This window comes from Notamacropus eugenii, chromosome 6 (genome assembly GCF_028372415.1).
Source record: "Notamacropus eugenii isolate mMacEug1 chromosome 6, mMacEug1.pri_v2, whole genome shotgun sequence".
NCBI classification, from domain to species: domain Eukaryota; kingdom Metazoa; phylum Chordata; class Mammalia; order Diprotodontia; family Macropodidae; genus Notamacropus; species Notamacropus eugenii.
Genome location: NC_092877.1, coordinates 211,675,356 through 212,828,788, shown reverse-complemented (window position 1 = coordinate 212,828,788; position 1,153,433 = coordinate 211,675,356). Strand labels below are relative to the sequence as shown.

At 37.7% G+C, this 1,153,433-nt stretch overlaps 6 protein-coding genes, 1 long non-coding RNA gene, 1 other non-coding gene and 1 pseudogene across 17 annotated transcripts; 5 read left to right on the top strand and 4 right to left on the bottom strand.

Annotated features, from left to right (window-relative positions):
• The first annotated feature begins 149,748 nt into the window (after positions 1 to 149,748).
• On the top strand, positions 149,749 to 149,860 carry LOC140512926 (U6 spliceosomal RNA). The gene has a single exon (XR_011969979.1). It is a non-coding gene; the product is annotated as a U6 spliceosomal RNA (small nuclear RNA).
• A 186,553-nt stretch (positions 149,861 to 336,413) lies between these two features.
• Positions 336,414 to 538,702, bottom strand: COL4A1 (collagen type IV alpha 1 chain). Its single transcript, XM_072621983.1, has 52 exons — positions 538,566 to 538,702; positions 464,177 to 464,233; positions 432,028 to 432,117; positions 431,894 to 431,938; positions 430,637 to 430,681; positions 430,472 to 430,534; positions 429,402 to 429,455; positions 429,200 to 429,226; positions 425,733 to 425,816; positions 424,424 to 424,486; positions 423,260 to 423,295; positions 422,728 to 422,769; positions 420,558 to 420,644; positions 419,828 to 419,854; positions 419,603 to 419,653; positions 418,168 to 418,212; positions 418,019 to 418,072; positions 414,052 to 414,093; positions 412,569 to 412,653; positions 412,019 to 412,054; positions 409,609 to 409,773; positions 406,401 to 406,496; positions 404,571 to 404,654; positions 403,894 to 403,964; positions 399,457 to 399,648; positions 398,759 to 398,927; positions 390,589 to 390,681; positions 390,398 to 390,502; positions 388,812 to 388,909; positions 385,626 to 385,776; positions 385,380 to 385,493; positions 383,950 to 384,117; positions 383,727 to 383,816; positions 381,978 to 382,130; positions 378,858 to 378,956; positions 378,622 to 378,711; positions 375,033 to 375,172; positions 372,981 to 373,111; positions 372,816 to 372,892; positions 371,544 to 371,642; positions 370,495 to 370,545; positions 368,584 to 368,769; positions 367,370 to 367,503; positions 360,645 to 360,717; positions 358,807 to 358,878; positions 357,427 to 357,555; positions 355,745 to 355,843; positions 351,872 to 352,084; positions 350,448 to 350,625; positions 345,818 to 345,932; positions 340,928 to 341,100; positions 336,414 to 337,935 (listed from the first exon to the last, which is right to left on the bottom strand). Exons 1-52 carry the CDS (start codon positions 538,644 to 538,646, stop codon positions 337,854 to 337,856), a joined length of 5,004 nt encoding a protein of 1,667 aa, XP_072478084.1. The 5' UTR covers positions 538,647 to 538,702; the 3' UTR covers positions 336,414 to 337,853.
• A 223-nt stretch (positions 538,703 to 538,925) lies between these two features.
• Positions 538,926 to 826,419, top strand: COL4A2 (collagen type IV alpha 2 chain). Of its 2 annotated transcripts, none has more exons than XM_072621981.1 (48): positions 538,926 to 539,015; positions 539,685 to 539,823; positions 539,928 to 539,979; positions 623,565 to 623,645; positions 703,366 to 703,500; positions 703,584 to 703,628; positions 707,863 to 707,979; positions 710,053 to 710,124; positions 712,869 to 712,904; positions 713,013 to 713,075; positions 714,860 to 714,895; positions 717,771 to 717,812; positions 718,752 to 718,850; positions 720,878 to 720,913; positions 721,985 to 722,035; positions 723,517 to 723,561; positions 730,718 to 730,771; positions 732,238 to 732,304; positions 736,984 to 737,094; positions 737,864 to 738,013; positions 745,807 to 745,899; positions 747,746 to 747,897; positions 750,434 to 750,506; positions 750,605 to 750,711; positions 755,164 to 755,365; positions 755,782 to 755,832; positions 759,549 to 759,605; positions 768,307 to 768,414; positions 772,445 to 772,666; positions 778,992 to 779,153; positions 782,519 to 782,689; positions 783,598 to 783,741; positions 788,151 to 788,273; positions 788,688 to 788,869; positions 792,117 to 792,180; positions 792,274 to 792,348; positions 794,977 to 795,084; positions 796,099 to 796,206; positions 797,473 to 797,544; positions 799,522 to 799,647; positions 805,534 to 805,650; positions 806,300 to 806,461; positions 809,804 to 809,902; positions 810,910 to 811,056; positions 811,228 to 811,344; positions 811,494 to 811,685; positions 814,567 to 814,853; positions 824,981 to 826,419. In XM_072621981.1, exons 2-48 carry the CDS (start codon positions 539,780 to 539,782, stop codon positions 825,236 to 825,238), a joined length of 5,115 nt encoding a protein of 1,704 aa, XP_072478082.1. In that variant the 5' UTR covers positions 538,926 to 539,015; positions 539,685 to 539,779; the 3' UTR covers positions 825,239 to 826,419. The 2 variants fall into 2 exon arrangements, with proteins under 2 accessions (XP_072478082.1, XP_072478083.1); XM_072621982.1 differs by lacking the exon at positions 538,926 to 539,015 and adding an exon at positions 539,108 to 539,334.
• A 12,715-nt stretch (positions 826,420 to 839,134) lies between these two features.
• Positions 839,135 to 841,492, top strand: LOC140512668 (uncharacterized). Its single transcript, XR_011969872.1, has 3 exons — positions 839,135 to 839,224; positions 839,767 to 839,835; positions 841,416 to 841,492. It is a non-coding gene; the product is annotated as an uncharacterized lncRNA (long non-coding RNA).
• Positions 841,493 to 841,656: 164 nt separating this feature from the next.
• RAB20 (RAB20, member RAS oncogene family) lies at positions 841,657 to 894,381 on the bottom strand. Its single transcript, XM_072621984.1, has 2 exons — positions 893,606 to 894,381; positions 841,657 to 843,176 (listed from the first exon to the last, which is right to left on the bottom strand). The coding sequence occupies exons 1-2, from the start codon at positions 893,775 to 893,777 to the stop codon at positions 842,644 to 842,646; spliced, it is 705 nt and encodes a 234-aa protein (XP_072478085.1). The 5' UTR covers positions 893,778 to 894,381; the 3' UTR covers positions 841,657 to 842,643.
• A 100,818-nt stretch (positions 894,382 to 995,199) lies between these two features.
• On the top strand, positions 995,200 to 1,061,826 carry NAXD (NAD(P)HX dehydratase). Of its 3 annotated transcripts, XM_072621973.1 has the most exons (11): positions 997,766 to 998,717; positions 1,000,417 to 1,000,789; positions 1,007,493 to 1,007,637; positions 1,011,355 to 1,011,400; positions 1,014,347 to 1,014,435; positions 1,037,791 to 1,037,899; positions 1,048,748 to 1,048,798; positions 1,048,893 to 1,048,997; positions 1,049,853 to 1,049,973; positions 1,058,078 to 1,058,198; positions 1,061,486 to 1,061,826. In XM_072621973.1, exons 2-11 carry the CDS (start codon positions 1,000,675 to 1,000,677, stop codon positions 1,061,634 to 1,061,636), a joined length of 1,053 nt encoding a protein of 350 aa, XP_072478074.1. In that variant the 5' UTR covers positions 997,766 to 998,717; positions 1,000,417 to 1,000,674; the 3' UTR covers positions 1,061,637 to 1,061,826. The 3 variants fall into 3 exon arrangements, with proteins under 3 accessions (XP_072478075.1, XP_072478076.1, XP_072478074.1); XM_072621974.1 differs by lacking the exons at positions 997,766 to 998,717; positions 1,000,417 to 1,000,789 and adding an exon at positions 995,200 to 996,836; XM_072621975.1 differs by lacking the exons at positions 997,766 to 998,717; positions 1,000,417 to 1,000,789 and adding an exon at positions 996,910 to 997,034.
• A 7,962-nt stretch (positions 1,061,827 to 1,069,788) lies between these two features.
• CARS2 (cysteinyl-tRNA synthetase 2, mitochondrial) lies at positions 1,069,789 to 1,143,066 on the bottom strand. 4 transcript variants are annotated; one of them, XM_072621968.1, is made up of 15 exons: positions 1,136,400 to 1,136,784; positions 1,135,699 to 1,135,749; positions 1,126,957 to 1,127,074; positions 1,120,100 to 1,120,171; positions 1,119,839 to 1,119,944; positions 1,117,244 to 1,117,327; positions 1,114,076 to 1,114,205; positions 1,110,245 to 1,110,378; positions 1,104,431 to 1,104,495; positions 1,098,229 to 1,098,295; positions 1,084,764 to 1,084,902; positions 1,082,859 to 1,082,982; positions 1,076,363 to 1,076,461; positions 1,070,634 to 1,070,885; positions 1,069,789 to 1,069,986 (listed from the first exon to the last, which is right to left on the bottom strand). In XM_072621968.1, the coding sequence occupies exons 1-15, from the start codon at positions 1,136,657 to 1,136,659 to the stop codon at positions 1,069,918 to 1,069,920; spliced, it is 1,770 nt and encodes a 589-aa protein (XP_072478069.1). In that variant the 5' UTR covers positions 1,136,660 to 1,136,784; the 3' UTR covers positions 1,069,789 to 1,069,917. The 4 variants fall into 4 exon arrangements, with proteins under 4 accessions (XP_072478069.1, XP_072478073.1, XP_072478071.1 ...); XM_072621972.1 differs by lacking the exons at positions 1,135,699 to 1,135,749; positions 1,136,400 to 1,136,784 and adding an exon at positions 1,142,774 to 1,143,066; XM_072621970.1 differs by lacking the exon at positions 1,117,244 to 1,117,327 and having other exon boundaries at positions 1,136,400 to 1,136,786.
• On the bottom strand, positions 1,090,459 to 1,093,433 carry LOC140512661 (heat shock protein HSP 90-beta-like; annotated as a pseudogene).
• Positions 1,143,067 to 1,143,774: 708 nt separating the features above from the next.
• ING1 (inhibitor of growth family member 1) lies at positions 1,143,775 to 1,152,269 on the top strand. Of its 4 annotated transcripts, none has more exons than XM_072621979.1 (2): positions 1,143,775 to 1,143,934; positions 1,150,665 to 1,152,269. In XM_072621979.1, exon 2 carries the CDS (start codon positions 1,150,811 to 1,150,813, stop codon positions 1,151,366 to 1,151,368), a length of 558 nt encoding a protein of 185 aa, XP_072478080.1. In that variant the 5' UTR covers positions 1,143,775 to 1,143,934; positions 1,150,665 to 1,150,810; the 3' UTR covers positions 1,151,369 to 1,152,269. The 4 variants fall into 4 exon arrangements, with proteins under 4 accessions (XP_072478080.1, XP_072478077.1, XP_072478078.1 ...); XM_072621976.1 differs by lacking the exon at positions 1,143,775 to 1,143,934 and adding an exon at positions 1,144,614 to 1,145,430; XM_072621977.1 differs by lacking the exon at positions 1,143,775 to 1,143,934 and adding an exon at positions 1,146,307 to 1,147,760.
• Positions 1,152,270 to 1,153,433: the final 1,164 nt, after the last annotated feature.

The following is a 1,153,433-nucleotide window of genomic DNA, read 5'->3' as shown; positions in this document are numbered from 1 at the left end:
GGAAATATTGTTAGTCTTATACAACATGACTATTATGGAAGTCATTTGCAAAACTACAGAGATATGGCCTATATTGAATTGCTTGCTTCCCAAAGGGAATGGGTGGGGAGGGAGGGATGAAGAGAAGTTGGAAATCAAAGTTTTAGGAACAACTGTCGAGTATTGTTCTTACTAGTAGGAAATAAGAAATACAGGTAATGGGGTATAGAACGTTATCTTGCCCTACAGGACAAAAAAGAAGACAGGGACAAGGGAAGGGAAGAATGTTAGAAGAGAGGGCAGATCGGTGATAGGGGCAATTAGAATGCTCAGTGTTTTGGGGTGGGGGGAGAAAAATGGGGAGAAAATTTGGAACCCAAAATTTTGTGAAAATGAATGTTAAAAGTTAAATAAATAAATTAAAAATAAAAAAAATTTCTGACTGTTTATGACCCTATTTTGGGGCTTTATTGGCAAGATGTTGGATTGGTTTGCCATTCCCTTTTCCAACTCATTTTACATCTGAGGAAACTGAGGCTAACAGGGTTAAGTGACTAGTAAGTCAGCTAGTAAGTGTGTGATGCCAGATTTGAACTCAGGTCCTCCTGACTCTAAGCTCAGTTCTCTAACCACTGCATCATCTTGCTACCTCTATATCATTATAGAGGGGCATATGTACATTAACTATATATGTATATTTTCACATGTATATATACATATGGAGACAGAGAATTATATATAATATATAATTCCACATAAGTAGATTTGTCAACAGATTGAATATATGAGATAAGTACTGGTAAAGAGTTTAAGCTAACACTGAGGCAGGGAATCTTATTGACTGGGAAAGGTTGGTACCCTCAACAGTAATAGAGTTGTGCCCTGTCACTCTTTTAGCTCATTTAGAAATCCAAATATCTGTCTTGTCTTCTCTTGCTACAGCCTTTTGAAATGGTAAAAAAAAAAAAAAAAAAAAAAAAAAAAAAAGGACTTTAATGAGAGGCTGTGGAGAAGAGAAGTTCTCCTTTCTCAACCGTCAACTGATGGAAAAATCAGACCAAAACAATTGGCAAAATCCCACCAAGAATGTCTGGCCTCTTTGGGCATGGTCTACTCTTTCTAGCAGCCAAAATTTAAACTTGGCTCAGCATGATGAGTCTGTCAGGAATGCCAAAGAGGGAACCTCCCTCCAGCTCATCCATTCAAAGTTGTGCTTGTTTCATTGCAATTGGAAGGAACTCACAACTCCCAATATCATATTAAATAATGTCTCCTGCAGCTGATTCCAGGACTGGGGTGCTTTTAAGGTGGATGACCATCATGCTCAGCCAGCAGCCCTTAACTCACATGCATTAATTGCATGGGGAAATTGGAAAATGTCCTCTGTGTGGGAAGCTTATTGCTTGAGGCTCCTTCTGGACACACACTACTCCCTTTTTGAGAGAAGTGTGCAATCTTAACACATCTGGGTAGTGTTATAGGTGCTATTAAACTTCACTTTTATATGCCTGTAAATCTTCTTTAGATTCTTTTTTCATGGCCACTTGATATTAAACATTAGCATATTTATGAGCCAAAGCAATCAGCGGACTACAACTAGATCTCCCTTACAACTAGACCCCTATACAAGGCTGGGTTCAGAAGCAGTAATGGTCCCTGCTTCCTGCTTTCAGTTGATGTATAGTTTATCAAAACATTTGCTATTATCAGCACATAGCTGCTTCAGTCATTCATTAAATTGGTTCTAAGTAAATTCTATTATTCAGAAAGTTCCAGTGCAGGTGATTTTACGATAGAGAAGTGTGATCTCTGAAATATCTCTTAAGCCATTACATTTGCATTTCTGATATGAATTTGGAATTAGAATGTATTTAAGCTGAGCTTCCTGGAGGCAGTGTCTGCACCACCTCCAGTCTCCATTGAGGGGATTTCACATGGGGCTTGGTTGCAAAGTGACACATCAATAAACCAGCAATGTGATAGCTTCAAGAAGTCAAAAAACTCTTTTAACCATAGGTTCTCTTATAACTCAAGATGTTTTAGGTCTTGCTCAGCTCATAGCTCAAAGTAACAGAGGGTGGTATGACAGATAGTGTCATAGCTAAGGTAGGAAAAGAGAATGGTAACTAGTGTTACAATCTACACAGGTCTGAAATTGATGGGAAGCCTGTAAGTTATATAAATCTAATCAGTTTCTTACACTGCAGTCAAAATACCCATAAGAAAGCCAGACCCTTTCAGGCTTATACTTCCATTTGTATTTGCATACTACATAAAAGAAAAGTGTTTTAGATGATCTTATTTTTGCAGTGTTCCCCACCACCACCCTTTAAGAACCCCAAATAAAAAATCAGGAGGAATTGTCATTACTAAAGCATCTACAACATTGTTCTTCTAAATAAGAAACTTCTATACTATATTTAAAATATAATTCAATCTGTAGAAATCTAATTTGCCCACAACTTTCCAAGACTAGATCTAACATGTATACAAATACTATGGTCTCCTAAATGAGACAAAAGAGGTGGAATTGTTGTGTTTTTCTCCTATAGAACTGGTGCCAAGGAAAGAAGAATAATCTAAAGATGGCTGAATTTGGAGTACAACAGCAAGATCAAACTTGGGTTTAGCATTTACTTTTTATGTGACTGTGGACAACTGCACTTCATCTCTTTAAGGAACTATTTCCTCCTTTGTAAAATTCAATCCAGTTCAACAAGTGTATGTGCAAGGCATATGAGATAATTGGACTAAATGATCATGAAAGCAACTTAAAGAACTCAAACATCTGGCCCTATAGAGCACATCAATAGTTGATGAAAGGCATAGTTGCTGCTTGTGACAGAAAACACAGATTTTAGAAAGATACTTTGATTCTGCAGTGGATACATTACCTCAATGATGTGAGTACCCTGTGAAATCTTCATTCTTATCTTTCTGTAGCTCCTCCATAGAGCATCCATTCCAACACTCTGGAGACCTATTATAGTGTGGGTAACAGTGTAACTCTTGGATTATACATCTATTATTACTTGCTTTCACTACATGATTGTATAAGTGACTCAGCTCCATTTCTAGTCATACATGTCATCAGTGATCTCTTATAAATTATTTCCAATGCTTTACTGAAGAGCTTGGAGTCAGGAAGACCTAGGTTATAATTTGCCTTAAAGTGACCCCAGGCTAGTCACTTAACCTTGCTGGTCCTCAGTTTCCTCATCTATAAAAGAGGTGTTAGACTCCATGACATTTAAGGTCTCTTCTAGATTTAAACCTATCATCCTACAATCCATACACAAGTCAGCATTGTGCTATTTTATCTCACCTTAAAATTGAGAATTTCATCCATTTATAGTCTTACAACTTTTGTTGCCATCTCCTGAGCTCTGCTATAGATGTAGAAAACAGACCTTCTATGGATGGGCACATTTAGCCATCTCCTAACCCTTATGTTCCAGGCTCCTGGAAAATGGGATACATAATCTCATAAATCAAATAAAATCTTCCTGGTATAAAGATTTCTCAAGAGATAATACTATTATCTTTAAAAACTGGAGCAGGCCATATCACTCATTTTTCCTATGGAATCCACTTCCTTGTTTTATCAATCAACATAATGTTATGAAAGAGATTCTTCTCTTCTCTGAACCTTACCCGAATGCTTGAGTTACATTCACTGCTATTATTTACTTTGACATATTATGTGTCTTTCCACTGTCATTTGAGTCATTTGTTATTTTGATTGTCTTCAATCATGAACCACATGTATAGGAAGCTCTGGAGAATCTGGATATCAATAAGAAATTCTTTTTCCGTTTTAAGCTATAGAAGAATACTTGGTATTCTCCATGACACTGGTGAGCACCCTAGATGAGCATTTCAGAGACTATGAAAACAAAATGAGAAAAGAATGACCAAAAAGATAGGCAGATATTGATATCAAAATCTGCCCAAGGGCCTAGGAATTCACCTTAGTAATCACAGGGTCAAGTAAAATAAATAGCCCTCCCCCATCCAAGAAAAAAAAAGCCACACACAATTCCATATGACTTACTTCAGTCTCTACAATAACTTCCTATTAATCCCCACAAATGCTCCAGATCATAAAAATTTAGAAAAATGCTAATTAAAACAATTTGGAGGATCCACCTCACACCCTTCAGATTGTCAAAGTTGAGAAAAAATACAAAATGGTAAGCCCTGGAGAAGCTGCTGGAAAACAAGCTCATTAATTCATTGTTGATGGAGCTATGAACTGGTCCATCCATTCTGGAAAGCAGTTGAGAACTAGAACCCAAACACTACTGAACTCTTTATATCCTTTGACCTGCTAATACCTCTACCAGGTTTATATTCCAAAGTGATCAAAGAAAAAAGAAAGTAGTTATTGTGCACAAACAATATTCAAAGTACTCCTTTCTAAGTTGGCAAAAAATTGAAAACTCTTAGTGGGGAGCATCAGTTGAAAATGGATGAATAAGTGGTGATATATGAGTGGAGCTGGAATTTCCTGCTTGCTCTTCACCTAGTAGATGGTAATTCCCTTATAAATTCTTTACCCCATTTTCAGGAATCCTGACTTCACTCACCCCTCCAAACTGAGAATTCCATCTGTTTGTAAAGTTTCTGTCTTGTAACTCTCTACTGCTCTCTGCTGGGCTGTGCTATAGTTATAGAGGATAGTCCCTTTGATGGATGTACATATATGGCCCTCTCTTAATGCCTCATATCTCAGGCTCCTTCCAAGTTGAAAACAATGCATAATCTCTTGAACCAAATAGAATCTTTCTAGTAGAGAGCTTTCTCAATCGATGAATATTTATCAAATACCAAATATCCCAGGCACTGTTCTAAGAGCCAGGGTACAAAAAGAAGAAAAAAAAATACAAAAAGAAAAAAAAAGTCCCTGTCCTCAAAAAGTTTACAGTCTTATGGAGGAGACAACATGCAAACAAATATACGCAAAGCAAGCTATGTAAAGGATAAATAAGAAATCATTAACAGAGGGAAGGCACTGGAATTAAGAGAGGCTGGGGAAAGCTTCTCATAGATGATGGAATTTAATTGCCTTTAAAAACCAGAACAAACTTTGTCACTCATTTCTACTATGGAAGTCATTTCAGCATCTCTAATGAACTCTTCATTTAACTCTTTGTTTTATCAATCTACATAATGGCATGAAGAACATTACTGTCGCTTCTCTGAATCGCATCAAATACCTCACTCAGTTACTTTCTGCTGTCATCGTCCTCATCTCATCATCCAATAGCAATAATGGGTCAGTGGCTCCAGAGCAAAGCAAAATATACAATTAAACCATCACTCTTTTCCTTTTCACTGAAGGCAGTAATTCATGCTTTACATTTTAAATGAAAGGAAGGTACAATTAAAGAACTGACAGGCCGTCCAACTTAAAGTGTTTCAAGTATGAATTGCTAGACACATAGCATTCAATCTTATCCCCATCCACTATATTCAAATGACCCAGGTCATAGATAGAGTACTTTTCCACACTTTGCCAGAATTCTTTAATGATGCAGCGAAAGCAACCAGGGTAGAATGAATATCTTAAAGTATGCTTCGTATTTTGTGGATAGTTTTCAACTGTAGGAAGGAGGATAGAAAAGAAGCCAAATGAAATCAAACAGTTTATTTTTAATGTTTTGTAGATCATTTTTAAATGCTCTTGCAGTTTCTGAGAACCAGCCAGGTAAGTGAAAACAATTTCACCATCTTTTGTCCAAGTCAGAATATGTTCTGTTGACATAATGCCCTCCAACAGTTATGTGAGTAACAGAGCCCATAAAAGTGATGTACTGATATGTACCAGTTCAAACTAGGCTGGCTTTCAACACACGCAGGCACTCCCTCCCAGTATGATAATCCACATCAGCAATCTGGACAAATAGTCCTCATTTTGTGGCATAATCTCAATCCTACTGTTATGAAATTTTAATCAACAGAGCAAATTCTATGGCTATTATGTGAAATATATTTTGATAAAACTAGGGAAAGGGTAATAAATTTGACTTTCCCTCTAGCCCCAGATAAATAGAGCAACTTTAATATTAAAGAGATACTAGGAAAATGGTACCCAGAGGAGGTAATAGGAAGAGAAAGGAGAGAAACAAGTAAAAAAAAGTGAGATAAAAGAAACAGTTGTTCCCCAAATGTCACAGTTTTTCAGGTTCTATTGCTGATCTTTCATAAGTTTCTTATGAAATCCATGGACAACCGTCTCTTAGGATGAAGAGTATTGAATAGAATGTGGTCTGTATACCAGAAGAAGGTGTACACTAATAAGATGCTAGAACTATTGATTTATCTTAAGAATTGAATTCATTTATTATCGTTGTCTATGCCTGCTCTGAACATCTCTAGGAGTATTTCAATAGGGCTCTGTCTTGGCCTTGGCCTTTTAAAACATTTTTATCACTGATTTAGATGAAGGAATAAATGCCATCTTTATAATATTTAGTTACAGAAGTAGGAAAAGCTCATATTTATATACATCAAATCATTTAATTCTCACAAAAACCTCAATAATATGGTAAATGTTATTATGGTCTCCTTTTTATAGTTGAAAGGACAGAAAGAAAGACAAGTTGAGCAATTTGCTGAGGTTCACATTGCTTCTGTCAGAAGTAGGGTTCGAACCTAGGTCTTCTTGTCTCTAACTCCAATCCTCTTTTGATTATATCCAGCTAATATATTGGATAACAGACTCGTAGTCAGAAAGATCTTCATAGTGTACAATAATAGACTGGATGTAAACAGATTAAAATTGTTATGAGCATATATAAAGTTCTTAACTTACTTTTTAAGATGGAGTGAGAATTGACTAAATAACATATCATCTCATCAGTTTCCTGGATTTAGAGTCTCGGCTAAATATGCTCTTACTCTCTTTTATTCATTTAATTATTAATTGACTGAATAAGAGGCACAAGGCTTTCTACATGTAAGTTTTAGAAACACAATGCCAGTTGCCTTTAGCTTTTTTCCTATTTTCATACAACCCAATGAATAAATATCCTCACTCAGGAATATATTTGGGCCTTATTCTCCAAAGTGAAGTGTTGTATGCTTGCTACTGAAAATTAAAAATCATCTTCAAAAGTACAAATGATTATTAGTACAGCAAGGAATATCATATTTGGGACTCACAGGGAGACAAAACTAGACATCTCTAGCATCTCTTTTCTCTAATCTTTTAAAAGGGAGACTTTAATTCTTCCAGGAATTCCCTTCCAGGAAGGGAAGTAAAACACTGGGGGCAAAAGCTGACCATTCTATTTTCCAGAGAGAGAGAGAGAGAGAGAGAGAGACCCAGAACTCATCCAAAGGGAAATTCCCTAGTCTCTAGTGTAGCAAACTGTAGATGGGGGCATGACAGAAATTGTTTGCTTCTCCCATGTTGGCTTCTTCTCAGATCCTTTCTCTCTTTTTAGCAACCTGAAAAGAGGTTGGAATGGTCTATCTTCTTTCTTGAAGCTGGAAGTCAAAAGAATATGAATAGAGTGAATCCTCTTTCTCTCACATTCTCAACAACTTTTGCCCTGCCTCTCATACAAGCTCAAGATATTATCTCTACCAGTGTGGAGAGAGTCCCATACTGATGGGCTTTTGGTCTTGGTTTATACTAGAGTGTGAAAATATTAAGGTTACTAGGCTCCAGAATGGAAAGTAATTCAAAGGAAAATCATGAGGAGAGAAAATATAGCCTTGGAACCAAAAGGAAGATATGGATCTTTTATCTCTGCTTGGTTTGAAATCCTGGATTTTATGAGGAATCATTAGATCAAATAAAGTGTCCATGTATAAAATCACTAAAATCTATAAGTTGGTCTTATCTAAGACAAAGGATTTAGAGGTAAAAAGAGAACTCAGAGATTATCTACGTAAGTTATTAACCTCAAATCCAGCTAATGATAAGGATGAGAAAAGAAAAGAAAAGTCAATGTTGGAAAGGTAGTAGGAAGATAGACAAATTGATATTTTATTGGTGGAACTGTGAGATGGTAAAACTGTTTTGGAAATCAAATTGTAATTATGCAAATACAGTGACAGAAATGTCTGTGCCCTTTGACCCAGAGATTCCACTACCAGATGTATAGCCCAAGGAATTCATTGATAAAAAGAAAGTCTCAAAATAATATGTTTATAGATGCAGCACTTTTGGGGAATAACAAAGAATTGAAAAAAATTGTGGAATGACTGTAGACAAATTATAGGATGTGACTTTAATGGAATATTCCTTTACTATAAGAAACAACATATATGATGAATATATAAAATGATTTACGGAATTTGAAGCAGAATTAAATAAGTAGAATTTAGAAAAAAAATATACACAATGACCATTGATGTAAATGGAAAAAAATCAACGACAAAAAACAACAACATTCAATGTTGCAAAATTACAAAAACAACCAGAAAAAGAAAAAGCATGGTTTCAAAAAAAGAAATATAAAAAGATAATCCTCATGCCTTCAGAAGGTGGAAGGTTCATGAATGTGATACGTTGTACACATTTTCCGAACTTCTCAACATATTGATTTGTTTTCTCGTCTTTCTTTAAAACTGTTGTTAGTTATGTAAGATAGGTCTCTGGGAAGGAAAAAGGAAGAATACTAGAGGAAATTCTGGTCTTATAAAATATGAAATATTTATTTTAAAATTATTGTGAATGGACACCTTTGGTTCCAAAGAAGAGATGTGATGAATTGTTTTCGGTGCTTCTTTGCAGATATGAGGGGGTATGGGCAGATTTAGTCAAAATATTGGTTAGTTTTGCAGGACTGATTTTCTTTACGATTTAGTCTTTGTTATTAGAATGTCTCTTTAGGAGGAAAATGAGGAAGATAAACGCTGGAAAATAGAAGAGGTATAAAATTAAGACATCAATATTAATTAATTTTTAAAATGTCCTCCTAGGATTCTACCTAGCTATATTTCCTCTAAATTTCCTTTTGGAAGCCATATAGAGTACTATAGTGGAAGTCAATAGAAAAGTAATGTTTAGTTTGTTGAACTTTATAGAACACTTTTTTAACAATGTATTTTTAGAAGGGACATGTCAATGTCAGGAGAGACGAAGTCATATACAAGAAATATTGCAAAGGTAGAAAATGGCCCTACTTGGTATATGACTGTATATGATGAATGAGTGAAAGAGAGTGAGGAGTCAAAGTTGGCACCTAGATTATGAGTCTGGGTGACTTGGAAGGTAGTGATTTCTTCAACAGTAATATTAAATTTAAGAAGAAGGAAGGACTTAGGAGGAAAGATAATGAGGTCAGTTTGGGACATGTTGCATTTAAGTCATTTATAGAATATTCAATTCAAGATGTTCAATAAGCAGTTGGACATGTGATATTGTAAATTAAGAGAGAGATTAGGACTGCAATAATAGATCTTAGAATCATCAGCTTAGAGATGATGATTGTATTAACGGGAAGGCATCCATAGAGAATGATAGCCAGTCTACACCATTCAGGAGCTTAGGGGTAGAGACATGTAGATTTAGAAACTAGAGACAAGTAGATTTGGAAACACCAAAGTTGCAGATTAGTAGAAATGTCAAGGCTATTCTTCCATCACCAGGCTCCCTAAGGATGCTTCAGGAGCATATTTTCCATGTAGCAGGATGATGCTCATTGTTGGAGCAATAATCGCTTTTTGTGCAACTGCAACACAGACTGCAATATATTCTTACCAGGTGATGTTTCTTTGTTCTGTGTATTTTTATCTACATATGTAAGGTGATATGTTAATGTTCTATCTACTGATGTTATACATACCTGTATTATGTTTCTCTATATTTGATTTCTACATGTAACATGATATTTGTTGCTGTGGTATATTATTGTTTGAGACTTCTGTTCCATATCTACAATAAGCAATATACTTACATATGTTATTGATTATATATTATGCAAACTACTTCTACATGTCTTTATTTTTGCTGCATTCAAGGCCTATCTGGATGCCATCCATTAGATGATCTAAATGTGGCCTGTACTGCATAGTTATGATGATTGCACAGATCATGTTATATGCTATTTTATGATATTTATAACATTAAACTTTAATTGAATTTGAAGTTGCTTTCTAGTGTTTCCCCTTCCCCCAGGAAGATGATATACAAGAATTCTAGTTGCAATCAATATTTGGAGTGAGATGTAGCCAACTTTATTTATAATAATTCCTCAGTGTGGATTTTGTTTGGATTTATAGACTTGGTGGGCATGACACAGGATATAATACAGGATAAATATCCTATACATGCATAGGTATGAAAGGCACAGACTTAATGAAATACAGTTGGGCTAACACCTGTTCCCTTGTGGTTGTCATCATTAGATTTGTGACAGTCAGGTGGTGGCCTGTGGGTGTTAGCATTTAGGTCTATTAGAAGTGACCTTTTATCAGTATTATTGGTGCTGAAACAAAAAGGTCCATGATCTAGACCCTTGATGAGAATTCTCAAGTTCCCAGAGTGGATTCTTGGACCCTGGAGAAATAGTCCTAAGATCTTGTTGGCCCATGTAGGTGCCAGCATGAGATTCACTGAAGTTACCGCATCACTCTAATCTTGTCATGAGTTTCTGCCCAGTCTGTTTCACTTCTGTACCATGATGAAGAGATTCAAAAGAAAGGAAATGAACCCCGACTCAAAATGGTTTTCTGCCTTAAAAGGGAATGGATCCAGTAATTAAATGCCTTTTGCAGTTCATGTTATGTGCAATTATTGTTTTTGCTTTTACTCTGCATGTTATTCTAATTAAAGTGTGTATTTAGGATGATTCTCAATAAAGGCGAATGAACAGAGCAATACAAAATAATAGGAAAAGAAGAACACAGACCAGTATTTGGGGACCAAACAAGAAACTGACATTCTTCTAGATAAGAACCCACAATACAATGGTGATGGTGGCAGAACGGGGCAGAGTGCTGGATGACTGACAGCATTATGCCCTGGGGTTCTGACTGTTTTCATGACCCAAACTGTTGTACTTGTTACACATTTGTTCAGTAAATCGAGATATCTGAAATACATTTTTTTGTTCTGTCTTGTAAGACACTGCCTGTCATTTTATTTTGGGTGACCTTGTCATTGAAATCACTTGTGCACACAATGAGACATTTAAAATATTACGTTATTTATTTTTCAATTAATAAATGAAGCTGCCTAAATCAAGTCTATACTCTGTGAATAAAACTAAACAATCAACAAATAACAGAATCTTGTATTTTATGAAACTTTTAATCTGTTTAATGTCTGTAAGATAGGCTACTATAGAAAATAGCTTTTAAAAGTCTGTCTCATTCCTTCTCATAATTTTTCTAAAGGACACTCTCAATATGTATAGATTATTCTTATAAATATCTTATTAAGATGAAAAATATGCGTATTGGTAAATATTATTGATGTTCTATAGATCAATCTTTTTGAACAAGAATGTCTCTAATTTCCTTTCCACCCTCCCACTACAACACTTTCTTGGTATCTTCCCTGGATATTTTGTAAAATGATCCCTTAGTACTATGAAGGTTATATTGTATATAGCTGGGGGCTATGTTCAGGCATCCTAATCTGTGTCTTCCCAGTGAACCCAGATGGTTCAGGAGGAGAGAGTGAGACTGGTGACTGCAAGCCCTCTCCTCCACTTAAACCCAATTCACTTGCAAGTCATGCCATCTCCTTCCTGATTTCCTGGACTTCTTCAAGAATAAAGGACAAACAGCAAGGTATATAACTCAGATGTCTTCAGTACTGATTTAGTTTGGCCAGGTTGCTCCTCTTGACTGTCTTCTTGAGTGCCATTTCTATTTCTGCATACAACCCGTTGGAGACTGATGATATAATCCACTGTCAATGAGGATTTTTTAAAGCTGGAAAATTATAAAAATTTTCATTTCAAAATTATAAAATATTATATAATTTATTAAAGGATTGATAGATTAGTTCATGTTCCTTCTATTCATTGTCCTGGTAATTTATTTGTTTATCATACATTATATAACATATATAACATATTATTGATAATTTATTAATACTCTTGAACTGATATGGCTAAGCTGGTACTCAAACTGAGCTTTTGTAGATATTTTGCTGCTTTGCACTATTTTATGATTTAAATATTAATGTATTTTTGGGCTTCCAATAGCATATTGATTAACCTGCTATTGGACAAAGATCTTATATCTAGCATATCTGTTGGGACTGGAAGCTCAATTCCGTGTGGACAGTCTCGGGCAGGTAAAAGTGGGACTTCTAAATCTTAGAGTCTTACAAGGCCCTCCATGAACAGCGGGGGTTCAAGAAGGTCAGACAGAGCTAGCTCGGGTATTTCTGCCTCTCCCCTGGAGATACCTGATGGGTGGAGTCTCCCTGCCCTCGAGGTCGTCCCGGATTGGAGCACACCTAGTTACCTAACAGCACGGTATTGAGATGCAAACTGTGTGGCTGAAGATTAAGTAGGACTGAGGAAGCCTAAAAGCTCTTAGCACGTGTGGAGCCAAAGAGAAAAGTAGGGCTCCGCTTCTTTTCTTTCCTCTCTCCCCTCCCCCTCTCTCCCCGCTTGTACTTCTACTTCCAATCCCTTAAGCTTAGCCTTCTTAGGAAATTTCGTCCTAAGAAAGAAGACCCCCTGCACTTGTAACCGAAACCCTGTAATAAAGCTCAACCCCTGTTTGACTCTGGAACGTCTTTTCTCTCATACGTGCATCCGGCGTGGCCAGCCGAAGACCTGGACAGGTAAGAAAGACTCGGGTAGCCCAATACAGGCCTCTAGGCTTGGCAGTTGGCGCCCCAACAGGGATTGGGAGCGTAGAAAATCCTGGGTGCTTTTGGGGTACACCCGGAAGGGGCTGTGAAAGAAGCGAGTCCCGAATCCTAGATTCGGAAGGAGAGAAAGGGGAGAGAAGCTTCCCAAACCCCTGGGAAAAGGGCAGGGATGAGGAATCAATTGCCAGTAATAAAGCCAGAGGAACAGGAGGTCTGGGCTGAGAAACTTCACAGGGAAGGCAGGGAGGCAGGGGTCACAATAGAGTTAAACGACCTCCGAGAATTTTGTAAGGAAGGGCCGGAGAGGCCAGGGCGGGATTGGAATAAGAGTGGAAGCGGAGAGAGGGGAGGGGAGGACCCAGGCAAGCAGAAAGTTAAGAGGAAAGAAAAGAAGCGGAGCCCTACTTTTCTCTTTGGCTCCACACGTGCTAAGAGCTTTTAGGCTTCCTCAGTCCTACTTAATCTTCAGCCACACAGTTTGCATCTCAATACCGTGCTGTTAGGTAACTAGGTGTGCTCCAATCCGGGACGACCTCGAGGGCAGGGAGACTCCACCCATCAGGTATCTCCAGGGGAGAGGCAGAAATACCCGAGCTAGCTCGGTCTGACCTTCTCGAACCCCCGCTGTTCATGGAGGGCCTCGTAAGACTCTAAGATTTAGAAGTCCTACTTTTACCTGCCCGAGACTGTCCACACGGAATTGAGCTTCCAGTCCCAACACATATCTACTGTCAAGTTGATGTTTATAGAATATCTGAAAATGATGTGATTTTTTAGTGTGTTTTGCCCTTTTTTTTTAACACTTTTCTTGCCAAAGTAGAAGGCAGCTGTGTGATTTTAAATTATTATTTGCCATGGGTGTCCATGACCAGCTACTGGTCAAATTACTGGAGGTGAGCTTCTACATAATTAGAAAGGTTCGTGCTTGGACAACAAATTTAGACCTTTCTTAGAAAATGCCAGAGCCTATGTACAATTGACATATCCTCCATGAAGCCATTTAACCCATGAGGAAGTATGAGAGGCGAATGCTGTGAAAGGTCCTTGATTATCAATTTAAATTATTTCAGCTAATAATTTGTTAGATCTGTGGTTATTTGATGGATTCTTTAGGCCAGAGGTTGTTAATCTGTAGTTCACAGACCCTGGAAGAGTCCATGGAAACTTTCAGGGAATCTGTGAGATTGGATAGTGGAAAATTTTTTCTTTTCACTAAATTTTGGTTTCCTTTTTAGTCCAATGAATTTTATTTTATGTATTTTCAAACATTACTCTGAGGAGCAGTCTATAGGCTTCAACAGACTGCCAAAGGGATCCATCACACAGAAAGATTAAGAAAACCTGCCTCAGACAAAAATATAATTGCTCCAATAAAGTCCTCTTCCTACATCTCATTGTATGGTGAAGACAAATTTCTTAAGGGCTATGTAACTAGAACACAAATTCTTAAAAGATTTTGAGTTCTATTTCCAAGAAACAACCTAGCTAAGTGCTCAAAAGGTGAGTCACTAGGTAAAGAATTTATCTGGGGCATGATAACCCATGAAATGATAACACTTGCTACATTTTTTAAACTAGAAAATCATTCCCTCTTCCTAGAACCTCTAAACACTGTCTTCCTAGGAAATATAAAATCACACGCAGTCAGATGTTAATTTTGGGGGGCTATCAGGGAACAACATTGTCTTGCTTTCAGGCCTGATCCCTGGGGGGGGAAAAGGTGAAGTTTATACATTTTCTTTTGGCATCTTCAAACCTTTCCCTTAATTGACTCCCATTGTATCTAGCATAGAGCTCTTTTCTGTGCTCCTGACCTGCATTTCCAACTGGTACAATAATCTTCTAATTGGTCTTCAACAAAAATGGACTTCTGCCTCAATAATCTTCAGTCTTGCTGATCTCTCTTCCTATAATCTCTTCCTTCCTCTTCTTTGACAACTGAATGCCTAATATTTTTTTTTTCTGTTTTCAGAAAATCTCCACTTTAAGATTGCCAGAGCTGATGACCTACTATAATGGTAATTTAAATGGGAAGATCTTTCCCATTCCTTAATAGATGTATGTGACCTGCCTGGTTCACATGGAAGTTTGAGTCACATGGAGCCTGTGGTGGTAGGAGCTTTCTGAATGGATGGAGCAGGAAGGGGTGGAGCAAGAAGTGAGTCAGAGCTTTCAGAGCTGGGAGACAAAAGAGCAGGCAACAACTAATGTGAGTGGGAGAGCTTGTTTGTGATTTGTTTAAGGGAGTTGGTTTGTGGGAAGCCTAATAGAGGATGATAGTGCCTCCCTGCATTGTCATTATGTATAGATTTCTTTGATGATATGATGGATTTGATTTTCTGGTGTTTGAATAAATACTTTGGTTATGTCTTCCATGTGTAGAGTCTACGATATTTTGTGATTCAGAACTGTGCTGACATATTCATAGCTGCTCTGAGCACTGTGGATATCACATTGGCACTACACCTACACTCATTCTTTGTGCCTTCTCTGCAGTACTTGACACTGTTGAATATGTGGAGACAACTAGATGGCATACAGGACACAGTACTAGAGTTGGGAATACATGAGTTCCAGGGCAAGTCACTTAACATCTCTGATGCAGTTTCCTAATCTGCAAAACAAGAATAATTATAGTATCTTTCTCTTAGAGTTAATATGAAGTTCAAATGAAATACTTTATATTAAGTCCTCTGTAATTATTGAAGTGTTGCATATTATTATGACCATGATTATTATTATGATTATTATAGTTATCTACTCTCTTCTGGATAGTCTCTGTGACCTGGGTCATGCTGCTGATCTCTCTTGGTTCTCTTCCTGCCTGGTTACACATTTTTAATCGCCCTTGCATGTGATGTCCCCTAGTATGTCCCTGGGTCCTATATTCATTCTCCCCCCCTCTCTCTTTTCTTTTCTTTCTTAGTGACTTCATTGGTTCCCATGGGTTCAGCTATACTACACACACACACACACACACACACACACACACACACACACACACACACACACTATATATTATCTGAGAAACAGATGTATATAACTTGCTCTAGTCTCTCTCCTAAATTTTAGACATATATCACCAACTCTTGGATATTTCCAACCACATGTCCCATAGACATTTTCAACTCAACATCTCCTAAAAACAAATTTAAAAGCCCTAGAAATATGCAAAAATGAAAATAAAATATGAGATAAAATTAAAAATAAAAATGATTTGATGTATGGAAATGTATTTTTCTTCAAACTATCAATTAATTTCAATTTTTACATTAGGAAAATCAAATTATTAAAATAAAAACTATAGAGAATTTACAGAAAAGGAAAAGGAAATAAAGGAATTTTTGGAAATTTTAATATAAATATTAAATAAATACAACTGAAAATTTAAATGAGATAAATGTTTATTTATAAGAAAGCATAAAACATTCAGACTTATAGAACAAGAAATAAAAAATCTAAAATATCTCAAATTTAGAAACAGATATTGAATAAGGTCAAAATGAAATCCCAAAGGAAAAACACTCAAACCAGCTTATGACTCAGTATTATAAAGCAATAGTCACCAAACTACAGCCCAAGGGTCAAACCCAGCCATCCACCTGTTTTTGTATATACCACAAACTAACAATGGTTTTTACATTTTAAAATAGGACTTAAAAATGTAAAAAAAATTTTTTAAATATATTTGTTTTCAATTTTCAACAATCACTTTCACAAATTTGAAATTTTCTCCCCCTCCCTCTCTGCTCCATTCCCAAGACAGCATGCAATCTTATGTAGACCCTTCATATCCAGTCTTATTAAACCCATTTGCACATTAGTCATGTTGCATAGAAGAATTACAACAAATGAGAGAAAATATGAGTAAAACTAAAAAAAAACCAAACATTATAAAAGAGAAAATAGTCTGCTTTGTTCTGTGTTCTGGCTGCATAGTTCTTTCTCTAGATGTGGATGGCATTTTGCATCATGACTGCTTTGGAAATGTTTTAGGTCCTTGTACTGCTGCGAAGGACTAAATCTATCAAAAACAGTCCTCACATACTGTAGCTTTTACTGTATGTAATGTTCTCCAGGTTCTGCTCACTTCACTCAGCATCAGTTCATTTAAGTCTCTCCAGGTATTTCTGAAGTCTGCCTGTTCATCATTTCTTACAGCACATTAGCATTCCATTGCATTCATATACCACAGTTTATTCAGTTATTACACAATTGATGGGCATTCCCTGGATTTCCAGTTCTTGGCCACCACAAAAAGAGCTGCTATAAATATTTTTTGCATATGTTGGTCCTTTTCCCATTTGTATGATCTCTTTGGGATACAACTCTAGAAGCAGTATTGTTAGATCAAAGGGTATGTACATTTTTATAGCCCTTTGGGTATAGTTCGAAATTGCTCTCCAGAATGGTTGAATAAGCTCACAGCACCACTAACAATGAATTAGTGCCCCAATTACCCCACATCTTCTCCAATATTTATCATTTTCCTGTTTTGTCATGTTAGCCAATCTGATAGGTGTGGTGTGGGACCCCAGAGTTGCTTTGATTTGCATCTCTCCAATCAATAGTGATTTTACAGTATTTTTTCATGTGATTATACATAGCTATAATTTCTTCCTCTGAAAATTGCCTGTTGATATTCCTTTGACCATTTATCAACTGGGAATTACTTACATTCTTGTAAATTTGACTCAGTTCTCCATATATTTTAGAAAGGAGATCTTTATCAGAGTCACTGGTTATAAAAATTCTTTCCCAGTTCTCCTAATCTTGTTTGCGTTGGCTTTGTTTGTGCAAAGACTTTTCAATTTAATATACTCAAAATTATCCATTTTGCATGTCATAATGTTCTCTGTCTCTGATTTTATCATAAATTCCTCATCATAAACTCAGATTTACTTAAATTTGAAAAGGAAACTATTTGTTGCTCCCCTAATTTGTTTACAGTTTCAAATTTTATACCTAAATCATGTACCTATTTGTACTTTATTCTGGTATGCGGTGTCAGGCATTAGTATATGCCCAGTGTCTACCACCCTATTATCCAGTTGTCCTAGCAGTTTTTGTCAAACAGTAAGTTCTTATCCAAGATGCTGGGGTCCCTGGGTTTCTCAAATAGTAGACTGCTAGAGTCATTGACTACTGTATCATGTGTAACCAATCTATTCCACCGATCTACCCCTCTATTTCTTAGCCAGTAGTAAGTGGTTTTGATGATTGCTGCTTTATAACATCATTTAAGATCTGGTATGGCTAGGCCATCTTTCCTAGCATTTCTTTTCATTAATTTTCTTGATATTCTGGACATTTAATTCTTCAGATGAATTTTGATTTTTTTTTGGTATTATAGTTTATTGATATTATAGTTATTTGGTAGTTTGAGAAGTATGGCACCAAGTAATTAAATTAATTTAGATAGAACTGTCATTTTTATGATATTATCTCAGTCTACCTACGAGCAGCTGATTTTTCCAGTCACTTAGATCTGACTTCATTTGTGCAAAAAATGTTTTGTAATTGTGTTCATATAGTCCCTGGATTTGTTTTGGCAGGTAGACTCCCAAATATTTTATAGTGTCTAACCTAGCTTTAAATGGAATTTCTCTTTTTATCTCTTGCTGTTGGACTTTGTTAGCAATATACAGAAATGCAGAAGATCTGTGTGGGTCTATTTTGTAACCTGCAACTGTGTAAAAGTTGTTTATTTCAAGTAGTTTTTTATTTGATTCTCTAGATTTCCGTAAGTATATCATCATGTCATCTGGAAAGAGTGATAACTTAGTTTCTTCTTTGCCTATTCTAATTCCTTCAATTTCTTTTTCTTCTCTTATTGCTACAGCTAACATTTCTAGTACCATATTGAATAATAGTGGTGATAATGGACATCCTTTTTTCACCCCTGATCTTACTGGAAATGTATCTAGCTTATCCCCATTGCATATAATGCTTGCTGAAGGTTGTAGATAGACACTGTTTATTATCTTATGGAAAGTTCTATTTAGTCCTATGCTCTCCAGTATTTTCAACAGGAATGGGTGTTATATTTTGTCAAAATATTTTTCTGCATCTATTGAGATAATCGTGAGATTTCTGTTAGTTTTATTGTTGATATGATCAATAATGCTAATAGTTTTCCTAATATTGAACCAGCCCTCAATTCCTGGTATAAATCCTACTTGATCATAATGTATTATTTTCATGATAAGTTGCTGTATTCTTTTTACTAAAATCTTATTTAAAATTTTTGCATTTATATTCATTAGAGAAATTGGTCTATAATTTTCTTTCTCTATTTTGACTCTTCCTGCGTTAGGTATCAGAAGAATATTTGTATCATAAAAAGAATTTGGTATGACTCCACCAATTTTCCCAAATAGTCTATGTAGTATTGGAATTAACTGTTCTTTAAACGTTTGATAGAATTCACTTGTGAATCCATCTGGCCCTGGAGATTTTTTCCTAGGGAGTTCATTGATGGCTTCTTCAATTTCTTTTTCTGAGATGGGGTTATTTAAGTGTTCAACTTCCTCTTCTGTTAATCTGGACAATTTATATTTTTTAAAATAATTATGAATTTCATTTAGATTGTCGAATTTATGGGTGTACAGTTGGGCAAAGTAATTAATGATTATTATTTTAATTTCCTCCTCATTGGAGGTGAGTTCACCCTTTTCATTTTTGATATTTGTAATTTGGATTTCTTCTTTCTTTTTTTAATCAAATTGACCAAAGGTTTATCAATTTTATTGTTTTTTTTTTCATAAAACCAACTCTTAGTTTTATTTATTAGTTCAATAGTCTTCTTAATTTCAATTAACCTCTCCTTTGGTTTTCAGTATTTCTAATTTGTATTTTTAAGTTGTTCTTTTTCTTGCTTTTTCAGTAGTATGCCCAATTCATTGATCTCTTCTTTCTATATTTTATTCATGCAGGTATTCAAAGATATAAAACTTCCCCTAAGAACTGCATTTGCAGTATCCCATAAGATTTGGCAGGTTAACTCATTATTGTTATTCTCTTGAATGAAGTTGTTGATTGTTTCTGTTATTTGTAGTTTAACCCACTCATTCTTTAAGATTAGATTAGTTTCAAATTAATTTTTAGTCTATCTTTTCATGGCCTTTTATTACATATAATTTTTATTGCATTATGATCTGAGAAGGATGCATTGACTATCTCTGTCTTTCTGCACTGGATTGTGAGGTTTTTATGCCCTAGTACATGGTCAATTTTTGTATATGTGCTATGTACCACTGAAAAAAATATATATTCCTTTCTATCACCATTCATTTTCTTCCAGAGATCTATTATATCTACCTTATCCAGAATTTTATTCACCTTCTTAACTTCTTTCTTGTTTATTTTGAGGTTAGATTTATCAAGTTCAGAAAGGGGGAGATTGAGGTCTCCCACTAGTATAGTTTTGCTGTTTTTTCTTCCTGTAACTCCCTTAATTTCTCCTCTAAGAATTTGGATGCTATGACACTTGGAGCATATATGTTTAGTAATGAAATTGCTTTGTTGTCTATGGTGTCTTTTAGAAGGATATAGTTTCCTTTCTTATCTCTTTTGATTAGATCTATTTCTGCTTTTGCTTTTTTTGAGATTAGGATTGCACCCCTGGTTTTTTACTTCAGATGAAGCACAATATATTCTGCTCCAAACTTTTACCTTTATCCTGTGTGTATCTCCCCATTTCAAATGTGTTTCTTGTAAATAACATATTGTTGGATTATGGTTTTTAATCTATTCTGCTATCTGCTCCTTTTTATGGGAGTGTTCACCCCATTCACATTCACAGTTATGATTATTATCTGTGTGTTTTCCTCCATTTTCTTTCCCATCATTTGTGCATCAAATTGTTTTATTCAGTTAATTTTTGCATCTCCTTTTCTATCTGTTCAATCATTCCTTTTAAGGAGCTATTTTCTCCAGTTACTTTTTGTACTTCATTTTCCATTTGTCCAGTTTTTCCAGTTAAGTTTTGTGCTTCCTTTTCCATTAGTCCAATTTTCCTTTTTAAGGAGCTATTCTCTTCAGTGAATTTTTTTTCATATTTTTAAAATCATTGGCCAGTTTTTCTTCTGTTTCTCCAATTTTGCTTTTAAAATCCTTCTTCAGCTCTTCCAAGAGTGCTCTTTGTGCTTGTGACCAGTTCGTATTTCCTTCTGGAGTTTCAGATGGGAGTACAATCTCAATTCTGACCTCTTTGGTGTTAGGTCCTTGTCCCCATAGAAAAATTCTGTGGTCTTTTCTTTTCTGCTTAGCTTCTCACTCTTGATGATCACTCTTTTCCTGACTTTTAAAGTAGGTCTCTGCTTCTAGGGCACAAGGGGCTCTGTCCCACAGTTCTTGTGCCTTGAAATTGAGGCTTTATGTGTTGTGGCCTCTGGTTCTTTCAGCTAGAAACTTAAATGCTGCAGCTTACCTGGTACTGAGTTAGCTGGTGTGAGAAAGCAGAGGCCAGGTGAAGTCTTTCTGGGTTTGCCAGGAGTTGTTCTGGAGCTAACTGTGTAAAGTGTGGGAGAGGGGTGGTCTGGCTACAGCAGGTCTCCTCTGCTGAGCTAGAGCATAGGCAAGCTTAGCAGTTCATGATCCTGCCTGCTCTAATGTCTTCCTGATTCCCCTGGGGTGCTGAGGCATGCCTGGGGTCCTGATGCTGGCAGTTGTGGGCTCCACCCCCCTGGGGCTCAGGATCTCCTCCCAGTCTGCTGAGGTGGGGCTGTCTGGGACAGCTCTGGTCCTACACTAGTCTCCTTAAGCCACAACAAGAGGGACCCTCCTTAGTGATTTTCCTAGCCTCCCATGCTATGAGTCTGTTTAGTTCTTGTACTGGGAGCTAGCATCCTCGTTACTGGTTTTGTGTTCTGTGGCATCTAGCTCTTTCTTTCAAAAAAAAAATATTTATTTGCTTTTGGTTTTCAACAGACACTTCCACAAGATTTTGAGTTCCAAATTTTCTCCCCATCTCTCCCCTCTTCCCACCCCAAGACAGTATACATCCTGATTACTACTTCCTGCAATTTGCCCTCCCTTCTATCACACCGTTCCCTTCTCTTATCCCCATCCCCTCTATTTTCTTGTAGGGCAAGATAGATTTCTATACCCCATTGCCTATATAACTTATTTCCCAGTTGCATGTAAAAACAATTTTTTTAACATTTGTTTTTAAAACTTTGAGTTCCAACTACTCACCTTTCTTCCCTCCCCACCCATTCCCACTTAGAAGCCAAGCAATTCAAGATAGGTTATACATGTTTAGTTATGCAAAACACTTCCATAACATTCGTGTTGTTAAAGATTAACTATATGTCCCTCAGTACTATCCTGCCTCCCATTTATTCTAGTCTGTCTTTTGACCCTCTCCCTCCTCAAAAGTGTTTACTTCTAATTAACCCCTTCCTTCTATTTGCCCTCCCTCCTATCATCTCCCACTCCCACTTATCTCCTTCACTCTTTCTTTCCTGTAATGTAAGATAGATTTTCATACCAAAATGAGTGTGCATATTATTTCATCCTTAAGGCAAATGCAAGAACAGTAAGGTTTGTTCTTTCCCTCTCATCTCTCCCCTCTTTCATTTGAGACATAACTTGTCCCATTCTATTTCTCCCTTTCTCCTCCCAATATATTCCTTTCACCCCTGAATTTAATCTTTTTAGATATCATCCCTTCCTATTCAATGAATCCTGTTCCCTCTGTCTTTTTGTATATAATCCCTCCAACTATGCTAATGAGAAAAGTCTCAAGAGTTACAAACATGATCTTTCCATGTAGGAATGTAAATAGTTCAACCTTAGGAAGTCCCTTATGATTTCTCTTTCCTGTTTACCTTTTCATGCTTGTCTTGATTCTTGTGTTTCAAAGTCAAATTCTCTAATCAGCTCTGGTTGGTTCAACAAGAATGCTTGAAAGTCCTCTATTTCATTGAATGACCATTTTTCCCCTGAAGAATTACACTCAGTTTTGTTGGGTAGGTGATTCTTTATTTTAATCCTAGCTCCTTTCACCTCTGGAATATCACATTTCAAGTCCTGGGATTCTTTAATGTAGAAGCTGTTAGATCTTGCGTAATCCTGATTGTATTTCCACAATACTCAAATTGTTTCTTTCTAGCTGTTTGCAATCTTTTCTCCTTGACCTGGCAGCTCAGGAATCTGGCTACTATATTCCAAAGAGTTTTCCTTTTGGGATCTCTTTCATGAGGCAATTGATGAATTCTTTCAATATCTATTTTACCCTCTGGTTCTAGAATATCAAGTCAGTTTTCTTTGATAGTTTCTTGAAAGATGGTGTCTAGGCTCTTTTTATGATCATGACTTTCAGGTTCTCCAATAGCTTTTAAATTGTCTCTCCTGGATCTATTTTCAGGTCAGTTGTTTTTCCAATGAGATATTTCACATTATCTGCTATTTTTTCATTCCTTTGACTTGGTTTTATAATTTCTTGATTTTTCATAAAGTTGTTAGCTTCAATCTGCTCCATTTTTATCTTTAAGGAATCATTTTTTCAATGTGCTTTTGGACTTCCTTTTCCAGCTGTCCAATTCTGCTTTTTGGGGTATTCTTCTCTTCATTGGCTTTTTGGATCTCTTTTGCCACTTGAGTTATTCTATTTTGTAAAGTGTTATTTTTTTCAGCATTTTTGGAGGTCTCCATTAGCAAGTAGTTGACTTGTTCTCCTTGTATCACTCTCATTTTTCTTCCCAATATTTGCTCTATTCTCTTACTTGATTTTCAAAATCCTTTTGAAGCTCTTCCATGGCCTGAGACCAATTAGTATTTTTCTTGGAGTCTTTGGATGTAGGAGCTTTGACTTCATTGTCTTCTTCTGCTTGTATACTTTGGTCTTCCTTGTCACCAAAGTAAGATTCTATAATCTGATTCTTTTTCCAGTTTTTGCTCATTTTCCTAGCTATTTACTTGACTTTTGAGCTCTTTGTCAAGGTAGTGTTCTACTTCTGGAGGGTGGGGGAGTGTACTATCAGCCACTGAATCCCCCCACAATCTCTGGGCCTAGAGGTCTGGAAACTGTCACTGCCACTGCTACTGATGCTGAGGGCTTCTCCTCCACAGACTCCTCCACCCCCTCCACCATCCTGGAGCCAAACCACTCTACTTTCCCACACAGATCTCACAGATTTTTTCTACTGACCTTCCCATTTGTCCTCAGAATTTTGGGGTCTGGAACAAGTTGCCAAGATTCAGTCCCCACCAAAGACATGCTCAGGTCCAGTCTGTGCCCATGTGACCCATACTGGACTGTGCTTTACTCCCAGCATGGCACAATAGGTACTTCCTGGCAACTTTCCAGGCTATCTTGGATTGGAGATTTGCTTCACTCCATCATTCTATGGGTTCTGCAGCTCAAGGATTTATTTAGAGTTATTTTTTACAAGTATTTGGCTGGATTTGGGGGGAGAGTGCTAAAATGTCTGGGGGGTTACTCTGCCATGTGGCTCTGCCTCAGGCTCTGATTCTTTTAGCTAGAAGTTATATAATGCTGCAGCTTTTCTGGTGCCGAGCTGGCTGATGTGTGCCAAGTCTGAGGCCAGGTGAAGTCTGAGTTTTTCCAGTGTTACACTTAAGCTCAAGGCATGAGATGTGGAGGATGAGTGGTCTGGTTGCTGAAGGTCTGTTCTTCCCCTAGGGCTGCACTAACCTCATCTGTACTGATGTCTGCCCAATTCCACTAGCTTTGCTAAGGTATGCCTGGGGTACTGATATTTGGTGCTTACTGTCTCCACCCTCCTTGGACTCAGGATCTCCTGCTGGTCCACTGAGGTGGGGCTTGCTGGGATGCTTCCAATTATACACTGATCCCCTTCCACAGCAAGAAGGACCCTTCCCAGTGGTTGCCCTAGCCTCCTGAGCTAAAAGACTATTTACCCCTTCTACTGCCTTTACTATTCCAGGATTTTTCCTGGGGCAATATTCTCTGAGTTTTTCAAGGTTAATCAGGGAGTGTGAGAGCACTTAACAGTTTATTCCACCATCTTGGCTCCCAGAAGTTCAAGTAGACAATTTTCAAACATTTAATCTGTGACCTGAGAGCCCCATGAGTAGCTGCTGCACCTGCTGTGGGCCCTACGCTTCTCTCTCACCCAGTTCTGTTGGACTCCCATCCTGTGCTGAGCAGCTTGGGAATCCAAACTACCACTGAAGATTCAGCCTGTCTGGGGCTGTTCCTGCTCCAATATGACAGATTCTGCACTGGTACCTCCTGCGCACTCTGGGCTCCCCGAGTCCAGTGTAACAGATCCTTCCTGTCAATCATTCAGGCTGTCTTGGGCTGCACATCTGCCACTCTCTGTCTCCCAATAGATTCTGCCACTTTAAAATTCTTTCAGATTCATTTCTTAGAGGTATGTGAAGGAATTTGTGGATAAGTACAGATGAGTCCTTGCTTTCACTCCACCATCTTGGCTCACCCCCCAAAAACTTTCTTAGTTCATAAGCCGTATAATAACAGGCATGGGCTGAATTTAGTTCATGAGCCACAGCTTGTTGACTGACCTCTGCTATAAAATATTCAAAGAATAATTAATTCATATGCACAACAAATTATTTGCAAGATTAAAAATAACAAACATCTTAACAAACTCTTTTTATGGAACAAATACAGTCCCGATACTAAAACCTGAAAGAAATACAGAATAGAAAGAAAATTATAAGCCAGTTTCACTGATGACATTGATGCCAAAAAATCTGAAAAACATATTCAAGTATATTTTGAATTGAAATTGTTTCTTCTCCTTTGTCCTTACATGCCATTACCTTCACCCACATCCTTCTGGTAGGCCATCAACTTATCTCCACCAAGTTATTAGTTGACAGTTTCAAGCCAATTGTTGTATGTATAGCCTGAAGCCTAAATCGTGCGCATCTTGGTGGGGGGTTCATCCTGAAACACATTTTCAGAAAAAAACTTATTTTTATTAAATTTTCCAACATACCCCCCTCAATGGCGTGAACAAGCAAGTTACTTCATATTTATAATGCTGACTTCTTATATATAAGAAGTTGCACAAGGGAAAATTAATTAGTGCTCATCATGTAGTAAAAGTTTAATATAACAGAGATATTCTAAGTGATATGCTGTTATCTATGAAATATAAAAAAGACCCAGAAGGCCTCTAATATTTAGGGAGGAGGGGGAAGGAATCCTTTTGGGAAGTTGTGTGAGGGAACATGGACAAAGATAGCACATGGTAAGATGGTATAAATGATTTGTGATGTTTGCTATTTGAATAAGGTTGACACTGATGTCACAGATATATCAAGGTACCAAATTGGCAATATGAATTATTTGGCTTATAAGGTGTGACCAATCAACCACTTGCCCATTACTACCATTGTATAAGCAACTACTCCCAGATTTCAAGATGGCAAACTTGAATTCACCAGTAACTGTAAATGTGAAAAAAATCAGGCATTCCACTTATACACAGATTTATTAACCAAACATTTTCCACCTGAAACATTTGCTCACTATATGACTTTAAGTCATTTAGTCAAACTCAGCCCTTGTTAGATCATCTATAAAATAGAGTTGTTAATTCTTGTGTTATCTAATGACAATAATGTCTGACATTTTCATAGTATGGAAAGAGTTCCATGTGCATTACCTCAAATTTACATAATGTACAAATTGTTTGATGTGGATTATCTCATTTCAACCTCACAAAGTCTTGGTGAGGTAGATACCCTCGATTTTATCATCATCCACATTTTTTGGTGCTGAAACTGGAGCTTGGATAGATTAATTGACTTACTCGGGAATCAAATAGCTATTACAAAGGCACTGTGGTACACTGGAAAGAACACTGGAGTTGTAATTAAAAGACCCATGTTCAAGTCCCACCTATAGCGTAGCCTCTGTGACCTTGAACAAATTGCTTAGATTCCCTGTACTTCAACTGCCTCATCTATAAAATTATACAGATAGATTTCGATTTACTCTTGGTTTTTTCTAGCTCTAGATCCAAGATTCTTTAAGTGCCAGAAAAGGGATGCAAATCCAGGTTCTCCTGACTTTAAGATTTGATTCATTTTATTTCCTTCCAGTCCATTTTATTTCCTTTTGGTCAAAAAAGAGCCTTTTGATGGTGGAATTTTTTTCCTCTCCATCTCCATCTTTTCAAAATCCTTGGTTTCCTTAAAAGCATGGCTCAAACATCACCTCTTTCTCTCACATGAGACCTTTCTTGATCCCCCTGAGTGTTTTCATTTCCCCGTGAAATTGCCTTTAATATATGCATGTGTGTATGTATACTACAGGCATACCTTGGAGATTTGATTGTAGTTTTGATTCCAGACCACCACAGTAAATATCTCAATAAAGCTAGTCATACAATTTTTTTTAGTTTCCCAGTACATATCAAAGTTGTGTTGACACTATACTGTAGTCAACAGTCTTTAAAAAAACCAAATGCTTATATCTTAATCAAACATACTTTATTGACAAAAAATGCTAACCATCATATGAGCCTTCAGTGAATCATAATCTTTTTACTGGTGGAAGATCTTGCCTTAATGTTGATGGCTGCTAGCTGATCAGGGTGGTGATTGCTGAAGGTTCAGTGGCTGTGACAATTTCTTAAATGAAGTTTGCCACATAGAATTAATCTTCTTTTCACTTGAATGCTTAGAGGCCATTGTGGGGCTATTGATTCGCCTACTTTCAATATTGTTGTGTTTCATGGAATAGCGAAGCCCAAGCAGAGGGAGAGAGATGGAGGAAGTGCCTGTTAGTAAAACAGTCAGAACACACAAAATATCTGTCAATTAAGTTTGCTGTCTCATATGGACAGGGTTTATGGTGCCCAAGCGTAATTACAATGGTAATATTAAAGATCATTCATTATAAGTTGCCATAACAGATATAATAAAAACTTTTGAAATATTATGAGAGAATTATATGACAGAGATATGATGTATATGCTGTTGGAAAAATGGCGCCAATAGACTTATTCAGTACCACACACCGTCAATTTGTTCAGAACAAATCTGTGAAACTCAATAAAGCAAAGTGCAATAAAATGAGATATGCCTGCACATGTACACATATAAGGTATATTCTTGAATGAATGAAGTATTTATTAAGCATCTGTTATATGCCAAGCACTGTACTAAGCATTGGTGATAAAAATGGAAAAGTAAGAAAGTTTCTGTTTTCAGGGAGCTCACATTCTAATGGGTAAAACAACTAGATGGGAGGTTTTAGCAGCAAGTCAGAAAGGTCTCTTGGTCCATAAAGCACAGCAGTAAAGCGGTTATTAATTCTTCCACATTAGTTTCATTTCTACTGATAAAATAATATGTTTCAGATGTTGAATTGTTTGACAGTGCCAAGGATTTTGGTGACAAGAACTTTCTTTTCTGGGTCTTCAGTAACTTTGGCTGTAGGCTAAATCCCCACAGGACTTACTTCCAAGATAATAGCTCAAAACACCAGACTGGAAGCATTGCTATTCCTAAAGCTCATAGATTCAGGGTCTTCAGCTGTATCCATCAGTGTCTGAAGAGAGATGGCAGTCAAAGTGACATTCTTCTTCCTGTCTCTCCCTCATGGAGACTTAATGCTTCACTTAGGCTCTTACTTACCCTGTGTGTGACAGTTGGTAGGGGCAGCTAGCCCCTTTTCCACTGAAGTTGCTTCTCTGGATGTCAGCTGTGAAGGTAATGCAGTAAGCATGATTGGTTATCAGGAGGATGCTGGTACTCCCAGAGTTCTTGTGCCTGTATGTATGTTGATGACATCTAGTTAGCAGTTGGTGGTGGTGAGGAGGAAATTGTGTACTTTCTTCACATTAATTTCTCCTAAGTGAGAGGAAAATTTACTTACGTATGTACGTATTGTGTCCTTTAATAAAGTGCAAAGTCCTTCAGGGCAAGAACTATTTCATTTTTAGCACTGTGTCCCCAGTACCTAGTGCCATGCCTGACTCATAGGAGACACTAAAAAAAACATTTTTTATTTATTCATTTTCTTCAAAACAGAAAAAAGTCTCTCTGTACCTAGATATCAAAGTTCAAGTCCACAGTTTGACACCTTGTAATCAAATTCATTGCCTTTTAAGGAGCCCAAATTGAGTGCTCTCTGATTTACACACTGCTGCCCTGCACAGAACATCTGGGATGTTACTAACATGGGAGATCATTACACTTCTATTATTTTCTTTAAAAAGAACTAAAGGATCATCCTAGAAATTAAAAACTGATCAGTCTCACTTCAGTACCAAGATTAACTAAGACTCTAATTAAGGACTATGAAGGAAAATACTTGCTGTGGTATAACCAGAGAGGATTAAATAAACAGAGTTTCTCTACCCTTCCCAATAGTTATAATGGCTATCTATCAACAAAATGGTTCCAATCAAGGGTTCTCCATCTGAGTGTCACTGCCACCACCCAACATTTCCCAAATGTCTGCATTCCAATTTAGTTTGAAAACCACATACATGCCCATCAATAGTTTTCTTAGATTTTTAAAAAATGTTTTTCTGAACAAGGTTTTTATGAAGCTCTTTATATCAGGCTTTATATGTCTAGAAATGACAAAATAACACTAATATTTTTGTCTGTAGCTTTTCAGATGCTTTGCCTCCTATTAGATCATTCTGTCCTGCCTTGGCAACTGACTTCCCAACAGGTTTTTCTCTGTCAAGTCTGAGAAATACTGCTCATTTTCTTCAGTTTCACAGTATCAAAATATGGAATGCCATATTTTGATTTTTTTGTCACTATTTGTTACTTGTTAGATACAACTTCCTCTCAAGAGCCCATAGCTAGTTACCATATTAAAATGTTCCCTGAAAAAAATTAAGAACATTGTTCTCTTGTCTAGTTATCCCAGTTCTAATAGTGCTACATTTTAATGAGTCCTCATATAAACTTCTTGGATGAGAAGTAACAGTAACAGCTGATAATTCTATTACCATTTGATATTTAACAAAAGGTTTTACTCTCAATAAGCTTATGTCATGTTACTAGCCCCACACTTTACAAAGGAAGAAACTGAGAAATGAAAAGCCTAAGTAGAATAAATTTCAAAGATGGGCCAAGAGTATGTATAGGTAGAGCTGAGTGAACTATTTCCTTAAAATAATTTCTTCTGGGCAAAAAAAAAGTTTACCTCTCTTTTTTCTTAATGAAATGAAGCCTCATCTATAAGACTTACGAATGTGACCACTTTTCTGGCACATATTAAGTTACTTCTTCTTTTACTCTAATACTTTCTACCCTTCCACTCCCATTCTTTTTTTTAATTAATTAATTTAGTTTTAGTTTTCAACATTCACTTCCTTAAGATTTGAGTTTTAAATTTTCTCAGCCTTCCTCAGCCCACCCAAGACAGCATGTAATCTGATATAGGCTCTACATATACATTCATATTAAACATATTTTCACATTAGTCGTGTTGTAAAGAAGAATTAGAACCAAGGAGTGGGACCATAGGAAAGAAGAAACAAAATAAAACAACAACAACCAAAAAAAGATAGTAAATAGTGTGCTTTGATCCACATTTAGACTCCATAGTTCTTTCTCTGGTAGTGGATAGCTTTTTTCATTATAAGTCTTTTGGAGTTGACTTAGATCCTTGCATTGCTAAGAAGAACTAAGTCTATCAAAGGTAGTCATCACACAATATAGCTAGTACTGTGTACAATATTCTCCTGGTTCTGCTCCCTTCATTCAGCATCAGTTCATGGAAGTCTTTCCAGGTTTTTCTGAAGTCTGTCTGCTCATCATTTCTTGCAGTATAATAGCATTCCATTACATTCATATACCACAACTTGTTCAGTCATTCCCCAATTGAAGGACATTCCCTGATTTTCCAATTCTTGGCTATCACAAAAACAGCTGCTATAAATATTTTTTGTACATGTGGATCTTTTTCCCATTTTTATGATCTTTTTGGGGATATAGGCCTAGAAGAGTTATTTCTGGGTCAAAGGGTATGCACAGTTTTATTATAGCCCTTTGGCCATAGTTCCAAATTGCTCTCCAGAATGGTTAGATAAATTCACAATTTCACCAACAATACATTAGTGTTGCAATTTCCTACATCTTCTTCAACACATCATTTTCCTGTTTTGTCATGTTAGCCAAACTGATAGGTATGATGTACCTCAGAGTTGTTGTGATTTGCATTTCTCTAACCAATTGTGATTTAGAGCATTTTTTTCATATTAAAGTAGATAGCTTTCATTTCTTCATCTGAAATTCACCTGAAAATTGCCTGTTCATATCCTTTGACCATTTATCATTTGGGAAATGGGTTATATTCTTATAAATTTGGCTCCATTTTCCATATATTTTAGAAATCAGGTCTTTCTCAGGAACACTCACTATAAAAATTATTTCCCAGTTTTCACCTTTCCTTCTAATCTTCATTGAATTAGGGACTTTTGTGCAAAATCTTTTTTTTTAATTTAACATAATCAAAATTATCTATTTTGCATGTCATAATGTTCACAATCTCTTGTTTGGTCATAAATTATTTCCTTCTCGATAAATCTGACAGGTAAACTATTCCTTGAACTCCTGATTTGCTTATGGTATCATCCTTATGTCTAAGTCATGCATCCATTTAAACCTTATCTTGGTGTAACTTGTGAGATGTTGGTCTATGCCTGGTTTCTGCCATACAGTTTTCCAGTTTTCCTAGTTTTTTCCTAATTTCTGTTTTCCTAGTTTTTTCCTAATTTCTGTTAAGTAGAGAGTTCTTATCCTGGAAGTTAGGGTCTTTGGGTTTATCAAAAAGTACATCACTATAGTTACTTACTAATGTGTCTTATGGAACTGACCTATTCCCCAGATCCACCACTGTATTTCTTAGCCATTTTTAAACGTTTATTTATTTAATTTTAGTTTTCAACATTCACTTCCACAAAATTTTGAGTTCCAAATTTTCTCCCCATTTCTCCCCTTCCCTGACCCCAAAATGCCAAATATTCTGATTACCCGTTCCACCAATCTGCCTTCCCTTCTAACATCCCTGCCTTCCCTTATCCTCATCTTCTCTCTTATCTTGTAGGGCAAGATAAATTTCTATACCCCATTACCTGTTTTCTTCTAAATGCTCCTCCCATTTGCCCTCCCTTCCATCATCCCCTCTGCACTTATCCCCTTTTCCCCTACTTTCCTGTAGTGTAAGATAGGTTTTTACACCAAATTGAGTGTGCATGTTATTCTGGCCTTGAGCCAAATGTGATGAGAGTAAGCTTCACTTTTTCCCCTCTCACTTTTCCCCTTTCCCTCCCATTGGAAAATCTTTTTCTTGCCTCTTTTATGAGAGATAATTTGCTCCCATTACATTTATCCCTTCTCCTCCCAATATATTCCACACTCACTCCTTAAAGTTATTTTTTTAGACATGATCCCTTCCTATTCAACACACCCTGTTCTCTCTGTCTATATATAAAGATATATCTATCTATCTATCTATCTATATCTATATATATATATATATATATATATATATATATAGAGAGAGAGAGAGAGAGAGAGAGAGAGATGTGTGTGTATGTGTGTGTGTATATAAAAAAATCCCTCCAACTACACATACACTGAAAAAAGTTTCAAGAGTTACAAATATTATCTTTTCTTGTAAGAATGTAAACAGTTCAACTTTAGTAAGTCCCTTATGATTTCTCTTTCTTGTTTATTTTTTCATGCTTCTCTTGATTCTTGTGTTTCAAAGTCAAATTCTCTTTTCAGATCTGGTCTTTTCATCAAGAATGCTTGAAAGTCCTCTATTTCATTGATTGACCATTTTTTTCCCCAGAAGTATTACACTCAGTTTTTCTGGGTAGGTGATTCTTGGTTTTAATCCCAGTTCCTTTGACTTCTGGAATATCATATTCCAATCCCTTCGAACCCTTAATGTAGAAGCTGCTAGATCTTGTGTTATCCTGATTGTATTTCCACAATACTCAAATTGTTTCTTTCAGCTGCTTGCAATATTTTCTCCTTGACCTGGGAACTCTGGAATTTGGCTACAATATTCCTAGGAGTTTCTCTTTTTGGATGTCTTTCAGGAGGTGATCTGGTGGATTCTTTCAATATTTATTTTGTCCTCTTGTTCTAGAATATCAGGGCAGTTGTCCTTGATAATTTCATGAAAGATGATATCTAGACTCTTTTTTTTTTGATCATGGCTTTCAGGTAATCCCATAGTTTTTAAATTGTCTCCCCTGGATCTGTTTTCCAGGTCAGTTGTTTTTCCAATGAGTATTTCACATTATCTTCCATTTTTTCATTCTTTTGGTTTTGTTTTGTAATTTCTTGGTTTCTCATAAAGTCATTAGCTTCCATCTGCTCCACTCTAATTTTTAAAGAACTATTTTCTTCAGTGAGCTTTTGAACCTCCTTTTCCATTTGGCTAATTTTGCTTTTTAAAGCATTCTTCTCCTCATTGGCTTTTTGGATCTCTTTTGCCAATTGAGTAAGTCTATTTTTAAAGGTGTTATTTTCTTCATCATTTTTTAGGTCCCCTTTAGCAAGCTGTTGACTCACTTTTCATGATTTTCTCTCATAGCTCTCATTTCTATTTTTGGAGGTATTATAAGCTTTGACTTCTTCTGAAGGTATGCATTGTTCTTCCTCATCCAAAAGGATGGAAGAAAATACCTGTTCACCAAGAAAGTAACCTTATATACTCTTATTTTTTCCTTTTTTTACTTGACTTTTGGGTCCTTTTGTCAAAAGTAGGGTATACTCTAGGGACCTGCAAGATCTCAGTTCCTCCAAGAACAATCAAAGTAGAGAAGTTTGCTTCTCTCCTGACCTGCACATGGAAGCAACCAAAAGCTTTTCTGCCCAGAATCTGAAAGTAATAGAATTCCCTCTCCACAATTGCCTCCAGCTCCTCCAAGCCAGTGCTCCTCCTCCTCACCCCAGGACAGCCACTCAGGGATGAGATTCAGATCAGCAGCTCATTTCCCACAGAGGCTTTAGAGTGAGGGCTCCACAAATGAATTCTGCTGCTGCTGCTGCCTCAGTCGACACCACTACCTGGGGCCAGGCTAGGGGAGGACCCTGCTCCCTTGTCACTCAGTTGAAAAAGCTTTCTAAATGACCTTTGAAGTTGTCTTTGGCATTTGTAGGTTGAGGGATCTGCTGCTGTTGAGGATTCTGCCCCTGAGGCCTGTTCCAGCTGTGTTCTTCTCGTTGCCATGTGACCAAGGCTTGGCTACATTCCACACCTTGCCCCGTGCAATAGATCTTTCCTGTCAGCCTTCCAGGCTATGTTGGTCTAGAAATCTCTTTCACTCTGTCATTGTATGTGCATCTTTCTACTCTGTTTTCTTGGCTCTGCCTCTAGCCATTTTATAACATAATTTTGAATCTAGTGTGGCTAAGCCACTTTCCTTCACATTTTTTTTTATTATTTCCTTCATTATTCTTGACCTTTTGTTCTTTCAGATTAATTTCATTATTATTTTTCCAGATCTATTAAAAAATTTTGGTAGCTTGATTGGCATGACACAGGAGAAATAAATTTACGTAGGGCTGTCATTTTTAATTTTATTAGCTTGGCCTACCAATGAGCAATTGATATTTTTCCAGTTGTTTAGATTTGATTTTATTTGTGTGAAAAGTGTTTCATAATTGTGTTTATACAGTTCCTGGGTTTGTCGTGGCAGGTAGATTCCCAAATATTTTATTCTCTCTATGGTTACTTTAAATGGAATTTCACTTTCTAGCTCTTTCTATTGGTCGTTCTCTAGCAATATACAGAAATGCTGGTGATTTATATATGTTTATTTTATATTTTGCAACTTTGTTAAAATTATCAACTGTTTCAGGCACTTTTTTAGTGGATTCTCTAGAGTTATCTAAATCTACATCATACCATCTACAAAGAGTGTTAGTTTTGTTTCCTCATTCTGTGTTCTAACTCTTTCAATGTCTTTTACATCTCTTAATGCTAAAGCTAACATTTCTAGTACAATATTGGATAATATTGGTGATAATGAGCATCCTTGGAGGGCAGAACCAAGATGACAGAGTAACAACATGCACTTTCTAGAGTACTGCCCCCAAATCCAGACAAACACCTATAAAAAGTGGCTCTAAACAAATTTTGGAGCTGCAGAACCCATAGAATGATGGAGTGAAGCAAATCTCCTGCCCAATACAGCCTGGAAGGTCACCAGGAAGTATCTATTGCATGATGCTGAGAGCTGAACATAGTTCAGTGTGGGTCATGAGTGCACGGAGGGGACCTGAGCCAACCTTGGTGAGACTGAATCTCTTGCACCTGTAGCAGTGTCCATACTTCATGACCCCCAAAATTGGAAGGTCAGTGGGAAAAACCTGTGGAACCAGTGCAGGAGAGTGGAATGATCCATCCCCAGCCCCAAGGCAGCAGAGGGGGTAGGTGGTGGAGGAACCCATAGCAGCCACAACAGCATTAGTGGTAGCTGTAGCCATTGTTTCTGGAACTCTAGGCCCACAGATTGTGGGGGTATTGAATGGCTTACAGAACACTCCTCATCCCTACTGGAAGCAGAGAACTACCTTGACTAAGAGCTCGAAAGTCAAGTAAATGCCTGGGGAGATTAGCAAAAACTGGAAAAAGAATCAGACTACAGAATCTTACTTTGGTGACAAGGAGGACCAAAGCTTGCAAACAGAAGAAAATAAAGTCAAAATTCCTCCATCTAAAACCTCCAAGAAAAATATGAATTGGTCTCAGACCATGGAAGAGCTCAAAAAGAATTTTGAAAATCAAGTAAGAGAAGTAGAGCAAAAATTGGGAAGAGAAATGAGAGTGATGCAAGAAAATCATGAAAAATGAGTTCACTACTTGCTAAAGAAGACCACAAAAATGCTGAAGAAAACATCACTTTACAAAACAGACTAACCCAAATGGCAAAAGAAAGCCAAAAAGTCAATGAGGAGAAGAATAACCTGAAAAGAAGAACTGACCAGATGGAAAAGGAGATCCAAAAGCTCACTGAAGAAAATAATTCCTTAATGATTAGAATGGAGCAGATGGAGGATAATGACTTTATGAAAAATCAACAAATTATAAAACAAAAATCAAAGGAATGAAAAAATAGCAGATAATGTGAAATATCCCATTGGAAAAACAACTAACCTGGAAAATAGATCCAGGAGAGACAATTTAAAAATTATGGGACTACCTGAAAGTCATGATCAAAAAAAGAGCCTACACATCATCTTTCATGAAATGATCAAGGAAAACTGCCGTGATATTTTAGAACTAGAGGACTAAATAAATATTGAAAGAATCCACCAATCATACCCTGAAACTGATCCAAAAAGAACTCCTAAGAATATTGTAGCCAAATTCCAAAGTTCCCAGGGCAAGGAGAGAATATTCCAAGCAGCCAGAAAGAAACAATTTGAGTATTATAGAGATACAATCAGGATAACAAAAGGTCTAGTAGCTTCTACATTAAGGGATTGAAGGGTTTGGAATATGATATTCCAAAAGTCAAAGGAGCTAGGATTAAAATGAAGAATCACCTACTCAGCAAAACTGAGTGTAATACTTCTGGGGGAAAATGGGCATTCAATGAAATAGAGGACTTTCAAGCATTCTTGATGAAAAGACCAGAGCTGAATAGAAAATTTGACTTTGAAACACAAGAATCAGGAGAAGCATGAAAAGGTAAACAGGAAAGAGAAATCAACTTTAGTAAATTGAACTGTTTACATTCTTACATGGAAAGACAATATCTGTAACTCTTGAGACTTTTCTCAGTGTTTGGGTAGTTGGAGGGATTATATACATATAGATAGAGGGCACAGGGTGAGTTCAATAGGAAGGGATGTTATCTAAAAAAATAAAATTAAGAGATGAGAGAGGAATATATTGGGAGCAGAAAGGGAGAAACGGAATGGGGCAAATTATCTCTCATGAAAGAGGCAAGAAAAGGTTTTTTCAGTAGAGGAGAAAAGGGGGGAGGAGAGAGGGGAAATGTGAAGCTTACTCTCATCACATTTGGCTTAAGGAGGGAATAACATGACCATTCAATTTGGTATGAAAATCTATCTTACACTACAGGAAAGAAGGGGAAAAGGGGATAAGTGAGATGTGAGGGGGATGATATAAGGGTGGAAAAATGGGAGGAGGGAGTAATTAGAAGTAAACACTTTTGGGGAGGGACAAGGTCAAAAGAGTATCTTCCCATGTAGGAATGCAAACAGTTTAATATTATTGAATAACTGGGTTTTTTTTGTTTGTTTCCTGTCTACCTTTTCATATTTCTCTTGAGTCTTGTATTTGAAGATCAAATTTTCTCTTCAGCTCTGATTTTTTCATCAGGAAAATTTGAAAGATCACTATTTCAGTCAATGTCCATCTTTTCCTCTGAAAGATAATGCTCAATTTTGCTGCATAGTTGGGTCTTCATTTTAATCCAAGCTCCTTTGCCTTTCAGAATATCATATTCCAAGTCTTATGATCCTTTCATGTAGAAGCTGCTGAGCACTATGTAATCCTGACTTTGAATTCTTAATATTTGAATTGTTTCTTTCTGGCTGCTTGCAGTATTGTACACACACACACACACGTACACACACATATTTGTGCCTATTGTCTGGGCAAGGGGGAAGAAAAAAGAGAAAGTTATTATGTATTTAGAAGGAATAGCAAGTTGTACATAATAGATTTCATGTGCAATCATTTTTTTAATTCTACTATGTTATGGGAATGCTTGTGTTATTTCATAAATAAAAAAATCAAAAAGAAGATGTTAATACAAAGAAATGTGGGCATAATTAAGTGAAAACAATTCTATTTTGCCCTGCTACTTATTATGAAAATCTATTTTAAGTTAATGTCATATTTGGAAGGAATCAAATTAAATAAGCAATATGGAATCATAAATACAGGGCTGGTTTTGCTTTTGATTTTAATAAGATATTGAAACTCTTAGCAACTTCTAAGACAAGTTACAAAACTGTTGCTTATCTACACATGTAGGAGATTTTTCATAGGAAGATTTTTCTATATTAATGAAATAAAATGTTCAGATTTACACACACATATCCACACATACACACAATTCCAGTTAAACTGGTCTATGGACTACATTTCTGCAAAAATGAAGTATTTAAACTTAAAGGATCTAAATTTTTATCAGTTTTCATAGCATTTTGATCTGCTCATTTATTTCCCAGATGCCATCACACCCACTACACTAATTCTTGCCATTTAGTTACATTTAATCAATGCACTTCCCTCTCTATCACATTTAGAGAACTATCTCTCCCGGCTTTGATCAACTCCTACCTTAATTCATGCTCTTGATATCAATAAGCAATTCCTTAGTGGTGGTTTTTTTAATGGCACAATGGTTCTTGAATTAGGTGTAAGAAAAAGATTTCCCCCATAATTAGTAACTACTGTATCTACTACTTAATTTCCTGGAGAAATTAAGTTTCGAGAAATTATGTGCCCTCCAATGCAGACAAAGGCTGTATTTGATGAGAAAAATATGTGATGAAAGATATGCATTCAAAAGAGAATTAGCCCTCCGAGCAGCCTAAAGTCTATGGGGAAGAGTAGGATCAGGAAGCCCCACTAATTAATAAGCCCAGCAAATATGCTGGGCACAGAAGAAAGCAATATGAGGACACTTTAAGAAAAAGTGGGAGTAGGAGGGCATCAAGTCTTATAGTACTAAAGAAGTGAATTGCCTTGGCTTCATGCGCTCCCTACATATGGGTCTCATTCTGTGTTTGTACCCACTGTTCACAAAGACACAACATATTTGTGAGAAAATTGTGCCCCAGCTTTGTTGGGGGAATATATTGTTGCTATTATTTTTACTGTGCCACCTTGGTAAAAAGGAGCTTTGAGCTCCATTGTGTCTACTGGCTATTTATTAAAGGTAAATGAATTGGTATGGGGTCTTGAATCTGTACTCTTGAAAGAATACCGACTAATAGAGTGCTTTGAATCTGGAGCATCATGAAAGTACTAATTTTTTCTAATCCTAGTCAGGATCTAAATAAAATGTAATGAAAATGTAGCATCATCACAGACTATTCCTCTTTCTGCTTCACTGGATTTTCCTCCAGATAACTTCTCCTAACTGTAGGTGTCCCTCAGGATTCTGCCCTGGGTCCTCTTCTCTTCTCCCTCTACACTACTTCACTTGATGATCTCATCAGTTTCATGCATTTAATGACCATCTATATGCTAATGATTCTCAGATCTACCTTTCCTGCCTGTCTTCTGAACTCCGGTCTCTCATTTCCAACTGTTTTTTAAATATCTTTAAAGGCATATCTAGTACATATCTTAAACTTGATATGTGCAAAACAGAACTTACTATCTCTCCCCCAAAGCTTTCCCTATTTTCTACTTTCACTATTCCTGTAGAAAGCAATCTCATTCTGCCAATCCCTCAGGTCCACAACTAGGATTCATCCTGAATTCTTACTAGCTCCACTCCATCCTTTCATCCTTAACAACATTCAAGCTGTGGTCAAGATCTGTCGTTTTCATTTTTATAAAATCTCTCAAATATGACTCCCTCTTTCCTCTGACACTACCACTACAGTCTCTTATCACCTTGTCTTGATTCCTGCAATCATCTGTTGATAGATCTGCCTACCTCAAATGTCTCTTGATTGCAATCCATTCTCCAACTACTAAAATGATTTCCCTAAAATGCAAGCCTCCACCTACAAACACTCAAATTCTACCTGTGTTTGGGGGTGTTCAAGAGGACTAATACCTCTGATGTCGGGGCTTGCCAAGTTTTTTTCAGAGCTGCTCATCCATCTTTGGGTGTCCACCTTCACTCAACTCAACTGTGGCTCCAAGAAACTGTAGAATGTGCAGTGACCACACCATGGTAAAACCATCTTGGCAGATGGGCTAAACCTGGTTGAGGGTAATCGGTGGATCTCAAATCCATTGAAAAGTTGGAGGTGTCTGCCCCAGGCATGTGAAGACTTCCCCTGGCAGAATGGGCAAATGAGAAGAATCTGTTCCAATGGCCATGAAGGTAGCAGAAGCAGATTCTGTGAAGCACTTAGAGCTTCGTCCGCCAAAAAGATGCCAAGATCTGCATCCTGGTCCATTACTAGTCATACTGACTTTTGTCTTGCCACTGACTTAATATTTATGTAGCATAAAATTGTAAAATATAAATGCTTATTCCCTTCCCTAACTTCCCCTTCCCTTTACTTCCCTATCCTCTTTCCTTCCTTTCCTTTTCTTTCCCTTCCCTAACGTAGCCTTTCCTAACCATTCCTTCCCTTGTTTTCTGTTATAGAATATAAATTTGGTGAGTATGGAAATTGTTTCATTTCTTTCTGTGTGTCGCTTGTGTCTCACGTAATACATGTTGGTTGCTTAAACATTGCTTGTTGAATGAATGAATGAATGAATGAATGAATGAAGTAGGATCTACTAATAAGAAAGAGGAATTTCCTCAAGGAGTCATGGTTAACAAAAAGTCCATAAACTCAGAGGCAAAGTACAAATAATAAACTCCTGGAGCAACTTCAGACGCTTGTCCATGTGGGTAATGTATGGGCATGCAACTATTTATTTGTTGCATGATTAGAAAGTTTGGTGGCATGTACCCAGACCACTTATGTGTGCTGAACTGCTCTGGACAGGCTGCAGGAGGTGGTATTCTAGAAAGGATGTGTTAAGTAGGGAAAGGGCAAAAAAGAAAAAAAAGATGACCTCTGTGGTGAAAACTGCACCCTTTCTAACTCCCTCTGCTGGCAGGGAAACTATCTAGTGTTAGTAGTGAGAGAAAATCTAGATAGTAGACCTCCCGTTGGACAGTACCATATCTATTTTGGCATAATTCTGTAGGCTACCAAGTCATTGATTATCTATTTGTACTTAGTCATGGCATAGTCCTACCTGATTTTTTCAAAAGTTGATTTAAACTGAGTCTAATACAGAACATCAGATTTTTCCCCACTTGTGCCCCAGCCTCTCATTACTTCCACACATACGCTCACTGAATTTTATTGCCTCATTACTGTGCATGTGCTTACAGTAAAGAGGACTGTTTAAACTTTAATTCATTTCAAGAAACAACAGGTTACTCAAAGGCAATGTTTTTATAAGAAAGTAGGTCTCAGGGTCAGATACTATTACTGTATATACAGGTCAAAGTGAATGGAAACCCCCAGGAGTCATTCACATGCATGCTCCAGTGAATCTGTAATCTTCTCGATATGGTTCTTCCTCTCCCCCATGGTACACATCACAACACAATTCTGCCTACAAATTCTATATAACATCTGTCCATGCCCTTCCATAAATCCTCCATAAGGGTCTGTCCAACTTGCTGAGAATCTTGCACTAAATCTTACTTGCATGACTAGCCCATGGACGGTCATCAGTCATCCCTCACTCTCATTACAGGGTCAGCTCAACATGGCAATTTAGAAGTTCTTTTGGCAACCTTGGGCCACCCAACAAAACTCACATTCCAGAAAAAAAAATTTTAAAAAACACCCTTTTCAGCTGCTCAACCTCCCTTGAAAAGCATTAAAATGCAGGTAAGAAACAACTTTTCTGGTGACGCACAACCCTACATGGCTATAGTGTTATTATGTGTTACTTGAGTCATGGCTGACAACTTGCCAGTATTACATTTGTTAGAGCAAACAGAGATCAGCTTTAAATTTCTGTGCCATTATGTAACGGTGCTTTTACTTAAGGGATCACTTGTACTCACAGCAGAGCAATCCCACCACCTCACAGTGCTAATATAATTATAACAACTACAGTCATATACATCAGGATTTCATATGGAAGTGTAAAACGTACTTAATTGATGAAACTAATGGAAAACTTTCTTTCACACAACTGAACCCATGATTTCGATTCACTTTTATTTAAAGTTTTCAGAATATTTTCTTGTTCATAGCAGAAATTCAACTCATTTCTCCTAATATTAGTTAAGTAGATGAAAGGGATGGCCACCCAATATTATAGATAATGCAATTTAACACACACATTCAATGTTCAACCATTCTGAAGCCCAATTGAAATAAATGCTTTGAGAGTATTAGAAAAGAAGCAAATTATTTCTAGAATTTAAATGGAAGGTATTACCTACCTCACAAGGTTTCTGTGAAGATCAAATTAGATCAAAGGATCATGGATCCAGAGCTGGAAGGACCCTTAAAGATGATCAATTTCCACCCCATCATTTTAGAGGGAAATTCAAATGACTTGTCTTAGGTGATCAAAGTAGTAAATGACAAGCCTGGATTCAAACTCAGGACATGTAACCCCAAGTTTCTGACTTTAATATATGTGAAATGCCTTACAAACCTTAAAGTATTCTATAAAAAATATTAGATATTAATATTCTAGTGGTGCCTTTCTTGAGGACAAGTAGTGCTTGCATTTTGGCTTTGTAATTTAGAGTCTAGAACAGTACCTGCACAAAATAATCACTTTACAAATGCCCATGGAACTGAATGTAATTCTTTGTCCTCACAATTTTTTTGTTTTTATTAAAAGGACTTTTTTTCTTCAAAGGGGATATATATGTATATATGTATGTATGTATGTATGTATGTATGTATGTATGTATGTACCAAAGACAAAAAGCCACAAGAATACTTATCTAATGTTGATCAGTTGAAGATCTACCCCTTATATTTAACATGGAGAAGACTGTTATATTCATGTCCTGGCTCTCCATATCATCCTCTTGACTTCATGAAAACAAAATTAAATTTTTGTTCAAAAGAATTATTGCTATCTTTTGTTTTTAGACCATTTTTATCAATGAATCTTTTTTCCCACACTCAAAGATCCATCCCTTATGATATTGAATTTAAAATGGAGAAAAGTATCAGTAAAACCAAACAAATACAAAAAAAAATTTTTAATACATACAGTATCGCATACCCACAGTCCCCTTCCTTGGTGAAAAAAAGCAAGGTAGTAGGGCCTTCCCATATCTCTGAGTGAGTCATTATAATTTTGCAGTAGAAATATGTCCTAATTTAATTGATGCTCATCAACAAATATTCAACATTCCTATAATTAAGTAGAAGGTTCATCTACATTGTGCTAACTAGATAACTACCCGTCGCTTCAAGTTGACAGTCTTGCTCTGCATTATTTAATGTTGCTGGTTGACATTTGTCAAATGAGCTGAGCAGTCCCTTGACTTCACTGGATGGACAGTTTTTCTGAGACTCTACCATAAATCTAGCATGACTACTACTTATAAGTTTTCTGAACAAGAAAGATATATTCCTTGACCTCAAAGATCTTATAGTCTGTACAGGCAGATGAAAGGCCATGTTCATAACCTGGTTGTTCTCAGACAAGAACAATCTGTTCATTTTAGGTTATCTCAGTAATTGATGGGGAACTGTCAGGTGATGGTTCCACTTTCAGATAGATAGATAGATTAGATAGATGATAGATAGATAGATAGATGTATAGAAGTATGTGTATATATATTTAAAATTATATATTAATGAGTATTATACATAAAGCTATATAATAAAACATTATATAACATGCAATATATAAATATATGACTATATAATCACACTACTTGTATGTCTGCTTGTATTATATATGTGTGTACATTAATCATCTATGAAGCCTCAGTTGCTCTCTCATTACCTGTAAACACAACCCAAGCTTAATACAACACACATATATGTACCTCAACACTTCAGTGTTCCTCCATCAGCCAATGCAGACCATACAATTAAATAGTCTTTGGGATGTACCATAAAAGAGTGGCTAAAAATTTCACCCCTACCCAATTGATAAATGGTCAAAGGATATGAACAGGCAATTTTCAGGGGAAGAAATTAAAGATGTCTATAATCATTTGAAAAAATTCTCTAAATCACTTTTGATTAAAGAGATGCAAATCAAAACAATTCTGAGGTGCCACATCACATTGATTAGATTGGCAAACATGACAGAACAGGAAAATGATAAATGTTGGAGAGGATGTGGGAGAGTTGGAACACTAATTCATTGTTGGTGGAGCTGTGAGCTCATCCAACCATTCTGGAGAGTGGTTTGGAACTATGCCCAAAGGGCTACAAAAATGTGCATACCCTTTGACCCAGCAATATCGCTTCTAGGACTGTATCTTCAAGAGATCATAAAAATGGGAAAGGGTCCCACATGTACAAAAATATTTATAGCAGCACTCTTTGTGGTGGCCAAAAACTGGAAATCAAGGGGATGCCCATCAACTGGGGAATGGCTGAATAGATTATGGTATATGAATGTAATGGAATACTATTGTGCTTTAAGAAATGATGAACAGGAACACTTCAGAGAGACCTGGAAAGACTCATATGAACTGATGCTGAGTGAAAGAAGCAGAACCAGGAGAACTTTGTTCACAGCAACAACCACAATGTGTGACAGTTTTTTTTCTGGTAGACTTGGATCTTCATGGCAATGAAAGGACACTAAAAAAAAAAAAAAATTCCCAGTGGTCTTCTAAGGCAAAATGCTTTCCACATTCAGAGAAAGAACTATGGAATTCAATTGCAGAATGTAGCAGATCATTTTTTTTGTGTGTGTGTACTATGTGTTAGTTTGTTATATGATTTCTTCCATTTATTTTAGTTCTTCTACACAGCATGACTATAGTGAAAATGTATTCAATAGGAATGTGTGTGTAGATCCTATATAGAATTGTATACCGTCTTAGGGAGGGAGGGGGGACATAGGGGGCAAGTAGGGGGAAAAATCTAAGTTTTATGGTAGTGATTTTATGGTAGAGCATTAAAAATAAATAAAATGAATATATTAAAAAATAAGAGTCTTATGAAAAAAAATAAAATGATTAAGACTTGGTAACTGATTGTTTATAAGAGATGAAGGAGAGGGAAGAGAACGATAACTATTCCCAAGGGTTTGAACATAGGTCATAGAGAGAATGGGGATGTACACAGACAAAAAAACAATTAGTGAAATTGAGACGAGGGGCAGCTTTAGGGGGAAAAGTGAATAAGTTTGGTTTTGGACATACTTAGTTTGAAATGGTAGTTGTATGTTTGGATGATGACTTCTTGAAGATAGCTGGGGATTCTGGTCTTAGAGAGAGAACAAAATACGAAAGATAAAGATTTGAAAGTCATTTTGAGAATAAAGTGACTTTACCATGGGAGAAAGTATATGTAACAAGGTGGGGGTGGGGAGAGTAAGGGGGAAGGGGAACTGGGATGAAGAAATTAAAGATGACAACCTTTAGAAGACTTGTTCAGGGTCCTACAGCTAGTGACTGGGACAGAATTCAGTCAGGGCTTAGTAAGACCAAGTCTACCAAACTATCCACTATGCCACCTTCGACGGTGAAGGATCAAGCAGAGCAGTTAAAAAATTAGGAAGACAGTAGGGTATCTCTGGAGCCTAGAGAAGGAAAGATAATTCAGGGAAAAATAGGAGCTAACAGTGTCAAAAGCTGGTAACCTAAAGAAGCAACTTTAAAAGAGAGAATGAGGTAGATTGGAATGTAAGGAGTTGGGAGAGAACACATAGTGAGGCAGCCGTCTACTTTCAATATCAAATTTCTTTTGGAGAAATTTGTCAATGAAAGAGGGTAGAAATATGCAATTTAAGGGTCAAGGGAAAACTTTTTTTTTAATTTGGGAAAACTTGAGCATGTTTTAAATTAGACAAGGGGCCAATGGAAAGGGAGAAATTGAAGATGCATGAGATAGAATTGGTTGAGGAAGGCAGTAGAGGGACTGGCCTTAATGAGGAGGGATATCTCTTGTTCTGGACCAGAGAGTCATAGGACAGAAGCATGTCCCTAAGCCTGAGGAGGACTGACTGAGAGAGCTTCTGTCCAATGACTGAAATCATTTTACTGAAGAAGAAACCCCATTATTTTCAGGGTTATTGTTAGGGAAATGGAGAGGGGAGTTCAAAGCTCCATAGTTGTTGTGGGAAAAGAAGTCTCCTTCTAACTTGTATTATAGTTGCATTTGTCTCACAGTAAACTGCACACTTCATGACAACAAGAATCTTTTCTGTCATATTAGTCTGTCGAGAGCCTTGTAGTGGCAGGAGTACAATGAGGGTGTGTTGAACTAAACAGGTAAAGAATTGCCTGCATTTCATGTTTTTAGAATATCTCACCATTCTTTGGGGTCTAACTTAGAGTGAACTTTCATGTTACTACAGACATACATAAACATATACATACAGATGCATTTAATGTATATAAGAAAAATAACCCTTTTTTGCCATTATAGTAATAGTTAAAAGATGCAATTTATTGGGATATTTATTATCAACAGCATTAGTCATTTTACATGAAAAATGTGACACAAAAATAAAATGTATCATTTTCGATTCAAAAAAAAAATTCACACCTAGTTAGACTGATCTAGTGATGACACTCTCTGAACTTTAGTCTTCAAATGCTAGGCAGTGTTTGTCATAAGGCTTGGATGCATGCATATGTTTCTATCTTACTAGACCTATGATGTCATTGGCATAGACAGTTCCAAGGGGAAAAATTGTCTCTCCTTCTTCAGACCAGCGCCTGCTCAGCCATTTGCCATCTTAAGGAGTTGCCTGTGGCATGGAGAGTATCAGAGACTTGAGAAAAGACACACAGTCAATATACATCAAAGGTGGGACTTGAACTAATGACTGATTACTATGATTGCTCTGCCACATTCCCTTTAATCTTTGCACACATGTGAAATCACCTGTCCTCCAGAGCCATCTGAATCCAGTGACCTGATATTCCTCAGGATGACTAGAGATGACCCAGGATGCACTGAGACACCTTGGGCCCTTTAGACCAAGGTCTTTGCAGGCACTCACTTAGGGTAAGGCAACGTCCATTCATTGAATAGACCTGTTTAAGAAGTAGCCAAGGCATGGCCCCTTTAATGATGACATGAAAAAGAAAGACATCAGGCTGGGCGGGAAACTGAAACAGTTCCTATTGATAATCACTGTAAAGCTAGGAGGATCCAGAGGAGCCCTTAGGCAGGGGCCCATTGGAGTTTCAGTTTCAGAGTGCAGTAGGTTTAAGGTTTTGGAAGAGGACAGGAGAGGGGAAAGGACAGGGCAGGGGTCTCCCAGTGCATCTTGTATCATCTCCAGTCATTCTGATGAATATCTGGTCACTGGATTCAGATGGCTCTGGAGGAGAAAGTGAGACTGGTGACCTGCACAACCCTCCCTCACTCAAAACAAAGTCAAGTGCAAGTCATGTCATCATTTCTCTGATGTCATGGTCTTCTTCAGCAACGAAGGACGAACACAAATGTGAAATCAACAGGTGCAAACACTATACTAGTTGATGGCCAAAAGATTGAGAATTCAGTTGGAATAATTAAGAAAAGATCAATATTTTAAGAAAAGAAAGGTCAAATATCTTGGCAGACAGCAAGTGGAAAGTTTTTCAAAATGTGAAATATCCTAAGAAAAGATCGAGTTAAAGTAACATAGGTGGGAGAAATGAGAGATTAATATAGCTGTAGTAGGTTAATATAGACTTTTTATGGGTCCTGTTGAGTGTTTATACTGAAAGCAAAGTTCATTTCAATTCAACAGCCATTTCTAATGCTCTCAGAAAGTCAGTATAATATAGTGTAGGCAGCATAATGTACTAATAGTCATGGAGTAAGTTTCAAGTCCATCTTCTGACACATAAATACTAGGTGTCTATGGGCAAGTCTCCTAACCTCTCAATGCCTCCAGAAAAATCTCTAAGCACTGTAATGAATGCTGAAAAAAACATCTATAAGACATTTTCTCTGCCCTCAAAGAACTCACTTATCTACTAGAGCCACCATAACTATCATGGGATCATTGAGGCATTTCCCTAGGGTGCTTTCATCTGGAGGAGAAGTAGGTATGTTACATCCCCTTAGTAGAAACATCGGTAGGCACAGGTCCAATGGAGAACCATGAGGCACAAAGGACTTCTGTGGGAAGGAATTATTTCTTCCCTCATTGCTGTAGTGACACAACCATAATCAATCAGAGCAGAGAAGCTCTTTTGCCAGGGCTGGGATGCTGCTCTGCATGCAGGACACCTGATCAGCACTGATGGATGTACCCATTCCAAGTCCTAGAGCTCAGATGGGAAGCAATGTTGAAGTACAATAAAAGATTATAGATCAAGAGTTGATTCACAGATTTCAGAATCGTCTTTATTCAGATGGAGCATGACAACTTTTGACTGGTGTGATACATAACTGAGGAAATAGCTGGAGCAGAATGAAAGAAACCCTGGACCAGACTTTGGAGAATAGACTTCAAGGAGGAGTTTCCAAAGGAAATATTACAGAAAAACAAAAGAAAACAAAGAATACAACATGGAATCTAGAGCTATAAAGGACCTCGGAGATCATCCAGGACAACCCTTCTGTGTTACAAGTGAAAAAAAAAAACTGAAGCCTAAAGAGATTTGATGAAGACCTCACTGGTAGTAAGCAGCTGAGTCCCTTACAACCCTAGCTCTTCTGAGGTGTAGTGAAAAGAGTTGGAGTGGCCAGTGTTTCAATTTTGGCCCTGGTTCTTATTACTCTTGTGTCAAGTGGTGCCCAAACCTCATTAAAGTAAAAAATAAATACAGTTTAGGAGAAGCGATCTTTTTTGGTATGTGTTATTTTTGACTTTCACATCAGGGTGTATCATTAGCAACCCATTTGGAAGAATCACTCTTGGCCAGATAGATGCGACCAAAGCCACTTTGGCCAACAGTGTTGTCCTACTTTTAATTCCTTTTTGATTGTGCTGGGAAACACTTCACTAGATGCAAAATGTTCCATGAGCTTTCTCTGTGAAGGCCCTCCTTTCTTTGTAGATTGAGGGGGCTGAGTTACATGGACAACGAGATCCCTTGGAAATCATTTTCTTTGTCCTAATATGATTCTGAACAAAATGTTTTTCTACTGTGTCACTCTGATGACTTAGAAGGGAATAAGGAAAGTTGAGAAAAAGTGTGCTTCAAAATAAGAGAAGTATTGTATATTAATTCACAGACAGAGCTAAGAATGAATTGGATGGATTAAGGAAACTCAATAGAGAACAGGGCAATTTTCCTGGATAGTTTAGGACAAATGCTTATTCTAACGATTTAGATGTGACTAAAAGGGAGATAAACTAGAAGGAACACTTTGAAGGACTTTCTGAGAAAGGATTTCTCAGAATTGTTGGGATTTTTTAATATATTATTGTCAAATGTATAATTACTTCAGTTCTTATACACACAGTAGAATTTTACTTTTTAGATATTGAACTTGGATGTCAGATTAAGCAAGAACATTTTATATACAAATTTTCTCATCTCATTCCATGAAACAGAAGTAGAGTGATTTACTGGCTAGAGAGCTATCTTTGGGATCAGGAAGATCTGGTTTTAAGACCTAACCTAGAGATACACTAGATGGTACAACCATGGACAACTCCATCCAACTTCTCAGTAAGGGGAACAAAGGAAGGGAACAAGCATTCATTAAGTGCCTACTATGTGCCAGACACTGTACTAAGAACTTTACAAATATCTCATTTGATCCTCACAACAACCTGGAAGGAAGATGGAAGAAGAGAAGGGAATACACATTTATATTGCAAGGACTTTGTGCCAGGCATTGAGCTAAGTGCTTTATAAATATTTGTTTTTATTTGATTCTCACAACAAGTAGTGAAGGTGCGTGCTGTTGTTATTTTCATTTTGTTGTTGTCATGTCTGACTCTTACATTCTCTTGCAAAGATACCAGACAGGTTTTCCATTTCCTTCCCCATTTTAGAGATAAGGAACTGAAACAAATAGGAGTTGTGACTTGTCCCAAGTCATACAGTAAGTGTTTGAGGCTAGATTGGAGATCAGATCTTCCTGACTTTAGATCTGATGCTCTATTGACTGCACCTCCTAACTGGCCCATTCTAGAATTGAGGAAACTGAGGCAAATGGAGGTCAAGTGATTTGCCCAGGGCAATATTGCTTGTTTCAGAAATCAGATTTGATCTCAGGTCTTCATGACTCTAGCGCCAATGCCCTATTCACTGTGCCATGTGAGTTTCTAAAATGATAAGTTATTTACATTAATGGAGGGCATTTTTGTACTGGGAGTTTCCTACATCAGTGAAATTGCAACTTCAGACAGTCACGCTTTTCCCCAGCCCCCTGTGCAAAAAAGAATCCTTATGCACATTCTAGACTCCTAATGGCTCAGTTATTTTTACCAAATGATTATGGACAAAAAAAATTAGATAGGAATAACTTCAGCAAGATTTAAAATCATGGAACCCTATAAAGATTATCGTGGTCTAAAGCAGCCTTCTTCTTTTCCTCATTTGCATGATCAAAAATTATGTAATTTGCCCAAGATCATAAGTACCAAGTAGTAGACCTAATGTCTGTTGGTTCCCATACAGGATTCTTCTAACTATATCGTATCCTGACCTAACCAATCCCCACCATAAGGATTGTGGTAATTCAACATTGAACAAATTTTAATTTCATATATATTTTACTCCTGTTGATTCAACTAGCACTATATCTTACATTAGAGCAAAATATCATGAGATATCAACCTCTTCTTTCTCCTTTAGAACTTTCTATAAGATCTAATAAATATACATATACACACATACATACATAAAGCATAAAATATGTATATGTATGTATGTGTGTGTGCATGTATATGTGGGTGTTTTTATATACAAATACATACATACATATGTATATATATATTTATACATAGAAGAGAGAGGGGGGAGAGAGAATCTGAGAGAAAGAGATAGAGGAGAGAAAGAGGGGAGAGAGGGAGAGAGAGAGAGCGAGAGAGAGAGAGAGAGAGAGAGAGATTGAGAGAGAGAGAGAGCAAGAGAGAGAGAAAGAGAGATTGAGAGAGAGAGAGAGAGCGAGAGAGAGAGAGAGATTGAGAGAGAGAGAGAGAGATTGAGAGAGAGAGAGAGATTGAGAGAGAGAGAGAGATTGAGAGAGAGAGAGAGAGATTGAGAGAGAGAGATTGAGAGAGAGAGAGAGAGATTGAGAGAGAGAGAGATTGAGAGAGAGAGAGAGAGAGAGAGAGAGAGATTGAGAGAGAGAGATTGAGAGAGAGAGAGAGATTGAGAGAGAGAGAGAGAGATTGAGAGAGAGAGAGAGATTGAGAGAGAGAGATTGAGAGAGAGAGAGAGAGATTGAGAGAGAGAGAGAGAGAGAGAGAGAGAGAGAGAGAGAGAGAGAGAGATTGAGAGAGAGAGAACAAGCGCAGCAAGAGACCTCAGAGATCACCTAGCTCAGACTTCTCATTTTACAGATGTGGAAGTATTTGGTCAAATACTACACAGGTAGCAATAACCAGGCCAGAATTCTGACCGAGGTCCTTTGGCTCTTGAATTCAAGGTTCTTTCCATTACAGCACATTGTTTCTGGTCTGTTTATTTTTTCACCAATGATTATTATCATTGGAAAAAATGTAGAGAATGTGCATGTAGAAATCATAATACATATTTTGACCATCAGAATGTGAAAAATAAATATGCTTGTTAACAACAGCTATTGTATGAAGACAGTTCTCACTGGCCTGGGATGGAGTCTTCTTATCCATTGTGTCTAAGTACAGTGCTATATATATGTAATGAAGTCTCAGTAAATTTTTGTTGATTGAATTAAATCTATGTGTTGTCCTCTGTCTTTTGGAGCCAAAATTTGAGAGAAAAATTGAGTATTAATAGCTTTTCCTCACATAATACCTCATGATTGTCCATTTAATCTTCAATTCTGGACTAAAAAAGGATCACATTGGTGAGCTAGAGAAAGGATATTGCCCATCAAATTTCTGCCTACCAATCAAAAAAAAAGAAACACATGATTTAATTGATAATGTAATTTGGCAACTTACAGATCTCTCTTTAAAAAGACATTTAAAAATACGTTCTTAGAGTATTATTGAGAGATCATTAGCTGATATAACAACAAGGAAGGCTAAATAATATAAAGGCATATCCTTAGCAGGATAAATCTTGATAGAAGAAGGAAACAAGTATTTATTCAGCACATGCTTTGTGCCAGACACCTTGTTAAATGCTTCATACATACTATTTCATTTGATCATCACAACAATCCTGAGAGGTAGGTGCTATTATATCCCCATTTTACAGTTGAGGAAGCTGAGGCAGACAGAGGTTACAAGTAGGGTCATAGGACTGGTGCATATCTGAGACCAGATTTGAACTCAGGTCTTCTTGACTCTTTTTTCTACTATCTATCCCAAGGGACCTCTCTTCTACCTTCTGTAAAGAAAAAATCCACCTTTTACTTTGATGTTATATATGCATATATGTGACTGGATATGAACGTATTTTTATTGTAACTGTGATTGTACTGATATGAGGAAATTCTAGAAGATTAATAAAATCCCTCTACCAATGTAGCAGCATCTACTGGGCTACTTCGAGTCTTAGAGAGTTGCTTGGGGAAGTCAGTGGTAATTATCAGACAACCCAGGATCAAAGAGCCAGCACTTGCCAGGTGCAGAACTTGAACCAGGGACCTGGGCTCCAAGGTCAGACCTCTATCCTTTATGCTATATTGTCTTTTAGTTGTCTTTAATAATTGCTATTTTATCATTCCACAAGAAAGAGACAACATAGATTTGGACCATCCCAGAAACAAAGAAATTTATACTTTGTGGTAGGGTTCAAGGGCTTTGTGAGGGAGCTGGAAGCTAGTATTGCTGAAGTAGAATTTCCTCTTCACATTATTTCCTTCTGGATTAAAAACAAATAAACAAAAAAACCAAGCCATAACCAAGTCACCAAGACTTAAGGTTTTAAAACAATGTCAAAGGAATTTTAAAAAGTCATTTCCCAATGGAGGAAGTGTGAGTGGTGCCGCCCACAAAGGCAAAATAGGAAAAAAAAAAAAAAAAAGAAGAAATAACTACCCCTGCTCACTAGCCCAATACCCTTCACCATGAATATAAATTGGTTAGATTAAAATATTTTGATATTTCCCAAACTGACCAACTGTTGTTGTTATATTTTCATATATATATGCCATTAATGTGATGCTATTAGCTACAAAAACTTAGTAGTATTTAATATGCTTAACATAAGACTATTTAAAGACTGACGTGTGCAAATGCTTATGTATTTAGAAGCAAGTTTTTTCTAACTAGCATGGATTCCTAGCATGAAAAGGCAACATTTATTGGTTGGTGGTGGTGCAGATAGTGTATTTAAATTCAATTAAGAAATTCCATCCATAGAAAACAACCAGAAATTATATATCACAGACAAATGAAATTCTTATGATGGCCAAGTGTGATACAATGGGAAAGATTGAATTGAACATCTTTAAGTTCCACATTTTATGATTTTATTAGTGGAATCAAATGCCTTTTAGGAGTGCCCAGTTTCTGGAAAGCAGTCTGGTAGAAATTAGGTACAGATCATCATTCCCACCATATACTAAGATAAGCCTCAAATGTTCACATGATTCAGATATAAAGGGTAGGGTCATGAGGAGCTATTAAACTGTGCATGCTCTTTGACCCTGAGACCCTGCTGTTAAGTCTATACTCCTAAAGAGATCAAAGAAAGAGGAAAGCACCCATATATACATAAGTACTTATATAAACTTTTTTCATAGTAGTAAAGAATTAGAAATTGTGGGGTTCTCCATCGGTTAGAAAATGGCTAAACAGGTGTATAAAGGTGATGGAATACATTGTACTGTAAGAAATGATGAAAGGGGTGTTTTTAGAAAAACCTGTGGAAATCTAGATAAATTGATACAAAGTAAAGTGAGCAGAAATAGAATAATTTCTATAACAAAAATACAAAGATAAACACCTTTCAAAGCTTTAGAAACTCTGATCATCATGATGGCTAACCATAATTCCAAAGTATCCATTGCCAGAGAAAGAGAACTGATAGGGCGTGAGACCAAGGAAAGTAGAATCTTTTGGTATTTTTGTTTTAGTACAATCAAAAAATATAATGTCTCTGCTTGAATATGATTAAAGAAGGTCTTCCCCACCCATTGATGGGCCTGCCCATTGAAGGAAGCTTGATTAAGGGAATTATTTTGTGGGAAGGTCCAAAGTACTTTTTGTTTTGCTATTGAGGCACTGGGTCACAGGGTCAAACACTCTGGCTCAGAAAAGTGAATAAATACTCTTAGGGTGAGGTTTTAGTTTGGGGCTTAGTTTTTGGAAGAAAGTTTGTGTGCCAGATGGGACTCTGGGAAGCTGTGAAGCAGCCCCCTAGCTTTGAAAACCCAGATGGTGGTGCTTCTTTCTCTGGTAAAGATGTATTGATGTTAATGGTCAGGCAGTTTGGAAGCACTGTCTGTTGATTTTTTATTTCTCTGAAATTTTCATTTTGATTTTCTCTGCTATCTGTGCTTGACTAAAGTGATTAATAACCCCTCAAAAGTTGCCTTTCCTTTTAGAGAAGGAGATCAAAGAACCTGTGTTAGTAGCCCCCCACTGTGTATGTCGGAGTGCTACTGACACATAGGGTCCATGTTAAAACATATTTTTCCTTCTTTCCCTTCTTCCTTCCTTCCTTCCTTCCTTCCTTCCTTCCTTCCTTCCTTCCTTCCTTCCTTCCTTCCTTCCTTCCTTCCTTCCTTCCTTCATTGTTTTCTTCCTGTTTTTCTCTTATTTGGACATCATTAAGGCAGGAATTTGTTTTGCTTGACTCTGTGTGTGTATATACATACAAACATGCATATATACATGTGTATATATGCAACAGGTTTTGTTTCTCTTTCCTTCTCAATGAGGGGGATGAAGGGGAGATGGGAGATAGAAAATTTGTAACTGAAAATGAAATAATTTTTTAAAAGTATCAACTCTCAGTAGAATGAAAAAGTCTGTTCTGAATAATATACAGATAAAAAAATTTCAAATGACACTACAAAAAAGAATTTCTAGAAGATGAAGATGAAATCTGATGATTTATTTAGGAGACAGTGGAATGCACTAGAAAGAATCCTGGCTCTGGCACCAGAAGACCTAAGTTCTAATCCTAGCTCTTCAACTGTCCCGTATGATCCTGTCAAGTCATTTCCCTTCCCTTAAGCTTTAGTTTCCTTGATTGTGAAAACAGACAGTAAATACTGTCTGCACCAGTTCTTCAGGGTACTCAAGGCTCAAAAAAGAAAATGTTCATGAAACTAAACATTTTAATTCAATTGTGCCATCATTTCCAAGTGATCCTGGGTCACTGTTCTCTTGGTGTATGTTTACATCCTAAATGAGACAATATTGGAGCGCAATGACACTAAAAAGTCAGTTATAACTATATAAAACATGGAAATTAAAAGGATTTGCATTGAGCAGAGGCTTCTGGTTGGTGTAGTTGATGCCAAATCCACATATCTATTAGTGACATGCATAGAGACAGATAGAAGAGAAGTAGCTTATGACTTATGAATAAGGTGGAGTTCTAAAAATGTTTATTCATAGTTTTTGTTTTATATTACCTTGTTTTCCATTAGAAAAGCTGGAGAGCCCTCTTCCTAGCTAAAGAACCATTCCCTGCACCTATTGATTTGAGATCAATATTAGGTCTGAGGGAAGAAGAAGTCTATACCTTCTTCCATATGACAGCCATTAAATACTTGAAGACAGCTATCTTGTACCCCATAAATCTCCAGGCTAAACATGCCAACTGCAACATCACGTTCTCTGAACTCTGGGCCCTTATTGCTACGTGGTAATCATTTCTTCTTCCTTTAATTCCTCTATCACACTCCAGCTAGAGTATAGACAGTAGCTGTGCCAGACCTTTGAGCTGCCAGTGCTCCCTTCAGCATCCTCTCTCAGGAAATGATATTTTCTCCTACTTTACTCTGAAAATCAAAGGCACATGTTCTACTCTTTCCCATCTCATTTATTCCACACCTCAAAACCCATTCTTTCTTACTTCTCTGCAGTCTCTGAGCAACAGGCATCCTTTGTCATCTCTAAAAGTAAACTCTCATTCTATCTGATTCCTCCTAAAATCTTCAATCATTCTCTGACTCTGTGTCTCTGTCTTTCTCTGTATCTCTTTCTGTCTCTATGTCTCTCTCTGTGTCTCTATCTCTCAGTCTCTATCCATCTTTCTCTGCCTCTCTGTCTCCTGCTCTCTCTGTGTCTCTTTGTGTCTCTGCATCTCTGTGTGTGTCTCTCTCTGTCTCTCTCTCTGTCTCTCTCTCTCTGTCTTTGTCTCTCTCTCTCTCTGTGTCTCTCTCTGTCTCTTTCTGTCTCTCTGTCTCTGTCTCTCTCTCTGTCTCTGTCTCTCTCTCTCTGTCTCTCTCTGTCTCTCAGTCTCTCTCTGTCTCTCTCTCTGTCTCTCTCTCTCTGCCCCTCCTCTCCTCCGCCCCCATTTCTTCCTCTGTAGATAAGCTAGGTGAACAATAAAGCTTCAGTTCTCTTTCTCTCATTCTATTTTCTAACTGAACTCCTTCAATTATTATACAGCCCTAATAGTTTCAGGTTTTGCTCTCTAACATTATGGTCCCAGACACCTATACACCATTCTCACTGTCAGAACAAGTTTTTCTTCTTTTAATACTTTCAGTTCTTCTACTGAAGAAAATCCCTGATTATCTTCAACAATATGAAACAAAGTTAGGATCATATAAATATCTAACATAACAGGTGAAGTTGTCCATTAGACTAAAATATTTTTAAAAGAATACTTTAAGCACATTGAAATAAAGATAGATGTCTTTGACCAGAGCTGACAGTGCTAAAAGGTACTGCCTTTTAAAATAGTCCTTCCTCTTTCAACCAATGTTCTTCTTCCTTACTACTACTCTGCCTTTGAGCACACATGGGTATAGTGGGATTTGAGGAGATATGACAATTCTTGAAATATTCACTTCTATCCTTCTACTGAGGGTGAATGTTACCCCTCCCCATAATTCCCTCCATACATGGGCTTCTCTCTACTATCACATGCCTTGTTCCCAGCATGATTCCTTAGCACCTATAGCTTTTCTCTTCCTTTGCTATTGCTTTAACACATTGTTTAAAAACCTCTGACAATCTGAAGACTATATAAATGTCAGTTCTCTTTTTAAAGAGCTGGAATACTATCTAGGGTAGAATTCAGAAAACAGGAGCTTTTAGTGAAATAACCCCACCACCACCCTGAGATTACTAGACCAGGAAATCCAGGAAATGGGACAAAGAAGTTTTTCTTAGATTTTCAAAAAGGATTTGACAAAGTCTCTTGTGCTTTGTAATGATATATATGTGGATGCATATATAATATGTATACATATATATATATATATATACACACACACACATATTGATAGATTTTACTTAACCTTTTTCCATCACACACCTCATTGATCTATCTACACACATATACATATATGTAAATATATATACATATATACGTATATATTCAAATTGTAGCTATAGGTAAAGGATATAAAGGACAGGTTTCCTTTACCTATAGCTACAATTTGAATGTGAATACACATACACACATATATTATGTATATGTGCATATACACACATGCACATGTATATACATATATACATAAGCATGCGTATATCTATACACATGTATATACAGTGTGTATGTGTATATATTCACAAACGTGTGAATGTATCCATATACCCACATGTGTGTGCATATTGTGTACATATGGCTTCTCATATATTACGATTTGTGTGCTATATGTATACATATATTCTGTAACACGTATATGCATACACACATATGCGTGTGTTTGTATATATAAAATGTATACATATCACAAAATGTGGGAAGTTCATAATATTAAGTGAGAGAGATGGAGCACTTATTAAGTGCTTGCTGTATGCCAGGCACTGTGCTAAATTCTGAGGATACAAAAATAAACAAATGAGGTACTCTCTGTCCTCAAGGAGCTTACATTCCTAAGGAAGAAGATAACACACAATGGAGAAACAGTTGGAAAAGTGGAGAAGATTGGAAGACAGAGCAGAGCAGTGAATGAAGTGAGCATGGAATGGTTACCTCATGAAATGGTAGTCTGCGCTAGGGACTCATCAATCAAGAGAGTGGAACTCTGGGTAGAGGTATCTACAGGATGAGAAAACTACTAGAGAAGGAAAAGAAAAATTACTTTTCTTTTTAATTTTAAAAACACAATAGTGGTGTCTCAAGAATATAACTTTCTAAATGGTTTATTTTAAGTACACTGATTATTCCTGAAAGATTCTTAGAAATCAGCCATATTTCTTAAAAATAGAGAAATTTTATGTACATGAATTTGATAATCATAAAGTTAATTGATCCAATAAATAAGCTAGATTGTCTTAGAATTGCAGGGTATTTCTAGTGGGAGAGAGGTTGGTAAGAGAGAAGAAAAAGTCTTTCTATATTCCATCAGTAACCTGCAAAATGGGTTTTCTGATTTTGCCGAGGATCAAATTGACATAAACACCTGTTTTCTGGGTTAATTAAGTGTTGATCTCTAAGTCACTCAAACAGCCCACACTTCTTCAGGGAGTAATAACAAGCCTCCCACTGTCCTCAACTTTCTTTGCTCTCAGTAGTGGCTTTGAAAAGACAATGTCTGAACTCCTTTAAATTCATTATTCACGCCCACTGGTTTCAGTACAGGAAGGGGAATATATCTGAAAGGGAAAAAATGAAATACACTCCCTATCCTTGGAGCCAAACATTCAATGGTGTGTATTAAGAGTTTTGTGTTCAGAATCTGGGAGTGGTGCCGACAAATGAATCCCACCAAGAGCCACTGGGCAAAACATTATTACAGGCTTTGCAGGAAGAATGAGAATTACAAAGACAGGATGGTAAAAAATTGACAGAAATGAAATGAGTTCTCTCCTCCCAACTGCAAGGAAATAGAACTCTTCTCTCAAATTTAAATAACTTCCATTCCACCTTTGTACAGGAGAATTCAAAAAATTTATTTTTGTGTTCTGTGTGGCTTCCACATCAAGGTGGAAAAAAAAGGTAAAGTGCTTGAAGTCAAGAAACTTGGAGGTCAAGTTTGCCTCTGACGTTTACAAGTTCTGTGTCCATGGGCAAGTTACTTGAACCTCTGAGAGCCTGAGTTTTCTTAGCTATAAAATGAGGAACCTCTAGAACTTACAGGGCTGTTGAGAGGATTACATGGATAATGGTAAACTTTAAAGACTTTTCAAACTTTAACATACTTTGTAAATGTTAGCTACAGGGACTGGTTCTCCAGAGTTTATGAGGCGCTGAGGCAATTTATCTGGAAGATTTTGGAGAGGAGGACAATACTCCTTTTTGAGCATTCGGGACAATTGAGTATTGTCCATATAATTTCAGGATTCTGTCTACAAAGCCAGGAAATCAACACATCTTTCCCATTCAATTTGCCAGGAGGGATGTGGCCAGATTGGCCCAGATTTCATTATGGATTAAAATAAACCAAATAAATGCACATGGACAGTTGATTGGGAAAGATGGAAAGTGTCTGTTCTGAAACTGATGGAAAGTGCTATCCAAAAATGAAAATACCAGAACTGCTAAGCCTGCTAAAATAATGCAACAAATACATTCTCAATACACAGTTCAGTTTAACAAATCTTTGCAAAGTGCATAAATGTACAAAGCACTCTCTTAGGTGCGGGGAAAACAATATAGCCTTAACCCTCAAAGCTTCCAATAAACTCTTGGTAATACTCAACATGTATACAGAAAAATAAAAACAAAAATTTATACCAAATAACACAAAGTAATTTTAAGTGAAAGAACATTAACAACTCCAAGAAAAAGTAGGAAAGGCCTTTCAGAGCAAGTGATACCTGAGACGTGCTTTGAAGGAATCTAGGGATTCCATGAGACAGAAATGAAGAGAAAGTTTATTCCAGGTATTGGGGAGAGAGACAGGGTGGGGGAGAGGAAGAATGAACTGCAAAATCCCAGAGGCAGCAAGAATGCTATAAAGAAGGAACAACCAGAAGATAAATATGACAGAAGCAGAGTGCGTGAAAGGGAATAAAATGAAATAAGCCTGGAAAAGTAGGTAGAAGTTGGATGGGGCAAGGTTTTTAATGTCTGACTGAAGGTACCATATTTTATCCTAGTCAGTAGGTAGACACTGAAAGTTTTTTAATTAGGAGAGTGATATAATCACATCTATGTTTTAGAGATACTAATTTGGCTGCTATATGGAAGATGCCTGAAGAAGGGAAAAATTTGGAGCAAACCAGAGAAAATTGCAATGATTCAGAAAGAAAGTTTTCATAAGGGCTTGAATTAGGGTAGAAGCATTGTGAGAGAAGAGATGTGAGTGCATGTAAGAGACGTTGCAGGGTAGAAACTATGGCATTTGACAACCAGAATGACTCCAAGGTTCCAAACCTCAGTTATTGGAAGGAAATAGTATCTGCAAACCAAATAGGAAAGTTGGGAGGAGGCATGGGTTTTGAAATATATCAGCCTAGCACGGTTCTAGGAGGGCTAAAAAGAAGCAGGGAAAACATATGTGTGTGTGTGTGTGTGTGTGTGTGTGTGTGTGTGTGTACACACACATATATGTATATAACACATACACACACATATATACATACATACACATACATACATCCTTTTCCTCAAGGATGGGGAAACATATTGAATTTTCTTTGAGTCATGTTGAGTTTTTAAGGTGATAACAGAACATTCAGGTGGAAAGAAGAAAGAAAAGAAATGGAGAAGAGAGGAAGGAGGTAAAAAGTGTGCTGGTGTGCAGCAAGGACACTCATATCAGTCATCCTGGAGAGAATTTCTATCACATAGGAGCTGCAGTCTTTTACACCATTTCCCCATCTGGTTAATCATGAACTTCTCAGTGCAATGAAGGCTCCTTCACACATGGTTCAGTCATTCGGTGTTCTCTAATATGCTCCCACTGGAGAAGGCCTTAAGCCTATCTCCAGAAGAAATTTCGCCTCCAATTTTCAAATCATATGATTTTCCTTTACTTTATTATCTTGTTTTAAAAGCTATTTTGGTGTCTTCTATGAAAAAGATTTGGGGAAGGCTATGACTGTATGTTTGCAGCTTTGAGAGAGACAGAGAAAAAGACAGACACACAAAGGGATCATTTGAATTTTATAGAGGTATTAAAATCAGTAAATCAATTTTATACCATGGCTCTATGACTGACTCCAATCAGAATAAAGCAGAGAAATCAAGTTATCACATCAAATAGATTTGTCACATTAGCTTAGCTTTCATTAGTAAGGTGGTATTATGGAGCTGTAAAGCTTGTTTGGTTGGTTGGCTACACAGCAGTTTTGTGGTCTTTAAATTCTCTGGATTAAGCTCAGAATTCTGCCTCTTTGGTATGTGCAGGGAGCAAGATCTCTCCATATTCAAAGAACAGAAGTGGAATCAGGGAATCCCAAATATGGCAGATATAGGACAATAAGGTTCAGAGGGAAAAGGAACCTAGAGATCAGCTAGCCCTGATATTGAAGATGGAAGAACTGAAATTAAATAGGACAAGAGAGTTACTGGAGATCAACTCAATTAAATTTAGTTCAATTTCAGAAACATTGATTAAGGATCTATATGCCAGGCACTGTGCCAGGCTGTATGCAAAGAAAAAAAATTACTACTTGCCCTGGAGGGACTTGCATTCTCCTAGAACCACCCAAGTAACAGAGCAGCAACAGAAATAAGATTCTAACCAAGGTCCTTAAGGGTCTGCTGGATGGAAAATGACTCAGGGGAGGAAGAATTTGACTCAGAAGAAGTTGCCATAAGGAACCTTACTCCTTAAAAAAAAAATCATGTGCCTGCATTATTTGCCTGATTTCTTAAGTATACTACTCTAGGAAGAGATGTCAGGGTACAGATGACAACTCTCCTTCCTCCTTGCTAAAAAGTAAATTGGAATCTTTAAGTAATAGAGAGTAAGATATTTAATTGATCTAACTCTAATAGACAATTTGGGTAAACAAAGGGAGATTAATATTTAATTAGAATTTATAAGCACATGGAGTTTGGGGCCAATTTCTAGCCCTAATAAAATATACCAATACATCAACAAAAGTTATTTCTATAAATCGAGGGTTATTACATTTTCAAATTAACACTAATGGTACAAACACATAACCATTCCTTAAAAGAACAGCCACCAGAGAAGGACTGGAAAGGGAAATGGATAAAAGTTACTATTAAGTACTGTAAGTTGTTGTTCTTTCCTCCAGGAAGGAAGAAAGAACAGAAGTTTTCCGATTTTTTTCTCATTGTTTCATCTTGTTTTTTTTCCTGCCAAGAAGGATAAAAAGCAGAGGAAAGTCTTAAGGGATCAGTGAAAACCTATGTTTCCATTTGCTCTATCCACTACTTTTGATCTGGTCAGATCACATACGATTGATTCTCTTGCTGAGAGAGCACTGGCTCTGGAGGCAGAAGACCTGGTTTCAAATCCTACCTCTGGAACTTACTACTTCTGTGACTTTAGACAAGTCGCTTGGCTTTTTTGGCGATCAGTTTCCTGATATGTAAAATGAAAGTCTTGGACTAGATGACTTCAAATTTCCCTTTTAGCTTTAAATCTTTGATCCTATGACCCTAGATTGTTCAGGCCTTAAAATTGCCTCTGGTTCCAGCAAGAACCATATGAGGTAGGAATTTTCTTTCTTTTTTTCTTAATTGTTTATTATTTAAAATTTTTAGCTTTTTTTGGTAGCACTCTTATTTTCCAGTGACTCCCCTTGTCCTTGCTCTGTAGGACCCTCACTTATAACAAATTAATGTCGTTAATCAAAATGAACCAACACACGGACTGTGCCTAAAAATGTAAAACTCATGTCACACCTGCAGTTCATCATCCCTCAGCTGAGAAGACTTATCTAATGTTGAAATTTTTCTCATTTCCTGCAGCTTTGTATCTGTTGCTATGACTTCTTTCCTGGTCTGCAACAGTATTTGTGAGCACCATTAGGCTTCCTCTCTTTCATTCTAAGTATTAGCTTAGATAACCTAGAGCTGACTTCTTTCTTTAATCCATAAACCGGTGACCATGGGCTATTGATGATAACTACTTTGCACATGAAAGTCTTTTATCAATCTTAAAGTGTTGTAGAAATATGAATTTCTATCATTATTATGGTTATTTAGCTGTCTAAAGAGATACTCACGGCTTGACCCCTGCTGAAGATTACTCCCACATAAGTAGTCACTGCAGCCTTTCTGTCCCGTAAGAAGTAGCTAGTGACACAGTGGTTTGGCCACAGGGATTGGAATCCAGAAGATCTGAGTTCAAATTTAGTTTCAGACACTTAGTAGCCATGTGACTCCTGAACAAGTCACCTTCTATTTGCCCCAGTTCTATCATCAATAAAATGGGGATAACATTAGTACTCAACTTGCAGTTTTGTTGTAGGACTCAAATAAGATAATAATTGTAAAAGCAATTAGGACAATACTTGATACATAGTATGCACTATAGAAATGCTTATTCCCTACTCATAGCATGGTCTTAAACATTGAGGAGAGTTAGAAAGTATCAGACAAAAGATCATCCTTATATAAAGTTAAAATCTGGGCAAAGGTTTCAGGGGCAATGGTTACTTTAATAGGCAATTGAGAGAGAGAGAGAGAGAGAGAGAGAGAGAGAGAGGGAGAGGGAGAGAGAGAACTTCTTCAGATGATGTAAACTCTACAGAAATCATTGTGTATCATTACTTTAACTATTTCATTATATTGAAGACTAAATAGTAGATGACAGAGATAAATGATTAGGTAGACAGGTAGATAGATGATAAATAGATAGATAGATAGATAGATAGATAGATAGATAGATAGATAGATAGATAGATAGATAGATAGGCTATTCCTGTGATCACTTTGTTACAGGAATCTCTCAGATTAGGAAACTCCCTTTACCAATAGATTAGTACCTGTACTGCAGTTTATGGCCTTATAGAAGGGATTCTGAAAATTTTTGGTCCTAGAACTTCTTTACATTCTTAAAAATCATAGAAATCCTGAAGAGTTTTTGGTTATGTTTGTGATGTCTATGGATATTTACCTTTTAAAAATTAAAACATCTTAGTATTATTATGAAAATATTTTTGACCTTGCAGAGCTCCTGAAAGAGCTCCCAACCAATCTTTGAGATCTCCTGTGACAGTTTTCTGGGGGTATTGACAGGTTAAGTGACTTGTCCATTTTCATATAGCCAGGATATGTCTGTCAGAGACAGAACCTGAACCCTGACGCTGAAGTTGTTTCTCTATCCACAATGCTGTGGTACAAGAGAGACAGAATACCTTGCTGGAAATTCTATCATAAATTTGACTCTCCTTCCCAGGCTGCCACTTCCACATGACACATTTACTTGCTGTTCTCTCTTTTACCTTATTCCTCACATCTGCTTTTAAGAGGTCTGAACTACATATATTTCAGTCACCCTAAGTGCTGGAACATGACAGTAAATTGAAATAAATGCAATCTCATTATCTGGGTATGTAATTCTTTCCCATAGAGAGTGATATTTCAATGCAATCCTAGTATCTGTGGATAAAAGAAGTTGGGAATCTAAAGTAGGAAATTAATTGCTTGTTTTTGTGAAACCTGGGGTGTGCAAAAATGCTGACCATTAAAATGAGAGGGGACACTACTAAGCAAAGCATAAATTTATAAAGAACTTTATGGTGGCCAAAATATGCACTCTCATTTGAGCCTCATAATAATTCTGTGAGGTAGAATCTACCAGTATCAGGGGTGGAGCCAAGATGGTGAAGTAAAAGCAGAAACTTGTTTGAGCTCTTGCTTAAACCCTGTCAAATACTTGTAAAACTTACTCTAAACAAATTGTAGAGCTACATAACCCACAAAAGGACAGAGTAAAACATATCTCTAGCCCAAGACAACCTGGAAGGTCAACCAGAAGGGTCCATTGCATCAGGCTGGGAGTAGATTGCAGTTGAGCATGGGCTGTTCCAGCACAGACAGGGCCAGACCAGGCCTGAGGGAACTGAATCACTGGCAGCTGTGGCAGTTTCCAGACTTCTCAACCCACAAACACCAAAGACAGCATAGAAGGTCAGTGGGAAAATTCCATATGGCCAGGGTGAAAGAGGAATGCTGTCCAGCTGGGGTCCATCCTCAGCCCCAGGGCAGAGGGAAGGTGGTACTGGTGGTAGCAGCAGCAGTAACAGCAACAACACCAGTGTCTGCTTCCAGAGTTCTGGACCCACTGACAATGGTGGATCAAGTGACTGATACAAAACTCTTGAAGCCTGGGACAGTACACCCACCCCCACTGGAAACAGAGTCCCACCTTGATAAAGAGTTAAAAAGTCAAGTATTTGGCTGGAAAGTTGAGCAAACAGAGGGAAAAAAACCTCAGACTATAGAATCTTACTTTGGTGACAAAAAACATACAAGCAGAAGAAGACAACAAAGTCAAAGCCCCTCCATCCAAAGCCTTAAAGAAAAATATGAATTGGTCTCAGGCCATGGAAGAACTCAAAAGGGATTTTTAAAATCAAGTAAAAGAAGTAGAGGAAAAGTTGGGAAGAGAAATGAGAGTGATGCAAGAAAATCATGAAAATCAAATCAACAACTTGTTAAAGGAGATGCCAAAAAATACTGAAGAAAATAACACCTTAAAAATAGATTAACCCAAATGGCAAAAGAAATCCAGAAGTCAATGAGGGGAAGAATGCCTTAAAAAGCAGAACTGGCCAAATGAAAAAGGAGATCCAAAAGCTCCCTGAAGAAAATAATTCCTTCAAAGTTAAAATGGAGCAAATGGAAGCAAATGACTTTATGAGAAATCAAGAAATTATCATTTCTGTTTTATAAAACAGAATCAAAAGAATGAAAAAGTAGAAAACAATGTGAAATATCTTATTGGAAAAACCACTGAACTGAAAAACAATTCCAGGACAGATAATATGAAATGACTGATCAAAAAAAGAGCCTAGACATCAGCTTTCAAGAAATTATCAAGGAAAAATGCCCTAATATTGTAGAATCAGAGGGTAAAATAGAAATGGAAAGAATCCACCTATCACCTCTTGAAAGAGATCCCAAAAGGACAATTCCTAGAGATACTGTAGCCAAATTCCAGAGTTCCTAGGTCAAGGAGGAAATATTGCAAGGAGCCAGAAAGCAACAATTCAAGTATTGTGGAAATACAGTCAGGATAACATAAGATCTAGCAGTTTCAACAGTAAGGGACTGAAGGGCTTAGAATATGGTATTCCAGAGGTCAGAGGAGCTAGAATTAAAACCAAGAAACAATTATCCAGCAACACTGAGTATAATCCTTCAGAAGGGAAAATGGATATTCAATACATTGAATATAGAGGACTTCCAAGCATTCTTGATGAAAAGACCGGAGCTAAACAGAAAATTTGACTTTCAAATACAAGAATCAAGAGCAGCATGAAAAGGTCAACAGGAAAGAAAAATCATAAGGTACTTATTAAAGTTGAACACTTTACATTCCTATGTGGAAAGATGATATTTGTAAGACCTTTCTCATGAGAACTGTTTCAGTATTGGGAGTGTTGGGAGAGATAGATAGATAGATAGATAGATAGATAGATAGATAGATAGATAGATAGATAGATGGATGAATGGATAGAGAGACAGTGGGCACAGAGTGAGTTGAATATGAAGGGATGATGTCTAAAAAATAAAATTAAGGGGTGAGGCAGGAATATATGAGAATAAGGAGAAAAGGAGAGATAGAAGGGGATAAATTATTTCACATAAAAGAGGTAAGAAAAAGGTTTCACAATGGAGGGGAAGAGGGGGGGAGATGAGACAGAATGAGTGAACCTAACTCTCATCACATTTTGCTTAAGGAGGGAATAACATACACACTCAATTGGGTATTTTACCTTACAGGGAAGTAGGGGGCAGGGGAATATGAGGTGGTATGATAGAAGAGAGGGCAGATTGGGGGAGGGGATAGTCAGAAGCAAACATTTTTGAGAAGGCACAGGGTCAAAGAAGGAAATAGAATAAGTGGAGTGGGGGATAGGATGGAAGTAAATATAGTCTTTTATAATATGAGTATTTTGGAAGTGTTTTGCATAACTATACATGTGTAAGCTATGTTGAATTGCTTGTCTTCTCAATGAGGGTAGATGGGTAGGGAAGAAGGGAGAGAATTTAGAACTCAAAGTTTTAAAAGCAAATGTTAAAAGTTGTTTTTACGTGCAACTGAAAAATAAGATATATATAGACAATGGGAAATAGAAATCTATCTTGCCCTACAAGAAAGTAAGGGGAAAGGGGATAGGAGGGAATGACAGAAGGGAGGATAGACTGATGGAATGGGTTATCAGAATGCATACCATCTTGGGGTAGGAGGAGGGGAAAGATGGGGAGACAATTTGGAGCTCAAAATCTTGTGAAAATGAATGTTGAAAACTAAAAATAAATTACTAAAAAAGGGAAAAAAATAAAATTGAACAGATTTTAGAGAAAAAAGTGAATCTGCCAGTATCATTAGTATAATTATTACTATATTCATTATTGCAGATAAGATTAAGCAACTTGTCCATGATCACACAGCTATTAAGGGTCAGAAACAGGATTTGAACCAACATCAAGGCCTGCATATTTTCCACTATAATGCCACAATATACTATCAGGATCCAAATTTGTTAATGACTGATCTTTGTGATCAAGTAGAAATTTAGACTGCAAAAGAGTAGACAGGCCATTACCCAACATTTTCTGGCTTCGCAGCTTTTTTAAAAAAATAACATAGGTTATTGGAAGGGTCTATGATTCCAGCACCTCTTAAAAATAATATTATTCAATTAAGCCCTTTCAAAATGTGAAGGAATTTTTTTCAAGCAAATCAACCTGTATTTTGAGTGCTATTGAACAGGATACAATAGTTCAAATTTTTAAAGAAATATATCCATCCTACTCATAATCCTATCTCATTTATGAACATACTTAGTCTCCATTTTCATTCAAATAGTAAATAAAATAGGGGCAGAGGTTCAAATGAAGAGCCCTCTGCTGGGAAACACAAAAGTTGAGTTTCTTGCATGACTATAGTCATATTTAGAATTAAATTTAAAATTACTAAGAAAGCATCATAACTTTTAGAATTAAGAGACACTAGTAATGAGAAGACAAAGTCAGCTTCCCTGATGTTTCTAAAAATTTTCTTAAGGATTAGACCTCAAAGCACCTGAATTCTAGTCCTAGAAGTAGCCAGGTGATACAGTGATTAGAATTCTAAGCCTGGAGTCAGGAAGATGTTAGTTTAAATCCAGCCTCAGACACTTACTAGCTATATCATCCTAAGCAAGTTACTTAACTTTGATCTGCGTCAGTTTACCCCCCTACCTGTAAAATGGAGATAATAATGGTACCTATCTCACAGGGCTGTTGTAAGGATCAAATGGGATAATATATGTAAGCACTAGTGGCTGACAATAATAGGCACTTTATAGACTCTCGTTTCCTTCCTTCCTTCTACTCCTCTCATTCATCATTTATGTTGCTTTTGACATGTCACTCTATCTCTCTGGACCTCAGTTTCATAGTCTCTAAAAGGAAGTTGTCCAACTAAATGATCTCTAAGTTCCCTCCTAGTTCTAATTCTCTTTAATTTGAATGTATCCCCTTAAAGAGGAACAGATTCTACATAAGTATAACGCTTTCAGCTAACCTGTATGAGATCAATAACTTTCCATGAAAAGCTTTAGTGAAAATTTGGAAGATTTTTTTTTTCTAAGTGGTTTCCTGGAAGTTCATTTAATTCTCAAAACTGTGCAATTACATCATGAGAAAGTTTGAGGATCTTCTAATGTGTTCTCTATTAAAAAAATCATTTTCAACTAGAAGGAATAGCCCTTTGTTACCAAAAACTTAGGAGTGTGTACACTGGTATTAGAATTTCTTCCTTAAATTTCCTCAAATTTCCTTCAGTTAAAAAATTAAGTAAATCAAAACATTTTACATTTTTCTAACAATTTACACAATACTTTCGCAAATACATAAAGGAAGGAAGAATGAATGTTTTTGTTTCCATTTTGTAGTTGAATTAAATTGAGAATTAGAAACATGATGTGATTTACTCAAAACCAGACAGTAAATCATAGATCTGGGACCAAAATTTCATTTTCCTGACTCCTAAGCTAGTGGGAAAGTGGAAAACCAACAAACAGACAAACCCTAGTGCTCTTTAGAGGATTTGGGTTAAAATCTGCTTCTGATGCTTGCTACCTGTGTGATCTTTAGCAAGTCACTAAATCTATGTGGGTATCGGTTTCCTCATCTGGAAAATGAGGCAATTGGTCTAGATGGCCTCTGAGGGACCTTTCAGCTATAAATTTGTGTTACTTTGACCTAGGATTGCCCAGAAACCAGTACTTAAACTAGTGGAGCATAAGGTATTCTGGCACACTTACACATATGCTCTTTTATTTTTATGAAAAAGCTAGCAATACCTATTTCCATTCATCAAAGACACTCGATTTGTGCTTACAGGTCAACAGAAGGCCCTCTTCAAAGAAGAATAATACCTTGAGCAGCCTGTGCTAGAGACGTAATCCCTCACCATCTGGCTTTCAGCAAATTCCAGAATGGATTACAGTTCCCAGATTTCTGGTTGCTCTCTCTCCTGACCTTTAAAAACTCACAAGGTTGTAGCCATCTCCAATTTCCTTTACCTGAAAGGAGGAACATAGAGACACTGCAGAGAAAGAATCAATAAAAGACCATGAACTTGTGGGCCAGCCCTGGTGGGAAAGTAAGCCTGAGGTTTTTCTTCCTGCCAAAGGCTAAGTCTTGTCTCCTCATAGGAAGACAAACAAGAGGAATGAAGATCCATTTCAGCTCAGCTTCCAAGGGAAATCTAAATGAATACCAAGTTCAAATTGTAGGGTCATGTGCAGTTATCACTTCCACATCACAGGCATTAGGGGCATGGCACTATTGTGATATGGAAAATCCGCATAAAATTTTTTGGCCTTCCAAAGCAGATGTCTGATTTTTTTTCTTTTTCTTTTATGGAGTGTTTATAGTACCTTATTGCAAAACTGGGTTGAGTAATTAGTCATAGGTGCTGTGTCATCTGCTGGTCTTCAGGTGTCATCTATAACCTCTGCCAAACTCCCCCCAAATTTCCATTTAATTTCTTATGCCAACCCATGATAAATCAAACCCACTATGAGGAAAGTTGTGGCTTAGAAGGCTTGCTACACTTGCCTTTTCAATGAGGAAGTGGGGAGGGATGGTAGGAGAGAATTTAGAAATAAAAGTTTTCAAAAATGAATGTTAAAAATTGTTTCATATGTAATTTATGGGAAAATATTAAATAAATAGTTTCAAAAATCTAGGATTATGATTGCAGAGTTAGGAGGTCATGCATAAAACTAAACTGTAACTTAACAGGACCCCAGTGAAGTTGTTTAACCTATCTTTCTCAGAGCCACAGGATTCTAGCATAGATTACTCTGCAAACTACACAAATTCTCAGGGTCTTCCTCCATAATCACCCTGATTTTAAGTAATAACATACTTTCAAACAAAGGGAATAAAATTGTTTATAAAAAAAAAAAAGAATCAATCTTACAAGCTACCAGCCTTGAGGAAATAGAATGGGGTTTTGTTTCAGGGAAGAGAGAGAGGGGTGGGAGAAAGAAGATGCCCAACTACTTGGCTTCACAGTCAGGAAGAGGTGGGGGAAAATGAAGAATGCAAAAATGTTACCAAGTCTGAGCAGTGTACCTTCAGAAAAACAGTCAATTCTGTCCAGGAAGATGGCTCTTTAAGTTGGTTAGTAAGCCTGTAAAGGGTTCAACAGGTCCCAAACAGAACGGATGATCTTCTTGCTTATCATTTAGCATCGTGTCTGGAACAAAGTAAGTGCTTAATAAAGGCTTGTTGACTAAGGGGCTAACTAATGATTATATTCAATTTACCATGGGGACACCCTTCATTGAAATCAGTGCCAGTCACTGACCCACATATTAATTCCTCTGCCCCTGATTCCCAAGATACTCTCTGACTGGTGTAAAAATTAAGTTGAACAGTAAACTAGTAAAGAAAAACAAAGAATTACTGTACCTTTTTGGTACACATCCCTGCCTTTATGGTAGATAGATTGAGATACACACACACGCACACACACACATACACACACATGTGTGTGTCTCTGTATATACACAAACATATGTATATGTGTTTATATACATGTATATGCATATATATGCATGTGTGTGTTCCAGTAGCTAGAAAAAAAACAGAGGCAGGCTTTTGCACTGTATTCTGAGCAGTGAAAAACCTTATTTCTCCTTATGTAAATCTGAAGTCTGTATGTCCATTCAGCTCACACGCAGGACATTTCAAATCAAGAATAATAAAAGTCTAACAGTCATGCTACAACAGTGTCAACCAGCTGTGTAATTGTCTCTTACTTCCTTACATGTCACTATGTATTTGATCAAAGATGAAAGCATTTCCTTTCGAAATAAAAGTGCATTAAGCCATCTGTTTTCAGGGACATATGAAAACAGCAGTCTTTCAGAGATCAAGGAGAAAGCAGGTTTGGAAGACTTATCAGTTAACTTAACCAGAAAAGAGGTTTTCATCTGTAGGAGGTGAAATATCTTGCTTTTGGCAAGAAATATTGTGTATAAAATGAGTTTTTCCATGCCTATACAAATGTGAATCCAGTGCTGTTTGTGGGCATAATAAAAAGATCTATTTTTGGAATAACGATGAAACAGGAATAAAATTAAGCTTCTGTCTGGATTTCTCTATAATTGTTTCCCAAAATTTAGCGCTTATGGATTTCAGGAAGCCTTGTTATTATTACATCTTGAAGCTATGGAGTGGTCTTCGGTCAATTACTCAAAGTAATAAGAAGAAAATTAAGAATCTGTATATAATGTTTAGGTAAATAGAAAGTAACTAATTTTTCAGCTCTATGAACTGGAGGAATCTCCAAGACTTCCATTCTTCAGTACTGTTCAGGAAAAGGGAAAAGAAAAACACTGAAATATATATTCCACTATCTTAACTCAAAATGATCTTACTTAGACCTATATGTCTAAGGGAGAGCATATCATAAAAGAACTGTTTGATCAGTGTTTCAGAAATGAACAACTCCAATAATGTAATGCTCATTCTTATGGAAATGTTGGAATGTAAAATAAAGGCAATGAAACCCATGGAATACTTTCTTGTCAAAGCCTTTCTTGTACACTTTCCTGAGGCAAACCAGAAGCTTTCTGGAACCTCAGTAGCACAGGGAAAGAAGGGCAAACACAGCTTGAGCTCCTTGTGGTCCCAAATTAAATAAGAACAAATTTATATACTATGGCTAACTTGACTGTTTTTTAGATTTTTTTTGGTTTTCATTGTTGTTGATTGTAACCACTGAACTATTTATGGAATTCACCCTGAAGAGGTACTTGGAAGGGGGAGAGGGAAGGAATTCAATCACAAAAATAGTGATTGGTGGTATTTATGTTCATGAGGCTTAGCCTATGACCTTAAGAGGTTTCTAATCTCAAAGTGCTCAATGACTTGGATGACTTCAATATGGAACCTTCTTTAAGTTATAGAACTCACATTTACAAAATTTGTAATCAGTAGACACCTAGATTATGGGATCCAAATTATTCTAGTTATGATTTGCTGCTATTTCAAGGTTCTCATTATTCAAAAATCTATATATCTAGTCTTAATTTCTCCACTGAATTTCAGTCCTATATTGACTTTTGGATATTTCAATCCAAATGTTTCAGAAACTTATGTAAACATTTATTTACTTACTGTCTCTCTCCTTAGAATGTAGGTTTTTTGAGAGTGAGTACCTTCTCCTTGAACCCATTGACCATCCAAAATTGCCTGTATCATATGAAGGCACCAATATTCTTCCCATTTCCCAAGTTTATAATGTCAGTATTATCATTAGTTCCTCACTCTTCATCACCCTACATATCCAAATGGTCATTCATTTTTGCCATTTTACCTCCACAAGGTCTCTTATCTAATCATCCCCTTTTTTTGTCCACACAATCGTTACCTTAGATCAGAGCCTTAACACACCCTCAAGTTATTGCAACAGCCTCCTAATGGGTCTCCTTGCCTCCTTGCCTCCTCTTCTCACTTTAATCTATCTTCCACCTAGCTGGAGAAGTTGTTTCTCTTAAGTATAGTGCTGATGAAGTCATCCTCCCACTCAGTAAATTCCAGTGGTTCCCTATTCCCTCTGGGATGAAAGATAAACCTCTACTTAGCTATTAAAGTCCTTCACAAAAGGTCCCAATCTATCTATTCATATCCTTTATACATGATTCTCCTCCTATGTCCTGCCATCCCTAAAGTAGCCTTATCCCTGTTCTTCACACACAACTCCCCTTCTTCTTCTGCGTGCCTTTGCACCAACAGTCTTGCACACCTGAAATGTACTCCTTCCTCACCTTCTCCTAAGGATTCCTCTCCTCCTCAAGAATTACCCCAAAGACCACCTTCTACATGAAACCTCTCTTGATTTCCCCATCTGCTAGAAATCTCTCTTCCTAATGACTACCTAATTTGATATTTATTTCTATCTATTCTGTATATACTTATATATGTACTTATCTCTCTTGTGGGAATATAAGCTCTTTGAAAGTAGATATTTTTCATTCTTTGTATTTTTATGTTCAGTGCCTAAGATAGTGCCTGATATAAAAAAAGGGAATTGATAACTGACTGCTAAATTAGGCTGTCCCAGTTTTGGAGACAGTGTATATTTGTATGAGTGTGTATGCTTATGGGGGTGTGTGTATGTGTGTTTTCATAAATTAGAAGGTTTAAATTTTTCTCAGAGTGATTGGAAGTATTTAATTCTTATATTTCCAAGGTGCCAGTACAGGTACAATAAATGCTAAACACATCAGCTAATGCCCTACATTAGACAGCCTAATAGCTAAAAGCAAATGCAAAGCTTCTGACATTTTTCAGAGAACATTCCATCTATAACCAGCTTTGAAGGGGACCACATGATTAATGAACAAATATTAACATTACAAATGGATATCAATAAATATGATCTGTTAGTGATTCATCATAAAGCAATGAAAATAATGACAGGGGCATTTTTCTGGACCAGACAGATGTATGAATCAGAAAATAATAGAAATGCAACAGTCTTGTCATATAAGGACCTACAGCACCAGACATCATTCCAATGAAATCTCCCCTTCTAGTCTATTAATGCTCTAGAGGATAAGTGAAGGTGCAGTGCATCTTAACAGCCAGTGTCAGACTGCTTTAGTCTTTCAGGCCTTGACTAATGACTTGAGGGTCATTCAACTCAATTAAAGAAGTATTTACTAAGTACCTAAGATTTACAAAACATTTCCATGGAGATATAAAAATGGAATCAACTCTGACCTAGTTCTCAAAAAGTTTAAACCATAATGGAGGAAGAAAAGCATAGGAATGAACTAAAGCAAAAAAGGAGAGTTAAATAGTCAACCTACCTAGTCAGGCAAATCACTATGAGAAATTGGAAAGGACACCTTCTGTTCACTTGGGGGTTGTAATTTTGGACCTTGAAGAACTGAGGAGGGAGGTCAGAAAAAGGGACTTCAACCAGGTTTGAGGACCAAAGTGAGCAAAGACAATGTGATGGGAGAGAGTATGATATGAACAGGGCCTTGAAATTCAGAGTCAGACATTTATATTGTATCCAGGAGGCAATGATAAGTCACTGAAAGTTGTTCGTAAAGGAATAACATGATTCTAAAGGCCATAATAAACAGACACTAAATACTATCAATCAAGTTTCAGTAATTGTTAAAACCAGATCTGATTGATTGATTGCTATTAGGTCATTTCAATCAACTATTACATGATGGACTTTTGATTCATTCATTCAATTAACAATAATTTATGGAGGTAGACCTAAGATGGCAGAATAAAGGCAGAGACCCAGATGAACTCTCCCAACATTTCCCTCTAGGCAAAATTAAGATAATTCCTCAAATCACACTTTGGAGCAGTAGAGCCAACAGAAAAAGATCAGAGGAAGACATTTTTCTAGCCAAAGACAATTTAGAAGATCAGCAGAAAAGGTCTGTGACACCTGGGTAGGAGCTGACCCAGAGCACAGTGGTGGCAGCATCAGCAGCAGGATTTGGAGGTGGCTCCAACATCTGTGGTAGCAGGAGCAGCATCTTCAGAATGTCTTAGCCCAGAGAAAGTAAGGTATCTGAAAAACCAGTGAGAAGGAAATTATAGGGGACCTTTTGCTGGCACGGGCTCTGGTCAAAGTTCCAAGGCTGAAAGCAACACTAACTAATTCTTGTGGCAAAAGTAGAGCATGGACCTGGTCACAGTTCTAGGGCCAATGGAAGTCCTAGAGATTGTGGTGTCATGGAAAGAGGGTCCTTCCTGGGCACAGATCAAGAGAGCGGTGATCATATCTTTCCCTAAATTACACCACCTTGGAAGCTCCAAAAACATGCAGACCCTCAGAACTAGTTTTGATGATAAAACCTGAAGTTTGGGACAGTGTCATCCTCACTCCACTCCTGTCCCACACCCACTTGGTGAGCAGAAGACAAACTTAACATAAAGTTTAAAGTTAAGAAATAGTCTAGAAAAATGAGCAAACAACAACAGTAAAAAGAAATTTACTATAAAAAGCTACTACAGTGTCAGGGAAGACCAAGACATAACTCAAAAGAAGACAAGAATGTGGAAACAGATATAAGCACAGACTCAAAGAAAAATGCTAATTAGACTGAAACTTAAAAAGAATTCCTAGAAGAGTTAAAAAAAAGAGATAAAAGTAATACAGGAAAACTTGGGAAAATAAATGAGAGTTATGTAAATTATGAAAAGAAAATTAGCAGGTTGATAAAAGAGGTATTAAAAAATAGTGGACAAATTAAAGAATAGAATTGGATTGCTGGTTAGAGAAGTGGGGGACAAAATTTCACTGGAAAAAAATTCTTTAAAAAGGAAAATTGGCCAAATGAAATAAGTACAAAATCTCACTGAAGAAAATAATACCTCAAAATTAGAATTGGGAAAATGATTCCAGGAGATTTCAAGAAACAATAAAACAAAGTCAAAAGAAAGAAAAATGAAAGAAATGTGAAATATTTCATTTGAAAAACAACTGGCATGAAAACAGGGGACCTGGTCACAGTTCCAGGGTCAATAGAAATCCTAGAGATTGTATTGAAGTGAGATAATTTAAGAATTATTGGACTACCTAAAAGAAAATATATAAAAAAGAGTCTAGACATCACATTTCAAGAAATTATAAAAGAAAATTTCCTTGACATCTAAGATGCAGAGGGTAAAATAGGACTTGAAAGAATCTACTGATCACCTCCTGAAAAAGACCCCAAAATGAGAATTCCCAGTAATATTGTAACCAAATTCCAAAGATCCCGTGTCAAGGAGAAAATAATGCAAGAAGCCAGAAAGAAACAATTCAAATATAATGAAGCCATAGTCAGGATCACACAAGATTTAGCATATTTTACATTAAAGGAGTGGGAGACTTGGAATATGATATTCCAGAAGGCAAAAAATATCTAGGATTACAAGGTCAATAAAAGACAAAATTGAGTATAATCCTTCAAGGGAAAAAAATGGATATTTAATTAAATAAAGACTTTCAAGCATACCTGATGAGCAGACCAGAGATGAATAGAAAATTTGACATTCAAACACAAGACTCAAGAGAAGATCAAAAAGTAATTATGAAAGAGAAATTGTAGGGTACTCAATAAATTTAAACTGTTTACATTCCTATGAGATGATGATACATGTAATTCCTAAGAACTTATTATTGGGGTAGTTAGAAGGAGTCTACATAGACAGAGGGCATGAGTGTGAGTGTAAGTAAATTATGCAAGAAGAAGGAGGAGGAGGGGGGGAAGGAATGAAGGAAGGAAGGAAGGAAGGAAGGAAGGAAGGAAGGAAGGAAGGAAGGAAGGAAGGAAGGAAGGAAGGAAGAAAAGAAGAGGAATGCACTAGGAGAAGGGAAGAAGGAGAGGTAACTTAGAGGGAATTTTCTCACATGAAAAAGGTCATAAGGAAGATTTTTTTATACTGGAGGTTAAAGGGGGGAATGGTAATGCTTGAACCTCACTCTCATCTGAATTGTTTTAAAGGTAGAATAATATATACACAGTTGTATATATTGTTGGGTATAGAAACATATTTTACTCAATAGGGAAATGACAGGGAAGAGAAAAAAGGTATGACAGAAGGGATAAAAGGAAGGTCAGATGAAGAGAGGCAGTGGCCAAAAGTAAAGCAGACTTTGAGGAGGATCAGCATGAAAACAAAGAGACAAGGGTAAACAGAAGAAAATGGGATAGAGAGAAATGTACAGTTAATGATAATAACTGTGAATGTAAATGGGATGAGCTCACCCATAAAATGGAAACAGATAGCAGACTGGATTAGAAATCAGAATCCAATAATATGTTGTTTACAAGAGACACACTTGAAACAGCAAGACACGCAGAGAACTAAAATGAAGGCCTAGAGCAGAATCTATTAGGTTTTAGTTGAAGTAGAAAAATCAGGGATAGCAATTATGATTTCAGACAAAGCAAAAATTGAACTAATTAAAAGAGCTAATCAAGGAAACAACATATTGCTTAACGGTACTATAGAAAATGAAGAAATATCAAAAATGTTATAGCAAGTTTTTTTGATAAAGGTCTCATTTTTTCAAATATATAGAGAACAGAGTCCAGTTTATAAAAATAAGAGCCATTTTTCAATTGAAATGGTCAAAGGATATAAGCAAGCAACTATCAGAAGAAGAAATCAAAGTGAGGCTTTAAAAAGCCCTAAATCACTATTGATTAGAAAAATGCAAATTATAACAACTCTGAGGTGCCACTTTACATCTCTTAGAAATAACAAATACTGGATGGGGATGTGGGGAAATAAGTATGCTAATGAACTGGTAATGGAGTTTTGAACTGGACCCATCATTCTGAAGAATAGTTTGAACTATTCCCAAAGGGTTGTAAAACTATGAATACCATCTGACCCTGCAATACCACTACTAGATCTGTACCCCCAAAGAGGTTAGAGAAAAAGGGACAGGATCTATATGTACAAAACTATGAAAGCTCTTTTGCGGGGTCAAAGAATTAAAAATTGACAGGATGTTTATCAATTGGGGAATGACTGAACAAGTTGTGGCATATGAAATGAAATATAACAAGATCTGCATGAACTAATACAAAGTGAAGTGAAAAGAACTGGGAGATCATTGTGCACAGTAATAGCAATGCTGAGCAACTGTGAAAGACTTGACTCCTCTAATCAATACAGTGATCCAAGACAACTCAATAGAACTCATGATGAAAAAAAATGCTATTCACCTCCAGAGAGAGAACTAATGAAATCTGAATCCAAATTGGGATTTGTTTTATTTATTTATTTATCCATTCATTCATTTACTTATTTACTTATTTATTTTTTAGCTTTTTGTGATATGGATAATATGGAAATAAGATTTCACATATAATTGATAACATATTGCTTGCCTACTCAGCGTGTAGTAGAGAGGTGTACAGAAGGGAGAGAATTGGAACTCAAAATTTAAAAAGAAAAGAATGCTTAAAATAAACCAGTAAGAAAAATTTAAGAATCCAGTAATTTGTGGTGTCTACTTTATCTATAGCACAGGAGAAAATATAGAGTTTGAATGTAACTTCCATTGTGGTAGAGGAATAAGATAAGAACTGATAGTAATAATAGCATTTGTATAATGCTTTTAAGTTTGCAAAATACTTTACAAGTATTTCCTCCTTCTATCCTCACAACAACCCCAGGAGGCAGATGCTATTATTATCTCTCTTTTACAGGTAAAGAAACTGAGGCAGACATACGTTAACTTGTGGAAGGTCATACAACCAGTGATAATCTCAGGCTAGATTTGAACTAAGGTCTCCTTATTTCCACTTCTAGACCTCTATCTCCTTGGTTACCTTATACATGTAGGTATAAACGTAAGTCATTATTGACTTATCCTGGTTTAACATACACACAAAAGTATACTTTCTGTCAAACCAAAATCAACAGCCTAGTAAGATTTCAGAACTTCTTCTACCATTTATTCAGTCAGTGTGAGGTTCCTCAGCCTTCATGGTGGTCACACAGAGTTTTTATAGCTAGTCTTAGGTAAAGTGGTGGCTTTCTAAATAGAATCATTAAAAGACTAACTGTACCAAAATATACCCCACCTCATCCCAAATGACTTGTCACGCAGGTGCCTAGTGCTTCCACCATCTGAGTTCTTAGAAATTGTCTCTGTACTGTAGCATTTTGGTAGGATAATCTGTTGTAGAGTGAGCAAGGTATTGTAAATACAGTACTAGACTTGGTATCTGGAAATTCTGGATTCAAATTCCTTCTCTGATATTTACTGGACAAGTCACTTGGCCTCTATGTGCCTAAGATCCAAGGTATCTACTAAATTGTAGATGGGTTTAGATAAGCAATGAGGAAAGAAGTTTCCACACTAGGGGTTCCCTACACTGACAAAATCACATATCCTTCAAATATTCCCTTACTACATTAATTACAAACACATGAACTGGATCAGGTTCTTGGAGGATTTTTAGCATAGGACTGGTAGAGGTAAGAAGCTAGAGGGAAGGTACCAAGCCAGATGGAGACCCTAGCTGGTGGGTAGCCAAAGGAAAGCATCGGGGCTCAGGTCAATTGGCAAGAGAGTGCTAAATGAGGGATGGAAGGATGAATAAATGAGTAAAATAGAGCAGCTTCACAATTTTGACTAGGTTTGGAAATGGGAAAGGAAGACAATAATATTTATAAAATGCCTACCATGTGCAAGGCACTGCTCTAAATACTTTATTTCAGCTGATCCTTATAACAACCCTGCAAGGTAAGTGTTATTATGTTCATTTATTATTTATCCTCACTGAGGAAATTGAGGCAGACAAAGGTTAAGAGACTTGCCCAGGGTCACATAGTTAATAAGTCTCAAAATCCAGATTGGAACTCAGGTTTTCCTGAGTCCATGTCCAGTGCTCTATCCATTTTGACACCTAGCTGGCTAGAAATTAGACCATGTTAAGAAGACTTTCACAAAACTACTTCTATTGCTACTTACAAAGCCAGCCAAAATATAAAGTGTTTGACTCAGAAGCAGAAAGTCTTTAAGAAGGGAGGGGGATCAAAGTTGACAGAACATTTCACAGATGTTATCAATGTTGTCTTTATGATTCATATGATTTTTATGTTCTGTATATTTAGGAAAATGTCATTTAGCACTTTAAAAACCACAGATGATCCTGACTCTATGAATGAATTTCTGACAATGGAAGAAATGAAAAAAGAACTATTTAAAGAATGTGGAAAAAAATCTAATGACATTAACTAGAAAAAACTTACTGATGGACAAATAAATGGCAGTGGGGTGGGGGAACAAAATAGCTGCTGAAAAAGTCAAAGAGATGCTTGATGAAACAAAATCATGCTGACTGAAACCAAGCAGCCTCAGAAGAACGAGAATGAGGATTTCAAACCTGTGTGCTATTTGAGAAAAGCAGCAAAATCTTGAGTGTTCAAATCAATCTTTTAAATTGTCAAAAAAACCTATAATTCTTTCATAGATCTATACATCTCTATTAGCTAAACACATCACACATCGAGCTTCCTCTCCCAGGCTTGAGCATCACTTCCAAGCCAGGACCCTAATGAAATGACAAGCCATCAGTGATAATCATTTACGTCCCCAACTCTTCATGTCTTTCAGAACAATCAGAGCTGATTCCCATGTATGCTGTTAACTCCACACAGATGAGAATCAGACTGCATACCCTATTAGAATGCTGATAGATTTAGATTTGATAAATGGGTGTTGCTAGTAAATATTTATCGATTTCCTGAATGTCAGAGTTCAGTAATTAGCTTTATGCAGTAGATATTTATTGGAATAAACCATAGCTTGTATTCCATGCTTTATGTTTTCAATGAATATATTCTTCCAACAGACATACATCATTCCATCATAAATTTTATTTATTATTAGTGTTAGCATTAGTACAATACTACTTACACACCACAAGAATCTGTAATTCCAGCAATGTGGATGCACACTCTACCAAAACCAAATGGGACTCCTCTATTCCTTAGCAGATAGTATTTGGGGAAAGGACCAACTGGTATGAAAGCAGGAACCTTAAGGCTCATTGGGAAATCTTGATGTGAGCAGGGAATGAATGCATCAGGTACACACTAGACAAGAAAGAAGCCAGGAAGTAGTAACTTACATATGCCTATGTGGGATTTGATATTTAAGAATGGCTATGGCCAAAAAAGAAAATATCATGGGAAGCCAACTTTCTGTTATGGTGATGAGTTTCTCCTGTTTTATTCATGCATTGAAAGGAGAATGAAGTCTGTCTCCAAGGAGCAAAGCACATGAGGTTAGGAGCATTGGGTCCAAGTACTAAAGAAAACTTGAGAATAAAGAAAATGTGAACTTATTTTGTTTGATTAGATTTTGGATTATAAAGTACTTCCTTGTGAAGTACTTTATGGGCCAGATTAGTGATGTGGGCCCCATCTCCTAGAGAAGACCTACATGGAGGACATCTCTGCTATTAAATTGAAGACTCTTTCAAGCAGTGATTCTTTCATTCTTTTAACTTCGAATCTCCAGTTCTCAGCAAAATGTTGTATTCTTTACCATTACAATGCTTCTTTCATTAAAGCTAATTTCTCTGATCTGGCCAGAGTGGAATGCTCCTAGGGCACTGATGGAAAGATGGGCAATCCAAAATCCTCTGGACCCTTTGAGCTTTCAAGATCCTTCTCTGCCCAAAAAGAAATTGGCCAAAGACAAAACTGAGGCCTCTTCTCTTTCCTCTACTAGCTCCTTCTCAGGGAGAGTTGGGTGGAATGCTACACTCATCCCATTTTTGGAATGATACCTGTTCTAAGTTATCTGATTACTACATCCAGGATGAACCCTAGAATATCACCAAGTTTTCACTTTGGCTTATCCAAACATGATTCTTGTGCTATGTTACTCTAATTTAAAGGACTTTTCACACTTATTCTAAAGCTCAAGATGGATTGATTCACTTGTGTTAGGTATCTCCAACTGTGTTGTCTCATAGCCATCTTCAATTCAAAATATCTAAAACAGAACTCATTATCTCCTCTCACTCACAAAAGCAAAACAAAAGAACTGTGCCCATTTCTGTCAAGAGTACCACCTTCTTTTCATTAGCGTTCATAGCTTCAGCATCATCCCTCTGCCTCATCACCCATCTTCAATCTGTTGTCATGACTTTTCAATTCCACCCCCATGACATTCTTCAATACTGTGCCCACAATTGCAGTTCAGGCCTTCATTATCTATACTTGGACTATAGCAGTAGCCTCCTAATTGAACTCCTGGCTACCTCTCTCATCTCTCTAATCTGTTTTCCACACAACTGCCAAAATACTATTCCTAAATCCAATGGTGCACTCATTCTCAGGTACATTCAGTAGCTCCCTATTGCATCAGGGAAAAAATACAGACTCCACTGTTTGGCAATCTTGTTCCAGCCTACCTTTCTAGATGTATTATACATTACAGTTAGCCCTTCCACATCATGGGGGTGACACTCCTGTGATCTGAAAAATCCATGTAAAATTTTTTGGCTCTCCCTTCATATCTGAAGAGAAGTCTGATTTTTTTTTCTTTTATGGGGTATTTACAAAATTTTATTGTAATATTTGGGCTGATATTATGCAATACTATACATCTATTTTATGCATTTCTGAGTTTCTAAACATTTTGTGTCATCTACTGACCTTAATGTGTCATCTGTGACTCCCACAAAAGTCCCCCAAAATTCCTGTCTTTTGTCAACCCACAATATAGCAGAACTGATGGGGAAGGTCATGGTGTGGAAGGGATACCTGTATTTTCCTTCACACACTCTATGTTCTAGCCACAGTGGCATAGTTGATGTCCCCTCAGCATTCTATTTCCCATGTCTTGGCAAAAGCATAGAATGCATGCCATCTGAAGCTTTCTTCTAAGGTCAACTCACCTGTCCCTCTTACAGAAAACCTTTTTTCTTCCCTTTTGTTGTTAGTGTGAACTCTCCTCATAGTACAGTGTATATCCATGTCAATTAATTTGGTGTATTCCCAATAGAATGTAATAAGCTCCTTAAAGGGAAAGGCTTCTTTTCTTTGTTTGTTTGTTTGGTTTGGGTTTGGTTTTTTTTTTTGTCATCTTGTCTCCAGCACCTAGCAGAATGACTTGCACATGATAGATGCTTACTTGGATTCTCATCAGATTGGATAATATTGTAATCTACTAGATGAACTCCATAAGGGTAAGATTACTCTCCTTGTACTAGGGTCCCATTTTTCCTCTCCCCCTTTTCACTGCCACCAAACCAGAGAGATTTTCCCTGTCTCTTGTTCTCAGTGGCAAAAGTTCCTAATAATGCCTCTAAGTAGGTCCACTAATTGGCTTTATAAGAGAAGAAAGGAGATAAACCTGTGTGTACGCATGTATATATGCATATATACAGACCTATATACACACATCTATCTCCTTTCTTATCATATATATATATATATATATATATATGCACTAGTATGTGTATAACACCTATAGGTATATTGAATAATAAATATGCACATATGTATATATAATTTCCCTAATATAAGTAATTGATAGCTAAACAGGAAATAGCTATATAAGTAAATATTAATAAATACTAGCAAACTAAATATTTTCCTATAGCACATATAGGAGGATATACATATATATATGTGCATATGTTTATATGTATATGCATATATATACATACACACAGATATATATATGTGTGTATATGTACATGCCCATACCCACATTTATGCTACAGAAAAATAGTTATTCCCTCCTAAGCAAATGACCAGCACAAAATACTATTCCGATGTCTCATCATTGTGCAAAAGATCATAGATTTGGAGCTAGAAGAGACCTTTGAAGTCATCTAGCAAATACTTTTATTTGGGGGGGAGGGCATTTAAGACTGTATTTTACTTTATTAAGTAGTTTTCCATATAAACACAGCGGACTCTTGTTTTCTATGCATCCATATTTTTTGGTGATTGGGCGTTATTATTTATTATGCATTTATATGATATAATGAATTATGCTCTTACTATTGATTATTGATTCTTATGTATTATAATAAATGCATTGATATTACAAGCCACATGCTCTGATTTAGAATTAGCACACTTTATATCTTTTTTAAATTTAATTTGATTTTCAGTCCTAAATCATCCAGTAAATTCTCATCATTTTACAGAAGAAGAACCAAAACTCTGTAGATTTAAATGACTTCTTTCATTTCTTTCCCACAAGCAGCAAAGCTATAAATCAGAATTTGAACCCAAGTCCCCAAATCCAGCCCTTTTTTCACTGCTTGTAGACAATAGGCTTTATCAGGTTCAAGGCTCAGCATCAGACTTGGTATTCTTTTTGAGTGCCTACTTAGCTAAAAAGACAATCACCCGTTAACCAGCCCTTTAGTAATTAATGCTTTGATCATGGAAACCCATGAAATAAAGAACATCCAATGGTTCTCAATCCTGGGAGTCCCTTCCCAATGACCACAGGATTCTGAGAATGTGTTAGTAATTCTATGTGGACAAGTAATGTTTGTTATTTTAGGAGCAAGTACTTTTCAGGATCCACAATATACACCCTCCCCTCACCTTTCCAAAGAGAAGAGGCATAAGAGGGGTGGGAACCCATGACTCTGACATGGAAAAATTATTGATTACTGCCCTGAAGAATAAGGAAAGGTGTTCACTCTCTGCCAGAGAATTTTGTTTTTCCTTGTCTTCTATTTCCTTTCCCCTATTCCCTGGATGTAACACAATAACTCCAAGAAATACCATAAGGTAGAGGTTTAACAAAAGTGGGGTAACAGAGTTCTTGACTGTGGTGCCGAGTTTAGAAGGTGCTGATGATAATTCCAGGCCTTCAACTACACAGAAACAATTTAGCCTTGAATCAAGTTAGCAAGAATAAATAATTGAAATAGAAAGCTATTAGATGGAGGATGGGGGTGAATTTCTCCCCTGTCTTTCTCTATTCTCCCAGCCTCCTCTCCTCTCCCCACATCCTGTGAAAGGCATATTTCATGCCATTTGCCCCAGACAACATTTGTGGCACTTGTCCTTAGCACAAAAATTCCTCATTATGGCTCTATTACAAGGAGGAAATGAAAGGAGTTCAGTAGCTTAATTTAAAATTTCATAGTACTTTGTTAATAAAAATTGGCAGTCCTGATCCTCTGCTTTTTAAAATCCTTTGAATCCATATATTCTTTTAGTTTTTTTTTTTTAGCTCTCCATTCTGTCACCAGGGGTGAAGGACCTCAAGGTGACATGTGGCCCTCTAAGTCCTCAAGTGTGGCCCTTTGACTGAATCAACAAATCCCCTTAATAAAAGCATTTGTCCTGTAAAACTTGGGCTCAACCAAAAGGCCATACCCAAGGACCTAGAAGGCTACAGGTGGCCTTGAGGCCGCAGGTTCCCCACCCCAGCTAAACTATCCTACCTAACCCTAAAATTCTCTAAATCTATTATGACCTCACCTTATCTTCATCCTCCATCAGGAGTCACACCCCAGAACTTCAAAAAGTTCATATCTGCTAGGTGCATATTAACTTCAAAAGACATTATCTATTCATATATCTTGTCTTTGGCTGTCTTGTGTTCCTTTCTTTTCAACATTACTGTTCACAACCCACCTTCCCCACCCAAACATTATATCTGTTAACAGCAGCTCACATTTATATAACTCTTGAAGGCATAGAAAGCATTTTCCTCAAAGCAATCCAGTCAGGTATTTATACCTGTGTCATTAAGAGTTTAAGTGAGGTTCAGGGAAAAAAATCTCTGAATTCCCACCAACCATCTATGCCATCAGTCATCTGCTGTCCTTAGTAACCTCTGAGGAAGAGGGTTTTTGTGTAAAACCCCATAACATCCGCATAAATTAGAACAAAGTTCCTCCCATTTTGGATGTGGGAAATCAGAATGGGCGTCTGGCACACATGACTTCCTGGAGTGGAGACAGGGCTTCAGAGTAAGATGCACTCATGCTAGAGGCCCCTTAGGGCTTCTCAGAAACTACAGACAAGAGTCAGACTTATCCTTAAGTCTGTCACTTTCTATTTCAGTTAATAGCCTTTCATTTCCTATGTCCTTACTTGTTTGTGCTTAGAGAGGAGGTCTGATTGTAAGAAACAGTTTGTACTGGGCTATATTTTCACCTGCTTGATCTGATTGCCTGACTTAAGTACTCCTGCATGCAGTCAGAGACCTCAATTACTTTGAGTCCATACACCATCCTTTCTAAAACACTAACTGAACTCTCACCAGAGTTCGTACACATGCATTTAAATCCAAGGAGAGGAGGGATAACACTACAGTAAGTGCTAGATTATATAAAAATAATACTGGGTTTCCATACCATATTAGAAATATACATACATACATTATATATATACATATATATATAATGTATGTGTGTGTGTGTGTGTGTGTGTGTGTGTGTGTGTGTGTGTGTGTGGAGAGGGAGAAAGAGAAAGAATGAATGTTAGAGATCGGATTTGAACTCAAATATTTAAAGCGTAAATTAGGGGAACATGTTCCATATTAGAAGATTGGAATGCAGGATACGTTTTTTAGTAGATAATTTCCCTAAGACTGCATTCAAAGCATGATTCAGTTGATCAAAACACAATTTGTACCTAGCTTTTCAGAAGAAGAAAAAGAAACCTATTGCATAAAGTGAGGCATACCTGAGTGATGACCAGATGTCTAGTTTAAGCAATGCGATGGGTATCTGCACAAGTGATGAAATAACAAATTGTGCATTCTGTTTCCTATTTAAATAGACATGAAGAAAAGACCTTGACCAGACCCTAAAGTACAAAGTTAAAACTGTCACTGAGGTCCTTGGGGTAACAGGAACCAGTTGCTATACTGGTAGAACTATGCTGTAACTAGAGAAACATCACCCCAAACTGGGTATTAGAGAGACTTTACTAGACAGTGCATGGATCGCTATATTCCTCAAACATTTGAAGAGACTGTCAAATAAACAGACATTAGAGTTGTTCCACTTAGCCCAATGTATAAAGAAAAACTGCTTTGTGTTCAGTCATTTCATATTTGCCTGGACTCTTCATGATGCCATTTGAGATTTTCTTGGCAAGAATACTGGAGTAGTTCATCATTTCTTGCTCCAGCTCATTTTACAAAGGAGGAAACTGAGGTAAACAGGTTTAGTGACTTGCCCAGTATCACATAGCCAGTAAGTGTCTGAGGCTGGATGTGAACTCAGATCTTCCTGATTCCAGACCCAAGGATTGTTCCACTGCACCACTTAGCCATCACCACCAGTACCACCACCACCACCACCATCAACAACAACAACAGCTAGAACTACAAGAAAGTCCCTGAAAGTCCCTCCTCCTGGAGATATTCAGGTATAGGCAAGCTGATCACTTGTCTGGAGTATTATAGATGAGATTCTAACTCAAGTGTTTGACCAGATCATTTCTGTAGTCCCTTCCATCTCTAAAATTCTGTGCTCCTGTAAGTTTTGTGTAAGGCACTAGAGTTATGCCAAGGACCCTGCCCTGTCATTTCTGTTACTACTCTTTGACCTCTCAATAAATACAAATGACACAGAAATTTTGTTGGTTGAGAGTTTCACCTTTTTGGTAATAACCATGATGTCTCCAAGAGTAGTATTGGAATCTTTGACAGGAGATACAGATACCCAATCCTTAGGGACTCTGTTCCTAATAAATGAAGGGATTAGAGATCTTTCTACTGGGCTGGAGTAAGGGAAGGAAGCACATCACAAGATGGTATTGTCGATAAACATAAACCCTAATGTCCTGAAGCAAAGTCTTAATTGCTCTGTCCTAGTTATACCACCATGGGCTCTAGTCCAGGATCAAGAACCAAATCGCCAAGGAATAAATCAGGAATCAGCACCAGGTTTAATGCCAGGATCTGAACATAGATATGGAGCTCTTCTAGGCAGCAGAGCTAGACCAAGTAATATTAGAAAAAAAAAAGATCAGATTAAGAAGGACACAGTTTAGTTAGCCAAAAAGTGTTTATCAGGCACCCACTATATGCCAGTCACTTGAAGCACAATGCTTCAAGCTCACAAACAGAAACAAAGATGGAGAACATCCCTAGTAGGAAGACAAACAACTCAAGCCTTTAAATGCTACACTGTATATAATGGCATCCATTTCTCAACTTAACCCTGTCTTGATGGCCAACCACATATGTCCAGCCACAGTCACAGAATCTCCAAATTGTAAGAGATTTCAGAGATATGTGGAACTGATCATAACCCCATTCACTCACCTATAATCTCCTGACAGTCATTCAGCCTTCAATTAAAGTTGCTTACTTAGGGGTAATCTGCTACCAAAGACCATTCTGTTTTGGGACAATTCTAATTGTTCGTTTTCACTGACATAGAACTAAAATCTGCCTCTCTGAAATTTCTGCCCCTTGCATCTAGTTTGGAACAAGTTTGTAGTTTGGAGACTAAATCATTCCTTTATCCTATGGCAATCCTCCAAAATACTTAGACAGATGTCTGATCCCTCTTCCCCTGTTTTCATTCTCCAAGCTAAACATAACCAACTCCTTCAGCTGATGCTCATGTGTCATGGTTTTCCAACATGCTTGTGTTTATCAATGTGCCCCCCCCAAAAACTCAGTGTTTCAGATATGGCTTGGTTAGAGCAGAGCATGATGGGTTGATTCTTCATCCTTTTGGACACTGTTCATGTCTTAATTTACTTTTTCTGACCATCATGTTAAATGGCTGACTCGTATTGAGCTTTCAGTTCACTAAAAACCTCAGATCTTTTTAAAGCAAATTGTTGTCTAGCCACACCTACCTCATTTTGATCTAGTGAAATACTGCTAGTTCTAGTGAAATGAGGTAATTTTAGTTGTCCTTCCCAGTGCTATGTCTTTTGCAAATTGGATAAGCATGACATCTATCTTTTTAGTGAAGTCATTGAATAAAATGGTGAACAGCCTAAACCAGGAACAGATCCCTGGAGCATTTCACTAGTGACCTCTCTCCAAGTTGACATGGACTTCTTAATGACTATTCTTTGTATTCCAATATTCATGCAGTTCTGAGCTCACCTACACACACTAATCCACAGCTATCCATCTTTTTCACAAAGATCGCATTAGTGACATTGCCAAATGTTTTATTGAAATAGATATATTCTATCTTGAGCTGCCAGTTTAGTAACTCTACAAAAACAACAGAAACAACACAGAAGTGTTATTAGTGACTTTTTCTTGATGAATCTACACTGGCTTTTGGTGATTATTCTTTCTCTTTATAAATACTTAGAAAAGGGAGGAATTAGGTGGTAGACAGAGTGCTGGTCCGGAGTAAGGAAGACCTGAGTTCATATCTGGCCTCAGATACTTATCAGCTATGTAACCTTGGGCAAGTCACTTAACTCAGTTTGCCTCAGTTTCCTCTGATCTGGAGAAGGAAATGATAAACCACTCCAGTATATTCCCAAAAACAAGCAAGCAAACCTAAAAGGGGTCATAAAGACATGACTGAATAACAACAGTGCATATATAGATATATATCTATATGGATATATACATGTATGCATATATGTATACATATACACATGTATAAATAATATACATTTACATGTATGTGTTCTATTTGAGCCAGTTCTTTAATAAAGCATTCTAGAATTTTGCCGGAAAACAAAGTCAAACTCATCAGTCTCAAGTTTATAGAAGTAGCCCCTTCACTTTTTCAGAAATCAGAAAATTTGTTTTTTTCCCTCCCTGTAGCATTTTTCCCATTTTCAGTATCCTTTCAAAGATCACTAATAGCTGTCCCTCAGGCACATACACCAGTCTTTTCAGCAGCCTAAGTTGGAAGCTCAAGCTACATTTGCTGACTTGAACTCATTGATGGCTGATAGGAACTCCTTTGCTCCCACTATACAGATCTTATTTTCCAGGGTTCAGACACTCAATTACTTGCATGGTTGATGAAAACATTAAAGGGAGACAAGTCTTCCCAATGCATAGACTGCACAGATTATAGGCAAAATAATCACAGGGGCAAAGTTCCTTCCCTTCCTGGAGTTAGGAAGACCTGAGTTTAAATCCAATCTCAGACACATAAAAGCTGTGTAACCCTGGGCAAATCATTTAATTCTACTTCATAGGTAAAATGAAAGTGATAATAGCATCTCCCTCCCAGGGTTGGTGCAAGGATAAAATGAGATACTTGCGAAGAGTTTTGCAAAACTGAAAGCGCTATAGAAATACTAGTTCTTGCTATTATTGTTGTTATTAACAGTTATCCTGACCTCCCTTTCTATGCCTCTTGATGTTCTGCTAGGTTTTTGTCCATTTTTCACAACTGCTACCCTAGTGCAGTTCCGCTCCTCACTTGACCCAGAATCATTCACTAGGATGCTGTCCATGCTGAAGAAAAAGCCTCTGCTCCAAAAACATTGTTCCTTCCTTACCTATCACATCCTCATTACTCTTCTCTTTTCTATTTCAAAGGAAAGATATAGGATGAATTCATTCTCCAATACAGAAATCGATAACAACTAATATTTTCACAAGACAAAGCTAGAAAGGTGACAATGGAAATAATCTTTAATAATAAAATTTCAAGCTCTGTAGAGACCAGGTGGAAAAGCTACTTTTTTGTGTGATCTTCCTAGTACCTCTCAAATCATGCTGTACTTTTAATTATCTCTTTTAAGGGATTCAGATCTTAAACTGATGACCTGGGATGACAGCATTAGACTGAATTCCATGAGAACAAGAACCATGTTTTATTTTGTATCCCCCGTTGCCCCCAGTGTAAAACTCTGCACAAAACTGGCACACAGTAAATATTTGTTGAATGATGAATGAGGCCAACCCTTGGACGAAAAATGCCTCTGCCTCCTTATTCTTACAGAAACACAACAGCCTGAGGCAGTGCATACTTAAACACTATCTGTGCTGTAGTGTGAAAATAAGTCAATGAACACCAAGGTAAATGGCATTTAAAGTATTTGTCGCTGGCCTGTGCCCAGAAATGTACAAATAACTGGGGGAAACTCTTCAGTGATGAGGGAGGAGGATCTCAGTCAGAATAGGCAAATGCGATTACTATAGGGCCATGGTCTACAGAGACCTCACTTGGATGGGAAGTGTTTTTTCATAGTGTTTATTTTTTGCCAATATTTTTAGTAAAAGTGGGCTTCCATGTGTGTGAGTATGATGAGTGAGTGTTTCTCTAGGAGCTCTGCTGGGGAAAAAAATGAAAAACAATGAGGAAGGCTAGCAGATTATGTTAAAGATTTAAAAATGAGAAAAGAATCAAGATAGTAATTTTCGCAGGACAACAAAGGCATCCAATAAACAGAAAAATAAAACTGCTGTTTTCTGGAACTCAGGGGCCTATGAGGACGTTAACCCGCCAGCAGTGACAATGAAATTATCTTTACCACTAGAAAGGCAGTCAATTCTCAGCAGGTCCTAAGAGTGCTAACATCACTGTTTCAATTCCACCTTCTGGGTCTGGGATATTCAAATGCTACAGTTTTTAGTTAAGCTCTGCTGTGTAAATTAGCACAAGGCCATTGGCTTAGAGCCTAAAAGAAATTAGGCCAGGCCTGAGACAAATCGCACTATAGACGAATTAAAATTCAGAGCATGTTTGGTGGAAGGAACATCCCCAGCTAAATAAATAGCTTTTTAGTCCTCTTAAAAAAGAGGGTGAATAAAGACATTATAAGAAGTGTTGAGAGGCAGTCATAGCATTGTGGATAGAGACCTAGATTCAGAGGCAGGAAGGACTGAGTTCAAATTTCTCATCTGAGATACTGACTGTGTGATCCTAGTCCTTAACCTCTCTGTGCTCTAGGTAATTAAGGGTATAAATTGCAGAGTAGGTAAACATCTAGATTACTGGAGATAATTTCCCACATTAATAAAAGCATAAGTCCAGTTGTGGCATTTTTTAGTGTAAAATATCATATAAAATGGTATATGTGTGTGTGTGCATGTTGTGTGTGTGTATAAATGAGTGTGTTTTCATTCAGCTTATTCTATTTGAGGATATATACATACCATACATAAATAGCATAGAGTCAGCTATCTCTTCTCATCTGGCATTCTCTGTTACTGGCTCTGAGAAAGTGGCTATTTATTTACTACCTGAACCCCCAAACCTTCCAATTCCCCTGTGACTGAAATATCAAGGGTCATTAATCCTTTGAGGGCACATAATAAATTTTCCCAGATGGTGTGGGAACCATTCTTCAGAGAGAAGCAGGGAGTTCCCAGCTAGGAAAATGATCTTTGGAGAAAGGAGAATGGGATTATAACCACATCAACCTACCATGTCTCTGAAAGCTCACCTAACTTGCAGAAGCACTTCAGTTGTTCATTAACCAGAAAGAACACCTCCAGGTTCCACATATCCCTTGACATTTGATCTCTCCTTAATGACCTGGTTTAAAATTGAGACAGCGGGAGGCACCGTACTGTGCCATTTTTAATTCAATAGCTAAAAAAGGGTGCTTTGCCTTGGATGCTACTGATGCATGCATATATTTCAAACCACATATTCCCCAGCACTTTATGCTCCCTTGCAACCACATACTTCTGTTTAAAAACGGAATGTTGAGTTTCAAAATATGCCATCCGGAATCCTTAATGTTTCAGCTGACCTTTCCAAGGCGTTTCTGTTACCAAGCTTCACCAGCTCTGGTAAATATAAAATGTTTGCAGCCCTCTGAAGTTCTGAACAAATGAGCTAACAGTGCATACTCGGGTTAAAGATGAAGTGAGAAAATAGATGAGGGGACAGTTAATCGAAGAGCAAACCATAACTGAGACGAATCCCCTTTTTTTGGTTATAGCACTTGCTTGTAAATGAATGGATATGGTTCTGATTATCTATCCCAGACACTCATTTAGTTCAGGGAAATTTAAAAGGTCATCTTGCACAAAGGGTTGAGAGGAAATCTCTTGTTCAATTCTGAAATAATATAGTTGCATAGATGGCAGATTGAATCACTCATTCAATACAGGAGCCTTCCCACTGTGAGTAAGTCTCACCCACTCTGTGACTCTCACCTCAGCTCCCTTCCATTCTAAAAATGGGCCTCTTAGCCCACTTAAGGATTAGAAAATAACACCTTTTAAAGGCTGGGAAGTATTATGAAGGAAAAGATTGCTGTGAGTCAGATGTTTATTTAACATGAGTTAGGTTCTTCTTGCTTATTTTAGGCCTTCCTTAGGATCAGTATCCTTTTTTGGAGGGAACTTAAACTTGTAGGAAACAAATGTGGAAAGCGGTTACCTTTTGGGGAGACCAAAAACGTTTGAAAATATGTGACATCTTCCCTAATAAAAACATCTGCTAAAATAAGCCAAGCTCACCTCCAGTGTGGTTGCCTAGAGATACTTGTTGCCCCTAAGCACATGACTATCTGAAACCTAAATAAAACCCAGGCCTCACCTGGATTTTCAGATGCTCTGTAATATAGCCAAGAAACCCAGAAACACTGCAAAGCATGTCTGTTTTTGAGTCCCTCTGGAGACATGTTGCTGGAGAAAAAAGACAAAAGAACAACCTTTCCCTTCGGAAGAAGAAGATTGTTGGTGCCCAAAAGTGCTTTGGGAATTTGGGGTAACTGGATATGAGAGATACCTGCCTTTGCTCTCCATCATACAGTGGAGGGAAGAATACAGCACCAGCCCAACTCCCATTTCAACAAATAAAATAAGTAGATTGATCAATGCTGAGAAATCCTAGAAAATCAAAGCATAGAAATGCAATGCTAGGAGGGACCGGAAATAGGGAAATGCAGAAGTTCTGCAGATAAATAAATTGCAAATAATTGAACCTAGCAGTTGAAAGTAAAAATAAGAATTTTTTTTAAAAGTATGATTTGGTATGAAAATACCTGACAAAGTCCCAAAATCCATAGGTATTGTCTTGAATAGAGAAGCAATAGAGGATCTCCCACCTTTACATTGCTGGTAACATGACACACAACAGCAACAACTTAACATTTTAACAACACTAAGGGGGCACCTGGGAGGAAAGATCATTTGTTCTAATCCATTAAACCCTGGGACCAAGTTCATAGGTCCAAGTTCATGATCCACCAATGCTAACATTTTAGAGCCAGAAGGGATCTGAGAGATTTTGCAATCAAAATTCCTTTATTTTATTTTTTATTATTAATATATTTGTTTTCAGATTTCTACTGTCACTTCCATAAGTCTTAGATTTTCTTCTCCTCCCTTCCCCCTTCCTCCCCAGATGGCATGCAATCTTATATTGGTTCTACACACACATTCTTATTAAACACAGTTTCACATTAATCATGTTGCATAGGAGAATTAAAATGAAAGGGAGAAACCATAAGGAAAAACCAAAACAAAACAAAACATAACACAAGAGAAAATATTCTGCTTTATTCTGTGATCCAGTTCCATAGTTCCTTTTCTGAATGTGGATGGTGTTTTATCTCAAGTCCTTTGGGAATGTTTTAGGTCCTTGCATTGCTGTGAAGGGCTAAGTCTACCAGAAAAATTCTTTGCACACTGTGGTTGTTACTGTGTTCAAAATTCTCCTGGTTCTGCTCTTTTCACTCAGCATCAATTCATATAAGTCCTTCCAGGCCTCTCTGAAATCTTCCTGTTCATCATTTCTTATAGCACAATAGTATTCCATTACATTCATTATTTTATAGATGAGGAAACTGAGGCCTAGACAGTAGTAATGACTTGCCCAGGGTCACACTGCTGGTATATGACAGGTAGGCTTCAAACTCAGGTCTACCTGACTCCAAGTCTAGAGCTATCCACTATGACATCGCACTGCTTCTAGATGAGCACTAGACATACTCTTGGCTTGGATATTTTCATCCTGAGTTTTCTTGAGAGGAGAAAAAAGAGGGTGTCCAAATTTTCCATGAAAGTCTAATGAAGATATTATGGAGATGAAGAGGGAGAAGTGACATGGTCTTTCCTCTAAAGAAGTTTTTTGGAAAATGTGTAAAGGTACTGGCTTCTGCTTATATGCCTCAAGTTTCTAAACTTAGTCTAGGAAAGTCTATCTGTTTTCACAGCCAAAATATATTTCATTTTTTCTTGAAGCAGTGGTTGCAACAGGTCTGGATGGCTGGGTCTCCGTCACTCTTTCTGTGTAAAATAAATGTCTTTTCTCCTTCCTCATTACAACCAGTTCTATAACTGCTCGGCTATAAATGCCAGCGATCCAAATTCTATCTGGTGGGGCATGAATCTCAGACCAACATGGACCTCAAACAAAGGTGTGGGAGGGCGAATAGAATAAGCACTTGTATAACACCTACTATATGCCAATCTCTAAGCACTTTACGTATATTATCAATTTGATCTTGGCTGTTATTATTGTCTCCATTTTACAATTGAGGAAACTGAGGCAAACAAAGGTTAAGTGACTTTCCAGGTTCTTATACAACTAGTACCTGAAGGCAGATATGAACTCAGGTGTTCCTGACTCCAGGTTCAGTGTTATATCTACTGTGCCAAGTGTCTAAATGCTTGAAACATACTATATCTACCTCTCAAGTATTGGGAACAATTCCTGTGATTCTAATTTTCACTAAAGAATAAAGGAATGTTTTTCCTTAATATGAACTCAGAATTCCACAATTATGGAAAATCCTCAGCATAATCCTGAGATCAAACTCTCCTCATCTTTCTCCTGTGGGATAGAAGAGATATCTTCTCAGACTTTCCCCCAATGATAAAATTACATCCTCTGGTCATAGATCCTCATTGTTTCCTACTCCCTGGCTAAATTTCAGATCCATGAATCCTGGCATGCTTCAAAGGTGAGGAAATTTTGCTGAATTTTGGCAAGACATTGAGGCTATGTTACTATTTTTCTCTTTCAGTACAACCTACAAAACTGCAGTACTTCAACACTAATGTTGTTGAAGCATTTAATTCCTTGTTAAAAGGCAGTGTCTCAGGGAATCTAAACCCTCATTTAGCACTAATGTAGCAGTGGCAATGGGAAATGCTTTCAGCACCCTTTTTTTTTTCATAACACACTTGAGAAATAGGACACTATTTTTATAGAAGGAAAAAGAATCCACTGGACTTGGGCTAGAAGAGATCTTTGAGGTTCTCTAGACCAACACTCATTTTACTGATGAGAAAACTGCACTGCAGAGGCATCAAACAGTAGCCCAAGCCACACAGGTAAGGAATAGGTAAGCTGAAATTTGAATCTGAGTCCTCTGGCTCCAAATTTGATGTTTTTGCCTCAATACCAGCACTGCCTCATTAAAAGAGCAGGGCTGAATATATAGTAGGTCTATGCCAAATATATTTTAAATTAAATTGAATGATCTATCAATAGTGACATGTTCTGACTTTGTAAAGGAAGAGCCTGATTTTCAGTTGTGCTTAATTCATTCTCAATCTTGTAAGCATATGGTGAGATCAAAATCACATGGGACATTTCTTATCGATGGGCATTTACTATTCATGAAACACTGTTCTAGGTGCTAGTAATACAGAGACACAATGCAGTACCTGTTCTCAAAAAGTCTGCAATCTAATGAAAGAAAGGACAATAAGAGAAGTAACTACAATGTGTGTTCATCCTTCATTGCAGAAGAAGACCCTGCCATCAGAGAAATGATGACATGACTTGCACTTGACTTTGTTTTGAGTGAGGGAGGGCTGTGCAGGTCACCAGCTTCACTTCTCCTTCAGTGCCATCTGAATCCAGTGACCAGATATTCATCCAGATAACTGGAGACGACCCAGGATGAGGCAATTGGGGTTAAGTGGCTTGTCCAAGGTCACACAGCTAGTGTGAAAAGGGGAGTAAAAGAAATTCTAAGGAGAGTTCAGAGGCAACTTAGTGAGAAATTTAAGGTCAGGAGATGTGGGTCAAGGATGAAAAAAGTGCCATTTCAGAGGGGCTTTAAAGGTAAAGAAAGATAGCAATAGAGAAGGATGTGAGAAGGAATCTTTTTAAAATACACAGAAAGTAGTAGTAGTATAAGCATGAAGATAGGACAGTTAGGTGACACAGTGGGGTCCTGGAGTAAGGAAGATCTGAGTTCAAATTCTTCCTCAGGCACTTACTAGCAGTGTGACCCTAGACAAGTTACTTAACTCTGTTTGCCTCAGTCTTCTCACCTATAAAATGAGCTGGAGAAGGAAATAGAAAAACACTCCAGTGTCTTTGCCAAGAAAACCCCAAATGGGGTCATGAAGAGTCTGAAACAAGTGAACAACAAAAACTCTAAGAAGAGGAGAGGACTGCTCCAAGATAAAGGACAGAGAGTAGCCCATTTCAGCTGAAATGCAGGAGACATGAAGAGAAAATTGAATTATATTAGGTTGGTCTCATAGCATAGGGCCAAACTACAGAGGGACTTGAAAACTTCTCTAGTGTTTTCTTGGTTTTGCCAAAAAGTTCAAAATATCATATAAGGATTCATGCTAGTTTCAGACAGAGGTCTCCCATCATCCCTGCCTCCTTGGTCCCCCAAGCAAGTTTTCCCAGATTCTAGGAATAGTGAAGGTTGATTCTGAATGATAAGCTAACCCTTTCATCCTAAGGAAAGAGATGGCAAGAGAGATGTGAGAGACAAAAGAGTAAAGAAAATAAGTCACATGATGGGGTGGGGGGAGAAAAATGAGAAACAGAGACAAAGAAAGTAATAGAAACAAAAACAAATGTATATGTATATATGTATGTGTATACATATATGTATTAGATGTGTATATATGCATGCGTGTCTGTTTCTGTATCTGTGTCTGTATCTGTGTGTATGTGCATGGGTACATCTTTATACTGCCAACAGCTGTCTTACTGGGAACTCAGAACTGGAAAAGAAAATTACTATTTCATTTTTAAAACTTTTCTGTGCAGAGAAAGGACAGACATATTGAGATCCTTCTAATCAAGGAATGAATCAGCAGTGGCTCACATGTATTGGTAATACTTGGGCCAGTGTTGGAAGCAGATCTTTTGCCATTTTCCATCCTGTTATTTCCCATAGCCCAGTTTGAAAGGAAAACTATTCCAACAGAGAGGAGGAGGGATAAAGGAAGGAGATGGAAGAGAAAATTACCTCTTAGGCATAATTCTATCCACAAAAGGGTGAGGTGGGGGATGGTAAAAGTAGCTCAACAATTTTACTTCCCCACATGACACAGTACTATACCACTATTACACAAGGACTCATAGTTTTTATTTGATTTCATAGGCATTGGGGAGCCACTGGAGATTTTGGGATAGAGGTAATATGATCATAATGGTGCAATGGGAAGATTACTCAGGCAGCTATTGGGAGGTTCCACTGGATAGGGAGAGACTGGAAGAAAGACCAGTTAATATATTGTATAAGTGATTCAGATAAAGTAGAATGGTCACAGCAATCAGGGAGCTAATGGGCTGGATGTATGGATGCACAAGATACTGAACAAGAAGAAGTAATGGAACTTGGCCTTCAGTTGGACATGTAGACTGAGAAAGAAAGAAGACTCAAACATGGCTCTAATGTTCCAAATCTGGTAGAATGGAAGGATGATGTTGCTATTAATAGAAGTCTAGCAATTAGGAAAGGTGTAGGTTTTAGGGGAAGGTGGTGAGTTCATTTTTAAGCATGCTGAATTTGAAGTGCCAGTATAATTTCCAAGCTAAACTACCAAGCATAAGGTTAAATAAATGGCAACATGGCACGGTGGAAAGAACATTGTCTCTGGAGTCAGATAAGTTGGGCCCAAACCTCTCCTCTAACTATTGCTATGTCTGTGATCTTGGATAAGTGACTTAAACTCTCTCATGCTTTTTCCTCATGTAGAAAATGAATGGGATGGATAGAAGGCCTTTGAACATCTATCTGGGTCTAGATTTGTGTTCCTACATGGGATCACTAAGAAAGAAAGGAGTTGAGTGCCTTCAGACAGCTAGAAGATCCAATGGAGAGAGCACTGGACCAGAAGTCAGGAAGACCTGAGTTCAAAACCATCCTCAGACACCTCCTTGCTGTGTTACCTTGGGCAAATCACTTAACCACTGCCCAGTTTTCCTCTATGTAAAATGAAGATAATAATAACTCCTACTTCCCAAAGTTATTGTGAGGATATTGATCATCATTATAATGCTGCTGTTACAGTACATGATGATCTTCCAGTTCTTCTCACTTCACTTTACATCAGTTCATAAAGCTCTTGCCAGGTTATTCTGAAGTCATCCCTCTCATCATTTCTTATAGATAGTACTCCATTATAATCACATGCCACAATTTGTTCAAACATTCCCTAATTGATTAGGGTCCCTTTAATTTCCAATTCTTTGTCACCACAAAAAAGAATTGATATAAATATTTTTGTACATAGAAGTCCTTTCCCATTTTCTTTACTCTTTTTGAGGTACAGACCTCACAATGTTGCTGGGTCAAAGGGTACACTCAGCCCTTTGGGTATATTTCCAAATTGTTCTCCAAAATGCAACAGTATATTAGTATACCTTTTCCCCTACATTTTCATATTCAGTATTTGTCATTTTCCTTTATTGTCATATTAGCCCATCTGATAGGTGTGAGGTGGTCCCTGAGAGTTGTTTTAATTTGCATTTCTCTAATCAATATTTAGATTTAGAGCATTTTTACGTGACTTTGATAGCTCTGATTTCTTCTTCTGAAAACCTCCTATTTTTATTCTTTGACCATTAATCAGTTGGGAAATGACTTATTTTTTATATATTTGGCTCGGTTTATATATATTTGATAAATGAGACTTTTATCAGTGAAACTTACTATAAATTCTCCCCAAGTCTCTTTCTTTCCATCACTGAGCTCCTCATTTCTTAGAGTACAGCAGTATTCCATTACAATCACTGAAATGAAAGTCGTCCTGATTCCAGGTCCAGCATGCCATACGCTGTGCCACCTACCTGCATCCACAGACGTGCATCCTCCTAGATGGTACAAGGTATATGCCCACAGTGTATTAAAAGGACCATAGAAAGGCCTCCATCACTTTGATCAGATTGTTTCTATAAGGATTTGGAGAAAGACAAAAATCCCAAATTACATGAGCAAGCCAACGTTGCTTTAGCAGGGCTCATTAGCAAGAGGGATCACAGACCCACTGTGGTATTGAGGTAGTAAGTTTATTTGTGACTCAAAACCCAAAATGGAGTTTCTAAGGAAAGGAAAACAAGATAGAGCCCACCAAAGTCCCCCAAAAGCTGATGGAAATAATGAGGCCAAGTCTATGAGGTCAGTATTTTATGAAATGACCCTTCCCAGACCAGCATTGCCCCCAACACCCATGTACCCCCTTGAGTGGAAGAATAATTCAAGATTTGAGGAAGAGCAGGAGATGAAGGTGAAAAGATAAAAATGGAGGGAGGAAGGGAGGAAGGAAGGGAGGGAGGGAGGGAGGGAGGAAGGAAGGAAAGAAGGAAGGAAGGAAGAGAAAAAGGAGGCAAGGGCCTCCATTTCCTCACAAAGATTCATACAGTTATGTTTAATAGAACCAGTATTATATTATTCTCAAAGGATGATTGAGCATTCATTCTGATAATACCTTTGGTAACTTGGAAAACAAAATGCTCTCCTTTTTTTTCCTTTACAAAAATCCATAGCACACTATGGAGGGAAACATTGATGACTGAAAGGAAGTGCTAAGTGAAGTAAAAATCCATTACAAGTACCCAGATGGGGATTCATGGGAAAAGGCCAAAAGATTGTCAAAATGTTCAACATGATTTTTAAAAAGTGACAAAAATAATATCATGGCATAAGTTTGTTGTTTTCTTTTCATTTCATTTCTTTTTTTTTTTTTTTTACAAATTTTATAAATCCTGACAATGTCCTTAAAAATAAAGAATCTGTCTAAAGCAAATCTCATTCCAATCAATTTCATGTGTTTAGTCAACTAAAATAAACTTCATTCTGTACCTAGAAGCTTGTTTTTCCCTTCGTAGCTAATTATCTAAAAATCTCTCTTAAAAGCAGAATCGATGTCAAATGTGGGTGATTTCAGCCATATTGATTTCACATAACTTTCCCTCCTGTACTCCTTATTCCAGCCACAATGTCTTATTTTATTTTCCCTTCAACATGTCCACCTCCTTGCCTCTGTTCCCACATCTAGCAATGGTTCCCTGTTTCATCTCCATTTCTTTGAATCCCTTGTTTCATTGAGGTAGAGTTGGAGTGATACTTCCTTAAAAAAAGATACTTTTTCCAGATTCTCCAAATTGTTAGTACAGCTCTCAACCCAATATCTCCCCACATTAAAACAAAACAAAACAAAAAACCTTTGCATTTGCTTTACTTTGCATGAACTTCTCTATGTACTTTTTGTTTCACTCCAACAGAATATAAGCTCGTGGAGGGCAGGGACAATCTTTTTTAATCTCTATACCCAAGCACCTAGCACGGTAACTGGCATGGAGTATACACTTAATAAATGTGAGTTAAGTTGCATTAAATATATTGAACTGAATTTTATCCTACATTGGGAGATAGGGGTGGATAGATAACTTTACCAAGAGGAAAATTCCCAATCTGATACAGATTTCAGAAACTCAGCATGATTCTAGCAATTTTTTTATTCCTTTGACATCTTTCTCTTCAAGTATTTATAACTATTAGAGGGAAACCAACATTTTATATTTGTACACTTACAACCAAACCAGACAAACAAGAAACAATATTTGTCAAAATTCTTCTAAACTATAAAAAGGGGAGAAAATACACTGGGGAAATTTTCTAAATACAGTAAAATGCTAAGTAGATGCTCCAGGCCTCCAACTGTGGCAAAGAATGGAAACTTTCACCACTGTGCTTAGGCTGAGGCTCCATGGGTAATTTTAAAAAGCTTTATAAAAGGAAGAGGGTCTGGTTCCTGGTGGTCAGGCAGCATAATGTTCCCTTTGTTGTGGAGGCACTTTGTGCAAATTGCCTTATATCGCCTTCCTGTCAGCATTAATTTCTATTGTAAATGCCATCAGATAGGTTCACGTATACCTATATGTTCTTTAGCACGCTGAGAAATATGCTCAGAAATGGTGCTGAATTTAATTTTCTGAGAAGTCAGGCCTATCAGAAGAAATCAAGCAGATTTGTGCTTTTAGTTAGTAGAAAATAAAATGGCAATTTTATAGCTGATGTAGATGTCTTTACACAGTATGTGAGGTCACTAACCTGTAATTATTTCTTTATATTCCCTTCATCATCCATGTTTGCATGTCTCAGATGGGGAGTTCTTTTTTTTTTTTTTGGAGGGAATGGGAGGGTTGGAGAGGAGGAGAGGAAGGAGGAAATATGGAGAAACTGACCATATTCTGATTTCTATTTGTAGTTACTTGTACACTTATTTTATCCCTCCTACTAAACTCGGAGCTCCTTGAGGGAAAGAGAGGAGAAGATATGGGAGGAATAATCACTGCCCTCAGTTTCTTGGAGTAAAGTTCTGTGATAGAGGGAATTGATTCATTCTGCTTTACCACCCAGAAGACAGAACTAGACCATCATTTTCAAATGTGCAGATGAATTTTGACTCAGTTTAAATAAGAACTATTCTAACAACTTTAATTTTATGGGACACACTATGGTATAGAGCAAGGAGTCCTGGATTTGGAGTAAGAAGACCTGAATTCAAATCTCAGATCTATCACCTACTAGTTGTAAGACTTGGGCAATTTATTGTGCTTTTGGGGCATAAAAATATTATTTATGATCCTTTTGGTCATAAAATGGGAGGGCTTTGGGAGAAGGAGGTTGTACTTAATGAACTCTAGGGTCCCATCCATCTCTGTATCCATAATCCTAAGAATTAGTGCTATATACAAGTTAAATGGACTGCCTCCTGCAGTAATTCTGTCTTACTAGAGGTGCCAAGTCAAAGTGGAAATTCCATTTGCAGAAAAATTTGTAGTAGGGATTCACACTTGACTTCTGTGCCCTCCTAGCTCTGAGATACTATGACTTACTAAAGACTTTTTCTATGAGCATATAGAAGGCACTCTGCTCTCTTTGGGGGAATCTAATTCCTTCTAAGTGTTAGGACTGCCTTTGGCAAATTATTTCAAGCTAAGCCATAGCTTATGTCCCAGGTGAACTATGTATTCTCTTTTCAAGGGAACCATGTCTGATGCTTTGGCAGAGTAATCATATCTAAGGTTTGCCTTTTGGTGATTGAGAGTCTTCCTCATTCATTGAGTAAATGCATCATGAGTCATTACACATATGAACACTGAGCAGCTGTGATTGTGAAAACCCTTAAGACAGGAAAACTATAAACATTAATAATTAATTTGCCTTGACAATCACTTCTTCCTCTTTCTTTCATAGTACATCATCCTAAATGCCCCCATGTAGCCTACAGGGTTGCTAAGAATGGCCACATGTTTAAGGAACCAACAAAAAGGGTAGCTAGTCAATTGCAGAACATTAAAGGGGTCAATTTACTCTTTATTCTCAAACATATCTGTCAGTGACTGACTGCCATATGATCACAAAGCTGGAGCTGAAAGGAATCATCCATTTCATTTTCTTCTCTGTCTGCACAGAAATAGACATGTAACCCAGCTCTGCTTAGAAAAGGCAGGACCTTTCAACACTCATTTCCATTCACTCTGTGAGAAGGATTACCTTTTAGTATGAAAACAAAAATCAAATTATTTTTCCATTGATTTCAAAAGTCAGTACCAAACAGTCTCATAAGCAAGGCAAAGAAATCTAAGAAGAAACATCAAAAAGAAAGAATGGTAATATGCATCCAATATGGAAGATTTATTTAGTGATCTAAGGTTTTTAAAGTGCTTCATATACATTATCTCATTTGATCTTTACAAGAACCTTGGGAGGGAAGTGTTAATACTAATATTATCCTAGTTTTTCACATTTAGAGAAATAAGTAGCATGATGAATAAACAGTTGCAGTAAAAACCAGGAAGATTAGAGTTTGAGTCTCACTTCTGATCAGGCCGGCTGTGTGACACTGGGAAAGTCACAATTTTTCAGTGTTCTAGCACTGTACTACAGCTATAAACTACAGATAAGGTGATGTTTTCCATTGGTAAAGAGTTTCTTCACTTAAAGGTACTGGTAAAAATAATACTAGCTAACATTTATGTGGTACCTACTACATATAGTGCTAAACACTTTACAAATACTGTGTTATTTGATGTTCACAAAAACAACCTTGGGAGACTGGTGTAATCATACAGATGAGGCAACTGAGGCAAACAGAAGTTAAGTGACTTGCCCCAGGTCATACAACTAAACAGTGTTTGAGATCACATTTAAACTCAGGTCTTCCTGACTCCAGTTCAGATGCTCTGTCCATAGTGTCATCTGGCTGCTAAAATGGGTCTGATGAAATCACAGGTCCAGTCTCTCTGTCTTATTCTTTTGCATTAAGGAGGTGCTCCAGTTCATTTTACAGGTGAGGAAACTGAGGCAAACAGGATTAAGTGACTTGCCCAAAACTGCATAGCTGAGGGTGGGAAGCCAGGTGGCACAGTGGATAGAGGGCTGGGCATGGAGTCAGAAAGACTCACCTTCAAATGTAGTTCAAATCTAGTCTCAGACAACTACTGGCTGTGTGACCCTGAGCAAGTTCTTTAATCCTATTTGCCTCAGTTTCCTCATCTGTAAAGTGAGCTGGTAAAGGAAACAGCAAGCTATTTCAGTATCTTTGCCAAGAAAATTCCAAATGGGGTCATAACAGGTTGGACATGACTGAACTACAACAACAATCTCTGACTCCAAATCCAGAACTTTTTCTAATGCATCACATTGAATTCAAGGACTTTAGCTTGAAGCCAGTTTCTATTGTGTGTGTGTGTTTGTCCTTCAATGCTGAAGAAGACCATGCCATCAGAGAAATGATGACATGACTTGCACTTGACTTTGAGTGAGGGAGGGCTGTGCAGGTCACCAGCCTCACTTCTCCTCCAGAGCCATCTAAATCCAGTGATCAGATATTCATCAGGATGACTGGAGATGACTCAGGATGAGGCAACTGAGGTTAAGTGACTTGCCCAAGGTCACACAGTTAGTGAGTGTCAAGTATCTGAGATGAGATTTGAACTCAGGTCCTCTTGACTCCTTCACTGGTGCTCTACCCACTGCACTACCTAGTTGCCCCTTCCAATTTCTATTACTTACTACACAAATTCCTTATCTTCTCAAGAACTTAGTATTTTTACCTGTAAAATGAGGGTTTTATACTTAATCCTTTTAAAGTTTTTTTCCCCAGTTCTAGATTCTATGAGACATATAAGGACTCTCCTAAGGAAACAACTGTTCCTTTCTTTGGATTTTTCTCTTAATCTCTAGTATTGACATCCTCAAACCTTGGGAAAATGTAATCTACCTTCTAATCATCAAACTGACATGATAGAGTTTTTGACTTAGTACTTTTAAGTCCTGTCCTAACAAGTCTCTTTTCCAGTGAACCATCAACTAGCAATAACTTTTCAAATCTTTTAACCTGAAATCTGAGAAACTAAGAAAGAATTTGGTTAAGTGGTGCAAGGAATAGAATATTGACCAGAGTCAAGTCATCACTCATATAGTTGTGTTGTTTCAGTCTTGTCCATCATGACCCCATTTGGGGTTTTCTTTTCAAAGATATCATAGTAGACTAAATGAACCAAGATGGCAGTAAATTGCCTTAACTCTCCCATATTCACCTCCAAACAATCATCAAATAGTGCCCCCCAAAAAATCCTGGAACTGCAGAACCAATAAAAAGGTGGGATAAAAAAATCTTTTGACTCAAGAAACTTGTAAGATCAGCAGGAAAGGTTTGTCTTACTCAGGAAAAAAGGGAGCACAGTCCAGGACAGGAAACATTTCAGCAAGTCAACCCAAGCCTCACCTTAGCAATCAAGCAAAATCCAACACCAGGACCACCCCCCCAACCCCTGCCACATACTTCAACATAGCCTCAGGCAAACAGATAAATGTCAACCATATAGGTGCCTAAGCAAACAGGCAATTGTCATTGGTCAGACTCCATGTATCTCAGGGTAGACCTGGGGAAACATAGAAACACTCCACCAGACTCCACACAAGCCAGACAGCAACATTAAGACCATCACTCAGCACCAGGTAAGCTGTCAGCTCCCTACAACCTCCAGCAGCACCAGCCACTCCCTACAAGATGCCCTCAGAACAGCCCGAGGCATGAGTGTCCCCTGTGGACCTCAGGGAAGCATCAGTGTAACTCCAGGTAAACATCCAGGACCTCCAGCCTGACACAGTGCCCTTTCTACCCAAGATGCAGAGCTCAAATTTCAAAGAAAGGGGAAATGTCAAAAAAGATGAACAAAAAACAACCATAAGAAGAATCTGACCATAGGAAGTTCAGAATTCAGAAGAGGACAACAATGCTAAAAAACCAATGGGCAAAGCCCCAAAGAAAAATGGGAAGTGGTCTCAAGCCCAGAAATAAGTTAAGGAAGAGCTCAAAAAGGAGCTTAAAAACCCTTAAGAGAGGCAGAATAAAAATTAGGAAAAGAAATAAGATTCATGCAAGAGAATTATGAAAAAAAGAGTCAAGAGCTTGAAGAAGAGAAAAGAAACAACTGCTTAAAAAGGCCAAATGCAAAAGGATAAATAAAAATCCACTGAAGAAAACAACTCCTTAAAAAATACAGTTGGTAGAATGGAAAAGAAAGTACAAAATTAACTGAGGAAAACAACTCCTTAAAAGTTAGAACTGGACAAGTGGAAGGTAATGATTCTATGAAACTTGAAGAATCAATCAAACAAACTCAAAAGAATGAAAAAAATGGAAGAAAATGTAAAATACGTCATGGGAGAAAAACCTTGAAAGACTTGTAAGAACTGATGTAAAATGAAATGAGTAGAACCAGGAAAACATTGTACATAGTATCAACATTACTGTGTGATGACCAACAAAGAACAACTCAATTCTCAGCAACACAATGATCCAAGACAAGTGCAAAGTACTCACAAAGGAAAAAGCTATCTACATCCAGATAAAGAACTAATGGACTCTGAATACAGATCGAAGCATACTTTTTTCACTTCATCAATTCTTTATCATGTTTTTTTTTCTTTTGATCTGTTTCTTCTTTCAGAACTGTGACTAATATGGAAATATGTTTTACATGATAGTTTATGTATAATCAATACCAGATTGTCTACCATTTTCAGAAGAGGAAGGATGAGGGAGGGAGGAAGAAGAATTTGGAACTCAAAATCTTGTAAAAATGGATGCTAGAAATTGTCTTGACATGTAATTGGGAAAAAATAAAATGCATTTAAAAAAATTTTAAAAAAGCTCCTGGAGTGGTTTGTTATTTCCTTTTCTAGCTCACTTTACAGATGAAGAAACTGATGAAAATGGGGGTAAATGTCTTGCCCAGGGTCATATAGCTAAGTGTCTGAGGCCATATTTGAACTCAGAAAGATTAATCTTCTTGTCTTCAGACCTGACGCTCTATCCATTGTGCCACATACCTACCCTCAGAGTCAGAAAGATCTGAACTCAAATCCAGGTTTGTACATTTAACCAGCACTATAACCCTAAGCAGGTCATTTATCTCATCTTTGCCTCAGTTTCCCCATCTGTAAAATGGGAATAATAATAATAGCAGCCAACTCCTAGAGTTGCTGTGAGGATGAAAGAAAACATCTGTAAAGTGCTTTGCAAAACAAAGTACTACATTAAATGCCAGCTATCATTCTGGTATTCTTAGACTATTACATTGATCTATCTATTTTAGTTTTAACAAGGAACTCTGAAATTTTCAAAACAAATACTGCTGGAGGGTTTTATTTGGGTTTATACTGCTTTCAAAAAAAACAGCCAGAATTTCAAAATCAGCTTTGTGTATATAATCATGATTCCACAATATAAAATAGCATGGCAGTAATTAAATTCTATATTGGAAAGTGTCAAGTGGTTGATTTAAAAGTAAAAATTACTATTTCAATCTTGTTGGTTCCTTACATTTAATTTCTGTTGCTGAGGTAGAAGGCTCCGTTTTTGCGGGCCATTCAATGTCGTCTATAAGAAACACCTACAGGCAAACACCTGCAAATTCCTGTAAGAAGGCATAACAAGCTTTAGGGTAAACCACAACCCATGAAACATTGAACCATGGGAGGCTTTTCAGAGTTTCCCCCCTTAATTCTCCAGTAAGGGCCAGGGCTATATTCTGAAGAGTGGACAGCGCCAGCTGAATGTCGATGAAAAAACCCAGACAGGACCAAATATTGTATGAAAATGCCCCCCAAACTTCGGTTTTCTCATTAGGTCCACCTAGAGCCGTACCTAGGCGCAGGGACTAGGCAGCTGCCTCATCTGCAACACATGGGAAGTGTGGAAAAAGAGATCTGAAAATGCTATTTTTTTTTCATAAATACATCTACTTTCATGAAGGGAAAGAGAGCCAACTTCCAAACCTTGCCTTAAAGCTTATAAATCTCTTGTACCAGTTCTCAGACCACCCTGCAAAAATACTGACTATATAACTCTCAAGCAAGACATGAAATCATGCCACAGTTTCATAAGATATCACCTGGAGCCAGCCTTTTTACATTGTCAATAATTGCTATCATCAGATACTCTCTCTTTGACGTACTGTGTTTTACAAAACATTCTCTGTACTAGACTCTGAACAGCTGTCAGCACACGTATTTTTATCTCATTGGAAATTTATGCTTAGAATGAATGTGATATCTACGCAGGATCATATATCTATTAGATTTCACTAGAATCCAGGTCTCCTGACTTCTTGTTCAATCCTTTTTTCACTATAGAAAACCCATTTTGGAGTGGAAACATGTGACTGAATGTAAAAGCTAAATTTTTTCAACACAGAGACTATATTGAAAGGGAACATTAATAGAATTAAAGAATTAACAGAATTAATTCCTCTTTCTTAATGTCTCCTGAACTCATCACTTGGGCCTTCATTGGTAACATTAGTTTCCAGTTTGAAAAAGAATGATGGGACTCAGAGAGCATAAGACATGAGCTTCAATCCCAAATCGAACAATTACTAGCTGTGTGATCCTGAGCAAGTCACATGGCCTCTCTCAGTCTCAGTTTTGCTTACCTAAAAAATGGGGAGAGTAATGGCACCCACTTCACAGGGCTGTCCTGAGAGGTACATAATAAAATAGATGCAGTGTGTAAACCTTAAGTCACTATATGAATGTTAAATATTATTATTAAGTCAATGAATATAATGACTAGGGAATACAATAAGACCAAGTCACCATTTGAGAAACAGCACTAAATAAATCCATGAATTTAGGCTCCTACCCCACCCCCATCCATAACTGGGTGTTAAAGAAAATACTTTAGCCTAATTTTAGGTCCTTACTAAATGAAAGTTACTAATATCTAAAGTATATTTGAATTTCACACAGGAAAGCCAGCCCAGATATTTTCCAGTTGTAATACTTATTATGGCTTTAGGCTTTAATTAAGCAAATAATTAGCCCCGAGCAAAGAACTTTACACAAAAGCACAATTAATTTGTTACTTATTCTTGCCTGCTGTGAACATTAGCCTGCACTGTGAGGTCTTCAGTGATAGCAAAGGTATTGCACACAGCAGCTGAGGTGGAGAAGAATGTTGGGGTCATGTGCTAGTTCAGTTTTTGGGCATCACACTTAATCATTACCAATTAGGAAAGGCACTGAATGCAAGTTCCCTTGCTATCATCCATCTTGCACTAACCTTGTCATCTTAACTAATGCATAGTTCTACCCACTCTGCAATTGTTGTTTTTAAACAGTGTCTTTCTTCCCATCTGCTGCTTCATTGTGTCAGGTACTGAAAATACTCCTCAGAGGGAAAAAGGAAAAAAAGAAAGAAAGATTGTAGCAGAGGGAAAGAGAGCCCACACTTACCGTGTGGAACAAAGGGTTTGTTTGGAGTCAGAGGACCCAACCTTCACCCTCCCAACTGCAGCCACTGTGGCTTGGGCAAGTCACCAAACTTCTCTGAGTCTCAGTTTCAACTGCAAAATGAAGTTACAAAACTATAGGTCCTGTCCAACTCTATATTTATGATTCTACCTTAAACTTCAGCAAGAGACCTTATATAAGGGCATTTTTTGTGATTGTTCAGTTCTTTTCAATAGTGTCTGACTCTTCATGATCTCACTTGGAGTTTTCTTGGTAAAGATACTGGAGTGATTTGCCATTTCCTTCTCCAGCTCATTTTGCAGATGAGGAAAGTGAGGCAAACAGGATTAAGTGACTTACTCAGGATCACACAGTTCATAAGTGCTGAGACCAGATTTGAGCTCAGGAAGATGAGTTTTTCTGAGTCCATGACAGGCACTCTAGCCATTGTGTCACCTAATTGCCTTATATGAGCATTTTTTCCATTCCAACAGATCATGGAAGCACTTTGGTGATAGGATTTGTTACACACACACACACACACCTAGCAATGTTCGTTACATTTCTCAAATAAGGTGACTAACTTCAATTGCTGACATGGTGGATAGTGCTGGGCACGGTCTGAGGAAGACAGGGATGAAAACAACCTAGCTGCAAAAACTTATTAATTAGGCATATCAGGACTACTGGGTATTACCAGAGGAAACGTAGAAAGCATTGATAGGAATTATGAAGACCTGCGTGAGATATCTTCTGGGAATAAAATATTTTTGTGGCAATTTTGCAGATTGAAGATTGATTGAAGAGATGTTGAGGGGAAAAGTGGATTTAGTAAGTGAAAACTTGATTATGAAGATTTCCTCATTTTACAGATTAAGAAGGCTTAAAGACTTTGGAGTAGTACTTAATCAAGATCAGATTTCTATTAAATGGCTGAGTTTCTACTTGAACACTGATCTTCTGACTCCTAGTCCAGTGTATTTTCCCGTATTCTATCCTTCCTTATTAGCAATAGGACAACTTCTAATGTGGCAACTTCCACAGCTCTAAGTGATACCTGTGGGATCCTTCTGAAGATGTGGCTCCTAAGAATGAAGAGTACTTCAAATATGGCCCAAGATGTGTGGTGTACTGTAAGAATTCAGGAACTGCTTATTCATTCATTCATTCATTTGTTCCTTTGTTACTTAGTTCATTTGTTTACTTTTGTCACTTTATCTTGAGTGCCTAGCACAGAGCATCTAAATGTTTCATAAATGTTTCTTGGATTACATGTATCTATTAATGTAATATAATAGAGTGGCTATCAATTCAACTTTTGGAGTTAAAAGACCCCTGGGTTCAAGTCCTGAATCATACTAGCTATTCAACCTGAGCAAGTCATTTAATCTCTTGACGACCTTGGTGCCTCCTTGTAAAGTTTTGTACTGCTCTGAACTACAGAAGAGCTGCTGGTCTTCATTGGTGGAGGGAAATTCCTCACCTGCACTTCCATGTACCAACAAAATCACAGCAGCTACAACATCAACAAACTTCTATTAATGTAAACTAAATTATTTTATTGATTCATGTTAAACTTGCAATCAAGTAGGAGGACTATCTTTTTCACATGAATAGCTGTTAAGCAAACTCCAACTCAACTCTCCTTATCCTCGACCTTGTACTCAGGCAGCTGATTTTTTGAACCCAAGTGCAAGACTTTACATTTATTTAATCTAAGTAAATTGGATCCATGGGTCCAACTCATCAAAATATTTTTTTTGAAAACTGAGTCTATCATCCATTTATTTTTTCATGCTTCCTGTATCATCCTGTATTATCATCCAGGATACTGATGAAAACGTCCAACAGGACATTTTCAACATAAGAACAAAGACAAATTGTTGACTAATATTGATCCAATAACAATTAATATGAATAGCAATGTTTTTATAGTGTTTTAAGGTTTGCAAACCACGTATTTGAACTCATTTGAGCCTCACAAATACTGTGAGACTGATGCTATTACTGTCCTCATTTAATAGATGAGGAAATAGAGGCTGAAAGAGAGTGAACGATTTACCCAAGGTTATGCAATTAACAAACAAACTGAAGTCTTCCTGACTCCAGCCTTAATACTCTACCCATTATATCACCAAACTGCCTGTCTTTGGAAATAGTTTTCTATTCTCATTTTTTAGTACAACCCCTAATGCTCCTGATTGTAGCATCATCAAGCCAAAACTGGTCCAACGGGAATATTGTGGGAAAATTTCATCATATGCTTTACTGAGACTCAGACACACCATCTACCCTCCCCCAAAAAAAGATGAGATTAATTGGACATGACTATTTTTTAGGGAACCCAAGCTAATGCCTAATGTTCTCAACTTTCCTTTCTATGTGGACACAAAACAGAGAGAAAGAGAGATAGAAGGAGAGAGAGAGACAGACAGACAGAGACAGAGACAGAAAGAGAGACAGACAGACAGAGAGATGAAGAAATGGAGAGTGTATAATTGACCTGTTGTTTTTCTTTTCAGCCATGTTAACAAACAGTATCTCTATGAAGCCCTTCTCCAGCACCTCATAAGAATTTAGACGTGGTTATGAGTTCCTAAAACCCCAAAGATGCCTAGGTTCTTGCAGATTCTGTCAAGCTCCAAAGTGAGACCTAGGAAAGACCTTAATTTAGAAAGACCAAGGTCACCCACTGCATCTGGGCCATTACCAGTCATCTTGTCTTTTGTCTTGCCACTGGACTTCACTAACTGGAGGACAAGAGTGAGAATGATGGCTTTGCCCAGCTCTGCCTCACTTAAATACAATTCATGCCCAAGTCAAGATATCCTCTGTTGGATATCATTGGTCCTTTTCAAACAAAGGGAGGTCACCAACAGCAATGACAATAATGTCCTCCAAAGGTTCTGGATATAAGCTCTGTAACACACCCGGAGCCTGTTGTCTGAGGATCAACGTTGCTAACTTCACAAAAATTCATCGTAAAAAGGTTTACTACCTGAGAAATTTTTTGGCCAATTTATGAAATGGACAAAAGCTTACAATAGCCTTCAGTGTTATGGGAACCTCTGGTTTCTGCAGGCAAAGGGACAGAGTTTTGAAGAATTAGCCAATCAAAAGTCAATCAGTATTTTTGAGCACTCAGGACACAAAGAAAGAGAAAAACAATTCCAGCTCTGTAGGAGTTCATAGTCTATTGGGGTGGGAGTGGCGTGGGTGAGGGGAAAGAGAATAACATATAAACAGTTATAAGCAAACAAGATTTCCACAGATTAAATTAGAGCTAAACAACAGAGGAAAGGCACTAGCATTCACAGGACTGAGAAAAGTTTCTTGTAGAAGGTAGAATTTTGACTTGGAAGAAGCCAGGGAAGTCAGGAGAAAGGGAAGAGGGAGAGAATTTCTTGCATGGGGGAGATCAGTGAAAATATTTGGAATCAGCTGATTCCAGGAGGAGTGTCTTCAGTGAGGGATAGGAAGAAGTCAGTATCACTGGATTAAAGAAGGTGCAGGGTTGGGTATCAGAAAGATTAGAGCTGACGCATGTTATGAAGAGCTTTGAATGTCTAATAGAAGATTTTATATTTGATTCTGAATCCAACAAGAACTCCTGGAGTTTAATGATTAGGGGGATGATACGCTCAGAACTTATGCTTTAGAAAGAGCACTTTAACAACTGTCTCAAGGTGGAGAGAGAAAGGCAGTAGACCAATCAAAAGGCTATTCCAACAGTCCAGATATGAAGGGGTTCAGTTTTATATAAGGATGCTGATGTCAGTGGATGTTAGGAGAATACAAGAGAATCAAACAATTCTTATATGATATATAAAAGTCTATCAGAGTACCAGAATTACAAATACATCTATGTGATTAATAACAATTGTGTCACATTCTATAACAGGCTGCATGTAGCAATCTCAGTAATAATTTAGTGACATGACAAAGATAACACTCTAGCTGAATTCATTTCTAGTAAGTAAAACATTTATTAAGTGCCAACTGTGTTCAAGGCACTGTGCTAATATTAGAGATACAAAGATAATTCAGATATAACTATGTTGCAATATCTCCTCTGTCTGCAAGTATTATTTTTCAGCAGTGCACATATAAACAGAAATTCTGTTCAGGCCTAATTTACCTGCTAACTAGGCAGCATTTATTTTTAAATTATGATTAAAATGTCAAGTTATACAATGCAAAGCTACACATTAGATGATATTCATTCATATATTTACTCAACAATTATTTATTGAATATTTCCCCTGAGCAAACTGTTGCGCTACATTTTGTAGTGGGTAAAAAAAGTGAATGACATAATCATAGCCTATGGGGCAGCTAGGTGGTGCAGTGGCTAGAGCGCCAAGCCTGCAGTCAGGAAGACTCATCTTCCTGAGTTCAAATCTGACTCCAGACACTTACTAGCTGTGTAACCCTAGGTAAGTCACTTAACACGGTTTGCCTCAGTTTCTTTATCTGTAAAATGATCTGGAGAAGGAAATGACAACCATTCCAGTATCTCTGCCAAAAAACAAAACAAAAAAACCCCACAAATGGTGTCATGAAGAGTTAGACAGGATTGAAAAGCAGCTGAAACCTTCAAGAAAAGAAAAATAATAAATTAATCATGAGACTTTTTAAGCTTATATTGAGAATGAGGAACTGTGCTAGGCAATGAAAATACAAAGAAAAATATGAAATAGTGCTTACCCTCAAGAATATTGCATTCAAAATTATATGTATGTGTGCGTGTATGCATGTATACATACATACGCATATGCATACACAAAATATATATACATGATAAACACAAAGTAATTTTGAGAGGGAAGAGACACTAGCAATTCAAGGAGATCAGAAAAGACTAGGAATAAGTGACAACTGAGCTGAGCTTTGAAGGAAATGAAAAATTCTTTTTCTTCTAAATTTATTAATGGGGAAAGTAGGGCTTTATTCTCTGGTTCCTGGTCTATCATTCTGAAATGTATTTTTTTCTGTCTTCTTTTTTCCCCAAATTTATTAATTAATTTATTCCAGTTTTCAACAATCACTTCCATAAGTTTCACATATTCTCCCCCTCCTCAAGATGGCATGCAATATAATATAGGTTTTACACATGCATTCCTATCAAACACATTTTTCACATTAGCTATGTTGCACAGAAGAATTAAAACAAATGGGAAAAAATGAGAAAAACAAAATAAAACGTAACAAAGGAGAAAACAATCTGCTTCATTCTGTATTCCTACTCCATAGTTTTTTCTCCGGATGTGAATAACATTTTGCATCACAAGTCCTTTGGAAATGCTTTAGATCCTTGCATTACTATGAAAGGATATAAGTCTATCAAAACAGTCCTCACATACTGTGATTGTTGCTGTGTAAAATGTTCTCCTGGTTCTGTTGACTTTACTCAGCATCAGTTCATATAAATCTTTCCAGGTTTTTCTGAAGTCCACTTGCTGGCCATTTCTTATGGCACAATAGTATTCCGTTGCATTTGTATACCACAACTTGCTCAGCCATTCCCCACCTCGATTTCCAGTTTTGGCCAGCACAAAAAAAGAGCTGCTATAAATATTTTTGTACATGTAGCTCTTTTTCCCATTTGCATGAATTCTTTGGACTATAGCCCTAGAAGCAGTGTTGCTGGACCAAAGGGTATGCACATTTTTATAGCCCTTTGGACATAGTTCCAAACTGCTCTGCAGAATGGTTGGATCAGCTCACAACTCCACCAACAATGAATTAGTGTTCCAACTCTCCCACATCTTCTCCAAGAGTTATCATTTTCTTGTTTTGTCATTTTATCCAATCTGACAGGTGTGATGCTGTATTTCAGAATTGTTTTGAATTGTATCTCTTTAATCAATAGTGATTTAAAGCATTTTTCATATGACTATGGATAGCTTTAATTTCTTCCTCTGAAAACTATTCATATCCTTTGACCATTTATCAGTTGGGGAATGGTTTATATTCTTGTAAATTTCACACAGTTGTCCATTTTAGAAATGAGGCCTTTATCACAGATATTAGTTGTAAAAATTGCCAGTTTTATGTTTCCCTCTTAATCTTGGTTGCATTGGCTTTTTAATTTGGTGTAATCAGAGTTATCCATTTTGCATTTCATAATGTTCTCTATCTCTTGTTTGGCCATAAATTCCACCATTCTCCATAAAACTGATAAGTACACTATTCCTTGCTCCCCTAATTTGTTTATAGTATCAGCCTTTATACCTAGATCATGTTACCATTTGAACTTTATTCTGTTATAAGGTGTCAGGCATTGGTCTATGCCCAGTTTCCACCACACGATTTTCCAGTTTTTTCCACAGTTTTTGTTAAACAGTGAGTTCTTATCCCAGAAGGTGGGGCCCTTGAGTTTATCAAACGGTAGACAGCTATAGTTATTGACTACTGTATCTGCTGTACCTAGCCTGTTCCACTGCTCTACCCCTTTGTTTCTTAACCAGTATCAAGTGGCTTTGATAATTGCTGCTTTATAATACAATTTAAGATCTGGCAAGGCTAGGCTACTTTCCCTACCATTTCTTTTCATTAATCCCCTTGATATTCTGGACCTTTTGCTCTTCTAGATGAATGTTGTTATTATTTTTTCTAGCTCTATAAAATAATTTTTGATAATTTAATCAGTATGGTACTGAATAAGTAAATTAATTTAGGTAGAATTGTAATTTTTATTATATTAGCTCAGCCTATCCATGAGTAACTGATGTTTCTTCCAATTATTTAGATCTGACTTCATTTGTGCAAAAAGTGCTTTGTAATTGTGTTAATATAGTATCCAGGTTTGTTTTGGGAAGTAGTCTCCCAAATATTTCATAGTGTCTACAGTAACTTTAATTTCTCTTTCAATCATTTGCTGTTGGGCTTTGTTAGTAACATATAGAAATGCAGATGATTTATGGGGGTTTATTTTGTATCCTGCAACTTCACTAAAATTGTTTATTTCAAGTAATTTTTTACTTGATCCTCTAAGTACATCATCGCATCGTCTGCAAAGTTTGATAACTTAGTTTCTTCTTTACCTATTGTAATTCCTTCAACTTCTTTTTTTCTCTTTTTGCTAAGGCTAATAATTCTAGTATCATATTGAATAACAGTGGTGATAATGGACATCCTTGTTTCACCCCGGATCTTATTAGAAATGCATCTAGCTTATCTCCATTATATGTAATCCTTGCTGATGGTTTTAGGTAGATACTACATATCATTTGAAGGAAGACTCTATTTATTCCTGTGCTCTCCAGTGTTTTCAATAGGAATGGCTGTTGTATTTTGTCAAAAAAAATTTTCTGCATCTATTGAGATTATCAGACGGTTTCTGTTAGTTTTGTTGTTGACATCGTCAATTATACTGAGAGCTTTCCTAATACTGAACCAGCCCTGCACTCCTGGTACAAATCCAACCTGACCAAAGTGCATTATTCGCATGATAAGTTTCTGCAATCTTTTTGCTAATATCTAATTTAAAATTTTTGAATCTATATTAATTAGAAAAATTGGTCTATAATTTCCTTTTTCTGTTTTGGCTTTTCCTGGTTTAGGTAACACCACCATATTTGTATCAAAAAAAGAATTTGGTAGGGCTGTTTCTTTGCCAATTTTCCCAAATAGTCTATATAGTATTGGAACTAATTATTTGTTTGGTAGAATTCAATTGTAAATCCATCTAGTTCTGGAGAGTTTTTCCCTAGGGAGTTCATTGATGGCTTGTTCACTTTCTTTTTCTGAGATGGGATTATTTAAATATTTTATTTCTTCTTCTGTTAACCTGGGAAATTTATATTTTTGTAAATACTTATCCAGTTCACTAAGATTGTCAAATTTATGGGCATACAATTGGGCAAAATAATTTCTAATTATTGTTTTAATTTCCTCTTTATTAGAGGTGAATTCATCCTTTTCATTTTTGATATTGCTAATTTGGTTTCCTTTTTTTTCTTTTTTAAATCAAACTGACCAAAAGTTTGTCAATTTTGTTTGTTTTTTCATAAATCCAGCTCTTATTTTTATTCATTAGTCCATTAGTTTTCTTAATTTCACTTTTATTAATCTCTCCTTTGGTTTTCAGTATTTCAAATTTAGTATTTAATTGGGGATTTTCAAGTTGTTCTTTTTCTAGCTTTTTTAATTTAATTGTATGCCCAATTTATTGATCTCCTCTTTCTCCATTTTATTCATTTAAGCATTCAGAAGTATAAAATCTCCCCTAAGAACGGCTTTCACTGCATCCCTTAAGTTTTGGTAGGTTACCTCATTATTGTCATTCTCTTGAAAGAAGTTATTGATTGTTTCCATGATTTATTATTTGATCCACTCATTCTTTAGGATTAGATTATTTAATTCCCATTTAATTTTTGTTCTATCTTTCCATGGCCCTTTATTGCTTATAATTTTTATTGCATCATGATATGAAAAGCATGCATTGACTATATCTGCCTTCCTACACTGAAGTATGAGGTTTTTATACCCTAGTACATGGTCAGTTTTTGTGTATGTGCCATGTACTATTGAGGAAAAAATATATTCCTTTCTATCTCCATTCAGTTTTCTCCAGAAGTCTATCATATCTAACTTTTTTCAGAATTCTATTCACCTCCATAACTTCTCTCTTATTTATTTTGAGGTTAGATGTATCAAGTTCAGAGAGAAGAAGGTTGAGATACCCTACTAGTGTAGTTTGGCTGTCTCTTCCTGTAACTCCCTTAACTTCTCCTCTAAGAATTTGGATGCTGTACCACTTGGTGCACATACGTTAAGTAACGATATTACTTCATTGTCTTTGGTGCCTTTTAATAGTCTATAGTTTCCCTCCTTATCTCTTTGAATTAGATCTATTTTTGCTTTTGCTTTGTCTGAGATTAGAATTCCTACCCCTGCCTTTTTTTTTACTTCATCTGAATCATAATATACTCTGCTTCAGCCTTTTACCTTTACCCTGTGTGCACCCCCTCTTTCAAATGTGTTTCTTGTAAACAATATATTATACGATTGTAGTTTTTAATCCATTCTGCTATCCACTTCTGTTTTATGGGAGAGTTCATTCCCTTCACAGTTATGATTACTATCTGTGTCTTTCTCTCCAACCTATCTCCCTATTTGTGCTTTTTTATCTCCCTTTCCCTTCTCAAAAGAGTTTTACTTATGACCACCTCTTCCCTCAGTGTCCCCTCTGTTCTATCAGCCCTTCTCTTTTCCTTTTCCCTTCCTACTTCTTACCTCCCTTCTAATCACCCCCTCCCTCTTCTTTCCCCTTTCTCCTCCTACTGCCTATAGTGTAAGTTAGATTGCTATCATTAAATGAGTATGTTATTCTCTCCTTGAAGCAAATCCAATGAGGGCAAAGCTCAAATAATGCCCATCTGTCTCCCTTCTTTCCTTCTACTATAATATATTTTTGTGGCTCTTCATGTGATATAATTTACCCTCTTCTACCTCTTCTTTTTCTCTTCTCCCTTCACATCCCTTAAATGGGGTTTTATCATTACATCAGTTAATTTATACTCACACCCTCTATCTATGTGTATCCTTTTTAAATGTCATAATAAATATACAGTTCTCAAGACTAACAATTATCATTCTCCCATTTAAGCATGTAAACAGTTTGCCCATATTAAATAACAAGTTTTTTTTTCTTTTTCTCCCCCTGTTCACTTTTTTATGTCTCCCTTGAGTCTTATATTTGAAGATCAAATTTTCTATTGAGCTGTAGCCTTTTCATGAGGAAGGTCTGGAAATCCTTTATTTCACTGAATGTCCATTTCCTTGCTTGAATTATCCTCAATTTTGCTGAGTAAACTATCTTTGGTTGTAGTCAATGCTCCTTTGCCTTAGAGAATATCATATTCCAATTGCTCAGATCTTTTAATGTAAAAGCTTCAAGGTCTTGTGTGATCCTGACTGTAGGTCCTCAGTATTTCAATTGTTTCTTTCTAACTGCTTGCAGTATTTTCCCCTTGACCTGATAATTCTGGAATTTCACAACAATATTCCTTGGCATTTTCAATTAGGGATCTCTTTCAGGAAGTGATCAGTGGATTCTTTCAATGACTATTTTCCTCCCTAGTTCTGGTACTTCAGGGCAGTTTTCCTTTATGATTTTTGGGAAGATGCTTTCCAGGCTTTTTTTTCACCATGGTTTCCCTGGAGACAAATAATTCTTAGATTTTCTCTCCTGGATCTATTATCCAGATCAGTTGTTTTTCCAACGAGATATTTTACATTTTCTTCTATTTTTCATTCTTTGCTTCTTGCTCATGGTGATTGCCTTTTCCCTGGTTTTTAAAGTGGATCTCTGCTTCTGGGGCACAGAGGGCTCTGTCCAATATTTCTTTTGCTGGGAGGTAGGGGCCTGGTTACTAACTTGTATGCTGTGGACTCTGGTTCTTTCAACTAGAAGATATATAATGCTGCAGCTTACCTAGTGCTGAGCAGGCTGGTGTGTGCCCAGGTCAAGGTCAGCTAAAGACTATGTAGCTTTCCCTGGAGTTACACTGAAGCTCACAAAGTAAGGTGTGGGGAGGGGGTAGTCTGGCTGCTGGAGTTCTCCTCCTCACCTAGTTCTGTGTTAGAGCATGAGCAGACTCAGTGACTAGTGAATCCCTTCTGAGCTGGTGTCTGCTCAGTTCCCTAGGCTGTGCTAAGGCACATCTGGGGTCCTGATGTTGTTACTTAATGGCTCCACTCCTTTGAAGCTCAGGATCTCCTGCTAGTCTGCTGAGGTGGGGCTTACTGGGATGCCTCTGGTCCTGCACTGGTCTCCTTCAGCAACAGCAAGAGGGACCCATTCCTTCAATCTTCCTAGCCTCCCAGGCTAAAAGACTGCTGTACCCCTTCTGCTGACTCTACTATTCCCAGATTTTTCCTGGGGCAATATTCTCTGAATTTTTCCAGGGCAACAAGGTAGGGTGAGAGCACTTACAGTTTACTCTACCATCTTGGTTTCTAGAAGTTCAAGTAGGTAACTTTCAAACATTCAGTCTGTAAGCTGTTAGTCACAGGAGCAACCGATGTTACTATCATGTGCCCCAGACTTCTCTGTCACTCAGTTCCACCAAATTCCGTCCTGTGCTCTGAAATGAGAAATTCAAAGAGAAATTGACATTCTGCCATTTACTACTCTGGAACAAGTCATCTAGGCTGTCTAGGCCTCAAGGTAGAGATGAGGAGGGAGAGGGTCGCAGCATGGCAGACAATCTGCACAAACAGATAGAGGATATGGAAGATCATGGGGGAAGATTAGCAACCAGTCTAGTTTTGTCATTGGTGTGGAGCATTTTGAATTTCTGCAAAGATCTTTCCTTTCCTAGATAGGACAGAAATTGTCCTAATTGTATAGATGAGAAAACTGATGCTCTAAATGACAAAAAAAAGACCTGTAAGTATCAAACCATTAAGGAGCAGAGCAAAGATGTAGACTTAGCTATCCTGCCTTCAAGACAATATGTTTTCCATTGTACTACGGAGCCTTCTAATAATAGTGTGACTTTTGGAAAGATTATAATTCAAGCAAATGAAATTTGTTTTCTAAAAGAATGTCTACATTTTCTTTTACAAAAGCATACCAGACTGTGATCTTTTAATACACTCTGTTCCAATTCTCCAATGTGTAAATTGTTTATATGTATATGTGTGTGTGATGTGCATGTGTATATATATAACATATGTATATATGTACATATGTGTGTGTGTGTGTATGAACAGGTTGTGTTCAAAGGAAGTCCAAGCCAAACACAAGCATTTGAAAAAATTCTCCAAATCACTAATAACCAGAGAAATCAAAATTAAATTGACTCTTAAATTCTGCCTCTCACCTATTAGACTGACAAGAATGACCAAAAAAAAAGGAAGGAAGGAAAGAAGGAAGAAAAAGAAAATAGCTAATGTTGGAGAAGCTATGGGAAAATAGACACATTAATTAATTGCTGGTGGAACTATGATTGGTCTAATTATTCTAGTCAGCAGTTCAGTACTATGCCTAAGAAATTACTTAATTGTGGACACCCTTTGTACCAGTAATATTGCTATTAGGACAATTTTTTTGTTGTTCAGTCATTTCCACCACGTTCAACTCTTCATGACCTCATTTGGGGTTCTCTTGGCAAAGATACTAGAGTGATTTGCCATTTCCTTCTCTAGCTCATTTTACAGATGAGGAAACTGAGGCAAAAAGAGCACTTACCCAGGATCACACAGTTAGTAAGTGTCTGAGGCCAGATTTGAACTCAGGAAGATGAGTCTTCCTGACTTCAGACACAGTATTCTGTCCACTGAATGACCTTCTTGCCCATTAGGCATTAGACCATTACTTCTAAGGAAATTAAAGAAAAAAGAGAAAAGGAACCAATTATCTAAAAATATTTGTGGCAGCACTCATAGTAGAAAAGAAATGGAAATAAGGAGATTGGTGAAAGACTAAAATTCTAGTATATTAATATAATATATAATTATTATACTCAGAAATTATTAGTGCATGGTTTCAGAGAAACCTGGCAAGTCTTGTATGAAATGATGCAGAGTTAAGTGAACAGAACCAGAAAAACAATTTATGCAATAAAAACAATGTTGTAAAGAAAAACAACTTTGAGAGAGTTTAGAGGTCTCATCAATGCAATGACCAATTGTGATTCTAGAGGACTGGTAATGAATAACGTTACTCATCTCTTGACAGAGAGACGATGAATGCTGAATAAGACACACATTTCTGGACATGGTCACTGTGGGGACTTATTTTGCCTTACTGTGCATATTTTTTTTTGTTTCATTTTGTTTTCCAAAATCTTGGAGTTGTGGTCAGAGGTAGAAGTAAAGATAAAAAGTATAGGAAAAAAATGAAACAAAGGTCATTGAAGTATCTTTTGTTTTTTGTTTTGCTTTTAATGCAGAGAAGAGAATAGGAGGATGATTAGAAAGAAATAAAAACACAAGACATATTAAAAGCTACAGGTTGTACTTGCTATATCTTGAAAAAGAAAAGCAAGCTATACATGACAGAAATTGTCAGTTTCATGCACAATCCTCCTTTTGTGTTCAACTAGGTATATGGAAATATCCATATCACTTGATATTTGTACAGTTCAGAATAAAAATAAAACAAAACACTCTATCACAATGGCAGATGAAGCCACAGATGGCAAAAGGGCATGAGAATTCCCTGCACAAGGACAAGGTTGTTGTTGCTCATCTTTCATTCTCAGAAAACCAGTAACATTAAGAAGATGCTATCTTGGATTGTGAGTGAATTGGACTTAAGTGAGGCAGAGCTGCGCAAAGTCATTAACTTCCTTCTCTCCTCCAAAACCATTGAAGTCCAGTGGCAAGACAAAACTCAGAATGACTGGTAATGGCCCAGGATTCAGTGGGTGACCTTGGTCTTTCTAAATTAAGGTCTTTCCTAGGTCTCAGTTTGTCTAAAGCTATGTCTATTCAATGATTAAGGGCTAGGTAAGAACGGAGACCAATATTAGCCTTATTTGTCATCACAAAATATTGATCTAGGAAGGGAAGACTCTAGAAGATTTTGACCAGAACACAGAACATTTGCTATTTAGACTTATACTAAGCCATCAAAATCCAAACAATGAATCACAGTGACTTGGTCTGGTGGCTATTATTGATCACTTAGTGAAAGCCAGAGTGATTTGGGTTTAAAGATAATCAAGTAGCTCTGTTTGAAGCACAGTAGCCTTTTTTAAGTCTGTTTTTCAGTTATAGTTCTAAAATCACCACTACGAGGCTAACTCTGTCCTTGCTTGACCCAATCTTCCTCAGTTAGCCTCCTCTTCCCTCTGTTTGGAGAATAGCAAACTCCTCCCACTGCTTTCCTTTATAGATCATCAGAAACTGGAGTCTTAGATCACTCTACTTGATATCTGCTGCCCTGGCTGCTTTCAACTCCACAGAACAAGATATCCTTCCTGGTATCCCAAGAGTTCTTCTACCCACCATCTTCCTTCCTCCTTGAGGACAGAGACTGTCTTCCATTTTATTAATCTATCCCCAACACTTAGCACAGTATCTAGTACAGCTCAAGCACTTAATAAATGTTTATTAGATTGGATATTGGACTGGTTTGGGGAGAGGAGAAGGGAAAATTACGAAGCACCACTGTCCAAAACCATCTTCCCCCAAATGGTCCATCACGATGCTGAAAATTTCCCCAATTAGCAATTGTTCTTAGAAAGGTTTTCATTTCGTTTTGTTTTCTGACAATGAACTCTCAGTATTACAACTTAGATGTTTTTCTGGAAGACAACTCTTTGATACTTTATCAGACAACTCTTTTCTGGAATTAGTTGATACCTAGACCAGTTGGAATGAGAGAAGGAAAGGCAGGATTTGGAAACCTGCCTGATGCCTGTTCTCTACATATAAATGAAGTCTACCTTTCTTTTTAATTGTGGCGAAGTAGAAATATCTACATACTTATACCCAGTCTATTTTCTTAGTTCTTATTAATACTATTGAGGGCATGGTGGACTTGGACTCGGAAGACTTAGCTCTAAGTCCTGGCCCTATCATTCATTATGTGTGATCTTGAGCACAGGATTTCCTCATCTACAAGGGGATACTCATAATTCCTTCTTCAGAAGAAAACTCCTTTGCTAGGTGCCTCAGTGGACAGAGCATTGGCCCTGGAGTCAGGAAGACCAGAGTTCAAATCTGGTCTCAAACATTATTAGATGTGTGATGCTGAACACTTCACTTCACCCCTGTTTGCCTCAGTTTCCCTACTTCTAAAAAGGGGATAGTAATAGCATTTACCTCACAGGATTGCTGTGAGGATCAAAGGACATAATACTTGTCAAATGCTCAGCACAGAATCTGACCCTTAGTAGGTACTATATAAATGTTAACTATTTCTTTTTTTATTATGCTACTAGATTCTAAGCTCCACCCTTGAGGTCTGGAACAGAGCTCTACCAAAGTGTATGTCTTCTCCAACATCTAAAAACATTATCTACTTATTAAATATTTTTTAATTCAATCCAATGAAGGTAATTAGAGGCTTTTTAATATTTGAAAGGTCATGATTCAGGGAGCAGAAGAACTGCTAAAAATATTAAAAATAGGTCATTTGAATTTGAATATAATTAGTTAGAAGGCCCTCTTAGAATCTAAGATGGAAACATTTGGGTATCCTCTGACTTCTTTATAGTAATATCTGAGAGAAAACTTCAAAGGAAGTCTGCCTGGTTGCCTCAAGAATACAAGAGTCATACTGCTCATAGAGACAAGGTATGACTATGGTTTGTGGTCATAAAGGAGTATTCAGTAAAGTAAGAAGTGGTACAGACAAATTCTTATATCTCTGGTGAATGGTGAGATATTAAAGGGAAAATGGTTAATAATACCCATCATTTACATGGTACTTTAAGATTTGGAACATGTATGTCATTTGGTTCTCACAATAACCTGGGAAAGTAGATGCATTTGTTATCCCCATTTAGCAGATAAGAAAACTGAGGTTGAGAGAAGCGAAGTGATTTATCTGCTAAACTAAGGCAGTATCTGAAGCAGGATTTGAACTCAGGTCTTCTTGACTCCAAGTTTAGCACTCTATTGCATCATTCTGATAAATACTGAATCACATACAGTTCAAATGTTTTGTTAGGCATCTTTAGTTAAGTTCCTTTCCAGCCCCCCCCCCCCGAAAAAAAAGATAAAGAAGCTTTGAATGAGTACAGTTGAAGAATGGTTTACGGAGGGAGGATTTTTCTTTGTTTTTTTAGTTTATTTTGCTTTTGTGATTTCCAGCCTACAATCCTATTACCATAAACCATAGCGACAAGCAGCAGGGATCACGGACTGTTCATCAACCTGAGAAGTGATGGAGTCTTCAGATCTACACCCATGTGGAAACTCCACAAACAAGAGAAGAGGGAAGACCTGGAAGAGGACAATAAGAATGAAGGACAGAGACCAAGCTTCTCCATCAAGAAGTGGGAAGGATTTCCCCAACTGATAAATGGTCAAAGGATATGAATAGGCAGTGTTCAGAGGAAGAAATTAAAGCTATCTATAGTCAAATGAAGAAATGCTCTAAATCACTATTGATTAGAGAGGTGCAAATCAAATCAACTCTGAGATACCACATCATACCTATCAGATTGGCTAATATGACAAAACAGGAAGATGACAAATGTTGGAGAAGATATGGGAGAATTGGAATAGTGATTCATTGTTGGTAGAGCTGTGAGCTGATCCAACCATTCTGGAGAATAATTTGGAACTATGCCCAAAGGGCTACAAAAATATGCATAACCTTCGACCCAGAAATAGCACTTCTAGGACTGTATCCCCAAAAGATAATAGAAATGGGAAAGGGTCCCACATGTACAAAAATATTTATAGCAGCACTGTTTGTGGTGGCCAAAAACTGGAAATCAAGGGGATCTCCATCAATTGGGGAATGGCTGAATAGATTATGGTATATGAATGTAATGGAATACTATTGTGCTATAAGAAATGATGAACAGGAAGACTTCAGAGAGGCCTGGAAAGACTCATATGAACTGATGCTGAGTGAAAGGAGCAGAACCAGGAGAACTTTGTGCACAGCAACGACCACAGTGTGTCAAGAATTTTTCTGGTAGACTTGGATCTTCATTGCAATGCAAGGACTTAAAAAAAATTCCCAATGGTCTTTTCAGGCAAAATGCCTTCCACATCCAGAGAAAGAATATGGAATTCAATAGCAGAATGTAGCAGATCATTTTCTTTTGTATTAACATTTTGGTTTGTTATATGATTTCTCCCATTCATTTTAATTCTTCTACACAGCATGACTATAGTGAAAATGTATTTAATAGAAATGTATGTGTAGAATCTATATAAAATTGTATGCCATCTTGGGAAGGGGGGGAGGGGAAAAATCTAAGTTATATGATAGTGATCATAGAACACCAAAAATAAATAAAATTAATTAAAAATTTTCAAAAAATAAAAAAAAGAATTGGGAAAGATGTTTCTGTCTCAGAGAGAATATTGAAAGAGTAATTAACTGCTTTCTAAGAAATGAAGCTATTAACCATCTATTTTCATTTCCTCTGAAGATAAAAATCAGGGAAGACTGAAAGCAAGAAACATTTTGGCTCAAAGAAAGAGAAAATTTCCTGATGATATATTTAGATATTGAACTATTGCTACAGAAGACTGCAAAAGGTTTTAAAATTGAGTATCTGCACACACAGAGAGACTTCATTTAGACAGAGACAAACATACAGGACCTGTGATTTCATTCATCTAAGAGGAAACTCCCAAGCAAGGAAACTCCCTCTATGAGCACAAATTACACCTTTTCTGGAGCCTAGAGTCTTAGTAAGCTGACCAGAACTTTGAGAATGTAAATGACTTGCTCAGGATCGCACAGCCAGTATATGTCATAGGCATTTAGCCCAGGTCTTCTCAGTTTCAACAATATTTTTCTATTCATACATCACCCTACCTGAATGATCCTGCATATAAGGATATCTCACTTTGTTCCTCTTGGAAGTCTTAAGATTGACTAGATTATCTTAAGAAGTTCAAACACTAAGAGTCTAAGATTCACAGTATGGAAGAGTAACGAGTTTTATAGAAGTATATTACGCAATTTGTATATATATGTGTGTGTGTGTGTACATATATCTACATTCTCTCTCTCTTATTTCTCTTTCTCCCTCTCCCTCCTTTTTCCTCTCCCTTTTCCTGCTCTGTTGCCAATTCATTCAGCCTCCCCCACATCAGAGACATGAGAATAATTCTACGTTCTTCCTTGACCTACCATTCAAATTGGTTAATCCCTGCTTCCTTCAGGGATTCCTGCTGCTGTCTCTTAAAATTATTTTGGGCTATGTAAAAAGGAAATTTCTCAATCTGCTTCTAAGTTGGTCAACCATGCAATTCAGACATTTTGGAAGACTTCAATATTGTCCAATCAATGATTAAAATGGAAGCAAGGGGATTAACTACAGCCATTAAAGCTTCTTCTTTCACAGCTTGTACACAGGGAGAAAATCCCATTGGTTATAAATATGAAATGGTTTTACAAAATTTTCATGTCCCCTATGAATGATGATAGCCGAAAAAAAACTTGGTAATTTATGTTTCTTTTAAATTCCCAGGTTCCAAAAGGCGCTACAGCAGAGTTAGATTTCATTACACTCTGGAACCTCAGGCAAACATCTTATGCTGCTTATCCAAGTGTAACACATGGAGTAACAGAGGGTAAATGTCAAATACCCAACACTAACATTTCATTTTTTTTGTTGTCACCATGGGCCAGAAGGGTTTTTTGTTTTGTCTTTTAATCTCTTGCCAGAGTTTGTTTTGCTTCATTCATTCCTAAAAATACAGATGGCAAACAAGATTATTTTATATGTATATGTGTATACACACACACACACACACACATACATATATATATTATATTGTTGTTCAGTTGTGTACAATTATTGGCGACCACATTTGGGGTTTTCTTGGCAAAGATACTGGAAGTTTGCTATTTCCTTCTCCAGCTTATTTTACAAATGAGGAAACTGAGGTAAACAGGGTTAAGTGACTTGCCCAGGGGCATACAACTAGGAAGTATCTGAGGCCAGATTTGAACTTAGGAAGATGAGTCTTCCTGACCTCAGACCTGGCATTCTATTTTCTGTACCATCTAGCTACTATATATGTGTGTGTGTGTGTGTGTGTGTGTGTGTGTGTATACATACATATGCATATATATTAATATATGCACATAAAACTGTATACACACATGCGTATGTTTGTATGTGTGCATACATTTGTATGTGTATATATATGTATATTATATACACATATATTTTGCTTTTGTGTTCTTCAGAAGGAAAAAAATGGACCATCTTTTCTTCATTAAGCTATAGAAAAAAGTATAAACAGACATAAGGATATATCTAATCTAAGGATACACAATACTAAACTATAGTGAATTCTCTGGGCCTGAAAGCAACACAAATTCTTTGTCCATCTGTCAAAGAAGTCATTACTTAAGACACAATATTGTATACTTTTACAGAATATGGAGAAGGCATAGGCTTCAAAAAAGGATCATGAGGCTTCTTTTTTTCATTCTCATTATTTCTTTCTTTTCTATGTTTCATTAATGAGGAAAATAGAGCTTTATTCTCTGTTTCCTGGTCTATTATTCTGAAATGTACTTTTGTCTGACTGCCTTTTCTTTTTTTCCCAATTTATTAATTTATTTATTTTCAGTTCTCAACAATCACTTCCATTAATTCCACATTTTCTCCCCCCTCCCTCCCCAAGAGGGCCTGCAATCTTCTATGGGCTCTACAATATGTTCCTATTAAATATATTCCTATTTTCACATTAGTCATTTTGAACAGGAGGATTAAAATGAATGCGAGAAACCATGAGAAAAATGAAACATAACAAAATAGAAAATAGTCTGCTTCATCCTGCATTCCAGCTCCATAGTTCTTTCTCTGGATGTGGATGGCATTTTGCATCATGAATCCTTTGAAACGTTTTAATTCTCTTGCATTGCTGTGAAGGGCTAAGTCTATCAAAATCAGTCCTCACACACTGTGACTGTTACTGTGTATAATGTTCTCCTGGTTCTGCTCACTTCTTTCAGATTCAGTTCATACAAGTCTTTCCAGGTTTTTCTGAAGTCTGCATGGTCATCATTTCTTAGAGCACAATAATATTCCATTATATTCATATACCACAGTTTGTCCAACTACTCCCCAGTTGATGGGCATCCCCTTGATTTCCAGTTATTGGTCACCACAAGAAGAGCTACTATCAATATTTTTTACGTGTGAGTCCTTTTCCCATTTGCATGATCTTTGGGATGCAGCCTAGAACTGTCTTCTTTTCCTGAATACTGAGGTACATACCACTAAACAAACTGGTCAAAATTTTCTTTCTTACTTAGGGAAAAGTAACTTGTTAGGATAAGTAGCTCTAGAGTTTATCAGTAGAAGCTCACCTCCTCACCTCTTGATTCAATGAGAGATATTTGTTGTAGACATCACTTTGACTAATAAAATTAGCCAAATGACACAATTTAGCGTTTTTCTCAGTCAGGCATCATTCCACTGAGGTTCCTTCCAATTTCGGATCCCTAATCTTATCCTTCAACATTAATCTAGAGGGAGACAAGACCAACTGATGATGACTCAACCCAAGCACATTTTCCACTTCATCTCTTCCTGTCAATGATTCCGCCACTGACCAGGTATATCCTACTGCAATTCCTATACTGGGCACAGGAAGATTACTTTCCTCCCAAATTTGTTCCTAAGATGGCTTTTCATTCTTTAAAGGTGAAACGGCTTCATGTAGCTTTCCTGGATCTAGTTTCTGAGTGCTGGCAAGTATACAAGGAAAGTAAGAAACCTTAAAAGAGCTGATAAAAGCTTCACTGTTCTTACTTTTCAAAAGGAAAAAAGGTAGAATTGTACCTCTGTGAGTGCTCTAACGTGAAACTCGATAGTGAATGGAGACTTCCTACAACTGAAATAGGTACTTATTGAATCATGCCATTTCTGGGTGGTTGAGTCCGTCATGCTACCGTTCTTCTCTACAACTTTCAATCACACTAACCCTCTTCATCACTCTCAAACATAAGTTAGGAGGAAGAAAAATAACCAGGAGGCGACCATCATGATACATACTGGCAAATGTGTCAAGTTTGCAAATATTTGAGTACAATTATACTAATTCCAGGTGACTAAATAAGCACAGAATCAATACCAGTTTGGGAAAGGATGTCAATAGACCCTTGGAATAGGTTGGGCCTTGTCACTTTTTATATCTCATCAGCCTCCAATGTGCCAATGTCAATCAAAAACAGAGCTCCTGTCAACTATTCCCAGAAGATAATGAATGAGTAGCTGGGCAAATATTTCAAAAACTTCCATGGAATGGAGCACAGAAAGCATGTTACAGGCATACCTCACCAAGACAATGATGTACTTTTAATACAGCTTTGATGCAAAATTGATAGTCAGGGAACTGGGGTGCACAGATGTGAATGTTTTCCCCAAAATGATATCACTCCAAAGTCTACGGAAGAGTATACCTCAATGCCATGGCTCCTGGCTCTTATCTCAGCTGCCAGGTAAAGCTGGCAAGTCTTCACATCGACAATAAAGCAAACCTTCATCATCCACTGCAGGGAAAAAGAAGCTAGCAGCCAATTCCCAGAGATTGTGCTGTAGCAGGTGAGAGAATGAGGGCAACATGGAGATCAGGCTTCATGAGGAGTCTGGGAGAAGTTTAGCCGTCTTTTGCACATAGGGCTGCTAGACTGTATGTGGAGCGGCTGGGCTGCTGCCATAGCTCCAAATGGTGTGAAGGAAGGACATGTACACAATTTGGCAAAGCTTTCTGAAACTTGTCACCAGAGCAGGAAAGCAGCTGGAGCCACTGAGTTACAAAATGCCAAGCAAGGAGAAGATATTTTAGAAGAGGAAAACAGGAGGCGCCTGGAAATTCTGAGAGCACCCCAGACTCACTTTCATTGCTACCTGGGCACATACTCATGCGGGATCCATTCTCAACTGTAGGCTACCACTGGGAGGAAATTCATTCTTCTTAAGATTTAAGAATGGATTCCATTTAATTCATTTCTCCTCTTTCTAGCAAGTTCTTATATATCTTACTTTCAACCAATATCTATTTGTTGAATATCTGTCATGTGTCTGGTATTGCTCAGCCTTCTGGGGACACAACACATATTTGTCATGGCCCTGCCCCACAAAGAGTTTACTCCACAGTTGGAGAGACACACCTGTCATACATGAAGCAAGCAGAGAAAAATTAAATATTAAACTGTGTATTGAGAGCACTGCGTTAATGGAGAGAAAGCCTGATCCAAAGCCAGTAAGACCTAGTTCAAATCTAACAGCTGGAACATTGGCTGTGTGACTCTTAGTAGGTCACTTAACTTCTCAGAGCTCTAAGGAACTCTGTAAGATTACAAGCTGCGAAGAAAATGCTGTTCTGCCTTGGCAGATGGAGTCTTCTCAACTGGAAGTTCCCTAGACCAATGAAATCTCATGTTTTGTCCCTATCCCTGAAGTGTATATCACTGACTCTAAATGAAGGGGGAATACTAAGACAGGGAAAATAATGTGTAGAGGCTAACTATCCAAGATGAACCTCATCTGTTTTATTTTTTATAAAAATTTTGATTTAGCAAAAGGAATGAAATTTTTTAATTTCCATTAGGATTTTAAAGTATTTGACATCTGTATGATGTCTTATACTATTTGAAACATATTCACATGTGATAAACAGTGCAAAGAACTTCTGGATTTGGTATTAGAGGATATGAGTTCAAATTCCATTTCTGCCACTTCACCTCTATAATCTTCAGTACTTAAACTCTTTACTCCTCCGCTATCTATAAATAAAAAAAGTAGATTGGATTTGATGACCTCCAAGATCCTGATCCTATATTATCACAACTGAATTTCATACTATCTTTTTTAAGATTAGTTGTACAGATATTATTATCCCTTTTTCACTGAGTCACAAGGAAGTTAAAAATATTCTCCTTGTTCATAGTTGGTGAAAGAGATAAGGTTAAAAATTTAACTGTCTTAACTCTAAAATCTAGGGTTTGTACCATTAAACCACCCTTCCTCTCCTGAGGCAACATAGACCTAGTACTAGAGTTAGATGGATTTCAAAGCTCAACTCTTCATGGCCTTGGGCAAATTGCTTAACCTCTCTGGGTCTGTTTCCTCATGTTTGAAATGAGGGTGTTGGATTAGATATTCTCTCAGGTCCCTTCCAGCTCTATATTCATAATATTCTGATCCATTTTAATTTGCTTAAAGGTATATCTCATATAAATGTGGTTCAATAATGGATAGAATTTATGAATAGATTTAGGGTCAGAGAGTCTTGAATAGATTCTGCCACTTACAACCTTTGTGGCCTTGAATGAGTTACTTATTCTGTCTGGGCCTCAATTCCCTGTCTATAAAATGAGAGGACAGGAATAGACATAGAAATTGGGAGAAAAAAAATCACATCCTTTGGGAGAATCAGGTTGCAGATTATCGTAGAGTATTAATCTTACAAAATTAAGAAAGTACAAGTGATATATCCTAGTGAAGTATCCAGTTTTCAAGATTCTCTTAGATTTGCCAGTGATATAATGAGAGAGGTCATCAGATAAAAATGTTTGAGGATGATTTGATTCCTCTGTCCCCCATTAGACTGTGAGCTTCTGGAGGGAAAGAAGTGTCTTTTGCCTTTCTTTGCAATCGCAGTGCCTACCATAGTGCTTAGCACACAACAGTTACTTAAGAAATACTTATTGACTAACTGACTGACAATGTCTTCTCAGATTCTTTCCATGTCAAAATCTATTATCCTAAGATAAAATACCCAATACTACTCTTGACAACAGTCTTACCCATTATATTACTATATAATGCCAACTTTGCCGTGCCAATCCAAGCTCAAACATCAACACTCATAGAAAGACATTTCCTCCAAAGAAAAGACATTCACTCTTCTGTCACCAGGCAGCATGGGAAGAACATTGCATTTGGAGTTGGAACATTTGAGTTCAAATCTTGACCCTCATAATTACTGCATGACCTTGGACAAGTCCTTTAGTTTCTCTGTGGCTCAGTTTCCTCTTCTGTAAAACAAAGGATTTAAAGATAATCCCTATACATTTTTTTCCATAAAACCTATGACATTAAAAAATCCAAGCATCATCCTGTACCTAATATTAAATAAACCTGATTTAAATGTTATCCTTTTAAGCACTTAAATTTCAAGTATTTAAATATAACTTTTACTTGCATGCACTTTTAGTATACATGTACACACACACACACACAAAATCATGATCTTCGTATGTATATCATTCTTCTGACAATGTTATAGAGCAGTTCCCAAACAATTACAGGGTGTTCTTTATGTACAAACAGGAGCATTAGGAGATTATTTTCCTGTTCCTCAGAGCATACATAAAATCCCAGAAGCATGTTATTATCACCAGTGTTTTTTTCTGTCATAATAATTCCTTATGCTATTAATATTCTGATACTCTTTGTAAATGTGGGGCTCATCACAGTTCCAGTTCCTCACCCCAGTCACAGCCACAGCCCCAGCACAAATGAACTATTTTTCTTTCCTATTTCCCTATCCAGGGAATGAGCAAAGACAGACTTCCTTTTCTTTAAAGGTCTGAAACTATGCCTCCAATCACAGTAAAATGAGGTTTCACGGGTTAACACTTACATTCTGTGGTTTCCCATTGATATAATTTGCATGACCAAATCCAGGCAATGAGTGGCGGCAAATCTCTCAATTAGAACTTGTTATTTCTTCAAATATTGCAAGCAGTCTCCTTATTGGATAGGCCACCTCTTTGATAAGAAGTCTAATGTTGGGGCCACAGAGACAAAGATAACATTGCATAGCAAAGCCTGCCAAGTATCCAGGAGTTACTTATATGTAGAACAGAACACTCCCAGGGTCAGCATACAGAGTTAGTATGTTTTTATTAAAATTCCAAGTCTTCAGATCATAATGGAAGTTTCATCAGTATGAAGGAAAAGGTATAAAATCTGAACTGGAATTCTAGATGATTTAATAACTGAGCAAATGAGATCTTAAACCGTGGCAAAACAATTATATATAGGATGAATGAGGGTCCAGATAAAAAGTGATCCCATACTGTGAAAGATTACACAAATGATTGCACTGGAAGATCACCTATGTTATACCAAAACCATTTGCTTTCCACTACTGCCAGGGTGTATACAAGGCATTTTTTTTTTTTTTTTTGCTATATACATTTCTGTTTTTCAGCCCTCAGGATGAAACAGTAACCCGTATGTTTAGCATTATTGTACCTGAATAACCTGTATCAAATTGCTTGCTATGCTGGGGTGGGGGGAGGGACGGGAAGGAGGGAGAAAAATTTGAAACTCAAAATTTTACAAAAAGGAATATTGAAAACGATCTTTACATGTAACTAGTGGAAAAAATAAAATACGTTTAAGGAACGAAAAGAAAGAAAAAATAACCCAGAGTCTCTTAGAATTATGTGAACAAAGAGTACTTAGCACAGTGCCTGGTACATATAATGTATGGCTTTTAATAAGTGCTTTTTTACTCTGTTAGCGTAGTGAGATGGTTGAAGTTATAATAAAACTTATAGTCATAGTTTATTGCATTCAGCAAGTATCTGAACAGTGTTCCCTAAAATTCTGAGCAATATCATTCCATTACATGTATGTTGTACGTGTGTGTGTATATACATATATATATGTATATATATGCGTGTGTGTGTGTGTGTGTGTGTGTATATATATATGTGGGACAGCTAGATGGTACAGTAAATAGAGTACTGTACTAGGAGTCAGGAAGACTCATCTCCCTGAGTTCAAATGTGGCCTCAAACACTTCCTAGCTGTGTGACCTTGGGCTAGTCACTTAAACTTGTTTACATCCATTTCCTCGTTTGTGAAATGAGCTGGAGAAGGAAATGGAAAAAATGCTCCAGTACCTTTGCCAAATGGGGTCACAGAGAGTGGAGCATAACTGAAATGACTGAACAAGTATCTGATCAACTCCGTGTTATACACAATGATCTTTTATGAATTCAATGTACTCTTCTCGGACAATTTCCATGCTTATATCCTGCTTAATTATTTATCTTTCTGAGCCAGAGGCAAGACGTTGGTAGATTCAAAATTAAGATTTAAGTAATTACTCAGTAATGTTAACTGGCTATTGATCTGGGCAAGTCCACCACCAGTAAGCCACTTAGTAGTGAAATCTTTGGCCATGAAAACCTAAGAAACAGACAAAGATGTGAAGCAGGATTCTATTCTATGAAACATTGTTTCCTCATCTGAAATTAGAGCATTAATTGCTATATACATTTTTGTTTTTCAACCCTCAGAATGAAACAGTAATCAGGTACAGAAAAAAACAGGAAAAAAAAATAGTATGCTTTGACCCGCAGTCAGACTTGACAGCTCTTTCTCTCGATGTGGATAGCACTTCCCATCATGAGTCTTTCAGAATTGTCTTGGAATTGTATTGCTGAGAAGAGCTTAAATCAATCATAACTGATCATCAAACAATGCTGCTGTTGCTGTGTACAATGTTCTCCTGGATCTTCTCACTTCACTCAGCATCAGATAATGTTGGTCTTTCCAGGTTTTCCTGAAATCTATAAACTCATCATTTCTTATAGCACAATACTTTACATTCATATACCAGAACTTGTTCGACCATTCCCTAATCGATGGCATTCTCTCAATTTCCAGTTCTTTGCCACCACAAAAAGAGCTGATACAGATCTTTTTTGTACATTTGGTTCCTTTGTCCATTTCTATGAACTCTTCAGGTTAGATCTACTAATGGTACTGCTGGATCAAAGGGTATAGGCAATTTGATTGCCCTTTGGGCACAGTTCCAAATTGTTCTCCAAAATGGTCAGATCAGTTCACAACTCCACCAACGATGCTTTAGTGTCCCAATGTTCCCACATCTTCTCCAATATTTCTCATTTTTCTTTTCTATCATATTAGCAAATCTGCTAACTGTGAGGTGGTACCTCAGAGTTGTTTTAATTTACATTTCTCTCATCAATAGTGATAGCTTTAATTTCTTCATCTGAAAATTACCTATTTGTGTCCTAGTCAAATTCCTTCTATTTCTTTTTTTTTCTCTTGTTGCTAAAGCTAACATTACTGGTACAATATTGAATAATAGTGGAGATAATGGGCATCCTTGTCTCACCCCAATCTTATTGGTAAGGCTTCTAGCTTATCTCCATGGCAGATAATGCTTACTGATGGCTTTAGATAGATACTACTTATCATTTTAAGGAAAAAAATATTCCTATACTCTATACTATATTAATAGGCATGGGTACAATATTTTTTTCAAAATCTTTTTCTGCATCTATTGAGATAATCATATGATTTCTGTTGGTTTTGTTATTTATATTGTAAATTATGCTATGTTATACATGTAAATTATGTCTTTTCTAATATTGAACCAGTCCTGCATTCTTGATATAATATGACCACCTGGTCATAGTGTGTTATCCTCGTGATAAATTGCCATAATCTCTTTGCTAATATTTTATTTTAAAAATTTGCATCAATATTCATTAGGGAAATAGGTCTACAATTTTTTTCTCTGTTTTGGATCTTCCTGGTTTGGGTATCAGCACCATATTTGCATTATAAAAGGAATTTGGTAAAAGTCTGTCCATGCCTTCTTTCCCAAATACTTTATATAGTATAAGAATTAATTGTTTTTTTTAAATTTTTGATAAAATTCAGTAGTAAATCCATCTGCCTCTAGAGATTTTTTCTTAAGGAGTTCATTGACGCTCTGTTCAAATTCTTTTTGTAAAATGGTGTTATTTAAATATTTTATTTCCTGTTCTGTTAATCAGAGTAATTTATACTTTTGTAAATATTCATCCATTCTACTTAGATTGTCACATTTATTGGCATGCAGTTGGGCAAAATAGCTCCCAATCATTTCTTTAATATCCTCTTCATTGGTGGAGAATTCACCCTTTCCATTTTCCATACTAGTAATTTGGTTTGCTTCTTTCTTTTTTTAAATCAAATTAGCCAAATGTTTACCTATTTTATTGGGATTATTTTATAAAACCAGCTCTTACTTTTATTTATTAGTTCAGTAGTTTTCTTTTTAATTTTATTAATCTCTCCATTGCTTTTCAGAATTTCTAACTTTATATTTAATTGAGGATTTTTCATGTGTTCTTTTCCTAGCTTTTAAAATTGCCCACTCAATTCACTGATTTCCTTTTCTCTATTTTATTCATATAGAGATATAAAATTTCCCCCTCAGGACTGATTTGGCTGCATCCCATAAATTTTGATATGTTGTCTTTTTATTGCCATTCTCTTTGAAAAAATGATTGATGCTTTTCATGATTTGTTGTTTGACCCACTCATTCTTTAAGATTAGATTATTTAGTGTCTAATTAGTTTTTAGTCTATCTTTCAATGGCCCTTTATTACATGTAATTCTTGTTACATCATGATCTGAAAAGGATGTATTTAATATTTCTGCCTTTCTGCTTTTGATTGTGAAGTTTCATGCCCTAATTTTTATGTAGGTACCATGTACCACTGAGAAAAAAGTGTATTTCTTTCTATTCCCATTCAATTTTGTCCATAGGTCTATCATATCATATCAAACCCCATTCTGCCTCCTCCTTTTTCTTTTCTCCCAGTACAATGCTTTTTGTCACCCCTTAATTAAGTTTTTTTAATCATCATATCAAAATCAACCCATACCCTGTAAGTATACTCGATCTAACTGCCATAATAGAGGCACAGTTCTTAAGAGTTACAAGTATCATCTTCCCTTGTAGGGAGGTAAATAATTTGACCTTAATAAATATTATGTTTATTTGTTTTTTCTTTCCTGTCTATCTTTTCATACTTCTCTTGAGTATTGTATTTGAAGATCTATTTTTCTGTTCAGCTCTAGCCTTTTCATCAGAAAAGTTTAAAGTTCTCCATTTCATTGAATGTCCATCTTTTCTTCTGAGCGATCATGCTCAGTTTTGCTGGGTAGTTCAGCCATGGTCGCAATTCAAGCTCTTTTGCCAACCAGAATGTCATATTCCAAGCCCTCTGATCCTTTTAGAAGCTGCTAAATCCTGCATAATCCTGGCTGTAGCTCTTTGATATTTGAATTGTTTCTTTCTGGATACTTGCGTTATTTTCCCCTTGGCCTCATAATTCTGGAATTTGACTACAATATTCCTTGAGGTTTTTATCTTGAGATCTCCTTCAGGAGGTGATCAGTGGATTCTTTCAATGACTTTTACCCTCTGGTTATAGGATATCAGGGCAGTTTTCCTTGATAATCTATTGAAAGATGTTTTCCAGACCCTTTTCTATGGTCTTTAGGCAGTGCAATAATTCTTAAATTCCCTCTGCTGGATCTATTTTCCAGGATAGTTGATTTTCCAAATTCTATTCTATTCTATTTTTTCATTCTTTTGATTTTACTTGACTGATTCTTGATGTTTCCACTTGCCCAATTTTAATTTTTAAGCAATTATTCTCTTTAGTTGGCTTTTGTAACCTCTTTCTCATTTGTCCAATTTTACTTTTAAAGGTGTTTTTCCCCCATGGATGCTTTTCCCATTTGTCCAGTTCTATTTTTTAAGGAGTTGTTTTCTTCAGTCAATTTTTGTGATACCTTTTCCAAGCTGTTGACTCTTTTTTCATAATTCTCCTGCATAATTCTCATCTCATTTCCCAGTTTTTCTTCCACCTCTCTTACTTGAGTTTTAAAATCCTTTTTTGAGCTCTTCAAAGAGGACTTTTTGGTCTTGAGATCAATTTATATTCCCCTTTGAAGTTTTGCATGTAGGCATTTTGACATTGAACTCCTGAATTTGTGTTTTCACCTTCCCTGTCATCACAGTAGCTTTTCATGGTCAGGACACATTTTTTTGGTTGTGTGGTTTGTTTTTGTTCTCTTTAAAAAAAAATGAGCTATGCTCTGAGGGTAGCACTGTCCCAATTTAACCTAGGGCCCCTGGAGCTGGTGGCCTCCCCACTGCACTAGTTGGGCCAATCTAGTCATGCCTATTGTGCCATATTCCAGAGTTAGCAGTTTGCCTGCTGTGTTGGACTCACAGTTGGCCTGCTGTACCACTGGCCTGCTGAGTCAGGACTTCAGGGCCTCAGTTGCTGATCTGTACTGTGCCTAAGAGCCTCCTTCTAGCTTTTCAGGACACCATCTGTGCTGGGTTCAACTCCCCTTTTACCCAAGTGAGAGAGACCTTTCCTAAAGTCCTTCTAAATTATCTTGAGCTGGAAAATTGTTTCACTCTGTTGTTTTGTGGATTCTGTTGCCCTAGAATTCTCTTAAAGGCTTGATTTAACATTGTTTTCACCAGAAATGGGGAGAATTCAAGCAACTTTCTGCCTTCTCTCTGCCATCTTGACTCCTCCTCCTCCTCATGTTTTCCAGGAAAGTAGAGAGGAGGGAAATGCTGGATATAGAAAATGCTTAATAGCATAACAGCAATGAAATTGATCATATATTAACAGGCAGGAAATAGTAGTCTACCAATGTAGGAGTCAATTCAGAATCAGCTGTCTGTATCTAAAGAGTTTGTTGCCTTGTTAGAGGAAAGACCAATATCAATGCCAAAGTAAAAGAAAGAATAAAAATGATACCATATGGCGTGTAACTAAAACAACTCCAACTTGACCTATTTTATTTTTTATACATTAAAGAGTAGATATCAATAGAGAATAGCACCATTTCTTAAGGAAGTTTAATATAAATAAATCAATTGTCATAATAAGAAGACTTAAAGAACCTAGAAATCACCTAATCCTGCAAACACTTGTTGTCCTTGCCAAGAAGACAGATCTAGCAGCCAAGGGCAATAGCTATTTTCAACATAAACTCAAAGGAGAATGGTGGGGAATTATGAGCAATACTGTCTCCTAAAAAATCAAGAAAATGTGGAAGGGAAAACAAATTTACATAAAGCTTAGTGAGAGACTGAATTAAAGCAGATAAACCCCAGAAAATTTTAAAATGAAACTGGAAAGAAAATAGCAAATAAATAAAAGTTGAAAACTGCTATGAGGATTACGATATTTTCCCCATCAAGGCAGAGCTACCATTTTTAGATTCTAATATCACAGTACCTGATGTGTTGCATGAAGAAATGAAGAAATGGTACCAATAAGAACAAAGAATATACATATATATAAATATATATATGTGTGTATATATATATACAGTGGAGGTCCATGATAGAAGAGACACAAATTTAAGGTCATTTAGGGTTGACTCTTAAGATATCTGAAAGATATATATATATATATATATATATATATATATATATATATATATATATATATATATATATATATATATATATATATATATATATGTATATGTATAGCTATTTGTATGTGTGTGTATGTATATATGTTTATGTATATATACATATATAGCTCTTTATATACATATATAGGTACATATACATTTTATATATAAAATCACCACTGTTATTGCTGAAAGAGATACTTTCAAAAATATTAATAACTATTGATTCAATGGCCCTTTTAAGACTGGTCTACAAATATATTAAGAGTATTTTGATGAAAGTATCAGAAAGGAATAGGTAGGCTTTCCCAATAATTTTCTGCAGCAGGTCATATCTTTGCAATCGTATTATAAACTGAGATATTTATAGAAGACAAGCTTCCACTATAAGTACTTTTTGTTGACTGTAAAAGTGTCATTGATTCAGAAAAGCAAAATGCCATTATAGAATATCTCTTCTGAAAAGATATTTCCCATGTTAAAATAAAGTGAAAGTCTTTGAAAAATCTAACAGAAATAATGGTATAATGAACTCTGGTTATTAATATCAAATGAGAGACATAAAACAGAGATATTCATGCTCACCAAAAGTATTTGCTGCTATCAGGTGATGTTCAGAGCAGGGTCAAAAAGGAAGAGGGATTTCCGGTAGATTAGGAAATTCTCCTATTCGTGCACGACATGGTGTTGCTTATATGATGCCTCAGAATATTATGGTTTCCAAAACAAGAGCCATAATCATTAAATGGCCTAATTATCCACATTGGAATAATCCAGTGAGTGACTAATATATACTACCTGACTATGAGATGTAATCGTGTGGAAAACCAATAAAGGTAGTACATCAGCACATATATCTTGAATATAAACTGTACCTAGACAATTCACTGGGTCCAAAATTGAATTAGGTAGAAGAATCCAGTCTATCTTTCATTTGGAGAATTGTACAGTACATTTAATGACCCCAATATTCACCTTGACACAAGGCCCATCATATTTAGAGTAACATTCTGGTGATTACCCCAAAAAATAAAAAATAAAAAAATAGCCATCTCTGAAGAATCAGAGATTCTTGGTTACTCCAGGGACAACACTCATGGAAAAATTCAAATGGTCTGTATCATATTACATACAAGAACTTAGCACCACCTGCAGCATAAAGAGATATCAAGGAGACAGGTGACCAGAAGAGTAGATGACTTGGTCCTGCAATAATAATAGTACAGAACAGCTTGTGCATTCCTGAGATAATGTCTAATGTCCCCAGCATATTGAGTGGTGCCCCTTGCAGAGGATTAATGGGGCAAGCATCACATAGGAGGGGTAATAAGAAGATACAGTGGATAGAGTACCTAGCCTAGTGAGGAAGACTCATTTTCCTGAGTTCAAATATGAAATCAGACATCTATGTGACCCTAGGCAAATCACTTATTTGTCTCATTTTCCTCATCTATAAAATGAGCTGGAGAATGAAATGGCAAACCACTCCAGTTATCTTTGCCAAGAAAACCTCAAATGGGTTCACAAAGAATAGAACATGACTGAAAACGAATAGCAAGTCGAATAGGAAGAGGAGGTGTGGATGAGATTTAAGCCAAGCCCTTCTCTTTCCACATCCCTCCTTGCCTAGTACCATAAAATTGATGAGATCACAGATAGAATGTTGTATGGAAGTTAACTGGCTTGCATGACTGAAAGAGCTAGTTCTCATCTCAAAATGGATTTTAGGCTGACATGATCAGTTAAGTCAGAGTCTGTGTGTAGTACAGTGGAAAGAGCATAATCTCTAGAGTTATAAAACCTTGGTTCAAATTCTGCCTCCTGATGCATACTGTCTATAAGTAAATTGGGCAAACCAATTTGCCTCCCTGGGCATGTTTCCTCATCTTTAAAGTGAAGAGGTTAGACTAGCTAACTTCTAAGACTTTTTCCTACTAGTGATCCATAAGCTTTCTGAGATGACCTGATTTAATATCTCAATCACAAAGATCTCTTATAGACTTTCCCTAAGGTTAGTTTGCTTATATTAATAAGAATAGAATCTCAGAGAGAATATGAAATTATTCCTAAGAGTCCCACTGTAAGGCTCACATGTTGCTCCTGTGATAGAAATTATATTGATCCAGTTCAGCCTGCCTTATACACACACACACACACACACACACACACACACACACACACATCCCAGGCAGGATAATGGCAAAAAGGTTTGTAAACTGATAATTAGAGTCAATGTTTGCAGCTAAAGAAAAAATGGAACTCTTCCTCCAGAATTCAATGTTACCAGAAAGGCTTTCCCCTAAAGTTAAATGTCTCTGGCACAGGCATAGCCTCACACTTTCTCCACCCATTTCTCCTCACACTCCCCAATTTTAAAATACCAGGTAGTTTTCAGCATCAGGGAAAAGAGTACAAATCTTCAGTTAGCAGGCACTAAAGCATCTGAGTTACACTAGGGTGTAGAATGGAACCACTAATAGACTCTTAAATGAGCCCAGTCCTGCCAGCCATGACCATAATGTTTTCTATTGTAATCATCCTGGACAAGCTCCCTTACAGGGAATGAATGCATCAGCAGCTCTGTTGGCAGTACCTGAAGGAGGTTTTCTTTCTGCCAGGAAGACTGTGTATTAAATATTACATGTTAGTCTAGCCAAGGGTGTGACATAGCTTTCCTCCTTTTTGGAGAAAAACATTCTCTGCATGGCACCCACAGTACTACCCCTTATTGTCTATGTGAGAAAAGTGGTAGGTGAGCATGGACTCAAGACCATTCATCTGTTTTACTGCACAGAAACCTGAAAATCATGCTCTCTCCACATCAAAGGGCCACCACTATTGCCTCAGAGACTTGTTCATTCCAATAGTCAATGGCATCCTCACTAGCTCCTGCAGTATTTTTAATAAGACAAATATCCATGCAGATACATGGCTATGGTAGAGTGCTAGACTTGGAGTCAGAACATTTGGGGTTTGAATTTTACCTCAAAAACGCAATGACTGTGTGACCCTGGGCAAGTCACTTAAATTGGCTAAGCTTCAGTTTCCTTGTCTGGAAAAAGTGAATAATTAGAATTAAATTTACTTCACAGAGTTATTGTGAAAATCAAATAGTTGCAATTATTTGTCATTACAAAATTACAATTTACACTTTATACAAATTATAAATTTGTAATTACAAAATTGTAATGTGCGATATATGTAAAAGGCTACATAAATCTTAGCTATATTTAGGTGTGTCTGAAATGTATTCCATACTCATGTCTTCCTATGAAAATCCTTCCTTCAGGGCTTAGTTAAGGGGTCAGCTCTTCCTATACTCTTTCCTCATTCTCTCATTCACCTGAAAATATTCTAAAATTTTCTAGAGCATTTTATATGACTCTCATTTGTCTCCATCATTGCTATTCAGTCATTTTCTGTCATGTCTGACTCTTTGTGACCTCCATTTGGGGTTTTCTTGGCAAAGATGCTGAAGTGTTTGCTATTTCCTTCTCCAGTTCATTTCACAGTTGAGAAAGCCAAGACAAATAGGGTTAAGTGAATTGACCAAGGTCACATAGCTAGTAAGTGTCTAAAGCCAGATTTGACCTGAGGTCCTCCTGACTCCAGGGCCAGCATTTTATCTACTATGCTAACTAGCTGCCTCAGGAAGTATAACTCTACATCAACCAAAATTCCCTATTTCAAAAGAAATAAAACAAAATGTTCTCACTATACCCTATCTCAAAACATGGAGTTTGTGTGTCCATTTGTGTCAGATATTCTTGAGGGCCTGCTGCACTGAGCTTTAGAGAAAGGAGAATTTGTTACCTATCCCCAATGCACAGACACACACACATACACACACATATGCACACACATGCACACACACATACCACTCAGTGGGGTTTATTAATGTGAAAACTACAATTTCATCATTGAAAAATACAATTTTAAAAATGTATCTCTAGCACTTGAAATATGAGATCAGTCTAAAGATCCTCTCTATAGAGGTGTGTTGGTGGTGGTGATGGCAGTCCTTTGGTTTTGTAGATGACAAATGATGTCATGGGGCAATAACTTGTCTTCCTCATGAATTGTACTTGAATGATGCAGAATTGTACAAAGTTGTCAGCCTCACTCTCTCAGTCATTCAAGTTCAGTGACAAGACAAAAGTTAAGATGACTGGTGATAGTTAGGATGCAGTGGATGACACTGGCATCGTTGAGGTATAATTAAGCTCTAAACTTTTCATACCACCTGATCCAGTCACCTTCATGACCGTTTGGAACAAATTGTTCTCATCTGACTATTTTGTTGGAGGAAGTCTTCACATACTTGGGGTAAACATCTCCCTAATTTACTGAGAGGTTTGAGATCTATTGGTTAACCCACAACCTTTTTTATCTCATTTGCCAATATGGTTTACCAGGGTATGGCTTCTATACATGCTACAGCTTTTTGGAGTTACAAGTGAAAGTTGAGTGTCAGGTAGACACCAAAGGTGAATGAGCATCCCTGAAAAAGGGTGAATGGGCTGTTCAAAGAACACTGACATTTCTGGTATGTGAGGGCTTTGTGATTGGCTTAAGTGAACTACTGAATGGGTGGTTCACCAATGAAGTGAACCACTGTGGGGGGGGGGGGGGAATGTCTTAGGAGGATACTAAAAGATTTGAATACACAAAGGGAGTAATTTTTAAAATTAAGGAAAATAGTGTACCTAAAACAGAATTTAAAGATTGTAGAGTTAAGAAGTTGTCAGGGAGAAGGGACAGGGAAGACCCACTATATGAGGGAAAAGACTTTGCTTAACCTAAGCTTTGGATCTACCACACATCCTAACATAAGGTTCTGTGAATTGTATGTGTTCAATAAATGTTTGATCAGACATTCTTAACCTTTTTGTGTCTGGTGAAGGCTGCGGGACCCCTTCTTAAAATAGTGTTTTCAAATGAATAAAATAAAAATATTTGGGACTACAAAGGAGTCCCAAATTATATTATATTAAAATATAGTTATATCAATTAAATTATATTAAAATATAGTTATAAATTTTTATTATTTATGTATTTTTAAGTTCACTGACTCTAGGTTAAGAACTTTATTTAAATGCATTGAACCAGAATAAACTAGACAGTTTTGTAACCTTCCATTTCCATGGAGGCTTAAGCTCAAGCATTCTACCCAAGTGTTTATGACTTGTTTGTTTTTAATTTATTTTTTTACAATTGAATTTCAAAACAGTGGCAAGAAATCTATTAAGAAGTACATTCCCAAATGAGTCAATTAGTATGGAAGTGATTTTTTTAAAGTAGTTGTTAGGACCATATGTATTCGGTCTATTTATTCTGAACTTTTTATTAGTATCATACTTTAGAGGGTTATACATTGAGCTTTAAAACTAAAAGCAACAGCTAGCATTTAAAAGAGTGCTAAGTTTTACAAAGGGTTTTATAAATATTATTTTACTTGATCCTCATAACAACTCTGTGAGGTAGATGCTTTTATTATACCCATTTTATAAATGGGGAAACACAGGCTGACAGGTTAAGCAACTTGACCCAAATCACAAAACAAATTAGTGTCTGAGGCCAGATTTGAACTCAAATTGTCCCGATTCCAGATCCAGCACTCTTTCCATTTGGCTACCTAGATTCAGTGAGATTTCATCACTGTTATGCTAACAAATCTTCCCTGAGAAGGTATGTGGGTCTGAGATATTTCCTATCCAGGAAGTGGACTTATAAATTAAGAAGAAAAAATTGATGTGTCCCATCAAAAAAGAATGACCACAATTTTTAAAAAATGACCAAACACTTCCAATTTCCTATCAAATGTATATAAATTCATTCATGCTCAGATGTGATAGTCCTATGACATATATTGCTTCTATATGCATCTGAAACTATGGAAATCTACTATTCTTATATTTTAGGCAAAATCTGACTCAGGACATTTCCCTCATAGTCCACGTACAATATTAGAACAAAATGAGATACACTTAGGTCATTTAGCAGTTAAAAAAAAGGAAATTTACTTAGTCATAGCAATAGAAGGATATTCAACAGGGATGGGTACTGAGGAAAGCTCAAATTGAGTTAAACAATGCTTTCTCTCCTGAGCTGCCCATCATTTTCCACCAGCCAAGCATCAGAGAGGGAACCTGGAGCTCCTAATGGCTTATGTTTATATTCAGGAGACCAGAACATGAAAATAGCCTAAACTTTTAGTCCCCTGAGCCAACAGAGCTCCAAGGATAGTCTCAATATCTTTGGAAGAAAAGCTAAATTAACTTTCAAGAGGTAGGACTTAGAATCTTTCTCCTACCACACCAACCAAAATCATGGCAATAATCTATCATTCTTACTCCTCATCAGCTTCAAAAACATCTCCCTCATTCCATCCTCAAACATCATCTAGTGATGAAAAGTCATAAATAAATTTGACCCAAAAGTCAGGAAACAGATTTGAGAAGAAGGTCCATTTCCTCCATGTTCCTCATCACTGTTCAACAGCACTGTGACTTCTAAGTAAAGGTCTCCATTTCTCAATTGTGGGGGTATCATCAAGCAGAGTCAGGATAAGCATTTGTTGGAGGAGTCTATAAGATACAAATTGGCCTATGTTATCTCTGAGTAATTCTACATTAGATGCCAGTTGCTGTTGACATCAATCTATTAGAAGGAGGAAGAGGAGGAACAGAAGGAGAAGAAGATGAAGGAGGAGAAGGAGAAGGAGCACTTATTGTGTACCCATTATGTACCAGACACAATACTAAGCACCAAGGACACAAATGCCATGGATGAAACAATGTCTACTACTAACGACAGTGATGGGGATGGGGATGGGGATGGGGATGGTGATAATGATGATGACAATAACTGGCAATTATATAAGACAAGATAGGGACATCTAGTTGGTGCTGTGGATAGCGCTCCAGGACTGAAGTCAGGAAGATCTGAGTTCAAATCTGGCCTCAGATACTTACTCACAGTGTGACCCTGGGCAAGTCACTTAATTCTACTTGCCTCCATTTTATCTTCTCTAAAGATGAAGGAGAGAAATGACAAAGCACTCCAGTATCTCCCAAATGGGATCACAAAGAGTCACACGTGGCTGTAATGAATGAATGACAAAATAGGACAGATGGATCTCTTTTGAGCCTCAGGACAACCCTAAGACCTATTTCAGGCATTTTTATCCACATTGTGCAGGTGAAGCTTAAATGACTGGCCCATTCTTTCATGGCTGTTTTACATTAAGAACTTGAACTGAGATCTTGATGAAAAATCCAGTTCTCTAACCACAACAACATGCTGTCACTTTAGCCATGATCCTCAGAGACAAGAAGAAAAAAAATAGAATTCTGCACAAAACTCAAATATTTTCATCTACAGTTTCATCAACATTTCATCTTCCTCTTTACCTATGAAAGTGAAAATAGCTCCTTTCATTTTTCTGTTTATCTTCCCATGAAAATATTAATGAACAAAGATTAATAAAAGTGCTTAATTAATTGAATTTAAATTAAGCCAATTTTAGTACTAAAATAATAGTATGAACATATGTTGTATTTATAAATTTTATACTATATATAAATATAGTATAATAATAAATGATATAAAATAATAAAATTAACTAATTAAAATTATTAATCAATAAAATAGTAATAAAGCAACAAGATGGGAGGCAGTAAGTGGGACTTGGATAGTAGGTAGTCAAGACCCTTTAATTCTTAAACACACGTACATACATACATTCAAGTGCATGTCATCATATATTTAGACCTCAAAGGCCATTTGGTCCAACTCCTTCATGGTCCGTAAAAGAAAATTGAGGCCCTGAGGGGTTAAAAGCTTGCTCAAGGTAGCACAGATAGTAGAAATCAGAGGTAATATATAAACCTAGGGTCTTCAGACCCCTGAGGATATCTACTGTCCCTGTCCATTGTACCACAGAGCCAGAGCATTAAATGTTTCAAAAAACACAGTCTGTTAGCTCAGTGTTGTATCTTACCTCTTCTCTTTGTCAACAGGAAAAACAAAATGATACAACAAACTCCAGCTTTTGAACTCTGGTAGCTTCTCATGTAGTTGATTTATGTAGTGTAGTGACATATGTAGCAGCTTCTTTAGAAATCATAGAAGGAATAGGGCTTAAAATAATATTCTATTATTGGGATTCTACAGTGATATATGGAATCCCTCCCCATGGGGTCAGAGGTGGGACTGGGAGAGGAAGTACTTTAGGGTGTTCCGGAAATGAAGTCTTGGGAACAAAGTCTTATTATGGTATAAAACATCAACCAAGGTTGAACAAGGCCACAAAGACTAGGACTTGACACTGAAAAGATGTTATGCAGCACCAGAAAGAAAAGAAAAAAAAATAAGGAAGGGAAAGTTCTAAAGAGCTAGCGTACTTGCCAGCAAAGGAGCTGTGATTTAGTTTGAGGTGAGGTTCTCCTGAAGAAGACAGCAAAGAGTGAGAATCTCCTAAAGAGAAAAATTCCAGAAAGTAAGACTGACACTTGGAAGGAAAGAAAACTCAAATATCAGGGTCTGGGAGAGAGCACTGAGCTTCAGTAAAGTCAGGGCAGAGACCATCCCCAGATGAGCATACTAGGTGGCAACATGGTGATGGCAGCAAGGGAGTCTTGAGGAACCCACTGGACTAATAAGAATTGAATCTCAGTGAAAACTACTTAGCAGAAAAAGGATATTATGAATAGTAAAGATATACAAAAGTTCTTAACTAGAAACAAAAGCATTGAGACTACAGCTCCTAGAAGGGATCAGGGTAAACCATTTGAAGGTGATGGCAGTTGTTGTTTCCCTTTCCATGTTGTCTGTTCAATAAAGCTGTCTCTTATATACTGTGGAAAATTTTGTTTCCCTGCTTTCAGGGTGGGGACTCTGAGCCAAGAGTAGAGAAATATTCCCCAAAGAATATTACCTACCATCAGAGTTGGCAGGCACATGGCTTACACATATTATAAACAGACATAGCTCCTAGCATTGCAACATATGACATTTCAATTTCTCTCATCTTTGTTTTACATATTAACTAAGTAATTAGTTCAGAAAATATCCTAGTTAGGTATGGTAGGGAAATTAGAATTTGAATAATCTTAATTATTTTTTAAAATGTTTTTTGTTTTGCCAATATAAATGTTAAAAATAGAATAATACAGAGAAACTTAGCATGGGTCCTGTGCAAAATGCCATGTAAAATCACCAAGCATTGTTCAACATGTTTTTTGTAAATGGAAATGTTCTTTTTTCGTTAGTTTTTGTCAAATCCATAATAAAAAGAAATGAAGGAGAAAGAAAAAAATGCCTTTCTACTTCCAAAACAAAACAAAAAAAGAAACTGGTTTAAATTTTTTCCTTTTTTTTTTTTTTTTTTTTTTTTTTTGCATATGAGCAGCATGGTAAGTTATAAGACCTGCATTTTCCACTTCATAACTAACTAGGAATGTCACTTCATTGAATAGAAAAGGAATAATAAAGACCTAGTGAGAAGTCCCAGAACAACCTACTCAACAGTTAATATGCCAGCAACTATTAAGGAAAAAATAAGTTCATAATGGTTGTTCGGTACTCAAGAGTACTTTTTTTTTTCTTTCAGGAGTAGTGGGTGGAAAGTTCCAGTGAAAAAGTGACCAGGGTTACATTATACTGTAACATTTTGTTCTTCTAATCGCTCTGTTTTGAAAGCATATTCTTTCCCAGAGTTTACTGCTCATGGAATTTCAGACAGATTTACTCTTTAGCTCTGTGCCTGAAATACAGGTAATTGTTTTGTGTGTGTGTGTGTGTGTGTGTGTGTGTGTGTGTGTGTGTGTGTGTGTGTGTGTGTGTGTGTGTGTGTTTAAAATGATCACCTCCCTATAATTTTAAAGGTCTATTAAACTAGAATTCTTTGCAAGCTCAATTAATGATGCATAATAAAAACTCATTTTACCAAATCAACCAAGTCGTTCCTGGAATCAACTGTGACTAATGGAGGAAAATTTTTGCTGTTAAAATGTGGAAATGAATTTCCAAAAATATTGAAAAAGGTACATTGTCCTTAGCCTTTCATAGGGAAATAAGGGACTGAAGTCCCAAGAAGACACCCCATACCTAGCCTAATGTAACGCATCCTTCAACATTGTGTAATTGGGAATTTCTCTCTATCCTCATGAGAGTTTTTGTCTTTCAGTTTATCTTGAAATGCCATGGATCAAATGGTTACAAAAGTCATTCCCATTGTTTTGTTATTGTACTTTATCTTCACTTTATTGTTGATACCTGGGTCCAGTAGCAGGGCTGTTTCTGAAGACGTTTATTTATGGTAGAGTTTAAACCAATGAGACTGTGTAGAAAACCCATTTTTTATGTGAATCTTTGTCCACTGTTCTCTATTCCTGCCCCCATTTCAACAATCCTTCTTTTTAGCTAAAGACTAGATTGAAAATTTAGGAGAAATATAATTCTGATTCCTTTCTCAGGTCTTTATAAAGTGGTTTTGGCCTGTCTGAGAATCACTCTACTGGCAATATTGATTAATTTAATGCAGAGGGGATAAGATTTCCCAGTAAGTTTTTAAATCTACCAGTGAGAAGGTATCTGATTAAGCCTAGCTAAAACTTGAGTGGCATCCTGAACTTAGGACTAAGACTTCAACCACCTTGAGGCATCTAAGATCATTGTTCCATTTGGAGATATCTAGGCCCTAAATATAAAGCTCCCCTGCCCAAATATTTACATTTCTATGTGCCCTGTAACTATGAATGTAGCTATGTTCTCCCTATTTGAGACTTCATTGATGAGTGCGGAAAAAAGAACTAAAAAATAAACTTGCAAGTGACATAAGGCTGAAGGCAACTTGACATTGTTTTATTTTTGAAGCTTTGAAGTTGCTTTATCTTTAGTTTAAGATTAATTAGTAATCTAAGATCTTTAATTATGATGTAAAGGGTGGGGATGATCAAGGAAATGCCCCTCCCCCCCAGTCTTGATCTGTCCTGGCTAGAATATACTCCAGAGTATTGTGGAACTGAACTGAGCTTTCCTGTCCACTCTCTGAGACACATAAAGGACAGTGGCACTTTGAAATAACTCAGAAATCCCTCTGTCCCTGTGTAGTGGCCCAGAGAGGGACAGCTTACTCAGTACACTCTAAAAGGCATTACTCTTCCCTCTGTTACCTCTCCTTCCCTATAGGCTTAAAATGTAGGGACTGTGATCCTCTCTCTAGAACTTCTTGTAAAGGAGTTTATGGGTTCCTCCCCACCTCCTTCTGTTCCCTTTCTAACCTTGCTCCTGCCAGTTATTGAAGCTGGTAGCACATTTCAGTACTCATATAGGTGAGATGGATAATAGACCTCAAAGCCTTAGATGACTATTCCATTTCTTTGCCTAAACACTGGTGAACAAGCAACAATCTTGACACAGATGTTTCCAGCCTTAGAAATCTCCTGGACTTTAAATTTCCATTTGGAGTCATTGAAAAGTCTGAGTGACTGCAACAGTATTCCTTCCAGCAATTAGAAGTCTTATCAGAAAAATAAATAACCAGTGTCAGGAAGATGAGCACAAACCATATCCTAAAATAAATTTTTTTGTTTAGATTTTTTTATTTATCGTCAATGAACATCAATTTGCTATTCTGGGAAGAAGGGGTGCATTCAGGGAAGAATATAACCTCTGATGTGAGAGCTTACCAAACCCTTTTCAAGGCTGCTTATCCATCTTTGGTGTCTACCTGGCATCCAACTCTCACCTGTGGCTCCAAAAAGCTGTAACATGCCCAGCAGCCACATCCTAGTCTCCACAGATGGGCTAAACCAGATTCAAAGCAACCAGTAAGCCTCAAATCTCCTGGCGAATTAGAGGGTTGTCTACCACAAAGATGTGAGGACCTCCTCTGATGGATTGATCAGATGGAAATAATTTGTTTCAATGGCAATGAAGGCTGATCAAGTAGGTACTGTGGAGTACTTGGGAGTCGGTCAAACATCAAAGATGCCAAGGTCATCCACTGCATCTGGCTATGCCAGTCATCCTAACTTCTGTCTTGCCTCTAGAATTTAATGACTCTAGAAGAAAATGAGGCTAATGACTTAGTACAACTCTGCCTCACTTAAATATAATTCACATACAAGGCAAGACATCACCTGTGATGTCACTGTAGAACAAACAACAACATTGCTGTTCAAACTGCAAGATCTTGAGGAATATTAGTTAAGCTCCTTATGGAGGCCTTGGAGGAGGCTATGGACAAGAGTTGCTTGTTATGAGAAAGAATGAATGGATATTGGTATGTACCACTCACTGTTGGGAGTATCCACTTCAAGGAAATCACAGCTCCATCAAAGTAGAAGCGTGCTGTTGAAATCTGAGGACACAAGCTACTCTGGTACATATAGTGCTGCAAAAAATCAAATCTAATAATCAAGATCCCAAATGATGTCCAAGAGTCAAAGCTGTGGAGTGAATATAATAGCATGATTCTAAAAATGAGTTTTTTCTAAAAAAAAATAAACTATAAAGGTCCAAAATGGGAGAAATGTTGCTAGATGACACTTCATACAAAAATGATGCTAAGAGTTTTGGTGAGCTAAAAGCTCCTTATAAGTAGCAGTATGTTTTGATGGCCAAGAAAACATAATGCAATCATAAGAATTAGAAGCAAGGTGTCCAAAACAAGAAAATATACATTCTGATCTGGTAATATAATCTGGTATGTTATGTCCATTTTTGTGTGCCATATTTTAGGAACAATGACAAGCTGGAATATGTCTTGAGAATGATGACCAGTATGGTAAGGGACATGAAACCATGCTATAACTAGGTGGCACAGTGAACAGAGTGCCAGGCTTAGAAGCAGACTCATCTTCCTAAGTTCAAATCTGACCTCAGACACCTACTAGCTGTATGTCCCTGAGCAAGTCACCTAATGCTGTTTGCCTCAGTTTCCTCATCTGTAAAATGAACTAGAGAAGGGAATGGTAAACCACTCCAGTATCTCTGTCATAAAAATCCCAAATGGGAGCATGAAAAGTCAGCCATGACCAAAGAATGACTTAACAGCAACAAACAACAAAAACAAGGAAATGAAAATGTTTAACCTTCATAGAGAAGATTTATGATTACCATCTTAAAATATTTGAAGGCTTGACAGTTGAAGGAAAGAGAGGACTTGCATTGCTCCATCTTGAAAAGCCAAAACCATCAATTCAAAGTTTTAAAAACAAATGTCAAAAACTGTTTTTTCATGCAACCAGGAAATAAGATGTATAGGTAATGGAGCATACAAATCTATCTTGACCTACAAGAAGGTGAGGGGGAGTGGGAATAAGAGGGTGGTAGAGTGACAGAGGGGAGGGAAGACTGGGAGAATGGGGTAATCAGAATGTATGCCACCTTGGGATGAGGGGAGAGGAGAAATGGGGAGAAAACTTGGAGCTCAAAATCTTGTGTTAATGACTGTTGACTAAAATAAATTAATTATTACAAATAAGAAAAAATGAGACCATCTAAGATGGGAGTTGCCAAAAGTTCTGTTTCCAACATCAAGAGAAACTTCCTAACCTCAACAATTACCATTGTCCAGAATGTTGAACAGGCAGCCTCAGATTACCATCCATAGAGTTCTTCAAGCAAAAGTTGTCTGGTCATTTCAGATAAAGACTGGACTAGAATCCAATTTAGAGCTAAAAGAGACCTCAAAGATCATCTAGCCCAACCCTCATATTTTATGAACAAAGAACTGGCACCAAGAGAGTAAATGAACCAAGGTCATGTAAGTAATTAAAAGAGGTAGGACTCGAATCCAGGTCTTTTGATTCCCTATTCATCACTCTTTCCATTATATGCTGCTTCTCCTAGCTCAGAGAGGACATGATTCTGTGAAATATTCTTTTCAGTCTTCTTCACCTTGGATAATATTAGGGCTTCATAGTTGCCAAGAACTACGAGAATCTTTCAGATCCGTTTAGCATAATCCATCCAGTCCTAGGTCTAGATGACTAGTCTTGTAGGATATTTCTAAATAAAATATTTCTATTTTTTTTATTGAGGCTACTGAACCTCAGTACATCTTAGTACTAAGTAAGACTGCCAGCCCCTCTGCCAGGGGATTGAGGAAGCAATAAATAAGCTCAATTCAATAAAGAGGTAAAACTGACATAGCAAGGGACATGCTAATCAGAAGAAGGATATGCTTGCCAAGAGATTTTTAAAAAGCTTGCTGGCGTTATTTGTGGGGTAGCCAGGGCTATTAATCTTTTGCTTTTGAAAAGCACTCAATTATTCCAAAATGTCTTTTCTAACCCTTTTACCACTGCCCCTTAAGAATCTGTAACTACCTTGATTTATTGCTTTCATCCATCAAAAGACTAGCAGCATCACACTCATATAGTTATTGCTTGGGAGCCTACAAGTACTGTGTCATGAGAGTGAAGACTAGGGCTATACCCTTAATATAACTGGATTTCATTTCTAAAAGAATCTTCTAATAGATGCCATCAATTCTATAAGACCAATATTCTCATAAAGACATTTTTCAAAAAATCACTATGGATCTGTTTTGGTAGACACAAATTCACTTTTATTTCTAAGTGTACATGCATGTGCACATTCAGAAAGGGAAAAGCATGCTGATTTTAAATTTAGAGTATCTGGTTTAAATTCCACATCTGACACAGCTTATATGACCTTAAGGAAGTCACATCCTTTTTTGTTTTCCGATTCTTTATCTATAAAATGCAGGGATTGAACTAGAAAGCTTCTGAATTCCATTCCAGCTTTAAAATCTGCTATCCCATGTCTCTTTAAATTCACTAGAGAGTGATTTGTTGTAGATTATATTTTAACTGAAAAAAAGAAGGCACTGCATCCAGCAAAAGCAGTGTGAAATCTTTATGTAGAAAATTATAAGAATCAGAAACAAATGAGAATCTGGTTCATTGTCTTCAATTTAAGTAAAAGAGATGAGTTTTCTTCCTTTCCAACATCTCCTTGTACTCTTTCATGGCCCTCTATTCTGCTAAGAATTCATGAGTGTTATGATTTTTGCTATTATTATTGACAAGTGCTATTGCTTAGATCAATAGAATAGTAATTCCTCTGATGATGTTTATTCACCTAAAATAAATGTGTCTTGAATTTCTCTAAATCGGGATAATATTGCAAAGCTAATTCTCCAATTCCAGCACCTGCATTGGAGAAACAAGGCAAGTGAAGGGATGGTTCTTACTAAAGAAATAACTTGAGTATCAATATGGAGAGTATAAAGAAGCAAACTTTGCCTAAACATTTTTCAGTGTCAGGTATTTAATATTAAAAATGGCATCTGGTTGACTGCTTAGAAGATTAAAAATTTTCTGATACCAAATCATGGGAAAACTATTAATTCAACACAAATACTACCATGGAATATGCACAGGATAGTGGTTGGATGATTGTCCTTAAATTAGCATGTGACTTCCCCCTTGCCTTCCATACTTATTTTTAATCTACATTAAAGTGATTGATGGAGGCTCAGATACATGGCAAGACCCCTGATATCACTGGTTCAGATTAGGGTACCACATTTTAAAAGGGACATTGACATAATTGTGAGGATGGTAAGTGTACTCAAAATAATGCCAAGCGAGACCAAGTTAATATAATAAAATGACAATTCTACCTAAATTAATTTACTTATTCACACCAATCAAGCCACCAGATAATTATTTTCTAGAGCTAGAAAAAATAATATTAAAATTAGAACAGAACAGAAGGTCCAGAATATTGAAGGAACTAATGAAAAGAAATGCTAGGGAAGGTGGCCTAGCCCTACCAGATCTCAAATTATATTATAAAGCAGCAATCATCAAAACCCACTTGGTATTGGCTAAGAAGGGGTAGACCAGTGGAATAAGTTAGGTACTCAAGACACTGTAGTCAATGAATATAGCAATCTACTGTTTGATAAACCCAAGGACCCCAGCTTCTGGGATAAGAACTCACTGTTTGACAAAACTTACTGGGAAAACTAGATGACAAGTGTGATGGAGATGGAGTATAGACCAATGCCTGGCACTGTACACAAGAATAAAATCCAAATGGGTACATTATCTAGGTATAAAGATTGATACTATGGACAAATCAGGGGAACAAGGAACAGTGTATTTGCCAGGTTTATGGAGAATGGAGAAATTTATGACCAAACAAGAGAGAGAACATTGTGAAGTGCAAAATAGATAATTTTGATTACATTAAATTGAAAAGTTTTTCACAAACAAGCCCAATGCCACCAAGATTAGGAAGGAAGCAGAATACTGGGAAAGAATTTTTGAGACTAGTGTCTGTGACAAAGGCCTCATTTCTAAAACATATAGAGAATTGAGTCAAATTTACAAAAATACAAGTCTTTCCCCAATTAATAAATGGTCGAAAGTTATGTGTTTTCAGAGCAAGAAATTAAAGCTATCTATAGTCATATGAAAAAGTGCTCTAGATCACTATTGATTAGAGAGATACAAATCAAAACAGCTCTGAGGTACCACATCACACCTATCAGATTGGCAAACATGACAAAACAAGAAGATGATAAATGTTGGAGAAGATGTGGGAGAGTTGGAACACTAATTCATTGTAGGTGGAGCTGTGAGCTGATCCAACCATTCTGGAGAGCAATTTGGAACTATGCTGAAAGGGCTAAAAAAATATACATACCCTTTGAAGCAGTAATATTGCATCTAGGACTGTATGCCCAAGAGATCATAAAAATGTACAAAAAATATTTATAGCAGCCCTCTTTGTGGTGGCCAAAAACTGGAAATGAAAGGGATGCCCATCAACTGGGAAATGGCTGAACAAGTTGTGATATATGAATGTAATGGAATATTATCATGCTATAAGAAATGATGAACAGGAAGACTTCGGAGAGGCCTGGAAAGACTTATATGAACTGATGCTGAGTGAAAGGAGCAGATCCAGGAGAATTCTGTACACAGTAACAACCACAGTGTGTGAGGAATTTTTCTGCTAGACTTAGCCCTTCACAGCAATGCAAGGACCTAAAATATTCCCAATGGACTCTTGAGGCAAAATCGTTTCCATATTCAGAGAAAGAATTATGGAATTGGAAAGCAAAAGGAAGCAGAATATTTTCTCTTGTGTTATGTTTTGGTTTGGTTTGGTTTTTCTCATGGCTTCTCCCTTTCATTTTAATTCTTCTATGCAACATGACCAATGTGAAAATGTGTTTAATAAAAATGTATGCATAGAACCCATATAAGATTGCATGCCATCTCAGGGAAGGAGCAGGGATGAAAGGGGGAAGAAGGGGGAGAAAATCTAAGACTTATGGAAGTGTCTGTAGAAAACTGAAAAATCAATAATAATTTTAAAAAGCAAAAAGAAAGAAAAGAATATGTTTATCTAAAATGTATTATTCTGGTTCATGATTGTCAATAATGGGAGCATGAAAAATTCAGAGTTCCAAAGCTATGTTAAATTCAACAGAACTAAAATAAAGTTGATAGTAAAATGATAAAAAATAAATAATGCCATGTGAAGCCTACTTGAAGGAACCTGAGGTAACTAGCCTAGAGAAGAAAAATGGGGATTGGGGAAGGGAGGGAAAGATATTCAAATATTTGAAAGGCTGTCATGTGGAAGAAGAATTTCACTTATTCTGTGTAGTGCCAGAGGGCAGAACCAGGATCAATGAGTCAACATTTCAAGGAAATAAATATGGGCTCAATTCAGGGAAAATTTTTATAACAAGTGCATAACGAGAGTTGGCTGAAAATGGAATAGGTCACAATGAGGGAGTAAGTTCCACATCAGTGGAAGGGTTCAGTCTGAGAGGGAATTCATGCATCTAAAAGGCATTAGAACTAACAACATTTGTGGTCCTTTCAACTCTAAGATTCTACGACTCTACAAAATTGACTCAGAAAATAATTCACACCAAGAGATTGAGGATGCATAGACTAGTGAATTAAGTACTGGACTTTAAATGAGAAAGGCTTGGATTTTTATTGGTTGTGAGCTACTGAACTAATCGCTTAACTTCTCTGTACCTCAGTTTCCTTATCTGTAAAATAATGAGAGTTGACTTACTGGTCTTTAAACTCCCTTCCGCCTCTAAATCTATGAAACAATGTAGAAAACTGTAGAAAACTGAAAACAAATCAATAATAATTTTAAAAAGAAAAAAGAAAGAAAAGAATATGTTTATCTAAAATGTATTATTCTGGTTCATGTCTGTCAATAATGGGAGCATGAAAAATTCAGAGTTCCAAAACAATGTTAAACTCAACAGAACTAAAATAAAGTTGATAGTAAAATGGTAAAAAATAAATAATGCCATGTGAAGCAAAAATAACACCAATACACATGGAGTTGCATAGAAGAAATCAGTTGTGCAAGCTAGGTTTTTGTTATGTTGGAACTGTGGTGGACCATGCATGCACAGAGAGAATCATGGAAGATAAAATGGACAGTTTTTGACTGACATAAAATTTAAAAGGTTTTAAAGAAAGAAAATCAATGAACCTCAAGTTTAAAGGGAAACTGATGACTTAGGGGGGTATTATTACAGTAATTTTCTTTGTCAATAGTCTCATTCCATATTTATCTTTTTATCTCTCTCTCTAGATATAGGTGTACAGAACTGATTCAAATTAATAAGACTAAGAGTCATTCCCCAACAGATAAATGGTCAAAGGAAATAAACAGGCAGTTTTCAAAGAAGTCCAAGCTATCAACAGCAATGTGAAAAAATTCCTCCAAATTACTAATGATTAGAGAAATGCAAAGTACAACTCTGAGGTTCCACCCCACACCAATCAGAATGGAAAAGTTGAGAAAAAAGGGAAAAATGACAAATGTTGAGGGTCTTTGGGTAAACAAATACGTGGATGCATTATTGTTGGGGCTCTTAATTGGTCCTGCCATTCAGGAAAACAATGTAGAACTATTCCCAAAAAGTTACTAAACTATACATATCCTTTGATTCATCAAAGCCACCACTAGACTTATACTCCCAAAAGGAGAACAGAATGAGTGAAAGGAGCCATATAAACAGAAATGTCTACTGCAGCTATTTTGTAGTGGAAAGAAACTGAAAAATAAGGGGGTCCACATCAATCAGAAGCAGCTGAAAAATATGATATATGCAATGAAACACTGTTGTACTGATACAAAGTGAAGAGAACACTAGGAGAAAATTTTACATAACAACGTAAAGACAAACAACTTTGAAAGACTTAAGAACTCTGATAAACACAATGACCTACCGTAGTTTTGGGACACCTGTGATGAATCATGTCAGTCACTTCTTGACAGAAAAGTTATGAACTCAGGATAAAGATAAAAATATGTAGATATAGTATTTGGACATAGCCAATAAAGGAATTTGATATGCTTGAATAAGAATCTTTGTTAGAGAGGTTTGTTTGGGTTTGTGATTGTTGTTTTTCTCCAATTAGGTAGAGAGGTAAGGAGAGCAAATAACATTTTTGCTCATTTAAAAAAAAATGAAATATTTTTAATTATATCATTTTAATACATTATTTTGTTGTTAAGTGTGCTGGATTGAGGATTAAGCTAATTAAGTTTGATGTTGCCTCTTCCATGATCTGCTTGTGTGACTGAACTTGATTGTCTCCCAGGACTATCCATCTCTAAATCTGTGATCTATAGTCATATGAGTCTATTGATCTCAAAGGACAAAACTAATAACAATTCATATATATATGCATATGTACATATATATGTATATAAATGTACATATGCATATATGTGTGTATAGATATATATGTACATACAGATATATGTGTGTAGATATATTTGCATTCTATATGTGTATAGATATATATGCACATTTAGGTATATGTGTGTAGATATGTGTGCAGATATATTTGTATTATATATGTGTATAGATATAAATGTATGTACATATGTGTGTATAGATATATGTGTGTGTGTACAAAGAAGGCAGATTCTGACTCAATTTCCTATATTTGCAAAATAGAACAGGTTTGCCCCAAAATAGAACAGGTTGCTCTGGGTGGTGGGGTATTCTAGTATTGGAGGTCTTGAAAAAGAGATTGTATAAGAATGTTAAAGATGGAATTCTTGCTTTGAATATTGATCTACAAGATGACCTTTGAGATCCTTTTTAACTCTCGAGTTCTGTTTCCATGACTTTGAGTTCAATATTACTACCAAAATAACAACTACACATGCGTAAGGAAATTAGGAACTCATTTCTGGTTTTTTAGAAATGTATCTTTTTGTTGTTATTTTGTTCAATGGGTGTGCCATTCAGAAGCTGCCTTGTCAACACATGCTGAGAATTTTGTGGATTTGTTTATTTTTTAGTCATTATTTTATTTATTATTTTAAAGTATTCCAGAATCTATGGCCCCTTCACTAGTCCCTTTGCTAATGTTCTTCTTCAATAATTTATGACAAGGCAATGACCTTGAGTTCTTAAAAGCTACAACTAACTTCAATTAATTTTTAGAAAAGGATATTCATTGCTTTGTTGGATTTATTTTTAAAGGGTTTTATTCTTATATTCTGCAATTGTCAACCATTAATCCATGCAGATTTGTTGGTTCCCAAGTTCACCCATTTTCTGCCTCCCCCCATCCCACCTGTTCATCCTTGTCTCCATATTTTTATAAGGAGGACATGAGGGGATAATGGACACTATATCTGGTTTACTAAAATGCTATCTTATTGGGGAGGTAGAAGCTACAGAGAAACTGCTCATCCCCTTCTAAGGGGCAGATACCAACTCCTTCAGTAATCTTCAAGTGAGGAGGTTTAAGAAAAGGAGTTTCATCAGAAGCTGGGGAAGTAGTCCTAGATGGTCATGGGCCACCACTCTGACTCTTTCTTAGTTACTTGAACAAAAATAAATTCCTTCCTTATAAAAAAATATTTGATCAATGTTATGAAAAACCTAAGAACTGAAGATGAAACTATCTACCTATTGAAAGACAGGTGATGGATTATAAATGCAGAGTGAGATATACATTCTTTGAACGTGACAGTAAGGTACTTTGCCACCCTTAACTATGCATATTTGTTATGAGGGTTTGAGTTTTCTTTTCTGTTGCTACTGTTCAACAGATGGAGTGGAGAGGGAGAAAAAAACAAATACTTGTTAATTTGACAAATAATAAACTTAAATTCATTTAAAAATAAAAGGATATTTAATAAGTTAGCATGGTAAGAACAGTTGGTACAAAACACCCACCCTATTAAAAAAAAGTCCTGGACATATTCTTCTGCAAGTACACATAGATCTATTAAGAGTGAATTCTAACCATAGAATGAAAAAGTAGTGAGGTACACTATGAAATAGGTGTGGTGAAGAAGTACCTCATAAGTTCTAGCATAAGAAATAATTCCCTTTCTCTGTAGAGTTTTCAGGAAGTTCTCTTTAGGGTTAAACTTATGCTGAACTTTGAGAATCAATGCCTTTCTTTAATTTTGAAAGTCTCTTTCCTCCGTGGGTCATTTGTTCTCAATGTTCTGATGCAGCTGTCCTGGTGGAGCTGATGTCTTTCAACTCTTGATGTTGCGACAGTGTCCTCAGCCACTTATGTTCCACATACACTGAAAACTAATAGTTGACAATGCCGCCTGCATTGATGGAACCTAGAGATTTTCTGATACTTTTGAAGTACACATGATTGTCAGCTAGTCAATGAGGAGAGAGGAGAGAAACTCTATCCCTCCCCCTAAAGACAATTCCCTCTCAAGAGTCCTTCACCACTAGATTTGACACCAGTGGTGTCGACTGAACCTGTTTCTGGAATGCTTGATTTCAAACTGGCTTACTGTGTTATAGGCTCAGAGGAGAGTTTAATTATTTTAACCAATCAAAAATATTCCTTATGTGGCCAATAAACAAAGCACGTAACTCTTCCTTAATTGTTTAAGGTTCAACCTAGTTTATAGGACTCCTTAATTGACTTAATCTAGGTATCTGGACTTTACTTGAGTACATGAATTAAGATGAGAATGGATTTCACCACTGGTATCACTAGGAGCAAGAGAAGGTGAAAGAGGAAGAAGAGAAGGAAGAGGAGGAGATGGGAAGAAGAAGAAGAAAAATTAAGAATTCAAGAAACTGAAGGCAAAGCCCACCTTGTGCATGATCAGAATAGGTTGTCACTTACACAATTTAACTTATGCCAAGACAATCTTCTGGACAATAACATCTTTTGCACTGATGCCTGAAATTCTACCATCAGCAGTTCATTCTTCTGTGCCTCTTTTAAATGGTGATACTTTAGGGAGGGATGATGTACTAATGCAAAAACCTGAGTACTTATGAGATCCATATACTTATCATTAAATTGTAAACTCCTTCAGGGCAAGGATGATCTTTTGCCATTTTTTTCTTGGATTCCCAGGATTAGCACAGTGCCTGATGTAGCAGGCATCCAATTAATGTTTATTAAGTATGAGTAAGTTTACCAGAGGCTAGGTACTCTGTGACTTGCTGTTGGTAGAGGGATGGGGCTTTCACTTTACACAGGTTATGGGCAATGGGCATCTGGACTACCTAGAACTGAACAAGAATCTTCTCCAGAGGTTTGAAATCCAGCTTGCCAACTACATCCTTTAGGAAGTTCATAGACTTTTTGTTTGTGAAGGTCCCTTGCAGCAATCCCTTAATAAAGAGTTAGGAACTGAAATCCTGCACACAGCTGAGCAGAACCTTGATGGTGAGGTCCCCCAACACGAATTAGTCCTTGTTGATCATGGATCACTGATAGTATTCCAGGATTAAAAGTCACACATCTTTGCCCAGTGTCTCAGGTTTAATAAAGATAATAAACTAAATCTTCTTTAGCTACTCCTTTATTATTCTGCAGACAATTGGTGTAGAGTCAAAGCTAGCTAATAGTCAATGATGAGCTGAAAGAGTAGAAGTAATGCTTGTGTTTGAACTCTTTCATCCTTGCAATCATGCCATGTTTCCAGCCACCAGCTCACATTCCAGCAGCACATCTGCTTTAAGGACTAGCTCAGCAAATTTATGGGGGAGATATTTAGAAAGATGTCAAAGAGGATCCTGTCTGAAGCAAACCTCTGGGTCAAGAACAAAATCCCCTCATTTTTTAGACCAGAAACCTGAGGTCCTAAAAACAGAAATCTTGTGCTCCATATCACATAGGTAACTCAAGTTAGACAGATAGTGAATAAAAAAAACAACAATTCAGATTCAAAACCAAATCTTTCGATTCCAATTCCTTTTCTCTTTATACTACACAATTCAATTCATCAGACCCTAGGATCATATGTTTCAATCTAGAAGAGGCCTCAGAACCCATCTACTCTAATTCCCTTCCACTTTGCAAATAAGAAAACTGAAGCCCAGAGAAATTAAATGAGTTACTGTGGTCATACATTATCATGTCTTCTCATCATAAACAATGAGTTCATGTACTTGTATATACCTACCCAGCTAGAACATACAACAGAGATACCCTCACTTTACATTACTTGGGTCCCTGAACCTAAATTTCCCATTGTGTCATGTTTGTTTCTGTGGCAATGAGAGAATGGGCAGCAACCTCTTGCGCACTACCCAGGAACGTCTTACTGTGAGTCAACACAGACCTACAAACACCTGTTAGAAACAGTTAGAAGTGGCATCGTTCAACTTGACGTCAGTAGCACTTTACAAGGATTTCAAACAGAAGGCCTCCAGCTGCTCCTATAGCTACAGGATGCCCATATTAGGCTGTGCATCATATAAGTATCAACGTGTTCATAAAATAAATATAGCCTCTGTTTACAGGGCAGTTTGTACTGTATTATCTCCAGAGGCGCATGGTACTAACCCGTTTCAGTACAAAAGATTTTTTTTCCCCCAGAGCATAGTATTTTCCCAGTTCAATTGTATTTACCAGCAGTAAGATTTTAAGTGATCAGGAAAGAAACTGCTTTCATTAAAGATCTAAAAGTATAATTTAAGATATGTGTTGTGGCTGCCTAAGACCTTTTTGTGCACCAAATGCAAAAGTTAAAACTTTAACCTATAAAAGAAATATTAAAAAACATGTTGAATAGATAACCAACAGGCTCTATTGTGTCTAAATTTTCGTTCATGAATCTGTGTTAGGAGCAAATTAAGACAAGAGACTGGTCTGGGAGACTTAGCATGTGAACATCAGATTCTTTTCCACAAATAAGGTTCTGTGAGCCTGTTGAATATTCACCATTGGATGGGATCAGCCAGACCCACTTCCTATCAAATGGGTGGTTTCCTTGGAACTGAGACAGGGAAGAAGATCTTAATCCAGTTTTCAATATGTATTAACACTCAGGGTTTTTTGTTTGCTTGTTTCTGGAAAAGATAGACTATAGCATTGACCATATCTATGGTCTGAAAGTCCTTTTTTCTTAGTAGGAATCCTCCATGATAAGCAAGTGTACACACAGGGTAAGTGAGTGGCTTGGGTTGTTAAATGATAGGGAACATGGAGCTTTGAATTTGCATCTGTCCCAGCAGAAAATAAAAGGACAAGAACTTTCGTTATCAGAGAGGAAAGCTGAAACAAGGTTTTTGAGTGAACTGGGCAAGGGGTAAACATCATGGACCCTCCTTCCCTCAGTACTTTAAAATTGTTCCCACACAATTAAGGTCCATAAAGATACTTTGGAACTTTACTGTAATATGTTAACTTGACTCTGTATTTCCTAGGGGTTAGAATCCTCTGATACTCTAAAAATATGACTTTGCAAAAAGTAATTGGTTAAAGAGGTTAATGATTTTTTAAAGACCATATGAACAGCTAAATTTTTGTAGCTCCAAGTTTAATAGAATTTTAGAAGAATTTTCCAAGAATTGGAAGCAAAATAGATGACCATCAATTGGGGAACAGACAAATAAATGGTGTTATATGAAATATTACTGTGCTATTAAGAATTGATTAGTAGGATGAATACAGAGAAGCACTGGAAAATGTATATGAGCTGATGCAAAGGGAAATTAATGGAACCCTAGAATATTACCTATACATAGACTATAATTTAAATTGGTAAAAAAAAAAAAAATCTTTCAATTATAGTGATTGTTTGTCCCCAAAAAAGAGAGATAACAATATAGTTCTGCCTTTTACAGAAGTCAATCAGTCAAAACACATTTATTCAAAGAGTGCCTATTATGTGTCAGGCATTATGCTAAGTGCTGGGGATACAAAGAAAAGTACAATACAGTTCCTGACCTTGAGATGGTCAGAGTCTAATGAGGGAGACAATAGCAAATAAGGATGTGTAAACATGCTATGTGCAGGATAAACTGGAAATAATCAATAGGGAACAAGACTTCAGGGAGTTCACCAAAATGAGAGAAATGAGAAGAAAGATGTTTAAAATGAAAGAAAATTTCTTAAACATGGAGTAGACATGCAGAGGGCACAAAGGAAGAGGTAAACAGATGTGGAATGAGACATTGGTGGAATAAAATGGTTGTGGATTTGGATGGAGACTGGAATTTGTATGTCAATAGCCAGAGATTAAGAATCACTATGTTAGGAGGAACATAAAGGATGAAATATGGTAACCACTGAAAACTGAGTGGAGTCGGAGTGTCTGTTCGGAGAGGGAGAAATTTGTTGAGTCATTTCAATCATGATTGATTCTTTAGGACCCCAACTGGGGTTTTCTTAGCAAAAATGCTGGAGTAGTTTGCCTTTTTCTTCTCCAGATCATTTTACAGATGAGTAACTGAGGCAGACAGGGTTAAGTCATTTGCCCAGGGTCATCCACAACTAGTAAATGTCTGAGGGTGAGATTTGAACTCATAAAGAGTCTTCTTGAATCCAGGCCCAGTCCTGTATGCACTGAGCCACCGAGCTGCCCCTGAGGGAGATATGCAGAAAACAAAAGAGGTACTGGGTAATTATAGATGAGGAAAAATTGTACCAATTATCAAGAGAGGGAAAATAAACCAGTTTTTAAGCTGTGGGTCCTTGTTCCTGGCTTTAAAAAATCCCTGTAAAATACATAATTGGGCAGATGATTTATAAAATCATAGAAAGGAAAGTGATAATTAATAAGCCAATGTAGGCTCATTAACAAGAAGTCATGCCAGACTATTGTCATTTCCTTTTATTGACAGGGTTACTAGACTAGCATGATCATGGGAATACTGTGGACATACTATGCCTAGATCTCAGTGAAGCATGTGACGATATGTCCCATGATGTCCTTGTAGATAAGACAGAGGGATGTGAAATGACACAGTTAAATGAGTTTAAAACTGGTTAAATGATCATATTCAGAGAGTACTGCTTAAGGTATTTTGGTCAGTATGGAAGTAGGAAATGCCCTATCAGTCTAGCCTTGGATCTATTCTAGTTCATGGTTTGTTTTGTTTTGAAAGCAAAGGCATGAATAAAGATCTGGATAACATGCTTATCAAATTTGTCAGTGATATGAAAATGGTAGTACTAAATTGGATGGCAACATGTGTATGTAAAAGAATATGGACGATCTGGAACAGTGAAATGAGGCAAATGAGATGAAATTTAATAAAGATGGATGTAAGGACCTATACTTAGTTTCTTAAAGACTCTAAAAAACACTAAATAAAAGCAAATTGAAATAGATGTGGGTAGAAGGTAACTCATGCCAAAGGAAAAAAAAGGTCAGGTTTTAGTGGACTACAAGCTTGATTGAGTTCATATTCAAGGCAGCAGAAAATAATAACAAATTTCTTGTAATCTCTGTAATCTCAAACTACATTTGTGGTGAGGCAGTTGATAGTCATCACACTATACCCTGGTGAGACTACATATGGAGTTGTATGTTTAGTTATAGCTAACACATTTTAAAAAGAATGTTGACAAACTTGCATAGGTGTAGAGGAGGGGTCACCAGGATATCAAGAGGACTTAGATCCATGCCATGAAAGGATCTGGTGAAGGAATTATTGACATTAAGCTGAGAGAAGGAAATCTGTTGTTGTTATTCAGTCATGTCAATCGTGTCCGACTCTTCATGCCTCTATTTGGGATTTTCTTGGCAGAAATATTAGAATGATTTGCAATTCCCTCTTCTAACTCATTTTACAGATGAAAAAACTGAGGCACACATGGTTAAAGACCTTGCTCAGGATCACATAGCTAGTAAGTGTCTGAGGTCAGATTTGAACTCAAGAGGAGTCTTTCCAACTCCACTGAGCCGCCTAGCTGCCCCCACTGTCTTAAGGTTTGTCAGAATGAGTAATTAGACTTATTCTACTTTGCCCCAAAGAGTAAAAGTAATGTGAATTGTTAGAAGTCATAGAGGCAGATTTCAGCTCAATATGATAAAACTTCCTAAAAATTACAGCTGTCTAAAAATGATATGGTAAGTTTCAGGAATCAGCAAGTACCCTGTTCTTAGAGATCTTCAAGCAAATAATGGACATCTGTTCATCAGAAATGTGTTAAGTAGGATTGATGCTTTCCAATGAGGTCTTTTCTAACTCTATGATTCTATTATTTTCATTTTTAGAAACAGAAAAAGCATCTTTTAAATCTTAACCATATTTTAAAATAAGCTTTTTTTTTTTCTATTTCATACCTATGGTTTCAAATGCCTTTGGTATTTTCCTGTTTCCATTTTGGAATTTGTTGCAGTCCAGCACAAAATGACTAGCATTTTTCACTCCAGGAGAGATTGTAATAGCCATGCAATATTTCTCCCTTGTTTCCCAGAGTTATAAAGTAGATTAATTAACTAATGTGAGTAAAGTGCCTTCAGATCTTTGGACAATTTAAAGTTGAATGATCATTTTGCTAGGATTCCAATCCATCATAAATATTTTCAGACTCACCACATAGTGAGTTCTTTAGAAGTCACCCGGGGTCACTGGAATTATGTAGATGGAAACAAAAGGCCTAATTCATAACCCAACCCATAGAGTCAAATTACTGACATTTTTCTTTTCTTTTCTAAAAACAGGGAGCTAGTTGGGGTGATCTGGGCAAGAGTCCCAAGCAAAAGAAATCCAAGTCTTCAAGCATTCTATAAATTATGAATGGGGCCCACTGAGACCAGAGAATCCTAGTGAGATCACCATTTATAATATGTACTATGTGGTATGATACCTAAATGGATGACACTCCATTACTTATGCAGAAATCATCCCTGCAGCCTCTAAGCATTTTTAATGGCATTAGTTATTACTCTAATTGCACAACAGAGGAAAATGAAGGGCCTAAAATTTTATGACTTCCCAACACCATCAACTTTTATTGAGTCCCCACTGTGCTCAGAGTACTGAACTGCAGCTTATGGGACCAAGGCTCCACATCTGGCCCAGATGTAACAGCTGCAGATGGAGAAATAAATGGTTTTTTTGTTTTCGGATCTCCTACTTCTTCTCCATTTCCATAGCCATATCCCCCAACTAGGGACTAACTTCTCATATCCTAACTACCCCAATAACCAGTCCATTTTCAGCAGAAATCATCTTACTCATGTGCTGCTTTGCTTAATTTTCTTCTCTCCATCCTGTACCTCTGTCAAAAATTCCCACTGGGAAAAAAAGTAAGAAAGAAATAAAAAAGAAACAAAAAAAGAAAAATGAGAAAACTGGAAATAATGCAAAAATGTCAATAGTCAATGTTGGAAGAGCTGAGGGAAAATATACACACTAAAACACTCTGGATGGGGTGGTAAATTTGCCCACCTATTCTGAAAAATAATATATGATTATATAAGAAAAGCCACTACACCATTCAAACTTTGTGACTCATCATTACTGTGTTTATACCCAAAGGGAGTCAAAGAGGTGAATACAGGGCCTGGAGAGAGCAAAACATGAGTTCAAATTCAGCTTCAGACACTTACTAACTGTATGATCCTGGGTAAGTCAATTAACTTCTATTTGACTGAGCTGTTTTAAACTGTAAAATGGGGATGATAATAATAACGCATCTCTCAGAGTTATTGTGAGGATTAAATGAGATCAGATTTGTAAAAAAAGAAAAAGAGAGAGAGAGAGAGAGAGAGAGAGAGAGAGAGCTTAGTATAGTTCTGGCACAGAGCTAATTCCCTTTCCTTCAAAGATAAAAGAAAGGTCCCTTATATAAGAAAATACTCATAATGGCACTTTTTGTGATAGCAAATAAAGGGATGAAAATAGGTACACATTTTACTTCCAGCAAAGTGAATGCCTATCTGATGGAGAGGAAAATGGGTTAAAAAATTGGTGTTATAAAAATGTAATGGAACTTTTATTGTGCTTTACGAAATGACAAATATGAGGAGTCAGAGAAAAAATGGAAGACTTGTATGAACTGGTGTAGATAAAGCAAGCAAAAACAGGATAATATGCATGATAATGACAACAATATAAACAGAAACACTAAAAGTCATCCAAACTCAGATGAATTGCAATGACTAATCTTAGACTGGGACAACAGAGGATGAAATCTCTTTGATTTTCTGTTCTCTCAGTGTGTGAACCTGGAGGGAGGGGGCAGAAATGAACCACAGAAGTAGACAATAGATAATGCCAATCACCTTATCAGAGGTTTTTGTATAACTTTTTATTTATTATAAGAAATGTTTAATTGTCTGAGTACAGGAGAAAGCAATTATAACAGGAAATTCCTGTGATTAATTTTTTAAAAATGAAAAAGGCACAAAGAGTAACTGGAGTTATGAAGATGTATCAACAAAATTGAAAAACAAACAAGCCAGTAAACCAACCACCATCTCTTACCTAGAAATGTAAGTTTCAGGGATGTTTTTTACCAAGTTGATTTAATTAAAAGCATTTTTAAATGCCTATGGTCTACAAGACAGTGTATCCCAAAAAACATCTTTATTCCTCTCCTTGTAATCATGTATGAAAAGCTGTGTGGTATCATGGAAATAGCTTTGGAAAAGTCCACTTATTCATATGTTTTCTAGGGATTTTAACAGAAAGATAAGGGAAGGGGGAAGGGACTAAATATTTATATAGATTCTAATTTATCCCAGGCACTATGCTAAAATTTTTTTTACAAATATCTCACTTGATCCTCACGACAAACCTGGAAGGCATGTGTTACTCTTATTCTCTTTTTACATTTGAGAAAATTGAGACAAACTGAGGGTAAGTGACTTGCTCGAGGTCACACAGCAAGTAAGCATCTGAGGTTATATTTGAACTCAGATCTTCCTGACTCCAGGTCCAGCAACTCTATTTTCTGTAGCATTAGCTGCTTCTGATAAGACAAATGGGTACCATATTTTGTCAAGAGATTTTCCTGCATCTATTGAATTAATCACACTTTTTGCTGGTTTTGTTATTCATAAAGTTTATTGTATTTATAGTTTTCCTCAAATTAAATCAACTCTGTATTCCTGATAGTGTGTAATTTTTGAGACATGTTTTTGCCTCTCTGCTAATATTTTACTCAAAGTTTTTGAATTGATGTTCAACATCATTCAAGATAGTGGACTATAGTTCTTTTTTCCCATTTTGACTCTTCCTGGTTTGTGTATCAAGATCATATCTGTGTCATAGAAGAAATTTGGTAAAATACATATTTTTGCATATTAACATATATATATATTCACACATACATTAAAATTAATTTTTCTTTCTTGATAGAATTCACTAATGAATCTTTCTGGTCCTGAGGTTTTTCTTTTAGAAGTTTATTTATGGCCTGTTAAATTTCTTCCGCTTAATCCTATTGTTTGTGTTAACCTGAGTATTTTTCTTTTATGTAGATATTCATTTGTCTCATTTAAGTTGTTGGCTTTAACAGAACATTGACTGAAAGAGAGTTGAAGAAAATAGTTTCTGATAACGTCCCTTATGTCTTCTCCCTTTGGTCTGAATATTGTTTAATTTTTTTAGACTGGCAATTTGGCTTTATTCTTTCTCCTTTCTCATCAAATTAGGTAATGACTTGTCCATTTTATGGTTTCTTTTAACAATAAAATGTTTCTTTTAAGCTCTGGAGGAGAAGTGAGGTTGGTGACCTGCACAGCCCTCTCTCACTCAAAACAAAGTCAAGTGCAAGTCATGTCATCACTTCTCTGATGGCATGGTCTTCTTCACAATGAAGGATGAACACAACAACACAATCTTTTAACAAAAATAAATTACGGAAGTTTCATTTCCAAGATACCTAAAGAATTGACTCACATTTATAAGAACAAGAATCATTCCCCAATTGATAAATAATGTAAGGATATGAATAGATAGTTCTTAACGGAATAAATCCAAACAAGCTATGGACATATTTTTATTAAACGATAGCTATCAGAAGAGCTGTGGAAAAACAGGCACACTAACGCTCTATCAGTGAACCTGTGAATAGATATAATTATTTTTTAAAGTAATTTGGAACAGTACATTAAAGGTTACTGGGCAGTGGATATCTTTTACACTCAATTAGACTCCTGAAAGGCCTATTACCCAAAAGAGATCAAAGAAAAGGAAAAATGTCTTATTATGTGCAAAAATGTTTACATTGGCTCTTTTTGTGGTGTCAAAAAATGCAAACTCAGAAGTAACCAACTATTAAAAATGACTGAATGAGTTGTGGTTTTAGAATGTCATGGAATATTATTGTACCTTAAGAAATGAGGCATTAGAAGAGCTCAAAAAGATGTGGAAAATTTAAAACAACAGATGAAGAGTGAAATAAACACAACCAAACTAACAATTTATAGTATTATATCAATACTCTGAAGACATTTACAAAAACTAATGAGAAATGGAATGAGGAGAACTAGGACTATGATTTATACAGTAACAACATCACTGTAAAAAACAACTTTGAGCAACACAGTTCAGTTCATGATTCCAGAAGACCACTGAAGAGTCAAGAGACCCAACACAGAAAGGCAATGTATTTAGAATACGGAATCAGATGCATATGTAAACACATATATGTATATATATATATACACACTCACTGCATATATATGTATGTATGTATATGTATGTATGTATATGTATGTGTGTGCGTGTATATATATATATGTAGATAGATGATAGATAGTAAATAGATAATTCCTTTTCCCTGCTCTTGTCATTGCATAAATCATGATCTTGAATGTCCTCATTTCATTCTCCATCACATGTACACATAAATCTATATACATGTGTGGACACAGATATGAATGTAGATACATTTCTCTAAATAGCCACTGAGGGAATTTGTTTCCCTTGACTATGCACATTTATTTCAAGGAATTTCTCTTTTCTTTCCTTTTTTCTAGTAGGATAGGAATTAGGAAAGGGAGAAAATATCTTTAGAGTATATTTTAATAGAGAGGTAAGAGTATATATATATATATATATATATATATATATATATATATATATATGTGTGTGTGTGTGTACATATATACATATATATGCATATACACACATACATATATATGTTTAATTGTAATCTTCATTAGGATGGGGAGGAAAAGGGGAAAAAAAGATCAGGGTAAAAAATGCACAGCAGAGAACAAAAGAAAACTTACAAGGAAGTAAAGAAAAGGTGGACAGCTCTAAACACAACATACAGAATTTATTATATAGGCTTTCTTGAAATGGAAATTTATTACTATATATTTTGAGTCCTCTCATATTCTGCTGTACACATGGCATTGACTTTTTCTCTTTTCTTATTTTATTCTTGTTTTTATATTTTTTATAATGTTTCTTTTTCTTTTGTTTTGTTTTCAAGTTTTAGTATTTAAGTTTAAAATTAATTAATAAAAATAGAGAGGTAGGGACTACTACAATTGTGGGATGTGCATGCCCTTTCAGATGAGATTACTGTTTGATTCATTTTAATTGTTTTATTTTGTTACCAGAGAACTCTCACAGAGTGACTGTAGTCTGAAAAATAATGTAAAAACAAAATATATCAGGAAACAAGAAAGAAGGAAGGAAGGAAGGAAGGAAGGAAGGAAGGAAGGAAGGAAGGAAGGAAGGAAGGAAGGAAGGAAGGAAGGAAGGAAGGGGAGGAGGGAAGAAGAAAGAAAAGTACATTGAATTTAGTGTCAGAAGACCTGGGTTTGAGACCTTGTTATGCTACTTTCTAGATCTGTGCCCTTGGGCAATTCACCTCACTTCTCTGGCCCTCAGTTTGCTCATATGTGAAATAAGGGGATGGGGACAGAAAACTTTTAAGTCCTTTCTGTCTCCATATCTGCCATCCCATGTCCTTCCAGTTCATTTTCAAGAAGTCTTTTCAAATGGGGCCCACCCAGCTCCAGTCACGTGAGTATCACCTATTAATTCAAGTTCTTCACATAATGCCGTGGCTAAGTAAATATCTACACATTTGCCACTATAAGATTTCACTGCTTCTATTATTAATACCACCATTCTCCCAGATACCAAATTTCAAACCCAAAAGTCGTCTTAGATATTTTTTTTCTCATTTGCCATGGTAAGGATCAGAGAGAAGGGAAGATCTCAAATGGATTTTTACCCAAGCCCCAGGATATACTGAGATAATGCCAAAAATGACACTCAAAAAAGTAATAGATAGAGTGCTGGACTTGTAGTTAGGCAGAAGTGACTATCTGTGCAACCATGGAAACGTTATTTCACTTCTCTGAGCCACAGTTTCCTCATCCTAAAAATGTGGCACAACAATTAAAAATACCTGTAGTACCTACCTCGCATGTTTGTTGTGAAGATCAAAGGAAATACTTGTCTAAGGTGCTTTTCACAGTTTCAATGGAATTTAGTATTTAGTAAATTATTGTTATTACGATAATTATTGACCTTTATTTTGGTGTTCCATTTCAAGTTGGGTGCACTGAACTTCATTGATCAAACTATACGGTATTGCCAGGATACAGTCTAAAAGAACTATAGTTTAAGAATAATGTTGTGGATCAAACTGCTTCAAATAACTGCCCACAAGGCAAGGGAAATTATGATTGTAGGATGAAAATTTTTATTTCTAAGTAAAATTATAATTTTTTTAATCAATTGGTGGACCTAATTCTTCTAATGTTAAATACAAGTGATAGGTAGGGATATGGGTGACAATTGGAGATATCTGCAATTGCTAATTTGACTATGCCTACACTTTTGAGATCTAAAATCTCAGAATGGGAGCTTTGTCCTGGTATTAGAAGACCTGTTATCCTCAAATTCCTAGTTCAACATTCTTTTGGTAGCAGAAGATTCACCATACTGTTTTTGGTAATAGAAATGTTCCCACCATTGGGGGTGGAACAATAGAGATACCTTTGCTGAGATATGAGCAAATATCTCATTTGATTCCTCATCTAACAATATGACTAAGGAGGGGAAAGAGTTGTGAGAGCATTCTTAGCATGTGCCTTCATTTACTCATCTTTACATAGTCTATATTCAATTGACAACCAAGTCTTAAAATCATTCAATTTTAAAACTAGAAGTTACATTAGAGACACTCTTGTCCACTTCTCTCATTTTATAGCTCAGAACAATGAAACCTACAGTGTTTAACTGACTTGGTTAAAATGACTCTTCTAGTTATAGACAAGGCTGGTCCCAAAATCATGTCTCCCAATTCCCAGTCTCACTGCTATCTCATGATGCCTCTCAATTTCTCCTTTACTACATGCCTTTCCGTCCATCCCCTTTAACAACACACAAAGTGGAAGACCTCATTTTTTAATTTTTCTCATTATATTTCTTGCCTCCAGCTTCTCTCCTCTAATAATTTACCTCCTTGATATTAATCTTTTAAAATAATGCATTTTGTTCAGAGTATTTTTCTGCTCAAATATTCAGTGGTTCCCCAGCACCTATGTGATGAAGGTCAAAATTCTTTTATGGAATTAAAGCCTTTTATAATATGTTCTCAACCTACCCCTTCTATGCAACATGTCCCCATTCAACAAGGTGTCTCTCTGCTAAAGCAAAACGGTCAACTCTTTTCTTGACTTGCTGATAGTTTCACTGTTAAGAAGATAGAATAAGAAGTAGCTCACATTTAAGGTTTGCAACACATTTTAGCATTTATTTTCTCACAACCATGTAAAGCTGAAACTATGAGAGTCACATATCTAGTGAGTATTTGAGGCTGGATTCAAACCTAGGACTTTATAACTCCAAGTGTGACTCTACCCACTACCCTTTGCTGAGAACCTTGAGTGAAACCAACCATGTCATTTTAGAATTTGTCATAGATAAGGAGGGAAATGTCAGGCAGAATCTATAACATAGTCATACAAACTAAGAGGGTACATTCCAAATAATTTAAGGGGAAAATAGGCAAGATCTCATTTCCTGATATTTTAAAGGAACATAAAATCAAGAGCAACAAGATGTTCACAAAAACAAAACCCAGACAATGTCAAGGTAGTTCCAACAGCCTGTCCAGGAGAGGCTATGGATACTGTTAATGTAGCTTTAAGATAGAATGGAATCTTAAGATTTTAAGAATTTAATTGTTATTCAGGAATTACCTGTCTCAAGTCTGGAGAGTGACAGGGTGAGATATAGAAAGGACTACAAGAACTTCTTTGCTGAGAGACTGACTATAATTCATTTTGAAAATAAACATTACAAGGAGAATTTTTGAGAGAATTTGGTTGTTCCTAAGAGAACTGATTGTTAGATTGCATCTATAGAATTAAGTTAGTAATAGCAATCATAGTTAGAAGGGACACTGACTGTGAGCATTTTCATAGCCAATACATTATAAATAATTAGTTATACTTTTGGTTAAAATTTAGCAGCCTTGGTGTTTGTAGGTCAAGGATTTGGGGGCTGCTATTTAGAGAGATAGAAGTGAGTGAAAGCTTATAAAGGAAAGAGGTTTTTTTTCTGGATTATATAATAAATAATATTTAATAAGCAGGGCGAGGGCTTGGGACTAAGTGATGAATTAATAACAGATTTTACAATTTTAACAATTTATGAGGAAATAACATAGCATATACTTTGATTACCTTAAAATTTGAGATAGGAATGGACAAAGTAATGCATTGAATAGGAGGTAAAGAAGCATAGTTTTCTCTAGCATCTGCTAAACACAGTTTCAGTTAAAAAAAGAGAAAAACGGAAATGTGCTGGGATTGGAAGCTCAATTCCATGTGGACAGTCTCGGGCGGGTAAAGGGAAACTTCTAAATCTTAGAGTTCTCACAAGGCCCCCCATAATAACAACAGGGAATCGAGGAGGAGACCGAGCTATCTCGTGTATTTCCGCCTCTTCCCGTGAGATACGTGATGGGAGGAGCATCCCCGCTCTCGAGGCTGTCCCGGATCTGGGCACACCCATTGTTACCTAACAGGCTCGGTATTGACGTGTAAACTACGCGACGGGGAGAGCTTAAGTAGGGTCAGGAAAGCCTGAAAGTTCTCTTGGGCGGGGGGGCCACGTGTGAGGACAGAAGGCTCCACTTTTCCTCTCTCCTCTCTCCCCTCCCCCTCTCTCCCCACTTACACTTCTACTTCCAATCTCTTATTGGAAGATCTTTGCCTCCTTGGGAGATCTTTCTCTCTCCCTCCTAAGGAAGAATTCCCCCTGCACTTGTAACCAAGACCCTGAATAAAGCTCAACCCTTGTTCGACTCTGATAGGTCTCTTCTCTCATACGAGTATCTGGTTTGGCCAGCTGAAGACCTCCGATAGAGGTAAGGTAAGACTCGGGTAGCCCACAGGCCTCTAGGCCTGGCAGAAATGTCTCAAAGACAAATAGAACGATATAGGAACCTCACTGTCAAATTAAAATACAAATAGAATCAAGGGAAAGCAATTGAGAATGAATAAAAAAGAAGGGCATATTTTTTCATGTAAAAAGCTTAATACAGAGTATTGCACAAAATAAGTCCTTTTCTATTTTTTTTATTTTTTTCAGTGTTCCACAATCACTTCTATATATCTTAGATTTTTACCCTTCCCCAACCCATATCCTCCCTACCTCCCCACTCCCTCCCTGAGATGGTACACTGTTTTATATAGGTTCTACACATACATTCCTATTAAATACATTTTCACCTTAGTCATGTTGCATAGAAGAATTAAAATGAATGGGAGAAATCATAAAACAAACCAAAATGTAATACAAAAGAAAATGATCTGCTTCATTCTGCAACCAAATTTCATAGTTCTTTCCCTGGATATGGAAGGCATTTTGCCTTAAGAGACCATTGGAGTTATTTAAATCCTTACATTACAATGAAGTACTAAGTATACCAGAAAAATTCCTTGCACACTGTGATTGTTGCTATGCACAAAGTTCTCGTTCTGCTCCTTTCACTCAGCATCAGTTCATATGAGTCTTTCCAGGCCTCTCTGAAGTCTTCCTGTTCATCATTTCTTACAGAACAATAGTATTCCATTACATTCATATACCACAATTTATGCAGCCATTTCTAATCACGGTATCCCCATGATTTTCAGTTTAGGGCCACCACAAAAAAAGCTGCTATAAATATTTTTGTACATGTGGGACCCTTTCCCATTTTTATGATTTCTTGAGGATACAGTTCTAGAAGCAGTATTTCTGGGTCAAAGGGTATGCACATTTTTGAAGCCCTTTGGGCATAGTTCCAAATTGCTCTCCAGAATGGTTAAAAAGATAAGCTCTTAAAATGAAATTTTTGTTGAACTGTTTTTATCAAATGATCTTGTGGCCCTTGATCATTCTAGTTGCCCTTCTCTGAGTACTCTCCATTTTATCAGTATTCTTCCCAAAATATGGTATCCATAACCTGAACAGGAAATTCCACATATAATGTACTAAAGCCACACCATCACTTCCTTCATTTGGGACACCAGGACAGTCCATAATTTTTCCACCATTAAGTTCTCTTTTCCCACTGCTCTGTCACCATTGACTAATATCAGGTCTGCAAACCTCTAAAATCCACAGGTCTTTTTATATATATATATCTTGCCTCTAGACCCAGATGGCTCCAGAGAAGGTGAGGCTAGTGACTTTGCACAGCCCTTCCTCCCTAAGTCCAATTCACTTGCATATCATGGCATCACTTTTCTGATGTTATCCTCTTCAAAAATAAAGGACAAACAATAAAAAAAGCAAATGATCTGATGTACAAAAACTATACGAATGGGGGACTTCAATCTCCCATCTCAGAACTACATAAATCTAACCACAAAATAAACAAGCAAGAAGTTAAGGAAGTGACTACAATTTTTTAAAAGTTAGATATGACAGACTCCTGGAGAAAATTGGATGGTGATAGAAAGGAATACATTCTTTTTTCAGTGGTACATGGCACCTACACAAAAATTGACCATGTACTAGTGCATAAAAACCTCACAATCTAATGCAGAAAGGCAAAAATTTTAAATGCATCCTTTTCAGATCATGATGCAATAAAAAATACATGTAATAAAGTCATAGAAATATAGATTAAAAATTGATTGGAAACTAAATCATCTAATCCTAAAAAAAAAAGAGTGGGTCAAATAGCAAATCATACAAACAATAACTTCATCCATACCAAAGCTTATAGAATGCAGAAAAAGTGGGTTTTAGGGGAAATTTTATATCTCTAGAAAAAGAAGAGATCAACAAATTTGGCATGCAACTAAAAAAGCTAAAAAAGAGCAAATTAAAAATCCCCAATTAAATATCAAATTAGAAATTCTGAAAATCAAAGGAGAGATTAATAAAATTAAAATTAAGAAAACTATTGAACTAATAAATAAAATTAAGTGCTAATTTTATGGGGGAAAGCAGTAACATTTGATAACCCTTTGGTTAATTTGATTTTCAAAAAGAAAGAAGAAAAACAAATTACCGAAACAATGATTAGGAGCTATTTTGCCCAACTGTATGCCAAAAAATCTGACAACCTTAGTGAAATGGATGAATATTTGCAAAAAAAAAAAAAATGGTGTACATATAAATTGTGCAGATTAGCAGAAGAGAAAATAAAATACTTAAATAACCCCATTTCAGAAAAATAAATTGAGCAAGCCATCAATGGAATCCCTAATAAAAAATCTCCAGGACGAGATGAATTTACAAGTGAATTGTGGTAGACATTTAAGAACAATTAATTCCAATACTACATAAACTATTTGAGAAAATAGATGAAGACAAAGTCATACCAAATTCTTTTTACGATATGATATGATATGGCTTGAAGAGCCAAAACAGAAAAAAGAAAATGATAGACCAGTTTCCCTAATAAATATAGATGCAAAAGATATTAGCAAAGAGATTAGAACAACTTATCTCAAAGATAATACACTATAACCAGGTAGGATTTACACGAGGAATACAAGGCTGACTCAAAATTAGGAAAACTGTCAACATAATTGACCATATGAACAACAAAACTAACAGAAATCATATGATTATCTCAATAGATGCAGAAAAAAAATTTGACAAAATACAACACCCATTACCATAAAATACACTTGTGAGTATAGGAATAAATGGAGTCTTCTTTAAAAAGATAAATGGCATTTATCTAAAACCACTAGCAAGCATTATATATAATGGGGATAAGCTAGAAAGATTTTCAATAAGATCAGGGATGAAACAAGGATGTCAGTGATCACCACTGCTATTCAAAATGGTACTAGAAATGTTAGCAAAAAGAGAATAAAAAAATTGAAGGGATTAGAATAGGCAAAGAAGAAACTAAGCTATCAGTCTTTGAAGACAATGTGATGGTGTACTCAGAAAATCCTAGAGAATCAAGTAAAAACTACTTGAAATAATAAGCAAGTATAATAAAGTTGTAGGAAATAAATGCACATGAATCACTGGCTTTTTTGTGCATTACTAACTGTAGCTTCAACAGAATTATTCACAGCCATGAATACCCTGGTGCAATTCTGAATCATGAAATACAACAGACTCTCCACATGGAAGAAAGAACCAAACCATTTATTCAGACACCAGAAAGCCAAATCCATCTACACACAATAATGATGCAGAGGACAACACCATTCCCACATCTTCCTCCTGCTAGGCTTCCCACAAACTCCATTAAACAAAATCCCAAGCAGGCTCCCTTAAACAAAATCATCAACAAGATCTTTCACTCATGCTAGCCAACTGTCATGACTAAATTCCTTCAAGCTCTGCTCTAGCTTTGCCTCTTCCTATTCCACCCTTCCTGTTTCACCCCTTCCTGTTCCATGTGACTGAGACTCATGTGACTCAGGCTTCCATGTGACCCAGGCAAGTCACATGGACCTATTAATGAATGAGAAAGATCTTCCAACTTAAATTACCATTACATTAACAAAGACCAATAGCAAGAGATAGAGAAATTCCATTTAAAGTTACTATAGATATAAAATATTTGGGAGTCTACCTGCCAAAACAAACCCAGGAACTATATGAACAGAACTACAAAACACTTTTCACACAAACACAGTCAGATCCAACTACTTGGAAAAATATCAGTTGCTCATGTATAGGCCAAGCTAATATAATAAAAATGATAATTCTGCCTAAAATAATTTGCTTATTCAGTGCCATACTAATCAAACTACCAAAAATTATTTTAAAGAGCAAGAAAAAATAATAAGTAAGCTTATATGGAAGAACAAAAGGTCAAGAATATCAAGAAAGTTAATGAAAATAAATGCAAGGGAAGATTGTCTATCCATATCAGATCTTGAATCATATTATAAAGCAGTAATCATCAAAACTACTTGATACTAAGAAACAGAGTGGTAGATCAATAGAATAGGTTAGGTATGCAAAACACAATAGTCAGTGACTATAATAATCTACTATTTGATAAACCCAAAGACTCCAACTTCTGGGATAAGAACTTACTATTTAACAAAAACTTCTGAGAAAACTGGAAAATAGGCAGAAACTAAGTATAACCAACATCTTATATCCAATACCAAGATAGTCAAAATGGGTGCACAATTTAGATATAAAGGCTGATACTATAAGCAAACTAAGAGAGCAAGAAATAGTTTACCTGTCAGATTTATGGAAAAGGGAAGAAATTATGACCAAACAACAGAGAGAACATTATGAAATGCAAAATGGATGATTTTGTTTACATTAAATTGAAAAGCTTTTGCATAAACAAGATCAATTGCAACCAAGATTAGAAGGGAAGCAGAAAACTGGGAAACAATTTTTACAGTCAGTGTCTCTGATAAAGGCCTCATTTCTAAAATAGATAGAAAAATCAGTCAAATTTACAAGAATACAAGTTATTCCCCAAGTGATAAATCATCAAAGGATACGAACAGGCAGTTTTCAGACAAAGAAATCAAAACCATCTATCTTCATATGACAAAATGCTCTAAATCAGTATGGATTAAAGAAATGCAAATCAAAACAACTCTGAGATACCACATCACACCTATCAGATTGGCTGACATGACAAAATATGAAAATGATAAATGCTGGAGGAGATGTGGGAAAATTGGAACACTGATGCTTTGTTGTTGAAGTTGTGAACTGATCTAACTATTCTGCAGAGCAATTTGGAACTGTGCCCAAAGTGCTTTAAAACTGTGCATACCTTTAGACCAAGCAATACTACTTCTAGTGCCGTATTCAAAAAAGATCATAAAAATGGGAAGGGGAATCACATGTACAAAAATATTTATAGTACTTCTTTTTGTGGTGGCCGAGAACTGGAAATCAAGGGGATACCCATCATCTGGAGAAAGACTGAACAAGTTGCAGTATATGAATGTAATGGAATACTATTGTGCTGTAAGAAATAATGAGCAGCAGACTTCAGAAAAATATGGAAAGACTTATGTGAACCGATGCTGAGTGAAGTGAGGAGAACCAGGAGAACATTTTACACAGTCATAGCACCATTGTGTGATGACTAACTTTGATAGACTTAACTCTTCTTATCAATGCAAGAATTTAAGACACAAAAGACTTATGATGGAAAATACTCTACATATCCAGAGAAAGAGCTATAGAGTCTAAATGCAAATCAAAGCATACTATTTCCTCTCTCTCTTCTTTTTTCTTTTGTTACTTCTTTCTTGTGGTTCCTCCCATTGGTTCTAATTCTTCTTTAGAACATGACTAATATGAAAACATGTTTAATATGAGTGTATACAGAAAGCCTATATCAGATTGTACTATGTCTTCAGGAGGGGAGTAGAGAGGAAAGAGGGAGAAAATTTAAAACTCAAAATCTTATGAAAGTGAATATTGAAGGCTAAACTTAATTAATTTTAAAAAAAGAAGTTCTCTTATACACTTACCTATGTTAATGGGAAAGGTCTGTATCCCCTAAATAGTGTATACACTTTAAATGAGACCTTCTGGTGAGTGAACTCCACTTTCGTTTTCTAATTAGTGACTCATGCTGGGTCTTTCATGTTAGTGGTTCGAGGAGTTGAGTCAAAGATGGAGGTAGGGCTGGAACAAATCTCAGAGATAATCTCCTTCTACCCCTTCATTTTATATGTGGGGAAACTGAAAACATTAGAGTTCATGTGCCATGTTCAAATCTGGGTTTGGGAAGAAGAACTGAGATTTCCTGACTTCCCAAAATGTTGCATTTTTCACTACTCAGACTATGTGTGTGTAGAGATATATTTAATCTGGAAGACCATTCAGTGGCCCTTCAAATCATACAAAATAGGCATCTGCTTCCCCAGCTACATACAGGTTTCCTCATGGGGTTAGCCCAGCAGGCTGCCTGTGTGAGATAGAAACTAATCACACTTTCAATTTGTTCTACATATTGGAGACATCTGAAGGTCAGGGCTCCCTGCCACTACTGCTACTTCTCTGGAGGTCTCTCTATAGTTTTTTCTATTCCTGGGCTTATCCATCTCCATTAGAGGTAGTCATTGAATAAACCTGCTGAGTTCAAGGGTGCTAGAACCTCACTGTTGTCTTTGGGGTTCTTTCACCAGTCCCCAAGGGGACAATGCAGGGTGGTGAATATAGATGCCTCCCTTATGTGACAACTTTCAATTCTATCACTCTTTTAACAGGATCATTTTCCCCAGCATAGTTATATATTTTTCCATAGGTTTTTCACTAATTACAAATCAACATCTATAAAACAGACATAATACTGAACTTCCCAGGTACAGGGTGGGAATTAAAGAGACACAAATCAGAAAAGTGTTTCCTAAAGTGAACACTCATATACTGACTGCCCAGTTTCTTCATTTGCTAGAAGAAATCCTCCTATCTAAGACAACATAAAATAGACTTGTTCCAGAAACTAAAAGATATTTTCTCAGCATTATTCCCCAAATAGATCAGGAACAGCTCAGAACTCTCCTTAAAATTCCTCCAGAAGCAGCCTCAAAGAACTACAGGACCAATTTGCTAGCATTATTGGATTAGGGGCTTGCTTTGTTTCTCAGAAGAGCCGTGGGTTTTGTTTGGAGGTTGTTTTCTTCTTACAGACCGGGAGCTATGCTGTAGATTTTCTGAGAAGCTCAGTGAATACTCTTTCTGTCAATCTGAAATTGTGTGGTGGGTGGGTGCTCCCCCCCCATCTCTTTTTCATTAAACCTGACAAGTGGGAAAGAAGATGAAAAGGTAAAGAACAAATCCAGCATCACAGGATGCTAAGAAAATGGCTTCTATTTATAGCCTGGTACATTTTCAGACATGTAAACACCTCTGTTAATCGCAGCCCCTGCAGCAAGGCCCTAGGGATTATAGAATTGCCCTGGAAAGCTGGCAACCATATATGGCATACCAATAGAAGACTTGACAAGGCTAATTGCGTTCCAAGTTGTTTTCAGCACCAGTGGGAAATGAGGTCTGTGTCCTGCCTGCACAAACGGAGCAGTGGTGGGCTGTGTGGGGACCTACATTCCCTGTCAGAGGAAATAAGACCTGGTAGACAAGACAGGGGATAGTGTCTTTGCCCTAAGGAATTTTACATAACAGAAATTAGTTGGGGGGAAGGAGAGAGAGGAGGCAGGATGGACAGGAGATGGAGTAGGATGAAAGAAGTTGGAGCATAGTGTCATCCAATAGGAACTGGCCTTAGTACAGGAGTTGAGAAAGCATTAGCAAATGGAAAGAATCTTCCATGTCCTTACTCAACTTTTTAAACAATCCTAATTTCCTCGACTGACACATGATGTATTAAAGTATGTTATTCGTTCCCTTTGTGGCTTCAAGGGGTTCAGTAGTTTGCCCTCATATGGATGGAAAAGTGAAAAACCTTCCCTTTCAATCCTGGCCACCAAAAAAAAGGATTATTATTATGCAGATAATATGGTCATGTTGCTATAGAAAAGCAAAGTGGCCACCATCACTATGGTATTTCTCCTCATCTGCAGTCAGCTTCCCCATGCCAGTTATTTTTCTGACTGGTACTCTTTTCCAGCAATGGAAGGTAAATTTCACAATCAGATGCCATGTAACCATACAGGCAAGAGTTTCTCTCCTTCCCTCCCTTAGATGTAAAATACAGACTGATATCAAGATTATCTCTTCCATAATATAAAACAAAAACAAAGCAAACAAACAAAACTACCTTACTGTTTTTCCTTCCTAGGGTTTAATAAAATACAGAATGGGGAAGAAAAACGAAAAATATTTGAAGGGCCAACTTTAGATCTTATTGCTTCAGTACAATAATGGCTGATCTACTCAATTCTATGAATCCATGGAGTTGTCAATTTTTTCCTAGATGTCCCTGTTTCTATGAGGAAGTTTTGTTTTTGTTTCCAGGGAACAGAGACACCTGGTGGAACATTACTTTTCCTAGTATTTGACATGCTCAACCCTGGCATTAGTGTATGACTGTTTTGTGTGTTTGTATCATCATTCTCATAGTGTTATAACCAAATCTAGATTCTGCTTATTCTCTCAATGGATTTGTAACAGTGAGGACCCAACATAAACAGGAGGGCCTGTTGTACAGGTTCTTAGATTGGCTTTTCTAAAAGGAAAACAAATTTTAGGGGACAATAATCACTTTAATCATGCATATACATCACTCACTTAGTTCAGGGGAAAAAGTCAGCACCCTGAACTTCAGAGAAAATACAGTCAGACAGGGCTTCCAACTGTCTGACAATAAGCAATACATACATTGTAGATCAACAGACAGATCCATCTATCCAACCATTACATACATATCATTACATACATTACCAGAGAGGGAAGCACAAACATCTGGGTTTTCAAAGCTGGGGGGGGGCTTCCTTAGTGGCTACCCAGAGTCTCATCTGGCCAAACACTTCTAATGAGTAAGTCCCAAAACAAAACCTCACCTCAGAGTATTTATACATTTTTGAGAGCCAGAGGGCAGGACCCTCTGACCTATTGCCTCAATAGAAATTAACAAAAGGTACTTGAAGCCTATTAGAGGGTGGGGAAGATGTAATTAACATTACAGGATTATAAAATGCTATAGTATTGGTAGCAACTACCATACCTCAATACTTTTAAGAACTCTGATTGTAACTATGTGGAGGCTCCCTCTACCATTCAGACATTGATAAACTAGATGATTTTAGCTTATCTGACCTTAATTTGTCAGGTCATCAGATAATTGATGTAGTCCATTTCTTGGTCCACATTTGAAGAAAGAGTCAGAGTATCTGAGTTTAATTTTTATATCTGACATGTATGACCAGGTTAGTCATTTCATTTCTCTCTCTCTCTCAGCTTTCTTATTTGCAAAATGTGGGAATTAAAATACATGACTTTTAATGTCCTTTCTATTTAACATTCCATGATTCTATTTATCCAAGGAAAAGAAATATGTAATGGGATCTTTCCTTCCCTTCCTTTCCCTTCCCTTCCCTAACCTTCTCTCCCCTTTCCTTTTCTTCCCTTCCTTTCCCATCCTTTCTCTTCCCTTCCTTTCCTTTCTCTTAATATCCCCAACACTTAGCACAGTGTCTGGATCATAGTAGTTGCTCATATATGTGAGTTGACTTGATTTCATTTGAAAATTATATAACAGTGCAAGATCTGGGGTTGTAAGAGCTGGGTTTGGATCCCAAGTAGCTCAACAAATGAGACAACAAATATAAGAAATGCTTTGAAAACTTTAACACACCATGTACATGATTGTTTCATTATTATTATTCCTGTTACTGCTATCTCTATGCACTTTCACGGTCCTCTAAACCTCTCAATTTCCTCATATGAAAATAAAGACATAGGACTAATTGATATCTAAGGCACTAATCCTAAATACTATGAGCTATGAGCCTACAGTAATACCAACTTGCCAATCCTAACATTTGAACCATGCATTTAACCAAATTCCTTCATTTCAAAATGTGACTAGCAATACAAATAGGAAGCAGACTTTCAGGAAAAAAAAAATTGTCAGTAACTCTTGAAAATGGCAAAGCTCTCTCTATAAATGAAGTAGCAAAATCCTAGACTTCAACATTTAGGTCAATTTGTGATCTCATAAATGGAGCTGATTATAGTATAAGTTCAAGTCAGTATTCTGTGCAGTAGCTAACACGTATCTCTTCCCTATAAATCTTCCACAGGGGCTCTATCCATTGTTCTGAAGGTCCTTCTACAGAGCTTTTAAGATCACTGGGTTATCAGCATAACAACAAGCTCGAGTCCATCCATCTGTTGTCTTTTGTCTCACTGCCTGACCTCTTAAGTGATACTTTATATACACTCTTCACCCCCAAGCTATGATTACTAATGGACTGTGGCTTACCTAAACCTACCATATATTTTTCCATTGCCCTTTGAGTAACTTTAAATTTTGATTTTTTAGAAGTTGTTATGTTTCATAATTTAGGGCCAATTTAGGGTTAAAACGCTGGGTATTCACTTCAGTTTGTGGCTTAAGATCCTTGAAAAAGACATGTATTTGCCAGATAAAACTCAGTGTGTTTTCTTCCTTTTCTATAATGTTGGATTGTCCTTTATTTTCGAAGAAGACCATGACATCAGAGAAATGATGAAATGACTTGCACTTGATTTTGTTTTGAGTGAGGGAGGGTTGTGCAAGGCCACCAGCCTCACTTTCTCCTCCCAGTTCATCCTCTCCTTTCTGTCTCGCCCTGCCCTTCCTTCTCCTCTCCAAAGGAAGGTAAATTTGGATGCCTAGAGGATGCCCAGTTAACTTGGACTTCACTGGCTAGATTTTTTTCTTTCTCTTCTTTCTTTCTTTCCTTCCTTTTTCCTTCCTTCCTTCCTTCCTTCCTTCCTTCCTTCCTTCCTTCCTTCCTTCCTTCCTTTCTTTCTTTCTTTCTTTCTTTCTCAAAACCTTAAACCTAGTACACTCTGAAGTGCTCCACTTAAGAGCTGTTTTCTGGACTGTCTTGGCTTAAGAGTGATTATCAATAGTAGCTATAGCTCTTTCCCTCCCAGCTTGATTTAGTTATTTTTGTCTTTTTCTCATTAAAGGGGCCATTCCCTGACTTCTTAAAGAGGCCTATTCACTGAATAGGCATTATCTCATTCTAAGTGAGGACCTGAATAGGCCTTAGCTTGAAGAGACCAAGGTCTCTTATTACATCCTGGGCTGTCTCCAGTCATCCTGATGAATATCTGCTCACTGGATCCAGACGGCTCAGGAGGAGACAGTGAAGCTGGTGACCTTGCACAGCCCTCCTTCACTCAAAACAAAGTCAAATGAATCATTTCTCTGACGTCATGGTCTTCCTTGAAAATGAAAGACAAACACAGTAATAATGTTGGAACCTATTCAAGGTGGAGCAATGAATGCAGTACTGAACTTGTAGTCAAGAATATTTGACTTCAAAACCATCCTCAGACACTTACTAGCTGTGTAAGCCTACCTGGCCAAATCGTATAACTTCTGTTTGAGTTTCCTCACCCATAAAATGGGGATAATAATATTACCTACTTCACAGGGTTGTTATGAGGATACCACGAGATAATATATATCATCATCATCATCATTATTATTGAAATGGTTATTGTCATCTCCAGTGACTGTTCCAGATAAATTTACTGATGAACCAGTTTGGAGATTGTTCATCCAAATGCATATCACAGTCTGGATAACACACATTTTTCACCCAAATGAGATAAGTAATTTAAATAAAGTGCTTGACAAACTTTAAAATATTATACAAAGGCTGCTGTTTGTTGTTGTCCAGTTAACTTTCCCTGTAGGAACACCAACAAGATCTGTTGCTGTCAAGAATGCTAAGTGAAATCCAGGCATTTTGTTGTTGATGAGAACAAGAATGCATAATAAATATAGGAATTTAGAACTCAGGCAGAGAGATCAATAATCCTGAAAGTTACATCTCATCTTTTAAATTCTTGTCTCCATATTTATTTGTATGCCATTTGTAGGCACATTGCAAAAGCTGAACACCTCCTTGCTCCAGCACCCCAGAAATTCCTATGGGATTTCATGGGGTAGAATGCCCAAAATGATTTGGGGGAACTCAGACTGACAATAAGGGATTTAAGTAACTTAAAAAGAACTTTCTAGCTTCAAATAGATGGCTAGAGCTAGGAATCTTAAGTTAAAGTAGCAGAAAACTGAGTTCAAAAGATAAACTCAGTCTTAACCAGAGGCTTCTGATAGCTTTGTTTCCATCCAGACTGGGTTCCACAAAACTGAAATCCACAGAACCCATATTCATTAACTTGTACTTTCATTTCTATATCTAATACTTTGCACTTTAGTATTATTATCAAAGGATCACAGATTTAGAGCCAGAAGAGACTTTACAGCCCACCATGTCCAACTCCCTTTATTTTTCCAATGAAGATAGTAGGCAAAATGAAGTTAAATAACTTGCCCAGCATCATAAATGTAGTAAGACCTTTAGGTGGGATCTGAAGCCAGGTATTCCTGACTCCAGGGAGGTCCACTTCCCTAGCCACTTCAGTATGCTGCTGCTGTGTTTTCAAAGGGTAAAAATCTCTGTGTCTATCCTAAACATTCTCATTTCTGCTGAAGGAGAGAATCAGTCGTAACGGGTCATATTTTCCCTCCATTAACCTTAAACCACACACAGCGAGCTACATACTGGATTTATGATGACATCTCAATGTACACTATTTGAACAAACAAAAAGATACTGCTCCAGTACAGGTCACTCTCAGGAAAACTGGAAGAGGCTTTAATTCCTTATTCTCTTTTACAAGTAAAAACAGCAATAGAGTGTACCAATACATAGACTAAGTGGTCCCTATAGAGCATTAGGATCTCATTTATCCATCCTGCAGAATTCTTATTTTCCTATAGTCAAGCAGCATTCCCTAAAAGGAAAGAAAATCTAAATCCATGAACCTATGGTAGCCATTTACTCTGGCCTGTAAATAGCCAGATTATGGTTAATTGTTATGGACAGAACAGTTAATGCCTAGTCTTAACTCATCATCATTAATAAATGGAACTATCAATAAATTACAGGTGTATAGAGCCTTGGACACAAAAGTCTGAGTGAAAGTTCTGCCAAAGAGTAAATTTTTCTTGGATGTCATTAAACGTGGAGTTCTGTACAGGCATTGTTCCCCTTGCTTGGAAAAGACCAGAGAGAAGTTCATGTGGAGACTCAGATAGTTATCTTTATCATCTGAGAAGATTTTATCCCACCAGTTCTGGCATTTCTGGCTCAACTATATGTCCAGCTAACCCCTGTCCAGAGGTTTGTTCCCAGTCAATTAATTCTACCATTGTTGACAATGAATGTAACACTGAATACACACAGCTGTAGAAATGATATAGAAAGGAATGGATGGAGTCAAGAAACAGCTGCATAAACAAAATTCCATAGCATAGTGGTTTTCAATGTGTAGTGAACAAATTAGCTTTTTTTCTTAAAGAAAACAAACTTGATGGAAAATTTTTATGCATGTTACTGGTTCTCATAGAATTTAAAATAGGAAGGGAATTTAAGGATCATCTAGTCCAATCCCTTCATTTTACAAATGATGAAACCCAGAGAAGGAGATTAAGAGTCTTGACCAAGGTCAAACTGGTATTATAGGTAAGCATTAAAGGTAGAACCTAGTCTAGACCAAGGCATCTAACTCCACATCTTTCCATGATGCCATCTACTCGACCTATGGGGGGGAAAGGTGTTTAAAAAATTAAGTTAACTTATTTAAAGCCAGTTTTCAAAAGTTTCTAGAAAATATTATATTTTATAATAGAATGATAATAGAATGTACTGGCTCTGGAGACAGAAGACATGCTTATCTCGGATGTGTGCTATCTGTGTGACCTCAGGAAAACTATTAACCTCCTTAGTTTTCATTTTCCTCATCTGCAAAATGAAACAATCAGCTAAGACAACTTCTAAGATCCCATGAAGCTTTATGCACTTTATGACAAAGATGCTCATTCTTTAATGAATATCTAGTTGAATAAATGTTTTGTTTTTGTTGATACATTTGGCAAAATGGTGTGGAATGATAGAATGATCATGGGATCTTAAATTTAGAATGAGAAGGCATGTTAGATACTAACAAGTTGAGTTCCCTGAATTTATATGTAATGCCCACTTTGGGCTCCCTCCCCAACTCCCATTTACAAGTTTGGTCTCCAAGGAGGTGACTACCAAAGTTTAAAGAGTTTCTGTCAGTCCACACTACTCAAGCAGTAGTTCATACTGGGCAATGTACCTTTAATAGTCAGTCAGTAGACACAATTAGCTCAAAGGCAGGGCATTTATTGAAATGTTATAATATGAATCATAGCGTCAAAGCGTCTCATTCATGAATCTGGGACAAATTCACAAATGCAACAATCATGAAAACAGTGGTCACATACATAGAGTACTCTGTTAGGGATTGACTCACATAGTAAATACACATGGTCAAAGCAATTCACATCTCTGGCACTGTAGGACCAATGTCTTTTCTCATTCCCTCTTCAAGCTTTATGGTTCCAGTGTATCTGCTGGTCAGGTGAATTGACTGGGCACCTTGCGTCTGCTACTCTCTACCAATCAACTCAATCCTCTAGACCTGTTATCTGCTAGCTATGGCATCTTTTCCCAAGTGAATTTCTATACAGCAAGATACCATTGTAAATGGGATGAGGATCATGGGAGGAAGAGGGAAAGTTCTGCCTCCACAGAGAAAGATAGACAGACAGAGAAACACAGAGAGAGGGGGGGAGGAGAGTAAAATTGTATTCTTGGAAGAGATACAAGGAAAAAAAGATAAAGATCAATTCCTTCTCTTGATCTAGTCTCTTCCTCCATAGATAACACTGTTCTCAAGTGCTAACAATGGCTCCTTAGGGAGAGTGTTGCAAAGCTGAGTAGCTTATTTTTTAAAAGCAACCAAAAAGAATATGTGACTGATCTTTTAGTCAATCAATGATAGTAGTCACCCTATAATCCCACCCCATCATATCCCAGTTTTCCTTACCTAATGCATTTTTGTTTAATTAAAACAGAAAACCATGGTCTAGGGAGATTTCTTAGATGCCTTCCAACTAAACCAAATTCAAGAGGAAGAATAGAAACTTTAAAAAGACTCCTCTATCTCTTTTGTCAAGCATTTCCAGGGATATGCTAGAAAATATTTAACAACTGACTCTCTAGATAGAAAGAAAAATGTACATGCAATGTGTTTTTAAGTTTAATATGCATTAACATTTTCTCCATAACATTCTCAAGTCTAGACAATAAACTAAACAATAAATCAAGTTCTGATTGGTAGTATATGCTTGGTGTAAATGCTCACACAGAAAATTTAACAATTGACTTTTGTGAGCCAGTGAGAGCTGGCTCCTATACACCCCTCAGTATTTCCCTTTGGTAATATACATTTCAAAACTTAACTGAAATAGGAGTAGAAAAGTCCCAAGATGCTGAAGTCCATACCTCACATTTCCGATTCATAAACATCTTCCCCAAGTAAGTCGTCTTTTACTGAAGCTGACTATGTCACACAGTACGTCCTGAAAGACAAGCTCACTTGCCACATGTAAATAGTCCTTATTCACGTCAGAGGAAATTATAATACATATAAAGGGGAAAAACATATTTTCTGGTGTGTCCTATAAAATGACATACAACTAAATCACAAAGACATTAAAAGTAATAAATCTTCCTTTTTGTGGAAACTAAACTAATCCCAAGTGGAATTCCCAAGGGAAGGCAGGGTGGGATAGAAAAGAGGGAAGAAGGGAAAAGGGGGGAGGGGGTAGATAAAGTACATTATTTTTTTTTCCTTTCACAAAAAGCTATAAAACTGTTGTTTTCCCTATTGCTCAATTATTACTGACCATTAAATTCTATTGCAAAAGTGTGTCCCCTGGGTGAATTTCAAAAATAAAAATCACTAGGACAAAAGGTTGTATATTTAGAATTTAAATGATCAAGCCAAAATATGGTGTCATTTATCCTGCCCCTTTAAAACAATCATGAATATTCCTAGTAGTTATTTTTTTTTTGTTTTTTGTAGAAATCATATTTATCTCTACCCTTTAGGTTTCTTATTGTGGTTTTGTTTGCTGTTGTTTTCTCAGGTCATGGTATCCTCAAAAAGAAACCCACATGGTGGTCAATACAATATGTCTATTTAATACTTCTGTAATATATTTAATCTGTTATCCACTAGCCTTGGGGTAGTGGCTCCCAAGCCCCCCCCCAAGGCTCTGGACTCTGGTGAGCTTCCCCCAAAATTTCACTCTCTCTTAGGCTCTTTATTGCTTTATTATCTACTCAAATTAAATTTTGGGAAAGTCTCATAAATATCCACATGTATGAGTCACCCAGATCTCATCCAAACACACAAGATAATAGAGTATACATTGGGTGTGGAAAGCTTTTATTCTATGCTATAGATAATACAGAAAACACAAAGAATTTGAGGGACTCTATAAACACATAGAGGAATGAATACATTTCTACTAACTCTGATGGGTTGTATTTTCCACAAAGTTCTTAACAAACCCTAAATTCATGGCACCATTCTATAGATGAAACTCCTCCAGAAGGGAAATATATTTGACTCTGGTAGATAGATAACTCCATTCCCACTGGACCTTCATCATCTGAATAATCTAAACAAACAGGTGATCTCAAAGCCAATGCCGCTTGCTTTCTCATATCATAGGTTTGGACTTTTGATGCTCTTTCATCTTTGGGATCCACTCATTCAATCCTCCTTCCTTTCAAGGAGGCTACATCTCCTCAGGAATTTTCATAAAGCTTCCTTCTCTGATAGAAGTCTGAATTTAAAAAATCTAATGCTTGAAATTCAGGAACTCTCTATTTCAATCAACAAACAGATGTTTATTGAGCACCTTCTATGTTTAAAGTAACGACGATATAAAGACAAAAGTGAAAAAATTCCCTTCCCTCAAGGAGAATGCAGTCTATTTGGGGGAGGCAACAGATACATATAATCCTGGCTTCCTGGTATCTGTGCTCAAATAAAGTTGCTTTGGAGAAGTCAGATTCATTAAGAGTAGTCAGACCCAAAGTTCACTACTTTTAAGATGTCTTTTTTAACTTGGCTTTAGAGTCATTGAAGAGGATGAAGCTACAAGAGAAAAAGTTCATTCTCCAATTTGAGCATCAGAGGGGAGAAAGTTCTTCTGGTCCTCTTAAGATACATCTAATTTCTAGGGGAAGACTCTCCTGTCTCCCTTGCCCAGGACTCCGATGCGCTACAACGGGAGAGTGGCATTCAAAACTAAGGACATTCTTTTTTATCACTTTCTTCGTTACTTAGTTAAAAAAAAAAAAAAAGAAAGAACAAAAGAGGCAGAAGGTAAGAAAGTGGTCTGACCTCTGTTTTGCTCTGCTTTGCTTCCAATTGATTTCCCACCACTTCAAACTGTCACTTATGTGTCATGTGCAATGATAAACAGAAAATTTGGCAGCTATAATATCCCTGTCTGATGTGATTAATGACAGCACAAGATAGAGATTTAAGGAAAAGTTTTGATCCCTTTAGAAAGAGACTAGAGATAAATCCCTGATTCAGCATAACCTGAGGAGTTTGGAGCAGGTGGGAAAGAAGGGACATTTATATTCTATCGAAACCCCATAAGCAATGGAGGAATAATAATATGTATCTAAGTGCAAATTTTCCATGAAAAAGATAATATTTATAGGCAGAGAATCATTATATGTGCTTGTGTCTAGTTCAGAGCATAGAGGCTACTGGAACTGGTACTCACAAGATCCCAGGGTAACTGTCCCTCACTTTTCTGTACTTAGCCATGCTGGGCTATACTTTGAGATTACCTGTCTTCTCAGTAGGGGTAAGTTCCCCAATTCTCACTCATTGCCCCCCACCTCAGTTTTCTGAAGGTTGTCAACTATAGAGATGATTGTAGGCTCAAAAATATAAGAATTTTCCAAGGAAAAAGAGAAAGAATAGAAAAAAATAACCAATATGCAACACTGAATCTATATGGAATGAGTAGTTTATGCCCTTATAAAAAGGGAATGCTGAGCATAAAAGATTCACAATGAGTTTTGCAGAATGATTAGAATGGAATTCAGTAGCTTATCTTAATACTAGTACAACCAGCTAAGAAGCTAATATTCAAATTTCACTGGGACATAAATGGTTTAGCTTGAAGCTTAGCCATGGTATATTTCAATTTGGTTGCCATTGTTTGATCAATCTCATTCATTGTTCCAGTGGCCTCTCTGTCTGCCAACTCTACCCTTGATTCAAAGCAACTCTTTCACCTGCTTAGGCACTCTCTTCCCACTACTGTTCCAGAGGTCAGAAGGGGCAGATGCTATCTACCTGCTGTCATATCTTTACAATGCTCACAAGGTTGATGCTAAAGGAAAGAAACACATGGGGGAGGCAAAAGTATAAAAGGGCCCCAGGATAAGCTGGGCTAGTTGAGTTAATATTCCACATGAGAAGCCCCAGTCACCATTGTGTTAGAGTGGAGAATGGCTGTCCTCCCCCCTTCACTGAGGTCACAACTTGTCAACAAGAGGGCTGTGTCCAAGACGGGTTGCCAGCAGGAAACTGCTTTTCCTCTATCAGGTGTGGAACCCAATGTCATCAGCTTTTCTGGCTCAGCAATTGATCAGGAGACTTGACACAGCAACGAATCATTCCTGGCCAGAAGCCCCACAATGCAGGTAGAGAATATGCACATGCACCCAAAGTGGAGCTTTTTGGAAGGGGAGGGATGGGAGAGAAAGGTTCCATTAAGGGTTCATAAATGTAATGTAAATATATGTGTCTGCTTTATAAATATATGTATATATTTAACTTTTGTGTAGGGTAGATGTATATACCTATAATTTGCATGTGTATAATAAAATATATCTATATATACATATTAAGCTTTAATAGACTGAAATTGCATTAAGATTATATATACACATAGACCTAACAAAGAAAAGCCCTTGAAGGAGAAATGAACTAAGGCTGGGCAGGAACAACCTCCCATGGAGTATTTATATTCTGTGCACTTGGGGCTACCTGCCATATCTCATATAGATGGAGTACTTATTCTATTTTTACACATGATCACTCCACACTTGGATGCTCTTTTAATGTGTTTTATGTGTGTGTATACATACATACACACACATAAATATACATGTATGTATCTATGTATATGTATAGAAAGCAGACACAGACATAAAACTTATTTTAGAGAAATAGCAGAGGAGAAATAGGCATTCCCAACTGAGGAAAAATATCTAATGTAGAAGGTGTTGCTTGAGCTGACCTTTGAAGCAAAACTGGAATTCCGAAAGACAGACATAAAAAGGTAGAAGAAGATGGCGGACAGATGGAGAAAAGACATAGAGGCAGGAGATACAGTGCCATGTTTAAGAAACAGAAAAAGGAATGTCTGGCTGGATTATAGATGGAAGGAAAAATGTATAATATGGTTAGAAAGGCAGACCAGGGCCAGGGACAAGTTAGGAAGGACTTTAAAGGCAAAGCTGAGAATTTAATATTTGATCCTAGAAGTAACAGAGAACTGCCGGGGACAAAGTGGATGAATAGACAAGAAATTTGGAGAGTGAGTCAATTTGGGAATGAAGTGAGCATGACTAGAGACCCTCTTGAAATGAAGTCAATAGTCAGTAGAACAGGTTGGAAATTTCTCCACTTACCTACTCTTAACAACTGGCAAGGAGGAAAAGCAGAAGTCTGGAAAGTGAATCAAGCTGGGAAAACCAAGATTTGGCAGCTGATTGAGTAAAGAGCCAAAGATAACACTGAGATTATAGACATGGGTGACTGGCAGGATGGAGGTGCTATCTGATAACCCTAGCTTCTATGTTGAAAATAACAATACCTCTGTGTCTGTTTTAGTTTGAGGAATTCTCCTCTTAGACCACACACTCAAGTACATGTCTTCTTAATAAACCACCACTGCCCCTAAAGCTTCTGTCTCTTGGACCAAAAGGCTGTCATCTTGGTTCTGGAGTCATGGAACCTCAGATCATGTCCTTCTTAGGATAGTAAATAGTAACTGCTTCTCTTTTGGTCAGCAACCCTGAGGGTCTTCCCCTACTTGTTTTATTATTATTATCATTATTAGTATTAAATTATTATTATTGGGGCCATCCTTTCATTTACTTCTTAAAAAGGCTTATTCACTGAATGGGCATTACTCACTCAAAGTGGGAAACTGAAAAGACCTTAGCCTAAAAGGGCTAGGGTTTCCCATTGCATCCTGGGCCATTTCCAGTCATCCAACCATATCTGGCTGGACCCAGACAGCTCTGGAGGAGAAAGTGAGACTGGTGACCTTGCCCTGCCTCACTCCAGTCCAAGTCATCTGCAAGCCATGTCCTCATACACAGCTATGTATGTAACTTTAATCCTCAGTTTTCTCATCTGTAAAATGAGGGGATTGGATTAGATGATATCTGAGGTCCTTTCCAGCTCTATGATCATATTATAACAGCCTTTTTAGTAAGGTTTGGACTGGTCACCCTGCAAGGGGACCCAAGTCATTAAAGACCTTGGGAGTTGTGGCTCTTCACAACATAGGAAGCTAATGGAAGATGATGACTGAAAGGTAGAATTTCACTCCATAGCACCTGTTTGGAGGATTTCTTGAGAGGGAGAAATGAAAGGACACAAGGAGGTAGATGACAGGGCTTTCCCCCAACATGCAAATCAGAAGCATAACCATGATGGCTCATGGTGACAGCAATATCTTCAGTTCCTTTCCTCAAAACAAAGCTTCCAAGTGAGATTCCAAGAAGTAAAACCTAAAGGTACAAGTAGTGAGAAAGAACAAGACTTTTTTTAATCACAAGCTCTTGCTGAGGTGATGGAACACTGAAGGATGGGAACCAGACAGACACGGAATAAATGGCAACTCTTCCTCCACCCCTGCCATACTTTTGAGGGCTTGAGTGGGCACCTGGTTTGTACTTGAGTACTTGTGTCCTGTGAAGGTTATCTAACTCATCTCGTCTTATTTGTCATAACCACTTGTGGTTTACCTTGCCTTTTGCATTTGCTTACATCCCTTTGTTGGTGGCATGAAGGCACAGACAAATCTGGGAGCCACACAAATGAAACTGACCTTATCTAGCATAGGGCTGAGGCTTGAGGGTGGGGATGATGACTGCAGGTATGCTTGCTCCTGGTTGCCCTAGTCTTGATGTTCTTGGTGGGGAGGTGGAGGAATCTGTTGCCTTCTTCCTCTCCTCTCCTTCTCAAGAGATCCTTCAAACTTTTTCTGTAGGAAGAAAACACCATCCTCCAGTTCTAATCTTCCATTAGCTTCTTCCCACCCTTGAAAAAAATACAACTCCTAGGGTTTTTAGTGACTTAGACCCCTTTGAAAGGTGGTCATCTCCAAACTTCCCAGAAGGACTGTTTACCTTATGATCACTCTCCATACCCACAGCATACTTGAAAGCATGTGGCTTACATGAACCTTACCCCAAGATGGTCAGCCCTTTCCCCTACTCACTCTTAATTCTACTTCACTCTCAGGATCTCTTTAGCAGGAAGGAAAAATACCTGCAAGCTTCCTTTTACAGCCAGCATAATTGGGGGTAGAGGAAGAATCTTTCCATTACAATCCATCCAACGGCAGTGGGAATCAAATAGTTCATGTGGAGGGGGGAGTCTCCATTACAGAGTCCTCCAAGAGATGCTAAGAGGCTTATCTCTACCCTTTGCAGGAAGATACAATCAAAGTCCCAAAAGAAGGCTCATCATCCTATAAATTCATGATAAGTCTAGAGCTTGAAAGGTCATTGGAAGCCATTTAATTCAATCTCTCATTTTACAGATTAGGAAAAGGAGGCAGACTCAATCAAGGTCACACAGGTAGTGACAAAAGAGAATCGATGTTCTCTAACTCCAGAGCCAGTATTCTTTCAACTGTGTCATCTAACTCTTTCAAATTGACTGGAAAATAACTAATATCAGTTACAGATCCAACACCTTAAGTAGTAAGCTTCAAAATTGATCTTGAAAAAGAAATTGCAATATCCTCCCCGACCAGGACGTTTTTTGTCCTATGGGTCAAAACAGACCTAGAATTAAATGAATCCACTGTCCAGGAATGCTGTGCAGCATCACTCACTGGTTCCAAGCAACAGGGAAGAATTGCAAATGCAGGGGATTTTAAATCTGGACGGAGTACAATGACTCAGATTGAAGCTCAGCCAAGGTTAACTAACACCTCAACGCTTAGGAGAGATTGCCCAGTGACCTTCACTGGGGTCAGTGAAGTCAGTGAAGTCAGCTGTCAGTCATCAGAGCTCTGAGCTTGGCGTTTGAAAGAAAGCACTTCTAATGGAGTAGACCAACCATTCCATATTTAAAAAAAAAGGTGGGGGGGACAGAGAGAGGAGAGACATAGAATACAATCCCCAATATAGCTTCCTAAGTGAACTCAACCTGTTCCCTAAGTACCAACTTGTCAACAAGATCACATCCTGTCACAAGGCACCAGGTCTTGGCTAGTTATTTGGCAAGAAACAGAACAATGCTGATTTATCTTACTTGGTCATTTCCTAGTAATTATCCACAGGTGACTCATCCCTGGGAATTTAACATTCCAGACTGGATTCCCCCCTGTCTGTCTGGGATGTCTTCTCCCAAGGTCACTGAGTATATGCAAACTGATTCTAGCATTAGCAAAAGCCAAATTAAGTAGAAATGCATATGCATCCCAAAAGAAATAAAGACAACTATGATTTTTTGGAGTATTCACTGCTTTTGTATGGCTAATGCATAGTTGACTGTCTGTACTACAGGGTGTGTGTGGGAGAAGGAAATGAGGTGTGTTTTTTTTAATGTTTTCAAAAAGGGAAATGAAAATAGAAAAATTGTAATCTAGACTTTTGTTTAGTTTTCCAGGATGATGTTGACTTTTTTGGAAAGCAGTACGCCCTTGGTCCTGCAGTACTTTAGTGATTTTAAATCAAGGCATTTAACATTATCTCCTCCAGTATTTTAATTCCTAAGCAATCACAGAAGATTGGAAGTAGGATGTCCTGTGACTTTTTTTAAAGGAGAGGAGTTTCTTTTTTCCTGTGTCCATTCACACTGAAGCAGCCATGATAAATTAAGCTCACTGCTTTGACATATGAACCACATTCATCTAAGACTTCTAGGAACTGGATGTAAATCTGATATTACCTAAAAAGTGGCAGAATTCCAGCTCAAATTCTGCTCTTATTAGACCTCATTTTTACACAGTCAACTGCATATGTTTATCATACTATTTGAAGTTCAAAGACTCATGCAGCAGAAACTTTCCAATAAATTGTTTTACCTTGCCCAAGTTTGTTTTAAAATTCTAATTTCAATCAAGAGACTTTCCAACTGGCCAATAAACTATTTTATTTGTATTGGTCATACAACCCAAGCAGAGTTCTAGTGTTCTGTTGATCCATTCTCATCCCTAAGAGGGGACTAAGAAGGCATGTAACACAGATCCAAAAGAGCAATACCCAGATGGATATAGTTTAACTAGATGCAAAGTTCAGAGAGAAAAAATAGAGTTTCTCTGCTCATGTTTTGTTTCTATCTAAAGAGAATCATCTTCAGACTGGAAAGACAGTGATTCATTTCTATAGCTTTTATACCTGATCTGGAACTTTCAGCCAGGGTCCGGTTCCCTACTCTGCTGCTCTTTTGGTTGGGGTAGTAAGATCTCTTTGATTGTACCCTGAGTTTCCAGGGACACAGCACTATCCTTCACATCCTGTAGCATCAGGGACCCCTGAATCTTGTGCACTGGATATTCAGGGTCTTCTCTGGAAATCTCAGGATAGAGCATCCAGGACCTCAGAGCCTCAGGGCCTGAGCTGTCCTAGTCTGAACGCACACCACAACAGTCACTGGCTGGTTGCTGTCCACTGCAGTTCCCTAGGGCTTTCAAGGTCTTGGGAATTTCTGACTACCTTTATACTTTCTCAAAGAAACGCTCCACTCTTGCTGCCTCTGGACACAGGTTCTGCCCCATCTCTGGCCATACTCTTGGAGGTTAAACTATGCTAACATTGGTTTTGCCACAGATCCCCCTTTCTTATTGCCCATAAGCTTCCAATGGACTTTTTTGTGGCATTTTCATGGGGAGGAAGGCAGTACAGTTTCTCTTTAGAATTCTTAATTATTATTCTGTCTAGTACAAACTTCAGTTTTCTGCTAGAGTAGATATGTGAGAACTGGGCAGTCTCTCTCCTATTCAGGCAGCCATCTTGGCCAGAACTCCAGACTGGAAAAAAAACAGCAAAAATAGTCAACAAGAAATTAAGACACAAGGAGGGGAAGGGAGGAGGGGTGAGGAGAGGAAGAGACAAAAGGGAGAAGAGGAGGGGAGGGGAGGGGACAAGGGAAGGAGAGGACTGGAGAGAGAAGAAGAGGGGAGGAGAAGAGGGGTGGGGGGAGAACAAATTGTATATTCACTGCAGTTCTTTTTCTGACAGAGTTACTATATGGGTGTCAAAGTCCAGTGGCCTCTAGTCTATGCATACCCAAGAACAGGGAAGGTGTTATAGATTATATAGCTGTCACTGACTTTGGGATTATTGGGATTATTGCCCAACTTTTTAGTAAATACTGTGCTTTAAAAACTTCAGCAACTCAGCCCAGCTCAATAAACAAGGCTCTCCCTAGGTACAAAGATAACTCAGAGGTAACAAAACTCTCTTGAGTTGCTGTGCTTTAATACAAAGAGCTCTCCCTTGGCATACGTTTGCCTTTCTGCCAACACAGTTGGTTTTGCAGCACAAAGGCCAATTTAGTAGGCCACCATTCTGGAGGCCTATGCTGTCTCTGCTTTTAGAAGTTCACAGTAGAGATGACGCTGATACCTTTGTGGGGGTTATGGGCAACATTTGCCACCTTCCTGTCCCACCAATCAATTCTTCTATTCTGATTATGGTAAAAATCCACAGATCAGGGGAATGCTGTGTACATAGCATGCCTTAATTGCTGCAAGGCATTTGGTAAAGTCTTTCATATGCTTTTTAAACACAAAGGAGTTGTAAGTATGCTGGATCATGAAGTTAAGTGAATATGAAGTTTATAATTAATGTGGATGTGTCAACTAAGGGAGAGGTCTGTAGCAGAACTCTCCTCTAGTTAACATTTATAGCCATAATTTTAATAAAGGGATACTTAACCAAATTTGAGAATGTCATGAACCTGAAGAAATAGCTAATGCATTAGATCAGGAATCAGTAAACTGTGACTTGCAGGCCAAGTCTGGCCTGCTGCCTGTTTTTATACAGCACACAAACTAACCATTCTCAGAGCACAAGTCATACAAAAACAGTTAGCAGGAGAATTTCATCCATAGAACATAGTTTGCTAGTCCCCTGCAACACAAGACAGACCAGAATATCAAAATAATAGGTCAAATAACTTAAAGCAAGGCAATGACTAATCATAGCCCCAGATAATGAAATATAGTTTTTTGCTCTTGGGAGCTAGGTGCATCCTGAAGCAGTAATTTTAGCCATAGTGACTGTGTCCACTGGGTAATACTTGACTCTACTTCTTTTCTAAAAGGAAATATTAGGGAATAACAGTGATGTTCATTTAAATCTCAGTAAGATATTTAAATGGGGCAGCTAGGTGGTGCAGTAGATAGTGCACAGAGCCTGGAGACAAGAAGTCCTGAGTTCAAATCCAGCCTCCAACCCTTACTAACTGTGTGAACTTGAGTAAGTCACTTAACCCTGTTTACCTCAGTTTCCTCATCTCTAAAATGAACTGGAGAAGAAAATGGCAAACTTCTCCAATATCTTTGCCAAGAAAATCCTTCAATGAGGTCACAGAGTCAGACACAACTGAAACCAATTGAACAAGACATTTAAATGGATCAAGTCAAATATGATGAAATTTTATATGGATAAATGTAAAATCTCACATTTGGGTTAAAAAATTTAATGGCCTAGTGATAAGAAGTACATTTAAGAGCATAGAACTGCTGTGGGCTCTATGGATATATTGTTGAATATGGAATATCCAAAGTGAATTCACCATCTTTGTTTCAAAACCTGTTCTCTACTTTTTTTTTAAGGCACCATTATATTCTCATTTATCTAGACTTGAAACTACTGAATATTTTTTCTATTCTTTCCTCTCCCTTACTGTCATCCCCTTACTTGTCATGTCCTGTTATTTCTTCCCCTACAAGGTATTTCACATTCAAGCCTTTACTTGCACTTCCACTGTGAATGCAGAGTCTAGTTCAGGAGTCTGCAAATCAGGTCTGAGGGCCAAAGCTGGCCCACCTGTTTTTACATTGCCCTCAAGTTGGGGGTTTTAACTTTTTTTTTAATTTTAAAATGCAGAAACTATTCTTAGCTTTAGGACTGTAAAAACAAAACAAACACAGGCCTGCAAGCAGCTAAATTTGGTCTATGACCTGTAGTATGTCTCCTCCTCTAGCCCATGCCTTCATCTTTTCTCCTATATAGTATTGTAACATACGAATCCTTCTTCTTGCCTCCAATGTCTTTCTCTATAAGCCTTCATCGTACTTATCTTTGAGAATGCAGGACAAGCCAACCACAAATCCTACATAGCTACCAAAATTATCTTTCTGTAAGAGAAGCACTGTCTTTTCCCACTGTGGCAGGGCTACTGGTAACCGCCAGTACTCTTACACATCCTCCCTCAGCTGTATCATGTGACTTCTTGAGGTTTCTCTGAATCCCAGGGAGGTTTTCCTAGCCTAGTCCTAATCATGGGGAAAAGGAAGAAAATGGTGAAAACTGAAAAAGCAAATAATAAGTAAGTGATTATTTTTCTCAACCTCAGAAAGAGCTGATATGTATTTCAGAAAGAGAGAGAAAACTGTCTGAACCCCAAAGTGCAGGGGAGAGAAATGTAATTCAGTCAGCCTAATTTGGCCAGAAGTGAGGACTGCAGATCATCAATTGAAGTAATAATAATAAATTTTATATAGGGCTTTGCAAATATTATCTCATTTTATCTTCACAACAACTCTGGGAGGCTGGTGCTCATTTTACAGATGAGAGAACCAAGACTGAGTTTTATATGACTAGCCTGTGATCACAGAGCTAATAAGTGTCTGGAGCCAGATTTGGTCCCATGACTTCCTGATTCCAGACCTATCCACTGTGCCACCTATCTACCTCAAGTCTTTCTTTTCTTTTCCTTACATATGTTTAAATAAATCTTTATCTCCTGATCCTGACTGTCCAAAAGCTCTTGACCAGCTCCAACATTGGGTAAATTCAATAAGGTGAATTTCAGTAGGGATAAATGAAAAGTCTTGCATGTGGGTTAAAAAAATCAACTTTCTAAGTGCAGAATAAAGGGAAACATGGTTAGATAGCAATTTATCTGAAAAATATCTGGGCTGACAATGATCTGAGAACTTGGTATGAATCAGCAATATGATGTGGCAACCAAACATAAGCTAATAGAACATTGATTGTATCATGTAGCAAAGCTTATAGCAATAAGTGAATGATAGCGCCTCTGGATTGTGCCCTATCAGGCCATAACTGAGGAGTATATTCAGCTCTGGTCACCACAATTTAATAAGGGCATGTATAGACTTGAAAGGACCCAGCAGAAGGCAATTAGGATATTGAAGAACTTTAAGCTCATGTTTTATGAGAACCAGTTTAAGGAACTTGGGATGTCTAGCCTGAAGAAGAATACTTAGGGGTGGGGGAATTGATAGCTATTTTCAAGCATTTGAAGGACTGTCATATGGAATAGTTATTAGACTTATTATGTTTGGCCACAGAATCCAGAACCAACAATCATGAAGGAAAGCTGCAGAGGGGCAAATACAGATGTGACATAAGGGAAAAAATGTGCAAACATTAGTGGTATTTAAAAGTGTATGGGTTGCTGTGGGAACAAGTGAGTTTCCCCTCAGTAGCGATCTTCAAGAGAGGCTGGACCATCACTTGTCATATATGTTATGATGGAGATGCCTTTCATGTATGGACCAGATGACCACTTAGATTCTTTCCAACTCAAATTTTGTGATTCTGTTCATTTAACTCCATGACTAGTGTCTTTATTCAGTTCACTGAAATTTTTGCTCCAGCTCAGAGCTTTTCATCTTTATCCTAAGATAATCATGGCTAGTGTACTGAGATTTAAGTCCAATAAGAGAAATTAAAATTTCTTTGGAGCAAGGACTATGCCTCAGTTCGTTTTTTGGTTGTTGTGTGCACGTGTGTGTGTGTGTGTGTGTGTGTGTGCGTGTGTGTGTGTGTGTGCGGTCTTAGTACCATACTCGGCATATAGAGTTTATATAATAAATGTTGACAGAAGAAATAACCTCAGTTCTAAGTATTTGCTGGGGGCTTCTGCAGAATTCCATTAATTTCTTTTTACTTCATATAGAGGCAATTTATTTATTGGTTGAGACTGCCATATAGATATAAAATATTTGGTGGATATATTGTACAAGTTAAGATTCTAATCATTTTTGTCCTTTTTCTTTAATCAGATATTATGTTCTTCTCTGCTCCATCTTCCTTATTTTTCAATCCAACTTAACTAATATTGATTAAGCTTCTACTATACGCAAGGTACTATTTGAGATTCAGGGAAACATGAAAAATGAAGATTCCAAACAAACCCTGGTTAAATGGGAGAGGGTGAATGCATTTCTCCCCAACTGAAGGCCTTTGTGGTCTCTTTGGCTCAGGGGCTCCTATCCTAACTTGTATTCTTACCTTCATTTTAAATTGTCCAAATTGATATCATATGTGTTAAGCTCATTTCTTCATCTGGTCTGTCCCTAACTTTCCTACTTTAACGTCTATATAATGATCCAGTCTACATTCCCTCACTCAGTCCTTCCTCCTATCATTCAATAATTAGATCTGTGTTCCTCCTTTGTTTTCAAAGATGAGCATATATTGCACAATAATAGGTCCCTCACTATTCTCTGTACCTTCCTGGTTTCAGAGTGATTATCAATAGTAACTGTTGCTCTTTCCCTCCCAGCTTGATTTACTTATTTTTTTCCTTTGCTCATTAAAGGGGCCATTCCCTGATTACTTTTAAAGAGGCCTTTTTAATGAATGGACGTTACCTCACTCTAAGTGAATACCTCAATAGGCCAAGGTCACCCATTGCATCCTTGGCCATTTCCAATCATGCTGATGAATATCTGGTCACTGGATTCAGATGGCTCTGGAGGAGAAGTGAGGCTGGTGACCTGCACAGCCCTCCCTCACTCAAAACAAAGTCAAGTGCAAGTCATGTCATCATTTCTCTGATGGCGTGGTCTTCTTTGAAAACAAAGGAAGAACACAGACAAACTAGCTCAGTAAAGTGGCATCTCAGCTTTATCAGATATAAATTGTATCTCAGCCATCCAAGTAATCAAGAGAATCACGACCTTGGGGAATAAAGTTGACAATCACAAATGTAAAGTTGGAAAAAAATTAAAGTTTGTAAAGTCAGCTACATAATCTTACCTTTCATTGATAGGTGATAGATCAATAAATAAATAGATAGATGACTGATAGTTTATTAAGTGCCTCTTGTGTGTCAGAAATTATACTAATTCAGATACAAACAAGCAAGATGGTTCCTGCCCTCAAGGCATTTACACATATTAGGGGATATCAATACAAAAAGATGAATGGAAAGAAGGTGGAAGGGACTATCCAGGCAGAGTGATAACATTAGTGTTGGGCAGGAAATGGTATGGATGGAGGCCTTGTCACTCAGCCAGTCAGTCAACAAGAATTTATTAAGCACTTGCTATGTGCCAGGAACTACAATATTCAATGAAGATAAGAGAAAAGTAGTTCTTGCCCTCAAGGAGAGTATATCCTAATGAAGAAATTGTTGTAGAAGTCTTCAGCACTCCCTCTGGGGTTTTCTTGGCAAAGATACTGGAGTGGTTTGCCATTTCTTTCTCCAGTTCATTTTACAGATGAGGAAACTGAGGCAACAGGGGTGCATGACTTGCCCAAGGTCACACAGCTAGTATGTGTCCAAGGTCAGATTTGAATTCCTGACTCTAGGCCCAGCATTCTATCTACTACACCGTCTGGCGGCTAAATGAGGAAGACAACATGTAAACAAAAAGGCACACACAAGATACATATAGTATAAACGGGAGGCGATATGCCTAACTCATTGTAGGATAAGGGAAAGTACATCTATTAGAGCTGCAGGGACCCAGGACCAGAGTCCAAGTATTTAGTGGGAGGGAGATAAGGACAAATAGGAGTGAGCAGATGCCCAGAAAGTGGCATGGAAGCCTGATTCCTGGCAAGATTAAGTGAAAGCTTATCTATCAGAGAGTAGAGCTAGGGCACTCAGATAGTGGTCCAAAGCTGGGGGTGGGGATCATGTGTGAACATTATTAGTCCTTAGAATGTGTGTGTGTATTTGGGTATACATATATACACAGACATAGGTGTGTGTATATATATGCAGATATGTGAGTATACACACACACATACGCATAATCTTTTTCTAGGGGCACCGCAGGACTTGGACACAACAGATTGAGCAGCCAGCACTGTTCACAGAATTCAGGAGAGTACCCTGCAAGACTCTCTCCCACATTGCTGGACTACAGTAAATAACGGAATTCAGTAGAGACTGATAACACGAGCACTTCCACTAGAAATTCGAGAGCATCAGGGAGGGACAAGGGAATGGACGCATCTTGGATCAGACCAATCCTATGCGTTTGTGAGCAAAGAACCAGTTGACAAGAGGAGAATAAGAAGAATGAGCATATGTAGGCACATTGGTGGTGTCTGAAGGGTTGGGGCCAGGTTCTCCTTCCCCTTATTTAAGTGTTGTTGTTAGTTTGTGGTTGAGGGCTATACAACCACAGTGCCAATACAGAAGGTGCACCATCACTGGAGCAGTAAATAGTGATGTTGTGTTCCAAATGAAGCTTAGCCCTGCCTATCTGAGCTGTACCAGCTGAGCTGATCCCCTAAAGGAGCAGTGACAATATATATACATATATATATATACATCAGAAGTAAAAAACTAGAAAGTATCTCATTGTCCGTAAGATCACTATGTAAAACAACACTGAAAGGCTTAGGAACTCTGGTTCCTAATAACCAACCCCAATTTCAGAGGACCTGTGATGAAAACTCCCACCTTCTTCCTAAGAAGTGATGGATTCCTAGGATAGAGATGGACATTTTTTGTATATGAGTGACAGGAATTTGTTTTGCTTGACTATACATATTTGTAACAAGGCTTTTTTTTTATTTTTCTTTTCTTTCTAAACAGGTTGTGTTGTTGCTGTGTTGGTCCTTCGTTCTCGAACAGGACCATGACGTCAAGATGATGACATGACTTGAAGTTGACTTTGATTTGAGTGAAGGAAGGCTGTGAGAGGTCGCCAACCTCACTTTCTTCTCCCAAGCCATCTGAGTCCACTGGCCTGATATTCATCAGGATGACTGGAGATGGCCCAGGATGCAATGGGAAACCCTGGCCCTTTCAGTCTAAGGTCTTATAGCATTCCCACTTTGAGTGAGATATACCCATTCAATAAATAGGCTTCTTTAAGTAGTTGCTCAGGGATGGCCCATTTAAATAAAAAAAAAAATCAGACTGGGAGGAGAAGATCCTCAGGGTTCTGGGTAAAAGAGAAATAATATTCTAAGTGGGAGGTAGATAAAGTGGATGGGAGAAAAGGCAGATTTTTATTGATTAAAAAAATAAAATTTAATTTTAAAAAAAGAAACATTGACACAAAAATTCTTGGTTCATTCCAAAAATTAAAAAGAAAATACAAAAAAAAAAAAAAAGAAATATTGTCTAGTGGAAAAGAAGCTGGAAAGGGGACAAAGTTTTCAGTGAGACCCATAGTTACCCCAGTTGAAGAAGCTGCTATGTATTAATAAGTCCATAAAATGAGAATAGCGGTCTTTCTCTACCTTAACAGGGAGCACAAAAATTAAAGACTTACAACCTCTGATTAATTGCAATGACAAATCTCAGTCTGGAACAGCTGATGATGAAACGCATCTCCCTACTCACAGGAGAAAGGTGAGAGACAACAGAGGTGAAACTGGTATAAAACATTTCTCTTTGTTACAAAGAAGAGTCCAGGGGGCAGGGAGGAAAAATGTGCTCTGGGGAAATAACCATTGTATAAAAACAAAAGGCACCAATAAAAGTCATTCTTAAATATATGCAGCTCTTACTCTTAGAAGGCACTGAATAAAACTGAATTTTAAAGATGGCAAGTGAGAGGAAAATTGAGGATAGTGTCTACCAGCCTCTCTAAGTTCTAAGATACGAGGCATTGTGATATGAAACAATCTCCTTGAACTGGAACAGTTTCTTTTTGCTTTTCCTACTGAAACAAGAGAAATCTCAAACTCTGAATAAAGCCAATGAAGTTCCTGAAGGGGAATTACTAACCCCACTTTGTTCTTTACTTAATAGCCCCTCTCCTGAAGTTTTTACCCAGTTTTCCCAAAAGAAACAGAGCTCAGAGGGTTAAGCTAAGGAAACATTTATTACAGTCCCTGGCTGACTCTGCAGGCCTTGGGAAACTAGCCAATTTTCACTAACCTCTGTGCACTTGTGTTATGGGTAAGCCTCTCCACATGTCCTGAAGGTAGGGGACCTGCTCCCCTTTTCCATGTTCAATGATTCCTGAGTCTTTGGAGTTTGAGATTGCTAGATCAAAGGTTAATATATATTCTAGCAGTCTTCTGCAAAAGTTTCTCCTTGGTTTATGCAATCTATCACTGAAAGGCTAAACTGGGCCACATTTCATTACTCAGTTGTCTTCAGAAAGGGGAGACAGCTGTTCTAAGATTTCCAAATGCTGTACTTTAAAACTGTTATCACCTCGAAGATCCTTCTGTGGCAAAGTTGGAGCTAGGACACCAGTGTAATATCATGGAGTCAGATAACTCAAAGTATGATGGACTAGTCCATTCTCATCATTAATACACAACAAAAACACGTGTGGTTTGAGGGTCTTGGATAGTCAATAAGCCCTACTGACCCAGGTTGTCTTGAAAATATTCTATAAATGTTGAATTCTCACCAGATCCCATGAAGTTGGTTGTCAGGAAGTAGAAGAGTAGTAATAGAAATAATTTAACTTGGAACCAAGATTGGGGCTCCTCCTCTCTCCCATTTCCTCCGTGGGAAATATACGAGTGCCCTGTTTCCAGTCGAACTGGAGGTACATCATGGCTTTAATGGCTTTGCTCGGTAGAAGGAAATGTGGTACAATGGAATGAGCATTAACCCTGAAATCCTAGGACTTGAGTTCAAATCCCACCTCTAAGGATTAATATTGCTATGATCTCAGGCAAGTCATAAACTATCTGAATCTCATTTTCCTCATCTGTAAAATGAGGAGGTTGAAGTAGAGAGTTTCTGAGGTCCTCCAGCTCTAGCTCTACTATGCTATAATTGGGGTTGAATGCTCATGGGTAGGCAGGGCCAATATAATAAGAATGACAATTTTTACCTAAACTAATTTATATATTCAATGTTATCTCAATTACAATACCAAAAACATTTTATTGAAATAGAAAAATAATAACAAAATTCATTTGGAAGAATAAAAACTCAAGGATATCAAAGGAACTAATGAAGAAATATACAGGAAAAAGGTTTAGCACTACCAGATCTTAAACTATATTATAAAGCAGTAATTATCAAAACAATCTGGTACTGTTAAGAAAAAGAATGAACTATTAAGATTTTGAGGAGTTCAGTGGAATATGTGAAGATGGACAAGATGTTTTAGGACATCTTGACTAAATGCCACTGGAAGAGCATATGGTGTAACTGAGTTCATCCTGGAAAACAGAGCAAAGAACAAAAACCATTCACTTTTTTTTAATCTAGTTTTGCTTGAGGCAGCATTGCATAGTGGACAGGCAGCTAGGCCTCAGAGGAAGGAACCCTTGAGTTGAGTTCGGCCCTAGGATGCATCCTGGCTGTGTGACCCTGAGCAAGATACTTAAACTCTCAGTGCCTGAGGCAATTCCATAACACTATTGCTTAGATGATGACAATTGGTAGAGAAAATCTCTCACCAGAAGCTCAAAATTATCTTTATCCCTGCTTAAAAACAATAGGCAGCAATCTTGGCTCTTCTCCTGTCTATCAAATCATTCCCCTCCCAAGTTGATAGTTTTACCAACTTTTCCTGCTAGAACAGATGGTGTCAACTAATCAATAGAATAAATGAAACATTCTGGCAAAGTAGACGGTGTTAGCCAGCATTGCTGTGTTCATAGTTTTCAAAGAAGACCATGACATCGGAGAAATGATGACATGACTAGGATTTGACTTTGTTTTGAGTGAGGGAGGGCTATTCAAGGTCACCAACCTCACTTTCTCCTCCTGAGCCAACTGGAGTGAATACCTGAATAAGCCTTAACTGAAAAAGGCCAATGTCTCCCACTGCATCCTTGGCCTTCTCCAGTCATCCTCATGAATATCTGGTCACTGGATCCAGATGGCTCAGGAGGAGAAAGTGAGGCTGGTGACTCAGCTCATGCTTTCCTTTCTGTTCCCCGCCCCACCCCATCCCTACTTCCTTCTCCTCTCCAAAGGAAGGTAAATTTGAATGGCCAGAGGATGCCCAGTTAACTTGGAGTTTACTGGCTAGGGTTCTTTCTTTCTTTCTTTCTTTCTTTCTTAATGGCTCTTTTGGGGACCCTCCTGGCTTAAGAGTGATTATCAATAGCAAATAACCATTGCTCTTTCCCTCCCAGCTTGATTTACTTAATGGAAAGAGGCCATTCCCTGATTACTTCTTAAAGACACCTGTTCACTGAATGGGCCTCACCTCACTCTAAGTGAGTACCTGAATAGGCCCTTAGTCAAAAATAGTCCAAAGTCTCTGCTTGCATCCTAGGCCGTTTCCAGTTAGCCAGGAAGACTTGAATTCAAATCCTTCCTCAGAAAGTTATTTGATATGTCACCCTAGGTAAATCACTTAACCTCTCCCAGACTCAGTTTTCAAATCTGTAAAATGGAGATTTTTATAATAGTTCCTACCTCCTGGAGTTGTAAGAATAGAATGAGGTAATATGCATTTAATCCTTTGCAAACCCTAAAAGTATTATGTAAATGTTCATTATTACTGTTATTGTTAAGAAAGCAACTCAGCTATTCCAAAGATTATCACGAGCCCTTTCATAGACTCTTCTACTATTTTAGAAAACATATGTAGGCCAAAATAACTCTTTGTGTTCTAGAATACAACTATTGTTATTTTTCCGTCATTCTCAAAGAGAACCAATGCTATCAGGAAAGGGATGTCTTGACTTGCAAGTGAATTACATAGTAATATTTTTTACATAGTAAAAAAATAATCAGTTTGAAAGGGGAAAACCCTCAAGGTTTCTGGACAAAAAATGAAACAATTGCCATTTACACTAACTCTGAGCCATCAAGACCCAAACAATGACCAAGTGAGACTTGGACTGGGACCTATTGTTGGCCGATCAGTGAGAATCAGAGCAATTTGGGTTTAAGGCATAGTCCTTAAAACCAAAAATCTAGTGATAAACCCCAAGATACTTTGTGAGATTTCAGCAATGAATATTTATATTCCTTTGGGCAGAGCACCCACAAATAAGAGTAGACAGATTCCCTATGTGGACAGAAGGAGAAGAGAAAGAGAAAGGGAAAGAAGGAGGGAAGGAAGGAAGGAAGGGAGGAAGGAAGGAAGAAAGGAAGGAAGGAAGAACTAGCCAGTTGGGTCCGCAGTGCAGCTACTAATACTCACAGATGGCTGTTTGTCCTTTGTTCTCCAAGTGGACCAATGATGTCAGGAAGGTGATGTTATGACTAGCAAGCGAACCGGATTTAAGAGAGGAATGGCTGTGCAAAGTCAACAGCCTCACTTACTCCTCTAGAGTCATCTAGGTCAACTGGTAAGATACAATCAGGACAACTGGAGATGGCCTGGGATGCAGTGGGAGATTTTGGCCTTTTCAGACTGAGACCTGGGAAAGACAAGATGACATGTTTTGCTTGAGTATCCTTATACTATTCCTCACAGTAGAACCAAAAGGTTCAATAACCTTTCAAAGGGCTAAATCAGTAGGTAATGTTGGACTCCAATTCCTCAGCACTGTTCTTAATCAACTAAACCTTCCTTGACCATTTATGATTTCCAAACTTCATTCTTTCTCATTAGGGACCTCAGCAAAGTTGCAAATTGGTTTTATCAAGCATTTAGCTTACCTTGAAAACCAAAAGAAAAAGAAAAAAAAACTGCTTATGTTGGGCTCCATCTAACAAAAACAAAAGCAGAAGTGCTTTATAATTCCTAACCAGACTTCTACCAAAGAAAGCTACCTGAGGCAGTCAGACAAAGTAGCTTCTTAAAAAAACATGGCAGAGCGCTCCATCATTTTGCAAATTAATGGGATGGGGAAAACTTGTAACACTGGAGACCTAAACAAAGTTATATATTTAGGTAAGCTCCTAATTATACCCGTATGGCTACTTCACTGTTCTCTTGAGGTGAATAATAATCTTCATTATTCTGATTTCCCAGCCTGTGGTGCACAGTAATTAAAGATGCTGGATATTTGTCAGTCATACCTAATGCAGCATTTACTATCTACATGAATTTCTAGGCCTCAAAGGACACTGTTAAAAGAAGGAGGCCTCCAATTTACCATGCTTTTCAAATGATCATCCTTAGGAGGTTTGGTTGCACTTTATCCCTCCTGCTTTCTGTACCCTGAAAATACAAGTAAATGTAAAATGGTGTGAACAGAATTTTCTGGGTGAGAAAGTGAATTTAAATCTTAAGACTTGAAAGAGCCATTCAATTTTTTCAAGTCACATAAGGATTCTAAGGCACTGTAGGAAATCTTAGTTGCTATATAGTTCACTCCCTAATCCAAGTACCAATTTACAATGAAAAAAGTCCAAGCCCATGTAGAATATGGTTGCAAATCTAAGATTTGCTGCTAGTTATTTCTTTCCTATCTACATTCTATCCAATTATTTTGCTTTTGTGTTCAAAGGTAGGTTTTAGAATAAGCCTCTCCTTTATAGCTTTCTCCACTAGTATTCCATCTGTAGGTTTCCACATCACTTTCTAAGAACCAGTAGAAGAAACTTCAGGGCCCAGTTTAAAAAAAATATTTCATTTATTTATAGTTCTTTTTGAATGCTCAAGTAAACATGAACTCAAGAAGCAGCTCAGACCCAGGATGCCCCAATGTCAGGGGCAGAAGGGCTAGAAACAGAGCCCAAAAATCCTAATCTCATCTCTACTTTACCTGATCTGACCTCACAAGGAAACAATTTCTCTTTTTTGTAGGTCTGCTGAAGATGCTCTTCTGGTCAATTGAAAGAGGAAACAAAAAAGAGCTCAGCTAGATACTTCTGAAATGTATTTGTGAAGGGGATAATGATCTCCAAATTAAATGTATATCAAAGGTCAGTAGGTTGCTGACACAGGGTAAAAATGGACAGTCCCTGGGGCATCTCCTGTTATACATGATTACCCCAGATTTGAACAGTTTTGTGGGTTATTGTTCACTCAGAACCATAGATAATGAGCCTCAACTGACTTTTATTTTGCCAAAGAGTCAGAGGGCACTTTAAGTCAAAGGCAGACATTTTATTAGTAACAAACTAAATAAAGTGATAGGATTCTCCCCACTCCCATTAGTACATTAAGGTACTTTTACCTAAAGATTACCATATCACCTATGGAGAAGGTAGACACAAAGACCAAGAATGGAGTGAATATCTATGGTCAGTGCAACTGGTAACTCCAATGATAGAGGGCTACCAATGTCTTCTGCTAATGACATCAAGCCATTCCATACTATTCTCTGAGAAGTATCACTGAATTCTTTGGCTCATAATATCCATTGATCTCATCATGACCAATGGATAAATTGTCTTCACTGGCTAATGCTGATCATCTGTACATAAGCATGGTCACTAATTTTCTCTCTGCTTTGAGCACCAGAGTTTCATTTCTTCAGGACAATCTATTAGCAGGAATGCTGGCTAGCTGTTTACTAGGAACAGTGACTAGAAAGCCTTTCCCTGATAAGGGCAGGCTGACAACTCCTTAGTTATAGTCAGGAGGCTATGAACAACCATATCAGTTAAGGAAATACAGTACAATATCCAGACAGAGTGGCTTTGGGTTAAGATTAAGTCTTTTCATTTAACTCCATGTCTAGGGCTGACTTATAGTTTGTTATCTCAGACAACTATTTGAAATAGGATAAGAAATTCCTTGTAACCCTTATTTAATCCTTATGGGGATTCTTGGCTTCCCCAAAACCCATTCAAGTGGAGAAAAGAAAGCTACCAAATAGGAGATGTGTGGGAGCTGGGCTACAGTGTTCCACTTCACTCCCAAGATTCCATTTTGGATGGACATGCAAATGAATCCATAAGAACAACATATAATGAAGGTAAGTACAAAAAACATCATCTTCTAGTTATCTGGTATGTGTTCTTACTTTTATTAAGTATTTGCTAAATCCCTTGGGGTTTTATCATGAGCATGTGCTTTGCTTTATGTGTTTTGATCATAATCAATCATCAATCCAACTTTCCCTATCGCTTATGACCCCTAATCCTCTCTGTGATTTCTCCTCATGACTCCTATATCTCCCCCACACTCATAGTTGAGGATTTTGTCTTGTCACCAAAAAAAAAAACCTGAAGTATTTTACCATCTTCTTCCTTCTTCCAGATCTCACATCACTCAGACATTTCCCCATGCCTCCCTGCTCCCAGTATCTCCTCCTTTGTCCCTATCTCAGATGAGCTGTTGGTCCTTATCCTTGAAAAGGCAAACCTCTCAATACTCACCCTTGATCCCATCAATTCTCATCATTTCCAGAAGATTGTCCCCACCATGTTCAATCTCTCCAGGTATTTAATCTTTCCTTTCTGAACACACACATTTCTGCCCATCTGTAAAATTTCTCACTGGATCTTAATATCCCCTCTATTTATCCTCTTATGTCCCTCTTATGTTTTCCTGTATCTCCCCATGAAGAAAACTTGAACATCTCCAAGAATAAGGGGGGAGAACCCTCCTTTCTACCACAACATAAATAGATAAACTAAAAATAGGTAGTCAACTGTCATAGCATAGAGCCAGACTCTAGTGGTTCCTGCATGGGGGAACTGCAGAAGGAGAGACTGGTATGTGCTCTTGTCCAGAGGCTTTACCATGGTCTTACTAATGGAGTGGGAAATTCCAAAGAATTATGGAAAGGATCTTGGGATCAAAGACCTTAGAGCTATAAGAAGCAAGATAGCATGGTACAGCAGAAATAGTGTTTTATTAATGACTGGAGATGGAATGAAAATGTAGTACATGAACTGAATTGACAATTGAGGAACAAACTTTTCTGAATATCAAAATATGATTAAAATAAGCTAGTTCCCACCAAAAAAAAATTTGCAATTTTTATTTCAATTCCTAGACCAAAACTTGTATTATTCATGACATTCCAGGTAAAAGTTCACCTTTTCATAGTTCATAATCCCCATTAAGTGGACAGAGATTATATGAATGAAGTCTTTGAACAATATCTCTTCTAATTGTCATATCACATCTCACAAAAATAAGCAGGTGCCCTAATGGCAGAATTCTATTAGAGGTATGCAGTTAATTTATCTTTTCAAAACATACTTGTCCTAGAGCTGATAGAAGCTTTCCACCAGAGATAGCCCATCCAGGTTCAGAGTTCATTTTAAAGGGGAGAATGTTGCCCAGCTTGCATCTCTCTGTCTCTCTCTGTCTCTCTGTCTCTCTGTCTCTCTCTCTGTGTCTCTCTCTTTCTCCTCCCTCTGTCTCTCTCTCTCCATACACACACACACACACACATACACACACACACATCCATAAAAGAAAATTTTCTTGATCTGAGTCTTTACATGAGACAAATTGAAATCACTGAGACTAGATTCTTTCTTAACAATAATAATAGCATTTATATAGCATTTTAAGGTTTTCAAAGTAGTATATGTGTGTATGCATACATATAATATATATATGTATCTGTGTGTATATATGTATGCATGTATATGTATACATATATATATACATGGGTGTGTGTACATCATTTTATCCTCACAACAACCTTGAGAAATAAGTGTTATCCCCATTTTACAAATGAGAAAACTGCGACTGAATAGTTAAGTAACTTGCCCAGGTCTATATACCTAATAAAACATGTCTATGACAGGACCCAAACAAATGAAGTATTCCCTATCCCAAGTACAATACTCTATCAATTGTACCAGCTACCTCAACCTCCAAACCATTGTGCACCCCTGTCTTTGCTCCATCCTCCACACTTCACCCCCAAGATCATCTCCAGCTCCAATGTGCTGCTGATCAGACTATTGCTGAACTCTTGCATGTATCAGTCTCCTTCTGCTTCATGGAGAAGTAGAGACAAGAAAATATGCCTCAGATGAGCTTCATTGGAAAGGTTGCAAAATTCTAACCGCAAATGCCTTGTCCATATAGTTTTTTGCTCATGTAGCATGACTAAGTGACTACTACTGTAATAATTTATAAAAATTAAAAGACATATCATTCTTAATTTAGGAAATGGTATGGTGGAAAGAGTACTGGTATGTAGTCAAAGAACTTGGGTTAAAATCTCAACTCTGCAACTTCTGATAAGTATGACCTTGGACAAATCATTTTATTGCTTTGATTTTCAATTTCCATTTGTGTAAAATTATGGAATTGGAACAGATGACTTCTAAATTCCCTTCCAGTTCTACATCTTGTATCCCATGACCCATTTCTGGATGATAGCAAAGAATTCAGAGAACACCATCTTCTAAGTATGAGGGTTTTGCTTTTGTTTCTTTTCTATTTTTTTGCCCAAGTATTTTGTCTTACCCTTGTCATATTGACATGTGAATGCCACTTTTCTGCTCATTTGTATTACCTTCACATCTTCTTGTTTGGAGACTGTACTCTAGAATGTCAGCAATTTCTTCATTGACAAATCCAATTTCCTTGTTACTAGTCTTCAAACCCTTTGGTCTCTTAATTTTACTAACAATCCCCTTGACATTTTCTCTTCTCAAGAGAAATATCCAATTTTTAAAATATAACTATTAGCATATTGTTTTCCAGAATTTCTGCCTCAAAGTGTATATCACTCTCCAACTCCACTTCCTTTTAGTTGATATTGTAAAGCTGAAAAATGTGAAAGTGAAACAGAATCTTGATCTAACCTTCAGAATTCTAACATCATGGGAGAGATTGATTGTGGAAGTGGTGCTCTGTCTTATCTGTAACTAACATAAAGTATTGAAGAGAAGACTTTAAAAAAGCTATTTTAATCACACTGATGCCATAACAGTTGAATTTTGATATCTAAAAAGAGTAGTATTCTGGTAAATATTTAATAACCAGATTTCCAGTAAAATAAATGCACACCAAGCACTTTTAAGTTTTACCTTATTCATTTTCTCCCTCACTTTCTTAAATCTAGGCAGTCATCAACACAAAAAAACCAAGACCTGATCTGTTGCATTTGTCAGTTTCAGAAGAGTAATGCTCACACTGAAAATTTAACAATCAGCTTTTACAAGTTGGTACAAGCTGGCTCCAGCACACTTCTGTCTAGAAGACACTTAAATCACAACAGCCTTGAGTAAGGTATTATGGGAAATGTTGGCATCATCTTTAATGTTTGATAAGCCTATTTCTGATTTTTTAAATAGAAACTAAACTGTCTGTCTGCAAAGGGAAACTTTTCATAGCTTTAGAAGAGCAAGGGGAAGGCCTTGAAGAAATTATGCAACCTCTCTAGGCCTTAATTTCTTCATCTGTAAAAATGAGGGAGTTGGACTACATTATTTCTGAGCTCTCTTCTGGTTCTAAATAGGTCCTCCTGTGTTGCATGATATTACACCATCCTGGTTCTCCTCCCACCTCTCTTAACATTCCCTTTTGGTCTGTTTCCCTTAATGCCCTATCTCTGATCATGGATTATTGCTGTTATTTTTTTTCCCCAAGCAAGTACTTAACTTCTGTGAGGTAAGAGAAAGAATTTCCCTTATGTATTATAAATGATGCCTTTTGCATTTTTCTAAAAGGATTATTGTGCAAGGCAGTAATAAATAGATTTCAACAGGAGATTTCCAAGGCCAAAGCAAGAGTTAGTACAAAGTCACAGATATACACAAACCCAACAATGTCTGGAGTAGTTTAAAGGGAACATAGAAAGGTTAAGGGTTCTGTGATCTTTGGGTGCCAATGAATTTCTGTGGCTAGATACAAAAAGCAAACTTTTACCAGTAAGTTTAAAATCTGCAGAAAGATGATGTTCCCACAGGTGATTACAGCCTGTTAGACAAAACTCTGCACTTGCTGAGATTCTTTGAATACTAATGCCAGGGCATGGCATATTCAGAGGTAGAACTGGACTTATAATCAAAAGATCTGGGTTGAAGCCACAACTCTGCCACTTATGAGTGGTATAACCTGGAGAAAATGTTTTCATTCTCTGAGCCCTCATTTGCAAAATAAGGACGTTAGACAAGATGATCTCTAAAGTGTCTTCTGGATCTAAATTCTATGATCCATGTGAGAAAAGTCCCACAACCTCTGACACTGGTTCACCTGTAGGACTGAAGGCCTCAGAAGGCATCATCAAAGACTCAATTGTTGTTGTACCTTATGTTATGTTATACCACCATAGCCAGATCCTTGCTGTTCAACACTTCAAGCCACTTGCAGCACAGCCTGGCATGCAAGACATTCTCCAGGAACACATACACAACACAACACAGGAGAACTCAAATATAGACATATAAGGAAAGTCACACAGACAGCCAGACTCTCAGTGTTATACTGCTCTACCATGCTCTACCATTGCTTGAAGATAATGCTCTCCACTCTTCCAAGGCACATAGCTAAATTACCAGAGTATAATGGATCAGCCTAACACCAAACCAGAGGTTCAAGTATCCCCTGCTTTAATATATTACCTACAAAAAATTTTTGAGTGGGAAAAATTCTGGTAATTTTGGGAGGGCTGTTGACAGTAATTGCTGCCTTTCTCCCTCATAGATCAACTTCTTTCCCATCCTGATTACAACAGTATGATGATGAGCCAATTGGAAAAGCAAACTAGTGGTTTAAAACTCTCCAAAGAGAATAACATTGATTAAAAGTTCATTCATTCAACAAACATTTATTAAGCATCTATCAGAAAAAAAAACAGTGTAAGAAAAAAGGCAACATAGGCAATGGTTGTTTTGAAAAGGCCTTGTGGAGGGGAAGACTTTGAACTTGGCTTTGCAGGAAGTATTGGATTGTACATGAGAGCAGGACATTCCAGGTGAGAACACTGCGTTCAAAAGCACAGTGGTAAAATTTAGACTGGTATGTATGAGGGACTGTGTGGAATTTGGCCTTCTGGGAGTACAAAGTTCAAGGTGGGGGGTAATGAAAGATAAGTTTAGATACATAGGGTGGCGCCATAAGGAAAAGTTTGGAACTGAGCCAATAGTTAGAAATCACTATGATTCTAAACAAGGAAAGTAATATGGTGAAAGCAGTGTTTGGGGAGGATTCCCTATGAATGATAAGCAGGAGAACTTGAGAAAAGGGGAAGAAGATCCAAAAAATGGAAAATGACTAGCAACAAGTTCAAAAAGAAAGCTGCTGTATCAATCTACTAATGACATATTGAGGGCCCAAACTAGAAAGGTGATAACATAGAATAAAAGAAGGGACGACTACAACATTCAAAGGAAGCAGTTATAAGACTTGGTATCTACAAAATGGAAAAAAAGGTCAAAGTATTGGCCTCATCACCATTTCTTATAAAGACATCACAAAGAGCTGCCCAAGAGGGCTTAGAAACTACCTTGGCCAACTGATACATAATTTCATTTCCAAGTAGGAAGAGATGACAGCTGAGAACATCAAGTTTAAAACACAAATTCTCTTTAATGGCATGTCAAAAAAAAATGTCTTGTGATTGTGAGAGGCACCGCCTCGTAAAACAGTGAAACATGTTAAGCTTGGTAAACCACATCATCCTAGGAACACTGATAGATAAAACCAGTAGGAAGAAAATAAAGAGATATATAATGGATGAAATTTGTTAGTCTGCCTCTAATTATCTGCTTTCTTCATCAGTGATGTAGAAACTACACATTTTAATACCTCAATCACTGGCATGTAATACAAAGAAATTGAAATCTCTATCAAGAATCAATCCACAAGTATTCACTGCCTACTATATGCCAGGTTTGGTGCTAGGCACTAGGAATATAGTTTGTAAAAAATAAAACAATCTCTACCTTGATCCTAGTGGATATTTTTCTGAGACATAAACACACAATGCAAAATAACCAAGAGCAGTTTGACAAGACTGAGTACATCCTGCCAGAGGTAATAGATTCTAAAGACAACCAGTACATCCCTAGAAGCATTGAGGTATCTCAGGTAAAGAATGAAAAAAAAATGAAAATCAAAATACCTCAAAGCTCAATAATAATAAAAATAGTGTTTGTATAGTGCTTGCAAAGCACCTCCAAATATTGTCTCAATTTATCCTCAAAATAATCGTGGGAGGTAGGTGCTATTATTATCCCCATTTTACAGATGAGAAAACTGAGGTTGATAGGTTAAGAGATTTTGCCCAGGAACACACAGTTAATAAATGCCTGAGGTAGGATTTGAAGTCAGGTTTTCCCCATTCCAAGTCCAGTACTCCCTCTACTGGGCCAATTAGGTACCTCTCTTATCTCCCCTTGAGGAAACACCAGAAATTATCAACTCAGATGTCTACTTTCTCAACTTTTTTTCATCATTCTGAGTATGAGTTTTGTAAATACTGTGATATCCTTGAAATAGAATGATCTTTCACTGACTGAACCATCACAGAACATTACAGAGCTTTTTTTAATAAGATTCATGATTACTCAAACATATAATAAGTCATGCTAGAAAAACTAAATGGTTGAAAAATGCCTATTGTCCAGAAAATGATAAATAATTGGATGGCTAAGCTATGGAGTCAGTATAGATAGATGGGAGAAGCACTGCAAGTGAACAATGATTTGAACCCAGCATTGAAAAGAAGGAAGACAGTGAGCCAGATTGAATTTAGGAAACTGCGCACTACTTTTCACTGGACCATTGATGTAGAGTTGGAAGAGATTTTAGAAGTCATCTAACCCAACACCCTTATTTTAGACATAAAGAAACTACGGCCTAGAGAGGCAATAATTTGCTCAGCTTCATTTAAGTAGTAAGTGGCAGATCTGAGATTTAAACCTCAGGTCTCCTGACTCTGAATCCTGTGCCTTTTCCATTCTAGCATGCAAGATGAACCCCAACAAAGGTATATTGTTTAGTATGAATATTCTTGTGAATGTATTCTATAACTAAGAAAGAAGGAATTTTAAAAAATATTTATTAAGTATTTACTATGTGCCAAGCACAGTGCCAAGTTATGGGGGTTCAGATGTAAAGGTACGATGGTCTCCACCATCAAAGTTTTTAATAGAAGAAGATGATATATTTTACATCTATTTATCTATCTATCTATCTAGATATGTATAGATATAGATATAGCCAGGCAAGGAAATAGTAGTAGTAATAGTAGTAGTAGTAGTAGTAGTAGAAGTAGTAGTAGTAGTAGAAGTAGTAGTAGTAGTAGTAGTAGTAGTAGTAGTAGTAGTAGTAGTAGTAGTAGAAGTAGTAGTAGCAGTAGTACTAGTGACAGTAACAGTAGATAACATTTATAATTCTGTAAGGTCAACAAAGTGCTTTACAAACATTATCTCCTTTTATCTTCACATCAGTTCTAGCAGGCAAATGCTATCATTATTATTCCAATTTTACATATGAAGAAACTGAGGCATACAGTGATTAAATGACTCACCTACAAACAACTTCTAAGTGTCTGAGGCTGATTTTGTACTTGGGGCTTCCTGACTCCAAATCTAGTGGATCTATTCAATACACAGTACATCTAGCTATTGTTTTCACTTAGGAAGTCTAATACAAGATAGAGTGATGGAGAACAAGGAAATACAGGCAATTTACTTCAAAATATTTGAGGGAAGAAAAAGACATTTTCACCCGGGAAAATGGAAGCTTATTGGAGAAAGTGGTGTCTGAGTTGTGTGTCAAAGGAAGACAGTTTTAAGAGAAGTTTATATTCTAATGTATAAGAATGGCCTGACTGAATGTACAACCTGGATTGTTATGACTAGAAGAGGAAGGTGGAACCCGTAGGTCCATTTAATACTTCATCCACACCCCCCCTTTCTTTACCTGTATCCCAATTAGTATCTCCAGGGAACAGAAATGGTAAGTAGAGCCATAGGGAAGTTAAATATTACATTCTTTCTGGTAGCAATGGTACCAGATAATGGTAGCAAATAAATGGTAGCATTTATTTGATTATAATTCCTGTTTTGTGTTACATTTGATTACAATTCCTGCTTAACCTGATATCCATGAAAATTAAATACGTGTATATATGTATGTGTATATATTTCCACACATAAATATACATATACACACTCATATATACATACAGACATATATGTGTGTGTGTGTGTGTGTATATCACAATATATCTGATACTTTTAAAATCCTATGTATTTTATACACTTAAAAACATTACTTTGAGAAAGGGTTCATAGGCTCCGCTGGTCTGACAAAGGACTCTGTTATATAGAAAAAAAGCCTAAAAACCTTACTCTAGATATGATACTCTAGATACTCTAGCCATGTGATACACTCACTGCTCGGGGCATCATAGCCCTCAATTCTTAGAATTCTTGAATTCTTCAGTTTCAGAGGAATTAAAGGTGTAGATGACCAAAAGGGCAACGGACAGATTTATGAGAGGGAGTGTTGCTTAGTAGCTAGAGACCTGGCCTTATAGCCAGGAATCCCTGAATTCAATCCTTACTCTGGTTCATTAAATTATAAGTTACAGAGTAAATGCTGTCTAGCACTGGTAGAGACTGATTCCTGAGATGGGACTGAGTCACAACAATCACCGTTCCCATTTCTATCAACATCTATTTGTCAGAAAAGACACCATGAAAAGTGATCAATCCCTTAACAAGCATTTCTTAAGCACTTGCTATGTGCTACGCACTGTTTCAAGAGCTGAAAACATAAAAAAAGGCTTTCAAGAAGCTTATATTTTATGATCTTCATCAGTGGATACATTCCAAACATTGAAATAAATGTTGCATTCACTAAGCCACACTGCCTCCTTTATATAATCATAGGCATGAAACTAATTAGACAAAGACTAGCCTCCATACTTATGGATACATAAGTGCAGTGAGATGATCATAGAATTATAGATTCAGAGCTACAAGGGACTGTGGAGGTCATCTAACCCAATATTTCAATTTTACAGATGTAGGTACTAAAGGGCAGAGGTTAAATGACTTACCCAAGGTCAAGTATGTAATAAATAGGACAGATGGAAATCAAACCCAGCTAAATCCCAGGGCTTGTCCCACTATTTCCCTATAACGAGAAGGGAGGGGGAAAAAGCGGTAGATTAATCTCCTTCTCTTAATTGCTTATAATAATTACATTTCTAGTTTCTTTTTTTCACGTGGAACAATTTTTGTTTTTACTTTTTTTACTTAACTTCCTTTGAGTCCATTACGTCCACCATTTTCTCTACAGTCCCATTCCGTTCCCAGTCCCTTACATGTTCCTTACTTTTTGGTGTCAAAAAACCTTATTCCTGTGTCAGCACACAACATAAATCTAGAAACTCATAAAAAAATAAAGGGATTTCCTCCTCCAGAGGGATAAGGAACCAATTGCCCAAAGGGGAAGGTTAATCTCCCTGAAGTCCTTTGCATCTGTAGCAAATACCATGATCATAAAGCAAAGAGATTGTTGCTCCAGCTGGGGGGACTGCACACACAAAATTCCATGGCTAAAAAGATTCGTTCCCCCACTCTGGCTCTGTACAAGACAGATACAATATGTCTATTCATCTCAAACATCACATAATGAAAAGCAGCGCTGTATGATTGAAACAGCACCAGTCCGGGAGTCAGGAGAACTAGGCTATCATCTCAGCTCCATCACCTTCTATATGACCTTGGGTAAGTCACTATATCATCTCATTCTCTGTTTCATGTTCTAAGATGAGGGGATAAATGGGCTAAATCATTTCTGAGGTCCTTTCCTGGTCAAGCAGCTCTGTAACTGAAATGTTTAACCCTGTGTAGACTGCAAAAATGAAAGCTAGCCTAGCCCTTGACATTTTAGTGGTCAGGGAAGCCCCCTAAGTGAGTTCCTGAATAGATCTTGGCCGAAAGGGGCCAAGGTCTCCTATTACATCCTGGGTCATCTCCAGTCATCCTGATGAATATCTGGTTACTGGATCCAGATGGCTCAGGAGGAGAAAGTGAGGCTGGTGACCTTGCACAGCCCTCCCTCACTCAAAACAAAGTCAAGGGCAAGTCATATCATTGTTTCTCTGATGGCGTGGTCTTTTTCAGCAATGAAGGACAAATACAACGTAAACCTCATTCATTGTACACACTCGTCTAGGAGATGCTGGTAGATGCTTAATAATTAACTTTCCAAAAATAACTTTTAATTTTAACCTGTATTATTAATATTTGCTCCACCACTTTCTAAAGTCTAGATAATCAACACAACAATGAATCAAACCCTGATTTGTAGTGATTGCTGATTTCTGGGTGTGAAAACTCACACCAAAAATTTAACAATCAGCTCTCAAGAGTCATAGAAGCTGGCTCCACCCCATCCCTATCCCCACATCAATCCTGCGATACTTTCTCTTAAAATACTTTGGGTCATTTTGTCTGGTTTTAAAAAAAATTAATGAGTTCTAACAAGTGTTTTTGTTTTGTTTTTTGTTTGTTTTCCCTTGCAAGGAAATTCACGGCTACAGTGAAGGTGCCCTCTTCAAAGTCTTTTTTTGTGAGATAACAAAAAAGGGATGATTGCAAACTTAAGGCTATAGTAGAAAAACACACAAAGGAAATCTTGCTTAAAGTTTTCTGTGGAAGGAGTACGAGGCAATTGGGTTATTGCAGTCCCTTGCTGGGATTCAGATGGGTCTGGCAAACAAGGCAGATAAGTCAGCCAATACTGAAAGCAATAGGTCCTTCACTTAGCAAATTTTATCCAACAAGAGGGAAGGCACTGAACTTGAGACACTCCAAGTGGGACTGGAGTTTAGAAGAGGAGGCAAGAACAGAGTAAAAGGATATGCAGAGCAGAAATGGGATATAATCAGGTACATCTCCTGGCAATCACCACCAGGTCAAGTCAGGAGGAGGTATTCAGCAGTCTTTAGAAAGGGTCGCTCCTGGGGCCTGGTACATGAATGGTAAACTGGTACCAAAGTCTTACTAGCTTTTATGGGACTGTCATCACCACATGCAAGAATCTAAAGATGGCCAAGATTACATAGGGGTAGGGTTCTGCTCAGCTATGTCTTCCACCTATATTGTCTCAGATAGGGAAGTGAGATAGCTTGAAAGATTTTAGAAAACTCATGAGGTACCAGGGAGTAGTAGGGATTATGACTATTTCAAAAATCAAACTACGGGAGAAAGACTATGCCTTGATCTACAATGAAAGCATTCACATTTAGATTGCATTTTTTCCTATACCCATCTAAGACAACACTGGAGAAATTCAAACATTGTTGATAAGTGGAAAAGCATGTTGGTGGTGGTGGTGGTTGTCCTTCATTCTCCAAGAGGACCATGACATCAGGAGGGTGATGTCTTGACTTGCAAGAGAATTGCATTTAAGTGAGGCAGGACTGTGTAAAGTCACTAACCTCACTGTCTCCTCCAGAGCCATCTGGGTCCACTGACAAGACATAGATCAGAATGACTGGAGATGGCCCTGGATACAATGGGAGACTTTGATCATTTTAAGCTAAGATCTTTCCAGGGTCTCAGACCGAGGCAGTGCCCATTCAATGATTAAGGTTAGGTAAGAAATGAGGCAAAAAATGGCCTCTTTTGCCAACTCAAAAAAGGTAATCGATCTGGGAGGGGAAGACTCTCAGAGTTTCTGAACAGAACAGAAACAACTGAGTCATCAAGACCCAAACGATAATCAAGTGAGGCTTGGTCTAGGAGCTATTGTTGGCCAATCAGTGAGAACCAGAGTGATTTGGATTCAAGGCCCTTTCTCTTTCCCTTAGGTCAAAGGCCAATGAAAGTGCACCCCCAGGGTATAACAGGCTCTATGGACACCTTTGAGAAAGGACTATGTATATAAGGAACACTAAATTGAACTCAAGAAATAAGGAAATGTGGTTACCTTCTTCCCATAGACATGCATCTATCCAGTTTCCATTGTTTTAAATGAGACAGGGGATAAAGAATATTGCATGTAAGTTAAGAATATATCACTTTTCAACAGATAATTCCACATTTTTAAGGGAAGCTACATTGATTTATGAGGAGGGAAATACTTGTTAATTACCCTTAGGAGGGGTTGAGGAAGGAATAATGAAAACTTCAGAAAGTAAGCCCAAGTTCCCTAAGAAACATGAATCGTGAAACTTGTAGGTTTATGAATGCAAGTTCTGAGACTGGGGTCATTTGATATGACAGTGTGCCTATCAACAGAACACACAGTCATCTGTTTATTTTTAGCCCAGAAATGAGAACAGTCAAGGTATCACATGACCTCAATGTGACATAGGTTGCCTTAAATGATGGTAAACTGTTCCTTTCTAGCTGTGGAAGGACCTAAATACTCTGTCAATAAGACAGTGGTCACCCTTCCCAGCCGCCTCCCAACAGGAGGGGATTATTTCTGTTTAAAACAAAAAGAGATTCTTATTTGAGCAAAAATTTTCTAAATAATATATTCACTCACCACTGTAACTGGAAACACCTTCCACACTTTAGATGGCCACTGCTTGTTCCCAGAACACCTTTCTCTGACAGCCTTTAAGAGCCTCAGGATATTCCTTGTACTGCTAGGAAAAGCCCAGTCCTAAGTTAGTTGTGCAGAGATGAGAATACTCTTTCATTGAAAGTAAACATCCAAGGTGCTTATGTCCCTCTGTACTTCGGAGGAAAAAAAAACTTTTAAAGTAGTGGTACTGACTTGCTTCAAATATTCGTTTTTAATACTATTGTTTCTGTTTTCCATAGAATGAATGCCATCTCTTGTTATGGGAATAATATGTAGCAGGATTCCCCCCTCCCATACTCCTCACCATAGTTTAGGGTAGATTTTCCCTAAAGATGACAAAGCTTTGACTTGTTTGGTCTGTGGATGGGTGAAGTCTCAAGTTGTACCACCCTCAAAGCAGCTTCCTGGGAGCTTCTTGTGTCAATGGGGACTCCTGTTCACCTAAGAACCTAAAACATTCCACCCACCCTCATGGGTTTGGTGCCCTGACTCAGGCCAACCATGCCACCTCCTGGCCATCTCTGTGCCATGCTGCTCCATTTGTCCTACAACCTCTTTAAATTATGCTGCTATATCTCCCTATTAAAATATAAGCTCTTTGAGGGCAGATATCATCTTTCTTTACTTATATTAATATGTCAGTGTTTAGTAATGGTTCCTGGAACATAGTAATAAGTAAAAAAAGAAAATTTCACTTAGTCATACCTGGTTCTAAGTTTGTGATCCACTCTTGTGGATCAAATAAATATTCTAATCATTAAAAAGACAGGGATAGATGTTTGAGGGCCCATCTCACTAAGAACTTATGATCGGATGGTCTTAGAACTGGTAAGGATCATGTCTGACCCTTCATGGCCCCATTTGGGGTTTTCTTGGTAAACATACTAGAATGGTTTGCCATTTCTTTCTCAAACTCAAGGACACTGAGGCAAACAGGGTTAAGTGACTTGCCCACAGTTACACAACAAGTAAATGTCTGAGACCAGGTCTGACCTCAGGAGAGGAGTCTTTCAGACTCCAGGTCAGGCACTCTATCCACTGCAGCACCTAGCTGCCTACGGATGCATTGGCTTTTTTTAACATCCATATCACATCATTGTCTCAAATTTAATATGTGATCCCTTGGTCGTTTTCACTTGAATTATCAAGTTTCTCCTAATTTGATATTTAAACGGTGAATGTTCTTGGAAACTAAAGGTAGTCCTCTGTATTCATTCATTCTTCTTGAATTTCATGATGCCCTTTCCATCCACTACTATTATTCCTCTAAATTCTCTTTTCATTTTCTAGGCCCTGGTGGAGAAAGAAGCTGTGGTCCAGTGTCTAAAGAGTAATGAGCATTGGACTTTTTCAGGTATGGAAGTGGAGTCTGGCCATAGCCAACCTTAGAGTTAAAGACATCAAGGCAATGACCTTGAGCCCCTTGCTTTGAGTGGCTGCCATATATTATATTCTCTTTATGGAGCTTAAAATCACGTTAGATTTTTTTTAATAATGTCATGCTGTCAATTCATATTGAGCTTGCAGATAACTAAAAACTCTAAGTGCTTTTAAATATTTTATATATTAGGCCAAATTTCTTGTACCAATGCCACTTATACCATTATTTTATGCCTTCTAAATTTGTTTTTTTTTTAATTTTTTGCCAAAAAGTGAGATTTTATAGGTATCCCCATTGAATTTCACTTAATTGGTCTTAGTCTATCACTTCAGTCTGCTTAGGCACTTTTAGATCCTGGGAATATCATCTATTATACCAGCCATTCCTCTCAGTTTCATATTATCAGCGTATTTGATATTCATTCCTTCTACGCATTCATCCAAAGTCACAGATAAAAATGTTAAATCAATGGTACAGATCTAAGGCCCAGCAGTAGATATATGATTTCAAACTGAAATCAACAAGCTATAGATATGGTTGTTCAATCAGCTATGAATCCACCTATTACATCATCCAGCACATGTTTCTCCATCCTGTTCACAGGAATAGATCTTAATGCATTAGAAACTGAAAAACAACTTGATAAGAATCATGTTATATCTTTTGCATTGCCTTGATCTACTGCACTAACCTCCCAACCCCCATTCCATAAACAGACATGGGGTTATCTTGGGCTATTTTTATAGCAGTGTTTGTCTTAATTCACTTAATAACCAATCTTTGGTCAATCTTTCAAAGATGCAATACTTGTGAAACGAGTAATATGTAACATAATCTTTACTGCAGTTTGAACCACTGAAGGAGAGGTGGGGGCAATCAAGTTTCTTTTGAGGTCAGAGAAAAGTACCATTTTTACCAGAATGGATGCCAGGAGAATGTCTCAGCTTATTGGTTGCATGGTTTCCATCACAAAATATCACCACATATGAAACTTTGATATGCCATTTCATAAAAAGAGCTGCTTTGGATAATTTCTTGGCAAAACAAACTAACAAACAAAAATTGAACCTCTCATATCCTCAGAGAAGTAAATCTTTGATTTTCTTTTCACAGAAAGTTCAACATGGATTTTGACCATTAATTTATTTTTATTATTATCATTATTATTTATTAGTGAGATGAAATACTTGGAAAATCCCAAAGATCCAACTAAAAAGTGAGTTGAAACAATAATTTTAGCAAACTAGCAAAATAGAAGTCACATAAATCATCAGCATTCCTATTTATCACCAAGAAAACCCTTCAAAAAGAGATAGTAAGAGATATCCCATTTAAACTAACTCTAGACAGTATAAAACACTTGGGAACATGTCTGCCAAAATAAACTCAGAGACTATGTGAACAAAATTTTTTTTAAAAAAATTTTATGTGAAAAAATCGAATTTAAATAATTGGAGAGATAAATCCCAACTTATAATTCATTCAAATGTAATGACATATATCCATTTACACCACACTAAGATTCACAAAGACTTTTGTCCATAGTGCAATAAGTAGAGTATTATTTTACCCATTTTATAAGTGAGTTAACTGATTCTCAAAAAAGTTAAATGACTTGTCATGATCTTGCAATTACTAACTTTTGGAGACAGGATTTGAACCCAAGACTCTTGGTCCAATGTTCTTACTATATTGATCTTCCTCTCTTTCATATAAATAATAGTGAAATAGCATGGAAAACTAATAAAGCTATGCAGAATGAAAATATTTTAGATATATCAAATGTGTACACCGCACTAACTCTACATTGTATTATACTACACTATTAGAGACAGTGTTATGTAATTTATAAAAAGCCAGACTTGGGATCAAGAACCTTGAGTGCAAGCCGAGCTTCTGACATGTAGGGTCAGTAGACTCTAGGCAAGTCAATTAAACCTTCAGTACCCCCAGGAAAATCTCTAAGACCACAAATTGAAAAGTAGTGGTTGACCTACATTAGTAGAAGAAATTTTCTTACCTAAAATTCTCTACAAAAAGTAAACCACAGATCTAGTAACAATAACAACAAAAGAAATGAGCATCTTATGGTGAGAGTAAAATGCAGACCTCTGGGAAAGATGGAAAAATCAAAAAAAAGACAAGAGTTCAGTAATTTTTTTGGGTGGGGGTACTAGGTAGGCCTACATCTTATGAATATACCCTTGTTGCTGTGTCCAATTCATGTCCCCTTTGGGGGCTGTCTTGGCAAAGATACAAGTGTTTCCTTCTCTAACTCATTCTATAGATTAGGAAACTGAGGCAAATAGGGTTAAGTGACTTACCCAGAGTTCTATAGCTAGTCAGTATTTAAACTCAAACAGATGAGTCTTCCTGACTTGAGGCCCAACACTCTATCCACTGTCCTATTACCTAGTTGACCTGAAAAAAAAAATTAGAGTTCAATCATGTCTGATTCTTTGCAACTCAGTTTAGGGTTTTCTTAATATAGATGCTGGAGTGCTTTGTCATTTCCTTCTCCAGCTGATCTTACAGAAGAGGAAATTGAGGCAAGCAAGGTTAAGTGACTTGCCCAAGGTCCCAGAGCTAATAAGTATCTGAATTCCAAACCAAAATATTTTTTAAAGCCTATAAAACAGATGGGGGTAAAAAAGGATGAGGTATTTATCTCAGTTATGGAGAGGAAACATTTCTTTTTTAAATTCGACAAATATAAGAAATTATTAAGGAAGGTGAATATGCTTGCTCTTGAAATAAAACCTTTCTATAGAACAAAAAACATGAAAGAAAAATATGTGTGTATGTAATACAAAAATGATAATTTAAGAAAATAATTGCAAAAAATAACACAAATGAAAACTTAAGAATTGTATATGTAAAAAATGACTAAAAAATACAGTGGCAGCTCCCATCCACAATGGTTAAATGATCATAGAATAGGAAAGGAAATTCTGAAAAGAAGAAAGGAATTTCAAACTGGTAGAATTTTTTTTGTCATGCCTATGGCAATATCCAGTAAGAGTTATTGAGTTCAGTAATTCCATTGTTAAAAATAATATCAAAACAAACAAACAAAAGTTATTTGTTCAAAGATTTTCATAGCAGCGTTATATGTAATTGTAAGAAAGGAGAAGAGGGAACAACCTAAATACCCAGTAATCAAGGAATGGTGAAATTAATTGTGGTACATTAATTATAGTAATAATAGCTAACATTTATTTAGCACTTTAAGATCTGCAAAGTACTCTTCATACGTTATTGTATCTCATTTGATATTCATAGCAAGCCTGTGTCCTAGTCCTTACTGCCATTTCTGCTTTATAAATGAAGAAACTTCAGCTCACTAAGGTTAAGTGGCTTGCCCAAAGTCACACAATCACATAATGGAAGACTGTAATGCAATTAAGAAAAATAAGAATAAGACAGAAAGACCTTTGTCTAATGAAATAAAGTGAAGAGAGAAGAGAGAGGGAGAGGAGGAGAAGACAGAGGAGGAGGCCAACATCTTATGGAATTTCAGTGTCTTTTTCTGACTACAGAAGCAAGATGATCATAGGTCAGAATTTCTTCTTGGGAAGATTCCTGGAGGATATTTTTCTGGGCAGGCAAGATGGCAGGCAACCTGAATTTTTTTCTTAAAGAGACACCTGGAAAATATAGTACTGGCAGGAGTTCAGATGTCTGACACTTTTAATTCTCTCAAAGAGATACTGGAGTGTAGTGTTCCAGGAAATGGTGGATGAGAAGAAAACGACCACAGAAATATCTCAAAAAGAAACAATGTAATACTGGTTGGACAAAAGCAATGAATCAAGTTGCATCAAGGTATCAGAGGATTAACCTGCTGGGGAAAGGAATAGAACTCAGATCCTAAAAGCCAGATTGGAGCAAGAAGATTCTGCATTTGACATGAATGGTTGTATGTATATTCATGGGCCAGCTGGCCCTATCCACTTTCCGTGAATGTGAGTGTAGACCTAATCACATCACTACTATATATCCCCTCCCTGGCAACGCTTCTTGATATGACTTGAAAGCAGTGGGGAATGTAGCCTATGAAAGAAAGTAAGCTATTCTAGTCAAGTCACGAGGATGGCACCCAAATAAGGCTGCAGGTCTGTGATGAAGAATATGGAAGGTGGTTATTATTAAAGGATACTCAAGGTCATGTGGAAATTAATAGCCTCACAGTTCATTACTGCTAGCTCTGAAGGGGCCACCTTATTTAGCCCAGGCAGTCCTGTGCCTAGGCCTATGCACATACAGGCTCCACTACTCAAATATGTAAGCCTTGGAATCGTAGTAAGGCACCCTAGATGATGATGCCCCATCCCAGCCTGCCCTTCCAAAGTACGGGTCTTTACACCTCAAAGGAAATCTGAATGGTTGAAAAATACCAGTATTGCCCTCATGACATTTCCTAGGACAGTATTGGCAGGAGATTGGGAGAAATGTGCCATTGGGGATATATCTTGTCTCTTTTAGGGAAGTGTTGGAGGTGAAGATAACTAGTATGGCTACTAATCTGCAGACCTGTACAGGTTTTAAGAGCAGGACTTTGACTACTTTGACTTTTGACTACTCAATATGGCAGAGTCCAAGGAGATTTGCCAGTCATTATAGAAAGCCTTGCACATACAGGAGCTTGTCTAAGAAGGGAGACAGACTCTGCCTTCTGCACCTGCACTAGTCCCCTGTCTTTTAGCTGTTTTGCAGTTTTTTCTGAATTTATTGCCTTGAGGTAGCCTGACTTCTCAATAAGAGAAATGAGGCCTCCCAACTCCCATATTCATTGGCTCTTTACGCTGCACCAGCTACTCTGGGGAAAGTTGCTACTTAGAGAGTTGCTAATTATAGAAGTGGTGATAGCTTGAAGTCTAAGGTTTTCTCCAGCAAAGGGTAGAGAAAAAAGGAAAGGTATCCAATGTACAAACCCAAGTAAGCATGGAACAGGAACACAAAAAAGGGAATGTTAAGCCATAAAGAACCTTAGAATGATTAAAACAGAATCCAGAAATATAACCACTGCTAGTGGAACCATTTGATAGGTTAATATTCAAGACTTGGGGCAGTTAGGTGGTGTGGTGGATAGAGCACTAGGATGGGAGTCAGGAGGACCTGAGTTCAAATGTCACCACAGACACTTGACACTCACTAGCTGTGTGACCTTTGGCAAGTCACTTAACCTCAAGTACCTCATCCTGGGTCATCTCCAGTCATCCTGATGAGTATCTGGTCACTGGGTTCAGATGGCTCTGGAGGAGAAGTGAGGCTGGTGACCTGCACTGCCCTCCCTCACTCAAAACAAAGTCAAGTGCAAGTCATGTCATCATTTTTCTGCTAGCATGGTCTTCTTCAGCAACAAAGGACCAACACACACATTTAAGACTTATGTTGGGCCATAGAGAGTTTTTGCAAGGTTTCTAATTAGCCAGTTCACATTTCATCTCCACTTGTGATCAACAAGTAAATAGGATCTTCCTCTTACTGGCCTCCCCCATCAATGCTGACCCTTTCTTCATTGTAAATTAAGTCCCGTTATTACTGCTATATCAGTACCCACTCTAGTAGAAACTGCTCTTATCACTAAAATTCACAGGCTTTCTAGGACCTTTTGTTGTTCATACAGTCAATGCTATAGGAAAAAAAAAACACACAGCAGAAAAAGCAAGAAAGCCAGGGTCTTTATTGGGCTAATATTAGAGATCCAGTAGGTTGTATCCTTCCTCTATGTGGGGAGAATGGGTCCAGATAAGGGTCCAGGAGTTTTCTTTCCTCCATCATTCTCCTTGAGTCTTTTTCAGAGTTGCTTGCAACAGACACTTCTTCTATGAGGTATGGCACTCCAAATCATCTGCTTTTCCAGCTTCAATAAACAATTAAGGAATTCATCTCAGTGCCATGATACACAGTCCAAAACAGCCAAATACTATGATCTGTAATATCTCCCTTCAGCTCTATATCCCTTAGCCTGAGGTTCTATGAATCCTTCCAGGGATGGGGCCAGTAAGTGCTACCTAGAGGGCTGGACTTGGAGTCAGAAAGTCCCATTTTCAAATCCTGCCTTAAGCATTAAGTTATTGTAATCAGTTAGGTGGTTCAGTGGATAGACTGTTAGCCTTGGAATCAGGAAGACCTAAGCTTGAATTCTGCCTTAGACACTTAGAAGCTGTGTGACTTTGAGCAAGTCAGTTTACCTCTATTTGCTTCAGTTTCCTGAACTGTAAAGTGGGGATAATCATATATCTGCCTTCTGGGGTTGCTGTGGAGATCAAATGAGATATAAAAACAAAATATTTGTCAAATGCTTAGCATAGTACCTGGAACACAGTAGGTACCACATAAATGTTATTAAATGATTATTATTCACTGCTTTTCAGTACAATGCTAATGTTCAAGAAAGTATCATTTTGAAGTCGATAAAACTTTAAACTGGGCTCACCAGTCTATCAATGGTCTATTTTATGGGCAGACTGTAGCACTCTTAATCCCAGGGGTCTCTGTATAACATAATCAAGAGTCATTTATTCCTCTTCATCGTGTTGCCATTACAGAACAAAAGGAATGCCTACTCTGTACGTAGCCATAATAACTTGAGGGTCTTTGGTATATCTATGACAGGAGGAATCAGTGATGAATAACTGCCAACAAACTTTCCATATTATCCCCAGAAATCACTGTAGGACCTTTATAGTCTTGGGGCTCTGCCATGAAAGTTCCATTTACACTTTAGAGCACCATTATAGCATCTTAGTATAGCAGCTGACCAAGGACTTTTATCTCCTGACTTCAATTAGATTACCCTCCTTGTTGAAATAACAATTTTCTAGTTTTATGTAGACCAAGACCACCCAGCTTAGCTGGTTATAATTTTCCGAATCTTGTGAAAAGACTGATGTCATCCAAGTAGATCACCAGCAGGACTTGGAAGGAGTTCGTAAATTGCAGGAACACATCAGAGGCATTTGAGATACTATAGGTGATACCTGTATATTCAAATTGGATCCATCTATATCCACAGCAGAGACAGACTGAGTTGCTCATATTGCAGGGGTTCAGTAAAGTGGAAATAGCATACTGTCCCATTTTGGGGGGGAAGGAGTTCTCAACAATAAAGGAGATGTATTCTTTCCCTGGTCCTGACCCAGGAGCTGAGGCCCATTGCAGGGTAAAAATGAGTAAGCAATCAATGCACCAGCATTTATTAATCTCCTGCTATATGCCAGGCACTATGGTAAGCATCGTGAATACAAAAACCAGAATAAAATAGTCCCTGCGCTGGGGCTGTTTTGAATCTTTCCACGTTTGGGGAATAGGGGTTAAGAGGTGGCAGATCATAGCTAGAAAGTTCCTTAGTGGGTAGAGGGCACATAACCCAAGGTCAGGAACCAGGCAGGGAAGTCATAGAGATAAAGGACCAGAGAGGAGAGATATCTCAATCAGACAACACAAGTTCCCAGTTTCAGGCAACAGTAGTTCAATCCCAAGAAAATGATAGGGTATTGAGCTCCACAATGAGTTATTTCAATTTGTCATACTCAGTTGGTCTTTGGGCATATAGATTTTTATGCCTCACTATACAACTGCAGCTGGGATGGAGTGACTGAGTCTTTGCCCCTGGTCCCTGAATTTAAAGGGCTTTAACTGAACTTGTGGTTTTTCAGAATAAAGAGCTTAGCACCAAGGTTAACCAAGTTGTTTGTTTTGTTTTGTGTTTTTAAAGGACACCTCCTTCAAGCCTACTTACTCCCCAGCTCTCTCCCAGATGGCAAGTGTATACAGTGAGCTCCTTTCTGCCCTCCCCTTTTTTACATACAAGCATGTGTCCTAGGGTCCCTGTTCTGGGCTCCTAGACTGAATACATGCTTCACGGTGCTTACCCTGGGCACAGCTTGTGGTAAATGCCCCAGATACAAAAACTTTCCTATTTACATCTCTCCTGGCTCTCTGTGGCCAGCCCCATCCTCGGGTTTCCTCTGAATGCCTTCATTTGGAGAGCTCCTGCTACAGTTGCCCTAATTGTTCTCCATGGCAACAGCCAGCTCCAAGTGGTATCAGACAGAAGAGTGGATTCCACTTCCTGAGAGGAAAAACCCTGAAGGTCACTCTTCTCTTGATTCTCATATCTAACCTTTATATAGTGCTTTGAGGTTGGCCAAGTTTTGCCTTCTTTGATCTTCACAACACCATGAGGTAGATGTTATTTTTATTCCTATTTTATAGATGAGGAAACTGAAATCAAGGGAATTAAATGACTTGCCCAGGGTCACATAGGTAATCAGTGGGAAAGAGAATTTATAATCAGTTCATCCGTGGCTCTACTCTGACCATTGCTCTACCCAGCTGCTTCATTCAAATACAACACTGATGCCCTAGGGTGAGGTGCTGGTGAATGGGGATGGAGAGGATATAAGTCTATGACCAGATAAATCCAAGAGCTTCTATAGCACAAAAGTCCTTAACCTTTCTTGTGTCATGGACCTCTTGACAGTCTGGTAAAGCCTACAGACCTCTTCTCAGAATAATTTTTTAAGTGTATAAAATAAAATACATGTAGTTAGAAAAGAAAAACAATTCTATTGAAATATAGATATCAAAAAACAAAATTTAAGCCCCTAAACTCCAGGTAAAGAACCCTTGATACATGATTTGAATCTCTGGTTCTAAAAGGAAATAGAGGTGCTGTCCCTGACAAGGAACAAAACTGTCTCTAAAGTGGAGAGGTAGATGAAGATAATAACAGAAAAACAAGACAGAAGATTGTATAATGTCAAGTTTCATCTATCAGCAGGCAGCAAATAGACAGAGGCCCCAGGTGGAAGATTGTTCGTGGTTTGGAAATCCAGATTGGTAGTTCGAGAATATCTAGATGAAAAGGGGGTGGAAGCAGCAGGGTCAGTAGAGGGTCAGGCAAGCATCTAAGAGCCTAGGTATCTGAAAATGGAGTTGAACCCATCCCAAAAGAATGCTTTCAATTTGACTCACTCAGTTTACTGAGTCTCCTGCTGCTCTTTTAAGCCCTAGCACTCTGGGTTATCCCTATCCCCCTTGGTCTTTTGCCCAAACTTCAGCTGTTGACAGGTCCCTGCTGCTGCTAGTGTTTCCTGCCCTGGAAATAACTGAGTTCCTGTGGCAGCAGATGCCGGAGATGAGGGCCCTAGGACAAAGTTCAATTGTGGGTGGAATGTGGAGGCCAGGCATGTGCTTCTATATCCCCTGGTACTCAGGGATTGAGCAGGCTTGCAGGTTGGAATAGTACATATGTGGACTGGTTAGAGGCATTGCTGGAGACAGTGAGAAAAGTATAATAAGTTCTGCTTCAGTCTCCAGGAAATGTGGGGACCATTCAGAGGCTGGTGGCAGACTGCAGGAAGAACCGGGAATAAGAAAGAATTTTGTACATAGATTGAAGATGAATAAATTGTGTGTAATTTGGGTTGTCCATCAACCAACATACATTTATTGAACACTGTGAGCCAGGCGCAAGCGAGGTACTAGAAACAGAAAGACAAAAAAAAGAAAGTGTCCCTGCTCTGAAGGAACTTCCATTCTATCAACAGAGATACTGAAAGAGTCAGCACAGCATAATGGATAGCACATTCGTCTTAAGAGTCAGAAAGAATTGGGCCCAAAAGATTCTTAATAACTGTGAAAGGTTAGGCAAATTGTATAGCCTTCCCAGGCCTCAGTTTCCTCATCTGTCAAATAAGGTGGTTGGTCTTGATAGGCTCCAATGTCTCTGTCACTTCTCAATCTATGGTCCTATGCATTCATCTAATTATATGTGAAATAAATTCAAGATAAATCTTTTGATTTATCTCATCTGCAAAATGAGCTGGAGAAGTGAATGGAAAACCACTCCATCATCTCTGCCAAGAAAACCCCAAATACAGTCACAAAGAGTCTAACACAACTGAAAAAAACAACTGAACAACCACAACAAATATTTTGACCAGGAGGGAAAGGGGGGAAGTAACATATTACAGTGGGGAGTGGAGATCATGAAAGGGTTCATGTAAAAAAAAAAATACAAGGTGAATTATGAAGGAAATAATGGATTCTTAAAGTCAGAGGTGAGAAGGGAGTATATTTCAAGCATAAGGGACAGTCAATCAAAGGCAAACAGGTAGTCAATAAAGTTTCGTGTGTGAGGAAGAATAAGAAAGATAAGCTGACTGGACCAAAAAGACTGTGAAGGGAAGTAATGCATTTTAGGACTGGAAAGAAAAGTACGCAAAGTGGTTGGTCATGAATTTTTTTCAGCTGCCCCACCACCAGAGGGAAAACAGGTTGTATGGGAATGTGTGACAAGACAGACTTCAATCTATTTCACTGCTGTCTCCCTATGCAGTGTTTGAGAGGTTCCAGGTAGCCACCAATCAACCAAGCCTGAAAAGTCATGGAAGCTGGAAAATGGGCAATCCTATAGGAGGCATCCTTATTGAGGAAATCTCTCCTTATCCCTTTCTTTTTATCTTAGGGTATCTTGGTGGGTCAGCTCACAGAACAATATCTGAACTACTTGGAGAAACAGAGGATTCTGCCACAGGATTCAGCTTCAGTTAGGTTACTCTACAGCAATGGCCTAGTCCTGAATTGGAACTGATGTAGTCCTTCAATGATCATACCTGGGAAGGCAGGTAGTAATCTCCACCTTGACTAGCTCACCTTCCATTGAGTCAAATAAGCCCTCAAAAAGCTGGTCTACAATCTTGGGTGAGAATCCAGAAAGCTATAGAATAGCTGATGAAGTCAACACTTTGTTGGTCCTGGTGGGACCCACAAATCTCTCAATTGGCTAAGTTCAGAGGAGATTTTCAATAGACCTCCAAGACATCTACATGACACCCTCAAATCATCAAGAGTGAATCTTCTTCTGTTATATGTTGTCTAGCTCAGCAGTTTGCTTACTCAATTCATGATTCATGACAACATAAACTCCAAACTGGTCTAGTTGGTGGGAAAGTTGTGGGGTTGGAATTCAAGGAATAACTGGATCCAAGCCAAGAAGTTTGGCAACTCATGAGCAAGTCCTATAAAATTTTTTCAGGAGATGAAGGAGAAGCCTGAAGAAGTAGGATGTAGACCCAGATGTGTGCTCTGTAAGCCAAGTGCTTTTCTCCTTGATGGATGCCACATGGCCCCCCAGAGCTGCATTCTCAAGTTGTAACTGGCCCAGCTGGGTCTGTATTATTCTCTGGAGTTTAGTCAACTCAGCCTGAAGGGCTGAAGTGGTGTTTATAGGATCCTTCTCAAGTAGAAATAGGGAGAGTGTATTAATGTCTTAATCACAATGACAAGATGGTCATCGACTAGATTTTAATCAAGGGATTTGTTTTTTGAAGTTTGGATTCAGTCAAAGGGCTGTACTTGAGGACCTAGAGGGCCACATGTGGCCTCAAGGCCAAAAATTCCCCACCCCTGGACTAGAAGTTCCTCTCACAAAGGTTCCTAGGAGATGTAAGATGCATAATTAAAATAGTAGCCAAATGGAATTTCCTCTTTAAAAGATACTGGGGAAATTTGTTCTAGGTGTCAGGAGGAAAGATGAGGGCCACTTAGAAGTTCCTCTCAAAGGAATATCTGGAAGCAATAGTCCCAGAGACAGAGAACAATTAAGAAAAAGAGAGAAACTGGGAAGTTGGGTACTATAGGTTTCTGAAAAGAAAGTAAGAATAGAGGTTGCTCAGGGGTGATTCTACCATATTATATTGAATATATCAGAACATCAAGCCACTGATGGACATAAGAGGTAGGGTATAAAGGTTTGAGGCCCAGAAAACCTGACCAAAGCAGATGTACTTTGAGTCTGAAATGGATGCTTCACTCTGTACAACTGATCAGGACATGTGTTCTGCATCCCAAGGTCAGTTAGCTCCATTTAATTTTGCTTGCATGTGATCTGTTGTTGTTTTTGGTTGTTCTTTGCTCTTGAAGAAAATGAATGACATCAGAAAGGTGATGTTATGACTAGCACATGAATTGGATTTAAGTGAGACAGGGCTGTGTAAAGTCATCAGCCTCATTCTGTCCTCCAGAGTCATCTAAATCCAGTGGCAAGACAAAAGTCAGGATGACTGGCAATGGTCCAGGATCCAGTGGATGACCTTGACCTTTCAAAATTAAAGGTTTTCCCAGTTCTCAGTTCTTCTGAGGCATGCCCGTTCAAAACCTGAGGGCTAGGAAAGCGTTGAGACAGAAGATGGTTCAATTTACCATAATAAAGCTATTGATGTAAGAGGGGAAGACCCTCTGAGCTTCTGGCCAGAATAGAAAACAACTGCTGTTTACACTCATCCTAAGGCATCAAAAGCTAAACGATGAGCCACAGAGACCTGGGTTGGGGTATTATGAGCCATTCAATGAAGGGTTTTAAGATGGAGTCAAGTAGCTTCATTTAAAGCACAATGGGCTTTTTAAAGGTCTATCTGTTCAGAGTTACATTTCAAGAAATCAAAACTGAAAACTGCACAATACAAAAAGTGAATTGTCCCAGCTTCTTGAAAAAAATATTGATAAAAATGAAGAGGATGAAGAAGAAGAAGAAGAAGAAGAAGAAGAAGAAGAAGAAGAAAGAGAAGAAGAAGAAGAAGAAGAAGAAGAAGAAGAAGAAGAAGAAGAAGAAGAAGAAAGGAGGAGGAGGAGAAGGAGGAGGAGAAGGAGGAGGAAGAGGAGAAGGAAAAGGAGGAGAAGAAGAAAAAGGAGGAGGAAGAGGAGAAGGAAAAGGAAAAGAAGTCCCTAGCTTTACCCTATGCAATTTTGCTTGACACCATACTACTTAATGTTTTCCTGAAAGATTTGAGTGTAGACAAAGCATGATTGCCAGATCTGCAGATGGCGAAGAGCTGGGCAGGATAGCTACCCAAACAGTTGACAGAGTAAGAATCCAAGAAGATTTTTGACAGGCTTGATCCCAGGATTAATTCAAACAAAATAAATAATAATAGAGATAAATGAAGTTTGACTTCTCAAATCCTTTTACACTTTTCACACTTGACTTTTAAAATCATCTCCATAAGTACAAGATAGGGTGACTAATTCAATGATTCAGCTAGTAATGATATGGGGATTCTTAATATACCACAATTTCAATAGGAGTCTAACCTGTGATAGAGAAGCCAAGAAAGCTAGTTAGATACTTTCGCTGATGTTCAGCGGTTCGGTCGCTTCCAACTCTACATGAAATCATGGGTTTTTGTCCATGGGGTATTCTTGACAAAGATACTGGAATAGTATTTGCTATTTCCTTCTCCAATGTGCCCTCATTTTACAGATGAAGAACTAAGGCAAATAAAGGTTAAGTGACTTGCCCAAGGTCACAAAGCTAATAATTATCTGAAGTCAGATTTTAATTCAATCTTCTTCACTGCAAACCCAATGATCTATCTACTGTACCAATTAGTTGCCCAATTAGATACTAGACTACATTAAGACAGATCTTGGGAGGTCATTCTCCCACTGTACACTCCTAATCATATCACATATGTTGTATTGTATTCTTTTCCAAGTGCCATATTTGAGCAAGAATAGTGAGAAGAACATTCAGAAAAGGTCAATCACAATGGTCAGATGCCTCAAATTCATGTCCTACAGGGTTCATTGAAGGAATTGAGGATATTTAGCCTGGACAAGGAAAGATAGAAAAAGGTTCATGATAACTAGAAGCATCTAGGTGGCACAGTGGCATCACCAAACCTAGAATCAGGAAGACCTGAGTTCAAATCCCACAGCAGATACTTACCAGTTGTTTATCCTTGGTCAGTCACTTAAACCTCTGTTTGCTTCAGTTTCTTCATCTGTAGAATGAGGATAATAATGGCATCTCCCACAATTGTGAAGATAAAATAAAATAATACATGTAAAGCACTTTGCAAACCTTAAAGACTCACTGTATTAATGTTATCATTATTCTTGTTATATATTGGAATGGATGTCACATGCAGGAGGGGCAAGACTTACTCTCAATTCCCAGAAGACAGAACTAGAAGCAACTAACAGAAGTGATAAAAAGACAAATTGAGGCTTGATCTAAGAAAAAACTGCCAAACACTTGGCTCTATCTGTAGGGTTAATGGAATATAAAATCTTCCCCTGTCCATTAATAGGCTTATGTGACCACATGTGTTTCTTTTTCCTTTGGAACAGCAGCTGTGTTCTCAGGTCTAAAGGTACACAGGTATTTCAATCACGGACATCTTGCTGCTTTGAACTTTAGCTCAGTTCACAGCTATGACACATCCTGAGGTTTATCTTGCCTAAAGGGAAGCTTGCTTGCAGGAAGACTTTCACACCTTTTGGCACTGAGCCAATTAAGCACTGAGTCACTTGGGTTGTGATGCTTTCTGGTTCTGAGTCTATTAGTTGAAAACTATATTTACCAGGAGGTTGGTATTTTACTTTGGGGCTCCTTCATGGGAAGAATGTTTCTTTGTGATTTGACCAGACAAGATTCTAGGTAGCTGTTGTTAAGGCCTCCCCGCCCTTCCATCACACACCCTCATGTTATGCACACAGATGTTGGTGCTCCCTGGCCTGGTGATTATGTATCTGTTACTCTGCTTAGACAATTGGATCCCTGTTCATTGGATTCTTTCTTAGATACTCACTTCTCTCTACTTCTATATCTTCCCCATTGTTTAATTAAAGTAAGATTACTAAACCCCTTTGAAGCTGTCTTTCCTTTAGAAAAGTAGATCAAGCACTTGTGGCAGCAGTCCTCCTGTGTGCCAGTGTTATTGGTCTTATACCACCACAGCAGCTGCTAGTAGCATTCCTGCTACACTATCCAAAGGTAGGATGAGTTTGTTCTCCATGGAAGTCTTCAAGGAAAGGTTAGTAGATGATCACATAAGGAGCATGCTGTGATCATTCTGGTTCAGGTACGGATTAGACTAGATGAACATTGAATTTTCTTCTAATTTCAAAATTCTCTGATTCTGTCTAGGAGAAAGGTTTACAGACTGAGAAAAGGAGATAATAGAATACTTTAAAATTTAGATTAAAAATGGAGAGCCTTTCCCAGCTCCTCTGTTCATTATTTCCTATTTTTCTGTTTTTAGCTTTCTCTGTATATATTTGTTTGTATGTTGTCTTTCCTATTAGATTATAAGTCCCTTGAGGGCAATGACTGTCCTTTATCTCTTTTTGCGTCACTAGAGCTTAGCACAATATCTGGAATATAGTAGATTAGTAAGTGTTTATCAGTTGATTGATCATAATATAATTGATGGGAAGGAGAGGGAGAGGGAGAGGGGAGGGGGGAGGTTGGGAGAAGACCAGCTCAGCATAGTAAAAGCTGATGATAAGTGGTGACCTTAGACAAATCATGAAGTAGGTTAATAGTGATAATAACATATGCTTCTATATAATGCTTTGAGGTTTATGAAACACTCTCTTCCCAATCCCCATCTAACAGATGAGCAAACTGAGGTTCTGAGAGCCTAATTTTCTTATCCACAGCATGGAGCCAGTACTCACTCAGAACTTTTGATGCTGCTTTATTTGTCTTTACCAGTCCCTATCACTCCATTTAGATACTCCTGGTAACCATTGTTTCCCCCTAAGGTGTAGCTCATTCACCCAGGGGACTACACTCTCTAAAACTAATTCCTGTTAATTCATTCGGAATAAGTTGATAACATTTAGATCATAACAGGCCTTTAGAGCCACAGGAGATCTTAGAAGGCATCTAAAGCACAACCACTTCAGATGAAGGGGTCAACAGCAGTCAAACGACTTGCTCAAAGTCACACAGGTAGTAAGTAGCAGAGTTAGGATTTGAAGTCAGGAAGCTAGGCATAGTACAATGAATAGAATGTGGGGTCTGGAGTCAGGAAGACTCATCTTCTTGAGTTCAAATCTGGCCTCAGACACTTATTAACTATGTGACCCTGGACAAGTCACTTAATCCTGTTTTCCTCAGTTTCCTCATCTGTAAAATTACCTGGAGAAGGAAATGGCAAATCATTCCAAGATCTTTGACAAAAAAATCCCAAATGGGGTCACGAAAAGTTGGACATGACTGAATAACAACCTTGCACCCTAAATTTAATGTTCTTTCTATGGTGGTTTTTAATGTTTTTAATGGTGACAAAATTATGTCAATGATATTTGGGTATAGAAAGGCCATCCTGGAGCCATGCAAATGATGCTGCTAGAATATTCACATTTTCTAAGATCATCCCTGGAGTGATTCTAAAGAATTTAAAAAAAAACTGCCCATGAGAACACTACTACAGTGACTTGAAAGCCATTACAAAGGAACATATACAAGTTGTTTCGTAAGTGGAAGGCTCTCCTGGTATGTAAAAACTCCCTTTGCTGATGTGGATTGACAACTAATCTGTAATCGATAGGCTTAGAGCCTATAATTTACAAAATATAATTTACCAAAAACACTAAGAAGTTATCAAAATATATCCAATGAGAGAGAAGCTGCAGAGGTGGAAGGTGCTTCCTCCTGGTGATAGTTCCACAGCTGGAGTGAGATCTCTGACTAGGGGAGTTTGTGTTGATGACATTCTTTGAGGATGGACTGTTGTGGAGAAACTTCCCCCACTTCCAAAGCCTATAAGATTTACCTACAGTCACATAATAGAACTGCAGTAATAATTCCAAGCTCTCTTTATACATTTCTCTTTGGGTATGCTTTGTCAGCAAATTCTCAGGCTCAAATCTGCATCAAAGTGGGAAGGTAATTTTTCTCCCTCTCCATTTCTTACCTCCTCTCTTGCCCCTTCTCCTTCCCCCAAGCAGTCTAAGTAGCAGCTAAAAAGGAATGGCCTGACTAGATGAAGCTGGACCTCTCAGACTTCTTTTTTCTCTTTCTTTTTTCTCTCTCTGATACTTGCAGTCCCAAGAAATGTACATTTCCAGCTTTGGTAATTGGCTCATAAATTTGCCAGTTTCTAAGTTCAGTTCACTGACTTTGGCCAATCACACAGCATATTTTTGTGATAGCTCAGTTCTTGGAAAAGATGAGCAGCGTGACCATGGAAGATCCTACAGTTTTAAGGACCAAGAAGAACCTGGCCCATGGCAGACTAGAGATCTGAACCTTGAAAGTCGCAATGATAATTCAATGATAATGCAGATAACATAATGAAAGCGAAAGTTTCACTGAAATGAGTGAAATCTCTATTCTACAACCTCATAAATTTGTCTTTATCTTCCAAAGGGAGTATAATGAGTGTTATGGGCTATTTGAGTTGTTTTATGTGTTCTGTATTTGTTAACTAGCACCTGTGAGTCTTTTGCATATTAAGCATTTTCTGTGCTGAAGGAAATAAATGGCTCTTGGTCCTTGTTACCTACACTTTGGGGAGACTGTAAGTGGGAGCCATACATAAAACTTTGTCTTAGAAATTTCTCCAATTTTTTTTTTTTTACAGCACAGAGCCATAACAAGCTAGTGAAAGATAAAAGCATGACTCTCTTTTTTGGGGTCAGGCCCCCTAGAATAAATCAGGTCCCTATGAGCCCAGAACCAGAGTCTCTTATATGAGAGAAATCCCCTGGGTCAATGAAAGCAAATAATGAAAACAAACCCAAGGAACTCAGAATGTAGAAAGTTAAAGGGAGCTTTAGCATGTTTAAGGAAACTGGAATCAAATTAGTATAAGCAAAACTAATTGCAGGAACAAAGTGCTCTCCTAAAGGAGAGGTAAATAAAGGTAATCAATAAAATAGAATTAAATGAAGTGTATGCTATGTCTCAGCCCATACTCTCCCACCTACCAAGCTCTCTGGTCACATGATGCATGTAAGATTGCGGGGAGGAGGAAGGAGGGAAGGCTTTCCAAAAAGATCAGTTACTTCATTGGCTTGTATGATCCTAGCTATGATTTATTCTTAGAAATCTCCAAATGTACTCATACCTAGTTTTATAATAATAATAGCAACAATTACAATAATTGCATTTATAGTTCAGAAAGCACTATTTAAGTATTACATGATTTTATCCTCAGAACAACCCTGGAAGGTAGGTACTATTATTATCCCCATTTTACACCTGAGGAGACTGAGACAGATGGAGGTCTGGTGACTTACCTAGGGTCACACAGCTATTAACTATCTAAGTCTGAGTTTGAATTACACTCCTAGCAACTCCAGGTCCAGTACTCTGTCCACTGTGCTAGCTGCCTTACCTACAAATGTAGGTAAGAGGATCCACATCTCTCTCACAAGCACATAAATGCATATTAAATGGTAAAAGATATTTAGTTTTTTATCTCACAGAAAGTAAAGTAATTGAAAAGGACTCACAAAAGGCCATTAAAAATACAGAAAATACACGAAGCATTAGCCCACAAGCTCAGGAAACTGAGCTTGGGGTGCCACAGGGCAATGCCCAAGAATTCTAGTCGAATTCCCCAGTTCCATAAATTCTCAACCAGTCCCTTCCAGACAGAGTGATACTGAAGAAAACACACACAACTTGAGAATGCTGAAGAGATAATCTCCTTTCCATGGTACCTACACTGTGAATAACTCACAGTTACAGATGTTCTACTTAAGCATGCTGTGGATTACTCTCCAGTTACTTGCCTAATTTTGAAGGAAACAAGCACTTCTGAGAGGTTGGGATGTCTAATACATAACAGGCACCAGACAAACATTTGTTGATTATTGGTTCTAAGCATGGGAGAAAGTCTTTGCAAAGTCACAGAGAGCAGAGATAGGGTGTAATATTTTAAGAAGAGCAAGAATAGTTTAGCTGGTCCATAGAGTGATATCCAAGGAGAATAATTTATAGAAAAACTGAAACAAACATGTATTGGGTTCAAGTTGTGAAAGGGTATAAATGCCAAAGAGGAGAGTCTATATTGGATCCTAGAGGCAAGAGGGAGCAACTGGAGTTTCTTGAGTAGGTGAGTGAAATGGTCAACTTATATTATAAACGAATCAGTAGATGGGTGGAGGATGCACTGAAGTGGAAAGAGACTTCAGGCACACAAAAAATAAGAGGCTATTGCTATTTAACACAAAGAAGATGTTGATAGTATAGTAGATAGAACACCAGCCCTGAAGTCAGGAGGACCTCAGTACAAAGCCAGCCTCAGAAATTTAATAACTCTGTGACCCTGGGAAAGTGACTTAACCCTAATTGCCTCCAAAAAGAGAGAGAGTAGAAAGAAAAAGTCTACTCTAGAATTTTGCCTAGAATATACATAAAGCTCACTGCCCTATAGTTTGAAGTATCTACCTTTTCCCCTTTTCTCCGTCTTGAAAATCAAGAAATTTGCCCATCACTAGTAACTTAGCACCTCTCCTATTCACCATAAATCTTCCAAGATCACTGACAATATTTGAACCATCAAATTCTGCAAGTCATTTGAATGCTTTGGGATCTACATTTGACCCAGGTAATCAGATTTCATTGGGGCTAACTCTCTAATAGTTTCCTTAGTTATCTTGGCTTTCAATTGTCATTAGCCACTTTTAATCTCAGTCTGAAGTTCATTCTCCTTGATAGACAAAACAGAAGCAAAAATGGAATTAAATAATTCCTCCTTATCTGCACTATCCATTATCATTGTCCTATCTACTAAAATAGTTTTTTTTCTCTTCTCTTCTCTGAATTTAATCTTACTCATAGCAAAACTCTATAAAAAAAGAAAGGAAAAATGAGTCATCACCCTCTACCTTTTTTTTATCTTAATCATTGGTTCAGACTAAACCATAGCTGAGCAGATATTGGGGAAATCACAGTTTAGTGTGTTCATCAAGGAAGAGCCCCTGGAAGAGGTAACTTTTACCCTGACCTTAGAGATAAAGGACATAAACTCATGGAGACAGGTTTTGTTCCCTTTTCTTTTATAACTCATGTATAACAAGGGAATTATTTTGCTCTGAGAAGTTACCAATCTTGTTTCTTGTTAGAATTTATTCACTTCATTTCATTTATTTGATCTTTCCAATTAAATGTGACATTTTAAAGAACAATAGGTCTCCTTTAAATTAGTGGTTCACAAGGTTAATGAGGACTACTCTGGCCAGCTCTTTTAATAGTGACTGATTTGGAGAAATACTCCTGCCAGCCCCATTACTGGACTATCAGCATACCCCCAACTGCTGGTCATTTTCAGAGATTGCAGGCAGGACAGTGGGGAGGCGAGGAGTAAGGAAGTTTGGGGGAAATTATAGTTTCTCTCCTCTTAGCTTCCTAGCATTTATGTATACAAAGGTCTGGGTAAAACTAATTTCAAGAGGGGTGGAGTCAAGATGGTGGAGTAAAAAGACACACATACTGTAGCTCTTCCTCTACAGCTCATAAAATACCCGTAAAAAATGACTCTCAACAAATTCTAGAGCAGCAGAAACCACAGAACAACAGAGAGAAAGAGGTTTCCAGACAAAGGTAACCTGGAAGGGTGACAGGAAAGGTCTAGGCCCACCAGATGCTGAGTGGAGCGGAACCCAGCCCTGGCTACATGGCACCAGGAGGAACAGGCCTCTGGGGCAGAATCCCCAGCAGGGAGGGTCTCAGATCCCTCAACCCACAAGCGCCAAAGAAAGCTTCAAAGGTCAGTGAGAGGGTTTTCCCAACTGGGCAAGAGGGGAGCAAGGTCCCCCCACCACTGGCCCCAGGCAGTAGTGATGGTAGCGGCAGTAGCAGCAGTGGTGGCAGCAGCTACAGTGTCCATCTGTGAAGCACTTGGTCTAAAGCCCCTGGAATTGAGCAACTGATCTAAATCTCAGCCTTGAGTACGTTCTCAGGGTGAGGAGGAGCACTAGCACCCTCTTCTTGACAAAGGATTCAGAAGTCAAGTAACTGGCTGGGAAAATGCCCAAAAAAGGGGGGGAAAATAAGACCATAGAAGGTTACTTTTTTGGTGAACAGGTATTTCTTTCCATCCTTTCAGATGAGGAAGATCAATGCATAGTCAGAGGAAGTCAAAGCTTCTGCATCCAGTACCTTCAAAATGAATATGCAATGGGCTCAAGCCATAGAAGAGATTGAAAAGTGAGTAAGCAGCTTGGTAAAGGAAACCCAAAAAAATGTTGAAGAAAATGATATCTTTAAAAATAGGCTAACTCAATTGGGAAAAGAAGTCCAAAAAGCCAATGAAGAGAGGAAGGCTTGAAGAAGCAGAATTAGTCAAGTGGAAAATGAGGTTCAAAAGCTCACTGAAGAAAATAGTTCTTTAAAAATGAGAGTGGAGCTGAGGGAAGCTAATGACTTTATTATAAACCAAGAAATTACAAAACAAAACCAAAAGAATGAAAAAATAGAAGATAATGTGAAATATCTCATTGGAAAAACAACTGACCTGGAAAATAGATCCAGGAGAGACAATTTAAAAATTATGGGACTACCTGAAAGATATGATCAAAAAAAGAGCCTAGACATTATCTTTCATGAAGTTATCAAGGAAAGTGCCCTGATAGGGCAAAATATATATTCAAAGAATACACTGATCACCTCCTGAAAGAGACCCAAAAAGAGAAACTTCTAGGAATATTGTGGCCAAATTTCAGAGTTCCCAGGTCAAGGAGAAAATATTGCAAGCAGCTAGAAAGAAACAATTCAAGTATTGTGGAAATACAATCAGGATAACACAGGATCTGGCAGCTTCTACATTAAGGGATTGAAGGGCTTGGAATAGGATATTCCAGAAATTAAAGGAACTGAGATTAAAACCAAAAATCACCTACCCAGTAAAACTGAGTATAATACTTCAAGGAAAAAAATGGTTATTCAAGGATATAGACGACTTTCAAGCATTCATGATGAAAAGACCAGAGCTGAATAGAAAATTTGACTTTCACACATGAAAATCAAGAGAAGCATGAAAAGGTAAACAGGAAAGAGAAATCATAAAGGACTTCCTAAAGCTGAACTGTTTACATTCCTACATGGAAAGATAATATTTGTAACTCTTGAGACTTTTCTCAGTATTTGGGTAGATGGAGGGATTTTATACATACATACACACACACACATACACATATAGACAGAGAGCACAGGTTGAGTTGAATCAGAATGAATGATATCTATAAAAAAATAAAATTAAGGGGTGAGAGAGGAATATATTGGGAGGAGGAGGGGAGAAATGGAATGGGGCAGACTATCACTCATAAAGAAATAAGAAAAATCTTTTTCAATGAAGGAGAAAAGGGAGAATGTGAGAGGGGAAAAGTGAAGCTTACTCTCTTCACATAAGGCTTAAGGAGGGAATAACATGCTCACTCAATTTGGTATGAAAATCTATCTTACACTATAGGAAAGTAGGGGAGAATGGGACAAGTGGGATAGGGAGGAATGATAGAAGAGAGGGCAAATGGGAGGAGGGAGTAACTAGAAGTAAACACTTTTGGGAACAGACAAGGTCAAATGAGAAAATAGAATAAAGGGGAGACAGGGTAGGATGGAGGGAAATATAGCTAGTCTTACACAACATGACTATTATGGAAGTCTTTTGAAAAATGACACATATATACCCTGTATTGAATTGCTTGCCTTCTCAGTGGGGAGGGGTGGGGAGGGAGGAAGGAAGAGAAGTTGGAATTCAAAGTATTAGAAACGAATGTTGAGAATTGTTATTGCATATAACTGGGAAATAAGAAATACAGGTAATGGGGTATAGAAATCTATCTTGCCCTACAAGAAAAGAGAGAAGAGAGGTATAAGGGAAGGGTGGGGTGTGATAGAAGGGAGAACACATTGAAGGAAGGGGCAACTGGAATGCAAGGTGTTATGGGGGGAGGGGAGAGATGGGGAGAAAAACTGAAACTCAAAATTTTCTGGAAATGAATGCCATAATCTAAAAGTAAATAAATAAAATGAATTTCAAGAGTAGCCTTGAAAAGAAAAAGAAGGAAAGGAGATTCCATTCAATTCAACACCAGAAATAGCTCTTGTCTACTAGGGTGAAGACACTGATCTAATAAAATGCTAAAGCTATCAGGATAGATTGAGGGAGGGGGACTGGAGAGAACACCCTGCTCTAAGGAACAGTACAGTTTAATGCAAAGATTTTTAAGCTCTGGCCAATGCCATACCCAGAAAGTCCATGGATAGATTTCAAGGCGTTCATGAACTTGTATGGTGAAAATGTTCGTCTTTATTTTCACCAATCTTTGGTTTCCTTTTAATCATATGCATTTTATTTTATGCAACTACTTCTTTTATGCATTAATTTGCACAACTTTATTCTGAGGCAAATTCACTGCAGGTTTCACTTCATCACCAAAGAGCAAGGAAAAAAAAAGAGGTGAAGAACCCATGGAAATGGATTTCATTTAAAGTCAAGAGGGATGAATGAAGAAGAGAGGGATAGGATTGTGTGTGTGTGTGTGTGTGTGTGTGTGTGTGTGTGTGTGTGTGTAGCCAGTCCCTATAGACTATGGGAAGGGAGGATTGGATTGAGGGTTGTTGGAGCTAATTGTTAATTGCGGATATTTCATTGCTTCCTGGTTTCTTTCAGGTTAGAGGGCAATCTCACACCTACTCCCTCCTATAAATCTACAAAGGCCAGGACCCAAGGCAAAGGTTCTGAACTCAGGAAAGAAGGTGATGCAAACACTTCAAGATAACAGCCCTGTTTTCATTCCTCTATTGAAGCTTAGGATAGGTAATTCTTTCAAGTTATAATTAAATGTGAAGGATCACCTCACTTGGGGGTAGCTAGGTGGTGCAGTAGGTAGAATGCTGGGCCTAGAGTTAGGATGAATCATCTTCCTATGTTCAAATCTTACTCCAGACATTTACTAGCTGTATGATCATGGGCAAATCATTTAACCCATTTTGTTTAATCCCTTCATTTTAACTTACATTTAACCCCTTTAGTTTCTCATCTAAAAAAAAAAAGAGGTGGAGAAAGAGATGGCAAACCACTACTATCTTTGACAAGAAAACCTGAAGACTTGGATGCTACTCAACACCACCACCTTATTTTTACTTGTTACATCATGTTTTTAAAGTATTGTCTCCAGGTTACTCCTTTCAAGTTAAAAGTTAATTGATAATAATTAGCATTTGTATAGCACTTTAAAGATATATTTACAGACAAAGAGACAGACAGACAGACAGATAGATAGATAGATGATAGATAGATAAAATTTGATTTGATTTTCACATTTGTATGATGTAGAGGCTATTATTATTCTCATTTTATAGACAAGGAAACTGAAACTAAAGAAATTAAGCGATTTTCCCAGGATCACACTGCAATAAATGTCTGAGGGAAGATTTGCACTCAGGATTTCCTGAGTCTCCAAATCCAACACTCTATGTATCTATCCACTGAGCACCTAGCTGCGGCTTGTCTCCTTTCCCTGCAGGACCAAAACTGATCAACATATGGAAAAGCTAACACTTGATCCAATTCTCCTAGGAAGTTAATGAAGAGCACAGGCAAAAAGTTCAAAGCTTCAAGGGTCAAGCCCAAGGATACAAACCACCCTGGCAAATATTCTGGTTTTAGTTATTGAAGAACAATGAATTTGTCAGCCAGTCAGTTAATCAGTAAGCAGGTCAATAAATATTTGTCAAGTACAGTACAATAGGCATTGAGCTAAGCCCCTGGGAGACAAAGAAAGTAAAAAATATATATATATTCCCTACCCTCAATGAGCTTATATTCTAATTAGGAGACAATATGTAAACAACTAGGCATAAAAGAGATATATAGTATAGATGAAGTGTAATCAGGCTGATTGGTTGATGTCCTAGCATTGAGGAGGACTGAGAAAACTCACCTGTAGAAGGAAGGATTTGAGAAAAGTCTGGGCAAATAGGAGGGAAAGGTGAAGGGACAGAATTTCTAGGCGTAGGAGACAGTCAATACAATTCCCCAGAGAGAAAAGATTTGAGCAAGATTCAAGAAGGCTATTTTATCTAGATTTTACAGTTCATGAAAGGGAGCCAGAAGTACAAGAAGACTGGAAAGGTAGAAAAGGATGAAGTAGGGAAGACCTTTAAATGCCAAGCAAAGGAGTTTATATTTGAACTTAGAGGTAAAAGGGAGCCACTAGAACTCATTAAATTGGAGAAGGAAGCAGACTGTAGGGTTAGGGGCCAGACCAACACTTTAGAAAAATTAATTTGGCAACTAGGGGAAGACAATTTAGATTGTGGAGTGGTTTGAAACATGGCACTTGTGATGCACTGAAAGGCTTTGAAGCTAAAAAAGGCTTTGGAGTTAAAAGATCCAGCTCAGGTCTCACCTCTGCTACCTTTTATAACCTGGGACAAATCATTTCCTTTTTGTGAGACTTTGTTTTCTCATCTGTAAGATAGAGGGAGGAAGAGGGTGAACCAAATGACCTCTGGGGTCCCTTCCAACTCTGCATTCATAGTTTCATAATCTCTAGTAAAATTTCTGTTGTGAGGATGCCCAAATTTCTGGACAGTTTCATGTGACAATCCTTGCAGTAATTCAGAAACAAGTATAAAGTCACAGAAAGAACTGGCTTGGGAGTCAGAAGGTCAGGCTAGGGTCCCACTGCTCCCACTTATTTATTATTCATCCATGGTCAAATCATTTCCTCTCCCCGAGCCTCAGTTTCCTCATTTAATAATTGAGAACATTGGATAGATGATCTCTAAAAACTCCCTTCTAGCTATAATTCTTATTATGCTGAATATAGAAGTGTTGAGATACTTAACAATGCCCAGGACACATTCACCTGGAAATGATGCCGTTTATAGTCTTCTGGGAAAACAGAATGTTGAGAGAATACTGATAAGGGATGAAAAAACAAATAAATGAAAAAATAATAATGTGCCTTTTAGTGCCTGCTAACCTCTCAAAGCACCCTGGGACACCAGAATTTTCCCTGTCCTACTTCCCACCATGCATGCCAATTAACTGTGGCCTTCTCCACCTCACCCTTAGTTCAGAAAAGCCGAGTAATCTCTGAAAATATGGTAGGGAAGAATGAATACAGAGAAAAAAGAGAAAAATAATATTATATGTGGATATATGATATGTGTATGTATTATGTGTGTATATGTATACATGGACACACATATAGAGATGCACATGCATATATAGACATACAACCATCCACACTTCCCTATATAAACTAAAAAGTCAGAGGCTCCATTTCTAATCTTTCCGTGAATTTGGGCGGGATTTACATCAGTCTGGCAGTAGGAATTTAGTTCAGTAACTTCTAGCCATTTTTCATTCTGCAGCTCCTGGGCTTTTGCATGTCTGTTTTTAAAGTATTATTATTTTAAAAGATGGCAAGAAATGAGTCCTAAAGGACTGACACTCTCCAAATCCTAGAGATTCAAAGAAAATCTTTGGAAAGGCATAATAAATCTCTATGCAGAGTGTGCTGTGTTAAAGCCCCAAATGCTTTCATCTGTTGCAGCTGGCCGGCTTCCGGGAGTGTGTTCAAACCCCCTGCTTATCACCTCTGCAGTCTTGATCAACACTGACACTTTGTAAAACTCCATTCCCACGCATTCCTTTTGTACTGTCATTTCATATCTCTCTAACGATGATGAGGTACACTACAAGATTATACTACTGTACCGTAGGGATCAACCCATTCATTTCGAGCTGAGTACCCAAGTAGGGATTAAGCATCCTTCCCAGATTGCAAAAGAGATGATTATACCCATTTGAATGAGGGGAGGGACCAATTCATTAAAAATATATTAATCCATTAAAAATGCATCATTTATAGAAAATTCATGCCTTGTACATGCTTCACACAGAGAATAAGAGCAAACAGGCTTTTTCAACAGTTTATATGCAGAATGTTTAGGAACTATTGATTTTTTTAAAAATTTCCTGCCTGTTAACTATTTGTTCCAGGGACAAATAGTCTACAATAATGATTCTTCTGGTCTTTATGGCTTCTGTACAAAATTGTAAGCATTGGTTGCTGTGGAAATGGCATGATTGTGTTCTTTTATTCTTTAAAATATCTAGGATCATTTCTTTTTTTTTTTTTTTTGACTATTTTAATTTATACCAATAATGCCTGATTTATCAGACTGAACTAGAGGCCAAGGACCCAGATCAACCACAAGAAGCAAGTGTGTATACATGTTAAGAAATAAGTAATGAGTAACTGTAATCATCTGTTACCATGTATAATGAAAGTGGTTTTAGTTCTTTAGCCAATTTCTATATACTAAAAAATCAAATGAAATGGAAAGGAATAAGATTCATTTAACAAAAAATGTTTCACAGTCTGTTGCCTGCATATTAAAAATGTAATCATTGACTCTTAGAGGTAGAAGGGACCTTAGAGATCTTTAAGTCTAAATATCTCATTTCATAGATAACAAAACTAGAGGTCAGAGGTTAAATAATTTACTTATGTTCACAGAAGTGGAGACAGAATTCAGACTAAATCTCAAGTCTTCAGGTCAGTGTTCTTATGTGTTTTTTTTTCTCCTTAGCAAATCATTTTGTATGTTATCATCTATATAGCTTCCATAAAACAGAATCTGCTAAAGAAAAAATATTAGGTGGCTAATGCAAGGACTAATTTATTTCAAAATTAAGAAGAATTTTAGTTAACCTCTTAAATGTATCATTTTTAATCAAACACAATAAAATGTGATACTTGAATTAAGACCAAAAGCTATCTCATTGTATGGTTATCCAACAAACAGAGATATTTGCTTAAATGGCACATGTTTGCTACAATATCATAATCTTTTCTGTCACTGGATTCAGTAACAGGCAGATATGACTTATCTAACACTTGTAAGTAAGACTCTCTCCCGACACAATGGACCTAGGTATATGTTAGAGACCTCTTATTTCTCTTACTTATTTCTCTTGGTTAACTGCCCCATCCATGTGGAAAATGGAGACTTTAATAATTAACCCAAAGACAGGAGATGGCTACAAGCTCCCCTTACAAGCACTCAGATTTACAATACTTCAAAACAAAAGTTTCCTTTGTATCCAAAGACTGCAGAAAGAACTTGTATACAAGTTTACAGAGTCCAGGCATCTCTTTTAAAGGTCTGCTCTTTCCAAAGAACTTATATGGTCCTCATTACTCACGGTAATATTCTGGGAATGATCCCAGCAAGGTGGCAAGGGTAAGAATTACTCCATCCCATTGGCATCTGCACCAGGTGGCTCTTCCAGGATGCAGTTATAGAACATTCCTAGAACTTGTCCACCTTCCTCACGACTGTTGCTGTTCTCACCTCTACTTCAGTGGAGCTCATTATTGCTCAGCTCTCCTCTAGTAAATTATCTTAGTCTCCTCCTCCACAATAACCATCTGTCACATAACTAGCCTGTGGACTAGAGCCTCAACTGATTATGTCAGAGCTCTTTCATTCCTCTGGGACACTGGCTTATTTAAACTTTCTGTTGTTTTACATCCAGTTGCCTTAGTCCTATCATACACACCAAGTCTTTTCAAGTGACTGTAGGATCACTTTTCTCTTTGATTGCTTGAAGGTATCTCAATTTTCCCTACTAAGTTAGTTCATGGTGAAATGATAAGCATTTATCTTTTGGTAAATGGACAGGGCAATTCCCTTTTTCATCAAAACTTCTCAATTAACTTTTGGGAATTAAAAAATTTGCTATCCTTTTTCCTATTTGTCTTTCCATTTGCCACGTTCCACCAGAGCAGAAAGGCAAGGTTATATTAAATACACTAGACAGATTCTTCAAAGATCTCAAAAAAGAGAGGGAACACACAGTTCAAGCCTATAAATTAGTGGGAGACAAGAAACTGTTTGCTGTACTTAGAACCTATCTAAGGGGGCTTATTACTATAAGTACTAGAATTATCCTATTAAATAACTTGGGTCTTACTTATTACATGATCCCACAGCATAGAGTTTGAAGGACAGCATTATAGATCCCTGATCAGAGGGTCTTGCCTATACCCTTAATCTAAACTAATCTCTGAGAAGAAGAGGAGGTAGCAAAAAGGCAACAGTACATGACAGTATAGAAAAGTTTTATGATGGTATTCTTCCTGAAAAATTGGGAGCCATCCACCAGATCTTGAAAGATGGGTACAAGGAAGATAAGAACGACAGCCCAGGGCCACAGGAAGAAGCTAAAGTGGTCATACTGCAAATATGGATAGCCCTGGTATGGACCCAACACATAATTGAAAAGCATAGGAGAATTCCTGGTAGGGAAGGAAGAATGCCCCACCACACCTCTCCTCCAATGTTGAAAAAAAAAAAACTGTCATCACCCCATCTTAGTTACAGGTCTATGAATTCTGATTTGAGAAGCACCTTCTGAACATGAGAGGTACACTTCAGCATATTAACGTGATACAAATAAGGCAATCTTAATTTTTTGCCTGGTTTGCCAAAAAAAATAAAAGAAATGTTATTCTAGTTTTCTAGTTATGAGAAAGGACTGATCGGTCAACCAAAGTAACTTGTCCCAAGTTTTTAGCCTTGGGAGAAAGATTTTGGAAGTCTATATGAAGTAATCAGTGGTCATTCTGACTGAAATTAATAAACCAGTTACTGGAATAGGACACCTGGTGGCTATTGTTGTGACTGGGAAAATAAAAATCCATTGATCTCCTTGGCCTTAGAGATTTCCAAAGAATCTTCTTCGGATTTAAACTATCATTAACAAACACAATAAGTCATAGCCGAAATAGCTGCAAAACCATTTGGGGAATATATCTACCTAAAACAGGCCTTGTTTAGCACGTTTTTTAGCAAATGTTTCTTGAGCACTTTCTGGGTGGCCATGCAGAAGTTTGTCAACCACCTCCTTGAGGACAGGGACTGGATCTCCTTTATCACCCCAGTTCCTACCTAGAGCACTACCCGGTGCCACTTGGTATATGCTTGTTAACTGATGAACATAAGATAAAATGGAGGAAATAACTTGCAGACAACTATATATAGACAAACTTCATATAAGATAAAAAGGAGATAATTAAACAGAGGGAAAGCACTACACTCAAAAGAGGTTGGGAAAAGCTTTGTGTAAAATAGGATTTTCATCGGAGCTTTAAAAAGCCAGGACTGAAGAAGGGGATTCCTAATTATCTTCACTCTGCAAATCTTATCACTAGGGTTGGAGTTGCACATGTTCTGAAAACAAACAAAAATCTCTACTTTGAAAAACATTACAAAATTACCTCTCTCTTCTCTTTCTCTCTCTCTCTCTCTCTCTCTCTCTCTCTTTTTCTCTCTCTCTGTCTGTAGGTATATGCATGTATATATGTATATGTATATATGTGTACATATGTATGTATGTATGTTTGTATGTATCTGTCTTTCTGTCTCTGTCCCCCTTGTCAGCAGAATTGTTAGCCTTGTTATCAAAAGCAGTGTGGCCATTTAAGATTCACCAAAATAATGCTATACCACTAAAAGTGCTCCCAGGGGAACACTTTTCCTCATGGAGACAAATAGTGTTCTAGGATAACCCATCACAAAGTAAACCCCTAAGGCTTAAGCAAGAAGGCAAAAGAGGTAGCCAAGTATAATGGAAAGAGTACTAAATATGGAATCACAGGAGTTTGGTCGAAATCCCACTCAGCCCTTGTGTGCCCTTGCATGGCATGGCAGAAAGTGTACTGTGTCAGGAATCAGAGAGCCTGCCTTCAAGACCAGGTTCTGCCACATACCACCTGACCATGAACAAGTTATTTCAATGAAGCTTGATGAATTTGGATTTTTTCATCTAGAAGATGAAGTGGGTCTTGGAATTTATGTTTTCTTCAGGTCTAAATCAAAGCCCTATGTTATTTCATTCCTCTGGACCTCAGTTTCCCCATCTATAAAGTGAAATAGTTGAAGAAGATAATGGCAAAACTCTCTGGCTATTAAGTCTGGAGGAAACCAAAGAGGGCTCATGAAGGCATTGCACTTGTGCTGAACCTTGAAGGGTCAATAAGATTTATTTTCTCTTCTTTTCCTCCCTATGCTTTTCTCCTATCCCTGTTCTTTCTTCCCTTGAAGTACAAGAAGGAGAACATTGGTTTTAGGGTCAAAACACCTAAATTCAAATCCCAACTCTGCTATTTAATGATCTACATGACTTTAGAAAAGTCTCTTCACCTCTCTAAGTCTCAGTATACCCATCTGGAAAATGAGTGGGATGGAATAGATTTTTTTCAAAGACTCCTTCTGGCTCTAAATCCTGTGAACTGATATTCTTCTGAGCTTTGTCTCTCTAGTTCTTTCTCTCCTTTTCAATTTCCTTTTTGCCCTGCTCTCTATCACCATGGTAGCATCCTATTCCCCTTGTCCCATCAGACATACCCTGGCTTAGGCTATTTTCATCTAATTTGCTTTTCTTTAATATACTATGACCCAGGCCAAGTCCAAGGAGAGAGGCCATCATCATGGCCTTTCCAAAACTGTAAGATGTTGTGGGTGTTGGGGGGATTCTATTTTTCTTGCTGTACTGAATCTTGCTTGTGTAAATAAGGTCCTAAAGAGGTTCATCCTTTTCTATATTTTGTACCCCATAGCTAAAATATAAGTTACCACCTTTTGTCTAGCATTCCCTGAATGGTAGATCAAATTTCCTTTTTTTTGATATCTATGGATTTCATTATAAAATTAGATGAGAAAAACTACTTAGACACTGTAAAACCACACTTAAGAAAGAATATGCCAAACCTTTTAAAATAACATCTTTTAAAGGAATATAATAGTTTTCTAATAAAATATTAATAATACTAAAAATGTCACAAAATATCATTACAAAGTACATGGAGCTCTTTTTTTATGTTTGGCACAATGACTTAAAAGTTTATAGGAAAATCAACTGTTTAACTGAACAGAAAACACTGAAAGTAAGAGGTAGGCAAGGTTGGTATTATTGCTCTCTGCCTTCCCTAAAGTGTCTTTCATGTTGTCTCTTGGCTGACTAAGGCCCCTCACTGATGCCCTGTCCAGCCTTCCATTCCAGAGGATGTTTTATATTCCAGTCTTTGTTAATCTCCTTCCTTTCCCTTCCCATTGTCAAAACTAATATGTTCTGTCTCCCATTCCTTCTGGGTCTTGCTAGGTGCTAATTAATCTGTGATGATTCTAATGGGCATTCAAACTCAGGTCTAATGATTCTTAGTCCAATGTTCTTTTATTAAATAGTCTTCCTCAGACTGAATTGAAATCCTGTACATGTTCCCTTAGAGAGACCATGTTATCTCTCCTGACACAAATCTTGAAATGGGTTAGAAACCATATCTTATGCGGAACAGTAAAAAAAGAAAGAAAGAACTGAAGATGTTGAGACTGAAGAAAACAAGGTGAAAGGGAGACGTAGTAGCTATCTTCAAGGATCTAAAGGGCTGTCTGTCATGTGGAAGAGACATTGGCCTTATTTTGTGTTGCTACTAAAAGTTGAACTAGATCCAATGGGTAGAAGTTATAGGGAGGCTGATTTCAACACAGGATAAAGAGTTTTGCAATAATTAAAGTTGCGCAGCATGAAATGGGTTGCTTTGACAAGCAGTGAGATCTGTACAAATGGAATCAGGAATCTTATAGCTAAAATAGGCTTTAGAAATAATCTAGTTCAATTCTCTAATTTTGTAGATAAAGCCATTGAAACCTATAGAAGTTAAATGTATCACTGAATTGTCTCGCAGCTAGTTAGCTATAGTGCCAGGTCTAGAGTCCTAGTTTTATGTCATCATGGTTCAACATTCTTTACAGTTCACTGTCTAGTAAACCATAAGCTAATATGAACATAAGTCTAGAGTTAAAAGACATTTCAGAGTTCAACCCCATCTTTTCACAGATGAAGAAAATGAGATCCGATGCCTAAGTGACGATAACATTCTAAATATCAGATTCTGTGAGTCTTTGAAGGCAAGCTGCCTTGGGTTCTTCATCTTTGATATTCCCGACATTGCCATAGAAAGTACTTAAAATTTTTCATTTGTCTCACCAGTAGATTACTCTTTCTGATATACTCTTTTCAACATATAATTCCCCTATTGAAAAACCTTCAGTAGTTTCCAATTATGTGTTAGAATAAACTCCTCTGCCATTCAAGGCTCTGCTTAATGTGGCAATAGTCTAGCTTTCCAATCAGATCTCCTACTTATTCCTCTATGGACCTACAGCTCCATCAAATTTATCTACTTGCTGTCTCTCAGCACACTTACACATTCTCACTTTTGTTCATGCCATTTCTTTGTCTTATGTTCTTTATCTGAATCCTACCAATGCTGAAAAATTGTACCTCTTCCCTTTGAATTTCGACAGCTGTGATCTCTTCCTCTTCTGAATTATATCATTAAGGGTCTGTATCATCATTTTTAAAGCTACCCTGCATTGTCAATTATCTCTTGTCTCTCTAACCAGATTGCAGGTCCCTTAAAGGCAGGTACTATGTCACTCCATATTTTTTTCATCCCCTTGAAAAGCACCTAGCAGAGTTTCTTTTATTTAATGAGCTTTGAATGGAAGTGTGATGTTACTTGGTTGCTGTTGATTAAAAGCATTAATATTTTGACATATTGATGAATCTGTAATATCAATGATATGGATGTTCCCATAAATCGTAATTCATCCACTTCTTTTCCTTCACAAGACTTGTCCATATCCTCTTGCAAGCCCCCACAAGGAGTCCACTTAATGTGCAATGGTCCATCTTCTTAATTTCTTTACATTGTGTGGGTTCAAATGGAGCTTACAGGCTATTCATTGATAAATCAGTCAATAAGCAAATAGGAAGCACCTACTATGAGCCAGGTGTTGTGTTAAGTACTGGAGATGCCAAGGTAAAAAAAAAAAATAAAGCAATGAAACAATTCTTCCTCTCAATCAAAAAAAAAAAGTCAACCCCTAGTTCTGCCAAATGATTAGCTCACCTCCTTTTCTGGTCTTTTACCTCTCTTTATACATCTTTATACATCTCCTGGACAATTCTTGATTGGTAAGGTGTTGCATGCTCCTCATATAGACTATGCCCTTTGTTGAGCTTTAATGTTTCAGAATCTGTGGTATCCTATGACATGCAACCATACAGCTTCAGGGAAGAGTGCTGATGTTATGAAGTTGAGTCTTCATTTCTGGTAGAAACTTGGGATTATTAAAAGTGCTTGAGATTTCCCAAAGACAACCTAGATTGTTCTCTTTAATTTGGGATTTAGATTATTGTCCGTTCATGATATATGTTTAAGATCTATGTGCCCCTATGAATTTTCTATCCAATTACATATCATAGGCAGTTTTCACACACTTGAGCCTTCCTATACTGATAGCCAGACCAAACTTTTGGATTATTGTGGATCTCATTTCGAAGGATTTGTAATATTCTGTGTCTGGATCAAATTAACACAATGTCACCCACAAATGGAAGCACATGGAGACTTCACTTTCTATTGGGAATCTCTTTCATTTGGACTCAACTATTAACATCTCCAAAAGACTGGCTGGCAAAGTATGGGTCTCCTTATTTCATGCCTCATTTATTATTAATAATCAGAATCAAAGAGAGTTATCCCTGTAGTTACATCCTCCAAGGAATTTTTTATGATTTTAAAGTATGCATTGGAGATATCTCGTTGGAGAAGAAGCTAAAAGTCTGTGCTTTGCTTTACCAAATCAAATGTCTGTGCACAGGAAAAGAAAAATGATAAACTTGGTAGGATTTTGGATTCTCTGTACCTTCATTCAATTGTGAGGTTGTAAAGCTTTGATTTGCCATGGAGTGTCATTTATGAAAGGTTGCCTGTTGCCTTCTTAAACCTTCATCAAGGATGCTCTTAATAAATGTGTATATTATTTTCATAAAGGTTTTATAGAAATGGGAAAATAGGTAGATTAGTAGTTATTGATATTTTTTCAGTTATCTTCTTTTGGTAGTAATATTAAATTGTTAAACGTTTATTAATTGTGATGTCCTTGATTTTCTCCCACTAATTCAGTATGAATGAATGAAAGACTGAACAAAAAAGTATTTATTAATCAGTTACTATATACTAAACATGATGCTGAATGCTAGGGATATAAAGACCAAAAAAAAAAACCCTGTCCTCAAGCAATCTGATTGGAGGGATAAGACTTGGAAGCTATGTCTACCCCTGTTTCAGACATCTTGCTAATCAATCCCCTAAAATGCCCCAAAAATTGTGTCACCTCCAACCTAGGCCTCCTTTGTGTGTCCCATCCTAATCATCTCCTGTTTTCATTTCCTTTCATGTCTTCTTCTGTTTCCTTTGACAGCATATCAGGATAATTATTGAAACACATGATTGGAGGGTCCTGAAAAATGTAGAATCAGTCAACATTTATTAAGTACCTACTATGCATACCAGTCATACTAAGCACTGGTATGAATGACAGAAAGTCTTATAATGAATCAATTCTCTCCATTACTTGACATTCATAGAAAAGGCAATGTGAGATGAGGGAAATAAAGGATTGAGGAGACCCAAGATCGACTCCTAATAATGTGATCATAGGCAAATTACTTCTCTAGGCATCAGTTTGTTTATCTTTAAAACAAAATGTTTAAAATAGATGGTCTTCAATGTCTTTTCCAACTAAAAAGCTCTTGGCATCTAAGTACATTAGATTTCAATAGGACACATCATACATGTGTGGTTTAATGATGATGTGCCCAGTAGAGGACAATACACCCCTTGAGCACTCAATAAACACTTGCTCCCTGTTGATGACAATGGTGTTTTGAGTTTGGCTAGAGAAAGGATGTTGAAATTAGGACTGCAGTTTGCTTCCATTTGGCTCCCACACTTAATCAGAGTAATTTCTCATGTACTACTAGTGAATCATGTCCTCCTGCCAACCCAACAGACAGATTCTTCCTCAACTTTCTCCTCCCTTAGGATTTCACAATGTAGTGTCAGCTGAACCACTGGTGGGGCCAGCCAGGTCTTATTCGAAAGGGTAAACAAAACCTCAACCTGACACAATGGTGACATTGACTTGTCTCATGTTCATTCTTAGAATCTTCTATCACAGCAGGAACATATTAGTCAGTCCTTTGAAAACTGATGCAATGGGAGACCGGAATCTTCTAGACAATACATGATTATTTTAGGACTGATGCACAGTTATAATGCTCTTGTCTTAGCAAATCACTGCACCACAGTGCAGATATAGCATCTACCTATAACCTGTCCCCTTTACAGGGCTCTCATACTCCGGCTACTTGTTTGGCTTCCATTCAGAGGTGTGCTGCTGCAATTTATTTTCACTCTTGCCCTTGTCTACTGAATGTCACAGTCATAAAATGTGGAAGAGATTGATAATACCTGGCATTGCCTTTTCACTGACTGCCTAGAATGCTTTCCCTCTTTATCTCTGGTACCTGGATTCCCAAACTTCTTTCAAGACTCAGCTCAAATCTTACCTTTGTCCAAGAAGACTTCTCAATTCACAAATGCTGTTGCCTTCCCTCTGATATTACCCACAGTTGATCCTGTATGTACCTTGTACATACAGAGCTGTTTGCACATTACCCCGTTAGATTATGAAGTTCTTGATGGTTATGTTTCTATGTGCCTTTCGTTGTATTCCTAGAACAGTACTTGGCACATAGTAAAAAGTTAATCAATGGGATATTCTGTTTGACTTTCTCAGACATTTCTTTCTATTCTGCTCTTTAGCATCTTGAGGCTGTCCCATGAAACTGGCAACTTTTAGGCCGTCCCTTGAAACTTATTCACTAACATGGAATTATGAGCATTGTTAACATTTTTAATATTTTTTGGAACTCTCCAAACATATGAGACATTGCAAATGAATGATCTGGAAGAGGCAAATACAAAATACAGAATTCCCTGGAAACTCATTTTTTTTTAATCCCCAAACTTCAAGTGTTAGATAAATGAGATCTGCAAAGTTCCTTTGCTTTAGTGTAAAACAGTAGCATTAGACTTTCCAGTATGTGGAGAAGGGCACTTCCAATCTCAGATAAGGCTCTGAGACCTGTGTCAAGGAATCAAAGGACCTGGACTCGAGTTCTGGCTCTGCAGTAAACTAGCAATGACAGCCTTGCACAGGCTTTTTCACATTTTACATACTTTCCTTCCTGGCCTTATCTTCCTTAGTGCAGTCCCCCACTCCACCCCACTACCTCTTGTTACCCCTCTGCCCTCTTTCCACCTCCCCTACCCCTGCAGTGATACGTGGTTTAATCTGATATTAATCTGATATGGCTGTTGCTGCTTTTTACTGAAGCAAGTTAAAAAACATAATAATACATTTTCTGGTAACTAAAGACCTTCTCGTACACTGCACAATCAGGACCCTAAGTTTGTCTTAAAGGGAAGGAACCCTTGTCTTTTATATATTCCGGTAAGCTACAAGCTATGCAAATGAATGAACATAAATCAGGTGTATGCTATGAATATTCAAAAGACAAAATTAATGTTCTTGTTGTAGATGGCTAATTCTTTTTGATGATATTTGGTCAATTTTAATAGAATGCTATGAGAAAAATCCAAATTACTGATCCCTGTTGACAGATAGGGAAGTAGATGCAGATTAATATACTCACTAAATCTTTAGGTTAGGCTAACCTATTTCAGACTATTCTCTCGGAGCTAACTATTGCAATAACCTACCTCTAGATACTTCTCCAATGCAGTCCAATGTAGTAATTATAACCATATTGCATATCTATAACTAGAGCAGCTAGGTGGTGTAGTGGATAGAGTGCCAGGCCTGGAGTTGGGAAGACTCATCTTCCTGTGTTCAAATCTGGCCTCAGACACTTCCTAGCTCTGTGACCCTGGGCAAGTCATTCAACCCTATTTGCTTCAGTTTCCTCATCTGTAAAACTAGCTGGGAAAGGAATGGCAAACCACTCCAATATCTTTGCCAAGAAAACCCAAGTGGGGTCAAAAAGAGTTGGACATGCCTAAAATGACCCAACAAAAATATCTACAACTCCTTAAAGTTTGCAAAGCATTTTATAAACATTATATAATTTAATCCTCCCAATAACCCTGTAAGACATATACTATTACTATCAACTTCATTTTATGAATCAGGAAACTGAGGCTGAAAAGTTAAATTTATTTACCTAGGACCTAGGACATTAAGTATCTGAGACAGGATTTGAACTCTCTCTAATCTGCTATGCCACCTAATTGATCACAGAAGGACTCAGTTGTCTGACTATTATTTAAGGAGTTTTGGTTTTGTTTGTTTTTTTCCCCAGATCCTCCAATCCTCCAATCCTCAAGGACTCCAAATTACTCACTAAGTAAAGTTCATATTGTCATTCAAAGCCTTTCACCATCTAGATGCAAACTCTTTTCAGGGAAGCTATTTGTGCTTAAATAACTTGTTTACCTTTCAACACCCAGATAAAGCACTCTTGCCCAGCAATTACAGATAAAGTACTGCTCACTCTCCCTTCTCTAATCTTTGCTCTACATATTCTGTTCACTTAAAAATGCCCTTTCTCCCATCTCTTCTGGTTGAAACCCTACCCACCCGTCAAGCCCAACTCTAAATTCCACCTGCTCCAGGAAGGTTTCTTTCATGGTTCTGTCAGAGGAAGCCTGTGTCTTTTATAGCTCCCTATACCTTTCTGAGAGTCCTTATCCTATGTGAGCTTGTGTGGACATTATCTCTGTGGTTTATCTTCCTAACTTATTTATACATGTTTGTTTCCTGTATTTTCAGGTTGTTTTGATTCTGAGTCAGCTAAGTTCTCTGTAATAAATCAGCAAAAGGCACTCACTTAGCAGAAGGACAATCAGACAGAGATAGCAAGAGACAGATACAAATAGAAAGAGACAGGCAGAGAGAGATAGAGACAGACAGAGATAAAAGGCACTCACTTCGCAGGTGGACAGTCAGAGATAGAGACAGCAAGAGACAGATACAAACAGAAAGAGACAGGCAGAGACACAGGGAAAGAGAGAAAGACAGACAGGCAGAGATAAAAGGCATTCACTTAGTAGGTGGACAGTCAAACAGAGACAGCAAGAGAAACAAAGACAGTGACAAACAGAGAGAAAAAGACAGAGAAAAACAAAGAGACAGAGACAGTTTAGATACCACTTGAGCTCCAGGAAAGTCATCATGACCAAAGAACCAAGTTGTCTAGACTTTGTTTCCAGTCACAAAGCACACAGTGCGCATCACCTCATTGATTATTAGTGTCACTTCAGGGTACTCATAAGACAGAAAGGGAAAGAATAATGACACTCTACCTTTTTTTATTGACTATAATTACTGAGATAGGTGGCATGTTGTTTTTGAAAAATTTCCAATTATCACCTTCATAAAAACCCTCATTTTTTCCACTTTGATTCCTCTGTTTTTAATTCTTTTAAAGTACCTTAGAACTTTCTCATACCATATCCTCCCAAAGACAGCCAGCTTTGCAAATAGGCAACACAAGCAACCAGATGATACAAAGGGAGCTGGGTGTGTTCATCTCCTCAAAAATTATTCCCCCTTTACCTGCCATAATCTTGAAATTCTGTCATAAGATATTGTCTTCAAAAGTACACTACTCAAATGCAAAAGCCCATAGGAACTCACACACTAAGCTATAATAAATTCATGTAGATCTAGTGTGCATTTGTTATATACTTCCTAAGAACTAGGCATTGTGCTACATACTTAGAAAGATAAAAATTACATAATACATAAGATATAATACATCCTGCTCTCAAGGAGAATACAATTCAGTAGTAAAAAAGTTATATGTACTCACAGATATAATACAAATTAGAATCTAAGAGTGTGGGAAGAATAAATGCCATGAAGTCAGGTGAAGTAGAGATCACTTCTAGAAAAGGAAATCAAGAAAAACCTCAAGGAGCATGTGACACTTCAGCTAGGTCTTAAAGGCTTTGGAGTAGACTATCAATAGAAGGGAGATAAGGAAAACATACTTTCCAGTGAAACGATGTGTTCAGAGGAACAGCTATCTACTTATCGGGAGACTACCACAGCTAGTTCTAGAAAAAGGACCTTTCTTTGGCTTTGGGACTCAGGTTAAACGCTTGATTAAAACCACAGGTGAAGGGTATAAGGAACAGAGCTGAAATGGAGGTGAGATACCACCAGAAACTTAGTTTATTTCACAATTTTGCCCAGGGCTGGCTCTACTGCTGTACTGGATATGACTCCAGGAAATAATATCTCAGTTCTAAGATCAAGCATCTAGATCACTCTTAAAGAATCCAAAAGCGAATTGATAGGATAATCTGGATCGTAATCATAAATAACAAATACAAGAACTATTTATCATCAAATCCTTTTCTATGTAGTCATTTAATTCCTGAGTCATACTAAGTGACCTTAGACAAGCTCTCTGAGTCTCAGTTTATTAATCTGAAAAATAGAATTAGACTAGATAATTTCTAAATTCCCTTCTCATTATTCGAGATAATATTTTCTAAACCATATGGCAAGGATTCCTATAGATTTTATATCTCATGGTTAAAGGGTGAGTTTCTGCCATGACCATGGGGAAAAAAAAGGTGAAAAATTCTTCAATTATTCCTTGATGACATTTTAAAGAAAGCATATGACTTTTTTCCTACCCAGTTGTTTGAACTTTGACCAAAGCCACCATTGACCAATAATCAATGCTATCATGTCTATATTTCATCTAAAGATCCAAGCTCAATACAGTCCCACGAAAGCACTTCTAATAAAAGTACAATGCATAACTTCAAGAAAGTAATACTTAGATTTAAGAACAGTGCAATGAAAAAATAATTCCAAAACTGCTACTGCCTGCCCTGAGTTTAGCCATGAGTGATCACTTTGTGTTTGAGAGTGATGGGATTTTGTTCCTTCTGAGGCATTGCCCTTGGGCAGAAAGCTCACATTTTCATTTATCCTCTTTTATCTGCAGACAGATACACATAAACACAAATTTCATTGAGAAATAATAGATTCATGGGAGCACAGAATTATAGAATCTTAGTTAAAAGTGACTTTAGAAATCATCTAGTTAAACCCCTCCATATTTATCAATCTCCTTTATGGTATTCCCAATCATTTTCCCTTTGTCTCTGTTTAAATGCCTTAGATAACAGAAAATTTACTGTCTTACAAAGCAATCCATTCCATTGTTTGATTTCTCTTATTATTGACAAATATCTTCTAAAAATTAAGCTAAAATCTACCTCTCTAAAATTTCTACCCATTGGTGTTTGTTTAGGTTTGTGTTTCCCAAAGGAAATAAATCTTAAGATTAGTTTTGGTCCCATACTCAAAGATTTTGTTGCAGGGAGAACTTGCTTATGTGTACAACTATGACTGAAAAAAAATTATTTGTGTGTCCCACAGTGAATGGTTGTGTCTCCACTTTTAGATATGTCCCAGTAATTGCTTCAGAGCGTGACAACTTTGCTCCAAGTGTGCCACCCAATATTAAAGTCAGACCAGCTTGACCTATCTGCAGCTGTTGCTTCTCACCTGTCAACAGCAATGTCATGTTGCTTGAAATTATTTTCCTTCTGATTTTTTCTCCAATTTATTTGTAAACTGTCTAAAAATTACTTTGATATAGGATGGACAGATAAATAGATATCATAGACCTAGACTACACCATACCACCTTGTCTGTCTGTCTGTCTGAATCTATGTCCTCTCTCTCTCTCTCTCTCTCTCTCTCTCTCTCTCTCTCTCTCTCTCTCTCTCTCTCTCTCTCTCTCTGTCTCTCTCTCTCTCTTTCTCCCTCCCTCTCTTTCTCTCTCTCCCTTTCTGTCTCTCAGTCTCAATCTCTCTGTGTCTATCTTTTTCTTTCTCCTCTCTGTCTCTCTTCTCTTGTTTTCCCTTCTCTTCCCTTCTTTCTCAGGAATCTCTCATTTTTTCTACCTCCAATTCTCAGCTCATACCTTCCACTATCTGTTAGAACACTCTATGTATTATATTCCAGCTAGTCCTTTAAAATTCTCCCTCTGAATGCCAAGCATGCTAGGATTATGAGATTAGGCTCCATTTAAGACTGATCGTGCTTACATTTATAATATGTAACTACAGAATATGTGCTATGGGATAACTGACAACAAAGGTCCAATCCAAATCTACCCAGGGCACAGGGCTCTGCTAGTACTGAGTGCTTTGAATATCTATCTGAGCAGAGACTAGAAGCAATTGACCCAAAGTAACTCCATGCAGAAGGAACAGGACTACTCAATTGTGAAGTTAAATTGAGTGGAACAAGCATTGGAATGAGAGCCAGGAATCAAGGATTCTGGTCCAGACTCTGCTACTGGCAAGGAGGTAACCAGGAGAGTGTCAGTTGGATGGCAGGCACCTCAGTTTCTCAATCTATAAAAGGTGAATACTAAAACATGTCCTACTTACTTCTCAGGGAGATAATTACCAAGGAATTCGCTTTTAGCTTTTTGAATCACAGAATCTCAGTGGTGTTGGATAGTTCAGAAATCTAGTCCAGCTCCCACCTGAGAAAATCCCTTCTGCAGCATCCTCAACAAGTGGTCATCCGGGCCCCCCTTGAAGACCTCAGTGTATGGAAAGTCACTCTCTCTTAGCAGGCAGTCCATGCTAATTTTGTGCAATTCCATTAGGAAATTTTCCCACATGGCAAGCTGAAATTTACCTCCCTGGCTTTTTCCCATTTCTCCCAAGTATTTGATAAATCCAACATGGCCCCAAAACAGAGATCACAATCCATTGGAATGCAGAACTCATTTTAATGCAAATCGAACTCTGGTCCATCCACCTCTAACATTGCCTCACTCCCTCCCTCCTCCAACCATCTCTTTGCCTTTGTTATAACCTCTCTCCTTCCACCCTCTCTGTTCTCCCATAACATCAGCCTTGTGTCATTTCTCTCGCTTCATTACCTTTATCCCCAAAGTCAGCTATTCCACAGATCACAGACCTAGACCTGGAAAGGAACTCAGAAAAGATCTAGTCCAATCTCCTAAATTTTTAACAGATGAGGAAACAGTGCAAGGAAAGTTCAAGTGATTTGCCCAAGATCAAATAGGTAATAAACACCAAAGCAGGAAGTAACCCCAAATTCCCTGACTCCAGAGACACTCTGCAGCAAGACCCCACCTTGGGATCTCTTGCATACTTGATTTTTTAACTGTTCCAACCTGCTAATCCCTTACTCTTGGCCACCAAAACCATTTCCACTCCTACTTCCAAGTCACTAAGCATAAAACTGTGCATTCTGGTTCATATTTATGCTATCTGAATTGAATTAATCCCTCATCACTGCATGGCAATCTTTTGGTTCACCTCCGATTGAATTCCTTTCACATTTCTTTCAGGGTATATTCAAACACTTCCTTTACCTAGAGCTCCTAAATTTACCCTCATCCCAGCCATCACTCTCAATTAATAAGCTTACCTTCTACTTTACTAGTATTAAACCATCATTCATCTCTTCCCCATATCACCTGTGGTCTGATGGACTTTGTCAAATGAATATCAGCCCAGTACCTAAAACAAAACATGGGAAATGGAATTCTTCATTTTCCTGAACAAATATGCCCTTTTGCCAGTTTCTCTGCTTTTCCACAATCTTCCCAGTCACCCAAGATCAAAATCTCAATTATCTTGTATGCTCCCTCTGCCTTACTACCATACACACTTCCTCCAATTAGTTGCCAGATTGTATCAATTCTACTTCTACAGCATCTCTCAATGTATACTGTACTCTCTTCATGCTGTCACAACCCTGATTGAGGTTTGTCTCTCACCTAGAGCACTTTATAGTGATATCGCTATATTAGGCAGCTAGGTGGTGCAGTGGATGGAGCACCAGTGCAGGAGTCAGGAGGACCTGAGTTCAAATCTCACCTCAGACGCTTGGAACTCATTAGCTGTGTGACCTTGGGCAAGCCACTTAACCCCAATTGCCTCATCCTGGGTCATCTCCAGTCATCCTGAGGAATATCAGGTCTCTGGATTCAGATGGCTCTGGAGGAGAAGTGAGGCTGGTGACCTGCACAGCCCTCCCTCACTCAAAGTCAAGTGCAAGTCATGTCATCATTTCTCTTATGGCATGGTCTTCTTCAGCAATAAAGGATGAACACAATCCAGTGATATCAAAACACAGCTAGAGCCAAACTAACGTCCCCAATGCATAAGTCTGACCATATCCTTGTTCAAAAATCTTCAGTGGCCTTCAATGGACTATAAAACATGAGCACTTTTCTTTGGCCACCCACATTCTACTGCTAACTTAATTTTGCCAATTTTATTTAATGTCACTGTGCCCCATGGCAGGACCTGCATCTGTTTTTCATAAGTTGGACTGCTTTTGCTATAAAGGGACAAAGACACATCCTTGTGACTCAATTGATCCAAAGGACAGGGTCTAGAACACTTCATGTGGCATCCTGGTTATCTGAGGAATAAAAACCTTAACATATGGGGCTTTGGTTCTCCTAAGATTTAATGGAATCCTCCCTGTCCCCCAAATCAGGATTGTTGGCATTTTTCTGAGCAAGCCTATTACCATGGTAAGTATAAAGGGAAGGGAGCATTTAAATCAGTATTTACATCCTTTAAAATATTAAACTGATCAAGAAACTAAGTCTGAGAAAGTGACTTACTCAAGGTGATATAGTCAATAAGTGGCAGAAGCAAGATGTGAATCCAGTTGTGTGTTATAAGAGGATAAGTTGAATGAACTGGGGATATATGGTCTGGAGAAGAAGAGATTGTGGGGAAACATGTTTGCAGTCTTCAAGTATTTGAAACATTTTAAGATTATATGATCAGACTTTTAGATCTAGAAACGACCCTGGGGATCCATCAAGTTCAACCCTCTCCTCTCCCATTTGACAGATGAGGAAACTAAGCTAAGAGGTATTAAGTGACTTTCCCAGTATCTCATAGCTAATAAGCATCTCGGAAAGAATTTGAACTCCTGACTTCAAAGAATAGGAGTTTATCTACTACAACACCTATCTGTCTCAAGCCGGGTACTACCAATAACAACCAATGGAATTGCTATTGCCTGAAAGTTTACGTAGCACTTTAAATATGTCTAAATGTGGTGGGTCCCTCACCCTCCAGAATAGACTTTTCTTGAGGGAAGGGATTATTTTGTTTTTGTCTTTTCATCCACAGCATCCAGTGCAATGTCTGGTCATACTAAACCCTCATAATGAATGTTTGTTGAATTGAACTAAACTGAATTAATTCATGCCAGAGAATAATTAGTGTGGTTGCCATTCACCCTAGGGGAAAAACCTATGATTCCTCTGTTTTACAGTCCATTTCATGAGTTAGAAGGCAGCAAATTCTTAAAGTCCTGAGATGCATTCCTCAAATCTTCTGTTAGTTTGTTGTTGTTGGGAGGTTTTTTTTGGGCAGGGGAGGGAACAGAAGAGACAAGCTAGAAAGGCATTCTCTATTTTCAGGATCTTAGCAGCAGAAGTCATAATCAGCTCAGTTTGAGCAGAACTTTGCCCCAGGCCCCAATATGAGGGAAGGAGACTTCTTCACCATGGCAGCCAGCATCTCAAGTTCTTCTGTTAGCCAATGACATCAGTGAGAACAGCCACTTCTCTCACATCTCCATCAACCAAGTTATTGTATGGCATAGCCACCAGTCTATGGTCTTGGTGCTCCTCTCCCAAGCCTGCCTTTGCTTCAATCAGCATGGGGCAAAGGCCATCCCCCCACCCCCATTCTGGTAAGACTGCAAATGCAACGACATTACCACCTCCACCCTACCCCCACTCTGTCTCACTCGCTGTGTGACCTTGGGCAAGTCACTTAACCCCAATTGCCTCATTCTGGGTCATCTCCAGTCATCCTGATGAATATCTGGTCATTGGATTCAGATGGCTCTGGAGGAGAAGTGAGGCTGGTGACCTGCACAGCCCTCCCTCACTCAAAACAAAGTCAAGTGCAAGTCATGTCATTATTTCTCTGATGGCATGGTCCTGTTTGTCAACAAAGAATGAACACACACTCTCTCTACTACCAGGTGCTCAGCCATTTTTGATAAGAGTGAAAAATTTTCTATTTATGGCTTATGTGACTGAATCACCTTCACGACCTTCCTCTAAGTGTACTAACCACTTTTTGTTATTTATTAAGTGGGAATAATATTTGTCTAACAGTGGTTGAAGTAAGTGGTATTTGGCTAAAGAGTCATCAGCCTTTATCTGGCTCCACCCTCATTTGTTTGGAGGAACTCTAAGCTCCTCCTTTCAGGCATTAGTAAGGGTATGGCTTTTGCTTCCCCACTCTTGTTCCTCAGAGGATAGGAATTGGGTTCATTTAACCTGCCATGGGAGAAACAGTAGAGGGAAATTGGCCTGAGGCCTTTGAGAGGCTTACTCCTGTTTAAGTTTAACAATCCAGCTTCTATCAAAACTCTACTAAATTGTGTCTAGGTATGAGATTGGATTCATTTAATCTTATCCCTGCTTTGGGGGAACTATAATAATTTGTACCAATAAAATGTCTTTTTTTAGACTCAAGTCCCAGCTAAGGGAAAATTCTAGAAGTTAGAAAAAGAATTTCCCTCTGTGTGTGTGTGTGTGTGTGTGTGTGTGTGTGTGTGTGTGTGCACGCACGCACTTGGGTAACCATAACCTCCCACTCCAATGCTTTTAATCCCCCCAAGGACGCACACACACACATACACTAAATAATGTTTTAGAGGAATTGATTTCTTCTGAGGACACATGGTAAATACAGAAAATGAATAAAAGTCTAGAATGAGAGATAAGGGATAGGAGGTGGGAATTTCCCTGGCTTCATTCTCAGCATCACAGACAACCACTACCATTCTGCAGTGCCTCCACATTTAAAGTTTTCCACAGTAATCTACCCCCAGTTGGAGGAATAACAACTTTAGCCACGGTAGCTAGGGCAACAATATAATGCTGACCATGTTCAAGTATCCAATCTTCTCCATCACTTGGCCTGGTCATGCAATTTGGGATCCCAGAGCTCTTTTCTGTCTCCTTTGCACGTTTGGGCATTATTCTTTTCTCATGAGGCTTCAGTTTCCTACTTCTTTTAAGAGCAGAAGAGAAAAAAATTGTCTTTTAAACAGTGTCATAACCCTGGAGGAGTCATGTTTATCTCCTTCTCCCTCACCAGTCATATATTCTTGGTTTCTATCCATTCTACCTTCTAAATATATTTTGCATCCATCTCCTACTCTCCATTTCAGCCAACACTCTGCCTCCATGCTGGGACTCCTTTGCCCCTTGCTTGGATTTTTAGTAATATCCCTGCCTCTAATACCTGCTTCTCCTCTGAAGTTTTCTGCACATAATTGCCAGGTCATTCTTCATAATGCAGAGATTTGATTCAGCTTAGTCCAATCCAAGCATTTATTAAGTACCTAAATGCTCTGGAAAACACATGTAATATATAGAAACTCCCTTACTTTTAAGGGCTCTATGGAAATGAGCCTGGTGTCAGGGCAAATTGAAGTTATTCATACCAGCAAGACCAGAGCATATCCAGGGTACCTAAGTGTTTCTTATCCAGACAGACTTTGTGGTCTGGATCCCTATAATGATGATGCCAAGGTTGTAGCTAAAAGTCACAGAGAGAAAAGGAAAATTCCATTCTCCATTTGAGCATTGGAAACCTGCTGCCTCATCATGCATACTGTTAGTGACATGGGAGAACTGGTGAAATTTGGTCTATCTCTAATCCTAATAATAATGATGATAGCAGCTAGCACTTATATCATATTTTAAGGTTTGGAAATATCTCATTTCATCCTCAAAACAACTTTTTGAGATAGATGCTATTTCCTCCCTATTTGGCAGATAAGGTAACTGAGGCTGAGTTAGTTTAAGTGCCTTGCCTAGGGTCACACAGCTAAGTAACTGTCAGATGCATATTTTGAACAGAGGTCTTCCTGACTCCAAGTTCAGTCCTCTATCTACTACACCACCTATCTACCTAGGAGAAAACTGAGCCTGAGAAGTTAAGGAGAATAGCCTTTAAATAAATGTATGAAGCAGGATTGAAACTCAAGTCTTGCTGACTCTAAGTCCATCTCTCTTCAGCAGATTTAGATTATCCAGCCACATAATACCACTGTAGGAGAAAAAAATAGCAAAGTTCCTAGCATATATTCATTCTCATCATTTCCATAAACAAAAGGACAATTTTCTTGTTTTTTAATTAGAAGATGTTTCTCAAATGATCTCCCAACCTCCACCTGCACTGTTCCAAAAAGGAATGGTGGGAGTTGGCAGATCTTTAGGAAGTACCCACTCTCTGGAAAGAGCTTAAATACCTGAATTAATGAAAGAATGTGTCATGAGATGATGAAAGATTCATAAAACTAGGTCCATATCTCTCAGTTATTCACCTATTTTAATGACACCATGATAGTGAATTTAATTGCTTAAGACAAATTATATTATTTCCCCTAATACAATAATAATTTCTATACTTGAGTTAAAATATGCAGCTGCACAAATATATTCTAAGGAAGGAATGACTAGAAAATAGTTTGTATGAAAAATATCTCAGACATTTAGGGAAGAAACTTTAAACTCAATATGAGTTAACAGAGATATGTGACAACTAAAAAACAAAGGAAGGATCTTAGATTGCATTAAGAGATACTGAGTGGCCAGAACACAGATGACAGCATCAGGGTATTGCCAGACTACAGCTAGAGGATGGTGTTGAGTTCTGGGTGCTGCATTTTAGGAAAGACATTGATAAGATGGAGAGAATCCTTAGGAGGAGGACCAGAATCATGTGTGTATTAGCTGGAGAAACTGGGAATATTTAACCTGGAGAAGAGAAGACTTATGGTGGAAATAATAGCTATCTCTTAGCATTTGAAGGGCTATCATGGAAAAAAAATTAGATGTGTTTGACTTTGCCCCAAATGACAGAAATAGGAGCCATGGAAGTGCCAGAGGTAGATTTAGATATGATGTAAGGATAAATGTCCCATCAATTAGGATAGGGAAAACATAAGTACTGGACCTGTGATTTCATTAGTATAGAGAAATCACAAGTGAGGAAACGCCCTCTGCTAATGTAGATTGGCTCCTTCTTTACAATTTATAATCTTAGAGAGTTGCTTCAAGTATACAGAGATTGTATAATATTCCTATGATCACATAGTCAGTATAAGTCAGAGAGAAAACTTGAACCCGTCTGTCTTAGCTTTAATTGCCTCTTCATCTATTATACCATACAACTATCCTAAATATACAATGGGTCACATTAGTTGGTGGAGCATCTAGATGGTGCAGTGGATAGCACACTGGATGTAGAGTCAGGAAAATTCATCTTCCTAAGTTCAAATCTGGCCTCAAACACTATGTGGTCCTGGACAAGTCATTTGACCCTGTTTGATATAGCTTCCTCATCTGTAAAATGAGCTGGAGAAGGAAATGGTGCAAACCACTACAGTATGTTTATCAAGAGAACGCCTAAAGGAGTCATGAAGAGTCAGATATGACTGAAAAATGAAAGCAATAACATTATTAATTGATAGTAGAATATGCTTCACTAGAGGTTTTCGAGAGAAAGCTAAATGATTTCTTATTTGGAATTTTGTAGATGAAACTTTTGGTGAGATATGACTTAGACTAGATAGATAGCCACTACAGTCACTTCCAACTCTGAGACTTTGGACATTGTTATAATAGTATCCTAGCTGTTTTTCTTTTTAAGTATTTCCAAATCACCCAAGAGAACTACCTGATTAATTTTCCTAAAACATTATTTTCTTTATATCTCACTCTTGCTCAAAAGCAGTTATTTCTCCCTAATTCCTGGATATGCTCCTGTGTTTGAAAAATTGCTTGTGCATTATGTTGCCATCCATGCCTTAACTGAAATGATCCAGTCCAGCTAGGCATTTTTTCCATTGCCTCCTCCATAAATCAGGTGCTTTTGTTCATGGTACTTTTCTTATCTGTAATGGCTTTCATCTTTTATTTACCCTACCCCTGCTCAACAACTTTTAATGGCTCCCCACAGCCTTGTGAGTAAAGTTTATTCAACATCTTTCACAATCAGGCTTTAATTTACCTTTCTAACTTTAATTTCATACCATTCCCACTCACAAGCTCTATGTTCCAGTCAAACTAATTTACCAACTGCTCCTGAAAAATATTCTTTTCTTTTCTGCCTTAACTCCATTCATTCACCTGGGAATGTCCATCCCCAACATTTCCATCCATTATAATCCTACCCATTCTTCAAAACACTTGAAATGCCCCCTCCTACATGTATATTTCCTTAATCTCTAAAGTCAGAAATAATCCTTCATGTCTCTGACCAGTCCAGACACATTTTTTATATTTCTTAGGATCAATCAGCCAAACAACAGGTATTTACTAAGCACTTATTATGTGTCAGGCATATGGTAGACACTGGTGATACAAGTACCAAGAAACAACCCCTACTTCAAAAAATCTTGCATTCTAGTGGAATACATATACACAAAGCAAAGTAAATAAATAAAACAGAAATAAATAAAATTAATAAATACAAATATATGCAAAGTAGTAAAATACAAGGCAGTTTGAGAAGAAGGATACTAGAAGCTAGGGGGATCAGAAAAGGCCTCCCACAGAAGAGGATGTTTGGATTGCATCTTAAAGGTAGAGAGGAACTCTGAAGCATTCCAAATGTGTGCAACAGCCGTGTAGGATCACAGGTGCACACATCTAGAGCTATCTTCAGGGGCCATTTAGTGCACCTTATATGTATATATATATATATATATGAGTAAACTGAAGCACAAAAAGGCTAATGAAATTCCTCAAAGTTATACAGGTAGTTAACATCAAAGATAGGATTTGAAGCCAATCCTTTGATTTCAAGAGGCAGCATTCTTTCTACTGTACCATTCTGTGTTGTCTTTCTCTGGCTGTCCTCCCTCTTCTGCTTCAACTACTGACCTCCCTGGCTTCCACTAGGTCCCAACCAAAATCCCACCCTGTACAAGAAGCTTTTTTTAACTCCTCTTAATTTCAGTGAATTCCCTCTTTCACTTATATCATATATAGATACATATATAGATACACATATACATATATGTGCGTATGTATGTATGTATGTATATGCATACATTCACTTTGTTTATATTTGCATACTGTCTCTCCCATTAGATTCTAAGTTCCTTGAGGGCAGGCACTGTCTTTTCCCTCTTTTTTGTATTCCCAAGTGCTTAGTACAGTGCCTGAAATGTTTTTACTGTGGTTCATTTGTTTTTCAATCATCTCTGACTCTACATAACCCTATTTGGGGTTTTCTTGGCAACCGATACTGAAGTGGTTTCCCACTTTCTTCTCCAGTTCATTTTACAGATGAGCAACTGGTGCACAATAGCCACTTACTAAATGCTTATTGATTGATTGGTATCGTATTTTGAGGGGACAGAAGGAAGGGCATTTGGAATTTAGTCTGGACATGGATATAGTGTGTCCCAAAAGACCTAGTGCAGTTTAAAGCTACTAAGGCTTAAAACTGCACTAAGACTTTTGAAATATAAATATAATGGGGAAGATAGGAGAGAGGGCATGAAGTACAAGGGAGGGGGAAGAGAAATTAAAGTATTTAAAAGGAGAAAAAAATCTTCTTGAGTGCTGACCTTGAAAATCTAAATGTAAAGTGATGGTAGACAGTCAAAATGTATGAGTGCCTCCATTCTTAATAAAACATACAAGACACTAGTTAGCTAGTAGACTGAACCTTCAGTTGCCAGATTCTACTGACTGTACTTCCCCAATATTTCTCACATCTATCCTACATCTACTACACCTTTGCTGCCAAAATAGTATTCCCCATGTGTTGGAGTGGTGAGAGTCTAGTGACAGGCAGACACCATGGCAAACTTCTTGAAGAAGGGAGGGATTAATTTGTCCGACCTTTGAGATCTGCTCCATGGAGAAACATTTCCTTTTGTAGGGAAATAATAACATGCACACAGCTACATATCCAAAGGTCTATTTTTCATCAAGGAAACTTAGCAGAGTACATGTCCACAGTCAAACGGTCCTAGTTAGAGTAGAACCAGACTGCCAGGACCCTCCAATATATCCAATTTCATCACCCAAAGGCCCATCTCCAGAGCCTGAGTAGTTACACATTAACATATGGCCCCACATCCCTAACAGAATGGTAGCATGGGTCTACATGTCCATCTTTGTTCAATTCTACCCTGCTCCCTCTGAACCTTGTTTATCAATGACTGCTTTGGACTTGCCAGTGTTTTAATTGGGGGATGTCTGTGAGGGGAACACATGAGCCACAAAAGAAGCTTCTATAATAATGGAGCACCAGGTGGTGACCTACGTCAGTTATATCCAGGGCCACATATTCTGGGCATTTGCAAGTTGAAAGCAAAGTGCCAAGTTCACTCATTGAGTTACTGGCATTTCTTGCATACTGGACTATTCTACTTTAAGTGCCCTCTGTGTTACCAAGAAGGGAATTCCCACTCAGGGTTTTAATAACATCACCATCAGAGGCATTAATATCTCATAGTGCTCCACTATCCCCTAATATATATGGGACTGGAGCAAAGGCAGGGCTACTCAAGTATCCATGCCCTCATGTCACTTTGACAAGCTGGAGCCCTCTTGTCTAGGGATTAGACACGGAAGCAAAATTTATTCCTATGTCATTTAATATGTCATTAACAAGACATTAGCAAATAATTAGTACTGACCACAGGGGCTGGATGGCCCAGAGATTCCATTTCATTAACCTTTAAGAACAGATGAGAACATTGTGACCTAAATGTACAAGGAAACCTTGATATGTGGCTCCTCTGCATGCATGTGTTGGGGAGAGGTAGGAAAGATGAAAAGTTGAGAGTGGGGAGGAAGAATCATAAAGGATGGGTGGCATGAATACAATGACCCAGTCTACCATTTTCCCCCCAATAATACCAATGATTCATTTGGAAATATGTGTCTGTTTGCCACACGTAATTTGCTTCAACCTACTTCAGTTGAGTTATGCTGCCATCTAGAGGATGAAGAGCAGTTCACAAGTATTTTTGACAAAGTACGTGGAAGGGTGAATGGATATTTCTGCCTATTGGCTGATGTGATAAGCTCTGCTTTTGTTTGAATTTGTTTTTGGCCTTAGATTTTCTACAACAGATATCTAGAGGACAGGATAGAATAGTTAACATTTATATAGCATCTTAAGGTCAGCAAAATGCTTTGTAAATATTATTTTGTCTTCATAATATCTCAGGGAGTCAGGTGCTAATCTATTTTACCTAATAGGAAACTGAGACAGAGATTTGGGTTTTTTTAATGACTTGCCCAGGAGCACAAAGCTATTAAGTGTCTAGGGCTGAATTTGGGCCTAACTGGTTACAGGTCCAAGAACTATCTACTGTTTGATAAAAATGAGAGCATTGGACTTGTATTTGGGAGATCTAGATTCCAATCCAGACTAAGCCTTACTATCAGATCATTTAACTATCCCAAATCTCAATTTTTTCTTCCACAATATGGGAATAATACAATTTAGACTACTTATTTCATAGGGTTTTTGTGAGAAAAAATACCTTTTAAAATTTTGGAATACAATATAAAGGTGAGTTATTATAATCAATGTAACAATAGTCATCACTGAGACCAATGATATTCTGGTATTCCAATCAAGCAATTTCTGAAATGGAACCAAATGGCCCATATTACCCACAAAAGCACTAGATCTCCCACATCTACAAGCGTACATGGACTCCTTGAGAGGTTTATCTACGGAGAAAACCAAAAGACATAGATGGTAGGACGCAGTCTGTCTTTTTTACTCTAATTCTAGTTTAATTTCTGCTTCCATTTACAATTTTCTATACATAGCAAAAGAGAGAGAAAGAGAGAGAGTTAATACCGGGTGATTTACTGGACTTCAGCAAATAGCTAATTTATGCTGACTGGGATGAACTTGACATTTTACTAAAGGTAAATGCAATATTGTTTAATAACACCTTAGGACTCTCCTGCAATTTGTAAATATCCCTCGTCTAAGTAGCAGAAACTGATAGGTGCAAAGGAATCCCTGGCTACTCTAAGTTCTTAGTTGATCTCTTAGAGCCCATTCAGTCTCTGCACTTTCTGCATGGTTTGGAAGCAATATTGTTGGGATGATTCATTCAAGTTTCTCATTTACTCTAATTTCAAGAAGAAAGATTTGTGCATGCTTTTTACCTACTCGTTCTCAAAAAATAAAAACACTGCTAAAGCTACCTGATACTTATTCAGTATAACTGTAAAACACTGAGACCTGGAGGTTGCATTTTTTAAATCCTTTTCTATATGCCACTTTCTGGGTTTTTAAGAAATCATTTCAATAATTCTACTCCAAGACACATATACATCACATTGTGCCATAAGTATTCATTTGGTGAAGTGTGATATTGTTACATTAGAAAGGGTATTGAAGAAGAATTGCTGCGCATTATAGTAAAAGGCTTACATCACCATCAGGTGAGTGGAAAGAACTCTGGATTTGGACTCACGGGACCTAGGTTAAATCCTGCTACCTGTGTGACCACTTGACTTTTCTGGACTTAGCTTCCTCATCTCTGACATTGAGGGAGGATGCAGACTACATGATCTCCAAAGGCACTTCCAGATCTATATTTTTGAGCCTATGCCATTTTTAATATCTAAACTTCATTCCTCATGCTGCGGCTTGGCTCATTTACTCATACCCTTTCTTCAACAGAAATTAAATTTCCTATATGATAAATACCATCTTATACTAGGAAGCTTTTATTATGTCATCTCAAAGTCTTCTGTTTCCAAGAAAAGCTAAGGTTAATTCTGGTAGTACTTCCTCAAAGTCTGTTTTTCTCCACATTTTATTGTTTAATTCTCCTAAATATTCACCAAGTTCTCAGGCCTGGCTCTTGTTCAGAGGTTTAATGTTCTAAATGACCCCAAGGAACAACAAAATTATGGAAAATTTTATGTTCTCTTCTAGACTTTCCAGAAAGGAGAGGGGAATGAGATAAGTATAGCCTCTTGTTTGCCTTGAGTTAGCATCTAGGAAGAAATTCCCCAAAGGAGAAAAATAAACATCAGCTCCTCAAAATAATATATTAAATGGCATTGTGCCATGAACAAGATGAATTAAAGCCCTCTCCCTGCCCTCTGAAATCTTACAATCTAAAATAAAATTGACTTGGAAATTCATATACAGGAATATAAACAGAGGGACTTTAGAAGGAACTCCTTCATTTTACAGATAAGCGTTGTGTTTGTCCTTGTGTTCATCCTTCATTGCCAAAGAAGACCACACCATCAGGGAAACAATGACATGGCTTGCACTTGACTTTGTTTTGAGTGAGGGAAGGCTGTGCAGGTCACCAGCCTCACTTCTCCTCCAGAGCCATCTGAACCCAGTGACCAGATATTCATCCCAAAAGGGTTAAGCAACTTGCCCAATGGTACTAAATGCCAGAGCCTGAATTTAAATAGAAGTCTTCTAAGTTCAGCCTTCTTCCCATTTTGCAATGTTGCATTCTTCCAAGGATGCAGCCTGCTAAGTAGTCTACCCCTGCCCAGGGATGTGTGGTAGGAGAATAGTGTTCCCTTCAAAACATTATCTACACATGACTAACTTTTAACCTCTAAAGGAACTATAGGTTACGAACCTTTCTTGAATATGTTTACTGGCTGTATTCAGTGAAACCATTTACTAAATGTAACCACAATAATTCTCATCTCAAAATGTTTGGGTTCTCCACCTCTTTGGAAAGCTTCTTACCCACCTCCTGCTCAAATACTATCTTTAAGGTCCATCTCATGCCCCATTTTTTTCCATGTAGATATCCCTGACCATTACAGTAGAAACTGATCACTCCTTCCTTCTCTGATCTCCTAGAATGCACCACCCAATTTAGTGCAACAGCTATCACATTGTTTTTCAGCTACTTCCCATTCTTAGTCTTTTCCACATAACTACAATATCAGTCAATTCAACAAACATTTATTAAGGGCCTGCTATGTACCAGGCACTGTTCTGGGCACTGAAGATTCAAAAATAGAAATAAGAAGTCACTGCTTACTTTATGTTAGGGTTTGAGAGGGGGTGTCCATATGAACACAAAGAAGTATATAAAATATATATGAAATCATTTGGGAGCACAGAAGAATCAACAACTGGGAGCGTCAGGAAGTACTCATGTATTAGAACCGAACTGAACCTTGAAAGAAGTTAGGGATGTTCCAGAAGGTCCAGATGAGAGGGAGATAGAGCATTCCAGGCAAAACAGATAGGGAAGAGGTGGAGTAGTAAATAGGCCAATTGGCTTGGAATATGCAAGGATTGTATTTATATCAAATTTATATAAATATGTACATATATTTGAATTTATAAAGGACTGAATATAAAATGGTTAAGAGAGAATAAAATATCTTACGCAAGGAGCTTATCCTAAAGAAGATGCTGAGGTCAGACCTGTGGTTCTGGACAATCATTGGTGCTGTTGCAGGTGCCACAGCTGTTTAGCCTTCATTCTCAAAGAGGACCATGGCATTGGGAAGGTGGTGCCATGACTTGCAAGTGAGTTGGATTTAAATGCTGAGGAAGATAGATTAAAAACAGGATAGAACGAAGGCAGGAAGACCAATTACAAAGGACTGTCTTTGTCCTCAGTGTTTCGTGTACTGCATACTCAGTGATTCATCAGTACCCTCAGTAGTCTCTGTGCCTTTGCTTGGAGGACCAAGGAAAGAGCTCCACCTGAAGCTTTCTTTTAAGGAGGGCATCCAGGTACTACATCTCTTCATTTCCCACCCACTCGCCCATCAGGTAAAAAACCCTCTGGTTTTTTAGTTTCCTTTTGTGTATAATCTTACCCACTAGATTGCAAGGGCCTTGGGAACAAGGCTTGTTTTTCATATTTGTATCTCCATCACAGTGCCTAGCAAATAATAGGCATATAATAAATGCTTCTTGACTGACTGACTAAAATGAGAGGTGTGTGCTATATATATGATGTATAACATATATGAGTGTGTGCATGTATATATGTATGCGTATATATGTATATGTGTGTGTGTGTATATTCATATCACCTCTCATTTTAGTCAGTCAGTCAAGAAGCATTTGTTATATGCCTATTATTTGCTAGGCACTATGATGGAGATACAAATATGAAAAACAAGCCTAGGCATAGGCTTGAACATTGGGAGCCAAAGGAGAAAGAAAAATCAGGAATTACTCTAACGTTGAGAGCCTAGATGACTCCAAGGATAGGTGTACCCTCAACAACAGGAAAAAGGAAAATTTTGAAGAGGAAAACAGAATAGGGAAATCATTAGTTCCTTTCTGGACATGTTAAGTTTAAAATTCCATCAGCACATCTCATTAGAGATGTCTAGTAGACAGGTATTGTAGGACTGTAGGCCTAGAGCTCCAAAGAGAGATGAGGAAAGAGATATGCAAGTCACCAGCATTGAGAGGATAATTAAACCCTTGGGACCCGATAAAATCACTGTGCTTGTAAAAAGAAAAGACCCAAAGGCTCCTGGATAGAGCCCTGAGATACATTCAAACAAGTGGGTGGAACATGAATAATGATCAAGTCAAGGAAACTCAGAAGGGTCTATAAGACTGATAGAAAGCAAACCAGTAGAGAACACTCCTTCAACATATCTTGTCTCATCCTTTAGCCAGAAAAGTGAGTTCTCTCATTGAGATTTCCCTCCTCTCCTCAATTCTGTAACTCTGCTCTCCTCAACACATCTGTTTTCCATCACTCAACCCTCTGAGGAAGAGGCAATCCTTTTTCCTGTCACTGAAGTCTCTTCCTTTGCAAGTACTCTAGACCCCATCAAACAATCAACAAACATTATTAAACATAGCCTATGTAGCAAGCACTAAGCCTGGTGCTTTGGATACAGTTCAAAGAATAAAAATGTTCCTTGTTGTCTACCTCATCAGAATTATATATATTTACACACACACACATACACGTATAAATTCATATATATACATACACACATATAAACACACATATGTATATATATAATATATATTAATATATTATATGCAGTGTAATATATTATGTATATTAAAATATGGTATTGTAACACTAATACTATATTAAACAATATATCAATATAAAATAGAATAGTATATGTATATATAATTCTTATCTAAAATAATTCCATTACATGATATAACAATGCTACATTTTTATAATATGTTACAAATATTACACAATATATATATATGTATATACTTATAATTCTAATGAGGGACGCAACCATACATTTTCATATATGTTTTTTCATATATATAATTGTGCATGTATATATCCTATATACATGCACATATATACATGTATATGTGTGGACAAATATGCATAAATACAAGTACATATTTTATAAATATACACACATTTTTATATACATATATTTATATTTCATATAAATATGCATAAATACATGTGCATATATGTATTCTATAAAGGAAAAATATATAGAGAATAAATACAAGGTAAATAAATGAATAATAAATGCAAGGTAATAAAAGGTAGTGGGGTGAAGGACATTAACAGCTGAGAAGACCAGGCAGGGCTTCACGTACAAAATGATGCTTGAGAGGGATTTCATGACGTGAGGAGGAAAAGCATTTCAGGCATACCTATAGAGCTGGAAAATAGAGTACACGTGAGAACAAAGAGAAGGATCCTTTGGATTGAAGAGTTTAGAAGTGGGAGTAATATACCATGAAGTTGAAAAGGTAGGTTGAGACCAGATTGTAAACAACTTTAAAAGTCAATAAAAGAGTTTTCATTTTGTCCTAGAGGACTAGGGAGCCCCTGGAGTTTATTGAGTAGAGGAGTGATCATATGTGAGCCTAAGAAAAATCACAATGGCAATCAAAGATGACCTGGAATGGGGAGGGAATTGAGGCAGGGAAACCAATTTCAATAATCTAAGCAAGAGGTAGTAAGGGTTCAAACTAATGTGCTAGCTGTTTGAGTAAAAAGGAATGTTCAGATGTAAGAGGTATGGATGCAAAAAAGCCAGATTTGGCAACTGATTAGATATGTGAGGCAATGGAGAGGGAGGAGTCTAATAACTTCAGGATTTGAAGTCAGGGGGGCTGGACGAACAGTGGTGTTTTTTAACAGAACTAGGGATATCTGGAAGAGGGGTGGTTTTGGAAGAAAAGATAACATGTTCTAACTTTCTTATTGTGTTCATCCTTCATTGCAGAAGAAGACCATGCCAACAGAGAAATAATGACATGACTTGCACTTGACATTGTTTTGAGTGAGGGAGGGTTGTGCAGGTCACCAGCCTCACTTCTCCTCCAGAGCTATCTGAATCCAACCTGCACCTCACTCAAAACAAAGTCAAGTGCAAGTCATGTCATCATTTGTCTGATGGCATGGTCTTCTTCTGCAATGAAGGATGAACACAATCCTGTGAGTAAACACAGCTGGCTGAATGGGGATCCAGCTAGTTGGGTAACTCAGCTCCTCATCTCCTGCCTGCCTTCCCCTCCCCTTCCTTCTCCTCTCCAAAGGAAGATAAATTTGGATGACCAAAAGATGCCCAGTTGACATGGGTTTTACTGGCTCCTTTTCTTTCCCTTCCTCTCTTTTCCTCTCCTTTCCTTTCCTTTCCTTTCCTTTCCTTTCCTTTATTTTCCTTTCCTTTCCTTTCTTTGCCTGTCTTTTCCTTTCCCAAAACCTTAAACCTACTGTACTCTGCAGCTAGGATGCCAGTTGACCCCTGCCCAAGGGCTCTTCTGGACCCTTCTAGCTTTAGAGTGATGATCAATAGTAACTATTGCTATTTCTCTCCCAGCCTGATGTCTTTCTTTTTCTTGGCCTCATTAAAGGGGCCATGCCCTGACTACTTCTTAAACAGGCCTATTCAATGAATGAGTGTTACCTTACCCTAAGTGAGTACCTGCAAAGGTCTTGGCCTAAAGGACCCAAGGTCTCCCAGTGCATCCTTGGTCATCTCCAGTCACCCTGATGAATAACGTTTTTATGTATTGAGTTTGAAATATCTTTGAAATTAAATTTTAAATGCACAATACCTTTCATGTGGGCAGAAGTTCTGGGAGAGCCTGGGGCTGATATGTATATCAGGGAGTTATTTGCAAAGAGATGATAAACCCATGAAAGCTTATGAGGTGAGAGAGAGAGAGAGAGAGAGAGAGAGAGAGAGAGAGAGAGAGAGAGAGAGAGAGAGAGAGAGAGAATATGCAGAAAGAAGAGGACTCAGAACAGAGCATTGGGGAACACTAGTAATTATGAGTGAAATGGATGAGAAGCCAGAAAAGGAGAGTGAGAAAGTAAAGTAAGAGAAAAATCAGGAGAGAGTGTAGTATCTCCAAAACTAAGAAAGGAGGACTCAAATACACAACAGTTCAAGAAGGAAGAGGACTGAGAAGACTTGCTCTATGTCAATATTAATAGAGCAGATTTGTCATTGAAATCCCTTAACAAATGTAACAAGTTAGCTAATTTGAGGGGACCATACATAGATGCTTCAATGGAAAAGACTCATGCTGAGTTTTCTGTATGGTACACAAAGAAACCATATTAGAGAAGGGAAAAAAATGTAAGAAGGACAGTGTAATATGTCATTTAAAGAACATTACTTTCAAATCTGGGGGAAAACTCATAAATTTTTTCTTCCTTCTCACTCTATTTCCCCAGCAGCTAAGGTATGTATAAGTGAACCCTTCCCACAGCTGTTCCCATAGAAAATTTTATCTAGGTTCTACTTTATTAAGATGAGATGGGGAATGGGAGCTTAGCTCCAAATAAGGATTTCTTGCTTTTGCTATCATGAAGCTAGAATTCATGTCAGAGACAGGAAAGGTTTGCTTTAGGTCACATCTACTCAGTACCTTGCCATTTTAGGAATGTTCCTACAGTTTATTTTCGACCCCTCTTCCCAGTCACATTTTAAATTTCTCAGGACATACAGTTTCTAAATGTCCCTCGAGAGTTTATTCCACAATATAATGGATCTCACTGTGGGGAGGATAACATGTTCCTGATAAATAATCTTACATCTTATTTTTTCTTCATTTCATCCATCACTCTGCTTATACTCTTTCTTATTTAAACTGTTCCAGTAAAATTGGTACAACTGGAACTGAATTTTGGCCATGGAAAAAGGGGGGGGATGTACTTAGGGGGTCAAGTGTGGCTTTTACGAGGGATAGGGGAAAACGAAGGTAAATGTACTTTAACATGAAATATCATGAGGTGGAGGGCAGGGTTTGGTTTTTGTTGATGGTTGGTTGATTACTATCTAGGTGTGTAGAGGGAATTGGTTGGGTTATTATTTAAAAGTTTGGGTTTGTTTTATTTTGTTTTGTGGGTCCAGACCTATTATTTTTAAAGTTTAGGGAATTGCCAGTATGAAAACTTTCTCCACTGAGGCAGCTGTGGAACTCGTTTGACCTCTTTGCCATCCCTCACACAGGACACTCCAACTTAGGACTTTAAATTTTCGTGGGCTATCCCTGTAAGTCTACAATTCTTTCCCTCCTCATCTCCATCTCCTGGCTTCCCCAGCTTCCTTCAAGTTGCAATTAAAATCCCACCTTCTAGAAGAAACTTTCTCTGCTCGCTCATAACGTGAATGCTTTTTTTCGGTGATTATCCCCCATTTGTCCTATATTTATCCTGCTTGTACATAACTATTTATATCTTATCTCCCTCATTACACTGTGAGCTTTTCAAGAGTAAAGCCTATTTTCTGCATTTGTAACCCCAGCACTTAGTACAATGCCTGACAAATAATAGGGGCTTAATAAATGCTTCTTGACTTGACCCATTTCCAACTTACAGCCAAAGTTGTTGGAGACACTGAATGGTAAAGTTGGGTGAGTAAATAAATAAATGAAAAAAAAACCCAATTCATTAAGTACTTAGTACATATCAGGTTATCTGTTAATTGATTGGCATACAACCAGGGCAAATGTACTGGTACTGGCAAATGTTTAATAAGAGCTCTCTAGGGGGGAAAATGTCATGACACTTCTAAGTTTAATTTGCACTGCTAATATTTTCTCCATCACTTTCTCAAGTCTAGAAATCAACAAAATAATAAATCAAACTTCTATTCATAACGTTCGCCTATGTAAATGCTCACATTGAAAATTTAACAATAAGCTTTCCTGAGCTAGTTGGAGCTGGCTTCAACACATCCCTGGATGTAACTTGAAAAGACAGCCTCTATCCTCAGGGAGATTACATTCCAATAGGAAGAGATTTCACATACAGAGAAGTGATGGCCAGGAAAGGGTGTTTTGGTTTGGTAAGTCACAGGGATTTTCTAGAAGCAAGTAAAGTGTTGATTTGATTACAGCTTATTTGGCTATGATCACATAGCCAGGATATATCAACCCAGGTTTTCCCGATTCCAAGTCCAGCTTTCTTCTAGCTACTATGCTATGTCATCTTTTGTGATGAGTTTATAAGGATAAAAGCTTTTCTTTGATAATAAAGAAAAACAAGATCAGTTTTACAAGTTCAACCTAAAAAACAGTTTTAATGGATGTCTGGTAATGATAACACCTCCACAGACTGCCAGTCCTTTGCAGATTGAAAAGACCAGGACACAGCATACTCTGTGTTCCAACATACACCCATTTACAGTGAAATCTAGCTAAAATAAGACTAAAGAGCAGCCTTTGAAAGCACCAAGCATGGCTTTCCAAGATGCAAACTCTTCAGTCAATGGATAGATAATGAACATTTCTTAAGTACTTACTATGTGCCAGGCACCATACTAGGCATTCAGGATACAAATATGAAGAAAAAGAATGCTATTCTCAAATTTACATTCTAATTGAGAGAAGCAATGTCTACATATAGAAGTAGTTAGAGAACACATGCAAAATAAATATAAGGTGGATAGGGAGGAAGAGAGGAACCAATGTTGGTGAAGACTGGATAGGTAAGATTTACATGCCAATTGCATGGATGTGAGTCTCCAGTCCTTACTTCCTCCCTCCCTCCCCTTCTTTCTTCCTTCATTTTCTTTATTTTTTTCCTTCCTTCTTTCTTTTCCACCTGAGATCTGAGATCCTCTTTTGACTATTTACTGAAACCATTGCCCAGCTTCCTGATCTCTAGGAAGGAATCACTCTGCCTCTACAATTAATCTCATACTTAATACTTTAAAGATCTGTGATTACCTTCACTGGGGATTCCATCCAAAAACACAGATTGTGAGACTTGAAGCCAACATGGTGATGAAGCTATCCAAATTTAGCTAAATTGGCCCTTGAATGACAGGCATATAGTCCACTACCAAAAATATTTTCTCCCAAAGGGTAAAAAGTATAACAGAATTTCATCTTTGCACTGGGGATGTAGGATAAGATTAGCACACTCAGATTGTGGAGTTTCTGAGTTTTACTGAAAGAGAGCCACTTTTACACATCCAAGATATATAGAATGGAAAGAAGTATTCCTTATCCCTTCTGGGGATAGGACGTTCCACTTTAATCCAAGCCTAGTCTATGGCCCTGCCAAGAAAATAAAAAGTGAAAATTATCTCAGTCAGCTCCATTTTTTATCTGATGCACTTACAAGCTCCATGATCTTCTAGGGGTTCATGAATCTTAAATTCACATGATCAGTCTTGCACTAATTAAAATAACAAGCCCCCCCTCTCTCTATCTCTGTCTGTCTTTCTCTCTCTCTATCAATTTCTCTCTAGGCATTTCTCTCTGACTTGATTTCTAACTCAATCTTTGTCTCTCTATATCTTTCTCTGTTTCTCTGTCTCTTTTTCCTCTCTCTGCTTCCTTCTAACCTAGAAATATTGGATTCAGGTCCTAACTGACACATATATGACCGTGGGCAAGTCACAAGTTCTCAGTGCTCTTTGACAACCCTCAAAGCCCACAAATTGCCAAGGAGGTGCTGATCTAATTTTCCTCATAGGGGAATTCCCTATAACAGGGGAATCATAGGTCCAGTCTCTTTCTCATATCATACTATAATAACAAACCTTGTGAAGCAAAGTAAACTTTTAAAGAAAAGGCTAATACCTTTGAAGACCAGAGGAAAGAGAGAATGATCTACAACAAATGTGAACCTATTCGGAGATGAGGGAAGGAAAGTCAATGATCTCTAACTCCAGATTCTATCTCGATTGGTCTCTGGATCAGCAGCATAATGGATTACCTCAATAATTGCAAATGTCTTCACCCTCTGGCCCTATACTCCTTACTTGCATATGATCATACAGCTATTAAAAGTCTTATGTGAGTTTTTAATCCAGGTCTCCTAACTCCAGTCCATTACTTTTATCAGAGCTTATAGTAATGTTACATTTGCTCCTGATATCTGCATGACTGCACTCACTTATAGTAACATACCAGGTAGGGCTCCAAAAAAGTGATGGGATTTAAGAACTTCAGAGAAGGTTGCACCTACTATAACTGCATAGTGTCCTGCAGGTGCACTTACCTTCACCCCTCCTGTAGTTATCCATTGTTCCCCCCAGCCTCCACCAGGTACCACTGGTTACTAGTTCAGATCTCCTCTGTTTACAGACAATGTAGTTAGACATCACTCCTTCAGCTTCTCACAGCTAAAAGAAAAACAAAACAAAACAGAGAAACAAAACAAAAATCCAGGCAGTCCTAGGCTTGTCTTCTCTGCTATTCACTGAGCAAACTGGGAGAATGACCCAAAGGTACATGGATGACAGTAATAAGAGTAGGAAAAGAAGAGTATAAATTAATTGAAGGTTCAAGGCATTGAACTAGGCATGACAAGGAAATAAATACATATTAAGTATAAATGTTACTAGGAATCATAACACCTGGGGCAAATGAGGGGGAGATAACCTATCCCAACCATGCTTCTCTCTCTCTGTCTCTCTCTCTCTCTCTGTCTCTCTCTGTCTCTCTCTCTCTGTCTCTCTCTCTCTCTCTCTCTCTCTCTCTCTCTCTGTCTGTCTCTCTCTCTCTCTCTCTCTCTCTCTCTCTCTCTCTCTCTCTCTCTCTCTCTGTCTCTCTGTCTTTCTCTCTCCTCCCCCTCCCCCTTTCCCCCCAACCTCCCTTTCTTTAGGTTGGAGGACATCAAAGGACCACAAAGTAGAAGTTGTGAAAACAGTGTTCTCTGAACTGCAATAGGGAGGAATCACCCTGCCCCCCTCCAAAAAAAGTACAGTACCAGGTGAAAGTCCCAGATGCTTCTACCTAAATATATATTCCTTTCTTTGGTGAACTTACATTCTAAATACCTAGACAGAAAGAAGTATATATGAAAATGGAGCCTGCAATTCAAGACAGTAGATGTTAAACATCTAATAAGAGTTACAGATGAATGGTTTCAGAAGACAAAGTAGGTATAGGTGGTACAGAAAGTATAGGTTTAATTGGGCTGTCATCAGTCTTTACAGAAGAATTGTAGCTTTAAGAGAACTGTAAAGCTCAGGTAGAATTTGGAGAAGGAACAAATAGATGACTGGGAATTTCAGGTAGAAATGACGATATCTTCAGAGGTTCATAGGCCTAAAGACACAAGTCAGGTACAGTCAATCCTGAAATTTGGTATATTTAAATTTTGGGACTTCAGGCCTCCCCATGGTTTTATTAGTAACTTCATTTTCACTTTCGTGTTGCCAACCTCACACATGCACCGTTATATGCAGTAGAGAAAAAAAATGAGAGATGTGATACACAATCGTAAGGAAGGAGAAGAGTTTTTGTGAATCTTCTCCAGAAAGCACTAATGTAACCTCTCAAGTGTGAGATGAGGGAATTGAAAAATTGGAAAAGCAGCTAAGTCTGTGGGTAAATGAGATGGCGGTCATCCTACCCTTTCACTAAGGCATCCAACCTCCTTGGCTGCTTCAGGCCTGGGAAAGTAACGGTAGGCAGGACTGGGCCAAGCTGCCCCTGGAAGAAATCCTAGCTAGGATAGGGCAGTAATTCACCTTGTAGCATGTGATTTGCTCTGGTGATAGTTCAGCCATCAAGCTTAAAGGGAGATTAGAGACTCCAAGTGTTGACGTGTTGCCCTTTTCCCTTTGTACCTGACATTCTCCTGATATCCCAGACTCTGGATCTCCCTGGTCCATCCCCTTCTTCCTTTCCTTATATTTTATAGGTTATTTCAAAGTTGCTATGTTAGAAAAGTGCTTATTATCGAAATTAATGTGTTTTTAAAAATACAATTGCATGCAGAAAGTTTATTTTCAGTAATCTCTGGGAAAAGATAACAGTTTGGGGTAGTTGTAGGAACCTAACCTCCTCTTTCCAATAAGTTCAGTGTACCAGCATTGCTCATTTTCTAAAAATATTATCCTACAAAACTTGAGGACTGGCTATATGTAAAACAGTTTGGCTAATATAGAGAGTTTGTATAGAGGGATAATGGGACAAAAGCACGTGGAAGACCTCTTCCTGTAGCACTGGGCAATTCTGAAGGAATTCACACCTACCCTACCTTCTAGAAGACATAAATGACTACTGGGTGTGATGGTATATGGATGTAATCCTTGCTACTGCAGAAGTTGTGGCTGGTGTGGTGCTTGAGCTTGGGAATTCAGAGCTTCAGAAGGTTATTTGGTGTTCACAGTAGGTCTGAGATCAATATGGTGAGTCCCCAGGATTGGGGGGCAGGGACAGATTACCTAAAAGGAAAAGAACCAGCCCAGGTCAGAAATGGAACACTTCAAGGCTTCTGAGATGATCAGAGTGTGACTCGACCCATGATTACTCATCGCATTCCAGCCTGGGAAAGAAAGGGATTCCCAAACATTTTTTTAAATGGGGAGAGGGAGGAAACTATGTCACAGTCCTGTCAGGAAGCAGGAAGAAAGAAAGGTACCAGCTCCCACAAGCAAGTCAATTAGGTTTCCATTTTCATTCCCATATTCCAGGGGTGGGGAACCTGCTGCTTGAGGACATATGTGACTTTCTAGGTCCTTGGGTGTGACCTTTTGGCTGAGTTCAAGTTTTATAAAACAAATCCTTTTATAAAGGGGATTTGTTCTGTGAAGTCTAGGTTCAGTCAGAGGTCTGCACTTGAAGACCTAGTGGGCCACATGTGGCTTCAAGGCCACAGGTTCCCCACCCCTGATTTTCCAACTCATCCATTTTGAAATCTATCCTTCCTTGGCTTCCTTCTGTCAATTTCATGGCCTTTGGGGTACTGGTCATTCTTGCCTTCAAAGCCTTTTGTGGGCAGAGGATGGAAAATACATTTGGATATACTGATCCACGAAAATTATATGTTGTAATATTATTGGCTACCAACATCTGTGATTGAATCTTTTAAGAGAAAGCCTTTTATCTCTTCAGCCTTTAATCACACGGTTTGTACTCTATTAATTTTCTTCTCTTATTACATTTCTTTGTAAGTGTTTTTATGCCTTTCATATTTGTGCAGTTTCTCAGACATCATTTGCAGGATCTCCTATGCTCCCCTCTGTTTCTCTCTCACTATGCATTATCTTTATCTCTTCTTGTCAATCTGGGAAAGTGTAAACTCTTGAAAACTAGAGACAAGTCTCCTATCTCTGGTAATTCCCCAAAGGACTTTGCACACAGTGCTGTTTTATAAGCCACAAGCATTCAACGAATTCAAAACAATGGTGCTGACTGACAAATTCTAAGAGGTTCCACAAAAGCTTTCATTCCCTAAGCTTTATTACTATGGCATTTTAAAACTACAAAAATGGAGAGAGAGACCTAATCTCTTTTTGAGATTGGAAAAATGATGGGAGAAGTCAGTTTTTAGCCATGATAGGTATGTTAATGAGTGTATGTTTTCTTGAAAGCTTTCCTTTTTCACTATTTTAGTTAACAACCTAACTAACTCTAGAAAAGGGAGAGAAATACACATATGCCGTAAGCTACAAAGAGATCCTTTTGGTCATAGGCTCTTAGGATTGAGAGCTAGAAAGGACCTCTGGGATTAGTTTAACCCCCTCACTTAATAGAGGAAGAAGAATAAGGCCTACAGAGGTTAAATGCCTTACTTAAATCACATAGACAATGAGGAACAGCATTAGGAATTGAACCTCTTACTCAAAAATCCAGTGTTTTTTTCCCATACATGATTCTGCATACTCAAAACATACTGATGCAAATACATATCATTTATTTGTCCAAGTAACTGACCTTATCCTTAGTAGTAAACTCATGTTAGAAATATCTGCTGTTGGGTTTGTATTTCTTCCATATTTGGAGTTTTAGATTTGAACTGGATTTGCAGATGTTTATCATCCAAACCATAGTTATTAACACTTTCACTTTCTCTTCCATTGAAATGTCAATATTTTACCTAATTATGCACAATGGATATTGAAGTAAAATGGAAATTATATTTAAAAGACACAATCATAAAACAAAATAAGTGATCCTATAAGAAAAGACAGAAGGAGTCTACCTTAACTTTAATAAAGCAGCTACCTCCCAAGACAGCTCATTCCATTTATGGACAGCCCTAATTATTATGAAGTTTTTCCTTATATACATCCTAAACCTCCCTCTAACAGCTGTCACCCACTGCTACTAGTTTTGCCCTATAGCCAAGCTAAACTTCTTTTAACGTGTTTATTTAAAGTTTTGAGTTCCAAATTCCAACCTTTCCTCCCATCTCCCTAATATGTTGTTCACAAGAAACACATTTGAAGCAGAGGGATATACGTGGAGGAAAGTGAATTTGCAGCTGATGTGAAAAAAGTGAAAAAAGCAGGGGTAGCAATCCTGTTCTCAGACTAAGCAAAAGTAAAAATAGATCTAATTAAAAGAGATAAGGAAGGAAACTACATCCTTGTAAACGATGCCATAGACAATGGAGTACTATCATTGCTAAACATATATGCATCAAGATAGCCTCCAAATTCTTAGAGAAGTTAAGGGAGGTACAGGAAGAAACAAACAACAAAACTATATAAATGGGGGACTTCAATCTCCCCTTCTCAGAACTAGGTAAATCTAACCACAAATTAAACAAGAAATAAGTTAAGGAAATGAACAGAATTTTAAAAAAATTAGATACAGTTGACCTCAGGAGAAAATTGAATGGGGCAGAAAGGAATATACCTTTTTCTCAGTTGCATAAAAACCTCACAATGCAGAAAGGCAGAGATATTAAATGTATCCTTTTCAGGTCATGATGCAATAAAAATTAAATTCAATAAAGGGCCATGGAAAGACAAACTAAAAAGTAACTGGAAACTAAATAATCTAATCCTAAAGAATGAGTGGGTCAAAGAATAAATCACAGAAATAATCAATAATTTCATCCAAGAAAATGGCAATAATGAGACAACATACCAAAACTTACAGGATTCAACCAAATCAGTCCTCAGGGGAAGTTTTATAACACTTAATACTTACATGAATAAAATAGAGAAAAAAAGATATCAATGAATTGAACATGCAACTAAAAAATCTAGGAAGAAAATAAATTTAAAATCCCTAATTAAATACCAAATTAGAAATTCTGAAAAACAAAAGGAGAGATTAATAAAAATTGAAATTAAGAAAACTATTGCACTAACAAATAAAACTAAAAGCTGGTTTTATGAAGAAAAGATAAACCTTTGATTAACTTGAATTTTAGAAAGAAAGAAGAAAAACAAATTACCAGCACCAAAAATGAAAAGAGTGAACTCACTACCAATGAAGGAGAAACCAAAACAATAATTAGCAGCTATTTTACCCAACTTCATACCAGTAAATTTGACAATTTTATGAATGTCTACACAAATATGAATGGCCCAGATTAATGGAGATGAAATAAAATACTTAAATAGCATCATTTTAGAATAAGAAATTGAATGAGCCATCAATGAACTCCCTAAGAAAAAATCTCCAGAGCCAGATGGATTTTGCAAGTGAATTCTATCAAAAATTTAAAGAGCAATTAATTCCAGTACTACCTAACCTATTTGGGAGAATAGACAAAGGAGTCCTGTTAAATTCTTTTTATGATACAAATATGTTGCTTATACCTAAACTTGGAAGAGAAAAAGTATAAAAGAAAAAACAGAGAAAGCAAATTATAGACCAATTTCCCTAATGAATAGAGATGCAAAATTTAAAAATACTAACAAAAAGATTGTAGAAATTTATCTCAAGGAAAATACATTATGATCAGGAAGAATTTATGCCAGAAATGCAGGACTGGTTCAATATTAGGACAATTATCAGTTGATCATATCAAGAAAAAAACTATCAGAAATCATATGATTATCTCAACAGAGGCAGAAAAAGATTTTGACAAAATACAACACCCATTCCTATCGAAAACACTAGAGAGCATAAGAATAAATAGAGTCATCCTTAAAAAGATAGCGTCTATCTAAAACATCCGCAAGTATTATATGTAATGGGGAAAAACTAGAAGCACTTCCAGTAAGAACAGGGGTGAAACAAGGATGTCCATTACCAGCACTCTGATTCAATATTTTACTAGAAATGCTTACTTTAGTAATAAGAGAAGAAAAAGAAACTGAAGGAATTAGAATAGGCAAAGAAAAAAGAAAGCTATCACTCTTTGCAAATGACGTGATCATATACTTAGAGAATCCTAGAGAAGCAAGTAAAAAAAATTACTTGACATAAGCAAATTTAGCAAAGTTGCAAGATATAAAATAAACTCACTTACTATAAGCATTTCTATATGTTGTTAAGAAAGCTCAATGGCAAGAGATGGAGAAATTCTATTAAAAGTTTCTATAGATATTATAAAATATTTTGGAGTGTACCTACCAAAACAAACTCAGGAACTGTAGGCACAATTACAAAATACTTTTCACACATATAAATTCAGATCTAAATAATTGGGAAAATATCATTTGCTCCTGGGTAGGCCAAACTAATCAATAGAAATGACAATTCTATCTAAATCAATTTGCTTTTTCAGTCCCATACCAATCAAACTATCAAAAAAGTATTTTACAGAGCTAGAAAAAAATAATAGCAAAATTCATCTGAAAGAATAAAAAGTCCAGTATATCATAGAAATTAATGAAAATAAAAACAAGGAAGGTTGCCTAGTCTTACCAGATCTTAAATTGTATTATAAAGCAACAATCATCAAAACTGCTTGGTACTGGCTAAGAAATAGAGTGTGCAAGACACAATAGTCAGTGACTGTAGTAATCTACTATTTGATTAATCCAAAGACTCAGGCTTCTGGGATAAGAACTCACTTTTTAACAAAAACTGCTGGGAAAACTGGAAAATCATATGACAAAAACAAAGCATAGACCAACATCTTACAACCTATATCAAAATAAAGTTAAAATGTGCCCATGATTTAGATATAAAGGCTGATACCATAAACAAATTAGAAGAGCAAGGAATAGTTTACCTGTCAGATCTATGGATAAGAGAAGAATTTATGACCAAACAAAAGATTGAGAACATTATGAAATGCAAAATTAATGGTTTTGATTACATTAAATTGAAGAGGTTTTGCACAATCAAGGCCAATGAAACCAAATCTGAAGGAAAGCAGAAAGCTGGGAAACAATTTTTGCAACCAGCATCTCTGATAATGGCCTCATTTCTAAAATAGAGAATTGAGTCGAATTTATAAAAATACAAGTTATTCCCCAATTGATAATTGGTCAAAGGACATGAACAGGCAGTTTTCAGACAAAGAATTCCTAAAACATGAAAAAATGCTTTAAGTCACTATTGATCAGAGAAATTCAAATCAGAACAGCTCTGATGTACCACATCACACATATCAGATTAACTAACATGACAAAACAGGAACTGAAAAATGTTGGAGAAGATGTGGGAAAATTGGAATGCTAATGCATTGTTGTTAGGGTTGTGAACTAATCCTATCATTCTGAAGAGCAGTTTAGAACTGTGCCCAAAAGGTTATAAAAAAAAAAATTGATCCAGCAACACCCCTTCTAGATCTATATCCCAAAGAGATCAAAAAAAGGGGGGGAAAGGACCCACATTTACAAAAAATATTTACAGCAGCTCTTTTTGTGGTGGCAAAGAACTAGAAATCAAAGTGATGCCCATCAATTGGAGAATGACTGAACAAGTTGTGGTGTATGAATGTTAATGGAAAAGTATTGTACTATATGAAAAGATGAGCAGGCAGACTTCAGAAATACTTGGAAAGGTTTATGTGCATTGATGCTGAGTGAAATGAGCAGAACCAGAACATTATACACAGTAACAGCCACACTGTGTGATGATTGACTTTGATGGACTTGGCTCTTTCTAGAAATGCAAGGATCTAAGACAATTGCAAAAGACTCACAATGGAAAATCCATCCAGAGAAAGAATTTTGGAGTCAGAATGAAGATGGAAGCATACTGTTTGCTCTCCTTTTCTTTTGCTATTTTGTTTTGTTTCTTCTTTCTCATGATTCCTCCCATTAGTTCTAATTCTTCTGTACATTATGACTAACTTGAAAATATCTTCAATATGAATGTGTAAGTAGAGCCTACATCAGATTGCATACCATCTTGGGGAGAGGGGAGAAGAGGAAGGGGGAGGAAATTTAAAACTCAAAATCCTATGGAAGTGAATGCTTAAAACTAAAAATAAATCAATTATATTCTTCAAAAAAAGTTTTCTTGGGGTAAGGAGACAAGATGGCAGAGTACAAAGATACACATATGCTAGCTTCTAACCCACAGCCCATAAAATACCTGTAAAGAAGAACTCCCAACAAATTCTGGAGCAGCAGAAGCCCCAGAACAATGCGGTGGAGGAGATTTCTGTTCCAGGGAGACCTGAAAAACTGACACGAAAGGTCCATCACGCACCAGACCTGAAGCAGAGCCCAGCCCTGCCTTGGCTGCGTGGCACTGAGAGTATCTTATCTGAGCAGGCTTCAGGGACAGAATCTCCAAGAATCACTTACCCAGAAAAATTGAGTATAATACTTCAGGGGAAAAAAATGGTCTTTCAATGAAATCGAGGACTTTCAAGCATTCTTGATGAAAAGACCAGAGCTGAAAAGAAAATTTGACCTTCAAACACAAGAACACAAGAATGAAGAGAAGCATGAAAAGGTAAACAGCAAAGAGAAGTCATAAGGGACTTACTAAAGTTGAACTGTTTACATTCCTACATGGAAAGACAATATATGTAACTCTTGAAACTTTTCGGTGTCTGGGTAGTGGGTGGGATTACACACACACACACACAGAGCACAGAGTGAATTGAATAGGATGGGATCATATATTTAAAAAATGAAATTAAGCAGTGAGAGAGAAATGTATTGGGAGGAGAAAGGGAGAAATGGAATGGGGCGAATTATCTCTCATAAAAGAGGCAAGTAAAATACTTTTTAGTGGAGGGAAAAAGAGGGGAGGTGAGAGAAAAACATGAAGTTTACTCTCATCACATTCGACTAAACGAAGGAATAGAACGCACACTCATTTTGGTATGAAAACCTATCTTATAATACAGGAAAGTGGGGGAGAAGGGGATAAGCAGGATGGGAGGGATGATGGAAGGGAGGGCAATGGGAGGAGGGAGCAATTTGAAGTCAACACTCTTGGGGAGGGACAGGATCAAAAGAGAGAATAGAAGCAATGGGGGGCAGGATAGGATGGAGGGAAATATAGTTAGTCTTACACAACAGGACTATCATGGAAGTCATTTGCAAAACTACACAGATATGGCTTATATTGAATTGCTTGCCTTCCCAAAGGGAATAGGTGGGGAGGGAGGGATGAAGAGAAGTTGGAACTCAAAGTTTTAGGAACAACTGTTGGGTACTGTTCTTGCTACTGGGAAATAAGAAATACAGGTAATGGGGTATAGAAAGTTATCTGGCCCTACAGGACAAAAGAGAAGATGGTGACAAGGGAACGGAGGGATGATAGAAGAGAGGGCAGACTGGTGATAGGGGCAATTAGAATGCTCAGTGTTTTGGGGTAGGGGGAGGGGACAAATGGGGAGAAAATTTGGAATCCAAAATTTTGTGAAAATGAATGTTAAAATTAAATAAATAAATTTAAAAATATTTAAAAAAAATAAAAGGTTTTATTAACCCCTTCCAAGACGTGAGACCAATTCATATTTTTCTTGGAGACTGTGGATGTAGGAGATTTGACTTTGCTATCTTTCTCTGAGTGTATATTTTGATCTTCTTTGTCACCAAAATAACTTTCTGTAGTCAGAATTGTTTTCTTTTATTTGCTCTTATTTCCAGCCTGTTTCTTGACTTTTAACTCTTTTTAAAGTGAGACTCTGCTCTCAAGGTGGAGGGTGCACTGCCTCAAGCTTCAGGAGTTTTGTGCAGGTGTTTTCAGAGATCCTTGTAGAGACCTGTAAGTTTTCAATCTTCCAAGGTGGTATGATGTAAGGAGAGGCTCTTACTACTCTCCTGGCCTTTACTCTGGTGTCTGAGTAACCACACTCTTTTCTGCCTTGGAACTGTGGTCCCTGTTTTCTGTGTTCATAAGCTCTGTTACACTAGTGTTCCTCCTCATCCTGAGACTGCCACCCAGGACTGAGACTGGAACTCAGATCCAAGTATGGGCAAAGCAACAGAGTTCTACCTCGGTGCTACCAAAGAGACCCCTGTCATCTCCTTCTGACCAGTTGTTTGACCCCTTACTCTCTGTGGGCTGAGAGCTTTGGAAACAGCCAATGCTGCTGCTGATTCAGTGGCTCCCAAGGCTTGCTCCTGGTTTTCTGGGACCTGGTCTGTGCTGTCACAGGCTGCACTAGGCTGTGCTCCACTCTCATCCAGGTGTAACAGATCTTTCCTGCAAACATTCTAAGTTGTCTTTGGCTAGAAATTTATTTCACCCTGTTCTTTTGTGGGGTTTGCTGCTCTAGAAATTGTTTTATGACATTATTTAAAGGTGTCCAGAGGATTTGGGGGAAAGTTCAGGTGAGTCACTGCCTTTTTTTCTACCAGTTTGGCTCTGCCCCCAAAATATCGTATTTTTAAAATATAAAAACGTTCTTAGCCCTTGGGCCATACAAAAGTAAGAAGTGGGACAGATTTAGCCCAGTAGTTTGCCAATCCCTAATCTAGCCCATATCTTTCCTTTCTGACCATAAGGACAGCATGAAAGTTTTTGTCAAATGCTGTCCAGAAATCTAAGTATATTATGTCTACAACATTTCCCTGATCTAAAAGTCCAGCTATCCTGTCAAAGAAAGGAAATTAAATTAGTTTGGCATGGTCTGTTATTGGTGAAGCATTCTGGCTTTTAGCAATGCCTGCTTCTCTTTAGAACTGCTCAAAAAACCACCTACTTAATAATATGCTTTAGGATTTTTCCAGGAATAAGTCAACCTCAAAGTCTATATTTTGTAGACTCTTCTTTATTTGAAAATAGAGAAATTTGCCCTTCTCTAGTCTTGCGGTATCTTTCCTATTCTCCAAAATATTTTCAGAAATTACCTTCGGCAGCTCAATGATCACAATACTATTTCTGTACTCTAGAATATAGTTCTCTTTCCAGTAATTTGTACTCATTAAGAATTGTCAGGTGCTATTTGGCCATCCTTTATTTAACTTCTGTTTCCACTCTCTTCTGATCATTTTTGTTCTAACTTTTCCAGTCCAATTACCTCTTTCGACTTGGAAGAGAAAAGAGGAGTTAGATAATGAGTTTTAGATCAGGGTGGGGAACCTGTGGCCTTATTCAGGGAAAATCCTTAAAAGGATTCATCCCGTGAAGTTTGGATTCAGTCAAAGGGCCACACTTGAGGACATAGAAGGCAGCATGTGGCCTCGAGTCCCCTGTTTTAGATAGTTCAACCTTCTTAGCATCCTCTATCTAGCCCAAGTATCAGTCCTATCCGTTCTTTGATCTTTGCCTTGACTTAAAAAAAGAAATGTTTTGTTGTTAGCATTCACTGCCAGACTGAGCTGATTTTTAGCATTAGCATTCCTGACACAATTTTTACAGGACTCTGCTTTGCTTAGTATTCACCCCTTCTCATATCATAAACACCACCCCACACCACATACTCTTCAATCTGGTGACCCCGGTAATGTTCCTCAAACAAAGCATTCCATCACCATCTCTTTACTCCAGGCATTTTCACTGGCTGTCTACCAGAATGCTCTCCCTCCTCACCTCTGCCTCCTAGCTTCCTTCAAGTTCCTGCTAAAATCTCATCTTCCAAAAGAAGCCTTACCTTATCCCTCTTGAGTCTGGTGCTTCCCTTTTGTGGATTATTTCTAACAGATTCTCTCAATAGCTTGGTTGTATATAGTTGCTTCATGTTGTCACCCCCATTAGACCATGAGCTCCTTGAGTACAGGACTTTTGCCTTTCTTTGAACCTCCACCACTTAGCATGGGAACTGGCACAAAGTAGGAGCTTAATAAACTTTTATTAACTCTCTGGCTGACAAATTCATCTTTAGTTACTTCCTTCTCAATTACTCTTGCTTCAGTCTCCTGTATATATTCATATACATACATACATACAAACACACACACATACGTATGTATGTATAGATACACGTCTTTTTAAAATGTGGATTTGACTGTAGGTTCCCTAATATGTATTCATATTGATTTCTATAGATAGCTCTCCCTTTTTTCCAGAATAATTTCTTCTGGTTTTCAGAATTTTCTTTTTGGAGCTTCTCATTCTTTTTAGGTCATTTCCCTAAACAAATTAGACCTTTGCATCCTTCCTATCCTTTCTCTGAATCCTTTATAATCTGCTTTCCCAAATCTAAGGTAAATGGCATATTATTCTCAGATTTCCTTTCCTTATGTATCATGAATTCTACAAAGGAATGGCCCCTTGTCTCTAAAGTTACTGTCACTTCTACTTTAGCATCGAGTTCCTCAGTATTGGTCAGAATCAGATACCAATAAGTCCCTCTTATTGTTTTCTTGGCATTTTGAATGGTGAACTTGTCATTAAGGCATGTCACAAATTCATCAGCTGTCTAGGCTTCATTTAAGGGGCCACTCACTATTCCTTTCTTCCATGTCACGTTTCCTAAATTCCTTGTCTAATTCCTCCTTTAGTCCAGATGGTCTGAGCATGCTCCTACAGGGATATCATTTTTTCTTTCCTGCTCTACCACAGGATGGGCACAAGTAGTCCTTATAAAATTTGGAGCGAAGATGTCTCTAAATATGTGCATCTCATGGGTTTTTTGTTTTGCTTTGTTCTGTTTGTTTGTTTGTTTTTGAGCTACTGTCATTCTGCTTTGCTCACAGAGCACAGCACCTCCTTTGATTTGAATAGAATGCCAGTCCTGTGGTCAGGAAAACTCATCTTCATGAGTTCAAATCTAGCCTTAGACACTAGCTAGCTGCATGACCCTGGGCAAATCACTTAATCTTGTTTGTCTCAGTTTCTTCATCTATAGAATGAGCTGGAAAAGGAAACGTCAAGCCACTACAGTATCTTTTCCAAGGAAATCCCAAATGAGGTCATGAAGAGTTGGACACAACTGGACAGCTTCTTAGTAAATCAGTAAGACTATAATTTGTCAAGAAGGGACCAACTTGCATTGGAGGAGGGAATTTATTCACCTGCAAGTTCTCTATGTCTATGAAATCCTGGGTCTAATCCCTATCCAAACACCTAATCACTGCACAGCCAGAGCCATCTGCTGAAAATTGAAATACAAGCAAAACAGTCCCTATCCTCAAAGAGCTTAAAAATTGGAGAGGAGTGTGGAGGAAGGATAATCAGGAAATTACTGCAAAACGAGAAAGGGTAAGGCCCAAGAAAATGCTGGAGCCATTGATTTGACCCCATTCTGCCCTCATTCCCTGTCCCACCTGCCAAAGCCTCTTCCTCCCAACCAAGATACTATCCCCACTCCTACCCAAGTAGACATCACACACACACACACACACACACACACACACACACACACGTATACACACACACTTTGATGTGAACCTAGCCACTATAAAAAGCAAGAAGGAGAAGACCCTAATGAAGGGAGAGGAAAGGGATTGGTCATTGAGACAGAGAAGGATGACTTTTTTTTCCTGGTATCTATCCTATTTAGAACTTGTAGTACCATTTTTATATAGAAACAATGCTATAAAGAAAGTGTGGTTAGGGTCAAGTATAGAGCTATCAGTTTTGTTATCTATCAGTTTATTATCAGTTAAATAGACAGGAGATAGGAGGAGGCTGGCCACTGAAGAGCCTAACTTTTTACCACATTTTTTCTATAAGACAAAGCATCCAGAGTTCAGAATAACTGACCTACAAAAAGTTGGTTTTTGACCATGACTTATTCATAACTTATTTATTGTTGTTATGAATAGTCATCTCAGTAGTGTTCAGCTCTTCATGAGCCTCTTTGGGGTTTTCTTAGCAAAGATGTGGTTGTTGTTGTTCAATTGTACCTGATTCTTTGTGACCTCACTTGGGTTTTCTTAGCAAAGATACTGGAGTGGTTTGCCATTTCCTTCTCCAGTTCATTTTACAGATGAGGAAACTGAGGCAGGTAAGTTTAAGTGACTTGTCCAGGGTCACACAGCAAGTAAATATCTCAGGCCAGATTCAAACAGAAAAATGAGTCTTCCTGACTCCAGACCCAGCGCGCTGTGCCACCTCGTTGCCCCAACTCATTGTTCCCATAGTATTTATTTAGTACTCTATTATATGTGTCAGGATCTCTTTGAAGGTTTCAAAAGGGCAGAGATGAAGTCCTGGACATGTTTGTGGAAGCACCGAGTTATTGTGCTTAATAGTGAGATAGCACGGTTCATCATCAAATTCAAGGAGACCTACGTTTGAATCCTGCCTCTGGTACATACTACCAGACACAATCCACTTAACTTCCCAATGGTCCAGATAGCTCTCTGACTGGAAAGAAGCATTACTAAGGAGTCAACTGCATCGGTGGTGGGTATTTCTATACCAGAAGTCCCACACTCCCATGAAATTACAGATTTTCTCTCTCCCCAAAACACACACACACACACACATATACACACATATATACACACACACACATACACACATACACACATACACACGCACACATACACACACGCAGACACACACACATGCACACAGACACACACAGAGACACACATATGCGCACACATACACACATATACACATGCGCACACATGCACACACACATACACACATATACACACATGCACACACATGCACACACACAATAGGGCAGCACTATTTTGGCCTCCACATAATTACGACTGACAGAAACTAGCAAAGGTTGAATTTCCTCAGGAAATCTGAAATTGCAATCTGGTTCACATGCATGAATGTTCCTAGGATTTCCAATACATTGTGGCTGCTTCCTAGGAAACAGCGAAAGCAATTTTTGCTCCATGGTGTTTCCCTTAATGGATTCCCTTTTCACAGACTTCCCTCCCCCTTCCCTGCCTCCAAAACTCAGGAACATTCCTTTTGTGTTTAAAATCGTTGCTTGACAAAAGAGTTCATGATTTTCACTCTCCTTCAAGAGATTCTTTACTTGAGGAAGCCACCGTAAGCACAGATTAATGACTGGGTATCAAAGGGGAATGAAGTCTGCACGTCTTGTGGGGGAGCTTAACTAATCTTCCTAACCCTTTTTACAATAGCTGGACCACTCGTCTAAGAGATGCTGTCAATTTGCTTTTAAATTCCACTTCAAAGAGTAAGATCAAATGGGGATAATTGAAAAAGTAAGTAAGCCAGTTAAGCTCCATTGGGATAATTAATATGAATATGGCCACACACCACCCAGATAACACTTATACAATGAGTCTTAGGAGCTACCTCTAAACGAATCACCTCAAGAAGGAGCTCTGCCTGAGAAAATGGTTAGCCACGAACTGACCCTGGGATCTCTTGTCTACTGTGCTATGCTCTCATTTTAGCACCTTGCATATTATCTAACATGTAGTAAGTAATCAATATCCATTCATGCATTGATTACATAGGTGTCAAGAATACTTCCAGTCAGGCCTTGAATAGACCTCAAAAAGAAATAGTTTTAACCAGAGCCTCTGCATCTGAACCTCTTGTCACTCTAGACCCCAGAGGAATATATTGTCAGAGAGTCTAGACCCCCCAGAATGTCCCCACTCTTACTCTTAGAGATTGTGGCCTAACTTTCTAGACAGACAAGGAAATAAGAAAGTGGAAAGAGCACCTGTTCCAGAGTCAGAGGAGCTGACCTCGTATCCCACCTGTGATGATTAGTAGCCATGTGACCTTGTACAAGTTATTTAACCCTCCTTGATGTTTACATACAGTCACATCAGAAAGCCCCCCTGTTTTAATCCTTCTCCCCATTTTTCAACTTTGCTCTTTGGATTCTCTGCCCACTACCTCTGAATTTTTTCTTTTCAGATTACGTATCTTCACCTTCATCATCATCATCATTATCATAGTATTAATAATAATATCCAACATTCATTTGATTTTTAAAACAACCCAGGGAAGTAGGCACTATTCTTATCTCCATTGCACAGATGAGGAAACTGAGGCAGACAATTAAGTAGGCAAAAAGGGTTGACATAGCTAGTAAGTATTTGAGGTTGAATTTGAACTTAAAACTTAGTTCTTTCTGACTCCAGACCCAGGCTCTGTCCATTGTTTCTTGCTGATCCAGAATTACCCAAACTACCTTATCTCATAATTGCTAAAAACCTGCCTATAGCTGTACTCTTGTAATTCAAACCACTGATCCTAAAACCCTTAGATGCCTTTCCTGGTTGACTGATCTGTATGAAGCATGACGATGTCTCTTTGGAGAAGCCCAAGTATGAGTTGGAAGTAGTTGGATCACACTCTCCCAAATGATTATTGATCATACTATCGATCAACAGTAAAATGTGAGGAGTGTTTGCCATTTTTTCCCTTCCCTTCCACTGTGAGAATGAGATACTTGTTCATTCCAGTACAAATCTTGACTCCAGGCAGGCTGAAGATGAGTCACACAGCTGGTTTCACAAAACCAGCGAATCCTTTTTTAATCTCCATTAAAAGCAAAAAACTGGTCCTTTTAGTGTGGACATATTGTAGTTCTTAAATAGGAATGACAAATGAATTAAACCCTAAAAGTTGTACCATCAGCTCAAGTTGGCCAAGGAAGAAACTTTCTGTGGAGGCATCAAATGCTCTCTTTTGAATATAAAAAATAAATTCCTAGAATATATTTATTTTTTCTTCCTTACTATGTTGAGATCAGGATTAGAAGGGCAGTTAATGAACCTCAAAACATTCCCTAAAGTCCTCAAGCATAAAATATTGTAGTGATAACATTACTTTAGGAAACTTGATTCTGAGTAGACTTCTTTCCTTAGAAAATTCAATTCTTGCCCTCAAGCTACACATACACATATATACGTGACTAGACACACATATATACATACATGTGTGCATATTATACATATAGAAACAGTACAAATTCTTTTTGTCATTCTGGCATATATTTTCATGTATTTTTCAATTAAACACAATTATCGAATCATTCTTGGGAGCTTTTAAAACTTGGAAACTGAACATTCTGTTTCTGCTCCCATGGTGTGTCTTTCAGAATCATGTGGGAAATCCTTTTGATAACATAAACTAATAGCAGAGTAATCATCCAAGGGTGTATAATATGCCATGTTCAGCTTAGCATGAATTACATGAGGCATCAGAGACCACATCAGAATGATTTGTTTTTTCCAGAAGGGAGCCCATAAAAGAAATTCAAATATTTCTTCATAGTACTAAATGACTACAAGCCACTGTCCTGCTTTCCCAAGAAAATGAAAGACTTGGGCATTACCTACCAGTTGCCCTGCCTTGTCCACTCTCAAGCATCACTGGTACTATGAAGTAAGAAGGAAGAGTGTCCACATACAGGCCAATGGCCAATGGCAATTTCTTACACCAAGAATGAAATGGGAATATACGCCATAAATAGATAAGGTCTTCTACAGAAAGGCTACCTACTCCAAACTGACCGTTACTAATACTTATTGTTACTCACTCCTCTTATTTCATGCAGGTTTCCCTGATGTGACTTTCTGCTTTATTTCCCCAGCTTTGTTTTGCCCCTGAAATTCTGGAGGCCTGAAAAACTTGGTTTTGGCTTGGCCTGGCTTCTGATTTCCTCTTTCTCTCAAAAGTGAAATCAGATCATGGACTCTCTTTCCCCTAAAAGAGCTCTCCCCACTCCTATCACTCACAGGTCTCTCTACTTCCCTGTCAGGAAGGCTTGACTGAGAACTATTTCCCCCACCCTCCAGCCCACCAAATTATCTATTTCTTTTAATTGACCAAATTAATGTGCTTGTATCCTTTAGGTCAGGGGTTTTAAACTGGAGGTCCGTGTGTGTGTGTGTGTGTGTGTGTGTGTGTGTGTGTGTGTGTGTGTGTTTATCTCAATATAATTGGCTTCCTTTGTAAATCTATGTATTTTATTTTAAGTATTTAAAAACATTTTTTCTGGCTTTATCAGATTGTCAAATGAATCTCTCTCCCTCTCTGTCTCTCTGTCTCTCTGTCTCTCTCTCTGTCTCTGTCTCTCTGTCTCTGTCTCTCTCTCTCTCTCTCTCTCTCTCTCTCTCACACACACACACACACACACACACACACACACACACACACAATTTAGAATCCCTAAAACATTTCTAAGGAGATGTTTGAGTTATTTTTTACTATTATTTATGAGTATTTCCCTCAGACACTTTTGGAGTCCAATGCTCTCCTCTAATTTAAAGTCCAATAAAATGTAATAATCATAAAAGTCAAGAATAATTCTTTAAGTTTTAAAGAAAGAGCAACATGTGAATATAAAAAATAAATTTGTTCTTCATGTTGAAAAGATGAAGTTAGCAGCAGCAATTTAGATAGCACAAAAACCTTGCTTTGGGGAGTCTATCATGATGAGCGTTTAGCAGTCCCTTAAACCAATATCTACTTCTTTGGAAATAAAGTCTCCAGTTTCAGTCTTAGGGAATCAAATAGCTGACCACATGAACATTTTGTTTTTCACTCATTCATGTCTTAATCTGTCCATTTCTTTTTGCCTAACAATAACCATCACCACTTAGTTGCAATTTATCTTCTCTCCCCTTACATTTTTTTCAGCCAAATATACAAAGAAGGAAGGGAAAGAAAAGTAGCAAATTCTTTTATTGACTTTTTTTAATATTAAAAAATTTATAGCCAGTTTCTCATATCCCCATATCATCTGACCTTAGCAAGAATTGGACCTCAGATAGAAAAGATTTCCCCTTTGGTATATAGTTAAATGAAAAAGAAGTCCACAGATAAATGAGGAGAGAAGACACTGTAATACTTTCATCTCTGGAAAAATTGTAGCTGTTGATACAGCAGTTGTGACATATACTTAAGTGATGCTCGACTCAATAACTTTCTCAAATCCAATCCAAATTGCTAACTGGAGTACCAGTCCTGGAATACTCTCTACAAGGAAAGTTCAAAAATTTCCCATACTATTTAAAAATAAATCATACACATTTGAAATCAGCCTAATGCTTTCCAAACATAGAAAGAAATTTAATTTTCCTTCAATAGGTATTTTTAAAACTATCATTGTGAGTTTTAAAAAAAAAATACAGGAATACATATGTGTTACAAGGATTTTATTTTTCTTTTTTTCCCCAATTTGAGAGGGAAAGCAGGAAGTCTAGGGATAGAAAAGAAAGGAAGAAAGAGAAAAAGAAGGAAGGAAGAACAAAAGATAGGGTGAAAGAAAGAATAAGAAAGAACCAAAGAAAGGGAAGAAGAAAGGAGGGAGGGGAGAAGAGAGAGAAGGGAGAGAAGAAAGAAAGGAAAAATCACTTATACATTTTTTTAAATGCAGAGAACACTATAGAAGAAAGGCCAGAAAGAAACACAGACAAGCAAAACAGCTTTGAAAGCTACAGGTTGAACTTATTATGTACTTTAAAAGAAAAGCAAGCTATAAAGAGATGTACAGTTTCATGCCCAATGCTTATTTTGTTTTTTTCTGTCAAATGAATGAAATTGAAATGCCCATTTTATTTGGTGTCTATTAGGTTCAGAATATTTTAAAGCCAAAAAGTTTAAAAATAAAATTAAAAATAAGCACATAACAACATGATATGAGATATTATTAGAATCCTTTTACGAAAAGAACCTCAAAATTCCTTTTCTCAGGCAAACTCATTTTACTTGGGCATGTACATTAAATCAATATAACTCAGGTTTGTTGTGCTTTAGGAGATGAGCCTGTGTTGGCTTTGAATGTGTCTTTTGAGAAAGTTTCACACCTCGCTTGGACTTATGGATATAGTGAGCCATCTGCAATGCACTTGATTAAAAAATACTCTCCATGTCTCCTGCTTCTTTCTTTCTACCTGCCCCTGTTCTATTTATGCACGGAACAAAGCAGTTTGAGGCATGTTTGAGATTTCTAGTACATCAACCAACCTTATAGGAAGACAGAAAGTCATCAAAAGAATCTCTGAATCTCAGTTCGTTGAGCCCTGGACTGTATCTGGGGAGCTGTTCCAGAGAAAAAAAGGAATAAGCAATATTTTTGCCTAGTATGGAGACCAGTGACAGCAGCAATTCCACATATCTATGCCCCCAGTACTTAAAAGAATGGAAAATAAGTTTTTCACTCCCTCTATACAAGCAGGTGAGTGCTACAGCTTGTTTTGATCCATTCACAAGGACTTCTTATGGAGAGGCACAAAAATAAAGATGGATGACTGTTTCCTTTACTCAACAGGCTCTCTCTCTCTCTCTCTCTCTCTCTCTCTCTCTCTCTCTCTCTCTCTCATTCAAAAGAATTTTTCTTCTTTGCAGATCTGGATAGGGAGTGATGTGTCCCCTTATGCCAAATATCATAAAGCTTAAGATGGCAAGAAATTTCCACATAATCTTGGATTCTACAAGCACATTCTATGTCTTTACCTGTGACCTTTTCTTATGTGTTGTCATTTTATAATTCTGTCCATCAATAAAAGAGGTAGCATGGAGCAGTAGATATAAAGTAGACAACAGAGTCAGAAAGAATTGGGTATTAAGCATCATCTATGACTATTCATTGGAAGGACAAATACTAAAACTGAAGCTTAAATACTTTGGGCACATAATGAAAAGACAGGACTCATTGGAAAAGACCCTGATGTTGGGAGATTAAAGGCAAAAGGAGAAGAGACAAGGGGGAGGAGGGATGGATGGGTGGTGGGTGGATAGATAAGATAGATAGATAGACAAACAGACAGACAGACAGATAGATGATTGATAGATAGATAGATAGATAGATAGATAGATAGATGGGTGGATGGATGGATGGATGGATGGATGGGTGGGTGGGTGGGTGGGTGGATGGATGGATGGATGGATGGATGGATGGATGGATGGATAGATAGATAGATAGATAGATAGATAGATAGATAGATAGATAGATAGATAGATAGATAGATAGGTAGGTAGGTAGGTAGATAGATAGGTAGGTAGGTAGGTAAGTAAGTAGGTAGGTAGATAGGAAGGTAGGTAGACAGATGATAGAGTCATGGAGGCAACAAACATGAACTCGGATAGACTTTAGAAGATAGTGGAGGACAGAAGGGCTTGGCATGCTATGGTTCATGGGGACATGAAGAGGAGGAAACAACCGGATTATTGAACAACCACAGCAATAACACACGCTGACTCTATGCCTGAATAAATCATTTACTCTCCTAATGATGCAGTCAGAACTGTAAAGATGCACAGAAGCAACTGATCTTAGTGACAAGAGTTTTCACATCATCATTTTCTGTCACAGGTCAAAGGTCTAGTTCAAAGAAAAATCAACATATGGACACTGCTCACAATCAGTTTTTGCTAAATTTATGCACAAATTTACTAGATGTCAGCTAGGTAAATGTGGCTAGATTAAGTTGCTGTGTATGATGTCATCACTAAAGTTGATTATTGATATTTCGGTGTGACTATTTACATCAATACACTCAATGCTCCACATCCATTAAGGAAAATCTGGAAGTAAGAAAAATGATGGGGTCCTTAGAAACTTGTTAACCTGCTCAGCTACTTAGCTACTATATTATACACTTCTTAAGGTTACCTTATTTCTCTTTGTATTTCTTCAACACTTAAAAAAGAGTACTGCCTATAATGAATGATGAATAAATGATTATTAAATGAATATCCTGCCTTGTGGAAAGCTTCTATCCATGTGCATAGTTTAATCAGCAAATCATGGAATTCCTAAAAATAGAAGAACACAGAATATGAAGATAAGAGACATTTTTCCAACCTTTTTGTATATTACACCTGTCCCTTGCCCCCTCATGTAATCTTTAATCCAGTGACATTGCCCTACTTGCTGATCCTAGAACAAGACACCGCATCTCCTGACTGTAGGCATTTTCATTGGCATTCCTCATGCCTGGAATGTTCTCACTCCTCATCTCTGCCTCCTTGTTTCCCCAAGTTCCTTCCTATCCCAGCTCAAATTGCGCCTGTGGGAAGCTTTTCCCAGTCTCTCTTCCAATGCCTTCTCTCTGCTGATTTTTTCCCAGTGTATCCTGAATAGATTTTGTACAGTTGTTTGCATGTAGTCTCCACCAACCCCTACCCATTACACTATAAGGTCCTTGAGAGCAGGGACCATCTTTTACCTTTCTTTGTATCTACAGAATTTTGCAGAATAACTAGGACAGAGTGGGCGTTTAATAAATGTTTATTGACTCTTGTAGCAAAATGCTAGAAACAAAGGGATGCTCCTTTACTGGAGAATGACTGAACAGTTTATAGCATATTAATGTAGTGCTATAAAAATTGTCCCTTTCATCAGAAAAAAAGATAACTTAAGAGAAACTTGAAAAAAGTTTTATGAACTGATGTAAAGCAAAGTAAACAGGGTCGGGAAAACAATTTCTACAATAACAACATTATTGTGAAGAAAAACAGCTTTGAAAGACTTGAGAACCAATCATTTCAGTGACCAACCATGATTCCAGAAGAACGCTTATGAAGCATGCTATTTACCGCCTCACAGAAGGTGAAAATTAAACACTCATTTTTAAACACATAAAATGTATGGATTTGCTTTCCTTGACTATGTTTATTTGATATAAGGTTTGTTTGCTTTTTTTAAATTTGGGAACAGAGGATTTAAATTTTTTAAAAATAAATGTTCAAAATAAGGGGGTTAAAATGGATGATATCTAAGTTCCTTTTCAGCTCTATGAGACAGAATAATATTTATATTTCAACAAAAAGGGGCAGAGCCAAGATGACAGAATAGAAAGATGCATAAACTCTAGTGCTTCCCCCACAGCTCACAAAATACTTGTAAAAAATAACTCTCAACAAATTTTAGAGCACCAGAAGCCACAGAACAACAGAGCGAAAGAGGTTTCCAGCCAAAGCTAACCTAGAAAGTCAACAGGAAAGGTCTATCTCACGGGACACTGAGCAGAGTGGAGCCCAGCCCTGGCCACACAGCACTGAGAGAAACAGGACCTGAACAGAACTCTGGGGCAGAGATCCAAACAGGGATGGTCCCAGATACCTCAACCCACAAGCAACAAAGAAAGCTCCAAAGGTCAGTGTGGGAGGGCTTTCCCAGCTGGGCAAGAGGGAAACAGAGTTCCTCTAGCAATAACCCCAGGTGACAGCAGCAACAGCAGCAGCAGACTGCAGGCAGCTAGGGTGGCCAGGAAACAACCTGGATCAATTGTCCAGGAATTTTAGCTTAAAGCCTCTGGTGGTAGGGAGCAGCTAATCTAAACCTCAGCCATGAGTGACAGCCCCACCCTCACCCAAAGCCCTAGGGAATTGAGCAGCTGAGTTGAATCTCAGTCTTGAACACGATGCTGGGGAGAAGAGGGACAATAGGACCATCCCCTTGACAAAGGATTCAGAAGCCAAGTAACTGTCTGGAAAAATGCCCAAAAAAGAGAAAAAAAATAAGACCATAGAAGGTTACTTTCTTGGTGAGCAGATGTCTCCTCCCATCCTTTAGGATGAAGAAGAACATGGCATACTGTCACAGGAAGTCAAGGCCCCTGCCTCCAGGGCCTCCAAAGTGAACTTAAATCAGGCTCAGGCCATAGAAGAGCTTGAAAAGTAAGTTAGCAGCTTGCTAAAGGAGAACCAAAAAAATGTTGAGGAAAACAACACCTTTAAAAAGAGGCTAACTCAATTGGAAAAAGAGGTCCAAACAGCCAGTGAGGAGAAGGAGGCTTTAAAAAGCAGAATTAGCCAAATGGAGAAGGTTCAAAAGCTCACTGAACAAAATAGTTCTTTGAAAGAGAGAAATGAGTTCAGGGAAATGAATGACTATGAGATAAAGTAAGCAGTTAAAAAACAAAACCAAAAGTTTGAAAAAATAGAATATAATGTGAAACATCTCACTGGAAAAACAAATGACCTGGAAAATAGATCCAGGAGAGACAATTTAAAAATTATGGGACTACCTGAAAGCCATGATCATAAAAAGAACCTAGACATTATCTTTCATGAAATTATCAAGGAAAACTGTCCTGATATTCTAGAACAAGAGGGCAAAATAAATATTGAAAGAATCCAATGATCACCTCCTGAAAGAGACCCCAAAAGAGAAACTCCTAGGAATATTGTGGCCAAATTTCAGAGTTCCCAGGTCAAGGAGAAAATACTGCAAGCAGCTAGAAAGAAACAATTTGAGTATTGTGGAAATCAGGATAACACAGGATCTGACAGCTTCAACATTAAGGGATCAAAGGGCTTGGAATAGGATATTCCAGAAGTCAAAGGAACTGGGATTAAAACCAAAAATCACCTACCCAGCAAAACTGAGTATAATACTTCAAGGGAATAAATGGTCATTCAATGATATAAAGGACTTTCAAGCATTCATGATGAAAAAACCAAAACTGAAGAGAAAATTTGACTTTCAGATACAAGAATCAAGAGAAGCATGAAAAGGTAAATAGGAAAAAGAAATCACAAAAGAGTTTCTAAAACTGAACTGTTTACATTCCTTCATGGAAAGAAAATATTTGTAACTCTTGAGACTTTTCTCAGTATCTGGGTAGGTGGAGGGATTGTACACACACACACACACACACACACACACACACACACGTAGACAGAGAGTACAGGCTATGTTGAATCAGAAGAGATGATATCCATAAAAAATAAAATAAAATAAAAATTATGAGATGAGGGAGGAAAATACTGAGAGGAGAAAGGGAGAAATGGAATGGGACAGGCTATAACTCATAAAAGAGATAAAAATCTTGTTCAATGGAGGAGAAAAGGGAGAGGGGGAGAGGGGAAAAAGTGAAGCTACTCTCTCCATACATGGCTGAAGGAGGGAATAACATACTCACTAAATCTGGTATGAAAATCTATCTTACACTACAGGAAAGTAAGGGAGGAGGTGATATTTCAACAAAAAGAAAACTAAAATAAAATCTTCATTATAACTTTGAGTATCTGCACAGTATAAAAGAACTCCAAGAGATAACAGATTTGTGGCATACTTAAAAGAGCACTACACTTAGAATTGTAGGACCTGGGTTTCAATCCTGGTTCTACTATTTATTATTTGACCTTAAGATACTGAGTAATGGAAAGGAGATTTTCAAGACAGTTACATGCTTCTTCAGTGACCCCAAGCCCCTTTTGGGAAGTGAAAGTGCATTTTTTCTTTTTAAACATCACAATTCCATTGATGTCGCTGCTTTCAGTTATGGCACAGAATATAACAGGTTCCAGAGAAAGAAAATGGAATCCTCACAGAGGTTAATGGAGAGGTTGGGTATATGCACGTGCCTGTGTGTGTACACATGCATGTGCATTTGTGTGTATGTTTGTGTGTTAGAGAAGGACATGGGTAAAATATGTCCTTAGGGAAATATACAATAGGAAAAGAACATGAGCTGACAGTGAGCTGTATGGGGCCGGCATAACAGGTAATATTGGTATCTTCACAATATCAGGAGAAAGCAAGCAATAATATATTGGGTGGCCCCACTGTTCTGAATTTATGGGAGAACATGAACAAAAATCCATGACCCAAGGTGGTGTAGATGGGGTGTGATCTTCACTGTAGGAGGGAACATCCAAATTGAGGAGATCATAGATTCATTTGAGTAACCTTAGGCAAATTGCTTTCTCTTTCTGAACTATAGTTTCTTCCTCTCTAAAATGAGAGACTTGAATTACGTGATGGCAATTGTCCCTGTGAGCTCTAAATCTTTTGATTTTTCTGTTGGCTCCCTCTATAATCATGTACCAGTCGTGGAGTGGCTTGTGAATCTTAGCAAATAGAACTAAGGTATTTTTCTCTAAGTAGCACACATGTTTCTTTAGAGAATGGAAACAGAAGCTAGGCAGAAATCACAAAGATCTGTTCACCATTTTGTCATGTCTTCAATGAAATAACTTAGCTGCAGGGCTATGATAATTCTCAGAGTATATCATTCCCATTATCACCACTGTCACTGCCTCCTTAAAACTCCCAACGTGGTCTTTGAACATAGCTCTCTTTTAAGCTACACGAACAGATTCATCACTTCAAACACTCACTTGACTTTCCAAAAGTCTTCTCCAATCATTAACTGGAAACATGCTGGAGGGTTTGTCTATAAGCAAAGTTTCTTTAATGACCTCAAGATGAAATTTGAATGTACAAAAATTTCTTTTTGCAGGAGATGCAAAACATCACCTCACATTCCAGAGGCCCATCCTGACAGATACCTCCGAACAAACTAAGGTTTGCATCTCTTTGAAAAACTGTCATTCAACATGGGTTTGACAGACATATGGCATCAAGCCCAGCTATTGTTAATAAGATTCAGTCCTGTGACTTTCCAGTATTCAAGCTCCTCTTTACTATTAGATTTGTCACAATGACACTTTGGGAGAAAAGAGGGCTCTACATTCTAGGAATCTTTCTAATGGCAGCTATGGAGAATATTGAATAGAAATCTGGAGTCAGACACATCTAAATTCAGATCCAACCTCAACTACTAGTTGTGACTTTGAGCCCTTAACCCCTCTCTGCCTTGGTTTCTTCATCTATAAAATGGGAATTATAATAATATCTAACTCCCAGGGTTGTTGTGGGGACTAAACTGATATTTCTTTTGGTAAAGTGCTTTGCAAACCTTAAAACACTATATAAATGCAGGCTATTATTATCACTGTTCCACATGAGTAAGAACAGAAATGATGGTTCCTGTTGAGAACTCTTTAATACCCCCACTCAGGAACACTAAAGCATAATATTTCTACTTCAAAGCTCAGGAAAAAGAGAGTTGAGTTACATTTTAAGAGAAAAGGGGAGGACATTCAGGGGGAAATATGTCCCAGTTTTGTCATGACATAGGCCCAGTTTAAGCTCCAACTATTAGACTCACAATTATAGATCACTTGAAGGTTTATAAAATGCTTTCTGACTCCCTTTTTTCTTTTTTTAAAAATGTATTTATTTTTAGTTTTCAACATTCATTTCCACAAGATTTTGAGTTCCAAATTTTCTCCCCATCTTTCCCCCCTCCCCACCCCAAGACATCATGCATTCTGATTACCCTTCCCCCAATCTGTCCTCCTTTCTATCACACCCCTCCCTTCCCTTATCCCCATCTCCTCTATTTTCTTGTAGGGCAAGATAGATTTCTATACTCCATTACCTGTATTTCTTATTTCCCAGTTGAATGTAAAAAAATTTTTAACATCCATTTTTAAAACTTTGAGTTCCAACTTCTCTCCCTTCCTCCCTCCCCACCCATCCCCACTGAGAAAGCAAGCAATTCAATATAGGTTATAGATGTGTAGTTATGCAAAAGACTTCCATAAAAGTCATGTTGTGAAAGACTAGCTATATTTCCCTCCATCCTATCCTGCCCCTCTCATTTATTCTGTTCTCTCTTTTGACTATGTCCCTCCCTTTTATAAATATGTTGTATACAAATAGGTCCTCCACCCTCCTTCTTTGGATCTCTTTGGGATATAGACCTAGTAGTGTTATTATGGGAATAAAGGGTAAGCATAGTTTTATAGCCCTTTGGGTATATGAACAATCAACTCTTTGTGAACTAGTTGAAATTGGCTTCAATGTATCTCTGAAACTAGTTAACAATTAAAATAATAATAAATTATTTTATTTACTTCTATTTATACTTCCAATTATCCCCTCCTCCCATTTGCCCTCCTTCTATCATCCCCTCACATCCCTCTTATTCCCTTCTCCCCTACTTTCCTGTAGTGTAAGATGGATTTTCATACCAAATTGAGTGTGCATGTTCTTCACTTCTTTAGCCAAATGTGATGAGAGTAAGCTTCACTTTTTCCCTCTCTCCTCCCCTTTTCCCCCTCTATTGAAAAAGGTTTTTCTTATCTCTTTTATGAGAGATAATTTGCCTCATTCCATTTCTCCCTTTTTCCTCCTTTACTCACTTCTTAAAGAAGCCTATTCACTGACTGGGCATTACCTCACTCAGAGTGAGAACCTGAAAAGATCTTAACCTAAAAGGACCAGAGTTTCCCATTGCATCCTGGGCCATCTCCAGTCATCCTGATGAATATCTGACCACTGGACCCAGATGGTTCTGGAAGAGAAAGTGAGGCTGATGACCTTGCACAGCCCTCCCATATTCAAATCACTCAACTGCAAGTCATATCATCATTTCCCTGATGTAATGGTCCTCTTCAAAAATTAAGGACAAACATAATAACCCACCATATACAATGACAGAGTACGTGGTTTACGTACTCTTCACTTCAGTGACACTGACCTCCTTCTTGTTTCTCAAACAAGAATCCCTATCTCTCAACTCCAAGCATTTTCACTGGCTGTCCCCCATGCCTGGTCTGCTATCCCTCCTTGTCTTCACCTCCTGGCTTCCATCAAGTCCCAACTAAAACCCAACCTTCCACAGCAAGCCATTGCTGGCTCCCTTTAATTCAAGTGCCTTCCCTTTCTTGATTATTTCCAATTCATCCTGTATATAGTTTGTTTATACATAGTCGTTTTCATGCTTTCTCCCCAATTGGACTGTTACCTCCTTTAGTGACGCTTGTCTTTCCTTGGATCCTAGTGCTATGTGCTTAATTAATATTTATTGACTGACTGATTTACTATTTATTATATATAAACTATAAAACATATAGTAAATTGTTATATAATATATTATAAATTCTAATTAGAATATAAATTATATATAAATCTGTAAAATAAAATATTATACATAAATAAAATGATGTATTATTATTTTAACTGTTAACTAGTTTCAGAGATACCTTGAAGCCAATTTCAACTAGTTCACAAGAGTTGACGGTTTATATACCCAAAGGACTATAAAGCTGTGCATACCCTGTAATCCAATAATAGTACTACTAGGTCTATATCCAAAAGAGATCTAAAGAAAGAAGGTGGAGGACCTATTTGTAAACTACATGTTTATAGAAGCTCTTTTTGTGGTGGCTAAGAATTGGAAATTGAGGGGGTGGTCATCAATTGGGGAATGACTGAACAAGCTATGGAATATAATTGTGATGGAATATTATTGTACTGTAATGACAAGTAGGGTATCTTCAGAAAACCCTGCAAAGACTTACATGAACTGATTCAAAGTGAAGTGAGCAGAACTGGGAAAAGGTTGTACATAGAACAGGAATATTGTATGATGAAGAACTATGAATGACTTAGTTTTTATTAGTAATACAACAATCTAAGACAATCCCAAAGATCTCATGATGAAGCATGCTATCCACCTCCAGAGAAAGAATTGATATTGACTGAATACAGACTGAAGCATGTTGTTTTTTAATTCCTTCCTTCCTTCTTTCCTTCCTTTCTTCCTTCCTTCTTTCTTACTCTCTCTTTCTCTTTATTTCTTCCTTTCTTGTCTTCTTATACAAAATGACTAATATGGAAATGCTTTACATGCATGCATATGTATAACCTATATCTGATTCCTCACTATCTCAGAGATAGGGGAAAGGAGGGACAAAGAGAGGGATAGAATTTGAAACTTAAAAAACAAAAAACAAATGTTTTAACATGTTTTAATATGTAATTGGTGAGAAAATAAAATATTATAAAGAAAAGAAGTTTTTCAGGTAAAAAATTCATGATCATTTATTGGTAATTGTTAATTAGGTAAAGGGTATTCTATTTTGATTATCTAGCTGTCACATTATCTACTGAGGTCTATTTCATTTCTGAAATTCTATGATTCTGTGATCATAAAATCTCAAACTTAAAGAAAAGTTGATTGCTCAGTTTTCAGTGTGAGCATTTACACCTTAAAAATCAGCAAATGCTACAAATCAGGGCTTGATTTATTATCATATTGATTTCTAGACCTAAGAAAGTGATGGAGAAGGTAGCTAGACAACTGTGACTGAATCATCAGAGGGCATGGCAGATCCCACTGTGACCACACTGACTCATCACTGTAGTGGGGAGAGGGAGGTAGGGAACCTAAGCAGCTGCCATAAAGAGATAGAAGTTTGGAGAAGACAGTTTGAGTTAAATGATTAACTCCTGGGAAGTTCGTTCATTTTGCCTCGGGCTCTAGTTCTGATTTCTTGGTGAGTCTCTACTTATCTCAGCACTTTGGATGTAGGATCTTTGAGATGTTCTGCCCTGGATTTTAGTTAATGTTTGCTGTCCTCCTTACTCTGTCCCAGCCCAGTTGTGTTGGAGATTTTCCTTTCTAGGCCCAAATATTTGCTTAATCAACTGCCAACGTTGGCTGTATCTCAGGTCATAAGAGCCTGGAAGTAGGGAAAAGTATGGAGAGGACAGGCAGACTTCTGATGTCTTCTTCCAAGCTCTTTTCTCTTGCAGATGGATTGCCCAGATTCAGCTTCTTCCTGTATCTCCACCTCCTTTGCTTCCTTTGACATGGGTAGCCATAAGACCTCATGTAAGTTTCACCCAGAAAAGATACTAAGCTATTATCCAATTCAATCCTATTTGTAGGAAGTCTTATATGTGTGAGCCTTTAGCATTATTGTTAAAAACAGAGAAGAGGGGTGGTATGGGTGGAGAGGGGTGTTATAATTGTGAAATGCTGCATGCACTTTTGGATGAGATCATTATATTGAAAGACCTCTCATGAAGTGAAGCTAATCTGTAAATGTAAAAAAATTAATAAAACTTCAAAAATTTAAAAATTAAAGTGTATATGAAAATTTAAAAAGTAAATATGAAAAGATAAATTATATTACTAATTTACAAAAATCTTTTTTTAAGATTTTCATATTAGTATCAAACTAAACTTTTCATAAGAACCCATGTGCTTGGAAGTCCTGTCTACCTAGATAGGTATTTACCTCTCTCCCTCATTGAGTAAAGTGATCTCTGTTCATGAAGTCCAACTAGTTTAGCATCCTATGATCAATGAACTGAAAAGAGCCTTAGACTTTCTAATTGGGAGGGGAAGTCAGATGAGGGCCAAAATCCCATCCTAGCACAACCTAGTAGAAAATTCACGCATCCAGTTTTTAAAAGATTGGAGTGTTGCTAACAGTGACAGAGTGTGAGGAAAGGGTTAAGCAATTTGCTCAAAGTCTCACTGGGGCTGTGTGTCACCAGGAATAAAATCTAATCTCACACACATTTGGTACACCAATAATTGTTCTCTGTGTGTGTGTGCATGTGTGCAACTGCACCCATTTATACAGGTGTGTTAGGTGTGTGCCTCATATATATAGATATATGCATATGAAATTTTAATATATAATGTTTTCTTTTTCCCCAATTACATGTTACAATAATTTTTAATATTTGGGGTTTTTTTTAAGTTTTGAGCTCCAAATTCTTTCCCTCCTTCCCTTCACCCCTCCCTAAGATGGTAAGCAAGCAGATATAGGTTATACGTGTGCAATGATGTAAAACATTTCCATATTAGACTTAAAAAGAATGAAAGATAGAAAATGAAAAATGGCATGCTTAAGTCTGCATTCAGACAATATTAGTTCTATCTCTGGAGGCAGATGGTATGTTTCATCACGAATCCTCTGGGATTGCATTGCTGAGAATCGCTAAGTCATTCACAGTTCTTCATAGTATAATATTGCTGGTACTATGAACGATGGCTCCTGGTTTTGCTCACTTCACTTTGCATCAGTTCATGCAAATCTTTCCAGGTTTTTCTGAAATCATCCTGCTTGTCACTTCTAATGCCTCATTTTTAAAAGACCATATTTCCAGTATATTTAAAAGAGTTGATTATTTAAAATGAAAGAATCCCTACTGTCTTTAAAGTAGCAAATTCACAGTCTTTACAAATCTTTAAAAACAACAACAACAAAGTGGTCTATAGGAAAGGAGTCAGTAATTATCATAATAAACACTCAAGAGGAATTAAAGTATAAACATACTGGTTACCTAGCATTCAGCTTAGGGAACTCCCTCTAACCCAGCCTGGGACGGTAGGAGCATAGATTTAGAGCTGAAAGAGATGATGGATAGATGAAGAGGGAGAGAGAGAGAGAGAGAGAGAGAGAGAGAGAGAGAGAGAGAGAGAGAGAGAGAGAGAGAGAGAGAGAGAGAGAGAGAGAGAGAGAGAGAGAGATTGAACCAAGATTGATTGCTCACTATGTGCTGGGCACTGCTCTAAGCCCTACCCTCAAGGAGCTTGAATTCTAATGGGGAAAGAGAGTCAATCATTATTAAGGTTAATATGTGCCACTCATTGTGCCAAAGATTGGGTATACTGTCAAGGAGCTCATAATCTGATGGGAGAGAAAACATGACTGACATATATATACATATACATACATACATACATACATACATACAAACAACATAAAAACAGGGAAGATCTCAGATAAACAATAGATAAAAGGCACTAGCATTAAAGGGAATCAGGAAAGACTTCTTGAAAAAGGAAGGAATTCATCTGGGTCTTTAAGGAAGCCAGGGAAGTGAAGAGGTGGAAAGAAGGAGGGAGAGTGTCTCAGGCATAGGAAACAGCCAGAGAAAATGTCCAGAGCTGAGAAATGGAATGTCCTGTTTATGTAACAACTAGGAGTCCAGTGTCACTAAATAAAAGAGTATGTGTCAGTGATTAAGATAGAAGAAGACTGAAAAGTTAGGAGGTGGGTCATGTCATGAAGGATTTTGAATGCCAAACAGAGGATCTTACATTTTATACTGGATGTGATAGGTGAAGTTTATTCAATGGTGGTGAGGGGGTGACATGGGCAGATCTGCACTTTAGGAAGGTCACTTTGACAGCTGAGTGGAGGGTGAACTTTTTAGGAGAGATGTATGAAGCAGATGGATCAATTGGCAGGCTATTGCAATAGTTCAGGTATGAAGCAGGCTATTATAGTGCAAATATGAAGTAATGAGAACCTATACCAAAGTAGTATCAGTGACAAAGGAGAAGAGGGCAACAGATTAAAAACGATGGGGAGGGCAGTGTTGAGACAAAATGATGAGTCAAAGGAAGGGAAAAGGCGGAGCTAGATGCAAGAGTCTATCACAGTCCAGGGGGGTTTCAGGGACAGTCATTCTTTTAGTGAGGAGGGAGGGAAGGCAATAGATACATCTAGCCAAAACCCCCTCATTTGACAGGTAAAGAACTGAAGCCAAGACAAGTTTGTGACTTATCCAGTCCTGTCAAACCAAGCACTCTTCCCACTCTATCAGTATCTATTACAATTCCTAGGTCCTAGAGAGGTACCTCAGATGCATTGATTGATGTTAAATGACTTATCCAGAGCCACATAGTTAAAGGTTATAGGCTAGGGTTTTAATACAGGTCTTCATGACTGCAAACCTATCTTGTAGCCTCATGCATCTACCCTACAGCATATACATCTATAGACAGTAATGAGGCACTATAGAGTACTCAGAATTGACTGTGCTACTTTGTTTATATATAATATGTACATATATTATTTATTGTTATATATATATACACACACACACATATACACCAGGAAGAGTTGTAAATAGCTCCCTTTATGTAAAGCCTTGGTCCTTTCGATGTGAAGACTTTTCTCCTGGTATGCATTTTAAATTGCTGAGACCAAATGATAAAGCCTAGGTATTTTTATGGTAGATGCCTCACAATTTCCTTCAAAATACTGAGAAGGCAGTTTATGGTCTCAGGTTAAGCATTGAGAAGATTCAAATTTTCTCTCACCAGACCTCAGGGTGGTGACTTACAGAGCTGTATAGTTGGATTCTCTATAGATGAATTTATTAGCAAAAGCACCACACGCACACGCACACTCACACGCACAAGCACACGCACATGCATACCACAAACAGCAACTCTGTTTCTAATAAAATGCTTCTTAGCTTAGAAAGTGGTTTTTCCCTCTTCTCCCATTAGTCTGCTTTGAATGTTATTTCATAGTGTGATGAACATGGGTCACCACGTGACATTAATGACTCACTAGCTGATACAGTCTCCCATAGCAGTAAGAAGAGCAAGGAAGATGGTCTGCCGTTTTCTCAGCCCCTGCACACTTGCTATTTATAACTAGACTGTAAGCAAAGATTCTCCTGTGATTAATGTGACAGTTAAATATGCAGTCAGGATTTAGCAGAAAAAGACTTCCAGTCCTTCCTTTAACTAAAAAATCTGAAAAAAAAAATATTTATTAAACAGAATAAATTCATGCGCATTGGAAGCATGAATATGCAAGGCACTTTGATGTAGTAGAAATAGTGCAAAATTCAGCGTCAGAAGATCTGCCACTTCCTAGTTGTGTGGCTATGGACAAGTCATTTCCCTTCTCTGGGTCTCACTTTCCTCAAGGTAAAGTAAGAGATTTGCCCTAGCCTAGGAAACCTTGAATCCATGATTCTATAATGTTGTTGAGTCATTTCAGTTATGCCCAACTCTTCCTATACCCACCTTGGGGTTTTCTTGGCAAAGATACTGGAGTGGTTTGCCAGTTTCTTCTCCAGTTCATTTTACAGAGAAAGAAAAGAGGCAAAAGGTTAAGTTAATAGATAACCATAGCCAGTAAGTGTCTGAGACAAGACTTGAACTCACCAAGATAAGTCTTCCTTATTCTAAACCCAGTGCTCTCTCCACTGCACTACCTACTTGCTCTGCTACTAGAATAGGGAGTTAATTTAATTATAGAGAAATCTTCAACCTCCTCATTAATGTCGCCTCATTCTAAAAATATCCTTTCATCTACCAGGGATGGGGAACCTGAGGCCTCAGGTCACATGTGGCCCTCTAAGTCCTCAAGTGCTAAGTCTCTACCTCAACCGCCTTTTTTTTTTTAACCTATACCTGTCATTTTATTGGTACAAGGACATCCAGGTGAGGAGCTTCCTCTTCTTAAGCAGGTCAGAAATTTTATGTCATCTGTAAGACAGAATAATTCTCCAACTAAGCAGAGTATTCTCTAAAGAACACAATTAGCTACCCAGCTGTTTTCTCTACCTAGTCATGGTTGGACATGGGTTAAACAGATCATTTTAAAAATGTGTTACATTTGCATTTTTACCACTGTAACATACATGTTTCCCTATTAATATATGTGTCATATCTCATCGTGATACAGAAGTTGCTATATCACTGGAACACAACAGCTGGCTGGTCCTACTCAGCAAGGAGGCCTTTGTGGATTGACTGAGTTATTAACTCTATGCCCATTATTAAAAAACAAACAAATAAACAGAACTCCTTATCCTTTCCCATAATTCCCCTTTTCCTAACTTCCCAATTATTGTTGAGGGTAATCACATCTTCCCCATTACCCAAGTTCATAACATTGGCGTCCTTGGCTTCTCATTGGCATGCACCCCTCATATATAATCTGTTGCCAAATTTACTTTCATGCATCTCTTATCTATATCCCCTTCATTCCATTCACACTGCCACCTTCCTGGGGCAGGTCTGCATCCCCTCCCAGCTGAACTTCCTGTGCTGTTTGGTTGGTCTGCCTACCAGAAGCTTTCCCTATTCCTCCATTCAGCTATCCAAGTGATCTTCTTAAAGAACAGATGTGAACCCTGCACAAACACCAGGAGCTGCCAATAGCCTCCAGAATAAAATAGAAAACCTTCTGCTTGGCATGAAAAACCCTTCACAACCTGGCCTCTTCCTAGATTTTACTGCTTCTCTGTGTACTCCATGATTCAGTGACACTGGTTTACTTGCCGTTTCTCCTGACTGTCTTTACACTGACTCTCCCTCATGCATGGAATGCTCTCCTGCCTCTCCTCTGCCTTCTGACTTCTCTGACTTCCTTCAAGACCCAACTCAAATTCCATCTTTTGCAGGAGGCAACTCCTGGTCCTCTCAGCTGCTAACGTCTTTCCTTTGAGCTCTGTTTTCATGTATTATATCATGCATGTACATGGTTATTTCCATAATGTCTCCTCCATCAGAATATAAGTTTTTGAGGACAGAAACCAAGTTGTTGCCTTTCTTTGTATCCCAAGGATTTACACAGCACATGTAATTGTTGAATGACTAACTGACTAACCTCTCTGGTGATCAGATGGATTCCAACATGAATTTTCCAGCCTTAGCAGCTCTCAAAGATTGTCTACTAAATCTAGGGGGATTGTGATTTGATTCAGTGGATATACATAAAACAAGAAAATCACTGATCCTTGAAATCCTGAAGAAACTTCTACATTAATGCATAAAGTAAAATATTTCATTTCGTGCATGTTGGGAGATAGTCTAGGGTTTTTTCAGTGACTAAGAAAAAAGTATAAACCTAGTCATGAATCCTAGTAATAAAATTAATGTAGCATATACAAAGTTTGTTGGACCTGAGTTCATCAGACCAATGGTATCAAACTTAAATAGAAATGGAGACCATCAAGCTATACATAAGGATCCCTATAGGCCATATATTGCCTTAGAAATACTACTATTTCTACTTAGAAATACTTTTATTGTATTTTTATTTATTTTGTCAAATATTTCCCAATTGCATTTTAATCTGGCTCAGGGCATGCTTGAGAGTGTGGTGGGCCTTGTGTGACCCAGGAGTCACATGTTTGATACCTCTGATCATACTTTTAGAGTGAGAAGGTCCAAATCCAGGCTTTGCTATTTTATGTCTGTAACTTTTGGCAACAATTTCAGGGGTCTTAGTTTCCTTATCTGTAAAAGGAGAGGGTTTGACTAGATGACCTCTGAGAGATCCCCAATACCTCTAACTCCATAAACTTTCAATGGGTAGCCTCCTCAAACATCAAGTGAAAAGGAAGAGTTGCTGCTGAAATTTTAGCCACCCCAGTTAGATTTATGTCAAATATTTAAGAGGACGGAGGTGTCACATGCAATTTGCAAAGGAAATTTAGCTGCTAAGTTCCACACAGACAACAAAGAAAACAATAAACTTTTAGATAAATCAAATATGATACCAGGGAATGGACTGCTAAGTTCATTGAAAAAACACTTTTCTCAACAGGCATCTGAGTGAAATTCACTTGATCTACACTATTCTCTGTCTGGTCCCCTACTTCAGCCCAGTAGCAAATTTAAGCAGTCCCAATGAGGATGGGCTCAGGCCATGTAACAAAGCAAGGCTAGGCCATTCAGGGAGGAAATCAGGGTTCCAATGCACCAGCCATCCTGAAGAAAGAACCAGACACTTTTGAAAACTAAAAAGTTACTTTCTCTCTTTTAGTAACTGATTAAATTGTGACTCAACAATTAGCTGTGACTCAGCCTGCATCCTCATTGCTAATGAGGCTAGGAGAGCGGAGGCCAGATGCCTGGTGTCATTCAGACACAAAGCTTTTAAAAAAAATGGCTCCTCGCTATTTTGGGTGAGTAAAATGGGAAACACGCTGAATTGTAACCCACAGTGAAGGAACCCAGAAAGCACACAAAGGACATTAATCACCGCAAACACTCCCCACGCAGGAAGAGACAGTGGTGAGAATGATTCAGAGTTACTAGCAGCCTCTTCCACCAGCAGCCGTACGCCCCCCAGTCCACTCTAATGGAGGCAGAAGGAGGAGAGAAGGAGAAGTACATTGTATGAACCGCCTTCCTGCAGGCAAGCAGAGTTATGAGTGGGCTGCACCAAACAGAGAGACCTAAATACTTGCCGTATCTGTTCTGATATCAGCATACGATGCTGTGTCACGGTGACACTATCTCTCTGCACACACATTCCGATGTCAGTATGCACCTTGGCAATACTGAGCCACCCTTCTGTGCTCCCTCGCCCAGCTCCCAGCTAGGGCCTTTTCTCTTCTTGGCATCGAAATCACAGACAAAGCTACACAGAGATGTCACAGTTTACCAGTTTTCTTTTTTTTTAGGCAGGCAAGCAGGCAATCAATAAGCATTTATTAAGTACCTACTATGTGCTAGGTGCTGTCCCTAAGCTCTGGGCGTATGAGGAAAGGCCAAAGATAGTCCCTGCCATCAAGGAACTCACAATCTAATGGAGGAGACATCATGTAAATAAGGATGTAAAAACAAGCTACATACAGGGAAAATTGGAAATAATCCACGGAGGGAAGAAACTTGAATTTACAGGGGATTGGAAAAAGCTTCCTAAAGAAGGTGGGATTTTAGCAAGGACTTGAAGGAAGTCAGGGAAACCATGGAGCACAGGTGAGGAAGGAGCGCATTCCAGGCATGGTGGACAGACAGTGAAAGTGCCCAGAGCTGAGAGATGGAGTGTCTTGTTTGAGAAACAAAAATGAAGCCAATGTCACTGGATCACAGGTACTCACAGACACGGTTCATGGGTGGCAGAGTAGAGTGTGAGGTGTAAGAAGACTACAAAGTTAGGGAAGAGCTAGTGTGTGAGGGGCTTTTAACTTCAAACATAATCATGATAGTACAGAGACAATGGCATGGTGGATAGCGGGCTGGCCTCCTTGTCAGAAAGGTTTGGGTTATGTCCTTCCTCTGACACATACGAGCACTGGGACCTCAAGTGAGGCATTTAGGTCACCCTTTAAAATTATATCAATTGAAGAGTAGGTCCTAATCTGCAACGTGATAAAAAGAATTTCCCAGATTGCAATGATATTCCCAGTCTTCTTCCTCACCCCCAAATAGCTGAAATGGACAGAGAACTAAGGTCTGTAACACATTTTCACATGTATCACCACATTTCAAACTCACAACAGTTCTGTGATGTAGACACTGTCATTACTCTCAGTTTACAAAAGAGGAAACTGAGGCATCAAACAATACTTGTTCATGACCACATGCCTATCCAGGGAGAAATGCTGAAAGTCTTGCAAAAGTTTTTTTCATGCAAAATAGAACTAAAGAAAGCCCTGAATATCAGGTGCATTTTGTCTAAATTTGTGACAGAGCAGGAAGGAAAGGAAGAAGGATGGAGGTGGAGAGTAGAAAGCAGTGTCGCTCTTCAAGGAATAGATCAAGAGGACTATAGAAAGGGATCTTTTCCTGTGATTGTTCAGGGCATAGCAGAGAAACGTGTGACTGCAGAAGGCTGAACTGGGACCTAATCATGAGGATGCTTCCTCAAGAGGAGGATCCAGAGGATCAACTAGCTTTCATTTTCACCACAGAGAAATAAAGAGGGAAAGGCAAAGACAATTAACATTTTTGTAGAATATACTATGTGCCAAGTACTTTGAGAAAAGCTTAAAAGAAAATTACCTCAATTGATCCTCATAACAAACCAGTGAAATAAGGGCTACTAAAAGAAAATTACCTCAATTGATCTTCATAACAAACCAGTGAGATAAGGGCTATTATTCCCATTTTACAGTTGAGAAAACTGAGGCAAATAGAGGTTAAGTGGCTTGCTTATAGCTAGTAAGTGTCTGAGGTCAAATCTGAACTCGGGTAGTAATAACAATGGCTAACATTTATACAGCACTTAGTAGGTGTGAGGCATTGTGCAAAGCATTTTGTGATTATCTCATGTGATCGCCATAATAACCCTGAGAGGTAAATACTATTAGTATCACCACCATATTCAGATGAGGAAGCTAAGGCAAACAGTGCCCAGGTTCACACATCTAATCAGTGTCTGAGGCTGGAACTGAACTCAGCCCTTGCTGACTCTGGGTAAAGAGGTCTATCCACTACAATACCAGCTACGTCCATAAGGAGAATTGAATCTATAGTAGGATGATTTAGGCCTAATGTTAGTTTCCTGGCAGATCAATTACAAAAATTGTGAAATTCTGATATTTTGGAATCTTTAAAAACAAGATATATTCTCATCCATCTGGAGTTATTTAGGCACAAAGCTAAAGACAGAGGGACAACATTTTAAGAATCTTTCTAGATTAACTATTCTTTGGATACATAGTAATATTGTCCTAAAAGAGTAACCAGTTGAAACTGGGATGACCTGAGTTGTAGTTCACGTTGATGCTCTTTATGTGACCGTGAGCAAGACATTTAACTTTTGTCTCCCCTTCCTTGTCTGTAAAAATTGTATTGTAGTATTTGTTCACAGGGTTGTTATAAGGGAAGCAGTCTGGAAAGCTTGAAGAACTATGGATACCATAAGAATTTATAATACACACAAGAGCACACAAGCATAGTAAATATACAACAACTGACTCACAAAAACCGTGTACACAGCACATTTTAATCTGAATTATAAACCCTGCCTTGAGTTTAGGCACACATAGAAATAAAATAAAATAAATCAAGCCCTGATTTGATAGCTTTTGCCAGTTTCTGGGGTTTAAATGCTCATACCGAAAATCTAACAGTTGATTCTGACAAGTCAATTCCACTGACTCCAGCACCTCCTTGTATGTACATATGTATGCGTGTCTAATACTTTATAAACCACAGAGTACTTATACATGTATATACACATATGCAAGTGATATATGTAAATGTGTGTGTTATATGTGTGTGTTTGTGTGTGTATATACTAATGGGCAACATTTCAAGCCTAAAAGAAAGGGGTCTTCAGGGCTAATAAAAAGAAAATGCTGTTATAAATGTCAGAAAAATTCAGGGACTTCATTAAAAGGTTCACCAACAGGTTCGTGGTATTAGTTGGCAGGTCATAATAATAGGATTTATATAGATTTATATTTGTCTATATTAAGCTTGATTGTATGTTGTCTTTCCAGTTAGAGTGAGAGTTTCTTGAGGTCAGGGACTCTCTTTGGCTTTCTTTCTTTTTTGGTTTTGTATCCTCTGCATTTTGCATGATGTCTGGTATACAGCAGGCAGTTAATAAATGCTTACTGGGTGATTGACTTTATTCACTATGCCATGTTATCTCTAAGCATGAAAAGAACAAGGAAAAGATCAGCCTCTCTCTTAAAACAGATTCTCCCATTAATAGTTAATATCTCCTATCTCTCAAAATTTTCTGTGGGTTATAATATTTTTGTATTTTTTTCATGTCATTACTGGATCAAAAAAAAATCAGGTAACTACTTGTGAATGACTTCCTGTATAGCAACTCACCCACCTGAGTGGGGAATGGATAATGTAAGAACTCACTATGTTTTTATTGACTTTTTACAACGATTTGAATTTTTTTTAATAATGAAAGGCTCTCTTTAATGTGAAATTTCTTACACATGCAAAATAAATTATTACTAGGTTAGACTATGGCTATAACAAAACAAAGAAACATATGTTCACTTAAGGTGTTCACTCACGTCACACACACACACACACACACACACACACACACACACACAAATGCTCTATGCAGAGTCCAAATGAAAGGAATCACCTTTTATAGATATGTTCTCCAAAGGTTCTCATTTACAAATGTTATTGTTCTACTTGCATCTATTCCCACACTACAGAATCTCAGTGAAAGCTGCAGCAATATATATATAAAACCATTCACACTGAAAAAACAAAGTGGATGAATCATGCAAATTATCTGGACTACATAATATATATAGCTGCATAGGCAGTCCAGTAAGTTAGTCCAACTGTGCATATGTGTGTGCATGTTTGTATCAGAAAGTTAATGACCTGGGACCAAAACTGAGGACATTAGGATGACATTTATGAAACTGAATGGTTCTTTTGTGTTTGCTACTGATGGCATATGACTGACCATGCCACTTACTACTTGACCAAATACATAATGCACTGTCTGGCATTCAGAGCCCTTCATAACTTAGCCCTCTCCCACCTTTCTATTCTTCTAACACTTTACTCCCCAACACATATCTAAATCAGTGACAGTGGCCTCCTGGTCCATTCCTTCAGCAAGACTCCATCTTTTGACCCTTTTCTCTGGTTGTCATCAACGTCTAGAGGCTATACCTCTTCGGCACTACCTATATATCTCCTTAGTTTCCCTTAAGTCACAACTAAAATGTCTTCTTTGACTGGAGGCCTTCCTCAACCTTTCCTCCCTTAGCTAATTTCTTTCTATTAATTCCGTATATCGTTTGCATTGTATATATTTGTTTGCATAGTGTAAGCTCCTTAAGAGCAAGGGTTGTTTTGGGGTTTTTATTTTGACTCTTTTTGGCATCATTAGCATTTAGCACAGGGCCTGAAACATAATAAGCACTTAATAAACATCTATTGATTGATCAGCTGAATTATGGAACACCTCAGTCTTGAAAGAATCAAAATTATAGGCAACGCCAAAGGTGATGACAAGATGAATATTGGGTACACAGGTACCCAAGCTGCAATGTGTTACCAATGACTTATGCTTGAAAAGTAGGATAAAAGACACGATCAAAGACATGTACGTCTCAAAAAAGAAGATGGACAGATCATGAAATGATGAGATTTCTAGGATGTTTCATAAATCTATGTGTGTGTGTTTGTCCATCATTCCCGAAGAAGACCATGCCATCAGAGAAATGATGACATGACTTTATTTTGAGTGAGGGAGGACTGTGCAAGGTCACCAGCCTCACTTCTCCTCTAGAGCCATCTGGATCCAGTGACCAGATATTCATCAGGGTGACTGGAGATGACCCAGGATGAGGCAACTGGGGTTAAGTCACTTGCCCAAGGTCACACAGCTAGTGAGAGTCAAGTGTCTGAAGTGAGATTTGAACTCAGGTCCTCCTGACTCCTGCACTGGTGCTCTATCCACTGCACCACCTAGCTACTCCAAGAGGATGAATTTAATAATTATGGGAAAGAACTTAATTACTTTAGCTAGCAATTTGGGAAATTCGGAGAGGAGACTGAATAGTTTCAGAAGAAAGCTACTCCAGCAGTGATGCAGAAACAGTACATGACTATTCCTTGGGATGTTATCAAATGTTAACGCTATGCCATGAAACATTATTTTTTCCTATTGTGAAGCTGATTGCACTCAAGGTTTCCTGCAAGCGTATCTATAGGTATTATACAAAAGTCACATGTAATTATGTAATTTTAACCAAATATAAACTTGAGCTTAATACCACAGTGATATAAATTTGTGCTCCCCTTACCCCCATTTTCCCACTTGCTTACTTCAAAAAGATTTGGAATCCCCGCCTCCAGATATAGCCCATCATTTGGATATGCTCAAGTTATACATCTTATTACATATTGATACCTGAGTAGTTACAGGTTTTCCAAATACATATTCGCTAGAGGCTATGAAGGTACCAATCCACAAAACAATTTCCCCAAAGATACATGTTTGGAAGACATGCAGAATAAAAATAATCTAAGTTATGGAAGGCTTGCAAATTTATTAATGACTTATGCAGTAACTTCTTGTTAAAAGCGCTGGGTTAACACTAACAACAAATTAATTAAAGCTCTTTTTTTACACAAATATTTTTTATTACAAATTTTAATTCTTAAGAAATACACATTTTTAAGAAATGGCCTTAGTATTTTTTTAAAAAAATCTTTGGAATCTCTTAGAGAAATATTGCTTTAGACACAAAGGTCCATTCTGCCTTCTTGAAAGTATATACTCAAGTTCTCCTTTGGTCAGTAAGAACCACTTTTACAATAGTTCATGAATAACAGGGTAGAATACGGCCCAAATGTAAAAATGGAGCCATTGCGATTGGATGGTGCTGTTTTCCATACCAGTCTAGAGAATGAAAAATACTCATAAGATTAAGGCCTTTTAAAGTTTTTTAAATCAAGTCATTCAGTGTGTGATTAGTGTTTAAAACCCTGAAAATATTAAATACAGAAGAAAACAGCAAGCTCAAAGTACATGTTTTACTATATTAAACACAATAGCCATGAACCTGGATCTGTCTTTGGCACCATACAATTTTGGTATTTAAGTGAAGGATGAAATAAAATTGATGTTTCACATTAAATATTCTACTGTTTCATAGCTCACTTAAAGGACAACAAATCTGAAAAGAAGAAAACTTATATAAGCTTCATTTTAATAGTGGAACTAGAACCCAAAACCCGATTTGCCTAATTGCTGACATCTATATAAATTACTAAATATCTATCTATCTATCTATCTATTTCCGACCACATTTGGACCATCTTTATTCCACAGGAAAGTTGTGTATTTCTGCAAAAGCAGGTGCATAGTACCACACAGAGCAGAGAAATATAAATTTACGCATTTGGTTTGGAAGATATGGCTATTTACTCCTTAATCATATTTGGTAATCCCATAACTTTTTTTTTTACATTACTATTATTTGTACAGGAACAATAAGTACATATCAAAGGACCTACCATTTTGGGGAAAACTAGACAGTGGTATAAACAACATTTATATCTGGGAGGGGGGCAAAAATGAATCTAAATATAATAAAAAAATGTCAAGGGGGAGTCAAACAGTATGTAAGTCACTGCATACCTCCTAGCACCTCTTGATTTTTCTGACTGAGCTCTGGCTTTACACTCAGTACATTAGAGCACATAGACTTTTTCTTTCTTGTTTTCTTAAATAAAAAAGTGCCATTTGGTATGTTGATAATTGAAGCTTAACGTTGTCTCTTTTCCTTCTTCTTCAGCCAGTAGAGAACGAATAAAGCAAGGCGTGTTAGTTATGCAGGTTCCTATAAGGCACTTTACTGTTTTCTTACTCGACAACAGTGAGGTACACAGGATATATTTCTAGGGTTCATTGCTGTTAAAAGTTGAGTAGCACCATATTGTGACGTTAGCTGAGACTGGGAGTCATTATGTTCTTCTCATACAGACTTGGCAGCGGCTAACGTGTGTGCGCAGTTCTCCTGCTTTCAAAGTCGATGGCGTAGGCTTCCTGAAATCAAGAAACAAATAGTCCTCAGGAGTCATGTAACTATCAGGGATTTCAAACATTGGTGAGAATTTAAGTTTCATTAAAACAATGAGGAATTAGGCAGGTAGGTGGTCTGGTGGATAGAGTGCTGAACCTCAAATCAGAAAGACTTATCTTCCAAAGATCAAATCTGGCCCCAGACACAGTGGGACCCAAGGCAAGTCACCTAACCCTCTTTTCCTCCGTTTCCTCACCTGTAGAATGAACTGGAGAAGGAAATGGCAACCCACTCCAGTAACTTTGCCAAGAAAACCCCAAACGGGGTCACAAAGAGTCAGAAATGACTGAAACAATTGAGCAACAGCAAATCAACAAAGAATGCAAAGTGAATTGTGGTATTGAATGTGGAGTCAGCTGGGTTTAAATCCCACCCCAAAGTTTTACTGGCTATACCACCCTAGCCTAGTCCATTAACCTCTAGAGACCTGTCTCCTCATCTGTAAGCTGAGGAAGGTTAAGGTTAAATCTTTGGGGAGGGTTAAGATTTAAGTTCCTTTCTAGTTTTGCAGGGAAATAATCACTCTCATTGTGCCAGACTTGGGTTTAAAGTTGTGATGTTGCTATTCAGTGATTCAGTCATATTTAACTGTTTGTGATGCCGTTGACCAACGTTATCCAGAGGGTTTTCCTGGCAAAAGTGTTGGAGTGGTTTGAAATTTCCTTTTGAGGTTTAAAAACACCCACTCATTTTAGTCTGGCATTCCAGAAGGTAGATAATCTGGCCCACACCTACCTTTCCAACCTTACCTCCCACCATTCACCAAAGTTAATCTTCTGTTCTAGCCTTATTTTCCCCCAATTCTTCCCCAATGTTACATCTGCTTTTTGTAAATGCATTGCTGGAATACTCCCTACTTTCCTCTCCATCCATCCAAATCATCCTTCAGGCCCCAGCTCAATCATCTCCATAACTTCCCTGAACAAATACAGGAAACTCTCTTGATTCTGCAGTACCTTGAGCACTGATTATCTGTGTCACTCATGGAGAATCTGATTATAAACTTCTTGTCATCTTTTAATTTTTGACACATATACGACCTGTCTCCCCAACTAGATTGCAAGGAGAGAATCAATCTTGTACAACTCCACAGTAATAGTCATGGTTCTATGCACTCAGTAAGTAATCAGTAAATGTCTGAATGAAGTAAAAAACAAGAACTCTGAAAATGGTTTTGCCAAATCATTTTTAGACTGTTTAAAGTTTACATGGCTAGTGCCACATAGAGCATTCCTGAAATTTCCTCCTGATTTTTACAGATGAAATCATTACATACTGGAAGCTTGGAAATAGGTCACATTTCACCAAAACAAAAACCTTTATGTAAGCAAAGTGTGGAATCCTAGAATTTTGACCACCTTTATTCGAGCAGTTTTTGAGATGGACACATTATGGCATACATCAAAAGAATCTAAACAGTCCTTTGGAGCTGATTATAATAGGCCTTCTTCCAAAAAGGGTTTTCAATTGAGTTATTGCTTCAAGGTTGAAATACTCCAAGGACTTGGTATTTTGTGATTGGAGGTCATCCCTTTCCTGACATCAAGCAAAACTTCTCTTCTAAAATCTCACTCCAACATCTCATCATAGAACAGAAGGGACCTTGGTATGAAAGTGACTGTCTACTAAAATCTTATCCTTTCATTTCTTCATTATAGCATGGAAGTGACCCTCCAAGGTTATACAAGTGTTGCACAAGTTTTGGCAGGTCCTGTCAAAATGGGGAAGCTTTGAGTACAGACCTGGAGGTAAAATAAATGTTTGCTGCTGAAGGATCAGCCTGCCTAAATTTGGGGAACTTTGTCAACAGTTGTCAATGGGATAATGAATTTTTTAGTGACAACAACTTTCAAAATCAGTTGTTCTTATTCAAAAGTTCACAAAACAAAGCCATACTGATATCATAATATGAAATCTTAGCGTTGGGACCCATCAACACTGTTCATTGCTTTTATGGGCTCCTGGTAAATTTCCATCTCAAATGAACATTTGCCTTTTTTTGTCTATGTCAAGGTTTTGATGGCCCCCCAAAAAATGCCTGCATAGATTATAAATTAGGCCTGGGTATCAGCGGCTGCTTTGCTGAAGAATAATCAGCAGACGACACTTTACCTTTATGTAAACTCTCTCTGATCTAGAATGGAAGCAGACAAAAGCATAGCAAGTCTGTACAGACCTTTTTCCCAAAAGCATACTTTGGTAAAGGCAGAAAGACTTGTCTCCAGGGGTGAGAAGTATTTATTTCAGGAATGAACAGTAAGTAATTGTTCAATCTCCCTCAGCCTTCTGCCCTGCTGCAGCACAGACTGCAGCTGGTGCTAAATTAAGGATAGAGGGTTCATTATATGCTACTGTCCATTAGTGACTGGGCTAAGCTCCAAATTAATTTCAATGAGGTTATCTGTCACTAGGGAGAGTTGTAGGAGAGGTAAAAATTTTTGGTCCTGAAAATAAAAGTTCTTTTCTCTCTAGCCAAAATGCGGTATATTTGCCCAGAAATTATTTTTTATGTTCATGATTTACAAATATCTCTTGCCAAGTCACTCAGAGGACACAAAACAAAAACCAACTTAAGTTACCCAGGTAACAAAAACCTCTATCAAAAATTTTTTTGAGATGTGTTAGCTTTTTAAAAACTTTTAAAGATCTGTAATATTAGAATATGTTCAATTGTTCTAGATTGATTTCTGATGGATTCATCTAGATGAGAGAGATGATATATTTCTAGTTTTAATATCTGAATATTCATGAGGTAAGCCTACCAGGCCTAGGATGTATTTCTGTGATCTGCTTGAGGCACTGGTATCCCACATGACAAAAGGAAGATCAGCCATCTTCATTATTTTACAACTAACTGGATTATGACTTTGGTGTATGTCAATAGGTCTCTGATGATGAATAGTGAAAGAAATAAAAGGGAAAGTCCAGAATCAAGAAAAGTTAATTCCTACTTACTTGAACATTTCATTTCTTTCTATAGTAGCAAGCCAGAAGCTATAAGCATTTGCATAATAATTACAAGTCCCACGACCATGGCATTCGATGAAGGGTGCACTTCTAAATTCTTCCAGACAGGAACCAGGGGATGCTAGGGCCTGGCCAGAACCTTCGGCACCAGCGCTGGTGTGCTGGAAAACAAATTAGAATCACACATCAGAGAATTCTCTCTCAAGTGAATATGAGATTTATTGTAACTGAAGTAGGACAGTTACATCAGGGAACTGGGACCTCTCCTTACCTCACGTGGTGACTACTGTATACATGCTAAGCATTAACACCACAACAAAGACTTTATAGACTGCCATACCGGACTCATTCCCTCATTTCCTGGCCACAAAGCTACAAAGTTCAGTACATAAGGAATCTGGGTGTGCCTTTCTTTGCATAATAAATATATTCCTAAAAATTTAAGTGAATCAGATTTCTATAAATAGAATCACCTTTTCAATACAAAAAAAATCTAATTCCTTCTGTAGAACAAAGAGTAATTATCCCCTAAAGTTATCTGTTTATTAAGTTTGGATTTTTATCTATTTGATTAAGAAATTAAAGGACTAAAAGGCACACTTATTTTATGTAAGACAATGTTCTCCCCTCAACCTCAAATTTTTTCTTCCCCTCCTTTCTTCTAGTGGCTTTTAAAACAGATAGGAGTAACACACAATCAAAGAATTTTAGTGCCAGAAGGGAACCCAGAGATCATCTACAACAACCCACTCATCTTAAAGGTGAGGAAATCAAAACCCAGAGTCATTAAATGGGTTTGGACTTGAGCTGAGGTTGCTTGACTTCCAGCCTAATTTGATAATTCTATTTCCATTACACTTCACTGCACAGGTAAGGTACAGAAACAAAGAAGAATTGGGTAATTTATGTCAAAAGCACCCACTAACTCCAAGCTTCCAAGTTCTTAAGACTAGATTCCTACCTACACATGGTATGCTATCACATTTAGTTTTCCTAGGTCTAAAGCAATTTAAGATTAATAACCACAGAAACCTGGCATCTGAGTGGCATAATACCCTTCCTCACAGCATTGTAACTGCCCCTTGTGGACTAAGTCATCTCTCTGAAACAGCACTTTACTAGAAAATGGGTGAAGATGACATGGCCATTATCAATCACACAGGATTTTATGGACTAATATTGTGAAATGGTTAGCTCAGAAGGGTCATTTGACTCCCTAGGCAGACTTAGACGTGTTGTGTGAGGCAAAGACTAGTCAGCCTACACCATTTTGGAATGACTTAGCACAAGGCAAGAGGCTAAGGCTGTCAGACTCAGCAATAATTGCTTGTCATATGAAGTGATCTCACAAGGAGCTTATCTCTTCTCTAAATGATTTGTGGCTTATTGAGGTTGTGCTAGAGAAAGTTTCTATGGCTCAAGAGGACAAATTGTTACATTTTCAAAGAGACCATTTACACCTCTGAAATCAGCAAATGTCACAAATCAAGGCTTGTTTTATCATTTGCTTGTGCATCCAGGCCCAAGAAAGTGAGGGAGAAAATGTTAACAATGCAAATTAAACTTAAAAGTATGTCATGAATTCTGGAAAAGTTGCTTGTTAAACATTTACTAGCACATCCCTGCTTCAGATCTGCATGTCAAACAAAGTTCAAGAGGTAGGGTTTACAGAAGTAGTTTAAGTGCCAAGTAACTGATGAAAATGAAATAATTTTCATAGTTTTCACATCAAGAGAGCTAGAAGAGTACAATGCATGCCTACAAAATGTACCTTAGTGCCACACACTATCAGAGACAGAATGTGGGATTGGATGGATCATGGGTCTGGCCAAATACCACATTTTTTATTTTCTCAATACATCAGAACAGGAATCCATTCAGTTTACTAGTTTTCAAATTTATTTTCTTCCCACAAGGGCAAAACCAATTTACCAGAAGCAAAAATCAGGGTTGGGTTGAATGTGAAAAATAATACATGGTTTTTAGTTTGCATGATACGCATCATGACACTCATGAAAATAATAATAATAATATCTAACATTTATATAATATATGTCCCGGGGTCAGCTAGGTGGTATAGTAGAGAGAGAATGGACCCTGGAGTTAAGAAGATTCATTTTCCTGAGTTCAAAACTGTGTGACCTTGGGCAAGTCACATAACCCTATTTGCCTCAGTTTCCCCATCTGTAAAATGAGCTGGAGAAGGAAATGGAAAACCACTCCAGTATCCTTGCCAAGAAAACCCCAAATGGGGAAACAGAATTGAATGTGACTGAAAAAAGACTCAACATGTGCCACATATTGTAAACATTTTATATATTTTATCTCAATCGATCCTCACAACAGTCCTGTAAGATATGCTATTATTATCCTTATTAAACAGTTGAGGAAACTGAGACAAACAGAGGTGAAGCAACTTACTTAGAGTCATACAGCTAGTGATTATCTGAAAATGTACTTGAACTTGAATCTTCCTTGGATATTGTGCAGAACTATGACTACTGCACCATATGACTGCCCTCACATATAAAACATGCTTCTTGAACTAAGTCACGTCCCAAGTGGGTCACTTTAGGGTCTCCTCCTGATCACATGGTAGATAAGGAGCTATGTTATTAGCTATTCTATACTAAATTAGAGGACCACAGAGAGTAACCAGGAGAAATTGCTATTGCCCAGAAATCTGAGATAATGTTAGAAGCATATGTAAGACCCTGGGAGCTTCAGAGTTCATTTCTCTTTTTTTATCCAGAAAAATCAGTGTTTCAGTTTCAGAAATTGCAACTGGTTATACACTCTTTTGAAATGCCCTACTTGTTGGTATAGCCTTAAGAAAGAATTCTAACTCTCTTTGAAAAAGTGATTTGACCTTGCTTTGGGCATCCTCTCAAGTGGAAGATCATTGTTGTATTGGAGCCATGTGAATATTCTTCACAAACTCCTTATCCACCTTCTAATTGTGATGGGATGAAGTTATTTCACTTTTCAAACCAACTTTACATTGAAAAAGAAATAACTAATGCTCTGCCCTTTTTCCTTTGAAGGCAACACTTTAGAGGAAGACCACTGTGCCACCTAAAAAAATTGCAGGCTAGCATACTTTATAGAAATGGCTACTGCTGGTCTTGAAACTGTGGTGAAGTGTGTAATAAGGTAAGCTGCTGACTGATATATGGGCTTATTCTGATTTCCTGAACATCATTATCTCTATAAGCTTTTGATTTGGGCAATTATGTTCTAGGCCTTTGTGTGGATGGCAAAAAGACAAGGGGAGACTCAGAAAGAATCCTTTCCTGCATCTCTTTGCACCTCATCACTACTCACTGAACTCATTTTTTTTTACATTGACACAGATTCCATTTAGTCTTTATTCCAATATTTCATTCAAATGAAAATTATACTTTTATTTCTTTTTTAGCATCAGAATTCCTCCACAGTCTCTTTTGGAACCTTAAGTTTTCATCCTTGCCAAAGTTAGGCATTAACATTTTGAACAGAGAAAAATATACTACATTTTTGGCAAGGGCACATTAACCATTAAAATTCATGCTATGTTATCCTGTAAAAAATTCTAATTCTACTCGAGTCAATGCAGAGAATTCTACTGTCTTCAGTGTGGGGGGAAATGCAAAGAGAATTTTAGTATTTAATTATTTGGGCAACTTCTAAAAATATTGGCAAGAAAAAAATAGTTAGTATAGGGTCACTTCCTCCTTCAATCTAACAACCATTTGATAAAAGGACTGGGCTCATTGGGACAATATAATTCCACAACCTGCAAAATATCACCATAACAGAGAGGCCAGGAAAAGATGGTTGCAAAGGACCCAAGACAGGAAAGGCACTTGTATGGAAAGTAAATTCTCAGCCTTTCAGGAGGAGGTCAGCAAATATCAAAGTAAAGTTGGCTTGAAGAATTCAAGGATTTTATAGATTGAGGTAAACGTGTTCTGTATTGAAACTAAAAGAGACTGAAAATAAGTGGGGTCACAATAAAAATATTCTCCATTTAGAGTTTTTTAAAAAGTAAAAGCCAAGCAACTGATTCTGAAGGGTATGCCCAAAGTAGGCAGAGCTTCTTGGGTTGGTTTCATTCTTATCTTTGTCCCATTGGTACTCTGCATGATGCCTGGCACATAGTAGGCAATTAGGAAAGGTTTGTTGAATGAGTCTGGTGGGTTTTAGTATCATAAATACGCCAGTCAGTCATTCCTTAGGAGGTATAAGGTATAAAGCCCAGCTATTGAATGACAAGCAAGGAGAAACTAGACTCAAAATAAACCTCACTGAGAAGCTCTCTCTGCAGCTGGATGACCTAAAATTATAGAGCAGTATTTTTAGGTGTTTTCTCCATCTCATTCAGACTTTTTACTAGTAAGCAGCTGTGTATTATATTAAAACTTAGATATCTCTGCATATTTCTTTATCCTCTTTCCCCCTGAAAAAGCAAGCAGGTTTTTAGCTCTTTTGGAAAGCTTGTTGTGCTGCTTGTGCTGGAAACAATTCAAGTGAACATCTGAGGGCTGCCATTGGAAGGTGTGTAAATGTTTCCTCCACTTTCCAGAAACGTGTTAGAACTGTCTATTACAGTTCTGAACCTCCAAAGAGGAAAAGAAAGTCTCAGGTTCAGTGGCCTCATGTCCCGAACAAGCAGACAACTGGTACCCAAATGCAGAGTGGGCAAGAGAGGCAGTGCCTTGAGAAATACAGCTAGCAATGAGGGAAATGAGGAGTGGGTGATTCATTTGTTTTCATATTTGGAGCATTCAATGACTAAAATCTTACAACAACGAAAATAAAATTGTTATTACTTGTGGATGGAAAGTGGGTTAATATAATAGTCCCCAAAGAAAAGATAAAGTTCTCTATGCCACTTACCATAACAAAAGAATAGCCAATCCAAAGGGATGACCATCCACTAGGGCACTGTGGTATTTGGATTGTTTGGCTGTGGACTGCCATCACCATGGCGGGAGCCTCACATACAGCGCATCTGCGGAAATGAGGGACAAAAAAATTTGGCACAGTTGATTCGAATGGCCTCCTACCTGTAGAATTCCTCATTTATTTTATAACTGAATGGATTTTCACAGACCAATTAGACTAACCCCTATTCCAAGCTTGAATGCTGTCTACAATATGCAAGAAGTTGTTGCATTTTTCAAATTCACACTATTTAAAGCTTTAATTATATAAATTATATATGTAAAATATGGTAACTGGTTCCAGCTCAATGGAAGTATATAGTGTGAATCTGAATAATACAACTGCTTCAGGGGAATGCATTATTCGCACTAGTTGGGACCTAGTTGTACTCTCTACAGGCTATCCAGCCTCCATTTGTAAACCTTCAGGGATGGAGATTTCACTATATCCCATTACTGGACATCTTTACTTATTATTTATTGAATCATGTTATATCCATCACTGAGCATGCCATGACTACTTTTAAAAATACATGCCATTTATCTTTCAAAAATGAAACCAGTTGTCTTCAGTTATTATTAAAAAGGGGAGTAGTGGGAGGGGAGCAGAAACCAGTTTCTCAAACCATGAAGGGACATAAAAAATATCTCAAGTTTAAACTCTTGAACACACAGGAATAAACAGAAAGCATAGGTGGTCCTTAGGTTTGATCAAACCCAAAATATTGTTTTTACACTAAAATACTTTCATTTGGGGAATTGAAGCACATTTGTAAAGGTTGGTTTAAAAAATGTTTTTGAAAAAAAATTAAATACCGAAAGTGAAGTAACTACATTCAAGTCACAAATTGAACAAAATGCTAACAAAGCTGATAAATGAATATAAATGCTGTTAATAATTATACCTAGTTGTGCTAGAACATTTGCATGAAAATGCATGAAGAGTAGGTGGAGCACTTAAATTAGTCATTTGATTTTCAGTGGACTTTTGTGTCTCTGTGTATGCCATTTTCTGTTTTATTCACACAAATGCAGATGAATTAAAAGGTTTCATGAAATTGGCCTTAAACAGCTGCTGCCATCTGCTTGCCAAACAGAAAACAAGAATACTGCAGGAGAGGGACAGTGCCTATATAATGTGTCTCTCTCAGTAATAAAGAAGTTGTCTGGGGAGCAGTTTCAGTCCACAAATTGGACAGCTTGGAAAAGATGATGAAACCATAGAATTTTAGAACTAGCAGGGGCTGCAATTTAACATGAGACCTGACAGGCAATGTCACCCACACAGACTGCCAACTCATCTATAAGTGATAGTGTTAGAGAGTTGTTTGGGGGTACTGAAATGTTAAGTGACTTCGCAATGGCCATAGGGTGATGTGTATCGGAGACAGGACTGGAACTCAAGTTTTCTTGATTCTGAGGCTAGGTCTCTCTCTTAGCCATTATACCAGGCTTCCTCTTGGAAGGGATCTTACTGACATGGCCCCATAATATTACCTCATGTATCTGAACCAGTTTAAAATTTTAATTGGGAAATATTTAACAAAATAAATTACAAGAGAATAAAGATAATATTAAAATGTGGTTTTTTGAGTCAATAAGAAACCTGCAGGAATCCTTACGTAAGGTTAAATGGCACTTATTTCTATTTGAGTTTGACTGATTTGACTTGACCACTTCCTTTTATAATGAGAAAACCAAGATTCATAAAGATTATCTAATTTATCCAGGAAGAACTAGAACTAGACCCATTTTTCCTTGATTCTTAGTTCAGGGCTCCTTCCACTTAGCACCATTACATAGTCACTAATATTCCTGAAGATTTTCAATGATGTATTACTCTAAAGGATAGGGTCTGACCATGTCAATTCCAAGTAACTTGACTTGCCCAGGGTCACACAGTTATTATGTATCTGCATTCACATTTGAACTCTGGTCCTCCCGACTCCAGACTTAGAATTCTGTCCATTGAGCCTTCTGGTTGCTTCCATTAGCACAGAATATGAACTGAAGAAATGTTTGCTAATGAAATGATTGATTATTAATCCTGAAAAATTGCTGGATAAAAATTTGAAAACTATAATGAATCAGAAACAAGTATAAACTAATAACTATGCCTTACTACATGGAAAAATGATATGTTTGTTTGAACTAGGAATTCTGGTCGGTAAAGTATCAACCTTTAGAAATGATTGATAGACCGAGGCAATCAGAACACACTAAAAGAAAATGTCACAGAAGACATGAGGTCTTAGCACATTTAAACAATGTCTAAGATGTATATTAATATTACATATGTTAGATGTGTAACATATAAACATGTATTATATGCATCTATATGTAAAGATGGATGGATGGATGGATGGATGGATGGATGGATGGATGGATGGATGGATAATTTACTAATGATGTGAGAATCACTGAAAATAAATAAAAGATAACTTTAGGACTTCTTTCTCATCTCCGTATCTCTCTCCAGGACCTAGCACAGTTCACTACACACAGAGGGTGTTTCATACATTTTTTAAAAATGGGTATTGTTGAATTAGCAGCATACTGCTGTTTGAGAAACCCATACAAGATGAGGCATTTAAGAATTTCATCTTCTTTAAAGGGAGGAGCTTTTACTTCATGAAATTCTCATGGCTGGGATTCATTCACAGTTATGATTCCACTTGCGCCCTTATTAAACAGGTATTGGAATAAAAAGACTGACATACTAAGAGTTCTGGGTTTGAAATCGGGTTCAAATTCAACCTTTGACACCTCATAGCTATATGATCTTGAGAAAGTCACTTAATTTCTAATGTGCCTCAAACATTTCTCTAAAATAGTTATCTACTTAGACATTAATAGTTGTGGAAGGAGTTTTCACAGAGATGGAGGGAGTTACAATACTAGACGTTCCCCAAGCTGATAAAATAAGAGACCACATATTTGCATAATATTGGTAATAGGTATTTTTTAACATTACTATTAAAGAAAAACAAGATTTAAATTAGTTTTAGGTTTGTTTCTAGTGAAACAGGGTTGTTTCTGAGTATGGGAAGTCTCTAGAACAGAGGTAGAGAAACTACACTAGAACAAGGGTAGTAAATAGATACTGATTTAAAATGTACAGTATTAGAGAAATGAAACAGAGACCATAAAGGTTGTATCTTTCATATTTTGAGTTTGATATGCCCCATTCTTTTTCTGTTTTCTAAGACTGAGAAAACTGATTCCTTCAAAGTATAAGTAAGAAATGAGGATTGTAGATGGATAAAGAACTAAGAAATATTCCATTATATAATATCATCTGGTAGAAAAAAGCTTACTAGCTATTTCGTGTGTTTCATGATTTATTGGGAAACGCCCTCCCCTTTCTTTCCTTTCCCAAACACGCCATGACTATAGTTTTTTTCTTGAAATGTGATCTTGTCTCCAAGAACTGCATCAATCCATGGACAACATAAATTGACCATGTTCTAAAAGGTGCCAATCAGTGGTGCTCCTATGTCAACTAGAAATGCTATTTGATGATGACCCCAGGCTGTTTCTTTTCACTCACTCTGGGTAGATGGCTTTAAATGAACCACTGGTGCTACCCTATAATTTACTTCAAAAAGCTAATTATCAGTTAGAATTTTTTTAAAAAGCACATAGATTGGCCATTTTTCTCTCCTTCAGTACCTCTTATTGACTTCTACCTTTATTTCCCTGATACGAAAAGAAATGCAAGCTATTTATTTGTTGCTAGGCCAAATTGATTTACAGGTTTTCTGTGAACTCTTACTGGTGCTGAGGAGGCAACGTTTACTTTGAAGGAAGGAAAGAAGAAAAGATAGAAGGACTCTGACCCAGATCCTTTTCATGTAAAATTTCAAACCTGGGAAACTATTGCAGATTCTAAAGCATATTGCCAAATACCATGCTGTGAATCATTAAATGTAGAAACTGAATAGAATATCTTTGAAGAGATTTCTTGGAGATGTTTTAATTATAAGAATACGACCAATCCGGCTGAGGTATTCAGGGGGGTGGTGAGTAAATGTTTTTTTAAAGGGGGCAGTAGGTCAAATAAGCTTGGGAACCACTGCGTATTGACTTCTGCACAAATCATACATTTTACTAAAGGAAAGGATTAAAAGGAAGTTCTAGAATGAAAGTTCCAGTCCAGAGTTTTGTCTCCAATTTGTCCTCAGAATGTGATTTCTGCTGAACAGAGGGATAGGGATAGGGAACTTCCAGATGAGAAAATTCCTTCTTATCAAGCAAGGTGGGCAGCTTCTCTGAAACTTAACGTCTTAAAGGTTGCATAAAGCAGAGAGGTTAAGTGATTTAGCCAGGGTCATCTAGCTAATTAAACGAATTAAAATAAAATAAATAAAACTTGGTATGTGGCCAAAACGATTCGAGTCAACTTTCACATAATGAAATTTTTCATAGCCAAACATCCAACACTAAATCTTGACACATTAAACAAACCACATAGCAAAGAATTAAGCCCTTTACTAAATAAAAAAGTTCCCTCTCACCCCAAGCCAGAGAGAAACCTGCACCTTCACTTTTTTCCAAACTGAATCGTCAAGCATTCTACCCACCTACTAATAAATGGCCTAATGTTCTCGCCAGTAATGGGTGCCATAGACATCGGCATGGGCTCAGGAGTAGACAACCAATAGGAGTAGTCATTTCTGGATGCGAAGTTGCAAACGTTGTTAATATTGCAGAAGAGGAATGGCATGGTACTGAATTTGCGTAGACAACTTCCAGCCGTACCTAGGTGGGCAAGGAAAGAGCAATATAGGTTTCAGAAAAAGACACAAGAGAAGTGGATATGCTTATCTATTTTAAGCTCCTCAGTGAAAAGGTTTGTGTGGATCAGGAAATGGACCACAGGTCCTAACTGGTGATTCTAAGGGAAAACATCAAGTTTCTTTTTCTTTCACATTTTCACCATTGTTGGCATAGGTTCCCAAAGTGGGCAATACTCCCCTTTGGGGGCACTGGAACAATCCAGGGGGACATCAGTATGAAATGACAGAAATATAAAAAAAATTTCCCAGGGTTGCTGATTCATTTTTTTAAAGAGGGCAGTAGACCAAATAAGGTTGGGAACCTGCAGTTGTTGACTTCTGCACAGACCATACCTTTATTTTACATTTTTGAGTAAAGTACTTAGGAAACCGTAATGTACCTTATAAATGGGAACTATTCTTGTAATGAAGGAAAGTAGTTTTAAATCTTTTTTCAATAATCATTCTATTCCTGATATAAACATGGCAAAATAATCACAGTACCCAAAATGTGAAATTGAGTTAACAAATACAAAGTGCTATTTAAGCTTATGTAAATGCCAGCTATTATTCTCTGTATTAATCATAGGATCATCAATTTAGACCAAGAAGGGATCTTAAGTCTCCTGTGATTAATTCCAACCCCCTCACTTTACAGATGAGGAAACGGAGGCTATGAGATGTTAAATGACTTGCCCAGGGTCATACAACTAATCTGGTCTGAGGCAGATTTAAACCCTGGTCTTCCTGACTCCATATCCAGCCCTCTATCCAACATATTGCCTAGAGGCCCTTGGTGTTAATCATCACATAGGCAGGAGTCACACTTATCCTGACTCTCTGTTGTATTAGCCAGTAACCGTTCATGGAGAATTTTTTTTAATTTGCTTTTTCCAGGAACTTTTCCTATTTTTTTATTTTTAGCTCACATTGGGCTTTAATATTTCAGGCATATGTCAAACATAGATTGAGGGCAACCTGATATGTATCTATCTGTCTGTCTATCTCTTCATGTAGTATCAGTAGGCAATAAAGAATTCTTTAATAATAAGTAGTGTCTTCTTAATCCTATCCTGGTTATACTCTCCCTCAGCATTAGAAGCAACAATTTTCAATAGACTTACAAATCTGTAAGTAAAAGGAATTCGGGAACTAGAAAAATAATTTTAAAACTTTATCAATATTAAATTGCTTTTTGGATTTTTTTTTAATGCCCTTTAATGTCTTACCCAAGTCCTGGCCATGTGCTCTTTCATTCCCTTGTACATAAAGCAAGGAATAGCCGTGGTAGATTATTTTGGTTCCAGGCGGACACTGTGGATCATCTATAGTTTGACTATGCCTAGTAACGAGGAATCCATGATCTACAGACGGGGTACCCGGAGGTCCCATTGAACCTGGCAGCCCATCTGGACCTGGTGGACCAGGATGTCCTTTTGGACCTGCAGGAAAGAACAAAAAAAAAAATCATTTAATTTTGCTTTCCCTGGCTATGGCCCAACCCTTATGAAAGAGATCTATGAGACTTAAATATGTTCTCACCAAACACATCTCTAACACTTAGTTTGTACTTTCTCGTACATTAGAAAGAGCAAGCTATATAATCTTCATTTAGCCCTCTTCCCCACAGTGTTTTATTTTTCCTTTTTAAAATGCCCTCCTTAAGCTATTTTTATTGGACCATCTTTATTGGACCATCCATTTTACTGGAATGATCAGCCACCATTCTCCACAATTGTATTTCATCCAAGGGGTCTTGTAACTGAATGCCAAAAGTGTCTACTTTCAGTCAAGGCAAAAAGAAGCAGAGTGTTGTAGTGGAATGAGCCATAGACATGGGCATGCGTGTCTTGACTCTGCCGCTTACTAACCAAGAAATCGGCACGAGTGGCTTGGCCTCTCTGAGACCTAGCTTACACTTCTGTAAAAGAAAGTTAATAACACCGGCACTAGCTAGCCCATAGGATTGTTTTGAGGAAAGCATTTTGTAAATTATAAAGCAATGTAAGAACCTGAGAAACATCAGAGCACAGTAGAGAAGAAAATACATGGACATGGAATCAGAAAACCTGATTATCATACATACAGGTAAATCACTTAATTTCTCTGAAGTAACCTCAGTTTTCTCATTTATAAAATGGAAGTAACAATACTTGACTGATCCACCTTCTGAAGAGCCTTGCCATCTGTAAGCACTATGCAAATAGGAGTTACTATATAGGCAAATTTGTCTCCTGCTTCCTGGTCTTATTCCCTCCAGGAGCTTGCCACAGGAATTAATCCTTCTCTCACTTAAATCATTATGGAATCTCCCTATATTGGATCCTTCTCCCTGGCTAAAAGCATTAAAAAAAAAACTTTCTTCAATTCTGTGATCTCTTAAACCACTATCCTCTGTCCTTCCTTTCAGCAATTAATTTTCCCAAAGAAGTACTTCTTCATTACCACTATAAGCACTCCTTAAACTTGCAGCTGGGCATCTACCCTCTCCAAGTTACTGTGACCATTCCCAAACCTCTTACTCAGAAATACACAAAAGCTCTTTTGAGACTTCATTTTCCTTTAACAAGGGTCATTTGTCCTTAAAAATTCTATTTTGTCCTTCATGAGATTGTATTCTCCCAGTTTCCTCCTATCTCTCTGACTTCCACTTTACCTCATTTCTAAATATAGACATACCCTAAGACTTCTTGATACACCCTCCTTCTGAGATCTCATGCTGGTAAAAGACCCTACCCATCACTTCTAAATAAGAACTCCTAAATCCATCCTTCTGTATAAGTCTTTTCACCCAAGTTCCAGTCCTGTACTGACCACTGGACATCGATACCTGAATATCTCATTGGCACTTCCAATATTACCTGTACAAAACTCAACTCAGCTTTCAACCAATCACTTCCTCTTCAATACTTCCCTACTGCTGCCAATAGCAACGTAATTCTACCTGTAACTGAGGGTTGAAATCTTCAATCACTCCCATTTCCCTTTATTTGCAAGATCAATTATTTGTGAAAGTCTTTTAATTTCTATATATTCAATGTCTTCCATACTGATCACCTTTATCCCATCCCTATTGCCACTATCAAAGACTTGGATATAATTAACTATATTTTATTTATTTTAATTCAATTATTTATCTAATAACGTATTTAATTATCTCTCAAATAGATCAACCCAAATAGTCCAACTCCCTTCTCCTAGCCTCCCCTACTCTGATTCACTTTACAAAGCAATGGGATATTAATTTAAAATTTCCTAGAGTGATTTTATTACTCATTATTCAACAATCTGCAATGGCTCTTCATTGCTTACAGAACAAAGTCCAGCCTCCTAAGCCTGGATTTCAAAGTGTTCCAAATATGCTTCACTCAAACCAATTTCTATTTTTATCTCCTACAACTCCTTTACCTATAACCTTCATTCCAGCCAAACTGAAGCAGTCTTCATTCTCTGTCCTGCCCATTCTGTGAGGGGTTTTGGTCTTGTGAATGATGCTCACTAATCCTGCCTGGGAGGCTCTTCCCTCACAGCCTGTTTGTCAAAATCAGTTTTCAAGAACTCAGATCCTCACCGCAAGGTGTGATCTCATCCTTTTCTGAGCAACAACAGCCATTTATTTGTACCTTTCTTACTGCACTTAACCATACTTTGAAGATTATTCTAGCGGCCCCCTTTTAACTGTAATCTCCATGAGACCAGGGACAAAATCCATTCATCTTTACATCTAGGGAACACAGATAGACTAGGCACTCAATAGAGAGTTGTTGAATTGAATGTTTCCTGTCTAGCATGGTCCCTAAGTACTCAATAAAGAGTTGTTGAACTAAATATTTTCTGTCTAGCATGGTCCCAATTGAAGACAGGGTAATAGGATAATAACTCTAGGACAGCTGTTGCTATTATCACCTTTAACACTTGGATATCAATCAAATTTTTTGATTGAAGTCTACTATGTGGTAAGCTTCAAACTTAGGGGTTTTTTTTTGTTCTCTATTTAATTTAAGATCAATAAACCTTAAGGTTCCTTTCTTTGCATTCTGCCAGCACAGTATAATTCAGTGCTATTTCTGTTTCCTAAAGAATTCAGATCATGTTTCTAAAATGATACGAAATGACATTTCAGCTAATTATGACATTAATATGCCTGTTCTCTGCTTTTCCCCCTCTTTCTCCTTTCCATAACTGAAAAATACTTTTTATAATAAGGAAAATTTACTGAGAACACAAGACTCTAGCTATGCTCTTCTCTTATAGGGAATCTGTGTCTTTCTTTTGATACCGTGCCCTACCCTGCAAATATCAATAACTTAGGCATTTGAAAAACTTCACAGAAACTAAGAACCTTTTCAAAGACTTTCTACTTTTAAAACCTATATATTCACACACACACACACACACACACACACACACACACACACAAAACACAAACACTTTTTTCTATTGTGCATTTCAGTTGTTCTTCCAGCTAAGTTTATTTTTTAACTTTTGACATATACTGAAACAGAAATAACCCTGAAATATGGTGCTCTAGTGAGAATACAAACAAAGGAATCTTAAGGCTTATTGATCTTAAATTAGAATTGGTTATGGTCCTTCTTGGACTCTGTATTCAGACTCCTCCCCGCTTCTTGTCTGCTGCCTTGCCATCTTGGAGAGACCTTCACTCTTAAGCCCTCCTCTCCTGATTGGTGACTCCCTTCCTAGTACCTGACTCCCTCTCTAGTACCACCATTTTGGGAAGGACCCTAACCATGTTTCACTTCACAAACACATGTACTGTCATTCCAGATTCCTTCTCCTTGCCACCCTGCAGAAACCTCTGCCCTGAGGTCCCCCTATTCCTCCTTCTTGCCACCCTAGAGAAACCTCTGTCTTCCCAGGACCCCCTATATTTCCTTCTCTCTCTCTCTCCATTTATGACCTTCTCCTACGAGAATGTAAGTTCCATGAGAGCAGAGATAATCTCACTTACTTATCTTTGTGTCTCCAGCACATGGCACAGTGGATAGCACATAGTAAGTAAATAGTTAATGAAAGCTTTATCTATTGTCCTATTGCCTGTGTTATTAAAGGTTTATATTGCAATACATCAGTATACCTACCAGGAGGACCAAAGGGGCCTGGTTCTCCTTTTTGTCCAGGTGCACCATCAAACCCTGGGTTACCGGGTGGTCCAGGAATACCTGCAGATCCCGTTACACCTAAATTAAGAGGGGGAAAAAACAAGCACATTACTAAGTCATATATATAGACAGACAGAAAGACAGACAGACAGACAGAAAGAATGAAAGAAAGAAAGAAAGAAAGAAAGAAAGAAAGAAAGAGAAAAAGAAAGAGTAAAAGAAAGAGAAAGAAAGAAGGAAAGAAAGAAAGAAAGAAGGAAAGAAAGAAAGAAAGATAGATAGATAGATAGATAGATAGATAGATAGATAGATAGATAATTTCCTTTGTTGAAGTAGCATAGATCATTATTTCATTCCAAAATGCCTGGCCCCACATCTTTCCCCTTTCAGTATGTCATGTATAAGGTCAAAACTGACTTAAACTTTAACCTACCAGTTTTCCTTTTTTAACAGAATATTTGCTCCAACCAGAGTCGGACAACACCAATAGCACAGACATCATCGTCAACAACAATAATAGCCAGCATTTAAAGTTTATAAGGCACTTGCCATGTTTTGCCTCATTTGTTCCATGTGGAGTACTTCCACATAGCATGATACGAAAAGTAAATGTCCAAAGGAAAGATTTCTTGAGACTGTTGACAATCCATTTAGGCAGACTTTAGCAAAATGGTGTCCTGAAGGTCTGACTTCACTTCCCTTGGTGCACAAGAGGAAGGGGTGGAAAGAGGGAGGGACTTAGATAACTGGGCACCCACCTTGTATTAGTACAGATTAATAACTACTTCCCCAAAACTCCTTCACCCTGCCTTCCTCCCATTTCTGCTTTCTCTCTCCCCTTTAAATGTTGTCTTCTCTCATGAGAGTGTAGACTCCTTGAGGGGAAGAGACTGTCTTCCCTCTTCTGTTTCTATTTACAGAACATGCCTAGCACTTAGTGAGTTCTTAATAAATGCTGTCATTCCTTCTTCCTTTCCTTCCCTCTTTCTTTCTTTCTTTTTCTTTCTTTCTTTCTTTCTTTCTTTCTTTCTTTCTTTCTTTCTTTCTTTTTCTTTCTGTTCTTTCTTTCTCTTTCTTTTTCTTTCTTTTCCTTCTTTACTTTTTTCCTTCATTCTTTGGTTCCTTTTTTCCTTCCTTCTTTGTTCCCTTTTTTCTTTCTTTTCTTTTCTTTTTTTCTTTTTCTTTCTTTCTTTCTCTTACCTTGATGTATCTATCATTAACATGTGAAATATATCTCTGAAATGAGATTGGGTGAAGAGTGGCTGGCATAAACTCTCTGGGGTATAGAGTGATGAGGAACAGAACTCAGACATTGGTATCAAGTTATTATGGCTTCTACACAATAACTGAGGAACACTAAGTCCACCTATAAACAATTTGGTCATAGAGTTAAATAAGTTTTTTTCTCTCCTTTTTTTCTGATCAGAAGGTGGTCAGTTTGAATTGGCTTCCCTTTTTCTACAGCTTGGTCCCAAAAGGACTCCCTTGGAAAACTTTGGTTGGTCTGAATAGAAATTTAGACTTGAAAAACCATATCCAACTGGTCATTTTGACAGTGCAGTTTTGATCTTACAGGTATTGGAGGAGGATGCACAAATGGACATACATATACTCCCCAATACTCCCCCCCACACATACACATAGAAACACAAATTTCCTACCTTGTTGTCCTTTAGGGCCTGGAGGACCTGGAAGACCTTTAAGCCCTGCTGGCCCTTCAGGACCAGGGATACCTGGTTCTCCTTTGATTAGGCTGTAAGGACCTGGGGCACCAGGCATTCCTGGAAGACCTGGAAGAATTAATAATACAGTGAGACATGATTAACTATGGAAAATACTTATAAAAAATTAGGGCTAAATATATACCAAATATAATTTTCTCAAAATCCAAAAAATCAGTTCTCCTAGAACTTCTATATTAAGCCTCTACTTTCTTCTTCACTCTCACCTCTATTTTTTGAGCTTCAAATGTGACAGGGTTTAGAGAGAATTTTAAGGTAATCTAGTCCAAGTTCCCACAAATAAAATAACTTCTCCTATAATATCCTTGGCAAGTGGTCATTGACTTCTATTTAAACATTTACAGAAATGAAAAGCAAATTTACAAGGCAAGTTATTCCATATCTGACAGCCCTCACTGTTACAAAGTTCATTGTATTAAGCTGAAGTTGCTTATGATCTTTCATGCTAGCCTCTTCTAGCTCCACCAATTACCTAATCTTTCTTCCACATGATAGTTATCAAAATAACTGAGGACACCTATTACAAACCTTTTCAAATCTCCTCTTCTTTAGGCTACACATCCCCAACTTCTTTATCTATTCCTCCTGAAAGCTTCTAGATTTTTCACCATTTTAATTGCCTTTCTCTAAATAGCTCCAATTGGCCAATGTCCTTTTTAAAAATGTCATGTGCAAAATTGAATACAATGCTCCAGATGCAAGGGGACTATTATCTCTCTTGATTTGGATATGACATTTCTTCTTAATTCAGACTACGTTTCAAGTTTAGCTTGTTTTGGTAGCTATGTCATATTGTTCACTTGAAGTCAATGAAAATTAGGTCACTTTCTTATGAAATTTCATGTACTTGTAGAGATGCTTTTCTAAACTTAAGTATAGAACTTTATATGTATTACTATTTAGTTTTATCCTGTTAATTTTGGATCAGGATTCCAGCCTCATCAACATTTTAACCTTGATTTTTGTCATGTCATATTAGCCAATCTTCCTAACTTTTTGTCAGTTGCATATTTAACAAATATTTTTCAATGTCTCTTTCAAATTATTTATAAAAATGCTGAAGAGCAGAGATCCCGAAATAGAATCCTACCACATACCACATGGAGATCTGCTGATTAAGTCTCTATAACAGCTTTGTAACTGTTATTCTCAAGTAATTTCCTTCATTTGTACTTTATTTTGCCACTTAAGTATAAATCACCTAATAGGAAAGGCCCATCTCTTCAATTTCCTTTGTAGTCCTGCACAATGCCCAAGATAGACCCTTGTAAATGCTGGACTCATGACAAATGTCCCTACCTTTTGAACCTGGGAATCCCTGATCCCCTTGATCTCCTTTGAGTCCCTGAAGGCCAGGAGAACCTTTGACACCTAGAAAATAAAGAGAAAATATAAAAGAAAGCCTCTTCCTTCCAACTTCTCAACATGAAAAGGTTACCCTTTCTATCCTAATGCTTCTTCATGATATGAAAGTGACCTTGGGTCATGAAAGACTCTGTAAAGAGGGCACAAGCTCTAATAGGTTCTACCATATGTGAAAGGCTTCAGATATATTCCTGGTGATGGGATGTGCCCTGAGGCCTATCATAGCTAAGTACTGCAACACATGTTTTAGAGGCAGAAGGTGATCTCAGAGGCCATCAAGATCTGCTTGATTGTATTACAGCTGAGGAAATTGAGGTCAAGAACCCTTTATGGGTTAGCCCAAGGTCATATACCTAGCTCCAAAGCCATATGTGGCCCTCTAGGTTCTCAAGTGCAGCCCTTTGATTGAATCCGAACTTCACAGAACAAATTCCCTTAATAAAATAATTTGTTCTGTAAAACTTGGACTTGGTCAAAAGGCTGCATCCAAGGATCTAAAAGGCCACATGTGGCCAAGAGGACACAGGTTCCTCACCGCTGATCTACACTGTCAAAGGCAGAAGCAAAATATGACCTTAGGTTATTTAACTCCAAATTCAATGTTCTTTACATCATACCTGTGGGTTGGCTATCAGGCTAGGCTGATGTCTTTGGCTAGAAATAATAAATAATGATATTAATAGTAAAATACTATTTGTGCCCTAAGGCAGCTGGTGGCACAGATAGAGTGTTGGGCCTGAAGTCAGGAAGACTCATATTCCTGAGTTCAAATCTGATCTGACACTTAGCAGCTAAGCGACCCTAAGCAAGTCACTTTACCCTGTTTGCCTCAGTTTCCTTATCTGTAGAAAGAGCTGGAGAAGAAAATGGCAAACTACTTTAGTATCTTTGCCAAGAAAACCCCAAATGGGGTCGTGAAGAGTCAGACACGACTGAAACAACTAACATTTGTGCCCTTAGTTTCTACAAGTACATTTTTGAATTTTCTCTATTTTGTAATACGTGTTGGTTTTATGAAACCCTGGCACTTCCTTTTTGAGCGTGGGCATGCGGCATGATCATCGTCTAGAATTCTCTTCAGTTTTTAAGATTAAAAAACATTCAGCATATATTTATTATGCTGTTACTTTTTAATCTTTACAAAAGAAAGGAAAATATTATGAACTATTTGACTTCCACAATAAACCATTCCTTGAAGCAGATCATTTTCCTTTGTAGTATGTTTTGGTTTGTTATATGATTTCTCCCATTCATTTTAATTCTTCTATGCAACATGACTAAGGTGAAAATGTATTTAATGAGAATGTATGTGTAGAACCTATATAAAACTGTATGCCATCTCAGGGAGGGAGTGGGGAAGTAGGGGGGAAGAGGGGAAGAGGGGAAAAATCTAAGATATATGGAAGTGATTATAGAACACTGAAAGCAAATAAAATTTAAAAAGCACAATAAACCATTGTTAATTAGAATCAGAAAGTATAATTTTGAAAATAATATAATAAGATTCTAAAATGTTTCTATTTCATGGAAACAGCTTAATCCACATTGAGGTATAAGTGTAACAATGTATGGCCCTGATTAATAGCAAAGAAAGATGGCAACCTCTGGTTACCACAACACATGTTCCTTTGGACTAAACAAATAAATAAAATTGTGCTGCAAGTCAACTAGTTCTTATGCTATGAATCTGCAGGGGCTGCTTATTGGTGATTTTACTGTGATTAGGAAAATCTGTACAAACTGAAACAGAATATCCTTTGATTGCTACTTACCTTGAAATCCTGGAAGACCTGGAGGTCCCATATCACCCTTAGAACCAGTGATTCCTGGTGTACCACCAATACCCTTAGGGAAAAAGATGGAAATAGTCATTAGGCAGGAAATATTTGCAGAACTGCAATAGGTTACAGTAGGTTATTTTGACAAATAATCTACCAGAATAAGCAGGCTGGGAAAGTATCAGTTATATCATTAACTAGTTTTAAAACCATAAAGAGGAGCCAAGATGACAGAGAAAAGAAAGGGACACCTGAGCTATCCCCAAAACTGACCCAAAGACCTTTAAATAATACCCTAAAACAAATTCTGGTGTGGGAGAACCCACAAAAGGACAGGGTTAAACAATTTTCCAACCAAAAATAACATAGATCAGTAGGAAAAATTTATTGCACAAGGGCAAGAGTAGAACACAGTCCAGTGCAGGATGTGTCAGGACAGACCTAGTTTTAACAAACCAGGATTAGGCGTTGGAAATAACTGATTCAGGAATAGAAGGGGCTGCTTCTGAAGCTGTAAGATCACAGACAGGAAGGAGGTCGAACAACTGGTCAGAGGGAGATTACTGAGGGCAGGACTTTGTTGCTTTGCTTGTATTCAGATCCAGTTCACAATCCTGGGTCCCAGGGCAAGAAGGAGCACTACCATACCAGAGTTTCCAGCCACAGTGGAACAGGGACCCTGGTCACAGTTCCATGGCAGAAGAGAGTGCTTGTGGTCACTCACAGGTGAGGGTATAGGCCAAGAGAGTAGTAAACACACCTCTCTTTAGATCACACCATCTTGAAAGAACTGAAAACGTAGTATCTCTGAAAACAGCTGCACAAAACCCCTGAAGCTTGGGACAGTGTACCCTCCAGCTTGGAAGCAGAGCCCCACTTCACAAAGAGTTAAAAGTCAAGGAATAGCCTGGAAAATGAGCAAATTACAGAAAAAAAATTCTGACTATAAAAGTTATTACGGTGACAAGGAAGATCAAAATACACACCCAGAAGAAGATAGCAAAGTCAAAACTCCTACATACAAAGCCTCAAAGAAAAATATTAATTGATCTCAGGCCATGGAAGAGATCAAAAAAATTTTCAAAATTAAGTAAAAGAGGTATAGGAAAAAATTGGGAAGAGAAATGAGAGACATACAAGAAAATCATAAAACAAAAAGAGTCAACAACTTGGTAAAGGAGGAGCACACATACACACGCAAAAATAACAATAGCTTTAAAAACAGAATAGGTCAAATTGTAAAAGAGATGTAAAAATGCAATGAGGAGAAGAATTCATTGAAAAGCAGAAGTGGCCAAATGGAAAAAGAGGGACACAAATTCAGTGAAGAAAAGAAATCCTTAAAATAGAATTGGTCAAATGGAAAAACAGCTACCAAAGTTCATTGAAAAAAATAGTTCCTTAAAAATCAGAATTGAGCAAGCAGAAGCTAATGATTCTATGAGACATCAAGAAACAATAAAATAAAACTAAAAGAATGGAAAAATAGAAGACAATGTGTAATATCTCATTAGAAAAACAACTGACCTGAAAAATAGATCCAGGAGAGATCATTTAAAAATAATTTAAGTAACTGAAGGTTATGATAAAAAAAAAAAAGCCTAGAAATCATCTTTCAAGAAATTATCAGAAATGAGAAATTTACTTATTTCAAGAAAGAGGTAATACTTCCTTAATATTCTTGAACCAGAGTATAAAATAAAAATTGAAAGACTCCACTGATCACCTTCAGAAAGAGATCTTAAAATGAAAGCCCTCAAGAATATTATAGCCAAATTCCAGAACTCCTAGGTCAAGGAGAAAATATTGTAAACAACCAGAAAGAAACAATTCAAGTATCATGCAGCTATAGTCAGGAAAAAATACAAGATTTAGTAGCTTCTACATGAAAGAATTGGAGGGCTTAGAATATAATATTCCAGAGGGGCAAAGGAGTTAGGATTACAACCAAGAATCACCTATCCAACAAAACTGAACATAATCCTTAAGTGAGAAAAAAAGATGTACATTCACTGAAATAAAGGACTTTCAAACAATTCTTGATCAAAAGACCAGAGCTGAATAGAAAATCTGACTTCCAAATACAAGACTCAAGAGAAGCATAAAAAGATAAACAGGAAAAGAAAATCATAAGGGACTTAAGGTTAAACTATTTATATTTCTACAGGGAAAGATGGTACTTGTGCAACTCATAAAAACTTTCTCATTTTTAGGGAAGTTAGAAGAAATATATACAGACAGAGGGCACAGGTGTGAGTTGAATATGATGGGATGATATCTAAAAAAATTAATGGGTAAGAAAGAGGAATACACTAGGAGAAAGGGAAAAGGAGAGGAATAATGGGACAAATTATTTCACATAAAATAGGCAAGAGAGAGCTTTTACAGTGGAAGGGGAAAAGGGGAATGTGGTAGGGAATGCTTGAACATTACTTTCATTGGAATTGACTCAAAGAGGGAATAACATGCACACTCAATTAGGAATAGAAATCTATCTTACCCTATAGGAAAGTAGAAGGGGAAGGAAATAAGGGAAGGGGGAAAGGGTGCTCATAGAAAGAAGGGTAAATTGGGGGAGGCAGTAGTCAGAAGCAAAACACTTTTGAGGAGAGACAGGGAAAAAGGAGAGAGAGAATAGAATAAGCAGGGAAGAAATAGGATGGAGGGAAATACAGTAATCAATTATAACTATGAAAAAATTTTGAAGCAAGTTTTTTAGAGAAAGGCCTCATGTCTCAAATATATAGAGAAATAAGTCAAAATTTATCAAAATAGGAGCCATTCTCCAACTGACAAATGATCAAAAAAAGTGAATAATCAGTTTTCAGATGAGGTAATAGAAACTATCTACAGCTATACTAAAAAAATGCTCTAAATCACCATTGATTGGAGAAATGCAGATCAAAGCAATTGAGAGGCACTACCTCAACCTATTAGATTGGCTAATAGGACAGAAAGGGAAAATGACAAATGTGGGATGTGGGAAAATTGAGAAATTGATTCACTGTTGGTGGAGTTACAAAGAGATTCAACCATTATACAGAGTAATTTGGAACCATGCCCAAAGTGTTTATGGTAGCTCTTTTCTGATGTCAAGGAACTAGAAATTCAAGGGATGCCCATCAATTAGGAAATGGCTGAACAAGTTTTACTATATGATTGTGATGGGATACTATGGTTCTATAAGAAAGGATGAGCTAGATGCTCTCAGAAAAACCTGTAATGACTTACATAAACTGATGCAAAGTGAAACAAGTAGAACCAGGAGAAGACTGTACTTAGTAACAGTAATATTTATAAGATAATCAGCTGTGAATGACTTAGCTACTCTCAGCAATACACTGATCCAACACAACTCTGAAGGACTTATGATGAAAAATGCTTTCCATTGATAGAGACAGAACTATTGGGGCGGAGGTATTTTGGTCTGTTTTCTTTTACAACACGACTAATATGGGAAAATGCTTTACATGACAGTACATGTATAACCTATATCAAATTACTTGCCTTCTCTCTGAGGGAGGGAGTAGGGAGGAAGGGAGAGAATTTGGAACTCAATCTTTAAAACAAATGTTGAAAATTATTTATACATGTAATTGGGAAAAATTAAACACTAAATTAAAAATAAATCTAGAGCTATAAGGTAACTCAAAAGTCATGTAGTTCAGTGGTATCAGACTCAAATACAAACAGATCCTTTCAGGCCATATTTTGACTTGGAAAACCATAAATTAATGCTATCTTGTTCAGTTTACTTAGTCATGTCCAACTTTTCATGACTCTATTTGTGGTTTTCTTGGCAAAGCTACTGGAGTGGTTTGCTATTTCCTTCTCCAGCCCATTTACAGATGAAGAAATTGAGGCAAACTGGGTTAAGTGACTTAAGACAGGTAATAAGTGCACGGGACCATATTTGAATTCAGGTTTTCCTGACTCCAAGCCCAACACTCTGTCCACTCTTTTATCTATATTTTATCACATACATATTTATTTTTTTAAATATTTCCCAATTACATTTTAATCTCCTTCAGAATTTCCAGCCCCATGCAGCTAAGGGTCATGAGTTTGACACTTCTGAAGTCCAATCTCCTCACTTTACAGATTAGAAAACTGAGAAATATCAAGGCTCAGGAATATGAAGTAATTGTTCACAGTAAGCGTCAGAGATAGAATTTGAAACCAGATCCTCTGACTCCAGAGCCATCGTTCTTTTGACCATGCCATTTTCTTGGTTCTAGTTTTCTCTTTGAAAGGGAGGTAACAATAAATACACTATCTACTTCGTAGAAGATTATTACAGAGATCAAATGAGATAATGTAACCATAAAGTGCCTTGTTATTATTTGCTATTTTCTTGAACGATATTAAAAGAATCATGATATGACTATGTGTGCCAAAATTAGAACCTAGACATATGGTTGATTTGATATGTTTATGTTTCGTATTGATATGCCTTTTTCTTCCTTTTAAATGGAAAGTTCCTTCAGAACAGGGACTGATTTTTATATGTCTTTGTATACTCAGCACTTAACATGGGGCTAAACACTCAACAAAATCTCTTGATAAGAATCAGGATCATGACAACATATATGGCTGTAATGTCATAATATTTCTTGGGAAAGTTTTCTCCCAAAATTCAAATTTAGAGACAATAGTCTCTAAAACTAAGTTTCAAATATTACTTGAAAAGTGGTATTTTGGAAGAGATGAAAAAAAAGGAGGATGATATAAAAATGAGGTCTTTTTTTTTTAAATGAATATCATGAATTTTAAAATATTTTCTCACTTTCTAGTTATTTCAATATATATTCTATTTCCAGGTCATGGATAATAATGTATGAAAAAATTTATTGCTTCTTACACAGATTTGTTTCTCTACTTTGCCTTTATAGAAAAATGCCATAACAAAAATACTATGCAGAAAGATTCCTTAATATCTGTTGCCAGACTCTACAGGATGGTAATTATATTTGTATGCTACAGATAGAAGAAAAGCAAGAATATATGAATAACTGACAAATTGCACACACTTAACATCACTGGGCGACTGTAACACAACAATAACCAGCCTGAAAATATATTCACACATATTGCAATCTCACAATCCATATTCAACATAGAGTGAAAAATATATAAGCTTTATAATAACAGGAATGAATTTAAAGTGGTTATTGCAACTGCAGGTAGCCAAAGCTGCTAAAATGCCCAAATTATTCATAAGTCTTTTATCTGGTACTGATTTACTGCCAACATTTTTTTGAGGGGGTACTACATGAAGATTAGGAATTCTCATGCAATAATTTAACATCTGCCCTTGGAAAAAATCTTAATGACAGTGAACCTCAAATTTGCTCTTGACAAACTAGGGTTAATAATGATTTGTATTTTCTTACTAAATTTCATCATTATAGTTTAAGATAGTTGAATAAAATGCCTCATCGTGGCATGGAGAAGAACCTGGATTCTTGAAAGCTATACCAGCAAGACACAAGAAGGTTCAAGAAAGCGGTAAAGATAGCGGTTCCAAGACTGTGTCTGCAGTAGCAGTAATAACCTAAGTATGGAAAAGCTCATTACCTGTAAGCTGGACAACGAATAATAAATTGCTTGCCCTCTCTATGAGGGGGTGAGGAGGGAGGAAGAGAATTTGGCAATCCATGAAACAAAGATGGAAGTCTAAATGAAGCTACATGAAACAAATTATCCTTCTGCTCTCCATAATATTTACACATAGACATATGTGTGTGAACAACTACATACCTATATATTATCTGTAAGCCAACAGTCATCCTATGACTCATTATGCCATGGATTTGAACGTACTATCAAATCCTATCTCCCATAACCACCACCTTGCGCAAATGTGATTTACCAAGGTGTCTGAATACTACAAATGCTACCCATCCCCTGAAAGGTAGTCTGTTACTGTAGCAACCAAAGCAAGATATGTAGCATTTAGTGATTTGTATATTAGTGAATACAAAATCCTACCACTTGGCACGTATTGCCCCTGAGGCCTTTCCTTAGGAAGTTTTATTCAAGTCAAGACAGATTGTATCTCTTATCTTTTCTCCTATATACCAGACCTGTCAGTCTATAATAGGAACTAACTAAAAAAATCAGTTTTACAGAATTAGTTCTTTATATATCTTGTATGTCTAAAATTTTATGCATGTCATCTTCCCCATTAGAATTCGAGCAACGAATGTGTTTTTACCTTACTTTGTATTTCTAATGCTTAGCACGGTGCCGGGCGCATAGTAAGTGTTTAATGAATGCTTGCTAACTAGATAACTGACTTTATAAAGCTAATAATTACTCTATGGTTGGTTTAATCTACTGAATTTGCCCATTGATTTTGTGGTTTTCCTCTCCCCTCGGAATAGAAGAAAACCTTGCAGAGTTATAATTTCAAACACAATTTTTCCTTCCTCTTAATAATTACAGAGAATTAAATATCAAAATATTTTCTAAGATTTACCTACCATCTTGCTAATAGTGTGTAAAGAAATGAAACAACGTGAGAAATATGTTTGCCCAGTAGGTGGGATGTTAATGAAAGAGAAAGACGCAGATTTATACAAGATGGAATCAGATGAATAAAAGGAGGGTGGTCTAACTAACTCCAAGGTTAGTAGGAAGGATCCATAAAAGGCTGAGGAGAAAACTAGTGAAATTTACACTTCTGAACTGTAGACAATATATTTGAAACAACTCACAGGCATTCCCTGAAATCCTGGGTCTCCCTTAGCTCCTGGGGCACCTGGGGATCCTGGCCAACCCGGATTTCCTTTTTCTCCTTTTGCTCCATCAAGTCCTGGGAGGCCTGGAGGACCCATGGGGCCAGGAACACCTGAAAAAGGTTAAAAAGCATGTAATCTTCTATAATTTTTACACAGTTGGGTGATGTCAGCTCCTGCTATTTGTATATGGTTCCTTTCATGTCATTTCTGCCCTCATATCTAATATGACAATGTCTGACTATCAAAAAAAGAAGCCACCAAAAATCAGGAAAACTGAGTTGTGAGTACATAAGGATTTAAATGAAAACAGAAAGCCTACTCACAAAATTGCTAATATGCTTCTATAGCTGTCAAATTGATCTTCCTAAAAAATAGACTGTCACCTCCCTCGTCAACAAATTCTGGTTGTTTCCTATACCTCTGAGATCAAATATAAAATCATTTTTGGCCCCTTCCTACCTTTACAGACTTCTTATATCTTCCTGCCCTCCATGTACTTTACAATCCAGTGACATTGACATCCTAGCTGTTCTTCTCTTGAGTAACTCCATTTCTGACTGCTCCCCATACCTGGAATGGACTTGACTCATTTCTGCCACTGGTTTCTCCTGACTTCCTTCACAAGGTTCACCTAAAATTCTACCTTGTAAGAGAAGCCTTTCCCCATCTCCCTTAATGACAGCATCTTCCTTCTGACTTTATCTTTAATTTGCGCTCTCGTTTGTATATAGTTGATTGCATATTGTCTTCCCTAGTAGGTTGTCAGCTCCTTGAGAGAAGACAAGGTTGTTATTTGCTTTTCTTTGTATTCTCAGAGCCTGGCATATAGTAGACACTTAATGTATATTGACTTGATTTGACTACTTCATGCTCATGTCATTTCTATTACACACTGTCAAAATAAAATGGTTGCTAAAATATATTCAACCATAGGTAAAGTTTGAACATTAATACAGTACATGTCAAATATTCTGGAGAGTGTTCTAAGCATTTCCTATCATTCGTTCTCTCTTCCTTTATTCTTTAATGGAATTTTAAGGTTCTTTTAAAAATATTTCAGTACCTTAATACTTACATATGCTAAAACTCTAATCAGAATTCAACCCAAAGAAATATGGTCCTAGTGACTATAAGCATTCTTGATGCCCATAGCTCCAATGTGAATAAAATGTAGTTCAATATCTACTTACCAGGTATGCCAGGTTGACCTTGTGGACCCCTATCTCCTTTAGGACCCTCCACTGCTCGGCCAGGTACTCCAGGTAATCCCTGTTGCCCTGGGGGACCCGGAGGACCCATAAAACCTGGTTCTCCTTTGGGTCCAGGAATTCCTGGACTTCCTGCTGATCCTGGGAAACCCAACTCGCCCTTGGAACCTAAACAACCAGATAATTTGTTAATAATGATATAATTCAATACATAAATATTGTCTCAATTTATTAAACTTTTCATGTAGCGTTTTTCTCACAATCTACCAGCATACTATCAGCATGGGTAAGCTCAGTGAAGGACCCTGTCAAATAAGTTGTTAGTCCATCAATTTTCCCTTTATTTTACACCAAACATTCTCAATTCACTCTATAATCATCTCTAGAAAATAAGTACAGAATAACAAGAACCTGAGTATCTTCCACTTACTCATTTTTATGGTTACATTTCTATCAAAAGATTACTGATGTGTATATGAATATTGCCTGGCTAGATTAATAAAAATATCATTTCTCAAGGTGAAAATCCTTCAGTGTTTATTTATGAATGCATTCCTCCACATTTACCTGCTACAATTCATTGATTGTTTCAAGTATCTTAGATATTATTTTAAAAGCAAAATTACTGACAAGTCAATTACACTATGTGATCCCTAATATCAATAAAAGGAAATGAATAAAAAACACAATCTACTATAGGGGCAGTTACAGTGTCCTGTATGTGGTCAGTTGGATTCTACTACTGTAGAGCTCCAACTCAACTACCAAAATCGCCTTATCCTGCAACTATTCAATACTTCAATAGCCCTAAGAGGTACCTGTTCAAAGAAGTCCTCCAATCTGGAGTGGGCTTGACTAAAGAAAGACAAAACATTTGAGTAAGCCCAAACCCAAGCCATTCTGAGTCTAGGGATTTCAAAGGAACAAAGCTAATTGGGACCCAGGATAAAAGGTCTGAGCTCACTCTAGAGAGAACTCATGGAACCAGTTGAGGGCCAAAGTTCTCTGGTTTTTGCCACTTTTTTCTTCAAAATGTTACTAATTTCTCACTTCCATCATGAATACTTCCACATTCATCTATGGTGTTAGGCATTTTAGGAAGTGCGGTAATTAGCAAATGGCAGCCTAGACAAATCATCCCACCTTACTGAGTCTCTGTGTCCTCATCTATAAAATAGGGATAACATATGCAGTATCTTCCTCATTATGTGGTAGTGAGGCAAGTACCATGCAAGCCTTAGAGCATTATATAATGTGAGCTGTTCCTATGACATGAACTCTCCCTCCAGCTTCACAGGTACTTAGAATCTATTATTTCACAATCAGGTCTCTGAATGCTGTACATGATGGACCACAAAGACCTCTGTGTTTTGTCACTTGTATTTACTGCTGTCTATGAAGAGTGGGACAATTTTTAAAATTTTTTCTTTGTAACTTTAGCATGTTAGTTCCTTGCATAAAGGAGGCCTCCACAAATGCTGTTTGCCTAGTCGTGACCTTTCATTTAAGTTTTGATATGCCCTATTTTCTCATGTAGAATGTTTCTTATATACATGTATAATTCAAAATTCCGTATACTATGCACATATGTATATACACACTTCATCCTAGCTAGTAAAGTTTATTAAATTAGTTTAAAAAAAACAGAAGCAGAACCTCTAGCCAATAACTGACACCATTCCAATCCATGAATTAAACAACATATGCGTTACAGAACTTTACACACCAAGAAACTACTTATTACTCATAGCCAATGTGCTGACAACTTAACAGAAATTGACTGGTTGAATCTTGCAGATTTCTAACCTCCAACTCTGTTGATATATTGTGCAATGGCAATTAATGTAAAAATAAGAACAAATTCTAAAGGGGCATATATTTATCAACTATTACCTTTTTCTCCTTTGCTACCTGGAAACCCTGGAAGTCCTCTTCCTGGAAGACCTGCATGGTAAATATTGAAAGAGTGAGAATCAAAGTTGTATTTTACTTTTTAAAAAATCAATCTGTCCTTCCAATAAAGTCTAGTAATAGTATGCAAGCTGAGTTCACTCTGTAGGACACTGATCAACTAACTAATTACATCTGATGAGTCAAATTCCTTATTCTACAACTTGCCATTACAAATCCTTTGACTATGCATTTGAAATTCAATAACATTAAATTATTTTGTGCTGCTTGAAGATAGCATAAAAAAACAATATGAAGGGCATGTATGATTGGAAAAGGAGTTGAGCCAATCATGTAGTGAGAATGAGAAATAGCAGAGGCAAAGCCTGGGTGCTTTCTCAGAGGTATCCAGAGAACCGGAAGGTCTTCAGTACATTGGGTGGAACTTCTATGGAGAAATTAGGGGAAGATGTGGTCAAGAACAACACAGGACCAGAAAGGAGAGTGTGGGATCTATAACTACAAAAAGATTATCTACCCCAATAACTGATCACAATATTTACGGAATTTGGAATTCTATATTCTTTCCTAGGTAATTATCTAACACCTTTCAGGTAAGAGGTATAAAAGACCTTTACCATGAATAACCTATGGTGATTATTATTGCACCACATCTAACTAAGCTCCCTTAACCAGAATCAGGAGGGAACTCAATTTTTATGAAAATTGGTGGAGGAGGAAGAGGGAGAACTGTTGGCATAAACACAGGGCATAAGGAAAGATGATAAATAGGAGAAAGTAGCCATCTATGCCACTATACCATTTCTTCTGCTTTTGAGTTTGCTCTTAAGACCCTGTCAATGTGTTTTAAGATCTTAATTTGTGATCTGGAAACATGTCTACCTTAAAGTCTGACAGTCTGAGGGCAATAGGTTGAAGGTCCCCCACATGGATTTCTGGTACTGGAGAGGAAACTTGGTTGGTATATGTGTCAGAATATATGTTTCAAATGAACAGAAAGGGAAAAAAAATCAGTGAGCTAGGGCACATACCTGGTTCACCCTTCTCACCAGCTGATCCAGGAATTCCATCACCACCTGGTTCACCTTTCTGGCCACCTGGACCTGCTGGACCTGGAAGCCCAGGTTGACCTAATAAAGGAAGGGAAATGCTCAATAACTGGCTCAGAAGTTATCAGATTCTTGGGTCACTGATCTTAGGCTTAAAGTAAATTAAGCAGTTGCTCCAAATCTTATAAAAAGTACAACTCATATTTCCCCCTTTTGTCCATTTCTGTCATATCCGCAAATAATCATTCTTCTTCCCTCTCTGTTCCTCCCCCCATCCCCTCTTTCCATAACTACTTAAAAAGCAGTGTGGAAGGAAGCCTGGTGTGATGGATAGAGGCTTGGATTTGGAATCTCAAAGTTCCGCCTCTGGAACATATTAGTATAATCCTGGGCATTATACATATTGTATAATCCTGGGCAAATCACTTAACATTTTGTTGCCTCTCCATACAACTTTTCTAAGAGTTGTATAAATACTAGAAATCTACATATTATAGACAAATTACTGATCTTCATCAGTGACATTTTCCACATCTTGGAGTGTCTCACACCTATGAGGACAAATAGGGCAACACTTAGTGCATTTGTACATGTACATGGAATCCTTCAAATAGTGATGAGGGTTCACACATCCACCACTAAAAAGCAGAGCAAAATCTAGAGATGAATGAACCAAGGGGCCAGTATGAAAAAAAGAGAGTAATGGGCTCTGGTTGTGAGTCCTGTTTCTGGTCTCTAACAAGCTATGGCATTGATCACTTCCTCTCTCTTTGCCTGTTTTCTACCTATAAAGTGACAGATTTGGGTTAGGAAATCACTAAAGCCCTTTCAGGTTTGATATTTGCCATTCTTGGTGGCTCAATGGATAGAGTGCCATGTATCAGGAAGACCTGAATTCAAAACCAGCTTCAGAAATTTACTAGTTCTGTGACCCTGGATAAATCACTTAGCACTATCTGTTTCATTTTTCTCAACTATAAAATGGAGACAGTGATAACACCTTCCTCTCAAGGTTTTTGTGAGGAACAAATGAGGTATTTGTAAAGCACTTAGTACAGTAGGCACTTAATAAATGCTTGTTTCTTTCCTTCTTTGATTCTAAGTTATTCTTCTGGGAATTTTATGGGGATGGAAAGCTTTATGACAAAACCATACTTACAAAGACATCTCTCAATATTATCAGTACTATCTCCCCATTCTTAAGGGACACCATACAGCATCCATTCTAAGCTTATCTTTTCAGTCATTCTCTACCTGCATCTCCTTTAACTCCCGGAACACCATCCAAACCAGGAAGTCCTTTGTCACCCTTCTCTCCAGGTATTCCAGGGCTCCCTAAAGAAAAGAACGGTCTCCTTTAGATTGGTTGACTTCTTATCCATTTTAATTCCCAGATTCAGAAAGAAGACCCTCTTTCACTTGCCTGGATAGCCTACGTTCCCAGGCAATCCTCCAGGACCTGGGGGACCAGGCATCCCTGGCATCCCTGGGCTTCCCTTTTCTCCCTTTTCTCCAGGTCTTCCTGGAAAACCTGAAGGTCCAGGGTCTCCCTGTAGGTTAAAAAAATGTAAATATTTAATTCACATTCGAGAGTAGGAGTTCCCATATTGCCATCTTCTGAACTTTTGCTAAAAAGGCAGCTGCAATAGAATTGAAAAAACACTGAATCTGGCCTCAGAAGATGTTTGCTTATAGCTTGGATTTGCCACTTCTTAAACATAAGCCCTATGACAAATTCTTATGGTCTATGCTACTAGACCATAAGCTCAGTGAAGACAGATATTGTCCCAACTAGACTTTAATGAGGTAGTGAGCTAGCTTAGTAGATAGCGTGATAGACTTGGTAAGACCTGAATTCAGATCTTGCTTCAGAAATATATTAGCTGTGTGAGGCAAGGCAAAGTACGTCCAGGATCATTTTCCTTATCTATAAAAATGAAGATGAAAAGGCACTTATCTCATGGGACTTTGAGAACCAAATGAGGCAACATACGTAAAGCACTCTACAAGCATGAAAACGATATAAATAGTGTATGTCATTATTCACTATTTTTATCTCCCACATCATTCTGCATATTCGAAGTTCTTAATAAATATTTCTTATTGTCATCAACTTCTTGGAACCTTTTTTTGCTGGGGATAATGCTACCTATACTACCTAGTGCTAAGATCAAATGAGATAAGGTGTCTCGGATACTTAGTAAAATATTACATAGATGGCCACTATTACTGCTCTTATTTATAATGGAAAAAGCACTGTAGATCTGACTCTGCCACTTACCGGCTATGTGACCACAGTCAAGTCACTACCTCACCCAGTCTCATCTGTCAATTGGGAGATTGTATTGCATTGCCACTTCAAAGTGGGTGCTTCTGAGCAAAGGGCTTTGTAAATCTTAAAACAATATATAATTATGGACTATTACCATCATTATTAACATAATCACCCGATAATATTATTTTTAAATGAAGAATCTACTTCTTGTGAATATGCAAGAAATGCATGTAGTACCTTAGAAAAAAATGACCCGACTCTTTCTTCTTTACTCTACACTCATTATCTTATAACTCCATTTTAAATGATACATAATTATTTTTTCTGTCTTCAATCAATTATTCTCTACCTAGTTATTAATCTATGATCAACATTTCCAGAACTTTGTGTATGAGTGTGAAGGACAGTACTGTACACTAAAATCAATTTAATACAAAATAAACAAAGACTAGATGTAATACAAAAATTGTTTATATCCCAGATTGCTCTCTGCCGCAGGGGGAAAAGCACCAGTTGAAAAAGATCTTTTTAGTACCAGTTGTTCCAGTGATGCTATACGAATATGCTATCATAGAACACTATGATATGGGTTAAGGATAAAAACTAGATTTGTAATTTTATTGATATAGATTAGGATAAGGAATATGAATATAGGATATAGATAAGGATATACATCCCAAATAAAGAAGCTCCCTCTATTAACACATATTGGCACTTTCTTTGCATCTTAAACTCTTAGAGAGTTCAGGTTTCTCTCTAAGACTATACGATAATAGAAAAATCAAAATGAAAAGTGACTACCGAAAACCACTGAAAAACTAATGATTTCAATGAATAATGGATATAAGTAAGCTATGGTACATTATCAGTTATGGTGGCTTACACATATGTGATTAGCATATTAAATATCACCAAGAATATGAATAAACCAAAAAAAGAGGGATGTTAGGTCATAAAATCAAGAGATAATAGATGGCTAGATAGCTTGAGTGCTACCCATACCATGAAGACCAAAATGCTGACTTACATCAGTTGGATTTACGAATGGACACGAACAAGTAGTGCAAGTGTGGAGGATGTAAGTTACATCAGTAAAGAGAATGTTGAAACTAATAAAAATAAATATCAAAGCTAGTATATTAGAATGGGGAATGTGGTAGAAGGGAGTGAGTTCCTAAATAAAAGATGATAAATACCTTTTCACCAGGAAGTCCAGGAGTCCCAATGCCTGGGCGACCAGCTTCTCCTTTCACTCCTTTTTCTCCTTTTAATCCGGGGAATCCTGGGATACCCTGAGAGCCTGGAATTCCTTGTGCTCCTTTTTCTCCAGGTGACCCTAAAAATACAAGCCACAGAATCTTCAATCAACCAGCCCTCAAGTTTGTTTTTATAATTATAAACAACAACTTTGTTGCCAAGAATGAAGTAGCAAGATGGTTACAATAACTTCTACATAGTCTGACTGATAAAAACTACAAGGAAATTTAAAGAGATTATCTAGTCCAACTCCTCCATTTTACAGATGAGAAAAGTATATCAGAGAAGTCAAAGGACTTTTGCAAAATCACACAAGCGAGAGCCAAGATTAAAACCCCCGCTCTCTGAATCTAAATCTAGGAGCTCTATCGTTAACAATTTTGTTAACCGTTCTTGTTATTATCCATATTTATTATCCATAAATCTTCAAGCAAATGTCCATTGCCTAAATCTCAATACACCCAATTCCATAAAATATAATCTTATATTTCATGTCTTAAATAAAATAATGAAGCCACCACAATCACGACTTAGGGAGAGATGGCCGGATTCCCCAGTTAACTAATTACAATGTGAGTCTCAGGCTATTCACTGGTAATAATAGTTAGCGTCTATATGGTGCTTTACAATGATCTCATTTTATCCTGATACACAACAATATTGGCAGTAGATGCTAACAATATCCCCATTTTACAGATAAGGAAACTGAAGCAGCCAGGCTAAACCACTTCCCCCAGGCCACAGAGCTAGTAAGTGCATGAAAGCAGATTCACACTCAGTTCTGCCTGACTCTCAGTCCCCACTCTAGCCACTTTACCATCTAGGATTAGATTCCTAATCTCTACACAGGGACATCAGCCACATCTAAAGACAAACTGAACATAGGTATGACAAACCAATCCAGTTCAATTCAGGGATCATTTAGCAACAAGCCAGGAAGTGGAAAGGGAGATTCAAGGTCTATATGTCCAAATGGAGATAAGAAGAGGTTTATCTGTCAACAAAGCTAGACTAAGAAAATCTGTAAGAAAACGGAGAGTGTATAAAGTGAGTATGAAAAACCAGGAGGCAGTAGAACACCTGAGAAGTTTGTTTGTTCTTTGGGGTTCAGCCTTTCTGTGGTTTTGAACTCCAGATGCCCTTGCCTAAAATTTTTTGTGTAGAAGTTTAGACGGACACAGAAGACTTAACAGACCATTCCCCTAATACTAGGCCATCGATAAAAGACACCACTCTTCAGACTAGTTAGTGTTCCATGGCCTAAACAACAGCATCTGTCACTAATATTATTTCAGAGCTCATATCACTGAAGCAACTGACTGATAAGAAGGATCAGTGATTGAATCTGGGTTAGTTTTGGAGTCTCCATCTGAGTCAGAAAGCTATCAGGCCTCATGTGGGAAAGTCAGAGGACAATGCATTTTTTAAGGAAAATATTGGCAAAGAATCTAATTTATGGAGGGTTAGTTGATAGTTGACAGCTATAAAACAATCAGTTTAATCCAATATTCCCAAGACAATTTTTATATTATGGCTTATGTTTTATGTCTGTTTCATATCTATTTTTTGTTGTTGAGTTTTTAGAAGTTTTAGTCACAAATCTGAAAAACATTCATCACTGGACATCAATATATTGTATATAAAAAACAAATTTATGTTTCTTTTATGAAGGGCAATCTCTATTAAAGTTGTCTTATCTCCATGCCCTATCTTGATATGAAAGTGATCCTAACTTCACAAAAATAGAAGCCACTAGGAGATAAACTGTTCCATCAAGCCAAAAGGCTTTGACTATCGTCCTAGCAATACATGGATCTCTTATCTCTTTGCTGGATGAGGATTATTCTCACTGAGGACAGAGTGACTCATTCCCAGAGTCTCTGGTATGCATGCCTTGTAATAATTTCTTTTTATTTTATTTTTTCCATGGCAACTCAGGAAACAGATTTGAGCATAAAATGGTCCTCAGTCCTGTGTGACCCTCTCCTGATTACCACAGTGGTGGTACTGGAAAAAAAAAAGGACAAAGGATGCAAAGAAAGATACAGCTTTCTGAAAAGGATCTAACAGCAAGTGAAAAATGAATAATTCTCTCAGTATTCTGTCTCAGCCCAAGGACCAGTAATTAGCTGGCAATACCACCGGATTTGCTGAATCATATCCACACTGGTAAATTTCTTTAATATGACAAATATGGAAAGGATTTGCCAGATTGCTGCAAAACACAGTTATCTATTATGCTGATGATACTGGGACAACCATATCTGGGCTCTAACACCCAATTAGAGGATCCAGATAAGAAAGCAGAAATAGAACCCAAAAGATGAGGTCAAGAAGAGGAACTGGACCAGACTAAAATGGATACAGCACAAGCACTGATGCCGATTACTATGACTTCATAAGACATTTTACCAATACAAAACAGCAGACACAACAAGGAGGTTGAAAGAGCACAGAAACAGTCTTTGCCAGCAAATATTTCCTTTCCTTACTAAGCAGAAGCCAAGGGCTGATTTAGAGCACATGCTGGTTTATAAGACACATAGGAAAAGGTGACTGGCGATTGTCAGCAGTACTCTCATAAAAACAGCAAAAAAAGAATTTTAAAGACAAATATAAGCTAAAAGGTAACTTGATGGGATAGCCAGTCATCATTCAATTCAATGCCTGGCACATAGTAGGCACTTAATAAATGTTTGCAGATTAACTGATTATTAAGCACCTACTACGTAAGAAAAGTTATGGGCAAAATGGACAAAGAGCCCGTCTTGGAGCAAGGAGAAGTTGAGTTTTCAGTCTTGCCCCTATCCAAAATAGGAGTGGAAACATCAGCAAATTATATCTCCTCCCAGTGTCCTAATTTTCTAAAACTTTAAGTTACATGGCAAAGTGATAAAAAAGTTGGATTTGAGTCAGAAAGACCTCTACTAGTTTTAGAAATGTACTAGCTATATGATTCAAGACAACAATGTCCCAAACAATTCTCTGAATTTTGTTAAAAAATACAGACAAGTAAGCATGGTATAGTGGATAGAGCATTGGATTTGTCTCTATGAAAATCATTAAGAAAATGTTGTGCGCACATGTCAAAGAGAGACAAAAATGCTAGAGAGAAATAATCAGGTGTTGAGAATTGGGTCAGATAGTGGCTACCATGAGGCAAATCAAAACAGTATTGAAAGGCACTCAAGTTCAGATTAATTGCAAGCTCTTTTCAGGGGAAAGATAACAATTTCTTTGGAAGTTTTCATTATCCTAAATAGGATTAAATAATTAAATAATTTTGTGGCTTCAAGAAACAAGTCCTGATGTATTGGGCTGTGCTTCAAGTTAACACGAGTAATGCTGATTTTGTAAACAGATTAAAATAAACTAATAAATGAAAATGACATATATTTGTGAGTTTAAGTGTGATCTCTTTCTCCCCAGACTATGCTATGTGATTTCATTGGCAGACTGGTTCTGTCATTATTAATTGTGCTCTGTTAGGCACCACAAAGAAGATTCTTTCACAAAGTTCCAACTTACCTGGCAAGCCCATTCCACCAACAGAACCCTTGGGTCCTGGTAGACCTGGAGCACCTGGTGATCCCCCAAGACCTTGATCACCTTTAGGACCTTTAGGAAAAAAGAGGAAGACAAAACTATGATATATTTTGTCCAAAAGACTGTTTGTTTGTTTGTTTGTTTTTTAGCAACATTCACATACAACTTTGACATTAAACTCCAAATACACACTGGAGCACCAAAATGATGTCCTATACCTGGCTGGCCGGGAGTTCCTGCTTGTCCATCCTTCCCAGGTACACCTGGAGTGCCAGGATCTCCTCTGGCCCCTTTATCTCCAATAGGTCCAGTTTGTCCTGAGTATCACAAGTGGTGAAAGAGAAAGAAAGGCAAAGGCAGTGACACAGAGACAGAGAGAAAAAGCCCAAAACAAAATTTAATAAATATTTATTATCTACAATTTATAAAGCACTGTACTAGAAACAAAAACAAAACACTAATTTGACTCCTCTGCTCTAGGAAACTCTTAAAGACTCTAAGATACTGATCTGCACTGATGGTGGGAGTTTCCTTATCTTAGAGACCCTAATATCAGTGAAATCATAGTCCAGCCCTACCCTATGTCCTTTAGGATAATTCATTATGAAATATTTCCCTATACGTTTTTAATTCATCTATTACAAAATAAAGTGAAGAGAGCAAAAAGGGGAAAAACTATATCTTAGCTGGGGTTTGTTGACTGTTTTTTTAATTCATCTGAAGCATAATAGATTCTGTTCCAGCCCCTTACCTTTATTTTGTATGTGTATATGTGGGTGTGGGTGTGTGTCTGCTTCAAAGGTATGTATTGTAAACAACATATTGTAGGATTTTGTTTTTTAATCTATTCTGCTGTTTCTGTTTTATGGGTGAATTCATCCCATTCACATTCACAGTTATGATTACTGCTTACATCCTATTTACCCCTGTTTATCTTTCTCTCTTTCTCTCCTTTCACACTGTTCCTCCTCACAAATGCTTTGCTTCTTATCTCCCCTGATCCATCCTTCCTTCTATTACTCCCTACCTTCTTATCTCTCTCCCTTCATATTTCCCTAGAGTGAGACAGATTTCTACACCCAAATGATTGTTTATGTTATTCCCTCTTTGAGCCAATTCCTATTGAAAGGTTAAAGAACTTCTGCTGCCATCACTCCCCCATCTTTCCCTCCTCTGTAATAGCTCTTTCCTGCCACTTCATGTGAGATAATTTACACCATTCTAACTCTCCCTTCCCTCCTCTCCCCAGTGCAATCTTCTTTCTCATCCTTTAATTTTTTAAAAATACCATCTCATCATTGTCACCTTATACTCATGCCCCCTATGTTTACTCCTAACTGTGCAAATAGTGATAAAGTTTGTACAAGTTACTAGCTTAGTCTTCATATATAGGGAGAGAAATAATTAAACCTTAGGAATTCTTTATGTTTTCTCTTTCCTGTTTTCCTCTTTATGCTTCTCTTGAGTATTATATGTTAAGAATCAAATTTTCTATTCAGCTCTGATCTTTTCATCAAGAATGTTCAAAAGTCTTCCATTTCATTTAATACCTATTTTTCCCCAAAAGGATTATACTCAGTTTTGCTGGGTAGGTGATTCTTGGTTGGAATTCTAGCTCCTTCATCCTCTGGAATATCATATTCTAAGCCCTCTAATCCTTTAATAGAGAATCTGCTAAATTTTGTATTATCTCAACTGTGGCTCCATGATATTTGAGTTATTTCTTCCAAGCTGTTTGCAATATTTTCTCCTTAACCTGGGAGCGCTGGAATTTGGCTATAGTATTCCTGGGCATTTTCATTTTGGGATCTCTTTGAGGAGGGGGGTGATGAGGGTATTCTTTCATTTTCTATTTTATCCTCTGGTTATAGGATATCAAGGCAGTTTTCCTTGATAATTTATTGAAATATAATGTTCAGGCTCTTCTTTTGATCATGGCTTACAGGTAGACCAATAATTCTTAAATTATCTCTCCTGGATTTATTTTCCAGATCAGTTGTTTTTCCAATGAGATATTTCACATTTTTTCCTATTTTTTCATCCTTTTGATTTTGCTTTATTATTTCTTGATGTCTCATAAAGTCATTAGTTTCCACTTGCCCTCTAATTTTTAAGAAAGTATTTTCTTCGATGAGATTTTGTACCTATTTCTCCATTTGGCCAATTCTAATTTTTAAAGAGCTGTTTTCTGAAGAGAAATATCTTCTTCCATTTTTTGTGCTTCCTTTTACCAAGTGGTTGACTCTTTTGTCATGATTCTCTTGCAAGACTTTCATTTCTATTCTCAATTTTTCTTCTATCTCTCTCTTATTTGATTTTTAAAATTCCTTTTTTCTATAGATTCAAGGGTTTGGGGGGGGGGCTGAAACCAATTCACATTTTACTTTGAGGCTTTCATGTAGCCGTTTTAACATTGCTATCCTCTTTTGAGTTTACGTTTTAACCTTCTATGTGACCATAGTAATTTTCTATAGTCAGGATCTTTTCCCACTGTTTCTGCATTTTGACAGCCTATTTCTTGACTTTCCATTTTATTTTAAAGTTGGGTTCTGCTCTTGGGATGGAGGGGGAATTGTCTCAAGCTTCTTGCCCCAGGGACTCAGGGCCTTACTGCTGGCCTGAGCCAGTTGCTTTGCCTGGACCAGCATGGAATTGCATTACTGGCTGCACTACACAGTACTCTCCTTTTGTCCCAGTGAGGAAGACCTTTCTTGCCAACCTTCTAAGTTGTCCTAGGCTAGAAAATTGTTTCACTTCATCCTTTTTCTGGTTTTATCTTTGCAGAATTTATTTTGAGGCATTATTTTGTAGTTGTTTAGAGATGAATTTGGGAGAGTTCAGGTGAGTTCTTGCTTTATTCTGCTATCTTGACCTCCCCAAAATTATATCTTGATAAGTTTTTTAATATAACATTTAAAGGAAGAGTTTTCTGAGAGATGAAAAAACTAAAAATAGTAAGATAAATATAGTAGGCCTTTTTCATTATAGGAAAATAACATTATTCTAATTAGTACTAATTTTCTCAGGTTAAAATTTGAAATATTGAATTTCCTGATATTATAACAGAATTTAAAGATAATTATTTGTTTAAAACATATTTTGTAGTACTGTCAGATAAGAGAAATTAAATTTATGTTTTCTGAAGACTTAAGTAAAATGAAAGTTGATTACAATATTAAGTAGTTAGGGGAAGGGAGAATACTAGTCTGTTTTACTTGCAAAGACTTCAGAGAATGCTAAACAATCCTAAAAAAAATCCAGAAATATTTTGTGTTACCTTGGGTTAAAAGTTCTTCCCTAAATGTATATTTTTCCAACTCAAAATGAAAAAAAGTTACCTTTTTCTCCTTGATCTCCTTTCTGGCCCTTCATGCTGTCCATGTCTACTTTATCCATTGATCCTGGCTGTCCAGGGAGACCAGCATCACCTTTATCACCTTTGAAACCTGGATCACCCCTGGGTCCTGTTGTACCTGGGAAACCTTGGTCACCTGCAGAGAAAGAAGAAAACACCAGAATTAGGCTAAGGATGCTTCCTACTGTTGGAAAGACATATACTTGTAAGCTAATAAATTCTTCTGCAAATGTGTGATATATTAAATGTGCATTATATAATATTTACTTATCAGTTATCGTGTCTGTTTCCCATTAACTCTTTCCTAGTTCATTCCTTTTATGCTTCTTTATGGCATAATGGTTATCTCAGGTTCTCAAATTCTCTTTCCACAGAGTACAAGGTCTGGCAAGTCTTAAAATAAATGTCATCTAAAAACGAAGTTCAGAAGGACTCCTACTCAGAAGACTGGCCATGAATGTTCTGGCCACAGTAATGCATAAAGACTGCCCACTAAAGATATGAGGAAGACTATAACATATGTCAGTGGGCAGAGTACATCTACTGACGAAACTTTGGATTGAATATGATAACTACATAATAACCAGATTCTACAGGAGAAGTTGACCCAATAGAAATGCTTGTTAAAGTTAGTTAAAGTTACTATTTCCATTCATTTACTTAACATTACTGAAGTATAAGGCATTCTCAAGTATGAACTGGTTCATTAGTTTCTATGCCCTTCTTTTTTTCTAAAATATCCACATCATTCATTCCTATATCTAACTTCTTTAAAGCTTACTAAATAAAATTGAGGGAACTATGGAAAGAGTATTTAATCCTATTTGGTAATCTTGAAAAGCACATTTCTACTTAAAAACTGAGTCTCTATTAAGGAAAGGAGGAAAATCAAAAACATTATTTGAAAAAAAAAAATTGTTTCCAAAGGAAAAAAACCTCATCTATAAACTTCACAGAAAGCCACAGGATTCCAAGAATTTCTTTTTTCTCAATGCATTTCAATGATCAGAGAATAGAACACATAAATGCTCCCAACAAACCTAACTTCTCTTAGATCTGCATGACAGAGTTCAGTTGATTCTGTGTGCTCAGTTTCCATACAAAACTCATAATTGGATTATAAAGTACCCCAGGCAATTTTTATGTTTCTTAAATTGTTCCCTCAAGACACCAGCATCGTAGCTGCCTTTTGAAATGAAATATTTCTTCCTTCTAGGATATTGTAGAAGGGATTCTTGTAGTGGGCAGGGGATCAGGTTTGATGATCCCCAGAGTTCCTTCAAACTCTGACTCTATGAGACTACAGTTATCCCTTCACATTGTGGGGGTTTGGGCACAGCATCCCACAATCTAGAAAATCTGAGTAAAATTTTTTGACCCTCCCTTCACACTAGAGAAGAAGTATGAATTTTTTATTTGTCTTTTTATGGGATCTTTATGGTATCTTACTGTAAAATTTGGTTTGATATTATACAATGCTATCCATATATTTCATGCATTTCTGAGTTTCTAAGCTTTCCGTGTCATTTGATGGCTTTTGTGTATCATTTGTGGCTTCCTCTCAAAAACTTCCCATTTCATTTCTTATGCCACCCCATGATAAATCAAAACCTCATTGGGGAAAGTCATGATGGGAAAGGAATAACTGTATAATTCAAGTATTTTTTAAAGACTCATTAAGAAATCAAAATCCAGAGCACTGACATGCTTTGTAGGTGTTGATAAGACTTACCTTTTACTCCTTGGAATCCTGGAGTACCGGCTGGTCCAGGAGGACCTGGCTGACCAGGGGTCCCCATGACTCCCATTTCTCCCTTGGGACCTATGAGTGAAAGAAAAGAAGAGCTGATGCATGTAGCTGAGAGTTCTTCACCTGGCCCCTAATATTCAAGTAAACAGGTATCATTTCACTTAACTATTTTTGGGAGGAAGAAGAGTTCACAAACATGACTTACCTGGAAAGCCTGGAAGTCCAGGAGTTCCTTGTGTGCCAGGAGGCCCAGGTAGCCCAATTTGACCTGTTAAGCCAGGAAGACCTGGACTTCCTTTATCTCCTTTGGGTCCTGGCATATCAGATCCTGGGAATCCAGGGTAACCTTTCTCTCCTTTGATTCCAGGAGGACCTGAAATAAGGCAAAAAGCAAATAATTTTAATTTGCATAATTAAAGAACAGTCTGCTGGACATTTCATTTTCAATTGGTGAACTCTATGTGTATGTTCTTATTAATTATAATTAATGTAAGGTCCACTACAGCCCCAGCAGAGGGAGCTGAGCTAAAAACTAATTATCAATAAATAATTATCCATGGATTCCCATTATCCTGTCCCTCTTTATTATAAGATTACTGAAGCAATTAGAGATTGCTTCTGTTCATATACCTCTACCTAATTTGAATCAGTCACTAATACCACCACTAAGGAAGTAATAAAGAGAAGTCACTTGCATTTGGTTACAAAAATGTTAAATGTATGATAAAAAGACAAGGATATGTCCTAACGGCATGTGTCACAAGTACATGGGAAGTAACACTAAGTTAAATAACCTATCAAACTATTTCTAAAAATTGAAATTATTCTCCTAGTACATTATTGGTACAACTATAAAATGGTCCAGCCATTCAGGAAAGCAGTTTGGAGCTATGGTCAGAAAGTTACCAAACTGTTCATATTCTCTGACCTGACTCTACCACTCTCAAGTCAATACCTTAAAGAAATCAAAGGAAAAAAGACCCATATATGAATAAAATAGAATACTATCGAAGTGATAAAATAGACAATGACAAAGGGGACTAGGAGGACGTTTGTGAACTGATGCAGAACCAGAAGAACAATTTACAAATTTATAATATATATATAATATATAATATGTAACATTATATATAATAATAATAATACATACTATGTAATATAATTTAACAATATATAATATTATAAAGAACAACTTTGAAAGACTTTATAACTGATCAACATAATGATAAACTGCAAATCTAAAAGGATGAATACGAATTATGCCACTTACCACCTGACAGAGAAATAATAAACTTCAAAATGCAAAATGAGACACATATTTTTGGACATCTGCCAGACTATGTGCCTGTAGTTTACATTGAAAGATTTGTTTTTTTTCTTTTTTTAAGAGAAAATTAAAATTAAAAATAAATTTTAAAAGATTTATGATTGAGATTTTTAACAAATTTTCTCAGTAATATGGTGGGGAGTTCAAAAATATTTGTTTCTTGAAAAATAATAATTGTAGAGAAAAATGAAAAAATGCTTTCTTTCCTGTCCCACCAGCATATTATTTGGATTTATTGGTATCTCTTCCTTCACTGACAGCACAGTATCTTTTCCCATCTACTGTCAGCACAAGAAACTCTGAATTACCTGTTGATCCTGGGGGTCCCTGTCCTCCAGGGGGTCCCATGACTCCAGGAGGGCCTATTCCTGGAACACCAGGCGCACCTTTTGGCCCTTGGATTCCTTGTAGCCCTGGGTCACCTAAAGAAAAGAAACAAAAACTGTGAACCAATTATGTGCATCAGGAAACCTCCCGCTTCCCACTCGCAGACAGGCAGGTTCAAGGAAGGAATTCATTTTGGTCAGCTGGAATTTTCTCTTTGAAAACATTACCTCTGAGTCCTTGCAGCCCAGGTGGTCCTATAAGTCCATGTTCTCCTGGGATACCTGGTCCACCAACATTTCCCTTTTCACCAGGAAGGCCTGGAATGCCAGGAAGACCTGACGATCCTTTGGGACCTGGTAGACCCACTCCAGGCTCACCCTTGATATTAAAGAGAAAAAAAAATGGAAAGACAAGATCAGTTTACAAAAAAAATGTAAGTAGCTACTCAGACTTTCCCTGCAGTCTGGATATTATTCTTTTATTAAGAAGGTATTCGTTCAGTAGCCAGAAAGCAGTTATTCTGCATATTTGAATCCAACTTAAAGACCTTGGGAGCTCTAGGTCCAGAAAAGCATGCTGGGATACAATGAAGTTCACAAGTTCAGTGCACACTCATTTTTTTCTTTAAAAAAATTTCATGAATACGAACAAATGCGAACATTTTAATATACAAATAAAAGAGGGCCATATTTAAGACTGAATTTTTAGTTCTCCCTATCTCTCTCTTTGTAGCTCTGTCTCTCTCTTTTTTTCTCTGTCTCTCTCTTCCAAATATTCACAATATAAAGGGTAGGTTTCTTTTTTTAAAATGTCAATAGGACTCATCTTCAGCCTTCCTTCAAGACAAATTGCACTGCTACTTCCACTCCTAAGCGAAGCATCGTCAGTGTAAGTAAACTGAACAAATTGCTGTGAAGGAGTTTTTCAGTCACATCTGACTCTTCATGTTCGCATTTAGGGTTTTCTTGGCAAAGATACCAGAGTGGTTTGCCATTTTCTTTTCCAGTTCATTTTCCAGGGGCTCACAGCTAGTAAATATCTTTGACTGGATTTGAATTCAGGAAAACAAGTCTTGTGTATTCCAGAGCCAGTGCCCTATTCTCTATACCACCCTGCTACACTCCAGCCACCGTATCACCTAGATGCCCTGTTTGTAAGATCCTGTCCTATGAAGGTCTAAAGCAAAGATGGAAAATGACAGTCCCTATACTCAAGAAGCAATGGGACTGTAAAAGTCCTCCTTTATAGGAAAGGAATTAAGGCTGCCTACTAGAAGGTGGTGGCTGTGGGACAAAAATTCCCCATTATATAGTGGTTTATCCCAGCCTAATAATGATAATAATAGCAAGTAGCCCTTATCTAGCATCATAAGGGTCACAGAGCTTTACACATTATCTCTGCTGATCTTTACAACAGGAGGACGGTGCTGTTATTATCCCCACTTTTACAGTAAAGGAATCTGAGACAGACAGAGGTTAAATGACTTGCCTGGGGTCACACAGTTAGTAAGCTTCTGAGGCAGAATCTGAATGCCAGGCTTCTTGTCTTCAAGCCCAGCACTCTCCCAACTATGCCTCTTAGCTTGCCTAAAAGTACACATGGTAGGACCCTAGGCAAACTTGCAAACTCTATTGTCTTCAGTGCCCAGTTTTTCTTCTTACACCTTCCTTCTTCTACATATCCATCCAGTACCTAGCATCCTCCAGGCTTTTAAAGCTAGGTAAGAGCTGATATTGACTGATAGACAGTGGGTAATTCCTTCCCACCATGGTGGTCCCTCTACCAGGATTCTAGGGTGGAAGGGATCCTTCAGTGATATAATAGCAACTAAACCTGACACTCAAGGCAATAAACATCAAATCTAGAAAGAAAACAAGCATGTATTATGTACCTACTGTGTAACGGACACTGTGCTAAGTTCTTTACAAGTATTATCTCATCTGATCCTTGCAACAACTTTGGGAGGTAGATACTACTATTAACACCCCACTTTACAGTTGAGAAAACTTAAGCACACAGAGGTTAAAGTGACTTGCCCAGGATCACACAGCTACTAAGTGTTTGAGGCTGATTTGAACTCAGGTCTTTTTTTTTAATTTAATCTATTCATTAGCTGCCTTATAAATCAGGGTATCTGAGAATTAGAAGGGTCAGAGGTCAATTACTCCATCCTATACCTAAATAAGACCAAATTGAGCTAGCCATTTTAGGGTAACAGAGAAAAAGGAGAACCAAAGGATGTCCCTAGGCCCTAGAACAAGAAGGGAACTAAGAGATTATCTAGTTCATACCTCAAATTTTATGTATCAGGAAATTGAAGCCCACAGAAGTGAAGTGAGGTGTCCAAAATCACAAACACTAAGTTGTGGAGCTAGGACTAGAACCCAGCTCCTCTGAACATTTACCCTAAAGTTAACTCTCTGGTTACCCCAGAGAGGGTGTCTCAGTTTACCCAAGGGCCTGTGCCAACATCACCATGGGGCAATAGGGTCAGTGTCCTTGATGCAGGACACAGAGTTTATTCTGTCTAGCTTCTCATTCTCAGTGCGAGCACAGGTCACCTAACCAAACCTTGCAATGAATTCCTTCTGATCTCAGACTCTCTGATATCAATTTTATGTTTTCTGATACATCTAACATTAATTAAGTATCTGCTTTTTCCTGTAATATATGTCCTTTCCTCTGAAATTCTGAAGTAACTGCATGTTGGAAAAAACCCTGAATTTGGAAGGAGACAGCCTAGGCTTAAATCAGAATTTTGCCAATTAATAGCTATACAACCTTGAACAAAATGACATTACCTCTCAGTTTCTTTATGGCTAAAATGAAGGTCTTCTAGGCCCCTTCTTGCTCTAAAATCCTAGAATCTGCTCATATTTTAATTTTACCCTTTGGTTATGCAGTTTCCAAGGAAGTGTGCTGGAAATCATAGAATTAAAGACTCCAAGACAGAAGGAAGCTAGAAAGAGATTCACAGATGAGGAAACTGAGGTCAAGAAAGCTCAAGTGATTTGACCAAGGTCATCAGAAAGTTACTAACAAAAAGATAACTAGAGGCCAGATTTCCCACCTCCTAGTCCATGCCCATTCAAATGAGCACATTCACGTTCTTAATAAGAGTTTCCTGTGTACAAAATCAAAATGTATTCAGGGGCTATTTGATCCTGAAGTGACTTGCTGGAGTCTACCCCAGTCAAGGAATTAATTCAGTTGTTTTTCTTTCCAGTAAAAAAATTAAAATGCATATAGATAAGCCAGCCAGATGGAAAAACTACATGTAGATTGACTGGAAACAAAACAGTGGAACTCTAGCAAATGAAAAGGTAATGTGAGACTTTGGCTACATGATCAGCAGCACATTTCTCACAAACACTTTTAAAGAACAATTTACAAGAAATAACAGTGCTACTCACTTTTTGACCTGGAACACCTGGATTTCCTGGTAAACCATCAAATCCTGGACGACCTGGATTTCCAGGCTGACCTACCGCTCCAGGTAAGCCATCAACACCTATTGAATAAAGCAGATCATGAAAAATTCAATAGTTCTGTGACCTACTGAAGTAGGCCTGACCTTCTCTGGAAGATGAAGCAGAGATACACTCTTTGAAAGCAGCAAGCCTAGATAATTTATTCAGCCGGTATCACTGAGGGATGCCAGAGGCACTACTATGCTCACTTTACAATCTATACACCTCTTTTTTCCCAAATCTATCCATTTTTTCTTTCTCTGTCTTTGCTATGACCTTCTTTCTGTACTCTTTCATCCAAACCTCCTTTGCTCCTTCTTTTAACTTAAGTCTGACAGAAGAATGGGTAGTAAGGTATTAGCTGGTGAGAATTTATTAAACACCTACTATGTAATGGACATTGCACTGGACGTAACTGGTCATAATTCAGTCTTTCTTGTAATATTCGAGTCAAAAAAGCTTCATCCTATGCTCCAGAAATGTATTAATAATATGGTTACTAAGATGCCTGAGAGCTATATGACTCTGTGCTTGTGTGGGAAAAGTTGGGTGAAAGGGATGGAGGCTAAAAGTTTTTAAAGTATTTTTATTACCCTTTGAGCTAATGCTAGGAAACTAGGGCAGAACCTGGCCAAATGGTATTATGTTCAGGGTCTGAGGGGAACTGGAATTTCGATTACATTGGTATTGAGAATTCCCAATGATAAAATTCCTTTACTAATGCTGGTCAGCTCTTTGAACAGAATGGATGTAGGCCATGTAGACTAGGTTGTGCTATGGAGCAAGTAAATTAAATTACCAAAGAAGACTGACTTTATCCTAATTGGCTACAATTAGCTAGAGTAGAGGTTCTCAGTAAACAAGGGCCAATCAGGATCACAGTGGGAATGAGAGAATAGCTAGCTCTCAGGACGACTAGGAATCTCTTCTCCACAAATAGGCTTCCTAGCCCTGTATACATGTTTGGATCCTCTTTCCTGGGATCCCAAATGATTTTCCTGTAGATTCCTGGAAGTGCTACCCTGCCTCTTTATGTTAGTTTCCTGTGGAGAAAGCTTTTTGTTTGCTTTTTTTAGGACAATAGGGAATGTCAAGTTAATGGATCTACTTTATACCTCATACACAGATTTCCCTCCCCAACTCCAAGCTCCGACCTAACCAAAATTACTCAACCTATCACTAAAATATTACCAAAAAATATTATGATTTTCACACTTAATTCTTGTAAATCTCTTCTCTTAAAACTGCCAACATCCCACTTTTGATAAAGTCATCTTACAAGATAACTTCATATCTTTATAAGGAATTTTTGCTAGATTACAAAGTTATTTCATATTTATGATTCTATTTTATTTCTAAAATATCTTCCTGGGGCAGAAAGGTAAAACTATTATTAGTTCATTTTACATTCAGAGAAACTGAAACAGAAACATTAAGATTTCTCAGTTGGTAGAATGGCTAATGAGAGAATTCCCAGTCCAGCATTCTTAGTTTTGGCTAAGTTACTTTTTACCCTTTAAAACTTTTACCTTTCGGCCCTGGGGGTCCTGGAAACCCTATTCCTGGTTGGCCAACAGCACCTTTTTCTCCTGGAGGTCCTTGTCTTCCTGGGGTGCCAGGAAAACCTCTGTCACCTTTAACAAAAATAGCAAATGGTCAACCCAAACTAAATTTGGAAGCTTGACATGCTTCAACTTTAAGTACAAATTTTAAAAAATACCTTGGGGTCCTGGGAAACCTGGGGGTCCTGGAACTCCTACTGCCCCCGGGGGACCAGGTAGAGGAACCACTTTTCCTGCTTCACCCTTAGGACCTAAGAAAAATGGACACACATTGAGAGACTATATGCTAATTGCAGTGTCTTTCTACAATTTAAAATATAATATTTAATTTCATTTACAAAAATTATAGTGAAGCCTAATTTGTATTTTCCCCATTTCCTATCCCTAATTTTCTGAAATCTTTCAGAGAAAACATGTTCCTTGAAATATACATCCAAAGTGATTTGCATCAAAACTTCAAACAATTATTTTAAAATTCTGGTTCCTAAGATCACAAAGAAACAAATTCTAATCTTACTGCATGAAAAATTATTCCAGAAAAAAACACCTAGCCAGATATAACTTCTTACTCAATTACTTTTTAGAAAGTTCTGAACATATTTTCAGTGGACTATGTATAGTATGATGGATTGAGAAGTGGCCAGAGACTCAAGAGACAAGAGACAAGGCCAGAGACAAGATCTGGGTCAGTCCTTCTGATATATACTAGCTATATGCCTCTAGACAAGCCATCTCAATTCACGGTGTTCTAGGTAATTTAGAACTATTGTGGTTTATCCTTCAAGTTGCAGAGAAGGTGTTAACCAGCACGTGAGTATAAGAACTTTCCTCAACCAGTGAAATTGCAGGTAGATTCCCTATCCCTATGTCACTTACTCATCAGTATCATATACCTTTTCCTCTGTATCACACTGAAAGCTACTTAAGATGAGGATCTGTGTTACTTTAGAGTCTGGCAAAGTATCTTTCCTAAATGTTTTGCCGAATGATGATGAAGATGATGACTTGTTGTTCAGTCATTTCAGTCAGATTTGACGCGTCATGACTCCATTTGGGGGTTTTCTTGGCAAAGATACTGGAGTGGTTCACCATTTTCTTTTCTATCTCATTTTACAGATGAGGAAACTGAGGCAAACAGGGTTAAGTGACTTGCTCAAGATTATACAGTTAGTAAATGTCTGAGGCCATATTTGAATTCATGAAGATGAGTCTTCCTGATTCCAGGTCCAACACTCTATCCACTGCACCACCTAGCTGATCCAATAATAATAATATATTCCTTTGAATACTGCTGTAGACTATCTATTGATTCCTAGTTTGGTGATTGTTTTCAGTTCTATCCTATCTGTTCATTTAAGAAATATCAATGGCTAATGAGATGGGAAGTTCCAGAAATACAATCCACATGTTTTGACAGCAGCATTTTTTTTCTTTCTTACCCATGTCTTCTCTTGAGTTAATAAAGCTCACAGATATTTACTCAGTCAAAAGCTTTCCCGTGAAAGTTCTAATGCATATTCTTCTCCCTCTGTTTCCAGCTTCATTTATCACCTGAAGAGACTGAATTGAGGTCTGCTAGGATTTAGCTGGGCAGCCATAGAGACAAGGCTACTATCTTCATGTGCACTCTAATTAAGGGGAATCCTGGGTTGACAGTATTTATGTACACATATGTCTTACCCTAGATTCCCTTTAGATCAAAATAGACATGAAAGAATTATGTATTTTCCTTTGCTCTACTTGGAACACTCACAGTGCTCATCTAGCCAAGGAGACCACTGCTTTGGAACTATAAAAATGAAGGAATACATGAACTCAAAGGGGAAAAAAATAAGACATTTAGTAAATTTAGATATATGAGTGAAGTAGGAATAGACCTCTAACTCTAATGGCTGGTTTTTATTAATGCATATAATCCTACGCTGATACATGGCCTCGTTTTTCTCTCTGAGATAGCTTGCTGATCACCCACACACTAGATGTTTGGGGTTCCTAGAGAAGGACTACATGGATACAACTCACACTCTCTAGGAATCCTAAGGGTAACAATATTGTGGAAGAACACATACTCTTCTTGTCATTTTAGTTCCTGAGACCTTTAATATATGCTTCCCATTCACATTAAATCAATCAGCCACAATGATGGCACCATGAACTCTTTCTTTCCAATTACATGTAAAAACAATGTCTAACTTTTAGGTTTTTTTAAATTTTGAATTCCAAATTCTCTCCCTCCTTTCTCCTCCTCTTTCCTTAAGAAGGCAAGCAATTTGATAGAGATTATTATATACAGTATCACAAAATATATTTATTTACATATTAGCCATGTTGCAAAAAGAAGACAGACCAAAACAAAAATAGAAAGTAAAAAAGGCATGCTTTGATCTGCACTCAGACTCCATCAGTACTTTCTCTGGAGGTGGATAGAATTTTTCATTATAAGTATTGCTGAGAATAGCTAAGTCATTTACAGTTTGATCATCCACAACAGAGCTGTTACTGCGCACAATGCTGTCCTGATTCTGCTTACTTCACTTTGCATCAGTTCCTGGAAGTCTTCCCAGGTTTTTCTGCAGCCATTCTGCTTGTCATTTCTTTTAGCACATTTCTCCTATGATTGCCATTACAATCAGATACCACAAGTTGTTCAGCCCTTCCCCAACTGATAGGCATCCTCTCAGTTTCTAATTCTTTGCCACCACAAAAAAGAGCTGCTATAAATATCTTTGTATGTATTGGTCCTTTTTTGCTCTCCTTGGGATACAGAACTATTACTGGCATTGCCAGGTCAAAGGGTATGCACAGTTTTATAGCCCTTTGGAAGTTGCTTTCCAGAATGGTTGGATTAGTTCACAACTCCACCAACAGTGTATTAACATCCTAGTTTTTCCACATCCTCTCCAATATTTGTCATTTTTCTTTTCTGTCATATTAGCCAGTCTTATAGGTGTGGAGTGACAGGCAATGAAGCGTTGTTTTAATATGTATTTCTCTAATTAATAGTGCTTTAGAGTATTTTTTCATGTGACTAAACGGCTTTGATTTCTTCTTCTGAAAACTGCCTGTTTACACCTTATAATCATTTATCATTAGGAAATGACTCATTCTTATGAATTTAACTCAATTCTCTATATATTTGAGAAATAAGGCCTTTATCAGAGAAACTTGTTATAAAAACATTTCCCCCAATTTTCTCCATTCTTTAAATTTTGGTTACATTGCTTTTGTTTCTGCAAAAACTTTTAAATGCTATCAAAATTATCCATTTTATATTCTGTAATGCTCCATACCTCTTGTTTGGTGACAAATTCTTCCCTTGTTCATAGATTGGATAAGCAAAGTATTCCATGCTCCCCTAAGGTTTCTGCCAAAGTGTCTTCCAGTGTTCTTAGCAACTTTTGTCAAATAATGAGTTCTTCTCCCGAAAGCTTGAATCTTTGGTTTTTCATCAACCATTAGATTACTATGGTCATTTACTACTACGTATTGTGTACCTAATCTATTCCATTGAGTCATCTCTTGATTTTTCAGCTAGTACCATATTATTTTGATGATTTTCTTGCTGTTATTTTTTCAGTCATTTCAGTTGCGTCTGACTCTTTATGATCTCATTAGGATTTTCTTATTTTGATAGAGATTATAGATATACATAGATTAAGATCTAGCATCACTAGATCTTTTCCTTCACATTTTTTGCCCAATGATTCCCTTGATATTCTTGACCTTTTGTTCTGCCAGATGAATTTTGCTAAATGAATTTTATTTTTTCTAACTCTATAAAATAATTTTTTGGTAGTTTGATTAGTATGGCACTGAATAAGTAGATTAATTTAGGTAGAATTGTCATTTTTATTATATTGGCTTGACCTCCCCATTGGAAATTGATATTTTTTTCAATTATTTAGGGATGATTTTATTTGTATGAAAAGAGTTTTATAATTGTGTTTCTGGGTTTGTGTCAGGCAGGTGGCATCCCAAGTATTTTATGTAGTCTACAGTTATTTTAATTGGTAGTTCTCCTTCTGTCTCTTACTGCTGAAATTTGTTAGTAACATATAGAAATCCTGATGATTTATGTGGGTTTATTTTATAACCTGTAACTCTGCTAAAGTTGATTATTATTTTAATTAATTTTTAATTGATTTTCTAAGTATACCAACATATCATCTGCAAAGAGTGATAGTTTTCTTTCCTCATTGCCTATTCTAGTTCCTTCAATTTCTTTTTCTTCTCTTATTGCTATAGTTACCATTCCTAGTACAATATTAAATGATAATGGGGATAATGGGCATCCTTGCTTCACTTGTGATCTTATTTTGAAAGCTTCTAGCTCAGCTCCTTTACAGGGGCTTGCTGATAGTTTTGAAGAGATACTACTTACCATTTTAAGGAAAGTTCCATTTATTCCTATGCTTTCCAGCATTTTTAATTGGAATGACTTGTATTTTGTCAAAGGCTCTTTCTGCATCAGTTGAGATAATCATATGTTTTTTTCGTTGGTTTTGTTATTGGTCTGGCCAATTATGATGATAGTTTTCCTCATAATGAACCCAGCTCTGCATTCCTGGGATAAATCCCATCTGGTCATTGTATATAACCTTTAGGATATATTGCTATAATGTCCCTGATAGCATTTTATTTAAAGTTTTTGTGTCAAAACTCAGGGAAACTGATCTATAATTTTCTTTCTGTTTTTGCTTTCCCTCGTTTGCCTAAGAGTACCATATTTGTGTCACAAAAGGAATTTGCTAGGATTCACTTTTTTTGTCTTTTTTCCCAAATAGTTTACAGTCTTGGAATTAATTGTTCTTTAAATGTTTGGTAGAATTCATTTGTGAATCCATCTCATCCTGGGGATTCTGGGGAGAGTTTGATCAATTTCTCTTTCTAAGACAGGTTTTTTTAAATATTCTATTTCTTCTTCAGCTAATCTGGGCAATTATATTTTTGTAAATATTCTTCCATATCTCTTAGATTGTTAGATGCATTGGCATATATTTGGGCAAAATGACTCCTAACAGTTGCTTTAATTTCATCTTCATTCATCATGAATTCATCCTTTTCATTTTTTTTTACTGGTAGTTTTATTTTCTTCTGTTTTTTAATCAAATTAAACAATGGTTTATCTATTTTTTTCATAAAACTAGCTTCTAGTTGTATTTATTAGTTCAGTTGTTTTCTTTAATTTTATTAATCTCTCCTTTCATTTTCAGGATTTTTAATTTGGCAATTAGTTGGGGAATTTTTTTTTTAGTTTTTTTTTTTTTAGCTGCATGCTTAATTCACTGTTGCACTCCTTCTCCATTTTATTGATGTAAGTGTATAGAGATAAAAATTTCCCCCTAAGTAATGCTTTGGATGCATCCCATAAATTTTGGTATATTGTCTCATTGTAATTCTCTGTAATGAAATTATTTATGGTTTATGTAATTTGTTCTTTGTTCTCTGACTTGTTCATTCTTTAAAATTAGATTACTGAGTTTCCAATTAATTTTAATCTATCTTTCCATGGTCCTTCAATGAATATAATTTTTATTGCATTGTGATATGAAAATGATGTATTTAATATTTCTGCTTTTCTGCATTTGGCTGTGAGGTTTTTATGCTTTAATATATGGTCAATTTGTGTGTAGGTACCATGAACTGCCAGGAAAAAGGTATATTCCTTTCTATTCCCATTCAATTTTCTCCAGAAATCTATCATATTTAACTTTTCTAAAATTCTATTCATCTTCTTAACTTCTTTCTTGTTTATTTTTTGGTTAGATTTATCTAGCTCTGGGAGAGGTAAGTTGAGATACACCACTAGGATAGTTTTGTCTATTTCTTCTTGTAACTCATTTAACTTTTTTTTTTAAGAATTTGGATGCTATGCTATTTGGTACATATATGTTTAGTATTGATTAGATAGACTTCATCTAGATAGATTGATAGACCTCATTGTTTATGGTACCTTTCAACAAAATGTAGTTTCCCTGCTTATTTCTTTTAATTAGATTTATTTTGCTTTTGCTTTATCTGAGATAATGACTGCTACCCCTGCTTTTTTTTTCTACTTCAGATGAAGCATAATAAATTTTGCTTCAGCCCTTACCTTTACCCTGTGTGTCTCTCTCTTCACATGTATTTCTTGTAAACAATATACTATTGGATTCTAGTTTTTAAACCACTCTGCTATCTACTTCCATTTTATGGGTGAATTCCATTCACAATTATGATTACTTATTGTGTATTTCCCTCCATTTTATTTTCCCTGTATATTCATCCTGCTCTGTCTCTCTGTTGCTCGGTCTCTGTGTGTATGTGTGTGTGTGTGTGTGTGTGTGTGTGTGTGTGTGTGTGTGTGTGTGTGTGTGTGTCTCTCTCTCTCTCTCTCTTTCTCTCTCTCTCTCTCTGACTCTCTCCGGGTGAGAGAGTGATACTATTTGATAGTATTGTACTATCAAGTAAGTAAAAAAAAGTTAAACTTTTTTCAAAATTTGAATTCATCCTCTCACTGTTTCTGCTTTAACAATTAGGTTTGTGTGACACTCTTCAATACTTTTGTGTCTCAGGAAATAGTGAAGCCCAAGAAAAGGGAGAGAAATGGGGGAGCAGCCAGCTAATGGAGTAGTCAAAACACACACAACATTTATTAGTTAAGTTCACCCTCTCATGTGGGTACAGTTCATGGTGACCCAAAACAATTAGCATCACAGATCTCTATAACAGAGTGATGATAATGAAAAATCAAATATTGTGAGAATTACCAAAATGTGACACAGAGAAATGATGTGAGTATGTGCTGTTGGAAAAATGGCATTGACAGGCTTGCTCAAGCCAGGGATGCCTAAAACCTTCACTTTGTAAAATAAATTATATCATTTTTTTTTTAAGTGCGGTATTTACAAAGCAAAATAAAGTGAAGCACAATAAAAGGGGGGGATGTCTGTACTCCTTCTCATTGCCCTAATAATGATAAAATTCTTAGGAGTTACAAGTATCATCTTCCCATGTAGGAATGTAAACAGTTTAACTTTATTAAATCTCTTATGATTCCCTTTCACATTCACCATTTTATGCATCTCTTGAGTCTTATATTTGAAGGTTATATTTTCTATTAAGCTCTAGTTTTTCCATTAGAAATGTCTGAAAGTCTTCTACTCCATTAAATATTGATTTTTCCCCTGAAGGATTATACACAGTTTTTCTGGGTAGATGATTCTTGGATGCAATCCTAGTTCCCTTGCCCTCTGGAATATCATCTTCCAAACTCTCCAGTCCTTCAATGTAGAAGTTGCTAAATCTTGTGTTATCTTGACTATGGCTCCTTGACACTTGAATTGTTCCTTTCTAGTTGCTTGCAATATTTTCTCCTTTACCTGGGAGCGCTAGAATTTGGCTATAATTTTCTTGAGAGTTTATATTTTCAGATCTCTTTCAGGAAGTAATTGGTGGACTCTTTCAGTTTCTATTTTACCCTCTGGATCTAAGACACTGGGACTGTTTTCCTTGATAATTTCTTGAAATACAATGTCTAGGCTCTTTTTTTTGATCATGGCAATATTCAAACATCATGAAAGAGATTGACACTGACAGCAGAAAACATAGCCAACCATAGGTTCAGAGATTAATTAGCCCTGACATTTGGGAACTAAACAGTAGAGAGTCATATACCCAAGGATTCCAGCTGAGCATTGCACCCTGGGGTAGCAGCAAATGAATACCACAAGAAGAGAAAGTATACTAGTCAATAAAAGTATAGTATGACAATCATGACCTGCCTTAGATATATGTGTTCTCTGTAAGTATATCAAAATACTAGTGTACTATGAACTTATGTCCACTCTTCCTATAAAAACTGTATGTATTTGTGGTATAGTGTATCCTAGCTTTATGGGAGGGGTATATTATAACTACTTTCTTAATATGCCATCTTGGTAAATGACTTTGCTTTGAGCTGATTATGTCCACTGGCTATTAAAGATACAAAGAGTTATAATTTCAAAAACACAGATCCAGAGGGCTTGCCATTTGCATCCAAGATGGCAGGTGTTCCCTCTGGAAACCCTAATCTATGATTTCTAGTTGGAGTGGGTAGCTTCCTTCAGCTACATACAGAACAAAGACCAATAAAATTTTAAAACTGAAAGAGATGTTAAAGATAATTTATTCCTGTCCATTAATTTTACAGATGAGGAAACTGAGAGTCAAAGAGGCCAAGAAATTTGTGAATATTTCATAACAGAAGCAGAACTAGGGGCACTACCATGCTATAATTCGTTGCTCACTCTACTACACCATACATGTAGTAATCTTGTCAACACCTCATGTGTTCCAACTACTTACCTAGGAGGCCTGGTGACCCAGGGCTTCCTGGAAAACCTGCTTGTCCTTTGTCACCAACTGGACCAGGTAGGCCAAATCCTGGGGGTCCAGGAGGGCCTATGTCACCACGACTCCCAGGAAATCCAACTCCTCCAGGGAGACCACGTTCTCCTTTTAGCCCTATTGAACCCTTCAATAAAAAGATAATTACCTATCATACATGTTCATTTCATAATCTTTAGGAGCGTTGGGTAAATAAGTATTCTATGCTTTATGTGCCCATCTTTTTTCCCTGCTGAACCAATGCCCTTCCTTCTATTATCAAGTTTGACTGAGAGTTGAAGGTATAAGATTAGTCTACATTTCTCCGGGACTAGATTAATTCTCCACCCCCACAAGAACTTTCCCTAATTACAATGAGAAAGTATCCCTAAATGTCACCAAAAGCAATATATCAATACTCAAAATTTAATATCCCAATCAAATGCTTCAGAATCATTCCTACTCTCCCAAACCACACTTTCCTAGGACCTTCTCCCTAACCCTCAGGATGCAATCAATTCGTCATCATTATCACCATTTTCTCCTAGATGTGACACCATATGTCTAAACAACAGCCAAATTATTTGCAAAAAATAGAAAATTGTTCAAATTATAAATCCCTTTATTCTTTTGCTCTGAATCAAAGTATATAGACTAAAATATGGAAATAAATATACCGGTGAGCCTTTGGGGCCCTGAAGACCAGGATGTCCATCTCTTCCAGGTGTCCCTGCCCTTCCGGGGGCACCTGGTTGTCCTGGAAAACCTGGTTCTCCTTTGTCACCTTTGAGTTTTGCATCAAAATAAATCTCTCCAGGCTCTCCCTTTGCTCCTGGTTCACCCCTTAGTCCTGGCAAACCTGGAGGCCCCTGTAATAATAAAACAAAAGCATATTACTAAACGCACTCATTCCTCTAATAATCAATTTACCCAGTAATGTTTTCTGCAATGAAATAAGAAATTTGACATTCTCTGCAAGTGGTATTTTGGAAAAAATCTGCTAGTATGGAACTAGTTACTATGCAAGAAAACCCAGATCCTTCTTTCTATTATTTTTCAAAGCATTTCGTTTTGCTCCACTGGACATTTCAAAAATAAATAGAAGAAAAGCATGGAATCTTACACATAGCTCCATGGAGGAGACCTTAATACAAGCCCATGTGCAAAGAACCTAAACTTTCCTTTTTTCTCACAAAGTCTAAAACAGTTGAATATCTGAATATGTACTGGCATAGGGGGAGACATCCAAGGAGTGTTTTCCTTGTGTGATGCCAAATGATTTGGAGGGCTTTTAAATCCACAGTGCAAGGGTTGCCTGTTTCCCATTTTCAATTGTTATTAGAGACTAGTCAATGAGAGGTGAGAGCAGACATGTTTTTTCTCAGGCTAGGCATTACTAAAATTGTAAAGGTTTCCTTTTATGTTCGCACCCTTTGTTCTAGGAGATAAGGACTTCCAGGACTATGTGTGGAAACTGGAAAGCCAATATTCAGCCAATTCTATAATTAGTCACTTACGAGCAGTCAGCAGAATAGAATTTACTTTCCCAAGAGCCACATATTAGAACACATTTTTCAATTCCTGGAAAGCCACATTTGCTCGGAATGTGCACACCCACAGATGTTTTCTCATCCAGCAGCTTTCAGAACTCAGGGTTCTCAAAGAAGCTGCAAGTGTTTCAAATGACCAAAATAAATCCAAATTACTTGTTCTTTTAGCACTAAGAAACAGCTCCTGCTTTCTAGCTGATTTAGCAGAATTTTGTTAAGCTTAATCTCTAAGGATGAATTCTAGTACAGTATGTAGTTTTACTTTCTCACCACTCCCACCCCCTTTCCCCAAGGGTCCTCTCTCTGGATACATGGATTTTTCAACGAAGCATTTGGTTTACAGTAAGGTGGGACTACTGTCCTTTCCATGGTAAATGTTCAATTTGCTACTTTCTAAGATGTATTAATGCTAACAGTCAATTAGTTAGGACACAATTACTAACATGACTCAACTCATTTCCAGGGTCCTGAGAAGTGTGTAAGCATCATCTCCCTAAATCAGGATTGCCCGCTGTACAAAAGGGCCCAGTATATCATTGTGCTAGAAGAACACATATGCTTAAAAAATTGACAGTCAGTAAAACTACATAAAACACAAAGTACACGTTCTGGGGGGCTGGTAGTAGCTACAAAATAATTCTCTTGGCCAGTTTGTGGCGATGATCTCTTAAATTCCTTTTGCAGGGATCAGGTTCTTATAAGATCATACGTTTAGAGCTGGAAGACTTTTTGTTGTCATCTAGTTCATCTCCCTCAATTTAGAGCTCAGGAAATTGATGCCAAGGGGAATTAGATGACGTGCCCAAAAAGATTCAGATCTAGTTCCTCTTTCTCCACAATCTAGTGTGCCCTCCATCCTATTGTGGATTTATCTTGGTATCTCCAGTGTCTACCATAGTACTTGCTACATATTAGACACTTAATAGATATTGGCTGCTTGAATGCTGAATGAATGGTAAATGGTCATACCAGAAATCATTAGCTGTCCTTCTTCAATTAAGGAATAATGACTACCAAATCAGAAATATACAAATGTCCATGTATAATGTCTTCGTCTAAATCTGGAGGCAAGTCTAAATCTTGGAAAAGCAGGTTCCTTTGATTTTCTTTTAAAAATTATTATTCATAGAACAGCTAACTTATAGAATTCTGTTCAAATCTAGTTACTTAGATACATGTATATGTGTATGTAATACAATTATCTACAGAAATATAGACATACATATATATGAAATATATAATGCATATAACTGTATTTAGATTATATATGTTATATATCTAAATATAATCAATAGAGTTATACATGAGTTTACATGAGAATTAATTCAAATGAGATAATAATTGAAAAGAGCTTAGCACAGTGTCTGGTACATAGTAAGCATTATATACGTCTTAGATATTAATATTGGCATTAGTATTTTTTCACGTAAGGCCCTTTAACTATTATTGGCAATAGAAACCCTCCATTTTATTAAAGAGAAAAATGATCTAGATTTTATGTTTCCTCTGACTATCTGTATATTTGACTGTATATCTGCTGAATATCACCAGGAAACACTGCCTTTTCACAGCAATACGTCTAAGAAAGCTTACCCAGGCAATTCATGAGATCTCAGAATTTATACCAGTTTGTAACTTCAAAGCATTACCCAGCAGGTTTTACTGATCCCTTCGTGGCTGTTGTAGTTTCACAGTCAAAAGCATATGAGATAATATTTGTAAAGCATATGTAAAACTATTTAAAAATGTATGTAAAATACAGCACAGTGCCTAGCACATAATAAGCATTACAGAAATACTAGCTAGTATCATTAAAATTGTTGTCATTAAATTAAATTCATCTTCAAAAATATGTTCATTGATATTTTGGGTAATGTTCATTGTCCAACTTTCTGGTAGACTTCTTCCCTCGTTGACACTTTCCTTTTCTACTTTTTTTACTGTTTTTTCTTCTCAACCCAAAATCTCTCTCTCTCTCTCTCTCTCTCTCTCTCTCTCTCTCTCTCTCTCTCTCTCTCTCTTTCTTTCCTTCCCCCCTCCATCTACTTTTCTGTTTCTTTAAATCAGGTTTTCAAGGGCATCAGGACTGATTTCAAGCCAAACTTTAAGCAGGAATTATACCAGCTGCCTCAGAAGAAAAACAGATAAAGGGAGGTAAATTGAGAAGAACAGCATCCTTCTCGCATACCCTCAAAGTTCCTCTCTCTTGATATTCACCAAAGAGGGAACATCCTCAGTTCAGCTAAACTTTTAATTTATTTAGAAACACTTTAAACAATTGTAACCCCCATTTTAACTCCCCAGGCTCCAGGATGGTTCTAGAAAGCCAAGAGGCAGAGATTTAACTTCAAAACGAAACAAATGATTGTTTGCCTCTAGCTGTTTCACTTTCACTTGAGTTACCCCCCCATACACACAGACACACACACACACACACACACACACACACACACACACACACACACACGCAAGCTTCCAGCAATCTAAGAAAACACCTGCCCAGTGTACATTCCTTTGGGAAACGCTGCTACATGAGAAGAGACTAATGAAAGAGATTTCATTTGTTTCAAATTAAAGATAGCACAATAAAGAATTACAGACATTAGCTAATGCTTAGACTTAGCAGAAGGAGCAAATGAATGGGGCAAACAAAATTATAATATTTCATTGCATCAGAAAACAGTACTGATTTTAATAATAAAATAATCTCTAGCACTTTTTTTCTTGTTTTCTCCATTCCTTTTTCTTGTAAGAAGCTGGAGACACAATTCATATTGTGTGTAACTAGGTGTCATGCAGTGGTGATTGCCACCACGTGATCCTTGAATAGTAAGCAAGAAAGTGAGTTTAGCTAGAATATGCTACCATAACCACACGGATTTTCCTAAGCACCACAGGGTTTGCACAGAGCAACTCAAGCTGATACAGAGTACGATGAAAAATGCAAGCAAATCCTTGGGGAAAGAATACTGCAACTTGAATTTCTCAGTTTTGTACCGAGAAATTATATCAAACCCATTCACTAATAAATGTTTGGGTTTTCCACTACAATGGTCCTGTTTGTGAAAGCAAATGCCATAGGAAACCAAAATGACTGCACATTGTAATTACCTGAAAAGACCACTGGAGGGCACAAGGCTACACTTTGTTAGCTTTGAAAAAATTGATAAAATGCTGATACAAGTATTCCCCCAGAAGATGGTGCAGTAGCCCTCAGATCTATGAACACATAGAAATACCAAGACCAGGTGTGTGACAATGTAAAAAGCAAACTGGAACATCTGGCCTGGTTTCAGCAAACTTGGCTTCTTTCTCAATTTTGACTGAAATTGAGTGAATCAATGTCACTTAAGGTAAAAAGTGATGCAGCTAGATCACTCAGAAATACTGCATTTCCCTAATCCAATAGGAAGCAAAAATGCAAACATGCTATTTGTCTTAAGAGGAGAATAAGCATTTATTAAGTACCTACTATGTGTCATGAGCTTTATAAATATTATTTGGCCATAGTTAGCTCATTTGACACTTTCTATGACAGATGTAAGTTCCAAATGGTATACTTACAGGCATCCCTTCAAGACCATTATGTCCAGGTAAGCCTCTGTCTCCCTTGGCACCTGGCTGTCCCGGGAAACCTAAACAAAAAAAATGGGGGAGGGAGGTGAAGGGAATGACTCACATTTTATATTAAAATCCCTAATTCAATACTAAAAAACAGGAACATCTTTATACAAAGGAGATATTCTGAGACAAACTTTATAATAAAAGTCCCCACTGAAAACTAAAACTATCCTGAAATTTACACCAGCTAAAAGAGAGAAAAAGGACTCTAAGGGCATGTCAAATGGTTTTGGGGTAGGTTTTTATACGTAACTTCTTTTTCTGAATAGATATCTTCTTGAGGAAAATTTTATTCATTTTTTGGTAAAAGTATGAGCTTCATCAAGCTGCACTGTGTAAAGAGAGCGTCTCCATCAACCACTTGTTTATAGCTATTTAGATATTAGGAAATTCTTTGCTATAACAAAGTTAAATGAAACAATATTATTTTCTATTGTGTGTGTGGAAAATCATATCAAAATTTTCTGTTCTTCATTAGATTAAAATATAATAAGCCAGAACTCTAAGAAGCCATAATGATGATTATAGATTTCTCTGACCAAGGGCAATGTTCCTTAAGATATTATTCCCTATGCCCAAGATATGACTAAACAAGTCAAAGTCAAAGTTCATTATCTTACCTATTTCCCCTGGTGGTCCTTGTGGACCTGGAAGTCCATGCAGTCCATCTATATCACAGGTTAGGCAACCCTGACCTTTCTCACCTTCAAAATAAAATATATGTACCATGTGAGTGTATTATATGTAAAAAAATCCTCAGTACACCATGCTGAGAGTCTAGAATAAATGGGTCACAGTTACTAGCAAACATATTTAAAGTCAGATTTTTCCAAATGATCACCTCTTTTAGGGGTATCAGTTTTCTAATAAATAATAGAACTGGCCCATCTTTTTGTACTAGCCTCTTTTCTCTTCTATAGACAACTAAGATCCTTTTTTACCCATACTTCCAGTCTGCTCTAAAAACCATGTTTCACATACTACCTAATTTTGCCTCTAATAATTCTAAACAACAAGTACAAAAATGAGGAAGACCCATCCCCCAAAAAGTGAAGCAGTATACCTATATATAGCCTAAGTTGCTTATTTTTCTTGGGTTGTGAGGGAAGGGGATAAACTATTTTATTCCTCATGTTTTATCTACTGTAAAAAACAAACAAACTTTTAATTAACTTTTTTTCCTTTGGCTTATTTTGTTTACATGAACTATATTATGACAGAGTGACCCAGTAAAAATTGTTGACTGATAGATGATAATCAAAGGAAAAAAACCAGTGGGGCAATCTGAAATTAAGGGCTAGGAAAGAAAAGAAAATATACCCCATTATGGAGATGATGAGAAAGCATATTTTTCCCTTTTTGTTAAGAACAATTATTCAATCCAAGAAAATAAATGTTTGATCAATGAGGTACACTTATGCTTGCAGTTTTAGGTTTTAATGCTGAAGACATTACCTTGCTTCTGACAGCAGAGGGAAAAGCATACAGAAATAAAAGTTACTAGAAAAGTATGGAAAGTTAAAGTTTATCGCTATCCCGTTTCACCTACGGGACATTCTTCCTATCCCACCCCTTCCTGAAACTTTCCTGTTCTCTTCCTAGCCCCCGTCTCTCCAATCACCCAATCAGGGTTCTTTCCTCCATGGTCATATCTTAGTATTCCTTAAGCATTCCTTTGAAAATATGAATTAATAACTGAGATTTCAGTTGACAGCACCTGAAGGAAGTAAGAATGTTGAAAAGATATACTGTGGGATCAAAACAATGGAGCGGCTACTTACTTATAGCTGGTAAATATCCATGTAATGTATATGGAGAAGGGTAAACATGGAGAAATGTACACTCTGAGGTAGAACTGCAGACAGTTCTCCATGTGTGCATACTGAAGGTTCCAAAAAGGCTAAAAGATATCCCACAACTGTTACATTTGACTTGTTAAAAGGAACAAGAAAAATCAGTTTACAGAGTGTCAATCCAACAGCTGTCCAATTAGCACCACTAAATCATGATGCTATGGAGTTAAAAGTAGATCTGAGCTTTAGACTTCAAATTTTTTTTTTAATTCTCATAAATTTAGTGAAACACTGTCACTCTTTAAGACTTTTGCTCCTCAAACTTTAAATAGAAAAGTATGGTAATATTTCCATTTTGTCTCTGAGTTTGGTCTTCTGAGTTTGTCTACCTGAGGGCTACTCACTCAAAATTACATGGAAACAGCAGGGAAACAAGAACAAAGATACTGACCAGAGGGACAAAGACCGATAAAATTTCCTTTTCTGAAAGGCATTCTCATCTCAAAAGTGCAAAATGAGACAATCTCAAAAGAAGCAGCAAAAGACAATTATTCAAAGAATGTATCTTGAGAGCATCCCACATATTGACGGTTAATAAATTTAGGATCAGGTGTGAATATTGAGTTAAAAATATCCTCAAGCTCTAAAATAAATTACCTTTCTCTCCCATCTCCCCTGTCAATCCTGGTAGCCCAACATTTCCAGGTGGACCTTGATCTCCAGGTGGTCCAGGCTGGCATTCCACTATTCCATCTAGAAGTAAAACAAAACAAGGAAGAATTTTGGTTTTTATAAAATCCAGATTTCCCAGGAAATAGCAGCCAGGTCAGTTTACCTTTATATTCTATAGCCAATGTGCCACAACAACAAAAAATGCATTTATTAGAATTTTAAAAGAACCAAGTCCATTGACTTGAAAAGTACAACCAGAAATGTTATTTAGAATGCCATGACAAAGCATGCCTTAATTCCTTAATCCTTCAGCACAAACTTAAAGCAAAGTCACTATTAGCCTAAAGGAATCATGATATACCACACCATGGTAGTGTGCTTAATAATTATTGATGTTTCATTCTAAGGCTCTTTTACATTAGTCGACCAGGAGACAAGCTAAAGCCACATAAACAGCATCTGGTGTATTTCTCAATGCAGGTACTAGATGAGAAGTACTGCTTTCTGTCCATAGAGAGTCATTTTTTTCCCTCTTTACAAAATGGAATATTTCTTCTTTTACTCATTCAAGGAAAAATGAAAGAATAAACCATCCCAGAGAATTTTGCTCTTGCTTCTTAGCATACAGATGACTTCTGCATCCCAAACATCCAAGAGTCACAAGAGGTTAAGAACTCATCAGCTCTACTCTTTCTTAGTCTGTAAAAATCTGTATTTGTGATATTGTAGACAAGGGCCAGAGAGATCTTGGTAGTGTGTGATCCTGAAGCATGATAGGTCATACATTAAATAATTTTACAATTATTTCTTTGGCCAGTAGTCCTCACATCAACCTGCTTTAAGCTTCCTCGGGTCTCTCGTGGAAATTACAAAGGGTGTATAGTTGGAGGACAAGAGACGGTAGCGACATGGGACAGCTAGTGAACAAATGCCTTTTCTATGGCGGCAAGCAGGCAGAGGTCCCTGAGCAAACCTTCCGCTGTTTCGACTTAATACCCCAACAGAATTCCCCCTCATCCTATTCTTTGGGTCAGCGTTGGGCTGCCCAGAACATCAAGCAGTGTAAGTCAAACCTGAGGTAGCCACAGCCCTGGTGGTTTAGTGACTTCTCTTCATTAAAGGACAGAAAGTCAGAAAACCTAAAACCAATGAATTCTCAACATTCTTCCTAGTCTGCCAGAGCTATTGATTCTAGATTTGTGTCTTCCCTCTCTGCTCATTTACATCTTTCTTCATTTTTGTTTGGAGAATAATTGACTGAACCCAAAAGGTCCTACAGAAAGTAAAAATAAACTATCTTGCCTCAAAAAAACAAATCCCAAATTACTTCATTGTGAAGAGCAGGGTATTAATAGGACAAACTTAAACCTGCTAATAATCATGACATTTATATCCCGTGTGTGCAAAGCAATATACCTATATGATCTCATCTGGTCCTCATGACAACGTTTTGGGATAGCTACTACAAGTATTCTTCTACTGTCTCTAGAGATATGCTGAGGCCTATAGTTAAAGGATTTTCTCCTCATTACTAAGTTAGAGGAAGGTTTGGAACTGAGGTCTTCCTGACCCTATGCAACACACCACACTGTCTTTCTCAAATACATCTATGGTCTCAGAAAGAGAGTCCATGAGAGATGATGGTAAAATAAAGAGACTGGACTAGATTATCTCTAAGGTCTTTTACAAATAGCAATAACATGACAAATGATAGAAATAAAACTTACACACTTTCCAGAGAACACTTCAATCGCCCCTCACCTAATACCATCCTTGTGTACTTCTGATGTAAAAACAACATAATATGTATGGGTCAATCAAGCTAAAATAACTTAAAACCCAAACCAGAAACTAGAGACATTCTAGCTGACAAGATAGAAAAATCAATATTATGATCCATGGTGAACAGTTTTTGTCTATTCAGATTATTCGCAGGGACAGATGGCCTAGAGCTCATTGTAACCATATGGGAAGACAGTCCTAGGATTCAGTAGAATATTTCAAACCAGGCTGTTTCACTTGCACATGGTTAATGAACCATTAATGTGCCTCAAAGTGGTAATTAGCTGTAAGCTGTCTCTTTGCTTAAGTCATATCGTGTACGTAAAACATTCTCACTTATAAATTATCCCTTAATACTTCATGATTTTGCGCTTATATTATATTGCTTATAATGGGCTACGGTAGGTTGATAGGGCATTAGCTATTCAAGTGCTTTCTATTCAAATAAAAGAAGTGAGAAGGTCACCTATTTAGCAGAACTATACTTATACATAAGAAGCTTATACTTATACATGGCGTAGTGGCACCGGAACTGGGTTTTGAGTTGAACAACATGCCATTTAATATATGTGTAACCTTGGACAAGTCACTGACATCTTTATGCCTCAGTTTCATGCATGTGTAAAATACAAGGACTGGACTAGATGACGTATAAGGTGCCATCCAATTCTATATTATGATCCTTTGACACTAATAGTGAACAAAATACAAAATATATAAGAGAACTCAATAAATGCTGTTTGCTGCTAAGAGAGAGGGCACATGAAGTGGTCAAGAAAGCATTGGATCTACAGTCAGGAATACTTCAGTTCAAATCCTGCCTCAGATACTTACTAGTTTTATGAATCTCAGCAAGTCACTGAAATTTTCTGGGCCTCAGTTTCTTCATATAAAATGAGAGCGCTGCATTTTATGACCTCTCTGAGGCCACCCTGAGCCTCAGCACTCTTACCCACTATGCTCCCTAGCTGACTGAGAGAAAACTGATCTTTTCATTTGCTCAGTTTATTTTCCTATCAAGAAATGTTAATCTCATTGGTGAGGTATGCTACCTTTAGGTCTGATGCATTCTAATAGATAAAAATTTCTAATTCTGGTACTTTGATGTTTTAATAATTAAATCTCCTTAAATAATGATCAAAGCTTAGCTTATGCATACTTTCAGTTCATGTTGAATAGTATTATAGAAACAATCCAGAAGTGGTATATGCCTACCTAACAATTTTCATTTTAAAGTCATTCTTATTAACCTCTAATCAATTGTAAGTCTTGAACTCTTTATTCTTTAAACACTTAACTCCCTCATCAACAGGTTATGTTTGAGGTTCTGAGTAGGCCTGACACTTTTTGTCTAGCCCTGACACTGAGAATATTGTGAATTCCTAAGAGAACAAAATTAAATGGAACTTACTTGTATGACCTGGCAAGCCAGGTGGCCCAGGAAGCCCGGGAGGTCCTGGGAACCCATCTCTTCCACTTGTTCCAGGTAATGATTGTCCTGGAGGACCTCGGTCACCCTTTTCTCCTCTTTCTCCAGGAAAGCCAGGAGCACCAATTTGCCCTGTGCCTGGGAAACCTTAAGTCAAAAAAAGAATCGATAAGTATAAAAGGATACATTCTAACCAACTGCCTTGCAAAACAAAAAGAAAAACAAACATAAAACCCCACAATCACTAAACAGAGCAATTTCACTGTACCGAGTCAAAGAGAAAATACCTAGGATGTAATCACTCAATAATATGCGTTAGGTGCCAATAGGCATATGACACTACACTGGATGTGATATAAGACTAGTTAAATTAACTTGCATGGATAAAATGCAAAACATGCATGCAGACAAGTGTGAATGAATGGATAGATATTTTTTATGTTGAGCAGGCATAGATGCTTGTCAATACCTTGAACTGAAAAAAAAATATTCTAAATACTACCATCAGAAGGCAACAGGAGAAATATGAAATTTCTACCTAGGAAATGAGAATAGAGCCTATGTATAGAAACTCGTATTAGATGAAAGGAAAAATTGAGATTAAACAGAGGGACAGCAAACAGACTGCTTTTCTGGAGATAGAAACATAAGTAGAGACTAAAGAGATGTAACAAGTGTGTACTTGAAGGCATCAAAAGCTTGAAGACGAAAAACATGGTCTCAACATGAAGGACTATGGTTGCCCACTTCAAGATTTTATGTCAGAATGTTATCTGAGTAATTATTTGCATTGGTAAGATAATTTCCTCACTGGTTGTTCCCTGCATCATGAAATTACAAGACCAGATCAATATATAATTGAAATTATAAGTCCATATATATTCATAGATATGCACATCCATCCACTGATACACAGAGAAATACATACATATATGTTTGTGCATACATGCATGCATTTGGGAACAAAAGAGGAGATGATAAAGAGAGTAAAAGAGAGAAGGGAGTCATAGAAGGAGGTAGGGAGGGAGAGAATAAGAAAGAGAGAGGGAGGGAGAGCAAAAGAGGGAGAAAGGGAGAGAGACAGACAGAGACAAGACAGAGACAGAGAGGGGGAAGTCACAGAGGCAGAAAAAGAGGGAGAGAGAGAAAAAGAGGGAGAGAGAGAAAGACAGCGACAGAGAGAGACAAAGAGAGGCAGAGGCAAAGAGAAAGAGAGGGGGGAGTCACAAAGGGAAGAAGGGAGGCAGAGATTGAGAGAGAGAGGCAGAGAGAAGGTGAAGGAGAGAAAGACATGGGGTGAGAGAGAGAGAGAGAGAGAGAGAGAGAGTGCTAGATCAGTCTACTAAGGTGTGGAGAAATTGCAATCTGTGTTAGTGGAGGAACTGGTGACATTGACAAAATCACTTTTTAAGAATTGCACGTCACTGAAGAAGATGATTTGAACTCTAGTAATTCAAACAAACATATGTCATATGTTTTGAGCCTATGGGCCCAGGACAATAGTTCTAAATGCTTTCAAAAATACAAAGGAAATATGGACAGGGTTCTCAATCTCAAGTTTTCAACGTAATTGAGGTAGAAAACAAGAAACAATAAGAAAATAACTTAGTACTAAGCTACATGGCACAACTGAGAATTCTAATAGCACTTCAGAGAACAAATAAGGTGTTGACCAGAGTACTCAAGAAAGGCTTCACAGAGAAGGCTGGAGCTGAACTGGACTTGGAAAGATGTGGAGGAGAGACGAGAATCTACATAGGAGAATTGACAGTGATGTAGTAAGCCCCACAATAGCTGGGAAAGTGAGGAACATGGAATAATCTGACTCCTGTAAGGTTTTGTATTATGGACCAATGATAAATAAAATCACACAGGTGATGTAGGAATTTCTTAAGAAGTTCCTGAAAGTCAGAGGAGTCAGGATTTGATAGAAGAGACAATGCGAGGTCATTAGAGGTTCTGGAGCACAGCAAGTCCACAAAACAAGATATCTTAGAGAAAAGAGAAACCATATTCAAAGTATAACATAATTACAACTAGACATTGCTATAGCAACCCTACATTATAAGTGTATATACACGGAATATATTAAAATAGATGATATATTTAAGTATACCTATATATCTATATATATATATATCTATATAAATATCTATATAGAGAGAGATATTTAACATATTTGTGCATGTTCATTCTTACCCTAAAATTACTTGGAAGAAACATTCTGAAAATACTTAATTTTTATTTTTATTGTTTCCTTTATTTGTTCAACAAACATTTAAGCTTCTGCTATATACAAACCAATTTCCATACAGATCTATAACATTCAATACACACTGAAGAAAACAGGGTAGGTAGGGTAAAAAATTCTTACTATAAATTGAATTTTTACCTGGTGGACCTGGTAGACCTGGAATACCTGGATAACCTAAGGAGAAAGACAAAAAGAGAGTTATTAGAATTAAGCTTGTCAAATTTATCACTTGATCGGTTCACATCTGCCATAGTCATAAATACTTACGTCAATGGGGACATGGAAAGGTCCACCCAAAGGCAAAGAGAAAGGAACAATTCTACATAAGCCTCATGAACTCAGAGGAACAGGAAAACAGCAGTAACAGTGATGGCCAACACTCTTCTATATTTCAGAGTACTGTCTCCTATCTGAATCAATTCAATTTCAACAATAAATTTAATGAACATTCAATTGTTTGTCACTAAAAAACACATCAAGTGCTACTCTACAGTCCCTTTCCACCTGGGCAGATTTGCAATTATAATATAGGTTTGTGATATAAACACACATTAAATGTGACATGGTTTATGGTATAAAATAAAATCTCAGTCATTGCTCTATTTGCTATATAATTCTGCCAGTTACACAAATGTTCTCAACAGAAGGATGAATTCAGACCAGAAAGAATTCAAAAACCAAAATTCACCTTTTTGACCCGGTTCGCCTTTTAATCCTGGAGCACCTGGATATCCCTTCTCTCCTTTTTCACCCCCTGGTTGTGTGCTTATCACCTGTATCAAAGTAGGGAAAAGTGTACATGAATGCTAGGCTCTACATATGGCATCTAGAAATGGGAAGAAAATTGTTCTACTGGAAAACTAACAAAGGCATGCTCAACACCAGCTTATAGCAAGTAAGACCATGAGTTGTCCTCTAAGAATATTAAAACACAAAAGAGTAGCTATGAATGTAGAGAATATGAAATATCTCAGGTTTCCTTAACACAGAAATTTGCCAGGCAGCTCGGTGGAGACGTTAGAGTTAATATCAATGAGTTGATAATGTTATTTTGGCTTGTTTTCTTTCATTAAAAAAAAAAAAAACCTAAGGGATTCCTGAGCATACATATTTTAGCCATGGCATAGATTTTCAATTAAAACAATAGGTAAGAAATAAACATTTATAAATTTACCAAGGTCATACCTTAAGGGAGATGCTAGGCATTACATTCTTAACAAGCCAATGGGTAGTAAAGAGGACTTCTCCTTAAAGTCAGTCTTAAGACAGATGGACAGTTTGGGAAATATATTCATGACCTTCACTTACACCTAATAAACCATTCTCTCAAATACTAAACCATTAAAGCTCAAGAAAAATTGCAAAACCTAACATTAGTCAATACACACACACACACACACACACACACACACACACACACACACACACACACTTGCTGCTTTTTTTATATTTTAGCAAATCATTTTGTTTTTGGTAACCTGAGGCTCTCTGGAAGAAGAAAAGAAAGTAACAATCTAAAAAAATAAAATAAAAATAGGCAAAAATATTTGCATGTAAAAATGATCATTTTTAGTATATACTTTTCTCTTCAAAAATCACATGCAATATCAGGAAATATTTTAACTATTACAAAAAAAAATTAGAACAGGGCAGTTTCCTCATTGTCCAAGAAGGGCAATAACTGATCATTTCTTCACCTACAGACATCCCCAAGGGCAGCGTACAACAATATAAGTCATTGTGGCAATACGTGAAAAAAAGCACCAAGATGATGGGAAAAGTAGTCCTGGAAAGATTCCTACAGAACAACTGAGCCCCATCCTTCTTTCACTTTAGTTCAATGATTTTATAGACATTCACCCTAATAGTGGCCTTACTCTGACCTCTCAGAAGGCTTGTGCTGTGTGCAAATTTGCACAGAAGCCGGTCAAGCCAAAAAAAGGCCTTAAATATAGCTTTAACTGAACTCAGAGGAACTCAGAGTCTGTTGACTGAGTACCAGTTTGGCCAAAAATGACAAAATGATTGCAAAAGGATTAATATTTTTTAGTCCCAAGGACCATCTACTCTGGGATGTTGGCAGTTATAATCTACATCAGTTGAGGAAATCAAGGAACTGAAAACATCAAAACATAGAAATGCACATATTATATTACATTGATTTTACTTACAGGGCCCGGTAAGCCTGGAGGGCCTGGTTGTCCTTTGTCTCCCTGTAAAATAAATGAATTCCAAATTTAATTTATTATTGCAAAAATTACACTGCAGTAGATGATGATATTAAACATCTTATTTCTGCAAAATAGAATTGACATGCTATGCCCTCAAATTCATTTCAGTTTTATAATATCACATGAGTCAATATCTGGAAGGCATTTAGCACGGCATTTGGTATACAGTAGGTACTACATAAATGTTAGCTATTACTGTGATTATTCATAATATTACCTCATCTGATTTTCATGACAACCTTGGGAGTTTGGCTCTATTTTTATCCCCATTTTGCAGTTGAGGAAACATTAATATTAATATTATCAACCACAAATTTTTAGATATAAAGTACTCAGCCAATAGTGGTAGAAACGAATGTTCACATGAATTCATATACATTAACCTTGAACTTCCTCTTTTCCCCTACACTATACTTTGGAACCACTTGATAACATCCCCTATTTCCTCCTCCTTTACTCTAGCTCAGAAAAAGAGATATGGCTTCTCAGCAAGGTCAGCCCCTAGACTTGTACCCTTTGTATCCCATCCTGTCTCCTCTGGCAGATTATCCCCCGCAACCAGCCTCTTTTTTTGATCTCTAATTTCTTCCTAGACTCTGGTTCATTCTTTACTGTCTACAAATATGCCCTATAACTCATTCATTCTTGAGGGGAAATCCTTATTTGTTCCCGGTTTTTCCTCAACTTATTATCCTGGGCCAAACTCCTAGAAAAAGCACTCTTTGTTAGCTTTTCCCACTTCCTTCCCCCATACTCACTTCTCAGTACCTTGTAGCTTGACTTTAGATCACTCATCAGCTGGAAATGATCTTTCCAATGTTATCATGTAATCTTAGATGTCAGATTGGATAGTCTTTTTTCAATCCTTACCCTTTTTAACCTTTCCACCATATTTGAAAAAATTGTCCACCTATACTGATATTGTCCTCTCTGAATTTTCATGGCAATGACCTCTTTTGTTTTTCTTCTGCTTATGTGGTCATTCTTCTTCCTCTCCTTAGCTGCATCATCAGCTTAAATCACACCCCCTCAGTATGGATGTACCCCAAGATTCTGTCCTCTTCTCTTTCTGGCCAGTTAGGTGATATAATAGATATCACCTAACCATAGGTGATATAGATGTTAGGATAGGTTAAGCAGTTAGGTGATAGAGCATGAGACCTGGTGTCAGGAAGACCCAAATGAAATCAAATCTATCCTCAGACACTTGCTAGCTTTGTGACCCTAGGCAAGTCACTTAATCTATTTCTGTCTGAGTTTCTTCAACTGTAAAATGGGAATGATAATAGAATGTACCTCCCAAGGTTGACATAAGAATCAAATGAGATAATATTTTCAAACTGCTTAGCACGGTGCCTAGCACATAGTAAGCACTTAACAAATGCTTGGGTTTTTTTCCTTTTCTATATGCTTTCATTTGGTGACATCATTAGTTCCTCTGAGTCCCACTATTATCTCTACTCAGATGACTTTCAGATTTATATATACACACCCATGCCTTCTGAGATGCATTCCAGTGTCACCTACTGTCTATTGAACACTTCCATCTGAATACCCCATAGACATCTCCCACTCAAAATGTCTAAGACAGAATTCATTATGTTTCCCCAAAACCCATTTCCTTACCCTCTTTTTTCAAGGTACCACTATACTTCTAGTCATTTAGGTTTGTAATCTCAGAGTTATCCATGTCTCCCCATTCTTTTTTTTACCGCCATGTACCCAACCAGTTGCGAAACCATATAGATCCTACCTCCATAGCCTCTCTTGCTTCCATACTCTTTGATTCACTCATGTGACCACCGCTCTACTTCAGACCCTCCTCACTCCTCTCCTGGACTATCAGAACCTCCTCATTAGTCTCCCTCCCTCAAGTCTCTCCCCCTTCTCATTCATCTTCCACACGAGTGTCAAAGTGAGATTCTTAAAGCACAGATCCGATTCCCTGTTACGACTAAGATAAAATAGAAATCCCTATTTGATACTTGAAGACCCTTATAATCTTGCTACATTTGTGTACTTCCAGTCTAGTTATACATTGCACTCCTTCACATACTCTACAATTCAGCTAAACTGATCTTCTTGGAGCTTCTCACACAGGACAGCGTGTCTTCTATCATATACAGACTGTCCTCCCACCCATACCTAAAATCTACCCTCCAATTATCTCCACCTGTTAGAATTCCTAGTTTTTATCAAACCTCAATTCAAATGCCACTTCCTTATGTGAGGTTTCCCTGATTTCTCTCTTGCTTCTAATCCTTCCCTCAAGCACTCAAATGAACTAGTCTGAATTTTATGTATAAGTGTATATATTTATATATGCATAAGTTGCCTGCCCTGATAGCTGCAAGCTCCTTGAAGGCAAGAATTGTTACCTTTTTGTCTCTAATAATAGCTAATGACTAGCATATATGTAGTGTTTTAAGGTTTACAAAGGACTTTACACATTATCTCATTTTATCCATATGACTACCTAGGAGGTAGGCACTATTATTATACCCATTTTACAGATAAAAAAACTGAGGTAAATAGAGGTTAAAAAGTGACTTGCCCAAGGTCACATAGTCTGAGGTAGGATTTGAACTGGCATCTTCTTTGGTCCAGTACATTATCCACTGTGCCACCTTTGTATTCCTAGCACAATGCACATTGCCTGGCACATAGTAAGTACTTTATAAATGCTGATTAACTGATTCATTAAAGCAAGTTTAATATATGAAAATTCTTAAATTTCAAATTAGAAGGTAGCCTATCCACTTCAGAAAACATTTCTCATTGCTGTTCTTTGATTAATAAGCCCCTTTCAGGAATACAACTGATATTTAGTAATAGACGGCCACTTCCATCTCCAGCTCATTTTACAGATGTGGAAACTGAGGCAAACAGGATTAAGTGACTTGCTCAGGGTGCCTTTCTGAGGCCAGATTTGAACTTAGGAAGATGGCTACAACCCAGACAGTCTATCCACTGCACCACCTAGCTTCCCCGCAAAGTTTCATATTCCATGAAAAGAGGATGGCATTAATGAATGCATTAGATCTTTCTTCATTGGAGGCTTTAGCATATGTTGAAATTGCATCTCTCTTCTACTATCTGTTTTTCCTCATTAATTCACTCTTCAGCGACCATGATAACTGATTTTTGGGGGGAGGTCTGCCTTGTGACTTTATGGGTGTCAGAAGTTTGCTGGTGAGGAATTCTCTTGAAAAAGAGATGGACAACTGCTCTGCAATTTATAGTCTCTATGAAATTCACTTGGGTCACTGGGAAGCCGTTACTTGTCCCAAATCAGATGGCCATTATATGTCAGAGGATGGAGCTGCACAGAGGGGCCCTGAGACAGAGGCCTGCTCATCCCGCTACCCAAAGCTTCCTCTTAAAGACCTGTTAAATATCTTCTATAATAAACAAGATCAAGAAGTGCAGTGGGCCCTGAAATGCAGAGAAAACTCTCTCATTTACCTTGGAGAATAAAAGAAACTTAACCCTTCCAAGTCTATTTCTGAATTTTTAAAAATGGGATAATAACGACACCTTTCTTACTCCACAAAGTGAGGATCACAACTTAAATGCAGATAAATGTTCCTTGTAAATCACTACTAATACAAGGCATTACTTTTGTCTGTGTTTCTCCTGCTCCCTGTTCTAAATTCTAACAACAGAGTAAAATATTTAACATGTTGTATAAAAACAAAAAAAACTACACACATGTAAAAGAAAAATACAATGTCTTTTACTGGTAAGTTTCTTGACTGAATGTCTTTTTCTTCAGTAGGTCATTGGCTCTCCTGCTTAAAAAAAATGGAGGGTTCCTCTAGTTTCATTTATTTTTCAAAGGCACAGCTGCAAAGTAGCTTACACGATGTAAGTAACTTATAAAATCCAAATGCAATTTCATTCTCACCTTAGCACCTTCTCTGCCTGGTAATCCTGGGAATCCTGGTTCACCTCTAAAACCCTAAAAATAAGCAGATGAAACAACTGCATTGATATGCTGTAAAGGTGAATATATGCACATATATTAAGATGAAAGAACTTTGTGAAAATACTTACTGGACTCCCCTTTTCTCCTTTTTCACCATCCTTTCCAGATTTTCCCTGCGCAACAGAGAATGAATCATTAGCAAAGTATAAAATGATGACATGACAGTAAAGTCAAGATTCAAAGTTGAAAAGAAAATATTCAGTCTCTCAATTCAATTGTACATTTATTCAGCATGTACTATATATGTAAAACCTTATGTCAAATCCCTAATGATACAAAAATGAATGACACTTTTTCTTGCCCTGAAGAAGCTTATAATCTAGCAATACCAGCCAGTCTTTACATGGCACTTTTAGATTTATGAAGTGCTTTCTTTACAACAACACTATAAGTTAGGTTACAAAAAATATCCACAATTTTTTAACACAAAGAAACTGGGGCTAATTGTCTCACACAAGGTCAAAAGTTGGGTCTTGAAACTAGATCTCTTTACTCCAAGTCTGACAGTCTTTTCACCACAGCAAGAATACATATATAACTATATACAAAGAGAGACTAGACACGAGACCAAATACAAAGAAGTGTGACACACTATGATACCTGAGAACAGAGAGTTTAATCCCAGCTTGGGAAGGGAAGAGAGAGCAATCAACAGATTATAGCAGACTGGAGGTCAGCCTTTCTATATAATACAGAAAGTTGTGATCAAATGGATGGATACAGGTCAGAGTAGGGTGAGCCCAGGAAACACTCAAGTCAAGTTTGGCAAAATTATGAAGTATGTGAAGACAGTGATGGAAGATAAGGCACAAAATGTAGGATGGAGTCAGATCAAAGAACCTTAAATGCCAATCTAAAGGGTTTGGGTTTTATCTGGGATACACTATAGATTTTGAAATTCTTGAATGTCAAGATAATCTTGACATGGGTGTTTAGGGTATATTAGAAGGGAATGACATTGGAATAAAAGTGGCTAGGAAAATATTGAAATAACGAAGGAGGGATACAGAAGAAAATCTAGGCAATGAAAAGACAAACAATGTCAATAAAATCTGTTTTTAAGAAGTTAATGAAGGCTTAAACTAGGGTAGTGACCAAGGAAACAGAAAGGACAGGTGAGAAAAATATTGATGAAAAAGAATTGACAGAACTTGGAAACATCCATGGTTGGTGAGGGCTAGTGAAAAACAGAAGGAGCAGAGTAGAATTTCAAGTGTTAAGACTAGCTGACAAGGAGAATTGTAGCTTAGCAGAAATACTGAAGAATATCACTTTCTTTTCTTCGAGATCACTAAAATATTAAAGCTTCTTAGTTTTTTTTCTAGAGGCCTTTAAGAAAGCAATCACTACCTTTCTATACAGAATTCAGAAAAGCCTTCCTAGATGTCTTATAGATCCCTTCCAGTTCCATGTTTCTATGACTAGGATTCCATGTTTAGTGAAAAAATGTTTGATCATAAGCAATAACCAAATTCATGGGAGAGTAGAATGAAAGATACTTACTCGAGGCCCTGGTTTACCAGGTTCACCTTTTTCTCCATCACCTGGCAGTCCCTTAAAAAAAGGAAGGGGAAAAAAGAATGAGACGTTATCTTACCCAGATAATTTTTAACATAGACAACATTTTATTAAAATGAATATATGCCTGCAATAAATCTATTAATTTTTCATGTTATCAATACAACTTGATTTTTCACATGCAGGGATGTTTTAAAATCTAATACTTACAGGACTTCCAGGTTCTCCTTTTTCACCCTAATGAATTAAAACACACAAAGATCCATAAGATTATTTCCAAATAATTGCATCAAATGTTCAAGCTTTAGTACTAATGGATGATAAAAGAGAGTAAGATCAACAAGTCTTTTCTGACCTACTGAAAAAGAAACATGAAGCTTGAGTTTGATTAATTAGTAATTGTGCTATGGTTCCCATGGTGGGGGACAGAGAGCAGGAGAGGATTGTAGACATGGATGTGGTAAAGAGTTAGTCCAGCATCAACTTTTTTAATATAACTATAGTTCCTGCTTTAGTATGCCAAGAGTCTGCCCTCTATACCTCCACACCAATCCCCAAACCCTGATACACTTTCTATAACACCAGCCATTCCACACAAGTAAATCTTGGAATGCAGCTGGAGAGTCGGGAGGGGTTGCACAAAAAGAAGAGAACTCTTTAGGAGAAATGGGAAAGGGGTTACTAGAAATGAACTGGAAAGGGGGAGGGAAGCTCCTATGTTAACATTTTGCTGCTGTTCTGGAATTTAAGTCATTTCTTCAGATTCCGGGAAATCAATGGGAAGCTCACAGAAATTCTTCATACAACTCAGGATTTGGACTCTTAGGGGCACACAAGGTTAGAAAAATGGAAGATAGTTTCTGAAAAAAATGGATTTTGACCCATGTCAAAATCTGTGATGCTTTTGGATGTGCTTAAAAATTAAATTTAGCATACTTACTTTTGGTCCTTGAGTAGCAAAATCTCCCTTTTTTCCCATATGAGCTTGTCCTGGTTCACCTGGAGGTCCACTAACACCTTGCTCACCCTATTGATTTAAAAAAAAAAAAACAATGGAGAGGTTATTAGGTACAGAAATAATTATACTAAGAAGGAAAATGAGGCAATTCAATACATTCTTCAGCTGAAGAAATATAGTCCTCATTTTTGGCTTTTAAATCATTAAATATCAGATGGTGTGCGTGCCTGTGTGTGTGTGTGTGTGTGTGTGTGTGTGTGTGTGTGTGTGTGTGTGTGTGTGAGAGAGAGAGAGAGAGAAAGAGAGAGAGAGAGAGAGAGAGAGAGAGAGTGACAGAGAGAGATAAAGAGAGAGACAGAGAGAGACACAGAGACAGATACAGTTTCATTGGCTCACTGATTTAGGAAACTCTCAGATCTGAAACTCCTTCAAGACTGACAATTACCTAAAGTACTGAGAAATTAAGTGACTTGCCCAATGTCACTCAGTTACATATGTGCCAGAGGCAGGATCTGAATTCATGTACTCCTGCCTTGGAGATCTCCTCTCTTCACAATGCTATGATGTGCTTCCTGTATATGTTTGTATTATATATAATATATGTGCATTATTACACATATGTATATTGTTCAGCTGTTTCAGTCATGTCTGACTCTTCACTATCCCATTTGGGTTTGCCATTTCCTTCTCCAGCTCATTTTAAAGATGCAGAAATTGAGGTAGAGGATTAAGTGACTTGCCCAGGGTCCCACAGCCAGTAAGTGTCTAAGACCACAAGGAAGATGAGTCTTTTTGCATGCTATCTACTGTGTCACCTAGCTGTCCCACACAGGCATATGTGTATGTGTATATACACATACATGTGTAATTTACATGTAATGGAATGGTATTACATAGAATGTCAGGGAATACTATTCTGCCCTCATGTGAGAAGTTAACAATAGAACTCAAATTAATAAATATGCACTGGGTTTTTCATTCAACTCTTCTGAAGCTAGGCATAGATATTTTAGACTTTTGGCTAAGATGTGTGTGTGTGTGTGTGTGTGTGTGTGTGTGTGTGTGTGTACACACATGCACGTGGAAATCTTTACTAGATTTATTAGTAGGAATGAAAGTGCAGTGGGAGTTTGGCATAAATATTTCTAAGTTCGCTTGCCTTTCTAAGACTCTGTGAATCCATACATTTCTTGTATAAATGTCTTGATCCAATACTTAAAACTAGATATTAAATTAAATAATATTTGATCTCATACTTTAGAATACTTATATAATTTTTCCTAGCATAAGTCTTCAAAATGATAGTGAACTATTTAAGGAACGAGAAAATTTCTCATCTTTCTTTGTATTTCCCCCATCATTTACAAGGATTACATTGCCTTATGTGGATTAATCACCCAATACATAATTATATATTTGATCTGTTTTAAGTAACCACTTAATAGTAGAAGAATATTCTGTGAAGTTCTATATTACATCATTTTATTATACTTTAATTTTTTTTTAAAAAAAGAGCTAATTTTCTTTTTCATTTATCCTGTACCTGATATGATGGAAAGTGAGCTCTTTCTGAATTTTATCCCCTTAAAACATCTGAATATAATGAAGATCATCAGCTTTAAAAAAAATACTTTTTTTTCTTAAGATGATGCAATTTCTTATGTTGTGTCAAGGTGGATGATTTTTATGCAGACTAGTCACAATGGGCTTGGTTAAATCAAGGAAAGTCAGTGGAATATAAAAGTAGATATTTGCTCATGAAAAGTACTGAGAGAAATAAATACGACACAGTACAGACTAGATTGGAGAAGGGAAATAATACTGCATAAAGAAACAAACATGTTATGACCAAGTGAGTGGTAGCGGAGGGAAAACAGCTAATGAAAATGTGCTGCATCTATCACTTTAAGAACCTAGTTTTCAACCCACTCTCATACTAATGTATCTTTGGATACTTTTATTGCAGAGATCAAAAGTTATGTAGAAGATGAAAAAAAGATACACAGCAAAGCATGAATATAATACCAACAGTTAAAATTTGACAACTACATTGTCTTGTTGTCTGCTTAGCTCTCTCCTGTTATGTATAGAAACTAGGTAGAAAAGTGAAACATTTTGAAATGGAAACACTCTGAAATCAAATGTAACTTACTTTGTCACCTTTGGGTCCTTGAAAACTCAAACCCATTTGACCCTGTTGGTTTAAAATTAAAGATATATTATTATAGGAGTTTCTGTCTTTTGAAATTAAACACAAAAAATAAATAGGCATAAATAACACTAAAAGAATTAAATCTGCAATGTAGTATTTTGGTTGCCTCAAAATTTTCACAGATGTGACTATATTATTAATCTCTGTGAAAACATTATTTTTAAGGTCATTAATAGATAACTAAAAAATAAATTCAAAAGATCTTTGAATACCATAATTCTCTATATTAGACATAAGTCAAGTGAACAAGCATTTAAATGCCCACAACATTCCAACCACTGTGCTAAGTGAAAAGGTAAAAACAGACCCCAGCACTCAAGGAATTTACAATCTGTGGGAAATAGATTAGATATTTACAAAGTTTCTTAAAAAAACAGGCCCAAAAAAAAGTACTTTTTTGGAACTATGAGAAATTTCATAATTACCTTATTCTAATTAATTTAAAAAACAAAAAACTTTATAAAATCTTTACCTTTTCACCTGGAAGTCCTGGAGGACCTGGTGGACCCTATGAAAGAAGACATTTAAATTATGTAGATATTTTAAAACATGTTAAAAATAGCTCTCAATTCTAGTGGGTTTTAAGTGACTTCTCTACTTCATTGACTATTCCTCTAAGTAACTACTTATTCTGATCCTACATATCTATTCAATTGGGACTATATTGGTAGATAATAACTTTTTGTATACAGGTTGAGAAAAAACTAAAATTAAAATGACAAAATTAAGTAGTTTGGGCACTCTTTTTAAATATTAGTCTTTTAACATTTTATGTCTATGTTTCTATACACTGTCTATATCATTTACCATTACAGGATAAACAATTCTTTTAACTTTATACCAATTTAGAGGAGAAAATCTTGATGGCCACTAAATATTGTTTATTACCCAGATAATATTATGTAATTAACATATGTCATTTATAAAAATGTGTTTATAGTGTGATGCAGAATATTAAAAGCTGGCATCAGAGTCAGGAGGACTGGAGTCAAGTGACACCTTTGATCCTCATTGTCTATGTGAGTAGTCAAGTCACTTTTTTTTGGCTAGGCAACCAGGGTTAAGTGATTTGCCCAGGGTCACACAGTAATAACTGTCAAGTGTCTGAATCCGTATTTTAACTCAGGTCCTCTTGACTCCAGGGTTATTGTCCTATCCACTGTGTTACCTAGCTGCTCCAAGTCACTTAATATTTAAGTGCTCTAGTAAATGCTCCAAGTTTATAAACTATAGAAGAGGAGCAGACCTGTGTTGATAGAGGGAATTTGCTCACCACAGAGTACCCTGTACCAATGAAATCAAAGTTCCATTCCCTACCCCCTTTCCCTTAGAAGCAACATCACTTTGAATTCTCTCTCCTACAGCTGTTGGAATTTTAACACTCTGGTAGGAGAAAATTTAGAGCAAAAGCAATTAAATCATGAATATTTTACAAGAATGACAAAAACAAATACTCCAAGCAACCTGTTTCCTAGAGTCTACCCAACCAAAATGAATAGACAATGTTACATTGATCTAAATCCCTTGATGTGAACTGTCTAACGATATTTTAATAAAGCTTTATTATATCATTATTTCTCTTCTCTATGCTTTTCCCAAAGAGATTTCACTCATACATAGCAGGATAGTAACTCACAGGTGGTCCTGAATATCCTGGTGGACCCTCCATGCCTGGTAACCCTGGACTTCCTCTAGGCCCCTGTTTATTAGAAAGAAGAAAAATCCTTCAAAAATCAGGAAATAGTTTTTTTTTCATCTTATCTGAGCTAAGAGGGAGAAATTTTGTGAAGCAAAGTATATAAGGGTTTATGAATGATTAAATAGACAATTTTGACTGCATGAAATTACAAAAAGGTTTTAGATAAGCAAATTCAATGCAATTAGAATAAGAAGGGAATGGATTGGTGGGGAAATCTGCATCAAATATTTCTGAAAAAGATCTGATTCAAGATATTTAGGGAATTGAAACAAATACATAAGAATAACAGCCCTTCCTAAATGGATAAATGATCCAAGTATAAAAGCAGCCCTCAAAAGAAGAATTACAAACCAGTGATAACCATCTAAACCACCATCACAAATGCAAATAAAAATAACTCCAGCTTTACTTCACATTCAAGAAATGGACTGAAATCGTCAGTGCTGGAAGGACTATGGAAAAATAGGCACTCTAATATACCTGTTGGTGGAGTTACAAAATAGTCAAATCATTCTGGAATGCAATTTGGAATGATGCTAAAAAAAATGAAAGCTGTCCATACCCTTTGACCTAGGGTGCCTAGAGAACCCTTTGCTAGACATTTAACTTAAGAGAAGTTACAGACAGAATGAAAAATCTCAGACACATTAAAATATTCATAGAAATACTTTCTGTGGTAGCAAATAAATGGAAACAATGTAGATAGCTATTAATTGTGGGATGGCTGAACAGATAGTAGCACATTAATAAAATAGGATATTACTATACAAAAAAACCTACACTAATATGAAAAACTCAGAGATGCATGGGGATTATATGTAAACTCATATGGGGCGAAACAGGGAGAACAAGAAAACAATATATGCAGTTATTAAAACAAAGTAAATGAAAAGGTTTTTAAAAACTGAACACAGTGTAATTATAATAACCAAGCTTAGCCCTGAAAAAGAGGTATGAAAAAGTATTCCCTATCTTCTTTGACAAAGGGAGAGGACTATGAGTGTAGATAATTACAAATATTATATTCAGTTAATAATTTAGTTTTCCTGAATTGCTTATTATAAATCTTTCTTTTCTACTCATTCTTATAAAGAACTCTGAGTAAAGGAGAGAAGAGGGCTATAGTTAGAAATGTTGGTGATATAAAAAAATCTAATTTTTAAGAAAAAGAAAGACATTAAAAATTATAAAAATAAAGTCAATAAGTTTATGCAAATAAAGCTATATTTATTTAGCTAATACCTACCATTGGTCCAGGGGGTCCAGGAAATCCCCTTTCACCTTTTAATGGCATGCCTGGGATTAGACTAAGGATTTCACCTGGGTCTCCCTATAAAAAAAATACATTTTTTTAATATGATGAGTGTACAGAGATAGTCAACTAGAAAACACAACTCAGAATCCATCAAGTAAGAAGGTTTTATTACGGATGGTCAGCTAAAAGCTATGCACATGAAATAGGGTATGGCTTAGATATTTCATTGATTATGTCTGTCTCAATGATCAAGTGAAGGCTGCTGAAATGAATGGATCCATGCCACTATTTACTGTTACATTTAGACATCATTGTTGCTTGTCCTTCAATTTGGAAAAGGAACAATGACATCACCAGGTGATATCTTGACTTCACATGAGTTGGATTCAAGTGAGACAGAGTTGTGCAAAGTTGTCGGCCTCCCTCTCCATACAGAATCATTGGAATCCAGTGATAAGACAAAAGTCCAGAGGGCCGATCCAAAAGGCTGAAATATACCAGGCCCTGGTTGGAAGATTCCATGACCCATTCAGATGACTTAACCTGTAAGGAACAAAATTGCCTTCTCCTTCATAAAAAGAATTCATCAGTTAATAAACATGTATTGGTGCCTAATATATACCATAATGTTCCATATACTATTCTAAGCACTGTGGATAAAGATACACAGTAATAATAGTAACAATTCCTGTTCCCAAGCAGCTGAGTCTCTATCAGGAGAGATTATATGTATTGTATATTTACACACACATACATGTATATAATAAATGTAGAATAAATATAAGATAATTAGTAATCAATCAATCAACAAACATATATTAACTGCCTACTATGTGCCAGGTACAGTGTGCGCTAAACGCTGGGGATACAAAAAGAGGCAAAAAAAAAACTTCAAGGAGTTTATAATCTAATTGGAGGGCACAACACGCAAACAAATACTCACCAGACAAACTAGATATAGGATAGATAGGAGGTAATTAATAGAGAGAAGGTACTGGAATAAGGGTTGAGAAAGGCCTCCTTTAGAAAGTGGGATTTTAGCTGGGACTTAAAGGAAGCCAAGGAGGTCAACAGTCATAGCAGAGGGGGGAGAGCATTCCAGGCATGGGAGACAATCAGAGAAAATGCACAGAGTGAGAGATGGCATGTCTTGTATGTGGAACAGCCAGAAGGTTGGTGTGAGTAGATCAAAGAATATATATCAGGAAATAAAATTTTAAGAAGACTGGAAAGAAACATTATGAAGGACTTTGAATGCCAAATCAAAAATTTTGTATTTGATCTTGGAGGCAAGAGGGAGCCACTGGAGCTTACTGAGTAGGGGGTGACATGATTAGACATGCTTTAGAAAAATCACTTTAGTGGTTGAATAAAGGACAGATTGGAATGGGAAGAGGTTTGAGGCAGGTGGTCCTAGAAATAGGTTATTTCAATAATAATGGCTTGAAGTGGTGAAGTTCTTTATTAGAGTGGTACCAATGTCAAAGTAGAGAAGGAGAGGAGGACACAGTAGCTGGGGGAATGTGAAAGACTTCAAATAGTAGGGTACCTGAACTACATCTTGAAGAAGGATAGTGTTTCTCTAAGGTAGGCATTATGAAGGAGTGTGTTCTAGGCACTAGGGATGGGCAGTACAAAGATGTGGAGATGGGAGATGAGAAATTCTATGCCATGTGTGAGGAACAATGAAAAGGCCAATTTGTCTAGAATGTAGAGTATGGAAAGGAGAATAATGTATAATGTGGCTGGAAAGATAGATTAGGGCCAGGTTGTACAGGCCATTAACAACCAAATAGAAGAGTTTTTATTTTATCCTAGAGGCTACAGCCACTAGAACTGATTGAGTAGAGGAATGATATGGTAAAAGCTACACTTAACAAAAATTACTTTGGCAGTTGTACAGAGAGGGTAAATTTGAGTGGGGAGTGACTTCAGTCAGAGAGACTAACTAGAAAATTGTCATATTCAGAGTGATAGGTGATGAGAACCTAAATGAAACTGGTGGTTGTGTGAGTAGAAAGGGTCAGATTCAAGAGATGTTTCAGAAGTTAAAAAACACAGAGCAACATTTGGCAACTGATTTGATATGTGGGGTGAGACAAAAAGAAGAGTAAAAAATGAGGTTAAAAATGAGTTAAGGAATATTAACTCATTTGCCAAGGCACTCATGAGGATAAGATTCCCAAAGCATAATGTAAACAGAGTGCTATGTGAAGACTAAACAGCAATAACAAATATTTATAATGCATCTTTATGAAATTGCTGAGATGAGTGCAAAAATGCTCGCATTTTATCCCTTTTCATTCTCATGGGTTACAAAGATTTCTTCTTAGTTCACTTTTTCCTCTTCCTGTCATGAACATTTCTTTCGGATAAAATAAGTTGCCACTTCTAATTATAAATTTAGACAAACTATGTTTCTCCTTAATCCAACCACTTCATAATTTCCTTTTCTTCCTTGGTAAGTCATAATATGAACACTTTAAGAGTAAAATACAGTTTGAGGGATCCGCTGATGGTCGTGAAAACATTGTCTGGTGCAGCTAAGCACAAATGGTTAGAGGAAAAGAAGTCAATCATTCTACATTGTCATGCTGCAAAAGGTAATGTCCTCTTAGATATGAAGGGGTGAATTAGATAGAATGACTGATACCAGGTGGTCACGTCACTTAGCAAGACAATTGGCAGGCTGGATGCTGCTGCACTGGTAAGGAAAAGCTAAAAATCCTGAAAGAAGGCCCCCAGTGTATTATAAAAATCCCTTCTTTGGAGGATTTATGGGAAAGACCTGGGCAAAACAATCGCACAGAAGGAGACGGTGTGGATGCATTGCAATCTGTACCACTGGTATGCAGTATTTGACTAGGGTTGGCACTTAATAAATGCTTGTTGACTGGTTCATTGATTGATTGATGAGATCATGACTATTCTAATATATTCCAGTAACTGATACTAGACTATGACTGAAAACAAGATTCCTGAATAAAAAGTACTATGATGTAGAATGCTCATAATTTAATTCTATTTGGTCCCTGAGCAATTGTTAAATTCATAGTAGTACTAATCCATATTTTAGATGAGGAATGGAAAGAAAACAGTATTTAAATGAGTCTATTAAGGAATATTTAGCCAATAAATAAGATAATTCTAGTCCTTTTTATAAACAGATGACTCCAAGAAAAAAAACAATATAATCAGATCATATAGGAAAAATAATAACTCTCCAATGAATTTAATATTTACCACTTAAAAGATTCTAATTACTTTGATTCCTAATAAGATATCTTGATACTTTCCAAAACACAACAAAATATTTTTTATTATTAATGTATCTTACTTTATAAAAAATATATTGAACTTAGACTGGCCTAATTAGGACTGCTTAAAATCAAATATTATTAAATAAAATGTTTTAATCAGGCTACCTACAATTAATTAATTCATTAATTTATACATACCTTCATTCCTGGCAATCCTGGAGGGCCCTAGAAAAGAAATGTTTTATGTTAGTGTTTTTTTTTTAAAACAAAAAATATAATCATCAAATTATTCAGACTGATGGGGCAGAGGTAAGGAGAAAGGACAAAGAGAGAAAAGTGCCGAGAGATGAGATATGCTCAAAGAAATAATATTTCACTAAAAAAATAATGCTATACTTACTGCTATTCCAGAAAATCCAGGCAAACCAGGAGGACCCACTGGACCTCGATCACCCTAAAAAGAACACAGACATATTTTTAACTCTGAATATGTATACCTCATCATTTCCGGGTAAATGTAATGTCAGTATAAAAGCATCCTAGATTCATTACAAGAAGTTATAATAGAGTAGGAAAACTCTACTGGAGCTCAAACTGTATCATCACTTGGTTTTAATCCTTTTCAGATAGAGTGTTATTTGACAGCTTTCTTTCTGTTAGGTTGGTAAGAGGGCACTTTATAAGATAAAATATAGGAAGGACAGTGCTATCAACACCAAGACAAGGGAATACACAGTAAATGATCTTGCAGAATTTAATGACTGGAAAGCTGGTGCTTGAAAAGATACTCTAAGGTGAAATTGTGCAGAATGATTAAACATTTCCTAGTATCTAACTAGAAGAAACTGGAGCTCTTCAACCAATAAAGCATCTAGAGAAAGGCAATTTGGGATAGCAAATGGCATTGGGCAGGCCATCTGATCTAGGCTCTGTTCTCAGCTCTGTCAGTGACTTACTAGATAACCTAAAAGAAACGTTTTTACTTCTCCGTGGTTCATTTTCCTTATGCACAAAATTAGGATGTTAGAAGAGATCCTTTCTATAGCAGACCTACTATTTCAGCATGCAGTTCCAAGATTCAAAGAGTTGAATCCCCCTCTTACAAATACAATTTCTGTGATCACATCTCAACTTGATTTATTAACAGTTAGCTTTCAAGAGCATAGAAAAATATTTTTGCTATTTTGTTTTTTATCCAGATGTGTGATTTTTATTAGTATAGGGAACAACCAGTGAAGAAAATCTCCTTACCAATGCTTAAGAGAAATGTTTGGGGCACTCGTACATACCTAAAGTGTCGGAAGTTGAATGTGAACACAGATGTCTCTGATCCCAAGACTATTTACACTACACAATAGTATCTATTGCTCTGTCTGTCTGTCTCTCTTTCTCTCTCTCTCTCTCTTTTTCTCATATTGTTATTTAAAATTTCACAAAAGAGATAAACTTTGGCTCCAACTCCAAACTTACCTTTGTACCATTGCATCCTGGGATACCAGGAGGACCAGGTGGACCATCTTGGCCTGGGATACCCTGGAATTAACAAAACAAAAAAGTAACTAATACAGTAATCATCTAATAATGGTATTGTACAACAGAAATTTTTCAAAAAATAAATATTTAGCTTATACATACAGGAAGTCCAGGGTTTCCAGGATAACCAGATGAACCTGGTGGTCCCTATAAATACAAAAAAGAGAATAGAATTAAAATAGTTTACAGCAACAATATCTCCACTCCACTTTATTCAAAATATGACTATGGTAAAGTGTTCCTGATGTTTTAAATACAGATTACGCATATTCCCCATCATCCACTTGGGCAGAATGAAACCCTGCTATCAGGTGCAGGGGCATTTTCTGGTCCATTTAGCTAGATCATCTGTGCTTGCCAAATCTATAAATTAGACTACTGATTTTCATGCATGCATATAGAACTTAGTTCAAAATGCAGGTGTAATTCACACTAAGATCTATAAATATGGCAATCCTATCCTATAGCTGAAGAGCAAGTCTCTTTCAGAAACAAAATAAGACAACTTTATTCAGAATACAGTATTGATTTTTGTACCTTATAGGGAATTAGCTCTGAATACTTCAAGATCCCTTGCCCCAAATATCTACCATTTATATTAACTTTTTAATATAAATTCAGTTCTACCTTAAAAATTTGTAGGTAGTTAGCATTTTATATGTTTGCTATTTTAATTATTTTTATTGAGGTAGATACATATAGTATCTATAGAATTGAAACATGTAGACATTTATCTCAAATGCCTCATTATTCTTAAAAATTCCTAAAAATTTTGGTATTTTTATAGGATTCAAATATTAGGAAAACATTTCAAAGTGGTAGCTATTTAATCTTTGAAAATGATACTTAATTTTAACAATATAAGCACACTGCACAATAAATTTAAAAAACTTAATTTACTGATATCATCTCTGAAATTCAAAATCAAGATTTCTTTATAAGAATTTGAAAAAAAGAGAAAATGGGAGAAAAGATAAATGCATGTACTAAATTACTGAACTAGTAACAAGGAATTTCAAACTACTCTTTACCATGGAATTGCGGGAAGGATTAGAAAACCTCCCTACTACCAATCTATACCAGCCCAACATTAGCCTTAATAACTACTTCTCAAATTCATGCCCTATTTGAACTTTCTGAAGAAAGGAGAAAGAAGAAGAAATAGCAGAAAATAGAAGGAAATAGAACAAGACATTTTTCCTGCATGCTCATTCAGAGATTATAGGAGGTGCAGTGCAATTAAATAATTTTAAAAAGGAAAATGAGAAAAAACCCCTGGAATGATGCATTCTTCTAACCCACTTAAAGCTTTGCCTTACCATACTCAACTACCAAAACTTCAGTGTCTATTATACTCACTCTTGTTCCTTTGGTTCCTGGCAGTCCTGGTTCTCCAGCATCCCCCTATAAGAAAGTAAAGTTGCATTATCAATGTTCATAATGGCAAGAACTAGGAATGTCTTAGAATGTAATAGTCATTCAATTTATCCTACCTTATAACCCGGAGGCCCATGTGGACCTTCAGGCCCTTGCATACCAGGAAACCCAATGACACCTTGCAGTCCTGGAAGACCTCGTTCACCCTGAAAAAATTACAAAATACAAGTCAGTCTTAAGCAGAATATTGATTGGAATAAGTTCTCCCTTACAACATTTTTTTTGTCTATCCAATATCCTTCAAAATATAGAAAGTTAAGGTAGAATTCCTGTTCTGGGGTTGCTTCTATTTACCATACCAAATCCAATTCACTTGCAAGTCAAGACATCTTGATATTATTGGTCCTCTGAGAATGAAGGATGGACAGCAACAACAATTTACTACCGTGACTTCTTAGAAGGAAGGGATTGTGTGTTTCACAGCATCTAATGTAGTTCAATGTACATAGCTGATATGTAATAAATCTTTGCTGAACAAATGAATGAATGAAAATATATTACACATGATATATTATTATATAGTATATACATATATTGTGTTATGATGTATGTACATAATATATAAATTATATATCTAATATTATGTATGCAATAATAGATATTATCTGTATTTACTAAACTGTAAGATAACTTAGTCAATCACCTTCTTTTTTCATTCATTTGTTGTCTGTATCTCCAGCATCATAATTATATAATAATAGATGTTTGTTGATTTATTGATGAGGAGGCAACTCGGAGACTCGGTGCATGGAAGGCTGGGCCTGGAGTCAGGAAGACTCATCTTCCTCAGTACAAATCTGACCTCAGACACTTACTACCTGTGTGATCCTGGGCAAGTCGCTTAATCCTGTTTGTCTCAGTTTCCACAATTGCAAAATGAGCTGGAGAAAGAAATGGCAAAGCACTCCAGTATCTTTATGAAGAAAACCTCAGATGTGGTCGTATAGAATTGGACATGACTGAAAATGACTGAAGAACAACAACTAAGCAATGCACAGGAAGGAGTCCTGGATTGGAGTAAGAGACCTGGGTCCAAATACCAATACTTAATATGTTGGGCAATTCTCTTTATTTCTCTTGGACTCAGTTTCCTCAATGGTGACATGAGAGTGTTAGACTAGATGACTCGAAAAGTCTCTTCCATCTCTCAACCTACTATCCTATAATTTAAGTCTGTGGTCTTTGAAGACTTACTAAATGACAGGCAGGATTAAATATTATTATTTTCTCCAAGTTTCTATTAATTAACTACCAGTTGAGAAAAAAATGACTATGTATGTATATGTGTGTGTATGCATATATCAGAGAAGAATTTGTTTCAAAACAGAACACTACCCAGAGTCACTTTGAAGCTTTTATATTAATATCATATAAATTCAAATAATAATCTAGTAAGCAATGAAAACATTAACCCCATTTCCAAACACTTTAGCAACCTTGATAATGAACCAACTGGTAAAAAACCTAAACTTCTGTGCTGAATGACTCTATGGGTCTAACCTGCATCTTATTTTAATTTTTTATTTTTTTAAATATAATTTATTTATTTTTCAGTTCTCAACATTCTCTTCCATAAGGATTTGAATTCAATATTTTCTCCCCATCTCTCCCCACCTCCCACCCCAGGACAGCATGCACCCCATCCACACCTTCCTCCAGTCTGTCCTCCCTTCTATTACCCACCCTTCTTCCATCCTTCTTCCCCTCTATTTTCTTATAGGGCAAAATAGATATAATTTCTTATTTTTATTTTTAAAATATAATTTATTTATTTTTCAGTTCTCAACATTCACTTCTGCAAGAATTTGTAACCTGCATCTATAACATGATGGTACTACAAATGATTTTCTCCATTGTTTGAAAATTTGAATGAGAATTCTAGAAAAACATTTGAATGAATGAGGAAGAAATTGCCTTAAACTCTAGATGATGTAACTCAATGTCGAATGAATGAAAGAAAACTAAATCTCACATTTTGGCCTGACTTTTGGAACAGAAGCACAAGGACTTCTACAAGTAGGAACAGAGGCTACCACACTTAGAACAGGATTTTACATTATATGCTAGATCCTCATCCTCATGACCTTATGATATACGGGAAAAGAAAACTACTCATAAACCAGCACTTAATTAAGAACAGAAATGGATATTTGATCATATGGTTTTCATACAAATTCTTCTGTTGATCACTTCTCACACACCACCCCCAAATGAAAATAGGAGAAAACTGAAGACACAGAGGTAGATTTAAAATTGAAATAATAACTGCCATCTACAATAAATAGAAATTTATTGTTCAAGCACTGGAAAAGTCTACCCAAGTGTAACTAAAAGAAATAGTCACACAGTGGAGGAGGATTTCTCAAGTGTTAACCAAGTGAAGAAATGAAGCACTTTGACCTCCCATAACTATTTCATATATGATATTTGTAATTATTATATGTTTTATGTTTGAGGAAATGCTTGGCACTTGATACCAAAAAATAGCCTTATGACATGGATTCAGATCACATTTTGTCATTCTCATTTAAACATAAGGAATGTCTTAAGCAACGAACAAAATTCAGTGACTTGCAAAAGTTTCTCACTGAATCAGTAAAGATGCCAAGAATTTTTTTTTAAAAAAGTCTTATCATGACCCAGTCAGTGTTTTTTCTAGGTCACTAAACCACACCAGTTCCCAGGGGAAGATTAAACATCATACCAATATTAAACTAGCCTGAGGTAGCATCCCTTTTATGTCCATTTTACAGACACGGAAATTAAGACTCAGAAGTTACAATGACCTGCCACATATCTTTTCATGACCTAGAGGTATTCTTGGGAGTTGGGCCTAGGACTCTGAATTCCCAGTCCCTCAATTAACCACAAGAACACATTCTTTCCCAAATGTCATTAGAAAACTTAAGAAATTTGTATGTCCCAAGAGTTTTGAAATTAAGTAGCTAAAAGGAAGTGACTACTCAGACTGCATAACTTTCTACCCCTCCCAACAAATTCTTTTCCTTATTTCCCAAGTCATTTGTTCAGACAAAAGCCCATATGAATAATCTGATATCTAGCTCCCTGTTCAAATTTATCATGGGAACCAACGCTAGGAGTAAAGACAGGATAAGCAACTGTACAATAAATTGGCAAACACTGTATATAATTACACTGTCCCAATTATTTCCCCCTAAGACTTTTGTTAGTCTCAAGTGATGATGTACAAAGAACAAAGAGCTGAACATATTGTGCAAAGATTATATACATGGGTGTAAGTCCACAATGTACAGCTGTAAAAAGACAGGAATAAAATAAATGAATTAGCTTCTGTTACATTTCAGCTCCAACTGTTCATAATTTTACATCAATGGGATAAAGATTCCTTTCAGCATCTTTAAAATGGAAAAGCGGGCCCCAAAAGAACATGTTGACCACGTACTTCATGTGTGACTGAAACGCAAACTCTGAACACTGCTCTTCAGTGATGCAATGAAAAGTGGAAAAGAAAAAAAAAAGAACTTTTCAAATGTTGCACAGAATGCTCAGAACACTTTGTGCAGTGCATTGCCAGGTGTCTAATACTCCAAATGGAAAGTTCATGTGTCTTTAGAACAGAAGGAACTTGGCAATATCTCATGTCAAGAAATTCAGAATGTGGGCTGGGGAGCAGGATTAGAGAGGGGATAAAAATCCATCATCTATAGGGCAAACATTAAAGAATACGGCTATAGAGAATGACCTCAGCACTGAAACTAGCTTTTCTCAATTAGGCATGAAATAGAGTTTCATGCTTGGGATGACTGCAAAGTTTTCTCAATATGTAGCCAGAAGCAAGAATATATTTCCAAATGTGAATTCAGGTGAAGTGGAAAGTGCAATCTAAAAAAAAAAGTACAATTCTTTTTCTTTCCCTTAAAATGAACGAATGAAAACACATTTATTAAGCACTTACTATGTAACAATTAAAATGATCAAAGCCTTAGGATACAAATATAAAGTGAAGACAGTCCCTGCTCTCAAGGAGATTACATTCAATTAGAGGAGCAAATATCCAGATAGGAATGATGTCAAGGTAGGAGCATTTTCTTTTGGAAAGACTGACATGCCCTTTCTTGGGGCAATGACAAGAGTTCATCTAATTTTGGCTCTAGAAGTGGAAAGGGTTTTGGGGAGGGTATGAAGGATATGAGTTTGGCAACATAGTAACTGGCAACAAAATGGCCATGGAATGAAGTGAAGCATATCTAGGGTTAAGCTTACATTAATAGGTATCTGAGACCTCGATGAATCAGGGCAGCTAGAAAACTCTAAGATGGGAGTTTTTAGGGTAGAAAGGACTAAGTCCTCTGACGTGGAATCTTGTCTAGGCAACAAGGCAAATATTAAGAAGATAACGGAGACATGAAGTACATAAGAAATAAGTAAGTCCATGAGCTAAGAGATCAGTAAGAGAATACTGAGCCTTTCTTCTCTAGGTCACTGATTCAAAAGGACATAAAGTCCCTTTAGTGGCATGAGCAGAATTCATTCGAAGTATCTTCTGATGGCCTGGCCAATAGATAGAGCAAACCTCCCCCTTCTAAAACACCCTAATAATCATAGAAAATCTATTCAGAAGAAAAAGATCATTGAAAATATTGCAATGTTAGTCCAGACAACTTATCATTGCCTCTAAGGTCAGAAGCTGATCACAAATTATTTTTTAAAACAGCATTATTTTCTTCTGTAGGGAAAATGATTATAGATCTTCAAGCAAACCCAAATGTAGACAAAGTGGTGCTAGATTCTGTTGGGGTCTCCTCTTTTTATCCCTCTCCTTCACAATATAAAAAGTATATCTTTAATTTCCATAAAATCCTACAATTTATAAAGCACCTTCCTCACAACAATCCATTAAGTAATCCTCATTTCACAGATAAGAACTGAAACCCTTGGTGGCTTGCCCACCATCACACAACTAGTAAAGAGGAGATCTAGGATCCTAATCAAAATCCTCTGAATTTAAAACCAGAGTTTTTGCCAGCATACCATACTGACTCCAGCTTACTTACAGTGTAACCTGCTTCTTTATATGTTTCTATAAGTAGTGTTTCTAGATGAAAACATCTCTGTTCATCTTAAACAACATGAAAATCATCTTAATTTGGGAGATAACATTGTATTTAAGGTTTGGTCTTAAACATGTGTAACAAGTATTTGGCTCTGTTATAAATGTTTAAATCATTTAATTTAAATTTAAGTCATTTACATGACATTGTATTTAGCTTAGGGAAAACCAAGGCAAATATATCTGATTGATTTTTTCAGCAGTCAATACTGTAAATTGATATCTACAATGTGATTCCATTTTTTTCAAACTTTAATAAAATCCTTATTAAGTTCACAGATGACATTACCCATAAAAATCTTAGTCACTAAAACCAGACAAAGAGAAAGGGACATATGCATCCTACTTCATACATAGTACATTAAGGGGTTTATACTATATAAATGACCTCTGAGGTCCCTTGTACCTCCACGATTATTCAGTTCCGCAGTTCACATTATCTGTGGATACCAGGAACTATTTGCTATATGTTTAGTGTTACCTTTATAAAAAAGAACAGTAGGTCTAAATTATTATTTTTTAAAATCTTCTGAGATCTAAGAAAAAAATGGTTAAGAAGTAAGGTCCCAAATCGCTTCAGGATTATGAGATTTGGAACCAGAGCAGAAGAGTTGCCCAGCCATGAGGGAAAGAGTTAAAATGAAGAAACATAGTCAATGGGGTGACCGAACACTCAGCCAGAAATTTCACAAGTCTAATTCCATGAGTCCAGCGATGGCCAACCATCTGCAAGGCCATTTCCTGACTGTTGATGTTGCTGGGAAAACTGGAGGAAGACTCTGATTAATGTCACAAGTTCATGGAAAAGTTTTGTGACTGGGACTCACTGGGAGTTGTCTTCATGCCATTTCGTTTGACGTTATAAGAGAAATAATGGTATTACCCAAGAGGAAAGTAGAAATATAAATGACTATGTTAATGGAATGTGATAGAACATTCCAATTTTTCCTATCTTTTTTTTTAAGGACATAAGTACTAACTTTCTTTTATCCCCTTCTCCTTTCTAAACAATTGAATTTGTATTCTCAGTCAGATAATGTAGACAACTAAATTTTTTTTTTATGGTACATGTCTAGCAAATTAATTTTAATGGCAAACAATGGTTTTCTTTATCAAATATGTGTTGTATAATATCATTATCATCCTTTTTCCTAGTGTTCATAATTTTTAAGGTAAAGAAGAGAATGGAAGAAGGATATAAACTCAGAAAGCACGGTCACAGATCCTCATTCACTCTTTGTGTCCTTTTTAATTTCTCTAGAGACTAATATTTAACCAAGGAAGCAAATACAAGGAGGGCTTACTCTCTTACTGACACAAAAATCCAAGTATGCCCAAGCTGTGATGTCTAGGAAATTTTCCACTCAACAAAACCTGAAAAGAGTTTAGTTAAAGAAATGTTGTCTCATGTTGAGAAGCTTCAGAATCTTTATAAATTCAAAGCTTGAGAAGATCAAGCATTTTTCTAACCATATTTCTGTAGTCATTGGAGGTTTCTGACCTCAGTCTATTTATTCCCAGATACAGGGGACACTAGAACTGACTTAGACACTAGAGGCACCCTCTCGCTTTCTTCACCTTCATCCTGATCTCTTCCTGTGTCCTCTGTTATTCAAAGAAGAAAGCTCTGGATTTATGGGACAGGAGTAGTGCTGTTTCAAATTACAGAATTCTAGAATTACAAGGAATCTTGACATAAACTTTTGGAGTCCAACCCCCTAATTTTACAGCTGATAAACCTGAGATCTAAAGGGATTAAGTATCCCAGCTCTGGTTAGGTCCAGAATCCCCTTCTTATACATGTACAAGTGGGACCAGGATGTAGAAAATAAAGGCCCATCTTCGGCAAATCCAGGACTGATCTAATCTTTGGATAAGAGCCTTTTTGCTTCAGGATTTGTGAAAGTATCTAACAACTGATCCCCAGATCATGGAAAAGACCTTGACAAGAAGTCATTTCCACTGACTAACTACTCTTTATCCCCACACTGATGTATCCTCAGCCTTGAAATCTCTGTAGGAAGAGTAATCTGACAGCAAACAAAAGTTTCTACACATGTCAAGACTTCAAATATCACATTATATTAGACCAAAATGAATCTAGGTACATTTCTAGACTCAAATGCTTTGTTTAGGGGACTTCGACTTTTTTTCCTTTTTAATCAAAATCTATTATTTCATTAACATAGTGAAACCCCAGTGTAGAAACTCTCCTCCAACACAAATAGACAACTTATCTGTAACTCAGAGTTTTGGAGATCTGTCGAATGTACTGAGAGGTTGTATGGTTTGGTCGGCCAGTATGTCAGAAGCAAAACTTGAAACCAGGCCTTTTCTGTCTACAAGGCCAGTCCTCTATCTACTAAATTATATGGCCACATTCAAAATACATGATAATTACTACTAAAAGTGGATATTACCACTAGATTAGCACCTAGCACAGTGATAGATATATATTAGATACTTATAGGGAAAAAATAAAATACTTTGTTGATTGATTCACATCTGTTAGAAAAGAAAGCAGGTAAGTGTCTTCTAAACCCCACAGAAGTCAACTTAACATTATACTGATTAGGGAGAAAGTAATAGAAAGAGATTTTCTTCAAAGTATTTTCCCAAGTAAAGAATGCATAGACTGGTCCCTTCAACACAAGGATAGTTAAAAGGAACATTATATTCTGTTTTAATATAAACAATTGCAAATGCTTCTCCCTACCAAATGGTCTAAAAGCAAACAAAGCATGAAGCTCCACCAATTCAGTAAACACTTTCTATAAATGATAAACATTAATGCGAACAAATTGTTGGCAGCAAAAAAAGTCTCAGTATTTCAAGGGTCTTTGCTTTCTGTTAAAGATTCGATTTCCCTAATCAGAACCTAGTGCTGGTAGCGAGCCTGTGAACTGAAAATACATAACAAGGTAATAAAAGGCTTTTAGAAGGAAAGATTTTGTTCTTTCTCTTATTTTATTTTAAAGGAGGCAACTCTAACTCTATAATAATTCTTCATCAATTCGCATTTTATCAAGCAACAAAATCTGCTTCAAAGATTTTGGTGGATAAATATTTAGAATTCATCCCCTGAAGTACTCAGATGCTCCTTCTTCACCACCCCTTCCAGCTAAGTAACATGGAAAATATGATGATGATACGGTTTTAGACAAGCATGAATTTCTCTATGTATAAGTATTGCATGGGCTGTTAATCTTTATTCTATAGCTCATTTTTGGTTTAATATCAGCCTCCAACTAAAGAGCAAACTTTGCTTTTTACTGTGGGAAACACTTTGTACTTTTGTACTCTGCTCTCACAGATTATTAACACGTTCGACTTTGAACTTCTGGGTTCAAACAGTTTAGACTACATAAAACTCAAGCTAGTCCATTCTCTTCCCTATAAAAAGCCCAGGAGACTTGCACTGCACCCTCACTCCCACCCTATCGAGGATCTGGCCCATATCCTTACTGCTTAATCTCTACCTCCCAAGATAGGCAATGCATTTAGATCATTCTCTTAAAGAATACCAAGATTCTCTCCCATTGGGGGATGGTAGGAAAGAAAACATACCTAAATTTGTTGTTCAGTCGTTTCAGTCAACTGAGGAACTGAGGCAAATGGGGTTAGGAGACTTGCCCAGGGTCACATAGCTAGTAAGGGTCTGAGACTGGATTTCAACCCACAAAGATGAGTCTCTTCCTGATTCCAAGGCTGTGCTCTATCCACTATGCTACCTAGCTGCCCATATATCCAAATAACATACTCTAAACTGTAGGTTCTTAAGCTGGAGTCTATGAACTTAAAAAAAAAAATTCTGTTAACTAAATGTCAATATAATTGGTTTTCTTTATAATCCAAAGTATTTTACTTTTCGCATTTAAAAACATTACTCTGGGAAGAGGTCCATTGGATCACCAGACTCCCAAAGGGGTCCATTCCACAAAAAATAGGTAAAGACTCCCTGCAGTTATGTTATTGTAAGGGTCCTTTTGTATTCTAGGGTAATATCCTTTGTTTGGGATGCCCATTTGACATTTCTGGAAAAGAACACTAGACTAGAATGCAAAAGACCAAGATTCTAGTGCAAAGTCAATAAATAAAAGTTTTGTGAGCCTAGACAAGTCATAACTATACTGAGCTTGTTTTCTTTTTGTAAATAGGGGTAATACCTGCTTTGCCTATTAACTGAATCAGTATAATTATCAAATGAGTAGATGTATATGGAAATTTTATTTGAATTATTTAGTGTTGGATGAATGCATTTTATTGTATCAATATTTGACACAAATCACAAGAACATTAGTGTTTTCTAAAGAGGTGTTTTCACTAGTTCATTGAAGGCAGGGTGCAATATATTACTCACCACCAGGAGGAAGTATGGGTCTGTGTATTTTAAATGATGAAGCTGAAATTGACTACTGGGCTATTAAACCATGATTTTCCCCCCTTAGAATATTCAACAAAATTGTGCAAATTAGCATGGGTTGATTGAGAGTGCCTTTGATAAATCAAATGAAGCAAATTTAAAAGAATCTGCTTGGTGGTAAGAATTTTAATTAGAATACAAACCATAAAACATGCAACTAGTAACCTAAATCTTGAGGCTATTACTTAGAAAATATTTGGAATGACCATCCCATTTTTTTATTTGTTGGAGTTTTTTGTTGTTTACCTTCTCTCTAGGAACCTACTAATTATTAATTTGACATTGACTGTGACGTAAGCTTCTTGAGAACAGGGTTGTGTTTTTTGATTTACCTTTTAATTTTGTCTTTGTTGTCTTCCATTCCCACCATTGTCTAGAACCCAATGGGTCTTACTAAATGCTTACTGATTGCAGGGCTGGAAAGATGTTTCAAAAATATTTTTTAAAAAAAAAAGCCACTGCCATAGGTTTGGTTATGTGTATACATATATACATATAAAAATTTAAACATAAATAAACAAGACTTTGGAATTTGACAGCAGAGTAATTTACCTTTATAATATATAAAGCATTTCTTTATTTAACATTATTAGAAATAAAATTCAGTTGTAAGGTAATCCAATCAGTCATTCCACTTGACTGCTTTCCGTTAAAATCATATTTTACCTTTCTAGGAGAAAAGATAATTCCTTATTGTTACCACAAAAACCACAGTTATAAAGTTATTAAATAGCCCTCGCTGCCACACAAATAAATTTCCTTTAAGATGAATTAAAATCCCTCATGTTTCTATGCTGTGATTTTGTTCACCTGAATTGTAATTTTAATTCTTCTCATATTTGAACTTTTGGAAGCAAATCCTCTGCCTCTTCTCTTTCCACTCCAGTCAATCCTACATGCTGCTGCCAAAATAATTTTCCTTAAGAGCAGAAAAGACCATGTGACTCCCCATTCCATCAACTCCAGTGGCTTTCTATTGCCTCTTGGATGAACTATTAACTTCTCTCTTTAACCTTTAACACCTTACACAACTTTACCCCAACCTATACTTCTAGCCTCATTGAACATAATTCCCCCTTCTGTATTCTGGGATCCACACAAACTATTCTCTCTGTTCCTCATACATTTCATATCATCTCCATGCCTATGCCTGGAATATACTCCCTCCTTACCTCTGCCTCACAGAGTCTCTCTTTTTCTTCAAAATGTTGAAATTTAGCATTTCCTTAACATTTAATTATTTTAAAACATTATTTTAAGGAGTCTACAGGCTTCCCCAGAATGCCAATAGGACCCATAACACACAAAAGGTTAAGAAACACTAGAAGATCACTTCCTGCTCAAAAGCTATGCTCCTATGATCCAAAGGACTCAGGGAAAACCTATCATAATGAGTTCCTTTTATTTAGTCCTTAGGAAAGGTCTAACCAAGGTGGAGCCATGTTACATCAAAATATAGAGAGGTCTATAGATATACAAAAAAGCAGTTCTCATTATCACCATTATGTGAAAAGTTAATTTTTTTTAACTATTATGCTCATAAATTAGACTTCAGAGCATCACTTACTTCCTAAAATACTGCTTCAACCTAATGGAATAGCCAACGAGATAAGTAAAAGTAAAAAAGGCAGATACCTAGAAGGCAGAGGCCATGGATTATCTAAGCTTGCTATTCTAGAGCCAACCTATGACAACCAAGTTTTCATTATGAAGGAAACGGAAAGCATTTCCATTGGGAAGATTGGACAATGGTCACCATCATGATAAGTATCAGGCACTGCAATATGATATATAAGCAAGGATGAAAGAAGGAGCACTAATGAGACCTTGAAAAACATTTTCAGGGGGAAAAGAATAGGAATGTAAGGCTGGAAATAAATGATATAGACTAACTGTGTTTTGTGGTCATATAACCACTGAGAAAGGAATGACCACAAATACGAGAGAGTTTGTCTACAAAGGGCAATCTTGATGAATATACAGCATAGAAAGAGAATCTTTTCATGAAGTCTCTCATCTCTCTCTTTCATTCTCTTTCCTTTTTCCTTCATTCTTTCTTCCTCTTTGTAATGTGTTTGTGTCTCTTTGTGTGTATCTGTTTCTCTGTGTGTGTCTGTTTTTCTTTGCATTTCTGTCTCTCAGTGCCTTTGTTTCTCTATCCATCTGTCACTTCTCTGTCACACATACATTTTTATACATAGTATGTATCCATCATTTATAGATATGATGTCACAAAATTAATAAAGTTAATTTATTAAGCACAACAAAAAACTTAAAGACACAAATTAGTGTTGTCCACCACGTAGTTATCTTGAGGCTGGGGAGTAGCAAAGGAGTTGAAAGAGGAAAGTGTGTATGTTTATTCAAACCATGAGTGGTCTCATGTAAAATATTTTTGGAACATTTTTGGTGGGAAGAAGTAGAATTGCCTTCAAAGACAATTTAGGGTTGTTATATGACAATCAGGAAGAATCTGAGCTATAGAGGAAATCACTGAAATATATGTAGTTTCCCAAGGTGACTATTTTAAAAGGGGATAATGTCCTTTGGGGCTTTAAATTCTGTTATTCTTATTAAAAATCAGTCACATCATTATTACGCTGAGGCATTTTACAAGTTTTAATGATGACGATGATGTATGTGGCAATCATCGAGGCTGCTCAAACTTGCTGTTAATATGATATTTTCTCATCTCTCCTTGCCCTAATGAGCTCAAAATTAACAAGTGTCAAACAAATAGGTATGCTAACAAATTAGATTTATTAGGAATGTATTCATAACAACTTGAAAAGTTAGCAGTTTGTAAATTTCAGAGCTGAAGATATCATTAGTCTAAAGAGTCAAAGTAAATGGAAGATGTGTTAAGGACTCCTGGAAGTCCTGCTTAAAATTGAGGACACATCAAAGTTAGGAATTCCCAAAGTGAGGTCTTGGTCTTAATTTTTTTCTTTCATTAATATTATATAAAATAATAATACACAATGCATCTTAATAATTACAACAATAATTGATCATTCAAGTTTATATTGTGCACTCTTTGAGGGCAGGGTCTGTCTTCTTTTTTTTCTTTCTTATTTGTGTGCCCAGAACTTAGCATAGTACCTGGCGCATAATAGGAACTTAATAAATGTTTGTTGAATTGAATTGAACTCCACCTTGAAGAGAAACTCAATAAAGATGCAAAATGAATTGTTTTATAATTTGATGAGTTCATTTCTATTGGATTTGTTGGATTTTTTCTTCAAAAATAGATCAAATATGATATATTTAACAAATTTTAAGTTTTATAATTTTAAATAAACATGCATGTAATTCTAGAAACATAAAAGCTAAAACCAAACAAGGAACAGAAAGGATTACAGAAGATAAAATGTACCATTCTGATTAAATAAAATTTGAAAAGTTTTGCACAAATGAATCCAATGCAGCTAAGATTAGAGGGGAAACCATTAACCTGGGGGGAAAAAAAACTGGAGCAAGCTTCTTGTATAAATGTCTCATTTCCAGGATATAAAAGGAACTGATCCAGGCTTGTAAGAATAAGGGCCAAAACTCAGCTGTCTATCAAAGGATACGAATAAGTACTTCTCAAGCTATCTCTGAAATCTAAGCTATCCATAGCAACCTGAAAAACATGCCCCAAATCCCTAATAATTAAATAAATGTAAATTGTTAAAACTCTGTTTCCACAAAAATCAGATTGGCAAAGGCAACAAAAAGGGGAAATGACATATGCTGAAGGAGACATGGTGTATTGTTAATGTCTTTTTAATGAAATGGGAAGATTTTTCCCTTCCATTAATAGGCTTGTGTGACCTGCTTAAGTCACATGGAAGCCTAAGTAACATGAGTTTAAATCACATGTAGTGGAGGAACTTGCTGAAGGGGTAGAACAGGAAGAGGCAGAGCTAGAGCAGAACTGAAAGGAAGGTGGTCAGACTAGTCAGAGCTGGGGGAGAGAGAAGAAGCAGGCAGCTGGTTGTGAGTGAGAGAAGGGCATTTTGCTTGAGGGTGTTCATTTGTGGGAAGGCCTGATAATGTGTATAGACTTCCTGGTTACTATGATGGATTTGGCTTACTGTTTTGGTTCTGTTTTGTTTGTTTGAGTTTGTTATATTTCATGATTCAGAATTGTGTTGGCATATGCATAGCCGCAGTTAGTGCTATGAATATTACTGTGGCCATACACGTGAGAAAACACACATATTAATGCATTGTTGGTGAAACTGGTCAAGCCATTCTGGGAAACACCTTGGAATTATGTCCAAAATATTATTAAACTGTGTATATACCCTTTGACCTAACGAAACTACTACTGAGCCTACAGGTCAAAGAAATCAATGAAAGGGTAAAAAGTCTTATCAGTACAAAATATTTTTATATAGTTGCTTTTTATAGTAGCAAGTAACCAGAAATTAATTGAGAAATGCTGAATGAATCAAGGATATGATGTAATATCATTTTGCATTAAGAAAAAATGAAAGGAATGATGTCAAGGAAACCTGAGAAGACTTTTGTGAACTGATACAGAGTTAAGTGATCAGAAATACGAACAATTTATGCTGTAACAACAATGTAAAAGTGAACAATTTGAAAGACTTAAATACTCTGATCAATTCTGTTATCATCCATGATTCCAAAGGAACAGTGATGAAGAACGTCATCCATTCTTGACATATTGATAGGGAGGGGACTGACATAGAATAAGAAAGACATACATACATTTTTGGATATATCGATATAGGACTTTGTTTTCCTTAATTATATATATTCTTTATATGGGTTTTGTTTTTATTCCTTTCTCCTAACTGGGAGGGAGATAAATGCTTGGCTATTGAAAAAATTCATGCTGCAATAATATGTCCCAAAAAAAGGAGTTTGGAAAAGAAATCTTAAAGCTTAAGTTCTTGTAGGAAGGAATAGTCCCTAAACCTTTCCTCGAGTTTGTCTTTTTAAGGGATCATGTGGCTATAAATTTAGCCACTAGGTGGCATAGTAGATAGCATGCTGGACCTAGAGATAGGAAGACTCATCTTCCTGAGTTCAAATGTGACCTCAGACACTTACTAGCTGTGTGACCCCTGGGCAAGTCACTTAATAACCCTGTTTGCCCTAGTTTCTTCATCTGTGGTCAGTCAATACACATTCATTATGTGCCAGGCACTGTGCTGCGTTCTAGATTAAGAGCTAGAAAGGGTCTTGGAGGTCACCTAATCCTTCATTTAAAAAAAAATTGAAGAAATAAGACTCAGAGAGGTTAAGTGATTTATCCAAATGTCAGTCACATAAATAGTAAGTAGCCAGCTAGGATATGAATCCTCATCCTTGTCCTCTGTCTCTAAATCCATGGTACTTTTCGCTATGTACCATGCTGCTGTTGCCCAGTCAGAGATCTTAAAATGTTAAATGTCTTCATTATAAATCGCACCCCTAACACACAACAAATTCTGAAGAAAGTGATTTCATCTACATTTTGTATTGAACCCATCCTCTACCTCCACAGCAGTACTCCATATACGAAGGTGATTCATAAATATTTGACTGAATTGATTGAAAATGAGCATGGAACCTGAAATCAAAGTCAGTTCAATTTCTTTGGGAATATTAACCTATTTTATTGGTTATCTATCATGTTCAACTCTTTGTGACCTCATTTGGTGTTTTCTTGGCAAACATACAGGAGTGGTTTGCCATTTTCTTCTCCAGCTCCTTTCACAGATGAAGAAACTGAGGCAAACAGGGCTGAGTGGGTTGTCCAGGGTTACACAGCTAAGTAATTGTTTGGGGCCAAATTTGAACTCAGGAAGCTTAGTCTTCCGGACTCCAGGCTCAGCACTCTATCCACTGCACCACATAGGGCTGCTCTACATTAACCTATATGTAATAATTATTATTAACAATAATGATGAAGCAGTATGATCTTCTAGTCTCACTCCATCAGTTACTAATCATATAAATTTAGGTACATTTAAATCTCTCCTGAATTTCTTCATCTGCTAAAATGGAGACAATAAGAATTATTCTACCTAACAGAAATATGATAAGCATCAAATAGGGTAATATAGATGAAAAAACTTTGAAAACTATTTACAGCACTATGAAAGGCAAAGTTTTGTAAACTACATTTTATTTATTTATAAATTGTCACATATAACATATATAATAAATTTAATTTATAAATTGTATTCACCTGGGTATTGTTTAAACATACATGTATTAACATCAGATTTTTCATTTAATCACATTTTTAGGTCAAATAGACACAAGACTTTACCAAATAAGTCTTTGGATATTGGAAGGAGAATGAAAATGCTGTGTCATCTTATCCCATTCACACAACTCATGACATAATTATGTCACTGGCTGCTTTAGATAACTAAGTTCAACCCCAGGAACAATTTAACAAGAATTCCTAGGGAATTTCTGAAGTATGCAAGAATGGATGCCAGGATTCAGAGAACTTTTCCTCTTTCTTATCTTCTGCACCAGACTATTTTTTCCCATGAACCACTGGGAGATTAAGTCTTTCCAAGAACAGATCATTCCTTTCCTTTTTTTCATGTCAGTATGATTTTTTTAAGCCATAAATACCCTCTTAAAGAGGTCCTCCCTAATCTCGTTAAGGTCAGAAATATATCTACTATCACACAGTTCTTCTGAGATCCCAAACTTATTTATTCTCCTTTTATTAAAATTCTCTGATTCATTTAATCACTAACACAAGCTCTGTGAGGATAGAGACAGTTTCTTCTTTTTTTTTGTCTTTGTACCATAGTCCAGGGTAGGTATTTTGCTTAATAATTGAAGGTAGACACAACAGTGATAAGAAATAATTCTCTGACCCTAAATCTGACAAAGAAAGAAAGAATTTTTGGTGAAATGAAAGTAATTAGAGTCTTAGGATAAAGTAAGTGATCATGTTAACTTACTGTTCCCAATAGCCAAAGATGGGTAACATATAGTCATATGTGTACCCTAGAATTTCTCTTAATTAAAGAAAAAATGTGTAGACTGGCCAGAGACTCTAAAAGGAAATATGGTTCAAAAGCTAACAAACTGTAGTACAACAATGATGAGAAGCTTAAAAAAAGAAAGAGAAAAAAAGAAAATAGAAATTATCTTTAATTTCAGTGAGGAAGAAACTTGATGATATCTAACTTGAAGGACTAATGTAGAAAACAGAAAAAAAAATTTTTGCTTCCTTGTTCATTCATTTGTTCATGCTTTGATAAACAGGCATTTAGAATAAGATCTTGTCTTTGTGTTTTATATGTTCATTTGTTACTGTTAATGATTAGTATTTATGATACAATTTTAAAAACAATATGGATGTACAAGAAACTCTCTAATGATCCTGAATAGTTCCAGCCAACGGGAACTGATGCAATTTGTGCTTGGTCAGAGAATAGGAGATATTTAATCACAAATTAGTCAGAAATACTACTAATCTAATCTTTTCTACTCCCCCCTCCCTTGACATCAGGGTGCTATTATACAAGAACTATACTAGGATACTACTGAAAATATCAAACCAACAGTTTATAATCCAGTCTCTTTTGTGGCTGGCTCAAGGTCAATTATTAAGATATAAAAAGGTTAAAGATCTCCTGTCCTAGAGATAGTTGACATTCTATGATCAGGTTCATGCTTGGTTGTACAAGTGCAGCTTCTTAGGGATATCAGTAAACACAGCTATATCAGGAGAACGACTTGGGTAGAATAGGACTTCAGGATAAATTACTCAATGAATCAAAGCAAAATGGAGGGTATGACTTGGAAAGCTGGAACACTTGCCCTGTGTCTTTATATTTCCAAGATCATATTCATGGTCCTTTCAATTATTCTTTTAAAATTTACTTTTAAATCTATTGTCACATTTTTTAACTCCATCATCTCTCTCCAAAGAAACATATTCTATATTCATGTAATGGAGTAATATAATTTCCATAAAGAAGGGAAAAGATGAAACATATACAAAATTATTCAAAATAGGAAAATATATACATACAAACTAGGAGTGACACATGCATGTTATATTATAAATTATATCTTAAATACATTATCATAAGTATCCAGAGAGTGATAGTCAGTCACATATGTGATGATGACCACAAACGGATTGGGAGCCAGAAGACCCTCAAAGGTCATGTGCTCTAATGGGTTCATTTTACAAATATTCAAGGTTGGGACTAGAGATGTTAAATTACTTACCCAGGGTCATATAGGGAGCAAGTTACAAGGACTGGATTTAAACACTTGTCTTTTGGATCCAAAATCTAGCATCCTTTTTACTGTATTTGTTTATAATGTTTTGTTAAACTAATGGGTTGTAATTTTTTTCAAAGAGACCATCATGTTTAAGGTTATGTTTATGATCTATAGAGAAAGAAATACTCATTGGTGAGAAGTTTAAGATTGATCGTGTATCTTTTTTATTGATTCTATTTACAAGTAATTGATTTTGTCCTATAACTGCTTAAATCATGGTTCTTTGTCTCTGAACTTAATTCATAATTCAGAATGACCTGTATTGGGTTAATTCTAGAAATCCAGCTCTCCTGCTAATCACTGAGTTCTGGTGACATTGACAGAGCACTTCACTTTTTGCAAGCTGCCTTGTGTTACCTTATCTCATTTTACCCTCATCACAGCTCTGCAGTGTAACTACTTACATGTGGGATAAAGGACCATAGATTTTATTATTCCTATTTTACAGATGGGAAAATTGAGGCTCAGAGAGGATAATGACTTTTCATATGGCTCATAAGTGTCAAAAAGCAGGATTTGAATTATTGCTCTCTCAGACACAGGATTATAAATTTAAAACTGGATTTCAGAAGTTACTAGTCCAGTCTTCTTATTTTATAGATGAGGAAACTGAGGCCCAGAATGGTTACTTGTCCAAGGTCATACAGGCAGTAAGTGGCAGAGTCAGGATTCAAATTACGCTTTTCTGGATGTAAATCTAATAATGCCCTTTCTATTGCAACACTCTGCCTTCCACAATGAAAAAATGTTTGAGAGGAGAGAAGGAAAGAGAGATGTGACAGAAACTGTATTTTTTAAAAGTGAAATAAATCTGCTGTGCTACAGAAGACCTATGTATGTGATTAATCATGAAAGAAGAAAAAAGGATAGAGAAAAGGAATGAGGGAAAATAACAGGAATGGGAGGGGAATGAATGCTTTTTTTAAAAAAGAGAGAATGAATGCATGAGCAGTCCATGAGGTCATCATTGTGAAATTTTTCTCCCTGACCCACACTATAAGACACTGTATTATCAGAATCCTTCAAAAATGCTCAACCCCTGTTCATGTCAGTAGGCTACATTCCATTGTCAGATAACCTCATGCTTCATCTGATGTCAAGTCCTTGGACACGAAGTGACTCAAAAAGCTGAGCAATATGTGTGTGCTGCTGTACGATACAGATAAGTAATGCAGTATGAAAGAGAAAGAAAAATCATGCCTTATTTGTTGAATCCACAAATGAAATTTTAGAATATTTAAGTCATGCTACTGGAGGACTTTTCCAAAGTCATGTATCACTTCTGCTCTGGCAGGCAAGAGTACTTGGTCAGATGCCTAGTCATTGTGTCTTGTACAGAACTGAGTGTACTACCCACAGAAGCAGAGGCCTAAAGCCTGGGAAGGAAGAACTGCCTGAGCTGTGACCTAACAAGACAACCAAAGGGTCACAATCAGGTCCAAAATGACTCCCATGCCTATCTCAGTGTGTGGTCCAGGAAAGGGATATATGGAGTTGTGCTTTCTGCTCTCATCCTTACCAGCTAACTGTACATGCGAACTTAAGAGGTTTTTTTTTTTTTTAATCAGATCTCATTGTGTTCAAAATTCTTTATCTGGGAAAGAGGGTATGATGTTTACCACACACATAACAGAAACATTGTCAAAATTTATGATCAAATGTTTGTGGAGTTCTGTGAATCTGGTTGAAAGGTGCCATATGCAAAAATCTCTGTTTCAAATAAACACATATCACTCCTCCTCCCTGCTTGATTAGGAGACATACAGTCTAGGAAGAAGTAAGAAAAGGGTTGGCCCCAATTCCTCCAAACCTTAGCAATAAAATGTTGATTCCATCAGTGAGAAGAGGAAAGTTAACTGGTGAGACGTAAGATCTGCTCCTTTCCCTTGCCAAACAACTCTTAGATTCCCATGGAACTATGCTCCATAGTGTTTTAATATTTGTCCTATTTTTGTAGCCCAGACTGGGCTGTGCAAAGGAGGAAGGGATTCTGGTATGTTTTCTGGTAGGGACTTAGCCAATAAAAACCACCACCAAGAATCAGAGCTGACAATACAAAAAGAGAAGGAACTCAAAAAGACTTTCAGGTATTACTCTAATTACAGTCTTCCTCCAAAGATATTCTCAGACTTCTTCCTCCTTCCATGCTACCCCTGGAGAAAAACACCCACTGAGACTCTGCTCTCTTGACTCTCTTCCAGAAGAGCACACAATTTCAGAAGGGACCAGAGTCACAATCTATCTTACTCAAGATTTCACTCTCTAGATTTCTCCTCACCAACTATCCATCCCCCTTTCAGCTCTATGTTATGTATCTTCCCTATTAGAATTTAAGGTGCTTAAGAGCAAGAATTGTCCTGCTTCATTTGTTATCACCAATATTGAGCACAGAACCTGGTAAAGAGTTAGTGCTTAATAAGCACTCTATATCTCTCCATCTATCATCTATCTACTTTAAGCTACCGCTTAAAAAAAAAAAACTGTTAGAGTGCAATGGCTGATCTTCCTGTGCCTCAGCTAGGCACACATTATAAAATGCACATATTATAAATATTAACATTCATCACAGACCCTTCACTAGAGAGATAAACTTTAAATCAAACATGTAGAGTGAACTTAGATGAACATGTAGAGTTCATATTTGCAGGGTCTGGGAACTTATGTCAAACTGGAAGCCGTAAAAAGTTTCAAGTCTCTCAGTAAATGGAAGGAACAAACTTGCCCCAAGGGGATTTTGTTAAGACTTCCTGGTTTCAATTTGGAAGAAACAAATTCATAGGACTATGCTGCTAAGTCTTAAATATTTTTTAAAAAATTTTACATCTGTTTTCATAAAGTCCTCAAAGGCATGTACATATATGTTCATTCATGACCTGATGCTAACTATAAGAATCTCTATTTCAGGAGTTTTAGTGAAGCATCTTACCTACTGTTTTGTGAATTAATGCAACAACTATTATTTTATCATGGAATTTTAGATGTAAACTGAAAATCAGCTAATATTGATTCAGCTTGTGACTAGAGAAACAGTATCATTTTCTTTATGATTATCATGTTTGAGTATGACTAAAAAAATTAACAAATTTTGCCAGAGGTAAAGGATAAACAAAGGGGTCCCACTTCCTTCATTGTCATCTGCTTTGCTCATTAACTCTGACTAATTCTTCCTTTGTTTAACTGTACATTGTGTTAAACCACTTCACAAAGAGGAAGGTTCTGTGAATATAATTTTTGAGGATGAAATTCTCCACCCATCCTACATAATTATCGAGCATCATTACGTGATGTCTGGAAACATGTTCTGAATACTCCTAGTACTTCACCAAAAAGAGAACAGGAAATGTTGCTTGCAGTTTTCATAGGTCAGGGTTTTATGCTAAGACTTTGATCCCAAATAAAACCTACAGTAAATTTGTTACTTTTTTTCAATTGTTACTTTCTTGTCTGCCAGTGTTTGTCAGGATTATATTTATACAAAATAAGTTCTTCCATAAATAGCCAAGACACACAAGGCTAGTCTTTGATATCACTGATTAAATCATATTCTCATAATAAATGTTCTAGGCTTTAAGAACAATGCAATGCATGCTGAATTTCAGAGATTTACTTTTCAACTGGCCCTGCTTAAATACGGATGGGAGCAAAGGGGATGTGGCAAGTCATACTATATTAAAACTGTACTTTGGGTAACTTCCAGATGCAATTACTTCCCTCTGGATTTTTAGAATGAAACATATTTGAGCATTCAGATGTAATCTCCCATCCCTTTCTGAAACTCAAATCAGTAGGGCATGTTTACCTTCCATTGGAGGCAAGGAGGATGTATTTGTCCTTTGCTTTCAAAGAAGACCATGCTATCAGAGAAATAATGACATGACTTGCACTGGACTTTGTTTTGAGAGAGGGAGGGCTGTGCAGGTCACCAGCCTCACTTCTCCTGAGCCATCAGAATTCAGTGACCAGGTATTCATCAGGATGACTGGAGATTGCCCAGGACACAATGGGAGACCCTGGCCCTTTTAGGCTAAGGGTTTTTCACTTAGAGTGAGGTAATAATGCCCATTCAGTGAATAGACCTCTTTAAGAAGTAGTCAAGGGATGGCCCCTTTAATTAGAAAAACAAAAAAACTCACCCTGAAGCTCATAGATTGGACCACAATAGGTCCCTGCCCAAGCTTCACTTAATAGAGACAAGGATGAAGGGAAAGATAAAGCATTAGAGAGTAAAAACTTCTCCTTTTGACCTTTGAGAAGTACCAGCATACAACATAGTACCACATTACAGAATATGAAAAAGCAGGCCAAGGGCAGGAGAGGGTAGACCCATTTGATGGCATAACCATATAAATTCTAATTAAATCTCCATATCAACTGATATAACTGGCAACTGAGGAGGAGGTGACAACTTCCACTTATTTTTCTTTGGAACCAGCTATATGTAGGCAAATCATTCTGTGTATGACAAGACACCAAAAGGTGAATTAATGGAAATATATTCTTTTCCATTTACTGATCTACATGAACATCATGCTCTCTATTCTGTGATACAAACTCTACCAAATGTACTATAAAGATGTGCAAAGAGAAATTCCTTGAAAAAGTCTTAGAATTAAGCACAACTAGATAAAATTGCAAAAGGAAATTATGTCCATCACCTCAAATACCCCACTATTAGAACAAAACTGATTCTTGAAACTTAAGCAAAATCGATTAATGACCATAAATCTGAGCCTTAAAGTTTTTTGAAAAACAATTCAAGGACTAAAAAAAAAAGGACAGACATACAATCTTGTTTTGTTGTCTTGTTGAATCATTTTTCAAGTGCATCTAACTCTTCATGATCCCATTTGGGGTTTTCTTGGCAGAGAAACTGGAATGGTTTGCCACTTTTACTGTCCTATAAGTCTTCAAATTTATTCCCCCAGACTTAGTCCAGGAAGTCTTAATAGATTTGAGTTGGAATCAAGTTGGCTCCATTTGCTTATAAATGGCTATGACATTAAAAGCATTATAGAATCACAGAGGGTCCTAGTTGAAAAAGATCTAGTCTAGGCAACTCATACAAGAAAAGAATCCTCACTATAACATGCCTATGAAGTAATCTGCCTAGTCTCTCTGCCTGAAGATTTCCAAGAAAGGGGAACCTACTACTTCCTAAGGCAGCACATTCCACTGCGGGCCCCGCTCTCATTGTTAGAAATGAGACATCAAACTTAAATCTACCTCTTTGAAATTTCCTCCCATTGTTCTTGGTTTGACCTTACAGGACCAAAAGAAAAAAATCCAATCCTTTTGTCATTTAACAGGCCTTTATAGCTAATGTTACAGTTAGTGTTAACCAAAGAGATATTATAGATAATTGCACATTAAAATAATAATGCATAGGGTACCTATTCATATCCAGAACATTGGAAAAGGGTGTTGGGAAGGAACAGCTACTCTTCCTAATGCAGTAGAGCAGATAACCGCCATCAACATGACCACAGGGGAGGAATGTTGTAAAGCTAGAGCCCAACCTTTCCCTAATTGCTGAGATTTTGCAGAGTAACTGCTAATTTACCATTGTTCTGTACATGTTGCTATTGAAAAGAAAACAAGCAAAAATAATGTCATTAGCTGAAAGAAAAAGTAAAATCATTTAAAGACGTTAAAGAAGGAACTTGAGATGTTGGGCATTTGTCGTAATGGTTAATGCCATTTTATTTATGTAAGAAGATTATTATCAGAAAACAGTCTCGAGTACCTAGCAACAGGAAGATAACATGCTGGTACAGTGGAAAGTGAAGTGGCCAGTTAAGAAGCCTGAAACTTTGTCATTAGCAAGTTATGTGACCTCACCTTGAGTCCCTTAACTCCTCCTGAGCCTCATTTTCAACATCAATTAAACAGGGCAGTTTGGTTATAGGATTTCTAAGGTCCCTTTCATTTCTATGAAATATGTTCAAGGTTTGGGTGTTGTATTCTCAGTTTCTGCTTCTTCCGTGTCTCTTATCGATTCAGTTCCACAGTAATGTTGTATTTTAAATGTAGGAAAAAGGCTTGAAAAAAACAGCGATACCATGTAGAGTTGCATATCACACAAAACTTAGTTCATTCACTTTTAACTTATAAATAACCCTTAGTTAAAATGTATATTTTTATATTTATGAATAAGTATATGAATAAATGAAGAGAGAGGCCACATATAAAAATAGCTGAAAAATAACTAATGATCCCAGAAGTCATTCAATAGATATTCATTCTCCATAAAATATGAAGAATCCAAGACAAATCAGTGCTTTGCCATGAAAAATATTACTTAAGGATTCATCAGAATTAAAATCAATTCTATGTTTATATCATCTCAAGAGAAATTGACATTATTTTACTTAATTAAAAAGTTCAATATTGAAATTGACATTACTTCGCTTAAATAAAAAGCTCAAAATACTACATAGTTCTGTAATATTTTAAGAATGTCATGAAATTGCCAGAAATTATATGGGCTGGTATTTTTCATTGTCTCAACTTAAATTAAGGCTTTTATCCAAATAGATTATAAGTATCTATGGCAATAGCTTTTAACAAAAAGAGAGGTAAGAATGAATGACCACCAGAATCTTGAAACTAGAAAATTTGGTACATATTGTATTCCTGCAGGATGACAAATTATGGAATTCTAGATGAGAAAACCTATCCTAGGTAACAAGCAACATTTAATTATTGTTTTAAGGTTTATTAAGTCCTTTCTTTATATCGAATATGAGAGAATGATGAGAATATTGACCTGTTTTTTAAAAACTGTAATGTATAAGATCAGTTCACATATCATCGATTAAATAGAATGCTTACTGTTTTTGGGGGGTGGACCAGGACCTTTCTCTCAGATGGAAAAGTGGAGTTCAAACTGAAGTCTTAGGACAGATGACCTGGATGTTCTCCTCTGGGTCAAAAGTAGAGTATTTCTTATAACCTTTTTTTTAATCTGATGATATAAGTTTGAGGTTGAAGCTGACATTCCACAAGAACTAGAACTGAAAAATCTGCCCATGATCCCAAAGGAAAAGAATATTTTCTTCCTAATCCACCAGCAATCCCTTCATTTATTTCCATTTTAGCACAATGCTATAGAAATGCCTGACTTTCACTGGTGATCAGAAAACTACATATAGCATTCATTCAATCAGAATAGCTACAGACACTATATTTGAATCTTTAGGATTCAGACAGCAGGTTACTTGACAGCAAATATTTTAAAATCCCTGCCAAAAGTATAGAAGAGTAGAATCTTGGTATCTCACTCACAAGATTGAGATTTGTAAATCTGCTTGAGATTCCTCTAAGTGTGTGATGAACATCTATCCCTGGTAAAGCAACCAGAGAAAAAGAGTTATAGTTAATTGGAATTTTGAAGTGTTATCTCTGGCATTTTTGCAGAATTACCTCTGAGCCACAAGACAGGTAAAGTTTCCAACAAACTTAATGCCATTTATTGTATTTTAAAAAATCAGCATCCTGAATAAATCATAGTGCATAAAATTCTTCCCAGATTTCCAAAGCCAAAGAGTGAATCCAGACTGGCTAAGACCATCTATCTCCTACCCTTTCAGATCAGACAAGGCACGTAGTTTAAATCATGTCAGTGATATCTTCTTTTGCAGAGCTCTGTAATAGCTATTGGGCTGATGTTTGATGGCTATTTTTATGAATGAATTGACCTAGCCCCTTCATTGAGACTGGCTCCCAATCCTGAAACGTACTCCCTCCTCATATCAGCCTCTCAGAATTCTTGTCTTCCCTCCAGGCTCAGCTTAGATGACAGGTTTTACCTATCATCCCATCTTCCCTCGTTCTCAGTTAAAAGTGCTCCCTCTTTTTCCAAACGACCTCTTATTAACTGATCTGTGTACATGTTGTATCATTCTAATCTAATGTAAGCGAATTCCCCGAAGGCAAGGAACCTCATTTCTGTCATTATTTCTCCAGTGCCTTGCACAGAAGAGACATTCATAAATGTGTTTTGAATTTAATCGAATTTTAGTATATAATACAAAGCCTATAGATAGTGTTTATTTATTGGAGATAATTATATTTTGGCCTAAAGGATACTTTCTGTTTTCTAAAAGATATTTTGGTTTGTGGGCCTGTTTCTTAAAGAGCTGTGAAACTGGGATTCTTCAGAGAGGTAATTGTGGTGGAATGATAAGAAAAAAACTAAAGGAAAAAAGCTTTTAAAAAATCAATCTCAACTGATTTTCTTACCAGCTCTCAGAGTTTGATAAAGTCACTCTTTCTCTATGGGCCACAATGACTTCATTAGTAAAATGAGTAGCTGAACTAAATATCTAAGGCCCCTTCAAGTCCTAAAATCTTTTATGCCATTATTTCTTGCAACTTCCATTTCCAAAGTATAGCCCAATGCTTTATACAGAATTGATACTTAATGAATATTTGTTGAAAATTTCATTAATGAGAAGATACAAATATGAACAAGTACAAGAAAAAAGCAAATAAAAATTATTGCATTAAGCTCTTTTATGAGATTTTGTTGCATATAACTTAATAGTGAAGTCCTAGGGAGGCTGAGGCTGAGAGATCACTTGATATTGGGAGACCTGAGCTGGAGGGCTAGGTGGTGAAGAGTCCAAACTAAGTCTGGCATCAATATGGTGACCCCTGCAATAGCAAAGGTTCACTAGGCTGACATATAAGGGGTCAACCTATTCAGGGTGGAAAAAATGAAGCAGGTTAAAGCTTCTGCCAATCAATATTGGGATCCATCAATGGGTGATCATTGTACTTCAAGCCTCCGTGACATAAGACAACTCAGTCTCAACACAAATCAAACAATAAAAGATCTATTTCTTTCTGCTATTAATTTAAAATAAAAAAGAAATCAAAATCTAAAAACTACCTTGAAAAAAGTGATCAATTTATGTTTTTGTGATATATGAACAACACCCAAAGAACTTTTTATATGGAGTCATAAAATGTGCTGAGCCAATAATAATATTTGTGAATCATTCAACACTACTGTGTAAACACATGTATCACTACTCTACTCTTTAGTCCAATAGTAGGTTTTAACTTGGAGTCTCTTTTAGTCCAAACCTGGGATTTCATTGGCTTAGAGAGTGGTCTGGACCACTGAGAGGTAAGTGACTGATTTGCCCAAGATTGCCTACCCAGTGAGAGAAAGACCCTGAATCCAGGCTGCTCTTCCTCCATGCTTCTTCCAGCTCAATGCCAGTAGCATCCATAAATAGTAAAAACTATTAGAAAACTCATCATTTAGTAAAATTCTTTTTAATAAGATGCAAAGAGTTAATTTTCTCAAGATATATGTGCTATTCTTGGGAATGTTGTGCCTCTCCTGATGTCTCAGATGGTCTTCTAAAAAAAAATCAGGTTATCAAGAAAACTTAACTTAAGAGAACTTAACTTTTGGCTGTTTCTGAGCAGGCATGTATTCAAAACCCTAATCAGTTTAAACAGATAACATTCCCACATTGCTACAGACTCTGACAGAACACAAAGGCATTGTGTGCAAAGCCAAATTAATTACTTAGGAGAAAACATCTGAAGATATGAACAGCCATCCAGGGAAGTAGTTAGTAAACAACTCACTTTATTCAAAATCGCTCAATATAGTCTTCATAAAAGCCAGTAAAGGTCTGACATGAGTAATTGTTTAACTAAAAATAGAACAGCTAATATGATGTTTCTGCTGTTTTACTTAATGTTTTAGAAGTTATGAAAATTAGGGACCATCTGACATGCTGAAATTCATTTTTAAATTCTTAGAAAAAGTGGAAATAAGAGGCTTTATCAATGACGTGCTTCTTGCCCCCTCTTCCCAATGATAAAATTAAATATGAGTCAGCCTAAGAGATCTTGGCACTGAAGTGCAATTTATATTGGAGACATTCCAGTAGAATTTCCTTTGTTAGACTCTATATATGGCCATGCAAATGGCCAATATGTTAAATTATCTCTCTAATAAGATGCAAAAATAATCTCCAGAACAGTGATGTCACAAAATTACAAATTTTATTTTCATATAAGGAATTCTCATAGAAGTTCTCATAAAAAAATATTAGAGGTTAGTTGCTCCACTTTTCCATCCCATGTAAAAATCTTCACTATGACATCCCTGATAGGTTATTACCTAGCCTCAGTTTGAATACTTCTAGGAATGTATATCTCACTATATTTCATTGAATTCAGGTTCTCCTGACTCCTAATCCAGCGCTCTATCTAGTACAATACCAGCAGCTTCATTGATCCTAGCTCTAATCTCTGGAAATCTGTTTTTAAGCACAGCAACTCACAGGGGAGGGATCCTCAATTAGAACTTTTTATTATCTCTCATTAGGTGTTAATGTGTATTGGAACACGTTATGTAATCAGCTTTATGTAATTTCACTGTGCACTTTATGGAATCTCACTTTATATAATTTCACTTTAGGCAGGAAAAAGTATATTAAAATGGGTGATAAAGGAAATGAGATTTCAAGTGAGAGTAAGAAAGGTACCCAGAAATAACCAAGGTTTTGGTGGACGATGTCTCTGTTAATCAGACTTCTTCAATTGGCCACAGAATTTTTGAATACAGAGTTCATTAAGCTCAGCCTGGTCAGAAACAAATTCCTGATTTCCACAAATCTCAGGTATAGCAAGCATGGCTGAAAACCATTGAACTTATGATTCCATGACAATGTGTTGAAGGAGAAACACCCCTAGATCTAGAGCCTGAAAAACTGGTTCTTTCTTCTCTGTCAAGTAGCTGTGTGACCTTGGGATCGAAAATTTCTTTGAGCTTTGATTTGTAAGATGAGGGGGTTGGACCAGACCACTGGATTCACTCAGATCTCACATTTGGTTTAAGTTTTTGTTTTCAGCTGTCATCTATTTTTAGAACAGCAGTCTACTTTTTTCTTTTCAGAAAGACTTGTTAATTCAATCACATGTTCCTCTGAACAAAGGGATACAGAACTGGGGCCCCTATACCTCGAAAGAACTACACACAGGAAAATGTAATCATGGTAAGATTTCAGGGTTTGAGATTCCCTGGACTTGATGATCTGTCCTCACTGCTCTAGAATGCTATAACTTGACTTCCTCTGAGAGAAATTATTGTTATGCTATTAGAGTAATAACTAATTATTAAATTGGGTTCTGGGCTTTTCTATTTTCTTTCCAAGTCCTGCTCCTGTAAAAGGTCATTCCAACCAATTCCAAAGGACTCATGATGAAGCATGCTATCCACCTCCAGAGAAAGAACTGATAGTATCTGAATACAGACTGAAGCATGGTATTTTCCATTTTCTCTTTCTTTCCTTCCTTATTAATTTCCTTCTCTTTTCCTTTCTTTTTTTATTCAAGTCTTCTTGTACAAAATTGCCAATATGGAAATGTTTTGCATGATCTCACATGTACAATCTATATCAGATTGCTTACCATCTCAGGGAGAGGTGAGGGAGGGATAGAATTTGGAACTCAAAACTTAAAAGCATGTTTGAAAATTGTTTTCACATGTAACTGAGGTAAAAATAAAATATTATATTTTAAAAAGGGCAGTCTATCTCTGAAGGACATGGCTGGTTGATGAAACTATTCCTAACCCCTCCCAGAAACATGCTCTTCAACATTGGCTGGAACCCTACCCAACTTCTTCTGCTTACAGTATAAACAGAATCCAGTCTGGGTGATTAGAACCCCATGTCTTTCCACTCTTCCATTAGAGTTTACAGTGACCCAGGTCATGAAAAAGAAAGACAGCCAGAGAGATCTGGATGGAGATGGAGTCCCCTGCCCATATTGCTGGAGGGTGCTTAGTCTCATGATCAAGCCACATTTTCAGCAGGAGGAGCTGAAGACTTCTAGTCCAACTCCTCATTAAATATCCACTAATCGGGGCTGATTTTCATTTGTCAGGGGCATTCCCTTTCATAAAGGTATCTAAGGTCTCAGGGTTTCTATCAGGGGTCTTTGGTTACCTAGAGAAAACACTGATCATCAATTTATTACTAGCTAGCCTAATAATCAATAAATTGATTAATTACCCAGAAATTCTGTCTCAAGGTTTTCATTCATAACATTCACCATCATTTGTACACTTCCTTGTCTGTTTAAAAGTTTTGTAGTTCTGTGGCTTGATTGCTCCTACCCTGAAATAATCATAGAAAAACTTTGGCCATTCATACAACAATATCAAAATTTCACAAGATCATAGATTTAGAACTCAATGGCATCTTAGAGATCACTTAGTCCAGATTCCCTCATTTTACAGATGAAGACCAGAGACCCTGAAATCTTAAGTGATTTGTCCAAGGCCACAAAGGCAGAGCTGGGATTTGGAACACAGATCCTCTGACCTCAAATCCATTATTCCTTCCATTGTATTATACTGGCTTTCAATTTATCAAGCATTAAGATTTAAAACAAACAGATGCCATGTCAGAGAATAGAAAAGGTTCAACAATGCTGCATTCAGGATGAATATGAGTTAAATAGTGAAGGATGTGAAAGAACAAACAAGAGAGGTCATTCGAGTTTGTTTCCCCTTGTAAAGCCCCATTGGAGAGCTATGCTGAATATGCCCTTCACTATGTACTGTCAATGCATGTGTTGGGAGGCAAGAAGAGGGGAGAAATCCCTAATGCCATTCTGCTGATATCCTTCTAATCTTTTAAACACATGGGAAACTAAACAGACTCTGCCACATACCAGTCATTTACTTCTCTGTTCAGCCTCAGTTTCCTCATATGTAAGTTGGCTAAACAGTATTTGCCTTACCCACTTACAAAATTATTTTGAGGCTTAGGTGTAAAAATGTTTTGAAAACTATAAAGCACTTGACAAATGTCATGGTTAATAATGACCTACAATGGGGAGTTCTTAAAATCTTGAATCCATAAACTTGATTTAAAAAAATCAATTCCTATTTCAAAGTAATTGGTTTCCTATGTAATCCTATACACTTTATTTTATGCATTTAAAAACACTCTGAGGAGTAGATGGGTTGCACACAGAGATTTGTGAAATGATTTTTAAAAAAGGTTAAGAATCCCTGATTAAAAAAATACATTTGCCATTTCCTAATCTGTGACTTCCCAGGTTTTGGTTTTTATAATTTTAAGGATATTAAAAATTAGAATAGCAGTTATATTTTTGTGATAGGAGAAGTACTTTCTTACACTTTAAAATGATGGTGGAGAATACAAATCTGGTGAAGTCCAAAAATTAACAAAATTAATGAAACATAAAGATGAATTAGCATATAATGAGATACGTTCAATTTCTTACAGACTTCATTCATTCAAATGCCATGCAGGTAACAGCATTAACAGCAATCATTGATAAGCACATAAGAAAAAAAAGCCTAGTACTTTAACAAATAGCTGATAAAGGCACAAAATACTGTTTTGTAAAGTGGAATTCACTGAATTTTGAAAAGGACAGTTTACACCTCATTGAGAACCTTGGGTGTGTACCCTGTGATGAGATAAGATCTCAAAAGTTGGCTGCATGAAACAAGTCGATTCACAGCCAGAGCAAAGCCCAGCCTGGCAACCTTTTTGTGGGGCATTAACTACACTTGTCACTATCATACTGTATCTGATCACTGGCAATAGGATATTACTGCTCCTTAGTGACCCTTCATTCACATACCTGGCTTCAAAATGGAACTCGCTGACATTAGTTAGGAAGCAATTTGCCTGGCTCACTCTCCCATCTATAAAAACCTGGAAGAGTACCCACCGGCTTACAAATTCAGCAAGATAAGAGTTGCCTTCCACTACGAGGTAATGTTATTCAAAATGAAAGCTCCCTCACATTCTGAAGAAACCTTTTTTTAAAAGAAAAAAATGATACTCTAAGTGTTGCAAATTAATATTCCCAACATAAGCTTACAAAAGTTTCTTTCAGGCCAGCCAATTCTTGAATAACCTTAGTAATAAAATAAGTAGAATTTGAGGTGTTTAATTATTTGCATATTTGTTTGCTGGTAGAAGAAAGCCAAGAATGTTTTTAAGGAAAAGAAATTTAAATTATGTTTCATTGAAAGTAGTTTTGTTCTGGGATTTTTTGGTGGGTGGTTTTTTTTTTTTTTTTTTGTAAACTGGACCTGTAACTTCATCAGTATAGAGAGCTTAAAGTGAAGAATTCTTTCTACCATTGCAGACAGGCAATCATAAATAAGAATAAATTCAATAGGAATGATAATATGCTTCAAAGTTTATAATCTTAGAGAATTGCTGAGGGCCTGAGAAATTCAGTGACTTGGTCACACAGGCAGAATTTGAGGTATCCTTCTAAAAAGTAGTAAGGTTGCATCCCAGGCTAAGCTCTTTTTATTTTGATTTTCACATTTTGCAAATATTCTATTTCTTAGATGGTGAGACTTCAAAAGGAATAGTATACGTGTACATTTACTCACCTTTTGGCCTTTCACTCCATGGCAGTCACATTTTCCACAGCCAGAACCAGAACAACCCTGAAAATAAAATTGGAAATTATTTAAATATGTGAATAGTTTCAAATTGGAAAAAAAAATCCAATTAAATGAAGCGAGTTCCTCCCCTCTGATGGAAATAGTTTGCTATTTGTTTATCATCAGCATCATCCTGACAAGAAAGCAGATATATTTACAAAATGCATTACACGTATCACCTCAATTGATCATCACAATAACCCTGTGAGGTAGGTGCTATTATTACCCCCATTTTATCGAAGAGGACATTAAGGCTGCAAAAGGTTGAGTGGCTTCCCCAGGGTTAAGTTGCTATTGAGTGTAAAAGGTGGTACCTGAACTCAGGTCTTCTTGACTCCAAGTCCAACACTCTATCCACTATACCACCTAGGAGGGACCCAGTAGCCTTAATCCATAAATGTCTGCCATTTTCAAACTCACTAAAAAGTACAAGTGAATGAGAACAACAGATATAGGGAGAAAATGCTGAAGGGACATCTCCAAGCCAACACGACTCAATGAGCTGTTCTGGCTTAATTTTTGTATGCTTTGACAGTGCCTTGTACAAAATAGGTTCATAATACAATCTGCTGAATCAAACTGAATTTTATAACACAATGTATATTTTTTAAATACGTAAACTTTAAAAGTACATTGCCTTTCAAAGGAAGAAATACAAATTTTTAACATAAGGGGAAAGGAGTCAACAAGGTAAAATACAATCAATTACAATGGTCTTTAAACTTGCACAGACAGAATTCAAATTTAAAATACAGTTGATAGCTACCATAGACAGACTATAAGTAAGTCTAATATAAATAGTTTTGTTTACCTTTACTGGGGGCAATGTTTTAACATTTAAAGAAAGATAATACCTGCATTTTTGTACATGCTTGAACCAAACATGATATTAGCTTCCTGAATGTTATAGCAATTTCTTTCAGGACACTATAATCACAGGAAGAAAATGTTTCTAACAGTAAGGTCAGATATTAGCTCCATTGCCATAGTAATCTACTACATAAAACAAGGACATCTGGAGATCTTTGTTTTAAATCTGAACAAGTGCCCCTAAGACAATAAGCTGTTCCTAATTTCATATTTTGGAAAGAGGGACAAGTGACAATTGACCAAACAAAGCCCAGAGAGCACTGATATATTTCCTACACTGGCTCATATTTTCAACTGTTTTCAGAATGCACTTTTATGTTCTACCATTTTAAATCAATCCACATGAAGCAATTTTCTTTAATAACCTGGGTTTTGATAGGCAGAAGAACAACTCAAAACAGGTCTAAGCAAAACTTTTAACCTTTGTGTCAATGGTTTTTCTAGAATGTGAAGAAATTTTGGCATTCTGGTGATGAATTTGGAATGATTAACTGTGAACACATAACATAAATGTGAATCTAGGTTCTTCCATTAACTTCCAGTGAAAGAATGGTCAGTCAGATAGATCATCTAACTTCTTTGTGTCTCGTTGCCTCATGTGTAAAATAAGGAAGTTGGATTAAATGACATCTATGATACCTTCCAGATGCAAAGTAGCCAAGAGATTTAGAGGCAAAGAAAGATACTGATCTGATTCACATGAACTTTGACGGTAAAAGAATAAATTACATTCAATAATGCCACATAACAATATCAGCGGATATATATTATGATGTATCCATACCTCTCCCACCCTAAACTTTTACCATTCTAGTTAAATTTAATCATGACCTTACTAGTCCCAAAAGAGAGTTGTGACCATCATTGTTGCTCAATCATTTCAGAATTTTCATGACCCCATCTGGGGTTTTCTTGGCAAAGATACTGGAACGGCTTGCTATTTCCTTCTTCCAGATACGCAAACAGGGTGAAGAGACTTGACCAGGGTCACACAGCTAGTAAATGTCTGGGGCCAGATTTGAAAGATGAGTCTTCCTGATTCCAGGTCCGAGACTCTATCCACTGCACCACTTAGTTGCCATTGTGACCATTATCATATTTTATTTAATAAATAGATAATATACTTAAAATAAACTTATTTAATAGAATGGTTGATGCATATCTGGAAGAGAATATACAGGAGGTCAAGTCCAACCTCCTCATTTTGTAGATGAGAACTGAAACACAGTAAAGTTAGTGACAAGTCAAGGTCAGGGTCATCTGAGAAAAGATGGGCATCTAAATATTCCAGTCTCCAAGTACAGCACTCAATTCCCAACATTACCTGTCTTGCAAGAATGACCAGTACCAATATCATAATCTCCGCCTCTTTTGTAGCAATCCAAGCATTTTCTCTAAGTTCTCATAATAATTTAACTTTGTTTAGATAATACCAAAAGGATTTCTAGCTAAAAGTTAATTTTCCTCCCAGATATCCAAAAGTAAAAATAAAAAACAACTAAAATGAAATGAATTTTCAGGCAGGATTTGGGCATCTCTCAAATGACCAGTTAATAACTATGTAGGGAATTAGGCTGTGAAACACCTGCCAATTGCCCAGAGTGCTGCTGCTTCACCTAATAAGGAGAATAATTTGACAAGGCCCAATAGCCGGATGCCTTAGTCACCCTGTTCACCACAATATCGAAAGGAAATGAGGGTAGAATTGTTAAGAAGTGTGTGTGTGTGTGTGTGTGTGTGTGTGTGTGTGTGTGTGTGTTTACTGGTATGTGTTGACAATTCTATCAATTGTCTTCTGATAATAGTGGTATAACCCAATATATATGAGATGTTTTGGTTACTTTTAAATGAAGGATGTTTTAACTTCGGTTCTTTAAAATATTTATAAATATTTTTCCCAATATATTTGATTTTCTTTGTATTCCCATATTTTTTATTTTGGACATTTAGAAACATAATTTTGAGAAGGAACTTATAGGTTTTATCAGATTGCCAGAGGGATCTAAGAGAAAAAAGATTGAGAACTTCTGATGTATATGCTGATTTTTTAAGTGGCATCTAGGTGGCAGAGTGAATACAGCAACTCATTTAGAATCAAAAAACCTGAGTTCAAATCCAGTTTTGGATATTACTTAGCTGCATGACCCTGGTCAAGCCACATAACTTCTGCCTGCCTCCGTTTCCTCATCTATAAAATAGGATAATAATAGCACCTAACTCCCAGAATTATTGAGACTAAAAGGAGATAATATTTGTATAGCACTTTGAAAAATGTTGAAGTACTACGTAAATGCTAGCTATTGTTATTACTGGTGACCAGTACTCCTGTTGGTTTTGGGAATGGCCACCATTACACAATGATTCCACTCATGTCCTGGGTCACAACTCTACTTTTGGGCTGGAAAAATCACCATTTTTGAGTGCAAGCACAAGGAGTACAGGGTGGCTAGACAACAGCTCATCTGGGGGTGGAGGGGAAACCACAGGACAAAGACCAGATAAGAGGAGATAATGGATTACAAACTCCATATGAGTCAACAATGTGAAATGGTAGCCAAAAAACATCATAAGAATTCTAGAATGAATTCAGAGTGTCCAGAACATAGTGTCCAGAACAAGGGAGACTGTGATTTGGCTCTCTGCACTGGTCTGACCACATCTGGAATATTGCGTGGAATTCTGGTCACCATATTTTAGGGATAATATGGACAGCTCCAGAGTAGGGTGCCCAGAATAGTAAGAGGTATGAACAAAATGGGGATAACTTGTCTGGAAAAGAGAATATTAGCTGGTACCTGATAATGGTCTGAGTATCTGAAGACTTATCATCATGGAAAAAGGAAAAAATAGGCTTGTTTTATTTGGTTATTAAGAGTAAAATTAGGAGTAATAGGAAAAAAAATGCAGAGATGAGTTTTGGCTCCTTCCAAAGGAAAAAACATCCTGACAACCAGGGTTGTTCAAAAGTGGAATAGGACACCACAAGATAGTGAGCTGTCCTGTTACTAAGGAAGGGACTGAAACAGTAGTGGGATGAAGATTTCTGTCAAGTTCTTTCAAGGAGACGCCTGCTCAGGTCCAAGTTGGACCAGATATTTCACCTTTAAGATCCCTTCAAACTCTAAGATTCTATAATTCTAGAGGGATGGGAAACCTATGACCTTGAGGCCACATGTAACCTTCTAGGTCCTTGGGTGCAGCCTTTGGAGTAAGTTCAGATTTTATAGAACAAATCCTTTTATTAGGGGATTTATTCTGTGAAGTTTGGATTCAGTCAAAGGGTCATGCTTGAGGACCTAGAAGGGCACATGTGATATCGAGGCTACTGGTTCCCCTTTACTGTCTAGAGTATAAACTCACTGTAGGAAGCATGTGCTATAGTGTATAGAGTGTAAGACTTGGAGCTGGGAAGACTTGGGCTTGAATCCTGCTTCAGACTAGGCAAGTTATGTAACCTCTCTACCCCTCAATTTACGCACCAGTAAAAGTGGACTAACACATACACCTGTTTCACAAGGATATTGTATAGTTCACTTGAGACAATTAAGAAAAGTCCTTTACTTAAGAAAATGTAAGTAAAGCACTTTGCAAAACTTAAAGCAGAGGAAAAAATATGAGTTATTAGTTTTTGCAGGTGTGTATCTTACTCACAAAATCTGTTGTGCCTTATACATGGTAAATATATTCTCAGTTAATATGCCTTGAATTAATAAATAAGTGCTTAGTGGATTGGCTATACAGAAAATCATAGATTAAAAAAAAACATGAACTTCTTTGCACATTAGCCAATAATGACTTCTTTTTAACATCAGATTAAAAACTGAAGCAAACATTAAAAATGAAAATGCCTATTTTTAGTCTTTATGAGGGAATTTTGATAACAAATAATTTCCTGGAACCACTCTTTTAATAATTCAGTAAGTTATTCTTTCATTAGTGGGACCCTAGATTTGAGACTATGGTGCCATATTTGTCCATGTTTGTGTCAAAATGTCTTCCATGCAGTCCCTCTACCTGCCCTTGTATGTCAACCACAAACTTCTAAATAAGATTTATTTTTCCCATGTCATTGTTACCCATTCAGTGAGACAACTCATCTCCAATTGCACTCTCACCATCTTAATACAGTCTAAAGTGGGGTCACTTTAATACACAGAGCAAATATCTTCAAGATTGTGATTTTATTTGTACACTTAAAGGGGACCTGACATCTTCTCTAAAAGAACCTGACTCAAGGAAATCACATACATAATGTATCTTCTGTTTTGCAATTAATATCTATTATTTCATAAGGCAGAACAACATGGTGTCTGTAGTAGAAAAATACTAGCATAAATAAACATTTTTCAGGCAAATTTTTGTACACTGTAAGTGAAATCTGCTTTGAAATTATTTTCGCTGCATTCCTAATCCGAGACACTTGACTTTTATCTCATAAAGATTAGGAGAATAAATATTTATGCCGGAGTCAGAGTTTGTGGGGGGGGGGGGGGGGGGGTGACAATTCTCCAGAGAAGAATGTGCAGAATGTGTACACTTTAGGTCCTTAAAAAGTAAATACAAAATAATAAAGAGCAAAATGGGCAGAACCAAAAGCATTGTATACAGTAACGGCAATATTGTTTTAATAATAATTTTGACCAAATGAATTATTTTATTTATTATAAATACCCAAATTAACTATAAAGGACATATGAAGAAAGATGCTATCCGCAGCCAGAGAAAGAACTGATAAATAGAAGTATGCATTGAACAATTTTATATATATACATATGTGTGTGTGTACGTGTGTGTGTACACGCGTATGTATACACATACTTATTTGAGTCTAATGGTAGCCATGCCTACTGCAGGGTGGGAGGGGGGAAGGAAGAAAGAAATTTATACGATAATTTTGTTGTATGTTTGAAAGGAATAGAAAGTTGTGCATAGTACATTTGCAGTTTCATGTACAATTGTCTTTTTTACAATGTTATAAAAATGCTTATTTTATTCCATAAATTAAAAATAAAATTTTAAAGAGTAAAAGTTAAATAGACAAAATTAATGCTGATTCATAAATATATCTACACATAAATTGACACCTTGGTATAAAACATGCTCTTAGGAAGGAAGAGCTGTCTCATATGAATTCAAAAATTATTCCCAGAGTTCTAAATTAAATGATACTCCACTAGTTAAGTGCCCTAGGGTCGCCAGATGGCGCCATAGTAAATAGAGTGCTGAGCCTAAAGCAAGGAAGACTCATCTTTCCTGAGTTCAAATCTAACCTCAGACACTTACTAGTTGAGTGACCCTGGGCAAGTCACTTTAACCCTGTTTGCCTCAATTCCTCATTTTTAAAATGAGCTGGAGAAGGAAAGAGCAAAACACTCCAGTATCATTGCCAAAAAAAAGAACCCAAATGGGTTCAGGAAAAATCAGGCACTACTGAAAAACAACCCAATAATAACAAATAAAATACTAACCCGGTACAAGAGAGAAATAAAAACAAGCTCTTAGGAAGGAAGAGTTGTCTCATATGAATTCAAAAAGCACTTCCAAAGTTCTAAATGAAATGACAGTTCACTATTAAATGCCCTACCAGAATAAGATATCTATCCTAGAGGCAAGTATTTTCTCCCACACATGTGTTTTCTTTGGCTCACCACTGTGAATAACCAACCCAAGATTATGTTTGACTTTCCTTGATTTATCACAGGAATAGACTAAGTGAAGACAGTTGTTTTAATAAAAAATGATAGTAATGACTCAATTCTATGGGATCTTTCCTTTAAAGATCCAAGTTCTTGTGAAATAGGTCTATATAATGAAATCTGTCAGATTGAGAAACTGAGTCAAGAGAAATGGGAATTTGGAGTCAGATCAAAGATTAGAAGCAACCATTTATAGTTGCCATAGAATATGTCCATAGGTCAGAAGGACATTTACTCTCTCTCCATTTCTTTATCTTTAAAGAGAGCGAACATTCTTGTGGTATTATACAAATGCTATCACACAATAGCACTTACTGGATAGCACCCAAGTTTGTGGCCATATTTTAGTTATGAATGAGGATGGTTCATTGACAAAGTGTATGTAAATGCTGACTCTGTACATAAATTTTCCATGAGAAAGAGAAGCTTTTGAAGCAATTATGTAAGGAAGAGTTTTCATGGATCCAACTACTAACTACTCCGTGGTATATTTAACACTCATAGAAAGGAGGCACGTAAAACAGCAGGATGACTCCAATTCATACATTCATTGGAGACCTAACAGATTATAGGCTATGTCACAAATTTCATGATTTCCTGAGAAATACATTTTGCATCTAGCTCTTTCAGCAAAATCAAAAGATATGAGCAACCTCATATAACCAGACAGCTCCCTACTGGCTACACTTCTAAGGGAGTTTACGAGAGCTGTTTATTCTTATAGACGTCTGGAATATATTGTGCCCCATCGATTCGCTCCCTACGCATCTGTTTCCCATTCTAGGATGGGAAGAACTTGTTCACTGCGTGAAGTACTCGTACACTTTCTTCTAAACTTTGCCCCCTCTAGAGACCCAGAATCGAGATATTTAACTTGAAAAACCCCTTAGGAGAACAATTAATTGTACTTTCTGAACTTAATGCACAAAAAAACCCACAAACAAACAATAACCCCTAAATATGAAGAAGGTCTACAACATGTCGACCTACACCTTTTAGAAAACAGCTGACAAAGAGAAGGTCCTCTTGGTCTAAATGGCAAATAAGTTACTCTTCTTACCCTTCATGTACAGAAATATTCCATGCATTCTATGTTGAGGAAAATAAGGGAGTGAGAAGAGAACTTCCCTAAATAGATGATTCTTGAAAAAATGGGTCTTGAAGAAATTATCATTTGTTCCCTTAAATATACAATAAATCTACAGGGAAGCAGGATGAATGTCAAAGGTCTGTTTGACCTCTTCTCATTAGTGCAGAAGATAGAACTGTGAACAAGATAACCTAAGATGAAAGCGGGAATATATGTTAATCGTGTCTGATACTGAAGGAATGAGAGTTCTATTGAAGGTTGACAGTCATCAGCTCTCAAGTTTAGCCTTGGAAATTGTAATAAGCAAGGGTTGACTCAGAACAAACAGAAAAAAACAAATTTGGAAGAGATTTAAAATAGAAAATAAAATGGTTAAGAAATGAAATTTCCTCCTCATTCTGTAACGAAGTTAAACTTTTACAGAATAGATTTTTGTACTTTAATGAAATTGGCATAATTTAACATTGTTTATTGCTGAAGAAGACAGAAAAAAGTGTCAAGTTTGCTAATCCTTAAAAATGCTTGAAATTTCACTACAGTAAAAGATGGGGGGAGGAGGCAGCAATGTCTTTAATATAGAGAAAGCCTGTTTCCTGTCTCTCTCTGATCTAAGCAAAGACCTCTTATTGACATTGAAGTGAAAGCCATGGGGTGTACAGGGAGATGAGAAAAAGGCCCACGAATTCTATGTTTAAAAGTACATCTTTCACAAACTAAAGAATCCCAGTTGGTAGTGTGTGTCGTATGGGCGCCCCCGCAGACTGTCTTGTGGCTTCATCCACTGTGGCATTTCTACTGTACTGAGACACATTTGGAATGAGTTAAGTGGAATGACAGCCTTGATTTCCTGATTTTTTTTTCCTCCCCCTCCTCCAGCTTCTGGTTGAAGTCAGGCCTTTAACATCACTACATTAACACAGCTTTTATGTGTTTCACATCCCACCAAATAGGGCAATGTGGAGATCTGCCAATTCTAAGCAGCTTATCTCCCAAATTCCTCTTTCACATTCCCTTTGCTATGCAAAATGTCAGAATCATTCCATGGTTTTATTACTATCAGAGCTGTCTTTCTGGATGTAGCCCTGTCTCAAAAAGTTACTGGAATAGTTCTTTGCCCTACAAAAGTATATCACCATAGAAAGGTTTATTTTTAGGGATAATTGGATTAAATAAAAATGTGCAGTAAAGCAAAAACTTTCCATAAAGTCTATTAAGAAAAAAAATTTAGGGTGAATAATTAATGACAAGTAATAAAAACCACCCTATGTTTTCATAGCATCTTTCACTTTTCAGTGTTTCGGGATCTATCACTTCACTTTCTCTCTATAGTCCTTGGTGCAAGGTAGCTATATATATATGTGTGTGTGTGTGTGTGTGTGTGTGTGTGTGTGTGTGTGTGTATGTATGTATATATATATATACACCATGAGAAAGACTGAAAAGAAATCCCCATCTTTGCTCAGCTGAAAGTAATAAGGGTACTAAGATAGCTGAATATTTCTTGCGATTCATTTGATCATGAAAAATGAAAACACAAAACACTTTTCAGAAGACCTGTCTTCTGATTAAAACAGATAAAATAAATAATGTGAGTGCCTTTCTCACAAAAAATTAAAACAATATGGGGATCTAAATTAACTTTGAATATGAAGAAACAGTTTGCTTTTTTACAGTGTATCTGTGGGAAACCTGCACATGTGAACCACACACAATAATCTGTTTCTCATTAGACACCACATTGGAGGAGCCTACGAGGCCACAGATAATAAACATGGAGGAAATGAGAGTGTCTGCTTTGTTGCTTTTAATATCAACATGTGATTGCTATTTTATTCTCTTTTTTTGTTGTTCTATCATGAAATTGTTGTTGACTCATTTTCTTTCCATTTCTTCCCTTCCTCCAACTAATTTGGAGTGGAAATTAAATATTACTGTTCAGGGGATGGGGTGGACCAGAGGGAATGGGAATGAAATACAGAGCCTTCTTTCACCTCTAGACCAATGGTTTATATCCAGCTGTAAACAACAGTAACTAAAATTAGTTGCCATGTGAGAACTCTTCCTGGGATGACAGCATGTGAAATGAGTTGGTGGTCCTCATTTGTTTTCTCCTGACCAAGAAGATGGAAATACACTCTAAAGAATTAGGTTGGGAGTCATGAGGCCTGGGCTCCCTTCCCAGTCGTATCACTGACTCATCATGATTACAAGACAAAGTGGACCAGCCTGAGAAAAATCCTCCAGAGAGAAATGATTCTCCACCAAACAACCCCCTCATTCCTATGTTCTCCCAAGACAGATGTAATTTTCAGTTAGTTGTTTAAAATGTGTGGTCATTCCCCCTTTTCAAGCCTCTCAGTAGCTACTAATTACCTGCTGTATCAAATTTTAAATATTAACTTCCAAGGGTAAAAACTTGAATTCAAGCAATCATATCCTCACTTGCTACTCTTATCTTAAACTTTTTACTTGTTCACTCTACTTTGAAATTTTTCTGCCAATTATTTGCATTTTTTTCATCTATATCCACCCCTCCTTTCTGTCTTTTTCCTTTTCCTCTCCTTCATGAGAATTGCCATCCAGTAAAATTCCCTCAACTCAAGAGTTCAAATTTTCAAGGATTTAAATCTTTACTCTATGTCAGGCACTGCCTAATCCAGGTGTGGACTTGGGGCCTCGAAGGCCACATGTGGCCTCAAGGCCGCAGGTTCCCCACCCCTGAACATAGACCAAAATTCAAACAGAACCTACCCCATAAGTGAATTTTCATTCATTCCTTCAAAAAAGTTACAGTAGTTCTGCTCTGAATAGGTAAACCAGTCCTAATTTTTGAGTCAAAACTTCACAATTTGGTGTTAATTTGAAATGAAATAGTAAATATCTATATATCTATATATGTGTATATCTATCTATATCTATATCATAGATAGATATAGATATAGATATAGTTATAGATATACTTTCCTCCAAAGGAAAAAAGCAACCGGAAGGACTATTTCAGGATTATATCCTATTTTAGGTGGCCTCTCCGATAAGATTTATTGATTATAAAGTCTCTCTAACAAGAATTATCATTAAAAATCACAGCTTTAGAACAAGAAATACTAGCTCTTGGGAGATAAAAAAAACTGACACCACATAGTAGCAGTATAATTTTCATGGATGACAATTTTCAGTTTATTCACTTGCATTCTACTTCCAATCACTTTCAAGGGGACTTTGCAGAGAATGAGTCTTATTAAGATGGGACCAAAGATGCTAAGACCGCAACTGAACCAGAAAGACTATGAACCAACAGACTTAGGTTTGAATCCTGTTTTGCTCATTCACTAGCTGTGTGACGTTAAACAAGTTGAGTTTGCCTTCTGGGCCTCGACGGATGGTCTCTAAGGTTCCTTCTAGCCTTGACTTCTCTAATTATATGATGTTGTCCTTCAATCATTTTTGTCAGTCATGTCTGGCTCACCATGGCCCCATAAGGGGTTTTCTTGACAAAGATTCTGGAGTAGTTTGCCATTTCCTTCTTCAACTCATTGAGGCTAGCAGGATTAAATGATTTGCCAGTAAATGTCTGAGGCCAGACTTGAACTCACGAAACTGTTTCCAAGTCCAGTGTTCTATCCACCTTGATACCTAGCTAATAACTGAATTGTTACAGATGCCAAAATCAGTAGTCTTTTCACTTTTCACTATCATTATTGCCTCTTAGTTGTTAATCTCAAAAGCCTAATCCTAATTTTCTTCATATTCAACTACTGACCACTGTCCAAACTAAATAGCCAACTAAAGTGATATATAGTTAAGTGAATTTCACAAATAATGTCCAGACTCATTTTAATGATTTGTTTCAACCTCCCGCTCCCATGAATGTACTGCTGATGCTGATACATTGTTACCATGTCTACTTCGCCACTTCTTATCGTATATTTCCCCTTTCTACTTTATGACAGGAGTGACTATATAGTCAGAGAAAAGGTCATTCCTTAGTATGAAATAGAACTCCATTCACACTGTGCCCATTAAGTGAACCAAAGTGCTATAATGCCACTATTTTACTATTAATGCATTTGATTGGGGAACTTGTCAAATAAGAAATTCTGGCAAGAATAGCAACCGCAGCAGTTGTTGACAAATAGAGTCCTTAAAAAAGAAGAAAAAATCATCATTTTAGTCATTTTTTTCAAGTGGTCAAAATTCAACTAGAAGCTATTTTTCATAAATATATTTTCCAGTCTGAAAATATTCAAATTGCCCCCAAAGCCCCCATTCAAAAATAAAATGGTAAGATTTACACTCCATTGAAAATGGTTAATTACCAAATGTTACTCTCCAAACTCCCTATACAAAGAAGTCCACTTTTAGAACTCACTACTTCCTAAGGCCAATAGAGTCTGATGCATAACTTCAAAACTAGGTTGGAAAAAAGAACAAATCTGAAACAGAAAATCACATGCAATAAATTATGTGGAGTCCTCAAACACCTGCAAAAGATGGAAAGGGAAGCCAACATGCTTCTGACACATGGCCAAGGAACCATCTGGACGATTTCTTAACATTATTCCAGTTCACATGCACCATGTAGTAGACTTGCAAGAAAATGTTTAACTGACCTCATAGAACCCTGATTCTTCTAAATATAGATCCTGTAATTGCTAGTGGACAAAGGATGACTTTGAAAGTTATGTATTTGGGTTAAGGAAGACCTACTTCCCCACTCCAAGCCCCCCCTCCTCACACACACACACACACACACACACACGTAGATTAGCAAATAAAAATAAATGAATAAGTGAATAAATGAATAGGTGAGATGAAACATTCATGACTAAAAAATGGTGTAACCACAGAAGGAAGGCTTACTTCCACTGGTCTAAAACAGTGGTTTTCAAATGGTTTTCTGTGGCTTTGAAATTATGTACCAGGATCCCAAGAGGTTATCACTAGAGATTGTATGAGAGAAAGTGTGGTCATGGTGGCCATACTGAATTTATGTATGACCTATCATTTCTAAAACCCACTCCAAAACCACAGTAGAGTGCTCAAGTTCTTTCAAGGACTTGGATGGTATAATCTCAAAAAGTTTGAAAACCAATGAAGAAATATGCCAACATGTGCTAAGTGGTTATTGGCAAAGGATGGGATAAGAATAAATAATGATGCAGTAGAAAACTACTAGGTTAGGGCAATGAGAACAAGACACCCATACTGTGAAGCAACTTGTAAACATAAGCAAGTACTCTATGTAGTACAAGCTGGAGTTAAATCCTAATGGAATACAAAGAAAAAGCAAAAATGATGGACTAGGGTGAAGTCAATCTGAGAAAATGTCTCAGAAAAGTCATCCATGTTGATCCAGGTCTCAAAAGGGCTAATAAAAGTGGATTGGCAGAAACTGAATAAAGCTACAGTAAGAGAGTAAAATATAATCAAACTGCCTACATCACCAAAGACTAATCCACTACAGTCCTACATCAATACCTCATCTATGACCGGGCAATGACTCCAATCCTCGAAATTATAACAGAAGGGCAAAGCTGATGTTCTATGTTGGAATATATTTTCACACTAGTAGAATAGTAACACTTAAAAACTTAGGATAATTTAGTGCAAATACACCATAAGGGAGTGATAATAGTCAATTTAGGGTTAAGCAATCTTGACAATGACATTTATCAACTGAGGGGCAAGTTACTAAACCTCTTCAATCCTCAGTTTCCTCACATGTAAAACAGGCAAAATAGGGTTGTCAGCAGCTGGTGATTCACTACATGTCTAACATCCGAGAGCCAATCTAGTGAAGTTCTCAGAAATGGAGAGTTACCCAACAGCTAATAAATTTGGCACTATAGCTCATTAACCCATGATTACCAATAAGTTGGGGAGGGGGGGTACAATCTATACGAAGGGGATTATTATATGAATGAGATCATATATTCTTGAAATACAGAAGAAATAAATAAGACTACCATTAGCAGACGGAAGCTAAGTGTCCACAGCATGGAATAAAGTCCCACTTTAGTTAAGATTCAGTTAATTTCATTTATATAAGTACTTTGACAAAACTATTAAACATTGTTGCTGTTGAATGACTTCCTGATCCCATTTGGGGTTTGCTTGGCAAAGATATTGGAGCGTTCTTCCATTTTCTTCTCCATTTCTTCCTCATTTTATAGATGAGGAAACAGGGTTAAGTGACTTGTCCATGGTCACACAGCTAGTGAGTGTCTGAGGCCAGACTGGAACTCAGGAAGATGAGTATTCCTGACTCCAGGCTCACTGTGCCACCTAGCTGTACCCACCATTAAAAATAATAAATATCAAAGATAGACACTGAGTTGCGGAAATACCATTTGCTCTTTATAGCAAATGTACTGCAGATCTGTAGCTGGAAAATGCTTTATTTTCCAGTTTATGGATGTAAAATGTTAGTTAGTTTAGTTCTCCAAGTAGGTTTCTCATGGTCTTAATTATCTGATTTTGCTATATTGGTTAAATGCACCAATTATTTTAAAGCTCTAATGAATTTTGCCCACTAGAATGAATGAATGAATGAAAAAGCACCTATTAAGCCCCTATTATCCACCAAGCACTGGGCTAGACATTGGAGATGAATACAAGAGTGAGTCAGACCCTGTCTCAAACAGCTTGATATTACAGGGATGGTGACCAAGATAGGGAATTTTGGTCTGGGGAGTTACAAGGTTTATCAGTAGAGCCACAGAGAATAGACTATCCACATGTTTTCCTGTAGCAATGAGAGTACTTAATGAAGTGCCTGGCACGTAGTAGGTACTATATAAAGGTTAGTTTCCATTACTATTATTGATTGGATTATTGGGGGCAGCTCAGATAGTAGGGCAGAGAGCAAAATGCTTGGACAGGCATCATAGAGGCCCAATATAATACAAAGTCTCAGCTCCTTAAAAGTTATACTTTCACTTTAATCTTCCCATTTTTGGTCTGAGTTTTATTTCTTAACATGTACTGCTCACCTCTGTACTCAGGAATTATCAGAATGATTTAATGTTATTGATTATCTCATGTCAAGAATATCATTTAGGCCAATGCATAAAAACGAAAACCATCCTGTTAATCACTTGTAATGTTTTAAAGGTCAGATAGATGACTCAATGGATAAAGGACTAGACTTGGAGTCAAGGAGGACCTGAGAGCAAATGTGACCTGAGACACTCACTAGCTGTGCGACCCTGGACAAGTCACTTAACCCTGTCTACCTCAGTTTCCTCATCTGTAAAATGAGTTGGAGAAGAAAATGGCAAATCACCCCAGCATCTTTGCCAGGAAAACCCAAATGGGGTCACAAAGAGTCAGACATGACTGAAACAAATCAACAAGTCTTTTAAGTATCTTTTGTTTCCGTTAAAAATTGTAGGTAAATCGTATGCCTTAAAATAACCAAATGACTTGAAATTCCTTTTTTTTTTTTTTTGATGAATGCATGCAAGCTATGATAAAGTAGAGGAAGGAAAATTTTTAGAATTTCCTCATTTTTGGAAGATGTTTCCCTTATAAATCTGACAAGCCCTGTTGTTTTTACCTTCAGAGAAAAGTAGAAGATAAATCATTCAGATTGTGCTACTTAGAGAGAAGTTGAAAAAGAAGCTTCTGTGTTAGTGACTGATGGTATCACATCCTTTTAGCACATGCCTCGCCACACAGTAATGGGGAATTCGGGCTTTTTAGTTCCTGTAAACATTTAAAGGAAATAGCAGTATCTAAAAGTTGCAAGGGCTAATACATAAAGACTGAAACGAAATTTGTTCTAAAGACAAACATTGCATGGAGAGTTGGAAATTCCTTTCAGGACCTTGTAAGAAAATATCGAGAGAGAAAAAGAATATGACATAACAATTTTCCAATTTCCCTGAAAGGTCTAGCAAATTATACATTCAATCTTTACAAGCACTGTGCCACAATTTTCACTTCCAATTCAGTACCAGGGGATTTTGGTAGTTTTAACATTAATTGAAACAAAGGCTCATCCTGCTGTCCTGAATATCTGGAAAAATATCTCAAAAATAGGTAACTTTGGATATTTACTTATCCTAGCAGTTTATCAAGATCTTCACATCCATTTTGCCATAGCACATAGTAGGTGCTGGAAGATAGTAGGTGCTTAATAAGTTTGCATTACCTTTACTTTCTTCAACCATATACCTTGATCCATATTAGAAATCAAAGTTAATATTTTTGATTTGCTATTTGGGGCTCATTCTCAAATAAATAAATAAACACTCGCAAATTGTGAAAGGTATTTTATCAAACACTCTGAAACCTAGACCTCTCGATCAGTCAGTATCCATTTATAATGGCAACATTAAAGCATTACAAGACTATAAAATGCCTTCCAAACCATGATGATAAAATTATATTTTAACAATAAATGCATTTACTTACTAATTATTTGAAAACTGTTCATTCATGAAACACAAAATCACTTTCTATTAACCAGAATAATTATTACTATTGACCAACATGTGTACAGTGTTTTCAGGCTTGCAAAGTTCTTTACACATGTTATCTTATTTGATCCTCACAAAATCCTATGCTATTATTATTATTTCCAATTTATAAATAAAGAAATGAAGGTTGAGGGATGAGATAACTTGCCCAGGGTCACACAATAAATGTCTGAGGCAAGGTTTGAACTTGGGTCTTGCAGACTCCAAATCCAACAGCATCTTAAATGTTTGATTATGACAGAGAACAGAGTTGGTTACATTATATAACTTCTTTAACCTTCAATAAAATCTGGAGATATGATATTTCACAGCTGCCATGATCCTAGTTCACATTTTAGTCATTTCCTGCCTGTATCTCATTCCTGGTAGTGGTTGCTCATATGGTCTTGTGAGGTCAATTAAGATGTTTTTATACTTGATTAAAGTTTTAGAAATACAATTATTTTCTCATCTCCCTTAATTATAACATTTTACCCTTTTGAGGTAATATCAGTTATTCTCTAGACTTTATAATTCTTTAAGGAACCTATTATTTCCCCATCTTTCAATACACCTTACCACTGTAAGGTTTTAAAAGTTAACTGGCCCCCATTAGGTGGTTCTGCCAATAACTGATCACAGGACTCCTTTCCTGATTCTGGTACAAGGAAATCTATTATTGAAATGTTATAAACTGGAAGCAAATTTAAAACTCAAACATTTGAAAAATATTGGCTAAGCAATAATGATTTTTTTTAAAAAAAAGGGTTTACACTCTATTCAATTAGAGCAAAGAAAAAAAAGTCATAGGAAATCTTATTTTAGCAGGCCATAGCTGCCAGGAGCATAAGGAAACAAAATTGTCAATCTTCCTCCCCTTCTTTCATGATCCTTTGTTGACTAGACAGGAAGTTGGCAGAACTTGAACTTTCCCCTTTGAAAACCAGAGCAAATCTTTTATTAAAACAGTTCATTATTTTGGTTCAAGAGAATGTTTCCTAATCTTTTGTGGAAGGGTTACATAGCTTTCTGTGTCTAAAAATGTAAAACAAATTTAAATTCATGATGTTTTTAAAAAGTGACCAGAAATGCAGAATTTAGCAGTCAAGGTAATGTTCATTCTGTTTTAATTAAATTCGATGAAGAAGCCAAAGACAGGATATAGGACAGGAACGCCTACAGTTAAGTGTCTTGCTTGGACGTAAGAACTGCATTCTGTTCATGTGACAAAGCACACAACACAACTCTAAAGTTCCAGAAACTTCAGCTGCCATTCCTCATTCAAAGTGAGGATAGTGGGTAGAAATGCCAAATTATGGTTATCACTTTTAATGTAACAATTCGGCAAAATTACCTCTGCAAGCTATTTGCATTCATGAATATGTTACCATTTCACATGTGTATGTATAGAAGTAGACAATCAAACTAAATTATAATTACTTCAATGAGAACATAAACCTCTTGTGGGTAGGAATCTTGCCTTCTGCTTCTTTGGTATGCATTCCCACCCACCCACCCACCCACCTCTCACTATGCTGACAGAGATAACACTAAACAAACAGCTGGAATTGCAGCTGCTTACTCAGTCATCAAGCATGAAGCACTTTAAATCCAAACTTAAAAGACAGAAGGATCGTAATCATATCTCAGTTTTTGGGGAAGTCTACGCAAATGAAGATATTCATAGAAATGCTCTTCCAAAGGAACTAGAGAAGAAGAAAAAATTATCAGACTTGACAGGCTGTCAAAATTCACTGTCAAGAAAATGTGTGCTCAGTCCTTATCTTTTTAGTAGCAGCTTCTACAGCCTCTAAGTTCCTTGCAAGTTGAAAATCTATGATTCCAAACTCAAAAAAAAAAAAAAAGAAAGAAAAGAAAATCTATGATTCCAAGTTCCCATGATTCACCTTCCTTCCATTTCTACATCACTAGGTATAGACCATTGGACTTACAAGTTGTAGATAAGAACTATGGTGGAAATAATCTGACTCCACATCTGTTTTTGCACATTAGGGATGTAGAAACTTGTCCCAAATTGCCTCATTCACCAGTCACTTTATGTCCTTTCACTCACATTACAAATCGAATTTCCCAAACTGGGATTTGATGAAGAAATGCTTTTTCTGCTGTAACACCAATGATTCTCAGAAACGACTTTTTTCTATGTTTTGACATTCCTACCAAAAAACTTGTATGTTCTTTTAACCATTTTTACCAAAAAGAGTATTATTTTTAGAAATAATTAGGCTAAGAAATGGCTATGTTTTATTGTGACATTTCAGTATAGGAGCAGAGTATCCTGAATTCCACAAATCTATTTCCTCTGTCAGCATACTATCTTCGCCTACTACTCAAACCCCACCAAAAATATTTCAATACTCAAATTCTGGATCTTGCCAAGCTGTTCAGAGTTGAAGGAGATGAGGCAGACTGGATTTCCTAGGACACCCTTGGACAGTTAATGATGTTTCAGCATTCCAGAAGGGACTCACCAGGGGATTACTTAAGAAGTTCTGATATACAATGGTGCATTGCTTCAGGGAAAATTTTGAAAAACAGATTTGGGCAACTGTCACTAAGGCTCACCAATGCAAGAGTAATTTTTTTATATGCTGGAAAAAAACTCAGTAAGTCAAAAGGGACTATATCACCAAGTTCTTTACTGTTTCACAGATCAGGACGACCCAAGGAAAAGTAGGCAGAGGAATCTGGATACTTTGCCAGACATTCCCCAGTGGCAACATCCAAAAGTTGGTACTTTATGCTAGAGTAGTTGAGAATGTGGGAAGACATTCTAACCCTTTGTTGAATAACAACATGCTTCAGAGGCATGCTTTAGAAGTAGTGTGATAAAGTGGAAGAGGACTGGATTTTTGAGTCATGTCCTCCCTGGGTTTAAATCTTGGCTTTGTGAGAATACTGACCAAGGACAAGTCACTACTTCATGGGCCTCAGTTTCCTTATTTGTAAAATGACCTCTAAGGTTCCTTCCAGGTCTAAATCTACAATCACCAAATCTTATGGTCCTCCATCCCTACCATTTGGATTCATTTGGATATACAAGTTGTAAAAGAGATATAATGAACTTTAAAACATAAACAGGGTTAAAATTAACATCAATGCAGATAAAAAGTACCATAGCTGATATAGTATGCCTCTAAATAATTCATAGAATGACATAATCTTTTAGGATCCAAAACTGAAAAAGGAAAAAAGAAGCAGTCACATTTACTCTTTTAACAGAATAAAATAATTCAATAAACAAGAAATAGTCAGAGGGCTTCCAATGGGTAAGGGATACAATGAAATAACAGCAGGTCACATTTATACAGACCAGAGGGGTTCTTAACTTGGGCTCTGAGAGCTTGTGCTGTTTTTCATATGTTAATGACTACATTATAACATAATTGATATCCTTTGTGATCCCATGTATTTATTTTCTACATTTAAAAAATATTCTGAGGAGTCTCTAGGTTTCTCCAGATAGTCAAAGGGGTTCACAATCCAAAAAATGTTAAGAATCCCTGACTATAGCCTTTTAAAGTTTATAAACAGCATTCTTTACAACATCTTTGTGAAGTAGGTTGTACAATTCTTAATATCCTAATTTTACAGATGAGGAAACTGAGACAGAGTGGTTTGCTAACTAACTTATTTGGCTTATATGCAGCTAAGGAAGTACCCAAGCCAAGATCTCACTAGAGTTCTTTCCCTTATACCATTTGCCACTTGATATGGTACCTTCCTTATCTTTGAGTTAACAGTGTGGTAGGAGAGGCAAAATGTGAACATTAACATCTATAATTCAACGTAGGAGAAAATAAAAACTTGAACAATTAAATTTACCTCTTTGGAGTTGTTTCCTCATCTTTAAAAAGAAGAATTAGACTGGATCCTTAAACTTCCTTCAGAAACTTTGTAATTCTAAATGCCATAAGAAAAATGCAAAGTCCTATGGAATTCAGAAGACACTTGATTTTTTTGGAGGGGATGAGAAAGCGGGGCAGAGAAGCCTTCAAGAAGAGAAGGATTTGGGCTGATCCATGATTTCTTCCAATTGGTACTTCATTCTCAAATTATATTATATTTATTTAACTATTTACATAATTGTTTCCTCCAAAGTGGAATGTAGACTCCTTCAGGGAAGGCTGTCTATGCAGTGCTTTATACACCGGAGGTACTTAATAAATGGTTGCTGAATTCAATTGGTAGGATTCCTACAAGCTGAGGTAAGGAAAGGCACCACAGAACTGTGTCAGCAAAGGCCCAGAGAAAGGAAATTTGGGATACTCCAATTTGGCTTGAGTATAGGATGTGTGAAGGACAGCATTGGGAGATCAGTGGGGAAGGTACTAGGATCAGAACATTACAAGCCTTGAAGGTCATTATCAGAGAATTTTCGTTTTATTTTGTAGACAAACATATCATTAGAGGTTTCTGAACAAAGTAATGAAATGATCAAAGCTGTGCTTTAAGGATATCAATGGCAAAAAAAATGACTGGAATAAGGAAAGATGAAGGCAAAAAAGATTTAAAGGACACTTATAAAACACCAAATGAAAGGTACTAGGAGTCTGACCTAGAGGGAAGGGAAGGGTTAACTGCAGATACAGAGGGAAAAATTGGTCAGATACAGACACTGGTTGGTGATAGGAAAGGACAAGTTATAGGGAAGAGCCAAAGAGGACTTTTAAGATTTGAGACCTGACTAATGGGGAGGGAAGTGGTGTCACTTTCCTTGTTCTGGGAAGTCTGGAGAAAGAAGGAGTTTGGAAAGAGAATATAAGTTTATTTTAGGGTAGTGTTACCAGTGGGACACCAGGTAGTTATTCCAGATGTTCAAAATAGTTTTCAGAAGATTAAGAAATAAGACCAGGACTAAATCTGAAGATGTGAGAGTCATCTACGTAACTAAAGGAATGGATGAGGTCTCCAAAAGAAATCCATTTAGCAAGAGAAAATAAGTAAGGCAGCAGTTTCACAAACTAATTCCTTACATCTGGCATCAAATGAAAGAGATAGAGGAAACAGAATTAAGAAATATAAAGTTTTTTTTCTTATTGCTGACAATTTCACATTCAGAATCTTCCCCTTAGCATCCTTCAGTTCTCTCTTACATCATCTTCAGACCAAGAAGAAAAGCTTTTATTCTCATCCAGAGATAAGATTTGGCCCCTCTTTATTTTATATTATTTTCCTAACTAAGTATACTTGTAGAGGAAAAATGACACATTCCACTGACACAAAGAGACTGGAGTTCATACAAATGTGATGGAAAGAATAAATATTACTTTGTAAGGGAAATACACATCTTCTAATTATGTAGAACTAATTGATCCCTATTACAGGAATTGCCAGGCCAAAATCTTTGTAAAATTTCCAGTTTGCCAAATCTACTGTGCGTTCAATTCAATGCAATTAAATCGTACCCAATAAACCTTTTGCAGTCTACTCCAGTAGTTTTGCTCCTGATAATTTTAAAATGTCTCTTCCTTATTTTATTGGATTTTTTAACTTCAAATCTTCCCTAAATGGATTATTTTATCATTCCAAATTTTACTAAAAATGTTGAAAAGTCCAAACTAGCTTTTTTTCTCTCTCTAAAGTAATAGTTCACATAAATAAAACAATTTTCTGCAAAATAATATTTTAAAGTAGGTAATATAATTAATATCCCCGTCTTACAGATGAGGGGACTAAAGCTCATGAACACACATGCAACACACACACACACGGACTAGAACTCAGCTCTTCTAAATACAAATTCATGTACTTTCTAGGACAACTACTGTCCTTCCTACCCTAATCCTGCAGGGTGCTCCCTATATCCACTTACAAAGTAGTGTAGAGTTTCTTCTATCACAGAGGGCATTTCTCAAACCTAAAGTCAAAATTTTAATTTCTAATCTAAGAAAACCAAACATATCCCACACCCCATCCTACCTCCCTCTCACCCAAATAATCAATTTAGTCATTGAACCCTATGTAATTTTGTGAATATTTTAGACCAACTTCCTTATCATAGGAACAGAACACTAGAGACTTAGTATGTATCTGTTTCTCATTCTAAATGGGATATCAAAACCATCTAGACGACAGATATGAAAAACTCTTCATGGATAGTAATATGATAATGGCCCTGGAAACGTATTCTAGAAGGTAACTCTATTGTCTTACCCCACCCCACACCATCTCCCAAATCAGCATGATCCTCTAGTTTGTCCTCTCCTTTAGCACAATTCTGTCGTTATTATCTTTATGTTCTTTGGTTGCTTATGAGTCTAGCTTTGGCTATCAGATTATAAAATCCATAAGGACAAAAATTGTTTGGTTTTTTTTTTAAGGTGAACTACCTAAGCAGCATAGTGTTGTGTACTGAAAACAAGACTTGAAATAAATTCAAACCAAACCTGGGTTCAAGTCTATGTTTCTCCACTTATTAGCTGCGTGACCTTAGACAAGTCACATACCTTTGTGAGATTACAGTTCCTGATGTATAAAACAAGGATAATGGAAATACTTAGTAAACTATACAATGCTACATATAAAATGACCTAATATTATTATCATCCTGTATATACACAATAAACACCTGGAGAATACCTTCCAACCACGTACTATGTTAAATGCCAAGTCAAGGCATTGAGGGAAACTGACTCATAGTATCCATTAAAACTTGCTAAATGTACAGTTGCACCCAGACAGGCAAAAACAATCATTCTTGAATGTACATCTGAGCTTCTTATCAGAGCCAACACATCTGTAAAAGTTGTATCAAAAGGAAAAGTTCAGAACATCCTCATCCTTACTATTGTTTGGCAATATTTTAATGTACCAGCTGTATTCCCAATTTGCTCTCTAAAAGTAGGCCCACTTCCTAATCAGAATGCTGATGAATGCAGCTAGGGGAAAAAATCATGAATTAAGCATATGTTGAAAGTTAAGTACATTTTAACCCACACATTTCATGACAATAGTTAATTATTTTCTCAGGACAAAAATGAAGCTGACGTTAGCTGTTTTTCATAAGCCCTAACAGAAATGGTTAGACTTAAACTAAATCTTGTCTTAAAATAGACTAGATTTAAACATGTGTGAACTCCACAAATACAAGTAAATTCTTATCTTCTCATTGGGTCCTTCCATTCCAAAAGTTTCTCAGGTAGATTTAAGCTTCTGCTCACAGTTTTTTAGCACACAGGTTCTTTTCTCCTATTATTCCACTGTCAACTAAATACCAATTCCTAATAAATCCTAAAAATTAAAAAGTTGCAAGAATGTTGGGAAAAAAAGATATAAAACATAGGTTTTAATACAGTGTATGACTGTTTAGCTAGCACTGTCTAGGAGTGAGTTGTTTCACATGATTCAGTTTTTCAGATAAATTTATTCCTATAAACACCAAAAGTTTTTTTTAATTTAATCATAACTTGATGAAATGTTTCTAAAATCTGCCACATAGTCTTAAACAGAGGTTGACTTGACAAAATAAAAATCATCACTGTTATTATACCAGAGTCTAAAGTATCTAGAGCTGCTTACACCTACTATAAATGACCCAGGATGATTACGGTATTTGAGTGTGCTGTGCATGTGTATGTGTTTTAGAATTTTTCTTTCTCTTTCCTAACAAAAAGCTGTCCCTTCTTGTTAACAAAAAGTGTTTGCATTTAACAGTCAACCAAGCCCTACTCCTTTGCTGTGGGCTGTGAAATTACATACATACACACATACACATGTTTATTGCACAAGTGTATTTATGTACGCATAAAACTGTTAAAAGGGTATCTGAGGTAGACGTAGATTGGTTCTAAGCGCATGTAAGTGCATCTTCTACAAATAACATGTATTAAATTTAGGACACGCATTTTGCCACCTCAGGGACCTTTATTACTTCCTTTCTCTTTAGGCTGTGTTCCAGAGGTCTAAAGTAACCTTTAGATAAATGAGATTTAACTGTATTTCAATTGAAAGGAACTATGAAGGATGGAAGAAAAGAAAAGGAGAAAAAGCAAATGAACTTTGGGAAGTAGAAGGAGTGATTTGGAATAATTACTTTTTTTAGAAAAAATTAGGTTCATAACTTAATTTTTTGATCCTAAGTAAGTGGTTATATGAATGGTGATTTTTCAAGAGGTCAATGAGCAAGAACTGCAATCCATTCTTATTAATTTGGTTAAAATTAATCATAAATTAAAAGGATTAAAGGAGTGAACCACAATATTAAGATACGATTGTAAGTTGGTGACATTGGCAGTCCAAGTTTTTACAAGTATATTCACTTTGAACAACTTAGTTTACATAATATCTGAATTCTTGGCATTTCTATTTTACCTCAGCACAGATCAGAGAAAATCATGTTCAAACAGTACATAACCATCAGATAAGACACAATCTGACGTCTCAGGCCAGATGAATTCTGTTTTGACAAGTAGGACATGTAGGACATGCTACGGCCAACAGTCCCAACAAAAGATAATCTGATGGCAAAACATGTGTCCTGCAATAGAAATAGGAATTCACTCTCAGCTCTGACTTCTAGGAAAGGAGATTCCTAGAAAGTCTTCAGCTTTAGACTAACTGTTGTATTTATGACCATACTGTTTTAGAACAAATTCAAGAAATTCAGTTCTATAAAGGTTAATTAATGCTATATACAAGGCACTGTTGTGTGCCAGGATTATAAAAGATGAAAAATTATATAGCCTCATGACCTCAATGGTCATATCCTATTAGAGGGAATAAATGGTATATAAATAACTCCGAAACAAGTAGAAAATAATGGCATATGTAGGATTGGTCAAATGCTAACATGCGAAATTCAAGGAAGAAGGAATCAACTCAGATGGGACATGCATGGAGGGTATGGTGCCTAGCTGGTTCTTGAAGAAATGAGAAAAAAGGGTTTATTCTTTTCTTGGCAGTCTCCCTAAGAGGCAGGGGATTCAGCAGCTCCTCACACACCCATCCAAATATTGATGGCACAGATATCTTTACCCTGCTCCATTTTTCAGACTTGGACTAGTTTGTCTCTCTTTAGACAACCTAGTTGCCCTCTGTTTTTAGGGCTGTAACATATGGGTGCTGGATTTAATGTGGATACCTGACTGGCTTTTAGCCCTAATGAAGACCATAATTCCCTAACTCAGTCATCTACCAGCCTCAACCAAGAATAGAAGTTATAGTTGTGCACTACCACACCCAACAAAAGGAAAGAGGTCAAGCAATGGACTCCCAGGGATTGGAATTCCATTCCAGAAGAGGAAGTGATGGATGTAAGTGATGGATATATGGAAAAAGAAGGAAAGATGAAAATAGGAAGCAGTTTGCCTGTAATGTATAAAGGAGTCCAAGGTGAAATAAGTCTAGAAAAGTGGAATAGGGACAGATTTTGGGTGATATTTAGAGTCAGGCTAAAAAGTCTCTATTTTATTTAATAGGTAACAGAAAATCACTGAAGGCTTCTGAGCAGGTGAATAACCAGATCTGCTGATTCCAAGATTAGGAAAGATGAAGGACTTACTGTAGAATAGAAAATGTGGTTCAAACCAGTTAGGAGCAGTGTTATAGTAGTTGACCCTACAGGGAATGAGGGCCTAACTAGGGTAGCAATGATGGTAATTGAAAGAAGAGTCTTCCTCCTCTCTAAAAGGTAATTTTGTACCTGTTCTGTATGTTTTGTTCATACATGCATGTATGTATAACTTTTATGTGAATGTTCTTTATATATATATGAAATACATGTGTCTATATACATGATAAACACGTATATCTGTATGTTCTCCTCCATTACGTTCTTTCTTCACCTTTTGTCTTCATACCCTCAGTGAATGACCTATAGAAGTGCTGAATAATTAATTGATCAATGAATGAGAGGGATATTACAAAAGTAGAATTTAACAGGCCCTGGCAGCTGATCATAGGTAGGAAGTGAGGGAATAACATTTTATTTTAGTAAAGTGAAGGAATAATGTTTTATTTGATTGAAAATTCAGGACTTTAGCTCAGGGGAGAAGAGACAGATTTGGTAGTCAAACACATAGAGGAAATAATTAAAGCTTTGGGAGTGGATGAGGAAAGAGTACAAAGAGATGAAACTTTGGTTCCCAGAGACAGCAGATATGGAGAATTTGAGGCACGGCCACTTGGCTCCTGAAAGGGTGGTGGCAGAACCAATCAGGCATTCCCAGAAACGAACCCCACATCTCCAAGAAAGAAAGAAACCTTATGAGCTAAAAAAGATAGCAGTAGCCAGGAGCAAGTTAAGTAGCAAGATTTCTTGGATCCAGTCTTTTGGCGAAAAGAGGTACAACTCCACAGAGGCAGAGATAGAGGAGAAGCAAAAGATAAAGCTGTCATGTGAAGGAGTAAACTTGGACTTTGCTCACTTGACGGAGAGTCAGCAGAGAGGGGATTGCGTCTCTAGCAACCATAAGTACAAAACCTCCATTGGGGGAACTCCAAATGCTTATGGTAGCACTGTTAGGTCTGAATGAGCATGTAAGTACCTAGGGGAGATGGGAAGTTTTCTAAAAGGCAAAGGGTTAACTATCTGACAACTCCAAATACTTATATCTAGGGAAGTATTAACCAAAGGCCAGGGCTGAGACCTTCACAAGGAAAGATGGTATTCACTGAGTGGGAGTAGGTAAAAGGAATCCTTTTTGTATTTATTCATCTCTTTCCCAAGGGGTGAAAGTAAAAGCTCTTACATATCTAATGGCTCCTATAAGCAATGAGTTTATATTCTAATGGGGAAGATAAGTGCATATAAAAATATAGACAGCATAAATATAAAGTTAATAAAACATACACAAAGTAGTAGTTTGGGAAGGGGGCCTAATAATTAGGACAATTAGGAAAGGTATTAAGCAGAAGATGGTGTCATATGGTTGTGTTTAATTTTAAAATGTTGGTAAATAGAAACAGTTCTAAATCATAAAATATCTAACAAAAGAAATGAAAACTGTCAGCAAGCTTGAAATTTGGAAGCTACCAAGTATGTTTGGTTGTCCAAAATGCATTAAGTTCCTAGGAGATGCCATGACTGGTCATGTCAACTCAAAAACACTTAGGGCCCATTTTGTGCGATCAAAGACATAGATTTAGATGCAACGATCAATCCAGCTTGCCTCAAAAGACATTCCTGAAGACAAGAGACCCACAAGACCATAATTCTATACTTCTCATTCTCCTGGAAGCTTACCTAGCTCAACAATCTGCAAATTAATGTCCCTAAGTCATTGACAATCTTGTGTGCATTACTGCATTCATATATCGAGCCAACTGGCTGTATTCAAGTAGAATACAAAACAAGCAGAAGATTATAGATTGCTTTGAGCAGTCAGCACAGAGCTATGGACTGATACCCAACCTAAAGAATGAGGTCATGTACCAGCTTGCACCAGGGAAACCATACACACAGCAAAAGATCTTGATTGGAGATAGAGAGCTGAAAGCCGTTCCTGAATTCAGCAGCTTCAGCAGTATAGCTGGAAAATGAGCTGACACGCTGTGGCTTCCACCGACCATCAACTTGCAGGCAAAGTAGAAGCTCTGTAGACCAGCTGCTATGTATAATTTTTGTTATGGTTGTGATTTCTAGATCTGTCCTAATGAAGTGACCGAGAAATATCAGCAGTGCTTATGGATCGTATTTATCATGAAAAAGCAAGGCAAAGAGATCCCAGAGGGCAACCATCCTGCCAATTTTTATAACCGAAACTCATTTCCCCTAATTTGACATGTTCAAAGAAGAGATGATAAGTAAGCACCCCATCAACAGGAAGGAGGGATGGTATAAATCACAGGAATATAAGATCATAGAAGTAGAGTCAAATATCCCTTCCAGGAGATTTGACATCATTTGATCCAAACTCCTCATTTTACAGATGAGGAAAGTGAGACTCATGGAGGTAATAGGATTTGTCTAAGCTCACAGAGGTAGTAAGTTGCAAAACCAGATTTAAATACAGGCTCTCTGACTCTAAACTTTATGCCCCTCCTACTGCACAATGCTGCCTGTGAAGAAAATACAATTATGCAAGGCAGCAGAACCACAGATTTCTAGGAAACGCTAGCTGACAGACCACAGATACACTAGGTCTTTTTGATGAAAAAGGATTAGGCACAAATAGATATTCACAATGAAGGTCCACAGTGGCTAATCAGAGGATTACACTACATAATATACCCAGTAAACAAAGAATTTTAGGTCATTCACTGGTCTTTGCAGCCATAAGCCATCAAGAATTTGAAGGATCATCACTATCACCTGAATAATTTAGAGAGGGAAAAATTCATGTCCCTACCTGCTAAATAAAGACTACATCCACATAAGCAAACAAACACACAAGCCAAAGAGAAGATTTGGGAAACAAGAGGACCTTTCCAGCTGCCATGATTCACAATTGGGAAGGGTTACCCAAGCATCAAACTCTGAAAACCAGCACATCCCAAAAAGACTGATTTCACTGTCTTATCTATATCCAGGATTGCTCAACTGCATTGCATTCCAATAGCTTCAGATAAGCATTCTCTCTATACAGTTTCTGCAGGTATGAAAATGGAAATCTTAATAAATCTTGTCTGAGTTTCTTCATTCCGCCTACTGAGCAATTTTCCTTACTCTTTATGACAGCAAGTTTTGGATCAATTTCTGGGGGAAAGCTATCCAAGTTTCTGAATCCTTATGTTTTCATCATGCTGTAAGTTACCTAAGTTTATTTATACAATGAAAAAAAATTATCTGCAGTTTGAGTTTAGGAAGCAATTAAAGTTTAATAGACCTGGAATGGATAAGAGTTAAGATAAAATTTATGAGTATTTTTAACTTAAAAATATAAACAATACCCAAGGTCACAGTAGTGTGAAATAATAGGCCGCTGTGCCTGGCACATAATGGTAAGTACTTAATAATGCTTTTCCAGTCCTTTCTATTCTATTTCATGTCAGGATTTTAAAGTCCTGAAAGGCAGGTACTAAGTTCTGCCCAGTAATGACCCATTTATCCAGCGGTCAGATTTCCAACAACTTCAACTATATTGAATATAGCTAAAAAACCAAAATAAACAAAATTCACCTGCTTTATTCAAATAGACGACGGGTATAATCACCCTCATTTAACCTGTTGATTCTTCTGTTATATATAAAATGAATATTATCAATTTAACAATCTTAGTTCTTTGGTTTCCTCCAATAACCTTCTGGTCTCCCATGGTTATAATAAATTGCATTAAAAAAGGGGGGGAAGAAGCAAAGGACAGCTAGAGGAAGTAATAACTGACAGAAAATAAGAATAGCAGTTATAGAAAAACAGGAATTGGGGGCCATTAGTTTGGGGGCAACTATCCCTAAACCTCTCAATATCCCTTGACAGAATCATAGCATCACATGGCAGAATATATTCAGTCTATTTTTTTAAGGCTGAAGATTGTATACTTTATTTCAGAAAAGTTTTTGTGGAAGTTTATTTTAATCGTTTCAGTTCTTTAGAAGATAAGCTTCAGTTATCTAGAAAATTCACATCTCCAGAATGCCTCATTCTGAAATAATGGCAAATAAATGTGTATTTCTTTTGTATCCCTCACAGTAGCTAGGAGTGATGGGTGTATATATAGTTTAAGGATCTACCTGGCTCTCTGCCTACAATAAGCCACTGAATTCACACCTTCAGGGTTAGCTTTGACCCAGGCTTTCAGACCCACTCAGCTCTTAGGTAGGGAAAATACCATTGGAGCCATAGCTCTAATGGTTCCAAGTCAAGTTGGCTTTGTCACTATTTCTCTTCTGACCTAGCATCCTTATACGATTAGCTAGCTTCTCGATTCGTTTCTGGCGAGCAAGTTCAAATTTAAGCCTTGGAACCCAGTTCAAACTCAAATTCAGTAATGTATTAGTTTAGATATAATATATTCATATTCAACTGTATATTGATTATATACCTATACATCTATGCAAGGGCACTGGGCTAGGAAATAATAAACGAACAAAAAACCTCAAGCTTATATTCTACTTACGACTCTAACAAAAGGCTACCAGGTTACCTGTGTTGTTTCCTGCATCCATGTACCCTCATGCCAGGTTCCTAGTTTGGCTTTCCAAAGATTTTTGGAGACTTAAATCTTGTCCCTGGATCACCTATGGCCAGGTCCCTGTTCCTAGATGCTAGACCTAGTTAATGTTGTGTTCTACCCTGCTCCCTATTGTTACTTTTCTCTGGAATTCCCTGATTCCAGCTGGCTAGACCATTTTATTGCTGACCTGCTAGGATCTTTCCCTATCACCTGCTCCACTTGGGAGGTTCTATCCAGGTCTCCCTCATCCTCAGCACGGTCTGTCCTGTTGTTGCCTCTGTCTATATACGAGATCATGTAATATTTTACCTAAGGGTTTAAAACAACATAATTAATGAAAACAATTTGGCATAAGAACCCTGTATTTGGAGTCAAATGTCCTGGTTCCACTTCCACTACTTGTTACTTGTATAGCCTTAAGAAACTCAGTGAATCTCTCTTTACCTCAATTTTCTTATTTTTCAAGTGAAGAAAATTAACTAGGTCAATCAGCCAACTATTAAAGCACTTACTCTACCTCAGACACTATACCAACAGTGGGGATCTTAAAAAAGGCAGAACATAGCCCTTGCCCTCAATAAGTTCACTTTCTAATAAGGAGAAGTGGTACTAGGTACATGTAAGATGAATACAAAAAAAAAAAAAGATGTAAAGGTGATCTGAGAGAGAAGGCACTAGGAGGTAAAGAGAGGGAGACTAGAAAAGCCCTCCTGCAAAAATTAAAGCGGGGAAAGTTGGCCATGGGGAGCATTTGTGTAAAGGCCACAGAGTCAGCAGATGAGGAGATGGAGTGTTGTATCTGAAAAACAAGGAAGCCAATGCCACTAGGTCTTAGGAAGGGAGGAAAGTAAAAGTAAAAGAAGACTAAAAAAGTAGGAAGAGCTCAATTTATGAAAGACTTCAAATACCAGCGAATTTCATATTGAATCCTAGAGGGAGGAGGGAGCCACTGGAGTTTATTGAGTAGGATGGAGTAACTCGGTCAGGTCTACATTGTAGAAAGATCACTTTAAGGACACAATGGAAGATGAGGAGAGACTTGAGGACAGGAGATGAATCAGAAGGGTACATTCAAACGTGAGGTGGTGGCTTTGTGGGTGGAGAGGAAACTTCTACAAGAAATGCTGTGAAAGGAGAAACTAGACTACTAGGTAACCTCAAGTTTTTCTAGATCCAACTCCTATGATCACATGAATGACACATATTTAGAGCTATGAAAAAATGATGATCCCTTGCTGTGTATTTATCTTACACTGTTCCTTCACGGCAAATTCAGGCAGAACCAAGGAGGGTAAAAGATCATGGCAAGGCACAGGCTAAAGCATTTGAACAAACTTGATCAAACCCTACCTGAAAAAAAAAATATGATTGAAAAATATCAAATTCATCCATAACTTCTGATACTCACATTCAAATTCAAAGCATCTCAACTACAAATCCCAATTGGAGAGCACAACAGTCCCCAAGGGAATTGTAGATTGGCTCAATGTAGAGGGTCAAAAGGCAGTTTTGAAATCTCCAGGCTCAGCTCTATCTGCTGCAGCTGATGCCCTGGAGCATTTCCTAATCAGCCTCACCAGATGACAGTAACCCCGAGGGGCCATTGTGGGAGCTTCTGAAGTGATTACACCAGAAAGGTCAAATTGCATGATCCAAAAATTTCAAACAAAAGCAAAGAACAACTTGAGATTCCACGGCAGGGCAGAAGAATCCTGACAAACATCAGACTGAACTCAACTTGTTTGGCAAAGGGGCCACTGGATACCAGAGGCTGGAGGTAAAAGTTCTGAAGACACTAAGACATCCATGCCCTGACATGTTAAAAGACTATGACCCAATTTTAAGAGCTGCCAAAATAAAACCAGATCTTTTTAAGGACAAAAGTACTCTTCCCTTGCTTGTGAACAAAGAGAGACACAGCTGCAGTTTTCCTTGTGTTTAGAAGTACTTGACCCAGATCAAACAGATGTTTCCCTGCTTTACCCAGCAAAATTTCAAAGCAATGACTAAGGTAGACTTAGGAGTAAGAATTAGAGATTGTCCCTTGAACTAAATAAATACACTGTAAAACTGTTAACAATAGACTAATGAATCTACCAGAGGCTAAGTTCTATTTATATTCAATCTGTTTTAACCATTAAGGATATATTGACATACTTCCTCTCCTTTTGATTCCTTTTCCCTCTAATATTTTTCCACTAACTTTAAAAAACAGTGAGTGAAAAAATAATTAAGAAAATTGTTTTAAGTTAAAAAAAAACAAAACAATGCCAGGATCAACTTGTTTGCAAGTTAATTGGCAAGAATACCAAATGGATAACACATGGAATTTCCTAGCTCTAGTCAGCATACAATGGCAGACTGGCACACTGGCCAAAATTTTACTCCTAGGAAATCATGTTCTAAGGTAGGGCCAAATCATATCACAGTGAGTTCCAGCATTTGGAACTACCCTGGGCTGGCCCCGAAGCAGACTTAGTCATTGAAGTTATCCCTACAACCTACTAAGCCTTCTGGAGGGTCCCATGAACCAGTACTGAACTAACAATAGGAAATAAGATTGAATTTAACTGCATTTGCTTTTATTGCTATGTGACTCTACTTTTCCCTGTTAATATTAATACTTCTTTCACTGGGAATTCATTAGGGAATTCACCCCTAAATGAATCCTGAATTGCTCCCCAAGTCCAGGCCTTTTCTCCCTCCTGTCCATCCTCCACACAGTTGCCAAAATAATCTTACTGAATCCCTGGTCTGACCATGAAATTTTTCTGCTCAAAAAACCTTTAGTGGCTCTCCATTGCAAAAAAGATAAAATGAAAACTGCATGGCCTGGCATTTAAGACCCTACAGATGTGCTGGTGTTTTGAAGGAGCCCTGGTCCTGGATTCAAATCTTGCCTCTGTTACTTCATGACCTCTAAAGTTTCAGTTTCCTTATCTACAAAAAAGAGGTTGGACTAACTGGCCTCTAAGGGTCCTCCCAGCTCCAATATATATGACCCAATTCCAGCCAAACTGAAGCTGTTTCTCGAACTCAATACCCCATCTTCCACCTCTGGGAATTCCCACAATTCCTTCCCCATGCCTAAAATATCCTTTGTCTCCTCATCTTCACTTCTCATCAACCTTATCTTCCTTCAAGGCTCAATTAAGGGGCTGCCTCCTCCATGAAAACTCCCTTGATCTCCCAAACTCCTCCTTCAATTTCCCTTGAACTATATTTATTTTTGCATATATTTGCATCTCTGTGTCTTTTACAGTGGAATGTAATTTAATTGAGGGAAGGAACTGTTTCATTTGTTCTCTCTGCATCCCCCAGCCTATCATAGTTTCCTCTACACAGTAAGCACTTAATAAATGTTGGCTGAGTTGAATATTTGTGACCTATGACCAGCTCAATGTTATGAAAACAGTGAGTGGCAGAGCCAGGCTGGAAACCCTGAATATCTGATTTTCAATCATATTCTCACATTATACAACAATGTTGGACAACCAGAAGTTGATCTTTGTAAAATTTTCCTCACAACTTGAGTGTTAGTCAATATGATACATCTATATATAAAGATTTATAATGACATAGGGTCGGTTATATTAAATGTCAAATGAGTCTTACAGAATATATATGTAATGAGAGTTTAGGAGGAGGCTAGTGGGAAAAAAGGGGGGGGAAATATCATTTTTTGTAAAAAAAACCTAGAGATTTTCACACACAAATTATATACTTCATCCAAGATGAGTCAAGCAGCCAAAATCCATTCACAGCAGCAGGGTTTCTGTTACTGGTTCTCATAGGTGAAGTTAATTTCCTTCATAGAAAGACTTAGCCAATGAGAACCTTTTCCAACTATATGATTCTTGTCATTAACTTCTTGGCTTTTGTATACGTGGTTTCTCTATCCCAGGTGGTCACTGCTGCTCATACGTCTATGATGGGAACTGCTTTTCTGGGTTCATTCAGCTTTGTTTACTACCAAGTAAAGGCCTGAATATTTCTAATTTGGGAACATTTCCCTGTTATCAGTCACATATTGCTGACATGAAGCTTGTAATACAATAGCATTCTTTAGCAGCATAAATTCTCATGAGTGTCCTTAATGGTGAAAAATATTATACAAGAAATAGCACGGACAACATTTTCTTTAAATAACATTTAAAACTAAACTACTAAGTCATTATTCATCAAACGTTAATTTCTTTTACCTCCCCATCTTGTGCTGACTGCAAGGACAGGGGCTACTCACACGTCCAGTCTCCCTACTGATGGGGATGGCAGCTTTGGTTCGCTCCATTTCCAACTAGGACCAGTTCAAGACTTCATTAGGTGAGGTCATCTGCTCCTGGGAGGTCACCATATTGAGACACAATCAACATAGCCCACTACAGCTCCTAAACTTGCCTCCTCTGCAGCCAGAGGCACATGAAATGCAATTCATTCCATACTTATCCAATCGATATAGGAAATTAATACTACGATCATATCACTGCAACAGGCAAAAATAGATTTCCCAAATTAAAGGTAAACTGACTAGCCCTTAAATTCTCAACAAATTTACAGTATAACCATATTGGAGATGGAAAGACAGAAAGGCCTACTTAACTTGCACTAATTAAAGATTACTCTAAAAAAATTTTTTTCACATATCCTGGATATTTCCACTTGCTTCACAAGTATTCAAAAATATTCATGTTAACTGACTGACTAGTTTCCCTGCTTTGGCTTCAACTTATATCTTAAACACTATCTACCAAGTAACAAGCTTGTCTGTGAAGGGAAAGTCCCTTGAAGGAAATCAGACCCTTGAAGTACTAAAGTATGGACTGACTGATTCAGTAACCATATATCTTAAAGCACATTCAAAGTGGCCAAAAGTCTTAGTGTAGTTTTAAGTTCTAATTACACTGAGCTTGACTTTCACGTCAGTACAGACTTCACATTCAACAGGAATCTGTGTCAAGATAATCTGATCAAACAAACATTCATTCCAAACTGTGACCACTCATTCTAATCCTTCAATAATTTGTACAGTATATTGTTCAGAATCTTTATGAAGGTATATATGACACCTAAAGGATGTGAAGAGAAGGTGAGTGTCCCATAATAAATGTAAAAAGATTAATCATGCCCCCAGACAACCACAGAATGACTCTGTTGTTCAATCTGGGCTAGAACAAGAGTTAACCAGTCTTTTTTGCTGCCTTTCTTTTTCAGATTCCTTTAGCGCCCCAGGAATAGGGGCCTAAAAATGCATTCTGTTCCAGAATGCCTTGGATGATAGCCATAGTCTCCCACTCACTCTTCAAGAAAGAAAAGCAAATCTTTCACAGAAATCCTTTGAGTCTGCACAGCCATCTGTATATAGAAGGCAGAAAAAGCAACAGCCAACAGAATGTTCATTCCCATGAAATAAAGGCCTTGGATTCTCGAGAGATAGAGACAGAGGAGAGAGAGAGACAGAGAGAGAGACAGACAGAGACAGAGACAGAGACAGAGAGACAGAGACAGAGACAGAGAGACAGAGAGAGAGACAGAGAGAGAAAAGAAAAAAGAAACTACGATTTTTCTTTCTCTCACTCACTATTTCTCTCTCTCTTCTCCTTCCTCTCCTCTCTCCCTCGCTTTCTCTCCCTCTCTCTACAACCCATTGTTTTAGAGAGCTTCATGGGGTACTAAGACATTGAGCAGTTTGCATGGCCATGCAACCAGTATTTGTCACAAGTGGGGCTTGAACCAAGGTCTTCCAGCGATGCTGCGATTTCTTATTTTACATACAGGGAAATAGTCCCTAACTACAATCTCAAGACAAATCAGTGATAAAATATGACCAGACCTTTCTAAGTTTATCCTTTTCTTGACAAGATAGATTGGTCATCTCATTTCTCCATCACTCCATCAGTAATGTCATAAAATAGCTTCTCATTTACTAAATTGTGGAATTTCAGACCAGAAGAAACTAAAAGTCATCTAATGTAACTTCATTTTACAGATGAGAAAACTCCAGAAAGAAGAATTAACCTGCCTAAGTTAAACATTATTTAAACAATACCAAAAGCCAGGGGGCAGCTAGGTGGTACAGTGGATAGAGCACCAGTGCAGGAGTCAGGAGGACCTGAGTTCAAATCTCACCTCAGACACTTGACACTCACTAGCTATGTGACCTTGGGCAAGTCACTTAACCCCAACTGCCTCATCCTGGGTCATCTCCAGTCATCCTGATGAATATCTGGTCACTGGATCCAGATGGCTCAGGAGGAGAAGTGCGGCTGGTGACCTGCACAGCCCTCCCTCCCTCAAAACAAAGTCAAGTGCAAGTCATGTCATTATTTCTCTGATGGCATGGTCTTTTTTTGGCAATGAAGGATGAACACACACACACACACCAAAAGCCAGGACTAGAACCCAAGTCTCCAGACTCACAATATAATATGCTTTTCTTGCTAGACCATAACCACTGGACCTTACAATTCAGAAGTATCAAAATAACCAAAGAATATTTGTTTTAAAATGTACCCTGTGTTTTTTATGAAACATGACCATCAATAGTTATACACATAACCTTACAGGATCAAATAAAATGTTTTGTGCATGAAGGTACATTGCTAAGTATTTTTCTTCAAATACGAAGTATATTATTGATTTTCGTATTATTGATTTTTTAACTTTATGTCTTATTTTTATATTTTTACTTTTATATTTTAAAATATCTTAAGATATAAATCTATCTATTGCAGAATGCTTTACTTTTAAATTGTTACTTCTACTTATTTAAAATGCTAAAACTTTTGTGTTATTTCTGTATAGAGTAGAGGACACCGTGTAATGACAAGTCATTGTGCCCTAAATTGTGAAAGAGTAGAACAGGGCTCAACCCCACATCTGTGGACTTGTTTTTATTGTTGACCTAAATGTTCAGTCATTTTTGTTCCAGAAAGCTGTCTCGTCCAATTACCATAGATGTTGATGAACCCCACTCAGATCCCTCAGGAATTCCTACTTTCCTCAAGTCTAATTCTCACCATGGCTGCCAAACTATTGCAATTACTCATTATTTTGACACCCACCCCCAATGTTTTTCAACAGGCTATGTTATATGGTAGCTCTTTAGAAATCCTGGCTTTGGAAGCCAATACAAAGTCAATAACAATGCATTTTTCAACAATTCCAATTAGCTAACACAAGAATAAGCCAAAAGAATACAGACAGTAAATAATCATTACAAATATTAGAGTTGAATTTTAGTTATCTATTTGTAGGATTAGTAGAGACTGAAGCTCAGAAAAATCTTAATTCTATGTATCCTCAGTAATATAAAAATTTTTATATTAGTATTTATGTATATGTAAGATGTTTTTAAAATTTACATTATTTTCTTCCCGGATCTGAACACATTCCAATTTTTACTAAATTTGTTGCCATTGTATTGAGACCAAACTCTAAAAGAATTGTCTTTAACACATTTCTTAATGAAAAAAATAAATTGAACATTTTGTAATTACAATGGTCAACCTTGGCACCAGAAAAGAGAATGCAAACCCCCTATGTCCTTTCTTTAGAGAAGTGGGGGTCTATGGGTGCAGAATATTTCTCACTTTTTCTGAGTTTCTTTTTCTCCATTCTTTTTTGTTCTTTGTTACGGAGGACTTGCTGAATAGGACAGTGGGACAAGACATATTCAGAAATAGAGACATGAAAAATATATTGATTAAAATTTTAAAAAAATTAAATGCCCTAACATATCCTTTTGCAACATCATCAGCCTTCATCTAAATTTATGTCAAGAAATAGTTAATTAAATATGCCTTGTATTTTTCTTGACAATTATGATTCCATCATTCATTTTTCTATTTTTAATTTGATAAATTCACCTCCCTAGCATGTAGCACAAAGCAGAGTACTTAATAAATATTTTGGATATGAACGCATGAATTTCCAAAATCATCCCTACTGTGATGGCAGCACAGGGCCTTCATTAGTAGAGTGCCAGCAAAATAGAAATGTCTTTGCCCCATACCTTTTTACTCATATCTTTTCATCACGGAATTCCCATACCATTTTGCACTCCCATAAAATTGCTCCCAACTGTATATCATTATGGATTCATTGCATCATTTTTTGCGCATTTAGCCCTTGAGAATTCGCAAGTAATCTTCCTTCATTTTTTTAGGGCCTTCATATCACACCTTGCTTCCCTACCTCAATCCATCTGCATATTATCTCTTTCCATTTTTAGTATCACTTCCTCCTTTCATCTCTCACTTGAAAATCTTTCTAATCTTCTCTTTCATATAAACCTCCCTTTTAAAAATTCACATTATTTTGCTTTTTGAAAGGTAGACACTTTTCCTACAATATAAAAAGCCTTTAGTAGTTATTATGAGAATTTTCTTTGCCTTTATGATTCAATTGAGGGGAGTGAAAGAGGGAGAGAAAATGAAAGCTTGCCAACAATGAAAAAGTAATCATTCTTTTTTAAAAATTTAAAGTTTTAATAACTTATATTGATGCCTCTTATTTTTTACATCATAGTCATTCCTGGTTATACCATTTCTGTACCCCTGTCCACCCTGTGAATTAAACCTCCCTGATATGAGAGGAGGAAAAAGTTAGAGAAAAAAGAACACTGCCAATATTCTGCCCTCACTGTCCAAGCCTCTCTGTCAAAACCCTCTTAGAATTTTTGCTTATCTTTCTAAAGAAATTCTTCCCTTAGATTGCTTTAATTTTATAATATCACAACAATGGAATTTGTCATTCTCCTTCTGCCTTTGCTGGAAAGTAGTGATTTTAATTGCTTATAAAGTATCTGACTTTAAAAAATAAATAATCTGATTTTCAACAATAGGTCTTTATTATTAGTTAAAATAGATAAATCTCAGTAGAAATGCTACATAAATTGCTGAATATGAAGAATATAAAAGCAGATAGGTAAATGGTTTTAAGAACTCATGAAAGTAGGTATTCCCCCAACCAGCTCAAGCTCCTCAGCCAATAATTCTTATGCACAAATTCTGCATAGAAGAAGAGCCTATCAAAAAATTGGAGGCTTTTCCCATACTAACTAAAATGTACATGATGACACAGGTTTTGTTCTGTAAGGGAAAACTCCATTTGATATACATATGGCTTTATTTTATTTTCACCTGACTATAAAATCTTTCTAGTTTTCTTAGTATTGGCTTTGGTAATTTGTTCTACCTCAAAGAATACACCTAAAACTTTTACGATGCTTTCCTTTCCCTGTTCATTTCCTTTATTTTTTTTTTATTTCTTTCCCTTTCTACCCCATCCCCCAGCTTTGGGTTTTAATCATTCAGACAACGCATCTATTTGTCAGAAGTGTGAGGGTCTTGCGCCATTATTGTGCGCTTGATACACTATTTTATAAAAGCAATTTTCAATTTCAGAAATGATTTCAGTATTATTAATCATTAAGTGATTCATATATCGAGTACACACAAGTTTATTTCAAGGAAGGATTATGTTTCTTCCCTTTTTTTTATTTTATCTTTCCTGAACAACAGGCTGCCATTGTGTAACCTGTAGATACTAAATAAGTGTTGCTAAATGACCGAACATCTGGGACCCCACACTCTGTGCTCACCCAACACACATTCTCTTTCATCCTGTCTATGTACTAGTCTGACCTTATGTTCCTTGGAAGGAAATTGTTGCTAGTGCATATAGTAGAGACCTCAATGGAAATATTTCCATTACTACTTGTAGGTTCTTCATATCTTTTAAAAGTCTACACATTCACCAGTGGGATGTTTGTCACATAAGTATAGCATTCCCATATCTTCCTAAAACTCACAAAGTTTCCACTTTCTTAAGATATTTTAATATCCTTCCCTCTCCTCAGACTTTGCCTTGTTATGGAGTTCCTTCCTTTTAGCCTAGTAACTATCTCCTAGTAACTAAAATGTCTTCCTCTCCCTTTAATTTCGAAAGTCGGTTCTCATCTTACTCTGAAGGCAAGTAAACAGCCTGTAATATTTCTTCATTTTACTGAGGAATTTGGGGTCTGGCATCCTCTGCTCATCTTTGTGATAAATACCCCATAGATCTCTTGGTATTATATGGATTCAAGTGATAAGATTATTCCATTTCTGCTTCTCTCCTCCATTTTTGTCTTACACATTCTAGCTATTTAATGCAGCAAGCTAGTGCCATTTATTCCCTTTCTGCAAGAATATTTCTGCCAAGGAGCAAGGAAGTCTTCATAAAATTTAGGGACCAACATAATCATTCCAGAAATGCCTCCTTTTATTGAAAGCTTGTTGTGCCTTCTGCCACTCAGAGGATTACTTTGATCTGTCCATGTTCTGTTTTATCTTTTGTATCATACTTTAGAAGGAAATTTCATTTTATTTACTTCTTACCTACTTCTTTTTTTTTTCCCAAATGAACATTTCAAGGACTGCCTCATTATATCCAACTTTTCTTCCAGTTTAACCCTGATTTGTCTTTCTTTGTCTTTCAACCACATGCCAACTTGACCTCCTCCTGGCATGTTCTATCTATAGCATGGTTTTGTTTTGTGCCAAGTTTCCTTTTCCTAACAAATTGTACACACATGTCTCAGTACTGCTTAAACCTATCTATATAATTTTTCCTTGTATGCAATTCTATTTGGCAAATTGTCTTACATTCTAAAAATTTCATGAATATCTATATTACCTGGAGAGAAAAAGAAAAAGACACATAAGATTTTCTTCTAACAGAAACTTAAGGGAAATTTATGTGGTGCTTAATCTCCATATCACCTACCTCTCTATGATTGACTTCCAGGATTACCATCATTCTTTAATGATTAAGTGCAGGCATCCCCTGAGGCTCTATCTAATACTCTCTCCTCTCTCTATACTCACTCCCTTAGAAATCATCTCAGTTTCCATGAGATTTTCATCTTTATGCAGATAACTCCTAAAACTATCTTGCCCTAATCTCACTCCTGAACTCCAGTCCAATAGATAGACAGACAGATAGATAGATACATAGATATAGATACATAGATGGATAGATAGATAGATAGATAGATAGATAGATAGATAGATAGATAGATAGATAGATAGATAGACATATTACAAAATTGCCTATAGTAGATTTCCACTGGGATTGATATTCAGGGAGGGAGGTAGAGTAGAAGATTTTATTTGGAGGTCAGGGACCTGGCTCCAAATCTCAGCTCCCGCATCTATTACCTACATAATCTCTTGGTCCTCAGTTTCTTCATTTGTAAAATTAAGGAATTAGATTAGATAGTCCTTTCTAAATTTATGGCCCTATGACTGTTTCAGTATATCTATTAAACTACTTTTTTCAGGACCACTTTTTATTTCTCATCATTATCACATTTTGTTGTTGGTCAGTCATGCCCAACTCTTTGTGACCCCATTTGGGGTTTTATTGGTAAAAATATTGCAATGGTTTGCCATTTCCTTTCCCAGCTCATTTTATGTATGAGGAAACTGAGGCAAACAGGGTTAAGTTACATGTGCCAGTGAGGCCAGATTTGAACTCAGGAAGGTAAAGTCTTCCTGAATCCAAGCCTGGCACTCTATCCACTATGCCACCTAAGTACCATTTTCTTAAGATTATAAATCAGTTAAATGCCTACTTTACTTACTGTAAGTTATGTTTCTTTTTCCTTTGGCCTATACATGAGAATAAATTACACATTGTCTTCTCAAACTATTTCCATATTTTTCTTGTGAGCTACAACATAGGAACAGCCACAATCAGGAAACTTTCACGCAAGCCTGTTGTAGTCTCTACAATCATTTGCGAGTTTTTCACACTGTTTGTTTTCACAATTTCTACACACATTACTAATATTTTTTAATCTCTTTTTTTATTTCAGACTTTCTCTTTTATGCACTAAGACATTCCTCATTAATGACCTTCCTCCTGAAATCTTTGAATGCTTAGTGATTTTTCAAGAGAGACTCAAAAATAAAAATTGGATGTTATTTTATCCAAGACTAAAACCATGGAAATGAATGTGTTTACAGCTGTATTCAGTATTGTTGTGTGGTATATCCAAATCTTTGAAAATAACGACAAATGCATACATCATCCAATCTACCGAAATGACCATCTTTTAATTTCATCTAAAGGTCAAAAGTGAAATAGCTTTGAAAGATCCCACAAAATCTTAAAGCCACATTCCAAAGTTCCTAACTCTTGAAGCTATCACAAAGTCACCATTTATTCCACTAAAAAATAAAGAACAAATCCATGCTTGTATTACAAAGAAAAAAAAGAGCCTGAAAAATGAATGAAATAGTAAATCCCGGAATCATGAAAGTTCTTGCTCACACAAGATATGTTTGTTTTGGTCTAATTTTTATAGACAGCTTTTAAGTATCATGTCTGAGTAGTCACAGATATTAAAGGATTTCAGATCTTGAACAGGTAATCAAGACTGCCTTGTCTAATCTTCTCATCTTAAAAATGGTGACTCTGAAGCTCAGAGAGGTCAAGTGATTTGTCCAAGGTCACACAGCAAGTTCAGTCTTATCCCCAAGTATATGAAACTAAGTCTGACATGCTGATCTTAAAAGGATTTCAATTCTTAAGAGTTTGAGGTTTGTTTTTTTCCAGCATATTCAAGGAAGCAGGAAAACCGATGATCACCTTAATTTAAAAAGATATTTGATAAATATGTCACCATATTAGATGGCAAAACACTAATGAAAACTGGTAAGTAAATTAGATTATCATCACTGCTCTCTTTCATTCCTACTTTTCCCCCTACCACAGCAGAAAGTGATAGCACCTTCTCCAAATTTTCCTTTGCACTTATATCACGCTCATTTGTGTAAAAATCTTAGTCCCCATCCAAACATTAGAATAAGCTTCTTGAGGGGAAAACCTATGTTGTGTTTTCATTTTTGTATTCTCAGCACATAACAAAGTACCTTGCACAGAAGTGCTGAATAACTGTTGCATTAAAATTATCTAAGCTAAGTCAGGAAAGACCTGAGTTCAAATCCTGCCTTAGATACTTACTAGTTGTGTGTCCCTGGGTAAATCACTTAACTTTTCTCAGTCCCAGATTTCTCATCTGTAAAATGGGAACAAGAAGACCTACCCCACAAGGCTGTTGTGAGGACCACATATGATAATATATGCATTATACTCAGCAAACCTTACAGCACTAAATAAATGATGACTATTATTATAATCTTATCCTATTCCACCATACTACTTTTACCAAATACTAGTGATTTAGTTCTGAATGTTGCATACAAGTATTACCACAGATATCCTCATCATTATAATTAGCATTTATATAGTGCTGCAAGGTTGGCAAATCACTTTCCAAATCTCTCATTTTTACATATTGCACCTAAATACCTGTCTAAATGTTCTGTACTCATCTCTGTTCCAAAATGTTTAGCCATATTTGTAAGGGACAAATAATTGTGCAGCTAAAATCCAAGGAATTCCATGTAAGACAATAGAATTTCCCTCAGACAGCAAACATGGATCACGTTATTGACATTATCATTTGGCTTATCTGGGACAAGATTTTTCAAGAGAGAGGGGAAAAATAAGAATCAAACGTTATTTTGTTATTTTTCTAGGTCTTTTCTCTAGGGACAACATCTGTGTAGAGGAAAGCTGTTATACAGTGATAATCCTCAGCTATGTGTCATTTTGTATCCACTAAAGTTGGAACTATTTAAATCTAGTAGGAAATGAGTTATCTTCCAGAACAGAACAACATAAAAAAACTGAACAGAAGAAGGATATTCTGCTCTTGTTTTAAAGTGTCTCCCCAGCTCCCACACACCAAAATACTGTTTCAAAAAGTGACATTATCCTAAGGCTCTCCATTAACATTTGTTACCAGAAATCCTCCAAAGCCTTAAGAATGACGAAAAGTATGTAACCTTTGAGTCCCTCACAAGATTTATAATGGTATACAGAAAATGTGTCAGTGTTTTTGGAAACTGGAGAAGACAAAAAGACACATCTCTACCAGGATACTGGTAACGTAACACTGCAGGAGAGCAGTTGCCAGATTTGCCACAACACTGAGTTAAATTTGAAATTTGCACTGAAATTCAAAGGAAAAAACTCCGTTATCTCAAGTGTTTTTCAGCTTGATGTAAAAGACAATCACCAAAAGCACAGTGTCCACCATCAGAGAGTAAAGCCTACACATCCATTCATGACATTCTGCTATATTTATTTAGCTGCTCTCAGAGTAATTTTACAAACTGAAGAAAAAAAATCTCATTTCCTCCCTTTCTGTCAATGAGTTCACCATTCTTTCAGTCACCTAGTCTGTCTTCTGTCTTTCTATCTAGAGACTAATCCCAATTCTTCTTGAAATGTTTGTCACGGCTGTACCTTCCTGTCTGTTCCCTGTGCCACATAGACTAGGACACATGTATATGACAATAAACAATTTTTCATATCACATCCTCAACTGTGTCAAATCCAAACTTCTCTTTCTTGCTTGCAAAGCTTTCCATAATCTGTCCTGAACCTACCTATCCAACTTTACTTTCATATCTACTAGACAGTACACTCATTGAGAACAAGGATTATATCTACTTTGTCCTTTAAGTAAGTAGCTACTTGGGACAACTAAGTGGTGCAATGGATAGAGCAACAGCACAGGAGTTAGGAGGACCTGAGTTCAAATCTCACCTTAGATACTTGACACTCACTAGCTGCGTGACCTTGGGCAAGACACTTAACCCCAGTTGCCTCATCCTGGGTCAGCTCCAGTCATCCTGATGAATATCTGGTCACTGGATTCAGATGCTCTGGAGAAAAAGTAAGGCTGGTGACCTGCCCAGCCCTCCCTCCCTCAAAACACAGTCAAATGCAAGTCATGTCATTACTTCTCTGATGGCATGGTCTTCTTTGGCAACGAAGGATGAACACACAAGTAGCTACTTTTCATAGTAAGCACTTAATAACTGATTGTTGATGTGATCCAGGAATGGCCTGAAGGCCACATGTGGCCCTCTAGGTCCTCAAATGTGGCCCTTTGAATCCAAACTTCACAGAACAAATCTCTAATAAAGGGATTTGTTCTGTAAAACTTGGACTCAGCCAAAAGGCCCCGCCCGAGGACCTAGAAGACCACATGTGGCCTTTAGGCTTTCCCAAGCCTATGCATTCCCCACGAACACATTACTTTAAGTCAGGCCAGTTCCTAAGCATACCTCTGCCTGGTTTGATCTCTCTGCTTTTGCCCACTTAGTGCTCCTATTCTCTCTCCATATATTCAAATTCTATCCATTTATTCAGGGTTTCTTATTAAGACCCAACTCCTTTAAACAACTGTCCTGAACTATTTTGGCTCTCATTGATCTCTCTTACCTCTGAAATTCTATATTACAAAACTTTAGCATTTGAACATATAATAAATATCTACTATTTCATATGACTCACTGTTGTTTCATGTATGTTTACCTTATATCCTAAATAAGATTTTAATATTTTTTGAGAATAAGGAACATGCACATATATATTTCTTGTAATATTGTAATTCCTTTCATGATCCTAGATTGTGTTGAAAAAATCCTTACTGATTAATTAATAATAACAAAGAGGCAACATGGTGTAATGGAAAGTGTATTGGACCTGGATTATAGCAATGACTCTATGGCTTTGAAAAAATCTCTCATCGTCTCTGATCCCAACTTCCTCATGAGTAACTCTGAAATCTCTCCAAGCTCTAGAATTCTAGTAGTCTCAATACCAAACTGCATATTGACTAGGTCATGCTACTGATTATTGTATAGTAATAATTAAATAGCCCACGTGGACCAGGTGACTGAATAGGAAGACCGTGTTCCATGATCACAGAAGGCGGTACATCTCCCACTACCTCCAAAATATATTACTGCTCACAAAGGCCAGGAAAGAATCTTCAAAGTTTTCCATAGGCCATCATTTCTATTGGAAAAACAGCACAAAGGGCAAGTATTGACAATTAATCAGTAGTATGTTCTTTGAAAATATAGGAAAGAACACGGTCATTGTATGCTTGCTAACTGGATATAGGGAGCAGAACTGGGACCTGTGAGTTCATCAGTGTCAGAAACTGCCAAATGAGGAAACTCCCTCTATCAACACAATCCAAGACCGTAACTTGAGAGCTACCTCAGAAATCTGGGAAAGACCTTAACTTATAAAAGCCAAGATCTCTCACTGCATCTACGACCATCACTTGTCATCTTGACCTATGTCTTGCCACTGGACTAGGAAGACTCTGGAGGAGAGAATGAGGCTGATGGCTTTGCACAGCCCTCCCCTCACTTATATCCAATTCACCTGCAAGTCAAGGCATCACCGGTCCTTAGTCCTCTTCAAGAAAGAAGAATGAACAACAACAGTCTTCGAGAGTTGCCTAGAACACTGAGAGCACAATGACTTGACTAGGATCACACAGCAGTCATCAGTATCAAGTACAGACCTGTGAATCCACATCTAGCTCCAAGTGCAGCTCTCTGTCCACTATGTCCAACTGTTCTATATGTATGTGCATGCATGTAAACATCAATACATACATATTATATAACAAACACACATTAAAGATCAATATCAAGGTGTATCCAAATGGCTTGAGGACAATATTTTTTAATAATTTGCAAACTTATATTCCAGGTTGCATTTTCAGGTTAGATGTCCCACTGACAAGGCAATATGCAAATACAAATGATAATCATGATAACATTTACATATCACTTTAAATTTTAAAGACCAGTTTCTATGCATTTACTCTTCTATCCTCACAGTAGCTCAGTCGGATAGGTGTTATTCATTTTATAGATTTTATATTTCATATATTGTAGAGATAAAGAAACAGAGGCAAAGGACAAATGGTTTGTTAGGGTCCCAAAGACAGCATCTGAAGAGAAACTTTGAAGTGGCCTTTCCCGTCTCAAAAGGCTAGCACCCATTACAGTATGCCACACTGCTTCTCCAATAAATGGCTAACACTGGAAGAAGGTCAAAATTCTATCTCACCAATATTCAGGAAGCTATCCAACTGGACCTCTTAACATCCCACTACTAACATTCAATTCAGACCCAGTTAACAGTTTACCCTAAATCTGTGAGAACAGCTGACATCACTCAGAACCTATGGGATTTGAAATTATTTGGTTCAAACTCCTAAAAATCTAGAACTCTCATCACTGGCAATATGTTTCTCCCAGAAATGGTAGTCAGCTCGGAATCCATAGCTAGCCCTTTATAAGGAGGTTAAAAATATTAACCAACAGATGTCTAACTATTGCAAATTTAGGCTAAAAAGTTTGTAATGAAGTAAGCATAAGAAATGTGCCCCAAAATTACAAATTCCTAGAGCAGGCAAGTGTCCTAACAGTGGTACTGTTCTGCTACCTAATTCAAGAGGCAGTGGGTCAGAGTACAAATACCCCCTCCAAACTATCATCTCTGACAGTTTTAGATGGAGCAAAAGGCTTTGCAACATAAATGTGGCTCTCCTCCTGCTGCTGCTGATGCAGAAAAGGCACTTGCAATATTCTCCAGTGTCAGTTTAATAATATAAGCACTTAATAAATGTTCTTTGATGATAGCGATCAAGGCAAGGATAATTCCCCAAACATCTAAAAATAACGGGCCATAGTCATGTTAAGTAATGCATTTCTGTCTAGGTCTCCTCCACAAGTTTATCTATTTGGCAGTTTCTCTTTGCACTAGATTCTGAATTTGACGAGAGCAAGGAATTTTCCATTCATTTCTCCCCTCTGGCCCCAAGAAACACATGTTGTCTATCTGCACAGAAGAGAACTATCTTTTGCTCCAGATTCAGCTTGTGCTCATCATTTCCTGCACTAAGCTTAAACTTCATACCAGCAGGATAATAACCATGGCCTCAAGCTCTAAAACTGTTCAATATTAGGAAAATGATGCCAGTAAGTACCATAATGAGTTGTATGGCATGATGACTATGTTCCCTGAGAAATATCCACTTGGTATGAAAAGGGAAGAAATCTAAGCTATCAAAAGTCATCTTTTTAAAAATGCTCCAGATCATTAATAATAAGAGAGAAGTACAAGCTGAAGCAACTTTGAGGTCCTTCCTCACATCCATCAGATTGGCACAATTAACAAAAAAAGGAAAATAACAAATGTTGAAAGGTTTATGGGAAAACAGGTTGGTAAAGCAGCTCTTTAGGAAAGCAATTTGGAACTATGCCCAAAGTTACTAAACAGAACATAACCTTTGACCCAAGTGATATCACTGCTAGACCTATAGCCCACAAAGGTCAAAGAAAGAGGAAAGGGTCTGATAGGTACAAAAATACTTATAGCAATTCTTTTTTGTACTACCAAAGAATTAGAAATTAAGAAAGCACCCACGAATTAGAGGATGATACATCTTTTGGGCTCAGTATTAACATGGTGAGCCCCAGATAACAGGGATGAGAAGAGGCACTAGGTTGCCTAAGGAGAATGAAACCATCCCAGGTCACAAACAGAGCAAGTCAAAGCTCCTGTACCACTTAGTAGTAGTATCAGGTCTATGATAGCCCCTGCACTTCCAGCCTCAGTGAAATATGGAAATCCAGTATTAAAAACAAATTATAATATATGAATGAAATGGAATGCTAGTGTGTGTTAGAAGAGATGATTTCAGAAAGTTCTGGGAAGACATAAATGAACTGATTCAGAGTGGAGGAAGCAGAATTAGGGGATATAATTTATACCATAGCATCATTATTGTAAAAAATGAATAGTTTTGAAAAATTTTAGAACTCTGATTGGTTCAGCAATCAACCACGATTCCAAAGGACGGATGTAGAAAAGTCCAACTCACCTCCTAATACAGAGGTGATAAACCAATAAGACAACACATTTTTGACACAGCCAATGTGGAAAATTGTTTTGTTTGAGTATGTGTATTTTATTGCGTATTTTGTTTTCTTTTCTTCACCTGGTGAAAAGGAAGAGGTGGGAGGGAGAAACAGTTTTATAATTGAAAAATTAAATTTTTAAAAGAAATATTCACATAGTATGTTGAAGAAGTAACTATCTGTCTACAAGGTAGAAGCTGGAGAGCATTTCTTGATTGCAAGTGGTAACATTTACACTCTTGTATCATGCATATTTTCCTTATTAATTGCTTCTTCTCTGATTACTTTGGAACCAATATTGGGAAACTACTGCAGGGTGTTATAAACAGCTAGGTGATACAGTGAATAACAGTGTTGGCCATCTTCCTCAGTTTGAATCTGGCTTCAGATACTTACTAGTTATGTGACCCTGGGCAACTCACTTAAACTTGTTTCCCTCAGTTCCCTCATCTGTAAAATGAGCTGGAAAAGGTAATGGCAAACCACTCCAGTATCTTTGTCAAGAAAACCTCAAATGGGGTCAAATGGAGACTAAAATGACTAAACAATAACATTAAGAGTTGAAGTGTAACAATTCCCTTATAGCCTCAAATTTTATCAGTTGCTTTAATACCTACATTAAGTCTAACTTAAAAATAAACAGGAAGAGAAAAAAAAAGAAAATTTGTTATTTATTATGAGCAAACTATTTACATCCTATGTGGGCATTACCCCCCTCTAAATGAGTACCTGAAAAGGCCAGCCTAAAAAGACCAAGTCATCCTGATGCATTGATGAATATCTGGTCACTGGACCCAGATGGGTCAGGAGGAGAAAGTGAGGTTGGTGACCTTGCACAGCCCTCCCTCACTCAAAACAAAGTCAAGTGCAAGTCATGTCATCATTTCTCTGATGTCATGGTCTTCTTCAAAAACAAAGGATGAACACGGATAGATAGACAATCTGGAAACTGGAGAACGACCCCACAAGCATTTATTAAGTATTTACTGTACGTTGAACATTATGCTAACTCTTCTCAGGAAAGACATCAGATTGAGGAAATACAAAGTAACCTCACAAAGCTTGCAGTTTAGATTGGGAATCAGACACAAATGCAATATAATAGAAACCACTACCTGATAAGTATGTGAAGGAATTTCAAAACAAAATGCTACGTGAAATGTGAGGTGGAAAGCCATTACTAACCTAAAGGATGATGTTCCTCCAAATTGGTTTTTATATTCTTTTCAATATTTTTTCCATTTTCAATTTTTTAGGTTAATATCTTATTTAAATATTTCTCATCTTTACCTTTCCTTCAATGTTTAGTTATGTTTAGTTAGATCTTTGCTTGAACCGGATGATGAACTTAATATACAAACAGCACCTCCCAATATTTTTCTAATAGAAAATACTAAAGAGGGACAAGTGAGAGATATTAAGCTTTAGCGACTTTTATTTCTTGATCTCAAACTTTTTTCTGGCAAAGTTTTCATAGTTCTCCCTTCTCTCCACCTTTACAATAAAGTCTCCAAATATCAAGCTATTTGTTGACTTAATCATCAAGTTCCTTAAAGTATCTGTCTATTTCCTCATCCTTTCTTGGAAGAGGTCTGTAAAGTCCAATAATATTTATGGCAATCTTTTTTATTTAAACTTGTTGTGAATACTTCAATATAAAATGGTCAGAAGTCCCCTGGGAAACAAGGAAACCCCTTTATATGCCTCCTCAAGAAGAACCTGGGACTGCAGCAATTGTACACATTTTGAAAAATGAGAACTCAGACATCTTTTGTTTAAAGTCCTATTCGAATGGTTTCTCATGATGTGAAAATGACTCTAGTCCTCAAAGGCTATGTCAGGAGAAACATGTAGTTACATCTCTTTAGTTATAACTTCTCTGTTTTATCATATCATTTATAGTAAGGATGTCAGCAAAGATAGAGTTTATTTTTCTCCAGGAGTACATCTACTTATTGGCCACTGAAGAAAAAAAATTAGACATTGAAAACAAACTCTTAAATTGCTGTGTGATTCTTTACACACTTTTCCCTCCTTCTGGAAACCTTCCCCCTCTGCCCCTATTATTATATGGAAGATGCTATAAGCCACATAGGACTAAGGCTCCTTTTGCATTTTTATCTGTCTCATGGGTCACCAAGGATAAAAAAGAAATCACCACCTTTGGGTAATGAACCTCTCCATAATTAACTTGGTTGACTGGTCATCAGCTAGTTGAGCACTGTAGCCTGTTGGCCTGTCCAAACTTGAAACCTTTCCAGCATGGTGGAACATGCCAGATCCTGTGCTCTACTGACATAGTTTTGAGGTGCCCAAGTCACTTTCACGTCATGAGAAACCAAGAGAAGAGGATTTTTTTCAAAAGATGACTGAATTATCATTTTTAAAAGGTACACTGTTGCTGATATTTCTGCCTTTAAACAATGTGGCTGTTAAAGACACCGTATTTCAAGGATTATTCCTCTACTAAATTTCCTTAAAAAAAAGGAAAAAGAAACATTTGTAGAGTAAACTTTGAGCATAGGTGGGGAAAGAATCAATATGGACTACCTAACATTATGAGCTTGGAAAGGAGCAAAAAAGGAAAAAAGCAAAGAAAGTAGAAACTAATTCAGCTACACCATTCATTGTGTGATAACGAAAAGTCCCATTACTTCAATGGACCTTTGTCTTCTCATAGACCGAAGGAGGGGAATGGACTAGATGATCTGAGATTAGAGCATCAATGTTCTATGACCCTTAAGAATGGCTAGAGGAAAACACTCAAAGAAAGAGGGAGATCCACAAATATGAGAGTTAAATTGACTTACAGAGGACTACCTATGCAGTTAAATGGAAAATGGAAAGAATCAAGCCCTTTATGCCTCAATTATCCATTCAGATGAAAAATAGCTTGCAATTTTTCGAATAATTACCTCAATTTTTCACTTTGAACATATTGTCATGGGCAAAAAAAAAAAGAAAAGCATTTTTCCTATTGACCATCATACAAGGAGACCTACACTGTAAAGAAACAAGGGGAAAAATGATCAAAATGATTTCTCAAAAGGTATATCAAATATAAAATTAAAAAAACAATAACTTTCCATAACCAAGGAGGGATCTTCTAGAGAAGAGGCCTGGAAGAACCACAACTCAGTACAATTCAGGAACGGTATTTGGAAAAACGAAAGATGAGGGTGGGGTTGTACTTGCTGAAATGTTGGGAGTCTGGCTTATTACTTAGCTCCTGAGACCACCAAGGAAGAGACTGTTGGGAATGCTGGCACTCCATAATGTTAACATAAAGGTCACTTTGGTTGAAGGATGGGCCTCATTCAGGGAGGAATTCACTATCACAAACTGTCTGGGGGAAATGACACTCCCATTTATTTTTATTCCACCTTTCAACAATAGTAACAGAATTCCATTAAGCTCATGTGACGTCTCCACCACTGTCCAGACAACACGTGGTACCCAACCTCAAAGGTCAAGGTCTGCCAAATCTAATATCTAGTCTAAATTGTTATATGCAGCTGCAAATCTAAATATTCCCTCCAACCCCTCATCCACAAAGGATCCAGTCCTATTAATACCTGCTTCCTTTCTAAACAACAGATTACTGTGTGAGCCAGAGTCCTGTTTTTCAATCTGAATGTGAATTAAACTTGGTCAAGTTTACATTTGGTGCTCTTATTGTACTAGATGAACTCTACTTCAGAGGTCAGATGGCTGGAAAAATCATGATATGTCAGCGGCATGGAAAGCATACTTTATTATGACATCCAGAGTAACCTCACCATGTCCTTCTGCTCTATACACCAAGCTATCATAATGGCCTTGTCAAAGAAATGGTTGGCTGGTGCTCAAGGACATAAAACAGACAATTAAAAACATTTCCATATCAGGATACTCCAGTGCTGGTTAACAGTAGGAAAGACTTTAACACAGGTGTTTCCAAGGGATGTTTCCTTTAGAAAAGAGTTTGCATTGACAGCATCAGTAAGTCAGGAAGCTCAAGAAAATTCTAAAATTGGAAAAGAAGTACTGAAAATGGGGTAGTTATAGTTATAGTCCTTAATCATTATAAAAACTGAAATCCTTTTTAAATCATATTGGTGTAAAACAAAAACATTTTAAGGAGAAAATCCCATTAACAATATTTTAAAGGAACCTATGAATCAATTAGGTAAAAAACACCCCCCAAAAAAAGATGTCTCCCAAATGATATGATGCTAAAATACTATTTCAGTGAAACAAAAAAAAATTTAATAACTAGAAGTGAACTCAAAGGTCAACTAGTCCAACCCTTATCTAAAGCATGAATCCTTTCCATAACAACATTATGGTCAAAAGATATGAACAGGAAATAAATATAAACTATGAATAGCCAAATGAAAAAAGCCCCCAAATATGAATACTTCAAAAAATCAAAGTTCTGAGATCTCCCTTTATGATCTTCTTATTGGCAAAGTTGACAAAAAAACGAAAATGACAAATGTTGGAGGGCCTGGAGAAATAGTAATATTAAGGAACTGTTGCTAGAGCTGTGACTTGGTCTAGCCATTCTGAAAAGCAGTTTGGAACTATACCTCAGCTACTCAACTATATACCCTTTGAACTACTGAGACCAGCACTTGACATCTATTCTACAGAGACCAAAGAAAGAAGAAAATGATCTGTATTTGCAAACTTATATTAGCAGTTCTTTTTGTACTGACAAAGAACTGAAAATTAAGAGTGTGTCCACCATTTGTGGAAGAGAACAAACTATGGTATGTGAATGTAACAGAATGTTATTGAGCCCTAATAAATGGCAAAGAGATGGTTTCAGAAAAACCTGGGAAGAGCTGTATGAACTGGTGCAGAGCAAAGTGAGCAGAACCTGAAGAACAATTTATAACCCAACAATATCATAAGAAAAATTTCTTGAAAGACTTGAGAATGACAATCAATGCAATGAAAGACTAGATATCAGTCAGGCAAGTCACTAAACCTCTGTTTGCCTTAGTTTCTTCAATTGTGCCTTAGGGATAATAACAGCAGCTACCTCACAAGGTTGTCATGAAGATCCAATGAAATAATATTTGTAAAGTACTTAGCACAATGCCTCTATATAGTAGGGGCTGCGTAAATGCTTATTTTTTTCCCTTTCTTCTCTGCCTCAACTCTTGAAAGAGAGATGGTGAACTAAACATGAAGAGTGAGATATACATTTTCTATGTCTGAATTTCTGGTTCTGTAATGAGGCTGAATAATTTGCACTGAATCAGCAAAATGGAGTATTACTACATTGTATGTGTGTGTGTGTGTGTGTGTGTACATATATACATGTATATATATGTATATATATATACATATATATATACACACACACATACTTTAGTAGTGGTCAGTATATAGGAAACACTCAGGGAGAAGAAGTGTTTCAGCAAAGACTGAGAAGCTATTTCATCGTCTCTATCCTGGGAGCAAAATATTCCAATACATTAAAGAGTTGGTATAGAAATCTATTCAGTGGGTTTAACTAGGTAGTGAACTTATTTGGTCTAATTTAGACTGGAACTACTTATTTTTCTAGTTTTGTATTTCAACAGAAAAATATGAATAAATTAATATTCACTGTTTAAAAAAAAGAATTGGTGTCATCTAGAGAAGCTTTGGTTTCTCCTAAATAAGATAAATTCTCTTTGCCTGGCCAAGAGCCTTCACTCTTTGTTTTAGCTTCAACCAACCTGCACTGGAGTCACAGTGTTCATGTTCTGTCAAGGAATGAAAAAATTGGCTCCCAAGGAAAGGGCTTTCCTAATATGACCAAGTCTATAGGAACCTCCTGAAATATAAGATGTGCCAAGTTTCCATAATACCTACATTTTATTTAGAACATTGGACTGAATCATTTTACAAGTTTACACCCACTTGGCACCCCACCCAGTGCCTATGACTAGCAAATTTATACCTCATCTCCCCTTAATTTATGACTCAGAACCACTGCCCCCTCAGGGTAAAATCTCTTTCTCTGTTACCTCTTTCGGCACAGTCATATTTATCCAATTTAGCTGTATTCTTCCTTTCATTTCCCTTAATCTTTACTTCCTTCTAGTCACCTTCCACTGTGCCCTCTGAAACACTCCTTCTATTATTAACAAAATTCCGAAGTCTTGACCTCTATGTCCTCTGAGCAATTAACGAAATCCGTTTCGCTCCTAAAGAAATCACATCCCCTGAAGCCCTCAACAATGCTAGTTATACCTCATCTCATAACGACCAACTCTAAAAACCAAGAGGAGGCAAATTTACTGCTCTTGCTTTGCTTCACTCCCATAATGAACAACCTCTGCTACCTCTAAATCCACACCATCTGATTATGTCACCTTGCCTTGTGCCTTGTCAGGGTCATCTACCTACCTTCAGAATAATCTTCCTCCTTTCTCAAAAACTTCAACAAAGTGACTACAGTTTTTCACTCTATCTCAACCACTGCTATTATCTTTGGTGATTTCAATATATTCATAATGATTTTATTAAAACCCTAGTCACTCAGAATAGTAACCTTCTCGAGTCCCATTAACCCCATCTCCACCTCAGCTACCACCTCAGGGGAATCATACCTTAGATCTCACCTCTATCCCAAACTGCTTCACTTCTAAGATCTTGAACTTAGAAGCTCTCTTCTGATCAGGTCTTCTTCTGCCTCAAACTACTTCACTACCCCTGAACTTGCCCTATGATTATAAGTCTTGAAATCAGAAGGGACCTTGGAAATCATCTAGTTTCACCTTCTCGCTGTATTAACGAGGAAACTAAGATTTGAAAAGTCGAAGTGTTTAACTGAATTAATGAATTGGCCAAGGTTAGGTAGAAACTAGAACATCTCTCCCCATTTTGCCAGTCTATTTTCTCTGCTCTGGCCTCAATTCCCTCTCTTCAAAGTATCAATCCTATAGTTAATTTCTTCAGTGAAACATCACCTCCCTTTTCTTCTGCTATTCTGGCCCTGCTAATTCTCAACCCTTGGCCACTTCCAGGTTTAGATCCTCTATCTAAGCAAGTCAATGCACTAGAGAAAGTGATAAAAATTGTACTGATTTATTCTATATTCATGCTATAACATCTCAATTAAAATGTCATCAATGCAATGGCAATATTTCCCTCCATTCTCTGCTTCACGCATCCCTGACACTTCCTACAATAGCTATTTCATAAGTCTCCCAAAGCTCGCAGCTCTATCCTTAACCCCTCAGCAGATGACTTTGCTACTACTTGACTAAGAAGTTAGTGAGCATCTGTTATAAGTTATGTCATCTCCCTTCTTCCATATCTTAAAACCTCTTTATTTCTTCATCCATCCACACATTCTTCCATCTGGCCTCAGGTGATGAGGTAGCTTTCCAGTTAGCCAAAAATAGCTTCTTTTCCCACTTGTTCACTAGATTCCATCCTATCCTTCTAGTTCTTGGGCCTTGCTCCATCTATCAGTCAGTCTGACAGTTAACAAGCATTTACTAGGTCCTTACTATGCAGCAGGTAAAGCACTTCCTATGTACCAAGCCCTGAGAACACAAAGAAATTCAGATGAGTAAATGTAGCCTCTGCACTAGACACTAAGATGAAAGCGATGAAGTCCTTGCCTAGAAAGAGCTTATATTCTATTAGGAGACATAACATGTAAATGTGTATTTATATTTGCGTGTGTACACATTCTAACACGGAGAAAGGAAGACAACATGTAAACAACTACGTACATATGTGATACATACAGGGAAAACTAGAGATAATCTCAAAGGAAAAGTCCAGAGAGAAATAGGGTAGGGAGGAGCCAGGAAAGGTTTCTTCCATGTGGTAGGATTTGAGTTAAGTCTTCAGGGAAGACAGGAAGCAAAGGCAAGGAAGAAGAGTGCTTCAGGCATGGAAGACAGCCAGTGAGAAGTCACAGAGTAGGGAGATAGAGGGTCACAGGCAAGCAACAGCAAGAAGGCCAGTGTCGCTGGCCACCATTCTTATTCTCTCCCTCTCTCTTCTTTAATCTTTCCAACCCTGCTGCCTTTTTCCCCTCTTGGAGGAAGAGGAAAAAGAAAAGAAGGAGAAAAAGGAAAGAAGATGAAGAAAATGAAGGAGGAGAAAGAGGACTTCTTCTCAGGCATTATCCCCCTTGACCTCTCTCCAGCATTTAGCACTGTTGAATATTTTCTCCTTAATAACCTTTCCTCCTTCTGATTCTGAAGGATGATTTTTCTCTGGGCTTTCCTTCTTCCTTTCTGACCACTATTTTTCCAATATGCTTTGCTATTTTATCCCTCAATATAACCTTACCTAATGATTCCAGGGCACTAAGTCAATCAACTGTATCCTAACATGGTTTATCTCCTACCACAGTCCTTACTCTCTATCTGATTCTAAATGTGATTACTTCCTGGTTACCAACACAAATATATCCTATCCTGTCTTATTTTTGATCCTTGACTTACGTGATCCATATTGCAATCATGGAACAGTTTCCTATTTACCAAATCATATAATTTCCCAAAAATGTATGCATTCTTATAAGCATAGAATACTTAAGATGAAGAATAACTTAGAGGATGAGTCATATTTCCTCATTTACAAATGAGGAAACTAAAGCACAGGAAAACTAAGTGATTGGATCAAAAACATGCTGCTAGACAATGAAAGAGCAGAGGTTCAAATTCACGTCTTGTAAACTATGAGTTTAGTGTTATTTCCACTACATATATCTTTCAGGATCATGATATCTACCATACATTGGAGAATCCTAATACATAAGGCAAAGGAACTTCATTCACACTTGTGAAAAATCTTCCAGTGGACTATCAGCACACAAAAATCAATAAGACTTGAGCCTCTTGGAGGTAGCATGGTACAGTACAAAGTGTGTTGGATTTAAAGTCAAAGACCTGGGTTCAAATCCTAAGCTTGTCAATCACTACCTATATGATCATGGTTAAGTGACCTCATGTCTGTCAGTTTCAATTTGTTCTGATGTTAAATGAGGGGATCAGATTAGATGCACAGACACTAATGTCCCTTATAGTTCTAATGCCATGATCCTTTGAAATTATAAATCAGAAGATCCAGTCAAATTTGATTTCTTACTGTCCTCATACATGACATTCCATTTCCTTTCTATATACCTTTATTCCATCTGTTGCTCATGGCTGGAATTTACTCCTTCCTCATCTCCTCCTCTTAGAATTCTTAATTTCCTTTAAGACTCAGTTCAAATGCCACTCTCTACATGAAGCTTTTTCTACTCTCCCCTACCTGCTTTGGCCCTCCTTCCCTGTATTTATCTGTATATACATATACATTTACATATTGTCTATCCTAATAGAATATAAGGTCATTCAAGGCAAAGACTTTTTCACTTTGATCTTAGTGTCTAGCACAAAGGCAGCACTTAATAAATGCCTGCTAATTGACTAATCAACTGAAAAGCTGCCAAGGCTCCAGTGTGTAGAGAAGGCTGAGGCATGATCATCAGGCATGCAGCCAGGCATTTGGCACATAAGAAATAGGTCAACTTAAACTGTGCTCCCCATACCAAGTAACTTGTCACCAAAATTCCACTAGGTATTCCCTATAGCAGTGGTTTTCAAGGTGTGGTCAAGGGAGCCTTAGGGGGTCCTCAAGACCCTTTCAGTGGATCTATGAGGACAAAACTATCTTCATAATAAGGCAGTTTAGTTTCTAATGTGGTAATTATAAATATACATAACCCACACAAACAAGGGATCCTCAAAAATTTTAAGAGTCAAAGGGTGTTGAAACCAAAAAGTTTATCTATAAGATAATGTACAACCCAACCCTCTCAAATGGAACCAGAACGATGGTAAGATGTGTTGAATCCATAAGCTAAATCATCACTAAGCAAAAATATTCAGAACCTGTAATGACTGGTCTTCTTCAGCAACGAAAGACAAAAACACAATTTCCTGTCCTGTTCTGCCCTGTGCTAAAACCTTAAAACCTACTGAACTCTGAAACTGGGACTCCATTGGGCCCCTGGCTAAGGGCTCCTCTGGACCCTACTAGTTTTAGAGTGATTATCAATAGGAACTGTTGCTGGTTCCCACCCAGCCTGATGTCTTTCTTTTTCTTGATCCTTTCTTAAAGGGGCCATGCCCTGGTTACTTCTTAAACAGGCCTGTTCAATGAATGGGTGTTGCTTCACTCTAAGTGAATACCTGCAAAAACCTTGACCTAAAGGGTCCAAGGTCTTCCAGTGCATCCTGGGTCATCTCCAGTCATCCTGAGGAATATCAGGTCACTGGATTCAGATGGCTCTGGAGGAGAAGTGAGGCTGGTGACCTGCCCAGCCCTCCCTCACTCAAAAAAACCATGAAAATATAGGTTTGGATTGAATAGTGTAATAGATGAAACAAAAGAGCCTACCTAGACTGAGCATTTGAGTAATCCTGTGAATGGAGGTACTGTACTAATCTCTTCACCCAGGGTAGATTCCAGAAGGATCCAGATTTTAATTGAGCAATGTGAATTAACACACAGCTAAAGCTTAAAATAGATGGGATTTCAGGTGAGTAAAGATGTTAATAAAAATAAGACTAAGAGCCCTTCATTTCTTCAGGCTATGAATGTTCCTTGCTCTTAAATGTGTCATTTCTATGACAGTAAGATGGGTGGAGACTACCACAAACCTACAGTTTTTACATCTTACACTGATTTATTTTTTTGCTGAGTCAAGTAGATTTCTAAGTAAATCTCACTTTTTAAAATTTACAGTTTCAAATTTGGAGTATATGCAATGCTAAACAGAATAGCACTAGAGATTTGGAAACTATCTCTTATTTGCTTGTCCCATACTCTCTATGAGACACAAATAGATGCTGGTCAAGGTTTCCAGTCTAAAGACCTTTAGCTAAAATTATATTCTTAACAACAGTGTTTGGACACATCTAAAAGGCTCTCACATCAATTGATCTTGTCACTTCTTCCTATTCTTAAACCTTTCCAGGCCTGGAACATATGTTTTCTATATTACATGCCAAGGATCCCTTTTTAATCCCTTTCAATTAACTGAAGGATTACTTCTGGGTTTTATTTTTATCAATGTTGTATAACATAATGTATTTCATCAGAGATTTACATTATATCTATTTTTTTTCTTATTGTGTTTCAGATTTGGCAACACAACACACTAGGTGTACTGCCAATTGCATTGTGGGGACTATTTTGCCAAAGAACATTTTGCCAAGAACTTTTACCCATGCTTTTTTTTAAGCCCTTGCATATTTTCAAGGAAATCAAATCTGTATGTTTCTATTTCATCTACAATCAACCTTTAGCCCTCTTTTGCAAAAATGGTTAGATGTCCAAAAACAATTCTAAGCATCAGTTCTTAGAATCAAAGTCCAATTTTGCCAATTCACCACCCACACAAAAAGGCTCAAATTCTGTTTGTGACTATAAACAAACCAGGTTCAAATACATGCTAAACCTAGAAAAACAATTCAATTTCTTAGTCATATCACATGCTATAATAAGAAATCACATGTAGAGGAGGCAATATCACCATAAGCATCCTTTGGAATTCCATTTTTTTCTATGTAGTGTCCTAATGATCAGAGAAACACTATTCATTTACTTATTTTTCTTTGTTTCTCTATTACATTTTCCTTAGGCTTCTTCCCATTAGCTTCCCTTGACTTAGATTCACAATTTAAGCCTCCTCAAAAAGGTGGTGTTTTTTTTTTCCATTACTATCATAACACAATGCTATCCTCATTGAAATGCTTTAGGATCAATGATGCATGCTATAGAAATGAGAAGAAATACATTTTCCTTCATTTGGCATTGCCAAATACAGTGTATTCCTTTATCCAAATTAACTAATTTTTCAAATTGTCTGCTTTGTGTAGTTCCCTTCAGGACCCAACAAAAAATAGCCAAGCCTAGTCACTTCACAGCCTAAAAACATTTCAGTTTTTCAAAGTACAAGGACGGTATCATTCACCAATTTATATTACTAAAGGATTTTGTAAACAGAAGCCCATCCCTAACACCTGTACAGGAAAATCTTTTTCTTTTATGTTATTTATAGCTCATTTGATAAAGATGAATATTTGAACTGAGTCATTCTCCAACATGTTAAGGGCAGCATCCTATGCATTTCTGATTCAATATATTACACAGTTAAGATATCTCATAAGATCTATGATCTCATTGATGGAGGTACTCCATCCAAAGAAGTGGATCACAATCCATTTGCAAATTCTAATGCTTTATGACTGTTGTAAATGTCCTCTCATGATTTCTTCGTGGGAGGTCCATTCAAGAAAATAGTGGAGATGGGACAGATAGACAGCACAGTAGATAAAGCACCAGCCCTGGAATCAGGAGGACATGAGTTCAAATCCAGCCTCAGATACTTGACACTTACTAACTCTGTTACCCTCAGCAAATTACTCAACCTTGACTGCCTCACAGAAAAAAAAAAGAAAAGAGTGGAGGTCTAATTCTATATATCTTGATATGGCAGGAGATATCTCCCCAGATAGAATGTGAGCTCTTTGAGGGCAAAGACTATTTCATTTTTGTTTTCAGTATCCTTAGCCCTAGTACATTGCCTACGCACTTGGGTGCTATTCAATAAATGCTAATTGATTGATTGCAGTAGCACCAACCAAACACACAGACTATCCATTGACTTTTCCTTTGTTCTTGCTACATGACTAGCCCATCTCCTTTTCCAGTCATGCATTTCGGTAATATAGAAAAGTATTTGCCATAATTTCTCTTAAAAGGGTAAAGAAGAACACATACTTCCACATAAAGATCTATATAAGAGTTCTTTATTAAGAATTTCAGTGGATCAAACATTCGTTTCATCAATATTTCATCAGTTTCATCCAATTTTATCAATGCTTACAAATTTTCATCCTGTTTCCCCAGTATCTCTCTCCAGACTTTCAACCTAAGGTAAACTGTAAAGTGGGTTTACCTATTAAAAGTTTATATAATTGAAAAGCATCTTAATCATCAGGCATTTTCTATCATTGATAATTTTGGTGTCTTAAGGCATTGAAGGCGCAGAATTTTTCATATTAGATCCAACTTATGACTAATGAGATCTATAACAATGATCTTAGTATACCTATCATTTATTGCTAACTACATACATAAAAAACTTGTAATAGAAACAGCAATCACCAATGGGTCAGATTTTTATATTCTAAGATACAGTTAATAGATTGAAAAATTGTAGTTTTGCCTCCCATCTAAGGGATGCTAATGATCCTATAATATCTGATATCCCTACACTTTTAAAACAATTCTTGCATTCTTCCCTTTGTCTCCTCTTACTAAGACACTACTCTAACTCAGGCCTTCACCTTTCCAAAAGAAAATTACAATATTCTTTTAATCAGTCTCCCTGCTTCCAACTTCTCCCTTCTGAAATCAGTCTTTGAGGAGCTGACAAAATAATCTTCTTAAAGCATCATTTATCATTTAACTCTCCTAGGATTATTTCTAAGTCCTCCACCTAACATTTAAGGTCTTCTACAAGCTATGTTCAATATTCCACTCCAGTCTTTTTTCCATATTAGTTCCCTTTATATACTCTATATTCCAGCCAAACAATATTATTAATTGTTAAGGAAATGGTGGAGAAAATGCTAAATTTAGTCATAAGATCAGAATTCAAATCTCAACTCTGCTACTTACTCCCTGGAAAAGTCATTTAGCCTCTTTAGATTTTTTTCTTTGTAAAATGAGGACTTTGAATAGATGACCCTCTAAAGTCTGCTTCAGCTAGCAATCAATATGCCCATTATCTGGAAGTTATATTCTACTTCCCAATTCCCTGCATTTGCACCAGCCTAGAACGTATTCCATTTTCTATTACAATCTTTATCTTCTTTCACAGATGCCATCTTCAGGTGCCACCCTCCTATCACCACCAGTCCCCTTGTGGTACTCTCTTCTTCCTCAAATTACCAGTTAATTAATTATCTCTGTCATGTCATGTCATTAATTATCTGTGTCATATTCTCAGAAGAATATAAGTTCCCTGAAGGCAGAGATAAGTTCCATAAGGTCTATTTAGCATGATACCTTGCAAAAGGCCTAATATTCACTGGATTTAATTTTAACATGACTGATATAATTTTATACTGAATTAAAGGATGTACTCAGTAAGGGCAAAAGTATATAAATTTTAAAAGGGTAAAAAAACTTACCCCCAAATCCTGCATTTTTCATACTCTACAAGAGAGGTAAGTGTTCCCAGTTTAAAGAAAAGAAAGACTCCCAGATGACCTATATTTTGAAAGCATCTTATTGAGCTGAAATTTTATCTTTAAATTACATTTCAAGCTTGGAGAAGGCAGGGTCTTGTCTTAATTTTTTGCATCTCCTTCAACTTTAACAAAGGCTTGTTGAGATTTTATTCCAATAAAAGAAAGAAATGTTTATAAATCTGCCATAAGTTTTTCCCAAGTTCATGGTAAAATACTCAAGATTATCATGTCTCTTCCAGAGAACATGATATCACAGTTGTTATAATAAAGTCATGCAAAACATTTCACATTCATTTGCTTTTTCAAGTTTCTTTCTATAATAAATGAGACTCTTCTTATTTTCCATACTGAAACATTCTAAACCACTGAAATCAGAACTAATCAATTTCTACACAATTTTCATACAGTTCAACACAGTGCTATGCACATAGGAACTCAATAAGTATTTCCCAAATGAATTTAACTTTTAAGTACTGTGGTAATCATACTATTTATAAACCAATCATGAAGTTTTCCATCTTATTAGGAATAAGGTATATGTAAGAGAGGCAGAAAGATAACTTTAAAAGTCATAAGTATCCGTTTCACATGTTTTAGCTAAGAACATCATTTCCAATAATCAAAATTTTAAAATCATGTGCATAAATGAATATGAGACTTTTCATTCCTAAGCTTCTTTATCCAAATTCTTGGACTAAGTGCAAAACTGTCTGGGCAGAGAGTCAACCATACAAAACGCTGGTTTTCATGAGCATGTAAATATCCATTTTACTATTATTTAAAATGATTTGTCTTTTACCATGTAAAAAATTCTTACCAGAATGAAAAGTTTAAGGACAGCTGTAACTGACATAGTATAAGCTAACTTTCTCAACAGACCTAAGCTTTCTCTATTAAAGATCACATCCTTGCTGAATATGGATGGGAACATAAGAATTTCTTTCAGTCTTAATCTTTAGAAAATTGGACGATTTGGATTGAAACCCCAAGAGACAAGATATCTACCTATATATTAAACCACAAGCCCCTTGGGGGAAGAAGCAATATCTAGAGGCACCTCACTAGCAAGGTCTCATAAAGAAGAAATTCCACTTGACTTACTTTAATGAATAAATTAGGATCATTTGGAATTGGACTATTAGCTACTCAAAAAGTTCTGCTACATTATTTTAAGTATTTAGAAAAGTTAGTCCAAGAAGTTCAAATATTTCCGGGAGATTTCATTTATACTATACCATCTGTGAACTAGTTAACTCTGCTTAAATTATCTCAAATTTCTTATTAATCAAATTAACAAATGAGACTCCCAAATGTAATGATAAGTATAATACAGACTACCTATAAAAACCTGTATACGTTCCCATTTTTTGTCCCATCATACATACACTTTAAACTTGTACCCCCAAAAACTATGTATTTGTATGTGTGCACATGTACATGCACATGCCAACTGCATTCCTACAAGATGATGTATGTATACAGTTCAGTTCTTATCATAATTGGCATTGTAATATCACATTGCTGGGAAAAGCTATCCAAAAATGAATCTGCCCCAGATAATGTACTAATTATTCCGTGGCAAATTCTTTTACTATCATTAACCCATCTCCCTATCTTGGCAGGTTTTCTCTTAAACAATAAGCGCAGGACATTTCCTGACGATTTCTGACCAAAAGGAAGGAATCACTTTAAACAACTAATTCCAGCTGGTCATTAGTCCTCAGGAAATGCGGTCCCTAGGGGTTGTTATTATGCTTGAGAACTAAAAAAAATCAAAACCCCAAAATTATGACCCTAAAATGAATAATTGGATGCTTTCTTTTAAAGATAACAACGGTAAATGACATTATCTTTTCTGTTATCATTTGGAAATCCAGTTTCCTTGTATAGGGTCATCTTGGTCAGTGAAGTCTCCCAAAACTAACCTTTTCAATGAAATTATCGCTATTTAAAAACAACAAAGGCTTCTCGCAAGCTGTAATACAGACCTCAATGGGATCTTACAGATCATTGAGTCCAAAACAGCTTATCAGTGACTGTCTTTTATTCATTGATGAGAAAACTGAAACTCACTATTGTAATGAGAGCTACAAAAATATTGACCTAAAAGTTTTCCTCAGATCAAGCCATGAAAACATGATGCTTCCTCTTCAGATGCACCCCCATCCTCTCCCTCAATACTAAGCCAAGAACTATCAGTCGTGTTATATCACAAGGGTCCATACCATGTGGGGAGGTACAGCAAAAGGTGCATTTAGATTCAGAGGATCTAGATTCCAATCTGAGCTCTATTATTTACTAACTGCAATCCTGGACAAGACACTTAATGTCACTAGACCTTTTTTTTACCTTTTTTTTAACTAGATCAGAATCTATTTTTACCCTTATTTATTATCCACCAAGTAGATTGGAATCTATTAAATACCTGCATTTGCAAATACAGGAAGTGCAGCAGATACAGCACTGGACCTGGAGTCAGGAAGACATGAGTTCAAATCCAACATCAGATATGAACTGTATGACCCCAGTCAAGTCATTTTAACCTGTTTGCCTCAGTTTCCTCACCTGTAAAATGAGGATTATTACCTATCTCCCAGGGTTATTGTGAGTCTCAAATGAAATAATTGGTACAAAGTCCTTAGCATAGTGCCTAGCACATGGTTAAGTACTACATAAATTTAGCTAATATCATTATTATTCATCCAATAAGCAGACCTGGAATTAAATGGAAACCGCTTTGCATTTGTTGGGTTAACTACAATTCTAGCTGTATTCTGTGTCAAAATAGCATTTGTACTGCTGCCTCTCTTTTCTGATATCCTCATTCCTCTCTCAGTCTCTTCATCTGTATGATAAGCTGGAAGCATCCTGGCTTAGGATTTATCCAGTACAGTCTAATTCCCATGCAACCTAATAAAGTAGTTTGACAAATATCACAAGAATTAATCCTTTTATCAACAAAGGTATTGCTGTACTAATATTTTCACAGGAGTAAGAATCTTTTTGCTACTTAAATCTTCTAAAAGTCTGTTAATAGGAAGGAACCAGGTTGTTAAGGGCTGTAAAAATGTGACACCAAGGATTTTATATTTGATCCTGGAGGTCAAATATGACTCAGAGTCTGCTCTAGACATCAATAGGATACATGTGTAAAAAATAACTTTGCAAAGCAGATGTTCTCGTGAAACATGGAAATAGCATTGTTGCCTCTGATTTCACAAACTTGGCATCATCAGTTCTTACTGAAGCAGCATGGATAGCAAATCATCTCATGATAAATCTCCCTCTTCATACTGCCCAGCAGAAATGAGGAAAGAAATGGCAAATTGATCATGTTTCTCTTCTATAGATATATAGTTTGTTTGTACATATGTGTTTTCTTGGTCTCCCCCATTAGATTGTAAACTCCTTGAAGGTAAGGACCGTTGTTTGCCTTTGTTTCCCCAGGGCTCAACACTGTGCCTAGCACAGAGTTGTTATTTAGTCATATCCAACTCTTTGTGACCCTGTGAGCCATACCATCCCAATACTGTCATGACAAAGGTACTGAAGCAGTTTGCAGTTTGCCATTTCCTTCTCCAGTGGATTAAGGCAAACAGAGGTTAAGTGACTTGCTCTGGATCACACAGTTAGTGAGAATCTGAGGCCAATTTGGGACTCAGGTCTTCCTGACTGCAGGGCCAGTGTGCTATCCACTGAGTCACCTACCTCCTCCTTAATCATTGCAGACACTTAATGAACACTGCTGACTGACTGACAGATAGTACTGAAGTCTACTTGTGTATCATGAGTGTCCACCATGTCCTAGAACTGTGTTCAGTGTTAGAAGACAAGTCTGCCTATCTCAGGTAGCTATATGCAAGGTTAAATGCCTGCATCCTACAAAGTGATAATATTTTCTTCTCTGTGAGTACATAAAAAATGAACTGCCTGAAATTATATGTGGAAATAACTTTGGAATGCTTCGAATTACAATTGGCAAATAACAACTTGTGTGCTTAAACAACAAATGAATAAGCTTATTTTCTACAGCAAACCTCTGGTAATGTAATTAAGTCTATTTTCATGAAATGTGCAGCCACAGAGAAATTGTGTCCAAAAATCTACTTCTGAACTGGCCCATGTTCACGTAATTCAACAGAGCTTAGGAAGAGGGGGGTATACAGACATCCCTTCCAAATGTTAATGCGTTAGGGACTCTGGAAAAGGAGCAGCTGAAATCAATTTTCATCTTTCTCAGTTCAGAGCAAGGATTTCTGTGATCATCTGACTGAAGGGAAAATTTCCCAGGCTACATACAAACACTGCATTAGTAATCAAACAAAATAATTCCAAAGTTGTAACTTTCCCCTCATCCTCCTCCAGCCAACCCCTTCCAAAAAAAAAAGATGAAAAGGACAGGATATTTCAAATTGTACTCCAATTCCTCATTTAAAAACAGCAGTGATCCCTTACCCTGCCACAAGTCTCACAATATTTAATAAACATGGAACATGTAGTACCGTTATTTTGTGCATTCTCAAAATTAAACCTAGCAAAACTTCACCATCATATTCCCACAGCAAGGAATAAACTATTTATATGAAGATTTCAGGGTTGTATATATTCCCTAGTTATGTTTAGTCTATGGTAAAATACCTATTCTAAATACTGAATTCTGCGAAGGGGAAGCACCTTTATTAAAATGATGATGACTAGTAGCTTCTTCCTACGCAGTCACACAACATAATGTGGCCACATTAAGCATGTCATCAAAAGCTGTCTTCATAACCTCATGAAACAACCTGGATCAGTGGTAGTAGCTTTTAGAACAGCTCAATGGAAAAAACTTGGACAAATCAATGCAACAAGTAATTACTGAACATTTGATATGTAACAAAATAAAAAAGAAGCATAAGATTATGCTCTGCCTTCAAGAAGCTTACAATTTACCTAGAAAGATAGAGAACAATGGCTAACACAAAATGTTGTCACTGTCTCTGAGTATAATACTGGAGTCAGAGCAAAAGGGATGAGTATAGGCTCAAGTAGATGACAAAGGCTTGGGAGAGCATGTGGGTCTTGCAGTTAGGGCTTAAGTGATGGATAAAATTAGGTGCATTGGGAGGGAGGGGGAAAAGGAGGACACCCAAGGCATGGGAAACAGCAGGTACAAAGGCTAGGAGACAGCAAGCAGCATGGCATGTGCAAGGGACAGTCAGCACAGCTGTCTCACTTAGGGAGAGCAATCAGAAATTATACTGATATGTGGGGTGGACATTGTTGGTGTGACCTAACTGATCCCATCAAGTCAAAATGTTCAGTATGGAGGGTTTTAATAAATCAGACATAATAGAGTAGAATTTATACAGTCATTAGTCACTATAGTATATTCCTGTATAGTATATTCTTGAGCTCATATAGTTAGGGAAAAGGCAAATTTAGTCTTTTATTTCCATTAGTGAGCCTTAATTATGATGGCACAGTGGATAGAGCACAAAACTTAGAATCAGGAAGACTCATCTTCCTGGGTGTAAATTTGACCTCAGACACTTACTAGGTGTGTGACCTTGGGTAAGCCACTTAACTCTGTTTGCCTCAGTTCCTCCTCTGTAAAATGAGGCAGAGAAGGAAATGGCAAACCATTTCAAGGTCTTTGCCAAGAAAACCTCAGATAGGGTAACAAAGAGCAGGGCATGACTCAAATGACCGAACAATTAAAACATCTGAGGGATTCTATCAAGAAAACTCCCTTCAGGTATCTTGATGACAATAATCATGAAAACTGATCTTCTGATTATAGTTCAACATATACTCCCATTCATTCCCTTCACCTTTTTTAGAAAAAAAAAAAGGAGGGGAGGGTATTTTACAAAGGGCAGTATGTTAACAGTATGCAGAAGTGGAGATCAAGGGAGCGCATGAGGATGCTATTGTAATAATCTATCCATGAGTCTAGGTAAGTGCAAGGGAACAATGAGAAATGAGAATATGGAAGCTACTTGGAATGAAGATTAGACTTGACAACAATGTGGTTATGCCACAGATCAGGGGAAAATTAGAGATTACCCCAAGGTCTATAAACTGAGAACCTCAGAGAATAGTGTGACAACTGACAAAAGTGAGGAAAGTTGCACAGGGGACTGCATCAGGGGATAAACTCAGATTGAGGCAAGTTTGGTGTGAAGTGGTGACTAATATTTTGTAAACCTTTGTAAACACAGACCAGGATGTTGATTAAAGGTCAGAGTGAGGAATCAAGATTGAGAGTCTTCTGATCCTTACAAGGCATTGTTTTGTCTTTGTATCAACAGTGCCTAGCATCATGCCTTCCATATGGTAGATGCTTAATAAATGCTTGTTAATTGAATCAAATTGAATTGATAGTTAAAATCATGAGGGAGATCTCCAATAAAGAGGGTGCATAGAAGATCTAAGAGCTATATCTTGGGGGAATTTCCACATCTGGGAGGGAGAGGGGAAAGTGGAATGAGTATTCAGAGAAGTAGAAGGAAAACCAAATAATCCTGTGTCAAAGAAACTTGAGCAGGAGAAATAAAGCTAGAAACCAAGAAATAATCCACTTTAAAAACATCTACTTGAAAAACCACATTTAGAATGGAAACATTGTCCTTACTCTACATCCCTTTAAACTATCTGGTATAAAATATCATAGAATTAGTGCCATAATGAACAATTTTAATCCTACAATAATTAGAAGAATAATGTCCCAATGCTGTTAGCTTCTAGAAGGTTCTTTTGTTGTTATGGCCTTCCCTATCACATCCACTGAAAATGCTCAAACCTTTATTAGGAGACATGCATTTTAATGAAGGCATGCCTCATTTAATGAAGTCCGCAGGCAATTTCTGGAATACCTGTAAGCAAAAAAAAGCTTAATGCTGTATCAACTCAAGTGTTAGCAGTTCTTTATCCATGCTATACTGGCCTACATAAAGTTCACATAAGGAAAAGGGGAGACTTCCTTGCTCTCACTAATCAGTCTTTAAAATGTAACTCCTTGTGGCTGTATAAAGAAAAGTGTTGGGATACCTTGTTGGAAATGCATGGCACAGTGGAGAGGAAAGGGAAAGGAGGAGTTAAGCATTTATTAAGTGCCTACTGTATCTAGAATCAATGGACCTGGGTTCAAATCCTGCCTTGGCCACTTATTATCTGTGTAATTTTGGTCTTATCATTTAACACCTCTGAACCTGACTTTCCTCATGCACAAATTAAAGACTATGAAGATGTTTTTAGGTCTCTTTCAATATAAAATCTATGATGTTATTAACATTAAAGAAAACATGTAGCAATCTGTGGATAAGCTGTTGAGGAGCTGGGAAGTTTTTCTACAGTGGCTAAATAACATTTCTTCTGCCTTCGTAATGCAGTGTTTCCAAAGAAATGGATGCTAGATTTCTAAGTATGTGTTGATGTTTACTTTTTTTTTTAATTTATCCCTCATATTTCCCTTCCTTAAAGACATGATTTGAGGTTACCACTAAGAAATGATAAAATAAACTCCATCATCGTGTCCATACAGCAGGCATGAAGACAAGCTATTTCTTAGAGGGACTTTATCTATGGAGTATCACATATGCGTACAATTTGAGTTCACAATCATTACTAGCTCACCTCTAATATCTTCAGTTGATAAGACTAACTCCAAGAAGGTTGCTGGAAGGTCTGTTAATGAATAATTTCCAGCTGTGTGAGTTCCCTTCATGTCCTCGTCCAAGTGAAGGCTAAGTTTTCTAGGTCAGCTCCCACATAGAACTAGTCATCCATAATGTAAATTTTCCCACTATCCTCTAAAATATGCCAACACTCCTACAGAGGCAATGAAAGTATGAATGTTTAGGGTCTCCATTTATAAACTGTGTGCTCTTTGATACTAGGTGTCCTGTAGAGATATAGCACTTCCATTAAAGAAGGGTTTCTGGAAGGGATCTAAAAGGTGACCTAGTCCAATGCCCTTATTTTACAAATGAGGAAACTGAGGCTTAGAGAAGTTAAGTGACTGGTCCATAGTTACAATGAAAGTAACACAGGCAGGATTTGGACCCAGGTTTTCTTGACTCCAAATCCAACACTCTGGTCACTATGCCACATAAGTAGTTTTCAGTGATCCTGGCCCAACACCAGATATGAGAAAAAATATGCTTTGGGGATGCAACTTCTCCATTTTTCATTGAGGCCATTTTTTTGGCAGCTGGACAGTTCATCCTTGCTCAGCTGAGATAAATCTGCAACAACAAAAAAATAATCAGGAACCTACCTTCTCAGTAGAATCCAAAAATATTTCCAGTAGCAATTGGTACATACCTGTATAAAGATCTAGACTCTTTGAATCTAAATTCAGATTCTTCAGATTTCATGAATGGTAGCTAATGAATAGAGAGGTCTCCACTATTTCTGGGCAGATAAACCCAAACTGAGAAAAAGTCATATAGCCACACCCCTGGCCCTGAGATACTTGCTGGAGAGTATCATAGCAGCACTACCAAAGGATGCCTCTTACTAGTAACAGAACTCATGGAAGAATTAGAACAAGTTATTCAGATCAACATAAATTACACTGTTGAGACTTAAGATTAATGGTAGTGATGAGACATGAAGGTTTCAGAGCGTATGTTAAACATATTATACAGTCTAGTAGTATAGGTCTTCTGTCTCTAAGGTAACTTCAGAAAGAAGAGTTAGGTAAGAGTAGAAATCAAAAATATTAATGTAGGCATTTCCCCTGCAAACAAATACATGCAATTTTTTTAAGAAGAGGGAATTTCTTAATGTGAAAAACTGGAAGGTCCTTTCCAGTCTTCAATCTATGACCCTATGAACTCTTGATTATAATAATGTGTTTAATTTGATATAATATTGTGAATTAGGCAAAGCAATTTATTACCTCCATTTTGAAAAGCAATAAAATTGAGACTGGAAAGAATATGAATGACGTTCCCAAAGTTACCCAACCAGTAAATAGCTAGAAAAGCCTGAATTGGAATCTAGGTCCTCAGACTGAGATTCTAGTTTGGTGGTCTCAGATTATTTGGCATAGATTTAAGCTTTTTGTATCCTCTAGTTTGCTCCATACCCCACTGTATCAGGGAGCATCTTGGCATCTGGCACTTTGGTATCTAATAAACAATAGCTAAATGTAGGTTTTTAATAATCATAATGATGATAACACTGTTACCTTCTTTTTAATACATATCAAAAAGAGTGTCCATAAATGGAATCTTCTTTCATTCAATGAACAGATATTTATTAGTACCCACTATATGCAAGAGACTGAGCTGGGCACTAGAGACCCAAAGCTATGCCTTTAAACATCACATAAATTTCAAAACATCATGGGCTTCTAAAAATACTTCATTTAAAATGCACTCATTTGCTCAGGTGAGCAGTCAGAGTATCTGAATAAAAAGAAATGATTAGTAGCACATTTCCAAGTAGAGGGCTTTCTTTGACTTGCCCTGGTACTAAGGCAATCTTTGCAATGTAGGCAATCCTTGGGACAGCATTCTGGAGTCAGAACTGAAACCAACCCATGAGTGTTATCCAAAAGAAAGAGTGCCTCTTCCTGCCTCCTTAAAATACAAGCATTTGAGCTCCATCACCAAAAAGTATGTAAGTACCTAATTGGACTAGACACTGGATTGGGAAAACCAGTCTAAATGTTTAGAAAGCAAGTGACTTGCCATGATCGGTATTAGACCTTTCAACATCCAATGATAAAGTGTCTGAGAATTCCATATGCTGGAAATGCATACTTATTACGAGTTTACTTTGGGAAGTGACATTTAACTGCAGACAATGACTATACAGAGTTAACTGGTATAGATGGACAATGTCTTTAGCTTAAGAAAGTAACCCTCCCTCCCTCCCCCGCAAAAAACTTCGATGAATGGCATGAAGGAAAAAGATACTGGGGAAGAGAAGGGAGATTTGACAGCTAGTAAAAGCATTTCTAATTACATGAGAAAAAAACTAAAATATGTCTGTGTCACTGCACATTCTCAAGAGCTCTTTATTTGTCTTAAGATACTTGCAAATGGCTGAAGCTTTTATTTTTTTGTTTGGGGAAAAAAAATGGGATGAGGGAAACCATCTCCATATCAGGGACCCAGCCAGCAGAGGAAGCTTTGGCTTTTGCACACTTTACAAAAACGATCTCCCAGCTTCTTTCTGGCTAAGCACATCGCCAGAGGAAATGAAAACTAGGAAAACAATTTGCACATAGAACAATGAGGTATGGTTTCACTTTGGTTTCAAGCGTAAATATAAATTTGGTTCTCAAAAAAATGGGGGGGGGGCGATATTTAAAAGCACAGATTGCAGTCTGGTATTTTACTATTTTAAATTAACAACTATAACTAAGCTGTACTTTTTCTGTACTTGAGCGTGCTTCAGCAATAGAAAAGCCGTGGGAAAGCAAAGATACAGCTGTTTCCAGGCAAATGGCCCAGAACTGGTTCCAGCATCAACCACCAGAGTCTCCTGGATAACGAGGGAAACACACGCCCAGGGCGACTCACATGCACATGTGTGTGTGGGGCTGGTTGAGTGCGTGTGGTGTGTGTACACCAGTTTACAGCGTGTGAAGGATCCAGGGATTTCACGCAGGTGAACAATTCTTCGATACTTTCTGCGCAACCATGATGTCCGTGTAAATTTCATTTGGGTCCCTAGTCCCAATTTAACCCACCTCGGAAAGGGCTAAACTGGTTCCTTCCTTCCCCCGGCTCCCACCACGAACGGATGAGTTCCCTAAACTATCTTCTGCCTAACTAAAACAAAGAACGGTCTGTAATGGATGCACTCAGCCTCCAGAGCACATCGTAGCCCAGAGAACGGCCCAAGGAAATCCACCTTGCATGGTGGCATGTTGGCCCGCAGGGAAGTTCCCGAGTCAGCGATCTGAGGGCTCCCGGCCCGAAATCAGCCAAAAGAGGGAAGCGGACAAAGAGACTGGGCGGCAGGGGCCGGGGTGCGGGCGAGCAGGAGGGGCTGCGGGGCCACGGGGGAGTCGCCTGCACAGCACTCACCTTTGCAGCCGCTCTGCTCCGCTCCTCGTTGAGCAGGAGGGCAGCCAGCAGCAGCAGCCAAACAACCGGCCGCGGACTCATCCTCCTCCGACGCCCGGGCTAGCACCGGGAGCGGACTGGTCAGCTCGGACTCGGCACCCGCCCCCCGCGGGCGAGGCGCTGCTTCCTAGCCGGCTGTGCCGCGGGGTCCCTGGGCGGGGAGGCCGGCGCGTTCACTCTCGGGGAGCCGGTGCGTGCTCACTCGACATCGTCCCCGGCGCTTCTGCTCTGCGCCACCTCCTCCAGAGTCAGACTTAGAGCTGATCGCGTAGCTCCCCTAATTTGTTGGCGCTGTTCCCTCCCCTTTGGAGTGCGCGGGCGGCGTTTCAAATGGGAGGACCCTACTCTGTGCGTGTAAGAGAGGGGGAGAGAGGAAGAGACAGTCAGAGGGAGGACAGAGAGCTTATGCTGGTAAGTAAAGAAGTCGGCGTCCCGATCGTGTTCAAGTTTTCAGCTTCCTCAGCCACCCCGGCGCCCCTGCTCCGATCCCCGGGTCAGACCCACGGAGCTGGGAGTTCTCCCTGTCCGACCTTCTCAGGCCAGGATTTGGCGAGTAGGGGAGGGACCTCAGGGAAAGAGGAGAGGAGAGGCGGAGGAGGGGGTGGGGAGAGGAGAGCGCACTCCCTGTATTTGTGTACCTCTGGCTTTTGCCTGCCACTTCCACTGGGAGACTCAGTTCTGAAAAGGGAAATGCCTGCACCCACCAGCCCCTGAGTCCTGGTCTGGAAAGGTGAGTGTGGCCCCGCGGAGAGGTTGAAGGGAACCAGGAGCCCGGGGCAGACTCTGATGGACCTCTCTCCGAGTTTGGGCTGGGAAAGAGAAAGGGAGATTTGTTTGGGTCCGTAGGAGACCTTGCTGCCTAAGATTAAAGGGCTTCTCCCCTTCACTGCCGTAGTTCTCACCTAAAGAGGGAAATCCAAGTCCCAGTTCCTGGAAAACCCCATGCAGGAGGGGATGGAGAGGCGCCGTCATTGTGGGCTGCCAGCCCTACTTCTCCCTTTGCACGAATGCCAGGTAGGGAGGAGAGAAAAGAAACCGAGATGTCAACCTCTTTGTTGTCTGTCTGGTCTCTGCTTCTAGGCTAAAAGGGCTCGCCGTTCCTGAGAGCCCGGGGCTGCTCCGGTGGCCCAGGGGTCGGAGTTCCGGGGCTCGGAGGGGCAGTACCTGTTGGGAGAATGGGCAGCACAATGGACCCAACTTCCCGAGTGCCCCTTCGGCGGTAAGACCTTTTTCCCCTGCCCTCTCTCTGTTGGACTTAGATGTGTTCACTTTTGAGAATTGCTTTTCAAAAACTGTGTCTTTGTCCCACCTTCTGTCGTGTAGGTGTGTGCCGCTGTTCGTGCTGATCCTAGTGCTAGCTGAGAGGGCACACGCTGTAAGTACTCGGGTCCTTTTCTCTGTTTTAATTATGGCGCCATAGAGTTATAAACTGCAGGTATCTGACCAAAAAAGCTGCTCATGGTTGGAGGAGTCTGCACCCACTCCCAAGTCTCCCAGCACTGCCCTGGAAGTTTGTTTTATATGTGCTTACTTCTCACCTCTCAGTTTTTCCCTGCTGGTGTTACCCTGCAACTACCTAGGGAAGGACTCGGCTTTGGCTGTTAAACGGTCTACAGCAAGGAATTAAAAACATAGCCAAGGGCCATCATTTTCCTTTGGAGTAGGCATGCCCCAAACACTTGCCAAGAGACTAGGGTGTGAGCCACGTGGCTGGGAGTAACAAATAGTTGAAGGGAAGAAAAGAGTTTTTTCACCTAAATACATGCAGGAGACTGGATGATGACTATTTCCTCTTCAGGTTTTTTTTGTACCTGATTTTGAGGGGAAGTTACAGAGATACTGAATTCACTAAAATAAGAAAGAAAATCAAAGAAAGTACGCATGCCCAGTTTTTGTTCTGTTCTTTGAAAGGCAGTCCTCAGTTCTGTTGCTTACTAACTGTGTGACCTTGAGGCAGTCACCCCCACTTCTTGGGGACTCAGTTTCCTCATCTGTAAAAAAAATACTTTCCATCTCTAAAACTACGGTCCTGTGACGTTAGAGCTAGGTGAAGTGATAAAAGCATCCCTGAGATACTGAACTCTGCCTTAGTTGAGAAATAATTAAGGTTACACAAGGTAACTATCTTTAAGGAAGTTAATTTTTTTTTTTTTACTTTACTTGTCTGGGCATATCATAAAAATCGGTAGGTTGAGTACACACAATATTTAAGCAAACCAAAATTAAGATCTTTTGTCCAGCTCCTTCTCCCCACCTTCTATTTTCTTTAGTATTTCTTCAGAATTGGTCAAGATATTCTTGGTCAAGATCATTCTAGAAAAAACGTTTTTTGCTCTTTCTGCACACATGCATACACAATGCTTTGTGAGACAGCCAGTCCATTGTAATTTTGGACAGTACTAATTATAAGAATGTTTATTCCTTAAATTGAGCCAGGAATTGCTTCCCAGTAATTTCCATTCATTGGTCATTTTAACCTCTGAAGTCACACAATGTCCAACCCCGTCTTACATATCACAACTCAGGATATGTGATGTTTCTTTTAATCACAACCCTTCTCCAGCCCCAAATACCTTTCTTGTTATCATATTTCTTCTCCTCTCTTTCCTTCCAATTATATTCTCCTGAATTAGGCTTATGATTTGAACTTAGTTTTGTACTTTTTCCACTCCATATTTGACTTCAGTTTGGTTTTAAGAAGGTCAGAATCAACTATGTAGAAGTTAAGCCATCATAATTAGATTTATGGGGAAAGGCTTCAGTGTTTGGGAAATTATTAAATTTAAAGAGAAACTCTGCATACTTGAAGGAATTTTCAAAATCCATTTCTCTCAAAAGAGATAGAATGTCTCTCTGCCCTTTTATAATAATTATAGCCCCACATGTTGCTGCAAACCACCAGTTTGGCCTAATTTCTCAATATTTTAATTTTAGCTCTGTTTCACATAAGTTTTGGTAGCAAAGCAAAATCTGGCTTTGGCTAAAAAAAATAACTGTGGGTTTTTCAGGATTGACTAAAATTTTGATATTAAAATCCATTCCCCTTTTTCCATTTTACTTGAATCTGAGTACATCTAGGTCCTGATTAGTATGAATAATGAATCCTGTGATGTGGCTACATTATTTGAATTCACACCTCTTTTCTAGTGGGTTGGAACCAATTACCATGTTTTACGTAATTGTAACTTTGAATAATATGTATCTGAATACATGCAACCATTTCATGGAACTCATTAGTTGCACTAATCAGGGCCTATATGTAGCTAGGAATTTGAATTTTGCCAGTCCAAGTCATTGATGGCACTCTTTATGCTTACATTATACAAAAAAGTGGCCCCAGATTTATGACCCCTAAAGTAGCTTTGGTGTACATTCTCAAAAGAGGTGAATGGCAAAAAAAAAAAAAAAAAAAAGGATTAACAAGGAAGGACTTTTTAGGATTCTTTTTTTTTTGGCCTAAAAAAGAAAATACCACACTACATTAGAAGAGAATGTTTGAGGACTATAAAAAAATGGCTAAGTATAATATATGGTTTTGTGGTTAACCATGAATTCGGGTTGATATTCCCTCTCACTTTTAACATTAGCTGACTAGTAAGTCCAGTAATCTTTCCTAGACTTGCACCATCTGAGAAAATGAAATAATAATCCTAATGGCAGCACTGAACTGTTGTTTGGTCGCTTTTCAATGCTGTGTGACTCTTCATGACCCCATTTGGAGTTTTCATGGCAGAGATACTGGAGTGGTTTGCCATTTTCTTCTCCAGCACTTACATATAGGATCATATCTTTAGAGCTAAAAGGAAACTTGAGGCCATTGAATCTAACCTTTTCATTGTACAGATAAGAAAGATGACTCCAAGATAGTTTAAAGGACTTGCCGAGGGTCGCACAGTCAGAAATTTTCTGTCAGGAAAGAGATTAATTTAGATTTTCCCTATTCCAAGTCTAGTGCTCTATCCCCCCTAGAAACCTCACTACTGGATTGATGGCAGAATCACATGAGAAAATGTGCGTAAAGCATAAAGCGCTATATGAAATGGGTTATGATTACCATCACTATTATCCTTCCTTCCCATGGAACTAGTACAAATAACCCCATATGTCTTCATTATGGATGCACCATAGAAAGAGCACTAGATCTGGAGTCCGAAGACTTGGGTTGAGGTCTCTGCTTTTGACTAAATGATTTTAGACAACTCATTTAGCCTTTCCAGAACTCAATTTCTTCATCTGCACTCAGAAAATAAATACAGCTAACATTTATGTTATTTGTATGTGTATGCATGGCACTTTAGGATCTGCCAAGCACTTGACATACATTATTTCATTCAAACCTCACAGCAACCCTATGAGGGAGATGTTTCTGTTATCCTTGTGACTTGCTCAGGGCCAACTAGTATGTGTCTAAGGTGAGATCTGAATACAGGTCTTCCTGACTCTTTAAGTGAAATGGTTTAACTCCCAAACCATTCCTCTTTGGTAAGGATTAACAACTCTGCCTGAGAATGTAATACAAGTTTGAATCCGTGTAGGCCATCAAAGAATGACACTGATGGGCTAGAAAAAAGATACAATCCTAGGAAACAGAAGATTGGGCCTTTTCAGCCCAAGATTTGTAGTACTGGGCAAGACTTTTAACCATATTTTCTTCACTATCATCTGATGAATAATATCTCTCTTGCCTTCTAGAAGGAAAGAAGCATTTATTCATGGGGTTGGTGTAAGAACTAAATGAGTGAAATACAGCTGATAGATTAGAAAAGTGCTTTGGAAACTATAAACAGCTGTGTAATTGTAAACTGTTGTACCTGTCTTCTGGATCTATTAAATTCCTTCTATTTGTGCACGGAAAAAGATGGCTTATATTATATAGTTTTACGGTTAAAACAAGAATTTCCCTAAAAACAGTCCCATGAGGTAAGTGCTACAAAATATTATTGTCCACATTTTAGCGATAAGGAGAACTGAGGCTCAAAAAGTCTAAGCGACTTGCTTTATGTGTGGATTATCCTAAGAAGTAGTGAAACTGGAACTCAAACTTAGACCTTCTGATTGCAAGGTCAAATGTTTATCACCACATCATGTTGCCTCTTTCCCCTGGTTTCTCTGATGCTCTTACTTTTGAGTTCACACCTCTCTGGTTCACATATTGTCTGGTTGCTAGACTTGGTACAGGTCTGAGGATCCAGGTTCATCTGCCAGTTCAGTTTACTGTTGAGTCTGTTTCTTGATCTCCAAAATGGGTACATTAACACTTTTTTTATCAGATGATATTTGGAAAGTATTTTGTGATTGTTAAAGATATATTGATGAGTAGTTAAATATGTGTTTTGTATGTGTCACATTCAGAGCTAGGTCAAAACATTTGTTTACCCTAGGAAAAGTCTAAAAATACCACTGTCTCTAGGACCACTATTTGAGAATTGTACCATACTGTCCCACAGAGACTTTGAAACTTTGCTATAGCTCAATCTGTGACTTACCACAAAATGCCTAGATGAAGATAGAATTTTATGGCACTAAAAATAGATGCAAAGTAATATGAAAAATATCCATATGCTCCCTGCATGTTGCATCCTAGGAAGTGCATTTAGGGTTAGGGTTATGCAGCTTACCTTTCCCTCCCTGGTCCAGGTTCTGGTTGCAATTACTTACAATGGGCACTGTTATTCTGTTGTATATGTTTTATTAGCATGCTCATTTTAAAGCAAGGGATGTTTTCATTCTTATCATCTTTAAAATGGGGTGATATCTACACTTGATGTTAGCTACCTGACAGGGTTGTGAAGGACAGGTTATTAGAGACAGGATGATGTATTACATCTAGAGTCAGAGGACCAACTAGACCACATACTAGATGGATGACCTTGAGCAAGTCACTTAACTTTTGGGGACCTTAGCTCCTTCACCTTTAAAATAGACAGAAATCCCTTTGAACTGTAAATCTATAATTCAACCTGTGAAAACATCTTGCAAAAACTTTGTGAGGTATCATTTTGTGAAAGATTCTCTCCCCCAGTTATGGCAGGCTCACCTTTCATGTTTTCCTTTCCATGCCTAAAAATACCTATTTATTTCCCATGCTTCTCAGGGACCAAAATTCTCTAGTAACTTATAGCAAGAGGAGTCATCCTACTCTGAATAGAGTAGCCTATTGCTGAAGCAACTGGAAATGGACAAGCACAGACACAGGAAAGTAAATGTTTGGCTAACTTCAAGCTACTTTAACAGTAATTTGGTTCCATCCTGGGTCAGATGGCACATTAAAAGTCAAAAGTACAGCAGAGTGCCCAAAGTCTTCCCTTCTGCTTATGACTTTCTCTTCTTAATCTCAGCAAATCTGAAACATAGTAAAAACCCCCAACCAATGCCCAGAGTGGAATTCAATTTATTTTCATCCTGCTGCTCAATTACCCAGGGCCAAAAAAGCAGAGCGGGGAGGAAGAAGCAGCAGGACCTGATGCCAGAGGGAAGTAGAAATAGAAAAGGAAAGGGAGTTACTTATTTGGCTTGAGAGAATGTGTAACTACAGTCTTTCACTTCTATTTAATCTGATTCCCTTTTCTGAAAACTGTATACCAGTGCCTTAGAAGGTCATTGAGCACATGTATAGCATACAGAACTGTAGAAATATACAGCTGTCCAGCCAGCCAAAGCTACACACACTTGCAATCTCTGTACCTGGAGGAAGTTGAGACTGATGAGGAGTTCTGAGCTAAGCCCTGACTGAAGTCTGTCCATACTGTCTGGGACCAATATGATGAGCCCCAAGAGTGGAAGTCCACAGGTTGTTTAAAGAGGAGTGAGCAGGCCAGTTCAGAAAAATGGAAGGAAGGAAGGAAGGAAAGAAGAACCACACATTTATATATCTATATCCTATGTTATTCAATCATTTTTTACCCCATTTAGGGTTTCCTTGACAAAGATACTGGAATTGTTTATCATTTACTTCTCTAGCTCATTTTACTGATGAGGAAGCTGAAGCAAACAAGGTTAAGTGACTTGCCCAGAGTCACACAGATAGTAAATGTCTAAGGACAGATTTGAACTCAGGAACATGAGTCTTCTTGATTCCAGACCAATGGTCTACCATCTGGCTACTCACCTATATCCTATATTGTGATTGAAAAACAAACATGGGACACTCCTCCATCTCCCAGCTGCATATATTTGCACAGACTGATGCCTAGAATGCTCTCCATGCTCACCTCACACTCTTTAGCTTGCCTGGCTTCCTTCAAGCCTTAGTTCCAAACTCTTTTTCTGCAGGAGACCTTTCCTGATTCCACCACCACCCTGCTCTATGATTATCTTCTACTGACACCGCATATAACTTGCTGTATGTAGTTATGTGCAGGACTAGTAGTAACATGGCAATAATATGTGCAGTTGATGTTAGCTACTTGATAGGAGAATAAGGAACAACTTATTAGCAATAGGGTGATGCGATGGAACCAGTACTGTATGTGGAGTCAGAGGACCAGCTCTACCACTTACTGTCTGTGTGATCTTGCACAAGTCCCAACTTTTGGGGGACCTTAGCTCTTTCATCTTTAAAATAGACTTGATGACCTTTAAAGTCCCTTTAAGCTCTAATGTATAATTCAATCAATGAAAGCACTTTGCTAAGCATAAAATGAAGATTTTTCCTCATTTAGAATGTGGCTCCTTGAAACCAGAGACTTTTTTCCCCCTTTCTTTTGTATCCCAAGAATACAAGCACAATATCTTATATATAGCAAGTGTTTAGTAAATTTTCCTTGACTGAATAACTAGCCAGCTCTAGCAGCAGCATTTTAATCATTTTTACTCACTTAAGTAGTCCAGGTGGAAACCTTGAAGATCAAGAGATTCAGTTCTCTGGGAGACTCTGGGAGGAAGGGCATTCCAAAGAACAAAGCATCTGCAAGATCAGATGTTTAGCCTGTCAGACAGACAGCCTAATCATCTTGGCTATGGGGAAGGTGCATGGGAAGACAAGGCCTAAATGATCTGGAGTTTTCTAGGTTGCCATGAGCCCTCAGCAGAGACCATAGAGCACAGGTGGTGTGTACAGCAGGAAATTGGGAATTGTAAGCTGGATTTGGTACTTGGAAGCTTCCAGATGGTCTTCCAGACCATAATGTCACATCCTAAACCCCCCTCCCCCATCAACAAGTTTCTCTCCCTTGTATACACCCCACTGGAAAACAAAGAGAAGGTTCAAGTCACAAGGCATTTTTTTTTTACTCTTTCATTCTGGGTACTCCAGCTCTATAATTTGGAAGAGATTTGGTGGCCCCCACATATCTGCCCCTACCTGGTTTAATGTCTGAACCCCCAGGCAGAGAAAAAAAATCCAGAAAACCCCACCTCCCTACTGTTTTGTTAATTGAAAAATAAGCATATCTAAAAGCCTCTGAGGGATAGAGTCTGGGAGGGCTTCTTGGGTGGTATTTATGTCATTGTCTGCTATAAAATGTTAAGAATAATACGCATCTCACATCTAGTGATCTTCAGGTAGAACTGCCTGGAAAAGAGGCTATCATACAACAAATAGACTGGCAGAATCAGCAGTTTACATTTAAAGCCAGATTTTTTTTAAAAAGCAGACCTTAAGAGAAAGAAACAAACTCCAGAATAGAACAAGAGGAAATTAATAAAATAAACAAAAAATTGCTGTTGTGGACAGGAAGTTTGGAGCTTAAAAATAAAACAATAAGAAAAAAATCAAGGGAAAATGGAAATGGGATAGAAGCCTTCTACAATATGGACTATTTTATGTGGTTTTAATGTTGCTATGAAAAAAATATAAAAGTTTTGGGGAGTCGGGAATAATAGTTGACTTTAGTGTAACATTTTAGACTTATAAAGCACTTAGATATATATAGTTGCATCATATTCTCACAACCACCCTTTGAAACACATAGTACATATAGGGCTAAGATCTGCCAGAATTCTACAGATAGAAATACCTAGAAGACTGGACGATTGAACCCAGAGCTTTTAGAGGCGCTATCCAGAGTTCCTTTCATTTAACCAGTCACAGTAAAGAGGGGAGACACTTGGAGCTATATTTCTCTCCCAGCTCACTGTTTTCACCCTTCTGAATCCAGTCAGTAAACAAGCATTTATTAAATGCTTACTATACATCATGACTTGTGCTAAGCATGGAGGAGACAAAGAAAAACACAAAATACAGTCCCCGACCTCAAAAAGTTCAAATTCTAAGGGGGGGAAACAACATGCAAGTAACTATGTACATACCAATGTAAGTGGGAAGGTATCTCAGAGGAAAGACACTGGGGGAGGGGAGCAGGAAAGGCCTCTTACAGAAGGTGGGATCTAAACTGAGTCTTGAAAGAAGTCTGTAAAGCCAGGAGAGGAGAGAGGATGAGGTACAATCACAGAAAGGCACTAAATTGGGAGATGGAGGGTTTTGTGAAAAGAGCAAGAGTTCCAACGTGATTAGATGAAAGATGAGTAGACTAGGAGGGAAGACAGTAGGAGCAAGGCTTGGTCATGAAGTGCTTTAAAAGCAAAGGATTTTATATTTGATACTGGAGATAATCAAGAGTCACTAAAGTTTGTTGACCAGCTCTTTATATAGGAAGCTCTCTTTGGCAGCCAAGGGGAAGATGGATGGGACTGAGGAGGCCAAATACAGGTTTTCTGTCCTTCAGTTCATTCTGATCATAAATAATATATTGTATTGATTGAGAGCCCTCATTGTCTCAACTGGCAAACAATGGCCCTAGAGGTCTGAGAGTAATAAAGTCTCACCCCACCTATGGTCCTAACCTACTATATAACAAACTACTTAACATACTTAGACTGAGTTCAATTACTCCCAAAGGGTAGGTTGTATAATAGTTGCCTAAATAAATACCTGCATGGGTAATACAAGGAAGTATTAACATAATGAAGCCTTGGAGTAGAGAGATGGGAAGAGATAGGAATTCAGAGATGTGGTTGCATCTTCTGTACTACTCTTATGACCTGATGAAAATTAATTAGCCAAATTATTTCCATTCTCTCTATAATCTATATCTGGTTAGGTCTCTTGTGTGTTGACCAACTGTTAATTTGGAAAAGTATCTTGACTGCCTGTGATATGCTTTTTGTCTACAATGATGTTCCTTTTTTCCGAATGAATGAATGCAAAAGCCTTCTGAAGCACCTACTTGTACAAAGGACCGTACTAAGTGCTGGAGATATAATTTGAAAAGAAAGGTGATAAGACTTGTTCCCAAAGAGTTTACATTCTAATCGGGAGAAGATAAGAGGTTTCATTTTCAAGTCAGTTGGCAATGCATCTTTTTTAATATTTTTCCATTGACAAAACTGTATTCACTTTTGATCTTCAATCATTTAATAGTACCAAGGGCTAGAATGTTGACTTTTTTGGATCATGAGTTTGTCTCCTAAATATATTAGCTGCTCCTTCAAGCTTCATGCCATTTTCAAATAGGACAGATCAAGCCAGGGATATGTGGCCCTCTATATCCTTAAGTGCAGCCCTCTGTCTGAATGCTATTTATGGTTACACTTCAGTGCTTTTTCTTAATCAGAGTAATTATAAAATTTAAACTGAGGTTGTGGAGGCTGAGATCATAATGTGATCATTATGGATGACCATTCCTTGTCATTCCATCTCTTCATAACTAAAAAAAAAACTTATCTCAAGGCCAAAACAAAACAGTTCTCATGCTTCGCATGCCCCCCCCCCCAATTGATTTCCTTATCTGCAGTCAGTCAGTGCCTACTGTTTGTCTTCTGATTACCTTTAAAACAAAGCTAAAATCTTAGGGAGACCCAAGTAGATTTCCTAGGTTCCTACTGATATGGTCTGGGATAGAATTTCGGAGGAAGTATAGACATTTTCTAATCTGCTAGAGGAACTTTATCTCCTCTGACTTAGGATAACCCCTCACATATCCTTTCTCCTTACTTCCATCAGCCCTAGTTTCAGCTTGCAGTGTTGTCATGTACAAGAGAAAGAAGAAGGGGAACACTGAAATGTTTTAAACAGACTGGTGAGTGAGAGTTGAGACAGGGGAAGGGACACAACCACTCATTACCCTGATTGCTTTTCTCTGAAGGCCTAAAGCTTGATCCTAGCTACACACACACACATACACGCACACACTCATTCACACATGCATGCACATGCAGGCTCTCACTTGAGGGTGAACACAAATGACCACACATCCTTCTCTCATCCCAAAGTCCCCACCCAAATACTTAATTTTTCTCCATCACCTGGAACTACTAGTGCTGGAGTCTACTTCAGTTGCATTATGGGTTTAATAGGGTTATAGAATTTGAACCTAGGTTCTCTGACTCCAAATCTAGCACTCTATAACCATCAAATATCCTATTCCATCATTTTATAAATGAAGAAATTTAGGCACAAAGAAATCAAGAGATTTGTCGGTGGTTAGACTGGTTACTATAATTCACAGAACCCTGACTTTTGCCAGGTATATAACATGATTTTTCCACATGGGAATATATGTATGTGTGTATAGACACGCTAAACAACCCACTTAATTATGGAACAGAATCCTTTGGTTGGTAAAATCAGAGACGATACATTTTGTTTAGCTGATTGTAAGAAGAAGAAATGTTACTCAGCTGAATGTAGTGGGAAGGAGGTTTTGATATTTTGATGCATCCTATTTATTTTCCCATTCCCCTCCTTCCACCTCAGGTCCCTAGATACAGCCAATTGTGTCACTAGAACAAAATGTTGATTTTAACCTTGGTAGGGCTTAGTCAAATGTCACCAAAATTAAGACTGCCCAGGATATAGCTTGAAAAGAAGTCAGCAGCACTGTAGAGGCCCTTGAAGATGTCAGCAGTCTGAATGTTTTTCAAACAATTACTGCTTGCTTCCTAGCACCGAGCAACTTCTGAAAGAATAAAGCTGACAACTGAAAACGCTGACGCACAGATCCATGAAATGGTGTATTAAAACAAATCTAGCTGGTGAGAATGGAATGCAGTCCCCTCTGACCATTCTTTTCTCTGTCTAGTTAAGGAAACATAAGTACTGTTAATTCAACCTTTGACTAGTGCTAACTTGAAAAATACAGCAGAAATAGTTCCTAAACTTGGATTAGAAAGACTTTTTGTCCCTGTTGAATTGGGTGGGGCATTGTGTGGAGAGAGGAAAGGAAAAGCATCTTAATGGAGTTTCCATACTGCCTCAGATCTCTCCTGCAGGCTCCCAGTAGGACACTACAATAGACTCCCTTTTCTTGATTGGGTAGGTCAAATGAGTGCACAGTTATGTTTCACAGGCTTGTGGAGGAATGGTAAGTTTGCATAATAGTTTTGCTTCGAGGGAGACATTAAACATTAACATGGAGCACATGCAACCTTAGTTAATGCTCACATACTCTCATTGTCATTTCAAGGCACTAAATGACCTCAGGGATAGAATACATCTCTACATCTTTATGTGCTTCATAGAGAAGAATGTAGGTCCAGCTGGGCATAATGATTTTGGTGCTTGGGTCTGTAATTCTTTCAGTCTCTACCATCTCACATATCCATTTGGATATCCAACTCAAATGTGGCAGACAGGGCAAGAGGATGGCTATTGGAGCAATGGCCTGAAACTTTTTTTTCTCTCTTCCTCCTATCTTTCTCCTTTCATTGACAATGACCTCAAGTATGGAGTTGGGTACCAGTGACGTCCAAACAACAATTTCCAGTTAGGAATGAAAGAAAGGGGGTTAAAAGCAAAAACCATCTCTGTTCTGTTATCCCTTTCCACCATCATCCCCAAATACTTGTTTCTATCACCACCCAAATTGTTAACAATCAGGAGAAGTAAGCTGTTAGCACCCTCACCTAGATAGCAAATAGGGTCAAGTATGGGTCGACCAAATTCCTCCAGGCATACCTTGAACAAAACACACATGCTTACTAGTCTCTTGTTTATACATCTATTATCCTCTCCCCAAAAAGCATTTTTGAAAGAGTCTAGGGTCTGGGAGCCCTTATGATTCTGAAAGTGGGAGCATACTCTAGAAAAAGTGGGATTTTACTCTAGAAAAAAAAAAGCTTTGAATTGTGAATCAGGAAAGCTGGGTTTCTACCACTGGCTATGTAGGCCCTTGACTGTATGACCTTGGGTAAATGGCAAGTCCTTTTCACCTCAAACATTATGCAAACTTCTAGTGATCTCAGAGCCAACACTCTGATTGATACTCATAGGATTATAAATTAAGAACTAAGAGAGCTTAGAGGTCAACCAGTTATGGATCATAGATTTATCTATCTAAAACTAGAAGGAAATTCATTGAGTCCTCAACCCCCTCTTTTACAGAAGAAGAAACTGAGGCCCAGAGAGGTTAAGTAATTTATTAAAGCCACACAGATAGGAGTGTTCCAGGTCCAAAACTCAAACCTAGATCCTCTAACATCAGATCCTTCACTCTATAACCATTAGCTGCTGAGAGTTGAAAATTACACAGATTCTGCTTCCACTGCTACTTTTACCCCTAAAACACACACTTCTCAATTTGAATTTCTTTTCTCTTTATTCCAGAGTTTGAGGCATACTGCTATGTGCTTTCAGAAGCTGATCACTGATACTTTTTGATTAATATATTGATCCTTTAAAAAGGCTAACATAAGTCATTTGGTAATGATTGCAGGTCAGGGAATAAATTCAGTGTAAACTGGTTTTTATAATATTTTATTTCCATGTTTTGATGCCACCCAATAGAACTAGCCCCATATTATGATAGAAGGGGAGCAGTAGTTTGCTGGGGGGTGGGGGAGGAGAGAGAAAGATGCATATTTTTACTCTGGGATTGTTCCAGCCCCACCCTTAAAATTCCTATTTATTGTTTTTAAACAGTCAAGTGTTCCCTCTCTGTAAAAATTACATAAGAATTTCTTTTTTCTAAACTGCACGTAATAATTGTCAAGTTCCTATGGATGACTAATACCAGTGTGAGATTTAAATACTATTTTCCTACAGCTGTTTTTTGTGGAATGATTCCAGCATTGTGAGAACTCAGGATAAAGCTATTGCTAGTTGACTTGATCAAAGACATATGCTCACAAGGACACCTCAAAGCTTCTGCTTTATCCATTAAAACAAAAAGATGCTGATTAGCAGCTATTATACAATAATTGCAAGCTGGAGCTGAGAAGGAATGGCACAGTAAACATCTGTGCAGCTTGGGACTCAACCAAGCCAAAACCCAGTATTATTTACTCCTCCCTGCCCCCAATTCCTGCTGCTCCACTAGCACCAAGCAATGAGAATGCAAATGAGGTCCCCAATCCAAATGTGAGAAACTCCCCACTAAGAGGGTCGGCCACATTCCCTTGAGAATAGAGTAGAATGTTCCAGTGAAACTGGAATGGTGAAACTCTTGGCCGAGATGAGACGACGTAATGTAGGCTGATAGGAATTCCAACTTTTTAGGACCTCCTAAGGATGGAGCCTTCAATTGGTCTATGTTAGCATGATCCTAGATACTTAACTGATTCTGGAGTCCCTTCTGCAGGCCTGCTGGGTCCTAGAGATACAAATTGAATGTCTGGTGGAATAATTCTCATAGAAGAATTGACTAGATTCCCCAGAAGTAAATGTTATCTCTGGTGCCAGGGTCTAGAGATAGATTTGATTGGAAAATAACTCAAAAACTTGCCCTAATGTGGATCTACATCCTCTGGAGGTGCAGACTAGTTGGATTTTCTGAACTAATCTTGTAGTTATGTCCAGGACTGAGTGAGGGATATATAATCTGTATTCAGACATGAAGTTTGCCAAAGGGTATGTATACTGGAACAAACAGTGCATATATCTTCCTCCCGAAGGAATTGCATATAGAAATTCCAGGCTTCTGAATTCCTGAAGGAAGCACCTGGGAGTATAGACTTCTCTAATAATAGTGCAAGTATCCCTGGCTGGTAGAAATGTTGTTTTTTCCTAACTTACAAATAGTTATCCTGATACCCATAAAGATGAAAATTGCTTAGATTATTTTAGTTGTACCAGTCATTCATTTGGTTGGGATCCTTTTCTAATTGCCTTTACTTTTGTAATGATTATTTTATTATTTAAAATTAATATGGCACTGCATAAAATGTATTTGACTATACTATCTATAAGTGGATCATCTACTTTGCAAATTTTTGTCCATAACCTTCAATTTGACAAACATTGATTGTGCATCTTCCATGTTCAGAGCACTGTGAGGGTGCAAAGATAATAAGATATAGCCTCATATTGAAGCAGCATATAATCTAGTAGAGAACGTACACTACGTACTCAAAGAACTAAAATAAATTTTGAAGGAAAAATGCTGAAAGAGAAGAAATTAACAGAAGGAACTCCTCTTGACTGAAAAAGTCAGGGAAAGCTTCAAGGAAGAGGTAATAATTGTGCTGAGCAGCATTTTAGAGGATTATAGAAAACTAGAAGAAACTTTAGAGAATGTCACATTCAGCCTCTGTATACATGAGGACACTAAGGCCCTATAGTGTTATAGGGCACACCCCCAGGCTTCACAGTTAGTAAGGAGCAGAACTGGATTTGAACAAACAGAAGGGCATTTCAAACAGAGAGGGGATAGCAGGGGCAAAAATATGGAAGGCAGAAAGCATGGGAAACCCTACACCTTGGCGGGAATTCAGGATACGCAAAAGGAAATGATGCTGCTCTGTCAGGTCCTGTTTTTCCTATGGTAGGCAAAGACCAGAATATAGACAATCATGAAAGAGGTTGTGAGTATTCTAATATGAATGGAAAAGAAATGCGCAAAGCTACATTTTCCAGTGATTTGGAATGATCTATAAAATCATATTACACAATAATTGCATTTTCCTCCATTACTCTAGATAGTCAAAAACTGACTATTCCAAATTAAATTAATAACATTGGCAGTTAGCAAGTATTTGCTCAGCCTTGAAATGGGCTCAATACCATGGTCGGCTTTTGGGCATAGCATCACAGATTTAGAATTGTAACGGACATAAGAACTGAGCTATTCCAACCTCCTCATTTTGCAGATGAGATATTTAGGCTCAGAGCAGTGAATGTAGCTGTATGCTCATAGTCATACAGCTGGTGAAGTATCCGAGGCAGGATAGGAACCCAGTTCTTCCTGACCATCTACCATCCATATCTATAGTCCATCACTATCTACCATATTATACTTCCTCTTATGGTCTTTACTGGTAATAAATTTGAATTTAGTTCATGAGCAAACAATTAGAGCTCACAAGATGGTATGTAATATCTGCTCTTTCTATAGCTCTCTACTTTTTATTGTTAAGAAATATATAAAGGGAAAAGTCTCAGAAAGTCACAATGGAAGAGAGAGGATTTGTGCTGGACTGAAGAGTAGAGGGCATTGTAGGCAGAATGAACATCAGAAGAAAATGAATGGATCGTGTGACATATTCATAATGAGGAATCTGGATTGACTGGTACTAAGGGTTTCTTTTGAGGAACTGTTGTATCTGAGGCATAGCCAGATCTTGGTGGGCCTGCGTGGGAGTTGGTTTGGAGGAACTAAAGGTTTGATATGGTCATCAATCAGTCAATAAACATTCATTAAGCACCTACTATGTGCCAGGCACTGCGCTGGCACATAGTAGGTGCTTAATAAATTTTTGTTTGACTGGCTGATGACCATATTAATCCTCAGTCAAATATTTATCAAGCCTACCATGTGTTATGCACTGTGCTAAATATTGGTGATATCAGCAAAGGGTAAAAAACAGTACCTGCTCTCAAGGAGTTAGTTCACAGTCTAACGGAGGAGTTAGCATGCAAATAACTATGTATGAATGACATATACAGTCTAAGTTGAAAATAATCAGTAGAGGAAAGGCTCTAGTATTAAGGGGAATCAGGAAAGGCTTTTTGTTAAACAGAGGTGTTAGGTACACAGCCTGGCAAACACTCTAGTGCAGCCAGAACCAGCTTAAAATATAATTGGGAAATATTTAACAAAATAAATAAAAATGCAGATAGATAACATTACATTTTAGAACTAAGTCAGTATGCGGCCAATGCTTCTATTTGAGTTTGACACCACTGTTGTGGAAAAAAGGATTTTATCCGGGACTTAAAAGGAGCCAGGAAATGCAAGTGACAGAAATGAGCAGGGAAAGCATCCTGGGCACAGCCATCCATCCATTGTGACTAAATTGTAGAGTATGTAGAGGGAGTGAGATGCAAGATTGGGAAGGGAGAAGGGAGGAGCCATGTGAAATCAATGTAGGAGTCCAGTTGGCTGCTATTTTGCTGCTCTCTGACTGTTTTGCACGTGTTAGGCTTGTCTTCCCAGCACAGTTGGAGAGCTGGGACCATATGTCCTGGAGTTCTTACGTGCTAGCCCTTGGGACAAAAAGCAAAACATGAATAAACACTTCATAACTTTTCTGTAAAAGACATAGTCCTTGTTCTTGGCTTCAGTTAATACCGTCTTGAAATAACTTCAGTTATATTTGTTTCCGATTCTGAGAGAGGTTCTTTGGCAAATGAAAATATAGGAAGAGTATACAGGTTTTGAATTCTGCTTATCCCATTTAGAAATGTTTTGAAAAAATCCTGGGTCTGAAACGTGCATTTGCCTGTGTGACCTTGGACAAGTAGTTAAAACCTTCCTGGCCTTGGTTTCTTCATCTGTAAGATGTATGGGTTGGGCTCAATGGTCTTAGAGTTTTCCTGCTAACTTCAAATCTGTATGTCCATTATTCAAATTGTAGGGAAACAGAGATGACAAAGGGGAACAAATGTTTTCTAACTCTTTATAAAACAAAAAGGTGTGGGGACTGTCTTTAAGCAGTCTAAAACTTCAAATATAAACTCATAAAAGGAAAAAAAATCAAGAAATGTGGTCAATATTAAAAATACAATATTTCACATGTTTTTCTCAAAGTCAATTCCTAACAGATGGTTGCCCCCACAATTTTTTCTTTTGCTCCTCACAATTAATAAAAATGTCTTTTTTAAGATAGGACAGATTTGTGAATTGAGTCCCATCTGCACCATTCTTCTACAACACCCACTACCTTTTTTTAAAAAATGTATAATATTAAGAAGATTTTCAATGTGTTTGTGTTACTCATTTGTTTTAAGGTGGCAAAAGACAGAAGCCTATGTCTCAACTCCTGATGTGGAAAGTAAAAATTAGGAATTGGTAATCAGAGATCCAAATTATAATAATACCTCTGTATTTTTATAGCATCATGTCAGAGGAGCGAATAAATAGCCACACTTACCCATGTGTTCCACTCTCTTGCTTGCTTGATGTGTCTGTACATTTGTCTAAACAGGACCACATAGGCTGATCGTTTTTAGCTGAGACAGCTGCCTAACGTGGATTCTGCTTCCACAGCCCTAATCCTCTCCATCTCATGTACCTCCACAAATCCCAACACTCAACAGTACCACAGATTACCAAAAGATGCTCTAAGTTTTTATTACACAACTAGAGGAGAGGAAGAAAGGTTGATGGTCCCAAATGATAACATAAAAACATATAGATTCAAGCTAAATATGTCAGCATAAAAGGGAATGGACTTATAATAATTGGACGAATTTCAACTTTCATGATAATTGATAGAGCAAGCCAACAATATCAGTATAAATGAGGTAAAAACACTCAGGAAATCATTTGGTTATTCCACTCTTAATGATTCCCGGTGTCTCTCTCACATACAGGAGCTTTCATCTCAGGGTATTCACCCTAGTTCAAGGAGGCAACAAACCCATAATGATCCCTAGTTTCCCATAAGATGCTCTTTCTAGTTCTTCGGATGTTTTATTAAATCTGTTCCCGATTAGAAAACAAGAATTGGAATAACAAAGAGATTAGGCTCGTGCTGCCTATGCAGAGAATAAAGTCCTAACAGCAATTCATTGAGCCTTTACTGCTCCAAAAGAATTGGTTCCATGGTAACCTCTGGTCCCAGCCAATTAATCACCAAGTATTTTTAAGTGCCAACTATGTGCCAGGCATTTTGCTTGACACTGAGAATACAGAATGAAGTAAAAGTCATTGCCTTCAAAGAGCTTACGTTCTGTTGGGGTAAATAACATTTACTCACATATGTACATACAAAATTCAAATAAAGTACATGCAAGGCCATATGTCAGGTACATCAGTAACTGGGGGTGGGTAGGGAAGGCTTCATGTATAAGGCATGGTACTTGAGTTGTACTATGAAGGAACTTGGGAATTCTAACATAGAAATGAGGAGGGAGTGAATCCCAGGCATGAGATGACCCATGCAAATGCAGAGGGATGGCAGGAATGACTCTGGTGCAGAACAAAGTAGGTGTTACCATTTTAAGGCTTATCTCTCATTTTGAAGTAACAGACTCTGCTTTTAGAATTTCAAGCACCAGCAAGGGAAAGGTATGTAAAGAAAGGCCAATGCCCTTCAAATCAAATCTCAATTCTCTGTGTATAGTAAACTCCAGCCCCTAAATTTACATTCAGCTTTATCCTATTCCTGGTTATCAGATATGTGCTATGTTCCAGCTACTATGGTAGGAGGCAGCAAGAATACTGAATCTAGAATCAGGAGGACTGGGTTCTAATTTTAGATTATCTACCTGTGTGATATTGGCTGACTTGTTTAACTTCTCTGACCTTAATTTCCTCATCTGTAAAAAGATGGGATCAGACTTGCTGATCAGACTAGATATGCTCTGAGATCCTGTCCCTTCAAAATGTACCAACACCTCAGTTCAACCATTAGGTCATGTTAGATCAGCAGGCTCCCACTCTATGGGAAGGGAGGTGTCGTAGAGGTCCACATAGAGGACATAGGATATTGCCATGGAGGCAAGCAGGTCCACAGCAGAGCCTGGGCGCTGATCTGACTTCTAAATCCTGTGTCTTCAAATTCTACCCAGACCTCTGCAGCTTGGTTGAGATTTTTCACATAATGACCAAACTCATTGTATTCTACTTTATAAGTGGTTTTTCTTCCTCTTATTGTAAGAGCACTTAAGTTCTATTTTCCTCACCTGATTGGAATTCAGTGTCCTAGAAATAAATGACTTATTTTACTTAGGAAGGGACAAGTCACGTTCACTGTTGTTTTACTTTGTCGTCCAAAAATTCATTTGGGGGAAAAAAATTTGAGTCACTAGAAACATTACTAAATCCTAGCTAGAAATACCAGTGTGGAGGACTGAGCTAAATTATACTGAAACTCTAAATAAATAGAAGATTTGGTTTCCCTTGTATGAAGTTTCACCCTGGGGTTCATCTCTGTTTTGTATTAATGTAGAAAAGCAAAGCAGAACTATCTTTGTGTCCATTCCACCCTGGGGGTAAAAGGAAGAAAAACCACATAATGACATAGAAACAGAAGTCAAAAGTTACCAATCTGAAAAAACGGTTTTCTTTTTTTCCCTTCCGCTTTTTGATGGGTGTAATTCTTTCTAGCCCTTCTTTTCTTCTACTCTTCTCCCTATGTATCCAGCTCTTTGGCAATGGGGAGCGATGGGGAGAGGACATGACAACACATGACAACATCCTAAGCCTGCTTGTGTTAGCAACATGTTTATCTCCATGCTGTTTGTTCCCTGGTGGGTTTGATGGTGTCTGATGTGTCAAGGAGTAAAGACATTTGGAGAAGGGTAAATCTCCTATAGACCTAATAGTTTTCCTTTCCTAAAAAACTTTGGTAGTTCAGATTTCTTTGCATTTTAATGCTAAGTAAAGTCACAGAAATAAAGAAATTTGTGGTATGTGACATATATATTCCATAGTGTGACTGGTAGTGTTCTGGATTTCCAGCCATATTCAAAAAAATAGTCTTTGTCCAATTATGGGCACATATGAACACACTACACATAGACTTCCTCCTGGAGCCCCCTTTTTTTAAAAAGGTAGAAAGGAAGAGAATTAGGAGTTGTTTTTCACTGAAATATGACTTAAGGGCTCCAATAGAAGGAGAGCATTTAGTTTTCCAGAAAGCATTCTCAGGTACCAAGTACTCTCCTAGATAAAGAAAGAGTCTCTGATTCTAGCATCCTTGCTAATTGAAAATTATAATTAAAAGATGGTCAAATTGTGTCCTCATGAACATTTCTCTTTGGTACACTGAGAAAGTGTCCTTTTCTAAATCCCTAGCATTGTTTCTTCCCCTTTACTCTCTGCTAACAGATAAGTAAGAGTAGCTAGGGACTCACTGGATAGAACCCTGGAGTTAGGAGGCCCTGAGTTCAAATGTGACCTCTGACACTTACTAGCTATGTGATACCAGGCAAGTGACTTAACCCTGTTTGCCTTGGTTTTGTCATCTGTAAAATGAGCTATAGATGGAAATGGCAAACCACTGCATTATGTTTGCCAAGAAAACCCTTTGAGAAGAAGACCCAAAATCAGGTCACAAAGAATTATAGATGGCTAAAAATGACTCCACAACAGCTAACAACTAAAATCTATTAGTGTAATTCACCAGCAAATGTTTGAAGGATTAACCAACGTGCGGATGTTGACATTTTAAGAAAAAATTCTTGAAGACCAAAGATTTTCAAACCCTAATGGATGAATTTCTCCTGGTAATTTTAAACACTCTTGACAGGAAGTTGGGAAGTAAGATCATAGATTTAGACCTGGAGGCAACCATGGAGGCTACCTAATCTAACACTCTTGTTTTATAGAGGAGGAAACTGAGGCATGGAGAGATTAAATACCTTGCCCATTGTCACACGGCTGGTGTCAGAGGTGGGATTTGAACAAAGATCCACTGGTCTAGAGCCTGGCTCTTTAAGAGAAAGAAGATCTCCTGTCTACTACTCTTTTATAAGACCATCATCCATGGATAGAGGTGTGAGGCGTCTAGGGGGTGGTGTCATTTTCAGACTTATATAATTGTAGAAAAGGCTACACAGTGTGAGTATGGAGAATGTGAACAACAAGATGGACCAACATGCTGGCTTGGCTGGAATAAAGAGGAAAATGTAAGGATAGGAAGTTTACTCCTAATAATCAACCAACATTTGGCAATATTGTCATTAATTGATTTTTATTCAACTCCAACTTAAAATAGGAAACCTCCTATTATATTAAACTTTATATTTTGGCTGACAAGTAGAGACTGGGTCTAGTGCAGCCCTAATATTGACCCAGTAGACTATTACTCTCCTGCCCAAGTCCCTACCTTCTCTGACCATTCTCCACCCAACCTCCCTTCCAATGTCTGCCACCTAGCCAAAGTTTCTACCTCTCCAAGTGATCCTCTCCTTACCCCCCAACCCCAGGCTACCTAATGTCCTCTAGCATCTGTCAAGTCAACCCAGCATCCATCCTGTTCACAAGAGCATATTTCTTATCTATAATATAATTCCTACAATATTGAATGCCCCCTCTAGCAAGTGATATTTCCCTTTTGTCTCTGGAAATATAGTTTAGATCTTTGTAATTTTTATGGGTAATGTGAAAATTCCCATAAAAAGCCAGGCCCCTGCTGCTCCTTTTAATAGCTAACTTCCATTAACCATACTTGTATGATAAAAAGGTGTTTGATCTTTATTACATAGATACCTGACCTACTTTAAGCCCTTGTATTATGATGAATAAAGAAAAGATTTGGGTGACTTACTAGCACAGTGAAATGAATGCTAGATTTGAAGTCGAAGAAACTGTTCAAATCCATTTAATAAGTGTATGACCTTGAGGAAGTCACAACCGTTCTGAGCCTCAGTTTCCTTAACTTTAAAAAGAAAGAATCAGACTGTGAGATGATCTCTAAAGTCCCTTCAAATCTAAATATATAAGTCTATGCTAGATGGTAATCATCTATCCCAAACTCCTTTTAGATGTTGAATAAAAGATGAAAAACCCTCCTATTATATTACAACATAAAATCACATATTATACATATATGTGTAATATATATGTATATATGTGTATATGTAATATATATGTATTTTTATATACATATATATATGCTATAGCATATATAACCTCCTTTCAGGCACAGGCTGATTTCATTCATTTTCACATAGCTGAAGAAAAAATGAAGACCAGATCCTATCCCAAGTACCCAAGGGGTACCTTGTTATGTTATATCCTTGTAACTTAGTAAGCATGTAATTAGTGCTTGAATTGAACAAAGTAGTTATAGTTTCATCTTTTAAAGTAAAAAAAATAACAAGGCAGAATGTTGTGATTTTATATCCGCAGCTCTTTAAATGTTAGGTTTGTTCCTTTACGTGACTTTAACCATGTAAAGAAAAAAAATTATGGATCTGTTTTAGAATTTTGTATCAGGCTGAATTGTTTTAACCATTTCCAACGTGCATTCTTAAAAACAACTTTATTCTGTAATATATGTTATGTATTAGAATGTAATTCTACAAAAATAACTTTGGAGTTAGTATCTATCCCCCATTTCGTATTTCATATTACTTAAATAAATTCTCCTAATTGTCCCATTACTTTGTTTTAGACATCTAAGTTATACTCTGATTTAAGAACAGTCTTACATGACTGCAGAATTATCACTACAGTTTCATAAACATGAACGTCAGAACTCTCCATGTCACTAGCTTCCTGTCTTGGTAAATGAGAAGTGATATAATCTTCCCACACATGGCTTGTATAAAACTAATCAGGATCAGTTCATATAAAAATAGCATGCTAAATTGAAAGATTCTACATCCTATGTCTATTCTACATCCTGTGAAAGATTCCATGTCTCCTCCTTTTAAGACTTGAACTGTCATAGGACAAAGGGGACCAGATCCAGGAAGAAAGCTTTCACTATCTAGGATCCCACCTACAATCCAAGGTCCTTTGCTTAGGAAACTATAATGATATCTCAGTGAAGCTCATCTTGGTGTCATGACAAGAGTGCTAGACTTAAAATCAGAGGGCATTTGGGCTTAAATCCTACCTCTGACATTTAACTAGCTTTATAAATATGGCCAAAATCACTTAAGCTCTCTGAATTTCAGTTTCCTTGTGTGTAAAATGAGGTTGATATATGTAAGATTTGTCTTTCAGGATAGTTGCAAGGATGAAATGAGGTAATATGTAAGGCAGTTCATGTATGTACATATGCACATATATATCTATATGTATATAGCCTATATGCCAGCTATTCTAATTATTCCCTCTCCTCCTTCCTTTCCATGTATATAGTTCAACCCCTAAGTTAGCCATGTAGTACCCCTGCTCAGCTACTTCCCCAACTTGCATTTGCACTCCAGGGTTGGGTACCCAGAGGAATAACTACTACCTCAGGTAAACTCCTAACACTGTAACTCATGAGCACTGGTGTCTTTCCTATTAACAATCAACTAATAGATCCAACTAGCTTATAGGGGGAAAAACATTTAATCAGATGAAATACAGTGGTTCTAAACATCCTCCTCATAGCCCTGCTGTGCAATCTATCACAAATATGGTGTCCATGGAAGAGTGGGTTCACACTTAGAGTATATGGTAATGAGGGACATATATACCATACATATGGCAGATGCCGCTAATAAGTCCTGATGCTGCAGGACCTGGGGGTCATGCTCTCTTTATCCCATTCAAGCACAGCTTCCTGTGGTTAGAGCATTTCCGCTGAGGTAAGTTGCTCAGCTGGATTTCGATGGCCTTCTCTTCCCCGCTTGTCTGACTCTGTCTTCTGCTTGCAGCACATAGTCCTTAAAGCAGCTCCCTCCTTCTGATAAGTAGATTGAATGTCTCTTACAGCTCCAGTGGCTCCCCTTCAAAACTACATAGCTGAAGTTGGGGAAGGAGATAAAGAAATTCCTTCCCCCATTCCTCTCTCTCCATAAGGGCTTTCTCCACAGGAAGTTCTGGTTTGTAATCTCTTCCACATAGGAATTCTTCACATTTATCTTGGACTTCAATGTTTAAAGCCTCCAGAAATTTGCCTAGTTTACATACTCTTCTTGTCTTGGCTCAGAGTGGTGTTTATGCTTCATAAAGGAATTACAGGATGCCACACCATATAATGCATTAAAACCTCACCATGTAAAACTACATTTTGTTATTGCATGAGCTAGGGACATGCAGGGTTAAGTCAAGGGAGGATTCATATCCTTCCTTCCTTACTGTAAAATAATTAAAGGAAAATCCCATCGATTTCCCTCTATAAAGCCAATCAGAATTGTTGGGCTTCCTTTCTCGTGTTCTTTGACGTGATTTAAATCTGCATTCCTCATTTAGTCTGCTTTGATACCCTTAGGTAGCAAATCGTTGCCCTAAATACAACACATAATGCTTTTCTTATTTTCTGGAGGATAGCCATGTCTGTATGACTGAAATATTCAAATTCCTTCATTCAGTTCAGGTTTTGGCATGTGAATATGTTACCTTTTATAAATAAGAATGGTGATGGTCCATTAGGACCCACAGATATACATACAAATATATACATTTATGTGTGTGTGTGTATTTTTGAGATATTTTTCTGTTAGTAATGGCTACTTTATATTCATCTGTGCTGTCTCCAATAATCATTCACTACATTTGTAAGATCGCTGACTTGGCGCAAGGCATGTACACATTCTGTGACATAGTCTGGTTTCTTTTTCTTTGAGATGCTAACCAACCTACATTAAATTTATATGGAATATATAATTTTGTTTGCTACCATACTACAACCAAAACTGAGCTAGCCAGCCCAGAGGGAGACAACATGGTAAAATGGAAATTATGATAGACCAGGGAATAAGATTGTCTGGGTTCTAGTCCTGACTGGAACACTATTTGTAACTTTGGGTAAGTGACAACCTCTTCAGACCTGTATTTTGTTGTTGTAACTCAGTCATTCAGTCACATCCTACTCTTTGTGACCATATTTGGGGTTTCTTGGCAAAGATACTGGAGTGGTTCACCATTTCCTTCTCCAGCTCATTTTACAGATGAGGAAACTAAGGCAAGCAAAGTTAAGTGATTTGCCCAGAGTCACATAGCTAGTAAGTGTCAGGCCAGATGTGAACTCAGGAAGATGAGTCTTCCTAACTTCAGACTTCACACTGTCTAGTGCCTCACCTAGTTGTTCTGTATAGAATCTGTAAAATGAGGGAATTAACCTTGATATCCTCCCCAAGTGCTCCCTTCTACTTCTGTGATTTTCTCCACATCTTTTGTTATGGCAAATAAATTCATTCTCTATCACTGAAGGTTTTTTCCCCCTTTATTTCTGAGTTTAGCATTATTCCAGATACTTGAGGGTACCACGAACCTGATCTCCAAATAGTTTTTAGTTTTAATAGCATTGGGAAAGCGTACTAGTATTAACCAGGTATGCATTTATAAAATGTGTTGCTAGGTCCAGTGATGAAAGGTACATTTGTTAATACCCTAAAATCATAGATCTAAAAGGAGAGGAGATCTTGGGGGTCATCTGATCCAACTCCCTCATTTGACACATAAGACAACTGAGGCCAGTGAATTTAAGATTACTTGTCCAAGGTAATTAGCACCAGTGATATCCTATCAAACAAAGTGTTTCATAACAAAGTAAGAGAAAACGGTAGAGAGTAGAAAGAAAATATGAATAAATGATGAATATGTAGCAAACCACTAATATATATATATATATTATCAAAGGAAAAAAGAGATATGATCTCTACTTCCCACATGCAGGTAATAGTAATTGAGCCCACATCAGAGTTCTATTCCTACTGAAAGTCATACCTGTGTTGTGTTGGCAAAAAATTGGAAACTGAAGGGGTGCCTATCAACAGGGGAATGATTGAACAAATTGTGGTATATGAATGTAATAAAAAATATATGTTGTAAAAAATAACAAGGGGTATGGTTTCAGAGAAAGCTGGAAAGATTTATATGGACTGATCAGAAGTGAAGTGAGGAGAACCTGGAAAACAAGTTGCACAATAACAATATTTTAAAGACAAAAATCTTTGAAAAATTTAGGAATTCTGATCAACACATTGACCAGCCAACATTGACCAGTGATGAAAAACACTACCCACCTCCAGTTAGAGTAATGATAAACTCAGAGGGCAAATTGAGGCTTATGGGGGCAGGGGAACATGTTGTTTCTGTATTTTGGATGCAGCCAATGAAAGAATTGGATAGCTAGGTGGCACAGTGGGTAGAGTGTGGGGTCTGAAGTCAAGAAAATTAATCTTCCTGAGTTTAAACCTGGCGTCAGACACTTGTATCTATGTCACTCTGGGCAAGTCACTTAATCCTATTTGCCTCTGTTTCCTCATCTGTAAAATGAACTGGAGAACGAAATGGCAAACTGCTCCAGTATCTTTGCCTAGAAAACCCCAAATGGGGTCATGAAGAGTCAAACCTAACTGAAATGATTCAACAACAAATAGGATTTAATTTGCTTGACTTATACATGCTTTTTATTTCTCTATGGAAAGGGGGATGAAATGGGAGAGACAGAATTTGGACCTGAAAATGAAATAAAATTGACCTTAAAAAATAAGAAAGCAATGCCTTTGATAGAGAAACACTGTGAGGTGCACACTTACAGTGCTGAAACAGAGAACAAGTGTTAAGTTTTCTGACATCTTTTGATGCTTGTTACTCCCCTTCCTCGAAAACCTAGGGACATTCTCTGGAGTGTCTTTGGATTATCAGTCCCCATATCACTAGTAGTGATGGAGTCCCGGTCCAGACCCATGCCCAAGCCCAGTACTCAGCTCATGTGTGATCATCATATAGAGCCAGAGAATGAAGAAGAAGAGGAAAAGTGAGAGAAAGAGGACAGGAAGGAGAGATGACAGAGGAGAGAAAAAGAGCCATAAGAATTTCAAGGTTTCAGTTTCTAACTTCCTGTTTTTAGTCTGACATGTTCAGAGAATTCTGTCTGCACCAAACTTGGATCCAAAACTCTCTCATGTTAGTAACAGAGAGAAGCAAATGGAGAAAGGTATTTCTCCTGTGAAAACATGTAGCTGAACTAAGTGAGGTACAATGTCATTCCATTGGAATTCCACAGATGGGGGTTAGGAAACACTTTTCTTGAACAACTCTCTAGCCACATCTTTGGCTCAGTCTTTAATGTTTATTTCCAAACATGGAATATCTTGAGCTTTATACAGGGTTTTTGAATTTCTGTTCTGTAAACTTGGTGACTGGAGAGTTCTACAAAGTCCAGCCACCTGGGTATTGATTTGATTTTTTTTTTATTGTGAGGGTAGGGACACATAACATTACTATTTTTTTAACAAAAATAAAACTGATCATTCTGGACAAGTCATTTTAACTAATTCTCAGCTTTTTTCTGATTTTTTTTATGCTATGGGTCTCTTTCTTCAAATTGATTCAAGTTAGAAGGGCAACTAGGTCCACTTTACCCCAAGAGAAAAAGAATCATTAACTCTATCAGTTCCAGAGAAAGGGAGCGTAGCAGTTCTCATATTGTGGCATTCAGAGACCTCCTGGAGACCCTTTCTCGAGGTCCATAAGGTCAAAATCCTAGATCTAGAGTGTGATCTCATTAGGGATGGGCCTTAATGATCAGCTTTTCCAAACCCCTCATTGGATAAATGGGTAACTTGGATCCTAAAAAGATTACTTGCATCCTCCAAAGTCACCTGTGGCACAATCAGAACTATGCTTTACAGTTTAATTTTTACAAATATGGCAAATACAGTGGAGAGAGTACTCCTTTTGGTAGGCACAGAAGAAATATATTCTATCCTTTCTTTTAGCACCTCTCAGAGTAGATGGCAGGGAAGCCTTGAGAAAGAGAACAGAAGACTGACTAGGAAGGCAAATGGGATTTAAATGAATTTAGAGAGGATTTGTTTTCTTTATTCAATGCCATAGTTTAAAATACTCAAAATCTGAAAATTAGAACTATCCAAAATTAATGATTCTCCTCACTGGCAAGGAATAAAGTCACCTTATGAGACAGAAAGGTAAGCTCTGTTTTGGATGAGAAAGAGATAAAAGACAGCTCTTTGAGGTGGCTAGGTTATCACTTCTCATTGTGACCTTTCATGTCTATACCAGAAGTCAACCTTAGGATAAGATCATTTGTCTAAAGCTTAAAGAAACCTCAGAAGTCAACTAGTCCAACCTTCTCATTGTGCGTAGGATGAAGGACCAAGGGAGGCAAAGTGATTTGCAAGTGTACTAGGCATCAGAGATGGGATTTGAACTCGTCTTTCAATTCCAGAGCTTGTGCTTTATACACTATACCTCCCCGCCTCCTTCTCATAGTCAGGTCTTCTCCCTATCAGTTCTGTGCTAAATTGTTGTATAGACTGGAAACACTACTACTATAAAATAAAGATTGACTTATTTGAGAAGTCAACCCAATATGAAAAATGCTGGAAAAGTTGTCAAGATGGCAAGGATCAGGTCCTTTTACAGCTCTATCCAGCTTTCTAGCCAGGGATAGTCTAAACTGTTATGTACTTGACTAGAATGATGGATTAATGTGTACTTTATGTGCTTTTCTTGAGAATTAGAGTAAGGGGAGGTTATGGACCATTGCTTCTGGAAACTCTGTTTAATGGTCTAATGATCATAGGAATTTTGAGTGGCCCAATGATTATCGTCACCACTGTCCTTAGTATTGGTAGGTTAACGTTAATTGAAACCTGTCCACAGTCACTGTTGGCTGCACTCAATCATTGGAGTACTTACAATTTGTGGTTGTTATGGTTAAAAGATGAGGTTAGAGAGAGAGAAAATAAAATGAAAAGGAGAGTGATTTGCTAGCTGATCCCTTAGACTAAGCTTCACACAGTGGTCATACTTTGATGGCATCATCTGACCCTCGGTTTACGAAGGCACAAGAACTAAATTGTGTAAGTCTATCCAAAAGTGATCCAACTGTGTGGGGAACTGATTTATGATAACAACTCACAAACCTGATCGATGAATACAGTGTCAATTTATTGATTATCACAATATTATTACCAGCTCAGTGTAGTGGATAGAGAACTAGCTTCATAGTCAGGAAGTTCTGGGTTTTAACTTTTCTTCTGAAACATATTGGCTTAAAATCCTGGGCAAGGCACTTTACCTTTCTTCCCTTTTGTTGTTGTTTAGTCATTTCAATCTTGTCTGACTTTTCATGACCTCATCTAGGATTTTCCTGGCAAAGGCATTTGCCTTTTCCTTCTCCAACTCATTTTACAGATGAGGAAACTGAGGCAAGCAAGGTTAAGTGATTTGCTCAGGGATACACAGTGACTAAGTGTCTGAGGCTGGATTTGAACTCAGGAAAATGAATCTTCCTCAGTTCAGCCCTGGCACTCTATCTGTTGAATCACGGAGCTGCCCGAATAGAATAGAATGCTCTATAAAGCTGTGAATTGCAGGGTAAGTGTCAGTCTGTGTTGGTAGAGGGAATTTACTCTCCTGGGATTACCTTTTATGAATGCAATCATAGGTCTCATCCCAACAAAAATATGAGTATTACTAGTGAGCACGTTCTTTTCCCAGCAGAAGATTCTACTTTAAAAAATTGGTAGGTTGGTCACGATAGAGTAAAGGGAGCTACATTATCTTAATTGACTATAATAGTATAATGTACCCCATTTCTGTCATAGTTATATGGCATGTGTAGCATTCTATATAATGTTTGTTCTGACCAATATCATTTTACAGCCAAACAGCCAAACTCTATTACAAAGTTAAGAAACTCTTTTGTAACATCATCTGGCCATGACATTTTTCCTATGGGACTAATTGCCCCCATAATATTGTTTTACCTAATAATTTGTTTCATAAAATCAATTAACCAAATTAAGGGTAGCAGCTTGTGTTTGTCCTTTATTTTCAAAGAGGACCATGACATCAGGGAGATGATGACCTGACTTGCAGTTGACTTTGATTTGAGTGAGGGAGAGCTGTGCAAGGTCACCAGCCTCACTGTCTCCTCCAGAACCATCTGGGTCCAGTGGCCAGATATTCATCAGGACAACTAAAGGTGCTCCAGGATGCAGTGGGAGATCCCGGTCCTTTTAGGTTAAGGTCTTTTTCAGGTTCTCACTCTTGAGTGAGGTAACACCCATTCAGTATAGTAGCAGGCTATGGTAGAAAGAATTCATTGTGTTTGACTTCCACCTCTTCTACTGTGACTTTTATTTTTTACTAAATCATATTCAGTTTACGTTGATTCTTAATAGCTTTAATGTCAACAGTGAGATTTTCTTATTTTCTCTCAAATTCTGAGCCCCTTATTTGAGGCATTTAGTCTTCTTAGCTCTACCTACAAGGGTTGGTGTGCAAGAAGGAAACAAAACTTCTCAGGTTTTTGAGTGAGGCGGAAGGTGATAGGGTTTGGGGAGAAAAGCTATTTGAAAGAATGACAGTGTCTTCCTTTCTGAAAAAAGTTACTTGACCATAGAAGTGGTGTGGAACAGTGGCTGAATGCAGTTGGCTTCCCTGGAGGTTACAGATGCCCATCTGTTAAGACTTTGGCTAAAGACCAGAAGGAGTGATTTCTGGACGACCCTTCTTATTTATGACTTGATGTCAGAGCGGTCCCTTTCTAGTGAGAGAAGGAAAGCATAGTGGAGGCCTGCTGTATATACTGTCATTTTCTGTGATGTTAAGAAAAATATTACATATTTATAAGAGAAAAATTTAATGTCATAGATGAAGGAGAAATTTTTCATCTGCTGCTTTTTTAGAAGGGTTAAGGAATTTATTTGACAAAGCTTTTTTATCTTTTTACATGTGGGACTAAGTTCTTTTGGGGCCACATCCTGCCTGAGACAAAATTTGACCCCTAGTGTTGCAAAAATATCCCTGTTAAAAGAATTAAGTGAACTGGGAAAAACTGATACAATGGTCTATTTCATGGGAACATACTCCCCTCTAGGAACAAATTTCCTTAAAAGATCTGAATTTACATAGATGACCTTACCACACGTATCATATCACTTAATCTTAGTTCTTGGGCAAAAATATATTGGCAGCATCCTGTATTAAGTGTATTTTGGGGTAACTTTTCAAAATCATTTATAGGAAGTATAAAGCAATTCTCATGCTTCGTTGATAATTCACTTAAAATTTGTTTCTTTTTAGAAATTAGTTTGAGGACACAGTTCCGCCCACCAGATAGTTATCTTTCTAAGTCATTAATAAAAGCATCTCTGTTCCTTGTGTCACAGCATTTTATTTTCCTAGTGATGTTCAGTCATGCATTTGAGCACCACTAGTTATCAGACAGATTCCTCTGGAAAATTCCATGTGTAAGGAGTACAGATCAGAGATGAGATAAGGCTAAAGACAGAGATATTTAAGTTGAATTGTCTTCAAATAACAATGTCATCCAAGACTTGTGAAATAAATCAATTTAAGCAATTAATCAGATGACTTAAGTTGAAGGCACAAAGAAACACCAAACACTGGTCTTTCCCTGTGTGGATATGTGAGCTTTTTTTGAAAATTGTATGTCCTGATTCCTTTATATCAGCAACAGCATCACTATCTTTAGCAATCAACTTTGAGAACCTATAGTTTTATTCACTTGGGTATTCCCATGCAATGTGAACTTGGGTATGTCATAAAGGCAAGATTTAAAATTAAAAATGGCATTAGATGTCATCTAGTCTAGCTCCTTCACTTAACAGACAAGGAAACTGAAGTCCATTGTGGTGACGTGACTTGTCCAAAGTCACATAGGTAATGTTCAGCAGAGCCGGGATTCTAACCCAGGTCCTCTGCTGACAGATCCAGGTGTCTATAACTATTATCAACATCTAATTTCAACAATTTGAGAATCTATAGTTTTGTTGGTGTGAGTGTAACCTCTTCAAGTTACTGTGGCCAAAAACTCAATCACATTGTGGTCAACCTCATGCTGTGCCTCTCTAACAGGCTAATCGTGGGGTGACAGGCATGCAATCCATCAGTGGGGCATCACAGCTAGATAGGTTTATGTCAGCGTTTGAATTTTGCTAACCTAACCTTGAAGAACCTAGTGTCACCTACACACCAAAATGAGGTGCAGAAGAAAGGTCTTTCTTTTCCAATAGTATTCTACAGTCTCTTCTCTGTGAAACTGCCTCCTCTTTTATATAGGACAGTTCCCCAATTTATGAATTTTAATTGGGTTACAAAAGTTTATAAGCCAGTTATTTGAAACTTTTCCCCCAAAAAATCACAACTTAAGTTCGGTTCCTGGGCTTCCCCTTAAAATCACATTTAATTCATAATACAGCTAAATTATAATCTAAAGAGTAAGAAATAGACCTTAGGGTTTTGAGCAGGGAGGTTGGGAGAGGCAGGCGAGAGCACATATGGTACAGAAGTGTTTGGAGTAGGAAGGAAATTTCCTCTTCCCTCTCTCCATGGTTGAACCAATCCTTCACAAAATTTTGAAATAAATTATTTTTTGTCTGTGCTTCTCCTCTTCTTTTCTGCCCCTTTCTCCCATTTCCTTTGTTTCTTTTTGCAACATTAGATCATGTCTTGTCCTTCAGATTTGACATCTTCACCCATATCCCACAAAATAGTACATATTTCAAAATTACCAATTTTGCTTCTCAGTCAAAATTCCCATTCCTTCAGAAGGATGGAAAAACTTGAACTAGTTTTTAAAATGTTTGATTATTGGTACTTTAATCATCCTAGACCTATTTACAGTTGTAAATGAGAATGTATATTCACAGAAATCTGCAGTTGATTAGATTTCAGACAATATAACAAAGTGAAAATTTTCATTAATTGTGGCAGAATATATTTTTAGTGTCTTTATGTGGGGGGAAAGGGAGACCTGGGACTCTGACCCTGGGGTTAGCTCTCTAAAGCTCTTCCTGCTTTTTACAGCTTCTTCTCTTTTTCCACTTCTGAACCCAATGATTCTCTAAAACTCTAAGTCTTTCCCACGCCACTGGCAGTGGGGTTTCTCGTAGAGATGGAGGAAAGAGAGGTGGGTGGCAACAGCTGTTTATACATTTGGATTTGGAAATTGGTAAGTTTTTACTAACTCACAATCAGTAATACACGCATTGTGAGTTGTTTATCCAGAATTAAATTTTTGCTGCTCCATTCCTCTCTTGCACTGATTCCCTCCTGTGACTGAGGAAATTCAATTTTCAAGAGGATCAAGTCAAGTTAAAGGTATAGTACAAAGCTAATTAACTCACATGAGAATCAGAAACCCTCTGACTGTGGCATTGATTCAGATACCAAAATATGCTAAAAACCAATCTTCTTAAATGTAATTATTTAGCTCCTTTTCTAGTCCATTCTTTTCTACATCCTCTTATTGTTCCATAAAGCTTCATAAAGTTCCATAAAGGAAATTTAGAACCATATTCTGTAGTTCCTATTGCAAAAAAAAAACCTACATTAAAAAAAAAAACTCCACACAATTCAGAGTTTATTCTGGTTTTACATTGAAATATCTTAGAAAATTTGTCCATTTGACCACATTGTCTTTCAAATATTATCTTTCAAATTCAAGGAATTATAAGTTATTTATTATAAGAAAAATAAGAGAATTTGAGGATCCTTCAAGCCAATTTTACTTTTTAATAGGTCTATGCCTAAAAATTTCCAAATAGACCCAAGGGAAATCCTACAATTTCACTAAATATTACCAACACTCCACAAGCCTCAGTCTGAAGAAATTTTACCTTTTGCTCGATCATAATCATTCAAGTTGCCTCCAGGTTCTATTGTTCTATTTTTTTTCTCCTCAGTAGATTTGGCAAAATATTATCTCATATATATATATATATATATATATATATATATATATATATATATATATATATATATACATATATATGATTCTAAATTTAGAAAGTCAAATACTGCACAGCTTATAAGAACATTAATATTTAGCTCATGTGCATAAAATGGACACTTTTCGTTGATTAACAGCTAAATGTGTAGTTAAAGATTTTGTATGTGAAATAGAGAAACTATTATAATTTTGAATCCTTAGACTAAAAATGTAGTCCGTTCATTTCATTGTGACCTACAGTCTTATCTGGGCTCTTCTAAGCACTCGTTTTGTGACCTTAGACAAATTATAAAGATCATAAGATTTAGAGATGGAAAAGGCATTAGTTACTTAGTCCATTCTCTTATTGGAAACCAAGATCCAAGGTGATGAGGTCCATGGTCACATAAGTAACATTTACCACATTCACCTTCCATTATAACAAAGTAGTCTGCAACACTGTAACAATGGCCTCTTGGCTGTTCCTCAGATAGGATATCTGTTCCATCTCCTAACTCGGAGCATTTTCACTAGCTCTCTCTCATCCATAAAATCCTACTTCTTTCCATCTTGGCCTCCTTGATTTAAGACATTTAACTGCTGAGCCTCAATTTCCTAATATGTGAAACTGAACTAATATTTTTTCTACTTCCCTCATAGTTTTATGTCTATAAAAATGTTTTATAAACTTTAAAAGTTCTATATGTAGAGAGATAAGTATAGGTATCAACCTATACTTATAAAATTATCTGAGGGAATTTTAAGCATAGGAGCAGAGCATTAATGGGGAGAATATTTTGAAGCAGGAAGAGATTTAGAGTTTGTTTAACTCAGCCCTTTCATTTTACAGAAAGAGCAACTGAGTTAAATGTAACTCTTCTTTGACTTGCTCCCTTTTACCCCACGTTGTTTAAGTTTATATAGCTTACATCCAAGTAATGGTAAAATAAATAAAATCCACAGACAACTAGCATTTTTTGAAGTGCCTGCTGTGTATCTGGCAATGGTGCTAAGTGCCAGGAATAAAAAGAAGGCAGAAAAGGAGATCCCAGGCCACTGGAGGAGACAACATGAAAATAATATATGCAAACAAGGTACACACAAGATGAACTGGGGATAGTCTTAGTGGGGAGGCACTAAGCTTAATGAGGACTGGGAAAGGCTTCTTGCAAAAGATGAGACTTTTGCAGAGACCTGAAGAACGCCAGGAAAGCTAGTTGACAAAGACAAGGAGAGATAGTTTTCTAAACTTGAGGGAGAACCAGTGAAAATAAATGTTCCATTAAGAGATGGATTTAGAGTGCCTCATTTGAGGAATGGCAAGAAGATGATTGTCACTGTATTGCAGAGTAAATTCAAGGGAATGAAGTGTCAGACTGGAAAGACAGGAAGGGAACAGTTTGTGAAGGGTGTTAGAAGCCAACTAGAGAATTTCATATTTGTTCTGGAGGCAATAGAGAGCCACTAGAGTTCGTTGAATGGGGGTGGAGTTGACATGGTTAGACCTAAGCCTTAGGAACATCATTTAGACAGCTGAGTGGAAGTAGATTGGAAGAGGGAGAGACTTGAGTTGAGGAGACCAACCAACAGGTTATTTCAGTATACCAGTGAGATGCAAAAAGGATCCAAATCAGGATGGTGTCAGGAAAAGAGAGAAGAGGGAATGTATAAGAGATGTTAAGAAGGTAGAAATGACCAGAATTGATAGCGGATTGAATATGAAGTGTGACAAGGCAAGAGTGAGTAGTTGAGGATGTGAACTTGGGTGACTGGGAGCGTGGTGGTTCCCATGACCACAGTAGGGAAAGTTAAGAAGAGGTTGTAAGAGAAAAAATCATGAGTTCAATTTTGAACATGTTTAAGATGTCTATGGCACATCCTGTTCAAGATGTCCAGGAGGCAGTTTGTTAAGTAGACTGTCCAGAATGTGATGATCTAGCTTATAAATAACTTACACATTTACTTTTTCTTTGTGTCCATATTGCCCACCTTGACTATTTGTAAACTTGTCCCTTAGAAGGGGGAATGGAAAAGAAAGAGATCTTAGACTGAAAACTCACCTTATCTAATTATATTGGAGAGCGGGAAGTGGAGTCATAAAATGAATAAGTGAGGTTTAACTATCATTTATGGATGCCAATTATTTAAGTCATCCCTGCTCCCCATTACTAGTTCCTTGTCTGACTGGAGTTTATTTAATGAACTTTTGCATGAATTCCAGTACATTAAAGTCAGCTTAAATAATTGTATTAGTGGAGTTTTTTCATTTTTACAACATTCTTATTGGTCTCATCCTGTATTACAAAGTCTATATATGCCAGGTGTCTTCCTATTGATCTATGTGATACTCTAATATATTTCTCCATCAATTTTTTTAAAAATTTAAAATAAACTAATCTCCATATTACTCCCTACCTTTATTTCCATTCCAAAATACCACCCATTTACATTAAAATTGCCTTACTACTGAATTTCCTGTACTTGCCCATTATCTACCAAAATGTTATACTTTAACATTTTACATAAGTGTATTGTTTTCTATAAAGAAAAATAAATTGGTCAGTGCTTTAGAGTCATTTCTTTTCAATAGTCACTGTTGAGTTTGTAGTATATACTTCTAATAAAATACCTTTCCCTTATTCTTGCTGTAATTCTAAGATAATGCTTATGTGGTATTACAGAATCCTGAAGTGACTCAGGACTCACAAATGAGCAGGACAACTTTGAAAGTTGTAGGCTGAATTTATTATATTCTTCAAAAGAAAAACAATTTCTACATGGCAGAGATTCACTGTGTTATGTATAGTTCTCTTTTCTTCTGTAATGTATATGGAAGTGTTCATTGTATTTGGTGTTTGTTAAGTTTAGAATAAAATGAATGAAAGCTTTTTTTTTCATGATAAGGGGCTTTGGATGAACACGAAAGGCAAGTGAAATCAGTTCCTTGGAAATTAAGGAAGTAGGTTGACAAGCAGCTGAGCTGAAATAAGCATCACTTTTGAAGTTAAAAAGAAAGGGAGTTGGAGTTGGGTGTTGGAGGAGATTGTTATGCACAAATATTTTTCCAGAGGCTTACATGGTGGTTGATCATAAGACAAGACTAGGTCAGAACCTAGCTAAACCCCAGGGAGCTGGGTTGGCCATTGACGAATGTATTAAGAATATTTTAGGATCAGATTTCTTTGCTCTGTAATTTGACAGTTTAGATGTTGCTTTATTTTACCTTTTTCTCTATGGTGCTAGTAAAATTCTTTGCTTATGTAACTTCTGCTTAGGATGGTCTAAGCCTCTAAGGGGAAGGAATGGGTTTATACACCCATAGACCAGTAGAATCTAGGGTAATTGTAGTAGCAGTAAAAAAAAAAAAAAAAAAAAATTGGACCAATAACTTCCACAATAGCTCTCCAGAATTATTAAATTAAAGAGGCAATTAAAATAACCTTCGAGTGGGATTGAATCAAAATCCCTCATATTTTATGAGAGACCATGTATAGATGGAGAGAGCAACAACGATGATGAGGGTTTGAAAAATTTGCAACTGTTTCGCCTTGAGTTTGAGGCAAAAATAATTATCTTCATCATAAGCTCTTTGAGAACAGATTCTGTGTCATTTTTCATCCTTGTATCCCAGAACCTACCATAGTGTCCAATTCGTAGAAAGCATTTAATAAATGTTTGTTGAATTCAATTGAATTAGGACCAGGCTTCATCTCACACTGAATAGATTAAGGGATAAAGTGGTAGAGAGAGGGTCAGCAGGTAATTTTCCTAATGCGGTTTTGAGACAAATTTGTTCTGTGGTTTTCAGTGAAACATTTCAAGTCTTTAAATGACTAATAGAAATTGACTATCCCTGTCCTTGATCCACACCCATACTATTTTGGTTTTCAGAACTAGCTGAGACACTTTGTCCTCAGTGAAGTCTTAACATTGGGCAGATTTCATCTTTTAAATGTCAGTCGTTGTTTATGTTTCTGGGAGCAGAAACATCTTGGACGTTTTTATGGACTCCAATACAAATTAAAATATATTGTCTGGCAGTGAATTAAGTTATAAGCACGTGCATTTGAATTCATGTGCAGTAAAACTTCACTAATTTGAATTCAACCAGATAAGAATTTGCCTTCTACAAAAAAGGGAAAAGATTTACAAAATTAATAATATAAACAAATTCCAGTGGGACAGTTAAAGTATTTAAGGAATTTGTTCATTTGCTTCCATTTTAAGTAGTTAAGAATCATTTGTATATGAACGATCAATGAATAAGTTTTTTTTTTAAATTAATCTTTCTTATCTATTCATGGAATTAATCCCAAAAGAAGTCTGCTTGGTAATAATCTCTTAATCTGCTTCAAGTTGCCTTTAAAAATCAACAAAATTGTGTTTCTTTTAGCATTCTATAATTCTAATGGATCTTCTCCCAGTTGACCCAAATTAGTAAGTCTTCATTGTATAGTTTCAGTATGAATAGTGATAGTGATGGTCATTTTTGAAAGTAGGAATGCAGAAAACTTCTTTTATGATTTATATATTTAAAAACTTTTAATATAGTATTGTCTTTGTTTTATTTCACTTACTTCACTATAAACTCTTGTTTTTCTCTTTTCATCTTACACTCAAATAATTGCTAAATTTATATAGTATTATAATTTACAAAGCAGCTTGCTTAAAATAAAATTGAGATAGATACGACTAGTAGTATTGCTCTCATTTTAACGATGAGAAAACTGAGGCTGGATGGAGTGGAATCATTCCCAGGGGATCACATGACCAACAAGTGGCACAGCCAGAACCCAAGCCCAGGTGCTTTTTCTCTCCACAATTATATTATGCTTGTGGTTAGTTGAATATTGTACTTAAATAAGCTCAACATGTTTGTTTAGAGGTTAGCATGGTAACCATAATGATCACTAAACTGATGCCATCACCCAATTTTATTTATTAAAAACATTTTGTTTATTAAATAATTCTTAAACAATTTACATGATTCATAGAAAAGTGGTTTAGCATTTATTGGGGAATGGATAAACAAATTGGTATGCATGAAGGTAATGGAATATTACTGCATTATAACAATAGTGACATAAAGAATTCAGAGAAATATGAGAAGCCTTTTATGAATGGATAAAAAATAGCAATCTGAAGCAGACAAGGAATGTACCAAATGATTACCACAATGAAAATGAAAAGAACAGCAACCAAAAAAAACAATAAAAGCTGCATGGCATAAAATTACAATGCACAATAGATTTCCATGGAAACCCCCCATTAACATTAACTTCTACCAAATTGATGCCATATCCATAATGCTTAATTTCAAATTCTCTGAGCAACATTTATCAGGTCTTTTCTCTAGTCCAAAGATTAAAGGCCTGGAGGGGAAAATACAACTTAGAAGACCCAAAGGGTTTCAAGGTTATTCATGGACTACTGCAGTTTAATAAAGAGTCACCGAAATTGGTAAGAGATGAAGAATTTATTGAGGGAAAAAATCCAGCTGCAGCTACACAAACCATGAGATATTGAAGCTAAAGAGATCAGAAGCGTCTTTATCCTAACAGAAAAGGCTGAGTCAGTAATAACACTGCCTTACGTTTATGTAGTGTTCACCACTTTTCAGGCCATGACTTCCACTGGACTTTGTTTTGAGTGAGGGAGGGCTGTGCAGGTCACCAGCCTCACTTCTCCTCCAGAGCAGTGGATAGAGGACCTGAGTTCAAATCTCACCTCAGACACTTGACACTCACTAGCTGTGTGACCTCAGGCAAGTCACTTAACCCCAATTGCCTCAGGCTGGGTCATCTCCAGTCATCCTGATGACTATCTGGTCACTGGGCTCTGGAGGAGAAGTGAGGCTGGTGACCTGCACAGCCCTCCCTCACTCAAACAAAGTCAAGTGCAAGTCATGTCATCATTTCTCTGATGGCATGGTCTTCTTTGGCAACAAAGGACGAACACACACGCACACACACCACTTTTCAGGCCTCTTTTGAATGTTACCTTATTTGCTTCTTCTAACAGCCCTGTAAGGCCGACCATCAGTCACCCAAGAAGCATTTTATTAAATGATTCCTATGTGCCTGACACTGTGTTAGGTGCTGAGAATTTCAAGACAACAGAGTGAACAAATTTTTGATCTCTTGGAACTTATGTCCTATCAGAGGAAGTATAACTGTATTGGTCCAATAGAGATTTTATTTTTTTCCCCTAAGTTTTTTTTTTTATAAAACTTGAGTAAGATTATTAGTATTTTTTCAGTATGTATATGAATTCCTTTCTTTTCTAAAGAGCTTTTTTAGGGAGGTAAATTCTATTCAAATTTTCCCTTTTTTTTTCAAATAAGAGAAACAAGTTTCTGAAAAACAGTGACTTAGCTGAAAATCAGTCACACTGCTGATTAAAAATAAAGTCAGAACTAGGTCCTGATCCCATTACATTGTTTTTCAAAGCTAGGTATTCTGAAGCTATGTCTTACAAACAGTTGGATCAAAAGATAACTTTCATCTAGGTTAGCAGAACTTATTTTTCTTTCTGGTAAATTTGTACTGAATTGCTTTTAAACTCATTGAATCATTGTGATTTTATCCCACCCAACTTAGATGAATAGGAAGTGATAGTACTGAAGACTTCCAAATTCTGGTTATGGGCTGATCAAGCAGGAAAAGTAATTTTCTTTTGCATGCCACTGTCATACCTGAATTCTATTGAGTTAAGCCATCTTAAGTACAGGAATTTTCAGTTATTGTAGCCAGAAGAGTAAGGAATGACTTATTGGCATTTCTAAGAATAAGATTTTAAGCTGAGCATGGTGAGGTACTATCATTTTGCATGGGTGGTTTCACCTTCTGAATTATTGGCAAGGGGGAAAAAGCCAACAGAACAGATGTAATGCTATTTTTGATTTGGGAAAATGCCCCTTTTCCCTTATTCACTGACTCTCCTATGGCTCCCTGTTCAAGATTTCTCTTTGAAACTTCCAGTGCAGGCTACATCCTCATGACATTCCCTCTGGAAGTTCTTTCCAATTCAGTTGAACAAATTTCTGCATGTCAGGCATGATGCTAGGTGCTGAGGGAGCTGAGGGACTAGTTCCCTACCATCATGGAGTTTCCTCTCTGATAGAGTAAAAGACACAAACAGAGATAACTAGAATACAAAATATTGCCTCATAATCATCTACATTAAAGAGGTAAAAAATAAGGTGCTACATGAAATTGAGACAGGGAAAGAAAGGTTAGGGAAGCTTAGTGAAAGGAATGACATTTGAATTAATTTTAAAATGATGGATAGGAAATTTTTTATAGTTTAAAGTAAAATGAGTCTCCTCATTGAATTCTTCAAGTTCCCAGTTGTGGTTGCTGGCATCGACTTTTAGAAATGCGTTTCATATCTGAAGGACATTACTTGATTTCTTTATATATCATCCCAGGCAGAGGTAGAAAAGTCAGTTATAAGCACATCCAAGTCCAGTTGGCCCTTTCACCTCTGAATTAAAGACCTCCCACTAGATGCTGTTTCTGAGAGCCATTAGCTTCCAAAACAGCAATTAAGAATAGTTTTCTAGCAGCAACTGGCAGCAGCTTCGTCTTTCTTGACATATTTTGGCTGGCTATACACTGACTAAATGGTTTGGTAATCAGGCTGCAGTTTGTTCTGGAATGTTCACTGCCTAGATTTCTCCATGATGCACTGACTTCTTCTGGTTCTCTATGTCTTGTTTCTGCTTATAAAGATCTGCTTTAAAAGATCTTAGGTTCAGCTATATCTCTCTTTTTTCTTAGCATATAATTTTTAAAGAAGTTATAGTATTATATTTTCTTCCCTAAGTAAAATCATTTCCCACATCTTGCTTTATTGAAAATTTTATTTGGGACAGCACTAACCATGACCCAAAATGGCACCTAATAGACTATACCTATGATTTTATTGGCGTGGGGAATTTCTGGATGAGAAAATTTCCTCTGCCAGTGTAAACTGACCACTGTTCTGTAACTTACGGTCTTAGACCTGGGCACTGAGAAGGTGTCACTGGCCCAGGTTCCCACAACTAGTAAGGTTAAGACATAGGACTTGAATCCAGATCTCCTTAATCCCAAGATCAGTTCTCTAGCCATTATGTCATCATAATAAAATTAGATTAAGCAGTACATGCAATTTGCTGTAAGATGGCCTATGTGTTCCCAAAAAGTTTGAAGCTACGCAAAATCACACAATAAAAATGGCCGAGCTTATGGGGAAAATGGGATTGGGGCACAACCCTCAAAAACTTCAGTGGCATATTTAAAAGAAAAAGATAAGAACCTTACAAATAGTACTACAATTTTACACATACAAAATAGTTAAGAAATACATAAATGTTGCCATAAATAATGGCTGCATGTGCAGTTTGGGACTGTTGCTTGCTCTTGGGCAGAACTAGCAAGTTGGGCAGTGTTTGAGCTTGAGGAAATCATGAAGAAAGGGGTTGAGGATAGTGGAGATCAGTCTTTCTCCAATCACAGATCCTCTGTAGCAGAATTTATATAATCAATACAGCACTTTGCCTTGACAAAGACCCGAAGTTTGCTTGTGGATGTAGGTACTGGAAGGGGGTTACAGCTTGTGAGGTATCATGAAGTGGGGCATTCTCACTATTTCTCATGGGGAAAAAAATCAAATAGAAACAAACTCAGAATTCTAGTTATGCCCAAAATGTTCTCTAATATATCAATCATATTGAAACAAATTCAGGTTTTCAAACATGTATTATAGCAGAGACAACTGTATAAGGATGAGTAATATTGTATCTGGAGATGGTCTTTCAGTAGCTACTTACTTGGTAGATAGACCTTGAAAATTCAGGTCAAAAAGAAGATTTTTAAAATAGAAATATTCTTAGTATATACAATGCCTACCATATTGCAGAGACCTGGCTTTGTATTACACTATTTACTTCAGTCATTCTCAATTTTACTCAAGAATTTCTGTGATGTTGAAAAGAAGGAAATAATAGTTTTCCTTTATTTTGCCCATTTCAGAAATGATCAAATTCTCATAGAATTGTGTCTGCATTTGATGTTTTAGACTACCCTCTAAGTCTTTAAATTACAGAGAATATGCCAATCTGCAGTGGTTGAAGGACTTTGCTCATACTGATGAACTCACAGATTCATCCCCTATCCAACATTGGCAACCTTCTTTGGTTTGGTTGACATTGACCAGAGTGAATTTTAGAAGAGATTCTCTTTCACAAATCACCTAACTGTGGCATGGAGCTGGGGGGCAGGGAGGAAGAAGGAAGGGTAACCCTGGGTTATACACTCACAGAAGCCACCAAGAACATACACCCCATTCACAATAACAAAGCTGAATAATGCATGACTGATGACTGTAGTGGGGCAGAGACACAAGCATTCCTGCAAAGGTTAATTCAAAGCTTAACCACCAGTAGAATTCCTGAAAATTCCATCAATCATTAAGCCAAGACTATATGTTAAGCATTTCTCCTATTTCCCAGCAATGGTGTGCTTTAAAATGGATACTAGAGAAGCATTTTTTTTTTTTGTCTAAAACTGTGATTTCACTGGTAGAAGGAATTCCGATTGTACTTCCCAATCACAAAATGTATAAGAATTCCCTCTACCAACACATCAGCAATTGCTATACAGTTTACCCTTTTAAAGTACCCAGGGCACTAAGAGATAATGAGACTTGGTCAGTGTCACATAGCCATCAAGTATCAAAGGCAGAATTGGAACCCATGTCTTCCTGACTGAGACCAGCCAGATAGCCTCTCTATACCACAATGCCACACATGCATAAAGCTTCATACTTCTTATGTTTATAACTATTCTCTCTTATCCAACTGAAAGATGTCCAAAATGTTTTTACAAGCTAAGCTGAGGCAGGAGGTGACAAGATATTGCAATTTGCCAGATTACGTTGTATATCTAGGCCTAAGAATGAGGAGAAAAGGAGTTAGGAATCCACTGCAGGGGGAAAGATAAGTCAGAGACAAAGGGATTATGACAAGCAAAGTTGAAAGTTTCTTTCTTTTTCATTTTCTCCTCAGATGTTAATTTGTTATAGGAAATAGTTGGTGACATGTGGGAAATGTCAGAAGGGTAAGCAGTAAAAGAAGTCACTGGAAAAGCAATAAGTGTTAAAGGAATATGTTTACATAATGCTCCATGATCAAAGAAGCTAAGCTGAAAGGCAAAAAAAAATAAAAAAGATAATCTAAAAGAAACCCCCTTTTTTTGTATGATTGGTATGAATATTATGTAGCTGGATTAAAAAAACTGTAGTAATTGAGCAGAAAACTTACCATGACTTTCCCTGAAGAGGATATATTTCACATAATGACACCTTCATTTGGAATCCATGCTGATAACCCCCAAACTAACTACTACATTTTCTAGGGCACAATTCTAGATAGCAGCTAGGTTAGATGACCTCTCCCATCCCATCTTCCAAGGAATGATTCCTAATGGCAAAAGAAAATAAGTTGAATTCAACATTTTTATAAAATTAAAGAACTACTTCATGCAAGACACTGTACTGTGTTAGTTTAAGGAGGTACAAACACAAAAATGAAACAGTACATCCCCTCAAAGAGCTTAAAATCTAGTGGAAGGATGCAACATGTAAGTAAATATAAGTAAAGATGACCATTTAAGGAAGAAAAGGATATTGACCACTGGGATAAGATGAGAGAAAGATTCATGGAAGAGGAGCCAAATGAACTGAATCTTGAAAGGAAATAAGGATTCAGGGAGGTAGCAATAAAGAGGAAGTGTTGGATGTTGGAGGGAGAGAAGGAGATGCGTAAATTCACAGAGGCACAGGAGGAAATGTGACTTCATGTACATGCATAGTCCAGTTTGACTTAAACATAGAGCATGTAAAGAGGTATAATAAAAGATAAGGCTGGAAAGGCAGTTGATAGAGTGCTGGACTTGGAGTCAGAAAGTTCTGGTAAAATCTTTAGTTATTAGCTGATGGGCCCTGCACAAGTTACTTAACCTCTCTTTTAAATTGGGATCATGATACCTGTAGCTCTTATCCCAAGATTGTTATAAGGGTCAAATGAGGTAGTATATATAAATAATTCGCAAACATTGCAGTGCTATGTAAATGCAAGTTATTATTGGAGTCCCCTTAGGGAGTATTTATTACCTCCTAGCACCAGGGCAGCGAGGTGGCCCAATGAATAGAAATCTCATCTTCCTGAATTCAAATCTAGCCTCAGACACTTACTAGTTGTGTCACCTTGGGCAACTCACTTAGAACACAGTTTGTCTCAGTTTCTTCATCTACTGAAGAAGGAAATGGCAAACCACTCCAGTACATTTGCCAAGAAAATCCCAGATAGGGTCAGACAGGACTGAAACCACTAAGCAACGAAAGCACTAGGAAGCCATTGAAAATGTTTGAGCAAGGGAGAGATGTGGTCATACTTGTGTCTCAGGAAGATCACTCAGGTAGGAGTGGAAGATAATGGATTCTAGGTAATTAAGAGGAGACAGAAAAAGAAGCTATATGAGAAGTAAATGGAAACATGAGTGAAGAGAAGGGAATGGGTTCTAGGGATTTTATCAAGTTAGAGTTGACATGACTTGGTACTTCTTGAAAGTAGAGGGTGAGAAAGAGGAGAAAGTTGGAGGTGATTCCAGTCTTACCAAGGTGGCTATCTGCCATTGACAAAAATGGAAATGTCAGGAAGAAAAGATGAACAGACTCAAAGGGAAAGATGATGAATTCTGTTCAGACATACTGAGTCTGAGATCCAACTGGGACACTAAGAGATAATGGGATATTTTAAGAGAAAGAAGTTATAATAAGTAGTTGGTAATATGAATTTGTTTGTCATTAAATTTACTACCGAAATTGCAGCCATTTGAAGTAGACCAGATAGAATATATATAATCTCACCAAAGCAAAGTATGGCCACATTCTTTATTTTCCATCATAAAGTGGCTCGAAACTACTGAAGTAAATGTAGAAATAGACTGTGATGTTCCCTTATTCTTTTTCTGTGCCTGTGGATATTTCTTTAAACCAGGCAAATGGTGCTTCAATTGTTATGGCCAAATGAAGGTACATAGTACTTTTTGTTGTTTTCAAAGAGATGTTTTGCCCAATCTTGATAATGTATTTCCAAAGGATAGTAAATCTATAATCTTTTTAGTAGTATTGAAAAACAAGGATAAAAATAATTTTAAATGGATTTTGTTTTTCTTGTCTGTCTGTATTTCTCCAGAGTATTGCATTATACTTTGTAAAGTAACTAATTTTTTTAATTTAGGAAAATAAATAGTGTAAAGTATGTTTATGGTTCTAGAGATCAAGGAATATTTCTTATCAAGAAAGGGAAAATTCCATTTGATCTTGTCTCACACACACACAAAAAAATAAAACTTGCCTCAAGCACTAAAATATGTAGACAGTTATAAAATAGAAAGGATATATTTTTAAAGTATAATACTTTGTGAAATTTTCTCCTAGTCAAGGAGGTATTGCTGTCTAATGATTACCCATAGAAAATATTAGATATATGATTATTAGTCACAAAGACCTTTTTTGTTGTGTTTATATAGAGGAGGCCCATGACTTGCATATGTTAACTCCCTTTTTCTACCTTTGAATTAGTAGAACTGCAAACTATATATATGTGTGTGTGTGTGTGTGTGTGTATGTGTGTGTGTGTGTGTGTGTGTGTGTGTGTGTATGTAATTTCAGAGTATATAGTTCTATGATTTGGATATATATCTTAAAAGTTGAGTTCATTGTGTCTATTTTTCTGGACTCTATGTGGAATTACACCAAATCATCATAGGAAGATGACTGTCCACCCTTTGGTTGAGTCATCAGAAAACATTTCAACATCCCTTCTGAAGAAAAAAAATCATACCAGTGGTTCACAACTTTTTAAGACAACTCTTAAAGACTCTTTAAATCCTGCATAATAAGTAACCCAAATTCAACCTACTTCAATTTAAGCCATTTCCTCTTGACCTATTTTCATTAGAATTAAAGAATGACTGGTCCTTTTCATACCCACTGATAAAGATCTGCTCATATACTTGAAGTGCTCCCATAACCTTTGCTTCTTAAATTAAGGAACACTGAACTGTGAAAATAAGAAGCCTGGAGCTAACTTCTGAGCAGGGGGCCACTCACTCCAGAAGTCTCAAGTGCAGCTGAATTGAGTCCATTCCAGTTTGCAGATGGAAAAGCATATTTCCATCCACAAAATGGGTAGCTTCCATCTTCCACTAGGGAAGCACCTACCATCACCACTACAAACCGGTATATGAAATGATTAACTAAGTGTACATTCCTCATGCCTGTAAAGTCTTTCTTCTGTTGAAATGGTAAGGAAATGATTCCTATTCCTAAGTCACCACTTCTTTCCACAAGAGCAAATGTTATATTAGAAAATAAGCCAAGATGGCAGAATGAGGAAAGAACCCTATGAAGCCCTCCCAAATATCTAGAAAGCTGCCTCAGAATTGATCTAGGAGCAGCACAGGAGGAAAGGTCTATCTCACTAGGGTGGAAGGGGAGCAAAGTCCAAGAGCAGCAGTAGCAGGCAACCTCATAGCTGAGGGCCTAAAGTAAGGCTTTAAGTCTGGGGCAAAGCACCAGCCCACTGCTCTCCTGTAAGACAGCAGCTCCCTGGGCACGTGAACAGTCTGTGCCATTCAGCAAGGCCCCACTCCAGTGACCCCATCTAGCAAAGCCACCATCAATAAGGCCTTGAACCCATGGACTCAGCAATAATGAAGCCCCAGTGAGACCCCTCTTCTAGGGCCTACCATTTGCCTCATTTTCCTCATCTGTAAAATGAGCTGGAGAAGAAAATAGCAAATGACTCCAGTATCTTTGCCAAGAAAACCCCAAATGGGGTCACCAAGTATTAGACATGATTGAAAAATAATTGAACAAGATCTACTCTCTATTAAAAACAGCTAAACAATAACTACTCCAGAATGCCCTAGTGCCTCTCTTTTGTGGTTGTTCAGTAGTTTTTTAGTCATGTCTGATTCTTTGTGATCCCATTCGGGGTGTTCTTGGCAGAGATACCAGAGTGGTTTGTCATTTCCTTCTCCCAGTCATATTATAGATGAGGAAACCAAGGCAAACAGGATTAAGTGACCTGCCCAGGGTCACACAACTAGTAAGTGTCTGAGGCCAAATTTGAACTCAGGAAATGAGTCTTCCAGACTCCAGGTCCTGCTGCTCTATCTGCTATGCCCTACCTGCCCCCATGACTTCACTTGGTACCTACAATATTCTACTTAGTAGGAGAATGTTCTGAAAACATAGTCTCTATCCACTGTGCATCCTAGCAGCGTCTCTACAATAGTACCTCTCCACAAATTTCTTAAACCAGTATGAACAGTAGAGAAGGGGAGTGGGACACGGGAGGAGCTTCTAAATTATCTCCTCCTATTTGTCCCTCTCATATAAATGGAAAGTTGCTTGATCAGAATAGTTCACTTCCACCTAAGAAGGAAAATTAGTCCTTCTCTTTTCTTTCTTGGTTTGTTTGTTTTTTTTTCAAAGTAATTGTGCTGGGGAATTACAGGAGGTGAGACAGAGATCTGTATTGGGTGGTGTCACATTTATAAACAACTTGTCTAGAAGCTTTCCTTCCGTAGGATGTTTAAACCTATTCAGTACACAGAGCCTGAACACATGTTTCCTGAAAACTGGACAAGTCATGAGCCTTGGCTAGGCCATGTTCTAGATAGGATAGAAAAGATGAGGGGGCTATCCATCACAAATTAGTCATGCCCTGTAAATGTGGACAAGTACTGGAGCTGTGATCTCACTGACATAGAGAAGTCCAAAGGGAGGAAACTCCTACCAGTACAAGTCCATCACCTTCTCATCTTAGAGATTTACCAGTGAGTAGAGGCTTTGTATATGTTAGTATCTATTTAGTTGGTTTCTCCCATATGAAATCAAGCATGCTCTTACCATTGACTACTGTACTTTCTAAACATCAAAACACTGATCTGGTTAAGCCAATCTTTGGAAAAAATTTCTAACTGGCATCTAGTGGTTGCCAGTAAATAAAATAGCTTTAATGAAATTATAAATCATTCAGTCATTTCAGTCATGCCCAACTCTGTGATCCCATTTGAGGTTTTTGTATCAAAGATACTGAGTGCTTCACTGTCACCTTCTCTAGCTCATTTGACAGATTAGGAAACTGAGGCAAACAGTTAATTTAATTCTCCACAGATAGTAAGTATTTGAGGTCAGATTTGAACTCAGGAAGATGAGTCTTCCTGACTTCAATCCCAGCACTCTAGCCACTGCCACACAGCTGCCTATGAAAGTATAATATAGAGCTAGTTTTCAGGATGCTATAGACATATATTTACACATTAAAGTAACACCTTATTTGCATATATAGTGTTTAATTTTGCTTTTTACAATTTGGATCCCAAGTGATTTTTTATTTTTTTTCTTCATTCATTCATTTATTCATTCATTCAAAGGACTCTCCGTGTATGTGCAAAATTGAAGGACATGGTAAAACATAAAATCTTCATCTACTCCCTCAAGTGTGCCATGCCATTAGGATTAAGAAATTCAATTGTGTATTCTTGCTGCAGGCTCAAAATTAATTAGAACTAGAAGGAAGGCACAGTGATGATGATGATTCACAATAATGTACTTAAAGCATTCCAAGATCTCAAAGTTCCTTCTGAACCATCAAAGAAAGATTAGAAGTTGTAATATACAGTTCAATTGTATATTCTGTTATACATTAATTCTTTGGGAATTGGTCATCTTTTCTATTTTATATTCAAACAAAACAACTTACTCCCCAACTATTATGTATAAAATGAAATATCCTATTATATTAAGGTAACACTTTTATTGAAAACAAAGTTCAGAAACTAAGTTTTCTTTCTTTATTCACCTTTCCCAGCAAAATATATTCTTAACTTTTAAATACAAGATCTTTAATATAGCCTTGAAATATTAACACATAAGATGATGTGTTATCATTAACTTGATTATATTTGGGGGAGTTCAGAACTTTAAAAAAATTTATAATTCATTAAGTTTTATAATTGCTTTAAGTATAACATTTTGTTTGAACCTTACAAAAATTTTGTGAAGTAGATACTATTATTATCCCATTTTATAAATGGGGAAGCTGAGACTGCAGGGCCACACAGTCCATATTAGAGGCACCTAATAATCGGATCGTTCTAACTCCAGGTCAAGCACGCTGGCCACTGTATCCCCTGACTGCCTCTCCAGGACTTTTTTAAGAGCACTCTAAAACAACATCCACTTTTCAAATTATTAAAGGTACTAAAAATGTAACACTAACCCTTCACTGTTTTCCAGACCATAATTTCTACTCTGGTTTTCCTTTCCTCCTTTCCCAGTCTTGACCCTGTAAAATTAGCCAGTTCAACATAGTGCTGTCCTCTACTTTTGAACTGAGGCAGCTAAGTGTCCCAGTGCCTGACTGGAGTCTGGAAGACTCATCTTCCTGAGTTCAAAACTGACCTCAGACACTTACCAGCTATGTGACCCTGGCAGAGTCACTTAACCCTGTTTGCCTCAGTTTCCTCATCTATAAAATGAGCTGGAGAAGGAAATGACCAACTGTTCCAATATGTTTGCCAAGAAAACCCCAGTGGGGTCACAAAGAGTAAGACACAATTGAAAAATTACAAAACTCTTGAATCCCTTGTCCTAAACTATCCAGAACATGTGTTTATTTAATGGTGTGGCCAAGGCTTATGCCTTTCCAACTGCACATCTGAATTACTCCCATTTTCAGTCTCTGAACAGTGCTATAGGAAGTCATTCAACCAAGTGAACTAGAGTTACTACAAATTTGTGTCTCTGATGTCATTTGGGCCTTCACTGGAGCAAGGTAACCTTTTTCTCTTATCTAATTGATTCTCCATCATACTCCCTACAATGCCTTTCTATACAGTGACTATCTCCTTAAGTCTCCTACATCAGACCCCTTTCCAACCTCTTTCAGCTGAGGATATTACCCCATATCTTATTGAGAAAATAGAGATCTCTTAACTTGAGCTCCCTGGGCAGCTAGGTGATGCGGTGTATAGAACACCAAACCAAAGACTCCTCTTCCTGGGTTCAGATCTGGCCTCAGATACTTACTAACTCTGTGAACCTGGGCAAGTCACTTAACCCTGCTTGCCTCAGTTTTCTCATCTATAAAATGAGTGGAGAAGGAAATAGCACACCACTCCAGTATCTTTGCCAAGGAAACCCCCAATGGAGTCACAAAGAGTCAGACACAAGTGGAAGAACTGAATAGCAGCAGCCCATTCCCTTATCTTTTATTTCCAGTCTCTGATGAAGAAGAGGCCTTTCCCTGATCAAGAGCAACCCTTATATTTAAATTAAATTTTAAAAATTAATTTAATTTAATTGGAAAATTAATAAATTGTCCAATTTATTAAAAAATAAATTTTAACTAATTAAAATTTAAACCCTTAAATTTAATTTAATTTAATTTCTAGTCCCCAAGTATAAATTGCCTTCATGATCAGCACCCCCTCTTTCTTTAACATCTCTTCTTTTTTCTGTCTACTTACTCCTTTGATGCCTACAAACTCATTCAAGTCTTCTCCATCTTTAATAAAGCAAAAACAAAAAAAAAAGACCCTCCACTTGAGCCTCCTACCCAATCAGGCTATCACTGTATATCTCTTCTATCTTTCAAAGCAGCGCTCCTAATAAAAGCTGTTTATGTCCTTTGCTTTCAATTAATTTCTTCTCACTCACTTATCAATCTTTTGGGATCTGGATTCTGACCTCGTCACTCATCACCCAACTGAAATAGCTTTCCCTAGAGTTGCCAGTGATCTGCCAATTGCCAAATCTTTTGGTCTTCTATCAGTCCTGATCCGTTTGTTCTTTGTAGCATTTGACACAAATGACTTTCTCCTTCTGGATGTTCTCTTCTTCTCTTTGGGTTTTAGTAGCAGTTTTCTCTTTGTTCTCCTCCCATCATGTCGTGCCTAGTATCTGTGAATGTGCAAAGCTCTGTCTAGACTCTCAGCCACCTGATCAGCAGATATCAATTGAATCATTATTTCTACACTAATAACTCACATGTGTGTACATATATGAAACTCATGTAAATATATGTGTTTATGTGTAAGTATATAAATAGTAGGTATGCGTGTGTATATATATATATGTATAAGTATACGCTTATGGGAAGGTAGGCGAGGGAATAAACATTTATATAGCATCTCCTATATGCCAGATGTTACACTAAATGCTTTTATAAATATTATCTTATTTGAGCCTCACAACAACTCTGTAAAATAGGGTTTGTTTTTATCTCCATTTTAGAGTTGAGGAAACAGAGGCAAACAGAGGTTAACTGATTTACCCAAAGTCACGTAATGAGTAAGTAGGTGAATACAGCTTTGAACTCAGGTCTTCCTGATTCCAAATCTAGCATTCTATCCACCAGCTGCCTGCCTCTATGTATATATGCGTATATTTGTGATATCTGGGTACGTGAGCACATTTCATATGTACATCTGTGCAAGTGTAAAGAGACAGATTGCTAGACCTGGAGTTAGGAAAACTTGAATCCAAATCCTGCCTCACACACTAGTTGTGTGATCCTAGGCAAGTCACTTAACTGCTGTCTACCTCAGTCGCTTCCTTTGTAAAATGTGAAAAATGTGTGTTTGTCAGAATAAAATGAACTAATATTCATAAATTTCTATATAAACACCGAGAGAAAGAGAGAGAGTGGGAGGAAGAGAGACAGAGAGAGAAAGATGCCAAGTTATGTTCTGAAATCCCAGATCTGACCTGTGATTCTCTGCTCAATAGAGCTCTAATAACTTCTGATTATTTCTAAGATCAAATACAGCCTTTTCCATTTGTCACTTAAAGCTCTTTATAACCAGACTTCAACACCCCAGTTTCACAGATGTAGAAATTGAGGGACAGAAATCATGAGTGACTTGCCCGTGGTTCTCATCCCTTATAAATTGGCGGGGAGTGTTCTGCTAGAGAGGGCCATTGCTCTGAATCCAGGTCTTTCTGAGTCCAGGTCCAGTGTTCTATCCCCTAGACCACATTGCATAAGGGGAAGGATCTTAAGTGAGAGAACCCAAAGAACTGTACTGTAGAAGGCGGAGAGTCACAACTGTGGCATTCTAGAAACAACTAACTATAACTTATCTTGCAGCTGATAATCAATAGTTGAGCAAGCAAGGGATTTCTTTATCTGACCTGACTGGAGTAAAGAGGGGGAGGATATTGAAGAATGGCCAAAGACATCCATCCCTTTTCACAGCTGGGAAAGGAATGATTTGTTTTTAGTGCAGAGTCCAAGTAAGTATTGCAAGAGGAAGGATGGCTGGGTTTGCAGCAAATGCCCTATAGACTTATTTGGCAGCTTTCTTCCTTTCCCTTGCGTTTTGGCTCCATCAGTTAGGAAATCCTGACTGCCATACTGTAACTACTAGGTCACACTGCATTCCATTTACAAAACAAGTTCTTACACAGATACGTACATGCACGCATTGCATACCCATCAGGAAAACGGGAGGCTATTTGTTGGGAGTGTGTTATACCCCATAAAAGGAAGAAGTTGGTGATATTGGATTACAGTCAATTACTTGTGGTTATCATTTGTATGAATTTGCCCTCCAACCCTGTAGGTCAGTAACTTGTATCATTTGTGGAGAAGGTGAAGCCATTTATTTAAAGCATGTTATCATTTTAATCCTTTGTGAAAAGACTTATTGTAAGGCAAATTAATTTACTGGGTCTTTAAAAAATCAGTCACTAAAGTGCTCTTTTCTCTAGTTATTTGTGGAAAAGAAAATGATCTTAGACAAGAACGCATAATAGAAGCAATTTAATCCAACCCCTTTATTTTAGAGATAACGAAATTATAAAATGTTGAAGAAACTCTGAATTGAGCAGTGTTACAAGGAGGGGGAGAGTTTGAACCCAGCTTCTTTGACTCAGGAGCCAAAATATTCAGTCTGGTTGTTGTTGTCTAACCACTTTCACAATTCCATGTGACCCCATTTGGGATTTTCTTGTTAGAGATACTGGAGGACTTTGCCATTTCCTTCGCCAGCTCATTTTACAGATGAGGAAACTGAGGCAAACAGTGAGTGACTTGCTCAGGGACACACAGCTCGTAAGTGTCCGAGGCCAGATTTGAATTGAGGAAGATGAGCCTTCCTAACTCTGGCACTCTATCCACTGCACTACCTCGATGCCCCTGTAAAGTTATACTCAACAGCTGATGAAGGCAAGAAACAATTTAAACAGTTGAACAGGATTTGGAGAGGTGACACATGTTACCTGAAGATTAGGGTCACCTAAATTTATCAAGTAAAGAAGAAGCAACTTTTTTTGGGAGGGGGGAGGCATCTTTTTGAAAGATTTAACCCTGAACAAGTCACCTAGTTTCCCTCCAGCCACAGCCTGGCTCCCTTTCCACAGCTCCAGGGGATTCCCAGTGAGGTGGAAAACTTGGCCAGCTGCTGAGTTATAGTCTCGGCTCCCACACACACATACCTAACCCAAGGCAACATAAACTCTGTGCCAGAACCTCGGGTCCAGAATATCTTTTTGGATTCTAAAGATCATAGCTTTAGAGCTTAAAAGAATCTTAGAGATCATCTAGTTCAGTCTTTCACCTTACAGATAAGGAAACCGAGACCCATAAAGGTGAAGTGACTTACCTTGTCAGGTAGGTAGTAAGTGGCACCTTTGGGATTCAAAACCAATTCCACTTTTTCTCCATTTATTGTACTGCAAGAAATGATGAAAGGGGTGATTTCAGAGACACCTGGGAAGATGTAAAATGATTCAGAATGATATGAGCGGAACCAGAGAATAATTTACCCAGTAACAGCGCTATGAAAACAAACAAACAACTCTGCTGAACCCAGTGTTCATCCATGATTCTGAAGGACTTATAAGGAAGCATGTTATCCACTTCCTGACTTAGAGTTAACTGGACTCAGGGGGCAGAATGAGACATATATGTGTGTATGTATGTATGTATATGATATATGTGTGTGTGATCAATGTGGAAAATTTGCTTTGCTGTGCTCTGCATCTTTTATTACGAGGATTTATTTTTTAAATTCCAATGGGGAGATGAAAAGAGATAAATTAGATTTTTGTTCATTGAAAAATTAAATATTTTTATAAGAAAAAATGGAGTTAAAGTTTTCCTGTTTCAGATTCTTTCTGGGCCATATCACTCAGGCAACCTTGCTAGTCAATAGGCAGGAAGGAGTTCCTCAAACCTAAGTCAAGTTTAAATGAACCTCTCCCTAAAGTATGTAGTAAGCACATTCTGAAGTCTCCAAAAAAACCATTTTGAGATATAAGAAGAGAATATTTAAGGGGAATGAGGATAGTCTTGGAAGGCATAATTGGTCACTGGTTTTTATTGACCAACAGCCCAAATATGTTGGTTGACTCTCCTCTCACGAATCAGCAGATAGATTACCTTCCAAGAGGCAGTCACATCTTTCTTATGGGATTCCTTGCTAACTTCATTCTGACTTTGATGGTGAACTCTAAAGACAATCCTTTCCTCAGTCCAATTAAAGGCATTTTGTTAGTAGCTACCAAGAGAAGGGGAAGTGTTATCTATGGAGAAAAAGTTTTCATAAAGGAGAGGATGGAAATTCTGACACTGGATTAAGGTCAGTTTTTGTAACACTTAAATTATAATTCTTGGTGGCATAATGTTTTGGAGTCTGGTTAATTAGGTGAAAATTAGAGCTTGGATCATTGAAAAAAGGAAAAAAACAGCATGATCATGTTTCGTGTTTATTATAGCTGGACCAGTCTACATGTACCATCTTTTAATGGAAAAACGAAAACATGAGAATTACTTCAGTTAGACAGATTCCCATTTAATCATGCAGTGTATGGACTATCTAAAATTAACTAATTTGGTAATCTTTGTTATTAGATTTTACTCATAATTGATTTCAGTCTCTTGTCAGTATGGTGCTAGTGGTACAAATCCCCTCATTTCACACTTAATTAATATTCATTAATATAGTTGGGAGATTTCATCGTTCATTGTTAGTCATATACTTAAGTATCTCTTAAAAAGCTCAGTGTTGGCTTGTTGGACCTATCCAGAGCTAAAAGAACCTTTCTCTCAATGCTCCTACTTTACTCCCAGTCAATACTGGAAATCCCAAATCTGAATGCTGTCCCCTCTTTCTGTTTCCACATAGTTGGAAACCTTGACTACAGGGAGCTTGTCATTTAAATTGCCATGACTCAGTTTTGAGGTGCATTCATCTTTTATCTGTCCAGCACCTAGTAAGTGATCTAGTTTACTTTAAGCAATCCAGAAAATTCGAGTCAACACTTATAAGTATAAGTTTATTTACCACCCTTGCCTGTCTATAGATAATTCATTTGCTTTAATGTTTTTTGTCCAGAAAGTAATAAAAGTTCTTTTGGCCACTCTCTGAGTAAGATGTTTCTTATGCATTAAGGTACTATAGTGAAATTTGTTTTTTTTCTTCTAAATCTATGACTGTCTGTACTCTGTCAGGTTCTGCATGTTTCCATGTTTGTCTTATTGCCAAAGCATGGACATTTCCTGGCTTTTGTTATCCTAAGGAGCACACTCTGTTTTGAAAGGACAGGGGCATAATAAAACGGATATGAAAGAAGGGCCAGATGACATCATGTAGAGTATTTGAGGAAGTCCACTATTTGGATGTTTATAATCTCAGCATGTTAGTTGTTTGTACTGTGATAAGAGAGTTTTTACTGTGTAGAGAAAGACTATAATCCCTGTTCCTCAGACAACATTTCAGTTTTTATCTCGGAACTAGAGCTAAGGACAGAGAATCAAAAGTCTCAGACAGAATCCTGAGTCAGCCTGACTCATTGGATGACCTTAGGTCTAAGCTGGACATCCACTGAATGTTAAGAAATGTTTTAATATTAATAAGTGAAGTTAATGACTTCAACCATGACAGAATGCTGGACCTCGAGTCAGGAAGTTGTTTTTCAGTCATGTCCAACTCCCTGTGATCCTATTTGGGGTTTTCTTGGCAAAGATACTGTAGTGGCCTTCTCCAGCTCATTTTGCAGATGAGGAAACTGAGGCCAACAGTGTTAAGTGACTTGTCCAGGGTCACCCAGCTAGTAAGTATCTGGAGCCAGATTTGAATTCAGGGAGAGGAGTCTTCCTGTCTCCAGGTCTAGCACTCTAATCACTGCTCCACTTTTCTTCCTTGGGGTATAATACCATCCTCCCAGGATTTTCAAAAAGATAAACTGAAATAATGTTAGTAAAACCTTAAAATACTGTATATCATTGTGGTATGTTTATTAGATGAATTAATCTGAATATATTGTCATTTTTTTCTCCTGAAGATTTCATGTCACTGATGTTTGGAGTGCATGTAATTCATAAATAAGTTCATACTTCAAACTCGAGCATCACGAATTTACTCAATAAATGCTTAATAAAAGAATAATTAAATTATGACCTATATACAGGAAGGATGAAATCAAAAGTGTAAATTAGGGGTGGGGAACCTCCAACCTCAAGGCTGTCACTGCTCTAAACCACAGACAAAACAAAAAACTCATTACAGTAATGATAAATATCCTTTGTTTGTGGAAAAACCAAACCTTTCCCTTGGGCATATATTGTGGGACTATAGTAGGTTAAGGGTTGAAATGGTATCAAATTGATATGTACAAAATATATCTGATTATAAAATGTTGATATACTATAAATGGTAGGTAAATTTCATCCTTGAAAAGTAATCTGAAGTGTGAAGTCACTGTGAAATCCTAAAAAGATTCTGCCTTTTCACAAACTCCTAACATTAAGGAAAACAGAGAAAAACGTTACCTGTAAATAACACTGTGAGTAGCAATACTGGGGGCAGTTATAATAATAATTAATTTATAAGATTTACATGGAACTTTGCTGAAAACATTACTATTCAGGAAGGAATGTAAGTATTTTATGCCCATTTTACATAGAAGAAAATAAAGCTTAAAGAGAGACTTGATCTGTAGCCAGGGACAAAGCTAAGATTCAAAGACTTTAATTTGACTCCAAGACCAATGCTCTTTCTGCTGCATCACTCAGTATAATGCTACAAACTTTGATTCAGCTGAAAAGAGAAAGCCCAGTTCACTGGAAGAAATCAGAGGTCCTGTGTTCAAAGTCCAGCTCTGCTACTTGATGGTTCTACGACTTTGGTCAAATTACTCAACCTCTCTTGCTTTTGTGGACTCATTTGTGAGCATGAGGGTATTAACTAGGTAATCTCTAAGATCCCCTTCCAGCTCTTACATGCTATCTTATTTAAAAATACTCGTATATTGCCATATATAAAGTTGTGAAATGCCTTTGTAATATAATTCTGGTAAACGTGTTTTCATGGTGACTTAACAGTATTGTTAAAGCCTCAAAATAATATAGCATGATTAATATTAATTATTAATATAATATTAATTATAAATACTATTGATTAGTATTAATTGTTAATATTAATTATTAAGTAGCATTGGATTCTTTCATCACTGGAAGAAAGTATGTCAAAAAGTCACCTGTTTCTCTTTTCAATATTTTTCTGACAGATTTGTCTAATTAGGCTAATATTAAAATTATATCCACTTATACCAGACAGAACCAACCCAATAACTTTCTGGGTAGTGGAACGAAATCTGGATTTTAAAATATGCTATCTACAGCCCTCCCATGGATAAATCCATGCGTAGATAATCAGATGGCATATAAAACAAGTGCTGTAAAATAGCTTTTCCTAATTAATCAGCCAGGGTAATGGGTTTCTTCTATGGAGTCCCCTACTATTGCTCTATTACTAATCAGGGAGCTTTAGTATATTAGTAATATGTAAACGGGTTACCTTCTAAAAGCTGCCTGGCATAGTTGATTATGTCCCCAAAGCAACTTGGCTTCCAGGGTTGACACGAGATACAGCAGGACAGAAATAAAGAAAAACTCAACCAGCAGAGCGGTCAGCAAGTATCTAAAATTGACTCTAGCCCTTGAGCTATGTTTGCAGTAAAGATCTCATTCTTTCACTGGTCCCCAAACACCCATGTGGCCTCAGCCTAAAGAAATTTCTGATCTACTGAGAAGCTACCCATCTCTAAAACTGTGCTTGTCCAGACATAGCCAACTTTACTTCTCTCATGCCAATACGAATGAACGCTTTCTTTGCCCAGACTGGTTTGCGAGGAACCAAAACAGAAGTCTTAACTGTGTTATTTAAAAAAAATGTGCTAATGGGTCTTCTCCTTCCCAAGACTTTGTAGACTCAACAGAGTCTCCCAGATTTATAGGGGGAAAGGAAAGGCTTATTTTCAACTTTTAAAACTAGACTAACTTTTCTTGTACAAGTAAATATTCTACCTCCCCTCCCCAAAGCATCCACTCTAAAATGAATAATAATTTCTACTCCACAGTCATATGCCAACAATCATCATGAACGCATTTTTATGGCCATAGGGTACCAAGAACTGACATGTAGTAGAAATAATTAAAAGTTGTATAGAAAGTATGTGAGGTAATGTGTGCATTAAATTATGTCTGATTTTTTTTTTACCAGTTAAAAGAACTTGCATAGAGGAATTAATAAACAGTTGTTCTAAACATAACAAATGAGGTCATAGAAAACATTCTGTAAAGCTGAAATAGACCTTAAACAATAATAATAGCTTACATTTATGTGCAGTTACAAAGCATTTTATGTACATTGTCTCATCTGATAGTCAGAACAGCCCTGCAAGGTAGTTTGAGGAATTATAATCCCCCCTTTACAGAAGAGGAAAGTGGAGGCCCAGACTAACTAGCCCAAGGTCATAGAAATTGCCCTGGTAAAGCTGGGATTTGAACCCAGCTTTTGAATTATATCACTGGTATAATCCTAAGGAAGCCTGTCCTTTCCCACTACCCTTAAAAGTCCTTTGAGATACTGTATTTTCCTCTTCAAATCACAAAGTCTGCTATTGTCTGCATGTTCTGACCTCATCAAAACGTAATTTAACCTTTCAAAATTGTCTATTGATTTGACTGATTGAATTAAAAAACAGATTATAGATGGTACATCTTTTTATCCAATTCAGTCCTTAAGAAAAAAGTCAGCTTTTCCAACTATAACATTCAGCATCACCTATTTTAGGCTATAATAAATTTTTTTTCTCTGCAGCTAAGTGTCACAGTGGACAGAGTACCAGTCTTTTAGTCATCAAGATTCATCTTCCTTAGTTCAAATCTGACCTCAGACACTTGCTAGCTATGTGACTCTGGGCAAGTCACTTGCACCTTTTTGCCTCAGTTTCCTTATCTGTAAAATGAGCCTAAGAAGGAAATGCCAAACCACTCCAATATCTTGCCAAAAAAAAAAACCACAAATGGGGTCACAAAAAGTTGGACACAACTGAACAACAAAATGTTTTTCCTAGGCCTTTCCCTTGACAAACTTAACCCTTGGCTGGTCCCCCAAGACTCACCTGTTCAGTCATTCCAACTCCTGAGCAAGTGTTTCCCTAACTAGAGGTTGAGCTAAGCTGACAGAGACAAATGAGAGTTAGTAGAAACTGTGCACCTCCCCTTTGACTTAGCTAGGAATCCATCTCTGGTTCTTGAGTAAATTGGGCTGGTGGGCCCACCTTTACTTCCTGGATGGGTGAAAACCAAAAACTACCTGCTTAATTTTTTTTTAATTGCATAAACATATAGCATTGTCAACATATTCTTCTTCTCCCCCCTCCCATTAATAAGAAAATGCCATCTTATTACACAATTTTTAAATTTGTTTAATAATATTTTATTTTTTCCCAATTGCATGTAAAATAGTCTTTTAACATTAATTTTTTTAAAATTTTGAGCTCCAAATTCTCCCTTTCTTTTTCTCCTTATCTCTCCCTTAGTCTGTAAACAATTTGATATAGGTAACATATGTATTACACAATTTTAATAAGAAAAAACAGGAGGTATATGATATATCTTCTGAGCAGACTTTCTTCTTCACAGTGCATCATGCTACTACCCGACTTGAGATTTCCATTAAGCGTTCTGTTGTCTAACTTACCGCATCTTGATACCATATCTGACTATAAAAGTCTTAAATGAATTTCTCCCTCTTCCTTCCTTGGCTTCCTGCTGCTTCCTTGTCCTAGCTCTGCTCTCCAACATACCTTTTCATTGACTTAGCCAACTCTCTCTAGCCAAATTCTGCTTCTGCAGCTCTCCACATACACTCCTTGCTAGTTCCATCCTTTTTGCCTTATTGTTAATAAATCTGAAATGAGCCTTCTTAGAAATAACTGGGTTCCTACTTTTATGCACCATGTTTTAGTGAGTTTTCTCCCAATTGCCTGTCTCAGATGTTACAACTATTAATGACCACTGTCAAAAATATGGCTTCATAGTACTCATACCTATGTGTGTATATGCACCTGTATTCAAAAATTCCTTGTATTTGCAGAGCACAGCTTCTAAAAGGACTTGTGTGTTTGGGAATCTATGAGTATCTATCTCTAGCAGAGGTATAGAAGTAGGAAGCAAGCCAAAGCTGGAGTCTGACCCACTTTTCTATAAGGCAAGAATATATTCCATAGCTCATTTCTCAGTTTGTCATGAGAGGCAGCAGGTACAGTGACAGTGGATTTGGGGTTGAACTACAATCCCCTTTCTTCTTTCCAATTTGGGGGTGGGGAAGAGAATCAAGTGAGGCAAAGAGAACATGAGGCATTGGACTGAGACAAATGGGATGAACCATGTTTAACAAAATAAATTCTCCTAACACAGCTTTGATAAATTACCAGGACACTAGGCAAAATTATAAAGCAGACATAGTTCTTCCTTGCAAGAATGAAAAGCATTTCTCAAGTTCTTACTTTGCGCTAAGCCCTAGGGATACAAATAACAGAAGGTAACAATCCTTCCCCTTTTCCTTTCTACCCAGCACCCAAAGACCTCATGTTGCTAGCCCCTGGTACCAGGTTCTTCTTCCAATTGCCCCTTGTTCCAAAATTCCCCACTTCTTTTCAACAAGATGTTGATTTCATTAAAGTATGAATGACACTTCTGTTCTGCCTGGAGATTTTTTTTCCTTGAGAGAACTTGCTTCTCAACAGGTATCTCTCTCCAGTTGACTGAACTAGTGTGGAAGATATTTTTAAGCTGGGGTCTTCTGGTGCTCTGTGCTTAGGTATCTTGTCTCCAGAACTAGTTCCTTGTGTCTAAAATATCTGAAATAAACAAGCAAGTATCCACAGTACTTGTGTTACAGGTTGTACTCACTATAAAGCCATTTTAGGAGAAGTGAAGCTAAAATAAAACTTACCCAATCACTCAGGAATCATATGAATTATATTCTCATCCCTTTGTGGAATTGTCAATTCTTGCTAGTGTTTTGGAAAGAAAAGCAAAAGATGGGCAGAACCAGACTCCCCCTCTCCATTTAGATGGGTAGGGTAGAGGGTAGGGAGGAGAAGGATGATTCATGAGAAAAGTGTCATCAAAGCCAAACTTTTCTTTTCATTTTCAAACCAGTCATTAGGTCATAGTCTTGCACCAGACTATTCTTCTAAATCATGTATCTGTTCCAGCCTCCTCTCATCATTCAGGTGAACATAATGTTGTTAACACCAAAGGCATTTTTATTAAGCAATCACTTAATAAAATTTTGGCTGTGTTACACACTGGAGAAGGAGAATTATGTGGGCCTGATCTATGTTGTCTAGGAGTATGTTATCCTTGACAGATACACTGATGTGGACATACATATAAAAAGAATAGACAGAGTACAACTGAAATATTAACATGATACATGAATAAACAGTTGAGGACTATCTAAATCATTGGGCTAAGTATAGCCATCAGAGTGAATGAGAGGTTAAGGATAATAGAGGCAAGTGCCTGTGGGAATTCCAAATCTCCTGAATAAAGTCCAAGTCTGACCTTTAAAAAGTCTTCTTTTCCTCGCTTCCCCTACACATACCCTTTGTTTTAGCCAAATGATGACTCGCTTTTGATTCTTGCTATGTATTAACACAGATGTTCATTGGGACGACCCTGCCTCTCCCGTGTAGTAAAGACAACGCTGTACCTAGAGTGAGGAAACCTGGATTCAAATCCCAGCTCTGATATCTAGTCTAGATGTGTTAAACATCATTTTCCTCATTTGCAAAATAGGAATGATGATAGTACTTGTCTTACCTTCCTTAAAGGGAATGGTTTTGGGAAGAAGGATCTTTGTAAATCTTCACAGTGCGGTGTAAACGGAGTTATTGTTTGCTCAGGCCAGGATTTTCTTTGTCAAATTTCACTTGTTGAAAATCTGTACATGCTTAAAAATGCACTTCAATGCCATGTCTCCAATGCCACCTTCCTCAAGTAATCTAGATAGAAGTCATCTTCCTGAACTGGCATCTTTCTTTTGTACTTCCTTTGGAGTGAACTTTTAGGGGCTTTTGTGTATGTATCATATCTCCTCTACTACATTTTAAGTGCTTTAGGGATAGGAAAAGTGAATTATTCATCCTATTATCCTCAAAAATCTTCTACAAGGCCTGTCTCTTACTTGCGACTCGGTTGATTGGTTGCTGTCCTTTCCTAACAAGGACCAAAGTGATGTCATCGTGTTAGATAGAGTCCAGTTACATGACTACGGCTGATCAGACAAACACAAGCTTGAAATGCTTTACCACAGGTAGGGCACGTATATCATGTGAACATTTGGGTTGGATTCTCTAAATTTGTGCATCTTGAGTTTCTTTTGAGCTGCTTTAATTCTGCTTTATTCATCGTACACAACACCTTCTCTGATGAGGGCACGCCATGCTGGGAAGTCCTTTGCCAGCATCTCCTACTTTACTCAATGAATTTCAGACTTCTTAAGAGAGACCTTGAAAATGTTCTTGTATATCTTCTTCTGGCCGCCATGTGAACCCTGTCTGAGTTCTCTGTAAAATGGTCCTTTAGGCAAGCATACATTTGGCATTTGAACAACGTGGCTAGCCCTTCAGAGTTGCAATCTCTGCAGTAGAATTTTGATGCTTGGCAGTTTAGTTCAACAAAGGACCTCAGTGTCTGGAATGTTATCCTACTGGATTATCTTCAGAATCTTACCAAGACAACTCAGATGTCTTGGGAGGTTTTGTGGAGTAAGTGAATCTTTTAATTTTTATTTTAGTTTATTTTTTATCCTGAACTTATTAAGAAGCATATATTTTCATAAAAAATAACTAGCATTTAAAATCCATGAAGTACTTTACAAATATTATCTCATTCCATCTTCACAACAACAGTGTTACTATTAACCTCATTTTACAAATAAGACAACTGAGGCAGTAGGGTTAAATGACTTACCCAAGGTCACAAGCTATTATGTATCTAAGAAAGGATTTGAACCCAGGTGCAGGCTCCACATCTAGTACTCTATCCACTGTTATGCAAACTATGAATTTCTTTTAAATTCAATTTAGTTTTTTAAGTATGTATTAAATTTAATATTAATGGGTCCCCTTCTGAACATGTTTTCCTTTGTATTTTTTTCAAGTTTTATTGATACCCTTTTCTTTACTGCATCTCTGTTCCTAGTCACTAATTCCCCCTAGAAGCTCATTGTCCCGCCTCCCCAGTTAAAAAAAATAAGCTTAGTCAAAGAAAACCAATCAGCATAATGGCCATCTCTGGAAATGTGTCTCATTCAGGAAATGAAATTTAGGGAATCATTTGAATTACAATAGAGAGTCTGGATTAGTAAAACAAATAAAAAGAGATTTCTCCAGAACTACGGTGATATGTTGAAGCAGATTCAGAGGTGGAATGCTTTAACCAATGATAATAGAATAGATTTGCCAGAAATCCATCTGTGAATTGGGTGGAATGAGCTGAGATATAAGAGAGAGAAATAAAATTTTAAAAAAATATGTAATACTCTGGAGAAGCATTAAATCAGGATCCTTGGATGGAATCATTAGAATAGTAGTGGTCACGCCATTCATTGACAAGTTACTAATGCAGAAAGTGACTACAATTGTGGCATGAATTAGAAGAGGACATGGCCAAAGGGAGAGAGAGAGATGGGGGGGGGGGGGGGGGGAGACCGACAGACAGACAGAGAAAGAGACAGAGACAGAGAGAGGGGGAGAGAGGTGGGGAGAGAGACAAAGCGGGGAGTAGGAGGGGGGAGAGAGAGAGAGAGAGAGAGATCTAAAAAAAATAAATTTGCAGTAGTCTATCCAAGAGACGATAATCAGGGTCCACCAGTTGCAGTAGGGGAACAGAGAAAGAAATGCACGTACAGAGTTATGTCGAGAAAGAAGCACCAGAATTTTACAACCTGCTCAAAGGAAGAATCAGAACTCAATCTAAAATGGAGGAATTTTCATGCAGAGCTGAACTTAATATTTTCAAAACATTAGAAAAGAAAAAGAATTAGTTCTCACTTGGGATTTACAAGACCATGTTTTAATTCCAACTCAAGGCCTTGGGAATCCCAAGCAGGAAATAATTCAAGAACAACTTTAGAACAAAGTAAAATCCTGTTCAGAATAGAATTTGATTGTTCAGATACGTACAAACACACACACACACACAAAACTATGTCTTAATGAGATATAGGTTGCTGTAAATAGATATGTATGTATATACATATGTACATACACATATAGCATATATATGTGTGTGTATATATACTTATATATATATATATTTCTAAAACATTGTGAGTTTTGAAATCACTTGAAAATTAATAGGCATCCAAAGAGCATATGTCCACAGCAATGCAGTAGTTTAGGAAGTGGACAGGCAGTAAGACCAGCAAATACAAGGCACCACTAAAAATGAGTCCTTGAAACTTGAGGCAGCTGGCATTTCAGACAGGAAGTTTCTTAAATACTTAGAGGTTTAAAGTTGCCACTCGTTTTTATAGTCGGCTTGTATGTGGTGCCTAGTATCTGCCATTCTGATTGGTTGTCTAATTTCAGCCCCCTCCTTCCTTTGATCTCTGTCACTTGTGCCTTGCTCAGCTCATAACTACCCATTTCTGACCTATTTTCTCACCTTTGGTGTACAACTCCTTATGCAAAGCACCTACACAGATTCATATTTTACTTTTACTGATACAATGGTGTTTTTAAATTAAGGAATTACTTTGTTGAAAATTGGGAAATATTCTGTTATATATCCCATATATGTATATATATATTCATAAGCATATTTACATACGCATATATGAATATATGGTGCTAATTCATCATTTGGCCACCAACTTGCAGCAATTCTGACCTCTGTAAACAATTGGCAAAACCTGATTGCTTTTCTCATAGTGGCAGGTGAAATATTCCTTCTTTCATTAATATTAAACTGTTACAGGTAGTTTTTCTATAAGAAAAGTTTTGCATTAAATATTTAAAGAAAGGGCCAGTGCACAGAATGTGTCTCAACTCCTTCCATGTTTGATTGCACATCTCCACAAATTGATTAGAAATGCATTTTTATCTTGCATCTCGGAAAGCTGCAAGTTCAGTTATGAGAAGTCGTTCTTACTTCCAGTGCTCCTAAATGTGTCATTCAGATCTTTATCCAGATTCTGAATCTTTTTTACTGAGACTCTCTGGTCTGGGTTCTTGACCCCTTGTCACTCAGACCTGTGACCTGACTTTGTTTCCTTCTCTAGTAGAAGTTCCTGACTTAAGTTAACTGACTTCTCTGGAATCTTGCTAATGTTTGTGTAAATCATCAATATCTGTCTGTTCCTCTGTCTTCACTAAAAACACTTGGATTGTCCATTGGCCTGAGTCGCACAGGTAGGCCTGACCTACCTACCTGCACACACCCTGTCTAACCAGTCTCTTTTCCTAGACAGCTCTGCCCTGTTACAGCACAGGTCTTAGTGTGACGATTCATGTTTTTATAGAAACTCTATGTTTTTCTTTACCAGTTTGCAATTTGGAAAGTACCACTATACCTTGCCACATGTTGCCTAAAGAGGAATTGAAGATGGTAAAGTTAACCAGTAGTTGCTTGCAAAAAAAAAAAAATTTAAATATGGAATTATAAAAATATGCAACTTATTTTTGATGACTCAGATGAGATATATGAGAATACCTCAAACATAATGCCTCCTAGTTATGTCTGTTGCTATGGTGAGCTGGGAGGAGTGTATTTCACAAGTATTCACCTGACTAAAGTAAATGAATTCTTATACAGCACAAAGTGTTGCCCTGGAAATTTTCATTTATCTCAAAGGAGTGAACACTTTTCTTCCAGAAGATGTTTTACATGCTCTAAGGGATATATTTATTCTCGGGTCTCCTCCACAGTCATTGCTGAAATAAGTGAACTAAATAGTCATAGATTTTATCAGGAAGAGCATGTTGCTGCGTGGAATGACAAAGATACGCATTTCCTCCTATGTATACTGTGTATTATTAATACCATGTTGGAATTACTTCCTTCATTTTTAAAGTTGAGTGTGAGGAAATGGCTTATATTTCCTGTTTTGATAAACTAATAGAATTCTGTGAGGTACCTTGTTCCCAACTTGGCTCTCTTTTCTCTTGGCTTCTTAGTTGGATTAAAGGGATAATTCTAGAAGGTATGGCTTCACTGCACATTTATGGAAGTCAATGGTGTGTGTGGATCTTTTTACATTCAATTACATTAATTTTACATTAAATAGGAAAAAATGCTCACAGTCTGTTTTTTAAAGTTTACCTCATATGTCAATTAGAATAGGTTATTTAGCAATACTATTTATAGAAACTTTGGGTTAGGAAGTTATGGGGAAGTTCCAGTGTCAAAATCTGTAAAACTTCTTTAGAGAATCGCCTTTTGTTGGCTAGAGGTGTATTGGCATAAAAAAGACTGCCTTGGGACAAGAAGTTTCTTGGAATTAGTAGAGGACAGAATATTCTTTGTTTCAGGACAGATGAATTTTGTTCTGGTATTCTCATATAAATTTGATTGTGTCACGCTCATTTTTTATGCATGGAGTTCAGAGCCATCACTAGCCATTTTTTTTTCATTCATGAGCTTAATATACATTTGAAACTATATCATCACCAGCAGAAAAGTTTAACATCAATGGGTTTATTCTCCTCTACATTACAAATGTATAATTCTAATTGATATTAATAGGAATTAGCATCCAGAAAGGAAGTACATTTTAGTGTTGCTGATTGACTTGGAAACTATTACTATAACCTGCTTTATAATGTCATAAGCATACAGGATAAGATTTGGAAGAACTTTGACGGCCCATTCTCTATATTTTAGGATAGAAAGCAAGGTATCAGAGCTTTAGAGAGTTTACTCCACAGGTTTTCACAGCAGAAAGGGGTCCCAAAAGGAAAAAATGGCATCCTTTTCCCTGTATGACAATATAGCATGGCTATACTGTGGCAATATGAAACCATGCTGGATTTCTGAAAGAGGAATGAGGGCCAGCAGCATATGTGAGGAGATCCCCTTCTACTCTTGCAGCTGCTACCCCTGATCCCTACTCTGACACGTTATGGTCCCACATTTAAAGTGGCATAGCAAAGCTCTTTTGCTGGCAGGCATAGAGGCCGTGGGATCTAGGGAAGTAATTCTCCTTTGGAATAAGTTTTATGCCAAGTTCATGTGCAAATTCAAGGAGGTAATGTGGAAAGGGGCAGATGGGAAATCTTCCCCACTCTGCTTGAAAGAGCAGATGTTTGCTATTTTCCTAAGAATGAGAGACTAGAAGAAACCATACCAGTGATCCAGATTCTAAACTCTACAATGAGTTTAAGGTCTGTGTGAAAAGATGCATTTTACTCTTTTAATTTCATGATGCCAAGATTCACTTAGAACTCCAGGAGCAGGATTCCCACACACAAATTCAACCAAGAAATTCTTTGTCCAATTTCATCCCAGTTTGCACCTGGGAGCTAATGTCTTCTACAAGCTGGTCAAGCAAGAAATCATCACATATTTAGAACAAATACCTCTTCTATAGTTAGTTGCCAGTTGGCTGTGAAGGTATCCAAGTCATATCTCATTCTTGGCATTAAAAAAAGAAAAGCCCAGAAACACTGATTTACTAGCTCAGGACAGGATTAAATACAATTTAGGAGGAACGGAATGGGGAAGTGTTGAGAAGAAAGCAAAGATCATAAAATCATAGACCTAGAGCTGGAAAAGATACCAGGAGACCATCGAAGTTGACCCCCTCATTGTTTGCTGTTGCTGTGGTTCAGTCGTTTCAGTCATGTCTGACTCTTTGTGACTCTATTTGGAGTTTTCTTGGCAAAGCTACTAGAGTAATTTGCCATTCCCTTCTCCAGCTCATTTTGCAGATGAGGAAACTGAGGCAAACGGGATTAAGTGACTTGCCCAGTAAGTGTCTGAAGTCAGATTTGAACTCAGGAAAATGAATCTTCCTGACTCCAGACCCAGCCCTCTATCTACTGTGCTACCTATGACTAAACTGAGGTACACAGATTGACTTGCTCAAGATCCCACAGATAATAAAAGACAGAGATGATGTTTGAACCCCTGTTATATGACTATAAATCTAATGCTCTCATCTCTGTATCATACTCCCACACACCATTTTCTACAATCTGCCTTGAAGACTTTTTTAATCACTCTGTATTTATCGGCATGCTCACAGACTACAAAATCAATAGCTTCAGTGGGGTATCCCTGAACTAGTCTGAACCACAGTGAGGAAAAACCCTCATGCAGATAGACAATCCACGTCCCCTGAGGCTACTCAAGGACTGACATGGAGTAAAGAGATTGAGTTAAGATTTGGGACTAAGTCTAAAGTCTGTGTGAAGAGATGTATTATTTACTTTTTTAATCTCACGATGCCAAAATTCAGTTAGAGCTCCAGGGGTAGGATTCTCACATACAAATTCAACCAAGAAATCCTTTGTCCAATTCATCCTAGTTTACACCTGGGAGCTACTGTCTTGTACAAGCTAGTCAAGCAAGAAATTATCACATATTTATAGCAAATACATCTTATGTAGTTAGTTAAAAGTTGGCAACTAGGGACTAGCCCTAGACATGTAACTCATTAAACAGATGTGTGAAACATTATATTTTGCTCCTTTAAAAAGTATTGCTTTTTCTCAGACCATTTTGTCACTGATATTTGTCCCTTTTCCTCCACTACAACTTCCACCATGTTGGTTTAGTCCCCAAACAATTCAAGTGCTGATTACCAAAGTAGACTCCTAATTTTCCTGACACTGATCTCTCAGATTGTACTTCTTAAACTACCTCAGTCTTTTATCATCTAACCTTCTCTCAGATAAAAATACCTAGAACTTTGGATTACTTCCACCATCGGACTCCTCTTTTCCTACACATATGCCGCTGAATGGATAGAGGAAGTCACAACCCTCTTGAATGGATACATTATAAATTCATTATACAATTTCAACTGAATCCTTACTACAAGGCAATCCTTTTATTCTTCCCTACATTATTTCCCAACTTTCCACAAAAGCTTTTTTAAACTTTCTTTCATCAAGCCTCCCACATTTCCTCTCCCTCACCCAAACCCACCTTTTACTTTATGAAAAAAATAAAATCATTCAATGTGAGCCCCTTCCTTTCTCCTTCTCTTCAACTCAAAATCTCTTTATATTATCCCCCACTATATTCTTCTTTCCACTGGTCTTTAATATTGGGGTAGCCCCTCTACGTACCAAAGCACCTCTCCTTGTCCTCTGCATGTGCCTTTGATATCATCCCTTTCCATCTTCTCTGACAGATTTTAAATTTCAATCATCTCCTGTCCTTTGAATTTTCAACCTCTCCAAATCAACTGGTCCCTTCCCTACTGCCTTCAAACATACCCAAGTATCCTCCATCCTTAAAAATAAAAACCTTTACTAGACCCTGCTATCATCTCAAAGAAAGGAATTTCCAAGTTCAGGCTCAGAGGTGGTATACTTGTGGAGAACATAATATCTAAGATGTGACTATCCCTGTGGGTGGCTGAGGTGAGGTAAAGATCTAGGTCACTGACACTGAGGAAGTGAGAGAGCGATTGGTTTGAGGTCATATCCTGAATCCAGGCTTTTGCACAGACTGTGCCTCATGCTTGGAATGGACTCTGCCAAATCGTCTCCTTCAAGGTTCAGCCCAAATGCTACCTCCTCCCTTATCCCATCGCCATTAGGATATAAATTCCTCATTCCTTTTCCTTTTGTCACCAGTAGACATTTTTATTTCAGAAGCTGCTCTGACTGATTTGTATTACCCTTTTAAGGTTACTGAAAAACACATAATCGCATAATTTCATTGATAGAAGGAATTGTTTCATTCCTTGTACTTACATTCCCAGAGCCTTGCACACTTCTTGGCACATGGTAGGCATTTAATATTTACTAACTGAATGATCATTTTGTGTCAGTTTTGCTTCATTCCCTATCATCAGTTGAATGTAAATTCCTTCAGGGTAGGGAATAGTCCATTTTTGTCATTGTAACCCCATTGCCTAGCAGGTGTTTGGCACGTGGTAGCTACATAGTAAGTTATTTTTGAATAAATGACAACATATATATTGCCAGCACTCAATATAGGGGTAAGAGTTAGGATAGAGAGGAAGGCTGTGATTCAGGTTCTGAACTCCTTAAGGAAGGGAGGGACCTCTCGGCTGGTAGATTGCTATTACAGCATCATGACCAAGGTGATATCAACAGAGTAAGCCTCAGAAGAGGATGGCATCAGAAGGGTCTGACGGTGCCCGTGACAGGACAAGGAATATGGTTACTCTTTCTTTTGCCCACATTTATTGGGGCATGAGCAAAGAAGCACTAGTACTGAAGATGGTAGCCAGGTAAGTGATGCCTTTTCACGGGAGCTAAGCCTCTTTGAGTATGAAGAGATGAAAGATGTGACGGGAAGGAAGGAAAGAAGGAAGGGCGATTTCTAAAAGATATAGTGGAGCTTAATTTGGGGAAATAGGACAGAGGAGCTGGCTGGAGAATCAGTGACTGGGAGTATAACAGTTGGATAAAAATACATAGCAGACTTGAATTGCTGTTATAAGAGGAAGAGGAGGAACTTATTTGCTAGCAATAAGATAGATGGAGTACTTGTTAAAAGGAGGCCCACAAGCTCTAGGAGGTGGTAGAGAAAAATACCCAGGATCCCTCACAGAACTCACTATTCTGGTCCAGTTTTTCAGCTTCTCTTTTCCCAGCCTTCTTCTGTTTAGTCAAGGTCTTACACATTAAAGATGAGCAGCCTTAGTGGTCCTTTATTTGTAGGGAAAGATTCGAGATTCTTGGCTCAAGAATACCTTACTTTTAAAACTAACTGAATCTTCCTAGATTTCCTTTTTGTTTTCAATAGACATTTGCATTTTGGGAAGCCACTCCTGGCTGACTTCCACTACCCACTTAAAATTACTTAAGACCACGTAGTTATATATAAATATTGGAACTTCGGCATTTGTTTCATCTGGTAGGTGAGCTAGAGCACTACAATTTCCTCAAAGGAAAGGGAGGACTACATGCATTGTCCATTTATTATCTCTCACTCTTTCATCATAACCAGTCCACTTCCCTTTCTGGACCTACATATGTAATAGTCTTTTATAAAAAGTTTCAAAGAGTCATATTTAGGCTTGATGAAAGAAGAGACATCCTAACAATTAGATTCATCAACATTCAAAGAAATGCTTCAAGAGGTAATGAGTTCTCTCTCACTTTTTTTTAGTTTTTAGCCTATTTTATTTTTCTTCAGTTATATGTTAAAACAATTTTTAATATTTTTTTAAAGTTTTTAGTTAAAAATTCTGTCCCTCTTCCCTCCTTTCCCTCCCCTCTCCTTGAGGCAGTAAGCAATCAGATATGGGTTATACATGTGCAACCACATAAAATGTTAGTCATTTTGTACGAGAAAATTCAAATAGAAGAAAAAGAATGAAAAAAAGTCAAAAATAGCATACTTCCATCTGTATTCAAACAGTATCATTTCTTTCTCTGGAAGCAGATAGCATGCTTCGTCATTACATCTTTGGGGTTGTCTTGGGTCATTGAGTTACTGAGAATAGCTAAATCATTCAAAGTTCTTCATTGTACAATATTGCTGTTACTGTTTACAACATTCTCCTGCTTTGCATCAGTTCATATAAGTCTTTGCAGATATTTTCTCATTTTCACATAAAGACTATAAGACCATTTGCCATGCATATTGTAGAGGGGATTCTAACTCAGGCAGGGTATGGTCTCCATGGACTTAGAAGATGCCCCAATTCTTGGATTCTTTGGTTCATCGAAAGTCTGATTTTTCTCCGTCAGACTAAACCCTTCCCTGAAATCTATTATCAATAAATGCACTTGCATCTGCTTCTTGGTCTTCTTTGGTCTTCTAACATTTGCTTCTTAGTCAACTTTGAAATTTTAAAGACGAAAATCACCTATAAGAAGCTTGCTTCTCCAAGGGTGAAGGTTCTGCTGCTGTTCCTGATGACAGTGAATCATTTATATTTCGTATCTATTTACTATCCTTCTAATGTTATCTGTTGACACTTAGGATGTTCTGGTTTAGCTGAATCTCTTGCTTAGCTCTTTGGAGGCTCTTTTTCCCCACTTTGGCTGATTTTGCTGTGTTTTGAAGTCATAGGGCTTGTATTTTGCAAATTAGCTTTCTAGTCATCTAGCTCCATCAGACGACAGAGCAGGTAGAATTTGTGATGAAATTTGGTATATATACACACTCTGCCCATTTGCACATGGATAAGCTGTTGTTAGCCATCCTTGGAAAGCCAGAAATTCCAAGAACGCTTTCCAAAATGAGGAAATGATAGTCTTATGCAAAATGTGGTCTGAGACCGCATGAGCAGTCTGGAGGACACTAAGTAAACTTCATATAGGAATAAAATGAAATAAGTCATTTTGGTCATAAAGTTAGTGATCATCAGAAAACCAGACAGATACATGTGTTTTTGCTGTTGAGTCATATCCAACTCTTCATGACCCTAGTTGGAGTTTTCTTCGCAGCGATATTAGAGTGGTTTGCCATTTCTTTCTCCAGCTCATTTTACAGATGAGGAAACTGAGGCTAACCAAGTTAAGTGCCTTACCCAGAGTCACACAGCTAGTTAGTTTCTGAGGACAGATTTGAACTCACAAAGATGAGTCTTTGTGGTTCCAGGCCCAGCATTCTATCCACTGTGCTACCTAACTACTAGGTAGTTCCTAACCTTATTTTTTTAAGTAGTTATCAGAAAACTACTCCCTGATGCTAATAGAAAAATCATGATTTATTTCTCTTTTCTTCTGAAATTTATCCATTTTTACTTGGTTAAGATGAATCATAATTTTTTCCCTGTAACATAATTCACATTAGTTTAATTTTTTTGAAAGTAAGTCAAGTGTCTTCAATGTGTCAGAACAGGGGCTTGGTCAGTGTTAAATTTTCCAGGGTTTCCCAAAGGTTCCAGCTGCATGTAACAAAAGGAAATCCAAAAATATGGGCAGCTGGCATTAGAGACATCCAGCAATAAGCAACAGGCATCTGTCTTGGCAGGCAGATACATGAAAGTTGAGCACATTGTTGGGAGAGTATGACAGAAGACCATAGGCAAATATCAAGACAGAGAGACGGTGGATTTCAGGGACAACCGGTAGCAAGTAGCAGGGCTCCAGCCATGAGGATCAGAGTACGGGGCTTTGATTCAATGCCCCAAAAGAACTGATAGTGCCCTTCTCACTTTGTCTCTTGAAATCCTGCCCATCTTTTTAGAACAAATTGAAATGCTATCTCTCTGTGAAGCCCCTCTACTTTATTCAGAAGTAAACTTTTCTGTTCTTGGATGTTTAATAGTAATTTATATATCCTTTTGGGTTATGTTTAATTTATTAAACAAAATTCAGAGAACAGGTCCCTGTGTATAATAGGGTTGTGGGCGTCTAAAATCAACCACGCTAACTTGTACATCACCCACTGGCCTACTGCATGATTTGTTCCCATTTTTAAATTCATCATCCCCAATTCTAAGGTAACCCAGGATACATTTGGTTGCTTTTTAGTTGTTGCAATGTCACCATCTCTTTCAAATAATCAAGATTATCAGAAGACAAATAAGTCATTACAACAATGGTATGATAGTATCCTTAAAGGATGAGGTCTTCTTAATTATTTTATACACTAAAGCCTCCTCTGCCCTGATATACTCACACCTACTTAAATCTTTCAGTTATGGCCAAATACATTGAGGTCTAATCAAAAACCATCTGTGGACCATGGAACTCTCAAGTGGCAAGGTTCAAGAAGGGGCTTAGTAGAACCCCCTAGTGATATCACCTCTTTAATCATAGAGGCAAAGGTTATGGGAACTGAGAAAAATGTTCATTGGTAACCTTAGGCCAAAATAAGAAGGCAGGACCTCAAGAATCAGATGCCATAGAGAAGAAGGAACAGGAAGTAAACCTAATATATTCTATTTTGGAGGAGGAGGAGGAGGAGGAAATCTCTAAGGGCCATTATTCCTTTGCCCAACCAAAGATATTTAATTGAAACCAAATGGAAATAGGAGTCCCTCTAGCAATGAGAGGGAAAAGATCTCACAGGAAAAATGAGATGGTTAGCTCTAGAAAAATAGTTTTGTCAGCTGTACATTCTAAAGATGTAGGAAGGTCTGAGAATTTTAAATAGTAACTCCTTAAGAATTCAATATCAGTATTCATAAATAAAGCAGCCTTCCAAAATGAAATCTCTTTTACAAAATAGAAGAGGATGAAAATTGCATGAGGAAAAATATGAATTATTAGATAGACTATGATTTTCCAGAAACCAGTTTTTCTCTTAGAAACTCCACAAGTAATTGTTCCACAGAAATACCTACTATCACAAAATAGTTGAATTTCTACTGACCAGGAATGTCACCATAGCTGATGGACTGTTTTTCCAGACATGCCATACTTCAGGCCTGGAGTATGGCCCTTTTTCATTTCCTTCCAACCCCCCAAAAAACCTTTTTCTTCAAGTCCCAGCCCAAATGCCATCTCCTCCATAAAGCCTTCCCAGGGCCCCTCAGTTGAAAACAATATGTCCCTCCTTAAATGTAAGTTCTCCTTTGCTCTGTCACATTTTACTTTCTATGCAACTCAGCATGCTAGAGATTGTTTATTTGGGTTTTGTTTTTAATCTGTATGTTGCCAATTCCTATCACATAGTATACTCTTAATAAATGTATGTCAATCAGATATTCGATAAACATTTAATAAGCAGTTACTAAGAGCTAAATGCTGCAGATACAAAGGAGGTCAAAAGTGCTAACAAGTCAGTAGATACTGGGAACCCCATTACAGTTTCTACAGACATAGTAGGTCCCTTTCCCAAGTTTACTTACAAAGGGGGAAAAAATTTCTCATTGTGATGGACTGCAACACGAGATACCAAGAAGCAGTATCACTGGCCTCCATTGTTGCCCAAAGAATGGCCAAAACTAATAAATATATTTAATTTTTTATTTTAATTTTCCATCTGAGATCCTGCATCTAATAGTACAAACTTACATACAGAAGCAACAAAGTGTCCATGGAAATGCAAGGGTTATAACAATCTCAGGACTAGAGCTTATCCACTTCAGTGCTTCCAGTAGACAGAAAGATTTGATTGTGGTTTAGTTCTGTTTCATAAATATGGATTGCGTGCCTGTTCTACATAAGGCTATGTCATGCTCCTAAGATGCAACTTTGAAATGAATGATTAAGATGGGGATAAGCATCTCAGTAACTGAAATATGTTATCGCATATACCATTTCCAATTAGTGAGGTCCACTCGGAATTCAGTCTTCTTAGCATCTGAAGATATGTACCAAAAAAAGGAGGAAAGTTCTTTTAATTGTAATCAGAGAGGTCTGAGAAACAAATTTTGCAGATCAAAGAAGCACAGTGGTGAATTAACCATGTACAAGGTGTCCCAAAAGTCTTAGTGCAGTGTTATGCTATTAAAGTTCAAGATAACCTGGATTAAGCATAAGAGAGAAACTGAGTGAATTAAATCTTTTAGATCAAGAACACTTCGTAAAATCACAAGTGAGCCAGAAATTCTTTTATGATAAAAAAAATCACTATACTATTTTTCTTTGTGCCTCTCTGTGTGTATACTTATATGTGTATATATGTATATACATGTATATATGCCTGTATATATTTCAATGTCCATGGTATATGTCATATTGCCATATACCATATTGTCCGTGTAGTTTATTTCTTTCACCACTAGATGACCACTGTGCATTGGTAGCTTTCAATCAGACCACTTCATTCTACACAAAGTGTATTTTTATAAAGAATTTTTAATGGACAAGAGTTGTTGACTAATGAAATGTAAACCTACATCTAAAAACTAATTAGTATATTCATAAAATGCCATTCAGAGAAATTTCATTTAACAAAATTAGACGCTCTCTTCTCAGAAGAGCATTCTTTCTAGATCTTTTAAACTAGTTTACTAATTTTCATTGAAATTTATGTAAATAATATATAGTAATCTATGTGTGCAGGCTAGGCTTTTGGAGAGCATCCCTTGACCCAGATCAGTTTCATACTTGCTCTGTGGCTAAGCCTTAAATTTATCACTTGTATAACGCATGTACATCATTTGTATGATTCTTTGTCATTCCTATTATGTCTCCCTCTTCTCAGTATCTCATTTAAAATTTAATTGTAAAACATGTAAAACTCAAGGATTACTTTTTGTCTTCATGACCCGTCTTTTCAAGAAGGTGGTAAAAGCCTAATGAAAACTAGCACTACCTAGTATATGTGTTGGCAAGTTTAACTGCTCTGTTTAAAAGACAACAGAAATTTCAAGGTTTGAGGGAAGCTGGCAGACACATTGGGTCTTCACCTTGGAAAAGCAGAAATGTTAGAAGGATATTGGAAAATCTATCTTAAATAAGACAAATACAAACAGACCTGTTCTTTACTTAATAAGGAAAGTCAGGAAAAATTGTTAGACAGATGGTCAGCAATTTCTATAATCATGTTCTCTCATCATGGTTCTCCAGGATGCCAATTACCAGCTAGATCATAAAAGTTTCTTAAAGGTAACTCTTTGCCAGTGATTGTGTGATTAGATGTGCCACTCCCACTGGCTGACCCTCTGGTCTACCACATGATTACTGTGTGTTTATCAAGCTTGAAAGTCATTTAAGCTGCAATCCAAGTAATATCTATTCCTCCCAACAGTCCTTGCCTTTGCCCCTGGGTAACTTGACCTATATATTTGTGTGTAGTGTGTTCCTAGGCAGGGCAGAATTTCTCTGGTTGAACACTTGTTATTAAAATGGAAAACCCAGCAATGTAAGGATTTTCTCACATTTGTTACTACAAATCACTGGTTTCATATGACACAATTTTTTTTTCCTATGTTCACCATAATGTATATAGATGAAACCCTACAATTTAAATTGAACAGATAGTGATAGTTTCCCAAACAAGTGCCTTCTAGAAGAGAAGTGGGAAATACCATTCTTATCTCGATGTAATAACAGGATGGAAGATGACTAGAAAACTCTGAATAAAATCGGTTTGTTTAGTTCCCTAAGAGGTCGTAGAATTATAGGGTGCTAGAGTTAGAAGGGACAAACTCTGGACCCAAGTATGAACCCCCTCTACCACAAGACTAACAAGGAATCATCCTTCCTGTACTTGAAAAGTTGCATTTATCCACTAAAATTTGGTTCAGTACAAAAGAAGACAGAAGAAGTGATTAAGTTCCCACATTGGTGGAGAGTCTTCTAGATCCATTTGGAGTCCTCTCCTCTTAGTTCCCCATTTAGCGTTCATTCTGTGACACCATGTAGATAGCCATGCTATCTCAGCAGAGAAAGTATTATAAGACCTTTCCACAAGCTCATTCTTTAGAGAAATGACCAAATTCTGAAGCAGTTATTGATTCCTTGTTGACTCGCTCCTAGAAGAATGCCAAATGGAACCATCACAATATCCCAAGAATATTTCATTTCAACTGCTACCTTATGAGGGGTAGAGACGTGGGCCTGGAAGTCAATGGTCTTAACATACTTTGAAGACTTAGAGTATGATCCCATTGTCAGACTGTGGTTTGTTTGTTTGGGTTTTTTTTTGTTGTTGTTGCTATTGGGACTCGAGTTAAATGCAGAGAGACTAATCACCAAGAGGTTGCCCAAATGATGAAGTTTGCAATGGTAGCAACTCATGAAGTATGGCGGTGTTGTAATATGCATCAATAGATGCAGTGAAGTCACTCTTACAAGGTATTCAAGTGTAAAATAGCTTACAATCATGCCACAGTACGTTATTTGTAAAATAGTGGTATTTCCTTCTTGACACCCAGTTAATGTTTTACCCTTGTACCTGGGAAACTCACTTGTTTCTTTTCAAAGACTGATAAATAGCTTATTAAGTGAACTAGAGTTATTTGCCAGAGAATATATAGATAACACATTTGGAATGGTCCACCTTGGAAGGGAGGAGGTTCTCCCTTACTAGAGTCTTCAGACAAAGGTTAAAAGACCACTTATGTGAGAAGTTTTAGAAAGGGCTTTTGATCTGGGTAGGTCTCAGATTCCTTCTAGGTCTGTGATTCTGCAATTTAATCGGAATGTCAAATACCTAAGCTATCTCATGCATGCGTTGGTGTTAAATATAATCCTTAATGCAGCTGTGCTTAAAGAGAAGAATTCCTATTTAGACTCCCAGAAGGTAAACATTCAGTATACAAACTATAAAATAGTTAAGTATTGGAAAGAGGAAGCAGGGGATAAATAAATCTTTGAGGAAAAGATTGAAACTGTCATAGAATGACAAATTTCTGTAAACAAGAACCAAATCAGATCAGATAGCGCATTTTGCTAGGTTTGTTCTATATTTTGGAATTAAAGCCATCTCCATTTGAAAAGCCTTGGGCTTTCCAAGATTTTTCATGAGAACATTTGATATATCAGATCCTGGAGTAGATGAAGTGTTATTATAAGAAAAGGAAAATAGAAAACATCCTGTGAGGTATCTAAGCAGAAAACTATTACCAAAGGAAAGGAATTTGTCATCTCTGCAAAAATTTTGAACTATTATTTGGACCTTAGATAAACTAAGGCCGTGTGTTTTTGGCCCAAAGTTTATTGGCCACCAAGCTGTAGTATAGATAGAGACAATACAAAACAAAATTTGTTGTGGAGACTACAGGATTTCCAGACATTCAGCATATGCCTGGGAGTGAAACTGTCCTGGCATACACGCTATCATGAAAACCACACAGAAGATTTTGACTATGGAACCCATGAGAGGCAATGTGGTGTAATGGAAGGAGAGCTGAATTTGATGTGAAAAGATCTGAGTTTGAGTCAAACTACTGACGTGTCTCAACCCCTTGAGCCTCAATGTCCTTATCTGTAAATATAGGATCATAATTGCACTGCCTTTGTACTGCTATGGGATCATAACTGTAGTGGGGTTATTGTACAGTTTGTAAACCATAAAATGTCCTATAAAGATGAGTAATTAGTTGAACATTGTGTCAGTGAATATCTTTAAAAGACTTTAGAGGAAAGAAGACGGAATAGTGAAGATTAGAATACATACCATCACTTCGCCAGATTCATTGTTTGAACTAATCAGGACCTACCTTTAATTGTAATAATACTCTTAGCACCATGCCATAGGATTACTGTAAGAGTCATTCATTTATTCATTCATTCAATGAACATGTATTGTGCAAGGCACTGTGTTAAGCACTGAGGATATACAAAAAAGACAGGACATTCCCTGCCCTCAAGGAATTTATAATCTAATGGGAGGGGGCAACATGCAAACAAATAGATACAAAGCAAGCTATGTACAGGATAGATAACAAATAATTAAAAGGGGGAACTTAGGAAGGCTTCCTGTAGAATGTGGGATTTTCGTGGGGACTTGAAGCCAGGGAGATCAGTATTCACTGACAATATGTGTAAAGTTCTTTGCCAACCTTTAAGCATTAGACATGTTGTCCGTGAAGACTTAGTGCCATTTTAAGCTTTAATAGCTAATAAGGTATCATTATTATCATTATACGTGATTCTTAAGCCTTTGGAGGACACCATGTATAACTGATCACTATTATTAATGATCCTGTTAGCATCCTGGTTTCTCAGTTTTTTTAAGGTCCTCAGCTCCTATGACCACCCCCTCCACGGTCCCTCAGTCACTCACAGGAATTTAGTCATTCTTTAAACTTCAGTGTTACCATGCTTGACCTCCTCGTTCATGAACTCTGAAATCCCCCAGTCTTACAACAGGCTTTCTGCTAACTCTCCTCATGAATCACACCTCCTGAACTGGCTCTTTGTCCTTCCCAGCATCATTTAGTATATGCGCATCAGGAATGATAATCACTGAAAGCTACAGCCCCAGTAATGCCTTCCAGGCTCATAAAGTCAGACTTAGAGCTGGAGGGGACTGAGAAATCCTTGAATCCAGTCAGTGAAACTCAGAGAGCCTGGGGGATTTAGTCCAGAGTCATGCAGCCCAAATCTTCCTGACTCCAAGGCCTGCTATAATAGCTCAGGGGATCACTCATTGATCCTGGCTCCTGGACAAATTGACCTATGTATTTACGTATTCCTAGACAGGACAGAATTCTTCTGTTGAGGTCTGTGTTTATTGGTAATTAAGAGAGAGAACCCAGGATTTAAGTTAGAGGACTACCATTCCTATAACTTAATTGAAATTCTCTTTCCAAGGTCACCAGGGACCATTTAATTGCCAAATCTGTTGGCTTTATCTTACTTGGCCTTCCTGAAGTATTTGTAGCTATTGACAGCCTTAGCCTTTATGACAAGAGCTTACCTGTCTGACCTCTCCTCAGTCTCCTCTGCTTGGCATTTCCTAAGTTTAAGTGTCCCCGAAGACGCTATCATTAGCTAGCCAATCTCATCACCTCCCTTGACTTCAATGATCATTCATGACTGGATGACTTGGAGATAATATAGTAAAGTCAGGAAGACCTGGATTTAAATTCCTTCTCAGACTTGTAGTAGTTTTGTAATCTAGAACAAATCCTTCAAGCTCTTGGAGCCTCAGTTTCCTCTTTTATAAAATGAGAAGGCGGCACTAGATGATCTCTAAGTTCCCTTTTAGATCTAAATCTATAATCCTATAATTTCTAATTGGTTAGCTACATGGTAGGTACAGTGAATAGTATGCTGGCCCTGAAGTCAGGAGGACCCAAGTCCAAATACTGATTTAGATGCTAGCCATGTGACCATGGCAAATCATTTAAGCTTATTTGCCTCAGTTTCCTCATCTGTAAAAATTGACTAGAAGAAAAAAATGACAGATGACTCTAATATCTTAATCACAAAAAACACCAAATGGGGTCACAAAGAGTCAGACATGATTGAAATGACTGAAAACAATATAATTTCTAAACTTACAAGTTTAGATCTAATATTTCCCCTGAGTTCCAGGGCCAGATTTCTAATTCCCTGCTACTTCTCTATTTGGATATTCAGCCGACACATCAAACTCAAAGTGTCCAAATCTGAAGTCATCCTTTCCTGGAGATCACTTCTGTTCTTGGCTTGTTTCCTTCTTTGCATGACACTACCACTTCTGAGTCATTCAAACTAGAAACCTCAGTATCCCATTCGAGACTTCATTTTTTCTCAGCCTTCTCATACATCCTATTCCTTGCACCTGGTAATAGCTCCCATATTAGCATTTCACCCCTCCACTCCTCCTTTCTCCTGTTACTGGTGTAATAGTCTCCCAATTGGTCCTCTTGCCTCCCATCTTTCTTCTATACAATCCATCTTTCATGATGCTCCCAAATTATTGTCTTAATGCTTGGGTCTGATCGTGTTATTCCATAACTCAGAATAATGAGTAAAAGCGATAAAATAGACCTTCCTTAGCCTAGCATTTAGGGGTCTTTCTCAGTCTGGCTCTAACTTATCTATTCAGCCTTATTTTATTCTAACTTTTCTTTGATTTCATCCTGTCTTCTCCTATCATTGAACATTTGGGCAGGCAGTTCCCATGCCTAAAATGCATTCCCCTTACCTTCCTCCTAGGTTTTAATTTTTGAAATCTTTCTCTCACTAAATTTATATGGGCTTCAATTTCCTCATCTGTAAAATTTAGGAATGAAATAAACTCACTGATGGTTCAAGTTCCTTCTAACTCTAAATCTATAATCCTGAGCTCCCCCTTTAAATTTAAAGCCTAGTTTTGGATATCACGTCCTCCGTGAAACCTACTGTTGATTCTTTCCCAACCTGTCCTTTCTCTCCTCTAATTCCATGATTCCTTTTCTGTGCCTCTTCTTTATGTTTCTTATACCATTCTTATCTGGGCAAATATCTTTATTCCTCTTATTTGATGTTAAGCTTCTCAAGGGCAGGGACTATGTCATTTTTTATTTTTATACTTCCAGTGCTGAGCACAGGAAGGTAGCTTAATAAGAATTTATTGAATTTAATAATTTTGTAATGTTTTGTGTTTCTGGGTTATCTATTAATAGATATATAGCTCTAAGATTCATTTTTGATGAGACATTTTTATGAAGTCATAATGAAGTGGTCAGACCAAGCTTTTCAAATAATAATAACAATCTATCAGAGAGTTTCAGAAATAAATTATTTTATTTATTTATTTTCTGAAATAAACAATTTCCTCACACTGCAGAGTTTAATAGTAATGTAACAAAGACAGCTAACATTTCTTGAGTACCCAGTATATACAGGGCATTATCTTAGGTCCTAGGGAATATATAGAATTAATTAAGTTCAGAAGGAATTAGAGTAAGCTTCATGGAAGAAGTAGCTGGGTAACCTTGGTCAAATCACTTAACCTCTGTTTGCCTCAGTTTTCTTGACTGTAAAATGGGGATTGAGAGACAATGAAATCTCGAGGGTTGTCGTGAGGATCAAATGAGATAGATCTGCAAAACATTTAACACTGTGCCTGACACATACTAGGCACTAAATGCTTTTTCCTTCCTTCTTTCATTCCTTCCTTCTTTCCTTACTTCATTAGATTTTTAAACTCCTCAAGAACAGTGGCTGTAATGCTATTATAAAAGCTTTATAACCAGACCCCTCTCACATTTCTAGTAAAATATTATGCATATAATATAACTTGTATAAAGCATGGGACAGGTATGCCACACCTACCCAATCCAGTAAGTGTACCTATTACAATAGGTGCTTAATAAATGCAACTATTTTTCTTTCAAATGACCTTTAAAACTAATTATACTTTTACTATGAATTGTAATTGAAATTACTTAACCATTTTCTTTTCTTCTATCTTCCCAGGGTGTGAAAAAATATGATGTGCCCTGTGGTGGAAGAGACTGCAGCGGGGGTTGTCAGTGCTATCCTGAGAAAGGAGCCCGGGTAAATACAAATCCTTTTCTTTGTTTAAAAATAAAAACTAGGAATTAATTGAGGTCATCTCAAAGGATTTTTAAAGCAAAAATTCTGTTACTGTTTACCTGATTGTGTCAAACTATTCCTGTACTTCCATGAAAGGTAAATACTTCTGAATGACTTATTTTCCCCTAAGACATTTAAGGGAGAGAAATACTCCTGAAAATAAGAACAAACAGCTGCGTACTCTTCCGGATAAATTTATTTTATACCAATTCAGATATATGAAATTAAGACCATGAATATGGCTTCATGTATTGCCCCTTTTTTTCTCTCATTTATTATCAACTGTATGCAGAAATATCTCGAGTATATTGTAAATGTTACATTTGTACCAATAATATTTACAAATTTTAAAATAACATATAACTCGAAATCAAGACACCCTGAATTGTGCTTAACACAGACTGTATATATATATATATATATATATATATATATATATATATATATATATAGTATAGACTTAACATAGACTACTCTTTAAGGACCAAGATTCACTGAATTATTACATAATAAAGTTGAATGGCATTTAATGAATCCTCTTCTTTTTATTTACTTCATTTCAAAGGCCATTGTCCCAAATTTACATATCACTTATCCAAAGTTAATATGTTTAAAATGAAGAAGGCTATACTTTTTAATGATGAGAAAAAAAACTTTACATTTAAAATATTGCCTCAGATCCTTTAGATGATTTGTTATTAGAAAACATCTGATTTTTCACACACGCAAGGAATTTCTTGACAATCTGCACTCTGTACTTTAAATTAAAAAGTTCTGCTTTACTTATTTTCTTGCTCTTGGAAAAGAGACACAAATGACTTGAGAGACATTTATTGAAACTGTTTATCTGAATATCCAACTAGAAAAATAATTTCCTGAGTGGCCATTGTGATGAGAAATTGACAGCATAATAGAAAAAGAGCCTGGCAAAAGGATAAGTTGCCTAACTGGAGAAAATTAAACTGTAAGTTCCCTGAGGGCAGAGGCTTTATATTATATTTTACTTTTTATATCCCTTAGTAACTAGCACAATGCTTTAAGCATGGCACACAGTGATGCATTTGTTTGTTGAATTTGCAAATATTTCAGTTTTTAAAATATCTCTTACCTCATATCAGCTGGTCTGGATGTAGTCAATACAGATCATCAAAGGCAGGAGGAAAAAGATAATTAAAACATATCATAAAACTGAAAATGTTAAGCTGATCAGTTCTATCATTTAGATACTTGTTATCTATTTATACACATTTGCAGATACCAATGTCTTTGTAAGCCTCATTACTTAACAGGAGTGATCAAAGATAGTAAGAACAGATGAAGGCAAATCAGTCAATTTGTTATTTATCTGGAAACATTTGAGTTAATCTGATCAACATAAAACACCAATCAGATAATACAAGCCTCAAAGTGGTTTTCCTTTTTCTGTTGGGGTGGGAAGAGGGAGTGCAGGGAAGGGGAGAATGGAGCTTAGGAGTGGGAGATGGGAGTATTTCTAGCTAAACTGTTATTTGTGAACTGGGAAATCAAAAATGGGAATGGGGCTTTGGGGAATAAAATGTTGATTTAAAATATCCAGACTTTCTCTGTCCCCTGTAACACAGACAACTAAAAGTTGGCTCTATGGAGAGAAAATATTGCTGTCTTTTACTGAGACCAACTGGACTTAATTTGTTGGGGTTATTTTTTCCCCTCTAGCATATTTTTCTGTGTTTTATCTGTGTTTCGTTTGTTTTCTCTAATGCTGTTAGGGCTTTTTGCCTTTGAGTCATATGCTCCCTATTAGGAATCATATGCTCTTTTCCACATTCATTTGGAACATGCCACTGTTCTCAGAGACAATTGGGAATTCCTTCCAGGAGTGACCTATTTCCTGCTTGAAGAATAAATCTGAGTAAACTTAAGGTGCTACAACTTATTTTCTCCCACTTTAATTCAACAAAGTACTAAGCACTTACCAAATACAAGTATACTACATGATACACAATACTGGATGCTCAAGATGCAAAGATGAAACTCAAGCCCTGAATTCAGCATATATGACACATTACCACCCATTAGAAAGAGCTATATGCATTGATTTAGATAAAAGGTTGGCTCTTATGCCAATTACCTGGTAGCGAATAAAAATATGGAGCACATATATTTGGTAGAATTACTGATTGTCATTTTAGAGGCATTGAATATAAATCAAATTCGTTTTTTAAAACTTAGAGACCAACCATATGCAGTGTTGCAGGAGTTTTTAGACATAATTCATCAACATTTAATATTCAGCATTTTAATGAATCCAAGATTTCATCAGGCTCAGCCAAACTGTCTCATTCTATTCCATTCATATGATGAATTTAAAAATTATACTGTAATGTTTGATAAAATTAAATTGCTTGATAAAGCATAATATTTTAATATGTATGCACTCTGATCTATATCATTCTTTTTAATGGTCAATTCCATCCTTTGCTTGGGTAGAGTATTTTAGATAATACCAAAGAGACCTCAATGGAATGTTACCAATTCCATTTTAATATAGCAATTTTAAAACAACTCATCAACATTCTCTGCAATATCTTGACTGTGATTTGATTCAATTAAACTAACATTTTTAGATACCTACCTTATGCAAGTTTCTGGAGATATAAAGACAAAAAAGCAAAGAATCCCTGCCTTCACGCAGCTTATGGCATCTTCATAATTATAGGTTTTCATTCTTGAATTATGTCTACTAGAACAGAAAATGTCAGTGTAAAGTTATAGAGTCAGATACCTGAAAAGATACCTGAGTAGTTACAGTCTCTTAAATGCACATGGTGTGCTTATAATTCAATCACTAATTTAGACTTATTTTGGGTGACCATAGCAAAGCCTATCTTTTTATTCAATAAAAGGGTACATTAAGCATGTCTGTACAGTGCTAAATCAAAGATAATAGCAAAACTATTCTAGTTGTTTTTATAAATAACTATAAGTAATTTAGGTAATGAAGAATCTAACACTGCCAGAAAAGGAAGGAAGGAAGGAAGGAAGAAAGGGAGAGAAGGAAGGGAGAGAAGGAGGGAGGGAGGAATGAAGGGAGAAAGGAGCAAACGGCGAGATGCCACTTGTGGTCTTGTATATTTGTATTAATCAGATCAACTGATCTGACAAATACACACTTAACTTAGTACTCTCTGTAGTAAAGAGACCACCATCAAGGCTGAAGATGGATATTGGACCATATAAATAGTAGAATTGGCCCACAACAATCCAACCATTTGACAATCCTGATAATTGGGCTGCTTTACTGCACAACATATTCAGACAGAACAACTGGTGTAGTTCATGTATCCCCAATTATATTGGATTTAAATTGGATTGGATTGCTTGGATGGGTAGTTGGCACAGTGATAGAGTGCTGGACCTAGCATCAGGAATACTCATCTTCTTGAGTTCAAATCTGGTCTCAGACACTTACTAGCTGTGTGACCCTGGAAAGTCGCTGAACTCTTGTTTGCCTTAGTTCCTCATCCGTCAAATGAACCAGAGAAGGAAATGGCAAACCACTCCAGAGTCTTTGCCAAGAAAACTCTAAATGAGGTCATGAAGAGTTGGACACTACTGAGCAACAAAAAGAGATTAGAGTAGATTCGATTTGGCATTTATTAAACTTTTGCTGTATGTTAAGCATTGCACGAAGAGCTGGAAATACAAACAGAAGGAAAAAAAAGACAGTCAGTGCCCTCAGGGAACTTACATTGTCATGGGGGAAGACAGTGCCTAAAAGAGAGATGGAAAGGAGAAGGTACTCTGATCTGAAGGCAAAGAGAAAAACGTCCTGGAAAGTTGGGAGTTGAGCCAGGTTAGAAATGAACATCGCTAGCATGAATACATCTTCAAATGCTGGTTCAGAAGAAATCTGCAAGGAATAGGTTAAAGGAGTAGATAAATATCCAGTATGAAAAGGTTGATGGAGCAAAAGTAGACAATTAGTCTGGGGAAGTCAAGAGCAGGGTTAGACGTGATCTTATTGGCTTGGGGCTGACTTGGTTTTATTGCCATATGCTACACAGCCACAAAAACGTCTCCTCTATGTACCATCACAGCCTTATCTGACAGAATGGCTTTATTTCAAGTTTTAGTGATCAATCCTTAGTTTGAGGTCACAAATGTAGCTTTAGGAACAATCTTAACCTAGTTGTCATTCAAAAAGATTTATGGGAATAGGTGGAAATCATGTTCATGATATAAAAAGAAAAGTGCCTAGAAGCCAAAAATAGTTACCCCATCACCCATTTGTCCAATTGTTTCCACCAATGGATAGCCATTCCTTTCAGTTTTTCTCCTATTCATCTTTGTTTAATTTACCCCCCTCTTAGCAGAGACAACCCATTAGAGTCATTAATTTGATAAAGGCATTGGTAAAATGTAACATATTAAAGACCTATCAAAGGCTGTCTTTCTGACTGGAATTTCTCCAAAATGTTAGTGAAGGGGAAAGGACAAAATAAAAACCTTCTCTACTTCACAATTTATCTTAGGGCTAGCTCTTTATGTATTCACAACTATTAATTTTTAGAAAAAAATGTATACTTTGTAGAGAAGGTAATGAGTGAAATTAAAGTTTTCACCTGCCTAGGTGCTATAAACCCCATAAGGATATGGTAAATATTTGTTAATTGACTGACTTGCTCTCTAAAACATGAATTCAGCCAGAATTGTGATCTGTAGTATGAAGAGGTATTCCTGCTCTACATGTGGATTCATACTTTTTTTCTTAAAAAGTAATGCAATGTATAAAAATAGTAGTTGGCCAAATCCTGCTATTCCAAAAGATGTGTGCAGAGTCTGTTCTTTCCCACACATTTCCCTGGAGTCATTTGCTATATATTTCCCCCACAATGCTACCGTAGCAGAGACTAAAATGCCTGGCTGCAGACCTCTTGGCTAGGGAGGGGTTTTTAATCCCTGAACACTTTGCTAAATCAGCCATATATGGTAAGGAGTAAATTTTTCCCTTGCTGTGGTGACAGCCAGAATCAGAATGTGTGTGTTACTAGATAAACTTCTTGGCCCCTATGAAAATTCACAAATGTTATACGAATTCCAATTTCCAAATGAAGCCTCATGTTTCCAAATAAAATTGTTGTTCAATTGTTTCCATCGTGTCCAGCTCTTCATGACTCCATTTAGAGTTTTCCTGGCAAAGACACTGAACAGGTTTGCCTTTTCCTTCTCCAGCTCATTTTACAGATGAGGAAACTGAGACAAGGAGGGTTAAGTGACTTACCCAGGGTCACACACCTAGTACATGTCTGAGATCAGATTTGGACCCAAAAAAATGATTATTCTTAACTCCAGGCCCAGCACTCTATCCACTGCACCACATAACTGCCATTCCAAATGAATGGTTTGTTCAACATTCACTGTGATTGTTTCTTCATCCCTTTTGAGAAGGCAGAGTGAACTGTTTTTCACAGAGGTAATCAAAGCTAATTGGTACTTCACATACACTAATGCCTAACAGGCGGTGTGACTAAGGATAATAAATGACTGATATTTTGGGTGGTTTTTCTCCTTTTGCCAAAATTTTAAAAAAAGGATACTGGGTGTAGAATAAAGAAGGATTCTGTATCCCAGAATGCTGGTTATAAAACCCTTCTAGGTGTACACAAAGGTTAATTAACCTATTGATTGGGTGCTAGCTCCTTTCCACCCATATCTCCAGTATCTCTGATTTATTTTTAAAGAATTTAAGATTTTCCATTGTATAACTTGAGCTGCTGTACTTCATATCTTCTTTCTAAATTATGCAAAAAAGGAATTGTAAACTGAAATCTTGATTCAATAACAACATATAGTGTGTTCATATTTGTCTATGTTAATGGGTAATAGAATCATTAGCCAGTTCTACACTTGTCCTATTTTTATTTCTTCTTTGGATGAATAAACACTTTTAAGTACTTTGGATCAACACAATGTGCACTGTGCCCTAAGCACTGTGATACAAAAAGAAAAAAGCAAGACATTCCCTACTCTCAAGGACTTCATTTTCTAATATGGAGAGAGAACACCTATTAAGAAGTTTCAGCTGTAAGTCAGATGGAAAGGTTCCCTTGGTCTTTAAGGAGCAGCAGGAAAGAAGATGATAAGATATCTTCTTAAATGTTATTTCCATTGATAAAATCATATCTATTTCTGGTGTTGAGAGTACCAACGCGAAAGAGTTTTCTTTTCTGGATCTTCAGTCACTGTGGCTGCTGGGGAAGCAGGAATTGGAGCATCTACAGAGGCAGTTGCCAGTTCATCTCTCCAAGGGATGATGGCTGAGGAGGATGGGCTGGGAGTTCTCCTGGGAAGTCTTTCCTTATTCAGACTTTATAATATCTCAGTGTTTCACCAGTTATGCTAATGAAGTCATGAAATTCTCAAAAGAAAATTAATCTTCGTTCAAACTAGCTGAAACCAGTTTGCTATCTAGCAACATTCAAGGGGCAGAGGAAGGAAAAATAGAGGAAAGGGAAGGCAACAGATTTTGCAAAAATTAAAAAAAAATAAATAGGATATATCATTCCAAAAAGATTAGAATTCATTGCCCCCTCAGGAAAATTTCCAAAAGGAAGGTTGCAGTTCATAAAAAGGGAATATTCAAACTGGGTAGCCAGCCCCTCAGTAATTCATAGAATCTTGAAGGCAGTCCAGCTCCTTTACTCTATAGATAAAGAGAAGCTTTGTGTGATTTATAAGTGACTTAAGTTCAGAGAAAGCTTATACGACTTTCTCAAATTCACACAGTCAATAAATGACAGAATTTGGACTAGAATCTAGGTTTTTCCTTCCCCATCCAGTGCTTCACACAGATAAGAAAATCTAATACACAAAATTAGAAAACAAGAATTCCTTCTCCAGAGGGACAGATTTTAGGAAGGTCACTATTGGATGACAGCAAGTCTTGTTTTACTGCTAGATTTATCATGCAGACAATAGTTTCTCCTCACTTTAAGATCCCTCTCTGAAGGTCAAAGGACTAAGCAAACAAGTCTTAGAATCCTAACATTCTTCCAATGCAAACTGAGTGAACCCAAGTGAAAACAACCAGACGGAAAAGGGGAAAAAAAGAAAGAGAGAGAGAGAGAGAGAGAGCCCTAAGAGATGGGAAGCTGAAATAAGAATTCAGAGTTGCAGGAAAATTCTCCTCTCCATGACAGAATTGTTCTGTCTCTACTTGGAAGAAATAGATTGAGATCAACAAATCTTAGATTTAGGGCTGGAAAAGATCTTAAAGTTCATCCTGTCCAAGGGTGTCATTTGATTGTTGGCAAAATTGAGATCCAAACACATTGAGTGACTTGCCCAGGATTACTCAAATAGCAAGGAGCAGAGTTGGAATTCAAAACCAAGCACCACGGAAAAATACAGCATTCTTTCCATCATATATGCATTCTGGGTTAGAGAATAGACCTATATTTTCATTAACATAAGAAACTTCCAGAGGAAGAAACTCCTCCCAATATAGGTCAACACCTTCCCTGAAAGTTCTAATTTTATTGCATTGCCTAGGGTACTGACTTAAATGGCTTACCCAGGATCATCCCACCTAGTGTCAGTGAGAGATCCTCCTGACTTCAGGCTAGCTTTCTGGCTTCTAAACCATGCTGTCTCTCTCTTTTTTAGTGATTTTTTTATTATTTTCCCCAATTACATGTTAAAATAATTTTTCACATTTTTTTTAAAGTTTTGAGTTCCAAATTCTATCACTCACTCCTTCCCTTTTCCCCTTCATGTGATAATAAGCAATCCCATATAGTTTATAGATGTCATGCTGCCTCTTGATAGTCTTAGGAAAGGAAGTCCAAAGGGAGATAAACCATCAGTCCAGAAAAATAGTTGGGACCTGAACTGTCTTTAGTTTAAATGGCCACTGATTCTTGAGATGCACTGTAAGGATTGTCTGTCCAAAATAGATTTTTCAAAGATTCCCAGTAGATTTTGTTTGATTGTTGCTGAACACACACACACACACACACACACACACACACACACATCTCCTTTATGAAGAAGAGGTACAGCCAATATCCTTACAATGTCACCCACTTTGTTCAAATAGTATGTGCTATTTTTGTTCTAATATAAAATAAAATTTAGGTAGCAGAAGTTCACAAATAAAACAAATCTTCCTATGACCCACCTTGTCATACTACAGTAAAGAGATCAAAATCCGTTACTTAGATAATGTGAAAATTTCCATTGTTACCTACAAGTGATGTGACCCTTTTGCCCAGATAAATTTGGAGATTAGAGGGGGAAGGGAGAAAATAAAGAAGGAGAGACAATTGCAATCCGCTCGTTATGCAAGTCCTTACTACAGATACGAGGGTAATAACATTTGAATCTCTTTCCAAATGAGTTTGCTATTTCTAGCCAATGGGCATTTACTGGCATGGCCATGAAACAATCTTTGCAGAAATTATCCCCAAAAATTTTATTAGCTGTCACAGAGCCCAGAAGGAGTAAAGAGCTATCTATCTAGAGATATTGACAAACAGGCCAACTTTATTGTTCTCTGAAGCCATATCTACATTTCACTCTCACCCACTTTCAAAGCCAGACCATTATTTTTAGTGTGCTTTTGGATCTAGCCGGTCCTCATTTCCTTGATGACGATGCCAGCTGTAATATTTCATCAACTTTATTCTTTTCAGGATGGGGGGGAGGGAGGGAATGTGATTTTTTTACAGGGTAGCCATTATCTTAAAACTATCTGAGTTCAGATAAAGAGAATTCTTCATCATTGTCTGCTTTCCTAAAATTAAGCAGTACTTCTTACACTTCCAAAGTGAGAGTAGAAAGGACCTATTCCCCTTAACTTCTACATCCCTAATCCTTCCACCAGAAATTTTTATAAGATAAAAATCATTTCTCCCTATTGATGACATTAACCAATTTTATGTAATCAGATTGATGGACATAGAGCAACACTATGTAACAGAATATAATATGAATCCTTTTGTTGTATCAGTCAACATGTAAGTAGTAGTATGTTGGTGAATGTTTAACAACAATCTCTCTGAAGAAAAATGTACTCACAAGACACTTTTAAATTTAATTTACATTATTAACATTTTCTGCATCACTTTCTTAAGTCTAGGCAATCAACAAAACAATAAATCAGGCCCTTATTTGTAATGTTGCTGATTCCTGAGGTATAAACGCTCAATGATTTAACGATCAACTCTGAGGCTGTTTGAGCTGTCTTCAACATAACCCTGCCAAAAAGCATGTTCTGTAAGTTGAACTTAGCAAAACAATGCTAGAAATAAGCTCGGGAGTTGGGGGGACTGTGGACTTGAGGCCACTTGTGGCCTTCTATGTCCTCGAGTATGGCCCTTTGACTGAATCCAAGTATTACAAAACAAATCCTTTTAATAAGGGGATTTGTTCTATAAATTTGGATTCAGTCAAATGGCGACTTGAGGCCTCAAGACCACAGGTTCTCCACCCCTATGCCAGTAAGTGGGAAAGGATAAAAGAATAGCCATTTTATGACAATTTTAACATCAGCAAGTAATTTAATATACACCAGAATCTTGCCATAAAACTGTTAAATACTGGGGGAGAAATATTTTCTAAAATGAGTATACCACATCCAAGAGGCAGATCATTTACTAAAATACTGAAAAGGAAGCCATTATGTCAATATCACAGGGGCAGTATTATAGCAAAGAGCCAATGACAGAAAATTCATTTTCGTTCTCACAACTTGTCAAGAGAGGATGCATTTATGAATCTGAAACATGATCAGCTTTACCCTATAATTCTGTGCTGTCATATCAGTAAAATGTCCCATTAAGGAAAAGAAAGCACAAATCCCTCTCTGAGGATTAATTGCAAGGCTCTACTCTCAGAAGTGATCGATTTATGCTGAAACCACTAACCACACACATCACTATAAGGTCAGCTAAGCAAATATTGGTTAAATGATAGAGCTAACTTGGCACATCATTTCCTGTGGTCTATTTCCACAAATAAATGAACTCTTGACATCTTGAATCTTTTAGTTTCTGAGAAAAGGACAAGGACTTAGTCATTTGGGGGAAGTGCTAGCTTTGGAGTCAGAGAACCTAGGAATTACTAGCTGTAGCCTTGGGCAAGTCATGTAATCTTTCTGAGGCTTAGTTTTCTCATCTCTCTGGAAGAAATCTGAAAGTTCTTCCAGCTCTAAATCTGTAATCCTACGAACTCTAGTTCTATTATTTTTGCCTCGCCTTAGTACTCAATTCCAGTGAGCCGTATAAAGTAGAATTACCCTGAGAATGTCTGTACTTTTGAGGGGCATGCCATACTATTTTCTTGTGATGGTACTTGCTAATTAAAGATGGCAATCTCAATGCTTTACAGCTTTAACAATGAATAGTATGTTGGACTGTAATCTTGGAAATAAGACAATTTCCCAGTTCCTCCTCTCTTATTTTGTCCATTATCTGTATCTTCATCAACTTCAACTTTTAAGTAAAACAGTAATCATCGAAGGATGTGCCATGAATTGTATGGAATTTACACTTGCAATCAAATGCTCTTGTGTAATAGACTGGCTCCTCAAGATAAAAACCGTTACTGTGAATGGGGAAAAGAAATGAGAACCATTGAAGTAGAGTCGTATGGGGGAAGGGAGGTTGAGAAGTCAAAAAGACATGAGATGAAAGATAGAATCATCAGCTAATTATTGGTTTTTGTCCTTTTTCCTTCTTACTTTTTGCCTTTGGTCATTCTCTACTTCTCTCTGTAGCAGGAGTTCTATTGCATTTACATTAGTAGAATGAAATTGTGTAAAGGTGAGAATACATAGAGAGGAAGCTGTACAAAGGTGATGGTGAAGACAAAAATATCTAATTTTTCACATAAAAATATCTAAGCTAATGATTTCTGACTAGCATCCTATGCGAGCAGCCCACCACCACTCACCTTTCCAGACCCAACAGCTATTATGGCCAACTGTCTTCAAGGGAAAGCAAGAATGAAAGACCAGGACTGTAATGAAGGTATTGGGTTGGCAGGAGCTTGGGAACAAATGAAATGGTGATTTTCATCTAGTAGAGGCTGACCAGAAGAATGGAAACTCTTATAGGACCTTACTAATGCCTCTGGTACATAACCTAGTCAGTAGTGACCAATTCAATAATTATAAACCACTGATTAAGCTAATTTTAAATGTCTTAAAATGAAAAAAACTGTTTTAGAAAATTGATATTACTTTCATCTCCTTGAGGAAATCATATCTGTAACTTAATAGCTATCTCTTATTTTTTTAATATTCATACACCAAGGGACTGTTGTAATATTGAAAAGAATTCATGTCTTTGCTATTTCTATATGTTAACTGAAACATCAGTTTTATAAGTCCTTCTTGATTGAATATTTTGACATCGTCACTATCATTTTTTTCCCTTTAGGGAAGGAATGCCAATCTTCAAAGTATTTTACTTTGTTTTATGTACTTCCAGTCCATTCTTAGTAAACAATTACAGGATTTTTGAAAGAGCATGGCTCAAATTGATAATCATCTACTCTAAGCTTTCTAAAAGTTGTGCTAAAAATAGAAATTTTTCTATGAATTTGCATTCGGATATTAGGGAAAACTAATTTCTTGCACAAAAATATCTTCTGCTTAAACCATTTTGGTAATTTGAAGAAAACTCCATTGCATTTGTGAAGTTTTAAAACTATATAACATAGATTTCCATTAAGAAATATTTACCCCCTAAAAAAACACTTATAGGTAGGTTAGATGAAACAGAACCAATTTTTTAAAATACATGTTATTCAATGAGGCTTCTCATAGCCAAATATGTGGATGTTATTCCAGTAGTGTGAGTTAGCCTAAGACGAGCTGGACTTTTTCCTCTTCAACAAAATGGAGAGAAATTTCTGTCTTTATGTTTATAGATATTGTGTGATTTCAGCTCTTGAAAGTTAGCTACTTCATAAATTATTGGTCATACTTCAGTAAGAAAAATTAATTGTTTTGCAATCTCTTCTTGCTGTACAGTTGTTTCAGTCGTGTCCAACTCTTCATGACCTCATTTAGGGTTTTTTTGGCAAAGACCCTGGAGTTTGCCATTTCCTTCTCCAGCTCATTTTACAGATGAGGAAACTGAGGCAAACAGGGTTAAATGATTTGCCCAGAGTCACACAGCTACTAAGCATCTGATGCTGCATTTGAACTCAGGACTCTGGACCCAACACTCTAGTCACTGTGCCACCAACTGCCCCGCTTTGCAGTCTCAGGTAATTCAAAATGTTTTCAAGTAGTTGACAGGCCCAAGATTCTGTCTGAATAAGGAAGCATTCTGAACAGTGTAACGAAAAAGGGTTCACTTTGGCATGTGGAACTACATTTGCAACTGAGCCCAACAGTGACCAAAAGTAGTTCATGTTAGGCTGTTAGGCTGTCTGACTCATATGGAGCCAGACTACAAAGCAAGGCTTCAAAAGGGCATATGTTCCCTCATTACTTGGAAAGATCAAAATGTCTCTGTTCCTTGCCTTTTCTATCCAGTCTAAAAACTCGACATCTATAGAGGTTAAAATTGAAAGAGGCTTTCCAAGTTACCTGTTTCAGTTTCATGATTTATGGTGATGACAAAAATTCTCCCAATAGATGAAACAGGAGCAGTTATATCAGATAGAGTTTTGTAGCCATAAAAAAATCTGGAAGAGATGAATTCTAGACAAACAACCACCACAGACTAATAAATACACATCTCTGCTGTTGTTATTGATGTTTTCTATTATTTCTTTGCCTTTGTAAAATGCCATGACTGGGATCTAAACCTCGTTTGTTTTAAATTTTAAAAATAAAACTAGAGGTCAAATGAATTCTGCAGTGAAGCTGGTCTCTAAGAACAGCAAAGTGCTGCCGTTCCTTTTTTACAGTACTGATATAATTTAACATCGCCCATTAAGACTTCCTTCTAAGTACATAAGATTTCAGAAATAGTTATGACCTAATTAAGCAATTAAAGCCTAATAGAGATATATCCAGGCAAGTCTTCTGTTGGCAACTGTTTGTGTAATGCACCATCTGTAATGTAAGCTAGTCATCACAGAATCATCAGTTTAGAGGTGGAAGGTACTTTAGAGTACAAACCCTCTCATTTTACAAATGAGGAAACTGAGGCCCACAGAGGTTGAATGAGTTGCCCAGAGGCAAAGAGTGACAAAAGAAGGATTTAAACCCAGGTCCTTTGATACCTACATGAGTGTTCTTTAGGATGTAGCATGTGGCAAAGCTAGGATCCAAATCCCTTTCCTCTGACTTCAAATCCATTATTTTTTCCCCCCAATGCACAGCAATGTATGTAAATGTGCTTTCAAACTGAACTACTACTGAATGTCTAGGTATACTTAAGTATGGTCAAAGAAAGGGCAGAGAACTTCTATTGGAAAAATAACAAGTTCATGTAAATTTGGAACAAAATTTTCAGTATTCCTTGAGGGTGAAAAACTATTAAGCAAAATCAGAAAAATAGGAATACTAAACTATGAAGAGCCAAAACCTAAGATGCAGAAAATCCAATAACTGAGAGGAGACTTCTTTGTGTTCAGTGAAGTGGGATCATTGGCTTGCATGCCTGCTACAGCAAAGGCACAATGTGAGGATCAAGCGTCCTGATGGAGTGGAAAGAGCACTAGACTGGAATTCAAGAGATTTGCATTCTGTTCCCAGGTTCACCTCTAATCAACCATGAGGCATTAGGCAAGTCTCCTAATCCCTATGGTCCTCAGTTTCCTCATCTGTAACATTAGGGAGTTGATGATCTCTATAGTCCTCCTAGAATGTTAGAGTTGTAAGGTAAAGGGTAAATTTTAACGGTAGGATGATAGAAAAATGGGCTGATTTTAAAAGGAAAACATTGTATTAAGAAACATTAGGAATGTCATGAGAGTTGTCATCTCAACAAATGAAATTTTTCTTTTTTGTTCATTTAGCTCTGGCTGTCCTATCTCAGTCCTGTTGAGGTGCTGCTGCAGCTCAGCTTGCATGAGGGCAGGGAAAATATAATAGCAGTCTAGTACAAAATTCATAAATCTTTGATAAGTCCTAATAGGCAGATAGCACCTTGAACCATATCTATGCAACCAAAACAGAGGATTGAACATATAATTCATATAATTCCGATGTAAAATCAAGAATAGGAAACCAAGCTTTCTACACACTGTGTCCCTGAAGTGAATTTCTCCAAATTTATCTTTTAACACCTGAGTTAAAAAATAATTGATGTATACAGGATTCTTTGAAATGTTATACATTCCCAGACCAATGAGTACCTATCTTGTAGAGAGAGCCAAGGAAAGCAATTTGATGACTTTCCATTGTGAAGAAGAAACACCAAACATTACTAAAAATGGACAAAGTGATAGAACTAGATAGCCTACTTTGTCTATTTATGCTCAAATAGATCCATGATGTCATTAATTCAGGATGGAGATCGTCATTCACCCATACTTGCCCACCTAGATGCAATATTAACAGTTTAAAAGTTGCAATTGAAAAGTTAAAAACATACTTTCTCTGAGAATTCATGAAATACTGACTTTCACGTCATATAATAGATCAGTGTTAATTTCGTAACCTCAATTAAAGAACTTCCAAAGAACAGAAACTACATCATCAAGAAATAAGCCCCCAGTTGCTTTCTTTCCAATAGAAGATTTATCTCTCTCCTTAGCTAGAATGATCTCTCCTCCAGCCCAGCATTTTTCATTAGCTTATCCAGAGGTCAGCATTTTCACTGTTGGTGCCAAGGAGAAAAGGTTTATGCATTCCTCTGATTCAATCACTCCTCCTTTTTGAAAACCTTGAGTGGCTCTTCTTTGCCTGTGAAATAATGTATATAAACTCCTGGTAACTGGCATTTAAGTTTCTCCCATCTTTCTAATTTTATCTCATATTGCTCCCTTTCACATATTTTGTCCCAGTAAAATGTGACTGTTCTCCATTCTCTATTTTCCTACTGCTGTCTTCCATCTCAGAGGTTTTCCTCAGATCTGTAAGTCACTTCTCAACTAATTCCAGTTAAAAGTTTACTTCAGGGGTGAGAAACCTGTAGCCTTGAGGCCACATGTGGCTTTCTAGGTCCTTGAGTGTGGACTTTTGACTAAGTCCAAGTTTTTCCAAACAAGTCCTTTCATTAAGGGGATTTGTTCTGTGAACTTAGAATTCAGTCAAAGGGCAATACTTGAGGACCTAGTGGACCACATGTGGCCTTGAGGCTGCAGGTTCTCCACTTCTGGATTACCATAGCTTCAAGGTCACCCTCTCTTCAAGGTACCACATGCTCTATAAAAACTTTCAATGATAATCCTTTATTTCATGTTCCCGAGCTAAAAAATTCCCTTTTCATACTCAAACTTTTCCTATGATTTCTCTTCGATCTCTTCACTCTCTCTCTTGAATCATAGTTATTTGTAACCATCTCATCCGATAATAAATTCCCTGAGAGAAAGCCTGTATTGCTTCTATATTTGTGCCTGCAGCTCCCATATGGTGCCTTGAGCATAGACTTTTTTTAAATGTTTATTTAGTTGGATGGAATGAAATAGCTCTTGAATGATTAAGCTTAGAACCCAACAAGATGGAAATAATGTAGTTAGTCTTCAGTAAACAATCATTAGTTAAGTGTCTCCTGTGTATGAGGGACTGTGTACTGGTTAGGTTTCAATGAGATAATTACAGATGGGTTTCATGTATTACTGGACTGAAAATAGAGTATTCAACATGGAATCATGTGGTACTCTTCCATATATAGACCATTCCTTTAGCACAGGTCTCAACAAACAAAAAGAACACTAACGGTGGTTCCTGATGTGCTTTTCAATGACTGACACAAAAGAGACTGAGAAAAATGGCTAAGTGTGTGAGGAATATTTCTTCTTCCCTCACTGAAGTCCTTACCTTACTTCCCCCCACCCCCAATCCAGGCATCAGATGCTCTTGTAGTAGTCCAAAGAGCAACCCTCTAGAATCTCCCTAGACTTGCCTTATTACTGGGCCATGCACATTTTACCCCATGCACAAAAATTCTCTCTCTTCTTTCTCCTGACCCACTTTCCTTCCCATTCCCTCAAAGGGATAATCTCACAAGGAGGATAAAACTAAAACTAGACTGAGGTGTTAATGATCTCAGATAATCTTGTTTTAACAGGAGGCATCCCCCCCCACCCCTGGAGGTACTTACAATATAAGATAAATCTCTAATTGACTCCCTGAAAGAGCTTTGTGAAGTTTAGCTATTTAGCACCCAATATCTGAAAATCTCCGGCCCCTAGTCAGAAATGTTTATCTAGCTTCTATTCACATATAACCTGTTAAAGAAAACTCACTACTTTTTCAAGGCAAGTTTTCTTTTCTATTGTAGGGTCACACCAATTGTCAGAAATTTTCCCCTTGTCTTGAACCCAAATCTGCCATTCTGTAACTTCCAACAATTTTCCCCAGATGTCCTTGGTACTACATGGAATAACTCTAATCTTTCTTCTGCATAACAACCTTTTAAAAATTTCAAATAATCATGTTCCCCCAAATCTTCCTTTAATAGCCCCTTCCTCACTGGATTGCTTTGATGACCAGATAAGATAATGCATTTTGCAAATCTTATAAAGATGAATTCTTATTTTCCAGGTGAAACATCCCATGTTTTCTACCATTTCTTACGTGTCATGATTTCCAGACTGCTTATTAGTGGCCTCTTTAGGAACAAATTCTTGTTTTCAGTGTCTCTTCTAAAACTTCAAACAATGTCCTAAATGTGGTCTGACCATTATATAATACAATGGGCTATTTTCACTACTTTGATTAATGAAGATTAAGTTATGTTTTCTCTTTCAATCTGCTGTTGCTTTATGTTGTTCCATTTCTGACTTATATCGATCTCAAGATTCACTAAAAATCCACAGGTTTTTTTCACATGGACAACTCCCCATCTAGGCAGGTCTCCACTGACCTATATTAAGTGGATTTGGTTTTCAAACCTAAACATTGGCCTTCAGAATGTTCCCTTGCATTTCTAGAGGATCAATTTTCTTATACAGAAACACAATAAATGTGCTCTTTTCTACAATTTCCCTCCATTGCTATGTCTTCCATTTGTTCTAATAATGCCTGAGACAATATGCTCAAATACAGACACTACGTGGCGATGGCAGTGACTAAGTCAATTTCTAAATGTTAATTGACCATGATATTTTTAGAAATTTATTTTCAAAGTGGCATTTGTGAAAAGGGATGTCTGTCATCTGTATACCCTTAAGTAGAAGGAACCATGCAAAAAATTACACAAAAAGTACTTTGTGGATAAAAATGAAGAACTGTTTAATTCCAGAAGATTAAAAAAGGCTTCTTCAGGCTGTTGCAGGAAATTAAATTCAACAAAAGGAAGGCCTTTCAAAAAATGTCAGCTATCTTGGTAGGGAAGATGAGTAATGGAAACCCCCAACTCATCACAAAGATGAATAAGATTAGTCAGTTTAAACTAGCATTCACAGTGAAGAAGAAACTGTACCACCATCCATCCAATCTTTGTGTTTCACTTTTTTTTAATATCATACGAAAAACATAAGAAACTTATTTGATTTAAATCTATGTCCTATAATATAAACCAAGTAATATGTACCCGCCATTCAGATATCAGAAGAATTATTTAAACCTAATCTGAAGAATTTATGAGTTCTCACCATAGAGAATTCAGCTTGCTAGGGTTCACCCTGGAGTCAGTAGTCTTTCAACACCTAGCTTAAATTAGAATGCCAAGAAGCAACCTTGAATTCATTGAAAATTTTGTTATATATAGTGTTTTTCTTTTTTAGGAAACCTATCACAATTATACCTAAGGAAAATAGAAGGATGCTTTAAAAAACATGTTCCATTGGGGGGCTCTTTCAACCTTTCTTTTCTCTGTTTTCTGGGAAATGTTACAAGGTCACAGTAATAAGAATTAACTTTGGAAATCTGGACTTTGAACTATTATGTCTAAAAACCTTATCATATTCTTTCTGTTCATCCATTGAGGCAACTAGACAGCATAGTAGATAGAGTTCTCAACCTGAAGTTAGGAAGACCTGAATACAAATCCAGCCTCAGACACTTACTAGCTGTGTGGTGCTGGTTAAATCATTTAACCTCTGTCTGTCTCAGTTTCCTCCACTGTAAAATGAAGATAATAATAGTAGGTATCTCCCAAAGTTGTTATAAAGATCAAATGAAATCATATTTGTAAAGCACTTAACACAGTGTCTGATGTATAGTAGGTACTTAATAACTGCTTCTTTGCTGTCTCCCCTCCCTCTCATCCTGCCATTCTCCAACAATCTTTGCACTCCTGGTTTGCTTTGATTCAGTAGGAATTTCTTAAATAAACAGAAGCAAAGAATGAAGACCCTTACTAGGGAAGAGGCCAGAGCCAGGAAACACACATTCTCATCCTGTATAACGAGGGGAATTCCCACATTTTTTTTTTTTGAATGAATTTGGTTATCTCCTACCCTGGGAATTTCTTATTTTTCTGGTTATTTTCAAATAGAATTTAAAACTTATGTACAGTTGGATCCCTGAAGTCATTATTGACAAAGATGTCTTTCACTCCAGTCAATCTCATAGCCACAAGCCAAATTTACCCACGGTTATTAGTTTCTATGTAAGAGAACACAGAGATTTGAATAGGGCTTCTAAGGACAAAACAGACTTTCCCAAAACTCAAACCCTTTTAAGACTTTTTTTTGTATTTTTTTTTCAATCCCTTGAGGCCAAGTAAAATTGACCCATTTTTTCCTTAATGTTATTTGAGAGCTATTTTAGGATCTCTCCAGTCTGACCCTGGCTGATCAGGAATGTGGAAATAGGAAGACCTATATACAGTACTGCAAAATTAAACTAATCTTTTTTTTAACCCAAAAATCAATTTTCTACCATATGCTTGACATCAGAGAAGGCCTCAATTTCCTTTCTTTTTAATGTCTTAATTTGGCGGTGCTTTTTAACCTTCCTGAATCTTCCCATGTGATGATTAAGAAAAACCATTAGCAAAAATATCTACTAGAAAAACCTTGCCTGTCAACTTATATATTATCCTGTCCTGGAAGGTCCCCACAAAGTTACATACATTTCTTTATTTCTTCTCCAGCATCTTTATTCATTTTTCCATTACTGAGAGTTCAACTTCTTTTTAGGGATCTTTTTCCTCTATGTCATTTCATGCAACCTTCCCACGTTTCTCCAAATTCCCCCCATTCATCATTTGTTACTTCCCAAAACTACTCCACTATACTTCGATACAATTTTTGTTAGCCATTCTCCAGTTACTGGGAACCCATTTTGTTTCAAGGGCTTTGCAACCACCAAGAGTACTGCTAGGAATATTTTAGTGTATATCAGACGTTTGTTTCTGCCTTTGAATCCCTTGGGGTATTTTCCCACTTATGGAATCTTACTCAGTTTCTTCATGAGTGTCTTTTTGTTTTATTTTTTTTCAACTTCTGGGAACCAAGCGAGCTTATTTCTATGGGATAGGATTTGTTTTAATACTTTTTTTTTTGGTCGTCCATACAATGCCATCGTTCTGAAAAGAGAGAAAAACTTCCCGTTGGTTTTAATTCCATTGAAATTCTTGAATTACATTAACCACTTGATCATGCTTCAGACTAATTCTATTGCTACCAAACTTGCCTAAAACAAAGCACAAATTATTTTTAACCTTTCATGTGAAATAGTAATTAGGATCTTGTTCCATTAAAAGTGAACAGCAGGTGTTTCCTTTACCTTATTGATAGATCTTGTCTTTGCTTTGTTTTGGCTTCTTGGTTTCTCATTGCATGGTACTAGCACAATGCTAGTTGCAGAAAGGTCTTTTGTTCTTTTATATCCCAGGTTCACATAATTTTATTCCCAAACTTTGATATGGAGATAAAAACATTGCCTGTATATTACCAGCTATAACATTACCTAGCCCAATTCTTGATAGGCATATGATTTTGTGATTAAATCACTTTTTTTCATCCAAATGCCCTAGCCTTTTTAAAAAATGTAGATCTTTTTTTTAATTGCATTACTTTCCCCCTGCCCAGGGTGTGGCATTATGAAAAGATTAGTTAACTTGGAGATTGAATCTCATCTCTAGTACCTGCTAATGATGTGAACTTATGTACTCATATGCAAGGCTGTGGGACTTAGCTTCCTCATCTGTATAAAGGAAAATGTTGGAGTAGATTAGTGGTCCAAAGTTGGGAGGGGGTGGGTCATGAAAGGATCCCAAATGATTTTTGATGAGACAATTGGAGGGTGAAAAGATGGATCACATCCCACCTTCTTTGCACTAACTGATCTAAGGACTTGTAGCCAACACAAGCACACCTACCTCAGAGTCAGTATTCTTCTGGGGTGCATTCTAGGATTAGGGGATGGGGGCAGCCAGTACAAAGGCACAGAGACAAGAGGTGAAGTGTCCATGTTTACAGAACAGCAAGTAGCCCAGTGTGGCTAGTTCCCAGAAGACATGATGGAGAGTAACGTGTAATAAAAGTGGAAAAGTAAGAAGAGGTCAGGTTTTTAAGAGTTTTAAATGCCAAACAGAGTTATATTTTATCCTTTATGCAGTAGAGTTTCGCTGAAATTTGTTGAACAGGAAGTGACATGATTAAGCTTATGCAGTAGGAAAATTATTTTGGAAACTGTGGAGATTGAGGGGAGTAGAAAGAGACTGCAGACAGAGAGACCAAATAGGAAGCTATTGGCCTAGTCTGAGATAAAGGCGATAAACTAGGATGACAGCTGTGTAAGTCAGAGGGAAGGCTCTATGTGTGACGTATTTTGGAGATTTGGCAATTGCTTGGCTGTATGCAATGAAGGGGGATGAGGAATAAAGGGGGATGAGGAACCTCAGTGTAGGAGGATGGTGAAGCCTTCAAAAGTAATATGATACTGAGAAGAAGAGAAAATTTTAAGGAAAAAGGTGATGGGTTCTTCTTTGAATATGTTGAGTTTGAGATAACCTCCAGGATATCCAGTGAGTTGTCTAACAGAAAGTTGGTGATATAGAACTGGAGCTCAGGATAGAGACCAGGGCTGTATATATAATGATAGGAGTAGTCAGTATAGAGAAAAGTAATTGAACTCATAGGAGCTAATGAGGTCATAAAGTAAGAAAGTGGAGAGAGTTGGGAATAGACAGCATAGGACAGAGCCTTGGGGTATTCACCTAGTTAAAATAGCTGTTCCTCCTTGGTTCTGAAAGAAAATCAATGACATCGTCAGGGTGATGTCTTGACTTGCTAATAAATTGGATTTGAGTGAGGCAGAGCTGTGCAGAAGCATCAGCCTCACTTTTTCCTCCAGTCTAGTGGCAAGACATAGGTCAGGACAACTGGCGATGGCCCAAAATGAAGTGGGATTTTTCAGGTCTCAGTTTGCCTGAGACAATGCCCATTCGGTAATTAAAAGCTTGGTAAGAATTGAGGCAAAAGATAACCTAGTTTGCCTTCACAAAAGAATTAATTTGGGAAGGGAAGACCCTTTGAGTTTCTGGCCAGAACAGAAAAGACTGCTGTTTACTCTCACTCTGAGCCCTTGAAACGCAAATGATGGGCAAATGACTAGCAATGGAAAAAGGAACAGAAAAGGAGCCTGAGAAGTTGTCATATAGGTAGAAGAACCAGGAGAGGATGGCATCCAGAAAACCCAGAAAGCAGAGGGTAAGCTTAAGAGTGTAATACAGACTAAGCTCAAGCTGTTGTGGGGCTAAGGACATCGAAGTTCTTTTAGCTATATTGAAAGGCAAAGGGGGCAGACAGAAGGGATAGGCTCTTTGCTTGGGGTGGTTAGGGTGGTGACAATGAACCACAGGGACAGCACTGAGTATGTCAGTACTTATTTGTCTACTGACCAAGAGAATGACCTTTGGACTGAAAATGACTGAACCAAAAATGATGAACAGGAAGTTGATACCCAGGGAGGTAAGGAGGTGGCAAGAGAGCTCATGGGTGTCCTTAACAAATTCAAGTTGCTTGAGATGAACTACATCCTTTGGCAAACATGATTTCTGAGCCATGGTCACTGATATATATGAAAGATCCTGACCACAGAGCACAAAAGAGGTGTCAAAATATTGGAACAGGAAAAAGTTTGAACTTAAAAAAAAAGAGGACAAAATTAAACATTTGATTTTCATGCACTATTGGAAGTTCAGGGTTCTTTACTCACATAGGAACCTGTGTATGAGGCATCTGATTTTACATACCTTTGTGAATAAATTCATATGTTTCACATGTAATGTTTTCCATTGAACTAAAAATTTATAATCAAAATTATAATTTAATAATTTGAAGGAGTTTGTGTCTTATATGAATGCACTCTGTAGATTGAATCTATACCCAGCAGAAATTTCCAACTAATGTATTTTATTTGGGCATATAAAGAAGTTCAGTAGAGTAAAGAGATATTTTCTTATCTCTTTTTATTTAATATCTTTTAAAATCTGAATATGCTATTAGCAAAATGTTTTCCTTGCAATTTAAACTATCCTTTCTTGGTGTCATAACTGCTCTATATACTGTTCTTTTTGAGGACCAAAAAAAAAATCAAAGCCAAATTTTTATGAGTTAAATATTCTTCATTTCCAGAAATGCTGATTTTAATACATGTATGACATAGATCATTTGTTCAGATTCTTTAAATTGATTATTTATATATTTCTTCTTTTTTAGATATATTTTATTAAACTTATAGGCTCAAATAAAATGCCCTGTTTGTATGCAAACTTTGTAAAATCTTATCTTAAATTTATTATATCTTTATCTTTGCTCTATGGTGAGCATAAATAGTCCACAGCATTCTTCCAAGCATAGATGTGATCCTATCACCTAATTGCCTGAGTTAAAAAAAAAAAAACAATCACCCACTCACTTTTAGTGGATGAGATACCACTGGGGATGGGGAGCATTTCACATTTTTTAAAGGATGCTTCTTTTCCTTTAATATGTCGCACCTCCCTAGATCCATTATGTGTGTTGCCTTTCTTTAATGTCTCCGTGTAATACGGTGGATTTCATTTATCACACCTTTTACCTGCTCCAGCTTGCCAATGCTAAAAAAAAAAAATGTAGATCATCTTCTGAAATGTCATCATTTTCAGTCATAGATTGCTATCAATGATGAAACATGTATTCAATTGACAAGCGTGTATGCCTGTTTTGTGCAATGTATCATGCTAGGCAATGTGAATGTAAAAGTGAAAAACTATTCAGCTTTCATTATGAACCAATCTACAGACTTTCTGGGCCATTTCTATGAGACACATTTTGAAAATCACTGCTTTAAGATTATTCCTGGTCACTGTGCCACACACTAGTTATGGGACTTTGAGCATGCTGCTTAACCTCTTGGGGCACTGGCCAACTTACAAATAATTGGCTGGTTTTGTATCAGTATTTCCACCCAGGAGTACCATGCACCCAATAAAACCTCAAGTCAGGACAAAAATAAATGAGTAAACTAGTCACTTATTGCATTATTGTATCTCACATTTTTGTCACATAGTTCACATCCTTTAAGCAATCTACAGTGTTCTCTGGTTACACCAGCTTACTCTCCCACTTAAATTTCAGTTCTTGAAAGATTTTGATTTCCCTGATATGTACCCTCTCTTTATGCAGAGGTCAACCCTACGTGTTAGTACAGTGTGTTTGAGAGTTGCTGTAACCCAAACATTCATCCCTCTGTAGCCAACCAGATTGTGACGAACTGCTCCAGGATTACATCACCAGGTCCTTGGGCCAAAGACACTGAGATCAAGAAGTTTTGTCCTATGCATTGATAGGTATCTGTAAAGAATTGCACCCTTAATGCAAAGCATTTAAGAAATGCTGTGCCCATGAGGAGAACATCTAAGTAGTGCAGTGAGGAGTCAGGAGGGCTGATCTTCCAGCATTCAAATCTGGCCTCAGAAACTTACTAGCTATGTGACCCTGGGCAAGTCACCAAATCCTGTTTGCCTCAGCTTCCTCGTATGTAAAATGAGCTCAAGAAGGAAATGACAAACAATCTAGTATCTTTGTCAAGAAAACCCCAAATGGGGTCACAAAGAGTCAAAAATAGGTAAAAAATAACTGAACAACAGCACTGAATGTTTAGACAATCTTAAAGACAATATTACTCCCCTAGGTGGTGATCAAGAACGCATCAATATCTGTTAAACCATGTGGCTGTTTTCTCATGTCTCTAGCTTTCTTTTTTTTTCTCCTCTTTTTTCTCAGAAAATAAGAAATAGTCCAGGCATGCTTTTCTAATCAATGTTTTGCATGTATTTAGAACTGCTTATTTGAGTATAAGCTTCAGAGAATACAAGATCCTACATGACTTATTGTTTATTGATTATTTTTATTTAAAAAACATTTGCTTTGATAGAGCAAAAGGTAGCCTTAAAGACTTTGTTGAAACAAGGAGTATCCATATACATGTAATTTATGATTTCTAGTATATAATTCAAATCAATGGGAAATTTCTTGTAGATAAAGGAGAATTTCAGATTGCCCCGTTTACAGACTGTGCTGATTTCACCCATAACTGAAATAATATGAAGAGAGTGCACTTGACTGTGCTTGGAAAATTGTGTAGTTTTTCCAAAGACCCCAAATTTCTCTTTAAAAAAGACATTTTTTAGTGCTGATATTCTGATGAATGTTATATATAACTCTGAATCATGGCCTTACTACTATTTCTGAAGAAGCAATATTGTGAGTGACCAAGGGAGAGATCTATGGTGAGTGTAAATAGTCCACAGCATTCTTCCAATTATAAAGTGTTCACCCAAAACTGTATAGAATATAAGAAGAGATATGCACTGAAAAGGTGCTGAGCCAGATCATATAGCAAACATCCTTGGTGCTATGGAAGAAAGAAGAAATGGAAGGAAGGAAGGAAGGAGGGAGGGAGGGAGGAAGGGAAGGAAGGAAGAAAGGAAGGGAGGAAGGGAGGAGGGAGGAAGGAGAGAGCAAGGAAAGAAAGAAAAAGAAAGAAGGGAGCAAGAAAAGAGGGAAGGAAGAAAAGGAAAGAAGGAAGGAAGGAGAGAGCAAGGAAAGAAGGAAGGAAGAAAAGGAAAGAAGGAAGGAAGGAGAGAGCAAGGAAAGAAGGAAGGAAGAAAAGAAAAGGAAAGAAGGAAGGAAAGAAGAAAAAGGGAAAAGGAAGGAAGAAGACCAGGTATAAAACTCATTTCCCTCTCATCCCTTGATGTTGGATGGACTCCATGTGGACATGGATAAGAGTCATGCAAGGTATGAATATGTTGTGATCTGTTTGGAGAGAATTGCAACTTCAATGAATGAGTGTTGCATACTAGAATGTAATAAGAGAAGAAAAAAACCCAGACAAGACATGGGAAATTTTGAGGAAGGAGAGATCATTTGAACATACCTAGAGTGGATCAAAGGCTTAATGTTCTTACCAAAGTGGATCTGTGAATAAGACACTTCTCTTTTCATGGGCTCCTCTGTATGTCTTTAATTAGCTTTTGATTGTTTTTGTTGGGATGGAACATCTGTTATCTGGTCATCACCAGCTGTCTGGCATCCCTTTTGAAGCTGTTGCTTCCTTTTAGAGCACAAGGATCTGCATTGACCTTGTGTTTGCCTATGTCATCCAATTATTTTACTTTTTTTGGCTCTGGCTTGGTTCATTATACTTAGGTGTCAGGAATGGTCAAGGGCACATTTCAGTAAGCATAGCAATTTTCCACAGAATTCACTTTCTTATATCAAGTAGTGCATTCTCCCTCCTACTTAGTGAACACATTAAGCACCCAGCAAGGGGACCCTCTCTTTTTAAATGGACTTCAAAAAAAGTCAGATTGTATAGCAAGCTGCATACCACTAAAAAAAAAGAAAAAGAAAACAACCATTTACAAAGAATCTCCTCCTATTCTGCCTCTGGAAAGTACTTTTATAAAACCCTTCATACATATCTAGATATTGGTCATAGATTTAGAGATGGAAGGGATTTTAGAGGTCACTGGGTTCAACTGCAGATTACATATGAAGAGACTGAGGCCCAGAAAAATGAAATGAGTTTCCTGGGTCCCACAATTAGCATCTACAGCAGAATTTTAACCCAGGACTTCTTCATGACGCATCTAGTCTTCTATCCACCACACATCATATTTTAAGAAAAACAATCACATAAGTATTTAAAACAGTTGTATAATTATCTTCATTTGCAAAATTATTCTGAATGTATCTTTAACATAACATAAGCCTATTTCAGATTAGGGTACCTCCCCCTTTTTGAGGGAAATCTTTCTTGTCATTTTTTTAAAAATCTTTTTGAAATTTTCTCTTCGCTATCAGAATCTGGTTTTGGCAGTGAAAGCAGTTTGCTCTAAAGGACAAACTAATCTTCTGAGAATTCAGCGGGGTATAAAGCACATCTTGTAACAGTATTACACCAGCCAGCACATTTTACGTGAATCTGGCAAAAGGAGGGACCCAGGTGTTTTAAATCAAATCTATAGTTAACTCAGGAATTTCAATAGACTTGATCAAGGGAGTTTTCTGCTTTCCTGATAGCAAGAAAAGTTTCCTTTGATGAAAATGAACCCTATTAATCTTTTCTTTAATTATGGTTCCATATAGATGTGATATGGGGGTCATTTCCCTCCAAGAGTTGTGGGTTGGTAAGTTACTCCTCACCCAGCAGTTTAAGAATGACCAAGCTTACACAATTAATAGAATAATTCCCAGATAGACATCACAGAATTGGTTTATTATTGACAGGCAAGTCCAAGGGGATTTAGATAAGGTATAAAAATTGTTACCCAAGATGAATGAATGAAAGTTGGCCAAGACTTTCTTCACTTTGAGAGTAAGTCATTTTTTAAATCATGCCAGAATCACACCATTTTTGATTTAAAGAACCGTGAGCCCATGGGGAACAAATGGACGAGGGAATTGGTTCTGAGTGGTAAAAACCTTGGGGAACAACCTGTAGCAAAGCCAACTCAGTTTGTAATTCTTGCTAACAATTCGTACCCTGTGCTTTTATATGGAGTTCAGTGGATCTTAGATACTATTGGCACCCTCCTGCACATGTAGATGAATGGACCTTAGAAGAGAAAAAAAAATTTAAATATAGGAAAAAATAATTTATAACGTAATTAGGCATTTGCCTTAAGTAAGATGTTTGATCTTCTGGTATGTTTCTGTAAACATACTGCATATCCCACTGGGCTGCTCAGGAAACCAAAACATGTTTGTCAGCAGTCAGAATTATGGAAGAAAGGCAGTATACAGGGGACAAAACTCCTAATGTAGAACCAAATCGGTGTTGCTCCCAGCTGCTTGGTAATAGGAGATGAAAGTATTTACTAGGCAGCACTTGACATTCACAGTTGCTCTTTGGCATTGATTTGCCCATGGTCTATTTATTCCATAGGTACACAAAGAGTTTCTGTTCCAGCCCTCAGTGCTTACAGCAGACATTTGAAACCATGTGCCAAGAATTGCATAGAGAGATGGTTATCTTTGGCATGTCATTGAGTGTTTATCAGCAAGAGGGCCCTAAATTGGAAAATTCTGAGCCTAGTGCCCTCCTAACTTTCCATCACCTCTAGGTAGTTGTAGTCTCTACCTCTCAATGCCATTGTGCAGTTCTCTGCCCATTCAAAATCCTAGAGGGCCCACCAGTGGTTGGTCTTCTCTTTCCCAAAGGACTCTACTTCAGAGTCACTTCTAGCTCCTCCCCAAATCACGATTGTCATTTTCTCAGTATTACTGTCTGCAGTGTGAAAATCTACAAAGTCTCATTCAAATTTAAGATCCTTCCTTCAGTTTTCTCCAACCTGATTCTGCCCTATGATCTCTTGTTTCTTAAAGCATCTATCCACCCTTATTGTCCCTATCACTCTTATAATGCTTAAGTTAGAGTATCTTTTACTATTTTGTAGTCTTCCCTGATGTTCCCCAAGGCTTACTGTGGGAGACCTGCCCTTGTCTCTTACACCAGCTCATAACTCATTAAATCTTCTGTCTCTTCTCTAAACTTTAGATTAACTGACTAAATCAGTTTACACCAAGATATGTTATGCTTATGCTCAACCCTCCAAGAGTCTGCTTATTATTTTAAAAGAGCTTGTTATCAGAGAATTAAGATCTTTTTGACCTGGTGGTCATCTGGTCTGAGGCAGGGGAGGAAAGGATCAAGAAAGTTATGAAAGGATCAAAGAAGATCAGACAGCTGAGAAGCCAGAAAAAAAATGAATCAAGTTTGTTTCTTTATCCTTTTTTGAAAAAAAAATAGTTCTTTTAAAGAAAAGATCTATTTCTTCTGATTCCTCTCTGACTTTGGCTTCCTCACCACTGCTCCTGCCTGGTTGCCTTACTACCTCTCTTCTTTGCTTCTTTTCCTACTTCTTTTTCCTACCTCTTTACTCCCAAATTTGGAAGCACTCTCCAAACTTCTATCTCAGCACTTCTCTTTTCTCTCTGTATTCTGTCCCTTGGAAGTCAAGTATTCCCAGGGCTTCAAAGATACCCTCTATTTACATGGCTTCCAAATGTCTATCTTTAACTTCTATCTCTCATTTTAGCTTCATTTCCATGTACATTCTGGATATTTCCATCCAGGTAATGTAAACTTTCTATATCCAAAGTTCAATTTGCTAACATCCCTCCAAAACTTACCCTTTCTATTAACTTCATTGTAAAAATAAATCATCCTAATAGGTAGTAAACCCTTTGAGGATATTTACTGGATTGTTATTTTTATCTTCTGTAGCTTTAGCAATTAGCACATAGTAGGGACTTTTAACAAATATTTGCTTCATTAAATGAAAAAGGAATTAATTGATGCTCTGGAATGTGGTATTTTGTTAGCAACATACCTTTTTCATTAAAACATCATTATTCTTAGGGATTTTTTATAAACATACCCCTCAGTGAAGTTCATGAAGTACAAGCCTGCAAAGTATTTACAACATGTTGCTTACTTTTCTGCAAAGTTGTTTACTTCATTTCTGATTCGTTCCCATTCTGACAATGTCGGTTAATAGTGTCCGTAGTTTTGGAGATCACTGGTTGTTAGCAGATGGAATCCTTCTCCACTAGTTGTGTTGCTGTGACATTGCGGTTTTACTTCTGCCAAGTGTTGTTCCATCGTTCAAGATCTTAATATTAAATGGTAGTGATTGCTGAGGTGCTTCCATGCTCATAGAAAAGACTGGATGTGGTAATGTCCACCTAGCATTGCTATTCTCCCATCCCGATGTTGGACTACTGGGTGTCTACGTTGAGAGCAGATCTGCAATGAGACCATTATTTAAAAGAGATGGTACCAGTTAAATCACATGTACAGAAAATCTTCTTTTCCTAACTATACATACTAAAATTATATCGCTCATGACTAATGAAGCAGTAGTAATGCCACAACATGTTTTGTGTTGCCATTTAGCAAACAATCATGCTGTGCTGCCACACCCAGTTTGTTGATTATCCAAATAGAATAAATTCTTTCCACACTTCGCTTAAAAGGACTTAATGCAAAAGTTAGAGATTGTGTTTTTCATAGTACAATATGTGCCCATCTTTCACAGTCCTCCCCGGGGAGAAAAATATGAATCACAACATTGCAAATGAATGAGATTATCAAAACAGGTGCTATAAACTGAGGGACATGAGTCATCTTTCTCCTTAAATTTTTCTCAAGGAAAATGCCATTCTCTGCAAAGCATCATGTGAGTCACAAATGAACTCCACAAAATGCAATTACGTAACAGTCTATGAAGAAGAATGAAAAATGCGTCCCCATAATTAGGCCAATAAATTGAGTGCATGGCAACTATGCTAAATTACTTTCTACAGAAATGCCAGGATAAAGGAATTAAAGAATAAAGGAAATTTCCTCCTCTAAATTTCAACTGGATGGAAATCAGTCTGCATATTTTAATGGATAATTAAATCATTTAATATTATATTTCCCGAGAAAAATTTTAAGGAAAGGTAATTCAAGAATAGTCATGTGACTTTTTTCCATTAAAATGAATATATAATACCCTTATTTCTCCTTAAAACCTTAAATACAGTTTACTAGTAAAAAAAAAAATACTTTAAAAAAAACCTAACCTCAAAAGAGGAAGTCGGCATTACAATTTTGGGACTTCTATTAGGAGCTATGAGCATTAACACAAATAAAAATTCATACGATATTCCACAAATAAAAAAAATTCCACAAATTATTTTAATAAAATCAAAACTTTAGCTAAAGACAGCATCAATGCCATTAACCTTATAAACTATTCTTATTGCTTTCTTAAAACTTATGGGACTATTATGCTATGTTATTCATCTTTTCTACCCATGAAAGCTGAAGCCCCAAAATAAACAAACATAAAGACACTTTAACTCATTATTTTCTTACTGCCTTATTTGATTTACCACATTACTTAAAATACTCAAACTATATATATAATATATATTTTTTAAAATTATGCTAGATTCATCTTTTTTTTTTTTTAATAAAACTCCCTTAAAGAGAAAATCAACTTTTATGTTCTAAGGAGAAGTATTTAGAACTATCAGATTTCAAATGGAAAGAATACAGGATCTGGAGTCTAAGGATATATGTTTTAACCTTGACTATTTATTATACATGTGACTTTGGGTAAGTTGTATGACCTTGCTAATTTCCCTTTCTTATAAAATAATGAATTGGGACTAGATGACTTAAAAAATCCCTGTTAGTTCTAAATTTGTGATGATATTATATCACTATGGTACCATAGCTGGGTAGTTCAGATTTTATCCAGGGGGTGGGAATTGAAATAATAAATAAGAATGAAAAGAAAAGAATGTGAGTTACAAGTTATAAAATATTCTTCTAGGTTTATTGGGTCATAAGCACTAACTACAAAAAAGTAGTCCTTGCTCTTTCTTAGCTCTGTCTTTCTGTCTAATAGATACCTTTCTTGAAGATTTGATTCTCAGATAATAGTTTGATTAAAGAAGAAATCACTAGCCAGTGGTTTCAGGAGGGCATAGAGCATGAGATCAAATTTTTAGCATACCCTTAAGGAGCATTTCCATTGGTCTTTTCACTTCTTTTAAGTTCTGCGACCAATGGGAATATTCCTCCACACTGTAGCAGAATGATGGGCCCATGCTTTTTACTTGCCTATTGGTCTTTGATATATGTCTTCCAGAATCTGCTTCCTTAACCCTGTGGTCTAGGGATAAAAATCCTAGGCTTTGGAATCTCACCTCATCAATAAATAAGCACAGTCAATGTGTCACACCACCATTAATGTATTTTTTAAATAGTCCTTTACTTTTATTAGTTATGTGCAGCCACAGTGTTAATAGTATACCTGTATGCAGAAAGGATATAACTGTTGTCATCAAATATTTGGAGGACTTTGATGTAAAAGAAGGATTAGATTTATTCTTTGTTCCTAGGAGCAAAGCTCAGATCAGCAACAGAAGGAGTTTGAAACAGATTTCAGCTTAATAAAGCAAAGACCTTCCTAATGATGAGAAGTTACTAAGTTACCCCACTGCAAAAAGTGTACAAGCAAAGGTTAAATGACAATTCTGTGAAGAATATTATCAATAGAGGTGTTTTCTTATGGGTGGGAGAAGAGAAGGGGGTGGATTTGACTACTGAGTTGCATGTTCTAAATGTAAGGGTCTTACGAGTGGTATAGTGGAAAGATGGCCGAGAACCTGCGTCCAAATCCTCACTTTGATGCTTTCTACTGTGTAAATCAAGAAGTCACTTGAATCTCCCTGAATTTCACTGCCTTCATCCATAAAATGAAAGAATTAGACTCAAGGGTCTCCGAGTGCCCTTTATGCTCAAGATCTGTGATCCTGCTGAAATTAATACACAGTGAGAAAATATTGTTCAGGCATGTTGGCATGAGCATGTGACTCATCCAATTTGAAAATCACAGTATTTTCTAAACACCATTGAAGTTCCATGGAGCTTCCATATTGTTCTCACAGCATTAGAGGAAGAATGTCAAGAAATAGTGTAGGAAACGACCAAATAATATATAATAATAACATACAGTTTCCCCTCCAAGTTGCTAGGTAAGCATTATATCTAGAGAAAAACAGGATATAACCACATACCACATAGAAAAGGATTTTGTTATATCTATTATTGAAAGAACAGGACACTGCAAAGAAACACATAATTCTTAACTAGGGGAAAGTCAGTATTCTAGCCAAATTTCCCTAATGGCCACACATTATTGATTCAAAATCTAAAGCATGCTTTTGAAAATTTAACCCTGCTAATTGCTTTAAGTAGTGAGTGAGAATAAAATGATGAGAAACGGATATCTAGATGTATATTTATTTGTGTGGGTCTGTGACCCATCTGCTGTGCAATGGGAAGTAACAAAAGAATTGTTTGCTAATTGAGGAGTAAAGGAGTCAAATTACCCTTAAAAAATAAGAAGTAGATGGTATTAAAAACAAAAACCTCAAAACATTGTAGAGTTATACTTTTAGGAAGAGTGGGTGTATTTTTTATTATTAATGTTTTCCTCTTCTTACATGAAAAGTAGCGTGGGATGGTAGAAAGATGACTGAAATAGTCATTGGAAAACTGGAGTTTGAGTCCCTGGATTGTCATTAACCATGTGATCCTTGGACAAGTCACTTAAATATCTTCATCTGTAAAATGAGAGAGTTGGATTAAATGATCTTTAAGACCCTCTCTGGATTGAAAATTCTACTCAGCATCCAGCAATGTATCACTTTATCTGGCAGTTGTATATCTGGCAGACTCAGCTATCTAGAATATGGAGATGATACAAAAAAGGGCTTCAAGGTGGTCTAAGTAATTTGGGAGACTCTCTTGGGTAGCTACTTTTTCTTTACTCTTTTTTTTGTAGTTTTACAATTTTAAAAGGTGGTTTTTATTTTTCCTTACCAATAAAAAGTAAGAAGAAGCCAATTATAATGGAGTGGAGGTCATGGGAAATGGAAATACTAACAGTGGCAAGAAGTAACATTACAGCAAAACAGAAGAAAGAAAAAGCCCAAATTATGAGGGGCACATAGAATTCAAAATCCAGATGATAGAAATCTAATAGTGTGGCAAATAATCTAATAAACTTCAATAACCTCAAGAGTATTTCTGTATAATAATTATAATAATGGTCCTAATTCATTAAAAGACTATCTAATATAATTGATGGAGGCAGTATGTTCTGTTAAAAAGAGTGCCAACTTTCTTAGCAAGTTAGAGTCTCAAAGAGTTGCCTAGATCACTGGGGTGTTAAATGACTTGCCCAGGATGAAACAACCGTTATGTCCATGTGTATGTGTGTACATGTGTATGACTGTAACAGATTAAATGCAAACTTGCACTAGTGTAAGAAGTTCCCTTACCTGTGAGTTCCCTATACAATTAAATCACAGACTGAGTCTAGTCTACATAGGTAAAAATAAATATAGATGACATAGATATACAGATGTAGAAAGGATAGATAAATAGATGACAGATGCATAATAAATGATTGACAGATGATAGAGAATAAAGATATGTGTGTATATATACGTACATGTATATAAATTCAGGGTTTTATTTATTTGTATACACATATATTTTACAACAATTGCAACTCCTATGTATAAAATAATTAATCATATAGACATATATTTAAATTAATTTCTTCTAAGGAGGGAATAGTCTTACTAAGCTTTAAACTCAGAACTTCCAGCTTGATAACTTTTGAAAAACTTTTCAGGCATTCTCCTAAATGAAGCTATAACAGTCTTTGACTTTTTTCCCCGTGCCCCTAAAATAAGTGTAAAAAGTAAGGGATTTACACGAGAAAGTCATTGGTGGTCCTTTGACCTCATTTCCAACCAGTTTTTCCTTTTCTTTCTCACCCACTCAGCCTCCAATTTTATCTGAGCTTTTTCTCTGTAGCAAGAGTCTCTAAGAACCAACACGCATCCTTGCCAATGTAATGGAAAGTATGTAGACTAAATGTTATATAATATATGGGTCAAAATCTTGGTTCTGACTTTCAACAGTATTATAGTCTTGAGAAAGTAACTTAAAATCACAGTGTCAATTTCCTCATTCATAAAAGGCACTGTAACCTCATGAGGATGTTGTAAAGAAAGCACTCGGCAAAATTTAAAGCAATATATGTCTGCTACTATTGCATAGTAGCACGTAGTGATAGTCTCTGTTCTGCTACTGCCTCTATCATGAGACAGTGACAGCACTTGGATGTTGTTCAATCATGCAGTTGTGTCAAGCCCTTTGTAACCCATAGACCATAGTGCACTGTCCACCAAAGTCTGTCCAAGCTCAAGTTCATTGCTTCCATGACTGTCTGTCTACCTCATCCTCTGCAATCCCCCTTTCCCTTTGCCTTCAATCTTTCCCAACATCAGGTCTTTTCCAATGAATCATGTCTTCTCATCATGTGGCTAAAGTATTTAAGATTAAGCTTCAATATTTGACCTTCCAATGAATAGTCTGGATTTAATTTTTAAATTTTTTTATTTATTTAATTTTTTAGTTTATGGAATAAAACAAGCATTTCTATAACATAACATAAATAACATGACATGACATAACAAAGCATAATATAATATAATAAAAAGATGATTGCATATGAACCTGAAATCTATTATGTGCAATCCCTTCTAAATTTGTAATAAAGTTATGATGTAAATTTAATAAATAAATAGAAAGAGTGCCAAACCAAGTCAGAGGATCTCCATTTGAATGCTAGCTGCAAATGCTAGCTGTGACCACAGAGAAGTCGCTTTATCTCTCACTTAATGACTTCTTCCTCCGTAAAATGTGAATAAAAATACCTCATAGGATCAAAAAGATGTAAAGATCAAAAGAATTAATGTATATAAATGCTGTACTGTCAGCTATTAATAATAGCAATAATACATTTTAGGAAGCTGTTCATTCCAAATATCCAAATAAACAAATTTTCAGTACATAAAGGGGTTAAGTTTCAGTATTGGAAAATTCACTTACATGGAAAATTCATTCCTTAACAGTACTGGATAAATAAGGCATTGCTATACCATGTATTTTTAAAACATGATAAATCAACTTCCCTGGTAGCAAAAAATAGCATTGTTTAGGCTCTGAAGAGTGCAGAGTAAGCACGCCAGTTAGAGAAGAGCGGTTGTAATCAGTGTTGGCTGTGTTTGTGCTTTCAGGCAGGGTGTTCCTAGCTATCAGAGTAACTGCCGAAAGGTGTAAGGGAAACATAGAGACTACTAGAAGAAAGCCTTTGCCAGGCTAAGCCACCTGTCTGTTTAGGAGTTAGAACTGGGCTTGCATTCGGGCTGCTGATGGCAGAAAGAAAAAGGAAGGTTTTTGAGTGCCACCCAGATGGAATTCGTCTCTGGTTTCTAAATATAAAGACTTCCTGGATTTCATTTTTGCTGCTCCGATATACCTCAGTCCATGAGGGTCAGGAGACAAATAATAAGGCCAATAGTGCTTTCTCTTTACACAAAGTGACCCTGTAAGGTCTCTCTTCCTTCCCTGTCCCCTTCCTAAAAACAAATAAATTGACATCTGGATGCTATATATGCAGGCACAGCTGTGTACATTCTACTGTTGATCTTTCTGCAGAACTCAGAACCTACAGCCTGATTTTTTGGAATCAATTAAGCAACTCAAGTGGATAGCTTGGTGTAGTGGATCGAGTGCCCCCCCTGGAGTCAAGAAGACTCATCTTCCTGAGTAAAATCTGGCCTCAGACACTGGCTAGCAGTGTGACCCTGGGCAAGTCATTTAACCTTGTTTTTCTCAGTTTCTTAATCTTTAAAATGAACTGGAGAAGGAAATGGCAAACTGCTCCCATATCTTTGCCAAGAAAACCCCAAATGGGGTCATGCAGAATCAGACATGCCTAAAACAATTGAACAACAGAAAGCCACTCAAACTGAGGTGGCTCATTCTAATGGACAGAGAGCTGTCTTTGGAGTTAGTAAGTTCTGGGTTCAAGATCTGCCTCTGAGGCATCCTGGCTGTGTGATCCTCAGCAGGTCCTTTCATGTCTCAGTGTTCTAGGTAATTCTACAAGTTGCAGAGAAGGTTTCCCCCTATATCGCTAGAAGTTTCCTCCTCTTGGAGCTGTCCTCATTCATTCACTGTGTCCAGGAAAGTACAGTTCCAGAAGGGGGCAAAGTAAAGGGAAGTTTCAATTTTGAGAGGGAGTTTATTAACTTCCTCTGCCCTCACATAAATTTAAAGTAAGTTTGTTTCTCTCATTCAAAACTTCTATATTGTATGGAGAAAGAAAACTAGTCATCTATCATCTCCCAAATGATGATGCCTCTTGCTGAGAAAACCTGAAAATCCAATCTCTATGGTGAAATGATTTTTTTAAAGCCATGTAGATAACTAAAGAGCAGACAGAGCCTAATTTAAATCTGACTTAAATAGATTTCCTGCAAATATACTCTGTGTGTGTGTGTGTGTGTGTGTGTGTGTGTGTGTGTGTGTGTGTGTTAAATACAGGCCATAAAGAATATGAAACCTTAGAACAAGACTTTATAATGTGAATGGTCTAGCCAAAGCCTTAGATGTATCTGTGCCAGGATTCATAGGATGCTAGATTTATCTTGACCAGTATATTCTCCCAAGACAGCTGGCTATTTGCAAAAGTATTCATCCAGGAAAAGGCAGTAGCAACTTTGTTTAATGTTCCCTGGCATCTCTGATGGTAAGGGTTTGTGGTGCACTAGATACTACTAGAAAAGGGAAGGTTTCTGGGATTCCTGGCACCAGGTCCCTGCTGCGGTACAAAAAGTAAGATTTATTTTTACTTGCTGAATGAGAACAAAAATGAAGCCCTGAGCTCTGTCATGTTTCACACTGTTGCCCCATTTTTAGATCACTGAACCAGATGAATGCTTTTGGAAAGAATGTGTTTATAAAACAATAATTTTTATCCATCAAAGAGGAGTTATTTTTTTCCGCTTTAAACATGGCATACTCTTACAAAGCTGACTGTGTGATGTGTCAGCAAAATTTTCTTTGGTTATTTGCATAAATGGGAGTTTAATTAGTTCACTTACTGCATATTACTAGTATAAGGAACAGGATCCATTTCTGATAGGAGATAAGTGAATAATAGGATGGCATCATGCTAGTAAGTAATACATTATTTTAAGTCGAATTTCAAAGGTCTGTTTTCCATAGCTTTCGTGACCTCCATGATTCCCAGCAGAACAGATTATCTGGGTTATTTTCCTAGCCTAGTTGCTATAAACAGTCTCTTAATTTTTCTGCTAAGTTTCAATTAGCTTCACTTTCAAAAGTTCTTTATGGAGATGACTAATTGAATACGTATGTGCCCCCTTAACTTCATACCTCTTAATATCTATCCTTCTCTGTGTGTGCTCTGTTTAAATGACAAAATTTTTTATCCTGATTATCTCAAGATAAAATATCTTGTCATTTAAGCAATTGACATCCAGGAGGTTTATTTTGGGCAGGGAGCTCCAATTCTGTATCCAGAGCAACATGTCTTTCTCTCCTACATCTTAGGTTGGCTTTCAACCTTATTTCACAATTTGTTTCTTCAAGGAAATCCATTCCAAGCCATAAGAAACTGAGCAGTCAATGCTGTCGGATATAAAGGGGTTGCAGATTTAGGGTTACCAGGGAGCTTTGAAACTATCTAACCCAGTTTCTGCATTTTACAGATAAAAAGGCTGAGACTCAGGAATGTAGAGTAACCTGCTCAAGGCTTCTATGAGGTTTCCCTTCTTTCCCTTTCCTCTTCCTAAAAAGCATTCACACCTTGATGCCAGATAGATAGGCACAGATGTGCGTCTTCTACTGTTGGTCTTCCTGCAGAATCCAGAACCTACTGCTTGCTTTTTTTTTTAGAATCAGTTAAGCAATTCAAGCAGAAGCAGCTTGATGTGGTCCCACAGTAGTATCAGAGACAGAATTTTAAAATAAGTCCTCTGACTGTAAGGACAGTATTCTTTCCCAGTAGAAAGGCCATGGCCACAGTAAGCCAATCCACAACGAAACCCTTAGTGGTGCTCCCTCCAACTTGTCTTTTTAAAGGGAGAAAGGTGGACAATTACTTTGTTGTTGTCCAGTCGCTTTTCAGTCATGTCTGACTCTTTGTGCCCCACCCCTTTGGGGTTTTCTTGGCAAAGACACTGAAGTGGTTTGCTATTTCCATTTCCAGCTGATTTTACAGATGAAGAAACTGAGGCAAAAAAAGTTAAGTGCCTTGCCTAGGGTCCCACAGCTCTTAAGTGTCTGAGCCCAAATTTGAATTCAGGAAGATGGGTCTTCTTGACTCCAGGCCAGACACTTTGCCCACAATGCCACTTAGCTGCCCAGACAATTACTGACCAACCTTTATAAGCTAGAGCATAAAATGTATATTTTAGGCCAATTAATTGATACCATTATTTGATTGGCCATTAATTGATATCATCATATTATAAGTGCTAATTATATTCCAAGAAATTCTGTGCACTGCCTGCCTTGTTTCTACCATACATACCTATAAAAGGAATTACAGAGTGAATTTACCTTTTACTGTTGAACTCAACTCAAATCCAAAAAACAATATTCAGAAGAGAAAGTTACTTAATTGAAACACTGATGGGCTTAGATTGTTTCCTCATGGGAGGGGAACTCAAGGCATTGTTTTCTCAATTTTGTTGGGACTTGTCTGGCCTCTGCCAGGTATTTAAAAACGTCCCATTTTGACAGATGACAAAGAGAGATGATTCAAATATTAGGGCATTCCTTCATCTTAGTGCACTGTCGTGATAGCTAAAAGTTCTTCAAGTACTAGTCCTGACTATTCCTGGATTGAAACTCAGAAAGTGCTGCCTGATGGAAGGTGTGTCCCATTAGAGAATTCCTTTAAAATTCCCTTCTCTCCACAGATTTGTTATTTTGATCTTTAGGACATAGGAAGAGGGACTTATATTATTTATGGCCAGAGATCTTTGTAAAAACTGTATTTTTTGAAACATTTATAAAAATATTAATGTCTCTTCCTTTCCCCAGTCTTCCACTTTCTCCCTACCAAATAGGGAGATATATGTGCATATATGCATATGTGTGCACATGTCTGTATATATATAAAGAAACAGTACTTCATGAATCCACATTTTCAATAGTAGCTATCTTTATCACTCATTTATTTAAGCTGTGCCTAGAATTGTAGAGCAAACAAAAGAATTAAAGACATCCACATCTTTGAGACAAACTCGAATTCTAGTGGAGAAGCTAACAACAATACACGGACCTTGAATTACAAAGTGGACAGCTGTCTGTAAGAGAAATATAGTGTATCTGTTAGTGCCTAAGAGAGTCCATTACTCAAGTCAGTCCCCAAGAGCCAGTATAAGGTTAAGATTGGAGCTGGTGAATTTGAAATAGCTGACATGGAAAAGCTGTTTTTGTAGTCTGAAATATTTGTTGTTATTCAAAAGTCATTCAGTTGTGTCTAACTCTTCGTGACCCCAAATAGGGTTTTCTTGGCAAAGATACTGGAGTGATTTGCCATTTTCGTCTCCAGTAGATTGAAGCAAACAGAGATTAAGTGCCTTGCCCACAGCTAGCAAGTGTCTGAGGCTGCATTTGAATTCAGATCTTACTAACGCCAGGCCCAGTTCTCCATCCACTGAGCCACCTTCAGCCTGAAATATACTTATATGTTATACATACAAGTAAATATGTATGTTTTGATATATATATGTAAATATGCATGTGTGTATGATATGTGTATGCTATAGGCTGAATAGGTATATAATATAAATGTATGCTGCATATTATATGTCACATATATACATATATAAACATAATGTTCATACATGGATATAATGTGTGTACTGCAGACTATATATGTGCGTATATATTGTGTGCCACAGACTATATTACACATATCACATGTATATATGTAAGCAAAATATGCATAAGTGTATATATTACATAACTAACTTTATAGATAAATATAATTTATATGCATATTTCATCATCTATATTGTTAAATATCGCCTGCTGTATGTAATATATGTTAATGTATTTGAAGTAGACTTGTGGCCTCATTCACATAAGGAATTCTCAACAAGGTTGCTTTCTCCCTAGATCAACTCATATTCCTGCTTATAGATTTAGAGCATAGCCCAGAGCATGAAGAGCTGAAGTGATTTCCCTTGGCTCGCAAAGCAGAATGGGCCAGAGGTGAGATTCAAACCCAGATCTTAGACTCAGAGGTCAGCTTTTTATCCACTGACCCATGTAAAGATACATGCCATTCCCTCCACGTTACTTACACACACACACACACACACACACACACACACACACACACATACACACACACACACTCCCTCTCTCCCAACCACCAGGTCACAATGCGATGATGCATTTGAAGCACTTTGAAACACCATCTTGAATCAGACTAGTGTCCCTGAGCTCAGGATTCCATCTCTGAAATAGTCCCAGAGGAGCTTTGTAGGAGGACCTCATTGTCCTCTCTAAATTCAAATTCAAATGTGAATTTAATAGTTAAGGATGTGCTCTGCTTCCCCCTACTCCTACTACTATATATCTATTTCCTATTAACTTATCTAAGCTACTATTATGGTACAATGTTAGGACAAGTCTGTAGTCAGGAAGACTCATCTTTCTCTATTCAGATCTGGGCTCAGACACTTACTGAATGTATGACCTTGAGCAAGTCACTTAACTTTCTTTGCCTCCATTTCCTTATCTGTAAAATGATCTGGAGAAGGAAATGGCAGACCCCTCTAGTATCTTTGCCAAGAAAACCCCAAATGGGGTCTCCAAAGAGGAGGGTACAATGAAAAATAACTGAACAACAGTGTTATTCACAGGTGACTCTGAAGCCACATTTGTTATCATATGGTCATAGGTTTGGAGCTATAAAAGACTTTAAAAGCCATCTAAACCAATCCCTCAGTTTTACAGATGAGAAAACTAAGGTGCAGAGAGTTGAAGTGGCCTGCCTATGGTCACAGAACTAAGTGTAAAAAGTGAGGGTTATGCCCAGGTCTTCCTGATTCCAAGTCCAACAGTATTTCCATTAGAATCTGCTACCTCCTTGTGGCCACAATTGATGGAAAGAGCCATATCACCATTGTGTGTATAGTCTCATATAACATTCTACAATATGAATTGAAGTTTTTAAGAGCCATAGACTGCCCGTGAAAGCCACCTGAAACTCAGAACCTGAAAAATAATTATCTCTGGTGAATCTTCTTCTTGAATTTATTTATACTAACCTGTGCCACCTCTTGGGGAGTCTTTGCCTTTAAAGTCTACACAGAACACTTTTTTTCATTCACACTTAGAAAATGATACGGCATCATCCAATCAACAAGCATTTATCATGCACATGCTGTGTTCCCCACACTATGCTAGGTATGAATGAAGAATGAAATGATCCTGTCTTCCAAAGGACTTTCATTCTGACATTGGAATATCTGGTTAGCAGCCTTTGTGAAGAATGCTTACTTACAAATAAGTTCATCTAGAATAGTTTCTTTATAAGCAACCACTGGACAGCCTTCCCTGATTCCCTCTTCACCTCACATAACACTTTGTTTTGTAACTCTCTAATGCATGTATCATGGATTATAGTCTGTGTTTGTATTGTATCCTTGAGGGTATTAAACTCCCTTCAGGAGGGTAAGGATTATGTCTTAACCTAAATTTTGTGTTTTCTCCAGAGCCTGACCACAGTGCTCTGAATGCAGTAAGCGTAAGGGCCTGCCTTTATCTCTGAATGAATGAATGAATGAGCCATTTTCTCAAAAGTATTGGTGAGAAAATACAAAATCACTGGGTTTGGAATTGGAGGTTGTTGTTGTCATTCAGTTGTATGCAGTTCTTTGTGACCCTGTGGACCATATCACACCATTACTATCCATGGGGTTTTCTTGGTAAAGATGCTGGGGGGAAGATGGTGAAGTAACATGAATTGAAAATAAAATAAATTTTTAAAAAACAGAGGTAGATAAAAACTAAAAAGATAGATTTTTTAAAAGATAGAAAAAAGCAATTTGCTATTTGTCTCTTCAGTGGTTTAAGGCAAACTTAATGCCCAAAGTCCCATAGCTAATAAATGTGCAAGGCCAGATTTAAACTCCAGACCCAACACACTATCCCACTGAGCCACCTAGCTGCCTTGGAATTGAAGGACTTCGGTCTAGATTCCATTTCTTCTGCTTGCTAACTATGAGATCTTAGGTAAATGACTTAACCTCTCTGGTCCTCAGTTTTCCAATCTGTAAATATGAGAGTTTTGGATTAGATGTCCATCGCTAGGGTCATGCACTCTTGGGGCTACTATTAGTACTATATTTCAGTTACTCTGTGGATAACTTGACTTTTGTGAGTTAGCCTGAAAACCTAATCTTTTAGAGTGTTTTGGGGAGATTATGTAATCTCACTTTCAAAATAACTGTCTTGCAGTCTTTCAGAACATAATTCATTCATACATTGGGGCTGCCATGTTAACTGTGAATCGGGAAAAGATTAAGAATGTCTTATAGCTTTATTACCAACTGTGTACCTCCCTAGCACAATTCCATGTCTAACCTCAGGCAGTCTTCCTGTAGCACAATGAAGAATCATGCTTTGAACAGCAGACAGTACATTCTCATGCCCTTTGACTTCATTGATTTTCATTCTAAATGACACATTCTTGGAATGCTTTCAGGAGAAGGACTTCATGTAACAGGGATGTGTAGAAGCATGTGAAACAGTGGGGTAGTTTGACTAAAGTGATTCATTCCCTAGTCCCATGGCTTATAAGCCCCCATTCCCATGTTGACTTGAAATGTAGAAGTCTGAAACTTCTTAAGTTATGATTGAATTAGAGTTTAAACTGTCACTTTATTTAAAAAAAAAACTATTTCCAAGCCATCCACATCTGTGTATGGTTATAAGTAATCTCAGCATCGGCAAGTGTAATAAATTTTATAGTGATTGAAAAAAAGTTGAATAGCAACTGAAATATAAGCACGTTGATCTTAATAACAAGGGAAGAGGGAGAAAATAAGCATTTATTTAGTGCCTACTGTGTTCCAGGAACTGTGCCAAGCACTTTGACAAATATTATCCCATTTGAGATTTAATAAACTAAGGAATTAAAAGTGACTAATGCCATTAACTTGTTCACATAAATATTATTGTTAAATATTTAGTAGTTCACAGTATGCCTGGGGTATTTCAGTTAACGTGGGGGTAAAAAGAAATTTAACTATTGCTGTCTTGGGATTTGAGAGTAGTAGATGAAGCTGTGGACTTAGAATCAGAAGAAATGAGTTCAAAATCCACCTCAAGGTACTTGGTAGTTTTGTGGCTATGAGCAAATCATTTTACCTCTCAAAGCCTCAGTTTTCTCATCCAAGAAATAGGGGTATTAATTATGATGCTACCTGCATCACAAGGTTATTGCAAGGAAATCAGGCAAATCCTAAAAAACTGTTGCTGTGAATTACTTATGAGATTGTTCCCTGTCAAAGATTTTTTACAAAAGAACAGTCAGGCATGGATTCTAAAGCTGCTTTTCAGTTTAGCATCTAGATCCTCAAGCTTGATACTGTTGAACAAATTGAAAACTGAAGTTATTATGTAGTCAGTCTTCCATTGATTACTACAAATGGGTAAATAAAGTGAAAACAAGTCTGACCACCAATGTGGAGTAACTGGTGAATTTCTCTTGGCAGCTGAATTTCCAAAGAAGTGCCTAGAACTCAGGGCTACTGTTGATACCTAATTATTTTGTAATGTCGGTGAATATAATAGTGTATTTATGTTCTCTGTACTTCCGGATCTGCTACATGACAAATGATAACATTTGCCCTGTGTCCTTATTTTCCCGCATCCTGAGAGCTTCCCACTGAGATATTCTCAGCAGTATAATGAGCTGATCTGACAACTTCTGAGGACATTTAGTCTTCAGAAATTTGTCTTCTCTGACATTTAGCCATTGCTTTCGTAATGATGGTAGAGTATTTGAAATTCCATGACAGTTCCTTGCCAATTCCATCTTTGTACTTTCTGTTGTCTAAATTATGCCCCCATCCCCTTTATTGCTTCCCATTAAACAGGTAGTATGAAGTCCAAGGGCATTATGCAGTCTTCATGATGTTAACTGTGCCCTTAACTTGCTTAAAATTTTGGAAACCTAGGATTTGGGAGGAATTGTAGTGATCAGGACCTAGATAAAACTCGCTGATGGTATAGATAATGGAACTGAGGCTTAGAGGGATTTTATTTCTGTTCTCACTTCAAATCTAATACCTTTTCTCCTATAAGTGAAATCTTTTTTTATTATTATAATATCTTTGCATACTCTCCACATTTAATTAGTTCTTGACTTTGATAAAGGAATGAATCTGTGTTAAGGGACTCTCCAACATTCTCCAGCATGCATGGCCCTCCACAGTCCACTCATAATTTCCTCTCTTCCTGCTTATCTCACCTAAACTAGACTAATTGTCCTCCAAACACACCCTGTCCTTTCCTGCTTTGGTTAGAGCATTCTCCATGCACGAAATTCTATGCCTCTTCTCTACTGCTCAAGCTGTTACCCTTCTTTCAAGGACTTCACAACCTGCTTCTTCATCAAAGCCATCTTTGATCATGCCGGACCTTGTTGAAATCCTAAGCATGTTTCATCTGTGCTATAGAGTCATCATTTCCAACCCAGAAGAAACTTTGTATTAGTTAGTCCAACCCCTTTAAAGGAGAAGAAGCTGGAGCCCAGAGAACTGATTAGGTTAGAAGCCTCTTGAAGTAAAGATCTCTCTACAGCCTGGTACAGTGCCTTACAGAAAGCTTGAAAATGTAGCATGTTATATAGTACAAGTAGAGTTAGAGACAGAAATTCTGGGTTCACTTCCTGACTCTGACACTTACTAGTTTGGGAAAACCAGTACTCCTCTTCAGAGGTTCAGTTTCTTCATCTATAAAAGGAGAAGGATGATTAAAACCTTCCATCTAGCATTCTGACTTTACAGTTAAAAAATGATAAAGTTGACCCCTTATATGGTAGAATGGAGATCCTTTGACTTTCTGCAGGCAACAAAGTCTTAGTTTAAAATTCCTTGTGATCTTTCATCTCTTTGACCTTTACACCCAACCACTTCTTGTAAATTCTTTTAGTTATTTCTGCCAGAATCTGCCCAACCCATATTTTGCATACCTTACTCCACTCCTGTTAGAATTGGAAGGAAAAGAAACAAAGGAGTGACCCCAAGAGTTTAGTAGGAGTCAAAAGGGGAGAGGAGAAAGATGAATTCTAATTCAATAATCTGATTAGAAGAATAATTCAAATGGTCAGTAGAAAACTCAGAATAAACACAGATAAATTTTAGGAACAGGAAAGGAATTAGCAGAAAATCACCCCACTTTGTCTTTTCACTACTCTGTCCTTTGATAATACTGTTCATTCCCATAGCCTCAGCTGGTACCACTGCGCAGATGACTCAAGTCTTTGATGTCTCCCCTGAACTCCAATCCTATATTTCCAGTTGCCTACAGGAGAGTTCCACTTAAATTTCCCTCTGATTCTTCAAATACAACCTGTCCAAAACTGAACTCATTACTTCTGTGCCCTACAAATGAGTCCCTTTTTCCCCTGACAACTAAAAGTAATCTCTCCTTTCATAAATATCTTAGAATACTTTCTCCTACATTTATTTTTTACCTTCATCCTATTCTACCTTGTGTCATACTTATTTGTATACATCTCATCCTCTCCCTATTAGACTATAAGCCATGTAAGGGTAAAGACTGCCCTTTATTTCATCAGTACGTAGAATATGACCTTACACAGGGCAATTACTAAATGAATACTTGTTGAATCCAGTTGTTGAAGTAACAGTTTTTAAAAAGGCAACTTGCTTTAGTGGAAAAGACACTTGATTGGAAATCAAGAGATTTTATTCAAATTCCAGCCCTGTGTGACTTGAAGCAGGTCAGTTAATATCTCTGAGCCTGTTTCTTTATTTACAAAATAACAGAGGTACCTATGATGTTGTCTGAGGTTCTTCCTAGCTCTTTAAGTTCTGTCCTGTTAGGCACCAGCAAGTTTATAGAAGTAAAATAAAAGCTCTACAAGGAATTTAATTAGGCAAGTTATTTCTTAACAGGATGAAAAGGGTAGGTTTCAAAATGGAGTGAAGCAAAAAATTTCAGGGACTAGGAAGACTGGGGATGAAAGAGTGAGAAGGAATTCAGTGGGAGTAAGAGCAGATTGGACTAGGGTGGGTCAAGGAGAAGGTCGTAGGTCTGTAGCAATCATCTGGGCCTTCTCCATGTGCATTCACTTAGCATGTGAAAAATGCGTGTGAATTTTTGACCAAAAAATGTATTGTGCAACTGTCTTCTATCCTTTTCAGAAAGAAATGCACACATGCACACACACACACACACACACACACACACACACACAATAACCATATTTATAAAAGATGTGATGACTCATTCCTTTTTTTCCTCATGGGATGCCTGAGAATTCTCTGAGTCCTCAATAGAGTGTCTTCATTCTCTGTCTCTGTCTCCCTCTGTGTCTCTGTCTCTCTTTCTCTGTCTGTCTTTCTGTCTGTCTCTATCTCTCTCTCTCTCTCTGTCTCTATGTCTCTGTCTCTCTCTCTCTTTTTCTCTTTCTGCCTTTCTTCCTCCCTCTCTTTTTGGTGGTGGTGATGGAGGTTGTTGTTTAAAGCCAAATCCTCATTAAAAATAAGTAAAGAGCATTCCCTTCCCCTTCAAACCATCCAAGATTGAGCAGAAGTTCTTTGGACTTCCTAACTTCTCCATTTATTAAATCTTGTGAAGAAAAACTAAGAGGAACTTCAAAAGAAGAAAGAAGCAAGGGACATTTTTAAGTGTCAAGATCATAGGTTTATTGCTGAGACGGACCTGTCTTCAAGATCATCTAGTTCTATTGTCATCCCCAGGCACACATGTACTCCAGCACATGCATGCACACACACACAGACACATCTTGCATACCCATTTTAAAGATGAGGAAATAGAAGACCAGAAAGTCATATGGATATTGAACAACAAATCCCATATTCAAATACCAAATCAGAACTCTTTCCCCTTCAGAAATATATGACATTATTTAACCAAGGATGATATCTAATTGTTTTCTGTCTCCCCTGGTAAAGAGGAGGAGGCCAGGACATTTAAAGTGAAGCAAGATGGATTTAGCTTAGCTATAAGAGAAACTGTCATATAGTATATTACTGAAATACATTGTGAAAGTTCCTTCACAAATGACCATAATAGACTTTATCCATCTGGAAAGATTGACATTACAGTTCTGCTACAGGCAGAGATATTAACTAATTTACCTCAGATTTCTTCTTAGCCCTGGGGTGAAAACACAAAGTTCATCTGTCATGTTCTTACTTTTGTAAGGTAAAAAAAATTGCCTTTGGACATTAAGAAATGAAACACTTTAAAAACTATTGACAGGGGTCAGGAACTTGCGGCCTCAAGGCCACTTGTGGTCTTTTAGGTCCTTGAGTGTGGCTTTTTGACTGAGTCCAAATTTTATAGAACATATCCTTTTATTAAGGGGATTTGTTCTGTGAAATTTGGATTCAGTCAAAGGGCCAAATTTGAGGACCTGTAGCCTCAAGGCATGCATGCACATGTGGCCTCAAGGCTGCAGATTCCCTACCCCTGCTAAGACAAGGGTCCTATCATAGATCCCTTTGTCAGTTTGATGAAACTTTCTCAGAATAAAGTTTTTAAATGCATTAAAATAAAATGCACAGTATTGCAAAGGAAACCAATTATATTAAGACACAGTTATCAATTTTTTTTAAGCTCACAGACCCTAGGTTAGCAGCCGTTAATCTAAGGAAAAGTAAAATTAAATTTTCAAACAATATCTTTATTTACTTATTTATCAGTGCTAAATTATGTCTTCATCTGTGGATGATTTTGAATGACGATTGTTAAAAAAAAAGAAAATTCTCAACTGTGGAAATTGTGTAAAGATGACTATCTCTATGAATATAATTTAGCATAATGTAAAACTAATTAAAAATTACTCACATCTGTTGAAACATTTTAGTCCTTCCCATGTAAAATGGGAAGTTTTTAAAATGTCTTAATTACTGAATTTTCAGAAGAGTTTTGGCTCTGCAGTGCTGTACTTTCATGCAATTTTGATAGAATCTCTTTATGATTTATTGTGACATATCTTCAGATTTTATTTCTTTTTTAAAATTTGGGTACAGACATGTGGATTTAGCAATTTAGGGAAAAACTACAGAGAGCTGCTTAGAGGCACTGAGAAAAAAAATGGACTGGCCTATGGTCACACAGCCACGTCATCGGAAGGACCCGACTCCAAGGAAGATTCTCCATCCAATACAAAATACTGCCTTTCTTATAGCTTCTTTAGCTATACCGTAGGTCAAATAACTTCTCCTAAAATATCAGTACCTTTGGTAAACATCCTAACCTTCAATAAAGCATTACTTTCATCCTCTATATTATAAAAGGAAACTGACTTACTGTCTTCCTATCATATCTAAACCTCAATTTGAATGTATTTCTTAGCAAGAAATGAGGGTACACTAAAGTTGTATATTAGATGAGCAAATCAATGGAAGAGTGACAGGGAAACATGAAGGAGGAATGAATACATGAAGTTCAGATGCTTTCAGTGTTTTCCTTTCTCAGGCCTTTTCCACTAATAAGCTCTGATAAATCCCTTAATCACTTTCCCAATAAGGAAATATATATTAAAGCACATGCTATGTACATGGTGCTGCTAGGCCTTGTCAGATGTGATAAATGAAAAACCCAAGAGAGTTTCTGTGTAATTAATAATCAATTTATTAATTAGATGAAAGTAATGATATATAAATTGATGATTAGTTGTTTCAGTAACCAAAAACCAAACCGTGGAGAGGCTGATACTTTTGGAAGAGGGGGTGCCTCTGACAAGTAAAAATCAACTCTGATTGGTGGACATTTTAACGAGGAGGTGGACTTGAAATCTTCAGCTCCTACTACGAGAACATGGCCTGATCATTTAGCCACCTCCAGCAATCTGGACAAAGAAATTAGATCAATCTGATTGGTTTTCTCCTTTATGAGCTGGATCACCCTAAACTCCAATGACTTATTGCCTAAGAGCAAGAATTACTCTAAACAGAATTAAGTGGGTGAGGTCTTGCCCAAGTTGGAGGAGGATGAGGTAAATAAGAATTCATTGAGCACCAGATTAAAAGTTACCTTAGACCAATGCTTCAGACCTTTTAAAGCAATGACAATTCAAAAAAAGAAGAAATTGGTGTGGGCCAGGGTGGTCGTGGCAGGATACAGGGAGGAGATAAGACCTAACTACCCCTTATAGGACAGTTAGTCAAAGGATAAGAAGAAAAGCTTCTCAAAGCATGGAAAATAGCACAAAGTCTTGAAAACAAGAAAGAGCAAAACTTAGATCAAAAAGTGTGTCCAATTAGCAAACATTTTATAAGCATCTATGATATACTAGGCATGTACAAATATGTTAAAACCTAAGAATTTGTTGTTGTTTAGTCATTTTCAGTCCTGTCCAACCCTTTGTGACCCCATTTGGGGTTTTCTTGGCAAAGATACTAGAGTGGTTTGCCATTTCCTTCTCCAGTTCATTTTACAGATGAGGAAACTGAGACAAACAGGGGCAAATCACTTACAGGGTTGTGCAGTTAGTAAGTATCTGAGGCGAAATCAGGAAGATGAGTCTTCTTGATGCCAGGTCTGGTGTTCTAGCCACTACACCGCTCAACTGCCCTCATGAAAGACATTAAGAATGACTTAATGAAGAAATTGTAGGGTCTTAGTAACAGTGCATATAGGACATGAAAGAAAGGAGGTAAAAATGTTTGTCATTTTTCTAGTCTTGGAGAATTCTGGGGAAGTCATCTGGTTCAGAACAAATGTTGATGTTTTATCAGTGGGTAGAAATATGGAAAGAACCCACAGATGTAAACCTTGAAGAATAGACATTTTTTAGATGTAATACATTGAAGCCACAAAAATAGGGGAAGTTTATTGGGATGATGGAGAAAATAACAGATTTATGTTTAGAACCTTGAGTCTCAACTCAATTAGTAGGTCATTCAGATCAATGCTGGATGGTTTTACAATGGAAATTAAGGGGAAATATACACACAGAGCATATCCATTAACTTCTCTGCTTCTCATCTATAAACCAAGGACAATAATAACTCCTCCTCAGGAATGTTGTAGGAATCAATTAAGATTATACAAAGTTCTTCGAAAAACCTTAAAGCACTATAAGCTCTTAATGCTATTATGATGATGAATAAGATAGGAGGTCTTCTTCTTCACCAGATAGATCCATTTATATCTAGCCTACCAAGTATTCAGCACAGACTAACTGATTCACATCCTAGAGTTGCTGACATGTATCTTGACATATTCAGGGCTATAAAACCAGTTCTTTGATGTATAGCATTTCCTAAGTCAACTCTCTGGCTCCTGTTCAGTTTTCTCTCCACATCTTAGTTACACATGAATATTCAATTACTCTTTCCTTACTTGTTGATTCTTACTTGGCTCTTTTTTCTAGGATAACTGAGAGAGAAGGAATTCTCTTTCCTAGATCAGCTGATAAATAACTTCTTTTTGTTGTTATTGTTGTAACGTCTTGCCATATTGACAATGATGTATTATATCTATCCATCCAATGCAAGCTTTTTTCTGCTTTTCCAGTTCTCAGGCCATAAGACTGTGTGCACTTTCCTAGCTCTTTCTTAGCCCCTAATACCTTTTTAGTTCATTGCATACTTACTGACATAGCTTCAATTTTCAATTCATAACTAATTCAAACAGCACAAAAAGATTTACTCAGTGAACTTGCTGACACATGTCAAATTACTCAGTACATGTTAACTACCACATAGAAAGCTCTCCTTTATAGAGTCAGCAAAAGAGAATAGATCACTGGCAGTCTCTAATTTTCTACTGATTTCCTAAGTTCTTGTCTGTAAGCTTATTACTGTTTCCTGGTGAATAATTGATTTTTTTTTTTACTTTTTTTTATTCATAACAGTTCATTTTATTCATTTGAATACATATGTATATGTGTGTTGTGTGTATATGTGTATATTCAAGGTGTTTGTAGTCTTTTAAAATTCTCTCTCCTTCCCCCAACTAAAAAAAAATCTTTAAGGAAATAAGGTTTTGTTCCAAAAGGGTTGACTAGTCTTATGACATAAGGTCATAGAACTCCTTTTGTAGGACTTAGGGGCACTGATCGATTGTCATGATCATGTGTCCAAACCTTAAATCAAAGAACCAAATGGAAAATAGGCAATGAGCCCAAATTACATTAAATACACTCTTCTACTTCTTTCTATCAGTTTTTTGTTTTTATGGAGTTTTGGTCTTGGGAGAATTGTGGAATTAAGACTTTTACTGTAGCCAGATTTATGTATCATGTTTGTCTCATGATATGGGAAGTAATAGAGGTTGTGGAACATAATTCAAAGATGGAAGATTGAATGGATAACAGTGAGTGAGCCCAGTGGAAACCACGCAGGTTAAAAGGAATTTTGTTGACTAAGTGATTTGAAATCAGCATGTATAAAGCTATATCATATTGATAGAGCTGTTGTTCAGTCATTTTCAGTCATTTCCAAATTTTTATGACTCCATGTGGGGTTTTCTTGGCAAAGATGCTGGAGTAGTTTGCCGTTCTCTTCTCCAACTCATTTGACAGATGGGGAAACTGAGGCAAACAGGGTTAAATGACTTATCACACAGTTAGTGAGTGTCTGAATCTAGATTTGAACTCTGGAAAATGAGTCTTCCTGACTCCAGGTCTGGCACTTTATGCACTGCACCCCCAAGCTATAGACAGATGGTCAAAAAAGAGGGTAATTCTAACTCTCCAATATATTTTTGACCTGGTGATGTATACAGTTAGTACCAGTTTCTTACATGACTCCATGCCCTCTCAGGGTTTATCTCAGCACAGAGCTACCATTGACTTCAAAGACAGCTCCATGCTTGGAAAAGTTCCAAAGGGAGAATGGAATTTATCCAGTGGAGAGTTAGTTCTATGGATTATAGCCATTTTTTTAGGAGAATTTTTTTTTATGACTCTTGTTCATTTACTGAGAAGTAAAAGTTTTCAAAATTCTAAGTCACCCAAAAGACAAGTATTCATATCTTTTAACTAAGTTTCATAGTGGCCCTAAGAAAATTCATGAGAATTTTCATGAAAGAAGTATGCTTTAATTTAATTTAATTGTGAAGACTGAAGACAGTGTTCAGTTTGTATAGGGCCAGTAATAATAAAAGTTACTATGAACAACCAAACTGTACCATCTCCCTTGTGAATTTTTGATATGTCCATACCTAGCATTCAGACATCTGCAAATAAATTAAAAGAAACAGACGAGATTAAGGGGGAAAACTTCCAAAAATAATGTGAGAACTTAGCTTTTTTTAAAGCATTATTTATCCAACCAGTCTTTACTCTACTATATAGTTTCTGAGACTGCATTTCATGGACAAGACTCTTGAGCTTTTTCTCAGCCTTACCATCCATGGTCATAACACTGCTCAGAGGTTCTGAGCAGTCCTGCCAAGACTACAATGTAGTCCTGTTAATATTACATGACAGCTTGAGATTTTTTTGGAAAACTCCTCTGGCAGACTGTTTATACACCCACGTTGATATTTGTCTGAAGATAAGTTTTACAGTGCAGAGCACATCATGCGAAATGCCAGGCTGGATGAATCAAAAGCTGGAATTAAGGTTGCCAGGAGAAATATCAACAATCTCAGATATGCAGACGATACAATTCTGATGGCAGAAAGTGAAGAGGAATTAAGAAGCCTCTTGATCAGGGTAAAAGAGGAGAGTGTAAAATCTGGCCTGAAACTTAACATTAAAAAAACTAAGATCTTGGCAACTGGTCCTATCACTTCCTAGCAAATAGAGGAAGAAGAAATGGAAGTAGTGTCAGATTGTATATTCTTAGGCTTAAAGATCAGTGACTGCAGACATGAAATTAAAAGATACTTGCTCCTTGAAAGGAAAGCTATGGCCAATCTGGACAGCATACTAGAAAACAAAATTATCACCAAAGCCCATATTCTCAAAGCTATGTAAGGCTGTGAGAGTTGGACTGTGAGGAAAGCTGAGCACCACACAATCAATGCTTTAGAATTATGGTGCTGAAGTAGACTTTTGAGAGTCCCTTAGACAGTGAGGTCAAATCAGACAATATGTAAAGAAATTAATTCAGACTATTCCCTGGAAGGTCAAATACTAAAAATTGAAGCTTAAATACTTTGACCACATAATAAGATGGGACTCATTGGAAAAGACCTTGATTTTAGGAAAGATTAAAGACAAGGGGAAAAAGACATGGCAGATAATGAGATGGATAGATAGTAATATGGAAACAATTAGCATGAACTTGGACAGACTTGGAAAGATAGTGGAATATAGAAGGGCCTGGAGTTCTATGGTCTGTGGAGCCACAGAGAGTTGGACGTGACTGAACGACAAAAAGTTTTACATTACAGTCCGTTTACTTACAAGTGCTTTTCTGATGAAAAGGCTTATGCTTCTTCTTTATGGTTTGTTTGTTTTGTTTTGTTTTGTTTTTTGCCAAACAAAGCTTGAAAAAAAAAAAAATGATTGGTGAAGAAAGCTAGTCTACTGGTAAAATTACTGGCTTGTACCCTTAACAGTTTTTTGTAACGGAACATATTCACCTCCCACACATTAAAAAAAAAAAATTCTTTTTGATCCTTGCTTCCTTATCCAGGACTTGATGTAGAACCCCAGAACCCCAAACTGAATTACAATGTATAATTTAGTCCATATCTTCCTATAGGCTACAATCATGTGAGTGTAGTGAGGTGTCATCAATGTTTGTGTGATTTGATTAGGGGGGGAAACTGCAGAGGGTGAATCTTAATCTTTTTTACAGTGGTTTTCAAAATTTCCACCCATTTATGAAAATAAGAAGCAAGGATTCATGTTTTCATGCTAATGGGACTGTTGAAAAAAATGTCATATTTATGACCATTTTATTGGGGGAGTCTTTAAAGCCCCAGTGGCATTGTAAAGGGTTTTTTGGAATGTGTTGAAGATATAGACCAGAAGTTTTGGCTTAAATAGGACTGCCACTTGTAAGTAATTTTGCAAATGGAGTAATGGAGTATGTGAAATATGGCAAAAAAATGATCTGTAATAATTCTATCAACTTGTTGTGAATGAATAGTCTTTTGTAGGATTAAGGAAGAAGGAGTACATTGGTATGGTGTAGGAGAAACAATCAGCTCTGTATTTGGAGGGCTGTGATCGTGAATAAGCTTAGGGACGTATTCCTTCCAATATGATTTTTTGCTTTTTATAGTCACAAGTTTATTTTATTTCAATGTTTTTTTTTTTTATTCGGAGGAGGAAGAGTTACATAAAGTTAGTTGGCAATTCCTCTTAAAAATCATGATTTCAAATGATAAGGCACTAGCATTCACATGTAAGCAATTGTGTCATGTCTGAGTTAAATAAATGTTGTCCACCTTGAAAAACAATTAAAATAGACACAACTGGCCAATTCTACAAGTTAAGATCATTTTAATCAACCAAGTATTGTGTGGTGTTTTATGTCATTTGTTCAAAACTCAGGCATTTACTTTACATTCTTTCTTCCTCTTCATTTTTAGTTTTCCTTATTTGCTTATGACCATTACTGTTGTTCAATCATTTTCAATCATGTCCAACTCTTCATAATCCCATTTGGTGTTTTCTTGGCAAAGATACCAGAATGTTTTGCCATTTCCTTCTTCAGCTCATTTTACAGATGAGGAAACTGAGACAAACAGGATTAAGTGACTTGCCCAGGGTCACACAGCCAGTAAATGTCTGAGGCCAGATTTGAACTCCAGATGATAATGAGTCTTTTGGACTCCAGACCAGGAATTCTAATCACCTCACCACCTAGAGACAAGTAACCAACCCTAAAAGTTAAGATCATTTTATCAGCCAAGTATTGTAAGGTCTTTTATATAATTTCTTCAAAAACAGGCATTGGAAAGAAAGGTGGTGTTTGTCATGCAATTATTTTATTTTTTGTTCTTTCTTCATTTTTAGATTTCCTTATTTACTTATGATCATAAAGGAATCGAAATCAAAACTCTTGTCAGTTTGGTCAGAGGTAAAAAATAAAAATAATTAGTCCTGGACATGGCATCCAAATCATCAGTATTTATTAAGTGCTTACTGTCTGACTATTCAATGATACAGAATGAGTAGTAGAAGACTATGTCCCTCACCCTCAAGGAACCCACCATTTTCTTGTCTGAGAGACAAAATGAAAAAAAAACTATGAAATGATGTAAGTCAGTTATTATCCAGTTGTAGATTTCATCATTCAGAGAAAGAAAATATTAGTGTGGCATAAAGTAGGGAACCAAATACTGCTGTAGTATGCATTCACATTAGACCTACCTTCTCTACTCTTCCATCTTGGTGTCAGAACCACCAGTGAAATTCCACTATTTATCACAGCTTCTTGCTGCTCATGTTAACCATCAGGTTTCTGTTCCCTTTATCAGTGTAGTTGTCAAAACTTCCTGCCCACAACACAAGTGAAAATTCTAGTGTATCGAACCCACTCTTCCACATGTCCTACAAAATCCTCAGAACAGAAAAGAAATCCCAGAGAAGCTATTGAGCCTCCATAGGAGGGGAATTGGCATAGAGGCACCATCCATTCCATCTTAATTTGATCTGAATTAATTTGAAAAAAGAAAAGACACACAGGGATTCTCAGCACAATTTTACTTCTCTCTTGTAAAACTAATCAGTAAAGCATATCACTGTAAAGCTACTTGATTTTGTCTTATGCCAAAAGTTTTGTAGCCCTGGCCTAAGAACTGTCACAGGCTTTTATTTATCCTTAAATTTATTCAGGGATAACAGAATTTACCTTTTTTTTCTTTCCACAAAGGTAAATCTCTCATCTTTCAATATGAGCTGAAATAATTGGTTGGTTGTCATTCTTTGTTCTCAGAGAGGTCCATAATGACTATGTGAGAGTCAAGTTTTAATGTGTCCAACTATGGCTTATCAGACCAACACGAGCTCAGAATGCTCTACCACAGTTCACGCACAAATAGTCCTTGTGAACCTTTGGGGTGGATATTTTAAACTTGGACATCCTGTGTTTCCTTTGAGCTGTCTCAATTCTGATTTGCTCATGAAGTACAGCACCTTCTCCTATGTGGGCACACCATGCTGAGTGGTCCTGTGCCAACGTCTCCCATGCCACACAATCATTTCCAAAGTTCTTGAGAATGTCCTTGTATTGTTTTTTCTGACACCATGTGAATGCTTGTCCTGTGTGAGTTCTCCATAAAAGTCTTTTTGGCAAACATATGTTTTGCATTCGAACATGGCTAGCCCATTGGAGTTGCACTCTCTCAAACAGAGTTAGAATAAGTTTGATTAGCTGAAATACTATTCATATAAAAACTTTATTCTGTCTCTACCAATTATCTCAGATTGATGCTGGGAATTTTTAACTTATATGAGATCATTGATTCCGTCATTATTAGTTTAACTTTATCCTGTGCTAACTTTTTTCGGGCAGCTGGGTGGCACGGTGGATAGAGCATCTGAAGGCAGGAAGACCTGAGTTCAAGTGTGACTTCAGACACTTACTAGCTGTGTGACTCTGGGCAAGTCACTTAACCCTGTTTGCCTCAGTTTCCTCATCTGTAAAATGAGCTGGAGAAGGAAATGGCAAACCACTACAATATCTTTGCCAAGAAAACCTCGAATGGGGTCACAAAGTGTAGCACATGACTTAACAAACCATATTAATTTTTACATATTTGATATAATCACATATGTAAGTTCAAGTTCCTCCCCCTAAAAAAATTCCCTAATTCATTTCAACCTACAAAACATATTCTATTTCAATGCAGAAAAACAAAAAGTGGGGTTTTTGACGAGACTTTTTTTTTGTCATTGCCTTCGGTAGTTAGATAATAGCACAACATTACTTACAACTATTACAACTTATCCTGTAAGCTGCTTGATTAAAATTCTTCAGGACTTAAGTCATCTCCATAAAGCTATGAGAATCTCAGGTTCTTGAATTTGTTCCATATTCACAATGTATTCAGTATCCATGTGCAGAAATGAGACAGAATCTCCAAAACATGTAGCCAGCTGGATTTCTAAAATTTTGACAGGATTTTGTTGTTTTTTGGTGTGTTTTTTTTTTAATAGAGGCTGTTGCAACCTCCTGTTGCATTAACCAGGTGGCAGAGATGGGAACTGCCATTTTTATTTATCCAAAAATTCTTTTGTTATAGAAATCTAAACCTGCAGAAATACTTCAAAGAAAATTGTGTATATATGAAAATTTGAAATGCTTTTTATACTTCATTTTACTACTTCAAAACCTTTCAAAATGAATACTAGAGTAGGGGCAGCTAGGTGGTGCATTAGATAAAGCACCTGTCCTGGAATTATGAAGGACCTGAGTTCAAGTCCAGCCTCAGATGCTTGATAGTCACTAGGTGTGTAACCTTGGGCAAGTCACTCAAGCCTTGTTGCCTTGCCAAATAAAAAATAATAATGAACTTGATCTATTTTCCTCCCAATGTTATCTAAATTGTGAATGTGGGAAGAAAATTTCCATGTTTCATTCCTTTCCTATCCTCCTCTAAAAAGATTGTCACAAATGTATGTGGTTAAAATTGATACCTGGTACCTCAAGGATAACACTCATTTAGACTCTTCACTTTGTTGAATAAAAATTGGGAAAATGCGAGGCTAATCTATACTAATGTATTTATTTTTTTATTTTTATTTTTAACGTTCTGCAGTCACTACCATAAAACTGAGATTTTTTTCCCCCCTACCTACCCCCCACCACCCCCTCCCTCCTCAAGATGGCATAAAATTCCATATAGGATGTACACATACTTTCCTATTGAGTACGTTTTCACTATAGTCATGCTGTGTAGATGAACTAAAATAAATGGAAGAAATCATATAACAAATCAAAACATAGTACACACAAACACACACACACACATACACATGATCTGTTACATTCTGCGAATGGATTCCATAGTCTTTCTCTGAATGTGGAAGGCATTTTGCCTTAGAAGGCCATTGGGAATTTTTTTTTAAGTTCTTGCATTGCATTTTTAAAAAGATAGTAAATAAGGCAATCTGAATGCTTGTGTTGTTATATTTACAATTATTTCTATTAGAAAAGCAGTTGTACTATTTAGATAAGTGATGAAAATTTCACATAGATTCTAGCTTCCTACAGCGTCTATAAACTAGGTTACTTGTGAAACCTCATGAGCTTACAAACTTGGCCAGCATTGCATTTTGAAATTTTCAAGAGAGAACAGTTTAAGGGGGAATAATGTTCTCACGAATGAAATTATATTTTTAAAAAAAAAAAAGCAGATGTAGTTATTGGTGCTTCCAACCCCTGTTAACAGAAAACATCTGTTAAACTTCCTGAACTTTTTTTAGGATCTTGAGAAAACACCCACACATTACCCCACCCCCTTCATTAAAAAATCCAACATTTAAAAGCAATTAGTCTGGCAGATTACTCTTCAATTTTTAACTGTGTATTCCAATCCAAACAGGTGTTCATTGTTGTTCTTTACCATAAATCTCCTTAGAAGGAGTTTGTAATTAAGCTGAATTTTCAAAGTAAAATGTTTATTGACTTAATATTGGCTTTGATTTACCAAATGGAATTAAGATATTTAATTACTAGTATGATCAGTGTCTTTCAAAAATGATAAATTCAAATTGAATATCATAATGAGATTAACAGTTTAAAGATGATGGTACTTTTATAGATTCCTTGAGGATATCAGTCGTACAAATTCCCTTTGAATGGAGGGGATTCATTTGTTTTGTTTCGAAAACTGCTTATTAAAAAAAACCTTGGGATTCAAAATCAAGTTTCCCAATGCTCTCTCAAAGTTCACATTCTATTTGAGAAAACATTATATCTGTTCTGTTTGCTTGAAAGAGAATGGCTGCTGTTTTGCAAAGTGCTCTACCTTTCATTCTTTTTATTTAGTTGACTTAACCTGACAAAGTCCTGGAAACAGAAGGGGTGGGGGAAATGTCTTTGCCTAAAGGACCTTGCAATCAGTGTATATAATGGCTAAAGACCAAAGCCTGGGTAATATTAACATTGAGAGGAAAATAGTTTGATGTAGGGAAAAGGAAGCTGGCTGTGAATTCAGAGTACCTGAGTTTAAACCCCTAACACCTACTACTTGTTTGACCTCCTGACACTTCTGTTTTCTCATATGCAAAATGAGAGGATTGTATTAGATGGCCATTGAGGTCCCTTTCCACTCTAGATCCATGGTCCATCCTAGCAAATAGATATGGAACTGCATTGTGGTTTAGATTTCTATTGCCAAGACTAATGGATTACTTAAGTAAATCCCTCTGCTTTGATTGGTAATATATGAGGATATGTATTAGTATATTAGTAATAGGTAGTAATTAGTATATTACTAATATATAGTATTGATTGTCCCAAGGACAATAGGATATAAATAAATGCACTTCAGATTAGCTGCCCAAGCTTATGAAATGAAAGAATTGGACTGGATGAACTTTGGAGTCTCTTATGGTCCCAAATGAATGATCTTATAATTTGCAGGAAGAGAAATGTCCAGAACATGATGATAGGATAACATCTGGAGGTCCTGGGAACTGTCCTATGACTCAGCCTTCTTCAGGAGTCATTTCCTAAACCTTCTTCCCTTAATAGGAGGAAATCATATTCCATGATCAGTAGAGACCTTTTTTCTATATCCTGTTTCTCTGCTGTTTCGTCCTTGACATTCTTTCTTGATTATCATCTTTATGGAGAGAATTAAGTGTGTTATACCTCAGTTCAACACTCTTCAGGGCAGCTAGGTGTCATATTGAATGGAGTGCTGGGCCTGAAGTCAGGAAGACTCATCTTCCTGAGTTCAGATCTGACCTCAAACACTTACTAGCTGTGTAACCCTGGGCAAGTCACTTGTCCCTGTTTACCCGTTTCCTTATCTGTAAGATGTGCTGGAGAAGGACAAGCCAAACCACTCCAGTATCTTTATCAAGAAAACCCCAAATAGACTCACGAAGAGTCATACATGAATGAAAAATGACCTGAGTGACCTAATTAACATGAGTCATGGATAAACTAATTTTATTGATATTGCAATGACTCTGACCAGTTCATATCCCCTTAAGGTACACTTGAAGACAAGCCAAAGAAAACCAAGTTGGTTTTCAGTTAGAAATCTTCTGTAGGTGAATCACAGTAAAATCTGGGTAGTCTTTTTTAATAAGCATGATGTTCATAGCCTGCTGAATACATTCGTGCCATATTCATTTTATAGCTTCCCAAGCAGTGGTACTGTTTTGTATTATAAAGAGTTATATTCAGCTTAAAGAGACTTCTACTGAGTTTATTAATCCAGTGAATTCTATTATCAGCATTTATTGTGAATCATCATTTTCATATGTAAACTGGCAGTAAATTCTCATCCACAACTGGAAATATGTGTAATAGAAAAAAAGTCGTACTAAGCTAAGGAGGAGAAAATGGTATGTAGCTACTATAAAAGTTTTATAGCTTTCATCCTCCACGCAGGATTGACCAAATGGAAAAAAAACCACTAAGATATTCCAAAGATAACATCAATAAAAAAATTGAAAACTAGATGTGGTACAGCTTTAGCACAATGTCACGAATCCACCAATTAATAAATCAGTTTGCTGTAATAATACTGGATATTGCTCAATGATTTTTAAGGAATAATTTGCACCTTCACACAGAATTTCTCAACTCTTTGGTCATCTGTGATGTCATAAAAATATTTTGGATCAAACACTTTGGGAAAAGAATAATGAAGAATAAGAGGATGCTATGGAAATTAAGAATGCTGGTATTTTTTTCTGTTTCTTGACTTCATAAAAGGCTTGAATAAAAATTGTCCTTTAAGAATGACTTTTATGAAGATTGAGTGTTTGTTGTTTTTCCTAGTCAGATTTGTGTGCAAGCTGAGTCACTCCTCTGGAATTGATGTTAAGGTCATTTGGTTTCCTCTAGCAAAGGATTCTGGGTTTCATGTCTGAACAAATGAGCAGCACATTATCATCATTCCACCAGACTGAAATAAGATCAATTTCCTCAGGGGGTTGTTTTTTTTTCTTTTTTACTTATTAAAATCGAGTTTGTCTGCTAAACAAATAACCACATATAAACCAGGTAACCTTAGGAGGGAAATCCAGGAATAAGATGACCATCTGCAGGGTTGCATATAATTTTAAACTAAAAATTTATAAAAGACAGACTTTCCCCTTCAAAATTGTCAACATACTTTATAACACAGCGTATCCCCAGTGGTCTCTCAACGTCGTCATAATGTTGCTCTGATCAGAAATTATTTGAACTATTATTGTGAATAAATTTAGTAATGCGCTTTTAAGACTATAATTAAAGAAACATTTAAAAAATGAGGAAGACTAAATCTGACTGAGTCCCAAGATACACTTTGCCAGGTAAGCTTTCGAAGCTTCATTCCTGGCGGCAACATGGTTAAAGAGCATGAAACTGAGAGACAGCTTTGTCATTAATTGCATCCTTCACCAAGTCATTTGGCCTGGAAAGGTCTCCATTTGCTCAAATAGAAAGTAAGGGAATTGTATCAGGTTAGAAAAAGGAAGGTTTGGGCAAAGGGGTAGATTGGGGGGAGGAAAGAGGAATACCTTTTTAAACATGTCAAGCTTTTGAGATATCTTTGGGATATCCATTTTTAAATGTCCAATAGGTAATTCATGATGTAGAACTGAAACTCAGGAGAGAGATTAGGACCAGATATATAGATGTAGGAGTCTTCTGCACAGAAATAGTAAATTAAACCAACGGGAATTTAAAAGATTACCAAGTGAGAGAACATAGAAAGAAAAAAGACACAGGCCCAGACAGAACCTTGGGGTACAACCATATGCTCAGTAAATGTCTGTTGATTGATTGATTGATACATGGATGATAAATCAGCAGAAGGGACAAAGGAGAGGTCAGAGAAGACACAAAAGAGCACTGTCATAAACTCAGGGAAGGTGATCCGCAGTGTCAAATACTATGGAAAGGTCAAGAAGAACGAGGATTGAAAAGAAGCCTTTAGATTTGGCAATTAAGGGGTTTGGTGTAACTTTGAAGAAGGTGATTTATGTCAAGTGATGGGATCAGAAACCAAATTGCAGGGGGATAAGGAGAGAGTAAGGAGAGAAAAGAAAGTGAAGGTGAGAGGTATAGACATATTTTTCAAGGCATTTGGCTAACATATGGAGGAAAGACATAGAATGATAGCAGGGATGAGATCAAGTAAGGGAAGTTTTTTTTGTTGGTGGTGGTGGCATTTTTTAAGAATAGAGCAGTCTTGTAGGCAGCAGGGAAAGAGTAATAGAAGGGGAGAGATTGACAAAGAGATAGAGAAGGGATAATAGTAGGAGCAGTGTGCTAACAGAAACAAGAGATCATGAAATCAAGGATGCATGTTAACTAGTTAGCCTTGGAGAATGGGCACCTCTTCATCAGAAACTAGAATAAAGGAAGAAATGGTAGAAGATGATGTCAAAGACTTTTAAGATGAGAAAGGGAGATGAAGGAAGAGCTCTAGACAAATGGTCTTAATTTGTTTCAGTAAAGTATTAGGTGAAGATCTCAGCTGAGAAGGGTACCGTGTAAAGCTTGAAGAGATAAGAGGTTTGGAATAGCCATTATAGGCTGCATAATAGAGAATCCATAAAGGAGGGATAAAAGGATTCTTTGGTGCAGTGAGAAGACATTGGAGAAAGAGAATGAAAATTTGGAATGAACACAGTCAGCATGATTGCATGACTTCTTCCAGCTCCAATCAGCAGCATTTAGCAGGAGTGGAGGAGGCAGATGGTGAAAGTAATACACAGTTAGATCTTGGCAAAGCGTGGGCAGCCGGAGGGCAAGAGAGCAAGGGATTTGAGGCAGGAGGATAATGTAAAGTTGAACTAGTTCATGATTGAGAAGGAAGGAGAGTGGTCAGAGCAGGGATAATGGTCTGGCAAAGTGGGTTGTGGGATATAAGAAGAAGATGTCTGGAAGGAATAAGGCGTAATTTCATTTATAGAGCATTTAAATGCTAAAGAAAACTCAGAGTTAATAAACTTGTGAAATACTTGTGGGTGATGGCAAGATCAAGGGTGTGGCCATCTGTGTGTAACTAAGACCAAGTAGAGTAGTAAGTCATACAAGTTACATAAATTGAGCAACTGGGAGGTTAGGATATTTGAAGAAATATCAACATGTATGCCTCAGAAGAGCCGTAACAGTGGGCTGGGATGATAGACCTACAAGTTCTATTCTACTGTTCCAGAAATACTCCACTAAGAAGTTCTCTGCCTTCACAAAGATCCTCCAACTAAACAGATAGATCAATATAACTAAAATTCTTCAACAAAATAATATAGAGAGAATCACCACAAGTTAGAGCTAGTAAAAGGGATCTTAGAAACCAACTAGGACCTGGATTTAAGCCATCATTCTACAGATGAAGACATTGAAGGTTGTAGAGGCAAAAAAAAGTCACAGAACTAATATTTCTCATAATTGTGATCTGTAGCCAGTCACTTGTCTTTTCTAGACCTCTGTTTATCTATGAAATTAAGAAGTTGGGACAGATTAATTCTTAATCTAGCCTCCTCAAACCTAGATTTCAGGAAGTTTGTGAACTTAGATGGAGAAAAAAAATTATAACTTTTCCCCCATTTAACCAGTACTTAGCACAGTGCCTGACATGTAGCCATCACATAATAAATGTTTGCCGAGTGGCTGATTAACCTCTAATTGAAATTTAGCATTTACTTCATTGATGAATTTTTTTTAAAAAAGCATTAATCAGAGAGGCGGCCCATATTTTCACTACACTGCTGTGTCCCATGACACCAAAAACTCCTAGATTAGATGATGTTTTGGGTCCCTTCCAGCTCTAAAATCATCTGAACCTCATAAATGAAAGGACCAGGAATTTTGAACCTACATCTTTCATTACACCAGCCAGCATCTCATACAACTAACTCTCAATTTGCCGTGTTAACGGTAAATTTGGAAAAATATAACTAGTTGGTTTTTGCAAAGTAATCCAAATTCTTTAAAAAAATGTATTCTAGCCAGCGATCTACATTACTCCTGAAGGGTTAATGTAAACTATTACATATCCCCATTATCTCACAGGATATTGTGAGGACCAAATGGGAAAAAAATTATAAAACACTTTTCAAACCTTAAAGTGATATATAAATTCTATTTATTATTATCATTGTTACCACCATAATTATATCCCTTTGATCAGGGCTACCAAAAAGTTATGGAGTTTGAGTTTCACCTTCTCTGTCTACCCTCCTTCTGTCTCTAGTAAAGGGATTAATGAACCATGAAATGAGTGGAATGTGGGCAGCAGGAGGAGAGGAGACAGAGATAACTAGCTCCCCCAATGTTGGAGGTTAGTTGCATATAGATTCCACAATTATTTGTATGTAAACATTTTTTTATACTTTGTCCCAACTTGATTGCAAATTGAATAAAAGCATTGATTCCCTCCCCTCACTTCCTATAAATCCACCTACTCTAGAATAATACCAGTTAACTGGTAGACAGGCAAATATTTGCCTAAAGCAACAATCCCTTTGGAGTTGCCCTGGCATAGGGCCTTCATAAAAACTTTGATCATGTTTGTATTGTATTCAATCAGGAGAGGGGCTTGATGCTAGAGTTTTTCCTATCTTTTATCGCCGTGGTCCACTGTTATAATTTTTTCATATTTGTCAGCTCCCACTTAATACTAAACAGTATTTCCTGATTCAAAGGAGACTTACCCCAGGGCTTCTATCTCTCAGGACCTCAAGTTTTTACTCTAAAACAAATTTCCTCTTGTATATAGGTCAGAGAAAAGGAATTAGAAAATGAGTTTAATTACTGAAGGAGAAGAATCAGACATGATCTGTACCCACCATTTCAGCTCTGTTTTCCTGCAATAAAAACTTTCATTTAGGTTGCCTTTTACATACATAGCATCCTTTGATTCTTCTAACAACCTTGTGAGCTAGGCAACAGCGAATATGTCTCCTCATTTTACAGATAAGAGAAAATGAGTCTAAGGAATTTTGTCCATTCCTTGAGACTTCCTTCAAGTCTTAACTGAAATCCCACCTTCTGCCAGAAACCTTTCCTAATCCCCATTCATTTATATATCGCTTCTCTCTGTTGATTATCTACAATTTAGCTTGTTTCTCTTTTTTGTCTCTCTTTAAAGAGCAGGGATGGTCTTTGGCTTTCTTTGTATCCTCAGATCCTGGCATAGTGCCTGGTGTATAATTTTGTTGTTTATCCATTTCAGTCCTGTCTGTCTCTTTGTGACCCCATTTAGGAATTTCTTGGCAAAGATGCTGGAGTCATTGGCCATTTCCTTCTCCAGCTCATTTTACAGATGAGGACACCAAGGCAAACAGATTAAATGACTTGCCCAAGAGTCATACAACACGAATAAGTGTCTGAGGCCAGATTTGAACTGAGGAAGATGTCTTCCTGACTCCAGGCTGGGTGATCTATCCACTTTGCCACCTTGTTGCCCCAGGTGCAAAATAGAAGTTTAATATGCTTATTGATGAACTGAATTCATTGGCTTCATATTATCCATAGAATAAAATACAAGCTCTTTAGCTTGACATTTCAGGCCCTTTGCAACTTCACTCCAGTTTCTTTCCAGCTGTCCTCCAGTTGACTCTTCTTTATACATGTTGTATAGTCATCAAACTATATTGCTGGGAAACCTCCATTCTCCTCCTGTCCACTCCCACCTCCATGTATTTGTATCAGACAAGTGCCAGCACTGCTTCCTTTCCTATACCTGGGTCTTCTTTCAGAGTTTACCTCAAAGTGGACCTCTACCATGAATCTCTGGGTAATCTCTCCAGATTAAATTAATCTCCTCCCCTTCTTCTCTTTAATAGCACTTTGTTTAGATTCCTCTTTTATCCATAATACATTCTGCCTTTTATCATAATTAGCATGAATATATATTAAATTCATAATTACTGAAGCTTAGACTATATATCTTCTGAATCTAAGTCTCATGCTCTTTCTATATTACTCAGCTGAGTCTCTTTTTTGCAACCATCATAGGATTGTTCCATCAGAAACCTTCAAGATAGAAGGGAAAAAAATTCATAAAGATCTGCATCAAGTCAGAGGAGCTGGATTCAAATTCTACCTGGGTCACCTACTTCCCATGTGACCTTAGGCAAGTCACTTTACCTCACAGGGCCTCAGTTTCTCCATCTACAAAATAATAATAATAGCTGACATTTATAAGATTTAAAAGTTTCCAAAGTATTTTCCATATGTTATTTTATCCTCATGATAACCCTATGAGGTAGGTGCTTTTATTCTTCCCATTTTCTCGAAAGGATAATTGAGTCAGAGAGAAATTGTACAATTTACCAAGGTCTGAACCCACATTTTTCTGAAAGCGGATGCTTTGCCACATAGCTGCCTCCTAAGAACTGGATTAGGTAGCTTCAAAGGTCCTTTCCAACCTTAAATCAACTTAAATAGGACTTTATAGCTCTCTCTATTAAATTTCATTTAACTATCACATCTTAAGATCTTTTGGAATCCCTATCCTGTCAACCAACAATTACAATTTACTCCCATGAGATCACAGAGGCAAAAGCTAGAGCCAAAAGCGACTTCAGAAGTCATATAGGCCAAGTCCTTTCTTTATCAGATCGAAGAAGTCAATGCTCAGAGAGGTTGTTGTTGGTACTTGGTTCTGGAAGAAGACCATGACATCAGGGAGGTGATGCCATGACATGCAAGTGAATTGGATTTAAGTGAGGGAGGGTTGTGCAAAGTCACCAGCCTCACTTTCTCCTCAGGAGCCTTCTGTGTCTGGTGGCAAGATATAGATCAGGATAACTGGAGATGGCCCTGGATGCAGTGGGAGACCTTGGCCATTTTAAGTTGAGGTTTTTCGCCTGGGTCCCAGTTTGACAGAGCCAACACCCATTCGGTGCTCTAAGCTTTTTTACCTAGTTAAAAAAAATTAGTCTGAGAAGGGAAGACCCTCAGGGTTTCTGACCAAAACAGAAACAATTGCTATTAGCACCCCATGCAAAGGTGTGCTGAAACCAAGCCAGATGGAAAGACCCATTGTAAAATTTTCAGTGTCAGCCTTATGCCTCAGAAATCAGCATCTGCTACAAATCAGGGCTTTATATATTGTTTTATTGATTTTTCTAGACTTTTTAAAAACTGATGGAGTAGAGATTAATGATTCAGGTTAAATTAAAAAGTATTTCTGGAGAACCAATTGTTAAACATTTGCCAGCACACCCTGGTCCTGTGCCAAGTGGAGTATCTCTCCTCCACCTTTTGAAAGTGGGTCACAACCCCCAAAGCTATCTCTGTCTTTTGAAGATGGCTGCCACATGAAAGACTGTGCTGGATTCAGCCAAGGATGTGTCTAGTTACGGAATTATGTCGTGTTGAAAGAATACATATGACTGCCATCTAGTGTTCATGAGGTGAATTACTGCTCCTGACAATAAAAATTTCCCACTTGTAAACCTGTAAGATGTGGGGTCTGATGTCAGGGATAGCAATGGACACTGAACTTGTTATTTCATTGATCTGGGAAACTACCAGGTGAGGTAACTCATTCTAATAATGCTCATCAGCACCTTCTCTATAACCTAGTTTTAGGGAATTGCCCAAGACACTGAGACATTTGGTGACAGCCAAGATGTGTCAGAGACAGAACTTCCAACCAGATCTTTCTGGCTCCTAGGCCAGCATTTTATCAGCTTCATCACATAAAAGAGAAATTAGATCTCTAAGTTGAAAGCCAGTAAAGTCAACAAAAGCTGCTTTTCCTTTCATGGATTCTTTTCACAGCCTGGTATCAACAAATATATCCAATTCCCAAATAGTCTTTAAACCTACTGCTTTCCAATAGAGTTTTTAATAAATGTGTAAAGCATGTTTGGTTTATCACTGACAGTTATTGTCTGCAAAGCAAGTCTGTTCAAATCTCTCCAAACTAAATTTCCAACAGGCAAGAATCCTGATATTTCCCCCTTCCCTAGCATTTTCTGAGCCACTGTTGAGATCTTCCAAATTCTAACTTCATCTGCTAGCCCTCCATTTACAGTATTCCATGTTTTATTTACAGAAAGTACTTCTTAGCTAAGTTTCTAAAGGGTAAATACCCCTTGCACATACAAGAAAAACATACAGGTAGTTTTTTTTATAAAACTCCATTTTTCAGAATCATATTTTATATTCTTGAATGCTGGGATGCATTCTTAGCAAGAATAGCAGGTAGATTCTGAAGTGAGGAATAATGCCATCTTCCTCACCATCTTCCACCAGTTTTGTAGGGACACACTGGTAAACTGAGTTTGCAGACTACTTGAAAATTAGTGATGTGCTATATATATCATCTGACTGACTAAACTGATGCCAGTAAATGGAAAGCATAATTGAGAAGATGAATGTGTGTGTGTGTGTGTGTGTGCGTGTATGTGTATAGAGAGGAGATGGGAGATATTACTTGGACTTTAAGCAGTTGGCTGGGATGCGCATAACCTCTTAGCTAAGCTAACCTATTAGGTGAGCATCTCATTGAGAATTGTCCCATAGTGAAATGGAAAGTATACTCATTTTGACATCAGAGAAGTTAGGTTCAAGTCCTCCCTCTATATTGTTAGCTTCTATACATACAGGCACACATGCACCCCCAGCTTCGGTCTTGTTTGTATTGTGTCCTGCTTAATATTTAAGATAAATGTATTATTAACTACTTTGTATACATACAAAGAATGCTTTGATATAATTAACTAATACACACAGAGAGAGCAGCTGTATTATTACTGTGTATATATCAAACGCGTTTTAATACATAAGATAATTGTATTGTTACCTGCTATGTGTATATACCAAGAATGCTTCAATAGAATTACACCCAGAATAGCTAATACACACACATGTTAACCAACACAACTGAAATAACTCCTGACATACACACACACACTCTCACACACACAGAGTTTGGGCTGGGAAAATGTAATAACCAAAAGTGTTTTTGTGATTTACTGAGTAACTACAAATAAAAGAGAGTTTGCTGGTAGAGCTTCCAGGTGCATGTTACCTGTGCTATGCATCATCACTCTTTTTCACTATTGACCAGGACATATCCATGGAGTTCTTCATTTTAGCTTTCCTTTTCCAGTAGATGGGGTCCTTGATCTAGGGCAGGCTCGGGGAACTTGAGTCCTCAAGGCCACATGTGGCCTTCTAGGTTCTTGGGTGCAGCCTTTTGATTGAGTCCAAGTTTTACAGAACAAATCCTTTTATTAAGGGGATTTCTTCTGTGAAGTTTGGATTCAGTCAAAGAGCCACACTTGAGAACCCAGAGGACCACATGTGGCTTGAGGTTTTAGGTTCCCCACCCCTGGCTTACTTTCTAAAATGTTCTTAAACAGAAAAGTCTGCTCAAGAGATTTGCTGTTTCTTTTCAAGTGCATTCAGGGCACAGTCATCTCCAGTCATCCTGAGGAATATCAGGTCACTGGATTCAGATGGCTCTGGAGGAGAAGTGAGGCTGGTGACCTGCACAGCCCTCCCTCACTCAAAACAAAGTCAAGTGCAGGTCATGTCATGATTTCTCTGATGGCAACGAAGGACGAACACATCTGAATAATGGCTTATCCTTTAGCTGTTAGCCAAACACCTATAATTGGTCTCTGCAGTACTGCACCCATATTCATTTTTACCTCCCTATCTCTCTCTTTCCCCTCCAAAAAAAAACTTCAAGAATTTTACTGCTAGGAATTCCCCCAAGCTACTAAAAATTTCCACTTGAAGCCCCAGGCTATAAATATATCCGGACCTTAATTGTGTCTGAGATAGAACAATACAAGGCTTTGTTAGTTGACCAAGAAACACACGAGTTCCATCCACAACAAATTATAGTTCTTTACTCACATTTAAAACAGACTGATTTTCATTCTTAAGGGAAAAGATCATAGGCTTAAAGCTGAAAGGAATATTGCAGCTCATCTAGTCTAACCCTCTTATTTTAAAGATGAGGAAACTAAAGCTTAGAGAGGCAAAAAGACTTGCCCAGTATCAGACATGTAGTACAGAGCAGAGTAGGGTTTAAACTCCACCCCTTTGACTCCAAATCCAGCACTTACTATAGCCCCACACTTCAGTTTTCTCATTGAAATGCTCATTTGGCTAACACTTTATACACGCTCCAGCCCCCACACTGCCATGAACAGTAATGTCATTTGTGCCAAAAATAGATAAAAAGGCATATTGTCTACACCAGAGATGGGGAACCTGTGATCTTGAGGCCATTTGTGGTCCCCACTCCTGGCCTAGATTATGACATGCAGTTGGATGGGTTTTCCATTAAATCAGTCCTAAGACAAGCATCATGGAGGAATATTGAGCTATGCCAGAAAATGAGAAGATTTGAATAGATTTCATTGAATAAACACTGACTACCTACTATGTGCAATTCACCATAAGGGCTGAATTAGATAAATGCCATGTTTTCAACCATCACAAGCTGCTTTGACTCTGAAAGTTCATGTCTTTAGCAATGGTATCATTCTCTACAAACATTTCCAAGCACCTGTTACCTAGTAGGAAGGGTCTCAGTGCCAGAGTTACAAAACAAAAATAAAATAATGTCCCTAAATGTGCATTCTAATGGAGAGACAAGTGTATAAAGGTAGGTGATTAGAAAGTAATCAGAGGAGGAAGAGACAACTAGGGGAGTGCTGAAAGGTTTCATATAGGGACTGATGCCTAAACTGAGCCTAGGTAGCATAAGGAGTCTAAGATATAAAGGTCAGGTTAGAGAGCATTCCAGACATGGGAGCCAAACTAAGCCAGTGCATAGGGTTGGGAGCTTGGGGGAAACCAGAGATGTGCCTTAACAATGTGTTAAGCACCTACTGTGAGCCTCGCACCATGATAGGGGGTGGGAAAACAGATACCAAAAAAATGAAACAATCCCTACTCTCAGTGTCTTACATTCTATCAGGAGAGACATCTACATTTATAGGCATATGCAAACTAAAAGCAAGGTAATTAGGGAGGGCAGGCACTAGCAGTTGGGGAATTAGGAAAGGATTCCTGTGGAAGGTGTAGCTTGAGCTACATCGTGAAGGAAGACAGAAATTCTCTGAGTTGGAGGTGAAGAGAGAGTGCCTTCCACTCATGTGGAATAGTCAAGGAAAGTAAGGCATGGAGTTGGAAAATAGAGTGCCCCAGGTGAACAGAGGGAAGGCCGCCATTGCGTATAGGAAGGGGACTATTGCTTTATAAGACTAGAGTTAAATTGAAATTAGATTTTTAAAGACTTTAAGAAATACATAGAGGGATTTTTATTTTATCAGAGGAAAAACAGAGTCACAGGAGTTCACTGAGTTAGGGAAATGACATGGTCAGATATGCATGCACTTAAGGATAATCACTTTGACAGCTATGTGGAGGACCTATTGGGACTGAGAGAGCAATTAGGACACCATTCAAATAGTCTAAGTAAGAAGTGATGATAAGGTGTTATGTGTTAGCAGCAACAAAGGGTCACATGTGAGATTTTGTGTCCTTAGACTCAATAAAATTTAGCAACTGACTGGATATGTGGAGTGATGGAGGATGAGTCAAGTATAGTGGTGAAGTAGCAAACCTGGCAGACTTGAAAGCTGGTGATGACTTCAACAGAAATAGATAAGTCTGGAAGAGAGTAGGTTTAGGGGGAGTAGACAGATAGGTGGGTAAGAGCCAGAAAACAGTAGTGTCATAAAAATCCTAAGAGGAAAGTGTGTCCAGGAGAAGGTAGTCAGCAGTGTTCAATACAACCAAGAGGTCAAGGATGAGGAGTGGGAAAAGACCACATTTATCACACATTGATATGTAGCCCAAAACATTGCCTTCCATCATTCAATAATATTTGAATACTCCAAGGATCTGCATGGACCACTGCCCCTTTGTGCCTTAGTAGGTGATCTTTGAAAGTTACTGTGACCAAAAATTTTATCTCCATTACTGACATATATAAATGTTAACATAAAATCTGCCATTTTTTTCTGCAAGGAATAAGATACAGCTCTTCCAGGTTTACCAAGATATATATGTATGTGTGTGTGTGTGTGTGTGTATATATATATATATATATATATATATATATATCCTTTGATACTCATAATATCTCTGTGAGATAAATTATCATTATCCTCATTTTCAGATGATAAAACTGGAATTCAGAAGTGGTTTATCCAAAGTCATATAGCCAGCAAGTACCTGAGTTGGGACACAAACCAGGTTTTTCTGGCTCTGTGTCCCATGCCCTATAGCAGGTGGCCAATTTGGTGATGGTTCTATGTATACTTTTTGTTGTCATGGTTCAGTTGTGCCCTACTTTTCATGACCCCATTAGGGGACTTCTTGGTAGAGATACTGGAGTGGTTTGTCATTTCCTTCTCCAGCTCATTTTTACAGGTGAGGAACTGAGGCAGACAGGGTTAATTACTCAGAGTCACACAGTTAGTTAAGCATCTGAGGTAGGATTTGAACTCAGGTCCTTCTGACTCCAAGGCCAGCGCTCTATCTGCTGCACCACCTAGCTGCCCTTTATGTATACTTAGATTGACCCTTAGCTAGCAGTGATATACTACAATACATTACTAGGAACAGACAGAAATTGCTTCTAGCTTGATAGGATCTGACAGAGCTTGTAATCCACTGACATCACTTTCTTTTTTTTATTCCACTGGCATCACTTTCAGAAATGCAAGGTCATTCCATGCCATGATGAGACCTTTACTGGAAGAGAGTAAGCGAATTCTAATGCAGGCATATTTGTTAGGCATATGTGCCCTGAGTCATCCATTGGTTGTTAGGAAATTTTTTTAGGAAGGGTGGGAATGAAGAGAAATGAGAGAACTAAAAGACTAGTTAAATCAAAGACAGAAAAGGAAGTATATCCTTAAAAAAATAATCAAGACAAATGTAATGTTGGAAAATTTGGAAAGCAGTTTGAAACTCCTACCACTTGGGAATTGGTTCCCAGAAAGTTGGGCGTCAATGCCAAACTAGTGCCCTCCCTGAATACTATCTGTTCACACACTCCCACTATCTCTACCTTGACTTTTGAGATGTGTGCATATATATATCTATGTATGTATGTATGTATTATATGTGTATGTATGTATGTGTGTATATACATACACACACACACATACATACGTATATACATGGATCACCATTTCCATGAATGTGACAGGGCCAAAATAATTTAGTGCCAACCTGTAAAAGGGATTCCTTTCATATGACTCGTGTTTAGTCTAAATGAAATATAGATATAAACCTTGGTTCCATTCCTGGTCTATACTCCAGGCTCTGGAACAATCCCAGTCAGTGACTGATTGGTATTCTTCAACAAAGAAATCAGCGACTGGATGGCTCTACAGACGGGCAGTGAGACTGTCAGTCATGAACAATTGTTGAGTTCTTTAGCTTTATACTATATGTTGAAAGTAATAAAAAAAATAGGTTACATAGCCCCTGACCTTCAAAAGAATACCCAATCACACTTAAAAATCACTTAGAAACATTTGTGAAGTATCATACTGGCTTGCACCCAACCAATACCATTCACATTTATATGTAAATATGTATGGATAACATTCTTTAAATAGTTCTTTCATCTTTAGTTTAAATCATCTACTGTCTCATTGTGTTTTCAAATCTGTATAAACATTACTCTAGTCCTAAGCTGTAAATATAATATATAACTTCCACATTATAAGCATATATGATCCTTTGAAAAATCTGTTAATTTATCTACCAATGCAGATTGTTGCTTCTCCACATTTCATGAATTTTATCCTGTCTCAAAAATTCATTACTTGGTAGGAAGCCAATCTTTTGGTGATTCTCCTCTCTTTACTAATGTAGGCTGGTTCTCAGAGAGCATGGAATAATGAGTCCTTTTTTTATTTCATGATGACAGTGATGACATGCCTTATTAATATTATTGCTTCAGTTAAAATTCTACAACCATGAAAGTGGCTTTGCATTTTCAAAATCTATTCCAGCAAAGCATAAACCTCTCAGTTTCTGCCAATTTAGAAAGACTTCTGCTTTGGACCTTACTTTGGATCCAGTAAATTCAGAGAGGCTCAGTCGTAGAGATTTTATTTGGAATTTGATTCAGCAAACATATTAAATGTCTGCTTGCAAGGCAAGCATGCTAAACACTGAAGATACAAAGACAACTGAAATAATCCTGCACCAAAAGGAGTTTACATTCCACTTGGGAAAGATGGATTTTTTGGCTGCAGCAGTTCCTTAAACTGTCTATTAAGGTATGAATGGATTGCAATCTACATACATAAAGGGAATATCCTATGATATTGTAAGTTATTGAGATATTGAAGTGTTATATTTTGCATGATGGCACAAGTCCTAATTAAGGTATAGCATTACATACTTAATGAGACTTGAATTTAAAATGATCTTCCTTATCTTTTCCACAACCTGGCATTGGACTCTGAATAAGTCCAGCTATATAATGCCTGGAATCCACAACTCCAAATTTTGATGTCTCCAGGGTCTCCAGCTTCTCCATACCCCATTCCTACTTGGGAAATGCAAGTGCATCTATTGGGTAGCTCCTCTGTCTTTCCTAAAAAAGTATTGTCCAGAATTGAACCTAGTACTTTAGATATGACCTGACAATTGCAAGATATAGTAGCACCATTACCTCCCCTTTCCAAACATGCCTCTCAATTCAACCTAGACTATCACTAGTTCATTTCTATTTGTAAGTCATACTCCCTGAACTTGAAATTCGCAAATGTGCCAATATCTTTTTTCCATTTGTGAAGTTGATTTTCTTGAATCTAATTTCTTCAGTCAAGTCAGACCATTGGTCTAGTCTACTGAATTCTTTTTGGATCCAGACTCTATTATCTAATGTAATAGTTACCTGTATAAACATTGACTATATCATCTGCCAATTTGATAAGCATGACATCTATGCTTTTATTAGGGTTACTAATAAAAATATTTTTGGCATTGTGTGCCAAAGGGACTAAGAATAGTGCCCTCTCTATAGGGAAGAGATGTTTAATAAATATTTAGATTGAATTGAATTTTATCTTTAAGTATACGCATGTAACATCTTTGAATCTAGCAGTACAATGCCTTCAGACGAGGCACTTCATACTAACTGACCGACTACATTTTACTTTAATAAAGTGACTTATTCCTGTGACTTACTGAACCTGCTTTTCTTTACCTTAACCAGTTTCTTTTTTTCTGTAGATATTTACTCTAAACTATTAGGCAGTTTTTAAGCAAAGTTTTTAACAATCTTGCCCCAGATGCACACAAAATGCAATTGTGTATCACAGTTGTGATGCATTTGGTTTATCTTTGCATAATTAATAAGGCTCAAAAGAGATTATATACAAATCACTTTACAGACCTCAAAAACTATATAAATGCTAATTGTTAATTATTATTATTACTATTACTATCTTAAGCAAGAAATGTGAGCAAAAGTCATCACAGATCTAAAACTTGAGCATCAAGACATCATGTTACTAATTGTGTTCCCATCTTCAGTGTGATCTCAAAATTCCTCTCCAGTGCCAAATACAGTTGTTCAAAATAAACTCCTCTCCAGTCCAAAATTTAAGTGAGAGAACAACTATGGTATCCAGCCTTTGAACAGTTTAGAGTTTAAGAACATTCTTATCTGAAAAGATGCTTTAAAGTAGTCCTTTCCATTTCTTTTGCTGACATACTTTGCAACTGATGACAAATAACTCCCAGAATCAGCCCAAGGAGGAAATTCCTGGGGAAGTATTGTACAATAGATTAAAAACCCATTGTGCTTCTTTGGAAGCCTATTTTTCTTCAATGCAATTTGATTCAGCAAACAATTATTTAATACCTGTTATGTACAAGGCATATAATACCATTGTTAGGTAGTAGGGAAACAAAAATAAAGACATAGATCCTGCCCTTAAAAAGTTCATCATCTGTAAAATGATGGCATTAGACTTGATAATATCTAAAGTTCTTCCCAGCTCTAGAGCTATGATACCATGAAGACACATACATGAATTACTATGATACTAAACTATGTGTGAGTGCGGAGAGATGCAGAAATGGTACTGAGAAACAAGAAGAGAGTCCTTTACCTAAGTGTAGGGATTATAAGGAAGGATCAGAGAAGCTTGAATTGAGTCTTGAAGGAAGGGAGAAATTTTTATAGTCAGAGGATGATAGAATGAAAGGCTCAGAAGTTGAAAAGACAAGCATAAGAGCAGAAGATGTGGAGAATGACAGTTTCACTGGAACACATAATATGTTCTCCATTATGTGGGGAGAGGTAGTATGAAATAATACTGGGAAGCCACACTGGATCTAGACCTGGGGCATGCCCCAAATGCAAGACAAGAAGATTATACTGGGTTCATTATTCATCAGGGACCTCCTCAGGATTCCAGAAGAGTGCCAAAGATCAGAGTGGTATATATCAAGATTACCTTGGCATCAGAGTAAAATAATGGGCTGAAATGGGGACAGGCTGGAGGCAGAAAGATCAGTTCAGAGGCTCTTACAATAATCTAGAAGCAAAGTATTAAGTGCCTAGCCTAGAGGTACTACAGTGGGAGTAGATAGAAAGAGGAAGATTTAAGTGAAACATCTTTATCCTTCCTTCAGAGACTGGCTACTCTTTTTCCTTTCTTGTCCAGACAGAGCCTTGGGGTTAATAAAATGTAAATAGAAATAGCTGCTCATTTGTGTGGATTATCAGACAAACTAAGAGTTATAAGTCTGAACTGAATTTTTCTTGAATCCTCTGAAATCATTTTATTCATTTTAAGCCTCAGGTTGTAGAATTGTTCTGTGTGTGAACATTACTAACAGCTGGAATTTTGGCTTCTTCCATGGAAACCAGATTTAGAATCCTCAAAACCTTAGGAAAAATGTCTCAGGGTTTTAAGTGTATCTTTTCTGCAGTCCTGGTATTTAAACAATGTGCATTCAAATCTGAACATATACCTTGGGATTTATTCTACCCCAAACTGACCCATTCTCTCCCATTTACATTCCAGTGACCTTTACAGTGTGTGACAATCCATCATGACATTTATTCTTCCCTAGGATTAAAGTTGAAGCTTACTAGTAGAAAACACTTGAGTTTAAGAGGGGGAAAAAAATTTAATGGGAAAAGAAGAAAGAAGAGAAGTCTTTCCCTAAGAAAAAGTTGAATGAGATGATCTCTAAGGTCCCCTGCAGCTCTAACAGCCTATGAATTTTTGTGGGCCAGTTGCTTTATAGAAGAGGTCATTATATGTCCTGAGTATGTTTTTCTAGAGAAATATTTTTATTTGGGGAATAATTTATCTTCATATATTGTATTTGCCATATAATATATTATTACAATCTTGATGGTATCACTTGACTAAAAAAGATGGCATATGATCCTACACTGAGTACTTTTATGGTTACCATTACAATGATAATGATGGTGATAGCTAGCATTTATATAGCTCTTTAAGATTTACAAAGTATTTTACAAATATTATCATACTTGATTCTCACAATGATCCTGGAAGTTAGGTATTTCTTCCTCTCATTTTACAAATGAGAATAACGAGGTAGGCAAAGGTTACAGACTCATCCGGATTACACAGCTGTTAAGTGTCTGAGACCAGATTCGAACTCAGATATTCCTGACTCCAGGGCCAGTGCTCTGTCCACTATTGTTGGGAATGTTATTTTCAAACATGACACTGGAATTTCCAGACAAAAAGCTAGGCACTTCCTTAATCCATGCAAATAAATTAAATTAGTCTGCCAGTCTTTGTCTTAATTTTATTTTTAAAACAAGCTAATACAAAAGGAAAGGGAGAGGGGGAAGTAACTTTTCCAGTCCATGCTTGGATTAAGGATGGAAGTCGTCTGGTAATAATGATGATTAACACTAAGGAAAATCCCTTCTTTACCTGATCATTCCAGATGGGCTTTACTGGCAAATAAAAGACAGGATATCCTATGGAAAGCCTTAAACTTAAACATTTAAAGGCATCATATCCTTTGGCATTGAGGTGCAATTACTCTGATTAAACTACAGCACCTTCAGTTTAATCAGAATAATGAAACATGGAGAGTATGGGGAGGCAGTGTGAGTTGTGATTCTCAGGAGCACCGTACATTACCCAGTTTCTCCATAGGCTTACTCCTGGACCTTCTTAAAGTAGACATTGTCTCGATCTTTGTGTGAACAGTTCCATTCAGTCAGAAGCTCAGCATGAACTGTGCTGAAGTGACATCCTCCACCAAAAGAGAAAAGTCCAGGACTGTATTCCAAATGTCTAAAAATTAAAGGTCATAAAAAGAAAACTTTGATCTTCAGAGACTGACTGACAATGCAAGGAAAATGACTGCATGAGGTGATGTTATTGGTCACTTATGACAAATCAAAAGTTACCTAGAAAAGGGTCATGGATACTGGACAGAATTGGGGTTTTTCACATTTAGGATATAAATATTCCATTTGAGGTAATGACAGATATGTTTCCTTCTGGTCCAACTTATAGAAGAAGTCTTACATAGGTAGAAATGTCATTAAGAAAAAGAATGGGAGAAATAGTGGGGAAATAGCTTTCCTTAAAGTGTTGTTAAGTAGAGCTATTGTTGGAATGTAGTTGTATGCATGTCATCTCTCTGTGAACTCCTTCAAAGAAAGAAGTGATTATCTTTTTGCCTTTCCTCTTATGCTACTGCTTAGCGTAGTTTCTGTAAGATAAGAGACTCTTAATAAATGTTTATCGTCTGCCTGCCTGATGGCCTCACAAGTTACAAGCTTGTACAGTGTCCCAAAAGTCTTAGTGCAGTTTTAAGGTCCAATAAATTTAAAGGTCCAGTTTAAGGTCCACTAAAATTAAAACTAAGACTTTGGGGGCACTGCATGATTGTGGCTTTACCTTGGAGGGAAAAAAATGAGGGATGATTTCATAGTACTTGATAGCTTCTAAAAGAACTTTCTCTTATTTCTAAAAACACAATAATATAATGTATTATTATATTTGGACCTTTAAACTAACAATGGGGTTAGATAGAACAGACATTAGTATCCCCATTTTACTGATGAAGAAGTGAAATTTCAAACATGTTAGGTGATTTGCCAATGGCCATGGAATGATACTGCTTTATGTCTTAACCCAATATCATCTTAAGGACGTTATTGGATAATTATTTCATTCTGAAACATTACTCTGAGTGCTAGAAAGTGCACAGCGAACATTACAGAATATTGTAGCTAGCACATCACATCTTCTGAAGGATCTGCTTTATCTAAGGAAAGATTATTATCTTGAAGTAAATCACTAATGAAAACACCTGCTCATTGTTCTCCATAATGTAAAGAATCCTGTATTTATGTGGGTTTTTTCAGGGTCAACCAGGACCAGTTGGGCCACAAGGATATAGCGGACCACCAGGACTACAAGGTATTCCTGGATTACAAGGACGAAAAGGTGATAAAGGTGAACGGGGAGCACCAGGAATAACAGGGCCCAAAGGAGATGTGGTACGTTCATTACTGATATTTCATCTGGCTTTGTTAAGCATAATCAAAGCTTCCTTCTCAAGTTTGATTTCTTTCTTTTTTAGGGACAAAGAGGTGTTTCTGGATTTCCCGGTGCTGACGGAATTCCTGTAAGCAATAGATTCCCTGAAATATTTTAAAAGATTCTATGTGTTCTGAGTAGGATAAAGCTGTTCTAATTTGTTTCTTTCTCCCTTTTTCTTATTTCTGCGTTAAAATTCGTAGGAAATAAATATAAAAATGCCATTTTACACTTCTCCTAATTTCCCAGTAGAGTACTTGCTGAATTGTTCAGTTAATTAATTGCTTCATAACTTTGGGTTCAAAACTTAATTTTCAGAATTAAGGTCATTTACTTAAAACTGGATGTTCTATAACAAGTAAAGCTGTAACTCTGATCAGAAATTCCCTGGGAAAGGTAAAATGCAGTAAGTTTTATATAGCACATTACACACAAGCCACAAAGAAAGAAAGATAGATTGATAAATAGATAAATAGACAGACAGAGATACACAATATAGATATGAATATAGTTATGTCATCTACCGTATTATTAATGTTATCAGTCTAAAAAGTCATTAGTGAAATTTTGCATGAAATATAAAGGTGTCTGCAAGGCATCTATACATAATAAATCACCCTTAAAATTTGTACAGTTTTCCATATTTTCTGAGGTAGATACACATAAAAGGAAAAAAGAAAAGGAATACTTTGTTCATGGGAAAATCTCAAAATGTAATAAAATGTGTTTTTCTAACCTACTTTACTTTACTTCTTGTGGCATAGAAAAATAAACAAAACAGCCTGACTCACAGCCTTCTTCACAGGAATCCCTGAACAGATTTCCCAGGCCTGGTTTCCTGACCAATGCTCTGACATCAAGGTCTCTGTTTATCACATACTCCCCATCCTCCTCTTATCCTGACATTTCTTTAGCTTTAAGACATCTGCTTCATCCTTGTCCATATTTCCAGATTGTCTTGCTCTCACCCAGTTATTTATATCCATATTCATCTTCTCTCTCTGTTTCTCTGTCACTCTCCTCCTCCCTCTCTCCCTTTTCCTGTCCCCTTCTCTATTTCCTTCCCTCTCCCCCTTCTCTGTCCCTCTCTCCTTCCCTCTCTCCCTCCCTCCCCCCACCCCCTCTCTCTCTGTTTCTCTGTCTCTGTCTCTGTCTCTGCCTCTTTCTCTCTCTCTCTGTCTCTCTCTCTCTCTGTCTCTGTCTCTCTTTCTCTCTGTCTCTCTCTCTCTGTCTCTGTCTCTCTCTCTCTCTGTCTCTCTTTCTCTCTCTCCCTCTTTTACTCACATCCACATCCTTTCTATTCCTCTCTTATTTCATGGTAAGATGACTCATTTGTGGGAACTTAAAAAAATGGTCATGGAATAGTTCAGGGGGAATAATCATTGTAATACTTCATCTCTTCAAATCACAATTTCCACAACAGTTGAAGAAAATAATAAAAGACTAGAGATTATGTTTGTCCAAACATGACACATGCCAATCCCAAGAGGTCACATGAAGAGTGGACATTACAGCTGGGATAGGTTATTAAATTAAAGTATGCTATGAAGAACTTGTCAAAAAGTAACTGTGGCATTAATCAGAATATTTAAGAATTGACCAACATCTACCTTCTTATAGCATAAGGTTAAAAAATGAGGATAAAAGAATTGCAATACATTTCTGAATAATAATCCTCAAAAAAAATCATCAGGAAAAATTTTTTTCAGGTCTTTAGACTTCGTAGATTCATAGAATCAAAGACTTGGTAGACACCTCAGGAATCACTTCTATGACACCCCAAACAGGGTGGAGATTATCTAACCTTCATCAACAAATGAATTGAAACTGATTAATTTAGTTCTATTAAAATATAAGCTCCTCAGGGGCAGGAATTGACTAGCTTTAGTATTTCTATGCTGAGTACCAAGCAGAGTGACTGGAACATAGTAAAGACTGAATGAATGCTTGATTTCTATCCCTAAATCTAAGTTGAAACATCAGATTAAAAGCACCTGTGAATAACAGGAGTATTTTCTCAAGTTTAGAGACTCATTTAAAACAAGAAAGAACAATTTCCCAAGCCAGAAAGAAAATATTATCATGTGTCACCAAGAACTGCAAAGTACAAAGGGATGAAAGTAGCCTGTGAACCAGTGCCTCTGGGTGATGCTTGAGATGGGCCAGCTTGCTTCAGTTGCAGTAATCTGATACGAACAATTAAACCTATGTGACTTTACTAGCTCCTTTGGATTATAACCACATGCTATAGCTGGATAACTAACAAAAGTTGAGTCTGGGATAATTATAGATGTTTGGAAGTTATGTAAAAGAAGTGATATGCAAAGGAATCCTGGAATCAGATCAGAGAAATGTAGTTTAAAGATTTGGAGGTGGACCTAAAGTTCAAAAATATTTGAAAGTGTTGCTTGGAACACAATCTTCAACCAAGGATAAACTGGGATTTCATTTCAAGTTACTTAACCCATCCAAAAGAACAAAGTAGACTGTTCAGATCCAGGGGAAGGCATTCAGAAACGTAATGGTTCTTTCTGAACCAAAGTTTCATGGAGAATAAACACCCAAGACACAGAACCACAAACAATGACAAACTCTACAAATATTGCTAATGGTTTAAAACCATGCTCTAGTCTTTAGAAAGTTCTACATAGAAGGAATTGTTGGCCACATGCCACTGTTTTAATCTTTTATCACAAACACACACTCACACACAGAGTAACCATTGTCAGTGACACTCCTATGGGCATGGTGGCAATGAGAACCAGCACAGTGTTCAGCAAGGAAGAGAATGAGGTAGAAACAACTGAAGAAGAAAAACATTTTGGAACTTAGCTTCTCACAGGCTGTTTGCCCGCATGTAATTAAGGAAGTCCAACATTTTAGACAATCTTTATGGTACAGTTTGAGAAAAATCAGACCCTAGTATAGCGTCAAACATCCTGAAGTATCACATTTTCCAAATTGACACCAACATCTAGAATTTTTCTGAATGTATTAAAAATGCTTATTGAAAAAAAATTTAACCTTCTGTTTGACATCATTAGTTAAAAGTGGCTTTTGAATATTTAAGGTACTTGTGATCAGAGATTCAAGAAAGAAAATAGTAAAATTTTTACAATAATAATCTTTAAACTCCTTTTAAAACATCCTTTACTGCAAATGTCATCAAATTCTCAAAATGTAGACTAATGTCCAAAATCATTCCAGAATATATATTTGATTCATTACCCTGATAAGTGAAGTTAAGAAAAGGCTATAAAGGCTGGTACCTCAGATATCTAGTGATTTGCTAATCTCAAAAGCAAACAAAATAAAAACAAAAGGATGCAAAATAAAGCAAAAACTTTTATTATGTGATACCTGAGTTTAAGATCACTGAAACTTCTTCCATTTCTATGAAACCAAATGGATGTAGTTAGGATGAGAACCAAATTAATCTGTCTCTCCAGTTTACTCAGAGGATACCTAATATTCTAGTCCGTTCCCCTGACACACACACACACGCACACGCACACGCACACGCACAAACTGATTCATTATGTGGCAATAAATACTTTCCTTTTAAGCTACATGGACTATTTGTGCCCAACCTGTGGTAGAACATTCCAAGCTTATATTGGTCTGATCAGCCACAGTGATTGAAACTTGACTCTAGCATAGTGATGTCATTTTGGGCCTCTTTGAGAATGAAGAACAACCAATCAACCTTTTAAATATAAAATATAACAATTTTTTTTTTTGCTAAAGGAAATAAGATACGATCAAAGCTACCTCCTTAACTGGTATCATGCCATGATTGTATCCATGTTGTGGTTGAGGAATTTTTACTTGAGTAGAACCTAGAAGCTTTAAGATCATCTTAATCCAGCCTGGGATAGTAGGCACAGCCAGACTTATGCTGTGTAGACCTGAAGAAGAAACCTGTGCCATCTTTAAAAAGAAGCTAAATGCTAGTATGATTCTTATGAAGACTTTTCTTCAGTGTTTTTTTTTTAAGCACAACTCTCCTAACTCTCTTCCTAACTCTCAAGAACATCTGGGGAATCCTCAATATATTTTTCTCTTTTAAAAGCTTAACCAAAGCATAGATGTGCTACAGTGCCCTAAAGACCTTTGCCTGATACTATTTTTATAGTGTCTGAGACATCTGATTACAGCTGTATCTATGCTAAAATAAAGTATCCTTTTCTTCTTTTTTTGAACACTAGTTTCCCGTGGATTCAAGCCTGGAACTCCTTGTGAGAATGTTGGAAAACTATATTGGGTCTGGAAAAGGAAAACTAGAAATAGATAGTATTAACACTTTTTTTTTCCCTTTACAGGGTCATCCGGGTCAAGGTGGACCCCGGGGAAGACCAGGCAGTGATGGTTGCAATGGAACTACTGGAGATGCTGGTACACAGGGACCCCCAGGTTCTGGGGGTTTACCTGGGCTGCCTGTAAGTAGTTAGTACAAATATGTAAGCTTCAACTAATTGGTGGACTTTGGGATAGCTATGGTAAAATAGAAAGAGTGGTGGATTTGAAGTCAGAAGACCTGGAGGCAAATCTTGTCTATGATATTGACTATCTGAACCAACTCTAGCAAATCACATGACCTCTGTTCAGTTTCCTCATATATGAAATAAATGAGGTTGGGCTTGGTGATCTTTAATAAGATTCCTTCCAGGCTATAAGATCCATAACCTTAACTCGGTACATTTCCGTGCAACATTATGAATACATTAAGATAAGAAACTAGTTCTATGAGGTTTTTACTAACATGCCATGAATTGTATCACTTACATATAGCCAATAATATTGATGTATCAGTTTGTCACAGGGAAAAATATGTCTCTGATAGTGGTGGCCATATATTCCCTTTTAAAGTGGCTATCTTTAGTATAGTTCTTCAAAAATATTTTATCCTTGTTTCTACACATTTTTGAGGCAACTAAAATTACTTCAATCTTCCCCTACTATGGAAATAGAAAGAGAATCATTCATGCCTCTGCTTTGACTTTTCTGAGGTAGAGCTACTCCTCCATCATGATAGATACGCTTGTAAAACCTTTCCCTTCAAAATCTGGGTTAGCATATTTGAGTTTGAGGAAAAGTCAAAACACAAATTCCCTAGATCCAAATCATCATTCTTTCTCTTTTCCTTCTTTAGAAATAATTAAGAAAGAGCAAACACTTTCTGTGAGTTTTGAACTGGAGTTTATGCTCTGAGAGGAGTCGCCCTCTTTCATTTTCTCATGTTTTATTCTCTCTGGCCACCAAAGATACTGGAAAGATTTTTTAAAGTGTATTGAAAAACTTTTAATTATTTCTTTGCCCTTTTTGTCACTGTCTTCTTTAGATTGTAATTTCCTTGTGATGAACAGGGTTGTCTTTTCACTGTGCCTACGATAGCCCTGTGGATTTTCCTTTATTTTTAAATTTGTATGTTGTACCTCAAGGACAAAATAATCACTTATCCATTCTCCATTAAAAGCTTATGTCAGTGTGCCATTATAATTTGATGGTGATCATTCATTCTTGGTTTCTCTCATGCTTTCACACTATAAACACTATCCAGTCTTACCAAGCTAGAAAAGCTTCAAGAATGAATTGAGAGATTGAGTATTATCTAAGGACTAATCTAACCAAGATGGAAGAGGCTCATGACAGAAAGCTGGCCACTAAGTAATGACTTTTTATTTTTTTACCTCAATAATTCATGGAAACACTCTCCTAATTACAAAGGAGAGGCAGTCTGTGTCAATGACAAGAGTAGTCACACTAATGGAAGCCTAACTCTTTTGAAGTAGTAGGATTTAAATTTTATTTATATCTTTTTTAGCATATTCCTAAATACCCTATGAATATTTCAGTAATACTTCCTTCTCAGGTTCCCCTTTTGTGACACAAAATTAATGATTGGATTTTCTAGATCACACACACACACACACACACACACACACACACATCCCTATATAGATTATATTGGAGGGAAATGCCATGCCATGTGATCCCATCCCTAAGGGGACTAGACTATCCTGTTACCTCTTCTAGATCGTGAGATCAACTGAAGGGAGCCCATAATCTTTTAAAAAAGAAATATAACTGATTTCTGCATTGACTAAAAGAATAATGTTCAGAAGATTCACATAAATATAAAATACAAATATTTTCTATTAATTTATATTTTAGAGTTACAACTTGAGATAATATAATATTAAACTAGAATCATATTACATGTAAATGTAATGCACAGGGTAAGGAATAAACTAAGTAACTCTACCACTAAGTAATAGTTCAGTTGCTAATTACTCAGACAAGTTTATAAATTGTGCCCTAGAGCGGCACATGCTGTGTCCTAGACATACCCTCCTACTATGAGAGTAGCTAGATGTTATGTACAGAAGTAGAAACTGAAGATTTTATTTCCACAAAAAATTTAAATAAAACATTACTATCTATTTTTTTTGAATGCACACTTTTTCTATGGCTGTTATATGTTTTATTTTTTTATCTGTTTCCTTATTTAGGGACCACAAGGACCCAAAGGTCAGAAAGGTGAACCTTATGCATTTTCTCAGGCTGAGCGAGACAGATACAGGGTAAGTACATAACCAGCACTATAGAGTTTAACCCAGTATCCATTGCGGAATTCATATGCCATTAACTCTAGTTTATGTGAAATAATGTGAAAGGACAGTAGTGTAAGAATTCTAAAGAGAGAATAATCAAAAAATATTTCCATTTGAAATGCATTACTGTAGTCATATTTGAATATGGGGTATACTCTGGGAATTCATAGCACTCCAAAGAAAGTAGAAGGGCAACCCTGTCAAAATCAGACTAGGGAGAAGATAAAAAGCTTCTTTATCTTTCATGCCTATTCTGTAGGTCAGGCTGAGATTGCATCACTAGTATCTCAGGTTGATGCAAAGCACTGCTGAGGACAAAGCCATTGTATTTCCCTAAGTTTCTTGTTTGTCTGGATCCCCCCTTCTCTGAATGAATACCAGTGGAGAAAAAATCAAATTTAATGGTTTCTTTCAAAAGATGTTCATGAAAAAGACTATATAAAGGAATTTATTTGACATTCTCAAACATCCTTCCATGCCAGTAGCTTCTGCTAGCTTCTATGAGGCATTGTTTCAGCTACTTTTTCATTCTTTCATTCATTATTGTTAAAATGCTTAATGAGTCACTATAGAAGGATTCATCCAAACTTTACCTGTACAATAGCTCATGTATCTATGCCATTCTCCTGATTCCTACTGCCGCCATGTTAGGACTGACCCTCATTACCCCTGCCTTGTTGATTATTGTATCTTTCCATTTCTTCTCTAAATAATCCTTCACACTATCATGGATCTTATTTACCATGTGCATATATTCAGGCCTCCAATTTCTCTATTGAAAACTTTTGCAATGATTTTCTTTGGACTACCAAGCAGAGTTGAGAGTCTGGCCTAAAAATCAAGGCCCTCCATAATGTGGAGTCATCCCTACCTCCCCAGCATTCTCTAGCAATGGCTCCTTTCTGCATCCTCTATGCTCTATCTTCCAGACAATTTTAGTATCTAAATAATGTGTTCTAAATGCCCAGACAGAGCCTCACATCCCGTTTAGTGTCAGTGCTCCTATTGTGCCCCATTTCTGGAATTCTCTGCCCCACTCTTTCAAACCTTTGCTTTAAAACTCACTTCATACTCCATCTCCTTCCAAAAGCTCTCCTTTATGCTTCAAGAGAGAAAATGATATGAGAATAGGGAGTCACCTCATTTTCTAACACAGTCTTCTGTTGTACTGCAATAGTAACTTAATAAACATTTCTTAAATTTGTCTAATTGAATGCCCTTTGTACAATTCACATCAAGAATAATCCAGTCATCAAAATTAGTAATAGAAATATGTACCTTCAAAGAAAGAATGTTAGATATTAGATATTATGACTTTGGGGCAGCTAGGTGGCACAGTGGATAAAGCACCAGGTCTAGAGTCAGGAAGACTCGTCTTCTTGACTTCAAATATGGCCTGGCACTACTTGTGTGACTCTGAGCAAGTCACTTAAGCCTGTTTGCCTCAGTTTCCTCATCTAGAAAATAAGCCAGAAAACAAAATGGCAAACCACTCCAGTATCTTTGTCAAGAAAACCCCCAAAGGGGTCATGAAATGTCAGACACAACTGAAATGACTGAACTAAAACATAACTTTCAGTCTTTCGTGAAGTCTTTTGAGAAGGACACTGTTTTTTGTCAGTATTTTGGACTTTTCACGCTTTATAAATTAGGTGGCTACATATAACACCACCCAGCAGGGAAGTGTATTAAATTTGGTTTATTAAAAATCCTTGAACTCAGCATCTTTTGGGTGGTCTTATATTAAAAATCAATTTAGGAAAAAAGAAAGTCAGTGCCCATTATGAAATGTATAGTATTTAAGTTATGACTGAACAAATAGAGTAAGATCAAGGAACATCTAGAGAAATAAGAGGAGAAATGGCTAAGTATGTGTACACCTGCTCTTGATAAACTAGATAGCATCTTTTGAAGTGCTGATTAATCAAAACATTTGTAAGAGATCAGGTCCAAACATTAGGAAATTTATTTTGGCAGTTATTCGAATTTGGATTAAAAAAGGGAAAGACTGGAGACAGAGAAGCCAGTTGATTGGCTAATGTAGTAGTCCTAACAGGAGGTAACGAGGATTTGAACTATGCTTGTAGGAGAGAAAGCTGTGCAAGACTTTGGAAAACTAATCTGGACATGTGGGACAAACAATGAGTCAGGAAGCCAAAAGTAGGGAAAGATTTTGAGGGGAGGAGCAGACATTCCATTTGGGATAGACTGAGTGTGAGGGGGGGGGACATCCAGGAGGAGATATTTTCTATTTTAGGCAATAGAATTGTTTCCATGACTCAATGCATTTGCCCAAGAATTACCACTTTATCCTTTGTTTGCTCATAATGGCACACCTTTGGGGGATCACAGTGCAATTAATAAGTGTTACAATCTGCCTTGTAATCATGCAGATCTAGAAGCCTTGCCACAGCCCTTTAAGCAAAACAAATACTGCGGTAACCTCTGACTGAAGAATAATAAAAATTTGGGGGTTTATTTCTTGTACTTACTTGTAAGCCTTCTACAGAGAGAACAAGTTTGTATATAAAAAATCATGAACTGATAAATGAATGGTTGTCCTTAATTGCAAGGCTGAGTTAAAAGGTAACCTAAATTGTAATATATTTGTAATCTATCCCATCTCATAATTTTAAATGTTAACATCAATACAGAATAGTATTTTTAAATGATCATATTCTGAATCTTATTTATACACATTTTATCTTCATTAGGGCGAATCAGGCGAACCTGGTTTTATCGGTTTACCAGTAAGTTTCATTTTTTAAAAGTCTTACTTTGATTATTTTTGATTAATGACAGTCTTTCAAATAATAGTCTTGTTCTTTTAAAAACATTCTTTTGTTGTGTTTACATAGGGACCTCCAGGTTATCCTGGCAGCCCAGGAAAAATAGGTCCTGTTGGAGCCCCTGGGCGCCCGGTAAGTCAACTTGATACACCAACTCAGCTCTCTCTTTTGGTACCATTTACACAGTCTTCTACCTATAGAGAATGCACATCTTGTTATGAAACCTCCTGTCATTGTAGAAAATAGCAAAGTAAAAAATAAACAAAAAACTGAATCCATTCCTACATGTCATTTTGACCCAAGTCGATTTCGAGTAGGACTTAAAATTGTCACCAAGTCACTGTAGGGAGGATAAATTTTGCTTTGGTCACAGGTAGATACTTTAACAGATGTGTGAAAAGCAGTACCTGTCTAGCACTACTTAACTGTTATATACTGTGCTTAAGCAAGATCCTAGTATCTTTGGACAAAGGAAGCTCAAATTAGCTGAAGCAACCCTGTATAATGACAATAAAGGATGAACAATTTAATATCATACTTTGCTCAAGGTCACTGTGGAGAAAGGAGATTGGATATCATTTGGTAGAGTGGTAGTCCAGTAGGGTGCCCCATCCTGCCAATAATGCTAGGGTGAGATGTGATGAGGCATGGGGCTAAAGTCACACAGGGGAGAGAATTAGGGATGAGAAAATTGTGTCTATACAGAAGGCACCCTATTTCATTTAACCTCCAGCACCACATTACTTGACTTGAGTCAAACTGACTAGAAACCAATCCTAAATGTTTGGAGGACTAGTCATTTTCTGAATCTCAGAAATTCCAGAGAGTCAAACAAGATAAACTAGACTTAAACTGAAATAGGAGACTTAAACTAAACCAGATTGAGAAGCCTTGTTAAATACTGAAGCCAGATACGAAGATGAGTTGTAACATCTGCTAGTCTAGAAATCTTGAAGGTGTTTATCAACACATATCTGGGAAGATTTAAATTCTGTCCTTTGGGGAGGCACAGGGCTGGTCCAGATTATGTCATGAAGTTCTTTCCAGTTCTTTGTTTGCCCAATAATAAGAAGGGTTGGGGACTTTGTTTTCCTAAGCAGTTGCCTCATTGTTGCAATAATCTAATATGTAAGTCAGCCACTGTCCATGAAATTAAGTAGCTGTTCCTGATGGAACCAAGCCAAGAATATCAGGCAGTGGCCCTAAGATACCTCACCCTCCAGACACATAATTTGGTGCATATACACTCACCTACACACAAAGAATAGCTCAGGGATATGGTCTGAAGGTGAAATTTAATGTCCTTCATTAATGTGCTTCATACAGGAGTAACTTACAAGTGAGTCACAGTAACTTGAGGCAGCATATTTCAGATGGATGCTTTTTATGCATAATTTTTAGCTGCTTTAATAAGAAGTTCTGGGAATATTGACTTAAGTTTTGAGTGTCTTTATAGAAAGCCAACATATCCATCCTCTCCACTTCCTTATATTCCAGGTTAGACAATGTGGCCTTTTCAACATCCAAGATGCTTTACAAAATGGCATGTGGAACTCTGCCTATCCCACAGAATTATGGTCAGGAAGACTAGATGTTGTGAGGAATTCCATAGGATTTTAAAGGATCCGGTGGAGGAGCTTAGCATCAAATGTTGGGGACAGAACAGAGACAAATGAATAGGAACCAAACTGAAAACAGCTTCAGTAATAGAAAGGAAATCTGCCTCATTTAGATGACCCCACTCATTACTTCTACACAGTCCTGTTCCCATGTATAAAGAAAAGTGTTGTAAACCTCCATGGATGCTATATTTTATTTTCACTATGTAGTGAATTATTTTCCAATCATATCTCAACAAATTTTGTCAAGGTCCTTTCTATAGGGAATTCAATTAAATTATCTTTTGATTTCTGTAGGGACCTCCGGGACCTCCAGGACCAAAAGGACAACAAGTAAGTGTCTGTCTGTCTGACTGCCTGCCTGCCTGTCTGTCTGTCTGTCTGTCTCTGTCTCTCTCACTCTCTTTCTTCTCTCTCTCTCTCTCTCTCTCTCTCTCTCTCTCTCTCTCTCTCTCTCTCTCTCTCTCTTAGTCTTATTTGGAAGCTAGGAGGCACAGAGAGCTGGAGTTGAAGTAAAAAAGAACTGAGTTGAAATCTGACCTCAGGCACTTACCAGTTGTGTGACCCTGGACAAGTCACATAACCTCTGTCTGCCTCCATTTCCTTAACTGTAAATAAGGATAATAATAGCTCCTACTTCACAAGGTTGTTGTAAGAATCAAATGAGATATTTATAATGCATTTAGCCGTGCCTGGCACGTAATAAACACTGTATTACTGCTTATTCCTCTTTCCCTCTCATTTATTTTATAACCTTTTTTTTAATCATAGAACCATTCTGACATGTTTTTGTTAGTTGTAAAGGATGCTTGTTTTGTAAGTTTTTAAAGTTTCATGTTAAGCTACAAATACATATCATAACTGGTAAAAAAAAAAAGTATGAGGTGCAGAAATATTTTATACATACAAGTTAGTGGTAACTTGAACAAATAGAAATTTTTCTTTGATGGACCACTGAAATTCTCATTTTCTAAACACAAACATGGTTCTACTATGGTTGTTCCATAATAGACAAGGGTCTCAAACTTTTTGTCACTGATTTAGTTGATATCCCAGAGGAAAAACTTACTTCAGTATCCTCATCTATAAAATGAGATAGTTGGATCTCTCACATCTCATACAATTCTAACACTCCACGACACCATGATCATTAAATCCATAGGATATGTCAGGCTGGGATATTTGGCTAGGTCTTTGGTGGATATGCTCTGACTTGAACATAACTGTGGTGTCGTCAAGAAGATTTGGAGTCAAGAAGACATGGTTCAACCCCCACTACCTGTGTGAAACTGGGCAAATTCTTTACTTAAGGGAGCTGGATTGATGACCTCTAAGGTCCCTTCCTGCTCGATGAGTTAAATAGACAATCTAAAGCAGAATGTGCTCCACTTAGTGAATGTATTAGCAAAGGTTCTAGAGAAGTCAGAAATACTGTAATACACTTACTGCTGTTCATCCTTCGTTTTCGAAAAGGACCAATGACATCACAGAGTGATGCTCCAAGCAGAAAATATACAAGTGACTTTATGTCATATATCCATGCATCTGTCACATAGAGACTTTCTTCAAACTCTGCATCTCTAAAAATACCAAGCTACCCCTATAAAACTTCCCATTTATATGATCAACTCACAGCTAATGCTGCCCTTAATGAATTGAACAGGAGCTTATTATAACTCCCCAGCCTTGGCTGTTGGACCGATCCCCATGGAGCAGCAGGCTTGAGCAGGATGGGAAATTACCAGAGCCAAGAGCAGCGGATGTAGGGCAGGACAACCTTGGCCAAGAAAGCGGCCTCCAAGCCCCCAAGCATAACCCCCAAGTTTCAGATCTCCCTTTGCTTCTTCAAATACAAACAGCTCTCCTCACCTCCTGACACTGTCATTTCCTGGTTGCTCTATGGCCAGATAATGAAGCAAGAAGAGAAGCAAAAAGGGAGGGAGGGCGAGAGAAAGGAAACAGAGATGATGCAAAGATCTGAAATTCATCCAGCTCCAAGCTAGGCTGGTTTCATTTCTCTGCTTTGATCTAAGCTTCCAGCCAGGTGGGAAAGACAGTGAAAGCAAAAAAATTAATGAAAGGATTTGTTTTTATCTTTATAAAACACATGGACCTGGGAGAAATAGTATATTGGAAAGACAAAGATCAGATGAGATCTTACGGGAAACGTTAATTTAGGAGAACAGAAGGGTGCAAAAATCTGGGGGTTTAAAAATGGGGATATGGATACATGCATGCATACATATATAATGTGCATATACATGTTTAAATATTTATACACATATCTGCATACACACATATGTTTCATATGTTGTGCGTAGATATGTTTGCATACATGTGTGTATATGTATGAGCACTACAGAGTGAATAACAGCATGATATGAATCTTGATGGAATTCTTTCCTTGTATTACAACTGAATAGATAGCCTAAGTAATATAGTCTGGGTCTTGTAATTTAAGAATAATATGAAAAAGTTGGAACATGCATATGAAAGAGGAAAAATATTTTTAAAGGGGAAAGAATGAGAACTTAGGTGTATGAGATATTGGGGAAAGGGAAGACTGTCTGAGAAGAGAATAAGTAACACATGGTCATCAGATATATGGAGGTTCTTCATGTAAATAGTACAAGCTGTTCTCGAGCTCCCTGGAGAAATATATAAAAGGAAATAGGTTTACATTACAAGAAGTGTAATTTAGAGAGGATAAAGAACTTTCTGGTCATAAAGCTGTTTTACACACTAACTTTCAAAAGAAAGTTATAGAATTTTCTGAAAGATAGCCAATGAAAAGATAAATACCCATCTGACCTGAGTGGTGGCAGTTTTCCTTGTAGTTACACACTACTAGTTTTCTAAGCTGCCAAATTTCAGTCTTCCTCATTTAGGGCACAGTTTATCTCTGCCTGATTTATTGTGACTCTTTATTAAAGAGAATTTTTTATGAGAGAAGAGAAGACAATATTCCTGAATAAGTTGTGTGTAATCATTTGAGATCAAACACTGATGCTGCATATATGAGTATCTGTTAGAAACTCTTTTCTATCTGTTGGTTTTATTGAAGTAAAGCCAAAATATTGTGTAACCTCAGTTTTTCCTCCAATAATGTTTCAGAGAGCTAGAGTTTTGGTGAACGTTCCTTGTAACCTCATGAATGCTTACCCTTGTTCCGTCTTACCTATCTACTAAAAACTATTTCTCTTTTCAGGGCAACAGAGGTCTTGGCTTTTATGGAGAAAAGGGTGAAAAGGTAGAGGAACCATGACAAATTAAAGCACTGACTGGAAATACATTATTTTTGTTTAAAATTTAGATAATTATTTTCATTGCTGACTTATTATACCTTTATTACATGATGATGAAAATATGCACATAAGTCATTTCACCTAAAATGAGGTACCTGGTTCTTTACTGTGACAGTGCAGACCCACATTTTTGATCCATACCAATGATTGATATTGACTCAAAAAAAAAAGACTGACTGAAAAGCTTAATCAGACTTTGGTTCAACTATAACATTGAGATTTAGGCTTAATTGATTACCACAAGACCTCTAATTACTCTGAAGAATTTATAAAAGATTGTGAGACACATTATGAGAGGTAAGAAAAGAAAGAAAGAAAGAAAGAAAGAAAGAAAGAAAGAAAGAAAGAAAGAAAGAAAGAAAGAAAGAAAGAAAGAAAGAAAGGAAGGAAGAAAGAAAGAAAGGAAGAAAGAAAGGAAGAAAGAAAGAGAAAGAGAGAAACAGAAAGAAAGAGAGAAACAGAAAGAAGGAAGGAAGGAAAGAAGGAAGGAAGGAAGGGAGGAAGGAAGGAAGGAAGGAAGGAAGGAAGGAAGGAAGGAAGGAAGGAAGGAAGGAAGGAAGGAAGGGAGGGAGGGAGGGAGGAAGGAAGGAAGGGAAGGAAGGAAGGAAGAAAGAAAGAAAATAGAATTTCACCCCCCAGGAAACCATTAGCACTGAAAGGAGCACATGCTTCTATAGTTAGGTTTGAGACAAGAAGACAGTGTATTATCTCTAAAAAAGAGTATATCAGGACAATTCCCATAAATTTATAATTAATTCCTCAACTCAGATACACAAACCACCCCTAAAATTCATGAGAAACAATCCCATTCTTTACAAGCAAAGATCCTTTCTTTAAGAACCGTAGCTTCCGCTGCTGAAGTTTTCTTGATCGTCGTCTAACAGGGTGACACTGGACGTCCCGGCCCCACTGGAATTCCATCAGATAGTGATCGTGCTATTTCTGTCACTGAAAATGTTTTAGACCAGCTGGATCAATATAAGGTAAAGGTGTTGCATTGAAATTCAGTAAATCATTTGAAATAAGTAACCTTTTGAAATTATAATCTTCTGTGGGCTTGAGCAAGGACACATAGTATTCAACAGAAGAATTTCAACAACAAAAGAAAAAAATGTTCTTTCCTTTACAGAGACACTAGGTGCTTTTAAGAAGGGGCCAGAGGGCACTAGGTGATGCAGTAAACAGAGCGCTGGCCCTGGAGTTGGGAGGACCTAAGTTCAAATCCAACCTTAGACACTTGATATTTTCTAGCTGTGTGACCTTGGGCAAGTCACTTAACCCCAATTGCCTTGCTTTTCCCCCTCTAAAAGAAAAAGGGACCAAACAGATATCATACCACTCAGTTACTGTGTTTATATCAAACATATCTGCCCCTGTAGTATAATATAGAAATTTTAAGTTCAAGGCAATGCGACATTCCAAAACCTTAAGAATTATTTCTTATACACCTAGAATTCTCATTGTGGCATAGGAAGATGAATACAGCATAGATTCTAAGCTTAATTTATAGGAATTGAACAAATTTAGTTTTTATTATAGTAGAAAATTGAATTCTGTGAAATGAAGTCACACTGTTTTCTCAGTGTTATCCATGGAGCAGTGTATTTTTCTCTGAGGGTCAGTTAAATTCACTTCACCCAATCTCTAATTTATATTCTAACAAGATAATTTTTAGAATCTGAAATAAAATAAGCATCTTCAAGTTAAACCTTTTATAAGACATACAGGTGTATAGTAAAAGTAGAAATATTCCCATTAAAGAAATGATTGGTCAAATTATCATAATTTGAATTAGCACACTTTTTAAGAAATGCCATATGAATTTTGCAGAAAACCATTTAACCCTTGATCTGCCTACAGACATAAATCTTAAAACTAACTGCATAGAGAAGATGTGAAAGTTAACAAATTAGCATTTATGAAACTCTTCAATTACCATTAAATCAAAACATTTCTTTTGCCTGAGAAATCATTACTGGTCAAATTCAATTTGCTTCAACAAAGCTCTTAGGAAAAAAATAAGTAAATGTTGAACTTTCAGTTTAAAAAAACCTACCAGCAACTATGAGGTCAATTTCATCATTTGCATCGTACTATAGTGGTAAAGTGCTAATATTGGAGATAGAAAGACCTGAGTTCAAATACAACCCAAGATATTTACGAGCAATATATGACCCAGGTCATATCATTTAATCTCTGTGAGCCCAAGTTTCCATATTTGTAAAATGAGAATAATATAGTATCTACCTCACAGAATTGTTTTAGGATCACTTAGATATTATATATTAAAGAGCTTTGAAAAATCTTTAAAATGTTATGTAAATATCCATTATTATTATTGTCATGTATCATTATTCAGGTTAAATCTACTTTTACTTTTCTGAAGGACAGAGAATCCTTATCCCAAGAGAGTAATAATCTCCAAATTTCAGTTATCCCCACTAATGGAGAACAGGGAAAAGGGTCATTTCAAGCAGAAGTGAATCTCAAAATAGTTACATTCAGTGTAGTGAAGAATTCTTTATGTCTTTGCAAAAATTAACCTTCAAAATTATGTTTTATTTAAGCTAATGCTAAAATTAGTTGATTTCTCCTGAGTATACCTGGCTACCACCGTGATTCTAATATAGACCCAACAGAGCATAAGGTGACTCGTATTAAAATTTTGCCACAGATATTCTTTATATAGTTCATCATATTTTATAATTTTGGAGATAGCCAGATATATTATAAAGACACGCAAACAAAATTATTTTTACTTTTTACTAACATAAGCTCATAAAATCATAAAGTTCATAAATCATATGCTCATGACTCCTAAAAATCAATATCAGTTTAAACTGTTAAAGTCTTTTTCCAGTTTTTGTTACTATTACAGCGGATAATCTTCCCCAAAGAATCACTTTTTTGAGTACATTTATTTCATTTCATACAATGAAGTCTGATATATTTGGAAATATTTTCGTTGTTGGCTTACTCATTATCTTTTACTTTTCATGTTTTTTTATAGGGTGTAAAAGGAAGCCAGGGAGACCCAGGCCCCAGAGTAAGTGAGCTGTAAAACATCCTTCCACATGACCTGCCATTTAAAAAGTACTGTGCTATTTGGGTTGTTCATAGTTTAAATATTAGAGTATCTAAAAGCTTTAATAACAAACTAACCATCCATCTCTTCCCTTGTTTTCAATTTTTCAAAGTAATAGATTTGAAAAGAATTTCAAATATGGGTCTGCATATTAAATATTAGCTAATCAACATTTTCATCATTTGCAAAACATCACCAGATGCTTCACAACATGTACAGGTGAAGGGGCTCTGGTTCTCACATTTTGATTTGCAGTAGATCAGCAACGTTGCTTTAACTCCGTGATGACTTTTAAGGAATTAATTCAGCCTGTATTTGTTAAGTATGTGTCATGTGCCAGGGTCTATTCTAGGCACTGGGATTATAAAATCTGCCTTCAACCAGCTTATGTTCTCCTGGAAAGACTTTCCTTTTCCCTTTCCCATGGGATATTTCAAGGTAACTTCTACTCCTAGCTTATAAATCAGGCCATCATTGTATTATAGTCATGACTGAATTATAGTTAAGTTACATCAGTAAGCATTCGTGAAGCTCATAGTATTTTCCAGGCACTGCTGTGCATTGGAAATGCAAATACAAGTGGAAAGATTATTTTCCCTCAAGAAAAAGCCAACACATAAACAAGAGATGAAAAGGCAATAGTGATAGGAGATAAAAGTCCTCACTACACATGCATTGTAAGACAAAGTCTGGGAGTCTGCTGACCTTCCTTAAAATGAAGGTTCTGGGTGAAACTAGACAGAGTAAGATATTGCTGGGGTGGAGGGTGTTTCCAATGTATGAGGTCCAGGGTGGAGTCCGGGGTAGAGTAAATAACCAAGTGAAGAGTTTACTGGGGCATTGTAAAGAAAAGCCAAGAAGAATTAGAAGTTCAGCCTGGAAAGAATGATGAAAATTATGCTGGTAACACTTGCAGTTAAAAAAAAAAGAAGGTTGAACTTTCTGGAAAAATGAAGGGTCAGTCACACTACCAATTAGAATAAATACCATATGCTAGATCGTATACTAATTCATCTCTATGCTTGTTCCTAGGGAACTTCAGCAAAAGGCGAAGAAGGGATAGTGGGCTATCCAGGACAACGGGTAAATCATTCACTTTATAAATATGTATATTTTTAAAATCTAACTTTGGTGGTATATGAGAGTAAAAGGCAGAAGCTTTTCCACTGATTTTGTAGCTTTGCAACCAAAAAACAGGAATTCAACCTTTTTAGGGCTGTGAGATCTCTTCACATTGGTCTGAACTCCGTGTCAGCAGTTAAAGAGTAGATTATGTGAAAAATTGTTCCTTAAGTAACCAAAATTCTTGAAGAATAAAGGGAGTCTTTCATTTTCATAGTCTGTATAATTGATTTTCCTCCCTTCTCTTTGTGTCACACAGTCCCATGCACTTAAACTTTCACCCACCCCCAGAATATGGGAGACTTGACCTCAATGGTTCTTTACCCCTCTTTGAGAACTCTACAGAAATTTGATCCAGATTTTTCAGGTAGTCTTAGGAACATTTTCGTTTAATTAAATGCATATGGCAGCTTGCTAAGGAATAATTCACATGAAAGCGAAAAGGAGGATAAATAATTATTTTGTCCCTACAGAAGTTGCAAGGTTTCTTTCTCAGGAAAATATGTCACACTGAAGAATATTCTTAGCTTTCAGAACAATACTATATATTTCCTTTGTGACTACGTTTGTCCTTTGTGTTTGTCCTTCATTTTCAAAGAAGACCATACCATCAGAGAAATAATGACATGACTTGCACTTGACTTTGCTTTGAGTGAGGGAGGGCTACGCAGGTCACCAGCATCACTTCTCCTCCAGAGTCATCTGAATCCAGTGACCAGATATTCATCAGGATGACTGGAGATGACCCAGGATACAATGGGAGACCTTGGCCTAAGGCCTAATTTGAATGTGAATATTATTTTCTGATATGAAAAACTGCTGCAGAATAATTCCCATAAGCCATTGATTCCAAGACCTGTTTTCATGTAGGCTAGAACAATTGCAGTGTGCCCTATGAGTATATAGTGCTATTTGTGCTGGATTTTCCCCCAAGTGGAGGAGACTGGAGCAAAAGAATTTGATATAAGTCTTTGAAGGAAATGAATGAAAAAGCCAAGATATTCTCTATAAAACTAACAAAAATTTCTTGACTCAACAAAACTAAAGATGTTTTGGCTCATGCCCTCTTCTATAGAAATAAAATAATTCCCAAGATACATCCACTAATCTGATATTAAAATATGCAGTTTATGAAAATAAGTTTTATCTGTCCCTCTAGGTGGAATTAGGATATCTTCACCAAAGTGGACATCCACAAACACCTGTGGTGTCGTTCTCAGATACTGTCTCACACTCAGTCGTTCACTGCCATTTATTTTCGGACTAGGTTTATAGTGAACACATCATGTTTTGATCTTTTAAAAGTCACTTAAAAGTTTACATGTACTTTGAGGGGGAAGGGAAAGAATATCCTACAATAGTGCTTCCCTGATATAAAGATGTTATCTTCCCCAGTGGCACATTTGGGATCATTACTGATATTGGGTTTTTTGTCAATGCAGGGTTTGCCAGGCCTGAATGGTGAACCAGGAGAACCAGGAGAGAAAGTAAGTGTGAGACTCCAAAATGAGTCTTTTCTGTAAGTGAAACATTTTGGATTACCAGAAAACAAACAAACAAACAAACACACATACACACACACGTACGCACACACCAAAAGCTATGTCCAGCTTTCGTTAATGGGAAACATTTAAAACACTCTTTGAGTGTTCAATAGAGTTGGTACTCCTTTCTCCTCAGTCCGATCATCCTGCATTTCTTTACTTCCATGAGCCCAGCCATTGAAGTCCTTCTTTTGGAATTCCTTTGCATCTTCATTTCCTGACTCCGAGTTCACCTTCAAGGCTCTACATCTTTTAGCTGTAGGTGGATAATCCAGATTACTATATAAATAAGCCAAGCTTCTCATTTTCTTCCACCTCACTCATTCATTGTCAAACTGTTCTTTCATATGTAAATTCCTTGGCCCAATGCAATACTAGATGCTGGTCATTTCCAAAGGGAGATTGGATTAATGAACTTTCTTGCAGGCTGAATCTGATTTGTAATACTACGTACCATAATATCACCAAAATAAAATACACCATGATATTTCTTTATATTTACCTCATACATTAATCAACACTCAACATTTGCTTTTATTTGTTTGTTTTTAAATGAGACAATCATCCTAAAATGTGTTCTTTGGACAGATTTTTGACCATTCTCTAAAGGAAAATATTATATGGGAAAAGCATTATATATCTAGACCTCATGCAGAGTCTTTTTTAATGATATGTAATATCAGAGACAGTACACTTATAATTTATTTTATTTTCAATTCACACATAAACCAGCATTAAAAAATATCAATTCATTGTGCAAGGAATGTTTCAGTAACTTAGTCTTTCATGGGGCTAATCACATGAGTGGTAGTGGTAATAGAGGGAGTATATCTGAAAATTACTTCAATGTTAAAAAAAACCTTACAATTAGTACTATTAGTAATAATATATCTATACACATGTTTGTGTGATCCCAGTTGACTACAAGTGTGAACTTATTAAAAAAAAATAAACAGCTGGATGGGAACTAAGGCTTGAGTCTATGACCGCAAAGCAAAGCAGTAATCATTCTGCCACATGTGAATTGAATCCATAACCTTATTAGGATGGTATTCTAATCAAGTGCTCTAATCAGATATAAACAGAACTCTGAAAGGCATTTCAGAGTCTTTACATTAGATTCTCAATTCTCCATGCTAACAGAAGGAAGCAGAAAGGCAGAGAACTGAAATTCACATGTAGTCTCTTTAACCTAATTAATAATGTAGTTTTCTCCCATCCCTTCTCCCTGCCCTACCCTCTTACTAGGGGAATCTTTCATGGGATGCAAGGATTTAGCCAAATCAAGGAGTATGGTACCAAGTACAAAGAAACCACCATGATGTGTAGTGTCACTTCAGTGCTCCCTGAGCTCTTTGCAAGCAGTTTTATGAGAGCTGGTCCCCTTCTGGAACCATTCTGGGCATTGGCTTCCAAGACATTTAAATTATGAACCATGTCAATAAGCCACTGGCAAATAACTAGAAGTTAATGATATAGCAAAAGCTATCTTCATGTCAGGATCCTTATTTCTATCCTTAATTTATTAATTAATAAGGCTACTACAACCTGCACTTTTTGGGTTATTTTTCCAGTCTCATCCTTCACTGACTTCTAAGGAGCACTGATACCATACAATAGTTTATGATCTGTAGCTATAATGTCCCTTGGTTCCCTATTTACTGGTTCCTCTATGCATTCTCCATACCTATGCTGAGGCACGACACTGCTTCAAAGATCCACAACACCTAATTATTGATAGTATTCTGAAAATAAGAGGAACTTACATATCCCAGATAGTAACAATAATATATAGATGGAGAGAGACAAAAGCTGATGTTCCTCTCTCAATCAATGCTTTAAAGCATAGAGAAGGTCCCAGAATTACAGGATTACAGAACTGAAAAGGACTCCAGGAGCTATCTAATCCCACCCATCACTGAACTAAAATCTCTAATAAGTGGTCATCCAGACTTTGCGGTGAAGACCTCTAGTGTCTGCAAATCTACTACCTCCAGAGGCAGTCCATTCCACTTTTAGACAAATATAATTACGAGGGGGTTTTTTCCCCTCTTATATCAAGCCAAAATTTGTCTATCTGCAATTTCCACACATTGTTCTGAGTCCTTTCCTCTGGGGCCAAGCAGGACAAGTTTCATCCGTCTTCTACCCAAGTGTTTAAATACTTGAAAATATCTGTCATGTCCCCAGGGTATTCTCTTCCCCAGGCTAAATTTTCCCACTTCCTTCAACTGATTATGGTATTCTCTGTTCTCCAGCCCTGTCACCATCTTGGTCACAGAACCATGACAAGCTGGTCAGTTTCCTTTCAAAAAGATGTTACCCAAAACTGAACACAATACTCCTGTTAAATTCTGGTCAGGGGCAGACTGTCATTCTGAACACATCATGCCTCTGTTAATGTAGCCTTATATGACATTGTCTTTTTCACTTCCATGTCACACTGTTGATTCGTTGAGTGCACAGTTCACTAAAATTCTCCAAGTCTTTTTCACACAAGCTGCCTTCTAGCCACATTTTCTCTGCTTATATTTATGAAGCTGATTCTTTGAACTCAGCTGAAGGGCATTACATTTGTCTCTACTGGGCTTAATCTCTGACCTAACAGAAACTCAACTCTTATTTTGCCAATTTGATAAGCTTGTCATCTATGCCTTTATCCAAGTCCTTTATGAAAATGTGGAACAGATCATAGCTAAGAGTAGTTCCCCAGGAACATTCCACTGAAGACCTTCCTCCAGGTTGACATCAATACATGTATCACTACTCTTTAGTTCTGGTCACTCAACAATTTCTTAACCTACCCAACTATATTTTCATTTAGCTTGTACCTTCTCTGGTTTTGTCTACAAGGATAACATGACTTAGTAAAATTTAGGCATGAAGTGCCTATTCCATTCCCATGACCTAGCAACCTAATTCTAGTAACCTTGTCTAAAAAGGAAATGTAATTAGTTTATCATAAGCCCTGCTGAATCTATTCTGGCTCTTAGTGATCAGTTTCCCTTTCCAATGATTATAAACCATCCCCTTTAATATGTTAAAGAGTTTTTCCATGGATCAAAGTCAACTTTATTGACCTACAGCCAAAGGAATTCCCCCTCTTTTGAGAATCAGAATATCTTTTGCTCATCTTCAGTCCTGCATCTTCTCACCTGAGCTTCATGGTCCTTCCAAAAACTTTGATATTGGCTTTATGAAAAGTACACCCTAATGCCACAAATCCCTACTGAGTGAATCTGCCGTTTGTATCAGGCAGATGCTCCAACCACATGGTATCATTGTTTCTTTTGGAATTTTGTGAAGCCTGGCCCAGATGTTCATTTTTGGCAAATTTAATATAGCTTTCCACAGTTAGAACAGCTTGGAAAACAATAGATACTTTCCGTCAAGTGGGACTCTTTCAGTTGCTAAGAGGACATGGTTTACTTGATGAGGGAGTGGGGGGAGAAGGGGAATAGGAAATAGTTAGGGCCCATACAAATGACTCTCTCATTCTACTAGATAACATTATGATACATGACAACCACTTCCACTATGTGCTATCTTTCTTGCCAAGTTGTGTTACCTCCTGCTGTCTGTTCAGCTGTGTTCAGACATTTAATATTATAAAATGTAACTAGAAACCAGTTTCAGCTTCAGGGGATCTATTGTAAATAGCAATTTAAAAAATACATTTAGAAGGCATAAAAGAAAAGAAAACTGACTCCCAGGGATAGATTTTGGCTTTCATCACTAATATACACATCACGCTCTTCCTATGAGTTTATAGAAGTTCTGCAAGCAGTACCTTTCCAAAAGTATATGATTAGACTTTCTTTGAATTCAGCACTCTGTTCCTTTAAAATTAAATATTATTGAACAAGTTTTCTAGAAGTCCCAATTCTTTCTTTGCTTCTGATCTATCCCAGATAATCATTTAAAATGACAAGGCACCTGTGAGTACTTGATCCAGAAAACCCCCCAAAATCGTGCAAGTCAAGGAGTTCAGATCTCTGAGTCCTCCTCAAGAATACCCGTTAATTTCCCAAGCTGTTAAGAACATGCCTGCCTGAAAAGCTACCAAGTAGATGAAAGGTCTCACATTAAAGAAACAATGAAAAAATGTATTCAATTCCATTGATTAAATGGTAGAGTTGGCGTATGTGCCCAGGCAAGGCAACAATATTGGATACAAGACCATCAGTCCCAAAATGGTGCTGAGTTCTTGTGGCAAACGCTCAAAAATATAGAGAAAAATCCAGAATTGAATGTCTTAGTCTTTCATCATTGAGCATAGTCAAGTCAACAGGACTCCCAAAGTGTTCAGTCATACTTAGAGTGCTCATGGTGACATCAACCCATTCATGAGTTCTCTAGCCATTTGAGGAAATACTTTTGAAAAGGAACTAGTTGTTCCTAAACCATAAGGGGAGGGTGGTCAAAAGTGGAAAAAATACCAAAAGAAATTTTTAAAAAGCCCAATGGCACAGGAGTAATTATGACATTAACAAGAAAATGAAAATTAACAACTTAAAAAAGAATTAAATGTTATTATCCTTTCACTTTCTAGAATAGAAGTCTGTTTCTTAGTTGAAGTTGGCTTTTTACTTCAAAATAAGCATGAGCCATGGAAATGTTTTGATTGATGTTTAACTACAATTATTCTGTGACAAATCTTCATTTAAGAGCTTAATGTCTTTTGGGAGTATTAGGCCCACAAGTAAGATGCTAAAAGCCGTTCCTTCATGTATCCTTCTTGTAAGCATGATTAAGCTAAACCCCAGCATGAAGTTCAACTGATGTCACATTTAGGCATGGTTATTGAACCAAGTGAGTTTCATATGCACTGTTACAAGACTCAAGAAAAGAATGTCATAGCTATTCATGAATATTCTGAAGTGAAGACTGATGGTTTCAGTTTGGGCTTCAAGTTAAAACTATCCGTCATGTTCACTGTCTCTTCAGCTTACAAATTAGACAAGTTTGTCATCTTGTCTTTTATTCAAGTCATTGATAAAAATGTTGAACAGCATAGGACAGGTTTCTGGGGGTTTTTACCACGTACTTTTCATCTAAGCTGATAAGGAGCCATTAATATCTATTGATTGGGTCTGATCATTCAACCAGTTCCGAATTCACCGGGTCTATGTCATCCATCAGCTCATATTTGTTTATGTGAAGACAAGAAGCTTAGGGAAATGCTTTGCTGAAATCTAAGTGTACTGTGTCTACAACATTCCCCTGATATACCCATCCAGCTGCTCTGTAAGGTAGAAGAGGAAGAAAAAGTTAGTCCAGCATCACTTCTTTTTCATGAAGCCACACTGACTTTTAGTGATCATTGCATAAGAATTACCCTTTGTAAATATGCCAGGAATGGAAGTCAAGCTTGATTATGTATAACTTGCAGACTATGCCCTCTTTCCTTTTTAAAAACTAGGACAAGATTTGTTCTGTAGTTCTACAGCACTTCTCCCATTATCCACAAAGAATATAAGTTCGTAGGTGGAAGGGCTTTCTTTGATTTTCTATACATATTTAAATATAAATTGATTGAACAGATAAACTCGAGTTAATCTCAATGGGATTCTAAACAAGAGTTCCTCTTCACAGAACTATTTCTTCAGATTATTTTTTCCAGAGCTGTCCTAGTGGTGTCACCCTGGGTACTCTACTTGGAGAATCCCAACAGTCTCTCTCCCAGTTCCCATTGGTTTAACTGTGGTTGGGACTAGTCACAGAAGAGTCCCAAAACTGCCATAGTTGTTACAAATATTTTGCTGTTTGAGTCCCAGTACCAATGAGGAGTCCTTAGTCTAATCTAAAAAAAAAAAAAATTTAGTCCCTTTCTTACTTATCCACAATGTTCAATTATACAAAACAGCTTGATCCCCACTCCACTCACATACACTATAGGGGAGTTCATTGTTTTCCCAGAAAGAAGGACAACTTCTTTGATACATTCCCTTTTGACATCCATATCATGGAACATTGTGATTACTTGACAGCTTGACGCATTAGACTGATGATAATGGTGGTGGTGGTGTATTTGTTATCATAGCATGATTAAGCCAAGTAACTATGGCTATGTCTATATGGTAAAACATAAAATGGAGATTTGGTGCATTTCTATTTATTTGATCTAAACATAAACTTCTAATTAAATGATCATGACCAGAAATCTAATCCCCATTAGAGTTACGCTCTTTCTGGGATAGCTGGAAAGACAAGGTAAAATGCTCTGTCCTCACAAAGAAGAAGAAAAAAAAATTGCTTATCAAAGAAATCAATAAAAAGGTTTCCAAGTCAAAAGTCATGGAAGTCAAGAAGACTTTAAATTACCTAAATCCACTTGATTTCATTAAAGAGCAATAGACATCTAGCTGATTGTACTTAATGATACACCTATGTCAAAATGCTCTGAATAACTTTTTTTTTTTTAATCTGATGCTGATTTAATTAGGTTGATATTTAGGTCTATGTGGTCTTATTGACTATATTGTCCAGATTAAATGGATAAACCATTTCCAGATTTCCACCTCACTTTTTCTGTGTAAATGCAGTCATAACAAATTCTTATTTTATCTCTGCATCAGATACTAGGTGTGCTGAAGAGCAAGGCAGAGTAGGAAAACTTGGAAAATTCCACCTTCTCTTTAGCTCCACCTAGTGTCAAAGAGAATAAAAACCAAAACCTTTTTCCACTTTTAAAAGTCCAAAACTAAACTAATTTCAGTTTAGTCAAGTTGAAACTAAGATCTTATATAATTTAAAGCATACAGCCGTAGGCAAATAGATGTCTTAACTTAAAAAAAGGCAAATCTCAAGTCATTGATCCATGGAATTTTGTTTGTTTGGAGTTTCTGCTAGATCTGCCTTTGGCAAAACAAATTAAATTCTTAGACTGAAAAAAGCTTCACATTTCTACACAAACACATCTGTAAGGAAAAACTTAACTATGTCAAAAAAGAAGTGAGTAACTTCCCTTAAGGAATTAGAAATCCATATAAATACATTGCCATAAAAATTTGAAAAATATTTAAGGAAAAAATTCCTAAATGAATAGTTATGATTATTCATGATTGATGATGTTGGGTTTTTATTTCTTCTCTCGTAGGGATTAAGAGGACTTGATGGATTTCCAGGAAGTGATGGCTATAAAGGACCACCGGTAATATATCTTTATCACGAGTATCAATAAATTATATTCATCTTTGATCTAATTATTTAAATTCATTTTTCTTGTGTTTGATTAGAATTTGAGAAGCATTATTGCTTCATAACTAGAAACGGGACCTTGACACTGGAAAGATTTTGTTCAGATCACAACTCTGGCACTGTGCGGCCCTGGACAAATCATTTAACTTCTCAGTACTCTAAACCAGCTGGTTGCATATGTAGCCAGCAACCAAAATAAAAAGTAATTGGGAAATATTAAACAAAAGAAATAAAAATACAACAAAATATGGAAAACATTACATTTTGGAACTAAGTCCGTATGTGGTACGCCCTCTCTCCTCCCTCTTTTCTACCTGTTGGACACCACTGTTCTAGGAAACTCTTTAATCCTCTAAGTTCCAAAAATGGTACCAGCCTGCTTTGATAAAGTTTCCTTATCCATCCCTGTATTCATTAAAGCAGTGTCAGTTTCTATCCCTTATCCTTGTGATTAGAATATAGTCCCGTCAGTTGCCTCCTTGCCTAAATACTGTAAATCTGAAAATTCATCTTTGATTGGATGAATAAAACAGCATTCAGCCCAGATATCATGAAAGTTTATACGTTGAGGAAAATAACCACCCATGCTGGTGCTTTCAGCAGGAGCTATGAATGGTGATTATAACCCCCTCCACATTTCTTTTCAGAATATCCTTAGACAGGAAAATTTCCTCCACTGCTCTTACTAGCTTGCTGGTGCTAGCGATGGGGATTGGGTAAAGAAATGGTTTGCACCAAAAAATTATGTCCTGATCATAAAATAGAATGAGGAAGAAAGACAGCTAAAGGTGAGAATTACCATTGAAAACTGAAGCTAAGAATTGGCATTGATAACTATGATGAAAGAAAGTTAATTCTTACTTGGGTGTTTACTGACAGAGGAACCTAAAACCCTGAGTTAGGGGTATAATAAAAGAAGTTAACGTTAAGGTGCATTATATACTTTATTTGTCCACTATGTGGCATATACCACAGCTGGAATTACAAAATGATAAAGAATCAGGCAACATCTGGAATAGTTAGTGGAGCAAGGTCAAAGAATTTATGTAGGTCTTGACCAAAAGATAATGACGAGAAGAAACACAAATTCCTTTGCAGTAATTTGAGGGATCTAAGTACCAAAGAGAAAGAACAGGCAGAGAAGTAAAATTAGAAAAGATGAGGAAAATAAACATCGTTGACTTGAGATTGAATCTTGAGAATAATTTGGATACTATGGAATTACTTCCTTAGACACATAACAGTGAGAGTGTCATACCATGTCCCATCCATTGATAGTTTAATCCACACGCTTAGGAATGATTGCACGAAGAAATCTTGCCCTATTTAAATAATCCTGAAGTTCAGCTTTGTTCTTTGAAAGTATGTTTCCAAAAGTTTTTCCTCTAAATAAACAATTCTCTCTTTTGCCATCTTTAGGGAGACATAGGTGACCGAGGTCCCCCTGGGGCACCTTCATATTCGCCCCATCCCTCTCTAATAAAAGGTATGTATATCATCTCTGCTAGTTTTGTTCCTTATAAAAAGAAGTAAGAAGATTGAGCATGGGAAAAAGAAAGACTTGTTAAGCATTTTCATAAATGAGCTTCTAGCGGACTAAGTGTTTAGGATTTTTACCTTAGGAAAAATATGTAATGTATCTTCACAAAGAGATAAAAAAGAATTGACTCTTCAAATCCCCCTGCAATCTGGCTTCTATCGCCATTTCTTAACTGAAACTACTTTCTCCATTCTCTCTTAATTTGCTAACTCCAATTAGCTTTCTCGGTCTTCATTCTCCTTGACCTCTCTGCAGCGTTTGGTGCAGATTTGCACCACCTTGCTCTCCCACGAACTCTGTGATGTGGCAGTCTCTTGCTTCCCTTCCCGCCTGTCCAATTGCTCATCTGTCTTCTTTGTCTGGATCACAATCATTCTCTGCCTCATTAAATGTGGGGCTTTCTCAAAGCTCTGTCTTAGGCCTTCTGTTTTCTTTCTATAATACATCTGAATTATGGTCTCGTATTAACAACTGCCTGATGAATTTCTCCACATGGATATGTTGTAGATATCACTCTTCATACGTAAAAAAAATAGAACTCATCTCTTTTCCAAACTTCCCCATTTTTGTTGATTCTAGTTTTTCAGATTCACAACTTTGGAGTCAATCTTCTCTCTCCCTCACTCTCGTATTCAATTAGTTATTTATTCTTGTTGATTATACTTCCATAACATCTCTTCCATCTGTCCCCTTCTCTTTATTCACACAATCTTTGCCCTCATTCAGACCATAATCAGTTCTGATCTAAATCATTACAGTAGCCTCTTAGTTGGTCACTCAGCCTACAGTCTCTCCCTCTTCCAAGTTATCTTCCATACAGCTCTCCTGAGATACAGTCCCACGTCTTCCAATTGCCTTTTGGGCATCTTGAATTAAATATCTCATAGGTATTTCAAATTTGGGCAGCTGGATGATGCAGTGAATAGACAGCTTCAGGCCTGGAGTCAGGAAGAGTTCAAATCTGGCCCCAGATATTTGCTAGTTGTGTATGTAACCCTGTTGGCCTCAGTTGTGTAAACCTATTGGCCTCAGTTTCCTCATCTATAAAATGAGGTGGAGAAAAAAACGGCAAACCACTCTAATACCTTTGCAAAGAAAACCTCTAATGGGGTCATGAAGAGTCAGGCACACCTGTAAACAATTGTTGTTACAACAAAAAGCTCAAATTCAGCATTTCCAAAATAGAACTTGTTATTTTTCCCCAGAAGCTCACCCCTCTGTTTACCTCCATCCTCTATCACTATCAAGGGTACCACCATCCTCACAATCACTGAGCCTCACAACCTCAACACGCCACCTCTCACTCTAAGCATCCAATATGCATATTTTTTTCGCTTCTTCCTTCACAATACTTCTCAGATATGTCCCCTTTATTCCATTCACACAGTCACCCCCTAAAATAAGCTTTCATTCATTATCTCTCACCTAGACTAGCGCAATAATTGCCTGGTTGGTGTCTTTGCCTCAGCTACTTCATGCACTCAGTAGTCAGAGTGATTTTCCTGAATCAAAGGACTGATCAAGTGTCTCCACCCTCCATTCAGTAAATTCCAGATGTTCCCTATTACCGTCAAGGTCAAATATAAAATCTTCTATCATCTAAAGTCTTTCACTTTTTTACCCTTCCTACCTTTCTTCTTATATTTCCCTCTACAAATTACAGCCTAGCTATACTAGCCTAATTACTGTTTCTCATCCATGACACTTTATCTCCCCTGTTTGTTGCCTTTGTGTCTGCATCTTTTGTCAAGAATGTTTTCCCTCCTCACCTCTACATCTTAGTTTGCCTTTCTTCCTTCAAGCTCAGATCTTACCATGTGCAGGAGACCTTTTGGGGTCTCCTTTCCCTTCCACCTCTCATTCTTAATACTGCCAGGGCCTTCCTTCTGAAATTACCTCCCAGCTACTCTGTAGATATCTTACATGTACCTCATTATTTGTGTGTTGACTTTTCCATTGGAATGTTAGCTCCTTCAGGGCAAGAACCAGTTTTGCCCTTCTTAGCATCACCCATGTTTAGTGCTATTCTGGCACAAACACTTCAATGTTTGATGGCTGACTGTCACCTGTACACTATACTTCCATTATTTTTTTTTAGAATTGCATTAGCTTTTTTAGAAGCCATTATCTTAAGCTTTTGATAAACTTCCTAATCTTTTTTTTCATGAAATAATGCCAACCTTAAGACTCACTTTGAAGTCAGAGGACACAAATTTCAGCCCTTCCATCATCTCTGTGATTATGGACAAAACTCTTAAAAACCTCCCATAAGCTGTAAATCACAATGATCCTTTGATTCAGTGACCCCCTACCTTGTTCTTGTACAATTGGTCTTTTAACCCTAAAGATAATCTCTTTTGTTTTAAATTTTCATCTTGTTAGCTTCATCCCTGAATTTCTGCTACTAAAATCATTTTGAATCTGGATGGTGTAGTCTATAGGATTAGCTTTCCCTCTTTTAAGCAGATTTCATCAGCATTCTTTATATTTTAGCAAATCATTAATGAAAATGTATAATGATGCTCAGAACAGAACTCCACGATAGGGCAATTGACATTAAGTGGCTAATTAGATATAGATTTAGAACTCAATGGGACCTTAGAGATAATCTGGTCCTACTGTGTCATTTTACAGATTAAGAAACTGACACGGAGCCCTCCACTAATCAATACCCTTTGGCTATAATTCAACTTGTAATTTTACTTCTCCCAGAGGCTATCATGGAAGATATGGAAACCAAAATATACGAAGCATACCTTATTCCCTTAATCTACTAAGCTTATATCATGAAAAGGGAATTAAATTATTTCAACATTACTTTTTTGGTTTCAAAAAAGGCTTCTTAAATCTTAATTGTCATATTTATCTTGTAAGCTTTGGGAATGGATTCTTTTTTTTTTCAAATGTTTATTAGTGACATATTGTATATTTTCCTAAAACATTCCACTACTCCTAATTTTGTAAGAACAAAATGTGAACAATACCCACTTTTTTTTCACAATACATATACTGTATCTTTATTAGCTTGAAGAGTGTTTTCTAAAACAATGAATTGGCTTGTGTAATGAAAATGGCATCCTTTTTTAATTTTTAAATCTTTTAACTGTGACTCTGATAACCACCTTATGAACTTCAATAGGTCATTTAAATTCTCTGGGTTTCAATTTTCTCACCTGCAAAAAAAAGAAAGTTGAACCAGATGATTTTTAAAATTCCTTCCAGGTTAAAAAAAAAAATCACACGGGTAGAAAGCCTGTGATTCTTCTTTTGACCACTAGATGGTAGTCCTATGTCATCAATAAGGCATAATGTCAATTTCGGTTAGTTTTTTTGAGGCCTGTCAGAAATTGAAGAATGAGTCCCATAGAAGAATTTATCTCAAAACACATGTCTTTTTTAGTCAGAATTCATATAAACATAGAATTTGAACATTGGAAGGGGCCTCAGAATTAAACTTTTTCAATCCTACCCATACCATAAATTCAATCTATAACTTCCTTAAAATTTAGCCGTTGCTTAAAACACCTCCAGGGAGAGGTAACTCACTACCTGTCAAACTGAACATTCCATTTTTGTGAGGGGGGTTTATTTTGCTGAAATAAGTTTCCCTGTGACTTCTATCAATTGTTTCTAGTTCTACTTTCCAAGGCCAAGCAGAATAAATTTAATCTCTTTTCCACATGGCAACTGGATGAGTATTGGTAAACTAAAATATCAAAAAGTATTCCCAGAATGTCTTGGTGCATGTTTCACAAGTTACTGAAAAAAAGAAAACTGATCACTTGCTGACACATGTTACATGGGGGAAAATAAATAAATGTGTACACACGTTCATGAATAATATACATATACACACATTAACATTCATACAAAATCCACCCTATATTGTATTAATGAAATATGTACGATTTTATTCCTATCCAGGACTGATGCTATTCAAAAGCATTACTTGCTACAACTGAAATAGTTATGGCAGCTTAAAGTAATTAGAAAGCATTTTGGTATATTTTTCTTTTATTATTTTTTAAAATTGATTTTATTTTTAATTCATGGAACAAAACAGTACAATAAAAAAAAAGATTGCACATGAAATTGCAAATCTGCCGTGTACAACTTGCTATCCCCTCTAAATATACAAGAGTTAGCATGGAAATTGATTTTTTCCTTTTTTTTTTCCCTTCCTGCATCTCTCCCCCCTTGAGATGGCAAATTACTCTCTACAAACTTCTATTTGTCAGTTCCTTCTCTGGATATACATAGCATCTTTCTTCATATGTCCTTTATTTTTAATTTGGGTGTTTATAATAGTCAAAGTGACTTAGTCAGAGTCATTCTTAAAACAATATTGCTGTATGATCTTCATCATTTTGTGCAAGTCTTTCAATACCTTTTTAAAATCAATAAGCTCATCATTTTTTAAAGCACGATAGTGTTCCATTACAACCATACACCACAACTTGTTCAGCCACTCCCCAGTGGATGGGGATCCCTGCAATTTCCAGTTGTCTACTTTTTTCAACATTTAGCAAAAACTGGAAGGATTTCTGTGATGTTATTTTTATCATTATGACATGTACTTAATAACTAGAATAACAATCGTATTCTTGTTCTATGGGATGTTTCAGGTATAAGAGGTGATCCAGGAGATTCAGGGGCTCGTGGCCCTGATGGAAGTCCAGGTGAACCAGGAGACCCTGGCCTGCCAGGTCCCCGGGGCACATCCGAAGGAGATGGAGGTAATAGACATTCATATTAATCAAACTATTAGTATTTTCAAAATCCAGTTGCATAGGATTGCATATAGCTATTTTAATACATTTTCAACTAAGAGCTAAAATTTCACAGGATAATTGTTTTATTTTTGTTTATTTTGGATTTTTTTGTAAAGTTGGTGTTAGAATTTCAAGGCATACAGAATTCTAGACTAAAACTAGTCCATTGTGATATTATGGTCTAATGAAAAAAATAGCAGATTTGGAGACAGAAAACTTAAATTTGAATCCTGATTCTATATTGATGTCACAAATAATAAAACTTTCTAGTGCTGAGTTTTGACCTTCTTTGAAATTAGTAACTCATAATCTATGAAACAGAATTTTTTTGGTAAGTAGTTCTCAATGTTTCACCCAGACTGAAAGTACAGTAGTCATTCACAGACCCAGTCCCAGGCTTCAACCCACTCCACTTTTCTGACTTGAATCAGTGTACCCCACCCTCCTAAGAACTCACCATAACAGTGCCAGAATTGTTGCAGCTTTGGTCCCACTTCAGGTCCAAACTCAAGTCTACCACCCTCAGTCTCCCCTAGCATGCACCACTATGTCTCACTCAGAGCACAATTTTAAATACAATATTATTATAATGTGTTATAATTATATCATGTATAATTATAATAAATTGTCTATTGTTTCTTATATTTATGATTATAATATGTTATAAAAATATTAATATTCAGAAACAACTTTAAAGATCTGATGTTGTCTGTTTGTATTTGATGGAATTCAGTTGAACGAAGAGGTCTTCCAGGTGAAATGGGAGCCAAAGGTTTTATAGGTGACCCAGGTTATCCAGCTCTATACCCAGGACCTCCAGGTACAGATGGAAAACCAGGACTTCCAGGACCACCTGGACCTGCTGGTCCACCAGGACCAGATGGTAAGTGGAGAAATAATGGGAAGCAAGGATATTGTCTTGGGAATAAAATATTTCATTAACTTAATTTTTACTAGATGGATTTTTTTCCATACTTGATATCTTAAAATACACACTTATCACTCCCCCCTTGAACTGTTGCAAAAACCTCTTTGCAAGTCTTCCTACATCACCTTTGCCTCTTTCTATCCATATCCCCTTCAGCAAATCCTTTACAATTCTACATATTTTGTGGGTTACCACACAAACTGAGATTTCTCTGGTTTCATCTCTTTGCTAAAGGTTTCAGCAAATAACCTTGATGTTTCAGAACTATTCCAGAAACCATATTTATTATAAAGTCTGTAGCTATGGAAAGCTAAGTTCCTGTAAGAGCCAGGTTTACTAAGGAAATGATGCTGGTCGAGTTCATTACTTGTTGGCATTGGAGCACGGTAAATTGAAAAAAGAAAAAAAAAAAGCAGAGCATAGAATTATGTCTTTTAAAAGCTCATAATTGAAAGTTAACTTTGCCTTTATTTCAGAACCTCGATTTAAGTGTGATAAGGGCAGAAAGCATTTCACCTTGCCTTAGCTCATAATCTGCTAACATAACTGGTTTGCAAACAGAAATTAAATTACTTGTATTCCCTATTGGATGCTGATGAGGGAATTTGTAAAGCAGATGGAATGCTATCAGATGACTTTCATCAAATAAAGTAAAAACAGCATTCAACAGAAGTTTTCATCCGAAAAGACATTTTTCCCACACTAAGACATATTTATTTCTCAAAAATATTTTTAAGCAATCATGTTGTACAAAGAACAGTCAACCCTAATGGACTCGTTAACATTTCTGGCTCTTATAGGAATTTAACTATTCCTTTCTATAGAATAATTCTGCTCATAATAGGCTTAGTTCTCTCAGAGCCCAGCATTTTCTGGAATAAAATTATTGGACTTTTTAAAAATAAGATTTCAATAAGTTTTGCATATTTTGATGAAAAAAGCCTTAATTTTCACCATTTTGAAACTCTAGTGCAGTCATATCCAGGGAAAAGAGTTTTCTTTCAGTGTAGAAAATGTTGCTTGCTTTCAGGTCTGAGTCACTTTTTTTCCTAAGTCAATGATAAGGATTAAACAGCAGATCAAATCCATTCTGCTTCTGATTAAGCTAAAATGGTTCTTGGTTAGTTGCTACTCCACTTCTTACGAACAACTTTGAGAAACCAAGAAATCCAACATTATTTTGCAACATCAGGCTTAGAACATGCAGCTGATGAGAAGGAAATTAACTGTAGATGACCTGGATATACCTAAATGGACTTGCAACATGACTTAAAACAAGCACCTCTTTGGAAGTCTGGTGAATCTTTTGGACTCCTCAGGATAATGTTTTGAAATAAACAAAATGAACTGTATAGGATTACAAAGGAAAGCAAAGGTTAGCGAAGATAAAGATGTCATTTTTTCCCACCCAAGTTCATGGACCCTGCTAAACCTCCATAAGATCCCTTTGATGGACCTCAGATTAAGAACCCCTGTCTTAAACTGAACCACAAAGTAACAATGCCAAATTTATAAAGTTACTTCCTCAAAAACACCTGAAGAACTAGTTAGTACCTTATATTTCAAACTATGCCCCCAAGATAAAAAAATCTCTGAATCACTAAATTATGTGGAGAGATAGTAGTTTTAATGTTATTAGATTTTCCTTTCCTCCTTGTTTCCCCAAATCTTAAATATATTTACTCACCTATTATCATTCAGAAAGAAAGGTGCATACACAACATTTTTACCTATTTAAGTATTTTCCATTTTCCTACTGAGATATTTTCTTTTTAGTATGAACTCATACGTATAACTGAGACTTGATGGGATAAAACCCATAGGTGGAATATGGCAATGAACTGGTAGACCTTATTCAAGAGGAAATGATTAGGTAAAAAGGGCAGTAGAGCCATATCTCGAGAAGTTATATTCCTGTATAAAAGTCCATGAACCAGAATGGAGAACTGTCATGCAAAGCATTTAGGTGAGGAACAAGGAAGGAAAAAAACACAGATACTGTGGTGGGAATATATTGCCAACTACCCAGCCAAAATGAGGAACTGGGTGAGTTCCAGAAGCAAATCACAAGGCTGGTACAGACGCAAGATATAACAGTGATAAAGAACTCCAAATATCTAGACATCTGTTCAGCACTGCTCACTCTCTCTGTCTCTCCACTAACAGCAACGTAGCCAAGAAATGGTAATTTCATTCTTCAGAATGAAGACTGGAGTAGGGGTAGGGGGGTATCAAGAGGAAATGTATACAAGCTGACCAACGAGGAGAAATCAGATGCCAAAATAGAAATAACTGCAATGTTAAGAATCAGTGATCATGCTGTCTTAGAGTTCCTAATCAATAAGAAGGAATGGTGGATGCTGACTGACTGATGCCCACCCTAGACTATAGCCAGGTAGAGTATATTTAAAGAGTCCAAAGAAGGAAAGGAAGGACTCTACAAGAGTAAACTCAAGCAAAATGAGACACTGTCAAGAATCAAGTCCAAATGACACAGAATGATGTTCAAGACACTGTGCTGGGGATATCAAGGTAAAAATGAAATGTCCCCTGTCTTCTAGGAAATTATATTCTATTTATGGGGTACAACATGTAAAAGGATAAGTAAATACAAGATAATTTGAGAAGGGAGAGAGCACTTACCACCAAGTGAGCAGAAGCTTGGGATGACATGTCAGAGAATCCTTCAAAAAAACAATGAACTCTTGCCTGAACCCTGAAGGAAGATGAAGATACTGATGGGGTGATACAGTGGTTTGAGTACACTTCTGCCTAAAGGATAGTTTTCATACATGCATGAGAGATGGAATGTCAAGTTAGAGGAATGGCTAGTAGTCTACTTTGGTTGGAAAATAGGGTGTGATGTAAGGAATAATGTGAGCTAAGACTAGAAAATAGGTTGGAGTCAGGTCATAGAGGACTTCAAATGCCAGGCTGTGGAGTTTATATTTTCTCTTCCAGGCAACAGGGACCCACCAAAAGCTTTTGAGCAAAAAGTAGTCATGTGGTCTGACCTGTGCTTTTAGTCGAATTACTTTGTCTGCTGTTTATAGGGTAGATAAGTAAGGGAGAGACTGAAAGCAAGAGACCAGTTAAGAGCCTATTACAATAGACCTGACAAGAAGTCTTATGTTATTAAACTAGAGTAATGATCTTGTGAGTGGAAGGTTGAGGACAGAAGGGAGAGATATTATGGGCATAGAAGCCACAAGACAAGTTGAATGTGAGATATGAAGAAGAAGGAAAAGGTGACAATGGAAATCCTAATGTGAAACTGGGTGACTGGTAGAATAGTTAGTGTCCTTAATATAAAAAGGGAAATTTGGAGGAGTGAGGTGGGGAAATGGTAAATTCCAATGTGGACATGTTGGGTCTGAGATGCCAATGGGATATTTGAAAAATCATTGAGAATGGGAGATTCAAGAGAAGGAGAAATGTCCTTATTTTTAAAAAAAGGAGACCTTTCATTCAGACTCCTCCATCGGAGACTGGGTAGTTTGACTTCAGATCATGTCAAAAATATTTGGAAGTGTTAAGGAAAGGGACAGTGCATGAGCACTTAGAAAAAGAAATATTTACAAAGAGACATTAACTGATTAATATCAGTTAATCCAAAAGAAGTCATGCTAAGCTAACTCATTACTTTTTTGGATATAGTTACTAGACTGGTAGATCAGAGGAATATAGTCAATATGGTAGGCTTCTATTTCAGCAGTGCATTTACCAGTGTCGTGCTGTGTTTTTATGGGAGGAATGTGTTTTAGATTGTAGGGTGAGTAGCAGACTCAGAATCATATTTGCTGTTTCTCTAAGTCATAAGTTGGTTATTAATCAGGTTGTTTAATCACGCGTAGAGCTAATCTCTCTTGTTACCTTTTATTAAGCTATATTGGTCTGAAACTTTTTTTAAGAACTGCTTGAATGACTAAAGAGTGTTGACTAAAGGATGGACCTTAAACTAGATGAAAGTTTCTTACTGAGTGTCAGTCATAGACCGTATAAAATTACTATCAATGACTTGCATAAAGGTATCAGATTTGCACCAGCACAAAACTGGAATGAATAGTTAACATTTTGGATAACAGTATCTTCTTATGGTTCAGCCATTTCAGTTGTATGTGACTCTTCTTGACCCACTCGGGGTTTTCTTGGCAAATGTACTAGAATGGTTTGTCATTTCCTTCTCCAGCTCATTTTACAGATGAGGAACTGAGGCTGACAGTGTTAAGTGACTTGCCCAGGGTTACACAGCTTAGTAAGTGTCTGAGTCCAGATTCAAGCTCATGACGCTGAATCTCCCTAATTTCAGGACTGGGAGTCTATCCACTGCACCACCTACCTGCCAGGATAGCAGATTAAGCATCCCCAAAAAGACTCTGACCCCTCTACCCAGTTAGTTCAGTTTTGATTTCAGAACAAAATAAGGCACTTCTTAAGTCATCAAACAATTAATAGAGGAGATTTGCTTAGCCCTGACGTACCAACGAACAGGAACTTGGACAGATATCAAGAGAAGGGCCTGGCAATGTTATGTCCATGGGGTTACACAGCATCAGACACAACCAAAAAACAACTTAGCAAAGATATGCAGCAAGGATATAATGGTCTTAGCATCTGTAGGTGTGTCCCAGCCTCCTTTCTCCCTTCTCCCTTCTATATGGAAACTCATCAAGGCAGCTAGGTGTTGGAGTGGTTAGAGCACCAGTGCAGGAGTCAGGAGGACCTGCGTTCAAATCTCACCTCAGACATTTGACACTCACTAGCTGTGTGACCTTGGGCAAGTCACTTAACCCCAGTTGCCTCATCCTGGGTCATCACCAGTCATCCTGATGAATATCTGGTCACTGGGTTCAGATGACTCTGGAGGAGAAGTGAGGCTGGTGACCTGCACAGCCCTCCCTCACTCAAAACGAAGTCAAGTGCAAGTCATGTCATCATTTCTCTGATGGCATGATCTTTGGCAATGAAGGATGAACACACACACAGAAACTCATCAGGCTATCAGTACAGGATGTCATAACTCCCATTGGTATTCAGATATACACCAAGTTGGAGGATCCCCACTCCATTTGGAAGGGATTTTTTTATGCCCTTAGGTGACCAGGAAACTGTATCAAGGAAGTCATGAGCCAATCTGGGGGCTAGAATAGCTTTGTCGATTTTTTTGGAAGACTAATCTCTTTGGGGAGATTGAGACAGAATATGCTCATACTATCACAACACGCTACCATGATTAGTTGAAATATAGAGTCCTGTTATTGGAGTCAAATAATTAGCCTCACAGCTATAATACAGTAGAGGCATGGCTAGACAGCAGTTTGTATGAAAAAAGGAAAAGACCCAGGAGTCTTACTAGAGTACAAGTTCGTGAGGAGTCAACAATATGACATGAAAGCTGAAACAGCTAATACAATCTTAGATCATGTAATTAAAAACAAAATGAAGGAAGGTACATTATTGTTCTACCAACCCTAGTCAGACCACGTGTGAAACATTGGGTTCAGTTCTGCGTACTTCGTTTGTGTAAGGACACTGTCAGAGCATACCAAATTAGGGGAACTATCATGATGGAGAAAGACTCAAGTTCATGCCATGGGAGCGTAAGACAAAGGAAAGGGGGAGGTTTAAGCTTTTAAAAGAACATCTTAGGAAATATATTATAATTTTTCTAGTGTTTGACTTTCATTTGAGAGATTGGACTTGTTCTGCTTGGCCACAGAGGGAAGAGCTTGGTCCAACAAATACTGGAGAGATTTGGGCTCAATTTAAGGGAAAACCTTCACTAACAACCAGAAATGATAAATGTGAAAAATGTCCTCTTTTTAGTGATCTCTCCATCACTTCATGCCTTCAAGCAGAGACTGGATGACTCCTTTCTCAGGGATGTAGAGGGCATTCCTATTCAGTGTAATTTGAACTCAGAGACTTCCAACAAGGAGATTCTATCATAGCAATGAATTCAAGAAAAGAATAGAAAGTGTAAACATGAAGAAAAATGAAAAAAATTTATCACCTTCATTTTCCTTTAGGAAATCATTTAAGGACTTAGCCTTTTCACGTATGATTCCAGAGTCTACCAGAATGCTTTTTTAATAACAATCCTGCATTTTTGAGGTACTAAACATTTTCTGTGTCCCTGCTAGCTTTCATGTGTCATCTGCAGAAATTCCTCAAAAATTCCCATTTAATTTCTTATGCCAGCCCACAATACATCAAAGTCACTACATAGAAGGGATAACTGTACAGTATTTTTCAGGATATCCACATAACCAGCACTACTGTTTCTACCAGGAGACGGCAGTTTACTAGAAAGTGAAACCAATAGTTCAGTGGTATTTTAAAATCTATGTGCCAGCCTTACTTGGCTCTACTGCCTTCTAGATTTTCCTGTTTGGGATTGTTAGAGTAACATCAGGTGTTAGGCATAAATAACCTGATCTTTCCTAGAGGGGATGGAGAAAAGTAGCAGCTACTTGCCATCATGTAAAACAGTCTGGGTGCCTAAAATCAAAGGAGCTTGTCCAGCTGAATATACAGAGGCTGTCTAAAACTAGATTCAGATCCATATCAAGAAATTTGCCTTCTTTCTCTTGTGTGTTACTGTTACCACTGCTTTGTTGGGATCTGAGGATGTCTTTATTTCTGTCCTATTATAAGGGAACTTGTTCCGTTTTTATATGTGAAAGTATATACCTTTTTTTTCTTTTAAAGTAGCACTCATTTGGACAGGTAGATGGCAGCAGGGATACAACAAAAACTTTTCTTTTAGTACCTTTTTTTCAAGAGAATTTAGTCATGAGGATTCTAAAAGAGAATTAGATTCACAGTCACACAACTTTTGTCTTAGCCCTGTATGGGCCAGAAACCATCTATGTTTCTCTATAAAAGGTGGTCTAGAGCAGGGCTTCTTAAACTTTTTCCATTTGCAACCCCTTCAGCACTTTTTAAACTGTGAGTCACAATCTCATATGAGGTCGAGATAGAGTACATGTGTTACTCATGTATTTTGTTATAATCTGTGCCACTCAATGGAAAACCATCAGAAGTATGATTACATTGGGACATCAGTCAGTAAAACATTTATTAAGCACCTTCTGTGTTCTAAGCACCAAGGATACGTAGGAAAACAAGACAGCCTTTGCTTCAAACAGGTCACAATCTAGTGGGGAGAGACAAGATGTAAACAACTATGTCCAAACATCCTGTGTACAAGATAAATTGGAAATAATTAACAAAGAATTAAGGGGGATGAGAAAAGTCTTCCTGTAGATGGTGGAATTTTAGGTGGGAATTGAAAGAAGCCAGGAAAACCAAGAGGCAGAGAGGAGGTGGGAGAACGTTCTAGACACAAAGTAAAAGTGCCTGAAGTCAAGAGATAAGGAACAGCTAGGAGGCTGATGTTTGAAAATCACAGAATATATGGGGAAGTGGAAGGTGTTAAGAAAACTAGAAAGGTGGGTGGTAGAACAGATCATAAAGGGCTTTGAATTCCAAACAGGATTTTATATTTGATTCTGAAAGTGATAGGAAGCCACTGGAGTTTATCGAATATGAGGGATGACATGCTCAGTCCTGTACCTTAGGAAGATCACTCTTGACAGCTGAATGGAAGATGCATCAGAACAGGGAGAGACTTACAGCAAAGACACCAACCAGCAGCTGTTGCAATACCTTAACATTATTATGTCATTGTCCAGTGTGTTAACGTTGTTTTGTGTGTGTGTGTGTGTGTGTGTGTTTTTTAATAGGATTTCTTTTTGGACTTAAGGGAGTAGAGGGAAATGTGGGATTCCCTGGCCCTTCAGGATTCCCAGGGGCACGAGGACAAAAGGGATGGAAAGGTAAGCTCTCTCTGATATGTAACAGTGGTATAGACATAAAGAGGTAATGTGGCTACAAGCTGAGTTCGTGCCTTGCCTCTGACACACAACTAGATATACACTATGTAAGTCAGTTATACTCAGTGCCCCCAAGCAATTTTGGGAAACTACAAATTACCTAAAAGGTACAAGTCTATACTGCTGAAGGGATTTCCTCATTGGAAAGTCTTCTATACTGGTGAAATGAAAGGTATGGATTCTAAAATAGGTACAAAAACTCTCCTGGCCCCTTGGCATTAAGGCAACCCTTACACAAAAAAGTTGCATATCATGTTGGACAGGAAGCTGTCCTTGGAGTCAGGAGGTTCCAGTCCCATGTCTGTTATATTCTTATACTGGGTAAGTGACCCTGGACAAGTCACTTAACCCCTTAATACCTCAAAAAGTTAAGCCAGTTACCAATCTGCATTGATGGAGGAGGTCTCCATATTAAGAATTTCCTGCTTCCATGCAACTGAAGATCCAGACCAATACATAAAGCCAAAAAAACCCAAAAAGCATAAACTATCCCATTCTCTCCATAGAAATTATGCTGTTAATACAAAGGAATCTGCCTTCATTTCTACTTTCTCAGCATAATTTTGTTAGACCAAGTCAGTCAAAAATTACTTTCCATTGAAAACCCTTAGTGTGAATGTCATGATGCTGGAATATTTGCTGCATAGTTTACCAGCCTTGTGAAAATAACCTTACGTTGGTAGGGAGTTGAAGCATGATATTGTGGCAAAATCTCTTAGCTAAGTGAATCTGGACTCTGACTTTGAGGAAGTGGCTACCTTCGGTATATATTTTTCATATGTTTTTGGAGAGAATTAATACTTGTCCTCCAGGGTTTTTATGAGCGTTGCACTTTGTAAGGCAAGTATCATAACCATTATCTTATATTGTATATTACATGTATGTGTGAACATATATACCATATATATAGGTACACATATGTGTGTGTGTTATTGGCTCAGAGGCTATCCTGTAAGAACGACTTTGACTTCCGTGATCTTGCCTGGTTTTCACCAGGCCCCCATGAGGAAGGTATCACAGGTCGCTTTTGCTCCTTTCACAGATGATAAAATTGCTGTTCAGATAATTTGCAAGTCACCCAGTGTTACATAGCTGTTTTATGACAGAGATAAGACTGGAACCCAGACCTTATGAAATTAAGTACAGTGGGTTTTGGGTTTTTTTCACTGTCATTCCCCCCCCGTCCCAATTCACCTCTTTCCCTGCTGTAAGTTCTTCTGTGGTTTTGACTCCCCTCTTAGGCTTAGACTGAGTCATTTTATCTTCGTGGATTTTACTTGTTCAATTTCAGCCCATATGGAACTCTCCTTCCTTGGAAATCCTATAGCGCTTTTGGCAGATCTACAACCCAGCTGGTAATACTAGTTAACATCTGGCAGAACTAGTTTCCAAGAACTGTATTTGTAGCATTTTTATATTGTTCTGGTGGAGTTCTTTTGTTTTAAGAGAGGGAGAGAATGTGGACCCTTCTGAAAATAAAATATAACTGAATTTTTCAAATTATTTAACGTATGCATACCCTCATTATTTCTTTCTCTGAACTTGAATCTTCAGTACTTGGCTTAATGCCTGGCAGACAGTAGGGGCTTAATAAATGCTAATTGGTTCTCTCTCTTGAAATTATAAACTCCTTGAAGGCAGAAACTTAGTGTGAGCTGTGCTCTGTTGCTTCTTTTTTGTGCCTTGTAATCCTGAGCACAAAATTTAATAAATAATTTGGGGGTTAAATTGTCTTTTTTCCTAGAAAAAAAAAAGTTTACCTTTTCTCTCCTTCACCTTGCCATCATAGGTGACCCTGGAGACTGTAAATGTGATATTCCCAGCGGCCTTCCTGGTCCACCAGGACCCCCTGGTCGTCCTGGTGCAAATGGAGAACCTGGGAGGAAAGGAGAAATTGGTGACCCAGGCCCACATGGTATTCCTGGTTTCTCAGGCTTCAAGGTAAGGGGGTGGCTCTGTTTTTTACCCGTGCTGGTAAGATAACCATCAGGTATGAAACCAGATACTCACAGACTCAAGCCTCTCGTCCAGATGTTAAATGTTTATTATATCTTTATCGTACCGTGGCCTTTCAAATGATTAAATTAATATAATTTTGTGCCAGTAACACCAATGTCCCCATGTACTTCCAGAGAAACTTAAAAAAAAAAAAAACCGTTGTGATTAAAGAGAGCAGAAAGGGCAAACAGTGTTAGAAATGCCATGTTAAATTTGAACTAAACAAACAAAAAATAACCCATTACAATGTGGAACATTAAACTGGATATTGCAGTTTTCAGTTTCATATAAAATTCCCTTTTTAAAAAATTACTTTTATTTATTTTATTAAAGATTTTCCAACTGTAGGTGAAAAAAAATTTTCAACATTAAATTTTCAATTTAAATTTTTTAAAATTCTGAGTTCCAAATTATTTCCCTCCCTTCTGCCCCAGCCCCCCTCCTTGAAAAGGCAACTAATTTGAAATCAGTTATACATGTGAAGTCATGCAGACATAGCCATATTGCAAAAGAAAACGCAAACAAAATAAAACAAGAAAAATAAAGCTTTTTAAAAGTCCTTCAATCTATATTCAGAGTTCATCAGGTCTTTCTCTGAAAGTGGATGACATTTTTCATCTTGAGTCCTTTGGAATTGTTTTGGATCACTGTGTTGCTGAGAATAGCGAAGTCATTTAAAGGCGACCGTGGTACAATATTCTTGTTACTTTATACAATGTTCTCTTGGTTCTGCGCATTTCATTTTACTTCAGTTCATACAGGTCTTCTCAGGTCTTTCTGAAACCATCCTGCTTGTTATTTCTTTTAGCACATTAAATTCCTTTTTTTTTTTCAATTTTCCTTCACATATTGAAATGTTCAGTCAGTCAGCTAGAGTTTATTAAGAACTTAACCTCTTGCTGGGCAAGCAAAAATAGTGCCTTTTCTCAAGAAGCTCACATCGAAATGGGAAAGACAATGCTTTTTAAAATTGATGTGCAGAATATATAGAATAGATGGAAAGTCGTCTAGGATTCCTGTAGACATTGAGTGAAGGTTTTTTGGTACTGCCCTGAGCTCTTCTGTGATGCCGTTGCTCTGGGTACCTTATCCCTTCTTCCCCTTTACTCACCTTCCTTTTTTTTTTTCTGTTGTCTACTCCCATTAAAATGTAAACCCCTTGAGGGTAGGAATTGTCCTTTGATTCTTTGTAACACAGTGTTTATCATAGTGCCTGGCATATACAGACTGACTGAACCGCCTTTGTTATTGTGCCCAGTGTGAGGAATAGTCTTCAGCTAACATTCCCCTTTGAATCTGGCTAAAATTGTTGAGTGTTTTATAAAGAAAGCACCTTTTCATGTCTCAAATGCACAACTTCAAAAGAATCTTCATGTCTAGTAATGCATGAAACTTCTTCTCGTTGGCTCTCCCTTTTAGCTGGGTAGTCTTTTTTTTACAAGCTGTTTTAAAAAATCATTTGAAATATGTCTTTCTGCTGCAGCATGTTTTTAATTGACCAGTGACTCAAATGTTCATTTCAAATGTTAGGCACAGGAACTGCTCCTTTTCTCCCCCTAATTAAAAGAGAATGGCACGACTTGGAAAATGAAATTGTGAGTGTTTTACATATACTGCAAAATCAAAATACATTTCAAAGAGTATCTGAGCCAGGAACCAATTGGCTTCACTTCATATTGTAAGAGAACTTCAGCAAAAGATAGAATTCTCCTAGGGTACAAGGTCACTATATACTCATAATTGCTTTGTGGCACAAGAGTGTTCTGAAAGAAAATTAAACTCACCTACCTTATAGACTCTGTGCCCCTGAATTTCTAAGAAAACAAACAAGACAGTCAAGCAGAAAACAATGGATGCTGTATTTTATTTCAGTAAAAAGCAATTTTGCTCTAAATCCAGACTATCAAAGTATGTAAAATTGGCTGATGAATTGAAGAACACTAGGTGCTGGGGAATTATATGTTATTCTAGCAAAGGTAGGGAGTTCTTAAAAGTTGTCAGAAAACTAAATGGGTTTTTTTGCAGCCAATTATTCAAGACTTTCTTATGGTTTATGATATGTCTTCCCCACTCTGCACAGAACTGTGTCCATCAATCAAAAAAATTGAAATCTCTTTTTAACAAATATATCTCAGTAAATCTGCGTAAGAGAACTGCCATCATTTGCCACAAAGTAATATAACAGACACCAGGAGAGAATGATCACACACCATGAATCTCCTCATTTCTACTCACTTCGATATTAAGGCTTGAAGCTTGAATTCTTTAATGTTTTATAATAAGGTTCATCTCTAAAAGTGTCGTCTCCCTTGAGGAGGACAGTGCTAAGGTTCTGTCCTGACTTCAGTTTTCTAAGAGTAGTTAGCAATTAAGCCATTTTCATTGCCTCTCATATTTATTTACCCTTAGTGCTTAGAGCTTTTGCCCATTTGAACCTAGTCTGTTGGGTCTAACCATAAAAATAATTTTGTTTCCACAGGGTAATCCTGGCATTCCTGGGCTACCTGGACCTAAAGGACAGAAAGGAGACTCTAGAGAGATTACAACAAAAGGTCTGTTTGTTGTTGACTCAGCCGTTTTTAAAAATCACTTATATTTTTAATGTGCCTATTTTGAAAATGGCTTCCACATTTTAAAAAAATCTTTCTAGGTAGCAGAGGTGATCAAGGCAATCCTGGCATACCTGGTTTGCAAGGTGAAGATGGCTTTCCAGGGCAAGATGGATTAGATGGTTTTCCAGGCCTTCCAGGTCTTCCTGTAAGTCTCTATGGGTTTTTTTTAAAATGTTGAACTGGCTTGGAGTCATCTGTATTCCAACTCAGTCCTCTTCTTTCTCATAAATCATGTCTCTTAAGTACATAAGTAGGAGCAAATGATGTAGGTGGTACCGCTAAAGTTATTAAACATAAGATACATCCAGGTTAATTTAATGAATAGAGAACAAATGATTTAGAGTTCAAAGAAAGAACCAGTGAATATTAAAAAACACAGGGCATCTGTTCCTCTGTTTCTACATAATACTGCTTGGACCGAAATAGATTCTTTTTATGTATTGAGTTTTGTTAAATGAGTATTGAGACTCTTTTTTCATTAAAAATCATGAAGTTTCGCTTTTACTATGAATGAAAAGCAAGAAGTAATGTGGATAGGAAGCAATCAACTGTTTTCCTGAGTCACTAGTGACATTCTCCATTTCTTTCCCCAAGACTATACTTCCCTTCATCTTTTGTCACTTTTCTCCTGCCCCTGAATTTTTCTAGAATTCTTGAAATTCTAGAAATCTTTCCTAGAATTTGGTGATTTTATCTTTCCGTGGTCCTTCACTTTCGTCTTCAGAGACCTTGTTCCCTTGGATGCTCTTCATTCCTCACTATAAACCCCTTTGTTCCAACTTGTGCATCTTAAGCTTTGTCCTCTCTTCTGTGGTTCATGATGATGTGTTTCTTCATAACTTCAAGCTCCCTATTCCCTCTGAGCTTGGCTTCTAAAGCCTTCACAACCATTCAATAGGCTATTTTTATTCAGCTGTATTTAACACCACTCCCCTTCATAAGTCCCAGTCATGCATTCCGCCATGCCTCTGCACCAGCTTTTATGCCTAGAATCCACTTTCACTTACCTCCATCTTACAGAATCCTTAGCTTTCTTCAAGTCTCAGTTCAAGGTGCTACCTCCCATGAGAAGCCTTTCCTGATCCCCTAGTGGTTAGCATTCTCACCTTACTCAAATCCTACCTTTTGGATATCTTTTTAAAATATTGTACCCTGCCCACTAAAAATTAGCAGGGACCTAATAAATGCATGTTAAAATTATGAAATGCACTGTTATTGTTATTCAGTCATTTTTGATGACCCCTTTTGGGGTTTTCCTGGCAAAGATGCTGAAGTGATTTGCCAAAATTTATACTTAAACATTGCACAAAGCACCCTTTCCTTCCCTTCCCTTGTTGATTCCTTTTTAAACACTATATTTATATGTGCAGTTTTTTTATTGATACATCTTTTTTTTGACAGAACAGACAATTTTCCCAAGAAACACTCCAACAAAGCCCAGCCACATAGTAAATTTCCCCACAACAGCTAAATGAAACTTGCAGATGATGATGACTTTGTAAATCTGTGGTTTACCAGTTGTTAACGGAAAGAAAGGATAAATGCTCTGATTTTGATAATTAAAACCAATGCTATTTCAAATCCACAATGCTAGGATTTTCCTAGTCTCTTCAGCAGAACCTAGATTGCTGGCAGATCATGTCATTGCTTTCTTCATGGTGGCTTCAAAAAGAGTTTTTAAAACTCAATGAACCAGTACAATTATATCACCACTTTCATGAAAGCACCATCTTCTCCTCCTAGCCATGACCATCTCCTCTTGCTTCTTGATATTAGAGAAAGAGGCGATGTCAATCAACAAGCATTTACTAAGCAGCTACAATGTTCCAGGCATTGTGCTAAGTACCAGGGATACAAAGACAAGAGTGAAACAGTTCCTGTCCTCAAGGAGCTTATATTCTAACGAGAAGAGACAGCATTCAACATTTGCAACAACAATGAAATAGACCATGTACAAAATTAATACAAGGTATTTTGGGGAAGGAAGGTACTAGCAACTAGGAGGAAAGGCTTCCAGTCCAAGAGTCATTTGATCTGAGCTATGAAGAACACCACAGGTTCCAAGCAATGGAAGCGAGAAGGGTGACGACTCTAAGACTGTAGGACAGCCAATGCAAAAGCACAAAGATAAAGGAGCCTCATTGTATGAAATCATCATGTAGGACAGTATGGCTACTTCCATATAGACACATGCATTTGTTGGCAGCAAACAATGAACCTTCCTCAAGAAATACAATCTTCCATTACCATAATGCCATATTTATATGCTTCTCCATATTTTTCAAAGCTCTTTCAAATTCATTATGACATTCATTTAGAATAATTGACATTTATCTAGCGTTTTACTGCTTACTAAACACTTTACAGTTATTGTCTCATTTAATTCTCATAATAACCCTGTTGAGGTAGGTAGGATAGTACTGTTGCCTCAGTGTGATTTTTAATTCTTCAAGGATCTGTTATTTCATCAATATATATATTCTCTTTGTCAATGAAGATTTCAACCATTAGGTGATCTTCATGAATGAATGAAAAATTACTTAAGTGCTTATCATGGGCCAGGTACTGTAAAAAAAGAATTACAAAGAAAGGCAAAAAACCACAGCCCACCTTCCAGAAGTTTACATTCTATATTCTATTAATGAGTCTGTGACTCCTAAAGCTCATCCCTTGGTGGTCAAGCTTTTGGTTATGATCATTTAACTGAGGCCAACACCCTACTTGTCATTCCTCCGATTCATTAAGAAATTCCAATGCCATCTTCCTCTCTGTAGCTCCATTTGCCACCTGAATTTTCTTCTTGGGCCCAGATTACATATTTAACCACATTTTTTAGTAACAGAACACTTCATTGCCAAATATTTTCATGAATCTTTTCTTTCCTCAAATTCATTTGTCTTCTCTCACTTTTAAACAGATGCACTATTAGGTGACATGAAAGTGGATATCAATAAGCATATATGTATTTGCACATGGGCCACATGAGCACAAATAGCCCACTTGTCCCTCCTGATCTTTAAAAATGAACCATATAACAACAATGCTTTTAAAAAGAATGTTTGCTTTTTCCTGTCCATCCAAATCTTTGTTCTGAATTCTCTTGAATAACAAGGAGTAATTTCAGTTGATTATAAATTCCTTAAAGGTCTATCTAAACTTTCTTTTACAATACCTAGCAAAATATTCTGCACAAAAGGAAATTTGACCATGAGATTTGACTCGCCTCACCCTCAAAGAGCTTGCTACTTGGTTCCTAAATCCATAGCCATTAAAGGAAACACAGAATAAGATAAAAGTTCTAGATCATTTGTGTCAGATTCAAATGAAAATTTGTTGTTGTTTAGTCATTTTGTGACCCCTTTGGGGGTTTTCTTGGCAAAGATACTAGAGTGGTTTGCCCTTTCCTTCTCCAGCTCATCTTTACAGATGAAACTGAGGCAAGCAGTGCTAAATGACTTGCCCAGGATCACACATCTAGTAAGTATCTGAGGTCACATTTGAGCTCAGATGAGTCTCCCTGACTCCAGGTCCAATACTTGATCTACTTCACTGCTTATTGGCCCAATGTGCACCTAACATATTGACTTAGGAAAGACAAATAACATTATCTATGTTGTACTGTAATTTTATTTATTTTGTTAGACATCTCCCAATTACATTTTAGGGCTGTAACTCACTGGCCATGGGTTTGACACTTCTGTTCTGGATGACTGAGTCTATTCATATTCTAGATTTGTAATACATTATCTATTATGTAAGAAGCAGTATGATATAGTGCAGGGATTAAGAACCTTTTTTGCGTCATAAACCCCTTCTCAAAAATGTTTTTAGATGCATAAAATAAAGTACATAGGATTATTAAAGAAACCAGTTAGGTTGAAATAAAAGTATTTTTCCCCATCCAGTTAATAGACTTTATGAAATCTATCTGCAGGTGTCTGTAGCCCCAGGTTAAGAAATACTGTTGTCTGTAAAGGACCAGCCTAGGAGTCTGAATGATCTGGATACAACCTCTGAAACATATAGGCTGTCTGACCCAGCAAGTCCCATAATTTATCAGTGTTCCAGGCAAGTCTCTGGGACTACAGATTTCAGAGCACATGCTTTGAAATTTCTCCAGTTGGAACTCCCTACACATGGAATCACAGTACCAAAAAGGGAAGGGAAGGAAGGAAGGAAGGAAGGAAGGAAGGAAGGAAGGAAGGAAGGAAGGAAGGAAGGAAGGAAGGAAGGAAGGGAGAGAAATACATATAAATAGGCCTCCTAGTTCTCTATTCATAGAACCATAGAGTTAGAAGAGAGCTTGTGATTTGCTACACTGCCTCATTTTACATATGATACAACCAAGGCTCTCAGAAATGTCAATGACTTGTCCAAGGTCCCAGAAATAGATAGTAGAAGAGTACCATTTCTGTGACCGAGTCCCTAGTTTAATGAGCATATTTAACAAAACAACCAAGGAATGATTAGATTGGAAAGAGAGGTGGTGGAGAGGTCAGGGAAGGGTATCTTTGATGTGACAGACTATATATATATATATATATATATATATATATATATATATATATATTTTAAAAGGCAATTTGATTTCACACAGGGTGACGGCATCAAAGGCCTTCCAGGAGATCCAGGTTTCCCAGGAGTACCTGGTTTAAAGGGCATTCCAGGAGAAAGTGGTCCTCCAGGGCTAGGTCTACCAGGCCCCAAAGGTGAACGAGGTTTCCCTGGTGACCCTGGCTTAAGTGGAAGTCCTGGCTTCCCAGGTCCTCCAGGTCCCCCAGGGGCTCCAGGACAAACAGGTACAGTTGAGTTCTCTCTTTTCTTTGAAGGATGTTATATACCAGAGTGGAAACATTTGACTAACAAAAAAAAGTCCCCAAATACTCAACAGCTGATTGACTCTGCTTGAGCCTCATAGTTGCCCATACATGTCCAAATGGATCCTATCGTTCCGGCTATTTCCTCATACCCATTATGGGTTGCTTTGCTTGGAATTATCTGAGCCTAGCTTCTCTTGTGCCCATCTACAGCTTTCTTTTACTACCAAAAATGATATTTTCCTAGGGCAGAGCTTTGAAGTGAATTTGCAGGCATGGGAGTTTTTACAATGTATATCTATGCCTGCCTCTCTCTAATCCTCAGCAATTTAATGAAGAAGAAAAATAACCATATATTGTTTTCCTAATCTTATTGTTTCACTGTGTCTCATTCTCAGACTGTGACGTAGGTGTGAAAGAACCAATTGGCCAGGACATAATCCGACCAGGTACTGTTAAATTTTTTTTTTCTCAGAACCATTTTAACTTTTTGATTTTATATTATAGATGGCCCAACAGCCGATATTTATTAAATGCCCATAATGTGTATGGTTCAGTAAATACTACAAGAGTACCAGAAAAAAGTATTACTCCATGCCTATGTGTGTTTGTATGTAGATAGGGAGAAAGGGAGGGATGGAGGGAGAGAAGGAAGGAAGGAAGGAAGGAAGGAAGGAAGGAAGGAAGGAAGGAAGGAAGGAAGGAAGGAAGGAAGGAAGAAAGGAAGGAAGAAGGAAGGAAAGAAAGAAAGAAAGAAAAAAAGAAAGAAAGAAAGAAAGAAAAAAAGAAAGAAGGAAGGAAAGAAGGAAAAAGAAAGAAAGAAAGGAGAGGGAGGAAAATACATATAAATGAGCCTCCCAGGACACTTACAGAGTTTGAGGAAGGCAATATATTTGCCCTCAAGTTGCAAGAAATAAAACAAGACACAGAATCTTACATAGTATTATCAAATATAAAGAGCACAAATGCATAGATACATGGATAAATACTTAAGAATTCATATCTCTTTAAACATTTAAATTCATTTGTATTATGTAGGAACATAAGATTTAGAGCTAGAAGAACCTTTAATCATACTACATATGGGGCAACTTGAGGTACATAGAGTGGGAAAGACTTGCCCAAAGTCACACAGAGAATACATAAGCAGAACCTGAATTCAAACCCAGATCTGACTTCTAGCTCTGAACACATCTTTTACATGAGTGAAAACAGTATCTGAATGGTTTTGTGGTTAGCAGTGTCAAAGGTAAAAACCACTTACTATTCCATACAGGAAAACTTAGTGTACATCATAGGGATGGGGAACCTGTGCCCTCGAGGCCACATGTAGCCTTCTAGGTCCTTGGGTGCATGCAGTCTTTCAACCAAATCCAAGTTTTATAGAACAAATCCTTTTATTAAGGGGATTTGTTCTGTGCTGTTTGGATTCAGTCAGAGGGCCACACTTGAGGACTTAGAGGGTCACAGGTTCCCCACCCCTTGCTTGGTAGGAGACCCAAATTCAGTTAAGAGTTAAAGGAGAGAGAGGATGTTACAAAGAGCAGGGAGATTATGAGTCATGAGGGATTTCCTGTATTCATTTCCCATCACTGGAGATCTTTCAGCAGATGCTGAATGATCACTTGTTGAACAAATAGGATTCCTGCTCAGCTACGGTTAGAAGAGATAACCTGTGATAATGCCTTCCAAGTTTAAACCATGTGATTCCATGGTTTTGCAATCTCATGATTGTTTATCCAGTGATTTATTTGCATCTGCTATTAGAACATTATTGCTTCTTCGTAATTAGCCTAAGACTTTCAAGTCTAGATAATAGTCTCCTTTATTTCAAGGGGAAGTGTCTAATTTATCTCTGCATCTCTAACCCTTCAGTCTTTCTCACAGTGCTGAACAAATTTGGCACTTTAAAACTTTTGTTGCGTGCACAACTTTTTGTGCATCCTGAAATTGTTAAACAGATAAAGAATATTGAATCTATAGCTAAGTTTTCTTTTGTAGCTGAAAATAAAAATATTCATTTCATCTGGTTTTGGTTTTAATTGAAATGAAACAGAAAATTACAGATTTCCTGGTAATTATGTTTGCCTCAAGTTATTTTGGTAAATAATCAATTCAATTCTGTAAACCTTTGTTAAATATCTCCTGTGAACATTTATTAAGTATCCACTTTGAGATCTTCTGGGAACATAAAGATAACATAAGACATATTCAGTGCCTTCAAGGAACTTACAGTCTAGTAGAAGAGTTTAGGATTATAGCTGGATACTTATCTTTAATAGAGGGAGAATAGGAGAAGTACAAAGCAGAGTCCTAAACAAAAGTATAATGCCGGATGAGAGGAGGAAAAGGTCACTTGCAGATGAAAGTGACTGAAAAAGCCTTTCTGGAGGAAATGAATACCGAACGGGGTCTTGAAACTCGTGAAGGATTTCAGTAAGTAGAGATGGGTAGTTATGTTTGACAATAAGTCAACTAAAAACTGAAAATGATCTTGAGAAATGACCCAATAAAGTTTGTACTGTATTTTCAAGGATGATATGCATATGAAACATGTGATATGTGCGTCACACTTTAGAGTGTAAATTCACAATAAACAATGAACATATCACCCATGGGGTTCAGATTTGTGGGGTTCAGATTCACTGTAGTAGTTCAGTTGTTTTGAAGTCCTATCCAACTCTTCATGACACCCATTTGGGGTTTTCTTGGGAAAGAAACTAGAGCGATTTACCATTGCCTTCTCTAGCTCATTTTGCAGATGAAAAAACTGAGGGAAACAGAGTGAAGTGACTTGTCCAGGGTCACACAGCTCGTCTGATTTGAACCCAGGATGATGGGCTTTTCTGACTCCAGGCAGGCACTCTATCCACCGCCTGATGCTTAAATGTGACATAGCAATAGACCAGTCTCATTTTGAATAGATGTAGTATAGAGGAAACTACAAGGACATATCACCCAGGCACTCTAAGCCAGTGTGCAAAACGGTTCATGTACAATTGGTAAAGAGGGCTAAACCTCTCTCCAGACTTGGGTTATTAGGCTTGGCAAAAGGATAAGCCTGACCTAGCAGGAAGAATTCCCAGGCAAACAGACATAAGACAGATGAAAAATAGTATTGTCCTTCCAAGTGGGCTTTTCTAGAAAAGACCCAACCAATACAGTACACCTCTTCTCAAATGTAACTGCTCTCGTTAACTTCATGGTCTTAATCCTTATTTGGTCTGGCTTGGCATGAAGCAATTATCTTGCTTTTGTTCACGCTGAAAGTATTTGAAGTCAGAAAATAGAAGCAGACTTTTTTTTAAATTGTAAAATGGATGCATCCTGAGATAAAGCTACAAGGCAAGGAAAATGTGAAGGCTGCATCGTGCTGCGAACAAAATTTTCATTTGTAATCAGAAGACATTGGTTCAAATTGTGTCTCTTCTACCTGTATGATCATAGGAAATTTACTTAATTTCCCTGGGATCTCAGTTTTCTCTTCTATAAAACAAGGAAGTTGGATTAGATTACCTCTAAGATCACTCTAAATTGAGGGGCAGTTAGGTGTCAAAGAAGATAAAGATGTTGGGCCTGGAGCTAGAAAAACCTGGGTTAAAAGCTGGACTCAGACACTTACTACACTGTGTGAACCTGGGCAGGTTACTTTAACCTCTATCTGCCTCAATTTCCTCATCTGTAAGATGGGGGGAATAATAGCTTCTACTTTTCAGGGTCATGAGGATCAAATGGAAAGATATTTGTGAGGCATTTTGCAAATCTAAAAGCCTATAAATAAATGCTAGTTATCATTATTATCTATAATCCTTTAAATGGGATTTACTTTCACACACTGGGAATGATCTCATTTATCTCAGCTTATAATGAGAGCTGTTCCAAAAATAAGGAAATGAATGACTCATTTGCCCGTGTGCTATTTTGGTTCTTTTTGGGGCTACGTTTATTTAATTTGCATTTTATAGAAATTAATATTTTTATTTCATTGCATAATGAAATAAATCATGTATTTACATCAGAAAGCCAGGATCGTCAAACCATTAAATTGCTCTAATAATATAGTGGTAACCACTTTTATTATTAGTGCTTTTGATGTGGGTAACACTAAAAGCCATGAGTGTCAGCATGGATTATTTCAACTCATCTTTTTTCCCCCTCTTTTCAGGTTGTGTAATAGCACCTAAAGGATCCCCAGGGCTGCCTGGACTGCCAGGATCTCCAGGTAAAAATGTTAAATAAATGTGGAAACTTTACCATGCTTTCCCCTTGGTTACTAGCCTTTGACTCTGAACTGTCATTTTTATTTTTTACTTTCTCCCTTTTCTTTCTTCCTTCCTCCCTCCTCTTTTTTATTTCTAGTCTCCTTCCTCTGCCATCATAAATATCATTCTCAGTTTTTTGAGGTTCATTTACTCTTGCTTTGGAAGTTAATCTACTCTCATGGTACCTTGAACACAAGCTATAGCTCCCATCACAGACCTGGTTTCATTTGTGGGAAACAAAAGGAGGAATTCTGTTTCCACAGGATTAAAACTCCTCCCAGTTTTGAGTGACAGCAGAAGTAGGTCAGAGGTGACTGGTTCTAATCAGATTGTGACCTAGCAGAATCAGGCTTCTGATCAGGTGAAAGGTCAGAAGCTTGTACACATGCTTAAACAAGCTATTTGAAGGGGACCCTATCAGGGAGGAGAACATGAAGCTGGAGGTTCAGGAGGCTACATCTAGCCAATGGAGAGCAAAGCAGGAAATTCAAATTGGAAACGACATAAAAAGCGTTGGGAGCAAGCATACTCTCCATTAGGGAGAGACCTGTTCACTAAGAATGTAGGATAATTGGCTAAAAGAAAATGAGAACTTTCCTTTCTTCACAGTGAGAATTGATCTTTGTTTAGAGTGAGCACATTTCTCACAAATTCATTTCTTTATCACTGTTCAAAATATGTATTATAACCAAGGCACAGCATTGAAAGGGAAGGTCCAAAGTGCTTACACTCAGGGAGCTAAGAGAAGGTGTATATAAACTGGAATAGACAACCCCTGAAACATGTCTTCATCCAAGACCTCTCCAAGGTCAGGAGATTCCTCTGCCAGAGAAGAAAGTTTATCATCTCCTAACAAAATGATAAGCACATACAGGAGAATATTTCTTTTTTTTTCTTTTTTTTTTTTTTTGAGAAAATGGGAACAAAAGGTTTTGCCTCTAGAATCCAGGTTTTGACCACGGGATTGACTAAACACACTGTCTGAAGTCCTAATGACATATCCATATGAATACATTATCCTTTGTAACACATCTTGACTCCTAGCCAGCTCAGCTGCTATCTCAGTAGCATGGCTTTTCCATTGCATAGAGGCGAAGGGCCCAGGTGGTCACAGCTGTTGCAGCATGGGCCACCCTCCAGTGACTTTAGCCCTTTGGTGGGGTGCCACGCTTTAATGAATAGCTGGCAGTACAAAGCAGAGGACACTTCCAGACATGCCCTTAATCACTGTGGGCAGGCAATGGAATTTAAGTCCTGGTGGTGCTTTATGGAAGGAATTAATGTTAGCAGTGTCACACCAGCAACCAAGATTCCTCTGGCTGCAACTGGAGCTTAGCTGAAAAAGTACATTCTTCTTAATCAACAGTGGGGAGGTAGAGGGAGAAAGGGAAATGTCATGAGCACCCAGCTAATCTCTAGGTTGCACATTCTTCTTGATCCACTGTAGAGATCATTTTGCCAAAATGGTAGCTCACACTTAGATCAGAAAAGGGTGAAAATGAGGTGTACGTTTGCTGAGCTTCAAAAGCAACTCTGAGGTACAATCCCATGGGAGCAATGGGATAAATATATAAAGGAACCACTGGCATCATTAAAGTGAAGTCATCCCTTAAGCCTTTATCTTCCTCCAGCATTTATAGGAGAGAACATCAGGGCACAATGGAAAGAGTGCTGGATTTGCCATCAGAGGACGTAGGTCTGAATTCTCACTCTGCAGCTTAACCTCAGGTGACATTGGGCACATCAGTTAAACTCTCTTGGCCTTGATTTCCTCATCTGTTCAATGAGAAAGTTGGATTAGATCAGTGCTGCTTAGACTACAGGTCAGGACCCTGGCAATGGTAAAATGTTTCTGAATGCTTAGTGACCAAAAAGTAATTAAAAATCAAACTCGTAGCAACTCCAACATGTTTCTGGCAGGGCTTGCCCATGTTGCATCATGCAACTTCACCGTAGCCTTGGTTCTGAAAACACAGCATGCACATTTTGTACTGTGCGTGTCCTCAGGCCATGCAATGCCAGTGAATACTGGGAAAAGGGGTCATGAGTAGAAAAAGTTTAAGAAGACCTGGGTAAGATGACCCCTAAGGTCTCTTCTAGCTCTCTATATGTGATCTTTGCTTATTATTTTCAGTATGATATATTCCAACTAATCATGAATTCTAGTCTAGTTATTTATTTTACTGTTTCTTAAACTGGACATGTAACTCCTTTTTCAGGAGCGAAAAAGGGGAACTCTCTGGAGAGGAGACAAACACTGGAGCTGTAGGGCTTCTAAGAGTTGTTTGGTAGAGACAGAACCTGCTCAAGATGAACTGAAATTTTAGATCATGTAAAACTTTAAGGAAATCACAAAATAAAAACTTTAAGAATCAGTGATATAAATTAATATCTGTATGTAACACCAGCTTCTATTAAAATCAGTTTAATATTTTTCTCACATTCTATTAAGCTGAAATCCTGAAAAATCTATGTCATTTTTAACTATGGCCAGTTTGTCCCAATCTATGTATGAAAGTCGGCCTGGAAAACAAATAAGTTCGCTTTCTGCTAAGTAATAAGATGAAATCAGACCTGCAGCACTCCTCTTCCTCCTTGCCATAAAGCACTAAGATTAGTGACCAGCATAAGCTGCTAATGGTTTTCAAAAGTGTCAGTGCCTTTCATATTAAACACCTTCCTCTACATTTAATGTTTCTGCTTAGTAACATTTATGGTGACATTCCTCAAGTCCCTGGAAAATTTGAAAATCTTTTCAACATCTTCATTTTCTTCCCATCTCATACAAGTGTGGCTTTCTTATTCCCTGTCCTTTCTGCAGCTGTTGAAGAACTTAGATCTATTCATCCTCTTAGTTAATCTTTCATATAGCCTCAAATCCCTAATTCTAACTCAAGAAAAATGTCTTCTGACAGGGACTTTAATGTTAGAAAAGCAAGTTTCATTTGTGTATCAGATATATTTGTAAATTTCTGAGTCAGATTCAAAAGACCTAAACCTTTCCATTTCATAAAACTTATCTTCTGGTTTTCCTATATATGCTAATATCACAAAAGTAATGAATCCAATTTTGCAATGAGATTATAGTTCTAGGATGCAAAATATTGGTGCAATGTATCCTATTTTCGATTTTAATAAAAATGCTCATAGCCTGATTCCTTTAATCTGGCCTATTTCCTTTCAGGCCCTGGACCAATGGATCTGGGCCAATGTACATGTCTGTTTCCCATCCAATACATGTGTTGTTCAGAGTTCCTTTGAAAATGATCTTGTTATGGCCCTGAACACTGTTTTAGGCTTATACTGTCATGTGTGTTTGTTTTATGAAATAGATATGCTCCTAAAAAGCTAAATGGGAAGAAAAACCTGATTTCTTATCAAGCTTATAATTTTCAGAGAAGAGTAAGATCTTCATTTATGGTTCATCTTTATTTGGCAATGACTCCTAACACTCTATCTGTCCACTCCTTCAAGTTAAAATGATTTGCAGATGCTTTCATGACTGGCTCATAATTTTTTTAAATCACTTGAATAAAAAAGGGAGTGGACTAAACAAAGGTTTTGGTGAATCCTTTTATAAGTTGAAAACTCCAAATAATCACTCCCTGTTTTATCTACTTCATGTGCCCTATTATCAACACCATATTGAATTTTTCAAAGTGGGGCACTCCTACAGTGTGGATTGTAGAAAGAACAGAGGTGGATCTTTTTAGTAAATTTAGTAAATTAAATTTAGTAAAATGGCTTAGTTTCCCTGGCTACACAACATGAGAGGTTAGAAACAGAAATCTCTGCATTGTTTCCAGGCTTTGTGCTATCCACAGGGGGCTTTAAGGGGCTTCAAGTTTTGGACCTTAGGCCTCACTGACCCACAGTAACCTTCCTGAAGTTATCAGCTCTACTTCTTCTAGCCAATCTAGGTGACCTGTGTATATCTTTGATCTTTCACCATCACTCAAAGCCCTCCTTGACCATCTGCACCCAAAAAAAAGAGATGCTTTTATCTATTATTGATACTTAAAGACAATTTAAATCAAATAAAGAGATTCTTTTCATAGCATCTGATTAACTGAAATAGAACATGTGCTTTCCTTCATGGGAAAGGAAAGGTTTCTCTGTGATATCTAAGAGTTTTATATGGATAAGACTGTGATTTACATCAGTCCACCAGAAAAAGATGCCAGAAAAGTGAGTTCATTATGTGTTGACACAGGGAAAAGTTTGCATCTCAAGCTTAATTAATTTGAGCTATTTAATTTGGTGCTTTATTGCTTTTTTTTCCCCAGGGGAACAGCATTTCTATCCCAAATTCATCCCTTATTAATGAAATCAATATTAATTGTAGTTGGATTGGTTAGTACAAGATAGAAGATACCACATGCTTTTGAGTAGAGTTCTCCATGGGAAAAAATTTATTTTCTTAGTGCTTACAGAATGCAGTTGGGAAAACTTTACAAGTTTCTGTTGAAAATTACCTATAATCCTAGAATTCTAAAGGCCGAAAGGGACTTAGATATCTTGCTCCACCCTTGCAGATAGTAAAGAGAACTTTTTATGAATCAGATCTGTACAAATTACCAGAGTGCAAAGATTTATCTGCTTTCATATGGCTTCCTTTCATTATACAGTAGTACTGCCCCAGAGAGACCAATAACAGCTATGCATACCCAGAGAAAGGCTTCAGTTCCTCATTCCTATTGAGTTGGTTACACAATGTAAATACGGGCTGCTGCCAGGTACATACTGAGACTTGTGATTTAGGGCTTTCGTTGATCTGTGTAATGATTTCTGTACAGAGACTCGCAGTGTACTCTCTGTTCTCTTTCTCCCAGCGATTCGGTTAGACAGGCTCAGCACAGTACAGGTGTCACGGGATTCTGGGGCTCCATATTTCTCCATTGATTAACAGAATTCCCCTGGACATGGTCAGGGAGGCCCCTTGTAAGGGATCAACACCGATTTGTGTCCTGTTCTTGAGCATAATTCCAGTTGATTTTAGAGAACTGTGCAGCAAAAGTAGGCACCACTAACCCTCCAGGATTGAAATGTGCCTAAGTGTTTGGAGATTCCTTGCTTGGAGGACCAGTTTTTATTCAAAGTATAAAAGCAAGATTTGGAAGGACTGACTCTGGATAATAAGAGACAGTGAAGATGTGAGAAAGAGCTTGGAAGTGCTGAACCAGTGTGAGATCGGCCAGGACTGGTTACACAGACATAACTTTCTTTGAAAAACAAAGTAAGAAACTCTCATTTGTGGACAGTATGTTTATTTTGCTCTTAAAGCTGCAACTCTCAAGAAAGAAACCCAAAGTGGCTTTATCTTTTCCATTTAAATGTTGATCATTAAAAATACCGAGCTTGACAATGCATTGCCTTTTTTTAAAATTTGGATTGCTATCTTTCACGTTTACATCTCTTTCATTTCCAAATGTATTGGCCCCTTTGCTACCAAGAAACTTCCCCTAATAACAAAGAGGAAAAAAGAAAGAAAAAAAGCAGTTCAGCCAAACCCGTCAAAGCGTCAAACAAATCTAAACGGATATGCAGTGTTTCACATACATCGTCCCCTATCTCTGCAGAGAAGAAAGGGAGGTGTATTTTGAAATTATATTTTCTAACTTAAACTAGAAAAAGAAAAATTAATTTTCTGATTATAAAGAAAATATACCCAAAAATTGTTTAGAACATTATAATATAAACAAAGTTATAGGAAGAGTGTGCTGCCAAAAGTTGCCACACTGGTATAATCCTGTGAAGTAGAGGAAAGATAAACAATACATTTAGGAGGGCAGCTAGGTGGCACAGTAGATAGAGTGCTGGGCATAGAGTCCAGAAGAGCTTCCCGAGTTCAAATCTGGACTCAGGGACTTCATAGCTGTGTGACCCTGGGCAAGTCACTTAAACCTGTTTGCCCCACTTTCCTTATTTGGAAAAGGAAATGGCAAACCACTCCAGTAATATATCTGGAAGATAAATTTACATAAATTTTTTTTTAAATCTCTGAAGTTATTACAAGTTGATAAAGGTATGCCACAAAGTCCATTTCTTTCCAGTTAATAATGCTAAAATAATGAAAGTTCCTATTTTCTATTATGTCCCATATACGCAAAATTAATTGCCTGCTGTGAAGGCCACACCTAGGGAGCCAGAAAGTGTCACTAATACACAATCCCTGACCTCAAGACATGTATAGTCCAGTTGGAGGTACAGTGGATACCAAAATAGCTTTAATTCAAAGTAATTTATAATATATTAGAAAAGTACAAAGCAAAATGTTACATAACCTCCAAAGTGTCAGAAATTCTGTTACTAACAAAGGAGATTAGAGAAGGCTTCTTGGGGAAGTAGCAAATGATTTGAGTTTGTTAAAGAATTTAATGAAGCAAAGTGGGGGAGGGAGGACATTTTAGGTTTAGGGCGCAGAGGTGAGAAAGCTCAGGGCATGTTTAGAAAGAATGGAAAGTAGATCAGTTGGACTGAAACACAGACTATGTGATTGGGTTTTTGTCCTTCTTTCTCAAAGAGGACCATGACATCAAGATGATGACACTACTTGCCGTTGACTTTGATTTGAATGAGGGAGGGCTGTGCAAGGTCACCAGCCTCACTTCCTCCTCCTGAGCCATCTGGGTCCAGTGGGTCAGGACGGCTGGAATGGGAGGTGATTTGAGATAAGACTTAGAAGTTAGAGGAAGAGCTGATTGTAGCAGCTTCGCATCTCAGCCAAAGGAATTTGATCGTTAAGTGCCTCTTATAGTTAACTCTGTCCCTTTAGCCTTCTCCCAGTGTTATGGTATGAGAGCAAACCCGATTTGGGTCAATAGTCTTCTTTGTTCTGTACTAATTACTATTAGGATAAAATAAGGATGTTTTTAAGGGGTCCAATTCTCTCCCATTTTTCATAACCATCAGTAAATTTGAAATATAATAGTTGAATCCCACAATTCCTTGACCTAACAAGGGTCATCATCTTCATCACAAACAACGAATATCTTCCGAGTGTCCTATGTGGAGTTCTGGGTCCAGACATTAGGATGAAAAACCTTCACAATCAGTCACATGTAGGAGACTATTGTTTCTATCTCTCCTAACATTAGCCATGCATCTAATGAATTTATTTGTACTAAAATACAGGGAGAATCTTCAATAAAATGAATTTTGTTTGTAGAAAATTTTGTTTCTTGCTCTTGGGAATATATTTCCAGTTTTGAGGAAATTTTCCTCTGTGTTCCAAACCTCTCCTAAAACATCCAACCCTTGATTATCCCAACAGCTAATAACTTATATTATTTATTATGTTATATTTTATAATATATTATGTTTATGTAAATAAAGAAGATGCCAGATTATTTTATCATTGGTTAAGGCTATCAAGCCATTATGCTATGTATATCAGATCTGTCAGAAATCCAAATATAACTGTATCCCTTCCTGTCATAGAGACCTTTAAGGCCTCTATCATCATCCCCATGGCACAGGAGAGCCCTTGAAAATGTCTTAGAGCCAGGAATTAAGTTAAGGAAGAATTGGTCTGAGATGCAAAGATGACAGTAGTATCACACTTGTGACTGCTCTGTGACTCTGTGACTGCTCCCGAGTGAGGTCACACACATGCAGTGTGAGCATGTGTGCAGAGTGATGCCCAACTATGTGGCAGACCTTTATCTGGAGCTAGTCTTTCTTTAGACAAAGGGGGTCCACCCACACCCACTTCCTTGTCCCCACTGAAAAAAATGTTCTCTCTTTGGAAGGGAACCAAATAATAAAATGCTCTAAGTGCTTTTCAGTATTGAAAATAATACCCAGACCCAGGACGTGAACCCCTTGCTTTTCTGTAGACTTCTACCCACCGCTACTTCCCTTACTGCAACCCACCTACAGAGGACGGAAATTTTGGCGGTTGTTTTCTGTCCATACTATTTCTGCTTCGGCATTCAGTAGGCTGCACCCAAGGCCTGGCACCACCACCCACCTAGCACCTGTTTCCTGAAGCTGAATTGGATAGTTGATGAACAGGGTGGTTGTTTTGAAGGCCTTGGTTGTGAGTGTTAGATTTGTATTTGGGTATTAGTCTTACTAGTATCTTTGTAGGTAAGTATTTTTCTGAATGCTGTAAATTGTTTTTAAAATCCTGCAGTTTTTAATGCCACTCATTATTTTGAGGTGTCTAAGTGGCACAGTGGATAGAGTAGCAGGCCTGGAGTTAGGAAGACTCATTTTCCTGAGTTCAGATCTGGCTTCAGGTACTTACTAGCTGTGTGACCCTGGGCAAGTCACTTAACCCTGCTTGTCTCAGTTCCTTCATCTGCAAAATGAGCTGCAAAAGGAAGTAGCAAACCAGTCCACTGTCTTTGCTAAGAAAATCCCAAATGGGGTCACAAAGAGTCAGACATGATTGAACAACAACTTATTATCTCCTCCATCATAGGATTAGTTAGGATCCTAACTGAGGACCCAAAGAAGTTAAGCGATCTCTTCAAACAAGTAGCAAAGCTAAGATTCAAACCCCTTTCTCTGAAACCAAATCCAGTCCTCTTTCCACTGACCTCTGTTGCTAACATTGAAAAATGATCACGTTAAGTATCATGAGTTGAACTGCTTTTTGTCCTATCCCTTCCAAACCTACACAAATCTGACTTGTTGTTTGTTTGGGTCTTTTAGGTGCTAAAGGTCAAAGGGGGATCCCAGGATTCCCAGGCACAGATGGATTTGCTGGACTCAAAGGATTCCAAGGGGAAGCAGGTCGTGAAGGATTTCCAGGCCCACCAGGTAACAAGACACACATCACACCCAACCCATTGGTCTCCAAAAAGTGATTTCTATTTTTTTCTACAGTAAACATATCTCCATTTTTTCTTTATCATTTAAATGTTTCTTTTGTCTGCTTACTATTTGTCTGTTGAGTAAACATGGTTGACTCTTTCATGGAATAAGCTCAGATATTGACCTGTATGTAAAGTTTTTCTTTGTCTAACTCTGAATTTTTATGGAAAATACTTACAGAACTTATACAGAAGAGGGCAAACACTAGTTCAAAGAAATAGTAAAGGTTTTCCCTAAGTCAAGTTCCTCTAGTTAATTTTAAACTTTTGGATAAAAGCATAAATCTCCCAAGTGTTCATTAATATTAATGGTACAGGTTGTCCTTTCATCATTTTGAGTGGTGCCAAGCCCATGTTGGACATTAAAAAGGTCTGTATTTTGTTACCACCACAATCCACTCATTTGCCAATTTCCAGGGGAAAAAATCTAGCATGTCAGCATTTCATTATGCCGATGTTGTGGGATCGGCATCTAGTGCAGGGGTGGGGAGCCTTCAGCCTGTAGTTTTATTTTTTGAGCAGTCAAAAAAAAAATCAACTTCTCAAGTACTAGATAAGGGAGGTAATACCCATTCAGTGAATAGGTCTGTTCAAGGAGTGGCCCCTTTAATATAAAAAAATCAAATTGGGAAGGGAAGATCCTTAGGGTTAGTGGCCAAAAGAGAAACAGTTACTATTGACATTCACTCTATTTCTAGAAAATAATCTCAAAATATTAGTGAACTACAAGTTCAACATGAATTGAAGTTGTGATACCGAAAATAAGAAAGTAGCTGTAGTCTGAGGCTACATTTAAAAAAGAAGAAAAACATGGCATCCAGGATTAGGGAGATCCTTCCTTACTATCTGCAAATGCACCTGTTTCCTTCCTCATCCTCAAAAACTCCTCATTGGATCTATATCCTTCCCCACGAGCTGTTTTCCTATATCTCCCCTCTCTTTTGTGGTTAAATATCTTGAGAAGGTCGTGTCCAGTTGGTCCTTTCATTTGCCTCTTACTCTCATCTGAGGTCTCTGTAGTCTGGTTTTCAAACGCTGTCATTTAACTGAAAGTTACCGGTGACTTCTGAATTGGCCAGTCTAATGTCCTTTTCTCAGTCCTCATCCTTCTTGACTTCTCTGCAACCTTCGACACTATGGATCACCTTCTCCCTAAGACTCTCTTCTCTTTAGGTTTTAGTGACTGCTGTCTCCTACCTATCTGACTACCCTTTTTCAGCCTCTGTCACTGGATTTTCATCCCAGTCTCACCCTCAAACCATAGGTGTCCCCCAGTGCCTTATTCTGGCCCATCTTCTCCTTCTATACTACATTTTACTTAGTTATCTCATAAACTTCAGTGGATTCAACTATCATCTCAGTGCTGATGATTCTGAGATACATTTGTGCAGCATTAGTCTTTCTCTTGACCTCCATTTGCAAATCTTTAATTACTTCAAACCGGGCATCTTATAAGCATCTAAACTCATTATCTTTTCACCTCCCCAAACTTCTCCCCTTCCTAACTTTCCTATGACTGTTGAGTGTAGCACCATCTTCCCAGTCACCCAGACTTGCGATCTATGTGTCATCACTCTCACCTCCCTGCTCCCTCCCCCAGTTTTCTATATCTAATCAAGTTCCAAGTTCCATTGATTTTACTTTTGTATCCTCTCCTCTCCTCTTCTCTCCTCTCCTTTTTTCCTATTCTTCTGTCTTCTGGATATTCAGCCCAAAGGAAGGTAAATTTTGATGGCTGAAAGCTACCTAGTTAACTTGGGGTTTACTGGCTAGATTTCTTTCTCAAAGACCAAGGTTTAAACCCAATTCACTGTGGATCTCATGAATTGGACAACAATAGGTCCCTGCCCAAGCACCACTTTAATGGTTATTTTGGAGGCCCTCCTGGCTCAGAGTGAATGTCAATAGTAACTGTTTCTCTTTTGGCCACTAACCCTAAGGATCTTCCCTTCCCAATTTGATTTTTTTATATTAAAGGGGCCACTCCTTGAACAGACCTATTCACTGAATGGGTATTACCTCACTCAAAGTGAGAGCTTGAGAATATCTTAGCTTAAAAGGGCCCATTTTTCATTCTGGGCCATCTCCAGTCATCCTGATGAACATCTGGCCACTCGATCCAGATGGCTCTGGAGGAGAACGTGAGGCTGGTGACCTGCACAGCCCTCCCTCACTCCACTCAAAGTCAATTGCTGGTATAAGCCAGTTTTAACAACATAGGTAGAAAATCAGATCCAGATATATAAGGCCAATGAAAGGTTAACTCCATTTTCCCATCATACTGGATCTAATCACTCTTAACATTCCCATAAAGGGTAGAGAAGATGTGCTTTCTTTTATTATGCAAGTGAATCACTTCAGTAAAACTTTTAAAAATAGGAGACAGCTTAAGTAACGCTCAATTAAAACAGAACTTTTACTTTTCTTTATTTTACTCATACCTGTTGGTCTAGTAGTGAATTCACCTTCCAGTTGCCAATTCTCCTAGAGTAATGTGACCCTGAGAAAATCCCCCAACACCATGCATTGCGTATCTTTTGTTAAAAATGGGCACAAAATGCTGTATGCACTGTGACTTCATTCTCAGTATTTAATAATTTCCTACTATGTATCTGCACATTGCAAAACTTTTGACATGATTATGAAATTCTACAGAGCAGTTAGTAATGACCAAAAAAACCCTTTTCTCTTGCTAAATATCTTCCTGTCAGCATTCAGATGCTACATTCCATTTGAGGTCAATCAGCGTTCAGGGCATTAAGAAAGAAGCAATGTGATGGAGTAATTTGACCCCCTGGTAGCAGTACGTTGCATAATTATTCAAGCATGTGACGTCCAGCGCCTCTCCATGTGAGTGTATCATAGCTGGCTTTTTTTTACAGTAAATTTCACACAAAGGACCATTAATTAATTCTTTATTGAAAAAAGTCTCCAAAAAAAACTACTATTAGAGATTGGTCACCAGACAGAAATCTATAATCCAAGACATTCTAGCTCTAAGTTCCATGATCATTCTTATCTGCCTTTGATTTTATATTGACAAGTTTATAGCAAGCACACATTCACGTCGAACAAGACAGGTCATACCCTGTTTCGGTCTTTTCTGTTTACTTTTTTAAAACAGAAAACTACATAATAGCTGAATAAGATTCTGATAGCTGAAAAAAAAACTCTACAAATGGTAGTATTATGAACAGAAAATGAAGGAGCAAGAAGAGGCCCTGAGGACAGAACACTCATTATTTTATAAGAACTGCTTCATTCAAAGTGGCTACAGAAGGTCCAAAGATAGATCAAGGGGAGAGGTGCCTAGTCTAGACATGCTCTTTGGGGGGTTTTTGGTTTGTTTAACAAAGAACAAATAAAATTAGAATTTCCTTAAGAAAGTAGAACAGATAATGTGGGTTGTACATGAAACTGTAAATCTGTCTCGTTCAGCTTACTTTTCCTTTGAAGTATATAAGAATATAATAAAATATGACTTTCAAAGCTCTCTGGTTTGTCTCTTTCCTGCACTGGGTTCTTTCTGTTCATTCACATCAGATCATAAAACTGGGCTTCCCTGAAACTACCCCTTTCATCTTTTCTTATGGCATAGTAAAATTCCATTACATTCATATACTGTAATTTGACCATCCGCTCTCCAATGAGTGCCATCTTAGTTCCCAGTTCTTTGTATAACCTCAAAAGTTGCTACAAATATTTTTTGTACATGTGGGTCCTTTTTCTCTTTCTTTGACCTCTTTGGGGGAAAGGTCTAGTGGTGATATATTTGAGTCAAAAGGATATACCTGGCTTAATAACTTTGGGGGCATAGTTTCAAATTGTTTTCCAGAATGGTTGGACCAATTCACAACTCCACCAAAAAGTATATGTCCTTTGCAAAGCTGTTCCATTTCAATCACATTTCTGATGTATTTTTTAGACTGTGTTACTCATAACCAATAGCTACAGTGGTTATCCATTTTTTCTTTTAGGATTTGTTGGACCCAGAGGATCCAAAGGTGCAACAGGGCTTCCTGGGCTGGATGGAAATCCAGGCTCTACAGGACTACCAGGTGCTGTAGGACCAGCAGGACAGAAAGGACTACCTGGAGAAGTATTAGGTGCACAAACTGGTCTCCCAGGAGATCCTGGATTGCCTGGAATTCCAGGGTTGAAAGGAGAACCAGGAAATAGGGGACCTCAAGGATTTAGAGGTAAATCTTTTCAGTAAATCATTATTTGAAGGGTAAGAGCAACAACTCTCCTTTGATACTAGAGACATTAGTAGGACTTTTTAATCCTAATGGATTTCTTGAATTTCCTTATGTTGCATGTAAAGAGGCATTGTAATATATTACAGAAGTAGTCTGGTGAGATAGAAAGAATAAGAAGAGACCTTAGCTCAGCTCTTGTCTTGAGTGCTATGTATGTGTGTGGTTTTATATAATACATATAGTTTTTGGTATATAAACTATAGTTTTTCATAGATATGTATGTAAAACTATATAGTAAGCACATCATTTTATATGAACGTATAGATGGTCTCAGTGAGGTTAAGGAAACTGTCCATCGTTATACATAGTTAGGAATGTGTGTATGTGTGTATATGTGTCTGCTTGTGTGTATATATAACCATGGACAAGTTTCTTATCCTCACTGAAATCATTTTCTCATTGATAAAATGGGGATGATAGTAATACCCATAGGACTTACTTTAGAGGATTACTGTAAAGGTCAAATGTGGTATTGTATGTCAAGTGGTTTGTAAAACTTGAAGCATTATCTCACCATCAGCTATAATTCCAACTGTAGATGAAAGAATACAACAGCATTGTCCGAGTTCTACCATAATGAGTTCCCCTGTTTAGTTCCAGAGTCAAACTAAGATGTTTTTCATGATGATAATGATAACATTATCTGTTTGCATCCTCTAACTTAGTTCAATGTGGTCTATTTTGTTTTTTCAAACTGAAGGTGAAGGAGAAAGAAAGGAACTTTGTCCTCCTAGGTATACAATAATTGAAAGAGCTTTGGGCAGCTAGGTGGTACAACAGATAGAACACTGGTCCTGCCAGGAAGACATGAGTTCAAATCTGGCCTCAGAGACTTAATAGCTGTGTGATCCTGGGCAAGTCACTTAACCCTGTTTACCTCAGTTTCCTCTTTTGTAAAATAACCTGGAGAAGGAAATGACAAACCACTCCAGCATTCTTTGCCAAGAATATCTCAAATGAGGTCATGAAGAGTCATACATGACTGAAACTACTGAGCAATAAAAATGGAGCTTTGGGTTTAGAGCCAGAATACCAGAGATCAAATTCTGATCCTCCCATTTACTATGTAAGTGACCGTAAGTAAATTTGTTCATATTTCTGGGCCTCAATTTTCTTATCTGTAAAATAAGGGAGTTAGGTCAGATCTAGCTATGAGTTCCTACTAACAGAATATGGCTCAGGTGATAGCTGGGGTTTGGACCAATAATTCAGAGGTCTATACTGAGAGTTAAGAGACAGGATATACATGATTTGAGATGCATTTCAAATGAATGGCTTTAAAAACCCATTATGTGTTCGCTGCATGTAATCTTATTAATATTGGTCTGACAAGCTGGCTTGCATTAATTTTATTTGACATAGTCTGAACCTGGGGTCAATTTAAATATGCAAATGTATACTAAATTGGCATTTAGAGTCCAAAGCCCTGGAACTTAATAAAGGATTGCATTATAAAGTCCTACTGAATGCCAAAGACTTATTTACATAGCTCATTGAAATATAGAAAGCATTCACCATTACTTGGTCCATATCAAGATGAGTATACAAATGACATTTTCTGTCGAGAGGGTACGTAAGGAGCCAGGTGGCAGTCCCAATCATAGACAGAATGGCAGTTTGCACTTATAATATGACTGGAAGGAAGCTGATGATCCATCATCACATCAAATAGCCTGACTGAAGTATCTGAAGTGTCTCCTAGCAAAGTCAAACATTATCTGGAAGAACACATTAACTTGATTTTATCTATTAACACTAAAATACAAAATAACTTTTTGTCATTCACAAAGCAAAGTTCTGAGGAAATGAGACATGGTACAAGTTTTGATCAAGGAGATCAAGTGTTAGCAGGTTTAGAGGATGGAGCGATGCTAAAGTGAATCGTAACAATGGGAGCTCCCAAGGCATCTTCTCAAATCATGTATACCCTATCCCTTAACTCTCAGTATAGACCTCTGAATTATTGCTCCAAACCCCAGCTATCACCTGAGCCATATTCTGTTAGTAGGAACTCATAGCTAGATCTGACCTAACTCCCTTATTTTACAGATAAGAAAATTGAGGCCCAGAGATATGGACAAATTTACTTATGATCACATACATAGTAAATGGAAGGATCAGGATTTGAACTCTGGTGTTCCGGGCTCTAAACCCAAAGCTCCTTTCCTTTTGTACAGTAGTTTCAGTCATGTATGACTCTTCATGACCTCATTTGAGATATTCTTGGCAAGAATGCTGGAGTGATTTGTCATTTCCTTCTCCAGCTTATTTTACAGAAGAGGAAACTGAGGTAAACAGGGTTAAGTGACTTGGCCAGGATCACACAGCTATTAAGTCTCTGAGACCAGATTTGAACTTATGTAGCATGAGAATATTTGGTGTCCAGAAGACTGAAGATGGAGAACCAAGAGGAAAACCTTAGAGTGCAGAGGCCACAAAACCACCTTAGCTTACTTCACTGTTTAAGCTAAGATCTACTTGACACTATTTTAGGGGGTTTTGTTTGGTTTGGGGTTTTGGTGGGGCTTTGGAGGTGCTTTTTTTTAACTGAATTTATGATTTCATAAGAATAAGGGATTCTCCCAGCAATATAGATCAGCACCTTGTCTCCAATAGGCTTAGAGAGTTTCCAGGGATACTGAAAATTTAAGTGAATTATCCAGAAGCATATGGCTTTGGTGTGTCAAGGCAAAGACGTGAATCTTGTTCTTTTGGACTCTAAGACTGAATCTTCATCCACTTGGCCATGCCGCCTCTGTGACTAGCCCTCATTGTAACTTAAGTTCATTAGAGAAAGAGACCACCAAGTTTGGATGCCTAGTCTTCTTTACCTTGTCAGTCAATATATTCTTTATAGTCAATTAGAAAGAGGACTAATTGAGGAAATGGTAATACTGAAACAAAGAAACATCCAGTATTGTGCAAGATGTCATAGGATCTCTTAAATAAAAATGAAAATTACAAATTCTCAAGAGAAGCAGAACAGGGCAAATGTGTCAGCATTCCCATTATCAATCTATCTTGCAACCCTCCTAGAAAATCATGCCCCTAGTAATTGTTGGTTTAAAAGAAAACCCTAAATATTTCGGGCTTTATGTTGTCTTAGTTTTAAAACGTCTGCAGAATGATGGTAGATGGTTAAGATCTCTGGTTCCTAGTGCCACCTTTATGGCCAGATTTATAAGCCTTGTGAAACCAGGGCACTTAAATTTTTTTTAAATCAAACTTCCAACACATCAAAACTTAGAGTATAACTGCAAGTGATCATGAGGAAATTCAGCAGTATTATAGGAACGTAACTTTTCTTTGCCTAGCTAGTATCTGCGGAATTCCTACTTCTGGCGTGATGGATTATATATTTGAGCATAGTTTAAAACGTGAAACATATAAATGTAATTATACATGCATATATATGGGCTTAAGTGGTACAGTAGATAGAGCACCAGGCCTGAAGTCTGGAAGACTCATCTTCCTGAGTTCAAATCTGGCCTTAGGCACTTAGCTGTGTGACCCTGGGTAAGTCACTTCACCCTGTTTGCCTCCATTTTCTCATCTGTAAAATGAGCTGAAGAAGGAAATTACAAATCACTGCAGTATCTTTGCCAAGAAAATCCCAAATGGGGTCAAGGAAGAGTTGGACATGACTGAAACAACTGGACAACAACATTGTAAGCGTGTGTATAGGTACATGCATACATACACACACATCTGTGTGTATACAAACACATACACACACACACTGCCCTCTTGAATTCTGCACTGACCACTCTGCACATAGGTACACATGGTTATATCTCAATTTTCTTTTTTTTTTTTTAGCAAAAAAGCTAGGAGTGTGATAGGTGAAACCAGCTTGAACCAACTTTCAAGAGCAGATTGTTAATTTTTTAGTGTGAATATTTACATCTTTAGCAACTGCTACAAATCAGGATTTATTTTACTGTTTTCTTGAAAGGAAAGAAAGGGATGGAGAGAATGTCAGTAACGCAGATTATACATAAAGGTGTACTGTGTTCCCAAGTCCGTTGTTAAACATTTCCCAGCACACCCACAAAACTATTAGTTTGGCTAGGCAATTGAATCTCTATTTGCAGATATTCCTTTAGAGGATCATAGAATTATTATCTAGAACTGGAAGGAAATTATCCCCCAAAATATTTAGTAGCAAAATAAGAATAGTAGCAGCAAATGCAAAGTGAAAAACACTGGTTTTGATTTCTGACCTGAATGGACTTTTGTGCTAGTGTAACGGCAATGCAGTGGAGGGTTTCCAAAGGTATAGTGTGTACTTTACAGCTCATCTCATAGGAGGGGTGCATGTCTGTGTCTGTGTGAGTGGGTGTCTGTGTGTCTGTGTCTATGTGTGTGTGTGTGTGTGTGTATGTGTCTGTGTGTGTCTGTGTGTCTGTGTCTATGTCTGTGTGTCTGTCTCTGTGTCTGTATCTGTGTGTGTGCCTGTTTCTGTGTGTGTGTCTGTGTCTGTGTCTATGTGTGTCTGTGTGTCTGTGTGTCTGTGTCTGTGTTTCTGTGTCTGTTTGTGTGTGTGTCTGTGTCTGTGTGTGTCTGTGTCTATGTGTGTGTCTGTCTGTGTGTCTGTCTGTGTGTCTGTGTCTGTCTGTGTGTCTGTCTGTGTCTGTGTATCTGTTTGCGTGTGCGTGTCTGTGTGTGTATACGTGTGTGTGTGTGTGTGTGTGTGTGTGTGTGTGTGTGTGTGTGTGTAACCTTTACAAACCAGAGGCTGTCTTCTACCAACACCATTCTCATCTTCCTCAAAACTCTGCCTGTACTTTCTTTCTTAGGCCCCTCAGCTTATGCCAGACTCTAAATATTACTTGGATAAGCCGGTCCATCAATTTTCAACTCCACAGACTTTCTAGTGAAAGTCAAATATCTGTGGTAGGGACCTTGGTTTTAGCCTCTTGACTTCACAGCCTACTTTTAAAAGTCATTTAACAATCTATCAGCATTTACTCCCCTTGCCCTCCCCTCTATCTCCCCAATATCAACTCAGAAGATGGAGAAGCGATAGAATAAAAGAACGTGTGCCCTTAGCAGCAGAGCTGTGCCCTTGGTGACAGTATGCAGGCAAATTCTGCTCATGATCTGATTGTTACTATTGCTAATGATAATAACTCATATTTATGTAACACGTTAAAATTTCTAAAACCTTTTATATATACTATCTCCTCTGAGCCTCCTAATAGACTCATGAGGTAGCTGCTTAAGTTTTTGTCCTTTGGGCATTGACATGTGTCAAGGTGTCCAGCCCAGGACTCAGACTAGATTCTGGATCCAGTTGTCCTTTTGGTCAACATCACCTCAATTCTTTTTCATTTATTTTAATCTCCTCTTCTGGCTTCCCAGTGGCTCCCTCTCCTGCCCTCTGACCCCATGTTAGAGGGACATGCCTTGTAACAAAGAAGTATACTTAGTCAAAATAAATAAGTACATTTGTTCAGTCATGTCCAGCTCTTGGTGACCCCATTTGGGGTTTTCTTAGCCGAGATACTAGAGTGGTTTGCCATTTCCTTCTCTAGCTTATTTTACAGATATGGAAACTGAGACAAATAGGTTAAAATGACTTACCCAGGGTCACATAGCTAGTAAGTGTTTGAGGCCAGATTTGAACTCATGAAGATGAGTTTTCCTGACTTCAGGCTTAGCATCTATCCATTGCACCACAGCTACCCCAAATAAGTACATTAGCCACATCCAAAACACTTTGTTTCATTCTACCTCTTCCTAAGAGGAGGAAAACATTCTTCACCATCAGGTTTCTGAAGTTGCAGTTTCACATTTTTAATTTCTTTTATCTATTTATTTTGGTCTGAATCTCTGATTTCACCAGTAAAGGGAGCCAATGTGCAAACTCCCTTCACTAATATGGATTATCAAGTTGTACTTGTATAGTGTAAGTGTAACTTACAGCCTTTGAGAATTCCTAAAGGCACTGAGAGATTAAGTGAACTGTACCATGAGCAACCAGCTAGTGTATATCAAAGAAAGGCCTGAAATTCAGGTTTTCCAGACTCCGAGATTGGCCTCTAGCCATTATATCATGATATCACTCTCACCTCTTGCTTCATTTTTCCAGTTTGTAAGACTGCAGTTATATTCTGGGTCACATAATCCTTTGCAAATGGCCACTGTGAGGCCAATCTGATTATATATGGTAAAATATGTTAAACATTGGGCAGAAAGATTGTTATTAGTAATTTACAGTAAAGATGTGGATATGTAAACCCATTTTTCTGATTTCCTGTAGGAAGCCCAGGTATGCCTGGAATGCCCGGATTGAAGGGTCTACCTGGATTCCAAGGTCCCTCAGGTCAACCTGGATTACCAGGGCCTCCCGGAACACATGGCTTTCCAGGACCTCAAGGCCAAGAAGGACCACCAGGTCTTCCAGGCCCTTCAGGATTTGCAGGTAGGTAACAATCTGCTCTCTGGGCCTCTGTATTCATCCAAGAAAACAATCGTGTCTGCCTTGTAGAGTTCTGCTTTGGTTTCTCAGGACAAACTGGAGATTTATGATGCCTCTTACTTTAGATGAAGAGTTGGCAGGATCTCATGGGAATTTCTGTATTTGAAGACATCATGACAGTACCATTCACTGGACTCTTCTTGTACCCCATTCTCAGAACATTCCAGAGCTTGTCTCCTCATCCCTATGTATTCTTTCCTCTCTCCTATCTTCTTTAAAAAGCTATACTTTTTCAAGCTGGCCCTCTTCAAGATATTTCCTACCAATCATAATCTTCTTCTGGTATTATTACCACCCTGAAACCCAACCTTCTTGGAAAGGTATATAGTCTAGGGAGTTTTTCCAGTGAGTGATTCTCCATCAATCCTATGCCTAACATTATGGAAAATGAAATCCTGGGAACTCCTTTTACCTGGTTGTGCCCACTACAGAGACTAAAGCAAGGGTTCTTAACATTTTGTGGTCATGGACCCCTTTGGCAATCTGGAAAATCCTTCTCAGTGTTTTATGCAAAACATAAAATTTGTGGCTATTGTTCAGCTGTGTCAGTCATGTCAAACTCTTCGTGCTCCCATGGACCTCTCTCCATAGGGTTTTCTTGGCAAAGATGCGGAAACATTTTGCCATTTCCTTCTCCATAAAAATACACAGGATTATAAAGGGAAAAAATATATATCGAAATACATTTGTCTTGTTTCTTTATTTTGAGGATTCCAGGTTAAGAAACCCTATTCTAAAAAAACGCTTCTTTAGCAGACTCTTTTCTCTTTTGTTTTCTTTCTTATGATTTCTCCCATTCATTATAATTCTTCTGTACAACATGAGTAATGTAAAAATGTGTTTAATAGGAATGTATGTGTAGAGCCCATTTCGGATTACATGCTGTCTTGGGGAAGGAGGGGGAGAAAATTTAAAAACTTAAGGAAGTGAATGTTGAAAACTGAAAATAAATTAAATATTTAAAAAATAAATAAATGCTGCTTGGTGCCTCTGGGTGACAAAGCCCCCCATTAGTGTGTATTCCAAGATATAAGAGTATGGGGAGACCACACTAGAGCAGAATTAGTTTCCCCAAGAAGTTCTCTGGTCAAGTATCCAGTTGGGAAGGCTCCTGAGCCAGAGTTGATTCTTTCGGATTCAGGCTTCTTGGCTATTGGTCAATTTTCAATCAGTGAAAGTTCTTATTTCTAACAAATGCTGGCCTTCATTCAAAGCCCTTCAGTGCTGCAAAGTGAAGTAAGCAAAACCACGAAAACAACATACACAATGATTTCAACAATGGAAATGAAAAAATAACCTGAAAAGGAATGTTGAAAGATAATAAAGAACAATCATGACCCCAGTGGAGTGATAAAAGCAAACACCTCTGCCCATTCGTTGGCAGAGGAAAGAGGGCATTCCTTGGGTCTGAAACATTGAATCACATTGTCATTTTTTAAAATACAGAGATAGTTTTGCTGATTTTTTCCCCTCATTCCTTTTTTCTTTTAATTCTTAAGTAACCCTTGGTTTTGTTGTTGTATTCATTATATTTTAGGAGGGGGAAGGATACAATGAGAAATTTTCAAATATTTGAGAAATTTAAAAATAAATAAAAAATAAAAAAGTTCACAAAAACTTATCTGAAAAAATAAATCCCTTCCCAATCTACTATCTGCCCACCTTTCCTAATGTACACAGGAAAGCATGTACACAGTAAATGTTGAATGACAATGACAAATGAATGTCAAACAAATACTCCAAGAGGTCAGGCAAGGAAGCTGTCATTAAGAACTAGTAATTTAGGAAGTCTGTATTCATGAGAATCCACTGGCTTTTCAGTGAGAGTATGTTCAAATCTCAGCTCTGGGGCATCCAGTAGAACATAAAATCTGTGGCTGTTGGCCAGTTAACTTTCTGGGCTTCCTTTTCTTCTTCCTTGTAAAATAAAGGAGTTAAAATCAAAGATCTCTAGGAGATCGCTTCCAGTGCAAAATCTGTGATCAGATTTGAGCTAGACTGTGAAGGAGCAGTGGAGAAAGAAAGGCAAAGCCAGACAAGAGCACCTGAGAGATCAAAGAAATCAGTGAGTATATTTAAGGAGTGTTCAGAGTAGAAGGCTATTCAGAGTAGAATAAATGACAAGATTGGAAAGGTTAGGGGTTGTATCCAACTTTAAAAGTTTGAACCTTATTCTGTGGGCAATGTGGAGTCTTTGATGGTTTTTGAGAAGAGAAAGTACATGATCAACATGATGTTTTAGGAAGATTATTCCCATGTGAGAGGTCCAGAAGGATTGTAATAGGAAGAAAGTAGAGGCAGGAAAAACCAGGGCTACTGAGAGAGTTCAAGCATGAGGAAATAAATACTTGAATTAGGGTAGTAACATTAAAAGTGGAAAAGGGACTGAAGCAGAAGTCAGGAAAACCAGAGGGGAGAGCTCCTCTGCCCCACCCTCATAAATAAATATAAGAGGTGGTCAGGAGGGGAAAGAGAGGCAGAAAACAAGGTACACTCTACCAACACTGAGGGACCACCATACCTAAACTGACTAGCAGGTAAAGTATGCAGATCCCCAACCCTATCCCATCCATAAATATCAACCCTTACCTTGAGGAGCCAGTGTTACAATATTATTGAAGACTTTTTGATCTTCAAGTTACATATGGAGTACAGTATGTGGGGTGGAGAACTGAATTTCTACATGAAAGAGAAAGTGGCATGAAGACATTAAAGGAAACTGATAAGGAAGGTAGAATTGTACCCCAAAACAAGCCTCATCGATTTCAGAATTTTGTTCCAGGACTGGTCCTGGCCATGTCACTCAAAATGAGTTCACATGCCAACTTCGGCATGTATGCTATAGGTTGCCAACCTTTGATAAGTATAAAATTTTCTTAGAAATCTTCTACTTAGAAAGTTTCTGTACTAATTTTAGAGTTCATCAACATGTCCATAGTTTCCTGTCTTACTGCTATGAAGTTTTCCCTTTAAAAAACCCCCATCCTTGACTCTTTTGCTTTTCCTATTCACTTATCACATTCTTACTTATTGTAATTTATGTACAAAACCTTCTTTCTCTCCTGGAGAGAGAAAATGGCACCCTAATTGCAGGATGTGTGTATATATGGGTGTGTGTGTGCATATATCTATGAATGTGTAAATCATCATTTTTATAGATCTCTCTACATCTAGCATGTGACTTGCAGACATATCAAGTCATTCATGACAACTTGTTGAATTAGATTGAAAAGTGTTTAGCTAGTTCCATGAAGACCTTCATAAAAGGATATTTTTGTAATATTTTTAATCTGCCTTTCTTTTTATAGGTCTACCTGGTGAAAGAGGAGATCGAGGTGATGTAGGAGTCCCTGGCCCTGTGGGGATGAAAGGTCTAGGTGGTGACAGAGGTGATACTGGTTTTATAGGAGAGCAAGGCAGAAGAGGAGATCCTGGATTCCAAGGGATGCCTGGAATGCCTGGCATCCCAGGAACAAAAGGTACTTCCAAGGATATATTTACTAACATAACATTTATAGAAATAATAATCTAGATAAACCGGGTCTTAGGACTATTGAATATTTGTAGACTTACCATCAACCCAGAGTCTTGGTATCTTAGTACAGTGGATCTGAGGTCCTGAGGGAACCATCTACTATTACTTAAAATCACTCAAAGACTGATTTTTATCAGCATGCCAGTTTTAAAATTTGCACCAGAGACATACTTTACCCAAGAACTGGTACTAGTTGTTTCTATACACTGGGCACTCCCTTCCTTTTTCTTTTTTAGGAGACAAAGTTATAGGTCAAAAGTAATTTAGTAAATATAAAAATAAGATGCTGGAAAACGAACTTTTCTACTCTAAAGATATTTATGTGCAAACAGGCGTTTTATCTAGAATGTGAACCATTCAATGTTGACATAATGGCAATTCTTTCTTTCCATTTCTCAGTTCTCTGAGTGGTACATTATTAATGTTCCATTAATTTCTAATGTCAGTTCTTCATTATCTCCCAGCTGGCCTATGAGTTTGTGTTAATTTTGCTTGAAAGTAATTCTTTCCTCTATGGCTATTCTGGTTACAACTAAACGTATACCTCCTAACTACGAGTTGGCAAATGAGGAATGCTACCAGAGAGAGAGAGAGAGAGACAGAGAAAGGAAGGAAAGAAGAAAGAAAGGAAGGAAGGAAGAATCTTTCTGAGTAGAATTGTTAGAGCAAAGACGAGTTCTTCATGAATAAACTCCCACTGCTTATGAGATGGAAATAATGCCTAATTCTCCTATAAGTTGAAAGGTTATTTTCACTAGTTGAAAAATATATTCTTCATGAGGACTTTTGGAATGGTGTATTGACTGACCATTTAGTATTGACTAGCGGAGCACTTGAATTTTTTTCCCCAAGGTTTCAAAGGGTCTCCTGGTATGGAAGGTTTCAAAGGCATGCTGGGTATTAAAGGAAGACCAGGAATCATTGGATATAAAGGAGAAGTTGGCGATTTTGGAGTTCCTGGTTTGAAGGGTCTCACTGGTGAGCCAGGCTTGAAAGGTATGTCCACTTACCATCAAAACAACATTACGTTTCTTTCATAGTGGCATGGTATAATATTCACAGTGAATCAGGCAGAGAGAGCACTACTCTAATGAGTGAATCCAATGAATTACCAAAACAAAAAAATAGAGAATATAGTTTCTGCCCTCAAGACACTTACAGTCAAATTAGAAAACATATAAGCTGAAGAAAAGCATGTGAAAGTGCAAATGATTTAAATGTAAAAAATCACATTTAATCAACTATAGTTGAAAGTTATATATGTATGTATATGAATATATATATATAGTATGTGTATATAGAGAGAGACAGAGAGGAAGACAGAGAAAGACAGGAGGGAGAGAGAGAAAGATGGGAGAGAGAGAGAGAAAGACGAGGGAGTGGGGAGAGAAAGAGAGAGGGAGAGATAGAGAAAGATGGGAGAGAGAGAGAGAGGGAGAGAGACAGAGAGAGAGAGAGATTTCTGTAAGTGTTAACAGAAATTGCTAGGATGGTTATAGTAACCAAAAAAAACCAGATGAGATCAATCTGCAAGGTGAAGTATAAAGCAAAAATTTGTGGGAGCAGAGAAACACGGTTTGACTAAAAGGATGGGGAAATATATTCCTGGTACGAGTACGGGATATGACTATTAGAATGAATCTATCCCAAAGACCCAATTCAACAATTAAATTCAAGAAACAATTTTTAAGCCCATACACTGTTATTTAAGGAATTACTGGGAAGACTGAGAGCTCTCAAACACTTAGGACCTTGTTTATTCATTTCATCATCAATAAGCAGCGTGTTGATAACTTCATTCAGACTGTGTTGTTAAGAATGTCACAGTAGCAGCTACAAACTTAACAATTTTCCAAAATTTTAAAATGAGACTTACAAATCTATGACAAAATGTGAAGTCTAGCCCAGGCCATTTTTAAGGTTCATAGAATTATATACTTATAGCAGGAATGGATCCTAGAAGATATCCATGTGCCCTCTCATTTTACAAATAGTGAAACTGAGTCTCAGAGACATTAAGTGACTCGTTCATGATTGCTTAGGTGACAGAACCAGAATCTGAGCCCAAAGCTCTTAGGGAAGTTTTAGATCTTAAAGGAAATTAAATGTACATTTCTTGTTTTTGTTGTAAAAATTATTTATTATATTATATAAATTATTTTTAAATTTATATGTTTATATATAAAATATTTTAAAACTATAAAAATTTGATTAAAAAAACTTGAACCTTTCAAGAATTGTATGTGAAACTGTAAACCCCAATTATATAGTTTATTTTTATGTATATTCAGTTAGAATATATTTAAATATATATGTCCCTTTCCTTCTGTGTATTTTTTAATGTCTCACTGACTGTTTCATTTAATGTTTCATTCTTTTTTTCTTCAACACAATCACTTCATGCCCATTCTTGTCCCACAATAATTCTTCTTCTACAAATAGAAGCCCTCCTTATAATAAATAAGTATAATCAAACAAAATAGATTCACACATTGACTATGTCTGAAAATGTACACTTCATTCTGTATTTCCAGTCCATCACTTCTCTTCCAAGAAGTGAGAATCATGCTTCATTGGCTTTCTGGAGTCCTGATTGGTCATTTCATTGATCACAGTTCTTAACTCTCAAAGCTTTTCCTTTACGTTGTTATATTCATTGTAGAAATCGTTTTCCTGATTCTACTCACTTCACCATGCAAAATGCATATTTCCGAGCAATTTTTGTGTTAATCTGCAATGTTTCAAGCAACTGTCTTCAATATAGTTTTAAGATTGAGTTATAAAAAATAGTTTAGGCTATCTTTACCAGTTTCTAGAGCCTGGGCTTCCTCTCATACTAAAATATCAACTGAGTACATTTGAAAGAGCAACCTACCAGGACCTTTCACTGGTGACTTACCTGCAGCTTCCTTCTACCATAGTATCCCTTTCAATGGACTTGGCTCTTGGAAGTCTTTCCCGTGCTAAGAGAGAACACTTTCTTATCCTTTTCAAGTCACTCATCCCAAAGTAGTTGAAATCTCAGTGACTCATGTGCATTAAATGGGTATAAAGAAACTTCCCCTACCAAACCTAATTGTTGCAGGAAGAAAGTAGTTCAAATACATAAATACACACACACACACACACACACACAATCAAGAGGCACAAGGCTACATGTATAATATGGTCAATCTCAGGTGAAGCCCTTACCCTTTTATTAGACAGGTACACTGTTCAATGATGCAGTCATCTCCTGACAGCCTTGGATCTTGTTGACCTTTTAAATTTTTCTGTAACATTTAGCTTTTCACTAAAAATACTTATAAATATTTAATGGTGGTCATAAGAGGCTGGCTACAGGGGCTAGTTTGGAGGATCTCCTTGTCTCACAATGTAGCTGCCTCTTTTCCCTTGGCGCCTCCTTCCAATTCTGCAAGTTAATTTAGAAGCAGCCTCTACAGTCATTCTTTCTGTTTCCTATACCCAGCTGCCCTCTACCCCTACCTGCCCCTTTTTTCAGTCCCAGTCATTTAGCTCAATCACTATATAGTTCTCTGCCAAAATGATCATTTCATTTACTTCCGCTGTGGTATTATCCTTATTAAGGCCTCCCAGAGGCAAGCACACTAACCCTAACCATGAAAACTAAGCCGCTCACTTTGTGTTTTATAGTTCTCCTTAAGTCTGGGTCAACTTGCAGTACCTTAGTCCCTGGTACAGCCCCCTCTCAGTCCTTTTGATCAAGCTTATTAAATTTATTCTGAGCTGATTTTCTCAATTCCTGCCTCTCCCACCACTGAGACTTCTCGTGCTTGACAAAGCATCCTTCCATGATATGAATGGATGGAATGGAGCATCATTGTACCTTGAGTGTGAGTGTGTTCATCCTTCGTTGCCGAAGAAGACCATGCCATCAGAGAACTGATGACATGACTTCCACTTGACTTTGTTTTGGGTGAGGGAGGGCTGTGCAGGTCACCAGCCTCACTTCTCCTCCAGAGCCATCTGGATCCAGTGACCAGATATTCATCAGGGTGACTGGAGATGACCCAGAATGAGGCAATTGGGGTAAAGTGATTTGCCCAAGGTCACACAGCTAGTGATGTCAAGTGTCAGGTGAGATTTGAACTCAGGTCCTCCTGACTCCTGCACTGGTGCTCTATCCACTGCACCACCTCGCTGCCCCTCTTGGTACCATAAGAAATGATGGAAAGCATGGTTTCTGAGAAACCTAGGAAGACACTTGTGAACTGGTAGAGAGCAGAACAAGATGAACAGTTTTTACAATAACAACAACGCTCTAAAAACAATGTTAAAAAACTCAAGAATTCTGATCAATGCAGTGACCAAATGTGATTTCAGTGGACTGATGATGAAGGATGCTGTCCACCCTATTACAGAAAGATACTATTCAGGGATCAAAATGAGACGTGTAATTTCTGGACCTGGCCAGCGTGGGAATTTGTTTTAATTAATTATGCATATCTGTTACAAAAATTCTGGTCTTCTCTTTTTTCTATTACCAATGTGGAAAGGGAGGGAAGAAAAATCAGTTTTTGTTCATTTGAAAAAAAATTTAATTTAATTTGTTAAAACATCCATTTATCTCACCAGACTTCCAAAGGATTCCATGACACAAAAATGGATATGAACCCCTGCATTCAAGAGAATATTAAATTTAAGAAGGACTGTTTTCAGTGTTGTTCTTATGTTTGCATCTACAGCACTTAGCACAGTGCCCTGCAGAGAGTAGGTGCTTAATAACTGAGTTGAACGTAGGAGTATACTGGATCTAGTTCCTACTGGCCATTGAGAGCCAATTGTTAAATTTTCAGTGTGAAGATTTATACTTTGGAAATAGGCAAATTCTACAGATCAGCTTCTGTTCCGTTGTTTTGTTGATTGTCTAGACTAAAAAAGTAACGTAGAAAATGTTGATGCAAATTTAACTCAAAAGCACACTGTGTCATGAATGCATTTATTTCCAGAGAGATGATTGTTAAACATTTCCCTATAGACCCTTAGATGAATATTATCTTTGCCCATTTTTCTTATATACCATAGGGTTTATGACACAGAGATGACAAGCATTCTCAGTTCTATATGAGTAACCAAAGCCCACTGTATATCTGCAGAACATTTCTGCCTACAATAGTAGCCTAAGTCATCTTTTGTATGAAAAGCCTTTCAGCATAGCTTAGGGGAGTAAGAGTTTTAGTGCTGGAAGTCATGTTATAGTTTACCTTATAGCTATTAAGCTTTGGTGAGAGGGCAGGCAGCGTGCTTCCCCAATAGTTCATAGCCTCCCAAAACTTAGTACCTTTGAAGGCAAGCAGGAAAAGGTTTTGGAGTACATATCCACCTTTGTTCCTTTATCGTAGTTCAGAAATGCACAAAAATGGCTGTGTTCTGTTGATATTAAGGTAGCCGTGGAGAGCCAGGGCCTCCAGGAGAACCTCCAAAATTCCTGCCCGGAATGATAGACTTCAAAGGGGAAAAAGGAGATGAAGGACCTGTTGGTGGGAAAGGATATTGGGGCACAAAAGGTAAGGTGCTGTCAGCATCATCATGCTAGCTTTTCCTCTGTGCTTTGAAGGCCAAGGAAGAAATTCATTTCTTCTGCTACCTTTCCTTTCTCCCTTGGACAAGGAGCATCAAAATAGGAGAATTTTGTTTTGTTTTTGCCGTGAAAAAGGTAATGCACAATCTCTGCTAGAAAAGTACTCTCATTTCTTTATTATATTTAAATTATCTGGGATTTTTTTTTCTCCTGGCATCTTTAAATTCTCAAAGCCTAGGAATCAATGACCCATAACATGACTTTACTATTAAGCAGGTTGGTTCTCATTTCCTGCCTGTCATTCTTCAACAACAGAACTGTTGAAAGTTGAAAGTTGAAAGTTTTATGAGAGTACCACCCTCATTTGTCACCAGAGTTTTATATAGAAGTCTTCTTGCAGGTGGACAAGGAATGCCAGGCATTCCTGGACAGGCAGGAATTCCTGGGTTACCTGGGATACCTGGTTACATCAAAGGAGCCAAAGGTGAAATTGGTGTTCCTGGAGTACCTGGTTTACAAGGATTCCCTGGCATAACTGGTTCTCCTGGTATCAGAGGCTTTCCTGGATTTGTAGGTGTTAGGGTAAGTCAGTATTCTTTGCATTTCCCATTGCTTTAGGGTTTGAAGATTTTTGTTTGTTTGTGGGATTTTTAACATTTTTTATTTTTCAAAACTGGGTCTCCCTACCTTCACCAGAACAGAAGTATAGAGGCCACTCATGGGTCAACAGTAGAGTTAAACACCACTGATGCATTGACCCACTACATTTCAGACTTGGACTGGTTGACCCCCTTCCTCAGGAAGCCTAATAGCCCTCCTGCTCTCAAGGGGTCACCATTTTGGTGCCAGATTTTGTACAGACACTTGATCACCTTAACCATACTACAGCTTAGAGCTCCCAATCTCAAGTGATTTATCAGCCTTGACCTCTCTAGGAACAAATATCTTGTAGGTTTACATCACCACACCTTTAAAACATGTGTACATATATGTGTGTATGTGTGTATATATACACACACATACATATGTGTATATAATAATGTTCTTTAATTTTTTAATTTCTTTCTTATTAACCCTGCTTTATTTTTAATTTTATTGATATCTTTTGAGTTTTACATCACTTTCATTTCAGTCCCACTTCTCCCTCAAGTAAGCTATCGCCTGTAACAAAGGTTTGTTGTTTTTTTAATAAAATGGAGAAAAGCATTTCAGCAAAACCAACCAACTTCAGTGAGTCTAACGGTATCTGCAGTGTTCATGCCCACAGTCTCCCGCTTCTGCAAAGAAGGGAGAGAGGCAAATTTTCTCAGCACTAGTCCAGGCTCAGCTTTGAATTTGTTCTTAATAGCAAGATCCCATTCCTTGTTGTTAAAGTATTTTGGCCAAGCTCTGACCTATTCTGAGTTCACTAAGATAGAAATAGTAAGAATGAGAAGTTCTAGATCAAAGACTTTGTCTTCAATAAACTCATTAATAAGAATCAGAAAATGGTTTACTTGTGCCAACATCTGAAAGTGATTTAAATGTCACCATGTCTGCATCACAGCCAGGTCCTGCTCCTGTGGTTTTATTGGCTAAAGCACTTCAGAATAAGAGTGGCTGTTGTGTTTACAGGGATCTGATAACTTCATTAGGCTGTGGGACAATATAATGCTTTGGTAATCGTTAAAAATCCCTAGGATTTCATGAACTCAAAACTGTTATGGGACCCCATGTAACCTCATTACTAAAAAAATCATCTGGAACAGGACAACTCACTTGAATTTAAAGGTCCTCTCACCTCACAGTCTTAAGTAGTGGGTTTGCATGTTACTGCTGAACATAACAGCAAAACCTAGCACATCTGAGGAACGACTTGTGTTGCACCCTTATTGTCAGCCCTCAGCCATGGGAACCTATCTTTCCCCTCTGTTCAGCCCTCTTTGGTGTACATCCAGTCCTCAGGATCCCCTGAGGTTTTTTTTCCCTGTTTCTCATCATTTTCCTAAGGCCTCAGACATATCCATCAGTCCCTGAGCAAAAAAAAGGGGGAAATGTTTCTACAACAGTCTTATTACCACCTGTCCTATGACAGGTTCAGACCCTGATAATTTAAAAATGAGTTGGAGTGGAAGCAGAGAGAAAATAAAGACATATCAAGATAGAAAGGGAATGAAGGAAAAGAATATGTATTTATTAAGTGCCTACTGTATACCAGGTAGGGCAGGTAGGTGGTACAGTGGAGTGCTGGGCCTGGAGTCAGGAGGACTCATCTTCCTGAGTTCAAATCCGGCCTCAGACACTTACTAGCTGTGTGACCCTGGACAAGACACTTAACCCTGTTTACCTCAGTTTCTTCATCTGTAAAAATGAGTTGGAGAAGGAAATAGCAAAATCCTCTGGAGAGTTTCTGTGCCAAGAAAGCCCCAAATGGAGTCACAGAATCGAACACAATTCAACAATCATGTGCCAAGTATTATCTAAGTACTTTATTAATATTAGCTCCTTTGATTCTTATAACAAATTTGGGAGAGAGCAATATTATTATTCCATTTTTCCAATTGAGGGAACTAAACCAGAAGGAGGTTAAGTGACTTGCCCAGGAGGTATCTGAGGTTAGATCTGAAGTTCGATCTTCCTGATGCCAAACCTAGCCCTCTATCCAGTGAGCCACCTAGCTGCCTCTAGGCGGGATGGGCAGAGAAGGGAGAAAAAGAAACCAATAAACTTTCTCCATGCCATTGTAAAAATGGTTTCTCTGTCTTCTCCTTTTTATACCTTTCATAAAAAGGTAAGATATTAATGATTTGACAACACAAGGTAAATCTTCTTAACAGGGGCTAGTAGTTTATTTAAAGAGGGGCTCCTTGAAGGAAATAGTGTCATTTGCAAAGTATTTACCACCTGAAACAGCAGAGGTAGTACTACCATTCTCCCTGCTTGACAAAAAGAAGCCAAATTAGACGAAGAGGACTAAAACTGACTGTCCATATTTCATTCATTTGGAATCACAAAGTTGATGCCCTAGCTGCTTCAACTAGTCATTTTTGCCTCATTGTTGACATTAAGACATTTTACTGGCAAAATCTGTCTTCAAAGATAAAAGTATTTTGTCATAAAATTGTATAGAATTACTTTCCTAGTGAGAAAAGTTATTTCACCTAGTTCATGATTATCTTCTCAAAGATGAACAGACCACCTGTAGTATAAAGCAGTTTCCCAGGATCCATGGCCATAACGATCTCTTGTTACCTTAAAAAATATCACCTGTGTAGACTGTAAGGGCCCTATAAAGCAGGTGGGCACTGGTCAGTGAGCAGGAAACCCTTAGGGTTGAATGCTCTGTGTGCCTTGACCAACCCTCGTCAAGACTTGAGAGTATTTAGGGGAGTACACAAGTTATCCTTATCTCAACTGACCACATGAAGATATAGGAGTAGTTCTTCCCTCCTCTTCTCACTGGCCCCTGTGAGAAGGGTGATAAAAGAGTGCTATAGAAGTTACTGGTCCCTTTGTCAGTAACCCTTGTGAGAATACTGGAACACTGGGCTAGAAAAAAGGAAGATTATTAACCCCTCCAAAGGTGTCTGCCTCTCTGACCAGATCAAGAGTGAACCTATGCTAGCAGCGCTCAAGTGTGCTGTGTCTTTTGGAAATACACCACCATCATCCCCTCCCCAAGTGGAATTGAAGCTTTTCATAGGTTTTCTACATAGTGATCATTTCTGTGATTACAAGACATTGGGTTTTGGCAGGACGCTGAACATTTTGAATTTACAGAGGAATGAAAGTGGCATTACCATTCTATTAACTATATTTTAAGTAAGCTCCATATGTAATCTTTGCCTAGGGTGACAAGGGTATGCCTGGACGAGAAGGTCTTTTTGGTGAGACTGGAAGCATAGGAGATTCTGGTGAGTGTTCTTCTAGATGCATTTTGAAAAAGTATATATAAACTTAAATAAATAGAAACCAATCTTATTCATAATCCTCTGTGTATATAACAGGTGATGAAGGAGACACTATAAACTTACCAGGAAGGCCAGGGTTGAAGGGAGAACTGGGAATATCTGGACTGGCAGGTATGTATTTTACTTTGAATCTGAACATCATCAAAAAAATTATGTACATTCATTCCTTCATCAACATAGTAAACATTTATGAAGCACCTACTGTATGCAGTGCTATGTGCTAGGTTCTAGGTAAGATCTGAGAAATTTAAGATAGAAAGCCCAGCCCTCAATAGTCTACAAACATCATTTACTACCAGCAAATGAGATACACATGGATAAATATCATACTGTATGATAAGTGCTGAAGACATATATACAGTGAGAGCAGAAGGTGTTATTTCCAGCTGCAGGGATCATGGATGGCTTTAGGAAGGAACACTTGATCTGGGCTTTGAAGATTGTGTAGAATGTCAATAGAATGAAGAGTTCTAGTTTCTTTCAAAAATTAGCTCAAAATTTACTTCCCACAGGAGGCCTTTCCATATATCTCCACTTAGTACCCTCCCACATGCAATTATTATTGAGAGAGAGAGAGAGAGACAGAGAGACAGAGAGAGAGGAAGGGAGAGAGAGTAAGAGAGAGAGAGAGAGAGAGAGAGAGAGAGAGAGAGAGAGTAGGTCCGTGAAGACACTCTTCTTTTTTCTTCTTTGTATCACCATAACCAAGAACAGTTCCCATCACATAGTAGCTATTCTATATAACAGGTGACAGGAGCAAAGTAAATTCTTGATTGATTGCAACAGGGGTGGGAAGGACAGAAGAGACTCTTCTCAGTATGGGGAACAGTATGAGCAAAACCATGGAGACAAAAAAACATGGCTTGTGATGTCTGGAGCACAGAGTACATGACAGGGAGACTGGGACCCACACTGGTCCTTGTTTCATTCTCATCCTTGTGATTTCATTGGTATAGGCAACTCCTGGTGGGGAAATGTCCTCCGCTTCTACAAGTTGGTAACTATTCTTTAACTTTCTCCCTTGAGATAACTTCATCTCCTCTGAGAAAAGAGTTGTATAAACATGGCAAAAGCTATAAAATAAACTCTTTTCCTGAGCAGAGACTGGAGTGATTTTTTCTAATCCAGTGATTCACTAGACATGAAGAAAACAGTGAAGATTTGAACTGGGAGAGTGAGGGACTGTTCTTAGCAACAGCTTGAGCCAGTCATAATACTTGCAAGGAGAAAAGTAAAACAAGCTTCAATAATGGATTAAAAGATAAAAAATAGTGTTTATAGCAGATTCTAAGCACTGTAAAAATCAACAGGAAACAAGCAAACTTTCCCAAGCCATTTTTCCAAAATGTTGACTTTCATAGTATTTTTCTGAATACTGAAGGGGTCTCTTTTAAAGTTCTTTTAAAAAGTGCTTTGTAAGGCATGCAGAGGAGAACTTAAGGATAGTGTGATAAGATCTTACCAAGGTACAAATGAACCTGAATGCTCCACAATTTGGTTATTTTCACAAATGTGGGGAGAGGGAAGAAAGACCAACTATAAAAGTAAGTTAAAAGTAGTTAGAAATTGAGATCTTTTTTTCTACCTGTAACTTTAGGGGGGAAGGGGAGAGCTTAAAGGAGTGGTCTGGAACTTGAGGGATTCCATCTGTGTGTTGTTGAGTTGTTTCAGACATATACGACTCTTCATGACCGCCTTTGGGGTTTTCTTGTCAAAGATACAGGAGTGGTTTGCCATTTCCTTCTCCAGCTCATTTTATAGATAAGGATAATGAAGTAAACAGCATTAAGTGACTTGCCCAAGGTCACACAGCTAGTAAGTGCCTGAGGCCAGATTTGAACTCAGGAAGACGTCTACCTAACATCAGGCCCAGTACTCTATCCACTTGGCCCTCTAGCTACATTTGTGTAGGTACTTCCAAGGAGGAAACTCCCTTCACTGATGAAGACCAAGTGTAGAAAAGCAAAAATAGTGTCTACCCTCAAAGATCTCCCATTCTAGTGGAGGAGAGAGCATGCAGATATAGACGTACAAAATATCTACAGTCTAAACGGACGGTGATCTCCTAAGGAAGTGACAGTGGTGGTGGGGAAGAGGGGGTGATGGAAGGGGAGACAGGGAACTGATAAGGCCTCTTGCAGAAGGTGAGATCTGAACCGAGTCTTGAAAGAAGCCAGGTGGTGGAGGAGGCAGAAACAAGAAGGAAAAGCATTTCGGCTACGGAGGACTGGTCTTTTATTTTTAACTTTTATAGTCTTAGACAATGGTCTCAGACACTGAGAAATTAAGTGATTGCCAGGTTCTCTCAATTCATACCTGTCAGTGGCAGAATTTGAACCCAGGATTTCTTGGCCCTGTATCTACTACAGCATGCCCCTTCTCTCTAACAATACAACTTTCATATATTTTTGTATGTATATTTGTGAGATTTTTTTTTTTTGCTTTACTATGGATATTTGTCACAAGGTCTTTGTTTTTCTTTTTTTCCTTTAAATTACTGGGTCAGGTGGAAGGGAAAGAAAGTAAATGTTTGTTCATTAAAACATAAAATGAGAAAGGTTTTTTTAAGTCCTCAAAAGATGTAGAAGGCAGTTGTACTTTTAAACTAGTCACACACCGAACTATTCAAAACCCTGTGTCAGAAAATTATAACACAGAAGCAGTCCTGCCTGCGTGTCCCACAGACCCCAGGTCACAGGGAATGCCAAGGGGTTATTTTAAAAAAATCTCTTGTTGCAGGTGAAAAGGGATTCGCTGGAGAAAAAGGCACGCCAGGAGACCGTGGTTTCGTAGGACTGATGGGCATAAAAGGATCTCAAGGCATCACTGGACTGAAAGGAGAGACAGGTAACTCACCTGTTGCTTCGGGTGAAATATTCACCTGCCTCTGAACAAACAGCTGTTATATATCTATACTGACTATGTTGCCATAACAACGCATGATACCTTGGGCCTACACAATGTGCCGTTTCATGCCATGCGAGAGATACTAGCAAAAAAGTGATAGATTCCCTTTTTCCTTTCTACTGCTAATGTTGTCAACAGGGGAATTAAAGCAAACATGAATCTTAGAAAAAGAACAAGGTGACAAGAGCTTAAAAAATATTTAAGACTTCTTTGTGGCCAAGCAACCATCTCCCATATCTAAGCTAATAATGTGATTTTGAATGGATGGCCTCTGTAGAAATTAAATTATTCTGTTACCTAAGGCAAATAATAAGATGAATTAGATTATTCTTTTTCCTCATTCACACGTAAGAACTTTTGAACAAAAAAGAATATTATAGACAGAATCTTTTAGGAGCTCTATGGTGTCCACATCAAGACTTTGTCTTGCATGTTGAGCAGGAGAAAAGTGCAAGGTGTTTTCTCCTACAGATGGTAGAAAAAAAGAAGCTAATCTTGCTAAAATCAGAATTTTTGTTTATAAGACATTTGGGTTTTCCAGGTTTATACTATGGTTAGTAATTCTCCATACCCTCCACCCCATTTTCAATTGCTGTCCAAAAGGATTCTATGCATTTTGTCCATAACATTGCCACTTTCAGCAAAAGGACAGAACAATAAACATTGGCTTCTGAGAATGGTCTAATACAAGGGTTCTTAACCTGGGGGAGATTTCAGAAAGTCCCTGAGCTTAAATGAGAAAAAATTTCCATCTTTGTTTTCACTAACCTTTCATTTAAATTTTGAATTTCCTTCAATTATCTAAAACCATTATTCTGAGAAAGAGTCCATAGACTCCTCTAGATTGTCAAAAGCATCCATGGCCCAAAAAATATTTCAGGGCCTCTGTAAGGGTGATTATTCTGTCACTTTTCTCTGCGTGTACTTAGAATTAATGATGTATTTGTCCAACAGGTTTCCCAGGACTGACAGGACTCCCAGGATCCCAAGGAGACCCAGGTCGTGCTGGACCTCCTGGTGAAAAAGGAGATTCTGGATGGCCAGGGGCTCCAGGCTTATCAGGTAACACACGCACACACACACACCCCACACTGTTTAAAATCATTGTGAGAGAATGTCCATAAATAATCACCATTGGCAGTCGGGTTTGGGTTTTTTTTTCCGTTCTACCCTCTACTTAATTAAAAAAAAAAGTTTAATTGATATCTTTCCATCATCTTCCTTTGTCAATATATCCACTCCCTCCATCCCCTTCCCCCAAGCCCCTAGCAAGCCATGCTTTGCAACAAATAATGAAAAGGGGGGAAGAAAGAGAATGGGGAGAGAGACAGAGGGAGAAGCAGTTCATTGTAGCTAACCAACATATCAGCTGAATGTGGCAGTATGATGCAATCTTCTATATCCATAGTCACCACCTCTACAAAAGAGAGAGGTGGGTTCATTCAGCTTCTCATTAGAAGCTACTTTATTGAACTTTTGATGGATGAAATGTAGACCTGTAAACAGTGGACATCATGTGAACTGTTTCCAGTTTTCTGGACCAATAAAAACGTCTCCAACAGTCATTAGCAATGCAGGATTTACTTCCCCAAAAAAACAGAAGGAAATATCAGTTGTTGAAATAACCTGCTGTTGAACATCACAAGAACAGGAGATATGAGTTAAATATCACTGCTTCTTCATCTCTATTGATTTCCTATTCCATGGAAAGGGCACATGGCAAGTCAGACTTTCTTTTCTCATTGAGAAAAAAATTGAAAGCATCATAGTGAAATGAATACAACAAGCATTAAGCACCTACTATGGATAAGCTATTAAGGATATTGATATTGTGGACACCGAGACAAGTGTTTCCTGTCAGCTACTTCTGGAAGGCCAAGCCACTCTATCTTGGCACACCATTCATGATACCATAGTCTAAGCCTATAGACAGGATGCAGCCTCTTGTTCCCATTATCAACTACCACAGTCACTGAAAGAATTGGACTTTTCCACTTCCCTAGTTTGGAAATACTGAGTCCAAGAAATCTAAAAGGATGGGACATCCTATCAGACTATCTCTTTTTACGTAGCTTAACTTTAGTGAGTCAAATACATTTTCATGTTTTTTTTTAATAAAAGAGTTATAATAGAGGTTTAGGGAAAACTAATTTAATACACCAAGATAAATATGGTTGCTGCATATTTTCAAGAAAGGTAATGCCTTGTATGAATATGTGTTGTTAATATGTGAGGTGTTTCAGATCAAATACTCCTAAGTGATTTCTACTCATTGGAAATGTAATTTGTATTTTCGGAAATGGGATAATTGTGGGTGAATTCCAACAGGTTTTCCTGGCATCAGAGGACTCAGTGGACTGCATGGCTTACCAGGCACTAAAGGCTTACCCGGATCTCCAGGTACTGACCTGCTGTATTTGGCCTTCTCATCATACATATGCGTTGCAGTAGACTTAGTCTGTGAATTCTGTTGAAAATTTTACAATAACTTTGGGACTAAATTTTTTTTTTTTTTTGGATATAGGTGTTTGACTGGGTTGAAGTATGTAGACAAGGTTGTTGTTGTCGTTGATGAGAGGGTTAATGTTTGTGGGTGCAAGCTGGGATGCCTTTTCTTAGCCTGCAGAAACCAGGGCCTCTAGAAATCTTACAGCCAGCCCTTCTATCTAGAGATTATTTTGAATAAACCTGTCAGCCTCAGAATTCTAAAGACATTCAGTGATTTGGATAGCAAAGACCAGGCCTTCTCTGTGTTCCTTTCATGAAGAGCCTTTGGAAAAAAAGAAAAATAGAAATTTTTAATAGGATCTTTATGTTTATTTTCATGTTTTTGTACAGTGTCATTGTCAAAAAAAATTGACTTTTTCCAAAGTTTTTTTAAATTTTGATTATTTTTTTTAAAAGTAGCATGTAGTAAACAGTTGGTGTCTAATCTATCCCCAGGTATGTTTTGGCATTCTGTAACGATTGTGACATTAAAGGGTCTTTAAGAGCCAGAACTCAAAAAACACAACTGCTTTTCATAGCACTCTTTTGCTACATTTTAAATAGTATCAGTGTGTATTTATTACTGAAAAATGATGCAAGGCCCCATTGTTTCTAAAGGCAGATATAACACAATAAAATGTACATCATGTTAGTTCCTTCTGGGACACCACAATGCCTTTCTTGTGTTGGATTTATTCCTAGAAAGGGAATCATTTCTTATACCATGGAACAATGCCATCCACCATCACTCTCCCTGAGAAATTATTCTTGCTAAAATTTCTACGTGACACAGTAGTGGAAGACTGAGGAGATTCTTAGAGAAAGCCTTCGTCATTTGAAAATTTAATTTATTTTCTAATCCTTTACCCTTCCATTTGTTAGCTAAGGTTACTGAAACAAAAATATGTGGGGCTGAGTACAAGAGCTTATTTCTAAATAACATTTCAGTTACAGGTGACAGTCAGGAACAACTGATATTAGACAAGCACAGTGACTCAAATTTATACTGATAAGGTTTCAAATAATATTTTATTTTCTGTTAATAATAACATAATGAATATAAAAGATACATATTTATTGCATAAATATACAATTCATATAAATTTATCTATATACGTAAATCATATATAACTTATAAATTATATGAGTGTATAATTTATATGTAAATTATTGTTTGTCATTTATTTAAATTTATATAATTTTCTAATTCTAAAATTATCTAATCTAAATCTATCTAATTAATACCTAAATCATGTGAATACCAAATATTTATTGATGATCCATACTGATAAGGTTTTGAATAATATTTTATTTTCTCTTTATTTTTAATAACTGTCATTTATGCAGCAAAGTGCTTTATATATACAAATCTTCACAACAGTCCTTTGTACTACTATTCCTACTTTAGAGATAAGGAAATTGAGGCACAAAAACTAGTAACTTGCCTGTGGTCACTTAAATACCAAGTGAAAACAAGTGGGATTCAACCCCAGGTTTCGTCTGACTCCATTTCCTGCGTTCCTTTTATTATGTCATGGCTCCCTCTACTTATAAACGTACTGAGGGGAAGCTGACAACTGAGAATGGTGGAAAGAAGAGTAGAACATGAATTTTAGGTTTAGGGTGAGACCTACCTTCTGGTCGTGACTGCCACCAAGTTACTGTGTGATCTTGGACCATTTCAACCCCTTGGGTTTTAATTTCTTCAAATACGGAACTAAGAGACTGAACTGATTGAAAATTTACTAACCTTAGGTGTCATTACATTCCTGCTTTTAAGCTGTATTGCATAGCTTGGTTTTACTTGATTGGTTTTACTTGATTTAAGAAAATTAATATTTTATACCTGTGATGCATTAACATCTGATTTCTATTTTAACTCCACAACAGGTGCAGATGGCTACGGGAATCCTGGTTTTCCCGGTCCTTTTGGTGACAAAGGAGAAAGAGGAGAACCTAACATAATTCCAGGTCCCCTGGGAGCACCAGGGCAGAAGGGAGAGAGGGGAAACCTAGGTGAGACATTGAATTTGTCCAAAGATGTGTTATCCCTGATGATAACTTGAATTCAAGAAAAGAAGCCCATGTGCCCATCTATGTAAACAGAGGGCTGGATGAATAAAAGCCAGAGGAGAACTCTGGGAAAGTGCTACTTACTCAGTTGCAGGACACCACAAGCGATGGTCCAATAACATCTTCTGAGCTAAGTCTGATATAGGGAGAGTTTCAAATATGGATAGACTGATCAGGAAAATTTTAATAGGAGTTCTGGCATTTGAGTGAGAAAAGTTCACACGTGTACCAATGTCCATCTATAAACTCTTCTCTACCACTAACTAGATCCTTTGTGGGAGCTAGGGATGTTTACTCAAGGACAAGAGACAACAAGAGGCTAGGTTGCTGTCTTCAAGTATTTGAAGGGTTGTAATACAACAGAAAGATTGGAATTATGCAGGGATCCAGAGGGTAGAACTGGAACCAATGTTTAGAAGCAACAAGAAGGCAGAATCTGTCTCTTCTGAATAATTAGAGCAGTTGAAGGTGAAATGGACCATCACTGGCTATTTTTAAGATGTGTAAGCAAGATGACTCTTCCAGAGCTAAGATTCTATGGTTTTAGACATTCCCCAGTATTCTGCCAGTGGATAGAGTGCCAGTTGTGGAATCAAGAAGATTCATCTTCCCTTGTTCAAATCTGGCCTCAGATGCTATTAGCTGCGTGACCCTGGGCAAGTCAGTTCACCCTGTTTGCCTCAGTTTCCTCATCTGTAAAATGATCTGGAGAAGAAAATGGCAAACCACTTCACTTTCCTCACCAAGAAAACCCCAAGCAAGGTCACAAAGAGTCAGACAGGACTGAAAATGTCCGAACAGCAACAAAAATATTCCACCAGACATTTTCTTTCTGAATTTTCAAATGACAAATGCATGTCTATATAAGAAGAGGTATTATAGCCCCTGTACTTGCAATTATTAACCTATCAACCATTCACATATATATATATATATATATACATATAATATACACATGTGTGTATATGTACTATATACATATATATATCTCTATATATCTTTGTTGTTACCTGCTGTTTCATGAAAGTAGCAAATAAGTAGAGCCAGTGGTTGATCATTTCAGAGATCTTAAAACAGCAGGCCATTTGTGGTAGATTTCCTCCCTCCCCAACTCCCTGCCTTGCTCTGCCCCCCATCCTCTTAATTCTTCAGATTACAGAACCAAATGGCCCAGATAACATAAGGAAAGATGATCTCTTTAAAGACATTTAAAGTGTACATTAATCTATATGTGACACTCTTATTTACTCTTCAGACAGTTACTAGCTGTGTGACCCTGGGCAAGTCACTTCACCCTGTTTGCCTCCGTTTTCTCATCTGTAAAATGAGCTGGAGAAGGAAATGACAAACCGTTCCCCTACCTTTGCCAAGAAAATACCAAGAGAGGTCAAAAAAAGTTAACCATGACTGAAAAACGACTAAACAACAACAGAAAATTAGGAAACTATTGTGAATCTGATTTCCACTCATTCCAATGAGTCTTTTATACTGACATCTTTCATTCATGGCATTTCATCACTAATTGTAATGTCATCCAGTGCTTTTGCTTAAATTTAAGTTTCAGCTGATAGTTAAACTTTGGACTTTGCCAAATTGGCTTCTTGTTGGATTAGCCCTATATTTGCAGCATCACAGATTTAGGAATGAAAGGGACTAATGAGGCCACTTAATCGAACGCCAAACCCCCATTTTACATGAGGAAACTGAGACTCCAGAAGGTTTAGTAACTTGCCCAAGGTCACACAGGTAGTCATTCTTAGCTGTGGCATGTGAACCAAGAATCTTTGACTTCACATCATTATGCTACATTCCCAATCAACATTCAGTTTCTTCTTACTGAAAATATGTCAGATATTTCATCCATGCCTGGCCAACTTTTGATTGTTGGATGGCATTTTCAATGGAATCTACTATCCATTGTCTAGCTTTTTTTATTTCCATAGTTATGAAGATCAGTAGGAGGATCTTTGAGAAAATGACCGTGTTTCTCTGTTAATTCCAACCACATGACTCATGATTGCTAAATACTCTCATTAATGGAGCTCTAATAACTGTAGTTAGTTCTGCTTTTGTTAAAAAAAAAAATAAAAAAAAGGCAGCCAGGAAGGCAAGCAACTAGCATTGATCAAATAGAAACCAGTCTAGAGATGTCATGAGATCCTCTTCTTACTCAAAAGTTTTCCACTATTTTCTGAGACTTAAAAATCTCTTGTAGTTATTTTATAATCTCCTTGAGGACAGAGACTGTCTTTTTTCTTGTATTTGTATCTCGGTTGCTTATCACAGTGCCTGACTCATAATAAAGGCTTAATAAATATCAGTTGACTGCCTTAGATGTCATTTTTCATCCAGCTACAGCTGATGGTATTGAATACTTTTAGGTTCAATAAATCCAACCTGTTGCTGTTCATAATTAATCATATTGAAGAGGTATAGATATTTATAATCTTTCTCCTATTATGTATTTCCTTCTTGCTGCTCTGAATATGCATGGATAGAAACATTTCTGTGGTCTTTATGTCCAAATTCTTCCAATTCTGAACATCTCTCAGTTCTGCTGTGATAGATGTTAGCATGTCGTAAAGACAGAAGGAGGAAATACAGCAAGCCACTTTTCAAGGTTCAGAATTCACAATTTATAGGTTCTAGTATGCTGTGCCAATGTCTTCTCTCCTCATTCTCTCACAATAGGAAGGTTGTCATTCAATCGTTTTTCAGTTGTGTCTGACTGCTCATGACCCCGTTTGGGGTTTTCTTGACAAAGATATTGGAAGGGTTTGTCCTTTCCTTCTCCAGCTGATTTTACAGATGAGGAAACTGAGGTAAATAAGGTTAAGCGACTTTCCCAGAGTCACATAGCTAGGAAGCATTGGAGGCCAGATGAGTCTTCCTGACTCCAGCCCTGGCACTCTATCCACAGTGCCCCCAGCCGTTCCTACAGGAAGATACTTTCCAATAATAATACTCATATCAGCTAGTGCCTATGTACTGCCTTAAGGTTTGTGAGGTGCTTTACATATGTTAACTCATTGATCCTCGCATGATTCTGTGAGGTAGGTACTATTCTTACCCGCATTATCAAATGAGATAATATGTGTAAAGCACTTAGCGCAGTGCCTGGCACATATCATACGTTCTATATAAGTGTGTATTCCCTTCCCATTTTACAGATGAGGAAACTTAAGACACAAAGAGGTTTAGTGACTTTCTCAATATCACAGCTAGTAAGTATCTAAGGCAAGATTTGAACTCACATGTTTGTGACTTAAAACCCCATGCTTTTCCACCGTATCACCTAACTGCCCGACCATATAGCTAGCGTTTTCAGTGTTTTAAGGTTTGCAAAGTGCTGTACAAATATCATTCTATTTGATCCTCACAAAAACCCTGGGAAGTAGGGGCTCTTTCCTCCATTTTATAGCTGAAGAAACTGAGAAAATGGAGATTAAATGGCTTGCCCAAGACCACAAAGCCAGTAATTGCCTGAGTCCGGATTTGAATTCAGGTCTTCCTAACTCCAAGCCTATAAACTCTATCACTTGTGTGACATTTTTTAGGTGCTGTGAGTTGGGTGGCAGTATTTTGGGTTAGCCCTTACCCTTAATCATGGAACCTAAAAGAAAGTAAGGGATGGGGAAAATGTTGCCCTAAATGGGGAGAAGCTCAGGAGAGGGGAGGAGTTATCTTAAGAGATTTCATAGATTTCCTTCTTAAAGTGAATCTCTACCACTCACCCAGAAATGACAGGTCACTCATGTCAACTCTATATCACCTTGATCCAGGATAATAAAGAACAAAGATAAACTAAATTTACTGATAATCCTGCAGTATCATTTTTTTACCCTTTGTTTCAACTTTCTCCTCCACCAAAACTTTACCCAGAGCTGTTATGAAGTGCCAAAACAAACTAATTTGCGTTTGATTCCCTTTCCTTAGCGGGCTTTCTACACTTGAGGTGCTAATGAGCTGTGAAAAACCAAGGCCTGACTCCCTCAGGCCAGGGAGCTGAATAATGATGGTCCTTGAGTAAGACAAAGTTAGCAGTGACCACTATAAGAAAATAGGGGTGAAGGGAGAGTTACGTTCATGAATAGAGGGAGGACCCATAACAATGCGATGACATCCAAGCTTGGGAGAGTACATGGGTCGTATGTACATTTCATTTCTAGGAATAAGGACATGAAATGATTTCTCTGTAGGTTAAAAGACAGTGGGAGAGTTTCAAGTCCTTCTGAAATGAAGCCATCATATACCCACTGGAATATCATCATTCATTAACCAATTCTCAGTGCTTCTGACCACTTGGCACGTTGTAAAGTGATGATTTTATCCGTTTAATTCCTCCAACAGTTGTTAAGCATATACACTATGGGCAACATTGTTAGGTGCCAGAATTTCAAAAATAAAAACAAGAGTCACTGTCCTCACGGGAACTTACAGTCTAATGGAGGAATAGTTAATTAATTAGGTAGTTAATTAATTCCAATTGGAGGAACATAATGATAACATATAATAATATATTAATAACACATAATAGGACACATCAAGTATATTCCAATCAGATCAAAGAACGATTCTTGACAAATAAAATTTTAGTGAAAGTCATGTTGAGGAATGGCTAACTAAACAAGTTGTGGTAAGTGATCATGATGGAATACTGGAAGAAATGATGAGCAGGTGGATTTTAGAAAAACATGAGAAGATTTGTATGAAATAATGAAGAGAGAAGTGAACCAAACCAAGAGAAGGTTCTATATAGTAACAGCGATATTGTTCAAAGAGTAAGTGTGAAGTTCTTCTGAGTATTATGAATACTCAGATCAGCTACAATGGACCCAAGAAGGAAGATGCTATCCACCTTGAGAAAGAATTGATAAATAGAATGTACATAGTAAGGTTTTACATATGTACATATACATATATTTCTGTGACACATGGTGGGTGGTTGAAGTACAGAATGGGGAGAAAGGGAGTGAGATCATTCAGAACTTAAAATGTAACAAAAGATCAATTTAATTTCTTAAAAAAGAAAATTATAGATTGAGAACACATTTTTTACCAAATGGGGAAGAGAGGAAGTTTTTGAGTTGGCAGGGCCTGATCTGGGTCTTAAAAGCAAAAAAGAATTTCAACATGGAGAAAGTGTGCTCTAAGCATGAGGGGCTCAAAAAAATTCCCATTTCCTTAAATGCAAAGAAATGGGAGAATGTTGAATAAGATCAGGGATTATTTGGCTGGGATAGGTAGTATGTAAATGGGAGTGGGAAGGATTATGTTTATTCTTCGGTTGTATCTGACACTTTGTGAACCCATTTGGGGTTTTCTTGGCAAAGATCCTGAAGTGATTTGTCATTTTATTCTCCTGCTCATTTTACAGATGAGGAAACTAAGGCAAACAGGGCTAAGTGGTTTGCCCACAGCTAGTGTGTCTGTGACCAGACTTTGAGTTGATCAAGATTAAATTTCCCTTATTCCAAGACCTAATTCTATCTACTGCACCAAAGTAGGGAGGATAATCTAGAGCCATATTAGGAAATGGCCTTCAATGAGAACTTTGTATTTTATCTTCTAAGTAATAGGTAGCCACTGAAGTTTTTGAAGAGGGGAGTGACATTGTCAGGCTGGTACATTAGTAAGATTATTTTGGGTGGCAATAGTATGATAGCCTCAGTGAGAAGTGATGACAGCCCGAAGTAAGGCATTAACAATGTTAATGGAGAGGAGAATATGAGAGATGATAAGGAGGTAGAGCTGACAGAACTCAGTACAAATAATCTGGGTTTTTTCCTATTGTGTTAGAAGCAATGCTATTTTTTTTTTAATCCTCAGGGCAACCAGGTCCTTCTGGTAGCCCAGGAATTGAAGGACTTCCAGGATTCACTGCACCTTCCAATATCTCTGGGTTACCAGGTGACAAAGGAGCACCAGGTCTATTTGGAATACAGGGTAAGCTATATATTTTGTAATTGTGCTTGGAGATCTTTAGGTAGTTAGTTGTTAGCTAACCAGCATGATACAAGTGTAAAACTTTCACACATCTTTCATTTTCACACTATCTTCTGACCATTGTCAAAAAAATGTGGTTCAAAAAACTTGTCATTTCCTTTCTTCCTAACCACACTTACCTTTGAGGACCTGGAGAAGGACCTCACACCAACCCAGAATGCATTGAGAGTACAAAAGCCACTCCTTAATCATGTTTTTGCAGGGTATTGACCTGCTAGCTATTGTGATGGCAGTATCCCCTGACCTATTTTGTTATAGTCAGCTTTTGATTATTTACACCAGGAGCAGATACTGCCCAGTATCATGAACTTTGGAACAGACTGTAGAACATCCTCCCAGAAAACCTGCCTTCCTAATTATGATTTATCTAAACTCATGTTAAATATCAGTCTGCATTTCCTGAACACATATCCGCTAAACAGCAAGATGTAGAATGTGTTAGATAGCAAAAGGAAGTCAATTTATTATTAAAGATTTCTCATCAACAAGGTCTTCTTTTGTACTCCTATAACTGAGAGTACCTTTGAATCCCCCAGATCAACAGAAAAATATGATTTGTTTCCTCTTGTCTAACCGCTGATGTCTACAGGTTACCGAGGCCCCCCAGGAGCACCTGGACCATCATCTTCTCCTGGAATCAAAGGAGATGCAGGAAGTCCAGGCCTTACAGGAGAAAGGGGACCCAAAGGATGGCCAGGAGATCCTGGACCCCAAGGCAGACCTGGAGTGTATGGACTCCCAGGAGAAAAAGGTCATTTTCCACAAAACTAATGAATGTCTTGATTTGGTCATGAATGGAGGGACTCGAGGTGGGGGGGGGGAGAAGAAGAGGAGGGGAGAGCAAATGAAAAGAGAAGATTAAACAAGAGAGAGGGTAATTATTATTTAGCATTATGAGTATTGAGACATTTAATACAACTCAGCAAATAATTATAATGCATTGATTAAGGCCAAGGAACTATTCTGAGCATTGGGGATGGCAGATAGGGATTGGACTTGCAATTTTATTGGCATAGAGAGCTGCTGATAAGAAACTTCCTCTTCCAATGTAGGTGGGCATCTTCTCTGCAAAAGACTTTTTTTTTTTTAATGAAATCCTGTGTAAAAGTATTATTGTTGTTGAGTGATTTGAGTCTGTCCATCTCTGTGTGATGCCATTTAGGGTTTTCTCAGCAAAGATACTAGAGTGATTAGCCATTTCTTTCTCCAGTTCATTTTACAGATAAGGAAACTGAGACAAATAGGGTTAAGTGACTTGCCCAGAATCACATAGCTAGTACATGTCTGAGGCCAGATTTGGACTCAGGAAGATGAGTCTTCCTGACTCTTTATCCACTGTGCCACCTAGCACCCTGCAACCTGTAGACTTGAAGGACTTCTAGAGCATTGAGAGGTTAAATGACCTTGCCAGGGTTACACAGCTAGTCAGTGTCAGAGGCAGGTCTTGTGCCCAGGTCTTCCTGGTCTGAGGCCACCCTGTCTCTCCAAACACTACACAGTGACAAAAATGAAACAGTGGAGGTAACATCTTCTCTAGGAAACAGTTCATGTACACTAATTCATTTGCACAGATAAGCAAATGCCAGGTAAATGGAAAAGGTACAAAACCCAGATAGCTATAAGAATTAGGAAAGGGATCCCATAGGAGGAGACACCCAAGGTGAGCCTTGAAGGATGGTGAGAGTTCCAAGAGGCTGAGGTGAGGTAAGAATGCAATTCAGACATGGAAGAAGAGATTGTCTAAAATGGCACAGGAGTGGGAGGTTCAAGGCACTGTTTAGCTGGAATGGAAGGTACATGTAGGGGAGTAATATCAAATAAGTCTCAAAAGGTGGGTGGAAGCCAGAGTGTACAGAACCCTAAATGACAAGTTGAGAGCCTTGTATTTTATCTTAGAGGCAACAGAAAGCCACAGAATTCTTGAGTTGACAAATAACATAGTCAGACCTGTACTTTAAGAAGATTGTTTTGTAAATAAATAAACTTAAAAATTTTTTTTAAAAAAAGAAGATCGTTTTGGCAACATTGTTGAGAATGGATTGAAGAAGAGAGCTATCCTAAAAAGTAAAGAAGGCTAGAAGGCTATGACAGGAATCCACTGGTGAGATAATGAGGTCCTATTCTAGGGTGATGGCAATATGGCTGGAGAGAAGGGAACAGATGCATGAAATGTTGTGGAGATAGAATTGACCAGATTTACTAACTGACTGGATATGAGAGGTAAGGAAGAGAGAAGTCAAACATTTTTCTGAGGTTGCCAAAATGGAATAAAACCAAAAAAAAGTCAGATAAAAATGGGATAAAAAGGAAAAAAAGAATTTCAGTACTCAACAGAAATAGGAAGTTTTGGAATGGCAGGTTTAAAGAGGAAGATGAAGGAATCCATTTTGGATGTGAGTTTGAGATACCTGTCAGGCATCCAGGTGAAATTTTCCATTCAAACTAATAGCGATGCAGACCTGGTGAGAGTGATTAAGTCTGGATACATAAATTGGGAATTATCTGTACAGATGTGACTTGACAAAGAAACTAATGAGATCACTGAGAGAGGAGAAAGAAGAAAACAGGTTCCAGGGCAATATTGGGAGACATTTGTAGTTGGGCCAAAGAGAAGGAGCAGCCATATGTGGAAAGAAAACCAGAGGAGAGGAGACTCATGAGAGCAAAAGAGGCAAGGGAGATCAGGGATAGGGTGGTTGGTGTTATCAAAAGCTGAAAAGAGGTCAAGAAGGGTGAGGACTGACCAAAAGTCATTTCTATTGCTAAATTGAATATAGAATGAATAAGATATCATTGTGAACTTTGGAAAGAGAAGTTTCAGTCAAGTGGTGATTTTGAAAACAAAATTACCTGTATTTGAAAAGTGAATAGGAATTGAAGAATGTGGAGAGAGCAAATGTAAAGAGATCTCTTCTCAGAGGTCAGCTCTTAAAAGGAGAGATACAGGAAAACAGCTTAAAGAGATGGAAAGATGAAATGAAGGTTTTTAAAGAATGGAGTAGAAGGCATATTTGGATGGAGCAGCGAAAGGACCCACTAGATGAGGAGGTGAGAGTGGGAGAAGGAATGATTGAAAGGACAAATACCAGGCAAGAATGGTGGGGAGACAAGAGGAGAAGAGGACATAGAAGGTTTTTGAGTTGTAGAGTAGAAGTGAAAAAAGAGATGGTTCACAACAAACTGTCCCTTTTTTCTTAGTCAAGATACTGGTGCTCTGCTGAGAGGGAATGATGTAGACATTTTGAGGAGAAAATAGTTCTGGAATAGATACTGAGGAGAATGTGATAGAGGGTCATTCAGGGACAAATAAAGGAATTGTTGTCTGGCAGTAAGGTTGCGTGCAGTGGAGACTACATGGTACAAAATTGTAGTGGACCTATTTAACGTGGTTGTATCACCTCCTCCAATAGCTTTCAAAAGGATCTAAGTAGGAATAGAGAAGGCAAAGGGTAGGAGTAATCCAACTTTGAGGTTGAGTGTGTACAGCAATCAGTCAAAAGGACAAGTAATTTAAAAAAAAATAGAGAATATTGTACAGCTTAACCGGTTAAATATAGGGTCCTGATTACAAAGGGTAGAAATTGAGGCCTGGGCAGGAGAGATGGACTGAGAAAGCAGAGAAGGCAAAAGTAACTGCATGTCACATTGAGATAAAAAAATAGATTTAGGAATGGGGCAGCTAGGTGGCAAAGTAAATAGAGCCCTGGCTTTGGAATCATGCACTCATCTTCCTGTGTTCAAATCTGAATTCAAACACTTACTACCTTTGTGATGCTAGGCAAGACATTTAACCCTGTTTACTTCAGTTCGTCTGTAAAATGAGCTGAAGAAGGAAATGGCAAACCACTCCAGTGTCTTTGCCAAGAAAACCCCAAATGGGGTCATAAAGAATCAGACACAACTGAAATGACTAAACAGCAAGAAATGGGGCAGAGAGGGAGATAGAAGGATAAGAGGTTATGACCAAATAGAGGAATTTCAGAATTTTAGATCCTAGAGGGAGAACTGTGCCCCTGAGGAGGGAAAATGTAGTTGAAATTGATGAATGGAGAGATCAAACATACATAACATAAATGTGCCATGTATATTGAAGGACCCAAAGGACAGCAAGGACTCATGGGATACCATGGGATACCAGGAAATATTGGTGACAGAGGCCCCAAGGGACCTAAAGGAGACAGAGGATTACCTGGTAAGTATGTGTCTTCAGGGCTACAACCACTAACTTCTCTAGGGATGCTGAAAGTGGGCAGCTGAGGAGTAAATCTCTATGTGAGTTTACTCTCTAAGTACCTACAGGGGTAAAATAAATAATTTAAGGCATCCCTGCGTGAGCTCTCAATTGTTCCTCATTTCAACTCAACAAATTTTATTGAATGTTTGCAATGTTCCAGGCAATGTGCTAGGTAATGGGGATACAAAGACCTTCCCTCGCCAAAAAAGTCCCTGCTTTCAGAGAATTTATGTTCTCTTTAGGGGAAGCAACAAATATACTTATAAGTATATGCAAAATATTTACAGAACAAATATGATGTGACTTAGATAGTAGGCGGTGCAGAAGGAAACCAGAGAAGGCGTCCTAATATGGAAGTCTGGAAACCAAGAATCTGCTGTTGGCCGTGTTACTCTGACTGCCTATGGGGATAGCTATAAAAAGAAATGAATAATACCTCGTCCTGAAATAACTAAATATTAATGCTATAGAGAAGATCACATTTGGACTCCACTCTAGAGTTGTATGTAGTTCGTAAGCACTTAATGAAGATTTGATTTAAAATAAAAGGAAGCAGAGGTGAAGTTGTTGAAATTAATTGCTGTAGATAAAAGTTTGCTGTTATTACCTCTGGGAATCTGATTAACAACACAAGTGAGACTTGCTCAGCCATTGCTTAAGAAGCCATTTCCTTTGAACTGTGCATTCTTAAACATAACACATTAGTACAATGATACCTAGTAATACTATTCTGTCATCCTGTGAAGAAAAGTCCTGATGGTATTTGATAGAGATCCACATAGTCTGTTTGCCAAGTTCTTGCTCAGATAAATAGAATTCTTATCTGTCTGGTTCGCAAAAGGTCATGTTTTTCCAGGTACAGCTTTGAGATCTGATTTTGGCAGCTACCAGTGGATGTAGGCTAGGTTTTAGGTCAATAGCTAATGTTTCTTATATATCTTGGTACCTTTCTCTCTCCTTCCTAGGTCCTCCTGGTGCTATAGGATCTCCTGGGATTCCAGGAATTCCCCTGAAGATTGCCACAGAACCTGGGGTGGCAGGTCCCCAAGGAAGGAGAGGACCCATTGGAATGCAAGGAGAGATGGGTCCCCAGGGCCCTCCAGGTGATCCAGGTAGGAACGTGAACTGGAATTGAAATATGGAGGCATCAAGGAAAATCAGGGGTGAAATGTTTGTCTTTTTAAAATTCATTTCTATGAGGATTTCACACATTTATTACATACCTAGCATAGTTATTTGTTTTCCATTTATTCTTATTGATACTAAACTTTGTGGCTATCCAGGTTTACGAGGACTACCTGGAAATCCAGGACCCCAAGGAAGAGGTGGTATTTCAGCCCTTCCAGGCTTCAGAGGTGACCAAGGTCCCACAGGTCTTCAAGGACCAGTAGGCCAAGAAGGTAAGCAATGAACCAAATCATGAGGAAAGGAAGTAACACACTCCAGGCATCCCAAAAGATGACATGATTGTTTCTCCCTTGTCGGTCTTGATTAGCTTCGTTTTCAAAGAGTCACTAAGCAAATGGACTGATTTCTTCTTAATTTCCAGGTGAGCCAGGGAGACCAGGAAGTCCTGGGCTACCTGGCATGCCAGGCCGCAGCGTTAGCATTGGTTATCTCCTGGTGAAACACAGCCAAACTGATCAAGAACCAATGTGTCCAGTTGGAATGAATAAACTCTGGAGTGGGTACAGTCTACTGTACTTTGAAGGCCAAGAAAAAGCACACAACCAAGACCTTGGTAGGTAGAGTCTGGACCTATCCAGTCTCCAAGGCTTCTGTAATGTTTCTCAAAAGTCTTTATATGGTCTGTTCAGTTATTTGGCACTAAAAGGGCTACACGTCAGAGACCTGAATGAGGTTCTTTCATCTCTTGTCAGTGTGACACCAATCACAGCAGCACACCTGTGGACCACTACTGGGAATCATTTTAAGGGTCTAATTGCATAATATAGTGAACTCTCTATTCACCAGTAAACTAAAACATTATTCAGTAAAGTAAAGCATGACATTTATAGCAACATCCTTAAACAAAACATGTCATCTAATGCACATATGTATCTCATAACATTCAGTATTTCATATGGCACATAGCATACATCATTGCATCCCCAAAGTCAGGGAGTCCCAGTCTAGGGTCTTCCCTGGCACAATGCATCCTTAAGGGGTAGCAGAAAATACCACACCATGCACCCCTAGGTCACTGTAAGAACAATCCCCTTAATCAATTCACAGTGTCGAAGAAAAGTCCTCTCATGTTGACTCGAGGCTGACTTCCAAACCCCATGGCTCCTTCTCCTTGTCTCAGCTCACAGGGCTGTTCCACTCCAAACTCTTCCTGCTTCTGCCTGATAGCAGGCTTCAGGGGCTCCTTTCTGCAGCTTCTGTATCTAGGAAAACAAAGCTTAACAGGGCTATAACAATACATTGCCAGTGCCATCAAGACAGGATTTCTGTCTGAGAAATTAACACAGACCAACAGACAGGGCTTCTGTCTGAGAAATCAATACAGACCGACAGGCAGGGCTTCTGTCTGAGAAATCAATACAGACCAACAGACAGGGCTTCTGTCCGAGAAATCAATACAGACCAACAGACAGGGCTTCTGTCTGAGAAATCAATACAGACCGACAGGCAGGGCTTCTGTCTGAGAAATTAACACAGACCAATAAGGGGAGCACCAATATCACAAACATTCTTTCAGTTAGTTCACTCCACAAGCAAGTCCCCTAGCTGCTTACTTCTCTCAGCTCAGCTTCTCTTTCTACTCTCTCTTCTACAAGTATATATATATATGTATACACACACATACATATATGTATACATATACATACATATATATACATATACATGTTTCCAATCAAAGACTCAATTGGCTAAAACTCAGTGCAGAAAAAGAGCAAAAAATCCTATTTTGCTTGCTGTTACAGTCAATTATCTTCCACTGAATCATAGGTAATTGCAAACATTTGTAAATCAAGATAATAATAATATAAAATTCAAATAAAACAATAAATAAGATAAATGATCATGAAAATAACTAAATTTTTTAAGCATCTTAAATTTCAAACAATAATAATGGGACATAAAAGAATTTCCTGCCCTTTTAATACCATAGTCATCCTCTACGGGTCCATCAAAGGCCTAGTGGCCCCTCTATGCCCTTCTTTACCTTTGAAGTTTCCCATTTACATATTTTCATCTTCTCAAATTTCATTGCATGTACCACAAATAGGTTATGAGTAATAGGAGAAAGAGTTTTCAGTGCCACAAATATCCCCTGGGGGAAATGGCTTCACCTTTTGTTGAAGGTATTCCTGACTTCAGGATTAAGAGAAAAGAAGACTATATGTTGTCACTTAGGTGGTGGCCTTTCATTTCATGGTGACCATCCTGCAATATAAAGCTAAAAAAGCATGATTTGGACAGGAATGACAAGCTTCCCTATGCACAAGGGAAAACCTATCAAGTATAATTGGATCTGTCAGGGAATGCCAGTCTGGCATGTACTGACTTCCTCCAGTAGAAAGCAACCTCTTTGAAGGTGATTACTTGTCTTGGTAATCCTCGCACCTAACACAATGCCTGGCACATAGTAGGTGTTTAATCAGTACCTTTGTTCCAATTGTCCCTCCTTTTCCACTGGTGTGGCTTAGCAGTCTGCAGAAGAGTATGTTAGCTAAATCAGCTAACCTAAGATCATAAATAAAGGCCTTTATCAAAGGGCCAGTCAGGCCAACTAGAATTGCAGATACTAAACAAATGAATCAAATCCTATTGCAGGTACTACAATAAATAAAATGTTATATGAAAGCACAGTAATTTTTCATTTCAAGGATGCTATTAGCCAACCTAGTGGTGTGAGATCCTCGGCTTGGGTCTCACACATTGTGCCAGTGATAGTTTCCTTCAAAGGGTTCCTTAGCACACTATGTGCCTGCCACATAGTAGTTGTGCGTATTGACTCACTAAAGAACCTCGATTATCTTCCTTCTCACTCCATCCTTGTTTTCTATCAGGCAGTGTCTATTCTGCCTACACAATAGGACAGGGTCTCTCCTAAACAATCTTATAAATAAGCATTTTCCTTGAGACTATTTGGGAAATAGGCAGCAGACCCAGTGAATAGGGCAGCAGGCATACTATGGATCATTTTTCTTTAAAATAATCAGTCTCTACTCTCTTGTTTGGGATTTTCATAGATGCTTGCCAGGGAACTATTTTCTATAGGCTTCCTGATATAGGGAAACAGAAAACAAGATGATGGTAGGGAAGGATAAATTTTAGCAAGAATGGATAAAATATACACAAATTTATTATTTAAAAGAGATCGACAGACAGGAGACGGAATACTTTTTGGAGAGAACTGCAATGTCCCTCTACAGGAGTGGGGAACCTGCAATCTCAAGGCCACATGTGACCCTCTAGGTCCTCAAGTGTGACCCATTGACTGAATTCAGACTTCAAAGAACAAATCTCTAAAGGATTTGTTCAACCATGTTTGAAATTTAGAGCAAGAGAGAGTAGTAAACCCTAGTTTTCATGTATTGTCATGCCTGGGAAGAATTTCTTCCAACCCAGAGTGGGTCATTTGAACTGTTGGCCTGGCTTTGTTTTGGCAGGACTGGCTGGCTCATGCCTGGCTCGTTTCAGCACCATGCCTTTCCTGTACTGCAACCCTGGAGATATCTGCCATTATGCCAGCCGGAATGACAAATCCTACTGGCTCTCAACAACTGCCCCACTGCCCATGATGCCTGTGGCAGAAGAGGAAATCAAACCCTATATCAGCCGCTGCTCCGTATGCGAAGCTCCCGCCGTGGCCATTGCTGTCCACAGCCAAGATGTCTCCATCCCCCACTGTCCTGCTGGGTGGCGCAGCCTGTGGATCGGCTACTCCTTCCTCATGGTATGTGCTGATTTTCCAGGCTTTTTCTGATGTAGGAGAGAAACAGTCTGGAATTGGCCTGCTAGGCAGCTGTTTGATTACAGAATTAGGTTAAGTATGTGAAAGAACTGCCTCAGTGTTTGGTGACTTGTTAGACGAGAGCATGGTAGAATGCAGAAATACTGGATTTGGAATCAGGTCTAGATTTAAGCCTCAGTTTCCCTGCTTAGAAGAGTCTTAAGCAAACCATATAACTTCTCTCAGCTTTCTCATCTCTAAAATGTGAGAGTTAGACTAGATAATTCTTCTTCTTGTTCTAATCTGTGATTCTGTGCTATGTCTTAGCAAATATGGACCTAGAAGAAATGACCATGAATTGCTAGAAGTTAGATATAAGGAAAAATAGAGATATGGTCTGTTAGACTTTTAATAGTGATTGAGTAAATACAGGATCATAGACTTAGAGCTGGCAGGGACCTTAGAAGCTACCCAATCCAACTGCCTTATTTTACAAATGTGGAAACTGAGGCCCAGACAAATTTAGTGGCTTGCCTGTTTAATGGTCCCAAGAAAGTGGAGGGAAGATTTTAAATCACTTTCTTTTACTCCAAATTTTGTACTGTATTGGAACACGTTACTCAGGGAGAACAACATACCTTTGGTCCCTACAAATCTTTAACAGTACAATACAAAAAGGCAGCCCTCAGCTTTGGCAGGTTCTGTTTTGATCCTACTTAAAGGGGAGGGAATAGGGTACTGGAATTTTCTTTTGTTCCTAAAATTATAAAATTAATCTAACAGTGAGGGGAGAAGCACAGATTAGAGGACAGAAATATAATTGTTATGCCTTAGTGCTCAGAACACCAAATCTGTTATATTTGCAAAGAACATAAAATTTGAAGAGAGCTCAAAACTAGAAAAAGATGGAGATATGTTCAGAGAGCAAATAAAAATGAGCGTCCAAGTCTTATGTCACAGATACATTCTGATTTGGAGTATTTAGTATGCAAAGCTCTGTACAACAGAAGGCAAACTTCCTGCCTCTCAAGGAGCTTATCATTTGATATTAATTTCAAGAAATTCCAGAAACAATTTCTCTTTCATCTGGTGGCAGCCTCCACAGTCCCTCTGTGAAATAGGTAAGGAACAAGTTTTGTTAAGTTGCTTTTTATTCCCATTTTAAACTTTTTAAAATCAAATGAGCTTCCTCCCTTCTTGAAAGACTAATTACATATTTTCCTAAGAAAGGTCACAGCAGCCCCTTTTCTCATTAGCAATTACATTTCAAATTAATGTCGTTAGAGCAGATTAATAGGATTTGCACATTTAATCTTCTGCTTACACATCCCAATAAAACGAGCTGGTCTCAGTGTTCTTTTCCACAAACAACATGAGCGATAAGACATGACAGAGATCACAAAGTCCTCTGATAACATGCAGAGAGGGAGGGGATAGTTGCATAGTATATGAGGTCTAGAATTCTAAAATTCCCAGAACTCCAGATAAATTCTCTGTCAGCCATCCAGGTAGATAAATTGAGTTTACTGTTTGCTCTCTTTGCGTGTGTGTGTGTGTGTGTATGTGTGTGTGTGTGTGTGTCTGCCTGTCTTCAGGTCTTAAACACTAAAACCATCAGTGATTTTGTCTGTACAGTAACTACCCAATGATCTTTTCTGTCCTTGACCAAACTACAGTTTATTGTTGCATGCTAATGACTCTTGGCATCATAGACTGATAATATAACAATGATGAACTCACAAGAGGAAGATACAGCAGAGGCAAATGACCCTGAAAACGCTGCTCAGCTGGACAGTTACCAGTTAACCAGTGGAATGGAATTAAGTTCAGAGACTTACTCACTTAACTGTCATGTAGGAGTATAAGTAGATTTTGAATCCAGGCCCTGTGAATGCAAATCTGGCATTGTTTCCCCTGCATTATACTGGGAAATAGAAACAAATGGAAACATATTTTTAAATCCTCGTTTTTCTCCTTGGTGACCTTGAGCTATAATCATTTGTCAGGTACCACTAGATGCCCTAATGGAGTCTGTAGCTCCAAGGGAACCCAGGAACAGGAATTTAAGGAGGATCACTGCTCTCCCAAGACATATCTCAGAGAAGGGATGAGAAGAAATTCCACTTACTATATACAGTAACCATCGTGCAGTCACTAAGACACAAGTATTCTACTTTGCCTTGTTCAAGAGCTTAGTAACCTAGGGTCTATGGACCCCCAAGAAGATCATGAATAAATTTCAGGAGGTCCATGAACTTAGATGAAAAAAAATTACATCTCTATTTCAAAATGGTTGGTTATTTTACAATCCTATGTACCGTGTGCAGTTTAAAACACTATGCTGAGAAGGGGTGCATGGGCTTCACCAGACTGACAAAGGGATCCATGATACAAGAAAGGTTAAGAACTCACTTTAGTGATTGACCAGACCTATTCAGCTTCTCTAGGAAAACTAACAATCCCATGGTGGGACCTTGCCAATTTCATGCTGGTCAGCAGACAGAAGACCATTTTACTTTACTTCTAAGTTGCTAAAACCTGATATCTACAGCCTCCTGAGTTGGTGGCTATTAAAATGTGTCCTGTCAATATAGATGAAATGAGATTGACATCAACAGACAATAAACTCTTTGAGGACAGGCACTTTTTATCTCCAGCATTTAGCACAGTGACTGGAATAGAGTAGGAGTTTAATAAATGCTTTTTGAAAGCAGGATAGCTTTGAAAGTTACACTTAATTTTTTTATACTTTTTAAAAAGCAAGTTGTACATATTTCATGGTTTCATGAACTATAATCCTCTTTTCCTGTTCTACTTTATATGTGGAAATGTTCTCTCTCTCTCTCTCTCTCTCTCTCTCTCTCTCTCTCTCTCTCTCTCTCTCTCTCTCTCTCTCTCTCTCTCATGTTCATTAAACTCAGAAAAAATAATTCATTAAATTCAGGGGGAAAACTATCTTTAAGGTTTATTGATTGAAAAAGAGTAATACAACAAAACAAGACCCTTTATAAAGTTACATTTGAGGGACAGAAATAGCCCCCAGTCTTACAAGCTAATCATGTCATTTCAAGCTTTTACAGAAAACCAAATGAATCATACATCAATATTTTATAAATGCTATTTAAATGCCAGGTGTTATTACAATTAAACTGCTTTACCCGTAGTATATTTGAGTACAATGAGAAGAAGCCAGTTTTTGAAATTTTACTATAGCACCTAAAATTACTGGAGAGTCTATATCCTTCCTTCCTCTGGGATTCATGGTATTTTACAAATATTTCTTTAATCTTTATAACATTCTTTTAATATGGGTTATTATTTTGGAATTTGTACATTTATTTCTACTATCCTTGTTCCAAAGGGATGAGGTTTATGCATAGACTTTTAAACTATACTGCTAAATATTAGGAGTAGAAATTTTAGAAGGTTACTAGTCTAGTATTTATATGTACATAGTGACAAACAATTCAGCAAAACTAACCAACATATCAAAAAAATCTGACATTATATACACAGTGTTCTAAGCCTAGAATTCATCTCCTCTGTAAAGAGGCAAGTGAGACTCCTTTGGTACGATCTGTTTTCATAATTCTTACTTTTGCCAAAGTGCTCTAAGAAAGATGGCATTGATTTGTGGTTCCACCAAAATCATAATAAAAAACCTGTTTCCTAACTATCTTGCTAATATTGAATTTTATCATTTTAAGCTTTTTTTCAGTATGTATACAGTGGCACTTAAAATGTTTTATTTGTTTTATGTTTTATATTTCATTTACCAGATTATTTGAGTTTAAATACATTTTAAAATAATTAACAATTTCCTCTTTTTAAAATTGTTTATGTCCTTAACCAATGGATATTATTTTTCTAAACTTATATCAATCAACAAAATATTTAATCAATAAACATAAGCACCTACTATGTGCCAGGTTTTACTGGGGACACAAAAAGAGGTGGGAAAGAGACCTTATTTTCAAGAAGCTTTTGATAGAATCAGAATTTTAAGGTCAACATTACCTAACTTCTCTGGGCATCAGCTTCTTCTCTGTAAAATGCTAAATTCGTGGGCTTTTTAAACTTTTTGTGTCATGAACCCCTTTGAGCTTATAGCAAATTCTATGGGCCCCTTCTCAGAATAGTGTTTTTATTTTTTTATTTCAATTTATTATTTATTTAGTTTTGCATGCATTTTTCAAAATTTTGAAGTGCTAGATTCTCTCACTTCCTTAGTCCCTGCCTTACCTATTGAGAAGGTATATATGTATAACAACATATGTTATACATGTGAAGTCATGCAAAGTATTGCCCCATTAGCCATATTACCAAAAAAGAATGCAAGAAAAGTAAAGTGAAAAAAAGTGTGCTTCAGTCAATACTTAGAGTTCATCGGTTCTCTTTGTGGAGGTAGATAGCATTTTTTATTATGGTTCCATTAGAATTGTCTTGGATCATCAAGTCAGTAAGAATAGCTAAGTCTTTCACAGTTGATCATCATTGCTATGTTGTTTTTACTGTGTACAACCTTCTCCTGGTTCCGCTCATGTCATCTTGCATCAGTTCATAAAAGTCTTCCCAGGGTTTTCTGAAATTATCCATCTCATCATTTCTTATAGCACAATAGTAAAGTGCTGTTTTTAAATTCATAAAATAACATACAAGGGATTACAAGGGAAATCAATTATATGGAAATAAAGATGTTTTCCCCATCAAAATTCAAGGACCTCATGAAATCTGTCCATTGACCTCCTGGTAGGCAAAGATTCGCTACACTAAATGATTTCTAAGGTCTCTGTGATCTCCTAATCTTTTACAACAAAATGATGAAGTTGAAGAATGCCAAACAGTATCTGAATGCTCAGTGTTAATTGACCTTTGAAGTATTTTCAAAGGTGGAGGAAGATGGGTGGTCCATGAGATCATAGATTTAGAGCAAGGAAGGACCTTCAAGGTCACATAGTCCAACTCCTACATTTTAAAATGAGGAAAAATGAAGTCCAACTGCCTAGAGTCTCAAAGATACTCAATAGCAGAGCTTAAGAGTTGAATTCATATCCTTCACTCTTAATCCAGTGTTCTTCCCATCATACCTCCTCTCATTTATTGGCCTGTATCATTTTTCCCTCTGTTTAAGCCATCTATTTCCTATTTGTATTTTATATTTTTATAGATTCTCATTTATTTAAGTTTTCAGGTTAGCATGAAATTATACATAGTAATTTCTGATCATTTCCGTAGTTTTGTGTTCATTGTGACATCCCCTTGTTAATTTCTAATTTTGGTCATTTTGGTTTTCTCTTTCTCTTCTTTGTCAAACTTGCTAATTGTTCATCAGCTTGCTAGTATTTTTAATGCCTTTCCCCCTTATGTGCTTTGTTCTTTTACAGCCCATGTTAACAATGTATTGCTTTGCTCCCATCTGATTGCTCTAAATGAAGATGCAATTCCTTGGATTTCTCTTATTCTTTCCAGTTAATACTGGCATTTGACAGCTATAAATGTAAATCTGAATACTTCTTAGGAAGCATACAACAGCATTTTTCATATGTGATATTTAACTTGTTTTCTTAGAGGCAGTCTACTTTTTTATCATTTCTTCCACGGGTAATTTAATAATTTTCAAATAGACCTGCATTTGTTTCACCTTATTCTTTACCTCTAGCTTTGTACTTTTGTTTATAAGTCTCTGCCTTTCTAAATCTTACTAGGATTTTTCTAGATAGTCAATAAGCATATGTCGGGCAACTCCTTTGTGCCAGGCATCTTGCCAAGTCCTGGGGATGCAAAGAAAGGCAAAAGATATCCCTGCCCTCAGGGAGCTCACTCTCTAATGGGGGAGATAACAAGCAAACTATTAAATGCAAGTTATACACATTAGAAATAATTTATATACATAAATATAAATATGAATAAATTATATAAATATATAATATATAAAGAAATATGTATTTACACACAAATATATTTATATTTAATTAAATATATAATAAGTTATGTACATTACAGATCGGAAATAATCAAGAAAGGAAAGGCACTGGCATTAAGAGAGGTTGGGAAAGGCTTAATCAAAAGAGGTAAGGTTTTAGGGATGACAGGAGGTTGAAAAGAGGAGGGAAGAGGGCATTACATTCCTGGGAGACAGCCAGAGAAAATACCAGGAACTTCTCTATGACTGAGAATGTTTAACAGTTAATTCAGCAATCAAATTAAATAAAGTGCCTACTCTGCAGAGCACCATGTTAGATGCTAGGGGAGATAAACGGTTTAGATAAGGATGTACATATACACACATACTTATATAAATACATACATCATAATCAATTTTTCTAAATGTTGCATGTATATTTGGGAAAATATGCATTTCTGCTTTTGTCATTCAATTTTCTCTGCATCAAACTCATTTTGTTCAATATTATTGAAATTTATAAGTTCTTATTCATTTTTGTTACATTCTTAGTATGAAGTTGGTATATCTTACTCTTATTATTTCTATTTTCTTACAATACTGTGACCTTTTTCCTTTGTAAATGTAATTGCTACGTTATTTGGCACATATATGTATTCAAAATTGATAAACTAATTTTCAATCATGCCTGTTGCAAATTTCAATTTCATTGTTTACCTTTTCTAATGTTCTTTGGTTTGAACTAGACTTTATCCAATATCATCACCGAAACTACAGATTTCAGCTAATCTTAGCATAATAAATTTTAGTCTAACCTTAATTTAAATCTATACCTATATGTTAACATCAAATGATTTCTATGAATAGCATTTATTTTTTAATCCAGTCCATAATCTTTTTAAACATTTTTATAGATGGGAAGGGTCAGTCAATTTATATTTATTTATATATATATTTAAATTTATATTTAATCACAATCATCCGTATCAAGTAGTAACAATAATAATAATAGCATTTAAATAGAACTCTAAGGTTTAAAGATACTTTGTTTATGTTATTTCTTTTTATCCTCACAACAATCCTGTGAGGCAGGTGTTATCATTTTATTTATTTGTTTGTTTGTTTGTTTGTTTATTAGCATTCGCTTTTTTTATTTTGAGTTCCAAATTCCCTCCCTCGCTCCAGCCCCTTCCCCACCCATTAGGCAGGAGCTATAAGTATCCTCATTTTACTATTGGAAGAAACAGAGGCACAGAGAAGTTGTCCTTAATTTGTCTGTAGTCCCTCAACTATCTGAACATCTGCTGCAGTTCCTAACTCTCAGTCCAGCATTCTAACCACTATAACACCTAGCAACAACATACTCTATAGGACTTCTACATTCTGTACCCAGCAGATGTTACCATAATCTGCGTTCCAAGTATTTGAAGGAGTATGCAAAAAGAACCAAGAAAGGGGTAAGACACTGGAACCAGAAGACTCTGGCTTGGAAGCATTCTTAGAAGAATCATTGATTTAGAGCCACATGGTGTATCTAGGCCAACTTCAACATTTTGCAAAAGAGACTGGGGTGCAGGAAGTGACATGATTTTCCCAAGCTCACATAAGCACTAAATAAAATCAGAGACAGAGTTGAAACTAGATTCCCTAGGCACCAAACGTACTGCTTTCTTCTTCTCTCTAGGAGATGAAGAGCCTCTTGAATTGGGGTCTTCTCGCAAAATTTCTTTGTAAAGAATATAAAAATAAAGTCATTGTTACTATTGTTATCATTATTAAGGATGCCTAGATTAGGTTAAAAATTTTTAAAGAATCATCTCAAATTATAATCATTTTTTAAGAAAATAGTAGATTTTGAAGGGAGGGCAATGGGAGGAGGGAGCACTCTTGGGGAGGGATAGGATCAAAAAAGAGAATAGAAGAAATGGGGGGCAGGATAGGATGGAGGGAAATATAGTTAGTCTTACATAACACGACTATTATGGAAGTCATTTGCAAAACTACACAGATATGGCCTATATTGAATTGCTTGCTTCCCAAAGGGAATGGGTGGGGAGGGAGGGATGAAGAGAAGTTGGAACTCAAAAGTTTTAGGAACAACTGTTAAGTATTGTTCTTGCAACTAGGAAAGAAGAAATACAGGTAATGGGGTATAGAAATTTATCTTGCCCTACAAGACAAAAGAGAAGATGGGGATAACGGAACGGAGGGATGTTAGAAGGGGGGACAGATTGATGATAGGGGTAATTAGAATACTCGGCATTTAGGGGGAGGGGGAGGGGAGAAATGGGGAGAAAATCTGGAACCCAAAATCTTGTGGAAATGAATGTTAAAAACTTAAATAAATTTAAATTTAATTTAAAAAAAAAAAAGAAAATAGTAGATTTCTTGAGAAACTTTAAACCAGTGAACCAGGACTTTTGACCTCTGTGAGAAGTACATTATGGGAAAAGACATTGTCCACAGCAGCGAGTTCAGAGGTCCTGAATGGTATGCTACAATTCCATAAAACTCATCTTTATCCACCTCCACAATACTCAACATGGCACCTCTAAATGATGGAGGAGTTGGTGTCAGAGAAACCTGAGAAGACCCTTATAAACTGACACAAAGTGAAATGAGCAAAACTGGGAGAATAATTTTTATAATGATATATCTCTTCCACAGCCACCTAAGGATTACCAATATGACCACTTTTGGAAATTCTTTCCCAAGTTTCAGAAATTTTCAGTTTCTTGATACTCTTGCTTTCATATCAAAATGAAATTGTTGCTCTTTTTTGGAGCAATCAGAATGAGTTGTAACGGTCTAAATGATCATGGGAACAAAAACATTTTTAGAAATTTTTTTAAAAAATAAAAAATAAGTTTTATTATGGAGTCTGTATCAGAGGATATCACAGCACAGTAGTTAATATATAAACTGTGTGGCCAAAATGTTCATGTTTCATATTCTGAGAATCCTTTCCATAATTGTTAGATTGCTTGACCAAGACTAATAACAGTTATTTTTAGTCAGTTTTGAGATACAAGAATTTTGCCCTCTAATCTCCAATGCATTTGCTTAGAAAAAAAAATTAAGTGACCAGACATAGATGGCTTCACTATTCTTTCTAGCCAGAAATATGCTGCTAAAGGTTTAATGCAGCTCTCTGGTAGAAGGCATATACAGGACACACTTTTTAAAAGCTTTTGTATGTTTTTCCTACTTAGATGTAATAACAATTTTTAAAGTTCATTTTTTTTTAATTTTGAGTTCCAAAACCTCTTTCTCACCCTCCTTAAATGGGCAAGCAATTTGATATGGATTATACATATTTACTCAGGCAAAATATATTTCCATATTAGCTATGTTGCAAAAGAAAACACGGACAAAAAAATAAAGTAAAAATAGTATGTTTTGATCTGCATTCAGACTCCGTCAGTTCTTTCTCTGGATGTAGATAGCTTTTTTCATCATAAGTCTTTCACTTGATTGCTGAAAATAGCTAAGTCATTTGCAGTTGATCGTAGTACAATATGGCTATTACTGTGTATGTTCTCCTATTTCTGTGCAAGTCACTTTGCATCGTTTCCTGTAAGTCTTTTTGAGTTTTTCTGAGAGCATCCTGCTCGTCATTTCTTATAGCACATTAATATTCCATCACAATCATATACCATAGGTTGCTCAGCCATTTCGTTGATAGGCATCCCCTCAATATCCATTTCTTTGCCACCACAAAAAAAAAAAAAACTGCTCTAAATATTTTTCTCCTTACACATCCTTTTCCTTTTTCAAAAAATCTCTTTGGGACACAGACTAGTAGTGGTATTTCTAGGTCAAAGCGTATGCACAGTTTTATAGCCCTTTGGACATAGTTCCAAATTGCTCTCCAGAATGCCTAGATAAGTTCATAACTCCACCAATAATACATTAGCAGGACACACAATCTCATCTATATCAATAAAGTTTTCTCCCATTGTTTTCTCAAGCTTAGACAATGAAACAAACAGCAAATCAAGTCCTGATTTGTTTATATTTGCCAGTTTCTGAGGTATGAAATGCTCGTGCTGAAAAAAATTAGCAGTCAGCTCTTAGGAGCCAATTTAAGAGGACTGAACCATGAAGCTCTAAAATGATGCCCATTGACCCCATGTTTCTTTCCAACTTTATAGCAAGATGTTTTCTTCCTCACCTCCCATCTCACAATGCTAGTTTATTGATTTGCTTTTGTGTCTCCATCTTACAGCACACTGCGGCTGGGGATGAGGGTGGTGGACAGTCGCTGGTATCCCCTGGCAGCTGTCTGGAGGACTTCAGGGCCACACCCTTCATCGAATGCAACGGGGGTCGAGGAACCTGCCACTACTTTGCCAACAAGTACAGCTTTTGGCTCACCACCATTCCAGAGCAGAACTTCCAGGCCTCCCCATCTGCAGACACCCTCAAGGCAGGGCTCATCCGAACTCACATCAGTCGTTGCCAGGTCTGCATGAAGAACCTATAACCCTTTCCCAGGAGACCTGGTGGAGGAAGAGAGCAACATGCTTCTTTGTTGTCTTGACATTTCCAAAAAGAATCAATTTTGGTGCTTAACTTATTACCTCAGATGCTGAACAGGTTGATTTTTTTTTAAAAACTAAAGGAATTTGGCACCAGCACTTACACCAGTCACTTCTCTAATATTAAATAGACTCTTGCCTAACTTTACTCCCATTTCAAAATGAACGCTCATCTTTTCTCTAACACTGACCCTTCAGACCAAGTAACCACTAATAGATGAACCAAACATGTCACACTGGGTAAGCGAGTAACACTATGTTGAACTAATTCAATAATGTGTCTTATATACATATATGTACACACATCATACTTTCCATTGTAGCTGAATATTAACAGAGTTAATGGAATCATGCAAGGTGGGGAAAGAAAATGAAAATGCATGCTCTGAATTGGTAGAAACTCCCAGGAAGATATTGTCTTTATTTCAGTATTACAACCTGACCACTGCAGAGTAGGAATGGCAATGTCTTTGACCTATGAGCTTACTTACCTTTTGGCCTTTTGAACTGAAAAATCACACTGTGCAGTATTTTCTAGCCATCGTGATAGCTTTTTAAAAATATTTTTCTTTGTACTCAAATTCTAAATACATTCTCCTCCTATAGAAAATATTTAAGTACCGGTATGTACCTGCACCAGGGAGAACAGTGCTTTTTTAAAAAACAGTTTTTGCCTATTTTCATATAACTTGTTAACAGTTCTTCTTGACACATAAATATAAAATTGGACAATAAAAAATCATAAGACTACAAAATTAGAAGACACATCTTGGCTACCATTTTGTCTAAATCACTTATTTCACATGTGAAAACTGAAGCCTAGAGAGAGAAATTGACTTTTTGCAAGGCCACGCAATAGAGCCAGGATTGGAATCCAGGACTCTGACTTATGTTTCAGCAGTCTTTCCCTCTGTGCTGTCTCCATTTTGAGACATGTTTATTACCAACAATATCTTTGGAAAGGATGAACTTCTAAAATTTTAATTTGTGTCTTTCATTACCACAAGTTATCATGAAAAAGTTATGTTTCATTCCTTTTAGTAATTTGTGCTTTTTATGATTGTTCTACCTTGGCTGTAACTCTGACAAAATAAAAGTGTTCCTGATTTATTTTCTACATCCTCAATTGTTGACTGTGTTTGATTTTCAGATATTTGTAATTCAAAAAATTTACATAAATATATGCTGCATAGCATATTTGATATTTTAAGAGATTGGTGAGCTTATAAAGAAGCTCCTGTATTTGTTAAATTACTAAAAACAAAAATCTCTCTCTCTCTCTCTCTGACTGTCTGTCTGTCTGTCTGTCTCTCTCTCTCTCTCTCTAATGTTTTGATGCTAAAATTCTTCTTTTTCTCCCTGATAGCCACCCAAGCCTAGATATACCTCTGGGCCACAGCTGCCTTTTACCTTTTGAAGCCACTTATCAATTTCACCGTAGTGTCACTCACAAAAATGTGTGTGTGTGTGTATGTGTGTTTATAAGAGAGAGAGAACGATTGAAAGAGAAAAATTGAGAGACAAAGACTGAGATGCAGAAAGATGGAGAGACAGAGACAAACAAAGATGGAGAGACAGAAAGACTGAGAGACTGAAACACAGATTGAGAGAGAAAGAGAAAGCTTGAGAGAATGAAATAGAAAAATAAATTGAGAGACATAGAGACTGAGAAAGATGGAGAGATTGAGAGAGAGAGGAAGATAGACACATAGACAGAAATTGAGAGAGGGGCAAAAGGAAAGGGAGGAACTTGTAAAAGTTTGTTAAAATGTATTGCTTGTTAGAATTTGGGGAAAATGCTCTAACCATTACCAAAGTGATTTTTTGGCAGGGGGAGGGAAAGCACAATAGACTTCCAAATTATTAGCACCAGAATTCTTTCATAGAAGGTCATTCATTAGGCCCTTTACCATACACATGGAATTAATGTAAACTTAAAAAAAATAACATCAGTATATTCATTGGGGGAAGTAAAAAAGTCTGAAAAGATATAAACAGAGTAGTTGTTTCTGCAGAGACACTATGACAAGGTTCTTCTTTTTGCTTTTTTTTTAAGTTGTAGTGATGTATCACTGCAGTTTTTAAGTACTGCTTGCTTCTTCATACCTCCTACCAACCCAAGATGGGGAAAAAGAGCCTTCCCTTGTAAAAAGTTTTCATTGAAATATTCATCCTGGCAGACAGCCCTAATGATAGCCTCTTTTGGTCTTGATGCTTTGAAATAATTTCAAAGAACATTATCTTCAGCATCTAAAAGAAAACTTGATGTTAAATCTCTTCAAAAAAAATCTACTTGGTGAAATAAGGGAATTGGCCGAGCTGACTTGACATTATATTCTCAATTGATGGAGCAGCTCTCCAGGGGATCCCCTCAAAAATAATATTTGCTCCTAATTTCCCCTAAAGCTAAGATAGGCACAAAAATAAAATTTGAGGGAACATTTTTCTCCATTTCATTCTTGGATTTTTTGATGTCTGTTTGTGGTCCAACTCTTAGCACATTTCTTGGCTCATAGTAGGTCCTTCTTAATAAATGCTTGTTAACTTGACTTGGTTCGACGTTAATAAAAATAGTGCTCCATTCCAAAAGCAATCTGAGCCTTAAAACTTGAGTCCATGGGGTCAGAAGCACAAAAGTAAAATTCTGCTTGAACTTCTAACTAGATAAAAGAGTTAGACTACAAAATGTAAATTTAAAACAATAAAATTCCCTTGCCCCAAAGTTGCAAATTTATGCATCTTGTTTATGCGAATGTAAAGTAACTATTAGATCAGAAGCTCTTAACTTTTTGTGTCTGTTTGGTGAAGCCTATGAACCCCCTTCTCAGATTAATGTTTTTAAATGCATAAATACATAGGGTGGCAAAGGAAATTATATTGAAATACAGTAGGTAGGTGGAGCCCAACCTGGAGTCAGGAAGATTCATCTTCCCTAATTCAAATTCCCTCAGACATTTACTAGCTGTGTAGCCTTGGGCAAGTCACTTACACCTGTTTGCCTCATTTTCCTAATCTGTAAAATGAGCTGGAGAAGGCAATGGCAAACCATTTTAGGTCTCTACTAAGAAAAATTCAAATGGAATCACAAAGAGTCCAATATGACTGAACAACAACACAGTTGTAAAAATATTTTTAAAAAGAAAACAAGTTCATAAACCCCAGATGAAGAACCCCTGGGTTAGAGGACTAACTATACCATTAAAAACTTTGTAAGCTCTGAATCTGACCGTCCAAAAAAATAGGTCTTTCTGGTTCCCTTCATTGTTGAGTATATGAAGCTTTTCTAGAATAGGATCTCAACACCCAAAAAACGCCCTGAGAGTGATGGTTAACCCTGACTGAAAGCTGGGTAATTTGTGTCATGTTTACCAGGGAAGAAGTTCACTAAGATTGGAATCCCCTCTGGCTCCCAAATCTGGCTATAAAGTCCACTTACTGATGCTGAATCAGAATGCAGGAGCAGCAAATATTTTAGACGATAAGAGGTATAGCGGAAATACAAAGGAATATACTGTTGAAATATATGTACAAGACAAGCAGGACAACTTTGAAACTTGAATCTTAAATTTATTGTAATTGAAAAGCATGCTGTAGATAACATGGCAGCCAAGTGGTACAAGGGGACAGAGTGTCGCACCTCAAGTCAAGAACACTCAACTTCCTGTATTGAAATCTGGCCTCAGACACTTAAGATGAGTCTTTCTGACTTCAGGCCCAGTGCTCTATCCCCTGCACCACCTAGCTGTCCTGGATGTCACATAGTAGGTACTTAATAAATGCTTATCGCCTTGACCTAACAAACCAATTGCTTATTATTTGCCACTCTGAAGACCTATAACAGGTTGGGGCAAGAAAAAAAAACTTGAGCACTGATTTCTTGGGAATGATGAAGTTAATTTATTTCAGCAAGGTGGATGGGGGAAGATCACAGGAATATTAGAAGGAATGAGAAAGTAAATTTCTCAGGATTATAGATATAATTGGAAGGGGTCATCTAGTTGAATATCCTCAGCTGACAGGTGAGGAAACTGAAACCCAGAGTTGTGACAGAGCTGGCATGTGAACCCAGCTCCTCTGTTTCCAGATTCAGTCTTTTCCACTGTTCCATGCTCCCTGAACTTGAGGGATATAAAGTCTTTACCCCAGGCAAGTGGTCTGCTGGGAATACTTAGGGAAACAGTCATTTATCTCTGCAGACATCTGTACAGCAGTAGAGAGAGGTTCTCAGCTTGGTTCCAGTGGGAAAGAATCAGGAAAACTGCCAAGCTAAAAATATCCAATATAAACAATCAATTAGGAGCAAAGGTTACAGAGAGTGTGATGTTGAAAGAAAAAGAGCTCATCCGAGCATTCATTCATAGAGAAGGACAACCAGTGATGGAGCTTTCCCTCCTGGTCCTTTTTCAGAAAAAGGGGCAGGGGGCTTATAAGGAATGGAAGAGAGAAAAAAAATAGATGCACTAACACTCTATACCTGCGTGACTCAATCTAACACAAAGACATATGTTAAGTATCCACTACATACATAATGCAAGGTGTGGTGGTTATGTTCTGCCTGCGTATGGATAGAAAACTGAAGATAAAACTGAATTCAAATCCTATCTGGATACATCTTCACTGTGTGACCTGGGAAAGTCTTTTCATTTCTCAGTGCTCTTGGCAGCTCTCTAGATTACATAATTTGTGAATGAGTTGCTAATTTTTATAGGAAATCCCTAGAGTGCAAATGTATTGGCACCGATAAAAATCACAGGTTTGGGCCAGAACTAGAGGTGCATTCCCACTGGAGATGAATAGACTGCACTGAAACTTAGCAGATGAAATTAAAATGACCTTTAAATATTTGGAAAGTGGAAAAAGAACAAGAGAATATATGAATCAGCCAATGAGCAAGCTTTTAAGTTCCTAGAAGCATTGTACTAGGCACTGGCAATAGAAAAAGTTAGATTATGAGCACCTTGGGGCAAAGATGTTTTTAGCACATGTTATTGTCATTCCGGTCATTTCTAAATCTTCATGACCCCCTTTGGGGTTTTCTTGACAAAGATTCTGGAGTGGTTTGCCATTTCCTTCTCCAGCTCATTTTATAGATGAGGAAACTGAGGCAAACATGGATAAGGGCCCTGCCTAGGGTCACACAGCTAGTGAGTGTCTAAGGCCAGATTTGAATTTAGGTAGATGACTCTTCCTGACTGCAAGCCCAGCACTCTGTCCACTGTGCCACCTAACTGTCCCCTTTGGGATACATAGTAGGAGCTTATCTCGTATTGATTGACTGACTGAAACAGTCATGTCCTATCTGAAAACATAACATGGAGTGAATGGAGATGGATACAGTCCAACGTATGTGGATTTTTAAAAATTATTCAAATAAAAAGAAATGCTTTTAGGTTGACTAAAAGCTTGAATACAATAGTCAAGTTGTTTGTTGGCTTTTTTCAAAGCCTTCCCAGAGGAGTTTTTTTTTTCTTTTTTCTTTTTTAACTCCTGTCTCTTCAAAAAGTCATCTTTCCTCTAAGCCCAACTGTCCAGTGACATTAAACATTCTGCTCACCTATGTCATTCTGTTAGGCTCACAAAAAGCCAGTCGGTGTTAGAGGGGATGGTGGTAAATAACTTCTCTAAATACAGAAAATAGACTTTACTGCCAAAAGCAGGGAAACCCATTACAATCCTCTTGGGGACCTGAAGCAGTGACCTCCACTGGAGTGGAATGACACTCTCCAGGTTAAATGTTCTCTCAGTATACTTACCATTAGTGCTCCCTGTACCAGAGTGGTTCCACTTTTTGTTTGACTTTTATGAAGAAGCTTGCTTACTAGAGCTGAAACTTGGGCTCTTTCCAATTGAGAATCACCTTCTGGCAACATTTCTGGACACCCTATGATGACAGTGCTTTCAGATGTCACATATCACATTTAAGTACTTTAAAGTTACACATGGGTGCCTGTCCAGAAAGAGACAGAGAGCAAGCGAGCAGGGATGCTAAACCTTTTTTATGACATAGATTTCTCTATCAATGTGTTGAAACCTATGGATATCACATGGTTTACAAAGAAGTCAACTCTATTGAAATTGTCATCAAAATATTTTTTTAAGTTCACTGACTTCAGATTAAGAACCCTTGATATACAAAGTATCCCCCAAAGTCTTAGTAAAGCTTTAATTGACATTTCCAAATACTATCTATTAAATAATAAACTATTAGTGTCTATCAAATAGCAGACTATTAAATAGTATCTATTAAATATTAAAATAGTGTTTATTAAAACTTCACTAAGACTTTGGGGATATTTTGCATAGACATACAATATATATATTAGTATATGTCACACATATATGTGGGGTTGGCTTGCCAAAGACTTGGATGTAAAGAAATCCTGATACGTAAATTCCTTCCACAGATGCAAATCTGTATAATATAAATTCTCTGAGAGTTACCTGGGATACTTAGAAATTAAGGGATTAACAGGATCACAGAACTAAGGTGTCACAGTCAGAACCTGTACCCAGGTCTTTTTGGAATGTACGTGCATATACGATGCTGCTAGGTGGTACAATGGATTAGACTGCTGTATCTGGAGTCAGAAGCCCCTAGATTTAAATCTGACCTCAGACACTTACTAGCTGTCATTGGTTAAATGCTCATGGTTAAATGAGCATTTAACCATGCTCATTGGTTAAATGAGCATGTCATTTAACCACTGCCTGACTCAGTTTCCTTATCTACAAAATAAGGATAATAATAGTAGCGCTTACCTTCCAGAGTTGTTATGAGGATAGCAATGAGATGAGGATAAAGTGAGATATTTATAAAGTGCATTGTAAACCTTAAATCACTATATCAAGGCTGGGTATTATAGATATCTGTATGGTTTTATACACTCCCTACAAATAGCATCTATTTGACTTGAACGCATTCAAATAGAAGTAATTTCTCATGTGGCTGTCCAGGAGTTTAACTGAAGAGTAACCCTCAGGACCTAGGACAACACCTGGCACCTAGTGGGCACTTGAATGTCAACAAACATTCATTAAGAACAGTACCAGGAACTGTGCTTAGAACTGAAGATAGAAAGAAAAGTAAGATAATCCCTGCTTTCAAGGCACTTACAGTTCAGTGAGGGAGACAATATATAAAGATCTATGTCCAGAAAAGTTATATACAGGATGAAATGGAAATAATCAACAGAGGAAAGGCACCAGAATTAGGAGGGACCGAAAAGGGCTTCCTCTAAAAGGTAGGATTTTAGCTGGGACTCGAAGGCAGGCAGGCAAGCTAAGAAGCAGAGACAGAAGGGAGGGCATTCGATACATGGAGCAGAGCCAGTGAAAACGCCTGTAGTGGGGAGATGGGAGTGTTGACTAATTTGTTTCTAACTCTAAAGCCAGCCCTCCTATCCACTGCAACATACCTATGTAGGTAGAAAGGTATCAGTCTATTTCTTTCAATGAATATATTATTTACACAGGTATGTATATACGTACATGCAGTCTCCATTCTGGTTCTAATTAGGTGACCTAACTGTAGCATGAAAGCAACCTTAGGTTCCTTTTGTTTTTGTTTTTCATAGGAATTTATTCTGCTTATCTTTTAAACAGATGCCAACCAACAAAGGGTATTTTTCTTTTAAAAATAAAGTGCTTTGCTTTTTTTTATTTAATTAATTTGTTTTCAGTTTTTAACAATCACTTCCATAAGTTTCAAATTTTCTCCCCCTCCCTCTGCGAGATGGCATGCAATCTTAAATCTGTTTTACACATACATTCTTATTAAATATATTTTCACTTTAGTCAAGTTTCATGAAGGAATTAAAACAAATGGGAAAAACCATGAGAAAAACCATAACAAAACAAAACATAACACAAGAGAAAATAGTTTGCTTCATTCTCAGTCCCGATTCCATAGTTCTTTCTCTGGATGTGGATGGCATTTTGCATCAAGAGTCCTTTGGGAATGTTTTAGGCCCTTGCATTGCTATGCAGGGCTAGGTCTACCAGAAACAGCAGGAGAGTCTTTTAAGATACCTTTGAAAAATATTGAGTGGGAAATGACAAGGAAAAGGGCAGAAGCCATCCCTTCCCCTTTGCCCATGGAGTTCTCTGCCTTGGTCCCTCCTCCACTTCCTGTCTTCTGCCTGTCCAAGAGCCCCAGAATGGGAACTGGGCAGAAGGGTGAAACTACTCTCAAGATCATATTTGTAAAAATATCCAAGCTTGTCAGACAAAAACAAGAAGAAAGAAAAAGAAAAGATAAAGCCAACACCCAGATCAGAAAAGTCTCTTCAGACAAACAAGAGAAGGGGTTTTTAGTACTTCATCCCTCTTATTCACAGTGCCTGCTGACCTTCTCCCTGGGGCTCTATATAGCAGGGAAAGCTTGAACAACGTAGGAGTGATCATCATAGCTCTTCTGTCTTCATGAAAGTGACCATGAAATACAATTCTAAGGGACCACAAACTTTGACAGCTCCCACCAAGGCCTAGTGATGGACTAGGCTGGATGACTGTTGCACAAAGCCCAGTCATTCTAAAGGACATTGATCATCAAGGTGGTCACAAAAGGATGGAGTGTATAGCAGAAAATTCTAGAAGACCATCTACCTTGTTGCAGAGAGGAGCTCTCTATACCAGCAGAAAGGAGCATCTATGTGGAAAAGAAGAGTACACACATATATGAATTTAAAAGGTCATTATTTAAAGGGTCAAATGGGTGTTGCTCACCCATTTAGTTTTGTCTCCCAATCAGATTAGTTTATCACCTTTGGGGCAAATGAGTCTTTACAGGAGACAAAGTATGAAAACAAAGAATCTTTCACAGGAGACAACTGATTTGACATTGGTCTTGAAAAAATATCTTAAGTAAATTAAAGAGGAAGAGAAAAAAAGTTAATCTCTGATCTAACTTAACCACCAAGCTTCATTGAGTGAAGCTACAGATGCTGGGAGTGCCTGTGGAATCTCTGACCTATGAATGCCATTTTACAACAGGGTTGAAGAGCAAACCCCTTGGTCTTAGAGAGAGGAATGTGAAGAGTTGTATTTGAAAAGATCACAGGATCATGAAGAGCTGGAAAGGACATCACAGCTAGCTAGCCCCTTCATTTAACAGATAAGGAAACTGTGACTTTAAGACACCAAGTAACTTGCCCAGAGTCATATGACTAATATGAGGCAAGATTGTCCTCGGGGCTATGTTGCCTCCAAATCCAACACCCAACTCATTCCTGTAGTTTTTTTAGTACATATCTCATCCTGTTAGAGACATAGGAACATCTAGGTAACTAGGTACCAAGAGAGGTGACCTTGGAGGGAGGAAGATATGGGGTCTAGGTGGGCTTCTGAAACATCCTAACCACTCAGTACCCCAGGCACTCAGGAGAAGGAGTTCTCCCATTGGGAGTTCCCCACACAGATGGATTCACAGGGACAAAATCAAGGTACAAAACCAAAAAAATGTCTCATTCAGTAACTTATTTGCACGCTCATATCTGTTATGAGACATCATGTCTCAAAGTAATTAATCTCTCCAGCCTCACCTGACATCCCCCATTTCTCAGAAGGCTGAGGGACTTTCTCATTAAAGAGGTGTGCACAGAAGACAGGCTTCTTTTGTCACAGTGTCGTTTGTCCTTTGAAACTGTGTCCCCGCCTCAAAAGAAACGGAATGTCCCAGCAGAAGTTGGAAATAACCACTTCTCCTGACAGCCAAGCTAAGCCCCAGGGAAGCAGGCTCAGGTTTCTTAATGGGGTGGGGGTTTTTCAATGGTCCTTAATGGGCACTTAATACATACTTGCTGGATTGGTTACATAAATGGAGAAGTTATACAAAACTGAGAGCTAGAAGAGACCTCAGAGGTTATACCGTCCAGAAATTTTTCTTAATCTTTTTTCAAGCTTGGATCTCTTTGGCAGTCTAGTGAAACCTATGGTCCCCTTCTCAAAATAACATTTTTTAAATACATAAAATATGTGGGATTACTAAGGAAGTCAGTTATGTTGAAATCAATGTCAAATTCGTTTTTTACAAAATTCGTGGATCCCTGGTTAAAAATTCCTGATCGGTCCAACCTCTTCATTTTACAGATGACAAAACTGAGCATGAAATAGGTGAATCTATGATTATAGAGTGGTGTAGTACAGAGGTTCCCAAACTTATTTGGCCTACCACCCCCTTTTCAAAAAACAATTACTCAATGCCCTCCAGGAAATTTATTTTCCTTAACTTTTAAACGGTTCTTTTAATTTGCATCATTTCAAAAGAATGTAAATTTTTTAAATGACATATCTTAAATTTAACAATTCATTGTAAATTTGTGGAGTTTTTCCTGCACTGAAATTTTGATAATGCAATATTGCATCATGTAACCACATAGCATCATATTGTAAACAAGTCATGACATCCATGTATTCCTGCCCCGGATGCATGCTTGACTTCCCGACAATGAGCCACATGTTTGCCTGCCAACACTTACTTGTTAAGACCTGTTGGTGGACCTGTTCACTGATGAGTTATAACTTGCATTTTGTGTATTTATTTGGAAAATACTGTAATCAATATGACTTTAACTCTTTCACACAATAGATGGAAGATGTATAAATGTTTTTTCAAAATTTTCTTCTCTTCTCTTCTTTCCTTATGCTTCCACCACCCCTTTATTTTTATTCAGCACCACCCAATTGCTCCAGAGGCTACCGCCACCTTCCTGGATCATTTCAGTGCCCTTGGGGGGTATCACCCACTTTGGGAACCTATGGTAGTGGATAATACCTAGATAAGATAGAAGTTAGGGAGGAAAATCTGGGTTAAAATCCCACCTCCAACATTGCTACCTCAGTGATGCTGGACAAGCTATTTAATCTCACTGTGCCTTAGTTTCCTCATCTGAAAAATGAGGGGGTTTTGATAGCCTCTAAGGTCCCTTCCAGCTCTGATCCCATTATTCCAATGTAGCTGGTAAGTAGCAGAACCAGGATTTGCACCCAAAACCACTCACTGAGGATTTCAGAGGACAAGGAAGGTGGCTCACTTCTGTCCTGAACCCCTAATGAGCCTCATGCCCACCTTCCTATAATCAGTGACTAGTTTAATTAAAAGTCTTGTATTAGTAATGTTTCCCCCAGGATTGTATGGTATTTTCATAGTTGAACTGAAGAATACACCCAGATATGAACCAGCCTTCCTCTTAGAAATGGAAGTATTCCCAACTTCTTTCCAAGGCAGAAGGACCAGCTTCTCCCTCCACTGCCTGCCACTGAAATCACCTTCAATATACAATCTACAAAGATAATAAGCAGCAGTACTACTTTCGAGTGATCTCCTCGTCTCTATAAATGTTCACCCTGGCTTCAGGTTGGGAAGAGAGTTGTGTTTTACCTGAGGAGGAAAAAGATCCATTGTGTAGATTTGGCTTTCCAGAGTCTCACAAGGTTTTGTTTTTATCTTTTTAAAGTGTCTCTCATTTCAGGGCAACTGCTCCTCACAAAATTTCTCCAGGCAAAACTTTTTTCCTTCTTGGGCAGTCAATTGTGTCTCCTTCATCTCTCCAAATCCTCCCATTAGTTTGGCTTTTTTTTTTTGTATCCCCAGGATATTCCACTGGTCATCCACCTTCACCTTAATGGAATCTTAATAAAGTTATCCCCAGACTCAATACAGCCACTGCCCCTACCTATCTACTGCCTCTCCCATCCAGACTCAATACTCTAACTTCCTCATATATGCCTTACCAGAACAACAAGTATATCCATGTCATATTTGTCACAGAAACAGCAGGCATGTTTATGTGTGGAATCCCAGCCACTGTCTCTAGCTAGCCACTGCCCCTAGACCAATTCTTCATATTCCCCACAGAAAACAGCAGGTGTGTCCATGCACTCAACCACAACCACATCCATCTAGTCACAGACAGGACCATACAGGACCAGAACACTCAGTCAATCAGAAAGTAGCACCACCAAGATGCTCAAGCAGGATGTGAACCTCAAAACAATAGAAGGGACTTTCCCTAGGTAGGCACCTGCACCGTAATAGCAAAAACTGTTCATTAGGTGAACTTATGACAGAGAGAGTCTTCTAATATTATTATCATACATACAAGCCCCTCCCATGGGCTTTTCTATATGCATTGTGGGGAATCACATGCACAGTTCCATCAAGGCTAGGACTCCTTCCTGTTACCTAATCCCTTAACAAATCCCTCTTGCCTTTTAAATATTCATAATTCCTGTTGTGTAATCAGCATCATTACACTATAAATTTGCCTTACTAACTTGCTGGTTCCTCTTGCAACTTAGTCTGTTGGAGGCATCATTCCAATAAATTCCTATACTTGCATTAGAGGGGGTCTGACTCAGAATTCTTTGAGATGGCCCCACCCCAACACACCATGAAATCGTAACATTCTATAGACTCTTCCTCCTTACCCCTCCCCCACCACACAGATCATTTAACAAGAAAAATTACCTTCCAAAGCACTTCAAGGTCCTGTCTTCCTTCCTCAAGTAACTAGATTAGCTAATATGATCAATTAATTCCTGATAATGGAAGAGCACTGGAGGAAACTCCCTTAATCTTCCTCCCCTCACCCTCCACTTTTGAAAGCATCTCTAGTGAGTGTTTATGGTCTTAACTAAAAAAAACATGATTCGTAGTGAGTATTTGAGGTAAAACATGAGAGAAGCATGTCAACAAGGTGGGCAGGAAAGGGAGGCATAATTAATCAAGTGGGCCTTCCTCAACTCTTCAAATGCCACCTAACAGGCAGCTAGTCTCTTTGCTGTACCTGTGCCTGTATGGGTTCTTATTCCCCTCAGTCTTTCTTCCTTCCCAATGGTCGATCCAGATATAGAAGAGTTGAACACTAGACGCAAGACAAAATGGTAGAGGAAGGCTGGTTTGTGTCCGAGTGGATTCTTCAGTTCAACTATAAAAGGGCATTTCTACTGGCTTCAAGGTCATTCAGTATCCAAGGATAAGCTAGGGAGGGGAAGTAGATGGGGTGGAGTGACTTAGAACTTTTCCAGATCAGTTCACTAAATGAAGTCCAATGGTTTTAAAATTCTTACAAAGGTGAAATATAAAACCTGGTTATTAAAGAAGTGGAGAGGAGCCAGTAAAGAAAAATTCCATCCAGAAAATACAAAGCAGAAGCCTAACTCTCACCAGCAGCCAAACTAAACAGGATCCTCATCTGTAGGGAGGGGAATAAGGGGTAAGACAGAAAACTTGATCCACGGGAGGAAGGCTATTGCTGGACGATGACAACAGAGATAAGAATGTGGACTAGATTTACAATTTCAGTGATTTAGGACATTCCCTCTACCTGTGCAGTTCAGCATGGAACTTTTTATATAATTTATATTATATATTATTATTATATTACAATAGTCTTAGGTCTGTCTGGAGCAGAGGTGTCTCCTATGAACCTGCAAATGGGCCTGAACCAGATTAAAATGTAATTGAGAGATATTTAACATAGATTTTATATATGTATATAAACATAGATAACAACAATTTGAAATTTTCTAAGTTATTTTATGGCCCACAGGGATCCATTTCTATTTGAGTTTGACACCTCTGGCCTAGGGCACTTGACGTGCTCATGGTCCCACAAACAGTATGCCAGACCCAGATCTTTTTGGTTTGGAGGGTGGCTCTCTAACCATCGCACTGCCCGATCGCTTGGTAATAAGGACAGGAAGACATTGTAAGAACTTGTGACATACTGAATGACACTGCTAAACTCCTGTCTAAAACAAGGGAAGGTTCGGAAAGCAGAGAAGAGAAGAATGTCCATTAACATTAACTTCTGTTCAACATTTCTTTTTCTTCTTCAGTGTTTTGAGTCCCAGGGAGGCCATCCTGCTGTGCCTCTGGTACTGGCCCTTTCTGTGTCTTGTAGATTCTACTGGGAAGTACCTTTTCCAAGGTGAGCACTCCATGTGCATGCAAATCCACAAGGGAATAATTGTGTGTACGTGTGCAGAGTTCACATAGAATCCATGTTAGAAAAGTTAAAAGTCTAAGCCTATTAGTGGGGTTTGAGCAGAATACGAGTATTACAAGTTTCCTCATAACCAGGGTGCGTGGCCAACAGCGTCATTTCCAGATGATCAGTATTGGGAAATTCTGAGCTTCAGTCCTAGCCAGGAAGTTGGGACTCCTGGCATAAACACACAAGAAACACAAAGTCCCTCAAACATGACAGCCAGGGTAACTGCCTCAATAATGTTCAGGGCTTAATTGGTCTGTGCCTTAAAGAAATAAGACTGCAGACAGAGGTGTGCTGGAACTCACTTGATTGTCAAATTTTCAGTGCTTGCATTTGCATCTCAGGAACAAGTAGAAGCTACAAATTGGACTTGAGATATTGGGGGTGGGGTATGATTGTCTAAGCTTAAGAAAGCAATGGAGAAAATGTTAATAATGCAGATTAAACTGAAAAATGTATGTGTGTCTTTTTTTACCCAGAGAACCAGTTGGTAAACATTTATTAGCACACTAGTGGCTTCGGATGAAGATGTAGGAGAAACACAATGGGTACATGGCTTTCAGTTTATGAAGCTCGTATGTGTGTGTCTGTGTGTGTGTGTGTGTGTGTGTGTGTGAATCTCTCAGCAAGTCACCAAACCTCCGTTTTCCTCAGTTTCCTCATCTGTAAAATGGGGATAAGTAATAGCGCCTACTTCCCAGGGTGGTGATAAGGATCAGATGAGATAATAATTATAAAGCACTTAGCATGGTTCCTGGAACAGAGTAGGAACTGTATAAATGTTAGCTACTATTACTGGGAAACAAATTAATAGCCCATGTTTTGGAGGCTGTGTTAAGTTACAAGATTAATAGATTAAAAATTATATTTGCAAAGCTGATTCTTGGGGGCACCATTGGGAAAATGTGCAGTTGGGGGCTCAGTGGATTTTTAGTGGTGTTTTTATCATGCTATCTGTAAAAGGAATTCTTTTCCTTCCTGAAAGGATCATTCTGAAAATCTAACACATTCTGACTAAATGCTGTTGAGGTGAATTAGGCACTCAACCCTGCTGGCATAAAGGATGTGTTAAGAAGTTACTAGTTATAGATATAGAGCCAGAAGGGGCACCGAAAGGCCATTGTGTCTAAACTCCCTCATTTTACAAATGAGGAAACTGAGCCTCAGAGAAGTCAAATGATTTGCTCCGCTAACCAGTGTGAGAGACAGGATTGGAACCCACATTTATTCTAACTCCTAAGGACAGTGCTATATACTGCCTTTTCCAGAACCCAATGTAATCAAGAACTAAGAAACTAGAATTTACTCAAAAATAGATTTCACATTTCACATTTTGTTAGTGTAGCCAATCCCTGGGATGTTGAGGGGATGAAGTTGATGGAAAATATGACACCTTGTGGGCACCCAGCACCCAGGTATATAACAATACACTTAGAAACAGGCTGCAGGTTATACAGAACCATGGAAAGAAGTATTGGATCGCAGATTTAGATCTGGAAAAGCTATTAAATTTCTTTAAGTCTGGCCCCTTTGTTTTATAGGGAGCCTTGAGAAGTCATCTCATCCAACCCTACACCTTTAAACTCTTCACTTTGCTTGGGACCTCAGGAAACAGGATCCCCTAGTCAGGAGAAAAGTTGATCATCAGAAAGCTCATGGTCTTTGGATACTCAGCACCTTCAGTCTCCTCTTCCCTGTGATTGGTGGGCTGGAAGGTGGGGCACTAAACTCCTTCCAAAGTTTTATATATATATGTGTATATGTATGTGTATGTGTATATATGTGTATATGTGTGTACATATACTTTGCTAACTAATACTCCCTTTCCAACTTCATCTCTGCTTAGTTTGGACTTCATAGAACATGATGGGCTTCATAGAACACCCTGGAGGGTATCCCCTTGGGGCTCCTCCTCTCCACTTCTTTTTGTGTGCTGTCTTCCCCTCCTAAGACTGTGCACTCCTTAAGAGATTTGTCTTTGAATTGTTTTCCTATTTCTTATTTTGTACACCCAGCACTAAGTATAGTATCTGGCACATAACAGATGCTTACTAAATGTTAGCTGAATTATTGAAACAAAGCTAGAATTAAGTCATTGCCTATAACTAATCTTTTTTAATCCTTTCAGAGAAAGATGTTCAACAGCCTTCCCCAGGAGACTATTCCAGAGGATATGTATCACTAATAAAAAGGCATTTTGAGGAAAACAAGTTTTTAGCTTCTTCCAAATGAAACCAAATCCATGAGAAAAAAAACAGTCAAAGTGGCAGTTTTCTCAAAGAAAAAACTGTTCTTGTGCTAGAATTCCCACTTTTCAGCTGGTTGCTATTAGGATAGACAACTACATCCTTAGAAATTAATATCACACGTTAGCCATGGCACATCTTTATTCAGGAGTGTCAATGATAAACAGACCTCGAGTCGCAGTTGCCTCTTAAAACCACATCTTCCCTTAAAGAAAAGTCTGTTTAACAAAAACTGACCCAGTTGCTCAGAAATGTGTTTCAACATGGTACAAAGATTTTAGGTACTTATTTCAACTGTTGTGTCTAACTCCCCAAATTCAAATCAAGCATTTTCAATTCATTGGACCTGTCTGGTTTCCACCTGTATGGGTCTCAGATGTGTTATTTTCTCTACCACTCTCTTCCCAGCAAAGGACTTCTACTTGTAATCTTCAAAGGAGTTTCTAGGAAAACAGGATTTATTTCATCCTCCTTTTTCCCAGACAGTCTCATGGTATCTTTTGGGAACCAAGTGGTCTGTCTACCTCTCAAGATGGCAGGACCAAGATGGGAACTGCTCATCTAACAACTGTCTCAGTGGGCCACGGACAAGTAGAATCATTTTCGTGATTCATAAAAAATACTTGTACCAAATAACAAGAAAGGACTAGATTAAGTTATAAGGGGAATAAATGTCTTAAAACAACATATATAAACAGTGCAACTTGACAGAAACAGAAGATTCAAGGACAATTCACATGCTGTGGCAATGGACTTGCATTTGTGCAAATGTGAGGAGAGATCTCAGGGCCTGGTTTAGGGCAGAAGTGTTGGATCTACCAGGTGAAAATCATGGAGTGGTCACTTGCCTAATACTGTAAACCTATTACCACAAATAATTCCTTATCGATTTTCCTCTTGATAACTCACAAAAGATAAGAGTTCACATCTTTGGTGACTTTTTTTTCTTAATAAATAGCTATCTCTCTGTGGAGCTCTTCCCCAAATATGATTCTAAATACCAGTTCCTTAATTTCTCCCATATTCATTTTTTTCCTGTCCAAAGCTCATTTAATTTCACTGGAAGCTTTCTTAACAGCTGAAGAGTCTAAAAAGAACACATTTTATGGTTCAGACACAACACCTAGACTGGGTCTTTTTTGCTGGTTTATAATTAGTAATATCCACAGTCTGTGAAGGTCCCTCAGCTCTCTGGCGCAAAATTATTGGTACCATCATATCAAATAGGGTTTCAAACACGTGGTCCACATTGTAGCCTGTCTTTGCACTAGTCTCAAAGCACATCTTTTCAGCAGCCGGCACCTCCTTTTCATCTAACATTCTGTACTTCAAAATCTTCTTATAAAGAGCCATGGCATCATCCAGGCAAACTCTCTTTGGTGCTCTGATTGAGTCACGACTGCTGATGGCCTTTCCAGGGTCATTCAGACCTTTTGCATCATCTTCCACATCGACCTCATCAATGAGGTCAATCTTGTTTCCCACAATGGCAAAGAGACAGTCCGTGTTGGCTGTGTCTGTCAGGGACAAGAACCGCTCTTCCAGTTCAATGAGGCTCTGCAGGTGGTTCACATCATAGGTGAGGATGATAGCAGCAGCTCCTCGGCAGTACATGGAGCCAAGACCATGGAATTGTTCCCTTCCTGAAAGAGAAGGAAAAAAAGGTAGGGAGAAGAAGAAAAACACTCAGTTACACCCATATACACGCAGGGGTATCACCATACAGAAATCCTGCTGGGGAGGGGAAGATGAAAGGAAACATTTCTCTTAGTGGTTGGTATAAAACCATCAGAATGAGGCAACCCTTACTCATATTCAAAAGTCCAAGGAATGACTTTTACTATATGTTCCTCTTAAATCAATGAGATTGAATAAACTGCCATAGATTTTTTAATAAAAGAAGACTACATAAAGTGATCTACATCATCAGGTCTTGAGGTCCCCAATCACTATATCTATCTCATAATATTTACCAAATGCTACAAAAGATGCCTCCACTTCCTTTTCTCTCATTCTCTTCTTATCTCTTTGCAGTCTGTCTAGGACCTCATTATTTAACCAAAAGTGCTTTCTCCACTTGCAAGATCTCTTACTTACAAAATCCTATTGGACCCTATTTTTTCAAACCTCGTCCTTTTTGACCCCTCAAGGTCAAGTTAATCATCCTCTTCTCTTTGATACTCTCTTCTTTCTAGGTTTTCATGATACTGCTCTCTCTTGGTTCTTCTCCCACTCATTTGACTTACTCCTTCTCTATCTCCTTTGCTGGATCTTCAGGTCATGCCTACTCACTGTGAGTATCTCCAGGAGTGTGCTGGAGCCAGCCCAAATTGGTTCATGAGAGAAGTGTTACATCTCTTCGGTGAATTTATATTTTAGAAATCAGCAAATACTATAAATCAGAATTTGCTTTATTATTTTGTGGCTTGCTTAGACTGTAAAAAATGAAAAATGCAGATAAAACTTAAATATGTGCCTTTCACAATTTTTTTCCTTCTGGGAGCTGGTTGTTAAACATTTTCCAGCACATTGCTAGATAAACCCCAAGGCTTTATCCTGGACCCTTTTCTCTTTTCCCTCTATACTACTTTTCACTTGAACTTAGTTTCAGTGCAAATCCCTAAGCAGATGACTCTCAGATCTAGTTGTCCAGTACTAAACTTTCCCTCAACCTCCAGTTTTATGTCTCCAACTGTCTATTAGACATCTCAAACTGGAGGTCCCACAGACACTTCAAACTCAACATGTTCCAAGCTGAACTCATGATTTTCCCCAAAAAACTGTCTCCTCTTCCTAACTTTCCCATTATTGTGGAGAATACCACCATTCTCCCACTTACCCAGGCTTGCAATGTAGGTACTATCCTAGACTCCTCACTCTCTCTCACCCTCAATATGTAACCATTTGCCAAGTCCTGTCATTTCTACCTTTATAACATCCCTCCTATATGAGCATTTCTCTCCTCTGACACTTTATCACCTTATGCTTTAACTACTGAGATAGTCTGCTGCTTGGTTTCCCAGCCTCTAGCCTCTGCCCACTTCAACCTGTTCAGTAATTTGGAGTCAAATTGATTATTTGCATAAAATTCAAATCCTCTGTTTGATTTTTATAGTCCTTCATAACCTGGTCATTTCCTACCTTTCAATCAAGAAATTGCCACAGCCACCACAGCCTTCAGCAACCACCACCCTGATCAGTCAGCAATCATCAATGTTGAAGAAAGAGTCTCCACCAACAAATGACTACAACTTGCTAAAGGTTCCGATGATGGTTAGCAGTTTTTAAGCAATAAAGTATTCTTTAATTAAGGTACATAAATTGGATTTTTTAACGATATTATTGCACACTTAATAGACCAGAGTATAGTGCAAACATAACTTTTAGACATATTGAGAAACCAAAAGATTTGTGTGACTCACTTTATTGTGGTAGTCTGGAACCAAACCCTCAATATCTTAGATATCAGATACTTAATTAGAAATAGCTGGTGTGAAATATATCTCTCAATCAACATTTTCCCTTTTTACCCTGGCTGCATTAATTTTGTTCGTGCAAACAACTTTTCCATTTCGATTATTCTATTTTATTTTTCTGTGTGGTCACCTCTCTTATTTGGTAAAGAATTTTCATCCTAGCCATACTATGAATGATGATCTGATCTACTCTTCTAAATTCAAAAAATCCATTTCAGACTTACAGTGGAAAATGGTATAAAGGATTGGTCTAAGCCTAATTATTGTTGAATATATTTCCAGGTCTCCTAGAAGTCTTGCAAATAGAGAGATCTTGCCTCTATTAATTTATGTCCTCCCATTTATATAACACTTGATTGTGGAGTTCAAATTCTTTCTGATTCTATTTTTTTTAACCTGTGCCAAATAGTTGTGGTGATCACTGCTTCCTAACCTAATTTGAGATCAGGAGAGCTGGAAGGAGCCACACAGGTGATCTAGTCCAATGTCTTTGTCTCCTTTATTCCTATGGGGTTTTTTATTGTCTTGAAATTCTAGGCTTTTTCTTCCTCCAAAATTTACACTAAGTTATTAGTGTTCATTCTTCTTATAAAAATTTTTTAGTATTTTGCATTTATCTGTATACATTTTGTATCTCCCCAATAGCACGTAAGCTTCTTAAAGAATGGCTGCTCCCTGTCTTTGCAGTTCCAGCACAAATGTTTATGAAAATGAATTGAATCAGGGGAGGAACATATTAGGAAGTTTAGCTGAAGTAAAAACAGAATATTTCAATTGGAAAAATAAAAATGATTTGTCTCTCAAATAAATAGTAAGTTCTTAGAGGTCAGGGATCATATCTTATACTTCTTTATATTATGATAACGCCTAGGACAATGATGTGCAAGTCAAGTCGTGTCAATTCTAACATTATTAAATGTATTAATTTTTTGCATATGTTTAGTACCTTTAACTAAATCATGAGCTTCTAAAGAGTAGTTTTGTCAACTGTGCACACCTTTTGACGCAGTAATATATTAGTAAGTCTGTATCCCAAAGAGATTTTTTTTAAAAAAAAAAAGAAAAGGACCTATATGTGCAAAAATATTTATAATAGCTCTTTCTGCTGTGGCAAAGAATTGGAAATCGAGGGGATGTTCATCAATAAGAGAAGGGCTGAACAAGTTGTGGTATATGATTGTGATGGAATACTATTGTGCTATAAGAAATAACGGCAGGATGTTTGCAGGAAAATCCTGGAAAGACTTACGTGAACTAATGCAAAGTGAAACGAGCTGAACCAGGAGAACATTGTGCACACTAGCAACAACATTGTATAGTGATCAACCATGAATGATCTAGCAATAGGGTGATCTAAGACAATTCCAAAGGACTCATGATGAAAAATACTATTCAATTCCAGAGAAAGAACTGATGCAGTCTACATGTAGATTGAAACATTCTTTATTTTTCTAGGTGTTTTTTGGGGGGGAGGGGGGAACTGTGTTTTCTTTTACAACATGACTAATATGGAAGTATGTTTTGCATGATTGCACATATATAACCTATATAAAATTCAATTGGGGGGAGGAGAGGGAAAATAAGAGAGAATTTGGAACTTCAAATTTTTTAAAATGAATGCTAAAGTCTGTTTCTACATAAAATTGGGAAAAAAAGCAGTTTTGTCCCCTCCCAAAATCCTAGTAGATTGTTCTATATGTTCTCAGCAGTCAGGTAACATTTATTAAGCACCTACTCTACGTCATGAACTGTGCTAACTGCTGAAGGTACAAAGAAAGAAAAAAAAAAATCAGTCCCTGGCCACAGGGAGCGTTCTTATAGAGGAGACAACATGTTAACAACTATGTACAAACGAGATCTATATAGCACAAATTGGAAGTAGTCTCAGAGGGAAGGCATTAAGACTAAGGAGGGCTGGGAAAGGCTTCTTAAAGGAGGTGGGAAGTTAGCTAAGGTTTGAAGGAAGCCAGGAAAATTAGGAAGTGGCAGTGTGAAAGGAGAGAGTTCCAGGGATCAGGAGCAACCAATAGAAAAGTGTTGAGTTGAGAGATGAAGGTCATATGGGAGAATCAGCAGGGAAGCAGAGTACATGGAAAGAAATAAGGCATGAGAAGGCTGGAAAGGTAGGAAGGAGTCAGGTTATGAAAAGCTTTAAAAGACAAAGAGAGGATTTTATATTCAATCCCTGGAGGTAACAGAGTCACTGGAGTTTATTGATTGGGTGTTAGGGGTGATACTGTCAGACCACAGCTACAGAGTACACCCTCAATAAATATCTGCTCATTGACTAAAACCTGAGTTCCCTGTTCACAGTCTTTTGCCTAACTCCTCACTGAGCAGATTCATTCATCCAACTAAAACTAAGAAATCTATGTATTATCCCTTGACAAGCTATAGAAGACTGTTTCAGAAATAATCTTCCACTAGATCATTAGGTTCACAGCACACAGACCAATAAATCCTGGAAAGTCAGGAACATCATGAACATTTGCCTAATTCCTGGTCTTGTCCAGGAAAGGCAAAGTTCAAGGTAAGTAATAATGATTATTCCTTGTGCTTTTTTTTTTTTTTGGTCTCTTGGAGATCTCAAAACACTTTTGATTATATCAGAATTTCCACATAAACAGAAAACGGTACAGCTACTTCTAATTTTCCTGAGAGGATTTACCAATAGGTAAATGACAGCCATTAAAAAACTGAGAGAGAAACTTGTCCAAAGTCACTAAAAAATAGAAAAGTGGAGCCAGGGTACGTAAACTCCAATGCTTATTTAAATGTTTCATTTTAACCACTACTCCAGAGGACTCATGCTGAAACCTGCTACCCACCTCCTGAGAGAAATGATGAACTAAGTGCAAAATGAGATGGATTTTGAGGGGAAAAGCCAACATGGGAATTTGGTTCCTTGAATAAGAGGTTTGTAACAGGGATTTTATTTTTCTTGCTTTCTCTAGGAGATAAAGAGGGAAAATAGGTAGATTTTTACCTTAAGAAATAAGATTTAATTTTGAATTTAAAAGGAAAAATAAATACATGTTTAAAGGAATTAAACTTCCAGGAAATAAAAGCAGAGAACTCTGTGCATATCAATATGTACTCAAACACTGAAACTTTACAAAAGAGACAATGCTGGTACTTGCACATATTACATGCACACACATGACTGACTAACAAATCAGGCTTTATAGAAGAACTCAATCCACCAAGTGTGACAATACTTCACCAAGGCCACCAGCTCACTGTAAATTTAATGATGAAATTTAGATGAGAATGATTTCTGATCTAGTTCTGTAACTTCTGGCCTGATGCACAAAGTGTGTGTGTGTGTGTGTGTGGGTGGGTGGGTGGGTGGGTGGGTGGGTGTGTGGGTATGTGTATGAAGTCCTACTCAGAGGGCATTTTTTAATGAATTTTTTTCATTTAAAAATTCATTTTCTTTTTCTCCCTTCTACATTCGACTCCACATTGGAAAAAAAAAAGAAAAGAGAAGCAAAACCTTTGCAATAATTATGTATAGCCAAGCAAAACAAATTCTGCCACTGGCTACATCTAAAAGAAATACGTTCGATTCTGTACCCTGAACCCATTACCCCTCTGTCAGGAGGGAGGTAAAAATTTGTTATCATAGGTTTTCTGAAATCATTAACTATTGTGTTGCTCAGAGTTCTTAAGTAGGAATCATACTCTTTAAAGATCTCAAATTAGAGCTCGGGCAAATGTTACTAAAAACATGAACAATACAAATCACAATTTAGAGTCTATTATACAAACATGCAGGGCAATGTCATTTACAGTCAGATTGCATCACTGAGGCTGGAAATCCTTTGCAAGCATGAAAATATGACTCCCAAGCTGATAAGAGTAGGAGACTTTGACCTCAGTTCTTTAACTTCTGGCCTGCTAAATAATGCAGCAGCCAACTAATTACAGAGGGGACATATTCTTAAAGAGAGTCAAATTCATGACCACTTCTACCAGCACCACCAAAGGCATACTAAACACCCCAGACTTTGCCAGGTCACCAGCTGTTTTGGAGTAACACCAAATATAGGAAATTAGATATTGGAGAGTCTCCTGGGGCATAGAAAAGTTAAAGGACTCATCTAGCATAACACAGCCAGTACATGTCAGAGGAGAGACTTGAATTCAGGTCTTCCAACCTCTCAAGCCAACTCTAAGTTCACTCTTCCAGCAATGGCTCACCAGTCAAGTTGCAAAGAAAGGACCAATTTGTAAGAGTAGAAGAATAAAAAATAATAACAACCCTTGTTGGGGTCAGAAAGGAATACTGCTTTTAGGGGTTCTTTTTGCAAGTTTCATTTTTCTCTTTAATGTCCAGAAGCAACATAACCTCTGCCAAATACAGAACCCTATGCACCTGAATTCCAGTCTCTGCTTGTTTCAGTTGTGAATGCACAGTTTTCTACAAACTGGTACAAGCTATAAGTCTAGGCGGCATCAGGAGAAATAATACCAAAAATGGACACTTAGATAGTGCTTGCTACGTGCCAGGCATTGTGCTAAGCACCTTACAATTATTTGATTAGTTACAATCATTTGATACAACAACCCTGGGAGGTAGTGATATCATCTACATTTTACAGATGAGGAAACTAAGGCAAATCGGCAAAAAGAGACTCTCTTAAGGTTAACCAGCTAGTAAGTATTTGAGGCTGAATTTGAACTAAGGACTTTCCAGCTCTGGCCCCAGCACTGCAATCATTGAACCACCAGAACAAATCCAACACCCAGTTTGAGCCAGATTTTAATCCCAGTCCTTTTATTAACTTCTCTGATCTAATATCTATAAGTGCTTTGTGAAATGTAAAGTGCTATATAAATGAGGATGATGGGATTTAATAGCACCTGAGCTGAATGGAGTGAGTCATCACCCCAGCCCATCAACAGCTCTGTCTGAGTTTCAGTTTCTTCTTCTATGAAATGAGAGGAATTGAAACTGAGAGGTCTTTATTATACTGAAACCTATGAATACTTTCTAAAAAGCAAATCTCTCTTTTGCCGGCCTCTTAAATCCCCTTCTCTCCATCTAACCTGAAAAGCACTGTCCTGAAAGTATTGCATTATTTTTATGCTTTCCCTTCCTGCTTTTTTATGGTCTTGTGATCATCTGATCTTATCCGTAACAGACTGAGTGATATGAGTGATCACTAAAGAGAGATGGAGTCGAGAATGGGGGTCAGGGATGGTGCTATTTCTTTAAATACACTAAAAGTAAAAAGTGCCTTGAAGCATTGCTGCTACATGACAGCAGCACTGGGAAATGGCATCTGTATGTTATCCCATTATTTCTGTATTTTAAAATGCCAACACATCTGTATACATGGACCCTGCATATAAATACCAATTATGGATTTCAGCCAAGCAAGCCAGAAAATAACATATAATAACATCCTGAAAGCCAGTCGTGTCCATAGTCAATCTGTCTGTCCATCCTTGAAAACAGGTAGCCTACCCAGAAAGGAATTGCATAATGTAAGCATCCTCTCTCCTCCACCTACTCCTCTCACCCCACTGTAAACAAAAATTTCTAGAATTTCTCTTCCCCGGGGTTTTCCACTATAGAAAATAGGAAGTGTTCTTATGATATTTTGAGTAGTCTAGGAGAGAGACGAGGAAGGAAAAAGAAAAATGAGGAAGAGGGGGAGCCTGCCCCCTCACCAAGCCTACAAACATGCACAAGACAGTAATTCTAATTGTCATGGAAAAGGGGCAAAGATTGCAAGGGTCACCTTCCATTTTTCCAGGCAGACTAGCCAAGGTTCTGGACTACACATTCCTACTCTGTTGACTGCTCACAGACCTTGAAGATTCAGGAACTGACTCTTTCTATTTTAATACCACCACTGTATATTTCTTAAATATTAAAAGACAAGGTTTCTAATCTAGTTACAATATGCTACAAGTCACTTTGTACTGTAAGTGAGCATTCAGATACTATGTAGTACTCTTTAGTTGTATCATCTACTATCCATCATCATCTATCTACCAGGAAGATCAAACCTTAAATCCAATTCACTCCAGAGCTCATAGACTGAACAAATCCCCATCCACATAGCACAGAGTGATTGTAATTACTAAATAGTAATTGTTTCTCTTTTACCCAGGAACCCTGAGGTCTTCCCCTTCCAATTTGATTTTTTTTTTTTATTAAAAGGACCATTCCTTGACTTAAGGAAGCCTATTCATTATGGGTGTATCTCACTCAGAGAATGTGATAAGACCTTAGCCTGAGAGGGTCAGGGTCTTATATTGCATCCTGGGTCATCTCCAGTGGTCCTGATGAACATCAGGACCACTGGACCCAGATGGCTCAGGAGAAGAAAGCAAGGTTGGTGAGCTTGCCCAGCACTCCCTCACTCTAATCAAAGTCAACTGCAAATTATGTCATCATCCTGATGTCATGGTCCTCTTCTAGAACGAAGGACTGTGTTTGCACAATCATCATCTACCATCATCTACTAAGGGAAGAGGTGACAAAAATCACAGAATCTGGGATTGGATGGGATTACAGAGATCACAGAATCCAACTCTTCCATTTTAGAAATAGATCAAAAAGTGGAAATGACACAGGTTAAGGCCTCAAAGCTCCTTAAATTGGTAGGGCTGCAATCCTTACCCAAGCTGCCTGACCCCAACACTAGTTGGAAGGAAGGAAGGAAGTAAAGAAGGAAGGAAGACTTAATCAGAACTCGTAACAAATATAATCCCACTAACAAAAATAATGACTTTTTTCTTGTTGTTAGCTACCAACTTAAACCTCACAGTTTTTAGTCAGATGTAATCCTTTACATATTAATCTAAGAACCACGAGGTTTTCTATCAGCTAAAAATATTATCCGGTCCTAAATTCAGTACAAAATGTCACAACAAAGTAGTTGAGAAGATTGATCAACATACCAATCCCACACAAAGAATATTTTGCAATGTTTTACTGTTATCCATTTTTCATAAGGCAAAAGATGAACTATATACATAGTTTTCTCTCATAAATAAAATATCTGCTTCCTATTTTAAAAGAAGAAGAAGAGGAGGAGGAGGAGGTACCAAAAAGGGCTAGGGCAATTATAGGAAGTAGGAACCTAAAATCCTTAGCTGACAGACAAGAAGTGGAGGCAATAAGAATTAGTATATGATCTAGAAATCTCTAGCCACCCTACCCTCCTTGAAACACCAGGAATAATCAAGAAATAATGTGATAGCCTTCAAAATCCCTGTAATTTTCTTCTACAAAGAGTTAATGATTTAGTAAGTAGCTTTCATATTTTAAGGTTCTCATAGGTTTAAAGATTTGCACTAAAATAAGACTTTTTGGAGAAAATAGAGAAAGAAATGGCAACCCACTCCAGTATCTTTCAAAAGAAAATCCCAAATGGGGTCACAGTCAAACACAACTGAAATGACTGAGCAGCAACAAGATTTTTTGAGTTTGATCAATTGCTTGTATTTTACTTTATAGTAAAATCGATATAACAGCATTCTCAATCCACACTGACTCTGAATTGCTTTCCAATTCAGTTTTTTCCTCCTCCATTTTCATCTTAGATTCTTTAAAATTCCTCTTTTTTTCATTTTTAGCATAATTTCAAATTGGCTTTCCAGAATTGTTGGACCAAGTCACAGTGGTTCTAAAAACACAATTTCCGTAACTAAAAAAAAAAATTCTACTCCCAGCAGCACAGTGAAGTCATTTACATTCATATATCACTCATATTCATCATTTCTGTATTTTAAAATGCTAGCATCATAAGAAACCCTGCTCATTCAAATAAAAAACAAATGGCACTGTCATTTCCAGTTAGTTAGAGATTGATTCTTTCTCTTAGAGTAAAACATACATTAAGGCTTTATTCCCAAAATGAAATGGATTGTCTTGGAAGGCAAACAAAGGGGGTCCCCCTTTCTGGAGGTCAAACAAAGCAGATGAGTGTATATTGGGTATACTATAGAGAGAACCCTTCTCCAAACAGACAAGATAGTCACCGTTTCCTTACAATTCTGATATTCTTTGATATAATGATTTCACTTTTCTCACTTAATGTTCGTGGGCTACATAAATTCCACTCTATAAAGACATCAGGCACTTGAGATTTTGATATCCCTTACGTTTGAATGTAGATAAAATAGCACCAGACATGAAGTGAGAGGACCTGGATTAAAATTGTGATACTTACTGTGTGACCTTTTTGTTGCTGTTGAGTTGTGTCTGACTTTTTGTGACCCCATTTAGGGTTTTCTTGATTTGATACAAGATGTGATTTGCCATTTCCTTCTCCAACTCATTTTACAGATGAGGAAACTGAGACAAACAGAGTTAAGTGACAAGGTCACGCAGCTAGTAAGTGTCAAGGCCAGATTTGAACTTGGGAAGATGAGTCTTCCTGACTCCAGGTCCAGTACTCTAACCAGCAACTGACTTTCAGTGAGAGACTAAAATCTCTCTGAGTCTCAGTTTCCTCATTAGTAACATGAAACAACTACAGACTACCTCACAGGATAAAATAAGGATCAAATGGGATAGCTCATAAAAGCACAGAGCCCTATTCCAATATAAACAAGTTCCAACAAGCATTCATTAAGTGCCTACTAAGTACAGAGAATGGTACTGATGGCATCTTCAAAATCCTCTTAAAATAATTTTTGGCCCTCCATTAAAGTCTTATTCTGATGCCTCATTGTGCTCTGGCAGTGAGCTTGGCAATCCAAAGGCCATCCAGCAAAGTACCTATTCTTCCTGGTCCTACCAAACTGGAAAGGCTTTGAATATGGCATCAGAATCAGACGACATGCCTGTTGCTTCAGGACCACCCTTGCTAAAGTGGGAGAGACTCATGATCAAAAGGATAGCTATGGTGTCTCATCGGTGGAGTTATGCGAGATTGTTAGAGGGTGGGTCCAAACCAATGAAATCAGGGCAACCCCAAAAAGCGAATAGAGGTATACCTCATTTTATTGTACTTCGCTTTGTTGTACTTCACAGATATTGTCAGTGAGGTTTTTTTGGTATAGTTTGTTTTTTATTTGTTTTTTTGTTTTTTACAAATAGAAGACTTGTGGCAACCCTGAGTCAAGCAAGTCTATGGGTGCCATTTCTCCAACAGCATGTGCTCACATTGTGTCTCTGTGTCCCATTTAGGTAATTCTTGCAATATTTCAAACTTTTACATTATTATTATTATATCTGTTATATCTGTGATCAGTGATCTTTGATGTCACTATTGTAATTATTTTGGGGTGTAACAAACCATTCCCATATAAGATGGTAAACTTAATCAATAAATGTGGGGTGTATTCTGACTGCTCCACCAACCAGCTATTCCCCTGGCTCCCCTTCCTCAGGTTTCTCTAATTCCTGACACAAAGCAATATTGAACTGAGGCCGGTCATTAATCTTACAATAGCCTGTAAGTTTTTGAGTAAAAGAGCCAATAGGTGGAGCAAACTTCATTGTTGTCTTATTTTAAGAAATTGCCACAGCCATCTCAACCTTCGGCAACCACCAGCCACCAATGTCAAAGAAAGACCCTTAACCAACCAAAAGATTATGACTTGCTAAAGATTCAGATAATGGTTGGATTTTTTAAAAACAGTAATGTATTTTTAAAGTTTTATTTCTTTGTTGCGTTTTAAGTTTCAAACTATCTCCCTCCCTCTTTCCCCATCCCACACTAGAGAAGGTCATCAAACACACATACACACACATACAAATGTACATATACATGTGTGTAAAACCATACTATGCATATTATTATTAGTTCTTTCTCTGGAGGTGTATAGCATCTTCCTTCTTAGGTCCTTTGTATTTACACTACTCAGAATAACTTAGTAATTCGGCTATTCTTCAAACAATAATACTGTTACTACATACAACATTCTTCCTAGTTCTGCCCATTTAATTCTTCGTTATTTCATATGTCTATCCATGTTTTTCCAAATCATAAAGCTCATCATTTCTTATAGCACAGTAGTACTGTATCACAGTCATATATCACAACATGTTCAGCCAAGTGATACTCAACTGATGGGCATGCCCACAATTTCTGATTCTTTGCCACCATGAAAAGAACTGCTATAAACATTTTAGAACACATAGGTTCTTTTGGGAAACCCACTGGGTCAAAAGGTATACACAGTTTTATAACTCTTTAGACATAACTCCAAATTGTTCTGTAAAATATAAAATATTTTTAATTAATGTATTGATATTGTTTTGGGTTTATGATATAACACCACATGATAATGCCAAGCCCAGCACCAAGGGAAAGAAAGAGAAACATGAACCTTCATAATCCACAGATTGGATAATAAACATCGGGATAAGTGAGAGTTGACTCACTATGGGATGATATGGTATGGTATGGTATGGCATACCATGGATCAATTGCAGAAATAAACCTTTTTATTGATATTTCACAAAATGGATTTTTTCCCACCTGGAATATACAATTTCCCCCAAAGAGGCAAACCAGTTGCCATAAAGTTCTTCCACATCAACAAACCCACCTAGTAAAAATAAGCAATAACATAAAGAAATGTATGAGGTAGAGAATGGAATAAAGAGGATTCTTTATTTCAAACTGACTGAAAAATTATACCTAGGGGTCTAGATGTATAACTGGAAAAGATACCAGCATCCCACCCCCTCATTTTGCATCTGAGAAAATTCCGTAACTTACCCAAGGCCACATAGTTAGCTTCCAGAAGCATAATTCAAACCAATCAGATGTAAAGCTGAACAGAATCTCAGGGGATCATTTCTTCCAGTCTCTTTATTTTATTTTATTTTTGTAAATAGCATTTTATTTTTTCAATTACATGTAAAGATCATTTTTAACATTCTTTTTTAATAAGATTTTGAGTACCAAATTTTTGTCCCTCCCATCCTCACTCTACAAGCCAGTAAGCAATCTGATATAGCTTATATCTGTTAAATATATTTCCACATTAGTCATGTTGTAAAAGAAAAAAAAAACAGAACAAAAGGGGAAAATCATGACAAGCAAAAAAAAAAATGAAAATAGTATGCTTCAATCAACATTCAGACTCCATAGTTATTTCTTTGGATGTGGATAGCATTTTCCATCATGAATCCTTTGGAACTGGTTTGCAATCCCTTTATTTTAGAGATAAGAAAACTTTCAAATTCATACTTAGAAAGTTAAAGTAACTATTTTTATACACAGCTAAGAGCTATGGATAATTAATGATACTATTTTATATTTCCCAATTTGAAAAAAAATCCCTGCCTGCAAATATAATAGAAGAAAGATGTATTTATTAATTATATGACTGGCTTAAAGAAGTATTTCTCATTTTATTTTAAAGATCTAGATATTTTTAATGTGCATTGATAAGGATCCAATTTTCTGTGGGTACATAAGATAAACTTGGTTTTATTCCATCTTAACAAGCACAGTAAATAGACTTGCTTTGTGATAGTACCTTGAAAGAAACCATTTAACCTGAAAATCATACTATAATTTTTGCTGTAGATGAAGAGAGTTTAACAAAGTAATACAGATTTGACTGTGACTCACAGCATTTTATTTGCATAAAATCACTTTTTTGACCATTGTTGTTATAAAGACAAAATACTGATTGAAATTAGTGGTTAAAGTTAAAAGTAGCCATATTGTAGCAATAGTATTACATTTTGAGAAATTCAGTGCTATAAAGAAGCTCAGTCTTCTTCAATTTTATTGCTATAATTATTTTGTTACAAATATGAAAATTATTAAGGTTGTATCAGTATAAATCTATATGTTATGCTGATTGGCATGCTTACATTTTGTGTGTTATGAAAGCTATAATACATTCTTAATTTATTCGAATAAAATATGAGGTGAGAAATTTATTAATAGAGATTGTTTAATGACAAGGAGGGGTAACAATGTATTTGTTTAAAAAGTGGGGACATTGCTAAATGAAGTTTAGAAACCACTCCCTTATAGATTTCATTCCCATAATTTTGCTTCTCATGGCTTCTTCCCCCTCCTGCTCATCAACGTCATGCAGGGGAATGAGTGATGGAATAAAAGTCATTAGACTTCTGTGATTGAATTAAAGATCTTCTTATGGCTTTAGGGATTTGGAGCAAGTCATTCAGCTTGTCTGAATTTCAGTGTCTTTGTGTCAAATGAGGGAGTTACATTAATGTTCTATAGAATCTTATAGCGCTAAACCTATGACTCCTGAAGTCTTTGCCAAGTACCGCAACCACTGTCAATCACTCCTTCTTCTGAACGCTGGTAACAATTACTGATAATCCCATTAATTTAATACTTAATATATTGCTCTGTGTTACTAACTTTTCATATGTACAGGTTATCTCTCCAACTATACTGTAAAGGTCTTAAAGACTAATTAGATTTCTCTTTTCTCTCTCCACAGTACTAGCATTCCCTTTGCATAGATGTTCAGTATGAGTTTGGTTGATTAATTGAATTCCCTCACTCAACGATACATATATGAGAAAATCAGTACTTCCAAAAGCCTTGAGGGAGAGTCCAGAAAGACCTGGGGGTGGGGAGATGGAATTCAATGTTTTTTTAATGTGACAGATCATACAAAGGATAGTTAAAGGAAGAAATAAAAGAATGCTACAAATAATAACAATTAAGTCAAATCTTAATCTTAAACCAACATGCAAAGAGCCATGCATAAATGCATGTATCTCAAACCAATCTTAGCATAACAGTCAATTTCCTGAAGGGGTAGGGTGGGGTAGGGGAGCCATAAATTATATAGATCTGCTGATTTTGACAGGAACATCTAAAATTGTTTTATCATTTGGAGCTCAGCCTGGTGCTTTCTGTAAAGAGTGACTTTCCACCTCTAATCTGATTTCCAAGATAAGAAATGAATCATCCAGTTCCACCCTGCAGTTGTTTTTCTTGAGAAATATAAGCAGTAAAAAGTAGTTACCACTGAGAAAGATATTAGGCACAATATAAAGAGCCATCCAGCAAGGCAGGTAAATCAGCTGCAACTTGAGAAATTAAGCCATTATTAGATTGATGTAAGAAGGGAAGCATAAAGGGCACCTGGATTGATAGATAAGCTTCATTATATCTATAACTGGGCTCCTGAAGTTCAGGAGACCAACTCTACAATAAATGCATTGGCATACAAGCATATGTTATCATAACAGATGGTTTGTTTGTTTTTTTAATGTGTCTTTGCAATCTCAATAGCCCCAATCAATCAATCAAGAATACAGATATGCAATAAATCATAATAACCTGGAAAGACTTGCACAAACTGATGCTAGTGAAGGCAGAACCAGGAGAACATTGTACACAGTAACAGCAACACTGTGCGAAGACCAACTGTGATAAACCTAGCTCACCTCAGCAACATAATGAGCTAAGATAATTACAAAAGACTCATGATGAAAAATCCTATCCACATCTAGAGAAAGAACTATGGAGTCTGAATGCAGATGGAAGCATACAATTTTCTTTTTTTCCTTTCTCATGGTTTTTATCTTTTGTTCTGATTCTTCTTTCACGACATGACTAATGTGGAAATATGTTTAATATGATTGTCCATGTATAGCCTATATCTGATTGCTAACCGTCTTAGAGGGTAGGAAGAGGAAGAAAAGAATTTGGAACTCAAAATCTTATAAAAGTGAATGCCAAAATATTTTTAAAATGCAATTAGGAAATACTTAACAAAATAAATAAAGACATAATAAAAATAAAACTCTAACATACTCAGGCCAAACCAACTAGAAACAATTTTCTGATTATCTATTGTTTTTGATTACCCATTGATTTGAATGACTCAAGCCTTTGATGTTCACAATCAAAACTGTACTGCAGTTACACCATAATGCCTATTTTACGAAAGATCATCATTAAACCAAATTTCTAAAATATGAAGAAAAAGTGCAGGTTTCCCATGGAGATACAGTCAGCAAAATTTTGACCTTTCCCCTACAGCAAGGAAAGTGTGTCATCTCTACTTGGTGGACCAGAAGTAAAGCTTCCTTAATAAGGTCTTTGACCTCAAAAGAATATTACCGTAAGCACACTCCACTTTAATTGGAAGATGACAATGGAAATGATTATACTGAGGAAAATATGTAAACTGACATCTATATATATTCAGAAATTAAGATCACAGATTTACAGCTGGAAGGGATCTTCTGAGGTCATTTAGTTCAAGGTTCCCATTAGTAGGCATTGGATTTTCTTAAAGCTGTCTGCACAAAGAAATTTCTGTTTTTCTTGAGTCAACGGATACGAATAAAGCTATATTGCTTATTTCTGACAGATTATTCAATTATATCATTCTTTTATTGAGGGAGCTAAGGTGGAGTATGGAGGAGGAGAGAGAGAGAGAGACAGAGAGAGGGAGAGACAGAGAGAGGAGGGGAGGGAGAGAGAGAGAAAGAGACTGAGAGACAGACAGGGGGAGAGAGAGACAGAGAGAGAGAGTAGTGGACCTAGAGTCAAGAAGACATGAGTGCAAATCCTAGGCAAGTCACTTAATCAGCCTCCGTGACATCATCTGCGTGACATCATCTGCAAAATGGGAACAAACATTTACCTCTTAGGGTTGTTGTAAGGTTCAAATAAGATAACATTTAAATGGTCAGTCCCCCTTATTTTCTAAAGCGTGTTTCTATTATAGAGTGTTTCCTACTGGTCATAAGCTCATTTGTAGAAACGAAGAAAAAATATAAACTAAAGCAACTAACTCTTCAGGTTATTCACAAGGCTGGCCTAATGTGTTTAAGGGTCACCTGCTTGTAGCCGTTTATTTGAATAAGCCTATGCCCAGTAGACCCCTCCTGGATTGCAACCTTGTCTCACTGAAGGGGCTTGTAGAATTCAACGAAACTATGAGCTATGTCATTCAGGGTTACCCAAGACGGACAAGTCATAGTAAAGAGTTCTGAAAAAAGGTGATCCACTGGAGAAGGAAATGGCAAATCACTCCAGTATCTTTGTCAAGAAAACCCCATGGATAGTATGGCATGCTAGGGTCCACAGGCTCACAAAGAGTCAAACACAATTGGACAATTCAACGATAACAATAACAAATGTCCAGTAGAAAACATTCTATAATAGACACATCCTTCATAAGATGAAAGGGACAGATCACCTAAACTTGAGATTTGGAGTTCTTTTGAATTCATATCAAGATGAGAGTCAATCAATCAATCAATTAATAAAGATTTATTTCATGGTAAATTTCATCAAAGGTAAGATGTTGGACTGGAACGAAGTCTGGGCTTGAAATCAGGCAGACCAAGGTCCAAAATCCAGCTGTTTCCTAGCCATGTAACCTTAAGCAAGTCATATCATTTCTCTGAGGCTTTTATTTATCTGCAAAATGGTGGTGGCAAGATTTGTACCACACACTTTTGAACAAAATGTTTTAGAAAACTTGAAGTATTATATGAATGCAAGTTATTTTTAACTATGTTAGTTGGCAAGATAAAAAAATGATAGCTGTAAACCTGAATCTATAAAATAAGAATTATAGCTCATAGGCTTATGGGAAGCAACTAAAATCCAGAGTGTAAACATTCACCTACTTACTCTCAATGCATTGGTTGGCAGCATAGAGGAAAGTAAGGAATTTGGAATAGGGATGAATAAGCACTTTAGAAATTTGCCAAGATATTATTGCAAAAAATTGATTTAAGTAAATGTCATTCATATTTACTATGTGGAAGCCTTGAAGATTCAAGATATGTCACATGCCACAAGAATAATTCAGAGACTCATAGGTTCAGAGCTGGAAGGGACCTCTCTAGTCAAACCGTCTCTCCCTAATTTTATAGACATGAAAACTGAAGTCCAAGGAGGCAAATGACTTACCCAAGATCACATAAGTAGTAAGCATCAAAGGCAGAAATTGAAACTATATCCTCTGACTCCAATGTACCACATATCCCCCTATTTATAGACCTACAACAGTATATAATTTATAGAATGTAAGCTTCTTGAGGCCAGAGATTTTTGCTTTTGTTTTTGTAGCACCTACCACAATCCATTTTGATCTTGGTGTGTACCTATTTTTTCACTGATGGAAAGAATTTTCTCTTTACCAATATTGGGTTAGCAACACCTCTATAGCTTAATCTTAGTTGTTACGGGGCCAGAATGGCTAATGATCTGTCCCAGAGTCATTAGTCACTAAATATAACAATCTTTGGGAACTGTCCACTCTCATTTGAAAGATTAATTTTAAAATACATTACATTCACAAATACAGTATATAAAATCTAACTAAACAAATCCCTGAATCAATCAAATTTTTTTTAGTTTTCCAATTTTCGAAGAAAGCAGAAAAAAAGTATATATTATCTGTCACCAAAAGGCTTATCAGTGACTAAGGTAGAGTGAACATGTGTGTTTGTCCTTCATTGCCGAAGAAGACCATGCCATCAGAGAAATGAGGACATGACTTGCACTTGACTTTGTTTTGAGTGAGGGAGAGCTGTGCAGGTCACCAGCCTCACTTCTGCTCCAGAGCCATCTGGATCCAGTGACCAGATATTCATCAGGATGACTGGAGATGACCCAGGATGAGGCAATTGGGGTTAAGTGACTTGCCCAAGGTCACACAGCTAGTGAGTGTCAAGTGTCTGAGGTGAGATTTGAACTCAGGTCCCCCTGACTCCTGCTCTATCCGCTGTACCACCTAGCTACCCCAAGGAAAAGTGAACATGAATGTGATGAAAACAGAGGTCCATGAACTGGGAATTCAGAGAGTTTAAGGCAGGAGTTCTTAATCTTATTTTTTTTTTTTTTTTGTAAAATGGATCCCTTATAAATTTATTTCAGGGATACTTCAATTCTACAATAACCTATGATTTCACTGGTGTGGTTACACTCTCTAGGAACACAGATCTAAACTTTGTATGCCTCAATAGGTCTTGGAAAGTTTCTATGATCCATTTATTACTCTGTATGCAGTCAATTTAATGATGACTGTCTCCAAACTATGTTAATTCTTAGATGACAGGGATCTAGTCCATCCCTGGGTCCACATTCTAACCCTTTCCACCTTGGCTGGACCTGTCTAAAGGCCCTTCAGGAAACTAGAATCATCTCCACACCACAATGAAGTACCAGAGTATGATTTTAATATAAAATGTTAAAATTTGATGACAAATAAGACATTTAGCCCTATTACTTGCAACATATCTATGGTATTAAGCCTAGAAATTTTCAACACAATGTTTGATCCACAAAAGCATGTTTTAATTAAAACATCTGATTGTCCAGAATAGCCCATTTGCTAAAGATTTGTTTGTTTTTCCTTTAAAGTTTTCTGAGAAACGTTGACGAGAGAGCATATTTCTTCCGTTCAATGATTTTTTTCCCAACCCGACCTCAACCCTCAAAAAGAAGAATATTTATAGTTGCCCTACTGTATATACTTACGTGGAAAGAAAAATATGAATTCAATCAAAGTTCAGATTTTGGAAATTGGAATGTATAGCTATCAGTTGCTGATTTTCTAATGAGTTTTGTTAAAAAAAATAATAATTCTAAAGTTCTGAGAAGTAAATCATATTTCTCATGGCCAGTCATTATAAAATCATATTCATCCTGCTAGAAGAAACTTAGGCTCCTGGATATATAATATGGAAGAAACTTTTATAGATCAATAACTATAATATAGTGATATACTTCAACTAAGTTAAAAAATTACAATGCCATACTGAAAGCAGAGCCAATTCAGCAACATACACAGTGACTACAATATACTACAATGACTAATAACCACAAAAGAAACAAAACTGAATATTGAAAAATTATAAAAATCGTGTTTGGCCACAAGGATGAAATGCAAGATATCCCCCTTCCCCTTATTTTCAGAAGTGGAAGGTCCAGAGCTAACACAATATGAGGATTTTTTTCAATGTGTTGCTTGATTTTGCTTAATCTTTTTGTCTTTTTCCTCCTTAATAAAAAAACTATTTAAGAAAGGAGGGAGTCATGAGGAGAAGTTTGGGGGATGTAAAACAAAAAGTATCAATAAAAATCTATTAAAAGTACTATCTTGAAAATTTTAAAAATATTACATAACAGTATCAGCAAACTATATCAATGAGGCATTTTGGTGCTTTGAAAGGGTGACAGATTTAGAGTCAAGTGACCTGCTTCTGCTTGTGTTATGTTTGGCAAAATGATTTTAACTTCTCTCGATTATCATTTCTTAATCCATAAAATGAAGAGTTTGAACTAGATGGCTTCAGAGGTCCCAGCCAGCTCAGATAGTGATAGAAGATGGATAGGTAGTCACCATGAGCAAAAATAGGTTTGGGAGTCATTAGGCAAAGGGAGAAAAACCAAAGACCAGAAAATTACCACCAAATATCAGTATCATTGTGGTGACAGTCATGGATGCTGGTAGAATCTAAAGCAGTGGTACCAAATTCAAATAGAAAGGAGGGGAAGAGGAATAGGCAACTAATCCATACATAAGGATCTCTACAATCCACACACTGACTTTGCAAATGTAATGCTATTTATGTTTCAATTATATTTTATTTGTTTTGTTAAATATTTTCCAACTGCATTTTTAATCAAATTGGCTCCATTTGGGAGTGCTGCTGCCCACATCTAAACTCACATGTCACCATCAGCACTATCAATGACTAAGGTAGAGTGGGAATGAATGTAATGAAAACAAAGGTCAGTGAACCAGGAATCTGGAGAGTTTAAGGCAGGGGTTCTTAATCTTTTTTTTGCACCATAGACCCCTTTGGCAATCCATGCCAAAAGGGCATAGAAGTCTATGGAGTCCTCAGAATAATAATTTTTAATGTATAAAATAAATCTGTAGGATTACACAGTAAACCAACTATTTTGAAGTAAAGATGTAATTTTTGCCCAATTCAATACCCCGCCGAAATCTGTCTTCCAGGTTAAGAGACCCTGATAAAAAAGAAACATCAGTATTGAAGACACTATATGTATGGGCAGAAGTTGGAGTAGAGGGGGAAAAACATGACTGAAGAGTAACCAACCACAGTAACACTTCAGTAAATCAGATCTAGAATTAATGTACCTTGAATTTTTATCTCTGGTTAAGAAAGAAGACTGAGAGAATTGAAAGTGAAAGATTAACTAAAATAACAAATGCTTTCCCAGCATTTCAAAGTTAGCCATTGACATAAAAACAATGTGAATATAATGGCGCTCTGTTTAGGGGAGAGTTTTGAAATACTTATAAATCATTCTTGTTTATCCAATTAAAAAGAATTCCAGTGATTATAGGTAATGGGGAAAGTAACAACATTATTTTTAACATTCTAGAATTCAGACTTGGTTGGTTTTGTTCAGCCATTTCAAACTCTTCATGACCTCATTTGGGGTTTTCTTGACAAAGATTCTGAAGTGCTTTACCATTTCCTTCTCCTCCTCATTTTACAGATGAAGAAACTCAGGCAAAGTTAAGTGACTTGCCCAAGGACACATAGATAATAAATATCTGAGGCTAGATTTGAACTCAGGAACATGAGTCTTCTTGACTCCAGTCATGGCACTCTACTCTAGCAGATTTTTTTACCCACATCCTAATTAGTCTGAATTAGAGTATTTTTTAAAATACCAGTCAGATAATGAAAAGAAAAGCTGATTTTTACATCAGAGTGAGAGCCAAGAGACTTTTAGAGGTCATCTAGTCCAACACCTCCTTCCCCATTTTGCAGATGAAGGAAATAAAGCCCAAAGAGGTTATTGAACTTGTCCATGGTCGCAAAAGCAATAAATGGTAGCAGAAGGATGTGGCTACAAGTTGTCTAACTCTAAAATCCATTCCTCTTGCCACATTTGGTTGGTTTGGCTTTCTAACTTAAAGAGCCTTTTAATCAGGATTGGCTGAAGGACCTCTCAGACACTATTAACCCATTAACAGCAATGTTTGTTGAGGCTAGTAAAGAGTGATCAAACACACAAGAAATACTGGGCACTCTGAACAGGGAAAGCAGCAGAGATAGAGACAATGAGGCCAAAATGGTAGAGCAGAAGTCTAAACTAGAGGTGCTTTTACATGGATTCTTTTTAAAACAATTTTATCCCTGCTGTTAGCTCTCCTTTATCTCTCTGACATACTTGCTGCCCAGGAGACAAAAGGTCTTCACTACTGGTCCAAAGTGAGTTGATGGTCTGCTTTCATCACAGCTCCATTTCAATGTGTTGTCTTTCTGGGATTTAATAAACTCATGTGACAGACAAATTAGTGTAGAGAACAGAAATCAAAGGGCAAACCAAGTCTGAACTGTTCTACCATAGTGCCTAACAAGAGGGAAAAACAAGGAAGCTTTCATGCTTGAAAATTCTATAGAGAATATCGCAATTATGACTCCCTTGGCATATTAATCACTTTCAATCCTGAGAGTCTGGTAGTAAAGGGCAACAATTTTTGTGCATCTGCTTGTCACAGGATTCAGAAAACCTTTCACACAATGAGGCAACTATTCGTTGCTTCTATTAATTGAGCCTGTATTGGGATAAACATTATATTTATGCTGCAAGAACACATATTTATGCATAAGAACATAATTACAGAATTTTAGAGCTCAAGAGAAACCTTAGAAGATGTTAGGACTAAAATCAGGAGATCTTGGTGGAAATCTTAGTTTCAACCCACTCCTGTTAGTGTCAGGCAACCCCACCTAAGGTGGAAATAATAATACTCTTACCTCACAGAAGCCATCTAATCTAAACCATTCCTTTTTATTATCAAAGATACTGAGGCCCTCTGAGCTAACGTCTAGGTAGGGTACAAAAGAAGGTGGTGACAAATCTCTCCCTTTGAGGAATTTAGGTCTCCAAAGAACCATCAGAAGTCCCACAAATAAACATTAACCATATATGAAAAATTGCAGAGCAACATATGAACTAGTGAACAATAATAAAATACATATATATGTATATATATAACATATGCATATGTATGTTAAGAGGACCTTTCTAACAAAATCCCTATTTTAACAACAGGACTTCAATGATTTAATGGGCAGAAATGAGTATGTTTGCACAGATGTGTAAGCAAGCCTTCCATAGAGAGGGGTGTGAGGGAAGGCACTTGACTTGGATTTGACAAAGCCCCGGATTGGCTGCTTACTACCTATAAAACCTTCGAAAGACACTTAACCTCTAAGGAAGGGCCTCCATTTCCTATATTATTTCTGAAGCATTTATGACGGTGGTAAGAATTGTTTTAAGTGCTAAGAATACAAATACAAACAAAAAGAAACAAACTCTACCCTCAGAAAGCCTACATTTGGATGAAGGAAGACAATAAAGAGAACCTAACAAGGGAGAGAGGAGCAGGAGATATAAAAGTCCACATGGGAGGGGAGTCAAGACCTGGTCCCTAATAGAAGTGAGTGTGCCTGACCTGGATACTTCTTCAATTGGAATAGAAGACTGCCCCCCCCCACTTCCATCTTCAACTCATCCCAGACTTCTCTAGCAAGAAAAGATGGCTAAGGCAAGGGGGGAAAGTCTAGAGAATTAGGAGCTGAGTTGGGTTTGGGGGCCAGGTTTCCTCTGTAAAAATGAGGGGAGGGAGAAGCTTTTAGATGGATACCTTCTAGCTTTCATATTCTTTGATTCTATTTCTCTCACTTTCCAGTTTCTTGGCAAACAAGGTAAACAATTCCTCAAACAATGAAGCAAGATGAAATATAATCAGGACAAAAATAAACTCACACTCGAATGCAAAATATCCGGGACACAAATACAGGATAAGGAAGGCATGGGTTAACAACAGTCCGGGTGGATTCCAAACCCAGGGTGGAGCTATAAATTGGTCTAGCTATTCTGGAAAGCAGTTTAAAACTATACTCCAAAGACCACCCAACTGTGTGTACTCTTTGATCCAATAATACCAGCATTACGCCTAAATCCCCAGAGATGGAGGAAGGAAGGAAGGAAGGAAGGAAGGAAGGAAGGAAGGAAGGAAGGAAGGAAGGAAGGAAGGAAGGAAGGAAGGAAGGAAGGAAGGAAGGAAGGAAGGAAGGAAGAAGAGAAAAAAAGGAAGGGAGAAAGAAAGAAAAAAAAGACAGAATCCATATGTACAAAAATATTTATAGCAGCATTTTTGGTTGTAGTAAAGAATCAGGCACTAACAGGGTATCCATTAATTGGTGAAAGGTCAAAAAACTATGATATATGAATATAATGAAATGCCATCCAAGCCATAAAAAAATGATGTTATAGAATCAGAGAAATCAGGAAAGATTTATCAAAGATGATCCAGAGTTAAGACATCAGAACCAAGAGAGCAATTTATACAATAAGTACTATGTTATAAAAAAAGCTTTTAGAATTTTGATTAATGCAATACTATTCCAGACAAAGGAATGGGAGGGCTAGATGGGAAAAAGACTGAGATTCATATTTTCAGACATGACCAAAGTATAAATTTATTTTGTTTGTCTATGATAATTTGTTAAAAGGGAGTACTTTTTCTACCAGTGGTAGAGAACATTGGAGTAGGGGTAAGGAAATAGCGAACAACATGGCAAAAGAAAGAAAAGACAATTGTTGTAGCATTTTTTTAAAAAAAATATACAGAAGAGAGCATAAAGACTTTTTCATAAGGAGACAGATAGATGAGCAGGATCACTTTGAAACTGTGTCAAATTTATTATACATATATCTAGTATGTTCTTGTTCAGTTGTTTTTACTCTCCAAGATCTTATTTGGGGTTTTCATGGCAAAGATCCTGGAGTGGTTTGCTATTTCCTTCTCTAGTTCATTTTACAGATAAGGAAACCGAGGCAAGCAGGGTTAAGTGACTTGCCCAGGATCACGCAGATAGTAAATGTCTGAGGTCAGATCTGAACCAAGGAAGATAAGACTTTCTGATTCCAAGCCCAGTACTTGATCCACTCTATCCTCATAGCTGCTCATCTCTTTAGATAAGTGTGGCTAAGTTACTGTCGATGTTACAGAACACATTATTATGTCATAGGAAATAATAAACATGATGAATAAAGAAAAACATGGAAAGACATCAATTTATAAAAAATAAAGTATGGAGAGTCGGGAAAAGAATATATACAATGCAAATGGAAAGAACTACCAGAAAATAATCAAAAATCAATGTTGAGAAAATCTCAATAAACAAACTTGGCCCAAATAAGAGATATAAGACAGCTTCAAACATTTTTTTGCAAGAGAAAGAAAAAGCAAAGAAGTCTACAAATGTAGAACGCTGAATGTAAAGTCAGATTTTTTTTTATGTATTGATTGATTTGCTGATTTAAAAAAAATAAATTCTTTGTTACAAGTGATGACTGAGTGAAAGAACTAAGGGGAATAGATAGAGTGAAAAAATCTAGGTGATATAAAAAACAAAAGATATCAATATAAATCTATTTTTAAAACATTGCCTTGTGGTCATTTTCTAGTTACAAACTAAAGTTAACACTTCAGCGATAGCGGTATATAGAAATTCTTCTTTTTTAAAAAAAATAAGGAGAAAAGGTGTTCCTTAAATAGCATTGTGTTGTATATGATTAATATTATTCCATGAGACAGAGCCCCCAAAAGGCCTAAATTACTCCATTTTTCTAAGAATTATAGTTAGAGATTTACACTTAGTCTTTCAAGCCCCAGGAGAACTTTTTTTTTTTACAGCACATAATATTTTAGTAAGTAAATTATCCAGATTTTATGTTAGTGCTGAAAAATTAATATTATTTTTGTTAGGAAAAAAATCATTTTCACAGAAGCGTTTTTTCAATTGTATCTTTTATAAAGCCTCCATGAAGTGAAGGCCATTGAAGGGAGAAGTACTAAATCTTACTCTTAGTACTTACTTTCTTCCAAAGAATGACTTAGCAGCTTTAACTCTAAGCTATAAAAGCCAAACAGCTGAGGATCCTTGGTCATAAAGAAGCTGGGATAAACTCTGCACTTCCTATGGCCAAGGAAACATGGGGAAAGCTAAAGCACCTATTTCGAGGTCCTAGCAGACTGATGAAAGGCAATTACTGTGTCTTACATTCCAAAGGGTCTGATATGACAACCTCTTTTTTTTTTTTTTCAAGAAAAATGCCCAGAGTCACATAGCTGAAGGACAAACAAAATAGCTGTGTTTTAAACAGTAAGTGGAAGAGAAAAAGTGAATGATGAGTGTGGGAGGAAGGGGAGATTACTCCCATCCTCCCCCAAGCTCCCAGATTCCATCACCATCTCAATCACTTACCTTCAGGGAAAAACAAATAAGGAAAGGCCTGTTTCTCAACTAAGGAAACCAATGTATATATTTTCTTCCTTCAACACAGAATCAATGTTCTATCAACATGAAATGGATTTTAGTTGAACATGTTCCACTGGTCCTGGCACTTTTAAAGATATACTGTGGTAATTCCAGTGAATTTCTCCACTTAACAAGATTGGAATTCACTCTAAGCACTGTGGTCAATGAATTTCTCTCTCTGCTTGGATAGTGTTTTGTAGGGAAGTAAAAATGAAGATTTTGAAGGGTGCACCATGGTTGAGATTTGCAAGTATTAAATCAAAATAGGCTTCTGATCCAGATCTCCTTCCAAAACGTGTATGAGAACGAAGCTTGTTTGATGAGAAAACTATGGTTCCCATTTATCTCTGCCTTCTTTGTCTTCGTCTTTCCACACAAATCCTGAGTGTACTCAACAAAGCAGATGCTTAATGACTATTAGACTGGATTACTTCTAATAAGTTCTTTGAAGCAAAGGTATTATAGATACCTCCAATGCAGTCAGTCAACAAACATTTTATTAAAACACTGGGGGGGGGGGGGGGGGGGGACAGGGAGGGATCTCCAGTCATCCTGATCTATATCTTGCCACTGGACCCAGAGGGCTCCAGAGGAGAAAGTGAGGCTGATGACCTTTCACAGCCCTCCTTCATTAAATCTAATTCACTTGCAAGTTATGGTATCATCTTTCCTGATATCATGGTCCTCTTTGAGAATGAAGGACAAATAACAAGGACTGGAAATACAAAGAAAGGCAAAAAATAAAAATAAAAATTCCACCCCTACCCTAAAGGGAGCTTGCATTCTAATATAAGAAATAACATGCAAATCACTATGTATGTACAAGATGTATGCGGTGCAAAGGGAAGTAAGTATCAAGGACAGCACTAGCCATGGGATGGAATGGGGTAGGGGAAAGAAAGTCTTCCGCAAACAGATATTATCTAAGGCTTGAAGGAAGCGAGGTAAGCCAGGAGGAGGAAGTGAGGAAGGAGACCATTCTAGGTCTGACAGTCAGTCAGTGAAAAGGTTTGGAGTCGGGAGATGGATTGTCAGGTGTAAGGACAGCCAGTTAGACAGCGTTGGAATAGAGATGACTGGAAAGAGGAAGGGTTGTGAAGGTTCTTAAATACTATACAGAAGCTTTTACATTTGATCCTGGAGGTAACAGTGAACTAGAGTTTATTGAATGGGGCTGGGGAGTGTGACAGGGTCAGATCAATTTTAAGATCACATTTAGTAGGTGAGAGGAGGATGGACTGAACTGAGGAGAAAGGCCAGAAGATCAACCAGAAGACAAAAGCAATAGTCCAAAATTGAAGTCATGAGAAATGAAGAGGGTTTAGGGAAGCCTTCCTGTAGAAGGCGAGATTTAATTGTGACTTACTGAGGAGTTACAGAAGCTTTTCTACAGAAGGTGAGATTTAATTGCGACTAACCAAGGAGGTCAGTAGTTGGAGCAGGGGACAGCCAGAGAAAATTCTAGGAACTGAGGAATGTGGTATCTTGTTTGTACAACAGAACAGGAGACCAGTGTCTTTGGATTGAAGAGTACACGTTGGGGAATTAGGTGTAAGAGAACTAGACTGGTAGGAGACGGCTGGGTGAAGGCACATTTTGAATGTCAGGACAGAGAATTTTGTATTTGCTCCGGACATCCCCTCTTTGAATCTCTGGGTTTCCTTATAAGATGAGGGGGCATATTAGATAATGTCATAAAATGTAATTTATCCTGTGTATATTTTGTTTGTACATGCTTGTTTGAAAGCAGCTTCCTTTACTAGACCTTGAGTTCTTTGAGAACAGGGAGACTTTTTTTCTTTTTTTTTCTTATCCCCCTAGGATATGTTTAATAAATGCTTGTTGATTTGACAATCATTTCTACGAGATAAATTGTCAAGTCCTGTTTACTACTCAGATGTCAAGCTGCAGAATCCTCAGAGTGCCCATAATCCTGCCAGAAGTAAGCTGGACCTGTCTGATGTCCAAAAGGGCAGAAACAGGACACAGGACAGAGTGACATTCCTGAGTGAGATTAACATTCATAAGTCAACCAAGCAAATCAGCAAATATTTACTGAATAGTGACTATGTGCAAGGCACGATATTGGGTACTGGGCATGGAAAGAAGAAAGAAAGGAAGAAAGAAAAGAAGAAAGGAAGGAAGGAAGGAAAGAAGGAAGGAAGGAACAAAGGAAGGAAGGAAGGAAGGAAGAAAAAGAAAGAAAGAAAGAAAAAAGGGAGGGAGGAAGAAAGGAAGGAAGGAAGGAAGACAGAAAGGAAGGAAGGAAGAAAGAGAGAAAGAAAGAAAGAAAGAAAGAAAGAAAGAAAGAAAGAAAGAAAGAAAGAAAGAAAGAAAGAAAGAAAGAAAGAAAGAAAGAAAGAAAGAAAGGAGGAAAGAAAGAAAGAAAGAAAGAGAAAGAAAGAAAGAAAAAGAAAAGAAAGAAAAGAGGGCAAGGAAGGAAATGAAGGAAGGGCCAGTATTACACAGAAGCACAAGTTTCTGGAGTGAATGGCATGCTGAGAACTTATTGAGATTAGTCAGAGAAAGATATTATGAAGGAAAAAATTCTGGGTTTTGTTTTTTCTTTATTGTTTTAACGATATCTTTTCTCCTTTTCAATACTCCTTCAGTCATTTCCCATGCTTTCCAAATCAAACCTTTCCTTGTGACAAAGAAAAACAATCAAGAAAATAAAAACCTGATACAGAAACTTTCCTTGTCTGAAAATATATATAATATTCTTTCCAAAACTAATTGCCTCTCTCTGCTGGATGGTGCAGTGGATAGTGCACCAGGTCTGGAATCAGGACTTGACTCCAAATCCAGCCTCAGATACTTATTACCTGTGTGATCTTGGACAAGTCACTTAACCTCTGATTGTAAATCCGTAATTTGAGGATAAGAAGAGCACTTACCACGAAAGGTTAATCAAATTAGATAATAATTGAGATAATAAATGAGATCAAATGAGAGAATAACTGTAACCTGCAAGAGAAGATTCTGGGAAGATGGAGGAGTAGGTCAGAAAATTCTAAGCTCTCAAGATTTTCCCTCACAAAAGAGATAAAACGAGCACCTCAGGGCTAACAATGTGCAGGTAAAAATAAATAATTGGGGCACAGTATGGGGTCCTCCTGGGACAATCTGAGAAGATCAGAAGAAAAATCTCAGGATAGGATTTGGTCCTTGTGAAGAGTAAACACCTCCAGGCTAGAGTTCAAGGTAAACAAGAAGTGGCAAATCACTTACACAAGTGGTAAGCCCTGAGGTTAGCTGGTTTGGGAAGTGGCCACATCCACAGGAACTTTTACCCCTGGGACAGTGAGCGGAGCTGGGAGTCTAAGTGAGTTGTGTTGCAGAGAGCATCAGGAGAGAGAGAGAACTAGAACATAATGGGTGAGTGCAGAAGCAGTGGGGCAGAATGCCCTGACTGTGGGCACTTACAGGAGACTGGAGGTTGAGCTTTGGTTCCAGTCTAAATGGGTCAACTGAAGATGAGGGTCAAGAGGTGCCATCCCCCATACCTCAGGGCTAAAGGTGATTACAAAAAATTAAGCTACCACTACAAAAAAAATTGCACGGGCAAAGAATCCAATCATAGAAAACTATTATGAAAATAGAGAAGACCAGGGTTCATCTTCAAAGAAGGATATTGAAGCAAAGAAACCCTCTTCTACCCCAAAGAGTAATGTCAAATGGTCACCTGTCCAAAAAGAATTTATAGAAGAACTTTAAAAAAAACTTTAATAATCAAATGAGAGAGATTGATAAAAAAAAAAAAAACTAAAAAAAATCAGAATGATCCAGGAAAAACAAGAAGACTATGAACAGAAAGTCAATCAATTAGGAAACAAGATTCAGAATCTTAAGGAAGAAAATGACACCTTGAGAATTAGAAATGGGCAAAGTGAACACAGTGAAGTTAGAAGAGATCAAGATATAATTAAACAAAATAAAAAGAACAAAAAAATAGAAGAGAAAATGAAACATCTAACAAGAAAAACAACTGATCTGGATGACAGATCAAGAAAACATAAGAATAATTGGACTACCTGAAAGCTATGATAAAAAAAAAAAAGAATCTTGACATAATAATATAAGAAATAATTAAAGAAAATTGTCCTGAAGCAATAGAATAAGGTAGGGAGTAGGGAAGTAAAAACAGGAAAAAAATTCCATCAATCATCACCTGAAAGAGATCCTATGAGGAAAACTCATAGGAATATCATAGTCAAATTCTCAAACTCCCAGCTCAAGGATAAAATATTAAAAGCAACAAGAAAAAAATACAATTTAAATATGATGGTACCACAATTAGAATCACACAAGACCTAGCAGTGGAGAATGAAAGGATCACAGGTCTTGGAACACTATATATCAAAGAGCAAAAGAACTGGTGTTCTGGATGAAAATATCATACCCAGCCAAGTTAAGCATAATCCTGAATGAAAAAAAAAAAAGTGAAAATTTGGTCAACTGTCAGACTTTCAGGACTTTGTTAAAAAACAAACAAACAAATCAATCAACCAAAAACCTGAATGTAATAGAAGATGACATACATAAGGCACATATCAAAGACTGAACAAAAACAATTCAATAAAGACAGACCATTTACCTTTTACATATGCAAAATGTAAAACATATGTCTAAGATTGTCATTAGTAATTGGGTAGTTCGGAAGAAAGCTTGAGTGTGATATGACTTTAAAAAGTAAAACCATTTAGGAACAGCTAAAAAGAATAATTATTTTATACAAATGAGGAGTAAGAGGAAAAACTGACACAGAGGAAGTAGATGGGGGAGGAGATGGTAGTTCTGGTAACCTACTTTCATTAGACATGGGTGTAAGAGGGAACAATACATATATATCTAGAAGAGTATAAAAGTCTTCTAAATTCAGAAGAAATAAAACAGTAAGGGGGTGGGGAGGGGAAGAGGATAACAGAGATCTCTAAAAGGGAAGGTGAGGGAATAAATTATAGTGAGTTATTAGAAGGGTGTTCAGATTTATGGGAATGGGAAGATAGGTGAGGGATCCTTTGAGGGAGGGTAGGGTAAGTAATAGGAGGGCAAGGTAGCAGGAAGAAGTAAAGTAGAGGAGTCAGGAGGGATAGGAAATAAGAGATACAAACATAAAAACAAAGATCATGAATAGAATTTGTTAGGGAAAATATATCTATACATGTACATATGTATGTAAGTACATGGGTGTATATGTGTATATGTGGATTATATATCTATAAATATATCCATACTTTATTGTAATCTTCTGGGGGGGAGGGAGGAAGGAGGTAAAAAGTGCAAAGTTGAAAGTGCACAGCAGAGAAAAAAAGGACAACTTACAAGGAAGCAAAGATGGACAGCTCTCACCTCAATGTGTAGTATTTATCATACAGGCTTTCTTGAAATGAAAATTTATCGCTACGTATTTTGAATTCTCCTTTATATTCTGCTATATCCATGACTTCTCTTACTGCATTTAAGTTTCAATATTTAAATTTATAATATTCTTTCTTTTCTTTATTCTGTATTTGTGTTTGGTATTTAGGTCTAAAATAAAAATAAAAAGAAAGGAAAAAAGATTTTTAAAAGTAATTGTAATGCAGTACCTATTACCCATGTACCTGGTACCCAGTAAGTGCTATATAAATGTTAGCTATTATTATCTTTGCTATTATCTCTTCCTCAGAACCTTCAATGTCCCCCACTTTTTCAGAGTTACTATCTTTTTAATGATACTTTCATTAACATTGTTATAAATGATTACTATGCATATTGTTCTATGAATTCTGCTTATTTCACCCCACAATTTTTACACATTCCATGAGAAGAAAATTCAGTTTTGAAATGATGGCAGAGTCAGAATTCATCCAACCATCAAGAAGAAACTGATACTTTGAGATGAGATCTAGGGCAGCAGTATAGAATACCTCCTCCATCAAACCTGGGATTATCAGAGTTGTTAAGTAAATTAAACACTTTACTCAGAAATAATATTTCCCTCCTGGGCCTCAAATAGCACTTTTTTTAGATTTCTCTGATATAATTATTACATTCTATCTTTTATTATAGTCATATATATATATACATATACTTGTATACATATATATGTATACATATATAAAATGCCATACACCATAAGGTACAAGAGGAACCCTTCCCCTTGCCCATAATAGTACTGAACAATAATCTTAAGAAATATTTGATATAATTTAATTTAGAAAAGAACTCATAGACCATTTAATCTAACCTAATCTGTACCTGACCAAGAATCCCTCCTACAACGTACCCCAAAGTGACCACCATCCATTCTCTTCATAAAGAATTGCAGCAATTACTTCTCCAGGTAACCTATTGCACTTTTATACAACTGTAGTTGACAGAAAGATTTTATTTACATTAAACAGCACAGGAAAGTGGAAGATTTGAAGAATTTGGTTTTGAATACCAATCCTGACACTTATTTCCTTGGGCAATTCAGTTAACTTCTCTGGATCTTAGTTTCATTATCTCTAAAATGACAGGGTTGTTGTTAGATGAAATTTAAGGTCCCTTGAAATACTAATCCCGAACATGTCCCTGTAAATATTACCCAGTGGATCTAGCTCTTCTCTCTAGCTCTAGCCCCACTCTCCCAAGATTGTCCTTCATGTCCTTACAGATGGCTAACCATGTTTCAGTCTTTTCTTCTCCAGGTCCTCCAATCTTATCATCATCCTGCTCTTCTCTTCTGTTCATGCTCCAGAATGTTTGTTTTCTCTAAAATATCTAGAACAGATTATAATATTTCAGCTACTATGTGATAAGGTAGACAGAGTATAGTAAAGCCATTATTACCTTCATTCTGGACATCATGTCTCCCTTAACGAAGCCTAGAATGTTATTGCTGGGTTTTGTTTGTTTGTTTTTTACAGTTTTGCACCGAGAACACACAGTATTAGGCTTAAAATTGGGATAGCTAGACGATGCAGTGAGCACTAGACTTGGAATCAGGAAGGCTTATCTTTTTGAGTTCAAAACCAGCCTCAGATACTTTACTATCTGAATAAGTCACTTAACCCTGCTTGCCTCAGTTTCTCTGGAGAAGGAAATGGCAAACCACTCCAGCATCTTTGCCAAGAAAATCTCAAATGAGGCTATGAAGAGTTTGACACACGCTACTCCACAACAACAAAGAGAAGACATTCTGACAAATGACTAAGCGTAGAAACATAAGAAAATCACTTCACCTTTCCTCGGCCTGTTTCCTTAATAGCTAGCTAAGTGTTTTACGTTAATTTTCTCACTTAAACCTCACAACAACCCTGTAAGATATTCTTATGCCCATTTTAGAGATGAGAAACTGAGGTCATCCAAAGTTAAGTGGTTTGCCCAGTATCACACAGCTGGCGTCTGAGGCCAGATTTGAACTCAGGTCTTCCTAACCCTAGGCCTAGCAATCTACCTAATAGACCATCTGCCTATAAAATAGGAGTCTTATCTATAGTGTCTACCTCACAGAGTTGTGAGGCTAAAATGAAGAAATTTATTTACAAACTTTAAAGTCCTATGTGTCTGTTATCATGGTTATTATTAGCACCATGTCACATTGTTGACACACTGAATTTTCAATTCACTAAAAAATATTGGATATTTTAAAATGTGGTCTGGCCATGCCTCCCTCATTTCTCTACTTGGATAGCTGATTTTCTGAACCTGATGATCGCACTTTAAATCTGTCCCTATTAAATTTCACCTTACCTTATTAAGTTTCACCATTATTCTAGCTTGTTGAGATCTTTTAAAACTGAATTAGTTGAATGAACATCATTTTCTATTTATCCTGGGTGAATCAGCAAGGAATCATTTTCAAGGTTATTCTTGAATTAACTGCCTAACGATTACACTCTCCACATTGGAACCATTAAAATACAGGCACATCCAATACATGATGAAACCAGACCAAAAAGAAAAACTTTTCAGAAAATATTGTTTGGGTTAAAAAATGTTTCTTATATTAACATGACAAAGGCAATAGTTTTTTTTAAATGAATGTAAAAAACTCATTAATTTTTCTAATTGCTAATTTTAAATGTTTTATATTATTAATCATGTTACCAATCCAATCCAAGAGAAATGAAAATATTTGCTCAAATAAAATTAATTCATATAGAATAAGAAAGGAACCAGTGAATGGGGGAAAAAAATCTTTGTATGAAATACCTCTGGTAAGGATCTAGCATACAAGAATTGTAAACAACTAATAGAACTATAGAAAAAAATAAACCTCTCAAAAAAAAGTGTAAGCTATTACTGACCATATGAAAGAATGCTCTAAATCACTAATAATAAGAAAAAGTCAAATCAAAACAAATCTAAGATTTCCTCTGAAATAAATTGGAAAATTAGCTAAGCTGCATTAATGTATTGCTAGTGAAACTGTGAATTGGCACAATCATTCTGGAAAGCAATTTGGAATTATGCAAAGAAAATCACTAAAAAGTACATATCCTCTGGACTAGAGATTCCACTACTAGGTATACCACACAAAGATGTCAATGACAGAAAAAAAGGCTCCAAATACACCAAAATATTTATAGCAGTACTTTTCGTGATAACAAAGAACTAGAAACAACAGGCATCTGCCTGTTGGTTGGGAATGACTAAATAAATTGTGGTATGAGAATATAATGAAAAATCACTGTACTGTAAGTAGAAATGAACATGATGAATAGAGAGAAGCATGGAAAAGAAGGGTGAAGTATGAAAAGACACAAAGACAATATACACAACGATTATGGTGAGGCAAATGAAAAATAACAATAGCAAAAATAAAGCAATAGAAACTAAATGGTGCAAAATTATAATGATCAGTTTGGTCCCAAAAAGCATATTTGAGAAGACACCTCAGCTTGGCTCCTTTATAGAAGTGAAAGTCCATAAGTGTGAACACAATGTCTAGTGTCAGCCTTTTTCAAGATGTTGATCAGTTTTGCTGAATGGTTTTTCCTCTATTTCCTCTTTTTCTTAAAAAAAAAATCTGTGTTATCAGGGATTACTCCTTGGGACAAGGAGAAGAAGGTACAGAAAGGAAAATCTAGATGATGTACAAATAATAAAATTCAATAAAAATCTATGTATAAAAGAGACTAAATGTTGAAAATTTTAACGGCCTGCTGGACTCTTAAAAAAGATATGAAAAGATACTTCCCTGATTTCATTTCAGAAGTGGGGGGTCCATGAATGTGAAAAAATGCAAAAAATCCCAGAGCAATTTGATATGTTAATTAGATTTGCTGAAACTTTTTCTTTTCTCTTTTTTATTTTTTATTGTAAGGGATGGTTCACTAGGGGAGGACAAGGAAAAAATACAAGGGGAAATATAGGTGCTGTAGCAACAAAATGGATCAACAAAAAAATTTTAAAGGCATAATCTGTAGAATAAGCAAAAAGGACAAATCAATTTTCTCTAAATATGAAGAAGTGATTTGTGATTCACATTTTTAAAAATAACTTTCACTATGTGACAAATAGCCATGTATTCACATTGCTCATACATGCTCCATAATGCATTTTAATGACATTGATACTAAAACAAATCAGAGCCACTAAAGTGCCGATTTTATAAAGCAACCATGTAATATAGGCTACAGCCCCAGGTTTGTTTACCATAAATACATCAGCACATTCTAATATATGAACAACTTTGCAAGATTCACTGCAATACTATTTTCAACATTAATTTCTACGTGCTATCATGAATATGAAATTTGACACATTCTCAGAGACAGTAGGACAACTAATTCTGCTCACTTGTATGCTCCATTTTTCCTAATGCAATAAGTAATTTCATTCAATGAATATGTGAGAGCCAAAAAAGGACAAAGCACTACTGTATGCTAAGAATTATGGGAAAATGAGACCCATTCCCTGCCTTCCACAAGTTCCATGAATGAGCAGAGCATTTAATTTTTTCTATCTCCTTTAATATCCAATGCAGTATGTGTGACTAAAGTAGAGTACTAGATCTAGTTTTGGAGACTTGAGTTTGAATCCTTATTCAGACAATTATCTCTGTGAAAGCATAGATAAACCAGCTGGAGTCTTTAAAAGTCTTAGTTTCCTCATCTGTACTCCTTATCTCATGTGGTTTTATAAACCTGAAAGTGTATGGTGTCATAGTTGAAATGCTAGACTTGAATTCTGAAAGACCTTGGTTCAAATTTTGCCTGTGATATTTATCATTTAGGCGACGGTCTCAACCCCAGTTTCCACATCTATAAAAAGGAGATAATAAAATCTGTAATACCTACTTCACAAGGTCATTGTGGCTCAAAAGAGATAATGTAGGTAAACAGCACTTTGCAAACTTCTTTAAAACACTATAAAATGTCAGTAGACATCTCAGTTGGATCTTACTAACTGCTTGTTGAATTTGAATCTTACTCTAGCAGGAGAGATGATATATTTTGCTACTCTCACTATAACAACAGAAAGCAGTATTATGATGTGTGTCATAAGAAAGATACAAAGTGAAAAAGTTGAACAAAGAGATTCTTTTTGCTGGGATGAATGCCACTAAATTAATGGCATTGAAACTCATCTTTGAAGGCCAGTACAGGATTGAGACAAGCAGACATGGGAGGGAGGGTCTTTCAAGTGAAGGGATTTCAAGGAAAATTCTGGAAAAAGAGACAAGTCCATTGAGTTTGAATGTAAGATCCATAGAAGAACAGTGGATGGAAAGTTTGGAAAGAGCTTGAAACACCTAGAATTTTAATCTAAGAAAGCTATTCCTTATTCAATAAACAAGAGGAAACCACAGCAAGTTTTAGTAAGGGAGTGACAAATCAACGCATTCAAGAAATTAATTTGGCTGTGATGTACAAGATGACTTCTTCCATTAAAGTACTCTTGTGGCACATTGTTTCATGTAAGTAGGTGAGCCTGGCTTTGCAAAGGCTATGTCAGTAGAAGACAAACTGCAAAACTTTTAAGTACCAACCTAGGGACTACCTTTACTATGGGGTTCACAGGGGTTTATCATCAAGCGATGCTTTTTCATTTCTTGGCTATGTATGTCTACTCAGACTAAATTAGTGGAAGAAAATAACCATTCCAATGAAATCACAAATCAAAGTAAATAAAAGATATTTTTGTTCAAGGAGTAACTTTGTAAGTAATCACCATCAGTAAAGTACTTTTACCTACAATCTTCAAAAACAATGTTTAGCTTCTAGCACCAAAGACCTTCAACCTGGACTCCCTAAATCAAAAACTAATTCAAAGGGTTTTGTAATTATGGGAAAAACTGAATAATGGGAGGGAAAGTAGAAGGGGAAAGTCAGTATGGAAAATTTTTCCTGCTCACCCAAGGCATAGGGAAAAATAATCAAAGACTTTTTGGTTCAGGACACAACACAGAAAAACTGGAAGAACATGAGACTTCAATTCAATCCTTATTATTAAAAAAATCATCTTCTATGTCCCAGGTACTGTGTTGGGTGCTGGGGCTACAGTATAGTGCTAATCAAATGTGAGTTATTCTTATGTAGCACTTGTGGTAGGTATGCATAGGAAAATGAATAGAGGTGATCTAGGTCAACCTGGTCACTTTTTGTTGAGGAAACTGAAGCCCCAAAACATAATTAATTGTAGCTCTTTGAAATTTTTTTTAACTGACTGTGATTAAATTGGTATCAGGAATTCCCAGTGATGAAACTCCCTCTGCCAATGCACAGCAGCACCTAGTCTGCCATTCTGGGGGCACTAAGAGGTTTAGTGTGTGTCAGAAGTGGGACTCGAACCCAGGTTATCCTGATTCTGTGGCTGCTCCAATTAGCTGTTTCATCATCTAGTGCCCTATCAGACTTTGTGAGAGGACAACAAAGTCAATGAATATATAGTCACCCTCTGATCTTATTACCTGCAAGACTTTGAGCAAGATTCCTAGTTTCCCTGGGCCTGTTTCTCCAACCATAAAATGAAGGAGTTGGACTAAGACTTTCAGCTCTAGGTCCGTGGTCCTTTATTTCCCAAACATCAAACCCTTAAAAGCTGTCTCAGCAGCTTCACTCAATAAAAGGCCACCCTGCTAAGCCTCAGCATATTACATCTCAGTTCTACATTCTACACTGGCTATGCATTGGCTTCCACTGACTTCCAAAGAATCACAGCCAGGTTTTCCAAAGTCAAAGGCGTTAATTTCCACCAATACTTGGGAGATGTCTAACTTCTCATTTAGGGGAGGGAGTATCTTACAGAAGGAAGAGCAGAGGAAATGGCCTTGAATTCTACAGGCCTGAACTGAAGTTTCTGCTTTTTACTAGATGTATGATGAGGAAGTCACTTTACCTCTAAGGGCCTGGTTTTCCTAATCAAGAACAAATGAAGTGGGGTAGACTAGATGAGGCATCTAGGTGGTTCAGTGAACAGAGCTTTAGGCCTGGGGTCAAGAAGACATTCAGACTCAGACACTTGCTGTGTGAGCCTGGGCAAGTCCCTTAACTTCTAATTGCCTCAGTTTCCTCATCTGTAAAATAGTTATTACAAGGATGAATTGAACTAAGATTTGTAAGGCACTTTGGAAACAGTGAGTGTTATATTAATGAAAATAATAATTATTATTGCTACAGTAATTTCTGTACATGTCTTAACTTCCCTTACTAGAATCTAAGTTCTTACACAGAAAAGATCGAGTCTTACTTATTTTTCTATCTGTTGGCTATTGAGAAGCAGCAAGACGGAGTGGATTGAAAATTAGTCTTGGTGTCAGAAATACCCAGGTTCAAGTCCTTCCTCAAACACTGGATGACCCTGTAGGTCAGACAGCAGTTGTGGATTTAGTTAGAGGGTGGATTTGTTTTGATCGAGGGAATTGCCCCATCAAGAGTTGCCTTCACAAATGAAGTCATGGGCCCATATATGCATGGAAATATTTATAGCAGCTTTTTTTGGTAGCAGGGATTTGGAAACTGGGAGGATACCCATCAAGTAAGGAAAGGCTGAACAAACTGTGCTATGTGATTGTGAGGAAATACTATTGTGCTGTTGGAAACGATGAGCAGGATGCTATCAGAGAAATCTGGAAAGACTTGTATGAACTGATGCAAAGTGAAATGTACTGTACAAAGTACAGCAATACTGTAAGATTGTCCGTGTGAATGCTGTGAATGGCTTAGCTGTTCTCAGTAACTCAATTGTCCAACACAACTCTGAAGGACATAGGATGAAAAATGCTATCTATCCCCAGACAAAAACCGATGGTATCTGAATATAGATTGAAGAAGCCTTTTTTAAACTTTATTTTTCTTGAGGTTTCTTTGAGTATGTATGTTTTATTTCACAACATGACTAATATGGAAATATGTTTTGTATGACTACACACATATAACCTCTATCAAGTTGCTTCTCTTCTCATTGAGGGAGAGAGAGAGGGAGGGAGGGAGAGAATTTGCAACTCAAAGAAAAACAAATGTGAAGAAATTTTTACATGTAATTGGGGAAAAATAAAATAGTAAATAAATTTTTTTAAAAATGAAAGAAATCACAGATCCAACCGCTTCTTCCCCCAAATGGCTATGATTTGCATCTCCAGGAGTTCCTAAAAAATGTTTGTGGAATTAATGAAATAATGGAAAGAATCTACCCAATCCATCCACTCCCTCAAGACCCATCCCAACAGTATGAAAACTTCAAAGACAAATTCAAATCTCATTTAGGGTAGAGCCATCTGTTTTGCTCCTTCAGTGCTTTGAAGAATTCTGTCACCAGTTTTGGCACATTTGGTTGAGGGAGGAAGGATAGATGTGTGGAGACTCCAAAGCTCACCTAACGATTTTTCCAAAGTACATATTTCTTAGGTAGTTCATCTTTTGGATGTCCCTCTCCTAGATCTCCCCTCCACAAAATAAGCTACAAATCATCTCTCTTCCAGGACAGCACCCCGTACATCTGCAGGCAGCAGAGTAGCTAAGGCTTTCGAGCTGTTCTTAACAAGCTGCCAGTAATCATATTTTTTCTTTCCCAGATCAGTTTTGGAAGTTCACCTGAGGTCGCTGGAGGCAAGGAAGGATTTCTTAGCCTAAAACCATAGTTTGTTAAATATAATATCCTCTTATAGAAAGCAAACAGAAAGTCCCTGAGAAAGAAACTAAAGCAGTCCAAATTCAGTCTGAAATCCAAGCCCGGGGCAATCTAGATGTAAAGTTTTTGAATGGGTCAAAGCTTAGTATAAACATACCCTGTCTCTACTTTATAGGCCCAGGTTTGGGTTGGAGGAAAGACCTCCCAGGCTCATAAAAAGTCATATAGCCTCAGGCCTTAAGCCCAGAGTGATCTTTATTTCCATGGGTCAACTCTAGAGTAGAGAATAAAATTCAACAAACAGTTTTTAAGGCCCCCCCCATCCACAAAGTATAGTGCTGGGCTAGAGGGTGGGGGTGAAAGTAAAAACCGTCTAAACCCCTGACCTGAAAAAAACTACCTACCTACTAAATAAAGAAGGGTTCTTAATTTTTTTTGAGTCATGGACCTCTTGACAGTCTGATAATGTTATTGATAAATTAATATACATAGGAATACAAAGGAAAATAATAATATTAAACTACAATGATCAAATTGTAATTATTTTTTAAGATCAAGAACCCCTGATTGAGAATCTCTGTACTAAGGGGTATAAGTAGACAGCTAAACATATTAAAAAGTAGAGTATGATGAGAACACAGGAGATCCAGAAAAACCTGATCTAGGAAAATTTAAGAGACAAAACACGTTTGTTGAAGAGTTTGGAACCCTCACTGTAGATCCGGCACCTGAGCTAAATAGGAAATGCATTCCAGGCAAGGATGATGGCTGACCAGGCATTTCAATTCAACTGAATGAGAATTTTGAAGTGTTTACTACATGCCATGCACAGTGCTACCCCTGGGGATACAGAGATCAAAACAAGCACAGCCCCACAGATCCTGATCTCAAGATGTTTCTACTCTACTGAGATAAAATTTGTAAAGCCCTTAGCACCGTATCTGGGCACAAAGAAAGCACTTAATAAATGCTGAATTCCTTTCTTCCCTCTTTCCTTCCTTCCCTCCTTCCTTCCTTCTTTCTTTCCTGCCTCTAGGGAGATGTAGACATATATCAATATAAAGTAATTTGGGGGAAAGTACTAATAATTGAGAGGGATGAGGAAAGGCCCTTTTAGAAAGTGCTACTTTAATTTAACCTTTAAGAGTCTGAAAGTCCAAGAGTCAGGGATAAAAAGGGAAGAGCATTTCAGGCATGGGAGATAACCTATACAAAGGCAAGGAAGTGGGGAAGGAATGTCATAAACCAGGGAACAAACATAGATTGGTCTGACTGCAGTACAGAGTGGATGTACAGAGGATAATGTCAATAAATCTAGAATGCGAGGCTACGGGCTTAAAATACTGTACAAACCAGCAGGTAATAGTGAGCTATTGCAGGTTATTGAGCAAGGACAGATCTCTGTTTTGGAATAGGAATAGAACAGAGACCAGCCAACCAAGTAGTAAGGTGTTGTAATAATCTAGTCTAGAGATGACAAGTACATTTAATATCCAGGTCCTTCCTTAAATTCTCCACAAGGGAAACACCCAACAGGCTAAGAGCCTTACTCTATTCTTTTCACATTGCTTGGATGTCTTTAGTCTCCTGAATTCTCTGCTGGTTATTGGGGACCATCTTTTTTCCCCCAGAGCCATACATTTTTCTCTAATATCATGTACACCATTTCTCTTATGTAATTACTCCTTTGTAATGTGATGCAGCCTGTTCACACTAACCATTCATCCCCCTTTCCTCTGCCTTTGGGTGAGTCTTAACTTCAACTCTTTGGATCTATGATTTATGAGAACTCACAGCCATGTGATGTTGCCATAAGAACACTGGTGTTAAAAAGATAGGCTTTGGGAACATCATATCCAGAATCCAAACTATATTACAAGTCAGTTTTCATCAAAATGATTTGGTACAAGTTAATTTTAAAGTAGATCGATGGAACAGATTAGACAAGGAAGATTCAGAAATAACTGAATTCAAATCAAACTTTGTTTATAAATATAGGAACATAAGTTACCTAAAAAAAGAACTCACTATTTGAAAAAATTTCTGGGAATACTGGAAAGCAGTCTGGAAGAAATTACGTTTAGACTATCATCTTACAATACATAGCAGAATAAACTCAAAATGGATATGCAACCTGAATGTTAAAGGTCATACCATTAAAAAAAAGGTCACACCTGATGATAAGCAGGTCATATAGCTTTCATTGCTCTGCGGAGAAGGTGTATTCTTAATCAGACAAGATATAGAGACCATTAAGAAAGAGAGAGAAAAACACAGAGAGAGAGAGACAGACAGACAGAGACAGAGAGACAGAGAAAGAGTGATCATTCTGATTGCATAAAATAGAAAAGCTTTTGAACGCAAAAAATTAATGCATCTAGGATGAGAAGGAAATTGATTGGGAAAAAGTTAAATCAGATTTCTTCTATAAGGATTTGCTACCCAAGATACGGAAAGAACAGAAATATCTAAGGTCAAAAATAGCTATTTCCCTGATAGATAACAGGTCAAAGACTATAAAGAAGTACTTTTCAAAGACCTTGGGTAGCTTGTGGTGTGATGGAGAACTGAGCCTGATGTCAGGAACATCTGAGCTCAAATCTGGCCTCAAAACCCATACTAGCTATGTGACCCTAAGCAAGTCACCTAACCTGCTTGCCTCAGCTTCCCTGTCTGTAAAATGGGAATAATAACAGCACCTACCTCTTAGGGTTTTTGTGAGGATCAAATGACATAATGATTATAAAGTATCTAGCACGTAGTAAGGACTATATAAGTCTTAGCTATTATTCTCAAAAGAATTGCAAATGATTACCATCCATGTAAATAATGCTCCAAATCACTTATAAGAAGAGAAATGAAAATCAAAACAATACTCCAAAGACTGGCAAAAGTGATGAAAGAAGAGAATAGTCAACGTTGAAGGAGTTATAGAAAGATAGGCACACTAATACACTGTTGGTGGCCTTGCAAATTGGTACAATCATTCTGTAAGTGATTTAGAATTACGCCATGAAAATGACTAAAATGTCTTTACTCTTTAACTCAAAGATTCCATTTTTAGGTATATATCCCAAGGAAATCAATGATAAAGAGGAAGAATCCCTATACACCAAAATATTTATAAATACTTTTCTAATAGCAAAAGAGCAAAATCAATGCCTATCAACTAGGGATTTGCCAAACAAATTGTGGCACATTAATAAACATGTTCAATTAGAATGCTATAAAAAGATTGTTATTATGAATATAGAAGGGCATGGGAAGATTATATACAAAGGAGAACCAAGAAAGCAGAACCAAGAAACTAATATACACAATGGCTACCACAATGCAAATTTTAAAAAAAACAGCAACTAGACAACAAAACTCAAATGTAACAGAATTGTAAATAGTGGGAACCTCCTCCCACTCTCTTTGTAGAGATGAGGGGCTGTGGATGGAGAGCACAGAATTTCATGTCAGACTTTTTGCAGTACATTTGCTAGTTCTGTCAAGTTTTTCCCCTCTTTTTTTGTTATTAGAGATTGTTCTCTGGGAGGGTAAGGGAGTTCTTGAGAAATTTAGGTGATATGAAAAGATATCAGTAGCCAGGGCAAGGTAGTACATGTCTGTAATCTCTGTTTTGGGGGAAGTTGAGGCTTGCAGATTGCTGGAGCTGGGGAATTCTGAGCTGCAGTGGGTTAATCTGACCAAGTACCCTCAGTAATGCCAGCACTAATATTGTATGCCCTTACTCTAGAGATAGATAGGTGAGAGGGACAGAGACAGAGAGAGGAAGGGGAGAGAGAGACAGAGAGAGAGAGGGAGAGACAGAGAGAGACAGAGACAGAGAGAGAGAGGGAGAGAGGAAGAGAGAGAGAGGGAGAGAGAAAGAGGGAGGGAGACAGAGAGAGAGAGGGAGAGAGGGAGGGGAGAGAGAGACAGAGAGAGAGAGGGAGAGAGGGAAGGGAGAGAGACAGAGAGAGAGAGAGAAAGAGGGAGGGAGAGAAAGAGGGAGGGAGGGAGAAAAAGAGGGAGGGAGGGAGAGAGAGAGAAAGAGGGAGGGAGAGAGAGAGAGAGAGAAAGAGGGAGGGAGAGAGAGAGAGAGAAAGAGGGAGGGAGAGAGAGAGAGAGAAAGAGGGAGGGAAGGAGGGAGAGAGAGAGAGAAAGAGAGAGAGAGAGAGGGAGAGAAAGAGAGACAGAGAGAGGGAGGGAGAGAGAGACAGAGAGAGGGAGGGAGAAAGGGAGGAAGGGAGAGGGAGAGGGAGAGCAGCAATGATATTTTTTAAGTAGACTTTAGCTTCAAGAAAAATTCGGAGTCATTAAAAGAACAGCATAATTTTCCAGAGGCAGTCCAGCTTACTTCTGTCCAGCTTAGGAAACAGCTAGCTCACTGTTGATTTGCACCACATACTGATAGATGATTTCTACAGATTGTCTAACCAGCTGCATATCATCACCTTAACAACAAGTTCCTTTTTACTCTCTCAGTTTTTCCTGTGTGGTAGTTAGACAAAGTTCTTTTGAGTAATTATGAACCTCTTTTAAGAGGATCTGCAACGTTCTCGGTCTTGAGGCAACCACCAAAATGTCATCCTTAAACAGGAACCTCAAGGCCCTCATCATCTAAGAAATCAATCTGTTTGAGTTTGAACTCTATGCCTCCTCTATGATTTTTCTTAAAACCTTTGGAAAAATATGTGTCTCTCTGTATTTTTCCTTGATTAGGAAACAGAAGACTGTTGAAGAAAACTATTTCTATTGCTCCATCCTTCCAGGTACTTTGCATGGCTCTGATATGTGCCTGGGAGACATCTTGTTGGAGGAGATCCCTTAAGGTGGCATTTTGCTATTCCAAATTACATGTATATTTCTATGCATATATAAATTATAAATTTATGTAGACTATAACTATATGTATATAAGATTAGACCTAGATTATATAAGTAAAAAAACACAGTGGGATTATGTCCTCTATATCTTTTAGTCAATTGTGCAGTGATAAAGATATGGTCTACTATGAAATATCACCTACAAGAACCAGTAGAACAATTTATAGAACATCACTGTAAAGGCAAATAACTTTGAAAGACTTAGGGACTCCAATCAATGCAGTAGCCAGCTATAATTCCGGAGGAATTATAAATGCAAATCGAGATATATTTGTGATGAGGAAATTAGTTTTGCTTGATTGTTCATACATGTTACAAGGATTTCTTTTGTCTTTTTGTTACAACTGAGAAGGGAAGTAGGACAGAGAGAAAATAAATGTTTGCTTATTGAAAAGAATAAAGTTAAATTTTTTAAAATTATCTCATCTGCAAGCTTAACTATTCCATTCTGATAATCTCATCATGGGTGCCATCTAAGCACATGCAGATTATTCTCACAAAGATTTTGTATAAAGAAGAAAATAATTTTAAAGGTTAGTAGTCACTAGTAATCTCTTAGTTACCTCTATTTGGTAACAACTGGGATTTTTTTGCTCATACCTCTGGTACCCTCCACACTTTTATTTAACTAGGGAATCAAGACCTCAATGCCATCAAAGCTGTGTTACCTCCAGTATAAATGATCTAGTCCAGCTGTTTTTCTCATTTTGTTCTCTTCAGGGCTATTTCTACTTTCTCATACCACTCATCAGGCACTATAATATATTCTAGTCCAAATGTGTTGGCTCCATTTTCCTGGATGATAAAGAGTCTGTTATGTAAAGACTCTTTTTCAATTTTTCGTCTATTTGTTTTTCCCTTTCAAGCCCATCCTTAAATGCTCTTGGAATAAATTTATTTAGCTGAGTCTCCTGACAAGCTTTCTGTAAAATTGTTTTTCTCTCCATTGATTCTCAATGTTTTATAGAGTAATGCTGCCCATAATCTTTGTCTTAATGCAGACTTAGAAAGGTTCAGAATTCCAAGGTCCAGTACAAGGAAATATGGAGCCCATAATAAGACAGACTAAAGTAGCACAAGGTAGCTTTATTGAGGGTAGATAATAATTGAGGGTGGTCAGGAATGAAGGACATAAGGCAGTCCAATGGAATCCTGGAAGGGGTTAGGCAACCTGCTGGGGCACTGAAGGGACTGGGGTTTACCACTTGACATTTGGTGGATTTTTATAAGATTCTTATCTGGGACCCCCACTGGGGTATGGGGACTGGCGCTGGTTCATACTAGTGGGGGAAGAAAGACTCCTGGGAAATTGTTGACTTGGTACTACTGAAAACTCTTCCACAAGTGAGCCTTTGAGTTATCACTTCCGATATGACTCTGTCAGAGTGACTCAGGGCTTTTGAGCTTCAGAACCAAGGCTTTTTCATTTATGGGGCGAGGTTGCTATTGCTCTCCTTTCTGTAATATTTGACAAATGAATTCATAGTCTAATCCCATGTTGTCCTTGCTTGTCATATCTCTCAGTTCGTTAAGGAGATTGAGTGTTGGCAAACCGTAATGGTTTCTAGACTCTTGGTCTCCCCTTCATGGTGACTGATGTATATTGGATAAAGATCTGTTTGAAATTTTTGTTTGGGGTCATGAAGACCAATAATAAATTGTAATTCCACACCAACTGCACCCAATAGGGGGGAAATTTAAAAAACTCTCCTGGGTTTGTTAACAGAATAACCTCTGATATCCATCTGGCTTCATGGAATAATGAATAGAAAGCTGGTCTTGCAGTGAGACATATTTGGGATCTTTCACCCAACACCAGAATAAAAGAGCAGCAGTTCTTATAAAGTGTTCCCTTTGTAGAGGTATGTGAGGTCAAAATTATTTTCACAATACTAAAATAATACTAAAATTTTTAAATGGTAAATATCAATCAACATAATTCATATTCAAAAGTTATTTGGGAAGGAATTTGCGATAATATTGAAGAGAATAAAGGGGTTCTTAGACAAAAAGTTTGTAAACCACTTTTATAATATTATAGTATTATAATATAATATAATATCTATATTATATTATAGAGGATACTGAACTTGGGAGACAGGAAGATTTGGGTTCAAATCCTACCTCAGACACTACCTATGTGATTCCTGGATAAATCTCCTAATTTCTCTGTGCCTCGGTTTCCTCATTTGCAAAATGAAGGGGTTGAACCTGATGACCTGAGTTCCCTTCAACTTCCAGAGCTATGATCCTATGACTTTAAGGTGTTTCTGAAAAAGATGCCAGAATACATTCCCTTAGAACTTCACCTGCCATCCTCCTAATTTTCTAAACTAAAATACCTCTTTCAGGTTATCACTGCCCCATAGCTATAGTCTCTACCATTAGAATGTAAGCTCATTGAGGGAAGAAATTATTTTTTTCTTTTGTATTTCCATCTCCAGTGCTTATCACAGAGTACATGCTTATTAAATGATTTTTATTCATTAATTCATTGACCCTTTATTGAGGAGCTTCTAACTTAACAGTGCCAGTTCTCAGGCAACAGACACCACTGAGTGAATGCCTGAAGTCTTTTCAATTTAATAAAACCTTCCCACAGTTTTTGCTCTAACTGATATGACCTTCAAGAAATCAAGGTCACTTCCAAGAAACAAAAGTGTTTCTAAATTCAGGAAATCAGTGATGTGGAAAGAGAGGAAGACTTTACTGACACCTCCTAGGTTTTCCTCATTGCTCCTCCCAATACTCCTAAATACAAACACTTGGCATTTTTCAAACAGCAAAAAAGAAACTAAACATCCAGGAAATCTCAGCGTGTTGCAGCAGGAAACTCGGCAAAAATATCTAGGGCATCATCACATCAGCAGTATTTCAAAATTCTCTGGTGATTAATATGCTTGCTATAGATGTCCTTGTTCTGATGAAGAAAATGCAAAAAGTAGTACTGAAATAAATACAAATGTTACTCCATAAACTCTCTCAGCTTATTACTTGGACTCAGATACGGCAGAGTTTGAGTAATATATCCAGAAACATAACCCATTATAGAAGTTTGATATTGGCCTCTGAGGAGGGTCCTATTCCCTAACACCAGATCCCAGAGGGGACACCACTAAACAAACTTTTTTCCACCACTACCCCAAGTAGAAATTAAGTTCCTTGAGGGCAGAGATGATTTTCACATTTTCTATTTATATCTCAAGGCTTGCATACAAGTGTGCTGTTTAGTTGTTTCAGTCATTCCTGAATCTCCATGAGCCCATTTAGGGTTTTCTTGACGAAGACACTGGAGTAGTCTGCCATTTCCTTCTCCAATTCATTTTACAGATGAGGAAACTGAGGCAAACAAGATTAAATGACTTTCCCAGGGTCACACAGCTAGTAAGTGTATGAGGCCAGATTTGAACTCAGGAAGATGAGTCTTCCTGACTCCAGGACCAGTGCTCTATCTGATGTACCTTACTTTGGACAGGAATTTTACACCATTCCCAGCACATAGACCAATCAGAAAACAGTTACTTGAGGATTACACATACCACCTTTCCAAAAATACCTGTTGATTATATATGACCACCTCTAGAGTTAAGATCGAATATTAAAGAAAAGAATAAGGAGGTATAATTTTGGAACTCAATGAGTTTGTGCATAAAACAAAAGTAATGCCATATCTTGGAACTTCAGAGGGGGGAGTTTTTATATGGGCGAGTTCAGTTTCAAAGGATTGTTATGAAAACTATCTCCCCATTTTAATCAGAATCTTATAAAAAAAGAAATGCAAATACAGTGTGATCCTGAACTTCATTAATTCAAATTCATTTGGTTTAACCAATTTAAAAAACAGAGTCAATTAAAATCATGTTTACTCAGCAGAACTAGGGGCACACAGTTGGCAATTAAAAACCTTGGGAAGGATCCTTGTGCATTTGTCACTCTTTAAAATGCTAGCATCAGAGAAGCTGCATCTTGAAGCTTCAGCCACCAAAAAAAAGTGGTACATTATTTCTTCATTTACTGGATTCATTCTTTTCAGGGGGAATGGGCAATTATCAGTTCCACTCCGTAGACTTAGCAAATTGAGACCTAAGTTTAGCCTCTAATAGTTACATCTAAAAAAGTCATAAATCCCACCAAACAAGAAAGACCTCTCTCTCTGTGTCTCTCCCTCCCTCCCTCCCTCTCTCTCTCTCTCTGTCTCTCTCTCTCTCTGTCTCTGTCTCTCTCTCTCTCTCTCTCTCTCTCTCTCTCTCTCTCTCTCTCTCTCTCTCTCTCTCTCTTCTACTCTAAGGAAAAGGAAAGTCTCAAATGGTCACTTATCTTACCTTATCAATGGTAAAAGAAAAAATAAGGTTATACTTGGCACTGTTATATGGCATGTGGAGAATATGATTACAATTCAAGTTTAAGGGCTACATTTCCTGGGTAGCCTCCATCTAGGGCCAAAGAAGAGAATCCCTAGGCAGATTCAAATGGAAGTACTACTTTAAAAGAGTAACTTGACAAAGGAATCCTTTAGCATAGTGATCTTTCACCTCCCCAGAGGTGCAAAGAAACGGAAGGAAAGGGAACTGTAGGACAGTATAGTTGAGAGGACAAGGAGGATGGGAAAACTCCAGTTAGCTAGGAGACAGTGAGGAGTGAGCTAAAGAGGAAGGCTGGTGCAATGAGATAAGATTCGGAGCTAGAATATCCTAATTCGAACCAGATTCTTCTACCTGTGTGACGTTGGACAGCGTACCTCAACTCCCTAGACCTCAGTTTCCACGTCTGTAAAACGACTGGGCTGAACTGAACCTGCAAGATTTCTTAACCAGCTCGAAATCCTATCATTTCTCTGCAGAGATCCTTTTCTTTCTTTAAGACCTTTTCCTGAATGGAAGCCTCCCTCCCAAATTTCTATAGGAGTCGTTGCCCCTTCTCCCAGAAGTGAGAGGCAGTATTGGTGTGGAATCACTTCAGCAAGCGTGTGTTGAGCCAGGGACTGAGCTAAGCGATGAGGATTCAAAGAAAAAGCGAAAATAACCTTTTCCCTCAAAGAGCTTACCTTCTAAGGAGGGGAGACAACATAAGCCCCTAGACTCGAATTAGGCAATGACTACCCCGGCCGTGTAAACTTCACCTTTCTGATCCTCGGGGTTTGGACCAGATGACCTCTAAGGCTTGCACATAGTGTGGTGTTCAATTGTTTCAGTCGTTCCTGAATCTCCATGACCCCATTTGGGGTTTTCTTGGCAAAGACATTGGAGTAGTTTGCCATTTCCTTTTCCAGCTCACTTTACAGATGAGGAAACTGAGGCAAACAAGGTTAAATGACTTTCTCAGGTTAAATGACTTTCAGCTTCTAAAGTTTTTAGAAAAGAAAGAGAGCAAGGCTGCCCGGGGAGAAGCCCGGGCGAGGCAGTTACCTGCAGTGTCCCAGATGGAAATGTTGTAGGACCGCCACTGCTTCAGGTAGAAGGCTCCCCCGACCGTGCTGACAGTTTCTTGGAAGCGCCTCTCCATGTACCTGTGGAGCAGCGAGGTCTTGCCCACGTTCATGTCCCCCAGGAGCACAATCTTCACGTCTGGCTTCCTCATTTCCCCGAAATGAGCCCGAGATGGCTCCGGGAAGCTTCTGCCACCCTCCACCCCCGGGACTCGGGCTCTCACTAGGCAGCGGCTGATCAAGGGGACCCGAAAGTCCAGTCCTTTTTCCTGTGGCTGTTCGAGCTTCTCGGGGACAACTTTTTGCCCGTCTGATTGCACCCCGACTCTCGGGATATCTCTGCCTGGGGGGCGGTCAAGGAGTGAGTCTCCCGACAGTCGCAATCTGAGGAGCGACAAGTTGCGAGGTCCTCCTACCCCTGCCGGGACTTTACCTCTGGGATCCCGAGGAAGAGGAGGAGGAGAGTAGGGGGAGGACGGAAGAGGAAGCGCGTTTCCACGCAAAAGGCGGGGGGCAGTAGCTGGGGGAGACCCAGCCCCGATGCCCAATCCACCCCCCACCTCCCTGGCGGCCTTCAGTCCTCTGATCCCCTTAGCTTCATCCCCTTCTTCTCTTCCCGGCACTCAGCAGAGTCCACTCCCCTTGGCCCGGGGCTGGGCTCCTCCCTCTGTCCTCTTCCCCGGCTGAGGCTGCCACCGCAGCGGCCCCTGGGGACACCAGAGGGCCGCGCAATGCCCAGCTAGCCCCCAACCCCGCTCCTCCCACCCCTGTGCCCAGACTCCCCTTCCCCCACACAGACCCACCCCCACGGCTGGATTTTGCGTTCTCCAAAGATGAGTAACCTTCCTTCTTTAGTCTGACTATGCAGTGACAGGAAGAGGGGAGAATGAAGATTGGAGGGGGGGGGGGCCGCGGCTGAGGAGAGCAGTTCCAAAAAATAGCTAAAGATCCAAAGAGGCTGGATTGTAAGCTGCCTGAGGGCAACGACTCTATGATTTTCATCTTTGCAGCCCCAGTGCCTGGCAAGTTGTAGCTTCTTCCTATGTGCTTATTGATTGATAGATCGATTTCATGGACACTGTGGGATGGGGGACCGGAGTCTTAATTCATGCATGATTTCAGCCACCTGTTATTAAGCTACTAAAGGATGCAAATTGAGAATAAGGGAGGTATCCCCGGCGTGTCACAAAAAAGAGAAGATGCCCCCAGTGTTTATGGCAAGCTAACGGTAGCACTGGAAAGACCAGCTGAGGGTCGTAATCCTGGTAGTTGGAGGGAATGAACAGATGAGTTCACAGATCCACTGGATGCTGAAAATTTAAATCAAATCATGTCAACAAGCATTTATTAAAGAGTTTATGTGCTAGGCACAGAGCAAAGCGCTGTGAATACAAAAACAACCTGAGAAATGGGCAACTTCCGCCCTCAAGGAGCTATTTTCAAATGGAAGGTGTGTGTGTTCGTCCTTCCTTGCAGAAGAAGAGCATGGCATCAGAGAAATAATGACATGATTTGCACTTACTTTGTTTTGAGTGAGTGAGGGCTGTGCAGGTCACCAGCCTCACTTCTCCTGCAGAGCCATCTGGATCCAGTGACCAGATATTCATCACAATGACTGGAGATGACCCAGGATGAGGCAATTGGGGTTAAGTGACTTGCTCAAGGTCACACAGCTAGTGAGTGTCAAGTGTCTGAGGTGAAATTTGAACTCAGGCCCTCCTGACTCCTGCTCTATCCGCTGCACCACCTAGCTGCCCAAATGGAGGGAGACAATGCATAAAAGAAAGGTGAAAGGGGTAAGGAGGAAGGGAGATGATGAAGGCGCCTGATCTGAAGCCTGATAGAAAAAGACTAGAGGGGGGGCGGAGCCAAGATGGCAGAGTAGAAAGGCTCACATACACATAGCTCCGAACCCACAACCCACAGAACGGCTAGAGGGGACCAACTCACGGTGAATTCTGCACCCAGAGGCCACGGAATATTGGAGCGAGGGAGATTTCTGTTCCAGAGAGACCTGAAAACCTCTCGCGGGGGGTCCTTCGCGCTGCGGACTGGGCGCCGGGACTGGGAGCTGAGTGCAGCCCTGCAGCGGCCACAGCACCCAGAGGAAAAGATCCGAGCGGGCTTCGGGGACGGGATCTCCAGCGGCCACGCGGGTCCCTCCACCCACAGAGGGAACTGCAAACCTCTTGCAAAAGGTCCGTCGTGCTGCAGACACGGAGCCCAGCCCAGACCTGCTGCGGCCTGGCACCGAGAGGTACAGATCCGAGCAGGCTTCAGGGACAGGATCTCCAGCAGCCGCACAAGTTCCTCCACCCACAGGTCACGAGAGTCAGTGAGAGAGTCTCTTTGGCGGGTCGAGAGGGGAGTGGGGTGCCCCCATGGCTCGGGCCCCCCGGGAGGTAGAAGCTGAGAGGCGGCTGCAGACAGGGGCTCCCCAAGTGGGTGGGAGCCTGAATCCATTGTGGAAGGTCTGTGCATAAACCCCCTGAGGGAACTGAGCCTGAGAGGTGGCCCTGCCCCAACCTGACCACCTGAACATAATCTCATACTGAATAGCAGCCCTTCCCCCCCCAAAAGCCCTAAGGCGGGAAGCAGCATTTGAATCTCAGTTCCCAAACGCTGGCTGGGAGGACCAGGAGGCGAGGTGGGTGTGAGGAGAATATCCAGAGGTCAAGTCACTGGCTGGGGAGAATGCCCAGAAAAGGGAAAAGAAATAAAACTATCGAAGGCTACTTTCTGGGACAACAGACATTTCCTCCCTTCCTTTCTGATGAGGAAGAACAATGCTTACCATCAGGCAAAGACACAGAAATCAAGGATTCTGTGTCCCAGCCCACCCAATGGGCTCAGGCCATGGAAGAGCTCAAAAAGAATTTTGAAAATCAAGTTAGAGAGGTGGAGGAAAAACTGGGAAGAGAAATGAGAGGGATGAAAGAGAAGCATGAAAAGCAGATCAGCTCCCTGCTAAAGGAGAACCAAAAAAATGTTGAAGAAATTAACACCTTGAAAACTAGCCTAACTCAATTGGCAAAAGAGGTTCAAAAAGCCAATGAGGAGAAGAATGCTTTCAAAAGCAGAATTAGCCAAATGGAAAAGGAGATTCAAAAGCTCACTGAAGAAAATAGTTCTTTCAAAACTAGAATGGCACAGATGGACGCTAAGGACTTTATGAGAAAGACAGATATCACAGAACATAGCGAGAAGATTGGAAAAATGGAAGATAATGTGAAATATCTTATTGGAAAAACAACTGACCTGGAAAATAGAATCAGGAGAGACAATGTAAAAATTCTGGGACTACCTGAAAACCATGATCAAAAGAAGAGCCTAGACATCATCTTCCATGAAATTATCAAGGAAAACTGCCCTGAGATTCTAGAACCAGAGGGCAAAATAAATATTCAAGGAATCCACAGAACACCGCATGAAAGAGATCCAAAAGGAGAAACTCCTAGGAACATTGTGGCCAAATTCCAGAATTCCCAGGTCAAAGAGAAAATATTGCAAGCAGCTAGAAAGAAACAATTCAAGTATTGTGGAAATACAATCAAGATAACACAAGATCTAGCACCCTCTACATTAAGGGATCGAAGGGAATGGAATAGGATATTCCAGAAGTCAAAGGAACTAGGACTAAAACCAAGAATCACCTACCCAGCAAAACTGAGTATAATACTTCAGGAGAAAAAATGGTCTTTCAATGAAATGGAGGATTTTCAGGTTTTCTTGATGAAAAGACCAGAGCTGAAAAGAAAATTTGACTTTCAAACACAAGAATGAAGAGGACCATGAAAAGGTGAACAGCAAAGAGAAGTCATAAGGGACTTACTAAAGTTGAACTGTTTACATTCCTACATGGAAAGACAATATTTGTAACTCTTGAAACATTTCAGTATCTGGGTACTGGGTGGGAGTACACACACACACATGCACACACGCACACATACATAGAGACAGAGTGCACAGAGTGAATTGAAGAGGATGGGATCATATCTTAAAAAAAAAAATGAAATCAAGCAGTGAGAGAGAAATATTGGGAGGAGAAAGGGTGAAATTGAATGGGGCATATTATCTCTCATAAAAGAGGCAAGCAAAAGACTTATTAGTGGAGGGATAAAGAGGGGAGGCAAGAGAAAAACATGAGGTCTACTCTCATCACATTCCACTAAAGGAAAGAATAAAATGCACACTCATTTTGATAGGAAAACCTATCTCACAATACAGGAGAGTGGGGGACAAGGGCACAAGCAGGGTGGGGGGCAGGATAGAGGGGAGGGCATGGGGAGGAGAATGCAATCCGAGGTCGACACTCATGGGGAGGGAAAGGATCATAAGAGAATAGAAGTAATGGGGGACAGGATAGGATGGAGGGAAATATAGTTAGTCCTATACAACACAACTAGTATGGAAATCATTTGCAAAACTACACAGATTTGGCCTATATTGAATTGCTTGTCCTCCAAAGGGAAGGGGTGGAGAGGGAGGGAGCTAAAGAAGTTGGAACTCAAAGTGTTAGGATCAACTGTAATGTTCTTACCACTAGGAAATAAGAAATACAGGTTAAGGGGTAAAGAAAGCTATCTGGCCCTACAGGACAAAAGAGAAGACAGAGACAAGGGCAGAGAGGGAGGATAGAAGAGAGAGCAGATTGGTCACAGAGGCAATTAGAATGCTTGGGTTTGGGGGGGGAGGGGATAAAAGGGGAGAAAATTTGTAACCCAAAATTTTGTGAAAATAAATGTTAAAAGTTAAATAAAAAAAAAAAAAAGACTAGAGTTAGGAGTGCAGCCTGGAGAAGAATGACCCGGCTAGCCTGGGCCTCCTTAAAATGCAGATTCTGGACAAAAGCAGCCAATCAGAGACAGAAGTCACAGAAAGGTGGATTCTTCCAACGTGTGAAGTCCAAAGGTAAATTGAGTTTCCAAGGGGAAAAGTTTCCTGCTGTGTAATAGAGAAAGTGGGAGTATTTGAGAATGTGCCAGACCCTCCAACACAATGAGACCCAAGCTAAAGCCATGTCCATGGACAGTTAATTTAGCTTCTCCTCTCATACGCACACAAAATTACTTCATTGGGTTAGCAATTCAGTCCTAGTTTGTTTTGAAATTGTGTTTCCTGTTGTACCATGGAAAAATATGGGTCATAAAAGTGAATCTAAGAATCCAGAAGTATATTGTCCCCAGGGGAATGACTGAGTAATCATTATTTTTCTGTCTTATCTTGGCCTTTTTTCGTTTTATCCCTTTGGATTCATAGAACCCTCTTGTTTGACTTGTATTTTTAAACTTTTTATGGGGGAGAGGGGTGTAGCTGAGTGATACAGTGGATAGAGTGGAGCTGGAGTCAAACTCATCTTCCTGAGCTCAAATCTGGTCTCAGACATTTAGAAGCTGTGTGACCTTGGGCAAATCACAACCATTTTCTTCAGTTTCCTCATCTGTAAAATGAGTTGAAGAAGGAAATGGCAAACCACTCCAATATCTTTGCCAAAAAACAAACGAACAAACCTAAATAGGGTCATGAAGAGTCAGACACAACTGAACAGCAACCAAAAATGTTTAATTTTAAAATGTGTTTATAGGATCATAGACTGAGACCTGGAAATAATTCACAGCCCATATAATCCAGTGGTCTAGGGAAGTGACATGTCTTTCATTGGGACATAGTGTCAGGATGATTTTAAATCCAGTTCCCTTGACTCCAGAGCCAGTGTTCTTTCCACTGTGCCAAACTATTACATTTACCATTATCTGATTTGTCAATGCATTTGAAAATATTTATCTGCAAAACAGGGTCACTGTCAAAGCAATTAGTAACTGTAATGCTTATTACCATTCAGATTTATATAAAAGTTTTTATGGTTTATAAAGCATTGTCTTCTTAGTTCTGTGAGGTAGGTAGTACAAGTATTACACTCACTCTAAGGGAAACAGGATTTCAGTATAAAATGCTAGTGTAATGGGAAAATAACTACCATTGCAACCCTTAGATCTGCACCTGGCTTTGCCAAGCATTCTGGGCTTCAGGTGCCATCAAATGGACAAAATCACTTCTAAAGTTCTTTCTAGTTTTAAAAGTATATGTATGCTTTATTAATATTAATTAATTTAATTATTAATTTAAAAATTATTATAAAAATATTAATTAATATTAATATTAATTAAAAGACTTCAAAGGAGAGAACATAGGAGAGGAATTTTCTATTCTTTTTGAAAAGACTATTTCATTTTTATGTAGTACCTTATAAGATTTTATCTCTGGAAAGTGATCAACCTTGATACTAACAACAACTTTAAGAGAAGAAAATTTAGATTTGTTTTTCTAGAAGTGACCAGGAAACTGAATTTTTTTTGTTAGGAAGCAATTACAAAAATGTTTTTCATCCTTGTTTTCAATGAGGGTTGATGACTTTTTTGAATGAAACTCTACCTCCCTTAAATCCAATTCATGCTTAAGTCAAGACTACCGTTGGGATGTCATTGGTCCTCTTTGAAAACAAAGGGCAGCACCAAAGACAACAGCACATTGAGAATAAAAACTTTGCTCAAATAATCTAACAGGCTTTTACAGCAAGTTTACAAATCCTACAGCACAATGCTCTCAAACATAACAAGCCAAGTCAGAAGGCATTTATAAAGTGCCTACTGTGTGCCCAACAACTGTGCTAAACACTGGGGATACAAATAGGGTCAAAAACAGCTCTTGCCTGCAGGCAGCTCAGATTTTAATGGGGGAGATAACAAGCAAACAACTGTATTCAAACAAGATATTTACAGGATAAATTGGAGATAATCTCAGAGGGAAGGCTTATGAATTAAAGGGGATCTGGAAGGAATGTTGTGATTGGAAAACTAGGTCTTTTCTAAGGAAGCTGATGTAGAATGGAAAGCACTTTGCCATCCTGGGCAAATGAACTTCTCGGGGTGTCAGTTTTCTCATCTGGAAAACTGGAATACTATTTCCCATCCCCATAAAATTGTGCTGAAATTCAAATGAGATATAGATTTGAAAGTACTTTCATGGTGTTATAGTAAGAGCCATATGTACAAAAATATATATAGTAGCTCTTTTTGTGATAGCAGAAAACTAGAAACTAAGAGATGACATCTATCGAATAAATTACAGTGTGAATAAATTACATTTGAATAAATCATGGTATGTAAATGTAATGTAATACTATTGTGTATTTTTAAAAAGTGAAAGTTTGGGGGAATGTTGGGAAGATTTGTATGGAACTGATGCGGAGTGAAGTAAGCAGAACCAAGAGAACAATTAATACAGTAAAAACACTGGAAAGACAAATAACTTTGAAAAATTTAAGAACTCTGACTAATGACAAACCATAATTCCAGAGCACTGACAATGAAAAACACTACCCATCACAAAGAGGTGATGGATTCAGGATGTGGAATGAAATATATTGGGGGAAATTTGTGTTTCTTGAACATTCATATTTGTTAGACAGTTTGGGTTTGGGTTTTCCAGTGGTGGAGGAAGAAAAATAGATTTTTATTCATTAAAAACTAAAATTTAACCTAGAAATGTTGGGGGTTTTAAAAAATTCTGAACTTAATAAACATCAAATAAAATGATCATTTCCACATACAGAACAGAACAGAAAAGGATGATCATATATGAAACTGCAAATAACACACAAATTGCTTTTCCTCTTAAATAGATAATAAATTAAGCTTGTTGCTTTCAAATGTCATCTACTTCTCTGTGTTTTATTCTATCATTCCTACTATTCTCTCCTATACATTTTTTTTAAAAAGTACTTCAGTGAAGTCTTAGGAAATATGGCACACACAATAATTAATCATAATTCCAAAGGACTTGTGATGAAACAGGCTATCCACCTCCTAACAAAGAGATAATGGACTTGGTGTAGAGTAAGACATATGGCTAATGAGAGAATTTCTTTTGCTTGACTGTATATACTTGTAACAAGGAGTTTTGTTTTTCTTGCTTTCTGTTGTAGGGGTAGGGATGGAGGAGAAAACAGTGGAACTTCATCTGAAAAAAATATTTCTATGATCCCTTTTTCTTTCCTTTTTTCTTGCAACTGTCACTAACTACTCCCAACCCAACCTCTTCCTCACTTCAGAAAGAAAAACAAAAACAAAAACAAAACCTTTGTACAAATATACATAGTCAAGGAAAAAGTTCCCACGTTCACTGTATCCAGAAATGGATGTCTTGTTCTACACCAATCTCAGTATTATTAATACCCAGGCACTTTTGGACCATAGTAGGAATGAAAACTTCTGTTTTATTCCTTACATTTTTCAGAGAATACAATAGATTACTAAAAAGAGATCGGATTAGGGTCCGAAGACCTAGGTTCAAGTACTATTCTTGCTACTAACTTGTTTGTCAAAGTTTCTGCCCCAATACATTGAGAGGACTTGAAGGTACTTACAACTCTAATAGTATATTCATCTAAATCATAGGCTCCCAAAATGAGCGATATCTCCTTAGGGGGTGCTGGAATGATCTAGGGGAGTGGTAGTAGCCTCAGCTGCAATTGGGGAGCATTGAATAAAAATAAGGGGACAGTGGAAGCATAAGAAAAGACAAGAAGAAAATTTTGAAAAACCATTTGCACATGTTTCATCTGTTGTATAACAGAGTTAAAGTTGTAGTGATCACATTATTTTCCAAATAAACATACAAAATGGAAATTATAACTCATCAGCGATCACGTCCACAGACAGGTCTTAACAAGCAAGTGTTGTCGGGAAGTCTAACATGCATTGGTAGGAATATGTGGGTGTAATGATTTGTTTACAATATGGCATTATATGGTTACATGATGTACCTTTGCATCTTCAAAATTTCAGTGAAGAAAAAACTACAGATTTATAATAAATTATTAAATTTAAGATGCATCCTTTTTAAAAATTATATTTTTATGAAATGACACAAATTTCAAAAAAAATTAAAGGGTTAAAGAAAGTAGATTTCCAAGAGGGCACTGAGTAATTTTTTTAAAGGGGGTGGTAGCTTAAAAAGGTTTGGGAACCTCTGATATAAATGCTTCTCTCTGGGAGCCTGCCTATTCAGCCTCAGCTGCCTCTGCCTTTGGACAGAACAAAATATTTTTCCAAGAAGTAATGAATGAAAAAAGCTCCTGAATGTTGGCATAAGAAGCACTTTTTTTTTCATTTTAAGAGTTAAATGCAGTTATGATACTGCTGAGAATAACTTAAATTACAACTGTCAGGACTTAAAGTGATAATGGAAAAATTTGTTCAAAACAAGTTGTTCCCTCAACACAAATTACCTGGGAATAAAATTATCCTGTTGACAGTCTTGAAAAGTGTGATCTTTTGTTACAAAGAAAGGGTGAAGGAGTCATGGGGAAGTGATAGTGATATAAAAAGGGCAGAAAAAGAACATCAATAAAACATTTTAAAAGAAAATGCATTAAAAGAGATTCCTTTAGTATTTTTAATAAGCTTGATCTCCACTCTGAAAAAAAATAACAATGACCTTTTACAGGTCCTACCCCATCTAGCCACCATTATATTTCCTCCCATATTTTTTACAGCCAAATAGCTCATACGTTTGCCTCCATTTCCCCAACACCAGCTTCCTCCTTAATCCTGAATGATCTAACTTTATGCATTCACAGAATCTACGAACTAGAAGGCACCTCAGAATCCATCTAGTCTAACTAGAATCCCGTTTGCAACATTCTTGACAAGTGATCATCCATTTTCCACTTGAAGCTCTCCAAAAGGGAAAATTCTTTATCTTTTCAGGCAATTCATTCCACTTTAGAACAGCTGTAACTGTTAGGGAGTTTTCCTTATATTAAACTGATATCCACTTCTGAGGTCAAACAGATCGAGTCTCATCCCCTCTAACACCTGATTTAGAATCACCCTGTCCTCAGAGGTGGTACCCTCAGTTGCCTTTTGTGTCTGGACTGGGTTCCAACTACTCTTCACTCTCAGACCAATTCCTGGCTAGATGCCATGCGGCCTGAGATGAACCCCTCCTCCCTTTCAGGTTCTGGAACTGAAATCCAATCAAACTAGTCATTGCAAAGAATGTATCCCACTTTGCCTTCTTTGCCTCACTCATCATCAGTAAAATTTACAAAGCAAAATATTTGTGTGTTTTTTTATTTTAACAGTATTTTATTTTTCCAATTACATATAAACACAATTTTAATATTCATTTTTTATAAAATTTTGATTTTCAAATTTTTTTCCTCCCTCCCTTTTCCCCTCCCTAAGACAGTAAGCAATTTTATATATATATATATATATATATATATATATATATATATGCAATCATGTAAACTTTTTATATTAGTCATGTTGTGAAAGAAGAAACAGTTGCAAAAAAATTACAATTGAAAGCAAAATATCTTTCTGTAGCTATTACTGTTCAGTCGTTTTCAGTCCTGTTTTATTCTTTGTGACCCTATCTGGAGTTTTCTTGGCAGAGATGTTGGAGTGGTTGGTCATTTCCTTCTCCAGCTCATTTTACAGATGAGGAAACTGAGGCAAACAGAGTTAAGTGGTTTGTGCAAGGTCCCACAGCTAGTAAGTCTCTGAGGCCAGATTTGAAATTAAGATAATGAGTCTTCCTGATTCCAAGCCCAGGGCTTTATCCACTGAGCCACCTAGTTGCCCAGTCCTTTTTGTATTTATACCCTAAAAGTTTAGCACTTTGCTTGGCACATAATAAACCCTTAATAGATGCTTTTTCACTCATTTTTCCATTCATTCCTTACAATCATCATTATAATTTTTTTTTAAAAAGCAGTTGAGCATTCCTACCTACAAAAATCATGCTTTTACCAAAACACACTCCCTCTACACCTGTAGTTATGTGGTTCTATTGACAAAAGGAGTGTGTGTTATGCATCATCTTTTGTTCTCTCTAGCAAAAATGGATCATTGCAACTCGTATGAGTCTAGTGGCCTTTTAGCAAAATTTAGTTTATTGTTGTCATTCAATCCCTTTTCCATATGGCTGTACAAGATGGCTATCATGCTGTTTCCAAGTCTTCTGTTCTCCAAACTAACCATTCTTCTTCTTTTTTTACTGATTTTTGTAAGTCTAATCTTTCACCACCGTCACCGCCCACTCTTTCCCTCCCTGTGACTAATTTCCTCTGAGGTGGCTTCACAAGGGCAGGTCAGGGTTTCCACAGAGGAAAGAGAGCTACCACAACTCCCTCCTCTCAAGGTCCTAGGAGTAACTTTTTGTGGGTGATTATTCCTACTAACACTTTAGCCAGTAAGTCAATAAACATGTATTAAGTGCCTAGTATGTATTATACACTGTGCTAAAGGAAGGTGATACAAAAAGAGACAAAGACAGTTGCTGCTCTCAAGGAGCTCATAATCCAATGGGAGAGACAATAAGCAAACAAATAGTTAAACACAACTATATACAGAAGAAATAATTAAGAGAAGAAAGTCACTAGAATTAGGAGGAGAGTTGGGAAAGGCTTCGGGTAGAAGATGGCATTTTAGTTGGGAGTTGAAGGAAGCTAGCAAAATTCAGTAAGAAGAGATGAGAAAAAAAGCTGGCCATGCATAGGGCATGGCCAGAGAAAACCCTTAAAAGGAGATTTGAAGTGTCTTCTTCGGGGAATAGCCAGGACGTGGTGTCACTATATTAAAGAGTCCTGGTGGGGTATAAGGTTTAAGAAGACTGAGGAGATATATGGGGAGGGAGGGAGAAACCAGGTTAGGAAGAGCTTTGAATGTCAGAGGATTTTATACATAATCCTAGACTCCAACTTATCAGTCTCCTTTCTGAACTGAACTTAGTACTCCAGAAGTAGACAGACAAGGACAGGATACTACATAAATCACCTCCTTCGATTTTGGATTTATATATTATATATTATATTTAATCCTAGAGTGATAAGGAGCTGCTGGAGATTATGAAGTATCAGGATGACATCGTTGCACCTGAGCTTTAGAAAAATAATTTTGGAGGTTGGATGGAAGATGGATTGGAGTGGAAAGAAACTGGAGACAGACAGGCAGACCCACCCACAGGTTATTGCAATAGTTTAATAATCTAGTGTGAGGTTGAAAAAGGTTTGCACCAGTGTAGTGGCATTATCAGAGCCCTGACGGTCTTTCCTTTTAACCAATCAGCCATTGACTCTCAATTTACCTTAACCAAAACATTTATTGAAAATAGCAACAAGATGGTGGAGGGATAGGAAAGGAAAAAACATTTATTAAGAGCCTAATATTCCAGGCACTATACTAAGTGCTTTACAAAAAATATTATTTAATCCTCCCAAGAATTCTGTGAGGTATGTGCTGTTCTGATCCCCATCTTACAGTTGAAGAAACTGAGGCAGATAAAGGTTAAATGATTTGTCCAGCTAGTAAGTATCTGAGGCTGGATTTGAACTCAGGTCTTTCTGACTCTGAGCCTAGAGCTCTATTTAGTGTTCTACCTAGCTGCCAAACACGCAATATTTCTACAACATTGTACCCATACACCTAGGTCATATTCTCCCAGCAAAGCACAGAGAACAGGTACACACATAAAGTCTCAGAATAGTTAAGAATGTATAGGGAATACATGTGGCCATAACAATGTAAAATTCTAGGATTGTAACCTTCAGTAATGCTCTTTCCTGTTTCAGGAACTGCTCCTAAACAATTCCTTGATGAGTGCAATTTCTATGTGAATAAATGTTTCCTCTGCTAAGCAGAATTAGGCTATCCTCTACTGGACATCTTGCCAGGCAAGGCATCTCAGCTGGACTGATTGATCTACTGGGCCATGGATACTTCTCTTCCAAACTATTTCTCTGGTCATCAGCTTTCTTCAGTGGTCACCCTTGTATGTCCTAGAAGATGCCTTCAGATGAGGTAGTGCTATGGTCTTTTAGGAAGAAGTAGGAGCCTTTATCCCAAATCAGAGCTCTTTCACTTTACTCATTTGACAAGATTCTTTTCTCATATGCAAATGAAACTTTGAAGCATAAAACACTGAAATTCACTTTGTCCAGTATTGACTCCAAAATTCTACGTATGATCTGTCATTTGCAAATAAGCAACTGTTATCTCAGAACACTGATGATGCAAACAACTCAGCAACAATTTTCTCAAATCCTTGAAGCAAACTTATAACTCAGACAATTTAATTGTCTACAGAAGCTTCAAGTTATCTGAATATCCTGCTCATTGTCATCTAGATTCCAATTTATCAGTCTCCTTTCTAAAATGTGCTTTCCAGAACTGAACACTACTCCAGAAGTAGAAAAACAAAGACAAAGTACAGTATAAATCACCTTCAATTTTGAATGCCATGCTAATAAAGCCAGCCTAATAAAGCTCACATTTACATGCTGTTTGACCAATATCTCTGAACCTCAGTTTCCTCATCTGTAAAATGGGATATAATACTTCATGTATCTGCCTAACCAAGCCAACCTGAGGATGAAATGAAATAACGTACGTACAGGACTTAGCAAAAGTAACAATTACGATTGTTCTGAACTCTGACTTCATCTCAGAGATGTAGAGGGAACTTGAAGAAAAAGCACAATCCACAAAAGCATGTCTCGTGAAAAAGAATCAGACTCCTTGACCTGCACAAGGGACATTTAAAAGGTTATTCACAGAACTCGAGCTTTTGGTGATAAATGTCTCCACTGGAATGAATTCTAGCTACAATTTTATATCAATAATCTAAAGAAAAAAATATTTCTTAGGTTTAATTTTTGTTCTTAACTAAGTCTCCCCTTTCCTTTCCTAGCTTGCTCAAATTTATGCTTAAAAGGGCAGAGGTTATCTCTGCTTTTAAAAGTAATCTGTAGAATATTTATATTTCCAAGAATAAAAGCAGAATATCACAAAAAAAACCTACCCAAGGATGGATTTGTGATGAAAGAACTTATTTTAGGCAGGCCAAAAAGAGAGGAGGTGTTATAATCTAAGGAGGGAAAGAACAGATCAGGCCAACGTCCCTCCGTGACTTCATTGTAGATCACCAACTCTTCAAGTAATGAACTCCAGAATAGTCTTTGACTCGTCCTCATTCTTCCTTTTACGTAAATTAGTCCATTAGCAAGACCTATGATTTCTTCCTTCACAGTGTTGCCTATGCACATCTTTCTACCAAGAGGTCTAAGTTCTGGTCATCTCACACACAGACTATTGAAAAATCTTTTTTCTAGTGAATTCCTGAGACTACAACCAGGGTCCAGTCTTAGGGGTGGGGAACTTCTAGGTCCTTGGGTGTGGCCTTTTGACTGGGTCCAAGTTTTACAGAACAAGTCCTTTTATTAATGGGATTTGTTCTGTGAAGTTTGGATTCAGTCAAAGGGCCACACCCAAGGACCTAGAGGTCCACATGTGGCCCTGAGACCACAGGTTCCCCACCCCTATGACTCTTTCCCCTATACTATGCTGATTCCTTTTGACAAAGCTGTCATAAGAATTATAAGTGTAGAACTAGAAGAGACCTCAGAGACCATTCTAATCTATAATCTGACCTCTTTTCTTCTCAGATCAGTCTCCTTTTCATCCCTGTGACAGATGGGCTAATTCCTCTGTATTGTCAAGGTGTTGTTGTAGGAGACTGCCTTATCTACATTTTATATTTCTTCTAGTGCCTATAAAATAATGTCTACTTAGTGAAGACATTATTAAATGTTTGGGGAATTGAATCAAATATACAATCCAGGACTCGGTCTTAAACGTTTGCATACGTTGTGGGAGGAACAGAGTTGGTGAGATCTTGGGAGAGGAGAGATTCTGACCTTCTGCCAAGAACAGAGTGTGCCAGTCTCATGGCCCTCATCTCTTGCTCCTATCTAGACAGCCAAAGTCTTACTCAGAGAGGGACTGAGAAGACTCCAAAGATATCTATTCATGTCCCACTATGAGCCAGACCTAGACAAACCTATGTGGACACACATAAGCCAGTATGGGCAACACATATACCTTACAAATACAATTGTATCTGTTTTTATTTTCCTGTCTTTCTCTTGCTTAGGTGAAGAGGAAGTTTGATGTATTGTGATTAAAAGAATGGGAACACCTCCCCTCACACTGTTCATGAAATTGATATGTATTGATTGATCAATACTGATTGAATAAAAATGAGCAAAAGTTGGTAGAATGGGTCACCTGGCTTAAATTTAAATAAAGTTTTATTGTACTTAAAAATAAAAAAAAAAATTCTTAGCTCACAGGCTTAGAATATACAAAAGCAGGCCAGATTTTGGCCATCAGTAGTAGCTTGCAGGGAAGTTAGGTGACACCATTCATAGAGGATTGGGCTTGGATTCAGGAAGTTCTGAGTTTAAATTCAGCCCCACACACTTACTAGTTGTGTAACCCTAGGCAAGTTACTTAACCACTATTTGCATCAGCTCCTCATCTGTAAAATGGAGACACACTGGAGAAGAAAATGGCAAACTATTCCAGTGTTTTTGCAAGAAAACGTAAAGTCAGACATAAGTTAACAACTGAACCACAACAGGAAGTAGTTTGTGGACCCTTGGGTTAGAGCAGGGGTGGGGAACCAGCCTTGAGGCCACAAATGGCCCACTAGGTCCTCAAGTGTGGCCCTTTGATTGATTCCAAACTTCACAGAACTATCGGACCTAAGAGGGCTACACGTGGCCTCGAGGCCACAGGTTTACCAACCCTGGGATAAAGTGTCCAAGTGAGTCAATCTCAGTTTAGAGGATGGGGAAATGAGTTGAGAAAGTAATAGGAGGATCCTAAGTTAGGAGACAACATTCTCTTCCAGGGGTAGGATCAGTCTAAGCATAGTGGAGTAAGACCTTGGACCTAGACAGGTGACAAGGTAAACTTAGAAAACTCTAATCAGATAGAATAATTTACTGTTTAAGTAACACTCTGAGACTCAGTAGATTTATTTTATTCCCACTTCTAAATACCTTACTCTGGCATAATATTGATGGATAGATAATAGATATCATATATGTCTATATCTATATTTGCATATAGGTTTGTGTGTGTGTGTGTGTGCGTATAAACACACACTCTCTTTTTCCTTGGAAGTAGACTTGTCTGAGGCTTCAGGGTCAGGTTTGGAACAAAATGAGGAACACAGATCACCCAACAGTTACCAAGAGTTTATTGACTCAGTTACAGCATAGAAAGGATATTCCTCACAGTTATGTCACTGGTTCAGGGAGATGTTATCCCCTTCATCATCATGTGGGAAAAAAAATCTGTTCATCAAGATGTCTTAGGCATGGTGATTTTTATGGCAATGGGACCTCTACCAAATCTGAGGGTCCCTGACTCTTCATGGGCTAGCTTTTTATGCCCTGGGTGACTGGGAAATTAGTTGTATCAATGGCTCAATTTTGACCTCTGGAGCAATCAGATCTTTGGGACAGATTTCCTGTCTTTTAGGGAAAATATTCTATTCTAGGTAGCAAAACTGTAAGCAACCAGGAAGCAATTTCTTTGTCTTGAACCTTTTCACCCTGAATCAATTAGGTCTCAGGTATGGCTTCCTTGTCTTTTAGGAAAAAAATTAGGCTAGCTGATGTTCCTTCAACCATACTCCATGATGGGTGGGCCAGATGTTGATTGAGAAGCTACCCCCTCCAGTCCTAGAGTTTGTGAATAGCAGAAGCCACTGGAGAGTGTATAAGCACTAGAAGAAAGAGATGTGTTGAATTGGAAAGTGGGAAAGGGTCAGTATACCCCATAATAATTAGGAGAGTTGGTAATGGACACAGAAGGAAGGAACACCAGCTATGAGATCCTCAGCACTAAAGTTCCAGAACAGAGGGTAAGTAGGTAGATCATGCATGAGGATTGTCAGGGTCTCCAAAAAACCCCCGAGGCTGCAAACCCAAGAAGGCTATTTCTCTATTTTCCTATCTCCTCTTTCTCTTTCTCCCTCCTTGGAGGGTGTTGATTTCCTGAAACTTATCTCTGTGGTTTTTTTCCAAGTTTGTTTACCTCTCTGTTTGCATTTGTCTTTTAAGGTAGCTATTATAAACGTGGCTAACCATTGCATTGGTAATCTATGTGTCTCATTGCACAAATGCAGTGGAGAGGGGCCATTAGGGAGCACCAGGAAGGAGAGAGAAAGAGAGAGAGAGATTTACTGCTGTGGTATTTGCCAGGTTGGGGGTGGGGGCAGGAAGAGGAGTGGAGAGGAAGGTCAGTCGGGTAGCTGAGGGCTTAGCACAGAAAAAAAAAGAGAAAGAATAATTGATTCTATTTCAACAGACTAATGTGTGCCCACAAAACCTTTCTTTGGGGCCAATATGCTATCCAGAATGTTCCCAGTAGAAATAAGGCCCCTCCTAGTCCTTTCTACCTCACCAAACTAAAACACTACTAATGGTTCCATTTCTACAAAATGGGAACTGGGAGCGCAATAAGAATAATTAAAATCTAGTAAATATCATGTATTAAGGAATCATGGGGAAACCCTTGGCTACTGTAATCCACCGAGTAGGAGGAACAGGAACTTGTAACTCGAGCTCATTGAATCACATCCTTCAGAATGACTTAGTTTCTTTTGCCTAAGGCCTGGTAAGTGTTGAGTGCATGTGTTCTGTTTACCAGATCACAGATTTAGAGCTGGAAAGGCCAAGTCCAATCCCCTTCATTTTACAGATGAGGAAACTGAAACCCTAAGAGAAATAACTTATCCAAGCAAGAAAGGTGGGATTTGGGATTTGCACCAGGGTACCCCAACTCCAAATTCAGCACACTTTCCACTAAAAGCTTAGTTACCACTACTTTAAATGAACTGGATTGAGTTAGGTTTAATTTTGATGAATCTAAACGTTTTCTCACTAAGACTGGGGGCTAGAAAGGCCAGATCAATATATAAGAAAGCTGTTATCAGTCAATCAATAAGTATTTTTAAAGCATCTGCTACGTGCTAGGTTAGGTGGTGCAATGGATAGTGTGCTGGTCCTAGAGTCAGGTAGATTCATCTTCCTGAGTTCAAATCTGGCCTCAGATACTTACTAGCTGTATGACCTAGGACAAGTCCTGTAACCCTGTCTGCCTCAGTTTCCTCATCTGTAAGATGAACTGGAGAAGGAAGAGGCAAACTGTTCTAATATGTTTGGCAAGAACATCCCAAATGGGGTAATGAAGAATTGGACACAACTGAACAACCACAAAAATGTTTTAGGTACTGGGGGATGTCATATACATTGTATGTACATTACAGATACAAAATAAGGGAGAGGGAGGTGACATTCGAGGTGATCTTTCAAGAAAACTAGAGATTCTAAGAGCCTGAAGTGAAGAGGGGCTACATTCCAAGTATGGGGAACAGTGTGTGAAAGGTCAGGGAGATAGCAGTAGTATTGCCTTATGCTTAAGGCTTATATCATAGAGTATATGAAGATGAGCAACATACAAAGTGTTCCAAAAGTCTTGCACTTTTAAGCCATTAAAGCTTTGAAAGTCCATGAGACTTTTGGGATGCCCTGTACAATAAGCAGTATGGAAGTACATAGCACTAAGACCTCTACTATGTCATAAAATATTGAGAAATAATATTAGTACAGTGTCATGGTCTGAAATCTTTAGTCTCAGTTGAATCAAAGACCTAATCAGTCTTCTTTTAATAGAAAATTACACATTTCAGGGAGAGATCTTAATTCCATGACATTAGAGAGAAGTTCTATTCCTTTCCACCTTTTTGTTTAAATGAGGTCCAAACTAAGGTTAAAAATATTTTTTTGATTAATATGATTTAGAGAGGTAGCTCATTGCCCTTTTATAGTCCAGGGAAGCCTATGGACTTCTTTTCAGAATAAAGTTTTTAAGTTCTTAAAATAAAATGCATGAGATTACCGAGGAAACCACTTATATTAAAATAGTTACCAATTTTTTTAAAAGTTCATAGACTGACTTGGCAACACTACTTCTAGGATTGTATCCCAAAAAGGTCACAAAAATGGGCAAAGGACCCATGTGTACAAAATATTTATAGCAGCTCTTTTTGTGGTGGCCAAGAACTGGAATTTGAGGGGATGCCCATCAATTGGGGAATGGCTGACCAAGTTGTGGTATGTGAATGTAATGGATACTCTTGTGCTATAAGAAATGATGAACAGGTGGATTTCAGAAAAACCTGGAAAGACTTATATGAACCGATGTTGAGTGAAGTGAGCAGAACCGGGAGAACAGTAACAGCCACACTGTGCAATGACTAACTTTCATAGACTTGACTCTTCCCATCAAGGCAAAGATCTAAGACAATTCCAAAAGACTCATGATGTAAAATGGTGTCCACATCTAGAGAAAGAACTGTGGAGTCTGAATGAAAATTGAAATATATTATTTGTTCTCATTTTTCTTTAGTTGTTTTGTTTCTTCTTTCTCATTAGTCACATGACTAATGTGAAAATATGCTTAATAAAAAAATGCAATGAGAAAAAAAAAGAATCCCCTAGGGAGTCGTTAGGAGGGAATCAATTCCCCTGCCCCCTTTAGCATTACTACTGTTCTGTTTCGTAAATCAAAATCTATCATTTAAACTTTATATGTTTGTTTTGTTTTGTTGTAAAGTTTTATCTTTTGCATTAGGATTAGGAGGAAAAGTAAGTTGGACATAGTTTGGAGAGTAAGGGAATTCTGATTAGCAAAATGAAGTTCTGTCTATCTGAAGCACACAAGCAAAATTGCTTCTAGGTTAATGATTGTTCCTGATTGGACTGAAATGCAGAGTATAGAATTTTTCTTCCACAGCAGTGGTATATAATAAGCACAAACACGAATGACTGACGAACTAAAGTGAAACAAATATTTGAACTAGCAAGGAACGAATGGGAGAGGAAAGATCAAAAGCCAGAGATTGGAACCAAGGTTAGGACAAGGAGAAGTCAAGGTTCAGGATGAAAGCTGAGACTGTTGGTTGTCCTTTGTTATCAAAGAGGACCACGACATCAGGAAGGTGATGCCATGACTTTCAAGTGAATTGGATTTAAGTGAGGGAGGGCTGTGCAAAGTCACCAGCCTCACTTTCTCTTCTGGAGCCATCTGAGTCCAATGGCAAGATATAGATCAGGACAACTGGAGATGGCCCCCGAAAACGGAGACCATTCATTAGAGCAAGCAATCAAAATGGGAATGAGCAGAAATTGGGGGAGTCTGAGGGGGAATGCCAATTCTACATGGAAAAGAGAAACAGACAGCTGCATGGTTGAGTAAATATGGAAATCAAAGGAGCTGAGAAAAATCAGCAAGGCGAGGACTGGATTATGGTCTGAAGCAGCAGTCATGTATACAAGAGAAGGTGTATTTGACCAACAGAGATTTCCAGCTATATGCCTACTTTTAACTCTTGCTCAGGGCTTTGGGGTATACCACCCAAGTCTTACAAGGTCTAGGATAGAATTTTCAAGAATTTATTTTGTATTACATACTTGACAATCATCAATAGACATAAACATAAAGAAAGGTTGGAGAAAGAGGGTTATAAATGAAACCAAATTTCTATCATGAAGAGTTTTTTAAAGTAAATATTAAATTTAATACAGCAGTACCAACCACTGTTCTTCGGCTCTTTTCTTCATTATCTTCTCTTTTCATGATCCCTAGAGTGGTACTTGAGCTCTTTATTTTTTTGGATGTTTGTAGTAAGTAGTTTTTCTTCAAATTGGAAGCTCTGGATTTTGGCTTGTGACATTCATGAGTATTTTTAATTTGGAGTTATTTTCAAGAGATGGATTCTGTCTCTTGGATTTTTCTTCTTTTCTTTTTTTCGTTATGTGCTTGACAAGCATAAAAAATGAATATTTCCCTATACAAAGAAGAACAGAAAATGAGAAATATTTATGAAACTGTGACACTCTGCTATGTAAATTTAGTTTTTTTATACTTCAAATTTAACCTGGTAGTTCCAAAACTGCTTTCTTTCTAAGTTCCCTTCTGTTTTCTTCAATTTATTTTTTGATGTTTCATGGATGTTTCTTCCTTTCTTTTTTTTTTTTTTTGGTTGTAGTTGTTAGTGCCTCTTCCAATCTCTCCTACCCAAATTAGATAGAGAAATAAAGGTCCTCCTCTGTAACAAACAAATGTAGTCAAACAAAATAAATCCACCTATTGACTGTGTCAGAAAACATAAATCTCGTTCCACATCTCTAATTACTAACTCTCTGCCAAAAGGCAGGAAGCATAATTCATCCTAAATCTCCTGGAGTTATGCTTAGTTATTACATTAGTGAGAGTTCTTAAGCTTTCCATGGTTGTTTTCCCTTTTAATGTATTTGGCATTGTATAAGTTGTTCTGGTTCTGCTCGTTTCATTCTACATCAGTTCATATAAATCCTCTTAATCCATCCCTTTTGTCATTTCTTACAGAGCAATAATATTCCGCTATGTTTACCTACCATAATTTGTTTAACTATTCCCTAATTAATAGTTATCCAGTCACTTTCTGTCTAGATTTTTGATACAAGAAGGAAGGTGGGGGAGGATGTAAAAGGGAGAAAAAAGAATGCGCATTTATACAACTCCTATGTGTGCCACACACTCTGCTAAGTGTTTTTTAGAAATATTATTCCATTTGATCCTCACAACAACCCTGCAATATTATTATTCTCATTTTACAGTTGAGGAAACTGAGGCAAGTAGAGATTAGGTGACTTGACCAGGATCACATGGCTGGTACATATCCAAGGTCAGATTTGAATTCAGAATGTTTGGAACACTTCACATTTTACCCATAGTGCATTTGTGTGCCTTTCCTCCCACAGACTCTCCAACATTGCCATTTTCTTTATTTGTTATCTTTGCCATTCTAATGGGTGTATGATAGAAGCTCAGACTTGTTTTAAGTCATCTCTCTCTTATTACTAGTGATTTGGAGCATTTTTCCATGTGCTTGTTCATAGCTTGCTTTTCTTCTTTGAAAATTGACTATTCATTATTCTTTGTCCATATATCTATTGGAGAATGGCTCTTGTTCTTGTGTATTTCTATTAATTCCCTGCATATCTTAAATATAAGATTTTTATCTGAGAAATTTGCTACAAAAAAATGTTTCCCCAGTTAATCTTTTCCCTACTAATTTTAGCTACATTCACCTTGTATAAAAAACTTTTCATTTGTATGTAATGTAGTGGCCACCAGATACCTATCAATGGGTGGGGAAGATTTTTAATTCCTATTACAGGACCATAAGCCTGACATTTGTCATTATTGCAAAAAGTCAGGGCACTGGAAATCTGAATGGAGGACCTGCCTCAAGGTTGTGCAGGTGACAAGGGGCATCAAGGCACTTCCCTATATCCTTGGGGGTGCTCTGAGGAAGGTCTGCAGGATATGGTCCCCATCTGCCTCTCTTTGCCCCTCTTTTAACTAGGAGACGTGTCCATGGTAATAGAGGGCCACCCCATCTCTGCCTTAGTGAATACAGGGACCACCCTGTCAGTCTTGGATTCTTGAGAATTCTCTACCCCATCCCTTTCTCAGAATAATGATAGCCTGTAGGTGGTGGTTTCTAACAAGCCCCTCTGGGTTGTTTGGACCTCCCTTCTCCCTGTCCTTCTTGGACAGGACCACTTCCTTTTTTTTTCTGATTTTCACATTAGTCATGTTGTGAAGAAGAATTAGAACCAGTGGGAGCAAACACAAGAAAGAAGAAACAAAAAAAGAGACTGCAAATAGTATGCTTTAATCTGCATTCAGACTCCACAGTTTTTTGGTTGCTTTTTTTTTTTTTTATTTGGACAGTATTTTCCATCATGGGTCTTTTGGAGTTGTCTTATATTTAAAAGAAGACAAGTCATTCCTCAACTGATAAATGGTCAAAGGATATGAACAGGCAGTTTTCAGATGAAGATTAAAGCTATCTACAGTCACATGAAAAAATGCTCCAAATCACTATTGATTTTAGAGATGCAAATCAAAACAACTCTGAGATACTGCTTCACATCTATCAGATTGGCTAACATGACCAAACAAGAAAATGATCAATATTGGAAAAGATGTGAGAAAAGTTAGTCATTACACAATGTGGCTATTATTGTGTACAATGTTCTCCTGGTTCTGCTCCTTTCACTCAGCATCAGTTCATATAAGGTTTTTCTGGAGTCAGCTTATTCATCATTTCATATGGAACAATAGTATTCCATTACATTCATATACCACAACTTGTTCAGCAATTCCCCAATTGATGGGCATTTCCTTAATTTCCAATTTTTGGCCACCACAAAAAGAAGTGCTATCAATATTTTTGTACATGTGGGTCCCTTTCCCATTTTTATAATCTCTTTGGGATATAGCCCTAGAAGTGGTATTGCTGGGTCAAAGAGTATGAACAGTTTTATAGTCCTTTAGACATAGGTCCAAATTGCTCTTCAGAAAGGTTGCATCAATTCACAACTCCACCTACAATGCATTAGTGTTCCAATTTTCTCATATCTTTTCCAATATTTTTCATTTTCATGTTTTGTTATGTTAGTCAATCTGATGGGTGTGATGTGGTACCTCAGAGTTGTTTTGCTTTTCATTTCTCTAATCAAGAGTGATTTAGAACATTTTTTCATATGACTATAGAGAGCTTTAATCTTCATCTAAAATGGTGAATGATGTATTCTTATAAATTCTTATAAATTAGAAACTTATAATTCTGTATATTTTAGAAATATAAAATTGTTGTAAAAATTGTTTTGCAGCTTTCTGCTTCCCTTCTAATCCTGGCTGCATGGGTTTTGTTTGTGCAAAAACTTTTCAATTTAATGTAATGAAAATTAATCCACTTTGCATTTCATCATGTTCTCTATTTCTTGTTTGACTATGAATTCTTCCATTCTCCATAAATCTGACAGATAAACTATTCCTTGTTCTTCTAGTTTGCTTATAGTATCAGCCTTTATATCTAAATTGTGTAGCCATTTTGACTTTTATCTTGGTATACAGTGTGAGATATTGGTCTATGACTGTTTCTGCCATACTATTTTTCACTTTTCCTAGCAGTTTTTGTTAAATAGTGAGTTCTTATTCCAGAAGCTGGAATCTTTGGGTTTATCAAACAGTAGATTGCTATCAACATTGGTTACTGTGTGTTGTGTACCTAACTTATCCCACTGACCCACCACTCTTATTTCTTAGCCAGTATCAGGTAGTTTTGATGATTGCTGCCTTATAATACAATTTAAGATCTGGTATGGTGTAAGCACAAGCAAGGTGGAATTTTTGTTGTTTCTTTTTTGGAGTTCAGTTTCCTAGACCCAGGCTAAATTGTAAACATCCACAGGATTAATCTCCTTTGAACCCTGATAATTCACAGCTGTGCTGAGTCATGTAGGTTTTGTGCCTTCTGGCTCTGAGCCAATCAGGAGCCAAGTCTTTGTTATATATTCTGGGAGGCCGGCATTTTGCTTTGGGGGGTCCCATTCATGAGAAGGACCTTTTGATTCCCTGGACAGGACTCTGAGTAGTCATTTGTTAAGACCCCCTGACTACTCAGATGTTGGTGCTTTCCTGGTCTGTTGGTGTATTTAGGTGGTTGTGTTACTTTGTTGGAGTTCTATCTATTGAATCTCTGTGCTAATTTCTCTGTTTGTATTTTCTATGCTCATTTTTTTCTACTAATGGGTGATTAAAGTAAGATTGTTGAACCTTTTAAGCTGTCTTTCCTTTAGAAAAGCAAATCAAAGAACCTGTGCTAGCAGCCACTCTGTGTGCTAGGGTGGTTGCCAATAAATATGGCTAGGCCACCTTCCCTTGCATTTCTTTTCACTAATTCCCTTGGTATTCTGTACCTTTTGCTCTTCCAAATGAATTTTGTTATTATTTTTTCTAGCTCTATAAAATAATTTTTGGTAATTTGATTCATATGGCACTGAATCAGTAAATTAATTTAGGTAGAATTGTAATTTTTATTAAATTAGCTGAAACTACTAACGAGCAACTGATTTTTTCCCCAATTATTTAGATCTGACTTACTTTGTGTGAAAAGTGTTTTATAATTGTGTTCACATAGTTCCTGGGTTTGTTTTGGCAGGTGGACTCCCAAATATTTTATAATGCCTACAGTAACTTTAAATGGAATTTCTTTTTCTCTATCTTGTTGTTGGGCTTTGTTAGTAATATATGGAAATACTGGTGATTTATGTGGGTTTTCTTTTATATCCTGCAACTTTGCTAAGGTTATTTATTATTTCAAGTAGTTTTTACTTGGTTCTCTAGGATTATCTAAGTATAGCATCATATCATCTGCAAAGAGTGATAGCTTTGTTTCTTCTTTGCCTATTCTAATTCCTTCCATTTCTTTTTCTTATTGCTGAAGTTAACATTTCTAGCACAAAATTGAATAACATTGGGGATAATGGACATCCTTGTTTCACCCCTGATCTTATTGGAAATGCTTCTGGCTTACCCCCATTATATATAATGCTTGCTGATGGTTTTAGATAGATGCTACTTATTATTTTAAGAAAGACTCCACTTATTCCTATGCTCTATAATGTTTTTAATAAGAGTGAGTGTTGTATCTGGACAGGACCACTTTCAACACACCTTCCTCCTCATCCCTGAGGTCCCTTGGCACCTGCTTGGTTGCAATATTCTATCCTTTCTCTCTGCTGTGCTCAGTTTCACCCCAGTCAGCTTTTGGCTTTCCTACCCCACACTTGTAGCTGCCCTATCCCTCTTGTCTTAGCCTCAGCACCTGGGACTCTTGAAGAACCACTGCCCCTCACCAAGGTCCCTCCCCAGTTATAGGTCATGGACCATACAGGTACTGGGTGCATCTCTTCAGATGCCCCCATAGAAGTTCTAGTTGACCCTTCATGCCATCTCATGTCTCACCCAGTACCTGCTTCCCTGAGCTGCTATTGAAGGCACTAGGCCCCTACTCCAGAGTTAAGTTTCAAAGGGATTAATTGTTCCCTGTACTTCCCCTTGGAAAACCCCCATCTTCCCTGTTAGGAAGCCTTGTGAGCAAGGCAGGTGCCTCCTCCAAGACCTTCATGCCATTAATGCCATTGTTCTACCTTGCTTACCCATGATCCCCATATCCTGTTATTCTTTATTCCTCTATCTACTACTGTGGTCACTGCCTTCGATCTTTGCAGTGCCTTCTTTGCTATCCCCACCCACCACTCCAGTCAATACGTTTTTGCTTTTACTTGGGAAGGACAGCAGTAGACTGTCCTCCCTCAGGGTTTCATTGAATCTCCTTCATACTTCTGCCATGTTCTGCAAGATAACCTTTCCTCTCTTGTCCTCTCTTATCCCTCATTACTCTTCTAGTATGTAATGAGCTGTTCCTCTGCTCTCCTGACCTAACCTTGGAGGTGGGCAATGCCACAGCCTTCTCACATTTCTAGCTTTGAATGCTCATAAGGCTTCCCAAGACAAACTCCAATTTTGCTTCCCCACAAGCTCTTCATACCTTAAGGGATTGTCTCTTTTGATCCTACACAAACCCAAGCTATTCAGTTTTCTCCTCCCATCGTCCAAAAGCCAATGACAAGTTTTTTGGGGTCTCTCTGGATATTGCCCATCCTGGTTATCTGAATTTTCTGTCCTAGACACCCCTCCACAAAGACCCACAGTACCAAAGTCAGAGCCGCCTTTGCCTTTTCTAAGAACACCACAAGGCTATGGAATCCACATAGGTCTCTATCTCTGAGCCCCCTGCTCTGGGTCTTCCCAACTCTTTCCTGCCTTTTGTGCTATTCATGATGGGAAAAAAGGATTGGATGCAGTAGGAGTCTTAGCACAGAAACATGGGGATCCATATAGACCAGTAGGATATTAGAGCCAACAATTGGTTGTGCTAACCAGAAGCCTACCATCTTGCCTAAGGAGTATTGCTGCCATAGATGAGACTCTCAAGCAAAGTGAGGACATCATATTTAACTCCCCTGTAACACTTCTTGTACCTAGGTGGTTGAGGCCCTCTTAAATCCACATCACACCCAACACTTATCAAGTAGTTTCCTGGCAAAAATTGAAACCCAGCTACTGACACAGCTCCAAGTCACCATCAAAATATTTAATGTACTAAACTATCCCTAGCCTTGAAGCAGACCAGTCTATAAGTGATCACAAGTCTAACTCCACCAAACATGAATGCATCATGACCCTAGACTGCCTGCTAACCCCAAGAGTCGACCTCCAAGAGACACCCATTCCAGATGCCAACCTCATAGTTTTCACAGATGGCTCCTCCCTATGGAACATCGAGGGACAAGTGACCACAGGGTTATGGCATCACTGTGTAACTGAGGTACTGGAGTCAGGTCCCCTACCCCATGCTCACTCCATACAGCAGGCAGAGCTAGAAGCAGTGTCAAGGGCCTGTGAACTGTGAAAGGGACTGAAAATTAATACCTACACAGATGGCAGGTATTCATGATTTTAGAATGTTGTAGAAGCAACTAGGATTCTTAACCTCCACCAGACAACCCAAAAAGAATAGTAAGTGGATTTCCAGATTACTAAAATATCTGTTACTTTCCAAGCAGACCTTTGTAGAAACTGCTGGTCACTCTCCTGAGGCCCAAGGAAACCAATGGTCAGACCAGGCAGCGAGGGAGGCAATGCTCTCACCCCCAGTTCCTGTAATAGTCCTATAATGATCAATGCCTATTGATCTAGGAGTTTTAACAGAGGCCCAAACCCTGGTCTCTCCAGAGACAGCACACCAATGGGAACTACAAAAGTGCCCCCAAGACTCTGAAATGGGGATTTGGAAATATGGACAATGAGCTGTCCTCCCCGCCAGCTGTACCAGCCACTGCTGAGCCACCTGTATTGCCTGTGCCACTGGGGACCAGATAAACTTTATAAACTTGCTTCTCTACATTGGCGTGGAATATCCAAAAAGGAGGCTGAGAAAGAGGTGTCCACATATCAGTCTTGTACCCTATATAATACCTCCAAGCTCCTCAGGTCTCTCAAGGCCATTTCCTGCTCCCCTCCCCAACCTTTGAGATCTGGCAGATTGACTTCATCCAGCTGGCTAGACATAAGTTCACTTTGGTTATGGCCTGTATATTTTTTTTAGCTGGGTAGAAGTCTTCCTCTACATAGCCACCATGGAGGTGGTAGAGAAGGCCCTATGTAAGTAAGCACATAATCTCTTACTGGGGGATGTCACAGGAGATTCTTAGTGATTGGGGAACCCATTTTATAAGCCAGAAGCTCAGGGAAATCTTCAAGACCTGGGGAATCTGCCAGCACCTACATTGTACTTATCACCCTCAGTCCTCAGGGCTGGTAGTGTGAATTAATGAGGTGTTGAAGGGATTGCTACAGAAATTAACCTCTGATTAACCTCTGACAACCTGGGTCAAGGTACCCCTTGTTGCTCTCCTTGCCCTCTGGTGGGCAAGACCAAACTTTCCCTGTACAAAGTCATAACCAGGAGATCAACGTCCCTCACCAATCTCTCCCCACTCACATTGCATTGTCTTTGAGAATAATGCAGTAAGCTTAGTCATCAGATTCACCAAGCTCAAGATCTTGTCTCTCAGTCTCATTCCCTAGGTCTACCACCAGAAGCCAGTTCCCCTACTTCCCTACTGGAAACACCACCTGTGGAAACACTCCCTGGAACCCCAGTGGAAGGGGCCCTTCCAGGTACTACTCACAACCTCCCCAACTGCCAAACTCCAGGGATAGACTGATGGGTTCATCTACCACACTTAAAAACTGCCCCCACTCCTGAGTAGACATCTGAACCCGTTGGAGGCCTTGCCCTTTGGCTTTTTAGGGGCCTAAAGAAGACAACATCTGAGGCAGACTGCCAGAAGGCCGTCAGGGTGTTTAAGCAGTCCAGCTGTTGGCTATGCATTGACCCCCTATGAGTCAATGTCACTATACAACCTATTTCTGCCAATGATTGGAGGTTTATTGAATTGTAATGCAGGACACCCCAGGAAGGGCCTAAGATTCTCCAAGACTAGAGATCCTTAAAAATGGATTTGATTCAGGAAGTGGGTGAAACTTGGTGTGCTAAAGAGTTCAAACCCCTGTAGGGAGATTTGATCTTGTCTGGTGTAATTACACAGTCTGGGTTTGTTCAGGTAAACCACCCGCAATTACAGGAGAAGGTTCAAATTCAGTCTACGTAGCCCTGCCTTCTCCTTGAATCCTAGAAAGTAATAGGACTTAGGGTACCTCTGACTCCCAGCTCTGTGTAGATCAATCCCTTGGCATTGGAATCATTCCCTGCACCAGTGACTGGTTCCTTATCAATACCACTTTCTCAGCTGGGACCTGCTTAAAATTCTGGCCTGACAAACAGAAAGTGAAATCATGTACTGGGATTGCTGCCAAGAGTACCTTTGGGCAGAACATCGGTATGGCCCTATCTACAATGGTATGACCAATAACCTCTGCCTAAACCCTTCTACGAGCATGCTTCTCTCTCTGTCCTGGCTCCTGTACAATGACATTTCCAGGAACCCAAGCAGGAGGGGATTAATCTATTACCTATGGTGCAGGGATAAATTCTACAGGCCCCTGAGTATCTTTCCCTTATCCTACCATCATTCCTGGGGATGTTCTTCCTGTGTGGCATGTACATTTATCTGACCCTTCCTCCCTGGTGGATGGGGCTGTGCACCATCATTTGACCAAACATTGGGGGTTGACACCTGTAAGGTAGATGCTATTGATATTGCTGTTTTACATTTGAAGAAACTGAGGCAGACAGAAGTTAGGGGATTTGCTCAGGCTCACACAGCTAATAAGGGTTTGAGGCTACCTATAAACTCAGGTCTTCCTGACTCCAGGGTCAGTGCTCCATCTACTAGGCCACCTAGTTGGGAAAATGAAGAAAAGGAAGTTGCTTAGGGCCTGTATGGATGAATAACAGATATATACAAAACAGTTCCAAAGCATCATACAAGTACAGGAATTATAAACTGTAATGAGCCAACTACACAGGCTCATAGCTATATTCAAGTGCTAAGAGTATTCAAAGCAAATGAGAAAGGTAGAGAAATGATGGCACTGATCATTGTGGATATCTGAAAATGAGAGTTCCTAAGCCAGGAAGAAAAAAAATATTTCTAAGAACACTGAAGTACTAAACAGAAAGGTGGAAAAAAGGAATGAAGAAAGGAAGGAAGGAAGGAAGGAAGGAAGAAAGAAAAAGAAAGAAAGAAAGAAAGAAAGAAAGAAAGAAAGAAAGAAAGAAAGAAAGAAAGAAAGAAAGAAAGAAAGAAAGAAAGAAAGAGAACACTTTAGCAGGGATTTTTAAAAATACTTCTATTTTTACCACTTACCACACACAATCAAATTCCCCTACATGAGTTCTTCAAGTAAGTGTTGAAATACTAAAAAGATATTGAGTAATGGGAGAATGATGGCTTGCTAAGTTACTCTTTTTGCCCCTAAAACTTCAATATTTCTTCAATCCAATTGCTGAACAATTGAGAAAGATAATATCAAGGCTCAGGACTATATCTGCTTCAGGGAATGGAGTTTAAGAGTTAGGACTATCTTTAAAATAGGAAACTGAGTGGCTGAAAAAGAAAGAAGATTAACCCTAAACATTGGAACACCATGACAATAAACAAAAGAAAAATTGCCAGTGTGTACAGGGATTAAAAGACCAAATAAAAGAAACCAGCATAATACAGGAAGCTTTGTATCAAGTGAGTTAGCACAAATTTTAGGACTGAAAGGACCAAAGACAATAAACATATACAAGCAGGAATTTTAATTATCAGAGCCAAGTACACACCCAAGGGATTAAAGCAAAATTCCCAGACATAAAACTCAGATTAATTCTCCACTCTGAATATCTTGCCATCTGTCTTGCTGGAATCCCATGGCTCCAACCCAAAAAAGTCCCTCATTATCAGACCTCCAGAGATCATGCCTGGGGGAGTTAGTCCATTCAGTTTAGGAATTCTGAAATGGAGCGATCCTTGCTGATTGAGTGGAGTGAGGACAAACATATATATGCTTCCTACGCCTGCCTAAGGCATCTTGTCATCTGCCATACTATCCTATGTGTTCTCACACCCTACCCCTGCCCTGCCCCTCATTCTCCAATGCTTTCTAGCTCTTATTCTAGAGAGAATCATTACTATCAATATCTCCAGAAAGGATGTGTCAACTGACTCCATTCTGCATTACTATGGTCCTCATTAGACCTAAATTCCCTTCTCTAAGGTGGTTGTGTTCATCCTTCATTTTCGAAGAAGACCATGACATGAGAGGAAATGATGACATGACTTGCACCTGACTTTGTTTGGAGTGAGGGAGGGCTGTGCAAGGTCACCAGTCTCACTTTCTCCTTCCTGAGCCATCTGGATCCAGTGACCCGATATTCATCAGGATGACTGGAGATGGCCCAGGATGCACTGGGAGACCTTGACCTTTGCAGCTAAGGCACATTCAGAGACTTACTTAGAGTGAGGTAATGCCCATTCAGTGAACTGGCTAGATTTCTTTCTTTCTTTCTTTCTTTTTTCCTTTTTCTTTCTTTCTTCATTCCTTCCTTTCTTTCTTTCTTCTTCCTTCCTTCCTTCCTTTTCTTCCTTCCTTCCTTCCTTTTCTTTTTTCCTTCCTTCCTTCTTTCCTTCCCTTCTTCTTTTCCTTCCTTCCATCTTTTCTTTCCTTATTTATTTCCTTCCTTTCTTTTTTTCCCCAAAACTTTAATGGGCGCTCTGAAACCCATAGATTAGACAATAGGTCCCTGTCCAAACTCCACTTAATGGCTGTTTTCTGGACCCTCCTGGCTTGAGAGTGATTATCAATAGTAACTCTTTACCTTCCAGCTTGATTTAGTTATTTTTTTCTTTTGCTGATTAAAGGAGCCATTCCCTACCTCTTAAAGAGGCCTAAGGAGGTTTAAAGCAGTACAGTGGACACAGTGTTGTACTTAGAGTCAGAAAGTTCAAATCTGGCCTCAAACACTTACTGGTTGTGTGACCTTGGGCAAGTCACTCAAGCCAGTTTGCTTCAATTTCCCATTTGTATAATGAGGTGGAGAAGGAAACAGCAAACCATTCCAGTATCTTTGCCAAGAAAACCCCAAATAGGATCATGAAGAGTCAGATATGACTGAAATGACTCACAACAACAATGTTATGGGAAAAATATATCCTGTCTGAGTTCATGTGGGAGGTAATGATGTCAGATATATTAACCACAATACAGAAATTACAAAGGCAAAAACCTAGGTTTTATTATTATGTTCAAAATAGGTTCAGAACTCAGAGATAACCATTAGGCTAGGATTCTAACAAGCCTTCTCATAGGTAAAATTACATTAGAGTAACAGAGAAATAATTCTTTTACATATTGCAATCTTGTACATTTCTCTCTAGCCATAAAAGTTAAAGAAAAGGTAGATTTGTAATAGCATAAAAATTTTCTTCAGTGCCATAAAAGCTGAAAAATTTAAACAGTCATAATCTCATATATCCCTTAAGGAGACAAACTTTGCCAAACAAATGCAATAAGTAAAGTAAATCAGGTTACATATTAAATTATATTTAAGGGGTTCACAAATAATTGAGCAGGAAGATTTACACATCACCAAGGAGTTGGGGACAGTTGATATTCTTCCTCCAACTTTTTATCCAGGGAATATTTAAAGCTTTAAGTAACTTTTTGCATCCCATGGGACAGGTTTGGTCATGTGAGCTAAACATTAATAGAAGAAAGGCTTTCAGCTAACCAAAAATTGCAAGAGGAATAGAAGGAAATATAAAATTAAAATTTCCCATTCTATTAACTACTCCTCACCTATATATAGATATAGATATAGATATATATATCTATTGCCTCCCCCATTGGAATGTAAGATCCTTAGGGAAAGAGAATATGTTACTTTTGTATTTGTATTCCCCATGCCTAGAACAATGGAAAAATAGATAATGGCTTAATAACTAGGTTTTTAAAATCCATTTATTGATGAAATACTAAATGTAACAAGGGACTGTTGCATTGCCAAGATAAGCATATCACATTATTTGAAGCAAGAGAAGACATTTTGAGAAAAAGACTAGAATAAAAGAAAAGATCTAACAAAAGTTCTAGTGTCTGCATAAGTTAAGTGACATTTGGGACTTTCTTTGGTTTCATATCTGCAAATGATTCCACTCACAGATGGGAAATGTTGGTGTTATTACAGTTCACATGTTTAAGGCATTTGTAACATGGTTGAGTGGATAGAATACTCATAGTTAGGAAAGATTCCATGTCTAACTCTAGCTAGTTATATGATTGTGGACATGTCTGTTAACCAATTGTGAGCCTCAATTCTCTCATCTGTAAAATGGGGATAATAATATCTATAGGACTTAACTCAGAAGGTTGTTGTATAAACTAACACAGAGGGAAGTGAGCAGAACCAGGACCAACTTATACAGTAATGTCAGCATCGTAAAAATGAGCAATTTTGCAGGAATACAATGATCCAAGACAATCCCAAAGGACTTTTAAGTCTTCAGGTACAAGATGACTAATATGGAAATGTTTTACAAGATTGCCTATGTGTAACCTGTATCTGATTGCTTATTTTTTTGTGGAGGGAGAGGGAAGGAGAGATAGAATTTGGAGTTCAAAACTTTAAAAAATGTTTTAACATGTAATTGAATGTAAAATATATATATATATAGTTTTAAATGAGCAATTTTGAAAAGCTTAAGAACTCTGATCATTATAATGATCAATCACAATTTCAAAGGACCAGTGATGAAGAAGAATACACACTTCTTATCAGAGAAGTGTTGGATTAATATGCAGCATGACACACTTTTGGACATGTTCAATATGGGGATTTATTTTTCTTGATTATGCATATTTGTCACAAGAATTTTTTTTCTTTTTATGGTAGAGATAAGGGGAAGAAAACAAAGTGGGAGGGAGTAGAAAACGTTTCTTAATTGAAAAAATTTATTACATTTTTTAAAAAAATCAAAGCATGTAAGGTAATTTGCAAACCTCAAGTATGATAAGTATTTTATTATTGTTGTAGGAGAGGAGAAAAAAATGAGAAAGAAAAACATGACATGGACAAAAAAATATGACAGTTGGAGGTGATAAAATCATAAATGTGGAACTGGAAATGGACTTTAAGGTCATCTAGTCCAACCCCCTCATTTTAAAGATGAAGAAGTTAGCTGCATGACTAAGGTCATGTAGGCAGTAAGTGGCAAAGCCATGCTCTAGTTTTCTTATCTGTAAAATGAAGAGGTTGAACTATAAAACCTTTAAGGTTGTTTCTAGTTATAGATGTATCTTCCTGGTCTAAATCCATTACTGTTTAATATCATGGCTTCATCATTAGCAGCGGAGAGTGAAACCACCAAAGGAGAAGAAAATGTGGGAGCCAGTCTTCATTTATGGTTTCATTTATAGTGAGAAAGCCAACTTGGATGTAGTTCTGCTAATCCAATTGTATGCACATTTTTGGTGACTAGACAAAATTAAATATTAAAATTACAGAAAGTCATATGACTTTATAGATTGTGTAAGAATTGTGTGGTTCCTAATAACCTCTACCTTCTTCTTGAGTACTGCTAGAATTGAGGAAGTGGTAGAAGGCCACATCAGGCTAAGGGCAATTTTTTATTTCCCAGGATGTCTACACTTTTGCTTATGTAGCACTTATTGCTACTTTTGTCTCATAGACATGATTAAAGTATCCTTGATAAAGAACATGATTCAGAATCTCAACATCTCTGTCATAGCTGGGAGTTTATTCATATACTCAGGCAAGGACTTTGCTGGACAATGAGGTTATACTGTCCCCATTGAGTTGGGAAAGGGCTAGTTAAGAACATTATTTCTGATAGGATGTCAACAAACTGCTATTATGGTGATATGTTTTATATATTGAAAGTACTCTGCCCCTATACTTACATTAGGATATAACCAGTACATATGATGAAATGTACCTTCTTTGTCTACAATTTCCTGCAAATGAAGATGTTCCATCACAATTTGGGTAAGGTTGTGTATACAGGGAAGGGAAAGATTCACTTTTAGTGAAGTTCTGGTTCCCTCTTCTAAAATTATGTGTGTATGTGTGTGCATGTATGTTGTATATATGCATGTGTGGATACACACATACACACATATATATTCTAATATTTTGGTTCTAGAAATGGTAGAGCACCCAATTTCTGATCTTATTCTATGAATGGCTGAAGGATTTAAAGTATTCATCTGGAATCACAGCACTCTAGGCAATCAGGTGAAATTGCCTAGAATTACAAAGGATGACCTAAACCTCTTCCTATTCTTAAATTCTGTGAGTCTTGGAGCTTGAGGCTGGAAGGAATTTTAGAGATCATTTTGCTGGCTTCCTAATTCTATTTTACTTTTTCAAATACATTTTTGTTAATTTTTTTAAAAAAATCTTCACATCACTTACTACCCCCTCCAGACTGAACTTTTCCACGTAAATAAGCAAAATAACTAATCAAAAGCATTCTATACAGAGACTCTATCTGACCATGTGTACAATATTTTTTCTTAATTGTTTCTCAGTTATTTACCATGATGGGAAAGGTCTGTTTCATTATCTATTCTTTAGGGCCTTCTGCCAGGCCTAGAGGCCTGAGGGCTACCCGAGTCTTCTTACCTCACCTCCCGAGGTCTTAGGTTGGCCAAACCGGATGCCCATATGAGAGAAAGGACGTTCCAGAGTCGAACAAGGGTTGAGCTTTATTTCAGGGTCTAATTACAAGTGCAGGGGAATTCTTCCTTAGGAGGGAGCGAAGAATCTCCCAAGGAGGCAAAGATCTTACAATAAGAGATTGGAAGTAGAAGTATAAGTGGGGAGAGAGGGGGAGGGGAGAGAGGAGAGAGGAAAAGCGGAGCCTTCTGTCCTGTCTGCTCCGCGTCCCTCTGCCCAAGAGCACTTTCAGGCTTTCCTGATCCTACTTAAACCCTTCAGCAGCATAGTTTGCATCTGAATACCGTGCTGTTAGATAACAATAGTGTGCCCAGATCCGGGACAATCTCGAGGGCGGGGAGAGCTCTCTCCCATCACGTTTCTCACGGGAAGAGGCGGAAATACACGAGATAGCTCGGTTCACCTCGATTCCCAGTCGTTTCCTGGGGGGTCTCGTGAGAACTCTAAGATTTAGAAGTTCCCACCTTTACCCGCCCGAGACTGTCCACCTGGAATTGAGCTTCCATCCCCAACATCTCCCCCTTTTTGTTTTGCGCAGAGCGCACATGGCTCTAGAGCAAACAGTGGCTGGAGGCTGAGTGGATTAGGAAAGCCTTTAGCATATGAGTACCCCACAACAAGACTTCATTCACACAGAAATCTGCAGCTAGCACAACTGACAAAGAGAGGCATCAGACAAAACAAAGATGAAGCTAAATGGCTGAGTTACAACAAGAGAAAGGGCAATCACTAATTCCAAAGCATAATCTAAGAGAGGCAGCTAGTGCTGGCGCCTTACACATCACCACCCCCTCAGTCATGCAAATGGATCTCAACGGCCAAGCCTGAATGGCCAAGCCTGTGGTATTCAGGCGAAAAGTTGGTCATCTCCCGAAAAGTTGGTCACCCCTTCCCCCCCCCAATGTCCTGGGTTTGTGATATCAAAGTCCTCCTTCAGCCGCTGGAAAGAGATGCTTAGATGGAGTGGTCAGCAATGTTGGGATGAGTGCTGCTTCCTCTCTGGGCAGCAGGGTTAAAGCTGTCATCAGCAGACTCAGGTGGTGCATGATCCTTCTCCGGGGTCTCCAGGCTCTCTGGGGTCGTCGCCTCCTGCATCTCCGCCGTCTCCGACATCGGTTTACACCTACGGATCCTTCTAATGGGAATCCAAGCATTCCCTTTTCCTGTGGAGACACAAACATACCCTGGACCCCATATTAGTATCTTATACGGACCTTTCCATTTCCCTGAGGCCATATCCTTTACCATGGCCCATGTATCCTTATTTCCAGCCTGGGTATTACTTTCCTTGCGGAGTTGTCTTGGAATCGTCACAAAATGTCTCATAGCTGGAGTAGTATGTGAGTTTTTTGAGACAGCTGTATCAAGCTCTGATTGTATTAGGCAATCTCTTAATCTCCCCCTTTTTTGTTTAGCAAGAATCGCCTTTAAGGTGAAATTGATAAGGCTGCATACTGGCTGTTTATTTTGGTATAGCTGCTGCCAGGTGCTCACAAATGCTTGATTAACATCTGTAAGGAACCTGAATTTCCCGGATTTTTTCTTTATAACAAACACAGGAGCATTCCAGGGTGCTGATTGCTCCTTAACCAGTAGTTGTAGTGCCTGGAGTTTTTCTGGAGTCAGGGGCCATTGCTCCACCCAAATCGGGGTGTCTGACTTCCAATTCAAGGGTGGGGACTCCAGTGCAACAGCAATGGCCCTTACTAAAAATTTGATAGCTTTATCCCCAGGCGGCTCATGATGTCTCTGCCCCAGATGTTAAAACTAAGTCCTGGAATCACCAACGGCCATACGGTCCCTTGGTGATCCTCTGCCTCCCACTTTACTGGGTGCATTGTCTCTAAGGTATTTTGGCACCCTCCTATTCCCCACACTGGTCTCTGGCTTTCTTTAAGCTTCCAGTGCCGGGGTACTGAGCGACCGCTAAGGCAGGTCCTATCCGCTCCAGTATCAAGGAGGCCAGTCATGGGAATTCCATTGAGCCAGATTGTACACTCAGGTCTATTCTGTCCTATTTCCTTTAGTAACTGGATTTGAACTGAGTGCTTTAAGGGAAGGGCAATAGCTATGGGAAGCTGATCCTGGCCCCTCCCTGTACTTATTTCTTTCTGCCCAGGGGTAAGGCAGGCTCTGGCTAAGCTCTTCCAGTCATTAGGAGTCAGAACGAACTGACCACTGAGAGTCTCAAGCATGGCTATGACAAAGGGTGAATTGGGGCCGTGCTTGGTACAAGCCTCTTTGAGAGTCGCTACTCTCTTCCACTCTTCCGAACCCCACCGGGGACACTGGGGTCCGCTATTTCTAGCACAGGAAATGTCCCTACGTCTTCTCCATTCTCTATAGCCTTCTGTATTCCCTTTTCCAAACTGGACTGTGGCCCTGGACTGTCTGACCAATGGAGCATGCTATAAGGAGGCGCAGAGGGAAGACACGGCGTATGGTCCCCTGCTTCGCCTTTCCCATCAGCTAGATGGTGCTCCGAATCTATTTTTTCTCTACACTCCTTAACTTTCTGCTTACCAGGGTTCTCCCCTCCCCTCTCTCCGCTTCCACTCTCATTCCAATCCCGCCCTGGCCTCTCTGGCCCTTCCAAAAGGCTCTTAATTACACCGAATATCAGGAAATCTAAATCCTCCAGCTCCCGGGGGCATAGTTGCTCATAAGCGGTCATTTGTTCTCCAACCGCTCCCCATCTTTCTCTTGATATTCCTGTCTGCTTGAGCCAAGGAGAAACTTTCCAAATCCTTTTACAAAATTCTCGGAGGTCGTTTAACTCTATAGTGACCCCTGCCTCCCTGCATTCCCTGTAAAGTATCTCAGCCCAGACCTCCTGTTCCTCTGGCTTTATTACTGGCAATTGATTCCCCATCCCTGCCCTTTTCCCATGGGTGTGGGAAGCTACTCACTCTTTCTCTCCTTCCGAATCTAGGATTCGGGACTCGCATCTTTCACAGCCCCTTCCGGGTGTTCCCAAAGCACCCAGGATATCTGGGCTCCCAGTCCTCTGTTTGGGGCACCAACTGCCAGGCCTAGAGGCCTGAGGGCTACCCGAGTCTTCTTACCTCACCTCCCGAGGTCTTCGGTTGGCCAAACCGGATGCTCGTATGAGAGAAAGGACGTTCCAGAGTCGAACAAGGGTTGAGCTTTATTTCAGGGTCTAGTTACAAGTGCAGGGGAATTCTTCCTTAGGAGAGAGAGAAAAATCTCCCAAGGAGGCAAAGATCTTACAATAAGAGATTGGAAGTAGAAGTATAAGTGGGGAGAGAGGGGGAGGGGAGAGAGGAGAGAGGAAAAGCGGAGCCTTCTGTCCTGTCTGCTCCGCGCCCCTCTGCCCAAGAGAACTTTCAGGCTTTCCTGATCCTACGTTTCTCACGGGAAGAGGCGGAAATACACGAGATAGCTCGGTTCACCTCGATTCCCAGTTGTTTCCTGGGGGGTCTCATGAGAACTCTAAGATTTAGAAGTTCCCACCTTTACCCGCCCGAGACTGTCCACCTGGAATTGAGCTTCCATCCCCAACAGCCTTCATTGAACAATCCCCTCATTTTACAAATAAAGAATCTGAAGCCCAGAGAATGATTTGTTCAGTTTGCCTGGAAGAGCTAAAAGAAAAAAAAATGGATATGGTCACATTACTCAAAACAACAACAAAACAGCCCATACAATGCAAGTTCATTGTATAATTGTCCACTACTGAACTGTAAATGTTTTAAGTGAGTTTTGGTTCATTGTCACATCACCTAAGATGGACTCAACACTTGTACAAGACACCAGAGAACTCTTTCTGGAAGAAGATGCCTTGTGTTTCCCAATCATGTGGATGAGAGCACCCTCTTTCAGATGCATAACCAAAACTGGCTGCTGTCATATGGGGAAAGTTGTTTCTGTGTGTGTGTGTGTGTGTGTGTGTGTGTGTGTGTGTGTATAAGAGAGGACTACCTTCTCTCAAACCTCATGAGAAATAGGCTTGATGTTTTGGTTTGTTTCATTTGTCCTTTCAATTTTAGGTTCAGGGAATGGAGCTCTGAACTGGGGAGCTTGAGACGTGGTGACCTTGGTGCCAGAATTCTAGTTCAGAGGTTACCACCAGACTGGCAGAGAAGCCCTGAGAAGTCAGGATACCAGGACATAAGGTGGGATTGAGGCAGGAGGAAAAATAAAACTTGACACTTGATTCAATTCATACTACAAAGGAATTGAGCTAAACTGTGACCCTAATCCCTTCCCAGAGACTTGAGGGGTACAGAATTATTCCCCTCAGGCAGTAAGTAAAATATGTATATGTTTGTCTTTCCCTATACTTTTGAGGCAAATATTCCTTTGTAAAAACAGAACAAAACAATACAAAACACTAGCTGGATTGTTAAGTAGTTAAATGGAGTTGAGATGTTTGGACCCCTAAATTTTAGAGAACATAATTGGTAGAAAGAGAAGCTAGGCAGCACAGTGAATAGGGTGCTGGGCCTGGTGTCAGGAAGATTCATCTTCCTGATTTCAAATTTGTTTTCATATTTGTGACCCTGTGTGACTGTGTGACCTTGTGTGATCCTGGGTAAGTCACTGTAATGGTAAAGGAATTTGAAGATCTTTCCTGTCCCTTAATAGGCCCATGTGACCTGCTTTGAGCTTTGGTCCAGCTCACAGCCTGAGTCACCTGAAGCCCATATTGCTGAATGGATAGAGAAGGAAGGGTGCAGCAGAGAGAGAGAGAGAGTGAGGCAGAGCTGAGAGAGCAGGCAGAGCAACTAGCATGAGTGAGAGAGGGAGTGACTTTGCGTAAGGGAGCTTGTTTGTTGGGAGTTCTGATGGAGGGAAGACTTGTGGATGGCGATCCTCCCTATATTGATAATGTATACAAACTTCATTGTAACCATGGTGGAATTGGCTTTCTAGTGTCTGAATAAATATTTTGGTCTCATCTTCGAGGAAGAGAGTTTATATTTTGTGAATTTACCCTGGAAGTATGCATACATATCCACAGCTGTGGGTATCACATTGGCGCTACAATCACTTAACATTGTTTGCCTCAGTTTCTTCATCTGTCAAATGATCTGGAGAAGGAAACAGCAAACTACTCTATTATTTTTGCCCAGAAAATCCCAAGTGGAACCATGTAGTGTTGGCCATGACTGAAACAACTGAACAGCAACATTAATTGGTGGGAGCTCGATCCTATGGCAGAACAGGCACTGCCCCCAAACCCTCTAAGGGCAACTGGACTGAGTACCCTGGGAAAAGAGTGGAATGTAATATGTCTGGTCGGTAGGCAATGGGAGCCAAAGTAGTCACTTTTACATAAGTATCAAAGTGTTGTTGCAAGACACTCAAAAGCAGAAGGTGCTGCCATATTCATGACTAAAAAGCTCTTTTGTAATGTTGGGAGAACTCAAAAGCAATTCTAATGGGAACTATCCTTAACCTCACTGTGCCTCAATTTCCTCATCTGTAAATTCAAGGAGTTGGACTAGATGACCTCTGAGGTACTTTCAAACTCTTGGTGAATGGATCTCACTAATAATTAAATTAAAAATCATTAGTGTTAGTCTTATTTTATGCTTTCCACATCCAACAAAGAGTGTTTACCTCTCAAGCCTCTATGGGGACAGTTGGTGGAGACTCTAAGGCAATAGTGATTAAAGGATAAGGAAATCGATCCATCTGCACTGCCTAAGACATAAAGACATATTTCTGTGAGTGGAGAACTCTATTTGCCATCATCTGCCAGATAGTATGTGAGTATAATCTCATCCACAAGAGATTATACTTTTTATTTATATTATATCATATTTTTATTTACCTAAAAAAACTTACTCAAGACTGGATCACATTTTCATTCATTTGGGCAAGTTCTGTTATGTCTGTAAAGACAGAGCCAACAATAGAGAGATTATCTGAAAAATCAGCAGCTAGGGAGATTAGAATTCACTTCATTGGCTTCATCAAAGTTATAAATAGCACATTACTCACTTCAAAAAGCAGAGGTGGGGAGTGGAACTGTGAGTTCATCAGCATACGGAACTCATCTAGGCACCATGGTTTGAACATTGTGTTCAGTGCCAGCCATCACATTTTGGGAAAGACACTGATAAACTGGAGAGTATCCAGAGAAAGGCTACCAGGCTGATGAAGGTCCTCAAGGTCATGACATGTGAAGATCAGGTGATGGAGCTAAGAATATTTCTCTGTGAGAAGAGAAGACTTAGAGGAACAGGATAATGATTTCCAACATTTGAAGGGCTGATGTGCAGAAAAGGGAAAAGATTTTATTCTGCTTGGCTCCAATGGAACAGAACTAGGTAGGAGTATTGGAAGGAAATTACAAAGAAGAACATTCAGGCTTATAGTAAATTTAACAGGAATACAAGGAGGTTTTCTACCTGCCAGAAGACATAGATTTCTAAGCTTTCTGTCAAGGGAAAACTTCCTCCGAATTAAAACGGTACCAAAAAATGGGCTACCTTGGGAGGCAGTGCACTTCTGAAGATCTCTAAGCAAAAACTGAAAAACCAGTTGTTGAATTCTGAGGTTGCTTCCAACAATGTGATTCTGTGAATATTTATGTAAAGATGGGGGGAGTCAGTTAAGTCAATCCCTTACCTTTGTTAGCCCAGATACATTTATCAAATAAGAACACAACTTATTTGAATGAATCAGAAATGACACCTAGTTAGGTGCAAAAACAAGGTATAGAAGCTTCTGATTCAATCAATCAAAGGCATTTCAACTAGGTGTAATAGGAAATCTTTTCTTATTGGGTGAGGAATTTTGTCACATCTGTAGGGTGTGGATAAAACTAATGAGCTAATATGGAATTTGGGATTTGAGTGTTTAGCAGCTAATGTCGGAAACCTTCTAGCTAATCCCCAAGAAGGAACCGCTTATGAGAAGAGACCCAGCCTCAGCCTTGGCTTCAGTCTTGCTCTCCTTCCCTCATTCACTTTTCCAGAGGAGGATCTTGCAAACTTCAAAGGAGCAAAGGATGTGTCTTTTTTTTTTTTTTTATCAGTATCTTAACAGTGCCTCAAGGACAGCAGAAACTTGTCCAGTGTTTGTATTGGAAGCCAAGAACCAAGAAGGCACATTAAGGAAAAGTCACTTCAGAACTCTACAAGGAGGTCAACAGAAGAAGCTACAATAAGTCTAAAGTATCTTATGAGTATCTCATAAAGGAGAGAAAAGAGCTTCTGGCAACAAAAATCTAGCTCTTCACTACTTGTGCTCCAAGCTTCAGTCCATTTTCCCTTGGAGTCTATATTTACTGGTAGGACAATAAGTCAGAGACTTTTTCAAAGTTCTTACTATATGACCTTAGAAAATGTTCCTTTCTAAAAGTGAAAAGTCTAAATGACCAATTGATATCAACTGACAATTATGCAGGGGAGAAGACATTGGTAGGGGTTCATATACTGGAAGGACACCCTAGAATCTTGAGAGGGAAATGTAGAAGCCATGCTCTGGGTACTGTCATTGTGAATGAGGGCTGTGAGAGTAGCCCTAGAGCATATGGTATACTTAAAACTTAGGCACTTCATTGTAACATTAGAATTTGTACAAAGGTATTAACAACTTTTGGGGATTTGAGAAACTACCACTTGATGGAGCAAGTACTAGAAAGGCATTGTGCTTGAATTTTATTCATATTTGTAAACCATATAAATGAAATTTCATATTTATTGTTACAAAATGTGAGTCACTCATCACATACTTGGTTCAATGGTTCATTATCTTTCATCCTTTATCATTAAAGAGTTCATCTTTAAGCTGTTAGCGCAATGACATAGTACATCCAAAGAGCTATCCCATAAAAATTCTTCTCTATCATCAAATTGCAGAATTTGTACACAAAAACTCTGTCTCATCCAATATGGAGGAAATGTCTTTAAATAGTTAAGTGGGAGTCAGAGTACTTCAGTGTCTGATGTCCATTCCTGGAACAGCAGTTATTTCAATATCCAATTAAACACTCACTAAATGCATTAAGGAAAAGTCTATATTCAGTTTTAAAGGAGGAAGTGATTACTATTAAGGGCTATGCTATTTTCCACTTCAAAACAATGGAATCAAAAGTATGCCCACAATAACATCCCAGTTTCATAAACTGGGAAGTGGGAAGGGAAGAAACTAAGTGCATGGTGTCCATTAGATTTAAGGCACTGAGTGAAGCGGATTTTATAAATATCTCATTTGATCCTCAAAACAATCCTGTAAGGTAGGTAACTATTTTTACCCCCATTTTAGAGTTGAGGAAACTGAGGCAAACAGAGGTTAAGTGATTTGCCCAGAGTCACTCAGCTGTGTGAGCTGGATTTGAACTCAGGTTCTCTGATTCCAAGTCCAGTGTTCTATCCACCATGTTGCCTAGCTGTCTGTAAACTGTGATACAAGATGAGTTATCATCACAGATGAAAGCAATTTTGTACTTCAAAGATTATGTCATTTCTTAAAATACTAGAAGATCTTTTTAAAACTATAACAACAGATATGTTTTGCATGATCTCATATGTATGATCAATATCATTTTGTTGCTTTCTCAGTGGGTGGGGGAAGAATGGAAGGGAGAGAGAGAGAATTGAGAATTCAATTTAAAAATAAAAAATGTTAAAAATAAATAATTTTTTAAAAAAGAACTGACAAGAAAAAAAGAATCTGAGACCAGAGCAGCTTATAGATTATTGCTTTAAGGTAATCTATATCCTATAAGGACCTTAAGGGGAAATGTAACCAAGTGACATGACAAAATAAAGTTAGATATGGCTGTCTTTGTTGTTATATTTAATAGATGTTGAGATGTATAACAATTACTGAATCAAATGAAATAAAGCATGTAAACGCCTCTGCAAATCACAAAGTACCATATTAGCCCAACACTGTTAATAACTTCATTTTATGCTTTTATTTTCCTCTTAATATGAAAAATTCAAATTAAACAGTTGGTTTTTGAAGTATGGAAAATGTCCATTTCCTCAAATAAATTGTGACATATACATAAAACAGAAGAAAATGAGAAATTCAAAGAGCCATAGGAAGTTTTGTAAAGCTAATGCAGAGAAAAACCAGCAAAACCAGTGATATGCATAATGCAAACAACTACATTATATTTACATGAAAAAAATCACTAAAAGGAAGTCAAACTCTGAATAGCTGAAAAAAAAATTGCCTCAGAGAACAAAACATACCTCCCTTGTGGAAAGGAAGAGGCCAACTGGGGCAGAATGTTCTGTAAATTGTCAGATGGGGTCATTGTATCAGATGTTTTTCCTTAATTGTTTTCTGCATTGCAAAAGATCAAGGGGGCAGGTTGAGGGTGAAAAGATTTCCAGAAATGACACTAATGTATAAAACAAAAGGCATAAATTTTAAAAAAGAAGAAGGAGGTTAAGCAAGGAAAACATCAGTTGGAGAATGGCTGACTGAATAGCTGTTGTTTATTAATGTAAAGGAGTAATATTAATGTAAAGAAACAGGTGAACTCATATTACCAAAAAAACCCAACAACTCAGCCTTCCCATTTCTTTAATGGCACCATCATTCTTTTAATTGCTCAAGCTCAAAACTTTGCAGTTATTTTTTATTCTTTCTTTTCCTTTCTATACATCCTATATATTCTTTTCTTTCTATATATCCTATATATTCAATCAATCACTACACATAACACGTGTGTATAGTGTGTGTGTGTGTGTATGTGTGTGTTACCAACTACTAGAGGGAGGAACAGGGAACAGGATGACCAAATAGAAAACTATTGCAGTAATCTAGGCAGGAGGTGATAAGGACTTCTCTGATAACAGTGGGAATTGGAGAAGAAGGAATGAATCTGGAAAACATTATGAAAAAAAGACTCAAAGGGGCTCAGCGATTGATTGAATATATAGGATAAGATAAAAGGAACTACAAAGTTGTGAGCTTGAGCAACTCAGAGAATGATGGTACCCTTAATAGACATGGGAAGGCTGGCTTGGGTGAGTTGTTGCTTTGGTTTGTTTTTTGGTTTTGGTAAGGTGAATTCAGCCTTATAAATGTTTAAGTTTGGACTCACACTCAATCTAGCTCACATTCTATCTGGCCGCTTGTCAATAAAAGTGTCACAAATGGTGAGACTTCTTAAGAGTCAACCCAACACGGTGAATCTTTAATAAACTTTGTTTTTCTTTAGCTGTAAAACAAAAAGAAATGTTTAAGTTTGAGGTAATGGTAGATGATTTCAATGGAAAGGTCACAGGATCATAGATTTAGCACCATATGTGTGTGTTTGTATGTGTTATACATATACATATATATATATATATACACATACATATATATATATGAACACATAAGCAAATTGCTAGAATAATTTTCCCAAAACGCCAACGTGGTTGCTTCTCCTATACCAAGGGTGGGGAGCCTGCAGCCTCCACACCACATGTGGCTCTCTAGGCCTTAATAAAAGAATTTGTTCTGTAAAACTTGAACTCAGTCAAAAGGCTGCACCCAAGGACCTAGAAGGTCACCTATGGCCTTAAGGCTCCAGGTTCACCATCCCTGTCCTACAAACTAGATCACCCAATGGATAGTGCACTTGACTTGGAGTCAGGAAAACTTAATTTCACTTAGGGACTTAAACATTTACTAGCTGTGTGAACGCGGGCAATTTTACTTAACCTCTGTCTGCCTCAGTTTTCTTATTTGTAAAATGGAGATTAAAAAAAAAACAAACACCTCCCAGGATTGCTATAAGGATTAAATGAAATAATATTTGTAAAAGATAATATTTGGAAATATTTGTAAAGCCTAAAAGCTATATAAATGCTGGCTGCTATTAGGTGTTATTTCTCAAGAGTTTATTATTTTTCACTATTTATAGGATCAGCTTCAAATTCTGTGAATTTGACAGTGAAATGACATATAAATGTGATAATCACAGTGCAAAGAGTATAATAATCCCAAAGTAGACTGCCTCAGAAGGTTGTGGGTTCATCTCCATTGGAGCTCCTCAAACAAAGTTTGAGCGACCACTTCTTTGTGATGTAGAGGGAGCCCTTTTTCAGGCATGAGTTGCACTACATGGATTCTCAGGTCTCTTCCAACTAAAATTCTATGAAAACTCTAAGTTACCACTATTATGGACATCACAGCAAGTAAGTTTCACTTACATAAGAGACAAGGAAATGGGTAGAGGTGGTCATTGTAGAATGCATAAGGGTCAAGGAATTGAGATCTAGGCCAGACGGAAGGATGCACAGACATAAGCTAAGTGCTATAGTAGAGAACAGTATGTTGGGCTGGGGATGGGGAAGAACTCATTTGAGTCTTGCCTCAGGTACTTGCTACTGCGTGACTCTGGGCAAGGTTCTCGGCTTCCATTTCCTCATCTGTAAAAAAGAGATTAAAATAGAAGTTACTTTCAAAAGGTTGTTGTGAGGATTAAATGAGATAATATATGCAAAATACTTCATAAACCTCATATCCCTATATTTATTCTATCATAATTATTATAAGGGAAGAAGAGGGGGAAAGGGCACTAAAAACATGGATCAGAGATGGGGAGGTGGATAAATTTCATCAGTTTTTCTAAATTAGACTGTACCCAATGTGTCATAGAGAAAAGGACCATGTTTATCCAAACTTTGTACGTCACTTAGAATTGTACTCCATATATAGTTTCATAATAGTTTTTTAAAATTTTATTAAATACCCAGAGCAATTACTCAATTTAGCCACTGAGAGTCTACTTCATGACTAGCTAGCACTGTACACTGTATTTGGCACTCACTGTTTATGCCACTTATTCTGAATTTAATTTTATATAGCCTTGAATTGTGGTATTTAACTGATATTTAAGCAGATACACTTTGTCTAATTCTCTCTACCAGACTATATTCTCCTTGAGAGCAGGACCCATAGCTTATATTTCTTTTATATCCACTATAAGGTCTATTATAGTTCAAGGTCATATTAGAAACTTGATAAAGATTTGTTGAATTGAATTAAACCAAACTTTCTATGTCTTCTAAACTTTCTGTAATTCACCATTTTGATTAGTATGAATTTCTAGAAAATGGAGACCATTTCTAGTAGGAGTATTTTTTCCACTGCATTACTCAGTTTAATTCAGTTTTCTTTTGAAAGCCTGAAGATGTTCACATTTCTCTATCTGAAAAGAATGAACAAACTTTTCTGTATTTTAATGCAATTTGAGTGGTTATGGGAGTTCTAAGATCTTATCAGGCTTCTTTTTTACAACATCACTACATGATAGCCACAAAGAGTAATCATATTATTATAAGACAAGTCGAGAAGATGAAAAGAGTGCCCTAAAATGTGCATTAGGGATGGAGAGATGCTTATCTGTCTCCTCTAACTGAAATTTTAGGTAGCATTTCCTATTCCTTTAAAGAAGGTCACTGCTGGGGATGGAAGCTCAATTCCATGTGGACAGTCTCGGGCGGGTAAAGGTGGGAACTTCTAAATCTTAGAGTTCTCATGAGGCCCCCCACGAAACACCAGGGAATCGAGGAGTGAGACCGAGCAATCTCGTGTATTTCCGCCTCTTCCCGTGAGAAACGTGATGGGAGGAGCATCCCCCTCGAGACTGTCCCGGATCTGGGCACACCTATTGTTATCTAACAGGCACGGTATTCAGATGCAAACTATGCAGCCGGAGAGCTTAATTAGGGTCAGGAAAGCCTGAAGGCTCTCTTAGCGCTGAGGGGCCCTTACAGGACAGAAGGCCCCTCTTCCCTTTTTCCTCTCTTCGCTCTCCCCTCCCCCTCTCTCCCCACTTACACTTCTACTTCCAATCTCTTACCGTAAGATCTTTGCCTCCTTGGGAGATTTTCTCTCTCCCTCCTAAGGAAGAATTCTCCCTGCACTTGTAACCAGGACCCTGAATAAAGCTTAACCCTTGTTCGACTCCGGAAAGTCTCTTCTCTCATACGTTTATCCGGTTTGGCCAGCCGAAGACCTGCAATAGAGGTAAGGTAAGACTCAGGTAGCCCTCAGGCCTCTAGGCCTGGCAGGTCACTATGAAAATTTTTTAAAAAAATTATCCGATATGATAATAACTAATATTTAAATAGATAATGGAGAGAAAGAGAAAGAGAGAGAGAGAGAAAGAGAGAGAGAGAGAGAGAGAGATTACTCTGTTGCAGGTAATGTGCTATGGGGTTGGGAATCCAAATAGAAGCAAAAATAGACAGTCTCTGTTCTCAAAAGGCTTACAATACAATGGGGGAAGATGACACAAAAAAATGGGGCTGGAATGAAGAGGTTGGAGGAAGGGTGCCCACTGCTGCTGGGAAGTAGATAAAAAAGCTCAGAGTCAAAAGGGGAGCTGGGGGTGAAATTAGCATGGTCTAGGTACCTCATGAAATATAAGGGGGTCAGGGCCAGACACTCACCAAACAGAGGAAAGCGCCACAAGATGGAGGCATCTCCAAGGTGAGAATTTATAATGTTACTTTAAGGTTTACAAAAGCACTCTGCATATGTTATTTCATTGATCCTCATAACACCCATGTGAGGAATTCCATTTTATGGATAAAAAGTTTGAATCTCAGAGGGATTAAGTGATTTGCTCATGTCACAGGGCAAGTGCCAGAGGTCACGAGATCTCCTGAATCCAAATCCAATATTCTATCCATTATGTCACACTATCTCTACCTCCCCCCAAACCCCAAAGAAATTATTTCTCACATAGATACATATTTTAAGGTTTCCAAAGCACTTTCCTCAAAACAATCCCTTGAGTTAAGTAATACAAATGTTACTTATTTAATTCTTGTAACAATCCTGTAAGGTAGGTACTAGTATTACCCTCACTTTTACAAACAGGGAAACTGAGGCTAAGATCTTAAGTGAATCATATAGCTAATAATTATCTAAGGTAAGATCTTATAATTATCTAATTAGTTTAATTAATAATTACCTAATTAATATTATCTAATTATTAATCTAAGCAATCAAATTAATATTATTAATTTATACTAATAAACTAATAATTAACCTAATTAATAATTCTCTAAGGCAAGATTTGACCCAGATATCTTGGGTCCAAGTTCAATGTGCTTTTCCCTAAGTTAAGCTGCCTCCTAATTATACTAACTAATACTCCTTGGGAATAATTCTTAAATAGTTTCATATTAAAGACTACTAGATAGGGCTGTGCTTACACGGGGACTTTTGGCTTTATTTCCCATATAACCCTATCTGGAAGTCCCTGTTTCTTCCACATGTAATTACATTTTGATGGGCACCATAGTTACTTGGGAGGGGTGAGGACAACTGTTACAAAAGTCCTACATATTCCTTTGCCATTGGGCAGGCTTGTTTGTTTAAATTTTTCCCTTTATGACCCTCCTACAGTAAAGTGTTAAAACTAACAGATTTGGTCAGAAAACTTGAGTTTGAATCCTGGCTTTACCACTTACCAGTTGTGTGAGCTTAGACATGTACTTAACCTGATACTTTAGTTTCTTCCCCTATAAAATTAGGAAAATAAAAATATATGTAATACCTTTGTCACAGGACTGTTCTGAGGAGCAGATGAGCTACTGGATAAAAACACTTTGTAAAAGTGTTTTAAACATGAATACATAAACATACATGTATACACATATATGTGTGTGTACATACACATATTCTAAAATTGTCAACTATTATTATTTTTCATGCTTATTTTCCACCCCTATCTACAGTTCTATTTTGACTAAGGGGCAGTAGCAGTAACTCTCCAACACTTCCTAACTGTTTCTGGTTCGTGGAACATAGTTTGAAAGCCAGTGACTGAAGGCACTCAGCTGTGTGTTCTAATAGCTTTTTACTCTTACAGATAAGCAGACTATCTAACTGCACCTCCATTTCCTTTATGACAGTTCTGGGCAAACATCCTTTAAAGAAATGAGTCAAGGTTTGAGGGCTAAAGAAATGATTCATGTTTCAAGTTTCTAGAATAAATATTAACTCAACTCTTGAATGCTTTGGAGTATAAGTGAAGAACTATCCATAACCTAAAGTCAGCTCTTTCAATTATTAACTACTGGCCTGAATCCTGGGTGAGATGAGTATGTTAAAATGTGGGCCAAAAGCAAACTAGAATTTTAACTTGGAAAAATGAGCTCATTGTGGCCCTAACAGTTTGAAGGAAGACAGGAATGGGGGGGGCGGGGGAAGCATATTATTTTTATTTCTTATTGCAATCCAATTTCTTAATCATATTAAAGGTCTTTTAATGCTTCTTTATGTAGTTTGTGACATCTGATTAACCTGTAAATTATTACAGCACTAATATATTGAAGTATTATAGTGGGTAGTTCCTAAAAGCACCCTATTCAGGAGGCTACTTAAAAGTATGATTGGATGATAATGAAAATAGAAAAGGTGTAAGAAGACTGGAGGAGTTTCATTAGAGAATGTCTATCTTTCACCTCTGTCAAATATGAAAATTAAATAGAGCTAAAAGCCATCATAGGGATCATCTACTATAACGCTCTCACTTTATGGTTTGAACCAACCAAGGCCTAAAGACAGCAGAAGAAACTGAAATCCAAATTTCCTAACTGAAAGACCAGTGCTCTTACCAGAAAGTTGCACCATCTAATAATGTTTTCAGTCTATTCTCTCATATGCTAACCCCGAACCAAAAAAGGAAGAATATTTAGGCAAAAATTCATGGCTACTGTGACCCCTAAGTGAATATGCACCCCCTTATATTTTATCAATACAGATTCTCCAAGAAGCTGTAGCATTCACAGCAGCCACATATGGTAAAAAACCATCTTGGTGGATGGGCTAAACCAGGTTGAGGGTAACTGACAGGCCTGAAACCTATGAGTGAGTCCCAAGCCTGAGAAGACTTTCTCTGATGGAATAGGTGGATATATTCTAAAATATTTATAGCAGCTCTCTTTGTGGTGGCAGAGAACTGGAAAATGCAAGGATGCCCATCAGTTAGGGAATGGCTAAACAAGTTGTGGCATATAATTGTGCTATAAGAAATGATGAGCTTGATGATCTTAAAAAAACATGGATAGATTTGCATAAGATAAACTAGAGTGAAATGAGTAAAATCAAGAGAATGTTGTATGTAGTCCAGATACACACACACACACACACACACACACACACACATACACACACGCACGCACGCACGCACACATGATATGCATAGTTTGAGTAGGGAGTAGTATTTTAATGGGCAGTTAATGTCAGCAGTATTATGAAAATAGTTTTGACCTGGAGAATCACTTGAAAGGGGGAGCCCACACTTTGAAAACTAGTACTCCCATCTCTTAGAAGGTTCTCCTAAACAACTATAAAGCTATCACTCCACTGATGCCAGGGATTTCCACCCTTTCCTTTTAGCAAGCATTTTCCTAGTACCTAGATCAGACATGTATAATTTGCAAAAGCATTCCAGAGCATTCCATAGCCAGAAAATTGAATAAAGACAGCCACTGGGAATTTGGGCATGTTGCAACAGGAAGTGAGTGGGTAGGAGGAAGAGGAGGACAAGGAAGAGACTTGGTAAGTGAGAGAGAGGGTGCTTAATTTCTCATTTTATTCCATACCTCCAGAAAGGAATTTGCTTTAAAGCAGAGGTTCCTAAACTTATTTTGCCTACCACCCTCTTTTTAAAAAAAAATTACTCAACACCTCCTGGAATTCTATTTTCTTTAACCCTTCAATGCATTGGGGTACTTTTTAGAAATTTGCATCATTTCAAAAAATATATAATTTTTTAAATGACACATTTTAAATTTAATAACTTATTGTAAATTTGTGTGGGTTTTCCTGCATTGAAATTTTGATGATGCAACATTTTGTCTTGTAACCATATGGTATCGTATTGTAAACAAATCATTTTGTGCACATATTCCTGCTGATGCATGCTGGACTTCCTGACAATGTGTGACATGCTTATCTGCCAACACTTGCTTGTTAAGACCTGTTGGTGGACTTGACCACTGATGGGTTATAATTTCCATTTTCTGTGTTTATTTGGAAAATCATGTAATCACTATGACTTTAACTCTGTTACATGACAGATAAAACATGTACAAATGGTTTTTCAAAATTTTCTTCTCTTCTCTTCTTTCCTTATGCTTCCACCACTTCCTTATTCAATGCTCCCTCAATTGCACCCAAGGCTACTACCACATACCCTCATTGTTCCAGTGCCCCCCAGGAGGTGGTACTGCTCACTTTGGGAATCCTATGAAAGGCTAAGTGGCAAAAGGCTCAAAATGATAATTATATTCATCTCTGATCATGGAAGCCAGAAGGAGAGAAGCTCATCTGCTGTTTGTCTATATCTATGTATTAGAAAGAGAGGTTCTTCTAGGGAGGAAAGAGGTGGGCTGAGTCAGTGGATAGTAATAATGATTCAGGAGGAAAAAAAGAAAGAAAAGAGTATCAACAAAATACTTAAAAGCATATATATGAGAAAACAAGAAAGTACAGAAAGAAAGATTCACAAACAAAGCAGGATGAGGAAAGCCTAGTGAATGAGGTGGTACCCAAGCTAAGGATGCTAGAAATATTGGAAGCCAAAGATCAAGAAGGAGGTAATCCATTTTCTAACTTTTCCAGCCTATGACAATTTCTCCTTTCTCTGAACTACAGCACTTACAGTTTATGTCTCCTAATTGAGCATTTGGTGTTTGCCCACCAAGTGTGTACGACTCCCTAATACATTCTCGTTCCTTCAATTTGACAGTAAAAACCACAGTGCTAGGGCCATCATGGGTGCTTAATAGATAACTTTGCATTAGACTGATGTCACTTTCTGAGCTCCTTTTCATAGTAAAGACAGGGGCTGGGGATGGTTCTGGAACTATTTTAATATCTATAGATTCAGGAAAAGTGGGAAATGTATTCTGTCCAGGAAGTCAATTACTTAACAATCATTCATTAATTCAGCAAGCATTTTAGATGTTCCCACTGGATTGTATGGGGAGGATGCAAAACTGAAAGAATAAATTACCAGGAGTTTCAAGTAATTTACTGTCTGGCTCATCTCTTAATCTTAGCTACAGCTTCCACGTAATCAGGTGTCAGATCTAGTAGAAGTATTTTTTGTGTGTGTCTCTTCTTCCTTTACAAGTGTATTTACTATACTTACAAAGTCAACAACACTGTACTGTAGGAAGAACTGAAGAAATTACTGACTGAAATATGAGTTAATTTCATTTCCTACCTTTTGTTGTTGTTGTTCAGTCATTCAGTAGTGTCTGACTCTTTATGACTCCATGGACCCATAGCATAGTCCTTCTGGCCTCCACTAGATCTCAAAGTCCATCCAATTTCATATTTGTTGTTTCTATGACACTATCTATCTATCTCATCCTCTGCCATGTCCTTTTTTTGCTTTCAATTTTTTCCAACATCAGGGTCTTTTCCAATAAGTTCCAACTTCTCATTATGTGGCCAAAGAGTTTAAGCTTCACCTTCAATATTTGACCTTCCAGTGAAGAGTCTGAATTAATTTATTTAAGTATAAACTGATTTGACCTCCTTGCTGCCCAAGGGACTCTCAAAAATCTCCAGTACCACACTTTGAAAGTGACAATTCTTCAGTGTTCAGCTTTCCTTATGGTCCAACCCTCACAGCTATACATTGCCACTGCAAAAACCATAGCTTTGACTATACAGAACTTCATAGGCAAGGTGACATCTCTACATTTTAGGATGCTGTCCAGACCTGCTATAGCTTTCCCTCCAAGGAGCAAGTGTCTTTTATTTTCACAGCTGCAGCCACCGTCTGCAGTGATCTTTGAGCCCAAGAATATAAAATCTGACACTGCTTCCAATTCTTCTCCCTCTCTTTGCCAGGAAGTGATGGGACTAGTTGACAAGATCTTGGTGTTGTTTTTTGTTTTTGTTTTTTTTTATGTTAAGCTTCAAGCCAGTTTTTACACTCTCCTCTTTCACCCTCATCAAGAGGCTTCTTAATTCCTCTTCGCTTTCTGCCATCACAGTGGTATTGTTGGCATTTCTAAAATTGTTGATATTTCTCTCAACAACCTTAATTCCAGCTTTTGATTCATCCAGACTGGCATTTTACATAATGTACTCTACACATAAGTTAACATCTTTACATATGTCTGAAATACTGTCTCTTTTCACCTCTACTTTTTGGAGTTCCTAACTTCCTTCAAGACTCAGCTAAAGTTACCTCCTTTAAGACTTTCACTGATTCTTCCAGTTTTTATTGTTACCACCATTCCACCCTGAAAACACTGTGTATCTACCTATATTTACTTATCTGTGAATGTGCCATGTCCTTCCAAATGGCTGTAAACTCCTTGCAGGAATGCATTTCCTATTTTTGTATTTGTAGGCACAATACCTATCACAGCATCTGGCAGATAGTTTATTAAAAGCTTGTTGATTGTTTAATTAACAAAAGCACTTCTAAGTGCAGATGTTTACCTCACAAACGCTCATAAACTCACATAAATTGCTGCGGTCTTCATGACAAATCCCAGTTTGAGGAAGCATTGTCAGCTAGTAGCGTTGGTAGCATATTCCAACTTCCTCTTGAAAACAAAAGCTGTTATTGTAGAAATCTTATTTCCTTGTTAGTCTATTCTCTTTCTGGTTAATGATTTCACAAGTGAAATCCCCAGAAGAAACCACAGAAAAACATTTTGACTGAATCAATCAGGACTAGCATGGTTCTTCCTAAAGGAAGGAAAGTTTTATTCAGTTTAAAAAAATATATTGAATCTTATGGTTTCATCGGTTTAAGGGACTTCTGCTAATCAAACTCCTTTTGCCCACTGCAGTTTTGCCCAATTTTACCCAACTGCAGCTCAGCAATTACTTTATAATTTATAATGTGCCTTGGTAATGGTCACACAGTTAGCGTGTGTCAGGGAGGATCCGAACCTAGGTCTTCCTGACCTCTAGGATCTGCTCTTGACCTGCTAAGTAGGCTACCTCTCTGTAAAACAACTTTAAGTATATGCAGTTATGATAACCTTTTCTTGATGACAGGAAACACTGTAGTATTTTTTTAAACCTTTTGTAAATATATTATCTCAGAGCCATCATCAAACTTTGCATAATTTTGCCTGTCTCCCTTGAAGAATAAATATATCTTTATGTTGGGGGCTGGTCCAAGTAGATAGGGCACTATTCCAGAGTTCAAATGTAGTCTCAGACACTTGCTACCTGTGTGACCCTGGGCTGGTCATTGAACCTTTGACAATTTTCTCAGCTATCAAGTGGGGATAATAATAACACCTATCTGCCAGGGTTGCTGTGAGGATAAAAGGAGATAATGCTCGTAAAACACTTTGAGAATTTCAAAGTATTATTTAAACCCTAGTTATTGCTGTCATTATCCCTACTATCATTAGTATTACATCCTAAATTTGCATTCACTTGCTTCTGCAGTTCTTTTCATTTTAATGTGCCATTTTTCTTACTCTGACACAATACGATCTTTGAAATATGACTACTTTAGAATTAATTCAAACCCTTACATAGGATGGTTTCTCTTCTTATTATTCAAATGCACATACCTAAAAAGTAGAGATTATGGGTGGGCTGCGAGAGATTTCAACTGATTTTTCATGGAGCTTGCACCTGGTCCTGGACTCTATGCCTCTCTTAAAATTCAGACTGAGGTGTCATTAACTCATGTCACACTGGTATTTTAGACTTGAAGTCCCTTGAAATCCACAGGGAGTTTTGATTTTTAAGAAAGAGAAAGAGAAACAGAGACAGAGAGAGATAGATACAAAGACAGACAGTAAAAAGAACTGGATAAATGGAAATCTATACAATATAGATTTGTTAAAGTCTTACAAGCTGGATAGATACAGCTGTAGATACATAGATATGTCAGTTTCAAAGACTTTAAAAACATGCAAATGTATGTCTGTGCATATGTATATGTACATGTATAGTATCTGTTCTAAGATTAACAGATCACTTTCTTCTTCTGTATAACAGCTAATGCTCTTTTCCTTCTTGACTTCATTCTTGTTTGCTTTGCTACAATTATTCCCTATGCATCTAAAACTGCCCAGTTAAGTCTACTTTCTTGTCCTAGAGGCTATCCAACCATAAGATTCTCCTTCAGATTCTTTTAAAAACTTCTCCTTTCTTTTTAATTAGTTTCATTTTTCTCAACTTCAAGGTCCTAGCCCTCTTCCATCCCTCAGGGTCATTGTATCCCTTCTCTTCTTTCATCATGTTCTCTTATCTCAAATTCACTTACCATTTCAGGTTTTTCCACTTTACAGCTTCCACTGTCTTACTCCCTCCTTACATGTACATATATAATATATATACTAAATCTCTCTTTCAATCACCCCCATTTGGGGTTTTTTTGGGCAAAGATACTGTAGGGGTTTGCCATTTCTGTCTCCAACTCATTTCACAGATGAGGAAACTGAGGCAAACAGAACTAAGTGACTTGCCCAGGGTCAAACAGCTAGGAGTGTGCGAGGCCAGATTTGAACTCAGGAAGATGAGTGTTCCTGACTGCAGTCCTGGCACTGTATCCGCTAGCTTCCCTACATACACATGTTGGTTAAGCTGACATTTCTATGTATCTATATATCTATCCAGCTTCTAAGACTTTAACAAATACATACATATAATGATCTTCCTATCCAGTCCTCCCTCTCTTTCTGTGTCTCTCTCTGTCTCTGTCTCTCCTCTCTCCTTTTCTACCCTTCCCACTCTCTGAAGTCTGCCTTCTTACATATACTTTTGTGTCTGGCCAGTCTCTCTGCTTCCTCACTCTTCTTTCTACTCTCTCTTGCGAGTTCTTTTTCTTTGAAGTAGCCTACCTCATTTAGAATAGTGCCATGTTTATTATGTTTTTTGAAGACAGATGATATACCTTCTGCCTAGTATCAGAGGCCAAGTCTCTTCATGAGTTCTATGAAGTGAAATATACATTGGCTGCTAGTAGCAGCCTTGGATACTGTATGATCCCGTGAGAAATAAAAAAAAAAGATGTATTATTGTTCCGGATTTCCAAAGTGCTCCAAATATCTCATTAGGACTCGGCATGTTTCATTTAAAGCAAAACAAACCAATCAACAAAAACCAAGTCAGACAACTCATTTATCACTGTGGCTCTGGAGAGAGAGTTTATTGCTACGCATCTTAGAAGAAGTACAGTAAACTGAAAAGGGCACTCAACTGAGATAAAAAATCTGGCTCCCCAGACTCATGAATGACCTTAGGCAAGGCAGAAGGAAGACCGTTTGGTGATAGGGTAGGCAGGGCCCTGAGGCAGCTTTACTGGGGATTTCTCCTCCACATCCCCTTGGATTCCATGCCTCAGGATATATACTCTAGCTGGAGGACATCGCACTGCCTGTGCTGGGGAGGAAACACTTCCTTCCTTGACCTTCTCCACATGTAGTTTAGCACCCAAGGTCTATATCATAGAGTTTCAAGCTAACTCAGAGACCATCTGCTCCAATATCTTACCCAATGAAATGATTCTCCAACCAATATTTTAAACAAGTTTAAGCACTTTCATTTACAGAGAATTCATGAATTCACACAATTAATAGCTCAGAGAAGAGCTTCAAGTGACTAGAAAGAAAAAAAATCTAATCTAATTGTCATTATGTTATTTATTTTAGATGGTTTTTCCCCATTTATGATAAGAGACTTTGAATAGGGTATTGTTGGGATAATAGGGTAAGAACTATAGGTTAGGGTATGGTGGTAGTGGAAGGCAGTGTGGTATAATTATTGAAAGCACATGGGACTTGGGGAGTCCCAGGAAACATGAGTTTTACTCACAGCCCACGTATACTAAATAGCTAGGACATTTGAGGGGCAGCTAGGTGGCACAGTGGTTAGTGCATTGAGCTTGGAATTAGGAAGACTAATCTTTGTGAGTTCAAATCTGGCCTCAAATACATTCTGTCTGTGTGATCCTGGGCAAGTCACTTAAACCTGTTTGTTTCAGTTTCCTCATCTGTAAAATGAGCTGGAGAAGAAAATGGAAAACATTCCAGGATCTTTGCCAAGAAAACCCCGCATGGGGTCTTGCCTGAAAAAAAAAAAAAAAGATTGAACAATAACAAAGGGCATTTGAAGTTCCTAAGCCTCAGTTTCTACACTTGTAAAATAATGGCCTTAGTGAATAGGATCTCCAGGTCACTAGGAGGTACAGCAGGCAAGAGTGCTAGACTTGCAATCAAAAAGAGCTAACTTCAAATCTCCCAACTCAAACCTAAGTTTAATGACCCTTCCTCCCCATTCCCCATCAGACATAGGATTTTCCCCATTCTGACCCTTGGCTCTACCTTGTTTCATCTGAATTTGTTTGCCACAAATGTCACCCAGACCTATGGATGCCAATTGCCCATTTAATCTTCCCTGATTTGTGTTCCATTTCTTCAAGATCTAGTTTATAAGATCATAGATTTAATGCTAGAAGAGACTTATCTCATCCTATCCTCTGATTTTACAGATGGGGAAACTGGAACTTTATCCATGGCAGACACTGAACTGAATCAATTGGGTGATTTGATATTTTGTTTTTATAGAAGCACAAGGATTCTTAGATAGACAAGGAGATGATTTCAGGACCAGGTGACCACTGACACAACTTCCTCCCTCCCACCCATAATATGGAAAGACTGTACCTGAAAGAAGACCAAGCTTCCTTGGGACTTGATTGACCTTGACTTCTCTGATGCAGTTTCCTGATCATGTTGTCTTTGTCTGACTCTTCATGACCCCATTTGGATTTGGTTTTGCTTTGTTTGACAAAGGTCCTAGACTGGTTTGCCATTTCCTCCCCCAGCTCATTTTGCAGATCAGAAAACTGAAGCAAACAGAGTTAGGTGATTTGCCTGGGGTCACACAGCTAGTAAGTGACTGAGTTTAGATCTGAACTCAGGTCTTCCTGATTCCAGGCCCAGCACCGCACCATCCAGATGCTGCTCCTAGTCATACAGGAGCATAAAAAGTCCCAGTCATATGGAGTCCAAGACTCTCAGGCTTTACTTTGTGGGCACCTAAGATCACAGGAGTCACCATTTTCTGACGACTTAATGATGGAGACAAAGGGAACCACATCCAGAGAAGCTAACTGTACCCACTGTATCATTGCTGCATGTCCTTACTGTGCTAGAAAACCTCCTTCGTTAAACGTTCAATGATTTATTCATGCCTCACTTTGCCATAACATCCAATCTCAACTAAGAGGGTCCTGCCATGAGAGGTGCACATCCAGTGGGGATCATGTGGTTCTTTCTTCAAAGGCCTGACCCTCTGGAACAGGATGAATTAGAGTATTGAATGTCTGGAATCTCAGACCACAACCTCAAGAAGAAAAGGCTAATTTCTCAAGTGTTTCCTAGGCTTAGAAATTTCCTACCTCAGTAGAGGAGCTTACTGGCTTCACCTCCTGAGATTTCATGGAAGGCCAGTAGGGGGCAGCAATCATTCTCCTCTCTCTAGGCAGCAAAAATCATGCGAAAGGATGGATTCACAGCAAATCTGAGTTTTCTCTTTGGCAGTGCTTGGGATGGGCCCTGAGCCACGCTGCTGTCTAAGTCTCTTTAATATTTTAAACTATATATTTTCAGACTCTGTTCCTTGCCTGTATTTGTGGAAATCAAGTTAGCATGCCAGCAGCAGAAATATTAACCTATCAGGTTTTCAAAATGAGAAATTCAAATCGCTTTTCAAAAAGAACAAGTGGCTAAAATCTCCAGTTCTTTCCCTTTCATCCACCTTCAACTTACCTATTTCTACTTCCACATGTATTTACCACACTGAAAGCATTAAAAACTTTCTATAGTCTGGATCATCTGTCCTCTTCACCTAATCTCCCATATTTCTCTGATATGACCCCCTTCATTCAGTCAGATCAACCTTTTCACTGTCCCAAATACTATGTCCATTGCCACCTTTCCAGGACGTCCTTTCTTGATGGAAGGCTATAGGATCATAGAAATGGATAGACCTCAGAGGCCAACTAGTCCAACTCCCATATTTTACAGATGGGAAAAACTGAGGCTAAGGGGGATTAAGTGGCTTGCCCAAGATTACAAATAAATATCAGAGAGGGAATTTGAAACCAGGTCTCTTAAACTGAGTCAGTGCTCTTTCTTCATAGCATACTTTCGTCCAATCCTATTCACCTTATCTCCAGCTGTGGATCTCATTGGAGCCTTCCTGAACTGTACTGGCCCATAGGCATCACTCTCTTTTCCTCTAGGACTAGTACTCTATAGCTTGCAGCTGAACTTCAGTATATGTCATCTTATATCTTTATTCACCTTTTTATGCACACATACAACCTCTCAAACTGGACAAATGAACTCCTCTCAGGTAAGTGCCAGGTCTTAAACTTTTCTGTATGCTCAGTGCTTGGCACAAACCTTGGTATTCAACAAATTTTTGTTGATGGTAATTGCTTTTCCCCATCCCCTCATTACTACTAGAATTCTTTCCTTAATTCTGTCATCTCTCATTCTTCAGATCCCCTCTACTGATTTTTGTTTTTGTCCTTCGTTGCCAAAGAAGACCATGCCATCAGAGAAATGATGACATGACTTGCACTTGGCTTTGTTTTGAGTGAGGGAGGGCTGTGCAGGTCACCAGCCTCACTTCTCCTCCAAAGCCATATGAATCCAGTGACCCCATGCTCATCAGGATGACTGGAGATGGCTCAGGATACAACAGGAGACCTTGGCCACTTTAGACCAAGGGCTATTCAGGTACTCACCTAGGGTGAGGCCCATTCAGTGAATAGACCAGTTTAAGAAGTAGTCAGGGGATGGCCCCTTTAATGAAGCAAAGAAAAATAACTAAATCAAGCTGGGAGGGAAACAGCAACAGTTACTACTGATAATCACTCTTAAGCCAGGAGGATCCGTCGCTAGTCACCTTCCCCAGTAACTGTTACCTCCCCAACCATTAGTATTTTCCTTGAAGATACTGAGTGTCTGGATCTTCACTTTGGCATTTATATCCCTAGCAGCGTGTTTGGCATATTTCAAGTATGCCTTTTAAAAATTCATTTCTTTATTGCATCATTTATTCACTCATTCTTATTCAAAAGTCAGTTCTAAAGTGTTAGGGTTTTTTTTCTGGATTAGAAACTGTGATGGGTCTGACTTAACAAGAGAGCCAGAATGATCCCAAGTCTATGATCTAGATATGGGGTTCTTAACCTGTGGCCTATGAATTTGTTTTAAAATATGTATATATTTTAAAATAACTATATCAACATAATTGATTTTTATTCATTTAATAACATTATTTTGAGGAGCTCATTAGTTTCATCAGACATCCAAAAAGGTCCCTGACACAAAAATGATTAAGAACCCCTGCAGTAGATGTATTTTTTTAAATGAGAAAAGTTAACCAGCTTGCCTAGAATCACACAGTTAGAAAGTGTTAAAAGAAGGATTTGAATTCAGATCTTCTTGACTCCAAATACTCAATTCACTCTATGATGCTAACTGCCACATCTATAGTCTATACTAGATTTCTCACATATTCGGGTGTATAAAATAGGAATAGTACAAGTACATTCACACAGCTATTCTCTTATATGCCTATGCAAAATTATCTCAGATAATTTTTATTTTAAAATGTCACTATTGCAATCTCAAAGAGAATAATTTCTTCATTTTTCATTTTTTCTTCTACCCATAATTGGTAAGCAATTCTCCTTCACCATAAATGTAGTCAGCTGTTTTCCATCTCCATATCTTTGCATAGGCTATCTCCCATGCCTGAAATTCCTTTCCACCACCTTACCTCACTGGTTTGAACATAAGATCTTTAAGGATAGGTTTTTAAAAGTTTGGTCGCAGAATTCTGAACACCTAGAAAGTGGCCTTAAAAAATACTTGTTGATTGATTAGCTCCAGTCAAAGTTCAGGCCAGGATTCACCGGCAACACTTTTCAAGATATGTTGGTTCTATTTCTCTCTTCTTAAATTATCTTGTGTTTACCTATCTTTATACACATTAAATTCCCCTCTAATAGAATATGACAAACACAATTGACTAAGAACTGACAAAAGTTGACCTGGTCTCCATTCCAGGACCAATGAATTGCCTGCAACTGACCAGACCTCCTCCCTCTCAGCCTCTCATTATTTTGTAAATCTCCCAAACTCTCTCCTCCAGAGATTCCCTTAGACTTTCCGGGTGGGCTCTTGCTTACTTTGCAAAACAACTCACCTAGCGAAACTGGGAGATGCTGAACCCCTCCCACCTGCACACTGGTCTTTCTCTGGGACCCCTCCTCAGGTACCCCAGCACTTGCTTTGTGGCTCTCCAAGTTGCAACTAACTTGCCCCAATTAAAGACCTCACTTTTGTTGTATTGACTGTTTGCATTTAAATTCAAGTTGAAAAATATAATTTCTTGAGGTTATAAATGGTTTCATTTTTGCTTCAAATGCTCAATTCTTAGCACATTTTCTTTCCTACTTTTTGTGAAAATATTGAATTTCTAAAATCTTTCACATAATGATTCTGAAACCAAGATCATGAATTTGATCCCTGCTGAAGTCATTCAACTTTGAACAGAAAACTAAAATTTTTCTCCAGTCATATAACCAGTGATTAGACACTAACTCTTTCCTTTCATCACAAAAGTGATCAGAGAGAGTTTTGGGTCTCGATCCAGAATCACCACTATTAAAAGAATACATCTTCCAGATAAAAGATTAGGAACCTCATTTTCACTCAAGATGGACATACCCACTGAGGAGGGAGAGTGTCCTTCTTTCCCCTAGGGCTTATGGAGGAGGCTGAACCTTAACTAAAATCTCTGAGAATTGGAACTGTGACTCAGTTTCCCAGCAGAGACGTGGAGATCATAGAGAGATTACTCAGCCCACTACTTTTAGGCAAGGATATAGGAGAACAGGGAACTAAATTAAATGACCTGTTATATACCCTACCCCTTATTTTACTTAACAAAAGAGGGGAAAAGATGTGCATAAAATAAAGAGAAAAATGAAGGATGAAAGAAAGGACATCCTATACTAGCCTCAGAACCAAAGTTTTAGAAGTTTTCTACCAAAGTTTTTCTACTTTGGGGAACAGAGTGAGAATCCAGTAGGACCAATGGGTCATGACAACATCACTCTCCCAAGAGAACAGAAATTTTAGTCAACATTCTAAAAATAAGCCTAACAGTGAAGATGGTAGATGGGCTTCATTCACCGGCTTTTGCTTTTTCATAGTGACTATTGAAGTACTCTGAAGAAAGAATTTACATAAAAATAAGTCAAAATGTTATTGCTTTGCAAAATAGAGTTAGAAAGCATTAGGATCAATTTTACTCCCAGAAAATCTGGCTTTCTCTACATTCCCAAAGAGCTTGGAGATTGACAACATCCTTTAAGGAAAGGGAAAACAAAGCATTTGTCTTTTAAATCTCATTTCATTGTCTCTTTGTGAATCCTCAAAGATCTTTCTTTCAAGTAGTTTCCATATCTATAGCTTGTTGTCAACAAGTAACTGGAAGTTCCTGTTACTGATGTTAGATATTATCTAAGATCCAACACAGAAAGCTATTCCCCAAAGCTATACTTTTTGGTGTTTGAACCCAGAATCACCTCTAGCATTTGCTTTCCTGAGTATAAATTTTTTAAAATTTTATGCAAAAACTGAACTTTTAAAATTTTGAACTTAACACCAAATAAAATGGACATTTCCACATACATAGTAGAACAGAAGAAGAGGATTGCACATGAAATTCTTTCTCTATTATGTGAAGCTTACTTTTCTTTTGAAATATGTAATAAATTCAACCTATTGCTTTCAAAGCTACACTGCTTGTCTGTGATGTTTTCTGGCCTCTCATGTTCTTTCCAAGGAATTAGAATTTCCAAGGATCTCTTAAAATGTTGCCTCAATGATCCTCCTCCTTCTCCTCCTTCTTCATCTTCCTCCTACCTTATCCCTATCCTCTTTCTCTCCTTACTTTGTCCCATTGGAACAAATGAGCAGAATTAATAAAAAAAAATCCCTACATTGGCCATGTCCAAAAATATGTCTTATTTTGCATCTTTAGTACATCACCTCTCTATCAAGAGGTGAATAGTATGCTTCCTCATTCATTCAGTCATGCTTGGTAATTACAGTAATCAGGGTTCTCAGGTGTTTAAAAGTTGCTTTTCTTTATGATATTGTTATTATATAAATCATTCTTTTGCTTCTGCTCACTTGCTGTGCATAAATCAGTTCATACAAATCTTCTTAGTTTAGTTTGAAACTGTTCCTTCTGTCATTAAGTCACAAGTCATTACATTCATGTACCATAACTTTTCAGCCATTCCCCAAATGGTGGATACCACCTTATTTCTAGTTCTTTTTACCACTACAAAAAGTAGCTTCTACAAACATTTTTGTAGCATGTCTTTGTCTTCTTTCTTTGATCTCTTAAAGAAATAAAGGCCTAGTCCAGGTATTGGATTATCAAAAGGTATGCACAAGTCATAGTTCCACATAGATTTCCAAAATGGCTGACCCAATCTGGGTATAAAAAAAAGTGAAAGTTTCACACCTGAGGACATCAATTTCCCATTCATCATGCTATGGAGAAGCAGCCCATAATAAAGGGATAGTTTGGGGGTCATATGATGTGAGTTCAAGACTTGACTGCCACATACTAGCTGTGTGATCATGGACAAATCCCTCAACTTCTCAGTGCCTTGGAAAACTCTAAGACAAGAATTGCTGAGAGTTACCTTTCTATGTTAGTGGAGGGAGTTTCTGCATCAGATGTCTATATCAGTGAACTCACATGATCATAGATACAGAGCCAGAAGGAACAGTGGAAGCCACCCAGTCTAACTCCCTCGTTTAACAGGTGAGGAAACTAAAGCCAAGAGATTAAATGGTTGGCCAAGGTCACACAGGTAATAAATGACATATCTGGGGTTGGAATCTAGGTTTTCTGACTCCAAATCTCATGTTCATTACTTTGCATCTGCTATTACCTTATGGTTATAATTTCTTTAAATCACCCTGACACACCAGTTGTTGGATGAGGAAAAAACCTTTATGATACTGAAATAAGCTGACTGATGTTTGATCAATACAAACTCGTCTAAGATTTGTGTCTGAAGGTTCCCTCTTGTGGGAAAACGATAGAACAACTAAGCCCTTTAGGACAAGACAATGGTTCTTGACTTCCCTGTTGCGTCTCTGCATCCTAAAATATCCTTTCAGACCATGTGTATCCGAAGCTAAGCTAAGATTAAGAATGATAGCTAGCATCTGAATAGAACAAGAAGGTTTGCAAAGAGCTTCGCCATGGGGTTTCATTTGATCCCCACCACCATCCTTATGGACTAGACATGACTTGGTCATTTCAATATGCCTCAGTTTCCACATTGATAGAAGGAGGCAACAAACTAGATCACCCCTGAGACTCCTTAGAGCTCTAAATCTATGATTCTGTCTTTGAAGGACTGACGGAATTGCCTTTTGAAGATGAGCTGTAAAAGGGACTTGCCCAGGGTCACACAGCTAGCAAATGTCTGAGTCAGGATTCAAACTTAGTTCTTTCTGACTCCAAGTCTAACACTTCTCTCACTACCACATAGCTAGAATAGGCTGTGGCCTATGTTGTGTGATTTTAGGGGCTCTGGGAAAGTTTACTCCCCCTCCCCCCCAAAAAGCCCCTTCTTCTAGGGAAGGCAAGTGCAATAATGTCTAAAATTCCTTTGTGTTAAATATTCCTCCCTAGTCCTCTCATAAAAATATGGTGTGCCCAAGGATAGGGATATTAAGTTATTGATATTTTAGTGTAATTTTCTCCAAAATTTTTGCGAAAGGAGGTCAATTGGAGGATATCATGAGGTGCCAGAAACTGTGGCAATGAGGAGAGGAGAAAGTATAGAGAAAAGGGGGGGTAAAAGAGCTCAGATCTGACAAGGGAGCTATAGAACAAGTTTTGCCTACATGCCCAGTGTTGTCTAGAGTCCACCTCACCCCAAGAGATCCTTCATTTTTTATGGGGGTCTTTTATTTTTATATTACAACTGTGAGAAATGATTATTTCTCTTATTAATTAATTAATAATTAACTATTCAATTGGAACCAAGGTTTTTCCCCTTTTCTACTTACTCATCCAGAAATCAACCAGTGTAGAAAATCTCTCTTAAAGATTTACTCATACCAAGATCTAATCAGACAGTAAGTTTAGAATTGGTGGATTCCTGAATGAATTCCTTCCTATTGTGTTTACTCAGACAAAGGAAGGAGAAAGTGAGGCTGGTGACCTGCACAGCCCTCCCTCACTCAAATCAAAGTCAACTGCAAGTCATGTCATCAACTCCCTGATGTCATGGTCCTCTGAGAATGAAGGACAAACACAACTCAGACACATCTGGGAAAGCACTGATCCTCCCTTTTGTCAGATAGGTGATATGGAAATTGGTAAATTTCTTTGATCAAGATTTAGGTAATCCAAGTCATGTACCCTAAGACCCTCATTGTAATATAGCCCAGCCTCTCATTGTAATATTCATTTTTCTCATTAATTGTTAACCAGAGTTAACTGATACCTCAGAAACACCTACTTTTCCAAGAGCATATAAACACTGAGCCCCCATCATGAGGGGGCTTTAGTCTAAGAGAGAGGTGGCCAAATGATCACCGTTTTGTTAAAATGCTGGCATTATTAATAAAATGAGTAATTATCTAGAAATGAGAAATTGTGTCTCTTGGACTTCTTAGATGCCACACAACCATTGCCACTTTTATCCTGTTACCTTCACCTCTCTCAAGTACATTCCTCCTTTGTGCCAAAAACAGTTATTAAAAACCAACTCCAGGAGCCACCACAACTGAGAGTTTGTGCAACATTCAACACTTATAGTCCTTCAAATCTCTAAGGAAGGTGTGTAGCAGCATCTGTTCTCCAGGCCCCCTAAGGGCATTGATGGTAAACTTATTCCTGGATAAGATCTGCCCTACAACATATCTAACGAGCAGTCATCCCACCTTTGTTTGAAGAGGCTACCAACTACTTCCTCAGGTGGACTCTTCATTACTGGAAAGTTTTCATTATTAAGAATTTTTTTTTATGTCAAATTGAAATCTATTTCCCTGTAACTTTCCCCAATGTTCCTCATCTGAACCCAAACAGCATGTGAGAGACCTTTAAATATTTAAACACAGTTAATGACTCTGGAATCCCAGGAACAGAAATTTAGAGACTGAAGGAGTCTCAGAGGTGATCTAGTCTGATGTCCTCCTTTATAGGTGAAGAAGCACGGTAATCACTTCAAGTCAACAAGACTTTATTAAGCACCTACTCTGCCCCTGCTGTCAGGGAGCTCCCAGTCTAATGGCAGAGACAATATGCAATTGACTACATACAAATGAGAGATAGAAAAATTAGAGATAATCTTAGAGAAAAAGCACTAAAATTAAGGAGGACTAGGAAAGGCTTCTTGCAAAAGGTATGACATTAGCTGAGACTTGAAGAAAACCAAGAGGCAGAAGTGAAGAGGGAGAAAGTTCCATGTATAGGGGACAGCCAGTAAAAGTATAGAATCAGGAGATGGAGTGTTGTACAGGAGGAGCTACAGAAATGATGGCAGATTTGTCCAAATACCAAATAGTAGGACACAGGCAGTAAGTAGCCAAGGAAGGATGCTAACTTTCCAATGGGCCACACTGCCTCTTTCCTTCTGTTACTCCTCCTATGGAATGATCTTTGACCATCTGGTTGCCCTCCTCTGGACACTGAAGCTTGTCAATGCTCTTCCTAAAACTTGATACCCATTGCCTTTAGGCCCCTGAGTCTGTTTTGATTCATATTCTTCTTTATCTATTTAATCCTAAATATCTAGGCAATTTAATTCTAGTTATGTAGGGCAGCTAGGTGGCACAACGGATAGAGTGCTGGATCTGGACTCCAGAAGACCTGAGTTCAGATCTGGTCTTAGACACTTAACTAATTATGTGACCCTGAGCAATTCACTTCACCCTGTTTGCCTCAGTTTCCTCATCTGTAAAATGAGCTAGAGGAGGACATGGCAAACCACTGCCATATATTTACCAAGAAAACACCAAATGGGGTCATGAAGAGTCTGACGTGACTGAAACAACCAAACAGCAACAATCGAGGCAATGTCACATGGTGAAAAGAGCACTAGACTTCAAACCAGAAGGTCTGGATCTTGTCACAACCACTAACCAGCTGTGTGACCTCAGTTAAGTCATGCAACCATCCTGACCCTGAGTGTCCTCAATTATAAAATGCAAATAGTAATATTTGATCTACCCATCTGGTCATATGGTAGCACCATGTGAGATAATGCCCAGGGGAGTTCTTTGTAACCTTCAGCTGTCATATACCTATAAGCTATTGTTTAGGAAGAAGCTGATGTTCAATAAACATGAAATAAAAATGTATTGTTACAAATATTATTAACAAAAGCATTAAGAAAAGAGGACTTGTATGAACTGATGCCAAGTGAAGTGAGCAGAACCAGCATCGTTTATACAATGACCACAACATTGTAAAGGAAGACATCTCTGAAAGGCTTAAGAATTCCATTCAATGTAATTAATGCCCAACCAGGACTCCAGGGAACTCCTGATGAAACATGATTCTCACCTCTTGAAATAAAAGGTAAATGAACTAAAGGTGAAGAATGAAACTTACATTTATAAGCATGTGGATTTGTTTTGCTTGATTATGCTTACTGATTATGAAAAGTTTTTGTTTTGCTTTGTTGGAGGGGGGAAGAATATGGGAAAAAGGAGAGGGGTCATAATCATAGTGAGTAAGGATTTTCAAAAAGAATGACAAGAACTTCAAAGAAACATTTTTAATATGTATATGGAACAGAACAGAAGGCTCAGAAAATTGGGGCAACTTTAGAACAAAAGTAATGAATATATTCTACGTTTAAAAAACTCAAGCTCTACATGATGGAGATTCAGTTTCATGTACAATTCTCTTGTCCTCTTATTTGTACATGGAAAAGCTCATTTTTCTTAGTATTTGTCAAGCTCACCATAATAAAAAATATATTTTTTCTAAAAGAGAAAGGAAAGTTTTGTATTGGTAAAGGACAACTTTTTTTTAAGTGCCTGAAGCTATTGAGTGGATAAGAAAATCTTAGAGCTCACAGTCAAAAGAAAATGGAAAGCAATTTATATAGGGAGAATTGTAGTGAGGAAAAGGCTTATTGGGTTATGGCAAGAAAACATAAAGCCAAAAATACATTTTTGCAACAAAATATACACCCCCTCTTAAGGAATTTTGGTACATAATGATAAAGAGCAGGAAAAATTCAAAACACATGTTTGGCTGTGTCCTTATGTGTTAAAGTCAGTGCATTAGATATTGAACTATATAAGTAATATATAAGTAAGATAACATCAAAGGCCCCTTTGAACCCTAAATCTGTGAATTCCAGACTGGCACTCTGTTGGTTATCCTTTGTTTTTAAAGAGAACCAGACATCAGGTGTGATATCTTGTCTTGGGAGTAAATTGAATTTGAGTGACCCAGAGTTGCACAAAGTCATCAGCCTCACCCTCTCTTCCAGAGTCATTGAAATCCAGTGGCGAGACAAAAGTAAAAATGACTAGCAATGACCAGGGATGCAGTGGATGACCTTAGAATCTTTAATGTGTGACCAAGCTCTAAGCACTTCCTAGAGCCAGCTTCAGTCTCCTTCATGGCCTTTAGAACAAATAGTTCTCATCCATTCATTCTGTCAGGGGCAGGGGTTGGGGGAAGCTTTCATATGTTTGGAGTAGACATCTCCCTAGCTCACTGACAGATTTGATGCCTGTAGGTTACCTCAACCTGGTTTAGCCAACTGCCAAGATGGTTTTACTATGTGTGACATTAATAGAATAGGAAAATATTCCCTGCCCATTAATATACCTAACATTTGGAACCTATGATGACATGGAGCTCAGACTGGGAGAAGTTTGCCCAAAGAGTAGAGAGAGAGAGAGAGAGAGAGAGAGAGAGAGAGAGAGAGAGAGAGAGAGAGAGAGAGCACAAGTAGAGAATGAGAGCAGGCAGAGCAGAGAGAGAGGAGCAAGCAGTGAGTGGGAGGAGGGAGGAATTTGTCTAGGGGAATTTGTTTTTGTAGGAAGGCCTGACAGAAAGAAGGTTTAAGATGTCAGTGCTACCTGAATTAGTGACAAGCACCCTGTTAAGTCTTAACTCCTGGTATTCTGGTGATGTCCCAAATAAATATTTTAGTTTTGCCTTTGAGGAAGAGAATTGTTTATATTTGTGAATTTACCATGGAAATATGCATGCATATTCATAGTGGTTGCTATGGGTATCTCATTGGCATTACAAATGGTGACAAGGATAGGATCTCAAAATATAAAACCTCTACTTGGAAACAGGAAAGCTCTAGGGAAGGAAATAGGTATCCTGGAATGGGAAGATTTATCTTATTCCTGCCTGGCAAGAGAATGAGCTCAAAGCACAGGATCTTGGGAAAATTGGAAAGCTCATTGAACATTGTTGGGAAGTCCAGCATGCATGACAGGAATATGTGTATGTAAGGACTTGTTTACAATATGATTGTATTGTATTGTATTATGAACAAATTATTATACGCACATATTCCTGCTGATTCGTGCGGGACTTCCTGACAACGTGTGACATGCTCACTTGCCAACACTTGCTGTTAAGACCTATTGGTGGATTATGGGTTATATGGGTTATTATGGGTTAACCGATGAGTTATAACTTGTATTTTGTGTGTTTATTTGGAAAATAATGTAATCGCTAGGACTTTAACTCTATTACACAACAGATGAAACGTACAAACAGTTTTTCAAAATTTTCTTCTCTTCTTTCCTTATGCTTCCACCACCCCCTTATTTTTATTCAACAGCCCCCAATTGTACCCAAGGCTACTACCATCAGTCTGGATCACTCTAGCATGCCATAGAGGGCAGTATCACTCTGGGAACCTACAGACTAGATGGTCTCTACAATTCCTTACAACTTTTTATCTGATTCTATGACCACAAAACAACCAATTATGAGTAAATCCTTTCAGAAATTCTTCTTAACTTCTCAGCTAGCACACTGAACTTGGAGTCATAAAGACCAGATTTCAAAAGAGTGTTGATAAACTGGAAAGTGTCTAGGGCAGAGCAATCACATTGGGGAAGAGGTTTGTAATCTTAACATATAAAAATTAGCTGAAGGAAGTGGGCATTTTTATCTAGAAGCAAAGAATACTGGGGAGGGGATATAATAGCTGTGTTTAAGTATATTTGAAGGGCTGTCTGTCATATGTAAGAGGGATCAGATTGGTTCTGTTTGGTTCCAGAAAGCAGAACCAAGAATAGTTGTGTGGAAGTTGTAAAGAAACCAGTTTAGGCTTTTAGGCAAGAAAAAAAAAAAAAAGCCCTTGTTAATAGTTAGTGTTGTCCAAAAGCAAAACAACCTGTCTTGAGAGGTGGTGACCTCCTGGGAAGTCTTCAGGAAGGAGATGAATAACCAACTCATTAGGTATATTATGATGAAGAATCCTTTGAGTATGGGTTAAATTAGGTAGCTACTGAGAACCCTTCCAATTCTCAAATTCTGTGATTCCATGAGTCCCAATTTCAGACACTTAATTGTGTGATTCTAGCGAATTAATTTGGCCTCTCAAGGTCTCAGTTTCCTTATCTGTAAAAAAAGATTCCTTCCTGCTCTAAATCTATTATCCTAAAGATACTTTAAGTCCCTCTATTTACTTCCTGCCAAATTCTCAGAATTTAGAATAGTCCTAAACCTAATGGTCTAACCCTAACCCTTAGAGACCATGGAGACCAAGAGTTCCTTAATATGAGGTCCCCAGAACCCTTTGGGGGCTTCAGGGGAATTTGTGAACTTAGAAGATAAAAAAATTAGATATTTATTTTTACTAGCCTTTAACTGAAGTTTCACATTTCCTTCAATTATGAATTCCAAACAAAACAAAAAACTTTTATTCTGAGAAGGGGTCCATAGGCTTCACCATACTTTCAAAAGAAATCTATGAAATACAAAAATAGCTAAGAACCCTGCCTTAGTCCAACCCTTTCTTTTTACCAATGAGGAAATCAAAGTGTAGAAAGATTAGGTGATTTACCAGTTATATAGGAGGTAAGTAGATGAAGTAGATTTCATACCCTTATCTTAAGATTCTAAACACACCCTTCTTTCTTCAAGTCTCAGCTAGAATCCCACCTTCTACAAGGAATTCTTTCCTGATCTCCCTTAATTCTTCCCTCTATTGATTATCTCCAATTTATCCCATCTATAGTCTGTACATAATTATTTCCATGGCACCTCTCCCATTAGATTGTACACTCCTTAAGAAGAGGGATTATCTTTGCCTTTTCTTTGTATCTCTAAGCTCTTCAGCGTATGCCATTCTGCCTCTTTGGGCTTTCTTTTAAAATCAAATTGTATTAATGTATTTCTTTATTCTGTATTGAAAGCTACTTATCAACATCATTTCTTCAGTCTTCACTAGGAGACTTGACAAGGTGGGGACTAGAGCATGGGGTACAGAGAAAGGAGTTATTGCTTATTAATAGGTAAGACAAATGTGCCATGGAATAATTAAGCAATTGACTGCATGTCAAAAAGGGGTCAACATTTGAGTCCAGTCCTAGAGCTACTTAAATCTTCAGATAATAGACAAACCACATACCTTTTCTCAGAAGACACTTACTATAGACCCCAATACTATTAAATATTTGATCAGATTTTTGAGTATCAGAAAATATGAGTTCAACTTCTGACTCTGTGACTTTGAGCTGGTTTCTTAACTTTTCTGGTTCTCAACTTCATTTCTCTTAAAAATGAAGAGGTTGGATTAGTTGATCTCTTGGATGTCTTCTCACTCAAAATCCTGATTATTGCATATTTTTGTTCTAGACCTGTGATTTCATTGGCATACAAAATGCCTTGAAAAGAAACACTTTCAACCAAAGTAAATCTACACCTACCCTACAACTTACAGTCTTAGATGTTTGGGGGTACTGAGAATTTGTGACTTTTCAGGGAATCACCCAGGCAGGGTGTCAGAGGCAGGATTGGAACTCAGGCTGTAAAATGAGGAAGGTAAACTAAGATGGTTTCCAAGGTTCATTCCAATTCTAAACCTTCCATTATAATAATAATAGTTATTATTTGTATAGCACTTACTATGTGCCAGGCACTGGGCTAAAAGCTTTACGAAGTACCTAGATCTTAATTATATGATTCAAGTGTTCCTGACGCCAAAATTCCTTATAATTCTTCTACAAATGCACTTTACACAAACCCTATTGCATATTAGCCATCTACTCTCCAGATTATAGACATCCATTTCAAAGCCTAAAAAATAAACCACAAGACAACTATCATGGTTATGGTTATCATGGTTACCCAGCTGGAACTAATCTCACAAGAAATTGGCAAATGCTACAAATCAGGGCTTGATTTCTGTTGTCTAGACTTTAAATTGTGATAAAAAAATGTTAATAAAGCAGATTAAACTTAAAAATGTGTCATGGGTACATCTCCCACCCACTTCTCCTCCAGAGTACTTGTTGTTAAACATTTACAAGGCCACCTCTGACTATATGCCTGTAGTTATATTACATGGTTTCAATTTTCCAGCAGTCTTCTACCTTAGTTGTCTCCGGGAGTGTCTATTATAAATATGCTGAAGATACACAAACAACTGAATCATGACGGTTCGGGTTGGAAACTCAATCATGCATCAGAGCTAGGGCCCTAGAAGGGCTGTCAGAATTTGAGAGAAGTAGATCTGTGAAGCCTTTCTCCGGCTGCTGAGCATTCCTAATTTTGATTCATTGGTCTGGTATTTTAAACTGAAGGTGAGAACAAGGCAATAGTAAACCATACATGCTTTCTTTTAAAACATTCATTTGTGATCTCTGTCCGAGGTCTTTAGTCTTACCTCCTAATTATTCTTCATTTCTACTGATGTAGAGAGGGAAGCAGTAACAGAGGTTTTGTACTCTTATTTATCAGATATCAAAATGAAGCAAGAGACTAGCTTATTCCATAAAATTATACCTATGTCTATTCCTTCTTCTACCCAACTGTGAGTTTTAATGAATCCAGACACAGAACTGAACGTGTAATAGGGTTTAATGTTACCGTCTCCTGCATGTAGAATTTAGTCTGTATGTCCTCGCTGCCTTCTCATCTGCTGCCATATAAATTACTGGAAACAACTCTTCCCCACAAAATCATCATCTCTGCTACAAGTAGAAAATAGAAACTCGCAAAAAGCCCAAGCTGCTTTATTAGCTTTCTACAGCCTTCTGGATTGAATTTAAACTCCTTTTCCTATTTTCATGGAGGTCTGTCATTCTGCAAAAAAGGTCTTAGACTCATGTGTAGGTTTTTGAATGCTTCACCTGTTACCCTGTTACTTTACTCTAGAAAAGAAGACCTGTAGCTATGCTCATTAGATGTGAGAAACCAATGACAAAGCATAAAAATCAGCTCAAACGAGAAAAACAAAATGTAGTAGAAACAGGAAGTAGGCCCCAGAGAACCCATACTCATATTCATTGCTAACCCACAATGCCATAAGTCTCTCTTGGGTAAAACTCCAATTATTTCGAACAGGAGTCCTGAAAACATGAAGAATCAGACCCACAAGTTATACCTCCTTTCCTAACTACCTTGTATTGATTCTCTTTTTAACTATTCTCATATACTTACATATAAACTCATCTCCTTTATTGGGGTATGTTGGGTCTCCAGGGAGGACTAGCACTTCTGGTGTGAGGGGTTGCTGAGCCCTTCTCAAGACTGCTCATCCACCTTTGGTGTCCACCTGTCACCCAACTCTTACCTGTGACTCTAAAAAGCTGTAGCATGTGCAGTGACCATACCCCAGTAAAACCATCTTGGCAGACAAGTTACACCAAGCTGAGGGTAACTACAGCCATGAAAGAGGCTGAAGCAGGTGCTGTGGAGTGCTTAGAACTTGGTCACGCATGGAAGAAACCAAGGTCATCCATTGCATCATTGCTGGTCATCCTGACTTTTGTCTTGCCACTGGACTTTGATAACTCTGGAAAAGAAAGTGAGGCAGAGAGAGTTGTACAACTTTGCCTCACTTGAACCTACTTCAAATGTAAGTAAAGACATCACCCTATGATGCCATGGCCCTCTTCTAAAACAAAGGATGAAAAATAACAACATCCTGCATATATTTACATATAAACTCATCTCCTCTATTGGAAAATAAGTTCCTTGAGACCAAAGATTGTTTCATTCTCAATATTTATCACCCTAGGGTCTCGGATAGTGCCTGGCACATTAGGTAACACCTTACTAGTAACTGGTAGATCTTTTGATTTGCACTAGACCAGTGATTGATTTCTTGGTGTAGGAAATTGTTGTTTAAAAAAAAATACTATCTACCAATTCAGATCTGAACCTATTCTAAAACTTACAATCTTAGAAAGTTATTTGGGAGTGCTGAGAGGTTATGACACAAGTCTCAGAGCCAGAACATGTAGAGGTTGTACTTGAGTCCAGCTCATCCTGACTGGCTCTATCCACCAGGAGATGGTATTTTGCACATAGTAGTCACTTACTGAAAATTATTAATTGAATTGAGACGTTTCAATTTCATTCAACTAAACTATAGAAGGATGGGGCGGATTAAATCACAAAAGATCTTAAACCTACTTGGTGCCAAATGTTAAATGAATAGGCCTCCATGAATTTTCCTGCTTATGCCATTTTAACTTCTAAAATTAGGTTGAGTGCCTGTTGTCTTCCTAGATTCCTAATCTGATTCCTCATGACTTGGAGGGCAACATCTATGAACAGTAGTTTTTGGTAGGACCTATCAAGTTAAAAAGGCTTTAAGAGCAGCTTAGAGAGAGAGTGTACGTATATGTGTGTGTATATGCATGTATATGTATGTATTGCATATGTATACAACATAGATATACATATAAACATATACATACATACATATATTGTCCAAAGGCTGTTATTCATAGACAAGTACAGAGACACTTATCATCAGAGTTTAGCCATCAAGGGAAGAATTTTATTGGCCACAACTCAAAAAGATGGTCAAGCTGGAGGGACAGCCCCCACTGATGAAAACTCAGCTAAACGATGTATCAAAGAGCCCCAGCCCTGAGTATATCAGTAGCAACTCTAAAAACATTAGAGCACACCATTTACTAAATATCGAGCTAAAGTAAAGAAAAGATCCCAACAAGTAAAAGTTGAGTGGTAGCTGAATTGTCTCTCTCTAGTGAGACTCTTTGTCTCATCATCATAATGATGACACATAGTACTCTAAAATTTGCAAAACGCTTTTCCTCAGAACAGACATCATCCTTACCTCCTCACCATTCCTCACCCCACATATCCAATCTGTTGCCATATCATGTTGTTTCTACGTTCACATCTCCATGCTCACGTATAGCAAAGATGCTATGTCTGTTTCTCTCCACCTACATAGCTATGCATTTGCACAGGTCCTTATCCATTCATGCCTACACTATGACAATAGCCCTCTAATTTATCTCAAGTCTCTCTTAACTCCAATTCATCCTCCACTCAGCCATGACAGTGATTTTCCTAAGTCAAAGGTCTTACCATTTCGTCCCCCTATTCAATAAACTATAGTGATTCTCTCTTATTCCTAGGATCAAATGTAAAGTCTTCTGTTTGGCATTTAAAGCTCTGTATTACCAGCTCCCTTCCTACCTTTTCTTCTTATAGCTGGTTTCCTTCTACTCACTGTACAATCTAGCTATGTTGGTCTGACCTATTTGCTGTTCCTTGCTCAGGACATTTTGCCTTAGTTCTCTGCCTTTACACGGTTGACCTCCATGCCTAGAATCTTCTCCCTTATAACTTGTAGCTTTTCTGACTTGTTTCAAGACTCCGTTCCAATACTACCTTCTGTAAGAGGTCTTTCCTAGCTGTCCTTCCTCTTCCTCCCAGTGTCTTCCCTCAGAGATTACCTCCCACCCATTCCACATATATTTCATCCATATTTCATCATATCCATATATTATACGTTGTCTCCCCCACTGGAATGTGAGGTCTTTCAGGGCTGGGATGGTGCTTTGTCTTTCTCTGTACCCCCAGCACTTGGCACATAATAAATCTGCCTAGAACAGTGACTGACTTAACAAATGCTTGGATTTTTTGGTTGGTTGGCTGATTTTAAAACATTTTTTAAAAGTAATTTTTATTATAATCTTAAACATAAAAAGAACCTTTCTAATGTGTACAGCAGAACACAAAAGGAGAATTGCATATGAAATCATGAATCTCCATTTTATGCCACTTGCGTTCTTTACATTATAAATTCCATGTTATTTTCTTTTAAATAGTATTTTATTATGATGAGACTAGGGCTATGGTGCCTTTTCCCTGTGATCTAGCTCTGACCAGACCGGGCCACAGTGAAAAGTTAGAACCACTAAGATCCTCCTCCCTGTGGACCCAGGTCTTCCCAGGCTAGGGCTACAGGGTATTCTCCCTGTCATCCTGACTCTGACAGAGCTAAGGCTGAAGTGAAAAGTTACAACAGCTAAAAATACTTAGCAGATTCTGTTAACCACTCTCATCCCAGATCAGATTAAGGAAAGAAAAGGCTAAAGAATGGTAGGGAATTTGAATTAACCTCTCCCACCTGGCAAAAGGAACGAAGGGAAAAATATAACAGCTACAGCGGAGACACCATTGGCAAATTGTTTAAAATCAGTTATGTTTTTTTTATTAAGCTCTACTAACCCTGTCTTACAGATTAAACCATTGAGCTCTCACTTGTGAAAATTGTAAGATGTTAATTAGGTTATTTGGGATTATTGCTATAACGTTAAAACCTAAAATTGATCCCACAACAGCTCTAAGGATAGACAGGGTAAATAAAAATAAAATAAAAATAGAATATGGGAACCCTGAAAGACATCCTGGCAAGGAAAAAGAAAAATCAGTCAGGGCAAAGCAAATTAAATTAAGACTGAAACTAGGGGACTTGACACACTGAAAGTATGTGGTTTTCATCAGTCCAGAGGAAGAATATCACAGGGTAGACAGACAGATCAGCCCCTTTTTTGGGGTCCCTATCGATTTCTTCTTATTTGTAAACTTGCTGCATCCCCAGAAAGGGGCAAGGTCATCCATCCCGGGGGGGGGGAAAAGAACTTGGGTTGTGGAGTTACTAAACAATGAACTAGGCTTACTGAGAAATGAAATCTTTTACATATGTAAAAAGTCATTTACCATGACTGCATGGTAAATTTTTGTTGTTTACCATAACTCTACAAAAGTAAAAACAATTGTATCCAGCCCGAAGCCCTAATGAGACTTTCCATTTGAGGTAAAAGCCTTTGGGACTGCACTGATTTTATTATGAGTTTGAATTTAGATATAGTTGTCTGCATGAAATCAGTATCTGAGAGATATGTCACAAGCTACTCAGAAGGAATTCTGCTACAGGTGGAGGTCTGTCTGGGTAAAGCGGAGAGGACCATCTTAGCTTAAATCTAAGATGGGACCCAACTGGCTCTGTTTCCCTGTTGTCTTCCTTTGAGAAGGAATGCTTCCCACCTGGTTATTCCTCAGTCAGGCTACGAGATGGAATTGAAGTGACTCTTACCTGAATTCAAACAGATGTTTTACCCTGTCATATCTGGCATGTCCCTGCTTTTTTGTTTTATAGCAAATTTCTCTAATTAGGGCAAATGGTCAGTAAAAGATACGAGTACCATGCAGGTATGTGAAATTTTGCTGTTTTCAACCTGAATGTGTCCACATTCCATATTCCAAACAACTGGGTAAATTAGCACTCAGGCTTGTCATCAAAATCAAGTGAAAAGAAGTTTGTGAAGCAAAGGTGCAAACACAATGTTAATCATTATTCCATATACTAAGGCTAAGATATATCTGAGCTACTAAAATGTGTGTAAAATCTGAGCTATTCAGCCTAAAATTATATTCCTTTCTACAGCCTAAATAATTTAGTAAATAGGTACTTGGGTCAGCTGCCTGCTACTAGATATATTTCTTTCTCCTTATATCAGGGGACCTGCATATTGAACTTGCCTATCAGATTTGTATCTCCTAGACTACAGGACAATTTACCTACCATTGGCAGCAAACAGTGGATACCAGTCCATACTTACTCATCATCCCCTGGATGTAGGCTATGCACCTCCTCTGTGGGACCCATCGAGGCAGGGACAGCTCTAAGTCCCTTTGCAGCTTGAAGAAGCTACAGAAACCAAGACCTTTGTCCCTTTTCCAAAATGAATTTGGGCCCCAGATCTTTGAGGGGGGAATAATGGAATTCTAATAAAGCTGCCCCCAGCACCAGTAGTCTAACTTCCTTATAGGCTCCACTGAATAGCAGTCCCACTGTACCTATCTAGCCACTCACACACACACATTCAGTATCCTAACTTCTTCATATATATGCCACACTAGAACAACAGATGTGTCCATAAACTCATATTTCTCATGAAAACAGCAGGAGTGGCATTGCCTCTACCGGGCGCTGCCCCCAGACACATTCCTTATGTTTCCCATGGAAACAGCAGGTGTGTCCATGCACTCAACTACAACCACATCCATCTAGTCTCAGACAGGACTATAACACGCGGCCAATCAGAAAGCAGCACTACCAGGATGCCCAAGCAGGATGTGGACCCCAAAACAACAGAAGGGACTTTCCCTAAGCAGTCACCTGGGCAGTAATAGTAAAGAAATGACCTAGAGTAAACTTATGATGTAGAGAGGCTTATTATAATATCATTAGTATATATATACCCCCCCCCCCCCAATGAGTTTCTCTGTATGCATTGTGGGCAATTGCATGCACAATGCCCCTGTGGCTGGGACCCCTCCCCTATTACCTAATCCCTTAACAAACCCCTCCTGTCTTTTGAACATTCATAATTTCTGTTATGTAATTACATCTTTATTCTGTAAAAATCCATCTTGTTCTCTCTGAAGTGGCTGGCTCCTCTTGGAACTTAGCCAGCTTCATGAGAGGTGTCAGTCTCCACAAATGCCTATACTTGGATGAGAGGTGGTCTGACTTTGAATGCTTTAAGACAATTCCAACACAACCCATCACAAAACTGCAACAATTTTGGGTGTCCTAGAGTTTATGTAGCATAAATATATGTAAAGACAAATTTTAACATTCATTTTTAAAATAAAATTGTGATTTCTATTTCCCATCCTTTTCCTTCCTCCAAGATCAGGAAGTTTATTTTGCTTTCAGCCATTTTCTCCCAGGTATTCTTCTCAACTCTGTCTCATGTCCTCTATCCATGTTTGTTTCCCTTTTGAATGTAATGTATTACTACATCATACTCTTCGTGTGTGTGTGTGTGTGTGTGTGTATTACATTTTGGTTTGTCATATGATTTCTCCCATTCATTTTAATTCTTCTACACAGCATGACTACAGTGAAAATGTATTTAATAAGCATGTATGTGTAGAACCTATATAAAATTGTATGCCAACTCAGGGAGGGAGGAGGGAGGGAGGGGAAAAAAAAAGTCTGAGTTACATGGTAGTGATTGTAGAACACTGAAAATAAATAAAATTAATAAAATTAAAAAAAAGAAAAAAGAAAATGCTTTAAGGTTGAGCTTACTCTATCAAGGGACCAAGGTAGAATAAAGGAGAATGTGTCCCCCACTGTATGTACATGTGGGCAAAATGTTTTGAACTTCCATTCTTTGCTGTAGCTTCTCAGTAAATCTATTTTTGTGAAATCCAATGGATGATAATTAGTTAAATAGCACTAGAGGGTGTTGCTGTAAGGGAGATATTAACTGTTAACTGATCATTAATATAATGGAAAACACACTGGAATGAGGATTCAAACCAGTGGCATTAGATATCTCCAGTGTCTCAAGAGTATCCCTAGAACCCTGAGGTTAAAAGTGTAGTCAGCTGCAAAGTTTCTTGTGCAAATAGGAATTGGGATAAGGATCCCCCAGAAGCTTTATTAGACCCTCACTCATCTTCAGGAAGTTAGTTATTTGGTTAGGATTTTCCTTCTCTTCTATGCTATTTATTCTCTTTTCAATTCTTTCTTCCATAGCATTTATTTAATGTTTTGTTTCTTCTACAAATCCACATAGTCACTTTGGAAAGTCTGTTTTTAGGCTTTGAGCATCCACTTGTAGTTGCTACAGATTTATTGTCTCTTTCTTTGGAGACGTCTTATGTCTAAAATAATTATTCTGATCAGTATCTTTTTAGGTTTACTCGTATCTTCAGCCTTAATTCATAAACTGGGTCTTTGTTCCAGGAAAAGGCTCTACTCCCCCCTGCATTTTTGGGTAGAGTGGTAGCCTTGATGGTTTGTGGCCTTAGCCTTGGTTCCCTGAGTTCTTATGCTGACTTCCACCTTCTGAGGCTAGGCATCCATGGGTCTTTGAAGTTAGAGATCTGGATCTTCAGAGCCTTCTATAGAATCTTAGTACATAGTACAAGGGACCTGGAAACCTCTGAGTACCTGAGCTATTCCCCTCTCCCCCATCCTCTAGGGTCAACATACCTCACTGGTCCTACCAGTCCCCTGGGCTTCTAAGCTCCTCTCCTGGGGTTTTCTTAGTGCAATCCTCCACTTTTGCCACCTCCAGACATAAAACTTTGTAGGTTACATGTGTGTCTATGCCTTGCTCCAGTGCTCCGGTGCTAATCATCCCTTTGACCTATTGCCTATGGTCTTGTAGCTTCTTGTGCTTTTCTGGGGTGGAACAAGTCATTTATTATTCTTCAGATTTCTTCATCATTACCCTGACTGGTATGAATTTCAGGTTTTTGCTGGAGTTGATGTATGAGCGTTGAGAACTCTGCCTCTGTTCCGGCAGACTTCTTAGCTGGACTTAATAAATTCTTCTTGACTGGCTGAATGACAACAATCCTGTTGGGCAGATAATACAAACACTATCAATCCCACTATAAAGAAGAAAAAACTAAGGGTCTGAGTGGTAATTTGACATGCCCATGATCTTGCAGGTAGTCAGTTTCTGAGGCAAGTCTCCTAATTTGAAGTTGGTACTCTACTGTTACTGGTTCCTGGTTCTCTGGCAGTAATTCTTAGTTATCATTATACCATAACCTACTAGGAATAAATTAAAATGAATAAAATAGCACAAGGTTAATGATGATTGGTTCAAGGTGTTTTGATTATACATGATGATGATCATGGAATTAAAGTCAATTAGAACTCAATAGTATTAATTCTAATCATACTACTAATAACTACAGTTTTCCAGATGCAAGACTTTCTACAGACATGATAAATATATACCATGAGAAAGAGAGTGTGGATGTTATGATTTCTCTTTTATAGAGGAGGAAACTAAGTGTCAGAGAGATTAACTTGTCCAAGGTCTCACTACTTCCCCCACCCTTTCTGTCATAGGCTTTGGACCTAGAGATTCATTGGTGTGAGAAACTCCAGTGTACAGACTCAGGAACACATCTTGAACCAGGCTGTCCTGACCCGAAACTCTTTAGTCTCTCTACTATATCTGGTTTTCACATATTGCAAAAGAGGAAACTGAAACTCAAAGATATTAAGTATTAGGTCCCAGGTCACATAGTAAATGGCAGAGCCAGGACCGGACCCCAGTCTTCCCAACTGCATGTCTAATGATACTTTCAAAAGCTTTGCTGTTTTGATGTGCTAAGAAATCCTTCAAGACTCCATCCTTGAGTTTAAAAAAAAATAGAATTAGATTCTAAAATCTCTCACATGTCATCCTACCTTTGTGTATACAAAATTATTTACAACCAAATACTATCTCTGTATAAATAAAGGCTGCTGGACAGTAGGCTGGGTGAATCTGGGAAAGTATAATTTCTCAGAGCCTCAGGCAACTAAGACACCAAGTTACAGAGGAGTTGGTTATATATATCCCTGGAGAAAAAAAATCTACCTTGAGATTTCCCCAAGAACTCAGGGCAGATAAAAAGGTATTAGGCTGAAAGTTAAAGCTTCAATGGACACAGAATCTGTTCGTTTACTGATTTTTTTTTTTGTTGGACTGACATTCACTTTCCTAGTGGAATGATCCATTTCCATACACAAAAGCAGAAGGAGGTGCCATGTTTTCACGAAAAGTAATTTGTTATGCAGTACTCAGGTTGTTAGAGTGACAGAGTCTCAAAGCTAGTGAATTGGTTTCAAGGAGATCAGCTGAGGAAAGGTGCCTTTGGCTGACCTGAGGAAGAGTGTATATGATAGTCCTAACCCCAGTCCCTCATGCAAAAAGGCCCTTGCTAAATGCTTTTACAACACAGGGATTTGCTTAAGATTTACTACCTTTTGCATCATTAAGCCCATGAAGTTGACTGGAAGAAATTAAAATGGGAGGCAGGAAACTGATCAATGTCCCCATATTTCTCTTGTGTAGCCCCTGCGGTCTTCTCTGCAGCTGCCACATTATAATTGAGGAGATGGAGAGTCTATCCCATCATGGAGTAAATCAATAAGTGAATCTACATTTTAATTGGTTGCTTTACATTTGTGCTTTTCAAAAAAAAAACTCTGCAATCATTTGGAAACTGCAGCCAACTTAATTTTTCCAGTGTGTTATAATTCCAAATCATCCCTTGGAAAAGCAAAAACTAAGCTCTGACTGGCTATTCATAGTCTTAAGAATATTAAATTTGCTGACCCTGGATATAAATACAATTTTTTTCCTTCTGGCTATAACACCAATCTTATTCTTCTCAGTAGCAGAGCTAAAAATGAACACTTAATGTGTCACCAGGGACAGATCTAAAATTTAAGGCTCTTTCCTACACATTATTGCTTGCTATGATGAGTAGCTACTTCTAGTTAGATAATGAAATTAACAGCCTATATTGCTTATTAGGAATGTAAATTACTTTGTCAGTTCTAATGGTTAACCCAAGCTCTTAACCTCAATCACTTTTCAATTTCTTCTCTTAAACCATTCATCTCTACCCTTAGCTGGCTGCTAAATCACTATTTCAAGTAACATTTTCTAAGTTTCATAGGTCTATATTAAGAAAACTATTTTTCTTCTCCAGTGCTTCTAGAAAAGTAGCATTATCAATGCACCTCCAACACAAGAAAAGGATTTTCAGCCAGTGAGATACTTCAATGATTTGTTATTTACTCCCTTAATTACCCCTTCAGCTAAGCATTATTTTCTTCATTGATGATGACAGACTGATACAGTGTTGTGCATATCAAAACTGAGCAAAGGGAATGAGGAGGGGAAAAAAAGATGTGGAATGTTTTCCCATTGTCCTTGCTCTAATCGATTATCTATCCTGCCACCTTCCTACCTATCTAAATTTGCCACAAGTGCCTGAATTCCCAGTTACAGCTCTGCTGGGGAAATATGGCTACAATACACATTTAGGGTGATAAGGTAGATGAGGTTCAGAGTCAATTTGTCTGGAGGGAATTCAGGAGGCAAACTTCTTCCTAGTCAAAAGGGTTTTATTGACCCAGAAGCAACTGGCTAGTCCTTGGGGATACTAGCAATTTGAGAAAAGTCAAGGGCTTGCTTTTATGCACAAGTTTTGGGTACTTAGCCAGGGGTGGAGTATTCTCCTACATGGGCAGTTAACCACAAGGGAGGGGGGCATTAAGAAGAAACAGGTGTGCTAGGTACATTTCAAAACATTCCAAGGATGTAGGCAAAGATGTGGTCACCAAAGAGGGATATGGTCACCAACTATACAGGTTAATCACATACACAGTTAACAGGTAGTGCCTCCTGTTACTGGGCAGATTTATATCTAGGCAAGCTTTTTATTGTTGCTAGGCAGAAGTCAGTTTCCTCAAAGGGTAGCCTGAAAGGAAAGAAAAATGGATGTTACTAAAGGACATTATATAGCCTGAGAGGTCTTTTGTCTGGGTGGGAAATGGAGCAGGGTAGTAGCATTCCAAGGCAGTCCTCTGCTTCCCCCTTACATGCTGATCTTACATGATAATGTAAGGGTTCTACTGTCCCTTTTCACATGTTAGCAATTTGGTTATTGAAAGGGACAGAAAAGGAACTTTTTCATAAATAAATTTTTAAAACATCAACTCAATCTGAGAAGGATGCAAAGTACTACCCCTTCCATAGTTGAAAAGTTTGATTGCTAGAAGGGGCAAAAAAAGAACTTTTGTCCCCCATGCTTTCCCATGAAGCATTGCTTTCTGCTAGGTCAGCTTTCTGCTGGGTACCATGTTGCTGGGCCCTGCAGTGCTACTACTCCCTGTTCCCTCTGTTGAGTTTTCGCGGGACTCACTTGATGAGTTACCTCTTTCCCAAAGGAGAAATGGGGTTTGCCATATTTCTTTTATCTCAGAACCTAGTTTAAGCTTTAGCTCTTTTAGAAAAGTAGGTCTCTTTAGGGATTTCTATACATAAATGGATTTATTTTTTGCTCTTTTCAGCAAACTTTTCAATTATGAAAGAGACATTAATTTCAAGTCAAATCACCAAGCATTTATCAAGTGTGTTTCTTGTATCAGGCACTGTGCAAGGTATTAGGAATGCAAGTAGAAGCAAAAAGACACTTCCTGATCTCAAGGAACTTATTTCCAGCAGGGAAATACATTACTTAAAGGGAAGCTGAAAAAGTTGGGGAGAGCAGGTATCCACAGAGACATGGTGGAGAAAGAAGTCAGGAGAGTAAAGAGTGGAGGCCAAAGAAGAATGAAGTCATGAATATGACAGGCCTGGGCTTCTCCTAAAAAATGGAGAGTCTGGGCAAAACTGATGAAACAGAGAAAAGGGCCTCAGGGGCAGAAGGATACTCCTGAGTGAAAAGGCTCCTGGGACATGGTGGAGAAAGAAGTCCAGAGAGTCAAGAGGGAAGGTTGGAAAGGAATGAAAGAGCGATATAATTTTATTTGCACAGAAGTTCATTTTATTCCCTAAAAGTTCATTTGCTGTCTCTTTCAACAACCAAACTACAGACGTACAAAAGGGGACCGTGACTTACCATGAACACTACTGGTCTTCTTTTGCACTAACCGGTAGTTGTACCACCTTCTGTCTACATCCGTGCAACTCACAACAACATAGACCCTCCCAAAGCATGAAGATGCTTCCCGACCCAAATTTACTGTATACTGAAAAGCGTTTATAACCTTAAGTTACAAACTCAGCTTCTGTTTTCATATTTTGCCTCAGTAATTATCCCTATTAGAGACTTATTTGCAACAGCAATAATTGTTTCTTGCCCTGTAGTAACAACAGGTACCATGTGCAAAAAAGCCCCAAAGCATCACCCATTATGATAACAAGGTGGAGAGAGAAAGAGAGAAAAAATCTTCAGCCTTTAGCCACACCCTCATTTTGCTATGAAAGGCATCTCAAAGCCTGAGAGGTTTTTGCTGACCACCTTCACTTGCATGTGAAAGGCAGAAATTTAGCAGATATCCTCTCAACTACTCTACTAAATAAGTCTTTTTTTAAAAAAACTCTTCCTCTTCCCTACTCATTTATTTGAGGGACAAGACCCAAGGATCTTGGGGATGCTGACAGAAATTACAGGACATCAGATCCTCATAGATTCTATAGAGTTTCTTTGTTTTGAAAATGTAACTTGTTTTACTTGTTGACATAGCTGCACGTTAAAATAGATTATTTTTATTTTTCACATGTAACATTCAGAACAATAAGAAAAAGGCATAAAACAAATAAAATGTATTCCTTATAAATGTAAATGGTCTAAAGTTTCTCATCAAAAGAAAAAGTAGTTATATAATGCATCAAAACTCCCCAATCCATCAATATATTACTCAATGGAAACATTTATGCAGATTGATATTATATTTACAACTAAGAAGCTGCTCTAAAATGTATTACGTAACCTGCAAGTTCAAAAAAAACCTTCAGTGATGATATGCAACAAATTCAAAGTCAAATTATAAAATATAGAAAACCAATAAGGTATTACACGAAGTTGAAAGGAAAAATGAAAATATGTAGCCATGGTCAATGATATTCAATAGACAATTCGACAGTTAAATTCACAAAAGCTGAATTAACAACAATGCAGAAAGAAATGGACAGAAATGTTATCATAGAAGAATTCAGTATCTCATTATCAGAATATGATGTATCAGATAAAAAACATTAACAAAAAGAAACCATAGCTTTGAAGTGCTTAAACAATAAATTCAAATTAACATATATATAAAGAGAACTAAATGGGAGTAGGAAATCCTCATTCTTTTACATAAAGAATGTAGAATGATTAGAAATAAAAATTATTTTTACATGAAAATGTTCCATTGAGTTTCTTTTTTAAAATATTATTGCCACTTCTCAATAACTCCTTATGCCCCAAAGAGATTCCTTTATAACAAAGTACAGTTAATAAAAAACAAACTAATACAGTAGCCCTGAAAATGTATGCCTCACTCTGCACCTACTGTCTACCACTTCTCTGTCAAGGGGTAGGAGGTACTCTGAAAGTTTGATTGGTGCCTTCATTGGTCAGAGTTCTAAAATCTTTTAATTAACATTATTGTGCAAATTGTTTTCTTTATTCTATGCTTTCTTTGCATCTCTTTGTCCAAGTTTCTTTAAATGAGTGAATAAACCAAAAAATATTAATATTTTTATGTATGTATAAAGTCCTTTTCTAAGTACTAAGGTTATAAATAGAAAGGTAAGACAATCCTTGCTCTCAAAAAGCTCATATTCTAATGGGGAAGACAATATCTACAGGATGTTTTAGTATCAACTGAGATGGAAAAGTCTGGTTATCTTTAGGATACAACATCAAAGCTGATGATAAGGCACCTTCTTTAGTATTATTTGCATTAATAAAATCATATGCATATTTAAAACTGAACTACTGCACAGTACCAAGAATTTTGGTGGCAAGAGCCTTCTTTTCCTTGTTCTCAGTAGCAATGGCTGCTAAGAAGGTGGGGAATACAGTCTCTGAAGTGGAAATTTCCTTGTGGCACCTCCCTGGACCATGGACTGAGCTGGAATCAGGATTAGTGGTCTGGAACAACTGCTATTTTTGGAGCTCTTAGATGTAGGGTCCTATGCTGCCTCCACCAGGGCCTGAAGAGAGATGGCAGTGGTAGTTTGACCTGCCAGACACATGCTACCTCCTATCTTTCCTTTAGGTGCCTTGTTTTTCAGATAGGTTGGCTTGCCTGCCTCTTTGGCAACAATCAATCAACAGTTGGTCTGGGTAATAACTAGTGTAATGGGTTTGTTTTCCATAGGAGTTTTTCTCACAGGATGAGGACTTCTGAGGGTGGCCTAGAAGAAGGGCTATTGTGGAGAAGCACTAATTCAAGCTTATTTTTCATACTCATCATTTCTTAAAATAATATTCTATTATATTCATATACTACACTTTCCAACTGGGTATGCAATTGATGGGAACCTATGTTGTTGAAGTTCTTTAGCAAAGTCTTCTAATATGGTTGGTGCCACAGGATCCCCCAAAAAGGTTAAGTGGGAGTTAAAAGATCTTTCCAACCCTAAATCATAAAAATCTTAGGGGCAACCCTAAATGATTAAGATCTTAATCCTGCTAATAAGAGAAAGTAGAATTAAAAAGCAATCTAAATGCCCATCAACTCTGATTAGCTGTCTAAATATTTTGTATTCCAAAAAGGCTTGGCCTCTGGAGGCTAAAAATCTTAGAGCTAAGAATTCTTCTCCTTATGGAGAGAAAGCTACTTTTTCCTAGTCCAAATGCTAGCCTAGATGTGTGAGGGGCCCTCTTTTATAAAATAGTGAAAGTTTAGCATCTGGGCTTTAAGCTAAAAGAGATATGGTGGATCCTACTTCTCTTCCTTGCGGGAAGAATTGACACCTCAGTGGATTTCAGCTAAAACCTGGCAGCTGGCATCAGAGTGGGGCAGTAGGAAGGCAATACCCAGAAGCAAGAAGCAGCCACAATATGACACCCAACAGAAAGTTGTCCTAGAAGATACCTAACAAAACCTCATATGAAGCATGCCTCACAGAAATACAATGACATTACCAGAAGAAATCAGCAGCCCTGCAGTGTTGAAAGAATGAGTTACCTACCTTGCCATATATCTGTCCTGGTTAACACATATTCTCCAAGTATGTGTCCCTTAAATATTAAATATATCCTTATGTGTGTCTTCTCCTACTGAAGTTGTATGTATTAATGGGAGGGAATAGGAGAGAATAAGCATTTATCAAGTGCCTTCTATCTGCCAGGCGCTATACTAAGCACTTTTTGCAAATATAATCTCATTTAATCCTCCCAATCACAATGTGAGGTAGGTGCTGTTATCCCCATTTTACAGTTGAGGAAATTGAGGCAAATAGATCTTCTCCACCCATCAACAGACCTAACACATGGAGCCTGTGATCACATTGAGCCTGGGTCACATGGAGCTCAGACTGGGAAGAGGTTGCCCAAGGAGGAGAGAGAGTGTACAAGCAGAGAATGAGAGCAGGCAGAGCACAGAGAGAAGCAAGCAGCAAGTGGGAGCCATTGGCCCAAGGAATCTGTTTTTATGGGGAGGCCTGACAGAAAGAAGGTTTAAGATGTCCAGCGCTCCCTGGATTAGTGACAAGTGCCCTGTTAAAACTTACCTCCTGGTGTTCTAATGATGCCCCAAATAAATATTTTGGTTTTGCCTTTGAGGAAGAGAGTTTATTATGTTTTGTGAATTTACCCTGGAAATATGCATGTGTATTCATAGTGGCTACAATGAGTATTGCATTGACTTTATAACCCAGTGCTCTACCCAGTTCCAGCTATGTGGGGAAAATGTTCTGTTATTACTTTCCTTGGTACGGGATTATACTAGACACATTATGCTGTTTCATCAAATGCCCTTTCTTTAAGCTAACCGTTTCCTCTGGCTGGCCAGTACGAGTAAGACATTGGTAGGGGATCATTACCTATATTTTTGAGAGGTTGTTGACCCACAAAGGACTTTAAATCTGGGGCAGCTTTTCTGGGGGTCCTACATGGAAGGAGAGTACCCCAGGTGCTACATCTCCATTGGGAAAGGTAAGTGGTGCTAAATTTAGAGTCAGAAATACTCAGATTCGAATTTCATCTTTGATACTTACTAGTTCTATGACCATGGGGAGGTTGCTTCACCTTTACAAGCTTCAAGAAAATTCTCTAGGTTTTTAATGACCTGTGGTCTTCCAAACACATTGAAAAAGGACAGTATGAAATAAGACAAAACTCAAAATTCTTATCTTTCAATTAGGGATCTGAGCAAGATGGGACCTGTTGACCTTAAGGTTAAACTGGGAATTATTTCTTTTTTTCATCTTCTCTCCTAACCTAACAATTAATTATCCTTAGACATCTGAATTATAAGTAGAGGAAGGGCCTTTATTTGGGAAATTTCTAGTTTCTAAAACCCTGATTGCATTCTGACACTGAGACATTCAGAAAGAAATACAAGGAGTCATCTTACCTGGAAGGCCATTAAGTTTATGGGATTTTTGTTCTTTTATTTGTTTATTATGGTTGTTGTTCAATTTAACAAACATTTATTGAGTACCTATTATGTACAAGGCACCATACTAAAGCTATGGAGGATTTGAAAATAAATTAAGGCAATGTTCCTGACCTGACCTTCAGTCTATCTTAAGCTAAGCAAATACTTTGTTATATGTTTGTTTTTCTTTTTAAAACCTCACTCTTCCCCCCTCCTCATCCTCTCTTTTAACAGTATAATTAAATAAAACAAATTGTCGCATGGTAGTAAAAACACTGCCTTTGAAGTTAAAGGTCCTGGGTTCAAATCTCAGTTCTACTACTTACTATTCCTACAATCATGGGAATTCACTTTCCCTCTCTGGGACTCAGTTTCTTAGTATGTAAATGAGAAAATAGGGCTAACTGACTTTCAAGATACCTTTCAGCTCTAAATCTATAATCATGTCCAACAGCATTTTGTACCTGTCCTCCCTCTACTGCTCTACTGAGAAGATAGAGATTTAATGAGTTGCTAGCCAACAATCAATAAATCAGCCAATCAACAAACATCTGTCAAAGGCTTAATATGTGCCAGGCTATGTGCTGAGTCCACAATACTCCAGAGGAATTCATCTAAATGTTTTTGTCTCCTGCTTCACAAAAACTTGTTGAGAAGTAGTTTGGTGAAATAGAGCTTAGAACAAGGAGAATCAGGTTTGATTTCCTGCTCTGCCACTTACTAGGTGGTCAACCTCAGATGGCAACCTTTGGGAGCCCCAGTTTCCTCACCATAAAATAGACTTTATTTTGTTAATAGATAAAATAAATAGATAAAATAGATCTATACTCTACTTAAATCACAGCAATGTTGGGAGCTTCAAATGAGACAGTATAGTGTAGTGGAAAGAGGGCAGGATTTAGAGTCCAGGGAGCTGAGTTCAAATCTTGACTCCATTGCGAGCAAATCTCTTCACTTCTATAGGCCTCCTTAGCTTCCTTCCCTATAGAATGAAGAGGCTGGAAATGGATACCTCTAAGGTCCAATTTTTCTTCTATGTTCTTCAAAATCAGATATGTGAAAGCTCTTTGAGAATGATAAAATGATGAATAATTGTATTATGATTCTTAACCTGAACTCAGAAAATATCTTGAACAAAAAAGAAACAGTCATGACATTTGGAATTTGTTTTAATAAATAACAGTAATATGGGGACAGAGCCTTTGTTTAAGGAACGGTAAATGCAGATCTTTATTCAATAAGACAATAAAAATATTGTGAGCAAGGGAATAGCAAATCTGCCTGGAGGCTTAAATAAAGCACACACAACAGCTCTGCAGCTATTACCTTAAAGATTTATATGTATAAATACAGGATACACTTTATTGGGCATAGGAAGATGTCATTAGATCCTTCCCAGGCAAAGTTGTCAGCAAGTTATTGTTTGGCCTTCGTTCTCAAGGAGGACCAGGACATTAGGACAATGATGCTATGACTTGCAAGTGAATTGGATTTAAGGAATGGAGGGCTTTGTAAGGTCATCAGCCTCACTTTCTGCTCTGGAGCCATCTGAGCCCAGCGGCAAGATAATAGATAAGGATGGCTGGAGATGGCCCCCGTGCAAAGCAATTCTATCGTAATTCTATCACAAAACACCCTAGCACATCCTGGACTCAGTGATATGCAATTAGGCTGACTACTCTGTTGTTGCCCTGTAAAGGTAATTTAAATGGGAAGATCTTTCCCATTTATTAATAGGCCTGTGTGACTTGCTTGGGTTACATGGAAATCTAAGTCACATGGTGCCTGTGGTGGGAGGAGTTTGCTGAATGGGTGGAACAGGAAGAGGTGGACCTAGAGCAGAGCTGAGAGAGTCAGAGCAGTGAGAGCTAGGAAGGGTGCAGGTGGCTGGCTAGTGTGAGCGAAAGAGTTTGTTTGTGATTTGTTTAATGGAGCTGGTTTGTGGGAAGCCTAGCAGGGGAAAGGCTTGGGGACAGTGCTGTTCTCTGCATTGTTATTGTGTATAGATTATGATGGATTTGGCTCTCTGTTTTTTTGTGTGTTTGTCCTTTGTTGCTAAAGAAGACTATGCCATCAGAGAAATGATGACATGACTCGCACTTGACTTTGTTTTGAGGGAGGGAGGGCTGTGCAGGTCACCAGCCTCACTTCTCCTCCAGAGCCATCTGAATCCAGTGACCAGATATTCATCAGGATGACTGGAGATGACCCAGGATGCACTGGGAGACCCTGGGCCCTTTAGGCCGAGGTCTATGCAGGTACTCACTTAGGGTGAGGCAACACCCATTCATTGAATAGGCCTGTTTAAGAAGTAGTCAGGGCTTGGCCCCTTTAATGAGGTCAAGAAATAGAAAGACATCAGGCTGGGTGGGAACCAGCAACAGTTACTATCATAATCACTCTCAAGCTAGGAGGGTCCAGAGGAGCCCTCAGGCAGGGCCCCAATGGAGTCCCAGTTTCAGAGTGCTGTAGGTTTAATGTTTTGGGAGAGGAGAGGAGGGGAGGGGAGGGTTCTGAATAAATGCTTTGGTTCCGCCTTCCATGTGGAGCATCTGTTGTATTTCGCAGTTCAGAATTGCTCTGGGATATTCATGGTGTTATGAATATCACATTGGCGCTACATGGCCAAAACATTTTGGGGAAACTCTTTTTTTGGATTGACATCTAGGAGTCACTAAAGGACTGAAATATCATTTCTTTATAGTCACATTTTGTTTTTGTTTTGTACCAAATACCAAAAATGACATCTTCTACCTTGATGACTCAATTTATTCAATAGACTTGTCTTTAAACTTGTTGTTGTTATTGTTGAGTCATATCAGTTGTGTCTGATCCCATTTGAGATTTTCTTGGCAAGAGTGCTGGACTGGTTTGCCAGTTCTTTCTCTAGCTCAATTTTCAGATGAGGAAACTGGGGTAAACAGAGTTAACTGGCTGGCCCAGGGTCACACAACTAGTAAGTATCTGAGGCTAGATTTGAACTCATGTCTTCCTTGCTCCTGACACTGCATTAGGTAGCTGCTCTCTAAGTCTGGGAGAGCTCTAAATCACCCTATGCCATTTAAGCTTCATACAAAGACTAGGTGAGAACATGTCTCAATCAGACCATCACTCATAAGTCCTAGAACAGGGATTCTTATCCTGTGGTCCATAGATATCCAAGGGAGCCATACCTAGATTTCAGGGTGCTTATGAATTTGGATAGGAAAAATTTACATCTTTATTATCTCTAACCTCTAACCTTTATTGTCTCTAACCTCAAATGTGAAATTTGACATTTCTTTCAATTATGAATGTAGACTAAATTTCATAAACCATTCTGACAAAAGGTCCATAGGATTCACTAGACTGCCCAAAGGGTCCATGACACACAAAATGTTATAAAGACTAAAAGGCGTTAAAACTGGAATCATGTTCAGAGAGGCCAGGCAATCTGACCATACCCCAGGGATTGTCTATAAATTATCATGTGAATTGACAAGGGATTAAATTTCAGAAATTGGAGAAAGTGTGACTTCCTAGCATATTGTTAAGTAGAAACATCCTCAGGAGAAGGAGTGGGGTGAGGAAGCTTTGATTTTTCTTTGGCCAAGTCTACTTTCCCTCTTTACAGAACTGTTGGTTCATGACTGTGAGTGGAAAGAAAAGGATGGATACAAGAGATGTTGAGAGGGTAGAAACAAGGTTTGACAGTTGACTGGATATGTGGGGTGAGTAAGAGGAAAATTCATTGAGGTCAAGAGTCTGAATGATTGGGATTCCTTGATAACCTTAGGAAAGTTGGGAAGAAGGAAGAGAGTGAAAGATAATGATTTCAACTTTGGTCACGTAAGTCTGAGATACACATGTTATATCTAGTTCAAGATGTCCAAAAGGCATTTGGGAAGTATAGCTCAAGAGACAGAATAGAGTTGCACACTTACACTTACACATACACACACACACACACACACACACACACGCACACACAGAGATAGAGAGCACAGGGTGAATTGAATAGGATGGGATCATATCTTTAAAAAAATGAAATTAAGGGGTGAGAGAGAAATATATTGGGAGGAGAAAGGGAGAAATGGAATGGGGCAAATTTACTTGCAAAAGACTTTTCAGTGGAGAGAAAAAGAGGGGAAGTGAGAGAAAAAACATGAAGCTTACTCTCATCACATTCAACTAAAGGAAGGAATAAAATGCACACTCATTTTGGTATGAAAACCTATCTTACAATACAGGAAAGTAGGGGAGAAGGGGATAAGCAGGGTGGGGGGGATGATGGAAGGGAGGGCAGTGGCAGGAGGGAACAATTTGAAGTCAACACTGTTGTTGAGGGACAGGATCAAAAGAGAGAATAGAAGCAATGGGGGGCAGGATAGGATGGAGGGAAATATAGTTAGTCTTATACAACACGACTGTTATGGAAGTCATTTGCAAAACTACACAGATATGGCCTATATTGAATTGCTTGCCTTCCCAAAGGGAATGGGTGGGGAGGGAGAGATGAAGAGAAGTTGGAACTCAAAGTTTTAGGAACAACTGTTGAGTATTGTTCTTGCAACTAGGAAATAAGAAATACAGGTAATGGGGTATAGAAAGTTATCTTGCCCTACAGGACAAAAGAGAAGATGGGGATAAGGGAAGGGAGGGCAGATTGGTGATAGGGGCAATTAGAATGCTTGGCATTTTGGGGTGGAGGGAGGGGAGAAATGGGGAGAAAATTTGGAACCCAAAATTTTGTGGAAATGAATGTTGGAAACTTAAATAAATAAATTTAAATTAAAAAAAGACATATAAAAGGAAAGCAAAAAAAAAAAATTTTTTTAGTGTGATCATGTGCAAGGATTCCAAATAAACAAGTTCCTTTTCAGGGATGTGCTGGATCCAGTTCAAACTGGCTCAAGAAAGTCAATCGTCCAATTTTAAGTGTGAGAATTTATACCTCAGTTCATCAAATGTTACAAATCAGGGCTTTGTTTATTGTTTTGCTGATGGCCTAAACTTTAAAAATGATGTAGAAAATGTTAATAATGTAGATTAAATTTAAGTATATTATATGTACATCCTTTTCCCCTGAGGGGACCAGTTGTTAAACATACACCACTGCTTATCTGTCTTATTCTGCCTGACACACACATGTATGTATATATGTATGCATGTATGTATGGATATGTGCATATGTGTGTATATGTATGGATATGTGTGAATGTATGTATGCGCATGTGTGTATGGAATTTTGGACGGTGGACTCCTCATCTTAACCACTGGTCCTACCATCCTAACCAAAGCCTCAGCCTCATTTCCTTAGCCCAGCTTGCCTTTTTTTCCCTAGAAAAATAAAAGGAATCTCAACTTGAATCAATAAAAAAAAAAGTCATTAGTATTGACAATTTTAGAGATCAGCAGACAATGGCTTTTTTTAAAAACTATGTACTAAGACATAGAGGGTTTGTGATGTGCCTGTGTGAGGAAGGATTATCCTTAATGATAAACTCAAGGGCCCTTGGAGTATTGATTTAAGTATTTAAAACACAAGCCTACTGAGCATAGCTGTCTCCATTTTCTTTCCCACACATACCATGCACTATAACAAAAACAAAGTTTACTATTACCTAATGACAAAAATAAACAGTATGCACATACTGTTGATTAAGGATGTTGTTTTGAGGGATACATTTCTCGTTGGCAAATCTCCCTAACTGGAATTGACTTAATTATAGAACACTTTCATTTATCCTCATTAGTAACCTGACATTCAAATAATAGACAGCTTAGGCTGTAAACAGAACAAGCCAACTGAAAGATAACACCATGTAAACACAAAGATACACAGAACATTTAGACATTTCCCAAGAAAGTTTTAGTCCTATAGTACAAAATTAATACTAGTTTTCATGACTAAATAAATAAAGCTAGCCAGAGGGCTAATGGAATGTCATACCTTTTCCATTTTTTAGTGGGGGAAGGTAGATCTGTGATTTCTTCAGTGGAAGGCTCTTGTGGTATGGCAACTCTTTCCACTGATATAGAAAGCTTAAAAAAGAAAAAGTTCATTGTCTTAGTGGTCTGGGACACAAAAAGGTGATATGGTTGGCCTAAAGTCACATAGCTTGAATCTATCAAAATACTCAGGTTTTTGTGCCTTTCTCACTATTGCCAGAGTAATGGACAGAGTGCCAGACCTGGAGTCAGGAAGATCTGAATCTAAATCCAGCCTCAGAATCATACTAGTTATGTGACTCTGGGCAAGTCACTTAACCCTGTTTGCCTCAGATTTCTCATCTGTAAAATGAGCTGGAGAAGGAAATGACAAACTGCTCCAGTATTTTTGTCAAAAAAAACCCTCCCAAATGGGGTCATGAAGAGTCAGACATGACTGAAACAACTGAACAACTTAGCATATTATCTGGCACATAGTAAGTTCTATAAAATGTTAGTTATTTATTATTTTGTTTGCTTGAAGTTCTACAAAGTTATATTCAAATTTCATAACTGTGGAATTATCATAAAGTATGATTAATGTATTTCATTCTTTTTATTATAACAATCCCAGTAAGATAACATGAAAGAAAACTTGTATGGAACATACTGAACCTATCACCAGATTTTTTGATTTGCTGCCAGTGTTCATTTTTTTTCTCCCTACCACTGTAGCTGAACTATCAGGGCCAATTCTCCCTTCACTTTTCTAGGCAGATATCCAACTGAAGTTGAAAACTAGTTCTGCATGTTACATTATTCTTGCTTGGGTAAACATCAATGCTTATATTAGTTTGGAACATTTCAACTTCCTTGTTTCTAAAACAATATAGTTTACAGAAATGGTTTTCTCTTGCTGGTCCAATAACATATTTGTTGTCATTAGCCAAGCAAAGAGTTTAGTTTCACCTTCCTTGTTTCTTAAAATGGTGGACTGGATCTGAAATAAGTTCTCATCACTATTCTACTATTGAACTTCTTTTTCTGTAGATTTTTTCCTTTTTATTAGATTATTTTTAGTTATCAAAATTCACTTCCACAAGATTTTGAATTCTAAATTTTCTCCTTGTCTCTCTCCTCCCCCACACAAAGAACAAGTGAGTTTTGATTACCCCTTCCCCCAATCTGCCCTCCCTTGTATCACCACCACCCCTCTTCTCTTATCCCCTTCCCTTCTATTTTCCTATAGGGCAAGACAGATTTCTATACTCCATTGCCTTGTATATCTCATTTCCCAGTTTCAAGTAAAAACAATTTTTAACATTCATTTTTAAAACTTTGATTTCCAAATTCTTTCCCTTCCTCCCTCCCCATCCATACTCATTGAGAAGGCAAGCAATTTGATATAGGTTATACATGTGTAGTCATGCAAAACACTTTCGTAACAGTCATGTTGTGAAAGTATTGAACTTCTTTTGAAATGAGACAGAAATCTCATGAACCTACCGAAAAGGCAATGAGGAACATGTGGTCAAAAGCACAAGAAATGTGGCATTTTTCTATTGTTACCTTTTGTTCTTTGACCACTAAATAGAATGAAGGAGAAATCCAGTACTCACTCTTTTTATAACTTTCTACAGATTTTCCTGCATTTTTCTTCAATTTGCCCATTGAGGCATGATTATTAAACAGTTTTTAACACCGAGTAGATTTGAAGGCTCTAGACTGAGAGCAGGAAGGCACCTTAGAAGTCCACTGAGTTTTGTCTTATTTTTATGATATGAACACTAATAATTCTATGCATGTGAAAACATTAACAACACCTTATTTTCACTTCAAATGCATCAATTAAAAATTCAAATGCAGGTAACAAAACTGACATCAAATAAAGGAATTTCTGCACTTGTTGAGCTTCTATCTTCCTATCATAAATTTGCAAAATTTGAAACTGCCTGATTATTTCCTTGTATATATTGTTTTTCTTTTCTTTTTTGCAAAAGAGTGTTATATTACAATTAAAATTATGAAAGAGTACTGCCTCTTTTGTATCCCCAGTGCTTAGCAAAGTACCTGGCAGAGAGTAGATGCTAAAAAGTGTGTATTAATTGATTGATATTACTTAAGAATTTCTATTACAGGATCATAGAATTGAAAACTGGAAGGGGCCTTAGTTTGCCTAGCCCCAAATTCTCATCTTATAGAAAAAGAAATTGAAACCTAGAAAAATAAAGTGACTTTAAAATTTTTTTATTTAAATGTCATTTTTATTCTGAATTTAACAAACAGCATATAAAATGAGCATTCTTCTTTAGCACAATAGAGAACTGTATACAAAACTGTGAATTTCCATTACAGTCGGGGGTGCTGTAGTATACAGATCACTAGGCCTGGGGTCAGGAAGACCTGAGTTCAAATCCAACCTTCAGACACTTACTAGCTATATGACCCTGGGCATATCTGCTCAGTTTCCTCATTTGTAAAATGGGGATTATAACAGCACCTACCTCCCTGGGTGGTTGTGAGGATCAAATGAGGTAATAATTGTAAAGTACTGTAAGCCCAAGCAAAGTGGGATTTTTTTGGTATTTTCTTTCTGGAGTTCAGTTTCCCAGGCCCATTGAAAACATCTGAAGGATAATTCACAGCTGTACTGGATCATGTGGCTTGTGATGTCTTCTGGCCTATTAATTGAAAACTATAAATACTGGGAGGCTGGTATTTTGCTTTGGGGGTTCACTTATGAGAAGGACCTTTTGATTCTCTAGATGGAACTCTGAGTAGCTGTTTAAGAGCCCCCCAGATGTTGTTGGTACTCCCCCATCTAGTAGTGTAAGTAGACGGTTGTATTACTTTGTTCAGACAGAAGGAGCTCTGTCTGTTGATCTTTGTGCTTATATTTTCTGTTTGTATTTTCTCCACATTCAGGATATTAACCTTTCCCCTGAACTAGTGAATGACTTATAGATGTTTAATTAAGGAAAGATAGTTAACCCCTTTGAAGCTGTCGTTTGTTTATAAAGCAGATCAAACAAAGAACCTATGCCAGCAGGTTGCCCTAGGTGCGCCAGCAGGCCATCCTAGGTGTGCTAGGGTGACTTGCTAATATAAATGCTTAGTACAGTGCCTGGTACATAATAAGATGCTTAATAAATGTTTGTTTCCTTCCTTGTGATCTGGGCAAAGGCACCAAGATGGGAGATGGAATGTCATGGGTAAGGACCAGTGAAAAGCTCAGCTTGGCCAGCCTGGAGAGTGTGTGAAAGGGAGCAATATTCAATAAGCCCAGAAAGGTTGGTTGGGGGCAAACTTCAGTGTCTCCGTATTTTGGGTAATCGGGTCATGCATTTTGTGGCTGGAGCCTCCATTCAATCTAATCTCTATTGTAAGGCCATATAATTCAAATTTATTCAATTCAACAAGTATTTCATACCTTATTGTAAATGCTAGATCCTAGGGATGCTATGGCTGGAACAAAAATACTTGCCCTCAGGAAGCTTACAAGGAACTTGAATATGAGACATAAATCCAAAAGCAAATGCATTTAAAATGTAAAACAACACAAATAACAAGGAAGGGGTATGAGTAGTAACAGCTTTTGCAACATGCATATGCAATTGGCTCCTATGCCAGCAGACTCCTCATGATGCAATTTGCCTTTAATGCTTATTCTTTAACACAGCTGGAGAAAGAAATACCAGCTTCAGCAGTATAGTGCGGAGGGCTCAGTGCTGCTTGCCTCTCGGAGATTCTTTCTTGGGAGTCTCTTTAGAAAGCCTGAACCCTTCAGACAGGTTGGATAATGGTAAAACAAATAAAACAACTTACTTAAAATCTAAAACCATTAGAGTACTGCACTGAATCCTGGGTTTGGAGACGCCATGATCATACTACTTCATTTGCCTCTTTTCTCTCTCCTTCCCCTTTATCCAGGCCTGCTTTAAAAAAATTTTTTTTAATTGATATGTAACCCAGGCTTCTCTGGGCATACCAAATTAATCTAACATGAAGATACTCTTGAGGGTCCTTTTGCGTATGCCCAGTTTGCCTAATATGGAGCTCCCTCTATCCCCAACATGTGGGAAGTATAATCTAACTCCCTTTGCACCATTTCAGTCTTTGGGAAGGGGAAGATGATTTCATAGTTTAGCTTGGTTCTCAAGGAGCACAGTCTCAGTTCCAAATCTAAAACCTGCCTCTGTCTCAAGTCCCAAGCACTCTCACTTTTCAGGGCCTCCATATTGGCTCAAAGGGTCACCATAGCTCTTACTCCTGGGACCTTTAGGGATCACCTCAGACACCCCAAACTGGGGAAGAGAAACAAAAAAGGCTTGTTTCTAAGAGTACAGGGCACAAAAGGGGTGGCAGGGGAAGGAACATCCTTTACCTCTCAACATTTTCAGCTTTCACTGGTCCATGGAGTCTTCATTGTGGATGAACTGGGATTTTTACTCTCTGGGTGGTCAATACGAGAAATGGTGGTGGAGAAGAAGAGTGACTGGATCAGTCTTACCAGTTTTAAAGATATAGGCAGCCAGATAAAGGAGGATACTACTTCCATCCACACAGTAGAGGACCCAGAGGCTTTCATGGTAGGTAATCTGAGATAATTTGAGGAGGCAATCAAAATTATTGGACAATACTTGGACAAATACATTCATTTATTTAAATGAAAACAAAATTTAAGTCAAAGTCTAGAAATGTTAAACTAGCATTGAATTCTCTCCGACTGATGGGAGGTGATAGAAGAGGAGCAAGCCATTGAAAGATTTATGGTAATGCGCCCAGACATAGGTGACATGAAGGGAATAGATTGCCACTTCAAGGAAAGGCCCAGAACCTACATTGCAGGGAGGGGTTTGGCATACTGATTGGATGCTCTTCCAGTATTGAAGGACTCCAGAGTCATTCCTTCTGGCCGATGAGAATGGAGGAAGTCATCCAATTGGCATGGGGGTTGGTGGACAGGTGGGGGGGTGGGAGGTTGTGTGGACCCAGCCCTTCCCTTTTGTGGAGGGTTCTGGCCCTTTGGCAAGAAATTCAATGGAGTGATTATTTATTATGCTTCTTTTTACTTTATGTTTCCTTTTGTCTTAAATTTTGGTGAATTCTCAATTTTAATTAAAATACAAGCTAATAAAAATAATACAAGTCTTCTTTGTAAAACTGTTTTGATACTAGGTCACTTCTCCAACAGAATCCTGAAGTTTGGGATTGCCTTGTGGGTTGGCTCAGCTGAGACATGAAATAAGTGTTCAAGCATCAGAATAGGCTTCCCCCAAACACTCGAAAAGACTGACGTTCCTTTTCTGGAATTTCTCAACCACGTATGCCACAGAAACGTCCTCACCCTGGAAGTTCATCGTACCTCTGGACTTCTCACACTGGAAGTACCCTCTGCCCTTGCAGCCACTTCCTTTGACTGACTGGTTCCTTCTAGGGGCTCCATTTTAAGAAGCGCACCAAGACCAGTCCTTCCCAAGTTACTTTCCTTACTTTACCCCAGAAGGGACTCCTTCCTCCCCTCCTCTTCAGCTTCCTTGTATGTGTTGGGGCAGTGAGGCGGTCCAGTAGATAGAGGACTAGCCTTGGAGTCAGGAAACTGACACTTTAGCCTCAGACACTTACTGGCTGTATGACCTAGGTCAAGTCCCTTCACTGTTGCCTGCCTCAGTTTCTTCATCTGTAAAATGAGAGTCATAAGAGCACCTACTTCCCAGGGTTGTTCTTTGCCTCACTTCTACTGCCCATGTATCTATGTATCTATTTACTTACATGTGGTCTCTCCCGTTCATAAACTCTTGTGTTTAAAGCTCACACGCCTTCCTAGCGGCTAGCCCGGGGCCCGGCACACACAGGTGCCAGAATTCTGTCTCGGTACAGGTCTGTACAAGGCAGAGCTTGAACTCTTCCTCCTAATTTTCACCCTTCTCCTCCCTCCCCCAACACCAAACATGACCTACAAAAAGATCCCAGAGAACCCACAAACAAGCGCTGGCTTCCAGAATGGCCAGGATCTGGAAGAGGACTACGCATTGTGAAAGCCGGGATACTTTGTATCCGTGCTGTCAATCGCAGGGGTGGAGGCGGGGATTGGCTGAGCGGGTCGGAGGCTGACCTCCCTGGTGGGGGAGCCGAGCCCAGAGCCGGAGCCCGGAGCCGAGCCCCAGCTTCCGCGGCTGGCTGTGGACAGCGCCAAACCCGGAAGGGGCTCCCATGGTCTTCGCTAGACGCCTGGGAGGCTGCTTAGCCCGAGCTGGCCCCCCGCCCCTGGCTGGCAGACTAGGTAAGGGAAGATCAGGGCCGCGATGGGGGAGGGAGTTTGAGGCGGTTTAAAGAACAGAAAAGACAAACACGGCTTCCCGTCCGGATTCGCTGCCCGCGGGAGGCGCTAACGTGGGAGAAGCGGGGCTGCCGCGGCGGGCGGCCGGCCGTCTGTCTGTCCGTGCTCTGCCCCTCTGTCGCTGGCTGCCGTTGGATTCAGGTACGCGCAGCGGCCCTCGTGGGCCCTCCTCTCCGGCGGGCACGGCGGGGTGGAGGGCAGGGAGCTGGTGCTGCGCCCCGGGGGCTGCGGGGCCCGGCGAGAATGGCCTGTTAGGCGGTGCGGGGCTGAGGCGGGAGCGCAGATTCCGAGGGTGAGTGGCGGCGTGGAACGGACTTGTGGAGGTGGCCTGGGGCCGGACTGCGGGGAGAGCGGACACAAAGCTCCCTCGTCCCCCGGCCCCCTCCGGAAGGGTCCCGTTTCTAGGCCCCGGCTGCGTTACTGTTTCACGAGGGGCCACGGCCGGGGCGCACGGCCTGGAGAGGGGCGCCGGGGTACCGGGCGCGGCGTGGCCCGCGGGGCCCGCTGCTAACCCAGCCTCCCTTCCCGAGGCTTCCAGGAGGCGGGGCGCCCCGTGCCCCCGCCTCTGCGGAAGGGAGGCGGGCGGGTGAGTGCAGGAGAGGAGCGCCGGGAGGCCGGCTCTGGGTGTGCGCGGTGAGGTAGGGCGCACGGCGAGGTGACGGAGCTGGGCGGACCGGAGCGGGCCGGGCGAGGAGGAGGAGGAGGAGGAGGGAGGGGAAGGGGTGTGTCTGTATACGAGCGGTGGGCGGGGTAGGGAGGCGGGCCGGCTTGTGCCCAGCCTGCCTGCGAGCGGAGATGCCCGGAGAGGGGGCCGCGCGAGCGTCTCGGGGAGGAGGAGTGGTGGAGGCGGGGATCCGGCGGAACCCCTGCCGAGCCGGGCCGGACCGCCAGCGGCGGAGGAGCAGAGAGTCGGCAAAGGGGCGGCTTAGCCCGGGCGAGCCAGGGCGTGGAGCCGCGCCGGGCGCGGGGCGAGGCTGGCGGAGCAGGGCAGCCGGGAGCGGCCGGGGAGGCTGGGCTTGGATCGCCGAGAAGCTGGGGACGCTGCCTCGGGGAGAAGCGGCGCACACGGCCGCGGCGGCCGCAGTCCGAGCGGGAGGCTGGAGCTCTGCCGCCTCCGAGGAGAGGAACGGCGAGGGGCCGGCCCTGGGTCCCTTGGGTTCCCAGCCAGAACCGTCAAAGCCCCGAGGGTGCTTGGGTCTCGCGACTTCGCCTCTGCGACGAACGGCCGGCTCCCCAGCTCGGGCTTGGACGTGTTTGCGGATTGCCGTTTGCTCCCCTTTTTCCTTGCTCTGATACACCTATGTCTTTATCTCCCCCAAATCCTGGAAAGAGGACTGGACGACCCCCGACCCCATCCTGGGCAGGACGTAGTGATAATGATCCGCACCCGGGGGGCTTTGTGGTCTGACCCGGAGACCCGTGCCCTCCTGGGCACCTGGGGCGAAGCACATGTTCGGTCGGCTCAAGCGGGCAGCTTTGGGAACGGCCACGTAACCCGGGAGGCGGCCCGAACCCCGGGGGAAATGGGTTTGGGTACCGGACCCCGGAGCAGCGCGGGATCCGCATTCAAGGCAGCACCATCTGCGAAAGGACCGCCCCAGGAAGAGCGGGCTTGCGTGCCACATCTGCCGGTCCCACGATGAGCCGGGAGTGCCCGGACCACTCTGAGCAGGACCTTGGCGCAGGCTGGGGTCCTCCTGCGGCTGCCATGCCAGCCTGGAGAGATCGGAAGGGGAGATGGACTGGGGCAGGCTGGAACTGCCCAAGAGAACCTGGGGAGCGAGCGCCCCATGCAAGAGGAGCATCCCCCTTTTGACCATCCAGGTGAGTCCTGTGCCCAGGGGCTGCCTGTCCTAGGGGGGCTGGGACCCCGGAATACCTTTCTCGGTCTCCTGGTTAACCAGAGTCGGCCCTGGATGCCCACCTCTCACTACCTAAGCCGGATTCATCACTGGATTGCTTCTGGGGGGAGGGGTCCCATTGACTTTCAGAAATATCTTTGCCTTAAACTTCAATGTTTGCTTCTCTGTTTGTAAGCTCCATTTAAATGTTTCTTTTACTGTACCCTGAGATAACGAATATAAAAGGGATAGTCAGAGCCTTTTAAAAAATTATCTTGCTAAACATGAACATTTTTTATTTTTGATTCTTTGGCAATTAAATTTCCTGATTGACTTGTAAAAGCTCTTTTCGGGAACAGCTGCTTGATTGAAGTCCATTTAGCTGTTTTCTTACCTTGATCTAACCACTAGAAAGCTCAGTAAGTCTTATTTCAATGGGCACTTTTAAATATATTTCTTTTGTATTTGAATTTTTGTTTTCTTAAAACTTTTTTTGTAGTTATTTGGGAGGAAATTTTAAAAATTCACTTGCAAAAACTAAAAAATTAGAGCCCCAAAGCCCAGGTTAGTGATTCCTTGACCCAACTTTGGAGGCATACCCCACCCCAGGGTGCTCCAGTTATCCCAAACTAGAGAAGTGAGAGGATTCTCAAAAGAAAATTAATTGCTGCACTTTAAAATTTGCCATTTGGCATGCTTAGGAGGAAGAGAGAGTGATTACAGAAGGTTACACCTACAAAAAAAGTTGAAATTTATTGGCATGGCTAATTCTAGAAAGCCACCCAGTGTAAGTGTGTGTACTTTCCTGACTTTCTAGTTCGTTAATTCTTTTTGTTTTTTAATTTGGTGATGTTTAATTTTTTTCTGAAACCTAAAGTTGTCATCATGATACTGCTCATAAGATATTTGAGCTGTCACTTCTTGAAGCCTGTATTCCTTCAGAAAGCTAATGCTTATACTGAAGTACTTCTGAATACAAATCCAATTAATTTATGAGAGTAGACTTAAGACTTAGCGTGACTGAGGAAAGTTTTTGCTGACTGACTTAACTGAACTTCCATGTACAGTCTTTGGCATTCCTTTAGCTGAAAAATACTTTACTGTCTTGTTTAATTTTCGGAATGAAGCACAAGATTTTGAGATTGTCCTTTTTTTTATACAAACTGCTACTCTGGGATGAATGAGAATGCAGTGTGTTTGAAGGAGAGATGTTTTTTCTGTGCATTTTTAAAGTGCCCTTATGAAATATATACTCTGCACTAAAAATTAGACCCAGATCTCCCACTAAAAGTATGTTGTGCTCTTGCCTCCACTATTTTCACAGTTTTTTCCTCCAGAGTACTAAAAACATTTCTGTGTCATTGCAAGCAGAGTTCTTTCTTTTCTCAGATGGAGGCTTTTAAAAAAAAAACAAAAACAAATCAGAAAATCCCTTCTATGTTAACAGTTGTAGCCATATCTGAAAATGTGACACTGGTTAACATATAATATATATGAAATTATATATATATGTATATATATAAAACACAAGCTTGGTGTATATTTGCCAACTAAGTCATAATTAATTATTGTTCAAGTGTTTTGATGAAAATTTCTATTGAGCTGAAGTCCAATGGCCTTATACTTGATCAAAGCTGATTTTTTATGTGTATGCACTTATTCATGTCTACTTTTTGATTCAGGCTTTAAGTGCATCTATGCAGACACCAACATATTACCTTTGCCTCAATGGAAAAGATTTTTAAAAAGCCATGCCAACAGTGACACTGGACAAAATGATGGAGAAGTTCTTGCAACAAAGTATGGATACACAAGAAAAGTTTTACAGATATGAGGAGCAGAGGCTCAGAATTGAGGACAAAAGTCGAGAAACTGCGCATGCTTGAGAGCTGTGGATTTTACAAGCGTTGGGACAGATATTAGCTGCTGTTTCTCCAACCATGACTCAAAGGTCACGATCCAGACTACCCAATCCACCTCAGAGAGCAAACTATCCATCCCATAGAAAGCACATTAATTATAATGCTGTAGCAGCAACACTTTCTCCACCGATAGGTACTGAATTTTGTAGTATAGCTAAAGAGTATTTTTATTTTGAAAAGCATTTACAATTATCCCTTCCACATTGAGGTGGGCGGAGGGGGCAGTTAGTGGTACAGTGCCCCCTTCAATCTGGAAAATCCACGTAGAAATTTTTGGCCCTCCCTTCTTCAAACCAGAGAAGTCTGAATTTTTTTCTTTTTCTTTTATGGAGTATTTACAGTATCTTATTGTGAAATTTGGGCTAAATTTTTGGTTGTAGGCTCTGTGTCATCTGTTGGCCTTTGTGTATCATCTCTGACTCCTGCAAAACTCCTCAAAAATTCCTTTTTAATTTCTTGGGCCAACTCATGATATATCGAATCCTCCACAGGGGAAAGTTGAGATGTGGAAGGGATAATTGTAGTGATCCAGGTTTTCTAGTGGAACAGAAGGAAGTGGAAAGGTAACTGAATATTGGATTGTGATTTATGTACATTCTTTTTGTATTTGATATAAAATATTTTATGCTTTGTCTGTAATGCTGATTTTTTGGAGAAAATGAGATTTACATTGTTAGTAATAAAAGCAAGTGTTATACAATGTAATACATGTATACATTATAAATCTAACAGAAGGTGCTTGTCTAAGAAATTTATTACCCACTGGTCTGTTCCTTAATTCCTCTTGTTAGTGCCAAATATAAAAGAAGACATTTTCCAAATTTAAATTTCCCTTTCAGGGTATTTTTCATCTGGGGCTGTTTATTATAAATGTTAAAGGCTAACCTCAAGCAATAAATTAAGCTCTAACCAAATTGCTATCATCTGTTGTGTTTCAGTAATATTATATTTTACTGGGTTATAAATATTTAAATTGAAGTGCTTGTCACAGATGTTTAGATCACAGGTATATTTTTAAGACTTTGAAAGTAAGTTAAAAATAATGTTTGCACCACTATGTGTAAATACTTTAATAGAATACAAATAAATAGTTTATTTCAGATGATAATTTAATTTGGATAATTTATTACTGTGGTCAAGGCGCTCTTGTTTTGCAAGTTAATATTCCTGATATCTAAATCTCCTCTTTCTTCTTTCTCTACGAACGGTGGAGATTTCTTGATACTCCAGCTTTTTTCATCTAATAATCCCGTAGAATTTCTTTGTGGAAATATTGCTCTTTTTAGTTATAAGTGACCTTTACAAGCTACTGGACTGTTTTTAGACTTAATAGAGAAAGAATACTGGAAAATATGACATTTCACAATCATTTTGCCTGTGTAAAAAATATTTCACTCTGTAAAGACTCTCTTGGAGTAGAGAAACATTTAACTGGATATTTAATTCTGCTTTTATGTATGATTATACCCCATGTACCCATTGGCTTGAGCAGGGATTTTTTAACCATTTTTGTGTCATACACCCTTTTGACAATCTAGTAAAACCATGGACTCCTGCTTGGAATAATGTTTTATTTTTTAAATTGAAATAGAAGAAAATGGTATCTTTTAGTTAGAGGCTAGTGAACATAAAGGTGGAATTTTTTTCATTACAAGTTCAGGGTCTCTGAGCAATCTATGCTCTAACCACTTGGGGTCCATGCATGATAGGTTAAGATCCTTTGGGATGGACCTTAGACTAGTGTTAGAAAATATGAGATACTTCAGTAATTGACATGTATTATACATTTGATATGCAAATGATTCTTAGCTTTCCCCCCCAGTTATTTATTTTCAGGTAAGAGTGCTGGGAGAATTATATGTAAAGAAGACATTTTTAAGTGTGTGATTTATCTTTTTACTTAGAAAAAGTAGTATTATAGAATGATATACTATTAAATATCAAAGATCTCGGAGAATGTATTTCCTAATGTTTTCAAATTTTGACAGTTCTGTAAAAGATTGGCATCGTTACTACATAGTCATTGTAGTCTAGTGATTGCATTTGCCTTTGAAATGATATGATGTTAAAGACTGCTATAGTGCATCACACAATAGCTGTTACTATATTTGTGTAAATATACAGTCAATCAAATTGGATAGCTTCTAAAATATGTAGTGTATTTAAATATATTTTTTATATGTTTGAAAAATTAACCTTCATGAATATAAATCTCTACTTGGGTCCATATATAAAGAGTTACCATGGATACACACACACACACGCACACGCACATGCACACACACACACATGCACACATGCACATACACACACACACACACACAGTTATCCCTTCTACACCTCGACTTTCCCCATTGTGATTTCAGTATTATCTCAGGTTCGCATCAGAAAGTACTGTGAATGGGAAATTTTTTTGAATTTTATGGAAGCCACAGACAACACGAAAAAAGTCTAGAAACTCAGAAATGCAAAAAACAATGTATAGTATTGTATAATAACATTTTATCTTTCAGTGCTGTAAATATACAGTTTCTTTTTTAAAGTTAAAGTTTGCAAAAGCCAGCAGACAATACACAAAGCCTAGAAATGTAGAGATATCTTTAAAAGTTTAGGAACTCATAAATGCATTAACTGTGTTACTGTTATGTCTAGTATTACTTGTACAGTATGTATTTTACTGTTTGATAACATAAATGAACAGCTACACATTCTTTTTCCTTAAAATTAAATTTGTAGTAAAAGAACTGCGGTTCCACGCACTGGTTTGGGGATGCCACGCGTGTTTACAGCAATTTCTCATGTGACATCTCGCAGTGATCTCAAGTGATCTTTGCATCTTGAGTTTCTCATATCTTGTGGTATTTAAACTCCATAAACTATTAAAATCATGGGTCCCAAGCATAGTGTTCCTAGTGGTTTGAAAAGTGTTGCCAAGAGGAGAGTGATGAACTTGAAGGAAAAAGTAGAATTATTAGATATGCTTCGTTCTGGCAAAACAGCTGCTGCAGTTGGCCGTCATTACTGCATTAATGAGTCGATGGTAAGGCACATCAAGAAAAAAGAGAAGGAAATCCGTGAAGCCATTGCAGCAGCTGCACCAACAACTGCAAAGTATTTGCATAGACCTCGAGATCCAAATCTGTCTCGAGTAGAAAGTGCAACATTCTTTTGGGTGCTGGATTGTTATAAGAAAGGCATTCCAGTAGACTCTGGCATCATACGAGAAAAGGCTAAGTCCTTATATGATTTCCTAAAAGGAAAATGAAGGTGAAGGGTCTACTTCTACGGATTTTCAGGCCAGCAAAGGTTGGTTTGAAAATTTTAAAAAAAGGTTTAGCCTAAGCAGTGTAAAAATATTGGGAGAGGCAGCATCTGCCCATCAAGAGACAGCATCTGTCATTCAAGAGGGAGCTAGGGGGGGTTCCTGAAACCCCGAAGGAACTGATCGAAGAGAAAGGCAGCATTCAACTTCTTCCTTTCAAGTTAGAGTGCAGAGATGTACCACAGGTTAATGGTGAGTACAAGTAGGGAATTTCAAAGGTTATTTTTTAAATGTTTTTTTTTTGTTGTTGTTGTACATGCAGTATGTTCAGTATTCTCTTCCAATTTGTTTCATTTTAATTTTTTACATTCCATATATTTTTCCATGCAGTATTTTTACTTGATATTGACCTATACATATAGCACATGAACAAATAGCCCAAATTTTACAATTAACACCCCATTAAATAAGAAAAAAAATTCAGACCTGTTTACTGTTACCTAGGGAGAGCAAAAAATTTTACTCGAATTTTCCAGATCATGGGGACATTGTGCCCTAACCCCTCGTGATGTGGAAGGGATACCTGTATACACACACACACACAGTCATACTCACTCTCTCACACACTCTCATACACACACTCATGGTTTTTTTTTGATCCATGTATAAAGAACCAGTATGATATCAAACTCAAAAAGAAACAGATCCCTGTGGTCTGCATAGTGACTTAGAAAATATTTTAATTTACTTTGTTAAACATTTCCCGATTCATTTTAATTTGATTTGGGTCACTTAGTGAATTTTGCAGTGGCCTATAAAAAGCCTCATCTTTGATACTTCTAGTTTGGTGCATAAAATGCTGTTATTTGAAGGATGAGCTGAGATCTTAACCTTCCAACATCAGCTGTGTGGGGCATACTTTGGGCAAGTCACTTAACCTTTGAGTCTCAGACAATTCCTAAGACATATCCTACATTACTGAAGGATTACTATGTCTCTGCTTCTGTGATGCAGATACTTTGGTGAAACTGACAAAACTTTGATCCTTTACATGTTTACCTATGTAAATTGTAGCTTGTTGTTATAACACCATGATTGGAAATAGTTGATTTTTTTTGTGCTGTCCTTAAACAAAAGAAAACAGTTACGATTCTTTTAAGTAATGCAGTTGATTATACTTGGACCATTCTAGGTCATGAACCTGTTACTTTAAAATTTATCTTTACTATTACTTAGCTGGTCATCATGACATTTGATGTTAAAATGAGGACATGAAATTTTCTGTGAGATACCTGCAAAGATGTTTGTTGTAGTGGAATTAATTTTTTCTTAACAGTGCCTGCAGTGGTAGCTAAATCTAATTAATATAAGTTTTTCTTTCACATAGGGGAAAAAAAAATCTATTTAGAAAGTAGTAGTCTGTGAGATGCATTTTTTTTTTTTGTAGTTCTACTAGTGGAAAAATCAGGGAGCAGGGAAAGAAGGAAGAGCCCGAAAGATGTGTAAAGTTTAAATGAAGTGTGGGGAACTGAAAGATTTAGTCTTGGGTTCCAAGAAGTTAGATGGAGACTTTGATCACTTCAGGTCTCCTGTACTGCTTATGTGGCAGGTCTAGAAGTAAGGGGGAGTAGGCTGGGAATGTTTTTTTACTTAGTTCATTGGGTCCATCCATTTTAATGAAAGACTTATGGAGATGTATGGAGGTATTAGCCAGGTGTTTATTACTGGAGCAGTGTTGTTGACAACTGAAGATTTGTATAGTAATTATGTTTTGAGTCATTTTGTGAATATTGTGAGGGTGTGGGAAGGGAAAAAGGCGATAGTGTTGACCTGACATTTCCAGAGTGGGAAGAAGAGTTTATCTCTAGCCTAGGGAGAGGGAATGAGTGTGTTTTTTCATTCCTATAGAGAACTTAGTTGAGGAAATTCTCTTCACCAATAGAAGTTGGCACGTTGTTCTGGTACTTAGGCACATTATAAATGTTCATTGATTACTCTGTGCAATTGAAAATCTTGGAGAATTGCCTAGAGCTCTGAGAGGTTATGTGACTTGCCCTGGGCGACATAACTATTAATTAGTTCAGAGACAAGATTTGAACTTAGGTCTTCTGGCCTTTTAACTCTTTAACCACTATACCATGTCTGTCTCTTTCTTACACTTTTTATTCTAAATTAACTATGTTAAGTTTTTTTGAATCCATAAAGGTGTTCAGGATGATTATAACTAAATTAATGTTTTATCAACATTTTATGAAAATGTAGCTAAATCTCATTATGGTAACTATTCTCTCCATTCTATTATCTCTAGATTATAAAAATCAAGTGAGTAAGAAATAAACTTGGAAGAGGGTCTAAAAATATAAACCTTTTCTAGGAGAAAGTCTTTTGGCAGCTTTCTGCCTTCAGTTGAACTTGTGAAAGCTCCTTTTAATTTTCTCAGCAAAAGAGTTAATTGTAGTGGGTAGTGTTTTTGGCAGAAAGCTAAGAAAATGTGGCATATGTTTGTAAAATTCCTTTTTTTAGTTCCAATTTGTGATGTCTCTGTTTCCCAGCTGACACTTTGGACTCTGAACCTGTGGCCAAAGTCTTTTGGCTATGAAACTACAAAGGACTTTGAAATAGAAAATTTATCAAGCAGGACCAATTAAGAAAATTTCAGAAGTGTTAACTGATTTTAAATGCCACTTAAATTGGATTAAAATCAATTGAATGCTCTATATTTGGAACACCAGTTGTTCCCTACTACTTAGGATAATTAGTGCCCAAACAAGTTTTAGAAAGACACTTGGAAAAGCTTTTCAAAATGGGGTAAAAAGAACCTAACTTATCAGTAAAATATAGCAAATACATACTTGGTACTCTTATTTTAATTGGTTGGCATGCCTTTCAAAATGTTGAGTAAATAAGACATTTGTCATCCTCATGGTAATAATATCTAACATTTTGATCATGCTTACTATGGCCAAGCACCGTGCTGAACAGTTTACAATTGTTATTTCAATTCATCGTGACAACAGCTCTGGGAGGCAGGAGCTGGTATTATCCCCGTTTTACAGAGGAAACTGAAACAGGCTAAATGACTTGCCCAGAGTCACACAGCTGGTAAGCTTCTGAGACTGGATTTGAACTCAGGTCTTCTGTTTCCAAGTATTTATATTTTTAAGATGATTTCTTGGGAGTGGGGAAGGGAAGCATCAGATCTCTCTATTTTCTGGTATTTTTCAAATTATCATCCAAAATATCTGGTTGTTGAAAGTAAAGTTTTTGAAAGCTAAATGTATACATCAGTTTTACGTGAAAAATATTTGTTTGTATAAATATATCAGGATTCTTAGAAATTTTTTATGTTAAAAGTGTCAAGGCATGGCAATGTGACAGCAATATGTGAAAAACTTTTTTAAAAAAGAAAATACTAATAACCTAAAAGCTATTCAAGTTTTCAAGATAATCAACATTCTGACAGTTTTTGTTATTTATGGAGATTTTTCTTATATGTCTGTACATCCTCCACACTAAAATTAGAGATTATTTTTCTGTAATAATGATTCTATTTTTCTTTTTTTTATTCTTTTAGTGAGATCACTTTCATTACACAAAACGCACTCAACAAAGAATATGGAGAATATTTTTCAGCTGGTGAGAAATGTTATTCCCCCTTTAACTACTAAAAAGCGTAAAGGTCAAGACGGAAGAATAGGTATAGTTGGAGGCTGCCAAGAGTAAGTTGAAATGTTTTAAACATTTTATTTTAAATTACTTTCAGGGCCATATAGTAACTTTTTTTTTTTAGTCTCCAAAGATATCATTAAAATATTCAGTTATGGGGAGGTAGCTGTTGGTGTAGTAAATTACTGGGCTGGGGGGATCAGACCAGAATTTGTTGACCTGGTTTCCCTTTTGTTTTTAACTTTCTGTGTGATCTTGGGCAAGTCACTTTTTCTCGATGTGCTTCCATTTTCTTATCTGTAAGAAGGGGATTGGAATAAATCAGAAGTGGCAGACTCACAGCCACAAAACTCCCCAGTGTGGTCTGAACCAGATTAAAATGTTGCATGAGAAATATTTATCAAAGTTTTTTAAAAATACAGTACAACATAAGTGATGTTAATTTGTGGTTTTCTAAGTCAATGGGTGGTTCCCGGGGATCAGTTTCTATTTTTTAAGTTTGACACCACAGACCCCTCTAACCCTCAAATTGTATGATTCCCCTCCCCCGATAATCAATGATTAATTGAATTGGCAGAAAATACTCTTAAAGCCTTCAGTTTTTATATAAAAAATTGCTGTCAGCTCCACCATAGTGAATTGATGAATTTGCTAAGAGTCATATGTGGGAATGTGAACAGGTACTAGCTTTTGGGGGGCAGCCGAGTGGTGCAGTGGATAGAACTATGTGACCCTGGGCAAGTCGCTGTACCTCTCTTTGCCACTGGAGAAGGAAGTGGCAAACCATGCCAGTATCTTTGCCAAGAAAACCCCATGCACAGAGATCACAGGTTCACGAAGAGTCCAACGTGACTAAGTAACATTAACAACTGTTATCCTTTGGGTAAGATTCATGGGAGGAACTGAATTTATTTTTTTCTTTCCAAATGATCAGTGTTCATGAGACATGTATGAGTTAGTCTTGAAAATAGTACATCAGTTTTCATTGTCACCAAAAGATAACCAAAGAGTAACAAGAGACTATTAAATAGACTTGAAAATGATCTTTTCTCTCATGCTGCTGCTTTTTTTAAAAAATTACTTATTTTCAAACAAAAATCTCCTTTGTCTCTTATCTTTTCATTGCCACCTCTGTATTATTTAGAAAAGAAGAAAAACAGAAACCCCTGTTACAAATATGTATGGCTGAGCATAACAAATCCTCCCATTGACCATGTCCGAAGAAATCATCTTTCACATGGTACTGTGGGTGTCTATCACCTCTCTATCAGGATCTGGGTAACGTGTTTTTTCGCAAGTCCTCTGGAATTGTTGGTCTCTCTGTGGATCAAATTTCCTCACTTACTCAAAAATGTCTTTACAATAATTTTATTGTACAAATTGTTCTCCTGGTTTTGCTCACTTCCATCGGCATTAGTTTCTCTGATACCACGCCCTTCATCATTTCTTACAAGCTTCTGCATACGGACTATCAGTGCCCAACCTATGCTGGAGCATTCCAAGCCCACATGGGTCTGATCAGCCACCGTCAGACACCTTGAAACTTCCCTTTATCATGGTGATGTCACTTTGGTCCTCTTCGAGAACCAAGGAGAGCAACCCACAACTCACCAATTCCACTACACTTATATACTATTGTTTAACCATTCCTCAGTAGATGGGCACCCCTTCCCTTACCAAGTCTTTGCCATCCCCAAAACAGGTAGTATATGCTTATTCATGTGGGCTCTTTTTCTTCGATCTCTTTGGGTTATAGACCGAGTATTGGTATCACTGGATCAAAGGATATACACAACTTTAACAGCTTTTGGGGCATAGTTATAAGTGCTTTCCAGAATGATTGTACTAATTCACAAGTCTACCAATAGTGCATTAACGCACCTGTTTTCCCATACCTCTCTAGCATTTGTCATTTTCCTTTATTGTCAACTTTGCCAGTCCAGTGAGTGTGAGGTGGTACCTTAGAGTTGTTTTAATTTACATTTCTCTTATCAGTAGTGATTTAGAGCATTTTTTTCAGATGGTTATTGACAGCCTGGATTTTTAGCCCTGAAAGCTGTCTGTTCATATCCTATGACCATTTGTCAGTTGGGGAATGGTTCTAATTCTTAAAAATTTGAATAAGTTTTCCATATATCCCCAAAAAGAGGCCTCTCTTTTGCTCCTATTAGAGTATTCTCTCTACCTTTCAAATGCCACCTTTTTCTTAAAGAGGCCTTTTAAAAAAAATTAAATATTATATTTTCCAATTGACAAAAACAGATCTCTCCCTCCTGCTATCATCCCCACCATCAAAAAGGAACAAACAAAAAGCAAAATCTTTGTAACAAAAAAGGATAGTCAAGCAAGACAAATTTCTACGTGGAACCTATCTTTAAAAAAAATCTCATTATGTCCTTGTCTATCACTTGTGTGACAGGAGCATGCTTTATATGCCATTTGGTATCCTGGAATCTTGAGTTCATTTTTACAGTGCAGTTGTTATTGTATAAATTGTTCTTGTACTGGTTTCTTTGCATCAGTTGATGCAAGTCTTACAAGTTTTATTTAAACCATCAAAAGAACTACGTATCAATAGTTTTCTTAATAAGAAAGAAGGTAGTACAAATAATATTATTCATTGTTTATCCTGAATAAACTACATTCAGTTGTACGCACATGTTATTTGTCAACTTTGATCACTATTTTTATGAGTTTGGTAACTGAGACTTTTGGAAGCTCAACGTGTGTGTGTGTGTGTGTGTGTGTGTGTGTTACTAGGATAGTGGTGAGTACAATTGAATCTGAGGAAATATTGAACGAAAGATCACATAAAATCATTCTTAGTTTAAACCTAGTGTTATCGACACTTTAAAATGATACAATCAATTCTTTTATTGCGTTATTGAGAGGCTAATTGTGCAGTAGACAGGGAACCAGTCTCAGAGTCTAAAAGATCTGGGTTCTTCTTCACACGTATTTTAGTTTCTGAGACATGGGACAAATCACTTAATTTGACAATGTCCCAGGCACCTTTCTAAGACTATCTGTATATTATAGAGAAGTTGCTGCACTGCATTGGTAATGGGAATTTCTGTATTATGAGTTCCCTCAACTAACGAAATCACAGATCAAGGGGTTCACACCTTTTCCCTTCCCAAAATTTAATAAGTCATAATTTGCCCACTGTCTTAACACAGAATTTTCATATGCCATTGAATTTTCCAGTTGGGCAAAAGAACACAGCCATATGAATAGTTTTGACTGTTACCTTTAACCTCATGAGAACATTTTGATAACAATTGACGTTGTGTCATTTTTCAGGCATGTCTGATTCTTCTTGGTTTTCGTTCGAGATACTTGAGTAGTTTGCCATTTCCTTCTCCAGGATGAGGAGTCTTCCTGCCTCCAGGCCAGGCACTCCATCCACTGTCCCACCTGACTGCCTTAATTGGCATTTATATAATGATTTAAGATTTGAGAAGCACTTTATGCATATATCACGGGATCTATGCTGGTAGATATAGTATAATTTATGCAAATTTTAGGTAAACCAGTAGAATTAGTAAAAGCAAATCAAACTTGTTGTTCTCCTCTATTTGATATTAACAATTGTTTGTTATTATGTATAATATTTTTATGGATGAGCCTTAAGCAGTGGTTGTTGCTAATTTATTTAATTTTACATTTTTCATGATCTCCGTTTGATCACTGTCTAAATGAATTTTGGAGATTCCTGGGGAGTCTACAAGATTCCTGAGTTTAAACATTTAAATGTCTCTTTGTTTTAGGTACACAGGAGCACCATACTTTGCAGCAATTTCAGCCCTCAAAGTGGTATGTTTATTTAAATTTCTTAATTATATGTCTGTGTGTCTTATCCGAACCAAAACTTAAATGATACAATCTTAATAAAACATTTGTTTTTTAATGGAGTACTAAAAATTGTGTGATGTTTTGTTTTGATGTTTTCAACTGGTAGAATTACTTCTTAAATTTCTGGGACCTTTTTTTGTTTTATATCACCTTCATTTTCATATTTATCCTTCCCCTACTGTCAGAGTTATTACTTATAACAAAGAATTTTTTTTAAAAAGGAAGGGGTGTAACATGTATAATAAAGTTGACCACACTTAACTTATAGGTCTCCCTTCAGCCAACCACTTGATTCATTCCATATGTAATCTTATTATCCTAAGATGTAGAATAATCTAGGGGTATATTTTGATATTGTCTTATTAATAAACTTGCATCTTTTTCATTAAACTCTTTCCCTACTTCATTAAACATTATTTATTGAATAAACTAGAGAGACCTCTTTTTCTAATGGTAGTTATCCTTACTTCTCTACATAATAAATCTCTTAATCTTCTGTGATTTAAAAAATTAAAATGACTGAATATGTGTTATTTTAACTAATGAGTAATAAAAAGACAGAATTGCTTAGAGTATTTTGGTTGTGTGAAAGATTTCAGCCAGTCACCTCAAATCCTCACCATTTCAGGAGGTAACTTTTCTCCACTTTTGAAAATATTCAGCTCATTCACTATACACATTAGTTTCTCAAGAATCTTCTTTATTATTTCTTATTAATATGAGTTCATTTACTTCCTCTATTTAGCCATCACAGTAACAATCTCTCTAGATTGTGCTGTTAACTACTAATTTTGCACATAGATTTCTTTAAGTTTCTTCATAAAATAAGTTGTCATTTCTCACAAGAAGGAAGCATCTCCTCCCTTTTGTTCTGTCTTCTTCAGAATTTATTTCTAATTTTCATAGATTAAAAGCACTTTTCCTGGTGCCATCAGGAGAAGTTCCTTATAAAGTAATGATGGTTGCAACTATAATGAAAACGTGCCCTTTTCTCAACATTCCATTTGACTATTAAAGATACTGTAACAGTATTTGTAGCCTTTGTGGAAGACCCTGTTGCAGGAAGTGTTACATTTTTTTGAGTTATGAATCTTTTTACAGAATAATGTTTGTAGACACATAAACTATTTTTTAAAAAATAAACAGGATTGCAAAAGAAACCACTTATATTAAAAGATGGTCATCAAAATATAAAAAAATAAAGAACCAAATTCTCAGACTTCAGGTTAAGACCCTCTACCCTGGTGGAACAGATGTTAGAAGATAAGCAGTAACCAACGAATATGTCAACTGAGTCTCCCGGTGTATGCAGTCTTTCGTAATGATAACGTCACATCTCTACCAAGAAGGAAAAGGGAGGTGCATTTTCTTAAGCATTCTTCTTGGTCACTATAATTATACAGCACTCAGGCTTTTGTTGTTATCTTTCCCTTTCCATTTTTAGCATTTATATAGCCCTTTAAGTTTTGGATAGTACTTTAGAAATTATCTCATTTTATCCCTCCATTAACCCTGAGATACAGGTGCCATTATTATCCCCACTTTACAGATGAGAAAACTGAGGCAGACAGACTAAATGACTTGCTCGAGTTACAAAGCTAGTAAGTATTTGGGGCAGGATTTGAACTTAAGTCTTCCTGACTTCCGTATCCACTGTACTGCACAGCTACCTGTAGTCATTGTGTATAGTTTTCCTTGTTTTGGTTATTTCATTCTATCAGTTACTGTTAGTTTTCCTATGCATAATTTTTTGTTTCACAATAGTATTTCACTACATTCATATGCCATATGTTTTAGCCATTCCCCAATCAATGGGCATCTGCTGTTGTTTCAGAAAAGAGCTATTATGAATTTTTTGATCTATATGGGATCTTTCCTCCTTTCCTTGACTTCCTCCTTATTCAAAGAACAGTTTTATCTTTGAGTTAAAGGATATGGACATTTTTGTCAACTTTTAAAAAATATAATTCCAAATTGCTTTTTAAAATGGATCTCTTTACAACTTCACCACCAGTCTTTTAATGTGCCTTTCCTTCTGCAGTCCCTTCAGTACTATTTCCATTTTTTTCATCTTTGTTAATTTGCTGGATGTGAAGTGAAATCTCAGGGCTTGTTTTAATTTTCATTTCTCTTACCAGTTATTTTGAGCAACCTATCATATTAATATGAAAAATTTGTAATATTTTTCAGTTCTTTTGAGAACTGTTGGGCAAAATTCCATTTGTTGAGACTAGAATATTCCTTTAACTGAGCAATATTGGAAGATTAGTTTTGAATTTTATAAATAAGTGCCATAAATGAGGATATTTTGCTCATTTACAAACTCCTTCAGTTTCTAGTTTTTGTTTTTAGAGAAATTGTCTGGCATTTCTTCATGCATTTCAGCAATTCTGAGGGTACCATGTCACTGCCAAGTAAAACACAATGCAAACCCCAGTATATTCATGACCACAAACCTTCAGGGAAGACCATAAGCTAGTTTAAAAAATGAAAAGCATTTGAAATTGCATTTTTGGGACTAAAAACTGAGGAATTTGTTGTATAGCTCCCCTTATATGTTGTGTGTAGGTTTAATTTGATCTTTAATTTATAGACTCTTAGGTAGTAACACCCACCTTACATCCTTTTTTCTCTTAGGCTCTTTTCACTTGGATCATGCTTTATTTACATATTCTCTACCCCATAATTATATGTGTTAATTATGTATATCTCTATGCAAATTAAAATATTAATGAACAGCCAGAACCAATTTCTGATAAAAGGTTTTTTCTTCTATTATTTCATATAGTGACTCCTTGAATATTAACTGACTTGGTCTTAAGTGAGATGTTAATGATAACGAGTTTTGTTATTTAATAGTGAACCAGCTTACATTAAAGCTGTCGTCTTGTGCTAATTATTTCCTAGGGTGCCGATCTCTCCCATGTATTCTGTACCAAAGAAGCGGCCCCTGTGATTAAGTCATATAGTCCAGAGTTGATTGTTCACCCTGTTCTGTAAGTATATCTGTTTTGATTCGCTTAAGGAAACTCCCTTTGAGTTTTGGGAAATTTGATTTCCATGAATAAATTAATAAGCACTTACTGAGTGATTGCTGGCCATCGATCACTAGCAGTTGGGAAGATGTAAGAAAATAAGCATGTAGGGGCAGCTAAGTGGCGCCATGGATAGAGTGCCAGTCCTGAAGTCGGGAAGACTTATCTTCCTAAGTTCAAACCTGACCTTAGACACTTGTTAGCTGTGTGACTAGTCACTTCACCTTGTTTGCCTTAGTTTCCTCATCTATAAAATGAGCTGGAGATGGAAATGGCAAACCTCTCTAGTATCTATGTCAAGAAAACCCCATATGGGGTCATGAAGAGTTGGAAACACCTGAACAACAACAAAATAGACAACCAGAAAGGAAATAAAATGTTATTTTTGTCTTCAAAGAGCTTACCGTCTCAAAGAAACAAAATAACAGAGCTACCATTTAATAGTACTTTAAGGTTGCAAAGAACTGTACGTATGTTATTGATTTGATATAAATTGGATAGAGATAGCACATTTGATATAAATAACAAAATAGGTTGATAACCTGTAGTTAATATAGGATAAGTATAAGACAATATTCAGCATGTTGAACATGTAGTGACTGATACCACTACTTTGTGGCCTAAATACTACCTAGTTGTCATTGTAACTGCTTCCATATTTCTCACATTTAAACTCTCGGTGATTTACAGTGTCAGGAGGTTCTTAGTGGTCCTGGAAATCCAGAGCGCTGCGTTTCTGTAATCACTCTATAAAGGGAAAAGTCAGATAAGTTTATGAATACCTTTTCCATGCTTGTTCCCAGCTACTTCTGCCATCTCATCTGGAGATAAGTCCTGCCTATATCCCTCTGATTTCATGGACATGAGTCTTGACCTGAAACTTAGAGTATTAGAGAGTTGCCAAGGGCACTGTGATATTAAGTGACTTACTCAGGGCCCTCAGGGTTACGCAAACCATATATTTTTCTAAAACCAAGTCCAGCTCTCTCTGTCCACTTTGTCTTTTTCCCTCTCACGTAGCTTGGAAAGTGGAGAAAAAAGTAACAGAAAGGAAGGTGGAAGCTTCAGCTGTTAATATAAAAAAAATTAAAAGTCTTCAGGGCTAGTCAACACCCTGGAATGTTCACTACTGTAGAGCTTTGGAATAACTCAGTGTTTTACCATACATAGGCAGATGCTGATTATATGGTGGGGTGGGGTAGAACACCTGTAGCCACTACCCATGTACTCACCTTCCCTCTTGTGGAGACAGGTGTGTTTCACTTCAAAATAGACTCTAAGCTTCTGAGTGATTGGGTGTGTCACCTTTATCCTTGAATCCCCAAGACCTAGCATGATGCTTTGGACAGAGTAGGTGCCTAATAAATGTTGAATTCACATGAACATAAGAACATTCATAGAACAACAAAGCAGCATACTGACAGAATGCAAATTCTAGCTCTATTCTTGGCCATTGTAATTTTGTTTTGAATTCTAAAACAGGTAATGGTATCTTGTAATCATAACGATTTGAGATTGCCTGTTTTTAGAATGTAGAAAATGGAATCCCAGAAATAATGGCAGAGTTGGGCCATTCTCACATCAGGATGGCTCATTGGTCCTTTTTGCTCATACTGGAAATATAGCAACTGGTGCATAAATGAATGGTATCTAACTTTTGGTATCTACCCTGTGACTTAAAGAAATTGGGAACCAGGTGGCAGAGTATGCTGCTCTAACTTTTCTTTATCAGTTAGTTCTTCGACTTGTAATTTTTTCCTATGGACAAAATTAACTTGCTTTCCCTGATGCATTCCCTCATTACCGTGTCTGTATGTGGTAGACAACTTGTGATGAAGTGACATTTATTAACCATATATAATGAGAGGTAACCACCTCTATAGAAGGTTAAAGTGAGATTTAGGATGAGCGAGCTAGACACCTAAAAGGTTGTATTTGGTCGTAGAGTTAGAACTGTGTATGTAAGTGATACCTTTAAAAAAAAAAGATGCACAACATTTAGTTAAGGAAAAGATTTGTGGTGAAATGAAATCTATTTATATATAATTTATTTATTATGTATTATATATGTACAATTATATGTATAATATATGATGTATATCATGTATATATAATTTATATATAATATACCCTCCTCTGTGATTAAAAAATTAGAGATTTATTTGATGTATACACAGTATATGATGGGTACAGCTATATATGTATATGTGTATACACAATGTATGATGGGTGGCACAATGGATAGGATTGGAGTTGGGAGGATCTGAGTTCAAATCTGCCATCAGAATCTTACTAGTTGTATGACCCTTGGCAAATCATTTAAGCCCTATTTGCCTCAGTTTCCTCATCAGTAAAGTGACCTGGAGAAGGAAATGGCAAACCACTCCAGGGTCTTTGCCAAGAAGACCCCACATGGGGTCACGAAATCGGACAAGACTGAAACAGTTTAGCGACAACCACAGAATGGCCATTATGGGCCACTTTAACTCTCGAGCCCCATCTGTGCTTTGCATTGATGCACGATCAGTCATAATAAATCAATGCCTGCCAAACATGAAACAGTTATTATATGAGAAGGCAGAAGCAAGACTGATCTGAACATGCACTCAATAGAAGGCCAGAGCATTAATAATGAACTTCTAATAGTTCATCTATAAACATGGTCACACTCTCCTGTATAATCAGTGCACGTCAGTGGGAAGAGTGGGCATATAGAGAAATCTAGCAGTGAAACACGTGTAGGAAAGCCATGTGCCTGGGACTGCTTATGACTGGTAGGCCTTCATTTCCTTGATCTTTTTAGGACATTCTAGTCTGGCTCCATGTGTCATCTGCTTGGCAAAATGCTTTTTTTTTTTTGCTAGCTTTGCCCCTTCTAGTCTTGAAGCTTCTTTCCTGGGCAAAACTGTTTCTTTGCCAGTGAGCACTTTTTAGTATCCATCCGCCCTTGGCAAAAGAAAATGTTGTGTTCTTTGAGAAAAATATCTGTATAATTCAAAATGGCTATAAAACTTGTTTTCAAAGAAAATTTGTTATTTTTAAATCTTAATTGAATAGGCCCCCCCCCAAGAAAATATTTCCATATAACAAAGAGGATTATATGTGAAGTTCTAAATCTCCATTACCTATAGCTTGATTTTTAAAAAATGCATATAATAAATTCAACACGTTACTTTAAAAGTTGTTTTGCTTGTTTGTTTTGCCCCTGGAGCTTCCCTTCTGTGGATTTTTAAGGATACTTCCAAGATTCTCTTTTCTTTTTCTACTACTCTTCTTTCCCAAATCCCTTACTTCAGATAAAAATGGGGGAGGGACCCATAGCCTTTGAAACAAATAGGCATGGACAAGCAAAAAAAAATTCATACATTCTCTCCATCTAATATTCTGCGACTTAGAATCACCACCCAAGTCATAAAGTGGCTACCACGCTTCATCTTCTGTCCTTTCCAGTTGTGGTTGGTCATCATTAATATGAGATTTTAAGCCTTTCTACGGGGTTTTTATGTATAAATTGTTCTCCTGGTTTTATTCTCTTCACTCTGGAATAGTTTGTAAAAGTTTCCCAGGTTTCTCAGATAGTCACTTTTGTAATTTCTTATGGTGCGATAATATTCCATCATATTTGCACGCCTTAATTTGTTCATCTACTCCCCAAGACGTGAGTACCCTTTTAGTTTATAGTTCTTTGCTTCCACAAAAAAGCTGCTATAAATATTTTTGTCTTTTTTTTCTCTTTCTTTGATCTTTGGGCTACAGGCATAGTTCCAGATTGCTTTCCAGAATGGCTAAACCAGTTCGTAGCTCTACCATCTGTCTTCCTGCAATCCTTCCAACAATTGTCATTTTCTTTGTTTTAAATCATCTTTACCAATTTTATAAGAGGTAAAACCTCAAAGTTGTTTCAGCTTGCTGTTGATTGCTTAGATAGTTTCTTTTGAGAGCTGCCTGTTCGTATCCTTTGTTCATTTTTCTATGAGGGAATGGCTGTCATTCTTATATATTTAAATCAGTTCCTTATGTATCTTGGAAAGAGATCTTTATCAGAAAAACTTGATGGAAAGCCCTTTCTGCTTTCCTTCTCATTTAACAGCATCGAATTTGTGCAAAAATTTTTCACTTTTATTATTAAAAATTGACCATTTTATTTTCTGTGATCTCCTCTGTCCCTTAGCTGATCATAAACTCTTCTCCTATCCATAGTTATTAAAGGTATTATTTTCCCTTTCTCCTCTAATTTGTTTGTGATAGAACTTTTTATGTCTAGATTATGTATCCATTTGGAGCTTATTGTGGGATATGGTATGAGACCTTGATCTAAATTTATTTCTGCCCTTTCTTCTTTTCCTCTCTTTTTAAGCTATAGAGGGCAGCAGATGTCACAAGAAGCCCAGATAGCTTTCCTTCAGTAATCTTCTTTTAGTAAGTTCTTTCAGCTGACCTGGCTTTTCTTCATTACAGCAAAACAATGCCTTGTTTCCAATTATCTGCAGCATTCCTTGGTCAGTTGAGTGTTTCTTTTTACCCAATTCTTACACTCAGTTTCTTATCTTGTTTCCTTTCCTTCTTCATATGGTCATCTTGTAACACTCCTATAATTTCTTTTAAAAAATTCACTTTGTATTCATTTGTAAAAATAATTTTATTATCTTTTGTTTTTACATCACCTAGATTTTCCCCTGTATCCTTTCCCTTCTTCCCTGAGTCATCATAGTCAACAAAGAATATTTTTTTAAAGAGAAAAGAAAAAGAGGAAGAAGAGAAAATTAATCAGTAAAACCAGTTAATACATCAGAAATCTAAAAACATATGCAATATCCCAAATCTTTGGACTTCCACTCTCTGTAAAAGACCAGGAGAGCTGGGCGGGGGGTGAGGGTATGGGGGTGGGGGTGGAGAGAGATGGGGAGAAAATTGTGAATTCAAATTGTTGTGGAAGTGAATGTTGAGAACTGAAAATGAACAAATTTTAAAAAAATTTTTAAAAAGACAGGAAGTACCATCTCACGTGTTTTCTTTGGGGCCGTACTGCTTCTTTGTAATTTTGCATCATTCCCTTTCAGTTGTTTTATTGTTGATTCCATGGGAATCGTTTTCTTGGCTCTGCTTCCTTCATTCTGTCTCATTTCATGTATGTAAGTCTTTGTATGCTTTTCTGTTTTTGTCATATTTGTCATTTCTCACAGCGTAGTAATATTACCATTACAGTTATGTACTACAATCTGTTTTGTTGTTGAGTTGTTTCAGTTGTGTCCGACTCCTCATGATCCCATTTCAGGTTTTTTTGGCAAAGATACTGGAGTGGTTTTCCATTTCCTTTTTCAGTTCATTTTACAGTTGAAGAATTGAGGCAAACTAGGGTTAAGTGATTTGCCCAGGGTGACACAGCTAATAAGTGCCTGAGGCTGGATTTGAACTCATGAAGATAAGTCCTCCTGACTCCATACCGAATGCTCTATCCACTGTGTCACCTAACTGCCCCAGTTAGTTTTAGCCCTTTTCTTACTGGGTATCTATCTACTTTGTTTCCAGGTCTTTGTAACCACAAAAAGTGCTACTGTAAAAGATTTTGCTACATATAGGGACAATTTTTTTGAAAAAAATTATTGACTTCTATGGGATATACACCTAATAATCTCTGGGTTAAAGATGTGAATATTTTAGTCATTTTATTGGCATGATTCTAAATTGTTTTTTCACCATGGCTGTCCTCATTCACAGCTTTACCAACAGTGCCTAGCATGCCTGTTTTTCCATAGTCCCTTCAACATTAACTATTCTCTTATCTTTTGTCACCTTTGCTGTTTTGCTGGATGTGATGGGTTATTTCATTTTGATTTCTGTTATTAGTGATTTTGAACATTTTTCATATAATAGTTAATAGTGTCTATAGTTCTTTTTGAGAACTGTTTATTTATGTCCTTTAACTATTGGAGAATGGCTCTTGGTCTTATGTATTTCTATTACTTGATAGCTTGGATATCATACCTTTATCAAAAGTATTTGATTTAATGATTTTTTTCCCAATTGATGACTTCCCTTTTTACCATAGATGCATTAATTTTGTTTGCATAAATGCTTTAAGTTTCATTTGAATTATACTTAATTTTCTGTATGTTTTGGTTGCTAAATCCTTATCTGCAAAATTAGATACAAAGATCTTTTCCTTTTAAATTTAATATTTTGTTTGTCCCCAATGACATGTAAAAACAATTTTTAACATCCATATTTTTAAAACTTTGAGTTCCAAATTCTCTCTCTTCCTCCCTCCCTCCCACCACCTTGAGAAGGCAGTACATGAGAAGGTTATACATGTGTAGTCATGCAAAATATATCCATTACAGTCATGTTGTAAAAGAAAACATAGTCAAAAAAACTTAAGAAAAACAAAGTAAAAAAAAGTATGTTTCAATCTATATTCAGACACCATCAGTTCTTTCTCTGGGGACAGATAACATTTTTCATCCTAAGTCCTTCAGAGTTGTCTTGGATCATGTATTGCTGAGAACAGCTAAGCCATTCACAGTTGATCATCTTAAAATATTGCTGTTACTTTGTACACAGCACATTTCACTTTGCATTGGCTCATGCAAGTCTTTCCAGGTTTTTCTGAGAGCATCCTACTTACATTTCTTATAGTACAGTAGTACTGAATCATAATTACATACTACAACTTGCTCAACATTCTCCAATCGATGGGTATTCCCTCAATTTCCGATTCTTTGTCCCCAGAAAAGAGTTGCTATAAGTATTTGTACGTATAGGTCCTTTTCCTTTTGGTTTTTTATCTGTTTTGAGATACAGACCTAGCAGTGGTATTACTAGCCCTATGAGCGTAGTTCCAAAGTGCTCTACAGAATGGTTCAGGGGTTTTGTGCAGCTGTTTTCAGAGATACTTCTAGAGACCTATAAGTTTTCAGTTCTTCCACGATGGTATGAATTAAGAAAAGGTGTTTTTGATTCTCCTGACCTGTGTTCTGGTCTCTGACCACAAGCACTCTTTTCTGCCCTGGCACTCTGAGCAAGGTCTCCCCTCCACGGCTGCTGCAAGTTCTGCCATGCCAGTGCTTCTCCTTGCCCTGAGACTGCCACCCAAGACTGTGACCTGGATCTGAGTATCACCAAAGTAATAGCGTCCTTCCTCAGTGCTAGCAGAAATATCCCTGTAATTTCCTTCCGATCAGTTGTTCTACCCCCTCACTGCTTGTGGACTGAGAACTCCAGAAGCAGCTGCTGCCACTGCTGATTCAGTCCCTCCCAAGGCCTGCTCCTGGTATCCTGGGGCCAGGGCTGTGCTAGACTTTGCTTCACTCTCACCCAGGTGTGACAGACCTTTCCTTCTGACCTTCTAAGTTGTCTTTGGCATCTGTGAGCTGAGAGGTCTGGAAGCCACTGCAGCTGCAAATGATTCAGTTGCCCTGAGGCCTGCCCTGCGCTGGACTGCGTTCCTTTCTTACCCTGGTGCAAGACCTTTCCTGCAAACTTTCTAAGTTGTCTCAGGCTGGAAATATTTTTCACTCCATCTTTTTGTGGATTTTGCTGCTCTAGAATTTATTTAGTCATTTTTTAAAGGTATTTGGAGGAGTTTGGGGAGAACTCAGGCAAGTTCCTTCCTTTATGCCACCATCTTGGCTCCACTCTCCAACTTCTTCCTTTTCTTATCCTAGATGTATTATGTTTTTCCTGAAGCTTTTCAGTTTTGTGTAATCAAAATATCTATTTTTACCTTTCCTAATTGCCTAATTTTGCCTAAGAACACATTTTACCTACATTCTTATTTGCCTAAGAATGCATTTGATATACATAGCTGTAAAAGGTACATGATCTACTTATCTCTGATTTTTAGTGCTATGATCTGTAATACTAAGGTCTCATCTGTTTTGATGTGAAATATGGTATAAAATGTTGATCTGAGCCTCATCTCCCATGCCTCGAACACCTCCTCATAAGGAATGACCCATCACTCTTATAATGTGAAAATCAATAAATACAAGTCATTCTTATATAAATGTCCCAGAGTACCCAAGTAGTTATTTGATTTTTAATTTCTCCATTATAACCTTAACAACTCTGAAGTCATGTAAATTAGCTAATGGAGCATGATACTCAATTCAGTTCATACTTTGTTTTTAAATAGATCTTTTTTTTTCTTTTATTTATTTATTTAACTTTTAACATTCATTTTAACAAAATTTTGGGTTCCAAATTTCCTCGCCTTTTGTCCCCTCCCCCCACCCCAAAACACCGAGCATTTTAATTGCCGCTATCACCAATCTGCTCTCTCTTCTATCATCCCTCTCTGCCCTTGTCTCCATCCTCTCTTTTGTCCTGTAGGGCCAAATAACTTTCTATACCCTTTTACCTGTATTTCTTATCTCCTAGTGGCAAGAACAGTACTCGACAGTTGTTCCTAAAACTTTGAGTTCCAACTTCTTTACCTCCCTCCCTCCCCACCCCTTCCCTTTGGAAGGCAAGCAATTCAATATAGGCTAAATCTGTGTAGTTTTGCAAATGACTTCCATAATAGTCATGTTGTATAAGACTAACTATAGGGGGCGGAACCAAGATGGGGAAGTAGAAAGACGCACATACACATAGCTCCGAACCCACAAACCACAGAACGGCTAGAGGGTACCAAGCCAGGGCGAATTCTGCACCCAGAGACCACGGAGTATTGGAGCGAGGGAGATTTCTGCTCCGGAGAGACCTGCGGACCTCTCGCGGGGGGTCCTTTGCGCCGCGGACTGGGCGCCAGGACGGGGAGCGGAGTGCGGCCCTGCCGCGGCCGCGACACTGAGAGGAGGAGATCCGAGAGGGCTACGGGAACGGGATCTCCAGTGGCCACGCGGGTCCCCCCACCCACAGAGGGACCTGCAAACCTCTCGCAAAAGGTCCGTCGTGCTGCAGACGCGGAGCCCAGCCCAGACCTGTGAGAGGCACAGATCTGAGAGGGCTCTGGAGGCAGGATCTTCAGCGGCGGCACGGGCCCCCCCACCAACAGGTGACTGACGGGGGTGGGTGAGAGAGTCTCTTTGGCGGGTTGAGAGGGGAGTGGAGTGCCCCCATGGCTCGGGCCCCCCCGGGAGGTGGGGGCTGAGAGGCGGCTGCGGATGGGGGCTCCCCAAACGAGCAGGAGCCTGGATCCATTGTGGAAGGTCTGTGCATAAACCCCCAGAGGGAACTGTGCCTGAGAGGTGGCCCTGCCCCTGACCACCTGAACTTAATTCTCACACTGAATAGCAGCCCTGCCCCCGCCAAAAATCCTAAGGCGGGAAGCAGCATTTGAATCTCAGTCCCCAAACGCTGGCTGGGAGGACCAGGAGGCGAGGTGGGTGTGAGGAGAACATTCAGAGGTCAGGCCACTGGTTGGAGAAAATGCCAAGAAAAGGGAAAAGAAATAAAACTATTGAAGGGTACTTTATCGGAGAAAAGACACTTCCTCCCTTCCTTTCTGATGGGGAGGAACAATGCTTGCCATCAGGCAAAGACACAGAAATCGAGGATTCTGTGTCCCAGCCCACCCAATGGGCTCAGGCCATGGAAGAGCTCAAGAGGAATTTTGAAAATCAAGTTAGAGAGGTGGAGGAAAGACTGGGAAGGGAAATGAGAGGGATGAGGGAGAAGCATGAAAAGCAGATCAGCTCCCTGCTAAAGGAGAACCAAAACAATCTTGAAGAAATTGGCACCTTGAGAACTAGCCTAACTCAGCTGGCAAGGGAGGTGCAAGGGGCCAATGAGGAGAAGAATGCTTTCAAAAGCAGAATTAACCAAATGGAAAAGGAGATTCAAAAGCTCACTGAAGAAAATAGATCTTTCAAAACTGGAATGGTACGGATGGACGCTAAGGACTTTTCGAGAAATACAGATATCTCAGAACATACCGCGCAGATTCGAAAAATGGAAGATAATGTGAAATATCTTATTGGAAAAACAACTGACCTGGAAAATAGAATCAGGAGAGACAATGTAAAAATTCTGGGACTACCTGAAAACCATGATCAAAAGAAGAGCCTAGACATCATCTTCCATGAAATTATCAAGGAAAACTGCCCTGAGATTCTAGAACCAGAAGGCAAAATAAATATTCAAGGAATCCGAAGAACACCGCATGAAAGAGATCCAAAAAGAGAAACTCCTAGGAGCATTGTGGCCATATTCCAGAATTCCCAGGTGAAAGAGAAAATATTGCAAGCAGCTAGAAAGAAACAATTCAAGTATTGTGGAAATACAATCAGGATAGCACAAGATCTGGCACCCTCTACATTGAGGGATAGAAGGGAATGGAATAGGATATTCCAGAAGTCAAAGGAACTAGGACTGAAGCCAAGAATCACCTACCCAGCAAAACTGAGTATAATACTTCAGGAGAAAAAATGGTCTTTCAATGAAATAGAAGACTTTCAAATTTTCCTGATGAAAAGACCAGAGCTGGAAAGAAAATTTGACTTTCTAACACAAGAATGAAGAGAACCATGAAAAGGTGAACAGCAAAGAGAAGTCATAAGGGACTTACTAAAGTTGAACTGTTTACATTCCTACATGGAAAGACAATATTTATAACTCTTGAAACATTTCAGTATCTGGGCACTGGGTGGGAGTACACACACACACACATGCACACACGCACACATACATAGAGACAGAGTGCACAGAGTGAATTGAAGAGGATGGGATCATATATTAAAAAAAAAAAAGAAATCAAGCAGTGAGAGAGAAATTTTGGGAGGAGAAAGGGAGAAGTTATATGGGGCAAATTATCTCTCATAAAAGAGGCAAGCAAAAGACTTATTAGTGGTGGGATAAAGAGGGGAGGCAAGAGAAAAACATGAGGTCTACTCTCATCACATTCCACTAAAGGAAAGAATATAATGCACACTCATTTTGATAGGAAAACCTATCTCATAATACAGGAGAGTGGGGGACAGGGGCACAAGCAGGGTGGTGGGGAGGATGCAGGGGAGGGCATGGGGAGGAGAATGCAATACGAGGTCGACACTCATGGGGAGGGGAAGGACCATAAGAAAATAGAAGTAAAGGGGGACAGGATAGGATGGAGGGAGATATAGTTAGTCCTATACAACACAACTAGTATGGAAATCATTTGCAAAACTAAACAGATATGGCCTATATTGAATTGCCTGTCTTTCAAGGGGAAGGGGTGGAGAGGGAGGGAGCTAAGGAGGTTGGAACTCAAAGTGTTAGGACCAAATGTAATGTTCTTACCACTGGGTAACAAGAAATACAGGTTAAGGGGTCAAGAAAGCTATCTGGTCCTACAGGACAAAAGAGAAGACGGAGACAAGGGCAGGGAGGGAGGATAGAGGAGAGAGCAGATAGGTCACAGGGGCAATTAGAAAGCTCGGGTTTGGGGGGGGGAGGGGATAAAAGGGGAGAAAATTTGTAACCCAAAATTGTGTGAAAATAAATGTTAAAAATTAATTTAAAAAAAAGACTAACTATATTTCCCTCCATCCTATCCTGACCCCCATTACTTCTATTCTCTCTTTTGATCCTGTCCCTCCCCATGGGTGTCGACCTCATATTGCTCCCTCCTGCCACTGCCCTCCTTTCTATCATCCCTCCCACCCTGCTTATCCCCTTATCCCCCACTTTCCTGTATTGTAAGATAGGTTTTCATACCGAAATGAGTGTGCATTTTATTCCTTCTTTTAGTGGAATGTGATGAGAGTAAACTTCATGTTTTTCTCTCACCTCCCCTCTTTATTCCTCCACTAATAAGTCTTTTGCTTGCCTCTTTTATGAGAGATAATTTGCCCCATTCCATTTCTCCCTTTCTCCTCCCAATATATTTCTCTCTCACTGCTTGATTTCATTTTTTTAAGATATGATCCCATCCTCTTCAATTCATTCTGTGCACTGTCTCTATGTGTGTGTGCATGTGTGTGTGCATGTGTGTGTGTGTAATCCCACCCAGTACCCAGATACTGAAAAGTTTCAAGAGTTACAAATATTGTCTTTCCATGTAGGAATGTAAACAGTTCAACTTTAGTGAGTCCCTTATGACTTCTCTTTGCTGTTCACCTTTTCATGGTTCTCTTCATTCTTGTGTTTGAAAGTCAAATTTTCTTTTCAGCTCTGGTCTTTTCATCAAGAATGCTTGAAAGTCCTCTATTTCATTGAAAGACCAATTTCTCCCCTGAAGTATTATACTCAGTTTTGCTGAGTAGGTGATTCTTGGTTTTAGTCCTAGTTCCTTTGACTTCTGGAATATCCTATTCCATGCCCTTCGATCCCTTAATGTAGAAGCTGCTAGATCTTGTGTTATCCTGATTGTATTTCCACAATACTTGAATTGTTTCTTTCTAGCTGCTTGCAATATTTTCTCCTTGACCTGGGAACTCTGGAATTTGGCCACAATGTTCCTAGGAGTTTCTCTTTTTGGATCTCTTTCATGCGGTGTTCTGTGGATTCCTTGAATATTTATTTTGCCCTCTGGTTCTAGAATATCAGGGCAGTTTTCCTTGATAATTTCATGAAAGATAATGTCTATGTTCTTTTTTTGGTCATGGCTTTCAGGTAGGCCCATAATATTTAAATTGTCTCTCCTGGATCTATTTTCCAGGTCAGTTGTTTTTCCAATGAGATATTTCACATTATCTTCCATTTTTTCATTCTTTTGGTTTTGTTTTGTGATGTTTTGGTTTCTCATAAAGTCATTGCCCTCCATCTGTTCCATTCTCATTTTCAAAGAACTATTTTCTTCAGTGAGCTTTTGAACCTCCTTTTCCATTTGGCTAATTTTGCTTTTTAAAGCCTTCTTCTCCTCATTGGCTTTTTGAACCTTTTTTGCCAGTTGAGTTAACCTATTTTTCGAGGTGTTATTTTCTTCAGCATTTTTTTGGGTCTCCTTTAGCAGGGAGCTGACCTGCTGTTCATGCTTTACCTGCATGTCTCTCATTTCTCTTCCCAGCTTTTCCTCCACCTCTCTAACTTGATTTTCAAAATCCTTTTTAAGCTCTTCCATGGCCTGAGCCCATTGAGTGGGCTGGGATACAGAAGCCTTGACTTCTGTGTCTTTCCCTGATGGTAAGCATTGTTCTTTCTCATCAGAAAGGAAGGGAGGAAATGCCTGTTCACCAAGAAAGTAACCTTCTATAGTCTTATTTCTTTTCCCTTTTCTGGGCATTTTCCCAGCCAGTGACTTGAATTCTGAGTGTCCTGTCCATACCCCCCGCGCCTCCGGATCCTCCCAGCCAGCGCTTGGGGTCTGAGATTCAAATGCTGCTTCTCAGCCTCAGGGCTTTGGGTGGGGGCAGGGCTGCTATTCAGTGTGAGATCAAGTTCAGGTGCTCAGGTGGGGTCAGGGCCGCCTCATGGGTTCAGTTCCCTCAGAGGGTTTATGCAGAGACCTTCAACAATGGATCCGGGCTCTTGCCTGCTTGGGGAGCCCCGGTCAGTTCCCGCCTCCACTGCTGCCTCCTGACGGGGCCTGAGTTATGGGGGCACCCCACTCCCCTCTCGACCCGCCAAAGAGACCCTCTCATCGACCCCCGTCACCCGTGCAGCCACTGGAGATTCCGTCCCTGAAGCCTGCTTGGATCCGCTCCTTTCTGCGCTGCGCCACGGCAGGGCTGGGCTCTGCTCCGCGTCCACAGTGTGACGGACCTTTTGCGAGAGGTTTGCAGGGCTCTCTGGAACAGAAATCTCATCCGCTCCGCTGTTCTGTGGCTTCTGCTGCGCCAGAATTCGCTGGGGGTTCTTTTTTACAGATATTCTATGGGTTGTGGGTTCGGAGCTAGCTTATGTGCGTCTGTCTACTCCACCATCTTGGCTCCGCCCCCCTAAATAGATCTTCTTAGTACAGTTATCTGAGAGGCATTTTTCTCTCAGGTTCTCAGAACAGTCTGCGTCTCATTTTTTATCCGAGGGACAATGTTTTCTTTCGAGGCTGATTCTTATTAATGTTCATTCCCTACATAAATGTACTTTTTCTATGCCTTTAGTGAGCTGAAATATCTACACATGAAAGACACAATTCTTTAGGATATGAGTAATTTTTTAGGTTTTAAACAGAATATTTCAATTATAAAAACTCATTGAGTTTTTAGCAAATTAAGGTATACTTCTCTATGGCTTACCAAAAAGTAAGAGCTTAATGAATGTTTTTCATTCGCTCTGTAGTACAGCAAACAACTAACACTTAGATTGTGCTTACTATGTGCAGACACAGGAATCAGCGATTTTACAATTATATCTCATTTGACCTCCACAACAACCACAGGAGGCCAATGCTATTATTCCGTGTTACAGATGAGGAAATTGAGGCAATCAGAGGTTAAGTGACTTGCCCAGGGTCATCCAGTTTCTAAGTTATCTGAGGTTGGATTTCAGTTCAGGGCTTCCTCACTCTAGTCCCAGCATTGTATCCAATGTACCACCCAAATCTTAAGTTTTAAAATACTGCCAAGGTTTGATGCTTCTAATTTTTATATTAGAATATTATGTTATATTTTCTATAGCACATATACCATATTAGTTAGCAGTAGGCTAAAACCTTAAAGATACAAAATAGAAAAGTGAGACAATTACTTCTCCCAAAGAACTCACTAAATTCTAATGCGGGGAGAACACATGTATAGGAGGGCTCATCTTCAGGGTGGATGGGAGCTCTGTTGGTCCTTCGGATCCAGTGGCCCTGTGGTTTGGAGAGCCTAGCAGTAGTAAAGGTGGTAAAGTCCAGTGGTCCAGAGGGCACGTTGGCAAGGGAAGATGATAAGCTCGGGGTTTATGAGGGAACTAAACCAGCAGTATTCTGATTCTATTTCAAGCACAGATAACATGCATTTTCCGAGGGGAATATTCTCCACTTTTTCCCACGGTGTCTCCATGGAGTTGAGTGTATTTAGCTGTGTAGCTCAAAGAGATATTGGCTGTCATTTGCATCCTGGGTGACCTTGAGCATTAAATACTTTTCTCTTCTGGGTCTCATCTCTAAAACTGGGTGATTGGACTAGATGACCTTAGTGGTTCATTCTAGCACTAAATCCATGATGCTTTGATCCTGTGTCTCAGAAACCAATGTAGAAGTTTTAAAAGTACATCGTGCGAAGATGCTGCTTACAAGAATATATATTGTACTGATAGGTGGAAATATCTGCTATATTAGCTGGCAGTGATCTTGAAAACCAGTTGTCATAAAAGCAATGACATACTTGTATAGCATTTCATATATATATATATATATATATATATATATCATATATAAAATTGTGACTGTTTTATATATTTATCTATATTTTACATTTTTGTATAGCAAGCTCCTTTTTTCACAACTTTGTGAAATAAGTAGCATAAGTATTAATGTTAATAATGAAGAAAGTAAGGTTCATGGTAATTTAACCATGATCACACATCCTCTGAGTGTTTGAACTAAAATTCAAACATAGGTTTCTTTAGTAATAATAATGATAGCTAACATTTATATGGTGCTTGCTGTGTGCTTAGGTGGTTTTTGTACGTCATTTTATAGACTTGCTAGCTTAATGTCACTATTTTTGTGTGGTCTTTTTTTTTTTTTTTTTTTTTTTTTACTAATATAACTTACTAGTTAAATGGTTTGCCCAGGATCACAGGGTTAAGTGTCTAAGGCCAGATTTGAACTTAGGTCTTTGTGACTCTGGGCCTAATGCTTTCATTATGCCACTTTCCCAAGCCAGGGCTTTTTCACTATTACACTGCAGTCTTGTGTAAGACAAACTCCACGTATACCCAAGGATTTCTTCAGATACATTACTAAACTTTGCCTGTAGGAAACCCAACACCTCTAAAACATAGCTTATCATGTCTTTTGGATGCCCTGGCAGATGATCTAGTTGTAGTGAAGTGTAAGACTTCAGACCCAAGTTGACACTTTAATTATAAAGTGACTGTACTGTCGTATTGACAAAAGAACAGATTTTGGAAAAGGTCGTTTGCTAAAACAATGCTTCATATTAGCCTCCGACTGAAGGACAAAGGCTGCAAAAATGAGATTCTGGGATATTGTCAGTCTTACAGGCGTTGAGGCTTTGTTCATTGTGGCCGTGACATGTGGTGCTGAAATGGGTATGTTAATTACCTTGTTTATAGAGAACAGCTGCTGGTCAACATGCAGAGGAAATGCTAATGAAAGTTTTGAAACAGAATTTGTAGCACTGTTGATAAAGAAAGTGAATGTGCTGCTCTTTTAAAATATAGACGTTGCTGGCTGACTTACCTTAAGACAGATGGGACATGCCCTTGGAGTTTGTAGCAAGTTACTTGGCTCTCTCCTAGCTTTTGGCATCAGCAGTACCAAAGGCTCGTAGGTCAGAAGTTTTCTTCAATGAGCCCCTGATGTAGCTGTAACCCACTCATGAAGGGGGAGTTCAGAAAGGGGCTGATTTATGTTGTCTTTGCGTTGTGGTGTTATTCAGGAATGAGAGACATGAACTTGACAGGCTTTTTTATGAACAAATGCAGAGTAGCTTCTCTTGTATAATAGATATCACCTTTCTTGCCTTTTCAGTGAGTAGAATAGGGAGTGGGGGGAAGGAGAGAATTTGGAATTGAAAATAAAAAAATAAATTGATGCAGAAATCTAAATCTAATCGAATTATCCAGTTTCATATGTATTTATTTGTTCTGTGGCCACTCTAATGTAATTAGAACTACTTTTCTCAGTTAAAAGATTTTTTTGCTTAGTTGTTTCAGTCATGTCTGATTTTTTTGTGACCTCCTTTGAGGTTTTCTTGGCCAAAATATTGCACTGGTTTGCCATTTCCTTCTCTAGCTCGTCTTACAGATGAGAAACTGAGTCAAGCAGAGTTAAGTGACTTGCCCAGGGTCACACAGCTAGTAAGTGTCTGAGGTCGGATTTGAAATTGGGTCTTCCTGGCTTGGTGCTTTATCCTCTATGTCACCTAGCTTCCCCAGTTTTAAATGAAATAGGATACAAGAATGCTTAAAGAAGGGTAGGTAAGTTATTCTTTGAGGAGAGGAGAGAGCATACAACAAAAACAAGTGTAGAAATCATTAACATGGGAGATGGGTCACAAGATGGGGAAAGGTAATCATCACATTTGAGTTTTCTTCCATAACATGACTAACATGGAAATATGTTTTACATGACTGATTGCACATATATAACCTATATCCCATTGCTTACCATCTCAGAGTGGGGAGAGGAGGAGAATAGGGAGAGAATTTGGAGATCAAAATTTTTAAAATGCAAATGTTGAAGATTGGTTTTACATGCCACTGGAGAAAAAAATAAAATACTCTTTTTAAAAAGACAATTATTACAGCATACTTGTCTTCTGAACCATAGTTAAACAGGAAACGTGTCTATGCTTTTTACCTCTGATTATTACAGTGTGTGTGTGTTCGTCCTTCATTACTGAAGAAGACCACGCCATCAGAGAAAGGATGACATGACTTGCACTTGACTTTGTTTTGAGTGAGGGAGGGCTGTGCAGGTCACCAGCCTCACTTCTCCTCTGGTCATCTGAATCCAGTGACCAGATACTCATCAGGTTGACAGTAATATATATGGGAAACAGGGTGACATAATCAATGACTTAGAGGGCTGGCCTTGGAGTCAGAGACCTGGGTTCATGTCCTGCTACATCAGTGTGACCATTGACAAGTTACCTAACCTCTTCTCAGTGTCCCAAGCAACCCTACTTACTGTGAATTGCAGAGGAGTTAAGGTCTGCATAGGTAGAGTTTCCATACTTGGAAATCTTCACAGTGACATGAATCACAGCTGTTGCTCCCACAGCTGTGTGTGTGTGTTGGTGTGTGTGTGTGTGTGTGTGATAAATGGAACTTCTATATGTGTTTCTGTGTATGTACATAAGTATACATTTCCCTAATATTTAATGAGATGTTTGCCACAAAGAAAGTGCTTGATCAGTGTTTATTTGATTGATTAGCTTCTGGATTAAATGATATATTAAAACTATAAGAAAAGTAGATTCCTTTTATAGGACTGTAACGACTGCTAATTGATGTTCACAATGATGACTCCAAGTCACTGAAAATTGGAAATGCTTCTGATCAAAGAAAGATGTAATGTTTATTCATTACAGTTTTAGTATAAAGTGTTTGATTGTTTTCAGTTTTTCATAATTTTTGGAATATTAGTAATCCTTATTATCACATATGTTCATTGTCATTATTGTTACGTCTTTCAGTCATGTGCAACTTTTCATGATCCCATGGGCCAGACTCTTCTATCCTCCACTGTCTCTTGAAGTCCAAGTGCATGTTCATTGCTCCATGACACTCTCTATCCATCTCATCCTCTGCCATCCCTTTTCGTTTTGCCTTCAGTCTTTCCCAACATCACGGTCTTTTCCAGCGAGTCCTGTCTTCTCATTGTGTGTGGCCGAAGGATTTATGCTTCAGTATTTGACCTTCCAGTGGATAGTCAGAATTAATTTCTGTAAATATTGACTGATCTGATGTTGTTGTCCAGGGAACTCTCAAAAGTCTTCTCCAGCACCACAATTCAAAAGCATCAATTCTGCAGCATGCAGCTTTCCTTATATTTTGTCTAAAGAGATTCCCCAGTCATAGTAAATAAAGAGGAAATTAATCTAGGGTTGATTGTAAAATGCATTACTTTTTCTAAGGTTGAAGCTCTTAATCTTTTTTGGGTCATGGACCCTTTTGGCAGTGTGGTGAAGACAATGGAATCCTCAGAATGATGTTTTGAAAATGCATAAAATTAGATACCTATAAGATCTCAAAGGAAACCAGTAAAATACAGTTATCAAAATAATACAAAAACAGTTTTATGGACATTAGGTTGATAACCCCTGTGCCAAGAGGAAGAAATCAGTGAATAAATGCACAGCAGGAATGATTCCAGATTTTTTCCCTTTGTGTCATGCATTATGATTTTATGTTAACAAATCTTCCTTCTTAATTATGTTTTACATTGTCTGAAATTAAAACTAATTTGCATTTCCCAAGCAAACACCAGCAGGTCTGTGCTGGATAACAGAATGAAGAAGCCATCCTTAGAGTTAAAATTGCTATGGATAATTAAAGATGATAATTAACATGTAGACAGCTTGGATTGTAAATGATCACCTTGGAGGTGATTGTGTATATGTTGAGGGTGGGGAGGGAGAGAGGAGAATAATTAGCCGTGGTGTTTCTTAGTTTGGGAAACCCATAAGTTTCTTTGTGGAAGTCTAACATAATTGTGGAACTAGAAAGATACTTCCATTTATCCCAGTTACTAAGGGCTCTAATTAACTGTAGAATCTCTTACTTAACTAATTAGTCCTGTCTGAGGAAGTATAGGCAGCAGTCTAATCATTCACATGATCATTTATTTCCTTTATGTGGGGTATTATTCAGTGCTTCTTATGTATTTATTTGTTTTATGGGCTTTTAAATACAAATATGTCTCTGAGTTAAATGAATTAGGATACAGAGGTAAGTTATCTTTGGATACACCAAAAACTAAATTATTGCTTCCTCACACTGCAAATGTTCTGAGCCATCTTACTCATTAGAGACCTAATTTGAGCCAGGATTGTGCATAGTTGATCTTCCTTATATTCTGTTAAGAGACAGCGTTGTGTGGAGGAAAGAGAATTGGCCTCTAAGCCAGGAAGACTTGGGTTCTAGTTCTGCTTCTAACTCCTTCTGGTGGTATGACTCTGGGACAAGTCATAAAGTCTTTTGTCAAGTGTGAGACTCAAAGTTTTGGAGATGGTGTTCAGCTCCATTGGTCACAGAAGTTTGCTTTTGTGGGCATTCTATTTACTATTGAAATGGCGCATCCAGTTCCTATTCTGTCTCTTATGCTCCAGTAATCTGTTGTATATTTTACATAGGACTATCCCAAAGTATAATGGGATGCCTCAGGAAATTGTGAGATTCCATTATTTTAGGCTTTTAAGGAAAGACTGGGTGATTACTTGTCAGAGAAATTGTTGAAGAGATTTTTATTTGGGTTTGAGTTAGACAAGATTAGGATGGTTTATGCATCTTTAAATAAAGTTTTATTGTACTTAAAAATGTAAAAACTATTCTTAGCTCCCCTTCAACACCCCAAAACTCCCAACTATTTGGCTCTCAAGGCAGTCATTTGAAGACCCTTACTGACATTCCTTCCAAAGCTGAAATTTGGTGATGCTGTAATGAAATTTACTGTATGTAGATTTAATTTGACATTCATATTTCCCTTAAAGACTCCTGTTTCATGATGCATTTTTTTGGATTTGTGTTTTGATGTACTTCCTTCCTGGAATGCTAAAAATAATCATGGAAGGATGCCTCTCTGAGACCATTCCAGTAGAAAACTAAGGTAAAATTCATGTCACAATGATAAGGCCTGAGTCCGGAGGACTGAAGATGAATCCTTCCACCCCCATTCTGCAATCCAGAATGAGGTAGACATTTTTGGACATGGCTAAGAATGGGAATTGATTTTGCCTTGAGTATGTGTGTTGGGAGAGCATTTTTAAAAAGATGGTTAAGTGGGGATAAGGGGAAGAAGACATAATAAATTAAAATAAATAAAAAATGCAACTCATATCTACTGATTGTTCAAATATCTCTCCTATAACCAAGAAAGGTTACTGAAGAAACAAATCCCTTACTCAAAGAGTTGTATCTCATCAGTGAATTGTTCCCTATAGTGACACAGATCTACAGGTTATAACCTGCCCGTACCTGCCCATCCTGGGTAATTCTTGTCTGTGTCCTGCCGTAAGTTTTCCACAGTGGGGATCCACTAATGTTCTGGACACCTTCCTTGATTTCTTTTACAAAGATACCTCTGGAGCACATGGGTTGTCTGTTCATTAACTCATACTATCACTGGATGACCGACCTTCCTTCCCCTTTTCTGTTCATAAATTTCTTTGATAATGTCTTTTTTTCCCCGCTTCTTTATAAATCCTCATTCAAAATGGGTTGCACCACGCCAGTGCCCTTTGGGTGACCTTCAGGTTCATTTCTTCAAGGTTCCTGGGACTTGGGGCCATACAACGCCCCATTAAAAAGGTGGACCCTTGTTTCCGAGAGTAACTTGGGGTCCTTACAAGGACTCAGAAATTTCTTATATGCTTAAAATGGTTTTAAAGGATATGTAAAGAACTTTCTTTTACTTTGCATTTTTCTTGTGATTGAATTTTGGAAACACTAACAAAGCCAAATAGCATGGAAGTAGGACAGGCACTCCTTTACAATTGTGCATATTTGATCTTCCTTATATTCTATTAAGAGAGGCAGCATTGTGTAGTGGAAAGAGAGCTGGCCTCGAACAACTTACCTTTCAGTTTATTTTCAATTATTCCAATAAATTTATTTCTAAAAAATTATAAATTCTAATAAGTAAAACAAATATTCTAGTAAATTATAATAAACAATATATTTATATTAAATCATTCTAAGTTTATTTCTAATAAATTATAAATTCTAATAAATAAGACAAATATAATCAATCATAATACATTTCTAATAAATCATGAATAATATATTTTCTAATTAACTTATTTCTAATAAATATAAATGCTAATAAAATAAACATTCTAATAAATAATCATAAGAAATTCCTAAGTTATTCTAATAAATTATACCTTCTAATAAATAAAAGAAATAATAAATAATAATGACAAATTTCTAATAAATTTATTTCTAATATATATTTTAATAAATTTCTATTTCTAATAAATTATAATCTAATAAAAAATAATATTCTGATAAACTGTAATATCCAATAAATTTCTAATAAGTTTATTTTAACAAATTGCAAATTCTAATAAATGAAATAAAATTCAATAAATTCTCACAAATTTTAAATAAATTATTTTAATAAATAAATACATCCTAATAAAAACCTTAAAAAGCACCAAGTTCCCTAGTGTCAGACTTGCTCAGGCAGTGACTACATGACTGTCTGATGCCTCAGGAGACAAGCTGGCTTGATGATTTCTTGAAGTATCTTCTTTCGTAAGATCCTGTAATTCAGCCAAATGGCTGCTGAATGGGAAAGCACAAAGTGCTCTCCACAAGGATTTTTTTCCTTAACTGAAGGATTCATCATAGTACTCTATAAATAGTGAGTTCCTTCAAGTGCATTTACAATATGATTTGGCTTAGGAAACCTGATTTGAAGAGATACATTGGATCATCAGTCTAGAGCTGCAAGGGACCTCTGCGGCGTTAGAACACAACCCTGTTCTTATATCATAGATGAGGATTATGAGGCGCAGACAGGTTTAAGTAACTTCCTGAAGGTCACTAAACAGGAGCGGAGCCTTTTAAACTCAAGTCTATTTCTAAAGCTCCCACTATGTGCCAGGCACTGTGGTAGATGCCGGAAATCTTCTGACTTCAGAACCAGTCCTTTCCCCACTGTATTGTACTGTCTCCATGTCCCCACTTTTCAAAAAATGCCCTTGTGTAAAGTTACGTGTGATGCAAGCAAACATACCTAGTACACTTCTTGAGCAGGGATTATTTCATTCCATCTTCTAATGCAGCGTCTAGCACCTACTAAGTTCTTCATAAGTACTTATTCCTATATGGCACAGTGAATAAAGTGTTGGGCCTGGAGTCAGGAAGACTCAAGTTCAAATCTGGCCTCAGCCATATACTACTGTGATCCTGGGGAAAGTCACTTAACCCTGTTTGCCTCATTTTCCTCATCTGTAAAAATGAGCTAGAGAAGGACATGGCAAACCACTCTAGTGTCTTGGCCAAGAACACACCAGATGGGGTCACAAAAAGTTGGACACAACTAAATATGACTGAATATTATAATAGCACTCAGATTATATACTATTATCACAGGACCGGACTTAGCCAGAGATGATGCACTTGACTTTGGATGTGAATTTAACTTTTAGTTTGATTAACTTTTGAAACTAGTTGATTAACTTTTAGGAGGCAAAGGTAACTGTGAAACTGTCAGCAATTTCTTGCTCTAATCTAATCTAATCAGTGTGTGAATTTTAAATTACTTCAGTACCTAGAGTATCTGTGACTGCCTCAGTATTTATCATATAATATTCTCATCAGTGATGCAGATCATAGACCCTTGTAGCCCTATTAGCTGGTCTTCATGAGTTAATATAAACAAAAATTCATCCCCTTTCACCAGGCTTTTGATGTGATAAATCTTACCCAACTTCCACAGGCTGGCCTTTTCTTGTCAAACGTGCGGTATGTCATTTGGGCTCAAGAGCTTTCCAGCTTTCTTGGACAAAGAGTATAGCTTTTAGTCACCTCTACTCTAAAACAAGGCATCATTTTAGGACTTTAATGGAGGGATAAAATTGTGCTCTAATTTTGTCCTTTTTTTCTACTTAGTGATAGTTCTAATGCTGTTCAAGAAGTTGATAAGTGGTTACCCAGATTACATACCATTGTCGTAGGACCGGGCTTAGGCAGAGATGATGCCCTACTAGAGAATGCTAAGGTAATGTATCTAACCGTTGGTTCTCTCCTTTAATCACTAAATTTTAATGCTCTACACCAAAGTCAAATTTTTTAAATTTTCCTTATTTTTCAGTGTTAAAAGTGCTTCCTTTGTTTAGCATGCCAGGACTTTGTTGTGGAATAAATATGATAACTTAATAATTGAGGAAGTAAATCTAAATTAATATAATAATGAGGTATTTCCATAAATTATATGAAAGCAATCTGTCTAAATATGTTTGCATATTAAAAACATCTTTTTGAATATAAACAGAAAAGAAGCACAGAGGTGCTCAGGCCTTAAAAAAAATCAACTGCAGGGTCATTTTTTACATATTGTCATTTTTACATTTTACATATACCTTAAACTTATGTGATGATCTTATTCAAAGACCCGAGGGAGTCACTTTTAAAATTTTCATTCTTAGTAGATGAACTTGGAAAATGGTAAAAGCACAAATGGTCCAAGTTCATGTCCTCTGTGAGTTAATATTTTAAATTCTGATTTTTCAATAAGGATTTATTAAGCTCATACTGATAAATTGGGGATTTAATACCACTTCCTCATATATTCTTTATATTCATGACAAAAGTTCCAGAGATGTTTGTACTATATGTGTGTGTGTGTGTGTGTGTGTGTGTGTGTGTGTGTGTGTGTGTGTGTGTGTGTACACAATGTGATATATGATATGCATAGCATATAAAATGATGCTATGAGGAAAAGCTTTGGGGGAAGACGGACAAGTGCCAAGCATTTCAAATTGCTTCCATTCTATAAGGAGACTATGTAGATATATAAGTTGTTAGAAGGTAATTTTTAGTGGAAGGCTCTTACAACTGGGGAGAATCAAGAAAGGGCTGATTTGGAAGGTAGTATTCAAGCTAAGCTTTGAAGAAAATTAGGAATTCTAAGAGATGGAAAGAAGACTGGGGAGTGCATTCTAGGCATGAGGGGCACAACCTAAGCAAAGGCATGGAGATAGGAGAAGTATCATGTGTTTTAAACAAAAGAAGGCAAGTTTGACTACATCACAGAAAATATAAAGGGGACCAATGTATAATATACTAGGATTGTGGGTTGGAATCCATACTTTTATGGAAATTCTTCTCCTGTCTACTAACGCAGTAATTTAGGATTTTAAAGCCAGATGAGCATTCAGTGGGACCTATTGGAGGAATGAGAAATGGGCTGTGACACAGGTTTCCTGCTTTCTTTTCCATCTCTCAGGACTTCATCCACCAGACTCCTTAGTCAACAAAAGCTACTTTTCCTTTCTGGAACCCATTCATCAGGACTAGGAGTCTTGGCCTTAGATACTTTATGAGTCTGAGGTCCCTTCTGATTTACTTTTCTCTCACTCAGCATTCAAGGTCACCACCAATTTCTTAATTATCAGCTGTGATGGTCTTTTTTTCAGTCTTTGTATCTCTTGACCTCTCTTGCTTTGGACACTGTTGACGAGTCTCTCGCCCTAAATGTTCTCTTGGGTTTCTTCTCACCTGTCTGACTACTCCTCAGTCTCCTTTGCTGGTTTATCATCTTTAACTGTGGGTGTACCTAATTCAGGTCCCTAGTCTCTTTTTACACCTTGCTGTATGACCTCATCAGTTTTCGTGGATTAAAGTATCATCTCTGAAGAGACCTAGATGTCCAGGCTTACTCTCTGCTGGAGTTTCAGTCTCCTATCTTCCGCTAGGTATCAGACATTCCAAATTGGGCATCCCTGAGACATTTTAAACGCAACATGTTCAAAACAGAATTCATTATCTTTCACTTCAGGCTTTTACCCCTCTTTCACACTTCCCTTTTCTGTTGAAGGCACCACCAATTCTTCTAGTGTCCACACTGGCAAACTTACTTGTCCTCAGTTTCCCTCTCTCTCACCCCACATATCCAATTATTTACAAAATCTTGTGGGTTGTACAACATTTCTCTCGAGACCTCTTTTTTCAGTTGAGAAAGCCCCCACACTGGTTCCGACCTTCATTGCCTCTCTTATCTTGACTTTTGCAGTGACTTTCTCCATGGGTCTTCCTGCCACAAGCCTCTCCCTGCTCCAGTTCACATTCCACACAAGTGCTGAGGTGATTTTCCATAAGCATAGCTCTGACCATGTCACTCTGCTATTAGGACACCTCAGTGGCTCCCTGTTGCCCCTACGATCACATATAAATTCCTGTTTGGCTTTTAAAGTCTTTCACAAGCAGTCTAGCCAACCTCACTATGCATTATCCCCCTTCCTGTATTTTCTGCTGTAGCCAAACTTGCCTTCCCTTTAGTCATAGATGATATTCTATCTGCTGTTTGTGTCCCTTTCTACTGGCCATCCCCCATACCAGCAATGGGCTCTTTCCTTCTTCTGTCTCTATGAGTCACTCACTACTTTCTACATGAAACCTCTTCCAATTAACCTAGTCTTTTCTGATAGTACCCTCCTTTCCTATCAACTTTTTATTTAACTACCTTGAATTTTGTGTGTGTGCATGTGTGTATATGTGTATGTGTACATAAAATATGTGGGTAGGTGTATATGTAGATATGTGTGTATATGGTATACCCATATACATAAAACATGTATGTAACATTCTGTATATACTTATACTTGTATATTTTATTTTCCCTATTCAAATATAAGCTCCTTGAAGGCAGAGTTTATTTTTATTTTCATCTTTTGAATCCCTTGTGTCTAAAACAGTGCATGATACATAATAGGAGCTTAATAAATGTGTGTTCATGGATGGCCTTTATCAGTGAAAAACATAGTTCCTGTTGTTCTGTCACAGAATAAAGGTTCCTCTCCCCCCATCTGCCAGCATTCAGGATTTTCTTGTTTCCTTGTGAATCTAAATACTCCATGTTGGTTCTTTCTTTCTTTGATGATAAAGGAACTCAATTTAAATACATCACCAGTTAGGTGGCACAGTGAGACAGGAGGAACTGAGTTCAACTCTGACCTCAGACACTTGACCCTTACTAGCTGTGTGACCTTGAATAAGTCACTTAGCCCCAATTGTCTTGCCTTCCCCCCTCCAAAAAGAAAAGTACATCACCAACCAGCACAGAGAGTTTCCATGAAGTATTCCTATGTTATATATTTCATCAGTGTTCAATATAGACAAAATCCATTTAAATGTTTTAATAGAATTTGTTTAGAATGGCTTTAAACAGTTTTATTTCAATTTAATTAGATCAGTAGATGCTACTACACAGACCTAATTTAGAACTATTGATAAGTCCTAGGTTGGCAGCTGGAAAGTAATATTTCTCACTTCAGTCATTGTCTTGCAAAATTTTCCATGGACAAATAAAGTCTCTGATTTGAAAAACCATTTCAAGGACTATTTTTATTAATCGTACATACCATGAACTGGAAGAGAACTTGGAGCATGTCAAAAGCAGGGAAATGAGAAGTATGTGTCTGGTTCAGAATAATTGTGATTATAAATCAGAGCAGTAGATAAGGTCATAAATTATCTGCTGTTGAGAATTTCATTTTAAATAGCTCTTCCAGTCTGCTTTTTTCTGTAATGAATTGGTTTTCATCCTTGCCTTCTCAGACGGCCCAGATCTGACATAGTTTAGTTATCACTCACAAACACTAACAGCAAAAATAAAAGATCTATTGATGTTTTCATTGATTCAGATGAACTTAAATTTCTTTATTTAGCAGTGACTCATTCAGTCCCCACTCGTTGATCATTAATTTTGCAAGAAAAAAGTACCTTAAGTTACAAGCTCTTTGCAAGTGTGAATTCATGCATAATGCTGTGTTGCTACAGTAATGAATGAAAGGACAGAACCTTAAACCTTGTAATCCACATGTGCTGCTACCACTCCGGTTGTCAAAGCACAATCAGTTTGTGTTCGTGGAAATGCCCAAATTTGGGATGCTGTCAGCGAAGGATTTGCTGTTTAGACCTGGAAGTAGTGATAAGAAAGGAGACACAGCATCCAGCTTCTGGATGTCGATTGAGAGAACAGGAAGGAGGATGAGAGCTGTGAACAGATTGCCTGTGTGCTTCAGAAGGAGGTGATGGTTCAATTCTGAAATAAGAAGCTGTGATAATAGAAGCCTCGGTGGTGGAACAAGTAGCTATTCATTTCTTTTTTAAAAGGGTTGAGAGAATAGGGAGTGATTAATGAGCCAGCAGTGGGTGCATTCAGGAAAAATAATTTGAGAGACAATCAAATACAATTTAAAAGTAGCACTGGATGACATGTCGTGCAAATTAAAGGCATTGAAGATTCTACTGGTTTTGAAGGGATGTGGAATTAGCATGGTGAGTATAAGTAGTTTGTCAGGTGGTACCATTCAGATGCTTTAAATTTTATCCACTTACAAAAAAATGGAATTTAATAATAGTTTAGAGGAGATGGATTTTGGTCTCATGGTGGGGTAGGGAGATGGGGGAAGAATTCTCACTAGGGAATTCCCATTTGTGAGCAGCATGGTTGTTTTTGCCAAGCATGTCTTGAGTCTGCATTGTTGCCTTCTTTCACCTAGTAGTACTTGGTACTCTTGGATTATTTGTTATCCGAGGGACTGGCTTTTCCAGCTTTGGCAGATCATGGGGAAAAAAAATGAGTAGTAACCAAGAAACAAGTCACACTGTACCTTCTGTAAATAGAGTTGAGAAAGGCCTCTCTTGCCAGGACCCTCACTCAGGTACTATTCCATCCCCCAAGAAGAGTCATGATTGTTGAAAGATACTTGATCTTTGAATATTATGTCCCTGGCCCAGTGTGTTGATAGTTTAGTTGGTCTTTATGGCAAATTATTGGGCCATCAGTGTTGACCCTGGACCCCTTAATGTTCTTGTCAACAGTCATCCTAGAATTAAGTAAACCAACTCTTGCTGAAGGTTTTGGGAGAGACTGCATATGTTAGCTATTGCCACATCTTACTTTTCTTTTATAGTAGGTACAGGGTATAAAGTAGTAGGTAGTTAATATAAAAATGGTGGGAACTTTGTGGGGAAGTGACCATTCCATCTTAGAATTTGTACTAGAGAATGAAAGGAAAGCCAAGCATAGATGAAATGACTCCACCTTGTATTTAAGAGAGTAGGTTTCTTCCAAAAGAAGTTAAGTAAGACTCCATGGACTAAAATTCTACAGAAGAATTAGCCCGGGAGGATTGGAAAGATCTTCTAAAAAATTCTCAAGACACAAAAAGAAACAGATCTGATGTAGAAAATCCAGGGAATTGTTTCAAGAGATCTCATTGGGTGCCAGGGGGAATTGGTTGATCATGTCCCTTTTTATTTGTTTATTTCTACGTGAAATCTTATTTTATTTTCGAAGATTAACCTTCCCTTTCTCCCCTTCCCCACTTTCTTCCTCCCCATTGAGAAAGCCAGAAAAACCAAAACATGTATAGCTATTAATGTCATTTTGTTTTAATCATTGAGAATACAAGAAGAGCAAAACCTATTACAAATATGCCTCATGCAGTTACTGGCTTCTCCGGTCCATTCTCCTTTTTGAGGGGTTTGTGGCTCAGGCAGGGTTTTTGTACATCTTGTGCCAAGCTCTTAATTCCTTCTCCAATGCTTTCTTTCGTGACTTTCATTTCTTTTCCAGTTTTTCCTTCAAGCACTCTCATTTCATTTATGAAAACATTTTTAACTCTTTTTCTTTTTAACCCTTACTTCACCTCCTTCAGGAATTCTAATTGACTTTGTGCTCAGGGTGCCTTTTTCTCTGAGAAGTTGCTTGTAGATGTTTTGCAGTCTTTTTCTTCTGGGATTGGGTCTTGAGAGTCCCTGCCACTATAATAATAACTCATTATGTTGGGGTTCTTTTTAATTTTTTTTAATTTGCCATTCTTTTAGACTACTTCCCTACTTGAGACTAGATGTTAGGATTGGACATTGTGATGCCTCTGAAGGGAAGGCTTTATGCTAGCCTGTTTGCAGCTTTCTTGGGCTCTTGAGTATTGGATCATTCCACAATCTCACGGAAAGACTGGGAACCTACAGGCTTTTCAGCATTCCCAAAGCGGTCTGATCTAGAGTAGAGTCTGATAGCTACCCCCTTGGTCTGAGCTTTGCACTTTCTTGACCTGGGTTTAGGTTTGTACAGATGTAAACTGTTCCTGGGCTCAGCCTTTATCAGGTAGTTAGAAAGCTCTGTTGGCCTGGAAGGGCTGAATTGTAGATCTTCCTTTGGTCTGGGATTTCTACCCTGGTTATCCCTTTCTAGGTCAGGTTGAGACCCTCCTTTGTGCTACAACTACTGCTGGCTTCTGAATTTCCTTTTTTTCTCTATACACAGCCCAGGGTTTCCTTTCTTGCAAATACCACCCCCCTACCCAAGTCCTCTTCTCATTCTGTCCTGTATCTGTGACCTAGAGCTAGGGAGAGGGTACCAGAGATGCCAGTTTTCACCTTTCCCATTATAGTGCCTAGGTGTGTGTCTGAAGCCTTCTCTTGCCCTGGTGCATAGCCTCTCCCCGGGGGCTGCCTGTGTACTCGTTCCTACCTGCCCCTGGTGTCTACAGACCTCCCTGTCTCCCTTATGCCAAGATGAGCTGGACAAATGGCTCATGTGACTTTTTCTAGATTTTTCCATCAGGATTCAGTCTGGTTTATTTTCTAGATATGATTGGAGGAGTTTGTGAAGGAGAACTGCTTCCTCTCAGTCCATCATCTTTCTTGGCTTCATTCCCTAAATCCATTTTTAAAGTATGTGTACATAAGATTTTTTTTAGGCCAGATCATGGAAGATGAATTTAAAAACATGTCATCATCTTATAAGAACAGTTTTAGGAAAAAAATGTTGGTTCCTAAAACAGATAATGAAACGCACTGCTTTATTCTCAGTAGAGATGTTTGGAGTGGAGACTAAGGGTACAGAATGTTGTTTACTCTGTCAGTCCAACAAGTATTTATTAAGGGCCTGCTATTGACCAAAAGACAAAATGAAAAACTGTCCCTGCCCGCATGGATCTTGTATTCCTCTGAGAAGGGGACTACAACAGTCACTCAATAAGTACTCACTAAGTACTTAGCTATGTACTGGGCATATAAGCAGATAAGCATATCCACGATAACTTGAGGAGAGAGAGAAGATTTTGTTGTTGGTGGTGGAAGGAAACTCTGGATTGTAAGAGATAGAGATATGAAGCAAATATGTACCAGGCATGAGGGGACTGTCTGAACACCTTACTCAAAGTTAAAAAGGAGAGACATGAAGTTCTAAATTCAGGGAATCTCAGGTAGGCCAATTTGGCTGTAATTTTGAACGCAAAGAACTAAATAATGTGTAGTAAACCTGGAGAGGTAAACTCCTGGCAGATGGTGAAGGATTTGAAATGACACACAGGAAGTTTGTGTTTTGTCCTGGAGCAAACATGCACAACTTGGCCGTGGGAAGGAGCCAGAACTAAAATAGGCTAAACTTCTTCAGACTGCAGGTGGGTTTTTGGCAGCTCACTTTCCAAGTAAAGGTATAATTGATGATTAACTATTTTTGCAAATAAGCCATATTTTTAAAAGGGATATTTCAATTAATATCAATTAATTACATTTATTACTTAAGATTTTTATTTATCATGAAATCCCTCCTCTTAGACTAGAGACCAAAGTCATGTGACAAAAGGGAGAGAGTACATAGTGACAGCCCACCCACCAAGCTACATGACAAGTACAGTAATGAAGGCAGGTTAGAGTGGAAGCTATTAAGAGGCAAATTTAGGCTTAACATAAATAAAGACTTAGAACTCTCTAAAAGTCAAATGTGCTGCCTTGGGAGGTTTTAAGTCTCTTGTCAGTAGAAGTCTTCAAACAGAGCTTGTGTGATTCTAGTCAGTATGTTATAAAAGGGGATTCTTGTTCAGGTATGTGTTAAAATTAATTTGACTTTTATGGGCACTTATAACGACTCAGACCAGTGAGGTGGCACAGTGGATAGTGTGCCAGATTCACCTTTCTGAATTCACATCTTGCCTCAGATACTTACCAGCTGTGTGACCCAGGGCAAGTCACTTAACCCTGTTTCCCTCAGTTTCTGCATGTGTGAAATGAGCTGGAGAAAGAAATGACACAGCAATCCAGTATTTTTGCGAAGAAAATACCCTGAAGGGTAGTGAAAAGTTGGACACAACTGAAAAATGACTAAAACCAATAACTGACTTTGTGATCCTTGACTCAGTTATACTGACCTTAGCAGTCATAGGGTATAGCAGAGATGTCTTCTGACTAATGATACCTTTTGAATATAGCATTCTAATACACTTTCAATAGGTTATCATTGCCTACTATTTAATCTGTCCAGATCGAAGAATGAACAAGTATACGGCTAGATTGTTTTCTGCTCTGAAGTTTTTAGTTCTAAGTAAGCTAATAATTTCTCATAGAAAAGTCAATTAGGCACCCAGGAAACAAACTGGGAGGGGCCCCTGTTAGGAGGGAGTAAGGAGGCATAGGAGATTTGAAAATAGCAAAGTGACTTGTAAATTTTTTTTCTTTTTAAAAAAACATTATTTTTAGTGTTCTTTTTTTAAATAAATTTTTAGTTCCAAATTTTCTCTCCTCACACCCCTCCCCCACTCGCCGAGAAGGCAAACGATTTGATATTAATTATACTTGTGAAGTCGTGCAAAACTATATTTCCATATTAGACATATTTTTTTAAAAAGCAAGAAAACTAACGTGAGAAAATGATGTTCAATTTGCATCCATTCTCTCTCTGGAAGTGGATAGTATTTTCTCATCATGAATACTTTGGAATTTGGAATGGCTTTGGAATAACTTCTGTGAAAAGTGGAATAAGCTGTTTGGGTGGAAGGATTGTCATATAAGAAGGAAGGAAAGGAAACAGCTATTTACCAAGCACATTTTATGGTCCTAGGCACTTTTACAAATATTATCACCTAAGAACCTGGATAATAGGTGCTGTTATTGTGACAGTTGAAGAAACCAAGGCAGGGTGGTTAAGCAACTTACTCAGGGTCACAAGCTAATAATAATAAATATGGTTGTGGTGGTTGTTCAGTGAGAGATGGCCATCTCTTCCTGCCATGTTGCTGAACACTGCTGGACAGCATTTGCTGGTGATAAGATAAGCAGGAAGGGATTTGAGGTTAACTAATAGTCTGTGGTTGAACTGGTCAAACTTGGGGTTGACTTAAAACAAAGGTAATTTGAAGCTAGAGAAGGTAGAGTAGACAGGGATGAAGGAACTGGAGGTCAGCATGAGAATAAACTATAGGATAAGGAAGAATCTGTATTTTATCCTAGAGTCAATAAGGAGACACTGAAGATTTTTGACCAGGAGATTAACCTGAGCAAGATTTAGGAATATTAATGGCGGTAAGAGAAAAGACTTGAAAAATGGAAAGGCAAGCTTAATCAGTAGAGCTGTAATAAATGTGTGAGTAAGCACTGCATTTTTGGAGTTAGGATATTTGATTTGTATTTAAGAGAAGCGGTTGAGTCTTAAAATCTTATCACTAGCCCAGACTTGCCAAGTAAATGGACAGAAAGAGAGGTGACATGGTTCTTCGTATAAGCCCATGCAAATGTTGGTCAATCCCATTATGTTAACAAAATTAGTTCCAACCAGTCAAAATACACTAATTGCAATAACTTAAAGTCATACTATCTGAAACATTGAATTATCAAGTCATTCGGTTCCTTGGAGGACATGGGAGAACCATGTCCTTACTAGGGTACTATCAACTCATCAACAAATCCATGAGCTAAGCAATCTTTCTGGGCCTCAGATTCCTAGGGTGGATTAGGTAAGGCTGATGTTTTCCCCCAGGTTCTGGGAATTCTGTATGTTAAGAAGTTGTTCCAGTTACAAATACCTAATTTGGGGAGATTTTGTATGAATGGTTTTATCCTGCCCTCATTCAGTTGCCTAGAGGGCATTCTGTTGCCCCAACTCATTCAGGCTAGCACTGGTGCTGTCTTATATCCAACCTGCTATGTGATGGCTGATATGCGAATCTGTCCAGGCCAACATCTCTGCCATGTTCTCCTTTCCTTCTCAGGAGTATAATCTGCATGTTCTTCTCCTCCCTTTTTCTTGTGTTTTTGCTTTGGGTAGTTTTATATTCCCTTTCTTTTCTAATCCTTGTTCATTTACCCAGGAAAAAACTGCCTTCTCCTAATGCCTTCTTTCCCACTTCCCCATGCTTCATTACTCTTGTGAATCAAAAGTGATTGAAAACTTGATGAAATAGGAAAAGTAGTACTAGTGATAGTGAGGAAAAGAAAAACCAAACATTTTGAACTAGAGTTAGAATTAATAAAAACCCACTGGGAATCCTCATGCAAAGTTTTCATCTACCTCCTTATCTTCCTCTATCTTTCCTTAATTAATAGTGCTGAGAATGAATTTTTAGAAATGTGGGTTTTTAAAAATTGTATTGTTATTTTCTGCTTTAGTTATTTAGTGTTTCCAAGATATCATTTTGTGCCTTTATCATTGTAAATATATAGTATCTTAGCTACACTGTGGGTTTAAATAGACTTTTGTAAACATCGTGTATAACCAGACATTCTGAACTTTAAATAACTGATTTAAACATTTATTTTTGTTAAGTTGGGGCATTAACTATTCACTTCAATACTGGTTCAGTCTTGGTTTAGAGTAGCCAACTTTCTTCTCCTCTTGAGGACAATAAAGTTCTACAGTTCTGTTATTTTTGATTCAGCAAGTACATTAATTTTCACTAGCAAGTGCTTTGGGTTTGAGGTTTAATCTGTGTAGACTCTCTGGTTTATTGACGGTATGACCCTCATTCTCAGTTGAGAACTTTTCAGTAGCTGGATTTTCTTCTTTCTCCTTCAGAGAGGAAAATGATAAATATCTTAACATAAATGTCCTCTCTCCTAGGGCATTATAGAAAAATCCAAGGCCAGGGGTATTCCTGTGGTCATTGATGCTGTAAGTACCATTGTCCTTGCTTTTCATTTCCTATGTTGTGCTAAGGAACCCTTTTAAATTCTACCAGATAAACAACTGTTATTGTTTTTTGCAGGATGGGTTGTGGCTCATTGCTGAACAGCCTTCCATCATTCAAGGCTATCAGAAGGCAATTCTCACACCCAACTATTTGGAGTTCAGCAGACTCTATGAAACCATGGTAAGTTCCCTGAGCAGAGAGAAGGCAGCAACATGTAATAGACCCCGGTTTGAGGTCAGTGCTGGCACTTGCTGGTTTTAGGACCTTGGTCCAACAAGCTCTGCTCGTTAGTTTCCTCAAGTGCAAGATGAAAGGGTTAGACTAGGTGATGTTAAAAGTCCTTTCTAGCTCTCTGAGCCTGAATTGCAAGATATAATCTATTTTCATCTTCCAAAGGAGAGAAATTTCATTTGCAAATGTTTTAATATTAAATGTTTTCATTCCTTCGTACAGATGAGATAGGACAGAATAAATCTTCACATGATTTATTGTAGAGCTGTAAACATTTTAGTAGACTTTTATTTATTTAAAATTTTTATTGATTTTTTTTTTACCTTGTCTTCATTTTAAAATATATTCCTCTATTCTTCCCTACTCGTTTGCTCGTTGAGCAAAGAACTGTAGCAAAGAATAAGAAAAGAGAAGAAAAATCAGTTCAGCAAAACCAGCAAGCTCATCTACTAATTCTGACAGTCTGTGCCAGGGGTGAGGAACTTGTGGCCCTTTAGGCCCTTTGACTGAATCCAGACTTCATAGAACAAATCCCCTTAATAAAAGTATTTGTTCTATAAAGCTTGGACTCAGTCAGAAGGCTTCACGTAAGGATGTAGAAGGCCACATGTGGCCTCAAGGCTGTCGGCTGCCCATTGCTAGTATGCAATACAAACCCTCAGCCAGGAAGGGAGAGAAGTCTCATAGACTCCTTAACACAGTTGCTCTGTTTTGTTGGTCAGTTGTTTTTCAGTTGCTTTTGACTCTTCATATTATGGCCATTGTACTAACCAGTTCTTTCATTTTTTCTTCCTTGTGTTGCAGCTTAGAACCTCAGTGGATAGTAATGATAATCACAAATGTGTGCTGAAACTCAGCCAAGCCTTAGGGAATCTGACAATTGTTCAGAAAGGAGAGAAAGATATAATTTCGGATGGTGAAAAGGGTAAGTAATGAGTTTTTACTTAATTGCAACATCTCATTTAGAGATGAGCTTAAGACTATCTGTTCTTTCTTTAGATTATATCACCGTTCTCTAGAGAGATTTCCTTGTTTTTAAGAGGAAATTATTTACATTTTTTTAACCTTCATTTTTAAATTTTGAGTTCCACATTCTCCCTCTCCCCATCCCCTTTCACCCACTGAGAAGGCAAGCCGTATAATACCCATTATACACGTGAAATGAAGCAAACCATATTTCCATATTAGCCATGTAGCAAGGAACACACAAGAAATATAAAGTGAAAATATAAAGTTTATAAGTTCTTTCTTGGGAGTAGACAGTATTTTTTTTATGAGTCCTTTGGAATTGTCATGGATCATTGTATTGATAGAGTAGCCAAGTCTACTTCACTTTGTATTAATTCACATAAGTTTTCCCAGGTATTTCTAAAACTGCCCCTTTCATTATTAGTTTTTTTGGAGGCAGTTGGAATCAAGTGACTTGCCCATGTTCACATAGCTAATAAAAGTCTGAGGCTAGATTTGAACTCAGGTTCTCCTGAGTCCAGGGCTGGTGCTTTATCCACTGCACCACCTCACGACACCCTTTCATTATTTCTTACAGCAAAATATTAGTCCATCACAGTCATATACCACAACTTGTTCAACCATTCTGTAATTGATGAACATTCCCTCAATTTCCAGTTCTTTGCCACCACAAAAAGAGCTGCTACCAGTATTTTTGTACAAGTAGGTCCTTTTCACTTGGATTTCTTTGGGATGCTGCATTTGCATTTTCCTTTTCTGTCATGTTAACCAATTTGATAGGTATGAGGTTGTGGCAATTTTAATTTTTCTGATTATTGGTAATTTAGAGCATTTTTTCATATGACTATTGGTAATGTTGATTTCTCCTGAAATCATGTCCTTTGACCTTTTATCAGTTAGGGAGGAGCTCTTATGGTTAGAAACTTGACTTGGTTCCCTGTATGTTTGAGATATGAGACCTGCGAACAGAAAGTTGCTATAAATTTTCTCCAATCCCTGTTTTCCTTCTAGTTTTGGCTACATTGGTTTTGTTTGTGCAGAAACTTTTTAATTTCATCAAATCAATAAAAAATTTTTTTTTTTGCCTCCCATGATCCTCTCTGTCTCTTGTTTGGTTATAAACTCTTTCCTTATCCAAAGACCTGACAGGTATTTTTTTTCTATGTTCCCTTAATTTGCTTCTCATATCATCTGTGTCTAAATCATGCACTTATTTCGATCTTATCTTGGTATATACAGTGTGAAATGTTGGTCTGTGCCTACTTTCTGTCAGACTGCTTTACAGTTTTCCCTGCAGTTTTTGTGGAATAATGAGTTCTTTCCCCAAAAGCTCAGATCTTTGGTTTTATCAAACACTAGTCACTTACTCCTGTATATTGTGTATCTAACCTATTCCACAGATCTATCACTCTGCCTCTTAGGCAGTACTAGATTGTTTTGATGGTTTCCACGTAATAATATAGTTTGAAATCTGGTACTTCTAAACTGCCTTAATTCACATTTTTTTCATTGATTCCCTTAATATTTTTTATCTTCCAGGTGAATTTTGTTATTTTTTTCTAGCTCTATAAAATAATTCTTTGGTACTTCGATTCCTACGGCATTGTATAAGTAAATTAATTTAGGAGAATTGCCGTTTTTATCATATTGGCTCTGTCTACCCATGAGCAATTGATACTCCTCCAATTGTTTAGATGTCTTTATTTGTGTGAAGCGTTTTGTAACTGTGTTCATATAGTTCCTGAGTTTGTCTCGGCAAATAGACTCCCAAATATTTTTTTCTGCCTGCAGTTATTTAAATGGAATTTCTCTTTCTCTCTCTTCTGCTGGGTTTTACTGGTAATATATAAAAATGCTGATGATTTGTGTCGATTTATTTTATATCTTGCAGCTTTACTAAAGTTGTTAATTATTTCAGTTACTTTTTAAGTTGATTCTTCAGGGTTCTCTAAATGTACCATCATGTCATCTATGATGGAGTAAGTTTTTATTTTTCAAAAAGTGCTAGTTTTGGTTTTTTGTGGGTTATTCTTATTCCTTCTTTTTCTAGTCTTATTGTTATAGCTAGGATTTCTAATACAATATTGAATAATGGTATTGATAATAAACATCTTTGCTCTACCCCTGATTTTATTGGGAAGCCTTCTAGTTTATCCCCATTACAGAAAATTCTTGCTCTTGGTTTTATATATATATACCATTTACCATTTTAAGAAAAGCTCCATTTATTCCTGTGCTTCCTAGTAATTTTAATAGAAATTGTCAAAATTTTGTCAAAAGTTTTTTCTGCATCTAATGATATATCATAAATTATAAATTTATAAATAAATCAAAAATAAAATAATGATATAAAAATCATATAAATGATATGATTTTTGATGTTTTTTATTAACATGGTCATTTTACGCTGATACTTTTCATAATATTTAACCAGCTCTGCATTCCTGGTAAAAATCCCACCTGGTCATAGTGATTTTTGATCTTTATGATTTATTGCAGTTGTTACCTTGCTAGTATTTTATTTAAAATTTTTACATCTGTATTTATTAGGGAAATTTTCTTTCTCTGTCTTTGCTCTCCCTGCTTTAGGTATCAAAACCATATTTGTGTTATTGAAGGAATTGGGTAGAAACATTCTATTATCTATTTTTAAAAGTAGTTTATAATAACATTGGTATCAGTTCTTTAAATAGTTGATAGAATTTGCCTATAAATCTGTCTGGTAGTAGGGATTTTGTCTTAGGGAGCCATGTACAACTGAGAAAAAGATATGTTCCTTCCTGTTCCCATTCAGTTTTCTTCAAGGATCTAGCATATTTAACTTTTCTAAAATTCTGTTCATCTCTTTAACTTCTTTCTTATTTACTTTACGGTTAGATTTATCTAGTTCTGAGAGGTGAATTGAGTCCCCCACTAGCATAGTTTTGCTGTCTATTTCCTTCTCTAATTCATATAACTTTTCCTTTAAGAATCTGGTTGCCATGACATTTGGTGCATATACGTTTAGTATTGATATCACTTCATTTTCTTTTGGCAAAATGTAGTCTCCCTGATTATCTCTTTCAGTTCGGTCTCTTTTTACTTTTATTTTGTCTTTCATCATGATGGCTACCCATGCCATTTCACTTCAACTGAAGCAGAAAAGATTTAGCTTCAGCCTCATATTTTAACTGAATCTCTTCTGTTTTGAGTGTGTTTCTTATAAACAACATACTTTTGGATTCTGGTTTTTAATCCTCTCTGCTGACTGTGTCTGTTTTATAGGTGAGTTCATTTGGAGGGGATTTCCTTTTGAGGCATATTAGGGAAACTGGTTGACTGGTTAAATCTAGTATTTTTATTTTTATTGTATTTTATTATTTATTTAATATTTTTATTTATATTACCACAATATAAATTTATATGTATATATGTAATATATAATCAGTTATTCTTTTATTGATTAATTTTACTTTTTTAGTATTATATTTTATTAAATATATATGGGTATATGTATACACACATACATTCCCACTCACATAACATATTTTGATGCTTTTTTCTTTTTTTTAATGTCACTCTAACTTTCCACTGACTTCCCTGTCCTCTGCAATTAACAAATGAGCAAAAAAAATTTAAGTTTATAACAAGCATAGTGTGAAAAAATTAACAGAGGAAATGGCTACCTTAGTACAGACCTGCACAACTTGGCAGTAGGAAGGGGTCAAAATTAAAACAGGCTAAACTTCTTCAGGCTGCAGATAGGTAAGACTAGAAATAGGTTGACGATGGTTAGTTGCCGGGCTGCCTGAAATTCTTTGATGGGCTGCAAGTGGCCTGCAGGCTGTATGTTGTAGTAGAATTATTTAATAAAGGGGATCCTAAAAAGTCTTAGTGCCTTCTTAGGCTGGAGACACCATGGACAGGTCCACAATTAGGATTTGTTTAATAATAAACAATGACTTGTAATTCACATTTGCCTTAATCTTGGTTCTTACTTAACACTTCACCTAATTGGTTTTAACACTTGATTTTTCAAAACTATTCTAGATTTTTAAAAAACTAAATGAAATTACTTTTTCATGACTTGTGGGAAAATCTTGTTTGAAATTGTTTTTGCGTTGATATTTATATCCAGATCCTGTTGAAATTTACAAAATTGATTGAATTAATAAGTCAGTGAATTAGAAGTCACTGAAGATTAATTTAGGCTCTCTAGAATAAGTATGCTTTGAGAGTTTCAGAGTTTCATTAATCTTTAAAAACAAGATTTTACTCTTAAGGTTTTATACGTTGGTGTGCCCTGAGATGTGTCTCTGGTCTCAACCATTTCTGAAGGAACATCAGAAATTGTAATTGTAGCCTTTTCCCTGGGCAGTCGCTCAGGACTGAGAACACAGATGGATCCCAGGATTGTCATTAGACATTTTTCTGGTGATCTGTTCAGTACTGCAGTTTAAAACAATCCTTGACTCTATTCACTTCCTAGGAAGATCAGCCCTTGTTGGTCATTTTGTCCAAGTAGAGGCTAGATTAAAAACGGGCCGCTGGGCCAAAGACTCTGCCTAAAGTGCCTCTGGACATTTCCTTTCGGTCTCCTCCAATGGCATTGGCAGTCAACAAAGATAAAAGGAAATGGAAGAAAACAGACTGTTCCCAGATGCAGCCCCCTGGTTTAGTAGCTGCTTAAAACATGGCTGAAAGGCTTTCTGTGTAGAGGAGTCCCTCTGAGAACTGGGAAAGCATGGACAATAGGTTAATTTAAGACAGCCTCGTAAGAGTCAGAGAAATTTGCCTCAGTTTTTCTCTCAAACAGCCCAGATTTAGAATGAGGCTGTGCTTAAAATCTCATGACTTTCTAAAGAGACCTGTCACATTTCTGTCACGTTTTAAGGCAGACAAAGCATTCACCACAACCTGTGTGAAGCTGATGGTACAAGTATTATTGAACCCATTTTCAGGATGAGGTAGGGAAATGATTTGTCAGTGGTCGCATGACCAGAATTCACACTCACAGTCAGGATCCCTTGAGTGCCAGGTCCCCGGCTGCTTCCAAGATCCTTATTTTGCACAGATAACTTCTGGGTTGGAGCTCTGCAGCATGCCCAGGACAACATTGATGGCCAGGAGTCTGCTTTCACACTTGCAAGATGTCTTTGCTTTTCAGGGATCAAATGAGAGCAGGTCTGAGAATGCCCTTGGCAAAGTGACAAGTCTGCTTATTAGTATAAAATAATGAAATAAAATAAAAAACTTCCCCCAACCTTTCAAACTCCCACTGAAGACTGTTTTGGCAGCTGCAGAACCAGGACTTAAGTATTCAAGGCAGAATGTCCCCTCAGAATGAATGAGTTAATGTACTTCACCCAGCACTTGACAATTTACAAGTTTTCCTTAATCAGATTCTGGAGCATGTTCCCCAGCCGGAGAAGCAGTGGGAGTATATTGTTGCCTCAAAGAAAAATCACTTCAAAGACCCCTTTTTTCAATTAGGAAAATAGCAGTTGATTAAAGAAGCAATTAAAGGAATGAACAGAGGAGGCAGGTAAACAATTTAATGTCAATACATCACCATCCTGTTTGCATTGTCTCACCTCTCAGTTCTGTTTGGAAATGAATAGTATTCCTCCAGCTAGTCTAGAGAGTGTACCTGAGTTCAAATCCAGCCTCAGATACTTACTAGCTGTATGACCCCGGGCAAGTCACTTAACCCTGTTTGCCTCAGTTTCCTCAGCTGGAGAAGGAAATGGCAAACCACTTCGTATTGTTGCCAAGAAAACACCAAAAGGGGTCACAGGAAGTCTGACACAACTCAAACAACTTGACACAACAACATTCTGGAAAGCAATTTAAAAGTAGCCCCTCAAGTTCCAAAACTGCCTATCTTTTGACCCAGCGATACCATATACCTCAAGGAGATAAAAATAAAAAGAGGAAAGGACTCGTACAAAAATATATAGAGATGCTTTTTGTGGTGGCAAAGAACTAGAGGGTGTGCCCATCAATTGGGGAATGGTTGAACAAATTGTGATATATGAATGTAATGGGATACTATTGTGTTTTAAGAAATAATGAAGGGAATGTTTCAGAGACCTGAGAAAACAGGTATGAACTGATACAGAGTGAAATGAGCAGAACCAGGATAACAGTATTGCAAAGACAGATAATTTGGAAATATTTCATGTTGGAGAATCCATGACAAACCATACTACTCATATTTTGACTGAGAGGTGATGGACTTATAATGTAACCTGAGACATACCTTTTGGACATGGCCAATATGGGAATTTGTTTTGCTTGATTCTTATTAAAAGGTTTTGGGTTTTTTTCCCAATTGAGGGAGATGGTGGGAGGGAAATAAAATAGATTTTTGGGAAATTGGAAAAAAAAAATTTCTCTAGTCATATGGTGAATTAATGTCAAAAGATATAGCCAGAGTAATACTTCAACTAGTCTCAAAGAATCCATGAAAGTTCCCACTGTAATTACTTATGAAATGTTTTAGTATATGCATGTTTAAGTGCACAGAAATATCGTGTCGATTGCCTATTTAGGAGAATGGAGGTTTACAGAAATGACCTTATAGGTTATCCACCCCTTGAGAACCTTGAAGCCTAGATAAGGTTATACAAAGCAGCTTTTCCAGGAGCACAACCCATGTTAACTAATTTTTCATCCAGTGGTTTTTCAGTCACACTAAGGCAGTTTCTTTTGGCCTGCTTTTTCTTCAGGGTTTCTTTGGACAAGTTAGAGACATAAGTCAAGTTTCATAGGGCAGGAATTTCTAGTTAGCATTAGGATTCTTAAATGTGCTTTTTACTGTGTTGTAGGACCTAATTTCTAAAAATATACTGGAGGCTTAGGAGAAGTTATGATTTTATGTATGTACATATATGTATACACACATATATGTTTACACACATACTGCATGCATGTTGTTTTCAAGTAAGAGGCAGCTATACTAAAGGGGTATTATTTCAGATTATGTTCCACGACAAAAAAAAAGGATGTGCCTAAGTATAAATAAGATAGTATAAAATATCTAAAGTTACTGAATCAAAGACTTCATTTTTTTCCAACTTTTTTTCTGACAGCTGATTTCTCTAAATGAGATGTGTAGGCCTATGAAATAAGTATACACAAAATAATTTTTTTTATTCTTTTATTTAGAAACATAAAAGAAATACTAGACTTAAAACGTTTTAGAAAGTGAAAGTAAAAAAGCGCTTCCCAAGACATGAGTCCTCTTAATAGACTAGCTGTCTTACCTGTTTATGTCAGTCTGCTGCTGTGGTTGGTCCTTTGTTCTTGAAGAAAACCATGACATCAGGGAGACGACATGACTTGCGGTTGAACTCGAGTTGAGTGAGGGAGGGCTGTGCAAAGTCACCAGCCTTACTTTTTCCTCCAGCCATCTGGGTCCAGTGGCCAGATATGGGTCAGGAGGACTAGCGATGGCCCAAACTGCAGTGGGAGACCTTGGCCTTATTAAGATACCGTCTTTTCAAGTTCTCCCTTTGAGTGAGGCGATGCCCATCCAACAAATAGGCCTCTTTAAGAAGTGAGTCAAGGGACAACATCTCCAAAGATTTCTAAAGTATTTCAAAGTGGATTCTTTTTGTCTTCAGAAGCGTCCCTTAAATTTAATACACAAAGCACATTTATTTTCCTAACACTTGTGAAGAGAAATGTTCTTTAGTATTTTATTGATTTCCCCCTTACCACCACCACCATTTTAAACCTGTTCTAGAACCTAGGTACTGCAACATAAAATGATGAGGATCTCATAGTAACTCAAATCCCTCAATTCCTCCCCCGCCCAAATGTTTAGTACCATGAAAAAGATTTATATAAAGTTTTATTGGTGTTTTTTTAAAAAACAATAAAATCACTTTTTGGAGGAATGAGGACTCTTTCCTTAGCATGTAGCTCACTTCCATTTGGTTTTTTTTTAAGTACAATTTATAATAACTCCATGTTTTCCATCTCTACCCCTCCTTTCTCCTTCCTCCAGCAATTCAGATTTGTAAAATGTAGAAGAAAACACAGTTCATGTCTATTTCATGTCTGCTTTTGTTTAGTGCTTGTGTGCAGTCATGAAGGAAGCAGTAGAAGGTGTGGTGGACAAGGAGACCTTCTGTCAGGCTCACTTGGAGTCTTAGTACACTGGGCGTTCCTTGCTGGACCTGATAAAACAAATGGGTATGATTATGTTTTTGCTTTATTTTACTATAGTGGGAAATATGATTTTCCCAAGCTAATTATTCTTTCCTTGATATTTTTTCTTCCTAACTATCCCCAGTATTCTTCCTCTCTCCCTTCCTAATCGCACAAGCAATTGGTATCCAGTGCATTTTTGTTTCTCTTTTTAAAATACCAGATTTAATTAAAGATAACTTAAGCATTCTAAATAGAAAATTAATGTCATTGGGCATGACTGGTTGCATTTTATATATGCTTAAAAAACATGACTACATAAATTATGGTTACCCTTAAAAAGCAAGTTATTTAAGAGAGAACACATGAAAACACTATTTTAAACTTTCTCAGAGGTATTCAAGAGTTATTGGGAAATGTTCTTGCCACAGAAGTTTAGACACAAAGCCAGATTTTCCCAGGGCCCAACACAGACCCTGCTTGTGGTCTAGATTTGTGTAGCAGTTAAGAGTTAGTGAAAGCTCTGCTTAATATACATATACATGCATATATAATTCTATCTGTTTATCTATCCATCTACCCATCTATTTACCTACCTATGTAAAACACTTTGCAAAGCCCTCTATAAATGACAGCTATTAGGATAATTTCCTTCCAAAACTCCTCACGGTAAGAAGAAACTACTCCATCAGCAAGAGAATTAATTTTATAGTAAGACTTTTATGTAGCACAATGTGCATGGTGGTATGGTTGGTTGTATTATCTAGGGCAGAGACATCAAGCTGGAGACCTGCTGCAGTGGCCAGGAACCAGATTAAAATGTAATTGGGGATTGTCCAACAAAATAACTAAAAATGCAGTACAACATAGATAACCTCTTCTCTCAAACTGATAGAACTCCATTCAGTTCAGTACGAATTGTTATTAACTTCTAGTGTGAGAGCCCCACCTGTATCCAGGCTCTACCCTAATGCCTCACTGGAGTACAAGCTCTGTCAGCTCCTACCCACCTCCCATGAAAGGTTTCCCATAGGAGCGTGGTGCTGAGGATCAGTCTAGATGAGTTAGGAAAGGCAAATCACCAGACTGGCTACAGAGTGATGACTTTTAGTCATAGCAATGCTCAAAGACCTATCCCAGAAGAAGTTCAGTATCTGCTAGCACAAGGAGTATTTAAATGTTTCAGGAGATCACAGGGTCATAGCTCTCGAGCTGGAAGGGACTCGAGGTCACCTGGTCAAACCCCTTCCTTTTAGAGATGAGGAAAAGGGGGCCCTGGGGAAGTTGTGGCTTGCCCAAAGTAATTATGTAGTATCGATCAGGCAGTCAATAAACGTTTATTAAGCCCTGATTACGTGCAGCAATGGGGATCCAAAAATATGCAGAAGATAGTTCCTGTCCTCAGGGAGCTCACAATGTGACGGAGACAATATGTAAATAAAGATATACATACAAGGTCTCTGCAGAATAAGTGGTAAGTAATTAACAAAGGAAGGGCACTAGAAATGAGAGAAGTTGCGAAAAGTATCCTGTAAAGGGTTGGATTTTAACCTAAAGGAAGCCAAGGAAATCAGTAGGGAGATGATTACAGGCTTGGAGGGCAGAAGCAAGAGATGGAGTGTCTTATTTGTGGAACAGAACTGGACTGAACAGTGTCAGGGGTAAGATAGAAGAAGACTGGAAAGACTGGGGGGGACTTTCATAACAGGTTGTGAAAGGGTTCTGAATGCCAAAGACTTTGTATTTGATCCGAAGAGGATTGTGTACTTGTTTGGGGGGGGGTGGCAATAGGGCGGTACCCACACTTTAGGAAAATCGCTTCAGTGGCTGAATAGAACATGGCTTGGAGTAGGGAGAGACCCAAGGCTGGCAGGCCACTGCAATAGTCCAGGCATGAGGCAATGAGGGTCTGGACCAGTGCAATGGCAAGTAACAGAAGAGAGGAGAGGGTTTACTCAAGAAAGATTGTGTAAGTGACAGGTCTTGGCAACAGCGCTGATGTGGGGAGTAGGGGGTGGATGGGTGGAGTAGAGATAATGAGGAGTCCAGAATGACTCCTAGGTTGTGAGCCTGAGGGGCCAGGAGGCTAGTGTTGCCCTCCATAATGATAGGGAAGGGTGTGGGAGGGGCTAAGGTTCAGGGGGAAGATAATGAGTTGTTTTGGACAGATGTCTACTGGACGTTCGGTTTGAGATGTCTGAAAGGTGGTTGGAGATGCAAGATCAGCAGAGGTATCAGAAATGATGATTAGATCATGTTGGAGAAGAACACCCAGGGCAGAACCCTGAGGGACACCTATGGTTAAAAGGGCTTGATCTGGAGGAGGATCAGCCAAGGACGCAGAGGAGTGGCCAGACAGGAAGGAGGAGCAACCTGAGAGTGTGAAAGCCTACAGAGATGAGAGTGTTAAAGAGAAAAGGGTGATCAGTAGAGAAAAAGCCCTTGGATTTGGCAACTAAGAGTCATTAGTGACTTTGGAAAGAGAAGTTTCAGTGAAATGGTAGAAGTCAGATTGTTAGGAGAATGAAAGAGAAAGTGGAGGCATCGATTGTAAACGGCCTTTCCAAGGAATTCAGTCACAAAGGACAGAAGAGATAGAGGATGATAATTAGTGGGGGTGGAAGGATCAAAGGTGTTTTCAGGATGGGGGAGACAAGTGGGCATGTTCTTAGGGCAGGGGGGAGAGAGAATGAAAATGAGTGATAAGAGTAGGGAGACAGGGGGAGGTGAGAGCTGGAAGGGGACTGCTCCAGCAAGTAGAGGGGTGAGGTGATCAGAAGCAGGGTTTGAATCCAGTTCCTCTGATTCCTGAGTTAGTGCTTTTTCTCCTGTATTATACTATTAACCATTAATTTCCCCCCCCCCCATCTTTTATTTTAGTCTTTCTTGGTAACTGATTTTTACTACAAATTCTTGAACATTAATGGTTTTTGTTAATGGCTTGGTTCCCACATTTATAAATACTAGAAGTCTTTATTTCTATAAAAAATTAGTTGTTTTCACCCTAAAGTGGGCAGATATTTTCATGGCATTTTCAGAGGGGGAGGAGAGCAAACTAAGGCTAGTAATACATTTTTAAACTGTAAAACATCAAGATCGTAGACCCCACGACACTAAATTTGAGACCCAAGAATACCTCCCCTAACTCCCTAAGGTGTCCCGAGAGATATTTCTAAACAAGCTCTAGATCTAAAATACTAAGATGTGGTCAATGATAGGACTGACACCCACCGACATCTTTACAAACCTGATGTTTAATGGTTCCTAATGACTCTTGCCTTGCAGCTTTCCATATAAGGAACATTTTACTAACGGATCTCTTCACTCTCTAGTCAGAACCCTTTCCTCGTGGCTGCCTTTGGGGCATGTTCTCTCACACGGCAGTGTAACTACCAGGCCTTTCAGAAATATAGGCGTGCGATGACCACCACTGACATGATTGGCGAAGTGGGCCTGGCATTCAGCAAGCTGTTTGAAACTTGAAGCAAGGGGAGCAAGGCACCCTGGGAAGCAAAGCATCTCTGGCTGTGGGAGTCCTTTGGGCTCTGGCAGCACCCGCTTCTTATTTGTAAGACTAGGGATTAAGGTGATTTCTTGAGAGTTTGGAATACGGGAAGCAATGGCTGAAATAAGATGTAGCTGTAAATGTTCTAATAAAACTAAACTGAAAGTATTCCTCTTTTTAGTTATTCAGCACTAACCTGCAGAAACACATCATTTGAAGATGAGAATAAAATTCTTCCACTAGCTGGACTGTTCTTGGTTATTAGCACCTGAACCAGGACAGTCTCTATTTTTAATTTCTTCACACTGGGCTTGGGAGGCTGGCCAATTGCTAACTTGTATAAAATCACACTTTTCCAATTCTTGGATAATCCTTGGGTTAAAAAAAATCAGATTTTGGGGGCCACGTTTCTCATCTCTAAAGACTATGTGAATTAGAATTTATCACTGAAATCTCAGAGCTTGAGCACCACTTGCAATCTGAAAGTTATTGTTCAAAAGACCATCATCACATGCTAAGTTGGATGGAGTAACTTTTGAAATGCTGAGCCTTGTTTGACCTGAGTGGTCAATGGAATATTTCAGGAAAGCCTGGAATGATGTGCTTGTTAGGAATGAATGATTTTAGAGGCATGATAAAAATAAGAAATAGAGGTCTCTTGGTGGGTGTGGTGCTAAAACATGAAGACAAAAACATTCGATAACTGTAGCTAAGTACATGGACAGGCAAGGCACTTTGTAGTTCTTTTGCCTCTGAGGTGGCCAGAAGCTAATATTATTTGAAGACTGAAGTTAAATTTTGCATTTGTTTGATCAAGTTGTTTTTGAAGGCTTGTTTGGTCAGTGTAGCCTTGGCAACAAATCATACCACTTAATGTCTACCAAGGATGGAATTATCAATCAAGGTTGTGTCCTCCTGGTGGCATATGAGACACATCTGCCTGGCTTACCATCCATCCCCCCACCCTGTACTTGCACCTTTAATCCTTAGGAAACACTTAAACTAGTGGTAATGGAGGTATTATTACAGTTAGTTTGAGTTTGTAGCTTATTGTACCTGAACATCCAGAGGATGGACACATTTCCTGAAAGTATTTTCTGTTCTCAAATGCTACCCGGTATTCACTACCATTACTTTTTCTAGTGGCCTGCATCTTAAAATGACATTTGGTACTTTATTTGGATTTTAATTGCACTTCTACACTTTCCTATTTAAAAGAAAAAAGGACAAAAGTCAACAATATTTTCTTTGATATTTTTCAGCGAAAACTGGTCTTTTGGACACACTGCAACTTCTACCTCACTCCCAAAACAATGAATTTTCTTTAAAATTGGTAAATTTTAAAATGCTTGATACAGTTTGCTCAGGGTTCTAACTATATACTTAACTATAATCGAAGTGTGTGTTTCCATGAACTCCTTTGGGGAAAACAACTTCTTCCCTGGGAAATTATTTCAGAGCCCTGATAAGCAGCCTTAAAAGTGAGCAACTGCTGCTTTTATTTTAGAAGTACAACTCTGTGCTTGTTTCTAAATTTCAGTTTTGTTGAGTAAAGCCAAGAGTCCAATCCACTCACACTTTAGGTTCTTTAAATTGCTGTAGCCACATTCTTAAAGTCAGTATAGATTTCACTGTGTCTTGGTTTTTAACTGTATTCAAAAACTGATCTCTCATTCAGCCATGCATACAGATGTTCTCACCCCTTGTAGCACTTTCTTTACAAAATAAATCATGCCCAATGGAATTGTATTTTTTGCTTATCTTGAAGAAAATTGAGGAAAGTTTTGTTTCTTTATGAAGATGGTATAAAAAAAGGTAATTGTTTCAATGTCCTCTCTCTTTCACAAACTAGCAGTCATAAAATAAACTGCCTCAGTCCTCCAGGAAGCCTAGAACCACTGAAGACAGATTAACTGGTACAGTCAATCATTGCTGGCTTACTGGGGTGGATGCTTCAAGGCTCCTTCTTTAAGGAGTATTCTGAGCTACACTGGGTTTTTCTTCTACCCATGGTACTATTCTTACAAAGGACCTCACAGACTTAAATGACTAGAGAAGGTCACTGAGAATAACAAACCTGGTCCAGATGGACATCTCTGAATCTTGGGGTTTCCTGGCTAGACTTCTTTCTCAGAAACTAAGCCTTAAACCCAATTCACTCTGGAGCTTGTGGATTGGACAAATAGGTTGGTCCCCATTTCCCACTCTGATTTTACAAATTTGGAAACGGGCTAAGAAAAGTTGCGAACTGTTCAAAGTCATAGGCAATAAACAGAATCTCAAAACAAGGAAGGATGGCAGCACATTTGGTTCATGCTTTACACGAACGCCAATTTGTCTACAACCTAATGAACAAGGTCATCCAGCCTTGCTTGAAGTTCTTCAGTGAAGGGGAATCCAGCAGCTTATTTCACTTGTTACTCCTTACATCACGCCTAATTCTGTCTTCAAGGACCATGCCATCTTTTCTCCGGGCCACCTACCTAATCAGCTATTCTGACAATTCTGGCCTTCCCAAAAAATGATGCTCCAAACTAAGCTCCACCCTTCACTTTTGGTCTAATCAGGGCAGACTATAATCGGATGTCCCACAGGAGAGGTGAATACTGTCTCTCTCTATGACCTAACACCATACTTCTTGGTTGCTCTCAGGTCATTCATATTGAGTATGTATTAAAAACACCAGATCAAAAAAAAATCCCACAAACTTCCTATTTCCAGCCTGTCAGAATCTTTTTAGATCCTACCTCCAGTAAGTTAGCTATCTCCAGATTTGTCTCACTTGCAAATCTGATGAACTGACCACTATCCCTTTATCCAAATCACTCTTAAGTGTTAAACAACAAAACCCAGAGGTACTCCATTATAAATCTCCCAAGTTGACATCAAGCCATTAATAGCAGAGCAAGGTTCCAAACTTGGGTCTTCAGGCTTAAGACAACTTTCCTTTTTGCTCGATCAGCAATATTATGTATCACACTCATGTGGCAGAAAAACCTCCAAAACCCCTTGGCTACTGAATGAAAGAAAAAGACTCCTTAGCCTAGTTTTAAAGCCCTTCCCAATCTTGCCTCAGATTTCTCTCTTTTAGCCCAACCTCCATCTAATACAGACTCACCTCCTCCAAAACCAAGGGGGATGACCCCATCCTAACTTCCCTAAAATTCCTCACCTTTACTCACCTTTCTCGGCACATGCCATTTTTTCTACCAATCGCAATCCTATCCATCCTTCAAGATCTAGCAATTATCATGACTCTTGGAAACCTTTATTGATCCCTTCTGATATAGACAGTACCACTTCTCCAAACTCAGTCAAAACTGATCATTTTTACTGGGCAAGATGGTATGAGTGGACATAACTAAGCCTGCTTTGCCTCCATACCTCAATATAGTAACAAGTGCACCAAATAAAAGAATGATGCCCTGTACATCCCCTTCCTTAAAAGAGGAGAAAGAAATCTCGCCAGGAAAACCTCACAGGCACAGCCTCTTTCTCCTTGGGCCTCCGTTTCCTTATCTGTAAAAGGAGATGAGACTAGCGGGCCTGAAGTGTCTTTCAGCTTTCTATCTATAAACCTATGAAGAAAGGTCAAAGAAATGAATAAGCCAAAAAAGACAATATAAATTAAAAAAACTACCCCAGGGGAAAACATCTCCAGAAAGAGAATAAGACTGCAACAACTATACCAATAACATGGCCCAGCAACCTCCCAAGTAGTTTTAAATCATAAGGAGATATTAAGGTGGATATCTCAGCGTCTACAACACTGGAAATCAGGTGGCTCCAGAATTCGAGAAGACTATCACAGCAACGGACAATCAAAAAAAGACAGGGACACATGACAAAGCAGGGGACTCAAGCACAGCAGCTCAACTAAGAGCGACAGGATGGCAAAAAAGGACAAAATTTGAAAATATTCTACAATAGGAAAAAAATATAAACTATCAGAGCTAATCTAATCAAAGTTATTGATCCCCTCTAAAGCACAGAAAAACAAAGTATGAATAGCCACTCCCCCATGTACCTAAGAGTATTATAAATAGGATAAAATATAAGTTGATAGAATCCATAACATACTGAGAACCTTAAGAATGATAATAAAAGCAAAACAGAGAAGTTGAAAGAGAAATAATTCTAAGGGGAACACAATGGGGGGAAATGGGCACAAAGGGGCTTTAGTTTTACCAGATCCCAAATTATAATATAAAGCAAGACTTACCAGAACTATCTGGTACCTGGATGAAAAAAAGGGCAAAGATGTAATTAGGAGACTTCCATAAATCAGAAAACACTGACAAGAAGGAAAGGACTCTGTTCAACAAGAACTATTGGAAAAACTTAGAAAAGCATTCTACAATATATACCATATTAAACTGAAGTGGATAAATGAGCTAAGAAATTAAGAACAGAATGGGAGTTTATATCTCTCAGCTCTTTATACGAGATGCCTGCCAAAGCAAAGAGACATAAAAAATTAAGTAAAATAAGAAGATACAAACTGGGGGAAAATCTGCACAAAATTTCTCTGAAAAAGTCATATAGTACGCTGACAAAAATACAGATTAAGAGCCATTCCCCAACAGGTAAACTGTTTTAAAAAAATTAACAAAGAGGTCTTAAAAGAAGAAATCCAACTATCAAATACTTAAAGGGCAAAAATCATTACAAGAAAGGCACGCTGAAACTTACATCAGATTGACTGGGAAAACAGAATTAGGAACATTTATGCACTTCATGTAGGCTATGAATAGGTCCAACCTTTTTGGGAAACAATTGGGAATTATTGAAGAGATACAAAATTGTTCCTATTTTTGGTCCAGTGCACCATTAGGTTCATATTCCAAGGATGCTGACGAGAAGACACCTATCCAAATGGAAATATTTGAAGCAGCATTACTTACAAACTTGTAAGAACAAAATGTTTTAACAAAACCATATGAGTGGGAGAACAAATTATGTTATAGGATGCAATAGAGTATTACTGTGCCACAAGTAAGGATGAATTTGAAAAATTCAGAGAAATATGTGAAGACATGAAGTGATTCAGATTGGAAAAAAAACTGAACCAAAGTGTGTGTGTGTGTGTGTGTGTGTGTGTGTGTGTGTGTGTGTGTGTGTGTGTGTGTGTGTGTGTGTGTGTGTGTGTGTGTGTGTGTGTGTGTGTGTCTGTGTGTCTGTGTGTCTGTGTGTGTGTGTGTCTGTGTGTGTCTGTATCTCTGTGTCTGTGTCTGTGTCTCTGTGTGTCTGTCTGATTGCAAGAACTATATAAAAGATCAAAACGTTAACAAATTGTAGATTTAAAAAATCACTAGCCCATAGACACCCCCAACTTTACTCCATAGCTTCTCCTGGGTTGAACACCAACCCCCACTGCCATTTTCATCACCATCACCAACCTACAAATTCACGGCCACAACCAACCTGTAGAGTTCTTTGACAATACAGTTAATAACGAGTCCCTGGGAAGTAGAGTCAAGGTGGCAGAGTGGCAGGAGGAAGTACACTGAGCTCTGCCCCCATAACTCCTCTAAAAAGATCTAGAAAATGCAGCAGACTGAATGCTGACCAAAAAATTCAAGAAAAAATTAGTGAATCATTTTTCAAGCCCAGATTAATATAGGAAGGCAAGAGGTCTGCAGACACCAAGGACAGAGTCTGGTCAGGAATGCGCCATGTAGAGCACTTCTGTGTAAGGAGAAGCTATGCACCAGGGAAAAGAGATGTTAGATCCCGTAACAGAGAGGCCTAAACTTGTGTAAGCTGCTGGGACAGGTACCAACTGGCAGCTCCACCACTCACAACCCAGTCCTAGGCAGATTCAGGGTGAAATGAAGAAGGGACCTGTGCTTAGAGGTGACATTCTGAGGTGAGAAGCAGTAGAAAATCCTAGATTTTGTACCAAAGCAAGGAGCAAGTTTTAGAAGCAAGCAGTAACTGCGTGGCTTGAACTACAGCAGTGGCATGATGTCTCAGTTCCAGATTCTAGCCTAGTCTGAAGTCTATAGAGAAATAGAACCTGACGTGCAAATGTAGAAGTCAAGATAAACACAAAACGGTTAACGTGAATGATCATAAGGGACTACACAAGGATAAATTGCTTATATTTTAACGCAGGTGGGATGAAATGTGTTCTCAGGGAATCTTGTCACTTTAGGGATTATAAAGAGTCTAATTAGACAGAAGGCTTAACAGTGGTTCTACCTTAATCTTAAAGACAAGGGAAGGGGAATACATGGTAGGGAGAGGGGAGGAGATAAGAGAGAGGAAAGTCAGAGAAAATTACCTAACAATTAGAACGTGCAAGTAGAACTCTATACAAATACAGAGGAATAAGTAAGTGGGCCAGCTAACACTTAGACTTCACTCTCATCTGAACTGGTTAAAGGAAGAATATAAACAGCTGGATATAGAAATACATTTCGCAAAATAGGGAAATGGGATGGAAAGGAGAGAAGGGACAAGGGAGTAAGAAAGAGGGAGAGAAGATTAAAGGATGAATTACTCCCAAGTAAAATAAACTCCAAGGATGTAGGAGAATGCTTATAGTGGCAGAGAACTCGAAACAGAGAGTGGACATCTATTGGGACATAGCTGAACAAGGTATGGTATACAAATGGGATGGACACTTTTGCTCTATGAAGCAGAATGAACAAACAAAGAGACGTTCGAAAGAATGAAGAGAATGGTTGCAGGAAACATTGGAAAGACTTGCATGAACAGAGAGAGTGAAGTAAGCAGATCCAGAACAAGTTATACAAGACTTAGGAAACCTGATCAGTATAGTCCATGATTCCAGAGACCTCATGATAAAACATGCTGCCCACCTGCAGAATTAGACATTTTTTTTTTGACGTGACCAATGCAGAGATTTGTTTTGCCTGACTACACTTTAACAGAGGCTTTGTATTTTCCTTCTTTTTCAATTTGGGGATGGGAGAAGGAAGAAGATGGACTTCTGCTGATTGAAAAAAAAAACTGGGGGTAGCTAGGGGGGCACAATGACTAGAGCACTGGCCCTGGAGTCAGGAGGACCTGACTTCAAATCCAGCCTGACGCTTGACACTTACTAGCTGTGTGACCTTGAGCAAGTCACTTAACCTTCCCCCCCTCCAAAAAAACCCAAAAAATTGGTCCAAGGGGCCCTATCAACTTTCAACTATTTGCAGACAAGGTCCAAAGAACAAAAATGACCGTGCTTTGGACAATGGAGAAAGAAGGATTTGGTTACATAGGCTTTTGCTTTCACCACATCACTCCTGAGTTCACACATCAGATGGTGACCTCATCCCATAGTAGCACTGATGTGTCAAGCCAGTCTATGGGGAGAAAGTCACCAATGAGAACTTCATTCTGAAGCGCAATGGGCCTGGAATCTTGTCCACTTCACAAGCTGGGCCCAACACAAAGAGCTCTCACTTTTTTATCTGTCCTTCTAAACCTGACTGACTGGATGGCAAATATAGTGTATGGTCTCTGGCCAGGTGGCAGAAGGCATGCACACTGCGGAAGTCATCGAGGGCTGTGCTCATGCAGTGCCAAGACCAACACTGCTGAACATGGACAACTCTCATGATATGTTCTGTCTTAATCACCCTTAAAGCACTCCCTAACTGAAAACACTGGCCCGCCTCCCCAGCCTATCCTCATGTCCTATAATCTTTGGGCTCTCAGGTGCTTGTGTTTAATACTGCTTTATGATTTGGTTTTTTTTAAACCAACTTGAAGGGGAGTGTGGCATAGCAGACAGAAAACTGGCCTCGACTAGAAGACTCGAGTTCAGATCTTGCCAGTGATACTTGACTAGAAGACTCGACTTCAAATCTTGCCAGTGATACGTACTGGCTATGTCCTCTGGGTGAGTCATGAAACCTCTTGGTATTCTAAGCAATTCTCAAACAGAGAATATGCTGTCTGACCTACATTGTTACAGGAAGTTCTATCACTCAAGAGTTCTTTTTAACCAACAAAATCACAGGCATAGTCCTCCTTCTTTAACTAAGCTCAACATTCTACCTACAATGCAACTAAGTCAGTCATTATAAACGGTATTATACAGCTAACAAAAGTGAAAATCTCTTAAGCATATTAATTAATAGAAACAAACATTAACAGAAACAAAACAACTTCTACCAGTTTAAAATTTAGTTTTAATGTTGATTTAACAGCAGAAAGGAAAACTTTAATGTAAAGTTTTACTCTTCCAATAGTAAACCTTGAATTATATGTCCATGAAAGAACACATTCATTAAATCCATTTCAATTCCCAGTTTTTTGCTCCTCTGTTCCTGGTTCCAGCAATTCCCATGTAGAAATATTGCTTCTATCCTATAAATCAAAATTTTAAAAGAAAATTGCCTTTAAAAAGCTATCTTTTTCACATAAGCACTCTTTTCTTAAAATAATATTTTATTTTTAATATTAACATTCATTTTTGCAAAATTTTGAGTTCCAAATTTTTCTTCTTCCTCTCGCCCTTCTTAAAATGATAAGCAATTTGATATAGGTTATATATACACAATCCTGTAAGACATATTGTCATATTAGTCACAGTTGTAAAAAAAGAAACAGACCAAAAGGAAAAAAAACATAAGCATTCTTAATGGCAAGATTTTCAATAAAATTTTAAAAAAAAAATCCAGAAGGACCTTATGAGCCTTTATCATTTTTCCTGGTGAGAACTTTGGTGCCTTTCAGCCTCAGGGACTCCTTAAAGAAAAGTAGCTTGTAAGCTACATAGAGACAACCACTCAAATATTCCTTTTAAGGAACTGTCAAATAAAATGCACCTATTTCTTCTCTCCAGCTAACCCACAGAATTTAACATACATGATAGCAACACCTCCAATCTCAATATAAGGAACTTAAAAATCTATTCCTTCTGGCATATCTCCAAAAAAACAGGCATTTTCCCACCTCCCCTTTCAGAAAATTCTGAAGCATATTTTACACAAAGCATAAGATGTTTGACTAACCTTAATATTGATGCCATAAGCAGCAAGGTTCTGCCGGAGGTTATCACAAGCGTGGAGCAGCGGTTCCCTTTCTAATAGCAGCTGTTGCCTTTTCTCCCTCTGTAGCTTCTTGGCTTCTTTGGACAGGTCAGATGTGGCAGCGTCTGTGCCTTTTGGTACAGCCAGGGAGTACTGACGGACCTTGGAACGAAACTGCACTAGCTCATCAACCACACTATGCAGAGTAGCCGAGCTCCTATTTTCTGAAATAAACTAAACACAGACAAAATTTCATTACAAAAAAAACACAGCTACGTCTGGGTTTTGATAAACAGCTCACAGAAACAGTAATTTTCTTGATTTGGTTCAATAAAGTTGATGCAATGACTAGTTCAACAGTAAGCATTTTTTTTTTTGGTCTGGATTTATATAAAGAACGTGCTTGATTATAGAGCACTGGTATTTCAGACAGCAAGAACAACAAAACTGCAGCAAAAGCTATTTATAAATATTTTGTCCAGCCATCAAGCATCTACTAGCTTTCAACTCCCCGTAAATTTTTTTTGTCCTCGTTCCACACTTGACAAAACTAAACTCTCAAACTAGCAACCAAAATAAAAATATCAAGACGAGCAAAGGTTATAAATTAAAGTTTTTAGTTTTCAGAGTCATAGATAAGGGAAAAATTCACAATGACCAGTAGAGGACAGAAAAGATATAAAAGACAAAACAGACCATCTCAATCACATAAAATTTCCATAACAGAAAAAATTAGAAATCGATGAAGCTAAAACCTGGACAAAAATTGTGATCAAAACCATACTAAATAACTGACAAAAAGTCTGCAGATAAACTCTAAATGGAATTGACAAATACAGATTTGAATACTGAATCTAATTAAGCGCTCAAAATTATGAACAAAAGAACTTTCAAAAGAAATTTAAAGTCGTCAATACCCAACTGAAAAAAATGTTCAAAATCACAAAAAAATCAGAGAAATACAATTTGGAACAACACTGAGGTAAGTACTTCTCACTGATCATTAACAAAGATGGCAAAAAAATGGGAAAATTCATTGTTGAGATACAGAAATAATTCTGCCTCCTTTTGGCCAATGAACACCTCTTTAATTTCTTTGTCTTTATGGATATGATTAGTATTGCTAATATTACATCAACTAATAACCATGACAGTAGACATCCTTGCTTCATGCCCATTTTGACGAGAAAGCTTGCAATACCTCTCCTTTAGAAATGATTAGAGTGCAAAGAACTAGACACAAAGTAGATGTCCATCAATCAGCAAATGGCTAACCTAACTGTGGTCCATGACTGTAATGGAACATTAACTGTGCTGTGACAAACGACAAAGGGTAAACCAGTGCTTCCCAAGCCTGGTAACTCCTCCAGCTAACCATCTCGATGCTCACAAGGTACAGTACCCAGTCCTAACACCAGCCTGGTGATCTCCGCAGAGCACTCTAGCTTATCAATGTGCCTCCTGCAGCGACGCTCAGATGTGAACACAAGCATGGTCTAACGGAGCCCGGGAGGACTATCCCCTCCTAGCTCACGCTGGATGCTGCTTTTCTTCTCCTGCAGCCTAAGATCACACTAAATTTTTGTCAGTCATGCTACATTAAGGACTCACAAAAGGCAAGTATTCCAGTGATGTCATGGAAGTCATCAGGCCTTCTGGAATCTCAGCATCCTGACACATAAGATGAGAAGCAAAAGAATGTCAGCATTTCCTACCTCACATGACTGATGCAAGGGGAAAGTGCGCCAGAGCCTAAAGCGCTATAATTAATCTATTAAACAATTAATCATTCCTTGATTTGAAAACGGTTTTGTTACAGAGACAAAAGTGAAAGAGCCAGATCAGTCCTGAGCAGTGGGGAAAAGGCTAATTAGCTACTTCTGAAAAGGAGAGGAAACAGCATGGGAGTGCCCCTGCCCTTCCACGATTTCATCCTGAGATGGAAATGCCCCAAAAAACCCAACAGGGATCTTCTGGACACTCAAATGCAGGCTTCAAAATCTGCAGAACGTAAGCAGTGTTTAAAGAACTGAGGGAGTGGAAGGGGTGGGGGTAGGGTGGGAGAGTTGGAAGAGCACTAGTTAGACGAGAGTAAAGGCAACTTGGGTCACCACTCTGGCAGAATCAGTCTTTGTGTTCAGAGTAAAAGACAGACTCATTCTGAGAAAAAAGAAACAAAACTTTTTTGTATAATGTCCTACAACAAGTCAAACACTCCCTGAAAAAAGGAATGATTCCTTCCTGATTTCTGTATCCCCCACAACACCTGCCAGAAAGGTTTATATTTTATCAGTTTAGTTTCTCTATTGAATGAATGAGTATAAATTCTGGTATGCTTTTAAAAAATATATTAATGGAAGCAGAGCAAAGATGATGGAGAAAAGGCAGGAAGGTGAATGAGCTCTCCTCAGTTTCCCTCCAAACAACTTTAAATCAGGCCTCAAAACAAATTCTGGAGTGACAAAACTCACAAAAGGTCAGGGTCAAACAATTTTCCAGCCTCAGGTAACTTAGAGGACTTCAGGAACGGTTTGTCTCACTTGGGTAAAGAGGGAGTGCAGCTCAGTGCAGGCAGTGTCCAGCTCAGCAGGTTGGAGGCATACAGGAGGCCAGCTGTGAGGCCTTTAGTCCCAGTGCAACAGATGAACTGCCAGCCCCCAACCCCTATGCAACAGGTACAAGTAGGCTGGGCAACCCCAGCACAATGGGCAAACCACCAGCTCTGGAGGTCCTGGAACAGCAAGCCAGTGACCAAATCCCTGACCTCCAGCACAAGAAGCTTGGGACAATGTTCCCTGTGACCCAGGAGCAGAGCTCAACTTTTAAGTCATGAAATAAATTGGAAAATGAGAAAAAAACATCCAAACAAAAAAAGCCCTGATAATAGAAAGCTACTATGGTCACAGGGAAGATCAAAACACAAACTCAGAAGAGGACAGCAATGTTGAAACACCTACATGCGAAGCCTCAAAGAGAAATATGAATTGATCTCACGCCCAAAAAGTCCTCCTGGAAGAGCTCAAAAAGGATTTTAAAACTCAAATAAGAGAGGTAGAAGAAAAACTGGGAGAAGAAATGAGAGTTGCAAAAGAATTATGAAAAACCGTCAACAGCTTGGTAAAAGAAGCCAAAAATTCACTGAAGAAAACAATTCCTAAAAAAAGTAGAATTGGCCAAATGGGAAAGGAGATACAACACTAACTGAAGAAAGTAATTCCTTAAAAATCAGAATTGGACAAATGGAAGCTTATGACTCTATGAGGTATCAAGAATCAATCAAACAGAATCAAAAGAATGAAAAAATAGAAGAGAATGTAAAAAGCTTCACTGGAAAAACAAATGACCTGGAAAACAGATCCAGGAGAGAGAATTTATTACTGGACTGCCTGAAAGCCATAATTTAAAAAAAAGGGCTGGACAACATCTTTCAAGAAATTATCCTAAAATATATAGAGAACTGAGACAAATGTAGAAAAATACAAGTCATTCCCCAATTGATAAATGGTCAAAGGATATGAACACGCAGTTTTCAGAGGAAGAAATTAAAGATATCTATAGTCATATGGAAAAATGCTCTAAACCACTATTGATTAGAGAGATGCAAATCAAAACAACTCTAAAGTACCACATCACACCTATCAGATTGGCTAACATGACAGAACAGGAAGATGATAAATGTTGGAGAAGATGTGGGAGAGGCGGAGCACTAATTCATTGTTGGTGGAGCTGTGAGCTGATCCAGCCATTCTGGAGAGTGGTTTGGAACTATGCCCAAAGGGCTACAAAAATGTGCATACCCTTCGACCCAGCAATATCGCTTCTAGGGCTGTATCCCAAAGAAATCATAGAAATGGGAAAGGGTCCCACATGTACAAAAATATTTATAGTAGCACTCCTTGTGGTGGCCAAGAATTGGAAATTGAGGGGACGCCCAACAACCGGGGAATGGGTGAACAAGTGTACATGACTGTAATGGACACTACTATGCCTACAAGTGACTAGCAGAATGCTCTCATAAAAACCTGTAAAGACTTCCATGACCTGATGCAAAGTGAAATGAGCACCATCAGGAGGATGCCCTCCACAACAGCAGCAACACTTTATGATGACCAACCATCGGTGATACAACAATCCAAGACAATTCCCAAAGACTTCTGATGAAAAATGCCACCCGCCTCCAGAGAAAGACCTGATGGAGTCTGAATGCAAACTGAAGCACACTTTTTTTGGGTCTGTTTTTTCTTTCACAAAATGACTGATATAGAAATGTTTTGCATAATCGCGCTTGGGTAACCTATATCAAATCGCCTGCCATCTCAGGAGGAGGGGAGAGAGAGAATTTGGAACTCAAAATTTTAAAAAGAAAATGTTAAAAATTGTTTTTACATGCAATTGGGGGGAAAATCATAATAAATTTTTTCTGAATGTTCTGAGGATAAGAAACTCATCTTTGCACCTAAGTCTCTGAGCAGCTCCAAATAACACTGCTAAATAATGGACCACACTGGTCAGGTTCACTACTGCTCTAGACCTCTGAGTCCGGTTTCTTTGTGTGTTTGTCCTTAAAAAGAGCACACACATGAAAAGGCTTCATGGCTGTGAAGGTCCAAGTGACAGGCAAATGACAATAGAGAATGAGACTAGAAAATTCAAGATGAGAGAAATATTCAGGTCACATGTCTCAAGATGAAGAAGAGACACAAACATGAATGTGGATAACAGTTCTTCAAGTGGGCATCAGTGCCAAATATTCATCTTTAATCTAATTCATTCATTACTGTTTTTCTTCCTTCATAATCTATCCTTTCTATATACTTTTTTTTAAAAAATCAGATTTTTCTTGATATCCTTTGTTCTAACATCAACTACATTTCCCTCCATTCTTCCCCTTCCCCCTTCCTTTTTTTATAAAAGGGAGGGACCCCAGAAGACTGGCAAAACCAATCAACATCACATAAAAATCTGATGTTCTATGCAATATTCCACAGCCATGAACCTCCCCACCTCTGTAGGCAGGGGCTAGGGGGAGAGGGGGAGAGAACAGGGAGCAGGGGAGAAGCACTAAAGGGAAAGGGAAAGCTAAAGGGAGGAGGGGGAAGGTGGCTTTTCATATCTCTTCTTTGGTTCTTGATACATTTGTAAGAGGGAGCTAGGTGGTACAGTGTATGGAGTACTAGACCTGGAGTCAGGAAGACTGGAATTCAAATTTGGCCCCGGACACTTACAGGCTGTGTGACCCTTGGCAAGCACTTATTTCCTTAAACGTAAAGTAGGGCTCATAACAGTACCTGCCTCCCAGGCCTGTTGCTTCAAGTGAGTATTTAGCACAGCACCAGAAGGGCACATAATAGGAACTTAATAACTGCCTATTTCCTCAGCCCCTCTCCAACTTCCCAGCATACCTTCCTAGCATACCAACTGTTAGCCGTGAATTTATTCCTGTTCTGTAATATGCTATCCTACTCCACCCCCCTCACCCCCAGTTCTTATTAGCTCTTTTCCTGCCTATTACACTATTACATAGATTTACTTCTCTCAGTGGGCAAGAGGCAGTTACCACATTTCAAACTACTGCTTTCTCTTGCTGACTCAGGACGCATTTCTGTCACATGAGAAATGTTCAGTAAGTGAAAGTTTTAGCAAGGCAGGTTATTGGACTTGCAGTTAGAGAATACTGCTATGGTTAAGATTTTTTGGAGAGTATGACTTACCTGTCTACTTGATAGAGAAATTCCAACTGTGTCCAAAAAGCTTCCAATAAAGGAGACTATGGCACCATATACAGCAGGACATCTAGGGCAGTTAGCTTCCTGTTATAAATTACAAATTATGTTTATAACTCAGTCTTTATCTCAGTGTGAAAAGAGAAAATCTGGGCTCTATGCCAAACGTAAACAGTTCAGGAACGCTGAAAAGTTGAAAACCCACCCTGCACTTCATGATTTAAAGACAATCACTCCTTTACTGGTAATTAAAGATAATGGGTTTCTACCTCTAGCTTGCCTGAGCTGGGAAGATTTGGATTCATTCCTAACTTATGTTACTCTGTGACCCTAGGCCAGTTACTTAAGCTCTCAATGCCAGGCAATTCTTTTTTTTTTTTTTTATTTTGTAATGTTTAACAATCACTGCCATACAATTGTGATTTTATCCCTCCCCACCTACTCCCCACTACCCCCCTCCCTCCCCACGATTGCATACAATTCTGTATAGATTCTACATATACTTTCCTATTGAGTATATTTTCACTATAGTCATGCTATGTAGTCAGACTAAGATAAATGAAAGAAATCGTATAACAAATCAGAACATGATACACAAACACATACACATACACAAACATGATCTGCTACAATATGTGAGTGACTTCCATATTTCTCTCTCTGAGTGTGGCAGGCATTTTGCCTTGAGATCCTCCATTGGGATTTTTTTTTTTTTTTTTGGTAAGAAGTTCTTGTGTTATTACAAAAATCTAAGTCTACCAGAAAAAACTCTCACACACTGTGGTTGTTGCTGTGCATAAAGTTCTCCTGGTTCTGCTCCTTTCACTCAGCATCAGGTCATATAAGTCCTTCCAGGCCTCTCTGAAGTCTTCTTGTTCATCATTTCTTATGGCACAATAGTACTCCATTACATTCATATACCATAATTTATTCAGCCATTCCCCAATTGATGGACATCCCCTTGACTTCCAGTTTTTGGCAACTACATAGAGTGCTGCTATAAATATTTTTGTACAAGTGGGACCCTTTCCCATTTTTATGATCTCTTGGGGATATAGTCCTAGTAGCGATATTGCTGGGTCAAAGGGTATGTACATTTTTGTAGCCCTTTGGGCGTAGTTCCAAATTGCTCTCCAGAATGGTTGGATGCGCTCGCAGCTCCACCAACAATGAATTAGTGTTCCAACTTTCCCACATCCTCTCCAGCATTTATCATTTTCTTGTTCTGTCATGTTTGCCAATCTTATAGGTGCGATGTGGTATCTCAGAGTTGTTTTGATTTGCATCTCTCTAACCAATAGTGATTTAGAGCATTTTTTCATATGATTATAGATAGCCTTAACCTCTTCCTCTGAAAATTGCCTGTTCATATCCTTTGACCATTTATCAATTGGGGAATGACTTGTATGATTATACATTTGGATCAGTTCTCTATATATTCTAGAAATGAGGCCTTTATCCCCGAGCTTAGCTGTAAAAATTCTTTCCCAATTTACTACCTCCCTCCGGATTTTGGTTGCATTGGGTTTGGTTGTGCAAAAACTTCTCAGTTTAATGTAATCAAAGTTATCCATTTTGCATTTCATAATGCATTCTATCTCTCCTTTAGTAAAGAATTCTTCCCTTCTCCATAGATCTGATAAATACACTATTCCTTGCTTCTCCAGTTTATTCATGGTATCAATCTTTATACCTAAATCATGTACCCATTTGGACTTTATTCTTGTGTACGGTGTCAGGTATGGGTCTATGCCTAATTTCTGCCACACTGTTATCCAGTTTTCCCAGCAATTTTTGTCAAACAATGAGTTCTTATCCCAGAAGCTGGGGTCCTTGGGTTTATCAAACAGAAGGTTGCTATATTCCTTGCCTACTGCATCTTGAGTGCCAAGTCTATTCCACTTGTCTACCTCTCTGTTTCTTAGCCAATACCAAGTGGTTTTGATAATTGCTGCTTTATAGTACAGTTTGAGGTCTGGTAGCGCTAGGCCACCTTCCCAAGCATTTCTTTTCATTAGTCCCTTTGATATTCTGGACCTTTTGTTTTTCCAAATGAATTTTGATATTATTTTGTCCAGCTCTAGAAAGTAACTGTCTGATAGTTTAATTGGTATGGCACTAAATAAGTATATTAATTTGGGTAGAATTGTCATTTTTATTATATTAGCACGGCCTACCCATGAGCAACTAATGTTTTTCCACTTACTTAAATCTGACTTTATTTGTGCAAAAAGTGTCTTGTAATTGTGTTCATATAATCCCTGGGTTTGTTTTGGCAGGTAGACTCCTAAGTATTTTATACTGTCTACCCTAACTTTAAATGGGATTTCTCTTTCTATCTCTTGCTGTTGGACTTTGTTGCTAATATATAGGAATGCAGAAGATTTGTGTGGGTTTATTTTGTAACCTGCAACTTTACCAAAGTTGTTTATTAATTCAAGTAATTTTTTACTTGAATCTCTGGGATTCTCTAGGTAAATCATCATATCATCTGCAAAGAGTGATGACTTAGTTTCTTCTTTGGCTATTTTAATTCCTTGGATATCTTTATCTTGTCTAATTGCTACAGCTAACATTTCTAGTACCATATTGAATAATAGTGGTGATAATGGACAACCTTGTTTCACCCCTGATCTTATTGGGAATGCATCTAGCTTATCCCCATTGCATATAATGCTTGCTGAAGGTTTTAGATAGATACTGCTTATTATTTTATGGAAAGTTCCCTTTATTCCTACATTCTCCAATGTTTTTAGTAGGAATGGATGTTGTATTTTGTCAAAAGCTTTTTCTGCATCTATTGAGATAATCATGTGGTTTTTGTTAGCTTTGTTGTTGATGTGATCGATAATGCTAATAGTTTTCCTAATATTGAACCAGCCCTGTAGTCCTGGTATGAATCCTACCTGATCATAATGTATTAATCTCGTGATAAGATGCTGTATTCGTTTTGCTAGAATCTTATTTAAAATTTTTGCATCTATATTCATTAGGGAAATTGGTCTATAATTTTCTTTCTCTGTTTTGTCTCTTCCTGGTTTGGGTATCAAAACCATATTTGTATCATAGAAAGAATTTGGGAGGACTCCTTCTTCCCCAATTTTCAAGAATAGTGTATGTAGTATTGGAATTAACTGTTCTTTAAATGTTTGATAGAATTCACTTGTGAATCCATCTGGCCCTGGAGATTTTTTCCTAGGGAGTTCATTGATGGCTTGTTCAATTTCTTTTTCTGAGATGGGGTTGTTTAGGTATTCAACTTCCTCTTCTGTTAATCTGGGCAATTTGTATTTTTTAAAATATTCATCCATCTCGTTTAGATTATCGAATTTGTGGGCATAAAGTTGGGCCAGGCAATTCTTTAAGTTAAAGTTGCCAATTATTTATTGATCTGGATTCAGAGAGATTTTCTCATTGGGAGTTGAATGAACTCTCACCTCTAAACCCCAACTCATTTACAGTATGCTTTTACATACACTATTTCATTCAATTCTTGTGCTGCCCCTAATAAGGCAAGCAGTGTAGTTAATAATATCAGATAATTTTACTTATGTGGCCACTAAGATTCAAAGAAGTCCTTGGCCAAAGGGCAGGAAGCTAGGAACAGGCAGGGATTAAGACTCAAAAACAGGTGTGTCTTCTGAATCCTAGGTTAGCACTTCCCCTCCCAGACCAATGTACCTCAGAAATTTTTCACACTCCTTTCTTTCATTTTGTCTTCATCAACAGCCATGTGGAACTTCAGTCTATGGGACTAAATTTTAATACAGAATTTTCTAGGGGTCTGAGATAAGTTTGCAAAAATCCATTCAATAAAAAGGGTCAGGAAATAATGCAGCTTTGCAGGTAAGCCACATTCCTACAGGCTTGTTATTACTTCTAGTCTATAAGCAAATACAGTGTGGCCAGGGTTTTCCATGATCTAACAGCAGAGTGACACAAATGTTTTTAATGACTATCATGCAGATTCTGTCAATGTGTTTCACTGGACTAGCTAAAAAGAAGCATGTGCTAGTGGAGATCCTGCATTCCTTTGTAAAGCTGTCTGAGAGCAAAAATAACATCAAACTCCAATTTTTCTGTGTTTATTTGCAGCTTAGCAAACTAGTTCCTGATCTACAGTCATTCCTGGTACAGTATCTGGGAAGTCTTAAGTATTTCACTTAACCTTTACCTCTCCCAAGGAAAGGAAAAAAATGGAGAGAGGTGCCCAGAGTTGGAGTTGTACTGTGGTAATAAGTCTATTGTATTTTGATCTAGGACACATTTCTTGCCCCTTGGCTTCTAAAAAATTGGGCAGGTAGGTAGAAGAATGGATAGGGCACTGCGTCTGGAGTCAGGAAGTCCAGAGTTCAAATCTGGCCTCAAACACTTACTAGCTCTGTGTGGGCAAGTCACTTAAATTGTTTGCCTCAGTTTCCTATACTTTAAAGTGGATCTAATAATAGCACCTACCCAACAGATTGTTGTGAGGATCAAACAAGATATTTGTAAAAGCTTTTAGCATAGTGTCTGGTCCATAGCAAGCACTCAAATACTTATTTTCTTCCACCCCACCCTTCCCCAATACTGAGGCTGGAGAACTCCAATCTTTGACAAGTGAGAAACCTGAACCAAGTGCAATAAAATATTTGAGCTCAAATAACTTCCAGAAGAGGTTTGAGGACAACCACCTCTCAGGGGCAGGCTTGACTCTAATGTCTCAGAATCTGAACAAGGAGTTATAGCCCGCCATATGACAGAAAGGAAGGCAAAAGTAACTAAGACGAATTGCATCAACAGCACCATGTTAGTCCAACTACAGACCACACCTTACCCCGCAAGCTTGATTTAATATTCCCTTACATGTTCAGACTTTTCCCTTGTCCCTTTGTCTCACAGTTTGGAATCCCTGTCAGGTACCAAAAAGTAGGTAGAGAGAATATATGCCATGTGATAGAATGACTTCCAGACTTTGGAGTGAGGAAGAGGGGAATGGAGCTAAGGCTGGCTTTCAGTCTCCATTTTACTCTTGAAAAGTTAAGTTCTAGGCCTAGGGGGTCTAAGCATTCACAATGAGCAAGGTACTCTTAATACGTCCGGTAAAGAAAAAGCCAGTACTGTTAGTTTACAGTCCTGAGAACAGATTGCAGTCTAAGTCAGGAAACACAGGTGGGGGGAAGGGAAGGGAAGGAAAATGAGATAGATATATATAAATTAAAAGAGGAAAAATTTACACTCCTTAAGCCCATGAAGGGAGAGTGAAGTTAAGGTGGCAAAGCAGGGTGGGAAGGAAACTGAGACTATGCAAAGCACTTTCTTTTCCATGCAAAAATATCTCAATCTCACTAGGTTACAGCCTACATATGCAATAATGCCAAAGTCTTTGTGATTATCATATAATTCATTTGCTATTTTCCCACTAGTGCACTGACTTCTCTGACTGAGCAATGCCTTCTATGGACTCAAAGGTTGGCTCACCATTTTTATTACTTAATATTTAAAATATTCTCGTGCTGGAAGCAAATCTAAGTAAAATTTCCATTCTGGTTGCAGAATTCATTAGAATAACAGAAGGTAGAAATTAGAAGATAAAAGAAGGGAGAAATTCCTTCTAGTAAACACATTCTCTGTTCCCAGATATCTGACCAAACCTCTACATGTAAAATTAACCACATTTTAAAGTTCCCTGTACACATATGCAAAGTTTGATTCTTGAGAAAATATTCTTAAAAGTGTTCGTCTCAAAGCATCACAGAATTTTGAACCTGAAAAAGACCTTAGAGATCATCTAGTCCAAGACCCTCATTTCACAGATGACGGCACTGAGAACCACAGGTTAAATGACTTGCCTGAAGTCATAAAGCAAGTTAATTTAAGAGTCAAAGGTAGCCAGGTGTGCTACCAGAATGGCTGAGGCTGACAGACTGGCTTGAGCTTGAGAGTTCTGAGCTGCGGCACAGCTAAAAACAGTGTGAGTGTCCACACTAAATCTGGCACCAATACGGTAAATCATTAGGCTGCCTAAGGAGGAGTGAATTGAATCAGCTGAAAAAATGGAGCAGGTTAAAGCTTCTGTGCGCATTAGTACTGGGAATCAAGCCTGTGAGTGCCCACTTCACTATCAGCCTGGACAAGATAGTGAGCTCCAGTCTTCAATTCTGCAGCTCTCCATCCTCATTGCTGCCTGCCCCCCCCAAAAAAAGTGGAGTAGAACCCAAGTCCCTGGCACAGGATCTGGGGCACACTGACTTCGTCATAAGTCTCACCTATTGCATCACAGTATGGCAAAGGAGGAAACAGATTTCCCCAACTACTGAAACACAAAAGAACTACCGGGCCCATGTTCCAGGGTTCCCCCTGTTAAAATATAGGTCTCTCCAATAAAGTTAGCAGGATTCCCCTCTCATGACTCCTTATAAAGATGACAACCTAACCTGTCTGTAGTAAGCACAAAACTGTGGACAGCGGCCATTTTTCTGAATCCTATACCCTAATGGGTTACCTTAGGAACAGCCTTAAGCTGTCTGTTGCCATGGTGAACGAGGTCCATTACTGCATCAACAGCCCTGGGGGTGTCAAAGTCATCTGCAAATGCTGCCTTGATCGCTGCTTTGGTGCTAGTTAGTCTGTAGGAGAAAAAAGTATTAGAAGAGACAAGAAGGCATCAAAGTAGGGGACTTGTCATCGATACCAAGAGGGAAGTTTTAGGAATAACAAGACACAACCACCGTTTCCTTAGTCACAGGGAACGTCATTTGTGAAGTCAGAGAGCTCGCGCTCCTCTCACAAACGTTCTCTCCCTACTACGACATCACAGTAGTGACGGGGGGTTTTTCTGGCTCCACCACTCATGCTCAGCAGCCTGCATCTCTCTTTCCCCATCCTTCTAGCTCGCTCTGGTCTTTTCTCTTTCCTTCCCCACTTCAGGCCCATGGAAACATATGGTTTAGATCTTCCTCAGAGTACCTTGTTGGGATGTTTCTTTTGTCCAACTTCTTTTGCTATCTCTGTGTTTGTGTCACATTGTCCCCCACCTCCAGTGAAATGTAATCTCAAGGGTAGTGACTGGCCTCAAATATCTCCAAAACCATCTTGGGCAACATCTACGACAGAGGACGGTGCTGCGGCTAGGAGCAGTGATGAGTGGCAGAGGAGCTGAGCCCCCAAACCCCATCTTCAGACCCTAAGGGTCCTTTGCATTTCAGAACTGCTGACAACCCATTCAAAGGGATCAGACTGTTACAAATGCCAAACTTTGAAAAGGCAAAGACTGTTCATTAAATCCACAGTAAGCACATAAGCATCTTCCTAAATATTTTTAACAATTGTGAATCATTAATTTAACAATTACAAAATCTACTCAGAATAATGGTATAACCATATCATACTTCATAAACTGATCATAAAATATGTAAAATCAAAAGAGACGAGAATCTCGAATCCATAGGAAAAATGATTGTGCTTACTCTATTCCAAATCTCGTTTTGAAGAGCAATCACAAAAACATATCCTGTGTTCTTGGAGCTGAGAAAGCGCTAGAGGAAGAATCAGGAAACGTAGCGTAACCAAACTCCACTACTAGTTAGCTGCATAACTAATCCACACCAAATCTCACAGCTGTTAGAATCCCAAGAGAAGGGGCCTCAGAGACCCACCATGGAACCTTCATACAGCAACAAGGACAACAAGGCAGGCAGTCTCTGCTCAACACCCTTGCACCGAGCACAGCATCTGGCACACAATCGGACTATTCCTTCCCCTTTCCTTCTCCCCAATGTCAGATGAGATACCATATGGGAAGCGCTCTGCAAACATTTACATTCATGTGCTTATTATCATGGCCACTATTACAGTTACCATGTCTCTTCCACCAGTCTCTTCTCTAGGCTAAGGACCTCTGTAGTCTGAACCAACCCTCTGATGGTGGAGTTCAGTCTTTTCATTCTCATGATCGTGCTGCTCCAGCCATGCTCAAATTTGTCAGAATTATTCCGAAAACATAATCCCCAATATTCTCAAACTAGATGATACGACTAACGCAGAATATGGAATGACCACCACTTTCTTTTACTGCTTCTTTCTATAGCTTTAAATACGCTCCTATCAATGTAGCCTAAGACTGTATTTGCTTTTTTGGTTTCCATCTTACACTACTCAACTTATAAAGCACTAAATTGCCCAGATCACTTTCACATGAACTATCCTATCCAACCGTGCAGATGATTTTCTGAACAAAGGTTTTATAATATTTAGCCTGTTAGACTAAGAGACCCTGTTAAGATCTTTTCAGATCCTGTTTTCTTCCTTTCTTAAATGCACAAACCTCAATCAAGGCTAGGAGAGAAAAATAAGAGACTCATATACCTTTCTAGAATCCCCCAATGAAATATTAAGACACACATCTTACCTTTCCCAGAGCAGGTCCTCCCTGATGGGACCACATACCAGCTGTCCTTTCATATACGCATTAGCATCATCCATGAAAGAAGCTATTCCAACGAGGTGGTGCTGGGCTTCATGCATGTTGTCATCACTGTAGTCTATTGCTAAAAAAGCAGAGACTTCCGTTAAGACTGTGAAAGCTAACACATCAAAAAACAACATGGGAAATACATATGTAAAATTCATTCAGAGGAAACATCATGGGGAAGAAGGTTCAATGGACAAGGAGTCAAAGGCTTGGATTTGGCTCCCGGCTCAGTCCCCTACTGTTGGTATGACTTTGGACAAATCTACTTAACTTCTCTGAGAAGCAGTTTCATCATCTGCAAAATTGGGGTGACATCTGTCTTAAATAGTTTTGTTTATTATACAGTATCAAACACATACATTTAAACACAGCAAGGTCTCTTACTGGTATTTTCTCAAGAGATCACTGTACTCTGTTGTCAGCCCTAATATATTACAATCTTTTAGAAATCAAGCAGAAGTGATTATTCATTGGTACTCATGCTTCTCCAAAAGTATTAGTGAGTGTATGTGGCCCTAATTATGACATGACCTGACAAACAATTATTTCCTCCTTGACAGAAAAATCACTGTCCAAAGGAAAATCTTCCAAAAGAGCATTTAGTTCAACAGGTCAGCCTGTCAACCATATCTCCACTGACAAATGGGCACAAGAGAATACTACGTATAAGACAGTATAAGAGTTCATCTTCCACATTCATGAAAGAAAGGAAAAGTTTAAAAAAATATGATCAATGACTATATTATGCAGCATATCCTTTAAGGATGTTAGAGAAGGGGAACTACAGCCAGAACTTTAATCCACACACAACATTTAATAGTATAAGGCACAAGAAAGTAGATTTGACCATTCCCCAACTGATAATGGTCAAAGGATACTAACAGGCAGTTTTTAGAGGAAGAAATTAAAGCTATCTATAGTTATATGAAAAATGCTCTACCTCACTATTGATTAGAAAGATGTAAATCAAAACAACTCTGAGGTACCACATCACACCGATAACATTGGCTAACATGACAAAACGGGAAAATGATAAATGTTGGAGAAGATGTGGGAGAGCTGGAACACTAATTCGTTATTGGTGGAGCTGTGAGCTGATCCAACCACTCTGGAGAGCAATTTGGAACTATGCCCAAAGGGCCACAAAAATGTGCACACCAATCTTTGACCCAGCAATACCACTTCTAGGGCTGTATCCCAAAGAGATATGGGATATGGGAAAAAGACCCACATGCACAGACCTATTTATATCAGCTCTCTTTGTTGTGGCCAAGAACTGGAAATCAAGGGGATGCCAAGCCATTGGGGGAATGGCTGAACAAGTTGTGGTATATGAATATAATGGAATATTGTTGTGCTGTAAGAAACAACAAACATGCGGACTTCAGAACAACCTGGGAAGACTTATATGAACTGATGCTGAGTGAAGTGAGTAAAGCTAGGAAAACATTTTACACAGTAACAGACACAGTGTGCAAGGGCTGATTTTGATAGACTTAGGACCTAAGTCCTAATGCAAGGACCTAAAACATTTCCAAAGGACTTATGATGCAATGCCATCCACATCCAGAGAAAGAACTGTGGAGCTGGAACATGAAGCAGACTGTTTTCTCTTTTGTTATGTTTTGTTTTTCTCATTTCCATTAGTTTTAATTCTTCTATGCAACATGATTAATGTGAAAATGTGTTTAACAGGGACGTATGTGTAGAACCCATGTAAGATTGTATGCCACCTTGGGGTGAGAGGGGAGATTGAGAGGGAGAAAATTTGGAACTTATGAAAACTGAGAAATAAATTAATAAATTTTTGGGAAAAAAGTAGGCTTGAGAAAATTCTTTTGTTACCTGGGTAACAAAATTCCACCTTGGCATTAGAAATGAGGTGGCATAGAAATGGCGGCATAGATTAGATATAATGAATCGCAATAGCGACAACAGAGTTGGAGGGAATCCCAACTCATCTAATCCAACCTACAATTCAACAAAAATCCAGCAAGTCTCCATCCGCCTCTCCCTTCTCCTAAATCTGACCCCTTCATCCTTGGAGGAAGATCTAGATAAAAGAGCAGCAGAGAATACACAAGAGAGATGAGAAAGGGAAAGCACTTGATCTCTCTAAACCCACCAACACAACTTCAGAATGAGGCTGCCATGCAACAAAACTTTTGTGCTCTTCATTAAAAAGAAAGAAAAGCTTTAAAAATAATGTGCAGATTCTATTCTGCACTTTAAAATAATAACAAGTTGCATGGACTAGAGATCCGTGGCTTCAGACACAATCCTCTTTTTATAGTCTAGTTTACATATAGAAATACTCCCCTTTTTAGCATTTATTAAACATTTTTAAATAAGAAAGAGAAGGCTGGCAAGGTCACTCTTTGTCTTTTGTTCATTCACTTTCCAAATTTTTTAGAAGACTACATAGACACTATAACCACCTTCCCTTACATTTAAGCAAATCTTCAGTAAAAAATCTAAAGTGGAGGCAGCTTGGTGGTGCCTCTAAGTGGACAGAGTGGACCTAGAGTCAAGATGACCTGAGCTCAAATCAGCTGGAGACACAAACCATTGGTGCGACTCTGGACAAGTCATTAACCTCTGTTGCCTCAGTTTCTTCATCTGTAAAATGGAGATAACAACCGTATCTACCTTCCAGGATTGTTGTGAGGATCAAATCAGATGACTTTTGACAAAGGCTTAGCGCTGTGCCTATCACACAGTAGATGCTTAATAAATGCCTGTTTCTGTCCTTCTCACCCATCAGAGACAAAAAAACAAAAACAAAAACAGAAAATCTGAAAAAGGAAAAAAAGCTGGAGGAAGTTCGGAAGATAAACTCAGAAACGAAATTATCAGTTACATTACAACCCTGTATTGTCTGTGAGAGGGCATCAAAGGCTTATAAAAGTCATTTTAACTCAGTGATTAAGAACGTGCAAGAAATATCCAGAGGAGAGAAGGGATTCTTCTCTACGCTTCACCCTAATCCCCTTAAAAGAAAAAGCTCCAAACACAGGGCAAAGCCGCTACCCTTGGCTTTAAAAACTCAAGTGTACACAATGCTGAATCTGGAGTGTTTGAAATGAGTTGTAAAAAAAAGTTTAATTTCAATTGGCTTTGTGAACCAGAAAAAGCTCATCAACAGAAGTCTCCCATCCCCCAAACTGCCAAATCTAGGGAAAGTATAAACAAACCTGAGCAACGAACATTTAAAACTCTTATTCAAACATAACATCTCAAAGAAGTTTCTATCAAACCTGCCCAGAATCTGACACACACACTTTTATATACTCATTTACAAACTTTGAAAAAGTCTTCCCCAAGATACTTCTTTCCAACTCTTTGTTAGTGAGGAACACAAGCACCATCTGGGTATTTATCAGAAAGGTAAGAAGGAACTTAAAAGCACTCAGTGCCGTGCAGCTAAAAAAAAATCTTGGCAGCAATTTTCTCTGATAAAGGTCTCATTTCCAAGATATACAAGAACTGAATAAATTTATAAGAATAAGATCTATTCCCCACATGAGAAAGGATCAAAAAATATAAACGGGAAATTTTCAAAGAAAGAAATTCAAGCTGTCAAGTCATATGAAAAAATGCTCTAAGTCACTACTAACTACAGGTACCACCTCACATCCCTCAGACGGACAACACTGACAAAAAAAAGGGAAAATGACAAAATCTAGAAGCGTGGTAGGAAAAGAGATATTAATACACCGTTGGCAAAGCTGTGAAATTGGTTTAACCCTTCTGGAAAGTAATCGGGAAAACATGTGCCCAAAATATGCTTTTACCCAGTGATACCATTTATCAGCTCTATAGTCCAAAGATATCGAAGAAAGAAGACCCAAATGTACAAAATTATTTTTTAAATTTATTTTTATGGCAGTTCTTTTTGTAGTGACAAAGCAAGAACCCTCATCAATTAAGGAACAGTTGAACAAGTTATGGTAAGTAATGGAACATCATTCTACCATAAGAAATGATGAAATGGGATGGTTTCAGATACGTGCAGATATGTTTGAACTGATGCAGGGTTAAGTGATCAGGAGAAACAATCACAACGATGTTGGAAAGACAAACTACTTTGAAAGACTTAAGAACTCTGATCAATGTGAAGACTAACCATAATTTCAGAAGACCAATGAACCTCCTGACAGAGAGGAGATACAGAATAAAATATACATGTTTACATAGCCAAATGTGAGGACTTGTTTTGTCAGACAACGTATATTTTGTACAAGGGTTTTGTTCTTTTTTTCCAATGGAACTCAGGTGAGGTGAGAAAAATCAATACTTGTTAAATGAAAAAATTTTTTTAAAATATGGTGCAGACTGATTTGAGTATCTAAGGCGTCTGTCCTTCTAGGAGTAGCCACACCTGGGGCAGTGTCTTTTCCACACAATTCCTTCTCTCCTACTCTAGTCACTCACTTTTCTAGCTGCTTACTCTCAGAAAGGACCATGTACACTATACTTCTTGACTCCTGCTTTCTTACAAGATGACAACCCCTACACTTCCATAAATGTGTCACTCACCTAAGAGTCTGGAACTAGGGCCTCTTACAAGGCTGTGCAGAGGACTGCAAAGTTCATTCCAGGTCACAGTGCTAGCCACTGGCACATTCCTCACCGGGCCTACAGAAGAAGTGGATAAAAACCTCCAAGCCTCCTCACTAGAACCACCAGGCCCTCCCATTAGGTATTCTTCAGTGTGAGTCAGACACTTTTTCACAGTGGCTCCATACCCCATCCATGCCTGATAATCTCCAAACGCTTCTTCACCAAGATATAGAAAGAACCAGCCCCAGGTTGTCAGGCCACAAGTAGCCACAATGACAGGTATTCACCTTGCTCTTGACACACAGCTTCTGTAACAAGCCATGCCTGAGCTGGAGGACTTCTAAGGCTACCCAGAGGGTATCACTGCTACTACTACTGCTAGTGCCAGTGCTTGTATAGCCTCTACAGCTGCTGCCTCCTAGGAAATACCCAGGCACTGTTTCCAAAACTAAGGCTGTAGCTCTCCTCACTTGCACTCTTTGACAGAGTTACACTGTCTCTGAAATAACAAAGTACCAAGGCTCCAACTTCTTGTGTACCTTATTCCTGCTATAAAAGAATTTCTTTCTTAATGGATCTTTGTTCTCTGAGGTGAATAAGAGTAACTCCTAATCAGGACACAAAAAAAAATTAGTCTGTTGTTACTGTTATATTACAGTTTAAAAAAAACCAAGTCTCTCCCCACCCCCCAAAAAAAACCAGAAGGAAGATCTTCTTGATTAGACTTCATCAAAATGGAAGTATGGGAAACTCTAAAAAATGGGGAGCAAAAGATAAACTCCAACCAAAATCTATTAATATTGGAATTTATCTTGGAGGGAAATGAAAAAAGAAGAGATGCTCAATGAGCCTTTAAAGAACCATCTATTACAGCTTTTAAGACCATGGGTACTATCAGTAGAAGTCAAATCTCAATAGAAAGGAAATACCAAAGGCTCAATTAGCCTATACCTTTCATGCTATGGAAACCTTAAAAGAACACAGCAAACACACATGATAGTCCAAAAAACAAACAAAAGCCCACTGAGTATTTGGGTTAAGACAAGTAAGCTCCGCTGCCTTTGGCTACCTCTGCTCCAGACTTATTCTTCTTATCCCTCTCTGGATGGTCCTATGTTCTGTGCAGGATGTGCTCTGGTTAACCACTGTGATATCACTGTCTATTACATCAGAGATGATAAGTCAAACATTCATGAGCTACAAGGTTCCTCTGTATAAACCAACCCATCGATCAGTCATTTATTAAGCCACTACTACATTCCAGACATTTGCTAAAATGGCTATTGCCTACATTATCAAGCTGCCCAGGGTGGAGGACTGCCCTTCTGTTACACTGACTAGGAGGACTGATGGAAAGCTGGTGAAACTGGATGTGCCAAGTCAAGAGGATAGTCTCTCTCTGGGAGCCTAACCACCCACTCTCCTCTTTCCTCCTCTTCCTTTGGCCAATTCACTTCCCCTTCATAGTCTTCTTCTCTAAGATGAAAAGCTTAGATCTGATCTCTAAGATCTGATCTCTTTCAGTTAGTCATTCTATCCTATGATTCTCCTTTCCATTCCCAATATTAATCTTGGTCCCACCTCCAAAACAGTCAACCAGCCATAGGCTCCTTGTCTTCAATTTACGGCTAGGCAGGAAGGACCGTGGCACATGTCTGGCAGCCTTCCCGGTTGTATCCTTCCCTTAATGCCCTTAACGCCTCACATGGGTACCACCCATGGGTAATTCATGTTAGGCCTTAAGCCTTCCTACATATGGGTTAAAAATTAACCATAATAAAGGTCTCTTACTGGTCTGATTCTTTTAAATCCTCCAACTAATAACAGTCTGAGACAGTGAGGAAATGAAAATTGTCCATCAAGATGCAAACCTAACCTATTTACAGGAAATAGCAAATGAAATTTCAAAACAGTTATTAACTAAGGAAGATTTGATTACATGGCAAAATGGCTGAGAAAAATATGTAGTATTCCTTTTTGTTTTGGAAAGTTACAATTAAAACTTGACATTTTTCAAGTGCATTGAAGCAAGAAATAAATACCTAAGATAGTTCCTCTAGCAGATATTAAAACTAATCAATTCCTAAGTAGGGCCAGAGAATATTCATTTGCAGGTAAAGAGAACACAAAAAGGGCCAGGGCCCAATGGTGAATAGATATTTCCTGTGCATTAGGTTAATAGTACACTCCAATCAACTTACAAAAAATTGAATCAGATAAATTTACTGGATGGTAGAATGAAGGCTCTCATCATAGAATGTTCCATGCTGGCTGTCCAATCATGTGTGCTAGTCACAATGCAACAGGGTGAAGACACCAGCTAAGGGAGATTGTCACTTTCTGAACCTTCTTATCCAGAATTTCCTTCATTATCTTGCACAAGTTCTCAAATTTTGCCTTGTTCTCCTCCATTTTTTTCTTTTCTTCTTCATCCCCTGGAAGTTCTAACCTTTCCTTGGTAACAGAGACAAGAGTCTTCCATTGAATTCCTTTAGCTGCTGCACATAGTACTGATCAATGGACTGTCGTGCATACTACTTCAAAACCATGTTTCCATGCCCATTCCACAAAAGCAGGATTGGCCACTCATTCTTTGCTCTCATCAGTAACATAGGAGATACATTTCTGGGTTTCCTTCATTCTAGATACATATTCAGACAAGGAAGTCATCTCATCTCCTGACTGAGATACGTGGCAAAATAATAGTTCAGATAGATGGCACCTGTTGGTTGAGTCCTCATGGACCAAGCTTCAGATTTTTCAAAAAGGTCTCATAGAACTTTTTGTAATTCTGTCTTCTGCCAGTTCAGAGAAGAGCTCTAGACACTTCTCGACAATGTTCTTACAGATGGACCTTCAAGATCTTACTCTGCTGCAGCATCTGTCTGGAAATGTTGAGGGGCAGATCCTCAAGAGTCTACCACACCTCGGATGACATTAAGATACTCAGGAATAAGCTCATCACAACTGTCCATTAGAAACACACACTGTTCATACAGCTTAATGTTGTTCTTCTTTTTGTTTGCAAAGAGATCAAAAGAAGCCCGGTGGGAGATGAGCAGAGCTCTAAATTCCAGTGACCTTCCACAGAGAAATGCTTTAATGCCAAGTGATCTTTCCAATCATGGTGAGGCTCTTATAAAACTCTCCATATTCCTCTTGGCTGATGTCATCAGGGTTACGCATCCAGATGGATTTAGTCTTGTTCAGCTCTTCCTGATCAATATATTTCTCCTTTCTTCTTCTTGTCCTTACCTTCATCTTCTTCATCAGATCCTACATCTTCAATCTTGAGTTTCTTCTCATTTTCCGCTGGCTCTTCCTCTTCTTTCTGTCTTCCTCTGTCTCATCATCACTGATTTCCTTTTCTTGTTTTCTCCAAATACAGTGTGATAGGACAGTCAAAGAAATGAGAGTCCTTCTTTACAACCTCCTTGATCTGCCTCCCTTCCAGATACTCTGTCTGGTCTTCTTTCAGATGTAACATCATTTTGGTGCCCCTGCCAATAAGTTCGCCATGGTCAGCATGGTCTCTGAAACAGCCACCAGCAGAAGACTGCCAGGCATACTGTTTATCAACATTGTGCTTGGTATGACAACTACCTCCTCTGCCACCAAGAAAGAAGAGTAGAAACCCACACCAAAGTGACCAGTCATGGAGATGTCTGCTCCAGCCTGCAAAGCCTCCATGAAAGCCTTGGTGCCAGACTTGGCAATGGTTCCCAAGTTACTGATCAAATCAGCTTCTGTCATGCCAATACTAGTGTCCACCAAAGTTGGAGTACACTCCTGAGGATTGGGGATGATGTTAATCTTTAGCTCTTTACCACTGCCCAATTTGGAAGGATCTGTCAGACTCTCACAGCAGATCTTGTCCAGGGCATCAGAGGCATTGGAAATGATCTCTCAAAGAAAGATTTCCTTATTAGAATAAAAGGTGTTGATAATCAAGGACAAAGGCTGGGCAATATCTGCCTGGAATGCAAAGGTCTCCACCTCTTCCTCTCTATGGTGTACTTCCCTTAGGAGTGGTTGTGAATAAGAAGTTCAGGGAAGTGCTAAGTTCAGCAGCTCCAAAGACCAGAAACGTAAGGAGCTTGGCACAAGAGAAGCCTAGTTTTTTCTTCTACGCAGGTTACTACTAAAATGATTTTTCTACTATTTCCTTGAACATCAAAAACATCTGCCCCAAAAATCCTCCATTCTTTCTCTAAGCTTTATCAAAAACTCCTTACAAAGGCAAAGAAATTAGACTAGATAAGTCCTGCAAAATGATCATCTGTTGTTTTAAGTACATATGTTTGAGGGACAAGGCAGTAGGGTATTTGATCAAACAGAGCAGTCTGGGTTTTTATTTCTATGGCTTACTTTAAAAGCTTCTTAAAGCCTGAAATGTGTATGTCCTAAAATATCTTAGCTGTAGCAGAGACTGTCACATCAAAGGCCTCCTTTGTCACAGAAGTCTCTTCTTAACATTATTCTTTCCTACACTAGTTTTCCTCACTCTTCTCATTTTCTACTACTGCTTTATTAAAGGCAACTTTTGGATGACCAAGAAAAAAAAATTAATAAAATACTAGGAAGGGTAAAACTATCAATACAATGCCTTCTATCCTGAAAGCCTCTACAAGTAGGATAGGAATTGTCTGGGGGTGCACTGATCCTGGCACTAGAGTTCAGCTATCACTCCCAGTACTAGATCCTAAACTGAGCTTAAAAAGCATCTCCCTAAAAGCAATTTGGAATTATGCCCAAAGGGCTATAAAAAATGTGCATACCCTTTGACCCACCAATACCACACTTCTAGGGCTGTATCCCAAAGAGATTATAAAAATGGGAAAAGGACCCACATGTACAAAAATATTTATAGCAGCTCTTTTTGTGATGGCCAAGAACTGGAAATCTAGAAGATGCCCATCATTTGGGGAATGGCTGAACAAGTTGTGGTATATGAATGTAATGGAATACTATTGTGCTATAAGAAATGATGAACAGAAAGACTTCAGAGAGGCCTGGAAGGCCTTATATGAACTGATGCTGAGTGAAGTCAGCAGGAGAACATTATACACAGTAATAGCCACAGCATTTGAGGACTATTTTTGATAGAATTAGCCCTTCACAGTGATGCAAGGACCTAAAATATTTCTAAAGGACTTGATGTAAAATGCCTTCCACATCCAGAGAAAGAACTGTGGAATTAGAACACAGAATGAAGCAGAATATTTTCTCTTTTGTTATGTTTGGTTTTATTTAGTTTTACTCATGCTTTCTCCCATTCGTTTTAATTCTTATATGCAACATGATTAATATGAAAATGTGTTTAATAAGAATGCATGTGTAGAGTCCATATAAGATTGCATGCTATCTTGGGGAGGGAAGGAAATTTAAGACTTATGGAAGTGATTGTTGAAAATGGAAAACAAAAAAACAAATCTGGAAAAAAATAAAAATAAAACATTTTTTAAAAAAGCATCTCCCTATAACCTAAGGAAAACTGAATATGTAACAAGACCTTGAAGGACTGTAATCAATCCAATGATATGTTTAAGTAAAAGGCCTGATTACTGTTCATTAAGGATTCTGATGCGCCTTGCTTCCCTCTCAAGGAGCAAATAAGATCCAGAGAAAACTCCTCTAACATTGTTTTGAAGTGGAATAGTTGTTTTATTCTCAACTGTGTTTTTAAATGTTCTGAGACAACAAGATCTCTGGTCCCCTTAGGAAGGGGATAGCTCACATCAGTAACAGTAAGGCTACAAAACTAACATGGAACATTTCTTAAAGGAAAGGGAAGAAGAAGGGCACAGAAGCTAATTGCTAGAGTAACCTCTTTCTGATTAAGCAAAGACAATTGCAGGGAAACATGGAAGGTGAAAATGAAGTATATAACTCCATGTTCTTTCTCCTATTTTTCGTATTAGTCTGGAGGTTGGGAGAGAAAAGAGGACGCAAGACAATGAGGAAAAACAAGTGAGGCAAGAGTACAGACAAACCCTGTGAAGGAAATTCAATTTCCCTCTTCAAGGGGAGTCATGAGATCCGGATCCTTGTCCCGTCACTAGCTGGCTGTGAGCTGGACAAATCATTTAATTTCCCGAGACTTCTGTTTCCTCATTTGTGAAATTAAGGAATAGGCCTAGATTATGTCTAAGGTTTCCAGAAATTAATGTTTGTGATTTTACTTTAATAAAAGATTGGCTGTTTTTGTATAAAAGCTTCCTTGGGCTAGATCATGTGCTTGATAATCTGTGCCTATGAAAATCCTGTGTAATTGGCTGCCAAAGCCACTCATGTGGTAGTAACTACCCTAACGACTGTCACAACAATTAGAAAGAAATGTTCAGTCTCCACAGGGCTAACCTTGAAAATGCAGAACGACTAAAGTGATAGCTATCATCACAGATTTTTATTAGAGGATGGTGAAACAGGCTTTAGTTTTGTTTTGTTTTTAAAAAAACACACCAGCTCCAGTACTAACCATCATTCACTGTCTTCCATGTCAAAGAACCCTGAAAGCCAATGGAAGTCAGGTTGAAAGTTGCTATTGACCTTTGGATTAGTGGTGGAGGAGAAAATATGATGAGTAGACTTCTCTGAACCTGGCCTGAGGGAAAGGCATTATTACTCAAATGTTCAGCAGCTTTTTGAATTTATTCATTTCCAAGATTTAAAATGTGCACACAAGATAGAAAATCCTCCTAATAATAGAAATTGCCTCTAAAGTTACTGAGAGCACTTCACATATATTTACTTTCTATTTCTGCTTTATCCCCCCTCTAAGTTTGAAGGACCAGAAGACTGATCAATGCCCTGCACTTCTAAGTAAAGAAACAACTTCCACAAAAATTCCTTTTTAGAGATAAGGAAACTGAAGCCAAAGCAGCTGCTCTATGCACTGAGCAGAACCATGGCAGACGGGAATTGTAAGGACTTTATCCTGACTTTTTTGCTCTATCCACTAATCATTCTCCCCCTGAGGATGTGAATACGTGTGAAGTCACAAACAATAATGTGGTTAATAATGGTGAACACTTTTACCCTGTTTTAAACTGATAGATCTGTGACATACAGACTAATTAGTGTAGCAGAGATCCATGCACAACTCCCCTATGGTCATCATTCTTATCTTTTGTGGTTTTCCATTCAGAGTTCCTCTACTTTACAGAAAGCAACAGACTTGCATTCATGAGATTCTACTATTGTTTTTATATGGCATTTAGCAGCAGTTCAAAGCATCTGGTAATTCTTCACTAGTAAATAAACTAAAATTCATAAGTTCCACAATAATCAGAATTTCTGAAACTACTGTCAGTTTTGAAACCAAACTGCTTACACAACAAAGCTCACAAAAGAGTTCCACACTGACATAGATAAACCAAATAATTTGCCTCTACTATCTCCCTTCTCTCATTCTTTAAAATTGAGAAGGGCTCTCTGGTGGGAGGACTTCATTAATTCTTCTTTCTTTTCTTTTTAAAATTAATGTAGGATGCACTCCATGTACTCTGACATCTAACAGCAATACCACCAGCATGAACCAGACTACGTTCTGTCAAGGGACACATTCTCACCTCCAATTTTGTGTAGGATGAAAAAACCATTTCTTTCTTCACTAAGATGTAATTCATTCATTTAGGTAAGCTGCTTCCTTCTCTTAAGGAGTCTTGGGACTTGACAGGAGGTAAAAGGCAAAAGTTTTGAGCAAAGAATCTCTTTCATAAGAAAGGTTGGGCATGAAGAATCATTACCTATGTCAACTGTTTTAATTTTCTTTAGCATAATGCTTAAACTTTAAAACTGTTAATTTTAATAAACATTTGGGACTTTAGCAGCCAAAGTGTTCCACCTCTACATAAACATGCACCTTCCTTAAATACTGCTTTTATTTTAAGGGGTGAGGCAAAAAACCTTCAAGTGCTTACACCTCTATATTTTAAGTTGCTTATTCCACTCAGAGCAACTTCTACCTTTAATTTCTCTGAAAATATTAACATACCTTTACTTTGATAATCACAAGGAATAAAGTGAAAACCAGCCCAACTGCCAAATAAATACAAAGTTGAATCTTTTTTTTTCTCATGGACTTAAAATGGAAAAACCTGTTTGTATTATAGATATCTTGCACAGGTACCTAGGGAAAGCTCCCACGAAACCATAAAACAAGTAGCTGAGTGGGATGTGTACATACACACATATGTAAAACCTGGAGAAGGGAAAATTAAGAGTTGACTGTACACTGCCAAAAAAGCTGCTGTTCTTATGAAGGTCTAGAAGCACAAGCAGCAGACATTTACACAGCTGCTGAATGGAAGGTCTGCGCTGAAATATAGAGGCAAATGCTGTTATTCATTCAAAGCAATGCCTCCAATTCAGAGGCTGCATCTCATTTATGCTTTAAAAAAAGAGAAGGTTCCCCTCCCCCCACATGATCATTATTTCATGATAAACTGTCCAGCATTCCACACCTATGCTGCACCATTGGAACCTGCACTCCTAGCTTCTCTTGTCTGTCTAAACCAGCTGACTTCCAAAGGAAGATTGCTGTGCTCTCTTATCTCCAAGCCCTTCTGCTCTATGCCTGGAACACGGTCCTTCTCCTGTTATATTTTTGCTTATTCTTTACAGCCATCTTTCATCTCCTTCCTGAATTCTCCCTTGATTCTCCTAGTCAGGTACATTCATGCCAACCCTAACCCCTGGGTCTCATATAACAATTTGTTTTGCAGTTCTCCAATGCATTCTGAAATCTGAGCTAAAAGTCGATGACATAATTTTAAAATGAAGTTCTAAAAGAGAGTAAGATAGAAAACGAAATACTGAGGATAAATGGTTTTCTTACCTGACCTATAACTGCTAAGCATGCAGAACATCCGGAAAACATCTGGAGAAAACTTCTTTAGAAAGTCCTAAAAATTTTTTAAATGAAGTACATTTATTATAATTTTCTTCTAAAAGTAATATTTATATTAACTCAGCGATTGTGTGGCATAGTAGATAGAGTTCTTGAATTGGCAGTTAAGATCTGAGTTTGAATTCTACCTTAAACATACTTATTACTGTATCACCCTGGGCAAAAGTCACTTACCTGTCTAAGATTCAAAATCTTCATCTATAAAACATGTATTATAATGATGGCACTTACCTCACAGAGTTGTTGTGAGAACCAAATGACATGACACATATAAGTATTTTGTAAAGCTGAAGTCAGTATGTAATTGTAAGTTATTATTAATATTATTATCACCACAAATGTATATTAACTCACATCAAGACAGCTTTGTGGAGATGTTCTTGCCCAAACCCTAAGCAGCATAAACGCCCTTTTCTGATCAATTACTCCCTCTTTAAATTTTACCAACACACTAATAACACTGTTGGTGGAATCATGAATTGATATGGAAAACAATTTATAATTACATAAAAAAAGGTACTAAACTATTACTTCACACCCTCTAACCCATAGCTCCCACTGCTAAATACACACTTCAAACGTGGTCAAAGACCAAAAAAGGCTCAAATAGAAAACACAAAACTTCATGTTGTAGCAAAAACCTGGGAAAAAAATGTCTACCCATTGATAGAATGGCAGACAAAACATGATGGAAATACGTAACAAAGCATTACTGTGTCAGAAGAAACAAGGAATTTAGGAAGACTTAGCGGAAGTGTTATGAAGTTAAATAAACAGAATCAAGAAAGCAAAATACATAAGGACTACAATAACAGAAATGAAAAAAACACAAAAATGAAGCTCAACACTTAGCAACTGCAATGACTAATCTCAACCCTAGAGAAGGCCAGTCTAAGGAAACACCTTGCCCTCTGGAGTAAACAGATGCACTACGTTCAGCAGTTTCAAGCAGGAGAATGAAGACAGACTGTGATCTCAAGGACCAACCTGAGTTTGGGGTGACACTGAGACCCCTCTAGTGAATATCCTGAAGTACACTACAGTTAAGGCAGGTCTCTAGTTTAAAGAAGCAATATTCTCTTACAGAGTTTAAACGGCAGTCGGTGTGCAATTTATAAAACCCTGGCCTGTAGGAGAAAGAATAAAACTTTCTCCAACAACAGGGAAGCACAGAGGAAAAGATGAGGTAACTATTGCACTCTTTATACAGAATTTAAGTTTGACAAAATCTCTGCATGTGGAAACCGGTTTAGAAGAATCCACAATTACTCTGGGATTACGTTAGGAGATCAGATATGGAATTCTTTTACAAAAGGGAAAAAAAGAGCACAACTTGCCTCAAGACTCCAAAGAGACCTTGCTCTAGCCACAGCCCTGCCCTCACAGTCTGTGGACAAGAAGCCCAGCCCAGCAAGGGCTTCTGAAGGTGCTTACAAGCCACCACTCCTGCAGACGCAGAAAAGACCTTCACCACCAGAAGCCTGGGTGATCTCCAGAAAAATCGGGGGCTTTGTCAGTGGAGAGAATATGAAAGAAGATGTACTGCATCAGCTCTGCTGCTGTACCCTGAGGACCTCTTGGTCTTTTCCAACCCCTGTAGGTGCTGTGTCCTCCACTAAAATGATAGCCCCTTGAGAATAGGAGATTACCTTGCTTTTCTATGTGCATCCCTAGTGTTTTGCACGTGGCTCTGCTCAGAGTAAACACTTAATGAAGGCTTCTCTGTGCATTCATCTCACACTTCAATATTCAGTGCACGCACACACACACACACATACACACACCTCACTCCCTCAAACTAGTATTTCAGGTGTAGAATGAAAGAGTAAGAGGGCTCTGTTTACTGCATCAAACCTAGTTACAAAGGAGAAAGTAAATACCAGTTCCTACCCAGGAACTTACAGTTCTGCACAGTTACCTAGGATTCTGAGAACATAAGTGATTTACCCAGGTCCACGCAGCTATATGTCAGAAGCAAGACTGAACCTAAGGTCTTCCTAACTCCAAGGCTAACTATCCGCTAAACGATGCTGCTTATCTACCATTCCCTAATGCATGAAGGAACATATTGATCTCCTTTCCTCTGTTGGTATTAGATGGTAGAAAGAAGTGCTGCTATCCTCCAAAGTTCTTCCCTCAGGTTCTGAAACATTCAAAGTCTTCCTTCTAAAAATGAAGTTCTCATGCAATCTACCCGTACCCCGTTCTCCCTGAGAAGTTTATAACTATATCTCCCTCTCTAGTTCCTCCTACCTGCTAGGTCCCTACACAATGCCAAAACTACTATTAAAACAAATTAAATTACTTGCTTCTGTCTAGCTTGACACACGTTTCTTTAAAACAATGAAGAGTAAGAGAAGGGGTCAAGAGAAAGTTCACTCTCCACTGCAAAAGCAGACAACTATTAGGATGCACTTTGCATTATCTGTTACCTTGCTTTAATTTTCTCTTCTAAGTATACAGGTCTAAAAGTAAATGCTTAATTATACTGGCTCAATCATCTTAGCCTTTGAGCCAACAGATTTGTGGCTACATGACTGTTGCCCAAATTATAAAGTATATTAGTGGCCAACCTCATTCCTAGCTAAATGTCTCTTCTCTGCTATACATTTCAGACATAAAAGGATTTGGGAGAATGGAAGAGGGAAAAAAATGAAGAAATAATCACCGGAAGACCTACAATTGAAAATTTCCTCAGGATAGAGAGAAATCATGTTTGTAATGTCACACACACGCAATGTGGCATAGTGAAAAAAAGATGTGGGAGCAGAAATCAGTGGGCTTGAATTACAGTCCTAGTTCTGTCACCATCAATTCAGTCAATATGCATGGATTAAGCACTTATGAAGTACAAGCCACTGTACTAACTGCTGGAGATACAAAAAAGTAACCACAAAAAACCCCAGTCTGTCATCAAGAAACACCAGTCTAACAGGGAAGAAAATATGGCAACAACTACGTACATACAAAATATATACGTATTATATATATATACATATACATAGCTCACATAGATCTCAATTTATTCAATAGTAAAATGAAGGAGATGAACCAGATATCCAAAGGTGCCTCCTAAAGCCAGGACATTTCCAGTTATATCCTTTGTGTTCCATGGATGGAATAATATATCAGCTGGTCTAAACTATGTAAATGGGAGAACTACTGTTTTATAATGACAACAAAGGTGGCCACATTCTAAATGGATACTTAGGAATATCTGATTGGATTCAATCTTAATCTGTAATTGGGGAAGAAGGAGGAGATTTGAGGGAGAAGAAAGACAAAGAGATGCTAATTTTTTTTTTAATGGAAGGTTTATTACTTTACTCAGAAAATCTCTATAACTCTAAACATTCCTCCAACGTCCACTTCCTTTCCTCTGACCTTCCTCTGCCTTTTGTTCCTTATTCTTTTCCTCTCTCCAATCCTTCAAATCAAGTGATAGATTGAGGATAGAGGAGAATATCTAAGACTATAAGAAGAACTCTGACCACAAGTGAAAGAAGGAATATGATCATATTCTGAGAGGGTAAGAACAAAGCAGCAAAATTAAGTTTCTACAGAAAATTCTATAGAAACTTAGAAAATTTCTTATAGAAACTGCTTCCTATTTCCCACTCAAGCCTACATGATTCTTTAACACATTTTAAAAACCAATAGATGAATAAAGCATTGATATCTACATGCATAAGGACGGACACAAACTTTGATGTGCATTCTGACCTACCGAATTCTTCAAAATAACATAACTCTTCTTCATTACTAGACTAATACCTTCTCTGTAAACTCGGTCTTTCAGGCTGTTTACTATTCAGTACACTTAGGCCCTGATACAATTCTTCAAAGGATCTCTGATGTCATTACTACGAGCCTTCTCTCCAAATGATGTTGGTCATCATCAGGCCCTTTAGGCCTTCTCTGCCTAGACTTCCTGTCTATGTCCTCCCATAAATCTTCCACCTCACTCACTCAAGTCTTCACTGTAGGTTTCTGAACATTCCATGGGTACTAGCTGTACTTGGCCCCTCAATTTCTGTAATCCCTTGTTCTCAAGGTGGTGGGTCATCACCTTTTTATATGACTTCCTGAATGATATCATAAATACTTCAAGAGACCGAGCTTCTAAACCTAAAATGAAGAATTTGTCTAAACACATGAAAAATCTGATGTAACTCAATACATCTTATGCCTTTAAAAAAAAAATATAGCTCAGTTTCTCTAATTTTTCTTGAACCATATCGCAATATGTCAAAGCAAATCACAGATATTAAAACATAGGACTCCATGACACCACAGGTATCTGAACACTATAGAGCTATATGGTAATTTTACTCTTAAAATTTTCTCACAATTAAGGGGGCTGGGGGGCATGTTCCAACATGGGTGATTACACAGAGCCGAGACTAAAGGAAAGGTTAGGGAGCATGACTAGTATGCACTATGTGGCAGACAAAGAGACAACAATGAGCCCTTTTGAAACAATATGAACCATGTGTTTCAGTTACAGAAAGATAAAGACGTTTGTAAGTTAAAGATGGAGAACGAGTTAAAGAGACAGGTTATTTGTACATTCCACTGAAGAGAAAGAGCCTACTTTTGTCTCCCGTTATACTACTGACTAGATGAGTTTTTGGGAAAGTGTTCCTTGACTTCTCTGGACACTCAGTCTTGTTTTCTTATCTTACAAGGAGTTATGACGGATGGTGTCTAGGTCCTTCTCAGCTTTCAAGCTGTGACCCTTTGATTAACCTGCAACTTGGCTATTCCATGTTTATTTTCATAGATTAAAGGACATGATTTCATCACTGCAGAACTACTTTCACCAACACAAGAGCACAATCCTGATGAATTTCATGAGACGCTGTTCCCCTCATGCCCAACTTGCTCCCTAGTGGCCTTCAAGAAATGGGGGTCACTTCCACACCAAAGAGAGTTTTTAAAATTAGATTTTAGAAGAAGGACATTCTATGGTGCTTCTCTGAAATCACTTAGTATAGGTAAACCAGCAGTTTTTATGGAAAGAATTTAAAACATTTGCTAAATTTCCTCTGAAGATGTTAAATATTTAAAATGAGTAAAGATAACTTAATTCTAACAAATAACCGAAAATTGATTCCTTCATTTTAAATCAATAAATATTTACTGAACTCCTAATAAGCTAAAAATATTTCTAGGGTTTTGCTTTTAACAGGATTTATATTGAGGAGATGGGGGAAATGCCTAGAATCTGGTTATTTTCCATCCATACCTGTTTCCCAATTTGCAATTATATTTATTTGGTTCTTACATCTGTTAAACCATCAAAAAACATTTTATTCAATCATATACGTTTTTGACTCTTGCTCGTACTTTCTCCATTTGACTCACCATTACATAGCATGATACATGTATGTAAGCATTATAAAATTTGTCAGGCAAGTAAAAGAGCCAACCAACTGCAGAGTTCACCAAAAGACATGATACAGTCAGTGGAAGAGCAAACTACCTCTGGGAAGAGACAGAATGGCTAAAGGACATACGGATTCTTTTCAGAGAGAGAGAGGGCTAGGCACTTTGCAAGTAGGATTTAAAAGACATCTTTTCGAGCTTTGTGATCATGGACCAATCACTGATCCTCTCAGTGCCCCAAGCCATTTGCTAAGATATCAGCCACAGGAGAGGTGTGCAGTAGTTTGGGTAGAGAGCTTCCTCATTAGCAGTTACCTAACCCTATGAATCACTAGACTCGGTCAAAAAAAGGTAAGAAATGGCAGTATAAAGAAAGATATAAAATAAAGAGCATGGGGGGACAAAGGAAAGAGTCTATAGATTAATATGAAGCAAAGCAAATGCTGCAGGATAAAAAGGGCAAAGTTATTATGTGCTTCTAAGACAAAGAAAAGTAACACAAGTGAGATGGAAAGCCACGTTTAGAGCCATGAAAGAGCTTTTTGGAAGCCAAAGAATCAGTTACATGGCATACAATGCACACACATTCTAGAATGTCACTCATTCTGCAAAGTTTGATAGTATATTACTATAAGACATATAAACTAAATACATAGAATATATAAACTAAAGTTTTGTGCATATTAATACATGCGTATAATTTAAGAATGCATTCATCTTGTAACGTCTGATAGTATATTACCTTAATTGTAATGTAGTTTTTTAACGATTTTGACATTTTTTCTTTCCCTTTAGCATGCAAATGCCCTGGAAGAGAAACAAGAAGGTTAAATGTTTTTGAAACCTGACAAAACTAGCTATCCTAAAAGAGAAATCTGAGGAGCGGATACAACTAAAGGAAGGCATCAGCAAAGCAGCGCCTCTGGCTCAATCAGGGCTAACAGAGTAATGTAAGCCTAACACTAATATAGATAACACAGTCACAGACCTAGACTTGAAAGGGACTCAGAATCCAGTCAGTCCAAACTATTTTATTAACGTCCTATCTGCTTCTTATCCCACAATTTAGAAACATCTGCTAAGTACCTGGATAATAGCTAATATCTTATCAATTTTTGCAAATGAGGACAGTGGCAACAAATTCAACAACTTAAGAATCATCTTCCAACAAGTTTAGGCACATTGACAAGAAGGCTTTATAAAGCCAAACAGACAAGGTTTGGATTTTTCTGATTTATTATACACAGAACCATCATCTTATGAGTTGGAATGAACTTTATTCGATTCTCTAGTTCAACTGCTCCCCTACCCCAGATACGAGTCCCCTCTACAACATCCCAATCATTTGTTATTATCTTTTTGTTATCCATTCCACAGATGGCACTCTGTACTTATTTAACTGTTGGAAATCCTTGGCTACCCTGAGAAAATTCTTCATCCCTCTAACTTCCTCCCACTGTTTTTAGTGCTATAGCAAAGCCATACAAGATAAAGTCTAATTGCTCCTCTATGTGGCAGCCCTTCAAATATTTGAAGGTAACTGATTCCCATAAGATTCTACAAATTCACTGATCATAATGTCAATGGGAACTAAGACCTTCCCCACCCATTAACAGGCCTCATGTGAAGCCCATTGGGAGGGACTCGCCTAAGGAAAAACTTGCTTAGGGGGAGGCTCACTACAAGTACGAAGGCTTCCACACCTCCTGGCACTAAGTTGATCAGGCACTGAGACACGTGGGTTGTGATGCCTTCTGGCTCTGAGAAGCATGTGCATATATCCTTTGAGTTGGTATTTTGCTGCAGGGGGCTTGCTTATGAGAAGGACCTTGTGATTCCCTGGTCTCTGAGACTCTGAGTAGCCACTCGTTCAGATCCCCCAACTGCTCAGACGTAAAGGTTCTCTCAATCCAGTGGTGTCTAGCAATACTGCTTTGATTCAGGCAGTCAAAGCCCTGTGTGTTGGACTTGAAGCTAATTTCTCTGCTTGTATCTTCTCCTATGTTCAGGGTGCTGACTTTTCCCCTGAACTAGTGAACATAATTAAAGAAGATTGCTTTTGTTTAAGAAAAGCAGACCCACAAACCTGTCATCCTGTGTGTGTGAGGGTGTTTACTGTTACACTGACTCACCAAATCCTTCTGAGATTATTTCACATCTTCTGGGTCATATATATTTGAGGGAAGAGGCTAGCTTCACTAAAGACCTTTTTTTTGCTAAAATACACACACACAAACACAAAAAACTATATAAAGAGCTTCTAAAAGCTTTGGCATTTTTTCCTAAGCAGTACAACTGCTCTCAAAAAAGTCTCTTAGAAACATTTGTTCCTTCTTCTCATTCTTAGGAACAGAGGTACGCCAACGAAAGTACACCAATGACCATCAGTGCATTCTTCTAGGTCCTGCAGGATACCACCCTGATAATCTACGGACCACTGAAAAGGGAACCAGGCACATGCACAAGGGGTATATTTTTCAGGACCGGTCAAGAGTACCAAGTCCTTCAAATTGAAGTATGCCTACAGTCTTCAATGGCTTCCTAATTACATAAGTTATTTTTTTAAATAATTTTTTATTTTTTTTCCAATTACATGTAAAGACAATTCTTAACATCAACTTTTTTAAAATTTTGAGTCTTAAGTTATCTCTCTCCCCAAGAAAGAAGCAATTTGATATAGGTTATGCATGTGTAATAATGCAAAACATATTTCCATTATTAGTCACGTTGGGAAAGAAGACAGAAGAAAAAAACACAAAAAAATTTAAAAAGTGAAAATAGTATGTTTTGATCTACACTCAGAACTCCACAGTTCTGTCTCTGAACGTAGACAGCATTGCCCACCACAAATCCTTTGGAATTGTCTTGGATCGCTGTATTGCTGAGAAGAGCTAAGTCATTCATAGTTGATCATCGCACAATGTTGCCATCACTGTGTACAATGTTGTCCTAATTCTGCTTACTCACTTTGCATCAGTACATGTAATCCTTTCCAGGTTTTTACATGAATAAATTTTACAAATTTCAGTTCTATATTTACTTGGCTAAGCACTGAGGAAAAAAAATCTAAATATTTTCTATTGCACATGATTGCTGAAGTATAGTATAGCACCTTACATTGTAAACTATACATAACACCTCAAAAATAGTAGGCTACTTCCTTCGTCTATTGTAGTATATCTTCAGAAAAAAATCAATGTTAACAAGCAACATCGTCAGGAATATAGCAACGATATTCTGGATCCTATTTAATTGTAACGAGGGAAAAGTTGTGACAGACTGGATGTACTCAGCACCCAAACCAACCAACATTTCATAACCACAGCGGCAATACCGTTTCTATGTTCTTCATAAACAGAAGATTTTCTTAAAAGGAGATACTTTGAAAACATTATTGGAAGGTTAAATTTTAAAAGGGCAAAATTTAAAGCTGTGAAGAATGTGAAAATATAAAGAAATTAGCTGTTTAATATTTATTGAACTCAGAGTATTAGATGCTATGCAGAATATATACCAAACAATGACTGAGCTTTTGAGACTTACATTTTCATAAAATAAATAACTTCAAAATTGCAAGCAGCCTCCAAAGCCATCTGGCCTTATCCATCCTTGAAAAAGAATCCTTTCAACGACACACCTAATATGCCGTCATCTAATATTTGCTTGAAGACCTCCGATGTAAAAGAACCTACTATATCTCCTGAGTCTACTTTTAAATAGATCCTCAAATTGCAATTAAACTTTTCTTTACATCAAATATGTATTTGTCAGTCTGTGACTGTCATTCATTGCTCTTAGTATTCCTTCAGGGAAACAAGACCCATATGTCTCACAGACTATCCATACAGCCCAATATCAATCATTTTTATGTTAGTTCAGGGCATTTTTTTCCCTTCGTTCACTTAATTTCCTACACTAAAGCCCCCTCCAGTACTCTACAGCAGTATGAAGGTAGACTTTGAGTTCCCTTAAGACTGTTAGTAAAGCAGATTCTCAAGCAGGTTCTACCAAGCTGGCTTCAAGTATAAGCCCGATGACAAACTACATATTTTTTTTATCTGCAGATCAGCCTAAATAAATTCAGGCACTCAATACCAAGTTGTCTATATACTGACTAGTTTGTTGGTCACAGCAGTTCATGAATGGGAAGGAGTTGAGATTTAGGTTGGCAGAAGGACAACTGGTTACAACGAATCACAGATCTTTTCATTGGACATATGAGAAGAAATAATTTTTAAAATTAGATGATGAAGAAGACTAGTTAAATGTGTTTGGGGGTTGGGGTGGGGAGGTGGTGTATGGTGTTTCCTATTCCACAAGGAAAGATACATAGAGCATTAGACAATGTGAGGAAAGACCCAACAAAACCTAATTCTTGGTGTTCCAGTTTCCAGTAGAACACACACATAAATACAAAGAAAATATTGTCAGCAACACACATGGAAACAAGCAACTTCCTTTCCTGATCTCACAGGGCAGTGTGATGTTATGGACCATGCAACTTGCAGTAAGAGAAACCTTAGTTTAAGTCCTGTGTCTGACACTTCCTATCTATGTGATGGTGCTGTTGTGAGACCCAGCACCACCTCCCTCCCTCTGAGGGTTAGGAAGAAATCACACTACAAACAACTATGCAGATTCCCAGTTCCAGGAGCCAAGATGGAGGAGTGATGGGTAACTGCTCTCTCCCTCCCCTTGTTGACCTTGACAAGCCCAGAGAATATCTCCCCAGGAAAAACCCTGGAACAGTGGGAGCAGCAGAAGGGTAAACAGACTCTCAGCACATGAGGCCAGGAAAGTCACTAAGATAGGACCCTCTTGCTGTGGTCAAGGGAACCAGTGCAGGACCAGAGCTGTCCCAGACAGCCCCACCTCAGCAAACCTGGAGAAAATCCTGAGCCCCAGGGGGGTGAAGCCAGCAACCCCCAACACCAGAACCCCAGGAGTGCCTCAGCACTCCAGTGGAATTGGGAAGACACTACTGCAGACAGCTGAGCCTACCTATGCTCGAGCTCAGCAGACGAGCCTCCGGCTACAAAAATGTGCATACTCTTTGACCCAGCAACATCACTTCTAGGGCTGTATCCCCAAGAGATCATACAAATGGGAAAGGGTCCCACACGTACAAAAATATTTTTAACAGCTCTCTCTGTGGTGGCCAAAAGCTGGAAATCAAGAGGATGCCCATCAATTGGGGAATGGCTGAATAAATTGTGGATATGAATGTAATGGAATACTATTATGCTATAAGAAATGATGAACAGGAAGACTTCAGAGAGGCCTGGAAAGATTTACATGAATTGATGCTGAGTGAAAGGAGCAGAACCAGAACTTTTTACACAGCAACAACCACAGTGTGCAAGGAATTTTACTGGTAGACTTAGAACTTCGTTGCAATGCAAGGACTTAAAAAATTCCCAGTGGTCTCTTAAGGCAACATATCTTCCACATCCAGGGAAAGAACTATGGAATTCCATCGCAGAATGAAGCAGATCATTTTCTTTTGTATTATGTTTTGGTTTGTTTTATGATTTCTCCCATTCGCTTTAATTCTTCTATGCAACATGACTAAGATGAAAACATATTTAATAGGAATGTATGTGTAGAACCTATATAAAATTCTATGCCATCTTAGGGAGGGGGGGAGGTAGGGGGAAGGGAGGGGAAAAAAATCTAATTTACATGGAAGTGATTGTAGAACACTGAAAACAGAAAAATAATGATAAAAATAGAGCTATACAAATGTGTTATTATTGATATTATACATTTTTGTTTATAGTCACTATAAAAAAAATAGAAAGACTAAATTTTTTACCAAAATTTAAGCACACATGAATGCTAATGACAACTTACAATATGGCAAATTCTGTCCTTGAGACTTGAAGGAAAGTGCCATCTTCTAGAGCATGCTGTAGTCCTCCCTGCCTCATGCTGCTTTTTATCCTATACCTTAAATGCCTTTGCTGTACTTTACTCCTATACTCTTCTCAAAATCACAATAATATCTTACATTACCACATGTATTATTATCTACCAAGTTCTTACCACAGCTTCCTCTTGACAAAAGAGAAATCCAATTATACTACTGCTCGGGATCTCTGACGTGTTATATAACTTGACTTCTGAGGGGCTGGCTTTAGAAAAATTATCATTTATGTATGAGATACAAGGCAATGTTAAAAGTAAGGAAAACTGGTCAAGTGAATATATTATTATATCCAAAGGCTTAGAAATGTCTTCCCAATAGTTTTGGTCAAAAGAAAAAATTGCACATCATGTTGAACATTTTTCCTCACAGCATACACAACCTAGTCAGTCTTCCTATATTCATTCATTCAATATATTCATTAATCCATGACAAGCAAAAAAAAGATTCATGTTTCCAAAAGATAACAGAAGTTCGGAAAAATGAAGATTCCAAATAGATGACAATTCACTGAAGCTGGACACGGATATATTTGTTCATTTGATATATCTCCTTCAAATACAGCACTATCATATCATTAAATGCTGAATTCTGGCACAATAAATAAAACTAATTAAAAATGCTACTTACCTGAATGTAGAAAATAGTTTCCCCACTGCTTGCACTGATGATATACCTCACACTGTGCAATTTCATTTTCATGATGTGGAAAAGCTAAATCGATCCCACCTGTATGGATATCCAATTGGCTTCCAAACACTAAACTGGAAAACATAATCAACACTTAACTTAGCAACTTTTCCCCAGAATGTCTGCTGTTCACTACACCCACATAATAATGCAGAGAGAAAATTACTCAAATGAAACACAAAGCTCTAATCAAACCACTGAACAATTTAGTTCATTTCTAACGCATTTCCAATATGTTAAAAAAAATTAAACTGAATTCAAATGGAGACTGGTATTTTAACCTAGTTTTAGTGCTCTACATTTGCAGTGAATAGTCATAATCTTTCTTTGAGCCAAGAAATCAGTAAATGACGTTAAAAAAAAAACATAACAATCCACTGCACAACCAACTGCTCTGACTTGAAAGAAGTTAACACATACAGGGTGACTGCAAAGTAATGAGACTAATTTTCTTGGTTGACTCAGGACTTCAGAATCATACCATGTAAACTAAATTAACAGATTCAAAACAATATATTTCAGTCATTCCTGTTTATTTTGTGACATTTTCATTAAGAGTCCATTATTAGGCATGCCTACAAAAACAAATTATTTAATACTAAATTCATCTGAAACCTGCTAACTTTTTGAGAGGTGCTTAAAGCAATTTTAGCTTACATCCAAAACATGATGTATTTTAGTGCTGGATGGGCCTGGAGTCAGGGAGACCTAAGTTCAAATTCAGACACTTACTAGCTGTGTGACCCTCTGCTTGCCTTTAATCCACTGGAGAAGGAAATGGCAAACCACTCCAGAATCTCTGCCAAGAAAACCCCATGGACAGGATGGTCCACGGGTCACGAAGGGTAGGACACAGCTGGACAATATCTACATCAGCTCTTGTTCATACTCTAGCTTTGGTCATAATACCAAAATCAAAAAAGTTGACTGAATTCCTACTAAATTCACGGTTCTCGACTAGGGACAACACAAAGTATTTCTGCCATCAAAGTGCTTCCAGTTGAGAAAAGATATACATATGCATTTATATTTCTAAAACTGGTAAGCTTCAGATCAATTCAGTAAGAAAAGATGGCACATAATTCATTGCCAGATGAATTCTTCAGAAAGTAATTGCTCCAGGAATTCACAGAAAGAAGAAATTACTTCAGTTTGAGGGTGGTCAGAAAAGGCTTAACAGAGAAATAATATGATCCAGGTACTGGGCAACATTTGAATAGGGCAGGGGTTGTTAACCTTTTTTGTGTCATAGCACCCCTTAGGAAGTCTGTTTAAGCCTAAAGAACTCTTCTGAGAGAGAGAGAGACAGAGAGAGTTTCAGATAAATAACTGAAGAAAAAATCAAATTTCAGTTAGAAGTTAGTAAAAACAAAGATGCAATTCTTCCCCTCATACAAGTTCACAAACGCCCTCAAATCTATCCATGGACCCCCTCTCCAAGAAATCCGTGGGATCCCAGGTTAGGAACTCTTAAAGTAGGCAGAGAAAATGAAGCAGGACATTTCCAGCAATCTGATGGCAGCAGAAGGCAGCATTTCTCCAGAGCAAAGCTTACTCTGACATTCAAACACATTACCAAATCAACGTGCTGCTCTGCTACTTAAATACTTTCATGTTCCTAGCTTTGCTTCTGTATACTCTCATCTTTTTAAAATTGTTCTTCAATAGTATAACTGGTTATTAAATATCAGGTTATCTTTGGAACTAATGTCCCCCTGGCTTAACATTAGTGTAAAAAAAAAAAAAGTCAATCCTGAAAAAATATAAAGATCTATCTCTGGATCATTTCAGGCAGAAATGTGATCTTCTGAAGTGAGGAGACTTCAATGAAAAGCTAATTGTGCTACCAGTAACTCAGTGCAAAGCCATCAGCAGAGGAGTGTGCTAACCTCAATGACATACTATAGTGGCAATCTTCAGAATGAAATGTACTTCTAAGAATTTCCTAAATTTATACTCTACCAGCTTGATTCTTTATAATCACTTATCAATGTGTCCCTCAGAATTCCCTCTGAAGTATATCTCAATATAAACTCACACACAATTAAACAGCAAAGTTAAAAGTAAAAACCTGAGTCTCCTTACTCCTCCAGTTTAATCCACCACACTAGGAAGTGAGTTCACACACACAAGGAATGGTGACTGTGTCACCAAGAGTATGTTTCAAAACACATTATTAACTACTAACACTCCACTGATGCAAAATTCTCTGTTTTTTAGAACAGATATGGTACTGGCCTCTCTTCCTCTGGAGTGGTACTAAGAAATACTTACAATTATTTCACTAATATGTCTGCTGTGTACTCATCAATGCTATTCAAACGAAATCTATGCAAACCCATTACTATAAAAAAAGGACAGTGAGGTGACTCAATAGATAAGGTGCTACACTTGGAGTCTTCCTGAGTTCCAATCTGGCCTCAGACACTTACTAGCTGTGTGACTGAGCTGATATGGTGTAAGTTTGAGAAATTCTTAAAAGTACATTTCATTCTGAAGATTGCCCCTGTAGAGTATACCACTGAGATTCGCACACTCCTCTACTAATGGCTGGTAGCACAATTAGCTTTTCATTGAGGTCTCCTCACTTCAGAAGATCACATTTCTGACTGAAATGACCCAGAGATAGATTTTTATATTTTTTCAGGATTGACTTTTTTTTTCTCTAACGTTAAGCCAGGGGGACATTAGTTCCAAAGATAACCTGTGCAAGTCATTTAACCCTGTTTGTCTCAGCTTTCTCATCTGTAAAATGAGCTAGAAAAGGAAATGGTTTGCAAACCACTCCAGCAGCTGGGTCACGAAGAGTCAACAAAACAACAAATTACTATAAAAGAGGAAGATCAGTCCATTACCCTAAAGGGACTGCTGACTACAAAGAAACTCAGGTTCACTGTAATCTGATTTGCACCTCGTTTCAACTGAAGTGAACTGAGAATTTCTCAATTTTATGTATCAGAATCACTCTTAAGGCAATATTCATCCTCAGAATAAATTAATTCAGAATATTCAAAACTGCTGACAATTAATTCAGAGTTTGGTAAAAATAAATGTTTCTATGCATTGAATAGTTAACGGGTATAAAATAATGTCACAAACAACACACTAAATCATGATTATAAGCTCCATGACAGCAGCATGTCTAACACAGTGCCCTCTCTGTACAGGGGAGGTATTTAAATGTCTACTGAACTGAATTTAAATATGAGTTGGTTTTCTTCAAAAATGTAGAGCAATTTCATGATACACTGTGTTAAAGATTTTTCCCATGTGTGAATAGGCTAAAGTGCGCAGACATGAAGCTAAATGACTGACTATTGGCTGACAGACAACAGGGATGATTAAATATTGATTTCCTGGGAAATACAAACAACAGGCTGGGTATATCACAGAAACGTTTTGCTTTTCTCTAAAAATTCCATCCGTCTCCAGCAGTCAGGAGTAAGCTTCATCATATGACCTGCGCTAAGGAAACTTCTAAGTTTCTAAGCATTTAAGAACATTATTGGAGAAAGGCAAATGAAGGAATGAATAATGTTATCTACAAGGCAAAAATTAAGGCAAGCCTGGAAGTCACTTCTCTAAAACCATATGGAAGTTATTACAGTTAAACATATTCAAACATTTGTTTTTATTCACCCACAAACTGTTAAAATTTTTTTCCTTGTCTGCTTACCTCAACACCCTCTGCTGACCAAACTGTGTATTGTTTGCTTTCCATTAGCCAGGATTAAAAAAAGTATGTAAAGCAAGTTATCCAAGCAAACTGACCTTGAGATTGTAGAACATTCAATGTGCCAGCCAGGCCTTCCATTTCCCCAAGGAGAAGTCCAAAAAATTTCCTGAGGTTTAGCTGCCTTCCATAGGGCAAAATCACTGGCATGTCGCTTATCAGAATCATCTGCAACAACAAATTATTTGATAGAATGATTTTTTTTTAACACACTACAGAACTGAGCCCACTAGAAATGCACAAAAAAATTCTACACCTTTTTCTTTCCATTGATTTCCCCTACCTACAAAGATAACAGAAAGGCTATTAAGTACACCAAAGTACTTGGTGGACACTGACAGCTGGTCCAGTTTTAGTAAAATGATTAAATGAATGTAAACTGATAAAGTGCTAAAGAGTCTACCGAATCGGACATTACCTCAATCATCCTTGAAACATATCTTTGAGAATGAAATCCTATACGACTATAAAAGAATTTTTCTATTCTGAATTACAATAAAGCCTGCCAAGCCAACTTAGGGCAAGATACATTAAATGCCTACTACATGGGAGGCGCTGTGCTAAGCATCTGATACTATGCCACAGACACACTAATCTTATTTAGAGATTTTCATTCCCACATAAATGCTGGAAGTCTGAATATTAAAAGATAAAGTGATCCTTTCTTTCTACAAAGTCCAGTTAAGAGCTTGAAAGGTACCTTAGAAATTATCTGCTCCAATCCCTTTCTTTTTATAGCTGAGACAACTAAAGGCTAGACTGTAAGTAACTGATGCGATAGTCACAGCGCTTGTGTCTAGCATCTAGCACATGCCTAGTAAGCACACAGTAAAGGCAGACTGACTGACTGGCAGAGTCTGCAATTAAACCAAAGATTTTTCCACTTCCAGGCCAGCTGCCTCTGGGAAGAAAACACTGGAAAATCTGTATAAATGACAAAAACATTTGTAGTATTAAAGAATCTTTTTTTTTTAACTTTCACAAAGTTTATGGACGATATTTGCCAACTTAAAGTCATAGAATTTAATTTTTTGAGTACCTCCTGTCAACAAATAAGGTCCATCTACCACAATAAAGAAAATAAGGGAAGAGTTGATACACGAGACGTAATTTAAAGTAATTTTCCTAAAATAATTAATTTTTGTCTTCTTTATTTCAGAAGATTGCCGTTAAGAAAAACACTTTTAAAAGTCTTAAATACCTAGCTATGAACTGATGAAACAAATGAAGAGGACTATGAAGTACTGAAAGACATTTCTACACTGAAGATTCTTTAAAAGAGTCATCTTGGGAAAGCTTTACATGTATTTTAATCAGCCAGTGCAGTCACTACTTTAACTAGTTTTGAACCTCAGTTTCTGAAGGTAGTTTAAAAAAAAGAAAGAAAAGCAAGTTATCCTACATATCCTCCCTAGATGAAAATAGCCCTCCTTCCTTTGAGAAGAGATCTGATTTCTTAGAAATAACGCAGTCATTTGAAACCAAGTCAGAGGAGTGAAGTGGATGATCAGCCTGAGCGTTTAGTCAAAAACAATTTCAGAGAAATGGTACGATGCCCTGTGGGGCACAATCCTGGTGACAAAGTCACAGCTTAGGCGCCACACAGCAATGCTCCAGATCCTCCAAAACTTCCACATACGCTTAATTAAATAGCCTAATAAAGGAAATTGTACAGAAAGAGTTCCAATAATTTTTAAAAACCAGATATTCTCCTCTCTGGTGATTGTGACATTTGATTCTGGGTCATATTGGAAATACTATGTTTCATTACCATTTACTATTTCCTTAAAAACAAGTTATTTTTACAGTTTCACTTTAAAGATTAAGAACAAATTATTCATCCTCTGCCTTAGACATTTAATATATATTTGCTAAATAAATGACTCACTCACCCAAAATACATAGCATAACCTCAAAGCTTTTAAGTTCTCTTTTAGAACAAATCCTTCATCTTGGTTTACATGATGGTCTAAACGTAAGACAAGACTGTTCTGCTATTTTCAGAGGTCCTGGGGACTACTGGAGACCACTTCATGCAACCATTTCATAATATATAACTTCCCTAGCTTCTTTAAGTTCTTTGTGCCAGTCAAGTTTTTCTTGATATTAGTTCATCTCCCAAAATTTTCTTTTAATATATCACTTGCAGATTTAACTTCATATAAGATTTTATTTAACTTCTTCAAAATAATGGTCACTCGTCTTCATGTTGGTACAAAATGAGGCATACTGGTCAACTGCTCTAAGATGAAATGATTTTTATCATCTGTTCATGATCACACCTTCTCCGATTTTATAGGTCACACAAGAAAATCAGTTTTACTGTTCATACCTCACACGGACCAATGGTCTCTGAAGGTTTCTCTGGTAAAGCTTGAGTGACATACCAGAGAAGTGGAAATAATAACTGGCAATGACATGTGGTATTTCCATCATATTCCTACTAGTAAATGAGTTAAACAAACCCCAAAAGCCCACCTCGTTTCTTATACTAACACAGATCTCATTCCTGAGAACCAACTGTGCAATGCTACTATTGGTAAAATCCTAGTTTAATCAAATACTTTGGGAGGCAAGACTTATGATGACCTGGATGTGACAGCACACTTCTTTTCAGTTTATGTACACTTAATTATCCCTTCATTTTCCAGTCTGAGGCTGTTCATATTCACTGAGTACTCACAGAGGGCACAATACTGGAATAAAAGACGGACTAAGTACTAGAAATAGAATGCAAAAGGAAAACAGTATTCATCATCAGGACAGCACTGAAACGGAAAAAAATAACAAGATAATCAAAGTGAAGCTGCAAAATTATGATGGACAATTTTGGTCCCAAATAAGAGATATTAGAAGATACCGCTCTTTGCTCCTTTATAGAAGTCAGCGTTCATGTGGAACAACACTACATATATAAAATCTTTCTTTTTCAATATTTTGATCAGTTTCACTAAATTTTTTCCCTCTCCTCCCCTTTTTTGTTTCTTTTTATAAAAAAAAAATCTTTGTTATAAGGGCTATCTCTGTGGGAGTAAAGAGGAAGGAACATGAAGAAATCTAGGAAATGTTAAAAAATAAAAGATAGCAATAAAAAACTGTTTTTAAAAAATAGAATATGCCATCGTCATCTTCCAAGCACTTATGAACTAAGAGAAAACAAGCGGAATCAGATTTAAAGCCCTTAGGCAAAAACTAAATCAACCTACCTGGTTCTACCCCTCCTTCTGGGACAATACCAATTAATTTCCCGTATTTGTCTCCTCTAGATTTAAGGTCAAAGTAAACATTACCTTAAAAAAAAATTATTAAAATCAGTGGTTTATTTCTCAGACTGAAAAATCAACAGCTGTGTTAACATAATATCAAATCAAGTTAATTAAAGTTTAATGATATTTAAGCTTTGTTAGTCTGTGGATCATAAACAGAAGAGTAAAAAAATACTTTTCAAACTATATGTTTGTACAAAATTGGGACACAATTGAAGTACTGTGTTTAATAGGCACAAATTGTTTAAAATAAAGTTCTGGGGAGATTTTTTTTTAAGATAAACTATAAGGCAAGGTAATTTCACTAATCTTGGGCTTTCCTGATTCACAGGAATTAATAAATTAAATTGTTTCCCTAACCCTGATCTATATGAAGGCATTTTAGCTGTCTACTAATAGGGGGTTCTGTCTCTACGCTAAACAACATTTGTCTGCATTTTTACACAGACGTACACATCACATTTTTCAAATAAGGTTAAGAGAGAGATTTAATCAGAAAATTTGCTGCAGAACCAGTTGTAAGCATTATCCTATTTCTGGTTATAAAACTGTAATGAAACAGAGCTAACAAATGAAAAGGCTCAGAGCGACGGAGGCTTTATCAAGACAGTGAGAAGACCATGAAGTCTCCCCAGCTGGTTAAGCTGCTCTTTATGTGGAGGCTGATGTTCCTCCCAGAAAGGTCGTATTAGCACTAAGTAGCACAGAAACAGGACATTTTAATTAAAATCAGAGTTTTCTAGCTGAAGGAGACCTTAGAGATCACCTAGTTCAACCTCGTCATTTTACAGATGAAGAAACAGAAGCCTCAAGAGATTCAAAGCCTTGCTTAGGTCACAGACAAGCAGTGAATGGCAAAGTTGGGACAAGGACCCAGGTTCCCTGACCTCACATCCAGGTCTCGCTCTGCTACTTCATGTTGCTTACTCCCCAAAGAGACAGATCAATCAGATTCAACTTTTATATGACTATTTTCTGCTGTCTCCATCTTGGATGATGACAGTATTCCAATTCTTCAAATTTATCATCTTCAGATGATACCTAGTAATGTAGTTAAACCTCATATTTAAGCTAATTGCGAGAACAAATCTCAGTAATAGAATTTTTTTAAAAGAAGAAATGAAGCTTTAATAGGAAATAAACCTAAAATCATATACAACATTCCAACTAGGCTAACAATTTATTGCCTAGTACAGAGGTGTTTATAAGGGAAGAGAGAAGGGAGGGGCTTTAAGACAAAAAAGAAATTATCAGTGTGTCATTTGATTGTATATAAAAGGATATTTTTAACGTTTGAGGGAATACATAATGTTTTCTTAAACAGCTCTCTTTCCAATTTTGCTTAAACTATTAATTTGCTAAGTAATTCCCCCCACCCCACACAGAAACATAGTTATAAGACCCTAAGAAATTACCAAAAAGTTCAAATTAATACAAATTCCACTAGTGAATTTCACTGTGATTTCACTGGTATAAGAAATTCCCCGGCGAGGAAACACCACTAATCTAAGTCAGCACCTTCTCTGCAAATGAGAGTCTTAAGAGAGTAACTTGAGGGCACTATGTGATAAGTAACCTGCTCAGGGTCTCACAGCCAGGAAGTATCAGAAGCAGATCTTGGGAGAAGAAGAAAACATGATCCAAGGTCCAGGTGTTTACACTTTATAGTTGGGACACTAAACAATTAAAATCATGATCATCCACAATGAACTGTGGGACTATATGTTATTAACCCAATATTCATACATAGGAAAGTTTATCATGCACTACTGTTGGTCAGGAAAAGATTAATGGAAAGGTAAGGGCTGATGTAGGCCTTAAAGGATTCAAACTATCAGAGAAGAAAGCAAGGGGACACTTTGGCACTTGCTGATCAAAATGAAATGCCTTCCTGGCAAAGTAAAGGGCATCAGAAATCCTATGAACTCTTGACCAGGCTTAGTCACTGGACAATCATCGAACTGATATGATTATATAAATTAAGTTTAAAAACAAAATTTCATTTAAAAGGCAGAAATCCATTTGTATTATAATGGAATGTAATTACTTTAGAAATGACCAAAATGTTTTTTAAGTGAGAATTAGGTCAGAAAATCCAGCAAAATATTTTAGGTAATCACTGCTGATATTGGTAACTGTTACTCGGCAGTAGTAGACAGATAGATAGGTAAGTAGACAGACAGACAAATACATAGATGGATGCCACTGTGATAGAGCAGAGGACTTGGAATCCAAAAGACTGAAGTTCAAGACTGCCTCAGACCAAGTGTGTAATCAAAGAAAATTCACTTACTCTATCTGTCTCAATTTCCTCATTTATAATAATGGGGATAATAAGAGTACATACCTCCCAGAGTTATTGTGAGGATAAAATGAAGTACTTGTAAACACTCTGCAAACCTTAAAGTGCCAGTTAATACTATCATTAAAAATAATAATAAATGCTACTGGTGTATTGTCAAGTTTCTCAAAACCCTACCAAAGTACTGTGGTTATATACAAATTACAACTAGAAATTAATCACACAAATCTTACCTTTCACAGTTGAATAAGCATGCCCCTTAGAAATTATTCCTTCAATAAATGAAATTATATGAGGAATATTGTCAGTTACTCTCATATACACTGTAGGTGGAAGAACCTAAAGTAAAGGAAAAAAGGGCTGGGTTTAAACTACTTGTGAAAATATGTTAATCATTTATAATATGATTTTATTTTGCTTATTATAGAGATTCCAAGAATACAAAGTGGGGGAAAAAAACCACATAGCCAGTTTTTAACGAACTGTGACAATACCTTCAAAGTAGCCATATCTAGTTTAAAATCTTCCTCATACAGACGGGCCAGAGCTGAAGGTGAGATGTCCATCTACAAAAGAGAAGGTTATCAATTAATAGGAGGCTACTGAGAATAAGTAGTCAACTATCCGCCAATAAAAAGATACAAGGCAAGCTAAGGATATTTTTTAAATATAAAGAAGTAACTGCACCAAATGGTTCCTTTATTCTTAACCAATTTTTTTAAAAACCCCTCAATCTAGTGAGCACATTTTACTTTAAATCATTCAATTCTATTAAACATTAAAGACCTAACATATGCAAGAGTCACATCTGTAGCAAGCACTTAGTGGTCATAGAGGTTTAACTGACCTGGTTTTCTGGGTAGGAGAAAAAGTGATAAATTTAAGTAAATAAGTATCTTACTTTGCACTATAAAAATGTTTATTTTGCTCTATTCTCAAAAAAGCAAACTATCAAACTATTTCTCTGAATCAATTTTTTACAAATAAGAGTGCTTACGTTTCTAAGCTCTTAGATAGCAAAAGAAAATAAACTAAAATGTGGCAGCAGGGATGGGGAGAGGAAACGAGATCCATAAAAGAACTACTGGAGCCTATAAATGCACAAACTTATATAGCTACCTAAAAGGGTATTAATTTCCAATTTTACAAGAGTCATTTATTTTTTAAATGGGAAAAAATCAATTTAACTATCCATCAAACAAGAGAGAAATGAAACTTGAATGAAAACTCTAGCCAGAAATCATTCAGATAGAATTCCTGCTAGCATTTCACACCTGATTATTGGAATTCCAAAGGCACTATGTTTATGCAAGCAGTTTTACAAATATTTTATTTAGCACTCCTCCCAACAGCCAAAACCAAATAAACATTTACTTAAACAGAAAAAAGTAAAACAGCAGGAAAATTGGAAATGAAGAGGTCAAATGATTTGCTGAAGGTTACCTAACAAATTAATCATTGCCTAAAGGTGGTAATATTAATAATGAGGGTTAATAACGACAGCCTCAAATGTCTAAAACACATTTACATGAAGACGAAAAAAGCCTCCAAGTGGCCACTTTAAAAGTTTCCAGTATTATTTTTAATTATTTATCACAAAAACAAAGATAGGTTAAAATGATTATAAAACAGCCGGCAGAGTACTGTTTTCCACAGGAAAGTTCCCATTCTTGCTTATCTGTGTGTGTATTCTTTGAAATAATGTTTAATTCTATGCTGTCTTTTCCTTCCTACTTACCTTCTAGGATACTTCCCTCTGTCATCAGTTTATAAATGCTCAGGGAATGAAAAGTGAAGTGTTACATTAGCCTGAGAATCACAGAATCTGAGAGTTAGAAGAGATTTCATCAGCCGTCTAATCTAACCTAGCAAACATGGGACTCATCCCAACATACTCGATAGGCCAGCGATAGACCCTCTCCTACTTTTGGACAGCTCCAAACATCAGGAAAAAAGTGGCCTTTTTGAAGCTTCCACCCACTGCTCCTAGTTCCACCTTCTGGTGCCAAATTGAACAAGTCTAATCCCTCCCTGATGAGCCTTCAAGTGCTGCAAGATAGCTGTCATGTCTCCCTGAGTCTTCTTCTCCAAGTTAAGCATGCTTAGTTCCTCCAACAATCCTCTCATGACATAAGACTCAAGGTTCTTCATGATCCCTTGTCTCCCTCCTTTGAAAGTTCTCCAATTATAAGCATCTTTCTTAAGCCGTGGTATCCAGAACTTAATGTAATACTCTAGGTGAGGTCTAAAAAGAGCAGAATACAGTTCCTGGAAGCTACACTCCATGCTCCTAAGGCAGCCCAAGACTGTACTAGCTTTTCCAGCAGCCACCCCTAAATTGGGTCTCATAATGAACTTCAGTCCACTAAAACCTCCAAATCTTCTTCACAACTACTGTTCAACTACAGTCCCAATCATATGTCTGTTATTCCTAAAGTGCAAGAATTTACATTTACTGACATTAAATTTTATCTTATTAGCTTCAGCCCAATAGTCAAGCCTATCCAGATCCTTTTGGATACTGACTTTATCACCCAGCATGTAAGTGATCCTTCTCTGTCACTGACAAATCAACCACCAACAATTTACTCTGAGTCTGATCATCCAACTATTTCTCAGTCTAACTGGTCATATCGCCTAATCCAGTGGTGTCAAACTCAAATACAATATGAGTATACATATTAACCTAGAAAACCACAAATTAATATTACATATGTTGTACTGTATTTTTATTTTGTTAAAACATTTCCCAATTACATTTTAATCTGGCTCAGCCTGAGGAGCTTGATACTTCTGTACTAGATGATTTGAGAAAGTATCTCTCCCACTGTAACATAGAAAGGCTTTAAATCATGTGCTAATATTTATTTATTTTATCCATACAACCTCCTATAAGAATAATCCTTATGTTACTTGATATAGTCATATTCCAGTTCCCCTTATTTGTGAAGAAGAATTAAAGAATCAACTACATGACACTAATTTTTGCAAATTCAGAAATAACTAAATGGTGACAGACACAGGACTCCAGTATTTAGAAGTTTCTAATGGTTCACAGATGTTGCACCTCAATCCCTACCATCATAGCTTCAAGATACTTGTAAATATTGGTATTTGATTAGAACAAAAGATAATTGCCTTGAATCACAAGAAGATATTTTTCATTTTTTCAAAAAGTTAAATGTTAATATGCTAAGGAACCAAGTTTCTCAATTTCTGTCTAAAACTCATTTAATAAATCCTTCTGCTTTACTTTTTATCTGACAAATCCCAAACTGTGCCAAAAATTAAATGTCAAGAGTAATTCAGATAAGTGTAATATAATTTAAAATATTTTTAAAACAAATCTCAAAGCAGATGGCACGCAAGATTTTGCCACCGTTAGAAAATGAGGCAGTAAGATGAAGTAATAGCCTTTTTTGACAAATATTAAAAAATGGAATATCATTACCACTGGTTTACATATACATATTTATCATCAAACATGCAACACTTCTTTAGGAGCAAAATTAAACTAGTCCATGACTCCTCACAGACTGAAGTAACATGATATAATATTAAGAGTCAGGAGATGACCCAGATTCAAATCCCAGCTCTTGACCCAAAGCATATGACTGTGAGCAAGCCACTTGATCTCTCCAAGCCTCAGTTTTCTCATCTGTGAAATGGGGATAATAATAATATTCAAATGACCAGTCTCACATTGCTGTTATGGTTCAATCTAGTGAATACTGCCACGGATATTTACAGGTGTAGAAAAATCTTAAATTCTTTGGACTGAGAAGCTTTTAATTCTACAGAAGTTCCCTGATTGCAAAACTTTATTAACTATATATGCAAACATATAAAAATATGTTGGTTGGTTGGTTGTCCTTGTTCTCAAAGAGGACCAAAATGACATCACCATGATGAGGGTCAAGGTATAGGATGTCCAACAGAGGCTGATCAGACCAACAGAAGCTCAGGTGACATCTTTTGACTCTCACATAAACTCGATTTTAAGTCATTAAAGTCATTGGACTCACTCTCTCTTCCATATAAAAGTCAGGATGACTGGGAATGGCTCAGGATGCAATGGATAACCTCAATGTCTAATGAAGATCTAAGTGCTCCACAGCCTTCTTGTTCTCACCACCCATTCCACCTGAGGAAGTCTTCACAAACTTAGGGCAGACACCAATCCAACTCGTCGAAGGATTGGAGGTCTGTAGGTTACGCTCAGCCTGCTTCAGCCTATTTATCAAAACAGTTTACTGAGGCATGGCTACATGTGTATACTACAGCTTCTTGGAGCCATAAGTGAGAATTAAGTGAATCAAATGGACACCAAAGGTGGATCAGCAGCTTTGAAAAGGGCACAGCAGCCCTCACACCAGAGATACTAGTCTCCCTTGATCACTGTAAAAACTTCTACATACATGATCCCTCCTGAACTGGTCTTGTGACTTCCAAATCAATGATGCTATCCCACAGTAGTCTCTCACTAGTGCATCACCCCTTGAATATACTCCACATCTAAAAATAAGTTTGGTTTTTTTTAAACAAATCATCTTTTCCCAAATTCCCTTTCCTAATACATCCTCATCTCTGTCAGCAGCATCTGGTAGACTAGGTTCAAACTCATAATAATAAAGTTGAACTTTTTCTCTTTCCTTTCCCTCTATATCCCATTAGCAAATCCTGTCAATTCTCCTTTCTCAATGTCTCTTCCTTTCAGACTCTTGTCTGGGTCATCAAACTCACTTTCAGATTCCGGCAACAGCCTTCTAGATATACTCTACCCACCTCCACCCCACCTTCACTCAATTATGAAGGAGAGACTATACAGAAATATGGTTTCCAGGAGAATCTTCTTGGGAAGAAACAAAAACATTTTTATCAGTTACTCACTTGACTAAAAATGTACAGTAACTCCCCCATCATCTACTACTAATTAAAATCTAACCTCAAGGTCCTCTTATAATCAAAATGTCCTTCAACCTACTTCAACCTTTTCATTCCTACAATCTCTTTCCATCCAGACAAATCTCTTTGCCATGCCTTTTTACTTACAGAAAACTGAGGAGCGAACAGATTTCTTGACTTACCTAAAGTCCTAAAGTTAAACACTATTAGAAATGGGATTTAAATCCAGGTACTCCAATTTACAATTTAGGGTCCTTTTCACTATATCATGCTGCTTCCTTATAGACTGAGAGAGATGGTTGGACCAAATAACTTAAAAACCTCTTTTTAATTTTTATTTAAATAAATTTAAATTTAATTTAATTTGAATATCTAACTGCAGAATATTTTTTACCCAAAAACTCTCCCATGTCAACCACTAATCATAAAATCTCCTCATCCTCCCTTCACTGACATATTGGTTGGTTGGTCTTGGTTGTTTTCCTTTGTCTTTGAAGAGGACCAAAATGACATCACCATTGTAAAGTGAAATTTCAGTGTGTCTGACTGTGGCTAATCAGACCAATACGAGCTCGGAATGCTCTACCACAGGTTGGGCACAGATAGTCCGTGTGAATATTTGTGGTGAACATTCCAAATGTGTGCATCCTGCATTTACTTTGTGCTGTCTCAATTCTGCTTTGCTCATAGAGCACAGCACCCTTTCTGATGTGGGCATGCCATGCTGAGTGGTCCTGTGCCAGTGTCTCCCATGTTGCACAGTTAAATCCAAAGTTCTTGAGAGAGACCTTGAGAGTGTCCTTGTATCGCTTCTTCTGGCCACCATGTGATTACCTACCCCATGCGAGTTCTCCATAAAATAGTCTTTTTGGCAAGTGTACATTTAGCATTCAAACAATGTGGCCAGTCCATCAGAGTTGTGCTCTCTGAAGCATAGTTTGAATACTTAGCAGTTCAGCTTAAGCAAGGACTTTAATGTCTGGTACCTTATCCTGCCAGGTGATCCTCAGAATCTTCCTAAGACAGTTCAAATGGAAGCGATTCAGTTTCCTGGGATGGCGCTGGTAGACTGTCCATGTTTCACAGGCATACAACAATGAGGTCAGCATAACGGCTCTGTAGACCTTCAGTTTGGTAGTTAGTCTTATACCTCTTCTCTCCTAAACTTTTCTTCAGAGCCTCCCAAACACTGAGCTAGCTCTGGCAATGCGTGCATCAACCTCATTGTCAATGTGTACATCTCTGGAAAGTACACTACCAAGGTAAGTGAACTTATCCACAGCATTCAAAATTTCTCCATTTGTTGTAACTGATGGTTCCACGTAGGGATGGTGTGGTGGTGGCTGATGGAGCACCTGTGTTTTCTTGGTGTTAATTATTAGGCCAAAATTACCGCAGGCAGCAGAGAATTGATCCATACTTTATTGCATCTCAGCTTCAGGGGCTGCATTGAGTGCACAATCATCTGCAAATAGAAAATCATGCACCAACACTCCCTCCACTTTGGTCTTGGCTTGTAGCCTTTTCAAATTGAAGAATTTCCCATCAGTACGGTAGTTGACTTTGATGCTGTGTTCATCCTCATTGAAAGCATTTGTCAACATGGCTGAAAAGCATGGGAGCAAGCACACAACCCTGTTTCACTCCATTGGTGACTGGGAAGGCACGAGAACTTTGTCCATTATCCAGAACTCGGGCAAACAAGCCATCATGAAATTGACATACAGTATTGATGAACTTCTCCAGGCAACCAAATTTTGACATAATTTTCCAAAAGCCCTCCTGACTAACAGTGTCAAAGGCCTTGGTCAGATCTACAAGCGTTGTGTACAGACCTCTGTTCTGCTCCTGGCATTTCTCCTGGAGTTGTTAGGCAGCAGACACCATATCAACTGTTCCTCGTCCCTTTCTGAAGTCACACTGGCTCTCAGGTATGTGACCATCATCCAGGTGAAGGATCAGGCTATTAAGGAGGGCTCTAGCAAGAATTTTCACTGACATATACAATATACAGAAATACTCACGAAAAATAAAACAAAGAATATAAAAGATGTTGAGGTTTTTCCCTAGATTTTTTAAAATTAATAAGCGACATCCTTATTGAGCAATGTCCTTAATGACTAAATAGTTTTTAAAAGTCACTGCAAGTATGATAAGCATAATAAATAAACATTCATTTGGGGAAGCAAAATTCAAGCTTTTATAGCACCAAAGAATGTATCACAGCTAATTTGTCAATAGAGACTAAGAACCTAAAAGAATTGAGGCATCTTACTGCCCAATCCTGTTCTGACATGATTAAAAAATGAGTGCAAGCCTCTGGTTTATTTGTTAAATTATAAGGACCGGTCCACCTGTGAATAAATCAAGTATTTTAAAAGTATCTAAGTATAAATAATAATATATGAAAAGCTGTAATACTCAGCCATCAAATTAACATATTTACCTCAGTTGCTCTCTTGATTATTTTATCATCTACATCGGTAATTCCCATCACCATGACAATGTTGTATCCAAAAACCTTGGTTAAGATTCTTCTAATTATATCAAACCGAACATATGAACTGAAAAGAGAAAATAAGATTTTAATTCCTCTTTTTCATACAGAAAATAATTACTAAAGTAATTACTCCTTAAAATTACTACTGTACAAAATAACTTATTTTTAAATACATCTTTTGTTTAAAAGATTTCAAGACATTTATTCATTAAACAAAGATCTACCGAGTACCCACTATGTGCAGAAGAAACATTCTAGACATGCTATGTGAAATATCAAGATAAAATAAATAATCCCTGTGTTGAGGTTCAGGGTGCAGGGGACCCCAAATACCAGCACACTGGGTCCTGCTTGAATGAATTCAACCCAAGCCTTCTTTCAGCCAAAGTAAAATAAAGTTTATTACAGATTCACCATATTGGGTTGACTCTTAAGGAGCCTAAGCATTTGTGATGCTTGTATTAACAAGCGGGCCAGATACAATCTGAGTTAGATTGAATCTGAGAGCCTTCAGGAAAGTGAGATGAATCTTATATACAGAAAGACTGTGGGAGGGATCTGGAGGTGTCCTAGTACCAGGAACCCTGGGGGTTCCAGGGATGGCCTTGATGGGAGTGGCCAGTAGCCCCGAGAATGGGATTTTGATAGGATCAAGGGTGGGAAGTATTCACAGAGATTTGGGCATAGGGATAAAGAAAAGCTTATGAGCCTCCAGAGACTGCCAGAGCAAGAGGGAAGATTCAAGAAGAGTTCAAGAAGGTTCCCAGAGTGTGTACCCCATCACCTGTACTCGTGGAGTTTACAATATAGTAATGGGGTGGGAAGATAGATAGTAAGTACACAAAAAGCTATATAACTGAAGGTAGAATTGAAAGGGGTGAAAGAAAAGGAAAAAAAAAAGGTTCTAGGAGTTCAGGAGAAGGAGAGATTCCTTCCTGACAAGGCCTAAGGCTAACGTAGCAAAAGTTAAGTTTGTAAAACAAAAAGACAGTTCCGGAATCATTCAACTCTAAAGCCTCCATGACAATAAATCACTAAAGATACTCTTGGAATTACAGTACACTTCTTCCGGCTTTGATTTTGGAGCTTACGCTTGTTTACATCTACGCTACAAGATGTGATTCTTTTTAAATATTATAAAGTTTGAAAGCTTCAGGAGTCTTTTCCACAGTCTACATGCAATCTGCCCAGTTTCTCATTGCTGCAATGCAAAGAGAAAAAAGAAAAATAAATAAATGCTTTTGCAAATCTCTTATGCTGCTGGGGAATTAAATGCCATTTCTTCATACCATACTTCATAGTATATGTTGCAGATACTTTTAAGGGTGGGAAAAAAATCTAGTCAAGAAATCATCTAAAAGCTCTTGGGTCTGATTTCCCACTAAAGCAACGATTTTAGTCTATGGATACTGAACGATGACATCAAGCTTTGTTAGCACTATCTACTTTTAGGCCAGGAGGAACACAAATTTTCTCAACTTCAAACTGTAAGACAAATCTTGATGAAAAGGGTCAGAAGAATATTAACAAAAAAAATCCACAAATACTTATTTTACACAATAAATATTTATGCCTAAGCAAATATGGATTGACTGTGCATATTTATGTACACACAAAATACATTTTGTCTGTGTATGTAGTAGAAAAGGTGTCAAGTACGCAAAAACTACATAATAAAACATACATATGTCCTGTGCGTATGCATACATAAAACACCCCATACACTCATTAAAATGACTGTATTTGTGCAGAACTCCCAAGTTTTCAAGTGCTTTATAAATATTAACTCATTTTATCATCACAACAACCCTGTTATCTATATCCTCCCTTTACAGATGAGGAATCTGAGGCATACAAGTCAAATGACCGGTCCAGGGTTATACAACTGAGCGTTTAAGGGCACATTTGAACTCAGATCTTTCCAACTTCAGTTCCGCAGCTCTAAACATTGCGTGATTTGGTTGAAGGTGTCTTACAAAATTAAATGTAAAGAAGAATAAAAACATCAACTTGTCAAAGAAACAAGTAGTTATTTCTTTCTATTCAGTAAGTATTAAGCACTGACTTTGCATGGAGGAAGATACAAAGACAACTCAAGCACAAACTCTATGGAGAAGAAGGTGATGGCTTAGCTACAAAATGTAGCCTGTCTCTGAAAAGCTATTTGGCTTACAGTTCTTATCACCTGACATGCAATTACTCTTATGGAAGAAGCACAAACAGGGATTTCTTTACTGAATACACATATAAGTCTGTACTGCAATAGTTTAATGCCACTTAAACCAGGGAAAGAATAATAAATTACTAATTTGTACTGATAAAAAATCTAAACTTCACTCCCTCAACTAACACAACCTTTCAACCAAAGAACTCCCAATAACACTGCACAAGCAGTTTGGAAAACTTTCACATTCTACATCTCACATCAGATATCACGATCTGCTTGAAATGGATATTCAACCTAAATAAAAATGGTTACATCATAAACAAATTAGAAGGATAAGGAAGGAGATAGCTTCCCCAACTCTGGCTGAGAGTGAGAGGTGGGAGAGCATTTATTAACCAAACCAAAGATGGTCATAAAAGATAAAAACAGGTAATTTTGATAATATATTACCAAATAACTTTTGCACAAACAAAATCAATATACCAGATAAATAGAAAGTACAAATTAAAAAATGCTTTCAATCAAATACCTCTAAAAACTAATCATTAATATTTACAGGTAATTGACACAAGTATATGACCAAGAGCAATTTTCCAATAGACCAGAAGTCAAACGATATGAATGATTTTCAAATTAATTAAAAGCTAGCATAAATCATATGAGAAAGGCTATAAATCATTAATAATTAGATGAACACAAAATTAAGCACCTATGAAGTTTCATTGTACCCTCAAAGTGACAAAGACGATAAAAGACAAAATCACTAATGTGTTGGAAAGGCTAAAAGGAAGATATTAGTGGAGTTATGATATGGCCCCACTGTTCTATAGAAGACTATTTGAAGATGTGAGAAAACTTACAAAACCGTTCCCATACTTTGACCTACTGATTCCACTGCTGGGACGATAAGTCCTATGAAGAACAAAGACGAAAAGATTCCATATACACCCAAATGTTCATAAAACCCATTTGTGGCAGCAAAAAACTGGAAACAAAGTGATGGATGAGCATTTTAGCTAAACAAATCCAATGCAGTAGAACACCATCACAGTCCAAAAAATAATGAATGAGGAATTCAGAGAAACAAGGGAAAACCCATGGGAACTAAAATACAGTAAAATAATTAGAACCAGAAGAACAATATACAAGACCACTAAAAAACCCTAGAGCAACAGATCTTGGTTTCAGAGAAGAGAAAATGGAACACCCCTCCTTCTCTCAGCACAGAGGGAGGTGACTGGAGATGCAGAATGTGGCATGTGCCCTCAGACCAAGCAGCTGTGCCAACTGGTTTGGCTCAATTTTACTTTGTTATGAGAGAGGATTCAGGGGTGGAGGGAGGAGAGAAGCAGAAAGGAGAGAGGAGATTATATAAAGCAAGGACTATGGAGTAAAAAATCATCAAGAAAATTATTTTTTAGAAAATTAACTAGCCAAGCTACAGACAAGAAGCTGGCCAAATGGCATCTAAACCTGTCTACAAAAATCTATTAGTGCCTCCTTTTCTGAAGCACAGGGGGAGCAGACCCTAATATGTACTACTTCATGGAAGCTTTCTAAGAGAAATTAGAGTCTTTGCATAAATGGCAACCATTCCCATTTCTACAGGGCTTTAAGGTTTACAAAGCACTTTCCTCACAATCCAGACAGGTAGGTAATATAGGAAGAATAATCAGACTCATCCTTACAGAGTATTCAGAAAATAAAACCCATCCCCCTTCTCTGAAAAGTATCACCGGGAACCAAATAAACAAGTCAAACAAGTACCCAACAATCTGCTTTTTAGAAGATGCAGACCACAGGAACATAAGCGGCTACACACCCCCAGGATACTCCCGGTCTTCTGAGATCCTGATTATTTCACTCCACCCCCAATCTCAGTCAAGGTATTTAAATCACTGTTCTACACATCTGAGATAATCCTAAACGGTTTATAATTAAGTCACATTCATAGTTCTACCAAATAATAATCCAATCACCTGGGAAAGGATGAAGAAAGAATCTTGTTAGCAGTCACTATGTTCTTCCTTTATTTTCTGACCAAGAAAAATCTGGGTGCTGGATTTTTAAAAGAATTAGAGTATAGAAACTCAATCAAAGGAGAGATAAGGACTGGATTGCCTCTGAATGACCCCCAACCCTCTGCATGAAATAGAGGCCCATCTGATATTCTTTTGGTGATGATCTATGGCTCTGAGTCATAAAATACCACAGTATTTAAAGAATTAAATTGAAGCAAAAGGATCAAAACAAACAACTCTGAAAACTTAGGAACTCTGATCCAAACAACCACCATCCGCAATTCCAGAAGACCACTTAGGAAAACGCCATGCACCTCCTTGTCAGATAAACAGGAAAGATGAGTTGCCCATTTTTAAACATGGTCTGTGCAGGAATTTATTTCTATAGTCTGTGCATATTTGTTACAAGGGTTTTATTTTTCTTTTTTTAGTGGGGATGGTGGGAATTGGGAGGAAAAAAACTTGTGAATTTTTTTAAAATGAAGCTTCATTTAAAAAAAAAAAAAGAATTAAGTTGAGGGTCACCCAAAGAGCAATGGGAAGGGAAGAAGAAAGAAATAGGCACCACGCTCAATGCTTTACAAATATCATCTCTGATTCTCACAAAAACCCTGTGCAAAGACTGGTTAGGTGACTTGCTCAGGGATGGTGTTTAAGGCTGGATCTGAATGTGGCTGACCCAAGTAGGCAAAAACATTTTTAACTACTAAAGGACTGTAAATGACAGACAGTGAAAAGGATGCCATCTGCGAACGTATTTTTGAGGAAGGAAGGTATGCGCCTCATATGGCAGCTTGCAGGACCTAGTGCTACCCACATGGTATCAGCAGGTGTAGAGTGAAGCCCCGGAATGCTGCACACACCATTTCTGTAGGACTTATTAGGAGACTCCTAGAGACATACAGCATAAAGAGCTCAAAGAGGAATGCAGGACAAAATGGGTTATTAACTGCATCGATGGGGAGACTACCACCATCACTGTAATAATACCTCAATGCCAAGTACAAATGAATACTAAGGTAGGCACAGTGTAAGAAAAGCATCCCAACACTGAAAACAATCTAAAACTGAAACGGACAGCCTAGAGAAGTAGTGGATTTCCCTTCACTGAAGGTCTTCGAGTGGCTTGTTGGGGATATCAGAAAGAGAATTCCTCTTCAGCATGAAGTCAACAAAGGACTTGTAGTGTCGCTTCCAAGAATGAGAGGCTGTAAAAAAGCCTATCTTCCTTAGATAGGACTTTCAAAAAGAAACCTACCTCCATTCAGAATGCTGCTAAATTGTGGACTGCAGGGGGCAGTGCTACTTTGGTCATCCTGGGCTCCCTTCCAGCTTGCTCCAGGCCAATGTGACAAATAACTCACTCAATTATGAAGCCTTGCTTGATAGAGGAAGGGACACCTCAGAGAGTCAAGGCTTTGAGGCAGATCTAAGCAAGCTACAACATAGAATATACATGAGGAGGAGTAACCTGAAATAAATCTGGAAAAGGAAGTTGCACCAAGATTATGCCAGGTCTTAAATGCCAGACTAAAGAGAGTGTGTTTTTAGTTTAGAGAAAATAGGGAATCAGTAAGGACTTAGGGCTAGAAAAGCTATGGCCAGACCTATGACTCAGAAGATTAATTTGGCAGTTGTGAGGAAGACTGATGGAAGACAAGAAAGTCTGAGAGGCTGCTCCAATGGTCCAAATCCACATCAATCTCTCTACTAGCTGTGCTCAAAAGTGGGATCTGAATCCTTCTGAGAGTCCCTGAGATCTTTCAGAGGATCTGGGAGGTCAAATGTATTTACATAATTCTAATATGCTATTTGCTTATTAAAATATTCCTCCCTTTATAAGGTCATATTTTCTTTATATACTTCAACCAAAACAACACATCACAACAGATTGAATGCAGCAGATCTATAAGAATCCAGCTATCTTCTACTAAGTCAGACATTAAAAAGACTTGTAAAAATACATAAAACAGTGTCATTCTCACTAAATTTTTGTTTTACAAAGTAGTTATTTTTATGGAAAAAGTTATTTATGTTAACATGTAGTGGGTTCATTATTGTTTTTTAATGAATAAATTTTTTAAAAATTTTATCAGTTTTAACCTCTAGTTTGGCAAACATTGATAGATATAGCCCACGAAACACACATTTGGGATCCTCAATAATTTTTAAAAGTGTAAGAAAGAGGACTTGAAATCAGAAAGGTTATGAACCATTGTTGTATAGCACACCATTGTTTAGTTAGCACACCAGACATTTAATAAATGCTGCCTGATGAATTTGTGCCTTAAAATAAGAGAAGTTGTAGTTACTATTACAACCCAAGGTATAAAGCTGACCAACACCAGACTGAAGTGGGTCATGAGAAAGCCAGAGTTCTAGACCCAACCCATGCATGACCTTTTACATTTCACTTCACATACCTTGGCCTTCTTTTTCCCATCTGTAAAGTGAGGTGACTAGCTAACCTCTAACATTCCAGTTTTACAATTCTGTAATTTTCTGATATTCCCTGTTCAAAAATCTTTCAGTGGCTCCCCATTACCTACATGCAATACATATTCCTTACCCTGAGAATGGTAAGGCCTTCCAAAATCCTCTACGAGAACCCTCTGTTATTAAACACACCTTCTACTGTTGCTAACATCTTCCTTCCCTGAACGACCTCTCCTCTATATATTAACCAAATCTGGTCTACCCTCCAAGGCTCAATTCCTAAGGCTTCAAATTCTCAATCTTCTATGAAAATAACTCGGATCCAGGCCAGGCTACAACAAATTTCCCCCTTCCCCCAAAATTTGTATGGGAAATATTGTCTCTACCACTCATTGATACTTGCCTACTATAATGTATTTCTTAAATGCATATAGTCAGTCTTTTCAACCAGACTGTGAGTTCCTTGAGGCCAGAAACTACATCTTACACTTCATATTAGACATATATAGCATTTGATATATGCTTGCTTACTGACAGGCTTCATTAAGTAAAAGAGGTAACTTCATAGGAAACCAGCCAACTCCAAAATCAACTTTAAGGACTATGTAAAATATAGGATATTATCAGATTCTAGTTCCCCCTCTTATTAAACAAGCAATACATGCAGCTATTGGCAAAAAACATTGATGAAATATAATTCATGAAGTGAACACTTCGGTCATCTTGACATCTGACAATCATTTTTCTCTTCAAACCAAACCATTCAATTAAACAAACAAAAAAGTACGCCACCATCAAGTACAAAGACTACAGATACAGGTATATTTTTAAAAATCCATTTTTTTCTCTGAATAATAACCCTTTGGAAGTTCGGGGAAAATCCACCTTCTCAGAATAGATACTGAAACTGACCACAAGTGGCACATCTTGTTTCTTCACATAATTCTCCCTGCCAAATTCTGAGTAGTAAGTTTTTCTACAAACTTCTTTCCTCCTCCTACCTATTCTGGAAGGCTTAGTACAAGCAGATAAAACGATGGGGAATTAAAAGCTGAAGGTCAATTTCAGAGCATCCAACAATTCACGGGGGGGGGGGGGGGGGGGGGGGGGGGCCCTTTCCACAGTCCTGAAACTAGAGATTGTGATACAAGAAAACCAGCCCACCAGGCTACCAGGAAGTCTCAGTGTGAAACATTTCACCTTTCCCTTTAGGCTTACTCCTTCCTTAGTACCCTAGTTTAAAAGGGGGTGAGGGAATATAAGTAAAAAGGTAACTGACTAGTCAAAAGGAGACCTGACATCACCCAATGAAATCATCAGATTGTTAGCTCCTCAAGGGCCTTAGTTTGTAATGCAATTAGCATGCTGCCTAGCACATAGGGTTGTTTAGGTCCTTAGTAAATGTTTATTAACTGATGGAATGACTACATTAAATACCTACGACTTCTGTATTACAGTTATAATAAGACTTTTCTTAATTACAACACAGTACCTCACATTCCCATTCCATTTCCTCAAAACTTAAAAGTCCTCTTTCAAAAAGAAATAGAGGGCATCTGATTAAACTAAGAGTTGAATTTGAAAAAAGTTAGGGGCTCTAAATAACACTATGAAAAGGTAATAATACTTAAGTAACAGAATAGGAGACAAGACAAAGTGACAAGAAAACACCAAACATTCCTTCCCATCCTAGGTCACAGACTCTGGGCAAACAAAACTGTTTTCAATGCCTATACCTTTGGGGGGTTTATTCTGGCCACTGACTTGTAGGGAACTCTAATTTTCACACAAAATAATTCGAAAACTTAATTTTTACTTGCTTACTCTTAGAAAGGGTAAACACCACTAGGACAGCCACAGAGCACAGAGACTGTCCGATTCGTAAAGTGCTTTCCAGTCTGGGGAGGTGAAGGTTTACCCATAACTTCATCACCTAAGGTGGTGATTCTGACCGGGGCAGACTAGGATTATTCTAAGAGAAGATAAATCCATTTGTTTTTTCACAGGCACTTCTTGTACAAGCAGAAATGCACACACATGTAGAGAGAAGGCATCCCCACTCACCACGCGTGTCCGAGGTGTGCGTGATCGTAAACCGTGGGTCCACAGCTGTACCTGCCAACAAGGCGAAGATCCGTCACCGGCAGTGCCAGGGCAGGCCGGGGCTGGGGGAGGCACGGCTCGGGGCAGCCCTCCCCCGGCTCCGCTTACAGAGGAAGGACTCCCAACCCCGGGAAAAAGAAGTGGCACGTGCTTCGCTAGCACCGGGGGTGCGGGAGCCTGAAAACAGGGCCTGCTTCGTGGGAACCCGCGCCTTTGCAGCTTTACGTTGTTTGCCCGCAGGCTTCATCCCTGACACACAGGACCAGCCGTGGGAGATAGGCTTGAACGTGACCGCCACTCAGGACGCACTGCGAGGGGAGCCCACGCAGAGGTCTGCCGGGGCCCACGGCCTCATCTCACAGGAGCAGGCCCAGGCGCAGAGCGGGCCCGGCCCCGGAGCGATGGGAGCGGCGCCCAGCCCAAACCCGGCCGCCTCTGCGGACGCCCGGCCTGGTTATTTCACATGGCAAATGAACAACAAAACTGGCAACAAAACACCTTTAATGGCACGCGGGGCGTCCCCTCCCTGCCCCATTAGAAGGAATAGATGCCCCAGCCCACGCACCCGGGGACACGGGGGGCAGGCTCCTCCCCACTCCCCGCCCCCCACCCCCAGCCCTCTGGGGCGACCCCACAGCCCGGTAACGAATAGCCAGCGCTACCAGGAGATCGCTTCCGGGCGGGGCACGATTAAAGGGTCTTTCCTTTGGGTCAGACTGTTGTAGATCTCGATGCCCGTGTCGTGGCCGAGGGGCGGCCGCCACCCTCTCCCGCGGCCTACACACGCGCAGCGGGCCGAGGGGAGCCAGCCCGCCGGCTGCCGGCGGACGGGAGCCAGGAGCGCGGGCAGCGCCCGCCAGAGGCCTGCGAGCCTCAGCCCCCACGGGGCCGGGGTCAGGAGCGGCCCCAGCGGCAGCGACATCGGCCCCCGGGTCCCGCGGGTCTGGCTGCGGGGTGAGGAGAATGCGGGACGGCCGTAGACTCGGCTGCCGCAGACTCCGCTCGGCCGCCCGGGCGTGGGGCCGGCCGGAAAGCCCGCCACCTCCTCCCTCGGCCCGCCCCCTGGGGCGGCCTCCCGACTCCTCCCCGCCCAAGGCAGGGCCACAAGCGCCGCCCCGGCCAGGAGTGCTCCGGGCCGCCCAGTGAGGGGCCGGAGCCAGAGCAGGCCCAGCCCCCAGGCACGGGGCCCTCCGCCCCGCGGGGCTGCGAGTTCACGGCCGCGTGTAGAGGGAGAGCTGTGGGAAGGGGGCGGGGCCGACACCCCGAGACGCCACGTGAGGGCAACATGCCGCGGGAGGCGGAGGAGGGAACAGCCTTTCCTCCGACTGTAGCTACAGCCGCGGCGCCCCGGGAGCCGGGACGGGGTCTGGGGAAACCCCAGAAGCCCGCGCGGGCGGCCGCCAGGGGTGGGGTTTGAGGTGGCCCCGGAGCCTCCCTCTCGGGCTTCCTCCACTCTGCGCCGCCACGTCTACCCTCCCCGAAGAAAGGCACGTTCTCCTAATAAGCGCATGTGGCCGACCCCGGGAGGCCCCGGGAAGGCAGCCGGGGCTGTGCCCGAGGTAGCCCGGGCCAGCCCGTCCGAGCGCGGGCCCGCGGAGGCGGAGAAGCCTCCTTTCCCCGCGCTCTCCCCGCACCAGCCCCACTGTACGAGTGCGGCTTCTAGCGCATTTATGCAAATTAAAGACCGAAGGGACTGCGTTAAGTTGGCACAAAAATGACCCAGTTCTGGCGCATGGGCGGTAGGAAATTTCCTTTTGGATTTAAGACCCTTTCAAACTTCGCCTCAGCCTCCCATGAACTCGTCACTGTCCCCAGCCTGACAGCGCGGCCTGCACGTGTCCCGCGGCTCTGCCCCTCGGCTCTGGCCCGGCTCCTCTCGGTCTAGGGTCAGGACTGGGCTGCAAGCACTGCCCCTGCAGCCGCCGAAACAGGACGTCTCCCGTCTCTGCGAGGCTTCCGAGGGACTGCGTCTAGAGAAAGTTTCTTTGTTGCTTCCTCCAGAAATTAATGCTAAAGTGTAACAACAGACGTAAGGTATTTTCCCCAAAGGCTTGTCACAAAAACAAAGCTAAGATCTCTGGGGTCACTGATTCCTATACGTCTTTCTCCAGAAAAAAAAAAAGACGTCATCCAAAGATAGATTTAGTGTTAGGAGAAAACAGATTCAGTGCTCTAAGACTTAGAACACTGTCCCAATTTAAATGAATGGCACTGAGGAAATACTAATATTTGATTCTCTAATGCAAGACACTAAGTTATTCCTAATTGCACTCTACTGAGAATTCTTTCAGTCTAGTACATGGGTATCCTTTTTGTACTCATACACAGTACTTGTTTTTGCTACTTTATAATTTTCTCATTTTTAATAAATATATTTTAAGTACTATAGAATGTAAACTCTTTGAATAGTCTTATTAGAATTTAGCAGTTCTCTGAAGTCAGTAGGCATCCAGTAAATTTTTTTTTAATGTTTGCTGAATTAATAACATAACTTTAGTCAGTTGAATCAAGGTGAAGGTAACGGTCAGTAAAATCACAATTTATAAGGAAAGCTCTGATTCAGATACACTGAAACAAAAAAGTTAACCATCTTTACAATCTGAATATTTGAAACTTATTCAAAATCTAGAGAACTTTTCTTGGTGATGGCAAAAATAGGTTGACTACTAAGGTAGTGTAAATATTGTCATATACAAATGGTTCATCATCTTGTTTTCAGCCAAAATTTTAGCAAATGCTAAAGCACAAAGATGGTTCAAGGAATTTTAAGCTTCAGATGAATTATTCTACTTTTATGTTTGCATTTCATTTTCAAATTTTATGAAAAAAATTTTTACATATGTATAACATATATTGCCTTAATTTAAATGGTCTATCGTTAGCCTAAGAGAAATATCATTTTTCCGAAAGTTTTAACAGTTTTTTCTGCAGTAGGACCCAAAAAGCAAAAAAGAATAGGCCTTCATTGATTGAATAATTTGGAGAACTTAAACTCTTAAAATGTCTTATCACAATTATTCTATGTTAAACTGGCCTACTCACTGTATCCCCAACTCAGCATTCCATTTCCCAGCTCCATGACTTTTCACATCCATACTTAAAGTGCCTTCCTTCCTTACCTCTCTCTCTTAAAATCCTCAGCTTCCTTCATGGTTCTACTTCAAAGTCACTTCTTGTAATATGCAGCTATTCCTGTTTAGATCAAATTAATGTTGGCAACCTCCTTGACTAATCTTGTACTTTATCTGTGTAAATGTTATATCTTTTCAATATAAATTAAGCAAACTTATTGAGGACAGGAACTGTTGATTTGCCTTTGTATTTCCAGGACCAAATACAACACCTTGTACATATCAGGCCTTAATAAATGCTTATTGAATTAAATTAACCTCTTAGACTTTTGAGCTCATTTGAAGAATAATTATCCAGTGCAGTGGTGTCACACTCAAATAGAAAAGGGGCCACTAAGCCATACATAAGGATCCCTGCATATTGACTTAGAAAACCACATATTAGTATATTAATGTTTTATGTTGTTAGATATTTCCCAATTACCTTTCAGTCTGTTTTGGGCTGCTCTTGAGCCACATGTGTGTTGTGAGCCTCAAGTGGGTGTTTGACATCTCTTCAGCTAAAATCCATAGTGTACTGTATTATGTGGTAAAGAGGTTTTTGGTTTTTTTATACAAATCTTCCGAATAGAGCCCAAGGACAGGGTAGATATTATTGGACAGATATAATAGGATAGTGACTGGACCTGTGATGTCCTTGGTATAAAGAACTCCCACTTGAGGAAACTTCTGTCTGCCAAAATGGATGGGGTATTTTCTCTGCAACTTTTAGCAAAATGTCTGAAGAATTGAGAGGTTCTTGCCTAGGATCGCACAAACAGCATATAGAAACTTGCTGGAATTGAACCCAGTCTTTTTGGTTTTGAGGCCAGCTCTCTATCCATTAGTCACTGCTCCATGATATAACTATTCCAATAAAAAAAATATGTTAATCTAGATCTTAACTCTAGTTTCTTGGTTAATTTTAAATTTTTAAATGGAAAAATATTTTCTTTTTTTTGAAGTAGCTACGAATAAAAGTTCTAGATTTATAGGCTAGTTGACTATTTAGTAGAGTACCAGTCTATCAGGCAAAAAGTATTAAGCAATATCCCTGTGCCAAGCACTATGCTAACAATGGGGATACAGACCAAGGACATGGTCCCTAACCTCAAGGAATTCATTATAATGAAAGAGACAACATGCAAAAAGTTGTTCACGGATAGTATAGTGTAAATGGAATGTAAATTCATACAGGAGACACTTAGGGGGATGGGGAGCAGGGGGAGTAGACAAATGGGGAAAGGCCTACAGAAGATGTCACTTGAATTGAGCCTCAAAGGAAGCCAGGAGAAGGTGGTGAGGAGGAAGATCCAGTGAAAGGGCACTGAATTGGAAGATGGAGTATCTACCTCAAGCAAGAGCTCAAGAAGGCCACTGTTTCTAGATTATGAAGTTGAAGGGGAGTGAAGTAAAAGAAAATTAGACATGTAGGAAGTTTGGATTGTGAAAGCCTTTAAATATCAAACAGAGGGTTTTATATTTTATGTTGGAGATAATAGGGAGCTACTGAAAATCTATTGAGTATGAGTATATCTATTGAGCATCAGATTTGTGCTTTAAGACACCTTGGCAGTTCAATGGAGGATGGACTAGAGTAGGGTAGAGAGAGGCAGGAAGACCAACAAAAGGGTATTGCCAGCAATCCAGATATGAGGTGATAAAGGTGGTGGATGTGTGAGTAGAGAGGAGACATTATATAGGAGATGTTATGAAGGTAGAAATGACAAGACTTAGACAACTGGATAAGTGAAGTGAGGAGCTGAGGATGACATTGGTGACTGAGAAGGTGGGAAAGGGAAGGGAAGAAACTGAATGAGTTGTGTTTGAGAGTCCACCAGGAAGTTAGTAATTTAAAATGGAGTGCTGTGTGCAAGGAATGGCAAGAAATCAGATGCTGCTGGATTGTGGAGTCCATGGAAGGGCATAATGTAAGCCTGGGGAAAAAAAAGTAAGGTAACTGGCAGCTGACTCTGAGGATGACTGGGGAGGAGAGGCAGGGAGAGCAAGAAGAAGGCTACTGCAACAGTCCAGGAGTGAGGCTGACTGTGAGTGTAGGTAAAGGAGAGATATTGTAAGGGTGGAAACCACAATACTTGACAACAAATAAATTGGACATGTGAGATGACTTATCAGTGAGGAGCTGGCGATGCTGCTGAGGTTTTGAGCCTGGTTATCTTGTCAGGATGGTGATGCTCTCAACAGTAACAGGAGAGTTAGCAAGAGGGGAAAGGAGGAGAGGAAGAAAATGAGTTTTGCTTTGGATGTATTGAGTTGGAGATGTTTACAGCATATCCAGTTCAAGATGTTAAAAGGCAGTTGGTGGTTTGGGATTGTAGCTCAAGAGAGAGACAAGAGTTGGTTATATACAAATCTTGGAATTGTCTGCATAGAGATGATCCTTGGACCAGTAGGAGCTGATGAACTTACTGAGTTTGTAGAGACCAGAAGTTAGCCTTTTTGGTGTCACTGAACTGTCCAGCAGTCTGGTGAACCCATTTTCAGAATAACTTTTAAATGGATAAAAATAATAGGATTATAATGGAAACTAATTACATATATGCATATACACGTGTATACATGCATATATTGGGAGGAAATGTTTGCAAACCCTAGATAAAGAACTCCTTGTTAGGAGGGACAAAAGAAAATCTAGATTGCCTTAGGGGACATCCAGTTAGTGGGTTTGACATCAATATAGTTCCAGCAAAGAAGAATGAGGAGAGAGGACAAGGCAGGAGAACTGGAACAAGCAGTGTGTCAGGAAAACTCAGGAAGAGAGTGACTGACCCTGTCAGAGTTTACACAGAGAGGCCAAGAAGGATGAGGACTGACAAAGAATATTAGATTGGACCATTAAGAAATAGCTCACTGGTAACTTTGCAGAGATCAGTTTTAGTTGCAGTGAGAAGCCAGATGGTAGAGGAGTTAGCATCAAGGGAGAGGAGAGGAAGTGGATGTAGCCAGTGTAGACAGCTTTCTCAAGAAGAATAGTCCCTTAACTGAGGAGTTATATCGGAGTTACATCAGGGATAGTCAGATCAGGAACCATGTGGATTATTTGTAAGTGGGTTAAAAGCAACTGCTGCCTTTATCTGTCTTACTTTTAAAATCAGATGTAGGAAGGGAATAATGTTGAAGGCAAGGGTGAAGTCTGAAACTTCATATCTGTTCACATGGTTTCATTTTAAAGTTGAGCCAAACATAAAAGAAGTATAAACCTGTGAGGAAAGGAAACAAATATTTCATTCTCCAACTACCAAGCAAATATCCAGTTGCCTTTTTTCCTTCATCTTCAAGATGAAATTGCTGCATTAAGTGGTTTAAAAACTATTTAACTGACATTGAGAGTAACGATGAATACCTCAACATTTACAGTCCTCACACCTTGAGCCCCTCTCTTTGGAAACAATGTATTTCAAGCAAGTTTTATCTACAGACAAAATTTAGGCCTCTTCAATTTCACCAGGTCATTCCTCCATATAACAAAGTATCAAGTTTTCTACACAATGTAAGGATCCAGACGTTATGTAAGACATTAAACCACCAAAACTATATACTCAGATACATTTCAGGACTATTAGTGGATGTTCATAGATTTTTCTAGGATGTCTAGCCAAGTAAAAGGAGAAAATAACGCTGAAATGAAAAGATAAACTAGGAACATATAAGCACTGAAAGGAGAGAGAGAGAGAACATGAGAAAGCAGGAGCACACCTTTGGGCCGTTTCTGTAAGGGGAAAATAAAACCAAGACCTTTCTCCACCTGAGAGAGGACAGACAGCAGGTGAAAAATAGACGCTAAAGCCAGAAGCAATCAGGGTAACTAAAAGATGTTGTAGGTCTGTTCTGCTACTCTAGAGTAGTTTGTGCACCAGAAGTGGACTCTGAGGAGTCACAGAGGGAAGAGGGAGGGAGTTTGCTACCTATAAATAATCCCGTGCGGTGACTCTCCGCCGGTAGTCACAGCTTCTGTCGTGGCATGGAAGCTAAATTCCAAATTTTTGTTCTTGTTGCTTTTTTCTTTTAAGCAAACAAAGACCGTCGCAGCCCTTCACCGCAAACGAAAGCAAACGGGAAGGTGCTGGGTGTTGGGAGGGGACAGACGAAGCAGCGGACGAAAAGAAAGCACCAAAAAAAAGAAAAAAAGAAAAAGCAGGGGTGGGAGGAGAGAAGAGAGGAGAAGAGACGAGAGGAGAGGAGAGGAGAGGAGAGGGAGCGAAGGAGGGTGGGCGTGGAATCTAAACCCGGGAGGGAAGGGGAGGGGCCCGGCCTCGGCGCCCGCTCACCCTCACCAGGCTCTGGTTGTCCTGGCAACGAGGTTGATCAACCCCTGAGCTTTTCAAAAAGCCTTAAATCCGGGAGTTTGGGGGGGAGGGGGAGAGAATAGGGAAGGGAGAACGGGGAGCAACGAGGGGAGGAGGAAAAGCGGACCCGAGGGTGTGGGGGGGCAGCTAGTTTCCGATACGGTTTACTTACTTGGTCGGGGGCTGGGGTTTGGGGGAGAAAAAGGGTTGGTCATTTCCGAGGCTTAAGCAGGGCAGAGGGAAGACGACAGGAGAGATCGAGGACTGAGGGGTTTGCAGATCCCCGGGGGAAAGGATTTGAGGGGTTCGAGGATAGGCCAGGGCAGGTTCAGGGGGAAGAGTTTGTTAGGGACATAGGGGTTGCTACTGGGAGAGATGGGAGGCGGGGGCCGGGGAATGGTGAGCTGTCAGGTAAGGGGTGTATGATGGGGGGTCTGGAAGTGACTGCTGCTTGGCTCCTCTCTCCTCTCTTTGGGAAGGGACAAGCAAACTCCTGAGACCCTTTGTCTTCAGCGCGTTCGAAACTGAACTCCGGAGAAAGACACAAAGGGACGGCGGGAGGGAGGGCGGCTGCCAACTGCGCAAGCGCCTCCCGTCAGGGAGGCTGGGAATGGTAGTCCGGCCCTCAAGTGGCGAGAGGACGTCCATTCTCGCCTGCCCTTGCCCCTCCCCCTCCCGTCACCAGCTCGTGATGCGCATGTGCACTCCTGACAATTCTTCCCCCCCGCAACTCCCCTCTTCATCTCCTAACCTCCGCCCAACCGAGGACCCAAGGCTCCAGTAAGTAAAATCCTGAAATGAATTGTCAGTCTTCGTCCCGCCTCCTCCCGAGCCTTCTCTCTGATTGGACTGTGCGGCTGAGGGAGGAGGGCAGATTGGTTGCTGGAGTCGCCACTCGTGCGACGTCATACTTCTACACCGTTACGGAGTGGGAGGGGATGCTGGGGAGAGTTTAAGGGGGAAGTAACGGGGCCGTTCGCGCACTGGGCAGCGGCGGCGGGGCCGCTTCCGCCGCTCGGCCGCCCAGGGGAGGAGCCCCCGTGCGGGAGGGCGCGACTCGAAGTTCCGAGGCGGGCCGTCGGGGCCGCCCCCTCCGTTTGGCCTGCGAGCGCCAAACTCCCAATAAAGTTTGTGGCTCAAGTCGGCCGCCGCCTAGCCCTGGCAGCGCCGGGCTCCGCCGCCCTCCCCCTGGTCCCCTCCCCGCGTCACACACACAGGCGCACCGAAGCCCCAAACTCCCAAGCAGAATACAGGCCCGGATGGAGCCCCAGCCGTCCTCACCGCCCCCCATTATGCAGCCTGAGGGTAGAGGGAGGCCGGGAGGAGGCGGGGCTGCCGTTGCCCCGGAAAGGGCGGGGGGAGGGGGGACAGAGGGAGGGAGGAGGGAGTGGAAAGGAGATGGGAGGGAGAAGAGGGAGGGAGGGGGAAGGGGGCGCGCATGCGCCATGCGTGGCGGGGCTGAATGTTTCCCAAGTGTTTGAAACTGGTATTTGGGTTTTCCACGTTGGATAAGTACGGCGCATCGAGCGGCGAGGAGGCTGTGCTCTGTTTCTCCCCTCCCTCCTCCTCCTTACCGACCCGGAACCGGAGCCGGTACTGGCGGGGAGAAGGACAGACACACACACGCACAAATACATAGAAGGCAACTCGGCTCGGCCGTGCTACTCGTCTCTCCTCCCTCCTGGGTGTGTGTGCGCGCTTCGTACGCTCGGCCCCCCCCGCCACTCCTCCCCCACCATCTGGGAGGGGGGGCCTGTGCGGCTGGTTGAATTCTCTGCCCCCACCCCTCCGCCTCGCGCGTCCCTGCCTCCCGGCCGACCCTCCGCTGGCGCCTCCAGCTCCCGTGTGCGAGTTACCGGAGCGACAGCCGATCTCTCCGCCGCCGAGCAGGCGGGGAGGGGGCCGGGGGAGGTGGCTCTCCTCCTCGGGCTCTCTCCGTTCCGCAGGAGGAAGGGGAAACGGAGCAGCAGCGGCAGATGTAGCTTTCTCGGGGGGCTGAGAGCCGGAGACCGCGGGGGGCGGGGGGACGAGTGAGAAAGAGCTTTGCATTTTGCAGTGCTATTTTTTTAGGGGGGCGGGGGGTGGGGGGTGGAGGAAGCGGAAAGCAGTGCAGAGTCGCCGGGGACCTTTCGGGTGAACCATGTTGAGTCCTGCAAACGGGGAGCAGATTCACCTGGTGAACTATGTGGAGGATTATCTGGACTCCATCGAGTCCCTGCCTTTCGATCTGCAGAGAAACGTCTCCTTGATGAGGGAAATAGACGCGAAATACCAAGGTAAGAGCTGGGGGTGATGGATGGGGCGGTTGGTCGGGTCCCTCTTTTTTTCCCTAGCTCATCGGAGTGTGAGTGTGTGTGTGAGAGTGTGTGTGTGTGAATGTGTGTGAATGCTCTTACCCCTTTCCCAGTCTTTACACCTCCCTCCTCTCGGCCCCTGGTTAAGAAGGCTAGTTGAATCTTCATTGGGGGGTGGCAGAAGTGGAGGGGGCAAGTCATGTTATTGAGCTGGAGAGAGCTGCACAGGGGGATCTGCAGCGGTAGCTCTTGTCATGGGGCGGAACAAAAGGTCTTCAGCTTCTTTTATTCACCAAGGTCTTTCTGTGTAAAACATGGGACAGGAAAGAAGGAGGAGAGAAAGAAAGATCTTCATTTAAGCTAGACTACAGGAACAGCTCTTTCTAGTGGGGTGATGGTGAGGTGGTGTGTCCTGGGGGCTGTGTGTACGTGTATGTGTGTGTTTGACGGGGGGTGGCCAACGGGGAAGTGCAGGGTGGACACAGATTACAGCACAACAACACTGAGGAATGTACAGTGTTCATTATGGCTGTAGTAGCAGGAGAGACAGAGCCTGATAGTAAAGAGGCTGTTGGAGAGCTTGCTGCTTGCTGTTGGGCAAGGTTGTCTAGTCCAAACCAGGGCTGTGTGGCTCCTGAGAAATGCCTGCACCTCCTTCCTCCTCATCTCTCCTCCTCCTGACACCCCCCCCCCCATCACCAACCCATCGGGTGGTCTTTAAACCTAAGTGTTACATAAAGTGTAGGGGGGTACATACTCTATACCGCACGGTCCCTGCTGCCTTTTCTCCAGCCCCCCTCTTGCACTTCCTCTTCAGTGCAGACTTAGTAAGACTGATCTGCTAGGGAAAGGCTTGCTGGGTGTAGTTTGCAGAGGGGCTGAAGGAAAGGTTTTATGCAGTGTGTTTGTGTGTGTGTGTGTGTGTGTGTGTGTGTGTGTGTGCATGTGCATGTAATGGGGGAGGGGGACAGGAGGCAAGCCGAGAAAACCGCGGATCCATATTGTGCTCACGAGGAGGCAGGGAAGAGGTTAAGACACGTAGAAAGGTAGCAGGGGGTTGAACCTGTGGGTCTCTACAGATCTGTATGTAAGGCGTGTATTGGGGAACGGGGGTATAGGGAATGCCCGTAGGGAATTGTTTGCTTTTAGGGAAACTTTTCTCGGAGGTCACACGCCGTGGTCGAGGTGGTGGGGGGGTCGGTTGTGACAGAAGAGCCTCACTCTTAGTTTTCTAATGTTTACCGTTTACCGGGCTGTGCTGCAGGGAGCAAGAGGATGGGGGGCGGGGAAAGCAGTGGCTTACCCCTGAGAATCGAGACCCCGTTTGAAGGCGCCCTGTGCGCTCTGCCGGATAGTCAGTTTCGCAGCGAATTTTATAGCTCACTCTATTAGCATATTGCGGAACGTCCCCGCCTCAGCCTCTTAGTAATTGGCCGTGACGTTCCCCATGGAATGTCCTTATCACTTCCCCGCCGGGCTATTGGTCCCGGGGACGCAGGGGGTGGGTTGTGCCCAGTGACTCGCCTCGGTCTCAGTTTCCGCCGCTTTCCTTTTTTTTTCCCCCGGCTAGGGCGGAGGGGGATTTGGGGGGAAGCGGGGAGGAGTGAAGGGGTCGGATTGCTTTGAATATCTCCAAGTCCTCTCGCCTCCAGCTTCAGATTGGTACTTTGGGCTCCGCGGGCCGGGCCAGTGCCTCCGCATCTGGCCGCGGATTGGAGCTTTCTCTTGGAGAGGGCGGGCCCCTGAGCCTAACCCTTCTCCGACTTGCCGCTCTGATAGGCGCTCTCTCTGAAGGAGGAGGGGGGCGCAGGGTGGGCCGGAGGAGAGGAGGAGCGGTTCCGACCTGCACCCCGGATCCCCATTGGCCAGTACGGGAGGGGTTGGACGGATTCCGGCCCAGGTCAGATTTTTAAGTTCGCCATTCCTGAGGCCCCAAAGAACTCCGGCTGCTTCCGGCCTGGGAACAATGGCTGCGTGTCACGTCCGGCCGTTAGAGCACGGGAAGGTGGGCGGAGGTATCGGTTGGTGGCGACAGTACCTCTGGCCACTCCCCTGGGCCGTGGCTCGGGCTGTTCCCCCAAGCTAAGCAGGAGCGCTTAGGGGCACCGGCGTGCCAGCGGGCCTCGAGTGGGTGTCGTAGGAGCCGACATGGCCGAGGGAGCCGGCCTCGCCTCCTTGCCTCCTCCTCCGCCACGGGCTTCGTTCCTCACCCGGCGGTGGGCGCCGCCGTTCGCCTGGGCCCCGGGGACAGACTCACGCTCCTCGCGCAGGGGACCGAAGCGCTTTCTTGGCTGCGGTGCAGCGTGGGAAAAGTGAGTGCCCGGCGAGGCCTACCGGTGTGGGCGAGCACGCGCGCGCGTCCGCGCCGGGGGTGGCGTGGGGGTGTGCCGCGGCCGAGCGCGGAGCTCCGGGGCCGGCCCGGCCCCGATGCTTTCCGTCAGGCCTTTCCCCGAGCGGCCCTGTTTGCCCCGCGGCTCTTCCCCCAGGTTTCCGGGGCTGAGGCTGTGTCGGACTCGGATTGGCTGTCGGGAGCGGGCGGGCCTTGGGCGGGCGGGGGAGAAGTCCGGGGTGGGGATGCCCCGCGGTGCCAGCGGGCCGCCCCCGACCTCTCACCTGGCCGGTCACCTCCCCCAAGCCCTGGGAGCCTGAGAGCTGTGGCCTGCCGTCCGATGGTGGCTCTCGTGGGGTCTTCCGCCGTGGTCACTCTTAGACCGGGCTGCGTGGTGGGAGTCCTGGATTCGAGTCCTGCCGGTGCCTTTGGGCGGTAGGCTCTGTGGGGCTGTTGGGAGCTACGAGACTTGAGGCGCTCGGTGGCCGTCCTGAAGCCCAAGTGCGGACCCTTTACCAGCGGGGCCTCAGTTTCCCCGTTGAACGGAGTGGCCTGGGGTTCTGATGCTGGCCCGTCCGACGCAGTGTCTGCCTTGAGGCGGAAGGACAGCTCGGTGCCGTGTCCGTGTGGTCACACGCCTCGATCTGCGTGTGGTTCGTTACCGTGGAGGAAACGCTGACCCGGTTAGGTTGAAAGGACGTCTGAGTTGGGCTATTTTCAGGGGTCGGTCTGTCCTTCAGAACACGGGCAGCGGACCTGTAGTTAGCCTGCGCCCGGCTGATGTGGGGAGATCCTGCCCCCCCTTCTCCGCCACCCCCTTCCCGGCCCCCCCTCCTCTGCCCTCCCTTCTCCTTCGTCCCCCCGCGCCAGACTTGGGTCCGGACAGTAGAGAAGGGGGCGGGGACACGCAGGACTGGAGAGACTTGTGTGTTATCCGGCGTTGTTCTTCGTCCTGTCTTGTGGCCTCAGGTGTCTGACGCCGTCGGGCAGGGTTTTGTCACCCAAGTGGAAGTTGTCTCCCTTATTGCCCCGTTAAGGGTAGTGGAGAACCGCTCCCTGGGGCCCGCAGCGTGGTTACCGGGTCAGGCTTAGCCGCGGGGGTCTGTCTGTCCGGCAGTTCGAGATTTAGACCAGCTAGATGCCCTGAGGCAGCTCTGTTTGTGACATTTTAACTTAGTCCTACAGAGGACTTAGTTTTCTTGTTTGTGTGAAATACCACTCATGTTAGTTAAGTTTCTAATTTCACTGTGAACAGGAAAGCTTTTTACAAAATCAGTGGAATAATGGTATTTGTAGAATATGGGAAATTTGTGTTCAACTTTGCATTTTTTGATGAAAATTGTGCTTGCATTTGTCTGCATTGAGGCTACTGGGCACTCCTGTGTTTTTGGGACAGTCCCCACTTGGCTCCACTAACCCCTGGGTATATCAAAACTTCAGAGTTTAGGGATATTGCTCAAGGAAATAGCAAAACAAGTTATTTTAATCTCAGTAATCTTAGAAGTTGTCCTGAAATATACTTGTATTATAAGTTAGACTGATTTTTTTTATGTACCAGCTTTTTTTAAATGACATTTATAGTTTGGACTTTGAAGATGATGTTCACATTTTATGTATTTTATTATACAGCTTTATGTAAATATGTTTGTAGACTTGGGGGGTGGGGGCAGATCTAGTATTTTAAAAGATTGCAAGACTTTCCAGGGAGAAATTTTATTCCATTTTGTTTAATAGTACTGAATAGGGAGAAATCCATTTTTGAAGTTTTAATCTCCATATTTGAAGTAGGCTTTTGACAATCATGATTACTTTCCTTATTGCATTTAGTACAGTTAAATTATATTTGTAAAATAATTTCCATTGAGTAATTATGTTCCCAAAATGCATTTCTTTTTCAAAATTAAGTTTACAACTTGTTAGTATGTTCTCTAGAAAGTTTAGCACTTTGACTACATTTGTTTTGGGAGAGAGAACCACAGCTATTTGAATTTTGAGTCCTAAGTTTTGGGTACTTGAGTGGACCATATTTTATTTTGTCTTTATCCTTATCTTCAGAATAGGCACATTACTACTTTTAGACTTGGGAGTGAAAATGTTATCTGTAAACTAATTTAGTTACTCGTGGAATAAGAAAGACATAAACCATAATATGTCTTTTGTTGTCCCCAAATCCATCTCCTATCATATATTTATTTAAATAATGCCTCTTTAAAATACGCAAATAATTCAAGTTTTTTTGCTAAGACAAGTAGACATATGTTCCAACACAGCTTATTTGTGGCAGAACCAAGATTAGGACCTAGATCTCCTGACTCCTATCCATTCATCATTATACCACATTGTAGTTTTCCTCAGGTTATTTTCATATATTGTGGATAAATTTTTATTTAATTTGTACAAAGATAACAGGTACTGGTAGGTGATAGCCTTTGTCTCTTGAACCTGTTTAAATGCAAAGATTGAGTAAAAATGAGTATGTAATATAAATTCCTCTCTTTAATATCAGTAATTTTTATAAATTGAGCAAAATCCCTAAGTCATGGACCTTCCTAGAAATACAGAATCTCATTTAATTTGGTAGAAAATAATATGGCTAGGCATCAGATACTTGTTAACCAAAAGCTTTTCCATTAATTAGCAGTCCCAAAAAATGTCTTTTATTTTGTACTTACAAATTCGTTTGGAATGTTTTAAGTGGTAGGTTGCTAAGTCTGAAATTTGGTGGCACTTACATTTAGTTTGAGATAGTTTGTTTTTAGGTTCTAGTGCTTTCCTTTGTAGTGACCCTTTTTATAGTATGAGAGATTATATAAAAGATTTATTTCAGTCCATGTGGAGAGCATAAATGCTTTTTGTAGTATAAATATAATGTTATTTTCCATTGCAGAAATCTTAAAGGAGTTGGATGAATATTATGAGAAGTTCAAACGAGAGACTGACTCGGTACAGAAGAGGAGAGTTTTACACTGCATTCAGAGAGCATTAATTCGGAGCCAGGAACTTGGAGATGAAAAGATTCAGATTGTTAGCCAGATGGTGGAACTAGTTGAGAATCGGACCAGGCAAGTTGACAGTCACGTGGAACTTTTTGAGACTTGTCAAGAGACTAACGACACCACTGGCAATAGTGGCAAAAGTAGCCAGGATAAGTCTAAGAATGAGACAATCACTCAAGCTGAAAAGCCTAATAATAAGCGATCCAGGCGGCAGCGCAACAATGAGAACCGGGAGAATGCATCAAATAATCACGATCATGATGATATCACCTCAGGAACTCCAAAGGAGAAAAAAGCTAAAACTTCAAAGAAAAAGAAGAGATCCAAGGCCAAAGCGGAGAGGGAGGCCTCCCCTGCAGACCTTCCTATTGATCCAAATGAACCAACATACTGCTTATGTAATCAAGTCTCCTATGGAGAAATGATAGGTTGTGATAATGATGAATGCCCAATTGAGTGGTTTCATTTCTCATGTGTAGGACTTAATCATAAACCAAAGGGCAAATGGTACTGTCCCAAATGTAGAGGGGAAAATGAGAAAACAATGGACAAAGCACTGGAGAAATCCAAAAAAGAAAGAGCTTATAACAGGTAGTTTGTAGACGTTTATTTTATAATAGTGAAGAAAAGAAATAAAACCAGTGTATTTATTACCTTTACCACCTTCGTGGAGGTACAAGGATTGTAAAATGTATATTTTTAAAGAAAGTTAGAAAATAAACCATTCCTGTTATAGGGATGGCAGTGATTTGTTTGTTTCTTTGTTTTGTTTTCATTTGGTACATCTGAACCAGAAAGTGGTCTGTGGATCAACATTTTTTTAAGCTCCAAAAATAGATTTGGATAAAGCACCCAAGTGAGTCAAAAAGGCTCAAATTTCTTTTCGTGACCGGGAAGCACTTAAGCCCCTTAAAGTATAGATGAAAGAATAATTTCATAAAACCAATTTTTTTATCAAAGAAAAATATTATTTACCTTAACAAGAAATTGGAAATTGTTTAGCCAGATGGCTGTATTTGAATAAACATACAGCCTGCTGCATTTTAAAAAATAACCAATGTGACATTAAACAAACAACTCTTGCTCCTATAGTACGTGTCAGTATAACAGTTCAATAACAAAGGTTTAGGGTTAAAAGATTATTTTTTAAAAAAGAAAATGGTTAAATTTTACATGACAATATTTTATATACTGGCCTAGTCCCAAAGGGGCCATTTTAAAATGATTGAGTACATTTTATATTTAACCAGAAAGTGATCTAGCAGTGGAACTTAAACACACAAAAAAATCAAGCTTTATACTGTCACAAATAATAGTGTAGCAATCTTTAATTTGTATAAGTTGTATAAATGTAAATTTCTGAGTGAACTTGCACTTACTGTATTATAATCGGAAATGCAGCCAAATGCCGGTGTGAAACCAATGTGCATTTCCTTCTGTATGTATGAAAGTTGTACAGCTGTGATATTAAAGAATAAATCAAACTTTGGACAGTTTGCTCCTTTAGTAGCATTTAATATTGCCATTTTTTTAAAAAATTACTTAAAATGTCAGAAGTACCAGCAAATTTATTAGAAGCTGAGCAGAATCTGCATTGATTGACCTACAAAATATACTCATGATTAAACATTAGGTAACTTAAATGAGCATCAAAAAAGTATTGATCTTACTTTTTTTGCTCTGAATGTGGCATCATCTCAAACTCAAACAGTTGAGTAGTGCAACTAAAAACTGCTTTTGTTGTGGGGCAGTTATTGCTAAAGCAGCTATATACATTATAGATACAATAGTATTAAAGTCAATGATAGACCTGCCATACAAGTCTGCATAATAGTGAAGTTCCCGTTTTGTTTATTATACAAGGATAGAGGGAATTTTAATGGATGAGGAAACCCTTTACTAGTGTAGGTTTTTTCCATCCCTGAAATTTATAGTTAATCTTAATTTCCTGGGGACACTTAAGACTTTAAATTAGTGACTAGCCCAAGGCCATACAGTTAGCTAGGATGTGTCATAGGTAGCACTTGAACAGAGATTTCCTTTGCTTCAAATCAGTTACATATCCACTGGACTGCATTTCCTTTTTATGGGACATGGCTGTTTTTACTTAGTAGCAAGATCTGGTTAATTCCATTAACGAACCAGACTCTGACATGATAACTAGTTACACAATTCCTGAGTGATCACTGTCAGCTCCTTAAAGGGATGGGTGGTGGTGAACTGCCAGAGACTGAGCACTAATAGATCTGGACAGAAATAAGATGACTGGAACTGCACATGTGCCAAATTAACTGACTGATGAACACATGCCTCCTTGATGGAACCTCATTTGTGATGGGGATCAAGGTTGCTGTTATTACCCATGAGCAAGAAGTTGCTAATGTATTTTATATTTCATAAAATTAAGGATTTTCAGTGGACAAAAGCATTTTGCACATCAATGATTTTGTTTTTTAGAATGCTTTTAAAAATTCAGAAACATTTAAAACAGGTTTGATTTGAAAAGTTGTACAAACAAAAAGATTTAGTGGCTTGGGAAAAAGCATCTGGACGAGTTGCAAATAGAAAAAAAACAAGATTCACTATTTAGAAGTAAAAAAGTAAACGAGATTTTAATAGTACTTGAGTTAATCATGTTTGTGAAAAAACAATGTAAGGAA

Bases quoted from the DNA above. Each gene is read 5' to 3' on its own strand.
- COL4A1 (XM_072621983.1), bottom strand. From the start codon at position 538,646: ATGAGTCCGCGGCCGGTTGTTTGGCTGCTGCTGCTGGCTGCCCTCCTG. The intron at 373,112-375,032 runs GTATTTATCATC...TTTAACCTACAG, and splicing joins CTGGACTTCCTGGTGAAAAG to GGAGACCCTGGACCTTCAGG. The intron at 341,101-345,817 runs GTAAGTGGCATA...TTTGTTTTCCAG, and splicing joins TTGGCTATTCTTTTGTTATG to CACACCAGCGCTGGTGCCGA.
- COL4A2 (XM_072621981.1), top strand. From the start codon at position 539,780: ATGGGCAGCACAATGGACCCAACTTCCCGAGTGCCCCTTCGGCG. The intron at 732,305-736,983 runs GTATGTATATCA...GGGATGTTTCAG, and splicing joins CCATCCCTCTCTAATAAAAG to GTATAAGAGGTGATCCAGGA. The intron at 782,690-783,597 runs GTACTTCCAAGG...TTTTTCCCCAAG, and splicing joins TGGCATCCCAGGAACAAAAG to GTTTCAAAGGGTCTCCTGGT.
- RAB20 (XM_072621984.1), bottom strand. From the start codon at position 893,777: ATGAGGAAGCCAGACGTGAAGATTGTGCTCCTGGGGGACATGAACGTG. The intron at 843,177-893,605 runs GTAACTGCCTCG...CTTCTCTTTCAG, and splicing joins TTCCATCTGGGACACTGCAG to GAAGGGAACAATTCCATGGT.
- NAXD (XM_072621973.1), top strand. From the start codon at position 1,000,675: ATGACTCAAAGGTCACGATCCAGACTACCCAATCCACCTCAGAGAGCA. The intron at 1,007,638-1,011,354 runs GTAAGTTGAAAT...TCTTTGTTTTAG, and splicing joins ATAGTTGGAGGCTGCCAAGA to GTACACAGGAGCACCATACT. The intron at 1,048,799-1,048,892 runs GTAAGTACCATT...TGTTTTTTGCAG, and splicing joins TTCCTGTGGTCATTGATGCT to GATGGGTTGTGGCTCATTGC.
- CARS2 (XM_072621968.1), bottom strand. From the start codon at position 1,136,659: ATGTCGCTGCCGCTGGGGCCGCTCCTGACCCCGGCCCCGTGGGGGCTG. The intron at 1,135,750-1,136,399 runs GTAGCGCTGGCT...CCTTGTTGGCAG, and splicing joins CGCCCGGAAGCGATCTCCTG to GTACAGCTGTGGACCCACGG. The intron at 1,110,379-1,114,075 runs GTCAGTTTGCTT...TATGTTTTCCAG, and splicing joins GAATGTTCTACAATCTCAAG to TTTAGTGTTTGGAAGCCAAT.
- ING1 (XM_072621976.1), top strand. From the start codon at position 1,145,295: ATGTTGAGTCCTGCAAACGGGGAGCAGATTCACCTGGTGAACTATGTG. The intron at 1,145,431-1,150,664 runs GTAAGAGCTGGG...TTTCCATTGCAG, and splicing joins AATAGACGCGAAATACCAAG to AAATCTTAAAGGAGTTGGAT.